The 1121945-nt window shown below is 40.4% G+C and overlaps 12 protein-coding genes, 3 long non-coding RNA genes, 1 other non-coding gene and 1 pseudogene across 72 annotated transcripts; 7 read left to right on the forward strand and 10 right to left on the reverse strand.

Moving 5' to 3' along the window:
- Window positions 1–48675: 48675 nt before the first annotated feature.
- LOC129058148 (uncharacterized) lies at window positions 48676–81566 on the reverse strand. 2 transcript variants are annotated; one of them, XR_010136114.1, is made up of 3 exons: window positions 81487–81566; window positions 70723–70804; window positions 48676–50287 (listed from the first exon to the last, which is right to left on the reverse strand). It is a non-coding gene; the product is annotated as an uncharacterized LOC129058148 (long non-coding RNA). The 2 variants fall into 2 exon arrangements; XR_008523039.2 differs by lacking the exon at window positions 48676–50287 and adding an exon at window positions 68457–68527 and having other exon boundaries at window positions 81487–81536.
- An 84602-nt stretch (window positions 81567–166168) lies between these two features.
- On the reverse strand, window positions 166169–229854 carry IRS1 (insulin receptor substrate 1). Of its 2 annotated transcripts, none has more exons than XM_002812931.6 (2): window positions 225011–229854; window positions 166169–167199 (listed from the first exon to the last, which is right to left on the reverse strand). In XM_002812931.6, exon 1 carries the CDS (start codon window positions 228779–228781, stop codon window positions 225032–225034), a length of 3750 nt encoding a protein of 1249 aa, XP_002812977.2. In that variant the 5' UTR covers window positions 228782–229854; the 3' UTR covers window positions 166169–167199; window positions 225011–225031. The 2 variants fall into 2 exon arrangements, with proteins under 2 accessions (XP_002812977.2, XP_009236460.2); XM_009238185.4 differs by lacking the exon at window positions 166169–167199 and adding an exon at window positions 222128–222395 and having other exon boundaries at window positions 225011–229700.
- A 35827-nt stretch (window positions 229855–265681) lies between these two features.
- On the forward strand, window positions 265682–430013 carry RHBDD1 (rhomboid domain containing 1). 19 transcript variants are annotated; one of them, XM_063712441.1, is made up of 8 exons: window positions 265748–266201; window positions 296857–297380; window positions 299456–299588; window positions 339068–339156; window positions 341075–341137; window positions 346472–346615; window positions 405427–405588; window positions 426213–426277. In XM_063712441.1, the coding sequence occupies exons 2-7, from the start codon at window positions 296948–296950 to the stop codon at window positions 405552–405554; spliced, it is 990 nt and encodes a 329-aa protein (XP_063568511.1). In that variant the 5' UTR covers window positions 265748–266201; window positions 296857–296947; the 3' UTR covers window positions 405555–405588; window positions 426213–426277.
- Window positions 399552–399685, reverse strand: LOC112132485 (small nucleolar RNA SNORA48). Its single transcript, XR_002914251.2, has one exon. It is a non-coding gene; the product is annotated as a small nucleolar RNA SNORA48 (small nucleolar RNA).
- A 3507-nt stretch (window positions 430014–433520) lies between the features above and the next one.
- COL4A4 (collagen type IV alpha 4 chain) lies at window positions 433521–589113 on the reverse strand. 2 transcript variants are annotated; one of them, XM_054549909.2, is made up of 48 exons: window positions 588632–588821; window positions 572052–572223; window positions 569159–569201; window positions 564749–564826; window positions 545594–545728; window positions 544241–544285; window positions 542984–543100; window positions 538954–539022; window positions 535697–535732; window positions 533253–533315; window positions 532866–532901; window positions 532615–532656; window positions 528338–528418; window positions 527509–527562; window positions 527174–527233; window positions 526254–526298; window positions 525888–525941; window positions 524003–524072; window positions 523086–523190; window positions 518516–518680; window positions 514265–514354; window positions 513064–513227; window positions 506531–506603; window positions 504841–504947; window positions 502258–502441; window positions 492889–492957; window positions 490465–490572; window positions 489736–489954; window positions 487731–487892; window positions 486247–486417; window positions 484910–485053; window positions 482639–482746; window positions 481312–481493; window positions 480395–480458; window positions 477793–477867; window positions 473688–473795; window positions 472769–472876; window positions 464317–464388; window positions 463032–463160; window positions 462829–462939; window positions 461278–461433; window positions 458762–458869; window positions 456662–456670; window positions 452905–453030; window positions 442964–443080; window positions 441101–441289; window positions 438841–439127; window positions 433521–438411 (listed from the first exon to the last, which is right to left on the reverse strand). In XM_054549909.2, exons 2-48 carry the CDS (start codon window positions 572120–572122, stop codon window positions 438148–438150), a joined length of 5073 nt encoding a protein of 1690 aa, XP_054405884.1. In that variant the 5' UTR covers window positions 572123–572223; window positions 588632–588821; the 3' UTR covers window positions 433521–438147. The 2 variants fall into 2 exon arrangements, with proteins under 2 accessions (XP_054405884.1, XP_063569144.1); XM_063713074.1 differs by lacking the exons at window positions 433521–438411; window positions 438841–439127; window positions 441101–441289; ... (1 more) ...; window positions 452905–453030; window positions 588632–588821 and adding an exon at window positions 588984–589113 and having other exon boundaries at window positions 456543–456670.
- A 20-nt stretch (window positions 589114–589133) lies between these two features.
- On the forward strand, window positions 589134–737188 carry COL4A3 (collagen type IV alpha 3 chain). Of its 2 annotated transcripts, XM_024243122.3 has the most exons (52): window positions 589134–589402; window positions 660423–660479; window positions 662584–662673; window positions 666734–666778; window positions 667362–667406; window positions 668367–668429; window positions 669097–669150; window positions 669969–669995; window positions 670866–670943; window positions 673582–673644; window positions 673778–673813; window positions 675750–675791; window positions 676015–676092; window positions 676567–676629; window positions 677107–677166; window positions 678461–678505; window positions 678779–678832; window positions 680036–680077; window positions 682267–682351; window positions 683556–683591; window positions 686239–686403; window positions 688892–688984; window positions 689468–689563; window positions 692373–692443; window positions 693234–693416; window positions 695408–695576; window positions 698868–698960; window positions 699924–700028; window positions 702252–702349; window positions 702903–703053; window positions 703407–703520; window positions 704879–705046; window positions 706284–706373; window positions 706728–706862; window positions 711630–711728; window positions 712479–712568; window positions 713221–713360; window positions 715590–715716; window positions 716881–716961; window positions 717351–717449; window positions 717657–717704; window positions 720060–720245; window positions 721072–721202; window positions 725424–725496; window positions 726252–726323; window positions 726412–726537; window positions 727377–727475; window positions 730132–730341; window positions 731324–731501; window positions 731629–731743; window positions 733157–733329; window positions 734172–737188. In XM_024243122.3, exons 1-52 carry the CDS (start codon window positions 589316–589318, stop codon window positions 734254–734256), a joined length of 5013 nt encoding a protein of 1670 aa, XP_024098890.2. In that variant the 5' UTR covers window positions 589134–589315; the 3' UTR covers window positions 734257–737188. The 2 variants fall into 2 exon arrangements, with proteins under 2 accessions (XP_024098890.2, XP_063569145.1); XM_063713075.1 differs by lacking the exon at window positions 733157–733329 and having other exon boundaries at window positions 589158–589402.
- LOC112132274 (uncharacterized) lies at window positions 681341–747596 on the reverse strand. Of its 2 annotated transcripts, XR_008523041.2 has the most exons (4): window positions 702422–702951; window positions 701942–702037; window positions 687140–687911; window positions 681341–681757 (listed from the first exon to the last, which is right to left on the reverse strand). It is a non-coding gene; the product is annotated as an uncharacterized LOC112132274 (long non-coding RNA). The 2 variants fall into 2 exon arrangements; XR_008523040.1 differs by lacking the exons at window positions 701942–702037; window positions 702422–702951 and adding an exon at window positions 747515–747596.
- MFF (mitochondrial fission factor) lies at window positions 747593–780458 on the forward strand. Of its 28 annotated transcripts, none has more exons than XM_024242975.3 (12): window positions 747593–747774; window positions 751084–751195; window positions 752004–752181; window positions 753030–753250; window positions 754610–754779; window positions 762820–762908; window positions 765273–765347; window positions 769752–769910; window positions 773545–773577; window positions 775114–775173; window positions 778289–778373; window positions 779618–780458. In XM_024242975.3, exons 3-12 carry the CDS (start codon window positions 752144–752146, stop codon window positions 779747–779749), a joined length of 1062 nt encoding a protein of 353 aa, XP_024098743.1. In that variant the 5' UTR covers window positions 747593–747774; window positions 751084–751195; window positions 752004–752143; the 3' UTR covers window positions 779750–780458.
- A 4182-nt stretch (window positions 780459–784640) lies between these two features.
- TM4SF20 (transmembrane 4 L six family member 20) lies at window positions 784641–804460 on the reverse strand. The gene is made up of 4 exons (XM_063713076.1): window positions 804139–804460; window positions 793420–793485; window positions 788581–788732; window positions 784641–786512 (listed from the first exon to the last, which is right to left on the reverse strand). The coding sequence occupies exons 2-4, from the start codon at window positions 793465–793467 to the stop codon at window positions 786224–786226; spliced, it is 489 nt and encodes a 162-aa protein (XP_063569146.1). The 5' UTR covers window positions 793468–793485; window positions 804139–804460; the 3' UTR covers window positions 784641–786223.
- A 78618-nt stretch (window positions 804461–883078) lies between these two features.
- On the reverse strand, window positions 883079–895323 carry LOC129058149 (uncharacterized). Its single transcript, XR_008523042.2, has 6 exons — window positions 895114–895323; window positions 894265–894400; window positions 893960–894089; window positions 888262–888355; window positions 883946–884173; window positions 883079–883587 (listed from the first exon to the last, which is right to left on the reverse strand). It is a non-coding gene; the product is annotated as an uncharacterized LOC129058149 (long non-coding RNA).
- A 163-nt stretch (window positions 895324–895486) lies between these two features.
- AGFG1 (ArfGAP with FG repeats 1) lies at window positions 895487–984303 on the forward strand. 7 transcript variants are annotated; one of them, XM_054549910.2, is made up of 14 exons: window positions 895487–895695; window positions 914619–914712; window positions 943033–943148; window positions 946860–947022; window positions 947865–948018; window positions 954178–954297; window positions 955218–955289; window positions 956650–956859; window positions 957941–958121; window positions 959731–959810; window positions 960007–960099; window positions 975057–975215; window positions 976791–976882; window positions 977520–984303. In XM_054549910.2, the coding sequence occupies exons 1-14, from the start codon at window positions 895529–895531 to the stop codon at window positions 977577–977579; spliced, it is 1761 nt and encodes a 586-aa protein (XP_054405885.1). In that variant the 5' UTR covers window positions 895487–895528; the 3' UTR covers window positions 977580–984303. The 7 variants fall into 7 exon arrangements, with proteins under 7 accessions (XP_054405885.1, XP_054405886.1, XP_002812979.2 ...); XM_054549911.2 differs by having other exon boundaries at window positions 976797–976882; XM_054549912.2 differs by lacking the exon at window positions 895487–895695 and adding an exon at window positions 896090–896265.
- A 26058-nt stretch (window positions 984304–1010361) lies between these two features.
- LOC129056905 (small cysteine and glycine repeat-containing protein 7-like) lies at window positions 1010362–1010676 on the reverse strand. The gene has a single exon (XM_054547011.1). The coding sequence runs from the start codon at window positions 1010674–1010676 to the stop codon at window positions 1010362–1010364; it is 315 nt and encodes a 104-aa protein (XP_054402986.1).
- An 11377-nt stretch (window positions 1010677–1022053) lies between these two features.
- LOC129057895 (small cysteine and glycine repeat-containing protein 4-like) lies at window positions 1022054–1022356 on the forward strand. The gene has a single exon (XM_054549057.1). The coding sequence runs from the start codon at window positions 1022054–1022056 to the stop codon at window positions 1022354–1022356; it is 303 nt and encodes a 100-aa protein (XP_054405032.1).
- Window positions 1022357–1034428: 12072 nt separating this feature from the next.
- LOC100443350 (thiamine transporter 2-like) lies at window positions 1034429–1074550 on the reverse strand (annotated as a pseudogene).
- LOC129056904 (small cysteine and glycine repeat-containing protein 7) lies at window positions 1037570–1037881 on the reverse strand. Its single transcript, XM_054547010.1, has one exon. It carries the CDS (start codon window positions 1037879–1037881, stop codon window positions 1037570–1037572), a length of 312 nt encoding a protein of 103 aa, XP_054402985.1.
- LOC129056906 (small cysteine and glycine repeat-containing protein 7-like) lies at window positions 1040495–1040788 on the forward strand. The gene has a single exon (XM_054547014.2). It carries the CDS (start codon window positions 1040495–1040497, stop codon window positions 1040786–1040788), a length of 294 nt encoding a protein of 97 aa, XP_054402989.1.
- A 3530-nt stretch (window positions 1074551–1078080) lies between the features above and the next one.
- On the forward strand, window positions 1078081–1095362 carry LOC129057828 (uncharacterized). Its single transcript, XM_054548842.1, has 3 exons — window positions 1078081–1078188; window positions 1093995–1094050; window positions 1094948–1095362. Exons 1-3 carry the CDS (start codon window positions 1078081–1078083, stop codon window positions 1095360–1095362), a joined length of 579 nt encoding a protein of 192 aa, XP_054404817.1.
- The last annotated feature ends 26583 nt before the right edge of the window (window positions 1095363–1121945 follow it).

Raw genomic sequence — 1121945 nt, forward strand, 5'->3', positions numbered from 1 at the left:
TTAATTACTTCCTAGTGATTTGATGGGTTAGTTTTGACTGCTTCCAACTAAAGCTCTCTGAAAGTGTGTATTTGCTTTTGCATTGGTTGCTGGCAAGAGTTCTCCCCAGCCATGTGACAAGGTCTTCACAACCAGCTTGCCATTCTGTCAATTTGCAATGATTTTCCATGGATAAAAATTCAAGGAGTGAAAGGAATTTAATAGACTGAAAAAACTGTGGCATATTTTAGATTATGCATATGAGTGGATTAAGTTTTTCTTTTCTCTCTTTTGATATCATTTTTCTTTTATCTCTGTTGCTATTCTGTACTTTTAATAATATTTTCTAAAGTGAAGAATTTTTAAATAGCATAGGTTTCTAAAGAAACAAAATATGCTAAATTATAACAACTTAGTAAAATATGTGATGGAATATTATGCAGTTTGCAAAAATGATTGTGTTAAGTGTATACTAATCTGGAAAACAGGTTATAATGTTGAATACAAAAATCACAACTCTAATAATGCTAACAATAGTCACCCTGTTAATTAGCCACCCTGCTAAACATAATTTTCACGTTAGCTTATTTAAATATTTCAATTACCATATGATGTAGGTATTTTTATCTTCCTTTCATGTAAGAGAGAAAAGAGACTCAGCAAGGCTAAGTGTTCACACAGCTGCTAGATAGGAGAACAGGTACCTGAGTTGAGATTCACCTGATTTTAAAGAGATTGTAGTCTTAACTACTACATTGTACATATATATCAAAAATAACAAAGCCCAAAAAAGACAAATAGACATTAACAAAGGCTTTCTTTGGATAATGGAATTATGGGAATTCTTTCAGGGATATGTTTTGTTTTTTCAATACTCTATTTTTCATACCATCCATATATATAGTTTCTTAACATCATATTTCTGCTTTTTTAGTAAAAACAGACAATTCATAAATGCCTACCATGTACCCATGACCTATCACTGCAGAGATGTCTGAGAAAGAATTCCAAAGTAGGCACCTGAGAATGATGCTTCTTAAAATCTAAACAGGAACTTGAAGTCTTCAGAGTCAGCTCACTGTCCTCAACCAAATCCTGTTCAACCCTGCAAGAACAGTCCTTTTAATTCCTTTGTGGGAGGTGAGGAAACGTGGCTTTGTCCAAACATCCTTGACAGAAACACATGTGTCTGCCTCTGTTGAGAAAAGTTTCCAAGGATCGTGGCGCTCTCCTTTGAGCAAAGTTGCCTAACTTCTGTCTCACGGGGGCCTGCCTGGATGCTGGTGGCCATGGATTCTTGTGGCGCACATACCTTGCTCAGGTGTAGCCAGCCTCCAAGTGATCCATGGTGGTTACTTCTTGAAGTAGACAAATTAATAAACCACTAGCTTTTAATTTTGTTTTTTTTTGTTTTGTTTTGTTTCAAGACAGGAGCTTGCTCTGTCATCCAGGCTAGAGTGCAGTGGTGTGATCATAGCTCACCGCAGCCTCAAACTCCTGGGCTCAAGAGATCCTCCTGCCTCAGCCTCCTGAGCAGCTGGGTCTCCAGGCATGTGCCACCATGCCAGCTAATTTTTTTTAAAATGTTTTATAGAGACGGGGTTTCATCATGTTGCCCAGGCTGGTCTCGAACCCCTGGCCTCAAGCAATCCTCCTGCCTCAGCCCCTCAAAGTGCCGGGATTACAGGTGTGAAACACCACACCCAACACCGCTGACTGTAACAGTAGTGAAAATCCATTGAACATAAACAGCAATATTTGTGCACATCAAAATGAACTACTGAAAAACATTCTGTTGTTAACACGGCCACTTCTCTGTCGTATCAGTTTCCTTTTTTCTTCTCCCTTTTTAATCAGAGGCACCACCAACTAAATTTCCTGTATTTTCACACTGTGTTCCTGGCTCATCATATTACTTTGGAGGAGGGTGAATAATCGATTTGATCCATTACCTCTAATTCCTATCCTTCTATTATATATGGTCTGATAAGATTACACATAAACAGGGACAAATTCCATTTTATACCTGGATTCCCATGTAACCTAACCGTGGCACTCTTTGAAAGAATTCAAATGATTGATATAGAGGTACAGTTAAAAAATGGGTACAATAGATGGACTTACTATAATGAGTTCCTCAGTGGCATGCAACTGAACGTTTGAGTATTTAGAATGTTTCCTACCAAATAGCATCCACTTTCAACAGCTGAGAAACCTGTCCCTTCTTTGTAAGCTCTCAAAAAATCAGATATTTTTATTATGGGAATAGCTATTAATAGGTTTAATTGTTGGCTATTGTGCCAAATGAACAGTATCCAGAAAGGAAAAAAAAAAAAGTTTTCCTGATGGCAGCAGTGTTAACCTGACTTACAAGCCCAGGTCAGAGCCAAGTCAACCCATATGCTTAGTGAGCTATTATCCAAAATGCACTATGGTGGGTGGAGGTTGGAGCTGCAAGTGCAGACCGCACATCAGCTTCTTGAAGTTCAATGTCTCCTCTCTTTGTGGCTACCAGCTTGTTGCAGTTGGGCATGAGAGGATGGTTTCAGTGGAAAACTTCAGTAATTACATTAGTCAAAGCTCTTAGTGATCAAGAATTTCAATTCTGACATGGGTGTAGAAGTTTTGTATAAATGTAAGCAAAGGTTACCCTCTGAAATGCAAAGAAAAAGGAAACTGAGTGTCCAAAAATAGGAGAATAATTAATAGATGGTGATGTAACCACTTTAATCAGTTAATGGAATAATATATTCATTCAAAGTCATGTTTTTTAATATCTAATGACACTGAAAATATTAAGGCATTATATTAAGTGAAAGAAACAGGATTCAAAACAATATGTAGTTAGGATCCAAACTTTAGAAAAAGAAAATGTGTGTGTGTGTATGTGTGTGTATGTGTGTGTGTGTGTGTAAAACTGGAAGGAGAGATACCAAAATCTTAGCAAATACATCTTCTGGGAGGACATTTTTTTTTCTTTTATATGTCTTTTCCAAATTTTTTACAATGAGTGTGTATTACTTTTTATAGTAATAAAAGAATGTCCTAAGAACCCTTAGGAAGATAATCAATGTAGAATAGATCTTATTTCTTACCTGGCTTATCCACTGCTATTTCCCAGAGATTTCTCAGGCAATCCCTACCCCACTTTATTTTTCACTGTGCTGGAAGATTTTTCTTTCCAAAATACAAATGTGATTTTATCACTGTTTTTTAAAACTTTTTCAGTGATATTCCATCTCCTAAAAGAAAAGAGCCCAGACTCCTTTGCCTCCTTTATACATTCCCACCCTCCTATCAGCCCATCTTCCTAGTGTCCCCTCCCGCCACGGCCCTGCCCCCACCCCCATCTCTGGCTGGGACACATATCAGCCGCTGTGAACCTGCACATTGTGTTCTTTCCTAAATATCCTGTTTCAGTTTGCTACCTGTCAAACTCCTACCTGCCTTTCAATAGTTACATTATGTAACCAATCTGTACTTCCATCTCTAGGCTAGGTATAATAGTCGTATCTACCTTGTGCAATTGTTAAGGGGACTTAATGTGTTAAGACATACTTGAGACAGTCCCTGGTTGATATGGTTTGGCTGTGTCCCCACCCAAGTCTCATCTTGAATTGTAGTTCCCATAATTCCCATGTGTTGTGGGAGGGACCCGGTAGGAGACACTTGAATCATGGGGGCAGCTTCCCCCATACTGTTCTCGTGGTGGTGAATAAGTCTCACGAGATCTGATGGTTTTATAAGGGGAAACCCCTTTCACTTGGTTCTCATTCTCTCCTGCCTGCCATCATGTAAGATGGGCCTTTTGCCTTCTGCCATGATTTTGAGGACTTCCCAGCCACGTGGAACTCTGTGAGTCCATTAAACCTCTTTTTCTTTATAAATTACCCAGTCTCTGGTATGTCTTTATTAACAACATGAAAATGGACTAATACACTGGCATAGAGCAATTACTCATAAATGTTAGCTACTGGAAGTTGAAATGTCCTATGATCACCCCTGCAACCTCCTCCACTTCCCTCCACCTGTGTGCCAGCTGCCTGAGATGCACAACTTGGCTATAGCCTTCCTTGCATCATAAACATTAGAGTACTTTATTGTTACGTCTGTCTTCTCTGCGAGACTCTGAACACACCCAGGTTAGGGACCAGATTCTATCCATCTGTGTTGCCCCTGCTCCTGGCCCATAACTGGTCCTCAGGCATTCTTACCAGACTGAAGGGCTTGAAATAAAACAGGCACAAATATTGGATACAGATTCAACAAAACTAAATATAATTAGACATTTTAAAATCATGAATGGGATTAGAGGGCATTAAATTAGATTAAATAATTGTGTTCATTTCATTAGGAGTGATAATGGTGTAATGATTCTGTTTTTTTAAGGTTCTTATCTGTTCTCTGAAGCATTTATGGGTAATATGTCCCTGCTATCTATGATTTGCTTTAAAATATTTCAGCAAACAAAAATCCAAAAGAAAACCAGTGGTTGGTGGTAGAAGGGATGAAATTGGCGAAATGTTGCTCATTGCTGAAGGTGGACGTGAGTGCCTGTTCTCACCATACCATTCTCTCTGCTTCTGTGAATGTTTGAAAATTTCCATAGTAAAAGTTAACCAAACATGCTAGCAACAAATGAACCAAAAGGCTTCCATAATAACACTGAATGAAATCTCAAAACACTGGTGAGTATTTTCCCAAAAGAGTATCTATGTAGAAATTCATTCAGTGAGCAGCTGATTACCTGGCCTTTGTGAGAAGGTCCTGCTCCCATGCTCAGGTGAGTTGCAGAAGCCCAAACTGACTTGGATTTGGCAACATGCTGTCCTTGGAAATCTGCATCAGTTGCAAAATGGAGACCAGAAAACCCACCTTTCAGGAGAACTAAAAACAATAAATAATTAATGGCAATAAGCACCCTGCTAATATAAATGTAAATGATGATCTGCCTGCCTGCTCGATTTACATACAAATGTCCTTTTAAAAAAAAAAATCTATCAATAGTGGAAAATCAATAGTGTTGGTGATGGGAAAGTGATTTCCAAAGCTGTTTTTTTTTAATGTTTTTGAAATAATAATCAGTAAAGCACAGTTATAATGGTTACCCAGACCCCTAGAGGGTGGAGCCCAGGGGAAGGAATTAGAATCTCCAAGTAGATGCTGACTGACTCTGCGACCTCAGGCCACACATCTGTGTCCCTGTTTCCCTAGAAAAGGAGTGAGGAATGTCCAGAGGCTGGGCTATCCCAAGGTCATCTAGACCTGAGCAGATGGGGGCCCATCCAGAGCCAAGGGGCTTCCAGGGAAAGGATCCCATAATCTCCATGTATACCATCTCGCCCCAAGTTCCTGTGCTCCCCCAGTTCTCTCTGGCTTCAGGAAAAGCCTATTTTCTTTGTCCCAGGGTAATAGACAATAGCCAATCGCCATCTACCAAAAGGGCCTTCTGTGTGGACTCATCAGTTTGTATCACTTTACATCAACAAAAAAGGTCAGGTCAGGTTACATTCTGGCTGGTAGCTGTTAGACACTGAAACTAGAATTATGAAGCATTAACTGTATAGTGTGTTCAGTGATAAGCCGTGCCTTTATTGCATGATGAGTACAAAAAAGCTATTATAGTTTCATTTGTATTAAGTATTGCAAAGTGCTAGGCACCCCATAACACAAATGAAACAGCTCTCCTCTAAAGCACTCTTCACTTGAAAGACACTTTAGAACTCTAATACTGAGAATCTTCCATGACTAAAGGACTGAAAGTAACTTCATGTTTGATAAGAAATAGTAAGTTCTAAATGAAGAGAAAAATGTATATGTACAAATGTATAAACTGACTCAAACTCTCAAATTCGCTATTGGTAAAATTAAGACAATTTTCCATAGAATCAGTTATCGAGTACAAAATGTCAATCTAGATAATAAAATTAAGTTTCTGTTTGTGACCCCATCATGTGAAACTGATGATTTGAGCTTTAACAAATGTGTAAAGCATGTTTACAACTAATTGAAAATTAGTAAGCCACTGCAAGGAAATAAGAGAGTCAGTCGCCTCCCACAGCTGCTGGAAAAAAGGTACAACTCATCTTCCAATTTGAAAGGTATATTTGGGTTGCTCTGTCTTAAAACAGAAGCTATATGGCACTCACAAAAATCCACTGTGGGGGACCCAACCAAGGGGTTACTTCCGAGAGATGTTAGGGAGATTCTTTAGAGCAGCTGAAATGCTCTGCAAGGAGAAAAGCTCAGGCAACAGTAATTTTGAAGCTCCCAATGATGACGGTGTGCAGCCAACATTGAGAACAACTAAGCAGTATAACTGAGCTTTATAGCAGTCACCACAGGCCCCTAATGGAGCAGATGCCAGCCCGGAACACCAGATGATTTCACTGAGGCCGCAATGGCATCACACCCATTAACTTCTCTTACTCTACCACCCTGGGTACTTTGGCTCCAGATCACATGACCCCTGCTTATCCATAATGCTTCCCCATACCCCAAATTTGCACTTTCCACAATATCAATATAATCAAAATAGATATGACCTTTATATGTTTCTTTCCATTTTCCACATTTCTCTGCTCCTAATTTTGAGCTGGATTAGAAAGGATGGTTAAATCTCTTTTACCTTTAACTGAATCCCCTGTTGTTTTCTTCAAACCCTTCCAGAACAGCTAGTTATATAACTTGAAACACTCTGCCACTGTCTATATAGAAGGAAATATATATTGTTATGATAAAAATCACTCCAGACTTAATGGCATATAACCCAGCCCATTCATTCAGCCTCCCATATACTCTGCGGAAGTTTCTTCTATAGTGTCGTAACCAGGTGTCTCCTTATGCAGCCTCTAGTTATGTGCTATAAACAGGAAACTTACCAATGAGCCACAAGTGTCTATTGCATTCAGGGATATGATAAAAACTATGAGCAAAGTTGTTTCAGAATGAAGTTGAAACCTGGATATCAACTGGCATTTCAGGTTGTCTTGACTTTTGTGGCTGGGCCAATTATATCTTTACCTATGGAAGGAGAAATATGAGAGGGAAGCTCTTGCCTTCATTTCTGAGCAGCAAAAACATACAAAAGAATGAACCGTGACTTTTCAAACCAAGTTGTAAACACAGTCAACCAGCCAGCCATAGCCCAGGACACCACACTACATTAATACTTTAAAGTACTATTCACTATTTTAATACTGTTTCAATGATTTTTCTGATATGTAACTCAGACAACACCAAATTCATCACCTACCTGGATACTCACACCTCATATGAGTTAGGTATTTTCATTATCCCTCTTTAATGAGGCAATTGAAGTCCATTAAGTGACTTGTCCAAGGTCTTTTTATGTGTACCTGGGACTATATAACCAAAGCCTTTATCAGACCCCAGGTTTTCCACACACAGAAATATTTGGGTTTTATTATTCCATAGTCCATTTAACTTGCCAGATATAGCTGTTACACACACAGAAATATTTGGGTTTTATTATTCCATAGTCCATTTAACTTGCCAGATATAGCTGTTACAATATAGGAACTTGGGATGGGTCCTCCCTCACCACTTTAAATTTATTAACCTTGCTGGGTTCTCTTGGTACACTTGCAGGACACCACGGAGAGGGAGTGACTGGGGCAGTTGTTAAGCATAGTCCTTGGAGCCACTTTGCCCAGGTTGAATCATGATTTTCTAATCCCCAGCCACAAAACCTTGACATGTTGCTTAGCCTCTGTATTCCCCCAATAGCCTTGTCTGTGAAATGAAAATGATAAAACTTCCTTTCAGGGTTTTAGTGAGAATTGATTATTGCACATGAAATTCTTAGAAGAGTGTCTGATGCATAGAAAGGGCTAGATACATGTTAGCTTGTCTGAAGCATCCCTGAGATCCCTTCCAGCAAGAAATTTCTATACTTTTCTGAAATTAAAGCACCAAATTAATCTCTTAGACAATTATATAAAATTTTGGGGTCTGTGGCATTTCCTTTAAGATAGGGACATGGAAAAAGCAGATAGGCAAAGGTAAAGCAGGTGGCCACTTACATAATGTGATCCAGTTGGATGACCATATTCTGTGTTGAAGAAATCAGGACCCTTTCACAGGGGAAGGGGGAGGTGGCACTATGAATAATTTCAGTGGAATGATTGTGATCTGGGATTGTGCAAGACCACTCCAGGACATGTTGTCTGCGCTCTCTATGGGGCATGACAGGACTTCCACCTGCCCTGTAAATATCTCACTTACTATTGAGCTGAGGTTGTCCTCTTTCCTCATACTGAGTTTGAATTTCCCAGCACATGAGATTCCCAATATCATAGTCATCCCTTAAATTAGAAATAAAACCCATATTTTAAAAAACCCTCATATACCTCTACTTTATTAATCCTACTCCTATTCTAAATGAGATTCCACTAAATTTTTTAAAAGCTACATGAATCTTTACCTAAACCTCATACCATGTACAAAAATTAAGTCCAAATAGATCATAGGCTAAGATGTATAATATAAATTATAGAGCTTTTAGAAAAAAATAAGAGAAAATATTCCAGATTTAGAACTAGAAAAGGAGTTCTTAGATTTGACAACAAAAACATGACCAATAAAAGAGAAAAAAGAGTAAATTTTTGCCCCGCAAAAGAGCATGTTTAAGACACATTATGGAATGGAAGAAATATTTGCAAATTACATATCTAACAGACAAATTATGTTGTAACAACTCTCAAAACTCAACATGAAAAAAACAACAATCCAATTTTAAAAGTGGGCAAAAAAAACAGTTTGCTGAAGAGGATACACAGATGACAAATAAGCACATGAAAATATGTTCAACATCATTAGTCGCCAGGGAAATGCACGTTAAAACCACAAAGATATGTAACTGTAGTGGTATAGGCAAAGTAGGTGGCCATGTATATAATGTGCTCTAGCATGATGACCATATACTGTATTGAGGAAATTGGCAACTTTAAGAGTGGAAGAAGCGCTATTAATAATTTTGATGAAACAACAAGCTTCATCTGAGACTACTGTAGACAAGCCCATTAGAATAAATAAAATAAACAATAGCAATTCAAACAAATACCAAATGCTGATGAGAATGTGGAGAAACAGTTACCAGAAAGGGGTCCCAATCCAGACCCCAAGAGAGGGTTCCTGGATTTCATACAAGAAAGAATTTGAGGCAAATCCATAGAGTAAAGTGAAAGCAAGTTTATTAAGAAAGTAAAGGAATAAAGAACGTCTACTCCATAGGCAGGGCAGAAGCGTGGGCTGATCAACTAAGGATACTAATAGTTATTTCTTAATTATATGCTAAACAAGGGGTGGATTATTCATGAGTTTTCAGGGAAAGGGGTGGGCAATTCCTGAACCTGAGGGTTCCTCCCCTTTTTAGACCATATAGGGTAACTTCCTGACATTGCCATAGCATCTGTAAATGGTCATGGCGCTGGTGGGAGTGTCTTTCAGCATGCTAATGCATTACGGTTCGCGTATAGTGAGCAGTGAGGACCACCAGAGGTCACCTCCATCACCATCTTGGTTTTGGTGGGTTCTGGCCAGCTTCTTCATGCATGCTTTTTTCTCAGCAAGGTCTTTGTGACCTGTATCTTGTGCCAACCTCCTATCTCATCCTATGACTTAGAATGCCTAACCTCCTGGGAATGCAGCCCAGTAGGGCTTATCCTTATTTTACCCAGCCCCTATTCAAGATGGAGTCACGCTGGTTCAGACACCTCTGACATAACTGGATCACTCATGCATTGCTACTGGGAATGTAAAACACTACAGCCACTGGAAAATAGTTTGCCAGTTTCCTTTAGAACTAAAAATAGATTTATCATACAGCCCAACAATCGCACTCTTAGGCATTTATCCTAGAGAATTAAAAACTAGTTTTTATGAAGAGAATTGTTAAACCTGGTGCCACCAACACAATGGAATATTAACTGGTCATTAAAATTGATAATTATGATGTTTGTTTAGAAATAGACTTTAAGTGATCCTGAAATAATATTGACTTTAAAATGTAGAAATCAGAACTACACACTAGAATAAAGACTTGCAAAGAATAAGCAGAAAGAAAGCAGCTATTGTCAGGGTGGTGCAATTGATTAGCGTATTTGTTTCTATTCTTTTTTTAGAAGCTTCTTTGCTGTTATGTTTATATCCTCCATTTTTAAAATACGAAACCAAAACTGGAAAATCATTAACACAAAACAACAATTTACAGAGAGACTCTGCCTGGGAAGGAGGGGCTTGGAGGGCCCCCTGCTGCTCTAGTCCTCCCCATGGAGAGCATTCGCCAGAATGATCTTTATCAGATTAGCTGGGGTTGGAGCCAAGAGTCCAAAGGTTAGGAGCAAAGAGAGAGGTATCAAGAGAGGCAGAAGAAAGCCAGAAACAACACAACAACTGCCTCCACTGCGTGATTAATTGAGGAGATAAAGAGATTTTTAAGCAAAAGGAGTGAAAAGATGAGTAGGAAGAGGAACAGGAGGTTTCAACCAGGAAGGACAAAGTTAATCAGAATGTTATCAGTCAGAACCTTAAGGCAGATGCTAGGTAGGAAAGAAATCTGGAGCCCAGGTAGTAGACAGGACGAATGCAGCTCCAGGAAGAACACAAGGAAAGGGTAGAGAGGGACACCTTAGTGGGACAGGATGAGCACATCGACAAGTAATTTCCATTTTCAGCATTCCAGGATAATCATAGCAAATCTTATGTTCAAGTTTCTAACAACATAAATAATTAGAAGAGCTAATAATATCCTTTGTTAACACAATTTCATTATTCTTTTAGTTATTTTGATTTCCATGTGTAGCCCGTAAACCTGCAGGGGATGTTTTTAAAACCAAGCTATTAATTACTCCTTCCAAATGAGGGAAGGAATGAAAGCACAAATTCAGAAACAAAGAGCACCATTCCGATGAGATGATCTGTCCAAACACACCGCAGGCCACTATTTCGACTATGCCCACATTAACACCCCACATTTACTTGCTGAATGGTGGAGTAGCTTTATCTTTAGGTGATCTGAGAAAGAACTGGGTCTCTGTTGCTCATTGCAAAGTTGATCTCTCTGAATTTCAGTTTCTTCAAATGGAAATTGTGAGGACGACATGAGGCTGAAACACACACACATGCTAATGTATGCAGTATCCCGCACGTATTCGGCACTCAGTAAGTGTTAATCTCTCAGTCTTTTGCTTTTCTTAGTCTCCTCCTTCCTTGTTTCCATCCCTAATTATAGCAGAACCTGGCCACTTCCCTCTGCACTCACCATAAACACTAACAACTTTGTATTGCATGCATTTGTAACCCTATCTGAGGTGTTTATTTGTTTTGTTTTGTTTTTTGTTTTTTTCTTTTTTTGCACTCTGCAGACACAGGCTAGGTCAGAGGGGCCAGGGTCAACACTCTGAGAACAACCCTTAGTCAATACAAGCAAGAATTGGAGGATAAACACTTTCAGTTACCTAACTGCTCAAAGGGCTCATGTCCAAGGCATATTTTATATTGTCTCCAAGAGGTCCCCAGCAGAAATGAGCCCCAATTGCCCGTATCAACTTAATCATTAACATCCTGTATTGTTTTTTCCCTTCTCTGTCTCAAGTCTCCATTCCTCTCTTGGTTCTTCCTGGCATCACCTCCCAAATAAACTACTCCTCACCAAATCCTGACCGGAGTCAGCTTTTGGTGAGACTCAACTCAAGACACTAAGTAACCCAACCAAGTGGTCCCTCCTGCTCCTGAATGGATAAGATATGCCCAAGATTTCACTTGAGATTGGACTGAGTAGAGCTCATTCCCTGGCCCCAGCATTTCAATAGCCCTCTGAAATGCAGCTTCAGCTCTCACTACTCTTCAGAAACTCTTTTCTCAGAAGTTTCTAACACTCTCATAATTGCAAATTCACAGTCCCTTGATCCTTGTCATCCCTGCAGGACTCAACACTGATGTCAACCTTTACTTGAAACTCTTCTCCCTTGTTTGTTCTGAAATTCATTCCCTAGTTTTTCTCTGCCTTTTGTTTTCTCTGGATTTCCTTTAAATGCCTATTCTTTAAATGTAGGCTCTCACAAGACTGTCTATCTAGAATTTGCTTCTGACTTTGTATTCTCCTCCTTGACAATCTCGTCCACTTTGATATCTCAAAACATCTTCTTTCTGCTTTTGGCACCTAAACCCACATCTTTAACTCTATCTTCTCTCTTTTTGATCAAACTTCTTCTCAGCTATGGAATGATTTAATGCTGGTTACTACTGCCAGTGAATGAACACTGCTCAGACCAATATCAAGTGAAATCTTGCATGTATCTTATCCACTCAAGAGCAAGATAGAGCTATTGATTGGGCTACTCAGTGTTTTGGGTTGAGTTTCACCAAGAGCCAACTGGAGAAAGAATTTGAGGAGAAGTGTGTTATTTGGCAAAGTCCTGGTAAACATATCTACATAAAAATTCTCCGATCACCTAAACCCAAATGTTCCAAACTGAAGTCTTTATCTCCCTCCCCCCGACAAGCCTGTCCCTTGTCCTGTGATTCTTGCCTCAGTTAAATTGCCTCTACCTCTCAGTGATGCTTCATGTTGAAGTCCTCTCTTTCATTCGTGTCCTTTTTCCAAGGAGTTTCTCTCATATATGTTGCCTCCTTCAGGTGTCTTTAGTTCAGAGTTTCATGATCTCTCATCAAGAATAACACAGTTACTTACTAACCACATTGACTTAGCAACTCACCGTTCACCATCCATTGCATGTATATAATCACATAGCAAAATTCCCAAGTGCTGGGTGTTATCATTAGCCCCATTTTAGAAGTGGAGATATTGAACCTCAAAGAGGTTAAGAAGCTTCTTCAACATCACCCCAGCCAGTACTCAGTGTAATCCTAACAGACTAGAAAATCAGCTAGAAAAATCTTGAAGAATTTCCACTATGCTAGATGACTCATTGGAGTGGATTGTAAAGTCCTTCCTGCATTTTATGCATCAGAGGAGAATACACGTTCTACTGCTACAGTAGACAGTCTTTGAGAGGGCAGAATATTAGCTGGAACGTGGACTCTGGGCATGGACTCTGGATTCACTCTGGCCTGGGTTTAGATCTCAGTCTTGCCATTTACAAGCTCCATGGGCAAATTAGTAACTTTTCTAAGCCTTCATTTTTCCCATTTATAGAATGGAACTAGTCAAATCTACTTCAGATAACTGTAGTGAGAATTAAATGAAATACTGGAAGGAAAGCATCTAGTATATGCCTGGCATGTTACAGGTATTCTGTAAATAGTAATGATCATAATAATAATTCTGTAAAGTTTTTCTAAACCAAGGAAGAAAACAGAAGGAAATATAAGGGATGACGTAACGATGTAAAAAAATAGTTTCTTTTTGAACAAAATTTTAGAACAAATAAAACAGGCAAAATCTCAAATCTGAACACTCACTTAGCAATGCCAGACTAAGTAATAATAACTACCTTTATTTTCATAAAGGTAGAATGTACTAAATCAATACTTTATTTGGCTACACCATCTATTTACAAATCTTCACCACTGTCTCTGAAAATGAAGAAATATAGCCCTCATTTGGTTTGGATTCTACCTGTCTTTGCAATTTTTGCAGAAGATTCTCTATCCTTCCACTTGCAAAAAGCCATTTCAGGTCAATCCAAAAAAGCAGTGACAGATCAGGACAGTGATAGATCACTAAGGCCTTGAGGCTGGTCTCAGCGCTTACAGGCATGAGTGGGAAGGAGAGAGACTTCATGGTGCTGTCATAGAAGAGCCACGCTCACATGACAATCTTTGGTGGAGTCTATGGTCACATCTTTGTGTCAACCAAATCCACATTCCAGAGCCCATCAGTGATCAATCCACTGTCTGGGTAGTGTGTTGGTATAAGAATAGGTGTTCAAACTGGAAAAATGTTGACACAGTAATTTTCTCTATGTGGTTTAAAGAAAAAGTGAGCAGAGATATTATAAAGATGTGAGATTCCAGTGAGACAGAAAAGTGTGGCTAGAACCTCAGTGAGAAGAGGTGCTGATCTCAGGAGACAATGACTGAGGCCAGGGTTCTGGTCAGCCAGGGTGGAGTCAGTGAGTAGGTTTTACTGAAAATGACTGACTTGAACATTTTCTCCTGGTGGAAAAGGGATTCTGGGTTATACAAAGGTTTGGAGTGTGAATCCATTACACATCTGCAATGCTCCCCCCCTCAAAAAAAAAAAATATATCTAAAGTTAAGTAAGAAGTTTGACCTAAAATGGGCTGGCTATATTTTGGCAAGTCCAGAAAATGAGAATGCTTCCATTGGAACTATTTCATTCTCCATTGCAAAACCTAGGCCTCTTTCTTTAGAAGTCCAGTGAACTATCCCTACAAGTTCAAACAGTGTCTGCCTGGGGGTGAAAGGTAGGGAAGACCATGACATAGTAAAATCTAGAAACAGGGAGAAGCCTAGAAATGTGGTGGCACTAACAAAGCACTTTCATCTTCAAAGCTCTTTATAAGTGTTAATTAATTCATCCTTCCCACACTCATATAAGGCAGCAAGAAGAGATCAAAGAGCTCTGCACAGAATTTCGCAGAATCAGCACAGGGAAGTATGTAGCCCACACATTGAAAATAAGGGAGTAAGTAAGCACTTAGTAAGAGCTCTTCCCCCAAGCCCCACCTCCTCACCACCACCTCCAACCCAAAAAAAGTCACATTGAGGAGATATTCTGGAAGAGAGAGATGATGTAGTATTAGGAAAGACACATTTAGTGACCCCATGCCCCCTTCTAAAAATATAATTAGAGAAGAAGATAAATAAGCTTTAATCCAAATAATTCTCGTTGTTCCTGAGTTCATTAATACCAAATCTTTTAGAAAAAAAAAAATCCACTACACCAGAAATCACTAGATGATCAAGGAGAAAACAGTTCTGCAGAAGAACAGAATCCAGACCATGGGAGCCAAACATACATATGTTAATAAATCTGGTTATTTCATCATTCTGATTTTGTTTGTTTATTTGCTTACAAATGTGTGAAAATAGATCTGATTATTTCCAGTAGATTTAGAAACTGATCTAGACAACATAGTTCTTTCATTTCAGTGGAACTTAACAGAACATTCAAATCTTTTTTAAGAACTCTTTTAAAATATTCTAAAATTTCAAAGTTAGATACCAAGTATTTTTTTTCAACTGTTAAAGTTCAGGGATACATGTGCCAGATGTGCAGGTTCGCTACATAGGTAGACATGTGCCACATTGGTTTGCTGCACAGGTCATCCTATCATCTAGATGTTAAGCCCAGCATCCATTAGCTATTCTTCCTGATGCTCTCCCTCCCCCAACACTCACCTCCAACAGGCCGCAGTGTGTGTTCTTCCCCCCATGTGTCCATGTGTTCTCGTCATTCAGCTCCCACTTACAAGTGAGAACATGAGGTGTTTGGTTTTCTGTTCCTGCATTAGTTTGCTGAGGATAGTGGCTTCCAACTCTATACATGTCCCTGCAAATGACATGACCTCATTTCGTTTTATGGCTACATAGTAATTTCTATGGTTTATATGTACCACATTTTCTTTATCCAGTCTATCATTGATGGGCATTTAGGTCAATTCCATGACTTTGCTACTGTGAACAGTGCTTCACTGAACTTACACAAGCATGTATCTTTATAATAGAATCATTTATATTCCTTTGGGTATATACCCAGTAATGGGATTGCTGGGTCAAATGGTGTTTCTGCCTCTAGGTCTTTGAGGAATCACCACACTATCTTCCACAATGGTTAAACTAACTTACACCCCTACCAACAGTGTAAAAGCATTCTTTTTTCTCCGCAATCCTGCTAACATCTGTTGTTTTTTTACTTTTTAGTAACAGCCATTCTGACAAGTATGAGATGGTATCTCATTGTAGTTTTGATTTGTATTTCTCTAATGATCAGTGATGTTGAGCTTTTTTCATATGTTTGTTGGCGTGAATGTCTTCTTTTGAGCAGTGTCTGTTCATGCCCTTTGCCCACTTTTTAGTGGGGTCATGTGTGGTTTTGTTTTGCTTTGTTTTTTATCAATTTATTTAAGTTCCTTGTAGACTCTGGATATTAGACCTTTGTCAGATATTAGACCTTTGTCAGATTGCAAAAATTTTCTCCCATTGTGTAGGTGGTCTGTTCAGTCCGATGATATTTTCTTTTGCTGTGCAGAAGCTCTTTAGTTTAATTAGATCCAATTTGTCAATTTTTGCTTTTGTTGCAATTACTTTTGGCATTTTCTTCATGAAATCTTTGCCCATGCCTATGTGCTGAATGGTATTGCCTAGATTTTCTTCTAGTTTTGGGTTTTAGATTTAAGTCTTTAATCCATCTAGAGTTAATTTTTGTATATGGTGTAAGGAAGGGGTTCAGTTTCAATTTTCTATATATGGCTAGCCAGTTCACACAGCAACATTTGTTAAATAGAGGATCCTTTCCCCATTGCTTGTTTTTGTCAACTTTATAAAAAATCAGTTGACTGTAGGTGTGTGGTCTTATTTCTGACTTCTCTATTCTGTTCCATTGGTCTATGTGTCTGTTCTTGTACCAGTACCATGCTGTTTTGATTACCATAGCCTTGTAGTATAGTTTGAAATCAGTTAGCATGATGCCTCCAGCTTTGTTCTTTTTGCTTGGGATTGTCTTGGCTATTTGGGCTCTTTTTTGGTTCCATATGAATTTTGAAATAGCTTTTTCTAATTCTGTGAAGTATGTTGATGGTAGTTTAATGGAAATAGCATTGAATCTATAAATTACTTTGGGCAGTATGGCCATTTTCGTGATATCAATTCTTCCTATCCGTGAGCGTGGAATGTTTTTCCATTTGTTTGGGTCCTCTCTGATTTCTTTGAGCAGTGATTTGTAGTTCTCCTTGAAGAGGTCCTTCACTTCCCTTGTTAGCTGTATTCCTAGATATTTTATTCTTTCTGTAGCATTGTGAATGGGAGTTCATTCATGATTTGGCTCTCTGCTTGCCTGTTATTGGTGTATTGGAATGCTAGCAATTTTTGCACATTGATTTTGTATCCTGAGACTTTGCTAAAGTTGCTTACCAGCTTAAGAAGCTTTTGGGCTGAGACAATGGGATTCTAGATATAGGATCATGTCACCTGCAAACAAAGATAATTTGACTTCCTCTCTTTCTATTTGAACACGATTTATTTCTTTCTCTTGCCTGATTGCCCTGGCCAGAACTTCCAATACTATGCTGAATAGGAGTGGTGACAGGGGGCATTCTTTTCTTGTGGCAGTTTTCAAGGGGAGTGTTTTCAGCTTTTGCCCATTCAGTATGATCTTGGCTATGGGTTTGTCATATATGGCTGTTTATTATTTTGAGGTATGTGCCTTTAATACCTAGTTTATTGACAGTTTTTAACGTGAAGGATGTTAGATTTTATCAAAGGCCTTTTCTGCATAAATGGAGATAATCGTGTGGCTTTTGTCTTTAGTTCTGTTTATGTGATGAATCACATTTATTGACTTGTGTACATTGAACCAAACTTGCATCCTGGGAATGAAGCCAACTTGATCGTGGTGGATAAGCTTTTTGATGTGCTGCTGAATTTGGTTTGCTATTATTTTATTGAGGATTTTTGCATCAATGTTCATCAAAGATATTGGCCTGAAGTTGTCTTTTTTGTTGTATCTCTGCCAGGTTTTGGTATCAGAATGATGCTGGCCTCATAGAATGAGTTAAGGAGGAGTCCCTCCTTTTAAATTGTTTGGAATAGTTTTAGCAGAAATAGTACTCACTCTTCTCTGTATCTCTAGTGGAATTCTACTATGAAGCCATCTAGTACTGGGCTTTTTTTTTGGTTGGTAGGCTATTTATTACTGCCTCAATTTCAGAACTCATTATTGGTCTATTCAGGGATTCAGTTTCTTCCTTGTTCAGTCTTTTGAGGGTGTGTATGTGCCCAGGAATTTATCCATTTCTTCTAGATGTTCTAGTTTATGTCCATAGAGGTGTTTTTGGTGTTCTCTCATGGTTGCCTGTATTTCTGTGGAGTCAGTGGTGATATCCCCCTTATCATTTTTTATTGTATTTATTTAATTATTCTCTCTTTTCTTCTTTATTAGTCTATCTAGCAGTCTATCTATTTAATTAATTTTTTCAAAAAACCAGTTCATGGATTCATTGATTTTTTGAAGGATTTTTAGTGTATCTCCTTCAGTTCAGCTGTGATCTTGGTTATTTTTTGTCTTCTGCTAGCTTTGGAGTTTGTTTGCTCTTGGTTCTCTAGTTCTTTTAGTTAAGTTGTTAGGTTGTTAACTTGAAATCTTTCTGGCTCTTTGATGTGAGCATTTTAGTGCTATAAATTTCCCTCTTAACACTGCTTTAGCTGCATCCCAGAGATTCTGGTATGTTGTCTCTTTGTTCTCATTAGTTTCAAAGAACTTGATTTCTGAATTAATTTCATTATTTACCCAAGAGTCATTCAGGAGAAGGTTGTTCAATTTCCATGTAGTTGTGTGGTTTTGAATGAATTTTTTATTCTTGAGTTCTTATTTGATTCCACTGTGGTCTGAGAGACTGTTTGTTATGATTTCTGTTCTTTTGCATTTCCTGAGGAGTGTTTCACTTCCAATTATGTGATCAATTTTAGAGTAAGTGCCATGTGGCAATGAGAATAACGTATATTCTATTTTTATTGGGTGAAGAGTTCTGTAGATATCTCTGAGGTCCACTTGATCCAGAGCTGAGTTCAGGTCTTCAATATCTTTGTTAATTTTCTGTCTTGGTGATCTAATATTGACAGTGGGGTGTTAAAGTCTCCCACTATTATTGTGTGGGAGTCTACATCTCTTTGTAGATCTCTAAAAACTTGCCTTATGAATCAGGATGCTCACATATTGGGTGCATCTACATTTAGGATAGTTAGCTCTTCTTGTTGAATTGAACCCTTTACAGTTACACAATGTTCTTATTTGCCTTTTTTTATCTTTGTTGGTTTAAAGTCTGTTTTGTCAGAAACTAGGATTGCAATCTCTGCTTTTTTCTGCTTCCATTTGTTTGGTAAATTCTCCTCCATCCCTTTATATTGAGCCTATATCTGTCTTTGCACATGAGATGGGTCCCCTGAAGACAGCATACTGATGGGCCTTGACTCTGTCCTGCTTGCCATTCTGTGTCTTTTAATTGGGGCACTTAGCCCATTTACATTTAAGGTTAGTATTTTTATGTGTGAATTTGATCCTGTCATCATGATGCTAGCTGGTTATTTTGCAGACTTGTTTATGTGGTTGCTTCATATTGTCACTGCTCTGTAGTTCCATGTGTTTTTATAGTGGCTGGTAACGGTTTTTCCTTTCCATATTTAGTGCTCCCTTTAGGAGCTCTTTCAAGGCAGGACTGGTGGTGAAGAATTTTCTCAGCATTTGCTTGTCTGAAAAAGATCTTATTTCTCCTTCACTTACGAAGCTTAGTTTGGCCAGATATGAAATTCTTGGTCGGAAATTCTTTTCTTTAAGAATGTTGAATATTAACCCATAATCTCTTCTGGGTTTTAGGATTTCCACTGAGAGGTTCACTGTTAGTTTGATGGGCTTCCCTTTGTAGGAAATCTGGCCTTTCGGGCTGCCCTTAACATTTGTTCTTTCAAACTTGGAGAATCTTATGATTATGTGTCTTGGGGTTGATCTTCTCATGGAGTATCTTACTGAGGTTCTCTGCATTTCCTGAATTTGAATGTTGGCCTGTCTTGCTAGGTTGGGGAAGTTCTCCTGGATGATATTATGAAGTATGTTTTCCAACTTGGCTCCATTCTTCCCATTTCTTTCAGGTACCCCAGTCAGTCATAGGTTCAATCTCTTTACATAATCCCATATTTCTCAGGGGCTTTGTTCATTCTATTTCATTTTTTTTTCTCTATTCTTTTCTGTATGTCTTATTTCAGCAAGATAGTCTTCAAACTCTGAGATTATTTCCTTTGCTTGGTCTTTTCTGCTTTTGATACTTGTGATTGCATTGTGAAGTTCTGTTGTTGTGTTTTTCAGCTCCATCAGGTCAGTTATGTTCCTTTCTAAACTTGCTATTCTGGCTATCAGCTCCTGTATTGTTTTATCATGATCCTTAGCTTCTTTGCATTGGGTTGCAACATACTCCTTTAGCTCAGCATAGTTTGTTATTACCCACTTTCTGAAGCCTACTTATGTCAATTCAGCCATCTCAGCCTCAGCCAAGCTCTGTGCCCTTGCTGGAGAGGTGTTGTGGTCATCAGGAGAAAAGACCCTCTGGTTTTTTGAGTTTTCAGCATTTTTGCATTTATTCTTTCTCATCTTTATGGGCTTATCTACCTTCCATCTTTGAGGTTGGTGACCTTTGAAGGGGGTTTCGTGGGGTCATTTTTGTTTGTTTGTTTTTCTTTTAATAGTCAGACACCTCTACTGTAGGGCTGCTGCAGTTTGTTGGGGGTCCATACCAGACCCTAGTTGCCTTGGTTTTCCCTATACCTGGAAGTAACACCAGTGAAGGGTGTGAAGCAGCAAAGATGACAGCCTATTCCTTATTCTGGAAGCTCAGTCCCAGGGAGGGTCACTGACCTGTTGCCAGCCCAAATGTGTCTCCAGGAGGTGGCTGGAGACCTCTGCTGGGAGGTATTACCCAGTTAGGAGGAATAGGATCAGGGATCTGCCCAAGGAAGCAGACTGGCTGTCCTTTGGTAGAACAGGTGCACTGCATTGAGCGGAACCCTTCCTCATCTGGACCCTTTGTATTCTCCAAATCTGGCAGGCTGGAATGGCTGAGTCTACCAAACAACAGATATGACTCTTTATTATTTTGAGGTATGTGCCTTTAATACCTAGTTCATTGAGAGTTTTTAACATGAAGGGATGTTAGATTTTATCAAACCACAGAAATGGTGGCTGCCCCTCCCCCCGGGAGCTTCATCCCAGGAAGAGATGAGAGCTTTGTCTGTAGAATAAGCCCCCACAAGGTGGTCTTGCCCAGTGAGGAGGAATGGATTGTGGTCTTGCTTAGAGAAGCAGTCTGGCCACGATCTGGCAAGGCAGCTGTGTTGTGCTATCGAAGACCCTTACTTGTCCACCTGTAGTCTTCAAAGCTACCAGGCTGAAACGACTGAGTCTACTGAAACACAAGGATGGTGGCCACCCCTTCCTTCGGGAATTCAGTTCTGACTCAGGCAAACTCCAGGCTGCTGCTGCTGGCCAGCTGGAATTTCAAGCCAGTGGGTCTCAACCCATGAGGCTTGGAATTGGGGCTACAGAATGATGCCACTTGGCTCCCTGGACTCAGCCCCCTTCCTAGGGACATACATGGATGGATCTCCCACTTTGCCATGGATCCCAGGGCCAAAGTGTGCAAAACTCCTGGGTTTCTGTGTGTTCCTGAGCAGCCACTCTGCTGAGACTACACACAGCTCAATATATCAGACCCAAGGCCGGTGTTGTGGGCTCATGAAAGGATCTCCTAATTCATGGATTCCAAAGATCCATGAAAGAAGCATGGCTTCCCAGGCAGAGTCGCACAATCACTCACGGATTCCCTCGGTTGGGGGTTCCCTTGGCTCCAAGCTGCTCTTTCGTGGGTGTTGCCTCACCCTGCTTCTCTTCACCCTCCATGGGTCAAGCTGTTTGCCTAGTTAGTCCCAATGTAAGAACCCAAATATCTAAGTTGAAGGTGCTAAATTCACTTGCTCCTTTCATTCATTTCCATGAGCATTGAAGACCACAGCTGCTTCCAATTGGTCATCTTAGCTTTCCCAGAAACAAAGTATTTTAAAAGTTGCACAAAACAATCATTCTTACTATTGCCCTCTTTCAGAAATTAACTTTTAACATATGTTTTTATAAATAAGTTAGAAGAGCTCAGTCAATTCTCAATAAGATAAATTTCCATTATGGTTTGGAAGAGTGTGAAAAAAATAAATTAATAAATATTGGCCAAGAATAGCCATCTATTCCCTTTTGACAATATCTCTAATCAAATTCAAAGGCTGGACTTTTGCAGGAGTGCTAATGAGCAGATACAAGGGAAAGGGAATGGAAAACGGAAATACATTTTTGAAGAACCTTCTTTGCAAAAGGCACTGGAATAGGCCACTTATTGACATCATAGGAAATCCATACAGCTTTCCAGGTCTGCTCGTATTTTTGGAGGTTTGGGGACACGGAATCACTTCTCTGATTTCCCACAATTCACTTAAAGAACCAGATGAGTCTTAAAATACTAGCCTTATAATTGACCCTTCCTGTTCCGAACCTTGACCTTGGGACTCTCCCGCCCCATCCACACCACTCTCCACTCCCTACTCTGATGCTGAGCCTCCACTCCCCCTGTTTCTGGACGCAGCAGACTTTCCCGTGGGAACCTCCATTCTCTGCATCACTGTCCAAAGTGGTTCTGTAGAATAAGTGCCCTCCTGTAACCCTCTGTATCTAGGGATGGGCACATTTCCCAATGTAACCTGTTGCTCTATCTCATTCCCTTGGTCATGTGATTGGTTGAGAAATAGGCATGGGACTCAAGTTGGTCCACCAAGAGTCCATCCTGGGGATTAAAAATAAAACCTGCTTTTCCACTGATGTCTGCTGTGCTTTCCCTGAGAATGGAGATGCAAAACAGAAGCAAACACGACATACTTTTAGAAAGCAACTGCCAGAGGTCTCACTAAAGCCAGCTGTGTGACTCACATTTTATGTTAGACACATGTTCCGTATTTCAACAATGAATTTACTGAGAAACTGAGTAATGTGTGAAGTAAATAGTATTACAAAATTATCATAAATATTAAACTTTCAGTAAAAGGAGACAGTAAATATGCTCGTGGATTGGTGACCTACATCTACACTTACCACCAATGTGTTGGTACTGGGTATTGATTATTCTTCCCAACTGGGAATCACAGTCATTTTCTCTTTGGTTTGAATGAAATGAAAATTGCTGAAAGTAGCTTTCCCCACATTACTTGTGGCTAGGTACTGCATACCAAGTCAACAAAAAAAGTGATGAAGAGGATTATTTTTTCCCCAACAGAAGGCTGCATTAAGTACCTCAATTTTGTGGGCTTAGAACCTATGATAAATGGAAGGACAGTAGGCAATTGGGGTTTGGCAGTTTGTTTCCAAGTACTTATTATATTTTGTGTTTAATAAAACTTTCATGGTATTTTACCCCAGCTCCTCTTTCTTTGGTCAATTAAACATATAGATGCCAAATAAAATGTAATTAGTGTTTTCTTGCATGTTTTAATCAAAAAGAGATATTTGTAAGAGATGTTAATAATTACTGAATAATCACAGCATATTCTATTTTGAACTGAGAGTGAATTTTTGCAAAAGATAAGCCAAAATGGAAGGTCAAAGATATGGTCAAAATCACAGCTAAGTTTCTGTTTTAAAATAGGGCCAGTCCCTGGGAAAGGGAAAATGAGAACCTTCTATGGTACTGGAAAAGTTGCATATCCTGGTCTGAGTAGTGCCTTACACAGCTTTATTTACGTAAATATTTGTCAAGATTTAGGTGCATTCATTGTACTTCCAACATTTCAACTAAAAAGTTTAAAATGAGGCCATTGTAGCTATCTCTAGATAGAAATTTCAACACAAAGGCTTCAAAAGAATGGAAAAATTCATAAAACATTGAAAAATTTTTTATTATACTTTAAGTTATAGTGTACATGTGCACAATGTGCAGGTTTGTTACATATGTGTACATGTGCCATGTTGGTGTGCTGCACTCATTAACTCGTCATTTACATTAGGTATATCTCCTAATGCTATCCCTCCCCCCCTCCCCCCACCCCACAACAGGCCCTGGTGTGTGATATTCCCCTTCCTGTGTCCAAGTGTTCTCATTGTTCAACTCCCACCTATGAGTGAGAACATGCGGTGTTTGGTTTTTTGTCCTTGTGATAGTTTGCTGAAAATGATGGTTTCCAGCTTCATCCATGTCCCCACAAAGGACATGAACTCATCCTTTTTTATGGCTGCGTAGTATTCCATGGTGTATATGTGCCACATTTTCTTAATCCAGTCTACCATTGATGGACATTTGGATTGGTTCCAAGTCTTTGTTATTGTGAATAGTGTCGCAATAAACATATGTGTGCATGTGTCTTTATAGGAGCATGATTTATAATCCTTTGGGTTTAAAATAAATTTTTTTTCTAGAATCTAGGAATAGAGAGAATTGGGAAACATGACCCATTGCCTACAAACACTTTACCCTTTGAATGCAATCACAGCCAGCAAGGAAGTTGATGGAAAGAAAGTTTAGACACACACACACACACACACAGCCCTACAACCTATTCCTCTCCACCCCAGTTTATCCTTACCTTAGTGATTAGATTTGTACCACTAGAAACCTGAGTGTGGTCAGCCCTTGATTTTGCTGACCACTCCCTTCAAAGAAAGAAGAACTTTCTATGACTGAAAGTCATGACCAGCTCCAGTCCCTAACCTATTTCCAGCCTGAAGAAGGACCACAAACATAAACCTACGATCTTCATCTAAATGCTTGTGTGTTGGTAAGTTATGTGTTGACAAATGCTAACATGTTGATGTGTTGATGACCACCATCATCTATAATTCTCACACTTTCAATCTTGAAGACATGCCATTTTTGGTTGAAGATACAGTGGTTTTGGTTGAAAGAGAGGAGGAAAGGAGAGAAAAAAATAGGAATTTTGAAGTGTCCCCTTTTTTCTTGATTATGCCTATGTGCTCCATATAGTCTTGGGGGCAGTGGGATGATGGGAACAGCTCCAACTTGGATCTTGCAAGTGGTTTATTCTGGTGCAACTACTCATTAGTGACAAGATGTCAGGACAGTTGTTTTAATTTCTCTGAGCTTAAGTTCCTTCATCAAGAGAAGGAGGAGTTGTGTAGCATTATATGTGAAAGCACTTTACAAAGTACAAAGCAATGTAAAAATATAAGTTCTCAACACAGCTGTCAAGACCCTTTGCAAACACTGTTGGATCACGTCATATCTGTGTTCAAACCCTGATGTTTTCCCATCTCCCTCAGAGTAAAGGCCAAAGTCTCACCTCAACTCCAAATCATCTCCCCGCAAATCTCCTCCCCTCACTCTCACCCTTCAAGCAACCCCTTGGCTTACACAGGCATGTTTCCACCTTGAGGCCTTTGTATTTTCTGATCTTTCTGTCTAGAATGTTCTCTTCCCAGGAGCCACATGGCTCATTCCTCACTCCCTTCAGCTTTTCATTCAAAATGTTGGTTCTCGGTGAGAACTTTCTTGTCTACCCAACCAAGGGTCTCACCTCACTTTCTCTCAAGACTTCATACTCTTCTCCTCTACTTTATTTTTCCTTCTTAGAATTTACCATTATTTATCTCATTCATTATCTTCCCCTAGGTTTCTTGAGAGACGTACACATACTGATGCCAAAACACTGCTAGAATATTCTAAAACAGTGCCTGGCATATGTTATGCATTAAATATGTATTTGTTGAGTGAATGGGCTTATTATCATCCATATCCTCCCCTCCTTCTCTTAACCATCTCCTTCATTTATTGTCATTTTCCTTAAGAATCTTAAATCTTGGCCAGGTGCAGTGGCTCATGCCTGTAATCTCAACACTTTGGGACGCCGAGACAGGCCGATAACTTGAGGTCAGGAGTTCAAGAGCAGCCTGGCCAATATAGTGAAACCCCATCTCTACTAAAAATAAATTAAAAATTAGCCAGGTGTGGTGGCGCATGCCTGTAATCCCAGCTACTCAGGAGGCTGAGGCAGGAGAATTGCTTGAACCCAGAAGGCGAGGTTGTGGTGAGCTGAGATCATGCCACTGCACTCCAGCCTGGGTAACAGAGTGAGACTCCATCTCAAAAAAAAAAAATCTTAAATCTTATTCATGATTCAAAGTTCATTTGCTCACCTCCTTTGTGAGGCCTTCTTCATTTTCCTCCCTTCTTCCTCTTCTTCCTCCATAATATAATTAATTCATCTCTTTTCATTTTCCCTGTAGTGCATGGTTTACAATAATTGTCTAGCATTTATGTTTTATCACACTGTACTACAGTTTGTGTGATCATTTGCACACACACACATCCATATATTGTGATCAGGGTTGACTGTCCAAAATTATCACTTCAACTATTGCAATCTCTAATATATAGAAATCTCTCAATAGATGATTATTAAGTATATACATATACATCTCATACATTTTAAATGTTATTTCCATTAACAATGAAAAATGTGGTTTTCAGCCAAATGTCTACTCACATTTCTGTTTTAGAGAAGATGATAGCAGCCTACGCACTTGCTGTCCTCTCAAAAACTCTAGCTTGGAACAGCAAGGTTAAAAATTACCACTGTTTTCCGTGATGACTCTGTTATGCTCTCTAAACACTCTCCATTTTGCTTTTATTCTTATCCATTCCTTTTTACCAGCCCCGTTGCAATCCGATACAGAAAATTTGGGGTTTTAATAACTTGCATAGCATGTGGAAATATGAAAAGCCACAGAAATATGTACTTTGAAAAAACAAAAAATTTAAGATCTTTATCCAACAAGAAAATAAAGATACTCTTCAAAATAGACATCTTTATTTGAACTCTTCAGAGAATTCAAGGCTCTCAAATATTGCCCTCATTTTCAATGACATTAATTCTCAAATTGTAGCCTCCTTTCTACCCATATACATAATAACTACTATGAACAAGGGAAACCAATGACTCTTTTTATAGCATCTTCACACAAAATCTTCAAACCATTTGTTCAGATGACTGATCTCAGCAAAGTGGGTGAAGGGCATTAATAGACATTTGGAAATCCCTGTAAATCCATCATCCTGAAAGACAGCACAGTGTTCACGGTGACTCCAGAGGGAGTGAAATGAAATATGCCATCGACTCTCCAGAGGTTAATCGATCATATTTCTGGTGCTACTTGGTTTGACATAACCAAATTTGCACTGAAAATCAAGTCATCTATCTTTGTTCTGGTCAACTTAAAAAATTTAATCCTATTTGACCTTTCCTGAGGTGCAGTCAAAGAAAAACAGATTCTTTTCTGAGCTAGGCAACCCCCTCTTATCTCTATTACAGTCACCTGAGCGGGTCCATCTTTGCTCTAATTCAAGAGCACTGAGCAGCCTGTGACAAATCTCATCACTGGCTTTTTGGCCCCCAACAGCAGGGAGACTGGGAGATTTTGTTTTACTTCGAGATGGTAAAGGAAATTTATTTTAAAAAAAATTAAAGCGAGAGAAAACAACAGAGGAAGAGTAACATGATGCTTTGATTTACCATATGACTGAGGCAGAAATAAATCCAGAGAAATCATTAGGTTCCCACAATCAACTAATTTTCTCATGGAAACGATCACCACTGTCCAATTCTCACTGTGGCCTCCAGAAAGCAGACTTGGCCCCTCTGCTTCAAATTGTTTTTATTAACTTAATTTAGAACTTAATGGAAGGATGCTACTTTTTATACATAGAGGTTTCTTCCCAGAAACACAAGAGTATCTGAAGTTGTATTTCAATGACTTTATAAAGGGATTTTTCTCTCTCCTCTGTCTCTTTCTTTCTCTCTCTGGAACACTCTCTTGTTCTCAACCTCTCTCTCTCACCAAATATTGCTTTGCATACCCTTTGTTGGATGTCTGAAACCGCTAACATTCATCATTGTTGCCGAGAGTCCCTTGTTACAAGAGAACTTCTTCCCAGGAAAGAAAAACAGCCCTCGACTGTGAAGATAATGGGTGCATTTGATATGTTTAAAGTGGGGCTAAATTTCTGCAGGAACTATTCAAGGAGAAGGCAAGTCAAACTGACAACAAAGAACACGTGTATCCATTCATGATGGTGACTGGAATGTGAACCAAGCAGAGAGAATGAGTATCTGGAACCAAAAAGATTCGCCTATGAAAAAGGCCATTTGAATGTGATACTGTAATGTCCATCTCACACATAGTCTTTGGGGACCTCAGGCTCTTCACACATGTGATGTATGAGTGGACGGTGACAAAAAAAAAAAGTTGTTCTGTTTAATATTTGATTCTCACAGTTGGTTCTTCATGTACGTGTGCACGTGCATGTGTGTGTAGAGACTCAATCAAGCTCTCGGTCTTTGTAGCAGAAATAGGAGAATGTGGGTAGGTGGCCTTAGGATTTTCTTTCTTTGCTAATTTTACTTTTCAGGGTTTTTTAAATATAAAAATAAGAAAAGATATTTATTTGCATCACTCCTAATAGGTATTGTCCTCAGTTTTCACTGAGACACAATTCAAAATGTCAGCCAATGCTTAAAAAAAAAAAAAAGAAAGAAAGAAAAAGCTTTGAGAAGAGAAGCACTTCAGTCAAACCCCCTCTCCTCTAATATGTGGAAGCTCAGCTAGATGGTGGCATCCCTCACCTCATCCTGCATCATAGGGTAATCACTGTGATCATCTGCAGAAGACAGCAACATAAATGCAGGTGATTTAAAACTCAAGCAAACATCCACTTTAGATGTTTATGTTATATATGTTCTACAATCCATAGGAGAGAATTTTTACCTGATAACTAAATGTTAGCAAATTCTGCACTAGAACTCTAGGAGTCTCTGAAACATCCTTATCTTGAACCTCTCAATAATATAATCATATGAGACATAGATATTTAAAATAATAGCACAATACATGTTATATGAATAACACAATATAAACTTCTATTAAACTTTTATACTAGATAAGAGTCATCTAAAACAGAAACAAACACTGATCAAGCACTAATACAAATAATGTTAATATTTGTTTACATTTTTTGTGCACTCATCACGCATGTGCTAAGACTATTTTAAGTACTTTATATATTTAACTCATTCACCTTAATGACCACCCTGAGAAGTAGCTACTGTAATTTTCTCCATTATCTAGATGAGGAAATAAAGGCACAGAGAGTTGACATAAGTTTTTTAAGGTACTATACCAAGAGAACTATAAACTTCACAACTATAACAGCAAGCATTTATTGAATGTGTACCATGGGGCAACCACTGTGCTAAGCAGTTAACATGCATTATCTTTCTTAAACTTCAAAAAAAGAAGTCTCATGAGATAGGTACTACTTTTAACCCTAATTTATAGAAATATAAAGACCAAGTAGACTAAATGACCCCCAAATACTAAGCTGTATCACAAATCTCAAACTCAAAGAGGCCTACCACGAAGACAAAATTTTGTCCTGACCCTTTCTGTGGAATATTCCATTATTTGAAAAGGAAGAAAGACAGAAATGCCCATCTGCTGTGACCCTTCCTCCACGGTAGGGATTGATTATTCTCCTTTACATACATTACCTTGCTTAATGTTCCCAATGACCTGTTATGCAAGAATTAATACCCCATTTCACATATGATGAAATAGTTTGAGTAATGTTGTTCAAGATCCCACGGCTACCGCGGGGTGGAAACAGCATTCAAACCCAACTTCTTCCAATACCAAAGTCCTAATGTGACCACTTCATTGTTTTCTCTCCAGGCTTTTGATCTAAAAGAATGCTGAGGATCCTGCAGCACTTCCTGTGAGCATAGTTTCCCTCTCTGTGCCTCAGGGTGGGGGGATAGGAATGGAAGAGGATGGAGGAGGTGGAAGAGGGTTTTCCACACTTTATCCTCATCTCTCCCTTGCTGTTTTAGTGGTGATTGCGTGAACTACAGCTAAACATGTGATGACATGACCTAAAGTAAATGATGCATTGTGATGATCTCTAGCAAACCAAAATAAATGAAGTTTCATGTATGTTAAATATGTGACAACTAGGACAATGTTTCTGTGGCAGACCTTCTCACGTGGCTCCCCAGAGTCCCTGCTTCCTGGTATTCACAGCCTCACGTGGTTCCCTCCCCTTGAATATGGGCTGAACCTAGGAACTTGCCTCTAATGAATGTGAATATGAAATATGGCAAAAGTGATGGGATGTCACTTCTGAGATTAGATAAGAAAGGACTGTTCCTTGTACCTTGCTAGCATTCTCTCTCCCTTGCCATCTGTTCACTGGCTTTGATAAAGCAAGATGTCATGTTAAAGAGCCCCATGTGACAAGGAACTGAGGGGGCCTCCAATCAACAGCCAGCGAGGAATGAAGGCTCTCAGGCCAGCAGCCCACAGCGTCCTGAATTCTGCCAGTAACCATGTGAGTGAGCTTAAAAGCAGAGTTTCCCAATCGAGCTGTTAGATGAGAACACAGTCCTGGCCAATGCCTTGATTCTGAGATGCCCGGAGACAGAGAACCCAGATAGGATACTCCCAGATTTCAACCCACAGAAACTATGAGATAATAAATGTGTTTTATTTTAAGCTGTTAAGTTGTAAGAAAATTAGTTATGAAGTGATAGAACTTACTTATGAAGTAATAGAGGATATATAACCTCCTTCTTCCATAAAAAGCTCTTCCAGAAAAGTATTTGCTGTCACTTTAAGTTTAGCAGGATGCATTTACAGCTACAGAGAATGAAGAACACTGATTTCAGAAATCTCAGAGAACAGAGAAAGCCACCTTGTTTTGCTCACCTCATTGTTGCTGGAGAAGTCTATAAGTGGTGGTTACAGTGTACGGAACCCTGAACTTAGAGTCAAAATACCTGATTCTGCCATGAGCTCGATGTCAGTTAATCACTCTGGGACTTGCATTGTTATTTGATAAAATGGGGTGAAGGTGCTTGCTGGAAATTACATCCGAAATTTTTTCCAGCATGATGTACACGGAGAGTATCCTCAACAGCACTGGGGTCTACTAAAAGTGTTACTATTCACTGATATACAACTCCATTAGCTGTTTCACAAAAAACACCTCAGTTAGGAACTGTTGCTGCCTAATTAGTATAAAAGATTGGCCTTTCCCCCTTAAAATGGATTACAACCCAAAATAGGGATCAAATGAGCCATAGCATTGAGTTACCACCTTGCTAGGGTCCTACCTCAGGCCAACCTGATTCTAACAATGACCCAGTGGGGAGGCTGGAAGTCAGAATGGATCTCCTCCCCACCCCAGCCTCCATGCCTGCAGACCATGCCTTCATCGGAGAGTTCATTTAACCCTCTGAGACACAATAGTATATACAAAAGATGTCCTCAGTTATAAGTTATATGCTATGCTACAAATCACATTTCCAGACCACATCAAGGCTGATGGAAAAAGAACTAACTCACTAGAAAACCATGTATGGCTAAGAAGTAAAATATCTAAAAAGCCATACGTTTTTTAACAGTCTTACGTCAGCTGACACAAACAAGAGTCTTGTGGTGAATCACAGGCACTTTGATGATTTTCAGAAGTCTAACTCTGCAATTCTGAGTGACAGGAAACATTATCTGAGACAGTAGCCTTAAATGACAATATTCTTTTTAAGGTGGAAAATAATTTGGCAAAGATTTAGGGAGATCTATAAACTATTTGTAATCTATCTGGGAAAGATCTAATAAAAAGCTAAAATTAGTTCCTTATGATTTTCACAGGCTCACAACTGGAGAGTCATCCAATAATTCACCAGGAGGGAGTGGTAATTTGCTTTTGCTTCTATGCATGAACATATATACCTTTTCAATGAAGAGACAGCTTGCCATGTGACTTTGAGGCTCACTATCTGTTAACCATGTCATTTGTGTTATTTTGGCAGGAGTTGTTTCGACTGTCTTATTAAATTTAAATAGTTCTACAGTGGAAATGAAGACAACACACACACACACACAAGTACACATACACACAAACAAACAATGTCTGCATTGTTTCTTAAGTGAACCATATCCTTTCATCTTTCAACTGTTTAGCAATTGTACAATGAATCTAATCAATATAGACAGCCAAAACAAATAAGTCAGACATAACTGATTTTTTATGAATTAATAAGTATGTAATGAGCCTTTACTGCTTGTTAGCATGAGTTCTGCAGATAATTGACTTCATTCTCCATTTCCCTTTTGTGTCTAGAAGCAGCTCAAAACAGTAGCCAAAAGAAAAAGGTATGGCAAGTATGGTTTGGTTGGCAACCATTTATTTTGGAGACCATTAAAGAAATAATTTGGGCTGTGGTATTTTCCACACTACTGTTCCGCAGCTCCGGCATGCATGTCCCCTCTACTATATAAGTCTCTGATATTTAAAACCTTGGAATCAGTTGTTCCTGGTTCTGGAATCTTTGAGTGTTCATTTGTCAGTCTTTTCTTCCTTGAGGCATGAATGTTTCTTACATGTAATCACTCTTTCAGACACAAGCAAGTGGTTGCAGTATTAGGACAAATTCATGGGATCAAAACTGCCTGGAAATATGCTGAAGAGTCTGATCTTGTTCCAGAAATTAATGCTTTGTTGAAATTCAATACCACATATTTTACCAGTATATATTTAATGTACGGCAGTGGAAAGGATTTGAAATAGCAAATTTTAATGCTAATCCATAAAGTGCTATTTCCAGACACTGCTTACGGGATCTTTTTAAAACTATCTTAAATTCCCATGACCATAAACACTACCAGCAATAGTAGTAACATCCCTGAGAGCACCTTTGAATCTGCAAAACACTTCTGTATGAGTATAAAAGCCCTGTGAGACAGACAGGACAAGACTGATTATTTCCAATCTGCAGATAAGGGAACGGAGCCCAGGAAGGGTAAAATAACTGGTTTACAGGTAGCAAGAAGCAGAAATGGAATTAGAATCCAGTCCCCTAGAGTAAGCCAATTCAGCATGCTTTAGGCCATAAGAAGACCAGGTTTAATCAAAAATATAAAAGTAAAATAGCAACAATAATCATGTTGACATATTTATCATAACCAGGCAAGACTAAAATAGAACATGGGTAACATTTGGAAGTAGCAATTGGGAGGAGGTAAGGTTCATTTGGAAATATGAGTAGAGATTTTCTATCTAAAAAAAGAACTGAGACTCATCTATGGACCTGTTGGTCCTCTCAATTTCCATTAGTTGCAAGGGCGCCAGCTACCTGAGGTTACCAATAAGCATCTCTCAGCAAGACAGATGAGGCCAATGTCTTCATTAAAGAATGTCTTTAGCTTTTGTGATCCCAGTCCCTGAAGTCTGCAGCTCTTTAAGACTGACCAAACCTTGCTTACTGCACTATTGTATTCTGTTTCCTCAAGAGCCCTACAAACGTGCCAGAGCAGATATCATCCCCCGCCCTGTTTACTTCAGAGGATTCTCACAAAAACACCTCATCGCTCATCTGTGCGTGCAAGAGTTAGTACATCCTGGGTGGTGGGATTAGAATTTGGGATTGACAATGTCCTCTTTGAAATTGATCTCTCTATAACAACTCCATCTTATTAAGCACTATTTCAGAGTCAGAGTCCAGTCAACAGACAGCAGAAAGAGTATAGTATAAAATTTTTTAGGTAGGTAAACAATGAAAACATTGGCTTCATCCGTCTCAGTGAGAGATGCTTATTGGTAATCTCAGGCAGCTAGTACCTTTGCAGCAAATGGCGATTGACAGGACCAACAGGTCCATAGATGAGTTTTAGTTCACTTTTCAGACAGAAAATCTTTACTTATATTTCCAAATCATCTCCTTGATACACCTCATCTACCTAGATAACTGAAAAGCCAGAAAGAGAACACTGAAGTATCAGAGAGGTAGCAGCTGCAGGAAACAGCTACCATCCCAAGGGCTGGGAGAAATAAAGATTAGAATTTAAATTTCTAGAATCTTGGAGAGGAGCCCTGCAGAAGAAACGGAGACCCCTGAGAAAAAGGCATGGCTCATCAGTTGCTTTTATCCCTGAGGGGCAGATGAGGAGAGCTCTGCAATTGTTGCAAATGCTGCAAGCAGGACTCTCAGGCTGCTCCAGGAAGGCACTCTCATTTATGAACTGAAGAAACATAACCAGGGTCATTTTCACAGGAACTAGAAGCATCCAGGAAGGAGCAGTCTTTCTTTATCTCCTCTAGCCTCAAAGCCCCCATCTAGTGTCCCCTATTAGCAGAGCATAACCAGGAGCCATCTAGCTAAACAGAAATATGGTTTGCACAGTCCTAGCCCAGCAACACTCAGTTGAGTGTAAAGGGGTAGGTCTGGAGCTAAGAGATAATATCAAGAAGCGGGCACCGTCCACACTTTTGGGTACTCAGCATCCATGCATATCCTTCTATTATTTTAACTTCTGTACAGTGATAAAAGCAACTTTGTGTTTCAGCCTAACAAGATGCAACTATTCTTATTACAAATGAAGACATTCTCAACCTCTTCCTTAAATGAAAAGACACAAGTCCAGAGAGTCTTTGTATCCATCTGGGCACTATGTCAATTACTCCTCGAATTCAGCCAAGGTCCTTTCTGAATTGACTTTTAACCAAATACTAATTTGTAAAGTTAACCTCCAACAAAACGTGTATAAAATAGTAAAAGAAAGGAGAGAGAAGAAGATAACAGATAATACAAACAAAACAAGCAAAGAAACAACATGCGTATTTCCTGTGATCCTAAGTGGACATGAGGCTGTAATGGAATTTGTAACTTCCTTCTTTCATTATTCTTTCCAAGTTTCCTTTGCCCCTAACTAGGGCCTCAGCCAGCTGGGAGTATTTCCATGGTGGGTGATCTGAACCTTCTTGAAGGGTCTAAATACTCAGTGGTCCAGCCTCTTTATAGTTACACTAGTTCTTCATTAACTTTTCATACTGGCTATGAAAGTACTAAGAGGCACCCCCAGAGAACCTCCTAGGTTCCAGACATATTATTTGTCCCCACTGTGAGTAACAATCCAACTTTCTCAGCATCAATTACACTGGCTACTAGAGTAACCCCTTCTAGATTTGCTGGTTCAATGGTGTGAGTAGCCCAGACTGCCCAGATGGCAGTCTCTCATCTTCCAATTTCAATGGAACACATGTTGTAGGCCATAGAGGAAGCATTTATGCAAAATCAAATGGAAGGCAAAAAAATGATGATTCAGTTATTAGTGAGATAAACCACTAAATACATACCCAAAACCCATGTCTTCTCACCATGGAAGAGACAGTTCCAATGAGTTTCTGATCCCAAGCACATAGAGACTCTTCCACTCAGGATGTTGTTTCCTAACTGACAAGGTAAGTCTAATTTTAGAGCATGATAATATAATTGCATCCATTTCAATGGCACCATGGAACAAAATGCTTTTATGAAAGACATCACTTCCTGTATTTCATTAAGCTGATCCCAGAAAAAAATCCTCTCCTAAGTTTACATTGTCAAAGAAAAGATAGTTCCACTAGAGACAAAAGAACACAGAAGATCACTTTGTACTTTAAAAGAAACAGTAATCAAAGCAAATCTAAAAAGGCTACATATTGTATGATTCCAATTCTATGACATTCTGGATAAGGCAAAACTGTGGAGATAGTAAAAAGATCGCTAGCTGCCAGAAACTGGAGATAGAGAAGAACGAATAGGCAGAGCACAGAGGAATTTTAGGGCAGTGAAATATGCTGCGTGACACTGTAACAGTGGATACATGTCATTAAATATTTGTTTAAAACCTTAGAATGTAAAGCACCAACACTAATGTAAACTACGGACTTTGGGTGACAATGAGGTGTTAATGTAGGTTCATCCATTGTAACAAATGTACCAATGTGATTCAGGGTGTTAATAGCAGGTGAGGCTGTGAGTGTGTAGTGGCAAGGGGTGTATGAAGAATCTCTCTACTTCCCACAGAGTTTTATTGTAAATGTAAAAAAAAAAAAAAAAACTGCTCTAAAAAATAGTCCATTTTTAAAAAAAGACATTAATCCGATTAAAGAAAAATCAATAATTACGCAAAAAGGAGACAACTTTGGATATGGTACTCATTTTAAAGAAAGGGTAGAAAAGTGAAGTCAGATGGTAAAAGAGAACCAAGGATATCAACAAATTTGAAAGAAATAAATGCAAACTGGTAATATGGCAATAGCCGTGAAGATCTTTGGATGGCTGCTTCACCCTGCCATTTTCCCCTTCAGTTCACACCCTGGAACACACTACTCACCTCCATCACTCTCCTTAGTGACCTGTAGCCCCTGCAGCTGAGATAGCCCTTTTGATCAACGCCATCTTTGACTGCATTTTCAGGTAGCGCTAATGAAGAGGCAGCATTCCCCAAAGCTGATAAAGGCTGGCATCATTTGCATGTGTGATTTAGATGTTTTGAGGTTAATTTTTGTATTTAGACATTTATTCTGTACTATTTCTTTGATCCTCAGTCCAAATGCTAGGTCCCTATCAATCTGCAGAGACAGCAAGTCCTGGGAACAAGACATTCAGAGAAAATCACAAGGTATTATCAGGGAGGGAAAAGTGAGTGAGATGGAGAGGGCATGTCGAAGGCTCTGCTCCCTCTGGGCTTCAGGGAAGATGCTCTGGATTCAGAATCTCCACTTCCATCCAATACTGGTGGCCAGAGCCTCCCCATCACCCACACCCCTCCTTCTTACAGCAAGCCAGTGGCCATGAGGTCACTTTTCCCCGATAAGATGATACAAAGCCAGGTATCCAGTGGCTTACAGAGAGATAACTTGGACAGTGGTGAAAGGACCATGCCTGTATTTGAGAAAAACACCAAAGGGCAAACATAAAAAGGATGGTCCCAGCCCTACATTAAATCACTACTGTGAACTTTCTAGCTCACTCACTTTCTTATCTCACACTGGTTCACCAGATTGTTGCCACAACATTTTGTAATGCCTGGGAAACAGTAGATTCTGACTAAATTTTTGTTGAAAGGTAGATAAATGGGTGGATGAGTCATTGTAATATGTCTCCCTGCGTGCAAACTCTTTTCTTTCTAATTCATCCTTCGCAATATTAAGTAAATTATCTTATGTATCTATCATGTCATATTTCACCCAGCAACACACTCCGCCCCACAAACAAACAAAAGACCTTCAAAAGCTCCCCTTATTCCCAGAATATTAAATTAAATTCCTTAGCACAGAGTTAAAATCTGATTCCTACACCGCTTTCCACTACATCCCTCCACACTCCTTCACTCTCCTTAAGTTCCCGCCATGCCAGTCACTAACTAGTTTACCTTGGGAAGTTACTTACCTTTATGGGCCTCCATTTTCCAATGCATCATAGGTAGGGTTGAAAGTACTGGCCACACATTTCCTCCTGCCCTTCCCTGTCCCCACCCACCTCTGACCACTAGTCCACTTTCACAACTTTCATAATCTAGAAATAATCGTTTTCTTTTGAGGGGCTCTCATATAGTATTTTGTATATGTTTTACCTATGATTTATTCTGCCTTAGTTTATTGTTATCAGTTGCTGTTTCTTCTCTCTTCTACTAGACAACGAGATGTTTGAGGGTGGGGACTGGTTTTATTATAACTATTGTATCCCCCACAACACTTGGCTTTGTGGCTTAAACATGGCGAACTCCCTTTAATGACTCATTCAATGGATTCACTCTAAAAGATAAGCAGTCTCTTAATTCAGGACGTGATTAGAGGGGAAGTGAGAAGGCAACATGTTTTCTCCCCTTCCCTGTCTGCAAATTCTTTCACACTAAATTACTTTAAAAAAAAAAAAGAAAATGCCATCGCAGAATCATTCCTTAGCTTAAAACCTTGTCTTCTCAGAAGTAAAATGGATATCCTTCTTGGAAACAATAGCCCTCTTCTGGGGATCATACTTCTAAGTAAGAACACGTGCATCTGATCTTTTCTGAGAAGCAGATTTTCACAGAAAAGTGGAGAGCCTAGTGCTACTGAGACATGAAGCAGATTGAAAGACACAAAAATGAGAGGCTGGGAACACCAAGATGAACTCCAACCACTTCATAATCTTGCCCAAACCAATCCTGACTGGTGGTCCCCAAGTGCCTCCTAGGTGGTCCACAGACGGGTTTCTTGAGGAATTCATGTTTATAATATGACTGTGTCTTTGTTTTTGTTTCTGGAATGAATTAATCATTTAGTTAGAATAGTAAATGAGGATCAGACGCGGCCTTTCAACAAATGCAGTTCCTTTTGTCTCATTAGTCCTTGAGAAAATGTTGGCACTGTAGAACGTAAATAGGTGAAATATGTCAATTACAAGGTCTTCTCTTCTGATAAATTGATACAAAAGAAAGACAAGTATGGTATTCCTGTTATTATTCCTATTGATTTTACACAGTTTCTCTCTAAGCCATCAAATTAAAATCATTGTCAATATTAGGTTATCAGTTCACTTGAGAATGTCATATTATTCCTGGCCTCCAAGTCATCCTCTGGAATATTCATTCCATCGAAGAGACTCTCCCTCATCTGTCCAGAAACATTTTCATCTCTCGAAGTTCAAGTAGAATATCATTTCTCCATGGAAGCCTTTTCTGATTCCTCCATATAAAAGTAGACAGCCACCTATGATCTCTCACTTAACTATTTTATAGCCAGTGAATTGAACTTGTACACTTATTTGTCTATCTTTGTTTTAGTTATGTATTCCTGTGTAACATACCATCTCAAAACTTCCTAGCTTAAAACAATAGCATTTTTTAAAAGTTTTCATGTATTTATGGGCCAACCAGTTTCAGCAGGGCCATTCTTCTGCTAAGTGTTGTAGTAGTTGAGGTCACTCATGCAGCTGCATTCAGATGCCGAGAGCAAAACATCAACGATGACATCTCATTGTCTAAGGCCTCTCTCCACATGCTGGTTAATCACTCAGTGGTTGAGCTTGGGCTTCTTACAGCACAGCAGCTGCACAAGAGAAAAAAAGTGGGAGTTGCCAGTCTTCTTAAGGGCTAAGCCTAGAACTTGGATAGCACCACCACCTTCGCTTTTTATTGAACAAAGCAGGTCACAAAGCCATCCAAGACTGGGACAAGGTAGTGAGAATGTACCTCTTGAAGGAGGAGCAGCCAAGTATTAATAAATGTCTTTAATCTACCACCCTTCCCCACCAGACAGTGAGCTCTTTCCAGGATAGAATACTTCTGACATTTCTGAGACAATACTGGAAGAAATCAAAGATCTTTGGACATAGTCATCTTTGAGAAATTAGGAAGACAGTTTAAAGATGTGTCAAAAGGAATTTAAAATTAAAAGCAAGAAAAGAGGTCTCATAACCCACATTCTGAAGTTTCACAAAATTCTGGCTTCAACAGGGTTCAAGAAGCACAATAGAAGGAGAGGGAGTAGCCACCCATGTCATCTGCTGTCTCTCCAGATGCCTAAGAAAACAAAGCTTCTTGTACCAGGACTACTATGAAAACATGCACTTCTTAAAGCTCCTTGGAGCTCAAAAGTCCTCCATGTTCCACTACAATCCAAAGGTCCAACCAACATGAGATTAACCTGACATCAGGACTCAGGCCACTTGTTACATTTAAATAAATTTTCAGCAATAGTTTTATCTAATATGCGATTACAAATGAACTAATAGGACCTAACCACTAGAATTTCAGGTGTTAGATCTGAATATGAAATTGCATATTTCAATTGTTAAAGGCAGGGTTCATGCAATGGAAGGGAAATAGAAGATGTAATAAGTAGTTGCATCATTTATCAGAAGAACTCATATAGTCAGGTTCATGATATAATAAGGAATTGATTCCTGATTGTAATTTTGGGGAAAAATTTTGCTGGAGTTAAATTTGACAACATAAGAAGCAAAAATGTTGAAATTTTTGCATATCCTTTACCCTATAAGCTCTCCTAAGAATTTGTCCTGGAGGAAATAGTCATAAGTAGTCATGAAGATATAATTATAAGATGTTTGCCATAGCATTATTTGTGACAGTGAAAATACTAGTGACAAGCTATATTCAAGCAATATGAGATTATAAATTACAGCACATCTGTAAGATGGGATTGTAGGTAGTCAGCAAAATTATACTATAGAAATATATCTAATATGAAAAGGTAATTTATGATATAATATATAAAAAGCAAAACATGAAACAGTTACTGAGCATCAACATATATGTATGGGAATCTGGAAAGCTATATGCCAGATAATTATAAGTGATTAGGAGTGATTATCTCTGGGTAGTAAAATTTTATTATTTTTAGTTATTTACATTCTACATAAGAAACATAGAGCTGTAATAAATGTAAAATTGTGCACTTAAAGTTTTTTTTTTACTTGTACATTACCAATTTGTAGACTGTTTAGAAGGTGTTAGAATAGAGCAGTTTAATTCAATCAAGTCAGGTGACTAGATCATGGAAACTATTATTTACTAAGCTATTTCCTGAAATCAACAAGTTTTTTGTTTAATGAAAAGCCATTGAAACCTGCAACATGTCAGACACACCACACTACACAACAAATTGTGTTTTCTCATTGATATGATGTGACTTCAGAACACACTGAATCTGAAATGTCTCTGGGATTTAGGACTAAGAAATGGAACTGTAGTTATAGACTGTGAATTCCATGAAAGTAGAGATTTCATTGATTCCATTAAGTAAATATGCTTTGAATGGATGAATGATGAGATCACATGAATCATTAATCTCCTAAAAGATAGTCCTGAAGATAGCTTCCTAGATGACCTGAGGTCACATAATTATATCCTGTGCTGTGGCTGCCGCAAACAGCCCACGTCCCAGGAACTTCTGAGGACAGGTTTTAATAGGTAGTTTTATATGCATACAGAAAGAGAGCTGGAAAAGGTCTCAGTATATACTGAGGCCATGAGGAAGCTGAAACCAGGGAGAGTTAGGACAGAAAGACCAAGGACAGAATTTTGAGGAATAAAGATAGGGATGAGCTTCACTGTCTTCTCTGCCCACATGTCCAACTGATCTTCAGATGTGGGATTTCACAGCTTCTCACAGCAGACTGAACTTCACCCTAGGTTCAAAAGAGCACAAAATCAAGGCTCAAGAGATCCCTGCCTGACCAGAAAAAGATGTTGCCTTGTGCCTGAGATCTAGACATCACATATTTATCCAGTTGTCTCATATTTGACTTTTATTCTTAGTGTCTTACTCTTTAGTCCAGGATTTTTTAGACAAAGTGTTCTTGCTTTGTTTCAGCCAGAGCTCTCAGTTCTGGAGTCCTGAATCCTATCCATCTGAGACCCTCTGCTTCTCTGTACCTCTGCTGTTTGCCTATTGCCAACTTCCAATTACTCCACCCACATATCCAAATTCCCTCTTATTGCTCATTGCCAGACTTTGTCAGACTGTTTGTGTTGGCAGTTTCTTCACAGTGGATATTCTTGAGCTGTCTACCTTCCGTTGACCAAGCCTAGGGTCTGACAGGTAAAGGAAACATTTCCACAGTGACCCCTGCTTTATGCTTTCCTCTTTTGAGACATGAGTCATTTAACTCCTGTTATATGTATGGAATTGGAAAAATTCTAGGTTGGTTATTTACTGGCTCAGTGTTGAGTCACTCTTGATACTTTAATTTTGGATTAACTGGATTCATGACTTTTTTTTTTTTTTCCTTCACTGAAGTTCTTTTCCTTAGAAGGGAAAAGAAACACAGGTCTTCCTGGGCCCAGGTCTCCAACTCTTGCTGGGTGTTTGGCCAGTCCTCCTCTGAAATCTCAGTCTGTCCTTGTCTCTGGGATCTTCTTTTTTTTTTTATTTTTTTGCTTTTTTTGAGACAGACAGACTCTCACTCTGTTGCCCAACTGGAGTGCAGTAGTGTGAACTTGGCTCACTGCAACCTCTGCCTCCTGGATTAAAGCAATTCTCATGCCTCAGCCTCCCAAGTAGCTGGGATTACAGGCATGCACCACCGCGTCCAGCTAATTTTTGTATTTTTAATAGAGATGTGGTTTTGCCATGTTGGCCAGCTGGTCTCAAACTCCTAGCCTCAAGCAATACACCCACCTCAGCCTCCCAAAGTGCTGGGATTACAGGCGTGCACCACCACGCTCACACTGGATCTTCTTGATCCTACATGGATCTAAAGTCTAAAATCTTGGATTTATTTTTAGACATTTGCTGAAGGTATTTGTGATGCTTTCCAATTGTGTTTGCTGTGATTGCCTTCAGGATGAAAGCACTCAGTTTTGATTGAATCCATTGGATGCATATTCTAAATGTCTGTCCTTATATCTTTTTGCCTTTTTTCTCTTTGTAAATTTGTCACAGTTGCTAAGGCCTGGACTTTCAAATGATTTCTCTTGCTCCTATCTATGACCAGACCAAAAAAAAGTTTTCACTGATAAAATAGCAGTATGTTCCCAGTGGATGTTCAGGAGCAAGACTGATGATAAATTCTTGACTTTCATCCTGGTGCTTGTAAACTCTTCTTCTTTCAAATCTGCCTTTTTACTTCTAGACAATTCTCTAGATATACTGTTCTTCCTCCTCCTTTTTCTTCACATTAAAATTTTGAAAAAAAAAAAATAACTCACCGGTCCACAGGTTGAGCTATAGCACCAGTTAATGACTGCACCCCCTCATGCCCACTGGTATACCCAGCAGTGCAGCTGTCTTGACCCTTTCATGTCAATACATCAATCAATCAGTCATCCTTAAGAGAACATTTGTAAAGTAACTATGTTTGGAGCTTTTTGGTTTAGTTTTGTTGGGATTTTTAAATAAACTGCATTCATTGGATATCCAATAGTAGCCCAAACACATAGGAACATAATCTGAAATATCACAGTTTCAAATTTCATAATTTGAAATATCACAAGAACTCAAAATAATCTGCCTTACTAATAATCTGCATTAAGGCTGATGGTATTCAATAAGAAAAGTAGAAAGTTCTTACCCAATGGGTTTAGAGCTGCCAAGTTGGGTACAATAGAAATGATATACAGTTTTCAAAGCCACAAGTCAAAGATTTTACTTGCTGTTTTAGGGAATAGCTAATATACTATTTCATTTCACCTGTCTTGAGTTTTCTAAATTAATTAGACCCTAAGACAAAGGATGGTGGGCAGCTGGTAGACATCACACCACACACACACACGCACACACACACACAATTTTTTAATTAAGTTATAGAAATTTTGTGCTCAGATTAGCAGAGCAATTATTCCATAGTACTTTATGCTTCTCTGTTTTCTCTGATTATCAGTTAGAATTCAATCGGAGCTCTTTGTTTGGAGAAAAATATATATTTGCCCCATGAGTAAAAATCCCATGGTTAGTGCTGAAATGAGCATGGCGGGATTGGGGGCCTACATTATACCATCAGATTCCCTTTTCTTCTATCTCTGGGCTTAGCCTTTCAACTATTTTGATAAAGCCAATGTAAAGGTAAAATGGCAACAGAAGATTTAGCCCCACCTCCTCTGAGGCTTAAGACCCAGTGGAAAAGCTCAAACAAAAGTCCCAAAATTGAATCGTATTCATCCTGATAGGTATGACTTTGGTTATGTGCCTGTAACAAACCCATCCTCCTAGCCAGTGGGATGGAATGTGCTGACTACTTTGGGCCATGTATGCACATGCTTTCAAGGCTGAAGTCTGGTGGCTATTTTTTAAAAAAAACAAGAGTTAATAATTGTTGGCAAGGATGTGGAGAAGAAGGAACTCTTGCACACTTTTGGTGGGAAGGCAATTGGTGCAGCCATTATGGAAAACAGTATGGAGTTTCCTCAAAAAACTAAAAATAGAACTGCCATACAATGGGTAGATATTTGAAGGAAAAGAAATCAGTAGCTTAAAGAGATATTTTATTCCCATTTGCACTCTCATTAAGACCTTATTCATAATAACCACAACATGGAAACTAAGTGCCTATTGATGAATGAATGAATGAATGAAGAAATTGTGGTTCATATATACAATGAAATATTCTTCAGCCACAAAAAAGAAGGAAATTCTGCCATTTGCAGCAACATAGATGAACTTAGAGGACATTATGTTAAGTGAAATAAACTAGAAATAGACAAATACTCTATCATCTCATTTGTATGCAGAATCTAAAAAAGTCAAACTCATAAAAACAGAGAGTAGAACAGAGGATGAGAGGTGAGAGAAATGGGGAGATGTTGATCCAAGGTTACACACTTTCAGCTGTAAGATGAATAAGTTCTGGAGGGCTAATATAATATACAGCATGGGTGATGATGGATGTGCTACTTATTTTGACTGTGGCAATCATTATACACAATGTGTACATTTATCAAATCATCACATTGCACTACTTGGATATATACAATCTTTACTTGTCAGTTAAATATTTTAAAATTTAAGAATAGATATATGGATTAAAAAGACTGAAGTTCAGGGTGGCATCTGCTTCCCTGAAATAAATGGTCAGAAGAAGGTTGAGGATTTTCTAGAGGAAAATTCAGGTAGGTGCCAGATGGAACATAAACAGCATCTCACTGATAGGCAAGGCCTTGCCCTCAAAGAGTTTATGTTCTAGAAGATAAAGAGACAATGAGCAAATTACATAAATAAGATAAATGTCAGACAGTGTTCAGTACTCTAAAGAAAATAAATCATATAATGACAGACTTACAAGTATAATAAATTAGACAAGATGATTAGAAAAAGCCTATCCCAGGAGGTAAATTCTCCATATAAGATTATATTGGGCAAGTGAGGCTTTGTTTTACGTAATTCTTCAGTAAATACAAATTATTTCTTTTCAGGTTATTTAACACAAGTGTTTCTTAAGCATTGTTCAGTTTATTGGAGACGATTTATACAGATTTTCAACAGATGCTGGCAAATCTAAATATTTGTTCAGTTCTTAAGGTTGTTTGCTGAGGGAAGTATTTTGTATTTTTACATAATTGCATTTGTTTGTATGTGACCTGGGTTTGTTGCAACTAATTGTCTGATGATCTCAAATTTGTCTGCAATCAGTACAGTGAGAACCCTTTTGTTGTCTTTTCCACTTTCTTTTTTTCATCTGATAATTACCATTGTCTAAAGAGTTACAAAAGGGACCACACTAAGAAAAGATACACATGGGGAATTTTTTCAAAAACTAATTTGGACAACTAATTTATTCGATTAAATAAGTGCTCCCGCCTAAGCTGGAGGCAACATCTTTGCAGACCACATCTATGAGCAGAGGAGCACAATCACATATTGTGGGAGATGCATTTCAGCATCAGGAGGCAGTTAAGTTTTCATCCAAGGACTAAATGGACAATAGCTCACAAGTCTTTACACCTCAATTCCAGAGAAAAGCTCTGTGCAATTACTACTGTCTTACAGCTGTGGAGACTGAGGCACACACTGGCAAGAAAATTACTTTAGGAACTATCTTCCAGCAGGATCAGGAAAGAACTGGCCTCTGCTGAACGCTGCATTCAAGTGAGCTTGTGTCCCAGATATCAGGATACCAGTCTTTCTAGGTCCCAGCTATATTTCCAGTAACTGGCAGAGTTCCTGGGACAAAGTAGGTACCTGCATTCACTTTCTATTGTCACAGTAACAAATTACCACAAATTTGGCAGCTTAAAACATTTACTATCTCACAAATTCTGTAAATCCAAGGTCCAGGTATAATATATTGTGGCTCAGGGAGAGCCCTCAGCTTAGAGTCTTATAGGCTGAAGTCAAGGTGTCAGCAGGACTGTGTTCCTTTCGGGAAACTGTGGGGAAGGACCCATTTTCAAGTTCACTCAGGTTGTTGATCAAATTCAGTTCCTTGTGACTGTAAGACTGAGGTCCCTGTTTGTTTTCTGGATGTAAACTGAGAACTAATGCAAAAGAGGCCATCTGGCTCATGGCCTCCTTCATCTTGAAAGCCAGCATCGATGTACTGAGGCCCCTCTCATGCCTTGACTCTCCTTTGTCTCTTCTTCTGCTGTATTTCTCTCTGACTCTTCTCCCTTCCCTTTATGGGTCCATGTGATTGTATTGAATAATCCAGAGTAATCTCCCTATTTTAAAGTAATCTGCAAAGTCCCTTTGCCATATGAAGGTAAAATATGACAGTTTCTAGGGGTTAGGGCATGAATATCTTTGAAGGGGGCATTATTCTGTATGCTGCACTTAATCTTTTTTCTTTTTAAAATTTTATTGTATTTTACTTTAAGTTCTGGGATACATGTGCAGAACGTGCAGGTTTGTTACATAGGTGTACATGTGCAATGGTGGTTTGTGGCACCTGTCAACCCGTCATCTAGGTTTTAAGCTGCACATGCATTAGGTATTTGTCCTAAAGCTCTACTTCCCCTTAGTCCCCACCCCACAACAGTCCCCAATGTGATGTTCCTCTCCCTGTGTCCATGTGTTCTCATTGTTCAACTCACACTTATGAGTGAGAACATGCGATGTTTGGTTTTCTGTTCTTGTGTTAGTTTCTTGAGAATGATGGTTTCCGGCTTCATCCATGTCCCTGCAAAGGACATGACCTCATTCTTTTATGGCTGTATAGTATTCCATGGTATATATGTGCCACAATAAATTAACACCTAACAGCAGATGTTAATAATATTGTCTAGGCCATGCAGCAGTATACCTGAAGATTGAATTTGATGCATCGGGTACTTGTGTAGACAAACATAAGAGGAAAGAAGAAAACATTATTGCACACACATTCTGTACCAGGCCTAGACTTAAGTGTTTTCTCATGAAAGCTTTCTTTGAACACAGGCTTTGTGAGCAAGCATGTCATCCCTAATTTTTAATGAGGATATTGAGACTCAACTTAATTACGTGACCTGTAGCAGAGCCTTCTAAATTGAAGTTTATGTGGTTTTCTCTCACACACAGTCTCTTCATGCTTGGATCTGTGCATGTTATACCCAAATGTATTAGGTACACAGACTCTGGAGCAAGAATGCCCAGGCTCAAATTCAGGTCTAGGACTTACCAACTGTATAACCTTGGGCTAAATGCTTAATATCTCTGTGCTTCTGTTTTCTCATTTGTAAAAACAAAAATGAAGATAATAATTGTACCAGGTTTATAGAGTTATTGTGAGGATTAAATGCATTAATATAAGCAAAGCTCTCAGAACATTTCTCTAGGAGTGTTAGTTATTACTATCTTACATGTTTGAGCAATTGGATTTCAACCACATTTGTTACCTTTCAATTGGTAGTTTTTACTATTTTCTCATGAATAGATTTTATCATCTCTGGATATATTTGTGTTTGCACGGCCACATTTATTGTTAGTCTTTCTCCATAAGCCCTACTAAATGATAGAGGAAGTGATAGTGGTAAGACAATACTTTTGAAATGATGACCATACCTAAATAATAGATTAGGAAGGATAAGTGTCGCACGAGTCTGCCAGACACCAGAAGGTTTCTCCAGCATGGCATAAGAAGACACAAACCCGAGAGAGGTCAGGGGATCCCAGACAAGGTGGCTGGATATAAGGAAATCACAGAGGTCAGAGTGGTGTCACTCTCCAGACACCATCCAGCTTCCATCCCCAGCACACTCACACAAGCACAGGCTGCCTGGGCTCCATTTGAGAAACAGAGAGCATGGCCCCACTCAGGAGCAGCGGGGTGGTGTCCACGGATGACTTCCTTTCAACAGCCGCAGACACTGCCCATGGATCATGAAGCAGGAGCATGCTCATCCATTACAAAGTTTTATACCCCATTACCCTCTTTCTCATCTCTCCCTCTCTCTTCCTACCCCTCTTCCTACACCCTGCTTTTTGGAACTAAGATTATGACAGCACCACTCTTCATAGCAAGGAAGACCACTGTCAAGGTCACGAGGCCCAGGATGAGCATCCAGCACTACCTGAGCTGACCACTGCTCCCAATCATTTCACACCAGACGCTTCTTTCTTGTCTCTGGACGTCAGAGAGGAAGAAATCATTACTAATCCAATCTGAGTGCCAAGTAGTCACCATCAACATGAAGCAGAAACATGAGTCCCAATGGAAATACATTACTGATCACTATAACCTAATGAACACCAGAATTGAACCCACATGGAGACATTTATTCTTTCACTCACAATGAGTGAGATTTCGCTATATTGAAGGAGTACTAAGAACGGCGTTTAAAGAAAGAAGTTATGCGAGGAAAGTGAAATATTTTCGTGCTGTCGGTAGTGTGTGAACATTCATTTGATCATTCCATTCTGTGATCTTTTCATAGCGACTGTTGGATCATATAACCGCCCAGCAAACAAGTCTCTTCCATGAATTCTGTTTCCCTCTTGGGCCATATGCCAAGAATAACAGATTGAACTTTCACTCCAAGTCTGAAAAGTTTCCTTTTACTGACTAGAGTTCAACCCCAGTCTATCATCCTGAACTAACTGATAAAGCAATCCTTTGATGCTGTCCTTTGAACAAGTTGTGTAAGCTAAAACTCAGTGAGAAAGAAAAAAGCAGCGTATAAAAGAAGCTTTTGAGTTGGCAGCTATGCTAATTCTTAATTGCAGACATAGTACAAACATTTCACACCTTAAGGTTGCAATAACAAGACCCACAAAACTTCAAACAAAGAGGCAGATATTTCTGAGTTCATTCCTTCATCTCACACAAAAACCTAAGCAGCCATATGTTACCTTATTTTTCCTGAGAGCTATGATTTATGTACATTCCATTTTCCCCTGAATCTGGAAGCAATTACCCCTGAATATGAATGTGAAGGCAATAGAGGAGGGAGGGTAGGAAGTGCCGTGTTCACCCAGAACAGTGTTTACATCCCTGGCACTCTGAATATACTCCTAATATAGGGTGTGGCTGTTTATGTTGCAACTATTTATTTAAATCTGCTTATTTGTTTATTGCTTCCATGAACCATACGCTAAATTACCAGCCAGGAAAATGTGTGTGAGCCCTTGGCAAAAGAGAGGCAACAACAACAACAACAAAAAAAAAAAAAAAAAAGAGGAAGAGGAAGAGGAAGAAATAGAAATATTTTGATAGATATTTATTTTAACAAAATTATTGAAATAATCACTACAGGAAAAACTCAGTACTTTGTTGGACTTCCTTCTATTTAGTTTAGTGTTATTTGGGTTTGAATTGTATTAGGATGGGAAAGGGCCACAGTAACCTTTTCATTGCCTAGAGCTTTTCAAGGAATTGACCTGGCCCTCCCACTCACTTCCTAGAAAAGAGGGAGCCTCCAGTGTTAATCTTGGGTAAAAACATTCAAGAATGGGTCCTGAGCCAGAGTACCACCTGGCACACAATAGGAGTTCAACTGTGAAAGGACAGGTATTGTTATCCCTAGTACTTAGTACGGCTTTACTCCTTAGTAAGCATCAATATTCAATAATCGATATTCATTGACCTATGACAGTGTGGTGGCAAAGCTTAAGTTTTTCTCCTAGAAAGCCAAGTGAACAACTAAAAAACAAAAGTATTTGCAGATAAATCTATCAGGTTACACATACATACACACACATGCTCATACGCTCTGCAACACACCTTATAACCAGATTTTTCTGAAGCTACGTAGCTGCAGCCTGCTGTTTTTCTTTATACCAGTAAGTTATTTTATTTTCTCCTCCATGTGTTTTGTCTGATTACATTTGTTGTATCTAATGACTTGACCAGATTGAAGAATGATAGCTGTGGGCTTGCATGACTAAAGGTGCCTGCAAGCCAGGCACGGTGGCACGTGCCTGTAATCCCAGCTATTCTGGAGGCTGGGACAGGAGGATCCTTTGAGCCCAGGATTTTGAGATCAGCCTGGGCAACACAGCAAGACTCCATCTCAAGAAACTTTTTAATAGGTGCCAGGAAGTTGAACTAGCTATGTTCCCTGAGGTGGCCCATGAATTGGGGTGTTAGGAAAGAATTCAGGGGCAGCAATGGTTAAGTGGAGGGAACATCCTGACCAAACAGTGACAAGCAGCAGCTAGAAATATTGCAAACAGCTATCACAAGGGAGGTCAGAGACGGATCATGGTCTTTCCTGATGGGCCATGGAGCTTGAAAACAGGGACCTGGCAGCAGGCACTATTTAGTCACTCTGAAAAATGGCCAAGGTGTCTGAGATTAAAGAGTACAGCTCATGACAGGTCTGGACTCAAAGATGCATAAAGTGGACAAAATACAGGCAAGACAAATTCTGCTGTCAAGAACCTGCTGGGCTCCTCTCTTGGGGGGCCTAACAGCGCAGCTAGGTTGACAAGGCAGGAATTTAGGCACAAGAGAATTGATAGCCATCTACTAAAACTAGAGTCTGGGGTGGGGACTCTGTGCCATGAACAGGGCAGAAACTCAAGTCAGAACCAAACTGACGCTGGTAGATGCCTTCCGTTCAATCTCCTTCACCTCCCGATTACATCCTGCAATGAGACAGACCAGAGGTGGAGATGTAGGCACCTCGGCACGTCTTCATTGATTTGCTCCTTCGTTTAGAAAACATCCTGTGGCTGCCACCTCTTGCCAGGCACCAAGAACCAGTGGAGATGACGATGACATAGCCCAGCAGAGAAACAGAAGAGGGAGCACATTTCAATTCTTAGGTGTGTTGCAAGGAAGCCCAGCAGGGAAGGGAGGCCTTCAAAAGATGGATCTAAGAGACGTGGAGAAAAGGAAAATAGGAAAATTAAAACATTTTGAGTTACACTATGTTTTCTCCATAACTTAGGTTTTTCTTTACACATGATAGTCAGTGATTTGATCTTTAATTAGAGTGAAATTACCACTTGCAGTAAATTGTCCTTTCACTATGCTGTGTTTATTTATATTAAACTCTTGAGACCATCGTGAAGGGTGAAACTAACACGGCCAAAACAATGCACGTGGTTTTGATCCCCAAACCTGTTTCTCTCCACCTCCCCATTTCTGTAATGGTACCAATCATTCACTATTTGGACAAACTGAAAACCTAGGAGTCATCCTTGTTTTCTCTCTTGGTCCCATCATTTCTGCTCGCAGCAACCAAACCATCAGCACACTCTTCCATTCAAAGGCTGCTTCCAAAATATATCCTGAAATCATTCACTTCTCTCCATCTGTGTGCCACCTCCTAGCCCAGGACACCCATCTCTTACCTGTGCCATCTCATCAGCTTCCTAACATATCTCCCTGCTCTCACAGCTGCCACTCCCTAAATCCACTCTCTGCCAGAGTAGTCACTTCATTACCTGCCTAAAGGCAGTCAGCGGTGAGCTGCCCCATTTCAAGGCCTGGCTTGGACCTACCTATTCCTGTGTTCTGGTGCCTAATGCCTGTCACACCATGCCTCTCCCTGCTTATCCACTATATCCCAGCATTACACTGCCTGCTTCTTGTTCCTTAATCACCAATCCATTCCCATCTCAGGGTATCTGTACCTTCTAATTACTCTGCCTAGAATGTTCATGTCCAGTCTCTGCATGACTGGCTTCTTCACATGGGTCAACTTGAATTTCCCCTCCTTAAAGAGGTTTGGTTCTACGCCAGGCAAGGTGGCTCATGTATGTAATCCCAGCACTTTGGGAGGCTGAGGTAGGCGGATCACCTGAGGTAGGGAGTTCAAGACCAGCCTGACCAACATGGAGAAACCCTGTCTCTACTAAACATACAAAAATTAGCCGGGCGTGGTAGTGCATGCCTCTAATCCCAGCTACTCTGGAGGCTGAGGCAGGAGAATCGGTTGAACCCGGAAGATGGAGGTTGCGGTGAGCCGAAATCACGCCATTGTACTCCAGCCTGGGCAACAAGAGCCAAACTCCAACTCTCAAAAAAAAAAAAAAAAAAAAAAAGACGTTTTGTTCTTTTAATGTTAAATAAGTGTTATCATAAAAACAACCCTTTTGTTACTGAATTTTAAAATCTTCCTTTATTGTTGTATATATCATTCTGAAGATGGCGTCCATCTTCTCCAGTTAAAAATAAACATAAAGAACAATGGGCTCACTGAAATCTTTCACCTTAGCAAACTGCTCAATTCAGTGGCCAAAATGAAGGCATTTTGACCTCAGGTGTCTTTAGCAGGTTAATTTTGCAAATCTTCCTCTGCTGGAGTTACTGTGGTGGGTGGAGCTCTGCTAAGTTCCAATAGAACCCATCTGGTAGACGTAGCCATTTATCTTTTAAACGACAGACATCTGAAGCACCATGTCGGGGCAGAATCAAGTCCTGGAGTTTGACTTTGCCAATCACTGCATGTTGAACTATGGATTGCAATTTTCTGATTAGCATGTGATAGCAAATTTAACATTTTAATTTCAATGCTTAGAGAAAAATCACAGACCTGGACATACTATTCCTACAGTCAGAGCCACAGAACAAACAGAGATAGAGGTTCAATTCGATGGTACTGTTAAAGGTCTTTACTAAAGAGTATTTCACTCCTCTTGGTGATAATTCCTGCCTCCTCAGAGAAAATGAACCTCTGGCTAACAAACCTAAACTTGGGTGTCCAAGATAAGAGTAAGCACGCTTTATTGGGCCAGAAATCACTTTAAGTGCTTCACGTTCATAATGTCTAACTGTCGCATTATGAAAAGGTCTGCCTCATTTTTTATGTGAGGAAACTGAGGCTAAAGGAACACCCAGTGAGTTGGGGGATGAGCCTGTATTCAAATTATGGTTCGTCCAGCTCTAAGCCCATGACTAGTCCTGCTGCCAACATTGGCCCCCAATCTCTTCAACTAATCAAGCTAGGACTGAGGCTCACCTAACACCACTAGAGAATAAAATGAGTCTTGTAATACGAAGAAAGTGAAACAGAAAAGAGCATAAAAAGAGAAAGGGCAGAGATGGTAATAAAGGAGAAAATTGGCACAAACCCTTATTATTCTTCGAAGTGGAGAGAGTTTATTGGATTTCTAGCAAAATCCACTTTATCTTCTCAATTCAATCAGATTGATAAACCCTCTGAAGATTTATACCATGCTGTCATTGTTTTTCTGACCCACCTGGTAACTGTGATCATGTTCAAACATTAAATGAGAGGAAAATAAATGTGCATTCTTTCTGGAATGACAGACACATATGTTCTCAGCCTGACAAGTCAGATTCAGCTGAAGAAGACACACACCAAAAAATGGATTCGCTTAAATGGGAAAGGGCTGAAATCAGTTCCCAAGCAGCTGCTTTATTTTGAGCAAAGCTGCATGTAATACTAGATGGGATTAAACCTCTCTTTTTCTGATGAGGAGCCAGCCAAATGTTTCCTAGTTTCTAAGTATGTACCCTGGTTAGATCCCAAAGAGGAGCTAAAAGGACCTTCCAAGATATCGTCTGTTGAAGATGTCATTAAAGATTCTCCCTCACCAGACCTTTAGTAATTGGAGAAAAATGTCTCTAGGTGAATTGTCTGAGAATAAATCATTTCGATCTGCAGAGCACTTTAGTCTTTATTTAAGCATTCTGAGGCTTCAGTGAAATTCTTTTCATTTTTTTTTTCAGTCAGGTGCTGATATTTATTGTGGCTTTTAACGGTATGCCAAAAAAGATCCCCCAACCATGTGTGTGCATGTGTGTGTGTGTGTGTGTGTGTGTGTGTGTGTGTGTGTGTGTGTGTGTGTGTCTGTCTGACTGAAGATACTGATTAGCTGGTGGTAAAGGGTCTCTTTTCCATAAGAGAATCACAAGAATATTTTGTTTTTAAAGAGTATTGATTTCTTAGGCACAAACATTATTTTTCAGGAGGTAGACTAATAATTTCATGTAAAATTCCTGTGAATCATTTAAGGGACATACAGCCTTTTGTGCCCACTTCACAAATAGGAAGAGAGGCCAGAGAGGCATGACATAACTTTACTGGATGGTAAATTCCAGGCCTCAGAGACTAAGCCAGACCACCAGTCAGCAAGTTCTTACAAACTACGTTTCCTTCCTTAGCTATGTTTTACAACTTTTTAAAAAGACTGCTCTATGTTTTTTCTACATCCCCTCTTTAGCGTATCCTACTAGAAATGACTGTGTTAGTCCATTTTGCATTGCTATACAGGAATACCTGAAGCTGAGTGATTTATAAAGAAACGAGGTTTATACAGAAAGTAATCCCAGCACTTTGGGATGCCAAGGCAGGCGGATCACTTGAGGTGAGGAGTTCAAGACCAGCCTGGTCAACCTAGCAAAACCCCATCTTTATTAAAAATACAAAAATTAGTGGAGCATTGGGGTGCAAGCTTTATAATTCTAGCTACTCAGGAGGCTGAGGCAGGAAAATCGCTTGGACCCAGGAGGTAGAGGTTGCAGTGAGCTGAGATTGTGCCACTGCACCCTAGACTAGGTGACAGAGCAAGACTCTGTCAAAAAAAAAAAAGAAGTGAGGTTTATTTTAGCTCATGGTTCTGCAGTCTGTACAGCAAGCACAGTGCCAGCATCTGCTTCTGATGAGGCCTCAGGAGGCTTACAGTCAGGAGAAGACAAAGGGGAACCAGTGTGTCACATGGTGAGACAGGGAATGAGAGAGAGGGGAAGAAGTGCCAGACTTTTTTACACAACCAGCTTTCACATGACCTAAGAGTTAGAACTCACTCCATCACCAAGGGGATGGTGCTGAGCCATTCATGAGGGACCCACCTCCATGACCCAAACACCTCCCACCACACCCCACCTCCAACACCAGCAATTACAATTAGACACCAGATTTGGAGGTATACTAGTCCATTTTCATGCTGCTGATAAAGACATACCTGAGACTGGGTAATTTATAAAGAAAAAGAGGTTTAATGGACTCACAGTTCCACATGGCTGGGGAGGCCTCACAATCATGGTGGAAGATGAAAGCCATTTCTTACATGGCAGCAGGGAGGAGAGAATGAGAGCCAAGATAAAGGCAAAACTCCTTATAAAACTGTCAGATCTTGTAAGACTTATTCACTACCATGAGAACAGTATGGGGGAAACCACCACCCACGATTCAATTATCTCCCACCAGTTCTCTCCCACAATATGTGGGAATTATGGGAGTTACAATTCAAGATGAGATTTCGGTGGGGACATAGCCAAACCATATCAGGAGGGGACAAATATCCAAACCATATCAATGACCAAGTGTTTAATTTTATATTTGTCTTCAATTCCACAGGGTAAAATTCACTTTTCTCTCATGATCTCCTATTTTGATTTCTGAAGTTTGCTGAAACTTCTGTGAATAAAACATGCTTGTGATTGAGCTTCTGTCAGTGAGGGGGCAGGTGGGTGCTAGAGTGTGCACCAGAGGCCGGTGCTGCTTTAGGAGAAGTCAGGAGGCAGGGATATCCCTTGGTCTTTCCTTGTCACCATCCTTTCTGCTTTTTCCTGTATTCTCACAGCATGAACTACTGACCTTTGGAATGTGAAGGCCTTGCTTCAAGTGAGACCTTGTCTCTACAAGAAATAAACAAAATTATCCAGGCGTGGTTGTGCATGCCTGTAGTCCCAGTTACACGATAGGCTGAGGCAGAAGGATCACTTGAGCCAGGAGAGATTGAGCAGAAGTTGCACTTAGCCAAAATCATACCACTGCACTCCAGCCTGGGAGACAGAGCAAGAACCTGTCTTAAAAAGAAAAAAAAAAAAAGAAAGAAAAGAAAGTAAATGATCCTACTCAAGAAAGTTCCATCTTAGGTTGAAAATCAAAATCAAAGCATGGCAGGAGATGGGCATATTCTAAGACATTTCTTAGCTACTCTGATAATAATCTTTAGAGCACTAAAATATTAGAAAATATCTCTGGTCAGAGATCAATTTGGTGGCTTAGAAACAGACATCCTACCCTTCTCCCAGCATATCTCTTTGTTTTATGAGTGCTGTAGAAACACACGACCTTGTCTTTTGAAAATGTGGCTTATTAATATGTCATCTCATCTGGTTATGTTTTTATATGGGTCACTTTCACCAAGGCTTGCTTCAAAAACTTGGATTGATGGGAATTTTGTTTGTGTGGTTGGTTGGTTGATTGTTTAAGATACATCTTTTCTGCATTACAGGTGCTACAGATAATAGAAATAATTTATTATTGGATCGTACCATGCTTTCATTGCTTACACTAACATAATTTTGCTTGCTTATCAACTGGACTTTATTGGCAGTTATTTAATTAGCTATTATTCTAACACAAATAAGCAATTTTTTAATCATTGCACAGATATTTTACTGAGAAGAAGACAAATTAAACAAAGGAGAAATGAAATACAGCTTTTTAGCAAAAAGAACTGTGTTGGTATCACATGAAGGGAAACAGAACTAGAACACTGATATGGTTTGGCTGTGTCCCCACCCAAATCTCATCTTTTATTGTAGCTCCCATAATCCCCATGTGTTGTGGGAGAGACCTGGTGGGAGGTAATAGAATCATGGGGGTAGGTTTATCCCATGCTGTTCTCCTGATAGTGAATAAATCTCAAGAGATCTGATGGTTTTACGAAGGGCAATTCCCCTGCACATGTCCTCTTGCCTGCTGCCATGTAAGACATATCTTTGCTCCTCCTTCACCTTCTGCCATCATTGTGAGACCTCCCCAGCCATGTGGAACTGTGAGTCCATTAAACCTCTTTTTATTTATAAATTACTCAGTCTTGGATATCTCTTTATTAGCAGCATGAGAACGGACTAATACAAATACATAACTTGATTTTGTCTAGCACTAATCAGCTTTCAGACTAATACAAATACATAACTTGATTTTGTCTAGCACTAATCAGCTTTCAGTGGTGGAGGAGGGAGGATTGGCCTAGGTAAAGGGATTTGCAAAGCCAAACCTGGAGGAGAAAGACTCTTCCCTGAAGCTGTTAGGGTCGTCAAAAAAGGTCAAAACCAAAAATTATGCTAGGCATGAAGTTCAAGAAGCCAAGGAGTTCTGTGATGGAGGATGCTGGCCAGGAAGTGCAGGTTAAGTGAAGCCTTTTAGCTGGAAGTGACTTTATGTTCTACAGCCAGTGTTTATGTGCTAGCTGATGCACGCAGGATGAGAGTGCCTTGTAGGTCAAGGCATCAACTGCAAGTTCTAGGTGAATGTTTTCCAGCTACAGGTCTCTACCCATTAGTGTGGTCATCAAATAAATTCCTGAATAGCAAAAGGTGTTTGTTATTTTCATGAAGTAATAGAATGTGATAGAATACATAGATTAAAATAGAATAAACAGCATTGCACATGGTAAAGGAAGTATCATTTGGGGAAACTCGTGTGTGTTTGTCTGTGTGTGCGTGTGTGTGTGTACCATGGTATAATTTGGTTTTCTTAAATGGTTTTTGTGGGTACATAGTAGATGTATATATTTATGGGGTACGTGAGATGTTTTGATACCATCATACAATGTGAAATAAGCACATCATGGGGAATGGGGTACCCATCCCATCAAGCATTTATCCCTTGAATTACAAACAATCCTATTACACTCTTTACATTATTTTAAAATGTACAATTAAGTTATTATTGACCACAGTCACACTATTGTGCTATCGATGCAATGTAATTTGTATTTCTTAATATATATCAAGGTCAAAAAAAGGCTCTAGAAGCACAACTAGTGTTCCAGATAGACTCTGCCTGCTCTAATCCTCATCATGGCAGGCTTTGAACAAGCAACTTTCAGATATAGTTGGGTCTGTATCCTGAGTTCACTTGGCTCAGTATTCGGTCAGCACCACTACCACCATCCCATCCCACCCACTCCATCCTTGGGGCCATCTTTGGTTGCCTTAAGCCTAGTCAAAGTCATCTTCTTAGGAATCCACATAGCCTCCAGCTCCAGCCTTTCCTGTGAGCCCAATACATACACAAGGCCGTTTAACGAGACTTCTATCCTAATCGGCACCGAAATTCCCAGCCAGTCCTGAAACCTTGCTCTTAAAACCCAGAGTACTTGACAAAATTCCTAACAACCTTCCTAAATATTGCTTGATGTGTCTTCCCAAGGATATAAACCCTGCCATTTTACTCTGCAGATGAGCCGGAGTCCCATGTTCATCCATATGCTTCCCTCTTGGAATTCTGCCTGTGCCATAATTAGGAACATCACCACTGCTAGAAACTCTGGCTACTATGTCCCCAGGGCAGCCTCAACCCAGCTCTCAACTGAACTATGGATTATAATTACTCATCTGAGCTTAGCATTGGGATTCCTCTAGAGGAGTGGTTCTCCAAGTGTAGTCCCAGATGAGCAACATCGACATCTCTTGGGAACTTACCAGAAATACAAATTATTGGGCCCACCACAGACCTATTGAATTAGACACTCTGGAGGTATGGCCCAGGCATCTGAGTTTTAACAACTCCTTTAAAGTTTGCACACTAAAATCTTTGGACTATTGTTCTAGGCAAAGACACAGGTACTAGAACATCTATTGATACATGATAACCAAGATACAACATCTTTTTTTTATTCCCTTACACGGATTGCTATGTGATAGTGTCATGCTCAAATGAAATGTGTTCATTTATTAACTTTATTATGTTAGAATAGGAATCTCCTCACTGCTGTCTTTGTTCTTACAGTTTTACTCGATTGAAATATGAGGACAGTTAAGTAGCGACCTGACTAAATAAAAATGGACCACATAGTAGCAGAACTGCTTTGAGGTTTGCAAGTTTCCATAATGCTAAAAAAAATTCGCTTGTTAAGTTTCACCAGCTAAATTTCTTTCTTCCAGCTGGGACCATTAGTAAAAGACATGTGAACTTCATGAGGCATCTTTTTTTCTCAGGAAAACACAAAACAGTGTTTGCTTTTTTGTTTTGTTTTGTTTTATATTGTCTTAGTCCATTTTCTGTTGTTATAATAGAATACTATAGACTGAGTAATTTATAATAAAAAGAAATGTATGTCTTACAGTTCTGGAGGGTGAAAAGTATAACTTTGAGGGGCCACATCTAGGGAGGTCCTTCTTACTGTCATAACATGACAGAAGACATCACAGGGCGACAGGAGCAAGCCACCATGTTGGCTTTTATAACAGAGCCACTCTCAGAGATAACCAATCCACTCTTTCAATCACCCATTAATCCATTAATTCATTCATCCAATCACCTTTTATAGGTCTCACCTGGTCCCACCTCTTTAAACCATCACAATGCCAATTAAATTCCAACATGAGTTTTGGAGGGGAAACTCAGGTGATAGTAAAGATGGTTCTAGACACTGGGTTCCTTATCACATGTGTGCATTTTTTAGTTTGCCCATCAGCCATTGCCTTAAAGCCCAGATTACTGCTGCATTTTATAGTACTGTAATTCAAAGGTAAACACTTGAGACAGCAGCATACCTTCATGGAGAACCAACTGTTAATATTTTTTGGTCTACGATGCATTTATGAACTTTCTTTTTTTTTTTTTTTTTTGAGACGGAGTCTTGCTCTTTTGCCCAGGCCGGAGTGCAATGGCGGGTACTCAGCTCACTGCAAGCTCCGCCTCCCAGGTTCACGTTGTTCTCCTGCCTCAGCCTCCCGAGTAGCTGGGACTACAGGCACCCGCCACCACGCCCGGCTAATTTTTTGTATTTTTAGTAGAGATGGGGTTTCACCGTGTTAGCCAGGATGGTCTCGATTTCCTGACCTCGTGATCCGCCCACCTCGGCCTCCCAAGGTGCTAGGATTACAGGCGTGAGCCACCGCGCCAGGCCGAACTTTCTTTTTTTTCTTTTTTCTTTTTTTTCTTTTTTTATTTTTTTTAATTATTATTATACTTTAAGTTTTAGGGTACATGTGCACAATGTGCAGGTTAGTTACATATGTATACATGTGCCATGCTGGTGTGCTGCACCCATTAACTCGTCATTTAGCATTGGGTATATCTCCTAATGCTATCCCTTCCCCCTGCCCCCACCCCAGAAAGAAACAGCTCCTTCCAGGAATTAGCCTACTTCTTTATTAATCCTTAGCCTTCCAAACCCAAGCACGGATGTGTCTGTGTACACTGACAGTTACACACATACACACATACCCACCAACTCTGGTGTTTTTGCTTCCATAGACTGGACACACTGATTAGGCAGAGAGTGGAAATTACAAATCAACCATTACAGATAAACATGGAGTCAGTATTCCTGTGACATGGTTTGGCTCTGCGTCGGCACCCAAATGTCATCTCGAATTGTAATCCCCACGTGTGGAGGGAGGGAGGTGATTGGATCATGGGGGTGGTTTCCCCCTCGCTGTTCTCATGATAGTGAGGGAGTTTTCACGAGAGCTGACGGTTTTATAAATGGCAGTTTCCCCTGGGCGTTTCACTTTCTTCTCTCTCCGGCCACCATGTTAAGAAGGTCCTTGCTTCCCCTTCACCTTCTGTGCCAGATTGTAAATTTCCTGAGGCCTCCCCAGCCTTGTGGAACTGTGAGTCAGTTAAGCCTGTTTCCTTTATAAATTACCCAGTCTTGAGTATTAGGTATTTCTTTAGAGCAGTGTAAAAACAGACTAATACATCCTGAGTTCCATTTGTAGCTCTGTCAATGACTAGCTGTAATGTGCACGTATTTTTCTGGTCTGTCCAGCATCCCATCCTTTGAGGAGTCACCCCTCCACCATTTTGGGAGGGACCTCTCCTTAGACCACACGGTACAGGTGAATTGATATCACCTTCCTGCTGAAGAAGCAGCCATGGCCCAGGCTAGGTCACTCAGGGAACTGAGCCCACACCCTGGGCATGGTGTTTAGGTCAGGAAAGGGTCCCTTCCCCAAACTGAGCCAAATCATAATGTTCCCAGCACTCTTGCAATGAGAAGTGGTTTCTCTTTCTCTGTGATTACAAACACTGAAAGTCACATGCATCTGGAACTCTTGGGGGCCATTGTGCTACTTCCTAGGGAGAGGATGAGAGGTAAGCCGGGCAGAGGAAAGCATCTCCAAGAGGCCTGAAGCCACGGATGCCCAAGGTCCAGTGTATGTCTTTGGCTCCCTAGTTACCCCTGTCAATCTACTCCTCTTTTTCACAAAATCTATTTTGAGTTGGGTTTCGGTCACTTGTAATCAACAGCCTCGCAGAGTTGGCTGGATAGTCCTGTAAAATTGATTTTCTAATTGACGCAATAAATGAGCAAATCATTCTCAATGGCCTTTTTCCAGATCTATGACTAAAAAATATCCTATTCCCTAACTTGTGCAGGTTATTTTCTAATAGAGCAACTAATTTATTTCTCGACCAGTTTTATGTTGCTTAAACAAAATTGAATTTATCCCCCCTTAACTTTCTGCAAAGATGAATTAAGTCCAAATTTATGGATGCTGTGAAGAGAAATTCCCACTCTAGCCTGCTGCAAAACAGTTCAGTGACTGGTGCACAGGCACTGGATTCTGCGAGTCCAGCTGTGTGAGGTTCGTCTTCTTGCCATTGACCTTGTTTTGTAACTGGTACATCAGCCCCTTATTTGGTTCTGGTGAGAGCAAAGGCAAAATGCACTGATCATATTTGCTGACGTATTATGAGCAGTCAGAGCGTAAGAACTGAAGCATTGGCGGCCCTGATAAACCCGAATGAACACAGGAAAAGGTTACATTGCTCTATAAACAGTTTTTATATATAAATGTCACATGAAAGGCTGTGGGATTAAAGATTTATGCCGTGGGGCTGCCTGGAAAACATCACTCGAGCACTGTTGTTCCTTTGGCAGTAGATGTTGTGGCACTTACTGCTTCTTTTATCTGGGCCTCTTTTTCTTAGAACTCTACACTGTCAAAACAGTTCTTTGTTCTTAGTTTATATGTGTAAAATTTTATTAAAAAGAACTGAGGCCATTTTATTTGTTTTATATTTAAAAAAAAACAAAGACCAGAGGCAAATAGGAGACAATGTTAACAAAGTATACTTCTGGGTATTGGGAAACCAGGTGTTTTTTGTACATAAAAATATACTTAGGGCTCTCATGGTTGCACCAAATTATCACTTATAAATAACAAGACTCCAGAAGGATTCATGAATTCATTTTCTGTCCTAATAGTAGCACTTAAAAAAAGTTCTCATAAAATAATATTACACTGAGCCCAGAGATGAAAAATAAACCACATTGAGATGAGAATACTTGAAAGCTGCTCAGAACATCAGTTGCTAAACTTGGAATCTACCTCCAAACCTGTTTGAGTGGCAAGGAGCAAAAACTCATCCACCAATTATTAAAAGCAATTTCTTCACCTTTAAGATGAGAATTTAGGTTGTGGGGGAACTAAAACTATCACAGGAAGAATGCTGCAGAAGGCCAATAAAGAAATTTTATGTGCAGAGGAATTTGCCATATATGTGTAAATGGTACAGTTATTTTGCAGATGATATGCATTTTTATTGCTTTAGTTTTATTTGTCATTTTCATTATTACTTGCCAGTGCTTAATGGCAAGAAATGGGTTTTTTTGGTAGCATAAAAGCAATAGCTGTGTTCAATTATGCATATTTATTTAATCAATGTTATTAACACAGTGCTTACTCTAGGAATGTAATATTATAATTATACACCAAAGGAATTTTTCAGACAAACTTTCCTTTCATGTCATTTCATATGTCAATTATAGGACAATGTTATTTATTCATGGAATCTGGCATTATAGTCACTCAAAATATATTGTTCTAACCACAGCCTGCTTCAGAGAGATACTGAGACTCCAATGTTCCAAATCTCTCACGGTGATTATCAGATCTGCTCAAAGAAAAGATCCCCCCCAGCCTTACATTCAAATATGGGCAAATAAACACGCATTTAAATGTGTAAGGTAAGTACTATTTTTTTATGATTCCCCAAAGTAAAGTGCCACTTTCATCAAATAGACAAATTGACAATCATAAGTCTTAGTTCAGCAAAAACTTATTATAACATCATGATTTATATTTATTGGTTTTCCATTTTTACAGTCAACCTATAGACACAGAAGAATACAAGAGACTTAATTACATTTACAGAACATGATGTAAATGTTAAAATGGTGACTAACATAAAATGGAAAGACAGAACTGACAGAAGTCAGCAGTCAGAAGAGAGGTTACCTGATGTATAGGAGGCTAATTTCCTCCACCTATGTAGTTAGGAGTCAAAGAAATCCCACCTCAAATTGAGGAATTAAGAAATAAAATCGGCCAGGTGCGGTGGCTCACACCTGTAATCCCAGCACTTTGGGAGGCCAAGGTGGGCAGATCACGAGGTCAGGAGTTCGAGACCAGCCTGACCAACATGGTGAAATCCCATCTCTACTAAAAATACAAAAATTAGCTGGGCGTGGTGGCACACGCCTATAATCCCAGCTACTCAGGAGGCTGAGGCAGGAGAATCGCATGAACCTGGGAGGCGGAGGTTGCAGTGAGCCGAGATTGCACCACTGTACTCCAGCCTGGGTGACAGAGCTAGACTCCATCTCCAAAAAAAAAAGAGAAAAGAAAAAAGAAAGAAAGAAAATCAAGAAATAGAGATATAAGCATAAGCAAAGTGCATAAAGTAACATGAGTTATCATGAACTAAAACTAACAGAACCTATAAAGAAGAGGTTAAATCAAAAAAGGTCAATATACATAGGACAAATCCTTACCTTTAAGAGCAGAAATCAATGCTGATATATTTGATGAAATGAAGAGAAGTATAAATATATTGCTTTTTGTGACAGTAAAACTATTAAAAAATGAAACCAGAAATGGTAAATCCCCAGTCCTCCCCTTATTTGACCTATCAGCAGAACATTTTCCCTGACACCTGGCCTCTCTGGGCTTTCAGCACACACTCTTCTCCTCTCCATCTTTCCTTCTGCTGCACTTGCTCCTTCACAGTCCTCCTGGCTGCTTCCTCCTCTCTAACTGGTTAATGTCAGGGTGTCCCTGGACCAGTTCTCAGCCCTCTCTTCTTCTCTTTCTGCATTCATTCCCTTGGTAGTGACAGTCTCTTGGCATAGGATCATCTGCATATTTCTCTGAGATGTTGAAAAATGCAACCAGTTGTAATAATTTTAGTTGAAAAATATTTATGAGGCACTTCTGATATCAGAAGCACAGTATGAGGTTCTCAAAGAGTGTTATTCACTAGAACTTTCTGTTATGTAGAAACATTGCATATCTGCACTGTCCAATATGACAGTCACTAGCCACGTGTGACTACTGAGGGCCTAAAATGTGGCTAGTGTGTATATGAGAAACTGAATTTTTAATTTTTTAAAATTTTAACGGCCACATGTGACTAGTGGCTACCATACTGTACAGTACATTTCTAGAGACTTATCTATGAACAAGGAAAAGATCCCACTAAAGAAAAGACAGTTTGAGAAAATAGAGGTTAAAAAAATTCTTTATCTCTACTAAAAATGGGCCAAGTTCACTCAACTATATCATGTAAAGATTTTGGAAAACTAGTTCTAATTTTTACTGGCGAAAGATAAAGATAGCCAAATCAACTTTTGTCATTCTTACCATTATTTTGCTTATGATATTAGAATATTAATCCCATTTTTAACTCTGTAAATTTTGGTGGTTAGGGAATACAAAGTTAAGAACTAAACTAAAATCAAGGCACAATAGACTCATTTTAGCCAACTTAAATATTCCATCTTCCTTGGGTTTCAACATTTTCTCTTCAGTTTCAAAGCTCTCACTAGAACTCCTGTTATTTCATCGGTCTCTAATTCTGGGCTTCTTACTCTGATTTTGTTTCCTGATATTTATCACATGCATTGTGAATATCTCCCTGTATCATTGATACTTGCCTTTTATCATGGCAAGACTTCTGGGCTTATAGTCCACTAACAGCTGCAATCATCTCAACTCATTCCTGGCCTGGAAGCGAAATATCTGACATTTCATTCTGATTTACATATCATCATATTAGAATTCCTATTTTTTTATTGCGCATTTTCTCAGGGCAGATTTTCATGTGGTGAATATCTAGGTTTTAGTTGCTTAGTCACTTTGAGTTTTTTTTTAATTTCCTTGTTTAAAAATTTTAAAACTATCTTTAGATGAATAAATGTCTGCTATACTTGCATACTGTTAACTACTCCTGTCTATTTCATATTCCAGAAGCCACACCCACCATTATTTTTAAGACATGCCTCTATCTCTGGACTTCATTCTTGGCAGTGGAGTCTGAGGCTGCTGTGGGACCACAGACATCCATAAGCTTTCTAAGATACCTTTCGTCTGACTGAAAGGGTATTCTAGTTGCCATTTTATTCCTTCCACAGGTTTTTAAAAGTTGTTAACAGCCCAACTTTTGCTTTGGTCTTTAAGCCTTGGAGCAAAGTTTACAGTGAGAGGCCGTGTCTTGCTGGGGTACTGGAACTTGACCTCTGTGGTCAGGCTGTATCTTCATTTAAGAATCTCCTACTGAATGGAGAGATGGTCTGAGAAACTCATGTTTTTCTGAACTAGCAAGTTCTGGGTTTTCTACAGTCCCTTGAAATTCTATTTGCAAACCAGCTGGTCATTTTCTGAGCTCATGATATCATACAGCTAATATTATATATTAGCTGGCTAAAAGAAGCCAGCCAATACTTCAACATTCTCATAGAAACCATCTTGCCCAAGTCCACAAGTTCATTGGTTACATAGCTACCTTCCAGTTTACCACAGTTACAGAACGTGGGTCATCCCTTTTGCAGGCTGCTATGATGGTTTCTTCAGTATTTTACCAACCTATACCACCACCCAGTCCCACATAATTTAGGTTTTACTTATAGCCAGCATACCACTTGTTAATCCAAATTTCTATATTCATTTGCAATTGGTACAGAAATCTTGCATAACGAACAGCTTTAAAAAACCTCAGTGGTTTGCAACGGATACAGTTTGGATGTCCTCTTCAAATCTCATGTTGAATTATAATCCCCAATGTTGGAGGTGGAACCTAGCGGGAGGTGTTTCAGTCATGGGGGCAAATCCCCCGTGGCTTGGTGCTGTCCTCGCAATAGTGAGTGAGTTCTCTCAAGATCTGGTTGTTGTAAAACGCGGCAGCTACCCCCTAGGTCTCTCTTTCTCTTGCTCCTGCTCTGGCCATGTGATGTGCAAGCTCCTGCTTTGCTTTCCACCATGACTGTAAGCTTCCTGAGGTCTCCCTAGAAGCAGATGCCAGCACTATGCTTCCTGTACAGCCTGCAGAACCATGAGCCAATTAAACGTCTTTTCTTAAAAATTACCCAGTCTCAAATATTTCTCTATATCAATGTAAATATGGCCTAACACAGCAACAATAAACATTTATTTAGCTCATGTTATCTGTAGATTGGCTGGGGCAGGATCTGCCTATCCAGGCTGGGGCAGCTCTGCTGGGTGGCTCAGTACTATGTATCTCATTCCCCTCCTGGAACCTGCGGACTAACCTGGTCATGTTCCTTTCATGGAAACAGCAGATGTACAAGAACCCAGGATTTACCGTACAAGAGCATTTTCAGCCTTTGTTGAGTCACAACTGCTAACATCCCATTAGCCAAAGCAAATCACATTCTAAGCCCAAAATCAAGGAGTGGTGAAATACTTTCTATCCACTATGAAGCCAAAGAATGCCATATGGTCAAGTCACATTAAAGGTGCAGGGAAGTTTACTCATTCCATGAAAGTGAGAAGGGAGGAAATATATCTGACAAGAGGTAAATCTCACATACACACATGCACGCGCGCACACACACACACACACACACTTCTTGTTGCTACTTTACTTTCATAATTCCTATATAAGTTAGGCATCTTTTAGTATAAGAAACTAAAATAAATCTGGCTAAGCTAATCACAAAGAAATTCATCAAAAGAGTATGGGGAAATTCATAGAATTTAAAAAAAAAAATCTGACCATACAGACCTCAGAAAGGATTAGAACCGGAAAACTCAAAAGGTCTGAGTAGCAGAAACTAGTAGGCAGTCTCAGGGGGATTCTGTCATAGAATGGGGACAATTTTCCATCAAGCCACTCAGCTGAGGATTCAAATTCTCAAGAGAGAGAGTCTAATTGAGCAATTCTGCCCAGCCCTGGGCCAGTGAGGGGTCAGGACACTGTCCTACCAAATCTGCAAATAACAAGGAAAATTTGACCCCAAAGGAAAATCAATGTTTCGTTATCAGGAGTTGAGAGGACTGCGTGCTAAGAAGACAAAAACAATGGGTGTGCGCACCAGCTACCTTATGAGCCAATCTATTAGGATTTAAGGACATTAAACTTGTCAAAAGTAGTATATTGTGCAAACCCACTTACATATGTTTATCCAATTAAAATTTGTCTAAAGAAATAAACCTATGTTACCATGCCAGGCACAGTGACTCATGCCTGTAATTCCAGCACTTTGGGAGGCCAAGGCAGGAGGATTGCTTGAGGTCAGGAATTCAAGATCAACCCGGCCAACATAGCGAGATCCCAACTCTACTTAAATTTAATAAAAAAGGAAACAAGCCTATGTTAGTCTAATACACATTGTTTATCAGAGGTCTTGGAATCAGAAGACTTAGACTAAAGTTCCAAGTCTACCTTTTACCACTTGTATGACCATGGGCAAGTCACTGACCCACAATCTTCTCATCATAAAACAAGAAAAACCTGCTTTTTCGATTTCAGTGCATTGCTGTGAGGCTTGAATGTATTCACAGATACATATACAAAAGTGCTTTAAAACATGTAAAGTTACTCCCAGGTGACAGCGACTTTCATGTGTCTCACGACACTGATATCAGTTTACAATTTCTTACAAGACTCATCACCACAACCTCCACAATCTGTACCTATTTATTGTTTCATCTAGAAATGCAGGCAGGTGAGAAAAACTTTTCCTATTTAAGTTAATTAGTTATAATTATAGGAAAAAGACACTTTGAATGTAGTGTCCCCAAAGAATGAAGAAGGGAAGAGGGAATGGTTATTTGTATGCCACTGTTGGAATACAGTCTTAGTGAGGCCCAATGCTGGGGTCTATTACTGTATTCTACTGTCATAAGAAGTACTTATGATACTTCCAGGACAGTATTCCATTAGCACAAGTACTAGGTTGGGAAAGTATTCAACAGTCATACAAGGTGAAGTGGCAGAGGCAGACAAACAGAGAGAGACAGACAAAGAGATAAAGAAATCCTTTTCTGTACTGAAAATTCGAGCTCATATGATCACACCATTGCACTCCAGCCTGGGCAACAGAGCAAGACCCTGTCTACAAAGAAAAAAAAGAACAGAAAAGTCAAGTTCAGAGTTGCCCAGTGAATAGCAGAAACTGTGTATACGCTAAACAGCATCTTATTTAATTCCATACTTAATGCCTTTCACCCTTTTGTATGTTTTCCATTGGAAAATACTTGCAAAAGGAACAGGAAATAGAATATCCAAACAACCTTCATGTAGTCAGCTGAGGGAGCATAAAATATACAAAAGTGGCTCAGCGAGGCAGCCCTTGAATGATTCGCCCCAGCTGGGGCAACACAGCCTCACTTTCGACAGCAGCTTGAAGTTGATAACTTGAAGACCGCACACAAGGAGCGGGCATCAGCACGCCCCCGGCCCCACACAGAAGCCCTGGTATCTTGAATTCCGCCTTGAAGGTCTAGCCACGCCCACATGCGCACAGAGGGACACTCAGCCCTCACTGCTTAAAGATGGAGCCTCACCGGGCTGCACTTCCTTAGCGGGTGGCTTGCTCATTCACGACTGCTACTTTTTACAGTCAGGTCCCAGGTTATGTCTCACTTTGTAACTGATCTCTAGTTGTTCTTCCATTCATGTAGCAGAATAATATTTTTGCAACATTATCTTATTTGGTTTTATCTCATGGTAATTTTCCCCCACACAAGCGAAGAGTAGGCTCAGAATCCCTTGCCCCCGAGGAACTTGGTGTGGCAGAATCTCCTGGGCATGTGTGGCTCCAGGAACTTCCGCCCCTGGGAGATTATGCTGGTGCCTCTGACGTGGACGTCACCGCAGAGGGCTGCTTCTGGGAAGATGGAACAAATCAATGGGGGAAGGAGTTCCCTGAGGGTAGAAAAAGGTTTCCTGAGCTGAGGTAAGAATAAGGGAGAGAGTTATGCGGGCAAAGTCCTGAGTGCGTCTCAGGAAGAATGCCTCCCACACAGACACACAGACACACATGGTCACACAGACCCAGACACACATGGTCACACAGACAGACACACATAGACAGATAGAGACATATATGGTCATAGCAACACACATGGATACATATACACAAGCACAGAGATATATATAAACACAAATATACAGCTAGACACAGAGACACACAGACACAGACACACATGCACATTCAAACATATTTATACAAATGGCACACACAGACATATACGGAAAGACATAGATACACACATGGACATATATACATGAGCACACATACAGATAGACATGGACACACATACACACGGACACATATATAGGCACACAAACACACGGACACAAACACAGATACACCTACAGACACACATGGACACACATATGCAAATAGCCACAGACACGGATACCCATGGACACCCAGGACAAACACACAAGGACATACACGTGAAAACACTCTCCTCTCCTGTTCTAATTGTTGGACAGGCCCTTGTGAGCTGTGTCCAGGTGACAGGGCCATGGGAAGCCTCACTGAAATCCCCATGTTCCAGCCTGGCATCAAGGTTACACTCCCTCAGTTATTAGACTTAAAGAGGCCCAAAAGGAAAAGAATAAGATGATCACAATCCATGGGCAATCAAGGACCAGGCAGCCCATGCAAGTCCCAGAGGATATCACAATGAATAGAGGAATAGATGAGCTCATTGTCCCTTGATCCCAACACCTTGCTATTGTACCAGAAGAGAGAGAGGGAAGCTTTAGATTATTCGAAGTAAAGTTTCCATCATACCAGCAGAATAAAACTGGAAACAAATTAAACTGAGTTCTAGAAAAAATAAAATCAAATTTTGTGCATACCAAGGCTTGTGGACTGAGATCCATACCAGCTATCTGTGTACATTTTTGTCTCCTGATTAAATTGTGAGTTCCCAGAATATGCCTGACAGGTATTGTTTCCTCTAGTATTCTTGCAGCAGAGCTTGTCAGATGTGACTGTTCACTTGAATCACTTAGATCTAGTTAAAACACAGATTCTGATTCAGTAAAGCTAAGGTAGGGTCCAAGATTCTTCATTTTCAACAAGTCCCCAGATGTTGCTGATCCTGAGTAGCAAGGCCACAGAGATTCATAGTGATCTGCCCGTGTACTAGATGCTGGGGTGAGGGGAGGAACAAACACATAAATAGAAAATGGATCCTGAAAAAATTGAAGAATTGTGGAAGTGTCCTGACTCTATTCATCATTCATGTTTCTACCTTTAGGCTCAGCTGGAATAGGAGAGATGGAAGGTACAACACATGTAGAATACTATGCTAAATGAATTGACATTAAAATGATCAATTATCTTCTAGTTAATACCATTTCTTCAGTGAATCAATATTTATTAAATATATAAGTGTGCATGCTAGGGATGTCAAGAAAATTGTGAGTTTTTTTTTTTAGACAGAGTCTCACTCTGTCACCCAGGCTGGAGTGCAGTGGCACCATCTCAGCTCACTGCAACCTCCACCTCCTGGAATCAAGCAATTCTTCTGCCTCAGCCTCCCTAGTAGCTGGGATTACAGGTGTGTGCTACTATACCCAGCTAATTTTTGAATTTTTAGTAGAGACAGGGTTTTGCCATGTTGGCCAGGCTGATATCAAACCCATGACCTCAAGTGATCCATCCACCTCGGCCTCCCAAAGTGCTGGAATTACAGGCATGAGCCACCGTGTCCAGCCAGGTTAATTAACTCTTTGTGCACATACCCAGAATTATACCGAGATAGACACACCTGGATACATATCCAGATTGACACATATAGATGCACAGACACACATGGACACACATGTTGGGCACATGTTATCCCACTGGGTCCATAAAAGAACTACTTTTATAAGTGAGAATACTGAGGGCCATGGTGATAGTGACTAATCTAAAGCCAGACAGTCAGCAAAAGACAAGGAATGGATTTGAACCTGATTTTCTTTTATGTTCTATTCTCTTCCCAATATCCTAATGAACCAAACTTGCTATAAAGCATTATTATAAGTGATTGTTAGGCCTTTGATTCAGGCCACAGTATTTTATTGCTCGATGGGAACTGGCAAAAAGAGATTCTTACCTTATTGGTCAAAAAGATCATTTTTATTTATGAAAAAGACGTTCACAGGGTGATTGCTCATCAGAAGGCATCTGATTTCCATCTGGAAAACAGGCAACAATCTCATATGTGATTCAGTTTAAATATCCTTCTTTATTTCAAATTCTTTCTGGATTTATTTGCCTTTCATGAAAGGCAGACTTACTGTCCCAATGGTTATTACGATATCACTGAAGACATTATAAGTGCTCAGAGAGGGAACTTCTAACAAAGTGAGGAAAATCAATTTATAAAAAAATGTATAGAATTAATAATTCTGGTGGTTCGTTCATGCATCTTCTAACTGTTTGCAAGGAAATTTCTCTCGAACTCTACAATTAAATTGTAAATGATTTCTAGAGTAAAACTAATTATGTCATCTTTCAGACAAAATTCTTAAGACTGACATACTGCCCTAGGGTTGGAGAAACGTCAGGGAGCTTAGGGGAGAAACACAGGTGAAGTAAGTCCATAGTACTGCACCTGAGGCCCTCATTAAATTGTAAGTTGCATGATTAAGAGACCATGTAATGTCTCTCCCGCTATACCTGGAATTTCTCTTCAACATAATATACTTAATTTAGCCAACACAGTGCCACATTTAGACAGAGGTAAAGAAATATACACATTAAATGAATGCTGCAGCATGCATACAAAATTCAATTAGTCTTGGCTGGGTGCAGCAGCTCATGCCTGTAATCCCAGTACTTTGGGAGGCCAAGGCGAGTGGTTCACCTGAGTTCAGAAGTTCGAGACCAGCCTGGGCAACATGTTGAAACCCTGTCTCTACTAAGAATGCAAAAATTAACTGGGCATGGTGACATGCCCCTGTAATCCCAGCTACTTGGGAGACTGAGGCAGGAGAATTGCTTGAACCCAGGAGGCAGAGGCTACAGTGAGCCAAGATCGCACCACTGCACTCCAGCCTGAGCGACAGAGAGGTTAAAAAAAAAGAAAAAGAAAAAGAAACACACCACAAAATTCAATTAGTCTTGTAATTGCTTCAACGTAGTAGCAATGCAGCTAGTTTGGGGTGATTGTTACAAGGCAGAAACAACCTTGATACCCATCTGCCAGAACCAGGAAACCTTGATTTGTCCTGCACAGCCCTGGTTCCCACTGTCGAGCCAACACAACCATTAATAGGTCTTCTCTTCACTTTCAAATGTGTCCCCATTCGGACAAATTATATAGTCACTTTATTTCTGAGTGACTTTCATTTCTGCACAAACATCACTGTTTGCTAATTTGGTGATTACGCTGGGAATCCTGCCATGCAGAGAAGAGTGATGAGTATAGATCCAAGTGTCTCCAGATTAAAGAAAGCATGGAGTAAATCAATAGTAACAATAACACCACCTTAGATCTCCAACACAAATATCTGAGGAGACGTGAAGTTTTAAAAAACTTTTCTAATTAATTTCTTACAGAGGGGCAAATGCAGTTATTATCACCACATGACAGGTGAAATCAAGCAAAGTTAGTTAAAAAGTATCTGACCACCTCCTACTTGATGATGAGCATAATTATAGGTGACTGGGCATGAAAGCACCTAAAAATAAAACATATTGTTCTATCCTCAAGGTGCTTGGAACCTATGGTGGGAAAGCCCAGGCCAGTGAAGAAAAAGTAAGAAGTACTAAATGACAGGTACAGATTATTATGCCCAAGTGTTGAAAGATCCCTCTCCAGGTTACGTAAGAAATATGTGTCAGGGTTAAGAATAGAGGGAGTAGAAAGAAAATAAACATTTATCAAGCACATACTATAAGCTGTATATCTATGCACTAGCTTTATGTCTTATCTCACTTAATTCTCATTACAAGCCCTAGAAACTGACTCTTAAGGGAAGGAACTGGCCTGAGGTCACCCGGAGTCCACTCCAGACAACAGAGTCCAAAGCCTGTGTTCCCTCCCCTGCGCTATTTAAATTGCCTTCATTTTTCATATCCCAGGGCAAACAGAGGCCAATAACAGGAATCCATCAATTGTCTATACTCAGGAGAAATCAATTCAAAATTGTACAAAATGTAATACCAAAAAAAAAATTAAAATCAGATTTTTTTGAACTGTAAAAAAAAAAAAAAATGAAAGAAGACTGCTATACCACATTTCCCTCATTCAATTTTAAAAGCAAATTCCCACACAGTTGCATATGATTAAGGAAAGAAAGGGGAAAAAAAAGTGGGGGGATTGTGTAAAAAGACATAGTGATTCAAGAAGTGTTTGTCGAGCACGTCATGTTGAATTCCCTAGGAAGACTACCCTATGGAATATATTACCATCTATTTGCTCTTCTCCTAATGCTAATCAGAACAAAATCCCCTATTCTGTGCTGCCATCATTGTGTAGTAGGGTCAGGAGTTGCTGAGCTGCTGCTGAAGGCTTCAAAGCCTTTATCCTGTTATTGATTCAACTCCCCACACCTCAATTTATCAGATACTTTGCAGTTGCAAAGCAAGATGCTGGATGGAGAAAGGGAGTTGGGAGGAGAGTTGAGACACGATTCCTGCCCACTTGTACTATCCAGCAGGAAAGCAGAACCAGTGTGTATACGAGAGAAGTCACAATGCAGTGAACCGGGAGTGAGGTAAATCATGTGCCCTGAAGACACGAGTGCCCAGTCACAAAGAACTCCCCTCTCCCTTTCTCTCCCACAGATGAGCATGAATGTTCTTATTGAAACAGGGCAGCCAACACCGTCTATGACTTCTTCACTGGTTTGTTATAAGAATGTAATTTTTTAATGAAATAAAATCACTGAAAGTGCACTTCGAAAACTCTAGTATACAGATGAAACGTATTATTTTTAAAGAAAACTGGGGCCCACTGTTTAATGCAAATCCACACTGTCCTGCTAAATGATGAATCAAACAGGCTAACGTGCATCTGCTGAGAACTGCGAGTGCACTTGGAGTCTTGGGTTCCTCCCATCTCTGCAGCCTCCCTGCCTGGTCTCTGTCCATTCTCCTCTTGCAGCCCAGCCAAGGCCCTTTTTCACACTGAACTGCCTTCTCCGATGATCTCATGCACACTCATGCTTCAATTCTCTGTTGACCCGAAGTTATGCCTCCAGCCCAGACGTCTCTGAACTCCAGACTCATACATTTCCTGCCTAGTGGAGATTTCCACTTAGAAGTCTCTAAAGCCTGTCCAAAAGGAACTCTCTATCTTCCTTCTCCTCCAAACAATATGTCCATTTCCCATGTTCCCATTCTCAGTGAGTGCCGATTGTCGTTTACTAGTTACCCAAGTCAGAACATGGCCATTGACTCGGCACCTCCTGCCTCTTCTCCCTCTATCCAGAATTTTCTTCTTTTACTTAGCTGGTTTAGGATATAACATAAAAGGGGGGGAGGTTGGAAGATAACATTTCCTATGCACACTTACTCATCATGTTCCCTCATGATTAAATGTTCATTTCTGATTTTGGTATTCTAAGGATATCTTTTGTTTCTATAAAGAGAACAAACAACATTGAGCTCTATACAGACAAGCATTTTCCTCATTGGGGTCCCTGAAATGTTATTTCTAAATGATTTTAATAGGAGATGTGTCTTTAAAAAATAAAAACGTGGAAGTGGTTCCAACGTTAAATTGTATATTGATTATATTTCCAGGCCTGCCCCTTCACCTCTGGTTCCCAGGATTTGGGCTTCTAGGCAAATGCTATCTTTTTTTTCTTTTCTTTTTTTTTTTTTTTTTTTTTTTTTTCTGAGACAGGGTCTCACTCTGTCACCCAGATTAGAGTGCAGTAGCACGATCACAACTCACTACAGCCTTGACCTCCTGGACTCCAGCGATCCTCCCACCTCAGCCTCCTGAGTAGCTGGAACCACAGGAGCGTGCCACCACACCTGGCTAATTTTTGTTGTTTTTGCAGAGACAGGGTTTTGCCATGCTGCCCAGGCTGGTCTTAAATTCCTGGGCTCAAGCAATCTGCCTGCCTTGGCCTCCCAAAGTGCTGGGATTTACAGGCATGAGCCACTGTGCCCGGCCACCAAATGGGATTATCACTCTGGCCCCAAGAAATGAACAAGATGATTCCATCTGCTTAGAACACACTGACAGTATAATTTGTGTACAAATATGATGTTTGAATTTAAGATGGTGACTTGTCTTTTGCTGCTGTTGGGCTTGCTTGCTTTTTGATGTACCTGAGCGAATCATGAGCTAGATGAGTCTATGCACCCTAGCTTGTATGAGCTTGGCTATTTTCATTGGCAGCCCTGACTCTACCAGTCTGTCCTGCCGAAGGACGAGGCCTCAGGTCCTTTCCCAAAAACAGCCTGATGTAGCAGGACCCACAACTGTTGCTGTTGCTCCACTGGGACCTGCCGCCATACTGGCTATCCCCGCCCTACACCCGGTGAAGTATTATACATTAAATGCAGACGTGGCTGGCTCCACCTGCCAGCACCATGCACGTTACCCTGCCCAAGGTCTGAAAGCAGCGACCCTTCCCCTCTCCAGAGGTGAACTTTCCCTTTACCACCAGTAGGTGTAGGGGTGCTAAAGGCAGCCACAAAGTTTGCTGTACTTTTACTCTTATTTTGTGAGTTTGTATTCTCTGAGAGAGGCCCAATCAGTTGAAGGAAAAGTACCAATCCTTTGTTCCCTCTTTGGTATGGGCGCTTAACCAGTCTAAAGCACAAGAGAACCCTACATAATTGAGCCTCATTGCAGAGCCACAGCACGCAGCAGCACAGCCATGTATCTGAGGAGTCCTGCTGCCAGGAACCTGCTTGCTTTCCTTTAATCTAGTTTCCCAAACTATTTTGAACATGGAACACTTTTGGACAACCTGATTTTTAGGGATCTGTGTTGATAAAGACTGGCAAAAGTCCTGGGGGCTTTGGAAGGAGCTCATGCGGCAGGATGCTCTGGGTGAGCCCAGACTGATTTAAGCTTTCAGTTGGGTCAGAACAGGTGGCCTAGGAAGGGTTACTTGTGTCCCTTGGCATGAAATAATCTGCATGTGAGCTCCAGATCCTGTGCTGGTAACGTGGATGGAGTTGGTGCAGGAGAACCTGAAAGGAGGAAGGGAACAGAGGGCAGAGAGGCCAGAAGGAACAGTGTGGAATCTGCCTCCTCCTGCCACCCCTACCCTTCCTACGCACCTTCCGTGGCCTCCAGCTTGAACACCTGGACAGAGAAAGCTCGAGTAGCTCTGAAAACCATGACACGGTAGCTGCATAAGACTGTGAACACAGTGGGGGCCACTTGGGGCCCAGAGCAATACTGAGTTGAAAAGAGAAACATTCTGTTGCCCAGGCTGGAGTGCGGTGGCGCGATCTCGGTTCATTGCAAGCTCCGCCTCCCGGGTTCATGCCATTGTCCTGCCTCAGCCTCCAGAGGAGCTGGGACTACAGGTGCCCACCACCACACCTGGCTAATTTTTGTATTTTTAGTAGAGACAGGGTTCACTGTGTTAACCAGGATGGTCTCAATCTCCTGACCTTGTGATCCACCTGCCTGGGCCTCCCAAATCATGCTGGGATTACAGGCATGAGCCACCACACTGGGCCGAAACATTCTTTTTTTTACATTTCAGCTTTTATTTTAGATACAGGGGGTACATGTGCAGGTTTGTTACATGGGAATATTATGTGATGCTGAGGTTTGGGTATGGATCCCACTACCCAAGTAGTGAGCAAAGTACCCAGTAGGGAGTTACCCACCCACACCCCCCTTTTTTCCTCCTCCCTCCAGTAGTCCACGTGTCTATTGTTCCTATATTTATGTCCATGTGTGCTAAATATTTAGCTCCCACTTACATGTGAGAACATAGGGTATTTGGTTTTCTGTTCCTGTGTTAATTCACTTAGGATTATCGCCTCCGGCTGTATCCATGTTGCTATAAAGGACATGATTTCATTCCTTTTTATGGTTGTTTAGTATTCCGTCATGTATATGTGCCACATTTTCTTTATACAATCTACCACTGATGGGCACCTGGGTTGATTCCATGTCTTTACTATTGTAAATAGTGGAGCAATGAACATACAAGTGCATGTGTCTTTTAGGTAGAATGATTTAGTTTCCTTTGAGTATATGCCCAATAATGAGATTGCTGGGTCAAATGGTAGCTCTCTTTTAAGTTCTTTGAGAAATCTTCAGACTGTTTTCCACAGTGGCTGAACTAACTTACATTCCCACCAGCAGCGTATAAGTGTTCCCTTCTTTTTGCAGTCTCATCGGCATCTGTTGTTTTTGGACTTTGAAGTGATAGCCATGCTGACTGGTGTGAGGTGGTATTTCACTGTGGTTTTGATCTGTATTTCTCTGATTGAGAGGTGACAGTGTGCTGGCAGCCCTCGCAGCCCTTGCTTGCTCTTGGTGCCTCCTCGACCTCCGTGCCCATTCTGGCCGCACTTGAGGAGCCCTTCAGCCCGCCGCTGCACCCTGGGAGCCCTTCTCTGGGCTGGCCGAGGCCAGAGCCAGCTCCCTCGGCTTGCAGGGAGGTGTGGAGGGAGAGGCACGGGCGGGAACTGGGGCTGCGCACGGCACTTGCAGGCCAGCTAGAGTTCTGGGTGGGCATGGGCTTCGCGGGCCCCACACTCGGAGCGGCTGGCCAGCCCTGCCAGCCCCGGGCAATGAAGGGCTTAGCACCTGGGCCAGCAGATGCGGAGGGTGTGCCGGGTCCCCCAGCAGTGCTGGCCCACCGGTGCTGCACTTGATTTCTCGCCAGGCCTTAGCTGCCTCCCCGAGGGGCAGGGCTCAGGACCTGCAGCCTGCCATGCCTGAGCCTCCCCTCCTCACCCCACCATGGGCTCCTGCACTGCCTGAGCCTCCCCGACTAGCGCTGCCCCCTGCTCCACAGTGCCAATCCCATCAACCGCCCAAGGGCTGAGGAGTGTGAGCAAACGGCGCCAGACTGGCAGGCAGCTCCACCTGCTGCCCAGGTGTGAGATCCACTGGGTGAATGAAGCCAGCTGGGCTCCTGAGTCTAGTAGGGACTTGGAGAACCTTTATGTCTAGCTAAGGGTTGTAAATACACCAATCAGCACTCTCTATCTAGCTCAAGGTTTGTAAACACACCAATCAGCACCCTGTGTCTAGCTCAGGGTTTGTGGATGCACCAATCGGCACTCTGTATCTAGCTAATCTGGTGGGGACTTGGAAAATCTTTATGTCTAGCGGAGGGATTGTAAATACACCAATCGGCACTCTGTATCTAGCTCAAGGTTTGTAAATGCACCAATCAGCACTCTGTGTCTAGCTCGGGGTTTGTAAATACAGCAATCAGTACTCTGTATCTAGCTAATCTAGTGGGGAGGGGGAGAACTTTTGTGTCTAGCTCAGGGATGGTAAACGCACCTATCAGCACCCTGTCAAAATGGACCAATCAGCTCTCTGTAAAACAGACCAATCAGCTCTCTGTAAAACGGACCAATCAGCAGGATGTGGGTGGGGCCAGATAAGAGAATGAAAGCAGGCTGCCCCAGCCAGGGGCAGCCTGCTTTGGTCCCTTTCCACACTGTGGAGGCTTTGTTCTTCACTTCTGAAGCCAGCGAGACCACGAACCCACCAGAAGGAAGAAACTCCGAACACATCCAAACATCAGAAGGAACAAACTCCGGACATGTCCGCTGCCTTTAAGAACTGTAATACTCACCGTGAGGGTCCACGGCCTCATTCTTGAAATCGGTGAGACCAAGAACCCACCAATTCCGGACACATGATGATTACTGATGCTGAGCAATTTTTCATGTTTTTTGACTACTTGTATGTCCTTTTTGAGAAGTGTCTGTTCATGTCCTTTGCCCATTTTTAATGAGGTTGTTTTTTACTTGTTGATTTGCTCAAGTTGCCTATAGATTCTGCATATTTCGCCTTTATCAGATGCATAGTTTGCGAATATCTTCCCCCATTTGGTAGGTTGTCTGTTTAATCTGCTGATACTCTGTTTTGCCACTTCATCTCCCATCCCCGTTTTCTGGCCACAAACTGCAGCATAACTTTGGCCCCAGAGCTAAAAAATAACAGCCTTTCCAGGGCAGCAGCAGCTGAAGAACCAGTAGAGGACCAGGCCAAGGTGTCCAGAGGGGAAGACAGATCCAGACTTGTCACTGAGCAGAGGAAAGACATCAGATGCAGGAGCATGGAAGGGTAAAACCACCACCATTAGGCCTTACTGTGCCTGTGATTACACCCAGAGGCTGGGGAGCCCCCAGCACTCTGACTCTATTCCCTTTACTTTTAACTTTCTGGTTTCCTCCTTCCCTTTTTCCCCAGGCCGCACTTTCCCCTCCCTCACAGTCTCTCTGGAACAATCAGATTCAAGAAGGAGGTAACTGACAGGCAGGGCCTTTTCTATTTTATTCAGGCAACTCAGTGGGTGGTGGTGTCAAGGCCCCCCATGGGGTTACTGTACATGAAACAAGTCCATAAAACAAACGGTCAAACTCGGGTCGGGGCTGTTGCTAGTAAAGGGAGTTCCCGTTGTCTTAAATCACCCCGGATTGTTTACTGCAAAAGGCAGTGGTTAATCTGAAACACAGACAGAAATAACTGCAGCCTTGTGCCTCTGCATGTCTTGGCTGAGCCCAACTTTTGCATTCTAAGCACTGGAAGTACCAAGTGGCCAGGATGGCTGGAAGCCAAAAAGTAATGTTTCCTTTTGCTGTGTTGAAAAAGGCATTCAGGAAAACAATTGAGCACAATAAGGGCCTTCCTGTTCCGGCAAGCAGGCAGCCGTGTGAACCACCCAGCAAACGTGGAGTGAGTCATCCTGGTGCACTGTAAGCTTCCTTCGCCTTTGTCAATAAGCTCGCTCAGAGGCAGCTGTGGGGAGCATGCAGAACACAACCCCAGCAGGCTGCAGTACTGCGAATTGGTCCCCTAGATTAGCATTTCCAAAATCTATTTCTCCCATCTCTCCAGGCACCGCAGGTTTCCCCCCAACAAAGTCAGCGTTTACACAGGGAAATGTCACAAACACATTTGTTTGGGAAAGGCATCGGCCATGCGTCTCCCTCCAGCCGGGAAGTCAGTTCTGCAAGGGAAGTCTCACTGAGGCTTGCTCTTAAAACATTCAAAATGCCTAAATTTCATGGGCTTTTCATTATGTGGTGTACACAAACTATGCTGACTAACATGCACTTGGCTAATTGTAGCTGCCCATAAGGGGCAAATCACAATGATTGAGTTCAAATGAAACCAGCTATGTACAAAATTGATTAGAATGAGACAGGAAAGAGATAACACCTTAAAATGTGTTTTGACCTTAAATATTTCAGGCAATGAGACTGAAATACTACGTTGTACTGAGATGTCCTGGGTCACTGAGAAGGACCTGGAGAGATGTAGGATGGTCAATGATTCCTTGACAGTGGTAAAGATGGAGCATGCTCTCTCTCTTTTCCTTTCCCTTTCTCTCAATCTTTCTCCCTTTCTTTTTGCCTCTCTCCCGTACTTCTAGGGTATTCGGTTTTGCCATGAATGGATCTAAAGTCTAAAAGATCTTTCAGAGCATGACCCAGTAGAGATGGTAGACTTGACATCATTCTTCATAACCTGTTCCAGGACCCCACCTACAATGCTGCTTAAACCAGAGTTAGAATGACTGACATTAAGTTTTAAGCATCCATTTTGCCTGCTCAAAAAGAGTTGCCACTAGCCATTCATGTTTTAATACAGCGAGACAATCTATTTAGGTAAGAGACAGTACGCTGGTATAGTATTTTGGAACGACTGTGAGTTTTGAGTCAAATGACACTGTTTGGGCCTGAACTGTTCTGTTTTCTAGATTTACCACCTGGAGAAGTCATCTGACTTCACTGTGCCTCAGTTTCCTCATCTTAGAATGGGGATAATAATGTCTGCCTCACAGAATTGCTATGAGGATTAAATGAGATGACCTAGCTAATTTTACTTAGTCTTACCCAGAGCCCAATAAAAGTAATTAGTAATACTAGTACTACTACTACCATCACTACTACTACAAACACCAATAAACTAATTAAATAGCCATTGAACTAATTATTTTAATTGAAGGTCTAATAAACCGGGCTTGGCTGAGCTAAAAGCATATTGTCACCCCTTAAAAAGGTATAGCCTCTCTCTTCTGCCAAACTGAAACTAGGCTTCTTAGGGGAAGATGTTTTTGATGAAGGATGAAGGTGATTTGTCAGTTGAAGAGTAGTATCATTTTGCAATCATAGTAGAAAATATTTCAAAAACATGCGAGGTTATAGGAGAGTAAAGCTACCAGATTTCTCCAAAAAAATTGTTGATCATTGCAATTGACACATAGTTAGTAGAAATTCACATTTAAAACGCATTTAAGTTTCAACTAAACAAATCAGGTGAAGCAAACGAAAACATTAATTTGTATTACACTAAAATGTCTGCCAGATTTGTGCACTAACCGGATTAGGCTTATAATTAGAGGAAATTCTAGGCTATGTATTCTCTTCACTCAATATGAAGCTATCTAAAAAACAAATACACTTGAAAATCCATTCTTACCAGTCAGGTGGCAGCCACTTGCACATCTCAATCAGTCAATAAGAAAACATTTTAAACTGAGCTACTCTGAAGAAGCTCAGACATTCTTAAAGTTAAGACACATCTCATTTCCCAGCCACAATCTGCATCCCTAAGACAGATGCAGTTTTGATCCCAACAGTTCCATGAAAGAAACATTTCCACAAAGTCAAGAAAACCCAAACTTCAGCAAGATTTTGGCAGTATGGCCAGAAATTTAAGAATAATTCTGGTTAATATACCCAAAGTTTTTACCAGTGGTCTTGGTGAGCATGGTCCATTTTCAGCTCAGTCAGATCTTTGGGAAACTGAACCACAGAAATAACGTTGATGCTGAGTAACTCAGACACATCCCGTGGTTTTGTGCTTCAAAGGTAGCCACAAATTCTTAAGATATGATTCATAGTCATCAAAATCCATGAATCTCCTGTGAAATTGTTCTTTCACTTCCACTAAACAGCTCTGTAATTCTTCAAATCTGTGATGCCATTGAGGTCAAGGAAGTTCAACAGTAAATTATGAATGCAGTAGGAAATGAGAGTAGTTATTAACTGCTTGACCAGTTGGCCAGTTAGAACCTGCGTTTCCTTGAACAAGGAAAAGAGAGAAGTCAGGGTTCATGGAAGAGCTACTGAAACAGATATTCAAAGCCCACGGACTTATGTCATCCAGGATTCTATGCCAAAATTTGAAAATCGTATCAAACAACCTAAGTCTATACATATGCCAGTCAGGAGAATTTAGGAGCTAGGCTACATCAGAAAAAATGCTAGGGAGAAGAAACCTATTGATTCTGCCAGAAGAAATACTCTATTAATTATCTACTCTAAAGCAGGGAACCATAAAAATGCTCAGGGAACCTATATAAGGAATGCCACTCCAGGCATTCCGTATCAGTTAGCTTTTACTATATAAGAAACCACTACAAAACATAGTTGCTTAAAATGGTAGCCATTTATCTAGCTCACAGTTCTTCAGGTTGGTTATAGAACTGTGATCTGTGATCCTCTGGACAGTTCTTCTGGTTTCAGCTGGGTTTATAAATAGGTCTGTGGTTGGCTGCTAGGCCAGTTGAGGTAGGCTGGTCTAGAAGAGTATCAGCTACAATGGCTAGTCTTTATTCCACAGAATCTTTCATCCTCCAAAGGTTAGCCAGGGCTTGTTCATAAATTATCTGAGCAGTGTTCCAAAAGGGAACAAGAAAGGTGCAAGGCCTCTTGGAATCTATGTTCAAAACTAGCACACTGCCATTTCCACCACATTCCATTGCCAAAGAAAGTTACAGAGTCAACTTAGATTCAAGAAGTGGGGAAATCAATTCCACCTATTGATAAGAGGAGTTTCAGAGTCAAATCCAGGCATAAAAAATTGTGGCCACTTTTGCAATCCACCAAAACCCTTCACATGCTTCTTAATGCCCCACTAGCTAAACCAACAAGACAGATCATAGTCAGCATTGACTGAGTGCAGCATTTCTGTTTAAGACAAATCAGAGCAATGGCAAGAATGCCTGATGTTCCTTCATGGCAGCCTTCCCACTATTGGGTACTCTCAAGATGGGAGATAATCTTATTTGCATGAGTAGTAGATAGCTACTACTTCCCAGAGTAGTAGACAGCTGTCCCAAGTAACTTTGACTGTAGTAAAGCTCAGCTTTGTGTCTCTGGGCAAATAACTGGAAGTGGAGGCATGAAGGAAAGCGTAGTTGGAATACCCAGAGCTGAGAAAGCCAGAGGAAAAACACAGGGATCCTGATAAATGAGGACTCGTGCTCCTCTGGGAAACTGGGATTTTCCTTCATGCTTGGTGTAAACTAAAACTACTGTGATAGTTCATTTTACGTGCCAACCTGACTGGGCCATGACATACCTAGATATCTGGTCTAACATTATCCTCAGCATATCTGTGAGGGTGTCTTGGGATGACTTTAACATCTAAAGCAGTGTGCCCTCCCTAACATGTATGGGGCTCATCCAATCCATCAAAGACTTGAATAGAACAAAAGGTTAACTCTCCCCCAAATACCAGGGAACTCCTCTTGCCAGATTGCCTTTGAACTGGGACATTGGTTACTTCCTGCCTTTTGACTCAGTGAAGCATCAGCTCTTTCTGGGTCTGAAGCCTGCCAGCCTTCAAACTGGAATCACACCATTGGCTCTTCTGGATCTCCAGCTGCTTGCCAACTTACAGATCTTGGGATTTGGCATTGTCCATAATCATGAGCCAATTCCTTATAATAAATACACACACACACACACACACACACACACACACAAAACGTCCTACTGATTCTGTTTCTCTGAAGAACTCTAATACAACTACTTGTTGGGATATTATGCCAGGCAAAAGGGCAAAGGAATATTTGATGCCTGGTAAAGGTAAATGGCTGGTTTGTACTCAGGTTTGCCATCCCTTGTTTCTTTCACTGTTAGCAAATAATCCCAGTCGTCCTGGGAAGAATATAAACCTTGAACTAATAACTCTCTAGTGTTGCTGTTGGTCTTGTTATACTATTGTCACTACAGTTGCCCCTTTTTGTTTGTTTTGGCTGTTTGTGCTTTGTTTTGCTTTTGCCTAAAATGGTTAAACACCTCAAGTTCAGCTGTGAGATGTGCACCCGTGCTATCTATCAACAAACACTCTCAATGTGGAACTTCTCTGGGAATCTTCCAGAAATTCAGTCCACAAGATCCAGGGCGCAAAGAAGCTCTGTCATTGGAACCTGATAGCAGAAATGCTAGGAGTAAACTCATGGTGACCAATCAGTTTTTCCAGTTTGCTCAAGTACCTCTTGCAATGACTAGAAAGTTTATACAGTTACCAGAGAAATACATTACTGGAGAAAGACATTTCAGTGGTGGGCTTTGGTTTGTTATTGTGTTGGCTTTGTGACTTTTCAACCTGGATCAATTGAACTACAATCCCCAGAATTCTCTTTCTAGTCTGTTTCTGGCTAGCATGGACTACAAAGAATATCCTTTCCCAGAAGGAGGATGGAAAGGGGGCAGCAGCCATATTAGAGCATGTACCTACCTTCTCCTAGTGATTCAGCAAACTCTTATCCAGGTGCCAATGTGAAGGGATCTTGCAGGTGTAATTAAGTCCCTACTCAGTTGACTTTAAGTTAATTAATAGGGAAGTCCTGTTGATCAAGATGGAAGTCCTTTAATCAGTAGGAAGGCCTAGACCTTCCCTGAGTTGAAAGATTCCACATTCCAGCTCATGCTTCTGGGGTTCTGGCATGCTCATTACTTCCCTTCTGACCATCTTCCCTATGGGCCCCAGGCCTGCTTAACCAGTCCCCACAATTGCATAAACCAATTTGTTGTGATAAATCTCACACCAGTTCTGCTTCTCTGGTTGCACCCTGACTGATATAATTGTCATCTGAAAATAACAAGAATATATTCAAGTTTGCCATTTGGATCTTCCACAAAACCACGGGCCCCTACAAAGTATAGTGGGGAAACCACAGACTCAGGGGCCACGTGGCCTGCACCTTCTCCCAGCATCTTTCTTCACCAGCCAAGTGACTTTGGGCTACTAAGTCTCATAACCTCTCTGAGCACTGTCTTTTTACTTGTAAAATAGTACCAATACTAAGTCCAAGCCTACCAACTTCCCAGGGTTGTTTTGAAAAGTCAAAGGAGATATCATATGTGGAAGTACTTTGTAACCTGCCATACAAATGAGATGTGTTTAGTTTTAAGATCACCTAGCCTAGCATTTTTAGTTAGGGGAGGCAGAGAAATAATAAACATTTACTCATGCCCACTGTGTATAGGAAATATGAATATATACTCCAATGCAGCCTTCTAGACTTTCTCATGAGGCAGTGTTTGCCCCACGTGAGAGATGAGAAAACTGAAGTTCTAAGAAGTTGGCTAACTTCCCTAGATCACAGAATATGATTTGCAGTCCAGTGTGAAAATGGTTCTTAGAACACCAAAGTCCAGGCTGTGTGTGGCCATGCCAACCTCCTTCACAAAAGAAGGACATTTCTTTGCATGTGACACCATGATAGTTGCTAACTCCTAAAAAACTTTCAAGACATACTTTCGGTATCTCTTTGGAATTTACTGGATTAATTGAGGAGCAAATAATCTATTTTGATTAGTGAAGAAGTTATTTCATCTAATATGCTCTAAGTCACAACACTTAAGAAACCAATAAAAGACAAAATATTTTTTGCTTTTTATATCCAGCAAATTTTCTTTTCCTAATTTACAATAAAACTATTCCAAGTATAATGAAAGCGAAACCTTATTATTTACTGATTTTGATTGCCCCAGTCTTTAAGTACTCAGAAAAGACACTTTACTGTTTGTGCGCACAGGGAAATTATTGTGGTTAGAGGTTAAAGTTATGCAAAAACAAACAAAAAATTAATGTGCCTTTTCCTCAAAAATTTAAAGCAGCCAGGATAATTTATGGGTTAGGTGTTTTCTGAGAGTTAATGATCAATTATCTGAAAAGTCCTTGAGATGGTTAGTTTGTAAATGGCCAGGAAGTCCCTTCCAGTGAGCGCTGAGGATTTCGAGACATTTGTTATGCAAAAATAGAACCTGAAATAAGCAAATATACATCATAGAGACGGATTTTTTCAGATCACTATATTACATATAAAATTAATTCTACTCAAAATAACTTTAAAAATACAGGTAGAAAACATACAATATTTATTAAATACCCACCAATTATTATGCTTGGCATTTTAAATCACTTTTCTCCTAATTCTCACAAAATTTTCATATTTATTAACCCCATTTTGATGAAGAGGAAACTGTCAGTTCACGGACTCACATAGCTATTAATAGTAAGAGCAAAACTGGGATTCATACGCAGTTCCAGTCAAAGTACTTGCAGTTTCTACTTTTCGCATACCTGTAGCCTTTTATTTAAATGATTATCTATTGTAATTATAAAATAAGAAAGAGTTCTATTTTAATAAATAATGTGTTAACCTTACAACTTGGCTCAAAAACAAAATGGAACCCAATGTGCAAAAAAAAAAAAAATCATTAATGCTATTTAAAGCTTTGTGAAGCTAATTCATCTATCACAGAATTTAAATTTTTATTACTTTTTATGTGGGAGCCAAAGAATTTTAGTTACTTCTTATTTCATTGGCTTCTTGTAGTGCAATCCCTGATGGTAGGGACCTTGTTTTTACCCTAAACTGTATATTAAACTTGGATTAAACTAATGTTGTCAACACACAGTAAGTGCTCAATAATTATTGGTGAATGAATGCAATCTTACATATGCCTGGTGCTTTGAAACTTACAAATCATTTTCACTCATTATTGATTGTGACTACCACAAGAAGGCTGTGTATGAGTTAGTGACAATCATTGTTAGCATCACTTTAGAGATAAGAAAATTGAAATGTAGAATAAGTTGAGTAATCTGCTCAAAGCCTCTTGCATTTGACTGTAAATCAAGGTCTCTTGAGTACAAAGAACAAAGTTTTTGTCCTACTACAAACACTCCCCCATTAAGGAATATCAATTTTTGTTAATGTTTGGCAAAACTATGCCTCTTATTTAAATAAAACACTGAAATAAACAGACCCAGATGATACCAAACTGCATGTTAGAGTTTGAGGTCACCAGTTTATCTGAAGTGCTTGAATGTGCTTTTATCATACTGACCATCTTACAAGGTAGATCAGCTGTTGCCAACCATGATATTGGGTCAGCAGAGTATTGATGCATCTGAGATCAACACATGAGAAAGGAGAGGAATTGGAGCTGGAAATAGCAGAATTATCCATGCAGCAACTCAGTATGAGCAGCCATTACCAACAGGAAGGATAGCCATAAACAGCATCCATGGGGGAGAAAGGTGGGAACTAGTGAACTAGAATGATTATCAAAAGGCCAAAACAAAGAAAAGATAAATAATGGAGGTGATGAATATCCCGATTATCCTGATTTGATCATTACACATTATACACATGTATCAAACAACAAAAACAAATGGAGTGATGAATATCACATGTATCAAAATCACATATATCCCAATATATGTACTATTATAGATTATTTTTTATAAAGGCCCAAACAATAAGAATTGCATTTACTTGGTTAACTATGTGTTGACATGGCCTTTTTTGAGATTTTATATTTAGATCATTTTGATAAAATTGGATCTTTTTTAAGAAAAACTTTTATGTGCTTATGTAACATCACGTTTGCAAAACTACAGTCATAGTAAAAGCATACAAGCCAAAAACTAAATGTATGAATGTGTGTATGTGCAGCTCTTATAATATGGAGTACATTGAAATTAAAATGTTTAAAGGGATTCATTTCCACTGGAGCTATCCCCATGTGTGAAAATAAACACATTTTCTTCTCAATTACCCGTGGTCTTATTGGCTCTCCACAAACACTTGAAGAGCTTGACTAAGCCAAGTTATGTACTACTCAATGCTTTTTAGCAGTCTCTCTTAAACTTTTTTTACCTCCATCTAATCCCTGGTCATAGCCTCTGGGAAATTCAACACTATGGAGAAAGGGCCATTTGCTTCGTGGTCTTACATAAAAGAAGTTATCACCCAAAAGTCATGGGATATGTTGCTGACTCAACCTACAGAAGGATTTCAGGTTGGATCAGCAACATATCCCAGGAGTTGAGGCCGCCAAACCTCCTCTTAAGGCCAAGTCACAGCAAGTTTACTGAGACGACTGGAGAGATACCTGTAATGACTGCTGGAACTCACTCCAAAACCAACATCTATAAAAAGAAACTTCTCTTGAATCTCCGGTCCAAATCATCAAACCTATGTGTTTTCCTAACAGGAAACAGAGAAGAAACCACTTTTCCTCTTCATTCTGGCCTCTCTTGAGAAAGAATCCAACTTCTGAATATTCAGGAAAAGAAAGTGCTTTTTGGTGTGACAATGTAAGCAACTCTCTAAGTCCCTAAGGAGCAGGAAATGTGTAGAGAATAGCCACCTGTGTGTATATTACCTCTTTCCAGGCACTCTTTTTTGTTAGCCAGCAGCCAGGTTGCAAGTAGATAGTCTGTACTTATCTGTGCACAATTTGAGGACCACCAGATAATTAAGTCACACTCACATTGAGATATTTCTCCTGTCTCCATCCTCAGTTCCCCTACTCCAGCCTGGGAGTAAAAATATCACCACAAAATAGCAGTGACCTTATCTCCTTGACTGTCACCTCCTCTCATATATCTCTAGCCCCACTGAAAATCCTATCTACTCATTAGTAAGAGTGCTCCCAGGGGTGACCTCAGGTGCACCAGAAACCATCCAATTCTCTCTGTCCCGTCCTTACTGCAGCTATCTCCTACCATCTTTCCATGAGGCCTCTCTGAACTGTGAGGCTTTGGAGGGGGCCTCGTTGCCAGCCCTGCTCTGGGCCCCACAACAAGAAAATTGCCCTCCCGGCCAAAGTGTGTGTTCTCTGTGGGGGGTCCTGAGGCTCTATGGTGGCTTCAGCCACTTCCACTGCCAGCTCCATCTACCAGGCACCACCCAACGCAATGGTCACAGGAATCCCTGGATTCAATGCCAAAGTGAGAAGAATAATGACTGTAGTAGTCTAGTAGTCAGGATTCTCCAGAGAAACAGAGAAAATAGGAAAGAGAGAGAGAGATGAAAAATGTGTGAGTGTGCGTGCATGTATAGTGTGTGTGTGTATACATATGTTCAGAGAAACAAAACCAATAGAGAGAGAGTGTGTGTGTGTGTTTGTGTATGTGTGTCTGTGTGTGTATTATATATATGTGTGTATGTGTATGTGTGTATATATATATATATATATACACATATATATATATTCAGAGAAACAGAACCAATAGCGAGAGAGAGATAGAGTGTATGTCTGTGTTTGTGTGTGTCTGTGTGTGTATTTTATATATATATATGTATATATACGTGTATATATATATATTCAGAGAAACAGAACCAATAGCGAGAGAGAGACAGAAAAGGAAAGAAAGAGTGTGTGTGTGTGTGTGTGTGTGTGTGTGTGTGCATGTATAAAGAAAGTGGGGGGTGGTGCACAATTTTAGGGAATTTGGGTAAGTCCCCAGTCTGCAGAGTAGGCCAGCAGGCTGGAGACCCAGGGAAGAGATGACACTGCAGAGTCCGGAGGCAGTCTATTGGCAGAATTCTGTCTTCTGTGGGGAGGTCAGTCTTTGTTATTTTTTTTTAAGGCCTTCTACTGCGTAGATGAGACCCATCCATATTATGGAGGGCAATTTGCTTTACTCAAAGCCTACTCATTTAAACGTTAATCTCATCTAAAAAATATTTTCAAGGAAACATCCAAATGTTTAACCAAATTTCTGCATACTGTGTCCCAGACAAGCAGACACATAAAATTACCCATCGCCTTTTTTGTTTGACATTTTAGTAACTCTCCTTGGGGTCCCACCTCCCTTTTGGTGGGCTTACAGCCCAAATCAGTCATTCTCAACTCCAAAGGACATTTGTGACAGTCACAGCTGGGGGAAAACTACTTGCATCTAGTGGGCAGAGGCCAGGGATGCTGCAAAATGTCGTCTAATACACAGCATGGTTCCCAACAACAGAATTTTCCAGTCCCAAATGCCAATAGTAGCATTGCAGCTGAGAAACCCTGCTCCAAATGAGCAGTTCACTTCCTGTCTCTAACCCTGTTCATTATTGCTTCATCCTCTCTGGCCTCCTTTCAGGTCACAGAGCATGCCAATTCCTTCCCTCCTTGGGGCCTCTGCAATCATCATTCTCACTGCTTGAAACACTCTGCTCCTTGCAGGGTTGGCTCTTTGTCATCTCTCAAGTTTCACCAAGAAATCCCACCCCCACATGCCCCTAATCCCTGTCAGTTTCATTAACCTGATTATGTCTTCATCACCAGCTGACATTTGCTTGCTTTACCTCGTACATCTGGATCTTGTTCCCCTCAAATGTAAGCAGGATGAGTACCTATCACTAGGCTCCAGGGACAAGTGCCAGGCCTGGCACATAGTAGGTGCTCAACAAATAATTAGGGAAGGAAAGGAATTAAGTAAGGAAAGAATGTCTTAGACTTTTTTTTTGTTTTTCTTTTTTTGAGATGGAGTCTCTCTCTGTCACCAGGCTGGAGTGCAGTGGCACCATCTCAGCTCACTGCAACCTCCTGGGTTCAAGCGATTCTCCTGCCTCAGCCTCCCGAGTAGCTGGGACTACAGGTGCCTGCCACCACGCCTGGCTAATTTTTGTATTTTTAGTAGAGACAGGGTTTCACCATGTTGGCCAGATGGTCTCCATATCTTGACCTCGTGATCCACCCGCCTCGGCCTCCCAAAGTGCTGGGATTACAGGCGTGAGACACCACGCCCGGCCAGACATTTTTAATGAATGTCACTCTCCCCATGTGTTTGGTTTCCAAACACACACACACACACACACACACACACCCCACCAGCTCAAATACGTGTTCATAGGATCCGTTTCCAAAAAGTCAGCATGAGAGTAGTTCCTGTACACTAACCCTGCCCCCAGAATGCTGAGTTGTTTTCTATTGAACTTAGAACACGAACCCAGCCTTTTTCTCAGCGACATCCTTCTCCCAAGACACAATGTGGCCCCTCATGCCAACATATGTGAACTCTACTCCCCACCCCTTAATCTTCGTAACATGAAGAGATCCCTTAGATTTAAAGTGCAACCCCTGCTATGAATCAATAACTTTAGAAGAACTTACCACAAAAAGAGATTAGCATGAGAAAGCTAAGCAGATATCATCAAAACAGTTCACTTTAAAAATGCCACCACTCATTTTATCTGTGACTACAGATGCCTCCTCACAGAAGTGGGGCAAAGGTCATCTAGCCAGAACCATCTAGCAGGTCATCTGCGTCTCCCCCGTCCACCCCAATTCCATTCCCCGCCCTCTTCTCATGTGTTAAGTTCTCACATATTCTTTTGGTGTCAGCGAAGAATTTATACATGCCTCTAAAGTGACTCACTGCCTGAGTATTACTGTTTATTTTTAGCACCTTGTTGTTTTTCCTATAAATCCCTCTAAATGTCATTTCTTACTGCCTGGCCCCTTTCAGGAAAACATGGCATGCTCCTCGGAATGTCCTCTCACTGGGTCCCTCTGTTCTCAGTTCTGCCCACAAGGCCGCTGTACATGGCTGCCCACGATGGAACTGACCTGCCTCTGCCATCTCTAAATCTGGAATACATCCCCTTCTTGAGTAAATATCCATCCATCAAGTGGGCAGGATAACTATTTCCTCCAGAACACCCACTGTTCAGGAAGAGAGATGGAGATCTCTGAGATGGGGCCACCACGGAAACCATCCACAAGGGAAACAGCTCTGACCCTGGACTCCCTTGCTACCTCCATTCAAAGCACCCTGTCCGAGAATTAAGTTGTGACGAGAGATCATCTGACTTGCAGGTGCAGAGGCAGCAGAAGAGCCACCTGTGTTTTCCCTCTGCCTTGCACGTGGGTGATTGCAATACTCTGGATGTGCACCTTCCACAGCCGTCGCTTGGATGCACTGGCCTAGTAGAAGACAGTGCCGAGAATGGGTGGCAAAGACCCATGTTTCCCATGACACTTGTAAAAATGAGGGGCAGAAAGATCCTCTGAAGTACCACTCAGTCTACCCAGAAAAGAGTAGAATCTGTCCAGTTTAATTTTTGATCATTTTATGACCAAATAATCTCAAAGTTTAAAAAGGCATTAAAGACCATCTAAATCAATTATTTCATGGTACCAAGGAGGCAAGGCCCAGATTGGGTGAGTACCAGGCCCAGGGCTGCACACATAGGTTATGGCGCAGCTGAGTCTGGACTCCAATGCTGTCTTAGTTGATTTTCTGTTGCTATAACCAAATAACTGAGACTGGGTAATTTATAAAGAGAAAACACTCATTTCTTATAGTTCTGGAGGCTGGGAAATCCAAGGTTGAGGGGCTGCATCTGGTGAGGGCTTTCTTGCTGGAGGGGACTCTGCAGGGTACCCAGGTGGTGCAGGGCATTACATAGCAAGGACTTCATGACAGACAACCAAACTGGCTTTTTTAACAGGCCCACTGTTGTGATAACTAACCCACTCCCTCAATTGCCTATTAATCCATTAATCCAATAATGACTCCATCATCCCTCAGATGTCCCACCTCTCAACACTGCCGCATTGTGGATCACATAAACTTTTGCAGGACACATTCAAACCATAGCAGATGCCTTGACTTCTAGGGTTGATCCTGTAACAACTGCCATGTCATCTTTTCTTTTTCCTCCTGTCCCTTCTTTCTTTGTCTTATAAACTATCTATTCCCATTCTGCATGTTTCTGCTGGGGGTTAAAACTCCCTAACTTCCCCCAACTTCCTGGAAACTCTGATTAGCCCAGAGAGTAGCCAAGTGACCCAAATTGAAGTAATGAGATTTTTTTTTTGAGAATAGATACTGATATACGGATCATGAGAAGTGTATTAGCCAGGGCAAGCTAACTGCTATAACAAACACCACCAAAATTGTAGTGGCCTTACACTGGAGAGGTTGGTTTTTGTTGGCTTGTTTACTCACTTAATGGCCCAATGTGGATATTTGCCGGTGGCCTTCCACCGAGTCTCCCTGTAACCCCTGGGCCATGGAGTCCTCATTGAATCCCCTGCAGCTTCCTGGCAGCTGGGGAAAGAGACCTGAGGTGAAGACCCTGGGAGGGAGTGACACGCATCTCTTCTTCCCATCTCTCATTAATCAGAAACCATTGTATGCTCCCACCTAATTGCAAGGAAGGCTTGGAAATATAGTCTAGTTTTGTGCCCAGGAGCAAAAGGAAAGAGTAGGACAAATGACCCAGAGGGAGTTACCAGGATCCCTATTTCCTGCCATGTGGAAAAAGAGCCGCTGGTAGATGAAAACAAAACATAGCAAAGCAAAGATTAAAAATAAATAAATAAATAAAAGATGTGAGAAACGTTATCTGATCCCCTGGATAGGCCGTATCTGATGTTGGACCAATTCCTGTACCTATCATTTCAAAAAAAGCATTCTTATGTTTATCAAAATATATTCAGCAGGATAATAATTCAACTGGGATGACAGATTAGAAATTTTAAAACTTAAATAGGTGTCTGGATTGGCCTACACTTGTGTGCAACTTATGCATCCTCTTGGGCCCACCTCTTCCTCCAACCACTTCTTTCAGAGTCCAGTTCTGCCAGGCTTTGACCAGGCTCTCCCAGGTGCCAGCTGGCAATGCCTCACTTTGGCCCAATGCCTAGAGCCTCTCTCTTCCTGCCTTGGGTTTCTCTGACCCTGCAGCCCAGTTCTTCCATGGGAACTGCCCAGCCATCATGGAGGGGCCACCCAGAGGTACAGGGAGCCAATACACATAGGAATCACCCTTGACCAACGTGGTTCAGGAGCCAATGGGTAAATACTCCCCTTTTGCCTCCTACAGGGACAATTCCAAGAGACAGTTGATAAGGCCCTAGTCAGAGGCTCAAATGATAGTTCCTAAGATTCCAGTCCCTCTTTCTGAACTTTTTGCCCTGCTTTCCCAGGTTTTATTTTTATTTGGCAGAAAGCCCCACAATGTTGAGCACCAGGTGCCCTTCATGGTGGCCTACTCAGTGACACATTCTTGTGTTGACCTCTTCTCCTTCCCTTTCTCACTCTGCTTTGCTTCTTGCCCTGCCCTCTGCATTTACACTTGCTAATAAATTTTACACACACAATGTTTGGAAGTCTCTGCTTTTGAGGGACCCAGGCAGCTCTACTGAAAGAGAGAAATTTTAATATGATGATATGTGCTGTGATTCTCCTAGAAGAAGTAGTATGCAAAACTTCCCAAAAATATCTGACTGGGCCACTCCTTTTTGTTCTTCCCAGAACCTACAGAACTAAAATAAACTGCCTCTCTATTGATTTTGCTTCTTGATTGTAGGGCATCTGATTCTCTAATTTTTTAGCATCTCCAACCAGTTCACAGCATTGAAGGAGCAGACATTGACCCATTGATAACCCCAATCTACCACACAGCGACGGGCACAAAGTTAGACACACAGTAAATACCCAATAAACACTTGCAATTAGGTCAATAGGAGGCTCACTGGTTGAATAGCACTCAAATTTTGAACTATTTTCAATGATGCTTTAAATCAAAATGTTTTCAATTTTTATTTTACTTAATTAGAACAAAGTAAAATATTATCTTTTCAGTCTCTGTAACAGCACACTGATTTTTTCTCTTCTTCCTTTGCTCTCTTTTCTTATCCCCTTTTCTTCTTTCTCTCTCATTTCCTTTTTTCCCCTCATTTTCTTTCTTCCTTGCTTTGCATCTCTTCCACCATTCTTTATTTTCTCTTTTTTGTTGTTGTTTAAAATTCAGAGGAAAAGACTCCAGGGACAGTGAGTCAGTAAATGAAAATTGTATCGACTCCCATGGTAGAGAACGTTGTAAACCACTGAGAATTCCAAAATAGATGTATTTCTTGTGGGAAAATCATCACCATATCTTCCACTCCCATAGATTATGATGTTAATTTGCCTGTATCATTCTTCAGTGTTTATAATTATCTTAGGCAAAGTATGTTTTAAAGAGTGTCTTTCCTATCTCCCAACTTCCACCTCCCACAAACTCTGCATTTTATTGGTGGTGCTTGCACAACCCAACGACTGAAACCTCAGTGAGAAAGTAATAAAGTGCTTAGAAGTAATAATTGATGGTCAGCCCATCTTACATTTGGGGGTGTAGTTAAAGGCAGAGTCCTTGTAAGCTCTCCTAATCCCATTTATTAATGGTTAGCAAATTGTGATTATCAATCAAAATCAAATTATGTGTGCTGTCTCCCTTAAGCTTTGGGTGGTAGAATTTATTTTTACTCATTCAACCCCTATTTGTTTATGTGTACCTATCAGGAGTTTTGATATGTGTAACGTGATACATTTATTATTATTAAGAGCCATTGTCTATTAAGAGATGACTATTTGATTCCATACCTAATCTTTTATATACATCTTTGTGTTTAACTTTAGTTTCACAAAGATTTCCTAAGGTAGGGATTGCTATCCACACTTTATAGGGAGGTTAAGTAACTGGCCTACCATTACACAGCCAATCAGATGGCACAGGTGGGATTTAGACCCATATTCATCTGAATTCAAAACCAGCACTCCATGAGTAAACATCCATTTGACTGACATGAGACAAATCAGAGATCTGAAAGGTTAAATGACATAATATATGTGCCTAGCACAGTCCATAGCACATAATAAAGTCTAAAAAATGTTTGCTGCTAGGATTATTATGATTATCATTACTACTGTCATTATTACTGCTACTATTATTATTTTCATTATCCAAGGCTCCAACACTTCGGATCTAATTTCCAGGACTTAGAAATACCTAAGTTGTTAAAATGATAGGTACAACTTTAAATTCCCTAAACCAGTCACAAAAGGTGAAATGACAAGAATCCAACACGTTAATAAACACATTACCAAAAGGCAGAGTAAATGAATGAATTTAAATAACAACTGTTTCTAAAGGGCTCACAATTATTCACAGAACTTCACCTCTTTAATTGATTTTTTAAGGAGCTATCCAAATAAGAAGTATATTTATTTCCGTTGAAGAGAAAATGTGGAAGATGGAAAATTGTGTGAGCAAGTTATAGTAAGGGCAAGCAGGTAACAACTTTCTGGGACATAAGAGACTAGTGTTTCTTATCATACAAGTGAAAGGTCATATTCCAGCTTCATGATGGACATATCCCACATTGATGTTTACACCAAACGGCAGAGAAATTGATGACAAAGGAAGTCAACCTCTGCAAGCTATTAAACACTGAGTCACTTTACCTAGAAAGACGGTAAATTTCCTTTTCCAAAAGTGCAGTTTCTGGTTGGGTATGGTGGCTCAGGTCTATAATCCCAACACTTTGGGAGGCCGAGGCAAAAAGATTGCTTGAGCCCAGGAGATTGAGACCAGCCTGGGTAAGATGGAGAAACCTCTGTCTGTACAAAAAAGTTATAAAAATTACCTGGGCATGATGGTGCCCACCTGTAGTCCCAGCTACTTAGGAAGCTGAGGCAGGAGCATCCCTGGAGCCCAGGAGTTCAAGGCTGTGATTGCACCACTGCACTTCAGCCAAGGCAACAGAGTGATATCCTCTCTCTAAAAAAAAATAAAAATAAAAATAAAGTGCAATTTCTAACTCACAAACAATCTGTGTTCTAAAAACAAGTCAGCTACTTGGTGTCTGGTGCTCAGAATGCTCTTTCCCACCTTCACATGGTGTAGTCAGGTCCAGGGCCAACCCACAGATATTTTTTATAGGCAAAATACAGCAAAAGAGCCCTGTAATCACCATGACCCATATACTATGGACAATGGGAAAGTGCTCCTGGGATTCCAACCCAGGATAGCAAGAACGTGTCTGCCAAGCTGCAACCCTAGAAGCAGGTGAAATTTACCCTTCACCTCTTGCCTGCTAGCCAGGAAGTAGAAGCAGAGACCCTACTGGATCTCTGAGGCCTGGGATAGTGGCTTTGGTGGAGAAAAGGCCAGAGAGATGGTGAAGGGCTCAATCAGGGACTCCAAGTGAGAGCAGCTAGGAAAGGCTGCAAACTCTTGGAAGGCACTGGAACTACTTCCCATTCTGTGTGTTTACCTATCCCAAGTCCGCAGGGCTAACTTCTTCAAGGACTTCTGATGGTATTTCCTCTTCCCCTTATATACGGAGGAGACAGCCTCAAGTTTCCTTGCTCTTCTTTGAGATTCTCAAAGGACTTTCCTAAGGTGTTTTATTGCATCTAATGTTTCTCAAAATGTGAGCTGCAGACACTCTTAGGTGGGGCTCTAGAGTATGGTCTGAGGATAGGCAGTTAAATTCCAGCCCCAGGTAATGGACCATGCTTTGCTCCTCGGCTTCCTGTCAGCCATTCCCCCTTGTTTAGTTAAAACATTCCCAATTTCTTTGTAGGAATTACCCCCTCCCCACTGTTGAGACTCTGATTAAAGGTGTCCTGTCCTACTCTGACCAAGGGGTAGAGCTGAGATCCATACCAGGCCTAAGTTTTCCTGGGACATTGATTCTTGGCCAGTGTTACAGAATTAAAGAGGAAAAAATGTAGTGCCTTGGAAAAGCTATCAGAAATTAATTCATCCCAGAACTAGAGACTTTGACGTGAACAAATCCGAAAAAAGCCCCTGCCTTTGTGAAGTTGACATTTAGTGGGAACAGTGAGGGAGGCAAACAATAAAAAGTAATACGAATAAAATATGTAATAATGTCTTAAAAGCTGTAGGGAAAAGATGGAGCAAAGAAGGGGGACAGGGAGAGAAAATGAGTTAGATTGTGATCGCAAACAGTTCTCAATGAGAAGGCGCTGGGAGAGCAAGCCATAAGGCTCTCAGGGGGAAGATGGCTACAGCTAGAGGGAAAAAATGCAAAAGCCTGAGCAGAGTGGACCCAGCAAGGTCAACATAAAGCAGAGGCCAAGACAAGTGAATGCAGGAAGAGGGTCGGAGGAAAGCGCTTAGGGTGATTATCAGACACAGTATGCCGGGCCTCGTAGGCCACTGGAAGCACACTGGCTTGTCCTCTGAGCCTGTCTCCATCAACTATTGCTTTGAAACAACCATCACAGGCTCTCTGTGGCATACAACTACCAGCATTGCTTTTGCTTACATACCTACAGGTCAGCTTAGAGCCAGCCAAATCCAGGCTGAGCTCAACTGGGCTGCTCTATGTGACAAGTTAGGTCCACGCCTGCTCCATATGTCTGTCATCTTCTTTGGACAACTGAGCTCACCAGGGCATGTTCTCACAGAGACAGCAGTTTGCAGAAGGCAACTGGAAACACATGACAAGTCTTAAGAACTAAACTCTCTAACAGGACGCTGTCAGTTTGGACCACCTCTCCCCACTCCTGTCACTGGAAAGACATGACAACTCTTAAGAACTAAGCTCTCTAATGGGACACTGTCATTTCGGACCACCTCTCCCCAGTCCTGTCCGCTTGCTCAAAGCAAGGACACGGCCAAGTCAAGTCAAGGAGTGGGGCAGCAGACTTCACCTCTAGTGGGAAGCACTGCAAAGTCATATGGCAAAGGGAGGGATGGAGAATGGAGAATGATAACTCTTCTTAGAACCAGGGAGCCATTGAAGGTTCTAAGCAGATGAGTGACCTAGTCTGACTTTCGTTTAACATCGATCTGGCTAGTGTGTTGAAAATAGATGGTAGGAGAGCCAACGTGGAATCCAGGAGGCCAGTTAGAAGCGATCACGTTACTCCATGAGAAACACTGTGGTGGCATGGAGCAGAGAAATAGCAGAAGAGTTACTGACAAGTGGGAAATTCTGGAAATATTTTTAAACTACAGTCAAGGGATTTGCTGATGGATTGAACATGAAATGTGACTCAACATTTTTGAGTTAGGCAACTGTAAGGATAGATTTGTCATTTTTCAGATAAAAGGACTGTAGAAAGAGTGAGTTAGAGGAAAAGGGAGGTAGAGAGTCTAGTTTGGGACATGTTAAGTTTGCAACATGCCTTTGACATCCAAGCAGAGATATCAAATAGGCAGTTGGCTATCAGGCTGAAGTTCGGGAGAGAGGCCTGGACTGGAAATATAAATTCTGGAGTCATCAACGTGCAGATGACACGTAAATTTTTATTGCTGCATAACAAAACAACAGAAACTAAGCTTCTTAAAATAATACCCATTGTCTCACAGTTCTGTGGGTCAGAAGCCTGGCCACAGCATGGCTGGGTTCTCTGCTCAGGCTCTCACAGGCTGAAATCAAGGTGCCAGCTGGGGCTACAGTGAGACTTTGGCCCTCTTCAAGCTCACTGATTGATGGCCAAGTTCAGTTCCTTGCGACTATGGGGCTGACGTCCCCATTTTCTTGCTGGCTGTTGGTCAGGGGTCCCTCTCAGCTCCCAGGAGCTACCCACAGTTTCAAGCCTTGTGGCCTCTCTACAATATGACAATTTTCTTCCTTAAGGCCAGCAAGAGAATCTCTTTCTCATAAAGACTTTTACTCCAGCAAGGGTCCAGTTCCTCTATTCAGAATTCAGCTAATCAAACAAGGCAGACCCAGGATAATCACTCTTTTGATGAACTCAGTCAACTGATTAGTAATCAAATCACAGAGGTGATGCCCCATCGCATTCAGACTCCCACCCACAGTCAGGGAGAGGGGATTACACAGGGGAATATTGAGGCCCATCTTAGAATTCTGACTACTATAGATAGTTATATAAAACCTTGGGATTAGATGCAATCGCCAAGTTGAATATAGGAAGAAAATAAAATTAGTTCCTTCTACCCAGAACCCCTAAGCTGCCCAAATCCTGGCTGCTTACAACATCCAGAACAGATTTCTGTTACCTACAACCAACAAACACCAATGGATTCATCCTTGGATGAGTCTTACTCACACCAAGGTTTCAGAACCACTGGCTCAGACCATCAGAGCAAAACTGATGCAAATAAATGATAATGAGTCTTTTGTACCCCAAATTCAGAAATGAGATTTATTTTAGTTACAATTCAGGGGAAATACCATCTAAGTGATTCTCTCAATATTTGCTTAATGGAAAGAGAGGAGCCTCTGAACAGAGAATGCAGGAACATGGCAGAATAGTGTTCTCCCATTTACTTTAGCTGACTAATTTCTTTTACTTCAAAATCAGTGACAGCTAGCATCTTGGTTCATCTTGCTGTTTTTTGCCTGGATGCAGTGGATAGAAAAGCCAGGGGAAAATGCAACAGAGAGAGTGTGTGACAAATATAGAAAGACCATGTAACCAACCAGTGGCCTCCATCTCATCCCTACCTTCTCAAAACTTTGCTTTTAAAAAGGCAGTAGACGACAGTAACAAAAGCATGGGCTTTAGTGACAGACAAATCTGGGTTTAAAGCCTAATGCTTCCATTCACCAGCTGTGCAACTTTGAGCTCATTACCTAACTTTTTCTGCATCTCTCTTTTCTCATCTGTCAAATGCAATAATATTACCTTCCTCCCTGGGTTGTTGAAAGGATTAAACGAGATAATGGATGTAAATGCATTTATATCATGTGCTAAGTAACTATTTCAGTGACTACTGCTATGGCTATTGTGCCTGTTTTTCTCTTTGAAACAGGAACTGGAAAGATGACCTCCCTTTGTCTCTTAGCATTGCCAAACACGCGCAGATCAGAAACCTTAAGAGAGAAAAGCTGTAAATAGCATGAGGCAGCAGCACGGCTTGTTCATATCCTTTGCCCTAATTGTGACTTGCTAATATTATCCGGTCCTCATCTAAGCTTCACTTTGGATTGGACAGAATATTAACAAGCAGGTGGGGTGGGGCAGGAAGGGGAAGCTGCACCATTGAGCTATGCCACATGAATGCACAACAAGGCAACGAGGTAGGAATGACAAAGTCCAAAAAAAATAAAAGCAAGAGAACATTGAAAATCTCTCCTTACAGATATACCTAATGCTAGATGACGAGTTGGTGGGTGCAGCGCACCAGCATGGCACATGTATACATATGTAACTTACCTGCACGTTGCGCACATGTACCATAGAGCCTAAAGTATAATAATAATAATAATAATAATTAAAAAAAAAGAAAAAAAAAAAAAAAAAGAAAATCTCTCCTTACATGAATGCAAATTCTGAATTATTGCACAATTTATGACTTTGTTCCAGTTAACAAATTCTCCTGGATCAATCCGGAGAAACAACTTTAAATGTGCATGCCATGGTGTCTGTTCATTTGAACATTTTCTGCTACATACACAGTATGACAACTGAATGTTATATGGTTAGATTTTGAAGATGTTTTTCTATGCTTACCTACACCATAACTCTCTCCTCTGGTGTATTTGAAATTCTTATATTGCCTTCTGCCTATGAGCAATTGCAATTTGTGCCAAACCCAGCTATTAATTTTTCTTAATAAATTTCACAGCTCTACTAGTGAAACTAATGAGATGCACCCACCATTACATGGTTTATTTTAATGTTCCTTGATTGCAAGGATTCTCTGCATCCTAAAAGATAAGGCTGAGTCAAATGTTCTCTCTCAGAGTTCCACTTATTCATCAATGCTTTAAACAAATCAGCTGCCACCTGATTCTAAAAGACGGGGTTTACATGTGTGTGATACTCACCCTATCATTTTTCTTGGGTATAGACCCCTGAACACCAAAATATCCCCCATGTCAGGGGATTTGAAGACATCACAAGTAACAGAGAAGGGCCAGAGGTCTAGAGGAAATATGATTGAAAGTTCCCTTGACCTAATAGTCCCTGGTTGACATGTTCTAATCCTCCTCCAAGTGTCACCTTAGCTAAACTATAATATTTATAGGACAAAATATAAAACAATTCCATCTTCACTAAAGCAGAGAGAGAGGGATTTTGACAATCAAAAATGCAATTGAGCTGGGTGTGGTGGCTCATGCCTGTAATCCCAGCACTTTAAGAGGCGGAGGTGGGAGGACTGCTTGAGCCCAGGAGTTTGAGACCAGCCTGGGCAACATAGTGAGACCCTGTCTCTATTTTTAAAAAGTTTAAAAATTAGCTAGACATGATGGCACCAACCTGTGGTCTCAGCTACTCAGGAGGCTGAGGTGGGAGGATCCTTTGAACCCAGAATGTCAAGGCTATAATGAGATTTGGTTGCACCATTGCACTCCAGCCTTGGTGATAGACGGAGACCCTGTCTCGAAAAAGATGCAATTCTTCAATGGGACAAAGGATTAAAATGATATTTAACCTGTGAATTCAAAACCTCTACTTCCCATTTTAATTTGTAAGGGCTTAGGAGGAGGAGGAAACGTAAATAATGTATACAAAATAATCAAGGCTATTTTATAACTTATCAATATCCTTGCATGAGATTCAATAAATAAACAAAGGTGTTTTGGGGCCAAATCAACTGGGTTTATGAGTCAGTAGGTTGTTGATTTCATCTGCCATTCTGTCAGGTGTTAACCCAATGTCATCATCACACAAATGACTGATGAATGCATTCAGTTGTACTCAAGAGCCTTGGTGGAATAACTAATTTTGCTCACTAAACACTGCCTAAATTAACTCAAAGATGGAAGAAAAACTTTAGAGACCAGAAAACTATTGGATATGTATACTTTTTGACTCCCAATATTTGCATATATATTTATTTCTTCCATCTCTCCCTCTTCTCCTATTTCTTCTTCCCTTTTCATTTTTTCTCCCTTTTTTCTTATTTATGGTGAGACATCAGTAGTCTCACAGGTGTTATTAAAAACCAAAGAGTTGATTCACTCGTAGCTCATATTATTTGGGATTACTGATACCCGCTCTATAGTCTCAGAGCATTTCCTGGGAGTTACTTCAGATTCACTAGGTTCACCATTGTGTAGAATTCATTCACTTGAGTTTCCTTTGAGTCAAATGCAGAAATTGACTCCAGTTGTTGACCCAGGGTGTTCATACCTCAAAACCAACAGGAAGCCTAGTAATGATGAAGAGAGAGTAGATAAGGAAGGGGATTAGATGCCAAGAAATAAAGCCCTTTTTGTGGTAAGAGAAATCTAGCAACCACAAACTGATAATGAAGGCCCTGAGGCGGCCTTCCCAAGGAGATGCCAATAAGGAAAGCTGATTGTGAATTCAGAGGAAGCAGCTGCCTGCCAGGGAAGGGTGGAGGCCAAGTGGAATGGCAGAGAGATGGTGGCAGCAGCAAAGCCCCTGAGTCAGAACTCCAGCATCGAGCCTTGCTTGTGATATTACAAGCTACATGGCTCCATGCCAATCATTTCATCTCCCTGAGTCTTAGTTAACCTCCTCTGTACAAAGTAGATCATAAGTTTACTCTAGAGAATTGTTCTAAGACTCAAATGAAATCAGGTAGTAAGGTAGTAGCAGTCCCTTGCAAAGTGGAAAGTGATTTATAAATATCAATGTTAGCCCTTATTATTATTTGCTGGACTCGTAGCCCAACCTCATGATCTTTGTCTGGAAATACAGGACAAGTTTCTGCATCAGTCTGGTGCAATTTGGAGGGTTTCAAGGAAGTTTTCAAAAAAAAGAGTCTTTAACCTTGATCAATGGGAAAAAATAATCCCATCTCCAGACTACTTGGATTGAGTGCTGACTCTCAGGCATGTTTCAAAGTATGAAAAGTTCATTTTTTGGTATTCCTAGCTCCCTTTCTTTATATCCTATTCCATCCAGTCCTCCTCTGGGAAATACTTTTCTTTTCCCTCCTTCATTGCTCTATTTATTCTCCAGTACTCAAAATCCTATCTCAGAAAAAAACACTAATAAACCCATTGTATTAGTTACATTTGATTTTTTAATTCAATTGTCTTAAACAATGCAGAATGTATGACTCACTTATCTGGAAGTCTTGACAAGGGCTGGACAATCCAGAGGCTGGACAATGTCATTAAACAGTCAGGTCCATTCTATCTCTGCTCTACTAAACACAATGTCAGCTTCATTCCAAGGTTGTTTTCCATGTGGTTATAGGGTTGTTATGTATATCAATTAGGGGCCTATGCTTCATTGTTCATGTCCAAGGAGCAACAAGGGACTGGGGAGAGAGGCGAGAGGAACAGGAAGGTGCTTTTCCCCAGACATTGAATCAAAGCTGTCTCATCTGTCTGATTGGATCAACATATGTCACTTACCCCTAAGCCATCATACATAGAATACCACACTCTGTCTGAGTTTTTGAACCAGTTACTGATAAAGGAAAGAAGGTTACCATGTTTGGCCGAGACTAATCAGGGTCCCTTTCTCCCTGGAGCTGGGTCAATCTCCAATCCCCATAGCTGCTACACACAGTGGGGACAGTAGAGTGAAGATTGTGGACTCAACCCCAATACCCAGCACATACCAAAGGAAAGCATTATTGATGAGATTTCTTGTGTCACTTCTCCCAGATTTATCTGCATTCCATCAAAGATAGAAAGAAGATGAAGGAATGAATCATTGAAATGTTATATTTCAGTGATCTGATTTCAAAAAGCTTCCCTTAACTACTCGAATATCATATCCTAGAGATGATTGTTAGGATTTGGGAGGCAAGAGAACTTCTCAAAGTCAGTGTGAGAGAAAACGTTCTCACTTATAAGTGGGAGCTAAATGATGAGAACACATGAACACATAGAGGAGAACAACATACACTGGGACTTAACGGAGGATGGAAGGTGTGGGGAGGGAGAGGATCAGGAAAATTAACTAATGGGCACTAAGGCTTCATGCCTGGGTGATGAAATAATATGTACAAGAAATCCCTATGAAACAAGTTTACCTGTATGACAAACCTGCACAAGTACCCCTGAATTTAAAAGTTAAAATAAAATTACATAATAAATCCAATAACCTAATTAAAAAAAAATAGGCCCGGTGCGGTGGCTCATGCCTGTAATCCCAGTACTTTGGGAGGCTGAGGCAAGCAGATCACAACGTCAGGAGATCTAGACCATCCTGGCTAACACAGTGAAACCCCGTCTCTACTAAAAATACAAAGACAAACAAACAAACAAACAACAACAACAAAATCATAGAGCATAGGCCAGTCCAGGAGGCATTTTACCTTAAGAATTGGTTTCAGGTGTGCACAACCCAAAGGAGAGAGGATAGCTTGGGTTGGGGTAGGAGGACATAGAAATGAGATCAAATCTAAGAAATTGCAAAATGAAGACAAGATGAAGGTATTAATGTTGACCAAATATAGAGGATGGGGGTCAGCCAGTGAGGTCAGAAATTTTGGAATTAAATCAGAAAAAGCTGGGTGTGGGGTCTTTTGGGGAAAGCCTGGTAGTAGTAACATATTTTTAGAGGAGTTACTGAGACTTGGCCAACTCCAAGGTAATATTTATGACCACCAAGTAAAAAAGGAAGATGTTCTCCTTTTCTTTGACTCCAGTGTGCTTTTATGGCTTCCCGGGTTACCTTGTAAGTATGCATAACTCAACAAACTAAATGAATTATCTCTACCAAGAGGATATCCTATGTAAACATACAGTGTTCAATTGAAGCAGAAATCATAAAGAAATGTAACACAAAATTATTTTTTGAGGCAGGGCGCAGTGTCTCACACCTGTAATCCCAGCACTTTGGGAGGCCAAGGCGGGCGGATCGCGAGGTCAGGAGATCGAGACCATCCTGGCCAACACGGTGAAACCCCGTCTCTATTAAAAATACAAAAAATTAGCTGGGCACGGTGGCGGGCGCCTGTAGTCTCAGCTACTCGGGAGGCTGAGGCAGGAGAATGGCATGAAACCGGGAGGCGGAGCTTGCAGTGAGCCAAGATTGTGCCACTGCACTCCAGCCTGGGCGACAGAGTGAGATTCTGTCTCAAAAAATATGTATATATTGTTTTCGGAGATCTCTAATAACATTTATCAATATATTTTGTTGAATGAGCAGGACTATCTTCCAAACTGTATCTTCCACCTCAGTAGAATAGATCCTGTTTTGGTAGGATTTGTAAGTAGTGATTACACTTAGTCCTTCTATTCAAGAGAAGTTTGCTTTGGAGGTTGTCTAACATACAAGCTACTCTCTGTATTAATCACGACTCTTTGGGTTTCAAATGATGGAAATTCAACTCAAACTAGTTCTTGCAAAAAAGGCAGTTGCTTATTTCTGTAAGGTCCAGAATGAACACTAGCTTCAAGCACAACTGGTATTGGGACATACATACTATCCTCAGGACTTGGATTCTCTGGTCCTCATCTCTCTTGAGCTAGCTTGGCTCCATTCTTCAAACTGAGTCTCTCCAAGATGACCTCCAGTGGCTGCCAACCACATACTCTGGGTGTAGCAATTCCAGCAGAAAAACAATTAACTGAAAGTTAACAATTTTAGGAAATACAGTGATTGACTCAAATTAGCCAATGTGCCCTTCTATGAACCAATCACTATAGCCATGCATAGGGGTTATTCCGCCCCACTGTTGTGGTCGGGGAGGACAGGCACTGTGACCTCCAGCCCCACCAAGTTCACGCTGAACACACGGAAATACAGTGATTGATTCAAATTAGCCAATGTGCCCTTCTATGAACCAATTACTATAGCCATGCATAGGGGTTATTCCGCCCCACTGTTGTGGTCGGGGAGGACAGGCACTGTGACCTCCAGCCCCACCAAGTTCACGCTGAACACACGGAAATACAGTGATTGATTCAAATTAGCCAATGTGCCCTTCTATGAACCAATTACTATAGCCATCCATAGGGGCTATTCTGGGTCATCTGCCCCACTGCTGTGGCTGGGGAGGACAGGCACTGTGACCTCCAGCCCCACCAAGTTCACGCTGAACACACAGGGTTAGCACCAAAGGGAGAACAAAGGGCTGCTATAAGAAAGACCCTGAAAAATCACGTAGGGTAGAGAGAGGCCAGAGTTACCACTGTCCCTTCTGTTCTCTGGGTCTTAATCTTTACTCCATGACTTCCTGAAAGGTCATTTAAATATGTTCAGTGCCCCACCTTGAATATAAAGTCATGGTAATTCCCACTCATCCACATCAGATTAACATTGTAAAATCACCTAATAGATGAAGAGTTCAGCAAATTTAACCCAATAAAATGTTTAATAATAAACATGATAGAAGAGACCAAGAATACTACCGTGATGAAAGTGTTTACTCACCTCCAGTGGAGTTTGGCCTAATTAGATGGTAATCACATTTATCTGGTACACAGTGTTCATACATAAGAAACAGGCACGGTGAATGTTTGATCTGAGTACCAATAATCCTGGCAAGGTTCTGCTTTCACGCACGTAAGTCTTCAAAGGAGGAAACTTTTTACCTAAATATTTTTGTATGTGCTCTGCTCCTTTGTAATTAGCTTTGAAGGATTAAAAAAAGAATTTTCCCAAATCATATGAGCATAGATGTGTTGCAGCATGCCTAAATGTCTTTCAAATAATTCTCCATTAAGATTGTGCCTTCAGCGCTCTAACAAAGTGAGCAGAGCTGGGGAGGCATAGCAGTATTTGTTTGACTGACAGATTCTACTGCTCTCTGTTACCCTGCTGTGGGTTTCCTTTGTAGTATATCACAGGGCAATTAAAGACATTGTTCCTTAGATACATAGCTAGATTGTTTATTTAAAAGTCATTTTGCTAATTAGAAATTAAAACATCAATATGTAACTATCCAAAGTTACTCTTTGTATCTATCCTACCCATCCAAACACTGACTTCATATGAGCATCTCTGAAAAACTTCCCCCATCAAAAATATCTTTGGACATGAAGGTCTACGGAATAATTCATATATAATGTATTCACCTAGTAATAAATAGCAGTTACGTTACTCTCACTAATAAAAGAACTGCTTACTTACATGCAACAGAGGACCACACATAGAAATATCAACTTCACAGCCAGGCACAGTGGCTCACGCTGGGTGAATCACTTGAGGTCAGGGGTTTGAGACCAGCCTGGCCAACATGATGAAACCCCGTCTTTACTAAAAATACAAAATTAGCTGGATGTGGTGGTGCATGCCTGCAATCTCAGCTACTTGGGAGGCTAAGGCAGGAGAATCGCTTGAACCCAGGAGACAGAGGTTGCAGTGAGCTGAGAGGGCACCACTGCTATCCAGCCTGGGTGACAGAGCAAGGCTCCGTCTCAAACGATAAATAAATAAAAATAATTTTTTAAAAAAATCAACTTCACAAAATGGTTGCAAAAGTCAGCAAAACAGTAACAAAAATCTCCCTTCCCTTCAAGGGTAAAATTCAAAATGGTTCATATTAGTAAAAAGCCCAGGCCTTTTGTTTTTTGGGAAATAAACATTGCAATATAATTCCCCTGAATAACATTGGCCCCATGCCCAAAAGAAGGCAAGGCACAAATTGCAACCTATTTGTGGAGGTGCAATGAGCTGCCTTTTCTTGTAATTGTCTGTGCCCCCCAGGGACACCTGACCTTGCTTATCTGAGCATGAGCTCGCTGCTGAGTTCAGTCTGGACCTTTCCATATCTACACACGCTGGCTTGTAAACTAAGAAGGCCTCTCCATGCAGGTGGCCTGGCTTGCATATGTACTGCCTTTGTGGCCCAGTGACAAATGCTTGGTGTTATCGTGGGTGCTACACACCAAAGTCCATGGAGACATTGGAGAAGTCAATGGGTCTGAAGTCATAAAGGAAAATAGGCACATGCCACCTGGGCTGTTTTATTTCAGTGTGTTTCTGTGACACTTCTCTTTTATATTACTGTATATCGAGGTAAGGGTAGAATAATCACCACAATTACTTATTTGGAGGAGGGGATTTTACAGTGGAACAAATATGTTTGGTTATTATTCCATATGTATTTATATTTGTATACATTATCTTTCAAAAGAAAAAAATAACCAAACAACCTAATATAAAGATCATGCTTTGCTGGGTGCAGTGGCTCACACCTGTAATCGTAGCACTTTGGGAGGCCGAAGCGGGCGGATTGCCTGAGCTCAGGAGTTCGAGACCAGCCTGGGCAACATGGTGAAACCCCATCTCTACTAAAATATGAGAGAAATTAGCCAGACGTGGTGGCATGTGCCTGTAGTCTCAGCTACTCAGGAGGCTGAGGCAGGAGAATTGCTTGAACCTAGGAGGCAGAAGTTGCAGTGAACCAGAATAGTGCCACTGCCCTCCAGCCTGGGGGACAGAGCAAGACTCCATCTCAAAAAATAAATAAATAAATAAATAAATAAAAAGATCGTGCTTCATAAACAGAAAGATCTAGATTTAAGTGTAGCTTAGGGAAGGTCTCTCTTTGAGGGTAGGGACTGTGTCCTGCCTACCATTCTGTCTCCACTGCCTAGGACATGCCTAGCACATACACATTTGCCCTATGAATGATCAAAAATAATTGTCAGAAGTATTTGATTCATCAGAGAGTCTCAATTTGTGTTTATCTCCCTCAAATCTCTTCCTTCTACTGTTCCAATCTTTAGAAGAAGGAAGTTCTCATCTGTGTGTCCCACAATAAAAGGAGCCTGTGTGATCCAGCCACCATCAGGCTGCATACTGTCTTGTGAGGCTTTAAGAAGGACATGGCATTTTGGCTGGGTTGTACATTTCCGCAGTGAATGGTGGAAAGGAAAGGCACTTCAGGAGGAAGAAAAGGTACTAAGAACGCAAAGGTGAAAAACTGCATGGGACAACCTGTTGGAGAAGAGACTAGGAGATAGAGCCAAATCCTAGAGGTTCTTAAATGCCAAAATAATTCTTCTGTGTTCTGCTCTCCTGAGTTAGCTCAGCTGTCAGATGGGTTGTATGCATGAGTCGACCTACCACAGTGCCAGGAGGTAACACTATAACATGATCCCCCGCTTCACTCTGTTTCCCTTTGCCAGGCACAGGGAGTTCAGAACCGAAGGAGGCTGTGCTCAGCTGGTGGGCTCTTGGAGCCATGTGCCTGCTGATAATCCTTTTAGAGCCTCTGCTAAATCAGTCCTCACTCTGTGCTTCTCCTAAGAGAACTAGACATTAAGTCTTACACATTTGAGAGCTGAGATAATTAGACTTATAGGGACACAACACAGGAGTTCAAGAAATGTCATGGATGCTTTAAAGTAGGCTTTGAATCCTTTTTTTTTTTTTTTTTTTTTTGAAATGGAGTGCAGTGGCGCAATCTCTGCTCACTGCAAGCTCCGCCTTCCGGGTTCATGCCATTCTCCCGCCTCAGCCTATGGAGTAGCTGGGACTACAGGTGCCCGCCACCACGCCCGGCTAATTTTTTTTTGTTTTTAGTAGAGACGGGGTTTCACCGTGTTAGCCAGGATGGTCTCGATCTCCTGACCTCATGATCCGCCCACCTTGGCCTCCCAAAGTGCTGGGATTACAGGTGTGTGCCATCAAGCCCGGCCTTTTTTTTTTTTTTTTAAATGATTGCTTAGAAACACTGAAGTCCAAACTGTAAGTTGAGAGCCTTACACAGTCTCAAAATCTACCACAAGTCATCAAATAATAAATAATAGACTCTCTTAGGAGCCTTCCCTTTAATAACAATAAGGACACCAAATGACCTCAGCACTACAGCAAGATCTTGTGGACCCTTCTAGTTGGAGAAATCCAGAAAGTCCTGGGGAGGAGGTAGAGTCCCTTGAGGACCGAGAGGCAGTGAGTAGCTGTTTAACAATTAGTATGGAAGTACTAGGTTAAATCACATGATATTACTGATATTTAACCATTTGGGGCCTATAGTACTGTCAATTTCGTAGGGTTCTGGCTAATACCTCACTATGTTAGTAACAACACAGCCCTATCAGTACATACATACCAGAAAGGAAGCAGAGATTATGTCTCCCTAATAATGGGCAAAGTTCAATTCTTCAGTTGTATTTAAGTAGCACAAATAAATATAATCTGGTAGGTATTTAGTTCACCTTATCCATGCAGGCACGCGGATATTTTAGATCACAAGTAGAAGGTGTTGAGATTGGAGACATATCTTTTCTCCACACCCCATGCAGAAGCAGCTAACCTCTTGGGAGCATGTTTCAGGTTCTCAATATTGTTCTAAGACCGTTCTGTGAGTTCACTTACTAACTTCTTACACAACCCTACATGGTGGGTTCTATCATCACCCCCATCTTATGAAGAAACTAAGACAGAAAAATAGTTTCCAAAGTCCAATGTGAGTGATAGCAGAGATTGGTTTTACACCCAAGCTGTCTCCAAACTCTGTGCATTTGTATTGGTCAGGGTTCTGCAGAGAAACAGCACCAACAGGAATACATACATACATAGAAAAAGTTTCTAATCAGGGATTGGCTCTCATGATTATGGAGGCTGAGAAGTCCCACAATCTGTTTTCTACAAACTGGAGGCTCAGAAAAGCCAGTGGTGTAGTTCTGGTCCAAGTCTGAAGGCCCGAGAACCACGAGTCTATGTCTATATAAGCAGTGTCTACTTCAGTGTCTGAAGGCAGGAGATGATGGATGTCTCAGTGCAAGCATAGAGCAATCTGCCTTTCCTCCACCTTTTTGTTCTATTCAGGCTGTTAACGGATTGAGTGTGCTCACCCACACTGGGGACAGCAATCTTCACTCAGCCTACTGATCCAAATGCCAATCTCTTCTGCAAACATCCTCCCAGACACTGCCAGAAATGTTTTACCAGCTATCTGGGCATCCCTTAGCTCAGTTAAGGTGACACATAAAATTAACTATCACAGCAGTTCAGCAGCACTCTAGAGCTGGCTGGGGATCCAATGTGAGGTTAATAGAGGAGGCACGGCATAGCAGACATCTGAAGATCAAAATGGCAAGTTTATTACCAACAAAAGCTGGGTTGGTACAAGGGGTTAGTACCACTGTGGAAGATGGTAGACATCCACCTCTGAAAGACAGATTTGCCACTAGGTCAACTGCAGGTCCCCCTTATGGGGGTGTGCTGCTCCGGCAGGACAGAGAGTGGATGGGAAGGTCAGCATTGTGCAGACAGGCTAGAGAGAAAAAGAGAGCCCTGCAAGAGGCTGAGCTTGCTTTTCCTGAAGTTACCAGTCAGATACTGTCTAAAGGAATAAGGAAAGGGTGGTCAACAGAGGTCCCTGGAGAGAACTCAGGGTGACCTATGAAATTGGAGAGGAGAAAAATTGCTTCTTTATTGTCTATCTGTTAAATTGCTTCTTTAACCTCTATCTGACCTACCAACCTGTAGCTGAAGTTTAGCATTTCCTTCAGTTATGAAAGGAAGCTACAAGCCAGACTTACAGGAGCAGGGCTTGTGACTCTGTCAGCAACAGACGTCTCAGACATCTTCACACTATGCTATGACTGTGCAGAGATCTGGAATATCCCTTGTGTATATCATGACTTCAAAATTTTGGAAGTTCAGACCTGCTGCTAAATCTTGTTATTAGTACATTAAGAAATACGTATATTGGCCAGGGGCAGTGGCTCCCGCCTGTAATTCCAGCATTTTGGGAGGCCAAGGTGGGCAGATCACTTGAGCTCAGGAGTTTGAGACCAGCCTGGGCAACATGGCAAAACCCCATCTCTACAAAAAATACAAAAATTAGCCTGGCATGATGGCGCGTACCTGTAGTCTCAGCTACTTGGGAGGCTGTGGTGGGAAGATGCCTTGAGCCCAGGAGTTGGAGGTTGCAGTGAGTCGAGATCATGCCACTGCATTCCAGCTTAGGTGACAGAGTAAGGCCCTGTCTAAAAAAAAAAAAAAGAAAAGAAAAGAAATACATATATTACTATATCATAAATTTAGATTTTTTTAAAGTATTTTGATAATCGTATTCTGAGATAATTAATCTCTATAATTCTATGTGTTGTCCTGTATAATTTTAAAACATTATTCAGAGAAGGAATTCATAGGCTCTGCCAGAGTTCCAAAGAGACCTCAAAAAATGTAAGAAACTTTGCTCTAGAAACAAGAGCCCTTCCTCCACTGCTCTTCCCTAAAAGGTGTTTCTTTTACACTAAATAATCTTATTTCTCTAGGTTTGAGGTATCTTCCCTCTACTTCATGAATCTGGTCACATCTCTCCATTAGAGTCTTTAAAACACAGGGCTCTAAATGGAAGTATCTCATGCTAGACTAGTAGGTTGGAGTTTTTTTTCTTTCTATCCTGTCTTCTCTTAATCACAAATTGCTTCAACTATGCAAAAGTGTTAAATGTATATTTTTATTTTTGTTTTATGTATTCATGTCCTGTCTTGTTCCAAAAATAGTTTTAGGGATTATTAAAATGATGCCTTTTAGGATCATCATGCTGCAATGTGACTAATTCTAGTGATTGACTCTTCCGCTTACAGCTGCCCAAGCACCTTGCTCTGAGCTTCCTTTTAAGCTCTGCTTCCAGTCCAGGCACAGGGCAAGGCAGGGGCTCCTCCCAGAAAAATGCCTAAGAAACTGCTGCCACCAACATTGAGGGATGATTCACTTCTAGTTTACAAAAAATGGAATCAAAATTCTTGTTCCAGATACCACTTTAATAGTTTAGTTACATGTGTACATCAGGAAAGTTTTCACCAAAATGAGTTTGTGTCTCATCCTGAGGATAGCCCAACTCATTGTAGGAGTCTTGGTAAGGATCAGACTCAGCTTTGCCTGGAGTAGAAAAGACCAAGTAGAGTTCATGCTTTCTTTTTGTTAACATAATTTCTCATTGTCCAACCGGGAAACTGAAATTAAGAGAGAAAAAGAAAGAGAGAGACACAGCCTGATGATTTAATGCTGACCTAATCTTAAACCTTCAGTTAGATTTTTATTGGTCTTCTACTAGCTTCTTTTTGGAATTTCTTTTTTTTTTTAAGTAATAGCCCACATACTTTCCCCGAAAACTCAAGTCTTTCTCCATATTCAATCATATCATAACATCCAATTCACCTTGTTCATTTATATTGCTATTTTGAAAGCCTTTAGAATTTGATTCTCTCTCTCCTGAAACTTCTTTGAGGAAAAAGAAAATATGGAAATGGATTGCCTTCCCTATCTCTGCCAAATATAAACAATTCGTACAGGACCACTAGCAAGAGTGCTGCTGGCTCGTGTAACATAGACTGTGCCCAGGCTGAAACAAGCTTATCTGGGCACACTCTGGGAGGAGAGCTATGTATGTGATCAGCCTCCTCAGAGGATCTGAAACTCATGAATTTGTCAGTGCATCCCACCTGGTACTGATATGTGTATAAAAATATCTGAATGGGTTCTTTCACTCAAGACTTTATAAAGAATCTATTGAAAGTGATGAAATAAAAATCCAGAGGGAGACTACCAATTAATATAAGCATGTACACACACACACACACACACACACACACCAGCCGCAGTAGTGCCACAGCTGCCACCACCACACCCAGAAAACAAATTACAAATACCATACTATAAAGTTCTGGTATTCACTTCTCAAACCTTTCTTACAAAGGAATTGATAAAAATTCTTAGCCAGGTCCAGAAAAGGGTACTGCCCTGGTTTAGCCTGTCCATATCCTCTCTTGCTATCACAGTCTCAATTCTGCTGCCTAAAGACCTATTTCTAGTGGTTATAAACCTATTTGCACCAGTGTGTTCTTTCTTTGTAGCAAGCCATTTAGTATTGGCTGCAAATGATTCTCAGTCTGCAGTTGCTTTAAGTGGCAATTTTAAGTACACAGTCTTTAGCAACCTCATTCCTACCGTGATTGCTTTCATTCAATGCCTTCTGAAATGCTAGCCACCTGTCAACATGGACATGGTCATTATGCTTGCAAGGCACTCGAATTCTGCCTTTATTCTGCACCTAGAGTCACTCCATCGTTGGAGTCCTGTCCAGCCTCTGAGAGGCTACAGCATTTCAGAGGACTTTTAAAGCAAATGACATTAATTTCCAGGTTGTATCCAAATCGAAAGAGGTCTCCTATACATGTGGAACTCACGGACCTCTTGATAGTTCCTGGGTAGCCCCTTTCAACATGCTCCTCAGGGCACATGCAAAGGCCTTAGAATTACACCCTTCATTCCCACAGTCTGGTAGGCAGTACTAGGGGTTCTCAACCCTGAGGCTGTGACACTATGTATATTAGTCAAGGACAAGATATTTTGGAAATAAATTGTTACTGAAATTAGAAAATGTTTGGCTTCTTTAATAAGTCAGAGCAAATTCCAGATTATTCCCATAATAGTGGCAACTGTACTTACCCTTCTTTTTATGCAAGAAAAACCTATGGACATTTGCACCAGGAATAAAATGTAGTCTAAGACCCAAGTTATCTGTGCCACGGACCCTTAATTCTTGCAATGATAAGAACTGTTATTGCTGTTATTGCCTCCATTTCCCCCCTCCCATTTTGGGGTTTCAATGAAATCTGAGTACATACAGGAAGTATGTGGTATCAAAGATGAACAAAGCTGGACACTAGTCAGAGTGGTAAGGATAGATTTTAATCAGTACTATGCTACTGCACTGAACTCCACCTTGATTTGTACAGCAGTATTTGGGCATTTTAAAGTGAGAAAGAGGGAAAAGGGAGAAGGGAGAGCAAGGGCTCAGAAGAGTCACGGAAGTGAAAATTACAAAAAGCAGGGAGGCAGGCGTCATTCCATGTGAAACCGTCTGGTTTGCCAACTGACACTTATGAAAGTTAGGCTCCTACCCTCCCACAGAGGCTGGGAGACAGGAGCCCTATCTTCAGGTGTTGACTGGAAAAAAAATAGTAAATTATTGGCTGGGCACAGTGGCTCACGCCTGTAATCTCAGCACTTTGGGAGGCTGAGGCGGGTTGATCACCTGAGGTCAGGGGTTCAAAACCAGCCCGGCTAACATGGCAAAACCCCGTCTCTACTAAAAATACAAAAATTAACTGGGCATGGTGGCAGGCACCTGTAATCCCAGCTACTTGGGAGGCTGAGGCAGGAGAATCGCTTGAACCTGGGAGGTGGAGGTTGCAGTGAGTGGAGATCGTGACATTGCACTCCAGCCTAGGCAACAAAAGCGAGACTCCATCTTAAAAAAAAAAGAGAAAGAAAGAAAGAAATTATTTTGGCAGCCTTCAGATTCTCAGGTGGACACCTCAAGGGGTGCTGGGGTCATCCTAGGGTTCAGCTTGCACTGTTTGAAATTATGTTACTACTTGCGCAAATCTTCATAGGCCAAGGTTGAGGCCTCGTTGAGAACTAGGCTCAGAGGACGCTGGCTAGAGTTTGGCCAGGGAAAGAATCTTTGTCAGTAGTTGTGTCAACGTCCATAACTATACTAGTAAAGAGTGTGTATGGAGGTGGTGGCGGGTGGGGCATAGAGAAAATTTAAAATGTCTGATATAGTTTGGATATTTGTCCTCGCCCAAATCTCATGTTGAGTTGTAATCTCCAACATTGGAGGTGGGGCCTGGTGAGAGGTGTTTGGGTCATGGGGGCAGATCCCTTATGGTTGGGGTCTGTCCTTGCCATAGTGAGTGGGTTGTCACGAGACCTATTTGTTGTGAAGTGTGGCACTTCCCATCCTTCCCATCCCCCTGCTCTTGTTCTCTTGCTGATATGATGTGCCTATTCCCACTCTCTCTTCTGCCATAGGTAAAAGCTTTCTGAGGCCTCCCTAGTAGCAGAACAAAGGCCAGCACCCTGCTTCCTGTACAGCCTGCAGAACTGTGAGCCAATTAAATCTCTTTTCTTTACAAATTACCCAGTCTCAGGTATTTCTTTATAGCAATGCAAGAACAGCCTAATACAATACCTGAGCCACTACTGATCCCTTTTGCAATCACCTTGGGCAGTACAAACCTAGAAATAACCATTCTAAGTAAGACCACCAGAAATGGCCAATATGTAACCATTTCTGACCCATAAAAAGAGAAAGTTCGTATGGTTTAATTTAATATTATTTACATTGCATTTAAACATTTAAATCTGGAAAACAGATTGACAAAAATTACCCAGATCTACCCAAAGGGTCTCCAGGTGCAGGAAGCAGACAGCTTAAAATGGTTTTATATTGTTTCATTTCATTTCACTTTAACCAAGAAGATTGCAATGATATACATTGTTGTAAATGCTTCCTTGTTTATGCTCATGTTTGGATAGCTACATCTGAGAATAGTGATGGAATTTCTTCCTCAGAAAAAATTGCAAGGAGAGTACTTCAACACTACAAAAAAGTCCGTCAGTAGAATTTAAGAATAATTACGTTAAATTATCCAGAAATGGATAGCTGTTGTTTTAAAATTTCTGAGGAAACATTTAACACAGAGGAATAAATTATCTCAACTTGAACTTCTCTGATTGAGTGTCTCCATCAGTAAAGGGTGCTATTATGCCTGCCACTATAAGTTGACCCCAAAATACAAATTAAAATGACTTAATGTGTGAAGTGGAGGAATGATTATATTCTTTTAAAGTTTTCACTACATTTTAATTTCTCAAGATAATTTGGTGGTTGTTGGTGTTGTTATAAGAAAGGCATTCGGCAAATACATTATAAGTAAGCTTTACCATGCTGGAATTCCTCCTTAATGTATTTAACTATATGTATGGAACTAGGTCATGCTCCATTGCCAAGATCGTTAACAATTGTTACTTCAAAACAAAGGTGTGGCCATAGGTAGTTTAAACATTGGCAGTCTAGATCTTCCTCTTTTTAGTACTTAATTGCCATAAAATCAGAAATACTCAGCACTTCAGGTCTTGCCTTTTAATTAAAAGTTTAAAATATATGCATCGTGAAAATGCCTTAAACATTGTATCAAGTCCAGGCCAATTAGGATCAGAGAATGTATTCAGAGATGTCTTTACCAGTTGACATTTCCAAAAGATTTCAACCTCTGATAAGGGAGGAAAAAAGAATATGGAGAGGAAAAAAATGTTCAGTTGGTCATTCCTTGATTACTGAGCCATAACCATATAATTTTTTCAACACAACAGTGGCAATGCAGGTTTTATTAGTCTACTCAGGTTGATATAACAAAAAAACCACAGTCTGAGTAGCTTAAACAACAGACAATTATTTCACACAGTTCTAGAGGCTGGAAATCTAATATCAAATTGCTGGTGGATTTGGTTCTTGGTGACATCATCTTTCTGGCTTGTAGACATCTGCCTTCTCGCTGTGTCCTCACATGATGGGAAGAGAAAGAGAGAGGACTCTGGTTTTTCTTTGTCTTATAAGAGCACTAGTGTCTTGGATTTAAGTCCTTGATCCATCTTGAGTTGATTTTTGTATAAGGTAGAGATGAGGATCCCGTTTCATACTCCTACATGTAGCTTGCCAATTATCCCAGCACTGTTTGTTGAATAGGGTGTCTTTTTCCCACTTTACGTTTTTGTTTGCTTTGTCAAAGATCAGTTGGCTGTAAGTATTTGGGTTTCTTTCTGGGTTCTTTATTCTGTTCCATTGGTCTATGTGCCTATTTTTATACAAGTACCATGCTGTTTTGGTGACTATAGCCTTATAGTATAGTTTGAAGTCAGGTAATGTGATGCCTCCCGATTTGTTCTTTTTGCTTAGTCTTGCTTGGGCTATGCGGGCTCTTTTTTGCTTCTATATGAATTGTAAGATTGTCTTTTCCAGTTCTGTGAAGAATGACGGAAAATTTATGGAATATAACATCAGAAAAACCCTTCTAGACGTTGGCTTAGGCAAAGACTTCATGACCAAGAACCCTAAAGCAAGTGTAACAAAAACGAAGATAAATAGGTGGGACTTAATTAAACTAAAGAGCTCCTGCACAGCAAAAGGAACAGTCAGCAGAGTAAACAGACAACCCACAGAATAGGAGAAAATCTTCACAATCTATACATTCAACAAAGGACTAATATCCAGAATCTACAATGAACTCAAACAAATTAGCAAGAAAAAAAAATACCATCAAAAAGTGGGCTAAGGACATGAATAGACAATTTGCAAAAGGAGACATACAAATGTCCAACAAACGTGTGAAAAAAATGCTCAACATCACTAATGATCAGGAAAATGCAAATCAAAACCACAATGTGATGACAACATTACTCCTGCAAGAATGGCCATAATTAAAAAATAATGGATGTTGGTGTGGATGCAGTGTAATGGGAACACTTCTACTCTGCTGGTGGGAATGTAAACTAATACAACCACTATGGAAAGCAGTGTGGAGATTCCTTAATGTACAAAAAGTAGAACTACCATTTGATCCAGAAATCCTACTACTTGGTATCTACCCAGAGGAAAAGAAGTCATTATACAAAAATGATATTTGCACACGCATGTTTATAGCAGCACAATTTGCAATCGCAAAAATATGGAACCACCCCAAATGCCCATCAATCAATGAGTGGATATAAAAATTATGATTATATATACATATATATATGATAGAATACTACTCAACCATAAAAAGGAACAAATTAATGGCATTTGCAGCAACCTGGATGGAACTGGAGACTATTATTCTAAGTGAAATAACTCAGGAATGGAAAACCAAACATCATATATTCTCACTTATAAGTGGGAGCTAAGCTATGAAGATGCCAAGGCATAAGAATAATACAATGGATATTAGGGACTCAGAGGAAAAGGGTGGGACAGGAGTGAGGGATAAAAGACTACAAATTGGGTTCAGTGTATAATGCTTGGGTATACCAAATCTCAGAAATCACCACTAAAGAACTTACTCATGTAACCAAATACCACCTGTTCTCCAAAAACCTATGGAAATAAAAAAATTTTTAAAAAAACAAAATAAATGGCAGGGTGCAGTGGCTCACACCTGTAATCCCAGCACTTCGGGAGGTTGAGGTGGGCTGATCATTTGAGGTCGGGAGTTTGAGACCAGCCTGACCAACATGGAGAAACCCTGTCCCTACTAAAAATACAAAATTAGCCGGGCATGGTGGCACATGCCTGTAATCCCAGCAACTCAGGAAGGCTAAGGCAGGAGAATCGTCTGAACCTAGGAGGCAGAGGTTGCAGTGAGCCGAGATCGCACCATTGCACTCCAGCCAGGGCAACAAGAGCGAAACTCAGTCTCAAAAAAAAAAAAAAAAGAAAAGAAAAGAAAAGAAAAGAAAAAAAACACAAAATAAAACTGACCAAAAAAAAAAAAAATAAAGAGGGCACTAGTGTCATCCTGAGGATCTAAACCTTATGACCTCATCTAAAGCTAGCTATCTCCCAAAGTCCCCACCTCTAAACATCATCCCATTGGGGGTTAGGGCTTCAACATGTGAATTTGAAGGGTAGACACAATTCAGACCAAAGCACTGATTAACAGCAAAAAAAAAAACAAAAAAAAAAAACAAAAAAAAAAAACCAGTTAAAGGATCTAATTTCATCTTAGAAAGCAGCTTTCTATAGATATTAATTTAACAAGTATTAATAAAACACAGAGATGGTCATTTTAAAACTAAGGTCCTGAATGTCCTTTTGTACATGTATTGCGTTTTTAGCAAACTATGGCCACACACCAAGAAGCTTACATTATCTTTCTCTTTGAGCAGTTATATTTCCTTTCTTTCCACTCACTCTCTGTAGCTGTTTGTGTGTGTGTGTGTGGGTGGGGGGGAGGTTGTTTGTTAGTTTAACAATTTGGCTCAGTGTGCTAAAAATAGCCTATGTGCACTGTTTTTCCTTTTAGCTTTATTGTTGCACACTAATTTTTAATTGTCTTTGAGACTAGGAAAATCTCCTGTGAATGCAGTGAGCACAATTGATGGAAGCCGATGAGCAGATTGATGCAACCCTAGATATAGGGCCACAGTTCTGATCGCTTCAGCACTACCACTTTTTAATCGTATACCCTTTTGGAATTTATTTCTGCCCATGCAGAATTTGGATAGTAAATGCTCAAGTTGTTATAGTTAGATAGACTCTATTTTTAGTAACAAACTGTTTCCATGAGATACATACAGCTGCTCATTAACACTGGAAGCCTCTTTCACAAAGCTCATATTCTCGTCCTTCCTTTTTAATGCCCAATAGGCTTAGGAGGGAAAATACAAACAGGGGTTATATTTAGTTCTCTACTCAGCTATGTCAAGCCCTAAAACTAGAGGAAGTTATAAATACACTACAAGGAAAATGCTCCCATTTCCTTTTAAGAAGCATTTTAATACCACAGAGCATTGTGGTATAAAAAGTAGAGAGGAGCCTGTATTAAAGTAAGAGGGTAAGTAAATTAAAATTAGACTTTTTGAAGATATTGTCCTGTATGTGGAGCTGACGTTCACACTGGGTAATATTGAGAGCCCAGGATATAGCAGGTGCCCATTAAATCTTTGTGGAATGTAGAAGGATTCATGCTGTGTAGCACGTACTCAAAAAGGGTTGATTGCTTGAATGAATATATCATTTTGTATTGTTTACTCTTTGAGATCACAGAGAACACTCTCTGAAGCAAATTCCCTGAAAAAGGTGAGCACTGCAAAACCACAAACTATTCCACACATCCCCAGCAATGGATCTAACAGTCAGCATTTGCAAGTTGTCTCAGCTGCTTCCTCTGTGGTAAGGAGCTTTCATTAACACCAACAGAAGAGGCATTCGCTGCATTTGGAACCCCTGGCTCCTCAAAACTCGGAAACCTGCTGCCAGCCGGTGGTCTTGCAGTCAATTCCACCTCACTCCTCACCTGCTTTTAACTCATTTCCTAAGCTCTCTTGGGGACCTGGTAATGGGCACCAGAAATCAATGTAACACTCCCCTTCAGCACCTCTTTTCATCCTTCTCAAAAGACTCCTACACCCCATGGTCACCCACCTTTCCATCTCTCACCCCACACAGGCACTAAGTCTATCGTAATGGAAGGGGCAAGGGCTTTGGCAGTCAGGAGGCTTGGTGTAAATCCAGACTGCTTTTACCTGGAGCTGGTGGGATATACATTGAGTGAGTTGTTTCATCTCTAAACTTTGGTTTCTCCATCTGAGGAATAAAGGGAAAACACCTACCTACTTCAGATGGTTGTCATGAGAATTACATGAAATAATTAACGTAAATTATCTAGTCCAGCCCCTGCTGATGGGTGGAACTGCTCTGTCAGTGAGGATGGTTATTATTATTCACAAGTCTGTGAATTTCACCTCCAGCAGCCATCCTAAATTTTGACACTTTCCTTTTTTCTTTCTTTCAATTTCTGTCCATTATATATCAGTTCCTTTCTTCTTCTCAATGTTTCTTTCTCTCCTTCTCTTTGTTCCACTCACAAATCAAAATAAGGCTACTTAGTGAGTCTAAGAACAGCATTACTAAAAAGCCTACAAATAAGAAAAGCTAAGCCATCAACTTTGAAATGAAATGTTTGGAGCAAAATATAGGGTTAGGATAAATAAATGCAAACACCCTTAAAAATGAGCCCAGAATATTCAAAATGTCTTCTTCAGAATGACCCCAGAAGTTTCCATCTAATTCTAAGCTTAATCTGCTTTTCACTGAGCAGTCAACACTTAAAAACAAAACAAAACAAAAACTAGTTTCTATTTAATGTTTATATCTTTTTGGAGAGTAGTATTAGTGAATTAATATTGCTGGGTTTTTATGTGGGTTTCCATTAACTACTATTCCACAGAAGCACATTCTAATATTTTTATTATAAATATACCACTCTTCAGCCCCATCATGGGCAAAATCAACCACCATGGATTAACCTTGGAAACTAGCAAATTATGAAAGTGCTTCCATAAGACAGCATGTTCCAAATTCCAAATAAGTGACTTACAGTCACGTATGGACTGACCTGGTATCAAGTTGGGACCTGCCTTTTTAAACATTTTCTCACACTGAGCACATCTTCCTCTATCTGTTACTGTTTTCCTAATATGTGGCTTGGAAGGGAGTTAGACAGCTCTCCAACACTGACGGAAGTGCAGAAACCCAGCATCCAAAAATGACTGGCAGTGGTAGAATGGTCTACTGGCTGAAACATACCACTTTTCATCACAGCAAATGTTTGGCCAAGAAATAATCATCAGTCTTTCTCCAGGAACACCTGTAACCTCGGGGTTTTTTTCTTTTCTTTTTTTAGTGAGAGTGTTGTTATATTGCAGAAACATGTCTTATTTTATGATCAGCCTTGCAGCTTCATGAGAAAAATTCATGCAAACTCCCAATACGTTAAAAACACACACTCGACATTCTCTCCACAATTTTAACTTGTACATGAAGCAGGTGCTCACATTCCTGCTGCTGTTTTTCTAGGACTGTGCTGTCCAATATAGACTCCACCAAACATACATGGCTATTTAAATTTAAGTGAATTATAAATAAGTAAAACTAAACATTCAGTTCTTCAGGTTCAGTAACCACATGTGGCTTGTGGCTACCATGTTGGACAATGCAAATATAGAATATTTCGTTTACTGAGGAAAGTTTTATGGAGATCTACACTGTCCCTATATGATATAGTCTTGCAAGGAAACTTTACTGTTCTTCACCAATGTTCAAATAAAGCCTTCTTGATTTTAGTACATGACTACTTTGAATGTCCCAGTTTGTCACACAAGAAAGCCATCACTCTGCTCTTCTAAACTTAGTAGCTTGTTGCTTCAGAAAGATGTAAAGCCACAGATTCAGACTTCTCTCTTACACAAAGCAGAAGGCAATGAGCAGGCAGGGAGTCAACCTTTGTTCTAACCCACTTTGTTAGCAGGCAAATTGGGCAAGGACAACAATCTAGTTACCATGTTCTCCCTAAATGCAACAGGGAGCCAAGGTCATAACACAGCTCTGCGAAGAAAGCTTCCCCAGTTTCCTGTATGACATTTATGACACTTACAGAAATGCCTCTTGACATTTTCAAAAACTTCAGCACATGGACCACCTGCTCAGGAAGGGAAGTCAGATAACAGAAAACTATTTCCACAAAAGACTGGGCCAGTCTTCTGCAGTAGTCATCTCAGCTCAAGAACAAGACATAGTCTTCTGATCTACTTCCTTTTATGATTTGGATACAAATTTCCACCTTCTAAAAGCCATCTATTAAATTTGGTATCCCAGTAAGTGTTTTTATTAAATGTGGGTTGAGCTGCCTTTCACTTAACTCTACCATGAGTTTATTAAATTAAATAAAAATTGTAAAGAAGATCAAAGTTCCTTCTTTTAATTCCTTTAGATCCTTTGGGGAGACCACTGTTTATCTCTGTAAAGTTCAAGTCTGCATAACTCTAAGTCAGCCAAATCTGACATTCAACCATGGAATCATGCGGAGACCATTTCCTCCTCCTTTCTCAGTCTTCATATTCTCATTCCCTGCCCAGACTACAGTTTGGAAGTTGTTGAATGAATTCACAAGTACTACCATTTGCACTTTCACACACTGTTTAAAGGCAGAAGTATCAGATTTCACAGCACCGTGAAGAAGTTGGCAACTACTTCAAAGCAATTTCGAAGCATCTATTACATTATTAAGCAAGGGCAATAATGATCTACAAACTGCCAACCAGCTCATGTTTTCCTGTCCTTCCTGCCTTTCATTGCAAATACCGCGGTCTCTATTTTCCTGTTTAAACACCAGTTATTACGTTGCCTTTAAAATTATAGATCTGACAGCAATCACAAACAAGAGCTAAAACCACATAGCTAAATGACTTGCACAGCTATGAGAGCTGTGTTGGTGTAGGAAAGTCTGCTGTAAAATAATTTGTCTTTTGTTGTTTTGTGTAGCAGTATGTACTTTGTTCCCCCCTCCTTCTTTTCTGCCCTCTGTCTATTTCTACAGATACTGTGAGACTCAATAATAGCCCATTACAAATGGTCAATCCCTACAGTAACTCGGCAGATCTTTAACTGAGTGTTTCCATTTGGTGCAACATTTGCTAAAACCCAAGTAAAGATGATATGAGTACAAATATGCTGTCCTATATTCAAGGAATATACAACCCAACCTTGGAAACAAGTCTAACCCACATTAAGCAGCAATGAAAAATGCTGGAATAATTATGTGTGAATTTGGGAAAATGAATTATCCTCGTTGGCCCTCTTTCTATTGTAATGCCTTATAAATTCCAGGACTGTATAACCAGTGGGCTCCTTTATGCCTTACAGGCTGTAAGTTGCAGATGTTAAGAGCCGAAGTGACAATTGAACTGCCATTCCTGAAACTTGACCTTGTCACTTTTCACAAGGCCTGTTGTTACCAAGTGATCCCTTGCACTTAGAACCTATTTGTCAGCAGCTAGTGAAACTCTACCCTAGCTGATATCTACACTTACTTCTCCCCTCCCTGATAGTCCACACTGGGTTAGATACATGGAGATGAATGACTTTCAAAGCCACAGTAACCAGGTCCACCTTTTCAATGTTATCCATTAGTATTTGGTCCTGTCAAAATTTTCTTCAAGTTTCTATAAAGGAAAGAAATTCCATGAATGCTAAATGTTTAATCTATTATTGATCTTTATTTATTTATCTATTTTATTATTATTATTATTTTTGATACAGAGTTTTGCTCTTGTTGCCCAGGCTGGAGTGCAGTGGCATGATCTCAGCTCACTGCAACCTCCGCCTCCCAAGTTCAAGTGATTCTCCTGCCTCAGCCTTCTGAGGAGCTGGGATTACAGGAGCCTGCCACCATGCCCAGCTAATTTTTGTATTTTTAGTAGAGACAGGTTTTCACCCTGTTGGTCAGGCTGGTCTCGAACTCCTGGTGTCAGGCAATCTGTCCGCCTCGGCCTCCCAAAGTTCTGGGATTACAGTTGTGAGCCATCATGCTTGGCCTGGTCTTTCCATTTATTTGTAAAATAGGCATGGTTTAGCAATTATAATCCCTCTACCACACACACACACACACACACACACACACACACACTCAAATCAAATGCTGGAGAATTTGGAAATAATATCTACCCAGGAAAGCAGAGGCAGGCAAAGTTTAGAGATTATCTACCAATATAGACAGTCATATGAGTATTTGAGAACTCAGGCCTGAGGCCAATGTTTATTTGATGAGTATACTTGGGTATACCAGAGCATAAGGGGATGGGAGAAGTGAAGTGGGTCACTGAGTGTCTTCAAATATCCTATTCACAAGATGGAGCCACCTCCCAACTGCTCCCTTTGATTAAGGTCAGAGTCAAAGTTAAATACCTCCTTTGACCCAGCCAATAAAGCTCATCTAATAATTAAATAATGACCTGCAAAACTCCAATGGCATTTTATGAAAAAGGCCCTGAACAGTATTGGCTGGCTTGATCAGTCACTTTATTTACCCAGCTTGACCCTCAACTACTGTTGGCTTTTCTCAAAATATCATATGTGTTCTTAGGCAGCAAGAAAGTTCAGAAGAACAAGTCACAGTGTCTGAAGATCATTTTCAGACAGCCATTTCAAAATGATTGGGGCAAAGATAATATCGTTGGGGTGAGTTTTTAGTTTACAGTTTCCCAAGAAAACATTTCTAAATAACCCACATGTAAACACCTAATGATTGTTTCATGCCATGTTGCGCTTCCCAGTGCCACAGATTTGCACAGTCTTCCCCACCCATAACTGATGTGCCCTCAGACACACACCACCCCTCTACCACCATCACCCCTGCCCCATAGGTCTCATTTATTTCTCCTTAAATCTTGCACCCAAGGTTGAGTTCTGTGTTTTCCAGGAGACTTTTCCTGATGAAGAATCCTACCCTTTGTCAACTCATAGCCAAAGTTGATTGGCTATTTGTTATGGACTGAATGTTTGAGTCCTCCCAAAATGTATATGTTTAAATCCTAACCACCAACGCGATGGTAGTAGGAGGTGGGGCCTGTAGGAGATAATTAAGGTCGTAAGAGTAGAGCCCTTGGGACTGGAATTAGTGCCTTCATAAGAGTCCCTAGAGAGCTCTCTAACCCTATTTCCACCACATGAGCATAAAATAAGAAGTAGGAAATCTACAGCCTAGAAGCGGACCCTCACCAGAACCCAACCTTACTAGCACCGTGGCCTCAAATTTCCAGCCTCCAGACCTATGACAATACATTCCTGTTGTTTATAAGCTACCCAGTCCATAACACTTTCATTATAGCAAACCAAACAGACTAAGACAATATTCCTTTAGCTAGTTCTCTTTTTCTACCAGAAATATCTCATATTCTTTTTCTATATTGGTCCTCAAACCCTGTTATTTATCTTTTCATACATTGTTTCATGTCTTCTTCCCCAATTAAATTGTAAGATATTTGAAGGCAAAGATCTCTGTTGGGCTTTATTATATTCACCATACAATACAACACTATGCCTAGGATGCAGTAGGCACTCAATAAATATGTATTAATTAATCAGTTGCAAGATGACTCTTTTTTCACCTCACTTGTATCTAATATTTTCTTCTTAAAATTTTTTGGATATGTAAAAAAATAAAAGAAAAACTCATAGGCCATTGGATATATTCTTAACTTTGCACAAATGATACAACTTTCATCCTTGCTTTCATTCAACAAATATTTATTGGGCACCTCCTCTATGACAGCCATGATTCCAGATGCTGAGAATACAACTGTGAAAGACTAGAGATTACCTTTTTAGTGAGGGGAAGAGGGAGATAGTTGATTAATAACAATAATAACAAATAAAAAGCAAAATAGATACGATGTCAGATAGTGACAGGTGCTAAGTAGAAAGAAAAAGACACGGAAGAGGATTGGGGAAGATGGAGTGGGGGCCCAGGCAGAGGGTACAATTTTAAATAGGGTGGTCAGGGAAGGCCTCAATAGGAGGGTGAAGTTTGAGGAAAAACCTGACGAGAATGGGATATCAACCCACGTAACATGTGGAGACCATGGAATATGCTCAAAGAAACAAGGATTCATACAAGTGGTTGTAGAAGTCCTTGGCATTTCAGTGGGTTCTCTTCTGAGGCTGATGTTCCCTTTCTGGAGTCCCCAAGGTGGCTCTATATGCTTCTGTGCTTACTTACACCCAAATATGAATCACTCTGTGACATTAATGTTTTATAATATGTCTCCCTCCAGAGACTATGAGTTATTTGAAAGCAAGAGTTATCTCATTTATCAATACAAGCCTCATAGGATTTAACACAACTCTAAGCCAGCAGTGAGAAATCCATAAATGTTTGTTGATTATTGAATAAATCTTCATTCAGGTAAACAATTCATCTCTAAATTCAAAACATAGATTATACTAATTTGAGTAAAATGGCATTTGCTATATATATATTATTTTTTATTTTTTGAGACGGAATCTCGCTCTGTTGGCAGGTTGGAGTGCAGTGGTGCGATCGCGGCTCACTGCAACTTCCACCTCCCAGGTCCAAGTGATCAGCCTGCCTCAGCCTCCCGAGTAGCTGGGACTACAGGCGCATGCCACCACACCCAGCTAATTTTTGTATTTTTAGTAGAGACAGGTTTTCACCATGTTGGCCAGGATGGTCTCGATCTCCTGACCTCATGATCCTCCCTCCTTGGCCTCTCAAAGTGCTGGGATTACAGGGGTGAACCACTGTGCCCAGCTGATATATTTATTTTTTAATGTGAACATTTGGCAAACTTTTCTTGAAAAAGAATTAAATCTCTTATCAAAAGTCAAGTAAAGCTGGCCCCATTCCCTCTTTTGTCACTTCTGACTAGATCATAGAGAAGTCACTAAATATGGCTTTGAAACTGGGTAGCATATTTGCTACCCACTAAAGGAAGGACAGCTAGTACAAGAAGAGATAGTGCAGGTTCCCATAGGAAATTTTTAAACTAGTACACACAGTACTAATTTAGCCCTAGAGTTATTAACATGAGGAAAGAGTAAAAGTTCAAGTCGTCCAAACACACAAGGACAAGTGAGATGACTGTGCAGCCTCCCTGGCGTGATCACAGTTGTGTAGAGGCATCACTTTCTTGCTGGCTTTTAAGTGGGTGGGGAGGGTGGGCCCAAGGAGGGGAGGGGAATATGAGGAATGCCAGTTTCTTCTAACATCTCATGAAGGAGAAGTTTTCTCTCTTTTAACTCATCTTCGTTCTTTCCCTTAATGACTATTAGGACCTCCAAACCAGAGCAGTCTAGCAGTCTGTCATCCTGGTCATCTGTCCAGAATGGTTGGAGAAAGGCTATCCATTGAGCAGCCCTGAAGGCTGACATCAACTCCCCGTTAGTGAGCTTCCTAGTGACAAAGTATCCTACGGAAGTGTATTCTGATCAAGTAAAATCTACTGTAATTAGAGTTTATATAGCAGGCCAAAGTCATTTGGTATCACTCAATACCCAACTGTGAGCATTGCACAGTGTCTCTTGAAGTGCTTCAACAGAACACAGATGACTCAGGGGCTCCCCCGTATGCTCCTTGGCCCTGAGCTGCTGTGACAGTTCCAGGGAAATCTGCTGCTGGCTTCCAGCCAGTCAGGATCCTGCCTGCTAGGACTGTTCTAGTCAGTTAGTTGGCCAGGTCCAGTTGTTGCCTTAGTGGTAGCTCTCTGCCATCCCCTGTGGTGATAAGGTGTCTGAAAAAGGCTGCTACAGGGGCCCCCCACAGCCACTCTCAACCCTCCTAACTCATCTGGTTTCCCTCCTATTGACTGGACTATTTTCTGTGCGTGCATCCTTCAGATTGGCAAATGAAGCTAGATGGTTTTATCTGATTTTATTTCTGTTCTACCCTAGATGCTACTTCCTTCAGTTACTAAGCATTAGCACCAAGGGCATGGGATGGCCATCCCTGGCCCTCTCAGTACCATCTAACAAGTGTCCCAGGCTACTGCTCCTCTAGGAGGGACATGCATGAAGCATCAACTATGACCCCACATCAAAACAAAACAAAAAAAAAACAAATGAGATACAATGTATCAACCTGTACAGTGGCCCACACCTGTAATCTTAGCACTTTGGGAGGTGGAGGCAGGCAGATCACTTGAGGTCAGGAGTTTGTGACCAGCCTGGCCAACATGGCGAAATCCTGTCTCTACTAAAAATTACAAAAATTAGCTGGGCATGGTGGCACACACCTGTAATCTCAACTACTCCAGAGGTGGAGACTCGAGAATCTCTTGAACCCGGGAGACGGAGGTTGCAGTGAGCTGAGATGGCGCCACTGCACTCCAGCCTGGGCAACAGAGTGAGACTCTGTCTTAAAAACAAACAAACAAGCAAGTTTTGTATCAATATTTATGACAGTAGAAATCTGTCTTTTTTTTTCATTCTCAGGCATACGCTAAGCCAAGGAATAGTGTACAGAGAATCAGCTATGTGCTCCTAGATGCTCTGGGCTGAGTGTGGCCAACACAACAGAGAGAAATGGATGTGCTGTTCAGATGAGTGGGCACAAAGTAGACGGGGACACGATTTTGCCAATTTATTATAAAGAAAAATATTTTGAAGAAGGTAATCATGGGGTAGCTCAGGAAGATTCTTGAGTCTCATTTGTCTATGAACTTGAAGCTCAGCCTTTGGGGAGCAGTGAATATTATGCGGCAGCATGGAGATTATCTCTAAACTAGTAGGCAGAGACTCCTGAAGTTTAGATTTCAAGGAGGGTTGGAGCTGGGCTTGAAATTTTAATTCTTTATTTTATAGGTGAAAACTAAAGCCTTGGAAAGTTAAACGATGACCACCAAGACTTCTGCTGGAGCTTTTCCGTCTTTCTTTCTCTCCTTTTTCAGACACAGAGTCTCTCTCTGCTGCCCAGGCTAGAGCTGCTGGAGTTTTTCTCCTTTTTTTTTTTAAATTTTTTTTGAGATTGAGTCTCGCTCTGTCACCCAGGCTGGAGTGTAGTGGTGTGATCTCAGCTCACTGGAACCTCCATCCCCTGGGTTCAAGCAATTCTCCTGCTTCAGCCTCCCTAGTAGCTGGGATTACAGGCACCCGCCACCATGCCCAGGTAATTTTTATATTTTTAGTAGAGACAGGGTTTCACCATGTTGGCCAGGCTGGTCTTGAACTCCTGACCTCAAGTGATCCACCCTCCCCAGCCTCTCAAAGTGATGGGATTACAGGTGTGAACCACTGCTCCTAGCCAGCTGCTGCAGTTTTTCTACTGAGTCTATTCAGACCTCTGTTTCTAACTGTTTATTTGAATTCATATGTGCTTCACACTAACTCTCATTCCTCTCCAAATTCTAATGATGTTGAATATCCCTTCCCTGAGAGAAGAACCACTAAATGTTATGAAATAGGCAAATTACATGTGGTTTCCCCAAATTGCTCAGAGAAATGAACCCTGAGGTCTCCCTCTGACTCAACACTCCCAGATGGCGCCTACCTCTTCAGAGGTCTCTCTCTCCCCAACTCAGCTATAAGCCTCATAAAGCCAGAGACAGTCCTCATTGTGGTTTTTCCAGGGCTTAGCACATAATTCATTATTAGCACACAATATGTATTTATTGAATAAATGAATGAATCCTCCTAATGTTAAATGTAGGATTTATGTGTGGACACATTGACAACTGTTTCTTATTATCTCTGACTAGTAAGCTCTCTTGGTTAAATTATTTCAGCAAAGTCATAGTTTGATTATCTTATGAACTGGTTGTTTGTGTTCTATCCATAGAAATTATTTTCATCCATAATCTACTGGTCTTCTTGAAGCCCGGCACTATAACTGAAAAACCATTTGCATCAAGGACCATAACAAAGTTTGTGCTGTATGACTCGGTAGTTATAATTTTAGGAAATCAATTTTTAGGAAAGAACCCCCAAAGCAGGTGATTTATAAATATGCCCAAAAGTATTCATGGCAATATTATTTATTTTAAAATATTGTCTACAACTAAAGAGTCAATAAGCTAATTAAAGCTCATTCATTAATATATACGAACATTTGCTTACTCTCTATTAAGTCCCTACTGTGTCCAGGCACTACCTTAGTCACCTGATAAACACTGGTTAGCAAAACAAACAGCGCTAACACTCTGGAGTTTGCACAGTTAAAAAAAAATATGTCCTTGAGAGCATTTAGTTAAAGAGAAAAGTGCTTGACATTTTATGTTAAGTAAAAAAAGCAGGATACAACATTATATTTCAATACAACCTTTATATATCTACAGAAAATTATTAAAGAATAATAAGTCAAAATGTCAATAGAAGTTGTCTCTGAGTGCTGAAATTGAGTTATTTTTCTTTATGCTTCGCTATAGTTCAATTTTTAAAATGAATTATTTCTAATGAGCAACTTCCATAATCAGATAAACACTGGGATAGGCAGGAGAGTAACACACTCACCTGAGTCACAGGAATCTGGAACTCTTGTTCTAAAAATGCCTACTCTGTGTTCCTTGTAGACAGCATCATTTTTTTTAAAGTATAGGTTTCCCAGTCTACGAAGGCCGTTTTTAGCATTCCTTCGTCTGGCAGCTGAGAATAACAAGCAATAGCCTGCCATGGACAGTTGCTGCTCAGTGTTAAATGTGTTTGGGGCCAATAAGTTAACGAGTTGATTGGGCAAATGTAAACTGTGTTTTCAGATATTAAGTATTATAATATCCATGGAATTATTTATATAATGCTACTTGTATACAAAGTAGATTGAGTATCTCTGAACATAATACACCGGCACACACACACACACACACACACACACACACACTCATCCAATGAAGGGTAACAATCCAATAGCCGGGTGCCAGGGATTTCCTAAAATGGTCCAGATGTTATATCATTTTATTATTATCAACACAAGTAACTTTTAAACTAAATATTCTTTAATTTGTATCTCTTATTAATATTTTGAACAAATAGATATTTAAACATTAGGGAAAAAATGCTTTATCAAACTACATGTCCTAATTTTCAGAATCTGAGGTCACCTAAAAGAAGAGCAATATAGAAATGCTCATGAAATAACTTGAATAAAGAGTCTTACCTTTTTAAACCCAAAGAGATTATCAAGTGTGCACAAACATATCTAATTGCTCTGCTATTTGCCTGTTTGGCTGTGTGTTTTAAAACACATGTATGCACACACACACACACACACACACACATAAAAAAGAGTTGAGCAGAAGGAGGGTGCCTTGAAAGCACAGTAAGTTAGGTGAAAACAGGAATAGGCACAATGATACAAGTATCAGAAATTATATAGCATCTCAGCTCTGGTTAATAAGATTAGGGGAGATAAGATACGGGATAAAGGGAGAGTTGGGTGTCAGGGTTTTTTTTTTTATTATTATCATTATAGGGAGCCATTCAATCAATACCTTTGAAAGGAAAAAGAAGACTCAAATACTTGATTAATACCCAAAGCGGAATAAGTTCAAGATTATTTATCTAACCAAAATATTAGCTTTTGGGGCAAGGTTAATGGCAGCACACTAGGAAAGAATGTCATGTCACAACCTATTGCAGTAGGTACAACTACTGAAATCGCTGTAAAATAAGTGGTCGCAATTTATTGCTGCCCTCCCAACTAGGTGACTTGTAGAAGGAGGTCACTACAGAAGAAAAGAAAGGGAATACAAAAGACTGTTCAAAATTTTTCTCTAAATTAGTAGCGAAAAGAAAAGCAATCTCTTTCAGCCCCAAGGACTAAAGAGTTTACTGACATGTGAACACGCCAAGCTTAGAGAAACATTGTGGGGTCAGAAAGTCTGAGAAGCAGATGCCTTGATTCAGAGGGGACAGCTGGTGGGAAGAGGACTGTCTTCCCTGGGGAGTACGTATAGATTCCATTCCCTAAATAGCTTAACCTTCTACCATGCAAAGAACACTGCACAAGGGGAAGGGATAAGGACTCAGATTATATTTTTTCTGTCGCTGTGTTCATTTTTTGTATTGACAAACACAAATTGCCTTGTTGTGTTTGTTTCTTAATATAACAGCAATAAACATTAATATATGTTTGTTATAGGAAATATAGAGGCAGAACAACACAAAAATAGTAATTAATACTACTTACAATCTCGTCACTCAGAGATGCTAAACTTTAACATTCTGACATATACCCAGCTGTCTTATATTTACAATGCATAACATTTAAAAAAAATTGGGAATCAATAGGAACACACTGCTTTGTAACCTGCCTTTTAAATTTTAAATAATATCATGGTATCTGGCAATATCATTAAATATTCTTTTAAAACATGATTCTTAATGGATGCATGGAATGCTGTATCATATGGACACCCTCTAATTTATGTAACTATTCACACTCATATTTGGAATGATTTTGACTTTTGCAATTTTTGTGATACATATTCTCATGTATAAGACTTTAACAAATCTTTTTTTCAATTTTTCTTCTAGATAACTTCCTAGAGTTGAATCTGGGTAAATGGCTATGTACATTTTTCAGGCATTTGGAAGCTGATGTCAAATTGTTGTTCAGAAAAGTCTGCTGATTAGCATTTCACCGGCAGTGTGTGAGACTTCCTATTCTCCCATATCCTTGATAACATTAAATATCACTCTAAAAATAATATATTGGAGTGATAATTATTATAGTATATTGTAGTTTTCATTGAAATTTTGAAAATTATTGCTAAAGTTTCCCTTACATTTATTCATGTCTTATGTTTTAACATGCAAGAGAAAATCAAAATGCAATTTTCTATTGCACACATCTTTCTACATGAAAATAGATGGGGCACACAGGCTTATCTCCACTCCTTTCCCACTCCTGAAGTACCATGTTCCTCACTGTCATTTTTCTACTGACATGACAGTAAAATGGTTAATAAAGAGGAAAGAAAGGAGAATAACAGGAAAGGAATCAAAAAAAGTTTAAAAGGCTGGACGCAGTGGCTCATGCCTATAATCCCAGCACTTTGGGAGGCCAAGACAGGCCAATAACTTGAGGTCAGGAGTTTGAGACCAGCCTGGCCAACATGGTGAAACCAACATCTCTATTAAAAATACAAAAATTAGCCAAGTGTGGTGTTGCATGCCTGCAATCCCAGCTACTCGGGAGGCTGAGGCAGAATCGCTTGAACCTGAGAGGTGGAGGTTGCAGTGAGCCGAGACCACACAACTGCACTCCAGCCCGGGCAACAGAGCGAGACACTGTCTCAAAAAAAATTTTTTTTAATTAAAAAAATACAAAAGTTTAGAAGAGGAAAAGCAGATGGACAAGTGGGAAGTGACTCAGGTTTCAACTTCCATGGTCTTGAAAGAGAGGACTCAACAAGAAGCAAGTGAATTTTTGCAAGAGATCATTGGGAAAACTCAAAAATTAGAGGCAAGAGTGCCTCTGACAGTCTGTATTAAGAATAATTCAAACTCCACATTCACTGTTTCAACCCACAGAGCCTGCAGCTGTTCCCCATCCCTCCCAGGGGAAAATGGGGGGAGAGTGGTTAGCTGGAGGGCGGCCACACAGCCCACTGTGCCGAGGCAAGAATACTCATTGTGTGGCATTCCGTCCAGTTTAGTATTTGTAGATTCCAAACATGTCTTAGTTTGAAAGAAAACTATGCATTTACTGTACTGGGTTGAATTGTGTCCCCTGCAAGATATCCATTCACCTAGAACCTCAGAATGTGACTTTCCTTGGTATAAGGGTCTTGGTAGGTGTTATAAAGGCAAGGATCTCGAGATATGATCACTCTGAAATAGAATGGGCCCTAAATCCAATAAGAAGAGCTCTTAGACAGAAAGATGGGATGAGTGCAGTGACTCGTGCCTGTAATCCCAGCACTTTGGGAGACCAAGGCGGGTGGATCACTTCAGGTCAGGAATTCAAGACCAGCCTGGCCAACATGGAGAAATCCCGTCTCTACTAAAAATACAAAAATTAGCTGGATGTGGTAGCGTATGCCTGTAATCCCAGCTACTAGGGAGGCTGAGAGAGGATAACTGCTTGAACCCAGGAGCAGAGGTTGCAGTGAGCAAAGATCGCACCACTGCACTCCAGCCTGGGTGACAGAGCAAGACTCTGTCTCAAAAAAAAAAAAAAAAAAAGACAGAAAGATGCAGACAGAGACACAGGGGAGAAGGCCATGCGAACATGAAGGCAGAGACTGGAGACTGTGCTGCCACCAGCCAAGGAACACCAAGGATGGCCAGCAGCCACAGGAAGCCAGGAGAGAGGCGTGGAACCGTCCTTCAGACCTTCCAGCAGGAAACCACCCTGCTGAAATCTTAATTTGGAACTTCTGTCCTCCAGAACTTTGAGAGAATACGTTTTGGTTTTAACCCACCCAGTTTGTGGCACTTTGCCCTGGGAAACTAATACAGTCCCCCTGATTTGAAGAGGCCATCCCAGGAGCTTGAGAGAGTAAGGCAACTTCCTGGACACAGGAAGGTGAAATGAATAGGTAGACACCTTCATCAGCCTCCTTTACCTACTTAGTTTTGGAACTCAGTTTTCAAGTTGTTGCATCCACCTCCTCCTGCTGCAGGCAGCAGATGGGAAGACATTTCTCCGGAGAAGCCAACTGCTCTGGCTGGTGGTCCTAATGAACACTCTCCTGTGAGGCCCACAAGTCAGCAAGCTCTGTCCTTGTGGAATCGGCTTCCAATCACTTTCCATGTAGTACCCTTCACTATACATGGACACCAAATAATCACAAAAGGAAACAAATTCAGAGAATCAAAAGAACGGCATGCACAGAGATGTACAAGTTGTTGGAGCATTGCATTCTGTAGAGAACTGTCCCTCCTTCCCACAGCCCAAGATCCCTCTGGTTTCCTCTCAGTTCTTACAGTATGACCCAGCTGCCTTAGCCTTGTGACTATTTAAAAAAAAAAAAAAACTTTTATATTTATTTTATCATCTCTTTCAGATGCTATGTACCAGGAAGGTTGGGTCTAAATTTTATACATTTCTCCCTTCCTCATAGCATTGCCTCCTGTAAATAGTCTCTGTCCACTAGACTAAAGATGAGCCTCAGTACATTTCTTCTCATACACATATTGTCAGCATAACCTTGGTGAATCAACCAGCAAATCCATGTCCTAAGAGTCCCCATGGTGGGACACATTATCCACAAGAGCCGTCATGAGTCAAGTGCTTCTAGATTCCAGGCACCATGCTGAAAGCTTGACTCAGATTATCTCGTTCAATCTTGGCAGCAGCCCTAGAACTAGGAACTGCAATTGTCTCCATTTTATAGATAAGGCAACTGAGACATTCCAAGGTTTTCCGACCTGCCCAAGATCATACAGTCCAGATTTAGACCCAGGCAATCTAACTCCAGATCCCGGGTACTTAAGGCTTGTATCTGTTTGTTTTCACGTTGCTGATAAAGACATACTAGAGACTGGGCAATTTACAAAACATAGAAGTTTAATGGACTTGCTGTTCCACATGGCTGGGGAGGCCTCACAATCATGGTAGGAGGCAAGGAGGAGCAAGTCATGTCTCACATGGGAGCAAATCATGTCTTACATGGATGGCAGCAGGCAAAAAGAGAACTTGTGCAGAGAAATTCTTCTTTGAAAAACCATCAGATCTCATGAGACTTATTCACTATCATGAGAACTGCACGGGAAAGACTTGCCCCCATGATTCAGTTACCTCCCACTGGGTCCCTCCCACAACACTTGGGAATTCAAGATGAGATTTGGGTGGGGACACAGCCAAATCATATTAAGTATTAAGCTAGTTCTTTGTCTGACATCATCTGGAATTCACAATATCCAACTACAGGCCTCACTCACCCCTCTTCCATATAGCATCCCTAGCACCGTAGGTCACATGCACTCCTAGCTTAAATCTAAGGGCTCATGCCAAGAAGTCTGAGAGGGAATGTCAGTGTCATAGATGACACTGACACATAGATGAGAGGAAAGTCAGTGTCATAGATGGGGCTCTATGTTGTGGAGTGGAAAGTAGCCAAGCCCACAGCCTCATGCAGGATCCCTGGAGGATCCCAGCCAGCAGGACTTCTGGTCAGTGCTCCTACAAGGGGATTAGACTTGCATTTGGAAAAGTAAAGGGCACAAGAGAAGAGAAAGGGATCAATAACCATCTTTCTTTTCTTTCCCTTCATTTCCACACAAACTCAGGCAAACACTGCTTACTCCAGATAGTCGTGCAGATTGAATATAAAGTAGTGGTAGTAGTCATGGATAAAAATCTAACCTGGTTCCCAAATCCCTCTGTGGGTATAAATTAGGCCTTCAAGAAAGTAGATGAACTCCTCCTTGGGGCCTCTAGAATACCACAGCTTGCTGGCACAGTGATTATACCCAGTGGTAGAATTAATTATGCCTTAAAAGAGGGGCTCAGATGTACCCATGAGGAAGCTTTTGATCTTGCAAACAGTGGTTGGCTGAATAATGGTCCCCCAAAGATGTTGAGGATGTAACCTCCAGAACCTGGGAATGTCACTTTATGTGGCAAAAAAATCTTTGCAGGTATGATTAAATCAAGAATCTTGAGATGGGAGGATTATCCTGAATTGCCAAGGTGAGCCTTAAATGTTATCACAGTGTTCTTGTAAGGGATAGGTAGATTTACCTCCAGATGAAGGCAATACGAAGACTGAGGCAAGACGCAATGCTGCTGTCTTTGAAGATGAGGAAAGGTCCACAACAGAAGGAATGGAAGAAACACTCTAGAGGCTGGAAAATGCAAGGAAATGGATTCTGTCCTAGAGAATTGGAGGTCACATGGCCTTCCTGACACCTTGATGTAGGCCCAGTGAAACTGATTCTAGACTTCTGACCTCCAGAACTCTAACGGAGTAAAGGTGTGTTGTTTAAAGCCAGCAAGTTTGTTACAGCAGCCATAGGAAATGAATACACAGACTCATACCCATTCACGAATAACAGCTAGTTTATTCTGCGTTCATTTCATAGCCCCATTTTCCTTTTCATAAAGTAACTAGCGAATCTGGTCATTAGGTGCTTTGTGAACAAAGAAGGGCAATAGCTGCTCAATCAAATGCCACCACTATCTGCTAGAAGGCTTCCTTCTCACTTCTTCTGACCTTTGGCCTATAGGCTTGGAGGAAAGTGTAAGTACAAGGCAGTTTTCAGAGGTGTCCACTGTATAGCAGAGGCACCTGGCAGCCCTAACTGAAGCAGACCCTGAGAATGGCCCTATGGTCTTAAGGAGAATGTGTGTTTGGAGTCCCGAGCTAAGGAATTCAGGAGTGTCCAACCCAGAGTTTCACACCTTGTCTATCAAGGACATCTGAACCCTTGGCCCATCCCTTGGAATGCATACCACACAGGGGATCGAGGCCCTCTGTTTTGGGTTAAATGGAGGTTGCTGGGTGGAGGGTGCTAAGTGAAAATGCTGTAGAAACTGCATGCTTTTTACAAATGGTAGTGGTTCTTCTGTTCAACCTGCTGCATTGGACTATCCATTGATGTAAATTCCCCCAGTAAACCCTATGTTTCATTCACTGTCTTGGGTCTCTTCTTCAGTGTCTCAGACATGGTGCCACCCCTCTTGTAGTCAGCAGAAGTCTGGCACAACATTCACACATCCCAAAGCTCATTAAGATTTCCTGGTTTTCCTCAACAGCAGGAAGCAAAGCAAAAAACTGCAAATTCACCTGTTATTATGGTGGTGCAGTTCTAAACCACTTCTCCCTTTATTGCCATACCATGTAGGTGCACAGAGGCAAAATCACAGTGCTATGATGATGTCCACAGATCAATGGCAATGTATAACATTCCTCTCACTTATCTTCAACAGGAGAGAAACAAAGATAGAAGACAAAATGGTCTTTTTTTAGCCACTGTAACCCAAGTCCTATTGTTTGAGTCAAGTTGACTTCGAGTAAGAGGTTTGAGAAAATTGTTCAAGACATTTGATAAATAGCGTTTGGCCACATTCTGGGCACTTCAGATCTTCTGGCAGCATTGGGTGATAGAAGGCAGGCTGGTCTTAGATTTAGATAAGTTCACATTTGATACTTCACATCTAATTCACAATGCTTTCACCTGTAAAGTGAGAGGGTCAGATTAGATTGGTGGTTGCACACTAAAATTTCTTAATTAACTGATTTTATTGGCCTGTGTTGTCTAAATCTAGTTTAAACATAATTGCTTAATGTACCAATTAGAAATAGTGCTGCTTTTCTAGAACATAAAGGCAATTAAAATTATTTTTCCTTTTATAGATAAAAATGCATTTGTGGTCCATGAAACTGTTAGCTTTGTGTTACTTACATGGCAAGAGCTTCCTCTTTCTCTTTCATCTTTGTAAAGGAAAGTGTTTAACTTGCTGGAAGGCAGAGGTGGAAGGTTGAAAAGACCTTCCGCACACAAGAACATTTCCCCAAAGGCTGGGAGATTGGAGTGCGGAACAGTTTGGCTGTGTCTCCGCCCAAATCTCATCTTGAATTGTAGCTCCCATAATTCCCACATGTTGTGGGAGGAACCCAATGTGAGATAATTAAATCATGGGGCTGGTTCTGATGGTTTTATAAGGGGAAGCCCTTTTTGCTTGGCTCTCATTCTTTCTTTTGCCTGCTGCCATGTGAGATGTGCATTTCGCCTTCCACCGTGATTGTCAGGCCTTCTCCAGCCACGTGGAACTGTGAATCCATTAAACCTCTTTTTCTTTATAAATTACCCAGTCTCTGGTATGTCTTTATGAGCATCATAAAAGTGGACGAATACGGAGTGATTCTGTGGGTGAACACAAAGCTGGGCTTCCTTCCTGTTCCCTTAACACAAATGCTCTTCTTTCTGTATTACGTCAGTGCCCTGCCTTTTGACTGCCCTAAATTAACTTCTAGGAATCAAAAATATCAAAGTCTACAGAAGAGAAGTCCACCATCTCTGTCTGTACAGTGGCCTGGCTAAGGGCTCTGAAAAAGAATTCTGGCTCCACCAGCAGCTGGTTAGGTGACCTTGAACAAGCCACTTAGTTTCCCTAAGCCTGCCTGGGACCACTTGAAATGGGGAGTTGGGTGATCTCCATTCACTTTTGGCCGTTAATGCCTTTCTGACTTATCAATTGCTGTTTTTGGCCTCGCCGAAATCCAAAAAGGGTAGGAGAAGAGGTAACCAGGCAAAAAGTTCTGACGTGCTTAGTCCTGTCATAAAGTAGTCCCATGCCCTCTGGGAATAAGAGATGTTTCAAGCTGACACTGTCTCTCATGCGTGAGGACTTCGGAAACCTGTTCCTGGGTTACACCAAATACAACTTTTTCAAGAGCAAGGCTTCCTTCATCTGTCAGCTTGTGTTCCCAGAAAGACACTCCACAGCTGGATCCTTAGGTTTGTGTCAGGCACCTGTGACCACTGTGCCCTGTGACTGCTGGGGAACACAGTTCTTTGAGTGAGATTAGGCTTAGCTCAAAAAGTATCCATAAATCCCAGCCCTTGAAGAAGGCTAGGGCTTCCAGCAAAGCTCTCTCCACAAAATCCTCCTGACAAATCATCTACAAAATTCCATATTTTTGACCCCCTTTTATGTTCTTCATCTAAGCAAAGGTCATTTAACTAAGATATCCAAGAGATATGTAACTGGCTCTAGAATATATCTTTTGAAAATATGCATATGGATGACCTTCTCATTGATAAATTTGCTATCTAATATTTATAGCACCTTTACAAATTGAAATATAATTTATTCACCTGTTTAAAGTGGACTATTTGGTGGATTTTAGTGTATTCATGAGATTGTGCAACCATTGCCACTATTTAGTCTTCAAAAGAAACCCAGTTCCCATTAGCAGTCACTCCCATTCTTTCTTCGACACAGCCTCTGACAAATACTAATTTACCTTCTGTCTCTATGAGTTTGCCTATTATAAGCATTTCACAGAAATAGAACCATATGTGATTTTTTACTTGGCACAATATTTTCAAGGTTCACCATATTGTAACATAAGTCATAACTTCATTCCTTTTTATGGCCTAATAATACCATGGTATAGGCATACCACATTTTCTTTATTCATTCATCAGTTGATGGACGTTGGGTTGTTTTCATTTTGAGGCTATTGTAAATAATACATAAGAGTTTTTGTGTGTATGTATGCTTTCAATTCTTAAGTATATACCTAGGATGTAATTGCTGGATGATATGATAACTTTATGTTGAGACTTTGAGAAAATGCCAGGCTGTTTTTTAAATGGCTGCAACTGTTTTACAATCCCAAGGTATGATAATTCTGACTTCTCTATGTCCTTGCTAACACTTGTTATTGTCTGTCTTTTTTATTATAGGCATTGTCATAGGTGTGAAGTGGAATCTTTTGATATGATTGGCATTTCTCTGATGACTAATATGTTGAGCATCTTTTCATATCCTTATTGGCCATTCATATATCTTCTTTGGAGAAATGTCTAATCAAATTCTTGGCTCATTTTTAATTGGGTAATTTGTCTTTTTATTGTTGTCTTGAATGTTCTTTATGAATTCTGAATACTAGATTAATCAGATACATGATTTACAAATATTTTATCTTTTTCTGTAGGTTGTCTTTTCACTTTGTTGGTAGTATTCTTTGAAGCACAAAGGTTTTAAATTTTGATGTTGTCTAATTTATCTATTTTTTCTTTGTGCTTTAGGTGTCATATGTAAGAAATAACTGCCTAATAAGAGGTCATAAATATTTATAGCTATTTCTTATTTTAAAAGCTTTATCATTCTTGCTGTTAAAATAAGGTATTTGGTCAATTTTGAGTGATTTTTGTATGCAGTGTGAGCATTTATTGTATCTTGACACTGCATTAAAAATTCCAGGTCAGCATCCTGTTGCATAAGGACATAAATTATATTTTTATAAATAAGAGGTGGCAAAAATATGCCACTAAAGAAAAGTATTTAAACACCTTAAATAGCTATTAGTTACTAAAATTAAAATATTATTTATATGTACATTACAAATCATCCTATGTATTGAAAGAGATAACCTAAGGTCCTTATAAGACAACAAATTATTGCCTCTATTTGACTTACTATTTTTACTTGAAAGTAATAGAAGTGATATTTCTTTAAAAAGTCATATTGTGTAACTTTTAATGCATTTGAGTCACTCCAACACTTAATAACTAATTTCTCCAAGGAAAAATATCTGTACAAATGAAAATATTGGTTTTATGGCTATATCCTACATTACGCATATGTTAACAAAAATATTTTTACGCAGAATTGTTTCTGCTAAAATTTCGGTACTTGGCAAAGAGAAATATCCTTGCAGCATTCTCAGTCCTTATTAAGTGAAGTCTTGATAAATTGTCAAGAAAGAGAACTGTTGGTAAGCTGCCATCAGAGCTCATTGCATTCAGAAATTCAAGAAAGCACAAAGAAATTTCTAACTCAGTAGGTGTGAGAGAAGAAAAGGAGAAGGAAAAGTAGTGTTCAGAGATGTAAGAAAAAATCTTATGATAGAGACAGCTGAAAAATAATGAAAAATGTGCTTTTGGGGTCAGGCTTTCTGTGTCTGCAACTCTGTTCCACCACGGCCAGTTCTGAACTCAAGCAAGTTAACTTCTATAAGCCTCAGTTTCTTCCTCTGTAAAATAGGTTTTATGGTAGTCTGTCTTGTAAGATTGCTGTGAAGATTAAATGAGTTAATGCATGTAGAGCACCTAGCTCAATCCCTTGCTTATAGAGAGAGCCCAGTAAATGTTAGCTTTATTATTAATTATTATTCTAAACAACAGAAAGCTTGCACAGGGCTTCCACATTGCCAAAAATTCTTGGCTTCAGCAGTTAAATTCCAATTTCTTGGAGTTATTATATCATATATAATTTCAGGATAAGACCCCAAGCAAAACTTTTCTGTATGCAGGTAAATTGGATTGTCATTCCAGCCTTTGGTCATGAAATTTGGGGATCTAATTTTACACTCAGGGAAAAAGCTTGGAAGACCCATGGAGTAGTTATTACACCATGAACACTGAGGAAGAGCCACCTAAGTAAAAATGGGGGAGCCAAAATGGCAGAAAATGAATCCTATAAATTCAGTGAATCAGTAGGAAAAAGCAAGGCACTTAAATTCTAGCGCAACCCTGACAATAGGCAAAACAGATCACTTACTTGAGATTTCATCAGATGATCATTAAAATCAACTCCAGACAAAACGTCCTATGGTTACAATTTCAAAATGATTGTGTCCATTCATTTATTTTCAACTGAACGCAACACTGTACCAGAAAAGAACATTTTAAAGGTTATGACTTAGAGTGAGAGTACATATAATCATATTAGCACAGAATTTTTAACTTCCTTTTTAAGTTACCTATTTGATTTTTTGAATGGGTAATACATCAATGTGACTCAAACGAGAAAGCGTACAAAAGGGTATACTGTAAAAAGCCCTCATTCATCCCAGTTCCAAATCTCTCGGTGACTCCCAAAACATGTACACACCAGTAGCCATGATTTCACTTTCTTACTATCCTTCTGGACACTGTTTATAAATTTATATGTGCAAGGTAACAAAACAGACCTCCTTTTCCTCCTTTTCTACACACTGATAATATACAACGCACTGTCTTCTGCCCCCTTCTTTTTTCAAATGTTGCATCTTGGAGAGCTTTCCACACCAATAACAAAGATTTTCCTCATTCTCGTCCTTATAGGGATATAACATTTCATTGTGTGTACGTATCATCATTTGTATAATTAGTCCCACTGATGACTAGATGGGTTTCCAGTCCTTCTTTATTACATGCAATGCTGCAGTGAAAAATCATGTGCGTACTCCCATTGGCAAGTGTATCTACTGTGTAAAATTCGTGAGACAGGATTTTGGAATCAAAGGTATGTGTATTTGTAATTTTGATACCTAATGCCAAACTGCTTTTCATACAGTACCAATTTACACTTTCTTCAGCAGGGAAGGATTGACAACCCATTGTGTTTTTAACTTTTTAAAATTTTTGCTAATCTGATAGGTGAAAAATCATTTATAGAGTAAACCATATATTTCCCATGGATTTGAAATGCCCCTTCATTCGTAAACAAAATGTATGAATACAAAATTTATGAATATATAAATGTATTTTAGTTTTTTATAGTTAGCCCTTCCACCGTTATTCATTCCTGACAGAAATTCTCTGGCTATTTTTACTTACATACTTTTCCATGTAAACATTAGAAAAAAAATTCCTACATAAGAAAACAAAACAATTGGTATTTTCATTGGGACAATGTTAAATGCACAGGTTAATTTAAGGAGGATTGACACCGTTATGAGGTTATACCTTCCAGACCCAAAATGTGGCATGTCTTTTTATATATATCAGTCTTATGTTGTCTTCCTCAGAGTTTATAAGTTTTTCTCACATTTGGCTTGCATATTACTTGTTAAATTTACGCATAGGTAGTTTATCTTTTTAGAAGCTATTTTAAATGGTATATTTTCTATCACACTTTCATACTGGTTTCGAATATCTATAAAAAGACTATTGATTCTCCTAATATGTTACGTATGTTATAATCTTATACATAACATTTAATGATATCTTTTCATCTTTACTGGAATTCTTCCAGTGTTTCTCCACTAGGCATAATGATGGCCTGTGTGGTATGGATGTCGGGTGTGTGTGTGTGTGTGTGTGTGTGTGTGTGTGTTTGTGGTGGGGTGTGTGTGGTGTGTGTGTGTGGTGGGGTGTGTGTGGTGTGTGCATGTGGTGGAGTGTGTGTGTGTGGTGGTGTGTGCATGTGGTGGAGTGTGTGTCTGTGGTGTGTGGTGTGTGTATGTGGGGTGTGTGTGGTGTGTGGTGGTGTGTGTGGTGTGTGTGGGTATGGGAGGAGTGAGTTGTGTGTGTGTTGTGTGTGTGTGGTGATGTGTGGTGTGTGTATGTGGGGTGTGTGTGGTATGTGGTGGTGTGAGTGTGGTGTTTGTGGTTATAGGAGGAGTGGGTTGCGGGTGTGTGTGGTGGTGTGCATGTGGGGTGTGTGTGTTGTGTGTGGTTGTAGGAGGAGTGGGTTGTGGGTGTGTGTGTGGTGTGTGTGTGGTGGTGTGTGTGGTGGTGTGTGGGTGGGGGGTGGGTTGTGTGTGTGGTGGTATGTGTATGTGGGGTGTGTGTATGTGGAGGGTGTGTGTGTGTGGTGTGTGTGGGTGTGGGAGGGTGGGTTAAGGGAGTGTGTATGTGGTGGTGTGTGTGGTATGTGTGTGATGTGTGTATATGGCGTGTGTGTGCATGTGTGGTGTGTGTATGTGGTGTGTCTGTGTGGTGTGTCTATGTGATGTGTGTGTGGTGGGGTGTGTGTGGTGTGTGTGTATGTGGCAGAATGTGTGTGTGTGTATGTGGGGTGTGTGTGGTGGTGTGTGTGGTGTGTATGGGTATGGGAGGAGTGGGTTGTGTGTGTGTTGTGTGTGTGGTGGTGTGTGGTGTATGTGGGGTGTGTGGTATGTGGTGGTGTGAGTGTGGTGTGTGGTTGTAGGAGAGTGGGTTGTGGGTGTGTGTGGTGGTGTGTATGTGGGGTGTGTGTTGTGTGTGGTGGTGTGTGTGGTTGTAGGAGGAGTGGGTTGTGGGTGTGTGTGGTGTGTGTGTGGTGTTTGTGTGTGGTGGTGTGTTTGTGGTGGTGCATGGTGTGTATGTGGGATGTGTGTGTGGTGGTGTGTGGGTGTGGGGGGTGGGTTGTAAGTGTGTGTGGTGGTGTGTGTGTGGTGTGGGTGTGTGGTGGTGTGTGTGGTGGTGTGTCTGTGGTGGTGCATGGTGTGTATATGGGATGAATGTGTGGTGGTGTATGGGTGTGGGGGGGTGGGTTGTAAGTGTGTGTGGTGGTATGTGTATGTGGAGGGTGTGTGTGTGTGTGTGTGGTGTGTATGGGTGTGGGAGGGTGGGTTAAGGAGTGTGTATGTGGTAGTTTGTGTGGTATGTGTGTGATGTGTGTATATGGCATGTGTGTGCGTGTGTGGTGTGTGTATGTGGGGTGTGTGTGTTGTGTGGTGATGTGTGCATGGTGTGTGTGTGGGAGTGTGGGTTTGGTGGTGTGTGTATGGGGTGTGTATGGTGTGTGTGTGTGTGTTAAGCTCCTATTTCTGTTTTACTAAAGGATCTTTTTCATTTAAAAAATGTATGTTGAATATTATCAAAAATATTTTCTGTGTATATTGAGACAAATGACCTTCCTAGTTTCAGCTACTAGTTTGCTAAATTATGTTAAACTTCTTGATTTTAAATTATGCTTATGTTTCTAAAATAAACCCCACTTGATCATGGTAAATTATTCTTTTATGTGTTACTGGAGCCTATTTGCCAATATTTTATATAGGATTTTTGCATTGATAGCCATGTAATATTGTTTATGGGCACTCTCTTTCTGCTCTGTCAGGTTTTGAGGTCAGTATTATCCTGGCCTCATAAAAAATCATTTAGGAGCTTTCCCTTATTCTGCTGTAACACAACCTGGGTAACACTGGAGTTATCTGCTCTGTGAGGGTTTGGGAGAACTTTATGAAACCAGGGCCAGGGGCTTTCCAAGGTTTCATTTTCACAAACTTGTATTTTGTTTATAGAATTGGGCCTGTTTTTATTTTAGTTTAGTTTTGTTTTTTAAGCCTCGGGGACAGAAGGTTGGGTTTGTCATACATGCCCCTTGATTCATGACAGAGTATTACTATTCATTTCACAAGGCCCCAGGTTTCTACTTTTAAAAACACATATTTTTTTTACCCTCTTTTCCCTTCCATTCCCTTTCCCTCTTATATAGGCAACGATTCTAATATGTGTAATGTATATTTTTTAAAAAAATCTCTGCAACCTGCAAAGTGCATTCATTCTTTTATTTACACAAATGACACTGTTATAAATATCACTCTATTTGTTACCTTTTCCCTCGAGCACTATGGTTTAAGATTCATCCAAGTCACTTTGTGACTATCTAATCCATAGCTTCTAATTGGTGCAGTCAACTCCAAGGAGTGGATCCACTTGATTTGACATCACTATTCTTCCTGTGATGGGCGATCTTCTTGCCACAAGTGGCTATGCAATTCATACCACTGCACATGGCTCCTTAGGAACCCATGTGAGACTTCATCCAGTGGAACTGCTAGATCATAGCATATGTGTCTATTTAATCTGACCAAGTAGTGCCAGATTGTACTCCGGAAGAGCTGACCAATCTACACTCCCACCAGCAGTATGTAAGGATCTTTATTCCCCAAAATCCACTGATTATTTAGTTTTCTAATTCTTGTCAGTCCAGTAGGGGCACACTGATATACCACTCTTATTTCAATTTTGAATTTTCTTCAGCTACTGGTTAGTTTTGGGGGCATCCTCATAGGTATTATATCTTTTCATATCCTTTGCCCACTTTTCTAATGAACTTGCTGTATTTTTCTTTTTTATTTTCAAGTATTTCTTGATTAATCCAGGTATTAGTCCTTAGCCTTAGACATTGCAAAGATCTCTCATTCTGTCATTAAATCTATCCACTTTAGTCATAATGATCTTTGCTGAACAGGAATCCTTAATTTTGATTTAATCAAATTTCTCAGATTTTTTAAATTTATGATCTTGTTTTTGAAGTTTTATTTTAAAAATCTTTCCCTGCTCTAGGTAACAAAGATATTTTTCTATATTTTTTCTATTAACTTAAGAGTTTTTTCTTAGATTTAATTTTCTAATTAAATCTATTTAGAATCCACCTTTATTTGAGTATCAAGGAAGGATCCAGTTGTATTTTTCTCCAAGTTTTCTTGCTACTACCTTAGTTGGATATGTAGTTATAATATTAGGTTAACCTTACATGTCAACTTGGCTGGGCCATTGAGTCCAAATATATGATCAAACATTATTCTGGATACTTCTGTGGTGGTCTTTTGGATGAGATTAATATTGAAATTGATGGCCTTGATTAAAACAGGTTGCCCTCCATAATGTAGGTAGGCCTTATCCAATCAGTTGATGGTCTGCATAGAACAAAAGGATCACCTCCCATAAGCAAGAGAGAATTCTGCAACAGATGAACTTTGGACTTGAACTGCAATATTGGTGGCTCTTCTGTGAGTCCTCAGCCTGCAGTCCCATCCTGCAGATCCAACCTCTATAGTCTCATGAGCCAATTCCTTAAAATAAATCTCTTTCTATATAAACACACATCCTGTTGGTTCTGTTTCTCTAAAGAACTCTGACTAATGCAGGAGCTTCAGCTTTAAGTATAATTTATTAAGGACCATACATTCAAGGCTTCGGCCTTGAGCTCTTTATTCGTGTCATTGTTCTATTGGTATGATTGGTATTAATATTTCCTTTTTATTACTGTCTGTGTAGTATGACATAATACTTTATAGGACAAGTCTTACTTCTAGTCCCCTTTTTTAAATGACTTAATGATTTATAAGTTATATAATTTTATTCCTCCATGTACATTTTAGGATAAGTTTATTAAGCTTCCTTTTAAAAATATAAATGTATGGTGAGGCGTAGTGGCACATGCCTGTAATCCCAGCACTTTGAGAGGTCGAGGCGGGCAGATTACTTGAGATCAGGAGTTCAAGACCAGCCTGGCCAACATGGTAAAACCTTGTCTCAACTAAAAATACAAAACTCAGCTGGGTATGGTTGTGCATGCTTGTAGTCCCAGCTACTTGGGAGGCTGAGGCAGGAGAATCACTTGAGTCCAGGAGGTGGAGGTTGCAGTGAGCCGAGATCGTACCACTGCACTCCAGCCCGGGCGACAGAGTGAGACTCTATCTCAAAAAAAAACAAATAAATAAAATAAAATAAAATAAAATAAAATAAAAATGTACTTTTGATTAGGTTTGCACTGAAATTATAGGGAAATTTGTCACAGCCAAGAGCATAGGTATTTCTCCATTTTTCTTAATATCTTTCATGTCTTTTATTAATATTTTCTCCATAAAGATCTTGTGACTCTTGGTTAAGCTAGCTCCTAGAAACTTTATACTTTTGTTCTCATTGTGAATGGGGTGTTTTTTTTTATTACATTTTCTAGTTGGATATTGTTGTGAAATGCTATTGATTGTTAGAGAATGATTTTGTATCCAGCAGTCTTATTAACTCTCTTATTCATTCTAAACATTTTTCCAATTTTTAATTTTTTTCAGATTTGTGATCATACCATCAACAAATAATAACAATTTAACTCCTTTTTTCCACTGTATATACCTTTGGTTTTGTTTTGTGTTTTGTTCCTTAAGGCATTGGTGAGAACTTCAATTTAAAGAAACTCTTTCTAATCCTGTAGGACTACTACTCTTTTCAGAGTGTTTTAGTCCGTTTTCACACTGCTATAAAGAATACTGAGACTGGGTAATTTATAAACAAAAGAGGTTTAATTGACTCACAGTTCCACATGGCAAGGAAGACACAAGAAACTTACAATCATGGCAGAAGGTGAAAGGGAAGCAGGCTCCTTCTTCATAAGGCGGCAGGAGAGAGAGTGCACAGGGGAATCTGCCACTTTTAAACCACCAAGATTTTGTGGGAGCTTCCTCACTATTATGAGAACAGCATGGAGGAAACTGTCCCCATGATCTAGTCACCCCTCCCACCAGGTCTCTCCCGCAACATGTGGGGATTACAATTCTCGATGAGATTTTGGTGGGGACACAGAGCCAAACCATATCACATAGTAAATGGGTATTAACACATACGAGAAGTTTTATTTGCATCTCTTAAGATACACACCTGATTTTTCTTCTTTAGTCTATTAAAGTAACAAATTACATTTATAAACTTTACAGTGGCAAACCCTCCTTGTTTTCCTAAGATAAAAATCTTAGGAAAGGAGATAATTTCCACTCCCAGCTAATTTTTGTATTATTAGTAGAGACGAGGTTTCACCATGTTGGCCAGGCTGGTCTTGAACTCCTGACCTCAAGGAATCTTAGGAGATTGTACCACTGCCCTCCAGCCTGGGCAACAGAGAGAAACTCTGTGTCCTCCCCCTGCCCCCGCCAAAAAAAAAAAGAAAAAGAAAGGGGGGTGTAAGTCTGACTGATTTGCATAGGTAGGGACTCTGAATCACTAAAACTTGGATTTAAGTGATAATGTGGTCCATGGGAGTCCCCAGGCTAGACAGGCTTAGGAACATTTAGACTATATCTGAAATTAAAATGTGACTCAATGGGAAAGTGCATTTTTGTATATTAATAATAAGGTTGCTTGAACAGAAACGTGAGATTGTGGATGTGCATATGAAGCTCTTACTCTAACACATAGAGATGGTGCACTTTTGTCTTTAAATAAGAATCCAAGTTAGGACTGTACACAATAAGAAAATACTTCCTACTACAGCTACTACTTTTGAATAGAATTTAAATTCACTTTGTCTTTCTCTCTACTATACCATCCTCTGCTATAATGCACAGACACATACAACATGAGAGCCTTCTGGCCTTTTCTATCAACATGCATTGTGATTTCACATTCCCCCTCCAACAGTCCAGATCCCCTCACCGCAGTTCAGAAAAATAAAATCACCTTGTCACGAACCCTTGTCCAGAGACCACTTCTTCCTCCTTTGAATTCCCATGATGTTTTATCTGTACCTCTCATGAGGCTTATCTCTTTCTGTCTTATATTACAGTCGTTTACGTGTGGTACATGTCATGGTCAAAAGGGAAGACAGTCTGCTGGCTTTAGAGTCAGACCTGTCTGAGGACAGATCCCAGCTCCATCCCTCACTAAGTGGGTGGCCTTAGGAAAATATCAACTCTTGGGAGCCTCCATTTTTTGTTTTGGCAAAATATAAAATTATCCTCTCTCTCATAATTGTTTTGAGGACAGTGCTTAGTAAACAACAGAAAGAAAAAAACTCAATCATTTTTATTGCTATCATTACTAGTGATGTTATTTTTGTTATTTCTTATGCCCCCTGCTGATATATTTGTTTATCCATTCATTCAACAGGTATTTATTGAGGACAAACTATGTGTCAGGCACTGGTTGACGACATGGAAAAAAAAAAGACAGAGTTTTAGGGGTAAAGGCAGCAAATAAACAGGCAAACAAATAAATGCAGAGATCATTTCAGATAAAGATGTCCTGTGAAGAAACGAAAACAAGATACACAACAGAGAGTGAGAGAGGCCAGGGAAGACAAGGGAAGGCCCCTGGGAAGGGAGCTTCTGGGCTGAGACAAGGATAAAAGGGAAGCAACTACCTATGGGAAATTCTAAAGCCAGCGTATCCCAGAGGTGGGGGCAGGACGGCAAATGGGAAGCCTCTGAGCGGGGAACGAACTGACAGCAGAGTAAGCAAAGGAAAACATGGTGTGTGGGACGCAGAGATGTAGGCAGGGCCAAACCCTGCAGGGCCCAGTTGGCCCTGATTAAGAGCATGGATTTCATCCTCAGTGTGATTGGAAATCTCCTTGAAGCATGGTTTACTGGGTTGTACTCAGAATCACATCTGCCTCCTGAAGAGATGCTACCCAGCAGCCAGCCCACAGATTTTTGCAAGAGGTAGAGGTGGAGAGAGGGAAGGAAGACTGAAAAGAAGAGAGAGAAGGGAGGAGAACTGGAGGGAGCAAGGAAGGAGGGAGGGAGGGAATATCACGCAGACAGACATCCACGCAGATGAATCTGATGGTTCTCCCCACTGTCAGGGACTCAAGTCCACACTGAGGCTGGCCTTGGTGGGTGGGGACATTTTCCATCCTCCTGTGAACATTTGTTGTCACACTGGTCTCATTCCTCGGGTGGTCCCAGATGGCGGTGAGGGGCTGGGGAACTGGGAGGTCTTGCAGAGGAACAACTCCTCACTGCCTCTGGCACTCATCGCTGGCAGTTCTGTCTCTCAGGTCGCAGATAACAACTGTCAGATGGTCTCACTGTGAAGCAATAAGCTTCCCCAAAACACGGAGGCAGGCCAAGCCCCAGAAAGCTGCAGTCTGGACAAAACACACAGCCTGGAAAAAATTAAAAGTTCATGTGCAATGAACAAAGCACCTCGGGGAAATGTAAGGGGTTAAATATAAGCGCACAATGTTCCCAACGCCCTTGAACACACAAGCAGGAAAATCATCACACATCCTTGGTAAAGGGAAAGAGAAGCAAGGAGAGAAACAAGTTGATGTTCCCATATGATAACTAAAAATACTGCTGTGAAAGGTTGGCCCTGCCTAAGAATGGAGGGAGAGAGAAATGAAAGACAGTAAGGGAAGGTAAGAAACAAGACAGGAGGAAGAGGCAGAGGGCAAGGCCTGCTCAGTGCAACCCTGCTCAAGGCTCCAGGCTCCTTTCTCACGCTCAGGGCGTTCCCTTCATCTGGGTAACAGAGCCTGGATTGGCAGGGTTTCTCAGGACACCCTCCCTGCCGATCTCCCTTTTTTAAAGACACTGTGGTGAGGGGAACCCAACCCACCAATGAAAGAGAAACAACAGGGTCTTCTTAAATATTTTTCTTCTTACATTTTGATCTGAAATGTAAAAAGAACTGAACTCAAACCTGGCCAACCCCAGTGGCAAAATAGTGTATGAGGTATTTTCTAATGGACCAGCATCTCCAAAAGAACACTTCTGGTTCAGAACAAAACAGTAGCACTTAAATGAGCAAGAAGTGTGGGAGTGAGAGAATCTGGAATCATATATGAATGCGCCTTAAAGGTTAGCAAGCCTGGATTGATGGGAGTTTCTAGTCACAGCTCCTGTCTGGAGGAAGCAATGCAGTAGTTAGAATTAAAGGTAGAACTAGCTGGCTTGTTCCTTATTCCTAACTTCCCATTTCCTCATCAGGGTCAGTTTGGTGCTCAGAAAACTGTATGAGTGCGGTTCTGAGAAGCAGTGCCATGATCACAAAAATCCCATCTTGGCTTCATCCTGAACTTTCCTTGAACATCTTTTTTTTTTTCTTTTTTATGAGAAAGATAGGATAAGGACTACAAGCAAGGAATTTCTCCTCCTAAGGCCTTTTAAACTTCACAGTTACAAAAAGGGAGAGCAAACTGGAATGAAGGAAGAGATTTTGTCCAAAAGTTGTAAAGCCGTTTAGAATTAAAATTATCATGTAATGTCTACAACGTACTGAGGGCCAGCTATGGATGAAGCATTTTCAAAATACTTTGCCTATGGCGGGGTACCTTTCATAACTTCGCAGACCTCTGCAGGGTATCATCATCCCAACGTTGCAGATGGTAAAACTATGGCATGGAGAAGTTAAGCAATTTTCCCATGGCCTCTTCGTGAGTTAGTGGAATTTTCAGGTTGGCCTAGGGCTGCCTCATTTCAATGCCAAAGCCCATTTTGAGGATATAAACTCATCTCTCCACAACTGATAAAAGAAATTAAATGGCAGATTTCAATGGCATGGTCATCATTGGTGAAAATCTTCAATGGTTGATTATGGTTTCACTGGGGGCTCAACATTTTTATGGAACAAGCACATGGTGTGCAGGCTTCTTACCTGACATGCTGTAGTGTAGGTTCTCAGAGAAGATATTTTGAGCTCATAATCTCCAACGAGTAATGTACTTTTCTTTTCCCCCAAGACAGAATCTCACTCTGTTGCCTAGGCTGGAGTGTAATGGCGCGATCTCGGCTCACTGCAACCTCCACCTCCTGGGTTCAAGCGATTCTCCTGCTTCAGCCTCCTAAGCAGCTGGGATTACAGGCACCCCCCACCATGCCTGGCTAATTTTGTGTTTTTTTTAGTAGAGATGGAGTTTCAGCATGTTGGTCAGACTGGTCTCGAAGTCCTGACCTCAAGTGATACACCCGCCTCGGCCTCCCAAAGTGCTGGGATTACAGGCATAAGCCACCACACCCAGCCTGTACTTATAAAATTTTTGGCTGAGGGTTTCTTTGTGTCATGAAGATCAACTCCATCGCTGGGGTACGGAAGAGTAAAAATAGATTTCCCATTAGTAGCAACAAGGAGTTGTTTGTCAGCCAGAAGGAAATTCTTTAGTTCTTTTCCTGTTTCAGTTCTTTTTCTGCCAACATAATTAAGCAAGGTTCATGTTGGGATAGGTCAGAGCCAGCTTCACGTACTGGTGGAATAGGGGGTCATCTATAGCAGATGACTTCAGAGATGTGAGTAAAAGGGTTTTGAACTCAGACAGGACTTGACAGCACCAGTCAAGTAGGGACCCCCAGACTCCAAAAACAAAGGAGAGGAAAAGTATATCTGTGGTGAATTTATCCAGAATTAAAATTACTCCAAAAATTTAGAAAGGAGCTTTTTTCATTTAGCAAACATGCAAGTTCTATATCATTTTTAAAGTAACATTTTGTTTATTTATTTATTTATTTATTTATTTATTTATTTTCTAAACAAGGGCCTCACTCTGTCACCAGGCTGGAGCAATCATAGCCCACTGCAGTTCTGACCTCCCAGGTTCAAGTGATCCTCCCACCTCAGCCTCCCAAGTAGCTGGGACCATAGGCACACACCACCACATACGGCTAACTTTTTTTTTTACTTTTTGTAGAAGTGGAGTCTCACTATGTGACCCAAGCTGGTTTGAACTCCTGGGCTCAAGCAATCCTCCCACTTTGGCCTCCCAAAGTGTTGGGATTACAGATGTGAGCCACTGAACTGGGCTCAAAGTACAGATTTTTTGTTGTTGTTTGTTTGTTTTTAATGACATGGAAGGGAAAGGGACCACTTCATCATAATAGTTTGCAAGGCTCACTGTCTATAACATGATAAATGTGTCTCAACTCTCCCCCTAAAATATGTCCCCACACTGATACCTAAAATGCCACCATTAGTAATCAGTCCCCTTTTGCTAAAGTGTTCTCTTTCTTCCCTCAGGGTAGGTTTTCTTTTTGAGGCAAATACCTGGGAGCTAATACATTAATTTCATACACCTCTGGGAAAAAATAATGAGCTTATCAGATATGTATTTTCCATTCCAGAAAGACTCTGGGTCCCGTGAAAGCATTTGGTAAGGGGGAGTACCCACTCTTAGCCAAGGTGTAGCAATGAGGGGAGAAAGAATAGGGACAAATTTCACTGACCTAATATTCTTGTCCTAGGGCAGTCCCTAATTCTATCAAACTTGCTAGGGAATCACAAAAGTCATGATTCTTTTAAACTCAAACACAGAGTTTTATTACAACTACAAACTACAAAACTCAACCACAGCCTTTTTTCTCTAATAAACATGTCTGAGGAGCTAATACCAACAACCAAAAGAAACGGCTAAACTAACACGTCTCCTGCTTGAACCTGTGGCCTCTCTCTGCCTGTCCCTGTAATGTGCTGTTGACTGTGGAGTTGGAAGGGATGCTGGCTCACAGCCTGCTCTCCTAAGGAGGATGACTTCTTTCTTCACTTAGTGTCTCAGTTGACCCCCTCAGGAGGCGTAGCTGAAAGTTTAGCATCAAATGTCAAAATCATGAAATGTTATGCTTTTACAAACCATTTCTCTGCAATCACAGAATCCTTGGTGAATTCACTGGAAGTCACAATCCCTTTTCCCCAGGAATTAAAAATGGACACAGCTACACTCACAAAAAAAAAAAATTGCATTCAATTTGAGAGCGATGAGAAAATTCTGAACCCCAGGTTAAGATCAGATATCCCTCCTATTTTATAAACAAAGAGCTGGAGAGCCAGAGAAGAGAAGTGCTTTGCTTGAAGTCACAGTTAGTTAGTGACAAGACAAAACTAAGATCTGAAGTTTTCACACGGTCATTAAAAGAAATGCTTCCCGTCAGATTTCCATCTGTCAAACATTTCGGCAAACAGAAATGGGAGGGTTACTCTATTCAGGAAGAAGTCTGTTTAGCTCAGGCAAACTTACTTTATTTTTCAACAGATGAAGTAAACCAGACTCAGAACTCTACATCTTTTTTTTTCACATATAGGGGATGGGACCCTCCTAACTGGAATAGTCGGTGTGCGGTGGGGAGGAGAGTAGGATGTATAATTAAATGAAACCTTTGAATTTAAACCAGAAACACCCTGCTGATGAAAAAAAAAACACACACAAAAGTGGCTGTTTTAGACAAATTATTAACATTTCCTCCTCGAATTGTATGTGTGTATGAATGGGGTGTGTTTGTGTGTGTGTGTGTATGGGTGGAATGTGTTTGTGTGTATGGGTGGAATGTGTTTTTGTGTGTGGCTGGCTGTATGTGTGTGTGGGTGGGGTGAGGGTGTGTGTGTGTGTCTGTGTGTGTGTGTGTGTGTATTTGGCTTCCGTTTTTTGTGAAAAGCAAATGAGAAGCAGCGTGTACCCCATTAGGGTAGGGAAAAACTTTAAGAGTTGAGCGTTAAGAGGTTAATACGAGACAGCCAAGGAGCACTTCCATCCTGACTCAACCAGAAGCCTTCAGAAGCGCTGGAGAAGGAAGTTGGATTAAAGAGCGGGACCTGGGGAGGGGCACAAGTTGTGCCTGGAGCATCAAAACTGAAAATCAAGAGATTCTCCATGTCATCTTTTGTCAACCAAGTGACGTAAATGTATACCAGGATTTTAAAGGACATGGTTTCTTTTTCAGTTTCCGTGTGTTTGGATTATTAATGAAACTAAGTTGGAATCCTACTTTCCAACTGGGTCACCTTGGACAAGTCGCCTTCTAGAACTTAGGGTGTGATGAATGAATATTGGGATTTTATGATGAAAATGCCAAGGAAATACCTTCCTATTTTATCTATGACTCAGTTTAGAACAATGGTTCTTTTTTTTTTTAAATCCAATAATCCTCAAATATTTTATCCTCCTCTGATAGGTTACTGTGCACTGTCTTCCTGGACAGAATTCACGTTCCTGGGACTCATCTCTATTCTCAGCACTGCAGCTGATCATCAGTTAGAAAAAAAGAATGGAAAAGACCTGCCTGTTTATTGTCCCTCCTATGGGGTGAGGTCCTGCCACTCTGGGTTCCACAGTGCTCTGAACTTCCTGTGGACCCTTGAGGAAACCCAATGTCTATTTGAAAAGGACCACTCTAACTGATTTCTACTTTTTTTGTCTTTTTATCTACAAAAATTGAGGCATCAACAAAAAAAATCATCCTAGCTCTACTCTAATTCAGCTCAACTGTATTTACTTGCCCAGCTGTAAAATAGTGTTCTGATGTTTGTAGATAAACACTTTTAAAAAGTCCTATTAGCACTTCAACAATCAATTGCATAAGGAGTCAGAGGGGATCATAAACTGTGTCCAACAGCACTTGTAATTGCAGCAACAAAGCTCCAACATCTTCCAGGATAGCTTTTTTAGCAGGTCCAGGAGAATTTCAGAAGCCCAGGGAAAGGGGGTTTGCCTCAGATCCCAATTCTTTCTTGAAAACATCTATGGCAGGGGCCAGCAAACATTTTCTATGAAGGGCCAAATAGTATTTTACTTTTCAGGCCATTCCGTCTTTGTTGCAGCTACTCAATTCTCCTTTCGTAGTGCCACAGGCAATATGTAAATGAATGAGTGCAGTTATGTTTCAATAAAACTTTATTTACAAAAACATGCAGCAGGCTGGATTTGGCCTCTGGGTCAGAGCAGGGAATGATCTTTGATTTATAGACTATGGAGTAGCAAGTTTAAAGGTGGGGATTCACTAAGATTCTCATCCAACCCTTTTTGTATTTTTAAATAATATTTTATTGTTTTCTTTCTCCAGATAAAAAGAGATATGATTATTATAAACATTCACAGAAAAATAGAAAAGAAAAATTATCCACAATGCCATCAGACATACCACTTTTTAATATTTTAGAACAGAGTCTTCCATTTACATATATATATACATATATATAGGTATATATATAGGTGTATATATATAGGTATATATATAGGTGTATATATAGAGGTATATATATAGGTGTATATATAGAGGTATATATATAGGTGTATATATACAGGTATATATATAGGTGTATATATAGGTGTATATATATACGCTTATTTTATAGAATTAGGAAAATTCTGTATGATGCTGTATATAAAAATTTACCTAATACCCTTATTTTCATGCTGCTTCCTACATAAGTTTAGACAAATTTTACTAATTTTTACTTTACGGATTGTTTGCTTTTCAGGAGCAATGAGGAACTCCAGCTGTATCATTTCTTCTCTCACATTTACAATTATGAGACTTTAGTCCTTGAGATTTGGGGCAACTAACATAGAAATGGAAACAGATAGGATATTGCCTAATGAACTCCAATAACGTGTTCCTCCAAGATCAGGTGTAGAACGACCTCAGAGAGAAGATGTGTGTGTGTGTGTGTGTGTGTGTGTGTGTATGTGTATGTGTATGTGTGCGTGTGTGTGTTATTGGGGAACCATTTATTAACATAGTTTCCTGTAGCCCTTGTTAAAATCTGTATTGTTTTAGGCCCTTTAGAAACTGATATAGGTGGTCTGCAGCTCAAGCTCTGAAAAACACTGAGTGTGTATCAGAGAAGACCTTCAATCATTCATTCACTTCAGGTGAGGACTCATTCTTCAATTCAGATGATACCCAAGCATCTGCCTCCCATTTTTCCTGTTGCCAATCTTGGCCATTTTTCTAATCATTGACATCCCTAACAGATAATAGTAGAAGTTCTCATTTAAAAGGGTTTACAGGAGGTAATACATAAATCCTAACGCCTAAAACAACAGCTGTTAGGATTTCATATGGCTTTCACATTTAACCTACTGTGCTGTGTGTTCCTAAAATAAAGCCAGATATTTCCATTCTGTTGCTGAAAAGAGGTGCATTTATTGGGAAAACCAATAGGGAACCAGAAAATGACTTTTGGCACAAATGATCTAAGCTAGACACCAAGACAAAGAATGGAAATAAATAGAATAAGGCCCTATTACCTCGTAGGGTGAAAGTTATCAGTTGGACAGAGCTTCACTTTCAGGCTTCTGAGAGATTATGTTTGCTCAGCGAATTTGTTACACAAGGCAGCTGGAGTAACAATGTTTTTAATTAATGGAAAATTATTTTTTAAGTACTTGGAAACCAGAAATTTGCAGCGGTGTCAATGAGAATATAAACCATCAAGAAGTCCTCAGGCTAAGCACAGTGGCTCACGCCTCTAATCCCAGCACTTTGGGAGGCTGGGGTCCTGCCCTCGAGTGGACTACTTAAGGTCAGGAGTTCGAAACCAGCCTGGCCAACATGGTGAAACCCTGTCTCTATAAAAAATACAAAAATTAGCTGGCATGTTGGCATGCGCCTATAATCCCAGCTACTTGGGAGACTGAGGCAGGAGAATCTCTTGAACCCAGGAGGCAGAGGTTGCAGCAAGCCAAGATCCCATCACTGTACTCTAGCCTAGGCGACAGAGTAAGACTCCGTCTAAAAAAAAAAAAAAAAAAAGAAATCCTCAGTATGGAAAGCAGCTCCTCCCCTCAGCAGCCTGTGACCACAGACTTACTCCTTATCTACCTCTGGGTTGCTGGGAAAATAAAATAATTGATATTAATCCTAGTGGCTAGTCTACAATGAATGCAGAATAAATGTTGCTATTGTTTATAACAGAATCAGTGAGGTAATTACAGATTCTCCTTGACCATTAATTCTCGAAGTCCCTTCATTGACATTTTACTTGCTATTTTGTTTCTGTATATGTGTAAAGGTAATAAGACAATTATGCTATAAATTGCACTATTAATTCATTCCAACTAAACTTCCCTCAAATTAATACTAATTATTGATGTTTACATATAATTTCAAAGGGATTAGAGTGATGTTTACTTTGCAATACCACTGGGAGGGAAAAATGGTGTTTAAGTATAAATGGAGGAAGATAATATAAAGTGAAGATCAAATAATGACTTTAAGCATTTACTAAATCATGTTGTGTGCTGCTTCTTAACAATAAAAATATCGCTTACACTGGCAAACAGAAGGAAGATCCCTCTAGCCCGGTACACCAAATAAGGGTGGAAAAGTCAGTCTTTATACTCTCAGTGGAGCATCATGCTCATAAAAATTTTTGTAATAATATTAAATTTTTTTAATTAATTTTTTTTGAGATGGGATCTTACTCTGTGGCCCAGGTTGGAGTGTGGTGGTATAATCATAGTTTGCTGCAGCCTCAACCTCAGAGGCTCAAGCAACCCTCCCACCTCAGCCTCCCAAATATCTGGAATTACAGGTGCACACCACCACATCTGGCAAAATTTTTAAATTTTTTTACAGATAGGGTCTCACATTTTTCTGCAGGCTGGTCCTGAACTCTTAGCCTCAAGTGATCCTCCTGTCTCAGCCTCCCAAAGCACTGAGATTATAGACATGAACCACCATGCCCAGCCTTAAATACTAAAGTGTCCAATAATGTGAGTTTGCCCTGAAACATAGGACACATCAATCATCTTCTATTTTAAGTTGTTTAAGCAAGATAGCTCACAGAAGTGGGGGGGGGGGGGGTTGACTGATTCAATATTGGCAACATGATTTATTATTTTCAAAAATTATAGGTGTTATTATCCTTTCTAGCAGTGAAATGACCCACAAAGCTCCAGTTGTACAGAAATCAGTATTTCCCAAACTTTCCAAGCAGAAGAGTCACCTGCTTAAAAATATACATTCCTAGACCACTCCAGGGAATCAGGATTTCTAATAGCAGCTCTAGTAATCAGACAAGTTTGGGTAACTCTTTCCAGCACTGGTTCTTAGCACTGACCACTTGCTAGAATCTGCTGGGAAGCATGAAAAACAGCAGCAGCAACAACAATGATAACAGATGTCCAGGCCCCATCTCCGACCAATTTAATCAGTATGCATCTCCTGAGTTGGCCTGGCCATGAATGTGTTTTCTAAAGCCACTCAGATCATGCTAATATGCAGCCAGGCCTGAGAAACATTAACTGCTTTGCCTCGGTACTCAGTGTCATCAGAACTAGCAGGACTGGCCTCTTCTGGGAGCTGGTTAGAAGTGCAGGATCTCAGGCCTGGCCCCAGGCCCTGAGATGACGAACTGCAGTTTGTTTGTTTTTTTTCCGAGATGGAGTTTCACTCCTTCACCCAGGCTGGAGTGCAGCTGTGTAATCTCGGCTCACTGCAGCCTCCGCCTCCTGGGTTCAAGCAATTCTCTGCTTCAGCCTCCTGAGTAGCTGGGATTACAGGTGCTTGCCACCACGCCCGGCTAATTTTTTTGTATTTTTAGTAGAGAAAGGGTTTCACCATCTTGGCTAGGCTGGTCTTGAACTCCTGACCTCATGACCCACCCGCCTCAGCCTCCCAAAGTTCTGGGATTATAAGCGTGAGCCACTGCACCTGGCCGAACAAACTCTTTAAGAGATCTGTGTGCACACTAAAGATTCAAGTATGCATATCAAGGGAACAGAAACCTTTCCACCAAGAGGATGTATTTTTGCTCCCCTCTCCTCCTTCGTTTTGCCAGCACCACCATCAAAAGCAGCTTAAAACCTTGACCGAGGTCTTTTTCTTTATACACTTAGCCATTGAAAGCCAACTGAAGAGTGATAGGGTAAGGCCCACCTATCTGTTCCAAAATCATTTAGGAAAGCATGTTAAACAGCATACACTGCTCTTACCCAATCAAATGTCCCTGCAAAAATTAATTGGCAGTTTGTTTCATGTACAGCAATCAAAGACATTAAGGACCACTAACATTTACATCCATGAATTCATTTAGACAGTTTTCTTTAATTGATGATGAAGACACTACAATTCCAGACAGAATCAGGAAAAAAATATTGAAAATAAGCATAACACTAAAAAGAAAACTTGGAAAAGTGAAACACTTCTAAATAAAAAATATATACCTGGCCTGGCACCCATTGCATATATACATAATACATGTTATAAACATATATACAGTAAATGTTTTGGTAGCAATACAGACCATGCATTGGTCTTTGTGTACACAGATGAAGTAGCACCGGGGCAGCACCACCATCTTAAGATGATAAACCAAACTGCACATACATTAAATGAAAATACATATATGTTTAATTTGGCCCACCCTGTAGCCAAGAGGTGTAAGGAAAGTACTTTGCAAGAAAAAATTGTTTGGGGAACTACATTCTTAAGCCAATGGCGAAGTTCTAAAAAGAAAAAGAAAAAAAAAAACCCTACAAATGTCTATGCAAATATGGACAAGTTTTCCTGTTTACTGAATTTGTCCTATCCTATGGCATACTGGTTAACAGCATAAGCAAAGAGAGATTTAAATGCCAGGTGAATGGCAGAAGTCTAAAACACCAGATCTTTTGGTGTATATGTCACAAATGGCAAGTCATTGACAAACTAGAAAAGAAAGCTAACTCTCCACCTAAGTCATGTATTTTCTAATCATATTAGCTAATTATAAGCTCTTTATTCATAATAAATTCCTCGAGTAGGGTTAAGCACCTCCAATATCATTCCACCTCCTCCCTGCACCTAATGTGATGCTCCGTTTACAAGTAGTGGGAGACACACAACAGGCTACATATTCTCTACCCATACTGAGGAGACAGACTTACAGAACTATGGAAGGACCACAAAGATCTTCTGTGGCGCTGCCTCAGAAATGACCCATGGCACCAGTGTTTATCCTCGGTGTTCTACTGGCTATGAGGCTGCTTTTGTTCTCCATAACTGAGCTCACAGTCTGGAGGTCTTTTAGTCTTGGTGAGGTCGTATTTCCTCACATTCCTAGAAGAGCATGCTTCTTCCTCTCAAGTTTCTCACAAGCCTATACATCTATACACACACACACACACACACACACACACACATACTTATATATGTGTATATATATATACCTATATATGTGTATATATATCTATATATGTGTATATATTCATCTATATATACACACACACACCCCACACACACGTCACATATATATATATATCCACACACACATATATACACACATATACACACACATATATACCCATATATATGTGTATATATATCTATATATGTGTATATATATTTATATATGTATATATTCATCTATATATACACACACACCCCACACACGTCACATATATATATATACACACACATATATACACACACACATATACCTATATATGTGTATATATTCATCTATATATACACACACGTCACATATATATATACACACACACAAAGACACACACGTCACATATATATACACACACACATATATATACACACACATATATATACCTATATATGTGTATATATATCTATATATGTGTATATATATCTACATATGTGTATATATATCTACATATGTGTATACATTCGTCTATATATATGCACACACACCCCACACAGACATCACATATATATACACACACACATACACACACACACACATACCTATATATGTGTGTATATATATATCTATATGTGTATATATTCATCTATATATACACACACACCCCACACACACGTCACATATATATATACACACACACAAAGACACACACACGTCACATATATATATACACACACACACATATATACACACACACACAAAAACACACACACACACATATACAGCATTACCTCCAACTAACATTCATCATTCATGCCATCCTAGGAACATTAACTCCCCTGTCAAGTCATTGCAAATAAGAAATTTCATATTGGCTTCCACCCATTCTTCTTCCCATTCCTACCAAAAGGGTCATGTCTCTCCCCAGTCAAGGTCTTAATTCACAGTGTCTGGATTCAGGGCCTCCTTGTGTGATGGACTAACCTACAGAGTGCTCTGCAAAAGCAGCATGAGACCAAATATGGGGTCATTGTCACCAGCAGTTGGAAGACTGCACATGGATACTATTTTTCATGGCTGTCGTTGTCAGTGGACGGTGAAACCCTTTCCCCCCTTTTTTTCACCACCTGCAGTAAATAAAATTAAAGTTTCCGACTTTGTGGTATATTGCATTCAAGATGCAAGATTGAATAAAACAGGGCTTCAGTATTGTAAAATACTGTTTCTTACCATACAGAAAAATTGTTTCTTAATACTTCAAATGTCTCAAATTTAAATGATAGCTAGAAGACAAAAGCCAGAGAAAGAAAGGTTAAAAATCTCTACTTCTGGCTAGATGATTTTTAGTAGATCCATTTTTGCAGTCACTGGATTAGTCAAGAGAGTCCTTGACCTTTGAAAGTCAGCAAGAAATAGCCACAAATGTAACATCAGTACTGATTTGTCATTATTGACTCAGGTGGTTGATCATTAATGGATTCTCTTCACTTCTAGCTGGTTCTAGGGCCATTCTTTTGCCCAGAATGAAGATATCATCAAAGTCATGAAACATATTTGTTCTTTTCACAAAAGAGGATTTTAAAACTCTGCCTAAGTCTCTAAGGAAGAACGCTGTGAGAGGTTGGTGTCATCAAGAAAAACCCACTAACTTCTAGGTTAACCAGAGGCCACTAGAAGCCTCAATAATGAAAGCCCTTGGCTGGCCTACAAATCCTTTGAAATGGATAAAAGCCAACTCTCCTCAATGGGAACTGAACACAAGGACTTAGCAGCTGACGTTGCTCAAAGGAAACCCTTCGTGTCGCCAGAGCATGAATTTTTGGTTTGAGCACCAGCAACTTCCAGTTTTAAATCGGTAGTTTGATGCCACCATCAAAACCAGCTCAGGCACCACTAGAAGCAGCTTAAATAAGAATTTCTACCTTTATGCTATTTGACTCAAAAAGTCAGAGAAACAGAAACCAAGAGATAGATTTTTCCAGTCTGTTCATTTCTGCTCTCATCCAAAACATGTTGATAATTCCACATGCAGAGGTATCTCGGTAACACATATTCAAAGTGTAGGTTCCTTGAGAAATAATAACCAGCTTTACAGGAAAATGGTTGGGAGTGACTTTGTTCATTGATTTCTCTTTAACTATTTCAGTCCTCAAAGGGAACGAGTAGGGCAGCTTGCTCTCTTCTTCTACTAGCAAGAATATGAATCAGAATGCTTGAAAATATGAAAAGTTAGTTTGACTAAGAAAGTCTTTTTTACAAAAGAGTAAAAAACAACTTTCATATCAGATTTTCAAAATGAGTAGTGCTCTCTACTAATAGGAAATGATGTAATTCTGCAAGTTCCTTGAAAACAATGGATTCTTATGACTCTAGACCCTATTTATCTTAGAAATTGATGAGCATGCAAATGATTAAAATCTGCAACAACGAACATTGCACAACAGTCTGTGAGGTACATGCCATCTGGCTGAATGAACAGTAACACGGGCCTCAGCAGTGTGAGGGGTTCCATTTATCTCCCCTCCCTTTTGAGTAGAGCTGGGGTCCCCAAACAGTTCATCAGGAGGCAGCAGCCACTACAATGCCCTCCAACCCTGGCCCCTACCTTGTAGTCCCCACTCCCACCCAGGAAGCTTAGGCGTTCAGAGAAATAAAATGTTGCTCCTTCCAATAGTAGGGATGCGAATTCCTGATAGAGAGATAGAGGCTCCCACAGACTCAGAGGGAGCCTGATATTTGCATTAATCCATTTAACCTTTAGGAAGTTTCCTGGTAAAAAAATTTAAAAATCTGTCGGCAATATCTTTAAATGCATTCATTGCCATTTCTTTTTCACATGGAAAAAATTCCAAGACATGTATACTTCCCAAACAAGAAAAGAATTAACATTTTCACTGCTGGCTAGGTGTTTCAAAAGCAGGTCATTAAGCTTTTCTGTGCTCTCTGTACACTGTGTTTTGTTAACTAATCACTAATAGGCCAGCACCCACCAAGGCAAATGGGCCAATTACATTCAGTTAAATAATGTAATACTGGAAGTTCTCAAAAAATATGAGATAAGGTAAGGGTCTTAGGGAAGGTGACACATAGCCCTCGTCATAATGAAAAACACTTACTGGAATTTTAACTTCTGGTTAGCAAGAGCTCACTTGTCTTATCATCTTTCTCAAGACAATGCAGGAAATGAAATATATCATAATGTGTGCACAGAAAAAAATGGTGGGAATAGAGCGGAAAACTTACAGAAGTGGTGGGGTGAGGGGACAGAAGAAAAGATCAACAGTATCTAGTTTATTATGAATAGAAAGACATTTCCAGAATTTACAAACGCCCACATTGTTCATTCCAAAGAGAGCTTTTGATTTGAAGGAATCACCCATCTCCTTCTGTTTACAATATATGCAATGGAAGACTTTGATTTCCTCTTCTTATAATTTTGCTTCCATTCAATTACCAATTTTAAGCTGACACTTGAAAACACCCAGTCAAATATATCCTTCTTCAGTTTAATTAACATGGCCTATTGTCTTACAGGAAAAAATACAAAATTCAGATTAATTCTTATAAGGAACTCAGCTCAACATCAGGTTTATATTACAAGAGATAGTATCAGCAAATATAACTATACAATTGAGAACCATCTATGGCACTATGATTCTTATATTATGTTTTCTGAATTACAATCTTAAAACAAGGATCATACCCTATTCTACTCTTTTAAGCCTTGTTTTAAGCACTTGCTCCACTCTTTACAACAGAACATTGTATACCTTCATCCCACATCCAAAAAAAAGATGTGCTGTAAGAAAAGTTACATTTTCATTAAAAAAATTACACATATAAATCAAAACCTATGTTAAATATTTAATACTTTCTCCACCCAACGTGAACAGTTTTGTATGAAATAATTTACAATGATGCTTTGTCGTACATAGTTTCAGCAGCAGATGAAATGTATTTTGTAAATGCATTGAGAGTAAACCCATTCTCTCATGACATGGTGATGGGCACATCAGCTCACTGTGGCCAGCTAAGTCCTTAAGGTTGAAGATGAAGTTTATGCAGACTCATTATTCTGGTGTCACAGTGCATTTTTTTTTTTTTCGCTTGGCACAATATAGAACGTGCAGTTCAGTCAATGAAATCCTGAGGATTGGATAAAGTAAACAAACTGAAATGGATGCATCGTACCATCTACTGATGAGGAAGATATGAGGTCCTAGTTGTGAATCATGAAATATTTAGAGTCTGGGTACCCATGAGTTAGAGGAGGATTTGCTGAGGTCATTTAGGTCTTCATTCTGAAAAGAAAAATGAAAGAATTCATCACCACAGGCATCTCAAACTGCACAATCACTACTTTAGAACCTTTGTCTTACAAGCGGCAGTGTCACATAAACTGAAGTTACAGGCACAAATAGTACCGTCCACCTAAATATGATCAACAAACTGTATTTAGCTTTTTATTTATTTCAAAATGCAAGAGTCTAAAGAAATCACTAACCAAAAGTCATCAATGTGGAATCTGTAAACAAATCAACATGATCTGGATGTTTCAGAGGTTTAGCAAGGGAAAAATAGAAAATTCTTTGGTGTTGTGATTGAAGCAAAAACATACATCATCAGTTGCTATGTAAAATGACCATCCAATATGAGCGGGTTGTAGTCAGTCTGTATTCTATCTCCTTCTGGTTGAAAGTCAGCTGCAGATTTTAGAATTTGAAGTTGCAGAGCTTCACATGACAAAATCAGAAATCAATTTTTAATGTGCACAAACATTGTTTGACATGAAAATTTTAGATGCAAAGGGAGAACCAAGCAAAACAGACCTACTTAATCATTAAATAAGAAAACAAAAGGATTCAGATTTACGTCTAATAGAAATGTTATTTAGGCAGAAGCACAGCATTTCTTCTTCGCAAGTCAAGAAGGTAAATTTTAAAGGGGCGCTATCCATGATTCCCCTTCAGAATGAAGACTCTTTTTCAACCTCATAAAGCATCTTTTACTCAAGTATTACACTACATAGTCTTTTACAGGTCCTTGTTTTTCATGCATTCAAAACATATCTATAAATATCAGTATCTACAGAGTGCATCAAAGGGTATTTAGCACAGAGTAGATCAGAAACACTTGTTGAATGAGTACATGGTTGCACTAAATACTAGGAAGTGTAGAGAGTTGGATTCTGTTGGAAGCCCTGCCTGCTAGTAATTCTAGAAAGGAAGGCAAGTTCTGTTCATAAATACATGGCATGTGAAGTAGACATCAGCACATGCCAAGATACATGCATGGGGGCAATAGCTCTAGACACATGGAGGATGGAAAGACTCCTCCCAGCTAGGGGTGTAAGGGGAGCACCTCACTGACACACCTGGCTTGGTTTTGGAAGAGAAAGAATAATGTGGGGATGTGGAAACTGGGATTGTGTCTATGTTGCTTTGGTGTTGCAGTCCCAGAAGATAACACAAGGCTTGCCACACGGTGGTACTTAATAAATAGGAGTTAAATAAATGAAAAGGAAAAGGACACTTCCCATTGAGAACATATGACAAGGTCCTACAGGGTGAGATGGTAGCCGTGAGCAGGCTCAAGTAGAGGATGTGGCTTCACTGGACCCCAAGATATCTAAGGAGGGATAGAAGGAATTAAGTCTACGAATGTAGGTTGAGGTAAATGGTGAAGAACCTTGAATGACAAGCTAAGAGGTCTTTATCTAATTATAGAGACAACAAGGACATGCTACATTGACATAAGGTCAAGATGTGGCAGTAATAATCCACATCACCTACAAGGATAGTGACAGCTTCCAAAATACATGCAACGAAAGTGTGGACCAATATATTAGGGTGGTGCAAAAGCAATTGCGGTTTTTGCCATAAAAGAAATTGCAAAAACCACAATTACTTTTGGACCAACCTCATATCTTTTTCCCTCTGTCTCCTCTTGAAGGGAATGATCATGGCTGGGATCAGTCATCATTCATTACGCAATGGTTTTCTGATAAGTCAAAGTTTACCAAATGATGACTCTAGTTTTAGGAGATTTCTATTTATTTTTAAATATTAACTCTGCCTCTAAAAGACAGGTAAACAAACTGTTTTTTTTAACTGACTAATGAAGACTTGGCATGATGATCCCAATATAAAAACAAACAAAGAAGGAAGCATTCCAAGTTTGCCCTTTAATTGCCAGAGAAACAGGATTTACTCTGTGTGTCTACAATTGTGGTGTCTACAAATGAAAGGAAAGCCCATCCCTTCACAAGCCATTGGTATGCTAGGAAACTCCCCACAACAAGCTCCAGATCTCTTATTGACTGTCAAGCTTCTCCTGAATGCATATAGGAATGTTCCCACCAGAATTTCTAGATTAGCGCTTAACAGAGCTTCACAGCTCTGGGCCCCTAATTAGGCAGGAAGGCCACACTTTATTAAAGGACTTGTGACAGACAAACAAACTGCCAAACATAAAATGGGGGAAAAGCAAAGGGCATATGCTATGTTTTTCATTTCATATCTGGCTCTTCTCCAGAAGGGGTGGGTGAACAGCTTAGTACAGGAACACACTGTACCCTCTTTTATCATCACACGTACCAACCTGCACGGATGCATAAGGACAGAGACCCAGGGCCCTGTGAGGAGAGGGAAAAAAATGTGGCTTCACTGGGTGCTGAAATCTATTGCTTTGGGCCACTTGGAAATGATCCCTGTCATTATCCACAAGTATGTTCAAAGAGCAGGGAATAAAAGGACGTATCAAGTCCATTGATACCTTCCTTCCAAAGTCTTACTTAGCACACTACTTTTCAAAGCCCCTTATCTTAAGTCCTGATCAACACTTGTCTCAAAAGGGAAAGTCTGAAGTTCACACCTGTTTGTCTTTGTACAGGGTGTGTGTATCTGTGTAGGCACATAAACTTTAGCTACCAAATAATGACATGGACATCCTTCAGTGAGAACTGCCCTTCACAACAGCCAACTTGGGGGCTACATACTTATTCCAGTCATGCAGCCATTGTTTGCAGCATTTTTGGAATGCCTGCTCAGCCTTGGGCATATTCTTTTGAATAGTCTCTATAGCAGCCAGTCTTAGCCCTCTGAGGACATGTTTGATCTTTGGAGACAGCCAAAAAGCTTTGAGAGCCAAATATGGTGAATAATGGGACTGATTAAGCTGGGTAATTGTTCCCAGCGAGGTGTTATCTAAAGCCAAAGAGTTCCGAAACCGAAGTTCCAAAATCAGAGTTGTGTACAACACTTGCTCTGATGAGTTTGTTGGAAAGGAAGTCTCCTCACTTTAGAGACAGACCTCAACATATGCTTAATGAGACTAAAGTTCATCTGTCTGTATCTCCCTAGTTCCACATACTCACAATCAAGCAAGGCTGAACTTGAATAAAGCAACTCACTCAAAAAAGGCAAACATTTGCGTAACTTAATATATTTTTTAAAAAAGAAAAAAAGCAATGCCCATACTAGGGTCTTGGAGTCAGTCATTCAATGCAATAAGCATAAATACAATGATAAAGACTGGAATAAGGAGGGGAAAAGCCTGCATAGGCGTACATATGTTTAATACACTTTATATATACACCACTTCAATTGACTGAAGGGAGACAATTGACAGACCAGAGGTAGCAAATACTGCTACAAAGTTTTACAAATGCAAAAATTCATTTGTAACAGGCAGAAACTGGAAACAAAAAAGCAAAACATTTCCTTAAGAGAAGATACTGTGCAAATATCAAGTGGTGATGTTCCTACAATGCATTCTCTCTGGTTACATCATTGGGGAATAACTTCTGAAGGCAGAAATACAATGCACCTGTCACGAGATTTAGTAGCAGGAAATTACATTTTGACAAAATTTCATCACCACATCAGTATCTACTATGCCTTTCTGCGTGTATATTCTCGTAAGATAAAACCCACCTAATCCTATTGCCAGTAATGAAAAATGTAATTTTTAAAGCATTATCAAATAAGTCAACACTTGAGCAACGCTACTTGAGACCTATGGATTATTGCATTATTGCATCTAGTAGGAATTTACATCTTCTGGGTTCTACCCACTTAAACTATGCCTACAATAGCTGAAAAACAAATAAAGACTTTGCTTCCTTTTACATTGTCTCAGCTTATTGATCGTTTTTTACTGGGAAAGCAGCTGGAAATAGCACAAGAGTATAAGTATGATGGAAAGATCTGTACACTTTCAGCAATGCATTCTTGGTCAAAACAATTGACAAATGTTTTTATCCTGTATTTATATGTTTTGAAACTTCTTGCTAATATGTTAAATCAAGGGCAATATAGTAATACAAACCTAGTTGGGGCATTGCTAGTTGTTTCTACTTTTACTAGGGAAATAAGAGTAAAATATTTTAAGTTGCTTGGCCAATGTCATATACTAAATTGTTAGAAAGTAACTCCTCCTTATCCAACTGTGCTTTAAAAAAATGACCGTAGGATGACTTTTTTTCAATAGAGGTCATTGTTTGAAATCTTATATTGTAGATGGAACTATAAAATTAATATAAATTAATTTCCTCCACTTAAAGAAATGAATCAAAACAGCATATTTCTCTTTCAGTTAACATAAACAGCTGTGTTTTTTTTAAATGTATCTTGAATATAATACAGAAAATGTATAAAATACAGGAAGATGTAAAGAAGAAATAAACATGACTTATATTCCCCGCCACCAGAAAAACCACTACTCAGCTGTGGTTGTAATCTCACAATCTACCTAAAGGATTTGAACTTTTAAAATGCTGCATTTAATGACCCCCCAAAAAGTCTAAGTAGGAAAGGAAAATACTGTTTTAATCATACTTAGATCATTCCCATTCTTAAAAATCCATGATGAGACAAATTTTTTGAAATGTTACCCAACTTTTTAAAGCCTCCTGGTATTCCATCCCTTTCCCATCATCTCAATGCATTGTATAATATGGGGAGAGTTGGAATTTGAAAGTAGGAAAATCTTCTGGCTCCCTGGCTTTAGTTTCCAAAAGCCTCAGTATTTAAAGGAATGGCACAGGCAAAATATTTGGAAGAGCCAGGAGAACAGAAGGATTCCTCTCAGGTTAGAAAAGATTCCCTTCATGAGAGCAGAGGGGTCAGTGGGTAGCTCTCTACCTTGCAAGATTCTGACAATGATGCCTGTAACCTCTCTCTATTCTGTCTTCGCACGTCTGTTGATTTCTTATTTCACACAATTACATTAAGCTGCGTACCCCTCCCTCCTACCACAATTCTTCAGTTACCTCACTGCTGATACACTTAATTTACAGTACCACTAACTGGAAGTAAATCATGTCTTCTAGAATGCTTATTAATAAAGCACCTTACAACACACACATTCAGCATACCTGAATCTTTCAAATGAGCCCAGTAAACACACACACACACACACACACACACACACACACACACACACATATTATCATCAGTCTCAAATACCTTTATAGTTCTGGTAATAGATGGGTGTTCTTCATTAAAATTCATACCTCAATAAAATCCCACTATAAAATCTCAGATGAATAAAAATGACCACTGACCTATGGATAGACTGTGAAACACTTATTAAAGGAAGTTCCCAGCTTAAAGCCTTCATTCTAGCATTTGAGTTAGTAGCACAGAAGGAGGAAGCTGCATTCTCCTGGTCCAGTGCTATTAGCTATGGTCATATTGCTGATACAAAAAGAAGAGCTAAATCCAGAGAGCCTCTAAAGTCTGGGACATGGTATAATCTCCTTGTTCTTTACAAGGGACAGCTGGGAAGTATGGGGGCAAGCTGAAGCTTGGAAAAGGAGAAAACTAACCAGTGAATGCTCAATTCTCAACTCTAAAGCCTTCAGATCATAATCACACACATCAAGTGAAGATTGAGCTAAAGTTAGAGGTAAGACCAACATGTTTGCTACTTGGATGTTGAAAGGAGAAAGCCATTTTAGTTAAAGAAAGGAAACCAACTTCTTTTAAAACAGGCCAGGATTGAGCTGGAAAGAACTTGGTTTTGTGGTCTTAAATGGCAAAGGGTAAGCCAAACAGCCAAGCCAGTGCTTTAATGGAGCTGCTTAAATAGCACTTTTGCCTGGTGCAAGTCACATGGGAGAGGGCTGGTGAAAATAACAAGGTTGCTGGCCAGATCTTCCAGTGTGCAGTGTTGCCAAGGAAGAAAATTCAGGGAGAGTTGCCAACATGTGAGAGGCCATCTCGCTCCAGTTCCCCTTTTGTCCCAGTGAAAAAGCTTCTGGCAGGGCTGGTGACTTCAGGAGACCACCAATGAAGAAAGGCACACGCATTATGAAAAAAAAAAAAAGAAGACCGAAAGTCGACCATCAAGCCTGTCAGCTCTGGCTGAGGCTACTGGGCTGAATTCTGTCAGTCTCGTGAATTTCTCCTTCCCCAGCTACCAAAGGCAGAAGTAGATCCTGGAAACTTTTCAGGATGGTTAGGAATTTGTGGAGAAGACAGACTAAAACAAGATTTAGTTCTCAGTAATTAAAAGTATTCTGTTAGTGATATATTGAGGAACTCTGAATAAATATTAATATATCTTTTAAGCCAAAGAATATCCACTTCTGTTATTTCCCATTCTTTTTATTAACAGGAAGCATGCTGATAAAGAAAATGAGGTCAAGACCATAATAGCTTCTCCCCTCAAATGTAAATCAAAATGTTCCCAATCTCCCTTTTACCAATACTATAGTTTGTCCTATGTACATGACAGATTCAAGGTAAAAGGACTTAGGAAAAAAAACAAAAAAAAAGTCCCTCTTCATTTCAAGTCGGACCACATGTACTCTCAGGCAGAAAGATTTAATTTTTTTTTTTTCTTTTGGAGACAGAGTCTCACTCTGTCACCCAGGCAGGAGTGCAATGGTGCCATTTAGGCTCACTGCAACCTCCCCCTCCTGGGTTCAAGCAATTCTCCTGCCTCAGCCTCCCGAGTAGCTGGGATTACAGGTGCACACCACCATACTTGGCTAATTTTTGTATCTTTGGTAAAGACGGGGTTTCACCATGTTGGCCAGGCTGGTCTCGAACTCCCAACCTCACGTGATCCACCCGCCTCGGCCTCTCAAAGTGCTGGGATTACAGGTGTGGGCCACCGTGCCCAGCCAGGAAGCTTTAATTTTAACAGAGCTCAACCAAAATAAACCTGTTACAAAAAGACATGAAGGTAATATGACAGAATATTCCCTACTAAGTGAGAATGTCATACGAATGCCTTTCTTCTGCTTTCATGGGCACTATTTCTGCAGGATCCTTTCCCTCACAGAAATTTCATTTCAGTTCTGAGGTTTCTATTGTAATTTCACATCACTTTTGGGTTTGGGGTTTTCTTTGTAATGGTCAGATTACAGGATATAGGTTTTATAGGTCTGGCTTTGATACAAACCAGTAGACTTGCATTACAATCACAACTTCATTTAGTGTATGGATGGTGAAAATTGTGTGCAATACTGCAATTTCTATAATTAGACAAAAGGGAATCAGGCAGACCCTATTTTCACTGCCTTTGCTTTTTTTGTTAAAAACTAATAGATTTCTCATTCTTTGCCCTCTCCCTGGAGTCAAATTGCTTCAAGAAAGCAAGCGTTTGATTTTACATTTGAGTAACTGTCTGACTACCCAATTGTTTCTCAAGCATCATCAGTTTTTCCATAATAGCCCAGGAATCAGGCACTGAACAAGCATTTGCATAGACATCCCTGGTCTGCAGCAGACTGAGGTAAGAATCATTAACACCACTGACATCACTTTTGGCAGCTGGAGAAGTGGGAAAACCTGTGTTTAATCTATTTCCTACTCACCGCAAGTTTTAGCTGGAGTCCCCGATAATATGGGTTGTGGTTAACTTTATGGAAGAACTTGGTCATGTAAGAAAAATCTACTGAATTGAACAAGCATCTTCCAAAACAACCATGAGGTACCTCAGCTGTGGGGCCATGATCTTCCCATAGGTTTTTCTGATCCTTAAACAGGCCTAACAGAGGACAATGCCACTCCCAACAGTTTCTAATAGGGGCAAGCTCAACCTCAGCAGAAGATTTTCCCTACAACATACATCTAAGGCAGGGGTCCTAAATTCCCAGGCTGTGGACCAGTAGAGATCCATGGCCTGTTAGGAACCGGACTCCACAGCAAGAGGTGAATGGTGGATGAGCATAAGCACCTGAACTCGGCTTCCTGTCAGATCAGCAGCGACATTAGATTCTCACAGGAGTGTGAACCCTATCATGAACCGTGTATGCAAGGGATCTAGGTTGCACATGCTCCTCATGAGAAAATAATGCCTGATGAAACCATTCATCCCCCCACCCCCAGCCATGGAAAAATTGTCTTCCATGAAACCTGTCACTGGTGCCAAAAAGGTTGGAGACCCCTGATCTAAGGAACCTCTCCAGGAAGCCATCATCTTACAGAAGCAAAAAAGGTTTAGCCTTTGTTTTCCTTTCTGTGTTGAGGAGAATATCAGGGGGAAAATGTTGAGAAGAATTTGATCTGGGATTCTTTGAAGCGAACTGTTCTTTAAAAAAAAAACAAAGTGGTCTAACTATTGAAGAAACACTCCCTCTCTGAAACCAGTTGAAACTGATTATAATATAAGTATATGGCAGCATATGTCAAATGTATTTGACCCACAATTCTCATTTGCTTTACCTGAAGAATATTTGTTATGGAAATGCAAGTCATAAAGATTTCTGGGCTATGATAGCAATTCTTCAACAAAAGTCAATGTAAAAGGAGCAAGGAAAAGTATACCATTCATCTTGGATTTCAGAAGGCCATACATAGGCAGGAACCATATTAATTAGCTCATGTTAAAGAGGAAGCTATTAACTGTTGCTTACAGTAAAGTAATAATGCAATAAATGTGTGTTTCCCTTGAGTTGCCTCTTTCTGGGTGACAAGTGAGTAACCTGTACGCGATTTTGAATTTAAAAATTTACTTTAGGGAATTCAACCCCAAAAAAGGTTATTTTCAGAATGAAGATGGAGCTATTACATGGCTGTCATGCTTTTTAAAGACTGATAATTTTGTTTAAGTCAAAACTTATTTCTGAATTAAAATTTCAAAGGAAACTAAGACAAGTTCCATTATCCCATCTCTCAGTGTTCTTTTCTCTGTGATTTCAGGCAAGTGGCTCACCCTCCAAAATCCCAGATGTTTTCATCTGTAACACAGGTAAGCATTGCCCATTTCACAGGGTTCTCATTGAGATTAAATGAGATAATACACGACATTTTCTTATCATTGTGCCTGACACATAATAAGCCCTCAATCATTAGCTCTTAGTGTAACCACTATTATGAACAACTAGAAACCCTTGGATCCCACATCTTTTGCTGGTACCTGAAAACACACCAGCCAAAAACAATGTGGTGGAACTAGCAAGCAAGGATGAATCCACCAACCAAATGCCAGGCAAGGACTGAATCAGAAGCCAAAATGAAGATGCATCTTGCGAAGAAAGGACAAAGTTATTTCAGAAAGGAGGAAGGGGAAAATGCCAGAACAAAAAGAAAAAGTAAAAGTAGCCGTAGATGTGATATGTAATACAACGTTATACAAGGACCTGTCTACCTACACAGGAAAGAGTACAAATTCAATATTGAGACAGTAGCACTCACATACAAAGGGGAAGATCTCAAATGAATGCTATCTACAGAAACATGAGAAAGGCCACTTTTATTGCTTGAAAAAAATCAGAAGCTTGAAGCCCCCTACTCTTTCTAAGTCTGCTAATGAAAGACTTCTCATACTACTGAAAGTATTCACAAAGAAATCACATGAACATGCTTAAATGGGTGTTCAGTGAGATTCTTATGCATTATTTCTAGGTTCTAAAGCATGTTTATGATTGTTGGGGGTGGGGGCAGGGAATTCGGTGGCTTTTGTTTCCAAATTCTTTTCCCCAGTCTCTCATCTGAAGGAACTGAACAGGAGTGTGATCTAGCCAGTCAATGCTGCTTGAGTGACGATGAAAAACTGAAATTGCTGCCAGATGCACATCTAATCGTTGGCAGCTGGAAGAGGAGGGAGGGAAATCTCAGAAAGATAATCTAAAATAATTGATAATGCATCCACTGCTTGCAGCTCTAAGGTCACTGAGGCAGACAATGGTGCAAATTTCTAACTGACTGCCTTGTGTAAAGAGGCAAAATTTTTTCAGTTGACAATGAGGGATCGACCTTTCACCTACTGACCCCAAAGCTCCTGTTCTTTTGCTTTCATCTTTCAAGTCTTACTTCCACTTTGTTCCTGCCCCTCTCTATTTTCTCCATTATCTGACATTTCAGCCTCTTTCTTTTTAATGTGGAAAAAGCCACTTGCTTAAAAGTTCCCTAACAGCATTCTTTTTTTTTTTTTTGAGACAGTCTTGCTCTGTCACCCAGGCTGGAGTGCAGTGGCTTGATCTCAGCTTACTGCAACTTCTGCCTCCCAGGTTGGAGCGATTCTCCTGCCTCAGCCTCCCAAGTAGCTGGGACTACAGGCACGCACAACCACGCCTGGCTAATTTTTGTACTTTTAGTAGAGACGGGGTTTCACCATGTTGGGTAGGTTGGTCTCAAACTCCTGACCTCAGGTGATCCACCTGCCTCTGCCTCCCAAAGTGCTGGGATTGCAAGTGTGAGCCATCGTGCCCAGCCCCTAACAGCATTCTTAAACGAAACTGCATATCACATTATTGCAGGGTTGAGCTGCCTGTCTGGCTAAGCTAAAAGCATCCCGTGGACAGTTGTGCCCCATTCTTAATAAACAGGTAGTGACAACTTTTAGCTAAGGAACTGTCATTAAGAAATATTTATAGTGACTGTTATGGACTGAAACATGTCTTTCCTTGCAATTTATATGTTGAGATCCTAACCCTCAACATGATGGTATTAGGAGGTGGGGCCTTTGGCAGGTAATTAAGTCATGAGGGTGGAGCCCTCATGGGTGGGATAAGTGCCCTTATGATGAAACATGAGAGCTTGCTTTCTGCTCTCTACCACAGAAGGCTACAATGAGGAGACGGCCATTGCAAACCAGGAAGAGGGCACACCACACCAGGGTCTGTGGTGCCTCGTTCTTGGACTCCCCCACCTCCAGAACTGTGAGAAATAAATGTGTGTTTTTTAAGCCACCATCAACTCAATTTTGTAATAACAGCCCAAACTAAGACAGAGACTCTGAGGGGACTACAGTCCCAAGGGAAACAAATGGGGTCACCTTCAGACCCATGGAAGGACCAGACAGAAGCCATCCATCTGGCCTTTGGCAGAAACACGCTCGTGAGGCTCAACCAATTTCTCTTTGCAGACACCCTGTAGTCTCCAAGCATTTCACTAAATCTCTAGGGTAATGGTTCTCAGTTTGTGTGGGTGAAAAAATTTTGCCCCACAGGGGACATCTGGCAATGTCTGCAGATATTTCTGGTTGTCATAACCAGGATAGGGGTTGGGGAGGAGAGATGCTACTGGCTTCTAATGGGTAAGGGCCTGGAATACTACTAGACACCTTACAACACAGTGGACAGCCTACTGCAACAAATTAACAGTTTAATAAAATGGAGAAAATACCTGGTTTCACAATCATTTGCAAAGCTCAGGGAGATAATGAGATAAGGCTGCAGTGAACAAGGAGACACATTACTTACACGACCCATTCATCACGCTCATTGCCCTCAAATCTCTGAGAGTAAAAAAAAAAAAAAAATCCTCAACGGCCGGGCATGGTGGCTCACACCTGTAATACCAGCACTTTGAGAGGCCAAGGAGGGCAGATCACATGAGGCCTCGGGAGTTCAAGACCAGCTTGGCCAAATGATGAAACCCCATATATACTAAAAATACAAAAATTTGTCAGGCGTGGTGGTGCATATCTGTAATCCCAGCTACTCAGGAGGCTGAGGCACAAGAGTCACTTGAACCCAGGAGGTGGAGGTTGCAGCAAGCTGAGATCTAGCCACTGAACTCCAGTCTGGGAAACAGAGCGAGACTCTGTCTCAAAAAAAAAAAAAAAAAAAAAAACCAAACCAAAACCTTAAATATTAGATTCCTTCTGTTCCAGAATTAGTAGACTTTAAAAAATAAATTCACTTTAAAAAATAAATCCACTAACTTTATTCTCTAAGAGGCTATTCCTAAATCAGAACGCTGTTTCATAGAGGTTTTCTCTACTTTATAAGATAAATATCCACACCTCGGAAGATAATTTATGATCAAAAAACAAACAAAGAAACAAAACAAAACAAAACCCAGTAGTCAAATGCAAGAATGAGATACAAATCGTAGTTGCTGTTTCTGTGTTCAAAATGTCTTCTCAGGAAGATGCTTTTAGGTCTGCTTTCCCAAAACTTAATATTGACAAAAAACAGCAAAGGGGGGATGCGTAGGGCACATATATCATCATCCGTGAGTACACAGGGTTCCAGATTCTAAAAATTAGACAACGAACAGAACAAGTTGATTTCCAGGTGGTTAAATACCAGGGTTTTCAGATTGAACCCTGAGGCAGTGGTAAGAAGAACAGATCCTCCTTAAATATAGCAACAGGAGCTGTTGCAGGTCCCAGAGTACACCAAGAAAACAACAGCTTCTATTCTTTCTAGACCATAGCCTGAGACGCTGACAAAATGCTTTCAAAATAAAAGGGAGCCACACAATTTCACCTTACTATCAAACATCAACAGGCTATAATTAACACTTAATTAACAGCATTATGGTGAAATCTGCTTATTCTCCTCAAAAACTGCCTGAAGCTTTTTTTCCCCATAAAATTATTATATGTCACAAGCGGGCCATGGCCTACCTGTTCCTTTGGTTTCTCCACGCTTTCCTTCTGTAACAATGTAAGAAAGAGTTGTGGCCAGGCAAATGTCCTTGGAAAGCCTTATCCTTTAGAGATAGTTTTCTTCCTTCCTGAATTCTCTTCACTCCCAACCATCAGCAATACTCACCAGGACCCCTAAACACAGCCACTGACTTGCCCCACATCATTTCTTCTGGGATTGTCTTTGTGGGAATTTCCAGTAGAAACAAAGACCTTCCCAGGGACTCTTGAGCAGAGATGGGAGGATTGCTAAGTCCTTGCTAATTTCCACTTCTCTAATGCATAGTTAGAAAAAGTCAATAGGAAGTTGACTTGAGAACCATTTGCCATAAGTCAATAAGCTGGGACCCTTCCCCATGGTGGCCTCCTCCGTCTGCCTTCGACCATTTAGTGGTTTTCTTGCACTTTTTCCAGAGATAGATCCAAGAAATAAAATGAAAACTGAACAAAAATTCAACTTAGTCCATTTTTCCCACCTGAGAGTTCTATAAAAGTGGGAAGAAAGATGGTCTGAATGACTAACAAAAAGATGCACCTGGATGAGTTATTCCAGTGTTTGTTTTGACTGCCCTATTCTCATTTCTACAGGCAGCATCTACCACATGACCAAGCCACCATATAAAAAGCTCATGAATTAATATGGACAGAGCAATCAAAAAGTCCCAGGCCTGGGATTATGAGGGTTTCCTTGACTGTGTGGTATTGTTGACTTAGAATCATTAAATGAGTGGCCAGGCATCATGGCTCACGCCTGTAATCTCAGCACTTTGGGAGGCCACGGCGGGTGGATCACCTAGGTCAGGAGTTCAAGACCAGCCTGACCAACATGGTGAAATCTTGTCTCTACTAAAAATACAAAATTAGCTGGGTGTGGTGGCGCATGCCTGTAATCCAAGCTACTTGGGAGGCTGAGGCAGGAGAATCACTTGAACCCAGGAGGCAGAGGTTGCAGTGAGCCAAGGTTGCGCCATTGTACTCCAGCCTGGGCAACAAGAGCGAAACTCCATCTCAAAAAAAAAAAAAGAATCATTAAATGTGTTGTCTGAGTTCATGCAACTGGTTAGTAGTAGCACTAGGGTGAGACACTAAGGGTTCTCCTCACTACCAAATCAGTAAAATCTTAATAGCATAACTATTTAGTGAAACGGAAAGATCCTAACAAAAGACAGAAATCAAGGTGATATTCAATGTAAGGGCCAAAGAAGATTCTTGGCTGACAAATCACTACATTAAAAAATGGGGACTTCCACAGGTGAGGGGGGTAAACATACAGCAGTAAAAAAGACCCAAAAATGTCTTCAGTGACTATGAATGTATTGTAAAGGAAGAATACATATCAAATTTAGTTCAAAATGTTTTAATATCATGGGTATTAGATTAATAAGTTGAGGTACATAAACACTTGCTAAAATATTTCCACTATACTTGGTAATATCCTAGTCATCAATATAGGACCATGTCTAGCTTTAGTGTCCACTGTTAAGCCGTACTAAAGAAAAGCACAGAGAAAATATCCAGATTATAAGGATATAGAATAAAGTGGCACTTCTCTAACTTAAATGTGCTTAGGATCTCCTGGGGATTTTGTTAAAGTGCAGATTCTGCTTCATTAGGTTTGGGGTGGGGTCTAAGATTCTGCCTTTCTAACCAGCTTACAAGTGACCCCAATGCTGCGGGTCTAAGGACCACACTCTCAGTGGCAAAGGAGTAAAGAACCAAAAAGGAAGGAGGAAACCAACTATTTAATTTCTATAAATGAATACTAAGAGGGCTTAGTTGAGGGCCAATAAGGAGGCTACACCACAAGCCATGTCTGTAGGGTGAATGGGCTTTGACTGCAGAAATAGTTTTGAATTAAAGCATGGAGGAAATTTTCCAGGTGGATTAGGTTCTAGAAGAGTTAACTAGAGAAGAATGAGAAACTTCTGCCGCCAGGGCTCTTGAACAATACAGATTTGGATGACTGCAAAGAGGACATTGGGGGAAACTACAATAGTTAGAATTCCTTAAAAGACTCCACACGGGTATTTTTTTTTTTTTTTTTTTTTTTTTGAGACAGAGTCTTGCTCTGTCTCAGTGCAATCTCGAATTGCCCAGTGCAATCTCGGCTCACTGCAAGCTCCACCTCCCGGGTTCCCGCCATTCTCCTGCCTCAGCCTCCCGAGTAGCTGGGACTACAGGCGCCCACCACCATGCCCAGCTAATTTTTTGTATTTTTAGTAGAGACGGGGTTTCACCGTGTTAGCCAGGATGGCCTCGATCTCCTAACCTCGTGATCTGCCCGCCTCGGCCTCCCAAAGTGCTGGCATTACAGGCATGAGCCACAGCGCCCAGCCAGGTATTTTTTTTTAAACCCTGCTTAGTGTTCAGGCTAAGGAGAAAGGAAGGCCCAGTGACAGAGGCCGATGCTCAGGGGAGGGAAGAGGGATTGAAACTGTGACCCAATACATTTCTATCTCTTTACAAAATGAATGCGGGTGACTCTGACACCTGAGAGGCTCAGTTAGGAGGAACTGAGGTAGGGCCACGTACGTTAGCTCAAAAGTGATAGAACCGAAAAGAAACAGGGCATTCCCCAAACTCAGTGAAATACATCGCCCTGCCCTACAGCCATGTTTTACCAAATGAACCACAAGGCACAAATTTGAGACTAGTTCCCAACTCCACATCTTTACTACTTGAGAGGCCTGCAGGTATAAAAAGCCACAAAACTGCCAACTCAGATCTCATCCCAAATAAATGAGTAGAACTGATGTAACAGGTAAATGACTATCATGGTCTATGACATCTTCAACTTTGAAATATCAAAAGTACTGATATTAAGACATGCTCGCTCCCATTTTCTGCTGAGTATTAATTCATCCTCAGAATCTTTCTTAAGAACAAGAAGGATTCCTTGTGCAGGTAGCTCATTCCCAGAACCATAGATGCTTGCAGAGAAAGATCCCGAAGCAGCACATTTTCTAATATCAGGGGGAGCACAGAGGCATAATGACTCAAAGGTACCAAAATTTAGAAAAGACTAAAAAATAAAAAAGAAAGGATGGTCTGTGTGTGCTAATAACTTCCACTGTGGCCAGCAGACAGTAGCAAACTGGTCCCCAATTCCTATAGGAAAGCAAACAAGCCCTGAATCAACAGCACACACTTCAGCCCTACTTATTAGGAAGTCAGCCACAGATTTGCTTTTCCAGTCAATGAAGTTTTATGGCAGTCAACAGGCCTTAATTATTACATGGCAATTTCATTCACCAGGCCTAACTCTGGTCTCTAACCCCAAGGTGCAGCTTTACCACTGGTCTGCAAGCATAGGCTACTAAAGATTTTAGGAAATGATAGGAAATGATGAGGTGGCCAGAGATACTTCCCAAGAGCTAATTTCCAAACCACTGCCGGGCAGTGCAATTCACATATCGTGTAATTCACACAGAGTTGTTTTCCTAACCAGTTGAGGCAGAGTGAGAACACATTTTACCAAGGGATATGGGATACAATGAGAATGTAATATGTAACCTTTAAAACGGTATCCAGTGTATAATCCTGCCTGTAAGGCACTCACTGCTGGACCCATGTGACCACTGGACAGCAGGAAGACCCCAGCTCCACTTACTGGCGTGGGACCTCGGACACTTGATCAGCCTCACTGAGCTGCGGTTTCATGGTAAAACAGTGATAAAATTACCTAACTCACTGTGCGGTTGTGAGGATTAAATGAGATGGTAACTGTAAAGCATGTGGCACAGATCCTAACAAGTAAGAAATTACAGGACCATCAATTCATTCTATCCAGTAGCAACAAGCCACCAGAAACCAAAATGGCCCCGAAGGGGTGGCAAAAAGAGGAACTGAAAAGGGATGGAAGGGACTTGACACTGAAGCTCTGCCTCTTTTCAGTTTTATCTAAGTGCTTGCAGAGAAGAGAACCTAAAAAAATCAGGCCATTAAAACCCAGACAGTTACATTAATCATGTGATATGACAGGCCTTCAATAAGGAATATTGCCAAATTACTACTGTTTTATCACTGGGTATAAAGGTACTTCCTGTTTTGCTTTAAACTTATAATTTTAATCATCGACTCATTATTTAAAATGGATTGCCCTTAAGTAAAAGGGCAATTCAAAAGCACCCTAAACTTTTGTAACCTGCATTATTACATTTCATTAGCTGAAAGGTAAAATTACGTCTAGGCAGAGTAGAATCATACCATATTCTAAATATGCCATGAAATGTAATTTTCTGAGACTGTGAATAAACTTACATTTGATTACAATCCTTTACTAAACTGTTTAAGAGGTTTCTTATCTCTAACTTTCTACCTGATCCATTACAGTATTGTATATATAACTGGTACTCAATTAATAAATGTCAATTAAAAATGTGTACACCAAGAAAGGATCTATAAGAAAATCATAGGTACTCATAAATATAGTCTAAGGTCCATATGACTTGATTAAGGATAAGTAATTTCAGCCAAATCAAAGATAATGGTCTCTGAAGTCTTTGTGACGAGATCCTCATAGTTGGCAGTGTTCTAAAGGGGTTTGCTAACCTTTTGAAAGTGTTATTTTCTTTTGATAATATATTGTTTAAAACTCAGCACTGATTGATTGATTGATTGATTGATTTAGACAGGGTCTTGCTCTGTCACCCAGGCTGGAATGTAGTGGTATGATCACGGCTCATTGCAGCCTAAACCTCCTGGGCTCAAACAATCCTCCCACTTCAGCCTCCTGAGTAGCTGGGACTACAAGCACATGCCACCATGCCTGCCTAATTATTTTTATTTTTTGTAGAGATGGGGTCTCAGCATGTTGGCTAGGCTGGTCTCAAACTCCTGGGCTCAAGTGATCCTCTTCCCAAAGTGCCAAGATTATAGGCACGAGCCACCACCCTTAGCCTCAGCCTATCTTTTAATGCCACAAATTAAATATCTCTACTAAGAAAATAAAGCAATTTTAATATTGATGATAATGGTTCTCAAATCACAATAGTATCCTCCTCCCTCCCAGTATATTTTAGTAAACCATTCCTGGAGTGAGGGCGGGATATGTAAACTAATCCAACCCACAAACACATACACAGTAATTTAGAATCTCCAAAAACAATATAGCCATCATTTGTTACATGTTAGGCACTACATGAACAGCGTTAATATGCATTATTTCATTTCATTCCTGCCACGATCCTGAGATTGCATTATCATTCCTGTTTTAAACACAAGAAAACCGAGGTTTAGAAAAGATGTGTAAATAAATTCCTCAAGATCTCAAACTAGTAAAAGGGCGATTAGGATTCAAAATCCATGCTATTAACCAAAAATTTATAGACAATGCTATAAAAAGCATGGGTGGAAGTACTGTCAAACCTTTCATCTAAATAGAGTCCACTGGAATATACAAAGTTATTTTTATAAAAGGAAACAGGGTAAGCTTTGTGTTTACAAAGGTAATGAGAAATTACATACTGAAATGCCGTTCTGTTAAATCTAAACTAAATCGGCTAAAACAACATTTCACTTAATAGGCACTTGGATATCAGAAATACCTTCACTTCTAGAAAACAAAGAGATTGTCATTATAAAAGCACGTTTTTATCTCTTATTATATGTCCTCGTATAAAAACACTAAATATGAAATCTCATTTCCAGAAGAGCCTAGACAGTGGTAGACACAACAAACTGGGTGTGACTAATAGATTTTGACAAACACAAACAGCCAAAAGGTAAAGCGTGAGGCCTGACATTTATTGATCCCATAAAATAGAAACTCTTTTAGCTCTCCTGCCCCACTGCATGACCTGGTAGGCATGGGGATATTTTTATTCAACAGCTTTCCTTCGGTCCTTCCATCCTTTTTTAGAAAGCCAAAATAAAAACCAGAAAAGGCATACTTATAAAGTCATAAGCCATATGCTATAATAGGTAAATAAAAGTCCTTTGACATTAGAAGCCACGAAAGAACAGAAGATTAACAAGTAAATCATAAACAGCTGCATCTCGCCTCCCAGTGTTTACATTCTTAGACATCCACTTTTTAAAAATATTCCCTCTGTAGATCAAAACATGCTGTATTTTGAGAAGGGGAAAACAATGACGTTAACGTTAAAATATTGTACAGTTTACATATAAACAGAGCTAAGTTTATGCACATCATTCTAGTTGGCAGCAACTCGTCTGAATGGCTCAAACTGAGAGCTATAATTAAGTGTGTTAATTATCTGTCTACACAAAAATCTAAAATATATATGTTCCTTATTATAGAGCATAGAATACAACTGGTTTAACAAATCAAAATAATCCAAAAAGCTTTTTCAAGTTAAACTTGGGTGCTCTGAAGCTGGATGAAACTAGGTTCAATTATTGGGGGAAGTCTGTTTCTTCATCCTGTCCTTCCCCTCCCCACAACTTTGTATTCCTTTCCCTCAGTACCTTTTCCCTTTCAACTAGTGCCACCCACAAATACTGCTCAGCTCATTACTGACACTCAGGCTTTAAAAACTGGGTGGCCCCATACCAAGAATCATTTTTTAAATTACTGCCTTCAAGCATTAAAATGCTAATCCAACAGAAAGCTAAGCTTAAGAGCATGGAGCTCCTCCTCCCCAAAACATACATGTATGTGGGAGAGAAGCACGGATGAGCCACATGTTTAAAATTCTAGTTTGTAACCAAGAGATAAGCAGTTGGCATAAAGTTTTCAAAACACAATGCCCATTCACAGACTTTATGCACTCACTTTCAATCAGCCTTATAAAGGGAAATACTTCATTCTAAGAAGGATCTAAGTTTTAACATAATACAGGCCAACTTCCATCAGAAGCAGCAAATTAATATCAATGGTAAGAAGGCTAATAAGTTCAGGCAGATACAAGATTTGGGTGCCCTGAGTTATCATTAAGAAAGCATTTATCTTATACCCACATGTCTAAGGTACAAGCCAAGGTGAGTCACCAACTTATCTGACTGAGAAAGTTCTGTTGCTAAAATCTGGTATCGCTGACCTCACTGAATCAAAACATGTGTGCTCCTTTGAAGGTGGTGAAACATCCCTAGTCAGTGAATCATCGTCTCTCAAAAATCTCCAAGGATTATAGGTAAACATGAGCCCTGCCACTACAAGTCAAAGTCTTGATATCCAAAGAACTGGCTCTGGTGTTAATGCATGCCCAAGGTTTAATGAGGATGAAGAAAAGAAAAAAAACAAACTAACATATTTTCCCTTTAGAACACAAGTAGGACACATGGTTTTTTAAATCAGATGACTTATTGATCAATTATAATATGCTTATTGATGCAGAACAATAGCAACGTGACCTAAGGCTCAGGGATTCAATCCACAACTGGGATAGGTTATAAGGAAGAACAGAATTGTCTCCTTTAAAATACAATGGCTCCAGCCGGGCGCGGTGGCTCATGACTGTAAGCCCAGAACTCTGGGAGGGCCAGGTGGGTGGATCACAAGGTCAAGATATAGAGACCATCCTGGCCAACATGATGAAACCCTGTCTCTACTAAAAATACAAAAATTACCTGGGCGTGATGGCGTGCGCCTGTGGTCCCAGCTACTCGGGAGGCTGAGACAGGAGAATCATGTGAACCCAGGAGGTGGAGGCTGCAGTGAGCTGAAATCGCGCCACTGCACTCCAGCCTGGCGACAGAGTGAGACTCCGTCTCATAAATAAATAAATAAATAAATAAATAAATAAATAAATAAAATACAATGGCTGCTTTCCCTAACAGGCTGTATGTAGCCAGAGAGAGGCCTAACTGCTTATGTGCTTGCTTCCAATGACAAAGTGTGTACGTAAGAAGCACAGATATACTTGACTGTTTATAAACTACTGCAATTAATAATTTATGACAACGACTACAAGTCATACAACATCTGAGGGTACCTATAATACACTAAGCAAGAAGCTTTCACTACTAGAGGATGGTATGGTTTGAACTCTTCTGGAGCCCTTGTCCTGGGCATTCAGTAGGCCAGCAGCTCCTAAACATGTTCTACAGAACATGAGCTCCATGAGAAACAGTCTTGTGAGGCTGAGGCACAGTGGCTCACACCTGTGATCTTGGCACTTTGGGAGGCTGAGGTGGGCAGATCACCTGAGGTGAGGAGTTCAAGACCAGCCTGGCCAACATGGTAAAAACCAATCTCTACTAAAAAATACAAAAATTAGCCAGGCATGGTGGGGTGTGCCTGTAGTCCCAGCTACTCAGGAGGCTGAGGCAAGAAAATTGCTTGAACCCAAAAGTGGAGGTTGCAGTGAGCCAAGGAAAGAAATAGAGTCTTGTGTCCAAAGACATTTAGGAAATACTTCCCTCCTGACATCTCTCATCTCATATTAGAGCTTTGACATTTTGTTTAACCATGTGTTTCCTACACTTATAATCCGAAAATATGTAGTTTTCATTTCATATCTGTGCTAACTACTCTAACATCTTGTAAAATACATTTTGAGAAATACTCATTAAAATTTTCCCTCAAAAAGCTTTTTCCCTTGAACTTTGCTATTCACAAAGCATTCTGATAAAATATTCAACAAAAGATACATAGGCATAAGCAAAAGAAACATGTTTTAGAATAGAAAAGTTGATTTGAAAATTAACAACGAAATGTTTTATTTAAGAATATCACATTTGTGTTTTTAGCCCTAAATTTCTAATATGGTTTGTAGTCAATAAGAAAGATACTAACATATCAATAATTTACAATTTGCCAAAACATTTATGTGTCAAAAGAATTCTTTGCTTCTCTGATTTTGAAGGAAAAGAAAATGAGAGAGGCAGAGACAAAAAAAACGGATTAAAAAGTGGAGAGACAGCTTCTTCCCCTAATTATTCACAGATTCCATTTGAATTCAGAAAACGATTCTTCACATTTCAGGACTCATGTACGAAGGTTGTTTTATTTTTACTTCATGGAATTGGTGGATGAATGTTATATAAATTATTACTGCACAAATAATTTTAAATAATACTTGAAGAATGAGACAAAAATAATATTTTACATTTCTAGAACAGCAGCTATATCATTAGTCTACTACCGTGACCATTACCATGACCGAACACATGATGAGTAAGTCTAAAATCACAAAAACACCATAAATGAAAACCGAATACCTTTATTTTCTAAAACATTAAGCAGAATGTCATATTACCTTTTAGCCTAAATACTTTCCCAATATACAGTTGAATATCAGGAAAATGTAAAATTTGAATGCCTAAATATAAATATTTAGACTTGGGTAGAAATTTTCCTCTTATTAGAGGGTTAAACTTTGATATAATGTAGAAATAATTATAATGAATCAGATAATTACTTTGATCCCCTTCTTGGTTTCCAAGAGGCTGTGATGATACACAATATTTTCTAAGATATCTCTATGTGCCTAAAGTATATACTGCTAGAAATGTGGAAATGAAACATAAAAGGCATCATGTTTACAGGGAGTTTAAAAAAAAAAAGGTATCAGTGAAGGGATGAGGTTAAATGATTGGATGCTGATGGAAACAACCTCCAAATTAGCCAGACAGGACACATCCAACCTACCCTTCCTAAAATATCCAAGGAAGTGAAATTTGTGATGCTCTACAGATAGATATGGGTATTGTCTTTCAAGACCTTCTTGTAAATTCCTTTAGCAAAGATGCTCATTGCACATTACAAATTATTTTGCCCAGTAACTGTGGAATAAGTGGTTGTGTGATTATACATTCACTTCTATTTGTGTCCAGAGTATGACTCATACAGGCCCAATGGGGGATAATGAAAAAATCGGCTCAATATCCAAAACTGCCTGTGTCCAGGGCTGGTGCAAGGGATTACACAAGGCTCAAAACACAAATAAAAGTCACAACTAGCAAGTAATATTCATTAGGCACCCATGTGGTTTTGAAAGACAATTCCAAATGCTTTCTTATATAAACGTGAGAGATGGTTGCTAGATTTTTACAATGCCATGCTGGAAAATGGAAAAATTCTTTCTACAAAGGAAAACGTTTAGTCTGGAGAAAACGTTTACAGAGGTTTGCAGCAAATAAACTTCTAAATATAGTACCAGCACTTAATAAAGGGTCAAATAAGCTCTGGGTTCTTGAGCCTGAAGTTTTCAAGGATTTTGACACAGCCCCAATGAACCATGGCAGAACCATGGCAGCTGGCAAATGCCCTGAACCATTAGCCACCAAACAGCTGCTGAAGCAAGTCACATTCCACAATTCTGTAGCACTTCCTATCATATAGTAAAAGTTGGTATGTGCCCAAATTTCTTTTCTCACTAAGGCTGAATGAAGATCATGTGAGCAGAGGAACATTTTTATGATTAAAGCAGATATATATTTTCAGATGTATTTTTTAAATGAATGGAAAACAATGGAAACTTTTTCAAAATTCATGCAAAGACAAACACCCTTTTTTGATATAACTGAAAACTACGTAGTTTCTTTACAGCAGAGAAAATACAAGAGAATCAGAAGTCACAATAAAATGCAATATGCCATGAAAAACAAAGCCATGAAAATGCACTGAAATATTTTGTCTCCTAGCACTCTGTTGGAACTTGTACATAGGCTTAGCTGAGAAAGAAGAGTTATGCGCTGGGTGCTGTGGCTCACACCTGTAATCCCAACATTTTGGGAGTCCGAGGCAGGCAGATCGCTTGAGCTCAGGCGTTTGAGACCAGCCTGGCCAACGTGGCAAAACCCCACCTCTATTTTTAGAAGTACAAAACAGCCATGTGTGGTGGCGCATGCCTGTAGTCCCAGCTACCTGGGGGGCTGGGGCTGGAGGATCACTCAAGCCCAGGAGGTTGAGGCTGCAGTGAACCCTGATTATGCTACTGCACTCCAGGCTGGGTATCAAAGTGAGACCCTGTCTCAGAAATAATAATAATAATAAGAAGAAGAAGAAGAAGAAGAAGAATGCATGTAGAATAAGTCCATCATCCAAATAAGTCATTTAATTTATGTGCACAAATTAAATTTTTTTCATTTTTTTGTCTTATTGCAAGATTAAATAATTTTAAAACTACAATTCAATAAGTGGCTTTACTAAAATGTTCCTTAAAATATTATTTTGACAAAAGCCGGCATTAAGAATCTCCTTCTTACTCCTCGGAGACAGTTGAAAATACCCAATTAATTTATAAAATGTCAATACAAGAGGATCTCACAGAGAGCAAATCTAATAGTGTCCGGTCCACACTTCCCTACAAATACATGCAGTCATAATTTTTTTTTACCCTCTTAATCTGCTGTGGCTCCATTAGTAAGCCCCTAAAAATGCAACCTGGCATTTACACTCTTGTCCATCTGGAATGTCTCTGCATCAGAGGAAAACCCTCAACCCCACCCCCCTCCGCAAAAGATGAACAAGTGCACAGCTGGTAGAAATCTGGGCACGTATGAGGGCAACCACTTGCATGCATGCATACACAAGGCTAAATGTTTAATCCCTCGAGCACCCTCTTCTACCCATTTTCAGATGATGCTAGGAAGGATATGATTTGCTTTTTTAAAAAATTGAATTATGTACTTTTATTAGACACCAAACAATTCCTTATTGAACAGATATTGCAAGAAAAAAAGCTTGAAAACTTGCCCTCAAAGCTGTCTGAAGTCCAAAGTGCTGTCTTTTCCTGTCACCAGAAGACTTGGAACCAAATAGGCAGAAAGCTAAGGTCAATCTTGTGAAAGTATCATTGTGAAACCTAACCCTAGACCTCTGTCCTCTTCAGAGCAGCAGATTCACATATGTGCATTTCAGCAGAGATGCAGGAATTGCTGAGGTTTTCCATGCTGCTTCCATGAAAACCAACACTTGCAGGGTTCACTGCCAGCTCATGATGTGAAGCTAAACTTAGAAATCAAGCTGGGTTCTATATTGAGCTACACCACCTAAGTAGCTGTGGGCAGGAATATGACTATATAGACAACTCCAATTCTTAACTATTGGTTTTTAACGAACAGAGCAGACCAATAAAATTCAGCTCTCTAAAACAACAACATAGTTGCTTTGGAATGCATTTTGGTAATACATTTGCCTGCTGTAACTGAGGTTTTGAGAGGAAAACTACAGGGGGCACAATTTACACCATTCTGGGTGTGAAAACAGTTCCATGGAATTGTGCTGTACACAGCCCAGGTGACTGCTGGTTTTATTGTCATTCTATACCAACTTCCAAGATCTCTATCCTAGGGGGAAAAAAGTATCCATTGTATCTCTCTGATACTTTCCTATTTTGCTATATTCCTCTATTTCTTTCTGGCCCCCTTCTCCACTCTGGTCAACTGTCACTTATAGTGACAGTTTTGTTTCTTATCAAACTTTAAATCGAATAAAAGCTAGTCGAGCTTCCAAAGAGCTTTTCTCTTCCTACAAAGAATCCTAAGTTGTAGATGATTCAGATATTAAAATTTGAACAGAACTAGAATTTTATAGGTACCTCAGTAAACCTGAAATTCCCCAAATCCAAAACTCTGGAAGAGTTCCCTAACATAATTAAGCTACAAATTTTCAATCTTGAAACTTAAATGACTGTTCCATGAATGCAGTTTGGAAATCATGACAGAGCCATAAGTACAGACATGGATAACAGAGGTTGCCAGGTGGCATTATGTTCCATCATAAACTACAGAAAAATTAAAGTGTTTCATTATTTTTAGCCAAGACCTCTGGTTATTGGATTGCATGGGCGTACTGCATTCTGGTTATCCAAAAAGCAAGTCAGAGAGAACTAAAATGGCAGCACAGAGGCTGAGCTGTTGTCCTACAACAACATAGCCCTTGCTCTTTACAGAAGCACTAGGCACTCTAAGGTTCATTTTGTTCCAACAACCAGCAATCATTATTTTCCAGAAAAATTGAGATGTGAGTTTGGTTTGATTTATTAATTTAGTTATTCAAAATCTTGCCCTTAGTGAGCATAAATATGCTCTATCACCATTCAAGGGTGGCATCCTCACTTGGAATCTCTGGCCAGAATTCTTTGGGAAGTTATCATTGATATCTTATTGCACTGACAATTAATAGACAGACAGCTCATACCTCCTGAGATATTACTATCTAAAATGCCATCAGAACATAAAAATGCAAAAAAAAAAAAAAAGAGCAAATCTTTATCTAAACATAAGCTTTACCTACCACAGGTAACACTAGTGAAGCATCTGTATAATTTACTCATTGCACTAAAAGTTTTAACCAGTGAAGCACTGGCAAACTTTCTAATAGGGTCAGATTGCAAATATCTTGGGCTTTGTGGACCATGTATACTCTCTGTTGCAACAACTCAACTCTGCCATTGTAGCTCAAAAGCAGCCAGACAATACATAAAGAAATGGGTGTTCCAATAAGCTTTACAGAAACAGGTGGCAGCTGGATTTGGCCCTAGTTTGCTGGCTCCTGGTCTACTGTAAAGTCAGAAGAACTATAGGTTGGTGCAAATGTAATTGCAGTTTTTGCCATTACTTTTAAAATGCCAAGAACTGTAATTACATTTGCACCAGCCGAATACATATTTCATTGTAAATCAGGAATAAAAATCCAAAAGGGCCTGATCATAAGCACAAAATCAGCTCAAAGTGATAAGCCTACAAATATAAAACACCTTTCCAATGGAAGGAATCAGGTAAAAATCTTAGCTAACAAGTGGTCTGCCAGAGCATTAACAGGTGTGCATTTGTTATTCTTACAAAATAGTATAATACTCTTGTGATCATCCAGAAGAGAAAACTCATTTGGGAACATTTATATCATCATCTTCCTTTAAATGCTTTTACAACAAAGAATGTACAGTAACTTTCTGAATAGAAAGATAAAGGGGGAAAAATGATGAGACAGTACCTCCAAAGGCAAGAAAGGAAGACTGTTGGTTTCAGGAAAAAAGAAACTGAACAGAATGCATTGCTGAAGGCCTTGTACTGCTGGAGGGTCGTCTTAGTTTTAATTCACCATTCCCTAAACACTTCCCATACCATCCTATTTTTGGTTTCTTTTTATTCAAAGTACCACATTTTGGGGGTTTTTCTTTTTATACCATGTTGTGGTTTCTACAGTCTTGAATTACACAAGATTCTCAGAGTCCTGCATTAAGGCTCTCTTGGAAGACTACTGTCCACATTTATGACAAAAATACTACAACAAAATCCACAAAAACTGCCATTCATGCCACATCTCAGATCCTGGTGGTTACCCCCTTTGAATGCCAACGTGAAAATGAAACGAGCAATCCAGGAAGCTTGAATTTCAAGGCTATTTTTTAAAAGATGCCATCTGCTTTCCAAAAGCAACACAGACACAGAAATAGTTCTCTCCTTGGCTAGCTACACTCCAAAATATTAGATCATGGTGAGTGCATCCCACCGCCAATGGCCTAGGTATCCACGTTTTCTGGCCTTTCTCTCGGTTTCTGTGATACTAGTCAAGTTTTATTTCATCTGGAATGATTCACTATCCTCCCAGTAATTCCAAATCAACTTTAATTGCCATTAAAAAAAGGCCCTACATAAGTCTTCCATTCAAATACACAAACAAACAAACAAAAACTGACTTTTGAATCAAATTTCTCTTTAGCAATACCCAAGCTACTCTTTTCTTCATTGTGGAAACCTACAATGAATCTCCCGGTACTAATCTATCCTATGATAATCTTTGGGCCAATCACTTAGTAATCAGAGCTTCCAAACTCATTTGTATGACTGTTGTATAGTAAATGAACTTCAAATCCAAATAAAATGAAAATCCCTACACACAACTCTGTAGTTCATGCCAAATGATGAAAAATGGCTTATGCATAAACTTCAGCAGAACACACTCCAAGAATCATTTCCACTCAGTCTGAAAGTAAGTTTTATGATTTCCCCCCATACTAGATTTCCTAACTAATACTTCCTTTTGCTTTTTCTGCACTGCTAAGGGATATGTTCCTTTAGAAACATCGAAGGATCACTAATGGAATGTGGCAAGAATCAGAGCTAAAAATATAGCTTTTTGGCCAGGAACAGTGGCTCATATCTGTAATCCCAGTACCTTGGGAGATCGAGGTGGGAGAATTGCTTGAGGCCAGAAGTTTGAGACCAGCCTGGACAACATGGCAAGACCCCTTCTCCAAAAAAATATAAAAAGTTAGCTGAACATGATGGTGCTCATCGTAGTCCAAGCTACATGGGAGGATAAGGCAGGAGGATCACTCAAATCGAGGCGTGAGAGGCTGCAGGGAGCCATGATCACTTTACCACATTCCAGCCTGGGCAACAGAACAAGACCCTGTTTCAAAAAAAGAAAATCTATTTACCTACAGAGAGACTCTTAAAATTGTCATGAAAAGTATTTCAAAGCCTGACACATACATCATCAGTCTCAATGAAGACCAGAAAAAGGAGAGAGAATTAAAGAGTGTGACATTAGCAGTCCTAGAAAAGGGAGTTAAAGCAGATCACAGTGAGGGTGCGCCACAGCATAACCTCTGTGAATCCTCGCGCAATTCACCTCTAGGGTTGCCGTCAAGGTTTGATTGCTCATCTATATGCGAGCAGATCAGAAATGGACCAGCTGCCTAGCTTGCTGTTCTACAAGATGTACCATAAGACACTAATGAACTACTCCTTAAAGACAATAATGTACATGTATTTTTAAGCAGTGGTTATAGAAATGCTGTCGATAGTGTACTTAGAAGTCTATCGCACAAACTTTGTTTCTTGTTAATTTTCCTCAAAGCCAAGAAAATCTACTTATACTTCTATTTCACTCCTTTTGAATTATATATCCTTAGCTCTCGCAAGCTTACACTATAGCTTCACCAATTCCCATTCTTTTTATAAATATTACTAATTCATTCACTCATTCATTTGAGATGGGGGTCTTGCTATGTTGCCCAGGTTGACTCAAACTCCTGGGCTCAACCAATCCTCTGGTCTTAGCCTTACGAGTAGTTGGGGCTATAGGCATGTGCCACTATGCCCAGCTCACCAATTCATATTCTTTTCTTAGAAAAAATCTGCTTAGACTTGCCTCCCTCAGGAAATACACAGTTGAGCTGAAATGGAAATTAGAGACAAGATAATGCCTTTAAATTTTTATTGACTAACAAGTAGCAAAAACTCTTACTGAATCACTATTTGTTGTCATATAAGCTTCTTTGAAGCGTACTCTGTGCATTCTACTCCAGGACTGGTCCACATAAGGGCCAGGAAGACTTTTCATCCGGGCCCTGTGGGGAACTGCCAACTTATTCGGGTTTCCTACAAAGTTGACTAATATTGCTCTCTGTGAGTTCTCTAAAACAACCCCATGAGCGCTAATGGCCTTTCCTAGGCTCACAGGAGTAAAGTATCCATGGAGCTTTTCCACCTGCCTACTCAACAGCTGGCCTCATAGCTTTGGAGCAATGAGAACACTCCAGTTCCTACTTTGCAAAAATTGGGGAGGAACAGGAAAGGCCTTCCCACATTTCTCCTCTGCCACTTCCATAAAAGAACTATGCAGGATGTCTTCATCAGCCTAACATAAAAGGAACCAAACAGAAGCCACTTTAAAAAGTAAATCTGTTGAAAACATGGACCTAATTTTTATTGTAAATGGATTTAACTGAAATTTTACACTAGGGAATAAAGCTGAAATATATGAAAAAACTATCTTACCTTATGTTTAACAAAGCATGTTTTAATTGAATCTACTAGAAAATTCTTAAATGAACAAAGTTTGATCAAGTGTTCATGTTTTTGGATTACTTTTCCTTCATGTTTCAACTTTGACTTCTTGCTTGGTCATCATGGAACAATCATAAAAAGAATCATTTCTGGAAATATTCAAAGGTTTTATCAATTTTCCCAAGGCCCTCTCTTAATCCTCTATATATATATATTTTGAGACAGGGTCTCACTCTGTTGCCCAAGCTGGAGTGCAATGGCATGATCTCGGCTCACTGCAATCTCTGCCTCCAAGGTTCAAGCAATTCTTGTGCCTCAGCCTCCTGAGTAGCTGGGATTACAGGCATGTGCCACCACCCCAGCTAATTTTTGTATTTTTAGTAGAGATGGGGTTTTGCCATGTTGTCCAGGCTGGTCTTGAACTCCTGGCCTCAAGTGATCCACTTGCCTTGACCTCCCAAAGTGCTGGGATTACAGCGTGAGCCACCACGCCCAGCCAATCCTACACTATTTTTATCATGCATTTTAGAAGTACTAAAGTAGTCATTATCTTTGATTTGTTACTTCAACAGTTGACTCATCTAATTCTGCTAGATCTTTACTGGTCATTGACTACTTGTGAAACCCAGCAATCCACCAGCATTACTTTCATTGACTTTATGAAATGCTGCATCTTTCACAAAAGGTGTATTTCCACACTGAATAAAATTGGATGAAGGATCACTGGTATTAAGTGTAAAGAGATAATAAGCAAGGGGAGAGTTTAGAAGTGCTTAGTTCCCTAGTGAATATTTTTGTATCTTCTACTTCCCTACTAAAACCTTATAATTGCAGGAACTCAAATAATGAAGATCACTCTCTTGCCACCATTCCATATGGTAGGATTTGGTTTCATCAACCCACTAGCATGCCTTCATGAAACCATAGAGCCAGCTGTCGAGAGCAGCTCAAAACAAGAATGATCACAGAATTAACACCTAAAAGCAAATGGTATAATAAAAAACATCATTAAAAGTTTACTCAGCCAACATAATTTTCCAGGAAGTTAGTAAAATCCAGTTTAAAAAAAAAAAAAAAAAAGGCAATGAAGGTCAAAGCTAACTCACATTTACCTGATTAGTGCCAAATGTTTCTACTACAGGTTTTGAATGTCACCAAAAAAAGGCCTGATATGTAGGTGTTAGAGCAGAATAGTATCTAGCCTACAGGAAGATTAAAGGATTAAAATGAACTAATACTCTGCTTCCTAAAACATACAGACTTCTACACAGTGCCAGTCAAATGGCAGCCAAGTGTTATCAGCAAGGCTAAATTTGGATCACATAACCTAAAAACCACTTAAGATAAAAAGAGTGCTGAAATAAGCACAAGTCATAATAAGGGCCAATGAGAGAACGGGTCACGTCAGGTGACATGGTTTCCAAAATAAAAAAAGGCCAACTCAAAATACAAAAGAACTGGGATAAATTCTTCATAGCGGGAATGTTTGGTGGGGAGGCTTCAAATGAGCACCTTACACCCCACCCCCAACAAAAGGACCCTTAGCCATTCTTTATAGAATTGAGATCCTGCTTTAAAGAAACCAGAGCACACATGTCTTGCAAGGAATGTATTAATGATCATAACCTGGGTGGCCAAGCATCCAGACAGGCCTGGAACTAGGACTCAACTCTGGCGGCAATACACAAAGGGCCTGGTTTGACCAATGGGTATCTCAGAAGCTAGTGCAGCCTGCCACTGTGGCAAGACTAAAAAAGAAACCTTTTGGAGCCACTCCTAAAATAAGCCTGGGTGATGCTGGTAATGAATGTATGAAAATCTAGGGTAGAGGTGGCTTTAGTTCATATCTAAGAGGTCTCAGCTGATTGGCACTATCAAACTCAAAGGCATGAGGAGTAACAGGTCACACAGAAGAAGTCCATGTCCCTCTAGAATAAAACTTAATAACATGGTGAGTGGTCCAGGCACACATGCTGACATTCCCGGGCTTTCATCATACTTTGAATGAAATTCAAGCAACTTCCCGTGGCCTATGAAGCCCTGTGAGACCCTAGCTTACTACCCCAATCACACCTTCTACCCCATCCCTGCTGCTCCAGATGCACCAGAACATAGGATCGTTCCCAGCATAGGATTCTGCATCTGCTGCTTCTACTGGGACACTCTTTACCAGCACACAGCCTCGCCCCATAAGTCTCTCCCTCACCTCACTCAGATGTTTGCTCAGTCACTGCCTCCTTTCTGGCTACCCTTATCAAAAATGGCCCACCCTACCCATTCTTCTCTATCCCTTTACACTATTTCATTGGTTATCATTTGTTTCTTCCCTTGGAATAATATAAACTCCACGAACACAGAAACCTACTACCTGTCTGATTCACCACATAGTCTCTGTTTTCCAAAAATGTGTCTGGGCACACAGCAAATCTCAACAAGGAATGAAATTTAGAATAAATGAATGGACAGATACTCGTTGCATTGATACAAATATATTTTATAAAGTAATGAAATTTAAACAAAATAATAAGAAAATAATCATCAATAAGACTAAAATAAATCAAACCAAAGCCAAAGGGCTAATCAAAAATTTGAATATTTGTGTGCTAAATATTTTACCAACAGCTGCTTAGTAAACCACCCTGAACTCTCCTCTGTACCTGCTGACCTTAAAATTCATGTGAAACTAGGTTCTGGCTGTTACTAAACCAATCTAAATGCCATCAGAAGTTCTCCAAAATCTTGTAGTGGCGCTATGTCAGCTCACTGCAACCCCCACCTCCTGGACTCAAGCAATTCTCCTGCCTCAGCCTCCCGATTAGCTGGGACTACAGGCGCCCGCCACCACGCCCAGCTAATTTTTGTATTTTTAGTAGAAACAGGGTTTCACCATGTTGGTCAGGCTGGTCTCAAACTCCTGACCTCGTGATCCGCACGCCTTGGCCTCCCAAAGTGCTGGGATTACAGGCGTGAGCCACTGCACCCAGCGAATCCTTCTTTAAAGTAACCAGAGCTCACTGAGGCAAGACAGATAGATGGTGCCTTTCGTGACGCATTCTCTAACAACAATGTCGTAACACTTGTTAGCAAAATAGGAACTCATGTTCAATATGTTTTATGTAACTATATTCAATATATTGCAATATTGTTTATGCAACTGAAGAGACCATCAGAACCTAGAAACTAGTAATAGGATTCTCCCAACTCAATACTCCCATTATCACCGAATCACTCTGTGACCATAAGTATATTCTTAAAGCATGGAATACATGCCAAAGATGAAAATCCACTAAGCAGAGTCAAAAAAGAGTTATGAACAGATGATGAAACTGAAGACAACTAAGGCCATCAGCCTTGCCCTGCCAAAGATGGTCACTGGCAGTGCAGTACACATGGACACTGAACTCAGGACAGTCCAGGTTCAAATAATCAGTGACCAGCAAGGAAATAGAAGCTGCTGCAAGACTGCCCGGAGTGTCTTCAGGAAGCAATTAGATCTATGGAAGACTAGACCAAGGTAATGCAGGCCTGCAGCACCCCAAGGAACCACAGAGCCATTTTGAAGCTGTCCTTCCAGCCAACCAGACATGGACGGAAGATCTAGACATGCAGATGTTGTTTTATGCTTCCAACACGTTTCATGGGAGGCTTAGAAACTTAACTTTCACTTGAAAAGCAACAACTTATCAACCCATCATTATAACCTCAAAGTTGTTTAACAAAGCTATTGTTTTAGTAGGAATGAGGCAGATAACAGGGAAGGACTACTCTTGTCGTTATCTCTAGAAAACTTCCTATTTATGACTCCAGAAAAACAGGTGCATATATAAAAATTAGTCATAAGCAAATGGAATGGAGTCTTCCAACTTTTCTGAATGTATCGGTCCATTCACTGATCACAAGTATACATTCATCTTAGCTGAGACATATCAGCCATTGATCGCCTTACTGCCATATAAGGTATGGCCATTCAAGTCTTACAAAATGTAGCCTCCCAGTTTCACTGCTCTCCTGTCTGGTAAGCAGTGGAGGCACTAGGAAATCTACTCCTCTCCCAGAAAGGAAATATAAGGTTGAAAAAAAAGAGCACTAATAAAGTCCTAGCAGTCATGAATGCATTTTGAAAACTTTATGACTAGGGTTGACTATGTCACAGATACAGGCAATTGATTACCAGTGTTCAGAAAGTATTTTCAAGCAGGGCTAATAATCAAACACTCTACATATGAAAGACAAAACTTCATTTAACAAGCTACCTTTTAAAGCCTTTAATTATTCTAATAAATTATGATTTTCCCCTCAAACATGTATGAATTTCTGAATGGCATCTTGCCCAATAGAATTTTTCAAAAGAAACTTCAAAAACAATAAAACTAAATATGAGTGTGGTCTACTTAGCTTCTTTGATAAATTTAGGATGATACATTGTTCATAAACTCCTCTACCCTGCCTGATTTTTCCTAAGAGTACTTACCACTATCTGAATTAACTTGATCTGTTTAGTGCCTATTTCTCCCACTAGAACATAAGCTCAGAAGTGTGGAAACTAAGTCTTATTCCTAGCCCTATTTCCAGCACCCAAAATAGTGAATGGCTTTACAAATATTTGAGGATCAAATGAATGAACAATGATATCTATAACATACAGTCTTTGGACACGTACATATGTGAATATGCAACATATATGTACAACATGTTGTATATATAGATACAAAACAGACAAAGCATTTTACACATGTACAACCTGATGTAGTATAGCATGGGAGAAAACATTAACCTGGAGATAGAATATCAGGGTTTTTATTTTTCTTTTTGTTTGCTAACTCTACTATGTAACAGCTGTATCATCTTAACCAAGTTACTTACACTGTATGGTCCTGAGTCTGTCTGTAGAAAGAACATTCTGAACTTTATTGTCTTCAGGGATACTTTTAACTCGAATATTTTCCTCAATAAACTCAAGACTCTTTGGAAGGCTGAGGTGGGAGGATCTCTTGAGCACAAGAGTTTGGGGTAAGCTATGATGACGCCACAGCACTCCAGCCTGGGCATCAGAGTGAGACCCTCTTTCTTTAAAGTTTATATATATATATGTGTATATATGTATATATATGTGTGTGTATATATATGTGTGTGTATATATATGTGTATATATGTGTATATATATGTATGTGTATATATATATGTATGTGTATATATATATATATATATATGAAACTTTTGGAGCATGAGAACTAGCTAGATACTGTCACTGTCAGTGACGGAAGAATGTTGGTAGCGTGGGCTGTGTTGTTTGTGATTTTAAAGGTTATCCTATTTTTATGGGAGGGAGTGGTGTATGTAAATATGAGCTCATTCTTGGTCCTGACTGTGTTTATCAAGGTCAGAAGGTGTTGGGGAAGGATGATGGTGACGGGACATGGCATGGCTGCTGAGGAGTTTATAGCTGGTGCCCCTTTCGTGTGCCCAAGCACATGGTATCAGCCGGCTGTCCGGTGGCTCAGTAGGCTCATTTGTGTTCCAAAATTACTTGAGAGCATTCGGCTCCACCACTCAAGGAAAAGCAAAATAGAAAATGAGGAAAGGAACAAAGGAGTAGGTTGGAGGAAGGGTGAAATTCATTGGACAGTTTTATAGAGAGCCATGAACCACAGTTAGTTACTGATTTATAATTACCCAGAGGCCAGGAGTTAGACTTTTAGTAGTTTCGTTATTTTGCTTTCCTTGCAGCATGGATTATGTAAATTGTTGTATATATGTCTCTTGAATATATATAATACATATTTAAACATATATAATATATTTAAACATCTATATATATGTTTATATACGTATATAAACCCATCTCTTTAAGATGCTCATGACTTCTGCCTGGCACAGCACACAGCACTGGATCTCTCTGTCAAAGAGTGCTGAGACTCAAGAGTAGAGTCAAGAATTCTACAGAAGAAAACATTCAGCACTCCCCAGTCATACTTTTATTTTCAATTTTTTACATATAATTAAATCCACAGGAATTATAAAATGCATGTACCTAGCTCCTTTTAAAGTTTAATAAATATATTTCAGCCTTTAATCCTGATTTATACTTACAGCTTGTAACATAATTTAGCCCATGTGTAGAACTTTGCTTTTTCTATGCCAAGCTAATAAATGCAACCCAGTTTCCTAGAATTTAACAGTACACCATACTCATACTTCATAAAATAAATATCTGAACAAGAGAGTCAACACTGTTGTATCTTTTCAGGCACTCAATCTTGATATACTCTTACAGCCAAGAAATCTAGGAAGCTGGCTGAGTTTGAAAAATATTTTTAATAATGAAGGAACAAAAACCAAAAGCACCCCTATGTTCTAAGGGTGAAAGGGGCATTGGTGGAATATAATTCAAACCATGACAAACTCTATGTATGAGAGGAAATTCACAGTTTATAATTTTACTTCCATATGTTATTTCATTTGATCCACAAAACAACATTATAAGACAGACTGGGGCAATATTACTATCTCCAATTTTGTGAACCAGAAAATCAGGTCAAGGAATGACAGTTCCCAGGAGGTGGCAGAATCGGGAATAAAATTCACATCTCCTCTTTTCTTGTCCATGATGGTTCTATACTTTCATTTGATCTTTCACTTATAATAGTCAACCTAGTCTTGCACTAAAACAAATACAGAATCAATACTATCCACACACAATAGATATAGCTAATGAATGAGTGAACAGTAGCGTACAATTTGTCTCTTAGCCATGCAAATACTATGAGTGGCAGGAAATGAAAGGACCTTATCAAGACAGGAAAAATGATGCTGGTAAATTCTTTCTCTTCCCCCTACATGGACAGTTAAAAAAAAAAAAAAAAAAAAAAAAAATTCTAAGTCCTCTTACAGAAGATGATTACAAGAAAATAAATCTTGGGATCAGGAAAGCAGAATTGAAACCTAAAGCTTATCATGCTGATAAGGATATTTACACAGGAAGCAGTAAGTTACCACTGCTTCCTGTTTTAAGTATCTTATCTGTAAGACACTAAATTTTTTTTCACCACAGAACCTCACATTTAGGACACTTCCCAAAATAGCATCTTCTGATCTTCAGCTGTCAGCTGAAGTTGTTTCATAAATAGCCCAGCATATGTACTCCAGAGAACTGGTCACACTCTAAATGCAAATATAGTCCAGTAATACCAATTCCTTTTAGGCTTTGGTGACAGCGTGAAACATGCAAAATCAAACAGCCACAGAACTTCTGAAGAGAATACCGTAGAGGTCTGTAGCTAATGACCTATGTAACTCTAGCTGGACTATTTCTGGAAACTTTGAAACAAAGGCCATTAGCAGATATATATTCCTGTTTTTTAGCATCAGTTTATAAAGGAACATAAGGTTTGTTTCAGGTTAGTTAATATTTAAACAATTAAAAACAACTTTTTTGCGAAGATTCATTTTGGTGAATAGGATGTATATATAGAAACAGCTGGGTTCTCTATTTGAAACAACTCTTCTGGGGCCCTTCATAGTCAACAAGTACAGACAGCAAAACTGATTATAAGGGAACGTGTTTGAAATATTACACATGTAACTCTAAATATATGGAGAAAACACATACATACACACTAGTATAAAAGAAGCCTCACTATAATCTGTATGATCTAGCATGTCAGGAATTCTACTGTCAGAATTATACAACAAGCTGAGACAATTTCGGTGAGAGAGAAAGAAAAATCAATGTCTGTGTTTCCAAAAGAAAAATGAAAAGATTATGTAGAATGGGACTGTATAACTTGTTAGCTTGCAAGTTTAAAAAAAAAAAAAAAAAAAGAATGGGACTGTAGAGCATACCTGGGATTTTATTTTCTTTTGCATCTCAGTCCTTAAACAAAACATGTGTGCTTTTGTGACCTCCTTCCCACACCACCGCCTGCCCCTTTACCCAGCATACCCAGCAGCCCCTCCCCATCACATCTCCCCCAGGAAGGCAGAGAAGGGGTTTTGCCTTGGTTTACTGTAACCACTCAAGGAGAGTAGTCTTAAGGTTGATTCCATGCTGTACGTAGTAAAGGTTCAAAAGTATTTGTTGAGTGTTGAAAGACTGTATAAATATGATCCTCAAGCCCTTTTAGCTAATTGAATAGTAGCTGCCTTTTTTCACATAAAGGTGATAGACAGTGAGGCATGGCAGAATGGCCCTCCTTATGATCCCAAAGATAATTCCCTGTAGTCCAACAGAGAAAGCCCTGTTCCTACACTACAAATCCAGACAGGGATGCTCAGACCAGGCAGTCCAGGCAGTTCCAGATTCCCACTGGAAAGCACAACAGCCAAGCCTCAATGAACTTCATTAACTTGATTCCCTGAGACTTGAGAGTCCATTATAGTAAGAAAGAATTAAAATGTTGTAAATGTCTATACTGAATCAAAATCACAAAATACTTTTTTAAAAAGACTACTGGTAGATAGGTTCAAATAAATCTGTTTTTTAAAATGCAAATAACTGTCCTTCAAGGAAGAGAGCTTAAAAAGGTTCTGATGATCACAGTGGTTCCAAGGTGGTAGGTACATAACCTATAAAGTTCTGTTGCTGAAAAAGTAAAACACTAACATGAGGCAAATTAAAATGGAGAGAACATGGGGAAATCAGGAAGCAAATGTCTAACTATGTCCAGTCTGGGGTTGGTTTGAAACACTGTACTACAGAATGTTGGACAATTTGGGGGAGGAAAACGATGTTAAAAAAACAAGCAAACAAAAAAAAATTCAAGGTTTGGGAAAGAGCTACAAAATTAATTGAAGATTTTAAAAATAAGAATGATGAGTAAAACCTAAAAATGTTCAGTATTAAAGGAAAGCTGAGACCTGACTTCACAAATGTCTTCAAACACATGTAGAGAAACATTTCATAACAGGTCGGTGGTCTAGGTAAATAAACTATGTTTCATCCATACAAGAGTACTAACCAGCAATAAAAAGAAATGAGCTATCAAGCCACAAAAGATGTGGATGAATCTTAACTGCATATTGCTAAGTAAACGAAGTCAGCCTGATAAGAATACATACTATAATGATTCCAATTTTATGACACTCTGGAAAAGGCAAAACTATAGAGACAACAAACAGATCAGAGATTGCCAGGGGTTGGGGAGAGAGAGGAAGGGTTGAATAAGTGAAGCACAGAGCATTTTTTAGGGCCTTGATACTACACTGCATGATACTGTAATGGTGAATACAAGTAATTAAGCATTTGTCAAAACCCACAGAATTTATAGCACAAACAGTAAACTTTAATGTATGCAAATAAAAAAATACACCTAGGAAGTCACTGATCCCAGGATGGAATGCAGAATGTGACAAAATAATCTAAATGTGTTACAAATTCATGAAAAGACTTCAGTAAAAGAGGTAGGAGATTAAGGTGCTGACCGAAGTAACTCTGGAAATGAGGGGAACCTATAAGACTAAAGGCAAAAGAAACTTGACAGAAGCATTGTACTCTAGTTGATAAAGTTGTTTCCCATGGGGCTAGAGTTAACAATCCTGAACTGCTATGTATATGTATGTAGTGAAACTGAACAAACAACTAAATGGATCAAGGATAGTAGCAGCCAGCCTTCACGCTGTTGAGGTGGGAGGTGACAGATAAACAAGGAGGCGAGAACGGTCCATGTGGAAATGGATTGGAGTTAGAGACAGCAATGTGAACTCATGTTTGGCTTAGTACAGATACAGATGGTTACATATAGAAATATTTATAGATATGTGTATATGTATGGGTTAGTACACACATATATTTCCATGCTCTGTCAGCTGAGAAGGCAAAGAAGAAATGACATCTCAGTAGCAACAAACACTGCTAGTTCCCAGATCTTAGTTTCCAATATAATTGTCCCTCAGGTATCTGTGGGGGATTGGTTTCAGGATTCCTGTGCCTACCAAAATCCATGGATGCTCAAGTCCTTTGTATAAAATGGTGTAGTGTTTGCATATAACCTATGCATATCCTCTGGTATACTTTAAATCATCTTTAGATTACTTATGATACATAATACAATGTAGCTGCTATGTATAAGTGTTATACTGTATTGTTTAGGGAATAATGACAAGGAAAAAGTCTGTATATGTTTAGTAAAGATGCAACTATCCATTTTTTTTCCTTGAATAGTTTTGATTTGTGCTTGGTGAAATCCACGAATGCAGAACGCAAGGTTACAGAGGGCAGACTGTACATTCTCCAATAAAAGGAAGCAGCTCCTTAGAGAAATGGATGATTTTAGAACTGGGGCAGGAAATAAACAAGGTGATCCTGTAGTATATTGGAGTGTCAAAAAGTAAGGGAATGCTCAAAAAAATACAAAAGCAAGAACCCACAATGATGGGAGTATGTCAAAGGGACACAGGCGCCAACTGAAAGGGCTAAAGCTGGAACAATTTGAACAACAAAATAAAGTGTTACTGGATTATAACCTGAAGTATAAAATAAGCAGCCATGAGTCCATACTAATATAAATAGAATTGACTAAGTAAATAAGAAACAAATCTCCTGTGCAGAAGAATCGTGTGTGAGTGTGGGGTGGGGCGGGTGGGGGGGGAAGATAACTGCCCAATCCTTAATTGTGGGTTGTGTATTGTGACTTTCTGCCAAAGAGCACAATATGGAAAGGGGAGAAAAGGCTAAATTTATAGTAGAAAAACCTGACAAACACTCCTTCAGCCAAGTTATCAAGGTCAACATTGACCTTGAGAAATCCTGTTGATAACAGGTACACTTGATAGGTGATGAAATGGCACCTACCAAGGTGATGAAATGGCACTGTTACAAAGTGTAATCCTTGGTTGGGTGCTGTGGCTCATTCCTGCAATCCTAGCATTTTGGGAGGCCAAGGTTGGCAGATCACTTAAAGTCAGGAGTTCATGGCCAGCCTGGCCAACATGGTGAAACCCCGTCTCTACTAAAAATACAAAAATTAGCCTGGCATGGTGGTGCACACCCATAATCCCAGCTACTCAGGTGCTGAGGTAGGAGAATCACTGGAATCCAGGAGGCAGAGGCTGCAGTGAGCCAAGATCACACCACTGCACTCCAGCCTGGGCAACACAGTGAGACTCTTTGTGGTCTTCATCCCCAAAACACATTACTCAGTCTAATCATGAGAAAAACACCGGACAAATCCCAAATGAGGGACATTCTATTCCTCAAAACTGTCAAGGTCATAAAAAACAAGAAAAATCTGGCAAACTGATACAGCCTAAGGAGACACACAATATAATGACTAAACACCATGTGGTATCCTGGATGAGACCCTAGAACAGAAAAATAAGGACATTAGGAGAAAACTGAGGAACTCTGAATAAAGTATGGACTTTAGTTAATAATAATGTGTCACATTAGTTCATTGTGACAAATGTATCATACTAATGCAAGATGTTAATAAAGGCAGAAACTAAGTGTAGGGTACACAGTAAATCTCTGTACTGTCTTTGCAATAATTCTGTAAATCTGTAAATGTCCTGAAATAAAAAAGTATATTTTAAAAATGCTATTGAGTTAAAAGTGAATGATAAAACAAGCTTAGGTGACTATAAAAGTATTTAGGTATTTTGTTTTCCAAGGGATTTTCAAACCTTTTTAAAGTTCCTGACCACTTATAGAATCCCAAATTGTAAACTGTATTTGATGAATTATTGTTCTTCATAGAATAGATGGATGATGCAAAATTTCTTTCAGAGGAAATTCGCTGATACGGTTTGGCTCTGTGTCCCCACCCAAATCTCATCTTGTAGCTCCCATAATTCCCATGTGTTATGAGAGGGACCCTGTGGGAGATGACTGAATCATGGGGCGGGTCTTTCCTGTGCTGTTCTCATGATAGTGAATGAGATCTCATGTGAGCTGATAGTTTTAAAAATGGGGGTTTCTCTGCACAAGCTCTCTTTTTGCCTGCTTCCATCCACATAAGATGTAACTTGCTCCTCTTTACCATGCCATGATTGTGAGGCCTCCCCAGCCAGGTGGAACTGTAAGTCCAATTAAACCTCTTTCTTATGTAAATTGCCCAGTCTCAGGTATGTCTTTATCAGCAGCGTGAAAATGGACTAATCCACTGACCCTATTATTAAATTTCAGCAAATAAATATATGTTGTATTTGAAACCCAGAAAAGTCATAGTCAGTTTAATTAGAATTGTCTGATCAATTATAAAATATTTTCTATTTATAAATATTTTTTCTAAGAATTTCTTAGAAAATTCTTTTCCTGTCTTATTTCCTCTTTTAGCAAACTGATTAGTTGCAGCACCAAGGTTATGATTTTTCCATTTATTCTTCTGCATATTTAAATATGGTCATCGTGTTTTATTTTAAATTTGTTTTTAGAACTTAATAGTACTTTACAGTATATTTCTATAATTTAAATCCTCTGATAAAATATAATTTATAGCCTCATGATTTTTAAAAAAGGCTATTTGTCACCACTACTAAAATCAGAATGAAGGAAATTCTCTCACATGTAAATGAAGGATTTAACTTAGCGATAAAGGAATTTCCTCACCATAAAAGCTGTTATCCACTAGAAAAAGCAACCTTAAAATTGTGAGATTTCTTCTTGTGACGTATGGATTTAACAGGAGTATGCCTAAAGATCTTTACTTGTAAAATACACAGCAATACCAAAGTAAAAGCTTTTTACATAACAGCAGTTTCAAGATAGTCTTTCCTCCCAAATATTAAATACCTTTCTAACAGAATTTTCCAAAAAAAAAACTTTTGGAAAAGAAAGATTAGAGTATACACATTACCACTTTTGCATCATAGTCTTAAAAAAAATTCTTAATAATACCCAGTGAAAATTACTACCATCCAAAGCTGCAACATAAGCTATGGTTCATGACATCCCTGTTCCCTCCAACACCCAATGCCCAGTACACATAGGTGGCCACACTTGTGGCCAGCCCCCGTCTTCTCTAGGGCTTCCCAGACGTACCACGTACTCCTAACATCCTTCTCTCAATATGTCACCTGTTCCAGATCTTGACTTTCATGTAAGACAATCTCTCTCAAGCACATATACATCAACTTCAACTCTTACTTCCTTCTCTTTTATAATTTGCCCTATTACATCACAAAAATGTGCCCTGGGGAAGTTGGTCCTCTACAGCTTTCTCACTCACATGGCCCTCAAGAAAGGAAGTTCTAAGAAAGCTTGAAGTTTTGTCTGTTTTCTTCACAGTTGTAATTCAAGAACTTAGGAGTATCCCTGGTACTCAGTAGAAATTCACTAACTACTTATTGTACTACTTAACCAGAACGCTCTCTCATGACAGGTCTACAACCATTTGAGTCTTCAACGACTCCCTACCAAGATCTTCATGACTGGTTATGATTTCTTTTAAATTTCAGGTTCAGCAATTACAACAGCTTACTTCTGCAATGAATGGAAAAATCTAAGAAAATATTCAATACCCACCAAGTGTTAGCAGTAGTAATGTAGTTAACAAAAACTTTATTTTCCTGAATAGAATATGATTCTGGTCTACAGATAAATGAGGTGCTGGTATATTTCCATATTGTGCTTTAAAATCCTATGGTCCAACATTCATTCATTATTTAGATACAACAAACAGTATCTACCAAATGCCAGACTCATTCCACTGAGCATTGAAATCTACTCAGCCACGCTGGTGAAAAGAGAAATAGCCTAGCTCAATACCGGACACATACCTATAAGGACACACATCTTCAAGTTTTAGAAAGCAGCAAAATGTGAATCAACCGTGAATGGCCAATAAAACTGAAGTCTTATTTAAAATAAAATAGAACTAACTTATATTACAGATCTTGTGGAGTTGTGGGTTTCATACCCAAATGTGACAAATGTTCTGCTATAAGTATTATAAAAGTGCTTGGATCCTAAGTTTTAGCTCAATACTTCAAATATCCAACAATATTTAAAAACAATTGCTACAATAGCGGACACACCAGTTTAAAATACACATTCCATTACTTTGGTCATCACACCAGTCCAGCCTCAATGAAGTGTGGAAACAAAAATCAGGGAATGTAGGGGAACAGTCTCAAAGCAATTAGGTTCAGTTTTCCAGACCAAGGTAGCATCTTAGCGGAGTAGCTACCAAGGGCTACACTGGCAAAATGGACTCATTTAAATTTAATTCCTTTTCCTAAACTTTATGCATATTTTAGTAGAGGGGCTAATTAGCAACAAAGAGGAAGAAAAAGGAGGAGCAATGGGACACATCAGGAGGGAAATCTATGAATCGCAAACTTTCTAACTGGCCTCTTTTTAAAAATAGAGGTAGCAGCCGGGTGCGGTGGCTCATGCCTGTAATCCCAGCACTTTGGGAGGCCGAGGTGGGCGAATCATGAGATCAGGAGTTCAAGACCAGCCTGGCCAACATGGTGAAACCACATCTCTACTAAAAGTACAAAAAATTAGCTGGGCATGGTGGCAGCCGCCTGTAAGACCAGCTACTTGGGAGGCTGAGGCAGGAGAATCGCTTGAACCCGGGAAGCAGAGGTTGCAGTGAGCTAAGATCACACCACTGTACTCCAGCCTGGGCAACAGCACGAGATTCCGTGTCGAATAAATAAATAAATTAAATTAAATTAAATTAAATTAAAATAGAGGTAGCTGTGATATAATGCTTATTTTTCAAATAATTTTCTCATTGCATTTGATATCTGAAATGTCAGTGAAAATGCTATGCTATGACCTAGATCAGTAAGCTACAATTAACATCGGAAGAACTATATTAGTAGAATAAAAGTTGATGAGCTACTGTTGGAAGCACAAAAATAAATCTTGTCAAAACAAAGCAAAGTTCCTGTCAATCTTCAAAAGAACGGTTTGGGGGAATGGAGGAAGTGTCCAAGATTTAAGATACATAGGAAGTTGCAATTAATTTTATCCAAGTTTTTACATCCAGTCATAGCAGACTACAAACAGTCTTGTAATTTTGTTTGACTTTTTAATATATCTGATATTGTTTAAATCTGAATTTTTAAAATATTTGACAAATGAAATGGTTTGAGATACTCAAAAAATATCCACATTATTGTTCTTGTTTGAAACTTTTCTAAAGCCATCCTCTCCCTTGATCCAAGACTCTTCCCTGAACTGTTGATAAATATGTTTTCAATGTGTCAAGTGTTTTGTGAGCACCAAGTTGGATAATGTAGTCATGAAATGAAGAGGGAGCCTACTCTCCAATAGCTCACAATTTTTAGTAGGAAGGAGTGCCATAAAACCAGTAACTTACGCAAGGACAGGTGGTGTTACCGCTTCCATCATCCTTCAGGAAGGGGTAAATTTTCTGAACTAAAAGGAGAGGCAGGGTGGTTGGTACACTTGAACCCAGCTAATAAAAGATTTGGGAATTTTCTTTGGTCAATGCATTTAAAGGCATTGATTTTACATTGCAAATGCAATTTTACTTACTTTCTCTGGAAATCCATTCAGAACTCTTCTTAGCTAAGAGAGTTGTTCCTAAACACCTTCTGCCATTACTTTTAAAAATAATATTTCCCATCCACAAAAAAGGAAAAGAAAAGAAAAATGCTGAAGGTTCCTAAAGTGGTGAGTAACAGTAAATCCTGAGTTGGGGTAGGGAGGGAGCCGTGGAATGGGGCTCTATTCATAGAGAAGAGACACATTAATTAAAAATCCACCTAAAAGGAGCCAGTGAATTAGATCGAATTGGGTGGTATGGGTTTTTGTTGTGTACTTGATAATGCAAAGACGCTTTCCATGAGCCCATCTAACTAATACAGCGTGGTGGGAAGCAGGCTTTGAAGACAATAACATTCCTCCAGCGAGCTTCAAGCTGGAGGCTAAAGCACCAGCCATTCATTTTTCCATCTTGAGACACATTCTTCACCCATTTCAAAGGCCCAAGAAACAACAAGCCTGTACACTTTCTGAAGGTCGGCCTTTGTAGGGACTTGTGAGGGACTAAAGGCTCAGGCTGCAAAATATTTTTAAAGACCAAGTTTTAGGAATGTAACCTTTTTTATTGGACTGCAGTTTCCACTCCCTAGCCCTCCTCCTCGCCCCTACATACATACACACAAACACACACACACACACACACACACGTTTGTGCAAAAGGGAGTTTTAATTATACTCTTGGTAACTTCCAGGGTACTCTACAACTGGAAATAAAATATTTTTAGAAATTAATTTATTATCCATTCTTTTAAAAATGTAATATTAATATTCCTTAACCTAACCAGAAGGAATGGGATTCACTTTGAAAGGAAGTTATTGTTTAGCTGTGGTTCAAAGAGTATGCTGGAATTGGGAAGGAGGGCAGAGGGAGCTAGTAAGGGGTGGGTTAGGGGGGTTGACTGGAGCTGCCAAGATCACAATATAAATACCACCACGTTCAACTTTCAGTCTCTCTCTCTCGGCTCCCCTCCATGACATATTTTATACAGTGTCTTGTTTTGTTCTGTTCTGTAACGTCAGGAACATTTAAGGTATTTGAGATTCTGGTAAAAGAAAAATGTAAATAGTAGCTGATGGGAGAGCTGGGTGAAGAGTTAACTAAAGTACTGCCTTTGCTTTGAGTGGGATGCGGCAAACCATTTGCATTTGCTTTCCAATAATCAGCAACTTTGTGTTACCCAAATCTAGATTTATGCTCAGGCAGCGAAAGTCCTTTCAAACCATTTCAAAGTCTCTGACTCCATTTAGGCCCTTGCTCTCCACCTCTCCCCACAAAATGTCCAGAGCCCTGCACCAGTTCTCATGTGGCTCAGCTTGTTGTGTAAGTGGGGACAAGCAGTCAGTCATTGGTGAAGGGACAGTGGGAAGATATCCCCTGGCTCTGGGTTCCCTTCCAGTACCATATTCGCTTTCAAGTCCTATGTGAGCCACCTGAGTACTGTTACAAAGTGTAATCCTTTGTTGGGTGCTGTGGCTCATGCCTGCAATCCCAGCATTTTGGGAGGCCAAGGTGGGCAGATCACTTGAGGTCAGGAGTTCATGGGCAGCCTGGCCAACATTGTGAAACCCCGTCTCTACTAAAAATACAAAAACTAGCCTGGCATGGTGGCACACACCCATAATCCCAGCTACTCAGGTGCTGAGGTAGGAGAATCGCTGGAATCCAGGAGGCGGAGGCTGCAGCGAGCCAAGATCACACCACTGCACTCCAGCCTGGGCAACACAGTGAGACTCTGTCCCAAAACAAAACAAAACAAAGTGTAATCCTCTAACTTAGTTCCTAGTAGACATCTAGAACAAATAGTATATTTTCACCATCCACCAATGGCACTAAAAATAGAGACAACCGCGTCTACTACTAGAAACCTCAATAGTCATTTTTCAATGTTTTATTTAGAGAGGTGAGATTTCAGCCTTCACTCAACTAATAAGAGGTATTCTTAAGGAGACCTAACTCTTAAAAAGATGTCATCAAGACCAGAATCTGTACTTGGCCCACAAAGCATGTAATATAAAAATATGTGTTTCTCCTTTACAAACCTGAATAATAGAAGTACATTATGTATTTTCTGAAATAATTTCCTGCCCCTACATTTACAGTAGTGCCCCTTATTCCACTTCATAACACTCTGCCCTTCCTCTTCCTCATGCCACATTTTGCAGTAGCATATTTCTTTTTTTACTTCTTTATTCTTTGCCCCCTGTAAAGTGTCACAAAGGCAGGGACACACCTATTTCAGCCTCCACTGCCTGGCTCACAGAAAAAAACTCAATGAATATTTATTTAAGGGAATATAAGTGTTCGTGTTTTTCCAAAAATATTAGTATGAAGGAAATCACTGATATTTCACCCAAAGGTTGAACTGTTCACTATAAACATCTAAGAATAATTTTATTCTAAATGTTCAACATGCAGTTGATAAACATTTACTAATGACAACAAAATAACTGCATTTAGTATACTATGGTATCATAGTAAGTCAGAAAATACAGATTTTCTAATAGTATCTCTATTTTATCCCCTTGATACTGGGTGTGGCTATGTGACTTGCTTTAGGCAATGGGATAGTAACAAATGTGATATAAGCAGAGGCTTGAAAAGTACTTATGCATTCATTGCTTCCCTGCTCTTGCTGCTGGGAACCTGTTCAATACCACGTGAGGACTGGGTCAGCCTGCTGGTGACATGTGGACCAGTCAATAGCAAGCACCAACTGAGAGTCAGCATCATCCACTAGATATGTGAGGAAGAGCATCCTAGACAACCAGCCCCCAGTCAGTCCTCCAACTGACTGAACCACATGCGTTTACCCTGATGAGACAAGCAGAAGAACTGCCCAGCTGAACTCAGCCTAAATTACCAACACACAGAATTGTGACCTAGTAAATGACTGATGTTTTAAAGCACTTTATTTGGTTGTGGTTTGTTACATACTGAAAGCTAAATGATATATACACCTGAGAAACTAGATAGCTTCATATATAAAACTCTTTAACAGCTTTTTAAATCTTCCTTCATATAGATGAATTTCATTCCTCCTTACTTTAATCTGGAAGAAAACTAATACTACTGCTATTAGTATACTCTTATTGGTAAGTCACCAAAAAAAGATCAAACACTGATGATTCTAATTCAAATGTTTTTTTGTTTTTTTTTCATTTTTTTTTTAATTTTTATTTTTTAGATAGAGTTTCGCTCTTGTCTTTCAGGCTAGAGTGCAACGGTGTGATCTCGGCTCACTGCAATCTCTGCCTTTCAGGTTCAAGTGATTCTCCCGCCTCAGCCTCCCGAGTAGCTGGGATTACAGGCACCTGCCACCACGTCCAGCTAATTTTTGTATTTTTAGTAGAGTCGGGGTTTCACCACGATGGCCAGGCTGGTCTTGAACTCCTGACCTCAGGTGATCCACCCGCCTCGGCCTCCCAAACTGCTGGGATTACAGGCATAAGCCACCACGCCCAGCCTCTAATTCAAATGTTGTCTGTTACCACATTCTCGAAAGTTTCTATTTTGTAACAAGAGCTACCCCATTCTATTCATTCTCTTCCTGGACCACGATTAGCAAGAATAGCAGGGTATCAGTCATAAATGTTTTTGACCACTAGAGAAGCTCCTCTTTGCTTCAAGGTAGAAATTATCTCAGCAATACACACCTTCCTTAGGAGACAGGGTAGATTCTCCTTATTCCATTCCTGTCCAGTGTTAATAACTTTGGTGAAAATAAGTGAGAGGACATCACTAGTGTAAATAAATTTCATTAATTAGTTGTATGTAGTCTTATGTATAAAATAAATTGCTCCCAGAATTTGAAATGTTGAAAGACTATTCCAATAAAAAGCATTAATTCCTTTGAGCACTGAAAAATATGAGACATTGGTATCCAGAAAGTCTTCAAAAAGATCCTTAACCTTAATACTTAATCCCATTATACTATATTAAGAACTAGTTATTCACTCAGTCTTGGGGGAATGAAGGCCTAAGTACCATGAAAGTGAACAGGAAAAGAAAATAAAGTAGTAAAGATTTAAATCGGTGGTGTTTAAAAACTTAGACACTTTTCTGGCCAGGTGTGGTGGCTCACACCTGTAATCCCGGTACTTTGGGAGGCTGAGGCAGGTGGATCACTCGAGGTCAGGAGTCCAAGACCAGTTTGGCCAACATGGTGAAACCCCGTCTCCACTAAAAACACAAAAATTAGCCAGGCGTGGTGGTGCACACCTGTAATCCCAGCTACTCAGGAGGATGAGGCTGGAGAATGGCTTGAACCTGGGAGGCGAAGGTTGCAGTGAGCCAAGATTGTGTCACTGCACTCCAGCCTGGGTGATAGAGTGAGACTCCATCTCAAAAAGCAAACAAAAACAAATAAACAAACAAATAAATAAATAAGACACATTTCTTAATTTGCACATTTCCAACTTGAAAAACCAGATCATTTTTTAACCTATGCTTTTCCCCTTTCACTGTTATGCTAGATTAATCACCAGAAACTTTTTCAACCTCAGGATTGAAAAGAGACATGGAAAGTAGTGTGTCCTTTTTTTCCCCTTTAAGAGTAACAACAACAACAACAAAAACAGTAAGTCTGTTATAGAAGGTGTATTATCTGCTTGCCCCTTTAAGCACTGAAATTTGGGATCTGAGCATATTCTTCCATAGAAGACTTGGAGCAGCTGGGCATTTAACCAACTTTCTACTACAAAGCTTCAAAATTTATAAGCAGTCTATCTCTGGAAAGATAAACAAAACCCAGCAGTGATGGTGGCCTATGAGAAACTGGGGACAAAGGTGGGAGGAAGCCTTATTTTTCACTGTCTACCTTAAAAAAAAAAACAAACAAAAACAAAAAAAATTGGAAACTTATAGCATGTACATGTATCACCTATGCAAAAATATAGACAAAAAAATAGCATGAAGAGACCCAGCAAGCTATTATAAAACTTGGTAGTCTAAAAAAAAAGCTTTTTAAAAATGTTTCTGTAAGAGACTACCACAGACTTAAAAATAAATATGACTGCATATCATCAAAACAGAGGGAGAGAAATCTCAAAAGCAATTATACTTCTAGCCAGAAGCAAGCAAGGAACCACAGTTCAAAGTGTTGGACCTTTTCTTTATTAAAAATAAAAACCACCCACCCAAAGGAAAAAAAAGAAAAAAGTCCTTGAACAACAAAGCTAAGATAGCAGAAAAGACTTTAAAATTTCTTTTGTAGCCCCCACTTTCCCGCAACGTTTCCTAACACTGACCACCCCATAACAAGTCCACATTCAACCCCTCTTCATTTAACAGCTGGATGCCTCTTCTTCTGGTTGCTTTCACTGGGACTAAAGATCCAAAGCAAAGATATATTTTTCCTGCTTTTTGTCAATATTATGTTTGCAAGCTTAATATCCAAAAATGGGCCATTCTTCCAAATGAGAGTTCCTTCCTGATTATTTAGTATGCTGATGGTATTGTCAGACAGGAAGCCATGGTTAGAAAGATTCAGAAAAATACAAAACTTTAAGGTAGATGGGCACTTTTGCCCTTTAGGTTTATGAAAAATGCCAACTTTTGTGAACTACATAATAGGAATCTTGATTTGTTTTTCCCGGATAACTTATGTCATAAGAAATTTGGTAACTACTTTGGTGATCTCCTCTCAGTACCATTTTTTTCCCTCCATTTCCATGAATCTACCTTCGACCCCTTTCAATAAAAGGTGTACTATTTGGAACATGATAGGTGCTCAATATTGCTTACTGAATAAAAGAAGAAGAGGGGAAGAACAAGAAAAAATGGCTTAGGGCCTATTTGACCAAAAGCAGATAATTTATGTTAGGGTTGAGAAATGGGTGGTGGGCTTGAATAGTATTAAAGACAATTAAAGATCTTCTGATCTTCTGATTCTCCCCACAACCCCTAAAACTCAAGGGTAAATATAATTATTTTCAATTTCCATAGAGTCCTCCAAATAATTTTTCAGTGAATAGGGACATGATGATTGGAGAAGATTAGATAAATTATAGTTGACTACTTGGCAATTACTGAATATTCCAGTGGCCTTTAACTAACTGCTAAATGTTTATAAATGTCTTTTAATATTTTGCTAGCTCACTTAGATCATATCCTTCCTAAAAGTAAAAATCATGACTTTCTGTGCAAAACATAATTTGTTTGCCACATTACATATATTTGAAAAAAAAAAAAGTCTCTTTGATCATTTCAACAAACGTGAGAAAACTTCTCAAGATTAAGTGATATTGTTCAGCAACATGACCTAAATATGTCAGGGAGGATCAGACAACACGCATCAAAGTATTCTTTGGTCAACAATAAAAGCAGAGTGCAAGGATACATATGTAATATGCAATATTTATAAAACTTGGGATGGTAAAAAGGAATACAATGAATGCAATCCAACTCAGCTTACTCAATAAAACATTCCTGGTAGAGTAATAAAACCACAAAATCTCTACTCTGCTTTAAGATAACTGCAACTAGAATCACACTCTGATCCATGTATTCAACTCTACTGCCATTATCAATGGAAAATACAGAAAAAGGGTCAAAAAGCCTTTTCAACATAAACACATCTTTTTCAAAGCTCTATTATTCAAAGATCACTGACTCACTGTATAAGCACCAATAACATTTATCCAACCAAATTTATTTCAACAAATAGATTATAGCAGAGCCTGCTGCAAGAATACTATTAAAATGGAAAGTGTTCCTTTTATCATACATGACAGTACCTTATACTTATCCAATCCATCTTCTCCCTTTTTCTGTGAATTAAGAATGGGAGAGATACTACCATTTCCAAAGTATAAGACAAAAATAGAAGCAAATAGATGATACTTACTAACCTATCCTCTTAAAAAGCTTTACAATAAATTTTTGTAACTATGTCATATTAATTTGAAATTAGTATACAATTATTATATCCTACTAACATTAAAATGTAATTTTAAGTTAAAATTCAATATGATTACACTTTCTGAACATGTTTCAATAACATTTTAAAAAGAGCTTTCAAAGTCTGCTGCATAGCTATGGACTAATAAGGTAACGAAAGAATAAATCAGTTACATAATTATAAATGTGGTAGAGGCAGGATCTATTATTTTACATGCAAAAAAACACTAGTATAAAAAAAGTTACAGGATCTTTAGTGTGAAACTAGCTTCAAGCATGATTCACAAGAAGCTATTTTCCTTGAATACAATTTCCAGTAACTTTGTAACATGAGGAAATAATTGAGGAAATAGCTTTCTTTAAAACAAAACAAAACCTTAAAACTGTGAAATGTTCCAATATACTAAATTACCAACCCATCAAAATAAAAGGAACCATTTATATACTATTCAGCTAAGACACATATCTGATTATAGTGAGAGGATTGGAAAAGAATAAGTCCATGGAGTTTCTTAAGAGGCAAGAGACTATTTTAATGACTTGTGAAATCCACATGGAGGGAGAAAAAAGGTCGGAGCTTCTGAATATACTGGCAACTCAATAGCCAAGATAACACAGGGTTGGAAAAGCAGTGGTGGCTCAACTAACTAATCAAAAACCCTAAAGCATAAAAAATCTGGACAACACTAATTTTGCCAGCAAGAGAAATACTGAGTTGTTTCATACACCTAAGAGAGAAAAATAAAGCTAAAAAGCTAAACAAAAAATTGTGTAAGACCTCCTATAGTCCCCAGTTGGCTTCTCAAATTTCTTTTCCATTTACTTAAATGGCTATCTCACTGAAGAACACTGATGGTACAAATGAGAAACATTATCCACAAACACACCACCCCTGAAAAAGAGGTGCTTTCCAACAGGATGCATGTGTTAATTTCCACAGTGTGCACTGGTTAAAGCTCACTCTATAGTGTGGGGAGGGGTGGGATGTTTCTGAGAGCTGACCTTAGGATGTAGGAACTAGCAGGTGCCTTGCATTCCCACACACATTTTATTTTTAAAAAGGCGGAAGGAGGAGGAGCATAATCCAGTCTAGAGATGGTTCCAAAAACTTAGGCTGGTCAGTCAGGAGGGTTTGTCTTAGGGTTTGTCAAAACTTGAAAATGCCCCCTTGAAGCAAGAAAAGTTAATGTCAGGCCTGAATCAAACAATGTTTTCCTTCCAGGCCCCAGTCTGTCCATAAAGAATGTCTGATCCAAAGGCTAGAAATGGACAGAACAGGCTATTCTAATGCTTTATCATGACCCTGTCAACAGCTTCTTTGGAAAGAATCCTCATTGCAACTGACCCATTAAAAAGTATCAGTCATTTTCTCCACAACATTCTTATGTTTAGATCTGCAAAGGAGGTTAGAATAATTTAGAACAAAATCTTCAAGTTACTGATGAAGAAATAGGTCCAGAGAAATTAAGTGACTTGCCCAAGGTCACTCTGCTAGTGAAGGGCACAGGCTATGTTGGAGCCCAAGATCTCTGGCTCCCAAGAACTGCTTTTTCCACTGCATCATTTAAGATAGCACAAAGCTATTTTCCTGGAATTCTGATTTAAAAAAAAAAAAAAAGGTGGTATGCCCTTTGGATCCCAAGTCTCTTCCTGTACGGCAATGCTGGAGATAGTATTTATTGAGGGGGAACTCAGAGAAATGACTACAATATATGCAACATTTTATGGATTTATTTTTAATATAAAAAGCTACCTAAACAATTGCAAACATTAAGCAAATTATCAGCTGCTCAAACTTTTCTGGAACAACAGAGAAACTCTCTCCCACTGCTCAGTAGCAGTTTTGGGGCATAACATTTGCATGTGCTTGGTACGTTTCCACCTGTGATGTTTCACTTGGCCCCTCAGAAAAAGCGCTGCCCTGGGATCTTATGATTCAGTAATGCAAGAGGGATGCTGGCTGGTGAGAAATGCTTATCTGAGAGGGAAGGAGGAGGAGGAGAAAATACTGCCGTAGCACTTTTCTTTCTTATTTTCCTTATTTTAGAAAGGCCAAATCTGAACACATTTTCCATCCCATATAGTAATATATCTCACATAATTTTGATTACTGGAGGGTACACAACACAAATCTAGCAAGCTTTCAAAATCGATGTGCCCAGCCTAAATTGATAGGCTGTCACTGGGACTGTCAATGATGGAAAAATGAATCTGTGTCTGAGAACGCGACAGCATTTCCTCCAAGTCTTTAAGGAACACACTACCCAAACCCTTGTCACACCGGGTTCTCAGGATCTGCAAGCTGCAGTCCCGTCTTTCATTTCGCTGTGAGATCCCTCACAGCCCAGGAGTATGCGTTTTCCCAGCTCTTACCTAGCTCAGGTGCTTTGCAGTAAAGTGTATGGAGCCTAGGGCACTTTCAAGCCAAAGAATTCCCCCTCCCCCCATGACCCAAAACGACGGCAGCCGCAGCACTCGCAGGTCTCTCTCCCTCCCTGGGTTGCCGCGGGGTGGGCAGGAATCGCGGGCCAACCCCACCCGGCCCGCAGGCCCGCAGCCACGTGCGGGACTCCCTCCTGCTCGCGGATCTCGAGACGGGAAGACGAAGGAACGTGGCCTCGTAGTAAACCGTAGTAAAGAGAGGAGGGAAACAAAATGGGGCTCGTCACATGGTTACGGCCTGGATTTTTCTCAATTAAAAATAAGAGGAAGTGTGTGTTTCCGGCCCCCGTCCGTGGGCTGGTTGGACTTTTTCATTCTTAGGATTCTGATCCAAATGCAAGAATACGGCTGAGGGCACAACGTCCTCAGTCGGCGGGTGCGGTGCGGAGGGGGCCTGTGGCTCAGCCTGCGGGCACCCGCGGGAAAGAGGTGCCAGACGGGGTGGCAGAAAGCGGCCCAGGGACGCCCGCCCGCCACCACCGCCAGGGGACCCGCGGAGAGCCCCGCCCCGCGCCCGCCGCGGCTCAGCCGTTTCACATGCTGATTGGCTGTGGTGGGGGCCAATCAGCGCCCAGCCGCCCCGCCCGCCCGGGACCCGGAGCCGCGCGGCTGTGCCCGAGGGCGGGGCCTAGCCCGCCAGCGCCGACCACGCGGCCCGGGAAGGGGCCCCGCCGCCCGGGATGACCCGAGACGGGCGGGGGCGGGAGACCCGAGGGCGGTCTGGCTGCAGATTCCCCCACCCCGGGCGAAAGGGGGCTCGGAGGAGGGAGGAGAAGGAATGCAGGAAGCGGAGGTGACCCGGAAAAGGGAAAGTGCCAGGGCCGAGAGGGTTTGCGCCAGCCAAAAAGGCCACACGGCTGGGGAAAGGGGAGGGATGGGAGGCAACCTTGGAGGTACGGAATCCTTGACATCACAAAAAAGGAAGCAGAATGAAAAAGAAATGGAAAGAGTCTTTTTCTGTTTGTTTTTTTTCTTTCTTTTTTTTTTCTTTTAAAGGGGGAAGGCATAACAAAGAATGACAAAAACAAAAAAACTGAACCCAAAAGGCATGGTTGGGGTCTGTGTCTTTGTCAGCTGCAGTTTCAAAACTAAAAGACAAATTTGATGCCGGGTAAAGGTGGCAGGGCTGCTATGACCGAGTCTGAGAGGTTCTTTTTGCCCTGCTTCTTGGGCTCTCAATTTACTCTCTGCAGAGAGTGGGTCACAAGTACTGCGAAATTCTGAAAAGGAGCAAAAGAAAAAAAGGACAATGTCAGGAACATGAAATAAGAGGTGGAAACAAAGGGATGGCAGGGGATAGTACTAGAAAATGAGCAGGCCAGAACTAAGAGGCTATGCAAGAGAAAGGGCAGGCAGAAAAGGTCACGGGACTACAGGTAAAGCAGAAAGGCTTCCAACAAGTCGAGCTCCTGAGCTCAGTGCTTCACAAGTGTTCTCCTCTAACAGACAATGAAAAATTTTAAACAAGCCGAGATGTTTCAAAAGAGCGCACGCCTCATCATACCTCTATTCCTTTCACCGAGTCTCAGGTTTGACCTGAGAAATGAGGAAAAGAAGCAAAGACAGCAATTGCTGAGGAAGTGAGGAAAATAATGTTTGCACACACATACTCATTCGGAGCAGAAGCTGTTTGCCACTCACAGGTCTGACTTCTGTCTGTTTCAGATAACTATGGAATAACATCTTTGGACTCAACAGGGCACAGGCAAGCAAGCAGAATTGAGGATGTAAATGTGCCAGGTAGCATTTGGTGCCTCACTTTAAACACCGACACAAACATCTCAAATACACATTGTAGAATTTTCCTGGCACGGTGCAAAGCATGGTCTATTGTTACTCCAGAATTATTAGAAATAGGATTATATGATTATTCCAGAATATTTTATTTTCCTAAAGAAGGTTAAGGATAGAAGATTGTAGAGTTTTTGTTTTTTTAATGCATCCAACACATAGGAGAATTTTATTTTAAAGCCCTTTTTAAAAATGAAAATTCTAGTTGATCATCAATTTTCTTCAGAGCAAACATCATTTATTCTACTCTATAAAAAGAAACCTAAACAAATTAAGATGACAAGTAAGAAAAACTTACTCTCTTCATCTCCTTTAAAACCAAAATTTTAGTTCTGCTGGGCTGGTTTCCTTCAAATTCTCATTATTTTACTAATGAGGCACTTTATAATACAAATGCTTAAAGTGTTGACGGATTCTGACTCCCAAAAACATCATTCGATATAACAAGATTTGTACTGCTGATGTTGATATACACAATTAAATCTTTCTTCTAGTGAATGATGAAAATAAATGTTGAAGTAAATACTGATCAAATAAATGCTTTTTGTAACATATCACCTAAAATCCTCATTTGAGTGTTCATATACCTTTTTCTTATTCTACAAAATAGAGAACTATATGGATCAAATATTGGAATCAGAATTAAGAAGACTATGAACACATGATAAATAAATACCTATCAATAGGAAACCAGGGCACAGATTAATTTCTTATGAATGGACACAAATTAAGAAAAATCAGTGCTTTTAAAAGCTCATTCTGTGGAGCATAGACAAAATTCACAAGATAATCAGTTTGTCAGAGTAAAGTGTTTCCAAATGCTGGAAACTTCTGCATTGCCAACTCATCACATTATTTGCAAACTGTACTCCTCTCTTCTACCCACAATTATGACCACCAAAAAACAGGATCAACAGAACGAAGGGCAGGCTAATTTCCTATTACAAATGTTTTTCATTTTCAATACGGCATTAGCCACAGAAGACCTAAAGCCAACTTTCAGCATTTACTGTGGTGTCTACTCTTGAACTTAAAGGCACACAACAAATACCCTAAAAGTGGAGGGTATACAGTTTAGCCCTTCTATTCGATGCAAAACAAAACAAAACATATTAAGGCATGTTCCTGACTTAGTATGCATTCTTCTCAACAAATAAAAGTAATTTTACAGAAGATATATAGTAGCCCCCAAATGATATCTGTAATGTGTCAGTGCAAGAAGAGATAACTGTAAGGCAGACATCCTAGGATGAACTCCCATAACTCTTAATAATGGGTCCCAGACACATACAGAGTTTCCTGCATATCCTGTACGAGAGAGGCCAGGCCCGTGGGATGGTGGGTCGGTGTGTGAATAATATTTCACAAATCCTGGTACATGAACAAAAGGACAGTGTCACCCATAATTACTTTCTTGAGAGATCATAAAATAGATAGGTACTTCTCTCTAAATACGTATTTCTAAAAAGCTCTTACTCCTGATCTTTTTAGGGCAGGATGAATAGAAATCAATGCTTCCCGCTGCTGTTTATGTTGCCCTGGTATTATGAAATCACAGAACAAAAGTACAGAGAACAACTTGATAAGATCACCCTTAAGGGCTCCCAGAAACTATTAAGATAGTTTAAGATAAGGAAGGGTTTAGCCCCTGTGTTAACAAATATTTTTTGTAGAACTGTCCCTTCCAGGGGCTGACCTAAATATATAGTGAAAAGAAAACTTCAACAAACAAATCAAGCTTCTTACGGAGGAACTCTACAAACCTCAGAACTGGCATAGGATATACGTTTTAAAAATACAGCAGTAACTACTTCACTTGGGAATTCTCAAACGAAAAAGCCCTCCTGTGGCTGCTCCTACATGTTTGTTTGACTCTCTGCCAGATGTCAGTGTGGGGTGAGCATCTTGTGTGCCCTGAGAATGTAAGTGCATTCTCCCTGAGGAAGCAGTGGGAAAGAACAGGAAGGGGCAGAGGCGAAGAACAGAATTCAAGCACAAGGTTAAAAGCAGTTTTGTCTTCTGACTTTGTCACCATGAAACGCACCTGCTGTGATGTCCAGTTGAGCTACTGACGGTCCTCTGGCTGCTTCTGGAAACTGATGCTGGCATAGGCGCTTAAATCCTCACTTGAGCGGCGGGTGGAGCTGCTCTCACCGCTGCCCAGGGGTTGATGAGGGGGTGGGGGTGGGGGAGGCTGCGGTTCAGGGGTGCACTCCTGAGGGCGCTGTTTGAAGTCCTTGACCAAATCCAGGTCTATGTAGTTAAGACCATTCTCCAAACCCCCAGCAGCCCCACACAGTTGGGCTGGCTCCTTGGGGGCTCCCCCAAGCTCCCCAGGCCTCAGCCACACATTCTCAAAGGAAGCAGAGCTGTGGCGTTTCACATCCTCGCTGCTGCTGCTGCTACCGCCACCGCCCCCTACTGCTGCCCCTGCTCCAAAGGGCACTGTGTTGCCCACCCGAGTGGCACTGGGTGTTGAGGAGAAGGTCTCGGAGCTATGCCTCCGCCGGCACCCTTGTGGGTCTGCACGGATCACTTTGGCACTCTGGTTGCGGTTAGGACTGAGGTTCACCCGGGTGAAGGCGCTCATGCCCCCAGGTCCTTGTGGGCCCCCCAGCAGGGACGAGTGGGCAGCCAGCTCTGCTGCCCCTTGAGGCCCAGTCGGGGAAGCAGAGGCTGCTGAGGATGAGGAGGCAGCAGCCATGGTGGCCCTCGGCAGGCTCACCTCCTCTGCAGCAATGCCTGTCCGCATGTCAGCATAGCTTACAGGGGCAGCTGGCGAGGTGTCCACGTAGCTCTGACGGGGACAACTCATCTGCATGGTCATGTAGTCACCCCGGCTGCTGGGCACTGCCCGGGTAGGCCTGCAAATGCTAGCAGCCCCGGGAGGTGCGGGGCCCAGTCTGCCCATCTCGACCCCAGTGCTCTCCTGCCAGGCTGCCCTCCGGCCCGGCCCCAGGTCCATCTTCATGTACTCCTCAGTGCCAGTCTCTTCCTCTCTGGGAGCTGGCTGGAGCTGGGATGGACACCTGACAGAAGGTGAGCTGTGGGAAGCCACCGGGCCAGACAAGTAGCCAGGCTGATCACTCCCAAATTCAATATTGACATATTCCCCTGGGCTCTTGGGCTCTGGAGGGTGCAGCAGGGGCTGCTGCTGCTGCTGCTGCTGCTGCTGCTGCTGCTGCTGCTCTCGGGCCCGAGGTAAGGTGCTGGCCTTGGGATCCCCCAGGGACAGCAACGTGGGCCGGGCCAGGCGGCTATTGGTCTGAGCAGCTGTGTCCACCTTTCGAGGCAGATGGGGCTGCAGAACCTGATGGTGGGGATGTGGAAGGCTGGGCTCCAGCCTAGCCCCGCAGTATCCCCCACCCAGGCTGTCACTGCTGGTGGAGGAGGAAGAATCATCCGCTGTTGCAGCATAGAGAAGGCGACCAGAGCTAGTGGAAAGGCGGAGGTGCTGATGCCGGGCACCCTCCTCCGGCTCCCCAGGGTGCTGGGTGTGCTTAAAGGATCTTGGCAATGAGTAGTAGGAGAGGACTGGCTTGTGCTGGGGGTTCTCAGGGCCGTAGTAGCAGTCGGAGGGGCTGCTGGTGTTGGAGTCCCCCACTGGTGACATGTTCATGTAGTCACCTGTACAAGGTAAGAGCTTACCACTGCTGCTCTCCACTGGGGGTTTGGGGTGAGGCAAGACATGAGAGTGGTGGCCCCCTACCCCGTTTGTCCACAGCTTTCCATAGCTGCTCCCGGAAGGGACAGCATTGCTGCTGCTGCTGCTGCTGCTGGGGCCACCTCCAATGTCAGGAGAGCAGCCACCGCTGGGGGACATCATCATGTAGCCATTGGGGTCCACTCTCTGGGGATGGCGTCTGATGGGATTGATGATCTGCTGTGGGGCAGACACGCTCTTGGGACTCATGGGCATATAGTCTCCACTGCCCTTTCGGCTGCTGGGCACTGGGGCCACCCCTGGGGACATGGGCATGTAGCCATCATCAGTGTGGAGGGTGGAGCTGTCTGGGCGGTGGTGGCCCCCCCGACGCTCCAAGGGGTGCATTTCCAGACCCTCCTCTGGGTAGGAGTGGGTGGGCACGAAGGCGGAGTGCCTGTGTCCCGGCAGTCGGCCTCCACTGCCACCTCCTGGTGGGTAGGCAGGCATCATCTCTGTATACTCCTCAATGGAAGCCACTGAGGACTGGGACGGGGTCTTCTGGTGGGTAATGGTAGGGGATGTGCCTGCCGAGTGAGTTCTCTTTCGGAACCGATTATCCAGATCTGCAGCACTGGCTGCTTCATCCCCAGCCAAGGCTGGACTCGTGCCCAAGCCTGTTCCTGGGGTGTAGCGGTGGCCATTGCCACCCCGAGACAAAACGTATTGACCGTTGGGGGCGGTCAGGGTGGAGGGCCCCTTGCCACCCATGCAGATATAGTTGCTTAGCTCCTCCTCACCGCGGGCTGGTGGGGTGTGGCCCAGGGAATCCGGAGTGACGCTGCGGAAGGAACTCCGAAAATCACAGGGACTGGAGCCATACTCATCTGAGGAGATGAAACCGCCATCGCTGGGGGAACCAGACACCGAAGCACTAGATCGCCGTGGGAAGAGACAATCCGAGGTGGAGCCATGGCCACTGGTGCTACTGGACGACAGACTGACCGGGCTGGTGGCCGAAGGCGAGCAGCGGGAAGCCGGCATGGGGATGGAACGGCTGTGGTTGAGCGGGGGGTGCAGCCGGGCGCTGCCCCGATGCCGGTGGGCGTGGGTTCTGTTGGTGCTGGGACTCACAGGGCTGCCGTCTACCGAGGCTGGGCGGGACATAGTGCCTTCGCCGTCACTGGAGGCGCGGACACGGAAGGAGCCTGGCTTCCCGCCCACCATGCTGGCCGGGGAGGTGGCGGTGATGCTCTCAGTGCGCGATCGGCGGGTCAGCCCCACCTGGCTGGGCGGGGGATTGTTGAGATGGTGCCGGCGCAGGGGGACGCTGATGGGGTTAGAGCAGTTGGACGAGGACTGGCTCTTGCTGCGAGGTCGGAACTCATCACTCATGGCCCGCATGGCCTCCAGGATGGTCTCGTGCATGTTCTGGGCCACCACGGAGTCATCCACCTGCATCCAGAACTCCCCGGGACCCGTCACGGCAGAACGGCCCACCTCGATGAAGAAGAAGTTCTCCGAGTGGCCACAGCGCCTGATGTTCATCAGCTGCAGCACCACGGCGGCTGCCTCCGAGTTCAGCTTCACGAAGCTGATGGTCTTGCTGGTCAGGCAGAGGCGGTAGATACCAATCAGGTTCTTTGTCTGACCCAGGCCCTTGGGCTTCAGGATCACCTGCCAGACCTCTTTGAATGCGGGTCCTGGGGGCACGTCACCGTAGCTCAAGTCCTCCCCAGCCTCACCAAGGCCGGAGCTGCCACTGCAGCTGCCCCCACCACCTCCCGCACCGAGGGCAGCAGCTCCGTCGTGGTGGCCCTTAGCACGGTTGTGCAGCTGTAGGAGAGCCTGGTACCAGCTGTCTTGCTCGGCCTCGCTGTCCGCCGCGATGGCAAAGTGCTCGTCTCGGGTGTAGAGAGCCACCAGGTGCTTGTTCTTGGAGTCAGCCCGCTTGTTGATGTTGAAGCAGCTCTCAAGGGGGATCGAGCGTTTGGGGGCGCTCGACTTGTGCCGCCACTTCTTCTCGTTCTCGTAGTACTCGAGGCGCGCCGGGCCCCCAGCCTCGCTGGCAGCGCGCAGTACGAAGAAGCGTTTGTGCATGCTCTTGGGTTTGCGCAGGTAGCCCACCTTGCGCACGTCCGAGAAGCCATCGCTCTCCGGAGGGCTCGCCATGCTGCCACCGCCACCACCGCCGCTGAGCAGAGGGAGGCGCCGAAAAACAACCGGGTGGGGGGCGGAGGCTCCTCGCCGCGGCCCCGCACATGCAAACAGGGCTGGAGGCAGCAGAAACCCCGACTCCGAAATCCACGCCGCCCCCCGCGCCGGGGAGGGGCAGCTGAAGGAGGACGCAGCTGCTAAGCCAAGGAGAGAACCCGACCGGAGTTTTCGGGCGCTTCACGCCCGGCGGGGAGGCAGTGCGTCCGGGGTGAGGGCAGCCCCGATCCTCCCAGAGCCAAGTCTCTTCTCAGCCGCCGCCGCCGCCACCAGGAAGGAGCGAAGATGCATCTCTCGTCGCCCCGGCTGGAGTCCGGCGCAGGGAGGCGACAGTCGGGGGTCCCTGCGGTGCCCCTTCAGGAGTGCGCGCGCGCGCGCGCCTTCCCTCCTGAGTTCCCCTCTGGAAGTAGCGATGCCCGAGGCAAATTAAATATCCTTGGGCAGGGGGAGGCGGGTTGCCAAGTCCCAACGTTGCACGGGGTTCTCCCTCCTCCTCCTTCGCCTCCTCCCACCCCCCAACCGTCCCAGCCGCCACCAGCCGCCCAAATACCAGCTCAATCGCAGAGACCGCGGCGCTGCGGCTGTTGCTGTTGCTGCTGCTGCTGCCGCCGCCCGCGGGCGCGTCCTCTCCAGCCCTCATCCGGGCCCATCTCGGCGGGCGTAGAAAGTGGCTTTTCCATGCGAAACGCTACCGGGCAGCCAGTGCAGCTGGGGACCGGCCGGAGGGACAGGCTCATCCCTGCCCCTCGCTCCAGGCGGCTGGGGAGGAGGGGAGGAGACAAGGGCGAGAGGCGATGGGGGAGGTTTGGGAAGGGTTCGGGGAAGACGCCTGTTCCTCGGGAGGCGCTGCCGCTGCAGTTACTTCTCCCCTCCTCCCTCCTCCTCCTCCTCCTCGGAGAGTTGCCGAGAGCCCCAACCAAAACAAGCGGCGGCGTCTGGCTCTGCGCGCCGGCCCCCTCCGACCGCGCCGCCGTCTCACTCGGAGGAGAAAAACACGTGACGGAGCCTCCGCGCTCGGCAGCCGGGCAGCCGCCGCCGGGAGGCTCCCGACCGGGTCTCTACATTCCGGGCCGAGCCCGCCCCGCGCCCGCCCCTCTCCGCCCCCCGGCCTTGCTGCAGCGGAGCCCGGGCCGACCCCGGCGCAGCGCTAGGACAGCGCCCCTGCGCGGTCGCCAGCTCCGGCGCAGCGCCTCCCTCCCCGCGCGCCACCTAGGGCGCCCCCGGCCCGCAGGAATCCCCGCGGCGGGAGCAGGCGGGGGTGTTTGGGTGGCTACCCGAAAGCACGAGGGGAGTCTGGGAAAACGGGAGGGGGCGAGCTCCGGAAGACGCAGGAGTGAGGGTGGGGGGCGACGGGGGGGGCACTGCGGCTACAGAGCCCCGAGTGGGAGGCCGGGGGGAGGCGGGGGCGCCGGAGCTGGGCTGCCTCTTACCTATCAGGTAAGACTGACCCACGGGAGGGAGGTTTCTAGTCAAGGCTGTTTCCCCCAGGAAATTTAAAAGCTAGATTTCGGCTTCAGGGCGATAGGCCATGGTGAGGGGATCTGTGTTTTTGTAAGGTTTTTCTAAAGGACTTCTGGGCCAGCCTTCCACCTTGGGATCCCCAGATTTGCTGCCGTGAGGTACCTGGGAGGAACAGAGGGACGCCCAAGGGCAGTGACTGGGGGCAGTTATGGTCACTGCAAAAGGAGAACAGGGATCCCCAGGAAGTGTCTCACGTCCGGCGCTGTGGAATTAGCTGCTGATCAAGTAGAGAGAAAATGTAAATATCACCTTTTCTCCTGCTCCCCTTGCCCATCCGAGTGATGGGGGGACTCACACCTAAGGCTGAGGGCATGGGGGAGGGGAAATGAGAGGTCCCTTATCATATTCCGAAGTCTATCCGTGACTCTAAAAAGCTGTTAGGGACCTTCAGAGGGTTCATAAGGCCAAAACCCTACTGTGCAAATATTGGCTGAAATGTTTGTTTCACACACAGCTCCCACACCCATTGAACCACCCTATAAATTTTTAACCTTGACCACAAGGATAATAGGGAGAAAACAAGGATGGTGCCAGCTCAACTGTACAGGAAAATGGGTACTTCATGAGTGGACCAGATCAGCAGCCTGGGTCTACTTGAAGCGCCCCTTTCAGGGTCACCTTGCGGTATCAGTCTCCCCACAAACAAACGCTCCCCAAAGTTTTTTTTATTTTTTAAGCTGACCTATAAACAAGCAGTTTGTCCCTGCTTGCTCGCCTGGCACTAAGGACCCACAGAGATGTCACTCGGTTTAATGCTGTCTCATTTTGATGCCTGGCCCGTTTGGGGTTGCCGCCCCTTTACTACGCCGGGACCCTTCTCGGTCTCAGGCTCCCAGGCACTGCAGGATGCTGGCAGGGCACTCAGCAGTCGAGGCGCTGGGCATGCTCAGTGACCGGGACCCGCCGGGCCGCGGGGGAGCGCGCCTCGGCCCAATGCGGACTGAGGGGCGGAGCGAGTTTCCCGGGAAGGCCTGCTGATTGGTGAGATGGCCTGTTTTTCAAGCCTTGCACTGCAGAGGGAAGGTGGGGGTAGAAGGGTTGAGGGTACCAAGGTAGGTTGCAAAGCGTAGTCAAAAAAGAAAAAGAAGAAGAAGATGATGATGAAGGAGAAGAAGAACCATAGGCGCCATTCAGAGGCGTGCGATACGTAAATTAGGGGGATTGGGCATCTGCAGAGGGGCTCCTCCCCACCCAAGCCTGGGAGCCTCTCGTTTCTCCTCTCCCCTTCCTGTTCCCGGTCGTCATGCAGCCTCATCTAAACCTGGTTAATCTATAATTTGAGTACACATGTTGAGTTGAAAGCCCTCCCTTCTTTTCCTCTGACAGCTTGGTGATGTGGGCACACGTGCCCACTACAGCAAGGCTATTAATAGCAGATATTTGGAAATGGAAGCGAGGCGGCACTCACAGTGACCGAAATTCTGGGGGTATAGAGTGCCTTATAGGGAGTAGGGCAGGGAGGTGCAGAATAAAGAAGCCTGAAGTTGGTGGAAAAGTGTAACTGTGTGCCTGATTTTACCCTAGACAAGAAAAAAGAGAGATTATAAAAGGGTTGTTTACTAGTAACATTGTAATCCAGATAAGGCCAAAGGGCTTTTTACAGGTTTGATGTTTAGCTCTGGGATGGGGGTAGTGGAGTACTTGACATTTTGTAAGATAGCAAATCAAATCCATAGACATTTACTTTTCAAATGGCCCTGTCCCTACCTCCGTCCCTCCACCCCCCACCCCCCAAAAAAAAGCTAAATAAAGGTACCATACCTCTATGGGGGAAAAAATACTCTTTTCTGGAAGGAGGGGAGGGTTGGAAAATTTATTTGCACGTACTTTACAATTATCTTCATAGGAAGGATTTTGATCATAAAAAGCAAATTATGATAATAAGCCTCTTAAGAAATATATATCTCAGTGTTAAAGCATTTCTGCTTTAAAAAACACAATTTTAGTTGCTAAATATTCGATAAAAATTATGAAATAAGCCTCACTACTGTGACAAATTATGTTCAGACCAATGGGGTTTCCTATGGAAGATAATCACTGATCATAGGATATTAGTTCCATTTTTTCTACTTGCTGATGTTTTACTACCAATTTAAAGGTGGTTAATATTTGTTATAATTATACTACAGTAAATTCAATTGTTCTCTACAATTGTTTTATTAATGGGCTAACTGGAAATGCATTTACATTTGGTTCATGTAATATATAGAATAGAAAGAGACGCGTTTGTGGGAACTCACTGAAGTAATGCTGAGCAGGTATGGGTATTATTCTGTCACCTAAGCTAAATTAGTCTTTTGGTGTATCGTAATGAAATACACTGTATGAAAAATTTACTCCCTACTGAAAATTCACGGAACAGAAGAACAAGCTATTACCAAAATCTGTTGCTCAATGCTGCCATCTATAGGAGAGTTAGAGCCGATTTGTGTAATATGCTAAGGTTCATTTTAAAAGAGGGCTAAAATAGTGATTCATCACAACATTGCAACAGCTACGTTGATGTCACTAATACAGTCCTAATTCAAGGAGTTAAGGGTTTACATGCTATGGATGCACTTTGGGGCAATGGGTCTACAACTAGCTTTAAAATTGAATTATTGGTTTATGTATGATACTATCAGGAAAATAATGCAAAATTTATAGATTATTACATATATCTGTAAAGTGCTTGAGTTGGGTGGATGTAAAACTAAACATTTCAAAATTATAAAACACTTTTTGTATCAAAACATGTTTTCCTTAAGATGTATGGGTCAAAGTGGAGGAGCTATTTAAATACTGGCATCTCTTAGAATTAATTTTGACAATTTAGAACAGTGCTTGAAGGACAATTGAATGTGGATTTTCTCACTTTAAGATCTGTTTTTATTTTAAGATGGCTCAATAGTAATAAGCATTTGAATGCCTACTCTGCAAGGCAGTATGAAATATATAAAAAGACAGCTTCTTACAGCTTTGATGGGGTAATAAGAGAGTACAAAATAACAATAGTTGATGACTAAAATGTGTGTGTGTGAGAGAGAGAAAGAGAGAGATGTCAAATAACAAACAAGTGGTATTTACTTTCATGATGGATGAAATAACTACTTAATTTTTACAGAAGAGAGGAGCCTTAAGCTTGAACTTGAAATGGGCTATAACTCTGATAAATGGCAATTATTTTTTCCCACTCAAGTTTTTTGGAACTTCTACTTGTGTTAGGCACTAGGCTGGACACTGAGGATTTAGATATCAAAGACATGCTGCCCACAGGAAACTTACATTGAAAATGGCAGATGGACACAATTGCAGAGCACTATAATCTCTTTTGTGGAAAAAATAGGCACAGGGCAAATGAGATCACATAACAACCAATTGCCTTCTGACATAAACATTATCAGTTACAGACAGTGCAATTTGGGAATCTGAAAGATGCCTCTTCCCTTAAATACTTTGTTTTCTCATGTAATTAAAATCTTTCATCTGTTTAATTTAAAAAAAATATAAAATAGGCCAATTAAAAGTGAGCTGAAAAGTCACATTTGGCTTGTAAATCAGCTAGATCAGAGCTTCTCCAACCTGAGGATCTTGTTAAAATGCAGGTTCTGGTTAAATGCAGAAGGTCAAGGGCAGTCTGAGGCATTGCATTTTTAACATACTCTAGGTGATGCTGATTCTGCTGGGTGAGTAGCATAGTTCTAATGACTGATGATTAATTGAAAGATAATTAATTTGGTGCTGTGACATGCAAGCAAGGCACTTATACTTTAGTATTATATACATATACAAAGAGAACAACAGCAAGAAAAATCCTACTTAACTGAGGCTTCATTGTATTTGGGCTCCTCTCTTTTCAATCACAGGCATCAAATCTTTCTGGTAAGCATGAAGAGTTATTATCAAACAGTTGTGTTAGTGTTTTCCAAGGTGTAATTAAAAATAGAGATTTCTTACCTCATCCCAGTCCTACCGAACCAAAATCTCTTAGGGAAGGATGGGCCCCCCAGCATTTGCAGTTTAAGCAGCATTACAAGAGATTATTATTTACATTAAAATTTAAGAATCATTGGCTTAAACACAAACAAAAACATGTAATTATATTCTTCCAGAATTGGCAAATGCACAGCCTTAACCAGTCAACAAACATCTTCACCTGTGGGCTGTTTACTACAGCTGGGTGAAGCAGGCAATGACCCAAACCTGCATGAGTCTCCCAATAAGAAATGATTTTTCCTTTGAAGAAAATCAATTACTGGCAATCAGCTAGTGAGAATCCAGTTCTGCTCTCCTCTTGATTTCATCCCTCATCTCTTCTAGATAACTGAGGGAAAATGAATGCACCAAGAACTAACATGGGATTTTGGAAAGATAGTAATGCCCTCAACAGATGATTTCAAAACATTTGCTGTTTGGGGAGCAAATAAAGCATGAAATAAACAGATGGATGAGGTTGGAAGAAAGGAGAGAGGTGAAAACTCCATGCCACTGTTTAATTCTTTCACTTCAGAAATTCTACTGATTGATTGGTGATTTGGGGGGTGGTGAGGAGAATCCATAACTGATATTTGTCTAAAAAACTTGGTCCTGGTCCAGACATAATAGCTCATGCTTGTAATCTCCGCAATTTGGGAGGCAGAAGCAGAAAGATCCTTGAGACCAGGAGTTCAAGGTTGCAGTGAGCTATGATCATGCCACTGCACTATAGCCTGGGTGACAGAGTGAGACTTTGCCTCTAAAAGTAAATAAAAAGATGACTAGCTTTTTCTTTTTTTAATTTTCTTGATTTCCTTAACTATTATATTCTCATTTTCTTGTTTGATAAGAATCAGGGGTCTGCCAGTCAATTTGTATCTTAGACAATGCCACTAACGTTTTTGGTCGTTTAATCCAGAGAAAGAACCCCCAGCTGTTTCTTTTTTTTTTTTTTTTTTTTGAGGCAGAGTCTTATTCTCATCCATGCTGGAGTGCAGTGGCACCATCTCAGCTCACTGCAACTTCCACCTCCCAGCTTGAAGCAATTCTCCTGCCTCAGTCTCCTGAGTAGCTGGGATTACAGGCATGCCCTACCATGCCCAGGTGATTTTTGTATTTTTAGTAGATACAGAGTTTTATCATGTTGGCCAGGCTAGTCTTGAACCCCTGACCTCAGGTAATCCACCCGCCTTGGCCTCCCAAAGTGCTAGGATTACAGGCGTGAGCCACCACGCCCAACCACTGTTTCTTATATTTGAACAGCCAAGTGTTATTACCTAGATAAGCGTATGCTTAGAAAGATTGCAGACTTTACAACACCTTTTGCTGGTTTTGCCCCCTTCTTTATCTTAAATTTGTCTTTTTGATGCAGTGCACTCTAAACTTTCTAAATTTAAATTTATATTTAAAGTATAAAATTTGATAGCCCCAAAATGTCTTCACAGTAATCCCTCAACTTCATTTGTTTATTTTTTAATGTGAATTTCAGTAATGATGAATGTCCCATGCCCTCTATTCAGTGGGCAGGATCTAGAGGTAGAGCTAGTTGGTTTTACTGTTGGTCATATTAACAAAGAATTGCTGGGTCACCATGGCCCCCTCATTCTTCTTACATCCCCTCCTCAATTGCAAGGCAAATCATCATAAATTTTTCTCAGTAATGATGGATATTCCGTGCCCTCTATTCACTTGGCAGGGTCTGGTGGTAGAACTAGTTAGTTTCACTAACAAAGAATTGCTGGGTCACCATGGCCCCCTCATTTTTCCCACATCCTCTCCTCAACTGCAAGGTTAACGACCATCTCTCTCTCTCTCTCTCTTTCTTCTTCTTCTTTTTACTGGGTCTCATCACTCCAAGGTTCTTCATTTTAAGAAAGAAAAAAAAACTGACTAGAAGCTTAAGGACATTAGTTTTCTGTGGACTGGGAAGATACAAGTTAATTTGAACTTAAGAAATTTGTAATTACATCACTACCTGTGATATTGTCTGGTGTGACTCTACAAGTGAGCAGAGGGTTACCCATATCAGAATCACCTGTGGAATTGTTCCAATCAAAGCTTCCTGCATCCCACCTCTGATCCTTCTAAATCAGATCTTCTGTAGGTCAATGTGTATTTCCCCCATTTCCCATTCCCACCTGCATGAGTTTTATGTATGCTAAGATTTGAAAGCCACTGATCGGCCTATCTCTAAAATCCTAGATTACAAATGAAGACATTAGGAAATATATGCAATATTAACCTCCAGCAACTGTCACAAGTTTGGTCAATAGTTTTTCTGAAACATTTTACTGCAGTGACTTTAAAACTTTTGACCATGACCTGCAGTAAAAATACATTTATAAACACATTGAACATCAGTGCACACACACACACTCAGACTCACTCATGACTAAATACAACTTACCCTTGCTACCTGCAATGCACTCAGATCTTTTTACTTTCTTTTTCTCTCCTTTCTCTCAATCTCACACTTTCTCTTTTTCTTTTAATGCTTTCTAAGACCCACTAAATTAATTTCCCAGCACTAAGGTGTCATGACCTACAGTCTGAAAACACCAACTTTCTATATGAATATTTCTGAATTCAAAAACAGAACAGAACAATGATCATCTCTAGATCCTCGGATGCACCACCAATAGAACCCCCAAGGAGGAAATTCACAATGCTTCCAATGGATTCGAGTTTACTTAATATTATTTTTGGTACTAACCAAGAATGATTTTTTCACTGCTTTTTTTTCTTAAGTGGTTGGGCACCAGTCTGTCCCTACTAAGCAATGAAATCTGATGCACTTACAGTTTTCATACAGTGGAAATCTGAAGACAGGCAAAAGGCAAATTAAGAACACTGAATGTGATTCAGTTACTATTTTAAAAAATAGACATTTATCATCACTTCCCAATATTATTTCATTGTGATAATTGAGCTAATGTTGTTTGCTATATAAAGTATTGGAGGAAAAGAAGTTAGAGATTATAAATGTATTTAAAATGTATTCTTGTAAATTTGTATTTTATTTTTGCATCAGTTTTGGATTGGGGTTAAAGGAGAAAATAGCTGTTTTCTTTTATAAAGAAGAAAAATTTTAAAAAATTGCTTACCAGGAATTTAAATTATTAGTTTTATTAATAACATTAGTTTCACAAAAACTAGATAAAATGTTGCTATTTTATATTTCTTAATTTACCAAACATAAATGTCTTTGATTCCTAGGAAATTAAAATTTTAAGGGCTAATTCCCCTTCATTCAAGAAATATTTACTATGATGAAGACATGTTCCATGCAGAGGAAATGGCCAATGCAAAGAGCCCCTGACTGGAGGGCATTTGGCACATTCTAGGAGAGTGAGGAGGTAAGTGCAGTGGGAGCAGAGTGAGGAATGGGAGAATAGGAGTCAGCATGCTTAGTGAGATAACAGTGGACACAATCATAAGGGATCATGTAGGCCTTTGTAAGGACTTTGGTTTTCACTCTGGGAGGGGAAACCAATGGAGGGTGTATAAATACAGCAGTGATGTAATCTGACATATTTTAAAGACACTCTAGGCTGGGCACCGTGACTCAGACCTGTAATCCCAGCACTTTGGGAGGCCAAGGAGGGCATGGTGGCAGGCATCTGTAGTCCCAGCTACTCCAGGGGGCTGAGTCAGTAGAATCGCATGAACCAGGCAGGTAGAAATTGCAGTGAGCCGACATCGCGCCACTGCACTCTAGCCTGGGTAACAGAGCGAGACTCTTGTCTCAAAAAAACAAAACAAAACAAAACAAAAAAAAGACACTCTGGAAGCTCTGTTGGAATAGACTGTTGGGAGGAGGACAGGGGTAATGGCAGAAGCAGACCTCGTAAAAGGCTACTGCAGAAATATTGTCAAGAGATGATGGTCATTCGTAAAGATGGTGAGAAGTAGTAAAGTTCTGAATATATTTTGAGGGCAGCATCAGCAGAATTTGCAGGTGGTTTGGATGTGACATGGAAGAAAAAGAATGTAGGATGACTCCAAGATTTTTTTTACTTGTACAACTGAAAAGATAAAATCACCATCAACTGAGACGGTGTATCAGTTTTCTATGGCTGGGTTAAGAAACTACTCTAAAGGAATAATTATGAAACATCAACTCTTTTATTATGCTCTAGGATTCTATGGGCCAGGAATTCAGACAGGGCACTGTGTTGATGGCTTGTCTGTGTCCCGGCTGGAATGGCTCAAATGGTTGTGGGACTATTTGACTTGAAAGGCTGGAGCCTGGAATCATTTGAAACATTGTTCACTCATGTGTCTGGCACCTGGGTTAGAATGACTGAAGGCTACATCAACTAGAGTACTTACATCTGGTCTCTCCATGTGACTTGGACTTTTCACAGCGTGGAGGCTGGATTTCAAAGGTGAGCGTCTGAAGAGAGACCATCTCAAGAGTTAACATGCCAAGAGGGAGCTTCTAGAGAGGAGGTGTTCCAAGAGAATCAGACAGAAGTTGTGTAGCCTTTTATGACCTTACCTCAGAAGTCAGAGCTTCATTTCTACTGTATGTATCCTATTGATCAAAGTAGACATGAGCCCACCCAGATAAAAGGGCAGGGAACCTAGACCACAGTTCTTGATGGAAGTAGTGTCAAAAAAAAAAAAAAAAACAAACTTGTAGTCATTGTTTTAAACTACCACAGATTGAAATACTGTGGCTGAACAGGAATGGGGAAGATGGGAGAAGATCAGGAGTTTGGTTCTAGACATGCTGAGTTTCAGGTGCTTATTGATCCTCCGAGTGGAGATATCAAGTAGGCATTTGTATATATAAACTAGAGTTGAAAAGATGAGTCTGGGCTCAGGTATAAATGTAAAGGTTGTCAGCCTATGAGTAGGATTTAAAGCCCATGATACTGGATAAAATCATCAAGAAAGAGAAAGTAGATAGAGAAAAGAAGAGGACAAAGATGCCAGCAAGGGAGACAGAAGAACAACCAGTAAAGTTGCTCTCTTTTAGGCAGGAAGACACCATATCAGGAAAAAGAGAGTGAACAACTGAGTCAATTGCTGCTGTTGGTCAAGTCAGAAGAAGACTTGGAATTAACATAAGATCTAGCGTCATGTTTGTGTTATGTGTAAGATATTAACATTGATCGCAGATGCACACAATGTTTATGATCTGACTGAATTCTTTAGTGGAATCACAAAAGTTCAACACACTCAGATGTGTACAGTAGGTTAGTAGAGTTTGTAGGGATAATTATTATGGCAATATATTTTATATTTCCTAAATAACTTTAACTTGAAAAATTCCTGTGAGGATAGAGATACTAAAGTACAGTGCATGCTATGTTTAGTCTCACTATGCAATTTAGTCTTCTTGTCTCTAAGATTAGACTTCTAAACATTCTTAAGATTTTGAGAAAGAGAGGGAGAGAGAGAGATACTCATATTAACAGGAAAAATTACCAAGATATGTCCTAATTTTTAAACCAAATATTTTAAAATATTTTAGAGAAACGTTTATATGTAGGAATCTACTTCTAGATTTATTAGTCTTTGCTGATTTAAAACTTTACAAAATAACAAATAATATCTTTCACCTTTTTAAAAACTATTTTAAAAGATTAATGTAAGGTAATTTAGTGCAAAAGACAAATATCAATACCAACACCTAGTTTTAAGTTGGAAAATGTGAAATAAAATCTTATGTAAAATACATCAATACCCAACAATATAATAATAATGTAACATAAAATTACCATGTCATTGGTGGGACACACAATTTACTAAAGTGTAAAAACCATAACATAACTCTTGGAATCTCTATAGAACTACAAAATATAGTTGATGCTTGAACAATGCAGGCATTAGGAGTGGCAACTCCACAAAGTTGAAAATCTGCATATATCTTTAGACTCTCCAAAAACTTAACTTCTAATAGCCTACCATTGACCAGAAACTGTACTGATAATGCAGTAGATTAGTGCATATTTTGTATCTGCATTATGTACTGTATTTTTAAAATAAAATAATCTAGGGAAAAGTGAATATTGACGGGGCACGGTGGCTCATGCCTGTAATCCTAGCACTTTGGAAGGCTGAGGTGGGTGGAACACCTAAGGCCGGGAGTTCAAGATCAGCCTGGCCAACATGACAAAACCCCGTCTCTACTAAAAATATAAAAATTAGCTGGGTTTGGTGGCAGGCACCTATATTCTCAGCTACTTGTAAGGCTGAGGCAGGAAAATCGCTTGAACCCAGGGAGGCGGAAGTTGCAGTGAGCCGAGATCACACCACTTCACTCCAGCCTGAGCAAAAGAGCAAGACTCCATCTCAAAAAAAAAAAAAAAAGTGAATGTTAAGAGAATAATAAGGAAAAGAAAATATATTTACTACTCATTAAGTGAAAGTGGAGCATCCTAAAGATCTTCATCCTCATCATTTTCAGATTGAGTAGGCTGAGGAGGCGGAAGAAGAAGAGGGCTTCGTCTTGCTGTCTCAGTGGTGGCAGAGGCATAAGAAAATCGTGGATAAATGGATCCATGCAGTTCAAACCCCTGTTGTTCAAGGGCCAGCTGTATGCTTAAACACATCCCTGGGGGTTGTAAAACTAATGTTACTGTTGTTTTCATTTTGCAATTTTTCCATTTTGATATAAAAGCAAAAGTACAGCTAATCCATGTACAATTTATTATAGGCCAACTGAGAATAGCAGAGGACTCATCCCACCTTTCCCACATGGTGACTTGCCCCACTCCCCCAGGTGACCTTGCTTGTGCATGTGGATATTTGCTCAGATTAGCAATGTTTCCCACAAAATTGCTTGCTCTCTTTCATTCTGTCCGTGGTTGGTTGTGGTTTATTTGTTGATAACTGAGACTATTTAAAAATTGCCAAAACAAAAGCCATTTCTTTTCTCCCCGAATAGCCTCATTTTTTCTATTCCCTGTTTCCCCTCCTATTACATTTCCAGGGACTCTAAAACAGAGCTCATGATGGTTCAGGACCACGGAGAGCGCAAGGAAGGGGAACTACCGAAGCATTTTAGTCCTGCGGGTGGGGAAAGAGATGATCCTAAAATTGTTTTTATTTTTTTGTTTTTTTTGAGAGGGAGTCTCGCTCTGTCACCCAGGCTGGAGTGCAGTAGCACGATCTTGCCTCACTGCAACCTCTGCCTCCTGGGTCCAAGCGATTCTAGCGCCTCAGCCTCCTGAGTAGCTGGGATTACAGGTGTGCACCACCATGCCCAGCTAATTTTTTGTATTTTTAGTAGAGACAGGGTTTTGCCATGTTGGCCAGGCTGGTCTCCAATTCCTGACCTCCAGTGATCCACCCCCCTCAGTCTCCCAAAGTGCTGGGATTACAGGCGTGAGCCACCACGCCCGGCCAATCCTGAAATTGTTGCTGGACAATATTTATTTAAAAGACATTATTGTAAAGAGTAACAGTGGAATTCTGGCTCCTTGAAATTTGAGGGGAATGATTTTTCTGGACATTCGGCCGGTGCTTTCTAAGTTTCTCCACTGAATTCTATCTAATGACAGATGAGAGGACACTGAAAGTAGGAGTAGCCATAAGTCATCAGTGCAAAATGTCTTTTGAAGTTTGCATTTATTGATTGCTACCATTTATGTAAAGTTTTACAGTTTTGACAGTCATAGGGTGCACCAATCCACCATAGAAGAGAATTAAGTCATGCGGACACAGGAGGGTTTAGAATGGATGAGTAGAGGAGTGTGTGCAGGCTCCAATCCCCAAAGTCTCTAGGACTGTCCTAGAACCTGCAGCTCATCTGTTAATTCTGTCAACTACCCAGGATCCTCTCAAGAATTATCCCCCCACACCCACCTTTTAAATTTCCTCGAGCTAGTTTCATTTGAGTTTTGTCACTTGCAACTGAATGAGCCCTGCTAATGCAGATAGATTCAATTGAGAAGGGGAATTCTAGGCTAGGAGTACAAGGTTACAGGCAAGGAGACAGGAACATAGCTTGGGATTTCCTGGGGCAGTGAGAAAACTGACTTTAAAAAAATGGAATGGTTTCCAAAGTGTTTGTACAACTTTTCTGTATGGCAATGGGTAGGAGTATAAATTCTTTCAGCTTCTTCTGAGGGCAGTTGAACAAGAAGTATAAAAATTTTGAATGCTGATAGCATTTGACCTAGCAATTCCACCTCTAGAAATAAATTCTACAGTAGTAATCTTAAAAACGTATTCACTGAAATGTTATTTTATCATAGAAAATGTCGAAACAGCATACGTGTCCATCAATAGAGAACTTGCTAAATGATTTATACTATCTTTACATATTGAAATATGCATAGCCATGGAAGATAATTTAGTAGATCTATATGTCCCATTATGGAACAATCCCCATGGGGGGAAAAAAGTAAGGTGCAGAACTGTATCATAGATGTTCTCTCTCTCTGTCTCTCTTTTTTTTTTTTTTTTGGAAAGCACATGTATGCTTTTATAGACACAGAAAAATTCTAGAATGGCAAACAAGATATCTTTGCAATAGTTTTTTTCTGGGAAGGGATTCATTTAAAAAAAATTCTCCCATATTGCTTGTTTTGTTTTGTTAAACACATCCATGTATTCCTACTTGGGTTAAGCCATGATAACTAAATATGATTAAAGTACAGAACAATAAAAACGTTAGAGATGTATACGTAAATATCACTTGCTTAGGAATTTCTAGGTAGGTACTATTTTAAGCCCTCTACATATATTATTTCATTCAATCCTTGGAGCAACTCTAGGAGGGAGGTGTTATCCTCTAATTGCAGATGAGCTTGATGAAACTTAAAGAGTAATGATGCCTTGAGTCCATCCTCTGGCTCCAAAGCCCTTGTATTTAACTGTTCTCCCTTTTGCATCCCTGTGCTAAGGTGACTTTGCTATAATATCCACAAGGAAGAATTTCTGTGTAAAAACTAGATTTCCTTGCAGGCAGTCTATCAGTGATATCCAATAAAGACTCAATAATGGCTAACAATACAAACCACACACACAAGAAAAACTTCTCCTTTTGTACCAGGTACTTAGATTAGGTGCAGTGGTTTTCTTAAACTGATTATCAAGGTAAACACCGCCTCACACATTTCAGCAGAGAGCAGTGGTTTCTCTCTCCAGCAGTGGGAGCCATTGAATCAAGACAATGCCACACAGTTGGGCTTTCATGTTAGATAGATCACTCTTGTGGTTTTAGGGGATGGCATTATAAGAGAGGAGATTGGAGACAGGGGGGCTATTGTCATGCAGATTTGTTGGATGTCCACCCAGCATTCACTTTTTCCATCTTTTGCCAGGAATACACTACATAGTATCACCAGTCATTTTATAGAATGGCAATTAGATTAGGCTTAGGTCTGCACTGCCTTACTTCACTCAGCTCTGTCACTTGCCATCACTGCAAATGCCGACAACTTAGTGCCTTTCATGCTTCAAGTATCAATAGGATAGCAATAGTAATAGTATCACATTGAATTATTGTGGAGTTTTGAACAGATGATACTTCTGTTATCAGTGCTCAATAAATATTAGGTGTCTTCCTCCTTATTGTTGTTGTCCTCAACTATGTATTTTAAATGGGATTAGTCACACCACTCCTCATGTACCCCACCCATTAATACCTGACTCCTTTGCAAAACAAAGCTTAGCATATAGTGGTGGGGATTACAAAATCGTTACAGAAATTTCATATGTAAAGAAGAGGCAAGAGTTGGCCAGTTTGACACTTCCTTAACCTATTTTATTTTTCTTAAATATTACAATATCACCAGATATACTTTCTATTTATTTCCTCTCTGAGAGTATGCAATTTGTCTGATTTGTTGGTTTTTGGGTGAGTGATAAATACGAGTTCAATAAAGGGGGTGAAGAAATCATTCCATGAGTGGGACTGCATGAACAATGGAGAAAAGTCATGAAGGAAAGATGACATTCCGTGTGGACTGGAGTAAAGTGAACATGATGTCTTGTCTATAAAGGGGATCATACATTTAAAGCATTCAGCAACCTGTAACCAACACAACAGTCATTCCAAGAAGAAGAGAGTATGAGCTTTTAGAGGGGAAGAAAAGTATCCTCTTTCCTTGAGAAGCATTCAGAGCATCTAGTATCACACTTGGGATATAGCAGGCATTTGGTACTCAATTAAAGAATAGAATGTGATTAAATAACTTTGAGGGCCCACATGGATGACTTTGAATACGGATCAAAAGTTTGGACTTACCTTGTCAGTAATGAGGAGCCTTTGGTATGATCAACAGGAGAAGTAACATAAGCACATCTGAGATATAGAGTAAAATGGAAACCTTGAGCAAAGGTAGGCTAGTTAGGAGTCTGTTTCAATAGACCAAAGGAGATGGAGAGCATGAGGGGCTCAGTTAGTCTTGTGGTGGTGGAAATAAAGAGGAAAAAGCAGGTGCAGAAAACATTCAGAGGAGGAAACAATGGGCTGTTGAAACAAATTGGATATTTGGGACAATAGCAAGAGAAAAGTCAAAGATAACTGGGATTTTAATCCTGAGCAACTGGTAGGCTAGTGAGACATCTAATCACCCTCCCCGTCTCCTTCCCCAGAAAGTTAATTACTCACAGAAAAAGCATTAGCCAGAAGTCAGCATGTTTACATCACTTCCTTAACCCTGCAAGTACACATTGGTGATGCAGGTGGCCAAGACAGGTGCTGCACACACTGGATTACAGCATGGAAGAGGAGCCCAGGGTCATGGAGGCACCCAGCAAGTGGCAAAATATGGGCACCTTGACCTACTGGGTTGCCTATGTGACCAGCTACAGAAGCTACTCAGTATCAGGAGCTGGAGCTGCCTGCAATCTGGCCACTCAGCAAGAATTTTCAGAGACTGTTTCTATCCCATAGTGGATGCTCCTTCCAACACCATTCTTTTAAAGTGCGCACATCTGATCACTTTCCAAGTATAAATGGCCTGAATTTATTTTCCTTTGTTTACCAAAATCCAACCTAAGTAATTTTTTTCTTTCCATACTCCTTATTCATGAACCCTAATTGTTGGTAACTTTGAGAGCACTGGTCGTCTTAATTTCTTACCACTAATGACATGACAGGTCAATTTCTGTAATAAGTACAGCTGAAATTATTTTTCTATCTTCTAACATAATATTTTGTCTTGAATGCTTTGCTAGAATCTTCCTTCTGGAATCCCACTTTTTATGTAGTTTGGAGATTCTCTTTTCTAAAATAAAGATTAGCATGTAAGATAATAAAGTTATTATATATTTCATCCAAACTGTAAAAATACATTGAATATTTTACTTCTTAATTCCTCTAGGTAATATAAAAGTATTTTAGACAGTTTTATATTGTATTAATTGAAGCATATCAAAGTTGATTGATTTCTAAAGACTGTGAACTTAACCCACATAAGAGGAGGCAAAAGTAAAGATTAGAACTTGCCATTTCTATTCCAGTCCATTAATTCTAGCTTAAGCTATTTCTGGTAAGTGTGTACCCTGGAGAAAAAAAAAATGTTATTTGAAGAGTGGTCACTATATTTGTTTCTAGCAAAACTAAAGTTTTAAAATTCCAGTTCCTCAACAAATGGAAGATGGAATTTTCCAGTTCTTCAAAGTATGATTTTTAGGACTTGCTACTAAAGGTTAAATTTTCTCTCTCTGTTATAACATATTCATGGATCCTTTAGACATTAAAGTAAAGGTGGAGTGGAAGAGTAGAAAATAACAGAATCTATTTATAGCTTTAGGTTTTCTTATGAATTGCCCCCTGCTCTGTGTCTAGTTTGTGACATGATGCTGATAGCATGTCTATTGGTGTGTAGGTGACGCTGCCTTCAGCTAGAAGCTGGATTCAACATTAGGCTGACTTGCAGGCCACAAAGCCTCTGACTAAGGTCATCACATCTGGCACCAGATTTGATGTCAGGAGCTGATGTTCTTTTCACCTTCTTCCCTCATGAACTTCTTAACTTAGTAGTTCTAAGGATATTATACAGTGGCATCATGCTGACTTAGGCTAGGCAGTGACAAATTTAATGTTACTTCACCTCTGCCAGGGTGAATTCAAGACCCATCACCGTGCCCAGAAACCCAATAGCATATTTGAATACTCTGAACTACAAACCTGGTTGCATTAACAAGAATAGTATGGGAACGGTGGAAAAAAAAAAAAAAAACAAGTTGTGCAATAAATTATCAGTTTATTTTCTGGAGAAGGTTACTTTGAAGGTCACAAATTTCTTCTGTCTAAGGATCCTTGGAATGGTTTAAGAAACAGCCTACTTATGGTCAAAGTTAAGAAATGAATAATCTCTTAAACTATGCCCCATATCCAAGACTCTGTTGTTTACAGATTATACCAAGAAAATATAAAACACCAGTCTAGGCCAGGCACAGTGGCTCACGCCTGTAATCCCAGCACTTTGGCAGGCCAAGGTGGGTGGATCACCTGAGGTTAGGAATTCGAGACCAGCCTGACCAACATGGTAAAACCCTGTCTCTACTAAAAATACAAAAATTAGCTGGGCGTGGTGGCAGGCACTTGTAATTCCAGCTACTCGGGAGGCTGAGGCAGGAGAATCGTTCGAGTCCAGGAGGCGAAGGTTGCAGAGGGCCAAGATCGCACCACTGCGCCAGCCTTGGTGACAGCACAAGACGCCATCACAAAAAAACCACACACACACACACACACACACACACACACATACACATCTAATACCTTTTTCTGAGGGACAACTTGCATTTTAGTTCATTTCTCACTGAAGCAAAATAACAATTTACATTTAAATTGTGGTTTTCCTTAAACATAAGAAAATGTATAGTTCTTGAACACACCAGTCTATTGGCATTTTCTACAGCTAATGCTTCCAGTGTCTAAAGTGGTGTGACATCATCTATACCACCTTCATTATACTATTTTTGTCCTGTGTAGGTGTACATAGTGAGCTATATACTCCTAGCAATATGTTTATTCCTTGTGTTTAAGAGCAGGCAAGATCAGAAGTTATACTAATTCTTTGGGGATGAGTTCATTGGTCTATGTCATCAAATAACTTTTCTGAGAGCTAAAAATTAGTCCAGTTATTGGCTTAACTAAAATGCCTAGAGTGTTACAGTAAATGATTGTTCAGTTCAGTCACAGACAGTTGATCTGGTAGGCCTAGTTGCTGGTGTTCTAATTAATGCCTTATAGTAGTCAATCAAAAATTACTGGGCACCGATCAGGTACATTACACTGATACTCAGCAGGGAACCAAGAGGAAATAACCCACTAAGGCATTAGCTAAATGAAGAGCAACCATAAACTGGAAGCTAATGAAGTAGACATTTGTCATTATGAAGTATCAACCTGAAACTATGTAATTGAACAACACAAATGCACAGATGAGTTCTGAATCACCCAACCAAGCAGGGATCCAAAGGATCCCAAATTTGCCCTGTTTAAATGGAGCTGTCTGTGCCTGGAAGAATAGGGAAGACAATAGAAGTTAAGGCTGGCAGTTAAAATGACATTGAAGCCAGTATATTCTCAAAGGGAGAAACTCCACTCATGTTTATGTATGAATCATTTGGGGATTGGGGTACTCACGCAAAGTTAGATCCCTAGGATCCGCATGAGACCTAATAAATAAAAAATCCAGCATGCACCTTTTTAACAAGCTCTTCAGTGAATTCCGCAGTTGGTGGTTTACAGTTCACATGTGAGAGATACCCTTTATGGTTTCACATAGATCCCTAGGTCTTTCCTGTTTGTATTGGTAAAGTCTAACTTAACTGCATTGTTAAGGTTATACAAAGGCTAGTTTAGAGGTATAAGAATTCAGAATGATATGATAATTTGGAGGGCATTATTTCTCCTATTACTTGTTTGAATCAGGAGTTGCAAACTTCTGGCCTGCTGGCCAGATGTGATTGGTCCATGGATAGTCTTTTAAGTAGTCCAAACAGTATCTTTTTTTTTTGAGATGGAGTCTCACTCTGTCACCCAGGCTGGAATGCAGTGGTGCGGTTTCGGCTCACTGCAACCTCCGCCTCCCGTGTTCACGCCATTCTCCTGCCTCAGCCTCTTGAGTAGCTGGGACTACAGGCGCCCGCCACCACGCCCGGCTAATTTTTTTTTTTTTTTTTTTTTGCTATTTTTTTAGTAGAGACGGGGTTTCACCATGTTAGCCAGGATGGTCTCAATCTCCTGACCTCGTGATCCTCCCACCTCGGCCTCCCAAAGTGCTGGGATTACAGGTGTGAGCCACCGTGCCCGGCTCATATTTTTTAAATTACTTGCCAACATTAAACATTAGAAGATGATACACCAAAATCTGAAATTCTAGTTTCTCTTTAAAAATCAGATGACCTGGCCGGGTGCGGTGGCTCAAGCCTGTAATCCCAGCACTTTGTGAGGCTGAGGCAGGTGGATCAGAAGGTCAGGAGTTTGAAACCAGCCTGGCCAACATGGTGAAACCCCGTCTCTCCTAAAAATACAAAAGTTAGCCGGGCGTGGTGGCGGGCGCCTATAATCCCAGCTACTTGGGAGGCTGAGGCAGGAGAATCGCTTGAACCCGGGAGGTGGAGGTTGCAGTGAGACGAGATCGGGCCATTGCACTCCAGCCTGGGCAACAAGAGTGAGACTCCATCTCAAAACAAAAACAAAAACAAAAAACAAAAACAAAAAACAGATGACCTGAGAGCACTGAGCCATGATTTCTACAAGACCTCAGTCAGCTACAATTGAAAAGCAGCTGGCCCTTTCAATGGGTAGTTTGCCGTAGTCCCATGACTCCAGATCATTTCCCTGACACCATGGCCAAATGTCAGGTGCCATTTGTCACCACGATGCTTCAGATGCTCTCTTCCACCCGGCCCACTTGACTCATTTATATCACCTGCCTATATCCTCTAGGCACTTGAGTTTATGACCCCTGTCTTAAGGGTACTTCAAAACCAATTGCTTTTGAACAGTATTTGATGATGAAGACAGATATTCCACATTCAGACTCATTCTGATGCATTCCCCTGGGATCCACATACTATGCTCCTGGGCAGAATCTGGGCTAATTCATTTAAAGAATGCTCATTAATCAAAAGAAAGTCCAATCTAACTCAAGTCTTTCTAGGAGACTACACAATTTGCCATGTCTAATTGATGTACATATTTTATTTTCTATTTTCTACAGCAAAAGGAAAGATACTCCTTAAGAGGCTGTTTTACAGAAAACACAGCTGTTTACAGTCATTTACAAAAATTTAACCATTTTAAAAGCCACTCTAAAATACTCATCCTTGTGTAATTCTGATGTGTCAATGTAGGTTCATCAATTGTAACAAATATACCCTCTGATGGGAAGGCTGATAATGTAGGAGGCTATGCAGAGGGTGTATGGGGAATCTCTGTACTTTGTTTAATTTTGCTGTGAACCTAAAACTGCTCTTTTAAAAAAAGTCTCAAAAAAATTTCATCTGAAATCAATCCCAGGTGTTTAACAGCCCAAGAATATTCAATGATCAACATTCCCTATGTTTTTTCTACTTCATAAAAAATATAGTTTAAAATATTTCACAGTATTGCTCAGTAGAACCTTGAAAATTGAACATGCTATCTTTTTTCCTAGGTCAAATATGACATGGCATTGCAAAATAAGCCTTTCCCCGCATTACTTTCACTCCCTTGATTATGTGCACTAAAAACAAGTCTCAAGACAATCCAAGGTAAAAACCTGTTGGTAAAATATTAAGTTCAGGTTTAAATGTGAAAACTACATATTATTGTTTTTTTGGTTTTTTGTTTTTTGTTTTTTGTTTTTTGCTGAAAAAATTCAAGTCTTTCTTTTAGCTAGGGCAGCTGAAGATCTGTGGGTGAATTCATGGTAATTTAGGTTTGGGTTTCAAGTCTCTCCCATTTGGGCACTGTGAATTTGAACTAGTTACTTTGTTTCTGTAAAATGAGATAATAATCCGACCTCATAGACTCATTAAAGGATACAAGTAGTTTGATGAATAAAGTACACGGCACACACTCAATAAATTATAGCCCTTATTTTAATTAGTGACGGTGAATTTCTTTCTGTACTGACCAAACAGTATTTCCATAGGACCTAATAAAAGTGCTTTAAAAAGGAAGTCATAACTCTTTTTTCGACTTTTCTTTTAAGCAGCTTTATTCACGCAAGAAAAGGAAAGGTAAGTGAATTTCTTTTCCATGACAGCATTGGTTAGGCTAATAGCCAGTTATCACTCCTATCTAAGACTCCATCTTGCTCAGTCTTATATTTCTCAGGTAAACATTCCAAAGGATTCCACAGAGAAGTAACTTTCTTTTAAAAATTAACTTTTACTGGCCAGGTGCAGTGGCTCATGCCTGTAATCCCAACACTTTGGGAGGCTAAGGCAGAAGGATCGCTTGAGGTCAGGAGTTCAAGACCAGCTTGGGCAACACAGCGAAACTCCATCATCTCTACACACACACACACACACACAAAATTAACCGGCCATGGTGGCATGCACCTGTAGTCCCAGCTACTCAGGTGGTAGGATTGCATGAGCCCTGGAGTTTGTGCCACTGCACTCCAGCCTGAGAGACAGAACAAGACCCTGTCACTAAAAAAATTTAAAAATTGACTTTTACTTTTTAAAGTAATATCAGAAAAGCTATTAACACAGATCAAAAAGGGGTTGCCAGAAAGTTAGCTGGTGTGTCAAAGAATAGTGATGAAGAAATGCGGCCTGTAACTGGGCCATGAAGATGAGCAAACAGCATCCCTGGCATCAGTCAAACCTTCCCTCTGTTCCTCCAGGCTTCTGGTACCCCCATCCCTTCCTGTGTCTGCCGCTCAGTCTCTTCCTTTTTTCCACCCAAAGCAAAATTGAATATGAATGATGGCAAGGTTGATATTATAGTTAACATTTTTTGAGCCCCCTACTATGTTCCAGTCACTAAGCTATATGCTTTATTTGCCTTAATTAATCTTAACAAAAAGCCACAAAGAGAAGAACTATTGCCCCATTTCAGAAGTTGGTCATACCACCCAGTCCTTAGGCTAGAGCTGGGACTGAAGCTTGGGTTTATCTGATTTTAAGCTACTTCTAAATGCAATAGTGACAAATACTGTTTTTTTGTTTTTGTTTTTGTTTTTGTTTTTTTAAGCAGTGAATGAACTTTTAATGTTTTTTATATTAAATTAAAAATAACTAATTTGTTCTTTGCTTGAGTTAGTGTCCACAGTCATTGACTTTGTTGTATTTTTTTCTCCCCTGCCCCCGCCCCATAACTTACTGGCTCTCAATAGCTGGAAATGTGTTTAAGTTTTGCTCTAATTTTTTTATTTTAATAATTATTTATTATTCTATAATTTAGGAGTTTTATTTGTTCAGAGCTGTCATTACCTCTTGTAGACATCATAACACGAAATATATTTATTAAGTAATTGTGAGTTGTATTTAGCTTCTGACTACTTCTTGGTTCTGCTTCTTCATTCCAAAATATAGCAAAGGTGTATATTTCATTCTTCTCATTTTCTACACTATAAAAGTTTTAATAAAATCTATATGAATTTTTTAAATATAAAAAATTATGGTGATTCTTATTTGTATCTTGAAATGTTACCTTTCCTTTGGCTCAGCAACTCTTACTTCTAGTCACATTTTAATCTTTTTGTCATCTTTGATTTTTTTCTAATATGCTATTTATGTTTTACTCTAGATCTTAGAATCTTAAAATAATCTGGAAGAGATCCTTCTTAGAAAAAATTTCATGTTATTATGTCATCTTATAGTTGAGAAAATTAAGTTTCAGGGGGTTTGAATGACTTACTCAAGGCCACATAGCTAGTGGTAGAGCTGAAAATCATATTCTGTGAACTTCCTAATTTTCTATGCTTTCTTTCTCATTGTAACTCAAAGGCATTAGGGCAAAAAGGAAAAAAATTTCTGTTAGGCCCACAGATAGCTTTACAGCTTTATGTAACAATTTTTACCATAGCCTGTTAGAGCTATACCTCCCCTGACTCTTCTAGTCCCACTCTGTAATAGCTTGTTTCTTTTGGCTTATATTATAGTCATTCAAGCAATTAATTTTAAAGCTCTGGGCTATTATTTAGTCAAATGAATTTAATTTTGTTGGGATGCTTGCTCTTTTGCGTACATTAAGAAAGAAATGTGGCCAGGCACGGTGGCTCACGCCTGTAATCCCAGCACTTTGGGAGGCCAGGGTGGGTGGATCACCTGAGGTCAGGAGTTTGAGACCAGCCTGGCCAACATGGTGAAACCCTGTCTCTACTAAAAATACAAAAATTAGCCGGGCGTGGTGGTGGGCACCTGTAATCCTAGCTATACAGGAGGCTGAGGCACGAGAATCGCTTGAACTGGGGGGCTGAGGTTATAATGAGCCGAGATCATGCCATTGCACTCCAGCTTAGGTGACATAGTAATACTTTGTCTCAAAAAAAAAAAGCAAGAAAGAAATGTTTGAGTCACATTGGCAGTTCAACTCAAAGAATGACAATGTTTGTGTCCCTCCAAAATTCATACGTTGAAATTTAATCCTCAATGTGTTGTTTTTAAGAGATGAGGCCTTAGGGAAGTGACTAAGACATGAGGATGGAGCCTTGTGAATGAGTTTAGTGCCCTTTTAAAGAGGCCTGAGGGGCCAGGCGTGGTGGCTCACATCTATAATTCCAGCATTTGGGGAGGTTGGGGTGGGTAGATCACTTGAGATCAAGAGTTTGAGATCAGCCTGGTCAACATGGCAAAAACCCGTATCTCCTAAAAATACAAAAATTAGCTGGGCGTGGTGGTGTGTGCCTGTTGTCCCAGCTACTTGGAAGGCTGAGGCAGGAGAATCACTTGAACCCGGGAGGCAGAGGTTGCAGTGAGCCAAGAAGACTGCACCACTGCACTCCAGCCTGGGTGACAGCGAGATTTCGTCTCAAAATAACAGAGCCCTGAGGGAGTTTATTTGCCTCTTTTTGCCCTTCTGCTATGTGAGGATGCAGGAAGGAGTCACCATCTATAATGCAGAGAGCCCTTGCCAGATACCAAATCTGTCAGTCTCTTGATCTTGGACTTCTCAGCTTCCAGAACCATCAGCAATCAAATTCTGTTGTTTACAAACCACCTAGTCTAATGCATTTTGTTATAGAAGTCCAAATGGATTAAGACACAGTCAATTTGCATTCTGTTTCTTAAAAATCTAGTTTGTATTCTGCTTAATATTTGGATGTATACTCTAGATTAGCTGTCAGCATTTCCTAATAACTGAGTCCCATGGCACTTGAATACTGCCAACTTAAAATGGATAAAATGGTGCACTAGACTTAACCTGAAAATTTGTGAATAATATATTTTTCTTAAAAGAAATCCTTGTTTTTATAAGGAAACGCATATTGCAGCAAAGGGGCATCTTATCTGCAATGTACATGAAAATGATTCAGAAAAAAAATGTGGATAGATAGATATACCTATCTTAGTCCAATTTATGCTGCTATAACAGAATACCACATACTGGGTAATTTATGATCAACAGATATTTGGGCAATTTATAATGAACTGACATTTATTTGACTCACGGTTCTGGAGGCTGGGAGGTCCAAGTTCAAGGGACTAAATCTTCTGATAGCCTTTGTGTTGGATCATAAATCATGGAAGACATCACATGGGCAAGGGATGGCAAGATGGGGCTGAGCTCGATTCTATAACAAACCCATTCCCAAAATAACCACACGAATCTATTCATGAAGGCAGACAGCCCCTCATGATTGAATCACACCCCAGTAGGCCCCACCTCCCAACACTGTTGCATTGGGGATTAAGGTTCCAACACAAGACCTTTGGGGAAAACATACAAACCACAGTAATACTTATCAGAATTATAATTGATATACCTACATGCACATTTTTTCTCTCTCTATATATATATCCATATACACACATTATATACATATAAACTACGTAAACATTTTATATATACTATACATACACGTATATGAGAGAGAATATGATAAAGCAAATGTTAACATTTAGGACATTTGAAGAATACACAACAATTCTCTGTACTATTTTTGCAACTTTTCTATACATCTGCATTTATTTCTAAGTAAATTTGAAGAAACAAGTGGCAGCATTAAAACTTGTATGATCGGACATCCACTCAAAGACTAGCATCCTCAAAACTTAAGAAAAATAGATTAAATTGTAAAAAAATCTTTTCCACTTACATATATTTAACATTCTCAGATAAGAGACAGTCTTCACTTAATTAGCTCTCAAAGAACAAATTCCCTGGGAAAGAAAGGATTGAGTTAAGTCAGGTGTGTTAAATTAAAACAGAAAAAGAAGAAATCTAAATTATGAAAGCGGAGCTATCTGTGATTGTATGGGATGTCAAAAATTGCCCCCACTCATTGCTTCACCCCACGGCTTCTATTTTCCAAGCCCTATGGTAGTAATTCGGCTAGAATCTTAGCAATACTTCCACAAATTTTTCAACTGTGTCTTTTGTCCCAGGCTCCCTTCACTCAAGATCTTCTGCCTCCGGCTCCCTCCAGTCACCATCAGGGCTGAACAGATTGACCTTTAATTGAAATTCATCCTGCGTTGTATACATGGTATGTCTAATTGTGGATGTAAAGGCCTTTTTGAAGTGAATTTTAATCATTAGTAAGCAGTGGCAGAGATACAGCTGTGTTTATGAGGTTATGGATGTGCATACATGTGCACAAAGGAGGTCCTAAAACCACTTTCAGACTACAGGCACACTGGAAAGCTAAGCCAAAATGCCTGAGTCATATGCTACTGTTATTATCACAGACTGATTTCCCACATTTTGATGCCAGTTCATTTTTGGACATTTATTTCCTAGCAGAACATTAATAGCTTCTCCTTTTCTGAAAGTTCATTATCTACATTAGTTTTTCATCAAGCACATACAGAGCATTCATGAAATATTTTGCCAGAATTCAGGAGGGGTGGTTTAGAAAGTCTCCTATGAGGTCTCCAATGGCACACAGAGAATATGATTTGACAGCTGTGGTGAAATTTTTCATTATAATCATGGAAGCATCAGAATTTTAGTTGATTTAAAAAAAGCAGAAGTGGCAGTTGCAGATGTAAAAAAAAATTAAAAGGAATGTTTATTAAAATAAACTGCTTATTTGAGATTTACTATTTGAAGGAAACAAGAACACTCAAACAATATTCTACAATTATCCTGTGACCATAAGAACAACTGGACAGCTGTAAACCAAATTTAATTTTTAGAAAATACTCACAATGAGTTAAAATAACATTAAGAAAGATTTATCTAAAACAATTGATAAATACTTCCTAAAATAGAAAAATGTAGAAAACTGGAAAGGAACACATCATTCAAAATAATTCTGAAATAGACAGTAAATGGCTATTTTCATTTTGATAGTTTAGATAATTAATAAAACAAAGGAAACAATGCAAACATGCACGAGTAAAAACAAAATTAGCTTTTATATGGACCAACGATGCATCCAAGGACACCCACTACTAGACATTTAATATTCAGAAGCAGAAATAATGTATTAGAAAGAAAGGTGGAATCATGAATCCCTTTGCCCACTAGCTACATGAGCTTTGGCAAAAGACTTTCTGACGCTCTGTCTCCTCATTTGTAAAATGGAGACGAAGTGCCTCACATGCAGCAGACACTCGAAAATAGTCACTAATATTATTAAGAAAATAACAGTTATCAGGTATCGAGAGTTTATTGTGTGCCAGGCACTTTGATAAAAACTCTAAATGGATTATCGTTTTTAGCTAGTAGGGGTTATACTGCCGGTTAACAGTGAGCTCTTATAGGATGTTAGATAGAGGAGTGATAAAATTTTAAAATCTAAAATAATAATGAGTTGTAACAAAATCAAGGAGATCTGACTTATTTATCTACTTCTTAGGAAAACATGTAGACGATGCATGAGTAGAGAATGAGGTTTCATTGGTTTAACACCCCAAAATAGGAAATAGAATGATCTATTTATGGTGAGATGGGAAATCAGGGAATGGCTGATCTAGTGGCAGGAGTTTAAACATTAAAATTTAAGTATTAAAACACTTGCAGTATAACACAAATTATTTTATTGCTAGCTCTTCTCAGTTCCATTAGATTGAGAGTTGATTAGTGAAAACTGATATGCAATTATAATAATGACCATAAATATGTCAGGATAATTAACTTTGGCATGTCTACTTGCAAATGCATTGCTCCTATTTGTAGTTTTGGTAACAACTTATTACTGACAGGATTCTCCTGGCTGTAGAACAATCATGATAGATTTTTTTTTTTTTTTTTTTTTTTGAGACAGTCTCACTCTGTTGCCCAGGCTGGAGTGCAGTGGCACAATCTCGGCTCACTGCAACCTCCACCTCCTGGGTTCAAGCAATTCTCCTGCCTCAGCCTCCTAAGTAGCTGGGACTACAGGCAGGAGCCACCACACCCAGCTAATTTTTTGTACTTCTAGTAGAGACCGGGTTTCACCGTGTTAACCAGGATGATCTCGATCTCCTGACTTCATGATCTGCTCGCCTCGGCCTCCCAAAGTGCTGGGATTACAGGCATGAGCCACCACACCCGGCCTGATAGATTCTTAATTGTACATTCTTCTTTTACACCAATGAAAAACCACTTGAGTTCTAAAGCACACATTTCCATATAAAGACTCAAAGAAAAGATCATTATAAGAATTTCTAAGACACGTTAATAGATTACATTTTTAAAATTTTTTATTATTATTTCTTAAGACAGTGTCACTATTGCCCAGGATGGAGTGCAGTGGAGTGATCATGGCTCACTGTGGCCTCCGCCTCCTGGGCTCATGCAATTCTCCCACCTCAGCCTCTCGAGTAGCTGGGACCACAGGTGCATACCACCATGTCAGGCTACTTTTTGTATATATATTTTTTTGTAGAGACAGGGTTTTGCCATATTTTCCGGGCTGGTCTCAAACTCCTGAGCTCAAACGATCCACCTGCCTTGGCCTCCCAAAGTGCTGAGATGACAGGCATGAGTTACTGCGCTTAGCCTAATGGTGTTTTTAAAAGTAAGATTTAATATTCTCCATATTTTATACCCATAATCTACAGATAACCTTTCCATTATCCCAAATAAATTATCTACTCCATGTAGCCCAGTGTCCACATTGTAATGCTCACACACCTAGAATATTGCACATGATGGCATACTTAGGCCTCTTATTCCTTACTGTTGATCAAAATGATACCCTGCTAAAATACTACATAAAACATACATTACCATAATGATTCCTCCAAATATTGTTCTCACTTCGCCTTTTTGTTTTGTTTTGTTTTTGTTTGGCCTGGAATGCTCTTCCATTTAACTCAGTAAGTCCAGTCCCACCCATTTACACATTAAGTATTGAAATGCCAGCTCCACAAAGTATTCTCCCATCTCTCCAGCTCTAGTCAATGTCTTTATCCCATAAACTCCCAAGTTAATTTCAACTTCACTTAAAGCAGATAGCTGTTTCTATCCAGTTTCATTGATAGTAATGTAGATCCCTTGGTTTCTTTACAAGGCTAGAAGCTCTTAAGAGTGTGAGATCCACATGTGATGGTTATCCTTCATCAAAAGAATAATTTCTTGAGCATAGCATGTGGATGGGTAGGGCCTGGGTAGAACTTCCATGGTCAGTCTTTACTAGGCCTTGGACATAAGTGACCATACGTGTACAGACTGGTTATCTTCTTTAAATAGCTTTGTTAAGGTGGAATTTACATAGCAAACAATTCATGCATTATTTATGTATAGTTTGTGATTTTTAATAAATTTATAGTGTTAATAAATTTATACACAACCATCATCACTATCCAGTTTTAGAACATTTCCATCATTCCAAAAAGTTTTCTCATGCTCATTTAGAGCTAACCTGCTCCCACTCCTGGTCCTAAGCAACTATGGATCTGTCTTCTGTTTCTGTAGATTAGCCTTTTCCAGACATTTCATGTAAATGGAATCACACTGTATGTAGACTTCCGGGTTTGATTTCTCTCAACTAACATAATGTTTTTAAGGCTCATCCGTGTTATAGGATGAATCAGTAGTTTGTTTTTCGTTGCTTAATCATTAACAGTTGATGAGCATTTGGATTGTTTATAGTTTTGCCTATTATGAATAATGCTGTCATAAAATTAGCATGCAAGTCTTTTGTGGACGTATGTTTCATTTCTCTTGGGTAGATTCCTAAGAGTGAAATTGCTGGGTTGTATAGTAAGTGTGTGTTTAACTTTCTAAAAAACTGCATCTATTTTCCAAAGTGGCCACACCACTTTATAATCCCATCAACAATGTATGAGCATCACAGTTTCTCCACATTCCTGCCATAATTCTGTCTTTTTTATTATAGTAACTTAAGGGAATGTGGAGTGGTTTCTCATTGTGGTGTTAATTTGCATTTTCCAAATGACTAATGATGCTGAGAATATTTTCATGTGTTTATTACTCATATATCTTCTTTGGTGAAGAATATATTCAAATCTTTTGCCCACTTTTTAACTGAATTGTTTTCTACTTAACTGGTAAAAGTAATTTAAATATTCCAGAGAAAAATCCTCTATTAGATATAATATTTGCAAATATTTTCTTCCAACCTCTATCATGATTTTCATTTTCTTAATGACGTCTTTTAAGTATATTTTTTAAATTTTGAGAAGGTCCAATTTATCAATTTTTTCTTTTGTGGATTGTACTTTTCCTGTCATATATAGATGTCTTAGCCTAATCTAAGATGACAAAGATTTTCTTCTGTGATTTCTTCTAGAAATGTTATAGTTTTAGCTGTTACATTTAAGCCTATGATCCCTTTGGAGTTAATTGTTGTGTATTGTGTGGGCCCAAGTTCATAGTTTTTTTCATACAGACATCCAATTCTGCCAGCATTCTTTGTTGAAAAGACTATCCTATCCCAAAAATGCCTTAGCAATTTTGTTGAAAATCAACTGACCACATAGGGAGTTATTTCAATTCTGTTCTGTTGATCTTTATGCCTATTCTTACACCAATAGCACACTGTCACGATTACTATAACTTTATAACACATTTTGAAATTAAGTAGTATAATTCCTTCAACTTTATTCTTCTTTTTCAAAACTGTTTTGGCCATTCTAGGTCTTTTATTCTAGATTATAGGGACCAGCTTGTGAAGTGTGTACCCCAAAAAAGCCTGCTGGAATTTTGAGGGATTGTGTATTGAATGTATAGGTTAATTTAAGAAGGGGTGTCATTTGAACAATATTGAGGCTTCTGTTCCATGAATGTGAAATGTCAATTTATCTCAGCCCTGTTAAGTATTTTTCAGTGTACAAGCCTTACACTTCTTTTATTAATTTGTTTCTAATATTCCTAAGTATTTTATCCTTTCAATGCTACCTGGAATGAAATTGTTTTCTCAATTTTATTTTCAGACTGCTGATTTGTGGTATAGAGAAATATGTTTTTTAAAAAATTTTGTATCCTGAGACTGTGCTAAACTTATTAATTTTAGTAGTTTTATCTGTGTGCGTGTGTGTGTGTGTGTGTGTATTTTCCTTAAGATCTTCTACATATCAGGTCATCTGTGAATAAAGAGTTTCACTTTTTCCTATTCAATTTGATGCCTTTTCTCTTGTTTCCTTTATTACACTAGCTGAAACCTCCAGTACAACGTAAGTGATGACAGCAGACGTTCTTTTCTTGTTTCTAATCTTAGGGGAAAAGCTTTTGGTGTTTTATGTTAACTATGATATTGACTGTAGGTTTTTTTTTATAGATGCCCTTTATTATTACTAGATTGAGGGAGTTCCCTTCCATTCCTACTTCCTGGAGAGCTTTTATCACAAATATGTGTTGGATTTAGAACAGTGCTTTTCTGCATCTATGGAGATGATGGTCTGAATGTATGTGTTGCTCCAAAATTCTTATGTTCAAATTCTAATCTCCAAGGTGATGTTATTAGGATTTGGAGTCTTTGGGAGGGGATTAGGTCGTGAGGACAAAACTCTCATGAATGAGATGGTGCCCTTATAAGAGACCCCAGAGAGCTAGTTCTCCTTTCCACCATGTAAGGACACAGCAAGAGGGTGCTGTCTATGAGGAAGCAGGCACTCATCTGACACAATCTGCCCATGATGCTTAGTTTGTCAACTTTCCAGCCTCCAGAACTGAGACATAAGTTTCTGTTGCTTATAAGCCACTCGATTTATGGAACTTTTGTTATAGCAGCTCAAACAGACTAAGACAGATGATCATGTGGTTTTTGTCCTCTAGCTTATTAATGTGGTTTTATATTAATTTTTTGCTAAGAGGGTCTTGCTATGTGGCCTAGTCTGGAGTGCAGTGGCTATTCGAAGATGCAATCATAGCCCACTAGACCCTCAGACTCTTGGGCTCATGTGATCCTCCTGCTTCAGTATCCTGAGTAGCTGGACCTACAGGTGCATACCACAGTGTCCAGATATGAATTTTTTTTTTTATTTTTCAAGAGATGGGGTCTCCCTTTGTTACTTAGGCTGGACTGCAGTGGCACAATCACAGCTCGCTATTCCTTGAACTACTGAGCTCAAGTGATCCCTCCACCTCAGCCTCCTGAGAAGCTGGGACTACAGGTGTGTGCCACTGTGCCTGGCTTATTTAATTTGTTGTACAGATAGGATCTCACCATCTTGCCCAAACTGGTCTCAAATTCCTGGGCTCAAGGACTTTCTTACCTCGGCCTCCCAAAGTGCTGGGATTATGGGTGTGAGCCACTGCACCTGGCCTTTTTTGATGGAAAGCCAAACTTGCATTCATGGTATATGATCTATCCTTCATACATATTTCCATATTTGGTTTGCTAATACTTTATTGGGAATTTTTGTATGTTCACAAGGGATGCTGATCTTGTAATGTCTTTGTCTGAATTTGTTATCAGGGTAATAACATCCTCACAGAGTAAGTGGAGAACTGTTCTATTTTCAGAAACAGTTTGTGTATGATGGTATAATTTCTTCCTCAAATATTTGATGAATTGACATCAGTGAATCCATCTAGACCTGGGCTTCTCTTTGTGGGAAGATTTTCATTGTGGAAAGTATTAAATTTCCGTACTTGTTACATGTCTGTTATGGGTTGAACTGTGTCATCCAAAAAGATGTGTTGAAGCCCTAACCCCCAGTATCTCAGAATACGTTATTTCAAAAGAGGGTCATTGCAGATGTAATTTGTTAAGATGAGGTCACACTGGAGTAGGCTGGGCACTTCAGCCTCTAGGAGACAGGCACATGAGGGAACAGCACATGTGGAGATGCTGGCAGAGACTGAAGTGCTGCAGTTGTAAAACCAAGGAGCACCAAGAAAGGCCAAGGATTGCTGAAAACACCAGCAGTGGGAAAGAGACAAGAATTCTCTCCTCCAGGTTTCAGAGGGAGCAGAGCCCTGCCAACACTTTGATCTTGAGCTTCATGTCTCTAGAACATGAGATAATAAATTTCTGTTGTCTTAAGCCACCTAGTTTGTAATCCTTTTTTTTTTTTTTTTTTTTTTTACAACCACCATAGAAAACACAGTATTTTTGGATTTTCTATTGAGTCAGTTTTGGCAATTTGTGTCTGTCCAGGAATTTGTCCAATTCATCTGCATTGTCTAATTTATTGGCACAACGTTATTTACAGTCTCTTACAATCCTTTTAATTTGGGTTGGTAGTGATGTACCTGTTTTGATTCCTAATTTTGGTCTTTTTAATTTTTTGGCCAGTTTAATGTTGGTTCATTAATTTTACTGTTTTTTTTCCCAAAAAAACAAACTTTTTTCATTTTCTCTATTTTTGTTACTTATTTCATTGATTTGCAATATGATCATTATTTCCTCCCTTTGCTAAAGGTTTATGTTCCTCCTCTTTTTCTAGTTTTCAAGGTGGAAGTGTAGATTTGAGACTCTTTTTCTTGGTGTCTAAGGACTAAATACCCTTTTGATCACTGTTTTAGCCGCAGTGCATGACTTCAATATGTTTTCACTTTCATTCATTTCAAAATACTTTCTAATTTCCTTTAGTACTTCTTCCTTGGCCCATGAGTAATCTAATTTCCAAACATCTGGGGATTTTCCAAATTTCTTTCTATTGTCAATCCCTAATTTAATTCCATTGTAACTAGAGAATGTACTTTCTATGATCCCAATTCTTTTAAATTTACTGAGACTTATTTATGGCCTACCATAGGGCTAACCTGGAGAGTATACTTTTTAAAAAGAACATAAATTCAGCTGTCATTAAGTACAGTGGTCTGTACATACTAGTTAGGTTGAGTCTTGTTCAAGGCTTCTATATACTTACTGATTTTCTGCCTGGTTATTCTACACATTATTGTGAGTAGGATACTGAAATATCAAACTATTGTTGTTTGTATATTTCTCTATTCAATTCAATAATTTTTGCTTCATGAATTTAGGGCTCTGTTACTGGGTGCATATACATTTATAACTGTTATATCTTCTCAATGTATTGACCCTCTTATCAGTATGGAATTTCTGTCTCTAAAAATATTTCTTGTCGGCCAGGTGTGCTGGCCTGTAATCCCATTTGGGAGGCCGAGACGGGTGGATCACATGAGGTCAGGAGTTTGAGACCAGCCTGGCCGACATGGTGAAACCCCATCTCTACTAAAAAAATACAAAAAATTAGCCAGGCATGGTGGCATGCACCTGTAATCCCAGCTACTTGGGAAGCTGAGGCAGAAGAATTGCTTGAACCCGGGAGGCGGAGGTTGCAGTGAGCCGAGATTGTGCCATTGCACTTCAAAAAAAAAAGAAAAAAGAAAAAGAAATTTCTTTCTTAAAGTCTGTTTCATCTGATATTAGTATAGCCACTACATATCTCTTATGGTTAGTGTCCGCATAGTCTACTGTTAAGTATTGTTGGCATTATCATCATTACGGTACATGAACCAATTTCTCACTTTTACAGTTCTTAAATTGAGATTTGAATTATTTAATTTGCAAGTTTTTCTATAACTAGAAAGCTATAAATTATTTGATCAGTTTTATACACATTTTGGTACAGTTTTGGGTAAAACAGTAATTAATACTTGGTTCATTAAAAGCAATTAGAAACCCAAACAAGCTTCTCCCTTAAAAAGATAATCCAGTTGTGTATTTGTTGCATGCTGTTGTTGCATGGTATTGTTGCCTGACATCCTCTCACTTTCAGGATGGGTTCTGAAATCTGAGAATGACACTTGTCTACCTTCCTGCCAGTTCCAGTCCTGGATTTGTGAACTGTACAAGGGTTGTTACCACCACTCCTTCACTTATGTGCAAGCACCACATCTTAAAAACACTCATTTAAGTCAGGTGGCTTAATCATAGGTATTGCTGCTTTTCCTGTAAACCTTAAAGTTAAAATTTATTTTATACCATTCAATGTCTCACATATTATGCACAATGTGCATAGTGCTGCCTCGTCTCATGATTAAGATACATACTTTCGAGCATTTAGAAATCATTGTTTTATATGGTAATACTTTCGAGCATTTAGAAATCATTGTTTTATATGGTAATGTAGTGATTACATATATTTTAAGTTAAAGAATTTCTTCTGGCACTGATTCTTTGGTATTTTTAAGACTTGCTCAGTGAAAGGATGCTGCTGCTGATTGCCTCATATGTTAATATTTAAGATATACAATTATTATCCAAGTGATGTTTGTCAATTGAAATGGGATATGAGCATGTTACAACATGCTCATTTCAACAGAAACTTTTAAAAAACCCAGTCTGCTCAACAAATCACGTAGGACAAAAGAGGTCATTTTTTTAAAAGGTAGATATTTTTTTCTATCTGTTAAATGTCTTTTACCCCTTAAATGTCTATGAAAATTTTCACTGATATTTGAAACAGAACATAATTACCTAAGAATATTCTTAATCCCTATATATTGCTACATTTTAATGAAATTACTGAATTGAGACTTCTTGATTTGTGGCTCCCTTAAAATCACCTCTGCATTTGATGTATTATACGGACAAGAAAATCATGCAATTATAGAAAGATGTAGAGAGTGATGGAGAATAGAAGATAAGATTAATATTAATTGAATGGATTCATATGATTGTGGTTCAGAAGGATAAATGAGGACTTCTTCCTTTTGAGAAATTACACATTTCCCCCTCTAGGGAAATACAGAAAATACCTCTAGAGGCAATTTACTTTTCTCTGCATTCATTTGACTTTTCATTTCCAGAAATGCAGTTTCTCATTGTCAGCTGAGCTTTTGGAGGAGTATATTGTTTTTCTAGGAAAGGGGTAACTTATGAGTCTTAATGAACACATACAAATTGCTAAGAATCTTCTTTGTCACTTGAAAGTCATATGTACACCCACACCTATGCATGAGCCACATTTTCACTGAAATTTCAAACTCCAAAATAAATATTTCTATGAAGAGTTTTAATACACAATGGCAAAAGATAAACTCTTCTGGTTTAGGCAGTTTTTGTTTTAGCAGACTATCTAAACACAGCTGCTACGACTTCCAATAAACAAAGAGCAACACTAAACCACCTGTATTCGGATATTCGGATTCCTTCTTGGAAAAAGAGCATCTTTACCCTAGCTATCAGAAAATTCCATACCAAAAAGTAAGATTTTTTTTTTTTTGAGATGGAGTCCCCCTCTGTCGCCCAGGCTGGAGTGCAGGGGTGTGATCTCGGCTTACTGCAACCTCTGCCTCTCAGGTTCAAGGATTCTCCTGCCTCAGCCTCCCGAGTAGCTGGGATTAGAGGCGCCCGCAACCATGCCTGGCTAATTTTTGTATTTTTAGTAGAGACGGGGTTTCGCCATGTTGGCCAGGCTGGTTTTGAACTCCTGACCTCAGGTGATCCGCCCACCTCAGCCTCCCAAAGTGCTGGGATTACACGCGTGAGCCACCGCGCCAGGCCTGTTGTTGTTTTTTAAATAGAGACAAGGTCTCACTATGTTGTCCAGGCTGGTCTCAAACTCCTGAGCTCAAGCGATCCTCCTGCCTCGACCTCCCAAAGTGCGGGGATTACAGGCGTGAGTTACCGTGCCCGGCTGTAAGACAGTTTTTTCTTATCATATTAAATAAATATAGCATTGCAACATTTAACTTAGCCTGATTCCTACAGCTGAACATAAAACTTGCTCCCGAGTCGCAAACAATTAAAATGGTATCAAATGATCTATTAATCGAAATTCTATTAACTGAAATACGAAACACCTAAAGCCCTCAAAATGGGCAAACATTGCGTGGTGCAGTCCCAGACCCAAGCTTCTGGGAGTGAAAGGTGCACCCGCGACCTTGCCTTGCTGGCTGGCTCTGGGACTGCGATAAGCCGCCCTCCGGCTGTTTGCAGATAGCTCTGAAGCGGGAGTGTCTTTCCCACCCTCCGCCTAACAGGCAGTATCTGACCCTTTCACGTAGCAGCTCCCCAGCCTGCGGCTGCGCTGGGGCCCGGAAGGACGAAGCTTCCAGGCAGAGGACCTGGGCAGAGGCGCCCGCTGGGGTAGGCGGCCGCGACCCGCTCGCTGCTTCTCCCCTCGTCGTCGGGTCCGTTGAACGCAGGTCGCTCGTTTGCTTTACGCGTCGTGAGCGGCCAGTGGCTATTTATGGCAGTAAGGAATATTAGCCACATTTCACATGGAACTTGGAGGACAGGGCGAAGGTCCACACTTTCCTTACTGCGCTTTGCCGCGGTCCCGCCCCGCTGTGCCCTTGCGGACCCCTCGGGGCCACTGCCGTCGCACGCGGTCCGCAAACAGCAAAGCGCGGGCGCGCACAACTAAGCATGCGCCGCGGCCGAGCCTTCTGCTTTAAGGCCCTCCCCTCCCGCACCCGGCCCCCAGGAACCGGGAGCACCCGGGATCGGGAACGTGCGTGATGACGCACGTGCGCGCGAAGACGTGTGGACGCAGGCGGGTCGTAGAGAGCGTGAGTTTCCGCGTCTGTTTGGTCAGACTCCTGTCGTCGGTTCAGAGCGGCATATTTCGCCGTTTCCCCGGGCTGCGGGAGCTGGCGGCCGGGCTGGGGCTGCTGGGCGGAGGTCGGCGCCTCCCGGGGGGCTAGGGCGAGGGAGGCATGGCGGAGTTGGAGGCACAGCCTCCCCGTCCGGGGCAAGTCCGAGAGCGGGGAGGGCGTTTCCTGGGGTAACTCCACCTGGGGTCCTGTCGAAGTTGCCCCATCTCCGCCGGACCGCACGGGAACGACGTGCCCACACTCGGAGGAAGGGGTTGGCGCTGAGCGATTTTAAAGGGTTCCTTTTGAAAGCAGGAAGTTTGAAGTGACGTTGCATCAGCAACAGAGCATGCAGTTTCAGGTGCTCTCGGGACAGCTTTCAGTTTCTCAGAACGAGTCTAATCCTCACCGCAGTAATAACTTTTATTAGAGGACAGAAAATCCGCCAAAGTAAACCCGTTCTGCCCAAACCCTAGAAACCTTTGGATAAACGTTGCAATAAACGGATCACAGCCTTATTTGTTTTTCTAAACTGAGCATAAACTCTTTTGAAGACTCAGCGTTACTGTCAAAATGAATGATTGCCTGCCTAGTTATAATTCAGTTATCGAGGTGTTTAGGTCTCTTTACAGTACACTCAGTGACTCCCAGGCTTTTCTTTTTTCCCTTTGAAATTGCTTATTAGAAGGCTTTATCTAATTTCTCACAGTTGTGTGTCTTTTTGAGGTGGTTCTAATAAACTTTAAAGGCTTCTGGTTTGCTGCAGGCCTGCCATCGCTGTGGAAAGCAAGTATTCTTTCAAAGAAAAATAGAAGTGCATTGGTTTCTAAATAATCCCAGGACGCTAGGATCAGCATCACTTGGGAACTTCTTGGAAATGCACATTTTGGGGTCTTACCCCAAACTTACTGAATCAGAAATCTATTTTAACAAGCCTTCCAGTTGATACCAATGCACCTGGACGCTAAAGTTTGAGAATTAATGGCATAGTGATAACACCCATTGTGGAGTCACATATAGTGGAATTTGTATTGAAGTAATTCCTAGATGGAAAAACTTTGGACATGTTACCTCACAGGGCTGGAATATGAAGATGCAAGAAAAATGTTTAACACAAAACACATAGAAAACCCTCAAAGATGTTATTAAGTAACTTATTAGAACTGCATAAAATAAGTACGTGGTTTGTGCTGGAAGAATTCTTCAGCGGGGTAGATATGAGCTGTAGTGCATGGATATTGGGACCACTGCTTAGAGGGTATTTTGTTTACCTCGGGATTCTCAATTCTGTGTAGTCAAAGTTGTTGGATGCAGGATGTTCAGGTAAAAGTGCATACTAATGCTATTGTGGTTGTAGGATCTTTAAGAATAGCGTTAGTATTTATGTTGAAGAGTAGTTTTTAATTCTTTGGCCTTCTGATCTCTTCAGCTTTATTTGTTTATTTGGAGACAGTCTCTTTCTGCCACCCAGGCTGGAGTGCAATGGTGCAGTCTTGGCGCACTGTAACCACTGCCTCCAGGGTTCAAGCGATTCTCCTGCCTCAGCTTCCCAAGTAGCTGGGATTACAGGCGTCTGCCACCACGCCCAGCTAATTTTTGTATTTTTAGTAGAGACGGGGTTTCACCACGTTTGCCAAGCTGGTCTCGAACTCCTGACCTCAGGTAATCCACCTGCCTCGTCTTCAGTTTAGTTATACCTTCTTTGACCCAGAATTTGGTAAAGACCAGAGGTAAGCACTAGTTTTAGAGTTGAGAATTATTGTAACATAGTGACTTGCAAGCAAAAGCCAAGGCTGAATATGTTTCTGTCCTTATCTTTGTTTCCAATATGTCGTAGAACTCTACGGTAGCAAAGATTTCATGTCTACTCTAGATACCTCCATTTTCAGGAAGGATCACAGGAGTGCCCTCAACCTGCTGTGTTTTTTAGCCGCAGTGTTTTCTTACAACTTTACCTCTTTCAGGGGTCCACTGTAGGGGGAGAAAGAAATATTCAGGATTTAAAGCAGCTGCTCTAAAGGCTACATTCACTGCAGTTGAGAAGGTCAGTGCCAAACCGTGGCCTACACATGTCGTTTTGATGAGAGCACACTGCTCCCAAGGCTACACCATGGCTCCTGGATATTGAGAGTTTTCAGATAAACATAAGTCACTTTGAATGGATTATTCTGGAAATAATTTAGTTAGCTCTGCCACCAAATTGGCACTGCCCCATCATGAAATATTTATTTTTCAAAGGCATTAAATATTTTTTTTTGTTCTCCTTATCGGAAAGGCAAATCGCTATCCGTGGTTTTAGGTCAGACAAGCCCTGCTCTGAATCTTGCCTCTGCTACTTAGTGATTGTGTACATTAGACAAATTAACATCCTCCCCACTTGAATTTCTGTAAAGTAGGAGTCATAGGATGTGCTACTTGAGGCCATTGAATTAAATGAAATAACGCATAAAACGTGTCCACCTTGTTTTAGGCACAGAGGCTCAGTAAATGTTGTGTGTCGGACAAAGGGAAAAAAGGTATTTGTTACCTCAAACCTAACTTTATGCCATTTATTTTATAATATTTTTATAAATGAGGTAATTTTATTACCTAACTGCACTGCTTTTCTTTTTAACCATAAAATGCTGAAATGGAGTCAAAGCTTTCACATTATTGTGAATGAGAAAAAACAAACACTTGAAAAAAGTTGAAACTTTAACGTGAAAAAACACCATCTTCAGTTTTATCACTGTAACAGAGCAACTTCTAGAAATTGTTTTGGTTGTTTACAGCAAGGTAAACATCCAAAGGTCGGGGGATGAGTAATAAAGTATCTTCTGTTAGTTAATGGGGACAGTCAGCTAGAGAAAGGGACAGTGTTACAGGAAATGAGACCTCATTGAAGGTATGCATCAAAGGATGAGAAAATGCTGTTAGCCCTGAAATTGCTAATATTTTTTTAAAACACGAATTCTTAATAGCAAAGTGAAAAGTTTTACATTCCATTTTTTAATAAGGGATAACAAAATCTCTTACATGTAAGTTCTGTGTGTTTATATTGCATATGAATGTATGAGTGCAGAAAATACTTGACTCACACTAGGTCATAATTTTGTTTATTTGTCAGTATATTGGAATATGGGGGTGGGGACCAAGTATAAAAGGAAATTTTCTGTATATTTATGTAAAATTAGATACATACATGTATATGTAAACGTTCTTTAAAAAAACTATTAAAAACGGAAGCGATTCTTTAAAAGGTAGATTTCCTTTTATGTTGCAGTCATAGCCATGTGAGCAGTGGACCTCATATCTTTTTTCAACAGGGAGCCTCTTAGAATCTTATCTGTAAAACTCAGGAGCCGAGAAGCTTTAAGAACAGTGAGGTTGAAGGGCACAGGCTCTTCGTCCTTGGCAGCGATACTAGGAGGCGTGCCTAGGGAACCTAGGATTCTGGGGAGCTGGACGTGAAACTCTGTGGTGGAATAGAAATCCTCAGGGCATGAGCTATACCTAAAAAGTAATGGTATTAAGAATTCTGGCAAGTGGGATTCACAAACTTGTTCTGAAGACAATTTCCAAGGTTGTCAGCCATGTCACCATATAGATGGCTTCTCATGCAGGGGAGTGAGTGATTATTGAGAAAAAAAAAATCCACCTGACCCGTATTTTACAAAGTAGGATTCTGTGCACTTTTTTTGAGGAATTAGCTTTTAAAAAAATCCCTCCAAGTTGTGACAGCTGTATCACTATTAAAAGCTATTTGGCATTTTAACTGACTGTTGTTTAGGATTACAAATGACTCAGGGAAAAAGAAACAAGGAGTCAAAGGAAATGTATTACTTGTGTTTATAGCCCTATCATTTTTTTTGTTGTATGGAAGCAACTACTCTATATTTATATAGTAAAGTTTTTTAGAGAGTTAATTTTTAGTTAATAATGAGCCTTCATAAGAAAAATAATTTCAAATGCTAAGTATTTGTTAGATTGTTACTAGTAGTGGTAGTTAGTGATATTACACTGTCTTTTTCACACATGGAAGGGGGTTTCCTGGTGACAGATGGAGCCTGGGGGAGAGGGAGTTACTTTCAATCAACCAGCTGCTTTGTGGCAATATCATGATGGTGATATTTCAAAGCCCATAGATAACTTTGGCTGTTTCAGGAAAGAAAATCTATCAAATTTCTGGGAAGCAACAGATAATGGGCAAGAGCCCTTTGGGATCTACATGATGGCCAACTAACAATGTGTGCATTCCGGTTTGCATGTTGGGGTTATTTACTGTCTAGTTTCTTGGACATTGTTACATGCACCTCATAATTACACAGTAATAGAATCTAGTTCTAAGGGCAGGAAAAGCTCATTAAGGAGAGGAAAGGAGAGTGAAAAACCTTGGTGATGTGCTGCACGCTTTAACATAATACCCTATTTCATTTATTCTTGATGGTAATTCTAGGATGTAAGTGGAATTTTTTGCCGTCTATGGATAAAGAAACAGAAGCTCTACAGTACCGATTGTATGATTTGCCCAAGGCCACATACTAGTACATGATGACATCCATATTCGACCCCAGATCTTCTGGCATTAGCTCTAGGAATGTTGTCATTACACCAACAGCTATTTCTCCAGGTGTTAACTTGCTTATGCATTTTTAATGCAAAGTCACAATATCAGGATAGTAATGAATGAAATAAATATAAATGTTACTTACAATGACTTCAGTTTTATAAATAATATATAGGGGCGTGTGTGTGTGGACTTGTGTGTGTATATGTGTGTTTTGGCAACTACATGTAATTTGGGTTTTTTTTTTCTTGAGTAAAAAGTCTCTTGGGCAATACTGTGAAAAAATTTCACTACGTTTTTTAAAAATATATTACTGATGTGTTGCAATCAATCAGTTATGATTCTAAATTTGAACAAATCTAGGAATGAATTTTGTACACACTGCCCATGTAGTTGCCCTCATCCTAACATATTGAAGGAAATTTCTTTTTTTTTCCTTTCAAGGTGTATTCATTTTTCATTCATTTATTGATTTTTTTTGAGACAGAGTCTCACTCTGTTACCTAGGTTGGAGTGCAGTGGTGTGATCTTGATTCACTGCAGCCGGGACCTCCTGGGCTCAGTTGATCCTCCCACCTCAGCCTCCCTAGTAACTGGGACTACAGACATGTGCCACCACACCCAGCTAATTTTTTTTTCTTCAGCTTTTAAGTTCAAGGGTACATGTGTAGGATGTGCAGGTTTGTTACATAGGTAAACATGTGCCATGGTGGGTTGCTGCACAGATCATCCTGTCACCTAGGTATTAAGCCCCACATCCATTAGCTATTGTTCCTCCCTGCCTACCACACCTCCCTGACAGGCCCCAGTGTGTGGTGGCCCCCCGCTATGTGTCCATGTGTTCTCATCATTTAGCTCCCAGTTATAAGTGAGAACATGCAGTGTTTGGTTTTCTGTTCCCATGTCAGTTTGCTGAGAATAATGGCTTCTAGCTTTATCCATGTCCCTGCAAAGGACATGATTTCATTCCTTTGTGTGGCTGCATAATATTTCATATGTACCGCATCTTCTTTTTCCATCTATCATTGATGGGCGTTTAGGTCAATTCCATGTTTTTGCTATTGTAAATAGTGCCATATTGAACATATGCATGCATGTATCTTTATAATAGAATGATTTCTATTCCTTTGGGTATATACCCAGTAATGGGAATGCTGGGTCAAATGGTATTTCTACCTGTAGGTCTTTGAGGAATCGCCAGTCTGTCTTACACAGTGGTTGAACTAACTTACACTTCCACCAACAGTGTAGTAGCATTCCATTTTCCCTGCAACCTCGCCAGCATCTGTTGTTTTTTGACTTTTTAATAATAGCCATTCTGACTGGCATGAGATAGTATCTCATTGTGGTTTTGATTTGCATTTCTCTAATGATCAGTGATGTTGAGCTTTTTTTCATGTGTTTCATGGCTGCCTCTATGTTTTCTTTTGAGAAGTGTCTGTTGATGTCCTTTGCCCACTTTTTAATGGGGTTGTTTTTTTCTCCTAAATTTAAGTTCTTTGTAGACTGTGGATATTAAACCTTTGTCAGATGGATAGACTGTAAAAATTTTCTCCCATCCTGTAGGTTGTCTGTTCACTCTAATGATAGTCTCTTTTGCTGTGCAGAAGCTCTTTAGTTTAATCGGGTCCCATTTGTCAATTTTTGCTTTTGTTGCAATTGCTTTTGGTGTTTTCATCATGAAATCTTTGCCCGTACCTATGTCCTGAATGGTATTGCCTAGATTTTCTTCTAGGGTTTTTATAGTTTTGGGTTTGACATTTAAGTCTTTAATTCATTGTGAGTTAATTTTTGTATGTAATATAAGGGGTCTAGTTTCAGTTTTCTGCATATGGCTACCCATTTCTCCCAGCACCATTTATTAAATAGGGAATCCTTTCTCTATTTCTTGATTTGGCCAGGTTTGTCAAAGATCAAATTGTTGTAGTTGTGTGGTCTCGTTTCTGAGTTCTCTATTTTGTTCCATCTGTCTGTGTATCTGTTCTTGTACCAGTACCATGCTGTTTTTGTTACTGTAGACTTTTAGTATAGTTTGAAGTCTGGTAGTGTGATGCCTCCACCTTTGTTCTTTTTGCTTAGAATTGTCTTGGCTACTTGGGCTCTTTTTGATTCCATAAAATAGTTTTATCTAAATCTGCGAACAATGTCAGTGAAAGTTTAATGGGAATAGCATTAAATCTATCAATTACTTTGGGCAGTATGTCCATTTTCATGATATTTATTCTTTCTGTTCATGAGCATGGAATGTTTTTCCATTTGTTTGTGTCCTCTCTAATTTCTTTGAACAGTGGTTTGTAGTTCTCCTTGAAGAGGTCTTTCACTTCCCTTGTTGGCTGTATTCCTAGGTATTTTATTCTTTTTGTAGCAATTGTGAATGGGAGTTCATTTATGATTTGGCTCTCTGCTTGCCTGGTGTTGGTGTATAGGAATGCTAGCAATTTTTGCACATTGATTTTGTATCCTGAGACTTTGCTGAAGTTGCTTATCAGCTTAAGAAGTTTTTGGGCTGACACAATGGGGTTTTCTAGATATAGGGTCATGTCATCTGCAAACAAAGATAATTTCACTTCCTCTCTTCCTATTTGAATACCCTTTATTTCTTTCTCTTGTCTGATTGCACTGGCCAGAACTTCCAATACTGTGTTGAATAGGAGTGGTGGGAGAGGGCGTCCTTATCTTGTGCTGGTTTTCAAGGGGAATGCTTCTAGCTTTTGCCCATTCAATATGATATTGGCTGTGGGTTTGTCATATATAACTCTTATTATTTTGAGGTAAGTGCCTTTAATCCCTAATTTATTGAGAGTTTTTAACATGAAGGGATGTTGAATTTTATCGAAGGCCTTTTCTGCATCAATTGAGATAATCATGTGGTTTTTGTCTTTAGTTCTGTTTATGTGATGAATCACATTTATTGATTTGTATATGTTGAACCAACCTGGCACCCCGGGATGAAGCCAACTTGATCGTGGTAGATAAGTTTTTTGATGTGCTGGTGGATGCAGTTTGCTAGTATTTTGTTGAGGATTTTTGCCTTGATGTTCGTCAAGGATATTGGCCTGAAGTTTTCTTTTTGTTGTTGTATCTCTTGCCAGGTTTTGGTATCAGCGTAATGCTGGCTTCATAGAAGGAGTTGGGGAGGAGTCATTCCTTTTCAATTGTTTGGAATAGTTTCAGCAGGAATGATACCTGCTCTTCTTTGTAGCCTGATAGAATTCAGCTGGGAATCCATCTGGTCCTGGACTTTTTTTGGTTGTTAGGCTATTTGTTACTGTCTCAATTTCAGAACTCATTTATTAGTCTATTCAGGGATTCGGTTTCTTCCTGGTTCAGTCTTGGGAGGGTGTATGAGTCCAGGAATTTAGCCATTTCTTCTAGATTTTCTGGTTTATGTGCATAAAGATCAGCAGCTAAGTGAGCTCTTGAGGTTTGGGGAGACTTGGTAGATCTGGAAAACTCTTCAAATTAATGCTCTGAGAACCAGCTCCAAAAGTTGTTGGTCACAGTTTCTCAGCACAACTTTTAAATTCCAGGGAAATAGTTATTATTCCAACTTTGGTCACTGTCACCTTGGATCAGTATTGGAAATGGCACCCTTGATTGATAGCTGCCCCCCCAGCCCCCCGCCAAAGACCACATCCAATGGGAGTGGGACACAGATTCCTGTTACTGAAAGAATAAAGTATTGACGCTATGCAGGCAAAAAGCCCTAAGCTGTTCCCTATCACTTAATAATTTGTGGACATCCCATGTGGTTTGTGGTAATATAACATATATTTGAAGCATGGCATGCTTTTCCCCCTTTTCACTAGTTGTTGTGCAGGGAAGACTTGAGTTACATAAATAATTCACAAACACTTCTTACACAGATTAATTTAAATGGGAGCAGGGAATGGTGGTAGCTTTCATTTTCTCATTGACTTTAGGTAGACAAAGAAATCTGGTGCAGAGTGAACCTGAAAATGGAACTACTTAAATCTTGTTGAAGCAGCGATCATGGGACGCTGGCATTGCTGTTCCCTGTGTGCCTCCTGGTTTAAAAACCTAGGTCTGAAGGGCTGTCAGTTGGAGAACTTTAATGAGCCCTCATTACACTAAACCTTGTGGTCTATGAGAGAAGAAGCTGGCTTATGATTGATACTGGAAATCATAAATGGTGATGGGTCAGAATTGGAGTTGGCACTAATTCACCTAGCAGTGGAGCAAAATTTAAGATTATATACAAAATCTGGTAATTTCATTGTTTTAGCCATCATTTTTTATGTATAAATATAGTCTAATCATTTTCGTTTATACTATATAACACTTTTAAAAGGTGGAGAAAGAATTTTGCCAGCTGATGCTGACATTTTTTTTTCTTCCTAAAATGGAGGCTCATTAAATTCTCAAATCATCAGATAATCTTGACAGAGATCCTAGTTTGAGATTTTACATAAAGTTTATTTTAATGAAAAACATAATTTCTGCTTTCAGGTTTCTTTATATTTCTTATACTTTTTAAAAAATGTATGTGTAATTTAATCACATTATGCAGTTTTAAAATATAGGGTCCCAGAAAGTCATGGAAAATGCTAGTTACTATGTTATCACAAAAACATTTTAAAACTATTTTAAGTCTTATTTGTCACAATTTGTGATTTTGTGTAATAAATACATATATATATATGTATAAAATCCCATTTAATCCTTGTGAAACCAAATGAGCCTATGTTATCTTCTTTTACAAGTGAAACTCTGAAGGTTAACTTTCCTAAGAGCATGTGGCTGGTGTATCGTAGAGCCAAGGACCATGCCCTTAACTGCTGTCCTATACTGCATATGTTAATATTGCCACCCTTGTATATAATTTTGGCAAAAAGCACTGGGACATTTCTTTTCCTAAAGCCCATCTCTTTACTTTCAGTTCCCTGACAACTTCTTTATATTCTGAAACTGTTAAAATGTGTTGTATTATCCATCATCTTGTGCTTCTGTTGCTGTGAATGTGGCAACAGCTCCTGTATTGCAGCAGTGTGCACTGTGAAGCCGTTTGTTCTTTATGTCTTAGAGCAGCCTGACAGCCTTTCGTGTTGAATTCAGCAAGATTGCTTTTCATTTAACAAAGCTAAATGTTGCTTTCTAGGTGAAAAATAATTAAATGCTTTTAAAGATATATTTGATTAACAGGAAGCTGATCTGTGTAAATTAATTATAACCATAATGATGTCATAGCCTTGTCTTTTGTTATTAACCAGGTAATTGACCAGAAGTTTAGAAGCCTATTGTAACTGACAGTTAGTAGTTTGACCTTGTGTGCTGTCTGGAAGTGAAACATGCACAATGAATGTAAATGCAGTTTGTTCATTGAGCTGCATGTGCTGTCAGAACATCTGATCTTGGGTTCTTGTTTTTATTTTTCTATTACTTCTTTGTTGAAATTGGTGGTCAGGGTTATATACTCACAGTGAATATTATACTTATTTATCTTACTAAAAGCATCTGGCCAAACGCAGTGTTGCTTGTGTCCTTGAATAACTATAATCAGACTTGAAACCTTGGCACATTTAAGACATGCAGTCAAGTAAACAAATGCCAAAATTAAATGAATCTCATTTTTAAAGTTTGTATGAAGGATAGTAAAACAACTTTTGATAGAGAAATCAGAAAAGGGAAAATAGGGGCATATTTGATAGAGAATTTATCCCCTCTAATTCTGATTTGTCTGAGAAAATTAAAAGCTTGTGGTATTTTGAATATTTGAGTAATGAAAACTTCTAACTTTTGTAGGTTTGATTAAAGAATGGAAGTGTAGGCCGGGTACAATGTCTCACGCCTGTAATCCCAGCACTTTGGGAGGCTGAGGCGGGTGGATCCCCTCAGGTCAGGAGTTAAAGACCAGCCTGGCCAACATGGTGAAACCTTGTCTCTACTAAAACTGCAAAAATTAACCAGGCATGGTGGCGGGTGCCTGTAGTCCCAGCTACTCAGGAGGCTGAGGCAGGAGAATTGCTTGAACCCGAGAGGTGGAGGTTGCAGTGAGCTGAAATCGTGCCATTGCACTCCAGCCTGGGCAACAAGATTGAAATGCCATCTCAAAAAAAAAAAAAAAAAAAAATGGAAGTGTAAGAGTAAAACATGGAGAACATGGAGTAGAAGTGGGATAATAATGAATGACAATCAGCCATTATTAAATGGTTAAAAAATATGTAAGTACTATATATGTAAGTAAATGTGGCATTTTACCTTCAAAAGTCCTGACCTTTGCTTGTGGAAGTAGTTGTCAGAATTGCAGCTTATGAATTTTTATCAAGTAGTGGAAGGAGGGTTTTGTCAAGTAGTGAGTGGAAAGTTGTTAACTGCACATGTAGATAGGTATAGCTCATAATGTACTCTGTGAACTGGGGTAACTGATAGATGTTTGAAATGTATAAAATTGTTCGTTTTGTGAATTTCTATGCAGTTTGCCTCAGCAGGGTGCAGTTTTCTGCATGCATCAAAAGTGAAATTTGCACTTCTGCTCAAATTATTCCCTAATATACAAGTTGCATTCGAGCAAATTTTTTCATTTCAAAACAAGCATTATAGTAGAGCAGAATGGAGCATACTAGTTACTTCTACTTCCCTAAACATTATCGTATTTTATGTCTCTATGGTAACAGCACATGCATGCTATTTTCTTTCTTTAAAATACCTTTCTTTCATCCACTTTTTATCTTTCAAAGCCTGGCTGGGGTGAAGAAACTTCCCTAAGGTCTTCTCTGAATTACATTGACTTAACATTTTCAATATTGACATATATTTTTACATTATTTGCCCATTTCCAAAAAGTATCTGCTTTAGATGACATAAGACACAAGCTTGTAGTAAAGAAAGAAAACAGCAAACCCAAATGGTTGAGTGGCTCTCAGCAGAGGAAAGCATATTCATTTATTAGGCAAACTTAAGCTCTTTCTAGCTCTGATGAGATTTTGCATGAGAAACATTGTCTGAATGGTGCTTCACAACAATATGAAGATGTTTCTTTGGGTGAGACCTATGTCAGGGCCTCTAATGTTAGATTATATCTGCAAACGTCATTCTACAAAGGCAAAATGACGTGAACTGACCATGCAGCTTTCAGTGATCTGGCAAAACACAGGGATAGTGATCCTTTATACTAGAAATTCTTAAAAGGTAGAAAAGCAGTTTTCGCCTCTCTGTGAATTCTCTCTCAGAGTAAACCTTGCTTTGCAGGATAGGGCTTGGGGGTGAAGGAAAGCCAAGCATGGAATGCCTTGCAACTTCCCAATCCCCTAAAGTCCTCCCAACCAGAATCCTAGCCAGCCCGATGCCTGGCCCTGGTAGGAGAAAGTTGGAGAAGGTATGGGTGCTTTTGTTCCTCAGCTTCTCTATTTATATAGAATACATTCTAAGATGAGAAAAATATAAATTTGAATTCTTGTTACTTTTTTAAAAAAACTTGATTTTTAAAACGGATTTTTTTTTTTTTTAAGCTGTGACTGTGATAACAATTACCAAAAGAAGTTGGGTATTTGAACATTACTTGGTAATATTCTGTATAGTATTCTATGCTATATAGATCTACAAATTGACTTGTCCTCAAGAAAACAGTTATAATTCCCCCCACCCCACAACAGTCCCCAGAGTGTGATGTTCCCCTTCCTGTGTCCATGTGTTCTCATTGTTCAATTCCCACCTATGAGTGAGAATATGCGGTGTTTGGTTTTTTGTTCTTGCGATAGTTTACTGAGAATGATGATTTCCAATTTCATCCATGTCCCTACAAAGGACATGAACTCATCATTTTTTATGGCTGCATAGTATTCCATGGTGTATATGTGCCACATTTTCTTAATCCAGTCTATCATTGCTGGACATTTGGGTTGATTCTAAGTCTTTGCTATTGTGAATAGTGCCACAATAAACATACGTGTGCATGTGTCTTTATAGCAGCATGATTTATAGTCCTTTGGGTATATACCCAGTAATGGGATGGCTGGGTCAAATGGTATTTCTAGTTCTAGATCCCTGAGGAATCGCCACACTGACTTCCACAATGGTTGAACTAGTTTACAGTCCCACCAACAGTGTAAAAGTGTTCCTATTTCTCCACATCCTCTCCAGCATCTGTTGTTTCCTGACTTTTTAATGATTGCCATTCTAACTGGTGTGAGATGGTATCTCATTGTGGTTTTGATTTGCATTTCTCTGATGGCCAGTGATGATGAGCATTTTTTCATGTGTGTTTTGGCTGCATAAATGTCTTCTTTTGAGAAGTGTCTGTTCATGTCCTTCGCCCACTTTTTGATGGGGTTGTTTGTTTTTTTCTTGTAAATTTGTTGGAGTTCATTGTAGATTCTGGATATTAGCCCTTTGTCAGATGAGTAGGTTGCAAAAATTTTCTCCCATTTTGTAGGTTGCCTGTTCACTCTGATGGTAGTTTCTTTTGCTGTGCAGAAGCTCTTTAGTTTAATTAGATCCCATTTGTCAATTTTGGCTTTTGTTGCCATTGCTTTTGGTGTTTTAGACATGAAGTCCTTGCCCATGCCTATGTCCCGAATGGTAATGCCTAGGTTTTCTTCTAGGGTTTTTATGGTTTTAGGTCTAATGTTTAAGTCTTTAATCCATCTTGAATTAATTTTTGTATAAGGTGTAAGGAAGGGATCCAGTTTCAGCTTTCTACATATGGCTAGCCAGTTTTCTGGCGGGGGTTGGGGGGAGTGGGGGGAGGGGGGAGGGATAGCTTTAGGAGATATACCTAATGCTAAATGACGAGTTAATGGGTGCAGCACACCAGCATGGCACACGTATACATATGTAACTACCCTGCACATTGTGCACATGTACCCTAAAACTTAAAGTATAATAATAATAAAAAACAGATGCTGGTGAGGTTGCAGAGAAATAGGAACTCTTTTACAGTATTGGTGGGAATGTAAATTAGTAAATTAGTTCAACCATTGTGGAAGACAGTGTGGATATTTCTCAAAGAGCTAGAACCAGAAATACCATTTGGCCCAGCAATCCCATTACTGGGTATACACCCAAAGGAATATAAATCATTCTATTACAAAGATACATAAATAAGTTCATTGCAGCACTATTCACAATAGCAAGGACATGGAATCAACCCAAATGCCTATCAGTGATAGACTGGATAAAGAACATGCGGTACATATACACCATGGAATATTATGCAGCCATAAAAAGAATGAGATCATGTCCTTTGCAGGGACATGGATGAAGCTAGAAGCCACTATCGTCAGCAAACTAACACAGGAACACAAAACCAAACACTGCATGTTCTCACTTATAAGTGGGAGCTGAACGATGGGATCACATGGACATGGGGAGGGGAACAACACAAACTGGGGCCTGTCGGGGATTGGGGTTAGGGGAGGGAGAGTATTAGAAAGGATGGCTAATGCATGCTGGGCTTAATACCTAGGGATGGGTGGATAGGTGCAGTAAATCACTATGGCACATGTTTGCCTATGTAACAAACCTGCACATTCTGCACATGTACCCCAGAACTAAAAATTTAAAAACAAGAAAAATTTACTATTATTCAGACATAGGGTGTTCTCACTGCCACCAGCATGTATAAAATAAACTAATAACCATCAAAGGGAAAAAGAAATACAGTATATTAAATGTACAGAAGGTGGGAATGTAGCAATTTGACTTGTCCTCCTGGCTCTGCAGCTAACTGGCTATGTAACCTTGAGAAATCTTTGGGCTTCAGTTTCTCATCTGTAAAATAAAGTGAAAAACCACTAAAAAAAAAAAAAAAAAAAGAAAACAGTTACAATTGATGTAGAATATAAGTTTTACATAGTGAGATTTTCTATATTTGAAATGTTTTAAAAATGCATGAATATTTTAACATGTGTAATGGAAGTCACCAGGTACCTTTCTTGGGAAAGACTATTCCTTATGCCAAGATGATGTCCTCACTAATTTTTTGGTAGTCAGAGTGTTGTATCTTACTAGTAGACAGTTGGGGGTGACTTCTGGTCTCAGCTGTGACACATAAAGATACTGGAAGTCATTGTCACAATAAGAAAAAAGCTGGACAAACTGAAAATCAAATACTTTTCTTAGGTCCCTCAGATAATTGAGGTCACAAGTCAAATTACCACTCTGAAATCTGAAACGCTCATGTAAAGAATCAGCCAAGATCAACTTACCGGAAGCCACTAAAGGCAGTAACCAGTAGGGACTCTTAAATGGTAATTTTGGTGAGTTGCTGGACTCTGAGTGTAGACTAGCTTGAGAATTAAGAACTCTTTTCTGCAGACAAACCAGACCACAATTTCATTTTAAGGACAGAGCCTTGGGAGCTAGATTATTTTGATTAAAATCCCTGCTCATCTTTAAAATGGTTAATAATAATACCTACTTTATAAAGTTTAGAGGATTGAATAGGGTAATCATGTAAAGTTTGAGAGCAGCTCTACTACAGATTAACTAGTAGTGTGGTTGTGTGTCACTTTGGCTGGTGGTTTGACTTTTTGTGTTTTAGAATAACTAGCAAACAGTAGCAAAATGGGATTTCTTTTTCAGTCATTAAAAAATAGCTGTGATTTATTGAGTATGCCTGGCATTATTCTAAGAATCTCAATGTTTTAGATCATTTAGTTTGTATAAGAACTTTAGGATCAGATTTAGCCATTATTATTACTCCATCTTACATGGTGGGAAACTGAGACTTAGATTAAGTGACGTGGGCAAGGCCACATAGCTCTTAATGCTAAAGCCGGTCAGTAGGACCAATTTAGATTCCAGATTGTATGCTCTTAAACTCCAAGGTATAAGGAAAAAACACCATTTGGAAGAGATGATGAAGATTCCCTGGTGACATCCTGCTGGTACTGGTGGAGCGAGCATATGTGCAGGAAGCATTTGGGAGGTCAGTGAGCACTGGCATGGGCAGGGAGCCTGTCGAGGGGAGTCAGGTCGGGAGCTGGCTTTGAGGATTGGGAAGGAATTGAATGAGTTGGTGGAGGCAGGTGTGTGTCTCAGGCTAAGTTGTGATGGTAGCATTGCCCTCAGGCTCCGCCTACATCCCCTTGCCCTTAAGGGGCATTCCAGCAGGCTTCTAGCCTCCAGACCCTGCATTTCTTCGATCAAGTGTTTTCTCTGGCCCCGGATGTCCTCTTTGCCTTCTATGGTAACGCAGCAATGACAGAGAGTCAAGGCAGACTCCCTTGCCCTGTGGGCATAACACTGAGTCATATCTATATCTATATCTATATCATCTATATCTATATCTATATCTATATCTGTATCTATATCTATATCTATTCTAGCTTTCAGAGTTCCCCAGTGAGATTAAGCTCCAGTCATTCACAGTGATAGCTCTTTTGAGAATATGTATATTTTCTATCTCTCTCTCTACATATATATGTGTAGATATTTATTTATTTTTTACATCTTGCCATTCCTGTCTTGCTTCCCTACTCCCCAGTCAGTGTGTTGGTCACCTCCCAAATAAGTGACTTCCACAGGGACCCTTGTCTTACATTCTGCTTTTTGGGGAAGCCCAGACTAAAACAGTAATGCACAATAATAATATCAGCAATGAAGAGCTGCATTTGTTAAGGGCGTGCTAACTGAATATCTACTGGCCTGTTTTACAGATTGGGAAACAGACGGGGGTTGATGAGATAATTTGCTCAAGGTAACACAATGAATAGACTGGCCAAGTGGCCTTGAGTCAAGAGTGGGTTATGCTAGTCAGCCATCTTAACCACCTCTTGGCACTGAGCAAACACCTAAAGACAAACATGATCTGATTGGGAAACCAGTCGTAGGAGAGTAATAGAAAATAAGGTTAAATACTCAGTGTTTTAAGTTTAATTTCTGCGGTTTCAGAGAGGTCTTTTAGCAAGGGTCCTCTATCCTGCCATTACAACAATGCACAAAGGGTTTCATTTTATTTTTTTCATTCTTTTAAAACTGTTTGGGTTGGATTTATGGCATCCGAATGACCCCAGTTAATCTGGAGTTTTGAACTTGTTTTTCCCAGTTAGGAAAGTATAGAGAGGAGCAAAACCTAGCTGCCCTTCTAAGATGGTGCCATCCTGGTCTCAAATGTGGACATGCAGGATTCTAGGTGGTGTCTATAGGGAAGATGACCGTACACTATCCCCCTTTCCAGAAATTCTAATCCACAGGAAATCTAAGACAGAGTGATTTTTAAGAGGCTCTGTGCACATGTATGATTTTCTGAGGTCCTATGTAGATTCCACTAAGATTGTGTGAAATCCACCCAGCAAATGGGCAACAGTAAATGAATAAAAGTGTTTGTATGCATGAAAGGACTCCTATTTGCTACAGAATCTTCTGTGAGACTTCTTTGGTGACCACGAGAAAAGGAAAGCTGGGGTAATTCTGTACAACTCTATTACATATGTTTTTCTAAATCTACATCCTTAGTCACCCTAGGGGGTTGAAGCATTGCCTCCTCTCTGATTATGTTCAGGAAATAAAGCAACTCCTTTGAAACAAGGAACAGTAAGTGTGCCCTATGCCTTTCTTTTTCTTTTTCTCTGAGCCTAATAACTCTGCCTCACCTGTGGAAGATGGTCAGTGTGTTATTTGTTTTAGGTCCCATTGATGACCTTGTTAACATTTAGCCTCTTCCAGGAAGGAAGAAGCTAAACTTTTTTCCATCAAGGAGAATTGATAAATTCCTCTCCATTTCTCTCTGTGTGTTTCCATGTCTCTTTCTCCATCTATTGTCTCTGCATTTGGGGTATGTGTGGGTTCCAAACATACCCCCCAAATGCAGAGACAATAGATGGAGAAAGATTTTCAGTCTTAAGACTAGAATTAGACTTCCTGAGCTCCATGTGCAGCAGAGCAACTTGATGATCCAACTGAGCCTAAAGAAACCAGTTGTTCAGGAGGTTGATGACCTTGGATATCCAGGACCACAAATCTAGGAGCCCAAATTAGGATGGGCAGAACAAGGACAACTGGCAAAAGTAGAGGTGGAAGCCTCACCTCTCTGGGAAATAGTCCCTCCAGTTATTTTTTATCATCTTTGCTTTTTTTTAACCTCAAGTTTCCAAATTGCCTGGGGATCCCCTGCACCTCGCTCACCACTACCAAGGCCTCATCTTTTCCTCTCACTTTGGCAAAAGTCTCTAGTCCCTTGGAATGAATGAATTGTGAATCTTATACCTTCACTCTGTGTAATTTAGTTAAACTGACACATGAGCCTTTTTGTTGTTGTTGCTATTGTTGTTGAAAGTAGTTTAGAGCATTTCCTAAATCTGCAGTTCCCTTCCTCAGCCTTTTTCCTTTACCTGAAACCAATGCTCATGTAGTTCCTTTGGATTTTTTACCCTCAACAGCCAGTTGTCAGTGTAGTAAAGCTTGGTGTTTGTTGTGGTGGTGTTGGTGGCTTTTTGTTGGCTTGTTTTACCTTTTAGTTCTTCAGCCATTCTATCCTCCTCCTCAGTGGCAAGGCCAGGACGGTTGCTGAAGTCTTCAGTTTAGCCATGTGTACTTTCTACCCTGCCATATTTCCTCTTCAGTGAAATTGATCTCGCCTTTCCATAAACACTCTGAATCAATCTTACTGCTTGAATTTTGTTGAATCCATAGGATAGAACTGATGATCAAGTCCTGACTTGACAGTTTCTTTTGGTGATTCTATTTATTGCCTTGGACCTGCATTTCTGTGGCTTAGAATAGATGATAGAGTATCATTTGAAATCACTTTCCCATAGTTAATTTAAACTTCCGTTTTTATAGCTGCCACCTTTGTTTTGCCACAGTAATTTTTGTGTTTACAAAAATAAATTTTATAAAAATGTCTGTGTGCAATGGCTCCAGAAATTCTGGGGACTCTAGAATACCTAAAGTGATGGTACAAGGATGTGGAGCCTTTGGCAGGTTATTAGGTCATGAGGGTGGACCCCTCATGAATTGGACTAGTGTCCTTATGAAATGGACCCCAGAGAGCTCTCTTGCTCTCTTTCTACCATGTGAGTATATAACGGAAAAGCAGCTCACAACCCATAAGAAGGCCCTCACCAGAACCCAACCATTCTTGTACCCTGATGTCACACTTGCAGCCTGCAGAACTGTGAGAAATAAATTTCTGTTGTTTGTAATCATCCTGTCTATGGTACTTAGTTATAGCAGCCTGAACTAAGACAATTGCCAGAAACAATATCTAACTCAAAATTTATCGCTCTACCTTGTCTCTTTTAGTAAGATCTTATTTTTTAAATTTAATTAATCTTATTTTATTTTTAGAGACAGGGTCTCACTCTGTTGCCCACTGTCATAGCTCACCACAGCCTCAAAGTCCTTGGCTCAAGTGATCCTCCTGCCTCAGCCTCCTAAGTACCTAGGATTATAGGTGTGTGCCACTGCACCTGGCTAATTTTTAATTTTTATTTTATTATTATTATTATTATTATTATTATTTGTAGAGATGAGGTCTTGCTATGTTTCCCAGGCTGGTCTTGAATTCCTGGCCTCAAGCAGTCCTCCTACGTTGGCCTTACAAAATGCTGGGATTATAGGCGAGAGCCACTGAGCCAAGCCTGCAGATTTTCTTTTCTTATTATTAAATTCTAATTAAATTTTACACTGCATATTACAGATGGAGGTTGAGCTAAAATGAAGCACTGTTTTGGTCCCTTTTAGTGCTTTTAAAACATTCAAACTTCAGCTTATCCTCCAGGAAGCATTTATGTGAAAGAAAAGTCACTGACATCTCTTCTAAAGGCTCCTGGTCTAGTGACTTAAGTTAAAAAATATTGGCCACAAAGGAGAACATTGAACTATTTCCTGGCATGCCTCTAGATCACAGCCTAGAATTTTAGAAGATTTTTATTTAACTACTTATAGCCATTTGAGGCATCTGGTACATGCTGTGGAAGTGCAGAATGTGGACCTTGGCTTTCTTGAGGCAGGCCAGGCTGCTGGGGCGGCTCACAGGCATAGGGGCCCCCACAAGGGTCACAGCTGGGAGGCAGGAAACTGCAGGGCTTCACGGCAGAGCAGCACTGTGTGGTGGGAAGAGCTGAGTTTGAGTCCTTATACTCCAGTTTCTGGGCATCATCACCTTGGTTTCTTTATCTGTGTAATAAAAAAGTGGAATTTCTGTCTGTCTTTCATGGTTTCACACCAAAACTACTGGAAGGACTTTTACTAAATTGAGCACAAGATGTAATGTGTGGAATGCATGTAAAATTCACTTTCGTCCCCTCTTGTGGTGAGAGAGTCCATGTGACTGCCCATCTGTGGGAATGGCCTTGCTTATCAAGCACCTTAGACAGAGAAAGTGAAGGACTGAAATTTCAGCATCTCCAGAAGGTCTGAAGGGCGGAAGCTCCATGGATGTACATCTCACGTGGGCAACTCTACGGAGCGTGCTTTAGAATGGGCAGCTGGACAGTTAAGTGATTTTCTTCGCAGGTGGTGGGTAGACCTGCTAATAGATAAGGTGGAACTAATTTCGTCTGCACAGGATTGTGAGAATTAAGTGAAATGAAGCAAATTATATGTAATTACTTTTAAACTATAATTGCATAAAAGTTATTATTGGGAGGTATGTAAATATTATAAGACCTTGATTCCTGGGATGAATAGCTTGAAGTTGATCAGGTGATGTTGATAAATATTTAATATCTGCTAATACTTACATAGTACTTAGGTTTCAGGCATTATTCTAAGTGTTTTACCTATATTACTCATCAACAACTCTATGAGGTGGTCCTTATTATTACTTAGTATCTGTTTTATAAATGAGGAGACTGAGGTAGAGATTGATTAAGAACTTAACCTAAGGGCCGGGTGTGGTGGCTCACACCTGTAATCCCAGCACTTTAGGAGGCTGAGGCGGGTGGATCACCTGAGGTTAGGAGTTCAAAACCAGACTGGCCAACATGGTGAAACCCTGTCTCTACTAAAAAATACAAAAATTAGCTGGATATGCTGGGATATGCTGGCGTCTGCCTGTAATCCCAGCTACTCAGGAGGCTGAGGCAGGATAATTGCTTAAACCTGGGAGGCGGAGGTTGCAGTGAGCCAAGATCGCACCACTGCACACCAGCCTGGGTGACAGAGCAAGACTCTGTTTCAAAAAAAAAAAAAAAAAAAAAAAAAAGCGCTTACCTAATGTCATGTAGCTCTCAAGCAATTGAGCAGGATTTGAACTTAAGTCATTTGACTTCAGAGTCCATTCCATTAATTATGACACTATTCATCATTTTTTTAATCTACTTAAAGATATTTCTTCTGTAAAGAGTATCACTGTCTGAGACACTATGCAGTGTTTTAACCATGAATATAGAAAGCCATTGGGTGGATTGAGGTGGGGGCACAACATAGTGAAATTGGATTTTAAGCAAATTGAGTCAGGTGCTGTGTAAGTAGACTAGGGGAAGAGTGTAAGGTGATAAAGGCCTGATTTCTGTTGAGATCTTTCAGCATATAACATGTGTTCTTATTAATGGCTTATCTGTCTAGAACATTCTTCATGTGTCCATTTAGTGGTCTTAAATCCCAACTCCTCAGAGGTTACATATTTTGCCTATGCGTGCCTTCCACATGGGTGGCACTGATACTAAAGGCAGGCGATTATAAAGGACATCTGGACATTATCCCACTAAGGGATCAGAAATTTTATATTCATATTCATCTGGGGAGATGGTGTATGAAGGAAAAAAGGAAGGAGAAGCATTTATATCTTAAGAACTCTAGGTTTGAGCTCGGGTGTGGTGGCTCACACCTGTAATCTCAATACTTTGGGAGGCCAAAGTGGGAGGATTGCTTGAAGCAAGGAGCTCAAGAGCAGCCTGGACAACACATCAAGAACCCATCTCTACAAAAAGTAAAAATAAAAAACTAGCTGGGTGTGGTGACACTTGCATGTAGTCCCAGCTCAGGAGGCTGCGGTGGGAGGACCACTTGAGCCTAGGAATTCAAGGCTGCTATGAGCTATGATTGCACCACTGCACTCCAGCCTGGCAGCAGAATGAGACCCTGTCTCTAAAAAACAACCCTCTAGGTTTGATAAATTAAAGTCGGAAAGATATAGCCAATTGTCATTAGAGAGATAGTCTAATGGTTGTGTCAAGCTGGGTGAGACAGTTTCCTAATATGATTATAACAATAAAGTGTATGAAGTTGGAGAACCGTTGTATTAAAGGTCTCAGTAGGCTTCAAAAGGAGAAAATGCTCTCAGTTCCCAATTTCTTCTGGAACACAGTCTAAGTTGTAGATATTTCTGTGAATAGATACTGGAATATAATTATTGAGAGAGTGTCACAGTAGTCATAAAGATGAGATTCCCATTACCATCCTAATATAATTTGATTCCAGTTTTTATTTTTTATTCATGAAGTCAGTTTTCATTCATTCGATTGTCTTCATTTCTTTGTATCTCTGCCATTAATGTGAAGGAAGGAAACAGAGATCCCTACTCTAATCCCCTCTGATTTTATCATTAATGTAGCTCTGGAAGACATTTAATGGATTAGATAGCTGGAAAAAAATGTCATTTATGTGCAACTAGTCATCAAATAATTATGCTGTCTAACTAAGATTCCACATTATACCCCCAGGACTCCCTGTTTACTAATCATCTCAGGTAGAATATGCATTCTGGTAAATTGAACATGGTGTAATGATGTGAAGCCATACCATCTGCTATTATGTTAAATATTTAAATATTAAATTTTAAAAGCACAATTTACATCTTATTCAAACAACTATGTTTTGCATACAGCAAAGCTTTTTGAAATGCATTCATGTATTTGAAAAGAGAAAACAGATTACTTTGCGAGTATTCAGTTAATAAATTCTTGTTTTTCACTAAATGCAAATATATATTATACCATTTTCTTATTTTCAAAACTGTCTTGAAAATCTGCATTTTGTAACTGGATTCTTTTGGAACCTAAGGAAACTAAAGCTTTTAAGAAAAATAAAATTATGCCAAGAAGTTTTATTGGAAGAACAAAGAATTTTATTGTTATTATCTTGGATTAAAATGTTTTCATCCATTGGCTCTATAGTAACAGTAACAAGTGGAGCAAACAGTTTCACAGGTTTGGACTAGAGAAGCCGTGAATGAATAAGATTCCTGAGAGAGTTACAGGGGTTGGAAGAAAAGCTCCAGTTCAGTTTATTCCTGGAGAGAGATGACTATAATGAAACAAAATAAGAGAGAAAAAAAATGCATGTAGTGTTTGTGTATATTTTGACCACGTTAATGCGCTTCTGTGATGCACTAATTTGCTGTCTAGCTCTTGTAATTAAAAAAGCAGAGGAAGTTTTTATGTTTAGTATAAATAATTTGCTATTTTCATAGCATTTTTGCTTTGTTTGCAGTAATAAAACACACTAACCCTTTTTTTTTCTAAATAATTGCACAGAATTTGCAGTCAAATGTGTTGGCCTAAGCAATATTTTACCATTGAAGTACATTCTCATTCCCTTCCAACATGTTATATCACAGGGGAATGGTAGAGCTGCAGTCTTTGCGGTTTAACCAGGACAGTTTCTTTGTGGTTTCACCTTTCTTTCTGAAGATTTCTCTTGACCTGAGCTTGTTAAATAATTTTCTGCAGAAAGTGTGAGTGTGTGTGTGTGTGTGTGTGTGTGTGTTTGGGTACACATGTGCCTGTGAACATGTGTGTGTTTATATTGTATTTTAAGCAATGAAAATCTAAGCATTTTCTCAGTATCATGAGTCTTTAGGGAAATGAAAATCAGTATTACTTCACATCCACCAGGATGGCTACAGTAAAAAAAGATGGATAAATACAAGCATTGTTGAGGATGTGGTGAAACTGGAACCCTTGTACAGTGCTGAAGGGAATGTAAATGGTGTAGAAATTTGGAAAAAATTTCACAGTTACTCAGAAAGTTAAACATATAGTCATCATATGAGCCAGCAATTTCACTCTTACGTATATACCCCAGAGAACTGAAAACATGTGTTCATAAAAATTGTACATGAATGTTTATAGAAGCATTATTCATTACAGTCAAAAAGTGGAAACAAATGTCCATCAGCTGATGAATGGATGAATAAAATGTGGTATATTCATACAACAAAATACTATTTGACCATAAAAAGAAACAAAGTATCGATACTTGCTACAACATGGATGAACTATGAAATCATTATGCTAAGGGAAATAAGCCAAATACAAAAGGCCATGTATTGTGTGACTTCATGTAGATGAAATGTCCAGAATGGGCAAATTCATAGGGACAGAAAGTATTAATAGATTAATTGTTGCCAGGCACTAGGTGGGAAGTGACTGACTGACTGCTAATGGGTATGGGGTCTGTCTTTGAAGTCATGAAAATTCTAGAATTAGATATGCACAACCTTGTGAATATACAAAAAAAAAAACTGAATTGTGCTCCTTAAGATTGAATTTTATGGTATGTGAGTTATATTTCGGCTTTTAAAGATGAATGCTAAATCCCATTTATGCCTAGTGTTCCATTATGGGAATGCTAAGCTTGTGGGCGTTATTTATATCCTACTGTTTAAGGTCATTGCCAAGGTCTGATTTTTCACACAAAAAAATTGCAAACTCCATCATAAATGGGTTAAGCATCTGGAAGGTCAGATATTAGCAAAGTGCTGAGTTTGAGTGATAAGAGGGCTCTTGCCAAATGACTTGAACAAACCTAAATTTTCCCCTATTTCTTAGAACATACACTTCAAATATTCAAAACTGTTAAATGAAACTTACCAAAGGCATGAAAGTAGTGCTAATGATATAGCATTAATATATCTCAATTATATAGTGACAGACTTTTCTTGAATCTTAAAGGGGAAAAAAACATACAATTTAAGAATATTTCAGTGAATAATTTTGGAATTTGTTATACTTTTAGTAATATGGAAGTCTCAGTCTTCAGAACAGCATTTGATTACTCCCATTAAGACTCTGTAGTTCCTGTCTTTCTTGTGAAATTAATTTGGCTGGTAGCAGACACCAAATTGGGAATAGAATTTATAACTGATATATATTCTTGCAATTTAATGGTCTCAATTCTTATTGAACATTTAAATCTGGAAATTGAGATATATACTGCCTTAGTAAATGATAATGATGAAATATTTTCTGCTTTGTAAGTAGAATTGAAAATCACTGAAATTAGTTTCTTTTCCCTTTTTACTCCTTTCTCTCCCCCTTGAGACACATTGGTTTCCCAAGTTATGAATTCAGTTTCTTTTGTTTGTTCTAGCTGCTTAGTCTTTCTTATTACATACCTGTTTAATTTTTAATTTCTCATTAAAAGTAAATATGGCTAATTTTCCTATCAATATTTCAAGAAACCTTCCATTTCTCTCTGCCACAACCTTGATATAGTACTATCTAGTCTGTATTATTACATAATTAAAATGCTATTTTTTGTCAAATAGTTCTGGCAAAGCAACTTATCAGTACATTTTAAATGGATCAGAGATTTATTTCTATAATGTTGAGATTAATGTTATAAATACTATTGTGGACCTAAAAATGCTAACTGGAATAATATGTATAGTGCTATGGGAAAAATTGTTACAATTGCAGGAAAAATACTTAAAGATGAATATGCCATAGGTATTCAGACCTTCTTAATCAGTTTCATTTATCATATAATGTAGACACATTTAAAAATACACTAATCTTCAGTCATTTGAGAAATACAGTTGGCCCTCCACATCCGTGGATTCTGTATCCATAGATTCAGCTAACTACAGATTGAAAATTTTTGGTGGGGGTGGGGTGGGAAACGGATGATTGTGTCGGTACTGAACATGTACAGACTTTTTTTTTTCTTGTCATTATTCCCTAACAATACAATAAAACAACCATTTGCATAGCATTTACATTGTATTAGATATTATAAGTTACCTAGAGATGATTTGAAGTATATGGGAGGGTGTGCATAGGTTGTATGCAAATACTGCAGTGTTTTATATAAAGGACTTGAGCATCCATCGATTTTGGTATCTGTTGGAGGTCCTGGAACCAATCTTCCATGGATACCCAGGGACGAGTGCATTTACTAAGCATGGACCATATGCCAGTCATTGTGTATTTGTGGTGATCCTATGTTGGCTCTGGGTATTGTTGGTGATCAAAACGTATAAGGTTATTCGTGCCCTTGGCCATTTATGCTATAATCCTAGAGCTACTGATTTGGGAGCACCTATGTGACTGGAGCATAGTGACCGATGCAGAGACGAGCTTGAGATTAGACCATAGTGGCAGGCAGGGAACTGGTGATATAAGCATACAGTTATGGGGAAGAGTTTGGACTTATTCTTGCTGTGATGACAAGCCATCAGAGGCTTACTACTGGGGAGTCCAGCTTCAGTTTTATGCAAGATTACTCTAAGCAGTGGTGGAAAATAGTGGGTATCAGAGGAGAAGCAGAGACTTCAGTTGGTTGGATTTTATGATAATCAGGCAAGCTATGATGGTGACCCAGACTAGAGTAGTGGCCCTAGAGCTAGAAAGAAGTAGATTGATAAAAGCTGTTTAGAACAATTAATAAAACTTGATGGATAGGATTTTGGGGTAGCAGGGTGATAAGGTTAAGGTCAAAGGACATGTCAAGGATCTTTCTATGTCTTTGGCTTGAACAACTGGATAGATGGAAATCCCATGTCTTGAGGTGGGGAGCATGAGAGGAGGAGCTGATTTGGAAGGGACGGTCCAGTGTTCAGCTTGGGGCATGTTGAGTCTGGTGGGGAGGGTGTGTTTGTAAGGTAAGGGAGCACAGGGACTGGCCTTTCTTGAACTCTGGTAACTGGCTTGTGGTCAGGGTACAAGTTAGAATACATAAACCATTTCCAAAACCCAACAGATTTTACAGGTTTTCAGTTCACAGATAAGTTGCTATAATTGATGATGCCTCTGTGGTCTTTCAGATAGCGCAGCACTCTAAAAAATTTCTATGTGTTTGATGGGCAAGACATTAACAATATTCATTTTATAGTCAGTGCTCACTTATTGTGATCTGTCTTCCTTGGTGTTCCTAGAACCGTGCCTCCCTGGCCCACAGCGTCAGGTTACAGATTTGATCTTTACATGGATCAGTTGGATTTTCTAAGTTGTCTTGTGACAGGCTGCATTCCCTCACCTTGGATGGCTGACGTGGTAACTGATTAGGAAGGAAACTGCCCTAGAGTTGTTATGAACTAGGACTGATTTGTCTTTGCTACTACTTAAGACTCAAAACGTATGTTCTACCTACGCTGGGACTCTAATGGCCTTTGTTTACAAAGGTGGAGCCCAAAAGATGTGCACTTCTCACATCGGCTATGGTTATATCTCCTTTCGCATTAAGTATGCATTTATTGAGAAGCCAAGCCACACAATTTTACTTCTCTTTTGATTTCCTGTGGACAATATTTTTATTTCCTTCAACAAATAGAAGTAGGCCATTTAGAGGCTGGGAATATAAGTGTTTTGTTATTTGCTGTACCTCCAGTGCCTGGCACAGGGACTGGCATGCATATGGCACTTGATACATATTTATTAAAATACATGAGTGAAAGAAGGAATGGCTGAATCATCGTTCTGTGAGAAAGGATAATTCAGTTTTCAGAAACCAAGACATCAGACAAACTATATTTTCCTCTAAGATTATGTCCCTGAAACCTGCTGAGAAATCAAAGCTGAAAAATAGAAATTTGGGCATCATCCTGATAAAAAGAATTACAAAAATCATTAAAGTGGAAGCCCTTGAGTGTGTGCAGGAGAGAGTAGGGATAGAGGAGAAGTGAACAGCAGAGAAATGGGTTGGAAGGAGGAGTGAAGCCTCAGGAGAGCAAGGTGTCCCACAGAAGCAGGAGCAGTCAACAGTGGAGAGCTGGGAGGTGCGAAGGGGTGCAGACAGAAAGACACCTTTTCATCCGGCCAGAAGTAACTTAGGAAAGTGCAGTCAGAGCCTGGGACACAGTGTGAAGTAAGACTGGGAATTCTGTCCTTTTATCTATATTCTTAATTACTAATGATTGTAATTGAGGGGCAAGTTTTTCTTGAGCAAAGATGTAGTTAGTTTTGATTTTCTGCTACATAAAGCCCAGCATCATAAGACACTCTTGACAATGATATTGAAGGGTTTATTTTGTGATTTCTTGTAAGCTGATTATTTACTGATCAATGATCAAGGCCAGTTTTTCCATTGTTCCTATTAAAGGTAATAATGTTTGATATATATAATATACATATTTATGTGTGTGTGTGCGCGCACATGTGTGCACACATATTGATAAATTTAGGAGAATTACAAAAAAGTCACAGTAGGTAAAGAGTTGAAAATTGACTTGAGTTCTAATGTGAAAAATATAGGCCATTTATCCAAAGTTATTTGGGAGCATTTCAGTTTAAATTTCATTAAATTCTCTAGTTCATAAGAATGCTACAGAGATACAATAATAACAATATAGAAACGGGTTGTGCTAATACATGGGGTTGTGCCAATAATGTGTGCGTGCATGCACGTGTATGTATATGGCTAATTGTGTGTGTGTATGCATACACACACATATATATACACATGCATAATTTTTTTCTGAACATTGTTTTGGTGTGATGTTGATAATAAGAATCCATATGGGGGCATAGGAGTACATTTGAGTCTTTTTAGGATGTTACCATTTGCAAAGGAATTAATTCTCACATAAGTAAGTTTACTTTATAGAAATGAAAGTAGTAGCTACTGTTTATTCTGCATCTCTTTTGTTGCAAGCATGTTACAGTAATCCTGGGAAGGAGGTTTTATGATTCTTAAAGTGAAGAAACTGAGGTTCAGAAAGTTTAAATGATTTGCCCCAGGTCACAGAGCTAGAAGATAGGAGAATGCTGCCTTTTTTTTTTTACTCTAAAGCTCAAGCGTTGTCCAGTGTACATTCCAAGTTAGAATCCTTAGGGTATAAGAGTGAGTTACCTGTTTGGTTGGGGGCCAATTAATCTCCATAGAGAAAACAGAAACCATTAGATGAGAACTTTTTCAACATTTTGCCCCTAATAGCTACACCTGATTTTTCTTTTCTTTCTGTTAAGAGGAAAAGGCTCTTCCCTCCAAGCACTTGATCCTTTTTATTTATCTCTTGCATCTTTAGTCTGTGTCTCTGCCTGCATCTCTTCCCTTACCAGCTTCTTCCCATGAGCATAAAACAGTCCCTCCCTGTCTTAGTCCGTTTAGGGTTGCTATAAATACTTGAGTCTAAGTAATTTATAAAGAAAAGAGGTCTATTTAGCTCACAGTTCTACTGGCTGTAAAGTTCAAGATTGAGCATCTGGTGGGGGCCTCAGGCCACTTCCATTTGCGGTGAAAGGTGAAGGGGAGCTGGCTTGTGCAGAGATCTTGTGGTGAGAGAGGAAGTAAGGGAGTGGGGAGGTGCCAGTCTCTTTTAACAACCAGCGCTGGCAGGAACTAATAAGAGTGAGAACTCACTCACCCCCTGACCCCAGGGAGGGCATTCATCTTTTCATGAGGGATATTCCCCCATGACCTAAACACCTCCCATTAGGCTCCACTTCCAATACTGGGGATCACATTTCAACATGAGGCCGGGCGTAGTGGCTCATGCCTGTAATCCCAGCACTTTGGGAGGCTGAGGCAGACGGATCACCTGAGGTCAGGAGTTTGAGACCAGCCTGACCAACACGGTGACACCCAGTCTCTACTAAAAATAGCTGGGCATGGTGGCACATGCCTGTAATCCCAGCTACTCCGGAGGCTGAGGCATAAGAATCATTTGCACCCGGGAGGTGGAGGTTGCAGTGAGCCAAGATCATGCCATTGCACTCCAGCCTGGGCTACAGAGTGAGATTCTGGCTCTAAATAAATAAATAAATTCATTCATTCATTCATTCGACATGAGGTTTTGGAGGGACAAACACCTAAACCATAGCACTTGCCAAAGGCAATACCTTCTGTATTAGTTAGTAATTGTTGCATAACAAACCACTCCAAAACTCAGTGAAGTAAACCAAGTACCATTTATTTAGCTCACTGTTTTGTGGGTCAGCAAATTAGGCTGGGCTCAGCTAGACTCACTTGTATACCTGTGGTCAGCTAGACAGCTTCACCTCTGGAGTAGTAGCTGACCGGTGGCGAGGACCTTCAGGGTGACTGGAGTCTGTGCCTTTCTTTCATTACCCAGAAGGCTGGCCTAAAGTTGTCACATGGTTGTTTGAGAGGGTTTCAAGAGACAGAAGCCTATAAATCATCTTGAGGTATAGGCTGGGAGCTCATGTAGTATCCCTTCCTCCACATTCTGTTAGCCAAAGCATGTCACAATGCCAGCCCAGGTCCAGCGGGGTGGAGAAGCGGGCTAGTAAGCCACGGAACTTCTCATTGTCAACCCCAAATCACCTTGAAGACCGTAGTCAGATCACCACCTCAGGCTGTGTTGTGTGCCTGCGCTCTGGGTTCCCTCTCTCACTGCATTTAGAACATTATGTGGCCGCTGTTGGTTTATTTCTCGGTGGAAAGTGAGCCTCTTAAAAACAAGGACTGTGTTTCAACCCAGGATTTGGCTTGTAAAGTAGGTAACGAAAAGCTGAAGTTGTTGTGAAGGTAGAGTTCAGACCACTGATATCTGGCAGCGTGGAAATTGGGATTAAAGATAATGTACGCTTGTGTCTTAAAACTTGCTTGTTGATGTTTAAAAACTTCGGAGCAAACTCATTCTAACGTATCAAAATCAAATATTTCTTTGAAAAAAATGGAGGGAGTAAAGAATCCTGGCCAGGATTCTGAGTAGAAATCATTTAATACTCGCACACTATCTTTGTAGGTTTTTCATGAGGTTACATGTTTGTTTTGGAAGTGAAGTTAATTTCGTGGTGTGTTTGTCAGAGAAAAACATACCTGTCCATTAACTGATTCATTGGGATTTGGGATAACATTTCTATTCTAGAATGTAAAATGAAGGAACGGTGTCAGTCAGCATCCTCGATATTACTCTTGAAGATGTTGAACATAAATATTTCTGTTAGAATGAGAAGTAGCATTTACCTCATGGGAGTTTGTCTTGAAGTGAATATGTCTTATATATGTACTAATTCTTAATTGATGGTTTTTCACATGCATTTTGTGTTTTAGGTTCAGCCATCTGTATATCTCCCCAGATAACCTAAAACTGACCACCTGAGCACGTTTTCCCATTGCTGAGCTGTTTCCCTGATATCTGGCCATGCAACGGAGATCAAGAGGGATAAATACTGGACTTATTCTACTCCTTTCTCAAATCTTCCATGTTGGGATCAACAATATTCCACCTGTCACCCTAGCAACTTTGGCCCTCAACATCTGGTTCTTCTTGAACCCTCAGAAGCCACTGTATAGCTCCTGCCTTAGCGTGGAGAAGTGTTACCAGCAAAGAGACTGGCAGCGTTTACTGCTCTCTCCCCTTCACCATGCTGATGATTGGCATTTGTATTTCAATATGGCATCCATGCTGTGGAAAGGAATAAATCTAGAAAGAAGACTGGGAAGTAGATGGTTTGCCTATGTTATCACCACATTTTCTGTACTTACTGGAGTGGTATACCTGCTCTTGCAATTTGCTGTTGCCGAATTTATGGATGAACCTGACTTCAAAAGGAGCTGTGCTGTAGGTTTCTCAGGTAAGGGAGACAAAATTTTGAGGTTGCATGCATAAAGGAAGCAAGGGAGGTGTGGCTGCTGTCATTTTATGAAGTGTGGGTCCCTAGTTGGTGAGAGGATCAAATTCTGAGTGGTTAAGGGCTGCTGAGGCTTTGCATCTTGAAGAGGAGGCTGGAGCATGCAGGGACTAGTTTTTGCCATTCTACATTATGCTGCATCATTCACTCTTAGTCTGCACTAGGACCTGCTGGAAGGTGGTTTTATAGAAGACATAGTATTGGCAATATGCACCAGCTCCTTGTGGTAGGGTCACAGAAAGACCCACAGGTGTATTTGTAATAGGGAGTTCTCACAAAAGATGACTGTGCTTGTGAAGTAGGCTCAGTGTGCTGTCTCTGATTACCAACTTGTCTGCACCTGGTAAGACAGCACACTCATCTGCAACAAGTTACATTAGGCAGATTTAGTATTTACAGTTAGGCAGCAAGGGACAACAGGAGCCTAGGATTCATTGTGAGCCCGTCCTTCAAGGCTCAAAAAGCTGCCCAGGGCTGTTGGAGTCTTCACTGTGTGTGTTCCTTGCATGCAAATAAGGAACCCCGAAGAGGCAGCCAGGTACAAACCTGGGAATCACATGAATCACTGGGCAAAGCTTTGAAAGACATCCTATTCGGGAGAGGATTAGGCTGTTTCAACCAGCCCCCTTTCATCTCAGGGTGTTGGATTTCCAGCACATTTCCACAGTTATTCTTGATAAGTACAAGCGAGAAAGGTTGGGGAGAACTACATAGGTCCAAGGCCACCTGGAGAACTGTCCTGCATATGCCTCTGGATGACTTCGTTAATAAATGCACCACACCCTGCCATGGCATGCTGGCCATATTTTAGGAGCCATGATAGTCACTCTGCATAACCTAACCAATTTAATTTATGCAGCAGATCCACGTGGAGATGGGATTGTCTTTATTTTATTTTATTATTTATTTATTTATTTTTTGAGATGGAGTCTCACTCTGGCGCCAGGCTGAAGGGCAGTGGCGTGATCTCGGCTCACTGCAACCTCCGCCTCCCAGGTTCAAGCGATTCTCCTGCCACAGCCTCCCGAGTAGCTGGGACTACAAGGCGTGCACCACCATGCCCAGCTAATTTTTGTATTTTTAGTACAGACAGGGTTTCACCATGCTGGCCAGGATGGTCTCTGTCTCTTGACCTTGTGATCCACCCACCTTGGCCTCCCAAAGTGCTGGGATTACAGGCGTGAGCCGCTGTGCCCGGCCTTGATTTTATTTTACTTTTTTTATTTGTAATTTTTTTTTCTGACCACCTGCTGACTGTTGAGAGATTGTCTTGATTTTATAGATGAGGAAGCCAAGACCCAGAGAAGTGAGGTTACTAGCACAAGGTTACCCAGCTAGGAAGCGATGGAGCCGGGACTTGAGTCCAGTCTACAGATTAGCTGTGTGATGCATTGTCTCTCACCTTCTTCCTCACTAGTTCCTTTTTACAGATATTTCATGGGACCAAAATTGCCAGCAGAATTTAAATTAGCTGTTCTAAATATTAGAATGTGAAGGAGAGGAGAGAAGTAGTCCTGAAACAAGGAAATCTAATCCTTCCTTCTGCTTTTCCTGACATCCTTCCCCTTTCCTTCCAGTTTGCATCCTTATGCATCTAACTGTGGGAGAAGAAAGAATATATGCCCTCCCTTCAACATGTTTTTCCATAGAGGCTAGAAAAATACATATTACTGGTATTTTTTATTGAGTTAAAATTTATATAGCATAACTATTTTATAGTGTACAGTTCACTGGCATTTAATACTAATGATAGTATTTTATTCACATGTTAGGTATTATGTATTTAGTAGCATACTGAACACCAATATGAACTTCTATATTTAGAAACATCAAAGGAGTGACTGCCTTTAGCGTTGTCTTTTTACTGAATGCAGGGTTGTAAGGAATAGGGTATGTTTTGAAGCACAAAGTTGGATGTAATCGAATAATCATTTTCACTTTTAATTAGCTTTCTTTGTAAATGTCGATACTCATACTTTTGGATTGTTGATATTTGCATGTTCTTCATTCTCTTTTAGGAGTTTTGTTTGCTTTGAAAGTTCTTAACAACCATTATTGCCCTGGAGGCTTTGTCAACATTTTGGGCTTTCCTGTACCGAACAGATTTGCTTGTTGGGTCGAACTTGTGGCTATTCATTTATTCTCACTGGGGTAAGTGTTTTCTTTTAGGGAATACAGTTGAAGGACCTGATGTTCCGTGGAGAAAAAAAATTGCAATAATAATGAGGTAACCAATTGTTTTTCACAGTGAGGTTTATTCTTTATCTATTAGGACAGAATCAAGCTTAATAGTTTTAATGTCAGATATTTCTGGGTTTGAATCTTTTCAACTATTGAGCTGTATAATTTTGGGTCACTTGTCTTAACTGAGTTGCAGATTCCTCATTTTTTTAAGTAGGAGAACCTGCTATACAGATTTGAGGATCAATATTAACCGGCCAATCAGCTGGTTAATTCTGAAAGCAATATTCCAAAGAAGCACATAGAAACCACATAACTATAAAGATTAAAAAGCTATAAGGTATGTTGATCTAATGCTTTTTATTATTATTATTATTATTATTATTATTTTTTGAGATGGAGTCTCACTCTGTTACACAGGTTGGAGTGCAGTGGCGTGATCCCAGCTCACTGCAACCTCCACCCCCTGGGTTCAAGCAATTCTCCTGCCTCAGCCTGCCAAGTAGCTGGGATTACAGGTGTGTGCCACCACGCCCGGCTAATTTTTGTATTTTTAGTAGAGTTGGGGTTTCACCATGTTGGCCAGGATGGTCTCGATCTCTTGACCTTGTGATCCGCTGGCCTCGGCCTCCCAAAGTGCTGGGATTACAGGCATGAGCCACCGCGCCCGGCCGATCTAATGCTTTTAAGCCATTTTAGCTGTCAATTGTCATGGTAGTAGAAGTTTTTAAACAAAAGGCTTTACTTAACGCTCAAAATGTGAAATGGATCAGCTTAATGCTCAAAATGTGAAATGGATCAGCTCTGAAGTCTTTTGGGTTGAGAAGTGGGATGGGGCCCCTTTCACCCTACTCGCATGTTGCTATGGCTTCCTCAGAGGAGGCACCTCCACAAAACCCTAGAGCTCCAGGAACTACAGTTTCAGAACTGCTGATCTAGATGAATTTTTTCCCTTACAGAGAAGGACTTTGAAATTCGGAAGGTTAAGAGACTTACCAACAAACAGTTTGTGGTAGACACCAGCCTTGTGAGGATTCAGGCCCCCTGACTCCTGTCTGGGGCTCCAGCCCATTGATGCTGCACTTTCTTCTTTGGTTCCTTTCTCTGCTTTTTGTTTAGAAAAAGGAGGATAAGTTGTGTTATTTTTTCCACCTCTTCCACCAGCGTCACTTTCCTTAATTTGCCTTGTACAACTGGAAATGCATAATGTTTGTTTTTACTGTGGGACTGGGCGTTGGTGAAGGGTGAGATTCAGGAAGGTTCAGAAAGAAGGAAGATTTCTATTTGCTACTGTTCTTTACAGACAGTTTTTATTTTGGTTTTGATTTGTGTGACTGTTGCTGGGTGTCTTACCTTATTTGAGAGTATTCTCATGGGGCTGTGTGTCAGCCCGATAACTCCAGGTCCTTCTTTAATGCTAATTTCCCATCACGGGCAGCCACTGGCAGCTGGCCTATAAATGACAGTGACGTGGCCCCTGAGTACCACTCATTTACAATTGTATTGCTACTTTTGACAGTTCCACGAAGAAAGCCTAACAAAATCTTCCAAGTTTTCTTTGAGAAAGCATCCAGTAATGTCTATCCCTTATCTGAACAGCCCTCTCTATACCTTGTCACTCACTGCTCCCCTGACTTGCTTGATGTGACTTGGTTCTCTGTGTCAATGATAGGCTCTTGTATGTGACTGGCAACACCCAACATTCATATGAAAATCACTCCCTCTGCTATTTGAACTTTTATCCTGTGATGAATCCATTGAATAACAGTGCATTTAATATTCTTATGTAACTATTTCTGAAGTGCTTTTTATGCATTTCATTTTTTAGGGTTCCCCCAACTTACATGGAAAAGACATGGTTGCATTTTTGTGTCATATGCATATTGTGTGGAGGCACGGGTAATTCTGAGCTTGGGAAGTAAATGAAATTTCCTGTCTTTGAACTTAAAGTCTTTTGATTTTTAAGATTTGACTGCTTTGAATGATACACTTCTAATATACAAGCATCTACTTATGCATGTATCCAAATAAAGACTACGCTAAACACTGGCCCAGGAAACCTAAGCAGTGAATGCTTCTTTGAGATGGATCTTGGAAGAATGGCTGAAACTAGAGCTCTCTTTGCAATGCATTGTTATTTGCCTGATGGTTGTCAATTAGAATTTTCATTGGGAAAACACTGTAAATCTTTAGAACAAAGCTTGCTTTATTGCAGGACTGTATGGGCTGCCCTTTGGGAGGAAAAAAAAAATCTGCCAAAGCAAACATTTGGTGGACCTCTGTGTTTTATGAAAGCCACGGAATTAGTAATTTCCCCCAGTTACAGAGTTTCATGAAGGAAAGTCACCCCAAATAGGCATCGTGAGGAGTATGAGGCGTGTGGACTTGATGGCAGAGTGAAGCAATCTCCCTTATTCACGTGGTGCTTTTGCTTCTCACAGTCTCTGTGTGTACTTACTTCAGAGGTTGCTCTGCTTCACATCCGGCTTTCCATTTTCCTTCATGTCCTGGGACCCTGATAGGTGATAGTGTCTGAAGAGGTGTCCCAGGAGGGAGATGTGCAGGCCACCTCTGGTGCCTCCTTCCTAGACCGGGCTCCTGTCCCTTCCCACCTCCTACCCCCACAAAGATTCTGTTGATGGGAGGAAGGGGGATATGTTGCCTGGTTTTATCTTCTAGCCAGATTATGAACCTCTGTGTGTTCTCCTCTGAGCCTTAGGCTGTCTAGACAGAAAACCAAAGTGGAGAATCATGAACATCACCCAGAGTAAGACAGCCACTCAGCGACTATGCTAGAGGAAAGCGGTTGAATGTGAGGGGGCCAGGCTCACATACTGGCCGTGGGACCTCGGGCAAGGTACACAGCCTCTCTGAGCCTCATTTTCCTCACCTGTGAAATGGGATATTACTTACCTTCTCAGTTTAATAAGTCAGTTTTAAGGAGTCATATGCAAATGACCTCTTTGTAAACAATAAGAAGTACTCAACCCTTTTATTATGAAATAAATAACTGGATGTGTACACTGTTCCTAAATAGAATCACACCTAATTTCTTTTTCTTTCTAAAATTAATAAATCAGCTGTTATTTAATTTTGTTTGTTTGACTTACACTCCGTACTTCCCTTTGCTCCTACTTGACTTTTTTCATCCTGAATGACAGCAGTCTAAAAATGCCCATAAGCCACTCTTAAACACTAAATAAGCAAGCCTTGGCTGCATTTGGACCCTGGGGTATTACAGTTGACCCCAGAACAACTTGGGGTTTAGGGGTGCTGAGCCCCCATGTAGTTGAAAATTCGTGTATAATTTTTGACACCCTAAAGACTTAACTATCAATAGCCTACTGTTGACTGAAAGCCTTACTGATAACATACACAGTCAAATAACACACATTGTGCATGTTATGTGTATCATATACTGTATTGTTACAGTAAGCTAGAGAAAATAAAATGTTATTAAGATCAATCATAAGAAAGAGAAAATGTATGCACTATTTGTTAAGGGGAAGTGGATCATTATAAAGGTCTTTATCCTCCTCATCTTCACATTGAGGAGGAGGAGGAGAAGATGCAGAAGAGGAGTTGGTCTTATTGTCTCATGGGTAGCAGAGGTGGAAGAAGATCCTCATGTAAGTGGACCTACATAGTTCAAACCCATGTTGTTCAAGGATCCACTGTATTTGGTAAAATATGGCAGCTGAAAGCATTACTCACTAGGCTTTAGTTACTGCTTCATTGCTAATATTTGACAAGAATAAAATTACTTTGACCCAACTAGAAACTCTTTGGCTAGATTGATCAAATGAGAGAAAAATATATTTAGTTTTTTTACTTGTTTCAATTTTTTATTATACAGATTTTCAATTTACTTATTTTTCAATTTAAATTTTATTTTCAATTTATTTTTCTACTTGTTTCAATTTTTTTATTTTCAAAAATATTTATAAATTTATAAATTTTCAAACATAAAGAAAAGTCGATGCACCATTTGACAGTAAGTTGTAAACATAATAACTTCACCCCTAAAAACTTCAGCAGGCATCTCTTAAACATAAAAATATAATTTTACAAAACCACATTACTATTGTCATGCAAAAGAAAATTAACAGTAATTCCTTAATGTTGTTTAGTAATTGGTTCATGTTCAGATTCTCCTAGTGTTCAAAATGTCTTTAATAACTGTTGTTGTGGCCGAAGGAGAACCAGGATCCAAAATTCACATATTACCTTTGATTATTATATTTATTTATTCTTGTATTCTAAGACGGTCTTCCCACCTTTTTACTTTTCCATGAAATTGACATTTTAAAGATATCAGATCTCTTGTTTTGTAGAATATCCCACACTCTAGACTTGTCTGCTTGTTTCCTTTGGAGCTTGTTTAACTTGTCCCTCTATCCCTTGCATTTCTGGAAACTGAAAGTTAGGTCTAAAGCTTAATTAGATTCAGATTAAACTGGCTCTTTTTTGGCAATAATACTCCATAGGGATGATACATGTTGCATTACATCAGGAAGGACATACGTGCCAGGTGGCTCCTATGTTAGGAATTACAAGTTTAATTACTTGGTTAAGGTAGTCTCCATTATAAGGGCACCTTTATCCCTTTGGAATTAGCAAGTACTATATGAGGTGACACTTGGACATCATGCAGATAACTTGTTACCAGTAACTTTTTGTCTAGATCAGTGGTTATCCTTGTCTGTTTATTTTAGGGGGAGTTATAAAGGATGACTTCCTCATTGGTTATTCTTTTTATATTTGTTTGATGAGATTAATCCAGAGTTGGGGGTTAAGACCCCAAGGCAAGGAATTGAGGAAGATGAATGTTTGTCAAAGGTTGGTCTTAGTTTTACGGACTTCAAGCTTATTTGGTTTTATGGGTTCTCCTTAGGAAAAAAGTACAAAATTGCACAAAAAAGTAAAAATTTTAAATGAGAAAGGGAAAGATAGTTCATAAAATTTTAAGAGCTGACAAATATTATAAACATTATTAAATCCATACAAATAATATAATATTAATTCCCTGACACACCTCTGTAATATTTTCCCCCACAGATTTTGCTGCATGCTTTTTGATCTCTTTTTCATATGAAAATAATCTGGTAATAGTATTTCCACAGAGAGAACATCATGGTGGCTCAAAATTAGTTTTCTATTATTAAGAGTTTAGAAGAGCTTTCTTCACAGCTCATCATGTAAATTTTTAGAATCACTGTCCAACTTTGGAAAGCCTCTATCAATGTTTTTTTACAGGCAAGCTATAAAATTTCAGTACTCTTCAAGTTTTTGTGAAATGATCAATAACAAATGTTTTTTGAATTGAATCAAATGTTGTCAATTGACCTTTAGTGGCAAAGTGCAGGTTTTAGTTTTCTTCATTGATCTACTTTGTTCTTAAATCAGCAAGTAATTTAAGTACTTTATTGATGTTCTTATGATGCATTCCTCTTCATTAATTGCCAGAAAGCCAAAGTCCTACTGATTATTTGTTTACACTTTCTGATGTGATTTGCATATAATTTTGTTTGAGAATTATAAACACAGGAATTCTAATAAAGTTAGTTTGCAGGATTCTCCAAAAAGGAAAGGAACATGGTACATTTATAATTGCATATACTGCGTTATCATATATGTTCCTGATGTGGGAGAGCCTCTAATTTCAGTTTTGACTATATGAATGTGAAGTGAGTCCTCTTCTTACAGTTTTACATGCTCGGTGATTGGAAGATTTTTCCAGACACTGGGTCCTGATTCCAGCATGATGGCTTTGCTGCAAGTGTTGGCTGCCACAGGACACGTGAGAGTGCTGTGGGACCGCTGCTCTTGCATCTCCTGTTATTATCCGGGTTACAAATGCACAGTGGGCATTAAGAGTATTTCTGTAAGCCATTTTTGCACTATGAAGACTGGCAGTGACTCAGCTATGCACAGAAATGACCACAAACCACATAAATATACCATGCCGAACCCAAACCAAATGTATCTTCAACTTAATGTCCCTTTAGCTGAATCCCAAAAATGCCTGGGGCTACTCCAGTGACAACTGATATGGGAGGAAGTGTGACAGAGGGGGAGTTAGAATGGAAAGAGACAGCAGTTTTAATAGGTTGTGGTTAAGATATCTCACTTTCACAAGTATAAAAGAAATATGACCATGTGAGCATGTTGCTGGGACCCCTCCCAGAGCTCTGAAGGAGCCCAGGCAAGTGAGGGACCTGATGCCTCATGAGCTTCTTGGCAAATCTGCATGTTTCTGTTGAGAGAGGGTTGGTGCAGTGATGACTCTGGGGAAGGGAAAGTAATGGAGCTGAAGAGCCTTGTAGACTGCAGGATAATGGAGGAATGAAGAGATAGGAGGTTTTGTCAAGTTTGAAAATGGAGAAAGCTGTGAGAATAGAAATTGGCAGTCAGAGGAGAGGATGCTGGAGTTGGTTTTGCTGGTGACATGGCCCTGAGAATGTCTCTGGTGGTATGAAATTGAGACATGGAGGAGGAAAAGGTCCTGGGAGTCAAGGAGTTGTTCAAGGGGTTGTGAGTTTATGGTGTTGGGTGGGTCTGTTTTCACACTGCTATAAAGAATATCTGAGACTGGGTAACTTATAAACCAAGGAGATTTAATTGACTCACAGTTCCCCATGGCTGAGGAGGCCTCAGGAAACTTACAGTCATGGCAGAAGGTGGAGGTGATTCAAGGTCATCTTACATGGTGGCAGGTGTAAGAGAGAGCACAGGGGAAGTACCAGACACTTATCAAACAACCAGATCTCGTGAGAACTCACTATCATGAGACCAGCATGGGGGAAACTGCACCCATGTTCCACTCACCTCCTACCAGGACCCGCCTTGACACATGAGGAGTATATTCAGATTATGATTCAAGATGAGATTTGGGTGGGGACACAGAGCCAAATCATATCAGGAAGATTATCTGCATGGACATTGACATTACCTAGGAGGACTGTAGGAGGTAGGGTTGGGGGACAAAGAGTGTGAGGCTACTCCGGTGTTCTCTATGGATGTCAGGAAATGGTCTTGGAGGCAGATAGTAGACAGCATCTTTATTAGTTTCTTATTGTTGCTGTAACAAAGTACCACAAACTTGGGGGCTTACAATAACACAAATTCCTTCTACAGTTGTTGTTGTCAGGGTGGAGTTCCCTCTAGACTCTAGAACAGTTTGTAGGGGAGAAACTATTACCTTACTCCTTCCAGCTCCTGGTGGCTGCTGGCATTCCTTAGCTAGGGGCTGCATCACTCCATCTCTGTGTCCAAGGTCACGTGGGCTTCTCCTTTTTCTATCTGTGTTAAATATCCCTCTGTCTCTTTCTTATCAGGACACTTGTGATTGCATTTAGGAGTCACCCTGGTAATCCTGGATGATCTCTGTACCTCAAGATCCTTAACTTAATCACACTTGCTAAATCCTTGCCATATATGGTTACGTTCGTCAGTTCCAGGGATTTGGATGTAGATGTCTTTTGGGGAACCATTATTCAGCCTACTACAGCATAAACAAAAAATAGAAAGTGGTGGAAATTCAGACTCAGAATGCCAATCCCATGTGTCTCGGCCTGTGCGAGTGCACCTCTCTTCCCTCTCCCTGGCATGCCTTTTATTGTCTCCTTGTGAATTCCTGGTTATTCAAAACCCAAATCACGTAGTATCTATTGTATGCTACTTCCCCTGATTCCTCCAGGCAGTGTTAATTACTTCTTTGTCTTTGCTTCTATAGTGTTTGTAGATTTATCTACCATAAGCACTTCCTCCATCATAATTTATCTGTGCTTTTCACTTTCTTTCTAGGCTATAAGCTTCTTTAGGGGCTGTTTCTTGTTTACCTTTGTATCTTAACCATCTGCCTGACACAAAGTAGGCACTTAGTAAATATTTGTTATTGAATGGACATAAGTTAAAGAGCATCAGTTGTTTCCATGGTTGCTGTTTGGCTTGAAATGGCTTGCTAGATTGCTTTATGAACTCTCAGATATTTTTACTTTATTCTTTCCATTATAAGGTGGACTGATATCTCATTGTTTTAGGACTTGGTATCTCACTTAAATGTAAGGAGGTAGTAATCTTGAACAATTTTGAATTAAATCTTTAGTAAAAGAGAATGTTTATTCCCTCATGTGCCTGTGCTTTTGAGATCCTTGTTAAATGTTGACCTAAATCAGTACACTATTTCCCTACCCATAGAGACTTCACAGTTTAGCAAAAGAAACACTAACTACCCACCAAACCGAAACAGAAGGTGGGAACGTTAGTTCAATAAAAATAGAGGAACAGAAAAGGAAAGTAACTCTGATTTGAGAAATTAGGAGGCTTTGCAGAGGACAGGGGTATGTATGTTGAGTGTTTGGAAATAATAGGGCAGATGATGAGATAGACTGCTCTTTGAAAGGGGAAGAGAAAGAACAAATACTAGGAAGCTTGGCAAATTTATGAAATCACAATCTATCCACAAATGCTGGGAGATAAAGCTAGTGGTGTTCCTTCAAATGTGTTCTTTTGACCACTAGTTCCTTGAGATATATCCTGAAACAGGGCTTCCTGGTCAGTAAACTTCAGCTCATGTGGTGTTCTGTGTTCCTGCAAGGGCACAGTGCACATGAACATGTGAAGGATTCTGAAAAGACTGCAGGATGGAAATTGGATTTGCCAATTAGTTTCCTAAATTTACTTGACGATAGTACCCTTTTGTTTTAGCACTGGCATGAAGCAATCTACAGAACAAATGTTCTTCATGGTACATTTTATAAACTCCAAGTTGGGAAGAGGCCAAACCATAGAGAAGAGGCCAAATCATAGAGGGCTTTGGATGGCAGGTTAATAAATTTAGGCCATGCTTGTAGTCAGAATGGACACATGGCTTTGGTTTCTGAGAAGGAAAAGCCGTGAATGAATATGTGGTTTAGGACAGGAGACCAGGAATAGTATAAAGATTTGCAGAATTGGTGGCAGGTGTCCATTTACACTGTTGACATAGACAAGAGAAGAAACTGAAGGCTAGAACTAGTGCAGTGACTGAGAGAATCGAAAAGAGCAGCCTCATGGGAGAGCAGTTTCCAAGGCCCAGTGACAGTTCATGGGCTGTAATAGGAATGACTGGTGTATTGGGAACTTCCTACATGCCAAAAACCATTTAAGCTCTTTATGTGTGTTATCGCATATCATCCTTACACCTACTTTGTGAAGAAGAAATTATTACTTCCACCACTTAAGAGATGAAGAAACTGAACCACAGGAAGTTAACTTATTGTAGCTAAAGATCAGCTAGACCATTGGATAGTCAATATTTAAGTTTCAGCACTCAGGCCCCGAAATTCATACTCTGAACTAGTGGTTCTCCAACTTTTGGTCATAAAACCCATTTAGAGTTGAAAATTATTGAGGACCTCAAAGAGTTTTGGTTTATGTGGGTTATATCTATCAATATTTACCATATTGGAAATTAAAACTAAGAATTAAAAAATTAATATCATAATTCATTAACATAACATAATTTATCAATAATTCATTTTAAATATCAATAGTAAGCACAATATGTGTTCACATAAATAAGTTTATGAAAAATTAATGTTTTCAAACAAAAGAGATGAATGGAAATATTTTTGCAAAACTTTTTATGTTTGGCTTAATTAAAAAGAAGTCTGATTTCCATATTTGCTTCTGTGTTAACTCCTAGAGCTATATCATTTTGATTGAAGGTCAATTTGGCCTCATACAGATATGTACTTGGGAAGGGTAAGAGGGATTGTTGTAGTAGCTTTTTCAGATAATCGTGGGTATTGCTCTTTGCACTACTAATTTGGCATGTGGTGGTTTCTTGAAGGTTAGTTCCAAGGTGGAACCTGAAACCATATCAGTGAACCTGACCACGTTCTGTAACATTAAAATCTGTTGATCTGTCTTGAAGTTTGAATAGATCTTTTCCCCATATATGATTTTCTAATATTATGCATTGATTATTTGGAAATATTGGTTTACTGATTATGTAGACTTTGTAAATATTGACTTAATTATACAATATCAAAATATCACATTTGTTTATGTCACCACCGATCTCATCAGAAAACTCTAAGTATTGGGAAGCTGTCAAGCTCACAGAGCCAGATAGAAGTTTTCCAAAATTCTAATTTTCACTTCAGTGCTCAGATCTTATCATTGACAACAAATTCATTAGTTGTTTTCCTTAAAGGCTTGCTTTATTTTTTAGAAAATGTGAGCCATTTTCCTTTTTTTTTTTTTTTAACCGTAGTTCATTAGTTTTTCTTTTAAGTAAACATGGCAGAGGAAAGTGGGGAGGACCCATGAAAACAACGGCTCATTCATCTCACAGCTCAAACCCATAAGTGCTTTTCTTTTTCTACAAGCATCTTTCTTTGCTATACAGCTGAAGTGCTTTATGTGCATTTCACATTTCATCACACGGTGTATTTAAAAGATGTGGACTAATCTTGGTGTTTAATAAAATTAGGAATTTTACCGCTTTGTCAAAGATATTCCTAAAAACCATGAATATGTGTCTGTGAAGAGTACAATGACTATTGCTATTGTTTGGGGCCACTGCCTTGATTCACTTGACTCATGCTAAGGCATCAGCAGGTGTCTCCTTGCTTTTGTGCCATTAGTGTAAATGTCAACATGGTTTTTTTTAAAAAAAGGGCAGATCATGTCTTAATGTTGCTGTGAAAATAGTTTTGACTTTGTGAACCTCTGGAAGGGTCTTAGGGGCTGCTAGTGATTCATAGAGCACATTTTGAGAATTGCTGCTTTAAACTCTGATGCTACCTCTCTAATCACAGGAAGACTGCTTAGCTCATATGAAAGGAAAGATGGTTATTTGCAACCTGGGAGCTTTCAAGGGAGCTTCATGTAGTTAGGGATGGGAGGGAGAGGGAAGCAGTAGAGTATGTAAAATTATACAAAATCACTGAAATTGCTGGTTAAGAACTGTGGACTTGAACTGTTAACTCTTTGTATAAAGGAGAATGGCTAATAGCAATTTAGAAGATAACTGTAACAATAGCTTCAGTCCCACGTGTTCTTTTCAAACTTTCCCACTCAGCCATTAAGAGGTGGAGTCCAGTTCACCTCTCTGCTAGCTGGGTGGATTTGTGACTTGCTGTAACCAATAGAATCCAGTGTTAAGTATCACATTGCTTCTGAAACAAGAAATTTCTTGCCTTGTGAGCTGAAATGTTTGTCTCTGGAGCCCATGTCAAAAGCATGCAGCTTTCCTGATGTCACCAGGCTGTGAGGAAGAGGCCCAGCCATCAGTGGCATCAAAGCCAGACATGGGAGTGTGTGGCCTTTGATAGAGGCACAAAGTTACCTCCAGTTTTCTCTGCTGAGGCTGCTGACATCATGGTGCAGAGACCGACCACCTCGTGCGCTTCTGAATTCCTGACCCACAGAATCTGTGAGTCCAAGAAAACATTTCTTTGGTCCCACTGGATTTGGGGAGACTTGTTCTTTGGAAGTGGCAATGGCAACCATGAGTTGAATATAGGAAAAGTAGAATGAAAAGTGTGCAAAGGACAGTGTTGAGTCGGGGAGAGTAGAGTGAAAAGAAGAGAGTGAGAGAGTCTTGGGGACAGATCCATACTGAGTTGCTGTGCTACTGTGAGTCCTAACAACAGCACCCATCAAGTAACAGAGTTTTAAATCAATGGTTTTCAACTGTGGGTTCTAACTCATTAAAAAGATGTGAAATCAATTTAGTGTGTCACAACTGGCATTCCAAAAAAAAAAAAAAAAAGACATAGAAATATTAGTCTTACATATAGAAAGGTTAAGTATTATTTCAAGGACCTTTGATTTCAGCTGTGTTTGTGTATGTGTGGGTGAAGTCTAAAATAAGTTTTTATGTGGGACACAGTACAAAAATTTTGAGAGATGCTGCTTTAAACCGGCTACTAGTTGCTTAAGCTGGATTTAAATATGTGTATGGGATCAGCATCATTTATTGCCTTCAGTGGAAGAGAGAATTCGATTGCCAGGACTCTGGTGGCAATGAGAACAGGCCATGATCATAGATTTCTGCTAATTTATCGTCTTTTGTTAGAACAAGTACTGTTTGTTCATGAGGCTTACTAATGAGTGTGCCAGCTCTCAAGATAGTTGTCTGTATACGGAAATGTGTGCTCATGGATTTAGACTTCACCTGAGCCAGAAATGCTAATAAGAGTTGTTCAGTTATAAACAAAGTTATTAATAAAACCCTTTAAAAATGCAAAAAGAAAGGGTTATCTAGAGCAAAGGAGAAAGTAAGGTATAAAATTTAATACATTTTCCCAAATGAAAGTATAACATTCCTTTCTAAATTGTTTGAAATGTAAAAGTATTTCTGACAGCTTAGTAGAAAATAAAAACCAATGGATATAGGGTCAAAAGATACATTGGGAGTCCATATAAATAAGCAACTGACAAATATATAAATTCAGCAATACCCAAATTAGTCATTCTTAGAAGAGAAACCTCCTTCGATAGAAATAACCTGATGGATAAGGACTCCAGAATGAATTTTGGTCTTCTCAGAGTTGGATTGGTGTCTGTGGCAGCTCTTTGAGAGGGGAGAAGAGTGGCTGTCTCAGATTTAGGTTTCTAAAGGAAGGTTTAAGTTATTTTTCAAGAAGTTATGTCGATTTATTGTGTTATTTTGGTCAAGTTGAGCACAGATTGGCCTGTGTGTGCATGTCCATGTGTGTATAAACACACATTTGTTTGTTGTCAAGGATGAGCATTTTCTGAAGCATGGTTTTCTGTTTATATTGTAGGATTACATCTTTTGTCTTTGTATCTACTTGGACTGTTGCATTTTTCTAATAAGCTTGGATGACAAGTGTATATAGAATGATACCCTGTTTCATTTCATAGAAACATGTTTTCCTAGCTTGCTAGAGTTCAGTTTAAATCAACATTCCAGGACTGTCCCAAGCAGATTGGTGAAGTAGGGGAAATTTTTCTTCTGTATTTCTTAGATGTTCGTTTATATGTTTCCTCCCTTTCCTCTTTACAGACTCCCTTAAAGGAAAGTTATTTGAGTCATAAGAAAGAGTTAATTTGTCCTGCCTCCCAGCAGGGCTTACAATTGAGCAGAACTCAAGGTGAGAGCAATATTTAACCCAAAACAATGATTCCCTTGAGTTAGATTTTATGAGATGAGGAGAAATTTTGAGGCAATGGACTTTCCCTCCCACTACAATTGGAACTCTTTGAGGGAATGGAGGTGTATTAATCATCTCTGCCTTTGAAGTCCAATTCTGTGGAGAGAGAGAGAAGCCCCAGCCCTGTCCTGAACAGCTGGACAATCATTCCCTGACCCGCCGTGGGAAGAACTTAGAGCACAACTGGGGACACATTGAGAACAGAAAAGACAGTTTCATCTGACTACTGAGTTTTCTTTAGGTATTCTTTTCAAAGAGATTTAGTGCAACAACTTCTTTTAAAAACTGGTTGAATTACATAAATAAGCCGAAAAGAAAGTAGTGGCTAAGTGAAAAGGTAACCTTATTTCTGAACCTCTGATTGAAAGAACAACATACTCCTTGTAGAAAAGTTGCAGATATACAAATATATGATGAGGAACCCAAACTGCCTATATTAGTTCATTTTCATACTGCTATAAAGAACTGTTCAAGACTGGGTAATTTATAAAGGAAAGAGTTTTGATTGGCTCACAGTTCCACATGGCTGGGGAGGCCTCAGGAAACTTATAATCATGGTGGAAGGTGAAGGGGAAGCAAGGCACCGTCTTCACAAGGCTACAGGAAGGAGAAGTGCCAAGAGAAGGGGGAAGAGCCCCTTATGAAACCACCAGATCTCCTGAGAACTCACTCACTCACAGGAGAACAGCATGGGGGGAACCAGCCCCATGATTCAGTTACCTCCACCTGGCCTCTCCCTTGACAGTTGGGGATTATGAGGCTTCCAGTTCAAGATGAGATTTGGGTGGGGCCCCAAAGCCTAACCATATCACTGCCCAGTCTCTCACCCAGAGAAAATTAGTAGCATTATTCTCTTACATACCCCTACCCTTGTATGCAACTGTATTTTCAATTTTTTCGTTTAACATGCTATAAGCACAGATAGAGAAGCCTCCTTTTTAATGACTGCATGATGATTTCTCCTGTAGTTCCTTAGCTTATTTTCTGAATCACTAATTTTACACACTAATTTTACTGCCTCATCATTCAGATTATAAGTGAGGATATCTGTCAGAACATTATTTGTAGGTCTTGGCTCCCAGGTCCGAGTATGTCCTTGGAGTATATTCCCAGAACAAGGTGAAGTGCTGAAACTATTTTCATGTGTCTTTATACACACTGTCACTTACTTTCTGTATGTTTATTCTAGTTTATAGGTCATCAGCACCATATGAAAGTGCTGGCTTTCCCATCCTGGCCAGCTTGAATATTTTCTATAAGTTTTTTGGGAGTTTGATATGTATTAATAACAAAAATTATTCCACTGCTGTTGCTTACAGTTCTTTATTAGTGAAATGGGACATTTCTAACATTTCCTTTTTAGCCAGTTCTATTTTCTTGTCTGTGATTTTTCTGTTTGTGTCCTTTACATATTTTCAGGAAGCTGTGATTGTTCAGTGTTAATGAGTGGTGATCACAAATACCAAGTAGTTCTTCTTATTAGATTATATATAGTAATAGACGTTAACTACACAGTACAATGTTAGGTTCTATAAGTAATAGCATAGATGATGCTTATGAATAATTTCTTTTTTGTTGACATTAATGGATACAGATTTATCATACATCATAGCTAAGAACAGAAAGTGTTTTATACTGAAAGTAAAGAAATGATATGGGCCGGGCACAGTGGCTCACGCCTGTAATCCCAGCACTTTGGGAGGCCGAGGCGGGTGGATCGCCTGAGGTCAGGAGTTCGAGACCAGCCTGGCCAACATGGTGAAACCCCGTCTCTACTAAAAATACAAAAATTAGCTGGGCTTGGTGGCAGGCACCTGTAATCCCAGCTACTCGGGAGGCTGAGGCAGGAGAATTGCTTGAACCCGGGAGGTGGAGGTTGTAGGGAGCCGAGATCGCTCCATTGCACTCCAGCCTGGGCAACAAGAGTGAGACTTTGCCTCAAAAAAAAAAAAAAAGAAATGATATGATGGGTTGTTTTTTGTGGGAGATAGAAGACATAGGCTTTATTATTTACTTATGTTTTTTAAGTAAGTTCTATTTTTTTAAACTGGACTTAGATTTGCAGAAAAATTGCCAAGATGTATGGAAACCGCCCCCCGCCCCGAACCCCACACCTAATTTTACCTCTTATTAATGTCTTTCCTAATTTTTACCTAATGTCTTTTATCTATCCCCGGGTGCCATCTGGGATATCACGTAGTAGTTAGTCCTTGTGTCTTAGATTCCTGTCTTAGTCAGCCATAAACAAATACCATAGACTGTGTGGCTTACACAACAGGAATTTATTTCTCACACTTCTGGAGGTTGGAAGTCTGAGATCAAGTTGCCATCATGGTTTGTTCTTGTTGAAGCCTCTCTTCTAGGCTACATTCTCACTGTGTCCTCATGTGGCAAGGAGAGAGAGAGAAAGCAAGTTCTCTTATGTCCCTTCTTACGAAGGCATTAATCCCTTCACAAAGGCCCCACCCTCCTAACTTCATCTAAATCTAAATATCTCCCAAAGACCCCATCTCTAAATAGCATCGCATTGGGAGTTAGAGCTTCAATATATTAATTTTGAGAGGACACAGGTCGGTCCATAAGAGTTCCTCTTGGCTGTGACACTTATTTTTATTTATTTCTAATGAGTTATAAAATCATTCCTGAACATCTGCGTGTATTAACTCTCATTGACCCTCATGTGTTTCAGAAACAGTGTTCAATTAGCCACATGGCGTGGTTTCTAAGCAAGTTTTAATTTAGGTGCATGAACACATATTGTCTTCTGTAATTAGACAGGCCTGCTGTGGTTCCATTTAAAAATGTACACGTCATACACAGAGGTGGAATTAAACCACGTGGATATGAGACATTTCTATACCAACCAGAGGCCACGGAGGACTCCTGCTGTCTATACATTAGTCAGACCTTGTTTAGGGTCTGTTTTACCCAACTGGCCTGCTCAGAATAACAGAGAAGAGCGGTAGGTAGAAACAAGGAAGCAGCTGTTTTTCTAGTTGAATGGAGTTATCTGGAATAAGGTTCACTACCCAGGTTGAAACTAATTGGCCATCATGCTGGGATATAATTGTGGGTGTGTGGATGATAATACCTACCTAATCTGTACTTAACTAACTAGGCTTGTTAATGATCAATTTTGGTGACTTGATGCGAGACTCAGGTGCGAGACTTGAGTACTATGTTGGATGTCCCAGATAATGATGACTGGAGGTTGTTTTAAAATGGTAAAATTTTAAAAAATTAAAGAAAGGGGCTATGTCATGGGTTAGTAGGTGATAATCAATAAATGGATCTAATTCAATTGAGGAGCTCTGTTAACTGTATTTTACAGGAAAAGGGTGTTTTTAATATGAGAAGTTAATTACAAATGTAGCAATTATTTTGACTCGATGTTTTTTCTGACTAATATTTTTTCATTATAAAAGTCATGAAGCCGCCAAAGCAATGTATTTCCCTTTGGAGTATTTAGAATGTGCACTTTGGCCTGTCTGGAATTTTTGTAGGAGACACTATTGGAGATAAACGTTATACAATTAAATATTCATTCTCAACTAATAAGATGATAAATCACATCTCTGGAGATTTCCAATGTGTTTACTTAATTCTTCCCATTTCAGTATAAGGAGGAATGTTTTAAAATAGAGAGTTCTTTTTATTTGCTAATTTCTCTTTCCTCTTCTGCTTCTGCAGTATTAAGTGATTTTTAGTTAAAAGTCATGGGAGTTAAATAGGCATGAGGACTGTTTTCCATTTACATTCAGGTTTGGATCAAATTATGTAAAATGAAGACAGTTGGTGCTATGAGTTGAAATCATTAGTACATCAATTATTCTGTGATAACCAGCTGAGAACAGGCTGCAGCCTGCAATGAATGTTCCCTCCATTTAAAGTTGGCTTCTCATTACCTTATATGAGAGATAAAATAATTTGATTCTAATTTATCTCTCTTTAAATGGACATTGTTCCTCTCTGAATTCAAGAGGAGAGCATTTTAATTTTGTAGTCATTTATAACACACGGGTCAAATAAATAACAAGTTTTATTTCTAGCAATATATGTCACTTCGGTAATTTATATTGCCATAGTTTCTTGATTCTAAGACACACATTTTTTTATGACATAATTGGCCATAACATAAAGATAACATGAAAAATCAGTAGAGAAAATAAGAGTTTTTTAAACAATGTTGCTTAAATAATTTTTTTAACCATTTGGAAGAAACTAAAGTTAGAGCTTTGCCTCACTAGACTCTAAAACAAATTGCTGATGTTTAGAATGTGTAATAAGCCAGATCTGAAAAATATCTAATAATGTGTGAGGAAAATTTTAATTTCTAAGCACAAAAACAGTGAACATAGTTTCAAATGAAGACAAAAATAATAGGCTGTTTTTGATAAAATAAAGGGCAAAAGTCAGAAATAAATTAGAAAAAAATGAATTACATCTTTAGGATGAACAATACTAACTACAAGAAAAACACTGGCAGGCAGATTGGCAAAGGCTATCAATAAACAATTTATAGAAAAAATCTATCAGTGGCTAATAAATGTCTAACATAAAAGCTTAGTTTTGTTTGTTTTTTCTTTTCTGTATAACACTGGATAACCAAAAAGCTCATTATTAGTTAAATAATGGAAAATTAAATTATTCTAAAATTGTTACTCTTGAGGTTTTGATTAAATGGGAATTTACATAAACTTTTGATGGGGCTGTACATTGGTATAAACATTCTGAAAAGTAATTTGGGCATGTGTATCAAGATTTGTAAAAAGGTTTATACCCTTTGATTCAATAATTAACTTTCTAAGAATCTATCTAAAGTATAAATGGCTAGAAATACACAAAAAGATTGATATCAGCATATGTATTGTCATGATGTATCAGAAAATGGAGAACTCCCTAAACATCCAATAGTACATGACTCAATAAATCATGTTGTACATCATGATAGAATATTGTACAGCTACTAAAATGGTATTGTCAGAGATTATATTAATAGGCTTAGAAAACACGATAAAATAAGGGTAGAAAGAAGAATACAAAGAATTACATATAAAGTGGTTTCAATTTTTTTCAAAGTAAAAACAGTCATACAAAAAGGACTAGAGAGAAACCCATCAAATATTAATAGTGGTTAACTCAAGGTTGTGGAATTATTGGTATTATTTATAGCTTTTTCTTTAAATGTTTCCCCCCGAATTTTCTACAGGGATGCATCATTTATAGTGGAAAAATTTAGTTCTTAAAACATAAATATATACAGCAGTTCCCCTGTTATCTGCAGGAGATACTGTTGAAGACTCCCAGTAGATGCCAGAAACCACCATGGATAGTGCAGAACAATATATACGCTGTGTTTTTTCAATCTGATAACCGAGATGGCTGTTAAGTGATGAATGGGCAGGTAGTGTATGCAGCATGGATCCACTGGACAAAGGGATGGTTTGTGTCCCACGTGAGATGGAGCAAGACAGCGTGAGATTTCATCACAGTACTCAGAACAGCGTGTGATATAAAACTTGTTTATTTATAGAATTTTCCATTTAATATTTTCAGACCAAGATTGACCATGGGTAACTGAAACCATGGAAAGCAAAACAGCAGATAAGTGGAGACTACCATAGCATGCTATTTTTACAACCCTTAACTTATTTGTCTCCTCCAAGTTCCAGGGGGCAGGGATATTCTCTATTAGTCTTGTTCTCTGCTTATCCTCAGTGACTAAAACAGTGCTTAGTACATTGTAGTTACTCAATAAATATTTGTTGAATGAAGCCAGCGTTTGGGGTGTCTGGCCCAGCTAAAGATAAATAGCAAAGTGTAAAAATAGCTGAGTTAGGGACCCAAGTCCCTAAGTTTGGAGTGGGCAGCAAGGAAAGATGTCAGATCCAAAATCTGAGCACAGAGCTAGAAGGCAAAGTGTGGGATTCAAACAAGAAAAGGGAAAACGGAGCATGTAGAAGACTTGAAAATGCGGCTGAGCAACTGGAGTAGGACAGTGGAAGCTCCTCCTACAAGTGTTGTGCAGGGCACGGCCCTGCCTCGTCTCACACAAAGATGATAAGATTAGGCTACAAAGGCAACTTCAATCTTCTCTAAAAATACAGAATTTTATAGAGCGTATTCTCAGCACAAGGTAATAATGACTTTAAAAACTGAACATGAAGAAAAGGCAAAACAATAGTCATAATCACTTGAGAACTAACTCCCTAATTAAGGGGAATTTTTTTAAAAAAAGACTTTAGACATAAACATTGAGAATACTACATATCAAACCCGTGGGCTTTGGCAAACTTTTAAATGCTTTTTATTATATACCAAAAAATTTTAAAGAGTAAGTAAGCTTAGTCTTTAATTTAAAGAACTAGAAAAGGAACAAATAAGTAGAGGAACATGGAACTGATCATGATAAAGGTAAATTTTAATCAACTAAAAAGGAAAAAATGATAGAATTAATAAACGAAGAGCTATATCTTTGAAAAAACAAGTAGACAAGCCTGTGGCAGGTTTAATTGAGAAAATTAGAAAGAATACTTAAAACAGTAGATCTGAAAAAGATGTAGCCACAGATATGGAGGAGGCTAGGTCCACTTTGAGGATGATGTATATTTTGGGAGAGAATAACTTTTTCTGTTTTAAGACTGTTTTGAAAGAGTCACTGTTGGTTTGGAGTTTTTAAAAGTTGTTGACTAATATTATAAAAACTTTTCTTTTTAAAAGAAAGCCTCACTGAGATATGATCCAGTCAGTATTCATAATATAATTATTAAAATGTCTTTGAGTTTCTCTGATGTGTTCTAATTGCATCTGTAGTTGTAGATTTTATTCAATGAGTTCTCACCCAGAGAAAGTTCAATTATAGTGTCAGTTTGTTGAGGGCTTATGATCCTGTAATTTTTGAGGGAGAATTCCTCAGTGTAACTGACATTGAACAGATTTTGACGAACTAGTTAATTTTACTTAAATGGTGGTATAAATTCACTGCGTGATATATACCAAGTAATTTGAACTCTCAACAGAGGGTCACATTTCCTCCTCTTTGAGGCAGTTTTGTGAAGTGTGATGCACCAGTAGGTAAAAATACTTTAGGACTTGCTAATGAAAGACAGTGTGTACAGAATCTGCTTTTCTAGCACTTATTTTTATAGATGTTGAAAATGCTCTTGTCAAACAGTATTTTAAAAACTGTCAGGTGTATGTGTGTTTTTCAAATGAGTTTTAAATAATTCAGTACTATGCAGGCGGCAGAAAAATGACTTTATAAACTTGCAATGCTCTTGTGTATTGAATGTACAAGTAGAGTCTATGAATTAAAAATGAATACTATCTGATCCATCTTTTTACTAATAACCAATGTAGTGTTGATGAAAATTTACTGTTTACTAATGTTTGGTATTTTTCCATTAAAGAATAACCTTAAAGTCATTTCAACAGATACAACATGTATACAGATGGTGAAGTAGGTTTCTAGTAGAAGTCCTATCTGGTTTATACAGCTCGATGGCCGACTCAGGGTGGCCTCCTTCCCTTTTCTTCCCTACTGTGAGCTGCTGAATCGGAAGTGAGGACACATTAGACATGGAAGATAGTTTACTTCTAGTGAGTAAGTGTTAGATTCCTTAGTGCTTGCCCATCCAGCCAGATAGTTGGTGAGCAGCATTGGTGGAATATTTAAAGTTCCCTCCCTAATTACACTGAGGAATTTTCCCTCAAAAGTTACAGGATCATAAGCCCTCGACAAACGGATGCTATAATTGAGTGTTCTCTGGGTAAGAACTTACTGAATAAAATCTACAACTTCAGGTGCAATAGTGTTACAGCAATTAGAACATCAAAAATTCAGACTTTAAAAAATTATGTATTAAATACTGTTTGGATCATGAAATCTCAGTGAGGTTTTCTTTTCAAAAATTCAGTTTTAATAATATTAGTTATAAACTTAAAAATCCGAACCACCAGTGACTCCTGTAAAAAAGGTCTAGAGTCTAATTGGGAGTGAAAACCTAAGCATCAGACTATTGTGAGTCTTACCACATTTTTCATTGACTCATTTTTCCTAATTCTCATCTTTATCCTGACCTTTCTGTCTTGTTTCTTTTTTTTTTCTTTTTAAGGTATAGCAAGGGAAAAACTTAGGTTTGTGAAAAGACTATGTGTAAAGCATAATACTGTGTACATTTCTTTCTTTGCCAAAGGGCAGTGAAGAACTCTGGTTTTTCTAAAGGGAGAAACATTTTCTTTTTTATCATTCTTGTTATGTCTACAATTTGGTTTTGTTTTCCTCAATCAGGTATTTTACATGAATAACAATTGTGTTAGTCACGATCAGGAGTTATCAAACCTCTGGTCTGAGAATCTGCACGTTAGGAATTAAACGACTTCCATGGCAAGTGATTTAAGGTGTATTTGCAGGAATTGGGAAATGGCTGAAGTTACAGCCACAGAGAGGGTTGTAGTTGGATACAGAAAGGTTGAAAACATGTCTGGAACATTAAGTTCAAAGCTTTTTACCTTGCAGCAGTAATTTTAAAGATTTGCCCCAAGAAACTGTAAAAGTTCACTTAAAATTCATAAATTCCACTTCAGCATCTCTGAGTGCACTGCCTGTGATTGCTATCCAGGGTCTTGAGCATGCCGACTGTGTACTGTTTAACACACATGGTTTGTCGTGGTATTTCCCATGCTGCTGGACTGACTTTTTCTGCTTATTCAGTCTGAAAGGACTCATCAGAGCTGTTGTCACCCATTCGGCTAGAGGTGGACTGCCCAAGTAATGAGAGAGGTGTTCTTTATGTGCTCTGCATTATTTCAAGGTCCTCTTCAGAGATCTTTATTTTTAACAATGGCTTGAGGTCCCCCTTTGATCTGGGTTTTATACATTTTCACATGTTAGTTGCAATTGAGTTTTCTTAAAGTTCAGCTAAGAACCAACAGTAAAATAAGGGTTGAAGAGGAAAAGGACAACAAAAGATCTCAGAAAATAATAAAGGAGATTAAAACTATCTGGTGAAACAAACCTCTTAGCAGACTTGAAGGCATGTAGTGTTTTTGGAAAAGTTTTGTTGAGGAATACAAATTAGAAATCAGTAGATTTCATTTTCTCAAAGTGTTTTGTGGGTCAAAACATATTGTTAGACTTGTGTTTCCATAAACAGTTATATGGCTTCTAGTCAGACTTTTGCTTGTTCTCATGTTCTGCATTACAGATTATAAACCCTAATTATACTTTTCCAGACATATAGATGCCGAACAAAGGCCAGCCGAAGGTATATCCATCAGGGATGAAGTACTGGGAATGGCTTCCTTACTGAATTCTCCTTCTTTCAGCACACCTTTTTTGAGTGCCACTCCCTCTTCCTCCTAGCTCTGTATTTCATAGTCCTAGGCCCTTGATTCAATTACTTTTCTAAGTATCAGTCCCTCATCTGTAAAATGAGACCAATAATAGTACTCATGTCATGGACTTGTTGGGAAAATTAAAAGATTGCACAAGACAAATGCTGAAGTCTGTGTCTGGCTGATGGGCAGGCTGCTACCATTTCTGTGTCCCTGACCTGTCACCTGCAGGTACAAGGAGAGGGTTGCTAAAGCTCAAGCCAGTCAGAGCATGTCCAGGTCTTCCAGAACTGTGTAAATCATGGAATCCCCTTGAAAGTGTTTGCTAACAATTTACTGAATAAAATAACTACAGATTTTAGAGAGCCCTTTAAAAGACCTAATAAATGAGTACTTAAAAATAGTGTGTCTGTTTTTAAAACAGTGAGATGTTTGAGTTTTGACACACATTTTGTTTACCTGCAACGTGTCAGCCATTTTACAGGATTCTTTAGTATGTATTTTCTCTTTTAATTCTTACAATATTTTTATTATCTCCTGCACATGAGGAATGGAGCTGTATCTGTTAGAAGGTTCTGGGAATTCATTCAGTGATGAACATCTGCATTAGTATTTCTTCAGTGTGGTAACATTCTTCTTGACTCTTATTAGAATCATCAGGTCCTCCATTCCACCTGTGGTCTGCCTATCCTGGAGCTGAAATAGAGTGTTTAGCCAAATTCTCTTTGAGAGATTGAGGCCTGCTGGATTCTATAATGCCTCTGTCATCTTTTGTCACCTTGGCTAGGAGTCCTTTGGTTGCAATTTAAAGAAACCCAGTTCTTTATGTTACATACATTCCAATTATGCTCTTTCAGTTATTTTAAAATGCTTGGATGAATGATACCCCATTTACCCTGATGTGATTATTAAGCATTATATACCCGTATCCAAATATTTCATATATTCCATAAATATATATTCCTATTATGTACCCATAAAAATTTAAAAGAAAATTTTTTAAAAAGCTAAAAAACCCAGCTCAAGCAAACCTGATCAAAGAAAAGGACACTATTAAAATTTCCAATGGTGTACTTGAAGGTTCCAGGAGCTTCAGATATGATGAAACTCTGAGTCTTACTGTCATTAGGATTCTGTTTCTCCCTCCTGGCTCTATCTCACTAACCACCCACCCCCAATGCCTGTTTTGGCTTTTATATTAGTCATCTATTGCTATGTAACAAATGGTCTCAAATCCAGTAGCCTAAAACAACCACATTTACTATCTCACAGTGTTTAATAGGTCAGGAGTCTAGGTATGGCTTATCTGGGTCCTTGGTTTCGGGCTCTCTCAAGACTGCAACAAAGGTGTCAGTACAGAAATCTCATATGAAGGCTTGACTGGGGAAGGATCCAATGCCAGCTCCTGTGGTTGTGGGAAGAATTCAATTCCTTCTGTGTTGTTGGACTAAGAGCCTCACTGTTGGCTGGAGGCTGCCCTCAGTTCGTTGCCACTTGACTGTCTCCCTAAGGCAGCTCACAATATGGTACCTTCCTTCAGCAAAGAAGAGTCTGCTAGTGAGGCAGAAATTACAGTCTTATGTAATATTAATAGCATAATCATAGAAGTGACTTGTGTTCTGTTGATTAGAAACAAGTCACAGGTTCCACCTATGCTCATGGCAGAGGGGTTATCCAAGGCGTGAATACCCAGGAATCAGAGATCACCAGAGGTCGTCTGAAAGTCTGTCTGCCCAGTTTTATTCTCAGAAGAGTTCTCTCCACATGGTGACAGAGCTGACACCAGCAGCTCCTACATCCTAATGCTAGCAATCCTAGAGAAAATGCAGCTACTGCCTCCCTGGGATTTGTATAAGTATCTGTACCCGACCAATAGAATTCTTGGTTGGAAACCCTAGAAATAAACTCTGGCAAACTGAACCATAAAAAGACTTATCGGAAGGATATCAGATAGCTTCTAGAATTTTTGAAAATACTGAAGACCTGGGCTGGAAGAACCTGTAAGAACTGGCAGTATGCTTGTTGCCATTGGTCACTGCTTCACTGGACTGTCATCACTAGACTTTGTATTAGATACAAAGGGTATCTGATTGGCCAGTGCGGGTCGTATGCCTGTGCTCTGGCTGCCAGGAAGACGAGGGACTATCTGCACCTCTTGAGCCTCCACTGGAGGTGGGGCTGTGTTTCTTTGACTGTGACACTGCTCTGAGATGAGCCCATAGGGGTCGGTCACCTGGCTTCACTAGGGTTACTTTTGTCCGCAAATATTCAGCCTAGCAGCTTGTATTGCATAAGCAGACTCAGCTCAAATGGGCAGCTTTTAGAACTTTCTAGCTAGTGGTTCTATGCTCTTTGTTTAACATTAACTGTGCCTTACAGGCATACCAGTAAAGCTGCTACAGAGCAGTATGTGATGTTGATGGCATGTTAAGGTCTCTGAGTCATGTAGTAGATGGGGCATGTCTGTTTTTCATAGTCAGAATTTTTATTCATACCAGATTTAACCACGAGCAGAATTTACTTTTTCTGAAAGTATGGGCTAACTTTACAATGCAGTTCTTGTCCTAATCTTGATGTTGGCCCTAGGAATTCAGGGATTATATTAACTTTTTACTTTCATCATCTTTGGCCATGTGCATATGACTTTTTGTACATGCGATACACTGACTTGAGGTATCAGGTTTTTATAAGTACAAAGAACTTGTGAATCTTTTGAAATAAGTTCATGTTTCCTTGCATGCATTTTCAAAGCTGTACTTCATTCTTATGCAGCATTGCAGTAGAATAGAATAAGTAAGACCAACTTACCAAGAAGGGAAACAGATGCCACTTCTGTGGGGTAATTTGTGAGGTGTGGTCTTGCCTACTCTCGAAATGTTTTTCTTATTGGCCCAATATGGCAACTGAAATCTCACCATTAGAACTCAAATTTTGGGTTAAGATCAATGAATCTCAACCTGAACACGCTGGAATTTCCTGGGGAATTAAACAACATTTCAAAAAAATAACTAAACGGAAAAAAAAAAAAAAACAATGTCAGGACCTTAGCCCAGAGCAACGTTGCGTAATTTCTGGGAGTAGGGCTCAAGGAGCAGTAAATTGTAAAACTTCTTTAAGGGATTCTAAAGTGCAGCCAGGATTGAGAAACAGCAGATCAAGACTAGAACCTGGGAAGGGCAGTGCATTCATTCATATTACGACGTGTACAAGGAAATACAGTAGACAGCATTTCCACAGTTCCACTTGAGACTATTTCCTGCCATCTTTTCTTCTTCATGTGTCTGTATGATGAACTTCCTTTAACAAAGATCAATAAGTCAGTCTTTTCATGCAACCTTAGAGAGTCCATCTACCATAGGGCCGTGGAATTTCTAGCTATGGCATTGCTTGTGAAAATACCTCCAAAAGACTGAACTCATGGGAATATCTATTTGCTTCATACCAGTAGCACATGTTAAAATCAGGCTATAAACAATCCAAATTCTCTTTCATTTTATATTTACTTTCTGGAGGTAATATGCAAATTATCATTCATGTGGTATCCAGAAATATTTTTGTCTATAGTAATAGCAGATGGCAGAGCATTTCTCATGTGCCAAGTCGCATTTATTCTGCCACAGTGCAATGTGGAAGTGATCATGGCCTCTTTCAAATATTCAACTCCCCATGTGCATTTCAGTTGTGGTGGGAACTTCCCTTGCATATCAGTTCAATATGTTGTAGATTGACTTGGAATCCTTGGAATTTTTGCATAGTATAGTCACATGAGAAGTACTTTGAAAAGAAATAGTTTCGAAGCCTCATGATTAAAAGTCATCAATTCAGCAAACATTTAATAAGCATATTTTGTGTGCTAAGCCAGTGGTTTTCCACTGGGATGGGTGGCTTTGTCCCCAGGAGGGATTTTGGAAATTTGCAGGGTTGTTCTTAGTAATCCTAATGATTAGCGAGGGTGCTACTGGCATTTCGGGTGCAGGGGCCAAAGGTACTAGCTGTCTCGCAGCTTACAGGACAGACCTCCATGATAAAAATGGTCCTCTACACACAGCACTACCCACACCCGGTCTGTCAAAAGGACATTCTTGTAAATGAAAAACCTGTTTATGATTATCTGAGCCTAAAACCTAAGTGTGCTTTTCATATAAAGAGCAGTTTTTGGGGGGACATGGATTTAACATACAGTGACTTTTCCAGGAAAATTATATTAATAAATTAAATTGTAAATGTAAAGTGAGGGAAAGTTGTACTTTGCTTTATTTGGAATTAAGAGTTTTTTAACCTCACGTGAACTCACATTACCCATGGAACCTTGAATGTGATACTTGAGTCACAAAAAGCCGCATCTGTAACCACCTGCATTTGTTATTCCCATATTTATGGGGATTCCATACATATGTGCAAGCAAAGGGCTACTTTATATGTCTCCTGCTGGTAGTGTGCCTGAGCATTTGTAATTCATATTATTTTTATTTTTATTTTTTGAGGCAGAGTCTCACTGTGTTGCCAAGGTTGGAGTACATTGAGATCATCTTAGCTCACAGCAGCCTCTGCCTCTTGGGCTCAAGTGATTCTCCTGCCTCAACCTCCCAAGTAGCTGAGATTTACAGGTGTGTACCACCACACTTGGCAAATTTTTGTATTTTTAGTAGAGATGGGGTTTCACCACGTTGGCCAGGCTGGTCTCAAACTCCTGAGGTCAAGTTATCCGTCTGCCTCGGCCTCCCAAAATGCTTGGATTGCAGGCATGAGCCACTGCACCAAGCCTATAATTCATAATATTTTATTACTTTTTATTCTTATTTTTTAGCTAGGATACTATGTTGACTTGTGATTGTGTGTTTGCATATGTGTCTGTGTACACAAAGTGTACAAGATGTGTTATTCATAAATTTTATTTCAAGAAGGAACATTACAAAATATTTAGGTTATAAGGTGGTATTGGGTGTGATTGGGTTGAAAGTCACTGGATTAAGTAGCAGGGTGATGTCAGACAAATCAATGGACAGGGAAACTTCAGCATGCTAGAGGAGCACAGAGGCCACTGCAGGATCCAGAGGAGCAGCCTCTGCCAAGTCCTGAGGGAGTGTGGTCACACTGGCCTGGCATGATCAGGAGCTGGGGGATGTGGAGGGCAGAAGGAATGGCACATACAAAGTCCTGAAGGGTGGATGCTTAGCGTTGGTGAGTGGCTAGAGCCCGGGTTGTGGTAGGGCTGAGCCCTGGCGGAGGGGAGAGAAGGCTGGAGAGGCAGACAGAAGTCATGAAGAGCCTAACAAGCCTTGCTTGCATTTTATTGTAGAGACACTGGGGAGCTACCAAAGGGCTTCTGGGCTAGGATCAGGTTTGCTGGTTAGACAGACATGCTTGTCACAGTGGTGAAAATGGGCTAGATGAGGGTATGGTTACATGAGCCAGGGCGAAGCCTGAGCTAGGCAACCATGGGTTAGACTGCTGGGCTGACACCTTTGCAGGCCATGTGAACCTTTCTGAGCTCTCCTGCTGCCTAGCAGCAGTCAGCCCTGCAGTCTCACCCCAGTAGCTGTCTCCTGACCACTTTTCTAAGAGGTTGGAGTGTGGGTGGGAAGGGGTGGTGCAGAGAAGATGGAGAGGATTGTGGTCAGTGGGAGCTACTCAGCATGGAATATAGAAGATACAGGGTAGGAACTCTAGGATGTGTCTGGTTACATGAAGTGTCTGAGGAAAAGAACACTAGCCTCACAGAATCTCACTGACTCTTTAACCTCTGTGCCCAATTAAGGGAGTCGGGGGAGATTCTTGTCCAGTTATTTTGTGTGATTTCACTTACCTTTGCTTTTATTTAATTTAGCGCAACCTGTCATTTTGTTTTGAAGATTTGAATAACAACACAGATCCTAAAGAAACTTAGTAATACTGCAAAGCTAATGATTATGACTTTCATCCAGAGCACTATTTAGAAACATTTGCCTGTGCCAAATGGAGGAAGGTGTCCTTAACAACTCACCCCAGCAATAGCAAAACTATTTGTTTATCTACTGCATTGATGAGAGAAATACTGTTCTTAAAATGAGAGCCTTGCTCCATGTCTTTTCCCTTTGCATTTAAAAATAAATGAAGTTACTGAAATACGATTATAAGAAGTTTGGAAAATAAGGGGGATGATGTTACTTTCCCCGCATATTACCTATTAATATTTTTATGTATTTCCTTTAAATCTTGTTTTTAGATATGTTTATGTATATTTGTGTGTCCGTATAATATGTTATGTGTATAAATATGTAGCATTATAATTGTATACAATTATTCTAGGAATCAACACATGAAATATGGGAGCAACATTTTGAATCATTCTTCCCTCTCAGCTTCCAACTTGCAACCTAGCTACCTTCTGATTAGATGTCTGTGTTTTGTTGTCTCATCATAGACCTCTCAAAGCAAAGAAAACAACCGAGCTCTTGCATTGTCTCTCACGCTAACCTTTCCTTTTCCCAGTCTTCTGCATCTCAGTAAATGCTTCCACTATCCATTTAGTTGCACAAGCCAGAAGCCTAGATTTCTTCCTTTCCCTCACCCTCTACACTGAGTCCATCAGCAAGTCCTTTTATCTCTGCCTGCAAAATACATCCCAGATCTATCTATTACCCTTCCCTGGGATAGAAGCAGTCCTATCAAGATCTGTTCTGGTAGTATTAATATTTCTGTAGTCCACTGCCACCATCTTCTTCCAAGCTGCCATCATCTTTTACCAGGACTACATTATCCTCCTTACCTGTCTTCTGCTTAATTTGGCCATTCTTACTTCTCTAGGGTCTGTTCTCTCAGCAGGTGGAATAGATCACTCCTAAAAATGCTCCTGTTTGGAATCCTCCAGTGGCCTTCCATTGTACTTAGAAAACAACTCAAGTTCTTTACTATGGCACATAAGGCACATGGCACACAGGCCTATGTACTGTGAGTTTCTAAATCCATGCAGCACCCTGTGCCCATATTTCTTGCTTACTATTAGTCATCTCAATTTTTTTTTTTTTTTGAAGCAGAGTCCCCACTGTCACCCAGGCTGGAGTATAGTGGCACAATCTTGGCTCACTACAACCTCTGACTCCGGGGTTCAAGTGATTCTCCTGCCTCAGCTTCTCAAGTAGCTGGGACAACAGACATGTGCCACCATGCCTGGCTAATCTTTGTATTTTCAGTAGAGATGGGGTTTCACCATGTTGACCGGGCTGGTCTCGAACTCCTGACCTCAGGTAATCCATCTGCCTCGGCCTCCCAAATGCTAGGTTTACAGGTGTGTGCCATTGTGCCCATCTGAATGTTTTAAAATACCAAATTCTTCCTGCTTCAAGCTGCTACATATGTGCTTGTAGCTGCCTGAATCTTCCATTCCCACTTCTGAGCATGCTAGCTCCAAATCCTGCAGTGCCACTTAAATGACACCTCCTTGAGAAGCCATCCCAGACAGTTCTGGGTAAAGTAGACTTGCTTTCTTACACTAACAGTTTGAGGGGTGTGTGTGTGTGTGTGTGTTTGTGTGTGTCTGTCTGTCTCTCTGTCTGTCTGTCCATCTGTCTCCTCCACTCTAGAATTTAAGCTCCGGGAGGCAAGGACCATGTTTGTCTTGTTCATATAATAGTCACTAAATATTTGATGAGTGAATGAATATGTCTTAGTCCATTTAGTGTTGCTATAAAAGAATACCTGAATCTGGGTAATTTGTAAAGAGAAGAGATTTATTTAGCTCACAGTTCTACCAGCTGGACAGTTCAAAACTGAGCCTCTGCTGAAGGCCTCAGGCTACTTCCACTCATGGTGGAAGGTGAAGCGGAACCAGTTTGTGCAAAGACCACATGGCGATAGAGGAAGAAGTAAGATGGGCAGTGCCATGCTTTCTTTAAGAACCAGCTCTGGGCCGGGCGTGGTGGCTCATGCCTTTAATCCGAGCACTTTGGGAGGCTGAGGCGGGTGGATCACTGAGGTCAGGAGTTCGAGACCAGCCTGACCAACATGGTGAAACCCCGTCTCTACTTAACAAACAAACAAACAAAAATTAGCTGGGTTTGTTGGCATGCACCTGCAATCTCAGTTACTCGGGAGGCTGAGGCAGGAGAATTGCTTGAACCCAGGAGGCAGAGGTTGCAATGAGCCGAGATTGTGCCATTGTACTCCAGCCTAGGCAACAAGAGCAAAACTCCATCTCAAAAAACAAAACACAACAACAACAACAACAAAACAAACAAACAAAAACCAGCTCTGGCGGGAACTATTAAAAGTGAGATCTCATTCACCTGCAAGGGAGGACATTAATCTATTCATGAGAGATCTGCCCTCATGACCCAGTCACCTCCCATTAGGCGCTACCTCCCTCTACTCCTACAATGAGGATTAAATTTCAACATGAGTTTTGGAGGGGACAAACCTCGAAGCCATGGCAGAATGCGACCTACTTGAACCAGCTCAGGGAATTGTCTTATTAGCAGGCATAGGGACATGGAATTGAGAGCCAAGGAATTGCTAAACATTGTCTGTTATCTTGGAAGCTCTTTTGTAAAAGAGGCTTCTGCTACTTTTGCAATACCCTTGTTTTTGTCCAGTTTCTGTTTGTCTGGACCTCAAGTAAATGTCAGTGGTCAGCTTCCATCCCCGTGTCTGCAGTTGGTGCCATGTTTAATAAATCATCATGGATTGTAGAGGGTGCATTGTCAGTATAGCTGCCTTTGGGGGACATAATATTGGAAGATGGCTAGGTTTTACTTCTGAGGACAAAGGTAAAGGGAGCAAGGGATGCATGGTACAGAGCATGTAGACCATGCTGGTATCATGGTTGAAGGAGGCATCAAGGACAGAAAACAAGAAGTTTAAAAACAGTTTCTGTTAAGAAGAAGCAATCCTGTCAAAATCTTTCCTAGTGGCATTAGTGTTCAAAAACCTGAAAAATTTGTATTACATCTCATTGCTGGTACTGCGAATCTGGGACCATTTATTAAGATCCCCAAACCCCAGAGCTTCTGATCAGTGCAGCCCCTACCTGCTATTAACTGCTTTTACAGGAAGAAATCGTGGAGAGTACAATAGGCCACTTCTAGCTGACTGCCTCTTAACCTTACCTTGTTCCTTTACCTTGTCCGACATTGTGTCTCCAAGTTGCGTCCTTAATGAGGTCATTTGCTCTGCATACATTGTGAGATTATGTCTTAGAGTATTACATTTTCTGCTTTCTGAGCTATGCTTGAGAGGACAACCTCTTCAACTGTGGAAAGAATTTGCCATTTAATAGAGGAGGGCCTTTATAGCTTGTCACAGCTTTCAGTCACAGATCCAGTTTTTGATTCTGTCACGGTGGCACATGAGAGCAGGAACATTTTGCATAACCACTTGACTCAGCCTTACAATAGCCTCTTAAATGGATGAGGAGCAGCTTAAGCTGGCTTGATAGGAAAGAACACTGTCTGTTGGTGTTAATAATATTTGTATTTAGTTTGCATAACTTAGATCCACAATAATAGCTTAATCTTAGTTTTGCTCCAAAAGTGCCTTTCTGCTATCACTATCCCACATAAATAATGTATAGCAACATTGATTTGATTGTAACCCTTTCATATTTTATTAAAATTTTTTTTTCTATAAACATATATTGAGCACCCCCTCTGTGTCAGGAAATACACAAGTGCTGCTTATCTAGAGGTCCACTGGACAAAAAATAATGGGTGAGGATTTTCAGAATTGTAAAAGCACATGAGACCTCATGTTGAAAAACACAGCACATCTTAGCAGGTTAAATAAATCTACAACTAGCTACAATGATTGTGGTATAAAGACAGTATGTTCAAAATAAAGAGAAAATCTTTGAAAACTGAAAGAAAAGACAGATTGCCTACAGAGGAATGTCTTTCCAACTGACAGTACATTTATTATCAGCAGCAGTAGATCCTATACCTGTCATCAAAATAGGATGCTGAAATAAAAACCTTTTAGGACATACAGAGACTAGGATAATTTTTTATTCTCAAATATTAACTGAAAGAACTATGAAACATTGTATTTTGGCAAGGAGGAAACTGAACCCAGAAATAGGTTGCACCATTACAGAAGCAATGACACAACAAGGAATTTGGACAATAAGTTAATGAACTTGAGTAATCAGAATAAATGGCTTCCTCTGTGCTGCCATGATTTGAGTACTAGCAAGATGTTTTCCATTTAAATATAGAACTACTTTGGTTTAGTGCTGATGTCTGAAATTCTTGTTTGTGATGAATTATTCACCTCAATCAAGGGTTTTTAAGAAGGGGTCCATGGATGGAGTTCAAGGTATCTATGAACATCCTAAAATTACAGGTAACGCACTTTGTGTATACACAGTTTTTCTGAAGACAGGCTTGTTGGCTCTCATCAGACACTTAAAGGTACTTAGAATTTTAATTAGTTTAAGAACTACTGGATTAAGTTATTGTTCCTTATTAAAGTGAAATTACATCAATACTTAACCTTGCTCTCAAGTTGAGATACATGATCTGAATTTGAATCGTGACGTTATTGGTTACCTTGCAGAATCACTGTGACCCTGGAAAAATTATTTTTCTTCTCATTGTAGTCTGACTGTGCATTGTATGATCTGTGTGGCTAAAGGCAGCAGTGGTGTGCCTGGCCCCTGTGACTGTATGTCAGTATCACAGTCAGTATTTGATTATAGTTATGATTTTTCTAAAGAGAGTTACTATTAAGCTAACGGAAGAAATAAAGCTTTTAAGTTACCAATTTTAGGATATAATAATATATTTATTGTTTTGTTAATTGAACATATATTTTGTGTAATACACTGTCCAAGTGTGTGTAGTGGGGTGGACGGGGGAGGCTGTGTTCAGTCATTATCTATACCAGTGAGATTTCCTGCTAAAAGAAGTATTAACTGGTGACCATGTACAGCTTGAATTTTCCCCCCAGCTTTATTGACGCATCACTGACAAATAAATGTTGTATATGTTTAAGGTATATAATGTGATGTTTTGATGTACATACACATTGTGGAGTGAGTACCATGACCAAGCTAATTAATATATCTATTACTTCAAGTAGTTAGCATTTTTGTGTGTATGGTGAGAACACTTAAGATGTACTCTCCTAGTAAATTTCAAGTGTACAATGTAATGTATTATTATTAACTCTACTCACCATGCTGTATATTAGCTCTCTTACTTATCCATCGTATAACTGAAAGTTTGTAGCGTTTGATCAGCATCCCCCTATTTCTCCCATGCCTAGTCCCTGGCAACCACTGTTCTACTCTGTTTCTATGAGTTTGACTTCTTTAGATTCCACATATGAGTGAGATCATACAGTATTTGTCTTTCTGTATCTGGCTTATTTCATTTAGGAAAATGCCATCTAGATTTGTCCATGTTGTCTTAAATGGCAGGATTTCCTTATTTTTTAAGGCTGAATAATAAAAATTCCATTGTGTGTGTATGCGTGTGTGTATATGCATACCACATTTTCTTTATCGGTTGATGTACACTTAGGTTGTTTCCTTATCTTGGCTATTGTGAATAATGATGTAATGAACATGGGAGTGCAGATATCTCTTTGAAATACTAATTTCAGTTCCTTTGGGTATATAGCAGAAGTAGAATTGCTGGATCATATGGTATTTCTATTTTTAGATTTTGTAAGGAACCTCTGTATTGTTTTCTATAATAGCTGAACCAATTTACAGTCCCACCAACAGTGTATTGGTGTTCCCTTTACATCCTTGCCCACACTTGTTGTATCATTTGATTTTTTATAATAGTCATCCTCACACATGTGAGGTGATATCTCATTGTGGTTTTGATTTGCATTTCCCTGATGATTAGTGATGTTGAGCAGCTTTTCATGTATCTGTTGCCCATTCATATCAAAGGAAATAGCAAAACGAAAAGGCATCCTACAGAACAGAGACTATATTTGCAAACCATATATCTAATAGAGGACTAATATCCAAAATATGTAAAGAACTATAGCTCATTGGCAATAAAACAAATGACCCAATTGAAAAATGAGTAAAGCACTTGACATTTTTCTAAAAAAGACATACAAATGTAACTTGTGATTTTTTTAATACAGTGTATTTTAGATACATGTATTTTATGTGTAATTGAAATTCCACTCTTCCTCTCATCTGATAGTTACGTACTGAGTGCTAGTGTCAGGCTGTTTACTGTAGTTGCTGTGGTCATGGATGTAGAGTTGGTGGTGGTCCTGTCCCAGAAGGAATTACTCTGAATAGGATAGAGGGTGGTAGGTCATAACCAAATCCCCAGTCCTAGCCTAAGACCTAGTAAGGTCAAGAGGAAGTTGTTCCTAGTCACAGGATTGTCCCTGAGTCCTGCTTTGGATGGCAGCTTCCACGTAGAGCTAAGAACAGAATGAAGCCACGGGCTTATTCAGAGACCACAAGCTTCACAACTTCTGTTTAACACGTCTAATTATGATTGTAACAATACAGTCTGGTTTTGATGCTGTTATGTTTGAAGGTAGATCCCAGCCACTGATCAGAGCATTCAGATGGATCATCTTCCCCCAAAGCCCAGGGCTTCTTTCTGTCTCTACAGCACCCCCAGCTCAGGGGTAAAGTGCCCTAACCTAGGACTGGTGAGAACCACCTTCCCAGTTCAGTTTTCTCCCTGTCTGCAGGTCCATCTATCTTCTCGCTCAGGATGTGGGTATCTCTTAGAGGGTGAAGGGAAGTGATTTGTCAAATGGTTACCAAGGGCATGGAGAAAGTTAATTTACCTCTTAAAATGACTTTTATATTCCTTTTACATTAGTGAAATTCATTCTCCTGTTTTTTTGTGTGTGTAATGTTGAGAGATTCTCAGTTTTGACTGAATAAGGTCATAATCTCATTTTTATTTTAAAATTGAACACTTGTATAGAGCTTAAATGAAACAAGACCAGTTAAATGTTTTGAGATGGAACTTTTGTGGAAAATGCTAAATGTTGGAGGATGATGCAATGAGTTCTCTGGACTGCCAGCCTCCCTTCCCTAGATATTTGAAATTATATTAGGGCAATTAGATTGTAACTCAAACTTCTGAAAACCATTTAGAGATAGATAAGAAATTCATTTCACTGTATTGTACTCTAAATTGTAAATGAGATTCAAGATTAATTGTTTAATAGGTTGAAGTTTTAAATTGAAATTTCCTTCTATGTTATTTTATATCACATATGCTTCACCATGAAGGTTGATTTGAAACCAGAGTTTCAGAAATACCAATATTATTATATGCTTTTCATCTAAATTGAAGTTATTATTATTTTTTTAACTGGTCCTAGCCACTTCTTTGTATCTCTCAAACTGCCACTTTCTTTGTCATTTTTAGGACTATTAATAGGTGGCTGATTGTACTGAGCCTGAGCATAGAATAAAATAAGTACAGTGGTCCCCCTTATCTGTGATTTTGCTTTCTGCATTTTTAGTTAGCCCCAGTCAACCTTGATCCAAAAACATTAAATGGAAAATTCCAGAAATAAGCCATTTATAAGTTTTAAATTTCACACTGCTCTGCGTAGCGTGGTGAAATCTCACCCCGTCTCACCCGGGACATGAATCATCTCTTTGCCCCGTGTGTCTATGCTGTCTCGCTACCCACCTGTGAGTCACTTAGTAGCTGTTATGATTATGAGATCAGAAAAGCGTAGTATATATAAGGTTCAGTACTATCTGTGGTTTCAGCCATCCAGTTGGGGGTCTGCAGATAATGGGGGGTGACTTTGCAATTGTTTAGCTTGGTTGGGGAGCTAAAAGCATAGTTCCTACTATTCTTGCCAGAAAATGGGAAAAAAATGTTCAGTCCCATATTTTTATTATATGAAGTAGTGACATGGACAGGAGGCAGAAACAGTGGGTAGAAGAGGGCAATTCCCAGCAAAGGCCCCACCCTCAAGCCTGGAAACCTACAGCCCTAAATGGGAACAGGCATTCCTGTTTTTGCATCCAAAAGCTGCCTTTTGGCCCACCATGCCCCCATCTCATGTACCCATACAAACCTGGGACCCCAGGCTCCAGAAGGAGGCAAGGAGATGAACAGAAGAGCAGAATAGCAGAACGGCGCAACAGAGAGAAGAGAAGGAGCATCTGAACGCCAAGAGGGAGTTTACCTGGGCATGATCGGAGAGGAGATATGTCACTGGACACCCAAACTCCAGGGGAAGACCATCTTTCCACTCCATCCCTCTTCCACCTCCCCAACCATCCCACTGAGAGCCACCTCCATCACCCAATAAAAGCCCCACATTCATCCTTCAAGTCCATGTGTGACCTGATTTTTCCTGGATGCCAGAGAAGAAACAGGGAAACAGAAAACTTTCACACTGGCCCTCTGCCTTTGTGAAAAAGCAGAGGGTTCACTGAGCTGTCTAACCCTTAAGCTGCCTGTGGACCACAAGGCTAAAAGAGCGCACGGTAACACACACCCACTTGGGCTTCAGGAGTCGCAGATACACACCCCTGGACGTTGCCGTGGGGCTGAAGCCTAGGGGCACTCGTCCCAGCTCCTGCACCTGCCCATCTGTGTGCTCCCCTTCCCGTAAGGGGTTTAAGCATGCACGGCCACCAAACAGACAAGTCACAGCACTGTGGCACATCCTGCAAGGAGGGGGTCAGGGAACTCCTGTTTCAGTAGATATATTTGATGAAAATAATGCTCTCCCTGAGGGAATGATCGTGTATGTGGTGTGTGTGCGTGTCTGTGTGTGTATGTGAGGGCTTGTCTGGGCAATAGTGTCATTTAGTCAGCTAATGGGAACAAGCATCAATGCTGTTCTCTTTACAAGGCTCCTGTTTGTCTCTTTCTTTCAAGTGTTCCTCATTGCATGTTCTTTTCCTGAGAGCCAACGAGTCTTTTCATAGCTTGGAGACAAAGAAAATTACTCAGAACCATCTTGCTTGTGGTGTTTCATGGACTCTCCCCTAGGCTGCTGCCGTAGTAGGCGCAATGTGTTGGTTTTGACTCTGAGTCTCGTGTAGGTTACCAAATGGCGGATTCTTAGCTCTGTGACTGCCGTGGCTCAGCAAGCACCCTGAGCTGAAGATCTAGTGATTTTAACTTACCTCCTGTTGGTCTTGGTGAAACGGTCCTGGCACACTTGAGCCATTTACTCAACATATCCTTGAGTGCCTCTCATGTACCTGGCACTGTCCTGGGTGTTTGGAATACATATGTGAAAGCCACATAAAGGCTGTGCTCTTGGAGTCTCCATCAGGCTCTTTCATAACTTTCAGTTTCCCACCTTCTGGAATGAGAGGTCACTACTCCAGGCTGTGGGAATGCATTCATTTGCTTGGCTTTTTTTTTTTTAAAGCTTCTAATTTTGTATAATGTATGAATGAGACACCATTGTTGCCCTCAGGGAGTTTGCGTGTGACAGAGAGAGACGGACAGGCAGACAGACATGTAAGTACTGTGCCACCAGCAGACTGGCTTCGTGCCAGAATAAGGTAGGAGCCTCGGCTCTGAGGGGAGGCAGGAGAAGGAAAGAGCGACTCTTCAACTGGGGTGGGATTTTTTTGACAGAGGTGCTGTTTGGCTTAGCCTGTGGTCAGAGAGTGCTTGGGGGATGTGACAGTGGGGCGTGTGGGAATGGAGGTAGTAGACGATGAGGTCTCCACCCTCTGACTTTGCAGAGATGGGCAAGGCCAAGTGTTGGAAGGGCTTGCACACACACCAGAGTATTCTGTGAGAGCCAGTGGATTTCAGAGGATGGCAATGACACCACTTGCCTTCTGCCTCAGGAGGATAACTGATGGCCGTGTGTGGGATGCACTGGAGAGCAAGAGCTGGCTTGCAGGGAGACCAGCTGGATGATTTTCTTTCATTTATTTTATTCATTCAACACACATTCATCTGGGGTTCACTCTGTGCCCAACACTGGGCGTTTCCAAATAGTCCAGATGGCAGTAAGCATGGTTGTGACAGTAGGAATGGGAAGGCTGGGAGGGGTATGAGAGGCATTACAAACGGGAAGTGGGAGTGGCACCCCAGAAAAGCCTAGTTTAAGGTGTCAGTGGATGTGTGCATGTGTGCGCGGGGGTGTCTAGAGGGTGGCGGGCAGCTGGAAATTGAGGTTAAGTGCTTAAAGAACAACTCATTGTGTAGGATCCCCCCTTTGTGGTGACATGCAGAGGTTTTTGAGAATCCCCAGTAATTTCTTAAACTCAGGCTGGGTGGGAGGTCATTCAGCCAGGGAACTCCACAAAGAGTGTTGCCACTTGGGTCAAAGTAGACCTCTGAAAATAAATCTTATAAGTAATTGCCGGTTTTAGATGCCAGTTTAAGAAGAGTTAAACCACTGTCATGCCCTAACGCAAACACTTTCATGCCCTAACTCATCTTTCAAGTTTGAAATTTAAATTTGTGTTTCTTTGTTCTGAGTGACTGAAACATACACATGAAGACAACTTTGGTGGATGCAGGTGGGCGTCTCAGTTCCTTTTGCCAAGATTCACTTGCTCTCTTCTTCACTCATCCATGGTGTAGAAAACTGCAGCAGTCTGCCCTGCCATAACACAGATAGACATCATCCCTCACGATGGCTGGATAATTCCAGATTTAATGCCAAACAGAGAAAACTGATTTCATTTATGTTTTGTGATAAGAGGTACAGAAAAAAACAGAAAGCAATATAATGACTTGTGTTGACCAAATGCTTCCACTGCTCTGGAGGAGGCAACCCACTTCCCCTGGTTAAGGAGGGGTGTTGCATTTTAAACATGTGGTGGTCGTTATTCATTGTACTTTTTTTTTTTTAAGGTAGGAGATGTTGTTCTTTGGACTGAGTTAAATGCTGCTTAGCATAAAAGATGTGATGTGGAACAAAGCCTGCAGACTGTGACTATTTGACATGCACTGGGCTAATGAGAAGACAGAATGTCTCTAATCAGCAGCAGAACAAACACTCACAAAGGGTTTCCTTCCCTCCTAGGACTTCCTTCGCTGGGCATCTGGCTGGGATTCTTGTTGGACTAATGTACACTCAAGGGCCTCTGAAGAAAATCATGGAAGCATGTGCAGGTACAGAATAAAACACCTTTGGCATGACAACAGGTTGGAAGTTCATCTTAATTTTAATGTGAACAGAAGCAACCCCAACTTTCCCTGTGGTTCAGCTCAAGAATTCCCTAATATGCCTGTTTTTCTTTTTAAACCAAAAGGTAAAACAACCAGTGCAGTTCCTTACATTGCTCCACAAAAGAGGCTGCAAACTTAAATTTTGAATCTGACACTTTCTTAGGGGACAAATATCAGTATATATTTATACCCTCAACCTTAATGCTACCCGCAGAAAACCACGATTTCCTAAAGAATGCAGAGAACTAAAGTGCGTTTAAAATAATGCATTCTTCTGTAATAGTCCATGAATTAATATACGTGCAAGGCAAAGTTGAAAAAGAAAACGAAGCCTGGACTGAAGTGCATGGCCAATATTTTAAAGAATTCAGACTGATGACCGGGTCCTTGGTGGATGAGCCATATATTCATGCATGGCCAAACCAAGTCTGTTATTGCTTGAAGCTTAGCTCCTGCTTTTTTTAATTTTATTTTTCCCTTCAAATTGATACTCAATGAAAATATTTCATTTAGAAATACTTGTATTTTTTAGACCTCTTAATTTTAAATGCGATTCTCATTTTGACTTGTAAGAAAACTGGTTTGCAAACACTTGTTTTATAGACTGAGTTCCACTATTTCATCTTTTATTCATGGGAAGTCTTCTGAGACTATTTTACCTTTTCTTGAACCATAAATAATTTGTTTCACAGTTTGTGCTGATGACTGGTATTCTTGAGAACCATATAATATTCATGATATTAGAAAGCTTTCCAGGCACTGCACTGGCACCTTTATTAGCAGGTCGTGTTCACTTTTGGTTGATTTTTACAGGCTGTGTTGCATCTAAGCAGATTCTCATTTTCCCGCATTTGCTTATTAATGTGTTTCCACTGTATGTACTTAGAGGAGGCAGTGGGAGCTTCATTTATTGAAAATGTCCAGTTTTATTATATTTTCAATACAATTTAATACTCATTAGTACTGATAAAAGAGGATTCTCGGGAGTTTAACGTCTTGTTTCTTTTTTCTGTGTCTCATGATGAAGCGGTTAGTAAAGCTTTTTGCAGACATGTTATGAAATTTAAGCAAGTGCTTTGTTTAATTTTTAAAGAGGATTTTCCCCATAATTATAATATTTAAACTCTTAGTTTTAAAAGCCTTAAAAAATAAGTGGAGACTTATTTCTACACCACTCCATTTTCAAAGTAATAAATACAACAGCAAATTAAATAGGAAAATTAGAACACTCAGTGCAATTTGCAAATAGCCTGCGAACTCGGCCTTTTTTCTGCGAGCTGAGAATTGAAGGACACAGGAACCCCATGGAAAACGACCCAGCATGTGGAAGCTGCTGTCTGATGCCTCCTGGAAGAGGAGGGTCACCCTGAGGGTGTGGCCCTTGGCCCCCCCCTCACTTCATTCAGCCGTGCCAAAGTCCTACTGCCTTCTGTAGGGACAAGAAAGAGTGAAGTCCCCTAGGAAGGGTAAGGAGGATGGCTCTCCTAACACCTTGTTTGAGGAAGGTTCTCCATTTAGCCAGAGTGTCTCTGCTTGTACAGAGACATCAAAGCTGAGGCTTGGTACTTTGGCAGGCAAAGACTAAGGAACTTCAGTGAGTGTAAATTAGGGTTTCATTTTCTACTCCCTATCCCCAAACACACACACACACACACACACACACGTTCTTTTCCCTGTAGGGACACACACACACACTCTTTTCCCGTTAGGGCTGGCCCCCAAACAAAAGGGAGTTTATTTTAATAAGTGTTTAGAAATCATTTGAAATGACCTTGGGCTTTGTCCCAGAGAACTTCCTAATTACTGAAACAATTAGCATTTAAAGCTTTATGGCTGCCATTAAAATGTTTGTTTCTTTTAGGTTTAGGTGGTTTTTCCTCCAGTGTTGGTTACCCAGGACAGCAATACTACTTTAATAGTTCAGGTAGGCACTTTATTTCATTTAATAAATTTTAACTTATTTTTAAAATTATAGTGTTCGGCTCTACAGAGTACTTTAGGATACTACTAGTTTATGCTGTGGTGGGGACGTTCACGTGTGATGTAGCTGTGCCTCTAACATGCCTGGAAGCCAGATGGAGGGGTAGCCTAGGGAGCATATCTGTGGGGGTTGGTAGGGAAGTCCAGGGAAGGCGGTAACTCAGGCATGAAAACATGGTATGATTGGTATGAGGTCTCTCATGTGTGATAAGATTCATATTAGACCTTGGTGCTTTGAGTCTCAGTCTGAGACTCTACCGCTGGGAAAGTGTTAGAAGTTGGTTTTAGGTGTATAGTTCTCCACGGCCCATCCCATGTATATTCAGGAACCCTTGCATACCGTCAGATGCTAAAATAGGCATGCCTCTAACAAATGCCATGTGACTTAATGAGGAAGAATGTATTTTTCTAAGTATCTGTGTAAATAGATAGAAAGGACTTCCTGTTAAAAGCATAAACCTATTTTAGGCTAAAGCCTTTGCATTCCAGTCTGGGGTGGCTGCACGGTAGTATCTTAGATCAGGCCCAGCAGCCGGGTGTTGGCCATGGCCATTGGAACACTCATGTCTTAATGCAGTGAACTGAATGTGCCTCTCCCCAAATTCATACGTTGAAACCCTAATCCCTAATGTGATGATTTTAGTAGGGTAGGAGTTTGGGGAAAAAATTAGGTCATGAGGGTAGGTTCCTCATGAATGGGATTAATATCCTTATAAAAGTGACCTCAGAGAGCTCTCTAGCTTCCTCACTGCCACATGAGGATACAAGAAGTCAGCAGTCTGCAGCCTGGAAGAGGGTCCTCACCAGAACTGACCACACTGGCATCGCAAGCTTCCAGCCTCCAGATTGTGAGCAATTTCTGTTGCTTAAGCCAGCCAGTCTATGTCTGTTGTTATAGCATCCCAAATGGACTAAGATGTGTTTCTGTTTATATTAATTGAGGACCACTATAGCTTAAAGCTGAGACTAGCAGCGTTTTCTTTAAAAGACTGGACAGATAATATTTCAGGCAATAAGGGCTTTATTGGCCATATAGTCTCTGATGTAACTAGTGAACCTGTCCTTGTAGCATGAAAGCTGCCAGAGACAATGTGTAAACAAGTGGGTATAGGTGTGTTCCAATAGAATCTTATTCCTAGCTCCTGCCTTTTCTACTGTGTAAGGATATGAGATTGGCACTCTGCCAATTTAACCTTACAAAGTAGGGCAGTTCTACTTACTGTCTTCTCTCTCTTTTGCATTCGATTTATTTTCTATTTTTTAAAAAAGAGAACTGAAAAGAGCAGCTTCTTTCCTTCTTATATGGAAGAAGCACAGTCACACAGACCAGAGAATTAAGGGCGAAAATAATAAAAAGCCCTTTTTACATCTTTTAACCTCTGTAAAATTACCATAGTTACATGCCTTTCTCTGAAGTGATTGGATTTCTTCAAAGGCAGAGCTACATAAGGCCAGGTGGCTATGCTAATGGTCATCTAGGGAACTTTTATGAGAGCATATGTATATCTTACAAGTAATGATTTATTCTTAATATGGCTGTCCTTAGCTGGAAAAGTCTTTATAGGTCAAAGAACCTCATGAATGTTTAAAAAGCTGTTACCAATTTTTCTAATCTTGGTGGTGTTTCTTGATCTCCTTTGCCATGAAATCCTGGTATGTGTATAAGGAACAGATGGAGTGGTTAATAGAATAATGATAACCAGATTTTCTTTTACTACAGAGCCTAAGTGTATAACTAAAAAAAAAAAAAAAAAATTAAACTAGTATTCCTCTCAGGACATAATTTAAATTTATTTATCTTAATTGTTTGATTGCTAGGTCTTTCCAGGAATGTTTATTATGAAGATTTTAAAATATCTGATTGGGCCAGTGAAACATCCATAGAAAATTTTTGGTCCTACCGGAGGAGACCTGTTCTCATTATAATAGACACTGATGAGATTTTGGGTCCTGTTGATGATTTATGATTGATGATATAGAACGTTTAACCACACTGGTCTTTCTGACTTAAGGCACCAAAACTTTCCCATTTTCTTTCCCCATGTTTTGTCTGACAAGTACCAAATTCATTTTTATAATATTCAGATGTTTAGAGTTGTTGACTTTATTTAATTGAAGAACTGCCAGATTATTTTAAAATAAGAAATAGCATGAAGAAAAATGTTTTTCTACATCAAGAAAATGTTGCCTCAAATCATTGCATGTGTTTCTGGCAATTAAAACTCTAGGTAGATATACAATTTCTATGTGGTGAGCAAATATTCAGAGACCTTGGGTTATTTTGGCTTTTGAATTAACTGAGCATTTTGGGGGGTGGATAGGTAGAAATGCTGCTTAGATCTTACATAACAGAATGGCTTTCCACATGGGTTTGAAAGTGATAATGAGCCATGTGGGAAATTACCCAATATACTTTTTGTATTCCAGTAAAATAATTGGCATTCATAGGGAATTGGGCAGTTTCTCTAAGCAGGGATTGCTGAAGCATCCCATGCTATTCAGTGACGTCTGTATAAATATTCTATTAGTGTTGCAGAATGGTTGCCACTTTCTTTGATTCTTTGTGGAGAAGATGTATTAATTATGTTTTTACCATTTGTCCTCATGTGAAAATTCTTTTTTTTTTTTTTTTTTTTATAAGGAATGAAAAGTAAGATTTGTAAAAACACTACCACAGTCTCCTTTACTCTCAAGGTCTGAAACTGGCTGGTTTGGTGTTCCCCAACGCAGCAATGAGGGCTAAATATTTCTGATTCTATTGGATAGAGACCAGTTTAAGAATAAGTGTTCATATTTAAAATGGTAAGATCCAAGTTCAGTTTTAAGCCATTGTGAGGATTTGGAAAATGTACTTGTGTCCTTCTCCTGTTTTAAATATCAATAATGTTAATATTTTGACATGGGAAACAGGTGAGAGAAAATATGAAAGTTAGGTTATTGGAGGTATTTAGTAAATCCTAATTAATATTTACTGCACTGGGGCAAAGCTTTTCAGAATTAGTCTCCAAAATCCTAAACCATTTTATTTAATGTTTATTTCAATCATTCCTTTTTCTTTTACTTTCAAGGACGTTCAGTAAAATAGAATCAAGTTAGAAGAGTTTTTTCACAATCACTGAGGATGGACAAAAGATCTGGATAGACATTTCTCCAAGACTATATACACATGGCCAATAAGCACATAAAAAGACACTTAACATTATTAGACATCAAAACCACTGTGAGATACCACTTCATATGCCCTAGGATGTTTGTGAATAAAAAGGCAAATAATAGCAAGTGTTAGTGAGGATGTGGAGAAATTGAAACCCACATACACTGCTTGTAGGAACAGAAAATGGTACAGCTACTTTGGAAAACATTCTGGCAATTCCTCAAATAGTTAAACAGAATCGCCATGTGATGCAGCAGTTCCACTTCTAGGTATATACTCAAAAGAAATGAAACCATATGTCCACATAAAACTTGCTCACAAATGTTTATAGCAGCATTATTTGTAATAGTCAAAAGGTAGAAATAATACAAATGTCTATCAGTTGACACATGGATAAACAAAATGTGGTATAAGCCATACAGTGGAATATTATTTGCCCATAAAAAAGATGAAGTACCGATAAATGTAACAAAATTGATGAATCTGGAAAATATACTAAGTGAAATAAGCTAGACACAAAATGCCACATATTACATGATTTTGTTTATATGAACTATCCAGAATAGGCATATTCTGTAGAGACAGAAAGTAGATTAGTGCTTACTTAGAGCTGGAGAAGGGATGGGAGGGTGAGGATTGTTAGCTAAGGAGTACAGATTTCTTTTTGGGGATGATGAAAATGTCCAAAATAGATTGTGGTAATGATGGTGCAACTCTAAAATATACTAAAAACCACTGAGTTGTACACTTTAAATTGATAAATTGTATGGATGTCAATTATATATCAATAAAGCTGTTCTAAAAATATCAATAGACACAACTACTTTTCATGACCAATATTTATATAAAAAAACTAATGTGTTTTGTCATTCGTTGTTTATATGAAAATGAAGTCTACTAGAGTGCTGATTTACAGTTTCCCTTTTAATCCTGCATATTAGGAAAATATTCATAAAGAATACAACAGTAAGTTTTAAAATAGCCTCAGGACCAACTATCAAAAATTCTGAGCATGAAATCTCAATTAATGAGATTCTGCCATTCAGTGTTCCTCTTTTGGCTGGATTGTGTTTTTTTTTCTGTAGCCTTATTAAAGCTCCAACTCAGGCCTGTACTGCTATACTCTGTGGGATAATATGGAGATCTGTCACAAAGACTCATAGTAAAGGTTAGGAATCTTCATCAACAACCCAAACCACATTATTTAAATATTTGAAACATCAACTTCAAAGAATATAATAATGGCAGGAAAGAAGAGAAAAAATCAAACAGACTATTTTACTTCTCTCTCTTTATGCCAGAATGAGATTGGTAACCTTCTGTGGGGAACAAAAATCTCTTCCAAACAAATTCTCTAACTATTGGCGGTTAAAGAAAATGTAAGGAATAACCTCAAACTGAAAAGATCAATGGAAATATCTTGCAAAAATGAACTTTTCCCTGTTATTGACCTTTATTAATGGTGTACCTAAGTTTGGTACCTAAAGCATTATTTAATGACCAGGTTGTCTCTTCTGTCTTGTTTTATCTAGCAACCATTTTTTTTGAAGTCGTCTCTTCTTTCTTGTTTTATCTAGAAACCATTTTTTTGGGGGGAACTATAATCTCTGACATAGAATTACAATTACAGAGAAATTGGCTGCATCTTAATGTTGGTATTGTCTGAAGTATTCTGTGGGATCTGTATGAAACATTGGTCTGCCCCTCATTGTACAGAGCAACAAGACAATAAGGCTTTATTAGCTATTGTTTCCACCATTCTCTTGACTCGAGCCAGGACTTCACTGAAAACTCTCCAAGTATTGAATAGCTCTAAGCTGAAAGAATCCAATCCATATGTCAATAGCTCATTCCAGTCTCTTCCCCAGGACATCTGACTACCCTCTGAATTAATATCTCCTTTCCTCATTAGCACATAAGGACTCATTCATGTCCAGCCCCATGGTGGGCACTGAGGATACAGTAACAAGACGATCACCATTTGGCATCTTTTCTTATTTTGAGGATAATTATTATACCTAAAATAATGTTATGCCTTGCTCGCTTGTCTTTGCTTATACAAAACAGGAAGTATAAAACAACAGTCCATAGCTGTGTTCTAGAACCTTTTCCTTGTGCCTGTAGGCAGCTCTGGATATCAGGATTATTATCCGCATGGCAGGCCGGATCACTATGAAGAAGCACCCAGGAACTATGACACGTACACAGCAGGACTGAGTGAAGAAGAACAGCTCGAGAGAGCATTACAAGCCAGCCTCTGGGACCGAGGTAGGAGTCTTGCACCCTTCAGTTATTTTAAAGCATACCTCATGTGGTAAGGTAGCCTGAAAAAGGGCTATTTGTAGTAAATTAAATTTTAAATAGTTCAGAAAAAAGGATATGTAGATGAAAAATGTGTGCAGATTGTGATTACAAAGAATGGGGTATGATGCCATATTCCCAGCAACCTAAGCTAATAAGGTGCCAGGCTGTGTATGTATTGTTAAAGTGGTTCTTTTTATAGGCCTGCTGTACTTGATGCTTTGGCATTAAAGTCAAGAAACTTAAAATTCTTAGATGCATGATTAAAAAAAAAGATTTTCTTTGGAATTCATATTTGTAAAGAAGGCTTAATGTCACTAAGTATCAAAATATTGCCCATAAACCTCCCACAAATCTCCCTCAACATCACATAGGCTAAGAATTCAAGCTCAGATTTGACTTCTGCTGAACCAATCTGTCTGGGGGTAAAGCCTAGAAATTTGTATTTTGAGCAGGCTTTCCAGGAGATTCTTTTATAAAATGATATCTGAAAAAACACTGTATATATTCTGCCATGTTTGTTCTAGGTTTGGATTATGAGTTTGGGTATTACTGTTTTTATTGTTTGAGTAGCGACTAAAAATCAACTATTCATTTAAAGGGCATTTGTTAAAGTTTTATGTTTCATGTACGATGGTAGGTACAATAGGGAGCACTGAGTGGTAAAAGTTGGAACCTACCCTCAAAAAGTTAACAATCTGTGTTTGGGCATATGCCTACTAGATGTGATACCACACAGGTAACCCTAGCATCAGGTGACTAAGAGAGGCTCAAGCTAAGTGTTAGAGGTAGGGAGAAGATGGTGAGCTTTTTCATACCTAGAACTATCAGATTTTCACAGAGGAGATAGCGTTTGAGTTGGACCTTCAAGAACGTGTAGAACTTGAAGAGCTGTGGACAGGCATTCTCTGCAGAAGTCTGAATATCAGCATAGAAGTTAGGGTCATGTTCCACCAGCCCTCACTTTTGAATGGACAATAAGAGAAGAAAGGGAAGAAGAGTGGGAAGCTAGGCTGGGTCCGGATCACAGGAGTCCTAGAATTAAATAGGCCAAGCGGAAAGTGGATTTAGTGTGTGGTATAAATGCCAATAGAGCTCTGCATGGGAGACTGATGTGGTCAGAGCTCTGTTATAAGAATCTGGTAGTAGCAGTCATTCTGCAAACAAGATTGAGCACCAGTCAGGTACCAAGCATTATGCTAGATGATGAGAGTACATAAATTATGACAGTATAATTTCTGACTTTAAGGAATACAGTCTTAGTAGCAACAGTGTGCATGGAGGTGCGGAATGACAACAAGCGAGAGACAAGTTGGAAGACTATATTGCAGTAACCTGAACAAGAAAGGAAAGCCTAAATTATGAAGGTGGCGGGGAAGTGGAGAGGAAGGCATAAATCTGTATTTCTCAGGTGAAGAGTTTCAGAACTGTGATGATGTATCAATAATCTATCACTGTGTTAAGAATCACCCTGAAACTCGTGGATTAAAACGGTAAACACTTATTCTTGCTCATGAGTATGTGAAGCAGCTGGGCCGGGCTTAGCTGATTTTTGCTAGCGAGCTAAGGTGTCTGCGCGGGTCTGCTGGGGTCTGGCTGCTCTAGGGTGGCTTCTTCTACATGCCTGCCTGACTGATGGTGGTGTTACGCCACGCCTCATTCCTCAGCCAGCAGGCTAGCCTGGGCTTATTCACCAGGCCGCAGCATAAGGTTTACAGGAGAGTGCAGAAATAAACAAGTCTTATGCTGGCACAATGTCAGTTCCACTGTATTCTGTATACTGTTACTGAAGCAGGTAACAAGACCAGTTCAGATTCATGGGATAGGGAGATAGTCTCCACCTCTTGGAGGAACAGCAAAGTCACATGCAATGGTTATGGATAGAGGGAGAGGTGGAGAATTGTAGCCATTTTTGTAATCACTATATCACATATAGTCAGTGGACTGCCAGTATCACAGTCATTCAAAAGCATGCCTTAGCCATAGAATCCTGAAATCTGGGGAAAGGGCCCCAGAGCCTGTATTTTTAAACAAATTCTCATGGTTATTCCTGTACACACAGGGATTTAATCACCACTGGGCTATCCATGAAATATTACGGGACAAGTAGGGCAGGGCAAAACTTCTCAGCATGGACTTCATACAGCCTATCTCTATCCCCTTCTAGGCTGACTTCAAATAAAGTCAAAAGAGCCAAAGAACACAGCATGATAGGAAAGATAGGACTTATATTTGGGGGACATCATCTGATTATTATCTTCTATTAAGAAAATGTGTATTCTAAAGTAGCAAGCCTTCATAAAGAGTGATGAAAAATCAGAGGGAAAAATTAGACAGCCCGAGTGAGAATATTTGAATGTGAGACATAGAAAACCTCCTGTGTTAAATGTAGTAAGAGAAAGGAAATGCAAGAAGACAAGCTTACCTTTGGTAGTTTTATTTCTAAAGGGTTGCTATATGCCCCCATCAGTAATTATACAGGAAGTTAGTACTAGTAGTACAGATGTCTTTTTTAGAAAGAGAAAGAAAATAATGACTTCCTTCAGTAATTTGGGCTCAGAGACATGAGCATGGAAGATCTGTAGATGAAAGCATCCTTTGATGGCCCTGGTGATTTTGGAGCAGTTTTATAGACTTGAATCTAGGTACAAAGGAAGGGCTTACATTTTGGGAGTCAGAAGAAAGTTGGAGTAGATTTTTGAGATGTTTCCTTAATAAAGAATGTGTTTATTATTAAGTTAATATAAGTCATTAATATTAATTTTTCCTGTTTAACAATAAATGGTATTGAAATATATACTAACAGGCAAAAAGAAAAAAAAAGACACCGGCTACCTTGAGGGATTTCAGAAAGTCATCTGATAGTAGTGTTGATTTTTCATAAATTTAAATCTTATTCTTAAAAAAACTTCTTGTAAAAATAACTCGAGAGTATACTGAACAGAAATAGAAACAACTTAAAATTTTTTACTACCCCTATTTTAAATTATTTTATGTTTTTTCTTCTTATCCTTAAAACATTTCAGTTAAGTTAAGAAATGAATTATTTTTACTTAAAAAAAAAATTTTTACACATCAGATGCTGTAAGACTTGCTTGGTGAGAAGAGTATTTCTGGGATTACTTTGAAGCCAAGAGTTTTGTTTCTACCTCTGTCTAACTAGTTGCTTGGTCTGAAAAAATCTAGCTTCTACTTTGTGAGTATGGAGCTAAATTCTAAAACTCCTCATAGTAGAAGATTGCTAGGACTAAATGATCCAGAGTTTGTGCTGAATTATTTTTGCTATCTGACCTTTTATTTTAACAAAATCATAGGTTTTTTTCTTCCCTTTTTTTCCTTCCTCCTACACATGTATTTTCAGAATTTAAAGCAGTCTCTTCTTTCCATTCATGAAAAATCACAAAAGTATGTAGAACTTGTTTGTCTCTCAAATGGCCACCTAGTACATCTGAAACAGAGTGGTCTTGGTTAGGATTTTGAATTACAGTGAATAAAATATAAAAATAAATAATTTTAAAAAGAAAATAAATCATAAAAGTTAGTAGTTAATTGATGATTTTTGAATATAGGACTTTCTAAACAGAAAAGTAATGAAAAAATTGTGGAAGATAGACCAATGAAAACTTTGACAACGAATTAATATAATCAGCATGTAAAGAACTCATGCAATGAAGTAATTAATACTAACTCCTATTAGGAAAATAGAAAATAATTTTAACATATAATCCAAAGACTTATAAGTGACCAGTGTGCATCTAAAAATAATTTGCTGTATATTAGCAGAGAGTTACTTAGTTTATCTCACTACATTTATTTTTTATTTTTATTTTTAATTTTTGTGAGTACATAGCAGGTATATATATTTATAGGGTACATGAGAATTTTAATACAGGCATGTAATGTATAATACATCAGGGTAAATGGAGTATCCATCACCTCAAGCATTTGTCCTTTCTTTGTGTTACAAACAATCCAGTTCTACTCTTTCAGTTATTTTTAAATGTACAAAAAAAAATTGTTGACTGTAGTCACCCTGTTGTGCTATTAAATACTAGATCTTACTCATTCTAATTATTTTTTGTACCCATTAACCATCTTCATTTCTGCTCATCCTCCACCCCAGCATCTGGTAACCATCTTTTCACTCTCTATCTCCATGAGTCAGTTTTAATTTATAACTCCCACAGATAAATAAGAACATGCAAAGTTTGTCTTTCTGTGCCTGGCTTATTTCACTTAACATGGTGACCTCCAGTTCCATCTACATTGTTGCAAATGACAGGATCTTATTTTGTTTAATGGATGAATAGTACTCTATTGTGTATAAGTACTACATTTTCTTTATCCATTCATCTGTTGATGGATACTTAGGTTGCTCCCAAATCTTGGCTACTATGAATAGTGCTACAGTAAACAGGGGAATATAGATATCTCTTTGATATAATTATTTCCTTTCTTTTGGACATATACCTAGCAGTAGAATTGCTGGGTCACATGGTAGCTCTACATTTAGTTTTCTGTGCAACCTCCAAACTGTTCTCCATCGTGGTTGTACTAATTTACATTCACACCAAAAGTGTACAAGGGTTCCCTTTTCTCCATATCCTCGCCAGCATTTGTTATTGCCTGTCTCTTGCATAAAAGCCATTTTAACTGGAGTGAAATGATGTTTCATTGTAGTTTTGATTTGCCATTTCTCTGAGGATCAATGATATTGAGAACCTTTTCATATGCGTTTTTGCCATTTGTATGCCTTCTTTTGGGAAATGTCTATTCAGATCTTTTGCACAGTTTAAAAATTAGATTATTAGGTTTTATCCTATTTATAAGCAGCTATTTGAACTCCTTATATATTCTTGTTATTAGCCTCTTGTCAGATGGATAGTTTGCACGTATTTTCTCCCATTCTGTGAGTTGTCTCTTCACTTTGTTGATTGTTTCCTTTCCTGTAAAGAAGGCTTTTAACATGGTGTGATCCCATTTGCTGATTTTTGCTTTTTGATCTGTGCTTGTGGAGTATTACTCAATAAATCTTTGCCAATCCAATGTCCTGGAGAGATTCCCCAACATTTTCTTTTAGTAGACTCATAGTTTGAGGTCTTAGATGTAAGTCTTTAATCCATTTCAAATTGATTTTTGTATATGGTGAGAGATAGGGGTCTAATCTCATTCTTCTGCGTATGGATATCCAGTTTCCCCAGGAGTATTTATTGAAGAGACTGTCCTTTCCCCCAATGTGTTCTCTTGGCACCTTTGTTGAAAATGAGATCAACATAAATGTATGGATTTGTTTCTAGGTTCTCTGTTCTCTTCCACTGATCTATGTGTCTGGTTTTATGCCAGTACCATGGTCTTTTGGTTATATAGCTTCATAGTATAATTCAAAGTGGGGTAATGTGATCCTCCCAGTTTGCTTCTTTCTGCTCAGGATAGCTTTGGCTATTCTTGGTCTTCTGTGGTTCCATGTAAATATTACAATTACTTTTTCTATTTCTGTGAAGAATGTCATTGGTATTTTGATAGGGGTTGCATTGATTCTGTAGTTTGCTTTGGGTAGTATGGACATTTTAACAATATTGAGTCTTCCAATCCATGAACATGGAATATCTTTCCACTTTTTGTGTCTGCTTCAATGTTTTCATCAATATTTTATAGTTTTCATTGTAGAGATCTTTGACTTCTTTGATTAAGTTAATTCCTAGGTATTTTACTTGTAGCTATTTTAAATATTTGTATTTAAATAAATAAATAAAAACTTGTAAATAAATACTTGTATTTACTTGTAGCTATTTTAAATGGGATTACTTTCTTGGCTTTTCAGATTGTTTGCTGTTAGCATATTGAAATGCTGCTGACTTTTGTATGTTGATTTTGTATCCTGCAACTTTCCTGAATTTATATATCAGTTTTAATAGTTTTTTGGTGGGTTTTTCCAAATATAAGATCCATACCACCTGCAAACAAAGATAATTTGGCTTCTTCCTTTCCAATTTGGATGCCCTTTATTTATTTGTCTTGGCTGATTGCTCCAGCTAGGACTTCCAGTACTATGTTGAGTAACAGTGGTGAAAGTGTGCATCTTTGTTATGTTCCAGATCTTAGAGGAAAGGCTTTCTGTTTTTCCCCTTTCAACATGATACTAGCTGTGGGTCTGTCATATATGACTTTTATTGTGTTAAGGTATATTTCTTCTATACTCATTTTTTAGGGTTTTATGTCATGAAGGAATGTTGAATTTTATCAAATGCTTTTTCAGCATCAATTGAAATGACCATATGGTTTTTTATCTGTTGATATAGTGTACCACATTGATGGATTTGCTTCTGTTAAACCATCCTTGCATCACTGGGATAGATCCCAAATGGTCGTAATGAATGATCTTTTTAATACGTTGAATTCAATTTGCTATTATCTTTGTATCAGTGTTCATCAGGGATATTGGCCTGTAGTTTTCTTTGATATCTTTGTCTGGTTTTGGTATCAGGATAATACTGGCCTCATAGAATTAGTGTGGAAGTATTCCCTCTGCCTCTGTTTTTTCAAAATAGTTTGTGTTGGATTGGTATTCATTCCTTTTTAAATGTTTGGTAAAATTCAGCAGTGAAGCCATTGGGTCCAGGGCTTTTCTTTGCTGGGAAACTTTTTATTATGGCACCAATCTCATTACTTTTTATTGGTTTGTTTAGGTTTTGGGTTTCTTCGTGGTTTAATCTTGGTAAGTTGTGTGTGTCTAGGAATTTATTCATTTCTTCTAGGTTTTCCAATTTATTGGCATACAGTTGTTCATAGTAGCCTTTAACAATCCTTTGAATTTCTGTAGAATAGGTTTTAATGTCTATTTTTAATCTCATTTTTATTTGGGTCTTCTCTCTTTTTTTCTTAGCCTGGCTAAAGGTGTGTTGATTTTGTTTATGTTTTCAAAAGAACAACTTTTTGTCATGAATCTTTTGTATTGTTTTTTTCGTTTCATTTAGTTCTACTCTTTATTACTTCTTTTCTTCTACTATTTTTTCGTTTTGTTTGCTGTTGCTTTTCCAGTGGTTTAAGATGAATCATTATGTTATTTGAAGTTTTTCTACCTTTTAGATATAGGCGCCTATTGCTATAAACTTCCCTCTTAGTCCTGCTTTCACTGTATCCCATAGGTTTCAGTATGTTGTGTTTGTATTATCATTTGCTTCAAGAAATTTTTGAATTTCCTTCTTAATTTCCTCATTAACCCACTGGTCATTTAGGAACATATTGTTCAATTTCCATGTATTTGTATAGTTTCCAAAATTCCTCTTTTTAGTGATTTCTAATCTTATTCCATTGTGGTCAGAGATGATACTTGATATAATTTCAGTTTTTCTGAACTTTTTAAAAGACTTTTTTGTGGCCTAACATATGGTCTGTCCTTGAGAATGATTCATGTACTGAGGAAAAGAATGTGTGTTCTGCAGCTGTTGGATGAAATGTTCTGTAAATATCTATTAGGTCCATTTAGTCTATAGTGCAGATTAAGTGTTACGTTTCTTTGTTGAGCATCTTTCTGGAACACTTTTCCATTGCTGAAAGTGGGGTGTTGAAGTCTCCAGCTATTATTGTATTGGCATCGATCAATCTCTTAAGCTCTAATAATATTTGCTTTATATATCTGGGTGCTCCAGTATTAGATGCATATATATTTATGATTAATATATCCTCTTACTGAATTGACTGAACCCTTTATCATAATATAATTACCTTCTTTGTCTCTTTTTATAGTTTTTATCTTCAAATCTGTTTTATCTGATATAAGCATAGCTACTCCTGTTCTTTACTGGTTTCCACTGGAATGAAGTATCTTTTTCTATTTCTTTATTTTCAGTCTATGTATTTTCTTTTTTTTTTTTTTTGAGACGGAGTCTCACTCTGTCGCCCAGGCTGGAGTGCAGTGGTGTGATCTCAGCTCACTGTAAGTTCCACCTCCCAGGTTCACGCCATTCTCCTGTCTCAGCCTCCCAAGTAGCTGGGACTACAGGTGCCCGCCACCACACCCGGCTAATTTTTTGTATTTTTAGTAGAGATGGGGTTTCACTGTATTAGCCAGGATGGTCTCTATCTCCTGACCTTGTGATCTGCCTGCCTCGGCCTCCCAAAGTGCTGGGATTACAGGTGTGAGCCACTGTGCCCAGCCTCTATATGTATTTTCATTCTCTGTAGGTGAAATGTGTTTCTTGTAGGCAACAGATCATTGGACCTTATATTCTTTCTATTCTGTGTCATTTAGTCTTTTTTCATTTAATGCTATTATTGTTTAGTAAGGATTTACTCCTACCATTTTGTTATTTGTTTTCTGGTTGTTTTGTGGGCTTCCCTTTCCTCTTCCCTTCCTTCCTGTCTTCCTTTTAGTGAGTGATGTTCTCTGGAGGTATGTTTTAATTTCTTGCTTTTTATTTTTTGTGTATCTGTTGTATATTTTTTGATTTCTCATTACCATGAGGCTTGAAATTAATATGACCTATTTTTTAAACTGATAACAACTTAACACTGATTGCATAAGCAAACAAGCAAGCAAGCAAAGAGAAAATGAATAAAAACTCTACACTTTAACTTTGTCCCCCTGGTTTTTAGCTTTTGTTTCTACTTATATTTTATTATACTGTTTATGTTTCAAAAATTGTTGTAGTTATTATTTTTGATTGGTTCATCTTATAGTCTTTCTATTCAAGATATGAATAGTTTACACACCACAATTACAGTGTGTCCTTTTATTCTGTTTTTCTGTGTGCTTACTATTACCAGTGAGTTTTGTACCTTCAGATGATTTTTTATTGCTCATTAACATCCTTTTTTTTTCAGATTGAAGAACTCCCTTTAGCATTTCTTGTAGGACATGTCTGGCATTGATGAAATCTCTCAGCTTTTCTTGGGAAATTTTTTATTTTGCCTTCATGTTTGAAGGATATTTTTGCTGGATATACTATTATAGGATAAATTTTTTTTTTTCCCCTTCAACACTTTAAATGTATCATGCCATTCTCTCCTTGCCTGTAAGGTTTCCACTGAAGTCCGCTGTCAGAACTACTGGAACTCCATTGTATGTTATTTGTTTCTTTTCTCTTGCTGTTTTTAGGATCCTTTCTTTTTCCTTGACCTTTGGGAGTTTGATTATTAAATGTCTTGAGGTAGTCTTATTTGGGTCAAATCTGTTTGATGTTCTGTAACTTCTTGTACTTGAATATTGACATCTTTCTCTAGGTTTGGAAAGTTCTGTTATTATCCTTTTGAATAAACTTTCTACTTCTATCCCTCTCTCTCTCCATCCTCTTTAAGGCCAGTAACACTTTGATTTGCACTTTTAGGGCTATTTTCTAGATATTGAAGGTGTGCTTCATTCCTTTTGTCTCCTCTCACTGTGTGTTTTCAAATAGCCTGTCTTCAGGGTCATTAATTCCTTCTTCTGCTTGGTCAATTGTGATGCATTCTTTAGTATGTCAATTACATTTTTCAACTCCAGAATTTCTTCTTGATTTGTTTTAATTATTTCAATCTCTTTGTCAAATTTATCTAATAGGAATCTCTCCCTTCAGGGAAGTGGGGTCCCCTCTGGCCCAGGTCAGGTCCACAAATGCTTTCCAAGAGCCAAGGCCTGGAATCAGGTACCCCAAGAGCCTGCTTGATGCTCTACCCTGCTGTGGCCAAGCTCGTACCTAAGCTGCAAGAGAAAGTTCCCTTTACTTTCTTCACTTCTTTCCTCGAGCAGAAGGAGTCTCTCCCCAAAGCCACCATATTGGGAATGTGCTTGGGTCACACCTGAAGCCAGCATGTCTCTGAGTCTCACCCAGATACCACGGGGTAAGTACTACCTGTTTACCACAGTGGCCTATTCAGGTCCCTAGAGCCCTTTAGTTAGCAGGTGATGAATCCTGCTAGGATTGAGTCTTTCTCTTCAAGGCAGAAGGTTTTCTTCTGGCCAGGGTGTGTCTAGAAATGATGCCTGGTAACTAGAGCCTGGAATAGGGGCCTCAGGACTCTGCTCGGTACCCTATCCTACTGTGGCTGAGCTGGTATCCAAGTCGCAAAACAAATTTGTCTTTACTCTTCCATTTCCTCTCCTCAAGCACTGGGAAATAGTGTCTTCCAGAGCTGCGAGTTGCAGTGCCTAAGGTTGGGAGAGGGGTAACACAAGCACTGACTTGGCTTTCCCAGCTGATGTCCCCCAAGTCCACTGGCTCTGAGCCCAGCACAGCACCAGAGCTTACCCAAGAATTGCAGTCCTTGTGACTCAGACTGCCTTTCAAGTTTATTTAGGACCCCAGAGCACTTTTGCCCATGCTGTCAGGGCCTGATGGAACTCAGGTTCTGACCACTGGGATGGGCAGTTCCCCTCTGGCCTAGGCGGGTCTAAATGCTCACTCCCTGGGTGCTGGCTAAGTTCTGCCCAGTTTTGCTTTCTGGCAGTGCTGAGTTCCAATGGGATGTCCACAGTCACTGTGCTCTCCCTCCCCCAAGTACACAGATTCTCTGTCTGTGCCACCAGGGGATGGATGAGGAGTGGCATTGGCAATTCAAGACTGTCTTTTCTTCTCCCTTCAGTGCCTCTTTCAGTGTTGTGAAGTTAAAACCAGGTACTGTGATCATTCACATGATCTTTGGTTCTTATGAAGGTGATTTTTTCTGCAGATAGTTCTTCAGTTTGGTGTTCCTCTGGGAAGGATGATCTGTAAAGCTTTCTATTTGGCCATCTTGCTCCACCTCCCTCCATCTCACCACATTTAATGTTGGTAGTGATAACAGACATTTCTATATGCTGCTGATATGAATGCAAATTGATATAACCTTTCTGGAAAACACATTGGAAATGTATAATCAAGAGGCTTACCTTCAGTGATTCCTTGACTAGGAATCTAGCCTGAGGAAATAATAGAGAGATGGTCCAATATTTGTTTTTAAGTTACTTATTCCCTAATTAAATTTAATAACAAAGACTTAAATACATTGAAATTTGCACAACAATGTGTGCAAGGGTTAAATCAGTTATGGTTTCATTGTAAAATGGAAATATTAGGCATCTATTAAAAATAACATTTTTGAAAAATTTAGTGGCATGAAAATATGATTACAACATAATTGCTGAATGAAAAAAAGTAAGGCACAAAATAGTATGTACCATATGGCCGGAAATTTATAAAATAAGCCAACTCAAACCAAATATTTTTCCATAAGAAAAAAAAATGAAAACAGCCTTTGACAAATGTCTTCTTGATTCTTACACTTAGACAATTACAATGGTTTTAAAGGAAAATAAAATTCAAATTAATATAAATTTTTATAAAGCTGCTTCCTTTGCCATTGTCAGTTACTGTATAAGGCACTTCAAGAGTCTTTTTAGACCTGTTTCCTTGAAACTAGTTTCGTGTGCTGTTCAAAACATTCATTCAAAATAAAATTCTGTGGTCAAATCAGCTTGGGAAATATGTAATTAATTGGTTTCTTAATTGTAGAGCTAATTAGACTCATAAGTAGCATACCAGTGTCATTGTGGATATTCAAGGAGGTATGGTTTGCAGTATTTCCCAAATTTATTTGAATGTAGAGTTTGCGTGTTTGTGTGTATATGTGTTTGAGAGGGGAAAGGGAAGAGGAGGAGAGGGAGGGAGGATAGAAGAGAGAAACTAGAATTGTTTGGGCTGAACCCTCTGACAGGTTGGAGACATCCTGTTACTTTGCCTCTAAATCCTTCAATGTGTATCTTTTAAAAAATAAGGGCCATTGGCCAGGCACGGTGGCTCACGCCTGTAATCCCAGCACTTTGGGAGGCCAAAGCGGGTCGATCATGATGTCAGGAGATCGAGACCATCCTGGCTAACACAGTGAAACTCCGTCTCTACTAAAAAAATAAAAAATAAAAAATAAATAAGGGGCATTGTGCTACTTATCTACAACATCATGGCCACATCAAAGAAAATTAGCAGGAATCCCCTAGTAACACCTAACATTTAGTCCAAATATGAAATTTTCTAATTTTCTCAAAGAGTATCTTTTATAGTCAGGTTTTCAAGGTTCTGATGTTGCATTTGATTATTTCTTTTTAATATAAAAACCATACTGTGCCCTTTTTATGATTTAATTTTTCAGGACACCAGTCTCATTGAATGGTAGGTGTCTGATTATTTCTTCATGATGTACTTAAATAGTTAGTTCTCTGTATTTCTGTATATATTGGCACTTACATTTGAGGACTTGATTAATTGGATTTGGGTTACACATTTTTAGCAAGAAAATGTCATAAGTAACGCTGTGTTCTTCAGATTGCATTAGGTCAGAAGATACACTGTGTCAAGCCATCCCACGAATACCTGTTTACTAGTTTCAGAAAGTGACTGACAAATCTCTCTGTTGCAAAGGTACATTTTTCCCTTTGCTCTTTGCAAGTTCCACATGAAGTGATACTGTGTCACCATATGAATATCCTGTTTCCTAAAAATTACTTGAAAACCTTTCAAGTAATGGGTTTTGTAGTCTTTGGTGATTTTTTTTACAAGGCTAAATATTAGTCTTGTATTATGCACTTCTGTATAATAACTGATCATCTGTCAGTTATTTCTTTGGGTTCCTTGTTAATATTTTTATTCTTTAAAATTTATAGTGAAATTTACTCCTTGTGGTGTACACCTATGTGAGCTTTGGAGTGGTTTATCATAACAATCTAGATACAGCACAGTTGTATCACTCCAGAAAATTACCCATCACTCTCCCTTTGTAGTCAACCTCCCTGGACCCTTGATCCTCAACAAGCACTGTTCTCTTCTCCATCTCCTTAACTTTGCTTTTTCCAGCATGCCGTATAAATTAAATCACACAATATTTAGCTTTGAGGGGTCGTACTTCTTTCACTTAGCAAAGTTTATTTGTGATTCATCTCTTTCTATTAACTATATTGATAATTATTTTTTCTTTTATGGTTGAATTATACTCTAGTGTATAGATATACCAGAAGTTTGTTTTTTTTTTTTTAATCCTTTTACCAGTTGAAGGACATTTGGATTGATTCCAGGTTTGATATTTATGAATAAAGCTGCTATAAAAATTTACATACAGGAGTTTGTGTGAATATAAGTTTTCATGTCACCTAGGTAAGCACATAGGAGTAGGGTTTCTGGATTATATATGGTAAATTTATGTTTAACTTTATAAGAATCTGCCTGTTTTCCTAAGTGTTTGTACCAGTTTTCATTCCTGCCGGCAGTATATGAGAGTTCCAGTTGCTCTCGGTTCTCCCAGCATTTGGTATTTTTAGTTGTTTTTATCTTAGCCATTCTAATAGATGTGAGGTTGTAGTTTTCATTTATATTTCTCTAATGACTAATGATGTTTCTGTTTATCGGCTACCTATATATCTTCTTTGCTGAAGTTTCTGTTCCATTATTTTGTCTACTTTTAATTGGATTGTTTGTTTTCTTATCACTGAGTTTAGGGAATTCTTTATATATTCTGAATAAAAGCGCTTCATAAGATAGGTGATTTGCAAATATTTTCCCTGAGTCTGTGGCTTTTTTCCCCTGTTCTCTTAAAAGTATCTTTTGTGGCACAAAAGTTTATAATTTTGATGAAGCACAATTTATCAATGTGTCAAGCTTTTAGTGTCGTATCTAAGAATCTTTTGACCTAACCCAAGACCATAATTTTCTGCTACATTTTCTTTTAGGAGTTCCATGGTCTTAAAATTTACATTTAGATATATAGCCCATTTTGAGTTAGTTTTTATGTAAGATGTGAGGTATGAACCAAAGTTCATTTTTTGCTTGTGAACTTCCAAATATTTCAGCACCACTTGTCAAAATGACTATCAGTTCTCCAATGAATTGCCTTTGTACTTTTTTCAAATAACAATTGAATATGTTTATGTCAGTCTATTTCTGAAAATGTAAAAAACTTGAAATCATATCAGATTTCTTCTCAGACCATTGCAGAGTAAAACTAGAAATCAGTTCTAAAAGGAATCCTCAAAACTGTATAAATACATGGAAATTAAGCAAATCTGCTCCTTTATGATTTTTGGGTTAACAATGATATCAAGATGGAAATTAAATAATTCTTCAAGATGAATGATAATAGTGACACAAGATATCAAAACCTCTGGGATACAGCAAAAGCAGTGCTAAGAGGAAACTTTATAGGGCTAAATGCCTACATCAGAAAGTCTGAAAGATCACAAATTGACAATCTAATGTCACACCTCAAGGAAGTAGAGAAATGAGAACCAACTAAACCTAAAGCTAGAAGAAGAAAATAAATAACAAAGATCAGAGCAGAATTAACAGAAATTGCAACAACAACAACAACAAAAAAGATCAATGAAACAAAAAGTTGGCTCTTTGAAAAGATAAACAAAATCATAGACCGTTAGCTGTCTTAACCATGAAAAGAAGAGAGAAGATTCAAATAAGCTGAATTAGAAATGAAAATGGAGACATTACAACCATCACCACAGAAATACAAAAGACCATTTGAGATTACTGTGAACACCTCTATGCATACAAACTAGAAAATCTAGAGGAAATGGATAAATCCCTGGAAATATACAACCCACCTAGCTTTAATCAGCAAGAAATAGAAATCCTGAACAGACCAATAACAACCAGTGAGATTGAATCCGTAATTTTTAAAATTGCCAACAAAAAAAACCCAGCGCCAGACAGATTCACAGCCAAATTCTACCAGACGTTCAAAGAATTGGTACCAGTCCTACTGAAACTATTCCAAAAGACTGAGAAAGAGGGAATTGTCCCTAACTCATTCTATGAAGCCAGTATCACCATGACACCAAAGCCACGAAAGGACATAACAAAAGAAGAAAAATACAGACAAATATCTCTGATGAACGTAGATGCAAAAACTCTCAACAAAATGCTAGCAAACTGAATCCAACAGCACATCCAAACAATAATTTACCATGAACAAATGAGTGTCACCCCAGGGTTGCAGGAATGGTTCAACATACACAAGTCAATAAATGTGATTCATCACACAAACAGAATTAAAAACAAAAACCATATGATCATCTCAATTGATGCATAAAAAGCATTTGCTAAAGTCCAGCATCCATTTATGATAAAAAATGTCAACAAACTAGGAATTGAAGGAACATACCTCAACAAAATAAAAGCTATCTATGACAGACTTACAGCCAACATCATACTGAATGGGAGAAAAGGTGAAAAGAATTCCCTCTAAGAACTGGAACAAGATAAGGATGCCCACTTTCACCACTCTATTCAACACATTACTGGAAGTCCTAGCTAGAGCAGTCAGGCAAGAGAAAGAAAAGACGTTCAAATTAGAAGAGAGTCAAAATGTCTCTGTTTGCTGATGATGTGATTGTATACTTAGAAAACCCAAAAGATGACTCCAAAAGACTTCCTAGATTTTATAAATGAATTCAGTGAAGTCTCAGGTTATAAAACTAATATATACAAATCAGTAGCACTGCTATACACCAACAGCCACTAAGCTGAGAATCAAATCAAGAACTCAGCCCTTTTTATGATAGCTGCAAACAAACAAAAGCAAAACAAACTGGGAATAAGCTTAACAAAGGAGGTGAAAGATCTCTACAAGGAAAACTATAAAATACTGCTCAAAGAAATCATAGATGATACAGACAAGCAAATGTATGTCCCATGTTCAAGTATTGGAAGAATCAATATCATAAAAATGACCGTAATGCCTAAAGCAATCTACATATTCAATGCAATTCCTATCAAGATACTAACACTGTTTTTCACAGAAATGGAAAAAATAACCCAAAAATTTATATGCAACCAAAAAAGAGCCTGAATAGCCAAAGCAGTCCTAAGCAAAAAGAACAAATCTGGAGGCATCACATTACCTGACTTCAAATTACACTACAAGGCTGTAGTAACCAAAACAGCATGGCACTGATATAAAAGTTGATACAAAGACCAATGGGACAGAATAGAGAACTCGGGAATAAAGCCAAAAACTTAAAACCAGCTGATCTTCAACAAAACTTAAACATTAATTGAGGAATGGACACTCTATTCAATAAATGGTGCTGGGAAAACTTAGATAGCCACAGGCAGAAGAATGAAACTGTATCCCTATCTCTCACCACATAAAAAATTAAGATGAATTAGAGACTTAAATCTAAGACCTGAAACCATAAAAATTCTAGAAGAAAACCTAGGAAAAACTCTTCTGGACATTGGCCTAGGCAAAGAATTTATGACTAAGACCCAAAAAGCAAATGCAACAAAAACAAAAATAAATAAATGGGAGCCAGTTAAATTAAGTTTCTGCATGGCAAAAGAAATAATTATCAGAGTAAACATACAACCCACAGAATGGGAGGAAATATTTGCAAATTATGTATCTGACAAAGGACTAATATCCAGAATCTACAATGAATTCAAACAAATCAACAAGAAAAAGAAATAAGCCTGTCAAAAACTGGGCAAATGACATGAATAGACATTCCTCAAAATAATACATACAAATGACCAAGAAACATATGAAAAAAATGCTTAACATCACTAATCATCAGGGAAATGCAAATTCAAACCACAATATGAGATACTACCTTACCCCAACTGGAGTGGCCATTACTAAAAAGTCAAAAAGCAATAGATATTGGTGTGGATGTGGGGAAAAGGGAATGCTTATACACTGATGGTAGGAATGTAAATTAGTTACCTCTATGGAAAACGGTACGGAGATTCTTCAAAGAACTAAATGTAGATCTTCCATTGGATTCAGCAATCCCACTACTGATTATCTACTCAAAGGAAAAGTCATTATATCAAAAGAAGTCATTATGCACACCTGCATGCATATGTTTATTGCAGCATAGTTAACAGTTGCAAAGATATGGAAACAACTTAAGTGTCCATCAACCAATGAGTAAAGAAAACGTGATATATATACACCATGGAATGCTACTCAGCCATAAAAAAGAATGAAATGATGTCTTTTGCAGCAACTTGGATGGGGCTGCTGGAGGCCAATATTCTAAGTATTAATAACTCAGGAATAGAAAACCAAATACCATATATTCTCACTTATAAGTGGGAGCTAAACTATGAGTATGCAAAGACATACAGAGTGGTTTAACAGACTTTTGAGACTCAGAAGAGGAAAGGGTGAGAAAGGGGTGAGAGATTAAAAAGCCTACATATTGGATACAATGTACACTACATGGGTGATGAGTGCACTAAAATCTCAGACTTCACCACTATACAATTCATCCATGTAACTAAAAATTACTTGTACCCCTAAAGCTATTGAAATAAAAAAAATGAAAATCTATTTCTGGACTTTCTGTATTTTTTTCATTGATCTATGTGGAAATCTGTCCTTCACCAGTACTAAATGATTTGATTTCTTTTGCTGTATAATCAGTTGTGGAATCAGATAGCATGGATCCTCTTAGTTCTTTTTAAAAATTGCTTTGGGTATTCTAGATCTTTTGCCTTTCTGCATGAATTTCAGAAGAAGCTTGTTGATATCTACTAAAAAAAATAATCCTACTAAGATTTTGACTTTATAGCTCAGTTTGGGGAAAATTAACATCTTAACAACCATGAGTTTTTCAATCCATGAATGTGGTATATTTCTCCATGTACTTAGGTCTTCTTTGATTTCTTTGACCAGTGTTTTATAGTTTTGAACATGCAGATCCTCCATATGTTTTCTTAGATTTATACCTAAGTATTTTATGTTTTTTTGTAGGATGAGGTTTCCTATTTTAAAAATATTTTCTCTATCTGTTGAGATGATTATATACTTTTTCTTTTTTATTAGCATACTCTATTACTTTGATTTTCAAAGCTGAAACAGGTTTGCATTCCCAGGATAAATCTCACCTGGTTGTGCTGTATTACACTTCATCCTGGCAAAAATGCCATGTGCACCTGAAAAGAATGTGTATTCTGCTGTTGGATAGAATGTTCTATTTAAATGTTATTTAGATGAACTTAGCTGATAGTTTTTTCCAGGTCTTCTATATCCCTACTGATTGTCTACTTGTTTTAATGAATTCTGTGAGTATTTTGAATTACATGCGATAAGTATGAGTAATATTGAATACCTATTGTTGCAATAGTTACTCTGGACACATCAAAGACTTCAAATTCCTTTACCACCACCTTATTTTAAGGATGGGCCTGATTTACCAGAGGGTTTTTCTCGGTACCTGCTTGAACTTCAGTTTCAGGTCCTCGTTTTGTGCTGTGACTCACATAGGTTCTCCTTCCACTCCCTTGTCCCTCTCCCGGTGGTATAGTGCAATTACTTGTTGCTCTATGCTTTGTAGTCTGGTGGTGAGAGGCAAGTTATGGGTATGTCCTGATTAAGCCTTAGTCTTAAGCAGTTACTGTGCCCCGGGTTTGGCAGTATGGCCTTCTCAGTGTTCTTGCCCCTCCCCCGGATTTAGAGGGTATGTTTTGTTTTTCTTCCTTTTCCCTTCTTAAAGTAGTCATATGTTTTCACTAGCTCCCCAAGGGAAATGGTGGTTCTACTAGTCCGTTCTCACACTGCTATGAAGAAATACCTGAGACAGAGTAATTTATAAAGAAAAGAGGTTTAATTGACTCACAGTTCCACATTGCTGGGGAGGCCTCAAGAAGCTTACAATCATGGTGGAAGGCAAAGGAGAAGCAGGCACCTTCTTCGGCAGGGTGGCAGGACAGAGTTAAGTGCAAGCAGGGGAAATGCCAGAGGTTTATAAAACCATCAGATCTCGTGAGAACTCACTCACTATCACAAGAACAGCATGGAGGAAACCGCCCCTGTGATCTAATTACCTCCACGTGGGGATTATGGGGATTACAATTCAAGATGAGATTTGGGTGGGGGCACATCCAAACCCTATCAGTGGTTTTTGCTCTTCTTTCAGGCATTTAAGGCATTATTCCATAGGGTATCTAGGGGAGAAGGATCTGGGCAGCCTTTCATAAATTTCCTGGAGTGGGTGCTGTTCTTTTCCCACAGGACTGTACCATAATGACCAAGGATGCTTTCTCTGGACTCTCACTAGTCTCTCGTGTGAGACCAGATGAGGTTCTGAGAAGAGCCTGAAAGCGGGTGTGAATTTCTTTATATCATAGCCCCCCGGGGATTCTGGGTTCCCTTGCTTGCTTACAGTCAGCCTTTACCAGTCTTCTTACAATCTGGCCAAAATTTTTTCACTGGTGTCCAGCAGAGACTGTCCTAGGTGAGGAAGTGCTCATGTATCATTTTAGATTTACATTTGTTTAGTTGGTTGATCTACTACCTCAGGTCTTTGATGGGTTCAAGAAAAGTTATTAGGTAGTCTCTCTGAGCCTACTCTGGCTTGGGAGGCTGCCCAATTAAAAAAAACAAATTAATTTATGGATTATGTAGCGTTTATGTTTTTTATAAGGATGAAAGTGATGCCCTTTCCAGCTTTCTACATCCCAAGAGGAAGCTAGGAACATTCCTTATTCTTCATTGGGGTTTGAATTATTATTTCTTGCATACTATTTACCAATTTTGTTTTCTTACATAAAGAGGATTTTTCCATCATGAAATAGATTGAAACTATAGTTTCTTTTTAAAAGTCTGGGTAAATCTCTCTTGGATTCCAAGGTTTTAGACTAAGGAGTTAATGTAATAGTTACCAATAATACTGAGTTTTGAAAAGACCCACTAACAAGCTCATTTGGTAGAAAGCATGCCAGTACCCCAGAGAAACATCCAGTACTATTTATAGTCATGCATTACATAATGTTTCACTCAGCAACAGACCACATATGTGACAGTGGTCCCATAACATTATAAAACTATATTTTTATTGTACCTTTTCTATGTTTAGATACACAAATACTTACCATTGCATTACACTTGCTTATGGTATTCACCACAGAAACATGCTATAAAGGTTTGTAGCCTAGGAGCAATAGGCTATACCATATAGCCTACATGTGTAGTAGGCTATGCCATGTAGGTTTGTGTAACTATACTTTATAATGACTGTACAATGACAAAATTGCCTAATGATACATTTTTTCAGAACATATCCCTGTGGTTAAGTGATGCATGACTGTCCTCTCAAACTTTTCTTTAGTTAAATAAATTGTAAGGGTACATTGAAAAATCAAGGTAGCAACTTTTAACCTCAGAATTTGCTATTATCGTATTTCATAATAGTACCTGGCCATAATTACAAGTCCTAAAGATCATGCCAGGAATAATAATGCCTAAGTTGCCTTTGTAGAAGAAATATTGAAATTTCTATTATTTCAAGGGGCTTGAACATTTACTACTACTAACAAAAATCTTGTCTTGTTCTGTTGGCAGTCTCAGCTTTTATAAATGAATCCAAGAGGCAGCTGATACCACAGTAATAGAAAAATTTTGGAAAGGAGCCATGTTTTTCTTTGAGTCAAAAGACAGATGCCAACTAGGAACATTAGCTTATTGCATTTTTTTTCTCCCCCAACCCCACATCCCCCCATGCATAATTTGTGCCTTTTTCTTTTTTTTTTTTTTTAAATAGCCTGACACCAGGTTAAGTTGGTGCTGGGTACAAAGCTCTGTCCTTTTCAATTTCTGTATGCCAGCGTGCAGCATGGGTACTGGTTGAAGCTGGAAATCCTTACTGACATGTGGAGTAACTTGTGGTTCTTTTCTTAGATTCTTCTGAAAGGCAAATGGCCACAATCACACTTTGGCTGTCTTGTGAAAAAATCAAGCAGAATTGTCACCCCCAGCCCTGCACTACACAGTTGAGGTTGCTGGGTAGCATATATGAAACTATGCTGGAATATACTACAAAAGTCTTGGCTTGAGAATGAAACTGATTGCTGCTTTGTTTCTTAGTCTCTAGATGTAAAAACCGGGAAAGCCATATTAGAAAAAATGTTTAGATTTCAAATTAATATGTAGTGCTTTGTTAACAGAGCATTTAATGATCCCTTTGAATCCTGTTTATAAGCAATCATATATTCATAGGGACCAATTGAGATACACTTTAAGTTAAAAAGGGGAGATAATTTATTTAATTAAGTTGTACATTTTTCTTTTTTCTGATGCAACATCAAGGTATGTAAAAGTAACATTTATTTGTCTTACTGTATGGAAATTTTTGTGAAAAATTGGATAAATTATGTTGATGTTCTTTTCATCTTTGATGGTGTGTTACAAAGAAAAAATGATGCGAATTTCAGTGACCTGAGTTTCATTCCTAGCATAACCATTAACTAACTTTATTTGTGCTGTGAGTCACTGAATCTGATCAGATCTCAGTTTTATTTTTATTTTTTTTATAATGAAGGAATCGAATTGGTTGTGCTTCAGAGTCTCTTCCAGTTCCGTTATTCTGAGGAGAACATAGCTAAAAAGAGATGGGAGTTTTGGGAGATGTCAGGAATGTGAGTTTTTGACATATAGGTCTCAGGGCTTACAGATGAAAGATCTCTAAAAGATAAATTCAAACAGCTATACAAAGCATATCTAACTTGATAAACACATGTATTAGATGGTAGTACCTTATTCAGTTGCGTGATTATACGAGCCTTTATTGGCCCAGTGCAGGCATAATGCAATTGGCAATTTTTAATGTATGCAAATTTTCACTGCTGCCTTGCTTGGCATAGCAGAAACATTACAGCCAGGACAGAGATGTACGACTAATTCTGTGTGACCACTTAACTTCTTTTTTTAAAAAAGTAATTTGGTGTGTTCTCCCCCAGGAAAATTTTCTATGTAATAAAAAAGTACCATCTGCCAGACTGTCTAAAAGCAATTTCAATGCAAAACAACACTTGCTTTAGATTACTGATTCTTACTTGCTGCTGTGTGTATTGAAGGTTTTCATTTCAGTGAATAAATTTTGATATTTGAGAATGTATCCAGATGTGAAATTTTACAAGAGATTGTGCTTATATCTAGATTGTGGTTATATCTACATTTACAGTGCTATAAAATTGTACTTATATCTTAGATTGTACTTATATCTACCTATACTTTTTCAAATCTATGAAATTATGTTCAATAATTTAAAATATTAACTGAAGCCCAGCCATTGCTTTAAAAGAGAGAGAGAGAGATACATGGAATTTAAATTTTGGGGAAACTGACCTTAATAGTTATCTGTGAATTAATTTATATGTAATCTTTTCTCTGCCACCTACCCCCATAATAATCATTTATTGAAAGGCATATATTTGGATGCTGATGAGAAAATTTAACAATAAAAGCATAAACAAAACCATAATGAATTAATTCTACCCATATCCCCCACAACTGATGGAGACTACGTTTTGGGCTACCAAATCTTAATGATTTCAGAAATATTTCTTTGCACACTCATGATGTTGCTCAGTATCATCATTCATTCTGCTACTCAACAGAACCTTATTTGAGCCCTTCATATGTGTCAGCATTTTAGGCGGTTAAGCACTGTAGGCTATAGAAATGAATAAATCTTGTTCATTACTATCGAGGTAAAAATATTCTTCTTTCTGCCAAAGGACAAGCGATTTAAATGACCTATTTCAGTTAAGCTAAGCAATATATTAGATTTAGGAAAGAGATGTAGTAACTTTTGGCTTCAAGTGAGGTATTGCTTTACTTATCAATATGTGACATTCTCTACTTCAGCAACCATGATTCCCTAAGTTATGAAAGAATTTACAGAAAATGAAGTTGATTATAATACAATGATTTAAATACTCAAGTTATTCATATAATTTTTATCCTCAGAAGTTTTTGATGTATATATTCTGTATTTAATGAGATCACATATAATTGAAGAAGACTTACTTTTTAGGCCTGATTCACAAACTCTTGTCATTTTTATAAAAATTTATTAATTTGGAAAAGATACATCAGACAGTACTTTAAAATTGCAATCAATCTTACCTTCTCATTCAACAAAAATTGAGGGTGTGAACAAGTTTTTATACTATGTATCTGTACTGAAAAATAAAACAGTACCCGCTTTTTTGAGCTGAAAACACCAGACTTTGTTTTATAAACTCAGTAGTTTTTTCAGTGAATAAAATTTTGTTCTCTTTTAATTTGAACCTTTCCAATTCCTTTCTTTAACTTTTAAGTTCAGGGGTACATGTGCAGGAAATGCAGGTTTGTTAAATAGGTAAACATGTGTCATGGAAGTTTGTTGTACAGATTATTTCACCACCCAGGTATTAAGCCTATAATCCACTAGTTATTTTTCCTGATCCTCTCCCTCCTCTCGCCCTCCAGCCTCCAATAGGCCCCACTGTGCATTATTCGTCTCCATGTGTCCATGTGTTCTCATCATTTGTCTCTCACTTATAAGTGAGAACATGCGGTATTAAGTTTTCTGTTCCTGCGTTAGTTTGCTAAGGATAATGGCCTCCAGCTTCACTCATGTCCTTGCAAAAGACATGATTTCGGTTTTTTTGTGGCTGCATAGTATTCCATGGTGTATGTGTACCACATTTTCTTTATCCAGTCTGTCATTGATGGGCATTTGGGTTGATACCATGTCTTTGCCATTGTGAATAGTGCTGCAGTGAACATACACGTGCATGAGTTTTTATAATAGGACAATTTATATTCCTATGGGTGTATACCCAGTAATGGGATTTCTGGGTTGAATGGTATTTCTGTTTCTAGGTCTTTGAGGAATCACCTCAGTGTCTTCCACAATGGCTGAACTAATTTACTTTCCCACCAACAGTGTAAAAGCGTTCCTTTTTCTCCACAATCTCGCCAGCAGCTGTTGTTTTTTGACTTTTTAGTAATAGCCATTCTGACTGTGAGATGGTGTCTTGTGGTTTTGATTTGCATTTATCTAATGATAGTGATGTTGAGGTTTTTTTCATAGATTTTTCGCCATATGTATGTCTTCTTTCGAAAAGTGTCTTTTCATGTCCTTTGCCCACCTTTTAATGGGGTTGTTTTTTTCTTGTAAATTTGTTTAAGTTCCTTATAGATGCTGGATATTAGATCTTTATCAGATGCATAGTTTGTAAAAATTTTCTCCCATTCTGTAGTTGGTTCACTTTGTTGATAGTTTCTTTTGCTGTGCAGAATCAGAAGTGATAAGGGGGATATTGCTACTGACCCCACAGAAGTACAAACAATAATCGGAGAATATTATAAACACTTCTATGCAAATAAATTAGAAAATCTAGGAGAAATGGATAAATTCATGTACATACACCCTTCCAAGACTGAAGCAGGAAGAAATTGAATCCCTGAAGAGACCAATAACAAGTTCTGAAATTGAAGCAGTAATAAATAGCCTACCAACCACAAAAAGCCCAGGACCAGACAGATTCACAGCTGAATTCTATCAGAGGTACAAAGAAGAGCTGGTACCATTCCTGTTGAAACTATTACAAAAAAATGAAAGACAAAAAATGGACTCCTTGCTAACTCATTCTATGAGTCTAGCATCATCCTGATACCAAAACCTGGCAGAGATACAACAAAAAAGGAAAATTTTAGGCCAATATCTTTGATGAACATCAATGCAAAAATCCTCAACAAAATACTGGCAAACCAAATCCAGCAGCACATCAAAAAGCTTATCCATCAGGATCAAGTAGGCTTCATCTTGGGATGCAAGGCTGGTTCAACATTTGCAAATCAATAAACGTAATTCATCACACAAACAGAACTAAAGACAAAAATCACATGATTATCTCAATAGATGCAGAAAAGGCTTTCAATAAAATTCAACATCCCTTCATGTTAAGAACTCTCAATAAACTAGGTATTGAAGAAACATACCTCCAAATAATAAGAGCCATATATGACAAACCCACAGCCAATATCATAATGAATGGGCAAAAGCTGGAAGCATTCACTTTGAAAACTGGCACAAGACAAGGAAGCCCTTCTCTCACCACTCCTATTCAACATAGTATTGGAAGTTCTGGCCAGGGCAATCGAGCAAGAGAAAGAAATAAAAGGTATTTAGGAAGAGAGGAAGTCAAACTATCTTTGTTTGCAGATGACGTGATCCCATATCCAGAAAACTCCGTCGTCTCAGCCCAAAAGCTTCTTAAGCTGATAAGCAACTTCAGCAAAGTCTCAGGATACAAAATCAATGTGCACAAATTGCTAGCATTCCTATACACCAACAACAGACAAGCTGAGAGCCAAATCACGAATGAACTCCCATTCACAGTTGCTACAGATACCGAGGAGTACAGCTAACAAGGGAAGTAAGTGAAGGACCTCCACAGGGAGAACCAGAAACCATTGCTCAAATAAATCAGAGGGGACACAAACAAATGGAAAAGCATTCCATGCTCATGGATAGGAAGAATCAATATCATGAAAATGGTCACACTTCCCAAAGCAATTTATAGATTCAATTCTATTCCCATTAAACTACCATTGACATTTTTCTCAGAACTGGAAAAAAACTACTTTAAAATTCATATGGAGCCAAAAAAGAGCCCAAATAGCCAAGGCAATCCTAAGCAAAAAGAACAAAGCTGGTGGCATCACACTACCCAACTTCAAACTATGCTACAGGGATACAGTAACCAAAACAGTATGGTAGTGGCACAAGAACAGACACATAGACCAATGGAACAGAATAGAGAACCCAGAAATAAGACTGTGTACACCTACGACTGTCTGATCTTTGACAAAACCGACAAAAGCAATAGGGAAAGGATTCCCTATTTAATAACTGGTGCTGGGATAACTGGTTAGCCATATGTGGAAGACTAAAGCTGGACCCCTTCCCTACACCTTATACAAAAATCAACTCAAGATGGATCAAAGACTTAAATATAAAACCAACAACTGCAAAAACCCTAGAGGAAAACCTAGGCAATTGTTGGGATTCGATTAGGCTGGTGCAATACCTCAGGCAATACCATTCAGGACATAGTTATGGGCAAAGATTTCGTGATGAAGATGCCAAAAGCAATTGCAACAAAAGCGACACTTGAAAAAAGGATCTAAAAGAGCTTCTGCACACCAAAAGAAACTATCTAACTGTGCACATCAAACATGTCTGTAACATTTTAAAAGGCTTTGTCTTAACATTTATATCTTCAATTATGAATTGTCTCTTTTGGTGTTTGTAAAGAGCCATGTTGTTAAAAAATATTAGGTGTGTAACTGCCATTTAAGTCTTGGGAAGGGATATATTACTGTGATCATTTGCTTAATTTATTTGCTTGTATGTGTGTGTGTGTATCTCATGACATGATTATATGCCCACAAGTGTATATGATTATTATAATTCATTAAAAATTTTAATTAAAAAGTAATTCAAATTGTTTCTAAAGTAGATAGATGATTGAGAATGAGATAGGCAGTATCGTTTTCAAATAGAACTGTAATATGCTAGCACTGAAAGCAAACTTAGAGGTCATCATATCTGACACGTTGGTTTCAGATCAGGAAACAGAGAAAACAAGAGGCTTAATTCTCTGTCACAGTATACTGGCCCATTAACTGTAGTCAGGATTACTGTTGACAGTGTCCTGCCCTAGGAATACAGATGTGAAGTAGGTTGGTTCCCTAGGCTGGCCTGTGGCAGCCTGGGAGTCAGAACCTCTCTGGAAAGTGCTAGATTAGACTCACATTTTCTTTTCTTTCTTTTTTTTTTTTTTTTTTGAGATGGGATCTGCTCTGTTGCCCAGGCTGGAGTGCATTGGCATGATCTCGGCTCACTGTAACCTCCACCTCTCAGGTTCAAGCAATCCTCCTGCCTCAGCCCGCCTAGTAGCTGGGATTACAGGCATGCACCACCATGCCCAGCAAGGCTTTTTTGTTGTAGTTTGTTGGTTTGTTTGTTGTTTGTTTGTTTTTAGTAGAGATGGGGTTTCTGTTGGCCAGGCTGGTCTCAAACTCCTGATCTCAGGTGATCCACCCGCCTCAGCCTCCCAAAGTGCTGGGATTACAGGCGTGAGTCACCCCAACCAGCCTAGACTCACGTTTTCTAGGGCTCCCATGAGTCTCCCTAGAGCTGAACCTCAAGTGCACTTCTCCGTCAGCCTTCAGCCTTCTGGGCTTGACTGCAAGTGGACTCTCAGCCCTCCTCCTGCTGGCAAGGGGAAGTCCACCTGGCCTTTGGAGGTATAGGAGACAAGCAGGTGTTGAAGTGTGAGAAACAGTTCTGATAGATGTGTGTTAACACTTGTTATATGCGGGCTGTGATGAGTGTGCAGTTCGGGTTTTGTTTTGCTATGGGAATTGACTTTTCTAGAAATCCCACCTGAATTCTAAATGGTCCCAAGGTGGACCATGCTGAGAGCCTGAGAGAGATGAAAATGGTACTTGAGCTCATCTATTCTGGTCTTTTAGATTTTGTCTAGCATTTGTTTTGATTATGAAAGTAATATTTATATACTATGGAAAATACAAACCAGCAAGAAGTCAAAAAAGTAATCTATAATTTCACCAAACATAGAAAAGCCACTTCGCATTTGGGTTATATCCATGCACATACCCATAACACAGGCACCTAGAGGAAAGCACTGTAAATATTTTGGTGAAATTCCTTCCAGGTTAATGAGTATTAGGTGGTAATGACTATGCTGAGAAGATTCACATACCCACACAGAACTCTATAAAATAAATATTTTAAATTATTTTCATTGTTTTAGATTGTGAGGCAGAGGCACAGAGAAATCAAATGACTTTTTCAGGGTCACATTCTAAGTGGTAAATATCAGATTAGAGGACCAGATGTCTCTATTCCTAGTTGGGACACTTTTTACGTTATACAATATTATAGCCTCCTCAGAAAATCTAGGCTGCTACTGAATTGTCAGTTAACTAAGTAGAGATTAACATGGTTTTCTTGTAAGTCTGTAGCCCGCCATATAATTGGCCCATGTAACTTAGCTGGAGGATGTTTTGTATTCTTGGAGTTAGATTGGCTGTTGTGATCTTTTTTTTTGAGACAGAGTCTCGCTGTGTCGCCCAGACTGGAGTGCAGTGGCATGATCTCGGCTCACTGCAAGCTCCATTTCCCGGGTTCATGCCATTCTCCCTGCCTCAGTGTCCCGAGCAGCTGGGACTACAGGCACCCGCCACCATGCCCGGCTAATTTTTTGTATTTTTAGTAGAGACAGGGTTTCACCGTGTTAGCCAGGATGGTCTCGATCTCCTGACCTCATGATCCACCCGCCTCGGCCTCCCAAAGTGCTGGGATTACAGGCGTGAGCCACCGTGCCCAGCCATTGTGATCATCTTGAATTCAGAAAACTGAAAACTCAGAGGTATGTGTGGCCACTATTGATAATTCTTTGCTAAATTAAAAAGACTGCATTATTTATAGAGATAGCAATGACAATTATCTTACTTTTGTCTTTATCTATTCATATATGTTTGGCTAAGTTTTTTTTGTTTGTTTGGTTGGTTGGTTTGGATTTTTTTTAATTTTTAAATAGTAGTGACATTTGAATTAAGGATATTTGCATTGTTAATTTAAATAGAACTTAATTTGTCTTTAATAGTTTTCCTTTTAGAAAAGAAATGATTCGTAATAGAAAACAATAAATGTGCTTGCATTAAGTGTGCCTTAAGACATTACAATTTTATGTTGAGCTATTTCCCATTACTGCAGTTACTTATTAGTGGGAATTATTCACATGAGAATTTCCACTGTTGTCCGCTCTGCCTGTCTTAAACAATCTTACTCACAGTTATACCCATTCTCCCATCCATTATATTGTGTTGTGTTGCTGGTGAGAAAAACCAAGAGTCATATGTTAGTTTCCATTTATTATACAGTCACAAACAGCCTCAAAGTGGTCTAGTGTCATCTCATGGCAGTTCTCCAGTGATTCAAAACTATAATCGTGTTGTACTTAGTTATGGAGAGCCAGATGTGAGAGTCATGTATTTGTGTATCTTCACGAATCTCAATCAGAAGACCAAAGATCTTAATAGATACCTGGCCTAAATTGTGCAAAGTTATAAAGATTACTATAAATATTAAACTGATTAAAATTACACTAATTATTTGCTTTGGAAAAATTGCAGATGGCCTCAGTGTGCAGTCATAGGAGACAGGTGAAATAAATCATTATATGAGTTGACTCTTGAATCGTTGCATCGGGATTCTTTACAGATCAAACCAGAACAATCCAAAGCCCAGTAGTTTTTAATTTTCAACTCAGTGAGTCTAAAAGGGAACCACTTGCTTCTGGCTAGCGTGATGCTAAAATAAAATGTAGCTAGCCCATGGACGTTGCAGGAGGTAGTGTTTAATAAGTGTATTCTAGAAGTAACATCGATATAGAACACCTACTCTCTTCATTATGTCTTTAAATAAGCTGGGTCTCTCGGGGTTAGTAAGGCCCTTCTTTTGGCACACTGTGCTATGACAAAGATAAATTTTAAACCTCAAGTAATTTACTATTGTCTAGAGCATGCTTTTTGGAGAGGAGGGAAATAAGTCCCTGACTTACATAGCGCAGGCCCAGTAAGGCCTATTTTGAGTATAACTTTGAGATTGTGACGTTTGTCAGGTCATGCCGCATTTCCTCTCCCACTGGTAGCCTTCATTATTTGCTCATTGTTATTTTAAAGTTTTATATATTACAAAAGCACATAAACAGTGCTTCTTGGTCTGTAGGCGCACCTGTGCAGTGGACTTCTCTGTGTGCTCTGAGGAAGGGATCCGAGTGGCCATTGTTGACAGGCCATTGGCCCGTGTTGATGGCTTGTTTCTGTTGTGCCTTTGCTCAGTCTAGTCTTGCTGGTGGTAGTGACAGGGGTGGGTGGAAGTGAAAGAGCACTGAGTGCCTCTTAAATCAGTTGTCATTTTGGCAGATTCAATCTAAACCAAGGATGACTTCCATATGCAATGGCTGTGAAGGATGTTTTGGCCCAAGAAAATAATACTTAATCAGCAATGTGGTTCATCTTATTACTCTGAGGAGAAAATAACCTACTACCAAATTGTACTCTATTGTAGATAGGATTTTTTAAAACCAAAATAAAAACGTCTGCTGTTTTGTAGCTGCTTGAACCCGAGGCTCTGTGCCCCTGGAGGAGCAGCGGTTGTACAATTGCTGTGCATTCTGTATCTCTTAGACCTTGCCACCAGGCTAGGGGGACACTGTCAGAGTTAATAAGCAATTAGGACATTCTTTCCTGTCAATTAACTGGCAGAATAATGAGACCACAGGAGCACTCTCCTTAGAAATGCCAAGACTTGTGTTTTCTGAAAAGCATGTCTTTCTCTGCTGTTTGCAGCTACATGAATAGACAACTACTTAACACTTAAAAAAATACAATGAAAATTATACCTACAGCAAACAGGAAAGAGAGGTATACAAATGGGATATCATTCACTGTAAACTCAGAATTCATGCATTTTCCTCCTGAGTGGCTGTAGTGATATTATAATATCTTCTGTCACCTTATTTGGCTTCAAGATTGACAGACAGAATACTTAGGTAGTGAACATCCTTTGTTGTATAAATCAATGTCTAAAGTCTAAGTTTTGGACAATCTGGGTATTGATGCCAAATTTGAATTAGTGAGTTCCTGGCCATGGCCTATCTATGGATGTTGGTTTCCCCTTGAATGTGATGAGACCCTAGTGAAGGGTTTTCATAGAGGACTGAGGGGAGCAATGAAAATAGATAAAAGCCCAGGAATAGGGAGATAGTCTGTTGGAGGAACTAAGTCGGTTGTGGCTGCAATGTATTTTTCAAGGGGAGATTTGTGGGACAGGATTGCAATTTATCAGAGTGCAGAGATAAGTAGGAATCAAGTTGTGAAGAGCTCAGTATGATGTGTTTAAAGGTTTTGTATTTAATCCTGAGGACAGTGGAAACAAGAAATAGTTTATTATTATTATTATACTTTAAGTTCTGGGATACATGTACGGAATGTGCAGGTTTTTTACATAGGTATACATGTGCCATGGTGGTTTGCTGCACCCATCAACCTGTCATCTACATTAGGTATTTCTCCTAATGGTATCCCTCCTGTAGCCTCCCACCGACAGACGCCACTGTGTGATGTTCCCCTCCCTATGTCCATGTGTTCTCATTGTTCAACTCCCACTTACGAGTGAAATCATACGGTGTTTGGTTTTCTGTTCCTGTGTTAGTTTGCTGAAAATGATGGTTTCCAGTTTCATCCATGTCCCTGCAATGGACATGAACTCATCCTTTTTTATGGCTACATAGTATTCCATGGTGTATATGTGCCATATTTGCTTTATCCAGTCTATCATTGATGGGCGTTTAGGTTGGTTCCAAGTCTTTGCTATTGTGAGTAGTGCCGCAGTAAACATACATTTGCATGTGTCTTTATAGTAGAATGATTTATAATCCTTTGGGTATATACCCAGTAATGGGATTGCTCAGTCAAGTGGTATTTCTGGTTCTAGATCCTTGAGGAATCACCACACTGTCTTCCACAATGGTTGAACTAATTTACACTCCCACCGACAGCGTAAAAGTGTTCCTATTTCTCTACATCCTCTCCAGCATCTGTTTTTTCCTGACATTTTAATGATCACCATTCTACCTGGCATGAGATGGTATCTAATTATGGTTTTGATTTGCATTTCTCTAGTGACAGGTGATGATAAGTTTTCTTTCATATGTTTATTGGCCGCATAAATATCTTCTTTTGAGAAGTGTCTGTTCATATCCTTCACCCAGTTTTTGATGGGGTTGTTTTTTTCTTGTAAATTTATTTAAGTTCCTCATAGACTCTGGATGTTAGCCCTTTGTCAGATGGATAGATTGCAAAAATTTTCTCCCATTCTGTAGGTTGCCGGTTCACTCTGATGATAGTTTCTTTTGCTGTGCAGAAGCTCTTTAGTTTAATTAGATCCCGTTTATCAATTGTGGCTTTTGTGCCATTGTGTTTTAGTCATGAAGTCTTTGCCCATGCCTATGTCCTGAATGGTATTGCCTAGGTTTTCTTCTAGGGTTTTTATGGTTTTAGGTCTTATGTTTAAGTCTTTAATCCATCTTCAGTTAATCTTTGTGTAAGGTGTAAGGAAGGAGACCAGTTTCAGTTTTCTGCATATGGCTGGCCAGTTTTCCCAACATCATTTATTGAATAGGGAATCCTTTCCCCATTGCTTGTTTTTGTTAGGTTTGTCAAAGATCAGATGGTTGTAGATGTGTGGTGTTATTTCTGAGGCCTCTGTTCTCTTCCATTGGTCTATATATCTGTTTTGGTATCAGTACCATGCTGTTTTGGTTACTGTAGCCTTGTAGTATAGTTTGAAGTCAGAAGACAAGAAATTACTAAGATCAGGCAGAACTGAAGGAGATAGAGACATGAAAACCTGTCAAAAAATGAATGAATTTAGGAGCTGGTTTTTTGAAAAGATTAACAAAATGGACTGCTAACCAGACCAACAAAGAAGAAAAGAGAGAAGAATCCAATAGACACAATAAAAAATGATAAAGGGGATATCACCACTGATCCCACAGATATACAGACTACTATCAGAGACTACTATAAACACTTCTACACAAATAAACTGGAGAATCTAGAAGAAATGGATAAATTCCTGGACACAGGAATACACCCTCCCAAGACTAAATCAGGAAGAAGTCAAATCCCTGAACAGACCAATAACAAGTTCTGAAATATACGTATCAAGCAGCACATCAAAAGCTTATTCATCACGATCAATTTGGCTTCATCCCGGGATGCAAGGCTAGTTCAACATACACGAATCAGTAAACATAATTCATCACATAAACAGAACCAATGACAAAAAACACATGGTTATCTCAATAGATGCAGAAAAGGCTTTCAATAAAATTCAACATCCCTTCATGTTAACAGCTCTCAATGAACTAGGTATTGAAGAAACATACCTCCAAATAATAAGAGCCATATATGACAAACCCACAGCCAGTGTCATACTTAATGGGCAAAAGTTGGAAGCCTTCCCTTTGAAAAGCAACACAAGACAAGGATGCCCTCTCTCACCACTCCTATTCAACATAGTATTGGAAGTTCTGGCTAGGGCAATCGGGCAAGAGAAAGAAATAAAGGGCATTCAAATAGAGAGGAAGTCAAATTGTCTCTGTTTGCAGATGACATGATCCTATATCCAGAAAACCCTGTCGTCTCAGCTCAAAAGCTTCTTAAGCTGATAAGCAACTTTAGCCAAGTCTCAGGATACAAAAACCAATGTGCAAAAATCACAAGCATTCCTACACACCAATAATAGCCAAATCATGAGTGAAGTCCCATTCACAATTGCTACAAAGAGAATAAAATATCTAGGAATACAACTTACAAGGGATGTGAAGGACCTCTTCAAGGAGAACTACAAACCACTGCTCAAGGAAATAAAGGACACAAACAAATGGAAAAATATTCCATGCTCATGGATAGGAAGAATCAATATCGTGAAAATGGCCATACTGCCCAAAGTAATTTATAGATTTAATGCTACCCCCATCAAGCTACCATTGACTTTCTTCACATAATTAGAAAAAACTACTTTAAATTTCATATGGAACCAAAAAAGAGTCTGTATAGCCAAGACAATCCTAAGCAAAAATCTGCATTTTAAGACCACTCTGTTAGATTAGAGGAAGGTGGGGGCAAGGAATTTAAGTGAATCACAGCATGTATACCAGCAGCATTGTAAGTGACCTGTATATGTGTGTACATGCATGTGGACATGGCTGGGAGGCTGACATAGGTCCCATAGCTAATAAAGGGTAGGGCTGAGATTGGATGGAACCCAGTCAGTTTCATTTCACAGTCTATGTATTTTATCGTTACATTGTTTTGCCTTTCATATTGTATTGGTAGGACATAATAATAGTGATATTTGTATTAATAATTTGATTAATAATTTTATTAGTTTGCTAGGACCATCATAACTAAATACCACAGTCTGGGTAGTTTAAACACATAAATGTATTTTCTCACATCTCCAGAGGCAGGAAGTTCAAGATCAAGGTGCCAACGGATTTGGCTTCTCCTGAGGCTGCTCTCCTTGGCTTGCAGATGGCCTTTCCCCTGTGTCCTCCCATGCTCTTTCCTCTGTGCACATGTCCTGGGTGTCTCTTTTTGCATCCAAATTTCCCTCTCTTATAAGGATACTAGTCAGATTGGATTAAGGATCACTCTAATGGCCTTATTTGTAAAAATTAATTATTTTAGTTGACCAAAATTGTATCTGTTTTTCACGTACTCCACAGTGTTTTGAAATGTATATCCATTATGGAATAGCTAAACAACCTAATTAACATAAGTTATCTCACATCCTTAGTTTTTGTGATAAGAGCCCTAAAAATCTACTCTTAATGATTTTCAAGAATATGATACATTGTTATCAACTGTAGTCACTGTTGTACAGTCACTGTGTCATAGATAGATCTCTGTCTAACTGAAATTTTGTACCCTTTGACCCAGGGTCTCCCCAGCTTCCAGCCTTGTAGCCACCCTTCTGCTCTCTGCTTCTGTGAGTTCAGCTTTTTAAGATTCCATATATAAATGAGATCATACAGTATTTGTCTTTCTGTGCCTGGCTTATTTTATTTAATGTACCGTCCTCCAGGTTCCTCCATGTTGTTGGAAATGACAACATGGAGGATTTCTTTCTGTTTTAAGGCTGAATAGTATTCATTGTGTATATGTTGCCATGTTTTATTTATTCATTCACCTGTTGATGGACACTTAGGTTGATTACTGGCTATTGTGAATAATGCCTCAATGAACATGGGAGTGCAGATATCTCTTCAACCTACTGACTTCAGTTCCTTTAGAGGAAACTCCATGCTGTTTTCCATAATGGCTGTATCAACTTACATTCCTACCAGCAGTGTGCAAGAGTTCCCCTTTCTCCACATCCTCTCCAACACTTATCTTTCATCTTTTTGATAATAGCCATTCTAACAAGTGTGAGGTAGGTGATACCTCACCTTGTGGTTTCAATTAGCATTTCCCTGATGTTTAGTGAGCGTTTTTCACATACCTGTTGGCCATTCATATGTCATCCTTTGAGAGATGTCTGTTCAGGTCCTTTGTCCATTTTAAAAATTGGGTTGTTTTCTTGCCTTTGAGTTGAGTTTCTTATGTTTTTTATATTAATGCATTATCAGATGTATGGTTTGCAGACATGTAATTTTTCCCATTCCATCAGTTGTCTCTTCACTTTGTTGATTGTTTCCTTTGCAGTGCAGAAGCTTTTTCATTTTATGTAATCTTGTTTGTCTGTTTTTGCTTTTGTTGACCATGCTTTCACAGCCATATCTAAAAAATTATTGCCCAGACCATTGTAATGGAGCTCTTCCCCTCCATCTTCTTCTAGTAGGTTTACAGTTTCAGGTCTTATGTTTAAGTCTTAAATCTATTTCGAGTGGATTTTTGTACATGGTGTGAGATAAAAGTCTAATACCGCTCTTGTGCATATGGGTATCCTAATGGCTTCCGTTTAACTCCATCACATCTTTAAAGGCCCTATCTCCAAATACAGTCACTTTCTGTAGTACTGGGGTTTAGGGCTGCCACATGTGAATTTTGAGGATATACAATTCGGCCAATAACAATAACATAATAATACTATTATTAATATTAGTATTCTGCTAAATGCTACCAATACTTCAATAGTTTAGTTAAGTCGTATTTTTTGTTCTCATACTCATTCCTATTGAAGTGAAATTAGAAAATTTAGCAAATTAGAGTTTCGTTTGTAAAATATTCATGAAAAGGTTTCAAATTAATTTTTTAAAGTGTTGGCTATTAATGACTTCTTGGTCAAACTTTAAGCTTCCTATGGGAACTTCTACTGTAGAGTTCATGATTGAATATTTTCAGGGTCTTCAGTGGATATCTGGGAAAGGCCAGGGAATATGAAATCCTAAATGTTTTCCAACCCACAGTTAACAGCTAACTGTCTATATAATCTTCCAATTCAATGGAAAGGTAGAATTTAAAGATGATGTTAAGAATAAATAAAGGAGAGTGAACTTTTATGTAAGATACAACTCACATCAAGAACTAAATATATTCATAGTTGCAATGTCTTCAGGTGATTTCTGAGCAAAAGAGAATAACCTTTGTTGTCCGACATGTTTCAGTGAATTAATGGAGATTGTGCATGTATCCAAGGACTACAATTCAAGAAAGACCAAAGATATACTTTGCTAATAGTTTTAAATAACTAGAGGAGATGTTTCGCTAAGAAATTTTGGTTGGTCTCAACCCTGGCTATCTATTAGAATCATTTGGGGAGCTTTGTACAGTTACCAGTGCTATGGCCCCAGAACAAATCAGAATCTGTAGCTAGTGGGGTTGGGGTGAGGGAGCGTGCACAGAGATGGCAGCGTGCAGCCCAAGCATTGGAATTGCTCTATAAGCTCCCCAGGTGATACTAACAGGTCTTTATCTCCTCTTAGGAGAAGAGTTCCCTGAGAATCAAAGGGAGAGGCCCTCATTTATTTTTGTATCTCCCAAGAAGCTGTAGCAGAAGGTAGTGGGTGCTTCTTGTTTTTTTTTTTTTTTTTTTTTTTGAGAAAAAGTCTGGCTGTGTCATCCAGGCTGGAGTGCAATGGCACTATCTCAGCTCAGTACAACCTCTGCCTCCTGGGTTCAAGTGATTCTCATGCCTCAGACTCCCAAATAGCTGGGATTACAGGCACATGCCACCATGCCCAGCTAATTTTTGTATTTTTAGTAGAGACTCAGTTTCACCATGTTGGCCAGGCCAGTCTCGAACTCCTGGCCTCATGTGATCTGCCCGCCTTGGCCTCCCAAAGTGCTGGCGTGAACCACCATGCCCAGCCTGACTTCTTTTTTCTTTTTAAGTTGAAGGTACACTTAGTATCATCCACTGGATGTCCTCCATGTTATATACATAAATTTAAAAATATATAGAAAACCTATATTGTGCCAGGTATGAGCAAGACAGCTTCTTCCCCTCCCCAACTCCCACCTCATGTAAAGAAAGATAAGAACCAAATTATCTGCCCTCAGGGAATGTGGTCAAATGGAAGAAAGAGAGACAGGGAGGGAGGGAGAGTGGGTGGAGGGAACTAGTAAGGCATCAACAAAAATAGCTACTACCTATAAACTAATGCTAACCAAAGAGAAGGGCAGCAGATGGTTGGGAATGTTTAGGGATGGGGTGGGATGGGACGGTGGATGGATGGATGAAAGGAAAGTGGTAATGGTTTCCTAATTTGTCTCCATGATGAAAAAAGAAGCCATTAAGACCAACTTTCGTCACATTCCAATTCTTATTGGAATTGATGCAATTTAGAAAATGTAAAATAGCGTGTTTTTTGTGTATTCTTTAGTCTTGAGTCTTTACTTATGTGGAATGTTAACACAATACAGTGAATTTTAATGATTACTGCTTGTGTTCCTTTCAAAAAAATTGCCTTTTAACATGTTTCTTATTAGAGAGGAATGAAATTTTTTTTTTTTTCAGGTCTTTAGTGGTTAGGAAAGTTGCAGTTCACATGAGCACCAATTAGAGATGATTATAACCCGACGGCGTGGTTGTGCCATTTAAGGAGAGCTCAGCTGACACTTTTTGAAATTGTGGAAAAATGTTAGTTTGAGAGCCAAATGGCAGCGGTTTGGCCTTATAAGAATTACACAGAGTTCTCAGTAATATACTTATTCTAAGGCCTTAGAAATGGCCTGGTCCAGACTGCCTTGGCACTCTGCACCCTAGAAAGAGAGGTTGTTATGAGCTTAGAGCTACATGGCCTAACGATCCCTGAGCTTATCCTGGAATCTATATCATTACACTCCCCATTCAAAGCTGTTTCTACCTTATCACCTAAGTTTGTTTTAACTATAATATACAATCAAAAAGTTAAGTTCTTCAGGAAGCAGTAATGCACATTCTGACCATCATGAGCTGTTCTCCAGCTACCTTAGAGGATTGTCGGTAAGATCCTCTGGTACTTACATTCGCTTTGAGAAGCATCTTGTGAACAACTACAGAGAGGTGGGAAGATCATTATTTTAAAACTTATTTTAAGTTTTAATGGGTTCCAGTGATCATTTTGGTGATGTGTTCTTAAGACCCAAATTATGAAAGCTGGCAACCTAACAGGTGTTGGAAGACTGCAGCAGGCCATCTCTGCCATTTTACATTTAACATTAGTTACCTGGTTATTTTGGCTGCTCTCACATGCGGGAAGAGTGTAGGTGGCACCATCCTCCTCCCGCCATGGCCTCTGAAGCACAGGATGAGGTTAAACGGAAGTCAACTGCTCTTCTTCCTGGGCGGTCATAGCTTGCATTCATTTAACGACTGTTGATCGAATACCTACCATGCTTCCGGTGCTGTGCTGAGAGGATGGTAAATAAAACAGACAGCACTCAAACCCTGAGTGGAGAAACTGGACAGTAAAGAAGACAGGGAGAGGAAAGAGAGAAACAGAGATACATAGATGAGTTTTTCTCATCTATAATTTCCCTTGTGGGAAAGAAGTGATTAATTATTAATAGTGAGGGTGATTGATTTTTTTAAATTCTGAATATTGATATTTCTTAGACCATAGGTTCATTTTTTTCAACAAGAATTTGCGGAGTACCTACTATGATCAAGAGAATGTGCTTGTAGATTTAAGAACCCATGATTTAATAATCCCTTGTTTTGTTTTTATTATTTTATAACAAGGTAATAGTTTTTAGCTTTCCTGTGATACAAATAGACTTTAGTGACAATAAAAATATTAGAAGAAAATAATGATTTCTAGCCACTAGCAAACAAATTGCTTTGTTCTTTCAACTTTTCATCTGGTATTAAATATCATTGCCCACCCCTGCCCCCACCAACCAAAAATAAAGAAAAAGAGAGAGAGATGGGAGAGAGGATGAAGAGATGGACAGAGGGATATATAGGCAGATGGATTGATAAAGGTAGTTAAATTTGGAGGCCATGCTATGAAGAAAATAATTCGGTATGGTTGAAAAAGTAATGGGATTCGGAGAGGAAACTAGGGGGGTGAAGGGTCACCAAAGACCTTTCTAAGGAGATGATAATTAACATTTAAGTTGAGGCCTAAAAGATGAGAAGGAGTGAAGGGGGGCAGTGCTTAGGGAGAAGGAGAAAGTATGTTCATATAATACATGTTCATATACGTATGGCGGGATGTGTTAGGGGTGGGGGCAGGCACAGTGGGGAGCGTTCACCCAGAGGGACTTGCCTTCCTACAGTATTGAGGTAGGGGAGAGATTGGTGTGCTTGAGGGTACTGAAAGCAGGAGAAGTTGCCAAGCAGTGAGTCAGGCAGTAGACTGGGGCCAAGAACTCACAGGACCTTGAGGGCTCAGGGAGGGTCACTTGGCTGAGGGGGCTATGAGCTCTTCTTTTGGATGCCCTGCCTGGCTCTGCCTAAGATCTTGATGACATCATCAGGGAGATGCAGTTGTAGTGTGAGAAGGTGGGAGACAGGAGCCCTGTTTGCACACCCTTCCCAAACCTCAGTCAAGGGATCCATGTGCTTGTTTTGCAAGATCCTGGAACCACTTAAGGTAGCAAGTCATTAATTAGAAAGTTTGCGGTGTTTTGCATTAAAGCTTGTTAAAAGTTGTTAGAGCAGGTTAAGCATTCTCACCTTGCCCCAGGGGCATATACAGCTTTTCTGAATGTTGTTTTGATGTTACTCTTTGTTGTACAATATGCAGCTTTTTAGCATCTAGGGTCACTGATCTTTGAGAATGGGACCACAATGTCATGTCAGCCCAGCTGTGTCCTCCCATCTTGGTTTTGCTGTTCACAGTAATGTATTTGCATGCTAGGGAGGCCATAACAAAATACCAAAGACTGGGTGGCTTAAACAACAGAAGCTTATTTCTCATGATTCTGGAGGTTAGAAGTCCAGGATCAAGGCACCAGCAGGCTTGGTTTCTCCTGAGGCCTTGCCTGTTGGCTTGCAGGTGGCTGTCTTCTTACTGTGTCGTCACTTGGACTTCTCTCTGTGCACACACATCCCTGGAGCCTCTCCCTCTGCTTCTAAGGACATCAGTCCTGTTGGATTAGGGCTCCACCCCATCACCTCATTTAACCTTAATTACCTCTTTAGGGCCGAATCTCCAAATACAGTCACATTGGGGGTTAGGGGGGGTTAGGGTTTCCATAAATGAATTGGTGGGGGGACACAATTCAGTCCCTAAGAAGTAACAATTATCTACCGAGTGCTTAGCACATGCAGATGCCAGGGTCAGTGCTTTACTTGGATTCACATATTGCAATCCCTGTGACAGCCCTATGAAGTCCCAGTTCAGAAATTTGGAAACTAATACACAGAAAGATGAAATGAGATGCACAGATTGTATGATTAGTGAGTGGAATTCAACTTGTGTGCTATCAAAGTACCATCGAACCTCACACTGTTTCTCAATCTCTTGGCATCCCCTCTGGGAGTCCCACTGTGAGTGAGTGGGACTTGCTCCACTTGCTCCCATGCCCCACTAAGCCGTGCCTGCCTCCATCCTGAGGCGCGCAGTCCCACTCAGCATTCTCCCTAGAGTCACATTTTAGCATTGATGTAGTCCCCTCTGCTAGCCGTCATCTGGCCTCTCCAGACAACCCCCCTGCCCTTGTGTCTTTAGTAATAGCTGCAGCAGTAGGTTCCATATTTGACTCATTCCCCAGGAGACATGTAAGCCTGGTGTTATCAGGTGTTACCTATCATCGCCAGTCCCCAAGCTCTCCTGCTCATGATTTCAGGGTGCAGGTCACACATTCTTCTGGGAAGATAAAAGTTGTTGTTGTTGTTGTTGTGATTGTTCGTCTGTGTTTGGGCTACATCTTTTGTACTCTGACATCTTTGTTAGAATTCCGAGTGGAGACATGACTTGGGGCCCAGAATCTTCTAATTATTAGGTTTCCTCTTCCCCCAGAAGGCAGAAAGATCTGCCTCCCCAGTGCTCAGAAACATTAGGACAAATGACACAAGCTGCAGCAAGTGATAAAGGAGAGGACACTAGCCAGAGGCAGTGAGCTGCAGGAATCCTAAGCATGACACAGAGACAGAGGGATCATGGTGTCATTGACCTGCGTGGCTTCTGGCAGTTAGACCAGCTCTTTGGCAATGTGATGTTCCAGGGCCAAATCAGCCCTTATTGTGTTCCTCTGTCCTTCTAGCTTGTGTGTGTCCTCCACACCTGCTTCTGTGCTCTTGTTTACTTACCACTTCAAGGTTGAAAAAGATAAGAATACTTCTTGGTTGGTGATCTCAGTGAGGTATCTTTGAAGTTTATGGAATTTCCCATCTGTAATAGATCTTAGCAAAAATCAATTCTATATTCATTTTAGTGATACTGCCCATGGGGGCAGAAAGGCAGGATGAAATTCACCCCAGATTCCAGTCTTGTTTTAAGCACAAATAACCAAAGGGCCCGATGTGAAGGCACATCAAGCACTTGATATGGTTTGCTACTACTGACAGTGAGTAACGTGCAGGATCAGGTGTGGAACCAGCTCAGTAATCTAAATGTAAGAGCTAACACTCGAAAACTCTTAGAAGAAAATATAGATGGACATCTTCATGACCTTGGATTAGGCACCAAGAGAATAACAACTAACGAAAAGTAGATAAATTGAACTTTATCAAAGTTAAAAAATGTTTGTGCTACAAAGGGTACTATCAAAAAAGTGAAAAGAGGCTGGGCACAGTGGCTCACGATGCCTGCAGTCTCAGCACTTTGGGAGGCTAAGACATGAGAATTGCTTGAGGCCAGAAGTTCAAGACCAGCCTGAGTCTTGAAGTGAGACCCACTCTCTACCACCCCCCCAAAAAAAAGAAGAAGGAAAAAAAAAGTAGTGAAAAGATCATCACAGATTAGGAGAAAATATTTGCAAACCATGTATCTGATAAGGGACTTTTATCAAGTCTATATAAGGAACTCTTACAATTCAATAACCACAAGACAGCCCACTCAGAAAGGGGCAAATGATCTGAATAGACATTTCTCCAAAGAAGATGTACAGAAGTCCCATAAGCACATGAAAAGAAGCTCTATACCATTAGCCATCACGGAAATTCTGATCAAAACCGCAACGAGATACCACTTCACGTCCACTAGGATGGCTATGGTAATTATTTTTAAAGGCAATCTTAGGCTAGCAAGGATAAAGAGAAATTAGAACCCTCACCCAAAACTGATGGGATTGTAAAATTGTATAGCTGCTTTGGACAGTAGTCTGGCAGTTCCTCAGAAGGTTAAACATACAGTTTAACCTGAATATATTAATCACCAATTTTTAAGAGAAATGAAAACATATACCTACACAAAAACTTGTATATGAACATTTACTTTAACATTATTCATAATAGCCAAAAAGTAGAAACAACCCAAATGCTGATCAAATTGATAAATAAAATGTGGTATATGCATACAATGGAATATTATTTGGCCCTAAAAGGTAATAAAGTGCTAATACAGGCTACAATGTGGATGAACCTGAAAGTATTATGCTAAGCGAAAGAAGCCAATGACACATGGCCACATTATATGATTCGATCATATGAAGTGGCCATAATAGGCAATCCATGAAGACAGAGAGTGGATTGGTGGAGCCAAGGGCTAAAGGTAGTGGGTGGGCAGTGAGAGAAGAAATAGAGGGTGATTGCTAATTGGCATAGCGTTTCTGTTTGGGGGTGATAAAGATGTTCTAAAATTTATTGTGGGAATGATTATACACCTCTATGAATATCATAAAAAGCATTGAATTGTCCACTCTAAATAGGCGAATTGTGTAGTATAGAAATGAAATCTCAATGAAGCTGTTGCGTAAAATCTCAATGAAGCAATTATTTTTTCTTAAAGTAGGTATATCATCCTAATAATAGAGGAGAAAAACTGAAGTTTACTGTGTGGTATTCCGAATTGAGCAGTTTGAGTTTAGGATGAAGGACTTTTGTGTATGTGTGTGTGTGTGTGTAAAGCTGGGATATTGAAATTTTAAAGACACCAGATTCTTGGGACATATCTTCTTTTTCACAGACTCCAGGAGTTGGATACCCAGTCCCCAATCCCTCTTTGAGTTCAATCCCTTGATTCAGTTAGAGCTAGACATAAGGCTTTTTTTCTTCCCCTTTCTGCTCTTTTGAGATCTCTTAAAGGATTTTAAGATTTTATAAAACCATACTCTGGTTAGCACGATAAACCTCAAGGATCATAATGTATATGCCCAGAGCCGCCTTATCCGATTGGTAATAGTTCTCTTTAGCATAGAGCAGTCTCAGAAATCTAAATGTCTTCAGGAGCCGAACAGATAACCAATAAATCTCATTAAAGCAGTGACGAATTGTGGGGCCTATTGAGTCTCGGTTTCTTAACTGAAATCTGGGTTGTAGTACACAGGTTGTTCTAGGAATAATGATACCTTCTTTTTGTAAGGATCAAATGAGATGGTGTTTAAGAAGGCACCGTATAACATGTAGCGAGCTATACAGTTATTAATTTGGATATGAAATGAAGTCTGTTCTTTTCTCAAAAAATTTGTAAAGATTAATTTTTATCGTTTGATTGATATATAACCCATAATCAAGATAATTAACATAGCCATCACACCCAACAGATTCCTCTGCCTCTTGGGAATTTACTCCTACTTTCCTCCACCCTTATCCCCTACCAGCCACTGGTCTTCTGTCTCTATGGTTTAGTTTGCATTTTATACATTTTTTTATAAACAGAAACATACCACATATATTTTTGTTGTCTGAGTTAATTTACTCAGCATAGCTACTTTGGAGTTTATCCATATCACTATGTGTGTTAATAGTTCATCCCTTTTCATTGCCAAGTAGTAGTCCATTGTACAGATATACCATAATCTGTTTATCCATTCACCTGATAAACATTTGGATTTCTAGTTTTTGGCTATTGCAAATAAAGCAGCTATGAACATTCATTTACAAGTATTTGTAAGGACATATGCTTTCATTACTGTTAGGTACATACCTAGGAGTGGAATCATTGGGTCGTGTGGAAAGTGTATGTTTACGGTTTTTTTTGTTTGTTTGTTTGGTTGGTTTTTGTTTTGATATGGAGTCTGGCTGTGTTGCCCAGGCTGGAGTGCAGTGGCGTGATCTCGGCTCACTGCAACCTCCACCTCCTGGGTTCAAGCGATTCTCCTGCCTCAGCCTCCCGAATAGCTGGGACTACAGGCGCCTGCCACCATGCCCGGCTAATTTTTGTACTTCTAAAGTAGACATGGGGTTTTACCGTATTAGCCAGAATGGTCTCAAACTCCTGACCTTGTGATCTGCCCACCTCGGCCTCCCTAAGTGCTGGGATTACAGGCATGAGCCACCGTGCCCAGCCACATTTATGTTTTAGTAAACTGTCAAACTGTTTTCCAAAGTGCTGGTTCTATTTTACATTCTCTCCACCAGTGTTTGAGAGTTCAAGGTCCTCCCCATCCTCCCCAACACTTGCTATGGTCAGTCTTTTTAACTTAAGCCAATCAAGTGGATGGGTAGTGCCATCTCGTTGTGATTTTCATGTATGTTTCCCTAATGAATAATTACGTTGAACATCTTTTCTTGTGTTGATAAGTCTGTTACTTTGGCATCACTTCACATCCAGCCTACTCTGTGCATAAGAGAATTTCACTCTTTTAACTGATTGCATTGGAATGCTGACCAACATGTCATTAGGAACAACTGTGGATTTTCTGTTACTTTATATTTAACTGGGCATGTTTGTGAAAGGATCCAGAACATCCTCCAACTTAATTTTCTTTGTATGTGTTAGGTTATTTCGATGCTCTAAAATTTTGACCAAATTAATTTTTAAGGTGTGGCCTGATTTCAAGGCAAAATTAGGAGTTATCAACTTATTTTATTAGATGTCTAATTCTGTAAATGAATATATATACAGAAGTGGATTTCCAGTTGAAATAAGCTCTAATATTGACATCTCGCTATATTCAGAAATAAGATGTTTGAGTTGGGAGGGACCTTAGCAGACACTCTCCTCAGCCATTCCCTTCATGCCCCCTGCAGCACTCATAAGGGGGTTCATCTTTCCACTGTCAGAGATTGGAGTATCTGGAAGGACCTTGTACAATAAGCATACAACAAGAAAAATTCTGCTTTTGTAGATTGTTGCTAACTGACCTTCGTTTGAAATTGTTTTATAGTAGTTACTTGATGGTAGTTATCAGGTGAGATTTAGCCAGCCAGAACATGCACTCCCTGTTAAGAATTTCATTGCGGTGTTTTTAAATATATGTAAAGCGTAAAAAGGGGTGGGGGAGTAGGCAGAAAGAGCCTAGAATCTGTATTCCCCTCAGTCTGTGATGAAGGAAGCCCTTTGCAAGCCTTGCTTTCACAACCTCAACATGGCATGGGCTTTGCAGTCATTCAGGTCTGAGTTGGAATCCCAGCTCTGTCTCTCCTTCTCCATGAATGGGGTCATAAGGGATTATGGGTATTTTGTGGGTAGGAAGGTATATTATACCCTCCTCGTGGGGCAGCTGGGATGCCTACCTGAGATAGGAGATGGAGGGCACTGGCACCAGGAAGGCACTGGGTCTGTTTCCTTTTCTTACCTCTTTCTCTTTCTCCTCTTCCACATGTTTTCTCTCATCACTTATCTTAGGTCACTTATAGAAATCGTTCTTTTTACTTCCATTGCAATCAATTTTGGAGATTTCTCCAAAAAGATAATAATGGTAATGAATACTTAAGCAGTAACATTTAGCAAGTCCCTTTTATGTACCAGGAATATCAAGTACATTTCATGCATTTTTTTTCATTTACTTTTCACAAGAACTCATGAAGTAAGCTACAGTTAAGGCAGAGAGGAAACTGAATGAGTGATGGAGTCAAGGTGTGAACCCAGCCCTAGCTGACTCCAGAGCTCTTAATCACTGTGTATATTGCCCCTATATCTAATTTTAGGAATGCTCAATTCTCTGTGCTTCCACCCCCATCCAGATGATGATAATGAAAACAGTAATAGCTGGTACATACCTTGTACGGAGCACTGGTCTGCCTGCTTTCCACATATTAACTCATATAAGGCTCACTGTAACCTGTTACAGGTTCTATTGCTGTCCCCATTTTTGTGATCCCCATTTTTTAGGTGAGGAAACCAAGGTGCAGAGAGGCTAAGTAACTTGCCCACTTACTCAGGTTCACATAGAGTTACAATTGATGTTCAGTCTGTCATTCTTAATGCCTCAGGTGTCTTTGCCCTATCACTGCATCATTTCTTGAAATTCATTTTAAGCCCATTTCAGACCAATCAGAGAAGAAATGGGAACTCCCTCCTGCTTAGCTTAGACATCCCAACTACTTTTTCCAGTAACCTGTAGAATTCTTTCCTTATCCTTGCTGCAGTCTTTCTAAAGTGGTGATATGTTGGACATTTCATCCAAAGGCTGAACTGAGACTAATGCCTAAGCAAGAAAGAAAAAATAGCAATTTCATTAACTAGGAATCTATTTACAGTCAATTCCCAAGGCTCATTGTGCAGTCAGTGGTTCTGCATCATTTAGAGTTGCTAATAAATGAAAGTCTTTGTGTCTTTCCAAGTGCCTTGATATTTACAAGTCTCATATTTTACCATAGGAAGTGGCTTCAACAAGCATATTCATGTGTTGACAGTTCTAATTAATACAAGTAATTAGCCCTGACAGAACTGTGAAAAGGAGACCCATTCATAAATTTGCTAATTATGTTACTCTGCTCAGAATTTAATCGCAGTCTAGTCTTTAATCATTTCTGTATATGGGCAAAAGGCCATCTTACTAAATTCTTCAGACTTTTACATTTACTTCTGGCAAGAGGATTTTACTGAAATTAATTTGTGGCTGCAATTTAATTTTCCAGTATGCAGGAACTGGTAAAGAACACAGATTCTAATCTTTCTGGAAAGAAACAAGAAAATGAGAAAAGGCAGACAAGGGAGGAGGAGGGCATCAAGTACATACCATATGCTTTCTTACATGTAAAGTTTGTACGTTTCTACCTATTTTGATGCCTTTTCTGAAAATAAAGATAGTCTTATTTAGGCCACTGGTAGGTTTATGGTACCAAAAATTTGAAGATGGTTGGTTACTTTGATCCAAAGTTGAGCCCTCTTCTCTTGGATGTAAATCGCCTACTTTTTTGAGTGCTTTTGTTCTCGAGCAGGGGTTCTCAACCTTGGCACTATTGGAACTTTGGGCTGGATGATTCCTTGATTCCTTGTCGAGGTGAGTGTGACTGCCCTGTGTATTGTGCGGTGTTGAGTAGCATCCCTGGCTTCTACCCACTAGATGCAAGTGCACCTCTCCCCTAGTTCTAACCCCCAAAAGTGTCCCCAGATGTTGCCAGTTGTCTCCTGGGGAGCAAAATCACCCCTGGTTGAGAACCGCTATGCTTCAGAGTAACTTAAGATAAAAAAAAGAATCCAGTAAAACTTCTATATAGAACACTTATAGCAGCTGTAGCAAAATCAGTAAAGCACCTTTTCTTGGAATCATTTACCAGGCATCATGGTACAGAACCCAGATTTGGAATGATATTCCTTGAATTACAATACCTCCTTCCTATTTTTTCAGCATTAAGCTCCCTCTGGTCCTCTTAGATAGAAAGTAGAGTTGTGCTTGGCAGTAAAGTAGCTTATCTAAAACCCTTTTACTTTTCTTTTTGTTAGCAGATACACTGGGCTCTCCACATTCATGGAATTAACATTTGAAGTTTTGATTACTTGCAGGTGACCCCAATGTTCTGAGTAATCAACTCCCAGTGTTCTTTGTCTTCCTTTCCAGTTCATTGATTCCTTACTTTGTGGTCTTGCTCTCCTCCCTCCACTGCTTAGATTTCTGGTCCTTATAAATACCTTCCATGCCCTTGCTTCTCAGCCTTTCTTCCACTTACCTGGAAAAATCCCAGACTTGAGTGAGCCTGGCCAGTAGGCTTCTTGGAATGTGGATCTGGCAGCTAAGCCTTATTAGAGAACATGACTCAGCAGAGCAGACTGAGCCTATTATACATGCACATTAACCTCTCAACTATCCTAGACGTCCCTAAGAAAATGGAATCCACCCCTAAGTAATGCCCCCAACCTCCCATCATGAAAACTACAAACGAACCTGTTCTGTACTCACCACCCCCTACTTTACTCGTTCCTTCCTGACACCTGAGCAGGGAAGTCTTCCCTTTTCAAAAGCTAATCCTTCACTCACCTACCCCAGCTTCTCAGAAAAATATTTTGTCATTGATTATCCCCTTTTCCCTTGTGTCTTCAGCCTCTCAGTCTCTACTGGATCCCTTCCATCAACACTGAAACATATTCTTAGTCTCTCTCCTCTCCTATCTTGAGAGAGAGAGGAAGAGAGCAAGTGAATATGCAATAACACACAGCAGCCTTTCAGTAACCATCCTTCCCCGTTCCATTTACATTCATATTGTCCTCTTCAACTTTGAATCTTGCCTGTACTACTACAGTCGTGTTGCTACTCCCATTATTCCAATGAAACAGTTCTAGCTAAGTTCCGCTACACCCTCTATGTTGCTAAGGCCTGGAGTCACTTTCCTTCCCCAAATTTACTTAACATAGTTAACTACTCCTTCCTTGAAACCATACCTTTTTTCTTTCTTGTTTTCCCAATGTCACACTTTCCTGGCTTTCCTACTATGGTCTGGTCTCTTTCCTGGGTCTTCTTTGCATGCCCACCCACCTCCACTTTACCTTTGAATATCAGCCTTCCTAATGACTTAATTCTAGGTCGTCTTTTCTTCTCCCAAGGCTTTAGTTGCTATTTATATGCTGGCAACTTCCAAATTTATCTCTTCAGCCCAGTTTTCTTTCTGAGCCTCTAAAATTGCATATAAACATACTCAAGGACATCTCAGATGCATCATGTACAAACTGAATTTATAATTCTTTTATACCTTTGCAACTCATTCCTTTTGGCCTTTTGGACGTAGTGAGTAACCAAGCCTTCTTGATCGTAACTCAACATACATCTCAAATCCTTTCACTTCTTTTTACATCCATTAGTGAAAGCCACTGTTCTTTACAAACGGATAGTAGAAGGTGAGGATGTAGAAATAAGAGCCAGGTCACACAGGGCCTTTTAGGCCATCTAGGACTCTGATTTTTCTCGGAATGAGATGGACCCATTAGAGGGTTTTGCTCAGAGGAGTAACATAATCTAACTCAACTTAGAAGGACCACTGTGGCTGCTGTATTGAGAATAATTTGTAGAGCAGCATAGTGGGTTGAATGTTATCCTCCGAAAGATATGACCACCCAGAACCTCCAAGTATGACCTCCTTTGAAATAAGGCTCTTTGCAGGTAATTAAGGTAAGGATCTCAAGATGACATCATCCTGGGTTAGGGTCAGGTGTCCTGATAAGAGACAGAAATGGAGAAAGCAGACACAGATGAATGAGCCATGTGAAGACAGATTGGAGAACAGTCACAAGCTAGGGAACACCAAGGATGGCCAGCACCACCCAAGCTGGGCTAGAGGCATGGAATGGGTTCTCCTGCAGAGCATCCAGAAGGAACCAACCGTGCCAACAACCTTGATGTCAGACTTCTGGCTTCCCAAATGGCAAGAGAATAAAGTTCTGTTGTTTTAAGGAACTCAGTTTGCAATAATTTGTTATAGCAACCCTAGGAAACTGATACAAGCAGCAAGGGTAAAAGCGGAAGGCCAGTTAGGAGTCCATTGCAGTAATCCAGGCAAGAGAGGACTGCGGCTCCACTTAGGTAGTAGCTGTGGAGGAGGTGTGAAGCGGTCAGCTTCTGGACACATTTTGCAGTAAAACAAAAGGATTTTTTGACAGAATGCTTGCAATTGTGAGAGAGATAAGTGAAGAATGACTAAGGTTTTTGGCCAAAACCACTGGAAAATTGGAAGTAGTTCAGGTTTACAGGAATTAGAGTTCAGTCTCAGAGTTGTATACATTGAGAGAATTAGTAGTGCTCCATGTGCCATCATCCTGGACCCCTGTTGACTTTTAGGGATGGCACCATGTTTGAGAGGCTACAGAAGAGACCAGAGCCAGTGAACAAGACATAGAGTTTATAGAGAGGACTTACAGCATAGTCCAGTGTCAGCGGCCTAGACAGGAGAACCGCAATTGCTTGAAAAAGCATGAAGTTTATAGCAAAGACACAATGAAAAAAAAAACACGGGCCAATATCATTGATGAACATAGACAGAAAAATCCTCAAAAAAATACTAGCAAACTGAATATAGCAGCACATCAAAAAGTTAATTTACCATGATCAAGTAGGCATCATTCCTGGGGTATAAGGTTGGTTCAACATACGCAAATCAATAAATGTAACTCGCCACATAAAACAAAAACCATATGATTGTCTCAATAAATTGCTAGTTTTTCCATCATTATTTAGGAGAGTAGTTAACTAGTGTTAAATAAATAGATCCTTGATGCTACTCATCTTGGAGCTATGGAGAGTTCCCCAGGTGAGAAGCAAGTCAATCACAAGAAAATGCCAGCAATTTGGACCACCTGTCCTTGCACTCTTCACCATAAGGCTCATCCTTGGTATCAGTTTTCTCTGCCTATGGTACCTAACTATATAGATGGGATTCTCCTAGGGGGCCTCCTCAGTAGCCCGAAAGCAACACTGTTCAGTAGAAGTATCTGCAGTAACGACGTGCTCTGTGTTTTCATTATCCAATATGGTAGCCGCTAGCCACAAGTGCTGAGCATGTGGAATGTATTTACAAATGGATAGTAGGAGGTGAGGATGTAGAAATAAGTACAATGTAGTGCCACTGAGCAATTGAGTTTTCAGCTATACGTAATTTTAATTCATATAAATGTAAATAGCTATGTGTGCCTGCTGGCCATTTTATCAGTGCAGATCTAGAGCATTTGTTCTAAAAGTGTTGCCTGGAAGCTTGTTAGAAATGCTTATTTTTGGACCCTGACCTCAAACTCCTGGGCTCAAGCAATCCTCCCACCTCATCCTTCTGAATAGCCAGCCGAGACTACAGGCATAGGCCACCCATTCTTTTTAATTTTTTTTTTTTTTTTTTTTTTTTTTGGTAGAAATGGGAGTAGGATGGGTTGTGGGGAGGTTGGGAGCATAGGAGATGTACCGCACCAGAAGCTTTGCGTGTGAGACCCGGGATTATGTGTTTTAATAAGCTCTGTGGGTGATTCTGTTGTACAGTAAAATTCGAGAACCATTGCTGGGTCCCACTCTCAGAGTTCCTGATTTAGTTGTTCTGGGATGGGGTCTGAGAATTTGCTTTTCTCACAAATTCCCTGATGATGCTGTGATGCAGATCTGGAAATCATCTGAGAACCTGTTATAGAAGATGGACCAACTCTTTGTGAGGTGGCCCCAGTTCCCAAGAGTAAATTGCATAAATCCCACATAACAAATATTTCAAGTCAGGATCTCCCAACCATACCCTCCATACTTGATGAAAATCTTCCTAGCTTTTTTCCTGTGATCTGGTAACAAACTGTGTCTGGCTCATAGGAGGGCTGTTAAGTACTTGTTGAATTATTAAAGAGATTATATAAACTAGCCTGAATAAAATATCTGAAGTTGATATTTTCCCACCTATATCCCACCTATAACTTTCTGCATGTGATGGCTTTTTGGCCTTCATGATAACCTATTAGTGGAATTCCACTTTTCTGATCCGTAATTCTACAACTCGTTGTAGAAGTCATTGTTGTAGTAATTTTTCTCTCTGTAGCTTGATAAATTTTAATTGTTATAGTGGAAAGAAGGTAATTCTTAACTAGAGAAGGGTGTAGTATGTCCACACCCCGAAGAGGCATTTGCAAATGTGTGTGTGAGAGGGCTTTTGGGTTGTTGAAATGATGGGAGTCAGGGTAAAGGGGGTACAATTTTCATTCAGTGCCAGGGGCCCAGGAATGTTAAATACCCTGCATGCACAGGACTGTCCTGTACCATGAAGAGAAACTCTGTAACCTGTTGGTAGGTGACAGTAATATTTCTTCAGTAAAATTACTTCTAAGGCCATGACTCTCTTCTGCTAGTTATATCTCTTCATGAGCATTTTTTATGAGTTTTACTTATCTCATAGGAGGGTGAGGCACCCTCTGTCCTGCTCTTGCATAACATAATTTAATTCTTGCAGCAAATATTTAGTGCTGTGTAGTTTACAAAGATAGGAGACATGAGCCTACCTACAAAGAAGTTACAGTACCAGCAATAAGCTGGAAATGATGTAAGAGTTGTATAAACTGGAGGAACACAGAGGGGATATTACCTGGTTTTTCAGTTAAGGTTCAACCAGGAGACAAAACCAGTGGAGACATATATTAAGAGCTATTATTGCAAGGAAGTGCCTATGTGATTGTGGAGGCTGACCAGGCAAGTCCAAAATCTGTAGGGCAGGCCTTCAGGAAGGGTGAGCAGGAACTGTCAGGCACATGGCTGAAGCTGCAGTCCACAAGCAGAATTTCTTCTTCTTCAGGGAAGTTTCAGCTCTGCTCTTAAGGCCTTTTAACCAATCGAATCAGGCTCATCCACGTTATCTAAAATAATCTCCCTTAAAGTCAGCTGATTATGGACTTTAATCACATCTACCAGATGCCTTCACAGCAGCACCCTGATTAGTGGTTAATTGAATAACCTGAGATGGTAGCTTAGCCCACTTGTTGTTGTCAAAAAAGAGCATCACACTTGGAGATTGAATGTTTGAGCACTCTCTCTGAAACATGTGGCATTTGTTCTGACCCTTGAAAATGGGAAATTTTTAAGTGGGGCAGTTGGCATTCTAGAGGGGGTGACTATTAAAAATTAACCAAAGGAAACAAAGAAGCCAAGGCATGAAAGTATAATCGGTGTTTGCAGAATGGCTAGTTGTTGCTATGTGGCTTTTTGCTGAACCTCAGCTCTCAGTTTCCTCATCTGAGGAGTGGGTTTAGTACTTGTCATAACTGTCCTCCAAGGTGGAAGGAGATGATATTTGAGGGTGCCTTTTGGAAACAGTAGACACTATGAATGCTAAGGGATTTTTTTTCTTTCTTTCTTTAACCATCCATGTGTCCAAGGCATGGACCAGGCATGGACACAGGCCAAAAGCCAAGCTGGGATAAACAAGGGGTTGCTTTGTCTCTGGCTGATGTGAGATGGGCTCCACCAACTAGAAGCTACTCTTCCCGTGTCAGAACACTGAGGTGTTTTATAGTCATGGTGGTGGTGACAGTAGCATTGCTGAGAGTGTGAGGTTGGTGTGATAAAAACCAAAGGCTCAGCGGGTAACACAGAGCCTGATTGTTGCAGGCTTTGTCTAAAATTTGTGTTTTTAAGAAAAAAAAAAAAGTGACATTCCTTGACCTTAGTTTAGACCTAAAGGGCTAAAAGAATGAAAAACATCCCTGTATATAAGTCTGTGCCCAACTGTCACAAAGAGGCAATAGCCATCTGCTGTGGGCTAAGACAGCTCAGCCTTTTTTTTTTTCTTTTTTTTTTAAAGAAGTAGACCTGTTTTTGATGCTTGAGATATTAGGGGTGAGGGAGAGTCATTTATTATAAACGTGTTGAATACTTTGCCTAAATAGGGAAAGGAAGTTAAACTACATCCAGGGAAGCTGTTCCAAGTTTCTTAGGTAACGGCCATTATGGCCAATTGACTCCGTCACCAAAGAAAGCACCAGAAAACGATGCTAATGTGAGTCCCGTTTGACAGACTTCTTTCCTTTTCAGAGCTGTGTCCTACAAACCAATCTCCCCCAATTGTTAAAGCCATATGCATTTTGAAGGAAATGTAATCCATATGTTCCTGAGTCACTTATGCCTAAGTCATTAAAAAGTTATTTTTTAAATGTGATTTCATGTTTGAAGTCATTTTAGAGTATTTTTAGTAGACTCTCATTCTTCATATGCTAAATTTTTCTTGGTTTGTTTTCTTGTTTTATTTAAACACACTGTATATCATCTTAACACATCCTGTGGTGAGGCACAAAGGGAATCTTGAACTCAGAAGGAGGGTCGGTGTACTGGACTAACACATTTGAGGCAGTTTCTATTTTCAGAAGTTTACAACTGTTTCCCCCCCCCCCCACTTAATTTTTAATTTTATGTCCTGGGCTACTTTTAACCTGGTCACATCATCATCCCAGCCCTCTCCCACCCCATTCCTCAAATGGTTGTGCGTGAAGAAGAAAAGGGAAAAGAGAAAAATGACAAAGAATAAAATCACATGGCCTCCTAGGATATATTTCTGTGCTGTGCTATGTGATCCTTTCTTCCCAGAATTGAATGTATTTTCCTCTTTTACCTACTGTTGTTGCTAGCTGGGAGAATTAAGGTGTTTCTTAAAATGTCAACAAAAGAGAGAAATAAAACTGAATTGAGGAGCAGTCTCTAGCTTCTCATTTTTAGGACAAACAGAAGATGGTGTCTGCTTAGAACTGAAACTAATTGAAAAATGGTTTCATTTTTTACTAAAATAAGCTTTTTTTTCCCCTTTTTAACCTTTGTCTGTTTGGAGTCTTATGATGTGGACCAAGTTTTATCTGTACATGAAGCATCCTGGTTTGTGTGTGAATTTGTCCATCGTGAACATCTGTTGGCTGCCAGAGGGCATGGAAGCAGCCTTATTTTTAGGCACTGGTAGAGGTCCGTTTCTCTTCTGAGTGCCTGCTCAGGCAGCAGGTGTGTAGCATCAAACATAGTGAGAGGCATTCACCACCTGGAGGAATAAAGATGTAAGGAGTTAACAATTTTACTTTTCATCTCTGCCAGCCTGTGAAATATTTTCCAATGTACTTTTTTTATTTGGTTCTTGAAACTGCCTTGAGGACCATTGTTTTTGTTTGTTTTCATAAATAAATTGAGGCTCAGGGATGCGACTTTCTTCAGTATTTCACAAGGCAATCTTGGCAGCTGGTGTGTGCCTCGGAGAGGAGGGATGTCCTGCCCATCATGTGGGGACATTTGAGGACCTTCGGGGACTTTTACTTTTGAAAGCCCTGCCCCACATCATTTCAAGTGTATTAAAACATATGCAGTCTCTTATCTGTCCCACAGATCCCGTGTATAATATATATCATCATATATGTGAGTTGAGTTATAAATAGTTGAGATGGTACATTTCGTAGACACTTAATTAAATGTTTATTACTTTTAATTTTATAGTTTCTGTTTCATTTTGGAACCAACTAATTATTTTGAGGTCTGGAACATTTTCATGGGCCTTTAAAAAACTCACCCTCCCTGAGTGCTGTCCCTACAGTGGCTGAAGCTGCCTCTTGCTCTCATTCAGTCCTGTTTCCCTCCTCACACCTGTGGCAGAACCGAGGCAGGTGCTTACTAAATACTTGTTGGTGAATGCCCAAGTGAGTGAGAGAAGGAATAGAAGAAGTAAGTGAATAAGTGAAGTACAAGTAAGTGGCAAAGTCTAGTGTCGAAGGACGTCTGAACCCTTTGCGGGCTCATTTCCTTTGCACTGTCATCACAGTGAAGCAGAACTGGCATCTTCAAGCTGTGTATCAAAGTGTATTCCTCCCCATTTCTCATTGTTTTGTTCCAAGCCAGTTTTCTTCTCTGTTACAGCTAAGGCATGAGAAAGAATAGACTACCAGGTTATTTGACTTTTGATAGCTTCATGAAGCAGCAGTAGCCACTTTCAGGTCATAATCCATTCTTTTCTCTCTGTTTAGTTGCTATAGTTTATTTTTTTGCCTTGCAAATATGGGATAAATATGGCTACTAATATTCAAATATTCAGAAAAGTTTCTTGACAAAATTAGAGAAGTGTTTTTTGCCTGTTGTTTCTTTTGGTTTGTTTTCTTTAGAATACTAGACATTTGCTCTAAGTTATCTGTCATGTGATTTGTGTGTTTTGTTGAGATATGATTTTTTTTTTAATCCAAAGGTGGATTTTTGTGGCCTTTCTTCAAAGCTCTAGAATTTGGTGGCAAGGAACTTATTGAACATGATAGAAAACTAGAGAGAAAGTGAAAGCCCACTTCTTTTTTTTTTTTTTTTTTAATTTTACTTTCAGTTCTTGGATACATGTGCAGAACATGCAGGTTTGTTACGTAGGTCACATGTGCCATGGTGGTTTGCTGCACCCATCAGCCCATCATCTACGTTTTAAGCCCCACATGCATTAGGTCTTTGTCCTAATGCTCTCCATCCCCTTGCCCCCTAACCCCCAACAGGCCTTGGTGTGTGCTGTTCCACTCCCTGTATCCATGTGTTCTCATTGTTCAACTCCCACTTACAAGTGAGAACATGCGGTGTTTGGTTTTCTGTTCCTGTGTTAGTTTGCTGAGAATGATGGCTTCCAGCTTCATCTCTGTCCCTGCAAAGGACATGATCTCATTCTTTTTTATGGCTGCATAGTATTCCATGGTGCATATGTGCCACATTTTCTTTATCCAGTCAATCATTGATGGAAAAAGCCCACTTCTTAAGAAAGAAACACAAAGGTGCAAATGACAGCAGGGAAGAGAGAGATGGGGATTACCTAAAGAGCAGAGCCATCCTCCTCTTTCTCAGCCTTGCTATGCCCCCTGGAAAAAGGGGTCTGCCCATATGAGTGGGCCTGGGAAGCCTGCTCCACCCAGTTCATCTGGACTCCCAGGGTCACTAGATGGTACCAGGGCAGACACGAGCCACACTCAAAACCCTGCAGTGCTGCTTCATGGGCAGAGCTTCTGGGTCAAGGCAGGAGCTGGAAATGGTGGAACTTGCCCTCTATCTATGAAATTTTTTGAGTCAGTCATTCAGCAAATAATGACTGGACACCTATGATAGTGACACGACAGTGAATGGCACAGACTGGTCTCTCAAGTCCAGGGCTCTCTGCTCACACTCGGCCAAGCTCTTGCTCTTTAAGGGTGTCTTTCATGACGTCTATTTGAAATGTTTTGGTTTTTGTCAGGTTTTGGTTGGGTTATAGGTAGGTACACAAGTTACCACGTGTATTCAGAAAGCCAAATCCCTCCATTTATCAACTGAAGTTAAAGAAAGGAAGGAAGCCTGTAGCAAAAAAAAAAAAAAAAAAAAAATGCAGGTTCCCCCCACTGCTATATGATTTTCTATATTTATGTTTTAATTTCTTGGTAGGCCTGGACTTCAAAGTAGAGATTCAGAGCCCTACCTGAGTTTGGGTTGTGCTCTGTGGCTGCCATCCTTCCGCGCAGAAGTTCCTCCCTGGACTTCAGCCTCAGGGTTCTTGTTCACTTTCAGTATTTCCTTTTTGCAGTGTGTATGTGTGTGTACAAAACTATATAATGTTGATTGTCCTTAAATGATCTTCTTCTAAACTCATCCAAACCATTTAATTTGTAGCAGGAATCCCAAAGTATATCCTCCCCAGAGAAAGAATGAGATTTGCCTGGCATCAAGTTAAGGAAATCATCACTCAAAAAAATTGTGTAAGACATTTTCCTGTGCTAGAGATGCTGGTGACCACGAAGTGGGTGCCTGGGGGAGATGTCTGGCCTCATTGTCTGGGCAAGTTGGGAAGCAGGTATTTGCCTGTTCCCCTTTCCATTCTGCTTCCTCATTGGCTTTGCCATTTACCCAACTGCCCCCATTCTAAGAGTGGTGCTTACTGATCAAGAGCAAAGCTCTACTGCCTTAGGAGTATTTCATAAAATGATTCCTAGATGTAATATTCACTCTCTTCCCTGCCTAGTCCCCTTCAGCAAGGACCTCTCTAACATTTTGTTTGAATTGTTTTCTTCCAGAGACAAAGGTAAGTTAGATCAAGAGTAAACAGATGGAGACGTTCATTCTTAGAAGCAGCAAGCATTTTTTATCATTGTTATTGTCGGAGCAAGTGAAAACCAGATGAGAAGAGCCTTGACCTGCCTCCTTCACTAGCAGAAGTGAAGTAGATCGTATCTTTCTTGCGGCATTCCTGTGAGTGTTAGAACAACTCTGGAGCCCATGAATAAGGCTACTGTGTGTTAGAATTGTGATTCTGCCTGTTCATCCTCCTGGCTGCCCACCCCTGAGAATCTCCTTTTCGTTTGCATGGGCTCTTTGATAGCAGAGTGGCTGCCTCTCTGCAATGAGCTTGAGGGTTTTGTGGGGAAGAGGCCCAGCGCCCCTCACCACCTTTCCACATGCTTACCTCCTTAGCCAGTTTCACAGGCCTTGACAGATGGCCGGCATTTGTCTCACCTGCGATTCCTTTTTACACAGCACTCAGTGTAACACTTCAAACAAATAATTAGCATTCTGAGTCTTCTCTGCCCTGTTCATAGAATGTGGGGAGGTTCTGCTGAAGAGGGACTTGAGCCCAGAGTGTTGTATGGGTGTTGCCCTATTTTATGTTATGTTATGTTATGTTGTGTTATGTTATGTTATGTTATGTTATTTTTGATATGGAGTCTCGCTCTGTCGCCCAGGCTGGAGTGCAGTGGTGCGATCTCGGCTCACTGCAAGCTCCGCCCCCCAGGTTCACGCCATTCTCCTGCCTCAGCCTCCTGAGTAGCTGGCATTACAAGCGCCCGCCACTACGCCTGGCTAATTTTTTGTATTTTTAGTAGAGACGGGGTTTCACCGTGTTAGCCAGGATGGTCTCTATCTCCTGACCTCATCATCCACCTGCCTTGGCCTCCCAAAGTGCTGGGATTACAGGCGTGCGCCACCGCGCCCGGCCTGGGTGTTGCTCTTTTGAGTCCTGAGTGTCAAGGTATTAACTTCTTTAGAGTCACTCTTTCATTGAACAAGGATGTACAAAAGAGACATCTAGTTATTAGATTCTTCTGATTTGGTTCTAAAATAAATGGGAATGTACCTGTGGAAGTGATTTGCATAGATTTCCAGGCACCAGGATCCTCTTTAGTGTCCCGCACCCAAGAGCAGGGTGGATACTCCCTGCAGGCTGAGAGTCGTGAACCGTACAGTGCTCATGGTGTCATTGTATAATTGGAGATCACTCTTTTCAGGTACCTCGCCAGCGCATGGCTCAGGCACATCCTGGAGATCTTGGTGCTCCCATTACCATTTTCAGGCCGTGTATCTCTTCCAGGCTGTGCTCCTGTGGCACAGACGAGGCCTAGTTCCACTGCTCTGATGGCCACACATGAACCAGCAGCAGTGACTCCTTGGTACGTGGAGAGAACTGGGACTCTTAGTGGGTAGCAAGGAAATTACGTTTTTAAAACCACCAGCTCCTCCTTCCATTTAGTTGGCAGTTCCATTTCTAACATAAAATCTTTCAGATCTGAGCTCTCCTAGGGCCTCCCAAGATTTAATATGGTGCCCCAGAATGATAAATGAGAATAAAGAGAAATTCTTCATAACAGGACCATGTAGAAAAGGTGGAATCAATGCCTGTGAGGTAATTAACTTGATTGTGGTACTCATTTCACTACACACACAAACACACACACACACACACACATATCTATAAATACATATATAAAATCATCACGTTGTACACCTTAAACTTATACCGTTTTATCTGTCTGTCAGACCTCAATAAAGCTGGAGGTGAGGGAGGCCCGAACTCAATGACAGTTTGCTTTCCTCAGAATGGCCATGGGGTGAGGGAGGACCCTGCTCCTAGAGGGAGCAACTTCTTGATTTTCCTTTCTTTCTTATTTCCCCCTGGGGCCACCCAGAAGCCAGGCCAGTCCTTACTCAAATGATAGAAAACCTTGTTAGTCCTCCTAATGAAATGGGCAGTTTGGTACAGAAGAGGGGAATCTGCTTGGATTTAAAGATGGCGTCAAACTATTGTCCAATGCAGGGAAATACATTTATTTCTACACGAAGAAGGAACTCTTTAAAATCTGTTAGGCTGGGAATTTTCAGCAATGATCTACACATAAACTCCTTAAGTATTGCCTTCTGTACTGACATATTAAAAGTTATGATGATGCTTAGGAACTATATATTATTTAGAAAATATTTGAAAAGAGATAATACACAAAGCAAGATTTCATTGTCGCAAGCAAGATTACCTTGTCCCTCTGAGGGTTCTGATTGAGTGCATTTGGCTGCAGGAGTAATGTAAGTGGCCCCAGGGTTGTTGTGTTCTGTATCTAGATCTGGGGAACAGTCACACTCATGGTTCCAGTTGAAAATAGGTCTCCTGCCCCCATTAGCATAGCAGGGCCTGTCTGGTCACAAGTCCCGACTGTTTGGTTTGGAGACTATGTGCAGTATGCATTGGAGCAGAGGTGCAAAGCCCCAAGTTTTTGGTACCACGGACACTTGGAAGGTGTGAGAGCACAGCCTGCTCTTCCCTCAAGGCCAGCCCAAATTTAGCAGCCAAGCAGGGCTTCTGGGGCAGTCCAGGTGTGGAGCTATTGTCCATCATCACTTAAGTCCTCTGTCACCTTGTCTGCGTCCTCTGGTCATACTAGATCTTGGATATGCCCACCCCCCTGGAGACACCACTAGACAAAGAGAAATGAGGATGCCTAGTCAGTGACTTCCCAAGTCCAAGTCAAAACGTCTGCTTCAGCTGCTTTGACATGCAGCTACATCAAAGGAGCAGTATCCCAATATAGTAACAATTCGTTGTAACTTATCAAAATGTGTGAGCTTTACCCACGCGTCCTTACCTGGAAACCCTCCCCTGCCTTTTCCTCTTCTTTGACCATCCCATCTTCACTGTGTAGGAGACTCACCACCATACATTGATGAAGAATCCACACAGTTCCGTGTGGTGCTGCCGCTACCTTAAGCTCATCTAGAACACTCAGAGGAAGAGAAGAGACCCCAGTCCAACTTCACACATCAGGCTATTGTCTCATTTTGAGAGGAGGAGAGAAGGGAGGGTTAGGAGTACCTTACCGGGGCCTGGGTGTGGCTTCTAAGTGCTGCAGGCACAAGGTACTATGACTTGGGCCTATCGGGTAGGTGTCTGGGGTGAGGCCTCTTGGCCCTGGGACACAAGGGCAGTGATAAATTTCAGTGACCACAATACTGCTCTGATATTTTTCCCCACTTGGTGGCATTTTATATATAAAACTGAGGCTTCATTTATTTTGACCCCCTCCTCCCATTGAAAGAGCCATTATCTATTTCTTAGAGGCCCCAAACAGTGTGGATGGCAGAGGCCTCTTGTCTGGCACAAGACTCGGGTTCCTGGTTTACCCTTCAGGCTGGGATAAGGCTGGCCTTATGAGTGAGACTCAGAAACAAGCCACTGCTCTCCTGAATGCCTGTCTTCATGGAAAAAGGGATTTTTTTGGTCATTTGTTTCTGTGCCTTTGTTCTGGAAATGAGGAACTTGAGGCCCAGAGAAGTCAAGGAGCATCACTGGATGTCTCGCGTCTCTGGTTTCCCAGTTCAGTTTGTGTCTCCCCTTCGGCAAGCTCCCCCTCCCTTTAGTTTTGCATTTAACACAGTCTTGCCTTCATGACTGCCGCCTCCTTTTTTTCTGTAAACACGAATATGAAGGGTATTTGCTTTGCTTTTCAGCCTTGTCTGCCCCACTGAGTGTCCAAAATAGCTGGCTGGAATTCATGAGAATGTTATGTCTTCAGATGTTTATAATCCAAAAGAATCCCTTATGGTTTTTAATAATAAAACAACTTAGATGTCGGTATTTTGTGTTGGAAAGGCGAGTGAAGTTCACAATGCAGCAATTACAATGCAGTGCATTATGTATAATTTGTAGCCTGCCCCAGGAGCAATGGTGAACTGTGAAACACCACCCTGGCCCTGTAGCGTAATTAGCAGGATCAAACGCTGCAGAGGGAGAAGCATAATAGTTGTCATCCAACGTAAATAAAAGTAAGGAAAAGTTCTGATACACCCCAAATTATGTAAAGAGCAGCCCCTGTATCAGGCTGCAAATATGTCAAGAGTCTTCATTGCTAATTGAAGAAATCTTTTGAGGTTTAGCAGCTCATAAATTCACACTGGGAATTGGCCTATTGTTCTAAGTCTTGTCTTTGAAATGTAGCAGTTGTACTTTTATATTGAGTTCCTCCAACAGTACCATCGTAAACATGAAGAGTTTGCATTTTAACGTAAATTTGAACAATGTGGTTTTAAAAGAGTTCACCACATCAAAAAGAGGCTGTTTGGGCATGTTTTATGCATTCTTTTCTCTATAGTATTTAAAGCTATAAATGACTCATAGAAGTATGTTCCATTTAGATCCATCATGTTGGTATAGTGCCCTCACTGGAGCTTGTACTGCCCTTATTTTTTTCTACTCTGAGACAATTACCTGAAAACAGGTCTAGGCCTTTTGCCAAGTCACTTGCCCTTAATCTGTCTTCAGATCCATAGAAAAAATTCTAGAACACTGTTACACTTGGTCTAAACAGCAACACATTTTGTACCTTTTCATGATCATCTTTTTTTTTAATTCAAATATTCAATTTGCACTCTTTTTTCTCCATGTACCAATTACAACCCTTCCTATAGCCTGCTAGCCCCCCATTAAAAATCTCTAATTTTTTGCTAAGCCACTAGTTGGAGTAGAGAAAGGTTGGATGGTAAAGGGAAAGATGTGTGTACTGGTGTCCAAAGCAAACTGGTGGAATATGAAGAGCACTGGGCTTGGATCTGACCCCTGGACATATGGACCATACCGTTTTCTGGCGTGAGACCTCAAGAAACTGCCCACCTACCTCAAGCCTCAGTCTTTACATCTGTATAATGAAGGCAATATTTAGCACTCTACACCTCCTTCCGTTCCTGCATTTGTTCATGTATTTATTCATCCCCAGGCATAGAATGTGGACATAAACCGTCACTGTCCTTGCCCCCATGGAGCTCATAACCCAGTGAGAATGTAAGCTGTCAAAATGATTAGATTCACGAATAATCACTAACCATGGCATCAGGTGCTGTGAAGAGAGGGGATCTTGTGAGAGCTTCAGGCAAAGGACCCTCATTGGGGGTGATCAGAGGACACAGTCACTTCCCTGGAGAAGTTGTGTTTGAGCCAAGAGCCAGAGGACGTGAAGCAAGGAGCGATGTTTGTTTTTGAAAAGCTCTCCCAGCTACTGTGTGGAGTATGGCTGGTAGGAAGACAGGAGCGAGTGCGGGGAAATGGTTTAGGGTTGTGTTAGAGTTCTTCAGAGGGACAGAAACCAATAGGATGTAGGTATGTATAAAAAAGAGTTTATTATGAAGAATCAGCTAAGTGATTACAAGCAAAGTCCTATGATAGGCCATCTGCAGGCTGGGGAAAGGGAGAAGCCATTGGTGTGGCTCATTCCCAGTCCAAAAGCCTCAAAACGAAGGAAACCTGCAGCACAGCCGTCAGTCTGAGGCCTGAGGCCCAAGAGCCCCCAAGAGGCCACTGCTGAAAGTCCCAGTGTCCAAAGACTGAAGAAACTGCAGTCTTATTGTTGTAGGACTTTCTCCTCAGTTCAGCTAAAAACTGGGTTCTTGTCACACAACCAGGAAAGGTAAGGCTCGTGGACACATAGAAGGGTGAGAAAAGCAGAATTTATTGGGTGAAAAAAGGAAAAAACTCAGCAAAGCAAGATGGTTCCTGTTAACAGGTCCCCATCTCACCAATTGAATCCCAGGTCACCACCCAGGAACAGGAGGGGCCAGGCTCCTCCCCCCTGCAAATGGCTGGAACTTCCCGAGACCCCACCCCATCCTCCCATTGCACAGGTCAGTTGGAGATTCTCTGGGATCCCTTTTTACTTGGCTGGCTCATCATATTCAAAGGCAGGAGGAGAGGAAGCAGGCATCCCGCACAGGAGGAGAGAGGAAGAGCAAGAAGACTCAGCAGGCTGCGTACCCTTCTACTGTCTGCCCTGTTCTAGCCACACTGGCAGTCCACTGGATGGTGCCCACCCACATTGGGGCGCATCTTCCTCTCTCAGTCGCCTGACTTGAATGTCAGTCAGTCTCTTGCAACTTTCAGAAACACCCAGGAGCACTGCTTCACCAGCCATCTAGGCATCCCTCAAGCCAGTCTAGTTCACACCTACGTTAACCATCACAGCGGTTCAGGCACTGGTCTAAGCCCATGATACAGGTGACTCAAACAGAGTCGGTGACAGGACAGATAGAGAAGAATGGACACATTTGGGAATGTTCAGGTTAAAATGACAGGTTTTAATGGATTGAATTTGGGGGCAGGACGAGTGGAAGAGGAAGGTGTCAAGGAAGACTCTAGGGTCTGGGCTTGTGTGACTAACCGGAGGGATAGTGGTGGCATTTCTGAGAAGGGCAGCCTAGAAAGGGGGTCATTAGTGTAACAGTCAGCACCACTTACCTTTCTTTGCTTTGACCCAGGTGCTCACATCCTTTAATTCATTTGGTCCTCAACACACCCATGAGCTAGATTTTACAGATAAGAAAATTGAGGATCAGTGAGTAAAGTAACACATCCTAGGGCACAAAATAAGAGGCAAAGCCAGTATTCAACCTCAGCTCTTTCTGGTTCAGAACCCATGCCCTACTCTCGTTCCCCACCAGTGCCAGGTAGCAGAAGGGCAGCTTTGTAAGACACCAGTATCCACTCCAGATTTGGTAAGCAAGGTTTTAAGCAGAATGAAATGCCTGGAAGAGAAAACAGGAGATTTGGGGTGTGGTTCTGTGCCTCTTAGCTCTTAGGAAAACCATTTACCTTCTCTGAACTTCCATTTCCCATCTCTGACATGAGCAAGTCAGATTACCATCCTGAAGACACCCCTCGTGTTCTGGAAGTGCATGATTTTTATGATGTCATCCTGGATGCATCTCATACACAGTCTCCCATCCACACTTGATTAAATCTTTAGGGCTCCTTGTGGTCTTAAAACCATATAGGGCTCCTATATGGTCTTAAAACCATATAGTCCTTTCTCTGCTAGCTTTTTATCTGGCCAAAGCACATATTTAGATACTTCCAATGAAGTTCAGAGAGCAACATATTCGTCTTCCCTTATCTAAATCTTCAGTTACCCAAGATTAGCCTAATTCTAGGTTCCTAACTTGGGATTGATGTTTAAAAAATTTAGTTCTGGGATTTTCTTTTTCTGTTCATAAAATAAGTTTTATTTTACTAGAATTTATTAATAATTAATGTCTATTAATAGGCATGTAGGAATAACTCATTTTTTGTTGTTATTGAATATCTCTCCATAGCAGAGACCATTTTAAAATAATTTCTGAGTTTAATTCTAGTTCAGTTTCAGACTGAGGCAGGCCATTTCAAGGGTGTAAAACCAGTCTGAGACACTCCTTGGCCTTCCTGAGGCTGGATTGGCTTGTTTGTAAGAGATGTTAGGTTTCCATCACTCTGAGCAAACTATCACAAGGACAGAAAACCAAACACCGCATGTTCCCACTCATAGGTGGGAATTGAACAATGAGAACACTTGGACACAGGGTGGGGAACATCATACACTGGGGCCTGTCATGGGGTGAGGGATAGGGGGAGGGATAGCACTGAGAGAAATACCTAATGTAAATGACAAGTTGATGGGTGCAGCGGGCCAGCATGGCACATGTATACCTATGTAACGAGACCACACATTGTGCACGTGTACCCTAGAACTTAAAGTATAATAAAAAATAAATAAATAAATAAAGGAGCTCATTGAACTTCAAAAAAAAAAAAAAGATGTTAGGTTTCAGTCACAGAATTGCCTCCTGCCTCTGTAGGTTAGCACACACATATAAGCACACACTCATGCAAACACATGCAGGCACACACATCCATGCACTCATGCACATTTACACACATACACACGCATACACACACACTTTCTCTAATGGGGCACAAGATTAGGATTTGGGAGAGGGATAATGAGTTAATCAGACCTAAAAGAACACACAAAAAGTGGTTAATTAGACTCAGGGTTAAATGCCATCAAATACAGAAACAGGCATGGTTTTAAAATGACCATCATACTTCTCAGACAGTTTTTCACATCACAGAAACTGGCTTCCCAGCCACCACAATTCTAGGCTAACTCTGACCCACAAAAGAATTTCTCAGCTCTGGGGTGCAGAGAGCAAGGGCTCCTGCTTGTTTGTGCATTTCTCCAGATGGCTTCTCACTGCCACGTATCTCTTGGAGCTTATCCACTCCAAACGGATAAAGGTTGCATTGCCCTCATGGTCCAAGTTATCTAGACCTTTGTGGAGAAGCCCACCCTGGTTTCCTAAACCACAAGCTGCTACCTCTCAAAATTCATGGCTGTCATACTTTTGATAAGTATATCGTTCCTCTTTCACATATTTTCAACTTCCCCCCGCCCTCTTTTCTTTTCTTGCCCAGCAAGCACACATCTGGCCACAGGCCTCACATTTGTTAGGGTTGGGCTGGGAGGTTCCCAGTGATTCCCTCAGCCATGTCCCTGATGATTTGGGTACCTTTGATATCAGCCATGACTCATTCTAATTGCAGGTTTTTCTCAGAGCAGTTTGTCTTCCTCTAGTTCTACCTGCAAAAGATGGATGCCAGGTGGCTGTCAGCTTTAATAAGGGCTTTGGACCACTGTGTTCTCCTAGGCTGCAGATAATCTCAGGGACAATTTCCTAGGTCAGGGATTGTTTTTGTAATTATGCATTGATATTGGTATTTCTGGACCTGTAGTTTTGTACTAATCAGGCTTATGGTAGTTAAAAAGTAAAGATAATTTGAACTTTTAAAACATTTAAGACAGCATTCAGCATCAATAGATGTAATACATCTCATATCTCAGCCTATTTCTAGCTACTGAATGTTCTTTAATGTGTCCAGAACCCCAGAGCCCAGGCAAAGCTTGTGAATTTCATAGAGAAAACAAATAGACTGGATTGCGTTCCAAAGTCTATGGGTTTGTAGCCCCCACTCACCTGTTCCTCACTATTTGTGTCTCAGGATTTGAGAGCTATTTAGTGGCTGAGGCCAGAAATAGAAATTTGCCCTAATGGTGTGTTAGCTTGTTCTTTCATTCATTGCTCAAGCATTTATGATACACCCACTATGTACCAGACACCAGGGATCCAGAGGTGAATTCCTTTGTTCCTAGGACCGGGTGAGTGACATTGGGCCAGTTTCTTCTACTCTAGTGTCATCACAAATAGAATTTTAACTAACAATTGTGTTTGTTGTGTGTTTCAGGATAGTTGGGTTGCACTGGTATCTTTTAAAATCTACGTCATCCAAGGTTGAGCATAGCATAACCTAGGAAACTACCAGAGTCTTTGACTTATAATAAATGTCACCAGAAACCTACTTGTACAAAACCAAATGCCATGCTAGTGCAAATGGTCAAAGGCAAACATAACCACAAAACACAGTATGGCATTCCTGTGATCAAAGTTTCTCAAAGTGGGGCATGTGGGCATTCAGCTCACTTGAGGTGCGTGTTAAAAAATGCACATTCCTGGGTCCTCCAACAGACATTGATCTGGAATCTTCCATTAGAACCCTAGAATCTGCCTCTCACCAAGCTCTCTAACATGAGTTTGAGAATCACTGTTCTAGATCCAGCATCTAGTCTTTAGCCCTTCGAAGCATGCTGTGTTTTCTGCGGGAATGTGGCACGGAAGTATTGGGTAGGTGTGGGACCTGGGGCCACTTACGTGGTTCACTTTATTTGCTGCTAGTCAGTCAGGCCACCTAGCCTAGGGGCCAGCCACCTCAATCCACTTCTTTTCCCAAGCCCAACAGCCTTGTTTTATGAGACACATGGTTATCTGTGGTAGTTGTCCAGGGGTGACCTAAACTTGACCACTCGGGGATGGTTGTTCTCAGCAGAAGTTGCCAACTTTTTGTCCCTTTTCAAAGTTCTTTTCCCACTGGCTTGGCTTTTTTTTTCCTTATTCCTTGAATGCTTGGGATGATGTTTACTTGTACTTTTTTTCATGTGCAAAGGTTAAGGAGTGTTTTAAGAAGATTGAGGTTTCTGAGGGAAATGTTGGCTAATTTCAAATGGTCTTTTATTTCAAAAGTCAATGAAAACATTCTCTTGATCCTTGGTTTGAAGGACTGGAAATTGGGCCATCTCTCTGGCTTGAAACTCAAATGGAAGGGAGTGAGAAAAAAACAAAACAGGTCTAAATATTATCAAAAATGCTTCTTTATACCTTTATCTGAACAGGAGATTTGAGAGCCTGGGCAAAACGCAATGGTGTGGGGGATCTTGTTATTTGTGAATGGAGGAACTGCCCCTGCTCATATAGGAGGGTGAGCCATGCAGCTGGCATTGTGTCCCTTGGAGGGAGCGAGCTGCTGTCCCAGGCAGTTATGAAGCCACCGCTTAGGACAGAGTCCCAAGAAAGATGTGCTTTCTTCTCCACCAGAAAGCACATCTGTTCACCCCTCTGATCACTGGGGGCCTGCCCGGCAGCTGTGACAGCCAGCACCTGCTGAACTACCAGTTGCCAAGCTGCCAACTTCAAAGATGCTGTCTTAGTCAATTTAGGCCACCTTAACAAAACACTACCATGGACCGGGTGGCTTAAACAACAAAAATTTATTTCTCACGGTTCTGGAGGCTAGAAGTTCCAGGTACTAATCTGATCAGGTTATAGTGGGGTCCCTCTTCCTGGATTATAGATGGCCGCCTTCTCACTGCGACCTCACATTGGCAGAGAGTGCAAGCTCTGGCGTCTTCATTCCTGGATAAGGTTACCAGTGCCAGCATGGGGGCTCCACCCTCATGTCCTCATACAAACCTAATTACCTCCCAAGGGCCCCACCTCCACATGCCATCACATTGAGGGTTAGGACTTCAACATATGGATTTTGAGGGAACACAAACATTGAGTCCATGACAGTCTTCGTGACCTCTCTGAGCCTAGGCGGACCAGGCAGAACTGCAACGGCTAACGCCCTGGGGTCATAGGCTAAGGAATTAGAAATATTCTCCTGAAAGGAACCACTGGTGCTGCAGACTTTTGCAGATTCCTAGAACTCATGGGATACTCAATTTATAAGCCCTGGTCTTGTATTTGTACACTCAGTGTTAGGCCAGAGAAACCCCCAAGGCAAACCAAGTTCTGAGTGTCCTTAGACAGCAGTGTGCACTCTGAATCAGGCATCAGGCACAGTCAGAATGAGAGCTAGATGGGCCTTTTATCTCACTTCCGCCCTTCTGATGCTCTCCTGGGGGTTGGGGCAGGGGACGGGGAGGAGGGGCAGAAGCAAAGAGCAGGATTGGGGGCAAGTACAAGTGGGGGGCTTGAGTGAAAATGTGGGCCAGTAACCAGTACCACCTGGTTAGGCCTAACATAGATCATTTTGAGTATTACTGCATCCAGGATTGATTGTCTTATTACCATAGATTGTGTCTGTTTATCTCCTCTGATTTGGAGTTAGCATATTTAGGAGGCTCTGGATCATTCCTGCAAAGCACTCACTAACACAAGGCAGCGTGCACAATAGCAGGAGGAAATTTGGAATTAGAACTGGTTAAACTATCTGCATTCCTATCCATATCTGTATCTATATCTCTCCCAGTGCCTTGTCAGTCTCCTCTGCTCTGGAAGAATTCTGATATGACATAGAAACTGCTAGATGCTGGCAAATAATTCCTGGGTTTCGGGCCATCTAGACAATAAACTCCATAATATTCAGTGCAGCAGCCTCTGTAGCGCCCATCTGTTTCAAAATAACCCTAATTCTGCTTACGATGCGGAATGCTTTGTTGACTGGAATTTGTCCTAGTTTTCTTCAGCAGATTTAATGTCATAGGCCTCTGGTTCCACCTGCTGGCAGATATAAATACCAGAATGAAACTTGGGTGGATATTTTCAGTTGCAAGAAAAATCTGAGCTGTAGCTCAGTGGTTCTCAAAGGCTGATGTACATCAGAGTCACCTGGGAGCTCATTAAAGCTACAGCGGCCTGGGCTCTGTGGCAAGCCCACCCAATCAGCAACTATTTCTTAAACAGCCTTCCTGGTAATTCACACACCCACACCAACGTTAGCAGACCCCACTTCACCTGGAATGAGGGGTGCAGAACCCAGCAAGGTTAGGGATGATTCCAAACCATTATATCTTACTCATGCCCAAGAGTGACAAAGCCACCTTGAGATGCCCACCCCTGCCTTTTCCAGTTTATCCAGGTAACTCTTAGTGGCAAAGGCCAAAGCTTTATTCCCCTGGAACTCATTTTAAAAAGAAAAAATTCAACGTGGAGAAAACTGATGAAAGCACTACTTATCTAAGTGGTCAAGGTTAACGTCACCAGTGATAAGTCATGTTGACAGCACGTTGATATGTGATGAGGGCATTTCACCTCTGTGGTATTCTTCACCAAAACCCATAACCCCAGTCTAACCATGAGGACAAATAGCAGACAAACCAGACCGAATGAAATTCTTCACCATATCTGTCCGCTGCCACTCAAGACTGTCAAGGTCATGGGGGTCAAGAAAGGACTCAGAGCCACAGACCAAAAGAGACTAAGGAGACTTGGTAACAAAATGTACTGTGGTCTCCAGGATTGGACCCCGAACAGAAAAAGGAAATTAGTGAAAAAACTGGTGAAATCTAAATGTTTGGAATTTAGTTCAGAGGAATGTATCAATGTTGGTTTCTTAGTTTCGACAAATGTACGGTAAGATGTTAACGTTTAGGGAATTGACTTGTCTGTAGTATCTTTGCAACTTTTACGTAAATTTAAAATTATTCCAAAATAAAAAGTTTATTAAAAAAATTTACAAGAAAAAAATAACCCCATCAAAAAGCGGGTAAAGGATATGAACAGATGCTTCTCAAAAGGAGACATTTATGTGGCCAAGAAGCATATGAAAAAAAGCTCATCATCCCTGGTCATTAGAGCAATGCAAATCAAAACCACAGTGAGATACCATCTCACGCCAGTTAGAATGGCAATCATTAAAAAGTCAGGAAGCAACAGATGCTGGAGAGGATGTGGAAAATGGGAATGCTTTTACACTGTTGGTGGGAGTGTAAATTAGTTCAACCATTGTGGAAGATAGTGTGGTGATTCCTCAAGGATCTAGAACCGGAAATACCATTTGACTCAGCAATCCATTACTGGGTATACACCCAAAGGACTATAAATCGTTCTACTATAAAGACACATGCACGTGTGCGCTTATTGCATCACTATTCACAATAGCAGACTTGGGACCAACCCAAATGCCCATCAGTGATAGACTGGATAAAGAAAATGTGGCACATGTACACTATGGAATACTATGCAGTATGCAGCCATAAAAAAGAATGAGTTCATGTCCTTTGCAGGGACATGGATGAAGCTGGAAACCGTCATTCTCAGCACAGTAACAGGAAGAGAAAACCAAACACTGCATGTTCTCGCTCATAAGTGGGAGTTGAACAATGTGAACACATGGACGCAGAGAGGGGAACATCACACACTAGGGCCTGTCGGGGGGTGGGGGCAAGGGGAGGCATAGTATTAGGACAAACACCCAATGCATCTGGGGCTTATAACCGAGATGACAGGTTGATGGGTGCAGCAAACCACCATGGCACATACATAGCTATGTAACAAACCTGCACGTTCTGCACACGTATCCCAGAACTTAAAGTATAATTAAAAAAAAAAAAATTTAAACATTGGGATGGGAGGACGGCACTGAAGAGAGACAAAATGTGTTGGAGGACATTACCAAGGAGCATAGCATGGCTGCTTCTCTGCCCAGCTGCCAAAAGTCATGAGCAGCTATAGCTGGTAGGACGAGCAACAGTCTCCAGAGAAGCTGCCCAGGCAGCTGGCCAATGAGACGGGTTGCTGGTGTGACACATTTGCACTCTCCCATCTCTCCGCCACCCGACCCCTGTGTCTCACTGGGAACCAAACAATCATGGACACTCGAACCTCTGTGTGGGAGTCAGAGGTCCAGGCCCCCCTCCGGGTACAGATGAGGGGCCTGAGGCCCAGGGAGGGAAGTGACCTGTGCCAGATCCTGGTGGAGCCCAGATATGAACCCACATCTGGTTGAAGTGAATTCATTTGCCACAGCATTTCTCAGTGACTTGATATATTATCTGCAACAGAGTCATCTGGGTGCTCGTTAAAATGAAGTTCCTGGGCTCCAACCACCACTTACTGCATCAGAATCTGTGGTGAGGGGGTGGAGGGGATCCAATAATCTACATTTTGAACAGGTTCTTCATTTCTGTGCACACTTCAAATTAAGGACCACTGCAGCAAACTGGGCAACGGTTGCTGTTTGATGAAAACTTCTATGCATAGGGCCAGGGCTGCTAAAATCTGAGAATGGGAGAATCCAGCTGCCACCATTCTCTTAGGATGAAAGTCATAGCAGGTGGCAAGCAGCAGGGCCAGGACCCAGTGTGTTTCAGGAGGAGGCAATATTTTATTCTATTTTGAGCTCAGTGTATTATCATTTAAACACTCTTGCCCTCACTACTCTTTTCTTTTTAAAATAATGAAATTAAAACTTACCCAAAGACAATCTCAAGATCAAGAAGCAAGAGGTTGGGAGTGGGACTCGTATCAGGGCCCTGAGGAGGCCACTGTAAGTCTCTTCCCCTGTCTTTCCCTTCCACTATGCCCCACTTGAACATCTTCAGGAAAACTAGGTCATAAAGAGACAATGGCAAGTCTCCTGGACCCCAAGATAAAGGTCAGAACAGGCAAAGGACCCAGATGCCTGGGAAGCCTGAAGCAGGCCGCAGTTTGGACCTAAGGAATCCTTTGAGGCTGCAGGGTCCCTGTAGTGGAGTTGAGCAAATACTGAGGCTGCCCGCACTGTGCCAGGCTGGCCCTCTCCGCGGACTGGTGTGGAATCTGTATCAGAAACATCAGAAGAGGCCGGGGGCTCCAGCTGCCCCTCCGAGCAGACACATTGGCCCTGGAGCTTCTGAGAGGAAGGTAGGATTTCGAAGGATTTTCATACTTTTTCTATCATTTTACAGACCTCATATACATAGATATAGATATATTAAGAGATAGAACGAGCATAGAGAATTATTCCTGTAAGAAGTTATAAACTGTTCTCTATTTTAGAAAATACTTGAGAGTTAACTACCAAGGCTGACTTTTGCAGCTGGACCTATCTATTGCCAAACCTTACTCCTTGTCAAAGGAGATCCTGATTCTAGATGCATCCAGTTATCCAAAAGAAAGCCTTACTATTTGCAGTGAGCCTTATTTAAGGCAGAAGATGCATTGTTTCTGCTGTCTTTTAAACAGACCCTGTCTCCAAGTCGTAATTAAGGCAATAATACATTCTGGAGGTTTACACATGCTGATATAGGGGCTGAGGAAGACAACTGGAACATCTCATGTCTGAAGGAGAGTAGGCAGGGATCTAGGTTTGAGTTCCTGACTCAGCCACTGACCAGCTATTTGGCTTTGCCAAGTTGCTTAAAATCTTTGAGCCTCGATTCCTCACCTATAAAATAGAAAAGGAAATTTTACTTGGAGGGATAAGTAGGATGGAAACCACTTATAACAATGTGGATGAATCTCACAAGCATAATGTAAATTGAAGCCACTCACAAGGCGTACATATTGTATGGATCCACTTATGGACAAAAATAGGGAAAAAAATCTATACTTAGAAATCAGGATCGTGGGTACTGTTGGGTATCGGGGTATAGTAACTGGAAGGGGGCATATGGTGGCTTATGAGTGCAGAAAATATTGTGGTATTTTCAGAAATATCCTCGTATCTTGATCTGGATATTGGTCTCACATGTCCAGTTTGTGAAAATGAATCAAGTTATACACTTCAAGGTGTAGGGGTACGGGGGTGCAGTAAACAGAGTGAGCATGTAGCAATTGTCCCACAAATATTCTTTGTCTCCCTTTGACTTTTCTTTCTTTTTTTAGGAGGTAGGGGAATTATAGAAGTCAGACCATATCTTGTCTATATTGTAGGAAACACTGACCTGACATAGTGGACCTGATGTTATAGCTTACTCGATTGTTAACTGGATTATAGCCTGTTGATTTTAAGTCATTAAGGGTGTTTATTAAGGTGTTCATTAAGGGTTCATTAACCAACTGGTGGGGAGAGAAAAATACAACAGGTAAAGTGGTAAACTAGGGGCTGAGTTGATCTCTGTTTCACAATGCAGAGTGCTGACCACTGTAAATCACAGAGATCTCCATTTCAAGGCTTCTTGTTTTGAGATTCCAGATATTATTTCAGAATTAGGGAATCTCCACTGTTGCAGTCTTGATTGATTGAAGAGATAGAAATGCGAATGTTTTCTCTCTAAAGTCACATCTAAATATTACCTTTCTCGTAAACCAAAACTGAATTTTCCATTTGTATGAAAGTTATACCATTTTAAGTTAATTTCATACTATTTATAAAGAGAGAATATTATAATTAGTGACTCAAAAAGTAAAGTGTGGTTACTGCCTTTAAGCATCTCCCCTTTTCCAAGAATGTCTTGCTAAATTGTTAGACCTGGGGTCCCTTCCAGGCCTTTTTGGTCTTTGACGATAAATGATTTAACAACCATCCTTTCAGGAGGCGTTTTGGAAGCTTTGCAGTTCATGGAATGCTAATAAAGTAACATTCTTGAAAGAGAGAACATGGGTCCCATGCTGCTGCCCTCATCTGACAATAGAAATCCCAGAGAACACTGGTGATTTATTTAGAGGTTTCCTGGTTTAGAAAAAAAGTGATTGCCTCTTTAGCTCCCTAATTTAAGGGAGAGATACTATGCTATCCTGCAACTTCAGTATAATTTCACTGCATGGCATCGTGCGTTCATCAGATCATGGGCAGGATCTGTGAATACCAGCAAATCAAACATCTCTATTTACACGGATGACGAACAGTAGGGAAAATGGCCATCAACTCATCGTGTTCCTTTTAGCAATTCTTATCTGGACAAAATTGCTTCTCTTCCCTTAGATGTAAAATGCAGAGGCTACTGCATTTTACATAAGGGTAGAGGACTGAACAGTTTTTCATCAAGAACCACAAATCAATAAATTTTATGATCTTACTACTGGTGCTGTAATTGAGGTAAATCATCTTAACACGGGCAGTGTTCCTGAGGTTTTTTGAAGCATGCTCACTGCTTCTTTGAGTAAAATTGAGGGCTGACCTCCATTGACAAGAACACAGAGGCAAGGCTCATAAATACTCATATTCTCTACCAAGTTCTTTGGAGCAGGGCCTTTTCACCCAGGCCTGTAAATGTCCAATGCATGATTTAACTAAGCAGAGAAAAAGAAGATCTTGGCTGGACACTCCAGCTCTGTCAGTCACTCAGAGGCTCCTTCATGTGACAAAAGCGTGCTGCTTAATGAAAGTCACTAATTACCTTTTTATATCTATTTCTCAGAAGACAGATATTTAGTAACTAGCAACTCAACGCTTTGTACAAAACACCGCCAAAGGGTTTGCAAACAATTGAGCACCGTATTTTAAGAAGTCACTGGTTTTGTCATTTTATTTATCTCTTTTTTGAGACAGAGTCTCGCTCTGTTGCCAGGCTGAAGTGCAGTGGCAAGATCTGGGCTCACTGCAATCTCTGCTTCCTGGGTCCAAGCGATTCACCTGCCTCAGCCTCCCAAGTAGCACGGGATTACAGGCCCATGCCACTGCACCCAGCTAATTTTTGTATTTTTAGTAGAGTCGGGGTTTCATCATGTTGGCCCGGATGGTCTCCATCTCCTGACCTGGTGAACCGCTCGCCTCAGCCTCCCAAAGTGCTGAGATTACAGGCACGAGCCACCACACCCAGCCCATTTTGTATATCTCTTATACAGAGTTAGTTAGTGATAGGAACAAGTAGACATTTAGCACATGATTCTTGATGACGTTAGAGATGAACAATCATACCATCCAGTGTTCAGCAGGCATTTACTGTCATGTGGCACTCAGCTAATCATTTTATATGCATCATCTCTTCTAATCCTTCAACAACCCAACAAAGGAGCTACTCAGTATTCCCATTTTATAGATAAGGAAACTAAGACCAAGAGCAAGAGGGTAACCTACTTGCTCAAGGATGCATAGTTAAAAAGCGGAGGAGTTGGGATTTAATCACAGGTTGTCAAACTTCAGAGTCATGGAAAGGACCCTGGAAGTCCCCTTTTTCAGTAGCCTCCTCTCACATATGAGTCAACTGGAGACTGCTGAAATGAAGCATCTTGTGAAGGGTGTCTCCACGAGTCCCAGGCAGAGCTGGGAAACTATCTCCTAAGTCCCTACTAACACTTTTTCCTTTACACTCATGGGGACACCTCCTTCTACCACCCCAAGGAAGCTTGTCCAGATTCTTTCCTGTGTGCTGAACAAATGTGAGTACATATCAGAAACACAAAGATAAGACCTTTCGAGAAAGCCTGCAGAGGATGCTGGAGGTTAAGAAGAGAGGTAGTAGATCATATGACACAAGTGGAAACTATAGAAACAACTTGACACATGAATGCAAAGGTGGGGAAGTAGAAGACAGAGCTTACCTGAGTCTGAGTGGACAGCCAGGAAGCCTTGTGCCGAGTGTGGCTCCAACCCAGAGCACACACACAGTAGTCGGTGTAGGTTAGTGGCTGAATCAACTTTGTGATTCTCTTCGAAATAAGTTTTTATACTTAAAAACATTCTCCCCAGATCAACTCATATTCAAAACAGTGTAGTTTTCAGAGCTGGAAACAAAGCAATTAGGCCATTCTTCAGAGAGTAAGATGGCTTTTGTATCAAAAACACTGAGTTGGAAGGATTTAAAATACCCTTAAGAGCTGGCATGATTACAAATCAGGCATTATTGTGGTTTGGGTTGTTGTATTGTTATACCCAAGGTCTTCTTAGTTCTAGAAAGCTGAACCATGCTAGTAGCCAGTGGAATTTAAGGAGACCCACATGGGAACTTTAGAGTTACGTCTTTGATATCAGCAGAGTCCCACAGAATTGAGAACTTACACTGGAACCTCTTATTTTTCTGTTTTCAGATAGCAGTGAGCTTCCCACATGTCCATATCCATGAAGAAAAGGGACACTGGGTTTGGGCAGGAAGGGCGGGAATGGTGAGAGGTGCAACCCCGAACACTTTCGATGTGAGAACCGATGGCCACGTGGGGAAGTGGGAAGAGACTCAGAAGGTTCGCTGTTCTTCATGCTAGCTTAGTGACCTCAGATATGTCCCTAACACCTTCTGAGCCTCTGTTTCCTCTTCTGCAAAACTGAGATGATTCTATTGGGAGTAAAAGCTAAGTGGAAAAGGGCATCTTGAAAGGGCTTTATAAAGAAGAGTATGATGATTGTTCTTCTCCTGACGTGAGTTTTCTACTTCAGCATGTGGCATTTCTTTGGTTGGCTCAGCCCTGGTTCTCCTCGAATGCCCTGCAAATGGGTCCAAGGCCGTGTGTGCTGGCTGCTCCTTTTGAGAGCTGGACCTCAGGCACCTTCCCAGTCTGCCTCTTCTAATTCCTCCATGCAGTTCCCTTCATGGAAATTATTAATCTGCGGGCTTTTTCTTTTGAAGAAACGCTAAAGAAAACATCAGAGGACTCTGTGTTTCCCTCTGGGAGTCTGAGCAGTCTTTCAGCCTCCATGGGTTTCTGCCCTGTGGCCCGGAGTCAGGGTGCCACGTCGAGCTTGCTTCTGACTCTGCCCTCAGCTAGTTCTAACAGAGTTCCCAGGCCATCTGGAATGAGGTGTCAAGTCCTGGCCTGCACTCACAAGTGCAATTAAGACCAGTCTTTTTAAAAACAACTGTTAAAGGCAAAGGAGAATTTGGATCTCATCATATAAAACAGTTTTAAGCAATCAACTAATGGTGATTTGATTCATGAATATGTAATTTCAAAGCATTTACCATTTTGAACAAAGAGAGATTCCTTTACAAATACATATGGCAAAAACAGTATCCAGGTTTTTAACTTTTAATCTTACAGTATTCATAAAATCTTTATGGTAAAAGTTTTATAAGCCTATATAATATGTTTGAGTATCATCGTTAATGAAAGTTAGCAAATTGGCCTATTTTTCACTGTATCAAAATGACTTGAAGTAGGGATTTATCCAGCAGAAGTGAGTGTGGGGGCTAGGCCTGCCCTGTTTATTTTGGGGTGTTCTAGTCAGGAAGGGTACCGGGGGTTGGGGAGGTGTAATTCTCCCATGCTCTCAACAGGAAAGGAGAATCAGTTATGGGGAAGCATTGGGATCTTCATCAGTAGAGAAGCAAAAATATAAAAAAGGAGTTGACTTTGACTACTTTTTTGAATTTCTCTTTAACAACAGAAACTTCAGCTGTGGATTGAAAAGACGGACTCCGTTTCCCACTGCTTTCTCTAACATCTTTTCACTATGGCTTTAACAGTTGCCATGTCAGCTTATGCATAAATGGACACATCTTTGAAAAGGTGCCACTCTTGTGCAATGAGCAAGAGGGATCTACTGTTTGTTTACTTGCTTTCCCTCCTGGCTTAACTGTGCTTTGCCCACCCTCCCTTCCCAGCCAGGCCAGTGCTGCCAGAACATTTGGGTTCTGCAAATGGGTCCAAGGCCGTGTGTGCTGGCTGCTTCTTTTGAGAGCTGGACTACGGGCACCTTCCCAGTCTGCCTCTTCTAATTCCTCCATGCAGTTCCCTTCATGGGCAATGAGTTGTGTCAGAACCTCACTGGGCAGCGTTGGAAGTCATAAGCAGGTGCTGTTGAGTCAAGTCCATATATTTATTGAACAGCTACTATGTGTTCAGAACTGTCCCAGACGTGGGGGAGAGGGAGATATGTCAGGGGGTCCCCTACCATTTTAGAGCTTATGATCCTGGTAGGAGAGAACAGAGTGGTGCAGAAATGCCTACACATCTGGCAGGATGTGGTGATGATTGAATGAAGACAACCAAATGGAAGGTGCCGAAAGCTGAAGAGTTTGAATTGGGAAGAGTTCTTCCATTGGTTCTATCGGGGCTGACCTAGCATTACAAGAGTGAGTAAGACTTCTGATTGTTGTAGGTGATGGGAGAGAGCCTTTCAGTGCAAATTATCAAGGTTAGCAGAGCTATAGTAGTGAAAAGGTACAGCCTTTTTGGTCCCCATTCTTAGAAGTAAACCTCTACTTACCCATATCTATCAGTGATGCGTCTTCCTGGTTTCCTCATGGGGAATATTGAAGCTCTTTCATTAGCTTTAGGTTGCTGGTTCCTTGAGATCAAGGACTATGTGTTTTTCTCCCTTTAATACTACTCATGATGCCTGGGAGAATGTTTTCTTATGTAGTGATTGAAATTCTTGTATCATTACAAACTGTGTTTTTGGTAAGTTTGCATCCCCAAGAAACTCTTTTCAGTAACGATTTCCACAGTCCTTCATATGATCTTGAAATATGATGCCTACATCTTTGTTTACCTACCCAGGTATTGATCAGTATGGTAACTCTGCCCCAGTGGTTGCTTGTGTGTTTCAATCACGCATGATTATGATTGGCCACATTGGGGCAGGAGGCAGCACGTTAGAGGGAAGAAAAGGAGCACCCAAAGGCTGATCAGAAGAAGCCAAACCAGCCTAGTTGGTGGGGAAGTTAGTAAAGGTGGTAACAAGTTATATATGGGCATTAAAAAAAAAAAACAAGACAATAAGCCCTTGAGATACTATGTAAGCCTAAATGATGCAAATTATGGAACATGATGGAAGGAAAAATACAAGTGGGAAGATTATCAAGAAGCCTCAAAATGAGTCAAATAAGATTCATGGCTGAACCACTCCAAAAATATTTACTTGATGTTGAAATTTAGTACTGACAGCTGAAGTTGAAAAATCTTTGTTATATTTCTGTTTTGTGTTAAAATAAAGATGACACCCAAGCTATCACTTTGTTCCCTTGGAATCCTAGGGTACACATGCCTTGTCACATCAGAATGATTGATTTTTCCTTTGGCTTTCTCACTACAGGACATACCAGAAACAGCCCACCACCCTACGGGTTTCATCTCTCACCAGAAGAAGAAATGAGGAGACAGCGGCTTCACAGATTCGATAGCCAGTGAGGTGGCGTCTTGGGAAGACATGGCCTATTCGTGTAATTATTGCCCATTTGGCTCATTCCCCAAGCCCCTAATTCATTTTAATTCATTTTAAACAAAAGCAGAGTACACCGGTATTGCTCCAGATCGCTCACATCGCCTGGGACGGTCCCATGGCCCCTATGAGTCAACTCGCAGCTTGCAGGGAGTGGGCCTTCTCCTGGCCTTGTTCTTGCTCATAAACAGGTCACTTCCTCCAGGAAGGGACCAGTTTCCACTCTCCTTTCTCTCACTGCTGACTCAGCGACGCCTCTGCCTCGGTCTGCTTTTGAAGACTGTGACCTTCACCAGGAGGTTTTACTTACACCAGTCGGGAAGATTAGTCCCTCATTCTGCCTGGAGTGCCCCGTGTTTGACTTGGCAGTGAGTGTGGAGCCATCCCCGCGTCCTCCTGGCGCATTGCCACTGCGGCTGTCCAGGAACAGGATGTGGCTGCCTTGGCCGAATGTTGTCCTACTCTCCCCAACCCCGGCGCCTCGGCTCCTCAGCTCCTCAGCTCCTCAGGCCCCTGCGTCTGACTGGTGTTTGCAGGGCTTTCGCTCTGCTCTGGTATTGCTCTGCCTTTATAGAAAGTCTTATTGAAGAAGTGTAAGAAAGACCTAAGGTGGGGAAGACTCCTACACACACCATTAGTATCAGTGACACCAGCAATGTGGGTTCCCAGCCCCTTCCCAGTGGCAGCTTGTGTGCCCAGGAGATAGGACGTCATTTAACGCATTAGCAAAGTAGCAGCAGATGCCACAGAGTAGAGCGAAGGCATTTGGTGGATCGGTCACTAGAGATCTATCTTGCAGAAAGTATGTTTTTCCTCATAAAAGTGCCTCTTAATTGGCCATTGTACCAGCCACTTGTCGTAGCCAAATGTCCAAAACACGCCCTTGGGCCCCGCCACGTTACAATCCACAGATTGTCTGTCTGAGTCGTTTAAGGCATTTCCTGGTGCTTGTGTTCCATGAGTAAAAGGACAAAGTCAGAAGATCACTGATGTCTTACTGTCAACAGAGATATTTTAAAAGAGAGAAGCAGGAAAAGATCTTCCTTTTTTGATCTACAATTTATATAGTTTTCTGATTATGCACATAATAGATATGCCTTCCAGATGCATAAGGCAAACATCTGGAAAGAAATATACCCAAATGTTAGCAGGGTTTATCTTTGGGAGTGGAGTACATGGGATTTTGCTTTCTTCATTTTTATAATTTTATATTACTGTCTTGGAAGATGTGTTTATGTGTGTGTGTTACTTTTACAGTCAGGAAAACATATATAATAAGAAATATATAGTCAAGAAAACAGACTTAAAAATGAATACTGTGTGTCCATGGAGAAAATTCACAATATAAACAGAAATACAAATAAATACATACACAATTTTAAAGTCACCTGTAGCCCTACCCTTAGAGGTACCCAGGGTTCACATTTTGGTGGTATTGTCTTCTCAATTTTTCTTTTGATACATTCAGCAAATTTGGAGCATATTGACTATGGAGTTTTGTATCCAAATCCAATTTGATTTTACCTGGAAGAGGCCTTGACACCTGCATGGAAATGAGCTAAGAAAACCACTGGAGCCTTGGGAGCTCTTTGGCCTCCTGGCTGGCCCAGTAATATCTGAGCTCCTTTGGTTAATTTATAATTGATGTAAAACTACATCTTCTTTATAATATAAATTGTACCTGTGAGTCTAGAAGCTTTAAATGTGTTTAAATTAAAATATTCAAGCTAAATGTTACTGCTCTCTCCCAAATTCTGTAAGTTTGACTCCCATTACCCCAATTAGAAGTAACTTCTTTCTTTCATGCCACTTTTATAGCATTTGGTAATTCTGCTATAACACTTATATCTTGCCCCTATTATTAACTGTGCACAGCTACACAAAGGTGTGCCTTCTACGTGGGAGCATGGATTGTGAATGACTCTGTAATGAGGCCTGAGTCTTAGTTATCTTTCCACTCACTCCTCATCTCCCCTTTCCAACCCCAAAGCTCACGATAGGGGCTCATTAAATGTCAGTGTTTCACCAAAGCATTTTTTCCATTGTATTAAGAGTCCAGTCACTGTATATGGAAGTACTTTATTTTTTTTTTATATATATCACTTGAGTCCACTAGTAGTACTTCCTTGCTCTGTTTGACTTGTCAGATACAAAGACACAGGATTAGATTTTGGGTGGTAAAATTGTGATACGCATGGCTGTTTATGAAGTGGAACATCTTAGTGATGTGAGAAAGGTCATTTTAGTTATAAATGTAAACCAATTACTTTAGCACAACAATAAAGATGTTCTGGAAATTATTATAATTATTTTAGTTAACAGACTTGCCTGTAACAACTGCTTATTGTTTGGAATGTCCACTTTATTTTATTTTCCTCTACAATAAGGAATCCCTAAAGTTATGCCAACAAACTGGAATTGGATTGAGAAAGACAAAGGCAAGTGAGCCAAGTGTATTAGACTAATTATCTCTAGTAGGGAATAAGCACTTAGAGCTAATTTTTTAATTTGGTTTATTTACTAGTAGCTCCCTGATTGTCTGTTAAGCCCCTGGTTCCCACAGTTTGGTGTGGTCAGTCAACTTAAGAGACCTCTTAATGCAGAATCTTTACTTGGTTCTGAAGAGGAGGCAGTCGTTAAAATTGCTTCCTCTTAATGACTCTGAATGTATTGCCTGTGATTCCAAAGTTGTACATAATTGTTCAGACCTCCTCCATCCTTTTAAATTGCCTGCTGCAGTAAATAACTAGTCTGAGTAGAACTAGAGCCTGTCTACCTATTTGGCACATGTTCTGCTGCCTGGGGAGTAAGCAAGCTAAAGGGATGAGAAAGACCACCTCCCCCTACCCTGGAAATTGCACTGCAAGGCAGGGTGAGAATGGGGTAGCTGGCAGACCTGGCCTCCTTGTTCCCAGTCTTAGTTTTTCTTGAGAGATTCAGTATTCAGTAAAGAACAGTATTCAATTAGTCAAAAAATATATATATTACTTCTTCCTTTCCCTTCCCATGAATCATTGCAGTCATTCCCTAAGTTTCTTCTCTTTTTTTTTTCATGGCTGCTAGTATTTTATTTTAGACTCACAGACTCTCAGCTTAGAGAGTCTCAATATCTCAATTATTTGCTCTGTTCAATACTTACAATACCTCCTCTCTCAATTCTACATAACTCCAGCTTAATCTTCCAAAATTCACTTTCATGATGCCACTCAGCATCTCAAATACCTTTCACTGGCTCTCTGCTGCCAAAGGATAAAGGTCAAAGTCATTAGCCTCAACAGTGGGCTCCAACCAGCCTTTGGACCTCAGCCCCATTTATCCATCACAGAGGCTGGTAACTAGTCTCACTGCTCAGGCTGTGAGTGTTCCTGATCTTGTGACATTCTGTGCTGTGCTTTTACATGGAACAGCTCTTTCCTCTCTCTTGGCCCATTCAGATCCTCCTCATCCAGCCCCCATCTGAATCCTGTAACAGACACAACCACATCTACACAGTTTCCACATACCACTTGGAATTGCTGGTTATGCTGCAATGAGAGAATGTCTTTGTCTTTAAATTGTAAGCTTCATGAGGGCAGGGACCATCTGTTTCTCTGTCTCTCCTCACAGTGCCTTGAGCAGTGCGTTGTCTGGAATGTCAGAACCAATAAATACTTGTGGATTGAAACAAAAAGAGAAGCTCGTTTATACTGTCACCAGTGGCGCACATAAACACTAGTGCCTGGTGCTTACTGATATCATTGTAGGTCTTTTTTTTCCCCTTGAATCACATCAAGGAAAGAACAGTGGAAAGCATTTGCTGGTAGAGATAGAGACTTCGGGGCCTTTGTCAGTCTTAAGACATGTCCCACTGCATCGAATGCTGTGACCTGGTATACAAAGCTCAAGATTCCCACAGCAAGAAGTGTCACTAAGGAGTCCCTGTGAATAGTACCGAATCTGGCCATGTGCTTTTTACAGGTCTGCATTGGATGTGTTTGTGCTAACATTTTTTCTTTCTGTGGTGTTTAGGGGCAGAGAGAGAATGATCTTGACATCTCGATCAGATGACAGATGAATTGGCAGATTGAGATATATGATTTATACTTTAGAAAAACTAAAATATTGCTAATATAATAGAAATCATTAAATTTGGTCATAATACGTATTTCTGCTTGGGAAGAGAGTAGTGTCATAAAATCAATGGCATCATGTGGCTTAAAGAGACTCTTGGAATCTGGGACACACACAAGCAAAACCCTAGAAACAACACTTCTGCTATGTGGCTCTCTGGATGCGAAACTGGATCCCTTCTCTAAGTAAGTATTTTGAAAAACACTGCTCAGCCACCTCCAGTGAGGGTTTCTGCCAGGAAGTTGTGAAATTACTGTTTCTTTCTCTCACTCTATTTCCCCCTTAGATAACTTGTTTAGTGCCTGGATGAAAATTCTAAAAAGAAAAATCAAACGAAAGTTTGTAACTTTAGAGATTCATGATATTTATTTGAGATTCTTGCAAGTTATTGCCTGCCTCTGACCTTGAGATGCTGTCTCTTTACAAGATCCTCTCCCTCAACAATTTAAATCTATCTTGCATATCCTTAGTAGCAGATAATTATTAATGCAATTGAACAAGGTCTTCAGACTCGTTATAGAGGAGCACCAAGGCCAACCTCTCTGCTCTTCAGGGTGTGCACCCAGGGCCCACAGCACCTGGGAGCTTCTACAAATTCAGACTCCTGCTCCCCAGACCAAATGATCAGAATCTACATTTTAACAGGTCCCCTGTGGTTTATAGGCACCAAAGTACTTCTCAAATTTCAGTGCGCACAAGTGCATTTTACACCACTTATTGCATGTAAAGTGGACTGACTGCTTGGGGACCAGAAGAACATTTTACTCCTCATTATACAATTTTCCCTACTTTTATCAAACATAAAAATGATTACAGGTTGAGAATTTCATCTGTGGCTGATAAAATTATAACCACTAAGTATATAATCACTGAGGATGCAAGCTACCCCCTAGAGATAATGTATGAAGGAATTGCCTTGCTGGCAAATGGGAGAACAAAAATGACTAAGTTGGCTGGTGCTGCAGTGACTGAGCATCAAGTAAGGGCCTTCAGATCCTCCTTTCTCCAGCTCAGAGCAGTTGCCCTAAATGACTGACCTTGGGTTTCTAGGGGCTCCAGAGGTGATATGGTTTGGCTGTGTCCCCACCCAAATCTCATCTTGAATTCCCACGTGTCACGGGAGGGACTCGGTGGGAGGTCATGGAATCTTGGGGGCAGGTCTTTCCTGGCTGTTCTTGTGACAGTGAATACGTCTCACGAGATCTGATGGTTTTGAAAAGGGGAGCTTCCCTGCACAAGCTCTCTTCTCTTGTCAGCCACCATGTGAGACGTGCCTTTCACCTTCGCCATGATTGTGAGGCCTCCCCAGGCACATAGAATTGTAAGTCCAATAAACCTCTTTCTTTTGTAAATTGCCCAGTCTCAGGTATGAAAATTTATCAGCAGCATGAAAATGGACTAATACAGGAGACATGGCTGGTTTTCATTTCTTCTCTTTTTTTTCGTTTTCTTTTTTTTTTTTTTTTTTTTTTTGAGACAGAGTCTCACTCTGTTGCCCAGGCTGTAGTGCATTGGTGCGATCTTGGCTCACTGCAAACTCCACCTCCTGGGTTCATGCCATTCTCCTGCCTCAGCCTCCCAAGTAGCTGGGACTACAGGTGCCTGCCACCTCGCCTGGCTAATTTTTTGTATTTTTAGTAGAGACAGGGTTTCACCATGTTAGCCAGGATGGTCTCCATCTCCTGACCTCATGATCTGCCCACCTCGGACATGGCTGATTTTCAGTTGACCCTGAGATATAGGCCTGTGGGATTCCCCCAAAATAGCTCTGTCCTCATGGGTTCCTCACCCCCTTCTTCCAGAACAGCTTGAGACAGTCTCCAAGCTGAGCTGGATGGGCTACCTTAGAACCCGTAAAACAAGGGGCTTTGCAGTGACAGAAGCAATCCAGGACACCTCTATGTGAGACCCTCTATTTTCTAACCAATTCACAAATGGGGAAAGCCGCTGGGAGGTAATGGAGTAACGGATAAAAGTATTATCTGTAGAACAGACAGACGAGGGTTTGGATTCTACTAGATGGTGACTGTATGACCTTAAAAAAGTTACTTATTCTCTCTAAAGCTCAGTTTTTGTCTGCAAAATAGGACCGCTGTAGGGTTGAGAGGAAGCATATGTAGCAGAGCCAATACTGCTGCTGTCACATAGTAGATGGTCAGGGAATGTTTGTTACTTGAGTACCCTTATTTCTCTATCAGGTAAAAGGCTGGCCCAAATACCAATGAAGTTCCTTTCTACTTAAAAGTAAGTAAGTCCAAGGCTGGGTGCAGTGGCTCGTGCCTGTAATCCCAATGCTTTGGAAGGCTGAGGCAGGAGGATGATTTGAAGCCAAGAGTTTAAGACTAGCCTGGGCAACAGAGCAGGACCCTGCTTCTATAAAAGTTAAAAATTAACCAGGCACAGTAGCACATGCTTGTAGCCCACCTACTGGGGAGGGTGAGGCAGGAGGATCACGTGAGCCTGCGAGGTCAAGGCTCCAGTGAGCCATGATTGTACCACTGCACTCCAGCCTGGGCAACAGAGCAAGACCCTGTCTCAAAAAAAAAAAAAAAAAAAGTCCACAAGGCAGTTATTGAATAGCTGCACTCCACCTATCCCCATGTTTGGCTATAAAGAGAAATGTAATCAATACCTAATTCCTGACTTCAAGTCACCGTGGTTAAAAGTAACAATATCTTTGGTTTCATAAATCTCTTCGTAGTTGACTTTCACACCTTGAATCCTCCCAACAATGCTGTGAAGCAGGTGGTCTTTTATTCTCACTCAACTAATGAGACAGCTGAGGCCAAGAGGGTGTAAGCCCCATGCCCACTGACTACTGCCCAAGCAGCTCCCCCGGGGTTGATACAGACCTTCCCCCTGAGGCGTGCTTTCATCTCTCTTCTGTGCCCCATCACTGTGCATAGAACAGTGTTTCCAAGAGCCTCCGAATCCCATCCTTTCCAGCCTACACTCTTCCCTTCTGCAGTTCACACTTCCACAAGTATGAGCCACATTACAGTGTAAGCTAGAAAAAAAAAATGTAAACCCACATTAGCTTGAAAGAAAATAAATGCACCAGATAAAACACAGTTGTTTTTGGAAGTCATCACAGAATTTTATATATAATGAACCATATTATAAATCATAATACAACAAAGATTTAAGTGCCAATGGCAGACCAGGCATCTTGCAAAAGTTACATGCTGATAGTCTTTAACTTTACAACCAGAGGTTAGAGAAAGAGATGCAATTTATTAGACACATTTCACATTTTTCCCATGAATCATTAAATATTTAAGCACCATAAAATTCAAGCATTTCACATGGATGTGGCAGCCAGCCTTGGTGGTTTAAAATGCATTATGCAGAGTTTCTAGCAGATAATAACAGTGACAATTGCAGAGTACTGATTTTTAATGTCAATTGTTTGTTCCCTGCAGAACTTACTGATAATGTCCCTGCGGGAAATTGTGATATTTTCTGTGCTACAGTAACTTTGAGGATTGAAATGAAACAGCATTCCCAATGACATTAAGAATTGGCCACATATAAATAATTCTAATCAGTAATTTATATACCCTGTGAGAATCATAATTCTGTGTAAAAAAAAAAAAAACCAAGAAATATTTTTCATATTAGTTTATTTTAAATACAAAATGTGACCATAGTAAGTGTATAATGATGGGTATGCTAGACAGGTAATCTAACTTAATTTTCAATGCAAGAGTAGCTGTTGTGTCCCACCGTATTAATGAGGGAAATGAAGCTAAGAAAGTTGGCAAAACTCACCCAGGATAACAAGCTGAAAAATGACTAAGCCAGATTTCAAACCTGGGTTCGACCAACTCTCAAGTCCTCTTCTTTCCGCTATTCTTGCAGCCATACCAAGTAAAAATAACAATTATCAGATTATTCCAGTGAGCTGATAGAAACACAGATCTAATATAATTTCCTGGAACACACTGAATGGTTTGCTTTACTATAATCTACACGAGGTTCAAAATAAGATGATAAAGCCCAATTGTAGTGCACCATTCCATTGACTATTTTTCGGAGCACCAATAACATGTATACAAACGTTTAGCAAAGATTTTATGCTAGGAAGCTCTTAAATCCTGAGGGAATACAGATTACAGCATAAGGTAAGTCATGTCACATTTTATTGAAGGGTCTTCTCAGTCGGATCTCTCAAATCTCATTTCTGAAATTTCTGTTTATAGAAAAAACAAAAATCTATTTTTGGAGGGGTGTGATTTGAAAGCTTATCAATTGGCTTTCTGGCAATAATTATAACGAGAATGTGGGTATACAGATATGTTGAATATTAAAATATTCTGAAGTAGGAAATGGTTTATACTTGTAACCATCTTGCTGATGAAGACCTTATATGCAGAGCTGAACACCTAATGCCTAATGATGTTTATGGAATTTTCATTGAAAAAAAAGAATTGGCAGTAATGCGTTCAACTCTGTGCTAGGCATTAGGCATACAAAAACGAGTCAAGCATGGTCCCTGCCCTCAAGGGGCTTGCATTTTGGCAATGGAATGAAGGAAGTGCATTGAGACGTTAAAGAAGCAATGGGGAACGGAGAAAATGAGGACAGCCCCATGCACTGCACAAGAGCAGCAGAAGGGAGCCTAAGTTCCCCCCAGTGAATTCACCTCCCACACAGGGTAAACTGACCCCAGGGAGGACATCACTGGTGAAGCAGGAGCAAAGTCGAAGAGGTGCTGGGAGTGTCTGCAGAGCTGCACACAGTTCATCGTTGACAGGAAATACTCCTAGAGGGAACCCTCGAACAGTCCCCACTGGACCTTTCACCTCATAGGAAGTCATTTGGACTTCATGGGCAGCAGAGTCATAGAAGGATTCTAATCCAGAGGGTGACAAAATCAAGTTTGGGTGGATCTTAGATGGCAACTAGGATTTGAAACTAAGGCACCAGCTGGGAGATGTCTACTGCAAGGGTGGAGGTGGAAGACAAAGGCTGTGTGAGACGGGCACAGGGCTAAAGAGGAGGTAGCCATCCAAAGCAGCGATGACTCAGCCTTCAATGTTGGGAGTGTGAGAGCAGAACGAAAGGGCCACTCATAGCATGGAAACCTGCCTGGATGAATGGGCTCCACTCACTGAGAATCAGAACCCAGAAGTAAGCATCCCAGATTTCTAGCACGGGCACAGAACGGTTCCCATTAGGGCAATCTAGGCACGTTCCAGTCTACAAGGTTGGTGGGGAGACAGGGAGAGGAGGGTTTGATAAGGATCATCTCCAATAATGGGTTAGGAGAACAACTTAAAAGCTTTGTTCATCACCTCCACAGAGAAAGGGTAATTGAAGGCACATTGATATATAACCAGGTGAAGAAAATAATGGTTTAAGATAACAGGGTCTTCTATTCCAAGAAGTTATTTTTCCTATTTTTCTGCCCTTTTGATCCTTTAAAATACTTTTGTAAAATTAGAGGGCAGTGTTAATGCTGCATTTAGAGACAGCTCTTGTAATACTAACATTTTGAACAGTCTGATACCTTCCCAAGCTCACTGTGGAGTAAACTGTCTACATAATTTAGCCTGTGTTTGTGTGGGTTTTTTTTTTCACTTATTTATTAACTTATGAAGATAATATTCTAATACCAACATTAAAGTGTTTAAAATAATTAGCAAGCAAGATACGTTTCTGATGTTCCATTTGTCACCCTTACCTCTTCCCAGAAAATGTTCTCAGGCCAAGTTCAAGATGAACAAGTTGAACTTTTAGGAGGGTTGACTTTTGGTAATAGATAAAGCTTTTTTGGAAGGAGAAAGGTAATCACAAATAAGATTGAAATTGGCTTAAGTTTTAGGTGCACAAAAATATTCAACATGCCAGAGCATGGTTTAAAAAATATCAAATGGGTCAAATGAACTAGGAAATATTCTGCTACATCAAGAAAATATTTCATCTTAAAATACACATTTTTCTTTTTACCAGAAAATACTCCTCTTAAAATAAATTGCCACCCCGGGGGCAGCCCACAGCAAAACTCATTTGAAATGTGTTCTGCATATAAGAGCTCGTTACAAATCAAAGTTTGGCAAGGAAAACATTTCTTATAAACAAAATTTTAATTGAGTTTTTCTTCTCAATTATTTTTAAGTGCATGGAAACTAAGCACTAAAATGAGTGTCACGCTCATGAGAAATTTCTTTAGTTTTCTCTAAAATGCCTTTTTCTTTTAGATGAGGAAGGTGAGTTTCCTAAAAATTTTTTCCAACAAATCTTTTAAATTTAGGATTAGATCACCAAATTCCTAGCAAAATAGAAAAAGGGATCTTCTTTTGCTTTACAGAAAAAATACTCATTATAAATGGACACATATTCTAAACTTTTATAGAAAATACTAATGCCAAATGTCAAACTGTTGCCTTGGTACAAGACTGATATAAAATATAAGAATGTCTTTAAAACTGGCAAAATGGGATGATCCTGTAACAGCCAACCACGGGAGCATAAAATTCGAATTATAAATTGTCTTTGTTTCGTTTAAAGATAGTGCCATGTCCTCCTGATGGGGTAACCCTGACTTAAATGAATCTTCTTACCTAAGTTTAATTAAGTCGGCCCTTAATTTTCTCCCAAGTGCATAATGATAGCTCTGTCATGTCCCCGTGTGAGCTGCCATTATGTGTGTGGAGCAAAGTGTCAGTTGTGAGTGCAAGAAGCTGTGCAGGCTCTCCTGGGGAGGGGAGTGAGATGCTTTGTATGAAGCGCGTGCCTGCCTGAGTGAGCCCCATGTAGCGCCAGTCCCGTTAGCACGCACGCACCGGTGACACGCCGGACCCCCGACTGGGGAAAAGCAGTCTGTCTGGAAGTTCACTGCAACGGGGAGTCAATTTTTGTGAATAACTACCTTAATATTCACTAATAGCTTTTAGGCTCCTAATCTCTTATTGAATTTTTTTTTTCCATAATTGCTACTTTTCAAAAGGGTTGCCAAAGTAGGCATTTCTATTCTGTGAAAAATGCAGAAGAGAACATAATGTTTTATATTCATCTGTGATGTGTTTATGCTAATGTCGCATCTCTGGAATACAGCGACTGTGGGCCTTCCTGCCATCATGATTCATTCTCCTTTGAAATGAACTGTTAACACTGGCAGTGTGAATTTTTTTTTTCTTCTTTAAAAAAAAATCTCTTTGGGTCATGGTTTTAGCATTATTTAAAGTATATGGAAAAATAGATTACAGAGGAAATCATTTTGAAATGTTGAAAATCTCTGCTTTCTAGTTTCATTCATTGACCTGTTTATTTTTTCCTGTAAAATCCATCCAGAAGCCCACTGTATTATAGAGTAATTGACTTCAATTGTTTGAGATACTGTTAACCCATGAATGAAGTTTTCAGTAATGTAATTTGTAATCTGGCCTTTATCATCTACTTGCCTTTCTGAGAATTAGCATATTTTTAAATAAAGCCAGTTCTTCCATCATCCTCAGTAAAATAAGAGTACCTAGGTTCCATCTAGATTGGGAGGTCCAAACAAATCCATCCGTGCAGCATTTGCTTAATGTGTAAGGAACCAGAGGACTCTGGGAATAACCACGACAAAACAGAAGGAACCACTGAAAAGGAGTCCAAAATGAGCACCATGACGTACGTCTCCTTAGCACAGTCTAGGAAGTCTTAGACCCCTAGGAAGTTTCTCATGGCCACGTGTTAGTGAATTTCGCACTCTCTAGCTATACTTCACACAGACCTGGCACCGGCTGATTTTCTGGCGTTGGGCCTGGCTTTCTTTTAAGGTGTCTGGTGCTGGAGCAGAGGAAAACTGCAAGTCTGCTTTCACTGTTGTGAGCCAGAAGCTATACTTATTTGCAAAAAAGTGGCAAGTTCCCTGCCGGCCTTGGCATTCAAGCAATGGTGCTGCTCTGAAATCTTCCAGGCAGCTGCCAGGTGACATGAGGGCCTGCCCTCCTCCTTGGTCCCCAGCTCCTGTGTGCTACCCAGAAAACAAGAGAGAATTAGGGCTCAGACACACACAGACAACCCCAGACCCAATCAGGGACACGCCCAGGTTTGGGTCTGATCTTAACATTTTTCCTTAGATTATTCCATAAAGAACAAAATACAAGCGCTGAAAAGGAGTAGTAGTCAGCATGGTGAGTATGCACACAAATTGGCTCCAGTTTCACCGATGGCTGAAGCAAATTCATCTTCTAAATTCTACCAGTGTGATCAAAATCAATCACAAGTGTTTTTAAAAGATAATGGCCCTGCAACCCAACAGGCTATGGTTTGCTACAGCCCCCGTGACCTTATGTCCTAAGTGCAGAGTGCTCAGAATTACTGTCCAATCCAGAGAGAAATGGCAGGAGAAGGTGTTAGGAAATGGTGAATAAGCCAGGGTTTTCAAGGGCACGGGACTCACCATCAGGAATGAATACCCGATCCAGAGGCTCCTCCAGGTCTGCGGACATGGGGGGATGGACTGGTCCTGGCTGTGCACCGCCACCGCCTGGGCCGGGGACTCGCATACCACACAGCGGCTGACATAGGGGCGGATCGCCTCTTCAGAGAGTGGCATCATGGGGAGGGGCGCAGCACTGGCCAGCCAGTAGGATCTGTCGTTTCTCTGGGCATAGTGGCACACCTGGTGGATGTTGCAGTAGGCAAAGGGCAGTGTGCTAAACACGGGAAGGCAAGAACCTGCCAGACCTTGGGAGGGAAGAAGAGACAGCTGGTGTCCAAGTACCCCATGTAGGTGTTCCCAGACCCTTCCTTCCTCCATCTGGCCTTTGCAGATATGTGTTCTGGAATCTGGAGGCCCTCACCAAAGCCTACTTCTGTGATGGGGAAGCCATTTCTGACATCTCCCTGGTCCTGCGGGCCAGCCCTCATCCTTTCATCCCTTACTCATGAGCCAAGCAGGGGGCCAGGTGCTGGAGGTGGGCGCTGAGCACATCTCTGTGTTCTGGAAGCTCATGGCCTAGCGGGGAACTGGAGGAGCAAACAAGCAATGAAACTACAGCACAACAAGCCCTAAGAATGAGAAGTGTGGGGTTCCAGGACCTCAAGGAAGGATAACTGGAATATGTGATTTTAAGTTAGGACTTGAAATATGAAGAGGATTTAGCCAGGCTTGGAGATGGTGGTAGCGACTACTCAAAAGAGAGATATAGCATCAGAGGGGGTTGGAGATAAGGGATCGTGGAGCTCAAAGAACTCAGACATGTTCAGTGCAGGGACTGTGAGGAGAGGGTGTCTGTATTGTCTGTCTCAGGGGTGTCCAGTGATAAATCAGACCATTGGATGTGGCCTTTGTCAATCTCATTAAGGAGTTTGGACTTTATCCCAAGAGTTCTGCAGAGTTTTAAGATGTGTGCTCTGGTTAGACCAAGGGGGCAGAAGCAAGACTGATGGTACAAAGACCAGGCAGGAAAGAAATTGATGACAGAGGGAGAGGAGGAGAGAAGGAAACAGATTCCGGATATTAAACATCACTTCCTCCTTTCTCCTGTGCTCAAAGAAACTAGCCCCTTGTGATGGGAAAGGCCATAGCCAAACCCAAGGGAGAAATGCAGGGGATGTACAAGTAGTTGCCAACCCAGACTTGTACTCTTTGACTACCCTTTTTAACAGCTGGGGTCACTGCCTAGTGAGAGCAATGGCAAGCACCTCACCGTCAACTGTCCCCTCCTGCACCTTCCATTCTAACTATGATTTTCTTGGAAAGACAGTGTTTCCCAGCAGCCAGGTCCTTAAGCCTTTGACTTGAAATCAGTCCCTGCAGCTTGCAAATCTACTATTGAAAATTGACGGGCTGGGCACGGTGGCTCACACCTGTAATCCCAGCACTATGGGAGGCCAAGGCGGCCAGATCACCTGAGGTCAGGTATTCGAGACCAACCTGGCCGCAAGACCCCAGCTCTACTAAAAATACAAAAATTAGCCAGGCATGGTGGCACAAGTCTGTAGTCTCAGCTACTCAGGAGGCTGGGCCAGGAGAATCGCTTGAACCCGGGAGGTGGAGGTTGCAGTGAGCCAAGGTTGTGCCACTGCACTCCAGCCTGGGCAACAGAGCAAGACTCCATCTCAAAAAAAAGAGGAAAAGAGAAGAGAAGAGAGAAGAGAGAAAGACAGAAGAGGAGGGGAGGGGAAGGGAGGGGAGGGGAAGGGAGGGGAGCAGAGAAGTGACAAGGAGCACCAAAAGATGACCCTCAAAATAAAGTTCTGTAATTTAAATTGGAGTAGGGTAGGGAGTTGATGCTGGCAAGTGTCGTAACATAACCATCAGGGTGCTGTGGCTGCACCATTTTACATATAAGTACAGGAACTGACCACATTCTGGTTAATTTACATTTGGAAGCAAAAAGTACATTTGATAACAGAGTTACATTTAACTTACTGAGGAAGAATCATTTTTATAAAACTAATATTATTAGCCAGATAATAATAATATACTTATTATAGCCAGATAATAATTATAGCCAGAATGAGCTTCTTTGACACTTCATAGGATCATAAGTTTAAAAAGGATTAGCTGAGAATGACCATGCTAGTGTTTTTTTTTAAAAAGTAAGAATAATCCCATATAAGGTTAGTGATCATTTAAGGTGTTGATGAATCAGTAAAATTAACCCCAAATTTTACTCTTCAGGCAATGGAGATGGGCGATCCTGTATCCATACCAAGGTCTTGATTGTGAGCTTTCTCTTGCCCTTCCAGGTATAACAGACTATACCCAGTCCAGAGCCTGGGCATGCCCAGGGGGCAGGTGGGCTCCTGGTCCGTCTGACTGTGGAGAACCAGGAGGAAGCCACCGAGGTATCCAGGGCCAAACCCTTTGGGCCCAGGATCCCCAGTGGGACCAGGAGGCCCTGGAGGAACAAAGGAAAAAAATTGAAGGCAGGTTAGGGGGTTCGGTTTAACAAATACATTAAGCACCTCTGTTCTGGCACTGTGCTCAGCACTCAGGGAGCAGAGGGGAGCATGACTCAGCCCCTCCTCACCTTCTGGAATGTACACAGCTACACAGCTGCAGTACACGCAACAACTCATTCAGCAAGTATTTGTTCCAAGCAACTCCTAGGTGCCTGGGCTACATTAGCATAAAGGCAGAAAACAGAGGAAAATCCCTGCCCCCATAGAGCTTGCATTACACTTGAGGAAGAGAAATAAGAAACAATAAGCATAACAAAAAGTTATGAAATACACTAGGAAAAAAAGAACAAGAACAGTGTAATGACACACTCCAAGTGTGGACTCCCCAGACTGAACTGCTTAGCAAGTGCTCCCCAAAGTCGGTCTTTCTTATACCTCCCAGACCTCTTCCCTGGTTCCAGCATATTGTCAGTTCCATTCTGACAAAGCCAAAGGCTTGGGATCCACATCTACAAGTTTCGCTCTCTTCTTTGAGAAGAGAGGGAAATGGAAGGAAGGCCTCGTTCTAGCATTCTTGTTGGCAGATGGGAAATCAACAGTTCTAGAGAACGTGAGCAGGGTCTGTATCCTTCAGCACCTCTAAGGGGCTGAACTATTGCAGAAGGCCAGGAGCTGTTTCTAATTGCCAAGAGCAAAAGGTGAAGTTAGACATTGAAACCAAAAGGTATTTTGTTTTTGTGTTCTACCGTTGGTTCTGCAAGACTGGCAGGCTCTCCCCATCTACACTGTCAACCAGAGATGTCAAAGTGGTAGCCTGTGGACTGAATCAGGCCTGCTCGTGTTTTGACCTGTAAGGATTTTACAAGTTGATATTTTGAACTTGAAAAGAGTATAGAGTGTAGGCCCACATTTCTGTAGACTATAATTGGCTGGAGCTGAGCTGCAGCTTTTAGCCAAAGCTCCATTTTGCTACAGACCCCACCCAGCCCTCTTCATTCATTTCTACTCACTACTAGCCTGGTACAGGAGTTTGCATCCCTGGCCAGGTACTCTCTGGAGATAGGATTGTGTCTCGGGCTCTTTGGATCCATGCACCTAATGAGCTACCTGGTGCATTGTTTCACACTTCTATTCTGAAGAGTCCTATGTCCCCTTTCCCAACACCACTTCCCATTTTTTTTCTTTTAAGAAAGACCCCTGTTTTCTACATCAGTGTACTAATGGCTATATGATAAGATGAAGTGAACTCAGGAAACCAGGCGATTTGGCCACTTGTAGAGGGTGAGAACACACACATCGTCCCTGAGGCCTTCATCACAGCCTCTTAAGGGTGATCCCACAGCCACCAGGCTGACCGTCCCTTCATGACCTTGAAAAGTGAACCGCAGAAATCGGCAAGAGTTTGATGATGATGTATAGCAGTTTGGGAAAATACTGAATAGGATGCAGGGCCTTGTCTAGGTTTTATGATGGTTTAACATCAGTTAGAACATAAGAGATGCATCCCACTCTGTTCTCATTGCTTCTGTCTCTGATACCTGGTGAGTCGGCATCTAAGGCAAATGATCTGAATAGGATCCAGTTTGGAAAGCCACTTGAGAGATCAGAGATTTTGTATACAACTCTAAGGTTTACAGTGTCAGAGAAAAGAGGAGTGACTGAAACTCTACCTGGTCCTCCAGGGTAGCCGTCTTCTCCTGTGTCACCTTTACGTCCAGGAGGCCCAGGAGACCCAGGGACGCCATCCACACCCCTCCTGCCATCCAGCCCAGGCTCTCCTTTGCACCCTGCACAAAAGTTTATGATGCTGGTGGTGAAAGCAACCATGACACCTGCTAGCATTTACCGTGCTTATACCATGTGCCAGCCATGTGCCAGCCCCAGGCTCCCTTCCCACTTTGACTGCATGCATCAGCTCATTTAGTCTTTGCGATGACATGAAGTTGGGATTTTACTATCTCCACTTGCAGTTGGGGTAACTGGGGCCCCGAGAGGTCAAATAATTTGCTTAATTAAAGTCAGTGATCCCATAAAGGGCTAGGCCAGGATTTGAAGCCAGACCAGGGAGGTATTGAGAGACAGGTTTTCACATTTTCTTCATAGTCTTCATATATTTGACTTCAAAAAAAAAAAAAAAACTACTGAACATGTATGGCATTTATAATAAATATTTTCCTTAATAATGATTGTTTAAAAGCCTAGATGGAGAAATGAATGAAACTTAATCGGTTTCATTTGGGGTCACGTTAAATCTGGAGCATGATAGGTGCAGCAGTTTTTTAAAATAGCTTTTTACTGAGTGTTTACAATGTGCTAGGTACCATGCTAATCCCTTTATGTGGATTGTCCAGTTCAGTCTTCCCAGCAGCCATATGACTAGGTACTAGTACATGCCAGTTGTACCAGTGAAGAGAGTGGTGCTCATAAAGGTCACAGAGCAGTCACATGTGGAGAGGAAACTTAGGCCCAAGGGAGCCAAGCGCAGAGGCCATCAACCACCAGACTCTGCCCCTAACAAGCTGCAGAGCTCTGGATATAACCTGGGGGACTTGGCAGCAATTGCGTTAATCCTTAAGGGGTTCTTTAAGTATGCAGTTACTTTTTTGTCAAGGCCTCAAATCATTAGCCACCATCTCCCTTCGGTCAGGGGAGCAGGCACAATCATTGTCTTTGAGGAAGTTTATTGCTATTATACCTAATTTCCTGAATTACTAGTCTTCTCCAGGCTTCCAGTCTCTACTTATTATTCTATTCTCATTCTCTCTCTCTCTCTCTCTCTCTCTCTCTCTCCCTCTCTCTCTCTCTCTCCCTCTCTCTCTCTCTCTCTCTCTCTCCCACAGAGTAGCCTGGTATGGGCTGATTTGTCTACCCCCAAATTTCATATGTTGAAGTCCTAGTTCCCGTATCTCAGAATGTGACTGTATTTGGAGATAAGACCTTTAAGGAGGTGATTCTGTTAAAATGAGGCTCTTAGGCTGGGCCCTAATCCAGGCTGACTGGTCTCCTTATGCAAGGAGAAAATTTGGACACAGAAAGGGACCCCAGGGATGCATGTCCCTGGAATGGCACAGAGGAGAGGCCACGTGAGGACACAGGAAGATGGTGGCATCCGCAAGCCACGGAGGGAGGCCTTGGGAGACACCAGCCCTGTCGTGGCTCCTTGATCTTGGACTTCTGCATCCAGAACTGTGAAAAAAATGTCTGTTGTTTAAGCCATGGTGTCGGTGATACTTTGTTGTGGCGGCCCGAGCAGACCAACACATAGCCTAAAATCAAACATTAAGTCAAAGGGGCTTGCTTAAGTGGCTTTCACTGTTGCTTCTTGCCTTCGCCTTCCAGTGACTGTGGGATGATGACAAAGCTGAGGATGCCAGTCAACTGAGGAATTCATGGAGCCTCCCTCCCCCACCCTACTGAGGGACCAGCCTTGCCTGATAACCATTAAATGAGTGTGTTAACACAGACGCTGACCGAAACCCTCTACCCTTAAAGCAGCAACCCTGTCATGAAAAGGATGCATGGAGGTTTAAGGAGGTTTGACTTGGTGTTGCAAGTTTGCAGGAATCGAAGATTTCCCACACAGGCTCCTCCCTGCCCCTCTGTGGCTCCAGGTGAGGCCCCGACTGTGCGTCCACACGTAGTAGAGTAGCTAACTTGACTAGAGCAACCCTGGACTCTAATCTTCCTCCTTCAACCCACCTGAGCAACATCAATAGGAAACACAGGGCTAAGCAGCGCAATGACACAGTCACTACTGCTCCTGAGAACAGAACCTCAGTGACATTCTGGAACACTGGCTCACACTTTGGTAGAAATCAGCATCTGCCTTGGTAGGTCAGGGTGAGGCCTAAGAATCTGCATTTCTAGAAGTCCCCAGGTGATGCTGATGCTGCCAGTCCCAGGAACCACACGTTGAGAACCAGTGCTCTATTTGATTTAACTTTAAAACTCTTTCCGGTGATGACCTTGGAGGCATATTTTGAAAATCCTACATTTCTGCCTATTCTTGAAACCAGAAATTCTACTCAGGGAATTTAGTTTAAAGAAACAACAACAATAATAGCAAACACAAGTACTGTTTATTCTGTGTCAGGCCGTGTTCTAAGTGCTTTTTATGTTAGTGAATCCACATAACCCTCACAATCAGCCCTTCTTACAGATCAGGAAACTGAGTCATGGGTTATGTGGTAGAGCCAGAGTTATGAACACATGTCATCTATTTCCAGAATCTCTGCTCTTTCATTTCTTTTGTGTTTTGTTTGTTTTTCCAGATGGAGTCTCGCTGTATTGCCCTGGCTGGAGTGGAGTGGCACAATCTCGGCTCACTGCAGCCTCCACCTCCCAGTTCAAGCAATTCTCCTGCCTCCCGCAAAGGCTAAAGTTACTGCCTCCCAAGTAGCTGGGAGGGGCTACAGGCACGGGCTACCACACCTGGCTTTTTTTTTTTTTTTTTCTTCTGAGATGGAGTCTTGCTCTGTTGGCCATGCTGGAGTGCAGTGGCATGACCTCAGCTCACTGCAACCTCCGCCTCTTGGGTTCAAGCGATTCTCCTGCCTCAGCCTCCCAAGTAGCTGGGACTACAGGTGTGTACCACCCAAGCCCAGCTAATTTTTTTGTATTTTTAGTAGAAATAGGGTTTCACCATGTTGGCCAGGCTGGTCTCAAACTGCTGACCTCAGGTTATCTGCCCACCTCAGCCTCCCATAGTGCTGGGATTACAGGCGTGAGCCACCACACCCAGCCCTTATTTCCAGAACCTCTGTTCTTATCCATTACACTATTTCTTCATGATAATCAGGGATGCATATAAGTAAGATATCATTACCAGTTGCTTATCATAATGAGAAAGTAGAAACTCCTTAAATCAGAGTAGTTACTGGACCAGCAGCAGCAGCGGCAGCACCTGGGAACGTGTTAGAAATAAAGACTCTCAGAGCCCTCTCCTTACCTAACAAATCAAGTCTGGGGTGGGACTCAGCAAGCTGTGTTTTAACAAGCTCTTCAGGGATTCTGATGGTTCATGAAGCTCGAGAACCAAAGCCTTAAATGTTCCTCGTGACACCCCCTCCCTACCCCCAGGTTCAGCTCCCCTGTTAGAAATTCCCACATTACCCATTGTTAACACTCAACATGTCCAAACTGACTTGCTCAATGTCTTCATTTTCTGCTAGCCTGTGGCTCCAAAAAGCAGGGCCTTGTTGGATTAACTTATTTCTAGCAGAGCAGCTGGCAGCAAACCAATCAATAATTGGTGAAGGTAGTGGTTAAATAAATTATGGCACAATCAGGTAACACAACATTCCTCAGCTACTACAGATAATATTGTAGGAAAATATGTAATGACATAGAAGTAAGGTTATGTTAAAAACAGTTTGCCAACGAGTATGCCTAGGATGATCATGCAGAAATAAAACTGGAAAAATATACAGGCAACTGTGTCTTTTAAAAGTGTGTTTAGTTTTAAGTTACCTTTTTTTTTCTTTCGTAAGAAAGTTTTTTTTTCCCCTTCACCAAATGCCTCCCCCATAGGCTAAAGGTACATATCCCATCTCCTACCACATCCCTCCCTACATAAATGGTCTTCAACATTAGGTGGTTCTGCACCACCCCACCCCGCCCCTCACTCCAGCAGACACTTGGCAATGTCTGGAGGCATTTTTGGTCCTCACATGGAGGAAGAGGTCATTACTGGCATCTAGCAGGATAGGGGTGAGAGATGCTGCTTAACATCCTAGAATCCACCAAACAGCCCTCCAGGATAAAGAATGATCGGGCCCCAAATGTCAGCAGCACTGAGGTTGAGAAACCACTCCACACATCCAAGGCTACATCCAAGAGTCATGTGTTCATTCACCAAATGTTTACCAAACACCCTCCATGACCCAGGCCTGTATATGGATATCACACTGAATAAGAATATCCTGCCCTCAAGCTTCTTACAGTCTCCATAACAGTGGTTGGCAAATTACAGCCTGTGGGCCATTTACTGCCCATTTTAGTAACCCCAGTTACAGTGGAACACATGCATTCATTGATGTGTTATCTACGGCTATGCTGCAGCAACAGGGTTGAGTGGTCGCAGCAAAGATCATCTGGCTCCAAAGCTGAAGCAGGGGATTGAAGTGTTCGGGTAATGAGGTAGATGTCTCACTTCCCTGCCCTCGGTTCCACACGCCCCACTGCTTGTAAAGTCGAGTCCTCATATTGCCTGCCTGAGAGTGTCCCCTTCTTCTTCTTACATCCCTACAACCAGCCAGTCTCTCCCCTCCATGCCCTGTGCTGGTTGAGCTACACTCCGTGTAGACATCCCAGTGTCCGATATGCTCCTGTTATGCTTTTGTGCTCCCAGGATTAGAAACGAATTATTTCAGAGTATCCTGGAGTGCATGCTGTACATGGTTACCATTCAGTAGGTGAGAAAGGAAACATCCCCACCTCCCCATATAGGTGACAGGAGCCCTGCCCTTCCTGGTGACTGGGCAGAAACCTCCTCTCCCTGGGGTGGCACTGCTGGTGGAATCTGGAACTCCACCACCTTCCAAGAGAGTATCAGTTATCTTGGAAGGAACATGGGGCCCCAACAGTGAGCTCAGAGCATTCCTTTCTCTGTCTCATCCAACAAGATGACTCCAACATGCAATATATTCTAGAAAGGGCTGCCTTAGTGCTTATGGGTTAGGAGTTTCTCCCTTCCACTGAACAGGCAGCAGCAGGCATTCCTCCTGATGTATAGACTCACGGTGAGATCACTGTAGATCTGGGAAAAAGAGTCCTCACACCAGATGTTATCACATGGGCTTTACTCCCTTTAGGGTGAGGTAGAGAGAAATTGTCAGGCGGAAGACATTTCCTGAGAAACAGGAAGGAAGGCTCTTCTTATTAACCTGAGCTCTATGTTCAGAGCTTTCCACCTTACAGACTTGTTCCCTACTTGGAACTAGTTTTAAGGAATAAAACTAAACATCAAAAAAAACCCTCCAGTGTTAGATGGATGACCTCCTGAGAGGGCAAGTGTTGCCTAGAAGAGAAATACAACCCTAACAGGGTATGGGTACGTCCATTAGGCAGGAACAGTTCAAAACAAAATGGATAACACTTTTGAGTTCACTGTAGGAAGCTTCAGCCTTTGAGGGCCACCCTGGAAGGAAAAGTTGTAGATCAAAGAGATCTGTGTGTAGAAGAGCGTTAGGCCTCCTGTGGTGGACTAATCGACCCACTTCATGTGGCTGTCATCCACCCATATTGGGCAGGAAAGAGCCAGAAGTTTGTTCATTTTTATGTAAGTCTCAGCTGTAGCACATGGTTACAAAATCAGCTTAGCAATGAAAGAAAAGATTTTTAAATTTTTTTTTTTTACCTTTTATTTTAGGTTCAGGGGTACGTGTGAAGTTTGTTACATAGGTAAACTCATGTCATGGAGGTTTGTTGTACTGATGATTATTTCATCACCCAGGAATTAAGCAGAGTACTCAGTAGTTATCTTTTTTGTCTACTTGAGGCTGGTGGGGGGGAGGAGGAGGTAGAGGAGCAGAAAAGAGAAGATTCTGAAGGGAAAACAGGAAGATACCAACAACATCATTTTAAGTGAACATTGTTCTTTCTAGTGGCAGCCATTTCTTTTCGGCACCCAATCTTGAGGGTGGTATATGTGGTGGTGGTATATAAGCCCAACCTTTCCTTAAGGCTCTGCTCAAATACCAGCTCTTGCTGGGGTCCTAGCTGTCCTGCAGTTCTCCACACTGGAATTAACCTCTCCCGGTACCCTTGACTTGCAACTCTTTTGTTTTGTTTTGTTTTGTTTTAGATGGAGTTTCGCTCTTGTTGCCCAGGCTGGAGTGGTATATATGGCCCCTCACACCCTGCTGAAAAAAATGCCTTCAGGAAATGTTAGAGAATGAGCAACATGGCCTACAGACGGCCCAGGTCAGCCAGGGTTTGGCATTAGGCCCTTAGAATATACCTGTCACTCTTTAGTAACTGGACAGGATGACCAATACAGCCAGTGTGCCCAGCGGGCATAGACAAGGCTGAGGAATACATGGCAGGGAAGAGAGGTCCTTTGTAACAGGAACCCAGAGGCTCCTATCAGAGAAGAGGGGCCCCAGAAGAAAGCAAGGGCTTGGGAGTGGGTGCACAGGACAAAAAGGAGCCCCAGGGAAGCTGGGCCACATGGTGAGAACATAGGAAGAGAAGGCGATGCTTCACCAGAACGACGGGGCACTTTTTTAAAAACATCATAATCATGTAGGTGTTAGAGAGGTGGCCTTGGAGTGTCCCCACTTCCAGCAGGCAGGGTCAGTGGCTCCAATAAAGAGAGGGCACAGGAACCCAGGGAAGGCCCTCCTATGGCCATGTGCAGCGGATGAGCCCATGAAACCCTAAGTCAGGGGAATTAGACATCACAGGCAAGCACACCTGGGCCACATAAGCACTAGACCATCTTTCAGAAGCTCATAGTCTATGGAGAGAGAATCTTGTTCTTGTTCATGTCAAAGATAACTATCATGTTCCAGTGTAAAGAATTAACCCATTCACATATTTTTCTCTTCCTAGTTACTTTCTTTGGTTATTTTTTTAAAGCCACCACAGTGGGTGACCCCAACCATCCCTCTGGCCTCAATTTTGATGTTGAGGTGGAGCAGTGCATTTCAACCTCGGCTGCCTGCTACAGTCACCTGGGGGGCGTTGAAAAATGTTAACATTCAGGCTCTGCCACCTTCCACATTCTATTGGTCTGAGATGAGGCCCAGGCACCAATATTCTTTCAAGATCCTCCAGGTGATTTTAACCTGCAGCTAGGATTGCCTTGCTAAAAAATGTTCTACTCTTAGCTGAATCTTTAAGGAGTGCATTCATATAATAGTTAGGGCGTCTCAAATTTGAATATGTATGCAACTATTTTGGGGACCTTGTTAAAATGCAGATTCTGATTCTGTAGGTCTGGGGCGGGACCAAAGTTGCTGCTAGTTGCTGGACCAGGACCACAGTTACAGTAGCAAGGATGTTGCTAACTCCTAGATGCCTGGTTATTAGGCCAACCAGCCCAGTCTGTGCTCCTGCCATCTCTCTGTTGAACAATTCTGGCTCCTCAAAGCCCAACCTTTCCTTAAGGCTCTGGTCAAATACCAGCTCTTACTGGGGTCCTAGCAGTCCTGTAGTTCTCCACACTGGAATTAACCTCTCACCATCCCATTCTCCCAATACCCTTGACTTGCAACTCTTTGTTTTGTTTTGTTTTGTTTTAGACAGAGTTTCACTCTTGTTGCCCTGGCTAGAGTGCAGTGGTGCGATCTCAGCTCACTGCAACCTCTGCCTCCTGGGTTCAAGCAATTCTCCTGCCTCAGCCTCCTAAGCAGCTGGGATTACAGGCATCTGCCACCACGCTCAGCTAATTTTGTATTTTAAGTAGAGACGGGGTTTTACCATGTTGGCCAGGCTAGTCTCAAACTCCTGACCTCAGGTGATCTGCCCACCTTGGCCTCCCAGAGTGCTGGGATTACAGGCATGAGCCACAACACCTGGCCTGCAACTCCTTTTTAACATGAATTGTGTAATAATCTACCATTACTTTAACTTATTTATATTCTGCTGGCTATTTCTTTCATGGGATTATGAGACCCTGGAGGGGGAAAACACATCTTACTCATCTTTGTATCACCCACACCACCTAGTAGCATACTTTACAAAGAGTAGAGGGAGTCTGGAAGTACTTACTGAATTGAATTTGCAGAACCCAGTTATAGGTCACATCTTCAACTTGGAAGTTATTTTTTTAAGTTGGAGGGACCCAGCTCTGGATATTGCAAATATATACATAACAAGGCAGCTTGGTTTTAAAATGAGGTTGAGTGACTAGTAATACCGACTGACAGAACTTTATGTATGCAAGGAGTATCAAGAAAGATGAGTTAAACAAAGACTGGCCCAATTCCCAGTTCTCACGGGCCGTTAAAAGAAGTTGCTACAACCAACACCCAATTAACCTGGTGCACAAACACAGATGCAATGCAATAAACACACACAACGAAAACCCAAATTAATTTGAGGAAGGCTCCAGGGCTGTTTTGGTCACCACCTAAGAATGAGTCTGACTCCTGTTGAGAGGAACATCTCTTGGGCACTTAACTTCTTGGTTTTGGGGAACCACAAGTAAAACAAGTGGTACAAAATTCAGTTCTGCTTCCAATTACTGTGTCCCTGAACCAAAAAAGTCCAAATCACGGTGGGGCAGTGGGGGGGGTGAAAGGAGAGAGAACATCCTGGTTCCTCCTTTTCAAAGAATTTGCCCATGAGTTTTCTAGACTCATAGCTACTATCAATGGGTCTAAAGAGAACAGTGAATTCTAGATGCCCAGCCCTGGGTTCCCTAATATCTTTGTAAATTACCCAATGCAGTGGGGATATGTGGAAAGAAAACAAACCATTTGGAGAACACTTTTTTTCTTCTTTTTTTTTTTTTTTTTTTTTGAGGTGGAGTTTCACTCTTATTGCCCAGACTGGAGTGCAGCTCACTGCAACCTCTGCCTCCCCCGTTCAAGCGATTCTCCTGTCTCAGCATCCCAGGTGGCTGGGATTATAGGTACCCGCCACCAAGCCCTGCTAATTTTTGTACTTTTAGTAAGAGACAAGGTTTCACCATGTTGGCCAGGTTGGTCTCAAACTCCTGACCTCAGGTGATCCACCCGCCTCGGCCTCCCACAGTGCTGGGATTACAGGCGTGAGCCACCGCACCTGGCTGGAGAACACTTTTTAAATGGAGAACACTTTTTAAAAGAATGGTTTCGCTTAAATACTTGAATAAGGATCCTGCAACCCCGGCAGTTACTGAGCAATGCTCTAGGGATTAACCATGTAGTAACTGCCAAAACGTACAGCAAGACCCTATTTTTCCCCATCCCTCCTCTAACAGCTCCTTCTTCCTTCTTGCAGGCTCTGTTTCCACTCCACCAAGCCCCAATTCAATTGTTTTTAATTCAAAATCAAGTAGGCAGCTATTAATGACTGTTAATGGAACATCTACTATGTTGTGCTAAGAGGTTTCAAAACTCCACATCCAAAAGCTGGCCAAGAATGAAAGATTTAAGTAGGAGTTCCACATAAAAATAGAAAGGATGGGCCAGGTACAGTGGCTCATGCCTGTAATCCCAGCACTTTGGGAGGCCGAGGCGGGTGGATCACGAGGCCAGGAGATGGAGACTATCCTGGCTAACTCGGTGAAACCCCATCTCCACTAGAAATACAAAAAATTAGCTGGGCGTGGTGGTGGGCGCCTGTAGTCCCAGCTACTCGGGAGGCTGAGAAAGGAGAACGGCGTGAACCCGGGAGGCGGAGCTTGCAGTGAGCCAAGATGGTGCCACTGCACTCCAGCCTGGGCAACAGAGTAAGACTCCATCTCAAAAATAAAATAAAATAATAGAAGGGATGTGTGGATCCAGTTAGCCCATGATTGATGTACTTTGGATCAAGGTAGAAACAAATCGCAAAGGGAAAGACATGCTTTCTCCTCACTAGTTGTTTAGGCTCCATATAAAAAGCTACAAAATAAAACACCTAGAATTTCATTTCAGCAATATATCATGAAAATAATGAACAATCAGCATGTGGCTCATACCTGGTCCTGGGGGGCCTCTCATTCCAGGGAGCCCCATGGCTCCTTCTGGTCCTCTCATGCCTGGTGCCCCAGGAAGGCCTGGGATTCGGGGACAGTCATCCACATCTGCAGGTGGCCCTGGTTCACCTGAAATTGGAATCACCGCTTGTGTAATGGATGCACGTGCTTATGAACAAGCTCCTTCTACAGTCTCTGGTTAAAGTTGGACTTCTGACACTATACTGAAATTTAGTACAAATTTAGTACAAAATTCAGTATAAATGTTTGTAAAGATTCAACAATCCAGTATAAGTTCCATGAAGGCAGGAATTTGTCTGATGCCCTGGAGGGTACATGAAAAAATTCCAGAATGTCGAGCTGACCGAATGAGTGAATGGAGTATCAGAGGAAGCAGAAGTATGAAATAGTGAAGGTCGGATGATGCAGCAACGTGATAACCCTCACAGGATTGCCCAATCTCTGGGCCATGTTTTACTGGAGTAGCAGCCACAGGTAGCATTGCAAGAGGGACTGGTGGGTTCCTAAAGCTCAGCTTCATGTGTCCCTGAGTCCTTACTCTACACTGCAGCCACATGGGTTTCCATAGTGTCAGTCACTCACATAGAATTTCAGGATTGCTAGAGGCTCAGAAGCAGTGACTTTCAACCTCGAGTGAACGTTGGACTTATTCAGGGGAGTCATGGAAATATACTGATGTCTGGGTCCCACTCCCAGAAATACTGATTTACTTGATAATAGGATGTGGCCTGAGCAGTGTCCTCATCATTGGCTGCAAAATAAACTCAGCTGGTGAGCTTTTCAAAAGTACTTATGAATACTGGGGCCCCATCTAAACTAATTAAATAGGAATTTCTGGGGGTGGGACCTGGGTGTCAGTAGTTTTTGGTTTGTTTGTTTGTTTAACTCCCACGGTGATTCCAGTGTCCATTAGGGCTGAAAAGCACCGTTGGAAAGCTATAATTCTGACTGTAGCACATCAGAATCGTGTCACTAGTTTGTTAGAAACCAGAATTCCTGAGTCAGGCGGTCTGAAGTGGGGGCCATGTACATTTCTAACATGTTCCCAGGGAGGCTGATGGCGTTGATCTGGGAATCTCACTTTGAAAAACACAGGCTGGACATGGTGGCTCACACCTGTAATCCCAGCACTTTGGGAAGCCAAGGTGGGTGGATCACTTGAGATCAGGAGTTTGAGACCAGCCTGGCCAATATGGTGAAACCCCATCTCTACTAAAAAAAAAAAAAAAAAAAAAAATAGCTGGATGTAGTGGCACGTGCCTGTAGTTCCAGCTACTCAGGAGGCTGAGGCAAGAGAATCACTGGAACCCGGGAGATGGAGGTTGCATGAGCCGAGATCGTGCCACTGCACTCCAGCCTGGGTGACAGAGCAAGATTCCGTCTCAAAAAAAAAGAAAAAGAAAAAGAAAAAAGAAAAAAGAAAACCACTATACTAAAGATGTGACATTTTTTTCTTTTACCTTCACATCTTTAAGACATTTTTTCTAAAGCTTCATTCAGTCATCCTGCAAACATTACACAGGGATAAGAAATAATAACACTGAACAATAATGATAACAGCTAAGGCTCACTGAATGCTTTATCATGTATCAGGCCCTGTGCTGAATGCTTTTACTATTAAATCCTCCCGACAAGACTGTGTATGTGCTACTGTTATGAGAAGGGTACGGACAAGAACACTCAGGCTTGGCCAGGCGTGGTGGCTCATGCCTGTAATTCCAGCACTTTGGGAGGCCAAGATGGACAGATTATAAGGTCAAGAGATTGAGACCATCCTGGCCAACATGGTGAAACCCTGTTTCTACTAAAAATACAAAAATTAGCCGGGCGTGGTGGTGCGCAGTCCCAGCTACTTGGGAGGCTGAGGGAGGAGAATCGCTTGAACCCGGGAGGTGGAGAGTGCAGTGAGCCAAGATCACACCATTGCACTCCAGCCTGGTGACAGAGCAAGACTCTGTTTCAAAAACAAACAAACAAAAAAACACTCAGGCTCAGGCAAATAAGTGACACTTCTGTGGTGACACAGCTTACACATGGCAGAGTCTGGACTGCAATCCAGGGCATTCTGGCTCCAAACCCATGTTCTTAACCACCTCATCAGACTGCATCAGGAACTCTCAATATCTGGGTAACAAATTCTAAGAAATGAAACATATTTTAAAAGGTATCATCTGGCCGGGCATGGTGTTTCACGCCTGTAATCCCAGCACTTTGGGAGGCCGAGGCGGGTGGACTGCCTGAGTTTGGGAGTTCAAGACCAGCCTGGGTAACAGGGCGAAGTCCCATCTCTACTAAAATTACAAGAAATTAGCCAGGTGTGGTGGCACATGCCTGTAATCCCAGCTACCTGGGAGGCTGAGGTAGGAAAACTGCTTGAACCTGGGAGTGCAGTGGTGGGATCTCTAGCCTGGGCAGCAGAGCAAGACTGTCTCCAAAAAATAAAAATAAAAATAAAAGATATCATCTGATTAGCTATGGTGTTCTTCAAATGTATGCAAAAGTGTGAAATAATTTCAGGAACATCAATCATAAAGCAGTAAGAAAATCCTTAACAAAATGTGGCATAACAACAAAATTTTAGTCTCCTAATACTTACCAGGCCTGTGTAAAATGACGTGGAATTCTTATGAGCTATTGGGAATTTAACCCCGTGTAAAATATGGCATAAAACCACAAGCAACACAGGGCCGAATGTATTTTTATAATAAGTACAATTTAATGTAAAACTTGGCTTTTCTACTATGGGTGACTTGAGAGAGATGCATAGAGGCATCTTCTGTTTTCCCTGAGTAATGTCTGGCCCTTCCCAGTGGGAACGGAGTACAGAAAGTGAGAGCATGTGGCTGGTGCTTCCCATTTAGAATTTTGATGTTCTCTTGAAATGACTTTATACATACAATCAGAGAGACAGGATTGAAAACATCAAATACAGTTTGATTTTTAAATATAAACATTGAAAATACCAGGACTTTTTACATTTTTGATTTTGCTTTTCCTTACTTTTTAATAAGTCAGAAACAGAAAAATAAAAAGGAGGAGCTGAGGCCTCTCTTCTAAAGACCTTAAAAATTATACATGGTATCTGTATTCACAGCAATTTTCATTAGGACTAATAACAGAGGCCTGGAAAGAACAAATGCAGGCATTCACAATTTTTCTTTTTCTCTTTTGAGAAATGCTTTTTATTTTCTTTGAAAACACCAGGCATAAAATAACACATTGTTTTTGCATCGCAGAGCATTAAGTGAACATTTTCCTTTTAATACACAAAGAAATGTTCTCCTTGAAAATGGACTTCAGGGTGTGATAGGAAAGGCTTGTCACAGCCCCCTACTGGGAGGTGAGGCCCCATTTTTTAATGTTGTATATACCATTTATTTTAGGGATGCTCTATGTATTTATATTGTAGAATTTAAAAAAGGAACTTACATTGGTATGTACTATAGCCTTTGACAGAGAAAGCCCATATACTTCATGCCCAAATTGAAACTATATAAGCTATATAAGCTAAGGATCTACACAGCCTTGACGATAATGAGGCTGAGTGTTAGGATGCTCTAATATGAGGTTACTATATCTGTAACAAGGAAGCAAAGCACTGCAGCTTAATATCCTTACGGCACCCCATCTATAAAAATGTAACAAACTTTAGCTCACACATACAGAGGAAAAAGGACAAGTACAGAAATGACTAGAAACCAGAGTGAGGGGAAAATACCAATTTTATAGCAAAGCTTACCTCTGGGACCTAGAGGGATCCAAAGACAACAAACAAGGCCAGTCCATGATTTTCACAGGGTGGAAAGAGATTTTAAATTTGTGGATTAGGACAAAAATGAAATAGATTGAGAACATACATAATAATTTGAGGCAGCATCAATGACAAGCAGAATGGCAGCATCTAATTTACATAAAAAGTCCACATCAATGTGACTGACAGGAGCAGCTATGATGTAGTAATGGAGTTTTCATCTCTAGAATGACTTGAAATGAAACTCTCTTGAGCAATATAAAATTATAATTGATTTCTTATGGCAAATAGCCCCTAATTTAATGCACGTAGGAATTCTATCCATTTAAAAGCTTCTGAAAATTTCATATTAATTTGCCAAGTATAGGGTATGCATAGAAAGGAAATATGAAAAGAATCAACATATAGGCCAGGCTCAGTGGCTCACGCCTGTAATCCCAGCACTTTGGGAGGCCGAGGCAGGTGGATCACGAGGCCAGGAGATCGAGACCATCCTGGCCAACACGGTGAAACCCCGTCTCTAATAAAAATACAAAAAAATTAGCTGGGCGAGGTGGCAGGCGCCTGTAGTCCCAGCTACTCAGGAGGCTGAGACAGAATGGCATGAACCCAGGAGGCAGAGCTTGCAGTGAGTCGAGATCGCGCCACTGCACTCCAGCCTGGGCGACAAAGCGAGACTCCGTCTCAAAAAAAAAAAAAAAATGAATCAACATATAAGCCCTTGTTCCTCCTGTACTATGATACATCATAAACCAGTGCTATTTATTTATTCTTTGGACTAGAGTGCTAATTTAGGACACTGTGAAATATTCTGAACTGATGCCACATTACCATAATATTGATTTAGGATCTTGAAAGATATTACTTCTGCCCATCTCAAATACGCATGTCTGTTTGCCCCTTCTCTCCCCAACTCTTCCTTGTCATAATTTGACCCTATGGCTAAAAAGTGTTGCCTATAGAGTTAAACTGAATAGCTTTTTCCCTTCCTAGGAACGAATGGAATTTACAGAAAAAAATTAAATGAAACATCTAGGAAAATCAATGAAAATTCAGGGATCGGAATTGAATATACGATCCTAACAAATAATAATCAAATCAGTCTTTGCCTCTTGCATGAAGGAACACATATTTATTTCCCTTAGAAACAGTCTGTGTGGGCCAAGCACAGTGGCTCACGCCTGTAATCCCAGCACTTTGGGAGGCTGAGGTGGGCTGATCACCTGAGGTCAGGAGTTTGAGGCCAGCCTTGCCAACATGGTGAAACTCTGTCTCTATTAAAATACAAAAATTAACTAGGCGCAGTGGCACACGCCTGTAATCCTAGCCAGCTACTTGAGTTTGAGTCAGGTGGATCACTTGAACCCAGGAGGCAGAGGCTGCAGTGAGCTGAGATCACACCACTGCACTCCAGCCTGGGTGACAGAGCAAGACTGTCTCAAAAAAAAAAAAAAAAAAAAAAAAAGTGTATATAAAATCAATTCCTTTTTTTTTTTTTTTGAGTTCATGTCCTTTATAGGGACATGGATGAAGCTGGAAACCATCATTCTCAGCAAACTATCGCAAGGACAAAAAACCAAACACCGCATGTTCTCATTCATAGGTGGGAACTGAACAATGAGAACACTTGGACACAGGAAGGGGAACATCACACACTGGGGCCTGTCGTGGGGTCGGGGGAGTGGGGAGGGATAGCATTAGGAGATATACCTAATGTAAATGATGAGTTAATGGGTGCAGCACACCAACATGGCACATGTATACATATGTAACAAACCTGCACGTTGTGCACATGTACCCTAGAACTTAAAGTATAATAAAAAATATATATATATAGAAAAAAAAATTAAAAAATAAAGTAAAAAAAAATCAACTCCTAATTTTCAAACTTATTCATTCTGACAATAAATTATTACTTTACCAAACATGAGACTTTGTAGTGTGGCCTGAAAGAAATGTACTCTTAATATAAGAAAAGGGCTTAAATAATAAGAATGTGCTAGTAATTCAGAATATTAACTACTTTCTGAATGATGATCATTTTAGTAAATGTTTAAACAAAATGCTGTATGTAGGTTGGAAGCTCACCTGGAAGACCAGTGGGCCCTTTTCTCCCTGGAGGTCCAGGTAAACCCTTCTCTCCAGGTGGCCCAGGAAATCCATGTGGTCCCTGCGGCCCCGGGAATCCCATTGGTCCTTAAAAAAAAACAAAACATAAAAATGAAGGCACTGGAATGAGACAAGATAAAAACAATGACAGTTTGAGAGACTGAATTCAGAGATTTACTCCAACAAAACGCAGGGCATAGCTAGCCTGAGAGTCAAGATTAGCCTCGCTTTCCTCTGTGAGGCTTAGACGGGTTGCCTCTTTAGGAAACACATGATCGGCCAAAAGAACTAAGGAAATGGTTCCGTGATCAAGGCAAGACTAAATTACAATGAAAAGAAGTCCTATAACCCTAAACTTTCTCTGGAGACAAAGGACTGGAACTGAAGGGAAAATCAGGAAAGAGCTTTCAATATCCGGGAACAACGTGCCTCCCCAGGCGAGTTCAAACCACTCTCCTCCTCACTCTCTTAGTTTTAGGCACAACAGTTCAGTTCCTCATACGTGATGTTCCTTTACTTCTTCCACATCCGTGATGTCTTCCTCATTTTTTAGAGTTAAGACCCAATCTCACTTTCTCAGGGAAGCCTTTCCTGGAATCCCAACTGAAGTTTAGTTGCTTTTTGATAAGCTCTTCATTCAGGACACTTAACTGGATTTAAACTGACATATCCCTTCATGTGCAAGTCTGTCTTCCGTGAAACTATGCTCTTTATAAAAGAAATTATTATTATTATTATTTGCTCCATTACCCAGGCTGGAGTGTAGTGGCACAATCATTGCTCACTGCAGCCTCCAACTCTTGGGTTCCAGGGATCCTCTCACCTCAGCCTCCCAAGTAGCTGGGACTACAGGCACACACCACCATGCCCAGATAATTTTTTAATTTTTTTGTAGAGAGGGGGTCTCACTGTGTTGCCCAGGCTGGTTTTGAACTATACTGGCCTCCAGGGATCCTCACGCCTTGGCCTCCCAAAGTGTTGGGATTATAAGTGTGAACCACTGAGTCAGGTGGAAACTCTGTCCTTATAAGATTAGAAACTCTACTTAAATTTGTTCACTGCTATATTCCTGCAGGTGCCTAACAGATATTTGTCACTGTGTAAGTCATAAAAGGTAAACTGAGGAAACTCACTCTCTTTATAGTAAAGCACTGTTTGGCCTTTATATTCTCTGGACTGGGAGTCAAGAAGCATGATTAGTGGTTCCACCAATATTTCTAACTCCCTGTGTATTCTTGTGTAGATCACTGGTATTCATATGGTGTGTTATTTCCTCAGTCCTGAACTTCATGTCCAGGTAGAGATTTATTCCCTAGGGTAACTAAGGAGGAGGAGTGTTAGCCAGCCCCTTCCTCCTTCCTCTTGGTGACTAGAGTGTTAGCACGTCAGTCCAATTTTGAAGTTCAATAATTGGAAGCCTACTTACCCGTAGATTTGAGCCACATTCTCTAAAATTGATTTCATTGCTAATATAGATGAAAAGGCTTGCTCCATACTGCTGTACAGGCTGTGCACTGCACAATTCCACAGATGCCATTTGCACTATGGTCATGGCAGCCTCACAGTGATTTTTATCTGTGACCTAATCTTTTGCCTTATTTCACACTTGGTTCAGAACTCAGGCAAGGTGCTCGTTATTGGGCTCCTTTTGCAAATTTCAACTGTTGCCTTTCTGATATCCAGCTTCCTTATTTATGAAATAGGGGAGTTAAAATGGATACTCATTAGTCATCTTTTTTCAAAAAAAAGCTTCTTTGAACCTAAAAATTCTCTGAAATTCTGGTGACCAAAAACTGATCTCCCCAAATATTAGCAGTTGGATAAAAATTAATTTAAATAATATTTTAACATCAAATAGTGGGGAAATTCAGTGATTGGGGATATTTGCATGAATATAAAAAAGCAAAGTCAGCAGTCTAAAACTAAGCTGTCCAATACAGAAGCTACTAACCACACACGGCTAGTTAGCACTTGAAATGTGGCCAGTCCAACCTGAGCTGTGCTGTCAGCATGGAACACACATGGGATTTCAAAAGCAGGAAGAAGGAGTGGCTTATTTGCAAAAGGAACTAGGTTTGCACAATCAGCTCAATTATCTCAGTGATAAATGTATATTAATTATATGTTAAAATAAAAATATTTAAATATATTATGTTAAATCACATAAAGTATGAAAGTTCACTTGTTTTTACTTGTTAAAATGTGTCTACTATCTTTTTAAATTGCACATGTGGCTTGCATTACATTTCTACTGTTCAGTTCTGGCCTGGAAGATTATCAAGAGTATTATTAAGGGCTAAAGATGAACCTGTGTTTCTTCCTTTTACTTGTCCAACTTTGACGCAAACTTCAGGACTCTTTGGGGAAATAAGGACATTTTGGAAAGTAGTCACTTTGTTTGCATAGGAAACAGAAATGGCGGCACAGTACCCCAGACCCTCAAGGGCAAGATAACCAAGATGTTCACATACTACTTAATGGAACAACATTCATACCTTTCTGGCCATCTTTTCCATCGCATCCTGGAAAGCCTTTGTATCCTGGAGGGCCTGGTGGGCCAGGGGGACCTGGTGGCCCTGGTAGACCACAGTCACCTGGCTCCCCTCTCAGAAGGTCAACACTCCCAGGGAGGCCTGGAGGCCCAGGTGCTCCTGACCACAGAGAAGAGACAAAAATATTCTTTTAGTCAAAGACAAATGTGTATACCGGCTGCTTGACAGCTTCTGAAGAAAAACAATGCAATGATTTGCAAGCAAAGAATGAAGAGAATTAGAAGAATAAGAAAGTCAGTGATAACAGAAATGAAATAGAATGGATCATAATACCAAGTTGAGATAGTGTAGATAATGGGTTGGTAACTGTTAGACAAAATGAACCCAAGCAAAACCTTTCTTCCCTTCAAAGTCATTCTTGTTGAAAATATCGTTTTGGGTTTTTGTTTGCATTGCCATCTCACTGCTTTAATAAGATGGATGGATGGATGGATGGATAGGTAGATACATGGTTGGATGGATAGACAAGATAGATGAATGGATGGATGGATAGGTGGATAGATGGTTGGGTGGATAGATAAGATAGATGGATGGATGGATTAATGCATAGATGAATAGAATACCAGACAGATGAATGGATAGATAGATTGGTAGATGGATGGATGGATGGATGGATGGATGGATAGATTGATGGACAGATAGACAGGCGTTTGAGGAAATACGTCTGGTGGGAAAGGAATGTTCACTCGATTAAATTTATAATCCTAATGGAAAACAAGTTTCCACAAATAGGAATAAATTGACCCCAATTATATTCCTACTTAGCTTCTGTACTTCTTAGCACACTTTTGAGAGCTTTATTATTTTCAGTGTACAATCCCTAAAATCCTAAAGATTCAAAGATGATGGGCATGTGTCTTTATGGAAGAGTTCTAAGAGCTTGTATGAATACAATTGCCTGCATTTAGCAAGATACCACACGGAGCCACACTCTTCTCCCAACTCCCAACCCAGCTCTAGCCCAAACCTACTTGGTCAGCTTAGTAATGACTTCCAACATCTTTCCTTACCAAAGTTTGTCCCTGTGAAGTGATGAAAGAAACAACATGTACTGTCAGCAGCACATGAAGAGACTGTTTCCTGTGTGCCACAGGCCTGCATCCTGTCACCCTGGGCTAGTGCCAGTGGTTTATGTGACAGTTACTAGAAATCAACAAGGAGGGTGCAATTCCCACTTGCCACCCGCTTCTGAAGACATTTGGTCAGCATCAAGCTGGTGATGAGAAACACTTGCTTGTCAATTTCTACCCTGAAGAGAAGAGGGTCTAACAGAGCTGAAATAGAAGAGAGGGCCAAGTCCTGGTCCTGGATATGGTCCTGAGAGCCCACCACTACCCAAAGTCCCACCCTAACTGTGTCCCACTTATCCACCTGCCAAGCTGATGGGGGGCTGCTTCAGTGCTTCTATTCTGCCACTCTCTGGCAGAATTCCTCCAGAGCCGGCAGCATCTAACAAAGGAAGCACTGCCATCCTTTGTCATGATTCTCTCATACCTCTTGGGCCATCAGGACCAGGAGGTCCCTGATCTCCAGGTGGACCCGGGTCAGGAATGTCCTTAGGAGCTCTTCCTGTGGCACCTGCAGGACCAGGTGGTCCTGATCTCCCTAAGAAGAGACATGTTCACATGTTATCCTCATTGCATTTGGAAGGTTTTGGTTTAGTTATTGAAGGAAGGGCAAAGCATGCTGCAGCTTACCTGGGGGACCTGGGGGACCTTTTTCTCCATAAGGACCTGGAGGAGAGATTCCTGGGCTCCCAGGATCTCCTCTCTCCCCTTTTAGCCCAGGTATTCCCACTGGACCAGGTGGCCCCACATCATGCAAACCTTAATGGGAAAATAGAATTAATACTATATCTTCTCTTTTCTTGTCCCTGTTACAGTGCCTGAAAAGGAACCACTTCCCAATAGTGGCAGAGAAGTGGCTGGTTCTGCAGACACCAACCACTGGTTGCAGTGGTGATCCAAATGTCTGCACCATTTCTCTCTTAGGACCTATCACACTGGTCAGCCATAAGTTTTATTTCTTTTATAGTTATTTTCCAGATTTTAAAAAACAACAACTTAGAGGCAATACCAACACTCCCACCTCTACAATGGAAAGAGTAAAAACAAATGAGATACAATAAGTAATTATGCATAAGTTGCTTTGAAATTTGAGGTGGAAACTGGCATGATTAGAACTATTGTGGAATTTCACACTGGGAAGGAAGGACATCAGTGTTTTCTTGGAAGGCACACACATTTAATCTGACTATTTGGAGGAGCTACTAAAGGAATCTTAAGTGACTATATTACTGGATCTTCCAAACTAGAAAGATTTCACCTCTCTCCAACAATAAATTCAAACCTAGCAGCACAATTCCTGTTCCCCAGGGTCACTCAAATTTGCATGTCAGGTTTCAGCTACTTTGTCTGATCATAAGCGGTTTTTCTGAGAAAGTAACACAACAAATGTGCATTATATTAACAGAACAGGATAAAATACACTTGTCAAAGATTAACCTATTTGTGGTATGAAAATAACAGCAAATTGTGGAGGTAATTTGTTTTAGCAGTGGCCATAAAAGGATGCTATTAGTACTAATTTGAACCATGTGGTCAAACATAGCATTACTATACTTCAAACAATACAAAAATTCTAAAATCTCCAACTATTTACTTGTTAGGATAACATTTTGAAATCTGGCTCCATTAAAGCAATTGTTCAGAGTACTTTTAGTAGACAGAAAATTCCAAGCAATACCAACAAAAGACACTGTTAACCAACCATTCCTTCTTAAATAGGGGTTTCTCAAATGTCCTTTTCATATGTCATTTTCAGCACTAAAAATAGCTCCAATAGTGTGTCTCTAACCTAAGCCAGTTTTTTTAGTTTTGCCTCCAAATCTCGTGAAGTGCAGAAATACCAGGGGAGGGTACCACTTTCTCTCATGAACCACTGACTGAAGCTCAGCCTGTTACGAATCGATTAGGTGCTTACCTGAAGCACCTTTGGTTCCTTTCTGACCCTTCAATCCATGCAAGCCGTTTAGGCCAGGTGATCCGGAGGGACCTGAAACACACCACAGGCCTGTGACCCAAAGGAAGACCAGCCACCGGAACCTACTCTAGCCACAACCGCAGGCACTGCCCAGCAGAGGGCGCGTTGCTGGGGCCAGCAAGCAGCTCTGAGCGTCTGGACTTCATCATCAGGGTGGAAACCCAGGCCCAGGACTATTTAACACATTCATCGGATAAAGATTTTCTGCCAAGACAGCTTAACACAAACATTTCTTTAGTTTTAAAGTACTGCTGTTGGTTTCTTATCCTATCATCACCAGATACGGTCTAGAATTACTGAATCTTGGCATAGGAAGTAACCTTTGATTTTATGACAATAAAATCACCCTAGATGAGGAAAGAGATCAGATGGGAGCAAATCCATGCCTCACACCTCCCAGGCTTGGAGTCACTGCACCCTCCCAGGGGCTGCAGGCTCTGGTTTCTTCAGGATCTACTCATGGAGATGCAGTCAGACGAGAGGACACATGGCATCTGTGGCATGCTGGCAAATGCTTGCCCTGCGATGCTCAGGCCTGCATGGCGAGTGTGGCTCCAGCTATTGCTTTGCAGTCACTTCTTTCATAACCATTCTGATGCCTTTCTGCGGAACCTAAGTTTATTTTGGGATGATCACTGAAAACTCCCGTCTCTGTAAATAGACATTACCCCACTGATGCCTGTGCCTTCTCTCAGAACCTTTTGTTTAGTTCTCCAAAGAGCCGTCCACCAGCCTGGCTTGACTGAAGTTGTCACTAAACACTTCCAGTGGAAAATTGTTTTTAAGGTTTTTTATCAACGTATGTTGAGTTGTGTTGAAGTGGTCTGAACGAGAGCCTTTTCAAATGACACTTCTTGATGGCCCTTGGTAAAGTTGGAGGAGGAGAGGGAAGGAAGAAAGCAGGTAAGGAATATATATCGAGCATCTCCAGGGCACTGAGCCATCTGCTGGGTGCCTTCTCACAAGTCCTGTCCCACTGATGGCTATGAGCACTGAAGCTTCTCCCCAGCCTCTGGTCAACCCTGGAAAACTTCCTATCTCATCAGTAGATCCTCCACCCAGTAGCTGTTCTTTCTTATCCAAGACAAGAGGTTCTCAGTGCACAGCCAGCCTGTTTACTTAGTTTAGGGTCACATCTCTCAAAGTTGGGATAAAAATACCATCAGCTTATAAGGTTGAACACAGAAGGTGCCCCTCACCTACCCCCATGATATAGGACCCCCTTGGTTGTTGATGTCCACCCCACACTGTGAAACAATCATGTCTTTGGGTGACTGTCTCCCCTGCTCAAGGGTAAATAAGAGTTCAAGACTAGGTCCTATGGATGTGTTCAATAAATGTTTGTTGAGTGAGTGAATGAAAAAATACAGAACAAGGTGGATGAAGGAGAAAGCTACAAAAAGGAGCAGGGAAGAATTTTTATTTGTATGCCATATCTTTAATAGATTTATAGGACAAATATAATTTACAGAAGTTAGAGGTATCAGTTTGCATATAAATAATTCAAGTGCTAATTATTGTCTATTCATTTTAAGCAAGTCTTCTATGTATTCTTATTAGAAGCTGGCACAGTTAGTTGCTTCCATTCTATTTATCATCAGTACTTGAAACAGACAGTCATTATTCTTTTAAGATCTAAGCTTTAGATTGGTTCAAATGAGCCATATTCTCTTGCACCAAAAAAAAAAAAAATGGGAATGCATCTTTATTTTCCCTAAAACTCTTATTCCTAACCACTTTTTACAGTTCTGGCTTAGTTTATTCTCCAATCCTCTTCCCTATTTTATGAGCCAGCATTTCAAGTTTGCACCAAAAGAACACACAGACCTTCTTTATCTGCCAAATCTGGATATTTATTGCAGTCTATCTGAAATGATAATAAATTTTCGGGGGGACCACTTCACTATTTCCACATGTTTTGATCTCCAGCTTTAGTCACCAAGATTGATGGCTTGGGGACTTGGCTGGGGTGGAATGTCTCTGCTTCTGCCAGCTCTCCATTGTCACATCAACACATCCAGATCCTAGGTTGTCACGGTCCCAGCCTCTCGCCATTGTTGAACTGGCCGACCCTTATCTGACCCAATGTTATCGTTCTAAATTGAATGCAGCTACATCTGAGTAGGGTTGTAAGGGTAATTTTTCCTTTTTACTGAAAGCTTTTTATCAATCCCATCTCTAAATCAGAAAGTTGTTCATGCATAAAATATATACAGTGCAGATGAGAGGCAATTAGGCTAACAAAGCACATTTCTGGGTAATGAGGAATTTTTATTCACCTCTCTGGTTGTCCTCCTGCTAAACAACCATCATTTAAGGCTGCAGCACACTGCACTTTCAGGCTGGGTGCTCTTTCTCTAGTCAGTGAATGTAACCTCCAATCCAGCCGGAATTGTGGCTCCCATCTTTGTTAGCCAGCGAACTCTTTATGACTGCATTCCGACTCTCAGGCTGTATTTTGTTCTAAAGCCTGAAAACATTACTCTACACACCCAAGAGCTTTTATATGGGTTCATACTTTTAACACATAGGGTGACCAACGCGTCCCTGTTTGCCTGGGACTTCTTCCTGGTTTTAGCACTGAAATTTCTACATCCTGAAATACCCACTCAGGCCCAGGCAAAACAGGAGAGCTGCTCACCCTAACTTTAAAGCTGGTGGGAAGAGAGATCTTTGTGACTATAAGTAATGGTTGAAAAACCTGGAAGATTCTTATTAACAAAGATTCTGAAATAAGATTTAAATATTTTTTGTATCAGCAAATATGTGAGAGCCTACTAAGGGTATAAGATATGGTTCCCTAATGCACAGAGAGTCTGCCCCAAATGTGCCTCCTGGCAGGTGCTGTCAAGATGATGCGGGACAAGTCTGTCCCTGACTTGACAGAACAAACAGGCAATTACATCCAGTGTGGTAAGTGCTGTGGGGGAAGGGCAGGAGGGGAGTAATGTAGTAAAAAAAAAAAAAAAAAGGGGGGGGGAGAATATTTCCATGATGTTCATAGCTCTAAGGGACATGGCATCTCTTTTCTGAGGAAAGCCATTTCCAGATTCTTTTTTCTTATGAAACGTTTTACTTGCTATCAGTAAATATGGATATGAAATCCATATTCTTTCTAGTTCTTGTCATGCTACAGATAATATTCTTTAGGTTTTCATTATTTCAATCTTATATTACTTTCCAACTAGGAACTGGGTGTTCTCCTTTTAAAGGGCATATGTACTTAAACTTTTAAGTCTAGGAATCAAGCCATTTTATTATTATGATGATGATACTTTAAGTTCTGGGATACATGTACAGAATGTGCAGGTTTTTTACATAGGTATACATGTGCCATGGTGGTTTGCTGCACCCATCAACCCAACATCTGTATTAGGTATTTCTCCTAATGCTATCCCTCCCCTAGCCTCTCACCCACTGACAGGCCCCAGTGTGTGATATTCCTCTCCTTGTGTCCACGTGTTCTCATTGTTTAGCTCCCACTTACGAGTGAGAACATGCGGTGTTTGGTTTTCTGTTCCTGTGTTAGTTTGCTGAGAATGATGGTTTTCAGCTTCATCCATGTCCCTGCAAAGGACATGAACTCATCCTTTTTTATGGCTGCATAGTATTCCATGGTGTACATGTGCCACATTTTCTTTATCCAGTCTATCATTGATGGGCATTTGGGTTGGTTCCAAGTCTTTGCTATTGTGAACAGTGCTGCAATAAACATACATTTGCATAGGTCTTTATAGTAGAATGATTTATAATCCTTTGGGTATAAACCCAGTAATGGGATCACTGGGTGAAATGGAATTTCTGGTTCTAGATCCTTGAGGAATCGCCACACTGTCTTCCACAATGGTTGAGCTAATTTACACTCCCGCCAACAGTGTAAAAGCATTCCTATTTCTCCACATCCTCTCCAGCATCTGTTGTTTCCTGACTTTTTAATGATTGCCATTCTAACTGGTGTGAGATGGTATCTCACTGTGGTTTCGATTTGTATTTCTCTAATGACCACTGATGATGAGCTTTTTTTCATATGTTTGTTGGCCGCATAAATGTCTTTTTTTGAGAAATGTCTGTTTATATCCTTCGCCCACTTTTTGATGGGGTTGTTTCTTTCTTGTAAATTTGTTTGAATTCCTTGTAGATTGTCAGATGGATAGACTGCAAAAATTTTCTCCCATTGTGTAGGTTGCCTGTTCACTCTGTTGACAGTTTCTTTGCTGTGCAGAAGCTCTTTAGTTTAATTAGATCCCATTTGTCAATTGTGGCTTTTGTTGCCACTGCTTTAGGTGTTTTAGTCATGAAGTCTTTGCCCATCCCTATGTCCTGAATGGTACTGTCTAGGTTTTCTTCTAGGGTTTTTACAGTTTTAGGTCTTATGTTTAAGTGTTTAATCCATCTTGAGTTAATTTTTGTATAAGGTGTAAGGAAAGGGTCCAGTTTCAGTATTCTGCATATGGCTAGCCAGTTTTTCCAGCACCATTTATTAAATAGGGAACCCTTTCCCCATTGCTTGTTTTTGTCAGGTTTGTGGAAGATCAGATGGTTGTGGATGTGTGGAATTATTTCTGAGGCCTCTGTTTTGTTCCATTGGTCAAGATATCTGTTTTGGTACCAGTACCATGCTGTTATGGTTACTGTAGCCTTGTAGTATAGTTTGAAATCAGGTAGCCTGATGCCTCTGGCTTTATTCTTTTTGTTTAGGATTGTCTTGGCTATGCAGGCTCTTTTTTGGTTCCATTTGAAATTTAAAGTAGTTTTTTGTAATTCTGTGAAGAAAGTCAATGGTAGCTGGAATCAAGCCATTTTTAGCATATGTTTAAGTTAAAGTTTAAATCTGATTGAACACAAGCAGGACGCAAAATCCATATGGCCTGTTCTAGCAGAGCAAACAGCTTTGAGTTCAGCAGCTGGTTTGTTCAAACAAGATAATCAGTCCCCTTGACTTAGTTAGAACATACTGCAAATATTTAGTTTCTCAGTTCAAAGTGTTTCTGCTGGAGTGTGGTTCATTTTTATATCAGCATGATAAGCTGCAACAATGAATTTCTACTGCAGATGTTTTAACTTTTCGGAATGTATTTCACTGTTTTGTTTTGTGTTGTGGTTTTTAAAGACCAGTTGTTCTCTGAGCTGTTTGAAGTGAAACAGTGTCACTGTATGGTGATGGAGCACCACTGCAACATCTGTCTGTAGGTGGTATGAACATGGGAAGTAATATGTTCATTTCCTCACCTTCTCTTTTTAACACACTATTTCATAGCACAGAATTATGATGTGATTGGAGATTAATTTTGGGGTGATTTTGTTATGGATCAAATTTATTAGCTATTTGTTTTGTTTTGTTTTGTTTTGTTTTGTTTGAGATGGAGTCTTGCTCTGTCGCCCAGGCTTGAGTTCAGTGGTGCAATCTCAGTTCACTGCAACCTCCGCTTCCTGGGTTCTAGTGATTCTTCTGCCTCAGCTTCCCGAGTAGCTGGGACTACAGGCACCCGCCATCACGCCCACCTAATCTTTGTATTTTTTTTAGTACAGATGGGGTTTCGCTATATGTTGGCCAGGCTGGTCTCGAACTCCTGACCTCAGCTGATCTGCCTGCCTCAGCCTCCCACAGTGCTGTGATTACAGGCATTAGCCACCACGCCGGCCAGCTATTAGTTTTGTAATAGCATGCCATACTGAAGTTATGTGATAAATGCAAACAAATTCAAGGGAAAGAAGAATCAACAACAGTGGCATGAGCCCTGTCATTTTGACCAAATTGGGTGTATGTTGTTAAGCCACCAAGACACTTAAAAATCCTTGCTGTGTTACTGAACTGGGAGGGTAGGAAGAAGTGAAAATGCAGTAGGAGTGGTTAATGATGACAAATGTTTTCTTTTGGTTCTTTATCAACTGTCTTCCAGACACAAAAAAGTGTCAAAGAATACGCCATGGAGGCTGTAGAGATGGTCAGAGACAGGAAATGGCCACAATCACCACAGAAACTTTCAAAATAACAGAATGATCATTTTGCCTGAAATCCTAAATTTATCATGAATTGCTGGAATTCACATTACTCAAAGTGTCAATGAAGATGGAGAACAGTACAAAGATGTCTTGTGAAGGGAACTTTTCCTATCAAGTTATGTGATTGCATGAAAATACATGCGTATACCAACTCTTCAACATAAATGGCTCCTGTCTCCACAGAATTGCACCAAGTAATACCTATCACACTATAACTTCTGGAAAATTAGAATTATTTCAAAGCCATCCAATGAGTGAAGAGGGCAAAGTGTGGGAAAATCGTATTTGAATTTTCAAAACAATAAAAGGATTAATCCCAGAAGAAGGGGTTTCCAACTCAGTACCTTCCGAAAGGAGGTACTTTTTATTTTACCAGGATTTCGTATATGTATGAGTCAATGAGCAAAGGCAGGTGGAAGGAGAAGGGAAGAAGAAATAGAGGAAACCTGGTTACAAGACTCTACCAAGTAAGCTGGAACCACCAGCTGTTGGTTCAGATAAGGACTGCAACCTCATAGCTACTAGCTCAGATATTCATTCTCCTATTTGTCCATTCATTCATACCACCAACCAACATACTTGTTATTGACTGGGTCTCAAGGGTATATGAAATGTCCTCGCTTTTTAAAAAATCATACTCCATTTGATGAGAAAAACCTCCAAACAAATGTGATACAACATAAGGGTTATGCTAAAGATAAGCCCAAAAATACCCATAGAAAAAATACTTTTTCTTTTTTTTTTTTGAGATGGAGTCTTACTCTGTTGCCTAGGCTGGAGTGCAATGGCACGATATTGGCTCACTGCAAACTCCACCTTCCAGGTTCAAGCAATTCTCCTGCCTCAGCTTCCCGAGGAGATGGGATTACAGGTATGCACCACCACACAGCAAATTTTTATATTTTTAGTAGAGATGGGGTTTCACCATGTTGGCCAGGCTGGTCTCGAACTACTGACCTCAAGTGATCCGCCCATCTCAGCCTCCCAAAACGCTGGGATTACAGGCGTGAGCCACCACACCCGGCCAAAAAAGTACTTTTTCTAAAGCAGAAGAAATGGACTGAAGAGGGATTGATACCATGGATGAATGTGAGGGCATAAAGATTTGTTAATGACAAGTATTTTATATTATATTGTATTGCATTATATTATATTACAACCAGACTTTTATAACCAGTCCACTATTGCCTTTACAGACCAAGAAATTCAACCCAGAAAAAATTATTCTTGATCGAACAGAGATGATGAACACTAATTACTCTATATCTGTAGCACCTTATTGTTTTCTCTTCCACTTATCATGATCAGTAAATATATATTCATTTCCATATATATTATTAATGTCTTTCTCTCCTGCCTTACTGTCACAGCTCCATGAGGGCATGAAGCAGGTCTATTTTCTTCAAAACTGTGCACCCAGCATCTAGCACAGAATCTAGGACATAGTAGGAGCTTAACCATAGGTGAAGAGAATACATGAATAATGGGCCTGAACATCATAAAAATCATTTGGCTAAATGCCTTCAGAAATAAGATGGTAGCAACCGGGTGCTCACATCCGAGCACTTTGGGAGGCCAAGGCGGGTGGATCATTTGAGGTCAGGAGTTTGAGACCAGCCTGGCCAACATGGTGAAACCCTGTCTCCACTAAAAAATACAAAAATTAGCCAGGCATGGTGGTGCGCACCTGTAATCCCGGCTACTTGGGAGGCTAAGGCAGGAGAATTGCTTGAACCTGGGAGGTGGAGGTTGCAGTGAGCTGAGATCGCGCCACTGTACTCCAGCCTGGGTGACAGAGCAAGACACCGTCAAAAAAAAGAAAAAAGAAAAAAGAAAAGGAAGCAAGAAAGAAAGAGAGAAAGAGAGAGAGGAAGAGAGAACGAGAGAAAGAAAGAATAGGAAGGAAGGAAGGAAGGAAGGAAGGAAGGAAGGAAGGAAGGAAGGAAGGAAGGAAGGAAGGAAGGAAGGAAGGAAGGAAGGAAGGAAGGAAGGAAGGAAGGAAGGAAGGAAGGAAGGAAGGAAGGAAGGAAGGAAGGAAGGAAGGAAGGAAGGAAGGAAGGAAGGAAGGAAGGAAGGAAGGAAGGAAGGAAGGAAGGAAGGAAGGAAGGAAGGAAGGAAGGAAGGAAGGAAGGAAGGAAGGAAGGGGAAAGAAAGAAAAAGAAAGAAAATGGTAGCACTACCATTCTCCCTGGTAGAAGGCAGGTCAGCTGGCTGTATGGGCACTACCTGCAGCCCTGGCTAAGGAAGAGTAGGAAGATGCTAATGGCACCTACGGAAAAGAGTGGTATGACCAAGAGCAGGGTCACTCACTGGTACAGGAAAAAAACACCATCAATTTGCCCTCACTGGGCTGCATCTTTCTTGTGGGATGGGCTTCCTTTTGACTTACCTTTTATTCCCGGAGGACCTGGTATCCCTGGATCCCCCTGGAGGCCTCTTGGCCCAGGGTCTCCCATTTCTCCTGGCTGTCCCCTCAGCCCAGGCATCCCCTGATCACCTGAGGATGACAGGGAAGTTTTGCAGATGGCCAGATAATAAATGAGTTACATTCACTGTGAAAGTCATCTATGTTCTTAATATATGGGTCTCATTACTTTTTCTTCCTATTTATCTTAACTCTAGGGAGAAAAATACATTTAAATTCAGGAGGAGAAAATACACTTCCAAATGAATGAAGTTGCCAATTGTAGTTTTAAACTTTCTCTTTTTTTTCTGAATTGGCAGGAGAAGTATCCACTAAAATACTGTGCTGTAAGTGTGACATCTGCCTTAGGTCTAAAGGAGGAGAAAACAAACAAACAAACAAACAAACAAAACAGCATTGTGAATGGCAAGGGAAATGCAAAGGGCTAGAAAGGAGCTGCTATCTGGGCCAGGCACAGTGGCTCATGCCTGTAATCCCGGCACTTTGGGAGGCTGAGACAGCCTCCCTGAGGCCAGGAGTTTGAGGCTACAGTGAGCTATGATTGTGCCACCATACTCCAGCCTTGTTAATAGAGTGAGGCCCTCTGTCTCTAAAAGAATAAAAACTAAAAAGAAAGGAGTTGCTACCTATCTGACCATTCCTTTGTGTCTGGTGCCATGCTAGGCACTTTACAGGTGCTGTCTTAATCTACTCCAAGTCACTCAGTGAAACCCACTAGCTTATAGGTGAGGCATAGGTGAGCTTAAGTGACCTATCCAAAGTCACAGGTCTGGGAAATGGCAGAGCCATATCTGAATTTAGGTCTAATTAAAGACTGGTTGTTTCTGAAACACTCTGAGACAGAAGAGTGCTCAGGAAGTCTCCAGATTTCCTTTCAAGGTACCTGGGCACCCTGGTGGTCCAGAGGAGCCAGGTGGCCCTGGCCTTCCGGGTGATCCTCTGGGCCCTTGAATGCCAGGCAAGCCCTGCTCTCCGGATGCTCCAAAATGCCCTAAAGAAGGAAAGATCAAACATCTGAGTTGCTGTTTGAGACAGTGAATCTGTAAAATCACCAAGTTCAGCCCACCCTATTCTTTTCTATCCTTACTTTTTTGGTTTTAAATAGTTTCTATTGGAAAGGAAAATAACATTAAGGAAAAATTGATAACAAAATGCCCATAATCCCACCAGTTTAACACAATTCTCCATATGTACATACAAGTACAGATAAACCCACAATTTTATATTCTGATTTTTAAAATTAGTGTTGTATCATAAGTAATTTTCCAAGTTTATATTGGTTTTCCTAATTATCATTTTTCAGTAAATGGCCAACAGCTTTTTGAGTCAATCTTAATTAAATTAACTAATTCAATTTTCTTTTACTATTGGCCATTTAAGTTATCTCTCACTCTGCTGTTATCCATAATGCTCTTTATACATCTCTTGTCCATTTTTTTCTCCTATTAAATTATTTCCTTAGGAAAAGTTCCTAGGAGTAGAATTTCTGGATAAATAGCATGATATTTTGGTATTTTCAAATGCATTTTAAATGCTGAAGTATTTTAAAGTACATCACACCGTAGTGTAACTCCATCCCTAAATACTTCAGGAGGTAAGAAGTCTGAAAAATAAGAATGTTTTTCTACATTGCCAAAATAACATTTTCACAGCCAAGAAAATTAATAGCAAATTCCTAATACCATCAAACATTCATCCTATACTTGAATCCCCCCAATTCTCCCCTTAACGGCCTTCACAGTCGGTTTGTCCACACCACGTTCCACCCCAGAATCACCCATGACATCTAATGGACAGGTCTCTTCAATTTCTAAAAATTTAAAACTGTCCTTTTCTTATGACAGTGACTTGCTGCAGAGCACAATTCAGTTCTTCTCTAGTTTTCTAGAACAGACCATTCAACATTTGTTTCTTGATACAGGTTGCCAGTAGTTTGGAGTAAGTGCTGCACTGACTCACACCACCATCTGGAACCCACCCACACAGCTCCAAGAGCATGCCGTGTTCTTACTGAGGACATTTTAGTTTGTTGGCCTCTTTTCTTGCTAATTTATTAAAGATAAAATGATATTTCAGACACTTGAAATTACATTTCTTTGATTACTAAAGAGGATGACTGTTTCCCCATGTGTTTATTTACAATGTATGAGTTTAATGCATGTTTATGGGATAAACCAATAGTGTGTGCTGAAAATCAATGGTTGAATCTGCACATAAAATATATGTCTCTGTATTTACAAACCATGCTGGGGGGGGCTACAGTCATCATTTATTATAGCACACAGGAAACAAGCTTTTGTTAGTCTGTACCTGTTCCCTGATTGAATTTAACATCTATTAGTCTCACTATGTATTATCTTATTTATCCTGAAAACATTCCTACAGTAAAGTAGCATTATTCTCATCTACAAACGAAAACACTGAAATATTAAAAAAATCTTGTCTCCCAAATTTTGTGGGGTTGTGTTAAGAACAGAACTTCTGAGTTAATTTGCACTATATTTTCTCTCTGAATAGAGTGCAGAGTAGGTAGAACTGAACCCAGGATAATCACATATAATCCCAAGACCAGCTGCAGATCCATGCCTTCTCATGATGCTCATTCAAGTTCAATGCAGCTTTCTCCAGTCAATGGAAATAGTGTATTAAGTAAACTCTGTGCTGGTGAATAACATATAATATAATTTAAAATTTCTAAGCTGAGGCCATGGCATATGGGAAAGGGGCCAATTTAAATGGTGGCAACCATAGGAGAACAGGCAAATTCGGCCAAGGCAAACTTTCTGAAAAAGTCAGCCTAAGTGTAAAATCACTCAGGTTTACGATTTTTAACTTAAAATACTAGGTAACATCACAGGCCCCCATTTTGGACTACCCTGAGCTTATAAAATCTTCCTATCTTTGGGGTTTACATAAAAATACCAGTAAGTATGGGAAAATGTCTTCATGTTTTGCTGACTGATGATGATGATGATGACAATGATGATCATTGCACTTTATATTTGTATAGTTATTTTCAGTTTCAGTTTCTTTCATTTGATCCTCAGGACAATCCTGCAGCATGCACAGGGCCAGTTTACAGGTGAGGAAACTACGCTCAGAGAAGATACTCTCAGCTTACCCAAGACCACAAGTGAAGTAATAATGGAGGTTGACTTTGAGCCACTGATTTTTCCCTTCTGAGGATTCTCACTTTGATATCTGTAATGAACTCCCATAATGCTGACCTCAAAACTATTTTCCCCATCAAATGTATACTTCAGTTATACCGTTCAGTTAAAATATTATACTATCTAGGCTGGGCACAGTGCCTCACACCTGTAATCCAAGCACTTTGGGAAGCCAAGGCAGGCAGATCACTTGAGGCCAGGAGTTTGAGACCAGCCTGGCCAACGTGACGAAACTCTGTCTCTACCAAAAATACAAAAATCAGCTGGTGTGGTGGTGCACACCTGTAGTCCCAGCTACTTGGGAGGCTAAGATTGGAGAATTGCTTGAACCCGGAAGGTGGAGGTTGCAGTGAGCCAAGATCATGCCACTCCACTCCAGCCTGAGTGAAACAGCAAGACTCCATCTGAAAAAAAAAATACATATATACATATATATACGCTATCTAAATATATTTGTTCATGTCAGAGGTGAAAGACCCATAGGAAAGAGTGGGAAGAAGGTGGGAAAGGTAGTTTGTGCCACTGTATTAACTTGTTTTTGTTAGACTTCCATTTTAGTAATCCTACAGTATAAAAACAAAGAAAATAAAATTTCTCATATAGTTCTGCTCAGAAAAATCTAATATTCTTTCTGTTATATGAAATGAAACACAGCTATTGCCAGAGGGAATTTTAAGGTAATGCACAAAATTATTAATATGAGGTGTTTTAACTTAAAAGGTACCCATCTAAACACAAACCTGGTTTCTAACCTGACCACTATTGGCTGAATGCCCTGGGGTATAATTTATTTAACCAGGCATCTGTGGATGGACATTTATTCTAGTCAAACAATGCATATTCCTGGGCATGCATCTTTGTATACTTCTCTGATTATTGACTCCAGATAAATTCCTAGGAGAATTCCTAAGTCAAGCGATATGCATATTTTAAATATTGATGCATTTCTATAGGGTCCAGAAAGGGAGTACCAATTAATATCTCCAACATTTTCTGAAACATAAATATATATGAGTACAAATCAATAGAGCATCTGTCCTAAGGCTACTTTCCCCTTTAGGTGTCCTGTTCTGTTGGCTTGAACTCAAATAGTTTCCCTTTCCCTGTAAAGCATGGAGTTGTGCATAACACTGGCACCCCCCTTCTGCTGTGGGTCATCTAATATAGCCAGTTGTGGCCTCAACTGTCACAAGAACTCAATGGTGCATCACAATCCATTCTGAAGGATTCCATGTTAATTATTATTGAGAAGCAAAATACTGTTTAAAATGACTTAGATTTCTTGTTGGTGATGAGGTTTATGTTTGCTTGATTTGGTTTGATTTTTAGTAAATTAAAATAGATTCAATGATAGCTCAACAATGGCGCACCACTTACACTGGCATGTGCTTTTCTCAGTAGAAAGAATGAGCTGGAATGACAACCTGCAGCTGTAGTCATTGTGAGTGATTATTGCGACTGCATCATTTTAAATGATAGACGGTGCAAAATGGTCCAGATTTTAATTGTTTGCAATATTCATTTTTGAGTTTGCCAAAATGTGGGCATGCCTGGGGAGTTTATTATTGTGTCAACATCATCGGTCACGTGAGCCATGATGGAAAAATGATTGTGAATCCCTAGTATATAACCCTGGTGCTCTTCTAGGCCAGGCAAGAAATGCTATGGAAGTGTTTATATATAACCCGTTTTATCTATACCTTAATGCATAAAGGGGGAAGAAAATATCGATATGATCATTGCCAGCTAGAAGTAATTGTTCTGCTTTTCAAACTAAACTATTTTTTTTGTTTTAGTAAGAAAAATATGCAGCTATACCTGGACATCCAGGGCTACCTGGCTCACCCTTTCGACCAGGTGGACCAAAGTGACTGGCAGGGTCACCTTTGTTTCCTGAAAGGGATAAAATGCATGTGACATTATTTTAGACAATTTAATTTGGTCTCATACAGGTGACAATAACGTTTATGGTATTTGTCTGTATAGCTTATCTTCAGATATTTTAGGAGAGTATTTTTAAATACTTTTATTCTAAACAAGTAGAAATATAGATGCAAGATGCAATTTACATAACACACACACACACACACACACACACACACAGTTTTAGAATACATCACAATCATAAGGATCTCCAGGTATTGATAAGTTTGAGTTTTTAAGTCCTGAAGAAGTTTTCAAATTCAGGTTTCTATTTAAGAAATTATTTGGCACTGAGTGACTATATCCTTATGTTTGAGAAACCAAAAGCAAAAATTGTAACTGTTTTGGCTGCTGCAATCATATTTCAAGCTCTTTTATAAGGCAGCTCAACTCAGTGTCCTTGCAAAAAGAAAATCACAAAGGCGTACTGCATTGATGACAAGAGATGGCACATTCAAAAGCCACTGTAGGCCATGACTCCCACAGTCCCACAAAGCTACTGGACACTCCATAATGCTTCCAGGCACAAGGACCTACATTATGGTTGGGAGCCAGTTTGAAGTGGAGGACTCAAAATGGAGTGGGAGGAAAGGCAAGAAAATAGATGGGGTTTCAAGAGAATTAGAGAGGTAAGTTAGATGTATCTTATAGTAATTGCCCATTTACACCCCTTTCTAAAGGAGTTCCACCAGCACCTTGTGGAAGTCTTTCTCCTATCTGATTTTACTCATAATAATGGCCAATTGCTTGAGGAGTGGGATTCTGGCCCATTCCAGGTCAAACAAGTCTTTCCTTGAGAAGATGGAATAAGAAAGTGAGAATTTGAAGTCCTTGGCTACTGGAGCAGAAACCAAAAGCATTATCATGAGTTGTCCTGATGTAGAACATATTGGAGTACAACCCAACATATCCAGAAATATCTAGAAAAGATACTGTGTAGAGGGAGATGAAGCCAGTTGGTAGACAGGTAAGTAAAAAAATAGACCATGGGAAAAAGTGAGAAACCATGGATTGCCTAAGGGCTAGTGTCCCTTTAGCTTTGGCAGAACTATGTCTCCTATCTGTGGGATCCATGAGACATCTTTGACTCCAGGTATCTTGAGTGCATTTCAATTCCTTGTAAGCATGGCCCAATACAAGCATGAAGGAAGTGAGAAGAGGTAGGTTTTTACTGTGAAAGAATGGTAAAGAGACTATAATAAATGTATAGGTAAGCAGAAAAGGAGTGACTTCTGAACCCTGAAGTTATAAAATATCAAAATCAAATATAAAACGTTTTCCATTTGTAACCATTTCCCAAGAAGGGATCTATATTATTCTTAATGAAGAAATAAGCCCACACAGGTCATGTTTCTTACAGCATTTAGCATATTATTTATAGAGTGTCTCTCAAAGTAGTAAGACAGAGGATTGCAGGTGGTTCATTAATTAGTATTTTATATTTTAAATTTCTTTTAACTTATATCAAAATAAAGGATAACTGCATGTTAACCTGTGAATTTACAGCTAGTTAGGCTAAGGCTAAGGTTAAAAAGGTAAATCATTTTAAAGTACATTTAAAGAAAAATATTAACCCAATGGTATACCAAGATAGTAAAACTATTAAAGGTTTTATGCAAACATTGCAACTAAGATATCCTGCTCTTTGTTTGTTTACTTGTTTGTCTGAATAAAGGGTTAATGAAGCCTCTCTTTTACTAGAATGTTAGGTGTGTTACAATACAGCGCTGTTTGTGACACAAGGTAAACTAAGGCCCATGTGGCCAAATCTAGCCTGCGCCAATTTTGTAAATAAACTTCTATTGGAAAACAGCCACACTCCTTTGTTTACATATAGTCTATGGCTGCTTTCACACTATAACAACACAGTTGAATAGTTATGACTGAGACCATTTGGCCCAACAAGCTGAAAATTGTTATGATCTGGCCCTTTAGGAAAAAAATATTTTGCTGACCTTGACTTATATTAAAAAAAATAAAAATAAAAAAAAATAACCCAATTGTAAATTACACCTATCTTGGGACTTCTTAAGTGAACTCTTAGCACCTGCTGGAAAGTCATGGCTTTAGCCTCTATGTCCTAACTGGGACTCTAAAAGCTGTACTTATGGAGTCCTTAGAAAAGATACTGGCTCCTGTGGGACATAGGGTTTCTAAGCCAAGGTGGGCACTGCCCACTGACATGGATCTGTTGTCCTTGCAACTGAGCTGTTACTTGAGGGGCTGCAGTCACTCCATGGACTGCTGCTGGGACTCTCACGGAGGAGGAAGACACGAAGAGCCTGCAGGCATGCTGTTTTCTATCTGATACCCTTGGATCTGAGTGACAACTGTAGAACATTTGGATCTTGAGTGTTTGACTGTCTAAGAAGAGCCCCTTGGGTGTTGCAGTTTCTTTGATACACTTTGCTTATCATGTAAAAGGCACTTGTTTACAATGTTATAAACACTCGGGACTATGCATTTGACAGATGGCTTCTGTATCTCCAAACCATACCTTTAGGTCCTCTTGCTCCATCAATTCCTGAAAATCCAGGGGGACCTGGAGAACCTGGCTCACCCTGAGAGTTTAATGAAACAAAAGGCCTTAATCAGATTTCAAATACAAATGGCACATGCACAACATGATCCAGTTATAATTTTCTGTAACTAATTTGGTTTTTGTAATTTGCAGTGGTAATGAAAATTGAAACACATTGCAAGCCTCCCACTACATGTATCTAGTTTTTCAAAGTTGATATAGCTCCTCCAGAATTAGGGTTCTCAGTCACAACTGGTAGCATCCCATTCTCTACACTTGGTTGTGAAACAGTAATTGTGTTACTAATTTGAATTTTAAATTACAAATAAATAAGTTGATACTAAATAAAATAGTATTATAAGTCATAGCATATGAAAGACTTTGCAAATCCATTTCATTCCAAAAGATAGATAGTGGGTTACGTGTTTTCCAGAAGTATAATGTTGGCAACTACACATATTGTACCTCCTGGATTCTGAAAGGGTATTTTACTCATGGTTGTGAAGACGAAATATATTGAAAGCAAAATCTGCGATATCTGAAACTGGAAGACTTTAAAGACAGGATTTGGGTGATTTTTCAGGACGACTTTCATTCCAGTAAACCAGTGGTCATGGGGCAAGTCTTCATGGGTGGTTTAAACCAGGTTGGGAGATAGCAATTATGTGACTTGGTCCTCTATGTTAGGGGAACCAGGCAGGAGCACTGGTCAGAAATGTCAGTTTCATCATGGCCTTCTAGAAGGCTCTATTTTCTCCCTGGGCTACACCTTACATTCTAAAAGCCAGTGAAAGGGCAATGGTATATTCGCTGGCAAATTATAGCTCCTTACAGACATCCTAAGAACAGAAAGGTTTTATTGTCTCTTCCCCCACAAAGCAGTAGCCCCTTACCTGGTCACCTGGAAGTCCTGGAAAACCAATGAACCCTCTTAGACCCATTGAGCCTGGAGGGCCTGGGGGTCCAGGAGGCCCTGGCTGACCTTTCTCGCCAGGTTGCCCTCTGTGAAATCCAGGTGGTCCGTATCTTCCCGGCTCTCCTCTTCTCCCTTGCATCCCGGGAGTTCCTTTATCACCTAATGAAGTTGGAAGTTTTACAGGTTTCTGCTGAAATTTTGAGCTAGGTAATAGTTAGGCTGAGGGACCTGGTCCTACTTTTAGGAGATAAAGCCAAAGGTATTGAGGATTCTGATTCCTGCCCCAAGCCGCTTCCTGATCATTTCTGGCTTCAGTGACCTCACTGATGAAAGAAGCTGCCTGGGAACATCTAAGGACTATCAGAGGTGGGAGGGAGCACACAGGATTATTTGCTTCAGCTGCTTATTTTACAAATGAAGAAGCACTTACCCAGAAAAGTTAAAATATTTGCCCTCTAACAACTAGCTGAGAGAAGCCAAGATGAGCACCTCATGCAGACTAAGTCTGACTTTGGAGGAGCACACAAATGGGGTTGTCAAAAATCCTCTTTCTGCAATGTTTCTGTGGACCATTAGCATGGGCATTGGGGCGTCTGTTAGAAAGGCAGGATCCCTGGCTGCCCCAGAGCTGCTGAATCAGAATCTGCATTTTAACAAGCTCTCCAGGTGATTAATGTGCTCTGAAGTTTGAGAGGCACTGGTCATAATGACTTGAACAGTCATTGTGCTATTCACTTTAAAACCAACTACCAAACCTGAAACCAGTATTTTATGTATAGCTCAGGTTGATCCTAGCTTAGAATATCCAAATCTAGGAATACACAGGAACTTCAGCTAAATTTTAGGACAGAGAAGCAAAAAATGTACCACAAGGTTTATTTGTGTTTATTTATAACTAAAAAAAATGGCCTTTTCTCACAGTGGTTCACGCCTGTAATCCAGCATTTTGGGAGGCTGAGGTGGGTGGATCACCTGAGGTCAGGAGTTTGAGACCAGCCTGGCCAACATGGTGAAACTCCCATCTCCACTAAAAATACAAAAATTAGCCAGGCGTGGTGGCATGCGCCTGTAATTCCAGCTACTCGGGAGGCTGAGGCAGGAGAATCACTTGAACCTGGGAGGCAGAGGTTGCAGTGAGCCGAGATGGTGCCACTGCACTCCAGCCTGGGCGACAAGAGCAAAACTCCATCTCGAAAAAAAAAAAAAGTCTTTTCTAATCTCTGTTATTGGGGAAAGTTGCCTAACACATGTGATCTGTAAAGACGTCAACTTATTTGATATGGTTAAAAACTCTAAGTGTTTACCTCTTTCTCCTGGGAATCCATCAACTCCAGGAGGTCCAGGTTCCCCAGGTGTTCCCTTTTGGGAAATGATAGCCATTTCTCCTTCATCTCCGGGAGGTCCTATGGCTCCTATGGATATTAATTATAAAAGAACAAAATGAACAGGAACATCGCACACATAATTTATCCATTACCACATTTCACTCCGAAATCACAAATTCCCACTTAACCTACGAAGCTGTATTTATGTAGATCACAAAATGTCACCATCGTTGGCTGATTTCCTAAAGGAAGGTCAGTCATCTTTTACATGCCTGACCTCACTTGTCCAGCCACAGAGTCTGGTGTACCAGGAGTGCTCACTGAATGTTTGCCAAATTCAACCAAACTGGTCGGGGTCTTCACTGAGGTTAAGACAGATTTGAAAAGTTCCAGTCTACAAAAAATGTCACTTTGTTCTTTAAAATTTGAATTTGCCCATCTTATATTTCCAGTTCCATATCTCCTCCTAGCCATCCTCTCTTACTTTCCCTATATTAAAAGAACAGACACTTATCTCAGTGTGGCACTCCTCACACTGACTTCTGAAAGGTAGGAAGGGCATACTGTACTTCTGCCTGATTTTGCAAACACTGCCCAGCTGTAGCAGTGTGCAGGCGTGGGCTCCTACCAGCTTGACGAGTGCCAGTTACCACAATTCAAGAACCCTGCAAGCCAGTTGTTAAACCATTGCTAACTTTAAATCAGCCGTGGCAGGAGTATTTATGCCATGACACTCAGCAAACACTATAAACCACGGTGCTTTTTATTATTATTTCAAAGAACTAGTTTACTAGCCCATCACTGGCGTTAGTCCAAATTTTAATTTTTAGTGGGATAATTGTATAGTAGCATAATAGCACAGCAAACATCACTTATCTAAGCTAGCAAAGAGTGACTCTTTGATTCCTTGATTCCACATAAATAATTTACAAGCTAGTAAAACAAAAAATTGTGGTAGAATCAATCAACTAAGAAGAAAAGGTAATTTTAATTCAATATGAGGCTACTTGCCCAAAAGGCCTTAAGGGCAAAAATCCTTGGGTCTGAAAATTGTCAAGTATTTTTTCTCAACACTGGAAAGGAAATACTACCCTTCACCCATTAGTGTCCCAGGACTAAGGAGTAGGAGTAAACATTTAACAGGGATGGGGACATAATATTTAAACCATTGGTCTCAAAACTTATTTTTCATAGTAAAGAAAACATTTTTTTCTTTTTTGGAGATGGAGTCTCGCTCTGTCACCCAGGCTGGAGTGCAGTGGCGCGATCTCTGCTCACTGCAAGCTCCGCCTCCTACGGGTTCACGCCATTATCCTGCCTCAGCGTCCCGAGTAGCTTGGACTACAGGTGCCCGCCACCACACCCGGCTAATTTTTTGTAGTTTTAGTAGAGACGGGGTTTCACTATGTTACCCAGGATGGTCTTGATCTCCTGACCTCGTGATCCACCCATCTCGGCCTCCCAAAGTGCTGAGATTACAGGCGTGAGCCACCGCACCTGGCCAGAAAACTGTTTTTTCAAATGAAGCTTGGGGAAACTCTACTCGTGGCCCAGATGAAAGTGGACTCATGGTAGTTCAGAAGTTGGCAAACTGCAGCCCATGGGCCAAATCCTTCCTGCTGCCAGTTTCTGTACAGCACATGAGATGCGAATGGTTTTTACACTGTGAAATGGTTGAGGGGTAAAACTCAAAAACAAGGTAATATTTCATGGTGTGAAAATTATATGAAATTCAAACCTTAGTATCCATAAATACCATCTTACTGAAAATTGTATTTTATGTTTGTTTCTGTGTTGTCTATGTCTGCTTTCATGCTACAAAAGCAGACTTGAGTCGTTGTGACAGAGACCAGATGGCCTGCAAAACCTGAAATTGTTATTATCAGGCTTTTTACAGGAAGAGCTTACCAACCTCTGTTCTAACTGAAACAGAGGTTGGAGAACAAGAGCTCCCTTTCCCAAAAGGTGAGAAAGTTCTCTGAAACCTAGAAGCTATAAATCAATGCATTAAGAACCACTTGTTAATTCTTTTTCAATTAATAGAGCAATTCATTTGCCACCTATATGTAAAAAGATTAAGAGGTAAAGAAAATGAATTTTGTTTAAAATTCTAAAACAAATACCATAGAACTAAAAGGAGGAGGAATCCAAGCTTCAGACAAGTCCTATTTTATTTTTCAGAGATCACATTTCTAGGTTTGGATCAAATACCAGAAACAAATGCATGTTGCGTGGCTGTATTTTATTTACCTTTGGCTCCTCTCAGTCCCCGGTCTCCGGGAAAGCCAGACATGCCCTTCTCTCCAGGTTCTCCCTTTGTGCCAGGACATCCCTCTGCACCAGGCTTTCCTCTTTCTCCGGGAAAACCTGGGAAACCAGGCAGCCCCTGGGGTCCTGGTGAAATGAGAGCATAAAGTTTTAGGAAAATATTTTATTTGTTATTTATTTTTTCAGGGGTGGGAGGGGAACAGAGTCTCACTCCGTCACCCAGGCTGAAGTGCAGTGGCACGATCTCGGCTCATTGCAACCTCTGCCTCCTAAGTTCAAGCGATTCTCCTCCCTCAGCCTCCCGAGTAGCTGGGATTACAGGCGTGAGCCACCGCACTTGGCTAATTTTTGTATTTTTAGTAGAGACGGAGTTTCACCATGTTGGCCAGGCTGATCTCAAACTCCTAGCCTCAAGTGATCCACCCACCTTGGCCTCCCAAAGTGCTGGGATTATAGGTGTGAGCCACTGTGCCCAGCCCTAGGAAAACATTTTACAGGCTAGTATGATTCTTATATATTGTGTTCCTCGTAGTTCATCTGCAGATGCAAACTCCTGCCTAACACTGAGTTTGTATTCAAAGTAAACAATTGTCAACCTCACTGCACTTAGTAGCTGGGATCGGTTGGGCATGGTGACTCAGACCTGTAATCCTAGCACTATGGAGGATCCTTGAGGCCAGGATTTCAAGACCAGCCTAGCTAAAATAGCGAGATCCTGTCTCCTAAAAAAAAAAAAAAAAAAAAAAAAAAAATTAGTCAGGCGTGGCGTGGTGGCACATGCCTCTCAGGAGGCTGAGGTAGGAGGATCACTTGAGCCCAGGAGTTCAAGGCTGCAGTGAGCTATGATCCTGCCACTGCCCTCTAGCCTGGGCTACAGAACAAGCCTCTGTCTCCTAAAAAAAAAAAAAAAAAAAATCCATGCTCTGCTGCCCTGGCCTCAGTTTCCTACCTACAGACCTGAAGTGTGGGCCCTGATGTGTCTGAGTCCTAATCCCCTAACTGGGGGTAGGGATGAGAGTGGGGACCCCATCCATAATGAAAATGCACCTTTCCCGACCCTAGGGGTTTACCGTGCTACCCAGTCCTCATGAATTCCGTGGCCCCAACACCTTCAAACCCCTTTTCCCATCGACCAGCACAGAAACATTCTGCCACTGGAAATAACGATACAGAGGACAAGAGCAAGGGAGGCATCATTAAGGGAAGGACAAAGCCAGACTAACAGTCAACTCTTTTCGTGTGGTCATCTTCCAGTCTTCACTTGGCAGTGGATTTCATGTTTCTAAGATGGGAGGACATCATGGAAAAGCACTACCTACCCTTTGGACCTGGAGGACCAGGTAGCCCATCATCCCCAAAAGGACCTGGGATTCCTGGGAGGCCTGGGGGACCATGTGCCCCAGGCCGTCCTGGGAGTCCGGGGAGACCTTTCATTCCAGCTGGCCCGGGAGGCCCCACATCTCCCGGCTGTCCTTTCCCACCTGGAGCACCTAAGACAAACCACAGTGACCACAGTGTGTGAAGGCTGAACACTGGCTTCACACACAGCAGGAAAAACATACAGTAGCTTAAACATGCATTAAACAGTAAAACAATATTTGTTGGCTAAAATAACAGTAGCAACTTTCCATCAATCTAAGAATATATTTTTCTAGATGCCATAAATAGAAGGGCAGATCATTTGAGTAAATGTTTCCCAGTAGGGATGAATGAAGATTATAAAAATATTTTTAACAGAAAACGAAAAGAAAAAACAAACATTGTATTTGTATTTCCTCTTGGTGGAGGGAAACCAATAGAAGAAAACTTTCCAGGTTTTTCCTGAAGCTCTACAGCCGAGTGAACTTCAAGCAGAAGTCAGAGCCAACGTCTAGCGTTACTGGTGCTAGAAATATGGCTGTAGCAGAAAGTTTTGCGTCAATCTGTTTTTAATTTTTCAAGTGTTTATATTACTGCATTTGGATAAAAGCAATGGGATTTAAATGACAGAGTAAACAATGTGAATAGTGAAATGAAGATCATATTGAAAATAGCCCCTGCTATGTTCTGAATGTGTCCCTCCAAAATTCATATGTTGAAAGTTAATCACCAATGTGATAGTATTAAGAGGTGAAGACTTGGGGAGGTGATTAAGTCATAAAGGCAGAGCCCTCATGAATAAGATTGGTGACCTTATTAAAGAGGTGCAAAAGAGCTGTTTGCCCCATCCGCCTGTGAGGACACAAGGAAGACACACCAGATCTGCTGGCAGCTTGATCTTGGACTTCCCAGCCTCCTGAGCCATAAGAAATTAAATTGCCTAGTTTAAGGTATTTGATAGAGCAGTGCGAATGGACTAAGGCAGCCTCCATGCACCTTGTATTAGGAGACACTCCAGGGGTCTCTTGTGTTCCTACGTCTTCCTGGGTATGCCAAGAATGCAAGATCCTGATGCTCTTTACCTGAGAAACTTCTCAAGCTCGTGTTTGCAGCAAGCACCCTTGATAGATGATATAGCACTTTCCTCAATAGGAAAAGCAGGCTTTCTCACTTGTTGCTATAAAGCAGTGGTTCCTTGTCTCAGGGCTCCTCTCATATAATGCAACCCACTGTGTGTGTGGCCAACTAGCCCCCTATGTTGCCCCATGAGACTTGGGTGACATGGGGAAGTGATGCAAACCAACATCAAACTCATGAGTAACGAAGTCCTTTGTCTCTGACTCAGGACTCTTGCTTCTGGCAGCATCCATAAAAGAGTAAAAGGGGAGCTTATTTAATTGTAAGTAGGGTAAGCCCCAGACCCTTCACAGTTCTTGACACTTACCTGGGCTACCTGGATACCCAGGGAGTCCCGGTTGCCCTGGTATCCCTGGAGCACCTCTTTCACAGGAATGGCCAGGTGGACCTGGGACACCTGGAAACCCAGCATGTCCCTCTCTGCCTTTGGGACCTTTGAGACCTGGGAATCCAGGAATGCCAGCTGGCCCTGAAATGATAAAATGCATCCATGACATTCATGACAAAAAACTATACAGATGGCCCACGATGAATTGTTCACGCATATCAATACTGGAGGTGAACATTTTCATCTTGAATCAGTGCTCAAATGGGTTAAGTCTTTGAATGGATTTTCTTATCATAGATGTAATGAGTTCCTTATGAACAGAGAAACAACGCGTTGCTAAGTGAGTTACTTGATAAGGATATGTGGACTGCAGTTGCCTATGCAAATAAGAAACCACTTCGTTCTTCCTAATTTTAATTAACCTCTAACTTTGCATCAGGCTTTACACCAAATCTCTACAATATTTACAAACCCAGTTTGCACTGTATGAATTTGCATTCTATGAGAGATTTCATCACTTGCATTCTCAAATTTCTACTTACTGGAAAGACAGTCTCATAATCTTCAGGAAAGAACATCCCCCATAATTCCACACCCTAACCCAAAAATCTACTTCGTTTTCCTATGTTTTCTTTACATGTTGGTTCATATGTTTACATTTAAAAATAGTAATCACAGTGCAAATTCAGTTGTTGGAGCGCTTCAGATTGCATATTAATCTGCAAATGTTTTCCATTTTGTTGCAGTCTTTACAAATATGATTTAAATTGCTAATGGCTGGGTGGTATTCCTTTGAGAGATAGAGTGTGTGTGTATGTGTGTGTGTGTCTTTGTTCTTTCCAATTATTCCTTTGCTGTGGATACTACTACAAGGGCATTTTCATATCTATAACCTTCTTCCATTGAACACTTCCCTGAGATATATTCTCACAAGTGAGATAGTTGGATTACTGGGTCATTATTTTTATTGACTTAACATCATGTTTCACCTGTTAATTTCCAATTAATTGTTTCTTTGAATATGAATATTTTTATTTACAAAGTTCCACGCAAGCTCCTTGAGGGTGCTAATTCTCCTCCTCTCCTCCACGTGTCCTGTGCTAATATACTCTAGTGGATGCCTAATCAACAGTGTCCTGTGCTAATATACTCTAGTGGATGCCTAATAAACACTGGCCCACTGACTTTTAGGAAAGAACCAGAATGTTCTTTGTAAACAACTGATCTGTGGTCCACATCTTGATCACCATCACCCAAGAAGGCCACTGAAGTTCAGAATGTGGGGCCCCATCCCAGAAATAATGAATCAGAATTCCTCAGACTGGGGTCCTGAAGACAATAATTTTAATGAGCTGCCCCACCCCAACTTGGTTATTTTTAAGTACATTAAAACCTGAAAAACTCCACTGGGGATCCTGAAGGATCCTTACTGATTTCAGAAAAGGATATGAATCAGTGTCCGGTCCATCTTCCTCTCTTGCGTTTGATGCCCTGCCTGCCACCCCAAATGGAATGAAGTTCCCTCTACCTTGTCTCCTGTCCGAAGACAGCTTGTCCTCTAGGCTCAGCTCATACCCGGCTCTCCCACAGAGTGTTCCCAGATGCCAGCTCACCGCTCCAGCCTCTAAGCTACTCTTCCTCTTACAATCAGGCCTGCCTACCTTCCACCTGGCAACAGCCCCAGACAGGTTACACAGTCCCTGCTCTTGGCCTTTGCGGCACCAACATACTAGCTACGGAATCAAATTGAGTTGAAGGAACCACAGTGAGCTGCCCTGCATTTGAAAACAACCAATAAAATGCAAAGGCAAGCCTGGAGATTCAGGTTATTTGAAATGTAACCAGCACCCCAAATGAGGGAAAACACCTGGGTAAACTGTTTATATTCTACATGCCTAAAGCAAAATAATCTAAACATTCTTCAGTGACCTGTTCCAAAACTGAGCCAGCTCTGTGCACCAAAAGGACAGCAAAGCCCTCATACCTTCAGCCCCTGGACATCCCGGATCACCTCTGGGTCCTTTTATCCCTGGCACTCCTGAAAGACCCCTCCTTCCTGGGGATCCCAGGTGACCAAATGCAGGGTCTCCCGGGATTCCTTTCTGACCATTCACTCCTGGTGACCCGGGAGGGCCTGGGGGCCCAACAGGGGAGGACCCCTTTTCACCTCCAAAACCCGGATCTCCCATGTCACCACGAAAACCTATTTAACAAGAAAAAAATATATTTTTAATGATAACATGTGCAAGTATAGAACCAATACATATAAGACTTACTTTGATAAAAACACTTTTCTTAAAAATACAGGGGTACTTACTAAAATTAAGAGCAGTTTAACAGGTAATGTTGTTTTGCCACCTTTTGTAGAGAGAGAAACTGCAACTTTGTGTTCCTATATGCCAATGATGTTTCCCTAATTACTTTCCTTCTCTGGCAAACATTCTGGCTGGACTGAGTAGTTTCAACAACATAATAGACAAATAATAGCCCATAACTTACACTGCAAGGTGGAAGGAGCCTTGGCAACTTGCAGAATTATAATCTGAAACTTATCACAATATAGCTAAGGGCCTATCGAGAAACACCATTTCCCTATTATCTAGGGATCCCTAGACCATTTCCTCAATGAAATTATTCATCGGTAGAAATGTTAAAAAGTTCCTGATAGATATTACCAAAGCAGAAATAAACAAAAACAAAAAACTTCACTGACCAGGTGGACCTGGTATTTCCGATGTTCCTGGTGTGCCAGGTCTGCCTTTATGTCCATCTGAACCACTCAGCCCGGGGGCACCTTGGGGACCTGGAAATCCCTTTGGACCTAAACAATAACAACAAAACACAGACTCAATAAAACAAAATCTAATGTGAACAAAATGAGATGATTTTTTAAAAGTCTATGTTAAGTCTTTCTAAAATATTTCTACTTTATGGAAGTAAGGATGTTGCCTATCCTGATTTACAAAAATATATTGCAAGTCACATGCTCCAAATAAATGTTTTGTAGGAGTGATTTTGTTAAGGCACTTTCTAGAAGCCATCCTGTGAAGGATTCTTCCTGAAAGCCTTTGGAACTTGCACCACCATTCAGATGATTTTTTTTGGTATCTTCCCATGCTAGGTCTGAAACACGACTATGCAACCATTGTCTGCCCTTGTAGGGGTAAAGAGGTGGTGGCCAGTGTCTATCTTGAAAAGAAAGGATCAGATTAAAGACCAAAATCTATTTCCCTGCATCTTACTGAATTTGCCCTTAAATGAAGTATAGGCAAAAAGCACTTGCAAAAAGTAATAGAGAATCTCTCTTTTTTTTTTTTTTTTTTTTTTTTTTTCTGAGACGGAGTCTTGCTCTGTCACCCAGGCTGGAGTGCAGTGGCGCAGTCTCGGCTCACTGCAAGCTCTGCCTCCTGGGTTCACGCCATTCTCCTGCCTCAGCCTCCCGAGTAGCTGGGATTGCAGGTGCCCGCCATCACACCCGGCTAATTTTTTATATTTTTAGTAGAGACGGGGTTTCACCGTGTTAGCCAGGATGGTCTCATCTCCTGACCTCGTGATCCGCCCACCTCGGCCTCCCAAAGTGCTGAGATTACAGGCATGAGCCACCGCGCCCAGCCTAGAGAATCTATTTTAAACCTTCTGTGATTTTCCACAAGGAGTTATCTCAGCTAAAATAACTTATAAATCATAAACTTCAATAGAGGCACAACTGTCAAATTAAAATGTGAGTATTCACTTTTCTCGAAGTTACAGCTGCTGAAAGTAATCAAACTTTTTTTTATCCACCCATGACCAGTAAAAGTAAAAATGAACGTTCAATCCGTCAACCTGCAATTCTCCACTCCGCTGATACAGAATTATATTTCTGCGCTCTTGCCATTGCCTTGTGGCGGGCGGAGTGTAATTCCCTGCCCTTTTACCCAGGGCTTGGTCATGTGACTTGTTATGGGCAATAGGAAATGAATGCCCATGATCCAATCAGAGGTGTGGAGGGAGCCTGTGAGCTGAGCCGGCCCTCTTGCATTTCTGCAATCACATGAGAAAAGCATGGCCTTGCAATGAGATGCATGTTGCAACCCCAAACCTAACTTGGAGCTACACTCTAAGCCAACAGAGACCATCTTAGATCAGCTAAACCCAACCAACCTGCAGACCCATAAGACAGAAAATAAGTGTTTGTTGTAGCCCACTGAGATTTTGAGATTATTTACACATTATTGTCATAAAATTTGATGGTAGAGAGAGTAACAGTCAGTCATTATTCATACTAGTAATGAATGGGTAGGGAACTCTAAAGAAACAAAGAAGAGTTAGGCAAAATATCTTAGATGGATTTTGGATTTAATTCATCTAAAAATAAGTGATTGATTCAAATGAAGCTGTTGCATGAATGTACAAACAGGGACAGATATTTGGGCATTTTTTTCAAATGTTTCTGATCAAATGTTGGTTGTCTTGGAAAGTAAAACAAAGTAAAACTTACAGTCAATAAACAAATGATCATTATTCACTCTTGAGGCACAGGAAAGGAAAGAAGATACAGTTTTAAAACTTTCAGGCTGGGTGCGGTGGCTCACACCTGTAATCGAAGCACTTTGGGAGGCTGAGGTGGGCGGATCACAAGGTCAGGAGTTCAAGATCAGCCTAACCAATATGGTGAAACCCCATCTCTACTAAAAATACAAAAATTAGCTGGGCACGGTGGCAGGCACCTGTAGTCCCAGCTACTTGGGAGACTGAGGCAGGAGAATTGCTTGAACCTGGGAGGTGGAGGTTGCAGTGAGCCAAGATCACAACACTACACTCCAGTCTGGGAGACAAAGTGAGATTCTGTCTCAAAAAAAAAAAAAAAAAAAAAAAAAAAACTTTCAAGGGACAGACATTTTAACTGTTATGTGAGCAAATCAAGGTAAATTTTGTTGCACAAAGATTTGAAAAGCCCATCTGGAGTGTTCTCAAACCAGCAGACTAGAGGCCCAACTACAAATTACTACAAATGCTGTTTTCCCCTATCCACGGTCCCTCAAAACTTTGGAAATGTCCTAACTAGTCTGAGGATTCACTATTGGTTTATCTGTCTGGCTAGTTTTTTTTTTTACTCTGGGAGGTATACAAGACAGTAACTTCTCATTGATAATACCTGGAGGTCCATCAAAACCTGGAGGGCCTTGCCTCCCAGGGTAGGTTACGTTGCAAGAAATTGTGTCACCTGGAATGAGAAAAGAAAAGCAGCATTCACATAACTGATAGCCCAGTGCAATGTGAGTCTGTCTCAATGACAACTTCCTCAAGATATTTTTCTGTATAGTATATGTAGAAGTCAAAGAAAAAGAAGACTCCCAAGTATCATTAGATCACTTAAGCTGCTTTCATACAGAATTTTTAGATTTTTCCTGAAATCTGAATTTCAACTGTCAGAAGAGTTATAAACATAATGAAGAAAAGAAACACATTGATTATAAAAAGTATAAGTTTCAATAATCTATAAAAGCAATGTAGATGATAAAAATGTAATGGAGATGAACTACATGGGTAGTAGATAATAATAATAATGTAATGGAGATCTATTACATGCATATCTAACACCATACAACGGGAAGTTTCGATAAATCATGAAATAGCAGCAGGTGTCCAATGCTGAGTTCAGAAAATCTGACTCTTACTATGAACATGGGAAAATTGTGCAAATGAAGAGGCCGGGCTAAATGTGAATAGCTACCATTTACTGAGGGCTAGGTGCTTCAAATATATTGTCTCATTTTTCTAATGACTTCGCAATCTAGTAGCATCATCCCCCATGTTAAAGAAATGTTTAAAGAAAGTTAATAAGCAGTTCAGGGTCTGAATGAAAAATTTTCTAGAGAGATAGATATCACCAATAAAACACCAAAGTTTGAGCCTCTCAGTTCCTGTCTCCTAAAATGGAATGCTTCTCTTTTATAATAGGAATAATATCTCATAATGCATTTCTTTATATGCTCTCAGATCTAAGATATATCAGATGAATAAAAATGACATCAGATTTTGTTGGGTTCTAGACCATGAATTTATTATACCTTATCAAATACCAAGATACTTGCTTGCCTTTCTACGTTATCAAAACAAGAACTAAGGATATTACTTTGTTCTAAAACTTCACAATTAGCAATGTAGTTCAAGATATATATATATATACATATTACAAAAGAAAATAACTTAAACCTTTTTTGCCACCTTCTTAAGAGTTTTCAGCTATAATCCTGAAAGTCATTTTATTGTTTGAAATTCACATAACTGCAAAATATATGTAAAATACCTTCTTTTTTCTCACTAGAATGCCAACAAATGGTTTTTCATGAACAATGATAGTTTAAATGACATACTAGTTTTTAAAAATTAAAATATATAGTATTATCTCAAAAGACCATAAAAATAATTCTATATTTTGAGTATGTGTATATAATATATATACATTTATGTAATTCTAATATAGTCAGATTGTATGAGTTCATACTGAGAAATGAAGGAAAAGCAATTTTGGTATGTCAGATAAATAAAACAACAAAGATATTTTAGCATCTTAAGGATTTACTTTAAATATTGATTGTGTTGTAATGCTTTTATTTGTTTAACAAGGTACAAGGTTTGAACAGTGCCTGGATGAAATTTTATTTAGCTATTATGCCATAGCTATAATAATTTTGCCCAGAAGAGACTCATTTTAGCTTCCATGACTTCATGTGACATTCTGCCACAAAAATATTCAAAATTACCTTTCTGGATGAAAACATCATAAATAAATTTAAAAAGCAATTCAGGATATGAACAAAAAAATTCTCTAGATAGACATCATCAAGAAAAACTAATCAGAACTTTGAAAAATGAAAGACATATGAGGGAATTACAAAATGCAGTGGAAAGTTTTAACAATAGACTAGAACAAATAGAAGAAAGAATTTCAGAGCTCAAAGACAAGGCTTCTGAATTAACCCAATCAGACAAAAATAAGAAAAAAAGAAATGAACAAAGTCTCTAAGACATATGGTATTAGTAAAACAGCCAAACCTAAGAATAATTGGTGTTCCTGAGGGAGAATAAAAAAGAACTAATTTGAGGGAGTAATTGAGGAAAACTTCCATGGCCTGGCTACAGATCTGGATATCCAAAGCCAAGAAGCTTAAAGAACTCCTGGAAAATTCACTGCAAAAAGGTCTTCACCAAGCCATATAGTTATCAGACTATTTAAAGTCAAAATGAAGGCAAGAATTCTAAGAGCAGTGAGACAAATGCATCAGGTAACTTATAAATGAAAACCTATCAGACTTATAGCAGACTTCTCAGCAGAAACCTTACAAGCCAAAAGGGATTGGCGTCCTATCTTCAACCTCCTTAAACAGAACAACTGTCAGCCAAGAATTTCGTATTCCACAAAACTAAATTTCATAAATGAAGGAGAAATAAAGTCATTTTCAGACAAGCAAGTGCTGAGGAAATTTGTCACTACAGAACATGCACTACAAGAAATGCTAAAAGGAGTTCTAAACCTTGAAACAAAAGCCTGATATGCACCAAAATAGAACCTCTTGAAAGTTTAGAACTCACAAGGCCTATAACACAATAATACAATGAAAAACAACCATCTGGGTAACAATTAACATGATGAAGAGAACAATACCTCACATCTCAATATTCATGTTGAGTGTAAATGCTCCACTTCAAAGATACGGGATGGCAAAATGGACAAAAACATCACAATCCAAATATCTGCTGTCTTTAAGAGGCTCACCTAACACAGAAATATTCATGTAAACTCAAGATAAAGGGGTAGGAAAATGTATTCCATGCAAATAGAAACCAAAGGCAGCAGGGATAGCTATTCTTATATCAGAAAAAAACAAACTTCAAAATAACAACAGTAAAAACAAAAAGACAAAGATGGTCACTATATAATGATAAAATGATCAATTCAACAAGAAGATACTACAATCATAAATTTATATGCACCAAACACTGGAGCTTTTAGATTCAAAAAACAATTTACTAGACCTAAGAAATGAGATAGACAGCAAAACAATAATAGTGGGAGACTTCAATACACCACTGACAGCACTAGACAGATCTTCATGACAGAAAGTCAACAGAGAAACAATGGATGTAAGTGACACACTAGAGCAAATTAACTTAACAGACATTTACAGAACATTCTACCCAAGATCTGCAGGATATACATTCTTCTCAGAAGCATGGAACGTTCTCCAAGATAGACCATATGATAGGCCACAAAATAAGTCTCAACAAATTTTTTACAATTGAAATTGTATCAAGTATCTTCTCAGACCACAGTGGAATAAAATTAGAAATCAACTCCCAAAGGAACCCTCAAAATTATACAAATACATGGAAATTAAATAATCTGCTCCTGAATAATATCTGGGTTAACAATGAAATCAGGATGGAAATTTAAAAATTATTTGAATTGAATGATTATATTGACACAAGTTATCAAAACCTCTGGAATACAGCAAAAGCAGTGCTAAGAGGAAAGTTTATAGTGCTAAATGCCTACATCAAAAAGTCTGGAAAAGCACAAATTGACGACCTAAAGTCACACCTCAAGGAACTAGAAAAACAAAAGCACACTAAACTTAAAGCTAGAAGAAGAAAAGAAATAACAAAGATCAGAGTGAACCAAATGAAATGCAACCCAAAAAAAAATGAAAAATTAATGAACAAAAAGCTGGTTAAAAAGCTGGTTCCTTGAAAAAATAAACAAAATCAATAGACCATTAGCTAGATTAAACAAGAAAAGAAGAGAGAAGATCCAAATAAGCTCAATTAGAACTGAAACGGGTCATTACAACCAACACCACAGAAATACAAAAGACCATTCAAGACTACTATGGATACCTTTATGTACACAAACTAGGAAATCTAGAGGAAATGGACAAATTCCTGGAAACATAAAATCCTACTAGATTATATCAGGAAGAAATAGAAACCTCGAACAAACCAATAACAAGCAGTGAGATTGAATCAGTAATTTTTAAATTCCCCAAAAAACAAACCCAGGATCAGATGGATTCACAGCTAAATTCTACTTAGACATTCAAAGAAAAGAATTGGTACAAATCCTACTGAAACTATTCCAAAAGACTGATAAAGAAGGCATCCTCCCTAAATCATTCTATTAAGCTAGTATCATCCTGATACCAAAACAGGAAAAGACACACACACACACACACACAAACTACAGACCAATTTCCTTGATGAACATAGATGTAAAAATCCTCAACAAAATACTAGCTGAATGAATTGAACAGCATATCAAAAAGAGAATTCATCATGATCAAGTGGGTTTCATCCCAGGGATGCAGGGATGGTTTAATATATGCAAGTCAATAAATGTAATCCATCACATAAACATAATTAAAAGCAAAAACCATATGATCAATAGATGCAGAAAAAGTATTCGACAAAATCCAGCATTCCTTTGTGACAAAAACTCTCAACAAATGAGGCATAGATGGGACCTACCTCAAAATAATAAAAACTATGTATGACAAACCCATAGATAACATCATACTGAACAGAAAAGTTGAAAGCTTTCCCCCTGAGAACAGGAACAAGACAAGGATGCCCACTTTCACCACTCCTATTCAACATAGTTCTGGAAGTACTAGCCAGAGCAATTAGGTAAGAGAAATAAATAAACAGCATCAAAATTAGAAAAGAGGAAGTCAGACTATCACTGTTTGCCAGTAATATGATCGTACACCTACAAAATCCTAAGGATTCTTCAAAAATACTCTTAGATATGATAAGCAAATTCAGTAAAGTCTCAGGTTACAAAATCATTGTACATAAATCAGTAGCATTGCTATACACCAACAACAATCAAGTTGAGAATCAAATTAAGAACTCAATTCCTTTTACAACAGCTGTAAAAACCAAAATAAAATAACTAAAAATACACTTAACCAAGGAGGTGAAAGTTCTCAAAAAGGAGAACTACAAAACACTCTTGAAAGAAATCATAGATGACACAAATGGAAATGCATCCAATGTTTATGGACTGGGATAATTGATATTGTGAAAACAACCATACTGCCAAAAGTAATCTACAGATTCAGTGGAATTCCCATCAAAATATGAACATCATTTTTCATAGAATTAGAAAAAAAAATCCTGAATTTTGTATCGAACCAAAAAAGAGCCTGAATAGACAAAGCAATCCTAAGCAAAAAGAACAAATCTGGAGACATCACATTACTGAACTTCAAATTATACTACAAGGCTTTAGTTACCAAAACAGCATGGTACTGGTGTAAAAGTCGGCACAGAGATCAATGGAACAGCACAGAGAATCCAGAAACAAAGCCAAATATGTACAGCTAACTGATCTTTAACAAAGCATACAAAAACAAAAAATTGGGGGATGGACACCCTATTTAATAAATGATGCTGGGAAAACTGGCAAGCTACATGTATTAGAAGAATAAAATCGGATTCCTATCTCTCACCTTATACAAAAATCAACTGAAGATGGTTCAAAGACTTAAATATAAGACCTGAAACTATCAAAATTCTATGAGACAACATTGGAAAAACTCATATATATATTGGCCTAGGCAAAGAATTCATGAATAAGACCCCAAAAGCAAATGCAACAAAAACTAAATAAATAAATGGGACCCAATTAAACTAAAAGGCCTCTGCACAGCAAAAGAAATAAATAAGTGGAGTAAACAGAAATCCACAGAATGGGAGAAGCTATTTGCAAACTATGCATCCGACAAAGGGCCAGTATCCGGAATCTACAAAGAACTCAGACAAATCACCAAGAAAAAAACAAATAATCCCATTAAAAAGTGGGAAAAGGACATGAATAGACATTTCTCAAAGGAAGATATACAAATGGCCAACGAACATATGAAAAAATACTCAACATCAGTAATCATTAGGGAAATGCCAATTAAAACTGCAATGAGATATCACCTTACTCCTGCAAAAAATGGCCATTATTAAAAGACAAAAAACAATAGATATTGGCATGGATGTGGAGAAAAGGGAACACTTATACAATGCTGGTGAAAATGTAAATTACTACAACCTCTGTAGAAAACAAGTGTGGAGATTCCCTAAAGAGATAAAAGTAGATCCACCATGTGACCCAGCAATCCCACTACTGGGTATCTACCCAAAGGAAGAGACGTCATTATATGAAAAACACACTTGCACATGTATGTTTATAGCAGCACAATTTACAATTGCAAAGATGTGGCACCAATCTAAGTGCCTATTGACTGAGTGGATAAAGAAAATGTGGTATAAAAAAACATGGAATACTACTCAGCCATTAAAACGAACAAAACAATGGCTTTTGCAGCAACTTAGATGGAGCTGGAGGCCATAATTCTAAGTGAAGTAACACAGGAGTGGAAAACCAAAAACTATATGTTCTCACTTATGAGTGGGAGGTAAGTGATGAGTATGCAAAGGTGTAAGAGTGATATAATGGACTTCAGAGATTCAGAAAAGGGAGGATGCCCCAAGACTAAACCAGGAAGAATTCAAATCTGGTTTATTTGGTTATTCAAATAGACCAGTAACAAGTTCTGAAATTGAGGCAGTAATTAATAGCCTACCAACCAAAAAAAGCCCACGACCAGATGGATTCACAGCCGAAGTTTACCAGAGGTACAAAGAGGAGCTGGTACCATTTCTTCTGAAACTATTCCAAACAATAGAAAAATAAGAACTCCTCCCTGACTCATTTTATGAGGCCAGCATCATCCTGATACCAAAACCTGGCAGAGACACAACAACAAAAATTTTCAAGCTAATATCCCTGATGAACCTCTATGCAAAAACCCTCAATAAAATACTGGCAAATGGAATCCAGCAGCACATCAAAAAGCATATCCATCACAATCAAGTCTGGGATGCAAGGCTGGTTCAACATTTGCAAATCAATAAATGTAATTCACATAAACAGAACCAATGACAAAAACCGCATGATTATTTTAACAGAGGCAGAAAAGGCCTTCAATAAAATTCAACATCCCTTCTTGAAAACGCTCTCAATAAACTAGTTATTGATGGAACATATCTCAAAATAACAAGAGCTATTTATGACAAACCCATAGGCAATATCATACTGAATTTGCAAAAGCTGGAAGCATTTCCTTTGAAAACCAGCACAAGACAAGGATGCCTTCTCTCACCACTCCTATTCAACATAGTATTGGAAGTTCTGGCCAGGGCAATCAGGCAACAGAAAGAAATAAAGCACATTCAAATAGGAAGAGAGGAAGTTAAATTGTCTCTGTTTGCAGATGACATGATTGTATATTTAGAAAATCCCATCGTCTCAGCCCAAAGACTCTTTAAGCTGGTAAGCAACTTCAGCAAAGTCTCAGAATACAAAATCAATGTGCAAAATTCACAAGCATTCCTATACACCAACAATAGGCAAGCAGAGAGCCAAATCATGAGTGAACTCCCATTCACAATTGCTACAAAGAGAAAGAAATACCTAGGAATACAACTTACAAGTGATATGAAGGACCTCTTCAAGGAGAACTACAAACCACTGCTCAAAGAAATAAGAGAGGACACAAACAAATGGAAAAACATTATATGCTCATGGATAGGAAGAATCAATATCATGAAAATGGCCATACTGCCCAAAGTAATTTATAGATTCAATGCTATTCCCATCAAGCTGTCATTGACTTTCTTCACAGAATCAGAAAAAAAATTACTTTAAATTTCATATGGAGCCAAAAAAGAGCCCATATAGCCAAGACAATCCTAAGCAAAAAGAACAGAGTTGGAGGGGTCAAGCTACCTGACTTTAAACTATACTACAAGGCTACAGTAACCAAAACAGCATGGTACTGGTACCAAAGCAGATATACAGACCAATGGAACAGAACAGAGACCTCGGAAATAACACCACACATCTATAACCATCTGCTTTTTGACAAACCTGATAAAAACAAGCAATGGGGAAAGGACTCCTTTCCCCATTTAATTATTATTTAATTATTTAATTAATGGTGTTGGGAAAATTGGCTAGCCATATGCAGAAGGCAGAAACTGGACCCCTTCCTTACATCTTATACAAAAATTAACCCAAGATGGATTAAAGACTTAAATGTAAAACCCAAAACCATAAAAACCCTAGAAGAATACCTAGGCAATATCATTCAGGACTTAGGCATGGGCAAAGACTTCATGACTGAAACACCAAAAGCAGTTGCAACAGAAGCCAAATTGACAAATAAGACCTAATCAAACTAAAGAGCTTCTGCACAGCAAAAGAAACTATCATCAGAGTGAACAGGCAACCTACAGAATGGGAGAAAATTTTGCAATCTACCCAACTGACAAAGGTCTAATATCCAGAATATACAAGGAACTTAAACAAATTTACAAGACAAAACCAACCCCTTCAAAAAGTGGATGAAGGATATGAACAGACACTTCTCAAAAGAAGACATTTATGTGGCCAAACAAACATGAAAAAAAGCTCTTCATCAGTGGTCATTAGAGAAATGCAAATCAAAACCACAATGAGATACCATCTCACAGCAGTTAGAATAGAGACTATTAAAAAGTCAGGAAACAACAGATGCTGGAGAGGATGTGGAGAAATAGGAACACTTTTACACTGTTGGTGGGAATGTAAATTAGTTCAACCATGGTGAGAGGATCCTCAAAGATCTAGAACCAGAAATACCATTTGACCCAGCAATCCCATTACGAGGTATATACCCAAAGGATTATAAATCATTCTGCTCTAAAGACACATGTAAACGTATGTTTATTGCAGCACTATTTACAATAGCAAAGACTTGGAACCAACCCAAAGGCCCATCAATGATAGACTGGATAAAGAAAATGTGGCACATATACACCGTGGTACACTATGCACCCATAAAAAAAGAAGGAGAACATTTTCTTTTGCAGGGATGTGGATGAAGCTGGAAGCCATCATTCTCAGTACACTAACACAGGAACAGAAAACCAAACACCACATGTTCTCACTCATAAGTGGGAGTTGTACAATGAGAACACATGGACACAGGGAGGGGAACATCACATACCGAGACCTGTCAGGGGGTCGGAGGTAAGAGGAGGGAAAGCATTAGGACAAATACCTTAATGCATGTGGGGCTTAAAACCTAGATGATGGGTTGATAGATGCAGCAAACCACCTTGGCACATGTATACCTATGTAACAAACCTGCTCATTCTGCAAATATATCCCAGAACTTAAAGTAAAATTTAAAAAAAAAAGAAAAAGAAAAAGAAAAACATTTGAATACTGAAAAAAAAAAAAGAAGGGGGAGGGAGGAAGGGGGTCTAGGGATATGAAAAACTACACATTAGGTAAAATGTACCCTACTCAGGTGACAGGTACACTAAAATCTCAGAATTCACCACTATATAATTCTTCCATGTAAGAAAAAAAACCACTTGTACCCCAAAGCTATTGAAATAAATAAAAAAATTTTTAAATTACCTTTCTGACCCTTCAAGCCATCAGGGCCCCTCACACCTGGGCGGCCTGGAACTCCTGGGTGGCCTCGCTCTCCTGGTAGACCAGGAAATCCCAGTCCTGGGGGCCCCACAGGTCCTGCTTTGCCCGGGGGGCCCAGAGGTCCAGGAAATCCTTTACCACCTGGGGTCGCATCTTCATGATCCCCCTGGGAATGTTACGTCATGGGTCAATTACCAACCACTGAAAGTCCATAAACTCAAAGCAGTCATTGTAGGTTACAGAAACACATGCAAAAGTCCATAATTTCAGGAGACAGTTACTCTTAAGCAAATGTAATTTTAAAATAAATAACTTAGATACGTCTTAATATTTTAAATATATATATATAGAAATGGAGTCTCTCTCTGTCACCCAGGCTGGTGTGCAGTGGTGCTATCTCGGCTCACTGCAGCCTCCGCCTCCCAGGTTCAAGCGATTCTCCTGCCTCAGCCTCCTGAGTAGCTGGGATTACAGGCACCCACCAGCTCACTTGGCTAATTTTTGTATTTTTAGTGGAGACTGAGTTTCACCATGTTGGCCAGGCTGGTCTCGAACCCCTGACCTCAAGTGATCCACCTGCCTTGGCCTCCCAAAGTGCAGAGATTACAGGCGTCAGCCACTGCGCCAGGCCAACATACACATTTTACATCTTTATATACATATATGTATAATATAAGCATGTGTGTTATGCTTCAAATACTGGAAACAATGTGTGTGGTATGCCTTAAATACAGAATAAGAGATTTTATGTCAAACCATTCTCTAATATCATATGTCACAGAATATAGAAATAAGTAGATCAAGGGAAGTGGTGGGATTACAAATCAAATACATTCTTATGTATTCCCTTGAGAAGATACACAGATAGACTCCATCATCCTCCATCCCTGTGGGTAAAAGCCTAGCAAGTCCTTTCTCCTCCTGCATGAGAATTTAACTTTTGGTTAACTCTCTGGTTCTGATCCTCTGATAAAAATTAGATTGTCAACTACATTCCTAGGCAGTGTTGCTTATAGTAAAATCAATCCCCAGTTGCAAAATTTGCATCTGGTCTGGAAGAACTGTGGGGAGCCTGCATCAAGGGTTCCCTCACTGGCAATCCCTGGTGGGGTCCTCAAAAGCCGTGCAGTGGATAACAGCTCCCATGGGGAATGAGGCTTTCAAGTCAGGGCTGCCTCCATGCCCACCATATGTGGGTCTCATCCCTTCTTGCACCGCACCTGACTGAACAGCTGCAAGGACTCTCAAATGCAAGGAATATCTGACACTGTCCTGCTGGCATTTTGAGTGACCTTTTATCCTCCTATGTGGCCTGGTCTCAAATGTGGTCTACAACAGTCTTATGGATCTGAATTGTTTCAATGCATCTAGGAAGACCTCAGTGAACACTGAAATTCCTCTCCCAGTTTGATCTATATAGACACTGCTTTTTCACAATTAGATAAGTACTTTATGACAATATCCACTCAGTGACAATGATTTCTAAGTAGTTCCTTAAGGGGAAGAATGAATTAAGCAGAGATTAGAGAATGAATTAAGCAGAGATTAAGAGAATTAACCAAGCCTAAAGCAGAGATCATTCACATACTTGTGACCAGGAGAAAGGTCAGAAAGCTATAAACACCATCTAAGCCAATTTCCAGGCTTCTCTCTCTTATTCACTTGGATTCTGTCTGAAGGGTTTCCTGTAGAATCAGGACATGGTCTTTCCCTGTTGCAACACTCTCAATGGCTTCCCATTATATATGGCAGGCAGCACAGGTTGGTGGAAACAGCATGCACTTTGAAATAAGACAGACAAGTTTTCACTCCTATTTTGCCTATTTGGCAGATGGGTAGCCTTGAATATCAGATGCTAAGCCTCCATTTTCTTACTGTAAAATTGGAAAGGTATTGCTTTTCAGAAGACTGCTGTTTTGAGGAAACCATCTAGCCCGGTTTCTGTGATATTGTAAGCATTCAGAAATACTGCACATATTTAAGATATTTTAAGTTCCTAAGCATTGGATCATCTCATCCTCTTCTTTTACGACCTTAATTACCTACACATGCTATCCACCCAAAGCATGTCTGAAAAATGCAGCAACATCCTTTATCAGTGAGATTTTCAATGCCTTGACTCTGTGGGTTTGCACAAGTTCACCCTTTCATGCTCACTACTTCCCCTGTGTGCATCTTCTCCAGGAAACAGAACTGATGCTAAACATTGGGACCCGAGCTCCATCCTCCACCCCACAGAGTCAACTGAATACACCTAAATCAGTGGGGCCCTTCTAAGATACAAGTTTCTCAGAAGAAAATAAACACCACGAGAATGATATAAAGACAAAGGGCCGAAAGTCTTGCTAGGACTGGACTGCCACTGAGGATTTTAGACCATCTCCAATGATACTATACCTTTTATAACAATCATCTTTCCATGTCAGGGTGCCAAAGGTGACTCTGATTTGTAGTATGTTGATATTTTACTGAATTTCAGCTTGGCAAATAGAGAAAGAGGAAATAGTTGCTTATATGACCATATAAGAAAGTGAAATTCTATAGCAAGAGAAGAATTCTACATACTGGGGGTCCTGGATCCCCTTTTTCTCCAGCATGTCCATCCCGACCATGTGATCCTGGCTGCCCTGGAAATCCTGGGGGCCCATCAGGACCTCTTTCTCCTTTGTGCCCTGGGAATAGAGGTCAAAAGATATTCAAGCTCTTATCAGCAGGGGGTAAAGTAGGATAGAGAGGACAAAAAATAAAGAAATGACCTTGATTCTGGGTTGGTACAGTTTCCTGTGTATCTCAATTGCCCAAGTTACATAAAACATGCCAAAAGCCAGAGGGGAGAATGACAATTGCTAGAACCATTGAATCTCTTTACTTGGGAAAAGCTCCTTTTCCCATTCCAACAAGGAGCTGGTGTGTGTGAAGGTACCAATCAGAGAATCTTCCCCTACCTGGGATGCCAAGCACAGCACTCTATCCCTGGCCATGGGAAAGGGGGAATGGTCTGCAGTTGGGTACTTGCCCTAAGCTAATCAGTCCTTTCTGAAATTATTTTTCTATTTGGAGCTGACAAAGCAGGGCTCTCTTCATCTCTGGATGTAAGAACTTGGAGCTGCCTGGGGGTACGAAAATCGGCCTGATAGGAGAAAATATAGATGGTACAATGTGAGATGAAAGCTACATGGAGAGCCTCTTGATGCCACTGGAGGCCCAGATCTGGTTGTCCTAATGCCAACCTGTGATGGTTAATATTAAGTGTCAACTTGATTGGAATGAAGGATGCCTACATAACTGGTAAAGGGTTGTGGCTGGGTGTGTCTGTGAGGGTGTTGCCAGAGGAGATTAACATTTGAGTCAGCGGACTGCGACAGGAAGACCTACTGCCAATGTGGGTGGGCACTATCCAATTTGCTGCCAGCACAGCTGGAACAAAGCAGGTGGAAGAAGGTGGGATAAGCTGGCTTGCTGAGTCTTCTGGCTTTCATCTTTCTCCTGTGCTGAATGCTTCCTGCCCTTAGACATCATTCTCCAGGTTCTTCTGCCTTTGGACTCTTAAACTTACACCAGTGGTTTGCTAGGGCTCTTGTGCCTTCAGCCACAGACTGAGGGTCACACTGTTAGCCAAAAGCCTTCCCTACTTTTAAGGCTTTTGGACTCAAAAGTAGGAAAGCCACTACTTTTGGGGCTGAGCCACACTACTGGCTTCCTTGCTCCTCAGCTTGCAGACAGCTTGTAGTGGGGTTTCACCTTGCAATCATATGAGTCAATTCTCCTTAATAAACTCCTTTTCATATATACGTATATCCTATTAGTTCTGTCCCTGGAGAACTCTTACTAATAAAAAAAAAACCCTACCTTTTAATATTTCACATTTTGTTTAGGTCAATAAATTACTTAAAAAAATGATTTCAAGCTGGGCTTCTTTCATTTACAACTAAAATATTAGTGACTAATATAGAATACTGTAATGCAGTGAATAAACACCAGCCAAGCCAAAGGAGGGCTTGAGTTAAACCCAAGTTCACCATAATGAAGATGTGAATGTGTGGCTAAAGGAATATTTATGTTTTCAAATAAGAGACAGGGGATTTGGCTCAACATTCATACAATCTTATGAAGGGCAGGAAGTATTTTTTTAAGTAATCTCAACCATCCTAAATTGTATAGAATTGATCTATGGTCACAAGGGAAATTACTGCAAGAGGAGGGTCCATACATCATTCATAAAATGGCAGGGAGTTAAGTGATTGATTATGCTCACCTTTAACTCTTGATACAACCATGTCACCCTTTGCCCCTTTGTTGCCAGGTGGTCCGGAGGCACCATGCTTTCCCTTGGTGAAAAATAAGAGCAACAAATTAGATTAATTGTGATGGGTCAACAGTTACATCTGTACATATTGAATCTCTCTCTCCTTCCCTCCTAAATCTCTTGTTAAAGATTCTAGCTTGGCATTCTTGGTCTCTTCCACTTCCCTGCCTTCCAAGGTAGTCCTATCTCGCAAAACTGGGGCTCTTGAACTGCATGTGAAATGTAAAACTGGTGAAATCTGAATAAGGACTGTACCTGAGTTAAGAGGACTGTATCAATGACCATTTCCTGGTTTTGACAGTGTACTGCGGTTATGTAAATATGGTTATGTGTATGTATCATTGGGGAAGCTGGGGGAAGCATACATGGGAACTTTATGACTGTGCAACGTCTTGTGAGTCAACTACCTCAAATTAAAATTTATAATTAATTTTTGTAATTATCATGGGCTTTGTGATGTGAAATGGAGAGGAAAGAAGAGAGTGGGATAACCACAAGAGCTGCCACCAGAGCTGAAGGTAGAGGTTTAGGGATAAGTTTGTGATAAAAAAGGCATGAAAGTGATGTGCTGCTAAGGAAAGTTGATGAGCAGGAGAAGAGGAATTAAGAACCTTTTCTGAAGCTAATATATTTATTCTGTATAACAGGTAAATAGCTAATTTCGGCTGACATGCTCATGATCTCTTAACCACAACATTGCTCAAAAACTAAATAATTTGAGTCATACTTTTTAAGTGTTACATAGTACTGAATATCAAACCATGTCAAAAATATGGGAACCTGGCTGGGCGCAGTGGCTCATATCTATAATCCCAGCACTTTGAGAGGCCAAGGAAGGCGGATCACTTGAGGCCAAGAGTTCGAGACTAGCCTGGCCAACATGGTGAAACCCCGTCCCTACTAAAAATACAAAAATTAGCTGGATGTGATCGTGCACACCTGTAGTCATAGCTACTTGGGAGGCTGAGGCATAAGAATCATTTCAACCCAGGAGGCGGAGGTTGCAGTGAGCTGAGATCGTGCCACTGTACTCCAACCTGTGTGACAGAGCAAGACTGTGTCAAAATATATATATATGAACCTATTGTCAGAATATTAGGGTGGCCAAGCACCATTTCAAATACCATTATAGAAACATCATACAGAGCCCAAGGTTATTTACCTAGTGATATCAATAATCAAAAAACCACAGCAAAGAAATTGGAGGGAGGTAAAAATGACTGAGCAAGTCAGTTGCTTTGCTCACACGGATGCCACTACCTTGTCGTATTTTCTTTTTATTTATTTTCTTTTTTTGAGACACGGTCTCACTTCGTCCCCCAGGCTGCAGTGCAGTGGCACAATCATAACTCACTGCAGCCTTAAAGCTCTGGGCTCAAGCGATCCTCCTGCCTCTGCCTCTCGGGTAGCTAGAACTGTAGGTGCATGCCACCATGCCTGGCTGATTGGATTTTACTTTTTTGTGTGTAGAGATGAGGTCTTGCTGTATTTCCCAGGCTGGTCTCAAACTCCTAGCCTTAAGGGATCCTGCTGCCTCTGAAAGTGTTGAGACTACAGGAGTAAGCCACCACACCTGGTCTTGTCTTATTTTCACACAATCTAACGATGTGTTCAAACAAGCTTAACTATCTTTTTTTAACTGGCTGTACTAATTTATAAGCTGAGAACTATAGAGGGGAGGAGAGTACCAGTAGAGATGGGCACAGTGGCATCAGCAATCATCAGGCAGTAACAGTGAAGAGGAAGCCAAAAATGCAAACAACAGGCATAAAAACTCAAATGGACAAAAGGGTTGGAAGCCATTTCATGCAGAGAAAAAAAATATATCCACACATAACTCAATATCTCTGATATCACTCTAGTATAGCATCCTGTTTGTACAATGTCTGTGAACCATCAAAAAGGTGGGTAGAACCAATTTCTTAGTATAAATCAATACATTAGAAAGAATTAGAAATCATAAAGTACTAATGTAGGTTGAGTTTTCTTTTATTCTTATTTTTACTATATATGCTAGTCCTAAGTAGCAATGTGGCCTGGCCAAAGTGTACGTCATATGGTATCCTGCCCAAGAAATGGATAAAGAAAATGCCCTTCTGATGAATAAATTATCAGGACAGAAAACTGTTCACATAACATTTGGACCAATTTCTTTCCAGAAAGAGAAAAAAGTGGAATGCTTAATAAATAAGACTTTGGTACTTTGGAAGAATGAACCCATCCCAGGAGTCTGAGCAGTTTATTACTCAGCACATTGGAGACTTCAAATGTATGATGAATTGCTCTAATGCTCTGCAGGTGTCGAATTTTAAGTACTAGAGTAGATCATAGACTTATTTGAGCTAGTAAGGAAAACTGTTATTGGATTTCATTAAAGAAACATTTACTGAAAACATTACTGAACCATTACTAAACCGTTGTTTAGTAAATGTTACTAAACATTACTAAAACCATTACTGTAGTTTTCTTTGAAAACTACAAAGAACCAAGCATTACTCTGAGTACTGAGAATACAGCAGTTAACTAGTGAAATAAATGTGTAACCTAAGAGATTCCTGGGGCAAAGGTTCTCAGCAGCTTCTGATAGAGAGCTACTTTTTACAATCTTAAGACCTGAGATCACCAAACACTTGTGTTACTCTAACAACAGAAGCCCAGCAGCAACAAAAACTCCTCTCCGGGCTGGGTGCGGTGGCTCATGCCTGTAATCCCAGCGCTTTGGGAGGCTGAAGTGGGAGGATCACCTGAGGTCAGGAGTTCAAGACCAGCCTGACCAAAAAGGTGAAACCCTGTCTCTACTAAAAATACAAAATTAGCTGGGTATGGTGGCACATGCCTGTAGTCCCAGCTACTCGAGAGGCTGAGACAGCAGAATCGCCTGAACCCAGGAGGCAGAGGTTGCAGTGAGCTGAGATTGCACCATTGCACTCCAGCCTGGACAACAAGAGTGAAATTCCACCAAAAAAAAAGCAAAAGCAAAACAAAACAAAAAAACACTTCCTCTCTGCCAGGCATATCCTAGTTGTTCAGTCTAGATAAGGGACATCAACTGCAGATGCCTACAGGGGTGGCGCCTGTCCAGTCCAAGGGGAACAGGTGGGTAGGCTTGGGGGGAATCAGCCCACAGCCACAGCAGCAGTGGGAACGCAATAACCTTGTGTTCATAAACTTCTAATATCTCAGGAGAAGCCATAAACCTCACATTAATAACTCAAAAACAAACACCATGAGGACACAACCAAATATTCCAGCAGGTCAGAAATAGCCCATATATTAGTCCATTTTTGTGTCGCTATAAAGAAATACCTGAGGCTGGGTAATTTATAAAGAAAAGGGGCTCATGGTTCTGCGGGCTGTACAAGCCTGGCACCAGCATCTGCTCAGCTTCTGGTAAGCCCCCAGGAAGCTTCCAATCATGGCAGAAGGTGAAGTGGGAAGCCAGTGTATCACATGGTGAGAGAGGAAGCAAGAGAGGAAAGCAGGAGGTCCCAGACTCCTTTAAACAACCAGATCTCCTGTGAACTAACTGAGCAAGAACTCACTCATCACCAAAGGGATGGAGCTAAGCCATTCATGAGGGATCCATCCCCATGACCCAAACACCTCCCACCAGGCCCCACCTCAAACCCTGGGGATTACATTTCAACATGAGATTTGGAGGGGGCACACATCCAAACTTTATCAGCCTGTGACAGTTTGTGACCTTTGGTTCACTCTGCAGCCTCCTGGACTTTAATTCACTGGTATGTATCTTATACAGTGTGCAAAACACATGACTCAATTGAATTCTTACCAACAAGCCTCTAAGATGGTGTTCTTATATCCACTTTATAAATGCTGCAAGTAAAACTCAGAAGACTGCAGAGCTCCCAAATGTCGGAGATGGGATCTGAAGCTGGTCCACTTGCTCCTAGGCCCTAGTGCCTTGCACTAGAGCATCCTGGCCAGAAATCCCATTCTAGGGAGCGCCGTCAGGCTAAGGCAATGAATGCAAAGACTTGGTTCAATTATACAAACAATTGCAAAGAACTTAAGCCTAATTTTCTGTTTTCTACTTTCCTACCAATCTGTGGCTGCTAGGGCCAGAGACCAGCAGACCATCTCCAGAGAGAGGAGATGTAGGGAGGATGGAGAGCCCCCATGAGCGAGAGCACCCCATAGTCTGCACTGTCTTTCATGCTCTTCTGTCTGTCCTTCCCTTCCTCCTTTCCCTTCTTTTCTTCCCTCCTTCTTTTCCTTTCTTTCTTTCCCTTCCTTTTCTTCTCTCCCTTCCCCTTCTCCTCCCCCTCCCCTCCCTTCTCTACCGTTTCCTTCCCTAGTGCCCCATGGTATGACCCTGGTCCCTGACTATGACCACAATGTAATGAATTTAATGCAGAGAAGCCATACGGACAGAATCATATACACAACAAACATCAGAAACGTGGCCAGCCTACAAAGTAAAGCCTCATAGAGCAACTGAATTAAGTAAACCTTAGCCATGATAACCCTAGATAAACAAGCAGTCCTCACTCAAAGATGTTAGCCCTAAGTAGCAACTCAACAGGAAGCCACAAAAATATTTTAGAGCCAATAAATCTTCACTAAGAAGATTAAGTACCAACACACACAAAAATCACTACAGTAAAATGTTGAATTTAAAAAGGAGACAATAAAATGCAAACTACTTAACAATTGCAGCCATGCTCACGCACATACATGCATTAAGGACCTGGCATCCTATTGAGCAGAGGTGGCCAGTGGGCTTTGCACATGTGACAAGGGTACTGCTGGGACACCTTAATCATTAACTTCACTTAAGGCTCTCAGGTTGGAACCTTATTTTCATGAGATTTTCCAGGGAAAATGGAAAAAAGTCCTTTGGGGCTTGATGGTCAAGTTCCAGGCCATCCCAGGATTGAGCCTTGTTAATAAGGAGGGGACAGAGGGCTCTCTCCAGTCTCCAGGGGAGTACCCCAGTGGGCAGTGCTTTTATTATGAGGAATCAGACAGCTGAGAGGCTCTGCCTCAACCTGCTTCATCTGTGACTTTCACCAAATGAGAACCATCTTGAGGTAAATCTCACCCACTCTCTGGCACGATATCACATAAACTCTGACAAAGCCAGTATTTATAACCCCAGCCCAAACCTCTCATCTGAATCCTTAAGTTGAATATCATCCTACTGCCTACTTGACTTCTTGACTGGACTGTATAATAGGCATCTCTAACTTGAAATGTCTCAAATAGTACTGCTTTCTTTCCTCACCCAATGCCCACTCCTTCCATTGCCTTCCCATCTCAGTACGTGGCAACTGCCTTCTTCCAGTGGCTCAAACAAAAAACCTTGGTTCTGTCCCTTACTTCTCTTTTCCTTATATCCTATGTCCAAACTAACAGCCAACCTGTTGGCTCTATCTTCAAAATATATCCAGAATCTGACCACCTTGCACCACACCCAGCATGACCACATTAAGGCATTGGCTGTCATATCTCACCAGGATTACACAGCAGCCTCCCAGCTCATCTCCCAGCCAATGTCCCTTATCCTTATGGTCTATGCTGCACAGAGCAACCAGAGTGAGTGATCCATTTAAAACTATTGTCTCGCTCTTCTTAAAACTCTCCCCTGGCTGTTTCATGTAGTCTAGAGTAAAGGCTCAGACCTGACCCATCTGTAAAGCCCCATGCTCTGCAGCCCTTCCTAACCTCCTGCCAGTTCCTTGACTTCATTTCCTGCTCTGCCCCTCTCTCTTCTCTCCAGCTACAATTGATGGTGATGGCTTTTATCACCACATGACATGCTGGATATTTACTTGCTGATCTGTTAGATGGTCTGTGTCCTCTCTGAAGCTCTAGGAGGGCAGAAACTGGGCTCTGGTCCCTGCTGTATCCCCAGCACCTGAAACAAGGCCTAGAACATAGTAGGCACTCAATAATACCAATTAGTTGAATAAGTAAATGATGGATGAATGGATGAATAAATATGCTGTTTCTGTAGTCATTAGCATAATGTTTGTAGGTTCAAAACATAAATCATATATCACACTATAAATTAGAAAGAGGCACCTCGATTTTTATCTCTACATGTCTGATATGGTTTGGCTTTGTGACCCCACCCAAATCTCATCTCGAATTGTAATCGCCATAATCCCCATGTGTCGAGGGAGGGACCTGGTAGAAGGTGACTGGATCATGGGGAGGGTTTCCCCCATGCTGTTCTCACAATAGTGAGTGAGTTCTCATGAGATCTGATGGTTTTATAAAGGGCTCTTCCCCGTTCATGCTCTCTGTCACCTGCTGTCATGTAAGACATGCCTGCTTCCCCTTCTGCCATGATTGTAAGTTTCCTGAGGCCTCCCCACCCATGCAGAACTGCAAGTCAATTAAACCTCTTTCCTTAATAAATTACCTAGTCTTGGGTAGTATCTTTATGGTAGTGTGAAAACAGACTAATACAGTGTCTCTTTTAACTAGAAAGATGACTGGTAAGAGGTACTCACTGGTAGCCCTGGAGGTCCTTCAGCACCAGGAGATCCCAGGTCACCTTCTGTTCCAAGCCAGCCAGGGATCCCCAAGTCTCCCTTACTCCCCTGCCTCCCAGGAAGTCCTGGAGGCCCAGGGGGGCCCATGGGACCAGGTTCACAGGCACAGAGTCCTTCATTTCCTAGACAGAGGATCAATGGCAGATTTGTCATATTTCCTGAATAAAATCCCTAATAAGGGCTTCACTGTACAAAACCAATAGCCTAAATTAAGAACAAAGAGTCTGATATGCACTTATTGCAGACAATTGAGAGCACGTGCTGTGGGGGCTGGGTGTAGCATGGGGCACTGTGTGGGGTGCCTAGGCATGGGATGTAGGGTGGGCATACCATTTCTAAACAAATGGAGGGTTTTGTTCCTTAATAAATTTATCCTGACAAATTCTAGGGAAAAGCTGATATCCAATTCTACTGAAGAAATGTTAAAAATAATTCAACTTTTTTATTTTTAAAAGTTTTAAAAGCCTGTCCTTTGGTTCCTCCTGAAAAAAACTAAAAAAATTAATTGGTGAGTGCACAAACCCTAAACAATTAAGGAGACGAAATAATACATGAAGAAGGATTTTGATTGCATTGAATATTATAATTGATAATTCACCACAATGTATTTTCCAATTATCAGGACTTTTTGTCTTAAACAAATGTCTTCAGGGTAGTCAGACTCCTCATCTGTGTTGCTGCTGTCACACCCACCTGATTCAGTTGCCCAAAACAACTCCAAACAATTTAGAGTGGAGAAACAGAGAGACAGGCAATTGATGAGTCTGGGAAATATAGGTCCCACAAAAATCAAACATCAATACTGTCCTATCACTGCCACTCTCAAGGAATCAAGAGCACCTTGTGAGCAAAGTCACCATTTGCAGGCAAAATTCATGGCAGGCAAATGTTTCCTTTATATATATATATATATAAATATATAAGACACAAGGCTTTGACTTTTATAATATATAAGACACAAGGCTTTATAAATATATAAGACACAAGGCTTTGACTTTTCAGTGACTTGTAATCGCATAGCACTTATTGGAGTACTCTAGTGGGTGACTAAGGTGAGTAACAAATCTGAATGAAATGCCACATTACACATCTCAGAAATGCCCCCCGATCGTCCATGTACAGTTGTCATCTAGAAATTCTACCTTTGGTGCCTACTTGCCTTTTTCTCCTTTTGAGCCTCTTCCTCCTGGGGGACCCACTTTGCCTTTTATTCCTTGTGGTCCAGGGTTCCCAACACTACAGTATGTCGCTGTCGAGGAGGTAAGGGGGTGGGTAGAGAGAATCACATAATTTTTCTGACTGTCTTCTATAGAACAAGTGACTTTTACACTCACATCCTCCCCCACGTGCTTCCTTTACCAACCCCATTCTTTGCTCCCTTGTTTTCCTAGGATTGTTTCTGTCTGAAATAAGAATATACACACATATAGATGATGCAGTGGTTATGGCATGCTTCTGCTACCATAACCATTGATAAAGCCAACCCTAATCTCAGCCCTACCTTAAATTAATGGGTTGCAAAACAAGATAATGGACAACAAAACAAAACAAAAAAACAAAAAAATGGATTCAGTGTATGGCAAAGATATTCCCCCACTCAGCGATCAATTATTAGCTAATGAAGAAAATGGAAAATCAGAGCTTATAAAAACAAAATTTCAGAGATGTCAGTTAAAGATGACAGATAAAATGCAAACAGTCTGGCATCCTCCCCAAATCACAGTAGAGAAAAATAATATTATAAAAAACCATAAACCAGCCTGGTGCGGTGGCTCACACCTGTAATCCCAACACTTTGGGAGGCCAAGGTGGGTGGATTGCTTGAGGTCAGGAGTTTGAGACCAGCCTAGCCAACATGGTAAAAACCCCGTCTCTGCAAAAATCACAAAAATTAGCCAGCCGCAGTGGTGCGTGCCTGTAATCCCCGCTACTTGAGAAGCCAAGGCAGGAGAATAGCTTGAACCTGGGAGGCAGAGGTTGCAGTGAACTGAGATCGCACCACTGTACTCTAGCCTGGGCGACGGAATGAGACTCCGTCTCAAAATAAATAAATAAGTAAGTAAGTAAATAAATAAAATAAATAAATAAATAAAAATAAGCATAAACTCACAGGACAAGGAAAAAGGGAGAGGAACCAGCAACAACGAGTAAAAGAATTTGGCAGATCCTTAAAAAAAAAAAAAAAAAAAAAAAAAGCTGAATTTGAAGCAGGAAGCTTAGAAAGCTGAGAAAGAACCTGATTTACCCCAGAAATGTCTCCTAAATTTCAAGAATCTGTACCTCTGGAATAAGAACAACAGTGAGGTCCAAAACAGGATGATTTGTTTAAAAAAAACAGACCAAAGATCCCCTTCCTGAAATTGGCAGCAGGGAAAGAAAATAGACCCCCTACTACCCCCGCCAAAAAAACGTAGAAGAAAAACGCATCACAGCAAGCTATTTTAATTTATTTTATAATTAAAACAGAAGATGAGGGAGAGTATTGCATCTCTGAAACATGAACAGCCTGCTACAAAAGGAAACATTAAAAGAGAACAACAGCAACTGAAAATCATTGAAATTAAAATAGATATAGATATAGATATAGATATAGATATAGATATAGACATAGATATAGATACAGATAGATCATGAGAGCAGAAATTTAAAAATTCAGGTGGAGGGTTGTAATGTAGAATTGAGGAAATCTCCCAGAAAGTGTTACAGAAAAATAAACAGCTGGAGAGTAATAGAGTAAAGGTTAAAAAAAAAAAAAAAAGACATGTAGGATTGATTTTCTGACAGATAGAGTCCAGAAAGAGAAAAAAGAAGGAAAAAATGGAGGAGACAATGTTTTCAAAGGACACTTGATCTCTTCTCAGCCTTTTGGCTAAGATCGAATGCAAAGAAACACTTGAAGAAAATTTTTCAGAAATGAAGGATATAGGGCCAGGCATGGTGGCTCACATCTATAATCCCAGCACTTTGGGAGGCCAAGGGGGGCAGATCACCTGGGGTCAGGAGTTTGAGACCACCCTGGCCAACATGGTGAAACCCTGTCTCTACCAAAAAATGCAAAAAATTAGCTGGGTGTGGTGGCATGTGCCTGTCATCCCAGCTACTCAGGAGGCTAAGGTAGGAGAATCGCTTGAACCAGGGAGGCAGAGGTTGCAGTGAACCAAGATTGCATCACTGCACTCCAGCCGGGGCAAGAGTAAGACTCTGTCTCAGGAAGAAAAAAAAAAAGAAAGAAAGAAAGACAAGACAAGACAAGACATGAAGGCTACATGCTGGATTAAAACTGCTTACTGACTGTGTGCAAGCCAGTACAAATGTACCCACACTAAGGCAAATCAAGTGGAATTTAAGACCCCAAAAACAAACCAAAAAAAAGAGCTCCTATGAGCTTCCAGAAAGGCAAATGGATTTCAAAACCAAAAAATCAAGTATCTAAATGTTATGAGTTCTCAGTAGCCAACACTGGAAGCTAGGAAACAACAGAAAATGCCCTCAAAATCCTGAGGGAGAAAGATTTCCTAACTAAAATTTTATACTCAGCCAAACTAGCAATCAAAGTCCACAGCAGAATTAAGGCATCTTCAGACAAGCAAGATCTCCCAGCTTTGCCCTTTTATTTACACTTTTCCCCAGGAAATATAATGAGGTAGTAAAGCATTAAAAAATATATGGGAAATAGAGGGCCCCAGAGAAAGAGAGAGGATGGAGGAAAGAAAGTCTCAGGATATTGGTAAAGGAAGATCTCAAGACAGTATTCTGGCAACAAATTAAAAAATGCAACCTGACCTAATCTGAACAACTGAAAAAGCCAGAGGGGAGATTTATTCAAAGAGCTAATACTAATAGAATAGTTAATGAGTTAGAGTGTATAATGATGAAATTTAGATAATTCTGGGCAGTTTGAGGTTAAATTATAAGTATATTGAAAACCAAGCAAACAGACAAAGGAAACAAGACAATTGACAAGATGTTCTGGAAAAGCAATAATTTATACTATTATATGGCTCAGTTGGTGAATGGCCCTTATATAACCAACTATTCAGTGTAAACTCTGAATATTTATGTAACCAAATTATGACAATAATTATATTGTAGTTGTGGGAGTAGAAAATGTGCACGTGTCGGCTGAGGGGTTGGTGAAAGAAAGCTAACTTCATCTTCCGTAGAGGAAAGTCAAAAGATAATGCTGAATTGGAAAAATTGAGAAATAGCAATACAAGTACATTGAATGTCAGTATAGAGGCAAATAACAAAATATCCAGCCACATGTGTTGAAATGATTGCCCTTGGAGAGGAAGGATTAGGAGAAGGAGTTGTGGGGGATTTCAGTTATCCATACCACACCTTGTAGAACAGTTTGACTCTTAAACCTGAAACTGCCCTTGCAAAAATTCTCACAGTGAAAAAATGGTGACAGTGAAAGAGATATGACCTAAATAACTTCACCTTGTCTTCAGCCTCTAAATTGCCCTTGGCCATTTCTGAGCGTGGGCCAAGCTAACTTTGAAATAATTTAGTTATAGTTTAAATAATAATAGCCCTTCCCAAAACTAAACTGCCTTCATAATGCTAATAAAAGACCACCAGGTAAACAAAACAAAACAAAACAAGAAGGGCCTGTATTCTGCTAAGATGTAGGTATACTTAAATAATTAGCAGCATTATTATTCCAGAGGTCACAAGATTTGCAATCTCCCCAATTACTCCTATAAATGATATCACTATTATAAAACCTAAGATTGGCCTTTTGAGATGTCTTTTCAGACTTTTGCATTTCTGATGACTGGATGGCTCCACCTAGACCCAAGACTCATGACTCAAGGGTCCCGTGGCCCCCACCCAGAAGTGGATTTAACACATGAGGACCATTTTCCACATCCCCATGATTTCATCCACAGCCCCCTGCCTGCCAAACTATCTTTAAAAAACCCTAGCCTCCAAATTTTCAGAGAGTCTTTTTTATTTTTATTTATATTTCATTTATTATTTTAGTAATAATAAAACTCCAGTCTTCCATTTAGCCAGCTCTATGTATGTTAAATGCTTTCTCTATTGCAATTCCCCTCTCTCGACAAATCAGCTCTCCCTGGGCAGTGGGCAAAATAAACCCACCGGGCAGTCACAAACCAAGCCCATATATAACTCTGATGAAAATTAAAACTACATTTAAAAAAAACTGCTATTATTTTACAAAGTTCTATCATTTACACTGAAACTCCTAACCAAATGATTGCACATACTTTAATTGATGTGAAAGTCCAACTTCAGTTTATTTGTTTGTAAAAGACTACCAACTTAGCTCATGAAACATCATATAACTTTTAAAATATTTTAAAAACTATGCTTTCTTAGTGACACTGCTAATATCAAAAGCAGCATAAATGTTAATGAATACGAATAAGGAGTACTTTACCACTTGATCCTGGGAGGCCCTGCAGGCCTGGTTCTCCAGGCAAGCCAGGTGATCCTGGCTTCCCTGGTTTTCCTGGAGCAGAATCAGGTCTCCCAGGAATACCAGCTTCTCCTGGAAGCCCAGGAAGACCAGGAAATCCTTGTGGCCCAGGGGGTCCTATCATGCCTGCAAGATAAATCAAGAATGAAAATTACATATACTCTCAGAGTAAATGTCTCTGTAGAAGAAATCAAGATCAGTACACACTTGCTTAGGTTGTCGAATTTTTTAAAGGGAAAGAGATGGAGCTGAAGGCCATTATGCTAAGTGAAATAAGCCAGACACAGAAAGAAATACTGCATGGTCTCACTTATATGTGGAATCTAAAATAGTCAAACTCATAAAAGCAGAGAGTAGGATGGTGGTTCCCAGGGGCTGGGGGAAGAGAGGAATGGAGTGATGTTGGTCAAAGGGTACGAAGTCTTAGTCATGCAAGATAAATAAGTTCCAGAGATCTAATGTACAGCATGAAAATGATAGTTAACAATACTGTATCTTATATTTGAATTTTGCTAAGAGGTTAGATCTAAAATAAATCTTCTCACCACCTCCCACAAATGATAACTATGTAGACGTGACAAATAGGTTAATTAGCTGGAATGTGGTGATCATTGTACAATGTATACATATATCAGAACACCAAGCTGTGTATCTTAAATATAAACAATTTTTATATGTCAGTGATATCTCCATAAAGCTATTTGCTAATGCTCTAGATGACAGCTTTCAGAAGTAGAAAAAAAAAAAGTGATGTATGAAGTTTGCTTTTCCACAGAACAGATTACTAGCCATAAAGCAGGAGTTATAATAATTTGAATAAACTGCATTAAAAGAAAAAAACATAGCTCAAAAATAAAGACAATATCCCAGCCATTAAAATGTCTTGCCTCCTTTGAAATAAGCACACAGTGGAAAGAAATGGGTTTAGACAATCAGATTTTCTTACCTTTTCCCCATTCTTTAGAGTTATTGGGGAAGAAACATATTTGATTTAATTAAAATGATTACTTTTTCAATCTTTCTACCTTGATAACTTGGTAAAAATAATCCAAATAAACATATTAGCATACTTAGTGGGTAAAAATATAGACTCACATAATCATCTATGTAGAACATAAAATATTGTACTTATCACAGCAGTCCAGGTTGATGGGGAAGGATGGAGGTGCCAGATTTGAACTTAGCCTTTCCCTCTCTAGCCAGGAGACCTTAAGCAGGTTATTTAACTTATTGAGTATTCTGTATATATCTCCAGAGGCTTGTTATGAGGATTAAATAAAATAATCCATGTAAGAAGCTTAGTGTAATATCCAGCAAGAGCACATGCTCAGTGAATGTTCAGTGTGTTCAGATGAGGTCAAAACGAATAATGCAACAGCAGGAAATCCTGCTTCCCCTTGACATCCTACTCCCCTTGCTGCTGTCTTTGGCTTAAAGATAGCTGAAAGCTGGCCAGGCCCGGTGGCTCACGCCTGTAATCCCAGTACTTTGGGAGGCCGAGGCAGGCAGATCACCTGAGGTCAGGAGTTTGAGACTAGCCTGGCCAAAATGGTGAAACCCCATCTCTACTAAAAATACAAAAATTACCTGGGCATGGTGGCAGGTGCCTGTAATCCTAGCTATTCGGGAGGCTGAGGCAGGAGAATCGCTTGAACCTGAGAGGCGGAGGTTGCAGTGAGCCAAGATCGTGTCATTGCACTCTTGTACTCTAGCCTAGGCAACAAGAGCGAAGCTCCATCTCAAAAAGAAAAAAAAAAGATAGCTGGAAGCCTCTGTGAGAGTGACCACCTCTCACAGCTTTTTTCCTAAGCGTGTCTGGCTCCAGATCCTCTCTGTGGAAGACTGCATTTTTCACAGATGGCCATCACGGGAGCTCTGTCCCACACCCTCTGGTTGAACTTTGACATGTCTCTATCAAAAGGTGGGTGTGTTCCCTCCCTCTGAATGAGGCCATTAGAAAAGATGATTCAGCTTCTGCCTTGTGAGCCAAAACACTTGAGACTGGAGTTCTGAGCTACCATATAAGCAATGATAAGAAGCTACCATATTGTAAGGAAGCCTTAGTACAGAGCCCACCCAGGGAGGCTCCTGAGGCTACACAAGAGAAATCAGAGAGGTGTCCAGGCAGGCCCAGCCCTTCCTGAACTCTTAAACTGCAGAAAGAGTGAGAGGTACTGTACTGATTGCTATTGTTTCAAACCACTAGGTTTTAGGAAATTTTTTCAGCAAGAGATAACTGAAACCCTGTCAGTAATCAGTAATGTAGCATGTTTATTAAATTAATGGCTGTCATTATTGTGTCCATATGTGCTGGGCTTCAGTAGACTTACAAACATATTCACTCCTCGAACAATCCTGCAAAGTTTATACCTTATAGATAAGGCACAGAAAGTTTAGGCCAAATATCTGTGGTAATAATAGCTAATATATTGAATCTTTACTATACACTAGACTGCAGTCTAAAGGCTGTATACGTATTATTTCTTTCAACCCCAAGACCTTGTTTTACAGATAAGAAAACTGATGTACAGAGAGGTTTAATAAATGTCCAAGATCACACAGCTTGCAAGTAGGAGAAATTGGAACTTTTCTAGCTCATAGTGCAAATGCATTAAGTATTTCACTGTACCACATTATACTATATGGCTTTCACTAAATGCTAAGGTAGGATTTGATTACAAGTGTCTGACTCTGAAACTGTGCTTATCTCATGGTAAATACTGTAGATAATTACCAAATTATCTATAAGATATTGTATACATTGTATATATAGTAAATACTATAGATATTAACAATAATATCTATAATTATCTACAAATTATATATACAAGTATATAATAGGACTAGATACACTCCTGTGCTTAGAACAAAATGAAAATGAGCTCCTGTGGATTTGGCTGCCATCTTGTCTTCAAGCCATTTCTAAGACCTGATGTGGACTCAATACAATCAGTCATTGGAGGAACCTGGGTGCTGCCTGCTGCCTTGTCCCATTGCCAGGAAGAATGCTTAACCACCTGCCAACAGGGAGAATGGGCTACAGTGTGTGGCATATTGCAGTACTGTCCACCCAACTGTAGAGCATGAAGTCAATAGAGTAAGTTGTGACAGCATTAAATTTGTTTTATTATAAAAGAAATGAATGGGATAGAAGAGTGTGTCACATACCAAAAATGTATACTTTTGTATATTTTTGTCTGAAACACCTGTACATATGGATACATACATGTTTGTGTAATGTAAATGTATATGTTTTGCATATAAATGTAATGTAAAATCAAATGCATTTCTTACTATGGGTCATAGTCTAGATTTGAAAGCTATTGGGTTAATTTATTTTTTAAAACCTTGTGAATTAAGAGGTTTCCTGGGTTTGAATCCACTAGAGACACTTGTTACTTACTATTAGATCTTCACTTTAATCACTGTAGACACTATTCTATTGCAAACAAGCCTGATTGGAGAATTCAAAGACCAGAGTCCAGTGCTTTCTGACCAATGGAATACTCTACATTATTTATATACTCCTGGGTCAGTTAGGCTAAGGCTGTGCTATCTGAAGGTTAAGTGAACTAGACAAGGCTTTTCCACCTTTGTGGTTATTGAATCCTGCAAACTGAAAGCTAGATGCATGGAAGATTAAACAAGAGTTTTGTAGTTAGCAGTCGAACATCTCAGAAAACTTCTCACCTCTTCTCGGTAAATATAACAAGAGACACAGGCTGGGTAAAACTACATTTACTCAAGACTTTTCTCCTCACAGGTTTAATCAGTTCTCCTGGGTTCACAGACTGCAAATACCCTCTAAACCTCAATTCCTAATCTTACTAGGAATATTAACCAGCGCAGCACCTGAAGGAGTTCAAAGTCCTTATGACAACAGGACTGTTTCCCAGGCTTTTTACCAAATGCCAGTGTAGCCCATCATTTTCTTATTTTTGTTTTTGAGGCGAGGGAAGAAGACTATTTCAAAGTAATTACGAATGAAAGTTTTTTTAATCATAATTTTTACTTCCACCTTTCATGCAGGAGATGTAAGCGCGGGATTAGGTGAATGTACTAAATTTTACAAGTAGATGTCAACAGGGAGAGCCTTCCAGAAGGGTGGGAAAACATGGGGAAACACTAATCCTAGCAGCGGTTTCCAAGCCTTATCTGCATGCGATAACTTTGTGGGAGGCCTGTTGTTATACACACATATTCCTTACAACACCCCTGTGATACTGATTGAATGTTCTGGGGTGCAACTGAGAAACCTGTATTCCTCCCAAGTAAGTGATTAATTGGTTTGAGTTCAGTGGTTCTTAACCTTGGCTATATGTTACAAATACAGGAGCGCTTCTATAGTATCAGATCCCCAGGCCCATCTCCCAAGAGTCCAACATTCTTGGTCTGGGGTGTGCACAGGCATCAGTATTATTTTACACAATCCTAAGGTGATTCCAATATCAGCTACGGTTGAAAGCTACTGGTGCTGATGATGATGCAGGAAATCTGACCTGTAAAAGCCAGGGCATCAGGGCATCCGTACCTGCACAGGCTTCCCCTGGTCTGCCCAAGAGACCTGGGGGACCAGGTGGTCCAACATCCCCTGTTTCTCCATAGCGGCCAGGGAACCCTGGGTCCCCTGGTGGGCCTGCCAAAGATAATGGCACATGAGAATAAACAAATGATATGTGCATTTTAAAATTCAGACAACAATTACTGTGAGACTCAGTAAAGTATAATTAGGAGACTTTTTTGCAGCTTCTCATTACATTTAAAACTAAATATCTTAAATGTGAACCCCCTTGGCTGTGCCTCTTCCTCAGACACGTGAACTTTGAATGGGGCTCTTTGTCATTGATTTAGGCTACTCCTTTCGGTGGCAGCATCTTGATAGGTGTTAGTCAAATAGTTTTGTTTTTGTTTTTGTTTTTCAGATGGAGTCTCCCTCTGTTGCCTGGACTGGAATGCATGATCTCAGCTCACTGCAACCTCCACCTCCCAGGTTCAAGTGATTCTCTTGCCTCAGCCTCCCAAGTAGCTGGAATTACAAGCATGTGCCACCACACCCAGCTAATTTTTGTATTATTAGTAGAGACGGGGTTTCACCATGTTGGCCAGGCCGGTCTCGAACTCCTGACCTCAAGTGATCTGCCTGCCTCGGACTTCCAAAGTACTAGGGTTACAGGCGTGAGCCACTGAACCCAGCCAGTAAAATAGTTTCATACAATTTTTAGCGATTAAAAAAAGACTTTCTGAAAGATGACAATAAAAATCCCAGCATACAGTATATGTACTGAAAAAAACCTCAGGCACATGTATAATTATACACTCATGCTACAGTTCACGCATTCAGCCTGCCTAGTGTGCAAGCTATGGAAATACTGGGCCAGACTCTTCTGTCCTGGCCACTCAACTCCTATTTCTGCATAATTTATGGAGGAACTGAATAGGAATACAAACCTTTGAGTGGAAGAGGTGGAGTCACCAAAACACCTGGTGGTCCTGGGTGCCCTCGATTTCCAGGATCCCCCTGAAATCATTCATTCATTCACTTTTTAAAGGAATATTAATTTTACTCATGTTGCCTGGCATTAAACCAATATTAGAATGACCATGTGCCCATTCATATAAGAAGCAGAGATTATGGGCTGAATAGAGAAATGAAGCATCCATGGAGTTTTAGGAGCAGCAAAGATGCATATAATCTCTTACCTACAAGTAGTGGAAGTAAATAGCAAGTCACAAAGCTTCCACAAAAGAAAAGAAATTTAACTCCAATGAAATTATTCTATGCCTATAAATTGGATACCTCTGATGTCACCAAGTTTCTTAGATATACTATGAGCATTAACGTCTAACTTGGCATCGATGACAAATAGTTTATTCACCTAACAAGGTCTGAATCTACATTTTATTTTAGCAGCAAATAGTGTCCCCCTAAATCATGTCCCTTTAATGCCACCATGGCTTTAAGGGAACACAATTCCCTTGCACATGCTGAGCAAGTGCCAGATGTCAGATCACAGAAGTTAAAAAGGAAAGAAAAAATGCAGTGGTGTTAAAAGCAGAAAACTCTCTAAGAGGCCCTCTGTTTCTAATCTCAATAAGCCCATGCATTTTTTTAAATTCTCATGATTATTCATCTTCAAAAGGATCACTTCTCAAATGTAGAACATAATAATGCTTAATATGACATGGATATGATAATATGATAATCATGCATAACAACGCACAGCATGCATTAAAGTAATATACAGTCAGCACTCTTATACAAAATATTTTTTAAATAATAAAAATCCAACGATAAAAATAATAAAACAATAGAATATGACAACTGTTTACATAGCATTTACATTGTATTAGAGATTATACGTAATCCAGAGATGATTTAAAATACAAGATTGGGCGTGTAAGTATTATGCAAATACTACATCATTTTACATCAGGGACTTGAGCATCTGAGGATTTTGGTAGCCTAGGGGTTCTGAAACTAATCTCCCACAGACAACGAGGGACAACTGATATGGTTTGGCTGTGCCCCCAGCTAAATCTCATCTTGAATGGTAACTCCTACAATTCCCACCTGTTGTGGAAGGAACCCAGTGGGAGGTAATTGAATTGTGGGGGTGGGTCTTTCCTGAGCTATTCTTTTTTTTTTTTTTTTTGAGATGGAATCTCGCTCTGTCACCCAGGCTGGAGTGCAGTGGCACGATCTCTGCTCACTGCAAGCTCCGCCTCCCAGGTTCACGCCATTCTCCTGCCTCAGCCTCCCAAGTAGCTGGGACTATAGGCGCCTGCCACCATGCCTGGCTAATTTTGTTTTTGTATTTTAGTAGAGACGGGGTTTCACCGTGTTAGCCAGGATGGTCTTGATCTCCTGACCTCATGATCTGCCTGCCTTGGCCTCCCAAAGTGCTGGGATTACAGGCTTGAGCCACCACACCCAGCCTTTCCTGCGCTATTCTTGTGATAGCGAATGAGTCTCACAAGATAATGGTTTTAAAAAATAGGAGTTTCCCTGTACAAGCTCTCTCTTTGCCTGCTGCCATCCATGTAAGACGTGACTTGCTCCTTCTTGCCTTCTTCCAAGATTGTGAGGCCTCCCCAGCCACGTGGAACTGTAAGCCCATTAAACCTCTTTCTTTTGTAAATTGTCCAGTCTTGGATATGTCTTTATCAGCAACATGAAAAACAGACTAATGTAACAATTGAATAAAAAATTAACTGTATCTCTTCTAAAAATTACATTCTTGAATGATTCCTGGCAATACTTTTAAAAATAAATTAGATAATATTAAGGATATAAACTTTTATCAGGATATATTAAAATAGGCTCACTTTTTACCTTTGGGCCAATTAATCCAAATAGCCCAGGATCTCCAACCAGTCCTAGTTCTCCCTACAAACAAGCACAAACATGCCTTAAAAAAAAAAAAAAAGTGACTGGGTGACAAATTATCTCATTCTCATTTAATTTAAGCAACGCATTGCCCACTGAGACCATGCAAAGTCTTAACACTGTTCGTCAGCTGCATCAGACAATCTTGTGCTTCAATTTTTGCACCCACAGCTAAATCCTTCAATCCATAAAATGAATGTTTCTGCCTTCCTAATTACTGTGTTTGCACGCAACAGTACAACTTCTGAATTATACTAAATTGCATTTACTAATGAAAATGTATTTATTATCTCCATAATGAGGTACCTTTACCTTTAATCCTGGAAAACCTGGAGATCCATAGGAACCAGGATCCCCCTAATAAATTCACAAAAATCAGGATAAACAGAATTAAATCAGAATGCATTAACCAGCTCAGTGCATCATTTTTCACCTTATCAAATTGTTCCATGGATATTTGGTCTTGTTTGCAAAGCTAGCTGAATAAAAGGAAATAAATATAAAATAGATTCCATTTCTTTATAGCATTTGCTACTTGAAGTGATCTTTAGTCTTATTCCAAAAATCCATGTCATTGCCAGTGTTTTAATTAAGAAGTATTTTTGTTGTCGTTGCTTTTCCAATTTTAATTTACTTAACTTAGTGCTTGCACTGGGCCAAATATCTTTAAAATCTCTGCAATATAATTTGCCTGGAAATTAATAGTTGCTCTGTGCATCATTAGCAATAAAAATGACCATGGAAACCAATATTGCCCCATTCAGGACTAAATCTAGAACCAAATAAACTCAAAGCCCATGCCAGATGTGGTTTGGCCTCCATGGTGACTCTACAAATGGACTTTCTATTAGTGACACGTGGTGATGTTTGGAGCTTAATATTGTACTTTTTTTCTAGCTACTGCCCCTAGATCACCAAGTTTCCTCAAATAGACTTAAATTAACTATTCCAAGCTACTTTCATACTGGCACTGAGGTGCCAGACAAGAGATGCCACAATCCTGTTACTTTTCCCAAATCCTTCTATCTTTTGCTTGCCTGTTTTATCTAGATGATGTCAATGGAAGGATGCTCTGGGATATTTAGATATTCCATAATTCTTGTTCAAAACGTTTTGTTCTTACATGAGCTATTCTTCACTTTTGAGCTTGTGGGACTACTGACCTGCTTTTATAAAAACATGAAAGAGAAATATCTCCAAATTCACTGATGTTAATAGCAAATGATGCTTACCCGAGGCCCTGGAAATCCGGGAATACCTTTTTCTCCTTTTGCCCCAATACCGGATTCTCCCTTTAAGAGATGACAACATTTAGAGGGGTTCAAGCAACAATATTTCAGCAATGGGGAAAGCAAAAACAAAATGAGAAACAAAAATTATTGTCAGCAGCTTAAAGAAAACAACTACTTTAGAATAGAGGCTCTATAGGATTATGATAAGATAGTGAAAAATTCTGGTAATACATATTAGCACTTAAAGCAATGATAAAGACCATGAGAAATAACATTTTAAGTTAAGATAGTACATCACACAAATGAAAAAAAGAAAAGATACTTAAATAAACTACCTTGCGTCCTGGTGGTCCTGGCAGTCCAATCATTCCGGGAATTCCTTTTATACCCTAAAAATTACAACGAATATAATTTGGTCTATTCTTATTATTTAACATACTGAATCCCATCTCCTTCAGAAATCATCTCTTTTTACAACCTGTTTCACCTTTAAAAAAAAAACCTTAAGACATTACTCTTCACCTGTTCTAATTAGCACACTTATAAACCAGACACTATTTGAGCCAGTTCTCTATGTGAGAGGTATATGGGACACCACGGTGGACCACCATGGAGCCAGGCAGCAGATATAATTTGGGAATGCAGCCATTGAAAAAGTGGCTCATTTTGAGCAAAGTAAAGAAATTTAACCCAGCAACTGAAAAGCAACAACAGAATCTGCATGTGGCACCAGTAGTATCAGCACTGGTAGCTGACAGAGGAATTAATATTTTCCAAGAGTCTATTACGGCCCAGTTCTATGCATTTGTTATCTTCTCAATTATCAAGACATCAAACTCTTCTGTAACATCTAAAGGACAACTGGGCTTCTGGTGGTGTTTTCAATCCACACATCAAAACATTAACAAGCACACGTCATAATTTAGCAGCCTGAGTTAGGTCTGCCACTCAGCAGCTGGGTAAACTTGAGAACACTGGGAACCTTCCAAGCCTCATTTTCAATGCTGCATGATGGGGCCAATAGTAGTACCAACCTATTAAAGTAGGTTTGAGACTAGTGCAGTGATGCATAGAAAGACCTCTGTACTTTGCTGCCACAGATCCATGTTCAAAAAATATTTTCTACTGCTACTTTCCAAGGTGACATATGGATTTGGGAATTACCTTTTCTCCTTTATAGAGACAAAAGTCAGGTGGCTCTACCAACAGGGTGGGTCCAGGAGAACCTTGCTGACCAACCTCACCCTTAAAAAAAAAAAGGAAGATAATAAAAATTTTATATTAATTTATGTTTTGAAGGTTTTCACCCATGTATTGTGGTATAATGCTTCCAATCCTATGTGTCATGGATTTAAAATACAAGTTGTGGCAAGTACATCATAGAATATAAAAGGATATTTACTGTTTTTCTTATAAAAATTTAACACACACTTATTGTTAAAAATAAATTTAATAAACGAAAATGATTCTTAATCCTACTATCCAGGGCCAGGTGCGGTGGCTCACGCCTGTAATCCGAGCACTTTGAGAGGCTGAGGTGGGTGGATCACGAGGTCAGGAGATTGAGACCATCCTGGCTAACATGGTGAAACCCCATCTCTACTAAAAATACAAAAAAAAAAAAAAAAAAAAAAAATTAGCCGGACGTGGTGGCGGGTGCCTGTAGTCCCAGCTACTCGGGAAGCTGAGACAGGAGAATGGCGTGAATCCGGGAGGCAGAGCTTGCAGTGAGCAGAGATCGTGCCACTGCACTCCAGCCTGGGTGACAGAGCGAGACTCCATCTCAAAGAATAAATAAATAAATAAAAAATCCTACTATCCAGAGGTAATCTCTATTAAAACTTTTATATAACTTTTTGTGGTGTGTGTGTGTATATGTGTATATATGTACATATATGTGTATATAGGTGAATAAACAATTTGTTTTATGTTTACAAAAATATAATCAGAATACTATATAATAAATATATAAACATGATTTAAAATATACAGCATATTTTATTAAATTTTTAAATAATTTTATATTTTTCTTACAACAATATTTTGTGAGCCTTTTTCTATTATACTAAAAGCTCTTCAGGATCCTGATTTTTTTTTTTTTTTTTTTTTTTTTTTTTGAGACAGTGTTCGCTGTCACTCAGGCTGGAGCACAATGGCGCAATCTCAGCTGACTGCAACCTCTGCCTCCCGGGCTCAAGCGATTCTTGTGCCTCAGCCTCCCGAGTACCTGGGATTACAGATAATGCACCATCATGCCCAGCTAATTTTTGTATTTTCGGTAGAGATGGGATTTCGCCATGTTAGCCAGGCTGGTCTCAAACTCCTGGCCTCACATAACGATCCTGATTTTTAATGCCAATACAATAATCTATCATAAGAATGTACTGTAATGTATTAAGCCATCCTACTCTGGTTAGATTAGATTATTTCTATTTATTTTCAATAATATTTTAAAACTGTAAAATAATAGCCACAATTTTTATTTATGCCACGATAGATGTTTTTCTACTGAAGAAAAGAATGTTTCTTGAATGAATTTTGCCACAATCATAAATTCTCACCATTAATTAGAAGATAAATATTTTGTGCTTTTCTGGGTATTACTATTATTCTACACTTAGTATGATCTTTCCTCTTTGCCATAGTTAAGAACAGGCTATAGGTCACCCATGTTTGCAAACCAGGCCCTTACTGGCTCTGTCACTTGAGACAAGTTCCTTAAAGCCTCTCTCAGTCCTCATTTCCTTACTTCCTTGAAACCTCATTTCTCTTCTCTGCTGAAATGGAGATTGTAATATTACTTATCTCAAACTATTCTGTTGAATAGATAATACACATAAAATGCTTCCTGTCTTGAGGGTAACAAAGTAAATTCCCCAATATATCATTACTAAAACTACTAATGCTTTTGATAGGTGGAATTTTTAGAAGAATATCAAGTTTAAATAGAAAAAAAAAGAGTTCAATTTCTACCTAAACCTGGGAAATTGCAGAAAAGCCAGATTAGAAACACTGTCTGTTTTGTTTTGTTTTTTTCCTTGATTTATCTACGCACCTAACACAGTGTTGGTGTAGCACCTGCCCTAAAGATATCTGCTGTGTGAATAAACCATTGAACGAGCACATTAACAAAACATGAGTAAATGCATAGCATATATTGGTAAAGATAGCCACTCTTATTCTTGTAATTGAGATAAACCGTAACAAAACCCTTAAAAGGGACAAGCAGCCAGCTTCTTCAAAATATTGGTCATATTGCTATTTTTTTTTCATATTGTAAAAGTATCATATACTCAGTATAGTCAAAAGTACAAAGAAGGAAAACTATGAAGAATTAAAATGTAAAAGGTCCATAACTATATCATGTAGGCATAAATAGCAGCAACCATTTAGGGCAGTGTTTCTTAAAATGAGGTGGGCAAACACACTCTAGAACATTTGAGAATTCTGCATCAATATTTTATCTTATTTTATTTTATTTATTTATATTTTTTGAGAGTAGTCTCACTCTGTCACCCAGGCTGGAGCGAAATGGCACAATCTTGGCTCACTGCAACTGCCACCTCCCAGGTTCAAGCAATTCTCCCACCTCAGCCTCCCAAGTAGCTGGGACTACAGGCACGCACCACCATGCCCGGCTAATTTTTGTATTTTTAGCAGAGACGGGGTTTCGCCATGTTGGCCAGGCTGGTCTCGAACTCCTAACCTTAGGTGATCCACCCGCCTTGGCTTCCCAAAGTACTGGGATCACAGGCGTGAGCCACTGGGCCTGGCCCAAAATTGTAAAATTATGTGTTCATTCACCTGACAATCTAAAAGAATTAATCTAAGCACATTTGAGATCATTTGAATGGCCACCTCATAGCCAAATACTTCCAAGTTATTCCACAGCCTGAGTTTGCAAATGTGTCTGATTGGACTGGCGCAGAAAGTCACTAAGATGCCAATGCTTGCTGGACTTTGCAATGGCACACGGGCTTCTGTGGCTTTGACGAACATATTCCAGAGCTCCATGGCTTCCCGAACTTGAAAAACATTGTTCTGGTATATTTTCATTCAGTCATTTCTATAGGCCAGAGATTCTCAAGGTTGGGGGAAGGGAAAAGCAGTTAGGCAACCCCTTCCCGCAGGGACATCTGGCAATGTTTTGATACATTTTAAGTTGGCACAATTGGAGGGACGGGATGCTACTGACATCTAGTGGGGAGAGGCCAGGGATATGGCTAAACATCCTGTAACACACAGGACAGCTTCCACAACAATGAAATAGCAGCAGCCTGAGGTTGAGAAATCCCTCTCTGTGTATATTTTAATGTCTTTCTTGTTGCTGTTGCTTTTACAAAGTTGAGTTTATATTTTTGTAACCTGTACTTTCTGTTCAGCATTATATCATAGGCACTTCCCCACATCATGAAGTCGTCATACATATTTTTGATTCTTGTGCCGTTCTGTTAAATGACTATACCATGACTTACTCAATCACGCTGGAACTCCATGAGAGCAGGGATCAGGTCTGTCTTGCTAAATCCCCACACCCAGTGTCAGTCCTAGCTTGGCATGGAGCAGATGCTTAATATTGACTTGCCCTCAGTTGTTGAAAGAGCCACTCACCTACTGCTGGACGTTCAGATTGTTTCCAGGTGGGTTGCCTTCTTAAATCACTCTTCTTTTTTTTTTTTTTTTTTTGGCTCACTGCAACCTCTGCCTCCCAGGTTCAAGCAATTCTCCTTCCTCATCCTCCCGAGTAGCTGGGACTACAGGTACGCACCACCATGCCCAGCTAATTTTTGTATTTTTAGTAGAGATGGGGTTTCACCATGTTGGCCAGGATGGTCTCAATCACTCGACATCATGATCCACCCACCTTGGCCTCCCAAAGTGCTGGAATTACAGGCGTGAGCCACTGTGCCCAGCCCTTAAATCACTTTTCTAAAGCTTATTCTTACTAAGTTTTATGCTTCAGCCAAAAAGGACAGTGGGTGTGAATGGCAGGGGGAGGAGACAGGGAGGAGGGGTGTAGAAAAAGAGTGGGTTGGAGATCGTGTATTGCTCAGTGCTCTTGGTTCCAGTCATTTATATGTGTATTTATATGCATATTTAAGGGTGGAGTTTAGGACTTATGTGAAATTAAGCAAAACAAATCCGTGATTTGACAAAACTGTTACTCTGGACATAATATATTGTCAAAAATGTTCAATCTGTTTGCTAGGGTGAAACATGTTACACAAATTAACCTGAATGTAGTGTTAAATTTTGTCAGAGCTTTCATTTTACAGTCAAGGGTAATGGTGCCATAATAATTCAGCAAAGAAAAGTTCTCAGCCATAAAATTGGGTAGGGACTAGATAATGAGTACAAGTTCAAATAATCAGAACAGCCTCCACCCCTGAGCAGCACACACACTTCACCATCTGCGCCTCAGAGCAAGAGGGAATTCTTACCGAGTCTCCCATTTGCCCCTTTATTCCCACACCGGGATTTCCCTGAGAAAGAAATGAAAAAGAATCTAACTGCTTTTGAATTTTAAAAAAGTAATTAAAAGCAATTAAGACTTCTGGCTACACAATTTATTGCAGTTTATGGAATACTTTGGGAAGTCTGATAAGAGGAAAGCCATCATCTGACAAATATCAGTGGTCAATTATTTCATTGTTCGGGGCTCTATTGATATATCTTGCTCATGACTGCCTACCTTCAAACCTGGACGCCCTGGTTGGCCCGGAGGTCCCTAAATCGAGGGAGAAAAAAACACAAATCAATCATCAGACATAGAAATCAGAATGTGCCTTCTTTTGTTACCCCAAGGTCCCATTTAGGAAACCCTTAATTTTAAAACATGCAATGATGGAGTTTCTATCATGGATGGGCTGTTTTCTGTGAAGATGATGTCAGTGTCTCATCCGCAGGGGACCTGTGCTTCAAGATGGAGTCCCACTGATAATGGTGGGTTTTCACTGATTCATCGATTATAATCTCTGAAACTGCCCACCTGTGTCTGACCCAAAATGGCAACTTTGCTTCTTTATTTTCATGTAGAATCTGGTTTTTAAAGGGATCACATCAGCAGTGCTGTACTCACCACTAACCCTGGCTCTCCAGGATATCCTGTGGGGCCCGCCGGTCCTCCTGCACCCCAAGATCCCTATAACGTGAGAAAAATCAGTGCATCTGTTACCCAAAATTGTAATCATCTTTCACAGAAAGAGTTGCGTGTGATCCCATGTGGATAAAAACCTCTAAAGAAATCACAGCCCCCAGCACATCTGGCCTGCTAGGACATTTTCAACAGCAACTTTGATGCAGCCCTAAAAGGGCACCAAGCAGGCTGGGCATGGTGGTTCACACCTGTAATCCCAGGACTTTGAAAGGCCAAGTGGGGCGGATCACGAGGTCAGGAGATCGAGGCCATCCTGGCCAACATGGTGAAACCCCGTCTCTACTGAAAATACAAAAATTAGATGCGCGTGGTGGCGGGCGCCTGTAGTCCCAGCTACTCGGGAGGCTGAGACAGGAGAATCACTTGAACCAGGGAATCAGAGGTTGCAGTGAGCTGAGATGGCGCCACTGCACTCCAGCCTGGCGAAAGAGCAAGACTCTGTCTCAAAAAAACAAAACAAAACAAGCACCAAGCTAAAGGTAGCAGCACTCTGGTAGTTGTGATAAATTCCTTCATTTAGGGTCCAGTTAAGACCCAGAGATCAATCTATCTATTTACAAATACATCCTGTAATAACAAAAGTGGAGAACAAAGAAAATGCATTACTACTTACTCCTAAATTCTGTTACAATTTTGATATACATCAGGATGCTTTTAAAGTATTATTATTGTATTTATACTTTTTAGTATATTTTTAAAACATGGTCTGCAAGATCTCAAATTGGTGAAATATAGTCCCTAATTTGAGATCAAAATGAGTCAGCCATACAAAATTTTCTACAACATGTAAGTTGTAATACAAATATACACAAATTGCCAAGAAAAGGTTACAGCCAGGCTAGCCTGGAAGTGTGGAGAGATGTTCCCTGGGCTCCTGCTGACTCTGCCCAAATCAAATGATTGGGGAGTGTATAATGAAATTGCTCTGTTTAGGAGGATGAGCTGATATTTATCTTAACAGCAACATTGAGGTATCACATTTATTACATGGACCTGAGCTTCAATCGTAGTAAGGAAACCAACCCAGGAAAGTCGTTCCATCACTAGCCAGAAGTTACAGGGCAAAATTATAGCTTAACTTTTGGAAGGCAAAACGGAGTCTCTGTCGCCCAGGCTGGAGTGCAGTGGTGCTATCTTGGCTCACTGCATCTTCCGCCTCCTGCGTTTTAGCAGTTCTCTGCCTCAGCCTCCCAAGTAGCTGGGATTACAGGCATGCACCACCACGTCTGGCTAATTTTTGTATTTTTAGTAGAGACGGGGTTTCACCATCTTGGCTAGGCTGGTCTTGAACTCCTGACCTCGTGATCCACCCGCCTCAGCCTCCCAAAGTGCTGGGATTACAGGCGTGAGCCACCTCACCCAGTCTTTTTTTTTTTTTTTTTTTTTTTGAGATGGAGTTTCAGTCTTGTTGCCCAGGCTGGAGTGCAATGGCGCCATCTCAGCTCACTGCAAGCTCCGCCTTCCGGGTTCGAGTGATTCCCTGGCCTCAGCCTCCCGAGTAGCTGGGATTGTAGGTACACACCACCATGCCTGGCTAATTTTGTATTTTTAGTAGAGAGGGGCTTTCACCATGTTGGCCAGGCTGGTCTCAAACTCCTGACCTCGTGATCCACCCACCTCAGCCTCCCAAAGTGCTGGGATTACAGGCATGAGCCACCACGCCTGGCCGGCAAAACTGCTCTCAATTTTAATCTTGTAAACATCGAAAAACTGGAAAGACTAATATGATAATTTAATTGCTGGTCTGGGCGGCCCTCGGTGCCCCTGCAGAAAACAAAATTATAAGTGAAGCATTTTTGCAAAAATATCATAACACAAAGATTACACAATATGAATACTCAAATTATGGCATTTGTGATTCACACATTTACTGTTTAGTTTTGTGAAACTTTCTCACATCAGAAACATCAGAGAGATGAAGATGGGCAAAATATTAAATATAATATACAAATATTGATTCACCAAGCAAAATGGTAGCAAGAGGCAATGCAAGATTATTCTACCTGGTATATATTATGTATGTAGTTGCTAAGTGGACTCACTTTCCTAAATATTAAGTGGCTGCACATACCTGAGTAATGCCACAAGATCATTAGAAGACAGAAGAGGAAGGCAGGAGAGAGCTTGATGAGCTTCAAGTACAGCTTCATGGGCATGAGACTGGTGCAGTTACACAGGGCCCCATGCTTCATGTTCTGCAGTTGCCATCTCGAAATGCTTAATAATTTTTGAACAGGGAACCCACATTTTCATTTTTCACTAGGTGAGCCACACAAATTATGTAGCTGGCTTTGCTGGGATTAAAACGTGGATCATAGGCTATTTGAGGAGGAAATAGAAGCATAGAGCCTGCTCAGGAGACTTACTGGTAAGCCAGGCAGTCCTGGGTCCCCTCTGTCTCCCTGCAAAAATAAGAATGCATTGCTTTAAGTCCACACAATGTTCCTAAAACACAGATTATGTAAAAATAGAAATATACACAAAATTATCTGGACTCCTCTAACTGTGCAGTTTGTTCAATTTTTTTGGTGTTGACTAAAATTGAGGAAGGGATATGCAGAGGCGATTTTCTTTCTCCTTAAGCTCTGAATTCTCCTTCTACCCAACAGAGAAAGGTCGCTGAAGTAATGACATGGAATCAAAATGAGATTTTTGTCTTTGTTTAAATTGTTCTAAATTCTCAATCCAGTGGTCCCGTTTCCTCACAGTTTACCTGTTGCTGGTCTGGTTCCACACCTTGCTATGCTTTATAAACATCTTGACCCCCTTGACTACCCTAGAGTGGACAGAAAAGAAACTCAGGTGGAAATTGCCTCTCACCAGCTTCTGTCTACCTCTATCGCCTTGTGACTCTGTGCTGAGACTCAACCTACTTTAAAAGATCAAAAGCTATATATTCTCTTGAAGGAAAGCTCTTTTTTTAAAATGTAAAATATATGTAAGTTAAAATTTGACATTTTGGCCGGGCACGGTGGCTCAAGCCTGTAATCCCAGCACTTTGGGAGGCCAAGGCGGGCGGATCATGTCATGAGATCGCGACCATCCTGGCTAACACGGTGAAACCCCGTCTCTACTAAAAATACAAAAAATTAGCCAGGCATGGTGGTGGGAGCCTGTAGTCCCAGCTACTTGGGAGGCTGAGGCAGGAGAATGGCATGAACCCCGGAGACGGAGCTTGCAGTGAGCCCAGATCGCGCCACTGCACTCCAGCCTGGGTGACAGAGCGAGACTCCGTCTCAAAAAAAAAAAAAAAAATGGACATTTCAAACTTTTTTGAGATGGAGTCTTGCTCTTGTCGCCCAGGCTGGAGTGCAGTGGCGCCATCTCCGTTCACTGCAACCTCCACTTCCTGGGTTCAAGCAATTCTCCTGCCTCAGCCTCCCAAATAGCTGGGATTACAGGCATGCGCCACCATGCCCAGCTAATTTTTTTGTATTTTTAGTAGAGAGGGGGTTTCACCATGTTGGCCAGGCTGGTCTTGAACTTCTGACCTCAGGTACTCCACCCACCTTGGCCTTCCAAAGTGCTGGGATTACAGGTGTGAGCCACCGTGCCCGGCCCATTTCAACCATTTTTAAGTGTACAGATAGTTCTGTGGCATTAAGTACATTCACGTTGTTATTCACCCATGACCACCATCCATCTCCAAAACTCTTACGTCTCCTCCAATGGAAACTCTGTTCTCATTAAACACTAACTCCCCATCCCTCTTCCCCGCAGCCACTGGCAACCACCATTCTATTTTCCATCTCTATGAATTTGACTATTTTTAAAACTTCATATAAGTGAAATCATACGATATTTGACTGGTTTATTTCATTTAGCATAATATTATATCTTCAAGGTTCATCCATGTTGTTGTATGTGTCAGAACATCTTTCCTTTTTAAAGCTTCTACAGTCTTCCATTGGATGAATATACCACATTTTGTTTATCCATTCATCTGTTGATGGACACGATTATTTCCACCTTTTGGCTACTGTGAATAAAGCTGCTATGAACATGCATGTACAAATATCCATTCAAGTCCTTGCTTTCGGTTCTTTGGGGTATATAACCAGAAGTGGAATTGCTGGATCATATAGTAATTCTATGTTTAATTTACTGAGGAACTACCATATTATTTTCCACAGTGGTTGCACCATTGTCCATTCCCACCGGTAATGCATAAGGCTCCAACTCTCTGTGTAATTACCAACAATTGCTAGATTTGGTTTTTTTTTAATAATAGCCATTAGAATGGGTATAAAGTGGATATAGACTCTCAAGAGCATTGTCACTCAAGGGTTATTGATCTACAGATCATTTTTATTAGGGATCTTCTGTTTCCCTTTAAGATAAGGAATTCTCTATATTCATCCCCCTTCTATATTTGTATGTCACACGTCCTCTATTACCACAATTACAAAAAAATGCTCACTATAACTAATATGATATGGGACATTACCATTTACAATGTGCTGCAATATAAATTATTATAACAGTCTTAACAACACTAAGAAAGGGGCAGGGTAAATATTATTTTAATCTTCTTTCACAAAATAACGAACATGAGACTGAGGAGGTTAAGGGAGTTGTTTAAAGTCACAGTGGAGAGTAAGCCTCAGTTATCTCCTTCCAATACACCATACTGGTTCCTATAATGACCCTGCTGTTGACGTTTAGTTTATTAATATATCACTTAAGCTATAAACAAACCCATTGTTCTTGCTGTTTAAGAAAGACAAATAGGCACAGAGGCTACACACATAAATGGTGAGCGCACTAAAGGGATCACTGCTCAGGTGTGTCCATTCTGGGTGGCATAGAACCTAGGGTCTGATAGAAGCAATCTAGGACTAGTTCTATCTAATTGCTGCAGAATATTCTTCCTTAAAAGAAATGACCACACATCTTGAAAATGGGCTGTATTTTCCTGTTAATGCATCATTTCCACTGATCCCTATCACTCATCCACGGCCTCTCATCTGAGAGATGAGGTGGTCACTCATGAGTTTATTTCTGAACAATTGTACATCACTCCCTGCTGAAAACACAACACCATTAAATGTATCAAGCAAAGTGCTATAAGGTTTACATCATTTTCAAGTTCAATAATGGTGACTTTTACTGTACTGGATGGCAAGCACTAATATTACAATGTTTTAATTACAAATAAATCAGTGGTCCTCCACTGGGGTGATTTCCCCCCAGGGGACATTTGGTAATGTCTGGATATACGCTTTGGGGAGTTCAGAGGTAGGGGATGCTACTGGCATCTAATGAGTAGAGGCCAGAGGCCAGGGATGCTGCTCAACATCCTATAATGCACAAGTCAGCCCCACACCAAATGAATATGTGGCCCAAAATGTCAGGAGTTGAGAAACCTTGAAATAAATACATCCCTTGCAGTTCTGACTAGTTCAGAGGTACTGGAATTTTGCAGTGCTGGAATTTTACTGGCAACTAAAGCCAGTGCCTTCACACAAAAGTATGATGCCATCCCTGAGGGTCAAGGTAATGATAAAAATTGGTGTATTCAGGGACATTTTGAAGAAAAATCCTGTCTGAGTATTTCCTGCATGGGCTTACCTATTTGGGAAAAAAAAAAAATCTTTTAACCAATCATGATCATAATACTTACCTGAATACCTTTAATGGCACCTAAAATGAACACTGAATTTCCTTTTTCTCCCTTTTCCCCAGGATGGCCCTGAAAATAAAATATTTATGTACTTAAGAGGAAAATAGAATATTACCATTTCAGTATTTTCTTTTCTATATAAAATATTACTCATCAGTTAAAATTACCATTATTGACATGATTAACAAGCAGACACTTCTTTATCATCTTCCATATTATTATCACCCTAAGGTTCTCACATATATTTACTCCGTATTCAGTTAAGATCTGTTAAGGAATCTTCTAAGACAGAGTATCTACTCATATATAGCTATTTAGCAGAAAATTTTCGTATTTCCTCACAATATAAAACACATGCATTTTTCCTACAAATAACTAATTTTGCAATTGTTAATCTATGCCCTAGAAACAGTAAAACGTATATATATACAGAGAGAGATTTTATCCATTTCAGTACTTGTATTCAAAATAGGCCTAAGAATTATTTTAAAAAACATAACATGTTCCTTTCAGAAGGTTTTTGTATATAGTCGCTAGTTTGCTTAGGATATTTTTTTAAAGTGAATGAAATACCTCAGTGTATTCTTCCCCCTCCCCAAGGTTTTCCTACTTAACATCTTAATATCCTACTTCAATTCTTTTTTTTTTTTTTTTTTGAGACAGAGTCTCGCTCTGTCTCCCAGGCTGGAGTGCAGTGGCGTGATCTCTGCTCACTGCAAACTCTGCCTCCTGGGTTCCTGCCATTCTCTTGCCTCAGCCTCCCGAGTAGCTGGGACTACAGGCACCCACCACCGTGCCCGGCTAATTTTTTTGTATTTTTTAGTATAGACGGGGTTTCACCATGTTAGCCAGGATGGTCTCAATCTCCTGACCTCGGGATCCACCCGCCTCGGCCTCCCAAAGTGCTGGGATTACAGGCGTGAGCCACCACGCCTGGCCCCTACTTCAATTCTTAATATATCTTCTCTTGGTTACCACATAAAAATCCTACCATCTTTCTATATCAAGCTCATATGAAAGATATACATATTTCAAAGTTAATCTCTCTTAGAGGAGTGCTTCACTTGGCTTCTGATGGGAGATATTTAACAGCAGAAGGTTAAATTGCATCAACAATTTACTTGAGAAATCAGATTTGGTAGTATCTGCAGTTTTGGCTTTGCACAGTTCCAGTCTGAATGAATTTCAGTTTCATAGTTAAATTAAACAACACCAGTTCTCCAACAACATGGTTCAAATTTCAGTCACCATTGTATATTAACTGAGTACTTGCATAACGTACAAACTTAATTGCTATCCTCTCAGCCCACAAATTGCTATATAAATAACAGATGTGAATTGTGATTACTGCATGATCACATGATGTTACCAAAACATGTTGCAAAGAAAGTCAGTGACTGAGAGGACCACTACTGCCAAGGAAGAAGGCTTTAATTGGGTGCTGCAGCTGAGGAGATGGGAGATCAGTCTCAAATCCATCTCCTGGACTGACTAAAATTAGGGGTTCACATAGCAGGGAAGAAATGTAACAATGTATTGGAAAACAGGACCTAGGTAAGGAAACAAAATCAGGGGTCTGGCATCTCATTGTCTGGATGCCATGATCTGGTGAGTTTCAGTTCTTTGATACTTTTTGAGAGGCCTGGGTGTCCTCTCCTGAGGAAGGAACTCAGATAAAACACATAGGTTTCAAACTTTAAGATCAGAAGGATCCATTTCTATGTTGATCCAAAGAACATCTATGAGACTAATGGGTCAGTTTCAATGATATCTGTCAAAGTCTGTCTGTGATTGGCCCCTGCACACGTATTATTCAGAGCACACACACAGTCACAGACAGCAAAGCTTGTAGCTGGCTTGCCTCCTTATCCCAGCAATAAACCCAAATAACATTTTACAAAAATGGATAGTTGGAAGAGGAAATTGGCCAATAATGATGAAAATGAAGCAAAGAAATGAAAATGGTAATGCTGGAAATGAAACTCAAATAAAACATAAGTGGAGTTATAGAAGAAATAGCTGATCATGGGAATAATGATATTGTTGTCATTTGAGAGACTATATTTGCAGCCAGAGGAACTTAGTAAAGACAAACCAGGAAAGTGCTTGTGATGAAAAGGATGACAGTGTCCTAGGTAAAGTGACACAGATGAAAACTTCACATTAAAGGAAACCTTAGAGATACTTCACAACACTGGAAACAGATCCAAACTTAGAAAGGAGTATCATACTTCATCAAAAAAACATAAAAGACATATTCCTTTAGTATCACAAGTTACATGATGAGAAAAAGGCAAGTACTGTTGAAACTACTCTTGATAAGTTTTTACAAAGAAATAAAACACCTTGGTTCTCAATGTTTCAAATTACAGTATATTAAATAAATATTTAGTTCTTTCATTTCCTTATATATTTATAACTGGCAAAGTTTCTAATGTTTTAACAAAACATTTTAAAGGTCGTGGGACAATAGTAATTTTCTCATCAGTTGAAAAGGTTTCTTTGTGTGGTTTTTAGCTTGCCTGGTCATTCTTACTTTACTGTACAAAGTGAGGGGTGTCTGTATAGTAAGTGAGTCAAGGGGAAGTTGGTTGCTTTGCAAAGAGACCGTTATGACAAACTTCAGGATTGTGGCCGGTACTGCATGCTATGTTAAAGCTAAAACTGAGAACCCTTGCTCTCTTGAATGCTCATGAATCTGTAGAATGAGGTTTGGCCTGATTTGAGGAGCTTAATAAATGTGCATTCACCAGACTGCACTTGAGTTTTCAAATGGCTGAGTTTGAAAGTAAAGGATGGTTGAAAAACTTAACAATGAAAGGTGGTGGTTGTTCTTATTTGATACCAGAAGAAAAAATGTGAGTATGGAAAATTCTTTTTGAGTTTAGTGTTCAGATCAGTTGCTCTAGGATCTGGAGCAAAAGGAAGACTCATGAATGACAGCAGAATGAATGATTATAGTGGTCATGCTAAGAAAACTTTCTAGAAAGAAACTTGTGAAATGATATTTAATTAAGGAAGGGAGAAATGCTAAAAAAAAAAATCACAGAAAAACAATTTGGAAAGGTCAAATGATCTCTGATCTTTATTTAAGTGAGAAAAAGAAAAAGAGAGAAAGAAAGGGAATATGGGGGGTAGCTCTTGCTCTAGTTGTGTTTAAATAAAAGTCCAAAATTCTGAAGAAAAAAGAAAAAGCCAAGAGCCGTAAGTTTTCCCCCAACTGCTGGATACTATCAACTGTTGCTGGACATCCATTCTGAATCTTTTCTAATGTATTTTCTTGCATTACAGGGGCTAGAAAGATAAAAACTGCATTGCTCAGACTCCTTTATAGCTGGATGTGAATTAGGTTCCACCTAGGAGATGTGGAAGGCAGAAGATTGGAAGAGATTCTCTTCCTGGTCTGTTGTTGCTGCCAAGCAGGAAAGCAGAAACTTGAGTGTTGTTTGCTAGTGTCTAGACATGGGGTGACAGGCAGTGGTTACAGTGCAGTTACAGCTTCCTGACTCTGGATCTCAGCTAGCTGTGAACCTTTGAAATCAGTGGTCTCGTGTGGTCCTAAGTTTTACTATTCCAACTATTACAATAAGTGCCAGACTCCCTGTATCAGATTCCTTTCTATTCAAAATACCTAGTAGGTTTATGTTTCTGCAATTAACCCTGAAAGATAAACAATTTACATTTTGCTATCTGGTCTCTCTGCTTCTATTTCCCTACTATCTATTCTCTTCACAGCAGCCAGAGACATCTTAATGAAACATCAATCAGATCATGTTGCTTCCTTCCTTAAAACCATCCAGTGCCTTTACCTAACATGGATGAGAAAATCTAGCCTCCTTCCATCATCCACAAAGTCCTGCATATTCTAAGTCCTGCCTATCTCTCTGTCCTTATCCCCCAGCCACTCCCATTTGTTGACAATGCTCCAGGCACACTTGTATTAACTCTGTTTCTTGAATATATCAAGCCTGTTCCACCATAGAGCCTGTTCACTTAAGATTCCTGTTAAGATGAGCTGTGGGTGTCTTACTGGGGGGCCTCCTGGGCCAAGAGCTCCTCTTCCTCCTAGAAACCCTGGGTCACCTCTTGAGCCATTGTGGCCACTCATGCCAGGTTTGCCTCTGGGTCCAGGAGGCCCTGGGTGCCCCTGCAGAAAACAAAATTATAAGTGAAGCATTTTTGCAAAAATATCATAACATAAAGTTTATGCAATATGAATACTCAAATTATGGCAATTGTGATTCACACATTTACTGTTTAGTTTTGTGAAACTTTCTCTCTACCCCAAAAGGCTATGTAGCATGTAAAAATAAAACCTAAATTTTTTTTAAGATAACAAATTTAAACTAATTTAGTTTGCAGTACTCTGGGAAATTGAGGAGGGGACCGTCCTTAAAATTCTTAGAAATACTATAATGAACTACAAAGCCCCTCCATACCTCTTTTTTTTTTCCATTCCATTTTCATATGAGAAATGAGAGTATTAAGCTTACTACAAATATTAGGACTCATCAGCAAATAAAAACATTCCTTATGAGTATGCATTAATTTCAAGAACATTGTACTTGACATAACAAGTATACCTAGCTCATATTTTGGAATTTTTTCTCTAACCTGTTTGAAAACGTTGCTTTCCAAGTAAAGTGTTTTGCTCTGGGAGTTATTGTACAAAATTTAAATGTAAACACCCTTTCATGTACTAAAATGAGAAAATATAAAAAGAGTTTGCTATGTATAATATATACTATGCACCATAACATATATATTGTATATATCTTGCACCGTATTTTATGTTATATAATACATAATTAACAGATATTATGATATATAAACTATATGTAAGATATAAGATATATACTATATAAAATATATGTAAGATATAAGATATATATCGTATATACTGTAGATTTTATATATGTAAAATATAAGATACATATTGTATAGTGTACATACTATATATATCTTATATATACAATATATTTGGTGCAAAAGTAATTGCGGGGGATTGAACGTAACAGCAAAAACCGCAATTACTTTTGCACCAACCTAATGTATTCTGTATCTTGTATATCTAATATATATCTTTTATATATGTAGATATATATTATGGTGAAAGATATATATATTATGGTGCTTGTGGTATATATAGCAAATATTTGCTATATATAATATATATCTTGTGGTTTCTATAAATATATATTTTATGTATATATACATGTGGTTTTAAGGATTTTGATGAGTACTTCTGCCTTTTTAAAAAAAGTGGAGAAAATTTAGGGATACTTACAGGTATGCCATCTAAACCTGGAAATCCAGGAACACCAGTTGGACCCTAAAATCCCAGAAAATAAAACAAAGAGATAAAAATTCTAAATTAATAAGCTGATTTACTTGAAAATATTAACAATTAATTACTCAGCTTTAAACATGCTGAGCAGTCATTGTCACCTATTTTTTACATTGATGAGTCTAAAAGCCAACACTGAAGAATCAATTCTTGCGTTTTTCTTTTGTACTTGGGAAAACAACCTAGCAGTACTGATTTAAGTAAATCATTTAACATGCTGTGAACAGAAATCTAACACTCAGAGTCTCGATCCTAGAGTAACAAACCCTTAACTGTGAACACATGCAATTGATAGGATTATTTTTGCACATCTGCACTACCCAAAGTTGGGATAGAATCTCAAGTGCTCATCAACAGGGAATAAACTATAGTTTTATTCATACTATGGCATATTATACAATGTTTTTTCAGGAATAAGTTCAATCTACATAGCCTGATAAGGAATGGTCTCTAAGACATATTGTTGAGTGAAAAGAGAAAACTCAGTGTGATTCATATAATTAATGTCATGTAGGTTTTTTAAAAAGCCATGAAACAATGTAACTTATCACTGGGTACACACATGTATTTAAAGGTCCAGAAGGGCATGCTCCTCTGGAAAGGGGCCAAGAATGAGGATGAATTATTGCAGAGGAGTTCAGGGACTTCATTTATTATAAGGTTCAAGTATAAACTACTCATGGTTATAAAACTCCAGTGCTGGCCAGGCACAGTGGCTAACGCCTGTAATTACAGCACTTTGGGAGACCGAGGCAGGCAGATCACTTGAGGTCAGGAGTTTGAGACCAGCCTGGCCAATATGGTGAAACCCCATCTTTACTAAAAAATACAATAATTAGCTGGACATGGTGGCATGCGCCTGTAATCCCAGCTACTTGGGAGGCTGAAGCGGGAGGATCGCTTGAACCTGGGAGGCGAAGGCTGCAGTGAGCTGAGATCCCACCACTGCATTCTAGCCTGAGTGACAGAGCAAGACTGTCTAAAAAAAAACAAAAACAAAAAACGGTGCAGTACCCACGGGCACAAACACTGCAGAAGGCCGCAGGGACCTCTGCCTAGGAAAACCAGAGACCTTTGTTCATGTGTTTATCTGCTGACCTTCTCTCCACTATTATCCTATGACCCTGCCATATCCCCCTCTCCAAGAAACACCCAAGAATCATCAATAAATACTTCATAAATTAAAAATAAATAAATAAATAAATAAATAAATAAAAAAAAAAAAAAAAAAAAAAACGGTGCAGTAGTGCTGGTGAGTGGTTCATGTGAATCTCCACATAAGATGTGGCTTACCTTATCTCCTTTGTCCCCTGCTGCTCCAGGAGGGCCGCGGTCCCCTCTCATTCCTTTCTCTCCTGAAAGCCCAATGGGTCCTGGGGCTCCCAGGGGTCCAATTGGACCCTGTGGCCCTGGTGGTCCTGGTGGACCCTGAGAAGGAAGATTAAAAAGAAATGGGGGTGCAATTCTTAATTACTGTCTTCTAACACAAACATATAGTCATTCAGGCCTACAGAAGACTTGGAAATTAGATTTGCACAACTCTAATAATAGAAACAAATGGCCAGAGTTGGTGGCTCACACCTGTAATCCCAGCACTTTGGGAGGCCGAGACACGAGGTTCACTCGAGCTCAGGAATTCAAGACCAGCCTGGGCAACAAAGTGAGACCCCCTATCTCTACAGAAAATACAAAAATTAGCTGGGCATGGTGGCGTGAGCCTGTATCGGGAGGCTGAGGTGGAGAATCACTTGAGCCTGGGAAGCAGAGGTTGCAGTGAGCTGATTGCACCACTGCACTACAGCCTGGGTGACAGAGACAGACCCTATCTCAGAAAAAGAAAAGAAAGACAAGAAAAGAGAAAAGGAAAAGGAAATGAAAGACAAGACAAGAAAAGAAAATGATTGATTTAATTAAAACATAAATAGTGGCATTGCCCTTTTCAATCTGAATTAAGCTATATGATAAATTTCAATTACTGCACATGTGTATATGTATGTATGTATGTGTGCAATATGTGTGTATGTGTGTGCACAGAAACACATATATCAACTGATTATAGTTATCTTACTATTTTCATTCTGTCAATCAAATTTAGAGATCTTGGGCTTTTTAATGAAGCAAGAAACTAAAAAATCAAAGTTGTATTTACCTTTATGTTTGTGACACAAATAGAGTAAGGGAAACTGCCAGATCTTTTATTTACTTCAAATAACTAATGATTTGCCTGCCCTTTTGAAGGACAACATTTCTTTTTTGGCTGCTTTTGTCTAATTTCTTAGTCATATTTTGGAATTAGTCTCCATGTCACATTAAATTTATGTAATCCAACTTTCCATGAATGAAAAGCCACCTCTTCTTTTAAGCGAAGAAGCTTCATGGGGCCTCCTACCTCAGAACCTATGCCTCAGGGCCCTGCCCCGTCTCCCTTCTGGGGTCTGGGCCTGGCCAAGGCCAGCAGCACCATCTAAAGTGACATCCCGACCAGGTGCGGTGGCTCACACCTGTAATCCCAGCACTCTGGGAGGCCGAAGCGGGCGGATCACCTGAGGTCAAGAGTTCGACTTGCAATATTTCATACCTCTCAAAATTTTTGCAAAGATTTAAGAAAAATTATTTTATAACTTCTTGCTTCACAAAACAGCATGGATGACTGCATTAAATAAGCAAGTAAGTCTTGATATATGGACAGAAAAGCTTGGCAGGGTTTAGGAGATATCTGCTCAGATCAGATGTCTTAGGTCTCCAGGGCTAATACAGGGTTACCTCTTGGGAGTGCAGGGCCCTGAGCAAAATATTTCTTGCAGAGTCCCATCTATATAAAAACTGGAGTCACCCGAAATCAGCATGCCAGCCCTACTCTGGCAACCCAATGTCATGCAATCCCATGAAGGAAATGCTTCATGGGCAAATGGAAGTGTTCTGCTAGGCAGCCACCCTCCAAAACCAGGGCTCAACCAAAGGGCTCCAGACAATCCCATAGCATGAAGGCCAGAGCTCCTCATGTGGTCAACCCCACATTGGGTAGAAGGTCAGAGAGCACCTTGACGGGAAGAAACGGTAACCAAGACCCACCTGGTCCTGATCCACACTTGGGGTGTCACTTTGTTTATTTTTATTTATTATTATTATGATTATTTTTGAGACAGGGTCTCACTCTGTTTCCCAGGCTGGAGTGCAGTGGTGTGATCTCAGCTCATGGCAGCCTCCACCTCCCGGGTTCAAGTGATCCTCCCACCTCAGCCTCCCGAGTAGCTAGGATTACAGTTGCATGCCACCACACCCAGGTAATTTTTGTATTTTTAGTAGAGACTGGGTTTCACTATGTTGGCCAGGCTGGTCTCGAACTCCTGACCTCAGGTGATCCGCTTGCCTTCAGCTTCCCAAAATGCTGGAATTACAGGTGTAAGCCACCGTGCCCGGCTGGGATGTCACTTTAGATAGTGCTGCTGGCCTTGGCCAGGCCCAGACACCAGGAGGGAGATGGGGCAGGAGCCCCATAAAAATAGTGCAAGAACATTCACCACAGTGTTCTATGCAATAGCAAGAGAAACTGGAAATCCACGGGAGAGGCACCAACCTGAGACTCAGTGAATAAATTAGGGTGCCTTCAAACAGCGAAACCCCTCACAGTCTGACTTCATTGGGGTGCTCCAGGAGCAACGCAGAGGACAAGAAGTCAATGAGACCAACTTCTCCATTTGAGAAGTGAAGGAGGTGCAGGTCAGGAACAGAGCGCGACCCAGGGAAATGAAGGCAGACAAGAAAGGGGCAGTTTCAGGTCAGTTACGCTGTGGGCACCTGGGACTTAACCCTGAGGGGAGCCTACATCTTAGTGTTATCCCACCCTAGGGGAAGGGAGTGGGGGTATTTATCTCCTTGGCTGAGGGCCCCAGTGATGGGTATGAAGTGCCTGCCAACTGAGCCTCTGGGGCTTCGAAAAAAGCCCTGACAGATGCAGATGCCAGCAGCTGAAGTCCCCCAGAGCCCAAGCACAGAAACAATAGGTCTGAGGAAGACGTGTGGGACCCCAACAGCACGTGCAAGCCACCAGCAAAGTCCATCTGTCCAGGCCGACATAGAACATCCTCCCCATGCTCATGAGGGAGAAACAGAGTGACTGAGCACCCAGGCTATGCGTCAGCCTCCTGGGTTTGAAGCCCAGGACCACACTGACTTGCTATGTGGCCTTGGGTATGTTTCTTAACCTCTCTGTTCCTCGGCGTCTTTATCTGTCAATGGCTTATGAGCATAAAAAGAATAATGCATGTAATGGCGTTTAGCATAGTGCCTGGCATAACAAATGCTAACTATTGTTATTATATATTACTATTATTATAAATGGATAATTGTTAAAGAGAAAAACAGGCACAAAATAGTATGTCATACAATCCCACCAGTAGAGAAACAAAAGAACAGACACTTTCCCTAAATAGATGTTTATAAATGAACATTTCTAGGACATAAAAGAAACTGCATGTCTCAGAAGTGAAAACACAAGCCAGGGCAATTTTACATTCTATGAGGTTGGTGCAAAACTAATTGTGGTTTTTGCCTTTTAAAAGCAATGGCAAAGACCGCAATTAACTTTTTCACCAACCTCATACTTTGTGTACATCTTACCATCAGCAGAAGTGACTTTAGAGTAAAGATTAATTACCACTTCTTGTTCACCATTAAGTCATTAACTCGACAAACATGATTGACAACCTTTAACATCTGCCTAAATTTTACAAATCAAAACTATATTTTATATGCATTTTCCCTTTTCTTCATGCTCATTCATCATTGTTAAATAGCTACTATTTATTGAGTATCCATATAAATGCTAAAAGCTTAGAATTTTAAAGGAAACTTAAATACATAAATATGTATTATGAAAAAGACAACAATAAAATACAAAGTGTAATTATGTGAGCACAAACCATTTGGGGCATTGTGGGGGCTTATCAACTTACAATAGGTAACTGCGCAAATTCTAAACTACAATCTAAAAGTAAAAACAAACAATGACTTCAGAGCACCTTTCTGTCTAACCTGTGTTGAAATAAGATTAATTAACATAATTTAAAAGCTCCCTTGTTTTCTACATACAAAATTCAGGAAATAAATGCTTTTTCATTAAGTTTGGGAATTATCTTTTCATCTTGCATGCAATTTATACATAAACTTCCCCAAATTATCTTTTGTGAATGCAGTACTTTACAGTAATGTATTATTTAGATACATACCAAAATGCATGCTTTAATGTAAAAGGGTAACTGAAAAAGAGACAGCCGATTAACTGACTATAAATCTCTTTAATGTGTTTCATTTTAGGCATGCAATACTGAATCCAGTGAGCTAATGGGAAGTTTGCAGAGGGGAAAAAAAGGAGTGGAAATGTTTAACACAACAGTAAGAATAATAAAACTCCATTTAGTATAGAAATGTGTGCTGATTTGAGAAAATGCCATATAAAATACTTTATTTTTTTTGTTTTTTTTTTCTTGAGATGGAGTCTCACTCATTCTCCCAGGCTGGAGTGCAGTGGTGTGATCTCAGCTCACTGCAACCTCTGTCTCCCAGATTCAAGCGATTCTACTGCCTCAGCCTCCCCCGTAGCTGGGACCACAGGCGCGCGCCATCACACCCATCTAATTTTTGTATTTTTAGTAGAGACTGGGTTTCACTGTGTGGCCAGGCTGATCTCAAACTCCTGACCTCAAGTGACCCTCCTGCCTTGGCCTCCCAAAGTGCTGGGATTACAGGCATGAGCCACTGCACCCTGCCCATATAAAATACTTTGGGGGAAAAACAAAGTAAAGCAGGGAATTGTTATTTGCATTATTGAAGGATGCTAACCCCTCTCTGTCACCATCTCCTCCCTCCTCCCAGCCCGCCACTCTGGCCTCCCTGCACCAGATTTCTAAACAACCTCTTTTCTTTCACAGCGTTTGCACAGGCTATCCTGTGCCGGGAGCGCCCCCTCTCTGCCTCTGGCTGATGCATCTCTCAAGGCTCCAGTGTAAAGATTCCCCTGATCTCCTGCCCCTGTTCTGGAGAAGGAGATGCCTCTCCAAGGTGCCTCTGCAGTAACACTCTCACCCGTGACTACCATACTCTCTTCACTTGTCTGTCCCTCCCAAACCCACAGCTACCCAACCTCTGCTCCTGGAGGGGAAGGCCGAGTCTAAGTGCCCAAAGTCATGACGGTAAGAAAGGCAGAGAACAACGAACACTTCATAAAATAATAAGGTGGCCCACTTCTACCCCAAGGCAAGACAAGCGGCCCTCCACATCCCTGGCTTCCGTTCTGAGGACTCAACTGATCCAGATGGAAAATATTTAAAAATCAATTAAAAATCAATCAACAGAAAAGAACAATACAACAAAAATTAAAAATTTTAAAATACAGTATAACTGTATACTGTACATAGCATTTACATAGAATTCTGAATAACCTAGAAATGATTTATAGTATTTGGGAGGATGTGCATAGGTTCTATGCAGATACTACGCAATTTCGTATCAGGGACCTGAGTATCCATGGATTTTGGTATCCACAGGGGAACTGGAACCAATTCCTCATGGATGCAAAGGGATAAGTGTAAATGCTGTCTTATGTCTCTGAATTGTCATTCCTAGAACGTTGGTTAACAGTAATTATGCAAAATGGCAATGATTCCACAGCAAACTGTGCAGAGTACAACTTCACACCATGAGCAATGACTCTGAATAACAGGGATGTTGGTGTTTTTTGCTGTTGAGCTATAATGTAGGTGTTGTTATGCCTTTATTTCAAACACATGCAACGGCAACTATTACTCCTACTTTGCAAGTGGAAAAACTAACATAAATTTCTCCTTTTTTACAACCATTAAGACTTTGTGATTTTGTATTTAGTGCAGTTTTTTCGTATTTTAATAAGTATTTTGCTACATGATAAATTTTTAAAGGAAATACATTAAACCTTGAATAAACAGCACAAAATCTGTCAGAAAGCTGCTCACCAAAATTTCCCAAACACCAATCTTTGAAATAGTCATTTGTTAGTTCACCTAATTTGAGTAAATAATTTATTCACAGCATACAGAGAATAATTCTATTTTCTTTAAATCGTTTCATGTAAAAGAACGGGTCAGTAAAAGAACTTGTGCTTACAAGTAAATATGTAGGCTTACTTTTTCATGAGGTTATAATAGAATTCACTTCAGGACAAATAGACATAAGTAGCAGGCCCATAAAAGACATTTTTATAACTAGAGAATCATTAAATATCACATGAATTTTGCATCATTAAAAAAAAATCTTTAAAGAAATATTTCACCCAGTCCTAACCCTGCACTCTCCACCACCAACAATAATCTGCTATAAAACAAGTTGCTGTGCCAGATTCAGTCTAGCAAAAAGAGAAAAACCACCCAGTGGAATGACTGGCTTTCAGATGCACAGCACCCCTGGGTTTTTTTGGCTACCGTGCGCACGCAACTGCCTCTGCAGCTTCTGAATTTCAGTGTGAGACAGTGAAGTCAGAAGACAGAGCCACTGAATCCAGAAATGACAATCAGCTTGACAGCTGAGGAAACTTTGGCATGCCATGTGAAGCCACTAGATCATCTCTTTCTTTCTTTCTTTTGGTTCAAAGGCCAAATTGACACCGTGTCATCAAACCTGTTATTTGCGCCTCCCTAGAGCAGCAGTAGGCTCTCGGGCCAGCTGTACAAATAAAGGATGAAGGAGATGAGAGCAGACACAGAATCGCCAGCCTCCCTGTCTTCTGAGGCCAGGGCATTCCTTTAGGATTTTGTCCCTTGTCAGTTGCCTAAGTCTAGAATGTCTCTTGAACAGGGCTAAGATAAAATTACTTTTATTTCGTAACAACTTAGTAAAAGAGACCAAAAGATAAGAGGATATGTACTGTACTTTTCAAAAACCAAAATCTTCAAATCAGCCTTTTTGGCTGGCAATGATCCGGTTGCCCCAGGGACCAAAACATATGGGGAATGACAAAAATCTAAGAAATCATTTGTCATTTTATCAGTAGGAGCACTAGGAGAAACACTACAAATAAACAACTACAAATATATGTACAGCCACACTTTTTCTGCCATGACTTCCTGCTCTTTCTCAGCCAGAAGTTAAATCAGTGCAAAGTATAATTAAACGAATAACCGAACAAACGAGAAAGATGCTTTTGTTATTCTAATTATACAGATTTTCCAAATCACCCTTGAACTCTAAGACCATGACGCTGATCATCAAAAATGTCACAGGAAGGGGAAGGAATGTATTTATCAGGCTTGGTTATGGATTATGTGGCTGGCATGCTCCATACCTTACCTTATTTAATGCAACCAGCACACTGAAAAATGTAGGCTATGATCCCCATGTAGATGAAGGAAGCTGTAACTTATTCAGGCTCTCACACCTAGCAAGCTCAAATTCACACCTGGACAAGTCAGTCTCTCACCTAAACCTCTCCTCTTCCTCCTACCTGAGCCTGAGCCTAGCACAATGGAGGGTTCATCCACTAAATCACGCTCATGCCATGCCTGGAGTGACATTTCAATCCCTTCAAGCCTCTTCTTATTTTTACACTTAAAAACAATCTATCCAGATATACTCAATGTTCTTTTATAAAATTTCTTCAGGACACAATGTTATTAATTGAATTAATTGAAGACCTCTATTTTTTGTGGTTCTCAAATTTAACTTTCTGGTCCTATCCTATATCCCCAACTGTTTTCTAGAAACTTTCTTGCATCCTCTTCTCCTGTTAATTCATCTCACACATTGGGTCAAAGCTGAGCTCAGCCCTCTGCCTCCTCCTTCCCTGTCACTGAAGAGAGTAACTCTGTTCCTGGCATCATCTAAGCTCGCCATCCAGCTGCCAGCCTTGTCAGCCCTTTCCCTCATTCTCCATATCCTTCTCATGACCAAGTTGATCACATCTCGCTTTGAACCAAAATCCAAATCTCATGCTCCCATCTTACCTTCCTCCCACTGCCAAGCACCTGCCCATGGTCTTGTCATCTCTCGCACGGGTTCCACAAGCACCAGTATCTCTCGTCTCCTTAACCCTGATCTTCTCCCCACTGCCCCATGCAACCGTCAATGAATCTTCTTCAGTCGCCCCTTTCCTGGTGTCATTGCTTTCACCAACACCTCCAATGGGGACAATCTCCTTTCCGCACACCCGCCAACCTTATTCCCTGCAGTTTCCACACCCCCACCCTCTGCCCCAATCACACTTGTTTCCGTGAGGTCAGAGTAGCCTTTCTTTACCTGTAGCTCAAATTCTGCCATCCCTCCACCAAAAATATAATAATCATAACAGCAGTAATAACTGCCACCATGTACAAATCTAGACACAACATGACAGTGTGTTAATACATTCTTCTCATGGAATCCTTACCACCCTGTAAAGCGGAAAGTCATCCCTGTACCTACGACTTCATTCCCAAAAGAGGAAGCTGAGACTCAAAAACATGAGACAAAGGACCTGAGGCCGTTCAGTTCTGACTTCAAGGTTTCTGCTTCCATTTAACCGTAGTCCTCATCAATTTCACTCCCCTCCAAACTACCACATCTACCCTAAAATAATTAATGACTAAATAACGTCATCACCTATCTTTCATTATTGCCTTGCGCATGCTACTTTGCTTAATATCTGCTTGGGGTGATGTCTTCTAGTATACTTTTTTTTTTGAGACAGAGTCTCACTCTGTCACCCAGGCTGGAGTACAGTGGTGCAATCTCAGCTCACTGCAACCTCTGCCTACCAGTTCAAGCAATTCTCCTGCCTCAGCCTCCCAAGTAGCTGGGATTACAGGCGGCCACCACGCCTGGCTAATTTTTGTATTTTTAGCAGAGATGGGGTTTAGCCATGTTGGCCAGACTGGTCTCAAACTCCCGACCTCAAGTGATCCGCCCCCCTCAGCCTCCCAAAGTGCTAGGATTACAGGCCTGAGCCACTGCGCCCGGCCTCTGGTACAGTTTTTGTAGCCAGGAATCCATGTACGTTTTTATTTCCACCCCAGCATCTTGGCCACTGTCTCGCACAGTATAAATTCTAAACATATACTCATGGATTACATGATCAATTAAAACTTTCACAATTAAAATTAACAAATAAACATTCTTTTAAATATATTCATCCTTTTTATGAGTCTCATTATTCTTAATCCATTACTATTATCATTCCCTTCTTTTCTAATGCTTTCCTCCTTTTTAAGGCTTAATTGTAATTCAACGAGTCAGCCACTGGGTGGCACTACAACATCATTCACAAATGCTTTGGCAGCGCCTCCAAGGGCCTCCCCTATTGCAGGAAAAAAGGCCCGTTGGGTATCAGGAAGAGTTATCAAAATAAATAACGAAAGGTGTTATCAACAGTAGACAATCCAGAGACTGGACTGCAGTGGCAGACTGTTTTCTTATACCTTAAAGTAACTGCATTTGTTCACAATGAAATAGGGGTAAACTGAGGAATTTAGCCTGGAGTAACACTCATTCGAGATTTTCACTTGTTCTTAAGAGGCAGCATGGTGTAGTGGGAAGAACTCTGCACTGAGAACCAGGAGACGTGGCTTTGCCACTGAACAACAAGGTCACCCCTTACTCCAGGCCACTGGAGAAGGGTTTTCCCGATTTAAAATATGGCATCTGCATCTGCTGTGGGGCCTAAACAAGGCTAAGGGCTCCTGGTGAGCTCCCTGATGAACTCTAATCCAGTCGACTCTCCCTCCTTCTTGTCTGCCTTGTTCTCCAGCATCCCTGCCCCTTGGCCTTGCCTTGATTTGCTCCCACCTGTGTCTTGTGGCCCCCTCTTCCTCCTGTTTGGAGTCTCCCCCAGAGCTCTTTGGGGCTGCCCTGGCTTCTTGTCACTTTCTCTCCAGCCAAAGCATCCATTTCCAAGGGGTCAACTTCACCCACAGTCAGACAATCCCTCCGTGTCCCTCCCTAACCCAGACCTTTCTTTCTGAGCGCCAGTCACATATCCAACTGACCACAAGGGCTGCAAGTCCAAACCTGGACTCATGATCGCCCCTGAAACGTGCTTCCTGAGCATGCACCACTGTCTACACAGCAGCTTACACCTCTCATGGGAGTCCCGCATGCCTCTAACTGCCTGCCCCAACTGCGCCAGGTGAGTCTCCTCATTCCTATCAAGTCTGCCTCCCAAATATGTCCACCTCCCATCCACTTCCCTACCCTCCACACTCACCCCCTCGCTAAGCCACCAAGACTTCCCACCTGCATGACTGCAGCAGCCTTGTAACAGGTTTTCCCTAACATTACCTACCTGCCGCCAGCCACATTCTCCAAACAGCACCAGATCATCTTATAACATAAATCCAATCTGCTTCTTCCCTTCTTAAAAATCTTTCAAAAATTTCTTATTACGCAGGAAAACCTGTCTGCTTTTTTTTCTTTTTCTTTTCTTTCTTTCTTTTTTTTTTTTTTTTTTTAAAGATGGAGTCACACTCTGTCACCCAGGCTGGAGTGCAGTGGTGCGATCTCAGCCCACTGCAGCCTCCGCCTCCCAGGTTCAAGCAATTCTCTGCCTCAGCCTCCCCAGTAGCTGGGATTACAGGCACCCGCCACCATGCCCAGCTGATTTTTGTATTTTTTTAGTAGAGACAGGGTTTCGCCATGTTAGCCAGGCTGGTCTTGAACTCCTGACCTCATGATCCACCCACCTTGGCCTCCCAAAGTGCTGGGATTACAGGCATGAGCCAACATACCCTGCCCCTGTCTGCTTTTTAAGCTGCATTGCATGCTGCCGGGTTCCTTACCCACTGTGGTCAAACCTCTCTCTAGTCACGTTTCAGTCCCTCAAACATGCCAGCCTGTCTCCTTCCCACTTCAGGGCCCGAGAGGAGGCTGTTCCCCTTGTCTGAACACTTGTAGGGAGCTGAATGGCACCACAAAAAAAGATACGACATGTCTTAAGCCCAGAGCCTGTGACTATTGCCTTAGACAGCAAAAGACCTGATAAAGTGAAGGGTCTTAAGCTGAAGAGTTTCTCCTGGGTGATTTAGGTGGGCCCTAAATGCTACTACATGCACCTTTATAAGGAGGACGCAGAGGGAGATTGATGTGGACACACAGAGGAGCAGGTGACGTGAAGACAGAGGCAGAGACTGGAGTGAGGCCGCCAGGAACCGAGAAATGCCAAGGACTGCTGACACCACAAGGAGTGGAAGGAGGCGAGGAGCAGGTTCTCCCCCAGAGCCGTGGAGGGAGCCTGGCAGTGCCAGCAGCTTGCTTTTGGACTTCTGGCCTCTAGAGAATACACTTCTGTTGTATTAAGCCACCACGTATATGGTCATTTGTTACATAGCCATAGCAACTGATAGAAGGCTCCTCCTCCAGACTGTGGCTAGGAGAGTTCTAATTCCACCCGGTTCAAGCTCAAATGCTAACCCACATCTGCCTGTGCCCTGATCCCCATATGCTCCCATGCAAAGCAAGCCAGAGCACCAAATTGTCCACCTGGGGAGGGAGCAAGGATTTTTTGTCTCGTCTTTTCCCTGATGTGACCTGAGCACCTCGAACAGTGCCTGGCGCTCGTCAGGCAGCCAGAAATAGTGGCCGGAGGGGAGTCTTGTCTGTCTCTTGGTTTGGCTCTGAGCTCCAGGCTGCAGGGACTTTCTTCTTTATGACTGAGGCCTCCATGGCCTGGTTGGATGCCTGGCATGTGGCAAGTGCTCAATGGTTACTTGCCAAATGAATGGAAAGCTATTATTATTGGTATTATTATTTGTTGCAGTTAAGATTGTGTGATAGAGGCCAAGTGCAGTGGCTCATGCCTGTAATCCCAGCACTTTGGGAGGCCGAGATGGGCAGATCTCTTGAGGCCAGGAATTCAAGACCAGCCTAGTCAACATGGTGAAACCCCGGCTCTACTAAAAATACAAAAATTAGCCGGGCATGGTGGTATGTGCCTGTAATCCCAGCTACTTGGGAGGCTGAGGCAGGAGAATCGCTTGAACGCAGGAGGTGGAGGTTGCAGTGAGCAGAGATTGCACCGCTGCACTCCAGCCTGGCGACAGAGCAAGACTCCGTCTAAAAACAAAAACAAAAACAAAACAAAAAAAAGATTGTGTTATAGAGAAATAAGCACCTTGGAGACAGCTGTTTGTGGATTTCTTGGCAAATTATTGAATATGGTTGTTTGAAAGGAGAAATTTGCTTTTATTTCCTAAAACCATTATAATTCCTCATCTTAGCTAATTAGTCAGACGTTACATTTGTACTAAAGAGGTATTCTTATACTAAGTGCTTTCTATTTTCCTATATAGTAGAGTATTTTCCCCAAACTGTGCCCTGCTTTTGAGTGCACCTGTATCGCTAGCCCTTATTTCTTGCCAATAACAAGTTCAGTGTGGCCCCACATTTGCTGAGCTCTGCACCCAGCCTAGCCTGGGTCATGCTGGGTCACACAGTTTGGCAGTTGTTGCTATGGAATTGAACTCCACATAAGGAGACCAAAGGCCCTGTTGCAAATCACTGACAAGTTAATGAGGTGACTGACCAGGGCAGATGTGCCCAAACCTGCCTTCAGACCCAAACCACAACTAGGATTCCCAGGGGAAAGTCTTGTTATGTTAGCTCTATACGTAGACTTGGTCTGTTTGGAAAATAGGTAATACATTCTACAGTGTAGTAGGCAGATGAAAGGTTCTTTTCTCTCTTTTCTCATGCACGGATGCTGGATTTAAAGAGATATTTCTCAGCCTACTGAAATGATGTTAGTTAGTTGGAGTTATTTTCCCATGTAGACATCAGCTGCTGCTGCTACTTCTACCACTATAATTTATTAATAGGCCAAATAGTATTAAATGACAGGCAGGGATCCTTCCTTACTCTCTAGGCCTCCCAAACCCTGTCCAGAAATCCTTACTCAAGGCCAGGCGTGGTGGCTCACGCCTGTAATCCCAGCACTTTGGGAGGCTGAGGTGGGCGGATCACCTGAGGTCAGGAGTTTGAGACCAGCCTGGCCAACATGGCAAAATCCCATCTCTACTAAATATACAAAAATTAGCCAAGCACGGTGGGGGTGCCTATAATCCCAGCTACTTGGGAGGCTGAGGCAGGAGAATTGCTTGAACCCAGGAGGCAGAGGTTGCATTGAGCTGAGATAGCGCCACGACACTCCAGCCTGGACAAGAGAGACTCCATCTCAAAAAAAAAAAAAAGAAAAAGAATTAAAAAAAGAAAAAAATCCTTACTCAAGTACCTACACAGATCATCCTATAGCTGAAGATTCAGCTTTTAACTTTTGCAAGTTTTCTATTCTTCAGAAATCAAAGTTCCTGTTCTTGACATGGGGGGATACTTTAACAAGCTAAGCCCAAATTATAAACTGGAAGCTGGTGAGCTGAATTTTACTGGGGAGTGTGTTTAATTGCTAGGCACTGAGTTTTTTAAAAATTCTGAATTCTGATGCCTTTAAATGACAAATGCACCGTCCAGCTCCTAGTAGCCCCATCCTGAGCGCGTCCTCTCCCCATTACCACATTCAGGTCACCAGCTGTTCCCCAAGGACATCTGAGTCTGCCACCTCTGACAGGGACTTCATTTACCAGGGAATTCTCCAGTAGTGACAAAATGAGCCGGAGAGTTCTTGGAGGAGGAAGATACAGCAAGAAGAACAAAAAAGCAAACCCAACAAACTCAGGGGTTGAAAAAAGACCACCTTTGCCAACTTCCAATTGTCACTGGAGCTTGTTTACATCAAAATGGAACACAATTGACTTAAGTGAACTTTGGGGACACAAAAATTATTGTTCCGAACCATGTATCAGGCTACAGGTAGAAAATGTCCTAAAACACAGCTGTGTGAGTGATAATGAGACTGAGTTCTAGAACTTCGAGTGCAAGTAATTCAATGAAATGAAAAATGTTAACAGTAATTAAAATTTCCCAAGTAAATTCCATTTTTATCACGGAATGCAAGCTCTTAGGAGTATAAGGGATGAGTGAATGAGATCGCAGGGAAAATACTTGCAGTTTTTTAGTGATTTGAAATTCTCAGAAGAAAGAATGACTCACTCATGTTTGATCTTGGTTTTCAAACCAAAAAGACTAAGACAATTCTTGACCTTTAAGTCATTTGACCTCCGTGTTTGTAAAACCACCACATCATAAGATTTTGTTAATTTCACAATTGTTATACTCCCTTGAATAGAAAACAATATGGGGAAAAACTGTGGACAGTGTCTTTGTTATCATCCTTGTTACTAAAGTATAACTTATAAAAGGTCCTCATTCTAATTTGTAAGGACGTGTAATTTTCCCTGCAAGGAGCCCACCATTAAACACAGAGAGCTTCCTCCCTTGAAACTGATAAGGAATAATAGAAAATCCTGCCTGATATACCTCATTCACACCCTTAAAGACGGGCCATAGTGAGGTTCAGGGAAATGTTAGGGCCTGGTCACAAGTCATTTGGGAAACCAAGTAAATAGCTGTCATATGTGAAAACCCACGCCCCACATCACAGAACCATGGGCTGCTAGAGCTGAGAGGGACCAACCAGCCCCATCTAGGACAAAAAATTCTCATGTCCCAGGTGAGGGCTCTGAACCTGACAAAGATCAAGGAGGTAAGCTCCAGTCTCCTCCCCTCAGCCTGGAGCTCTTACCAGGGTGCCACTTTACCTTAAAAGGTTCAAGAGCTGCAACCCTCTTATTTGTTGCTGCTGCTCAAAGTGCTTATTTCTGATCCTACCTGAAATTCACAAGGGAATTTGAACTATGTGAGATTATTCATTTCATAACAGGCTTAAATGCTAGTGTGTGGGGAGAAAGTCTAGGGTTGGGGAAGAGACTCCCCACTAATTCTGTCCACCTCATCTCTTGGATATGGGAGATCCCCCTACAGAGCCCCTGCATGCTGGCCTGACCACCAGCTCAGCTCCCAAATCCTGTCCAGGCTGGAATCTATTTTTTTTTCTTTTGAGACAGAGTTTTACTCTTGTCACCCAGACTGAAGTGCCATGGTGAAATCTCAGCTCACTGCAACCTCCACCTCACGGGTTCAAGCAATTCTCCTGCCTCAGCCTTCCAGATAGCTGGGATTACAGGCACCTGTCACCACGCCCTGCTAATTCTTTGTATTTTTAGTAGAGATGGGGCTTCACCATGTTGGCCAGGCTGGTCTGGAACTCCTGACCTCAGGTGCTCCGCCCACCTCAGCCTCCCAGGGTGCTAGGATTATAGGCGTGAGCCACCATGCCCGGCCCCTGAATTTTAGTTTCTTAATTTATGTGTATTAACTGCCTGTTGTGTGCTATCTACTGTAATAATCTCAAAGTACAAAAAATGACCCCCAGTTTACAAAAGGGAGAAGTGAAGGTAGGCAAACTATATTTCATGGGTGTCTACAATGGGTCAGGAGTCAGGATCAATGCTTTACTTGTGTTCTCATGACCACCTTCAAGAAGTGTATGCTTGCAATCTAATCAATAAAGTCAGGCACATTCACACTCAAATCCAGCCAGAGCTACAGGGCAGGGCAGGACAAGTACAGCAAAAGAGAAGCAGGTAAGCAGCCTGCGAGGGGGCTCTGGCAGGGAGACATCAACGCTGGCTGTGATGAGCAGAAAGGCCTTGTGGTTTGGTGTCTCCACTGAGCTCCTTTGAGAAGAACAGGAAAGACAGAGGCAGAGTGCAAGTGGGAAGGCATTCAGAAAAGGGCAGAGAAGTGGAAATATTCAGATTATCTTCAAGAGTGAATGAGTGGCCCAACTGCTGCAGCTGGAAAGGGTCAAAGGGGCAGTAACGGGGATTACAGATGAAAACTCATGCTGGGGCTAGACTGTGAGCCTCCAGCAGTACGGTGATGGGGCTGGACTTTATTCTGTAGACATCTAAGGAGGCCCCCCTTGGTTCTCCACCTTAGATCATTCCATCTCCACCTCTAACTCTAGCTCTCCTCTCTAGTTACATTACGAACCATGGCTGTTCAGCACAGAACCAGCCTTGCCTGTCAACGACTGCTTTAGACATAGCAGTTTTGATGTGGGGTTTGATGAAACTACTACCTACTACTACCTACTACTACTACAGGCATTAACCTGTAAGAGAGGAACACTTTCCTTCTTAGGAATAGCCCGCTATGCCACTCGAGGGCTGTGCAGCCTCAGGCAGATCCCTCAAGCCTCAGGAATTTGGTGTATTCCTATTCTGATAGTCCCCCCGTGAGCTGTCACTGCAGCTCAGAAGGTTGGTCGGCTGCTGAGGACTTGAGGGTGCTGCCTTCCCAAACCACCTGCCATTATGCACAAGCCACACTCCCAAATCCTCAGCTGGAAGATGTCACAGCGACTTGCATCCTTCCCATGGAAAACCCATTCATCTCAGGAAGACCAGACGCTCCCTGTCGTGGCACACACAGCTCTCCTTGACCACGCAGACACAGAGACACACACAGCAGAGTGCCGCTCAGGACCGGGAGCCTTCCCTATCCAGAGACTGCTTAGAGGGTGGAAAGTGTACCATCTACACATGCAATGCCTTGTGCTTGTTTAACAGCCCAAGGACATGGAAGAGAAGGACCAATGTGGGTACATGCAAGGAAACCCAGGCTTGGTCAGAGTCAAGTGGCAACCTGAGTTTACAAAGTGATGCTACAACCCAGCAGTTGGTACCTTTGTGTAATGATCTTTCCACAATCATGAAGCAAATGCTGGGGTTGAAGCCAGACACCTGGGTGTGATTCCTGGCTCTCCCGCATCCTAGCAAATTATTTAGAACTGTTGGGAATTTAGTTTCTTTGCTCTGAAGGGTGGAAATAATAATACTTGCACCACAGAGCAGAGGTGAGATTAGAACATGGCTTCTCAATCTTGGCACAGTTGGCATTTGGGATGGATAATTCTTTGGTGTGGGGACTGTCCTAAGCATTGTAAGATGCTGAACAGCACTTCTGGCCTCTACTTGCTGGAACCCAGTAGCATCCCCTTTTCTGCTAAAACAACTCTCAGCCTCATTCACATTGGGAGACCCACTGAGGTGCCTTTATCAAAGCAACTGGTCCTCTTCGTTTTGGGGTCGGCTCATCTCTTTCTTGCCACAGGGCTGATCAAATCTATTTATCTTGGTCCTGAAGCTCAAAGTCATAAAATTTAGAGGCACTGAGGTCTTTTTTCCTTTTTGCATTTGTACAATCTTGGTATATTTACATTAATAACCTCACAAAAAAGCCAGGCTTTTTTTCTATATAATGTGCACATTTACACAAAAAAGCTAAGGACTTTGTTTTCTTGAAGCTTCACTTTTAAAATTATATTATGGAAGTGGCTCAAGACTGGCTGCACACAGTGGCTCATGCCTGTAATCCCAGGACTTTGGGAAGCCAAGGAGGGAGGATCACTTGAAGCCAGGAGTTTGAGACCAGCCTGAGAACCACAGCAAGAGTCCACCTCTACAAAAAAAAAAATAATAATAATAATCAAAAAAATAATTAGCCTAGTGTAGTGGCATGTGCCTGTAGGCCCAGCCACTTGGGAGGTGGAGGTGGGAGGCTCACTTGAGCCCAAGAGTTTGAGGCTGCAGTGAGCCAAGATCACGCCACTGCACTCCAGTCTGGGTGACAGAGTGAGACCCTGTCTAAAAAAGAAAAAGAATAGAAAAGAAAAAGCTCTGGCCTGGCGCAGTGGCTCACGTCTGTAATCCCAGCACTTTGGGAGGCTGAGGCGGGCGGATCACGAGGTCAGGAGATCGAGACCATCCTGGCTAACATGGTGAAATCCTGTCTCTACTAAAAATACAAAAATGAGCTGGGCATGGTGGCGGGTGCCTGTAGTCCCAGCTACTGAAGAGGCTGAGGCAGGAGAATGGCGTGAACCTGAGAGGCGGAGCTTGCAGTGAGCCGAGATCGAGCCACCGCACTCCACCCTGGGTGACAGAGTGAGACTCTGTCTCAAAACAAAAAAAAAAAAAAAAAAGAAAAAGCTCAAGATAAATTCTGATGAACAAAATTTTTGATGTACTGAAGAAGGAACAAAGCAGTTTAAGCATCAGTGGATTTGTCATAACTTATGCTCAATAAGGTAGCTGCTCCCAGTAAAATAGGCCAACAAAGGAACCCATTGCACACCTGCTGTGTAAAAATGAAGCAATACCATGAGAGAAATATGTCGTCCCTTCTCTCAGGAAGGTAGTGTTTTGTGTCCTTGTAGACTCCTCTTTACTGTACTGTGCTTTTTGAATGTCATGCACAGCCCCCTACGATTGACTTGAACACTGTTACCGACTGAATGTTTGTGGCCCCCAAAATTCATATGTTGAAATTCTAACCCCCAAGGTGATAGTAGGAGGAGCTGGGGTCTTTGGGAGGTAATTAATCAGAGCGGAGTCATCATGAATTGGATGAATGCCCTTATAAATGGGACCCCAGAGTGCTCTTTCTCTCCACCATATGAGGATACAATGAGAAGACACCATCTGCACACCAGGAAGCAGGCCTTCAGCAAGACACTGGATCTGCCAGCACCTTGTTCTCGAGGTTCCCACCCTCCTGGACTGTGAGAAATAAATTTCTCGTAAGCCACCCAGTCTATGGTATTCTGTTACAGCAGCGAGAATGGATGAGGACACATTTCAAAAGAATCATTGATCTGACTCAAAAATTGTCCCAAACTTCTATACCACACTACTTCCTTGTGAGATTGTGGGAGTAATTGTAATTAAAGAATTGTTTGATCTAATACTTTATCACAAATGAATTAGTGGGCTGCTATCAGAACGTGAGGGAGACGTTAACAAATGTTCAAGAGACCTGACAGACGGTAACCAAAGAGGTTCTTGGCTTTGCAGAACAGAGGATCTAGCGTGGTCATCAATGCGGCTGTTCTGGGTGGACTTGAGCAAGACACTGACTTTCCTGGGCTTCGGTCTCCTGCACTGCAAACGTGGTATCCTAAGAAGGTTCTTATGAGAAGTCAATGAGCAGAAGCATTTTAAACTCATAGAACAGTGCCTGGCACATAATAAGCATACAAAAAATACAGCTATCGCTTCATTAGAACACTGTGCCACTTGTTTCAATAGCGACAATCCAAGAAAGAGTCCTATGGTCAACTGTCTGGAAAGACCAAACAAACTTGGATTTTTTTCTACCAACTTCAGTACTTCTCAGAGCCTTTAAAATGCCATATTTCAGGATGGTGACCCAGTATGTACCATTTCACACCAGGACCCTTCCTCCATAGGGCAATTCACAAGACTAGTGTCGTATAAAACAATGGGTGAATCGCAGCTTCCTAGTCTGTCTTCTAAGCCCAGACTGTCTAATATAATTGAGATTGCTATTAGAATGTGAAAAACATCGGCTGTGAAATACATAAACATTATCGAGGACTAAAATTTGCCAAGAATCTGGGATTACTTTATATTAAATATTCACAAGTTCTCAAAATTCAGGAATGCTGCCCATGTCAGTTTTTACATCACTTACCCGAGACCCCTTTTCAGGAACACAGTGGCAAACAGAGCAATCTCTTCCTCCGCAAGGACCAACGTATTTCTTTCCACTCTGGAAAGTGAAGCATCTTATTTAGTATATCAGTACTCATCGTTTAACTAGGTGAATAACACATACATTATAACAAGTACTCTTGGTTTACTTTTGACTCCATGAGAAGAAAAGACTAATCATGATATATAAAAAGATGAATAACTTACACAGTAGCTTAATAATAAGGAGGGTTGATTATATGAGCAAGAAGCTTCCAAAACTGAGGATGCTGAAGGAAAATAAGTATCCTTCTAAAGTCATTTGGCTTTAACTGGAATCTTCTGCAATTTCTCCCTTTTGGTAAGACTTAATTTATTAAGTTGTGAACAGTCTTAGAGTGTAAACTATGTGGTTAGGCAATCCATGCATAGACAATGGAGTCTAGTTTAAATGAAAAGCTTGTATTTTTTCGGGGCCTGTTTTGCTTTATCTTCAAGATCAGCTACAGTGTATCTCCTCCCTCATCAAACTGTCCTTCGTAGGACAATTCTTCTGTCCCATCCTTGAGCTTAAAATTAAAATTGTTCTTCCTACAATTTGCTGAGACTCCAAGATGGTTTCTCTAATGTGTTTCTCAAACAGAAACTCCTGAACTTGAATAATTTGGACCTTTTCCCCACTTTTAGCAAACTTTCCAACACCCTCTTTAGAGCATCACACACACACACACACACACACACACACACACACACACACACACACGCCCTTTGGGAAGAATCAGCTCCTTGTTCTCATGAATCCTAATCACCTATATCTAGAGTCATCATCCACTTCCATACAAAAGCATAGTCCCAGAGTACTATTTCCATAAGCAGATCCCTTAACAGCAATCACCAGGATGCCCCTGCAATGAACATGAGCACTGAGCGTGCATTCCCAGGCTGGGCCTGCCAGTGGGGAGCGAGTGGTGGTTTAGGCCCCTGTGTAGTGGACAAAGCACCTCTAGGTGTTAGGACCCAAGGGCATGGATAGGAATATCAAGAAAGCGTCAGAGAAAAGGTTTGCCTGGCTCATGATCTGGCCTAGCCATCATTGCAACATTTATACATTGGCCGTACAATTTTATGATTGATCAACCTTTTTAAACTTAAGGCTGTAAACTCAAGCCTTTAGACTATTGTATGATGGGAAAACATAAAACAATAAAACTAATATTTATAGTCCCATGGAAGACATATATACATATGTATGTGTGAATGCATATGAATATATATGTGTATATGTGAATATTCATGTATATATACATATATATGAACAGGTATATGTGTATGGGAGGAAAAAGGGTCTAATCAGCATATATTATTTTTCTTCTCACTCACACAGTTTAGGCTTATTTTTTGGAGAAAAATATGCTCAGACACAATCCAAAAGAAAATATATTTAAGCACTAATTTTAAAAAGACATCTTTGTAAACAATATTCTCATGGATCATTAAAAGCATACAAGAATTTGAAGCTTGACGAGAGTCAAGCGATTAGATAGTTTAAGTTTAAAAATGTATTTGAAGTTTCAGAAATATATGCCTCTTGAGTTTTGAGTAATGTTGTTATCTATAAATGCAGAAATACTAAGTTAAACACCCTGATAAGGTTAAAAAAAAATTAAATGCCCGGGCCCAGGTCAGGACAGCATGAAAGCACTTAAAGTAACTAGACTGAATACTTGGGTTCATTTAAGGTTGGGTTTCATTACTATGTGTTCACTGAAATATCAAAACAACTAGAGGGAAAAAAATAAGGTCAGTTGATTAGATGGCTTGATAATAAGGGCAAGTTTGTTATTATTATTTCTTTGCTTATTTTTGCCAAACATCACTGAGATGTTTGCAGCAAAACTATGTTTCAGGAAAGAATCAGTTTAAAATAGATTAGTAGATTCAAAAAAAAAAAAAAAACAGGAATTGTCTAGTCACATATCAAGCTTTGACTTGGATCAGTAAAAGGAAAAAGCAAGAGGTGATTTTAGCCTCTGCAAAGTTATTCTATGTAAACATTCCCCAATAAACATTTAAAAGAGGAGGGTGAATTTATAGAGGTCTGCACCTCAAAAATAGATTGTATAAATTCATTTTAAAAGATAAACACAACATTTCAGACAATTAAACATTCAAAGTATGAACCACATTCACTGGGAATACATTCACACTCTCGGAAACTAGTGTTACTCTTCTTCAAAGAGAGAAAAGGAAAAGTCAGTATCTGTCTTATCTCAGATATTGTTAAACATACATTTGTCACATAGAAAAGTTCAAAGCCTGGCTGCGGTGGCTCATGCCTGTAATCCCAGCACTTTGGGAGGGCAAGGCTGGCAGATCACTTGAAGCCAGGAGTTCAAGACCAGCCTGGCCAACATGGTGAAACCCCATCTCTACTAAAAATAACAAAAAAATTATCCAGGTGTGATGGCTCATGCCTGGAATCCCAGCTACTCAGGAGGCTGAGGTGGGAGAATCACTTGAACTGGGAGGCAGAGGTGGCAGTGAGCTGAGCTCGTGCCACTACACTCCAGCCTGGGTGACAGAGTGAGACCCTGTCTCACACACACACACAGAAAAAAAAAAAAAAAAAAAAAAGTTCAAACAAAGAAGTTACTAATATCTTATACTTGTAATTCCATCTTCTTTTTTCAAAAACAAATAATATAGGCACATAATTTTAAAAATTCAAACGGTGCCAAAGAGTATAACAGGAAAAGAAATGCCCTCTTTCAACACTGGCCCCAAGTTCCCTCCTATATAGGATAATTTTTTTCAAATAGGTGTCTGGGCATTAATAAGCATATTCATACAATGACCTCATTCACACACACACACTCACACACACCGAGGCAGATAAGCACATGGGCACACATGCATAGATGTGTACAAACACACTTTTGGTGATTTGCACTTGTTTTATTTTTATCCAAATGGTGGATTGCTCTATATTTTGCTGTTTTCACATAATTGAAAGTCTTCAAAATCATTCCAAAGTAATACATATGCCTATCCATCAGACCACGTACCAGTTGTTGTTGAAGGAAATTTATGGAGCTCCCTTCTGTCTATACCGAACACTATCCTGAAATTAGTATTCTTGGGCATATTTATCAATATGCATGAATCAGAATAAACATGTATGACAAATTCCAAAAAGACACACTCCTGTGTCAATAGGTACACGCATTTAGGTACACGCATTCAAAATCCGGATGGGTAATACCGAATTGCTTCCCACAGACACTGCATCAATTTGTACTGCTACCTTTAAAACCCAACGATAGCATGGCCACTCCCTGTGTGCAATCTCTAGACTCTGCACACCACAAGCTGGTAGAAAGCCTGGGATAGAAAAATCTTTGATTCAGAAATTATATTTACTTGTGTGCAATATTTAAAAAAAAGCAAAATCTAGGACTCTGCAGACTTTTATAACAGGAAAAAGAATATAACACAAAAATAAACTTTTAAAAATCAGATAAGAGAAATACATGTACTATTTACATGTATTTTTCTATTTTCTATTTTTTCTGTATACTGTGACATGTATATATCACAGTATTGTTTCCACTCATTATTTCAGGTGATGCTCTCAAATGCATGTCAACAAAGTTGGGCAAGTCTTATCATCCCTACTCAATACAGGAGATAACTGAGTCTTATGTAAGTTAAGAAATGAATCTTTGGCAGAGCCAAGAACCATTGGCTCCTCATTCTTTGACACAGGTGTTTTCTGCTCCCAACTTGTAGGAAAAGGAGAACAGAAGGTGATTTTGCACTTTGATTTGCTTTGAAAAGACCTACAATAACTTGGCTCACTGAAATTGCATTGGGTAAATCCAAGGTGGAGAGTATGAACAGATAGGGATGTGTTCACTAGAGTGATTTAAACCAAGTCAGTTGTCTCAAGATCAACCTGAGTTGCAGGCAGGCCACAGTGGGATTTCCCAGACACATCTGAGGGTGAGTTTAATGACTGGGATTCTTCAGTGAGGAAGCAGAAGAAAGATAGCTTATTACAGAATGTTCTGGGCTTATTTTTCTTCTGAGCTAAAATGTTCAAATTATTCTTGTATTTCTTGATTTAATCTTGAAATGGCCCAGCTGCCTCTTGACTGCCTCCAAAAAAAAACTTTTAAAGAAAGGGTTATGTTCATATTAAAATAAAGAAATTCCCAATACCTAGGCAATTCAGAAAGCAGTCTTGACTATACAATATAAAAGAAATCTTAGAGTTTATTTAGTCCTATTCTCCATTTCACAGGTAAGAAAACTGAGTCCCAGAGGGTGATTTCTTTGAAAGCATAACAAAAATTATGCATTCTATAAAGTGAATTTTCACAATGCAACCAGAGCTAGTGAATGTACTTACCCCATATACATATTGTACAGAAAAGAGAATGAGTATAAGTGACCTACAGAAAAACAAAAATGCAGATTAATTTAAACAGTTTCTTTTCATGTGAAACAAATTAAAAAGGAAAAGAGTAAAGGAATTAATTCCAGAAAGCTACTTTTTATTTCTATGAGGCTGCTCCTACTAGCCGACTTGTCATCAGTGACAAGATCCATGCTTTCCTCTCTCTGGCTGCCATCATTGCCTTTCCTCTTTTTAATCAGCCAAGAAGTGTGTGTTGAACCCCTTGTGTGGTCCTCATTGTGCTGGGGACTGTGAGGACCCTCTGAAAGTGAGACCTGGAGGGACAGACGAGTGAAAGAAGATGATTCTCAGAATGAAAACTGCAGGAGAGAGGGAAGGAGGCAGCTTTGTTCAGACATACACATTGCCTAGACCAGTGTATCCCAAATGCCATTTAGTGGAAGCAACTAGAAGGAGGGAAGGTGGAAGGAAACCTAACTGGACTGGGAGGATGGTTTGGAGAAAAAAAGGAAATAATATGGAATATTTAGGGAAAAGTTATGTAGTCCAGGGCCTTATAAGTGAGGCAGAAATCCAACTGGGGTAACTTCATTAATACAAACAAATTTTAACAGAGGACATATGCAATTTTAAAAGACCACTAAAAGGCCAAGCGTGGTGGCTCAGGCTTGTAATCCCAGAACTTTGGGAGGCCGAGGTGGGCGGATCGCCTGAGGTCAGGTGTTCAAGACCAGCCTGGCCAACATGACGAAACCCCATCTCTACTAAAATACAAAAATTAGCTGGGCATGGTGGCGCATGTCTGTAATCCCAGCTACTCCGGAGGCTGAGATAGGAGAATCACTTGAACCTGGAAGGCAGAGACTGCAGTGAGCCGAGATCGTGCCACTGCACTCCAGCCTGAGTAACAGAGTGAGGCTTTGTCTCAAAACAACAAAACAAAACACCCATTAAACGTTTGCATATATTTTCTAGACCTTATATTTGTCAAACAGCTTCTGGATCCATCATCTTATTTAATGCTTAAAACAGCTGTGGTTAGAACTTCAGGTCACACCATTCCAAAGGATGGTAGGAGAACTGGGGCTCAGTTCTGGGCTGTGATTTATCTGCCATCCTTGTTCTTTCATTCTCTGTAGAGCCTTCTCCTCTCTAAAACCTCACGTCCTAAGTGAGCCTTTGTTCTCCACCCTCTACTTCTTCCTCTTTTGCTGAGATGCCAACAGACACTACAGATGTTTACAGAGATGTGGATCTGGAAGATGAGTAACTGGGTCCAGCCCATACTTAATGGCTCCCACACTAAATTCCCTCTCTCCCCAGCTGTTTTCATGATAATTCCAATACAAGCCAGGTTGGCTTTTCATTGTAGTAACCAAATAAATCAATAGAAAAATATAAAGGAGGTGTTAAACACTGGGAATCAACTGCTTTAAATCAGGTTGAATATGTATTTACAACTCTTGCTTGTTAAATGAGTTATTATCACTGGACATTTTTAAATAGGATATGTTGCATTTTATAGCAATTGTCGCTTCTCTCTATATAATCTCATCAAGGATTGTAGGCACAGCATGTTTCTTAAACCTTTTATACAAGAGCAAACAGACTTAGAAAAGTTGGACAATATGCTCCAAAGATCGCAGACAGAATGGCCCTGCCAGCTCGGGCCAGGTCCGAAGATCCTTCGTAGTCTCTTTATCCTGCACTGGACTTGTTCTTTCTGCCACTGTAGATATTAAAAAATAAGATCATTCCTTTTTTTTCTTTAAAAAAAATCCACAATTAAGATTCCTTTCCATTTCTTCTACGTCCACTCCAAATCAGTTAAGACTGGACTGTATTCCTTCCCACCACCTTCGCTTCTTTCACTCCGCATAATTGCTTGTTCATCATCCTCAGAACTTTTTGTATTTTTTCACTATTTAACATTTCCCTGTGTTAACTCCCAATGTCATTTTGAGTCTCGTTGAACAATCTCATATTGGTTTCCTGTTTTCCTATTGCTGCTGTCACACGTTACCACACACTCAGAGGCTTAAAACAATGCATATATACTATCTTACAGTTCTGGAGGTCAGAAGTCTGAAATGGGTCTGACTGCCAAGAACCAAGGTGTTGGCAGAGCTGTATTCCTTCTGGAGGTCCCCGGGGAGAATCTGATTCCTTGCCTTCTCTACATTCTAGAGGCTGCCCACATTCCTTGGTTCCTGGTCCCCTTCACCCTTCAAAGCCAGCAATGGCCAGTTGCATCTCTCTTGCTGCATCCCACTGGCCTCTGTTTTTGTAGTCAAAGCTCCTTCTCCGACTGCTCTCCTGCTTCTCTCCTTCACTTCCAAGGATGCTTGTCATTATATTGGGCCCATCCAGATAGTCAGGCTCAGGTCAACTCCTCTATCTCAATGTCAGCTGATTAGGAACCATAATTCTATGTGTAGCTTTAATTACCCCTTGCCATCTTGCCATGTAACATAACATATTCACAGATTCCAGAGATAAAGATGTGGACATCTGTGGGGGGCTGGGGGTGTTATTAATCTGTACTTGTGAAGTAGTCTGTCCTAAGTCTTCTAGTTATAGGGACCCTGAAACTTTGGGCATATAAGTCTTTTGCTATTCAAACCTAGTGAGTAAGCGAGCAAGAATCTGGGGCCTTTCCTTGTGCAAATTCCCATTTGGTGATTATGTGGGTGCATTTCAGGGAAAATTGAGAGGGTTGGTGTTCAATAATAAAAATGAGTCACGAAATGGCAGACATACCTTTAGCTTTCTGGAATGATTTGGCTTTTTGACATATTAAGCATTCAGATGATTTACATCCATAGAACAAACATTGAGTAGAAATTACGAAACAAAAGCAGGCAATCACACTGAGGAAACTCACCAGGGACCTGTGGCCAAGGACTTGGTCAATCCGAAGGAGTACCTCATTAGTACTATGTGCAGAGACCACATCACAGGCACGTCTTAGTACTTAAAAAATATTCTGCCAGTCTTCTCTTCCAGAAGGTTCTAGTTGACAAGTAAGGTTCTGTGCTCTGGGTCAAAGTCTGTTCCTGTTAGATATAAATATATCACTTAAAACACAGCATGCATTATAATGTTGAAAATAATTACTTTCTTTTTTATAGTTATGGAAATATTTTCTAAAGGGTAACTTCAACAATCTTTCCTTAGTGATGGTGAAACCAAATAAATATCAGTTTTTATCTTCAGAAATAAAAAATCTTCAAACCCTTTCTATAACATGAATATATTTTTGATAAATGGAAAAATTATGTGTATATATTATATTTTTAAAATATATATTTTTAAATATAAAATATATTTTTATATATTTATAAATAATTGCTTCATTTTGCTATGTGGAATTTTCTTCTGTTTAATTTTTTCCCTTGAACATCCAAGTTAAAATTCACTCAAATCCTTCTTTTACTTTATGAAACTAGAAAAGGAAACTTCTAGTATACAAATATAGAGTTTTGTATATTTGTACACATAGAGCAAATACATATAAAAGTATTTTTATGTAAAATGATACAACCTCTGTGAAAAATATTTTGGCAGTTCCTCAAAAAGTTAAACATAGAGTTACTATATGATCTAGCAATTCTACTCCTGGGCATATGCCCAAAATAATTGAAAACACATGTTCACACATAAACTTGCACATGACTATTCATGGAAGCATATTCATAACATCCAGAAGGTGAACACAACCCACATGTCCATCAGTGGGTGAATAAATAAGGAAAATATGGTATATCCATACAATGGAGTATTATTCAGCCATGAAAATGAATGAAGTGCTGATATGTGCTGCCGCATGAATGAATCTCGACAACATTGTGCCAAGTGAAAGAAGCCACATATTTTATGATTCTATGTATATAAAAAGTCCAGAGTAGGAAATCCATACAGATAGATAGGCAATTGATTGATAGTTGTCAAGGTTTGGGAGAGGAAAGAATTGGGAGGTAAAGAGTTTCTTTCTGGGATGATGTAATTGCAGTGGTTATGGCTGCACAACATTATGAATATACTAAAAACCTCTGAATAGTAAACTTTAAAAAAGTTAAAATGCCGAATTTTATTTTATCTTGTGAATTATATTTTTATTGAGATAAAATTTAATTTTATCAATATAAAATAGAAAAAATATTTTAAAACTTGACTCAAAGAAGTCTTTACTTTGATAAAAGATATATTTGGCTCAAATAATTGAAACATATCATTTAAAAAACTTTGGCTTCTTTAAAAGACCTGTCTCTATGAGAATTAGGTAGAGAGAAGGAAACCAGGAATGATCAATGTTACCAACTTTTTTTTTTTTTTTTTCTGAGACGGGGATTTTGCTCTTATTGTCCAGGCTGGAGTGCAATGCCGCGATCTCGGCTCACTGCTGCCTCTGCCTCCTGGGTTCAAACGATTCTCCTGCCTCAGCCTCCTGAGTAGCTGGTGTGCCACCACACCTGGCTAATTTTTATTTATTTATTTATTTTTTATTTTTAGTAGAGATGGGGTTAAGCCATATTGGCCGGGCTGGTCTTGAACTCCTGACCTCAGGTGATCAGCCCACCTCAGCCTCCCAAAGTGCTGAGATTACAGGCATGAGCCACCACACCTGGCCATTACCAACTATTTTTAAATTTCTAGGTAAAATCTGAGTAAATTAATTCAATGCTATATGTGTGGAAGACTTGTTTCCCAAGTAAGTGATAGAACAACATTCTATAATAAAGTTTCAAGCAGAAACCGAATCACTGTGAACACCCAGATCTTTTCCTACCCCTAAATCCATAATTTTAAATTTGTTTTAGTTATAAACTCAGGGGTGCCCAAGGGAGAGAATTCAGTCATAGGTTCCTGGTTTTCGTTTCTGGTTGGGCCAGTAAAGCCCCTTCCTCATCTCTCTTTCCTGCTTATCACTAGAGACAGAAACTAAAAATCATGGTTTCAGGCTGCTAAAAGCCTAAAACAAAACAAAATAGAACAACAACAAGATAAGGCAGGTTGGACAAGCTTGTCTAAAGCACATCTCAATAAAAACAAATTCTTGTTTTGGAAGGAAAACGCAAATTGTTTGAATACTTAAATTGCATTTGATATTTTTTAACAAATAGGAAACACAGTCAAAAATTAAAGAAAAATCAGAGGTATTTACATTTTAATCCCAAAATATATGATACAAATAAAATTCACATGTATTGTGATAAAGGTTGTACAGAGGAGAATTTTATTAAAATGGAGTGTTGTTGTGGTCACGTTCCAGAGAAAGAAGGCCTGATTATGGTCCTAACACCTAGGAGTTTCTCAGTACATTTTAATTGGATGGATGGATGGATGGATGGATGGATGGATGGATGGATGGACGGACAGACAACAGATGGATGGGCCAATTTGCAGAAACATAACTGGTCTCTCACTAGCCAAAACAATGAAAGGACACTGGGAGTAGCCAATGCATTCTCATCACATGTCCTTGGTTACCATATAATCTCTATGACAATAGCGATTTTGTCTTTTTTTATTCACAGATGTATCCCCAGTGCCATCATAGTGCCTGGAATGTATTAAGTTCTCAATATATATTGGTTTGGTAAATGAACATATAGAAGATACTTTGGGACCTTCTGAATATAAATCAAGTATGTTTAATAGGGGATATGAAAGGAGACTAACTTTGACTATAAGTGAGGGCGTGAAAGAAGGAAGAATGAGGGATAACTGGCCTTGGGAAAAGTGGAGAGAAACTGACCCTTTGATCACTTGTAGGATATCAAGTCACTTAATTCTTACCATGATTTAGTAAGGAAATTAATATTTTCATTGTGCAGGAAAAAAAGTGAATCAATTTAAGTGATTATGCAAAGTCACAAGGCTAGTAAGTGGCAGAACCAGTTTGTTGACTCCATATGTGTCCCTTCTCCCTGGTGACACTCCAGCTTAGCTACCTTTGGACTTCTCTGCTCTTCTACTAAGAATTCTCTTACTGTAAGAATTATCTTATAATAAAAATTTTTAAACTACGCACTTTCAAGCTGCTATGAAGAAGTACCTGAGACTGGGTAATTTATAAAGAAAAGAGGAGATTAATTGATTCACATTTCCGCATGGTTGGGGAGGCCTCAGGAAATTTACAATCATAGCAGAAGGCACCTCTTCACAGGGCAGCAGGAGACAGGAGTACTGAGCAAAGGGGTAAGCCCCTTATATAACCATCAAATCTCCTGAGAGCTCACTCAGCGTCATGAGAATGGCATAGGGGAAACCACCTCCATGATTCAATTATCTCCACCTGGTCCCACCCTTGACATGTGGAGATTCTTACAATTCAAGGTGAGATTTGGGTGGGGACACAGAGCCAAACCATATCAGCCCTCCTTTTTTTAACATCTTAAAACTTTCATCTTCTCTTTTAATAGCTACAAAGAATGTAATTTCTGGAGTATTATAAATGATGACCTTTAAAATAAAACTACTGCAGCATTATTTTAGATGCATCCAATAAATCATAATGTCACAGCAGTCTGATTTTTACCAGCATCAGCTTAAAATATATGCACACAAGCTCTTTAACAGGAATTTTACATTGCTATTTTTTAAATTCGTATTTCCATTCCATTCCCCCACATATATCCTAATGCAATGTATTTCCATACTTGAAAATAATATATTGATCACACTATTATATTTCTCTGCAACAAAATACTTATGATTATAAGTCTCTAATTCTTAAAATTTTTTCCAAAATTGGCTTTCATTATAATTATTAGTAGTATATAATTCATCAAAAACATAAATTTTAATCTTGATAAACAATTACCGAATATCGAAAGTAAAATTTTGTGGGAAATGTAGTTGTTAGTGAATGAATTGGGCCTTTTTATTTCTTATTAGCTTATTTAGCTCAAGATCAATGATACTTTCTACTGAAATGAGACAGGTTTAGCAACAATCCTATTCCATTTTAGTTTCCAAAACGGTAGGTACTAATAAAATTTATTCAATATAAACAAGAAGTTGTGAATGAAAAAAATGTGCTACACAAATGTCACTCAATTCTTTTAACTTCCTCTGAGTAGTAAACTGCCATGGTCTGAATGTTTGTGTCCTGCACCCCCAATTCGTGTGTTGCGACTTAACCTCCAATGTGTTGGTATTAAGAGATGAGGCATCTGGGACGCAATTAGGTCTTGAGGATTGAGCCCTCCAGAATGAGGTGAGTGCCCTTACAGAAGAGACTGAGAGAGCTTGTTTGCCCCTTCCTTCCACCATGTGAGGATGCAGCCAGAAGGCACCATCTGTAAAGCAGAAAGCAGCCCGCACCAGACACTGAATCTGCTGGTGCCTTGGCCTTGCACTTCCCAGCCTTCAGCACTGTGGGCAATAAACCTCTGTTGTTCATAAATCACCCAGTCTTAGGTATTTTGTTGTAGCAGCCTGAATAAACTAACATATATACCAAGAGCGAGATACTAATTTATCATCTAGAATTAATTTGAATGATTTCCAGGCTGACAAGTCCTCCCTCCATTATGATGAAAGCAAAAAGTTGGAAACACCCTGACCCAGGAGTTGTGGAGCTGGTAGGTTCCTGTTCTTGACAACAGCCAATGCACTGGCCCTCATTCAGCCCCCAGACAGTTCTTACACCCTGGGACAAAGCAGGGTGGTAATATTTGGGAAAAATTGGTGGTTGAGGGGTTGCCTTCCTTTTGAAAGGCAGGGCAATTGTGAAAGAGGAAGTGAAAACTTGGAAGAAACACCCATTTTTGGATAGAGCAATTCTACAAAAGGATATACATGACAATTGAGAATCTGGAAATGGAATCCTTTAGTGAATTTTCCAAGTTGCTTGCATAACTCCTGAGAATCGTTTTGTCTCCCAAGGGTCCATGTACTTCAGTTTGAAGATCTCTGTCTTGAATGAGCTGCTAAAGGTTAAAAACTGCCCTTTCCACTGTTTCACCAGAAGCAGGCCTTAAAACCAGCCACAGAAGAGTTGCAGAAACTTCTATGACTGTTCTCCTGCCTAAGATGCAACTGCTAGATCACAGCTGAGCAGAGCCTCCATCTTGCTGTTGGCCTGACACTGTAAACAGCAGTGTGCCTGGTGCTTTGCAGTTTGCAAAGTGCAGCCACATGTTGTCCACAACAATCTAAGAGGGTTTTCTTTGTTGCAACCACCTGTGTTAAGAGCACAAAATATTTTGTTTCAACAAAGCTTTTGACTGCACCAAACAAAAATACCCCATCACTCAGAAGAGCATTCCACTCATCTACCTTCTCACGAATGAATAGGTGTCATCATGTGGGAATAGATGAAGCAATGTGTTTCTGTTCGAGTCTATCACTATCACAAAAAACACATAACTTGTATTTAGTCTGTTCTCACACTGCTAATAAATACACACCTGAGACTGGGTAATTTGTAAAGGAAAGGAGTTAATTGGCTCACAGTTCCACATGGCTAGGGAGGCCTCACAATCATGATGGAAGGTGAATGAGGAGCAAAGTTATATCTTACATGGCGGCAGGCAAGAGAGAATGACAGCCAAGCGAAAGGGAAAATCCCTCATAAAATCACCAGATCTCATGAGACTTATTCACCACCACAAGAACAGTATGGGGCAAATCACCCCATTGATTCAATTATCTCCCACTGGGTCCATCTCAGAAGACTTGGGAATTATGGGAGCTACAATTCAAAATGAGGTTTGGGTGGAGACACAGCCAAAACATATCATAACAGCAACAAGCCAAAATGTTATAGCGCTAACATTGCAGACAACAGTTTTAGAAGATTCCCTCTACAGGAAACTTCTGCAGAGGTGCTGTGCCTTTTAAAGGGCATGCTGTATTTTGCTGTTATTCTCAAGAAGGGAGCATTCTCTACAGTTGTGTCAGAGCCCCACTTTCAGCTCAGCTATGTGGAGGCATGGCCAGGTTTTCTATCACCTGATTTTGTCTCCCCAGCCACACGGAAAGGCTCGAGATAAGCCACTGACCCAAAGCAGCCCAACTCAGAACTTGGCTGAGTGACAGAGAACTGACTCTGGGATGAGGATGGTACAGACAGAATGTGGATCACTCCTTTAGGAGAGTTGAAACTAGGAAACCGAGAGAGGAGAGAAAGAGAGAGATGAAGAAAGAAAAATGCATCAGGAGATACCCTGAGGTAGAATTGGACATTAGATGGCTGAGGCAGGCCAAAGTGAAGGGCAAAACTGAATATAGAGAAAACGGACACACTGAGTAAGCATAAAAACCTGTTTCAAAAGAGGAAAATGTGAAAAGAGAAGGACAGATGGTTTCATGAAAGGATAAATGATCAGCTTACTCCTGAGAGCTGCCCCATTCCCGACATAAAGTCTTATAGTCAATTTACTTGAGCAAACTGACCTCTGCAGCCCAGTTGGACAGAAGGCACGGCCCCACCCTTCACAGCTGGGTCCAAAGCTCCACCACCACAGGAAGCAGCTCACTTCCTCCTCCTCCTCCTCCTCTCTTCCAAGAGGGAAATGGAACATAAGCACCCTGGGCCTTTGACGTCCACCTTGCTCACCAATCCAAGTAAGATCCACAACCTCTTTCCCAGCGGCAGTAATTTCCAGCATGTACATTGAGCAAATACCATTTTGTTATCCTCCTCTAACTCCATGAGCCTTTTTTCTCCCCACTTCACTCCTTTATGAAAATTCCTGAACTCCAGTTCCCCTGGGACTTCTTATGAGTCTCTGCCCAATGCTTTCCAAATGACAGGTTTGGGAACAAGATCTGAGATCTTCCAAATCATTATCTCTACCACAGGGAATTTATTTTCTCAGCAACCCAATCTTGAAAACAAATACACCCTGCTGGGGTTCTCATCGAATGGGGGAGGAGAATGTCTAAGATTGGGGGACCAGATAAACAGAACACTGAGTATTGGATGCTTCCGGTCACAGAAAGGTAACAGAAGCATAAAAATGTTTTCTCCTCTTCCAAAGTAACATTAAATCTTTTATTTCTGTTTAATGATAATTTTTTATTGGTTCAGTAAAATAATTTACTACTAACTTAATGATTGCACATACTTTCTTTTTTGGCCTTTTGACACTGAGCCATCTGAATACTCTCTTTCCGGAATAATTTTTGTGACTGCTTGAACACCTGTTTCTATATACATTTCTCTTTCTAAAATAGAATTCTCGAATATTCAGCTTTTGTAGAGAAATAAGCAAAGGATCTCAGAGGTCATGAAAGTGTTCCCAGAAATAGAATGACATGTCCTATTCACCTCCATCCACCTGGACACTTCCTTTGGAGGGCTACATTTTTTTCTGTTCAGAATCAACCTAACCATTTCCCAACATACAAGCTGGTTACTTGGTTTTGCTCTTTCTAAAATCCCACCTTTTGGGGTTGACCCTACCTTCAGACTTTCAAAGAATTTAGGTTGGTTTGAGCTCTTTAGCAAAACAGTCACTCTCATCCCACATCCCAAGGTTTTCAAAGTGGGTCATGTGTCTGTGTGGTCCATGGACCACCGGAATGTGGATGGAGCTTCATATTTTCTGAGAAGCAGCAAGGGAAACTGGACAGTTACTCAACTAAATTCTTGAGAATGACTCGGAGTTCCAACTTGATCAGAATGTGCTGGACTATGGCCAAGCCTACCCCCACCTTTCCTTCCCTCCAGATTCAGCTGAACTGTTTGAGACTGCTGCAGAGTCTTCAGTTGACACTGGAGTTGAGTTTTCTAGTGCAATTGGACCAGATCTCAGTTCACCCACCATCTGGCAATATAGGCTTTTATTATCATTTTCCCCTTGAGGTCTCCTCCCAATATCAACAGAAAATTTGACAGCAACCATAATAATGTCACTTCTCGGAACCACACGAAGGTAATACATGTTCCAAAATTATACAACTGACTTTCCAAATCAGAGGAGCCCTTTGCCTCCAAGTTAAGAATGACATCTTGATTCAGAGTATTGTCAAGTCTCTTGCCAAAACCACTAATCCCCCACATTTGTTTTGCTTTATGATTTTCCCCCTAAGTAGGGCTGGAGACTCTATCTGAATTCTCTGGACCTTTCAAACCTCCCAGAATTGCCTTGGGGGTGAACTCCAGCGGTAATACTCAACAATTCCACTAGGCAGGGCCCACTCCCAAATACAATGTGAGGCTAGCATTTGCCTTCAATGACTTCTCACCTCTGCTGCCACTTCCCCTCCATGGAAACCGTCTGCCTCCCTCCATTGCTATCTGTGTGCTCATGGTTAGTGAATAAAAGTAGAGCTTTGAAGTTAATAAGATTTGTGTTCAGATCTTGATGACTCCCATCATATAAGTAATTAATTAATTATGCAACTAAAAATTACACTTCACCATGTAATCCTTAGCAAGTTTGTAGCCCCTGCGAACACTTGATTTCTCAGTGTGTAAATTAATACCTAACGGACTTAAATGAGTAGGACTTGGTGCCTACCGCAATGCCTGGCATGTAGGAGCAGCTTAATAAATGTTTCTTTCCTTCCTTTCTAATCTGCCATGGAGAAAAAAAAAAGAGCTCACAATATATTGGGAAAAAGCAATAAACATAAAAATCCGGCCAGGCGTGGTGACTCACACCTGCAATCCCAGCACTTTGGAGTGCCAAGGTGGATGGATCACTTGAGCCCAGGAGTTTGAGACCAGCTTGGGCAACATGGTAAAACCACATCTCTATCAAAAAAAAAAAAAAAATTAGCCAGCTGGGCTGCACGTGCCTGTAGTCTCAGCTATGTGGGAGGCTGAGGTGGGAGAATCACTTGAGCCCAGGAGGCAGAGGTTGCTGTGAGTGGAGATCACACCACTGCAGCCAACCTAGGTGACAGAGTGAAACCTGTCTTAAAAAAAAAAAAAAAAAAAGTGAAAACCAGGGCACACCAGGCAGACCCCAGGAAGCAGACAAGACTTGATTTAGGAAGGAAGGAAGATCTGGGGAAATGAGGGAAAAAAAAGGAATAAGCTATGACAGTACCTTATAAAGTATCTTTTAAACATCAGGAGAGAAAAATTACAAGGGATAAATTTTTCAGTTACTTAGAAGGAGATATACAGAAGAACAATTCTAGGTAGAATCACAGTCAGCATAAATTCACTCTGAGAATAAAAGACTGGAAAAAGATATACCACAAACAGTCAGCATAAGAAACCTATAATGGATATATTAACAGCACATAAAAAAGACTTCAGGATAGGCAGTGACCCTTGATAATGATTTAAAAATTAATATTGCAGAAAGCTATAAGTATTAATATATGTGCTTAACAGAACTTCAAATTAGATGAAGGAAAAACTGCAAAATTGAAGGAAAAAATAGACAAATCCTAAAATATAGTTAGGAACTAATAATCTTCTCTTGGTTATTAATAGAACAAAGTATAATACCAGTTAAGACACAGAAGATCTGAACAACACTATCAACCATCTTTACTTAATTTAATACATACTAGGACACTATACCAAGCCATCATAGTATATATTCTTTTCAAGCGGACATGGCATATCCACCAAGATAGATCATGTGCTGGATTATAAAACAAGTTTCAACACATTTCAAAAAACTGAAATCTTGCAGAGAATTACACTAGAATTCAATGGTAAGCCATCTGGGAAAGTCCCAAATATTTGGAAATTAAACAGCACACTTCCAAATAACCCATGAGTCAAGAAATCAGAAAATGTTTTGAGCTGAATGATAATAAAAACATAACATATCCAAATTTACAGGATGCAACTAACCCAGTGCAGAAAAGGATCTTCTAGGTATAAAAGTTCCTATTAGAAAAGAAAAAAAATAAAGAATCAATTACCTAAGCTTCTATCTTAGAAAACTAGGAAAAGAACAAATTAAACCTGAAGCAAAATGAAGAAAATAATAAATATTAAAGAGGAAATTAACAAAAGAGAAAGCATTCAAACAGTAGAGAAAAATCAATGAAACCCAACGTTGGTAGTTGGTTCTGCATACAATTGATAAATCTGAAAACTTGGGAATATTAAAAATGACATTATGACAGTATCAAATGACAAAGGGGATTAAAAAGATAATCTTCTTATAATTATATGTCAATAAATTTAACAATGTAGAGGAAATAAATAATTTTGTGAAAGACATCAATTATCAAAACTGACACAAGAAACAATAGAAAATTTAAATGGCCCTATAGCAATTAAATTTATAATTAATGAATTTTGTAAGTAAAAACCTTCCCCAAAGAAAACTTCAGGGCTAGTTGGCTTTACTAGTGAATTCTATCAAATATTTAATGAAGAAATAATACCAGTTTTTTTATATACTCTTTCTGAATATAAAAAAAAGAGAATGCTGGCCAACTTATTTGATGAGGCTAGCAAATTCAGATACCAAAACTGACAAAGACATTACAGGAAAACTACATCAATATATCTTGTGAATATAAACATGACTCTCCTTAACATAATATTAACGAATAAAATCCATATATATATAGATGCAAATGACCTAGAATAGCCTAAGCAATTTCTATGAAAAGCAACAAAGTTGAAGGACTTACACTAGTCTTGCTAAAAAACTACAGTCATAAGAATGATGGTGGATGAATAGACATGTAGATAAATGGAACAAAAAGACTCAAACATCATGATTGATTGATTTTTCACAAAGGTGCCATGGCAATTTAGTGGGGGAAAAAGGTCTTTTCAACAACTGGTGCCAAAACAACTGGATATTCACATGGAAAAAATATTTAATGAATCCTTATCTCATACCATACCCAGAAATTAACTTAAAAGAGATCACTGAGGTAAAAGTAACAATACTACACAAGAAGAAAACATAGGAGAAAGTTTCTTCAATTTTGGCCTAGGTATAGAGTTCTCAGGTAACAAGAAAAGCACAAATCACAAAAGAAAAAAATTATAAATTATATTCCATCAAAAAAAAACTTTTGCTTATTAAAAATAATAAGAAAATGAAAAGACAATTCTCAGAATGGGAGAAAATACTCACAATACTTGTATCTAACATTGATCTTGTATCCACAATATATAAATAACTCTTACGATTCAATAATAAGAAGATAAAAAGCCAAATTTTAAGTGGAAAAAAGATTTGAATAGGCACTTCACAAAAGAAGCTACATGAATGTTCAATAAGTACATTAAAAGATATTCAACATCGTTAGTTACTGGAGAAATGCAAACCACTCTGGGATACCTCTGTATAAACATTAGGATGGCTAAAATTAAAAAATTAACAGCAAAATAAATATATGGAGCAACTGGAACTCCTATGCATTATATTCTGCCTTGCATTGAGAAGGTAGAATAAAACCACTTTGGAAAACTATTTCTTTTATAATTAAATGTACATCTACCATATGACCCAACCATTTCATTCCTAGGTATTTACTTGAGAGAAATGAAAATGCATGCCCACAGAAAGACTTGTAGAAAAATATTCATAGTAGCTTGATTTGTAGTAGCCCCAAACTAGAAACAATCCAAATGCCCAAAAATAGGCAAATGGATTTTTTTTCAAAGTGTGATCTCCACACAATGGAATACTATTCAGCAATAGAAAATAACAAACTCCTAATCCACACAACACGGATGCATCTGAATATTGCTATGCAGAATCAGAGAAGCCAGATGTAAGACAGTATACACGGTGTAATTCCATCAACACAAAATTCTAGAAAACGCCAACTAAAATGAAGTCTACAGTGACAGAAAGCAGATCAGTAGTGGTCTGAGGATGGGGTGTGGAAAGAGGGATGGATAGCAAAGAGGCAGAAAGAAACTTCTGGGAGTGATAGAAAAATACTGTAGTTTGATGGGCAGTGGTGGTTTCACAGGGTGGATGCATCGGTAAAACTTTTTCAATTCCATGCTTTAAGTGGATGCAATTTATGGAACATAGATTATACCTCAAGAAATGTACTTTTTAAATTCCCTAATGATATGGTTTGACTTTGTGTCCCCACCTAAATCTCATCTTGAATTCTAATCCCATAATCCCAATGTGTCATGGCAGGGACCCAGTGGGAGGTAATTGAATCATGGGGGTGGTTTCCCACATGCTGTTCTCATGATACTGAGTGAGTTCTCATGAGATCTGATGGTTTTATAAGGGGCTTCCCCCTTCGCTCAGCACTCATTCTCTCTCCTGCTGCCCTGTGAAGAGGTGCCTTCCACCATGATTGTAAATTTCCTGAGGCCTCCCCAGCCATGCAGAATTGTGAGTCAATTAAGCCTCTTTTCTTTATAAATTACCCAGTTTCAGGTGATTCTTCATAGCCGTATGAGAACAGACTAATACACTTAACAAACAATCTCTGAGCCTTCCCTCAAAGGCTTTGTAATATAGAACAATAAATCACCATACATTATTTCTGTGCTATATAATAAAGTTCTGGACAAAGGTGTTCACAGGGACCATGCTCTTTAATCCTTGACCTAGATCTTAAAGTACAGGTAGTTGTAGAAGACAGACTAAGGAGGAGGTCCCTGTGAGCAGAGGCAATAGTAAATATGAAGGTGTGAGATGAGGAAGTCTGTATAGTGAACCAGAGAAATCATAAAAAGCTTGGGACGACACAAGAGATAAAACAAAAAAGTTGACTTGAGACCACACTATTCTATTCCAAGAAATGTGAAATCAGTTGTGAAGTTAAAGGGGAACTTCTGGAAGCTTTTAAACAAACAAGTGGCACGATGTGTGTGATGAGTATTACTGACATTTACCACCTGTTTCCCACTCTTTCCAGGCATGTGGTAGATTTCATTTCCCTGCCCCTTACAGAATAAAGCATCATCACATGATCCACTTAGCCAGTGAAATGTGAGTAGAAGTAGCCTGTGTCACATCTAGGAGGAAGGTTGAAGGGTAGTTTTAGTTTAGCACGTTCTCTTCCCCTTCTGAGGTGATTAGAGAAGATGTTGAGGGAATTTCCAGGAGGTTCCTGAGTGGCTACAATAAACTAGAGGACCCCCACCCCATTCCCAACTCCCCATGTCCTGTAATGAATATGTAGTAGAAATGATGAGAAAGCTTCCATAATGATAAGCCTCTGGATTGGGGGGATTGTTTGTAACTGCCTCTAAAGTCACCTGTCCTTGCTAGCATAATGTGCAATTTTAATTGGTAACTCTGATAATTACATAGAAGATTAGTTTCAGAGTAGAAAGCCTGCAGGACAGAAAACTAGCTAGATAGCTACCATAATCCACAGATGATAGTGCAAGGCAGGAGCCATGAACTTAGAGAAGCAGAGAAGGAGTCCAGAGATGCAATGGCAAGAAATGACATGAGTTGGTAATCACTCAGATTCTAAAAGCACCCAAGAGCCTAATTGTTTCAGAGGTGTGGAAAAGAGAAAGTTCTTGAAAGAAAAAGGATGGCTAAGAGGGGAGATGAAATAAAACAAGATTAATGAAGCAGCTATGGGCAGCATAAGAGTTGTATCTTGTATCTCATTAAAAGCAGAGGCACGTCCCTCTGCAATGAAAGCTAGAGGTAGATCATGAACTTAGGAAGAAACCAGACTAAGTGTGAATGCTGGGTGAATTTGACAAGTCATTCAACTTCATTTGTGCTTTCATTAATTCATTCAGGAAGCAGTAACAGCCTTATTCATTCATTCAATATTAGTAAAGAACACAAAAATGGCCCCTGCCCTAATGGGGCTTACATTGAAACGCAGTGAAGCAGACACAACTATTTAAACATTGTGTAGAAAACGGACATGATACTGTGATAACAAATTACATAGGACTTGTCAAAGACAATAACCATTCATTTTGTTTAAAACTCCTACATGGCATCAAAGTAAAAAAATAGAGACCTCTGTGTCCTTTGAATGTACAAAAAGAACCATCCTCCTTTCCTCTTGCTGTTTTACATTTAAAGAACCAACTGTGAAAAATCAACTCTCTTGACCCAAAGACAATTTTTTTAACAATCAAGCCTTCCAGTTAATTAACACCACCTGTTTATGTTTGACAGGTGAGCCTGTCAAACACTGTTCTAAAGGTGGCAGGTGGGGAATGGGTGGTTAAATGTGGCTTTTAGATAAGCAACTTCCCAGAGTTTTAAGTACCAGGTGCATACGAATCACCTGGAGATCTTGGGGAATGTGGGATCTGATTCAGTGGATCCACAGTGAGACCTGAGACTCTACATTTCCAACAAGCTCCCAGAGAGGCCAATGCTGCTGGTCCCAAGGGATGCCAAGGCAAGGTTTTAGAGGCCTTGGAAGTGTATTAACCTCAAAGGAGTTCATAGGCTATGCTTGCCTCCCGCTGTTTTAGTACTGAGCTCAGAAGAGCATCTCTACCACATGCCACCATTTCTCATCAGGGCCACCTATTTTCCTCTGTACAAAAAAAGAATCAAATTTCACTATGTGACTATTGTGTGAAGATCCTGCACAAAGGGTTTTTGCTAGCTTATTAGATTCCAACAACTCCCTGAGGTGGGTACGGTGAGTATGTCTATTTTATAGAGAGAAGACTCCAGCCCAGAGAGGTTAGGTCACACTAGTAAGTATGGAAAGGATTCAAAACTCCAGAGTCTACTCCAGAGGTCAAGCTCTCCAGCATTGCCTCTTTCTTGCTGTATTTACATCACAAGTTTCTTTCCGGCTCTGTATCTGCAACAGAAATGACTTGCAGTTGACTGCTACTTCCTGTTCCAAAATTGATAAAACCAAGTCTAGTCCTCCAGCAAAATGACTTGGTTTCAGGAAAAGGCAATTAAAATTCAAATTGAGGAATCTTCTGGAATTTGGCAAAGAGAAGAAGCATTTAACATTAGCATTGAGATTTTTTTGTTTGTACTCTTTAAAATGAAATACTGTCAGTTTGTGAAAGATAATCATGTGACTCTCAGAACTCTTGGACACTGTCACTTCATCAACAGAACACCTGCTGTTTCATTCCACAAGAGTGGCAGAAGTTTCCAGAAGAACCTTCCCTACCAATGGAAAGAAGCTACTGTATACCACACGGCAACATCTGCGATATGGTCATAAATTCCGCAGTGTTCCCAAGTTGTAATGAAGAGTTTAATATATGTGCTTTTTATTATTCTACTAAGAATATATCCTAATTCAACATGTGCGTGAAATTTTCACATATTCGTGAAAACAGGAGCTCTCATACTTGATTGTGCATGGGAATGTACAGGAAATTTTAAAACAGCCAGAGAGTCTGATAAAATTGGCTTGGAATGGTCTGGGTAGCAACATTGTTTGATCCTCCCAAAGATTCTAATGCACAACGATAGTTGAGAATCACTGGCATAAAAAACAGAAAGAAGACTGTAAGATTCATGCTATAGTCAAAATAAAAGGAACGGGAGGAGTGTCTTCATTCACTGTTAGGGTTTTGCCTACCTGCATGGCTACAAAGATCTAAGATACCGATAGATCCCAAATTTAACTGCAAGCAAGTGGTTCCCTACAATCGGTAACCAACTGCATGATCATACTTGGTGTCTGAAACCAACTGCAGCAAATATCAGCAACACTGTTCCAAAGCAAAGATTCTTAACCTGAGGATGGAATTCAGGTGATCTGTATAGGAAACTCATATAGGAAAATAAGTTGCATCTTTATTTTTAGTAACATGTCACAGAAGTTCAACATGTCCTTCCCTTATGAGCACAGGCAACAGAGCACAGTAGTATTGGCAGTTCTTGATAATTTGCACCCACTGGTATTTTCATGTCACATTTCAGTTTGGGCTATTATCCCAAAATACCATTTGCAGTCATCACTGCTTTGACATTACTGTTGCTTAATCGGCCTGCTGTTAAATCAAGCTATTTAACGCAATAATGATGATGCACCTGTATTAGTTACTATATCACGACTTGAGGACTTCCATAATTGCATTCCAATAAAACTGATTCTGATTTAATTGTATTTTATGCATTTCACAACATTCTTCTGAGAAAGAGTCTAATTGCTTTACCAGAGCCAGTGTGGTCTGTGGCACAGGAAACGGAGAGAGCCTGCTGGAGGACGGTGCCCTGGCACATTTGCATCGCAGGCCACCCCCAGGAAGAGCGCACCCTGACCAGAGCTGAGTCTTGTTTTGCCCTGCATTTCCGCAGATAAGATTTGACCTGAAAAGCAGTTCAACTCAGCGGAGAATAAGATGGGCTTTCTCTTTCCCCTCAGCTGCCTCTTTCTCTTGGCATTTTGGAGTGCCCCGACTGCCAGGCCGGTAACTCGAGCCTCCAAATTAATCAAAACACACAGCACCCAGTTAAAGCCCAGGCAGACAAACCCAGGAGCCAGACGCGCTCTCCTCTGGTGACCCCAGGGCCACAACTCCCTAGCCGGGCCCGCCACCACCCCTTGAATGCCATGCTCCCTCCACTGCCCCTCCCAGGCAGCTGCCGGGGCCCTGGGACAGCGGTTGCCCCACTATGAGCGCCTTACCTGTGGGGACGCCACCTTGCCCGCCCACGGGAGGCGCACCTCCAGCCCCAATCCACCCGCGCCCCGCTGCCTCTTCGCGGCGCTCTCGCAGCCAAGCCCGGCGGCAGCAAGTTGGAGGCGGGCTGGAGGCGGGGAACGCGGACCGCCGCGGGCGCGGGGAGCAAGCGAGGCCTCCCGAGTGCAGACTCCCGGCGCGCCTCCCGCTTAATCTGGGCAGGGCCGCTGGCCACTCCCTCCACCCTGCGCAGCCACCTCCCCACTGCACACCCCCAAACTCCCCACCTCCGACCCGCACCCCACTTCCCCGCCTGGGCCCCCGGACCTTGGGAGCATCACCTCCTTAACCCCTTACCCTGGATCCGCGCCCACCTGCCCCTCAGGCGCCCAGCCCTTTCTCGCCTCCTGGGCACGATGCCCGGGTAGAAGGGACACTGCCTGGTAAGTTGGGAGGGACGGGGGTATGAGGGCGGGACCTGAGCCACGTCTTTCCTCCCTTGGAGCCACAACCAAAAAGCCTGGGTGGGGAGGGACGAACAGTGCGACCGAGCCCTACAAAACCCGCCCCGGCCGAGTGGCGAGGCGAGCTTTCCAGCCGGGCTCCCAGAGCCGCGCTGCGCAGGAGACGCGGTGGCCTGAGAACCTGCGGGTCTCCGGACTCGCCCAGGCTCTGAGCGCGCGCCCACCATGAGCCCCCGGACGGCCCCCAGGCCGCAGGTGCTCCTACTGCCGCTCCTGCTGGTGCTCCTGGCGGCGGCGCCCGCAGCCAGCAAGGTGAGTGGGGGCTGCGCGACCCCCACCCCCGCACTTCCATCCCCCCTCCACGCGTCCGGGGGACACGCTGGCCCCACCCGCAGCGGCGCGGTAGTGGAGCGGCTGCCGCGCTAGTGGCGGGGCTGCAGGCTTCACGCAGGTCCCGGGACAGGCAGCGTGCGGAAGGGAGCAAGCGGGGATGCCCTGGAACAGGTGGAATGCGCGGGGCTGGGGAAAGAGGCGAGGAGGGGGCTTGTCCAGTGCCTAGGAGTCAGGGATGGCGGGGACAGGCCTCCAGAGGTCAGTAAATTAAAAAATAGACACATAGATAATCGCCAGGGATGATACGTGAGAACACCGGATGTGGAGATGCACGGCGTCACGCTGGTGAATCAAATCAAGCACCTTGGCCCAGCGCACAGAGGGCTGGCAGGAGACACCTGCAGGGAGTCCCAGCCGCTACTTCCTAGCTGGGACGTCACACTAAACCCTGACCTCTCTGGGGCTCAGTTTCTTCCTTGCAAAACTTGCCCTCCAGTTATCCTTTGCTATTGTTGGGAAAAGCAAGTGCTATCACTGAAAAATTAAGAACACCTTAGAAATCGAACTCAGGTTAGAATCAATTAAGCAATCTGACACTTTGATTTGATTTTTGACTTGGAATTTGAGTGAAACTGGATTTATTTAAATCCATCCCATATTTCTTATTCTTTGCCATTAAATAGAAATTGATTGTCCTCGAAACGATTGTGCCTTCTAGAGTTGACTCACTTGATCTTACCTTGTGAAAGTAAACTTTAACTTTTCAGATACTTGTTATTTTTACACTTTAAAAAGTTGTTTTGGGTGATAACGTGGCATAGGAAATTTCATTTCCAAGGATGAGCAGATGTTTTTACAAATGTTATCATTGAGATTATGATTGGAAATTAACGGTCACAGAAATATTTATATATGTTACATGAAAAGAATTTTAGAATCTATGGTCACATACAATCCAAGTTTTTCCTACTTGAATTAAATGAAGACATTGCAGACATTATAGGTGAAACTAAAGCCCTCTCTGACACCCCCATACCTCTCCCCATTTCCCTGTCTTCCAAGAGGTATCCACTTTTACCACTTTCATGTTTGATGTTGTTTTCCAAACATTGTCCATGAATTTACACACACACATATGAACCCACAAACATATATGTATGTTTTTGTTGGCTTTTTAATGTAATGATACTGTGCTGTATTCCTTTGCAGCCTGTAGACCAGTCCATGGCAGTATTTAAGATCTTCCTGTTTTTCTTTTTGCTTTGTTGCACAGTATTTCACAATATGCCAAAGTTAATTGAACCATTTCCCTATCAGTTTACATTTAGGTTATTCACTGTTTCACATTCTAAAGTACATTTGTAATCCGTGTAATCTGTTTGTGTAGCTGGTTCTAACAAAAATGCACTTTGCATACATTAGGAATTCCCAGCCCAGGTATTTAAATGCTACCAGGCATGATAGATAAAACTCATGCAAGTCAGTAGGGATCCTCTACCAGCTTTAACTGGGACAAATAAATCCAAAAAAGCAAAATCCTAAAGGAAATGTATTTTGTGGGGAAGCCTGGAGAAGAGATCCAGAGCAGGGTTTGCACATGTTTCTGAATTTAGAAGAACAGGAGTGAGATTGGGAAGGGGTGGAAGAATTGTACTTGTGTAAGGATCAGCCTGAAAAAGTAATGCTTGGGGACCATGCAAACTCTAGTTATACCATTTTCAATTCTGTTGTTACATTCCTTTATTATTTTTACATGTAAACTTTTCTGTTTTGAGTTTGGCCAGATCTTGGTGACTTCTTGCTGAAATTAATCCATTTGTATTGTTTTTCTCATCACTTGAAGTAAGTCTTTCATTAAAAAGTTTTCAGGATTATCATTTCCAGTGTACCTGCTGGGTTAGAGAGAAAATATGCCAGTAAAATTATGAAATGTGCCTTCATCTTGTAGAAAAAGGAATCACAACGTTCACTGATAATTGGGCAATGTGAACCAACATGGCTCCCTTCACAGAGAAACTCTGCTGTTGGGCAAGGCTGTTGACCACTCTGAGCCTCAGTTTTCTCATCTGCAAAATGAGAGAGTTGAGACCCCAATGAGACCAGCAGGTGAAGTAAGGAGTAAGGCAATGGGGTAAGAGACAATCTGCAGAGCCTAGTTGTTAGCATGCTGGAATTCAAGCCCAATTGTGCCAGCTTCACTTCAAGAGAGAAGTTGGGAATCCAGTTTTTATTAGAAACTTCTCAAATTCTAAATATTAGCAACTAAGCCAAAACTTTACAAAAACATAGTGTGGGCCAAACAACGTACAAGTGAGAGCTAAATGTAACTTTGGAGCCATTATATTTTATTATTTTTGTTCTACTCTAGTTAAGGATGTGTTTCGCTCTAAATTTCTTCAGTTTTACTTTCACATTTCTCAAAACAGGGAAACAGCAGTGGTGTTGACTCTACATGCTGTTTGTTTAGATAGGGTGGAACTGTCCACCCACACAATTTGAACTGATGTGCCCAGAATGAAATACCTCTGCTACTTTGCACAGGCATCCAGTTCCAGGCTGGCTGCCCAGTGCATCCCCAGGTTTTATAGCTGTCAGGGCCCAGCTCACCCACTTGAAACAGGGAGGCACCTTGTTGTTGTCTCAGGCAATAGAGCTGGGAGTGGAGGTATAGAAAGCCCCGTCTTTGATTTCTGGATAAGGTGATGTTCACACATCAAGATATCATGGTTTATCCTTCTTCTTGCCTTAGCATTCCAGACAGGGCAGCAATATGAGAAGCAAATATCAAAAGTTGAAAAACACCTACATTTGGGGAGGATGCTTTCTCACAGGACTTCATTTTCAAATTTAAGCACTTTCAGTTAAATTAGAAAACAAAAAGTAATGCAACAGACACCAACTTATCTATCCCTGAGATTAAGCAAGTATTAATATACTTTGAATTGTTTGTTCTCAGATTTCTACCTTTAGGAAAAAAAAATCTGAATACAGAAAGTCATACAAACATTCTTTACACCCTCTTTTATCCCAAAAAGTTTATGTATGTAATTTCCCTGCACAGTTTTGTAGTGTGTGTGTGTGTGTTCTCCATAAAAAGTAAGCATTACTGTTTTGTGGTCTTTCAAATGTAATAAATAGTTTCACATTATACGTATCTATTGGAGCTTGCTTTTATCACTCCATATTATGTTTTTGGATTTTATCCATGTTGGTACAAATAGATATGATGTATTTGTAGTAATAGCTGCCGCATAGTATCTAGTTATATAAAGTAGGTTCATTTTTCCATCTCCCTAAACAAAGTAAGCTTGTCTTTATATTTTCATTTTATAAAGTTGCAATGCATATTTTGGTATATGCACCATTGTGACAACTAGAATTTAATTCCTAAGTGGTTCATAGAGAAAACAAATTTAAATATATTAGGAATTGACAAGTTCATCTGCAAAAGGGTTGTACCAATAACGTACCAGAGTGCCTGTTTCCCTATGTCTTTGGCAAAGCTTGGTGTGCTTAGATGTTGATGGTGTGAAATGAGATCTTGTTTTGACTAGTGAGTTTGTAAACTTTTTTCTTTTTTAATTGGCCATTTATATTTCCCTCAGTGTGAACTGCATAGTACAGCTTTCTGCCTGTTTCTCTATTGTGAACTTTGCCTTTTTCTTGCTAATTAATTAGAAGTTATTTATATATTTGGATACAAAACTTTTGTCATCAAAGTGTATAGCAAATATTTTATTCCAGTCTTTGGTTTATCTTTGAGTTATTGGTGCCTTAATGTATAATACTGTTTTCACTATAATCTCAAACTGATTTTGTTTTGACATTTTGTCTTTTTTACCCTGTCAAAAATTTTTTTTCCTTTCCTGGGACTGTAGGAATGTTCTCCTACATTTTAAAAAAAGTTTCATAGTTTAACTCTTTTACAGTTAGATCTCTTAATCCTGGAATTATTTTCTACTTATGAGATCTACTTTATCTTTTTCCATGTAGATGACAAATCGTCCCAACATTTTAAATCAAATAGTATATTCTTTCCTTCAATGTTTTGCAGTGTTATAGCTGCAAACATGTATACCATTCATATGTGGGTCTATTTGTAAACTCTCTATTCCATTGGTACAATTTTTTTTTGTCCCTCCACCAATACCACACTGTTTTGATCACTATGTTTATATTAAATCTATGTCTGGTAGGACAAGTAAAAGATAGAACAGTTATCCCTGTTATTATATTCTTTAAATTTATGACAGGTATTCTTTCCTCTTTGCTCTTCTGGCTGAATTTTAGCATCTGCATGTCAAAGGTCCATCAAAGATTCCTGTGGGATGTTAATTGGTATTGCACTGAACATATAGGTAGGTTAACTGCTTGTTGTTGAAGTATAAACACATGGATGGTACACAGAAATGCTACTGATTTTTAATTTTTGATGTTGGGTCAAGCAATATTGTTGAATTTTCTTATTATTTCTAACAGTTTGTAGATACCCTTAGATTTTTTTATGTAACTAGTCACATTGTCTGTGAATAGTTTTTCTTCCTTTCTAATCTTTATGCCTTTTTTCCCTTGTATTACTGTGCTGACCAGCTGTATTAGTCTGTTTTCATGCTACTGGTAATGACATACCCAAGACTCGATAATTTATGAAGAAAAAGAGGTTTAATGGACTCACAGTTCCACGTGGCTGGGGAGGCCTCACAATCATGGCAAAAGAGCAAGGGACATCTTACATGGTGGCAGGCAAGAGGGAAAGAGCCAAGTGAAAGGGGAAAACCCTTATAAAACATCAGATCTCATGAGCCTTATTCACTACCACAAGAAACCACCCCCATGACTCAACTGTCTCCCACCGAGTCCCTCCCACAACACATGGGAATTATGGGAGCTACAATTCAAGATGAGATTTGGGTGGGGACACAGCCAAACCATATCACCAGCACTTCAGGGCAATGCTAAATAAAAGCAGTAATAGTATATATTTTTGTTTCATTACTGAAGTTAAAGGAAATATTTTTAACATTTTATTATGATTTTTTCTGTAGCGTTTTAATAATTCTCCTCATCAGTTTAGGCAGTTTCACTCCCTAATATTATTGTCATTGTTCTACTTAATGACTGGATGTTAATGTTATCATTTATTTCATCTTTATCTATTTTAAGAAAATTATATATTCTTTAGTCACGGTAGCAAATTAATTTATTTTTAAAATATTTAACCATCCTTTTATTGCTGTGGGATAAAGTCTAGTCAAAATGGCTTTTCTTAAAACATATACTATTATTAAATGTGGCACAAATATGGAAAAGTGAATTAACAAATGTAGCATTTAATGGCTTATTAGCTGAATACCCACATAAAGACCATTCGTGTCAAGGAACAGCACACTGCTAGCACCCAGAAGTCACCCTTGCATCTGTCTCAGCCACAATCCCCTTTCTTTTCCCTGAAAGAAACTAGAATCTGACTTCTAATAATCATTTCCTTGCTTTTTAAAATGACTTTATCATCTAAATACTTATTCCAAGTGCTGTATTTTGGTTCTGCCTGTTCTGAACTTTATGTACATAGATTCACACAGTTTGAGATAGCGTATGTAAATTCCTAGTGCCATGCTCAGGGTATAAATGTAGCTAACACAGGAGTGGGCGCCTGTGAGAGTCCACCTAAGACGTATACACTATGGCCATATGTTTGCTGACACCTCTAAACAGGAAAGTTGAGATCTTAAATAACTGATGTGTATGATGGAACGAAATCCACATGTGCGTTGTTTTCTGGAATGAAGCTGTTGGCGTCTGTCTTAGTCTGCTTGGGCTGCCATCACAAAATACCATAGACTGAGCGGCTTAAACAGGTACTTATTTCTCACAGTTCTGGAGGCTGGAAAGTCCAAGATCGGGGCCCCAAATTGTTACTGGTGGTGAATCCGTGTGGGTCTGCAGAAACCTCAGTTCTTGCCTCCTCAGAAGAAAGAATTCAACTGAGGGGCAGAAGGCAGAAGGAGAGACCAAGGCAAGTTTTAGAGCAGGAGTGAAAGTTTATTAGAAAGCTTTAAAGCAGGAATGAAAGGAAGGAAAGTACACTTGGAAGAGGGCCAAGCGGGCAACTTGAAAGGCAAGTGCCTCGTTTCACCTTTAACTTAGGGTTTTATACGTTGGCATACTTCTGGGGTCTAGTGTCCCTTCTCTCCTGATTCTCCCCTTGGGGTGGGCTGTCCGCATGCGCAGTGGCCTGCCAGCACTTCAGAGGGGAGCATGCGCAGTGTGTTCACTGGCGTTGTATGCCTGTTTACTTGAGGCATTCTTCCTTTACCGGTGGAATGTCCCTGGAAGGTCGTATACCAGTTAAACGCCGCCATTTTGCCTCTTAATGTGCATGCTGGAGCCCACTCTCCCAATTCCTGAGATCTTATCGGGAAGATGCTGCTCACCACCTTCAGGTGTTTTCATTTCTTGGGAGACTGCCTTTCCCTGGCACTGGCTGCAATCCTCAATTGTTACTTTACAAAGACTGTTCAACAACCGCCTGACCATCATATGATAGTTGCCTGACATTCCTGGTGAGGCGGGGGCCGTCTCCTGCCCTGCTCATGCCTGACTAGCTACCTACAGTAACAAAATGTCTGGGTGCTGGTAAGGGCCCTCTTTCTGGCTTGCAGACTGCTGACCTCTCATTATATCCTCACAAGGTAGTTCGGCAGGGGTGGGTGGGGAGAAAGAGAGAGAGAGAGCTACTGCTCTGGTTTCTTCTTCTTCTCCTTCTTCTTTGTCTTCGTCGTCTTCCTCTTCCTCTTCTTCATCATCATCTTCTTCTTTGTCTTCTTCTTTTTTTTTTTTTTTTTTTCTAGAATGGAGTCTTGCTCTGTTGCCCAGGCTAAAGTGCAGTGGCACTATCTTGGTTCACTGCAACCTCTGCCTCCCGGATTCAAGCAATTCTCCTGCCTCACCCTTTCCAGTAGCTGGGACTTCAGGCACAGGCCGCCACACCCAGCTAATTTTTGTATTTTTAGTAGAGATGGGGTTTCACCATGTTGGCCAGGCTGATCTCAGACTCCTGACCTCAAGTGATCCACCCGCCTCTGCCTCCCAAAGGGCTGGGATTACAGGCATGAGGCACAGTGCCTGGCCCGGTTTCTTCTGATAAGGGCACAGATCCCATCATGAAGACCCCACCCTCGTGACCTCATCTAAACCTAATTACCTTCAGAGGCCCCACTTCCAAAGACCATTACCCTATGCTTACAGCTTCAACCTAGGAATTTAGAGGGACAGAAACTTTCAGTCCGTAACATTCTGCCCCTGGTCTCAAGATGTATTACAAACATAAAGAAGGCCTTAAAACTCTTTAACTGAAAAAATGAGTTAGAGCAAAGCTACTAAATGAAGCAAAGGAAGCTCGGTGGGTAAACTTAACCTGTGACAATCACAGTTTAAAATGTTAGTTTTAATGTCATTTCTATAATAAAAATTCTCAGTGTTAGACATCAGTGGGAATTAGGAACTATTAATAAAAACCTTTCAATACAACAGAAAACTCTTTGCTCTTCTTAGCAAAAAGGATTAGACAGAAGCTTCACTTTATGGTGACGAAATAAGTACAAATCTGGTAAGAAAGCACCTTACTCCAGGTTCCACGTTGATCTCCCAAAATGTAAGTCCCTGGCTCTGGTTTTCTCAAGGTAGCCATGTCAGCCTTTCCATTCTTCCAGGTGTTCCTCATGTAAATGCTAATTAGGGCCTCCGATTTCAGGTCCGTTTCCTAACCGAGACTAAATTAAATTGTATTACTGCGATAGTTTTCAACATCACACACCTACAAAACTTCGGGTAAACATCTGTGTCCATGCTATACAATAGAAATATAATGTGAGCCATGACTACAAGCCTTATATGTCATTTTAAATTTAGTATTTTCTAGTAGCCACATTAAAAAATAGAGATGGATGAAACTAATTTTAATATGTTTTATTTATACCAATACATCTGTAATGTTATTATTTTAATATGTAATCACTATTGAAAACATTAATGAGATATTTTACAGACTTTTTTTTTCCTATTAAGTCTTCAAGGTCTGGTGTGTATTTTGTACTTACTTCCAGAACATCTCAATTCAAATGAGCCACATTTTCAAGCATCTATAGCCATACATAGCCACTGTCCTGGACAGCATGTGTCTATGTAAGTGGCATCCAGAGGAGAGGAGGTAATACAGTCCATCATGTCATTCTGTGGAGAGAATAGACTTTGTCTGGTTATTTCCCATAAGAAATAAATACTTGTCAAAATGAAACACTTTAATTGAAGGCAAAAAATCAGGCTGAGTTGTGCCTAAATATCTGAGCATCTTTTTCTCCAGAAAATTAAGATAGTTAGCCTTGGCTGCAATGTTTAAATCTATACAAATTAGCATTGTAATTTGACGAGCATTGTAATTTTGTAAGTTATGTACAGGAAAAATTGAAAACACGTCACAAAACAGAAAATAATTGGAAAAAGGAATGGGGCAAGGGAAATATATTGAAAACCAACACACCACACCTTGCCTTTCATTTTAAACTAGAAATCAAATTATCACTAGCATCCAGACAGGTAAGAGGTTTAGTATTACATTGGCCAAGTAAATTCCAAAAAGGTCTCTCTTTTTCTTGTCTGAAAATGATGACAGCATATTTATAGCAGACAGAAGTGCTCCATATAGTGCCTGGTACAGAATGCATATCCAGCGTTTTTAGTCTAGTGATTATTATTATTATTATTATTATTACTATTATTTTGAGATGGAGTCTTGCTCTGTCACCCAGGTTGAAGTGCAATGGCACAATCTCCACTCACTGCAAGCTCCACCTCCCAGGCTCAAGCGATCCTCCTGCCTCAGCCTCCCGAGTAGCTGGGATTACAGGCATCTGTCACTACGCCCGGCTAATTTTTCTAAATTTAAAAAAGACGGGGTCTCACCATGTTGGCCAGGCTGGTCTTGAACTCCTGACCCGAAGTGATCCACCCGCCTTGACCTCCCAAAGTGTTGGGATTACAGGTGTGAGCCCCCGCATGCGGCCTAGCAACTATTATTTTATTATCATTACTATTCAATGCCAGTTGCTAGGATAGAAGACATAGGCACTGGGCTAGGTGCTGGGACTCATTGGTAAACAAAATAGTCTGAATCCCCAGCCATGATGGAGTTAGAAGCCAGCAGCCCAGTGAAGAGACAAATGTGTAACATCAGATTGTGGTGCTGCAGGAGAGGACGGGATGTGGTGATGGAGAAGGAGACTTTCTAACATTAGGTAGAGGTGATCAGGGAAGCAGACTGAGGCTGGACATGATGACAACCTTGTGAAGCACTGACGGATGTGGTCCAGGACAGGGCCTCTCAGAAGTGGAGAGAGGCCAGTCGCTGCCCGTTTTACCACTCCTGCGTTGTCAAAGAATAAAACCAGGCCAGGCATAGTGGCTCACCCCTGTAATCCCAGCACTTTGGGAGGCCAAGGTGGGCGGATCACCTGAGGTCAGGAGTTCGAAACTAGCCTGGCCAAAATGGTGACACCCCGTCTCTACTAAAAATACAAAATTAGGCAGGCATTGTGGAGGGCGCCTGTAACCCCAGCTACTCAGGAGGCCAAGGCAGGAGAATCGCTTGAACCTGGGAGGCGGAAGTTGCAGTGAGCTGAGATCGCGCCATTGCATTCTAGCCTGGGCGACAGAGCGAGACTCCATCTCAAAAAATGAAACTAAAAAAACCAAGACCAACAGAGCTTTTGAAATAAAGAAATAACATGAAATTTTAAAAGCTGAGTTTATTTGCTGATCACAAAGGGAATTCCTGGCCCTGAAGGAACATGCTGAGTATTTTGCTACAGGTGAGGTGGGGGGTGGGACAAGGGAGTCAGGGTACCACAGAGGAGGTGGGTCTGTCATGGTTATGCTAACTGAGGGTTGAGCATTGCTGGATGAATAGGGTGCAATAAGTCCACAGGCCTTTACATGGCTGCCTATGGTATAATTTTAATGTTTACGTTTAACAAATCAAAATTTTAGCAAAAGAGATATAATGCAGTGTTTTTATGCTATTCCCAAGACATTTGCATTAGTAATGAAATGACAGTGTGGTTTGGGAATCAGCCCACATATAAAATGGTGTGATGGAAACATTCTTCTTTCATTCCTGTTGACATATCTCTGCCTGTCTTTCTTCAATCTCATTGGGATAGGTGTGAATTTGCCAAATGTGGCTGTGAAGCCCAGAGCAAGAATGCCAAGCTAGGCCCAAGAGTCCTTATCCCACCTGACACAGGACCAGGCCAGAGAGGACTTTAGCACAGAGAAAAATGAAACCCAGTTAAGGATCTGGAAGAAGTGAGGAGCTCCTCAGATAAAGAGGAGGGGAAGAGAACCAGTCTAGATCAACATGGCAGTTGCTCAGTCTGTCCTGGTTAATTGATTTGGTGCCATTAATTTGATAATTATTTATGTACATATGGAAGGTTAAAAATCCACCCCACTTCTAGTGCTTAGTACATACAATATCAGACTATCAAAAATGTTTCTTGAATCTTCCTAGGGTATAAAAATATATATTTCCACATAACATGGTTGGTATTGTATATGTATGATATGAGTGTGTACGTATATTTGCACACACGTATATTTAAATAATATATTCTCAGCATTTTGGTATTAATTATTGCAGTGAGATCATGACTTTAAAACTTGTAACCTTCAGAGCTATTTGAAACACAGCCATATAAAAATCTTTTAATTTTCTAGCAGTAGTTTTAGGGTAAGTTAGGAGTTTTCCATGTTTAATCTTTAAGATCCATGTTTGTTAATTAGATTGTCTCTCCAAACTGGTTTCTTAGAGAAGTGATCCCAGTGTTTAAAAATGAGTTCAAGTGTATTTAGAAACTTTGAGAGATTTGTCGTTATGTAGACAAAACAGTCAGGTCATTGGATTTTTTTCCCACCGGGATATTTTGGTTGTTACATGAACTTCTCAAGGAAAAAAGTTCCACAAGTGGGAAGTTGGCAAATCTGCAATATTCTTTCTCTGTATCAAATGACCAAGTTTGTCTGGAGAGACCCAAGGCAACAAGGCCAGATATTTATTTTCTTTGTTGAACCAGGATGATAGGATAATTTTATGCTGTTTGTTTACGCTGATATTGGGAAAGCTAAAGAATTTGCATGCTGGCTTTAAAAAAAAAGTTATATGTGTTGCACAAAATTTGGAAAATGTCTACAAGTACGAAAAGAAACATAAAAATTAAAACTATTTATAATCATATTACCCAAAGAGGATTACTGCTAACATGTTAGTCTGTTTCCTTCCAGATATTTTTTTCCCCCACTCTGCTTTTTCCTCCTAATAACAGACTGGTGAAAATTTTTGTGTCATTTGTTTTTCTTTCTTTCTTTCTTTCTTTTTTTTTTTTGAGATGGAGTCTTGCTCTGTCGCCCAGGCTGGAGTGCAGTGGTGCCATCTAGGCTCACTGCAAGCTCCAGCTCCCGGGTTCACACCATTCTCCTGCCTCAGCCTCCTGAGTAGCTGGAACTACAGGCGCCTGCCACCACACCCGGCTAATTTTTTTTTTTTTTTTTTTTTTGTATTTTTAGTAGAGACAGGGTTTCACTGTGTTAGCCAGGATGGTCTCGATCTCCTGACCTCGTGATCCGCCCGCCTCGGCCTCCCAAAGTGCTGGGATTACAGGCTTAAGCCACCGCGCCTGGCCTATTTTTCTAAATATAATTTTTAAATGTCTATAGAGAACTTTATTGTAGATTGGTACCATAAGTTATTTAAGTAATGCCCTCTTATTGAACATTTTGATCGTTTCCAATTATGTATTTAGAAATACAGTAGTCCTTCCTTATCTTCTGTTTTGCTATTTGAGGGTTTAGTTACCTGTGGTCAATGGGTTCCAAAATATTCAGCAGAAAATTTCAGAAATAAACGATTCATAAGTTTTAAATTGTGCGCCGTTCTGAGTAGCATGATGAAATCTCACACCATCCTGCTGTGTCCCACTGGGGCGTGAATCATCCCTTTTTCCAGCAGATCCACACTGTCTATGCTCCCTGCCCGCAAGTCACTGAGTGCCCTCTGGGTTATCAGAGTGACTGTCACAGTATCGCAATGCTTGTGTTCAAATAGCTCTTATTTTACTTAGCAATCATTCCAAACACAAGACTTGGAATGTTGGCCATTGGGAAATGCCAAAGAAAAGCCATAAAGTGCATCCTTTAAGTGAAAAAGTGGAAGTTCTCAACTTAATAAGGAAAGGAAAAAATTGTATGCTGAGGTTGCTGAGATCTACAGTAAGAACAAATCTTCTATTCATGAAATTGTGAAGAAGGAAAAAGAAAATCGGGCTGGGTATGCTGACTCACACCTGGAATCTCAGCCCTTTGGCAGGCCAGGGCTAAAAGTTCACTATATTACCCAGGCCTAGGAGTTCAACATCAGCCTGGGTAATGTAATGAGACCTCTCTCTAACAAAAATTGAAAAAATTAGCCAGGCATGGTGGCATGTGCCTGTAGTCTCAGCTACTCAGGAGGCTGAGGTGGGAGGATCGCTTGAGCCCCGCAGAGTGGAGACTACAGTGAGCTGAGAGCACACCACTGCACTCCAGCCTGGGCCTCAGAGTGAGATCCTGTATCAAAAAAAAAAAGAAAAAGAAAAGATAAAAGAAATTTGTGTATAGTATATATAGAGTTCCATACACTCTGACATTTATTAAAATCATATTTTAAATGCTTATGTATGCAGATGCTTTCTTACCAAATGTCTGATTTAGATGATGAGGTAATGTCTTTTTTTTTTTTTTTTTTTTTTTTTGAGACAGAGTCACTCTGTCGCCCATGCTGGAGTGCAGTGGTACCATCTCGGCTCACTGCAACTTCTGCCTCCCAGGTTCAAGCAATTCTCATGCCTCAGCCTCCCAAGTAGCTGGGATTACAGGCACACATCACCACATCCAGCTAATTTTTTTTTTTTTTTGTATTTTTAGTAGAGACAGGGTTTCACCATGTTGGCCAGGCTAGTGTCGAACTCCCAACCTCAGGTGACCCACCCACCTCAGCCTCCCAAAGTGCTGGGTGTCATTCTTGATTTATAGGTGAGAGACTGATCCAATGATGTTTATCAAGTTAGTGGAGAAAGTGGGCTTATAATTGGGATTTCTGGTTATAAGGATATTTGGTAGAGCCTTTTCCTTTTTTTAAAAAAAAAATCATTATTATTATTATTTTGAGACAGGGCCTCACTCTGAGGCCCAGGCTAGAGTTCAGTGGTGCAATCTTGGTTCACTGCAGCCTCGACCTTTCAGGCTCAAGCAGTCCTCCCTCCTCAGCCTTCCAAGTAGCTGGGACTACAGATGCATGCCACCATACCTGGCTAATTTGTGTATTTTTTGTAGACTGGGGTTTCTCTATTTTGCCCAGGCTAGTCTTGAACTCCTGGGCTCAAGTGATAGGCCGGCCTCAGCCTCCCAAAGTGCTGGGTTTACAGGCATGAGACATCGTGCCTGGCCACGGCCCTTTCCAACCAAAAACTTCACAGATAATTAAAAATGATTGTTAGATGCCACTGTATTTACCATTTAAGTAATTAAGTAATATATGAGATAAATTTGAGTTTTAAAATACTTTGGTTATCAACGATGAATGCTTCATGAGACTTAAAAAAAGCATCAATTAATTACTTTTATTTACTGAAATATTACTTGACGGCAATCTAAAAATAGTTTAACCTACTTCCATGTTGCTTCCCTTACTCAACTCCTTGAAGATAGTTTTCACGTCTCATCCATCTTTGTGGTTCCAGCTTTTGACATCACACTTGGTATTTTATTAGATACCAAAACTAAAAAGTCAATAAATAATTAGTAGTTCTTTAATCCTTTGACAGAAGAATGAAACATTATTTTGGGACAAAATATTGAATGTTTCATTCATTCATTCAACAATGCACCAAATACTTTTCCATATCTTACCATGTGGTGGGTACAGTGCTACATGCTGGGAACAAAGGGAGATAAAACTCATGTGGTCCCTTCTGTCCTCATGGAGTATGCAATCAAGTGAGGGGCTTAGATACGTGTGCAGAGAATAATAGTAAAATTATGCATGCTATAACAAGGTAAATATGGAAAAGCAAACTTTGAGTGGAGTTGAGAGGAGGAATAAGATTGATAAATGTACTGAACAGTAAACTTGCAGGCATTATATTAAGCAAATGTGTAAGTGCAACAGAGCCAGAAAGTATTACAGTAAGATTTCAGTGGCTTGAAAACAGTTTATCTTCAAAGTAAAGTGCTTAAAACTGTTGGTAATGAATTCAGAAAGCAACAAGTAGAGTTACTGGGTGGTGATTTTACTGTCTTCTAGTTTATGTCCCAGATCAAGCCCTTGTCACCGATTAGTAGCAGTGCTTCAAGCTTTAGAGGCATGGACTAGATTCTTATTTTGCCATCTTACGCAAAAGCAGATCAGCAATCCTTTCCAAAAAGCAATAAAAACTGAGCACAGGGCAGCCTCTGAAATCTTATGAGATGAGGTTCCAACTGATTGGAAGCAAGACTGCGTGTCCCACGCAGGTGCCAGTGCTCTCTAATTGCTGCAGAAAGGCAGAAGACTGAGATGGGTATTTATTGAGTACTGTCTGTGCCTGGGACTGTGCCCACGAAACCGTTCAGAGCTTCTACTCGCTGTGACCTGCTCAGGCCTTTCAGAGACGGAACATTCAGAGCCCATGTGACCTGAATGAGCAGCATCCCCACACCCTACAAGGGCAGTCATGCAGGCAAGGACATCTGAGGCACCCTGGGATCTAAAAGAGGCAGTGCCCGGCAGCAGTAAGAACCCTTCATCATGGTCCAGAAGAAAGACACTGTTGTGACAGTTTTGGGCAAGTCACTAAAATTCCAAGGCCACTCAAATTCAAATTCAGGTTCTGTTTCCTGAATCACAAGATGTGGCACATAAAATCTTCCCCTCCTATCTCCTGAAATAATACAATCACACATTTTACACACAGTCAAGCATTCCACAAATGCCAAGTATTACTGAGACAGGAATGAGATTCAATATCAGAAAAGCAATAGTCCAAATGTTTTTTATACTCATTTAATTCTCCTTTTATTTTGTGACCTAGTATCAACTTCCTGGAATGCATTAAGGAGTTTCTTGTTTTTGAAAATATTATTCAGTGCATTCTTTGCTGCTGGTATTTTCTAATAACATTATTTGAAACATCAGCACAAATGGCATCCTCCCTTAGGACTATCCCGATTAAAAAATGAACAGAGTATTTACCTTACACCATCCTGTGTAAATACTGACGCTAAAACTCAGCCAGTGATGACTTCACTTTTGTGATGACTTTATCAGATACCTCAATGAAAATACCTATTAATAGAGAAAAAATACCTGGTATGGAAATATTTCTGGGTAACATTTAATATTAATAATTTCTGCCTTTTTTGTCTTTAAAATAGAGAACTCTTTGATATGTATCTAAAAGAGAAGGCGTGGAACCAGCTTTGGTACACAGCCTCCCTCAAATTCCATTAATGCGTAGTTGGCAGCATCGGGGTCCACAGTGTAAATTCGTTCTGTGCACATTTACTGAGCACTTATGTGTGATTCACTCTTTTACAGAAACTCTTGAAATATCCTTCAGAGGATGAATCCTTGTGAAGTTTCAAAATGAAGTCACTGCAACTAATTACTGGATTGAACATAACTATTCTTTATACATGGATCTTTTTTTCCCTAACTATACATGTAATGCATGTCATTTGTGAATATTTGAGATATATAGATAAAACTATAAAACAAAAATAACTCCTCGTATTAGAACCTGGGGATAACCAGTGAGAATATTTTGGTATATTTGCATAAAAGTGAGATCATATGGCATATGGTATTACGTATCCGGCTTTTTTGACATTATATTGTATTTTCTCACATCAGTACATATCCCTTAAAAATGAATGCATAATATTCTATGATGTTTATATACCATAATTTAACCTAAAGTTTTTATATTTTTAACAAGGCTATGATGATTTTTGCCTACATATCTGATTTTTTCATAACGGACATATAGTAGAATTATTAATTAGAGTAATGGGTATAATTTTTTTATACTGCAAGTTCTCCTTTCCAAATAATAGACACAGTTTTAATCCTAATGAGCAAAAACATAAATAAAATCACCCTAAATTCTATCTTGTAAATATAACTAGAATTAACATTTTGATATATATCTATCTTTTCTTATTTAATCTAAAATATGATTTCCCATAAATTGAAGATCTAATTTTTAAAAATTTCCCCCAAATAGCCAATTTTCTCAGCATTACTTCTAGAATAACCTACTGATTCCCCATTGATTTGTCTCAGTTCTTACCAAAAATGAACCACAGGAATATTTTGGCCACAAATAAACATGGAATTTACCAGTTGTTTTCCTTGTTTATAGGCCAGGAGTCAGCCAAATGTTTGATAGATTTAAAGCCTCCAGCCACAGTCAGCTCACCACTTCTGTGCCCCTTTGCCCACTCACGACAGCTGTGAATCTGGAATGAGGTGGGTTCAGCGACCTCCCATTCGTGAACACCATAAAACATGCACATTGGCTCAAGATCATTCAATCACTGGAAGACAATTTTGAGTCAGTGCATCAAAGAGCAATGTCCTCTTTTTCTAGACCACTCTACTCATCCCATCCCCTCCTGATTCTCTCTTTCATTTTTAATGACCTCCCAGCAGGGGATATTTGTGAATAAAATCTATTAGACTTTTTTCTAGGTTTCTTAAAGGCTGATCTGGCTTAAACCATGCATCAAAATTAAAACTAAATTGACTTCCTTATATCAAGTTTAGCAGTAGCTTGATAAACATTATAGTGCATTATAATCTCAGAAATAGATTATACGATAGCTATATTATTATCTCAGAAGCAAATATAATGAAAAAAAACATCTGTAATAAAGGCCTTAACACCCACAATTATTGGGGAAAAATGTTAACAATTTTAATCAGCCTCTATTGAAACAGAATATCAATCAAACCCCTCTTGAGCTATCACACATATATCCAATTCAAGAATTATTGACACAAATTAACATTTGTAATGTGTTTAATATGTTCTGATATAAAACCAGAAGACTAATACCAACTACTCTAATATCTACTAACATACTGTAAATGATTTACTTAGGAGTCTGTTTTAATAAAGTTCACCTTCACAAAGCAGCATTTAGAGAAGCTTCCCCGAAGTCAGACTTGTTTTTACATGTGAAACTGCTATGCTTTTTCAATTGGATAAATCATTGAATTGATCTAAATAGAGTGGGCTGATCTATGTTGCTATAAGCTCTTTTTGGCCTCTAATTTTCCTGTTTATTCAAAGTAAAGAAGGACAGTACTTTTTGTTTCTAAAAGCAGAATGGTAGTTCCTCACTCTATAAGCAAATTGAAAATGATTACGTTCTTCATGGCCACCATGGCAAACCACGTCCCATAAGAGATGACCTCCCACACTCTCACTCTGGGGCTTCCGGGAGAAGGAGGAACAAGCTATGAGTTAGAATAAAACTAAGGGATGATTAATTCCCATTTTGAAAAATAAATTAGAAAAAAGAAATGGTGCTCAGGGATATGTAAAAGTCCCAAGGAGCAGTGCAGACCAGAACCAGAGACCAGAACAAAGTGGTGGATGGAAACGAGGAAAATACAAATCAGAGGGCTCATTGGAATTGCATTTGACTTAAGACTTTAGGTCAGACCAGGCATTAGGGGGCATACAGGTAGAAGATTGACTCAAACTTGGTGGAGTTACCAAACTTGGCCAAAAGGACTCCAAACCAAGATGAGATAGTATGTCCAAGGTCAACAGGCAGGCTTATGGAAGTCATGGACACCAGAAAACAGAGTGACATGGATGTCTGCTACTTTCCCCTGACAATTATTCTTTCCTACTTCTGGTTGTAGCACATCAATTTCACTTGAGAGAACTACCCTCTCCTCCTTACTTGTCAGTCCCTTAGTCAAAAGATTGGGCACAGGACCTAAGCCAAGCCAGTCAAGTGCCCTCTCCCAGGAATTTAAATCTTCAACTGAGAGTGCAGGGAGGTCATTCATCCTGACAGCAGTGCCTTGCAAAAACTCTCCGTCAGTTCTTGTACCTTGATTCTCACAACAGCCCTGGGGCTGTTTTTTTCTGAGTTGTGTTTATTTAACTTTTCTTCAATTTCTATGTGCTGCACCCATGTCATTCCAACAAATTCCTTTTTGATCATTGCATTAGCCTAAATCATTTCTGTTGCTTGCCACCTCAAAACCCTGGCAAGACATCAGGAATCCAGACAGTAGTCTGGCCAGCAGAACTGGTGGTTCAGCAACCTTCTACCTCAGCCAAGAAGCCTCTTATATGAACAAGTGAGGAGAGAAGTACCCTGAGGATCAACAAATGGAGACCAGCAAGTGCACATGGGTGAACCCTGGCTAGGAAACTCATCTGGCAGTTACCCAAGATGGACAAGGGAATGTGGAGACTGAGTTGCTGGTTAATTATTGCTTATCAGCAAACTGTGAGGCACTTCAACTTTTGCAGACATATGAGTGTCAGCCCTGTTAAAATTAAGATTGACTCAATCAGTCTCTAAAAGAAATGATAACTATTGAAATATCAGTCCTTAGGTGACCTTGAGTGCCAGCTTGGTTTCAGCTTCTGCCTTGCTCATTGATGCCCCTCAAAAAGTGGTAATTCTTATTTTTTGTACCAAAAAAGATCTGGTCAATATTTTTGCTATGCTACTACATTTTGGTATTCACTCCAAGTCTTTCTTTATTAATATATCCTTTTACTTTTTTGGGGATCATGTTTCCTTTTCCACCAGGAATAACTTAAAATGTTACTTTACTGTTTCAAATTACTCAAATTATAAAATAGTGAGGTATCAAGTTAATAAAACATAACAACAAAATTTGATTATGCTTAAAGTTCATACCCGAACCAGATAAACCAAATAGAGCATTTTAAATATATAGAAAGACTCATCTTTTTTTTACTATGTGCATTTTAGAAAAATTCTCTCTAAACTTGTGTATACATTCTTGACCCCTCCTTTGCATGGCTGCGTCACTGGACTTTTTTTTTTTTTTTTTTTGAGACGGAGTCTCACTCTGTCACCCAGGCTGGAGTGCAGTGGTGGAATCTCGGCTCACTGCAAGCTCTGCCTCCCGGGTTCATGCCATTCTCCTGTCAGCCTCCCGAATAGCTGGGACTACAGGCGCCCGCCACACGCCCGGCTAATTTTTTGTGTTTTTAGTAGAGATGGGGTTTCACTGTGTTAGCCAGGATGGTCTCGATCTCCTGACCTCGTGATCTGCCGCTTCAGCCTCCCAAAGTGCTGGGATTGCAGGCGTGAGCCACCACGCCCGGCCCTCACTGGACTTTTGGCATTAGGATGCAATTCTTTTCTTAGGAGTGGATTCAGTTGGCCAAATTGTAAAAAGCAAAAAGCTTCTGGCCAAGTGCAAGGTCTGATCAAACAAAGGATGGGTGGTTTGAGGTGCTTTGACACAGGGCTTTTGGCAGTTACCCCAAGTGTGAGTGCACAGTGCTGCTAGACAACATGCCAAGATCCGATAAAATCACTATATGGACCAGTTACCTTTTAGCTGTACGAGAAGAAGGGCAATTGTACACGTTGTTCTTGCTCTTGAATATAGGTAAGCTAGTCATTACTACTAAAAAAGCAATGACAAATGTAGATTTAAGATAGTGTGTTCATCTTCATATATAAGGAGAATATCTATTTAATTTGTTATATAGTCCACTGATTTTCCCCTACTCCCATCACCATGTAGCTATTTGGTGTAATTGTAATCCCCACAGAAGAGAGAAAACATTCCTTGTCAATAGGGAAGAAGTAAAAAGAGAACTGAAATTCAGAAGGAAAGCCTTAGACTACTGGTTTTCAAACTTCAGTGTGCATGAGAGGGAGCGTATTTGAAAATGCAGATTTCCTGGCAAAATCCCCAGGGATTCTGGCTCAATAAGTCTGTGGTGTGGCCTGGAAACCTGCAGTTGTAACATCTCAGTTCATTCTGATGCAAATGGTCCTTTGAACTCTCATGTGGAAACATTGCCTCAGACTGAGGAAGAAGAGGGAACGCCTGCCTCTCTCTGGGCATCACCCTTTTGGACCTGGAATTCCAGACCCATGGGCTACTGGAAGTGTCCAGATAATGAAGGAGTCAGCATCTCCTACAGGGAAGGAGAACTCAACAGCATGAAAGTGGACTGTAATTTGTTAACTAGAATAGCTGGTTGTGTGTTAGTCACGCCTTCTGTTTCTAAAGATTTGCCCCCCACCCTTGGGGTGGTGGTTGGAGAACGGGAGATTATTTGATTTGGTTTGATTTTTCGGATACGTTCAGGCTTCTATCATGCCCTCTATCACAGCACTGTTGAATGAGATAACGCGCATTACATAATGAGAAGTCAAAGAAACCAAGAAAATAAAAATCAAACAGCTGTTGTGCTGGTGTGATAATGATGACTGTCCAATAATGAGGCTTATGATGACACTATTGTCTTGGGTGTCCCACTGGGAATTAAGGGGAGACTCTGCTGTCACCCTTGCTGCACAAGGCCGGTGTTGACAGTGGCATCATCATCTCTGCTCTCCCGAGGCCAGGCTAGTGTGGGGAACAGCTAATAGTGAGAGCAGCACAAAAGGAGTTTGAATTTGGTTGACTTGAAATTAGAGTTACAAAGTTCAGCCAGTGTCCTCTTCACGAGGAAGTTCTTCCCTTAGGCCAACCTTGGAGGATGCTGAGTTTGGTTTTATTAAGCGGGTAAGTGGGCTCCACCATCTGTAGATGTTAATAGGATTGGGATGCCATGAGGCAGAGTGTGGATCATCTGTTTTTGAGGGGGTATTCTATCACATTAAATGTTCTTGTTTCAGGACAGGTGAAGAATAGAAAAGGTTTTGGTCTTAGTCTGTTTAGGTTGCTCTAGTAAAACATCATAAATTCAGTGGCTTATAAATAACAGACATTTGTTTCTCACAATTCTGGAGGCTGGGAATTGTAATATCAAGGCACCGGCAGATTTGGTGTCTGGTGAGGGCCTGTTTCCTGGTTCATAGATAACACTTTCTCATTGTGTCCTCACGTGGTGGAAGGAGTGAGCAAGCTCCCTTGGGACTCTTTAATAAGGGCACTGATCTGCTTCCTGGAACATTCATTTAGAAAAGAGTTAGTTGAAACAGCTCCTCTCAATGGTGTTCTCCTCACTCATTAGAGATTTTCCAGATTTTTTAGCATACATGATGAACAGTAATTCATTTCTTCTATCTTTGTATGCAGGAAGACACACTGTCTTTAAAAGTTTAAAGCACCCTACTCAGGATAATAGAGTAATTTTTCCATCTTCTTCATGAATCTAGATTCCAGCAACCTTTCGGATATTGACTTACAAAGTTGCTGGACTGGGTCTTCTGCAAACAGAAAATTGGAGGGAGGATGAGGGTGAGGATGGGGAGATGCTGATAATCACACAGTTCTGACTAAGAAGAGAATGGTTGCTCCAGGGATGCCTTTGAGTAGAAATTGACTTTGATGGTGTGATCATGGCAGGGGAGAAGTACAGCAGCAGGGATGAGCTGTGTATGATCCAAATGGCTCCATGGGCTGGTTTGCACATATACATCTGGATGGGGTTTCTTGAAAGGGACGAAGGTTGGGGCAAAGACCCAAGAAATTGAGTTTTCTGTAAGTATACACCCTTAACAATAGGATAAATAGGAATTTAGTTCTTGAGGCAGGTCTCATAGATAATGGAAGTTATTTTAGGAATATGCAGGCTTATTGACCTCATTGGCCCATTGGCCCTTCAACAGTGCGAATTATAGCAACGCAGTAGAAGTTCTACCATTCCTGCTCCAGACAACCAACCCATATATGTCCTAGCTCATGGTTTCTGCCTACTCAGCTTCCACAGCATGGTTTCTATTCATTCATGTCTTCTCCTTCCAGAGTGTCTGCCTTCTACCTTCTCTCTGTTTATCTCAGCTTCCATTCCCACTACCAAGCATCTAATGCCCCATTCTCCAGAGGGAATAGGATTGGTCCAGCTGATCACTTCATCTTTGTCTTGATAGAGCTGTTGAGTCAGGGCATATCATAGCACAGTAGACTTGCCTGCTTTGGTCCAGTCAGCTGTACCGAAGAATATAGTTTATAACAAACAAATAGCAGCCCCCACTGTTTTGTTTTTATGAGGGCTAGAAGAACGACATCCCCGAACTACTACTTTAAAAAAATTAAAATAAATGTTAGTAACTCCAGATATTATCTGATTGTTCTACTCCAGTAGAAAAGTATGTTAAACCCAAATCTAGCAACTCTTATTTAGAGGAATCCTGGCTTCTTCACTAAATTGTTAAAGGACTTTGTAAAAAAAAAAAAAAAAAAAAAAAATCACTTTTAGTATCAACATCAGAATTCTTTTTAAGTATCTGGAGTTAGAAAGTGGTAACATTTGGACATTGTATCCTTTTTTCTAGGAGAGTTTTAGTCTGATCCTTTTATAAGCAGATATTTAACACTGCAAAAGGACCCCAAATAGTATTTTCAAAGCTCAGCGAGCCATTGTGAGTCATTGGCTTAACACAAAATACTTTTACATAACCCAGGCCACCGAGAGGGATATCCGGTCAGGTCAGCTATTTTTAAAGCACTTCTCCCCCACTCCATCTCACGTAACAGAGTTACAGCAGTTTGCTTAGAAAACTGGCTCAGGTTCTGTGACTCATGGAATCAAAACCCAAATGAAATGTTTTTAACTTGTTTAAAACAGGAACCATTTTCACTTAAATGTGCTACACTACCAAATAAATAACTTTCTGAATTAGACACATATATATGCAAGCAGAATATAACTTTTTCACTGACATGTATATGGTATTATGTGTTGGGCTTGCCATATCATTTCCTAATTCATTAACTCATTCAACAAATATTTATAAGGCACTTACTGTGTGCTAGGTGCTGTGTTATGGCTGAAGACATGAGACTGAGCATGATGGACCTGTCCTCACAGCTTCCAGTATAGTAAGAGTTATGGACCAAGAAATGGGCAATTGTAATGTCACATGATAGGACAGGGATGCAGTGACAGAGAATGCCTGCCAAAGGAGCATATAGAAGGGTGTCAGAAAACCCTTCCCAGAGAAAATGATGTCCACACTGAGACTGAAATCCAGCCAGGAAGGATGGGAGGAGAGACTTTTCCATATACAGAAAACAGCCCATGTTGGCTTGGGATTCTGTTTGAGCACCAGAGAGAAGGTGAGTGTCTGGAGGGAGAGAGGCCAGAGGAGGAAGGAAAAGGGAGCTGGGGAGACAGGCAGGGCTCCATCCTGTAGGGTCATAAGAAGGAGTTTTACCTTGATCCTTAGAGGAATGGAGAGCACAGAAAAATCTTGAGCAGATCAGAAACATCATGAGATTTGTGCTTTGGAAAGAGACCCTGGTTGTGGTGTGGGAAATGGATTACAGGTGAGCAAGAGAGGAGGTGGGGAGAACACGGAGAAGCAGAGGCAAGGTGTGGCGGTGATCCCCGTGAGAAAAGGAGGTGGCCAAAAGAAACACAATGACCAAGAGGGTGGAAAGAAGCAAGCAGATCTGTGAGTTTTTTGGTCTAATCAACATGATGTGGTGATGACTGATAGATGACTCTGCACCCTCCCAAATTTAGCATCAAAGAACTGCTCACCCAGAGACTTGTGCTACATTCGTATTACAAGTTAGTATCAGTAAAAAGCCTGTCCATTTCACTATATTAGTATGCATTTCTTTTATCAAGTAAGACCTAAATAACCCAGAGTACTAATTTGCAGGCTTGAAATTGTAAGTAACCTAAAACTCTCCATTCAAAATAGAGTAAACCGTTTTACATATATTTATTTGCTTCCATAATTTAAAAATTTAGAAGTCATGGAGGTTTCAGGTGAGGCTGGACCTAGCATTTCAAAGATATCATCAAAGGCCAGGTTTCCTTCGCCCCTTGTCTTCACATGATGTGTGCTTCATCCTAAGATTGCTTTCCCTCGTGGTCTCAGTCATATACTTCTCTGTGTTATGTCTGCTATGAAGACAAGCCATTTCTACCAGTAATTCTTCCCCCCAAATCAGGAAGTTTCCTTTCCCAGAAATCGTCAGAGAAAAACTTTGGAGTTGCATGCTCTAAAGCCATCACAGTGGCTAGGGAGATGGATGTGCTTCTACCAAGAGAAAGGAAGAATGTCATGTGGAGAAAAAAAGAAAAAAAAGCAAACATCCCCTGCATTCAGCACATTCCCTGATGCATCTTAGTTGCAGTCACTATTCATAAATGAGTTGAAAGATTCATCGAACAAGAATACATTGAGATCAATTTTCATTTTTTAAATGCAAGGCACATGCAGGTCCCTCAAGAGCTGGAGGTAACTCAAGAGAGTGATGCTTCTCCCTTATTGCCATCTTGGCGTGCCTGCTCCATGATACTATATTTCCTCTGCTGGCTCTGCAAACATGCCTCGAATTCCATTTCTTGCAGATCCTGACTCCCTTTTAAAATATGGACATGCATGATGCTTCTCACAACAGTCTGTACCCATTCCTGAGGAACTAAAATGGAAACACTTCTACAGTTTGAAACAAACACATGAATAGATAGGTTTTATATATTATCTAGGAAAATATACATATCAGTTTATTATTTCAGATCAAAATATGTAACAGAAGAGGGACTTTGTGTATTCTTAGAGGTTGAAATGTATCACTAATTAAAACAAACTGTATTAATTATTTTCTGTTAGTAATAGGTAGTCTGGGCATCATGGCTCTAATCCCAGCACTTTGGGGAGGCCGAGGCAGGCAGATTGCTTGAGCTCAGGAGTTTGAGAGCAGCCTGGCCAACATGGTGAAACCTCATCTCTAGAAAAAAATTAAAAAATTAGTCAGGCCTGGTGGCACATGCCTGTAGTCCCAGCTACTCAGAAGGCTGATGTGGGAGGATCGCTTGACACCAAGAGGTGAAGGTTTCAGTGAGCCAAGACCACGCCACTGCACTCCAGACTGGGTAACAGTAATATGTCATAACTAATGAAAATGCAAAATTCTGAAAAGTTAAAACGAAAAAAGCAAATCATAGTTTACTACTTAAGGACAATATCATTAATGTTTTTAGCATCTTCTTCTAGCAATTCTATTATGTATAGAATTTTTTAAAAAATAGATGTAAAGGTTATTATATATGAAATTTTATGTCTTTTTTCTCTTAAAAATAGGCTACATAAATAATATGTATATGGCCATGGAAACAATTTTTAACATTTAAATTTTCTCAACCACTTTGCTGTTATTGGATACTTGGGGAATAACAAAATTTTTATTATTATAAGTAATACTGCTACGATCATGCCGATGACACTCTGCTTGATTTGGAAGTACTTTCCTTGTACACATTCCCAGAAATGGATTTTTATTTTTTTGTAAAGGATGCAAAAGTTTAAGACTGTTGGCATATACAAAAGACCTATTTTCTGAATTCAGACTTTATGCAAAAACAAAAAATTTGAGTGGGTGAGGGGGCAGGAAGTACAATAAAGAAAGCTAAGAAGTGTTTTGAAAAGCAGTTCACAAAATCACTCTTTACCAGCCACATACAAATGTTGAATGGCTCCATCCACGGTGCATTTATGGAGCTCCCCTTTTGGCCATTCCCCGCATCAAGGATTCAAAGAACGTGCCAAGGGGCTGCAATGGGAGATTACAGTGACTCAGCAAATCAGGATGATCAGATTTCAAAGTCGGCCAAATAACTCATCTTGGAGACAGATGTAGCTGAAATTTTACATTATGGCCTGCAAGAAACTTTATTCTAATAAAAGACAACTGTGTTTGCAACTACTGAGAATATCTCAGGTTACCTTAAATGAAAATCATTTTCTTATTTTTGTAATTATGAAGGCTAAAAATAAAGATTTTTTTCATAATTAGTTTCTGGAACGCTAATAACAAGAAGAAATTAGAATATTACAGATTCTCTTACAGAACACAAAGACCTTGGAATAAATTTGGCAATTTCTTCAAGAGCAGTGCCCTTATCAAAAACAGACACTTGAGAATTGTGGAAAGGGGAAAAAAATTATTGAAGGAAAGAAATTCATATTTCCTTAAATTTCTCTAACCGTGAATGTGTACAGTGAATTTCTTCATCTCTAAAGCAAATCTTTTAAAAGGAAGAATTTGCGCTAAATTCAAGCATTCATTTTTATCTCTCTGTGCTCAAGTATTCATTTTTATCTCTCTTTGCTTTTGACACAGAGTATAAATGGTAATTATACCACCCAGTTGCAAAATGTCATTGAAAAACAGACGGTTAATTAATCCCAAACAATTATTACTCCAGGTTCTGACTATCTATTTTGTCTTGAACAGCTTGTCTAAACCTAGTTATACAATTGTGAAGAAGGCTAAGTTTGTGTCTGGTTGTTGTCTTTCTCCCCTACCATTTTATTAAATATTTAATTTCTTCATGTGCACATAATGCTTTGAAATGTTAGATGTGGTTTAGCACACACTATCATATTTGACTTGCTCATTTCATTTTCCCCAGAACCTGACCAGGGCAGGATGAAAACCAACCCCAGGTTTCAGTTTCCTCATCTACCCTCTTTTCATCTCAGCTAATTGTGGAATCAAATGATACTGTATACATAAATGTGAACCCCTGTCCCACCCTTGGTATTGGGACTTTGAAAGTCTTCAAACCCCACCACAATGGTGGTTGTATGGAAATCACTTGACGGTCTCATGTGCCGCAAGTCCTCAATCTCTGCAAGTGTCCCTTGGGACTTTGCTCAGTGTGTGCTTGTGGTAGTTGTTGTAGTGAAGGGTGGGGAGAAGGTTAGGGGTGGCCTGGAGGGCAGGGAGAGAGGTTTCATTGTCCCCTGGGGAGTGAGAGTGAATCATGAATGAACAATCCTTGACAAATCGAGTCAACCCAAATAAGAGTTTGGAACAGTGTTTCTCAAACTTTCTATAGTGAAGAAAGTTTTGTTTTGTTTTCACATTTCCATTATATTGTGAGCCAATACTTTCTTAAAATATAAGAATAAATTAAAAGAAAATGAAATTAAAAGATATAAAATATAAGTCCAAATATTTTATTTTAATCAGCATAAAATCGCTCTATCAAATCACTCTAAGCTTTCTAAATGCTTACTTTCAATTTCTATATTTACCTTGTCATAGGTAAGAAACTGAGACTCATGCTTTGAGGTGCACTAATTTAGAGAAACTGAATAATGCAATTAAAAAGTTTTACCTGATATGACTAAGTGCATCTCCTCCCTACAAGGGTATATCTTCATTCCCAGTGCTCATAGAATATTTATAAAAATGGACCATAATTTGACCACAAAGAAACAATGAAGGAATTCTACAAATTAGATAAACTTGTGGAATTGGATGAAGAATCAAAATCTGTTTACAATGCAATAAAATTTAAAACAACGACAACAAAAAGCCTACCTATGCATTTGAAATCTTTTTCCTAAATAACTCTTAGTTTAAGGAAGGACTCAAGATCACAATGATGGGATGTTTAAATAAATATTGATGATGCAAAGATTAGAAATAAAATCCTGGCTGGGCACGGCGGCTCACGCCTGTAATCCTAGCACTTGGGGAGGCCGAGGTGGGCGGATCACAAGGTCAGGAGATGGAGACCATCCTGGCCAACATGATGAAACCCCGTTTCTACCAAAAATACAAAAATTAGCCAGGCATGGTTGTGCATGCCTGTAATCCCAGCTACTTGGGAGGTTGAGGCAGGAGAATCTCTTGAACCAGGGAGACTGAAGTTGCAGTGAGCCAAGATCGCGCCAGTGCACTCCAGCCTGGTGACAGAGTGAGACAAAAAAAGAAAGGAAGGAAGGAAGGGAGGAAGAGAAGGAAGGAAGGAGGGAGGGAGGGAGGGGAGAGAAGGAGAGGAGAAGGGAAGGAAGGAGAGAGGAAGGAAGGAGAGAGAAGGAGAAGGAGAGGAGAAGGAGAAGGAGAAGGAGAAGGGAAGGAAAGAAGGAAGGAAGGGAGGGAGGGAGGAAGGGAGGAAGGGAGGAAGGGAGGGAGGGAGGGAGGGAGGGAGGAAGGGAGGGAGGGAGGGAGGGAGGGTCCTATGGGTTATGTTCCAAAGAGTCTTCTGAAGAAAATGCATACCTGTTATATCATCAGCATCCCAATAAGAAACCTATGACACACTCACAATTAGATAATTTGAGAACAGTTTATTTATAGAGACACTGTTTACAAAGGTGATGTTCAGGTAAACCGCCTGAGATAGTTCAACAGTCAAATTGTTTCCACTACTACTCCCTTTCCTGGATCTAAGAAAGAGAGTGGTATTGAGTTGGCCATAATCATGAAGGGTGAGGGGCTGTGAGGGAGGCACCAGTTGCTCAAGGTAACCCTGCATGGAGGGAGCCAGGAAAGTAGAGGCCTTGACCTCACTCTGCTCCTTCCCTCTCTCTGATCTTTTGCCAGAAGCCTAAAAGCTCAGGACCCCCTTGTGGGAGCCCCTTTCTGTGGTCCTCATGGTCAGCCCCTTAAGACAAGGAGCAGGCCTGGAAGGAGGAGTGAAAATTATCTGGCATTGCTGTGAGCACATTCTTAATAAAATAAAGAAGATAAATGCAGTATGCAATCAACTCAAAAAAAATTTCTTAAATTCAAATATAAAAAATTAAATCAAAGGGGGAAATTAAGCAAAAACGTAAAAAGAAGTGAATACAAAAGAAAGTAGAAATGCTGTAAATTCATAAATATTGTGGCTAAGTGTTTGGAAAATACTTGAAAATAGAAAAATACTAGCTCTTCTAATCAAAGAAAAATAGAAAAACCACTGATACACAAAATGAGAATATGGAAGAGACACATACAGGCAAAAGTAAAAATAATTTGCACCTGCCATGCTAATGAATTTGAAAACATGAATGAACTTAAATGATTTCCCATTAGAGTATATATTACCAAAATTAAGAGATAGAAAGTCTAAATAATCCAGTAATCTTGGGGAAAAAAAGAAAATTTTCTATTAATTACCCTTTGAGGAAATTCCTACCCTAAAATTGTTATAAGTGAATTTTTTTCATTATGTCCAGAAATGACTGTTAGGCTATTCAACAGTTCTGGTGCATAGAGAAAAATGATGGGGTCCTAACATTTTGTTTCCATTTTTGTTATTTTACAAGTCATTATAAATAGATTTTGAACTTGAGCAACATAAGGCAGAAAAATAAAATCATAATCCCAAATCATGTAGGTACCCTGACAAAAAAATCTTGAAAAAACATTAGCAAAATAACATAAAACAATAAAATAAAAACTCAGTGTAATCATGCATTGAATAACAATGATGTTTCAAACAAAGACACACCCCACATGTACAATGGTGGCCCGTAAGATTATAATGAAGCTGAAAACTCCTATAGAGTAGTGATGTATAGCAGTCCCAATGCCACAGTGCAATGCATTTCTCCTGTTTATGGTAATGCTAGTGTAAACAAAGCTACTGCACTGCCAGTTGTGTAAAAGTCTAGCACGTGCAGTTATGTACAGTACATAATACTTGATAATGATGATAAATATTTTACTAGTTTGTTTACCATAATATACTTTTTATTATTATTTTAGAGCCTATGCCACATATATATATATGTGTGTGTGTGTGTGTGTGTATGCTGTAGAACAGCCTTAGGCAGGTCCTTCAGGAGATATCCAGAAGAAGACATTTTTATCATAGGAGATGACAGCTCCATGCATTATTGCCCTAAAGACCTTCCAATGGAACAAGAGGTGGAGGTGGAAGACAGTAACATTGGTGATCCTGTGTATAGGCCTAGGCTAATGTGTGTGTTTGGTGTCTGTGTTCTTAACAAAAAAAGCTTAAAAAGTTAATAAATAAATAAATAATTTAAAAATAGAAAAAAGCTTATAGAATAAGGATAAAGAGAAAGAAAATATTTCTGTACAGCTGTACCATGTGTTTGTGGTTTAGGCTGTTATTACAGTGGAATCAAAACGTTTTAAAAATTAAAATTTATAAAGTAAAAAAGTTATAGTGAGCTCAGATTAATTTATTATTGAAGGGAGAAAATTGGTTTTTATAAATGTAGGGTAGCCTAAGTGTACAGTGTGTATAAAGTCTACAGGAGTGGACGATAGCATCCTGGGCCTTCACATTCACTCACCACTCACTCACTGACTCACCCATAGCAACTTCCAGTCCTACAAGCTTCATTCATGAAAAATGCCCTATATAGGTGTACCATATTTTTATCTTTTTTTTTTTTTTTGAGACGGAGTCTCGCTCTGTCACCCAGGCTGGAGTGCAGTGGTGTGATCTCGGCTCACTGCAAGCTCCGCCTCCCAGGTTCAAGCGATTCTCCTGCCTCAGCCTCCCGAGTAGCTGGGACTACAGGCACCTGCCACCATGCCTGGCTAATTTTTTGTATTTTTAGTAGAGACGGGGTTTCACCGTGTTAGCCAGGATGGTCTCGATCTCCTGACCTCGTTATCCGCCTGCCTTGGCCTCCCAAAGTGCTGGGATTACAGGCGTGAGCCACTGCGCCCAGCCGTTTTTATCTTTTATGTTGTATTTTTACCCTATCTTTTCTATGTTTAGATATACAAACACAATTGTGTTACAATTGCCTACAATATACAGGTTTATAGCCTAGGAATCACATCTGTTATGTACTTTTGATCTGAACCAATAAACCTACATATAGTTGTAGGTAATATATAAAACACAGTTATCTATTTATGTGTTTGTTTCAGACTGCAGGTATACTATATAGCCTAAGCGTATAGTAGGTCATGTGGTTTCAATGTGTCCCCACCCAAATCTCATCTTGAATTGTAGCTCCTCCCATAATTCTCACATGTTGTGAAAGGGACCCAATGGGAGGCGATTGAATCGTGGGGGATAGGTATTTATCATGGTGTTCTCATGGTAGTGAGTGAGTCTCACCAGATCTGATGGTTTTAGAAAGGGCAGTTTCCCTACACAAGCTTTCTTTTGCCTGCTGCCATGTAAGACTGTGCCTTTAGCCTTCCGCCATGATTGTGAGGCCTCCCCAGCCACTTGGAACTGTTGATCCATTAAATTAAACCTCTTTTTCTTTATAAATTACCCAGTTTCAGGTTTTTTGTTTTTTGTTTTTTTTTTTTTTTTGTGATGGAGTCTCGCTCTGTCGCCCAGGCTGGAGTGCCGTGGCACAATCTCAGCTCGCTGCAACCTCCACCTCCCTGGGTTTAAGCAATTCTCCTGCCTCAGCATCCTGAATAGCTGGGATTACAGGTGTGTACCATCGAGTATGTCTTTATCAGCAGCCTGAAAACAGACTAATACTGTAGGCTATACATCTAGGTTTGTATGAGTACACTCTATGATGTTTGCACAATGACAAAATTGTCTAATGACACATTTCTCAGAATATATCCTCATTTTAAGTAACACATAACTGTATACTTAAAAAAAAAATCACCAAGACCAAGTAGTAGTATTCCAGAAATGCAAAGTTGTTGAACACTTGTATTTATAAAATTGACCATGTTTATATCAAAAGAGAAAGACATAACCTTATCCCTAAGGTTACCAGAAAGCATTTGGGAAAACTTCCAGTCATTTCTCACAACACATACACACCTATCTTGGAAAAGTGGAAATGGAAACAGGAGGATAAGCATAGTAGTTAATACTCTCTGAGCCCACTGTTTTGTGCCAGGCATGGTGGTGAGGGTTCCCCCACACCTTCATGAGGTAGGTTACAACAATTATCTCATTTCACTAACAAGGAAATGGCAGAGAGGAGAAGTAATGTGTAAGGTGTGTCTCAAGGTTAGTGAGTGGTAGAACTGGTCAGTCAGCCTGGCAGTCTCGCTCTAGAACTCTGGGGTGACCCCTCCAATATATTGCTTCTCCTGCCTTCTCTGTAAGTTGTGGAAATCGTGTTTATGCAGAGGTGAAGAACAGTCAAAATGCCAAATCCCTTGGAAGTGGCCACTGTTCGACTCTTCCCTCTTAGCAAGGCCCCACTTGCCAGCTTGTTGCTCTAAGGACTGTTGCATTTTTCTCTTGGTTGGAATAGATTTAATTCAGTTCTCAGCTATCTATGTGGGTCATCTTCTGTAAGTGATAGTGGAGGCAGCTAACTTCATGATTGTAACCACTCGTGCCATTGAAACCAAAGACTGGAGCCAGGATATTTGTTTCTGTATCAAGATTTAATCAAGCTTGGATTTGTGAATGGCCATCAGAGTCTGATTAGAACCAGGTTCTTAACCTCAAATGCCGATTTTCCAAATTGTAGCAATACTTATTTAAAAATTCAAATACAGTATATTGTTTATGAAGAACATAAACCATTCTGTCAATAAAGCTGTGTGTCAAATGAACAAAATTAAGTTGAATATATTGTTATAAATACCTTATTTATGTCATCACTTCAAATGAAGCATGGTTAGACACGTTTTTAGACAATCACGTTAAATAATTTCTTTATTCATCCGGTCTTTTTTTAAAAATGTATTCATCTAACAAACACTCCATACCATGTACTACTGCTAGAGAAATGAAAATGAATGGGAAAAAAATTCCCTGACCTCAAGGAATTCCCATCATGGTGGTAGGTTTTAAAAGTTTCAAAGCCAATTGTCTATCTGTTACAGTGAGGTAAGTTTTAACAAGTTGAGAGAGAAGAGCCTGTAGAAAAGGAAAAGATATTCCATATTTATGAAAGACCCTCTTTTATTTATTTAAATTTTGACAATTAAAAATCATTTCGATTTTGTATTGAAGGCAATGGGGAAGCAGTATAGGGTTTTTAGCAGGGAATCAACAGAGATTTGTACTTAAGAAGATCCTTTTAGAGGCAGGATGAAGTGAAGGATGGCTGGAAAGGGAGGTGAATTAATTAGAAATGGCAGCAACTGAGATGGCTCTGCTGAGTCACAGGAATTAGGGCACGGATGTAGGACTTAATACCCTACCCGCCATCAACCCATCATTGCATCCAAGCTGGTCGAGAGTAAGGATGTGGCCTTGAGCAGGGATATCCCTCTCTAAAAATATAAGAATGTTCACAGGAGACTCAAAATAGTGCATACAACACTTGAAAATAAAATGACCTAGCTGAAGGGTTATATCTTAATATTTTCCAAGTATATAAAATATTTTTTTCTTTTTGTTGGTTTATTTTCCAGGGCAGAGTAACAGCTGTTTTCACTCCTAAGGACAGATTAGGAGCAAACTGAATTGAAGAATGAAAAAATTCAGGTTAGGCTCAGAGGAACGTATTACCAGTAAGTGAAGGTTGGTAAGCATGGCAAGGGGCCTTTGAGTGAGATGTTTATCACAAGAAAAATTCCACTTTCTTCCGGAGGATTTACCTGTGTAATTGCAACCTCAGTAGTTTTATAGCAGAGTTAGTCATGAATTTCCTTGTCTATTTCACCCCCATTCCTCCCCCAGGATTGGGTCGTTTCTATCTCTGATACTACTTGGCAATCTTTACCTCTGAAAATTCTTGCCCCTGGCATACTATCATCCTAGAAAATAAGTATTTTAGAGATTTAAATATAACCAGGTAATCAATGCCCTGTTGTAGTTCACTTCGGCTCGTTCAGTCTGCAACTACGACTGGATCAAACAGACCTAAGGGATTTGTCTCTAATCTGAAGCATTCCAAAGAGATTGATTTGAAATTTTCCTAAAGTCCCTGAAAGTCTTCAGCTTGAGAAATGACCCAAGGTCAGGATTAATCCCTTACTTTAGTGTTTCTGCATTGTCGTCCATAACCCACAAGCATCAGAATCACCTGAGATCTTAAATATTGAGATTCTTGGGCCCAGACCAGACTAAACATTCATATCTGTGGCCCCAGCCCCAATTCAATGAATCAGAATGAAGACAGGTTGTTGGGAGAAGGGCAAGTTCAGAAGGGTTTGTGCTTTTAACATGCATAGTTCTTGTGCATATAAAAATGTAAAAACAAACAAACAAACAAAAAACTAGTCTGAAGGATGGGTCATGCCTCCCAATGTTAATAGGAAGGCTGCAGCAAGAGCTTATCTTTATATATGTTAACTCATAAATTATACTGCATGTTTACTCACAGTCTAGAAGGTACCACATTCTGTAGACATGTATGGTTTGACCTAATCACAGAAAGCTAGAAGTAGAAAAAAACATAGAGATAGCTTTGCCCAATCTAAGAAAGCTGAAGACCAGAAAGACTGAAGCTTTTCCCAGGTGCACAGCTGAATGCTGGCAGAGCCTGACTGTCACCTCACCATCTTATGATATTTCTTTTTGTGATCTGGATGTAGATGGAAAAGAAAGAACAGGAACGAAGTTTGTATCTTTACATAGTGTGTATGTGTAGATACAATTCGAAGAAAGGGACTTTTTTCCTTTAATCTACACTGACCTTCCATTAGAACATTCTTGAACATCCACTGCATTCACAAAGTCTTTCCTGGGTGCCAGCAACCCAAAGCACAACACTCTTCCCCATTGTCCCACGTCATGCTGGTTCTACGCAGAGTTTCAACTCTTGATTGTTCAATTATTGGCTCTCATCTCACTTCTGTTCTGCATAAGGCCAGCCCACACAAATTTTCCATTGTCCCAAGTACAGCTATAGCACATAGTTGATGCCTAAAGAATGCATGTAGATTTAATAGTTGCCCTATTTTAGAAAACAAGGAAGGCGCTGATGCATGTTTCTAGTGTGCATTGGAGGCAGGACTCAAAAATCTGCCCAGACTCACAAAGCCATTCATAGCTGACTCTTCAGCAGTACAAGCAGGGCTAAAATGTTTTGGGTCTCAATTGCAAATTCTAGAAACTTATGCACAGACTCCAAAAGCAAGCATCTTAGTTGTCTGTGATTTGTACTTGTAAACTTGTTTCTGTCATGAGTAACATGATGTTAATTTACGTTAAAGTTTATGGCTTCATTTACATGTTCAATTACATGTACAATTACAATTGAACAATTACATGTTCAATTACAATGAAATGTTCAATTACAAATGTCAGATCTCCTCAACTCTCTGCTTATGTTTTGTTTGGTTTTGCTTTGCATTTTTTCCAAAATGTTATTAGGAAAATTTTTAAACATTCAAGAAAATGGGAAGAAGTGTTCTTCTTAAATTAAGTTTAGATTAGAAATTATATTATTCACATTTAATTTTAATGTAATAATGATGTGCCTTAAGTATCTTTAAAAAGTTTGGTTTTAACAAATATATTTATTCTTATTAGATTATGTTACCTTAATGACTCTCTTTTTACAACTAATCAGCTCAAGAAGAAAGAATCAAGATAGTAAAAGCTGAACAGTATTTACTTAGCATCTGTGTAAAAAGCAAGAGGAGATTTTCTGTGAGAAAAACGGTCTTATTTACAAGTTCATGAATAGTTTTAGGACCTGAAACTTTTCCACTAAGGAGGAAAAAAATTCCTCTGTTGTTAAAATTTTAACAGTAGTTTAATAGGAGTTGACATAGTTAGGTGGAATCAAAAAGCAAAATGCAAAAGCCCATTACATTGTGGGTAGAAAACGCAAATTTGTCACATCCCAGGCTTACACTGTATTTGCCACTGTCCTCTCAGTCAATGGTTTTTGTTAAGGTCTGAAGGCGCAGAAAGAAGAATAGTAGCAATGTATTCGTTTCCAGTTGACCTTGATTTCAATAGACTGTGAAATCCAAGGTGTGGGGTCGTGTGTTTAGAGAAACAAGTAGTTCATTCTAAAAACTGAGAAATACCTGATGTCACTATAGACACCAATCAGAAACTACCAAATCCTTTTCAACTGTAAAACAGAAAGGATTCTGAATGGAACGAGAGATTTAAAACCATGTATGGGACTCAAGCATTTCAACTGTTTGTGTTTCTCCTATTGAAATTAATTACTCTTGTCTATTGGAAATGGATAGCCAGATTTATTTTTTTCTAAGCACCTCCTGATCCCAAATGAAGCATTGGTCTAGTTTGCCGTTACTTGTTTTGATGTATTTTTCAAACACCATGGAATGATGTATTATTAACTAAAGTATTAAATGGAAACTATAGTACAATTTAAATACCAACCTTTAACCATTAACCTGAATGCTGGTAAAAGGACTTCAAATGATTTTCCAGTACACTAAGCCCTGTTTAGCGGTTTGATTTCAAGGTTGGTTAGCAACACAAAAATCCAGGTGCAGAATTCCCTTCCAGAATTATTCTTGCTATTATATACTATTAAGTACAGGTTCATTAGAACTTGATGTTTTGAATGTATTGTAACATTGTAGGGTGTCAATATTAGAGCACACCAGTTCTAGCTTGCCTGTGGTATGCAATTCACCTGTATTCGGAGAGCTATGTAATTTACACTTGTCTGTATTTTCCTTGTGGCTGTTCCCATGCCTTTTTTTCATGTTTCATTGTTCTTCCTATCAAATGTTACCATTTCCAACTATAGGTGTTTCTTGAAGCCCTAAATAATCATGGCTGTCTTATTTTGGTATCCAAAGTTTACTACCTGGAGTGAACTGATAATGCTGGTATGCATGTATTAATGCTACAGTAGCAAAGTCATTTATTGTCTCCTAGTTAGTTTTATTTTCAGCAATAATAATCCACAAATATTTACCGCATATCAAGCCCATTCCCCTAAACTATAAGCCTCTTGAGCATGAGAATTTTGTCTAATGTCAATTGCTGGATTCCCAGCTCCCAGACCAGTACCAGGGCTTAATAAATATTCATTGACTAACATTCAGCCTAGATAGAATCTGGAGATGCAGAAGTGGAAAAAATGATAAGAACCTTTATAGTATGGTGCTTACATTCAATGAACAGCACTAATATTAAGTGGCATCTTAATAATTCATAGTAGACCTAAATTACCTGGATTCAACTCCAAGAATCCAAGATCCAGCATTTACTAACTGGGCAACTTTAAGAAAATTACCTAGTCTTTCTGTGCCTCAGTTTTCTCATTTGTAATATGCAATAAAGATTAAATAAGTTATTAGAAATAATGTACTTAGAACAATGTCTGTCATATGAGCATTCAATACATCTAAGCTGCTACTTTTAGCTGCCACCTGATACTGCTTCTATTGCTCTCTTTTCTTCATTTCCTTCTATTTTTTTCTCTTTATCTTATGTTCTCACTATTTTTTCTTCTCTTTTTAGGCTTCACACTTATCCTTTACTATAGTTCTGCCAGTGACTCTCACAAACATTGCTTAACCTTTCTGATGATGCTCAGGGTTAGACTCCACCATATACAAAGGGACCCATGCAAATGATGGCTCAGCAGGACAGATTGTCTGGGATTCTAAAGACAGGCTAACAGAATTCCTTGTTGGCATTTTCCTTCCGAATGCCTCTGTCTTAGCTTAATCTTATTAGCCAACAATTGCCTAGCTGGACACAACTACCAAGTAGCCAGGGATTTTCAAATTCTATCCCCAGATTTGCCTCAGCCACACTTTAGCTCTTAAGCCATTCATGCGTAGCTTCCATATTTAGTCAGGGAAACCTAAAATGTTCCTTTACTGTGTATCTGGATCCTCAGAACAAAACCTGTAATGTCAAGTGTGTTTGTGAATATGTGTGCACACATAATCACAGTCTTCCAAATGTTTAATGTTTCCAATGTACATGACTAATGACTGGTCATATGCATGGGCACATACATAATACATGAAGTTGTGTGCAGGTGCAACAGCAGTGATGAAAAACAGGATTCGTATGTCTTTTCCATTCATCTTTTACAATGGGTAAGTGAAAATTATGGAAACATTTGATTCTATTGCAAATAAGGAGCAGAAGTTTCTTTAGAGAGAAATGTAAATGTGGTTACTTTACAAAAAAATTAGCATACTTCTATATACAATCTTGAAATTCCAAGAGCTGATATATTCTTTTATTTCATAGTTTAAAATAATCTTATCTGTATATTAAAAATAAAGACTACAAAAAATGTTATGAGGTTATGTGAGGTTATGCATATGTTATTCAGCTCATTTTGGCTAACCCATAATGTATACATATTTCAAAATATTAGGTTGTATATGAAATAGTGTATATGCGATGTTCTATCAAATAAAATAAATTAACTTTTGATAAAGATCAATAATAAGAGTATGTTGTTCCAGATTGCCAATCTCTGCAAGGCACAAACATTATGATATGTTTATAACATAGAATTTGCTTTCAATGCCTTGAGACATACAATGCTTCTATAATATCTCATAGTTATAGGATGAATATTTTATATTAGAAATTATTTTTATAATTGTACGTGATCCCAGACATGTAAGCATTTTCTTGATAATATTTATAGCTAAAATTATAATTGATTAAATTAAAATAACACGGAAACAAGTAAATAACTTCAAAAATATTTATCAATAATAGTATTACATTCCTTCCCACAATGCTTAAAACCCATATGACTATACAACTTAATTCAACAAATTTTTTTTTTGAAATCTACTAAGTACAAAATACTGTCTTAAACATTTCCTGAGCTTTAAATATTATTAAGACAGTCTCCACTTTCAAGGAACTTCTGTTTTCTTAGGTATAAAAAGACAAGGACCCATGCCACTAAATAAAGCAGCATGATGCCAAATGTCATAAGAGCAGTGTCTTGGCAAGTTGATGCATCGTATCTGGGGAGATCAAGAGCAGCTTAGCTGAGGCTTTAGGGCAATGGTTCTCACTCTGGACTCTACAAGGAAAATCATCTGGGAAACTTGCAAAAATACTGATGACTGGGGTTTTGATTCAACACGTCTGGGGTGTAGCCTGGGCATTAGGGTTTTTAAGAGTTCCCCCAGGTGATTTTTTTTTTTGAGATGGAGTCTCACTCTGTTGCCCAGGCTGAAGTGCAGTGGTGCGATCTCAGCTCACTGCAGCCTCCACCAACTGGGTTCAAACTACTCTCCTCCCTCGGCCTCCTGAGTAGCTGAGATTACAGGCACCTGCCACCACATCCAGCTAATTTTTGTATTTTTAGTAGAGACGGGGTTTCACCATGTTGGCCAGGCTGGTCTCGAACTCCTGACCTCAAGTGATCCACCTGCCTTGGTCTCCCATAGTGCTGGGATTACAGGCCTGAGCCACTGTGGCCCACCCCCTCAGGTGATTCTAATGTGCAAGGAAGTTCTCAGAAAAATTGAAAAATCATCTTAGACTTTGGTTCTGAAGATTGAATGGGATTTTGATAGACTCAGGTGGGAACTGAGGAGAGGGAAGGAAGGACAGCAGGAAGAGAGCCAGCTGAGCAGCAAAAAGTGAGTTACTGTGGGAACACTGAAGAGTAGGGGGAAATGGCTAGATCCTTCCAAATTCGGCCCATGACCTCATACCAAGAGGTATGTATCACCTGAGAATTTGTCAGAAATGCAGACTCTCAGGCCCTGCCCCAGACCTAATGAGTCCGAATCTCTGTCTTAAAAAGGCTCACAGGTGATTTGTATGCACGTGGAGGTTTGAGAAGCTTGGGCTTGATCACAGTGTAGCAATAATGATGAAAATCACTGACACACACTCATATGCAGGTTTAGATGTCTTAGCTAAGCCTCATACCAACCCATAAGGAAGTATTCTTTATCATCACCCCATTTTCTAGATGAAGAAATTGAAACTCAGGTTTGTTTGCTCATCTAGAAAGTAATGGAACAGAGATTCAAACCCAGACCCCTAACTGCTACAAAGCACTTGCACTGCATACTTGTACTGTGTCACCAATTTTGTGGTTAAGAGGAAGCCCAGGAGACATCCTGGAGTGGAAGAGGAGGGCTCTGATATGTACTCCAGAGGAAATCCTGAGTCCTGGGCTAGGAAGAGCAGGTCTGTGAATGAGGGGGCCCTGTCCTACCCTCCAAGCCAGAGCCCAGAAAAGGCACCCCTAACCCTTTCCACTCGTCATCTCTTGCCTTTCATTCCAGGTTTCTAAACTAAGAGAACTTCTCGGTGCCTTAGAAAAAGAGTTCTAGGAAAACAAGAAACTTAGTAACCCCACAGAAATGGAATACCTAGTCACCACATTAAAAATAAAACACACACTAAAAAAATGCATTTTAGTATAACATAAAAATAAATGTATCTTCCAAATATTTATCTCTTCTTCACTTCTTGTTTATTTCCCTACATTCTCGCTCCTCTCTCTCGTAGCTGAAACACAGGTTCAGTGGCCCACTGCTTGCAGAGTCCAGTTAACAAGAATGTGGTTTGGTATAATTAAAGTGACTTTTTATTCTAAACCTAGCTTACAGGAAGGAGTACAGTACAGGCTTCCCACCTTAAGGGTACTGCTTCGCTTTTGGAACAGAAAGCAGGTGCTTTTAAAGGGCAGGGGGGTTTGCAGCGGCAGAAGTGACTAGTTAGGGGTTCACATACGCACTTTGGTGCCTTATCTACCGGGCATTGGAGCTGGTGTCTTCATAGGCAGAAATAGGTTGTAAATGTGGCCAAAAACTCTCCAGGTGAGACAGAGTTTCACAGCAGGCATACTTTGGATTGTAAATTGAGTGTTATCTCTCAAAGCAGTCCCCTGGTGGGGGAGAGTTCTGCTCCGGAGCTTCTAAGCCCATAGTTGGATAAACTTGCCCTGTAGGGAGTGTCTGGTGAAGGGGAGGTAAAGGGTTATAATTGAAGGGGCTAAGTAGAAAGTGGTGAATAGGGAGAAATGGAGAAAAGAGAAGAAAAATAATTAAAAAATAGTAATGCATTCTCTTCTTAGAAAAATTGGAGTATTGGTTACTCTCTCTCACCCCCCGCCCACCACACACACACACGAAACCACCTTTGCAAAAATTATAACTGAGGAAATTATGACAGTGAAATAAATCAAACTTAACCAACTCTATTTTGCTTCTAACCCTTAAGCTGTCCTTGTTCATTCCTGGGCATAGGCCGAACTAACTTTGGGAAGGAATTCAGTTCACAGTTTGACTCTGAAACAAAATTGATAACAGCCCTCTCCCAAAAAGACCCCCTTCTTGCCTGGGGACCAGTTTGCCTTTGCAGGACTAACAAATTAGCTACAAGATTAGAAATTACAGTTTCAGGGTCATGCGGCTTCTGACTTCAAGAGTCTGAACCTCCCCAAATTGCTCCTGGGGGTAACATCGTTATTGTAAAACCTAAGATCAGTGCTTGAGACATTTTGTAGCCCCTGCACTCAGTGGATCAGCTAACCCCACCCAGACCTGTAATCTGGCCCAACCCAGTTGTACCAACGCATTCAGGAACAGAAGACATTAAGAAAACCTAACTCCGACCCCTGAAGATTCCATCTCCAACCTGACCAGTCAGCTCTCCCCACTTCCCAAGCCCCTACCTGCCAAACTATCTTTAAAAACTCTGATCCCCAAATGCTCGGGGAGACTGAGTTGAGTAATGATAAATATCCCGTCTCCTGCACAGCTGGCTCTGCATGAATTACTCTTTCTCCATTGCAATTCCCCTATCTGGATAAATCAGTTTTGTCTAGGCAGCAAGCAAGGTGAACCCATTGGGCAGTTACACACACACACACACACACACACACACACACACACACACACACACACACATGCATATATAGAAGGAGGTAAGTACAAAGTTCTAGAAAGAGGAGCAAAAAACAAAGAAAGAAATAGAGGAGGGAGAGAAACAAAATTATGCTGTGTGCAAATATTTCAAATATGTTAAAATTTTCCTGAAGTTTTCATGGAATTTTTTTCTTAAATGGCAAGAGAAAGAAGGAAGAAAGAAAGGGAAGAGAATACAAGTTGAGGAATTCCCAAGGGAAAGCAGAAGGAAAGGGAAGCATTACAAGCAAACTTTTGGAACCTCATTTTTTGCCTAAGCCAGATGTTTTTGAACGACACAAAACATGACTTGAGAAAAAGTGGCTCTGCCAACCATAGTCATACATCACCAGCACAATGTTAATTCCTGTTCCAAACGGGTACTTGGAAGGTCATCCCAGGATAATCTCAGGGATTCCCTAAGAGTATGTGGCCTATGTTGCGTCCAACTGGTTCTAGATGGTCCAATTCAGATGCATCTGCTTTTCCAGTGGATCATCTAGAACGTCCCTTCTTGCTCCCTTCACTCCAGCCAGACTGGCCCAGTGGCCTTAGGTCCTCAGCAGGCCTGAACTTTTTACTTCTGGACTCTGCTTGTCATCCTCCCTGCCTGGTATATATTCCCCAATGGATTCCTTGTTTTGAATCCTGCTATCTCTGTTAACACAGTTCTAGCCCCATGTCTTCTGTGAAGCCTCTGTGTCCCAGTCTTCTGGGAACTCCATCTCTTCTGTGTTAGAATATTAAAAGATGGGACCTAGGCTGGGCGCGGTGACTCACACCTGTAATCCCAGCACTTTGGGAGGCTGAGGTGGGTAGATCACCTGAAATCAGGAGTTCGAGACCAGCCTGGCCAATATGGTGAAACCCCATCTCTACTAAAAATACAAAAAATTAGCCGGGTGTGGTGGTAGGTGCCTATAATCCCAGCTACTCTGGAGGTTGATGCAGGAGAATCACTTGAACCTGGGAGGCAGAGGTTGCAGGAAGCTGAGATCGTACCATTGCGCTCCAGCCTGGGCAATAAGAGCAAAACTCCATCTCAAAAACAAACAAACAAACAAAAAAGATGGGACCTTTACTCTGTCCTGTTCAGTTTCTTTTTATATGGATGTGTTCTGACCAACTCTCAAATGCCTGATGAAATGAACTGGATAATTGGAATATTAGGCAAGTTATTGAATTTTTTTTTCTTTTCTTTTCTTTTTTTTTTTTTTGCTTAGCTTTCTTGTCTGTAAATTGGGAATAATAATACAACACACTTATAAGATTGTAAAGATCTAATGAGTTCCTGTAAGTAAAGTTCTTAATACAGTGCCAGGCACGTAGTAAAAGCTATCTGTGTTATTTATGAGTCTAACTACCTTTGGGACATTGTTGAACCAAACCTTAACTGATGTTAAATATTGTTGCAGAAACAGGACAGAGGCTCCAAAGCATCTTTGTAGGTGTCTTTAACAAGCATTACAAAGCTATCCTACATTATCAAGTACAACATCCATGAAATGATGTACATATTATATATGCACAGTGTAAAGAATACAAAATAGGCTGGGCATGGTGGCTCACACCTGTAATCCCAGCACTTTGGGAGGCCAATGCGAGCAGATCACCTGAGGTCAGAAGTTCAAGACCAGCCTGGCCAACATGGTGAAACCCCATCTCTACTAAAAATAAAAAATTAGGTGTGGTGGCACACGCCTGTAGTCCCAGCTATTCAGGAAGCTGAGACAGGAGAATCGTTTGAACCCGAGAGGCGGAGGTTGCAGAGAGCCGAGATCGAACCACTGCACACCAGCCTGGGTGACAGAGTGAGACTCCATCTCAAAAAAAAAAAAAGAATACAAAATAAACACTCAAGTACACATGTACACATGCACGCATGCACGCAGGTGCACACAGCGTTAAGATAGAGAACAGAAGCAGTAAAACTCCAGTGTAATCTACCACAACTGCATTCCCTTCCCACAGCTGCCCCACCACCAAATGCAATTCAGACTTTTATGTTATCTATTTTCTTATTTTTCTTTGCAGTGTCTCCCCATAAATACTTATTCCCAAACAAACAAAAATATATAGTCATATATTAGTTTCACCTGTTTGGGGGTAACTCTATAAAAATGGAATCATACTGCATGCATTTGTTGTGACTTACTTTTTCAGTGTACGTGTGTTTATTTTCATCTTCCATGTTTGTTATAAAGCTGTAGTTTTTTTGTTTTTGTTTTGTTTTCGTTTGCATTTTTGTTTGAGACAGAGTCACTCTGTCACCCAGGCTGGAGTGCAGTGGTGCGATCTCGGCTCACTGCAACCTCTGCCTCCCAGGTTCAAGCGATTCTCCTGCCTCAGCCTCCTGAGTAGCTGGGACTACAGGCACATGCCACCACACCCTGCTATTTTTTGTATTTTTAGTAGAGACTGGGTTTTACCATGTTGGCCAGGACGGTCTCGATCTCTTGACCTCGTGATCCGCCCACCTTGGCGGATCCCAAAGTACAGGGATTACAAGTGTGTGACACTGCGCCCAGCCCCATAAAGCTGTAGTTTATTCATTTTCACTGCTATATAACATCCCATCCTATGAATGTAACAAAATTTGTTTTTCCATTCTACCATTGGGGCATGCATGGGGTTTCTCAGTTTTTACTATCACAAAGCCGCTGTGAACACGTTTGCACATTTGTCCTGATGCAAGTATGTCAGGGTTTCTCCAGGGAATATACCAGGGTGGAATTGCTGTAGGTTTGGGGATGCATATACGTTTATGTTTATTAGCAAATGCTACATTCATGCTAGAAATCAATTCACAATCTTACCTGGAGGACATAGGCATTCTGGTTTCTCCTCGCCTTCACTAACATTTGGTGCTGTCAGACTTGATTTTTTTTTTATTTTTATATTTATTTATTTATTTATTTATTGAGACAGGGTCTTGCTCTGTTGCCCAGGCTGGAGTGCAGTGGTGCAATCTCGGCTCACTGCAACCTCCACCTCCCAGGTTCAAGCAATTCTCCTGCCTCAGCCTCCCAAGTAGCTGGGATTACAGGGGTGTGCCACCATGCCCAGCTAATTTTTTTATTGTTAGTAGAGACGGGGTTTCACCATGTTGACCAGGCTGGTCTTGAACTCCTGACCTCACTGACCTCAGGTGATCTGCCTGCCTCGGCCTCCCAAAGTGCTAGGATTACAGGCATGAGCCACCGTGCCCGGCCAGACTTGATTTTTGCCAGTCTGGAACCCACTTTTAGCTTTTGCCAAAATGATGTGCATGAAGGCATACCTGAGTTTGGGTTAAATGTGCAGTTTTTCTGAATACTCATGACATTGAGCATGTGTTTATATGTTTATGGATTGTTTGTGTATCCTCTTCTGAAAAATGACTGCACGTATCTTTTCTGTTTTTGTTTTTTTTTTTGTCTTTTTCTTATTGATTCTTGGGCACTAATTCTTTGTTAGTTATAGATATTGCAAATACATCAGTTTGTAAACTATGATATCTTTTGAGAAACAAATTCTTAAATTTTAGTATAGTAGAACTTATCCATCTTTTCCTTTATAGTTTATGTTTTTGCATCTTTTTAATGATATCTTTCCCTACCCCAAGGTCATAAAGATACCCTCTGAAACCTCCCCCTAAAGGTTTTAAAATGTTGCCTTTTCCATTTGAGTCCTTAGTCCATTTGGCGTTGAACTTTTATGAGTTAGAGAAACTTTGCATTGTTTTCTATATGAATGATCAATGCACTCAGCCTCTTTAACTGTCCTTTCCCCAGGAATCTGTAGTGCCAGGTCTGCCATATATGAGGTTTCTATATATGGAAGACCGATTTCTGGGTTCTCTATGCTGTTCCATTGGTACATTTGTCCATCAGTACAACACCACCACAGTATCTTAATTACTATAATTTTATACTGTAAGTGCTGGAATCTAGAAGGGCAAGCTCCCTCCTGGGTCCCTCCCATTGCACTTCCAAATACATTTTAGAAGGGTGCTTTACATTTTTTATGACTCTTGGACATCCCCAGTGCACGTTATTCCTCTTGTCTTACAGCAAAAAGAACATTCTTAGCTCTCACTCTGAGGCCACAATGTAGGGTGAACACCCATGATTTAATGAAAGCAGTTGAGAGGTTTCAAAGTCAAGACACAACATTGCCTTTCTTGACTAATTGGAGACTATAAACCTGCTTAAAGCCAAACTAAAGACCCTTGCACTAAACCCTTAAAGCCAAACTAAAGACCAAACTAAAGACCCTTGCTCTTGACTCAATAATAGCCTTGGCCATTCATAAACAAACCTGTTTTGGTCAGACTTTTTGGTTTGACATTTAAAACCTTGTAAACATAATAGCTACTTCCTTTCATCCTGACCCAACTTGGCTTCCTCCAAGGCAAATCAAGGTCACAGTGCTATTTTAGGGTACAGTGAAAATTAAGTTTCTTAGGATGCCTTAAATAGCTGAAGCGTAGGCTGAAACATAAACTGGAATTAAATTAAAAGAGACCACATGTATAAGAGTGTGGAGATCCAGAGAGGGTACTTAACCAGCCCATGGTCACACAGTCTGAAAAACTCAAGCCTCTTTGCTCTCTGTTCCAATTTTTTCTATTCTATACTAGGTGTTTGATGACTTTTTTGGAGAGTAAAAGAGTAAATATCTTAGGTTTTGTGGGCTAAGAGGCAAGGTCCTCAATTCTTCTAGCCACTGTTCCCCTGGAAAGACCAATATTCCTTTTATATCTAAAAATGTAAAGCCATTATTGGCTCAAGGGTCCTGCAAAAACAGTGGGGTGGACTAGATTTCCCTGTAGGCTGTAGTTTTCAACCCAGGCTCTAAACCATATGTAAGAGATACACATTCTTGTTTCTGCTTTTTTGACGATTAAAAACATACATATAAATGGCCAGGTGCGGTGGCTTATGCCTGTAATCCCAGCACTTTGGGAGGCCAAGGTGGGCAGATCACGAGGTCAGGAGATGGAGACCAGTCTGGTCAACATGGTGAAACCCCGTCTCTACCAAAAATACAAAAATTAGCCAGGAATGGTGGCAAGTGCCAGTAAACCCAGCTACTCGGGAGGCTGAGGCAGGAGAATGGCATGAACCCGGAAGACAGAGCTTGCAGTGAGCCGAGATCACACCATTGCACACCAGCCTGGGCGACAGAGCAAAACTCTGTCTCAGAAAAAAAAAAAAAAGAAAAGAAAAAGAAAAAACACCGTACATATAAAGAAAATTACAGATCAAATATTACAATGCATATTAGGAACCAGCAGAAGTGAAATTGTGTTCCCAGAAACAAACTAATGTTATATGGTATGCATTTGAGGATTAGTTCTGAAGATAGCTGAAGTAAATTGGAGTCCACTTCATTTTATCCACATATTGAAAAGTCTGTTATGCCTCAGGAACTTCTTGGTACTAAATCACAAAATTAAGAATCATCATTGATACAAAAACTCTCAGTAATTTGATAAGGTACAATGTCTGTGTAGAGTCTAAATATGCATTCTGAGGAAATAAGGTTATTTATATATATTATACCTTTTCTCCATTTAAAGATTAAAAGTCATTGTTGAGTTCTTCTTAGAGAGCCTTCAAACCCAAGTATATTATAACTGTGAGTATATCAGACATGCTATTAATTTTTCCTGTGTTCTATATAGAGAAGCCTTCTTTGATGTGAATTTTGTCATTTGTATATTCTCTGATTTAAACATGTTGTTTGTATCTTAAACATCACAAATGAAGTTGCATTTTCATAACAGCTTAGCATCATAACCTTTTCTATATTTTTTGCTTTAAATCCAAATCACTATAGAGTGTGCCCACAGTTGTATCTTTTTACATGTTTTTATTCCTTAGGCCAGAGCCTATTAAAACACTTCACAGGTCCTATTGCTATCTCTGGGCATGTTACTGGCTTTCTATTCTTCAAATACCTGTCCATTGTGAATTATAGGCACTAGCTGTGTCAAATGAAAACAATTTCAAAGATTTGTGTGTGGAGAACTTGAGAATCGCTACCTAGTCCTTTGAAATATGGTCAGCTGGATATTGTTAACCTCCTTGTCATTTATTTTGTGTCCCATATTTTGAAGAGCCTTCTCATAAACTCCTAGGGCTTGACAGTCTGGGTGTCTGGTTTAAGAACTTTCTTATCACATTATTACCTAAGGGCTGCAAAGGGCACTACTTACCAACTCCACAAAAATGAAAAGTGTTTCTGAAAATATTTGTCTTCGGACTGACTCATTCTTGAATGTCTGAAACATATATTGGATACTTTTTGGTTTGTTTACTAGGCTTAGAATGTGGGATTAAAATCAGAAATTAACATCAACTAAACCTAAAACATAGACTTTTCTAGCAATGCATTTTTCTTTTTCTTTTTTGTGGATAGGTCAAGAGCCTGCCTACCAGTCTCATCATCATCATTTCCTTTTTTTCTTTAAATGAAAAGTCATTATTGTTTTTCCCTCATTATGAAATAATGGACAAACAAAATTTTTTAAGCAATTCAAAAAAGTATAAAGTCAAATAGGAAAATCACCATAATCCCCAGAGTAACCATTTTTAATCATTCTATGTATTTACTTCCAGAATTTCTGTGCATATATAGGTTCTTACAAAAATATGATCATATAAATCTGTCTCATGTTTTTATGAGCTGCCATAATATTCCACTGTATTGATATGGCATGATATATATAACCACCTCCATATTGTTGGTTTTTTTTGTTTTGTTTTGTTTTGTTTTGTTTTGTTTTTCACAGAGTCTCACTCTGTCGCCCAGGCTGGAGTGTGGTGGCATGATCTTGGCTCACTGCAACCTCTGCCTCCTGGGTTCAAGCAATTCTCTTGCTTCAGCCTCCCGAGTAGCTGGGATTACAGGTGCCCACCACCATGCCAAACTAATTTTTGTATTTTTAGCAGAGATGGGGTTTCACCATGTTGGCCAGGCTTGTCTCAAACTCCTGACCTCAGGTGATCCACCCGCCTCGGCCTCCCAAAGTGTTGGGGTTACAGGGGTGAGCCACTGCGCCAGGCCTATGTGCTTGTTTTATGTGCAGATTTATCCTCCCTCAGTTTTCCCTAGCATCATAGGTGCAGGCAGCGTATCACAGTCTTAGCTTTCACTAATAGATGTTTGTACTACCCTTTTGATATTAAAAATTTTCCTTAGGATGAAACAAATAAGAGGGTGTTTACATGCTACAACATAGATGAACCTTGAGTTCCTTATGCTAAGTGAAAGAAGCAAGTCACAAAAAGACAAATACTGCACGATTCCATTTGTATTTAGTACCTACAGTAGTCAAATTCATAGAAACAGAATACAGAGTCGTGTTTGTCAGGGGCTGGAGGGAGGAGAGAATGAGAGATTGCTGCTTAATAGGTACAAAGTTTCAGTTTTACAAGATAAAAAGAATTCTGGAGATTAATTGTGCAACAATGTGAATGTACTTAACACCAATGACCTGCACACTAAAAAATGGCTAAGAAGGTAAATTTGGCAAGGTGCCTTCTTCCACAATTAAATTTTTTAAAATCAGAGGATGTTTAAAATATGACCGTGTGTATTTTATTGTAAAATGTACTGACTGGGTATATAAACACCACCCTTGCCTATCAATTTCATTTATCTAGAAGATAAACAAAAACCAGGACAATACTACAAAGATTCTGCACTTCATTTGTAGTTGAGGCCCTCAGACCTTACCGCATCTCTTTATTCTGAATTTATAAGTAATTCAATCAAGTTTTAGTTACTGATTTCTTAATTAGTAGCATATATTAAACAATTAGAAATACAGAAGAGGTATCAGAGAGAGCTATAGGTAAGGAAGCAGCAGTAGAAAGAAAGGAAGGTAGAGAGCCTAATACCACAAAAAGAATCTTCCTCCAAAAAAAACATACTTAAAAATCAAAACCATATACCATCCTGCAATTAAATGATATAAATGCAAATAAATATCTCTATGTATGCAATAGCATCACTCAACAAATATTTCTTAAGTATCAGTTATGTACCAGGACTCCCTTAGGGCCCAAAAGTGTTCACAGTGACAGCAATATTGTTCAGGAAAGGAGGATTATGTCACTTTCAGTCTGTTTACAAGGCAGCAGAGCCTGTCATACAATCACAGATGGTCAGAGTTTGGGTTTTAATGGTAAACTTCAGTTATCTAGAAATTGTACTTCTATAGACTCTCATGTTTCCCAAAATCCTGTGTCCAAATGGTATCCTGTTTAATAATTGTATATGCTTTAGTGACTGTATTAGTCTATTCTCGCACTGCTGATAAAGATATACCCAAGACTGGGTAATTTATAAAGAAAAAGAAGTTTAATGGACTCACAGCTCCACATGGCTGGGGAGGCCTCACTATCATGGCAGATGGTGAAAGGCATGTCTTACATGGTGGCATACAAGAGAGAATGAGGACCAACCGGAAGGGGTTTCCCCTTATAAAACCAGCAGATCTCATGAGACTTATTCACTACCATGAGAACAGTATGGGGGAACCGCCCCATGATTCAGTTATCTCCTACTGACTCTCTCCCACAACATGTGGGAATTATGGGAGCTACAATTCAAGATGAGATTTGGGTGGGGACACAGCCAAACCATATCAGGGACCTTACCTATCTACATGGACTTGTACCACCTTGCTTCTTTAGTAAGCAAACAATTTGTAAGCACATTCTTCACCAAGCAGCAGTATGTGCTTGTTAACAAAGACATATTTTAGCCACAGTGTTATCCTGACTGTAGTCCTGTTTTGTTTGACTGTTTGTACCAATAGCCACAGTTTATAGATTTGGGCTATAGAAAAAGCTGATATTGAGCAGAACAAAATAACGCATGATGTACCATCACTATAGGATGGTGAGTTTGTTAAAATATCTCTCCCTTTCTCCAGGGAAGCCATAAATTGCAAAATTATCAATATGCCATCTAGCAGTTTATTTATCATGTGAAAATTTGGAAGTAAAATGTGTGGTTTCAGCAACTGAATTCAATAGTAATGATAACTGTTCAAGAAAAATGTGCTCATACAGAATTCTTGGTTACCATCACCTGTAATGGGGTCTAAATATTTTTCTTTGGAGAAAAAGTAATGAAATTTGGAGGACTTACAGTTAAACATTATTCTGGACATTACTGGTTTTGCTTGTTCTGTTTTACAAAATGCTTCTGCAAACAAGACAGTGCTGGTACAAGGGCAGAAGATACTCTCAGCATTGCTTTAAGAGTCAGATTCTTCCATTAAAATACACATTCAAACTCCATACAACTATATATAGTTATATAGATAGTTATAACTATATATAACTATATATAAAATAACTATATATATATAGCTATTTTAAATTTGCCTTAATAGCTAAACCCCTTTTTAAGGTTTTCTAAACGTTTTATAACTATTTCTATATAGTTATAACTATATATAACTATATATAAAATAACTATATATATACATATAGTTATTTTAAATAGCTAAACCCCTTTTTAAGGTTTTCTGAATGTGACTGCTCATTTGAAAAAATGTCGTGTGGACCGGGCGCAGTGGCTCACGCCTGTAATCGCAGCACTTTGGGAGGCCGAGGCGGGTGGATCATGAGGTCAGGAGATCAAGACCATCCTGGCTAACACGGTGAAATCCCATCTCTACTAAAGATACAAAAAATTAGCCGGGCGTGGTGGTGGGCACCTGTAGTCCCAGCTATTCAGGAGGCTGAGGCAGGAGAATGGCGTGAACCCGGGAGGAGGAGCTTGCAGTGAGTGGAGATTGTGCCACTGCACTCCAGCCTGGGTGAGAGAGCGAGACTCTGTCCCAAAAGAAGAAAAGAAAAAATGTCATGTGAAAATACTGCATTTTTTATTAGGATATGATAATGATTCCATCTCTGTCTTAGGAAAACTAATTTAAATGCACTTTTGTTGTTGTTTCTGTAGTCTTCCTTCCAAAACTAACAGTGAAGCAAGCTATCAAGATGCCTGCTCTGTTGATCCAACTTGAACAATCAAACTCTACTTTAGCAACAAGAAAAACATATTTTTAATATTAAAAGAAAAGTAAAGCACATATTAGGAAAGGTGGAAATAGAATCATCTTGGAAACTTATAAAAGATATCTGATGCTTAACGTTTAGAAATCTTGTGACCTGAATTTCAATTGTTTTGCATTCTAAATTATTTTATATTTGTCTATTTGTATTTTGGTTCTAAAAAGCAGAATTAATAAAAATTCTTTTTTCATATCCTTTTGTATTTCTACAAAACAGATGTTGCCATTGTGTGGAATTTGTTGTCTTCCAATCTACAATAAAATAGCCTAACATGAAGTCTCTATCCTCAGTCCCATTATTATTATTATTATTATTTTTTTTTTTAGACAGTCTCGCTCTGTCCCCCAGGCCGGAGTGCAATGGCACAATCATGGCTCACTGCAACCTCCACCTCCCAGGCTCAAGTGATTCTCCTGCCTCGGCCTCCCAAGTAGCTGGGATTGCAGGCATGCACCACCACGCCCGGCTAATTTTTTGTTTTTTTAAGTAGAGACGGAGGTTTTTCCATGTTGGTCAGGCTGGTCTTGAACTCCCAAACTCAGGTGATCTGCCAGCCTCAGCCTCCCAAAGTGCTGGGATTACAGGCGTGAGCCACCACGCCAGGCCCCTCAGTCCCATTATTTCTCTCCCATCTTTGGCTTTTCCATTTGCTCTGCCACCTGGCTCCTGCACTCACCCTTCTCTTAGAGCCCTTTCCACTTATGACACTACACACTGTGCCAGCAGGGTGGGTTGTTTTTGCAGAGCCAATCCTAAAGACTTTTGTTAATTCCCCCTTGGCTTTCTTGCCTATCTGCTTCTAAGATTTTATTTACTTGGTATTAGTCATCTGGATGAGAAGAAAAACTCAGTCAATCATCAAAATGTCTAAAATATCCAAAGGTTTGTTTTCCCAGAGATGTAGCTGACATTTTCTTATTTATTTTTGTATGACGTCTCACTCCAGCTGTCATTGTATTTACATGCTTATCTCCCTGTAGTCTGTTTTTAGTGCCGTGAAGCAGTCTTGTATCCTTGACATTTTCCCGGTTTAATTTTTAATCTTCTTTTCTTGTTTTTACCACAGTTATATATTTTATATAGTTAAATAATTTACACCTATCACCTATGTTATGTATATAGTACTCTGTGATTTACTTTTCATATAGTCAGTATGTATTGAGCATCTTCTGTTTGCAATTGTAACCCCAGTGCTGTCTAGAGGTATCCTGTCCTTTGAGGTTTAAAACTACATGAAATTCCTTGAATACCATCTCGACCTGTAGGAAGTCCAAATTCTGCCCCAAGATTTGTTCACCTTCCCTGGGGCCTGCATTTTCTTCTGATTTTCTGTACTTGCTGAAGATTTGAATCTTACCCACATCTCAGTTTCCACAATGATTCTTCCATTAATGGACCAGAGCTTCTTGTTTAATAAGGCGGGTTGTGTGTGTGTGTGTGTGTGTGTGTGTGTGTTTCCGAGACAAAGTCTTTTTTTTTTTTTTTTCCTGAGACAGAGTCTCACTCTGTCATCCAGGCTGGAGTGCAGTGGCGCAATCTCGGCTCACTTCGGCCTCTGCCTCCCGGGTTCACATGATTATCCTGCCTTAGCCTCCCAAGTAGCTGCGATTACAGGTGCCTGCCACCATGCCCAGCTAATTTTTGTAATTTTATTAGAGACGGGGTTTCTCCATGTTGGCCAGGCTGGTCTCAAACTACTGATCTCGAGTGATCCACCTGCCTTGGCCTCCCAAAGTGCTGGGATTGCAGGCGTGAGCCACTGTGCCCAACCAGAGACAGAGTCTTGCTCCACTGCACAGGCTGGAGTGCAATGGTGGAGCCAACTGCAGCCTCCAACTCCTGGGCTTCAGCAATCCTCCCACCCAGCCTCTGGAGTAGCTGGACCTGCAGGCACTCACCACCATGCACAGCTAATTTATTTTATTTATTTTTTTGTAGAGACAGGGTCTCACTACGTTGCACAGGCTGGTCTCAAATTCCTAGCCTCAAGTGATCCCTACCTCAGACTCCCAAAGTGCTGGGATTACAAGCATGAGCCACCACGCCTGGCCATAAGGCAGTTTTATATGACAAACTGTATTGAAGATTCAGAGATAACACAGGAAATTTCAACTATATTGATAATGTGCTATTTCTGAGCTGGGTGGTAGCTGCAGGAGTATTTGTTACATTATTCTTGATACCTTTCCATATATATGGAGAATAGTTTAAAATTTTTATGTGTCAGTGGAGAGTCCTATAACTCAGAATGGATAATGATTTTATCTTCATGTTATCAGAAAAGATGTCAGATGCTCTGAGGAGCAGATGCCTTTGTCCAATGAGTTGCAGACAGATGTTATTGCTGGAATTTTTTATTAAGCACATTTCAAAGTCATCACCCCTCTTTGTTTTACCTTGTCCAGCACAAAGGAATTATCAACACCTGTACATATCATGAAATTACCATTGCAGTGGTCTCATCTTCTTCTTGACCTCTGTCACTTGTTCCCCTGCAAGACAGTACTCTTGATCTTGACATTACCAATCACAGTTCCTCTCCAAGCACCCTCCAGTCTTTCCATCTTTGTCCCTAGGACTCCAAATCCCATAATCCTTCCACCTCACTGGTACCCACAATTCCTTTATCCATTGCTTTGTCGCTGTCTCTGTGCTCCTGGAGTTTCCAGGAGCACTGATGACCTTTATTTCATGGTCAAGGAGCCATCATGACCACTTTTTTTTTTTTTTGCATTCATCCTCAGCTCTCTTGCTTGATCAAATCCATCTGGAAAAACCACAAATCTTCATAAATCCGACTGTGTCTATGCAACCCAGTCGCTGCCTCCCCTCCTTCCTTCAAGTCTTTATTCCAAAAGTCACCTCCTCAGGTGAGCCCTTTCATGGCCATGTTATCTAAACGTTTACAACCCACCCCTGACATTTCATTTCTTTCTTTCCTGCATTAATTTTTCTTGGCAATTATAATTAGTTAACATGTGTGTATTATACATATATTTTATATTTATCTTATCTATTGTTTTCTTCCCCCTGTTAGAACATAAGCTACCGTGTCCCCTGTATCTAGAATAGTGGCTGGTGCAACAGTACATAATAAATGTTTTTTGAATGAATGAATAGATGATACCACTTCTAGATTTGAATATAAATTTGAAGTTGGACATTAGGAAAAAAAAAAGTGACTGAGGGAAAATGGCTTTTAGGGTGAGAAAGCCTCCCATCCTATCACTGAGCACAGTAGATCACTTAACTCAGCATCCTTGTGTTTAAAAGGCTCCTTAAGCCAGGTGCAGTGGTGCACCTAAGTAGCTTGTAGTCCCACCTACTTAGGAGGCTGAGGTGGGAGGATTGCTTGAGCCTAGGAGTTTGAGACCAGCCTGGACAACATAGGGCGACACTGTCTCAAGTAATAATAATAATGATAATAATAATAATAATAAAAGGCTCCTTAAGCACCCTTGACACACAGTGCCCAATCTTGCTCCTGCAGTCCTTCAGCCCCCTGCCCCTGAGCTTGCTATCTTTCAAGCTTCCTTGCACATTTTCCTTTTCTGGCACTGTTTCTGTTCTGCCTGATTCATGTTCATTTTATACGTAGTGAAAGTTATACATTTCTTCGCCTGTTCTCAGGTCAACACCCACATGCAGGCTTTGTCCAGAGGGTGTCCTGTTATCATCAAATGGGCCCTTGAAGTCACAGGAGGCAACTAAGAGGACAGTTTCCTCTCCCCGACACTGTGAACTAGTCCCTCCTCCTAGGAATGTAGAGATGAGTAAGATGTGGCTTCCTATGAGAAACTTTGTGGGGTGGTGGAGAAGGCATGTAAACAAATAATTACAGTGCAATTAGGTATGCGTTACAAGTCAGTTATGCACAAAACAAATGAGGGAGCAACTAACCACCTTGCGGGTTGAGGGAGGTAGTCTTCCAAGAGAGGTAATTTTGAACTGCTCTGGAATCAGCAAAACTCAGCCAAGCAAGGTCAGAGGCAGTGAGAAGTGGGCATGTCAGGCCAAAAAACCATGTGGAAAAGCACAGGAATCTGAAAGAAAGCAGACGGTCTCAGTGGGCAGGAATCACACCGGCAGCCCCATGGGGGCCAGTGGCCTCTCTGCTAGGGATATAGGGGACACAGAATACAGAGAGCCTCCTACACCATGACCAGGAGTTCAGACTCAGCACAGATGGCCAGGTCTAAATACTTTTAATCAACCAAGTAACATCATCTAATTTGGGGAATTTATTTAGGATTGATCATTAATCTCAACTATCCTGTATTTCTACAAATAACTGCTGTTTTATTTCATAAATATCAAAGAGATTGGTATAAAAGTTCTGGGGATGAATCTTAGTTCCTTCTTAATACTTGATATGCTAAGGAAGTTCTCAGGGTGTGGTCTGGGGAACCCCTGAAACTGAGCCCCCCCCAGGCTGCTTGTTTTAAGTACCGATTCTAGGCCTCAGACCTGCTCACTGAGGATAGGATCTCGAGGGAAAAAGTAAGGTTACTAAAGACTTCAAATAAGTCGTATGCATGAAAAGTTGAGAACCACTGTCCTAAGGTTCTGTTGGAATATCATGAAACTATACAGAGATAGTTTTCCTAATCACAATTTGATGTGAACTGATACTATCAAGAAAGTGTGTTACTCATAACAAACGGGGAAAAAATATCCCAAACATTTACATCATATACTTTAGAAGGCAAATTCAGGCCAGGCACAGTGGCTCATGCCTATAATCCCAGCACTTCAGGAGGCCGAGGTGGGTGGATCCCCTGAGGTCAGAAGTTCGAGACCAGCCTGACCAACATGGTGAGACCCCCCCGACGCTACTAAAAATACAAAAGAAAACTTAGCCGGGCGTGGTTGTAATCCCAGCTACTTGGGAAACTGTGACAGGAGAATCTCTTGAACCTGGAAGGTGGAGGTGCCAGTGAGCTGAGATCATGCCACTGCACGCCAACCTAGGTGACAGAATGAGACTCTGTCTCAAATAAATAAATAAATAAATAAAGCAAGCAAATTCTGGTATCAGATTTTCTCCTTATCCTTTACAGAGAGTTATAGTCATGATTTATCTCACTTATATCCAGCCCCAATCAAAGTATTAATTAGATAGTGTCTATTGTCCTCCACTTATAGGGAGAAGATGTTTTGTATAGCAGTGAGCAAATAAGCCAGCCCTAAGAAGTTACTCTTCTCCATGATGAGCTCCTCCGAGACAAAGCCCTTAGGTGTGGGCTCTGATACTCCAAGCAGGCCAGACCACTGGGCAGAAAAGTTAACATGCAGCAGAGCCTCTGTGCTTTAAAGTTTGCACGCAATCACTCCGAACACAGTCAGCTCATCTGTCCAAGGGAAAATTAGAAGTTCCAGATTCCAAATAAGATCTGGACTGACCTTGGAGTAATGACTATGAGACAGATGAACTTTAAGGCATTTTACAATCTTAATATTCTATTACTTAAAACAATAGAGAGTGTAGCTCTCCCACCATCAGCCAGTGGAAGCGCAGGTGACCTCTGGGTTTTCCCTGTGTCTGCAGATAACTGTCAGCACTAAGCTTTCTTCATCAAATGTTTCAACCATTGTTCTTTAAAATTTTCCTATGTTTATTCTGACTTTGTTTTTTCCTACCAGGAAGTAAAAACTAAGTTAGTAGTTTTCCAAACTGAAAAAACAAACAAACAAAAAAAAAACATTACTTAAAATGAATGCTGCTGGGTGTGATGGCTCATGCCTGTAATCCCAGCACTTTGGGAGGCCGAGGCGGGTGGATCGCCTGAGGTCAGGAGTTCAAGACCAGCCTGTCCAACATGGTGAAACCCCGTCTCTACTAAAAATATAAAAAATTAGCCAGGTGTGGTGGTGGGTGCCTGTAATCCCAGCTAGTCAGGAGGCTGAAGTAGGAGAACCGCTTGAACCCAGGAGGCGGAGGTTGCAGTGAGCCGAGATCATGCCATTGCACTCCAGCCTGGGCAACAAAAGTGAAACTCCATCTCAAAGAAAAAAAAAAAGATGAATGATTATAGTTTGAGAAAACAATTAATAAATTATGGGACTTTAAATTTTTATTTTTGAGATGAACTGTCTTTTTATTGCTCTGAATGAATTTTTTGTTGTTAATTTTTATTTTTAGAAAAAATAATCTAGTTTTGTTTTGTTTTGTTTTTGTTTTTGACAGGGTTTCACTCTGTCACCCAGGCTGGAGTGCTGTGGGGCGATTACGGCTCACTGTGGCCTCAACCTCCTGAGCTCCAGCGATCCTCCCGCCTCAGCGTCCCGAGTAGCTGGAACTGCAAGCTTGTGCCACCACACCTGGCTAATTTCTTTATAGAGACAGGGTCCCACTATGTTGCCCCGGCTGGTCTCCAACTCCTGGGCTCAAGTAATCCTCTCACCTTGGCCTCCCAAAATGCTAGGATAACAGGTGTGAGCCACCTGGCCTAAACTTTGGTTTTGTAAATAACATTTTCGAAGATTTTTTTTTTAAGGGTCCTATGAATAGACAAACCAGGCATATGACCTAAGAAGTCCCATCCGCCTTAATATGCGTCTCCACCTGCCAGCCTGCAGCTCGAATTTTCCATCACTTGTGGCACTGGTGGCAGCTTTCTGTCTTATTTATTTGTTTGTTTTAAGAGGTAATATTTTCTGAAAAATGTGTCAGTTCCCAGGTGGATTTTTAAAAATTAACCCATTAGCATCATGTCTCTCGATAAGATTAACTTACTTTCACCTCTCAGACAGAAGACCCTGCAGCAGCCGGTGACAAAGCAAAGAGTGACCAACAAGAGAGAGTGGAGGCGGGTGTGGCTAATTTAGTGCTTCCCAGTAGAGGGTTGCACCAGGCCAAAGCAAATGAGAAAAATGAGAACAAGATAGAGATTTTTTTTTTAATCAATTAAAATGGGAGCTTTTTGTCAAGTTCCCATTTTAAGGGAACATCTTTTTTTTTTTTTTTTTTTTTTTTTTGAGACAGATCTCACCCTGTCTCCCAGACTGGAGTGCAGTGGTGTAATCTCTGCTCGCTGCAACCTCCACCTCCCAGGTTGAAGCAATTCTCTTGCCTTAGCCACCCGAGTAGCTAGGACTATAAGCACACTCCACCATGCCCGGCTAACTTTTGTATTTTTAGTAGAGACGGGGTTTCACCATGTTGGCCAGGGTGGTCTTGAACTCCTGACTTCAAGTAATCCACCCACTTTGGCTTCTCAAAGTGCTGGGATTACAGGCGTGAGCCACCATGCCCAGCCAGGAACATCTTTTATTCTGTGGGCATTTTACTTGCTTTATGGTATCTTAATTTTTCTCTGGAATATGAGGACAGTAGATGAGAGGTCTGCTGTGGTTTGGGAGGTGGGAGATTGTGTTGGTTTGTTTGTGTTTGGAGGTGGTCATTGCTCTTATATTGAAAAATATCACTAAGACAGTCTTCTGTTTGTCTTCCTTTTAAGACACATTTATTTTATTGCCCTGTGAAGTTCAAAACATGAAGAACTTTTGGACTAGAGGATCTGCTGGGCTCTTCCAGTCCCCAAATTGTATTCCCTGTGTCCCCCAAGCCCAGTGGGAGAAGGGGAAGCACATGGGGGTGGGGGGACAGAAAGAAGAGGAGGTCCCAGTCTGCCATTCCAAGGTAGAAGACCATCTCTCACTGGAACTCACAGCTGATCTCTTCTTTAAATTTCTACCTTAATTTTTTTTTTTTTAGACGGAGTCTTGCTCTGTTGCCCAGGCTGGAGTACAGTGGTACAATCTCTGCTTACTGCAACCTTCGCCTACTAGGTTCAAGGAATTCTCCTGCCACAGCCACCCAAGTAGCTGGGATTACAGGCACTCAACAACATGCCAAACTAATTTTTGTATTTTTAGTAGAGATGGGGTTTCCCCCAGTCGGCCAGGCTGGCCTTGAACTCCTGACCTCAGGTGATCTACCTGCCTCGGCCTCCCAAAGTGCTGAGATTATAGGCATGAGCCACCGCACCTGGCCTCTATCTTAATTTTTAATGCAATTTTTATATTGCCATAGAAAAAATATAATGAAGATAATTTGCACCAGGAATCACCAAGCTTTTCCCATAAAGAGCCACGTAGTAAATATTTTAGGCTTTGCAAGCCAAGAGGCAAAATGAAGGCTACTATGCAGATACCTATATAACAAGAGAGAAAATAAATATCCACAAAATTTGTATTGATGAAATGCAAACTTACGGACATTGAGATTTGAAGTTTATGTAATTTTCACATTACAAAATGTTATTTCTCTCTTGATTTTGTTTCAACCATGAAAAATATAAAAACCAGTCTTAGCTCATAGGCCAGATGGAAACAGGCAGACGGCTAGATTTGGCCTGCAAGCTGCTGTCTGCCAACTCCTGCATTATACAGCTAATTTCATGAGCTACCAAGTTATGTTTATCACTGGGATTTTACATCCCATCATGAGGGGCACCGTGATAGGGTGAGAGGGGGAGAAACATAACCCTCTTCCCCCAGTGCCTTGTGGCCAGCAGAGCCCATCAATAATGAAATACAGGCCGGGCACGGTGGCTCACGCCTGTAATCCCAGCACTTTGGGAGGCCGAGGTGGGTGGATCACTTGAGCTCAGGAGTTCGAGACCAGCCTGGCCAACATGATGAAACCCCATCTCTACTGGAGAATCATTTGAACCTGGGAGGCGGAGGTTGCAGTCAGCCAATATTGCATCACTGCACTCCAGCCTGGGCGACAGAGCGAGACTCCATCTCAAAAAAAAAAAAAAAAAAAAGAAGAAGAAGAAATGCAACACTGCACCTGAGAATATGACCGACCCTGGGTCAGACTGTCTCACCTGAATTCAGATCCTCACTCCCAGTGTTCCTTACTATCCTCAGCCTCTCAAAATCCTAGTTTTCTCATCTATCAGATGGAGCTTATAATAGTATCTCCCTTACAGAATTGTTGTAAGATATAATGAGATAATACAAGACAGCCAGCACTGAAAGTGCTCAAAACATACAGTCAGATCATTACAGTGCTGATCACTACTATCCTGATCAAGGGATCCTGTGGAGCCTATTTTTCTCACATGAATAGCGAAGGTTTCTCAGTCTTTCTGCATTCAAAACCTTTTAGGGGGGAAAAAGAAAAGAAAGAAAAAAGGAACCTGGAGTTCATGATTATAGGTATACCTACCATTCTCTGCATTGCATAAGATGGGCAAAATTTTCTTACCATATTGTTTATTCTCAAATGTACCAGAGAGCTCTCATTGTACCTTCTTTGTCAGAGTTAGTAATCTGTATGCTTGCTGTCATCCAGAAAATCAAAAACGGGTGGCTGGCTTAGATGTCTAGACGAGTGATGTGTCTCTGGACAGGAGTTGAGGGATAAGAAGTGGCAGCTGCAGTGAGATTTCTGTGATGTCCAAGGGTGGTGACAGCAGCTTCAGGGCGGGGCAGGCGGGGGCATCCCACAAAGCAGTCCATGGGTGTCATCCTCCTTCACTGGAGGGCATGCTGCCAGGGCACATGGTTGGTTGCTTAAGGCAGACACGGACAGAGGCGGCCCTGCAGAGGATACCTCGTGGTGTCTGTCTGGCACGGTTTGGCTATACTTGGTCAGCTCTTCTTTTCACACACAAAAACTTTCCCCTCAGGCTATTGGCTGGGCAGAGGGACTGGCAGGGTCAGTAATCATAATGCAAAATCAACAGACCTGCTCAGTAGGGTGTTAACCAGCTGTGAACAGTGCCAACTCTCCCTGCTATTAAACCAGGCTGGGCTGAGCTGGGCTGCGGGAAAGAGATTGGAGAAAGGCAGGGCAGGCCACGTGTGTTTCACCAGCATGCACAGGAACGAGCATGCTGGCTGTTGACAGTAGAGAGAGAAATAGTCAAGATTATTTGGAAATTATGTTCTGGTCTATTAATAAGAATGCATGTGCATATTTCCTGGTCCTTTTAATAAACAATAAAAATGGATGTGTTTAATGAGATCCTTCATGAGTTTTAAGGGTAAAAAGATAATTGTTTACAGTGCTAGGGAGATATAAAGAATTGTGAGACACAGTTCCCACCTGCAGTTTAGGGAAAGTGATAAACCCTCAACTCAGGAGCACCTAACGATCCTTATCAAGTCAATGAGTTAGTAACAGCCTACAGTTTACAGCCCTCAGTGTATCCTATGAACTCTTCTAAGGGCTTACCTGTGCTAACCAATCTGACCCCATTTCACAGATGTGGAAACCGAGTCACCTGAGACTGCCTAGACTCACAGAGGTGAGGTGGCAGAGCTGGGATTTAGACCCAGGAAGTCTGTCTCTGGAACTGGTGCCCTTCACCCTGTACCACGTTGCCTCATAAGAGAAAGCGATGTGCAGGTGAGACATGGGTGGCACACGGGCACTGCGAGAATTGAGATCAAGAGAAGAGTGTGAGACCCAATTCATCTGCACTCCTGGAAGGCTTGCTGCCTTTGTGTAATATATTTGATCTGGCACCTTTCTTGGATGAGCATCAAGTACCATTGGGGTCTCTAATCAATATTTTGTTAAATAAAACATTGTAATGTGTCTGTGCTCTTAGGCAAATGATATTTGGTGAATCAACCAATATAGTCAGTGTACTGTAATAATACTATTAACAAATACGAGTTAATTCATTTGTTGTTTGTTAGAGATAGATAACAGCAGTCTCTCACCCTTGCTCTTAGATTCAACACTAGTTCTTTGGCACTGGACAAGGGACTTCAAGAGGAAATGTCAAGGAGGAAGGTGGCTAGTGCAGACTGATGGAAGAAAGGATCAAACAATAGTTGTGGATGTCCTTTGGCTTGGGATCTTGTAGCCAAAAAAGAGAGAGGGGAGGCCCCAATGACTGAGTCCTTATGGAGTGCAGGGTACCAGGCATGCTAGTGACAGCATCTCAACTCCTTAGAAAAACACGGCAAGGTACATCCTAATATCTCCCTTGACAGATGGGGGAACTTGGAAAGATTAAGAAATTTCCTGGCCAGGCGCGGTGGCTCACGCCTGTAATCCCAGCACTGTGGGAGGCCGAGGTGGGTGGATCACGAGGTCAGGAGATCGAGACCATCCTGGCTAACACGGTGACACCCCGTCTCTACTAAAAAAAATACAAAAAATTAGCCGGGCGTGGTGGCGGGCGCCTGTAGTCCCAGCTACTCGGGAGACTGAGGCAGGAGAATGGCGTGAACTCGGGAGGTGGAGCTTGCAGTGAGCCGAGACCGCGCCACTGCATTCCAGCCTGGGCAACAGAGCGAGACTCCGTCAAAAAAAAAAAAAAAGAAAGAAATTTCCCAAAGCTCCAGTTTGTAGCTACAATGCTGGGAGTAGACTCTACATAGATGGGTCCGTATATATTCAGTAGGTCCATACATACATGGCCTATGATTTCTGGAATTCCAAACCTTTTTGGATTCTCTACAATGAAAGTTTATTTTGCATTTTAAGTAAGGCCGTAAAACATAAATGCAACTGTGAAAAAGAATGATTTCCACAAGTTTAACTACTTAATATTCAAAAGTGCTAAAACACCATGTAATCTCAGGTCATTTCCTGATGGTGGGAGGGGGTTTAAAAGTCATAATATTATTATTAAGAGCTTTCTGTTCATGACAAATGATTTTGTATTCCATTAAGATATGAGGAAACTATGGGGTAATTTATTGTTGAAAGGAGAAAAATCATAAAAATGTTGCTTAAGAAATATCCATTAGTTATGCTTCCTTAATAGTTAGCCTTTGGCCATCCTGGTTTTTTAAGTGATTTAACAGTTGAATAGTAATGAATGGGTTATTACTATTAAAGTAACCATAGTGTCTCAAAAAAACAGGTCCAACAATGTAGATGGATTAAAATCAGTAAGAATAAAAATATGGACTCTGTATCTTTTTAATTAATAATCCCTTTGAATTTTTGAATTATTGAAACATTTGCTAATTGAAAATGTATTTAAGAAAAAACAGCATTAGTGAGAGAAATTAATATCTTGAGTCTTGAGCTACTGTCATCACCATCCAAAAGTATTCAAGTGCCCCTGTGCTGGGGTCTCTGCAATATCATACAGGCAGGGCTTGTTTCTACAGCAGCAGCTGAACAGCAGCCAGAGAGCAGCCCTAACTATAATTTTGAGTTCACACAATCAGGTGCAGCATCTACATGTCAGCAACATTGTCATGTGCTCTGAAGTCCTAGTCAGCTTAATTATGCAGCTGCACGGGCAAGCCACGCCTTGCCAATTTAACTGAGAATTAAAGCTGGAATTATTTTGGAGCAGTTCCACTAACTCAGGCATAGAAACACAGCTCTAGACCTGGCTCTGGAGCCTCATCTGCAGGGCAGACCACAGGCAAGTAGATGATATGGCAGACATGTATAACTGGTACATGTCTGCCATATCATCTGAGATATGTACAGTCAACAAGAGAGTACAGTCAAGCCTTTCACAATGGCTCTTCATTTATCTGACTGCTGGATGGACCAGAATTCTCCATACCTCTGTGCAATAGCAGCTCAGAGCTGGAGGTGTCCCCCTAGTATACCAGCACATGTCTGCTACACCAATCAGTTTTCTTTTATTTTTTATATTATTTAAACATTTTTTGTGGCCACATAGTAGGTATATCTATTTATGGGGTACATGAGATGTTTCAATACAGGCATGCAATGTGAAATAAGCACATCATAAGAATGGGGTATCCATCCCCTCAAGCATTTATCCCTTTAGTTACAAAGAATCCAATTACTTTTTTTTTCTGAGACAGGGTCTCACTCTGTTGCCCAGGCTGGAGTGCAATGGCATGATCTTGGCTCACTACAATCTCTGCCTCCTGGGTTCAAGCAATCCTCCCATCTCAGCCCTCTGAGTAGCTGAGACTACAGGTGTGCACCACCATGTCCAGCTAAATTTTGTTTTTGTTTTTGTTTCTTTGTAGAGATGGGGTTTCTCCATGTTGCCCAGGCTGGTCTCGAACTTCTGATCTCAAGCGATCCACCTGCCTTGGCCTCCCAATGTGCTGAGATTACAGGCATGAACCCTTGTGCCTGGCTGCATTCTTTATTTTAAAATACACAATTAAGTTATTATTGACTATAATCACCCTACTGTGCTACTAAATAGTCTTATTCATTCTATTTTTTTTTTGTACCCATTAATCATTCCACCTCCCATCCAACCCTTCACTACCCCTCTAAGCCTCTGGTAACCATTCTTCTAGTCTTTATGTCCATGAGTTCAGTTGATTTGATTTTTAGATCTCACACATAAGTGAGAATATACAATGTTTGTCTTTCTGTTCCTGGTTTATTTCATTTAACATAGTGATCTCCAGTTCCATCCATGTTGTTGCAAATGACTTGATCTTCTTTTTTGTGGCTGTATAGTACTCCATTGTGTATATGTACCACATTTCCTTTATCCATTCGTCTGTTGATGGACACATAGATTGCTTCCAAATCTTAGCTATAGTATACTCTGTTTTCTCTTCAGATTGCAAAAATCTTTCACCTTTTACCAAACCTTAGCTATTGTAAACAGTGCTACAACAAACATGGGAGTGCAGATATCTCTTCGATACACTGATTTCCTCTCTTTTGAATAGATACCCAATAGTGGGATTGCTGGATCATATGGTAGTGCAATTTTTAGTTTTATGAGGAACCTCCACACTGTTCTCCATGGTGGTTGTACTAATTTACATTCCCACAAACAGTGTACAAGGGTTCCCTTTTCTCTGCTTCCTTTCCAGCATTTGTTATTGACTGTCATTTGGATATAAGCCATTTTAACTGTGGCGAGATGATATCTCGGTGTAGTTTTCATTTGCATTTCTATGATGATCAGTGACGTTGAGCACCTTTTCATATGCCTGTTTGCTATCTGTATGTCTTGTTTTGAGAAATGTCTATTCAAATCTTTTGCCCATTTTTTGACCAGATGGTTTTAAATTAGCTATTTCACTCTAATTCCTGATGGTTGAAATTACTATTTTAACGAAGTAATTTAATTAAATATTAAATAACTAAGTGATTAAATATGAATGCATAAAAAGACATTTGTTTATGTAAAAATAAGGTTGAAAGATTTGATAAAATGAAATTAAGAGAAAAACTATTCAATTACATGTGGCTGAGCTAGCACTTAAAGAGTTAGAGAAAAATATGGATTAATATCCAGAAGGACTCTATAGTCAGATTGTTCCACAAGCATCTTTTATATTTTTTATTTTATTTGTTTACTTTTTATTTTTTTGAGACAGAGTCTAGCTCTGTCACCCAGGCTGGAGTGCAGTGGCACAATCTCAGCTAACTACAACCTCAGCCTCCTGGGTTCAAGCAATTCTCATGCCTCAGCCTCCTGAGTAGCTGAGGTTACAGGCATGCACCACCAAACCCTGCTAATTTTTGTATTTTTAGTAGAGACAGGGTTTCACGTTGTTGGCCAGGCTGGTCTCAAACTCCTGACCTCCAGTGATCCACCAGCCACTGCCTCCCAAAGTGCTGGGATTACAGGAGTGAGCCACCATGCCTGGCCCTTACAAGCAATTGGCCTGTTAAAAAAAAAAAAAAAAAAAAAAAGAAAAAAAAAAATTCTAAAACTGGAATTTGTTGATGGTGCACTGTGGGTGTGATTTAGCAGGAATGATGCCACTGAACTCTAAACAGCAGACCCATTCCCAAAGGAACAACCTGGACCCTATCTCACTAGATTACAGAATTCATGAGCATTTATATATTTTAAGTTAACTAGTGTTCATGTTTCTGTTTGTTTGTTTTCGACTCTTCAACTTTTTCAATTAGCTAATAAGCTGGTACTCAACTATCAAATAGAAATTCTACCTTAATGTGCAAACTAACCAAATACAACAAAAACGAAGTATTTTACCACTAAAAGTTCAAGACCCAAACTAAGGGACAATATCAAAAAGAAAAAATCAAGAACTGTGATTTTGATGACAACAAAGGAGGCACCTCATGGTGGCAGGTGGTGACGGGAAGGCAGACACCAGGCAGGGAGGACTCATGGGAACAGCACACTCACATCAGAGCCTCACACCTGACTGCTAAGCACCCGGGTGGGTCCTACGGATTCTTGCCACTGTGAGAGCCACTTGTTGACATCAAGCCTCAGGTGCTGATTGCGGGTGAGAGCACTGACAAAATCTCTGGCACAAAATGATGGATTTGCTAAAAATCAAGCAGTTTTCCATTTTCTATGGTCATTGAGGACCTTGTATAAGGCTGAAGATCTAATTTAAAAACTGGTATCCTGAAGTTACTGTATCAACATTGATTTCTTAGTTTTGGGGATAAGGGTTGTAATTGGATGGGGGAGAGGCATACAGAAGTATTTGGGGTACAGTGTCATGTTGTGTGCAGTCTACTTTTGAATGATTTGGGGGGAAAGTGGTGTATGTGTGTGTGGAGAGAGAGAAAGAGAGAAGGAGAGACAGACAGAGAGATGGAGTAGGTGGGACAATTTAACAGTTGGTGAACTTAGGTGGGAGGAGATATCAGTGTTTCCGGTACTGTTTGTCAGCTTTTCTGAGGGTTGGGTTTAAACTTTTTCCAAAAGAATTTCTTTTAATCCAAGCAACTAACAAATAATTAGCCTTGTGTTAATTTTAACATGTGTTAAAATAGCCAAAGCCTCTGGTTCCATTTTTTGCCATTTTGATCATAGTTATTCATAATTCATACATACAGAAAATATCTGCATCATGGCACCCCATCAAATAGCCATGCAATTCATATGCCTTCAAATTGGATGCAAATAAACCAGCTGTCCATCCATTGATTCATCCAGTCAATCCATAAACACTTGTTTAGGACGTCTTATATGCCAAAGATACCAGTGTGAATATGACTGCACAATTCCTTCTCTCCTGGGACAAACAGTCATCAGAAAAAATAGGCATTGAATATCTAACTGCAGAGGCTCAATGGGAGTGTATTGGCAAAGGGGGCCAGTCTAGTCTGGAGAAGATCAACAAACACTTGCTTAAGCTAAGACCAAAAGATTTCCAGTAGCATATGGTGAACATGACTCTTACTCCAAGAAATAAAATTAAGCCTGTCTCAAGGCCCCCACACCTTCTCACAGATTAGAGAACTGCCAATCTGCTCTTCTTCCCTCTAGCCCTAGAGGCTCAGAATCCAGGTGTTGTGTGGCATCTGGGAGGCAGAAGAATCAGAGGTGATCATTGCCCATTTGAAAACAGTGGCCAGCTTCATCCATGCACACTTGAGCCCAAGGTCCATGCCCAGGTTGAGCTTCCTTACCCAGTATCTTGTACCCTTGGGTATAGGACTCAGGCTTTCCTTTCGGAGGCCCTGCTGCCTCTTCCAGATGCTGTGAGGGAGTAGCATGCTCGGGTGTGGGAGGGGGCACTGGGGACTTGCATTTCTGAGGACTTGCATTTCTGACAAGTCTCCAGGAGATGCTGCTGTCTGGGAATCCACACTTTGAGTTTTAGTAGAATATACTTAAAAGATGTGATTGAAATGAGCATTAGAATTTAAAAACCCAGAAAGACAAGATTAAACTCATAAAGTCAAGACACAACTTCACGATCCCAAATATCTGGGAAGAAAATTGCAATGAGTTAGTCTTCTAGAAATACGAAATATGCAACTTTGAGGAGACTATAGAATTTCCTTCTCAGTCGGTTACTTTCTCTTTATTTATTTCAATAGGTTATTGGGGAACAGGTGGTGTTTGGTTACATGGATAAGTTCTTCAGTGGTGATTTCTGAGATTTTGATGCACCCATCACCCAAACAGTGTACACTGTACCCAGTGTGTAGTCTTTAATCCCTCACCCCTTTTACACTTCCCCCAAAGTCCATTGTATCACTTATGCCTTTGCGTACTCATAGCTTAGCTCCCACTTCTAAGTGAGAATATGCAACGTTTGGTTTTCTATTCCTGAGTTACTTCACTTAGAATAATGGTCTCCAATTCCGTCCAGGTTGCCGCGAATGCCATTATTTCATTCCTTTTTTTTTTTTTTTTTAATGGAGTTTTGCTCTTGTCACCCAGGCTTGAGTGCAATGGCGCGATCTTGGCTCACTGCAATCTCCGCCTTCCAGGTTCAAGTGATTTTCCTGCCTCAGCTTCCCGAATAGCTGAGATTACAGATGGCTGCCACCACACCTGGCTAATTTTTGTATTTTTAGTAGAGACGAGGTTTTGCCATGTTGGCCAGGCTAGTCTTGAACTCCTGACCTCAGGTGATCCGCCCACCTGGCCTCCCAAAGTGCTGGGATTGCAGGCGTGAGCCACCGTGCCCAGCCTATTTCATTCCTTTTTATGGCTGAGTAGTATTCTATGGTATATATACCACATTGTCTTTATCCACTCATTGATTGATGGGCATCTGGGCTGGTTCCAGATTTTTGCAATTGCGAATAGTCCTGTTAAAAATATGAGTGTGCAAGTGTATTTTTCGTATAATGACTTATTTTCCTCTGGGTAGATACCCAGTAGTTACTTTCCATTCCTATAAATTACAATGTATATAAACATGATGAGTGACAAATCATGAATGTCTCAAAATTACTGTGCGCTCCCTTCCTGGAATGACAGCAAGGCCTACTGCCCAAGACTAAGGAAAGATATTCAGTTAAAGATACTCTTGTTTGTGTGGGTTTTTTTGTTTTTGTTGCATAAGTAGAATTCTCCACCTTAGGAATATCTAGCATTTCTTTTTTTATTTTTCCTACTAACCATCCAGTATATCTCCTAGATGTGCCTGGCCTCTGCTATCAACATATTTTCTGGAGAAAGCAAATTAATTTTCAGTTAATATTAACCTGAAGAAAAAATAATAAAGCAAAGAATTAATGTTTAACCATACAATATGTAGCATATATATCAAAACACTTTTTTTTTTTTTTTTTTTTTTGAGATAGAGTCTCACTCTTTCACCCTGGCTGGAGTGCAGTGGCATGATCTCAGCTCACTGCAACCTCCGCCTCCCGGGTTCAAGACATTCTCCTGCATCAGCCTCTGGAGTAGCTGGAATTACAGCAGCCCACCACCACACCCGGCTGATTTTTATATTTTTTAGTTGAGACGGGGTTTCATCAGGTTGGCCAGGTTGGTCTCAAACTCCTGACCTCAAGTGACCTGCCTGCCTCGGCCTCCCAAAGTGCTGGGATTATAGTCATGAGCCACTGTGCCCAGCCAAAACATATTTTAAGTCTATTATTTGAAACTATTTCTTTATTTGTTCCTCTGCTGGCAGAGAAAATTTTTAAAAATTTGATGTCCATTGGAGCTGGAATGTGCATAGGTGTGAGGGCTGGGGGGTAAGTGTGTCACAGTGACTAGTTAGGTAGGATAAGGTATGTCTAACTCACAGCTGAATTTTTTGTTTTGGTTTTGGTTTTATAAGAAAGAACATTCTGTTGTTCAAAATATTTGAGAATAAAAAAAAAGAAAGAACATTCTGATACTAGCATTAATTAGTTAGTTTATTCTCCTTAAAGATGCATAATGGGTATTGATCCTCTTCTCAGTCTTAAACATTATTTAAATCAAACCTTAATATCACCTATGGAATATATTGCATATTAATCTATACAAATATATGTAAGGTTGGTGCAAAAGTTATTGTGGCTTTTGCCATTGAAAGTAATGGCAAAAAATCGTCCAAGTAATGGCACTAACCAAATACATTGTGTTCTACATAAGAGGTACATATACATGTATACATTATACGTATATACACATATACATATATGAACATTATGTAGAACCTAAGAATTTGCCAGTATTTGACCACTTTTTAACTATGACAGCAGCAATTTCTTATGATTCAATTAGATATTATCCTGAAAAAAAGGATAGCATTGTTGTTTCCATATATAAGTTATTAGGTTGGTACAAAGGTAATTAAAAGTAATGGCAAAAACGGCCATTACTTTAACACTTAAAATTCCCAAGTACAATACAAATGATGTATTCTTATCCGACATTTCTCCCTTACGCAACATGTCTCAGTTTTCTGCTTTATTGCTATTCATATATTGATGTATTTCTATTGATATATTGCTACAAGGTCACCTGGCTCCTAACGGATAGTGTCCAATACTCGAAGAACAGAGAAATGCATTTGCTTTTACCCTGCCCGTTGGGATTTATTCACCTGTTTCTAAACAAAACCCTTTCTCTTTCCCTCTTCCTAGGGCTGTGTCTGTAAAGACAAAGGCCAGTGCTTCTGTGATGGGGCCAAAGGGGAGAAGGTAAAAACAAAACCTAATACTGCTTGTTTACACTGTAAAGCTCTAGCAGGTAAAAACTCACCTTCTTCTTTCATCAGTAGCAGAAAGATCAACAGCATGTTGTTCCATTTCCCAAATCCAATGTTAAAGTAATTGTATATAAACATTAACCTAAAAAAAAAAGAAAAAAAAAGTCATCTAGGAAGCTTCAGATACCTTGTATATACAATGGCAATTAAATTACAACTCTCTTGGTCTCTAAAGAATAAGTAGCAAATAAGAAAAAGAAAAAGAAAGTTTATGACAAGCCTCCATATGTATACACTATTTACAATGTTGCTGACATAAGAGAACTGAAAACGATTTGATTCATTCACTTTGACAGAAAATAAACATTGAAATTGACAGATTTTTGTCCTGCAGCATTGGTTCAAGTTCGCCCCCTGGTGGAGAAATCCCACAGCAGCACACTGGTTGAGGCAAAACTTAGCAGAGGGAAGTAGCTCCATTGCAGAATTCAAGAAAAAAAGGAATGCCGTGAAATCTCATTAATTCGCTCCATTAACTTGCAATTTGTGATAATTAAGATAGAGGCAGAACTAAAGTTTTTTTCTTTGTTTACCAAACCCTTTCCTCAGAGACACTAATTAATTGTTTAACAATATTGAAGGATGACTATTTTAAAATATTTTAAGAACATATTTAAGCTCTTTATCTAAACTAATTTCTATATAATGTGTATGCTAATTATAATAATAATATTTTAAATTATTTCATAATTCACATGTAGTTGGACTTAGGTTTTTTTCTTGAATCTGTGAATGTATTAAAATTCAGGTTCCCACTGAGAAGCACTTTATCTGTGATTCTCCTTGCATTCAAGAAGCATTTATTGAGTTTCTACTATTGCAAGATGCTATTCTAGGGTGTATGAAAGTAACTGAGTAGCGAGAGGAGTCTAGCACATTCTTTTATTTCTCTTCTTATTGAGTGTGTGTGCACACACACAATGTAAAATAGCTGACTTGTTCTTTTTTATTTTAATTTGCCAATTGTGTAACTAAATTGACCCAATTAACCAAATCAGGCGGTGGCCTTTACTGTTGAAGAGTAGAGTCGGCCCTCCTTATCCACGGTTTCTGAATCCTCAGAATCAACCAATGGCATACTGAAAATACTTGGGGGGATATAATAAAAAATAACAATACAACAATAAAAGATAATACAAATAAAAAATGCACTATAACAACTATTTGCAAAGCATTTGCATTGTATTAGGTATTATAAGTCACCTAGAGATTTAAAGTATATGGAAGGATGTTCTAGGTTATATGCAAATACTATGCCATTTTGTATAAGGGACTTAAGAATCCACAGGTTTTTGTGTTGGGGGGATGGTCCTGGAACCAATCCCCCACCGACACTGAGGGACAAACGTAATTCCAAGATACTCATCCATGGGAAAATTATTTGTTGGTAGAACCATGTCAAGCCTTGGGCTTAAAGTACTTTCACTCACTTTTACTAGGTACTTTCCCCTAATATTATCCGACTCCTTCTAAAATATTACTGAGCTCACACCTTTTTGGTTATGCCACCTTGCTACCTCTCCTGCATCTCCTACACAAATAGCAGATTAAATTACTAACTCCTGTGTTAAAGAAAGGGCTGAGACTCATAACCTGCCTGGTGGCGTTCTTTCAAGCTATGTAGTAATTATGCACACTCCCCAGACACCTTCTTGCACCTGACCCTCACTGTCTCTCCATCCCACAACAAACACTCCACTAACCTTGATGCTTCTACCTGGGCTTTCCCTTTCATTTTTTATTCCGTCTCCCTTAAGCTCTGCTCTACATAGCCCTACCATTTGGGGGAAAGTCAAGTTTCTACAAGACCAAGAGCCACCACTTTCAAGCCTGTAGACAAATACTAACGACTGGTAGCTTTCCGGTTACCTATGTAGTCACTCCTGAGTGCTAATTATGATTTTTTTTAATCCAAGGAAAACATATGCAAAGAGTCATCATGAAGTCATAAACAAGAGAACATAATGGTTATTGGTGTGTTTATTGTTGGGTAGTTGCTGTTCTGTGTGTTTCTCACCTCGTTTTGGTTTTAACAGGGGGAGAAAGGCTTTCCTGGACCCCCCGGTTCTCCTGGCCAGAAAGGATTCACAGGTCCTGAAGGCTTACCTGGACCACAGGGACCCAAGGTATGTCATCCTGCAAGCTTGGAAAATCCCCAACCCACCTAACCCTCTTCCTGCCTACCTCCTGGGCTGTTGCAAACCTGGAGAGAATTCCACATCTTAGCCAACTGCTAGGTGCATGGTGAACTCCTGGTCCCCAGTATTAGCGGGCCACATAGAACCACAACCTGTTCCAAGACTATTGCAAATGATCATCATTAGCTTCAAGTCTGTGGCTCCAATTCATCTCTCTCCCTAACCTACAGTGTCTGCATCTGCATCTGTTCCTACCTCTATTCCTCCTACAATGAAAAATCAGAGCTCTTTTCGCTTCTATTCAAGACCTGTCCAACCACCTGTGCCTCATCCTTGGGATTCCTTGTTCCACGAGGTGCCTCCCCTCTCTCCGGACATTCCAGCTTTTCTTTTGTTATTGGCTTTTCTCTTTCAGTTCTTAAACATGCAAATATTTTCCCATGATAATACAAAACTTCCTCTCCATCTTTTAGGTCTTGTGACCAAAGGATTGCCATCTTCTCCCTGACTTTCCTTTCTCTGTCAAACTTCTTAAAAGAATAGTCAAACATGCTGCCTGTAGTTCATCTACTATTCAATCCTTAGCAATAATTTGCCTTCTACCACCTGTCCTCTGAAAACACTCCAGCAAAGATCACCAATGACCTTCAAGTGGCCAATGCCAATACATAATTTTGTGTCTTAATCTGACCTGAACCCCTCTGCTTAGTTTCAAATTATGTGGATCGCTCTCCCCTCCTTGAACACTTGTCTGTCTTTGTTTCTGTATTTCTGCTGTCTCTCTATCTTTCCCTTCCTTCATGGGTTTCTCTTTTCCTTCTGGTCCCTTAAACATCCAGAGTCTACGACCCTTCACACTCATCACACATTCTTATCCTAAAGTCTGTGATACAGCAAAGGGCTTTGTTTAAATAAATACTGAGGATTTACTAAATAACTGAATAACCACTGGATTTGCTGAGTATTCTTTCCTGCTGTGGACATTAGCTAGACTTAAGCCTGGCTTCTCACGCACCCACACATTCAATCCCCTTACTACTGACCTCCAGCAAGCTATAAAGCAACTAATGAGCTATGAAAAATAATTATAATTGATCTATACAAGGTCTTTTACAAATTTCATAATATATTAGAATATGTATTAGAGGCCAGACACAGTGGCTCATGCCTATAATCCCATTGCTCTGGGAGGCTGAGGCAGGAGGATCACTTGAGCCCAGGAGTTTGAGGTCAACCTGGGCAACATAAGGAGACCTAGTTTCTACCAAAAATACAAAAATTAGCCAGGCGTGGTGGCATATGTCTGTGGTCTCAGCTACTCAGGAGGCTGAGGTGGGAGGATTGCTTGAGCCCCGGAGGCAGAGGCTGCAGTGAGCCATGATCATGCTACTGCACTCCAGCCTGGGTAACAGAGCGAGACCCTGTCAAAAAAAAAAAAAAAAACATATATATGTACTAGAATCATGTACAGAATATCTAAATGATAATCAAAGCCAAAGCCAACCTACTGCATATGTACTCTGTGCCAGTCATTGGGCCATCTATTTCTCCCTGGATCTCATTTACTTCTCACATCAATCCCACAAATCATGACTGTGGTGATTTATAACGTAGTTCCCGTCATTACCTCCACTACATGGATGAGAAAACGGACACAGAGCACTTGAGTAATTTTTCCTGGGTCACGCAGCTCACAGGAAGCAAAATCAGAGTTCAAACCTGGTTTGAAACTCATTGTGTGTGGGATTTTCCTCAAACCAAACAATTCTCCAACTCTCTGGATGCCAACTGGGTACCCAACAGCTCAGTTATGACATTAAATACCTGGGGTTAGTGCAGACCTCATAGGGTAAGGGCTCAGTCCCATAAGACTGTCCCCACTTCAGGACTAGTCATAAGTAGTGGGTCCTCAGTTACCCATAATTCTGTCCAACTTGGCTACAAATAAATCAGGGGTTCCCATGACCTCCTCCTCCACTTTGATAATTTGCTAAAGAGCCTCACAGAACTCGTGGGAACATTTACCAGTTTATTATAAGGGATATGAACGAGAGATGAAGAGATACACAGGAGAAGGTCCAGAAGGGTCCCAAGTGCAGGAGCTTCTGTCGCCATGGACTTAAGGTGCATTACCGCCCTGGAACGTGAATGTTCACCAACCCAGAAGCTCTCTGAACACCATGCTTCAGGGATTCTTATGGAGGTATCATCATGTGGGCAGGATCAATTATAAACTCAATCTCCAGCTCCGCTTCCCTCACTGAAGGGTGCAGCTGGAGCTGAAAGTTTCAAGCTTCTAATCATGGCTTGGTCTTTCTGATGACCAGCCCCCATCTGGGAGCCCACCAAGAGTTGCCTCCTTAGAACAAAAGACACTTCTATCATCCAGCATATTCCAAGTGAGGTCAAACACCAAATATTAGAACAAAAGATGTTCGTTACTCCCCTGTCACTCAGAATATTATAAGGGTTTTAGGAGCTCTGTGTCAGGAACCAAAGGCACAGAACAAATATGCATTTCTTATGTCACATACATGATGCCAGAATCAAACTCTTGAAACCACACCCACAGCTTACAAGTAAAATGCAAAATCTTGCTGTTTTCCTGCCATTTCCCTGTCTACCATATTCATGTATGTGTTCTTTTTGTCCATTTCTCCTTCTTCTGATCCTAATTTTGAAAAAGTCATTCAGATTCTGGGCAGAAACTGAACACTGACTTCCTCTAAGGCATGGACCCAGGTTTTCTTCCATTTCTATTGGTAGAACAAGTTTGCCACTTCAACCCTGGACTTAGATCAGCCTAATGCCAATTCCTTTTTTAAAAAAAATTGTTATCTATAGCCTACTCTGTTTCATTCGCTTCGGCATTTCTTTAGAGATGCTGAAATTCATTAAAATAGTCATAAACACATGGCACTTAGTATGGGTTACGTGAGTGCAGGCATTGCAGAAGATTAATCCAGAAAACCTGAGTACCATGTTGTCATAGATTCATATTTTAAAGCATGTAAGGCTTACAGATACATATGAATAGCTACAAAAGATAATACAATCAAAGGCAGACAGTTAGAGAATACTAAAACCTGACCAAAAAGATGTTTTAGATTTACAAGATTTCTATCTTAATTTTAAATGTTTTCTGCATGAAAAAAGTTTACAATGAGAAAGTAAAACCTTCTGCTCTCAGCGTCACATGAATAGAATTCTGTAGGGAAGGGGAATGGCCTTGAACACAGCCATGCACCCCGGAATTCCACCATAGATGGGAGAGACTGACTTTGGCCTTGACAGTGCAATCTCAGAGGATTCTGTAACAACCCTTTTCTCAAATAATAACAATAAAATTAAAAATCAAAACATACTGAAACTCTCTGGAATGATGAAAATGGCTTTTGGACAATGAAACTTTCACACCACGTGGCCTAGCTGAAACAGTCACCATTTAAGGTTATTCTCCAAGAAATAGGACGTTGAAACTGAATGCATTACATGCCCAAAGCAAGTTTATCTCTGGTTCAGGCAGTCCTTACTTGGCTATATATTTCCTTGTACATGTCAGGCACATTTTGTTAATAGAGTGTTTCTTGTGCACTGAAATGCTGGCTGCCATTCTCATCCACAATTGTAGTTATGTCATTCATTTTTATCAGACCTCAGCAGCTGTGAGGCTAATTAGGACTTTTACACAGACTTTAATGTGCACAAAAATCACTAAAGAATCATGTTAAACATGCAGATTCTCGGTCAATAGCCTGGGAGGTGAGGCAGATCTAAGATTCTACATTTCTAATAAGCTTCCAGGTAATGCTAATGCTGCAGGCCCCAAACCCCACTTTGAGTAGCAAAGGTTTGAATGAATTTTTGTCTTTTCTGATAAACAATTTAGCTGCAATGAAATAAGCAAGCAATTGAATCTTATTAACAATGAAATAATCAGAAGGGCAAAATAGCTTGGCATGTGACTAAGACTGGGTTTGATGTATGGGTTTCTTAGTGCCAAATAATTTTCAGAGTGTTTACTTTTTCTTTTTTCACTTGAATCTAGGGCTTTCCAGGACTTCCAGGACTCACGGGTTCCAAAGGTGTAAGGGTTAGTAGTCCAACCAGTCCATCCTGATCGTTAAAAGATCAGCATTTCACCGTAAGAGTTATACAAATGTCAGAAAGGAGTACACTGTGTATGGTTCCACAGATGAAGTTCAAGAACAGGTAAAACTAATCTGTAATGGTAGATGTCAAAGGAGTGGTTACCACATTAGGGGCAAGTGCTAAACCGACCAAGAAAGGCCATGAAGGAACCTCTGGAGTGATAAGGATGCTCTGTGTCTGATGAGATGATGGTATATAAAACTGCATGTAGGTCAACATTCGTTAAACTGTTCAGTTAAGCGGTTCTCAAAAGATTGGAGCACTTCATTGCATGCAAATTGTACCTTAGTAATCCATCCAAAAAAGCCAAAAATAATCTTAATGATATCTTTTTAAGAGCTACATAAATGTGACATTTACAAAAGTTTGTTAAACCTTTAGTATTTGTTTTCCCAATCGTTTCGAGCTATTTCCAGTTATAGTGGAGGAAAAAGACTATTGCAATGGTAAATAAATTTATGTTTATAGATTGAAGATTTTTTAAGTCTTTTTTTGCCACCCCCTCCTTTTTTCTATGTCTTCAGGGAATAACTGGATTGCCAGGATTTTCCGGTTCTCCTGGACTTCCAGTAAGTAATGGGAAAAATCCGTAGCTAGAGAATTTAAAAGTAAGCTCATTTTAATAAAGATGTTAAAACAGTCATGCAAGAAAATGTGTTCTGATGCATTTGTTACATGAAGAAAATAGCACCTTAGGATGGTATATTATATTAGTGTGTGGATTTATGTGACATATGAGTCAAAATGAACTTCCTGAAATACAAGCAGGACAGGATAGGATAGGGTAGGATAATTAGTAAATTATATGGTAAGCCGGCCCTCCATATCCATTGATTCCACATCCATGGATTCAACCAACCAACTGTAGATCAAAAATATTTTTAAAAAATAACAATAAAAATTGTACAAACTTAAAAACCATTACAGTATAACAACTATTTACATAGAATTCACATCATATTAGGTATTATAAGTAATCTAGAAATGACTTTAAGCATACAGGAGGATACGTATAGGTTATGTGCAAATACTATACCATTTTATATAAGAGACTTGAGTATCTGTGGATTTTGGTACTCATAGGGGTCCTGGAACTGACCCCCATAGGTGCTGAAGGAAACTCTATGTTACAAGCTGATAGAATAGCATAGGACAGGGTAGAACGAAATGATTGTATTTAATAGCACAGAATAATAAAATAGTTGCATCTGTGCATACTTTCCCCTTCTTTTTCCCTTCCTTTCTCCCCAGCTTAAAACAGCATGTTAAGGGACTCTTTTATTTTATGGATAAAAGGCATTTGCTTTATTTGAAATATCCACATCTCATTTGATAAGTCTTCATATCAGTCAGCCTGTTTAGTTTGTTGCTACTGAAATTATATGTAAAACCACAATGTACATTTACTACTTAACCATTTAAACGATCATTTATATTTCAAGAGCTATTTAAATCAGTACATCTTTTCCCTTGGATTCAGTGCTCTTTCTTGGGATGACCCTCCTCATTGAGACTTGTTCTTCTTCCAGGGCACCCCAGGCAATACTGGGCCTTATGGACTTGTCGGTGTACCAGGATGCAATGGTTCTAAGGTAAGTACTTTTCGCACAGAAGATGATTAATAAATGCTTTGCTGAATGATTAAATCAAGGTGAAATGGCAATGAAAGGCAGACAGGCTTCCCTTGAAACATTCCTTTAGGCCAGAACCAACAGCATAATTTGGAGGCAGGAAACTTCCCATTTTCTTTCTTCGCATTCCTTGCTTTCTAATTGTCTTTTAAGGAAAGTTCTCCCACAGAAAGAAAACTTGGAGCTCAACTGGTTGTTTTCATCTGAGGCTGTGTATATAAATCAGAAACCAAAGCTTTGAGTGCAGAATTAGTTTTGGGGAAGGAATGACTGAGCTTTTCAGTGTTCACTCACCTCCTTTTGTTTTCGAACTGAGCTCTCCTTTTCTCCAGAATGGTGGCCATGAATGAACTAATTACTCAAGTTTGAAGGAAACAGCAATTAAAAAGTTCTTGGCGCAATTAGACTTTGCCATTTATGCACAATTTGAGAAACAGTATTCTAATCCTGTTTTTAATTAAGATAATGGTTTTTTGGTCTTCAGCCTCATGACCCAGTAGCCATAAGGAATTCGGGTTACTTTGTCTAGATTTACCATTGCAAGGTTGGAAGCGAGAAACAGGAAAAATATCTGAATAGGCTCTTCTAGAACAACTAAGAATAATAACAAACTTTGTATGTCTTTTAGGGTGAGCAGGGGTTTCCAGGACTCCCAGGGACACTGGGCTACCCAGGGATCCCGGTAGGTTTTCATGCCTAATTCCCCATCAAAGACATAAAGTATAAATAACAGTGGTCTGCTCCATATGGCCGTATACACAAATCTGCCATGACTTTAGGGAAGTCTGGGGTAGCCGTAGTAGACATTCAACTAATAGTTAGGGAATGGGTGAATACATGCATCATGAGTGTAGGGTTAGACGTTGAGACTTTGTTTTGCTTTTGAGACATCCAAGTGGAGATGCATGAGAGGTACCTGGATTCACTCAGAGAAGAGGTCCCAGCTGGTGGTGACTCACGGAGTCAGAGTGAGGAGAAAAGGGGCTTAGAACTGAGACTTAGCTCCAGCAGTGATGTTGAGATCAAGGACAATGATCCTGTAAAGGAGGAGTGGCCCTAGTGGGAGAAAGAAAACCAGCAGGGGTGTATTATAGAGGCCCAGGAAAGACCTATTGTAGTAGAAGGGAGTGGCAGACAGCTGCTGGATGCTGCTGCAAAGTCCAGTCAGAGGAGTATTGACATGTTGGCATTGGTTTTAGCAACATCAATATCACGTCTGACCTTAGCAAGGGACAATTCCATGGCAGGATGGAGCAGGGGGCAGATTTGGAACTGAGGAATGGGTGGGAAATGAACAAAATGGGAAGTTCACAGGTGAGACGAAGGAGAGACAGGACAATATGGTGGGAGGTAAAAGATTAAGGGAAGACTTTGCTTTGTAAGCCCGTGGAGGTGTATGGTGGGGAAAGGATGCACAATAGCAGAGAGGGCAGAGCAGACCGAGTAGGAGTGTGTGTGTTTGACTTTCCTCTAGTTGTTCACAGGTTGCTTTTTTCCTAGGGTGCTGCTGGTTTGAAAGGACAAAAGGTAAGTCACTGGTGGAATGCTATCACTGAAAATCTCTAACTGTACATATGAAAAGGACTTCTATTAAATAATGAGACTTAAGTCATTACAAATAAGATTTCATGATCCAGACCTTAATCATTCAGAAACAATAATAATTGGGACATGATATTTATTCCTATTAAATAGCTCCTTCTGGCTCTTGTCATAAAGAGTCCTAAGGATACAGGTTTTGTATCATTGTTGAAAGAAATAGGGTCTTGGAGAAGAAAACTGACCTCACGCTCAGGGCCCCACATTCTAGGGCAGGAATTGTCACTATTTTTGGTATCTTGGGAAATGATTTATTACCCCTGCGTCTTTCTTCTTTCCACTGTAAATTTTTTTTTTTTTTTTTTTTTTTTTTGAGACAGAGTCTTGCTCTGTTGCCCAGGCTGGAGTGCAGTGGCACGATCTCAGCTCACTGCAACCTCCACCTCCTGGGCTCAAGCGTTTCTTCTGTCTCAGTCTCCCAAGTAACTGGGATTACAGATGCATGCCACCACGCCCAGCTAATTCTTGTATTTTTAGTAGAAATGGGGTTTTGCCATGTTGGCCAGGCTAGTCTTGAACTCCTGACCTCAGATGATCTGCCCATTTTGATCTCCCAAAGTGCTGGGATTACAGGCATGCACCATTGTACTGGGCCCACTGTAAATTTTTGATTTTAGAAAATATGAAAATGCTTTGAATTCTTCACAATAGAATAATTACAAAATCATAAATCATTTCTCTGAGTATATATCTTGAAAAGCACTTTCATCTTTGAGGAAGTATAACTTTGAATAAGCACTTGAAGGGGTTTTTAAAATATAACATTGATGATGTTTGATGAACTTCTTCATTTTCAAGGGTGCTCCTGCTAAAGGAGAAGATATAGAACTTGATGCAAAAGGCGACCCCGGGTTGCCAGGGGCTCCAGGACCCCAGGTACAGCACTTCAGAGAAGGTCCCTATTATTCTCAGTTTTTCACTCTCTCTCTCTTTTCACCTCTCTTTCCTCTATCTCTCTTTTCCCCCATAGGTCCCTCTCACTCTCTTAAGAAGATTTTAAATACAAATTCCTATTTATTCTATTTACATATCTGGCCTCATTTCATTCTAAAGCTTTCACCCTATTCTGGAAAACTACACGATGCTGATATGCAAAGATGATTTGAGTATGTTTTTCGTCCTCTTCTTCACTCTCAGTCACCAAGCTTGCCTGAATCTAACAGGAATAGTTATGTTCCACTTAATTTGTATTTGTTGAAAATAAGGGTAGATTTGTATCACACATTGAATATCATTTAAATCTGTAATTTTAAATAACAGCCCTATTTTAAAATTTGCATAATGATAAATAAAAGGTTTTTATTTAAATGCAACTCTCTCCAGTTGAAGTTGAGATAATAAAGAAAAGAAAGGTTTTTATTTAAATGCAACTCTCTCCAGTTGAAGTGTTTGCTTTTCTGATTTATATGTATGTAGCCTGAGTATGATCCAAAAGGGATAGAAAGAGACACAACTGCCTTTGGTGCTGCATGTGCTTTACTTTGTGATTCGAAAAGACCATTTCATAGACCTAAACCACAAGTGCTAACTTTCAGGTTATAATTATATATAACAAAAATTAACTAGTTATATATACATATATATGTATATATATATATGTGTATATACACATTTTTTTTTTTTAAGGAGTCTGGCTCTATCGCCCAGGCTGGAGTGCAGTGGTGCAATCTTGGGTCACTGCAACCTCCACCTCCCGGATTCAAGCAATTCTCCTGCCTCAGCCTCCTGAATAACTGGGACTACAGGCGTGGGCCACCATGCCCTGCTAATTTTTGTATTTTTAGTAGAGATGGGGTTTCACCATGTTGGCCAGGCTGGTCTTGAGCTCCTGACTTCAGGTGATCCACCAACTTCAGCCTCCCAAAGTGCTGGGATTACATGCATGAGCCAACACGCCCAGCCAATTAACCAGAATTATTTTAACTTAGTTCAGAATTATATGTAGAAATTCCTCAGTAGAGATGGGATATTTGCCTAAGTGAGTTTGAGTTGAGGCTGTTGAAATCCTGTATGGTGAGCCATCCCAACTGAGGATGTGAAGTTAGATTAGGAGCTGCAAAAAATGCAGAATGATGCAATTAGGAGCTATTATAGGCTTCTGAGAAGAGATGCAAGATACGGCGGCTCTCGCTTTTTTGCTCAGAAAACATTTAAGAGTCCAGATGCTGAAGTCAGGGGATCCAGGAAGAAGAGATAATAGTAATCTGAGATATTGATACATTCTTTAAATGTGTATTGATTATCATCTATGTATTAGTCATTGTGATGATGCTGAAGATATAATGATGGTACATACTATTATACAAGAAATATTTTTTACCTGCCAATTACATGCTAGGGGCTATTTCTAGGCTCTAGGAATACTGCAGGGCACAAATCAGCCAAAATATAGATTTAAGGCTGGGCACGGTGGCTCACACCTGTAATCCCAGCACTTTGGGAGGCCAAGGCAGGAGGATCACTTGAGGTCAGGAGTTTGAGATCAGCCTGGCCAACATGGTGAAACTCCATCTCTACTAAAGATACAAAAATTAGCCAGGTGTGGTGGCATGCGCCTGTAGTCCCAGCCACTTGGGAGGCTGAGGCAGAAGAATCACTTGAACCTGGGAGGCAGAGGCTGCAGTGAGCAGAGATCGCACCACTGTACTCCAGCCTGAGGACAGAATGAGACTCTGTCTCAAAAAAATAGATAGACAGATAGATGATAGATAGATAGATGGATAGATAGATAGATAGATAGATAGATAGATAGATAGATAGATATTTAAAATTTTTATGAACCAGGGATGGTGGCATGTGCCTGTAGTCCCAGCTACTTGGGAAAGCTGAGACGGGAAAGTCTCTTGAGCCTAGTTATAGGCCAGCCTGGGCAACATAGCGAGACCCAGTCTCTTAAAACATACATATATATATGGCCTTCATAGAGCTCATATTCTCATGGGGGAGACAAAAAAGTGTAAATGAGTAACTCTATGGTGTATGAGTAATAAATGCTAAAAATAATGCACGAAAGCAGGATACGAAGTGTCTGGGTTGGAAGGTGGGTTACAACTTTGGATAAGCAGGAAGGCTTTATGGAAAGGATGACAATTGCATAAAGACAAGAAAAGGAAAGGGGAGTGAGTCATACAGATACCTGGGAAAAGGGGATTCTAGACAGAAGGAGAGCAGGTGGCAGGCCCTAACGTAGGAGCATGCTTGGCCAAAATGAGACAGAGAAAGGAAAAGGGAGAAGAAAAGAGGTGGGAAGAAAGAGAAAAGCAAAATTTTGAAAAGTCTGAAGTAAAGCAACTACTTTGGTCATTTTAGAAACGTTATCGTCCAGATGGTCCTGCCAGCCTGTTACACATGGCAACACTTTTTGATGTTTGTTATCATTAGCTGCAGCCACTGAAAAGGGAGGTGTTATGCTCTTCTGATTTTATTAAAATATTTTAATGCATTTAATTAATGGACATTGGTATTAAGTGAGAAGTAAATTTAAACTTACTCTTATTCTTCTCTCAATTTCAAGGGTTTGCCAGGCCCTCCAGGTTTTCCTGGGCCTGTTGGCCCACCTGGTCCTCCGGGATTCTTTGTGAGTATCAAGTAATCCTTGCTACAGACTCTGTCAACTAATAGATTCATTATTTATTATTAAAAAGTTATTAAAAGAATTTTTCTGGTTGGATGCATTTCCTGCTGTGATTTTCATTTGTGGATTTTTCTAGGGCTTTCCAGGAGCCATGGGACCTAGAGGACCTAAGGTAGACTACAGTTCATATGATGTAACGGCTAGCACACCCTACTCAATCTCAAAGCAAAACCTGGTCTGCTTCTTCATGTGGGTCACTGTTAGGCACCTCTCTGGAACTCACAAGGATTCCTAGCAGGGAAGAGCATGGCTAGCTGCTCTCACCTCTTTTCTCCTTGCATTTCAGTACCTTGATCCCTGATACAAAGAGTCTTAATTCAATTTATGAGAAGCTACTTAACAAGAAAAAGGCAAGGATTCTTAATCCACAGGTTTTCCATTTCTGATCATCTCACACAGCACATTATCCTCTGAGTTTTTGTAGCATGCTGCTTCACAAAGCCAACCTGGTCTTATGCTAGTAAGTAAAAGACGACTATTTGTGTGCTCATTACACAGAGTCTTGCATGCATTTCTGTTAAGACCAGGCCAGGCATATTGGCTCATGCCTGTAATCCCAGCACTTTGGAAGGCCGAGGCGGGTGGATCACTTGAGGTCAGGAGTTCGAGGCCAGCCTGGCCAACATGATGAAACCCTGTCTCTACTAAAAATACAAAAATTAGCCGGGCATGGTGGTGCATGCCTGTAATCCCAGCTACTCAGGGGGCTGAGGCAGGAAAATCACTTGAACTCGAGAGTCAGAGTTTGCAGTGAGCCAAGATAGCACCACTGCACTGCAGTCTGGGTGAGAGAAAGAGGCTCCATCTCAAAACAACAACAACAAAAAAAACCAAAACCAAAAACAAAACAAAACAAAAAAACAGAAGTGCAACTGTTAGTTTAATTATAAAAATGTTGAGTGAGGCTGAGCCCCAACAGGAAATTAGTCCTAAACACAGTATCTCCTACTATCAGGTAGCCTTTTATTTTATTATTTCTTTCTTTCTTTCTTTTTTTTGAGACGGAGTCTCACTCTGTTGCCCAGGCTGGAGTGCAGTGGTGCGATCTTGGCTCACTGCAACCTCCACCTCCTGGGTTCAAGCAATTCTCCTGCCTCAGCCTCCCGAGTAAGTGGAATTACAGGCGTGCATCACCACTCCCAGCTAATATTTTTGTATTTTTGGTAGAGACACGGTCTTACCGTGTTGGCCAGGCTGGTCTTGAACTCCCAACCTCAGGTGTTCCACCCGCCTCAGCCTCCCAAAGTGCTGGAATTACAGGCGTGAGACACTGCGCCTGGCTCAGGTAGCCTTTTATAAGAGGTATTTTCCAAGATACTTTCATATTTATTATCTCATTGATACACACAAATGCACAAACACACACACACACGCACGCATGCATGCACCCTGAGAGATGGATAGGTTCTGGTTAAGTGAATTGTCCAATGGACAATACATGGCAGAGCTGAGGTTTAAAGTGTTTTGATCTAGCTTTGGTCTAACAAGGGGAAGATCTGCATACTCAGTGGTGAAAAAGCAAGCAGATATTAGTTGAAATGATGGATCAGCCATCATTAGTGAATAAACTATTCGCATTAGACTCATGTCACTAAATTACTAGTGAAGTCCGGTAGCTGGAATTCTATTCGTAGATTCTCTATTAAGTATTGAATTTCAGAATCCTGAAATGCAGCTACCCATTCTTATTTTTAAAACAAGAAAACAAGCGTATCAGGAAGTTAAGTAGCCAGCCAGTGGGATTAAAACTGGCTGATGCAGAGCCAGAAAAATATGCTCTGAGCTGGGCTCCTTTCCCTCCCCCACGCCACTGCGTGTCAGCATTTGCCATGTTAGGTAAATCCCTTAAGCTTTCTGCACCTCAAGAGCTCCTCCTTTAAAAGAAACACATCGATGCTCTTCTCTAAGAAATAGCTAAAATAATTTATCATTCTAAAATGAAAGTTAAAATATAAATGCTCAGTTACAAATATTGGAACTTTGATGGGTTTAGACTGTTTATTCGAATTTATTTTTAGAAAATAATTTGGTTTTGTGTTTTCTTACAGGGTCACATGGGTGAAAGAGTGATAGGACATAAAGGAGAGCGGGTAATTTAAATACTATGTTTTATTAGCAGGCAAGATATTTTATGTTCCGGAGCATATCAGCCTATACCGTTTACTTACTGGCCAAGCTGAAATTGATGGGCCTTCATTTGTTCTGTCTTCCCGTATAAGCACTAGAGGGGAAAAGTAGACCTTTCAAACGTAGTAACATTGAAATGTTGATGCTGTTGTTTATTTTCTCACTCCTGAGTGTTTTTGTCTTTAGGGTGTGAAAGGGTTAACAGGACCCCCGGGACCACCAGGAACAGTTATTGTGACCCTAACTGGCCCAGATAACAGAACGGTAACTCTGCAATTTTATGATTAGTGTTGTGCCTTACCATGTCTAGGACGAAGTCCTTGTGACCTTGTACCTCTTTTACAAGCTCTTGTTACCTAAGCCCAGCTCAGCCCAGCTCCCTCAGCCAGCCAGAACCTCCAGTATTTACTCCTTACCGTCCTTTATTCATAAATCCTGGAAATATTACACAGGGAAGATCTGAAGCTCCAGCTTGGGCAACAGAGTGAGACTTCATTTCAAAAAAAAAAAAAAAGATACTTAAAAAAAAAGTTTGCAGGTAGTTTCAGTGAGTTCGTGAGTTCGCAAGTATAAAATTTGAAATGTGAGAAATGGAAGGTGTATTGGGTTGTGTTAACATGAGGCACATTCACAGTTTGTAAACCCAGTTTATTGAACAGATAGAGGATTTGTCCCACTGTTGAATCAGTGAAATGTCATTTCATCCATTTGAAACAAGTTGAACTGTTTCTTTGGCAGGACCTCAAGGGGGAAAAGGGAGACAAGGGAGCAATGGGCGAGCCTGGACCTCCTGGACCCTCAGTAGGTTATTTAAAGTTATATTGTCCCCATAACACATAAAGCAGAGCCTTAGTATTTAGTTTGATGTGTGTTTTGTCTTAAGTTTTTTTTTTTAAGAAAGTAAAGGAATAAAAGAATGGCTACTCCACAGGCAGAGAAGCTATTGCTTTTAAGTCTTAATATTGGCTAAAATACAATAACATTTGACCGCAGAGAGCATGAATACAGTAGAGTTATTTTACAGCCACTCCTAGCTGAAATCCTTGCACTGTTGTACATGCACCCAATACCGCCCATCTTATGACTTATCTTCAGCATCAGCTTTTTTGGCATCTGTTTTTTAATTACTATTCATCAATAAGATTTCTCTCTTAGATGGCTCAGCACTTAAACATGTTTTTAAATGGCAGAATAACCAAAAGGGACAAATTAATAAAAATCAATGTAAGTAAAAAAATCAGTAATTCATAAAACTTGACATAGCTCTAATTAATACAGGGACTGCCTGGAGAATCATATGGATCTGAAAAGGGTGCTCCTGGAGACCCTGGCCCACAGGTAAATTTGGAAATTCGGTGTCATGTGCAGTTTTGATTAGTCAGGACTTGGGACTCTTTAGGTTACAGGAACAAGATGCCCAACTCAAACTAGCTCAAGCTAAAAATTTCTGTTCTTTAAGATTTGGGAGGCAGGATTTACTTGCTCAAGTATCTAAGACGTTAAGGCTAAAACAGGGTTCAAGGACTTCAGAGCCTGAAAACATAAGGGCAGGACTCCCTCTCCATCTCACTTCTGCTTCTCTCTGCATATCAGCCTCATTCTCTCCTCTGGCAGATGATCTCCCATGTCAGGGGAGATGGGGAGAAAGAGCTACCCTGCAGCAGACAACTTCAGGCTAATGGCATTAGAGGAGAAAGAGAGCATCTTTCTCCCTGTGTCCATTTATAAAATCCCAGGGAATTCATCTCATTGGCCCAGCTTGGTCATACGTCTCACTCTGGAAAAAAGGCTGTGACCAAGAGAAAAGGGTACCATGATTGGCCAGGCCAGTGGGGCAGTGGGCTACTGAGACTGGCAGTGCCATCAGAACCACCCAGAGGGAGGGAAGAGCAGCCCTCACAAAGGAAATAGGGCAATCTGTGACCAGAAGTGGGCGGCTGGAAAAACAGAAGCAGCAGGTGCCCCCACTACCCCACCCAGATCCATTTTAGAAAGATTTAAATCCACATATTGTGTTAAATATCTAAAAGTTATACATTTGGAAAAGTAAAATCTACAAAAATTATACATAAGCAAAGAATGTATTTTTTGGCCTAAGAAAAAATATTCAATGAACATGATTTTTACATTTTATCAGGAAGGGCAAATACCATAAAAGTCAATCCAAACTGCTGGTTGAGATACCCCACTATACCTTTTATATATATATTTAAATATAGGCACACCTGGGGTCCAAGGAATTACCAATATTTCAAATAAATGGACTGTGAATACCTTCCTTTTTCTGGGCTTCCTTATTTACTTCTCTGCCCAGTGTATGTGTTTTTTTTCCCTTCCAAGTTTAAGATGAACAGCATCAGCTCTAATTTAAGTTTGGCTGTTAATGTCCTTCCTTCCTTCTCTGACTTTCTCCCGTTTCCCATTCTGACTGGCTTCTGCTTTCCCTGGAAAGAGAGGGCCATTATGTATTCTGTGGTTAATAGTTTTTCCTTCTAACACCTGGGTGAAGATCTTTACTCAGACTTTTCATGCCTGAGGTCAAGAGGAGATGATCATATCACTTAAGATTGCCATATTTGTAAAGTTAGCCATATTTATTAAATTTCATGTTTTTGATTTGTTTTTCCTGTAGGGAAAACCCGGAAAAGATGGTGTTCCTGGCTTCCCTGGAAGTGAGGTATAGACTTGATTTGGCCCATGGAGGTAGTAAAAATGTCAGTCCTACTAGCTGAAGAAGGATTTTTTTAAAGTCACTAAATAGTTATAAACAAACAAAAAGCTTACAGCTTTTAAAAACTGCATTTGGGAATCATAGTTTTACATCTCCATTGTGAAGAGAGATCATCTGAGCACATTCTTCTGTTTCAGAGGAGTTCAAATTGCACCTGCTCCCCCAGAAGCAGTTGGCTCCTGTGTCTTCTGACCCATTTCCTTTTGTTCTTTTCTTTAGGGAGTCAAGGGCCACAGGGGTTTCCCTGGGATAACGGGTGAAGATGGCATTAAGGTAATCCTCTCCCTAATATCCTATTTTAATAGGTTGGATTTTGCCTATGCTTTTACTTTTATCTACAACCCTGGACCTTAGTACAAGGAATTACAATAACAGACTTCATTCAAATACCCTCGGTCTGTTAAGAAGAAAAGAGAGATGTGGCAACTTTACTTAAACATTTGAAGGGTGTTCTTGAGGAAAAGGTATTAAACTTGTACTGTGTACTTGAAGCTGTCTGACTTAGGACCAGTGAGAGTGAAGCTTCCCACGAGGAAGAGGTTGAAAAAATCCTACAACTGTAGGAAGTTTTTGGTTATTTGAGATCAAGCATAGGCTAGAGTTCACGAGTCTCAATCTGAGTCATGATACATTGAAAGGTTGTGATCAATTAGTTGTGAACTGTATTCTTCCCTTATGACAATATGTTACAAACATTTTCAAATCATGTGTAGTCATGTGTTGCTTCAAGATAGGGATATGTCCTGAGAAATGCATCATTAGGTGATTTTGTCATTGTGTGAACATCATAGAGTGTACTCACACAAACCTAGATGGCAGAGACTGTTGCTCCTGGGCTACAAACCTGCACAGCACGTTACTTTACTGAATAATGTAGGCAATTGTAACACAAAGGTGGGCATTTGTATATCTAAACATAGAAAATGTGTAGTAAAAATATGATATTATAATTTTATGAGACCACTATCATATACACAGTCCATCATTGACCCAAACATTGTTATGTGGCACATGGCTATATATGTAGGTATATGTGCAGAATCAAGATTTACCCTTTAATAGTATCACTTCCAGTAGAATTCTGAAATGCTTTCTTGAAGGAAAGGGGGTTGGTTACAGCTGGGACACTTGGAAATGCATACACGCCACAGTCTGATATTCCTGTGCCTCTAACCTGGGTGAGAACACAGGAACGTGCAATGAACATGAACAAGCATTGCAGATGGTGTTGTGAAAGAAACCTGGAGAACCACCAGGGCAATAACTACTTCTGTACAACCTTGTAGATGGGAATCCTTACCCAGATACGGGCTCTCCAGGAAAATAATTTAAAGTCAATGTCCCTTTAACTTTAATTTGGTTTGTACATGACATCTAAACATCAATATATTGCTCATTTTAACTGTACATCTTGCTTTTCATATGTAAATACTTTGGGTGACCATATTCACAATTTGTAATTGTCTTTCTCTGTAGGGACAGAAAGGGGACATTGGCCTTCCAGGATTTCGTGGTCCAGTAAGTGTGATTAAAGACAATATCAATGCTATGTTTGATCAAGTTCTTTAAAGTAGCAAGGAAATTTTGAATCAGTGTCTCTCATTAACTGTGTGAGAGAGATTGTAACATGTACCTTGTTATCAAACCAGGGCATAAAATAGCTGGTCACTATTTGTCCCTTTGACCATGGGTAAATATTTCTATTTGGTCCCTGGAAGGCACTAGTGATGCCCATGCTGGGCTATGGAAGACAAGAAAAGCTTTGTCTAAGCAGCCCAGGCCCAAGGTGATCCTGCACCTTCAGGGTAAAGGAGGACAGTGAGGCAACAAGGGATGAAGAAGTCAGCTTCTCCTCCCTCCACCTGGGCCCGAGTTATGACAACTCCTTAGTGGAAGCTAAGCTATGGGTTTAATATATGGTCAGCAAAAAGCAATCATTCCAGCCCAAGCTCTGGGTAGCAGGCAGTGCTCCCCTTCCCAGTGGACATGTATTTCATGTCAGCTCCTAACTGCAGAGCAGCCACATTTTATATTCTGTGACTCTGCAGCTGAAGAAAAGGAGAAAGGGGACCCGGACTCTGAGTGCTGGTGTCCATTCATCTCCTACCTCAAAAAACAGTGGTTCTCACATTCAGTTTTGTGCCAAGCAAGGCTGCCATGAATGGTCATGCAGGTTAAACCAAATGGCACATGGTGGCAAAAGGGTCATGAGGGGAAAGGGTGTCCTGTTAAAAATGCAGTTCTCAGATCCCCATGCTCAGTAATGTAACTCAGGAATTGGAGTGGGGCCTGGAAATCTGCATCTTTACACTGAAAGCAAATGATCTGGATGCATAGAGCCCCTGTCTTAGTCTGTTCTGTGCTGCTACAATAGAATACCTGAGACTGAGTAATTTGTAAAGAACAGAAATTTATTTTCACAGTTCTAGAGGCTGGGAAGTCCAAAATCAAGATGCTGGCCCTTGGTCTGGTGAGGGCTCTTTTGGCTGCATTCTCACGTGGAAGAAAGCAGAAGGGCAAGCTGACCTGAGGCTGCTCAAAGCCTCTTTTAATAGGGCCTTAATCCCTTAATGAGGGAGAAACCCTCATGGCCTAATCACCTCCTACAGACCCTACCTCTTACTTCTATCACATTGATAACACCTGAATTTTGGAGGGGGCACATTCAAACTATAGCAGTCCCAAAATACTTTAGTGGAGTTGCCAGGAAGATTAAATAACTATTTTGTGAAATCACTTAGCACTGTGCCCAACACTTGGTAGGTGCACGCATATCATTACAGATTTCATGGTGGACATTATTATGTTATATTATTAATATAATACTTTTGTGATTTTATATATATTGCTTAACCACAAGGCTCTTGTTAAATAAGTCAACAAAGTAATTGATCCATCTAGCATATGAAAAAGCAAAGAGGGTTTTTTTTTTTAAACCTTTGATATTTCCACCTTTTTTCCTTCAAGATAAATATACTGAATGCTAAATGAAATCTACCTTTTCATTACATTTCAGAGGAATTCTTAGCACTCCTCACTGTGTATTTTCTTAGATTCAATTCCATATAACTCTGTTTGCAGCTTCTACTAACCTCAAAAGAAGTTCCACTTAGGAAGGAAATGGTTAAGAACACCAGCAGTAGGTCCACTGAGCATGTCAGAAACAATATTCCTCGATTCTTGCAGGTCAAGGGTTCCCTGGAAATTAAAGAAACAATAAATACAGTATTTTTTGATGTGTGGGTTCCATACACTTCCAGAATGGAAATAAGTTCAGTCCACCGGGACCAGCATTTTTGAAAAGTGAAGTAGAATAGAATAAAAAGTATCAGAGTTGATCATATGTTGTAATAATAAGTCATTATTTTGTGAAACTTTAATTTTTCTATACATATACACACATACATAGGTATGTATGAATGTGTACATATAAATGTGGGTGTGTAACCTGAGTCACATCATAAAATGTATTTCTAATTGAAAGCCCATAAAATATCTGATACTGTGATACCACAAAGGTCTACTTATTTAAATTTTTCCACCTACATTTGCATGACTATCATATACCTGCTAACATGTAAACCTATGAATTCAGGAACATAAGGAAGCCATCTTTGGGCCAAAATGAAGAAACTGAAGTAATGATGCTTGGTGAGCTGTCCATAAATAGCTATCCTTTCTCTGTATTTGTTTCTTTCTCCTCTAAGACAGAATATTATGACACACACCAGGAAAAGGGAGATGAAGGCACTCCAGGCCCACCAGGGCCCAGAGGAGCTCGTGGCCCACAAGGTAAGAATAAATTTCTTCCCAAAGCACTTGCTGAACATATTTCTGGCTTTCTTTCAAGGTAATAAATAGCATGTGCTTATGGAATTGACATGGGCGAGGAAAGGGAATGGAGATCTCTTCATTTTCATAGAGGTGTTATTTTTTGATGTCCCCTACTCTTCATATTTTTATTTCATAGGTGGTATACCAGGAAGGTAATTAAATTATCTTTATGTAGCAAAGCATAAAGTTCAAGTCTGTCATGGAAACATTTGCTGGAGGGCAGGAGGAGGGAGTGCAAGGCATTGGCAATCTCAGTGGGATTACGAAGGGAAAAATGGAGACCACAAACAAACTCACAGAGATTTGCAAGGGGGAACTGAAACCCTGGTTTCCTGACTCTTGGAACAATGATCTGTCTTTGATGACATGAATTATTGTCACATGTACTTATACTGTATCACTTTGGAGAAATCCAAAAGTTCTAGGCCAATCACTCTCATCTCTGTCTACATATTGAAAACCCTGGGAACTTCTATAATGGCCTCATCAAGGTCCCACCCTGTGATTCTGATTTCATTGTCTGGAGGAGGGCTCTGGACACTGGAAGATTGGAAAAACTCCCTGGACTAGTCCAACATGCAGCCAGGACTGGGAGCCACTGATCTAGACAAATTATTGATATGAAGAAGATTTCAAAGGAAAATTTTACTTAAAAGAATAAAATTTCCCAGTGTATTTAAATAAAAGGACAGATGAATACAGACATTGATATAGATTTTCTTTAAAATCTGGTACACTTACTGTAAATCACTCACATGTATATATAAAGGAATTATAACCCCCAGGATATTACAGGTGGAAGCAATCTAAGATGGAACACCAAGACAAACTGCTATCCTGGATGTTTCAGCACTGTTTGATTTTCTGGCGTCTACACTTCCAGCAAAGTGCTGAACACAGAGAAGGCTCTTAGTAAATCTCTGCTGAATTACGTGAAAATGATAATGGTGGCATGATTTACTTTTCAGTGTTAGACTTCTAAGATTAGTTTTCTCTTGTCTAAATAAGTGAAAATTTCTAATATTTGTCTAGGTGAGAGTAGGAAAAAAATATGAAAACTCTGTATTATTAACTATCATTATATTGTCACCCAAGATTTCAAAAGTGGATGGGATAGCATTTACATCTTTCTAAGCAATTGATTTATGTTATATATTCCCAGGTCCCAGTGGTCCCCCCGGAGTTCCTGGAAGTCCTGGTAGGTCCATGTTTCTTGGAGTACAAATAGAAATGCTATTACAAAGGAAAATAAGCTGTCCTCTATTAAGTTTGCATTCTTTACATAAGACAAATGTTTCATTAACTGATCTAAAAGTGTTTCCAGGCTAGGTTCAATGGCTCACGCCTGTAATCCCAGCACTTTGGGAGACCAAGGCAGGTGGATCACCTGAGGTCAGGAGTTCGAGACCAGCCTGGCAAACATGGCAAAACCCGTCTCTACTAAAAATACAAAAAAATTAGCTGGGCATGGTGGTGTATGCCTGTAATTCCAGCTAGTCGGGAGGCTGAGGCAGCAGAATCACTTGAACCTGGGATGCGGAGGTTGCAGTGAGCTGAGATGGCACCACTGCACTCCAGCCTGGGCAACAGTGAAACTCCATCTCAAAATAAAATAGAACAGTGTTTTCAGCTTCTTAAATTGTCATCTTTGCAATTTACAGTGGAAGAAGGAGTGGAGCTGATACAAACTGATACAGAAATGCTCTTTTTCTCTTCTCAGCCGTTTTAACTATTTGTAAAAGCCTTATTGTACAGGATTTTTACAGTGACTTTGGAGTATGAGCAGGGGCCTTGAAACTCAGAGGAGGTACAGAAGTAGAAAACAATGTCATGGTAATGAGGTTGGTTGAAAATGATAGTTTTCATAACATATCACAAGTTGCATAAGGATACCTACATTATACTTTTTCTGTAAAGTTCTAAACTTTCGTCTGTGACTCATTAGAGTGTTTACCTTTTGAGAGAGGAAAAAGAGTTGGATCAGGGATGGCCCACAGGTACTCATCAAGTATAACTGTAGTGTGTTCTTTTTAACGAAAACAAAACTAAGAAAAAAGAGCAAAATTTGATAAACTACTGGGCAAGTGCCCTGCCACCAATCATATTTTTCTCTATATGATGTTGTATATTATACTACTTCATAATTTTGAAAATTAATCAACAAAGCAGACTGCAGAACTATAAGTATACTATAATTCCATTATTTAAAAAATAGATACAGAAATGGATAAATATTATATGTACCTGAATATGCATGGAAAGATATACCTCAAACTGTTAATAGTAGATATCTCTTACAGTTAGAATGGGGCAAAAAGATATTTTAGAGCTCTGACATTAAGGAAGACCTCCTTCCCCCTGCCAGGCCCCTAAGTAAAAAACAAACAAACAAAAACAAACAAACAAACAAAAAACAGGCTCCTTTAAGAAGCCAATGAGTGGAAAATTACAAAGCTCTAATTCCAGAAGAATTTTAGGAGTGTTTTTTCTGTTTCTGTGAAAAATGGCATTGGTATCTTGATAGGGATTGCACTGAATCTGTAGATTGCTTTGGGTAGTATGGTCATTTTAACTAGATTAGTTCTTCTGATCCATGAGCATGGGATGTCTTTCCATTTGTTTGTGTCCTCTTCAATTTCTTTCACCAGTGTTTTATAGTTTTCCTTGCAGGGATCTTTCATCTTGTTGGTTAAATGTATTCTTAGGTATTTTATTGTGTGTATGTGGCTACTGCAAATGGATTGCCTTCTTGATTTCTTTTTTGGCTATTTCATTATCGGTGCATAAAAAATGCTACTGGTTTTTGTATGTTGATGTCATGTCCTGCAATTTTACTGAATTTGTTTATCGGTTCTAAGAGTTTTTTTGATGGACTTAGGGGTGAAGAGGTTAATGGGTACAAGCATACAGTTAGATAGAAGGAATAAAGTCTAATGTTTGATAGCACAGTAGGGTGACTATAGTTAACAACAATGTATTGTATATTTCAAATTAACTGGAAGACAGGACATGAAATGTACTCAACACAGAAAGATAAATACTTGGGTCATAGATACTCAAAAATACCCTGACATGATCATTACACTACACATTCGATACATGTAGCAAAATCTTACATGTACCCCATAAATTAGTACAAATATAATATGCCAAAGTAAAATATGATTAAAAAAATACAAAGCTCTGAAACGGATGTCAATCAGAAGATTTTGTCTTTGTGTTCAAATAATAGGACATAATCAGATATTACCCCAGCTGGTTTCTCAGCCCTTTGCTGGTGGCATCTCTCTTCTTAATAAACTGTTTGTGGGACAGAAATTTGAGACTGTCCCCTCCTCACATCCTCACCATTTTAAGATTAGGGTGGGGTTTGTACCACCAGGCATGGCTCCTTTCCCAGGAGATGTCTATCCCCCATCACACCCTTTTATGTGTAAGACACTGGCAGGAATAAAGTCCACTTAACAACTTTCTCTCTTTCTCATTTTGGGCACTGGGGGCATCCTCTAGTCTCTAATAAAAAAAAATCTACAAAGTAGCATATATGGAAGTATTCCTCACTTCCTTTTAGATAAAAAGACTACAGTGCATCCCAAACTTTGTTTCAGTTTCTTGTAATAAATTTTCTCGTGGGAATGGAATGTTCTCCACTTTGCTGTACTGTGGTTATTTAACAAGGCCACAGATGAAAAAAGCAAGGATATTCACTTTTTTATTTTATATGTGTTATGTACCTCTACATTGTGCAATTTTTATAAATAAAATTATATCACTTGCAATTAAAAAATAAATTTGTATTAATCAGGAAAAAACGTAAAATACAAGAAATGATTATTTTCTCCAAGGATCTTCAAGGCCTGGCCTCAGAGGAGCCCCTGGATGGCCAGGCTTGAAAGGAAGTAAAGGGGAACGAGGCCTCCCAGGAAAGGATGCCATGGGGACTCCTGGGTCCCCAGGTTGTCCTGGTTCACCAGGCCTTCCAGGATCACCGGGACCTCCAGGACCACCAGGTAAAGATGTGGAAGGGGACCCCTTTTGTGTATAGCATCAAATGACAGATGTGTGCAAACCAGGAGCAACAAACCCTCCTCACAGCTTAGCCATCAGACTGTGTGGTTTTTATGAGTTACCTTTCCGATGGTCTTCATTTCACTAACTGTCTATGAAAGAAACTGATGCAATGACTACTTAACAAATGCAGCAAAGTCTTAGCCTGAGTTTCCCAGAGAGCAGAGCAGGAGGCAGGGACAAAGAGAGTGACGCGGGGAAGGATGGGTGGCTATCAAGTTGGCCTTGACCAGATGCAACTGCCTGTTCAGCCCTGGAGATTATCTTCTAAGAAGCCTGTGCCAGGGGAGAAAGAGGCAAGAATTTATCCATTTGCTCCTAGTTCCCATGGGTCAAAGATTTCCCCCCAAGAGAGGAGCAGCCCCCCACCTCCCATCCTCCCACTTCCAGGCTGTGTCTGCATGGTTCCCAGGAAGTCCCACGCCTTGGCATCAGCAGGGAAGCCCCAGGACAGTAGGCCAGAGGTGTGCCGCATGGGTGTAAGGCAACATGCTATGAGGTAAAGGGGTCAGAGATGACAGAGGTGTGGCCCAATGGACTTGAAGTGGTGCTCAGAGGTTCTGACACAGGGAGCCTTTCCTTCGCATCCCTCTACAGAGCCACTTAGCATTCTGTGTTGGCTCATAGGTACAATAGGTCCTCACGAACATATAGATCACACTTTATATTTTAACATACCTTTTCTAGGTCCAGGTGTGGTGGTGTGCCTATAATCCCAGCTTCTTCCAAGTCTCTTTTAAGATGGAGGTTTAGTATCCTCTTTTTTCTATGTCAAGGCTGACATACAGAGTTCACAGGGCTAATGAAGCTAAAGCTGGGATCTGGGCCTAGGTGCTTGTGGCTCTCTCCCGGAGGTGTCATGCTCCCTCTGTGCCTGCTACACTCTGTCCAGGGGTCTTTGCTTCCTAATTTCCCTTCTCTAAGCAACACCCGTCTGTCCTTCAGACTGCAGCTTCAAGTTCAAGTCCAGCAGAAAGCTTTCAGTGAGTCCACATCCTGTAACCTCCAAGATTATTCCAACTGTAGAAGTTTTCACATTGCCTTATCTTTGTCTTTGTCCGTTTTTCTTACAAGAATCAAAGTATTTTGAGGTCAAAGACTGTGTCTTTTTGACCGTTTAAGCTCAGTATGTAGCATGGGGAACACTGCAGATACTCAAATATTTTTTGAATTAAGCATTCATTGAATATGAAAATGTATAAGTATACAAAAATGTATGAATGTAGAAGTATTCATATAAGTCTACAATAAGTATTAAACTTTTATCAGATTGTACCATTTAAAGATGACCTTCCAGGCATTTTAAAGATGCAGAAAACTGATCACAAAATGGTCATTCTTCTGTGTTCTAATGAAATTAAATGTTTCCAGTGGTACCTTGTTTTTCTTAAATTTGGGACAGCTATGGTACTGTTTTTAAATATTTACTTTCATCACCATTGCCTTCAACCTGTAATGGAAATGACAAAGCCAAAAATTATATTACTGAACATAATTAACCAGTTTAAGAGAAATAGCTGCTCATTGCAACATTAGAGTAGCAGATAATGTGGAAGCTGAAAAGAGCTTTCTTAGAGACCTGCTTTAAGGACAACTCAATTGATGTGGACAAGCAACAAAGAGAAAACAGTTGATATCCTGAGTCAGAATCCATTTTTCTTTTACTCAATATATATTAAGCATCTACAGTATATCAGGAAAATACGATGTATACAAAAATACCCAGAATAAGAGTTGATCCTTTGCCTCAAGATGCTAAAGGGATTGTCTGTGTGTTAGTCCGTTCTCATGTTGCTAATAAAGACATACCCGAGACTGGGTAATTTATAAAGGAAAGAGGTTTAATTGACTCACAGTTCAGCACGGCTGGGGAGGCCTCAGTAAACTTACACTCGTGGCAGAAGGAGAAGCAAATATGTCCTTCTTCACAGGATGGCAACAAGGAGAAGTGCTGAGCAAAATGGGGAAAAGCCCCTTATAAAACCATCAGATCTCATAAGCACTCATTCACTATCACAAGAACAGCATGAGGGTAACCGCCCCCATGATTAAATTACCTTCCACCAGGTCCCTTTCATGACACATGGGGATTATAGAACTACAATTCAAGATGAGATGTGGGGACACAGCCAAACCATATCAACTTGGAATAACTGGAAACAACTAAGTAAGATAAAACAGGTTGATTCTGTGACAAAAAAAATTATACAATGAGCTTTCAAAGATCAACTACCTTAAAAATACCACATCTATGTAATATGAAGGGAAGAGCTGGTCACCATGCTTTCTCAGTTGCAGATAAACTTCTAAAGACTAGACTTCCAATACAAAGATGAGAGAAATGCATTTTAAATAATACATATATCACAATACTTGCTAAATTGAAAAAAACACTAATAAAAAATTGTCTTTGGTGCTGTATTTTTATAGGTGGTATTGTTTTTCGCAAGGGTCCACCTGGAGATCGCGGACTGCCAGGCTATCTAGGGTCTCCAGGAATCCCAGGAGTTGACGGGCCCAAAGGTTGGTTCAATTAATAATGTTGTATTAGGATAAGCCTTTTTCATCGTCATTATTATCATTGATTTTTCCTCCTGAGATAACAATGATCCCAAATAGCTACCAGTCAGTGGTGACTTCTTCTCCCTTAGCTAAAAGTATTCATTTATCTGTAAATCAATAATTTATTTGGCACCCATGCAATAAATTGCTGGATATCCCTAAAATGTGAGTTTTCGCCTGCATGCAAGGAAAGAAACACTGAAATAGATGTTTTATGTTAGACTCTTGGAATTTCCCCTTTCAGAAGAACTGTATAGCTCAGAACATTAAAGTAAGCAGATCTATAATACATGAATTTTTAAATTAATATGTATAATGTCCTAGATAATTTTCACTACATAAAAATGTTTAAATGTAATAAATGACAGTGTGGTTGGAAAATATTTGTTCTTTCTGAGGACTCGATGTAGCTTTATAAGTAATGCTAGTATACTCTCATTGCAGGAGAACCAGGCCTCCTGTGTACACAGTGCCCTTATATCCCAGGGCCTCCCGGTCTCCCAGGATTGCCAGGGTTACATGGTGTAAAAGGAATCCCAGGTACAAACAATTTGCATGCAAGTGTTTTTGCAAGTACAAAAGGGTCAATACACTGCAAGAAAATAAAGGCATTATATTGGTGGATGTCACAACGTGGTTTAGATGAACTTGGAGGGAGAGTTTCAAAAACACATATTCTATTAACATAAAGTCAGCCAAAATCCAAGAAAAGCTGGTATTTTTCCCTGTTCCATTTTAGTTGCTGACCCCTAGCAAAGTATTGTGTTAGGCAGGAATTGTCAACACAGAGTCCTACAAGAGAACAGCAGTTAACTGAAGGCAGTGAAGCAGCTGCATGAAACACACACCCTCTTTCTCTTCCATGAAGAAATATGCTCTCTCCCTTTTTTTCTCAAAAGACACAACCCTACTCAGTCCATTTTTTCATGTTCCTACTTTTAAAAGAGTCATAGAAAAATGCGGTATTTCACTTTCTTCTTAAGGATGCAACTGCTATTAAAAAAATTGCAACATCCTCAGTGCTGGGGACAAGAGAGTTGCAGAACTGCAGTAAACAAACTGAGGGCACATTTGAATGGGCCAGCGGGCACTCGGCTCCAGCCCATTGTTACTGTGCAACATGTCAGGCCCTGCATTAATAAATCTTCCAAGTTTTCATGAGAAGAAAGGAATTGGAATTTTATTTAAAATCTCATGGTGTTGTTTTTAAAAAAAAAAAAAATATATTAGCCACTAAGTCAAATTTTGAAAAGAAAAAAAAAAAAAACATTTTATAGCCAGTATCCTGAGGCTTAAATAAAGGATGATTCACAAGCCTTCTCTTGACAACTCTGTGCCAAGCCAGGACTCTCCGCACCACGCGGTTACTCCCGGCTGTCACCACCTCTGCTTTTGACCTCCCCGTCTTCAGTTACGGAACTGCCTATGGGCAAAACTTTGAAGTACAAAACATCTCTGTTTATTGACTGGGTTCCTCTGCCCCTTGTGCCACTCCCCTGTCTACACAGAGCCTGTCTCTCCCTTGCTACCACCCACAGTCCTGACTCTGCCACCAGCACCTTGGTCTTCAGACAATGTCATCAAATTATGTATCATTAACCATTAAGAATTGAAGTTACAGAGCCCTTGGCCTGTGTGTTGGGGGCACTGTTCTAAGGGTCTTATGTGCCTCCATTCCTTTATTTCTCACATCAACCCTAGAGGTTGGTGTTACAATTAACCCCATTTGATAGATGAGGAAGCTGAGGCATCAGGTGGCATAGCTAATAATGTGGTAGAGACTGAACTTAAATCCTCAAGCGTGCTCTTACCCTCCACGCCTGCATCCCCTGACTTCAGTGCTGTCGCCTGTCTCCTAGGGGGCTGCTTTTGGGGAGTTAATCCAAAGGTCTACCTGGCAACCTGGATAGGGAATATTATACATGATCACCGTCCAGTAGCCATTTGCATTGGCATAGGGTCTCAATCCTAAGATGAAAGACTAATGGTGGCAGCCGTGGACACTGTGGGCAGCCACTGGATGATTGGATGACATGCACTTGGGCAGGGATCCTTTGTCCCCTCAGATCCCACTCACTTCTCCTTTATGAAGGCCTCTGCTACTTTCAGTGGCTGCCCCTGCCCTGACTCACAGGCTTGTGAGGGAAGAGGCAGAGGGGAGGTAGGAGCTGTTCCTCATGTTACTCCTGTTCAGTATCCAAATACCCAGGGGAAATGTTCTATTAAAACAAAAACCAAAAGGAAGAAAATGAAGGAGGGAAATAAGGAGGAAAAATAATAAAAGATAAAAAATCATTATCTTCCTATACTCTCCTTGAGTCTCCTCTTTGGCTCAAGGTGAGCAGGTGAGCAGCTCACTGACGCTGATCACTCATTGCATTGTTGCATTTTCCATAGTTTCTCTACATTTGGCCTATCCAGGTGCAGCTCAAAGAAGATATGTAAGCAGTAAAATGGTTTGGATCACTATAAAAAGACACCCCAGCTCAATATCTTGCAAAAAATAGAATCTGAATAAACATGTGTTGATTAACTGACCAAAGACCCACCCAGAAAGTCATTTAAAGGGATCATCTTGACAGAGATATTTAAATACCTATGGGAAGTATAAAATTGTACAATAAAATGCAATTTGGCAAGAGACATTCAAAACCTTAGAAAAGCGACCATTTGGCTCTGCTATTATACTTTTAAAAATTTATTATAAAGGAAATAATTGGATAAATTTGGAGAGCTAAATACCCAGAGACATTTTTCAAAGCATTGTTTACAACAGCTAAAAGTTGAAAAATGTCTACCTAATGTCTAAATGTCTAAAAACAGCATTTAGCTAAATAAATGATGGCTCGCCAACACAATAGGCAGCATGCAGCCATTTAAAATGAAGCTATAAATTCATACTTATTGACATATGTATACTATAATTCCAAAATAGTGTGTCTATGAGTCCTATGCACTTATGGATATAAAAATGTATCATTAATTTACATTAAACTTTGGCAAATATTATCTTCTAGTAGTATATAGGTGATTTTTAGTCTCTTCTTTCTGCATAATTTTCTTGTAATGAGCATATATTACTTTTAAAAGTAATATATACTCAAAAAATAAAAATATATTCTTAAAATTATGAAGATAAAATTTTAAGAAGCTAAGATCTGAGTTACTTTTTACATGATGTCTTGTTCTGTTATTTACTCCCATTCTCTTATTGCATTTATGTTTTATGATAGAAGTTGTCTTTCTTTCCCCACAAGAAAACACTCTATTTTCTTCATACATTGTATTACCCTGTCTACTTAGAGTTGGCATTCAATGAGGAGTTAGTTAATAATTCGTTGATTTGCAGGAAGACAAGGTGCAGCTGGCTTGAAAGGAAGCCCAGGGTCCCCAGGAAATACAGGTCTTCCAGGATTTCCAGTAAGATTTCATGTTTTTAAATCTTTAGCTTCAATTTGAAAAATTGCACACTCTAGAAATACGGTTGCAACACACTTATCAGTTTGGTGCCTTGCAAACAGTAGGCATTTAATAGATACCTGTTGATTAAATGAATAAATCTGTGACTGATTAAGTGAATGAGTCAATGAATTTATAAACAGTTTGAAATGGTATCAGAAACAGAAAGCAGATTAGTGGTTGCCTAGGGCTGAGAGTGGGAACAAAGGTTCATTGCAAATAGGTTTGAGGGAATTTGGGAGAGTGATGGAGATGTTTGAACACGATTGTGGTGAATTGTGGCATAATTCTATAAATTTACTAAAAATCATTGAATTGTACTCTTATAAAGGAGAAATTTTATGGTATGTAAATTATACCTCAATAAGTCTGCTAAAAATTAGAATCTTGACTTTCATAGTGAATCAAAAAGTTATAGATAAATATACTTAGATTGAATTATTCAGGGAGGCTTGTTAAAATTTACCAACATTCAAACATAACCTGAATTATGGTGATTGTTCTATGGTATTGAATTATATTATTGTGTGTATTGTTTTGAATTATACTATCTAACTGAATTATTTTTCAGTTTTGGAAGTTAACAACAAAGCAAAACAAACAAAATGCTTGAAATAATAGTTGTGGACCAAAGAGTGTGTTGAAAAAATTCATGTTAAAATTGAAAAGTTCTTGTCCACACTGTTTTTAAGATTGACACAAGAAGAATTCTAACAAAATACAATGCAGATTCATTTGTGTACTACCCTAGGGTTTCCCAGGTGCCCAGGGTGACCCAGGACTTAAAGGAGAAAAAGGTGAAACACTTCAGCCTGAGGGGCAAGTGGGTGCCCCAGGTGACCCGGGGCTCAGAGGCCAACCTGGGAGAAAGGGCTTGGATGGAATTCCTGGAACTCCGGGAGTGAAAGGATTACCAGGACCTAAAGGCGAACTGGTTGGTATTTAGCAACTTTACCCTCCCTGTAAATGAAGTACTCTGAAGTTAAGAGATAAAGTGATTTCTTTTCCAAAAATGGTTGGCTGCTCAGCACAGTTCATCGCTCTAACTGCAGAATGAAGCATCTTCAAATTAGCAGGAATAACCCAAGCAAATAGTTACAGTATTTTGACAGAATAAATAGGTAGCATTCAGTGATTTCAACCAATCAAAATTCTATATTGATAATGACCCCATCTCATACACAAATTACAGTTCCATATTTGTATCAAATGAGTCTATGGAAAAGTTCAGAAAATGATGTATAGTGGAAAGTTTAGTAAATATTTTGGAGTAATGTCCATATTTTTAAACAAAAATAAATGCATAAGAAGACAGCATATTTAAGGGTATGGTAGTCATATAAAGAGATTAAATGTTTTGTCATTTATTTAATTTTATGGAAATTTAATCCCTTTTCATGAAAGAATTTCTCACATATTTAATTGAGGTAATACCTACCAAGATCTTTTTTTTTTTTTTTTTTTGAGATGGAGTTTTGCTCTTGTTGCCCAAGCTGGAGTGCAATGGCACAATCCCAGCTCACTGCAACCTCCATCTCCCAGGTTCAAGCGATTATCCCACCTCAGCCTCCTGAGTAGCTGGGATTACAGGCATGCGCCACCACACCCAGCTAATTTTGTATTTTCAGTAGAGACAGGGTTTCACCATGTTGGCCATGCTGGTTTGGAACTCCTGACCTCAGGTGATCCGCCCACCTCGGCCTCCCAAAGTGCTGGGATTACAGGTGTGAGCTACTGCATCCAGCCCTAAGATTTATTTTAAAATGTCATAGAGTGAGAGGGTGAGCACCTGTCATCATAATGTATTTACAAGAGGTTTGCAAGGGATGCTGCCCAAACTATTCTATGAAATACCAGTTTCTCCCAGGGCTAACCTGTGTTATCCAGTAAAACAGATCTTACCTCAAAGAGGTTTGGAGAAACTTGGTAAACAAATTTAAAGATTCATTTACAGACCCTTTAATATCAGAATATGAACTGTGAGTCTTCCACATGAAGATAAGCTATCTGGTCTTTCCTAAATGCTTCTGACTACAAAACCCTTTTTGGCTCGCAGCTTCTCTGGGGCCAGCAGTTCTCAGACCCTGCCTTGGCCAAGTCCCAGGCTGTTCACTTTGTGGTGGTTATGCTTATAAAGTGACAGTGCCAGAATTTTGTTGGTCTAGTATTAAGAACATTTGTATGATGTCCCTACTTGCATCTCACTAATTTTTCTTTATAAGTTCTGGTAAAGATGCTCCATAAAGTAAATGAGAGAAAAATCAAGGTGGTGATTTGTTGAGTCTTACACCCTGTCATTAAAAAAGGAGACAGACCACTTAGCCATCTGATGATATTGAACAATGAAAAATTGAGTCAAATTTATTTTGGAGGGCCATGTTGGGAAGGAAGAGTGCTTAAATTATTTTGTCAAATTCAACTTCTTTTAAATCTACAAATCATTTTCAAGGTTATAGCATATGAAAATTTAAAAACTAGACAGTTTATGAGAGAAAATAGAGGTGGGAAATCCCCTTTGTCATGAAAATACCTGGTGAAACCAGAAATAAAGATTTGCTGTGCTCATTTTATTTCAGAAATGTAACATTATTATGAATATCACTGCTAAAGTCATTTGAACTATTGGTCAATTTGAATATAGTTTTAGTGGCTATTACCATATGGGAGACCCATCATTGTAAGATATCTCAAGTGGGACTCAAGACAGTTCCTAGTTCAAAAAATGTTGCTAAACTCCAAAGGACACAAAACGGCAGAAACCTGCAGTGCTCTTATTTTAGTAATAATTCTCATCAAATGCCAAATGCTTTTAATTTAAGATCTCAATGACAGCCTAACTGGTATTCACATTTGGAGGATGATTAACCTGTTGTGGAAGAAGATACTGGAATGAAGCACGATTCAAACACATTCCTGTTGTCACAGGCTCTGAGTGGTGAGAAGGGGGACCAAGGTCCTCCAGGGGATCCTGGCTCCCCTGGGTCCCCAGGACCTACAGGACCAGCTGGACCACCTGGCTACGGACCCCAAGGAGAACCTGGTCCTCAGGGCACGCAAGGAGCTCCTGGAGCCCCTGGACTACCCGGAGAAGCCGGTTGGTTAGTTTTCTTTCCAGTCCTGTTTTCCGATGGAGTGGGTTGGTGGTTTCTAGAGCTAACGAAGCTTCTCTAAGACTAAGGAAAATATAGAAACTTGCTTCTAACGAATAGAATATGTCAACTCACAGATACCAGGAAAGAATATGTAGGGTATGTTAAAGAAAACTCATTTTTTCTCCATTACTGGGCAATTCAACTGAAATTTCCTAGCATATTCTATATCTATGACATATATATATATATATATATATATATATATATGAAATGAATAGATCTTAGCGTTATTGCAAATTTGTTTTTTGTGGTTTTTTAGAGACAGGGTCTCACTCTGTTGCCTAGGCTAGAGTGCAGTGGCATAATTATAGTTTACTGCATCCTCAAACTTCTGGGCTTAATAGATCCTCCCGCCTGGTCTCCCGAGCAGCTGGGGCTACAGGCGCGTGTCACCATGACCAGCTAATTTATATTTTATTTTTATTTTTTGTAGAGACAGGATCTTGCTGTGTTGTCCAGGCTGGTTTCCAACTCCCAACCCCAAACAATCCTTGCTTCAGCCTCCCAAAATGCTAGGATTACAGGCATGAGCCACTGTGCCCAGCCACAAATTTGTTGATTTTGATCCATAACTCAATAGGCAGGTTACAAATAAAACTTTAAAATATCTAAGACAAATGAAGGAAAATGGTCTGATAATAGTTTAAAAGTCCAGGTAACTTTTGGGATATACATATACTGGCTGTAGTTCTGGATTCAGGAGTGTGGCTGAAGGTCAGAATAGCATGCTACTGACAGTTTTGAGCAAATAATGCCACCATGGTCATGTTTTACTTCTAAAATCACTTTCAGCTGGGCACAGTGACTCACACCTGTAATCTCAGCACTTTGGGAGGCCAAGGTGGGCAGATCGCTTGAGGTGAGGAGTTCAAGACCAGCCTGGTCAACATTGTGAACCCCCATCTCTACTAAAAATACAAAAATTAACTGAGCATGGTGGCACATACCCACAGTCCCAGCTATTTGGAAGGCTGAGGTAGGAGAATCGCTTGAACCTAGAAGGTGGAGGTTGCGGTGAGCCGAGATCATGCTACTGCATTCCAGCCTGGGCAACAGACTGAGACACTGTCTCAAAAATAAATAAATAAATAAAATCACTTTAAAGGGTGAGACCCCGTAAACCTCTAAATCATTTTATAGTGTCTTCCCTCATCGGTAAAACTTTTTGAGTGCACAACCTTACATTATATGTTATAAATGTATGCACCATTTCTGTCCACACATGTATGTAAATCTTATTTTATGACTTTCTCTATATATTAAATAAACAAATATTTATGTTTATCTGCACCTTAATTTGGAGGCTGCTGAGTTTTTTTGTTTTTTGTTTTGTTTTGTTTTGTTTTGTTTTTTTCTGGGATGGAGTCTTGCTCTGTCGCCCAGGCTGGAGTGCAATGGCGCAATCTTGGCTCACTGCAACCTCCGCCTCCCAAGTTCAAGTGACTCTCCTGTCTCATCCTCCCAAGTAGCTAGGATTACAGGCACCTGCCATCACGTCAGGCTATTTTTTGTATTTTTAGTAGAGATGGGGTTTCACCATGTTGGCCAGGCTGGTCTTGAACTCCTGACCTCAGGTGATCCACCTGCCTAAGCCCCCAAAGTGCTAGGATTACAGGCATGAGCCACCACGCCCGGCCGAAGGAGGCTGCTGTTCTAATCCAGGTACTAGCAAATGGTGGTGGACCACAGTCCAAGTCCAGCCCACAGTCCAAGTCCAGCCCACTGCCTGATTTTGTATGATCCTCAAGCTAAGAATGGTTTTCACATTTTCAAATGATAGAAAAAAATGTTTAATGATATTTTGTGATGCATGAAAATTATATGAAATTCAAATTAGAGTATCCATAAATAAAGTTTCTTGGAACACAGCTGCACTCCTGTATGTACTGTCTCTGGCTGCTTTTATGTTACAATGGCAGAATTGAGTAGTTGAGTAGATTTGAATCACAAAGCCTAAATTTCTTACTATCTGGCCCTTTACAGCAAAAGTTTATTTAGCCCTGTTCTAATCCATCACCAAATGCTCTGTTGTTGTTGTTGTTGTTTGAGATGGAGTCTTGCTCTGCCACCCAGGCTGGAGTGCAGTGGCGTGATCTCGGCTCACTGCAACCTATACCTCCTGGATTCAAGGGATTCTTGTGCCTCAGCCTCCTGAGTAGCTGGGATTACAGGCACACACCACCACGCCTGATTAATTTTTGTATTTTTAGTAGAGACGGGATTTTACTATGTTGGCCAGGTTGGTCTTGAACTCCTGACCTCAAGTGATCCACCCGCCTTGGTCTCCCAAAGTGCTGGGATTACAGGTGTGAACCACCACACCCGGCCTCTTCTGTTACTTCTAAGTGTGAATCTTTACTAAAGGACTCCATTGTCATAAAACATATTATTATCAAAATTGTCCCATCACATACTGTAAACCTATTTTTTCTATAAATAAATGACTATATAGACAACGCTTATCACTAAACATGTTTTTAATGTTTGCCACTGTGGTCAGAATGTTATCTCATGTCCTTATCTGCTAGGTAGGCATTTTTTCCCCGTGACAGATGAGGAACTTATCAGAGAGGTTAAGAAAAGTGTCCAAGTTCACAAACCCATGTCAGCCTTGCCCATATCAAAACTTACTGCTTTGTTCAATAGCCTTCCTGTGGAAACTAGCCACCCAATAAATAAGTATCCTATCAGTATTCACCAACGTTTAAACTTAATTCCATATTATCAATTTTTTGGAATAGGCTCTTTTCAATAGACCAGCATGTTGGGCTATTAATTTCCTTTTTAGAAAAAAAAAAAAAAAGTGCAGCTCGCTGCCAGCACTCATTTAATTTTACATAAACACATTCTTTGAGGCTGAAGCAAATCTGATTTTCAATGTGAAATAAAATACAATAACTGTTCTTGGAGTTATTTCTAAACAGAACTTGTCTCTAATCCTAATGTAAGGGGGTAAAGTTAGGACTGTCATCTGTGAGTTATCTCAGAGTAAACAGGAAACGGGTTAAAACAAAGTTTAGACAATTGTCTAAACTTATAAATATTTGTTGATTCAATAAGAAAGCTTCTATGGGCTGGTCATCCTTAAGCTAGTTTTGAAGCCTGTGAAAACAGAGGTTATTTTTTATTTTCTTTGGGATATGTTTATAAACCCTTTATAATTGTATTTTCCCCTATCATCTAAGACAAGCTTCAATACATACCCCAATCTTATGACCACAAATTTCCTTAAGGCCCTAGGGGAGAGCTCAGTGTTTCAACACCAGTTCCAGGCCTACCAGGACCTCCAGGGCCCCCTGGCCATCCTGGCCCCCAAGGTCCACCTGGTAAGTACCCTCTGCCAAATCTGGTGCATGGCATTAGACACACACAACACCCTGACTCTCTTGGAAAAATACTGTCCCCATTATAAGGAAAAAAATGTATTCATTGACTCCAAAAGAGAGCACAGGGCAGTGTCTTACCTGATAAGCAAGCAGGCTGGGGACTTGCTGTAGTTCTCTGAGGTTATCCAAATTATTCTCACTGGTACTTCTAATATAAAGGTTCCAGAAGAGAACCTATGTAACTACTTAAGACGAATTTTAGAGCAGAAAAATCTTTATGGAGTTTTAGTGGGAGAGCAAGTGATGTTTGCCCACTGGCAATTCATCAGGATATTTTCCATAGCATCTTCATTTGAAAACTGATTGTCTTTGCCAACGTGATCTAAAACTGAGTTTTGCATGCATGGAGGGAGACTTACATAGTTCAAGACATCTAGAATATTTCCTGCTAGGAATTAAATTATATTGACAAAATTCTTTGCAGTTCCTAAAGATTAGTCCATTGGATAGGGACAGGGAGGGGAGCATATGATTGGGGTTGTGTTAAAAATTTTTTCTTGGCCGGGCACGGTGGCTCACGCCTGTAATCCCAGCACTTTGGGAGGCCGAGGCAGGCGGATCACGAGGTCAGGAGTTCGAGGCCAGCCTGGCTAACACGGTGAAACCTCGTCTCTACTAAAAATACAAAAAATTAGCCGGGCGTGGTCGTGGGCACCTGTGGTCCCAGCTACTCGGGAGGCTGAGGCGGGAGAATGGCGTGAACCCAGGAGGCGGAGCTTGCAATGAGCTGAGATTGCGCCACTGCACTCCAGCCTGGGCGACAGACCGAAACTCCATCAAAAGAAAAAAAAATCTTAATGTGCAAAAGGGATAGGACGACACAGAGAACTTAGACATTTTCTTTTAAAACAAGATGAAGGAAAGTTGCTGATGTGGAGATGCATATGTGTATTTGTTTCTAAGGTATCCCTGGATCCCTGGGGAAATGTGGAGATCCTGGTCTTCCAGGGCCTGATGGTGAACCAGGAATTCCAGGAATTGGATTTCCTGGGCCTCCTGGACCTAAAGGTAAATTTAAAATTTTTTCAAACACAAAGTTTGTTGTGGATATTTAGAAGATGTTCATATGTATAAATAAAATGAGTAAAATATAATATAAAGATATAAATAGGATATAAGATATAAAATGAGTAAAATAGGAAATATCCATAATACTCTTTAAAATGTTTTCTGGCCAGGCGCAGTGGCTCACGCCTGTAATCCCGGCACTTTGGGAGGCCAAGGCAGGCAGATCACTTGAGGTCAGGAGTTCGAGACCAGCCTGGCCAACATGGTGAAACCCCGTCTCTATTAAAAATACAAACATTAGCTGGGTGTGGTGGCGTGTGCCTGTAATCCCAGCTACTCAGGAGGCTGAGGTGCAAGACTCTGTCTCAAAAAAAAAAAAAAAGTTTTCCAAGAGCCATAAATGGAAAAAAATCTTATAATAATGTTAGGTGAATTAACTGTATTTTTAAAAACACAGAGAAAACAACTAGAAGGAAATTCACCAAAATGGTAATAGTGAATCTTGATTGTTGGATTTTAAAGACATTTTTTATACTTCTCAGTGAATGCCTGCACCTTTTACATGTATACATTTCTTTTTTTTTTTTTTAATAAGAAAGGAACTATTAAATCACAAATAGCTGATTTTCCCATACACTCCAAAATAAATTACGGAACTTATTTTCCTTTAGGAAAAAAATGCTGTTTCCCCTCAAAGAGGAAACACTCCAAAAAAAATCTAGACGCTGAGAGCTCACACAATCACATAAGCCTGCCCACTGACAAGTACATGAAAGTCCTGTCCAGGATGGCATATGAGTAACCTGAGTCCCTGGATTCTCAAATAGAACTGCAAGTTTTATGACAATTTCATGTTTGTTACAATATTATTTAAAATGTTTGTCAAAAATAGCATCCTTGTTTTGGTGTTTCAGCTCTTGGATTAGTATGTCATCAGTGTTTATTATACATTAATTTTGCCCAAATATGAGAATATTGATTTCAATTTATGAGTATTTGAAATGGAAAACATAATCACATTTCTCATGGAGTCTCAAGAATGGCTTTGAGTCCAATTTCTTGGTTTTCTTCCTAATGATCTGTGAAGTAAGGGAGCCTGGCTCACATTTGTACTTCATTCTTCTTGGACCCTGCATTAATAAATTACATCCCTACTTTGTTACTCTAGGTATTGACTCTCTGGAAGAAGACTATTGACTATGGGAATCAGAACTAGCCCAAGAACTCCTTGAAAGTGGAGATTTACAATTTCACAATTAAACCTAATGAATCCCATGAACTAACTGCAAATTAAATATTGGTCAAATTAGGGTATGAAGGAACTCTCTGAATGCAGCCTTGCTTCACCGTGGCTTCCTCTTCTGAACCAGAGAACACAGAAACTGTGTTGACCCCTTTCTCATCTACTATAAATGCATAAGAAGTTAATTCCTTGCATGCAATGGATGCTATAGGGCATTAAGATTTGAAATTCTCTTAAGCAACCCCTGTTGAGAAAGGCTACCCGGGGTGCTGAAAAAGTGCTATATCTTTTTTTTTTTTTTTTTGAGACGAAGTTTCGCTTTTGTTGCCCAGGCTGGAGTGTGATTGGCACTATCTCAGCTCACCGCAACCTCTGCCTCCTGGGTTCAAGCGATTGTCCCGCCTCAGCCTCCCAAGTAGCTGGGATTACAGGCATGCGCCACCATGCCTGGCTAATTTTTTTTTTTTTTTTTTTTTGTATTTTTAGTAGAGACGGGGTTTCTCCATGTTGGTCAGGCTAGTCTTGAACTCCTGACCTCAGGTGATCCACCCACCTTGGCCTCCCAAAGTGCTGGGATTACAGGTGTGAGCCATCGTGCCTGGTCAAAAGCTCTGTATTTTAATCTAGGTCATGCTTACATGAATATATCCATATATAAAAATCCACTTACCTGTACACTGTATGTAAAAAATACTTCAAAAACAAAGTCAAATGGTCAACCAGCATCAGTGGTTTGAAGAATTGCTGAATCAAAATCATAGCCCTACTAAACAACAAAATAGAGAAAGTTATTTTTTCAAATGGGAACCAATGTAATTTGATTTGGAACTTTTAAAAAATTGCTAATTTATCCGTTGGTTTTATTATCATTTAAATTTTCATAAAAGCATCTCTAGCTGGTTGAGAGATAAGAGAGTTACTGCTCAGAATATTTCAATAAGACTAATCCTACAACAATGTTTACTGTTTTTTCTCTGTAGGAGACCAAGGTTTTCCGGGTACAAAAGGATCACTGGGTTGTCCTGGAAAAATGGGAGAGCCTGGGTTACCTGGAAAGCCAGGCCTCCCAGGAACCAAGGTATGCAAAAATTCAAACTGTCACAGAAGAGAGGGCAGGTAACCATTAATTGGCCAGTTTGTATGCACCTACCTGGCAGAGCACTCTAGATGTAGAAATTATCAATATATTTGTAGATGATGAAGATATTAAACTTTTTTAATGTTTCTCTGGATCATCTTCCATTTTAGAAAGGAAAACATAAGGTGTCAGAATGCAGATTTCATCTTGATATCATCTTTAATGGTTTCATAAACACTCAGAGTATTTAAAATGGGACAACTCTAGAAAGAAATGTGGTTAGCTATGAGAAAAACTATCAAAAGTAAAAACATCTAGATTTTTCTCTTTGCAGACAATCCCACAGTCTTCTGAAAAAGTGGAGGCTACATGTCCTGAAGTATTATTAAACATAATCTTATAGAAAAGTCAGCAACTAGAGCTCAAAAAGGAAAGTTGATGGCATGGTGGTGGCTGTGCAACAGGGACTTACAGCCTCCATAACAGAGACCAGTCAATTATCAGTGAAGATTTGGAAGCACTATATAGTAATAACACAATTTCTGTGCTATAGGGAGAACCAGCAGTAGCCATGCCTGGAGGACCAGGAACACCAGGTTTTCCAGGAGAAAGAGGCAATTCTGGGGAACATGGAGAAATTGGACTCCCTGGACTTCCAGGTCTCCCTGGAACTCCAGGAAATGAAGGGCTTGATGGACCACGAGGTACAATAGCAAATGTCATTACTTTTCTCCACTGTGAGCTCTGCTAAAATGCAGCAAACTGAATGTGAAGGTGTTCTAGGGATGAAGAATTCTCAAATAAAACTTCTAGTTCAAGAAATAGAATCTGTGGAGCCTAATTATTTTCCCATCCAATGTTCCTGCCCTACCTTTCTTCCTTCTTTCCTTCTTCCTTCCTTCTTTTTTAATGAGTGCCCTCTAGAAAAGGCATATTAATGGTAGTAAATATAGATCTGATTTAGGTGGAAAAAAAATTAACAGAAGAATGATTGGTACAGCAATACCAAGACCTTAAGTTCTAGCACCTGGGTATATACTTGTGCTTTCTTTTGCAGGAGATCCAGGGCAGCCTGGACCACCTGGAGAACAAGGACCCCCAGGAAGGTGCATAGAGGGTCCCAGGGGAGCCCAAGGACTTCCAGGCTTAAATGGATTGAAAGGGCAACAAGGTAGGAGGAGGGCCTCAAAACTGGCCACCAGAAGGGCAGGAGACATGAGACTCCTGCTCTGTGCTTTGCTGCTTAACATGGGAACTGTCCAGCAACAAGTCCTGACCACGGTTCAATGAGAAATAGTTCAGAAGTGTAAACCTTGCTGTCATGGGTTTGTTGCACACAGTAGTGCGTACCACCTATAAAAGAAGAAACCTGAAGTTAATATAGTGAGTTGCTTTGTGTCTTTTATGCAAGAAAAATATGAATGCTGAAGACAGAGATTGGTGTGTTTACATATATTTATATACATATTAAATTCCCAGAAAATATTTTACTTTTAATACTTTCATAAATATATTAAAGTGGTAAATTTATCCTTATTATTAAAATAGGGTAAATGTATGCAATGATACCAGTTTAAAAACTTATAAACTAAAATATATAGTTGATTGTTTTACACACAATATAAAAGAAAAAACATGAAAATAAATCTAAATGATGCAGGCTAGATGTTCCAGATGATGGAAAACTTACTTTATGTTTTTGGATCCTCTCCATCAGATCTGATGAACTGTTCCTGGAAAACTTTATTTAGAAATCAGTTAATGTCTGTGGTCTATCATACTGCTTATATATTCACAAATAAATTTTTGACCAAGACCTTAACTGTTACAGTGGCATTATTATTGTTTCCAGAGGCGTCCAGTGGCTTACTTCTATGTGAACAGCTCTGTATGTCTTCTGCAGGATACAGAATGAGCAACACTCATAAGGTGCAGACCCAGAATGTGTCTGCAGGACTAGAAAATAGATATAAAGACTACACTTGTATTACTGCATGAGTCATTGGAGCAGAGAATGTTAGAGCCAGAAGGGAGCTCAGAAATTTTACAGAGGGGACATTAAATACATACATACACACACACACACACACGCACGCATGCGTAAGTGTGCAGTTACCCCGAATCACAAAGCTAAATATTTACAGCCATAAAATATTTCTAAAGTGGCCGGGCGCAGTGGCTCATGCCTGTAATCCCAGCACTTTGGGAGTCCGAGGCAGGCGGATCACTTGAGGTCAGGAGTCCGAGACAAGCCTGGCCAACGTGGCAAAATCCCGTCTCTACTAAAAATACAAAAATTAGCCAGGCATTATGGTGCATGCCTGTAGTCCCAGCTACTTGGGAGGCTGAGGCAGGAGAATCACTTGAACCAGGGAGGCAGAGGTTGCAGTGAGCCGAGATCGCACCACTATAATCCAGCCTGGAAGACAGAGGGAGACTCCATCTTAAAAATGTATATATGTTTCTGAAGTTAGTAAGGGAAAGCATTTGTGGGTTAATTCATTCATTCATTCATTTATTCATACACAGGCAGAATAGGTAAAACAGGGTCAAAGGGAGACCCAGGAATTCCAGGCTTGGATAGATCAGGATTTCCTGGAGAAACTGGATCACCAGGAATGCCAGGTCATCAAGGCGAGATGGGACCACCGGGTCAAAAAGGATATCCAGGAAATCCGGGAATTTTAGGGCCACCAGGTATCCTTTTTTGTGTTTCTATTTTTCTTCTTGTTTCCTCTTCCTCTTAAGGTGGCTCTGTCAATTGTACATAGGCATACGCTTTTGACTCTATGCTTTTCCTTAATATAAGGTTTTCCTTCTAAATTATTTGTAAGAAACCAGGGGCCATGGTGCAGGGAAATGGTGGTGGCAGGATGAACAATTACCCCGAATGTGGCTATTTTTGCTGTGTAATCCTTTTTATATATGACTACTATAATATGTTTGCTAGTATTTTGTTGAGAATTTTTGCATTTATATTGAGAAGGGATATTGGTCTGTAGTGTTCTTGTGATATCTTTGGTTTTGGTGTCAGAGTAATGCTGGTCTGATGGAACAAGCTGGGAAGTGTTTCCTCCTCTTGTATTTTCTGGAACAGTTTGTGAAGAATTGATGCTCTTTAAACATTTGGTAGAATTCACCAGTGAAGTTATCTGGGTCAGGGCATTTCTTTGTGGGAAGTCTCTAAATGACTAATTCAATCTCTTCACTTCTTATAGGTATATTCAGGTTTTCTATTTCTTCTGGAGTCAGTTTTGGTATTCTGTTTCTCTAGAAACTTGTCCATTTTATCTAAGTTATCTGATTTGTTGCCATAGAGTTGTTCGTCATATTTCTGTATAATTGTTTTAATTTCATGGCTATGTTTGTTTATATGTTTGGGGAGAATATTCTGTTCCCTCATGGCATAAGGACCTCACTGATCTCCCCTCCAGAAAAGAGCCTAAAACAACTTAATTGACACATTATCGTTTCATTCATCTTACTGGGCTACTATCACATGCCAGCATTCTTCTAGGCCCTAGAGACCCATCAGTCAGTGGACAAGTCTCCCCTTCTCATAGTAGAGGAGCAATAATAGAAATATTTAAAATCTAAGTTCAATTTGAGACAAGTGTTATGAAGAAAATAAAGTGAGGGGATAGAATAGAAAGTGACTGGTCAGGGGCTGGGAGGATGGAATGCTCCAAAACTTCCACATATTCCATCCTCATCCATGAATATGATTTGCTATCAATCACTTCCACATAGATGAGTTTAAAAGACCATTTACCAACCCATCTCCTAGACTAATACAGTAATTGTACTATGTACAGAGGCCTTTTTTTCAACTCCCAATCTCTACTTCTAAGTATAATTTATTTTAGTATGTGGAATATTTTGCTTTTCTCACTCTGTACAACATATGCTGCTTTGTGTTAATTTGTTTCCATAGGTGAAGATGGAGTGATTGGGATGATGGGCTTTCCTGGAGCCATTGGTCCTCCGGGGTCCCCTGGGAACCCAGGCATGCCAGGGCAGAGGGGTAAGTGATGGAGTGTCTTTCTAAATAGCAGGAAGCATAAACAATGTTCATTTATTTTGTAGCAAAAAAAGTTATGTTTCTTTGGAGAGGAAAATCGTTCTGAGAGAGCAACAGTATTTGACTTTGCTGTTTTCTGTGTTCCTTTTTTCCATTTGAAGGGAATCCTGTTTTCTGTAGGCTTACACCACTACCCTTATGAGGCTGCCTGCCTGGGAAAACTATTTATCAAGTTCTCAGCACTGTTAGCCTTTTTTGTTTGATTTGTTCTGTTTTATCGTAAACACTGCCAACTTTTTAATCCCTATGAACTACTTGAAGGATTAAGGACCTGATGTTATTACTCCTGTCTTTCAGGGAGCCCTGGAATTCCAGGAGTAAAAGGCCATAGAGGAACCCCAGGAGCCAAGGGGGAACAAGGAGATAAAGGAAATCCCGGGCCTTCTGAGATATCCCACGTAATAGGGGACAAAGGAGAACCAGGTCTCAAAGGTAAAGAATTGCTTGTTTGGAATCAGGACGACATCAGAGCTGATTCTCGGGCTAATAAATTATCCAGGCAAATCCCTTTAGTTGACAAATAAGGACAGTGAGGGCCAGTGTTTAGTTACCTGCCCATCACACAGCCAGTTGGTGGCTGAGCAGGCACTAGAACTGAGTCACCTTCCATGATATGTTGCCTCCTCGATGCGTAACATTTTTATTCCTAAGTTAATTCTGCATTTTGATTTGCTATATTTAAATCCTTAGCAGTCAGTTTTTAAATTATAAGCCTCAAAACTCCCTCTTTGCCAAGTATGGGGAAAATTAAACCCTTAAAAAAATTCCACATTAGAAAACTTTTCTGGCTGATGTTGAAACCTCCATCTCAAATTCAACTTTATTCTGTAAACTACCAGAATAATATTTTCTGATTCCATCTAAAAACTTCTTCTCCTGTTCAAAATCCTTTGGAGAATAATTACTAAAAAGAAATGCTTCAATGAAAATTTAACCCTTTAGAAAGACTGTTGTTAGATGTGGCTACTAGGCTAAAATTCAAACCCATTCACATTATTTCAAGTTATTTGGGCCCTTTTTATGGCAGTTTTCATGATATGATCAATACAACCAATATAAAACCAAATTTTCAGAAGCCCTCCCTTGGGCTCTTCTTGACCAAATGTAATCCCAAGCAACTTTAGAAAAACAGAGAACTGCTGGGTAAAATATTATATTTGCAGATCAGACTCTCATAGCAGGAAAGGAATAAAAGAAAAATGTATCATAGCAAGAAAGGAAAAAATAAAAATGTGTTTGTAGTTGCAAAACCATGTTAAGTTTTGAGATATTTGAAATGGCTTTTGAGAAATGAGACTGTATTCAACAAATATTTATATGCGTGGCACATAAGGATGTAACAAACTTTCATATGTACTGCCAAACCTAAAAAAAAAAAAAATTATTCTGCACAGGGTGCTGTAGACCACAATATAAAGCCTGACTAACTGGCAAGTTAGGAAGTAAAGGCCTTCTATGTACATAGTCCTCATCTAACCTGGTGTTGAAGAGACACTTTAGTTCTGGTACAAAAAGAATATTGCATTTCATTTTTAGCAATGAAAAAGAAAGTAATGTGACTTTTATAAAACTCTGCTAGGACTAGTCTAAGCCAAGATATGAAAAAAAAAAAAAATGCTGGCACCAATCTCCAGTCCTCATAAACTGTCTGCATAGACACCACTTCACTAGACTATTTTAGATTATTTAAGTAGTGTTAGAAACATTTTGGAAAAAATATGGATAGCATATCTCTGCCTACATAAGCAGAAATTTGGCGCTCACAGTACAAATGCACAGTGGGTACTAATTTGCAATTGAAGAATTCCTTTTGTAAAGTACAGAAGGACACATGCTATGGGGCTATTTCTATGCTTCCAACAAAACTCTTTTACTCACCCTAAGTAGAGTATGCATCGAGGATATTCTGTATGTTTTCTTTAGGCTTTTCAAATGCATAACCAAGAGACACAGATTGAAGAAGAACAAGAAAAAAAGAACCTGTATCTAGGCCTCCCTAATTTCAATATGATCCATTTTTTTTTCTAAATCTGAATTTCTGACTTAAAGCTATTCACTTCAAATGTGGAAGCGATATTGAATATACAGAGAAGCACAATAACAAGTCACTATCCTCTCCACAAGGAGGCTGCATGGCAGACTTAGGCATATGTAGAAAAAGATAATAAAGAATGCAAGGTGCAAATTAGTATGCTATATTATTTAACAACGACCTAAGTAGCATTTACCATGTGCAGGTACTGTTCCAAGTTTTACAACTATTGACTCATTTAATCCTCGCAATAACCCTAGGAGTAGGCTGGGCACGGTGGCTCACGTCTGTAATCCCAGTATTTTGGGAGGCCAAGGTGGGTGGATTACCTGAGGTCAGGAGTTCGAGACCAGCCCGGCCAACATGGCAAAACCCCGTCTCTACTAAAAATACAAAAATTAGCCGGGGGCAGGGGGAGCCTGTAATTCCAGCTAGTCAGGAGGCTGAGGCAGGAGAATCGCTAGAACCTGGGAGGCAGAGGTTGCAATGAGCTGAGATTGTGCCACTGCACTCCAACCTGGGCAACAGAGTGAGGCTCTGTCTCAAAAAATAAATAAATACATAACCCTAGGAGTAGGTACTACTATTGCAATCATCCCATTTTACATATGGGGAAATAGGGAGGTCAAGTTACTTGCCCAATGTCACTCTGATAGGAAATGGCAGAGATGGGCCTCACTCTTGGCCTCCTCACTGTGCTGCCAGAGCTCTGTAGGAGTTGAGGGAAGTAGAAAATACAGCAACTAAGATAGTCAGTGAAACCTCCATGAAAGAGGACTTAAATGTTGAATAAGATTCAGATGAACAAATAAAATTCTTGGCTTAAAATCTTTCCAAGGCTCCCTGTGCTTTGAGAAGTGAAACTTCTTAGACTGACATATAAGTTTATTCACCACTCGCACTTGGCCTGTCTCTCCAGCCACATGACATTTATGTACTCAGTAATTACCTTTTACTTAATAATACCTATGGACTAGGCATTTTGCTATGTCTTGATTATATAGAGGTGAACAAAGCAGACTTTAGTTTCCTAGTCATGATGAAAGTTACGGTTTAGTGGGGGAAAGAGACATAATGGGTCCATAAACATTTTCCATTTAGGCTAGGTAGTAAGTATCTTACGCTTTGTGGCTCACATATGGTCCCTGTTGCATATTCTTCTTTGCTTTTGTTTTTAACAACCTTTTAAAAATGTAAAAACCACCGGGCGTGGTGGTTCACACCTGTAATCCCAGCACTTTGGGAGGCCGAGGCAGGTGGATCATGAGGTCAAGAGATCGAGACCATCCTGGCCAACATAGTGAAACCCCGACTCTACTAAAAATACAAAAATTACCTGGGTGTGGTGGCACATGCCTGTAATCCCAGCTACTTGGGAGGCTGAGGTAGGAGAATCACTGGGAGGCGGAGGTTGCAGTGAGCCGAGATTGTGCCACTGCACTCCAGCGTGGTGACAAAGCGAGACTCTGTCTCAAAAAAAATGTAAAATTCATCTTTAACTCTAAAGCCATACAAAACCAAGCCAAATTCAGCCTGAAAGCTGTATTTTGCCAACCCCTAAAAAACTGAAGTAAACAAACAGACTAAACATTATGTATCTTTTTAGATTGCAATCAATGACATAAAAGGAAAAAACGAAGGTTGTAAAACAAAACAATCTAACTCCCTGATATTCATCACTCCTTTCTACATGCTATTTTACTGTCTGGGAATCCTGTCTCATTCCAGACCTTCTTCACCCAATTAGTTTTCATTTGGTCTTCAAGACTGAACTAAAAAATACCACCTCTTCCAGAAATTCTTCCCTGTAGCATGTTGTGCCCAACTCTAGTATAGAGTTTATCTGCCTGGATGATAATTATTTGTTTACTTGGCTGTCTCCCCAGTTAAACACTAAAAACTTGGGGAAAGAGAACATGATGATGTATCTCTCCGGTGCTCAGCACGAGACCTATTTATTAATTAGATGCTCCAACATATGTGAATGAATAAGTACATATGCAGGAAAAGAGCCAAGGGGAGTGAATCTGCTTGAGAAAAAGCACAAAGGCAGGCCATAGACAGATTGCAGAATGCTTCATGCTGCCGAAGGAGTTTGCAATTTACTCTGCAGGTAATAGAGATCCAGTGACTATTTATTTATTTTGAAACGGAGTCTCACTCTGTCACCCCGGCTGGAGTGTAATGGTGTGATCTCAGCTCACTGCAACCTCCACCTCCTAGGTTCAAGTGATTCTCTTGCCTCAGCCTCCCAAGTAGCTGGGATTACAGGTGTGTGCCACCAAGCCAGCTACTTTTTATATTTTTAGTAGAGATGGGGTTTCACCATGTTGGCCAGGCTGGTCTCGAACTCCTGACCTCAAATGATCCACCCACCTCAGCCTCCCAAAGTGCTGGGATTACAGGCGTGAGCCACTGCACCTGGCCCAATGACTGTTTATGAACAGGAGAAGAGTATGGTCAAAGTCATGTTTTAGGGAAAGTAGAATGGTTTCCTGGGACGTTTATGAGCTTTCCAGCTGTGCAGAACTGGATTCAAATCCAAGTGTTATTAACTGATTGACACTGTGATTCTGGCCTTTGACTTACCTAATACTTTATAAATTATAATTTTAATACATGGATTGAGAATAGAATCATCTAGATGAGAATACTGTAGTGGATAACACTTTTTACTATTAAAAAATGAAGAGGTATTTAGGCTGCTAATTCTTAAAATGTTGTTTTAAAGAGTACATATTAAGATCATTGCTAGTGTTCATTGAGGAATAACTTATGCCAGGCACTTTGCTAATGCTTGACACATATTGTTTCATTTAATCCTCTTCTTTAAAAGATAGAAGCCCAAATCCACCCATGCTCTTAACATATATGCTATGCTGTACTACAATAATATGCCATCGGTTTAAACCAGGATGTGGATGGGTCTGACAAAATTTTAACATGCATTTTTGATACCTGGTTTTTTGTTTTGGGGAGTTTTTTTGAGATGGAGTCTCACTCTGTCGCCCAGGCCGGAGTGCAGTGGCGCGATCTCAGCTCACTTCAACCTCTGTCTCCCAGGTTCAAGTGATTTTCCTGCCTCAGCCTCCCACGTAGCTGGGATTACAGGCACCTGCCACCACACCCGGCTGATTTTCTTGTTAATACCTGGTTTCTAACTTTAGGATTCACAGGAAATCCAGGTGAGAAAGGAAACAGAGGCATTCCAGGGATGCCAGGTTTAAAAGGCCTCAAAGGACTACCTGGACCAGCAGGACCACCAGGTACAGCTGATTCTCAAATAGAAAAATATCACATTTTACACTTTCCTACATCAAAAGTAATAAAAGTTGTTTCTAGGCTTACTGGGTTTAAATATCAATTCTGTTCTGATAGTGTTCCAGCAGAAATTTGCTACTAAATTAACTAACAAGAAGGTGTTGATAGTTGGTGTGTCGTTAACTAACATATATTAACCTACAAATAGTTCCATTTTGTCCTCAAAATTTCATTCTGAAATTGCTGATATGTATCATAAATTATAATTTATCACTATATCACATATCAGAGATGAAAATTAGAGAATGCCTTAGAAGTTTTCAGGTTTGCATCTTTCTTTTTTAAAACAAGTAACTGAGTTTACAAAATAATTTTTAAATAATTAAACTATCCCACCATTCCTACAACCACCTCAGTGACAAAATATATTACATGGCAATAACACTTCAGGATGCAGTTGGAAATAGATTACCATATGGTTGCAGGAGCCTACTTTTTCCCGCTGGTGTTGGTCCTAGGATGATTTTAGTGTTTGAAACCCAGGTCTGCTAACAAGAATCTAACTTTCTTTAGTTTTACATGTTCTGGGTCCCTAGTTCCCTCTTATTTGAAGGAAAAAGGACAGCTAGACAAGTGCTTAAACCAGCTGGTCTGGCTGTTCTGAATTCATTCACGCATGCAAGCAACAAGTATTTGTTAAACACATACTTTGTCAAGGAACTGTGCAGGGCAATAACTATTTATTTGTTCTCAAGGCCCCAGAGGAGATTTGGGCAGCACTGGGAATCCTGGAGAACTAGGACTGCGTGGTATACCAGGAAGCATGGGGAACAGGGGCATGCCAGGTAATGCATGTTATGAGCCCACAAGCTCATGATGGGTGAGGACTCCAGATTTTCTGTGTTGTGTACTGTTTTGGTTTTCCACTTGGTAGAAAGCTTGTATTAAAAAACTAGATTTGCGGGGCCGGGCGCGGTGGCTCATGCCTGTAATCCCAGCACTTTGGGAGGCCGAGGCAAGCGGATCACCTGAGGTCAGGAGTTTGAGAGCAGCCTGGCCAACATGGCGAAACCCCACCTCTACTAAAAATACAAAAAAAAATAGCTGGGCGTGGTGGCACACGCCTATAGTCCCAGCTACTCGGGAGGCTGAGGCAGGAGAATCGCTTGAACCCGAGAGGTGGAGGTTGCAGTGAACTGAGGTCACGCCACTGCACTCCAGCCTGGGCGACAGAGTGAGACTCCATCTCAAAAAAAAACCAGTAACAACAAAAAAAACAGAGTTGCTATTAGACAAATATACAGTGTGCAACTAGAAAATGGGTGAGAACAAAATAAATATCGATGTTATATAATAATCATCCATTTTAACTACCTGATGCATTTGCAATTCTGAAAAAGCCATTCTTGGGAGAAAGCTTATGCAAAAGTGAAAAGCAGAAAACTTCAAGATCCTCATGTTTATCTATTTTACTCGATGTTTTCCCCCTAATTTCAGGTTCTAAAGGAAAAAGGGGAACTCTGGGATTCCCAGGTCGAGCAGGAAGACCAGGCCTCCCAGGTATTCACGGTCTCCAGGGAGATAAGGGAGAGCCAGGTTATTCAGAAGGTACAAGGCCAGGACCACCGGGACCAACGGTATATAGGCTACTGAAATATTTACATTTTGGTGGTGGAGTGAGTGCCTTGAAAAATATCAACAAGTACCCAGATTCAGTGTGGGCAGAGAAAATTGAAACTATTACTATACTTTCAGACAGTTATTTGGATTATTAAAATCCTATCTCCACAACTGAGGATGCTTGTCTGTCACAGAGCTGTCAACTTCTGAAAGCCTCTTTCAGTCACCAAGGAATTTCTCACACTGTCCCTGAAATTTAGGTGTGCTGCCAGAAGAAGGCAGTGATTACAGGCCCATATAATCAGATGGGACAGTGGGTTTTTTCTTGTGATACAAAGTGGCCCATTTCTGCTGTACTCATCTCATGCAGACTTAGAAAAATAAATTTCCAAACCTTCTAATAAAAAACACTCGTCTTACTAAGACTAACAAAAGATACAAAATAAAATAACTTTACAGCATCATTAGAAAGTGAACAAAATCCTAAGATACATACATTTATCTTTCTTGTTTTAGAACTTTTTCTGTGTAATGGAATGGAAATACTTAATCTTGTTTCAGTGTTTTCAGTGTTTGTGCTTTGTCAAATTGAGGTTGGATGTTAAAGCCCTTACTACTGTATTATACAAAGCAGCAACCAGACGTTTCAATAGGGCTCGGCTGCTTTCTTAGGTTTACTCTCTTCCCAATTTTCTGAGTACAGCTCTCATGCTAAAAGCCAGAGATAGACCACTAGAGAACGATTAATAGAAGTTCCTATAAGCAGAGGTTACTAACATGGGATTCCATGGACCACTGGGAAAATCTATGGGATCCCAAGAAGCACAGCAACCTTTTGAAACTAAACGCAAAATGTTTGAAAATGTTTTTGTAGGGGAGAGTCTATTTTTCTGATTTAGATTTTTAGATTTTCAACAGTATATGACTCCAACATATAAAAATTATTAGGGAAACTTCTCCCTCTTTTTGGAGACAATAAAATACCACCTTTCCTATATATTTCCACCAGCTATAGTCTCCAGTAGTAAATGCTAAAACAAGAAAAAAACTTAGACACTACACATACCCAAGAAAGCAACTGTTTATTACTTGGAGCAGACAAATGTCTTTGTTCTTTATATTTAGATTAAGTCCTCAGAAAACCTGAGATTGCTTCCACTGAGATATTTGCTCAACGAAAAATCCTATTTGACTTCACATTCAGTTAACTGGTAGTTTCATTTAGATTTAAAGTTTTCACAGGTAACCACCAGAATAAATTTTTAGAACTGTGCATTCAACACAAAATGAGCTGGTTTTATCTTGTCAGCAAATGAGAGTAACAGAGTAGTATATTTTAATTGGTTACCATAGAAATTTTGTAAATCTTTATCAAACCTATATGTTCTGGTTTGTCATAAAACTGAAGTGAAGATTTAATGAACATTAAATCATTGGAAGGTTTATAAAGCATGTGATTGACATATTTGCATGCATAGTATTTGTAGGATACATCTTTATTTAGTCTATTTCTTTCTTACTCCCAGCTACTCATCACAATTTGTAATTATATATTTGTGTGATTATTTAATATCTGTCTCCTTACTGGTCTCTGAAGCTCCATGAAGGCAGGGACTGTGTATGTCATAAATCTATATAGGTTACCATTATATCCTGGTAAAAGCCGGCTTCCTGGGTATGCTACCAGTGCAGTCACAGAGGTCCTGTGCTAAGAAGGGCCTCCACACTTGGTCTGATGCTATGCTGTTGCTGTCTTGAAATTCGCTTTAAAAAGTTTTTTTTTTTTTTTTTTTTTGGTAAGCCACTTTAATGAGGGATGATTTGCATGTAAAAAGCTGTACATATTCAATATATACCACAGCTATCCCATTACTGGGTATATGCCCAAAGGATTATAAATCATGCTGCTATAAAGACACATGCACACGTATGTTTATTGCGGCACTATTCACAATAGCAAAGACTTGGAACCAACCCAAATGTCCAACAACGATAGACTGGATTAAGAAAATGTGGCACATATACGCTTTAAAAAGTTTTAAGGGAAGCTGCATTTTCATTTTGCACTGGGCCCCATAAACCATGTGGCCATCTTATTCCCAGCACCTATCACAGTGCTGACAGACAGGAGATATTAAATATGAATCGATGAATGAATAAAAAAATTAGTGAATAAAGTTTATGCTGAATTCTAACCACATATCCTGCTTATATGAGAATTTTAAAGGTATTTGACTACATTTAAGGGGGATCCAGGACTGCCGGGTGATATGGGAAAGAAAGGAGAAATGGGGCAACCTGGCCCACCTGGACATTTGGGGCCTGCTGGACCTGAGGGAGCCCCTGGAAGTCCTGGAAGTCCTGGCCTCCCAGGTAAGGCTTGGGTTTACAATTCTAAAAGCTGGAAGCATTACTCAGAGTATAGCCCTCCTGAAATCATTGTGGTAAACAGAAAGCTATTTATACTTTTATGCTGCAGTTGCTTTTATTCAACTTTGAACTTCAAATTCTAACACACTAAGAGAATTCATTAAGAGAGTCCAATTTTACTAATCAGCCCATTTGGACTGAAATATAAAAATATGTTCCTATAAAAAACACTTTTGAAGAACTGCCTCAACAAATTCAGCCCAAGGATACAAAATGTTAGCCATTGTACAATCGTCATGTTTGTATTAGTTTGTCCAGGCTTCCACAGTGAATTCCACAGACTAGGTGGCTTAAACTACACTTGATTTTAGCCAAGAAGCGATTAGGTGGCTTAAACTACAGATGTTTATTTTCTCACAGTTCCAGCAGCTCCGAGTCTGTGATCAAGCTGTCGGCAGCGTTGGTTTCTTGTGGGGCCCCTGTTCTTGGCTTCTGGATGGCTATCTTCTTCCAGTGTTTTCCAAGTGTCTAAATCTTCTTATAAAGACACCACTCACATTGGATTAGGGCCCACCCTACTGACCTCATTTTAATTTAATTACCTTTTTACCAGCCCTATCCCCAAATACAGAGTCACGTTCCGAAGTACTGAAGGTTAGGACTTCAGCATATGAATTTGGGGACAACACAATTCAAACTACAACACTGTGCTGTGACTCTTTTTCGAACCCATTTCTGGATTGAATTTTGGCTTTCTGGCTTATTAGCTTACAATTCAAGTTTAGGGTTTTGTTTTATTAAAAACAACTGTGAAACTATTGGGTTGCAGATTCAGGTCTTACTTAAATACAATAAACTACCTGTTCAAAAATACAGGTAAATTTGCATTGAAATTTGCATTTAACTCTCAATTAAAATAAAATTGCATATTGAGTGGTGCTTGTGGTTGGTGTACACACATCTTTGAAAGTGATTAGACACATCTCTGCAGTGGTTCTCCAGGAAAATAGCAGCCTGGACAAAACCATGGGGTGACCTTGCAACAAGAGAGCTTCCTTAAGGCCAGCGTGAGCATGGTTGACTATAAAAACAGACTGTTTCAGTTACTGTTGTAATCATTTATCTTTTGGTGATCTTTTTTCTTCCTTCCCCTCTCTTCATTTCCAGGAAAGCCAGGTCCTCATGGTGATTTGGGTTTTAAAGGAATCAAAGGCTTCCTGGGCCCTCCAGGAATCAGAGGCCCTCCAGGTTTCATTTTTGTACTTTCTCTTTTTCCTTTTCATGTGGGAGGCACATTTTCTCCTGAGGTTTGGATTTCTGTAAACCTACTACTCTATAGAAGGTAGCTCCTAGTTACTCAGTATCCAGACAAAAATGCAAAAAAAAAATGGGGTTAGACATTTCTATTTAATTCAAATATTTGGCAACCTATTCCAAACTGATAATCCTCATGATAGTAGTAATCTGCACGTGGTTTTTCCTGGGAACATAGCTTCACATAGCTACAGTTCTGAAAAATAGCCTGTTTAACACAATTCCACACATCTCCCTGGTATTCCCATTAGGCCACTGGCAAGAAATAAATCCTCTTTTTGTATACCATAGTTTGGGGTTTTTGGGTTTTTTTATTTTTTCAGGTCTTCCAGGATTCCCAGGATCTCCTGGACCAATGGGTATAAGAGGTGACCAAGGACGTGATGGAATTCCTGGTCCAGCCGGAGAAAAGGGAGAAACGGGTACAACTTGCTCATTATCTTATGATCCGTTAGTTTTATTTTGGATAGAATCTTTAGTAACAGTGTAATCCTTTGCTGCTCCAAAGATCTTTCTCTGATAGAACTGATTATCTTTAACATGTTTTCGGTGTGTACTAAACTTTTGTCATAGACATATAATGTAATGAAATTGACCAACTATTAACATGCCAAGATTATATCTTTCAGGTTTATTGGGGGCCCCTCCAGGCCCAAGAGGGAACCCTGGTGCTCAAGGTAAGCAGTTCTTCCCTGTCCTAATGTACACATTTTCAAGGAGAGAAAGCAGTTGAATATGCTTGAAATATAAAGTAAGCTTAACCTAGTGAATTAAAGATGTTCCAATAGTAATACAGGATATTTTTCATCTTGGTCTTCAATTTAAAATGTTTAATTATTACCATCACAACAAATGGAATGAATTAGAAACTGTGATTCAATTTTGGAATTTCCTACTAAGAAAGTCTTGAAAAGTAAAAAGGATTCTTCTGTATATGTCTTGCTGTTGTTAGCATGGTTTAAAGATACCATCTCCTAAAAGGTGAAGGTGGAACTGATGGGTTCTCAGTGAGCATCTGTCCCTGCTGTTCTGAGACACAGGAGTAATCCGAATCCTTTCCCACCTGTATCTTCACAGGTCTGATTCCAACTCCCAGATCCAGCTTGCGGTCCATGCTATTGTTTATTAAAGGCAACCCAGAGAGTGTCTCAACATCTCAGACATGGCAGTTTACTAAACATGTCATTCAGAGTATTTACAAGTTTTTTGTTTGGCAGGCCGCAAGTCTGGATTTCTCACGTCAGTGCTTTACAAGATAAACAGCTTCTTTTAACTCTTTTCCATTTTCTAGTCAAACCTCCCAGGAGAAAAATCAGATTGTTTGCACATTTAATTGACCCATCTCAGCCACGCGTCCTATGAATGGGAGCATTTCATTAGCAAAGAGGCCTAGCACACTGAAGGGCCCTAGCTATTGATGCTCATGCGAACCAGGAAAGAGCAGCTGGATGCCAATGAGAAACTCAGTCGGGCAGGAACCACCTCTTGACAAAACAGTTAAAGTATAAAAGTAGACAAGAGCTGTTCTCTCTCATTTGTTTCTTACTGGTTTGATTGTTCTTTTGGTTGAGCTCAGTCTTCCCACATCTCTCAGACCTCTCCTTTCCCAATGAGCACGAAGGCTCTTCCTGTTCCACAGTGTAGCTTTAGAATTGTGGTCAAAAGGAGAGTTGCTCTTCATGTTCCCAGGCTGACTCACAGTTTAACCATTTGGAATGAGAACACTAGCTTTTAACTGGAAATAAAATTTGTTATAAAAAATGATCATACCTTAGGTTTAGAAGCCTTAAAACTAACAAATAGCCTAATTATGTAAGTGAATGATTATGCACCTCAATCCCTCTAGGATAACTAAATATCGAGAAGAGTTCATTGAGACTTGGAAGGTATGAATCCTTTTAATTAGTTCATTCCCCCAAATCCTAAAAAGAAATCATATTGCAGAGCATGTAATCATTTTAATGAACATGAAATATATAATCCAAGCTATCTTGGTGCTTCAGGTCATTGCCATGCAAATACAGTATTACAAAGCTTGGAGTGAACTGAAGTCATCTAAGCACTTTCTTTTAAAAGCATAAATTACAGGCATTAAAAAGCTAAAGGAAGTGAATAGACATAGGGCTAGATCGTCAATATTCATCAATTTTATTTTCATTATAAGTCTTTAGTATGTAATAACTCCCCAAGCCCTCCCCTGAGCTATTAGCCTCCCTCTCCTTCTCCCTCTCCTTCTGCACATCTATCTTCTGTTTTCATGCCATTTACTGCTTCCAGAATAACACAGAGATGGAAGAGAAGAGGGAGACATTATTTGCAATTCACACAATATTTTTATTCATGAATGTCAAAGCACAATTTCTTGAAGGTTTTCTAAGATGAAAAATATTAGTATTAACTTGTGACCTTTTTGGGGGGTCTTTGGTAAATCCAAACCTCCTGCCGCTAGTATTCCTATTATGGGGGATGTGTGGGGAAATTAACTAAAGGACAAAATAAAGACTGCAATTTTGTTGCTCCTTTGTCTGGGTTTAGCTGGATAATACTTCAAATGCACACATCACTGCTACGCAGTTTAGCTTCTTATACTCTGATGAATTATCAGTGATTCAACAATGTCAACATGACTAAGTTCATCAGCTGATAATAACTGTCTTATATTTATATAACACTTTAGAACTTACACCATGCTTTTATGTCTGTATGTTATCTCACTTGATCTGAAAGAATTAGCTAGAACAGGTATTACCTTCATTTTTTAAAATAAGAAAATCAAAATTTGTAATAGTAAGTAAATCTGAAGTGACTTTGCCAAGATCTGACAGCTAGTTGGAGACAGACTGAGTCTCAACTCAGTTTTTGTAGCTCTATATTGCATTTACCAGCAATATATTATAAAATATATATTTTAGAAATATATATTCTGAATCTGAACACTTTTAAGCAAAGTACCTACATTATTAAAGATAGCCAAGAACTCTAACCCAACCATACGGGCATTAAAGAAACTTGTTAAGCCTTCTTCTTTGCAGGAGCCAAAGGAGACAGGGGAGCCCCAGGTTTTCCTGGCCTCCCAGGCAGAAAAGGGGTCATGGGAGATGCTGGGCCTCAAGGGCCCACAGGCATAGAAGGATTCCCAGGGCCACCAGGTCTGCCCGGTGCAATGATCCCTGGCCAGAAAGGAAATCATGGTCCACCAGGCTCAAGAGGAAGCCCAGGTAAAAGGTTTACTTTTAAATAGCATAAAATAACAAAAATCATGTTTGACCTCAAAAGTTTTCAACCTCCTCCTCCTCATGTTACCTTGTTGCTTCTTCTTTCCCTGTGGTCATCTCCATTCCCCCACTACCCGTGGTTCCCACACCCAGCAGTTGTCAAGGCAAGGTAGCCTGTTTGAGGGATGCATAGTTAATAAATTAACAAGCCTGGCTGGATGCAGTGGCTCACACCTGTAATCCCAGCACTTTGGTAGGCCAAGGCAGATGGATCACTTGAGGTCAGGAGTTCAAGACTAGCCTGGCCAACATGGTGAAACCCTGTCTCTACTAGAAATACAAAAATTAGCTAGTCTTGCTTGGTGGTGCATGCCTGTAATACCAGCAACTCAGGAGGCTGAGATAGGAGAACCGCTTAAACCTGGGAGGCAGAGGCTGCAGTGAGCTGAGATTGCGCCACTGCACTCCAGCCTGGGCAACAGAACAAAACTGTATCAAAAAAAAAATAATTAGCCTAAAAGACAGTGATGCATTCATTCAACTCTATTTGTTGAATCCCTAGAGCTGGGCTAGGCTCTAGGGAAGCAGGCACAGACCCTGCTGTAACAGACCCTAACTGGGGAGAAGTAGATCCTGCTGGTGAGTGACAGGTGCCTCGCTGGCATCATCTCATCCTGTCTTTACCACAATCCCATCACATGCCCCAGGGGAAAGAATGTTTGTGGTAATGCTAAGTGAAGGGTTTATACTTCATTAGAAACAATCACTGATAGATAGAACCTTCCAAGCTCCCTGGCTGGCAGTACTAACAGACTTTTCATGAATTCAGGTGAGCCTGGTCCCCCTGGACCTCCAGGGAGTCACGTAATAGGCATAAAAGGAGACAAAGGGTCTATGGGCCACCCTGGCCCGAAAGGTCCACCTGGAACTGTAGGAGACATGGGACCACCAGGTCATCTGGTGAGTATGGATAATTATTTTGACTCATTATTAATTCAATATCAACTTATAATTATTTTTATATTGTACATTATATCGTATATTGTTGATGTTGTTAACTGTATTAGCCCATTCTCATGCTGTTAATAAAGACATACCCGAGACTGGGTAATTTATAAAGAAAAGAGGTTTAATTGACTCACAATTCTGCATGGCTGGTGAGACCTCAAAAAATAATCATGGCAGAAGGCACCTCTTCACACTGCAACAGGAGAGAGAATGAGTGCCAAGCAAAAGGGGAAGCCCCTTATAAAACCATCAGATCGGCCAGGTGCGGTGGCTCATGCCTGTAATCCCAGCACTTTGGGAGGTGGAGGCGGGCAGATCATGAGGTCAGGAGATCGAGACCATCCTGGCTGACACGGTGAAACCCCATCTCTACTAAAAATACAAAAAGTTAGCCGGGCGCGGTGGCAGGTGCCTGTAGTCCCAGCTACTCAGGAGGCTGAGGCAGGAGAATGGCGTGAACCCGGGAGGCGGAGCTTGCAGTGAGCCGAGATAGCACCACTGCACTCCGGCCTGGGTGACAGAGTGAGACTCCATCAAAACAAACAAACAAACAAACAAAACCATCAGATCTCATGAGAACTCACTCACTACCATGAGAATGGCATGGGGGAAACCACCCCCATGATTCAATTACCTCCCACTGGGTCCTTCCCAGGACATGTGGGGATTATAGGAACTACAATTCAAGATGAGATTTGGGTGTGGACACAGCCAAACCATATCATCAACATTGACTTATCGTTAGTACAAGAGTACTATTATACTCTTATAAATTAATTGCCAGATCAGATGGGCCTGGAGGCAGCAAAAATTTACAATTTCTGATGCATCTGTGCAGTGCGCCTAAGGGAACACAGTCCAGAAGTTTCTGAAAATCAAAAAATCTTCAGAGTTGGAATGATTTGGCCTCTAAGAGGCCTCCAAAACTTTGGTCTGTATGGGACTCACCTCTACAGCATTCCAGATCCTTGCTTATTTAAACCCTGAACAAGTCCAGTGACTGAATCTTCAAAAAGCAGCTGGGAGTTCAGAATCACTCTAAATGACATTGTCACTTTTTCCTCTACTTATGTGCTTCTGAAGTTTTCTGCATTCCCCTGTAAATGCCTATTCATTTTCTGCCCCCCAGATGCCTGCCAATGTTTCTAAATAACTGCCATTTCTTTCCAATTATTTTATTCCTGGATAAATACTTGGTTCTTTCAAATTCAGTTTAACCATTTATCAGCCTTGCCTCTATACTGAATGCACCCTAGTTTGTCAGTATCACCCTAAAAAATATAGCCTCTGGAATGAACACCCTCCAGAAGTAAGAAGTCAATACCCCAGTGAGTGGCTAAAGGACAGAAGGGTCTACTGTCCGGAACTACACCATTTTAGGAATCAGACCTAAAATTCCACTTGGGCCATTGGGCTGACCTGCCTGTCTGCACATTGTGCTCATAATCAACTAAAGCCCATAGGCCTTTTCCTCATGAACTGCTACTAAGTTTTCTCCATTATTTCTTGCCTAGCTTGTTGTTGTTGATGTTTATTTGGGACTTAAGTGTAGAACTTTTACATTTATCAATCTTAGACATCATCTTATTCATTTAGGCCTGTGCACCCAGCCTGCAACCTCTCAATTCATTCTCTCTCAACACCACAGCCGTCGTCCCTAGCTTTCTCTTAGCAGCGTATTAGACAAGCTGACCCCTCTGTTTACATCAAGTCCTTGGAGACAGATGTTGAATAGATGAATGTGATTCAGGGATCATAACTGAGTGTCTACTCTGTACCAATGGATAGAAAAACAAAAAGCTACAGTCCTTTGCCATAGAGGAGCCCACAAAAAGGTGAGGGTGATAGACACAGAGATGGCCATTTTCACACTGTGTAGTAGGAAGAATGCAGGGGGCTGTGGGGACACAGAGGAAGGGTATTTAATCCAGACTGTAGAGGGAAGGTGCTCAGGAAAGGTCCCTCCCCGAGGAGATTGATGCCTGGCCTGAGTCTTGAAAGATACATAGGAGTTGTCCAAGAAAATAGGAAAAGCAGGGGTATGGGTCGGGTGGAGGAAAGGAGCTTTCTAAGCAAAATGACAATGGGTGTGTGTGAGTGACGCACACACAACTCTATCACTGGAGCTGAGGTAGGAATGAGGACACCTTGGGAGGAGTCTGGAGGGCTAAGCAGGAGGCAGGTAATGGAGGTCTGGTTTTCTAGACTAAGAAGAGGGAGGACATCACTTGCTGATCCAAGAAACACTTACAAAGCAGCCCTTTGTGCCCAGAGTTTGCCCTCTACCAGCTGGAATTAATCCCTTAATGAACTGCCTTTGGACGTGGCTATTCACCAAGCTTTAAATCTATCCTTGTTGCTCTATGCAGCGCCATTTTGTCCACAAAAATATGGTAGAGAGAGCTACCATGGCACATGGCACAGCTCTCTCTACCCTGTAAATTGTCAATGTAAATACATTGACAATTCATATGTAAATACAGAACATTTATGGTATAACTCATTTTGTCCTCTACTAACCTCATCAGTGATGCGTAATGAGGTACTTTGCCATAGCTCATTGTTAGGAATCGCTCTTAAGCACTCTTGGTATTTGATTTCCAGAATCTAACTTTAAAAGTTTTTTTTTTTTTTGAAAAATTACATATTTGCCCATCTTCAGTCTGTAGGTGTCTCTCATGTTCTCCATGATGCTTTGAAAGTTGCCAATTTGATCCATGGTTACATCTAAAGACCTTCCAAGGACACTAGGATGTATAAAGCTTGGTTTGGAAACATGATCTTACTTAACTCCTCTGGTGATTTCATGGTCATTCATAGGCTTCTACACTTACAGTTGAAAGATATTTCTTGATGGGTGTCTCAACTGGCCTGGGGCCTTTAACAGCTCCCTCCTGCTGCCAGGGATAACCCTGGCAACATGCCCTTTTTCATAGTTACCTTAGCCTCAAGAGAACAGGCAGACATCAGAAGCCAGCAAGTCCTTGACCAGATGGTTCTGTTTTCTCTCTCTCCTTTTTTAACAACACTTTATCCAAGCAATCAGATGGTTCCTTCTTTGGTCTTCTTGCTCCAAAGATAGCTGGTTCAAAGCCAGTTTTATTCTTGGCAATTTCATGACCTTCAAAGACCATTATTCTCAGGTAATAGCATTATCTCAATTCATATGGACAGTATGAAAGTAGATTTAGCATACATTTTGACAAATAGCTCTTTTCAGAAGCCCTGCTCCCTCTTCCCTCCTTCTATGGCTTTGCTTGAGCATCTCCTGACTATAAGACCAGTTCGTGTGAGCCCCACAAGAAGAGAGCACCTCCTTCCCGCTTAGATTATTGCATCCTTGTCAAATATGCCTGTCAAATACTGTCTCTTGACAACTCCTGTACACTCCCATCCCTGGACATCACTTCTCCTACCATCATGATCAAGAGTAATTTATGGCTCTGCTGGCTTAGTTAGAATGATGCTTGGGTGCTTTAACTCAACAACGGTTTTGTTGTCTTCGCAACAATTATAAATACAGATTATAATTTTCATTCTGGGCCCGGCACAGTAGCTCACTACTATAATCCCAGCACTTTGGGAGGCCGAGGTGGGCAGATCATTTGAGGTCAGGAGGTTGAGACCAGCTGGGCCAACATGGCGAAACCCTGTCTCTACTCAAAATACAAAAATTAGCCAGGTGTGGTGGTGCATGCCTATATTCCCAGCTACTTGGGAGGCTGAGGCATGAGAATTACTTGAATGTGGGAAGGAGAGGTTGCAGCAAGCCAAGATCATGCTACTGCACTCCAGTCTGGGCGACAAAACAAGACTCTGTCTCCAAAAAAAAAAAAAAAAAATCATTCTGGCAGTACTGGGCTACTCCATTTAGGACACAGAATATCCAGTTGAATCCAATACTAAAACAACATACACCAACATTAGAAGGTATGTTTGCTCTTGGGCTTAAGGGAAGCTTTTATTTTACTTTTAAAATGATAGTCCTAAGGAAAGGTTCTAAGTGGCCAGAGGAGTTACAGCCTTGATTGAAAGATAAAAATGATGTCTGCTAACTTCAGCTTATTCTCACCCAACATAATATTATACCCTATTTGCATTTTTTAAAACCTGATGTGAATTTAGTGATTTTAAAAATTTGTTTTGGTTCTGCTCCTTTTATTTGAAATATAGGGAGCACCAGGTACTCCAGGTCTTCCAGGACTCAGAGGTGATCCTGGATTCCAGGGGTTTCCAGGCGTGACAGGTACTGTTTTTGTGCATTGCTCTTTATATGCAAATACAATAACCTCAATTCATATTTTAGGGCACACAAGTGTTTGCTGAAGTACAGACAGCTGGGGTTAGTACAAATAGGACCTCAATATGAGTGAAGTAGGAAGGCTCCACTACACTATTTCAAGGTTCTTTAAAATAGAGTATTCTCCAAATCAATGGCTCTTGGTAACCTTCTTTTATTTGTGTAAAAGACCGTGATTGGAAGAGAAATCTTACCACTTTATTAGCTCACATCAAAGCTAATATTCTCTATGTGCTGAAGAGAACTCCTAACATAACTAACTCTAGGCTATTAGTAAAGCTAGAGTAATAAGCTGAGAAAGTAAGTAACTATGACAACCAAGCAATATAATTCACCACATGGTAAAACAGGTTTTAATGTGACTTTGTATCTTACCGTAAATATCAAATTGGTTTCTGAACTCAAAAAGTGGACTCTTAGGGACCCTTCCCCTTCAATGTTAAAATACAAGTTCTTAATGCCTACTTCTGGAATATATTTCTTTACAGACTCATTAAGCATGACCTACTGGGTCCCAGTGACATGCCAAAACCTATGTGAACAAAATGAAATTGTAGCCCTTGTGACAGAACCCATGGGACAGAGCCTCCAGGCACACTTCTAGTATTTGTCCTTAGAGTCAATCATCAACCTGAAGAACTAGGAAACCCATTGATCTAAGTGGAATCACATTGTGTTTTTGTTTGTTTGTTTGTTTTTAGGAGAAAAGGGTAATCCTGGATTTCTAGGATCCATTGGACCTCCAGGACCAATTGGGCCAAAAGGACCACCTGGTAAATAAATGTCCTTACTATTGCTCTCAATGAAGAAAGGTAATGCATCCGTGAAGCCATCATCTTCTTCTTATGTTTATGTCAACAGGTATACGTGGAGACCCCGGCACACTTAAGATTATCTCCCTTCCAGGAAGCCCAGGGCCACCTGGCACACCTGGAGAACCAGGGATGCAGGGAGAACCTGGGCCACCAGGGCCACCTGGAAACCTAGGTGTGGGACTGGCAGCATTGACTTGGATCACTAGGAAGTGGTTGAACCAAAATACCTGTAAACTACTTTGGAAACAGCTGATACAACTTCACAGAAAATGCTGAACATGATAGTGGTTTTCACAATCAGTCTTAGGATTGAGCTCATTTTACCCTTGACCAGCAAATAAAAGACCTTGGAATCTATTGAAAGTGGTTGTACATAGTATAACTTGAACAAATACACTTTAGGGCAGCATGTTTTTTTTATTATTTTTTATTAAGGTAAAGGTATGTCTATCTCCTCTGACAACTGTCAGTCTTGGGCTCTATTTCTAAATGATTGTCTGAATATACCTGAGTTCTGTGAATTTATACTTTTCTAACACTTTGTACAGCAAAGTATTCGGAAAAAATGATTTAGAAATCTTTTCAAAATACTGGTGTTTGGAAATTGAACTAACCCCTCTACATAAGCACAGCATATCGTAATAGGCTTCTGAATGGAATGATTATACCTTAAGTTTGTCTGAATCACCTGGGAGATAAAGATATTACTTATTAGTTTGATCAATTCAGGGACATAGTGAACTCTGGAAGAACATAAATCAAAATTGCAGCACAATTTTAAACTGCTGCATTTAGTATCCTCATAGTTCATTTTCAAGAGTCTTGTTTTCTGGGAAGTGGGGCTAACAAGTTAGGTGACTAATCATCCTAGCTTGCCCAGGACTGAGGATCTTCCCGGGATGCAGGACTTTCATTCCTGAAACTGAGAAAGTCCTGGGTTAATGGGATGGTTGGCCACCTTACCTTTCATCCTACATGATAAAATGCAATACAATGTTGGTTTTTGCCTAGGACCCTGTGGGCCAAGAGGTAAGCCAGGCAAGGATGGAAAACCAGGAACTCCTGGACCAGCTGGAGAAAAAGGCAACAAAGGTTCTAAAGGAGAGCCAGGTAAACCCCCAGCTTGTTTCCTCACTGAAGAAGTGCTATTTCGACGTACAGAGAAGTCTTGTTCGAGTGGGTGACTATATGAGTTATCTAGGCCTTTGAGTTTATGTTGTTCAGATCAGACAAAAGGCCAAGGATCAAATGTTCATTTGGAAGATGAGAATCAAGAATTTTTGGAACACAGTATTTTTCCGACCTCTTAGCTGGTCAGATGGGCTCCAAACTGATGCACAGTTTAGCCCGAGGACAAATAGAACTAATAAGTCCTATGGGTATTCTTCTTTCAAAAAGGCCAATACCTGTTTTTAATAATTTATAGAAGTTGTCAGTTAATAATTATTATTTATAGGAGTGGTACATAAGTACATAGCTAGAAAAATATTACCTTGGTATGAGTAGAAGAGCAACTTAGTATCCTTTTTTAAGAAAGCCATCTTTTAAAAATGCCATTCTTCATAGTGGCAGGTGCCTGTAATCCCAGCTACTTGGGAGGCTGAGGAAGGAGAATCGCTTGAACCCGGGAGGTGGAGGTTGCAGGGAGCCAAGATCACACCACCACACTCCAACCTGGGTAACAGAGAGAGACTCTGTCTCAAAAAAAAAAAAAAAAAAAAAAAAAAAAAGCCATTCTTGAATAGAATTCAACAATTCATGCATATCCTGAAAAGGGGCCTCTTAAATATAGTGTTTTTTCTGAACATATGCTGTATGTGTCAGTTTGATACCTGGATCAACATCTACCTTCTGCAAATGTTTCAAAGCACTCTTCTAGAAACTACCTCGATGTCCAAATCTTCTATTTTTAGGATTGCTGACTTTGTTAAAGCAAGAAAAAATTCTAAATGTGCTTTCTGAATTTACTGACATATATCATGCTCAGATCTACTATATTAAAATGGTAAAGACTGTAGACTTAAATTTTTAAAAATTCAAATATGATGTTAATATTATAATACCAATTGCATAATTACATACGATTTAATATTGTCATGGGTGCACAGTACAGTGCTATTAATCATTCAACTTTCCTTAAAGTGTGGTTTTTGAAGTGATAAACCATTCTTATTAATAATTCTATTAATTTAAAAATTTTAATGACCAAGGCTTTAATGCCCTAAGAATGGGGCAACAGCAAGAGCAAGGGCACTGCAATATAAATTTTGTTGAGAATTAATTAGCAAGTAGACAGTTCAATGCTATGGAGTCCTCACAAGAATGACAAAGGGATCTAAGAGTCAAACTGCACTGGCATAAACTGACGGCCCTGGCCCCTTTCTTGGAGATACAGAAATGCCTTGGATATCACACATTTGTATAAAAGCTCACTTCCAGTTCCTGCCCTGCTCAGCTAATCACTTTCAAATTCCTGTGCAGAGATCAGGAGATATCTTTTGTTTGGGGCCAAGTACAGTCCCCTCTGAATGAGGGCAGGGGTTAGGAAAAGAGAAAAATGTGTCTCCCCAATATATTAAAACCATGGCAACTTGGATTTTTCAAGTAAGACATCAGACCAGAGAATTTGGATGTGGCCTATTTTTAATTTCAAAAAAACCACTCAAGGTCCCTGGAGGAGACAAGAGTGGGCAGAATTCAGAGAAAATTGAAAAAAATATATAATATTGGGGCTTTTACAAATTTCTGAGGAAAGTCCTGACTTCTGAGTCAGGACTAAACTGTGACCCTGCCTGACTCCCAGGGGCATGGATGTTTGTGGGCAACAAAACTAATTCCTGTGATGATGTAGGCCCAAAGTCTAACTGTCGCTGTTTTCTCTGTGATTCCTTAGGACCCTAGAGAACCATGGCCCAAGTCTGGTTGGGGAGGGAGTCAGGATACAGTGGCAGCAGAAATGGATGGGGGTGAGGAAGTGGTAGCCAATGCCAATACCATAAATAATAGCCGTTCAATGAAAGAAAGGAGAAGGAAGTTCAAGAGGAATGGAAGAGAGGATAGCTCACTGGTCCTCATCTAGAACATGATTAGCCTTGTCCAACTCCATACTCCAAAGTATAGAAAGTTTTTCTCCACAGAGAGAAAAATGTACAGAAACCATTTACTTTGTTTTTAACTCATATAAATAAAAGAAACTAACCCTTATTACAGTAAAAAAAAAAAAAAAAAGCCTTCTCTTCTTACTTGACTTACAAATTGATCAAAACTTTCTGGAAGTTTGAATCTTTAAAGAGCTTTCAATGTTTTCTGCAATTGTTTATTGTAGACAATGTTGCAATAATTTGTGTATTTATCAAAACCATAAGTAATTTTTATTATCTACTTGAATAGACTAAGTTGTAGATATTTGATTTTCCCCCCATCACACTGTAGGAGGATTCATTCGTTTATTCATAAAAAACATACATAAGACCTACCAGATGCAGACAGGCCACTGTGCCAGGCCTCACAGAGGAATTCAAAGATAAAGACCTGATCTCAAAAAACGCATCAAATACACACAAACATTGATAAGAAGAGGCACTGTGTGATAAACTGCTTAACATTTAATAATACTGTTTGGCCATTTTTATAAGCCACTCTTCTCTAGGATTTCTTTCAATATATGGGGCTCAACATATATATACATATATTTAAATTAGTACTTTGAAAAAACGAGTTTAAGATGTTTGTGTGTGTTGCAACATTTAGAATGTGTTTTTTGAAGGACCACCTGGATCAGATGGATTGCCAGGTTTGAAAGGAAAACGTGGAGACAGTGGATCACCTGCAACCTGGACAACGAGAGGCTTTGTCTTCACCCGACACAGTCAAACCACAGCAATTCCTTCATGTCCAGAGGGGACAGTGCCACTCTACAGCGGGTTTTCTTTTCTTTTTGTACAAGGAAATCAACGAGCCCACGGACAAGACCTTGGTAATGACCCAGTCCCAGCTGCCAGTTGTGCTGTTCCACATGCAGATTGTAAATCTTTATAGCCTAGGATGCTTCCCTCTGAAGTTAAGTGTAAACAAACTTGAGTGTCTCCTGACACATTTTAAAGAGGGCAAATAAAACAACACTGGCCTGTCTAATTTTCATTCTGGAATGTAAAATGCTTGAAGGAGCCTAGCTCAGGAACGCCAGCCTAGCTCCTCCCATTCAGTGCAAACAATTTGCCCCTAAAACCCCCTAAACCACCTGTCTGCATTTATCTTTTTGGCACTTTTTCTTTTTCTTTTTCTTTTTTCAGACAGGGTCTCACTTTCATCACCCAGGCTGGAGTGCAGTGGTGCAATCACAGCTCACTGCAGCCTCAACATCCCAGGCTCAAGCCATCCTCCCACTTCAGACTCCCAAATGGCTGGGACTACAGGCACACGCCACTATACCCAGCTAATTTTTTTGATTTTCAGTAGAGATGAGGTCTGGCTATGTTGTCAAGGTTTGTCTCAAACTCTTGAGCTCAAGCAGTCCTCCCTCCTCAGCCTCCCAAAGTGCTGGGATTACAGGCGTGAGCCACCATGCCCAGCCCACCCGTTTGCTTTTTAATCTCACAAACAACTGCTTTTCCAAACCTTTATTTGGTTATTAGCTATTATGTACATATGAATAAGTGGGAATACTTTGAAGCAAAAACACTATCCCAACTGACCTATGCTAGCCCCCATGTTCTAAATCGATTAGAAAGAGCCACAGGAAGTATTAAAGGTGGGAGAAACAAGATTTGTTTGCCTATTGGATCTTTGATTTCTATCAGTATGAAAACTTTTCAATACTACACTTTGCAGATAACTCTTTTGTGTTGTCTTTGTCCAGCTTTTGCTGCAGGTTACGTTTAAATTAGCTTCTCTCTAGTAATGATGCTGAAAATAACTTTAACTTACTGAAAGTGATACTCAGTCTGATGTTTCATTAGGAACTCTTGGCAGCTGCCTGCAGCGATTTACCACAATGCCATTCTTATTCTGCAATGTCAATGATGTATGTAATTTCGCATCTCGAAATGATTATTCATACTGGCTGTCAACACCAGCTCTGATGCCAGTGGACATGGCTCCCATTACTGGCAGGGCCCTTGAGCCTTACATAAGCAGGTAAAAATCCAATCCCCTAGTTTTACAATGGGACCAGGTGAATCACTTCCCTTGTAATGGAATGTAAGGCAGCACATCACAGTGCAGAAAGTGGCGATGCCACCATAGTCTTTGTTTCATGTTACAGATGCACTGTTTGTGAAGGTCCTGCGATCGCCATAGCCGTTCACAGCCAAAGCACTGACATTCCTCCATGTCCTCACGGCTGGATTTCTCTCTGGAAAGGATTTTCATTCATCATGGTGAGGAGAAAAGGAACAGGAGGTTTATAGTAAAGACTACCTGTAGAATGTTACATTGTGCTGGGTAAAATGTGGTTCCCAGGGTCAATGCTGCCTGCTGTCCGTGTGTGCAACATGCCATAGACATTTCCTTGAAAATCTACAAATAGACTTTTTTTTTACTTTTGGTAAATAATGGAGTATTAAAAAAGACTTCTCAGGAGGGGATTACCTCCAAATTCTATTATGAAATTTAGGTGAATAGTAGCTGCCTTTTATTGATAATGGAATGCCTCTTTTTATTATTATTTTTATCTTTTGAGATAGAGTCTTGCTCTGTCACCCAGGCTGGAGTGCAGTGGAGTGATTTTGGCTCACTGCAACCTCCGCCTCCAGGGTTCAAGTGATTCTCCTGCCTTGGCCTGCTGAGTAGCTGAGATTACAGGTCCGTGCTACCATGCCCAGCTAATTTTTGTATTTTTGGTTTTTTGTTTGTTTTATTTTTTTAGTAGAGACAGGGTTTCACCATATTGCCCAGGCTGGTCTCAAACTCCTGACCTCCAGTGATCTGCCCAACTCAGCCTTCCCAAAGTGCTGGGATTACAGGCATGAGTCACTGCACCCAGCCTGGAATGACTATTTTTTATAAGATAACTGCTTTATATACATTCTCTGTAATTTTTATGAAAACGCTGATAGGTAATTTCTATCATTTACAGTTTTACAAATAAGAATGAAGTACTTTCCCCAAGGTCTTACAACTATTTAGTGGAAAAGCTAGGATCTGAACCCAGGTCTATCTGCTCCAAAATCTGTGCCCTTTTTGACATTCATATGGAGATAAAAGCAAAGAAAAACAGTCTTTTAAAGAAAAAGCTTTCAGATGTAAATGCTAGTGAAGAAGTTTATGGATTGGCCATGTGTGACTGTGATAACTGTATAGCTGCACACAGGTGGTTCTTTCTTTTTTCTTTTTCTTTTTCTCTTGAGACAGAATCTCCCTCTGTCACCCAGGCTGGAGTGCAGTGGTGCAATCTTGGCTCACTGCAATCTCTGCCTCCAGGGTTCAAGCAATTCTCTTGCCTCAGCCTCCTGAGTAGCTTGGACTACAGGCACATGCCACCATGCCGGCTACTTTTTGTATTTTTAGTACAGACATGATTTCACTATGTTGGCCAGGCTGGCCTCAAACTCCTGACCTCAAGTGATCTGCCTGCCTAGGCCTCCCAAAGAGCGAGCTGGGATTACAGGTGTGAGTCACCGCGCCTGGCCACATAGGTGGTTATTTCTAATCTGTAGCATCGCTCATGATCATTCCTCCCCTTTCTTTACTCACAACTGCCCATTTATTCAAAAAAAAAAAAAAAAGTAGAGAATTGAAAATTTGAACCCCAATGGACAGAGTGTTTATTCAGATTTTTTAAATTGTGGTAGTTCACAAGTGCAGGTTCTGAGGGCACCGGGCAAGCACTGGCCTCCCCTGGCTCCTGCCTGGAAGAATTCCGAGCCAGCCCATTTCTAGAATGTCATGGAAGAGGAACGTGCAACTACTATTCAAATTCCTACAGTTTCTGGCTGGCTTCATTAAACCCAGAAAGAATGTTCAGGTAACTATTCACCATCAAGCTTAATCTGCTGACTCAATTGCAGAACTATTCAAAGGTTGCCTGTGCTCTTGAGTCAACGAGTAGCCATGATTTTGTACTACTGTGCCAATAAAGACAAAATATGGGTTTTGTCATCACTAAACACATTTAACATTTGTATACAAATTTATAGTAAATTACTTGATACAATCACAAAATGATCTCTCATCTGAATTTACTGTATTGAAAGATTTGTGAATAATGTGGACAACTTAAAGGGTGGGAGTAGTTTTTATTACCAAAAAGATGATCTGTAAGTTTTCATCAAGGCCTGTGTTTCTTTAATGCTGCTGAAATATGACTAAAATTATAAAATGCCACCATATATACCTTTTCAGAAATATACTTCTTCCATAAAGAGAAATAGTCCATTAATATAATAAATTTCTCTCTTTTTTTTTTTTTTTCTTGAGATGGAGTCTTGCTCTGTTGCCCAGGCTGGAGTGCAGTGGCATGACCTGGGCTCACTAGAACCTCCACTTCCCAGGTTTAAGTGATTCTCCTTCCTCAGCCTCCCGAGTAGCTGGGATTACAGGCGTATGCCACAACACCCATCTCATTTTTGTATTTTTAGTAGAGATTGGGTTTCACCATGTTGGCCAGGCTGGTCTGAAACTCCTGACCTCAATTTATCCTCCCACCTCAGCCTCCCAAAGTGCTGGGATTACAGGCGTGAGCCACCACGCCCGACCCTGTAATAAATTTCAAAATAGCAACAATATTAATTAATAAAACTCAAACTCAGCAAAAATTCCCTTTTATGCATAAATAAATGAGATTTTTTTGGTTTGTTTTTATTTCAGAAAGCCTATTCCATCAACTGTGAAAGCTGGGGAATTAGAAAAAATAATAAGTCGCTGTCAGGTGTGCATGAAGAAAAGACACTGAAGCTAAAAAAGACAGCAGAACTGCTATTTTTCATCCTAAAGAACAAAGTAATGACAGAACATGCTTTTATTTAGGTATTTGTCTTTAACCAAACAATATTGCTCCATGATGACTTAGTACAAAGTTTCAATTTGTTTCCCCACAAAACAAAGCAGTTCTTTCAAGTCAGTTCTGTGATCTGGGTCTCTAATCTGTGCTGTTTCAAAGTTCTCTGTGGCAAAGCAGCAACTATTCACAAAATATCACCAAAAACCTATTCCACTTACATCCAAGGCACTGTCACTACCGTGATTGTATGAAGTTTGAATGCTACAAGTTATGAAATATTTGGCCCACTGGATTCCCACATTTGTCTTCTTCCTGTCTTTAAGACTCAGGGAGGCTAAATCAGTGTTTGATTGCCCCGCTACCCTTTCCTGAAACTTCAGACCCTGGGTAGGGGAAGAGAAGGGGGCATGTGGTATCCTGGAGCATCGTGTATAGAACTGGACTTTCAGACCTGCTGAGGACCGTAAGGCCTGATGGAACACAGAACTGAACTGAGATTCATGGATTTTCCAGGACTGTTTCAAACATGCCCACTGCTAAGGGCAAAACGGGGATTCCTTGATGGAACCATAATACCTTTGGAAATACTGTATGGTTTTTTGTTTTGTTGGGTTTTAAAGATTTTTTTGTTTGTTTATTGAATTCATTTCACTGTAGCTCTAAAGTCTGCTTGTATTCAAAGCGTATAAAATTTCCCCCTTAGTGAATTAGTTTTAAAATGATATTGTTATATACATACTATGAAATATGTATAACTTTAACTTCTCTTTTACCAGCATACCCACACAAATAACAAGAATACTACTTATGAAATGTGCACTTTATCCTCATTCCATAAATGTTGGTGTATACCTTATGTAAGGGAGCAGTTCAATAATCCATGAAAGAACTTAAGGCATTTGTTGGTTTATCAGACTCGGAATCTATTTTTTCATTGCTCTGAATATGTCATCACTCTAGGTTTTACAGATTTATTCCTTTGTTACTTCTCTAATTCTTCCTTTGTAAAAAAAAAAAAAAGCAAGACTTTTTATGTTATATATTCTTACAAACCATATTTAAAGAGTCCATTGTTTAAAAATCTTAATGTATCAAACTGTATAATTTGGCCACTGTATGTCTTAAAACCTGCTTTTCAATGTGTTGACACATTCCCAAGGTTACTTAATTCAACTTAACAATCATGTTATTCAGCACCAAGCATGTCCCAGGCACTGTACTAACCTACAGAGATGCTAAGAGAAAAAAGAGACTTGTTTCTGATCTAATATCCCAGAAAAAGTAACTTATTGCTCTGTTAAGAATCTCACATACATATACAAGTAGCTTCCCTCCCCTCTAGTTTTTTCTTCCTTTTCACTGCTGTTATATTTCATCATGATAATTCAGCAGGCCCAAGTAAGGGTTAAAAATAAGGTCTATGCCTAGGGAAACCCAGGGCTTCTAGTTTCTCTTAGAAAAGCTAAGAGAAGATAACGTCTGAATAATAGCAGAAAAACCAACATCTACAAAACATTAAACTAGTGTTATACTTGATGATAACACTATTTGATGAGTCTTAGAGTCCAGACACAAAGAGATAAAGCTTTGAAGATGCTTCTTGATCTACCTAGGTGGAGTTGGTAGTGCTGATATTTAAATGCAGGCTACTGCTTCAATCTCAATTGCTTTGTAAGTGAAAAACGTGACCCAGAGGACAGCACAGACTATGGCCATGGCTCACATGGTTTACATCCTTCACTGCTAATGTGTTTGTTGTCAAGCCATTTTTACATCTAAACTAAGATGTGCAGCATTTCACTTATTTAGATTCACTTAACAAATAAGTTTTTCTGCTTTAAAAATGTCTTATTGTCCCAAGTGTACTATAGCGGCATATAGAGCTAGCTAATCTCTACAAACCCTCTGTAGGCCAGTAGTTCTCAAAGTGTGGTCCCTGGAAGAGCAGTATCAGCATCATCTGGGAACTTGTCACAGATGCAGATTCTAGGGACCACTCCAGACCTACAGAATCAGAAACTCTTGGGGGAGGGCCCGAAATATCTATGTTTTACCAAGCCCACCACATGATTCTGATGTACTCTAAATACTGAGAAAACCTGTTCTAGACAAATACCCAAGCAACAACCCTACAGGCAGTTACCCAGTACGGCTGGCTACAACTGCTCCATCCGTGCCTCTTTTTAAAGTTCAAACTCACAGGTGACTCTAAAGGTGACTCTAAGGTTATCTACTTTTACTCATAAGTAAAAGCCCTAGACTGGTGCTAATGTCAAACTGCTGGCCTCCACTCAGGCCTCCATCTTCTCATGCCCTCTTACCAGTATTTAACTTCTGAGGAAGACAAGTGATGCTAAAACCTGAAATTCCAATGAAGCCATATTAACGCTGTTCAGTCGCACTTCTAAGACTTTACTTAGCACTAAATTATAGCTCATGTGCATTATTTTCCAGATAACTTAGCTTATGAGTAGCTTATACAATTATGAAGATTAAATATTACAGATAAAATGTAAACTGTTTCTTTAAAATTGGGGCTTCAACTTTGGAATTTCACAGTGTGCTAAAATAACAGATTTCTCAGAAGTCTTTCGGCAAGATAAACATTATTAAGTAACTTATTTATGAAAGTATTAAAATGCTTACATTTGAATTTGATGGCTAACTTACAAAGATTTTCTATGTATCAAATGTAACTTACTGCTACTAAACTTAATTTAATATTTACTCTATAACCAAATGAAATATATCTAAAATATATTGAATATTTTATATTGTTATATCCTGACAAGATTATAATATTTTAATGTACTAATATGTCTGTAATTATATCTAAAATATTATTTTATTGTATTGCCTAAGAATAAACATTTTTTAAATTGGAGCTGGTCCTTTTTTATCAAAATGGAAATAAATTTTTTTGGATTGTAAGAATAACAGATGTTCACTGTAAAAAGAACAGGCAATACAGAAGTTATGAAGAAGAATATAAAAATGGCCATGATCTAATCCTCGCTCCCATCCAAGATAAGTGATAAATCTATTTTTAAACAAAAATGAGATAAAAGTATGCTATTTTGTCACTAGGATTTTTTTTTTTTTTTTTTTTTTTTGAGATGAAGTCTTACTTTGTCGCCCAGGCTGGAGTGCAATGGCATGATCTTGGCTCACTGCAACCTCTGCTTCCCGGGTTCACGCCATTCTCCTGCCTCAGCCTCCTGAGTAGCTGGGACTACAGGCGCCCGCCACCACGCCTGGCTAACTTTTTATATTTTTAGTAGAGACGGGGTTTCACCGTGTTAGCCAGGATGGTCTCGATCTCCTGACCTCATGATCCACCCGCCTCAGCCTCCCAAAGTGCTGAGATTACAGGTGTGAGCCACCACACCCGGTCTTTTTTGTCACCAGGTTTTTAAAAACTTAATACAAAGTGGGCATATTTTCACACCAACAGACAAGAATTAATCATCATTTGCACCACAGTTCATTGTATGGGTTTATAACCTAAGATAATAAATCCCCAATTGACAGACATTTAATTGAGTTATATTATAGACATATTGTACCTATGTCACCACAAGTTTGTCCAATTATTTCTTCAAGATAAATCTCTAGAAGGAACACTATACAGTCAAAGGTCTCAAACAATCTTAGGCTTTTGATATATATACAAAAATGCTCTCCAGAAAGGTTGCTAGAATTTTCAGCTGTGTCAACCATGTAATGAAAACACTCATTTCCCTATTAATTTACCAATACAGAATATTGATGTTTTTTTACATCTTTGCCTATCTCATTGCAGTGAGGCAGAATATTTGTCACTTTTAATTAGTGTTTTTTTTTTAATTAAAGAAGTATTCTGATGATTGCCTGTTTTCCTGTGAAGGGCCTAATCATATCTTTGCTTATTTTTCTATTGAGGTATTTAAGGAGTCTTTACAAATCACTAAGAAAAGCATATAGATTACAGAAATTATGGGTCATATATTTTGATACATGTTTACCATTTATAATACAAATACTCCTTATTCAAGGAAAACAATTCATAAAATTTCAGATGTGGAGAGTTGGTAAAGAAAAAGGGTTTTAATATGCAAAATATAGGCTGGGCATGGTGGCTTGTGGCTGTAATCCCAGCACTTTGGGAGGCCTAGGTGGGTGGGTCACTTGAGGTCATGAGTTCGAGACCAGCCTGGCCAACATGGTGAAACCCCATCTCTACTAAAAATACAAAAATTAGCTGGGCATGGTGGCGGACACTGTAATCCCAGCTACTTGGGAGGCTGAGGCAGAGGAATCGCTTGAACCCGGGAGACAAAGGTTGCAGTGAGCCAAGGTCGCGCCACTGCACTCCAGCCTGGGCAACAGAGTGAGACTCTGTCTTAAAATACATATACATGCAAAATATGAAATATCATAGAGAAGGAACTTTCAGGCTGCATTAAATGGCAATAATGATATAATCAAGGGAAGAAATGGAATGAATAGTGATCCGAGGTAATAATTCTAAGAAGACCAAGAAAACTGTTGCTCACATAAATACTTCAGAAACACTGTCACCTATTGTCATAGGTGGGCCAAAAAAATCTAATTTGAAAAGACTTTGAGTAAAAAAGTACTAATCCTTTTCAATGAACTTACTTTTACTTCGAGTATGTCAAACAATGAATGCTGTGTTTGAGCACATTCTCTACTTATAAGCTCGTTTGGAAAGAAAAATTTTGATTAAGCCCTAATGGATTCTTAGTAATCTATTGGCAGGAGACTGACAAAAAAGTGATTGCCTCCTTCAATTTGTGCCATTGGCATCTAACTCATCTCACCCTAATCCCAGCTCTACCTATTAGAAATTAACAGATAAGCAAACACAGAGGAAAATGTAATTGGTTTTTAACAACCAGGCTAAACTTAAATATTTAGATAAATATGATCCTTCCTAGGATTTTGCAGACTCCATGCTTTTTCTAAAAATACTAACTGCTCAAAACATTTTTAGAATGATTGCTTTGGAATTATAATATCTTCAATTCCAATTTTTGAGCCAAACAAGGAGCTAGGTCTCATTATTCTATATCCAAGACCTACAATATGCTTGGCTTGTTGTAGACCTACAATATGTTTGGCTCCACAGCATATACTTAGATGAGTGAGACACAGACCTTGGTCTCAAGCGTAGAGTTTACAGTCTGGTAGGGGAAAATAAGACAAATACATGGATAACTTTAATACTAGACAGAACATGATTAAGTGCTCTAAGGGACAACAATACTGGTTCAAAAGTTGGATGCCTCAGGAAAGAATTCATAAAAAGAGGGATATTTTCAGTGGTCCTTTAAGGGCAGTTAGGATTTCAAGAAGCAGAAGATGGTCAGAAGCAGGGTGGCATTCCACGTGGCAGAAATAGCATGGATGAAGCTAAGTAGTTAGGAAAAGATGAGGCAATCTCAGGGAACAATTAATGGCCAAGAATATATGATATATATTTATATACATACAGAGTGGTAAATAAAACAGCATGGCAGGAGGTTAAGACCATGTTGGGCAGGGTTTAGAATACCAGGATGCACTTGTACTTCATTGATTGCTACTAGAGAGTCAGTGAAGATTTTGAGCAAAAGAGTGGAATTACCATATAAACAATAACCTGGAAGATCCAATATTTAATATATTGTACTTGCTAGGCTATTTTATAGTTTCAAATGTTTTTTAAAAATTACTGGATTGCTGTTATGAACTTTTGAATTGGAAAATAACTATAAATCATCAATTTCCTTTGAAACTGGGGCTTCATATTTGAGATGCCACAATCTGTAAACATAGGTTCTATGTAGACCCAATGTCGAAGAAGAATTGGAGAAATAAAAATATTGGGGATGAGGAGGCCAGTTAAAAGGATAACAGCCCAGACGATGGCTGATCATCTAGGAGTAGGAAAAGAAAGGATAAAGCAGAAAGCTGGCATTGAAGAGGGAGAATCTAAAGGATGAAGGATACTAGGGAAAATAAACCATTTTACCAAAAAGACACATGTTCATCACAGCACTATTCACAATAGCAAAGACAGGGAATCAACCAAGGCGCCCATCAATGGTGGATTAAAGAAACTGTGGTACATACACACCATGGAATACTACACAGCCATAAAAAAGGAAGAAATGATGTCCTTTGCAGCAACATTGATGCAGATGGACCATTATCCTAAGTGAATTAACACAGATGTAGAAAACCAAACACCACATGTTCTCACTTAGAAGTGGGAACTAAGCATTGGGTACACATGGACATAAAGACGGCAAAAACAGACACTAGGAACTACTAGACGTGGGTGAGAGGGATGGGGGCAAGTGCTGAGAAACTACCTAGTGGGTACTATGCTCACTATCTGAGTGACAAGAACATTCATACCCTAAACCTCAGCATCACACAACATACCCATGTAACAAACCTGCACACTTACCCCTTGAATCTAAAATAAAAGTTGAATAAAAAAAAAAAAAAAAAAAAGAAAGGATGGTGTGGCCGGGTGTGGTGGCTCACGCCTGTGATCCCAGCACTTTGGGAGGCCGATGTGGGTGGATCACCTGAGGTCAGGAGTCCAAGACTAGCCTGGCCAGCATGGTGAAACCCCATCTCTACTAAAAATACACACACAAACACACACACATACACACAAAATTAGCTGGGTGTGGTGGTGGGTGCCTGTAATCCCAGCTACTCAGGAGGCCGAGGCAGGAGAATTGCTTGAACCCAGGAGGCAGAGGTTGCAGTGAGCTGAGATCACTCTGTTGTACTCCAGCCTGGGTGACAAAAGTGAAACTCTGTCTCAAAAAAAAAAAAAAAGGTATGTGTGGAAAGAAAGATAGATAGATCTATGAGAAGGGATACTAGCTCATGCAATTGTGGAGGCTGAAACATCCCACAATATGCTATCCACAAGCTGGAGAACCAGAAAAACTGGTAACATGGCTGAGTTCAAGTTTGAAGGCCTGAGAAGGTGGGCACCACTCGTGCAAGTCCTGGAGTTCAAAGACTGGAGAATCTGGATATCTCATGTTCAAGGGCAAGAGAAGTGTCCCAGCTCCAGAAGAGAGAGAGCAAATTTGTCTTGCCTCTGCCTTTTTGTTCTATACGGGCCCTCAGCTGATTGGATGGTGCCTGCCCACATTGGTAAGGGCAGATCTTCCTTACTCAACCCCCTGATTAAAATGTCAATCTCTTCCAGCAACACCCTCACAGGCATACCCAGAAATAAAGCTTTACCAACTATCTGGGTACCCTTTAATACAGTCAAGTTGACACCTAAAATTAACCATCACGTGGGACTTGGGTGACAGTGAAAGATAACTTCAGTCTTTGAACCCTGATGACTGGGGAAATAACTTGGCCATTAACTGAAAAAAAAGGAATTCAGAAGATGGTATCTGGAGTGAGAAGAGTAGAAAAAATCTGAGTTGGAAACCCTGCTGGGATCAAAGCTCCAAGGGGACACTTAAGTAGAACTGGCTAGAACCAGTGCAACAGGATAAGACTAGATGGATGAGATAACTTAGATTTATATAGCACCCTTTCCAACAAAGGATTTGAGGCAACCATGGTTGCAAAAACAGTCAATGATGGATTAAATCATAAGACAGGAATGTCCACATTAATGGTGAAAAAAGAAATATATATTGCAATGAATACATATTCATTGTATATATACTAAATATAAATATATATTACACAAAATGAGGGAGTAGAGTTCCCACATAAGGAAGAGAAAACGCCTTTTCTCTGAGAATTGTCTACTAGACAGTGTTAGGTACTTTGAGGAACACTGTCTCATTTAATTTAACAAAAACCAAATGATGCCGGAAGATAAAGGACAATGAGGTTTATGGAAGAAGACATCGGGTTTGGTAATTGGATCACAATCTTTATTTGAAAGTTATTTCAAAATGTTTTTCTTTGAGGGGAGTACAGGATTAAAAGCCAAATTGTAAGTAATTAAGAAGTGGAAAGGTTAGTGAAGCAGGCGGAACATCATTTCTAAAGGTTTTAAAGGTTACAATTATAGGTTGCTGCAAAAGTAATTGTGATTTTTCCCATTGACAGTAATGGCAAACTGCAATTACCTTTGCACTGTTGATGAAAAAAGTCAAACTCCATAAAATATTTTTAGAGATTTATTTTGAGCCAAATATGAGTGACCATGGCCCGTGACACAGCCTTCAGGAGGTCCTGAGAACATGTGCCCAAGGTGGTCAGGGTGCAGCTTGGCTTTACATATTTTAGGGAGGCATGAGACATCAATCAAATACATTTAAGAAATACATTGGTTTGGTTCAGAAAGGCGGGACAACTCAAAGTAGGGGCTTCCAGGCTATAGGTAAATTTAAACATTTTCTGGTTGACAATTGGCTGAGTTTATCTGAAGACCTGGGATCCATAGAAAGGAAATGTTCAGGTTAAGATAAAGGACTGTGAAGACCCAGTTTTATTGTGCAGAGGAAGCTCTCAGCAGACTTTAGAGAGAGAGTAGGTTGTAAAATTTTGTTTCTTGTCGGAACTAAAAGGGTGCCTGGCTCTTAGCTGATTACCTCCTAGATCTGGAAAGGAAGTGAGAGGTGACAACGTGTTAGCAGCCCTCGCTGTCAGCGCCTCCTCGGCCTCGGCATCCGCTCAGGCCACGCTTGAGGAGCCCTTCGGCCCGCCGCTGCACTGTGGGAGCCCCTCTTTGGGCTGGTCGAGGCCGGAGCCAACTCCCTCGGCTTGCGGGGAGGTGTGGGAGGAGAGGCGCGGGTGGGAACCAGGGCTGCATGTGGTGCTCGCAGGCCAGCACAAGTTCCAGGTGGGCGCGGGCTTGGTGGGCCCCGCACTGGAAGTGGCCAGCCAGCACCACCAGCCCCAGGCAGTGAGGGGTTTAGCACTCAGGCCAGCAGCTGCAGAGGGTGCGCTGGGTCCCCCAGCACTGCCGGCCCACCCACCCCACTTTTGAATTCTCACCGGGCCTCAGCCACCTCCCCACAGGGCAGGGCTCGGGACCCTGCAGCTCACCATGCCCAAGCCGCCCCCACCATGGGCTCCTGCACAGCCTGAGCCTCCCCCACCATGGGCTCCCACACAGCCTGAGCCTCCCCGATGGGCACCGCCCCCTGCTCCACAGCACCTGGTCCCATCGACTGCCCAAGGGCTGAGGTGTGCAGGTGCGCAGCACAGGACTGGCGGGCAGCTCTGCCTGCAGCCCCGGCACGGGATCCACTGGGCAAAGCCAGCTGGACTCTAGAGTCAGATGAGGTCTTGGAGAACTTTCACATCTAGCTAGAGGACAGTAAATGCACCAATCAGCACTCTGTGTCTAGCTCAAGGTTTGTAAACACACCAATCAGTGCTCTCTGTCTAGCTAATCTAGTGAGGACTTGGAGAACTTTTGTGTCTAGCTAAAGGATTATAAATGCACCTATCAGCACTCTGTGTCTAGCTCAGGGATTGTAAATGCACCAATAAGCACTCTGTGTGTAGCTAAAGGTTTGTAAACGCACCAATCAGTGCTCTGTGTCTAGCTAATCTATTCAGGACTTGGAGAACTTTTACATCTAGCTAGAGGATTGTAAATGCATCAATCAGCACTCTGTGTCTAGCTAAAGGTTTGTAAACGCACCAATCAGTGCTCTGTGTCTAGTAATCTGGTGGGGACTTGGAGAACTTTTATGTCTAGCTGGAGGATTGTAAATGCACCAATCAGCACTCTGTCTCTAGCTCAGGGATTGTAAATGCACCAATCAGCTCCCTGTCAAAAAGAACCAAACAGCTCTCTGTAAAACAGACCAATCAGCTCTCTGTAAAATGGACCAATCAGCTCTCTGTAAAATGGACCAATCAGCAGGATGTGGGTGGGGCCAGATAAAGGAATAAAAGCAGGCTGCCAGAGCCAACAGTAGCAACCAGGTTGGGTCCCCTTCCACGCTGTAGGACCTTTGTTCTTTTGCTCTTTGCAATAAATCTTGCTGCTGCTTACTCTTTGGGTCCACGCCGCCTTTATGAGATGTAACACTCACCGCAAAACTCTGCAGCTTCACTCCTGAAGCAAGCAAGACCACAAACCCACCGGGAGGGACAAATAACTTTGGACAGGAGGAATGAACAACTCCAGACATGCCACCTTTAACAGCTGTAACACTCATTGCGAAGGTCTGCAGCTTCACTCCTGAAGCCAGCAAGACCACAAGCCCACCAGAAGGAAGAAACTCCAGACACATCTGAACATCTGAAGGAACAAACTCCGGACACACCATCTTTAAGAACTGTAACGCTCACGGCGAGTGTTCGTGGCTTCATTCTTGAAGTCAGCGAGACCAAGAACCCACCAATTCCAGACAAAGAAGGAAGGAAAACAAAGGGGAAAGCAGATTCTCTACAGAATGTGGATTTTTCCCACAAGAGACTTTGCAGGACAATTTCAAGGTAGGGCAAGGAAATATATTTTGGGGTAAAATATTTTGATTTTCTTCCTTGTTATGCCAGAGTCAGATTGGAAAGTAAGTCACAATATACAGGGTTAAATAAAACCCATCTGATGTGCATATATGGTTTGGAGGACATGACTCCCCAAACCCCTTAGATAAGAATTTGGGTAAGATAAAAAAATCAGAGCTTAGTCCTCAGAACCAACCTAATACATGATCTCCCAACTTGATCTCTATCTTCCCGCCAAAGATTGACTTGGAATGACTTATTATTCCTAAAATCAATCTATTCTTAAAGGCTTATTTGTCTCTGTAGGGTAGTTGTAAGAATTAAAGAAAGAAGAGAGAAACACAAAAAGTGGCTCAACAGTCAAAAATAGGTTTATTTTGGAGAATAAACCTGAGAGGGGCTTCTGGCCAATTTCGGTCAGGAGCATTCTCTCTTACAGACTAACAGTATTTAAGGGTTTAGGGTGAGAGAGCTTATCACAGGCTTGGAATATTTCTGCTTGGAGGAGAAGTTTATTACGTAGTTGGAATGTCTCTGGTCAGAGGGGAGGGGTTACCTTCGCTCGGTCAGAGGAAAGGTTATCTTGGGGCTGGCATGTGTCTGGTGGGAGAGGGTTTATCTTAGGGTTGGAATGTTTCTGGTCAGAGGTGTCATTTGTGGTTTATGGTCATGCTGACATTAGCCATTAGGCTGATGCCCTTTGGGTTGGATTTAGGTGGTTTTTGGGTTGGATTAGGTGGATGTAAAGGGACACTTTAAAATGGCAGTGCTTCTGCTCTGTCAATAGTAGGATATGCCAACCCAAAATATGGCACTTTGGCATAAAGATTATTTTTGAGTCAAAGGCACTTAAAAAAAAAAAAAAGCAAATGCAAAAAGTGCACTGTGGCTTTCCTTTTTCCTTCCTGAAAGCAGAAGATAAAACTTCCATGTGAAAGGTGCCCTCCCTGTATAAGGAGGAAGGGAGATGTTCTCAACACCAGAGACACAGAGTCAAAGCTGAGCTGTATCTGCACAAACTTACCAATTTTTGTTTTCACTTTGTTACAACAACCTTTATCTTCTTAGTCACTTCTGCATTAACTGCACTAACCCAAATCTGTTTGTTTTCTCACATTTTCACAATTTACTACTCTTTTTAGCCTTCCCTGGAAAAATGGACACTCAAAAAGCACTTAGGGTCCAACTGTTAATTTGGGTCTCCATTTTTCTAGGGAAGGCTCCAATGTAAATGTAAAAATTACTAAATAAAGTTTGTATACTTTCCTCCTGTTATGTTTTATGTCTCTATTTTACGTCAGTGGAGACTAAGCTCTGATTTTTTTTTAATCTTGCTCAAATTGCTAACGGGTCTAGGGATTCATGCCCTACAATCCATAAATTCTCAGCAGATGGGTTTTATTTAACCCTATATATTGTGACTTACTTTCCAATCTGACACTGGCATAACGAGACAAGAAACAAAATCAAAATATTTTACCCCAAACCTTTTTTTTAGTTTTCGACGTACCTTGAAATGGCTCTGCAAAGCTGTCCTTTGTTGGGGGAAAATCTGCATCTACATAGAATTTCTATTAACATAGCTAGATCACTTTCTTCCAGGTCCTCCCAATCCTAAAGAGATTACGTAAGAGTCTAGCACCTTTTAAAGATCTGAATAGGAAACATTTGTCATCCATTGTCTCTAAGGGCAGCCACTATAAGACTTCAAAAGAACCTTGGTCTCCACAATCTTTTATTTTAACCTCAACATTTCCTTTCTATGGGTCCTAGGTCTTCAAATGTCAACCAGAAAATGTTTAAATTTACCTACAGCGTGGAAGCCCTTGCTTTGAGTTGTCCCACCTTTCTGAACCAAACCAATGTATTTCTTAAATGTATTTGATTGATGTCTCATGCCTCCCTAAAATATATAAAACCAAGCTGTGCCCCAACCACCTTGGACACACGTTCTCAGGACCTCCTGAGGGCTCTGTCACGGGCCATGGTCACTCATATTTGGCTCAGAATAAATCTCTAAAAATATTTTACAGAGTTTGACTCTTTTCCTCAACATCAGTTTAATTCTTAGGCCCAGCCAAGACCCCAAGAGGGAAGAGGAAATATTTCACTTTCCCTACACCAGTGTTAAGAAACCCAAGAACGCAATTCAGAGGGCTTCCCAAATCATTTTGAAGAATGGTAACATCTCTAGAATATCAATTAGATCGTAGGGGAGTACATAAGTCATGTGTACACCTTTAGGTGTTTGTGAAAACCAAGGCATATAAAACATTCCATTATTTGGCTTCAGTACATTCCCATACTGACAAGCAGGGTACCATTTTTCCCCTTGCTCTAAGCAACAGCTTCCTGGGGGAAGAGTCTGTGGTTGGGTGTTCAGAAGCAGAGAGTGCTCTCCCAAAGCTAAAGATGCTACTACTGCGAAACTTAACTTCTCCTCTCCTGGAATTCTCATGGAAGACAAGGTCTGATCATCTGAGGGCTTAAGAAGTATCAAATTGGAACTCATGGAATCACTGGCGGAGCTGATTTACATATGAGGATTCCTAAGCCTCACAGCATAGAAATTTTGATGCAGATGGTCCTGAAAAAGTTATTTTAACTGGCTACCAAAGGTTTACCTTGCAAACACCAAGTTCTTAAAGATTACAAAATCTAATAAAGCCGAAGTGTGAATTAAACTTAACCCCAAGAGCCGTCACCTACGGTCACCTCTTTTCGCCCACAACAAAGATGTCTGCGCATCGCTTACCGTGGACCGGTTCCAGAGCGTGGGCCGCGCGTCCGCCCTTTTCCGCGTCACATGACCACGAACACTCTTCCGCTACGGCTCCCTGAAGGGGCCATCCCGGGCCTTTCGCGCTTCTGCCCTGGCCCTCTGCGGGCCGCTCCGCCGGTGCTGTCCCTGGGCGCCTCCGTGCTCTCAGCCAACCGCCTCGGAGAGCGCCTACTCGAGCGCCCCGGGAGCCAGAGGGCGGCGGTCCTCGCCGGGACCCTCCTGTGGGCCCAGGGGTGAGTGCTGACGTCTTCCCGACCCGCGACCTGCCGCCCGAGCTGGCTGCCAGGCCTATCGCCGCCGCCGAGACCCTCCGGCCAACAGAGACCCGCGGTGGCCCCGGCCCCCCGGTAGTGTCTCCCTGACCCAAGTCCTGTCCCCGGGCCTCTTGCCTTCAACCCTGGTCTTTCCTCCGCCCCGGGACCTTGAGTCCCCGAGGAGAGCGAGGGAGAGAAGCGCCTTCTGCAGGTGTTTTTGGGCGAACCTCTTCACCCTTTGTGGTTCGGCGTCTCCTTTTGTGGATTAACCCGGACTTTTCCGACTGGAAAATAGGGATTTGGGAAGCAGCGGGAGTCCCGTGAGCGTGAACGCCGGGCTTTGCAGGTCTTCACTCATCGTTCCCTGCCAAGGCCCTGACACCTTACAGGATGACCTTAAACCTGCCTTGTTTAAAAGGAGGTTTTTGTGTTGTTTTGTGGCAAGTACATTTTGGAAAAGAAGGGCCTTGTTGGAAGCCCCGGTTGTGGCATCGCGGGTGGCTGCGGGCCACCCTGTCCGTCTGTGAGCATCCTTGCTCGCAGATGTGGCTGCAGGCAGTTGCTCTCGGGTTTCCTTCCAGGAGGTGGGAAGCCGGAGGAAAGCTGCGGTTCCTGTTCCGCCGAGCTTCTGACTTTCCCCTGCAGGACGTGTGCTATTATTATTACTATTGTAAAAGAACACCCCTGTCTACCTACCACAAAGTTAGAAGCAAAGGGCATTCTCGAGGGAAGAGCACCCTTTCAAAAGTGACATGTTTTCACTGAAGAACATTAAAGGGGGGGAAAAAAAGGTTTCTGGCCCTTCTGCCCAAATATAGAACCATTTGTATTCAGGCCTCTCATCCACCGAGAGACTTAGAATGATCATGAATGTTTTCTCTCCTTGCGTGAAAAACATTTTTTCTGCCTCAATTCCGTTGGCTAATGAGATCCCAAAAGAAAAACCCTTAGGAAAATTAGGACGATTTAGTTATACTTAGTAGTCTTTTCCCATGCAATTAAATTGCTTGGGGGACCTGCTATCTTTTGGTTTCAAAGGCTTGTATATTGGTTTTGCTATTCTTTCCAAAAGGAAATTGTGTTCTCTCCCTTCCTGTCTGATAGAGCTGCCTCCTCTCAGAATTGCAAACTTTAGTCTTCGCTCTCCTCTCTTCTGGTATTGAAACTTTTCTGTGGGTTCATAACATTATTTTAAAGTTCATTAATATATAGTTTTCAAAGTTTGCAGTGACTTTTTAAATATAGTTTCTTTGAAAGAGAACTGAAACAGGGTGTGCAGAGCGGCCCATCTATGTGAGCTAGGTCCACACAGTAGGTGATAAAGAACTGGAGGGTTTTTTTTTGGTTTGTTTTTGTTTGTATGTTTGTTTTTGAAAAGTACATAAACATTTGCAACCACAGTCAGTTTGACTCAAGTTGTTTCGGTGACTTCCGAGGCTTTCTGGGTTCCAGTGTTCTAATGCTGAAAATGAGAAAGTTGGGCTGGAATCATTGTGTCCCAAAATTGGTATACACTTTCCGCTAGTGACATGTGACTTGACTCTAGGCGGTATGTGGATGAGGATTTTTTTGTAATAGGATGTTTTTGCAATCTGTATTTATATATGTACAGCCATGGTTTAAGATAGTGATACAAAATTTTCTTTTACAATACTTTTTTGATTTTAAAAAGTCGAGTTAAAAAAATTAACTGTAGCAAAAAGTTAATGCACTCTGTGAATATGGGAAAAGAAAAAACCATGAAGTTGGCAAGTTAGTTACTGGTGTTTGGGAACCACTGGGCTTAGAAAGTAGAAATCTGAAATCACCTGTGAGTCTAAGAGAGATTTTGCCTCGTTTGTTATGTTATATAACAGCATCACGTACTGGTTGCTTACTGGATTCTAAGTTACAAAACTTCTGGAATTAACATATCAACACCAAATGAGAAGTTTATTTATTGCCAAACGATATTATCAGAAATGCCACAATCTAACGAGGGAGAAAAAGTCAGATTTTGATGGTTTTAAGCAGAAAACCCAATAATTGGGATAGTACAGTGTTAAATCTTAGTAGAAAAGTTGCAGTTACTTTTTAAATTTAAGTAGTTTAGCTACAGGAGAATTTGGCTTTTTCCAGAAGTTGGCGTTTCAGCATCCACCTTTATTTTCTAAGTCAATAGTTTTTTACAAACTCAGAGATTCTCGTAAGAAAAGATGTTGCTATAGAATGAAATATACTAGTGAGACTTACGAGATGTACTACTAGAAAGTTCATAAGAAGACTGAAATGCAATGAATGGAATGCAGAGAAAGCACATTTCAAGGAGATACTGAGGTTCTAGCCACTTGCTTCTCGTTTATTATTATAAAACTTCAATTTATAATGGCCAAAGGCTATAATCTTTTTGAGGTAGCTCTTTTCAGTGTTAGTTCTGAATATGAGCTTTTGCTATGCTTGAGATACACGCAAGTATTAGAAGAGCATCTCGTCTAGAATGATGCAAAAAATTGATTATAAAGGTTGCCTGTGGGAACCTGGGTGGTTAAGGATAGGATTGGAAGTGGGACACTTCCTTTTCTCTGTGTAGCTTGTATACTTTGTACCGAGTACATGCATTACTGGTTCAAAATTTTAACATTGTAAGTGAATGAAAATTTAAACAGGCCGGGCACGGTGGCTCACACCTATAATCCCAGCACTTTGGGAGACCAAGGCCGGAGGATTTCTTGAGCCTAGGAGTTTGAGATCAGCCTGAACAACATAGTAAGACCCTGTCTCTACAAAAAATACAAAAATTAGCTGGTTGTGGTGGCATATGCCTGTAGTCCCAGCTATTCAGGAAGCTGAGGTAGGAGGATCACTTGAGCCCCTGAGATCAAGGCTGCAGTGAGCAGTGATTGCTCCATTGCAATCTAGCCTGGGTGACGAAAAAAAAAAATTTAACCAATTCATTTGTTCCTCTTTAACATATATGTGTACCTATATGCATATATATACACATAAGTATTAGATTCATTTAAACTTACGTATTTTTCATCTGCCATATTTTTCTAAATACAAATCAGAAACAATGACAGAGCTAGTCTTTTATATTGCCTTAACTAATGAATAGTCAGTCGTAGGACCCCATCTGTGGAACTAAGATTGGTGGTAAGCTTAATTTTTTTCTTTCTTTATTCTCTCACTGGTCTCTTGATGTCAGGTTGTGCATCTTTGTGACTGTTACTATTTGGAGAATTTCCAGTAATGAATCCCTAGTAGTGGTATCATCTAGTTTCTCAATTAGCCCCTGTTTTTCTTCCCCAGGGACAAAAGTGGCTCTCAATCCAGCACATGCACATTGAAGCAAGTTAAAGGATTTAATATGAAGCACAGAAGCAGATAGTGCCAAATAGCAAGCAGTAGTTGGTACACGTTTGTGAGTAAAAATTGTCACTTTTGGCTTACTTTCTTAGTCTTTAAATTGTCTGCATGCCAAATCCTTAAAGATCTATGTCCCCAGAGACTTTTTGATAAAGAATAAAAGATGTGAGTTAGCAGTCATAGTCAAACCAGTTGCTGGGGCTGAGCATCCTGAGCAACCTCTAAGAGCTCTCCTAGGCATCTCAGTGAGGCGGGGGCTTAGGATGGGGCTATGTCTCCAGCATGGAGTTTAGGAAATACCTTAGCCATGGTAAAGTCATGTATACTGTCTAACTTTTTATGCCCTTAATTTATATATAGTGTCTTTGCTGAAAATTTAGTGTAATTTCCATTTCAAGTTTACACTAAATTTTGAAATTTATTTAAAGAAACCATTACACGTCAAATATGTAGGCTGCCTCAGTTACATTTACTTTTTGCCCTTTGTATTCCCTTCATGATTTATTCATTTGGGCTTAGTCTTAAAAAAGGATTTTTCCCCTTTGGAGTATAATGATTAGAGGAGTTTTATGGCAGTATTGTTTTCTTCGAATCTGACTTCACATTTGTATATACATTTGATACAGCTTCTCTGTATCCTATTTGCAAAATCATAAGACAGTGACTGTGCTTAAAACTGTCTTTATGATTTTCGAGGTATAGAAAAACTCTTCTTAGGATAGATTTGACAATTGGTTTCTCAAATCAAGCCCTAAGCCATGTTCAAATCCAAAAGTCATTTTACATAGATATTTACTTTTATTCATAGTTTTCTTATGAAATGAATTGTTGAAATACTGATTTTTATTCTTTCTTTTTTACAGCTGGAAAAGCAGTGTCCGTGTTGTTATGTACACCTCCAAAAAAAGTTCAAATGTGTAGGGGAATTGTTGTGTAAAGTAAACTGAACTGCAGGGCAGCAGTATTTTAATAGCTATTATAGACGTGTATTTACTGTATTTAAATGAGTAAAGGAACAAGCAGTGACACATCACTAGGAAGGTCAGTGAAATTTTATTCAGTTGAGCTGGTATTATAGGTTTGAGAGACAATGGCTTTAAAGCTTACTGCTGTAGGCTAACCATGCTCTTTTACATTTTTATCAGCTTTTGTATTGGCGGCAACATTCTTTCTACTGCATTAAAAAAAATACACACGTAAATATGATATTAAATACAAATTAATAGTGTAAGACTTTCAATCCCTCCAAAAATGAATACACACATGAGGATTTATTATTACAAATTCTAAATCTGGTATTCATTGCATCTCAGTCATTAGGAGAAGTTTTAATTTGTATGATGTGATTTTCAGGGAGTTGCATCTTCTTTTTTAGTAAATTCAGAGTTAATATTATGCATCTGTCATTTAAAGGTTTTGAATAACAGATGCATTTGTCATTTAAAGGTTTTATTTTTTCATGCATGACAGTAATTTTTAATTTTATATTTTTAAAGTCCAAGCAGCTTTCCCTCAAATTGATGAGGAAATTTAAGTTTAAATTTTATTGCAGGCATTTTTTTAGTTACAAGCAGCATGCATATTTATTTACGCAGAGAAAGAGTGTGTGTGTATGTGTACGTACACATCTGTGTTGTAATTCTATAATAATTTTAAAAATTTGGTCCTAAGCAATATCCTCAAGGTACAATTTCAGCTGATAATTAAGAAGGCATTTTGTTAAGGAAGACGTTTTCTTTCATCTTTTATTTTTGCTTTGTATGTGTTCAGTACTTGCAAATGAGAAATTTCCTTTCGCTCTTTCTATAAGGTATTGTCTTCTAACTTCACTACGTAGGGGAGACTGACATTTTAACAGTCAGCCCTGTCTTTAAATTTTTCTCCCACAGGGTGAGCGGGGCAGCATTTCCTTCTCCCACTGCTGCTGAGATGGCAGAAATTAGTCGAATTCAGTACGAAATGGAATATACTGAAGGCATTAGTCAGCGAATGAGGGTCCCAGAAAAGTTAAAAGTAGCACCGCCAAACGCTGACCTGGAACAAGGATTCCAAGAAGGAGTTCCAAATGCTAGCGTGATAATGCAAGTTCCGGAGAGGATTGTTGTAGCAGGTATTTCACCTTTACTTAGAAGATTGCCAGTTAAATCTTTGTTTCATATGTTTCTATGAAAACTTTTGACTTTTTTTAAATGTTATTTAGAAAAGGAGTTGGAAAATGCAACTTTATACTTTTGAAATTTCTATCCATTATTATAGTCTGAATTTCAACCATAGTCTGTATTTTTTAGTAATTAGTAATACAAAATAGTAATTTTAGTAATAGTACAAATAGTACAAAATAGTAATTTTAGTAATTTAGTAATAGAAAATATAGTCTGTATTTTTTAGTAATTCAACTAATTATTGAGGTTTTACACACATAAAATGTATACATTTTTAAGTGTGTACTTGATGAGTTTTGACAAAAGTGAACACCCATATAACCACCACCACAGTCCAAATAGAGACCATTTTTGTTACTCTACAATGTTCCTTTGTGCCTCTTTCTCACTCAGTCCCTACCCCTCAACTCTAGGCAACCATGATCTCCTTTCTATAGCCAGATACTAGATTTGTCTTTCCTAGAGTTTCATGTAAATGGAATCATAGAGTATATACTCTTATCTGTCTTCTTTTGTTCAGTGTAATGTTTTTGAGATTCTTCTGTTGTTGCATATATCAGTTGTTCATTCAGTTTTATTACTGAGTAATATTTCAGTTTGGATACACCATAATTTGTTTTTCCTTCATCTTCATTCATTGAGCTTTTTGTTTGAAGCTGTTAGGATTAAAGCCACTGTGAATATTCGGGTTCAAGTCTGTGTGAGGACATATGTTTTCATATCTTTAGGAGTGAAATTGCTGGATTATATATCGCAAGTTATTTTCAACTTTGAAAAACTGCTAAACTGTTTTCCAAATTCTTGTACTATGTCACATTCCATCAGTGATGAATGAGTTACAGTTGCTCCACATCCCTGCCAACATTTTGTATTGTCAGTCTTTTTAATTTTAGCTGTTTGAGTGGGTGTGTAGTGCCATCTTGCGATGTTAATTCTATTTCCCTGATTATTAATAATTTTGAACATCTGCTCATGTGCTTTTTGGCCATTTATATATATTCGTTGTGAAGTATCTATTCAAATGTTTTGTCAGTTTAAAAAATTGGGTGTTGTAAGAGTTTTATATATTCTAGATATCAGTTTTTTGGTCATATATTGTGCATTGCATAATTTCTTATTTCTGTATGACAGTGATAAATATTAGTGAAATGTCAATACGCTGGAAGCATATTTTGAAAGAAACTAATGCTTATTGGGAGGTATAATTCAAAAGCAGAAGAAGGTAAATACATTTGAACAAAAATCACTGTCTTTTTAAAAAACCTCCCGCTTTTCTCTTCTTTGTCTCTTTTCTTGAAAACTCCTAGGAAATAATGAAGATGTTTCATTTTCAAGACCAGCGGATCTTGACCTTATTCAGTCAACTCCCTTTAAATCCCTGGCACTGAAAACACCACCTCGTGTACTTACGCTGAGTGAAAGACCACTAGATTTTCTGGATTTAGAAAGACCTCCTACAACCCCTCAAAATGAAGAAGTAAGTAGAACTTTAATATCACTGGAATTTGAAACAATGTAGACAAAGGTAAAAGAGAAGAGTGAAGAGGCTTTACAATATCTTTAGCAATATGTCATGAAAGCTTTCCATATGGAACATTACTAATAATTCTAATTTACAAATGTGCCAAATAAATTACTATGCTGTTTCTAAAATTTGAATGTTATGTTTTAGGAAAATGTAAATTTTGTGGAAAGTATTATTAAGTTCCTGTGGTTTGAAAAAAGAGCCTTTATGGGTAGGTGTTACTTATTAAATAATAAGAAAATGTTGGGAAGTTTAGCAATAAAAAGTAAATGTATCACTTTGTTATAAAATCAGTCTAGCAAACAGGGCAAAGAAAGCCCTTTTTCGCTTGACACTACCCATTCTCGCTACTTGATTAAAAGTTCCTACTGAGTTAGCTACCATATTGCATCACGTTAATATGCCAGTTGACCTAAATGTAGCAGTGTAGACTAACAAGGTGTTAGTAACAGTTCGAATCCTGCCTTTGCCATTGACTTACAGCTAACCTTTGAAGGTTCTTTGCCGTGATGATTTCTGGAGTTACATCTTTTTCATATAGCTTCTGAACTTCTAACATGTTGTCACGAAGCTAGTATAAGGCAATGTGCAAACATGTTTTTATTAATAATGGTACTGCTTGTGTCTGGTTTCATTTTGCATGTAATCCTTTCCAAAGAGGGTAAAGCACCCATACTGTCTAGGGCAATGCAATTTTCTAGGATTAGGTTCTTAGATTGTAAGTTTCTGCTGACATAATTGAGGTAATATGCTCACAGTTAGTTTGGATATTCTAGGTATTTGTTTGGTGAAAAGCACTAAATCTGAGCCTTTATATGACAGAAAGGCTCTAAGATACTTGCAGAATTGTATTATTTAACAAACATATTTTAACTTCTATCTCGGAGATACTATATGCAGTATAGGAGTTAATGAGGCATAGTTCCTGCATTCAAAAAGTTTGCTGTCTGTCTGGTTTCAGCAGGACAATGATATGAGTGAGGGAAAGACATCAACACATGCAGAAGATATAAAATTCTTTAATAGCAGAAAATAATGAAAGTTACCAAGATGGTTACATAAAACAAAAGTATCCAGTGTGCTGCCAGTTTGAGGCCCAGCTTTCTAACTCCCCAAAGTTCTTTGGGAATTATACCTGTGAAAATAATTGTCTTACAGTGACGATTTTGCCAGGAAAGAAAGGCTCCTTATTGTATTCTTTGGGTTTTTCTTTTGGTCTTTCTGCTCCTCCTGATTGAAAGCAACCCAAGCAATTCCCTGAGTGATTATTTTAAGAGTGAGTGAAGAAAGTTTGTCGAGATTTCCCTCAGTAGACCCAGGCTTTAAGACTCTACGGGGTTCATTCCTGCATTAATTGTGATATTTAGTCAAATGTAATAGATGTCCAGAGTGTATAACACTGGGGTAAAAAAGTTTATGTGAGGATTAGACCTAATTTTGAAGACCTACTTTGCCATTTACTAACCACATAACTTTGGCAAGTTATTTAACAGTTCTAGGGCTTATCTCTGAAATAAAGATAAGAGTAATGCCAAGTGCATAAGATTATTAGGAGAATTAAATGTAATAATGCATGTTCTAATTCATGTTAAAAGCTCAATATGTATAAATGTTATTGTTAGGAAAGAGTTAAAATCCTGTGGCAGGAGCCAGATGCTAAAATGAAAGAGGAGTTTCTGAGATTAATACCAGCTGCCTATTGAAAGCAAAGATGATGGTTTGGACTTCAAGTTTATACAAGCTTATAGAAGGGTCCAGTAGCCTTCAAGAAGCACTCAGCTGCAGTGAGCAAGGGAGGAAGGGGTAAGGGAGCCAGGGTTCTAGTAGCTTCTAGAAATCAACTGAAATAGAGAAGCAATAAGGCCCTGAGTGCTGATAACATTGATGATTCATTCAGGTGTTACTCAGAATCGATAAAGTGAGATCCCCAGAACATTTGCTCTGTAGTAATCGTTCTGCAATGGATGCCAGAATGAGGTAGAGCAATAGTGCTCTACCTCAGCACTATTGGCATTTTGGACTGGAAAATTCCTTGTTGTGGTGAGAGCTATCTTTTTGCACTGTAGAATGTTTGCAACATTTGTGATCTCTATCTACAAGATGTCATTACCATCTTCCAAGTCATGATATCCAAAAATGTCTGTAATAGCAGAAAGGTGGAAACAAGTAAAATGTCCATCAGCTGATGAATGGATAAGCAAAACATGATCTAGCCATATAGTAACTCTTATTCAGCCATAAAAAAATCAGGTACTGGTTGGGTGCGGTGGTTCATGCCTGCAATCCCAGCACTTTGGGAGGCTGAGGTGGGCAGATCACTTGAGGTCAGGAGTTCAAGACCAGCCTGGCCAACATGGTGAGACCCTGTCTCTACTAAAAATACAAAAATTAGCCGGGCATGGTGGTGTGGACGCCTGTAATCCCAGGTACTCCGGAGGCGGAGGCAGGAGAATCACTTGAACCCCGGGAGGCAGAGGTAGCAATGAACCGAGATTGCGCCACTGCACTCCAGTCTGGGCAACAGAGCCAGACTCTGTCTCTCAAAAAAAAAAAGAAAAGGTACTGATACATGCCACAACATGGATGAACCTTGAAAACATGTAAAGTTTAGGAAGCCAGACAGCAAAGGCCATGTATTGCATTTTTCTACTTACATGAAATATCCAGAGTGGCCAAATGAATGAAGACAGGATACAGAGCAGTGGTTGCCAGGGGGTTAGAGGAGAGGGGAATTGAGAGTGACTGCTTAATCAGTATGGGGTTTCCTTTTGGGCTGATGAAAATATTCTGGAACTAGATAGTAATGATTACACAACATTGTGAGTGTACTAAATGCCACTGAATTGTACAGTTAAATGGTTAAAATTGTATATGTTATGTGTGTTTTAAAATAAAAAAGAAAATACCTCCAGACATTGCCAAATGTTCTCTACAGGGCAAGATCACCCCCTACTGAAAACCACCGACCTATCTCAAGAAAGGAGACTACCAGGAGAAGGCTTATGAGGAAGCCTATAAAATTGTTGTCTGAAAGCCTGATTGATGCAAGGGATAAATTTGTAGAAAGCAATTGTACCCGAGTTCTTAAACTGGCTTAAAGAATCCAGGTGAGCCCTTGAGGAGGGCTTAAAACATAACATAAATAATCCCTTAGCTCAAAGAGGGTTTAAAAATCTGAGGCTTGGCTGGAAGACAGGAAGTTGACAAACACTTTCAATATGCCTAATCTCCACCAATATTTGGAAATCAACTCTAAGATAAGACCATTGATTGGTGATTCTGTCTGCCGGGAACTAACAAAGCAACTGTTCAATAAACCATGTGATCTGGGCATGAAATACAAAATGCCCAAGTCGTGACAGTTTTCAGTGTTCCTACAGTAGACTGGGCAGTGTGAATGAGGAGAAAGAAGCTGTAACACTGACATTACCACCTCTTCTCAAAAAGGAATACAAACTGGAGTCAGTGGGGAAGGACCTTCCAGAGAACCAGAAGGAAGAACTGTAAAGAAAGAGTTGGAAAATGCTGCCTGTAAGATTTGACACAGCCTTGAACAATGTGACTAAGTCAAAAGATGTGAACTCTGCCGTTATATCCTATCAATCAAGCCGTGATGTGCTTTGAAAAAATCAGCCACAATAAACCCTAAGAGCTTTGTGAGAAGTCCATTGAAGTTGGAAGAAAAAAATGGACTGGTCTAAAGAGAGAGAGTAAAAGCTTTTGCCCAAGTTGGCATCTCTTACTTCAAAGAGGAGAAGTACGAGAATACTATTCATTCGTATAATAAATCTTTGGAAGAGCACTGAACCCCAGATATACACAAGAATTGTCAATAGTTAGGAATTAATCTGAAAGGAGCAAAATCAGTTGTCATATATAAAATCTGACCTGATTTTGGAAGAGAAGAGTAAAGGCATTGAGTGGTTTCAGAAATGGAGCTATCCCCAAGCCATGCCAGCTTTATACAGAAGCCATAAAATGGCATCTTCTGCAGGATGCCAAATTCTACAGCAGTTATGTCCAAAGTGTACAGTCAGAGCTGGAGGAGAAGAAATATCTAGCTAGATCCACCCTTAACACAGATGATACTTAGAAAGCAGCAGCCTGAGAATCTGAAGGATACACAAAAGCCATGAATGTCTAGCAGAAGGCCCTAGACCTGTAATTCTATGGTAAAGAAGTAGCAGATGGTTATTGGTGCCCAGTTCAATTGATATGACAACACTAAGGATGTGAAGCAAAAAACCATAGCTATATGACATATCCTAAAACAAATGCAGAAGGGCTCCCAGGGACTCAGTGAATATTTAAAAGGGTCCTGTGGAAGCTTAGAAAATCAAGAACTTCATGAATATGGGTCTGATCACAGTTTGGTGATGGTTTCTTGAGCTCTTTTTCCTTCCTCATCACTTCTGGAAAGGAGCTGGGACTGCAATGAGCAGAATGGAGCGAAAGTCTGGAGAGAAGACGAAAAGCTGGATTGTATATATGTATACACATTTCATGCATGGAAAATTCAGAGATGTACACTTGCATTCTTTGTACAGCTACAGTTTTATGGCCCTCTTAGCACAAGCGTGGTCTCGTCACTCCTGACAAATTGGGCTATGTGTCCTTCCCAAAATCCGCAGTCACTGGCTTAACTGTTTTCCCCATGATTCGTGATTTTAAACTTTGGACAGCGAACATGTTGGGGAGGGAAGATATTTATCCCAACTGTTCAGTCTACATTGATAATTTGTACCTTTCCCCCTTCTGCATAAAAGTCCCACAGAAAATGGGGATGAGTATAGAGGAAAAACACTAAGGCTCTGAGTAGATTCCTGAAGAAGAGGTGGGCTTTGAACAGATTGAGAGAATCAGCCATCAAAAAGCCTAGAGGACATTTACTTACCCAGGAATTTATGAACAATCAAATTTAACTTGGGGTGTAAGCATATTAAAGGAGAATTGTATGCATGCATGCAAAGTGTCTAGTGCTACATGTTATATAACTGTGTAGCACTAGACCCTATGACCCAACTTCCAGGAAGCTGCTAGAACCTAGGAGACTATTTCTCAGCCTCAGGGATGAATAAAAGTAAGTGCATAATCACTGAAGGATGATTCTGAAAGACATTTTAAAATTTTGCATTGAGGCCAGGCACAGTGGCTCACATTTGTAATCCCAGCACTTTGGGAGGCCGAAGTGGGTGGATCTCTTGAGGTCAAGAGATCACCAAGCCTGGCCAACATGGTGAAACCCCATCTCTACCAAAAAATACAAAAATTAGCTGGCCTTGGTGGTGTGTACCTGTAATCTCAACTACTCAGGAGGTTAAGGCATGAAAATCTCTTGAACCCGTGAGGCAGAGATTGCAGTAAGCCAAGATCGTGCCACTGCACTCCATCCTGGGCAACACAATGAGACCCTATCTGGAAAAAAAAAAAAAATCTCAGATTGAAACAAAACAAACATCCAGGCCTGGCATGGTGGTTCACACCTGTAATCCCAGTACTTTGGGAGGCCAAGGTGGGTGGATCACTTGAGGTTAGGAGTTCAAGACCAGCCTGGCCAAAATGGTGAAACCCCGTCTGTACTAAAAATACAAAAATTATCTGGGCGAGATGGCATGCACCTGTAATCCCAGCTACTCGGGAGGCTAAGGCATGAGAATTGCTTGAACCCAGGAGGTGTAGGTTGCAGTGAGCTGAAATAGCACCATTGCACTCCAGCCTGGGGAACAGAGTGACACTCTGTCTCAAAAAAAAAAAAAAAAGAAAAAGAAGAAAAACATCCACCTGGGATTACAGGTGTGAGCCACTGTGCCCAACCAAAAACATCAATAAATATTGATTGATATTTTGAAAATCTTAATTTTCAAGTCCTTTAATTCACACACTATTTGTTTTTTACTATAAAGTTTAATTTTTTAAAAACCATAGTGGCCGGGCGTAGTGGCTCACACCTGTAATCCCAGCACTTTGGGAGGCCGAGGTGGGTGGATCACAAGGTCAGGAGATCGAGACCATCCTGGCTAACACGGTGAAACGCCGTCTCTACTAAAAATACAAAGAATTAGCCAGGCATGGTGGCGGGCACCTGTAGTCCCAGCTACTCAGGAGGCTGAGGCAGGAGAATGGCGGGAACTCGGGAGGCGGAGCTTGCAGTGAGCCGAGATCGCACCACTGCATTCCAGCCTGGACGACAGAGCGAGACTCTGCCTCAAAAAAAAAAAAAAAAAAAAAAAACCATAATGTCGGCCGGGCACAGTGGCTCACGCCTGTAATCCTAGCACTTTGGGAGGCTGAGTCAGGCAGATCATGAGATCAGGAGTTCGAGACCAGCCTGGCCAACATGGTGAAACCCCGTCTCTACTGAAAATACAAAAATGAGCAAGGCGTGGTGGCACACACCTGTAATCCCAGCTACTCAGGAGGCCGAGGCAGGAGAATTGCTTGAACCCGGGAGGCAGAGTTTGCAGTGAGTCAAGCCGAGATTGTGCCACTGCACTGCAGGCTGGGCGACAGAACAAGACCCTGTCTCAAAAAAACAAACAAACAAACAAAAAAACCATAATGTTGCCATGGCTATTTTAGTGGGCGGTTTTTTGTTTGTTTTGTTTTTTTAAGTATTTTTGTTGGGCACGGTGGCTCACACCTGTAATCCCAACACTTTGTTTTGGGAGGCCAAGGTGGGCAGAACACTTGAGCTCAGGAGTTTAAGACTAGCCTAGGCAACATGGCAAAACCCCCATCTCTACAAAATACAAAAATTAGCCAGGTGCGGTGGTGTGTGCCTGTAGTCCCAGCTACTTCAGAAGCTGAAATGGAAGGATCACTTGAGCTCAGGAGGCTGAGGCTGCAGCGAGCCATGAGCATGCGACTGCACTCCAGCCTGGGTGACAGAGCAAGATCCTATCTCAAAAAAAAAAAAAAGGTATTTTTAAATAAGCAGAAAAGTTAATGATTATCACTGTTCTAGTTATCCATTTCTATGTAACTAATCATCTTAAACTTAGTGGCTTAAAACAAACAAGCCTATGTTTTGCTCATGCATTCTGTGGGTTAGGTATTTGCAGTTGCCGTGAAGGGAAAAGCTTGTTTCTGTTCTTCAATGTCTGGGGCCTAAGCTAGGAAGTCTCAAAGGCTAAGGATAACTCAACAGCTGGAGCTTCAGTTATCTGAAGGTTTGCTCACTCACGTGTCACTTGGTACTAGCTGTTGTCTGGGACCTCCATTAGGGTTGTCGGCAGGTGCACTTACACATGGCCTCACTGTGTGACTACTTGGCCTTCCTTGTATCATGCTGCCATTCTTCCAAATATGAACAACCTGGGGAAAGAAAGGCAGAAGCTGTACTGTTATGACCTAGCCTCAGAAGTCACTTTGCATCATTTCTATAGGCGTCACCAGCCCTCTGAATTTCAAGGGAAAGAAATAGATCCTGTCTCTTAATGAAAGAAGGTCAAAGATACATTTCGTAAGAAGAGCATGTGGGATTAGAGATTGCAGCCATTCTGGAATGCCAAAACCATTAAGCTAGATACATTTTTAGTCTAGTTTTCAAATATTCAACCAAATCTTAATTTGTTACAACCCTAGAAGCCAGGAACGTTTATTTATAATACAGATACTCTCCGTTTCCTGTATGTGCCTGTAAACACTTTTACAAATTGTTCTTATAAATAAGTATATAGCATAAGATTAAACAAATAATAATTGTACCAAGTAAAATTGATACTTAAAAAGAAACTAGAGTAGTGTTCTTAAAGTAAATAGGCATTCCTGTTTATCTGCATTATAGTAAGTAGTGTGTATGTGTGTGTGTCTTGTTTTGTTTTTAAGGCAAGTCTGTCAGTAATACACTGCCTGGCAGCAATTCTTGGTTGCCTTTTCTTAGTTGGTTGTAAATTTTTTGAGTAGCCTTGTATCGAGGTTCTTTTGATGCTAAGCAGCTACTAGGCTACTAAGAATATTTCTATTTCCTTCCCTCTCTTTGTGCCTTAACAGATCCGAGCAGTTGGCAGAGTAAAAAGAGAGCGGTCTATGAGTGAAAATGCTGTTCGCCAAAATGGACAGCTGGTCAGAAATGATTCTCTGTGAGTAGAAGCACTAGCATTTTATCTCTCTTGTAAGTTTTCTCAGGATATTTTCTGTACCCATGTTTCTCTAAATAATTACTTCGTGTAGTTTTTAAAATTTGTTTTACATCAATTTTATATTTTTGTAATACTTTTTGTAATCTTAAAATCTGGCCATTTTGTTGGTCCTGAGAATTTTTCAGTAACCTTATCCTTTCCTGTGTGGTGTGATTTGCTAATTAAGTTATCATAAGATGGTGAACTGGTCCTTTGCAGTTTTGCTTCTAATGAGCTGTGTTAAACAGTCTAGCAAGACAAGTAGATTTTTTTTCTTTCCAGAAGTATTTTTTAGCTTTCTCCCTTATGATTCATTGAATTTTTTGGTCCTTTTCATTTTCAAAACATACAAGTATGTTGTTTAAAAGACTATTTGTTTAAACCTTTCTTTTTCATTTGGTTGTATTATCAAATTCTGATCTTAAAGCTACCACAAGATTATTAATGTTAGTGCTTTTTTACTTTTTTATTAAAGTTAATGGATTTTTACAACAAAATGTTCCTTGAAAACTGATCAGAATTTTAATCAGAAAGTCATTGTCAGTAGTGGCTTTTTAAATAGATTATATAGATTAATATTTCTTCCTCATTAATGTTTTGGCCAATGTTCGTGAACTCATGAACCACATGTGATGGCAAGCATCATGTAAGCTTCTGTGGAAACTGAAAGAATCAGGAGATGATACATCTCTTCTGAGAGCTAGCAAATCTAGATAGAAGCAAAGCATTTAATTTTATTTACAAAATAACTAGAGGACAATACAGTGATTTATATTATAGCATATTAATCTCTAGTTTGGACCTCTCTAAAGAGTATTGGGGTGCAGAAGGGGTTTTGATGGGGTTAGGGTCATTGATATTCAAGGTAGAGAGAGGTTTTTTTTTTTTCAAATCCTTGCTTTGAAAGAACAAGGAAGTTCTAACTTCTATATAAATTATTTGCTTGCCTTATTGAAATTCCATTCTCTTGTGTTAGGTGAAAAGAGAACTAAAACTGCTCTGATTTCTTGTAGAATATTGAAGTATCTCCTAAGGTAGTTAAAATTATTCTGAAAGGCTGTGTAGGAAGAGAGTAGGTAAAAATGAATATGTATCTCCTTCAGGGAATGCTTACTGCAAGATTCAGCCATTAGTAATATGAAATTTTTTGATTGTGTTTTCCCTAAAGGTATCTGGTTAGCAGTGATGTCAGCAGGCCCATGAAATCCATTTTTTCTAGACTATTTCCAAATGTATTACACAAACGGTAAAGAGGCTGTATCATTTATGGCTAAGGTGGCTTCTTGATCTGCTTTAGAGTGATTAAATATACACTCAAGAGCTTTAATTATATTCTTTTTGTAACATTATCCTAAGGCAACAAAGATTTCTAGTAAGCTTTTCCACTTTATAAAGATGTGGCTTACTATTTAGGTTCTTAGCTACTTCGACATTTTACATTAATAAAAACAAGATTATTGTAATAGAGCACCACTCTTATTTTTTCTCCCAAAGTGTGTATTATTGATAGCTGCATTCAACTGAAGAGAAAGGAAACCCCTTTATTATGTATGAAAACCAGTCCAGTGAAGTATAACTTAGAGTAGATGGTATAGATATTTTTGCATTTACCCAATAACATAAGTTCCTCATAACAGAAAAGATTTACAGTATTAACTAATACTTGATTTTCTTTTTTTCTTTAAGTTGCTTTAATGACATTTTCTAAATTTTTAGTAAAACTGAAAATCTCATTTTTGATAGTAAAAGTATGAATCTTTATACATTTTCACAGTGAAACACTTAACATTGCTTAACCATATTTTTCGTTATGGTTGTAAAGTATATTACCATGTTATATATGTACTTTGTTGATAATGTAACTTTGCCCTTTCTTTTCCTACTGTTGTTAATTTTATAATTTACAATTCATCTTTAAGAATCTACATCTTACTATAGAATTTTGTGTAATGAACATATTATTCAGTGTTGTTAATGTAGTGAGGAAAAAACAATTGGTATAATACCTCTCTTAAAATAATTATTAAACTCTTACTGTCTTTACCTACTTTAGTGTTTTCTTTGTAACATGAAATTGTTGTGCATCATAGTGCATGAAACTTTGCCTGTCTCCACTTTATTTTATTCCATGGCTTTAAGAATAAAAGTGCAAACGGGTATGAGAGCAGGAGCACTAGCCTTTGTTTTCTTAATTACTTTGAAGAGGCAATAAGATTGTGGTCAGCTATTAGCGCAAAAGTGAATTCTAAACAGTAAAATCAGATCTAGCTTTTTCTTTGTGTTATAAAAGCTGAATATGTAAAAGAAGCATAATTATTATTTAAGGTGGCACAGATCAGATTCTGCCCCAAGAAATAAAATTTCAAGGTTCCAGGCACCGATTTCTGCACCGGAGTACACGTAAGATTTTATCTGCTCTGCTTTTGACAAGTAGTTGTTTTGATTTTGAAGGATTATGTTAATACTAATCTATTCACCAGGTAATTGACATATGCTATCCTAATTATCTTCCTGTTTGGCTTTTTAGTACCTCTGTTTCAGGATTTCTCAAACTGTCATTATATGCTTTATTAAGGAAAAAAATAACTAGACCAACTAAGGAAGTTGTATATGATTTTGCATGTGTTGGTGAAAGGAACATGAAATATAATATGCACATAAGGACCAAGCATCCTTTTTTGTTTATTTTGCTTTGATTGGCATAATAGTTCTCGACAGATTCAACTTCACCTGGTTCAGTGATCCCAATTTTTTTTTTTTTTTTTAATTTCAGAACACTGTCTTTTCTTCTTCTATCTTGTTTCTGAAGGAGAATGGAGCATAAGTGTGGTTTGTCATTTATTTTATAATCCTGTAGATGAAAACGATGCTTGGAAGCATTTTTTTTGCTATTATTAAACCCACTCTTTCCATGTGACAAAATAAGGTATGAGAATGACTCACTCATGAAGCAGAACGTTTTGGTATATAATACAAGTATTCAATAGCTAATACACTTCTTAAGCAGCAGAAGAAACTACACCGATAGCCAACAGTTTTCCTCTTATTCTGGTTCTATTATTATGCTTCCAGGAACTATTCAGTTGCCATAGATAATGGCAATATATTAAGATTTCCTCTGTATTTAAAATTCCAAGAGAAATTAATATATTTGTGTTTTAGTGAAAATTTTTTCTCTTTATTGTTTTACCCTATTTTTTTGAAAGAGTGATACCTCACCGAAGAGGTTAAATTGACAGGTTGAGAAACATTATTCCTATGAAAACTCAAAGAGGTACTTGACTTTGAACTTACTTTTAATAATGACATAGTTATGCCAAGTAAATTTTTATTTAAATTTTAGTTCTGACAATTGGCTGGTGTTTTTTTGGTGGTTGTTTTGTTTTTTTCTTTTGAGACGGAGTCTCACTATGACTTGCAGGCTGGAGTGCAATGGCGTGATCTCAGTTCACTGCAACCTCTGCCTCCCGGGTTCAAGCAATTCTCCTGCCCCAGTCTCCCGAGTAGCTGAGACTGCAGGCACATGCCACCATGCTCGGCTAACTTTTGTATTTTTAGTAGAGACAGGGTTTCATCATACTGGCCAGGCTGGTCTTAAACTCCTGACCTCAAGTGATCTGCCTACCTTGGCCTCCCAAAGTGCTGGGATTATAGGCATGAGCCACTGCGCCCAGCCCTGGTGTTGTTTACGTAATTCTTATGTGATAAGATTTCATGTAAGCATGAGGTAGAGCTATTACTAATGAAGCATGGTAAACGTCAGTGCTTTCTTCAAAATTTTCTAATCTTTTCTTTTAAAAAGGCAATGTTGAGACTTTGCTATTTTATAATGTCACTGGAATCAGTTTATCAAAGTGCATTTTTATTAAATTACTAATATATATAATGCCATTTACTTAATCTTCTCAGTGCTTTTGCAGGATGTTTACTTTTTTATTTTCCACAATAGTTCACTTGTCAAAACAACAGAAACAGAAAGTCACTAAACCTTGGTTGGGTCCATGAGTGGACGGAGATGAAAGCGCTGTTTCCCTCCACAGTTGATACCTGTGGAGTACATTTTAGCTCCTTTCAAACTGATTGCTAAAATGGAGCTTGTTCTTTTTTGTTTTTACATTTATTTGTAAAAAAGACCAACAAGACTGCTTAAAGTTTTAAAAAGAAAAGAAAATTGCTAAATTATTTATTGCCTCTAATTACTAATGTAGTTTTGGCGATCTTATGGTGACTCATTTCATCTGTAGATGGAATTAAATGTTACCAAACAAGGACATTTAATCTATACAACACTGGCAAAAGTAGTCATCAATTAAAAAAAAAATACTCCCGATTTTGTTTTTGCTGTTTATGGAGGATTGCCATACACATGAATGAAAAGCTAAATTTTTTACTAATCTTTGAAATGTTAATTTCTTTTGAGAAACAACTAGAACCTCAAGTTATGTTTTTGATGCTGGTTTTTGAGGAAATAAATATCTTTACTAGTATTGATAAGAACTTAATTACTTAATTTCATCTTTTATCTTTCTACATAAGTATTTTTCATATTAAATTATCACTGAGGATCATGTAAGGTTTTTTCTCATTGTATTCCAATTTCATGTGATCGTAAAATCTTAGAATTGAGAGAGATCTTATAGATTGTTTTAGAATCCAACCTTCTGCATTCCATCTTAGGAACTCTTTGCAGTTAGTCTGAAGTAAGTTTATGTTTGACTATTTTATAAGATGACCTCCTAATTTCCTATATATGGACAGAAAATACTTGTACTTTTACAGTTTAAATAAACAATTCATTATTCTTTGTTTCTGGCAAAAGGATTTCTCTTAGAGGAAGTAACCCTTCTTTTATTTTAATTTTTAATGGGCCAAAATCCATTAAGTTTTTTTCATGGATTTGAGTTTAGTTCATTCATACTGTTGCCCCAAGATTATAATTCTAAATATTGATTATTGTAGCCTTTAATATGTTAATATATAGCTGGTTTATTTATCAATACAGAATGATACACGAAGTGTTCAATTTAAACCCCCAAATGCAAAGACAAAGTACAGATTTGTCCTTTAAAACTTGAGTGAATTTAGGCAGTTACGCTGGCTGCTCTGTCAAGAAGAGTGTAAGATGGATTGTTTGTTTATGTTGATGCAGAACTGGCCATTTTTTAATTCTCACAAGCGGTAAGAGCTTCGGGTTTTCCCAGTGCTGCCTAAAGAGAATTCTGAGTGTAAGACTAACATATAGTTTTGTTTCACAGATAGGATGTTTTTGTTTGTTTGTTTGTTTTTACCCTTCTGGAATGCCTGGTATGGGTTTTGCCAATTACCATGGATCAGTAGATAATGTTGGCTTATATGTATTCCCAGAGATTGCCAGTCTCTGAACGGACATTTAAGGTCACTAGTCATGAGACTGCATCTGAAAATTTGAGTTTATCTTGACACCATTAGGCCTAAATCCTATGGTGAATCAGGCTTGATAGATTAGTTGCTTTATATGTTAAGATTTGGCTTAGATCTTTTAAGTAGTCTTTGAAAAACATGGTTTTCATATTATGGTACTTCTCTCTTTGGATCACCAAGCCATTCAAAGTTATTCATAAAACTGTGGAGGAGATTTTGTTTTTTAATTTTCTGGGACTCTGGGAATAATATCAGATGACTGTAACTATCCTGTCAAAAAATTATCCCACTTATTTTGTAGTTTCCAAACAAATACATGCTGTTAGAAAAGATTACACAGTCAAAATAAGAGATTTTCTTTTTTCAATTGTTTACCATCTGCTTTGTTTTTATTCTTTCAGATGTAATACACATTGGATGACGTTTAGCCTGATGTTAGTTTTGCCTTGATGTTGAGAATGTTGAGCCCTCATTCCACTGTTGTAATCTGTATGTCAGTTAAATACCTCACAATAGATAATCATGCTGTAACATTAAACAGCTCCCTGAAAATACTGACACAGATCTTAAGAGTTTAGGTTAGAACCATAAGAATTGGTTCATTCAGCTTTCAGAAAGCACTGGCAGGGGAGTCAAATGAAATTGTGAATCTCAGCCCACACATGAAAGAACGATTAAGATTATTGTCACTAAGAAGCCCAGAAATGGTTATCAGCCATTGAGAATTTAAGAAGTGTCCTTGCCTTCTTGTGCTGTATTCACAGATTCGGGAATATTTTTATGCTTTAGTCATTTAACTAGAGAACATATGCTTACTATAATTAAACAATCAAAATGCTTTGTTACCATTTTCTAAGACTAATTCATCCTTAAATCAGTGTCATTTACTCGTCATAAACTTCAACTTGCTTCATTGGCTGTACGAAGTATTTGAAATGGTGTTTTTATGGAATCACTTTTGATTCGTGTGTTTAAACTTTGACATCTGTATGTGAGAATTCCCTGTCCTACTCTTCTAATCATCCATAAGTCGACAGCAGTGTTGTTTCTTAGAAGTTTGGTTTATTGAATTGGAATATAAACACGAAGTAAAGAATGCTGCTTCTCCAATGGGAGGGTTGAACACATTCATTGCTGTAGTTCTCTTCCCTCTCTACAGTTCTTTCATATTCAGTTTATTTATTTTGATGTTTAGGGTTACAAAGTTATAAGTGCTGCCTTGTAGCTAGTTTTTGAAAACAATTCAAAATGTTTATTCTTTGACTGTTTTCTTGCAGGGAAAGTGAAGGGTGGGAAAGAGGGGCAAGAACACTAAGAAAACTAAGATAAAGACTGCTCAGCTGAAGTTTTATAAAAATCTGACTTGAGTGTTTTTCTCTTCATTTGCTGTGCTTGTGTAAACAGTGTGACACCATCGCCACAACAGGCTCGGGTCTGTCCTCCCCATATGTTACCTGAAGATGGAGCTAATCTTTCCTCTGCTCGTGGCATTTTGTCGCTTATCCAGTCTTCTACTCGTAGGGCATACCAGCAGATCTTGGATGTGCTGGATGAAAATCGCAGGTGATTGGCCATCCGTGACTCTTGACAGCTTTGTTGCATATTTTTTTGGCCTCTTGTTTAGTGGACTGTGGTGTCTTTCTTTTCTGTTTTTACCTTCTAGCCTCTTTCTAAGATGCAATGGTTTGAAACAGCTTGCTTTACTTTCTTTTAATTTGAAATTATTGTCCAAAATTCACATTTCACAAGATTACATTAGCTTTCCTTCTGTCAGGGAGAGTATACATAGAAAGTGTAGTGATTTTTTTCAAAGGCTTTTCTAGCCTATTCTAAGTACTTGATTCCACTTGGGGATATGCCAGGGGGCCCCGTCCCATTGGGTTGAGTGTTAGACTGAAGCTTACTAGTCCTCGTTAGTCAGTCTTTTGATGTAATCATTTATGCTACTAATATGATTGGATTGATAAAGCAAATCTGAGGAGGTGATGTCAGCGCAGCTGCCAGGACACTTTTTTCCTTTCCTCTCAGCTACGGATTTCTAGGCTTGTTTTGAAAATTCCAGGTGCTATCATCTTTTTGATAATACTGATATTTTTCAGTGTTGATAATTTATCTCACTTTTGAACATCTCCAAGTAAAATCATCAGTAGTATACTTAGACTTATTCATACAAATAATTTTTTTGCGGTTATCTCAAGTACTTTTTGTCCTCGCTTTATTACTACGTAATGTTTTAAAGGAAATTCGGGGAGCTTTTTTGGCATAGTGTGGGAAAAATAGAGTCAATTTCATTTCAACTCTGAACATTTATCTAGTGGCTTCTGGTAGTCAGGGTTTGAATTTTCATGATTATTTAATTGTTACTTTTTGCATTTTGAAGAATTTCACAATAAATTAAGCTAGCCCTTCTAATAAATCCTGTTTCTTACCTTAGGAATGAATATGACTTCTGACTTGCACTGGACAAACTTTTTCTTGTTGAGTGCTTGTAGTCCTTAACACAGGCCCTGGGTATGTCACCATACTTCACAAGCACCTGTCCATGCTACTTATCATTGTTGAATCCAGGGCCTTTCTGAGCCTTCCCAGAGTTGACCTAGTGCTATGCATTTGGGCCCAAGGACTGAAAGCTGCACTAAGAAGAGCTTAAAAAGAAAGCTCATGGCATGAGGGTGTGGGGAGGGGAATTACATATACATGTATATGTATAGATGTGTTTTGTTTGTTTTTCGCCAAGGGTTTAGACTCCCTTTTATGCTTTTTGAAGCTTCAAAGACATTCTTGGACTATTGGGAAGCTGTAAGAAGCAGCAAGGTTCAGAACAAAAAGCATGGATTCAGGGAGTCAGTCAGAATTAACCCGGATCCACCCCACTGCATAGCTGCATGATGGCCTTGAACAAATTGCTTAGCTTCTTTTGGCCTCACTTTTCTCTTCTGTTGAAAAATAGAGAGGAAGGATAATAATATCTAGCTTTCTGAATTCTTGTGAGGATCTTCTCCCCTCCCCCACCTTTAATTATAATATAGGGATAATGGCCTCCAATTCTTTATTTAGTATGGTAGGAGATCTTTCAAACGATATTGCATATAAAGTAGCTGGCAGTTAAGAACTAATATTTACAAGGGCCTGTGTTTTCTCTTCCCTCCTTAAAACAGATTTATTGTCCATCAGCTAACTTGTTTAACTTTTTAATTACAGTAAGTCTTTAGTGGAGACCAGATTATTAGGTGTGAGTATATCATATCAAATGCTATTACATTTAAAATATCTGAATGAGAGATATTTCCAAATCTTGTATAAAAAGTAATAATAGCTAGATGGCAAAGTCACAGTACATTAAAATTATATGTCCCAAAAAGTAAAAAAAGAAAAAAAAATTATTTGTCCCAACTCCCCCCTACCAGCATATACACAGTTCATTGCAATAATGTGGAACTTACAAAAATATGGATTTTTTCCTCCATAATGAAAAAAATTGTGCCTCACACAGTTCATTGCAATAATGTGGAACTTATAAAAATACGGATTTTTTCCTCCATAATGGAAAAAAATTGTGCCTCAGAGTCAAATGTATAAAATCAAAAATCGCATTAGTATAAACTTTGTATTTTTTTAATAATGAAAAATATTTTTGGACTTTAAGTGAAATTTTATTTCACTTTTTTACATTGTGATGAATTGATAACTCTAAAATCCCTTTTCTGGGAAGGAATTCTCTTTTCTCATTCATTTCAGTAAGTTTTTAAAAGTTCATGAAGGAGTTATATTAATAATGCTTTGCTCCTAGATCTGTAGCATTAGTTGTTACCTTGGAGCCTGGAGGGTTAGATTCTCATCAGTATTATTGACGCTTTCAGTATTGAAAGGATTTTTTAAAGTTGTATTCACTTAGGATCTCAGTGTTGAGCAAGATTTTATCAGAATTTTAAGTGCCAAATCAGTTTTTATTTCCTTTGTGAGAAGTATCTGGCATGACTTTTCAGATATAAGTAATAGGAATGTGAAATTTGGATAATGTTCTGCTTGCATGATTATAAAATAATACTGCTTATAAAATTTTAAGTGCTTCTATGTTCCTTGCTCTGTAGATGATTTTTTCTTTTCTATTTTATTACTCTTGGCTATTATGCTAATGCAATACCTTATCTTTGGTCATATGCCATCACATTAGGTGTAGTTAATTTAAACTATAACTATTTGGCAGAAAAAGAAAAAAGCTTTCTGCTTGCTTTATCACTATGAAATAATGCAGATTCACAATTCCTTGACATAAGAACTGTGTTCAGTTTACATTTGAAAGGATGCTGTCAAAAGTTTTGTGTACCATATATTTTTTTCTTACAAGAGTGTAGATGATCTAAACCAAGCTCAACGTGAAAACCAAGTTAAATCCTAGGTACATGTTAGAAAAGTTTATTTACACAGGTGAGTGTTACACATTTGGAAAACTGATATACTGAAAATTTACCAAAGCACCAGGTATGTCATTTGCTCAGGTGCAGCAGAAATTAAAATACTATTATGATTTGGTCCTTAACTGGTTAGAAAATGCCCGTCTCTCCCTATGTCTGTTAGAGCTATGTACCTCATTTTACAATGTAAAATATTAGCATCTTAAAAAAGAAACTTAGTTCCTGTGTAAGAACATTATTTAAATATTGATAGATGAGTCATGCTTAGCTCTTATTTTTAGGAGGGGCTTGATTATTTTTATACAGTTTTTCCTTAACAGATTGTACCAGCTTTGAGTGAATAGAATAAGAAACCAATGTATGAATAATTTATATTTTTGGCAAGTATCCGTATAAATATACAACTTGGAAGACCTAGAAATCCAGAGTTGCAGTGGATACAATGTTTGTTATTTATAATTTTTCTCTTTAAAATAATGTATAATTCCTGATCCCCAATTAAACTGTTTATTTTCTGTAGCAGATTACATTTTTATAGCAAAGAAACACTTGTTCTATTACGTCAAAGCATATTTACTCAAAAAACGTCAGTACACAAGTTAATGGTGGAGCTTAGTGGTAGCCTTGGATTTCTTTCCCTTTTGCCACTCTACAAAACATACTGTTGAGAAGATTTTATGTATTAAATCATACTTATGGTAGAAAGTGGTACTTGAATGAAGTTTCTAACTTTGCCACATACCTGTCTAATTTACTTTTATATTATATGTATCAATTGCCAGTGTGAGAAGACAAAATGAAATACGTTGTGAAAGGTAACTGTATTATTTTCTGGCTCTGCGTTATAAAAGGGAAATCTCTGTGGTGGAATATGTTGAATATGACAGACCCATTTGAACATACTGTGTGCATTTTAAAAAGCTTTAGGAAGCACACAGTGATAGCTTCATCTAGTTAACCATTTTCATGTTAGTGTAATTTAAGCTTGTAGTTAAATAACAGGTTTCCTAATGCCACAGAGTAAATATGTTAGTAGGATGAGATGAGTTAAAGACCTGTCTCAAACATATGTGATTGCTCCATGTTTTTTAGCCAGTAAAATAAAAGTCAAACGTGTTTCCCCAAAAAGTCTCTGAATCCTTTATCATCTAGGCTCCAGAAATTTCTTTAAGCACTGGTAGCACCTTTAAGACATGTAGAAGTTAAACATTAGAGTTTTCTTACATGAATTATCAGAAAATGATGATTTGTGTTGTAGTCAAAAATCCCCAGCTGTGCCAACTTACAGAAAAAATTAGTGCATTTGGTATTAAACATTTACCATTATGTAATTATTGTCTTGATACTTAAATTCAGGTAAAACCCGATCAGTTACTTAGAGAATGAGATATCCAAAATAGGATTTAATAATTCTTCGAATCTTTATATGGATCCAATACTCCAGTCTCCTTTCTCTGCTTAGTAAATATTGCTGATTGTTTTAGGGGGAATTGACCAGTGAACACGTAGAAGCTTTTGTGTTCTGATTTTAAAAGATAAAACTTGTTGGAAAGGTTACTGCTTATCAAAGTAGAAAGCTAACTGTCCTCTAGCGCCAAAGTATATACTGAGAATGAGTGGAAATCCCCACCAAGTTTCCCAGTGCACTTTAGTCTTCATTTCCAGCAGCCCTGTATGTCACTCCTGGTTGTCTCAAGATCAGACTCAAATTGTGGATTGCACTTCCTGTAATGTGCTCTAGCACGTCTCCTAATCTCAGCTGCCGAGTGGAGGCTTGCATTTTCACTCTGGAGAGCTGAGAGTTTGAATGAGACACAGCTGCAATGAGACATCAGGCACTACTCAAAATTAATGAGGTGGGAGGGAAGAAGTGTGGGAAATGGAGTTTCTTGAAATTTATGAATACAGTTTTTGAGACAGCTGTTACCAGATGAGCAACTATGGTCATACCGGTGCAGCTAACCAGGTCCTGATACGCTTTTAAAGGTGCTAGTGATTTTTTTTTTCCAGCTAGAAGAAAGGAATTACACTTTTTAAGCAGAGTTGTCCTCTGTCTTAAATTTCATAAAGTAAAGCACCAAGAAAATATTTTATATGTTGGTGCTGTTTTGTCGTGTAAATATAGATTCCCTTTGTTTCTTTGATCAATAGTAATGTTGAGCTTATGAAAATGGTAAAATGGAGGACACATGAGACAAGGATTTTTTAAAGTAGTTGAGAGATATTATATTGTATTGAAATATACAATATAATCCTATTTGACATTTATTTGTCTTGTTTTTGCTTTTATTTTATTACTTCTCTGTTTCCTGATTCTGTCTTGTGCCTTCTCCTGCAAAAACCTGCCTTAGACCTGTGTTGCGTGGTGGGTCTGCTGCCGCCACTTCTAATCCTCATCATGACAACGTCAGGTAAATTTTTAGACTTCGTAATTACCAGGGTAAATGGTCGGCGGAATTTGTGTGTTGCAGGGCGTGATGCATGTCATAGCCATGCCTGTGTTTGTAGGTGAACTTCTTTCTACAGCTTTCCTCGATGAGTACATCTTGCTTCTCTCTAAGAACAATGAATAATCAGTCATGACATTTGGCCAATTAGTATGAGGGAAAATGTTTAATAATTATGGTATGATGTGAACAGCTATTTTATTTTAGTGCAGTGTTAATAGTTTATAGGTGGTTTATAATAATTTACATGCTAAAACAGAAAAAAGTCTTAAATCTTATTTTATGTACATCATTTTAATAGTTACCTGAATTGTGCCCAGCATTTCCTTTTAAGTTGTTAATTATCTGGAATGTCGCTTTTAGTGTGTGAACAAACCTGTCTTTGTTTGTAAGGCATCATCTTAAGTTGGGAGAAATCAGCATTAACAACTCCACGGTTTGGGAAGGCACATATTTAGAAAGGAAATTTAGTTTTAAGCATTTTTATCATCTGTTGATTTAAGGCCTTCTCTCTTGTTTTTGCCCTTTTTACACTTGAGACACGCGTAGGTTGAGTGTTCCTTTCTTCCTGATACACACAGGGGCTGGCAGAATGGCACATACAGATACATGCAGTTCTTAAGTGCCAAAATCCCCATTTAGTTTTCCCATAGTCTAGAAAAACAAAATCAAAAACTCGTTGGTATTCACAGATGCTATTACCGTATAATTTTTTCAGTCAGTTTTATTTAAGCAGAAATGTATTATCTGTAGCAGTAGATTTAAAACTGGCAGCATCATTTCTGTGCTTAGAAGAAGTTGGTACATTCATTGAAGCAAGAGAAAAGGGAAACATTAGCTGCTCATTAAAACTGAATTCATGTTGGAGGAATTGAAAAGCGCGCCTGTGATAATCCCTTACCACTCTGCTGACTTGTTTCTTTTTGCAATCTTAGTTCAGTTCATTGTCATTTTCCCTTATATTTTTCTCTAAATTTGTGATCTTTTATCTTTCTGTCAGAGTATTTTCAGCTACTGGTCTAACTTAGCATTAGAGTTTTTTAGTTCTAATAAATACAGGTTTTTGTTTAAAACACAATGTAAAGTAACATATTTTTGTTTTAAATTGAATTATATAGGTAAAATCTTTTGTCATATCCTTATATTTCTTTGCAAATCGAGATTTCCTTTTCAGATACCTAAACCTTAGTTAATTCAGGATATAAATTGTGAGTAATCACTTTCATAGAGCACTTCATTCTCTATGTTCAGTTCAGATCCCTTTAACAATTGCTTCTGTTTGATTTTTTTCCTAATTATTCATCTGTTGTGTGGCCTCAGAGAAAGAGAAGAGTTTTATTTTGAGGATGAAGTGACGGAAAAGGGAATCTTCAACCTTTATTTTTTCCAGTAATCATTTGTAAACCCATAGTTCCAGCATCTACTAACTTAGAAGTTTACTTCTCTAACTGGTATAATTACCCTAAGTGCTCCAGGTTGTTTACTGTGTTCTCATGAAATAAGGGGACAGTTAATGAGAAAGCAGGATAATTTAGCCATAGAAGGAATATTTGGAGATGGTTGTAGATTATCTAGAGTCAGTACACACCATCTATTGTTTAAGGTTTTTTGCATACTTTATAAAGTATTTTTATTACTTTTAACAATATTTAAAACAAAAGGATTTTCTGAGTAGACTTGTCTTTAACATGTCTGGATGAAAAGTATAATTCTGCTTCATATCCTTTTGTGTGGGTATGTGCTTTTTGTAGTGGGGACTTGCCGGGATAGATATTAGAATAGATGATCCATGTGCTGATCCTGTGGACTACACAGGAGTAACTTTTAATTTAGTTTATTTATATTCTGCTCATTTAGAAAATGTACTATGCCATTTTACTAAAATAACCATTTAGGATATAAAATACATGTGAGGTGAATTGTGTGGTTATATAAGTTGTATCTCAATGAAGCTGTTAATTAAACTAAATTTTAAAATGTGGAAATCCAGGCAAAGAAGAGGAATGGCATTTGTCTTTGTTTTTCAGAAGTTTAGTGTCATTCACCTAAAAATTAGTGCCCCTTTAGGAGTAACTACCTTGGAACAAAAGTACTTTTTTAATATGCTTTCTCTGGATTTTGTCTTAGTGATTTTTCAGTATTATTTTATACACAGCATTTTATTCATTATTGGGTCAATTCTGGAGCTAAATGTAGTGGCAAGATGTATTCAGGAGATTTTATAATTGTTTCTGCGGGAGAACACAGTAGAGCATAAGTAATTGGAAATAAGAAGTAAAGAATAGGCCGGGCGTGGTTGCTCAGGCCTGTAATCTCTAGCACTTTGGGAGGCTGAGGCGGGTGGATCACCTGAGGTCAGGAGTTTGAGACCAGCCTGGCCAAAATGGTGAAACCCCGTCTCTACTAAAAGTACAAAAATTAGCCAGGCCTGGTGGCGGGTGCCTGTAATCCCAGCTACTTGGGAGGCTGAGGCAGGAGAATCACTTGAACCCCGGAGGCGGAGGTTGCAACGAGCCGAGATTGCGCCATTGCACTCCAGCCTGGGCAACAAAAGTGAAACTCTGTCTCAAAAAAAAAAAAAGACAAGAAGTAAAAAATAAAAATGGCAAGACAAGAGGCAATGAGAAGAGGTGATGAGTCTTTCTTTTTTTAGTTAGAGTTAGTCTACTTTGTGTTCCCTGCTAGTAAGTCTGTGCCTGTGGGCTTACATAAGTTTGTGTAAGAATTATATTTCGTTCTATCCTAAGTGGCAGTTCTCAAACCTTTTCAGCCAGGGACCCTTTTTAGCATCGCCAATCCTTCTGGCTTGAGAATTTTCTATTTGTTTCTTTAGTCAGGATTTTTTTCTCATTCTCCAGTTTTTAGTGCCCTTTTTCAATATTGTAGACAGTTGTCATTTTAAGCTTTTTTCTTTGCTTTATTAGTACAAATTCAGGTGGTAAAATATTTTAGTAATTCATATTATTAGGTACCAGTTTTCTGAATACTACTTTGGGCATTACACAAAGCATGACGTGGCGTGCCAGTTACTCTGAGTTCTACTTTACTATTCATTTGTATTTCTATCTCTTATCTGCAGGTATGGCATTTCAAATATAGATACAACCACTGAAGGAACGTCAGATGACCTGACTGTTGTAGATGCAGCTTCACTAAGACGACAGGTATTTAGTGTACCAAATAAGATATATTTCTCAGTTATATTCATACAATATTTTAAAGTGATAGTTCTCAACATTTTATCATTTTCTCTCCTGTGGGACCCATGAATTGAACTATTTTATCTATCAAACTAGTAAGCCATAATTATTTTCTCATTTTGATTAAAAATATATTAAACTACCATTTACATGTTTTGATGACCATAAAATGGTATTACCAAGATAGATTCCTGTAATTCTGACTGATAACAAAGAATCTTTAGCAAACCAGTACAGTCCTCAGTTGCTTGTTTGGCTTTTTGAAATGTGGAACAATCACTTTGGAACCTTTGTTACTGTGTTTAATAACTCCATTTTGGAAACTGCTCCTTGCAGCTTGCACAGCATCCCTGCATACGTATTTCTTGTATTCTGTAATAAATCCTTTCTTAGAACTGCAGTTGCACATGCGTATTTTTTAATATGTACTCCCACAGCCTTGAGTATCACACAGACATACACACATGTGAAGAAGGCTTAGTTGGTTTTCTCATTGTGTGTATGCCAAATAGATATAGAGGGAAATTGGATTAAATAAGATATTTTTAGGTGAAGATCAGTAGGAGAACACAAGCTTAAGCAGGCGGTTGTTCAGCCCTGGGCTTTTCACAGTAAGGGCTAACAGGAAGGGTGGTACTGTCAGTCAGCAGCATTTCCAGCAGCTGGGGAATTAGCCTTCAGGCCTGAAGGGTTTGGGTGCCATATTCCAAAGCCCCCTACAGTAGGTTATTGGATTGTCTCAGTAACTCAGAGGTGGACAGAGAAGGCAGTTGCGCCAGGTTCAAGATGAACAACTGAGGTTGAGTGACAAGAAGTTCATAGGAGAGGCATAGAAAGGGGAAGGAGTCCCGTATTCTTTCTGCTGTGGTAAGCCTGCCAAAATGCATACTGAGTCTTTTCTGCCAGAATAACAGTAGGTAACAGCTTCCTCACCTCACTGTGTAATCAGGTTAGGAAGGAAATACACCCTTCCTAACTCAGAAATCTGAAGAAGGGAAAAGGAAAGGATGTTTAATTGAATTTAAGCTGTCATGAATGACATGTTTTTCTATGTGTAGTTGTGTTTATTTTGCTCCAAATGAAACTTTCCATGTTTGTAATAATACTTTTGTTGACAAATTATTATACTACTTACTTTATAAGAATCTGATTGCTCTATTCATTAAAGCCTCTATATTATATTTTTTGTGTGTTTGTTTTTCACTTAGATAATCAAACTAAATAGACGTCTACAACTTCTGGAAGAGGAGAACAAAGAACGTGCTAAAAGAGAAATGGTCATGTATTCAATTACTGTAGCTTTCTGGCTGCTTAATAGCTGGCTCTGGTTTCGCCGCTAGAGGTAACATCAGCCCTCAAAAATATTGTCTCAACAGCTGGAAATATAAAAGATTTGCAAACTTCTTTGTTTCTGTCTCTGCATTGTATGCCATTTTATAGTCCACACCCTGAAAATGTATTTCTTCTAGAAAGTCTGGAGGAAGGGACCTATATTTGTAGAAGTAAAGGTATATTCTGTCACTCAGCTGTATTCACGTTTGAGCAGTTCTGCAGTAACACCTGCTTAAAATTCTCCCTTTGCATGTTTTGTAAATAGGCTCCAGTTTTGTTTTTTAAAAGGAATTTATTTTTTGCCTCATCAGTCCACCCAACTGATTCTGAATGGGAGAGAGTCTGTAGAGAATTGATTCAGAAAAGTGTCTGTGAAAGAAAAACAATTATTTTGTCCTGTTTCTCAAACAGTGTTAAGCAGTTTTGTTAATAGACATTTTTGCATCAACATTAACACTTTCAAAGTCATGGTCCGGTGCCAGATTTAAGAAACTCGAACCACCTAATATTTCATAACCTTCTTCATTAGGTACTTGTACAGATTAATTTCTAACATTCCAGCAGTTTCATATGTGTGCAATATGTGCATTCTTTCATTTTAGTTTTGCACTTGGTTTTCTATAAAGTACGTTTTTACTCAGTTCATGTGTGAACAATTTAAAAAACTACAGAATAAGGTACAAATGTAGTGTATTTAATAAACTGTCAACCAAAGCAGTATTTGTCTGTTGAAGGATTTTATTTCATCATTTGTGCAATCAGCTACATTTTGTATCATATTACCTTATATGAGTCTTCCCGTCTCAGGAGCAAGTAATACAATTAATGACATGGTAGGTAGCAAGAACCTGCTGTGCTTCCTTTCAGACCTTCATCCTGGTAGTGGTGGCTGTTGGTTGCATTGTAGGTGGTTTTCTAATTTATAATATCTATGAAGTGGTTCGGGTTTAAATACCTTGAGTTGTGTATACTTTTTTTTTTTGAGATGGAGTCTCGCTCTGTTGCTGATGCTGGAGTCCCGTGGCATGATCTCAGCTCACTGCAACCTCCACCTCCCAGGTTCAAGTGATCCTTCTGCCTCAGCCTCCAGAGTAGCTGGGATTACAGGCACTGGCCACCACACCCAACTCATTTTTGTATTTTTAGTAGATACAGGGTTTCACCATGTTGGCCAGGCTGGTCTCGAACTCCTGACCTCAGGTGATCCACCTGCCTCAGCCTCCCAAAGTGCTGGGATTACAGCCACTGCACCCAGCCAGAGTTGTATATACTTTTTTCATGGCAGTATTTGTTTGCTAATTATATATACTGGTGAATTTAAATCTTAAGGCTGTGTGTGGTGGCTCACGCCCGTAATCCTAACACTTTGGGAGGCCTAGGTGGGTGGATCACTTGAAGTCAGGAGTTCAAGACCAGCCTGGCCAATACAGTGAAACCCCATCTCTACCAAAAATACAAAAATTAGCCAGGTGTGGTGGCAGGCATGGTGGCAATAGCTGTAATCCCAGCTACTCGGGAGGCTGAGGCAGGAGAATCACTTGAACCCAAAATGCAGAGGTTGCAGTAAGCTGAGATCATGCCACTGCACTCCAGCCTCAGTGACAGAGCCAAACTCCGTCTCAAAAAAAAACTAAAAATTTAAATCTCAAAAGAATTAAACCAAGTGAAGCCAAGTGCTAGACAGTTTTAGCTCTCAAAACTTACATTTCCCCATTTTTGGTTCAGAAATGGGTAGAATTCAGTTAGGTGCAACATTCTCCACACATCTTTGGTCTTCCAAGGCAGGGAGTTTGGGGAAAGGCAGTTGAGGAAATTCCTTGGATAGAGTTAGATTTAACATTTCTGTTCTCACTTCTTATCCCTCTAAAATAATATCAAGACAAAGATTCTTCTGTGTACTTAGAAGTTTTCTGACTTTTGGTAATGATGCAACTATATTAATTCTAGATTTATGTATACCAGAAGGTAATTTCTGTGGTTATCCTCCAAACTGAAATCACAAAAATGATGAAAAATGATGGATAAGGTTAGTATCTTTTGATAAACGGGCATGAAAAGGATTCCACAAAGGTCAAAAAATGAAATAAAAGCAGGAATACTGAGAAGTGCAGAAGCCGTTTTTTTCCCTCATGATTCTTACCAAAGAATGGACACTTGGAGCTTTCTTCCTTAATGATTGTGCAAGGGGTAGAAGATCGAATTCCCTACCTCAGGCAGGCAACAACTGTAACAGGAGACTCGTGAATGAAGCTAGGACCCCAACAGACGGTGAATGAAAACTCTGTTTACCATGCAAAAGGGGACAACCAAGAAACCTGCCTTACCTGACCTTGTCACATATCTAGAAGTAGAAAAGCTTGAATCTCTCTAACTTCAAAGTTAGGATCTCTATTAAACACCTGTGTACTTCCACTAAAAATTGTTAATTACTGTTGAAATATATTTTGGAGTTGAGAGGAACAAATTCATTCCTGGTTAGTATAACCAGATATTTGAGCTGAGCCTTTCAACAAGCAGAGAAAGAAGAAGAAAATATTCCAGGTGCAGGTGATAGAGGGAGAAATGGATACAGTCAGGAGCCAAAGTCGTATCATACAACTAAGTATAGCAAATACGTTATTGTTGCACTACTGAAAGTGCCCCCCTCTCCCCACTTCTAGTAATTGTGGTTGAAGTATGTGCAGGTTGTTTACACTTTGAGGGGATAGCATCATAGAAGTAGTATATTTTCAAGAGAGCTTTCCTTTTTCCTTCCTTTCCTGCATGAATGTGTGTTTCCAGCTCCTTAACTATACTGATTGCCCAGCCCTTATCCAAAATTCTTTGGACCAGAAGTGTTTTGAATTTCAGAGTTTTTCAGATTTTCAAGTATTTACATATACATAATGAGATGTCTTGAGGATGGGACCCAAGCCTAAACATGAAATTCATTTATATTTCATACATACCCTATACACATAACCTAAAGATAATTTTATACAATATTTCAAATTTTGTGTATGAAACAAAGTTTGTGTATGCTGAACCATCAGAAAGCAAAAAGCAAAGATGTCACAGTGGTATCTCAGCCGTGCATGTGGACAGTCGGGTTTTTTGCCATCACCATCATTCCTGACTCTGAGTATATATGCTGCCAATAAACAGTCATTTTTTCTTAACACTTTTTCACACATAAATACTTAACATTAAAAAATGACACACTATTAATACAGTGAAAAAACTGCGACTAAGCAGCACAGGGGCATCACCAGGTACCTGCACCAGCTATTAGACAACAGCCGCAACCAGCAACAGCCACGGCAGGTTTCCTGTCCCCACCGGTGGTGCTGTTGGAGTAAAGATTACTGGACACTATTTTTTTCGGTGAGAAGAAACATGAGAAGCAGTTGAGAGGCTAAGAAGTGGATCCTGTAGAGACGAGGCATTCTCCTCAGTGGCTTTTTAAAATATTTCTTCCAGAGTCATCTACCTCATGAACAATGTTTTTGTCTGAGAAACTGCTCTTTGATTTTATAAACTGACGTGATTTCTTGTTCTGTTTTGAATACACACTGCTCTAGTCCTTCAAGAAGCCCATCACATATTTTCACCGTATAATCTGTAGGCACTTTTTCTGCAATGTTAATGTCTTCACTATTATGATCACCTTTGATTCAGAACAGTTCAGCTATTTCACCATGGGTTGATGAACAACTGGAGACCCATCATCGATGTTAAAAACTTCAACATCCACTTCTTCCAGCTTACTGATGGACTCTGAAGGTATATTTTTTACATATATAAGGAGGTCAGACATTTTTTTTCTCACTTGACATAGGGATTCCTTCCAAGTTACCACCTTGTTTATTGTCGTCACTGAACATAGTTGCAGGCCCTAGGTTGTGCTGGACATTCACAACTGTGTCTTTAGTCACCGTGTTCTAGTTGTTGGCAACAGCATATGGCATCCTTCATGCTAAACTTGTTTTGGAAACCTTCTGCGCCATGCCCTGTTCAGTGCTGCTAACATGCTATTCCAATAAAGTTTTTATATTTACTCATTGATGTAAGGATACCCTGGTCACTGGCTGAATTAATGAAGTCACATTTTGGGGAAAGTACATGGCATAAATACTTTGGGGGGTGATGAGAAAATTTGTAAGCACCATTGCTGACCCTTGTTCACTAGAGTACAGTGAGCTGTCTTATTTTTGTTTTAATTACATGACCATTAGCAGTTTGACAATTCATTGAATAAGTATCAAGTCTTCGCTGAAAGCTGGGTACTGAAGATAGGATTCATTAATTCATTCAACTAAATACAATGTTTCTGCTTTGTACCAGGCACTGTACTAAGTACTGTTTATACCAGGAGGGAATAAACATGTTCCTGTACCCCTGGAGCTTATAGTCTAATGGGGGACAGTGAAATTTAAGAAGCAAGCACAAAGGAAAATGCAATCATCATTGTGATAAATGCTGTAAATGAAAGCATGGTAAAAGAGTAAAGGAAAACCTAGTTTTCATTAGATGGTTAGGAATAGCCTCTCTGAAAAAGTGGTATTTGTGCTGAAGTCAAGGATAAAGAGTGCTGCCAGAGATAAGGCAGGTGGGGGTAGGAATGGGGCTGGGGGTGGAGAAATGAGAGGCCTTGCTAAGGACTTGAAGAGGAGAGGACTGATGAACGTGGTTCCGGTGCTCCTAAATACTATAGTGATGGACGTACAAACACATGTATGTTACATTATGACAGGAATGATAATAGAGGCTTGGGTAAGTGCTAACTTGGTTTATTGGATCATGAGCACTGGGAAGGCTTCCTTAAGTAGGAGATATTTAAGCTAGGCCTTAAGGACAAGTAAGTATTTGTAGGAGTGTAGGGAGAATTTTTTTATATAGTAAATGTTCAGAAAAAAAGGCTTATAAGCTCTCGATGTTACTAAATTTATTTAGGCAGCTATAATATAGGTACAGCAAATTATTTCTATAACCTTAAGCCCAATAAACATAAACAATTGAAATATAGAAATATTCAGAAAATTTTAGATTTTTAGCTTTGTTGTTTTACAACATTTTAATGTGATAAATATACTTGTTATCCTGTTTTTTAAAGATTGGCACATATAGAAAATAGCTTTTGAAAGACTTGGGTTTTTCTAGTTATTGTTTTTTAATTAATGAAAAATGTAAACATAGGAAAATAAAAGAGTATAATGAATTGCCATGTACCTATCACCTAAATATAACAGTAAATATCTTCCCATTGCTTTTGGTTGAAGTATTTTTAAAACATATAAATATGCATTTCTTTTTTTAAAAAATGAGGACATTTCTGTACACAGGTTGAGCATCCCTAATCCAAAAATTCAAAATCCAGAATGCTCCGAGATCCAAAACTTTTTGAGCCACTAACATAACACCACAAGTGGGAAATTCCATACCTGACCTCATGTGATGAGTTGCAGTCAAAATGCAGTCAAAATTGTGTTTCATGCACAAAGTTATTTAAAATATTGTGTGAAATTACCTTCAGGCCAGGTGTTTAAAGTGTGTATGAGACATAAGTGAATTTTGTGGTTAGACTTGCATCCCATCCCCAAGATGTCTCATTAGGCAAAATTCCAAAATCCAAAAAAATGTGAAAGCCAAAACACTTCTGATCTTAATCATTTTGGATAAGGGGTAATCAGCCTTTATACTATAAACCATTATGAGACCTACCAAAATTAACAATAATCCAATTCTTCTACATGATCCTCCCAATTATCTCTGACAAAGTTTACATGTGTTTAGCTGAAACATGCCTCTATTCTCTTAACCTAGAACAGTTCCCTCAAAAATATTTTTATTCTATAACATTTTCCTGTTGAAAATGGGGGCCATTCTGTGCCTACTGACCCACTTCTTGGATTTGTCCTAGTGTTCCCTGCAAGCTGAGAATTAGATCTAAAAGACTTGATTGCATTCAGGTTATATATTTATTCTTTAAATAAATACAATAAAAAGGTCCCGTACTTTGGGTGCGATGGCTCACGCCTGTAATCGCAGCACTTTAGGAGGCTGAGGCAGGCAGATCACTTGAGTCCAGGAGTTCGAGACCAGCCTGGGCAACGTGGAAAAACCCCATCTCTACTAAAAATACAAAAATTAGCTTGGCATAGTGGCACACGCCTGTAGTCCCTGCCTCAAAAAAAAAAAAAAAAAAAAAAAAAAGTCCTATACTTTTATTTTCAGGATGACTTCCATTCCTTCTCATCCTCCTTTCCTTCTCCTTTCTCTACACACAATGAAGAGGTAAAAACTTTGAATAGTACGATACAAAACTAACTGAAAATTCTCTCCACCTTTCCCAAATCAACCACCAATATGAAAGTGTGATGCATTTACAACATGCTTTCTATGTGAAAGGTTGATTTTTAAAATCATCTCAAAGATGACTTTGAAAACAAGTGTACTTCTTAAATTATTCAGACTACTGATAGTTACATTTTATTCCCATTAAACTACACAATTTGACTTCTTCGCTTAGAGACTCCACACAGACAGCCAAGGAAACCAATGACTATCTGACTGAGCCCAAACAGGACCTCCAGAATTCCAACAAGCAACAGACCTAAAAATACTGAGAAGTGGATAAGCCTATGTTTGTTTTCTTCAGAATCGAAGTGGAAACTAGATGCTCTCCAGCCACTCGCCATGGTGTCGTTACTGGTGGGTTTATTGAAACCAGTAGGAGGTGCACAAGAGTCATTGAAAAACCACTGGAAGTTGAAGGATTCTGGATGAATGTCGCTGAAAAACAAAAGATAAAAATCAGATATTCAGAAATATCCCTGACCAAAGGAATATAGCATTGTGCACATAAAAGAACTAGTGAAACAGAATGTACTTTTGAAATACTGTGCCCAGAACTGACAGAGATCAGGGTTTCTGAGCATGTGTCCGTATACTCTACTAGTTACAAAACTTTTATTACTTATATAGCCCATCATTTAACAAGCATCTCTGTGGTACATCTTTTAGGTTGAACGGTATGAAATTGCTGTTTGGGGATGTCAGAAATAGTTGAATGTCAACAGTTTTTCGTGGTTCAACCTATTTATTTTATTTATTCAGATACTCTTCTACTTGCTAGATATAAAAACTAAGGAGCCTCCCCTACCCCCCATTAAATGAGCTCAGTTCTTAGTGCAGAACTGCAGTGTGGCGTCCGTTCTTCAACCAGATGTACAGTTTTTACTGATTAAATATGTCTGATTAAAGTGATATGTGCCTGTTCTTTATGGGGCTGTGGAAAATGAGAAACTTTTAGCCCTAACACATCTATCTCAAGATGATTTTTTGTTTGTTTACTGTAGAGTAAAATGGAATGTTCTCAGGGAGTTTGCATTGCTGGATATCAGCAACTGACATTCAACCTGGGAAAACAACAGTATTTTCAGCACATGGAATGTGAGTGTTTTGTGAAATGTGTAGCAAGCCAAGGATCACTCTCTTGTAACTTTGCTAGCCTAGCCCATCTCCCCAACTAGGCTGAGAATATCTGAGTGCTGTTATCTGCAGAGCTTAGCCTGGTGCCTGGTACATTGTGGGCTGTTATCATTCCCTGGGGATTTAATGTGCATAGCATCTGTGGTAGAAATCTTTAACCCTTTACTTCAAGTCTATTAGTAAGGAGACTTTCCTTGGCTTTGTTTGTTTTTGAGACAGAGTCTCACTCTGTCACCCAGACTGGAGTGCAGTGGCTTGATCTTGGCTCATTGCAACCTCTGCCTCCTGGGTTCCAGCACTTCTCCCACCTCAGCCTCTTGAGTAGCTGGGACTAGAGGCACGTGCCACCACGCCTGGCTAATTTTTGTATTTTTAGTAGTGATGCAGTTTCACCATGTTGGCCAGGCTGATCTCAAACTCCTGACCTCAAGCAATCCACCTGCCTTGGTCTCCCAAAGTGCTGGGATTACAGGCGTGAGCCACTGTGCCTGGCCTTCCTTGGGTTTTGATTCAAAACAAATATGCTACACAAAATTTGAGGGACTTTCTTTTTTAATTTAGCAAGGTAAGGGAAAAGGAGAAAAAAACAATTTTTTGTACTTAACTACAAAAGTAAATTCTGGTTATTTGCTAAACTGAGCAGCCTATACAGAGAGCTAATGGATTAGACAGTTTTTTTCTTCCAGTTTTTACAAATTATGTCTAGATTCAGTCACAGAATGATCTTAAAAGACTAAAATGAGCCACTTATTAAGTACATGTAACTCTCCAGTATTATTTATTACATGACTTAAATTTTGGATTCATTCCCATGCATACAGTATATTTATAGCATGTCTGTATGAATCCATTGGTTGCGGTGTTTCATTTAGGCTTACAGGCAAGGCTCTGCATTTTATTTATTGTGTTTTTATTAAATTTTTTAAATTGTAAATGTAATATTTGCTCATGGTTTACAAATTTAATTAATTCAGAAGTGTAGACAGTAAATGTTCTCTTCACTCTCCAGGGAATCCCCTATTTCCACTCTCCAAGGATGAAAGTTAAGTTTCTGGTGTATATTTGCATAATTTTTTAATATACATACACATATGTAACTGTAGATTTTTGAAAGACAAGCATAAGCCATTTGAGATCAACTAATCCTTTTAGACAATATCTAAAAGTCCTTTTAGAGCACTGTAAATCTAATGATTCCTCCATTTTGATGTGGAGTTGTGCTAACTGGCGTTAATGTACTAAAATTCCTAAGAATCTGTCCCGGCAGTTGCATCAAATAAAAACATGGCATTGTTTCAGTACTGCATTGGTCTAATCAAACTAGTTCAACTGTGTGAGACAGTAAGCCTGTGAAAATCAAGTTACTTACCTGATGTTTTTCAATGAAAATTCACAATTGGCATTACTGTTGCCTGGAGAATTACACATGAGAGGACCTTTTAAGAGAGCCTGGATGGATATCAGCATGCAATACAGAGCACCAATGACTGTGATTACACTGAAAAGTGATGAAAGAACCATCTGAAAAATAAATTAGAGCCATTTGCACATATTATTACATGTTCTTGATCTGTTTCAAGCTTCAGGAGCATATACAGTCTTTTTTTAATCCAGTCACCCTAAAATCCTGGATCTTAAGATCACAGTTTGATTAGGTGTAAATGATACAAAAAGGCAGAGGGCAGGCTCTGCTATTTGATTACGCTCACTAAAAGATGGTTGGGGCTGGGTGCGGTGGCTCACACCTGTAATCCCAGCACTTTGGGAGGCCAAGGTGGGTGGATCACCTGAAGTCAGGAGTTCAAGACCAGCCTGGCCAACATGGCGAAACCCCTTCTCTACTAAAAATGCAAAAAATTAGCCGGGCTTGGTGGTGGGTGCCTGTGATCCCAGCTACTTGGGAGGCTAAGGCAGGAGAACCACTTGAACCCGGGAGGCAGTCATCCGAGATCGTGCCATTGCACTCCTGCCAGGTGACAGAGCAAGAGTCTGTCAAAAAAAAAAAAAAAAAAAAAAAAAAAAGATGGTTTGGCTTGTCACTGTCTCTGAAAAATCTCAACTTTCATATTCCTGAGCCTCATCTGTTAATTCTGACCACTGAGATCTAGTTCCTCCCTGTTTTATGTACTTCCTACTTCATAGAATCTTGACTGGATCTTAACTACCTTTATCTTCATGTCTGGTTTCTTGGCTCCCAAGCGTTTGGCCCTGATGCTTTAAGTGAATTTGGCCCTGATGCTTTAAGTGACCAGTGGCCACATCCTGCAGTGATCAGTCAACAGCATAGAGTTAGAACAGGACTTCCCAACCTCAGCACCAATGATATTTGCACACTTTGCTGTGGGGCCTTTCCTGTGCAGTATAGGATATTTAGCAGCATCCCGCATCTCTATCCACTAGATGCCAATATCACCCCCCCCCCACCCCTTGCCACCTCCAGCCCAGTTCTGACAAACAAAAATGTCTCCAGACATTGCCAAATATCCTCTTGGGGTGGAGGTGGGTGGGTAAAATAACCCTCTGGTTGACAGCCACTGTGTTAGAAAGATTGCACACATCTTTATTTCATCAGTCAGTCATGAGAGCAGAAGAAGGCATGGAATTTGGCATAGGAAACTGAATGAAAGTTCGTGTTTGTTTTTCCAAAAATAAGCTCTTAGGCCAGGCACAGTGGCTCATGCCTGTAATCCCAGCACTTTGGGAGGCCAAGGAGGGCAGACTGTTTGAGCCCAGGAGTTCAAGACTAGCCTGGGCAACATAGTGAGATCCCATCTCTAAAAGAAAAAAAAAGAAGGAAACTTTTGTATTGTTTCAGTGAAGTTGTTAGTCACTGATGATTATTTCAAAATCAGCAGAAATGAAGCGAGGGAAAGCATTTTCTTTTCCTTTGCTGGAATAATGCAGCTCCCACAGGATTTGTGTGTTGTATTCTTGAGACCTGCCTTTTATGAGTGCAGAATAAGGTGGCTACCCTATAGAGTTGTGTTGAGGAATGTTGTACTTTACATATATCATCTCATTTAATTCTTTTCATAACCCCAAGAGATAGATACTATTATTATTTCCATTTTATAGATAAGAAAACTGTGTATCATGGAGATGGACAAAACTTGTCAGGCTCTCACAGCTGGGAAACACTTTAATCACTATTCTTCCAGCCAAAAGTTCAGAATGATGGATTTGGAGTCTACTTCAAATCCTGATTCTTCTATGCTACTGTGACTTGTGCAGTTACTTAAATTTACTCATCAAGAAGTGCCATGGTGTTTATTTTTAGCCATCTATTATTATTATTATTTTTTTTTTTTTGAGACGGAGTCTCGCTCTGTCACCCAGGCTGGAGTGCAGTGGCGCAATCTCGGTTCACTGCAAGCTCTGCCTCCCGGGTTCACGCCATTCTCCTGCCTCAGCCTCCTGAGTAGCTGGGACTACAGGCGCCCTCCACCATGCCAGGCTAATTTTTTGTATTTTTAGTAGAGATGGGGTTTCACCACGTTAGCCAGGATGGTCTCCATCTCCTGACCTTGTGATCCGCCCACCTCAGCCTCCCAAAGTGCTGGGATTACAGGCGTGAGCCACCACGCCCGGCCGCCATCTATTATTTATATATATATATATAATTTTTTTTTTTGAGACAGAGCCTTTTTTTGTTTCCCAGGATAGAGTGCAGTGGCGCTATCTGGGCTCATTGTAACCTCTGCCTCCTGGGTTCAAGAAATTCTCCTGCCTCAGCCTCCCAAGTAGCTGGGATTACAGATGCCCGCCACCACACCTGGCTAATTTTTTTATTTTTTATTTTTTGTATGTTTAGTAGAGACAGGGTCTCACCATGTTGGCCAGGCTGGTTTCAAACTCCTGAACTCAAGTGATGTGCCCACCTCAGCCTCCCAAAGTGCTGGGATTACAGGCGTGAGCCACCGCACCTGGCCATATTATCTTTGAGTTCTCATTTCATTATCTTTTGAAAGTTCTCACTTTCAAAAGGCCTGGCTTTAGAAAGTGATTCCAGGCATCTGTATTTCCCCTAAAGGGGATTCACTTAAACGATTCAGCAAAACCATTTTGTATTCAGAAGCAAAAATAAGAACTGGAAAAAGGGAAGAAGCAAAGAACAGTTAAAATAGGGGACAAGCCTTGGTCAACCCTTTCCCTTCCTCCCAGGATGTAGCCTTTGCCACTTGTCTCATGTTTTGGTCTTATCTAGGCTTCAAAGACACCAGATACGACTTAAACGCCAATTCTTAGAGGATACACCTATAGGAAAAACCTATATAAATGTTTTGATACTTTTGATTTCAGGAATTCAGAAATGTCTCAGGATGTCAAGAAGGTTGTGAGCACCATATAGAAAAGATACAAAGTCAAATTCCAAATTATTATCGTTTACAAAGAAAAGTGACAGGGAAGGGAGACTGAAAATTGGTGTTTATTGAATACCTAAAATATATTCAGAGAAAAAATAGACTAGAACTAATTAGCATAATTATTGTAATCCTAGATAAATACCAAATGTCAGAAAAAGGGTAATTTTTTAAAATATGAATCTTCCATTATGGATAGAAATATCTGTTTTTGTTTTGTTTTTTTTTAAGCAGTGGTTCTAACCCCTGGCTGAATTATCTTGAGTGCTTTTGAAAAATACTGATGCAGAATCTCTGGGGGCCACCCAGGCGCTGGTATTTTAAATCTCTTTAGATGATTCTAACATCCCCACCTGTCTTTTTTTTTTTTTTTTTTTGACAGAGTCTTACTCATCTGTTGCCGAGGCTGAAGTGCAGTGATATGATCTCGGCTCGCTGCAACCTTTGCCTCCTGGGTCCAAGCGATTCTCCTGCATCAGCCTCCTGAGTATCTGGGATTACAGGCATGGGCCACCGCGCCCAGCTAATTTTTGTATTTTTAGTAGAGATGGGGTTTCACCATGTTGGCCAGGCTGGTCTCGAATTCCAGACCTCAAGTGATCCTCCCACCTCAGCCTCCCAAAGTGCAGTGAGCCACCGTGCCCAGCCGAATGTTCCCATCCATCTGAGAACCATCGCTTTGAAAGCTCAGGCTCAGCCAAGCAGATCTACTGTGACTGCTTGCTGTCAATCTACCCCTTCCACAGGGAATTATGAGCCCTTATGTTGCTTAATAGCCATGTTCATGGTATAAAGACTGTGAATTGTGGGGTGCTCCAGCGGGTTTGGATAAAAATCCACTTACTAGTGTGCTACACTGGCAAATTATTTACTTTCTCTGAGCATCCGTTCCTTCGTCAATAAAACACACATCTTACTTTTTCCCGCTTAAGGGTTTTGAGAGAATTAAATGAAATAGCATATCTGAAAGTGTTCTGAGCAGAGTGACACGCAGGTTAATGAAGCTTAATTTACTTTTAACTTTGTTACGACTTTATACATAGTGGGTAGGCATTAAATGTTTTGGGGGGAAAAAAAAACCTGGTAGCTCCTTTAATTTAACTGGATAAGGGCAATTGTCATTCTAATCCTAGCAAACCAGTCTGTCATTGCATGAGAGAACTGAGTACATTTTCCCTGAGTATTTTACATACGCCACAAAAATATCACACCTGAGTATTATGAAATTGATTGCAGCTGTGGGCGTGACTTATAAATCTCCTTTCTTTGAAAACCTTTAGATTGAGGAAAGGACAATCCACCGAAGACTGAGGAAGGGACAGAAGGCCGACTCTAAATGTTTGTAGGACAAAAAAACCCTTCTCACTTTTTCTACTTCTATATAATCATCCTAAATAGCATGTTTCAGGCCAGGCGCAGTGGCTCAAACCTGTAATCCCAGCACTTTGGGAGGCCAAGGCAGGCAGATTACTCGAGGTCAGGAGTTTGAGACCAGCCTGACCAACACATTGAAACTCCCATCTCTACTAAAAATACAAAAATTAGCTGGGCGTGACGGTGTGCACCTGTAGTCCCAGCTATTCAGGAGGCTGAGGCAGGAGAATAGCTTGATCCCGGGAGGCAGAGGTTGCAGTGAACCGAGATCGCACCACTGCACTCCAGTCTCGGCAACAGAGCAAGACCCTGTCTCTAAATAAGTAAATGAAAATAGCATGCTTCTAAGGCTGTGGCTCCGTCAGTGGAGCCCCACTGTGATTCGGTAGATGTGAGTGACTCAGTGTGGCTTTGCTTAGGTAGCAATAACTGTTCATGCACTTCTGCTTCCCTACCGACTGCTCCATACTTACTCCGGTTCTGTTGTTGCAGCATGCTCTTTTTCTTGCTGTCAAGGACATTGTTGTTGCTGGAATGGCCTGGAAATGACATCAACAGGAAAGATGAGTATTATTACTTCTCATCAGAAGAAAAAATAGTAATCTTCACCTTCCGTTTACCACCAGTTGTGGCAAATCAAGGCTCAAAGAACAAAAAGGGAATTTGGCAATATCCGTGGTTTTGTGAACCTTGTCATCCCAGTTTCAACCAGAAAGATTAAAAGTGGCGGCGGGAACGGGGGAATTTAAGACAGGAGTTTTGAAGTCTTCTATCTACATTCTTAGTTCACTCTGAGTCATCTGCAGAGAACTGGATTTTAAACAGATTAGGATAACTTATTTATACATTATTTTTGGAAGAAATGTTTCTGAAAGAATTGGCTGCATTATCCAAACTCTGTTGTTTGTTTGTTTAAAGAGTAGGGGTCTCGCTCTGTTACCCAAGCCGGAGTGCAGTGATACGAGCATAGCTCACTGTAGCCTTGAACTCCTGGGCTCAAATAATCCTCCTGCCTTAGCCTCCTGAGTAGCTAGGACCACAGGTGTAGGCCACCACACGTGGCTAATTTTAAAAACATTTTTGTAGAAGCAAGATCTCACTCTGTTGCCCAGACTGGTCCTGAACTCCTGACCTCAAGAAAACCTCCTGCCTTGTGCCCCTAAAGTGCTGGGACTAAAGATGTGCACCATCACGCCTGAACCAATTTCCCAGAAATTGTATGAATTATTCTGGCAAACCTGCAAAAAAGAAATTGATGGTTTTGTTTGCTTGGCAGTTGGGAACGAATCATTCTGTCACCACCCACTCCCACTAGCCTTTCTTTTCCCAGGATCCCAGCTATCTTACTGGTTTCCCCAAACTTATATTTGAGAATTATTTTTGGTTCCATGTTCTCCTTTCTCTTCCTAGATCCATGATATGTAATGATCTCACTTTATACATTGATGCTCAGAAATCTATAGATCGCATTCTGTCTTCAGGGAAATACATGTTGCCAAGGAAAGCTGTAAGAAAGAACACCATATTCTCAGGACTTGGGTTTCAATTTTTAGTATATCTAGGCAGTAGCTATGACTAGAAATTCTTACTGGAAGGAGTTTTGTATCATTGAAGGGTGGAATGTAATTATTTCCTTCCACTTGAGAAATTTTAGGCGTAGATTTTTTTTGCCATCTCAGCACAGCAGCCCTTGAGTGGTTTTTCTCTCTCCTTTTACTCTCATTCTCTAACATTTTCCCGAGCTCTGACTACATGCCAGGCACTGTTACAGGCACTTTACATGCCTTAGTTTATTCCATCCTCATCATAATCCTATGAGGTAGGTGCTATTATTATTCCCATTTTACCAATGAGAAAACTGAGGCATAGAAAGTTTGAGTAATTTGTCTTTCTTAGACAAATTACTCAAATTGTCCTTCTACTTTCTTAGTAGAAGGGTTGGGATTCAAAACTAGTCATTTGGCCGGGCGCAGTGGCTCATGTCTGTAATCCCAGCACTTTGGGAGGCCGAGGTGGGTGGATCACGAGGTCAGGAGATAGAGACAGCCTGGCCAACATAAGGAAACCCCATCTCTACTAAAAATACAAAAATTAGCTGGGTGTGGTGGTGCACACCTGTAGCCCCAGCTACTCAGGAGGCTGAGGCAGGAGAATCACTTGAACCTGGGAGATGGAGGTTGCAGTTAGCTGAGATCATGCCACTGCACTCCAGCCTGGCGACAGAGAAAGACTCTGTCTCAAACAAACAAACAAACAAACAACAACAAAAAGAAACTAGTCATTTGGGGTGCAGAGCCCAGATAGTTTTTTGTTTTGTTTTGTTTTGTTTTTTTGAGACAGGGTCTCACTCTGTCACCCAGGCTGACGTGCAGTGGCATGATCACGGTTCACTGCAGCCTCACCATCCAGGGCTCAAGCGATCCTCCCACCTCAGCCTCCTGAGTCGTTGGGACTACAGGTGCACGCCATCACACCCCATTATTTTTAATTTATTCTGGGGGGCATTTTTTTGTAGAGGCGGGGATTTTGCCATGTTGCCCAGGCTGGTCTCGAACTCCTGGGCTCAAGTGATAGCCTCGGCCTCCTAAAGTGTTGAGATTACAGGTGAGCCTCTGTGCTCAGCCGGGACTCTTAATCCCTATTCCACAGTGACTCAAGTCTTACAATTCTCGCCTATTCCTACCTAGAGTTTGTTCATTCTCATCTTCCCTGCTGCCTTCACTCTTGCCCATCTCATTGTCATTCCAATTACTCCCTCTCTGATTCATTTATCTAAGGCCACATCTGCCTTTATTCTTTCAGCACAGGTTTAAAGTTTATGCCTCTTTACAAGGCAGCTTTCCTAAAAACCTCACTCCATCTGATGATGTACTGCCTCCATGTCACTTTGTGTTATTATCAAGCTTTGCTTACACATTGCCTTGAACACCACCACCCTTCTTATTTAGAGGCCACATGTGTATATGGCTGCCCAGCCACCTTGGCGCATAGCTGAAAGCCCAGAAGAAAAGGGAAAAGAAATTTTAGCTCCCAAATAGGTATCAGTATTCATGCACTAAACATCTTTTATTGTACACATAAGCTGTACTGCCTTTTGAGCTTACAGGACAAATCATTTAGAATGGGAACTGGCAAACTATGGCCCACCACCTCTTTCTTGTAAATAAAGTTTTATTGGAACACAGTCACATCCATTTATTTACCTATTGTCTATGGCTACTTTTGTGCACTAACAGTAGAGTTAAATTGTGTGGAAGAGGCTGGGCGTGGTGGCTCACGCCTATAATCCCAGCACTTTGGGAGGCCAAGGTGGGTGGATCACAAGGTCAGGAGATCGAGACCATCCTGGCCAACATGGTGAAACCCCATCTCTACTAAAATATAAAAAATTAGCCGGGCTTGGTGGCATGTGCCTGTAGTCCCAGCTACCAGGGAGCCTGAGGCAGAGGACTCGCTTGAACCCGGGAGGCGGAGGTTGCAGTGAGCCAAGATCGTGCCACTGCACTCCAGGAGCCTGGTGACAGAGCAAGACTCTGTCTCAAAAAAAAAAAAAAAAAAAAATATATGTGGAAGAGGCTGGTTTGTAAACCTAAAATATTCGCTGAATATTTACAATTTGCCAGCTACAGATTTAGAAAATTAATTATTCTTTTAAAAGAAAGTGCCAGTGTACTCCAGCCTAGATGACAAAGTGAGACCCTGTCTAAAAAAAAAAAAAAAAAAAAAAAAAGTGGATTGACATTACAACTTAAATGGATAAATTGTTCTATTTTCCTTGTTGATGCAGACTGAACTCTGCTAACTTTCTTGAAGATACGTTTATTTCAGAGTTGCTAAATATTTACTTTCATGATTCCCTTACAAAGGGGTTTTATAAAGGGACAATTACTTACAGTGTATAAGTCACCACCTCACTGACTTCAAGGCGTGTTAACACATCTTTGTAATGCTGTTACTGGTAATTTGACAACTCACTGTGGTTTCAACCACTTTCCCATTCAGAGCTCCGGAAATTGGAGGGGCTTTTTAGACAGATACTAAAACTGTGAATGGTGTGTGTGTGTGTCTGAATTATATATAAATTTTCCAGATAATCTCCTGCCAAAATTAGTAATTATGAGAACACACTTTCTCTTCATTTCCTAAGCATATTTGAATGCCTGAGTTTTTGTAAAATTAAAAGTCTTGCTAGTCTTTTGTTTTTAAAAAGGAAAGTAATGTTGTTCATTTTTTCTTACAGACACCCCTAATTGTATTTAGTTTTAGAAGTTACATGATTTTACAAATGAAGTGTAGAAAAACTTCAGACCATTAAAAATTCTGTGATGAAATTCAGACTTTTGGGAGTCCTCTAAGAACTTGAACATGAGAGTAACACACAAAGTCATAGCTCATTACAAATATCAAAACTATATTTTGCAGCCAGGCATGGTGGCTCATGCCTGTAATTCTGGCACTTTGGGAGGCCAAGACAGGAGGCTTGCTTGAGCCCAGGAGTTTGACCCCAACCTGGGCAATATAGTGAGACCCTATCTACAAAAAAAAGAAAAAAATTTTGAAACAGAGTCTCACTCTGTCACCTAGGCTGGAGTGCAGCAGCACAATCCTGGCTCTCTACAACTTCTGCCTCTGGGTTCAAGTGATTCTCCTGCCTCAGCCTCCCGAGTAGCTGGGATTACAGGCATGTACCACCATGCCTGGCTAATTTTTGTATTTTTTAATAGAAACGGGTTTCTCCATGTTGGCCAGGCTGGTCTCAAACTCCTGCCCTCAGGTGATCCACCCACCTCAGCCTCTCAAGGTGCTGGGATTACAGGCATAAGCCACCACACCTGGCCAAAAAAATTTTTTAAGGTAAGCTGGGCATAGTGGTGCATGCCTATAGTCCCAGCTACTTAGGAGGCTGAAGTGGGAGGATCACTTGATCCCAGGAGGTTGAGGATGCAGTGAGTTGTGCTCACAGCACTGCATTCTAGCTTGGGTGACAGAGCATGACCTTGTCTCAAAAACAATGACCAAAAAACAAAAACAAAAACAAAAAACCCACAAAAGTATATTTTACAAATGTTTGTCATGCATAATATCCTCTCATCTGTTTAACTTTCAACATTTTTTTTTCTTTTGAGACGGAGTCTTGCTCTGTCACCCAGGCTGGAGTACAGTGGCGCGATCTCGGCTCACTGCAATCTCCACCTCCCGGGTTCACACCATTCCCTTGCCTCAGCCTCCTGAGTAGCTGGGACTACAGGTGCCCACCACCACGCCTGGCTAATTTTTTGTATTTTTAGTAGAGACGGGGTTTCACCGTGTTAGCCAGGACGGTCTCGATCTCCTGACCTCGTGATCTGCCCGCCTTGGCCTCCTAAAGTGCTGGGATTACAGACATGAGCCACCGTGCCTGGCCAGCTTTCAACAATTTGTTCTCCATTAAGACTTCAATAACTGACTTTGATGAGTTACTATTATCTAATAAGTGAACTCAATGAATAAGCGTGATTAAGATCAGGCTCACAATTAACCTCATATAAAATAAAATGGCCTTTCTGTTTATATGTTTTCAAGGAAACACTTTGAGATCTTTTTAAAAATACTCGAACAAATAACATTTGTATTGATTTTTCCATTTAAAGTTAAAGATAATTAAGTACATCACATTTTTACTTAGTCATGGTTTTAGAAGATGAAAAGTCCACCTCCGTTTTAAGTAAGTCATGAAGCCATAAAATGAATATATTTCATGATGTAATCAATAATGAATTCCATAGTTTGTATAATTATCTACTTCCTGCAAAATCCCATTTTTGGTAACAATACTAATTTGAAACACTACAGTAATTCTGGAAAGATTTCAAGAACTATGACCAAAGTGCTTATCACAGGCAGTGATTTCTTCTCTATTAACTTTTTTGTGTAGTTACAAGTATATTGAAAGCTCAGTATTTTGAACTAGTGAGTATTTTCATGGATGTTATAAAGGACATATTAATAAATCCCTTTGAAAAACACTTTCTTCCACATTCTCTATCTATCTGAGGATCATGAAAATATACCTGTAGTCTGAGCCCTTTTTACCACCCACCTGTTTGCTTGTGGGTATAGCCTCTGTCTATAAAGTTCATATTGGACTTTTCAAAGACTTGTCTGATGCTTTAATGACATTCAATAATACTGAATAATAGAGATAGTCTGGTGTTGATATCTTTGATAATACTTACTGAGGGTAATAAAGTAAACTTAGCTGTAGAACAAGGAAGTTCAGATTCTCTGAAACTGTTCCACGAGTTTCTATAATCTTTCTGTGACTCAGTTTCCTGGTCACTTGACTTTATGGATTAATTTATAGATTATATCTTTCACCTCTGGCAGCCCTGAGACAGGTGTTGAGGACTATGGTACTAGCACTGGTGGAAAAACAGTTTTGACGTCAGATATATCTGGAATTTCACATCCATTAGGTGACCTTGTTAACGTTCCTAACTTCTGTGTGCTGGCCTATAAAATACAAGTGATAATAAATGCACACATTATTATAGAAACTAAATGAGATAACAAGGTAATGTATGAACCCAGTAGACGGCCCTTGGCAGATGGCCAATAAATGAGCATTTATGTCCTGTCTGTCTCTGCCTTTCTCTTTCTCTTCTCTCCCCGCCACACTCACCACCATCCTAACAGGAAGAATACAGGAGATGTAGGTATGTGTCATCGCCACCTCAGACTCCTTTAATGCTAATACATTTTTTTTTAATCTCATGGGATTTGTGGCAGAGCCAATTTATATCTAAAGCTGCATGAGTTATTCTAAGTGGATTGTCTTAACTCAGGAACTTCTAGGAGCTTCATGGAAATTGCTATCGTTAAGTTATGCTCAGCCAGCTGCTCCTGGCTTCTGGTGTAAGCAAATGCAAAGGAGGCTTCTACTACTCAAGTAGAGAGAAGCCTTCTACAGGGAAGAAAACAGACACACGGATGTACGGTTGCTTCATGCTGTTGAGTTGCAATGTGTTTTCTGTCTCTCAGCCTGGAAGAGAGCATTCACGGCAGTGTGAAGAAATAGCCCAAAACTTTCCAAAAGCGTTTTCTTTAATTAGATCTTTCTACCTAAAGCAGAGAACAGATTCTTTGTGATGGTAAAGGAAGAGTGTTTTTGTAAATCTGGGGATAAGACCAGCAGCAGTAACTGATCATAATTCAGAATCAGTGATTCAAGTAGAAAACTATGTCCTGATTCTTTAAAAATCACCTCCACAGCCACAAAAAAGGAATGAGATCACGACCTTTGCAGGCACATGGATGGAGCTGGAGGCCATTATCCTTAACAAACTAACACATGAACAGAAAACCAAAAACCTCATGTTCTCACTTGTAAGCGGGAGGTAAATGATGAGAATACATGAGCACATAAAAGGGAACAACACACACTGGGGCCTGTTGGAGGGTGGAGAGTGGAGGGTGGGAGGAGGGAGAGGATCAGGCAAAATAACTAATGGGTAGTAGGCTTAATAGCTGGGTGATGAAATAATCTGTACAACAAGCCCCCAAGATACATGTTTACATATGTAATAAACCTGCACATGTACCTCTGAACTGAAAAGTTAAAAAAAGTTAAAAAAATCACCTCCATGTTTTATTATCTCTAAAACACTGATAATATCAGTCCTTACGGCTTACTCTCTCTCTCTCTCTCTCTCTGTCTTATACACACACACACACACACGCACACACTCATTTATTTGGCACTAACTAAACCCCCTAGTGGCATAACAAACAAAAACAAGCCTCTTGGATGCTGAATTATCAACTTCAACATCCACATCCCCATTTTACACGTATGGAAACAAAACCATAGGATAAATGATTTGCTTGCAGTGGTATATGGGAGGCAGAACCATAGCTGAGGTATTCTGCCAGATTTGAAAGCAGTTTTCCCTATACAAATGCGTCCTACCCAGGCCTACTGCACCCAGAATTTTCAGGAGAAAATCCATAAATCTAACTATTGCAAGTGCCTCAGGTGATTCACGTCAGTTATATTCAGGCGTTCCATCCTGCACTGCTCTACTGCAGATTTCAACAAAGGTAGACCTAGTAACAATCACCATACTATTCAACAAGCTTGATGTCCTAGGATCTATATAATAGCTGAGTCAAAAATTCCTTGAGGCCAGAGACCCAGGATTTTAAGTCCGTGTCTCTTAGCCCAACTCCCTTCAGGTACAGGCAATGCAGCATTCATGCCTCGTAATTACCATCACCCAGGCTAGTCATCATACATGGGAATGTTTCTACTCATCCCTATTAAGCAACCTCTCACTCCTATTGCATTTTCTGTAAATACTTAGAGACTGGTATGGAGCAATGGAAAGTTGAAGGAATTAATTCAGAAGGCCCCTAACTCTAACCATAAAGCTTGGAAGAGCAGCCCTACCTGTGCAGAAATGTAAGAGATAATAACCCAGCCAACTTCTATCAATTTATTTATTTTTTTGCCCAGCTCTCTATCCTATACCACATAGTGTACTTCATTTAAATTACCATTCTTCACTGATGACCAATATAAATTAATGCCATACCACTGCTCCAGATTTTATCATAAGCCAAGACATAGTTAACTGCAAGACTGAAAGATAGCTTTTAGGATTTTGGTGAAATAGGCAGGCCCTTCTTCACATCAAGTCAAATAAATATTACTCACCATCAGACCTGCTCCTATAATTCCTGGGAACCACCACTCAAAGCAAGAGATGGGGTTTTGAGAAAATTGGTCTTCCTCAACTAAGCTGACAATTAGAGGTATCGCATTGAGAACTACTCCTAACAGCAGTAGAACCAGCAGGCTGAATCCATTGCAGGATGTCCATCCTTCGCAGCAGGTCATGGTCACCCCTGGCTCAGTTAGAAACGTTGTCAAAGTGGCTATGCTTGCGTGGTACTATGTTGCCTTTTATCCCAATCTTCTGGTTAAAATTTAACGCTAATAAAAAATGAATAGTGGAAAATAGTTCGGAGTCCAATAGGGTAGGACATTATTTTGACGACTATGATGGGAAATGAGATAATAATTCTATATTATGGGGTGAAGGAAGGAAAGCGGAAAAAAAGTCTATGAGATAAATTTATGCAAGAAGATAGGCTTATGATAAGCTCCTTTAATATACTCCTTTATTAGTATGGCTTCTAAAAAGTGAAAACAAAAATATCCAGCTAAACTATATTTTCCTGTTCTATTGATATTATTACCAGCTATGGAAGTTTCTTATTTTGAAATTGTTCAACAAGAAAATGAACATGTATGAGATGTGGAGAAAAGTATTTTCTCTGCTGCAAATATTAGAGTTTATTTCAAGCCATATGCTCACATACACAAAATAAAATGTTTATGTCATATTATTCCAGTGTTGCAGACTAACCCATTTAGAGATAGCCCACCTAAGACATGTGAGAGCTTTGGCTAGTGCTACCAGACTGAAAGATAGCAATAGGAGAGAGATTGGATAAGGAGATTATCATATTTTATTTAAGCCCTTCAGCACTTACTTGGCCATGTGCAGTACTTTACATCTCTAGACTGTGGTTCCACATTTCCTCCCTACTAGCTTGTGAGCTCCTCTAGAAAAGACTGTCAGTTGGGATAGGCTTTAAAATACAAAAGTTCTGGCAAGCTGCGATGGCTCACGCCTGTAATCTCAGCACTTTGGGAGGCCAAAGCGAGAGGATCACCTGAGGTCAGGAGTTCGAGATCAGTCTGGCCAACATGGCAAAACCCACATCTCTACTAAAAAAACAAAAAGTAGCCAAGCGTGGTGGCGCACACCTGTGATCCCAGCTACTTGGGAGGCTGAGGCCGGAGAATCACTTGAACCTGGGAGGTGGAGGTTGCCATGAGCCGAGATTGTACCACTGCACTCCAGCCTGGGTGACAGAGCAAGACTCCGTCTCAAAAAACAAAAACAATACAAAAGTTCTTGCTTATGCTAACTGACCATCCTGATCTAAATGGGGTCATGGTAGTTACTGAAAGACCTAGACCTAGACCTAGACTGGCAGAGGTAGCTTCTTGATCCAGGCTTCCACAGTTACAGAGGTAGGGTACAAAAATGTGGTGAGCCACATACTGGATCTATATGTTTCTGCCCAGAAGCGACCCACATCACTTCTGTTCACATTTCATTGGCCAAAAAAGTCACTCAGTTATGCATGAGTTCAAGTGGGTGGAAATACAAACCAATATGTCTAGGAGAAAAGATTGGGACATTAGGCAGTTCTAATCTCTACAGCGCCTTCCTTCTGCTTCTGTGTAATCCCCCGCTCAGCCCAGAGCATAGATTCAGTGAGTGCTGTTGGGAATGGTGAGATAATGTATGCAGCGGTGCAGTCAGTGTGGGCCAAAAGCTCGGGTGTAGTAGGCTTAGGGAGCAGCGCTCCACCCTGCAGCAGCGTGGAGGGGGCACACAGCCTGGTACAAGGGGCATGCCTGGTAATGGACACCAAAACATTAGCTCCAGACTTGGGGTCCAGTTACTGGACCCCAGTGAAATGTGAAATCCTTTGTATGAAAGGATTTGTATGAAAGGATTAAAAATAATCCACCTATAGGCCGGGCATGATGGCTCACCCCTGTAATCCCAGCACTTTGGGAGGGCGAAGTGGGAGGATCACTTAAGCCCAGGAGTTGGAGACCAGCCTGGCCAATATGGCGAAACCCTGTCTCTACTAAAAATACAAAAAAATTAGCTGGGTGTGGTGGCAGGTGCCTGTAATCCCAGCTACTCGGGAGACTGAGGCAGGAGAATCACTTGAACCCAGAAGGCAGTAGTTGCAGTGAGCCAAGATCGCACCACTGAACTCCAGCCTGGGCAATAGAGTGAGACTCCATCTTAAAACAAAAACAAAAAACACCCACCTATCAACACAACACACAAAACACCGAGAATAACTGAAAGAATACAACTGGGTTGACAGACAGGAGACACTCCCATTGTATGGTTTATATACTTCTGCATGGTTGAGATTTCTACTACAATTATATAATATTCTAAAAAATATATATTTTTTATTTTATAAAAATTAACAACTAAAATTTACCCTCCCACTAAGTCATATAAATTATATCATTCTATAACTCTATATTATAATACATAAATTATATATTTATGACTGACTTGAATGAGTGGGAGGTGGTAGTTACTTACCTTAGAATGTGGGTTGTGCCATTTCAAATCTTTTTGCTGTCTTCATAAAATGTTGAATTGAAGAACTGTTTATGTAATCATTTTACATGTAGGGAACTGGATCGGTTGGACTCCACCTGACTATGAGAATCAAGTGTCTGATTTCCAGAGTCTTTGCTATTTGACCAAAACTGAGTAAGCTGCATGCTTTTGCTAGTGGGCATAACATAGTTCCACTTGGGTTTGGTACTCCTTACATTTGTGGCTAAAAGGAAGTATCTGAAGAATTCTGTAAAAATGCAGAAATTTAATCCGTATGTGATGAAGGGGAAGATATTTCAGTATAAAGCTGAAAAGAGAATTAGCTTATAACTGAAGAGGAGAATGATGACCACTTTTTAGTATCTGCCCAACACACATGCCTGTTTCTGTAAAAACAACCCCCCATAACTTACATGCATAGATCCTCTGTATCCCATTTATGTTATGGAAATTTCCTCCCCTAGCCGTTGTTGATTGGAATACCGGTAGATACAGAAGCTAAGCTCTTCCAGTCTCTCTAGGAGCTTGGAATTGAAACCAAGAGAAACTAGTTATTCCCTAGTATGCATGAAACGGGAGGGCATGTGTATCTGTTAAGATTAAGCTTAGTTGCACACAAAAAGAAATTTAAAATAAAAATGGCTTAAGATAGAAAGTTATTCACAAAGTCAGGAGGTAAGTACTTGATGTGGTTTGGCCATGTCCCCATCCAAATTTCGTCTTGAATTGTAGTTCCCATGATCCTCACGTGTCGTGGGAGGGACCTGGTGGGAGGTAATTGAATCTTGGGGGTGGTTACCCCTATGCTGCTGTTCTCCTGATAGTGAGTGAGTTCTCACGAGATCTGATGGTTTTATAAGGGGCTTTCCCCCTTTTGCTTATTCTTCTCCTTGCTGCTGCCACATGAAGAAGAATGTGTTTGCTTCCTCTTCCACCATGACTGAAAGTTTCCTGAGGCCTCCCCAGCCATGTGGAACTGTGAGTCAATTAAACCTCTTTCCTTTATAAATTACCCAGTCTCAGGTATGTCTTTGTTAGCAGTGTGAGAACAGACTAATACAGTACTCAAGAGTTGGAGTGGGAGCTCCACTTCCTCAGAGATCTTTTCAGTGCATCTCTTCATTTGATCTCTTCATTCTCATGTTCAAAATGTGGCAACCATAGCTCCAACCATTATATCTGCTCCCCACTCAGAAAGATAAAGGAAGAGAAGAAGAAAAAATAAATAAAACAAGAAGGATCAAGGAAGAGAAAGGCTCACCCTCTTTCTTTTGAAGAGCCATCTCATCTCATTGCCTAGAATGTAGCCACATAGCAGCATGGGAAATGTAGTATTTACTCCAAGTGATCTGTGCCCAGTTAAAACTGGGGAGAAGAATGAGACCAAGGGTATTGGGTAGGCAACTAGAAGTCTCTACCACATTTAAATTCATGAGCTTAACCAGGCATGGTGGCTCACACCTATAATCCCAGCTACTTGGGAGGTTGAGGTGGGAGGAGTGCTTGAGGCCAGGAGTTCAAGACCAGCTGGGGCAACATAGCAAGATCCCATCCCTACAAAAAATAAAAATAACAGCCAGGCACGGTGGCTTATGCCTGTAATGGCAGTGATTTGGGAGGCTGAGGTGAGAGAATCATCTGAGGTGAGGAGTTTGAGACCAGCCTGGAGACCCCATGTCCACAAAAATATTTAGCCGGGTATGGTGGCACATACCTAAATCCCCACCTACTCAAGAGGCTGAGGCAGAAGGATTGCTTGAGCCCAGAAGTTGGAGGTTGTAGTGAGCTATGATCATGCCACTGCACTCCAGCCTGAACAACAGAGTGAGACCCTTCTCTAGAAAAAGAAAAATAAATAAAAATAATAAAAATACAATACAATACAATGAATTCATGAACGCTGCTGGGAGAAACAAAGAAACCAATCTATACAAACAGAAGGAGGAGAGACAGAGAGGAGAAATATGCAGGAAGAGGAGGAAGGAGACCACACAGCTTTAGAGGGTGGTAGAGAAAGGGTGACTGCTTGGTTTCTCAATGGCATTTTACATCTTAATTTCTACCCTATGAAAACTGACTGCAGACTCTGTCTTTGTTTTCTGTGAGATGCCTCTATATTATTATCCTTTTATATTGTTTTTAGTGGGTTTCTATTTTTCTGCAACCAAAAAAGCTAAAACTAAAAGTTGCTAAAACCAAGGATAGAAAAGTATGCAAATAACTTGTCACATGGCATGCCAAAACAGCAAAAGCCTCAGAGTTCAGAAAAAAGAAGATTACATCAAGAAGGGCTGGGAGCCAGGATTCCACACAGCTTTGGAGCGTGGCTAGAATTTGGTATAAAAGATAGAAGGGCGTTTCATAGACTAGTGTCAGTTAGTTGCAGAAAACTGAAATTCCAGCTATGGAATTGGGAAGAGATGTAATGGGAGAATCATGTGTACAAAATTGCTGGAAGGGCTAGAAAAGCAGCCTCTAGACTTATCTGCAGAAATGCTTCGCGGGTCCTGACTGCTGAACTGGCCCCGGGAGATGCCGCTGTCTCTGCAGTAGCCAAAAAGGCAGGGAAGGCTGAGCACTGTGGCTAAAGCCTGTAATCCCAGCACTTTGGGAGGCTGAGGTGGGTGGATCACCTGAGGTTAGGAGTTTGAGACCAGCCTGGCCAACACGGTGAAACCCTGTCTCTATTAAAAATACAAAAATTGGCCGGGTGTGGTGGCAGACGCCTGTAATCCCAGCTGCTTGGGAGTCTGAGGCAGGAGAATCACTTGAACCCGGAAGGCGGAGGTTGCAGTGAGCCAAGATCACGCCACTGCACTCCAGCCTGGGCAACAAGAGCGAGACTCTGTAAAGAAAAAAGGCAGGGACATCAAGAAGCCACCTCTGGAACGATTAAGTTCACAAACACCCCAGTACGGCTGCAGTCCAGGAACCATTGCCGCTGTTGTCATCACCACTCTGCACACCCCAGGTTAGTAATTGAATGCTACAACACTGAATTTACCTCCGCCTCCTGGGCCCAAGCGATTCTCCTGCCTCAGCCTCCCAAGTAGCTGGGATTACAGGCACCCACCACCACGCCCAGTTAATACAAAAATTAGCTGGGCAGGGTGGTGGGTGCCCAGCTGACTACAGCTGCCTCTGCAACTGGTTATTGACTTGCATGACGCTATCTGGACCCAGGAACATTGCTGCAGTGCAGAAAACTCAACTCCTCCACCCTAATCTTCCTTATCAGCAACAACAGATAAAAGGTGGAGGAAAATGACCTTCACCTCATTTCTGCCTTTTATACCCCTCAGGGGTTGATCTAATTCTTGCAATATCCAGATCCCAGATGCAGAGAATTCTGTGCCATGTAATTTCTGATCATCTCAGCCTCTGCTATATGGAAAAAAAGCAAATACTAGAGGGACATGGAAATGGCTATTGAGCAAGAGAGTTCACCATAGCCACCACCATGATCTCATTTAAATGGTACGGAGAAAACTTTCTCTAGAATATCTAGATCCTTTTATAAGAATCTGAACCATGTTTGTGCTTGTCACTCTAGAATGACATGTAACATTTTAAACAACAAATCAAAACTACCTAGTTAATTCAAATGAGAACAGTGTTAACAGTATTAGAAAAACTTGTGCTTGGCACGGTGGCTCACGCCTGTAATCCCAGCACTTTGGGAGGCCAAGGCAGGTGGGTCACGAGGTCAGGAAATCGAGACCATCCTGACTAACATGGTGAAATTCCGTCTCTACTAAAAATACAAAAACTTAGCTGGGCATGGTGACGCGTGCTTGTAGTCCCAGCTACTCAGGAGGCTGAGGCAGGAGAATCACTTGAACCCAGGAAGCGGAGGCTGCAGTGAGCCGAGATCACACCACTGCACTCCAGCCTGGGCGACAGAGTGAGACTCTGTCTCAAATATAATAATCATAATCATAATCACAGGAGTTTTCCATGCACCCAGTACCAACCTCAGATCTAGGCAAGATCTAGGCCCAGCCCTGGGACCTGCACTTTAGTATCCCACATATCACAAGAGTACAAAAAAATAAATCTATGCAAAAAACGCAAGCCCTAAACCACCCCCACCACTTAGGACCCAGAGCTTAGCCCAGAAGCCTAAATATGTGCAGCTGGGACTAGTACCACTCAGGGACCTGCTTCTTCATGTCTCTTGCCCCACGACTTCAAAACAAGGGCTGCCAGCTTCTCCATGCCATAGAGGTTTGTGGATTGATTCCTTCAAAGTGTGACAAGAATTTGTTGGAAAATACCTAAGTAAGAGAAAAGATGGGTTAACTTGTCAAATCCTTCTTCTCAGCATGACTAAACAATATTCTTGTGTCATAAAATATTTCCAGTAAGTAGTGGCAAGAATCCAGTTTCTTGCTCATTGTGTTCTGCCCCATTGTTGGAGGTCCTGACGTGCTCATGTGGTGTTTACAAAAATTGCACGCCGTCACTGAGCAATGTTTGCACCATGAAACAATTCGTATTTTTCTTAGATTTGTTTACATGTAGGTCTAAATATAGCATGCATGAAATAGGCTGATTCTTTATGTTGGCAATAAATGGACATTAAACACCAGACTTGTTAATAATTTTACTTTCATAATATACTTTCTTAAATACACTTACATGTTTAAAGAGCCAATAAATATTGAAGTTCCCTTTAAATAATTTTATTTAAAACTTGGATGTTCGTTTTTTATAATTTGAATTTTGCCTTTTAATGTCTTTAAATTTCAAGAATTTAAAAAAATTTTGGAGACTTTTTTTAAAGAAAGTTAACTCTTAAGGATGTGAAAAATACTTTTAAGTTTGTTACTTTTAACTTTATTTTGTTCTCTTAATAAAAATCTATTCAGATTTTTTGGGAGGTGACCCCAGGCAATTGTATTACTTTATCCCTGAACCTCAGTTGCCTCAGCTATAAGATGGGGATAACAATGACACCTATTTTGTAATTATGAAGATTAGATACACTAATGCAAGGAAAACACTTTAGTATGTGCCTGCCACATGCTAAACACTCAACAAAGGTTATCTGTAAACGCTGATGTCTCAAACAGGGATGGGATATATTGAAATTTTATAGTTAGAATACTGTAACATTTTGTTTTTAATCTTTTAAATCACTGTCAATAGAATACAGATTATTTTTAAATTCTTTATTTATAAATATTTAAGAATTTTGCTGAAATGACAGTAAGAAAAATATTCTGAAACAAATAAATGATTTATGAATTATGTATATTTCTATTTTATTATTCATCTGAACATCCTGCTCCATTAGCAGAACATCTAGCCATAATACAATAGTGATTAAATTCAGCCGTCTTTGATATTTTGCCCAAAACCACAGATTTACATACTGTTTTTCTTTTTCTTTTCTTTTCTTTTTTTTTTTTTTTTTTTTGAGACAGAGTCTTGCTCTGTCACCCAGGTTGGAATGCAATGGTGCCATCTCGGCTCACTGCAACCTCCAATTTCCGGGTTCAAACGATTCTCTTGTCTCAGCCTCCTGAGTAGCTGGAATTACAGGTGCTGACCACCACGCCTGGCTAACTTTCGTATTTTTAGTAAAGGCGGGTTTTTGCCATGTTGGTCAGGCTGGTCTGGAGCTCCTGACCTCAAGTGATCCACCGGCCTTGGCCTCCCAAAGTGCTGGGATTGTTACAGGAAAGGGGTCCCGATCTAGACCCCAAGAGAAGGTTTTCGGATCTCTTGCAAGAAAGAATTCAGGGCGAGTCCGCAGTGCAATGTAAAAACAAGTTTATTAAGAGAGTAAAGTGGTGAAAGAACGGCTACTCCATAGACAGAGTAGGACGTTCCTGAAAGTAAGAGGAGGAACACGTCCACCCTAGGTACAGTACTGGTGTATATGGGGAGATGTGCTCTGCTATAAGGGTTTGTGATAAAGGATTAATTTTCTCAATTACTGTATTTTGCAAGAATCTATAATATTATCTTTAAAGCAAAATTAGGAATGCTTTTGTTCTCCAGATATTGGGATATCTAGACACTCCTAAGTCTGGGTCTGTTGAGTAAACATTATTAATTTGTTCCCTTAACCATAAACATCTAGAGGCTCGGAATGCCTAACTTTCTGGAAATGCAGCCCAGCAAGTTCCGGCCTCATTTTTCAGCTCTCACTCAAAATGGAGTCGCTCTGGTTTGAGTGACACTGACAGGATTACAGGCATGAACCACCGTGCCGGGCCTACACATTGTTTTTCATTTAGTTGTTATGAAGTGTATTTGACAAGGCGGAAGCATAGAATACATTTTATTTAAAAGTCGGTAACATGATCCATCACTTTTAAATATTTGAACATCCCGTCTATAGGCTTCCCTTTGTACTCAAATCTCAGTCCTGCAAATGATGGGGCTAGGCCTACGTGCTAACAAAAATGGAGGGCATCCGAGCCCAGGCATGCAATGACCCAGCAGCTCAGAGAGCAGGGCATGCTCAGGACACACACTGGTGTGGTGGTGGACCTGGAGTACAGTGGGGAGGGAGGAGCCTTGTGATAGATGAGGCCAGTTAGGAAGGAGGCTCAAAAGCTGCTCTCAGATGTTTGTGTTTGTGTTTTTCCCCGGGGGACTGGAATCACTGCCAACTTAGACAGAGGGGAGGAAATCCCAATAGCTCATGGAGCAGGGGAGCTGTTCTTCCTGCAGGGAAGTCTGTTAGGATGCTCAAAACCACACCTTCTAGGAGGGAAACCTCGAGACGCTATTTCCCTTCAGTCATTGGATAGGAGGTAGGGTCTGGGTAGGACCATTTCAAATCTAACTTTTGTAAGGAGGTGCCACTGCCCTTAGAAAAAGGGAACAGGCCAGCGCAGTGTCTCACGCCTATAATCCCAGAACTTTGGGAGGCCGAGGGGGGCGGATCACTTGAGGTTAGGCGTTCGAGACCAGGCTGGCCAATATGGTGAAACCCCGTCTCTACTAAAAATACAAAAATTAGCCGGGCATGACAGCAGGCACCTGTAATCCCAGCTACTTGGGAGACTGAGGCATGAGAATCGCTTGAACTCGGGAGGCGGGGGTCCCAGTGAGCCGAGATGATGCCGCTGCACTCCAGCCTGGGCAACAGAGCAAGACTGTCTTGAAAAAAAAAAGGGGGGGTTGTGTGGTGTGGGGAACTGATTATTGTCCTTCCCCAAATCACCTGAGGAAGAACAATATTAAGATAAAAGAGAGCACATTCTTTAAAATGAGATATCTGGCCTTTCCTTCTGTTGTTCGTGGGATGCTATAGGTAGGATACCGTTGGGGAAATGTTCTTGAATGTGAAATTGGAAGGGGAGTCATGGTGAATTAGGAAAATGCACAGCGGGTGCAAAGTAGCCCCCTCCAGGGGTTTGGCTTGTGCAGGTCCCTCTCATTACACGGCTTACAAAAAACAAACAAACGAAAGCTCCTTCAGGTCTTGTGTCTCTATTATGTGGTCATTCTTTTGATCTGATGTCACATTCCACATTTCGTTGCCTGACTGAAAATAAACATTTATTTTAATTTATGGAATGCTGACTTCCATCTGAATTCCACATGAATCTTGGCATTTATTATTTCCCATCTCTCCAAAATGCTCAGCTCTGCCCATAGGCTCAACTTCAAGCAATAAAAGAAAGAGAAGTAGCCAAGAGCTTACTTTCTCTAAATTTTTTTTTTTTTTTTTTTTTTTTTTTTTTGAGACAGAGTCTTTCTGCGCTGAGGCTGGAGTTCAGTGGCATGATCTCGGCTCACTGCAACCTCTGCCTCCTGGGTTCAAGCAATTCTCCTGCCTCAGCCTCCCGAGTAGGTGGGATTACAGGTGCTTGCCACCAGGCCCAGCTAATTTTTGAATTTTTAGTAGAGACACGGTTTCGCCCTGTTGGCCAAGCTGGTCTCAAACTCCTTACCTCAAGTGATCCACCTGCCTCTGCCTCCCAAAGTTCTGGGATTACAGGTGTGAGCCACCGCTCCCGGCCTCTCTACCTTCTTTATCCCACAGGAAAAAGGAATATGCTTCTTTGGGAAGGACATGAACTAGGGCGACAGCAAAAGGAAAGCGAAAGTGGGGCTGTTTTGGAGTCCCATGCACTCTCGGCGGCAGAGCAATATTGAAACTTCCTGGAAGACATCTGAGCAGCAATTCTAATAGTCATGTATTATGTATCTGCAATAAATAACCACGAACCAACTAGCAAGTTGTCTTGCTTGTTTCTCAGCAGAAGTTATTTTCCATACAGCTTTTCATCTAGTGACCACCATAGTTTAGACTTGGATGTTTGACTGCGGTTTTGTGCATGTGGCAGTGCATGACAACGTTTGCAGTGTTGTTTAGAGTCACACAAACTCACAAGTCACTGGGGGGATGGGTTCAAGTACAGCTTATTCATTCAATTCATTCAGCAAATATTTACTGAGAGTCTACTATGTGATAAGCACTTTTCTTTCTTTTTTTCGGAGACAGTCTCACTCTGTTGCCCATGCTGGAGTGCAGTGGTGTGATCTTGGCTTACTGCAACCTCTGCTTCCCAGGTTCAAGCGATTCTCCTGCCTCAGCCTCCTGAGGAGAGTAGCTGGGACTCCAGGCATGTGCCACCATGCCCAGCTAATTTTTATATTTGTAGTAGAGACGGGGTTTCACCATGTTGGCCAGGCTGCTCTCGAACTCCTGACCTCAAATGATCCACCCACCTCGGCCTCCCAAAGTGCTGGGATTACAGGCATGAGCCACCGGGCCCAGACGATAAGCACTTTTCTAAGCATATGGGGTATCTCAGTGAAAAAACTCAACACAAATGCCTCCCCCTTGAAGCTTCCACACTCATTGCAGGAAACAGAAAAATCACCCATAAATGTCAGCAAAGTAAGGAAAATTGAAAGTATAAAGTGGTTTTTTTTGTAATTTCAAATGAAATCATATCCATAATATATGCTATTATACAGCTTTTTAAAAAATGAGACAAATCATGTAGTGCAAAAGATCTCAAAGACAAAGGAAAAGGAAATAAAAAGAAGTTGCAGAACCATATAAACTCATTTGAATATGGCTATGTATATGTGTGTGTGTGTGTATATCTGAAAACATACATAGCAAACGATGTTTCTGCAAATCTCCCACTTCCTTACCATATACCCACCACCACAGGCTGCAGCAGACATACTGAATATCTCACTTTGTCATGGTGGATTTTTTTCCAAGCCCTCCTTGGAGCTCTGGGGGCCTTTTGCAGCTCGGCACTTTCTGCAGATGTCTCTGCTGCAGTTCTGCCCTTGCCCAGCCCAAGGCAGCTGCAGCTTCTAGCTTGTGGCCCTTTTCCGTTTCTTCTGGGAGCTGCCTTTATTCTGAGCCAGCTCTACACTTAAAGGGGTGTTTGTTCTATTTTATCCCGAATTCCTAAATGTTTTGTGGAAACGGAAGGCTTTTTAAGATATCTAGTCTACCATATCGCCAGGAATAAAAATGATTTCTATAATTTTTTAAAACCTATGTAAAGTTAAAAGTAAATTAAAATGGAAAACAATTATATTTGTTCATTCCCTATCTGTTCTCGTATGAAATGTATTGACACGAGGATGCCACATCATGGAAAGAGAATTCTTTGCATGTGAAAGCATCAGGAGAGACCCTTAGGAAAACGGATGAAGTCCTCCAGCGTGAGAATGCTGTCGGGAAAACTATGCCAGTGCCCTGCAAGTAAATCTGAGTCATTCTTTGTTCTAAAAATCAGCACATTGTTGTAATGACAACCTATGTTTTTCTCAACTATGAAACAAAATGATTTCTATTTATAATTTTGAGTTTCATTTTTAAAGCTAGGATTGTAACCAAAACACTCCTAAATTATTTAATCTCAAACTGTAGTTCCTCTTTCGAGTCACTTCAAGTTTCTCTTTTTTTAAAACCTGTACCAATGATCCTTGGATAATGAAGACCTCCAGTATTCCTTCTTGAAAATGAAGATACTGATACTCAAAGACTTTGAATGCTTTCCTCAAGGCTTCCCAAGTGGTGACTTAGAGCTGAGGTTTTAGGCCAGGTCTTGGTGATCCCAGGGAGCAGGCTCTGTCCATCCCCTGCATAAAGCCAGAGAGGGCACTGCCTACACCTGTGGCATTTTGCAAGCCCACTTTCTATTTTGCTTGTTCCACTTTTTGTTTCTCAGCCCTCTCTCCTGTACCTTGGCCTCTTGCTCCATTGGGCCACAGGACCTGAGGTCCAGTTTTCAGTTTGCTTTGCAGGCTTCCACTCTGAAAGCAAAAATCCTCTATCTCTTCCTCAGGCTCCACCCTTCACAACTCCAGGTGAGAGACAATATATTAGTCCATTCTCACACTGCTGCAAAGAAATGCCTTCCTTGCCTATTTAAAAAAAAGAGAGGCCAGGCATGGTGGCTTATGCCTATAATCCCAGCACTTTGGGAGGCCGAGGTGGGAGGATCACCTGAGGTCAGGAGTTCGAGACCAGCCTGGCCAAAATGGTGAAAGCCCGTCTCTACTAAAAATACAAAAATTAGCTGGGCGTGGTGGCATGTGCCTGTAATCCCAGCTACTTGGGAGGCTGAGGCAGGAGAATCACTTGAACCTGGGAGGCCGAGGTTACAGTGAGCCAAGATCGTGCCACTGCACTCCAGCCTGGGTGACAGAGTGAGAACCATCCCAAAATAAAATAAAATAAAATTTTAAAAAATAAGGAAAAAACACAAATACCAGATACTGGATAATTTATAAAGAAGAGAGGTTTAATTGGCTCACAGTTCTGCAGGCTGTACAGAAAGTATGATTCTGGCATCTGCTCAGCTTCTGGGGAGGCCTCAGGAAACTTACAGTTATGGCAGAAGGCAAAGGGTAAGTAGGCTCATCTTAGATGGCCAGAGAAGAAGGAAGAGAGACGTTTAAACAGCCAGGTCTCCTGAGAACTCTATCGCAAGAACAACACTAGTGGGATGGCACTAAACCATTCGTGAGAAACCATCCCCATGATCCAAGCTCCTCCTACCAGGCCCTGCCTCCAACATTAGGGATTACAATTCAACAGGAAATTTGGGCGGGGACACAGACCCAAACCATATTAGAACCATACCCTGACTGGGACTGATTGGAAAGGGCCAGCCACCCTCTGGGCCCACAGCTGACAGACGAGGGGCATTGGAGATCATGTCCCATATCCTGCTTCTGTGACATCACTGTGATTATCTTGAGGCTGATACCTGGACCTGGCCAGCTTAGTACCTGAGTCAGTGGGAGGGGTTGCTGTTATAGCTTGTCGTGGCTGCCTGGTTCCCTTTATCATTTCCTGCCTATGGATTCCATTGCCCATATTCCTGCCACAGATGCATCACATGTTCAGTAAATGATTATTTAATACTCTATTACTGGAAATAGATGAATAACCTCATCATTGTTAATGCAGTTCATAGTGTACTTATGACAAAGTTATAAGTACTTATGATAAAGTTATAAGTTACGTCATTTCCAAACTTTATGTTTTCTTAACATGAAGACTGCATATTATGTGTGTGTTTTGAGGAAACTAGACTTTCTGAACACATAGAGGGTAATCAACATATGGCATTAGAATCAAGGTCACTTTCTCATACAGTGAATATAGAAATGAGACCGAATTATCCATAATCATGTGTATCCAAATGCTAGGTACACTCCACAGTTGTCTATCTTATCCTTAAAGTCTCAAGGACTGAAGCAAAAGGATTGCTTGAAGCCAGGAGTTCAACAGCCTGCCTGGGCAACAGAGTGAGACCCTGTCTTTACAAAAAATTTAAAAATCAGCTGAGTGTGGTTATGTGCTTCTGGGAGCCCCAGCTACTTAGGAAAGTGAGGTGGGTGGATTGCTTGAGCCCAGGAATTCAAAGCTTCAGTGAGCCATGATTGTACTACTACACTCCAGGATGGGTGACAGGGTCTCAAGAAAAGGAATTATTTAACCTCTTTCTGCAGTTAGGAATTTTTTTTTTTTCTATGTAGCTAAGCTGAATGCTTCTATAGGTTGAAGCTGGTCCTCCTTTATCTTCAGATTTGATAGAAAACATCTAGTAAACATAAGAAATCAAGTAGCCCTTCAAGTGCTGGCTGATGGTTATCAAGTCACCTTTTAGCCATTATTTTCTTTTCCAGAACATGTTATTGTAAGCTTTATTATTTTATTATTATGTATTATTATTATTTTGAGACGGAGTCTCGCTCTATCACCCAGTCTGGAGTGCAGTGGTGTGATCTCGGCTCACCGCAACTTCTACCTCCCGGTTTCAAGTGATTCTTCTGCCTCAGGCTCTCAAGTAGCTGGGATTATAGGTGTGTGCCACCATGTCCAGCCATGTTGGCCAGGCTGGTCTTGAACTTCCGACCTCAAGTGATCCACCCGCTTCGGCCTCTTAAAGTGCTGGGATTACAGGTGTGAGCCACCATGCCCGGCCTTATTATAAATTATTTATACTTCCTTAGTTCTGTTTCATCTTTCCAGTCTTGCTCATTTCTCCCCTTTCCTGTTCAATTCCTTCCCCTACCTTAAGCCCCTCGGTGCGTTTCCAGAACTTCCAGAATAAAATCCAGACCCCTTAAGATGATTTATGTGGCCCTTCATCAGTCATAGGTGGAGCAGTGGCTTTTGTTGACCTCTGGTTTCAATTTTCCCACTCACTCACCATTTTCTTCCTGCTCTGGCATGGCCAGCCTTCTCATGCTCCAATAAATGTATGGCATGCCAGCAGTGGGGGGTTCATACCTGTAATCCCAGCACTTTGGGAGGCCAGGGTGGAAGGACTGCTCGAAGCCAGGAGTTTGAGACCAGCCTGGGCAACATAGTGAGACCTTGTCTCTACAAAAATAAAAAATATTAGCCAGGCATGGTGGCAGAACTACAGTCCCAGCTACTCAGGAGGCTGAGGTAGGAGGATCACTTGAGCCCAGGAGTTGGAGGCTGCAGTGAGCTATGATTGTGCCTCTGCATTCCAGCCTATGAGACAGAGGAAGACCCTGTCTCAAAAAAAAAAAATCCCACCTTAGGACTTTGCACTTGCTGTATCAGTCAGGTTTGAAACAGAAAAAAAATGCCCCTCCAGAAACTGTTTTTGAAGAAAAGAAGAATTTAATTTGGAGACTGTGATGTAAGCACATGAAAGGACTGGAATCAATGGTTGCTGTTAGCCTCACCAGGGAATCAGGAACATCAGGAAAATGGAGGAACTCTCTGCTGAGAAGCAGAGAAACCACACGACCAGCACAGAAAACGCCAAGTCATGCCTTTGCCAAAGCCCATACACTCATCTGCACTGTACTTGCTCGCCTAACACACCTCCACGTCTCGGGAGCAGAATGTACCCTGCCTCCAGAGCACTGGGGTATCAGAAACTCAGATTCCAGGATTCTAGGCCCTGGGGTAGAATTCTAGCTCCTGGTGCAGGGGAGAGGTGGAAGGGGATGGGGGGAATAGACCAATACACAAAATTGTTCTTTTTACTTCAGTGCTCTTGCCACACACCTTCCAGAAGCTGTTCCCTTATCATCACATCCATTCTTTCCAGAGGTCTTCAATCCCATCCTCCTTCCCCTTGTCCAGATACTCACTAAGACTGTATCATCTCTCACCATTTGTTAGTACCTGAAATAAGCATATGTATTCACTTGCTTATTTTCTGTTTTGTCTTACTGTATATAATTGCAGTGATAGCAAACCCCTCACATCTGTTGTCCCTGTTCTCACAGCTGTAGACCCTGCACTCACAACTGTGGTCCCTGTACTCATATTTGTAGACATTATACAGACAGAAGCACCCCCGTACCAACAGCTGTGGTCCCTGCTTTCACAGATGCATTCCTGAACCAACAGCTCTGGTCCCTGCACTCACGGATGCACTCCTGAACCAACAACGGTGGTCCCTGACTCACACATGCTCTCTTGAACCAACAGCTGTGGTCCCTGCACTCACAGCTTTGGTCCCTGCCCTCAGAACAGGGCCTGGCCCATAGTAGAAACACAATAAAGATCATGTCCTCTCAACCCCCAGGTCTAGGAGAGTTTGTTCCGACTTCTACAGGCAGTAAAATTATTTATAAGTGAATTTCAATGATGGACAAAGCATAATAGACCCACCGTCAGAAGAGTGAATTTTGCATTCCTCCGTGTATGTTCTCAGGAGACTTTGTTCAATGGTGGTTCACAAATGAAACTTTCACATACACTTATGGTGGTCCTAAGAGACCCACAGGATTATCTTTCAAGACCTGCTATTATACATTTCTGAAGAGAGAGTATTACAAACTATTGGTAGGCACAGAAATTAAGAGCATGGCATATAACAAGAACTCAAAAAGTGTGAGCTCATCTTAATATCACTATTTCTCTGTATTCTAAAGCAGGGGTCAGGTAATCTGCCCTTTGTCTGGTTTTTACCTGTTCCTGAGCTCAGAATGGTTTTTATGTTGTTAAAGGGCTGTGCAAAAAAAAATAAAAAAAGAAAGAAGGAAGGAAAGAAGGAAAGAAAGGAAGGAAGGAAGGAAAAAAGAAAAGAAAATGAGGAGAAAGAAAAGGAAAGATATGTATCAGAGACAGTGGGTAGATGGCTGCCAAGTCTGAGATTTACAACCTGACCCTTTACAGGAAAAGTTTATAACTCTGCTCTGTAGGCTTAACTTCCTTTAAACTGTTTTATGGCTTACTTGATTGATTAGAATGAAAACTTTATTTCTTAATTGAACAAATATTTACTGTTATCATTCAGGGAGGATTTCCAAAAGCTGATGAAAATAGAGATCCAGAAGCCAGTGGAGCAGCTGCCAGCCTTGGTGCAGGGGAGAGGTGGAGGCCTCACCTCAACGATGCTGTCATTGGTCTTGTCATGGGCCTAGAGTTTATCCCGTCTGGGTGCACCTGGGAAGATATTGATCAGCTATAAATGTCTTTTTTATTTTATTTATTTTTCTTTTTTGACACGGAGTCTTGCTCTGTCGCCCAGGCTGGAGTACAGTGGCATGATCTCGGCTCATTGCAACCTCCGCCTCCCGAGCTCAAGGGAGTCTCCTGCCTCAGCCTCCAAGTAGCTGGGATTACAGGCACCCGCCACCACGCCCGGCTAATTTTTTGTATTTTTAGTAGAGATGGGGTTTCACCATGTTGGCCAGGCTGGTCTGGAACTCCTGATTTCAGGTGATCCGCCCGCCTTGGCCTCTCAAAGTTCTGGCCTATAAATAGCCACCACGCCTGGCCGATAAATATCTTTTAATTGCACCTCTTTGGGAATATTGTATGGCTTGTCAGCTAATGATTGACTTTGGGGAATTTCCAAGGTGCTATCCACAGCTTTTGCTCTGAGCCTGGGGCCCAGCTCTTTCTGAGGAAAAAGGAGCACAGGCAGGAGCCCAGCCTGCATTCCCTCTTCATCCTGGTCCCTTCCTCGTCATCCCCCGCTCTTTCTCTCACTTCTTGTTAGGTGCTCCTCTTTGCCCCCATATCTGCTGTGGTGGACCCTTGCAGGTGGGGCAGTCAGATACAGCAGATCCACCACTCCAGATCCTGTCTTGATCTTGTCAGCTGCTACAGACATTTCTCTTGACAAATATGTTCGTGTTCCTTGGAAGAAAAATTTTTCATGGCCTCAAGTTTAATGAATTGACTTACCCAGTAATAGGTCTTTCATATAGACAAGTGGATCTTTTACAGAGTCCTGAGTAAATAAAACTCTCTATTTTATTACTATTACTATTATTATTATTATTTCAGAATGAGTCTTGCTCTGTCGCCCAGGCTGGAGTGCAGGAGCATGATCTCAGCTCACTGCAACCTCTGCCTCCCAGTTCAAGCAATCGTGTCTCCTGCCTCAGCCCAGCCTTCCAAGTAGCTGGGATTATAGGCATGCACCACCACTCCTGGATAATTTTTGTATTTTAGTAGAGACGGGGCTTCACCACGTTGGCCGGGCTGGTCTCGAACTCCTGACCTCAGGTGATCCACCCGCCTCGGCCTCCCGAAGTGCTGGGATTACAAGCGCAAGCCACCATGCCCGGCCTGAACTCTCTGTTTTAAATGTTAACTCTGTTCTTCCAAAGTCCTTTCCAGTCACCCCACTTGAGACCTCTCTATAGCTTTCAATCCCACAGCACCCAGCCTACCTCCCCGCTTCACTCCTGATTCTGGGATTGCTCCAAGAATTCCAGTATTGCTGTTGCTGTTGTTGTTTTCCTGCTGCTGTATTTGCTAGAACATTTTAGTTTTCCCATAAATTTTCACAATGAGACTCCTTAAGATGTTGAGCAGCCAAAAGTTCCTTCAATTGTATAGGTTTCAGGCCGGGCACAGTGGCTAATGCCTGGAATCCCAGCACTTTGAGAGGCTGAAGTGGGTGGATCACTTGAGGTCAGGAGTTTGAGACCAGCCTGGCCAACATGGTGACACCCCATCTCTACTAAAAATAGAAAAATTAGCTGGGCGTGGTGGCACATGCCTGTAGTCCCAGCTACCTGGGAGGCTGAGGCATGAGAATTGCTTGAACCCGGGAGGTGGAGGTTGCAGTAAGCAGAGATCGCACCACTGCACTCCAGCCTGGGCAACCGAGCCAGACTCTGTTTCCAAAAAAATAATTGAAAACTGTATAGATTTCATCCTTCTTGGAAGACAGTTGTGGTTATGAAGAACAAAACCTATATCCTGGTTATAATGGTTAAAGGTGTTGTGAAGGAGAAGATTATAGCAGAGGGGTCTTGACCTAGTGTGTGCGGTGGGGAAGGTGTGCTCAGAGAACATGGCTAAGAGTTGAAGTCTGAATAGGAGCTGGCCATGAAGGTAGGGGAACAAGAACATTCCAGAGAAAGACTAGAACAAGTGCAGTGGTGCTGAGGGAGGAGGGCGTCCTGGAATTCCAAGAATCGGAAGGAAGCCAGAGCATGTGGGCTGTGAAGACAGAAGGGGGAATTGCTTACAAGGAGGCTTTGGGAATGAGGGAGGCAGGTCTTGCCCAGCAATGTAGGACTTGCAAGTAACTCTGGACTTTCCCCTGGATTGAGTGACTATGCTTTAAGTGGGAGAGTGAGGGCTTCCTTTGCTGCAGTGTGGAAGGGGATTGGAAAAGGATGAACATGAAGACGGGGAGACCAGGGAGGAAGCTGCTATAATAGGCAGAGGGGTGGTGATGCTGGATCTAGATGTGGCAATGGAGGTGGAAATGTAAACCACCCACAGGGTTTACTTTGCCCGCTGCCCAGATAGAGCTAATTCATCAAGGCAGGTGAATTGCAATAGATAAACAGTAATTCACGCAAAGCCGGCTGAGCAGGAGATTAGAGTTTTATTATTACTCAAATCAGTCTCCCCTAGCATTCGGGAAACAGAATGTTTAAGGATAACTTGGTGGGTGGGAGGAAGCCAGTGAGCCAGGAGTACTGATTGGTCAGGGATGAAATCATAGAGAGTGGAAGCTGTCTTCTTGCGCTGAGTCAGTTCCTAGGTGGGGGGCCCAGATCAGATGAGCCAGTTTATTGATCTGGATGGTGCCAGCTGATCCATCAAGTGCAGGTCTGCAAAATATTTCAAGTACTGATCCTTGGAGCAATTTAGCCTCCAGCTGCATGACTCCTAAACCATAATTTCTAATCTTGTGGCTAATGTTAGTCCTACAAAGGCAGTCTAGTCCCCGGACAAGAAAGAGGTCTGTTTTGGGAAAGAGCTGTTACCATCTTTGTTGAAGCTATAAACTAAATTTCTCCCAAAGTTAGTTCAGCCTATGCCCAGGAATGAACAAGGACAGCTTGGAGGTTAGAAGCAAGATGGAGCTGGTTAAGTTAGATCTCTTTCACTGTCTCAGTCTTAATTTTGCAAAGGTGGTTTCAGAAAGAAGTGATGGATTTGACATATATTTAGAAAGGACTTAACAACTGATTGGATAAGGAAAGTGAGGGAGGGGAACAATAAAAAATTGCTCCAGGTTCTGGTCTGAGTGACCAGGTGGTCGGAGGAGCAGCTTGGTTGCTGGGTTGTTTGGGTTGAAGCAAGGTTGTAACTTAAGGTTCAATCAGGTCAGCCGGGCACGGTGGCTCACGTCTGTAATCCCAGCACTTTGGGCGGCTGAGGCAGGCGAATCACTTGAGGTCAGGAGTTCGAGACCAGGCTGGCCAACATGGTGAAATCCCTTCTCTACTAAAATTACAAAAATTAGCCGGGCGTGGTGGCGGGCACCTGTAAGCCCAGCTACTTGGGAGGCTGAGGCAGGAGAATCGCTTGAACCTGGGAGGCAGAGGTTGTGGGTGAACTGAGTCCGTTCCACTGCACTCCAGTCTGGGTGACAAGGGCAAAACTCCATCTCAAAAGAAAGAAAGAAAGAAATATATTTTTTAAAAGGTTCAGTCAGGTTGAATTGGAAGTACCTGTGAGTCATCTACAGAACTGGAAGTACCTGTGAATCATCTACATAGAGATGTCAAATAGGCTGTTGGAATGTTGGCCCTGGGACCCAGAAAAGGAACAAGGAGGAGGAGCCTCTTCTGGAGTCGCAAGAGGTGAGCCAGCGTCGTGGGTGGAAACCCAGGAAGGGGGTGGAGGGCAGGTCAGTTCGGACTGGATTTAGTTTTGATGTTGTGATAGGATCCAGACTAGAATGGAAGCAAGTGACTGCCGGTTATGTTTAGATAGACTTCTCTCTCCACTCAAGAAGAACCCACTCTCATGCCCCAGACAAAGGCAAGTGTCTTCGGAATCACTTGGAAACGCCAATCACACTGATCCAATTGGGTGCTCCACAGTGTAGGAACTAGCCTGGAGACAACTCAGTGAGATTTCATGGAATTTTTTTTTTTTTTTTTTTTGATAAGGAGTCTCTCTCTGTCGCCCAGGCTGGAGTGCAGTGGCGCAATCTCGGCTCACTGCAAGCTCCGCCTCCCGGGTTCACGCCATTCTCCTGCCTCAGCCTCCGGAGTAGCTGGGACTACAGGCACCCGCCACCACGCCTGGCTAATTTTTTGTATTTTTAGTAGAGACGGGGTTTCACCGTGTTAGCCAGGGTGGTCTTGATCTCCTGACCTGGTGATCTGCCCGCCTCGGCCTCCCAAAGTGCTGGGATTATAGGCGTGAGTCACCGCACCCGGCAGAGATTTTATGTTTTTAATCTAATCTCTTTTGCAATCCAAAACCAAGAAACCAAGGGGGCCCTGACCTTTACCCTTAGCCTCAATTTAATGGGAAATCAGAAAAAAATGTATGAAAATAATTTAGGTCAGAGCAAATCATATTCCTCCTATGCTACAGTTAGACAAAGATGAACACTGCTGCGATCAAAGAAAGACCTTAGAGGCAAGGGTCAGATTTATTTCCTGCTGCTGGACCGAGTGTTCTTTGGTGTGTGATATTGGAATAAGAGAAGAAAAAAGAGGGCCGGAGCCGGGCGCAGTGGCTCACGCCTGTAATCCCAGCACTTTGGGCGGCCGAGGCGGGCGGATCACGAGGTCAAGAGATCAAGACCATCCTGGCTAACACGGTGAAACCCCGTCTCTACTAAAAATACAAAAAATTAGCCGGGCATGGTGGTGGGAGCCTGTAGTCCCAGCTACTCGAGCGGGTGAGGCAGGAGAATGGTGGGAATCCAGGAGGCGGAGCCTGCAGTGAGCCGAGATTGCGCCACCACACTCCAGCCTGGGCGGCAGAGCCAGACTCCGTCTCAAAAAAAAAAAAAAAAAAAAAGAGGACCGGACCCAGTGGCTCACGCCTGTAATCCCAACAGTTTGGGAGGCTGAGGTGGGAATATCCCTTGAATCTGAAACCAGCCTGGGAAGACCACTAGGCCCCGTCTACAAAAAAAAAAAAAAAAAAAAAAAATTAACTAGAAGAAAAAAGGAAATAAAAAGAGAGGCCTCTTTTAGCAGAGATGACAGAGTCAGACATAAAAAGCATGAACGGATGTCAGAAATGTGATGCTGCACCAAATGTCCCCCTTACTTGCTGATCACTAACGTGGTCTAGAGGTTTGCCAGTAGAGCTTTGCTCTTTTGAGGTAAGGGATTATGCCCCATTAAAAACAGGATGCACCTAGAATAGCAGAGGGTGGAAATGCACACAAAAGTCCTTAGGGAGAGCTCTACCACTAATGCACTGGGAACTCCCCTTAAGGGGAGATAGGGAAGTACAAGTCTCACTTACTTCTTGAGAAATGGCCAAAATGGGGTTTTAAAGGCATACTCTCAGCATTGGCACTCTTTAGGCAGGAAGATATTGGTCAGGGCTTCTTGGTAAGGATGTTCAGGTTGTGCACTCTACAGATGCACATTTATCACAGCCAGGGCCTCCTGCAGAGACCCTGATGGCAGTTTTCAGAAGGTAAGGTCCACCTGTATGAGAGATAGAGGCATAAAATGTACGTAGATGAAGGGAGTCCCTTCCTACTGGGCAAAGTATGTCTTTATCTATACTACCTAACCCAGAACAATACATAACTAAGTGTTCAAAGGACGATTTTTATAGTGTCAATGTGAAAGTATCTTTTATTCTAGTCTCTTTGCTTTAAAAACCAGTATAAGGCTGGGCATGGTGGCTCACACCTGAAATCCCAGCACTTTGGGAGGCCAAGGCGGGCAGATCATGAGGTCAGGAGATCAAGACCATCCTGGCCAACATGGTGAAACCCCGTCTCTACAAACAATACAAAAATTAGCCGAGTGTAGTGGCGCGCGCCTGTAGTCCCAGCTACTAGGGAGGCTGAGGCAGGAGAATTGCTTGAACCCTGGAGGCAGAGGCTGTAGTGAGCCGAGATTGCGCCACTGGCCTCCAGCCTAGGTGACAGAGCAAGACTCCATTTCAAAACAAACAAACAAATAACAACAAAAAAAAAAACAGCATAATAGAGGCTTGGGCCACCAGTCTCATCCAGGCCACACTTGGGTCAGTGACTGTGGGAGCTTCAGATTCAGGAGTTTGGTGGACTGTGCCAGAAACACGCCTTGCACCTGCTTACAGGGATGGAGGAACGAGGACTGACAGGGGCCAGAGATCCAAAGTTCTTGTATCTCCATAAGAAGGTGTAGGAGCAAGCCGAGCAGTCTGAAATTGTCGTTGAGAACAGAAAACCTGCAGATGGGCATATTTACACACATGGCTTATGTGGGTGTGGGTGTGTGGATGGGCAACATTGAAGAGGATATGAATGGTGATTCAAAAGTCAATAGGTCAAATATGAAAATGCTAGGAGGACATCTTCATGTATCTATTGTATAGTCCAACTTTCGTTTTACGGAAAACGTCCAGCTCTTTTAGAAGGTAAACATTTTCTGACTGTGAGCTCTTGAATATGAATTTTATGGTGCCTTATACATTTTTTAACTTTCAAAGCTCTGGGTTGGGTAGTTACCAGTACCACCTTCACAAATTCTGGATTCTTCTGGATGTTCTTAACTATTCTGGGAAAATTGGTGCGTTTGTTCTCCCTCCGCCTTGTACTGAGGTCTGCAGGCTTAAGGGATGTTAACAAGGCTTCAATCTGCTGTGTGCATTAGCAGCTGCGGGAAACTATGTTGCCAAATGTGTCGTAGACACAAGAGGGCGATATGTGCTCAAATGTCAACCTGGCCGAGGACAAGGAATTCATCCTTCAGGAATTTTTGGCTGAAATCCCAGACCTAAAAAAGATTAACAAAGTGTGTTTGGGAGGGGCAAAATTTACTGCGAAACCTAATCAAAGAGGCAGGATGTGATGTCAGAGTGTGGAGACAGCTTGGCAGGAGCTTGGTGGGGATTCTTATCCTTGAGTTCTGAACTGGGCAGGACTCTAGGCTAATGATCGTTATAATCAAGACTTGTCCTCTGTCTGGATACTCAGAAAAGACAGACTTCAAGGCTGCAGAGAATCAGTGGCTGTCTTGGTCTCTGATTACAAAAACTTTATTCTGGCTGTCTTGGTCTCTGATTACAAAAACTTTATTCTGAGAAAGCCCCTCATTCATTGGAGGAAAACTGGCTGTGCACTTGTTACATGCCAGGCATGAGTCTTGTAGGGGCTAAGAATTCAGCCTTGAGTAAGACAGCCGAGGCCGCTGCCCTCTGGAAGAATCAGTGACCCTTGGCACGTACTCCCATCTATTTGTTTCTTTTCTCTCTGAGCCAGTCCAAACCAGCAGTGTCTACATCATCTTTTCTTATTCTGAAAGAGAATGCAAGTCACACATTCATGGCTGTGGGCCACATTTTTTTAGAGATGCCATCTGGTTCGTTTTTCTGACTGTTTGTGGAGAGTGGTGATTCCAACAATCTTCTACCAAATGTAAAGGGGGTGATAAAAGTGTTTAGTGTTTGCCACAGAGATGTCTGTAACTTGGCCTGATCTCAGTGCACTGTTTTTTGGGTTTACTCAACAAATTGAACAATGCTCAGCCCCTCTTCCATGGAACCTTCCCAATCTTTTTAGCCAGGGTTACACTATCACCCCTCTAAGTCTCTGTACATCATAGCACTTTTGTGGGAGACCACTGCTACTTCAAATCTCTGCCAATAGCACCATGTTTCCTTTCACTGCCAGCTTTTTAGAATTCTAAAGCCTACTTGGCCATTAGATTTTTTTTTTTTTTTTTTTTTTTGAGACAGGGTCCCACTCTGTTGCCCAGGCTGGAGAGCAGTGGTGCAGTCACAGCTCACTGCAGCCTCAACCTCTTGGGCTCAAGTGATCCTTCCACCTCAGTCCCCCAAGTAGCTGGGACTACAGGTGCTCACAACCACGCCCAACTAATCTTTGGATTTTTTGTAGAGACAGGATTTCGTTATGTTGCCTGGGCTGGTCTCAAATTCCTGAGCTCAAGAGATCCTCCCATTTTGGCCTCCCAAAGTGCTGGGATTACAGGCATGAGCCACTGTGCCCGGACTAGCTATTTTTTAAATTAGAGTTTGAGGAAGGAGGAACAGAAAGGCTGCATCTGCTTAGTAAATGACTCCCCGCCGCCAACACACGTACCCAGTAGATGGCAACACCCATGAAAATCCTTTCATCCTGCTGTGAATGATGGATTCCCAAACTCTACAGGACCCTGCACTAGTCAGCATCTGCTCTTCCCTCTTGAGTCAGGGCAGCCTGCAAAAGTCTGGGGTGTATCATAGGCATCTTGGGGCTCACCTTCTACAGAAGGTCAGAGGGCACAGCAAAAATAGCTTTCTTGCTGTGACCTCATATATAAACCCTGGCACACTTCCGTCTGTCAGATGGGAGCACGCCCCTGTCCTGGGGCTGTTTTTCGCTGTCGCAACAGGCTGTTCTGCCGTTAATCCTTTCCTGTAATTCCCGCCGCCTCGCTGGATCTTGCAATTCTCTGGCCCAATGGCCTTTACAGGGGGTCATTACTGGGACACGGGGAACCAATGTGCGGTAACAAATGCAAGCTGACAGCAACACGTTCCTCGCCAAAAGTGGGACTCTTGGGTTTTGTGTGTGTCAACTCAGAAGAAACGAGAAAAAGACCCCACCATGTGTTGGATGAGGATAGAAATTGGATGTAGTGACTAAAAGGTGCTTTGATTAGGTGAATCCGTTGACAGTAAGGAGGAAGAGATTCTCAATGTGCTTGGCATTTTGCTTTGTCTCACTTTGGGTGAATAGTCCCAATTCTGTCAGACGTGCATCTCTTCGTCTGTCAGCTCCGTGTCTCTTGCCAGGATGCTTCTCTCTATCCATCAGGCAGAATTTTCAGATGTTGTCTTTCCTGTCAGGAAAAGTTTAATTCATCATTTTCCTCAGGACTTGAAAAAATTTTTACAGGAAAAAAATGGTGGTGGTGGGTTGGGGGTGGGGGGTTATGACAAAAACATTTACAGATTTTTCTTCACATATAATTTAAAAATTGCCTATTTTTGCCAGGCACGGTGGTTCAAGCCTGTAATCCCAGCACTTTGGGAGACCGAGGCAGGTGGATGACCAGAGGTCAGGAGTTCAAGACCAGCCTGGCCAACATGGTGAAACCCCGTCTGTACTAAAAATACAAAAATTAGCTGGGCATGGTGGTGGCACACTCCTATAATCCCAGCTACTAGGGAGGCTGAGGTAGGAGAATCTCTTTAACCCGGGAGGTGGAAGTTGCAGTGAGCCAAGATCACGCCATTGCACTCCAGCCTGGGCAACAGAGCGAGACTCCATCTCAAAGAAAAAAAAAATTACTTACTTTTGAGTAGGTAATACATACACACAGTACAAAAGTCAAAAGTTTCATACAAATGGAAAAAACTCCATACTCTCTTCCCCTCCATTCCCCAGGCACCCAGTTCTTCTCAACAGAGGCAACCCTGGGTATGAGTGGTTTACATCTTTCTAGAGACTGTCTCTGTATAAATTAGCAGAGATAGTCTTCATATGCCTTTTGAGAGCACCTTTTTAAAATTTATAAATCTAGGTAAGTTCCGAAAAGCAATATATTAAATATACATTAAAATATACTCAATGTGGCCAGGCATGGTGGCTCACACCTATAATCTCAGCATGTTGGGAGGATGAGGCGGGAGGATGACTTGAGGTCAGGAGTTCGAGACAAGCCTGGCCAACATGGCAAAACCCTGTCCCTGTTAAAAATACAAAATTAGCAAGGCAATGAGCCGGACTTGGTGGTGCATGCCTGTAATCCCAGCTACTTGGGAGGCTGAGGCAGGAGAATCGCTTGAACCCTGGAGGCAGAGGTTGCAGTGAGCCGAGATCATGCCATTGCACTCCAGCCTGGGTGACGGAGTGAGACTCTATCTCAAAAAAAGAAAAAAAAAAAAAAAAAAAGAGAGAAAGAAAGCATATATATATATATATATATATACACACACACACATATATTCAATGTATTGAATGGTTGGTCCAATTGAAGCCCTGATTCTAGACTAGATAATTTGTTGACTTTTTGTTAGAGCACTCTAACAGAAATGTGACTGGACTTAGAATCCTTCTGGAAGCATTGTGGATACTCTGGAGTCTGATGTTTCTTGTCCCTTAACATTCAGCTCATCTTTCTTGAGTTATACCTCTTAGTCATTTCCCTTTGAAATTAAGATAAGGGCCTCAGATCTTAAAACTGGAAGAATACGGCCGGGCACAGTGGCTCACACCTGTAATCCCAGCACTTTGGGAGGCTGGGATTACATCAGGCAGATCACCTGAGGTCAGGAGTTCCAGACCAGTCTGGTCAACATGGTGAAACCCCATCTCTACTAAAAATACAAATATTAGCCGGGCATGATGGCACACACCTGTAATCCCAGCTACTCGGGAGACTGAGGCAGGAGACTGGCTTGAACCGGGAGGCGGAGGTTGCAGTGAGCCGAGATCACACCACTGCACTCCAGCCTGGGTGACAGAGTGAGATTCATCTCAAAAAAAAAAAAAAAAAAAAAAAATGGAGGGATAGAAGGTCTTGTGTTATTAAGATAGAGAAGAAAAGTTAGTTGAGAATCTCGCTGGCCACACCCCAAGAGGGGACATTTGGCCATTGGGGGTACATTAGGTGGTCTAGGGAATTGGCTGGGTCTGGGACACACTTGTTAAGCTCCTGAAACTTGGGGTTGAACAGAACAACAGCAGCTGGTATAACGACTTGAAAGGTCCTTTGATGAATTTTAATACCTGGATGCATAAATATTTGTGTTTGATACTTTTAGGCATCTGAAAGAAGTGTCTGATTTCCTTGCTAAGGGATTGGCCTCAGGAATAGATAGATGCATACCAGTGTTGAAATTCTCCTCAGCCTCGTGAGTGGCAGCGATTCTTGTGCATCTGCCCTCTGCCTGTGTTGGAGCTGCTAAATTGTAAGAACTTGTAAGTTGGTAAAATGCTGCTAAAAACCCTCAGCTCCATAAATATTTTTAAATTTAAATTTAATTTTGTTTTAGAGATAGGGTCTTGCTATATTGCACAGGCTGGTCTCAAACTCTTGGGCTCAAACCATCCTCCCATGTCAGCCTCCAGAGTAGCTGGCACTACAGGCACATGCCTTGCTTTGCTCTTTAATTTTTTTTTTCTTTTTTTTGAGATGGACTCTTGCTCTGTCACCCAGGCTGGAGTGCAGTGGCACAATCTCAGCTCACTGCAACCTCTGCTTCCCAGGTTCAAGCGATTCTCCTGCTTCAGCCTCCTGAATAGTTGGGATTACAGGCATGTGCCACCACACTTGGCTAATTTTTGTATTTTTAGTAGAGATGGGGTTTCACCACATTGGGCAGGCTGGTCTCGAACTCCTGACCTCAGGTCACCTGAGATCCACTCACCTTGACCTCCCAAAGTGCTGAGATTATAGGTGTGAGCCACCGTGCCTGGCCAGCTCTTTAAATCTTAACGTAGTAACACCCTTACTAATTTCTCAACTGCTTTTCTGAGTTTAACAATTTCCGACTGAATTCTTTATTTGTAGGTTGACAATTCTCGGTACCCCTAGTCAGCCAAATGTGTCTCTCTCCACAACAGAGACTCACCTTCTCGTGGCTGCAAGCTGTGCAGCTGAAGAGGGATTCTGGAGAAAGAAGGGGAATCCTTTTGTTTGGGTCTACTAATGCTACGCAATGTTGTCTGGGTTCTTGGAGGGAGACATATCTCTTTCTTCCTTATTCCCTCCCATTGACTATACAGGAGAAAGTGTATGGAGCTTACTTCAGAAAAATTATTAAGTCCCAAATATGTGAAGTGTTTTGAATTTTATTCAAGTCCAACCTTGCAGGGCAACAACTCAACACAGCCATTCCTGCTCTTTCAGGAGAGCCACAAGTGTGGAAGACAGGCAGCTAAGTCTAGGGTACAGACAAATTAGTCATATTGTTTGCTTAGATCCCGAGGGCCTGCGTAACTCTCAAGGTTTCCTGGTGTCATCTTAAGGTGCTAGTTATTCCATTCTGGGTGCCTTTTGATTCATTTGGTTTTCTGCCCACAGGCAAGCAGAGGCGAAACCAACCTGCCAACTCTTAACCTCAAACCCATTGAGAGAGACCTGGGGATTTCCTAGGGTTTTATTTTTACCTGTTGCTCCCCAAACAGAAGTTCCATTACACAGAAGCATTTCTTTTTTTCTTTCTTTTTTTTTTTGAGACGGAGTCTTGCTCTGTCACCCAGGCTGTCATGCAGTGGCACCATCTCAGCTCACTGAAACATCCGCCTCCCGGGTTCAAGAGATTCTCAAGCCTCATCCTCTCGAGTAGCTGGGATTACAGGTGTGTGCCACCACGTCCAGCTAATTTTGTATTTTTAGTAGAGACGGGGTTTCGCCATGTTGGCCAGTCTGGTCTCGAACTCCTGACTTCAAGTGATCTGCCCGCCTCAGCCTCCCAAAGTGCTGGGATTACAGGCATGAGCCACTGCGCCCGGCTACACAGAAGCATTTCTCAGTGCCTAATCTAGTTTGCATATCAACTATTATGGAATAAAGAAACCAACAAGACCTTACACTGGACTCCCCAGGTGGGATGACATATGCCTATCAAGGCCAGAGCCCCTGAAACCCACCTCTTATTTCTGTTGGCACTGCTCCCACCCAGACAGAAATGAGTTAGAGTGAGGCATTCTCCCTAGTAACCATGGGAAGTAGGATTTCTCCCTGCAGAGGAGCGAAGGAATAGAGGAATGAATGTCTTTGACTCCTACTCCTATTCACTTTATGGGAGTCTTCTCTGATCCCCACAGCTAAAACACCATCACTTCTACCCCATTCATCTTTATGCTCTTATCTGGCTTTATCTTTCCTGTCTTTTCCCCCACCAACACTTACCTGCCCCCTGCCCTAGAATGTGAGCCCCCTGAGCACAGGATCTGTCTGATTCATTTACTGCTGTATCCTCAGTGCCCGAAACAGTACCTGTCCCATTTCTGAGTGCACAAAAAAAAATCTGTTAAACAAATAGGGGACCTCTACTATTGCCAGGCACTGTGTCAGACCCTGTGCATACGCTATACATGTGACACAGGTAGGTGTTAGTGGCATCATTCTACAGATGAAGAACCCAGGGAGTAACAAAGGAGGTGACATAACTTCCTCAAGGTCACAAACTTAGTAAATAGTTGAGCATTTACTGCCTCTAGAGGGTCTATCCTCTAGAACTCAATCCCTTTTGTCAAATGCAAGAGCTAAAGAAATGTAAAGTAGAGTGTGTTTCATTCTTAAAACCATCTCAGTTTTCTACCTAGGTAGAATTTAGGAAAACAGAAGAGATGGCAAATATGTATATATATGTATATATATATGTATATATATATAAAAAAACAGAGGAAACCTTCTTGAGGGTTACAACTTAAGCAAGCACAGCCCAATACAAAATACTCTGAACTAAAATCAAACAATAATTCTCAGTATCTCAGAGGGTTTGATTAGTTTACTTAAAGTTTTTCAATCATCCCATATGCATTTACTGAGGCCCTTGTATGTGCCAGGCTCTGGGCTAAGTGCTCCGATACTAAGAGAAAGGCAGTAGACTTAGCCCTGTGGGGTTTACTGTCCACCTGAGAACAACGAACCCAAGAGGTGTAAGAGACCAGGATTTCTGAAGAATACAGAAGAAATATTCAGTGTGCTTGGAGAGCAAATGAAAGAGGGTCTGGCATAGACTGCGGGGCGGGGAGGGCAGGTCAGGGAATATTGGCCTGAGGAAATGGTTTTAGAAGGGAACTAAACTTACTCTGGAGATTATAGTTGTCAAAGAAAAGCAAATCATAAACAGCCAGGACACACAACACAGACGTTACAGAGACACTGACAAGAGGAAATGGGAAGGAGGCGATTAGATTCACGGGCAGGAGCTCAGAGGAGAGGTACGGGCTGGAACTATATATTTGGAAGTCATTGGCTTACAGAAGGTAATTGAAATTGTAGGTGTCGATGAGATCATCTTGGAAAAAATTACACAGCAAGGAAAGAAGGGAGTCCAGCCCTGAGCTTTAAGGAAGTCTAACACGTAGTGGCTGGGAAGGGGAGGAGTTGCCAGCCAAGATGCCCAGGAAGGAGCAGGCCAGAGAGGCAGGAGGGAATGTAGGAATTGTGGCCACGTGAAATCCAGGGGAGAAAGCTCTCAAAGGAATCTTGTATGCAGAGCCAACACTGCTGGGGGGCCAGAGATAGGAGGACGCAGAGATGAACAGGTGACAAGGAGGTCATAGGTGACCCTGGGGAGAGGTCCTTAGGTGGCATGATGTGAGCAAGAGTCTGATGACAGGCAGATGAGAAAGGGTGGGAAGGGAGGGAATGGAGATGGTATAACCCAGTGGTCTGCAAACCAGGACCCACACACCGAATCTGGCTGGAGGCCTATTTATTTATTTATGATGTATTTATTTATTTTGCAAGGGCCTGTTTTTGTAAAGGAGATTTCACTGGAACACAGCCACACCCATTCACTTACATACATATTATGGGCTGAATTTTTGTCCTCCTCGACACTCAATTTTTTAAATTGTATATATTTAAGGTATATAACATGATGTTTTGATATACATAAACATAAAAAAATGATTTCCTTTTTAAAAAATTTTAATCAGGCCAAAAGAGAGAGAAAAAAGAATAAATGTTCCTATAGTGAAATGATTTCTACAGTCAAATGAACACATTGCCTCATCTCATATAGCCACCTTTTTGCGTGTGGTAGAAGTACCTAACAACTGCTCTCTTAGCAAATTTCCAGTATACAATACATGATTATTGTTATTATTATTATTATTATTATTATTAGAGACAGGGTCTCACTCTGTTGCCCAGGCTGGAGTGCAGTGACAGACAAGGCTCACACTTCTGCTTCAAACTCCTGGCCTCAAGCGATCCTCCCGCCTCAGTGTCCTGAGTAGCAAGGACTACAGTTTTGTGCCACCACAACTGGCTAATTTCTATTTAAATTTATGTTATATCTTTTGTAGAGACGAGAATCTCACTATGTTGCCTAGGCTGGTCTCGAACTTCTGGCTTCAAGCAATCCTTCTGTCTCAGCCTCCCAAAGTGCTAGGATTATAGATGTGAGCCACTGTGCCCGGCCACACTATAATATTATTATTGACTATAGTGTGTCTCCCAAACTAATATGCTGAAGTCCTAACTCCAGTGCCTTAGAATGTGACTGTATCTGGAGATAGAGATAGGGTATTTAGAGAGGTGAATAAGTTAAAATGTGGTCATTAAGGTGGGCCCTAATCCTGATAAAGAGGGGGAGATTAGGACAGACAGACACAGAAGGCGGGCCATGTGAAGACACACGGAGAAGATGGCCATCTGCAAGCCAAGAAGAGAGGCCTTAGGAGAAACTAACCTTACCAATACCTTGTTCTCGGACTTCCAGCATCCAGAACTGTGAGGAAATAAATTTCTGTTGCTTAAGGCACCTAGTCTGTGGTTCTTTGTTATGGCAGCCCTAGCAGCCCATTGGCTATTTTTGCACTACACCAGTTGCAGAGTTGAGTAGTTACAACAGAGGCTATATGGTGAACAAGGCCAAAAATATTCAGTAGCTGGCTCTTCACAGACATTGTTTGCCAAGGCTAGGCATGGTAGCTCACCTGTAATCCCAGCACTTTGGGAGGTCAAGGTTGGTGGATCATTTGAGCCCAGGAGTTTGAGATCAGCCTGGGCAACATGGTGAAACCCCATCTCTACAAAAAAATACCCATGACCCCCCCCACAACCAAAAAAAAATTAGGCATGCTGGTATGTACCTGTAGTCCCAGCTACTTAGGAGACTAAGGCAGGAGGATCACTTGAACCTAGGAGGCTGAGACTGCAGTGAGCCATGATCGTGCCACTGCACTCCAGCCTGGGCTACAGAGCGAGACCCTGTCTCAAAACAAAAAAAAAAAAGAAAGAAGAAAGAAAGAGAGAAAGAAAGAGAGAAAGAGAGAAAAAAAGAAAGAAAGAAAGAAAGGAAGAAAGAAAAAGAAAGAAAGAGAAAAAGAAATTATTCGCCAATCCCTGATACAGACAATTGTTTCAAGGTCATATACCTGGTACATCCCAGAGTCAGGATTTGAACCCCAGCCAGCACCAGTGACTCCTGTTCCCTGCCCTACCCCCTGGGAGCAGGCTGCCTCCTCTCAGCCAGGAGGGCCGGAGCTCAAACAGTAAAGTCAGCATGGTTCTTTTCTTTTCTTCAGTTCATGCTCTGTCCTGTGGGTAGCTGTTGTGGGGAAATGCTGAGTCATAAATAATTCTTACATTAATGCCAGGGCAGCCGGAAGGGAAATGTCAGTAGGAAATGGTATTTCAAATAAGTACAAATTTCATAATTCAGCCAATTTTTTAGACCATTTCTCACAGCAACATTTTCTTAATTTGAGTTTTGGTAAACTCATAATCATTTATAAATGTGGATAAAACGTACCTTCATTTGGACACGTGACCCAGATATATACATGATATAGAATGGGCCAAACAGATCAGAGCAAAGAGAGGAACAATTGGTCTTATGTATAACTGGCCCTTGTATCTTTACATCACCCAAGACAATTATAGTATTGTGACATTCACTGTTTGAGCTTATCATTGAGAAGCTCCAGGAAGCTTCGATTTCTGCTCAACAGAATGGCTCGTTAGTGTAATTTTATCCTCCCAGAAATATATTGTGGAAGTCAGCCGTCATAGTCAGCTTCATTTCCTTGAAGGCCTCTTCAGGCTAGTGCCCAGAGACACAGGGGTTGCCAATACCGGTGTCTGCAGGTCCAGGAGCGTGGGTTAAGGAGTGAAGCCAGTTAGGCAGAGAAAACACTGTCCTCTGCCCCACTGCCCCCAGCCCGTTGTGGTTATGAGGAAACACAGGCCAGCTGTTCCCAAATCTTCTGCTTTTTCACAAGAAGCCGGAAATCCAGATTTGATGTGAAATTTCCTAATTTCTAAATCTTGGCAACTAATTCAAATTAAGATAAAAATAAAAACAGATTTTTCTTTTTTTTTTTTTTTTTGCCTGTGGTTTGGACCCCACCATAGGACCCCTATTAATGACTCCTGCTCTGGTGAGACTCCATGGCCAGGGTGAAGGGCAAGAGTGAAGGTTGAAATTAGTCTGAACTCACCGGTGTTCATCGTTTCACATCTCAAAACCCCGCTTCCACGTGTGGTCTTCCCCCGTGCGTTTCTGTGGCTGTATCTGACTTACCCAGTCTCATACCCAGTTTTTCTCTTCCCTTTATTTCTGGATACTGAAATTCTTGGGGTTATTTAAGCCACAGCTGTTTAAAAATGTCAGCATCTGAACCTCATGTTCCCAAGCAAGGAACTGTTGACTGAGTTGGGTCAGCAGGAAGGAATGGACTAGATTTCTCTGCCACCCTGACAATGTTTTCTAAACCTGGAGCGAGGCTTCCTGACTCTGTCTCTGCCACTTTTCACATAGGAGTTGCCAAGGAACAGATGAAGGGATACTAAAAATACAAGCTTTGCCATCTCTCTGTTCTTTTTTCTTCAAATCTTTTTTCCATAAATGCCTCCCCTCTTGAATCTCCATTTGTTTTTCTCATTTGTTCAACCATTTATTCACTCAGTAAACATTTATGAAGTAAATAATGTGTGCCAAGTACCACCTTAGGTGCGGGGAGGGCCAAGGCAAATCAGACTCGGTCCCTGCCAGTGAAGGGCCTATGTCTATGGTGAGTGAATGTTTGCTCAAATTCATATGTTGACATCCTAACCCCCAAGGTGATGGTATTAGGAGGTGGGGACTTTGGGAGGTGATTAAGTCATGACGGCCTAACCCTTATTAATGGTATTAGTGCCTTATAAAAGAGACCCCAGAGAGCTCTGTTGTTCTCTTTCTGCCATGTGAGGGCATGGGGAGAAAGAGGCCATCTGTGAACCAGAAATGGGCCCTCACCAGATGCCAAACCTACTAGCACCTTAATCTTGGACCTCCCAACCTCCAGAACTGTGAGAAATACATGTTTATTCTTTAAGCCACCCCGTTGATGATATTTTTGTTGTACAAGCCTAAAGGGACTAAGACATGTAGGTTCCTGGATGATCAGAACTGAGGCCCATGTATGTCTGGTGACCAGCACTCCCACATATATAACCCTCACCACCCCCTCCTAGGTATGGTGAATTTGGCTTAAAAGAGTGGAAGTGAACAATAAATACTAAATTGAAAGAGATACCACAGAGTTCTCTAGAAGAAAAAAAAAAATCATCATGGTAGATTCCTTTAAACCAAGCAATAATTTTAGCAAAGGCATTACTAAAGTTTTTTTTCTTTTTCTTAATGGACTTTATTATATTTTTAGAGCAGTTTTAGGTTCACAGAAAAATTTTTTTCATTTATTTATTTTTGTACATGAATAAGTTCTTTAGTAGTGATTTCTGAGATTTAGGTGCACCCATCACCTGAGCAGCGTACACCATACCCAAAGTGTAGTCTTTTATCCCTTACCTGCCTCCTACCCATTCCCCTGAGTCCTCAAAGTCCGTTGTATATTCTTATGCCTTTGTGTCCTCATAGCTTAGTTCCCTCATGGCAAAATTTTGAGGAGGATACAGAGAGTTTCTATATGCCCCTTGCCACTGTACACAGCCTGCCTCACTATGAAAATCCCACACCAGAGGATATATTTTTTACAATCAATGAAACTACATTGACACGTTATCACCCAAAGTCCATAGTTTACATTAGGGTTCACTCTTGGTGTTGTATATTCTAAAGACTTGGACAAATGTATAATGACATGTATCCACGATTACAGTATCATACAGAATAGTTTCACTGCCCTAAAAATCTTCTGCGCCTTTCCTATTCAGATTATTTTTTTTTTCACTTTGAAATGCTTAAGAACAGCCCCAGTAAAATGTTTATATCCTAGGCAGTGAATGATTTGATCTCTATAGGAATGAGCTGGTTGTTACATATCAGAATTTGGGGGTAAGCTACAGATGCTAATACAGGGACATAGAAGATTTTTCCCCTCAAAATTAGTTAAGATTAGCAAATAGCATTAAGGCAGTTAACCTTGATGAAATACCTAGCAAGAAATGAGTGATGTTATCCTGGAACTACTATTCTCCTCCCATCTCTTCTCTCAGCATTTGCCATCCAAACCATTTGGAAGCTTTGGTGCTTGATGCACTGCAGTATCTTTTTTTTCTTTTCTTTGAGAAAGATGATCTTAATTTCTAGCTCAATTTGAAAGTCCTTGCTGCAGTGAAGAACATCTATATTTGCTGAGTTTTACCAGGAAAGGAAGATATCTTCAGTCCAACCTCTACTGGACTAATGTTTTAGGAAGCCTCAATCATTCCAGCCCATGAAGAAAAATCTCCTCAAAAAAATTTGCAAAATATTATATTTTAAAAATCTGTGGGCTGGGCACAGTGGTTCATGCCTGTAATCCCAGCACTTTGGGAGGCCGAGGAAGGTGGATCACCTGAGGTCGGGAGTTCAAGACCAGCCTGGCCAACATGGTGAAATCCCATCTCTACTAAAAATACAAAAATTAGCCGGGTGTGGTGGTGCACGTCTGTGATCCCAGCTACTCAGGAAGCTGAGGCAGGAGAATCACTTGAACCTGGGAAGGCAGAGGTTGCAGTGAGCTGAGATCACAGCCACTGCACTCCAGCCTGGGCAACAGAGCGAGACTCTGTCTCAAAAAAAAAAATTGTGTATATTTAAAAGTACATATTAAACCAAATATTTAATGTATTTTTATATTAAAGTGTTTGGTTTTACTTTGCTGTTTATAAATTCATCAACTTGTGTTTTATTTTACTGTCAAAATAGATATCTATACATCCATAGTTTGTTTTTTGTTATTATGTTACTCATTTATTTATTTATTTCGAGATGGAATTTCACTCTTGTCGCCAAGGCTGGAGTGCAATGGCGCCATCTCAGCTCACTGCAACCTTTGCCTCTCCGGTTCAAGTGATTCTCCTGCCTCAGCCTCCTGAGTAGTTGGGATTACAGGCATGTGCCACCATATCGGGCTAATTTTTTTTTTTTTTTTTTTTTTTTAGTAGAGATGGGGTTTCACCATGTTGGGCAGTCTGGTATTGAACCCCTGACTTCAAATGATCTGCCCTCCTTGGCCTCCCAAAGTTCTGGGATTACAGGCATGAGCCACTACACCCAGCCAAGATCCATAGTTTGAATGGGCTTCCAGGATTGGGATAGATAGTAAAGTTTCACTTAGGCCTGTCCCATTTGTGACTGTTGTCACAAATGTTAAATTTGGAGTCACCTGCCCTTGAACTCACCCCTGACCTGGCCAGAAAAATGGAAGCATGTCAATGGTCTGGGGAGGAAAGGACCTTATGTGAAATTAAAAGAATTGTCTGGTTAACCATGTTACACCTTGGGTCCAAATAACTTTGAGTATGGGCACATTTAAGGACGGAACCTAGAGATGAGAGAACTGCTCCCTAATGGATGGAGTGAAATGAGCCATCAGACAGGGTCATCAGGCAGCCCTGGTTACTGGCCTGGAGACAAGGACAGTGCTGAAAACTGTATTCCAGAGACATTCCTACTATAGCTGAGACACATCTGAGGCCTCACGAAAACACCAGAAAAAAATGGAGCCCAGAAATGGAGGCTAAGGCCCTGCAGTAGTGCGGTAAAGGTTCAGCTTAGGCTGAAGGGGATAATGAGGTAGTGAAATACTGCATTAACAATGACTGTGACCTGAGTTGTGCCTGGGCCAGTCAATAAGCTGTATTTCCCAACTCCAACCTTGCCCCTGCCCCCACCCTTCTGTACTCTGCTTTGTGATTCGGGGGCTGGGCCTCTGCAAACCACATTTTCGCTTTGGAGCTGGCTCCCTCTGAAGCTGTTCCCATCTTCCCATGGGGGGATGCAAGAGAGAGACCGCACAGCTGGAGGAGGAGGAAGCCCCTGTTCTTTCCTGACCAGTTTCCGCTCCTGTGAATGGCACCCAGGCAATGCTTCATTAAGAAGTGAAATGAGCATTAACCATTTCATGCTCAGCAGTAGCACCAGTTCCTTCCCGAGTCCACCACTGAATCCAGTCTGCAGTATTTTCAATGCTTGTAGAACTGGTCTCCTCACAGCCCCTCGCAGACCTCAGCTGGAATGTACAGTAGCCCTCCTTAAGAATCTGGTGCTCAGCTCTGCATGGCTCTTCCTCCAAACATCTAAGCTTTAATAGTTTGAGCCTCTTCCTTTTGCTCCCCAAGTCCCACTGCTTCCTCTAGTTTCTACCTCCAGGGTAGTTTTGCGTTATCTTTTTGCCATTTGTGTTATCTAGTGCATTTTATGTTATCAGCAAATTTATACTTAGTTAACAATTAAATCCTCTCTATTCAAACAACTCACGCTTTTTTTTCCCCCCCTTTCTTTTGAGATGGAGTCTCTCTGTCACCCAGACTGGAGTGCAGTGGTGCTATCTTGGCTCACTGCAACCTCCACCTCCCAGGTTCAAGCTATTCTCCTGCCTCACCCTCCTGAGTAGCTGGGACTACAGGCGCCCACCATGCCTGGCTAATTTTTGCATATATTTATTTTTAGTAGAGACGGGTTTTCACCATGTTGGCCAGACTGGTCTCCAACTCCTGACCACAACTGATCCGCCCTCCTCTGCCTCCCAAAGTGCTGGGATTACAAGGGTGAACCACAGCGACAGGCCAACTGTTGCATTTTCTGTCTCCTTATTGGACCCTGATTGACACATACCTAAAGTTTCCTGTTTATTCACTCAGGAAATATGTAATGAGTTCCCACTGTGTGCCAAGCACTGTACTGAGTGCTGCGCCACAGGGAGGAGGGAAAGACAACAACCAATAGAACAGAATCTCTCCACACACCTCCGCTTACCAGAGGTAGAGATTTAAACTCTCAATCTGGGCTGGGTGCGGTGGCTTATGCCTGTAATCCCAGCACTTTGGGAGGCTGAGGCGGGCAGATCACCTGAGGTCAGGAGTTTGAGACCAGCCTGGCCAACATGGCAAATTGCCGTCTGTACTAAAAATACAAAAATTAGCCAGGCTTGGTGGTGGGCGCCTGTAATCCCAGCTGCTTGGGAGGCTGAGGCAGGAGAATCACTTCAACCCGGGAGGCGGAGATTGCAGTGAGCTGAAATACTGCCATTGTACTCCAGCCTAGGAGACAGAGTGAGACTCCGTCTCAAAAATAAATAAATAAATAAATAAATTAATTAACTAACTAACTCTCAATCTGTAATATAAATGGTTAATGCTCATTTGGCATTTTTTTTTTTTTTTTTTTTTTTTTTTTTTTTTTTTTTAGATGGAGTTTCAATCTTGTCAACCAGGCTGGAGTGCAATGGTGCGATCTTGGCTCACTGCAACCTCCGCCTCCTGGCTTCAAGTGATTCTCCTGCTTCAGCCTCCCAAGTAGCTGGGATTACAAGCGCCCACCACCACGTCCAGCCAATTTCTGTATTTTTAGTAGAGATGAGGTTTCACCATGTTGGCCAGGCTGGTCTCAAACTCCTGACCTCAGGTGATCTGCCCGCCTCAGCCTCCCAAATTGCTGGGATTACAGGCGTGACCCATGGCACCCGGCCTCATTTTGTTTCTTAATGAACTTATAGTATTGAAGTAGCCAGTGCTTCCCATTCCATCAGAAAACCCAGCGATGGATGCTCCTATGTTGGAGGCCCTCGCCAAGGTGAGACTCACACTGACCAAGAGTCAGTTGTGTTTGTCCCCAGTCCTGTGTATGGCATTTGTATTTATATTTCTGATTGCATTATTCAATGAAATAGTATGTAAACCAATAAAATGTGAGTGATAAAAGGATGAGCATTATTTTTTATAAAAACTTAATTACAGGAAGGTTCCTATCAACAGTAATGCAAGTATATACTAGGTGGCTGAGAAGGGCACTTCACCTATGTTTTATTCTGTCCCCAAGCCCATAACTCCAGTCTAATCTGGAAAAAATTTCAGATAAACCTATATTGGGAGACAGTCTACAGGATACCTGGCCAGGATGTCTCAAGACTATCAAGGTCATGAAAAACAAGGAAAGACTGAGAAACTGTCACAGACCAGAGGAGACTGGGCAGATATGACAACTACATGCAAGGAGAAACCTTGGACTGGATCCTGAGGCAGACAGATAACAATGATAAAGGCAGACAGATAACAATGGCAAAGGCTGGGCACGGTGGCTCACGCCTGTGGTCCCAGCACTTTGGGAGGCCGAGGCAGGCAGATCACCTGAGGTCAGGAGTGTGAGACCAGCTTGGTCAACATGATGAAACCCCATCTCTACTAAGAATACAAAAATTAGCTGAGCGTGGTGCTGGGCACCTTGTAATCCCAGCTACTCGGGAGGCTGAGGCAGGAGAATCGCTTGAACCAGGGAGGCGGAAGTTGCAGTGAGCCGAGATCACACCACTGCACTCCAGCCTGGCAACAGAGTGAGATTCCATCTCAGAAAAAGAGAAAAAACAAAAGAAAAAAAAGGTGGTAAAATGCTAATGAAGTCTAGAATTTAGTTAATGATAATGTGCCATTGTTGGTTTCTTAGTTTTGACAAATGTACCAGAGTAACGTAGGTGTTAATAATTGGGAGGATTAGGTGATGGGTATTCAGGGACTCTCTGTACTATCTTTGCAATTTATCTGTAAATCTAAAATTACTGCAAAATGAAATGTTTGTTTTTAAAAAAACAACTAAATTACATGCCTCGGAAGATTTGGTAATAGTGGATTGCTTTTAAACAATGCTGTTAAATTAGGCATGGGCACGACCTAATTGTAAAGGATAAGAACAATTTTTGAAATTTTGCTTTACATATCTCCTTACATTCATGCTCCACTTTAAAGAAAATGAAACCAGAAATTGTAGATGATGCTTTATGGCTATAGTTTATGCAGGAAAGATGGTGCTGAATTCCAATGAACATATTCAGGATGATGGCCTAGGTTAAAACATAGGCAAAAAGAATGAGCATTTATTTATATTTTTACAAAAATAGTTCATATACATAGTGTATGTCGCTTGTTATGATTCCCTAATTTTGTCATCTAATTTTTAACTGACTTACCAACTACCGGTCTCAATTGCGTTAAATAAGATGGCTTCTACCAAAAACTAAAATCAGATAATCACGGACTGTGAAGGGCATTCTGAAAGAAACAGGCAGGATAGGGTAATAGAGAATGACAGGCAGGGGTGGGAGGGCTTCTTGGAGAGGTCAGGGAAACTCTGAGAATATGACATTTGCGTTGAGGTCAGAATATGGCTTAGGGAATTTTGGTTGGCTGAGTGTAATGAAGGAGAAAGTCATATAAACAGATAAGTGCAGCAGAGGGTCATGAGATGGATGTGCTGACAGGGAGCAGCGGGACCAAGAGGCGGGTGCGCATTTCTTGCTGCGGATGTCAGAAGAGGCTTCATGGAAGAGGCTGCCACCCAGCTGTGCTTTGAAAGAGAAAAACATGTTTCCCAGCCAGATGCAGGAGGGAGCAGAGTGATCTCCGACAGTGGGGGAAATATTTAAAAAGCACAGAAGTATGAAATATTGGGGAACCATAAACAGTGTGATGTAGGGGAGTAACTGGTCAGATTCACATGTTTGAAAAGGCGGTTAGCAACAGTCTAGCCTCGCTACTTAGAGTGTGGTCCAAGGACTAACAGCATCAGCATCACCTGGGAGCTTGTTAGAAATGCAGAATCTTGGGCCCCTCCCAGAACTACTGAATCAGGATCTGCATTTTAAGAAGAATCCCAGGGAATTCAGATGCACCGTACAGTTTAAGAAGCACTGGTGCAGAGGATAGACTGGAGAGATAAAAAATTAAATTATGTACACTTTAATAAAATAGAAGTAATTAAAAACAAATATTTTATATTTATATTTTATTAATATAATTTAATAAAATTATATTAAAAACAAAGGTAATGAATTCTCAAAACTCATCACTTCCTAATTATTTTACTATTATCCAAGTTGTAGGGGTTACTTTTATTTACTCTGTCTGTTTGGTGGAAACTCTGTACGGTGGCGTGATTCTGCGTACCTCTTCCAAACTCCACAATCAGTGACGTCACAGTAATAATTTGAAATCTGCCACAGTGGGAATATTTACACCATCATGATCAGCAAATGCTACAAAGCAGGGCTTAATTTGTTGTTTTTATTGATTTTCTAGATCAGGAGTCAGCAAACTTGTACTACAAAGGACAGATAGTAATATTTAGGGCTTTCTGGGCCATATTACGTTGGCTATTTAACCATGCCATTGTAGCATAAAAGCAGCCAATGATAATATGTAGACAAATAAGTGTGGTTGTGTTCCAATAAAATTTTAATTTGTATTTTTTCTTTTTTTAATTTATTTTGTTTCTACGCTTTGCTTTTTCCTTATTTTTTCTTCAATCATACCCCAAACCTCAGTACAAATTTGAATTTGTATAAATTGTTTTCAATAATATTATTATCTTAAAATATTTATTACTGTTATTATGTCTACCAGCCATAGTTTGTCAATTCCTGGTTTAGAACTGAGAAAGTGATGGAGAAAGTGTTAATAGTACAAATGAAAATTTAAAGTGTTTCTTGTCTGTAGCCATTACATCGTGACTAGCATAAAAAATGGAGAAAATATTCTTCCAATATTCAAAAATGTATTATCTGATTCAGCTAAGAAGTTGCTCACCTCACTGATGAATGAGAAAATTTCCAATATACATCTTCCTTCCTTCATATTAATTATTGTAAACAAAAATAACACCAATATTCATGTTGAAACCACTCATTTACCAGTTGCCCTGTAGAATGGCTAGAGTTAGAAAAGTTCAGCAGAAAACAACAAGTCTTCTGTGAGAATCAATTGGCTACATGGAATTTACAATGCACATTGTTGTATTATTGCTGTTTGATTATTATTTATAAATTCTGTGCCACACATAAATTTATATCAGTAAAATTTTAAATACATTTATCTGCATATAGGTATACTTTTTGTTTTCTGGTTTGCTGGTCGTTATACATTTATCAGCACACCATTGCTCAGGTTTCTGGTTTAGATGAGAAGGTGAATGGGGGTGGTGGGAAACAGGAGAAGCAGCTTTGCAAAAAAATTTGGGTTCAGTTTTAGACACATTCCCCAATTGTAATATGTTACATTAAAAGGGGCCCAACCCCACATGCCACGAGCCACCCTAGTTTCTTACCAGATTTTGAATGGAATCAAAAGATTTTCTAAAGCCATTAAGTGTCCACCCATATCCTCTTCCCCTATTAAAATAAGCGAGCCATTGTGGAAGGCTGTTCACTTCTAGCTCTGAAGGTGTCATCACACTGTAGTCCATGTGAAAGCAAGGTAAATATTGAGCTCTTCTCCCTCTCTCTTCCCCAACCTCTTTTAGTCATGGCAAAAAAACACGTAACATAAAATTTATCCTCTTGGCCGGGCGCAGTGGCTCACACCTGTAATCCCAGCACTTTGGGAGGCTGAGGTGGATGGATCACTTGAGGTCAGGAGTTCGAGACCAGCCTGACCAACATGGTGAAACCCCATCTCTACTAAAAACACAAAATTAGCCAGGCATGGTGGCGCATGCCTGTAATCCTAGCTACTCGGGAGGCTGAGGCAGGAGAATTGTTTGAACAGGGGAGGCAGAGGTTGCAGTGAGCCAAGATCATGCTATTGCACTCCAGCCTGGGCAACAAGAGTGAAACTCCGTCTCAAAAATAAATCAATAAATAAAACTTTACCCTCTTAACCATTTTAAGTGTAGAGTTAAAATGGGCCAGTTTGGACCCTGGAGTTTGGGAGCTCCATTGTGAAGGTATATTGCCTCTCAGATAGGATTTCCAGATACAAACTCTAGCTCTGACCCTTGATTTGAGGTTAGTTCTAAAAAAGATCAGGGACCATTCTCTTCCCCTTCATCACTGCCTCACTCAACCCCACAACCGTTTCCTACTTACAAGCATCCAAATTGCCTGCTCAAATCTTTTCTTCTGCCAGCCCTGGATGGTGCTCCCAGGGTGACTGCCACCCTATGTCCTGAGCCCTGAGGAAGACCCTGCTGTGCCAAGGAAAACTGTGAGTTGTTGGAATGACCTGCAGAGAGAACAGGCTCAGCTGGGACCCGGATCTATTCTGGACTCAGTAAAATTGACTCTGACACTGGGTTTACCAAACTGCATTCTGCAGAATAAGAAGGGCTTATGTGAAAAAAGTGTTCTGAGGTCACTTGGATTCAAAATATTCCAAGTTAAGTAAAGTTACTGATAAAGTTAAATTTTTTTTTAATTTATTTTATTTTATTTTATTTTTTGAGACAGAGTCTCGCTCTGTTGCCCAGGCTGGAGTGCAGTAGCGCCATCTCGGCTCACTGCAAGCTCCACCTCCCGGGTTCACGCCATTCTCCTGCCTCAGCCTCCCAAGTAGCTGGGACTACAGGCGCCCGCCACAATGCCCGGCTAATTTTTTGTATTTTTAGTAGAGACAGGGTTTCACCGTGTTAGCCAGGATGGTCTCAATCTCCTGACTTCGTGATCCGCCCGCCTCGGCCTCCCAAAGTCCTGGGATTACAGGCGTGAGCCACCGCACCTGGCCAAAGTTAAATATATTTTAATGATGGCAGAACATCTTGGAATCTTGAATGGGCCAATGTAGATTGTGACTCTCCTACAGCGGGTAGAACCTGTAGCATTTCTCTACCTACTTGATCTCAGAATCTCTTTTTCTGTATGTGTCTATCTTTCATGACCACTTGTTATGGATTGAATGTTTGTCCCCTCCAAAACTCATGTTGAAATGTAATTGCTATTGTCATAGTGTTAACAGGTAGGACTTTTAAAGATGTAATTAGGCCATGAGGGCTTTGCCCTCACTAACGAATTAATGCCATTAATTGTGGGAGTGGGTTTGTTATAAAAGGGAGGGTTTTGCCCCCTTTTCTCTGTCTCTCACTCTTCACTCTGTTGCCATATGATGCTCTTGTGGTTCTACAATGCAGGAGAAATGCCAAGGCAAGATGCTGGCACCTTGATATTGTACTTTCCAGCCAGGAGAACAGTAAGCCAATACATTTCTGTTCATTATAAATTACCCAGTCTATGGTATTCTGCTATAGCAGCACAAAACAGATAAAACACTGTTGCTCTCTGGAAGACAGTTTGACAAACAGAACCCTGGGGCCATCCCAAAAGGTGACAACATCAGGGAGGAAAAGTGGCTTCTTCCATCAGTCTGGGCACATCTCTCTTCTTCAAGGTAAAAATGTGTATTCCAATGTTTTAGCTCAAGTGGAGCACTTTTCAGCTTCAGAACCCAGGTTGGGTTTAAACTAGCCCTTTTTGCCACAAGATAAAGCCATATTGTGATTCGAGGCTAGAGCTTGAACTGGCCTCATATTTGGGCTGGAGTGGTTTTTCTATGTGTTTCTTTCTTTCCGTTCTCTGTCTTCTTTCTTTCTTTCTTTCTTTTTCTCCTTTCTTTCTTTCTTTCCTTTCTTTCTCTTCCTTCCTTCCTTCTTTTCCTCTTTCTTTCTTTTCTTTCTTCTTTCTTTCTTTCTTTCTTCTTTCTTTCTTTCTTTCTTTATTTCTTTCTTTCTTTCTTTTTTGACAGAGTTTGGCTCTTGTTGCCCAGGCTGGAGTGCAATGGCATGGTCTCAGCTCATTGGAAACTCCACCTCCCAGGTTGAAGCAATTCTCATGCCTCAGACTCCCAAGTAGCTGGGATTACAGGCGCCTGCCATGACACCAGCTAATTTTTGTATTTTTGGTAGAGGCAGGGTTTCACCATGTTGGCCAGGCTGGTCTCGAGCTCTTGACCTCAGATGATCCGCCTGCCTCGGCTTCGCAAAGTGTTGGGATGACAGGCATGAGCCACCACACCTGGCCACGTTTCTTGATTATATTCAAAGAAAAGGATGTTCCCACGTCAAGCAAGTCATTAAATCCAGAATCTGCTAATTGGTAAATGGTGATAAGGGAATCTACAACCTTATTTCCACAGATGCTATAACTATCCACTTGTCATTCAATTACTTAGAAATTCCTGGGGGATATAAGTTAAGCAAACAGAGTGTTTTCATTTATTAACTATATCTGTACCCTGTTACTATACATGCTGTGGAAAGTTTTAAGGATACTCCCAGGAATGTAGCAGGTGGGGGCGGGGGGGAACAACAAAAACATTTTCTGTTTTCCAGAAGCAGAAACCACAATGGAAGTAATCTAAATATTTCCTCTGATACAAAGACTGTCCCACATAGCAATACAGACAATGAATGACAATATTGCCAGATTTGAGAAGCCAAGGGGAAGGAAATGGCAGAAATTCGGGGGATAGAAAAGACCTCTGTGTTCCATGCCAAAGATGCTGGGATTCAGAATCATAGGATGTTAGGCAGTTTAAAGGTCACTTAGTACACCCTTTCATCTTGCAGATGAGGCAACTAAGCCATTGAAAAGGGACTTGTACAAGGACATCTAATTAATTTGGTAAGACCAGAATGAATGAAAGTTGCCACATTTTCAATTTACTTATCTGTTAAGCTCTGGCCCCTGGAGGCAGCCTGCAGCCTCACCCTGCCTTGCTAATATGGGTCGGTCTAAATGCGTGTGTTGGTCACAATTGCCTCTACTTATACTCATAGCCTTTCACTGCTGAGGTTTGAGAGCCAATTTCAATGGCATTTGCTGACCCTTGCTGCTCACCTTTCTTCAGTGCTCTGGTAATGCATTGTAAAGGCATCGATCTCTTCACCACACGAAACAGTCCACTTTACAATATCTCTCTTGAGTCGAGTTAATATCTAAGCTACAGTGAGATGCAGAACAACTGGAATCCTATTATTTAAGATCAGAAATGGCTGTAGTCCTAGTTTTTCATTTCCTTTGAAGCAGCCAACATACTTTTCTTGTTGTTTCTTTTTTATTTTCATATAATACAAAATATAGGGATGATTTTATGTTGGAGAGCTCTTTTATTGGCAAGAAGAGGTTTTTCTGATAGAAAATATTTGCAGCTCTTTAAAAAATATTTTTTTTTTTTTTTTTTTTAATTTATGAAGTATTTATTGATCATTCTTGGGTGTTTCTCGGAGAGGGGGATATGGGAGGGTCATAGGATAATAGTGGAGAGAAGGTCAGGAGATAAACACATGAATAAAGCTCTCTGGTTTTCCTAGGCAGAGGACCCTGCGGCCTTCTGCAGTGTTTCTGCCCCTGGGTACTTGAGATTAGGGAGTGGTGATGACTCTTAAAGAGCATGCTGCCTTCAAGCATCTGTTTAACAAAGCACATCTTTCACCGCCCTTAATCCATTTAACCCTGAGTTGACACAGCATATGTTTCAGAGAGCAGGGGGCTGGGGGAAAGGCCATAGATCAACAGCATCCCAAGGCAGAAGAATTTCTCCTAGTCAGAACAAAATGGAGTCTCCTATGCCCACCTCTTTCTACACAGACACAGCAACAATCTGATCTCTCCTTCCTTTCCCCACACTTCCCCCCCTTCTCTTCAACAAAACCGCCATCGTCCTCATGGCCCGCTCCCGATGCTTGCTGTCTCTTCGGAGCTGTTGGGTACACCTCCCAGACAGGGCAGCCGGGCAGAGGCGCTCCTCACCTCCCAGACAGGGCGGCCGGGCAGAGGCGCTCCTCGCTTCCCAGACGGGGCCGCCCGGGCAGAGGCGCTCCTCACTTCCCAGACGGGGCCGCCCGGGCAGAGGCGCTCCTCGCTTCCCAGATGGGGCCGCCCGGGCAGAGGCGCTCTTCACTTCCCAGACGGGGCCGCCCAGGCAGAGGCGCTCCTCACTTCCTCCCATACCGGGTGGCAGCCGGGCAGAGGCGCTCCTCACCTCCCAGACGGGGCGGCCGGGCAGAGGTGCTCCTCACTTCCCAGACCGGGCGGCCGAGCAGAGGCGCTCCTCACTTCCCAGAGGGGGCGGCCGGGCAGAGGCGCTCCTCACTTCCCAGACCGGGCGGCCGGGCAGAGGCGCTCCTCACTTCTCAGACGGGGTGGCCGGGCAGAGACGCTCCTCACTTCCTCCCAGACGGGGTGGCGGCCAGGCAGAGGCGCTCCTCACTTCCCAGACAGGTCGGCCGGGCAGAGGCGCTCCTCACTTCCCAGACTGGGCGGCCGGGCAGAGGCGCTCCTCACTTCCCAGACTGGGCGGCCGGGCAGAGGCGCTCCTCACCTCCTAGACGGGGTGGCCAGGCAGAGGCGCTCCTCACTTCCCAGACGGTGTGGCGGCTGGGCAGAGGCGCTCCTCCCTTCCCAGATGGGGCAGCCAGGCAGAGGCGCTCCTCACTTCCTCCCAGACGGGGTGGCGGCCAGGCAGAGGCGCTCCTCACTTCCCAGAGGGGGCGGCCGGGCAGAGGTGCTCCTCACTTCCTCCCAGATGGGGTGGCGGCCGGGCAGAGGCACTCCTCACCTCCCAGACGGGGCGGCCAGGCAGAGGTGCTCCTCATCTCCCAGACGGGGCAGCCGGGCAGAGGCACTCCTCACCTCCCAGACGGGGCGGCCGGGCAGAGGCGCTCCTCACCTCCCAGACGGAGTGGCCAGGCAGAGGCGCTCCTCACTTCCCATATGGGGTGGCGGCCGGGCAGAGGCGCTCCTCACTTCCCAGATGGGGCAGCCGGGCAGAGGCGCTCCTCACTTCCTCCCAGACGGGGTGGCGGCCAGGCAGAGGCGCTCCTCACCTCCCAGACGGGGCGGCCGGGCAGAGGCGCTCCTCACCTCCCAGACGGAGTGGCCAGGCAGAGGCGCTCCTCACTTCCCATATGGGGTGGCGGCCGGGCAGAGGCGCTCCTCACTTCCCAGATGGGGCAGCCGGGCAGAGGCGCTCCTCACTTCCTCCCAGACGGGGTGGCGGCCAGGCAGAGGCGCTCCTCACCTCCCAGACGGGGCGGCCGGGCAGAGGTGCTCCTCATCTCCCAGACGGGGCGGCCGGGCAGAGGTGCTCCTCATCTCCCAGACGGGGCAGCCGGGCAGAGGTGCTCCTCACTTCCTCCCAGACGGGGTGACGGCCGGGCAGAGGCGCTCCTCACCTCCCAGACGGAGTGGCCAGGCAGAGGCGCTCCTCACTTCCCATATGGGGTGGCGGCCGGGCAGAGGCGCTCCTCACTTCCCAGATGGGGCAGCCGGGCAGAGGCGCTCCTCACTTCCTCCCAGACGGGGTGGCGGCCAGGCAGAGGCACTCCTCACCTCCCAGACGGGGCGGCCGGGCAGAGGTGCTCCTCATCTCCCAGATGGGGCAGCCGGGCATAGGTGCTCCTCACTTCCTCCCAGACGGGGTGGCAGCCGGGCAGAGGTGCTCCTCACTTCCCATACGGGGTGGCGGCCGGGCAAAGGCGCTCCTCACTTCCTCCCAGACGGGATGGTGGCCAGGCAGAGGCGCTCCTCACTTCCCAGACGGGGTGGCCGGGCAGAGGCGCTCCTCACTTCCCAGACGGGGTGGCCGGGCAGAGGCACTCCTCACCTCCCAGACGGGGCGGCTGGGCAGAGGCGCTCCTCACTTCCCATACGGGGTGGCAGCCAGGCAGAGGCGCTCCTCACTTCCCAGATGGGGCAGCCGGGCAGAGGCGCTCCTCACTTCCTCCCAGACGGGGTGGCGGCCGGGCAGAGGCGCTCCTCACTTCCCAGACGGGGCGGCCGGGCAGAGGTGCTCCTCACTTCCTCCCAGACGGGGTGGCGGCCGGGCAGAGGCGCTCCTCACCTCCCAGACGGGGTGGCCGGGCAGAGGCGCTCCTCCCTTCCCAGCCGGAGTGGCCAGGCAGAGGCGCTCCTCACCTCCCAGAGTGGGCGGCCAGGCAGAGGCGCTCCTCACTTCCCAGAGTGGGCGGCCTGGCAGAGGCGCTCCTCACTTCCCATACGGGGTGGCAGCCGGGTAGAGGCGCTCCTCACTTCCCAGATGGGGCAGCTGGGCAGAGGTGCTCCTCACTTCCTCCCAGACGGGATGGCGGCCAGGCAGAGGCACTCCTCACCTCCCAGACGGGGCGGCGGCCAGGCAGAGGCGCTCCTCACCTCCCAGACGGGGCGGCCGGGCAGAGGCACTCCTCACCTCCCAGACGGGGCGGCTGGGCAGAGGCGCTCCTCACCTCCCAGAAGGGGCGGCTGGGCAGAGGCGCTCCTCACTTCCCATATGGGGTGGCAGCCGGGCAGAGGTGCTCCTCACTTCCCAGACGGGGTGGCGGCCAGGCAGAGGCGCTCCTCACTTCCCAGATGGGGCAACCGGGCAGAGGCGCTCCTCACTTCCTCCCAGACGGGGTGGCGGCCAGGCAGAGGCGCTCCTCACCTCCCAGACGGGGCAGCCGGGCAGAGGTGCTCCTCATCTCCCAGACGGGGCAGCCGGGCAGAGGCGCTCCTCACTTCCTCCCAGACGGGGTGGCAGCCGGGCAGAGGCGCTCCTCACATCCCAGACGATGGGCGGCCGGGCAGAGGCGCTCCTCACTTCCCAGATAGGGCGGCCGGGCAGAGGGGCTCCTCACATCCCAGACGATGGGCGGCCAGGCAGAGATGCTCCTCACTTCCTAGACGGGGTGGCGGCGAGGCAGAGGCTGTAATCTTAGCACTTTAAGAGGCCAAGGCAGGAGGCTGGTAGGTGGAGGTTGCAGCGAGCCGAGATCACACCACTGCACTCCAGCCTGAGCACCATTGAGCATTGAGTTAGCGAGACTCCGTCTGCAATCCCAGCACCTCGGGAGGCCGAGGCAGGCAGATCACTCGAGGCCAGGAGCTGGAGACCAGCCCGGTCAACACGGTGAAACCCCGTCTCCACCAAAAATACAAAAACCATTCAGGCGTGGCGGCCCGCGCCTGCAATCCCAGGCACTCGGCAGGCCGAGGCAGGAGAGTCACAGGAGCCCGAGGCAGGGAGGTTGCAGCGAGCCGAGATCATGGCAGTACAGTCCAGCTTCGATAACAGTGGGAGACCGAAAAAAGAAGGAGAGGGAGACCGAAGAAAGGGGAGGGAGAGGGAGAGGGAGAGGGAGAGGGAGAGGGAGAGGGAGAGGGAGAGGGAGCAAAAAATATTTTTAAATATTTTTAAGATTTGCATAGAAACCTACAAGCTTGGTTGCAGACTACTTAAAATGATGAGATAAAATGACATGTAATGGAGAGAGTGAGCTTGTTATAGTCCATCGACAATCTGCTTAATTTCATGCATCAGTTTAGGTAATTAATCAATAAAAAATATAAAACCATACACATAAAAACCATAAAGTTACTTCATATGACTTATTACTTGAATAACTACTTCACAAAACAATATTATACAATGTCAAAATGAATAACATTTTCTAAAAGTCAGCTTTATTTATCAATGCATGGTTACAAACAATAAAATTTATGCATTTAAGTTCAATGGCTTTTGATACATGCTGTGCTCATGCAATCATTGTAACCATCACCACAAGGAAGACATAGAACATTTTCATCAGCCAAAAAGTTATCTCATGCTCATCTACGAGTAAACCGTAGATATGATGACCTTTTACTCCCTAAATATTTCACATTATACTTCCTAAAACCATGAATTCTCTTATATGACCACAGGACAATTTACAAAATCAAGATATGAGGCCGGGTGCAGTGGCTCACACCTGTAATCTCAGCATTTTGGGAGGCTGAGGAGGGAGGATCACTTGAGGTCAGGAGCTCAGGACCAGCCTGACCAACATGGTGAAACCCATTACTACTAAAAATACAAAAAAATTAGCCGGGCTTGGTGGTGTATGCCTGTAATCTCAGCTACTTAGGAGGCTGAGGCAGAAGAATCCCTTGAACCTGGGAGGCAGAGGTTGCAGTGAGTTGAGATTGCAACATTGCACTACAGCCTGGGCAACAAGAGCAAAACTCAAGAAAGAAAGAAAGAAAAGAAAAAGAAAGAAAGAAAGAAAGAAAGAAAGAAAGAAAGAAAGAAAGAAAGAAAGAAAAGAAAGAAAGAAACTCTGAAACAATGCTACTATCTAATCTACAGACCTTATTAAGATTTTTCCAGCTGTCTCAACAATGTCTTTCATAGCAAAAACGATCTAAAATTTGAATTCAGTCGTCTTGTCTCTTTAGTCTCCTGGGATATGGAATAATTTTCTGAGTCTATTTTTCTTTCTCATGACATTGGCATTTTTGAAGAGTACAGGAGTACAGAGTACAGGACAGTTATTTTGTAGATTGTTCTTCAATTAACTCAGGCTTGTGGGTGTTTCCTCATGACTATGTTCAGGTTATGAACTTTTGACAGGAATACCAGAGGAGTAGTGCTGCGTTGTTCTCAGTGAATCTTATCAGGAGTTACATGCTGTTTACCAGTGACGTTGCTGCAAGAGTACCTTTGGTCATTTGGTTAAGGTAGTGCCTGCCATCTTTCCCCACCTTAAAGCTCCTATTTTCCCCTTCATAATTGTATTAGTCCATTTTGCATTGCCATAAAGGAATACCTGAAACTGGGTAATTTATAAAGAAAAAAGGATTATTTGGCTCACAGTTCTATAGGCTGTACAAACATGGCATCAGCATCTGCTCAGCTTCTGGTGAGGCCTTAGGAAGGTTTTACTCATGGCAAAAGGCACGGGGGAGCAGGCATGTCATGGTGAGAGAGGAAGTAAGAGAGAGAGGAGAAGGTTCCAGGCTCTTTTAAACAACCAACTCTCACGTGAAATAATAGAGTGAGAACTCACTCATTACTGTTGAGGACAGCATGAAGCCATTCATTGAGGAATCCACTCCCATGATCCAAACACTCCTACCAGGCCCCAAATCCAACATTAGCGATCACATTTCAACATATTTGGAGGGGATGAAACATCCAAACCATATCATTCCACCCCTGGTCCTTCAAATATTATGTTCTTCTCATGTTTCAAAATACAGTCATCCCTTCTCAATAGTCCCCAAAAGTCTTAACTAGTTCCAGTATCAACTCAATCAAAAGTCTTAACTAGTTCCAGCATCAACTCAATCAAAAGTCTTAACTAGTTCCAGCATCAACTCAATCAAAAGTCTTAACTAGTTCCAGCATCAGCTCAATCAAAAGTCGAAAGTCTCATCTGAGGCTCAAGGAAAATTTCTTCTACCTATGAGCCTCTAAAATAAAAAACAAGTTCCAAGATACAATGGCGGTACAGGCATTGGGTAAACATTCCTTTTCCAAAAGGGAAATTGGCCAAAAGAAAGGGACAATAGGCCCCACACAAGTCCAAAGCCCAGCAGGGAAGACATTAAACTTTAAAGCTCCAGAATAATCCTTGACTCCATGTCCCACAACCAGGGTACACTGGTGTGAGGAGTGGGCTCCCAATGCCTTGGCCAGTTCCACCCCTGTGGCTTTGTAGGGTACAGCCCCCATGGCTGCTCTCATGGGTTGGAGTTGAATGCCTGCAGCTTTCCAGGCTTAGGGTGCAAGCTACTGGTGGCTCTACCATTCTTGGGTCTGGCAGACAGCAGCCCCCTTCCCACAACTGCACTAGAAAGTGCCCCAGTGAGGACTCTCTGTGGGGGCTCCAACTACACATTTCCCCTTGTATTGACCTAGTAGAGGCTTTCTGTATGGGCTCTACCAATGAGGCAGGCTTCTGCCTGGACACCCAAGCTTTCCCAAAGATCCTCTAAAATCTAAGGGGAAGCTGCCAAACCTCTTTTACTCTTGCATTATGTGTGCCTGCAGACTTGCCACCACATAGAAACTGCCAAGGCTTAAGGCTTGTGCTCTCCAAAGCAGCAGCCAGTTCTATGCCTAGGGCCCTTTGAGCCATGCTGGATCTGGGGCTGGAGCAGCCAGGACATGGGCAGCAGCCTCTCCTGGTGACACAGGGAAGTGGGGCCCTGAGCCTGATCCCCATAACCATTCTTTTTTTTGTGCGTTTTATTTTTGTTGTTGTGTTTTTTGAGACAGAGTCTCACTCTGTCGCCCAGGCTGGAGTGCAGTGGCACGATCTCAGCTCACTGCAAGCTCCACCTCCTGGGTTCACGCCATTCTCCTGCCTCAGCCTCCCGAGTAGCTGGAACTACAGGCACATGCCACCACGCCTGGCTAATTTTTTGTATTTTTGGTAGAGATGGGGTTTCTGACCTTGTGATCCGGCCACCTCGGCCTCCCATAACCATTCTTTTCTCCTAGGCCTTTGAGTCTGTAATGGAACTGACTGTCCTGAAAACTTCTGAAATGCCTTCTGAAAAGTACTTGGCTTCCTTTTAGTCATGCAAATTACTCTACCAAGTGGCTGCTTTGCAGCCCACCTCAATTCCTCTCCTGAAAACGCTCTTTCCTTTTCTACCACATGGCAGATGCAGATTATCTAAATTTGCAGATTATCTAAATTTTTATGTTCTGCTTTTCATTATAAGTTCCAACTTTACATGTTTCCTTTGCTCCCAAATCGATCATAGGTTATTAAAAACAGCCACATCACTTCTTAAACACCTTGCTGCTCAGAAATTTCTTTTGTCAGATAACCTACATCATCACTCTTAAGTTCAACCTTCCATAAGTGCCTAGGGCATGGACACATTGCAGCCAAGCTCTTTGCTAAGGCATAACACATGTGATTTTTACTCCAGCTCCCAACAAATTTCTCATTTCCATCTGAGTCCTCATTAGCCTGGCCTTCACTATCCATATTTGTATCCACATTTTGGTCACATTCATTTAACCAGTCTCTAAGAAGTTTCCCTTACTTTCCTGTCTTCTTCTGAGCCCTCCAAACTCTTTAAACTTCTGCACATTACCCAGTTCCAAAGGTGCTTCCACGTGTTGAGGTCACTTTATAGCAAACGAACACCCCACTCCTGGTACCAATTTTCTGTATTACTCCATTTTATGTTGCTATAAAAGAATACCTAAGACAAGGTAGTTTATTTTAAAAAGAAGTTATTTGGCTCATGATTCTTCAGGCTGTACAAGCATGGCACCAGCATCTGTTTGGCTTTTGGTGAGGCCTCAGGAAGCTTTTACCCATAGTGGATGCCACAGTGGGAGCAGGCATGTCACATGGTGACAGAGAAAGCAAGAAGGTGGGTGGAGGGGGGTGTGTTCCAGACTTTTTTAAACAACCAGCTCTCATGTGAGCTAACAGAGCAAGAACTCATTCATTACCGTGGGGACTGCACCGAGCCATTCATGAGGAATCCATCTTCATGACTCAAACACCTCCCACCAGGCCCCACCTTCAACATTTGGGATCACATTTCTTTTTTTTTTTTCTTTTGAGACAGAGTTTCACTCTCGTTGCCCAGGCTGGAGTGCAATGGTGCAATCTCGGCTCACTGCAACATCCGTCTCCTGAGTTCGAGTGATCCTCCTGCCTCAGCCTCCTAAGTACCTGGGATTACAGGCATGCACCACAATGCCTGGCTACTTTTTTTTATTTAGAAAAGACAGAGTTTCACCATATTGGTCAGGCTGGTCTTGAACTCTTGACCTCAAGTGATCCACCCGCCTCAGCCTCCCAAAGTGCTGGGATTACAGGTGTGAGCCACTACACCCAGCTGGGATCACATTTCAATGTGAGATTTGGAGGGGACAAAAAACACCCAAACCATATCAATAATTAAATAGTATTCCTGGTAATATTCATTGAGATCCACTATATTCTTCAACATTTATACTCATGAACATTTTTCTCCTAAGATGAGAGAATCTCAATTGGCCAGAATCAATTAAGTAGAAGTTGTGTTTTGCTAAACTTTTTGTTGCACCCTACAACCTGGTGAAAGGAGAGAACTTAAAACATGTTTTAGAGCTCACATCAGGAATTTATCTCACTAAAAGAACTTTGTAGGGTCCACCTGAAGTTCTGAATACTGGTTTACAACACTGGCATCTATTGTAGTTGCCCATTATCACTAGACGTTTAGATACCTCCATCTTAAGGGTTAACTCAACTGTGATGATTCTTTGGTGAAGAAGTCATATATAAATGTATAAGTCAAATATATAAATTTATAAATATCTAAGTCAGAAAAGCTTATGTATTTTAGAAAGAGTTTCAACAACTGATGTTAAAGTGCTAAAATAAATTTCCCCATTTCCTATTTACATTTGAATAAATGCTTTCAGATTAGTTGAAGTTTTCTAGCATATAATGAAATCCTATTCCATCTTTGACAAATAGATTTCTAACAAATGCAACATTGTTTGTTTCTATCAATATTGACTGGCTGTGTTTTATTCCATATTTAATATTTTATGCCTTTTCACACACTGTGACATTACATTGATGAACTCTTTACCACAATAATTCCCCTTGTCATTTAACCTTCTGGGCTGTTTTCAAATGAACATTCCTGGCCTCAAATCATCTGGTAATTAATGGGGAGGAATTATGTTCATTCTCTAAAATCATCTTCTAGAATATTTATTTCTTTTGTTGTTTCTTTAGAAGAAGTGTGGGAAAATGTGCTACAAACATTTCTCAAAACTAGGCTGTTACCACTTAAAAACAAAGGTCAGATTCTAAATGTATGCTTACTCATCGCTGGAAAAGCTTTTACATCTTTACATTTACTGAAGCACAGGGCCCTCTGTTATCAGACGCCTTCATTTTATGTTTTATTAAATAAGAAATTTAGACTTTAGGGGACACATATTTGAACATTAAATATGACTGAGAGTCTAGCTTCCTGTCATTTACATGCACTGATAGACCAGTGGAAGCAGAAGTAAGGCCTCCTGTTATCTTTTTCAAATAAAATAAAATGTGGAGAACAGAGAAGCAACAGTGAATTTTGGAGGTTGGGTATATCTGGATGCTTATTTGGTGTCTCATCCTTTGTTTCCTTCCCTGACTCCCACATTGGCCATGAATTGCTCTCTTCTGGGTCCTCCCCCATTGATCATACCCTTGAATATGGCTGTGCTGTTGCTCCCACTAAACCTGGGACTCTTTCCTATATGTATTTGTATCCAGGGCACCTAGATGAGTTCCTGAGACCTGTTAGGTGGTTGAATGGATAATGAAATGCTTTAGAGGTTTGATTAATATCATATAATATTTTATAGCTAGAAAGAGACTTTAAATGATCTAAAACAACACAACTTTTTATGGAAGAGAAAAGCAATTCTGAGTGGTTAAACACCTGGTCAATGTCACCCACTCTTTAGCTGATAGAACAGGACTAAAAATTACCTGGTTCTTTTTTCATGGCAGCATGTATTTAAAAATTTTTGATTCTTACAGGACTGGACAAAAACAAATTTGGCCGGGAGTGGTGGCTCATGCCTGTAATCTCAGCACTTTGGGAGGCTGAAGTGGGTGGATCACCTGAGGTCAGGAGTTCAAGACCAGCCTGGCCAACATGGTGAAAACTCGTCTCTACTAAAGATAACAAAAATGAGGCAGGCATGGTGGTGCACACCTGTAGTCCCAGCTACTTGGGAGGCTGAGGTGGGAGAATTGCTTGAACCCAGGAGACAGAGGTTGCAGTGAGCTGAGATGGTGCCACTGCACTCCAGCCTGGGTAACAGAGGGGGACTCTTTCTCAAAAAACAAAAAACAAAACAACAACAACGACAACAAACAAATTAGAGAGAATGTAGAGTCTAATTTCCCCCTTGTTCTTTCCTTACTGTTGACATAGCTAATGTCTCTGAAAGAATTCACTTTGGGAGTAACAGCCTTGAAGATCAGAGTCAATGGCTAGTGATGGATAACCTCTGTCAACCTTTATATCAAAGCAATGTTCCCAGAGGATTAACTGGAACCTACTCCATTTAATGACATTTTTCATTCTGGAATCCATTGCATAGATGACGTTAAGGTCATATCACTTCTAAACTCTTGTTCCTAATAGTCCCTCCACTTAGAATACATTTTTTTATTAAAAATGTTAAAGACATAAATGGATCTGGGAGTTTAAAAAATGTTGAGTGAATAAAAAAGTCACAGAAAGATGAATATAGTATGGCAACAGTCATGTAAATTTTTTTCTCCATTTTTAGTCATACACAGTAAAAGTCACTTTTTGGTGTACAGTTCTGTGAGTTTTGAGAAATGCATACGGTTGTGTAACTACCACCGCAATCAAGACACAGAACAGTTGCATCACGTACACGCTCAAATTTCCTCGTGCTGTGTCTTCATAGTCAAAGCTCACCCTTCTTTCAGACTTCCTCTTCTCTCTGGCAATCACTGATCTGTAGTATATTACTATACCCTTTTCCAAAATGTCGTATAAATGGAATCATATGGGATGCTACCTTTTTACACTGATTTTTTTTTTTTTTTTACTCAATATAATGTTCTTGAGAGCCATCCAGGTTGTTACATAAATCAATAGTTCTGTTTTTATTCTTAAGAAATATTACATTTTGCCATAGACCACAGTTTGTTGAGAGACTGTTCAGTTTTTTACAATTATGAATAAAGTTGCTATAAACATTTGCATACAAGTTTTGGTATAAACATAGATTTTCATTTCACTTGGGTAAAAATGTAGAAGTGGGATCACTAAGTTGTAGGTTAAATGTTGTTTAACTTTGTAAGAAACTGCCAGGCTTTTTCCATAGTGACTGAATGAGAGTTCCAATTGCTCCACATCCTCGCCAGTACATGGCATTGTCAGGTTTTTATTCTATTTTTAGCCATTTTGGTTGGTACACAGTTGTATTTCATTGTAGTTTATTTTTTATTTATTTATTTATTTATTTATTTTGAGATGGAGTCTCGCTCTTGTCACCCAGGCTGGAGTGCAGTGGGCACGATCTCGACTCACTGCAACCTCCACCTCCTGAATTCAAGTGATTCTCCTGCCTCAGCCTCCCAAGTAGGGAAGACTGGGATTACAGGCACTCGCCACCAAACCCAGCTAATTTTTATATTTTTAGTAGAGGCGGGGATTCACCATGTTGGCCAGGCTGGTCTTGAATCCCTGACCTCAAGTGATCCTTCCACCTCAGCCTCCCAAAGTGCTGGGATTATAGGCATGAGCCACCACGCCCAGCCTCATTGTAGTTTAATTACAGTTTTTCTAATTATGAATAATTTGAAGATCTTTTCATATGATTATTTGCCATGTGTGTATCTTCTGTGGTGAAGCACTTGCTCAAATATTTTTCCCATTTTAAAAATATTGATTGTTTTCTTACTGTTGAATTTTGAGGGTTCTTTATATAGTCTATCTAGAAGTCCCGTGTCAGATATGTGACTTGCAAATACTTTCTCTTTTTTCTCTTTCTTGTGAATTTCTTAAAGGTGTCTTTCACAGAGCAAAAATTTCTCATGTTGATAAAGTCTAATTTGTCCATTTTTTTAATATGAAGCATTGCTATTTATATCACATCTGAGAACACTTTGACTAACAATGTTTCTTTTAAAAGTTTTAGAGCTTTGGCTGGGCATGGTGGCTCACGCCTGTCCCAGCACTTTGGGAGGCCAAGGAGGTTGGATCACTTGAGGTCAGGAGTTTGAGACCAGCCTGGCCAACATGGTGAAACCCTGTCTCTACCAAAAAATTCAAAAATTAGCCGGGCGTGGTGGTGCACGCCTGTAGTTCCAGCTACTCAGGAGGCTGAGGTGGGAGAATCGCTTGAACCTGGGAGGTGGAGGTTGCAGTGAGCCAAGATCATACCACTGCACTCCAGCCTGGGTGATAGAGTGAGACCCTGTCTCAAAATAAAAAGTTTTACAGTTTTATGTTTTACGTTTAGGCTAATGTAATTTTGGATTAATTTTTGTTTAAGATGTGATATGCCAATTTGAAGCCACAAAAACCACTATATATAATGTACAGTCATGTATGTGTGCAATTAAATTTAAAACAAACATGGATGATGGATACATGGGGTGGGAGGGAGTACCCATGAGTTTGGGTAAAATTGGCAAAGAAGTCTTCAACGGCAACAATAACATTTTATTCCCTTTAAAATAATCAATCTTGGAGTTATGGGAAGATGCCACACAAGTAATATCCTCTATTCTTTTTGCTAAGTACAACTAAAAAGCCTGGATATTATATATAAGACATAAGACTCTGAGAAGTGGAGAGAAAAAGGCATATTAACTAGGGATTTAGGGGCCTAAGGAATGACACAGTGGTGAGTTCCCTGGGTCTTCTTTCTGTCTCATTTATATTCCAGACTTGGAATTGAGGAAGCTGGTAACCCAGAAACTCCAAATGATGCCTATGGAAAAAATCCTCAACAAGCCTTCTCACTCCAGCCAAAGGATCAGGAAGGAGGCAGTGTAGTAAGACAAAATACTTGTAGACAATACCTGCTATACTCCAGTCAAAATCCACAGAAAAAAAAAGTGGCCCCAAACTCCACCCATGTCAGCAAAGATTCAATAGTACTTCGGTCTGAAAGTTTGTGGCCCCTTAAAATTCATATGTTGAAATCTCAAGGTGATGATATTAAGAGGTGGGGGCCTTTATGAGATGATTAAATCATGAGTGCAGACTCTTCCTGAATGGGATTAGTGCCCTTATGAAAGAGACCTCAGAGAGCTGTCTTCCCTCTTCCACTAGGTGAGGACATGGTGAGGAGGAGCCATCTATGAGGAAGAGGTCCTTCTCTGACACTGAATCCCATAGTGCTTTGATTTGGACTTTCCAGCCTCCAGAAGTATGAGAAATAAATGTTTGCTGTTTATAAGCCACTCAGCCCAGTTCATGGTATTTGTGTTATGGCAGCCTGAATGGACTAAGACAAGTTAGGAGCTGAGACTTCTACTCTTGTGAGACTGTAACAGTGCATGTCAGCACCGCACTGCAAGTGTCAAGAGAAGGCCAAGCAAGGAGCCAGGACTTGCATACCAGGCAGCTGGTAATTGGCCCCCATCCCATGATGAGTCATTGGAGACCACGTGAGGAGCAAGAACTCCCATCCTTGACCAGCAGTAACAAGGAACCACCCCTTCAGGTGTCAGCTTAGGCAATGTTGGGAACCTGGACTGCTACTATCACCTGGAAGTAATGAGGCAGCACGTTCCCCTTATTCAGCCAGCCAGCTGAAAAAGAAGGTTTTTTTTTGAGACAGAGTTTGGCTTTTGTCACCAAGGATGGAGTGCAATGGCACCGTATCGGCTCACTGAAACATCTGCCTCCTGGGTTCAAGCAATTCTCCTGCCTCAGCCTCCTGAGTAGATGGGATTACAGGCACCCACCACCACACCTAGCTAATTTTTGTATTTTTAGTAGAAACAGGGTTTCACCATGTTGGCCACACTGGTCTTGAATTCCTGACCTCAGGTGATCCACCCTCCTTGGCCTCCCAAAGTGCTGAGATTACAGGTGTGAGCCACTGCACCCAGCCAGAAAAAGAAGGTTTCAATAAACATCCAGAGTCTCATAACATAATATGAAAATCAGCAGATGGAGAACTAAACACCACTGATAACCAACAGGATCTAATCATTTAGAGAATACCCCACTTAAGAACATCAGGCCAGGCGCGGTGGCTCACACCTGTAATCCCAGCACTTTGGGAGGCCAAGGCAGGTGGATCAGCTGAGGTCAGGAGTTCAAGACCGGCCTGACCAACATGGAGAAACCCTGTCTCTATTAAAATTACAAAATTAGCTGGGCATGGTGGCGCATGCCTATAATCCCAGCTACTCGGGAGGCTGAGGCAGGAGAATTGCTTGAACCTGGGAGGCGGAGGTTGCAGTGAGCTGAGATCACGCCATTGCACTCCAGCCTGGGCAACAAGAGCGAAACTCCGTCTCAAAAAAAAAAAAGAACATTAGAATACACATTCTTTCTGAGTGCCCATGGAATATATGCCAAAATAGACTGCATTCTAAGCCCCAAAACAGACCTCAAAAAATGTAAAATAGTTGAAGTCATAGAGTGTATTTTCTGACCACAATGGAATAAAGTTAGATATCAAAAATGAAAAGATAACATAGAAATCTCCAAACACTTGGAAACTAAGTAACACACTTTTAAATAATCCATGGGTCAAAGAGGATGTATCAGAGGAAATAAAAAATACATTGAGATTAATTAAAATGAAGATATATTGTGTTCCCATGACCATGACATAATTGTCTGCATAAAAGATAGCAAGGAAGAAAAAACAGCAACAAAAAGTTTCTAGAACAAGTGAGTTCAGCGAAGTCATAGGATACATAATAAACTTACAGCAATCAATTATATTTCCATATACTGGCAATGAACAAACACTGAGATTTAGCATACAATTCTGTTCACAGTTGCTTTAAAAATAAAATATTTAGATGTAAATCTAACAAAATATATACAGGACTTGTATGTTGAAAACAATACCATGCTAATTAAAGGAATCAAAGACGATCTAAATAAATTGAGAGACACGTTATGTTCATGGATTGGAATACTCAATGTAAAGATGATGTCAATACTCCCCAAATTTAAATACAATTTTAGCACGATTTTTATCAAAACCCATGCAAGGGCTTGGCGCGGTGGCTCACGCCTGTAATCCCCACACTTTGGGAGGCTGAGGCGGGTGGATCATGAGGTCAGGAGATCGAGACCACCCTGGCTAACACGGTGAAACTCCCGTCTCTACTAAAAATACAAAAAATTAGCTAGGCGTGGTGGTGGGTGCCTGTAGTCCCAGCTACTTGGGAGTCTGAGGCAGGAGAATGGCATGAACCCAGGAGGTGGAGCTTGCAGTGAGCCGAGATCGCACCACTGCACTCCAGCCTGGGCGAGACAGTGAGGCTCCATCTCAAAAAAAAAACAAAAAAAAAAACGAAAAACAAAAACAAAAACAAAACAAAACAAAAAAACCATGCAAGATTTTTTAGATATAAGCAAGATTATTCTAAAATTTCTATGGAAAGGGAAAGGAACTAGAATAGCCAAAACAATTTTGGAAAAGAAGAATCAAGTGGAAGGAATCAGTCTGCCTGATTTCAAGACTTATTCTATAGCTGTGACTGTTATGACTGTGTGGTATTGGTGGAGGGATAGACACATAGATCAATATAACAGAATACAGAACTCCGAAATAGAACCACACAAATATCCCTAATTTTTGACAAAGGTGCAAAAACAATGCAATGGAGAAAATATAGTCATCTGCAGGTGCTGGAAATACCGAAATCCATGATGCTCAAGTCCCACAGCAGGCCCCGAGGATTCCACGGGTGCAAAAAGTTAGCCTTCTGTACCTACGAGTTTTTTTTGTTTTGTTTTGTTTTTTTGAGACGGAGTCTCACTCCGTCACCCAGGCTGGAGTGCAGTGGCACGATCTCAGTTCACTGCAACCTCTGCCTCCTGGATTCAAGTGATTCTCCTGCCTCGGCCTCCCGGGAGTAGCTGGGACTATAGGTGTGTGCCACCATGGCTGACTAATTTTTGTATTTTTAGTAGAGGCAGGGTTTCGCCATGTTGGCCAGGCTGGTCTTGAACTCCCGACCTCAGGTGATCCGCCCGCCTCTGCCTCCCAATGTGCTGGGATTACAGGCGTCAGCCACCACCCCTGACCTGTATCTAGGAATTTTACATCCTACAAATACTGTGGTTTTTTTTAAAATCTTCAGTTGAGTCTAAGCATAAGGAACCCATGGGTACATAAAGCCTTTTCAACAAATGGCACTACAGTACATCAACAACCAGCCATTGATGAAAATATGGGTCCCAACCTAAGTCTCAAATCTTACAAAAACATTAACCCAAATTGAATCACGGACATAAATGTAAAGCATAAAGCTATGTATTTTTTCTTTTTTTGAGACAGGGTCTTGACTCACTGCAACCTCCGCATCCTGGGCTCAAACGATCCTCTTGCTTCGGTCTCCCAAGTAGCTGGGACTACAGACATGTGCCACCATGCCTGGCTAATTTTTGTATTTTTAGTAGAGAGGGTTTCGCCATGTTGGCCAGGCTGGTCTCAAACTCCTGGTCTCAAGAGATCCACCTGCCTCTGCTTCCCAAGGTGCTGGGATTACAGGCATGAGCCACTGAACCTGGCCAGAGCAGGGACATTAAAGCTACTGCTTCACTTTAACCAGCCAAATACAGTCATGTACTGCATAACATTTTGGTCAACAACAGACTGCATATATGACGGTGGTCCCAAAGGGTATAATACTGTATTTTTACTGTACTTTTTCTATGTTTAGGTGCACAAACACTTGCCATTGTGTTACAATTGCCTACAGTTATTCAGTGCAGTAACATACTGCATAGGTTTGTAGCTTGTGAACAATAGGCTATACCATCTAGGCTAGGTGTGTAGTAGGCTGCGACATCTAGGTTTGTGTAAAAGCACTCTATGATGGTCACACAACGACGAAATCACCTAACCATGCATTTCTCAGAATGTATTCCTGTTGTTAAGTGACGCATAGCTGTATTTTGTCTTGCTCCCAAGAATACCTTATAGAAGTTTTTCCCTTGGCCCCCTTGGTGGAACCCCACCTGCTTGCAGTTGGTGTTGCCTGATTCCTGAATCACAGTCTGCTCAAAAAAACTAAAATTTTCATGTGCTTCAGTTCATCTTTTAACACTTATAATACATGTTATTCTACAGTTATTTCAAAATGAAAAGTTTAATTTAAAAATGGAACTGAAACAAAAATGCTAGTATTTATAAAAGCGGTTGGTGGGTACATTAGTGTGTATTATATAATTTTCTGTACTTTTTGTGTTTATAAGTTATCTTATTTAAAAAAAAAAAAATACTTCAGCCAGGCGTGGTGGCTTATGCCTGTAATCCCAGCACTTTGGGAGGCGGAGTTGGGTGGATCAACTGAGGTCAGAAGTTTGAGACCAGCCTGCCTAACATGGCAAAACCCTGTCTCTACTAAAAATACAAAAATTAGCCGAGCATGGTGGCTGGCGCCTGTAATCCCAGCTACTCGGGAGGCTGAGGCAGGAGAATCACATGAACCTGGGAGATGGAGGTTGCAGTGAGCTGAGATCACACCACTGCACTCCAGCCTGGGCAACAGAGTGAGAATCCATCTCAAAAATTAAAAATTAAAAATTAAAAAAATACTTTAAGACTTAGGTCAAATGTCTCCTCCACTCAAGGCTATTGTCAGATAGAATGACATTAGCTGCTCTTCCTCCATGATTCCATGGGGGTAAAATCAGAATAAGAGCATCTTGTCATTTATCTTTCTTTACACCGCTTCCCATAACTCCCATATTTAATCCACTGCTTTGAATGCAGTGGTTATTCTTACTGATACACCATTATTTTTGTGTATTTAGCTGTGTCTAAGGGATCTAAATTAGAAAGAAACCAAAAAAGCCCATACAATTTGAGTCTTCATTCCACAAAGAAAAAATCCAGCCAAAATAAATGCACCATAAGTTACAGCAATTCAAAGAAATCATAAGGAAGAGTGTTGAAAAGGACCCACAGTGTGCTTTTTTCCAAAGCGGTTCTTTTGCCCAAGGGGACAAAATGTCTTTTGTGGAGTGGAAATTTTGTTTTGGTTCCTTTGATGCCCACTTCTCTATCTTCGTGTTGTTTAGAACGCTTCTGGTGTCGAGTAACAGACATTGAACTTCACCAGCTGAAACACTGAGTAACTGTCTTGGCTCTCAGAGGGGGAGAGTGTTGATAGGGCATTATCAAGGTCATCAGAATCCAGAGGCTCCAGTTCCGTTTCCTGGGGCTCTGCATTCCCCTGTGGGCTGATTTCATTTGTAGCTTAATATTGGCAAGTTCTAGGCCTCATATCCTCACATGATGATATCCAGAGGAAGAGAAAGACCCTCTCTTCATCTTGCTTTCTCCTTAGCCTGAGGAGATGCCCCCAGGATGCCCCCAGGAAACCTCTCCTTGCATTATTGGCTCACATGCCCATTGCTGAGCCAGTTGCTGGCAGTGGGGATGGAATCTCCCCAGACCAGCCGGGCCTCTTGCCCATCCTGAAGGCTCCATGCCCTGGAGGACCTGAGGGCTGTCTGGGAGAAGGGTGGTTACTTTCACGTGCGTCCGTGTGAAGAGACCACCAAACAGGCTTTGTGTGAGCAATAAAGCTTTTAATCACCTGGGTGCAGGCGGGCTGAGTCCGAAAAGACAGTCAGTGAAGGGAGACAGGGGTGGGGCCGTTTTATAAGATTTGTGTAGGTAAAGGAAAATTACAGTCAAAGGGAGTTTGTTCTCTGAAGGGCAGGAGTGGGGGTTGCAAGGTGCTCAGTGGGGGAGGTTTTTGAGCCAGGATGAGCCAGGAAAAGGACTTTCACACAATAATGTCATCACTTAAGGCAAGGACCAGCCATTTTCACTTCTTTTGTGGTGGAATGTTATCAGTTAAGGCGGGGCAGGGCATTTTCACTTCTTTTGTGATTCTTCAGTTACTTCAGACCATCTGGGCGCATACGTGCAAGTCACAGGGGACGCGATGGCTTGGCTTGGGCTCAGAGGCCTGATAGTTACCTGAACATGTTACAGGAAAGGGGTCCCGATACAGACCCCAAGAGAGGGTTCTTGGATCTTGCGCAAGAAAGAATTCAGGGCGAGTCTTCAGTGCAAAGTAAAAGCAAGTTTATTAAGAAAGTAAAGCAGTGAAAGAATAGCTACTCCATAGACAAAGTAGGACGTTCCCGAAAGTAAGAGGAGGAACGCGCCCATGCTGGGTACAATGCTTGTTTATATACAGGATAAAAAAAGATCTTGGGGAGATGGGCTCTGCTACGAGGGTTTGTGATAAGGGATTAATTTTCTTAATCATTATATTTTGCAAGAATTGATATTATCTTTAAAGCAAAATTAGGAATGCCTTTGTTCTCCAGATATTGGGATATCTGGATACTCCCAAGTCTGGGTTTGTTGAGTAAACGTTATTAATTTGTTCCCTTAACTGTAAACATCTAGAGGCTCAGAATGCTTAACTCTCTGGGAATGCAGCCCAGCAGATCCCAGCCTCATTTTCCAGCCCTCACTCAAAATGGAGTTGCTTTGGTTTGAACGCCTCTGAGAAACAGGCTTGGGGTTCTGGAGTGGTGACAGAGGCTAACAAGAAAGTCCATCCTAATCTCCCTGTCAGCCCTCAGTCAAGCTATGGCTTTTATTCATGCCTCTCTCTTTCTGCAAATTTATTCAGCTTTGCTTCTTTGCATCAGGTGGTACTGGGGTTTAATATTCCTGGCTGACTTGAACAGAGAAACTTAGCCAGCGTGATGGCCCACGCCTGTAGTCCCAACTACTCTGGAGGCTGAGATGGGAGGATCACTTGAGCTCCAGAAGTGGAGGTTGCAGTGAGCCAAGACAGTGCCACTGCACTCTAGCCTGGGCAACAGAACCAGACCCTGTCTCAAAAACAAACAAAAACAAACAAACAAACAAAAACAGAGAGAAAAGAGAAACTTTCTTCCACATGTTTTCTGTCCATGATAATATATGCTAAAAGGCCTCAGGCCAGAGCCAGGTGGGGAATGCTACTTATTAAAAAAAATTCTGGGCCTACATTACAAGGAGAGGTGTACAGCCTTGGGGAGAGATGACCCAGGCGAATCTCTAAGTCCAGGTGGATGGAAAGAGAGACAGTGCCCAATAGGTGACAGGATGACAGGGACCTGTCGCCAGGCCCCTCGGTGGCTTGGGTGATGTGGTAGGTCTCCCTAAAAGAAGACTGAAGGCCAGAATAAACCACAGAGAACCTGGGGGCACACCCAGATACAGGAGTGTGTTCCCAGTATGTGTTTAAAAAACAAAGATAAAGATTAAAGATATGTCTAGGAAGAACAAGAAACGAGCCAGAAAGACAGGCCAGGGGGCTGTTACCTTCCATTTTGGGATTTAGAGGGAATAGTGAGGGTACAGTATCTTGAGGCAACAAGGTATTCAAAGATACAGGACCACCACATTCAGGTCTGTGGTCCACTAACGAATACACTAGTCCTACAGCTTCCATGGATTTACAGGATCAATGTTAGTTTAAGCCCCCAGTTAATTTCAGTAAATGAAGGCTATTTTTTTTAAATAAAAAAAAAAGCTTCAAAATTCAAAATGAACTCAAGAACTTGAATTAAAAGCACATAAACATAAAAAGAAACCACTGAAGTCTGGAAAAAACGTTATTTAAAATCTGCCACTACTGGTAATCACAATCTCTTTCTCTAATCATCCCTCTAACTTATTTGGAATCGTTTTTGAGATATTTATGGGTCTGGCCTGGTAAAGATTTAGTGATGATAGATAGTACTGTGAGCTCTGAGGAGAGGGAGGGAAAAAAAAGAAATTGGAGCACAGAAAAAAATAATTTTCCTCTATTCTCCTTTCTGAAAAATCCTAGGAGAACACATGAGGAACTATTAATAGTGCTTACTTCTGAGCAATGGGACTTTGGGTTGAACAGGTAGGGAAAGGAAGTCTTACATTTACCACCATTCTGTGTGGCAGGCATTTTTTTTTTCATACATCATGAGCTCATATAATGACTGTCATTCTTTTTTTGTTTTTTTTTCAGACGGAGTTTCGCTCTTGTTGCCCAGGCTGGAGTGCAATGCTGCGATCTCAGGATCTCGGCTCACTGCAACCTCCACCTCCCAGGTTCAAACGATTCTCTTGCCTCAGCCTCCCAAGTAGCTGGGATTACAGGCATGTATCACCACTCCTGGCTGATTTCTTATATTTAGTAGAGATGGGGTTTCACCATGTTAGTCAGGCTGGTCTCGAACTGCTGACCTCAGGCGATCTGCCCGCCTTAGCCTCCCAAATTCCTGGGATTACAGGTGTGCACCACTGTGGCCGGCCGACTATTGTAATCTTTACAACTAAAATAAAACTATGGAAAAAGTGTATTAACTATATCTCCAGTTAGGACCTGATGCATCGATTCTTAGTTCTGCTAATGTTCAGTGCAACTGTCTTGCCTGTGATGAATTTGTGTTTGAGGTGTCCTTGGAAGCCTCATTCAGTAGGGAAGGAATGTGAGTGACTAAGTTTAACAACAATAAACGATGAACATTCTCAACTGTATGCTTTGTACAGATGCTTCACATACTAAATATCACCACAGAGTCTCCACTAAGCCTTAGCTGCACCCTTCTCATAAATACCCCGAGAAATGCCCAAAGATCAGGCATGGCTCGTTAGGAAATGTAACAGAGCTGTGACTGAACACAAGTGACAGATTTTAATTCAAATTAGCTCAACAGCGCAGTAAAGTCCAATCTTGATTCTGTCGGGGGTGGGGAGGGAGCAGAAACAAAAGAATGTCATAATCAAGGCCAGATTTCAAAGAAGGGATAACTCTCCAGTAAGCTAAAGAGTAAATGTATTTAATGTTTCAAGTATACAAGCATTATTCCTATAATGATATCAACACATTATTAAAAAACCATATTTAACAAGGATTCTCAATGGATCCAGCTTGCTTCCCATACTTTCAAAATGTCTGCTCTAACCTGGAATTGGTAACAACCTTTTGGTCTTTGAAAATATTAATTTAGGTTAGATTCACAAAACTACAAACTTGAAGCAAGCAAAAATATGATGACGTGATAACCTTAAGCCTATTGTTTATAATTGCTGCTTGCTTTTTCGATGCTAGTATTTTGGTAACAGTTCATAAAGCACACTGGCTTATCCATTTTCCTCCTGACATTTAGCATTGAAATCTATATTACAGATGACACCAAGGCCAGTGCCAGATTCCACAAAAAAGTTGGGGATGGAACAACCAATCAGGAAGCTTCTGTTAGCTAAAGTCCTTCCAAACCTGCAGAAAAAGAAAAAAATGTGTCCTAGCCTTTCCTTTCCTCTTCCCTTCCCTTTCTTTTCTCCCTCCCCTTCCCTTTTTCTTTAACCTTCCCTTATTGTATCACTCCATTCACCGTATATTCTTTTTTTCTAAGAAATTGAATTCTCCCTTTTAAAAAATGAATGGAGAATATAATTTGGGGGGGGGGTACCTCTTGAATATTCTTGAGATATTTGTTTGCTATGAAAAGTTTTTCACTTTTAAGTCTTTGACTTTGATTGACTCTGCTCTGCCTATACAAACTTGAATATGTGGAAACATGAATACAAGCTTCTGATTAACAACAGGACCCTAACAATTGAGGCAAGCGGTTTTTTTCCCCTCTACATTTAATGGCTTTTTTCCTTGGGTTTCTCGAAAGTTATTTGGTTAATCTGGAGTCTTACTAAACTCAACACAATCCTAATTTTAGAATAACTAGAAAATATAATTTTGTTTCTCTGTGTGATTGTTAATGCTTGCTTATCTTGGGACTAAGAAATATAATTAATAGGCTGGGCACGGTGGCTTGCGCCTGTAATCCCAGCACTTTGTGGGGCCGAGGTGGGTGGATCACCTGACGTCAGGAGTTTCAGACCAGCCTGGCCAACATGGTGAAAACCCATCTCTACTAAAAATACAAAAATTAGCTGGGTGTGGTGGTGCATGCCTGTAGTCCCAGCTACTTAGGAGGCTGAGGCAGAAGAATTGCTTCAACCTGGGAGGCTGAGGTTACAGTGACCCGAGATCGTGCCACTGCACTCTAGTTTGAGCAACAGAGCGAGACTCCATCTCAAAAAAAAAAGGAAAGAAAGAAATAGAATTAGTAAAAATTTTGTTTGAAATGGTTTATTTCAAAATAGTGTGTGCTCCTCAGAGTCATTTAATCAGTCAAGTAATCTGCTTTGTTTGGGGCAGTGAATAGATAAGCAGCAGGAAAAAAAAAAAAAAAAAGCTTAGGAAAAGACCTAAATTGGGGTTTTTTAATGTTGGCACCATTGACATTTCAGGCTGGATAACTCTTTGTCGTGGGGTTGTACTGGGAACTGTAGGAGGTTTAGCAGCCTTCCTGGCCTCTATGCAGCCAGTAGCAACCCCTTTCCTTGATATGTGACAATCAAAAAAAGGCTCCAGATATTGCCAAATATCCCCAGGGGGTCAAAATTGCCCCCAGTTGAGAACTACTAACCTAAATTCAGCAGTGAAACTGTTTTATGAACAGTGTCTCTCTGAGATTTATTTCAGAAACTTTCAAAAATTAAAAACTGGGACAGAGCCTGCCTAAAATTTTACGTGGCTCTAAATTTTCCTCAGTCATTTGCCTAAGACAGCATGTCACAGGCTCTCCCTGGAGACCTGGGCCTGCTCCAGGAGTGAACTTTGATGATCTAATAGATCTTCTTTTCTGTCTCAGTATTCTGGACAATGACAGCATAATCAATGCGCTGATGCTGAAAACACGCTGAGAAAACAATGGGAACAGGGTCAAATTGTCCTGAAGAAAGATTCTTTTTTAGTAGCATGGACCAGACATAACATTGCAGTATACATTTTTCATAAAGCAGAAAATTCCGTGATTCAAGGAGAAGTAAAAATCATTCTTTTTATTGTATTCAAGTCCAGTATACATCCATACATGGATGGAGTTAAGATATAGTGACAAAAGGAGAAATCTCGAAATATGCTACCAGGTGGCTTAGAAATCACAGCTGAATCTATACGGTCAACTTGGCAGTAAAACACGTTACTTATTTCCTGTTTGGGAAAAATACCGCACTATGCTTCCTAGATTCAACTGAATTATGAAATGCAGAAATTGAAATGGGTACAAAAAGTATACTATTTTTTTATCCCTCCCCCCGCCCCCCGTTTCCTTTCTTCTTTCCTTCCTTTTTTTTCTGACAGCGTTCACACATAGAAGAAAAGTTGATTCAACGCATCTGGATTGTGAAATAAAGCATAAGGTGTGGACAGGCAGTACAAGTATTGCATACTGTTAATGTTTAATTAAATATTTGAAATCCAACAGTTGACTTAGCAAGTGCTATAAAGAAGAGAGTGTAGATTTTGCTAGCTTCTCCATAGCTTGGAAAAAAATTCAGATTGTACCAACCAAGGACAGGTCTTCAGTCGTGAAAGCTAAACATTATTCCATGGACAGCTCCTAGTGGGTGACTTTGGCTCCCTGGCTGCACTGCCCATGTGACTTTACAGATCAGAAAACATCTTCTACTAGGAGAGTTAAGAGGGGGTCAGACCAATGAGTGGCTAATTTGTAAGGATTTCACTTAATTGAAAGACACCTTATGAGTGCTTTCTAAACCCCATTAACAGAAATTAGTGTTAAAAGTTAAAAACCAGTAATAATCTGACCTTCAAGCATGCTATACTATAAACTGAACTCTCTCTTTTCTGGCTACTGTGTTTTCCACTACCAGCCCCAGCCCAGGTTGCTTCCTCTGCCTGAGATGTTCTTTCCTCCCAGGGCCATGTGCACTCCAAATCCTGCCCATCTTAACTGCTACTTCCTCCAAGAAGTCTCCCTTCCCTTATCCTTCAAGACGGAGGGACTCATGCCTTCCTGTGAACTGCCTTAGTGAATTACCTCACCCCTCTTGTGACACTTCACTTTCTGTCTTGTTTTAAGATCTTTTGTGTTTCCTTTTTTATTACTTTCTGTCTTGTTTTAAGATCTTCTGTGTTTCCTTTTTTATTCCATTTTATTACATAAAAGTCCTTTGTGGAAAGGACTTGCACCTGGTTCCTTGTTCCATTCCCCACACCACATGGCTCGGGACTTTGTACACTGTTTAGCAGATAACAATTTAAATGAATGACCCATTAGATATCATGTTGGTGTCTGATATTTGTTCTACCCAGAGTGAGTCCATCTGGAGGGTGAGATAATGTCGTTCAGCTCCTTTCCAACCCCGTCAGCAGTCCTAGGTGAAGAAAGGCAAAGACCTGTTATAGATCAACTCCCTGGACTAATGTTGCAATCATTCTCTTTGCAAACATGTGTCAGCGTTTCTGCTTCCATATCTTTCTACATATCTGCAGTGAACAAACTCCCTAAGAAACACTGGCTGCTTACTGAAATGGGGCATGTTACTAAATACACAGCATTCTTTTTATCCCCCTTCTCTGCTGTATAACACACCAACCTCCGCTTGCAATTCAGAAATATAAAAATAATTACATTATGTAAATCCAACCCCTTTGTAGGGATCACTGCCAGAGAGATGTTAAAATGACATTACACCTGACCTTTCTGAAAAGGATAATGCTCCAGAAGTAAACTCTTACAAATGAGGATGGACAACACTTGGAGTTTTGTTTTTTTTTTTAATTTTATTTTATTTTATTTTTTTGGAGTCTCACTCTGTCACCCAGGCTTGAGTGCAATGGTGTGATCTTGGCTCACTGCAACCTCTGCCTCCCGGGTTCAAGCGATTGTCCTGCCTCAGCCTCCTGAGTAGCTGGGATTACAGGCGCCTGCCACCATGCCCAGCTAATTTTTTTGTATTTTTAGTAGAGATGGGGTTTCACCATGTTGGCCAGGCTGGTCTTGAACTCCTGACCTCAGGTGACCCACCTGCCTTGGCCACCCAAAGTGCTGGGATTACAGGCATGAGCCACCATGCCTGGCCAACATTCAGAGGTTTTTTTTTTTTCTTTTTTCTTTTTTTTTAAAGAAACCCCTGTTGGCTTGTTATTTTATATAAATAAGCATTTTAATTAAAAGAAGTATTTGAACTGAATATTTTCTCCCACAGAATGGGAATTAGATTTCTTTAACTTGGCTTGTCTTAGGGTCTCTCTGTCTTCCTTTTTTTGAAGATCTGAAACTCTGGCAAAACAATGTCATATTTTCTGCTAATTTGTGGTTATCGTCCTTTTGCAGGATTTGAATCTTATACGAAGTTTATTTTGTCACCAAGACCATATACCAGATTTTGAGTCTCAGCTGGTATCGGGGGGGGGGGGAAATGCAATGGTGGTCTACTGGACAGCACCTGGAAAAAGATAGCATTTGAGTTTGGGCTATGCCACTACTGGCAGTTTGGTTTGGGGAAAGCCAAGTCTTCGCCTCTCAGTCTCCTATCTGAAAAATTGAGACAATAACAATACGTATTTCCCAGAATTTTTGTGAGATTTTAATGAGATGATGCATGAGAAAATGCATTGTATACAATACTATACAAATACCAACCCTTCTTCCTGTATCACCAGACTCTGCTACATTCATTCAAATCAGCACTTGGTGTTTATGAACATCTTCTCCATATGAGATGCAGAGGACAGAATGTTAAGAGATGCTGACCTTGCCTTTGCAGAGTATTTAACCTTTTTCTTTTTTTTTTTTTTTTTTTGAGATGGAGTCTTGCTCTGTCACCTAGGCTCTGTCACCTTGCCAAGATCACGTGATCTTGGCTCACTGCAACCTCTGCCTCCCTGGCTTAAGCGATTCTCCTGCCTCAGTCTCCCGAGTAGCTGGGATTACAGGCACCTGCCACTATGCCTGGCTAATTTTTCCATTTTTAGTAGAGACAGGGTTTTACTATGTTGGCCAGGCTGGTCTCGAACTCTTGACCTCAAGTGATCCGCCCACCTCAGCCTCCCAAAGTGCTGGGATTACAGGCATGAGCCACCACACCAGGCCTTAACCTTTAAGTTTCCTTCCTTCCTTCCTTCTTTCTTTTTTTTTTTTTTTTTCCAGGCAGAGACTCACTGTGTCGCCCAGGCTGGAGTGCAGCAGTGCAATCTCGGCTCACTACAACCTCTGCTCCTGGGGTTCAAGTGATTCTCCTGCCTCAGCCTCCCGAGCAGCTGGGATTACAGGCACGTGCCCCCATGCCTGGCTAATTTTTGTATTTTTAGTAGAGACGGGGTTTCACCATGTTGGCCAGGTTGGTCTTGAACTCCTGACCTCAAGTGATCTGCCCGCCTTGGCTTCCCAAAGCGCTGGGATTACAGGTGTGAGCCACTGCACGCGGCCTTTTAAGTTACATTTAGAAATGAGTTTAATTATGTTTACTTTGTGAATCTAAAAAAGTGGCTTTTCTTTTGTGAGTATTGGTTTCCTCGTCTGTAAAATGGAAGTAGTAACAACTATTTTTCAAGAACAAAGGAGGTAATACACATGAAGCATTGGCATAGTACCTGTCACATCTAGTTGGTCAGTAAATGGTACCTTTTCAAAGAGTAAGAAAAGTGCCCACCTAGTATTATAAGGGTTCATATTAATAAGCAAGAACCATTATATCTAGTTGGAAAAGTCTGGAAAGGCTTTATAGAAGATTTAGAATCTGAGCAGAGGCTCAATGTACAAACAGATTTCTGCATTTGAAGATAATGGCAGCAATGGCCAATACTTGCCACACACTGTTCAAAGCACTTTACATGTATTAACTCATTTAATACCAAAACGCAGTTGGTATTTTCATCCCCATTTTGCAAATGAGAAGACTGAGGTACCAGAGTTGAAGAGACTAACCCATAGTCTCACAGATGATTTGGGGGAGAGCAAGGACCAGACCTAAGCAGTCTGGTTCCTGAGCCTCAGCTCATAACCACCACTTAGAAGGGGCAGTGGGGACCAGTGCAGTGGCTCATGCCTATAATCCCAGCACTTTGGGAGGTAGAGGCAGGAGAATTGCTTGAGCCTAGGAATTCAAGACCAGCCTGAGCAACATAGCAAGACTCCATCTCTTAAAAAAAAAAATAGCTGGGTGTGAGGGTGTGGGCCTGTAGTCCTAGCTACTAGGGAGGCTGAGGTGCGAGGATGGCTTGTGCCCAGGAGATCAAGGCTATGGTGAGCTATGATTACTCCACTGCATTTCAGCTTGGGCGACAGAGCAAGACTCTGTGTCCAAAAAAATAAAAATAAATAAACAGAATGGGACAGGGAGTTGGAGGGTGAGAGGGATGGGGGAGACAGGCAACGAAAAGCATTATAGGTACAGAGATGATGAATGAAAAACCCAGGGTCTTCCCCTCCTGAGAGAAAGTAGTGTGAATAGGTCAGAGGCACAGTGAGAAAGGAGCCCTGTGTGATGGAAAAACTGGGGAGACAAAAGGCCAGAGGGAGAGTGTTGTCACTGAGTTGCAGAGAGGTGGCCTCGCCATTGAGCCCAGTTCATACCTGTTGATTATGAAGGCAGCAAGAAGGAGAGTTCCAGATTTTGCAAGTCCAGGCTAGATTTAAACATAAGGCCTGTGTTTTTTTTAGGAGGCTACCTGGTCCAAGAGGGCAAGGTAATCCCCTCCTCTGTCCACAAAATGCTGCCGACCTTTGACTTTTGCCAGAAAAGCTTTCATCTGGTGTCACCTCTCACCAGGTCCTGGCAACTATGTATATTTCTTAAAAAGGTTAGACTAGCAATGTTTCAGGCTTGCATGTAGAATGTCATTGTGTGCATGTTTAATTAATCAAGCTGGCATCTAGACTGTGAAAAGCAAGTCTGCAAAGCACCTTGAAGAAAATAATAAACATCCTTCAGTCTTTAAAACATAAACTGCAACAGAAATGAACACTTTCCTTAAGAATCATGAGGACTCAATGGATGCCAAGTTTGCATGTTATTCTGCATGAAATTTCCTCCTCTCTCTCTCAAATTCAGAGTTTTATAGACAATTTCATCAGGCCAGAAGTGTCAGACTTTCTCTTCGATGGAATCATGATGTCTTTATATGGCCAAATATTGTTAGCATTTAGATTCAAGGTTTCTTCCTCTGCAAAAGTTAATTGGATGGGATGATGGTTATTCAATGATAATATATTACACTGTCTTACTGTGACCCCTGGGCCTGTCATTTCATTAACAGTCCAGAGAGCATGTCTCACTAAGGCTTTTTGGCTCCTAAACACATGAGGTCACCTCTGCATGCAAAATGAGTCCCTAAAAGGTAGTTAGCATAAATTACTTTATCACTCAACCACAAAAGCGTCTTTCTTTTGGCAAAATGTTTCTGACTTTTAAGTAACTTCCTTGTACGTGCATTTTTGCTTCCTATACTCATCATCCAATGAAGCAAAACCTAATGTTCTATTAGAATAATCTAGGCAACTGTTTTTTTTTTTTGCCAGGAAGACCCAAGGAACTGCTATAATCGTCTTTGGTTAAATTTTTTTATTTAAAAAATTACTACTCTTAAAATAAATTACTGTGTAAACCCTGCTAGCGGTTTTGTCAATTTTGCTCCCATTAAAATAGGTAAATTACATCAATTAATATATACTAAGGAGAGAGTTAAATGATATCTATTATGTGTTCACACTTTCTAGTCTGTTTCCCTCCCATTTCCTTACTTCAGAAACCCTCTAGAGGTGACGTTCTTGCTACTAATCAGCAGTTAACCAGAACAATGGCTTTATTCATTTATTTATTCATTCAACCATTTATTCATCAAATACTAACTGAGCACCTATTATGTGCCTAGCACCATTCAAGGAACTTGGAATACATTAGTGAAAAAGCAGGAAGAGATTCCTGCCCTCCTGGGGCTTAAAGTCTCATAAGGGATAGTTAGATAATAAATAATAAACATAACAAATACAAGAACTATATAGTATATTGAAAGTTCACAAGTGATATGGAAAAAATAAAAAATGGCACCAGGGGAGTGGAGAACTGGTATACGCAGCAGGGAGGAAGGGGCAGACTGCCATATTAAACAGGGTAATCACGGACAGGCCTGGCTGAGAAATAGAGATGGAGAGAAGCGAAGGAGTTAACCAAGCCGATACCTGGCTTAACACAGAGACAACAGCTAGAGTAAAGGCCCCAGGCAGGAGCTTGGCATGATCCCAATGTGGCAAGAAGGTCAGAGTGGCTGGAATGAATGGGAGAGAAGAAAGAGCTTTGTGGGACAGGATGTCAGGGGTGCTGGTGGACAGGGTGGACACTGCAGGAATTTGAGTAGCAACATGATCTAACTCAGTGTTTAAAAGGATTCCCCTTTAGGGCCTTTTAGGGCATGGTGGCTCATGCCTGTAATCCCAGCACTTTCGGGAGGCCAAGGTAGGAGGACTGCTTGAGCCTAGGAGTTGAGACCAGCCTAGGCAATACAGTAAGACCCCTGTCTCTACATAAACAAACAAACAAATAAAAGACCCCGCTAGTACTGGGTTGAGAATGGACAGTGGAGGGGGCTCAGTGTGGAAGCAGGAAGACCAAATTACTATATTCTACAGTCACATTAGAAAATATTAAAAACCCTTTTGGTTTACATTGTTGTAAACCAGACTTAGAACTAGAAACAAACAAACAAAAAAACTTCCTGTTCAGTCACCTTCTTGGACTACGTCCCTTGCATAGAAACTTCAGCACCCTCCTGGAGGAAGGTACAACATTCCTAGCCCCCTGGCTTTTCTATGTTGGAGGAGCATCAGATCCGCTTAAGCTAACTTGGTAGTGCCCTGTGGGGGCGGTGCAATTACGTCACAGAAGACAATCATCAAGTCAAGGGGCACTGAAGCAAACACAAGGGTGGGAAGTTCCAGAAGTAGTTCCGGAGTGCTTGCTTGGTGATGCAAGCCAGGACGGGAATCAGGGAAGGGGGCCAGCAGGTGCTCTATGCTCACTGTGTCTCACTGATGCTAAAGACAGAGTACATGTTCTTTGATATTTAGAGTAACAAGATGCAAAATAGCAAACCTTACCTCACTCTGTTTTTGCCTTTGAACTGTCATGATGCAGCTTAGACTTGTATCAGTCTATTTTCTTTTCTTTTTTTTCTTTGAGATGGCGTCTCGCTCTGTCGCGTAGGCTGGAGAGCAGTGGTGCGATCTCCGCTCACTGCAACCTCTGCCTCCCAGGTTCAAGCGATTCTCCTGCCTCAGCCTCCTGCATAGCTGGGATTACAGGAGTGAGCCACCACACTTGGCTAATTTTTTTTTTTTTTTTTTTTTTTTTTTAGTAAGATGGGGTTTCACTGTGTTGGCCAGGCTGGTCTCGAACTCCTGACCTCAAGTGATCTGCCCACCCTTGGCCTCCCAAACTGCTAAGATTACAGGCGTGAGCCACCGTGCCTGGCCTTTTTTTTTTTTTCCCTTTTCCAAAGTCTAATGTTAGGGATATAGTCCAGTGAGAGAACAATCACTGATACATAAAAGGGCATCACAAAATGGAGACCCAAGATTGAAGGGCAATAATGAGATTGAATTTTATGCTTCTGAGGACTTGCCTTCACAGTCTGTGTAAAAATAAGTTAGAAGCAAGAATACTTGGGGCTTTCTTAATTATTTCACATGACTGAGAATGTAGGAGTACAGCTATTAGAAGAAATCCTAGGAGAGATTACTGCCCTAGAAAGAGAGGTCTCTGGGCCTCTGCTGAATCAAGTAAAGCCATCAGAAAGTTTAAATGAGACTACAGGGAACTATCACAAGAGACTGGAAGCAATGTGGGAAGATCATCTAGCCACAGAGTGGCAAACAGGGTACAGATCTCACAGCTAACTGGGATCATTAGCAGCATCTTCTGGAGCAGAGAGTTAGTTGCAAGGGATTCCAAGGCTACACGTGGTATTGGCTAGAAATGGTGTAATGAGCATGAGTGATGCCGGCTCCACGCAAAAGAGGCAGGAGTGGTGTACAGAGACCACATAGTTAACATTCCTGATGGGTCGGTTCTCTTGCCTTCTTATCTGTCTACATTCAGACCATCTTAGAAAGATGAGATGCTAATTCTATTTTTAAGCAGCTTTGGCCAGGCATGGTGGCTTATGGCCTGTAATCCCAACACTTTGGGAGGCCAAGGCAGACAGATCGCCTGAAGTCAAGAGTTCAAGACCAGCCTGGCCAACATGGCGAAACCCTGTCTCTATTAAAAATACAAAAATTAGCCAGGTGTGGTGGCGCATGCCTGTATTCCCAGCTACTTGGGAGGCTGAGGCAGAAGCCTCAGCTGTTTGAACCCGGGAGGTGGAGGTTGCAGTGAGCCAAGATCGCACCACTGCATGCCAGCCTGGGCAACAGAGTGAGACTCTGTCTCAAAAAAAAAAAAAAAAAAAAAAGCATGAAGAGGACGTGATATATAATCCTTTCAGAAATGCAAAGATTAAAATGAATTCTTCTTCTTTTATCCGAGGTGGGACTGCTTTAATGTAAAGCTGGTTTCTGTTGTCCCGGCCTTTGTGGAGAATGGAGGAGTACCATGTCCAGGAATCCATCTGTGTCTATGCTCTAGACCGGGGGTGTCCAATCTTTTGGCTTCCCTGGGCCACATTGGAAGAAGAAGAATTGTCTTGGGCCACATATAAAATAACTAATACTAACGATAGCTGATGAGCTATTAAAAAAAAATCACAGAAAACCTCACAGCGTTTAAAGAAAGTTTACGAATTTGTGTTGGGCCACATTCAAAGCTGTCCTGTGCCACGTGCTGCCCACAGGCCGTGGGTCGGACAAGCTTAGTCTAGATGTTAGACACTCTCCTTCCTCTGGCCCATCCTCCTTAAATCCAGGGTTCCCCTCCCTCTGTTCCCCACCCCCTGACCTTTGTTGCCCCTGTAGACAAACTGGGGACTTCAGATTCAGACAGAGGGAACCTCAGGGAGATGATGCATTGTGGAGAATCTGGGTTCCTGTTTTGGTTCTGCCATCAGATCCCTCGTTTTCCTTAGTAGAATGAGGGGGATTTTAACCTTGGGCACGGGATCAGTCTGAGATGATATTTTACATGTCTGGTGCATAGTTAAGGAAAGGGGAGGTGGTATCTTTTATCTGATTCTCAAACGGGGCTCTAACCCTAAACCTGTTGAGTCATTGGCCTAAGTGATTTCTTTTTCTTTTTTTGAGACGGAGTCTCGCTCTGTCACCCAGGCTGGAGTGCTGTGGCACAGTCTCGGCTCACTGCAAGCTCCGCCTCCCGGGTTCACGCCATTCTGTCTCAGCCTCCCGAGTAGCTGGGACTATAGGCGCCCGCCATCGCACCTGTCTAATTTTTTATATTTTTAGTAGAGACGGGGTTTCACCTTGTTAGGTAGGATGGTCTCAATCTCCTAACCTCGTGATCCGCCCGCCTCGGCCTCCCAATCTAAGTGATTTCCAATATTCTTTCAATTTGAAACTTTGCATGTGAAAATCCGTTTTCACTGGGCGCTGTGGCTCACACCTGTAATCTCAACACTCTGGGAGGCCGAGGTAGGTGGATCACTTGAGGTCAGGAGTTTGAGACCAGCCTGGCCAACAGGGTGAAACCCCGTCTCTACTAAAAATACAAAAATTAGCTGGGTGGGGTGGTGCATTCCTGTAATCCCAGCTACTCGGGAGGCTGAGGTGGGAGGATAGCTTGAACCCAGGAGGCAGAGGCCACAGTGAGCTGAGATCGCACCACTGCACTCCAGCCTGGGCGATAGAGTGAGACTCCGTCTCAAAAAAAAAAAAAAAAAGAAGAAGAAAATATCTTTTCATGCAATCATATACCCTATGTATGATGCTCACAGCTGGAAGATGTAGCAAAATACTCTTCAAATGGCAACTTCTAGATCTTATAGAGGATGGACCCATATTTATCAGATTTGAAGATGTTTAAAATAGACCAAAAATGTAACCTGTATAAAAAAGGAGAAATAGGGGTTGTTAAAATTTCCCTGAAAGCCCATGTGTAATAAAAATGAGTCATTATTTGAGAGAGTTTCCTGCCTTTTAAGGGCTGTAAATCAGAAGCAATGCTCATGGGAGACAAGGCCATGCTCCCCGGGTCTCCTGGGGGCGGCGGCAGCAGCACCCTCGTCCTGGCTGTGGTCCACGGTGCCTGGCTGCAACTAAGGCTGCAGAACGTTGAGTTGATGTTCTGCGGTTTTGCCACATTCATCAAATGTGGTTATTGTCAACTAGATAAAGTACAGTACGGTGATTATGAGCACAGTTTCTGAATCAGACTGTCCAATCCTGGATCTCCCCTGGGAGCCTGAGCAAGCAACTTAATTTTTCTGTGCTTCAGTTTCTTCACCTGTAAAATAGAAATAATCCTATCACCTACTTCATAAAGTTCCTATGATAAAGTGATTTAATGTATGAACAGCACTTAAAACAGTGTCTGGCAGATAGTAAGCATTCTATGTACTTGGATAGTAATAGCATTCCAAATATTACTTATCCAATCCATAGTATTGGATATGTAAAAGCATAGAAAAAAGGTCTGGAAAGGTAACGATGTGCCGCGACTGCTGGACGAGGGGATGTGAATGGGAGAGTGTGAGCTGTGGGAAGGGGAACTTATGGCTTTACTGGCTGTGTTAGCTTCCCACGGCTTCTGTAACAAACTGTCACAAGCTAGGTGATTGAAAACAACAGGGATTTATGCTCACAATTCTGTAGGCTACAGGTGAAGAATCAAGGAATCAGCAGGTCCAAAGGCTCTAGGGAGGAATCCTTCCTTGCCTCTTCCAGTTTCTGGTGGTCCTAGGTGTTCCTCGGCTCGTGGCAGCATGACTCCCACCTCTGCCTCCATCGTCACGTGGCCTTCCTCCCTGTATGTCTGTGTGTGTCCTCTCTTCTTCTCATAGAGACACTAGTCATTGGATTCAGGGCCCACTCTAAATCAGAATGATTTCATCTTGAGTTCTCCAATGAATCACATCTTCAAAGGTCCTATTTCTAAATAAGGTCACATCCTGAGGTTCTGGTTGAATGTGAAGTTTTAGGAGGTGCTTCAACTCACTATACCAGCATTGTTTTGTTTTGTTTTGCTTTCTTTTAAAAACGAGATTATATTCATGTATTACTTAGGATTTTTTTTTTTTTTTTTTTTTTTGAGACAGAGTTTCACTCTGTTGCCCAGGCTGGAGTGCAATGGTGTGGTCTCGGCTCACTGCAAACTCCGCCTCCCGGGTTCAAGCAATTCTCCTGCCTCGGCCTCCTGAGTAGCTGGGATTACAGGCGTGCGCCACCATGCCTGGCTAATTTTGTATTTTTAGTAGAGATGGGGTTTCTCCATGTTGGTCAGGTGGGTCTCGAACTCCCAGTCTCGGGTGATCCGCCCACCTCGGCCTCCCAAAGTGCTGGGATTACAGGCATGAGCCACTGTGCCCGGCCCTACTTAGGATATTAAACAACAAAATGAAACAAGAAAATATATATATAAAAAATATATAATATACATTATACAATGGGAAGCTAATGTATACATGTATACACTTGCTTATTCTGTCTAGGTTGTAGAGGAGGTTGTTGATGGGAAAAGAGGGAAATACAATGATTGCTAACACTTGTAGAATACTTACTATCTGCCAGACATTGTTTTAAGTGCTTTTTGTAATATTAAATCACTTAATCCTCATAGGAACCTTATGAAGTAGGTGGTATGATCATTTCTATTTTATAGGTGAAGAAACTGAGGCACAGAAAAGTTAAGTTGCTTGCTCAAGCTCCCAGGGGAGATCCAGGCTTGGACAGTCTGATTCAGAAACTTTGCGGGTACCACCATGCTGTACTGTCCTTCATGAATGGGCACACATAAGCGATACAGGTCTGAGTCAAGAAAATTCGACATCACTTCCTATACACACACACTCTCCTTTTTCTCCCCAAATAAAGCATCTATAAATGAATGTTGTTTCTGTGGTTAGAAGTGTTTGGAGAATTTTATCTGCAGAATATTCTGAACTGAACATTGTCTGATATTTACTTAGAAGAAATAAAAACTTCCATGAACTGAGTGAAAAATTGTTGTTCATACATATCACTGATTGCTGTTCAGATCACTTAGAGCACAATGGATTTCAACCAGTCAAAGTGCAGCAATGCTCTGAGCAAAGGGTAGCCACACACAAGGTGGTTCACTTACGGCAGCTTCTGGCAAATTGCAGCTAAACTGCAGTTCGGTTGACTTGGTAACTTACAAACAGCACACACTGAATGGAAAAGGAATTGGTATACCATATTTAAAACAATGAGAATAATGATAGCGGTGCTTACATTAATGCCAGGTGCTATGCTGAGTATATTTTCTTACTCTGTTCTTACTGTAAACTTCTGAATCATTAATGCCCCAGAGGTGGGGTGGTGACTAATGATAAACTGATAAGGGTATCCTTATGGTAAAAATGGCCATGATCTTGTTCCTGTAAAGTTGCTCCAGGGACTTCCCCACTCATAAGCGGACTTGCACTTTCCGCTGTAAGTCTTTTGCTATAAGTTCTATGCACATTCAACGGGGACACCTCTGTGTAGCAAGTTACCTAAATGAATATTCAGGCTGTTTTCACTCTGGGAACTTGGTATGTGTAAATTTTCAGGTAATTTCCCTCATTTGAATAACTTCTTGAGTGAAAACAGGTCCTTCAAGTGCACATCCTGGAGCCCCGGGGCTGGCATAGTACCCTTATAAAGCAGAAACCTCAGGCTAACAGAGCCCAGTTATGTCCTGGGATGTTTGTATTCCTAGAGCCCAGCTCAAGACGAGGAAGTGCCTCCTAGGTTTTCCTGTTTTCGCGTGGCCTCGGTTTGGATTCGCAAGAAAAGGATTCAACAGAGTACAGTGCTGACTGTACCCGTTAAATTATGGCCTCTAAAATCCAACCACTGGCCTTCCAATCCCAGCTCCATCACTTCCCAGCTGTGTGACCTTGGCAAGCCCTCAACTCGGAAGCCTTAGTTTCCTCATCTATAAAATGGATGTAACAATAAAATCTATGTCCAAAGGCTGCTGTGAGTACTAACTGGGTGCTTAGTCAACCAGGAAACATTAGTCATTGGTATTGGGGGATCAACAGTGGAGCTCTATGCAATCGATTCTCTTCTCAGGGGATGGGGTACGATGGCAACATCAGTCAACTGGGCTCAAGAGAATTACTTTGTGCTCAGTTCAGCACATGCTGTCTAATGAGCCATTGCCTATCTGCCAGCATTTGTTGAGAAATACAAAAAGAAAGAGAGGAGGTTTTTTTAGAGACCCACTTTTAAAATACCCCCATCTGACCCCTTCAAAATGGAGGGCTGATGGGTAGGGTCCATTTTCCTTTTCTGTAGGCCCAGCAAGCCCCACTAATGGTTCTTTTCTGATAACTAAAGCAGGTTTCTCTCCCCACAGGGGCCCCTTTCTTTCCCCTGAACCAGAAGGGAAGATCCCCTTTCTCTTTTCAGTAATGGGCAAGAACAAAGTTCCATTGACAACGTGAATGGAGCATTTCTTACCCTGGAACTCTCTTCGCACTGCAGAGGCAGGGACCTTTTCTCTTCCCCTTGGCTTCTGAAGATTATGATTTAAGTCCTCTACAGGCGACTAGAGCGGCCCAGGAATCCTGATTCTGGCACGAACTGACCAAGGGAGGGAGGCTGCTTGGTTGCAGAGCCTCCATGCACAGAAGTCCATTTACCTGTGACTTCTGATACGTGCAACCCCGAGAATTTCCCCTGCTTTGCCTACTCTGGGCCTCCCCTAACCACCCAGTAGCATCCTCTCCTTTCATATGCTATTACCTTACCCTGCTTCATTTTCCTTTAGAGCACTTAGCATCACCTGGTCCATTATATTAATGTGTTTGTCTGTTCTCCCTCCCAACGGAACATAAACCCCAGGAAAGTAGATGTTGCCTTGTTCATTGCTGAATCCCCAGTGTCTGGCACAGTGCCTGGTAAAGAATAGATGCTCAGTAAATATTCACTGAATGAATGAAGAAAGGCAGGCTGAAAGCTACTTCTGGTTTCCCTCTAAAATTAAAAAAAAAAATGTCTTTCTGATAAATGGATAACTAAAGTCAGGTTGCAATGGTTTTGGGCTTTTAGAATGGCCTGAGTTTGGATCAGTCAATCAACTGGCGCAATTTATGAGCGATCTTTAATGGCCCAGCAAAGTAGGGACACAGAAGGATATGACCTGGTCCCTGCTCTCTGAGTGCACAAAATTCAGCTCACAAATGACAGTGGAAAATGAACCAAGGTAAAAGAAAAAGTCTCCAACAACACGGACAGCTGGAGGGCTGGTCTGCAGCTTCTCTGTTTTTCCTGGCATCTCTAAGGAAAGAGAAGCCAGGTGTCCACCTGTCAGTGCCACAGCCACTGGTGGTAAGGGATGTGTTCCCTTCAGGTGTCTAGCTTCTACATCCCTGGTGCTCTCTGTAGAGTATGCCCAGAAACCTCACTGGTATTTCCAGGAAGTATACACCAAGTGCTGTTCTCTGTAGGTTTTGCCCCTTCTTTCTTTTCTATCATGCTGCTTCTTACAAATTAAAAAGCAAGTCAGGAAGCAATGTTAAAAATAATCAAACCACAGCTAAAGGAAGGTACCTTCAAAAGAAGAGACAGGGGAAAAAATTGAGTTGACTATTATTCCACAGTGCTTTATACTTGAGGCCCTGTGATTATTCACTCTGTGAAACCCAGTGGAGCCTGGGGGAGTTAATGGGGCCAACGTTACTTTTCTTTTGCATTACTTATGTGGGTTGTAAAAATGAGCTTTGGCTCCATGGCCAAAAGCGGAAAATGTCACTCCATGGGGAGCGAAGAATGTTAATCAAAATGCAAAACCTACAGCTCCAGTTTTCCTACATTGTAAATGCTTATTGCTATCAGGTAACTCCTCTCCGTAATCCAAAGCAGCTCTGGGCACCACAGGGGCAGGGGAAAGGAAGATCTGAAGACTCTAAGTATGGACAGTGTTGAGGCCAGACACAGTGGCTCACACCTGTAATCGCAGCACTTTGGGAAGCCAAGGCAACAAGATCGCTCGAGGCCAGGAGTTCGAGATCAGCCTGGGCAACACAGCAAGACCCCGGTCTCTACAAAAAATATTAAAAACAATAATTAGAAGGGCATGTTGGTGCATGCCTGTAGTCCTAGCTACTCTGGAGGATCACTTGAGCTCAGAAGTCGGAGGCTGCAGTGAGCCATGATTAGGCTGCTGCACTGTATTCCAGCCTGGGTGACACAGCGAGATCTTGTCTCAAAAAAAAAAAAAAAAAAAGAATGAACAATATTGAGGGTCCCCAGCCACCCAGAGATACCTGACTGAAACTGAGTGTTTAAGAGAGGATTTGGGGGCTTCTGAGAGAGGCTCTGTGCTCTAAGACTTGGGGCTAGGGAAAGCCGTGGGGGCTTAGGGAAGAAGGTAGCTTGCTTTGTGACCAGTTCAATTTTTTTGAGGGTCCCAGAATATTAAAACATGAAGAGATGTCAAAACAGGGCCTCCCCAAACTGTGGCATATTCTAAAATAATTAAACTTAACCAATATATTGTTTAATATTAATTAAACTTAATTAAATATTAAGTTTATTAAAACTATTAAACAATATACAAGTAAACAAAGAAAACACGGTAATTGCACTATTCACAACGTAGGTCCAAGACTTACTAAAAATATGAGTGCAATGCAGGTGGCAAGAACGGCGTGGGACATGACCGGCAACATCTTTTTTCTATTCTGTCAATGGATCTTTCTGACACTGCAGTAACTCAGAGATATTGTCAAAAGTCTAAACCTAAGTCGGGCGTGGCAGCTCATGCCTGTAATCTCAGCACTTTGGGAGGCTGAGGTGACAGGATCACTGGAGGTCAGGAGTTTGAGACCAGCCTGGCCAACATGGCAAAAACCTGTCTCTACTAAAAAAAGAAAACAAAAAAAAACACACACACAAAAATTAGCCAGGCATGGTGGCTCACACCTGTAATCCCAGCTACTTGGGAGGCTGAGGCAGGAGAATCACTTGAACCCAAGAGGTGAAGGTTGCAGCAAGCCAAGATGGTGCCACTGCCCTCCAGCCTGGGCAATAGAGCAAGACTCTGTCTCAAAAAAAAAAAAAAGGAAAGTCTAAATTGATGTCCTTTATGAATGGAAAGCCCTCCAGGGACAAAGCTACCACTGGCCATCCCATGATGTTTGTTATTGCTAGTTCTGCTTTGCTCTCAAGTAAACAGGGGGCCTCCTCTTGGGGCCTTGCCTGCAGGCATGGAGGGTGGAGCAGCCTCAGATGAGCTGGCAGCTTGCTGCTGGCTCCCTGGCTCCCTGGGGCCTCTCCAAACACCAGGGTTTGTCGGGGATATATTCTCTGACTCACCACCAGTGATAAGACAGGCCAAGAACCTTTAAGCAAGTCAGACAGCATTCAGGGAGGTTTTAGATTCTTAACACTGGAAGTCTGATTCCAAAATTTGCAAGTTCCTTAACAAAACCGTTGTAGCTTTGACAGAACTGTAGTCATTCTGGGAGCCAAAACAGCAGAGACAACAATACACAGAATGCTGAACCTGCTGCATGAAAGTGAGGGAAGGTTTATCTCTGCCTCCTCATTGCTGCATCTATTTATTCATTCAACCAATATTTACTGAGCCCTTTCTAAGTGCCGAGTCTCACAGTGAGTGCTGGAGAAATAGTAGTGGGCAAACACAGACTTGGTCCCTTCCAGGAGGAGGCCTGCAGTGTATGGGGCTGGGGGGAAGGAAGAGGGGCCCTAACTGAAAATCACAAAGCAATGTTAAGTAGCCACAGCAGCAAATGCTGTAAAGGAGAGGCACGTGGGGCTATGAGTACATATAATGAGGTCTGACATGGTTAGGCATGTCAGGAAAAGGATCTCTGAAGAACGGATATTAAGCTGGATCTGTTATGGTTGAGAAGGGAAAGAGGAGATGGAAGACCATTTTTACCAACAAAAATAGTGTGTGCAAAGGCCCTGTGGTGGGAGCCAGGAGAATGTAAAAAACTGAGAGGAAGTAGGGCTGGAGCAGAGTGGTGGGGACTTAGGATGGTGCCCAAGGCACTGGGGCATGGGGCAGAGGCCAGGGGGCAGCAGGGGTGGGTGCTGCTGGGGGTGCTGGGCCAGGCTGGGAGAGACCTAGGGTGGACAGGAAGGAGGCTGCCTGTGCAGGGCGTCTGAGCCTCCGAGGTTTTCTTTCATCCTAAGAGCAATGCAAAAGCTTAAGTAGTGGGAGGGAACTGGGGACATCTGAATCACATTTGGATTTTGAAAAGATTACTCTGGCTGCAGTGTTAACATCTCTAAAGGTAATTTCTGCTTTGCAAGTCCAATAAGCAGGATCAGTCCTCAGTCACTGGAAGCAGAAGCTGGTGCCTTGGCAGCCAGATCTGGGTTTGAATCCTGGCTTCATGCCTCACTTCCAGTGTGGCCTTGGGCAGGCCAGCCTTTCAGAGCCTTAGTTTCCTCATATATAAAACAGCGGTAATAATACCTCTTTCTGCGTTGTTGTGAGAGTTACGGAAATTAAAGTAAATAAGTAGTCTCGCTTGATACACAGCAAACTCTCCTTGGGATATTTTAAAGTAGAAACCAACTTTGATACTATGTATGGCATGAAACAGCTAACACCCAAAAGAGCTGTACAAACTTTCAGCTTGAAAACATTCACCTTCCTACAGGTCTATAGTTTGGAAATACTGCACCTACTCTTGTCTCTCTCTCTCTCTCTCTTTTTTTTTTGAGACAGGGTCTCGCTCTGTCACTCAGCCTGCAGTGCAGTAGCACGATCACGGCTCACAGCAGCCTCAACCTGCTGGGCTCAGGCAATCCTCTGGCCTTAGCCACCTGAGTAGCTGGAACTATAGGCACATGCCACCACACTCAGCTAATCAATTTTTTTTTTTTTTTCTTTTTGTAGAGACAAGGTCTTACTATGTTGCCCAGGCTGGTCTTAAACTCCTGGGCTTAAGCAATCCTCTTGCCTTGGCCTCCCAAAGTGCTGGGATTACAGGCACGAGCCACTGTGCCCAGCCTTACTCCTGTCTCTTTAAAACAACAAAAACACAATAATCAACCAACCACTCATTCGACTGTTTGCATACATAAGGTGCTACAGCCATGCCTTCTGATTTTGGAATTTATCAGATGACAGACCATGGAGAGATGAGCAACCAGAGAACAAGCAAATGACAAAGGAGCACTGCAAATATAGAAACAAATAACCCACTGGCTGTGGCGTGAGGGCATTTGTTGGTTATGAATAAGAGACTGCTGGGTGTCATATTTAGCCAGCGTGGGGCTGGTCGTAAGCCTTCTGTTTGGATCAGTCAAGAATTCAACATTGCTTTCATCTCTTGAATGGCCCAGGGCCCAGTCAGAATTTAACTCCAGGGCCAGTCTCAGTGGCTCATGCCTATAATCCCAGCACTTTGGGAGGCTGAGGCCAGTGGATCACTTGAGGTCAAAAGTTGGAGACCAGCCTGGCCAATATGCTGAAACCTCATCTCTACTAAAAATACAAAAATTAGCCGGGTGTGGTGTTGGGGGCCCCTGTAATCCCAGCTACTTGGGAGGCCGAGGCAGGAGAATCACTTGAACCCAGGAGACAGGGCTGAGATTGCACCACTGCACTCTAGCTTAGCCAACAGAGCGAGACTCCATCTCAACAACAACAAAAACTTCAGTTGACCTTAAGTCAAGGGTCTTGTCAAAATACTCAAAAGCCAGCTTTCAGTGGTTCCCACTGGCCAATGATGAGACAGTGTGAGCATCGGGGACGTAAAATATATTAAATACATTTAAATCCTTGAGTTTGTAATAGCGTTTTAAAAATATTGATCGCCTAGCCTGGGCAACATAGCGACAGCTTGTCTCTACAACAAATACAAAAGTTAGCCGGGAGTAGTGGTCCTAGCTTCTTGAGTGGGTGTGCTGAGGCAGGAGGATCACTTGAGCCCAGGAGTTTGAGGCTGCAGTGAGCTATGATTGTACCATCGTACTCTAGCCTGGGTGACTGAGTGAGACCCTGTATCCAAAATATAGATATAGATATATCTATATATCTCTGTCTATATATATTGATTACCACTGCAAGATGAAATGAAACCAATACATTATTTAGAAAATTTGTGAATAAAGGAAAGGAATCAAATATTTATCCTGCCTTTCTGACATGTACTATACCAAATAAAATGGTAGATGAGGGGAAATTTTTTCTTTATACAAAATTTGAGCTGATAAATGAAGGAATGGTAGAATTCGTTTTATTTATTCATTTATTTTTATTTTCTATTTTTTTGAGACAGAGTCTCATTCTGTCACCCAGGCTGGAGTGCAGTGGTGGGATCTCAGCTCACTGCAACCTCCACCTCCTGGGTTCAAGCGATTCTCCTGCCCCAGCCTCCTGAGTAGCTGGGATTACAGGTGCCCGCCACCACGCTCAGCTAATTTTTGTATTTTCAGTAGAGACGGGGTTTCGCCATGTTGGCCAGGCTGGTCTCGAACTCCTGACCTCAGATGATCCTCCTGCCCCAGCCTCCCAAAGTGCTGGGATTACAGGCGTGAGCCACCTCACCCAGCCAGAATGGCAGAATTAGAATATCACTATTTTCTAATCATTAATGAATTAATGAATCTAGACATTAATCATCAATGGTTACTAACATCATGAAAAAGATATCCTCTCCTCAATTATGTGCCTCCTGATGGAAGAACACAATGAAATGAATGCCTGCCCCGCAAAAAAACTGAACTGGATACAAGTGAACTAGATCTAACTACCAATTTTTAGGAAATAGAACAGAGGAACATGTTAAATGACACAGATTATGAGAAACTCTACAGAATAAAGCGCCCAATTACTAAAACAAATGAATTATAATTTTAAAAAAAGAGATGGTGGAGAGACCCAAAGAAACTTTATGAGACATATTACCTAGTTGCAAGGAGTGGGTTCAAACAAACTGTAAAAATCTTATTAAAATATTGATAATTGCCAACTTAAACACTAGTGTGATATTTGATGATCTTTAGGAGTTATTAACTTTTATTTTTTTCGAGGCAGAGTCTCGCTCTATTGCCCAGGCTGGAGTGCAGTGGCACAATCTTGGTTCACTGCCACCTCCGCCTCCCAGGTTCAAGGGATTCTCCTGCCTCAGCTTCCCGAGTAGCTGGGACTACAAGTGCATGCCACCATGCCTAGCTAATTTTCGTATTTTTAGTAGAGATCGGGTTTCGCCATGCAGGCCAGGCTGGTCTTGAACTCCTGACCTCAGGTAATCCACCTGCCTAGGCCTCCCATAGTGCTGGGATTACAGGTATGCGCCTTCGTGCCCAGCCCATTGTTAACTTTTTAGATATGCTAATGGTATCATGGCTAAGTTTGAAAGAGATAAAGTTTTTATTTTTTAGGGATACAAATGGAACTATGTACCATTTAGATGAATGGTACGAAATCTAGAATTTGTTTTAAAATAATAGGAGAGGGGATGCAGGGTTGAGGTATTTATAAAGCAAGATTAGCTACGAGCTTAATAATTGTTGAAAGTGTTCCATGGGCTCATGGTAGTTTGATATTTTCCATAATAGAAAAGTTTAAAAATATTCATTGGCCAATCTATCTGTCCATTTCTTTTAATATTAAAAACATTAATTATTATTAGTAGTATTATATTAATGTGAAGTCTCACTTTGTTGATTCACCCAGTCCCTTCCATGAGAGATGTGGAGGTTGGTCTTGGCTGTTAGGAAACGTAGATTCTAATCCATTCACCAGCTCAGTGATTTGAGAACTTCAGCTCTCTGGGTCTCCCTGTACTCCTTTGGAAAACGAGAGACGAAGTTGATTGCTGCAGTGACTAAGGGATTTGGGTCCTGCAGTCTGGCTGTCTGGGTTGGAATCGAGCTTCCCCATAGGTACCCTTGGGTAAATTTACTTAATCCCTCAGGGTTTCATCTTCCTGTTTTGTAAAATGTAAATAACAATAACGCTCACCTCGAAGGGTTGTTGTGAAGATTACGTGAATGATTTCATGTATTCATTCCGTCAACATTGAACACCTGGTCTCCAGCTCTGCGAGGGGAATGGGGTGGAGTGGCACAGAAAATACAGGGGCCAGGCTGCTTAGCGCCTAAAGGGAGAGTCCAGACCACCCATGGTAAACACGAAATAAGATGCAGTATTTCAAATAGCTAGAACTGAGATGAAAATACAACGCAGCAATTTGATGGAGAGCAACTTCGAGAAAGGTGAGCTGCAACATTAACTAGACTGATCTGGGACAGTCTGGCGGGGGAGGTGACATCTGAGCCCCACCTGACTTAGAGGACGTCAGCTATGGATGATCCGGGTTTCCATACACAGCAGCGGTTCTCAAGCCAGGTGACTGCACCGCCCTAAACTTCCCTCCACTTTTGGCAATGTCTGGGGATTTTTGGTTGCCAGCAATGGGAATTGGGGGATTTCTTCTGGTATCTAGTGGGTATAGGCTAGGAACGCCGCCCAGTATCCTACAGTGCACAGGACACCCCAAGTCCCCCAAATTAGCTGGCCCAGAGATAAAGGGAGAAGAGCAAGGGCAAGGGTCCTGCAGGAGTCAGAAAGGAGCTTGCTGTGTTCAGAAAACTCAAAATCCAGTGTGGCTGAGTGAGGACGATGAAGAATGAAGTAGACTCGGCTAGACTATGGAGCACTTTTTAGGGCACGGTGAGCAATTTGGAATTATCCTCAAAGCAGTGGAAAGCCCTTGAAGAGTTTTAAACAGAAGGGGAAGGTAACCCATGTGAAACGCTTTGCATATATAAGCGCTCAATAAATACTGTCTATTATTAATATTATTATCACCATTGTGTCTTCCCTACTTGGCTCCAGACACGGCCCATGCCTCAGCGCGGCCGCAGTGACTCCTCCTGGCCAGCAGAGGGCGCAAGCGGACACTTGGCTATCGGCCGCCTGGGGCGGGCCTCCTCTTGCCGTCCCCTTCCTCGTCTTTTCCCCTCAGGAGAAGTCGGGAAGGTGGCGGCGGCGGCGGCGGTTGTCCCGGCTGGGCCGGTTGGTGTGGCCCGTCAGCCCGCGTACCACAGCGCCCGCGCCGCGTCGAGCCCAGTACAGCCAAGCCGCTGCGGCCGGGTCCGGCGCGAGCGGCGCGCGCTGACGGAGGGCGGCGGCCGAGGCCAGGGCGGCCCGTGGGACCGCGGGTCCCCGGCGCAGCGCCGCCCGGCTCCCGGCCCTGCCGGCCTCTTCCCTTGGCGCCGCGGCCATGGCGGCCAGCGCGAAGCGGAAGCAGGAGGAGAAGCACCTGAAGATGCTGCGGGACATGACCGGCCTCCCGCACAACCGAAAGTGCTTCGACTGCGACCAGCGCGGCCCCACCTACGTTAACATGACCGTCGGCTCCTTCGTGTGTACCTCCTGCTCCGGCAGCCTGTGAGTGCGGGGCGGCCGGGCGGGTGTCGGGCCCTTCTCGGGAGGTGGGGGAGCGGGCGGCGGGACCGGGACTCTTCTGGGGCTGAGAAAGCGCCGGGCGGCGTGGGAGGCGGTCGGGGGCGGCCGTTGGGCGCCGGCTGGCGGGCGCGGCGTGGGAGGCTGCGAGCTGGATGCGCAGGGCCCGGGCCGCCGGGCTGGGGATGCGTTTTCGGTTTTGCCGGGCGAGGGTTTACGTTCTGGGCAGCCTTCGTGGGTGGGACGTGGGCGGGGTTGGGGTCAGGGAGGGGGCGGCCGGGGGGAGAGTCCTTGGTCTCGGCCGAGCCTGCGGCCGCCGCCCTCGCTCTCCAGCTCCCCGGGGCGCCGGGCTGTGGGAGGGGGGGAAGACGCTAGGAGGCCGGGGGGGAGGTCCATGCGGGTCCTTTGTGTGCCCCGCCTCTCAGCGGCCCGGGAGCGGCGGTGCGGAGCGAGGCACCTGCTGGGCGCTCGTGCTGGGGGTCGGGGAGAAGCTGGTGTGGGAGGGAGGGACGCCTGCCTCGCCCGTGCCTTTTTTCCTGGGTCGAGAGTACCTAGGTAACTGGGAGAAAGCAGGCACTTAGGAGTAGTAGCAGGATGAAAGCATCTTGATGGCAGATGTGAATCCCCTGGGAAAAGTTCGAAAGGATTAATTGCGGGAGGGGGAGGCAGAGGAGCAGATTTGAAGCTGTGGGATTTTAGTTTTATGGTCCGAAGAGAGTGTTGAGTTTGGGGAAAGTTTTAATGGCGATAAGGTACCCACTAGGAGCTGTGTGATTCTAAATATGATGGAGTTATCTGTGAGATTTATCTGTATCTCGCTATCAATACCCGAGTGCCCTGGCTGTACACAGAAATGAGGAGAGCTAGCAAGTCAGCATGACTTCAGAAAGACACTACCGTCCTGAGTTACTGGGATGATTTGTGTTTGTTGTTCTTTGCTTCATTAAGCTTTATTTTGATAAAGATTTTTATTGCCGTGCAATTTCATTTGGAAAATTTGCAGGTGGTTTTGGAATTGATAAAATGCTTTTATATTATTGTCTTGTATTTAAAGTTACTAACAACGTGGCAGTTACTAAGTATTCTTAAAACCTTTGCTTGTAAGATTAATACAAAGCACATAATACTTTATGTGGGAAAATTGATTTCTTAAAACTTAGAAAATGCAGAACATGTCTAGTAATGTACTATTTGCTTTTTAAAGTTGGGCAAAGAGGCATTATTAGTATTACATGAGTGTTATTTCTTCAGCAGACATTTTTTTGGTGCCTATTAGGTTGTGTAAGGCCCTGGGGTGTGCCAGTAAATATAGCAAAGTCTTGTTCTCTTGGTTCTTACAGTCCAGTGGGGATGCAAAAGTAAGAAAAATGTCTTGGGCAAGTACTATGCTGAACATTAAAATTGTTTGATAGGAGAGTCCTCATGGTTACTTTTAGGCTGTGTGGCCAGGGAAACACTCTGAGAAGTTGCCAGTTAATGATATTCTTGAATTACTACAGAATCACAGAGCTAGGTGAAATCAAGGAGGTAGCCTGGTTCATGCATTTCATTACAGAAAAAGGAATAAAGCTAGAAAGTTGTTACTTACGTTGGACAATATTGGTTCCAAAATGAAGCCAACAGAACAGTTGTAATTGTATTTGATTTTTATTACATGTTTAAGATGTATGTCCTGCTTTTACTAAACACAGGTCCTTTGATCCATGTAAAGTATTTGATTTGGAAAAAATACATATATTTACATTTCCGGATTTCTGACATTTCTGTGTAGTCCTTGCAAGTACAGCAGCAAATGTGTAATATCAAGGAAATGTTTTCAAATTTCTTCCTAGATACCACATTTCAGAAACATTCTGCATAAAAGGATATCTCAGTATAATGACAATTATTTATCTTAATGGAACTTAATCTGTGGCGGATAGGACTTCATTTCTCTATTGAGTCATTCCACAAATATTTATTGCTCACTTGTCCTGTGTCATAAGTTACTTGGATCTTAACTGTTCTATGGAGCGTGCCTTGTAAGTATGTAAACGTAGAGTTACAATATATTGTAGTATTTCCTTTCTGTGAATGAGATAGCCATGAAATATGTAAATGATACAGCTTCTCTGGGAGTTGATGCCTGAGCAAAGACCTTTAAGGACAAATTCTGCTTCATATATTTGAAAGATCAAGTACTTATGAGCCAGGTACACATGGCTTTGAATCCTGACTCCAAGTATTAGTTATGCGATATTGAGAATGCCACTCAATCTATTTGAGCTTGATTTTTCTCATATATGAAACAGTGAGGATAAGATTTCCCTTGTAGGTTTTGGATGTAGATTTGTTTTCAGTATTAAAAATAATGTATGTTAAACATCTCACGTAATGCCTGGTATATAGCAAGTGCCCTATAGATGAGAAGCATCAACGGAGAGGACATGCCATGAGTAAGGGAACAGTACTGTATGTGAAAGATATTAAATAAGAAATATCCTAATAAAAATCTGTCACTTTGGATTTTATGGTTGTAACTCAAAACCGGAATCAAATTGGTTTAAAAATATGAAGGGTTTATTGATTGATGTTAAAGTAAAACTATCCAGTGGCTTAATAATATTGCCTAGATTTTCCTCATTCCAGTATGGTTGTCCCCAGCTCCTGGGTATACTGCCTTAATTACGTCGTTGGTCCAATACTTTCAGAAGTTCTGCATTTCCCTCTGATTGGGTTAGCTTAGATCATGCCACAACTGGACACATGTTCTAACCTGACTTCATTGTCACAAGGATCCCCAAATAGAGTTCCCAAATCTGAAATCTAGAATTCTTGGGATGTAGGGAATGAAGACTAGAGTGGCAACCATCAAATGTCTACTGCAGAACGTTGGAGGGACAATAGCTTCTGAAGATTTTTTTTCTTTGACAAGCAATAGTGCAGGAAAATAATTTAGGAAGAATAATGTAACTCTTGGGTTTAATAATTATGTATTTGCTGTTTAGATTACATGGTATAATTGAAAGAATATGGATTTTGAAGTCAGATTTTGACAATGCTACTAGCTTCGTGGCTTAGGGCAAGGTGTTAAGCTAGGCCACTACATGTAGATTGGCCCAAATCCATCCTCATAGCCTCAGTTTCTTTATTTATGTTAAGAAGATAACATATAGCTCAGGGTTGTTAAGAGGATTCAATGATACACATCCTTACTGTATTTACTTATTGAGCACATACCGTATTTGAGGATAGGGCTAAGCACTGGAGTTACAAATATTGAAATAAGGCATGCTAGCTGCCATTCCTTGATTTACCTGGAAAATATGAATACATAGCAAATAGTATCCACTATCGTGAATTCTAAGTTTTAGGATAGTGACATACCTTCTATCATTTATACTAATACCTTTTTAAAAAATAAATTGAACTAGCATCTTGTTGTTAATGTTACTAGACTTGGAGCTAATCTTTCTTGTTTCTTTTTTTTCAGATAACTGTCCTATATGCTTGAATGATGTTCAGTCAGAGTATAACTGAATTTAGATTGTGAAACTTTAAAATGAACTTCAGAGTTAGATGCAGTTAAACTGTTTGTTACTGAGGCAGAATGATGAAGGCATCCTAACTGATTGGTTTGTCACTATCTTTCACTATCTTTCTGATTGTATTTATGGAAATCCCTAAAATTCTGAATGGACACTTCAAACATTTAAAATATAGCCAACAGTAAAAATGGCCTTCATGTTAAATAACTTCTAGTTGATTTAAAGACTAGTTTTAGACCAAATTATTTGTTTTATAGAGACTATAAACATTAGTATAATTGATATGTAATATAAAAGATTGTCCTAGCCTTAAAAAGTGATCCATAAATTTTTCAGTGAGGGTTTAGATAAAACAAAAAATAACATTTGAGAAAGAGGTTGCCACTCTTAATACCATCTATTTTATGTGGACAGTGCATTTAAGCTTGAAATTTCACAGGTAATAAATGTAGCTGGATAGTAACTTATATTCTATTGATTCTGTGTACATTTTGACTCTTAAGATGAATATTACAAGAATTTTAATTTTTTTTAGATGACAGATGAAAAGAAGTATTTAATGTTTTTATACAATTAGTAGCATTAGGATGGATTGCAAATCAGATGCTCTTTTGGAGCTCTGTGTATAATATTCAGGACCTTATGAGGTCACAGTGAGCAGGGATTTATATTCTTAATTCCTTTTTTACTTTTTTTGGATACTCTGATATGGCCACATTCAGTTAAGTATTTAGAGTAAGTGGCCAAAATATTTTATACTTTCTCTCTCTCTCTTTTTATTTTTTTTTTTAAGACATAGTCTCCGTCACACAGGCTGGAGTGCAGTGGTATGATTGCGGCTCACTGCAACCTCTGCCTCCCGGGTTCAAGCCGTTCTCCTGCCTCAGCCTCCCAAGTAGCTGGGATTACAGGTGCCTGCCACCACGCCCGGCTAGTTTTTGTATTTTTAGTAGAGAATGGGTTTCGCCATGTTGGCCAGGCTCGTCTTGAACTCCTGACCTCAGGTGATCTACCGCCTTGGCCTCTCAAAGTGCTGGAATTACAGGCATGAGCCACCTCACCTGGCCTAGATACTTTTTCAATTGTGAAGGACAAATTTTTTATTTTAAGCAAATATTTATTAAGTGCCAGATACTAGCCCATGTGCTGGAGATACAACAGTTAAAGTACTTATTGAAAAAAGAAAATAAAAACTATTGAGTGCTAGCTGTGTGACAGACATTCTAGTAACAGTGATGTGAGGAAGGTACTATTATCCAAGCTCAACTTTAAGTTGTAAAATTAGTGCACACTCTTAGTGTTTTGCTGTTATAACCTGCTAGAAGTTGGGATCTGGAACTGATGCTGATTCCACCACCAAAGAATGTATGGTTACCATGGTTACCGTAAATTGTTGTGAATTCTATATTTTGGGGATTTAAATGGTAGATTTTACTTCATTGTGTTTCAAATGGCGGAAAAGACTTTTTCTTTTTTTTGTTTTTATTTTTTGAGACGGAGTTTCGCTTGTCGCCCAGGCTGGAGGGCAGTGGTGCGATCTCACCTCACTGCAACCTCCGCCTCCCAGGTTCAAGCGACTCTCCTGCCTCAGCCTCCCAAGCAGCTGGGATTGCAGGCATGCACCAGCATGCCCGGCTAAATTTTTTTTTGTATTTTTAGTAGAGATGGGGTTTCACCATGTTGGCCAGGCTGGTCTTGAACATCTGACCTCAGGTGATCCACCTACCTTGGCCTCCCAAAGTGCTTGGATTACGAGCATGAGCCACCATGCCCAGCCCAGAATAGATATTTTATGATGCATCATAAATGTTTGTTTTATGGCTGTGTCATGCTTTTTATTATTTTTAAGGAACTTCTTAGCTCCAAAATGTGTGTTCTTATTTTTGAGTTTCATAGAGAAAATACTGTTGTGTATTCTGAATTCAATGGGAACGATGGTGCCGTTCCGACAGCGATTCTTTTGAATTTGGCATGTCCATACTACCATGTGCCGTAATTCTCGTGCTATTTTTTATATTTGAATTCTAATTAGAACCCCTCATTCTGTGCAGTCAAGATTGATAGTGGATAAGTTTATCAAAAAATTCAGTTAAAGCAAGCAATCAGTTAAAAAAAAAAAAGAACAATACATACATGCACACATACATATACATGTATCTATTATATATACACATATATATTTAGCAAGCATAGGTTTTTTTGTTTGTTTGGGTTTTGTTGTTGTTTTGAGACAGGGTCTCACTCTGTTGCCCAGGCTGGAGTGCAGTGGCATTATCATGGTTCACTGCAGCCTTGACCTCCCCAGGCTTAGGTGATCCTCCGACCTCAGCTTCCCAGGTACCTGGAACTACAGGCGCGTGCCACCATGCCTAGCTAATTTTTGTAGAAATGGGGTTTCGCCATGTTGCCAGGCGGATCTCCAACTCCTGGCTCAAGCAATCCTCCTACCTTGGTCTTCCAAATTGTGGGGATTACAGGCGTGAGTTACCATGCCCTGCCTCAAGCTTAGGTTTTTAAATTTTAACATACAACTTTTAATTTGCTGGCACATAAAGCTTTGAATATGGGTCCACTGATTAGATTCTTTGTCCTCTAATGTAACCCAGACTCATGCTGTACTATTTATGATTTTTAGCATTTTAATGTACTTATACAACTGTTTGAATGCTGAATTCTTCTAGATTTTTATATTTCTCTCAGTCTTTTACAGTTCTTTTCTGTGGTCAAATAACAGCTTATCCTAGTGACTTGTTTTAGTCTCTAAAAATACCTAGTTTACATGGAAATAATTCTTCTCACTCGTGCCATTGTTTTACATGACATTCATTTAACCTATATACTTACCAAGTACTATACCAACTATATTACCAAATACTATACCAGACAAATTTTGATAAGCATGAAACTCACTCTCTCCTGAGAGAGGAGCAGGAGAGAGTGGCCTTCTAGCCATGAATGTTCATTGTGCAGTAGGCAGTAACTTTAGGTTTCTCAGAGGGAAGGAGAAACATAGATTTAACCAGCAAATTGGATAAGAAGGACTTCTGTATAGTGCTGTGGGTACCTTTTATACTGGGAAAACTCCAGCATTCAGAGTGTGGTGACATCATTTTGACCATAACCGAGTATAAAGGCATCATTGCCATGTGAAGCCTTTTTCTGTTCCTTATTCATTCATCCATCATTTTTGGCATGTGATTTTTAAACACTGGCTTTTAGTTTCAAAGTGGATAAAATACAGTTTAGATTAAATTTACATTAAATTTTATAATATTAGTGCATTATAAATGAAAAGAATTAAGACATTGTTTTAAAAGAACTTGCCGACCTCTGGATCTCAATTTGAAAATCACTGTCTCTTTAGAAACCTCTGTATCTGTTCCAATAGCATTCTTTGGAAAACAGGCACATCTCCTTATTTGATATTTTCCTTCTTCTCTATGCAGCGTGCATGATGTTCACATTTGTGAGAAACTCCTATGGAAATATTCAGGACTAGGTGTTATTACTCCCCCTCATTTTTTTCCCCCACTTGAATGTGTTTTCTAATTCAAATCAAAGTGATTGTCTAGGGAAATAGAACTTGGATACCTTTAATGTATGTAAAAACGTTTTTAAATCATTTATAACTTTGAGTACTTACATTAATAGCATGTTCCTTGTGACATCTTTTACAACTTTACACATGAGAACTATTGCCAAAGACACCTGATTGAACATTAGAATGAAATTCATGAACTATACAGTGGGGACAGGAAACTTACTTGAGTTGTTTGAAATACAGAGAATTAATTTTTGTTTGTGTTAGAACATACTTTGCTCAAAGACTTCTGACTAAGATAGCAATCTTTTTGATTGACACCATACATGTTTTGTAGAGGTCATAATTATACCTTGCTTTTATTCTGGTTGCTTATTTTAAGAGGAATGTTAACAAACTGGAGCATGCTCCAAGGAATCTGATCAAGATGGTAAGGAAGTTTGAAACTATGTATTAGAGGAACATTTGCAGGAACCAAAAATGCTACTAGCTTAAAGAAGAAAAGATTAGACAGTGGGGGAGCTGTACACATGATCACTGTCATTGGGTAATTTAAGGCATTGGGAGAGGTAATAGATTTATTTTTACGACTCTAGGGGGAGATGCAACACCAGTGTTTGTAAGTTATGGAGAAACAGTGTGTGTTCAGGAAAGGAAAGAGGAATTTTCCTTGTAATTGTCAGATTCCAAAAATTCTTGTCTTTCCATATTTCTTATTTTATTTTATTTTATTTTTGAGACGGAGTCTTACTCCATCTCCCAGGCTGGAGTGCAGTGGCGCCAACTCAGCTCACTACAACTTTCATCTCTCAGGTTCAAGTGATTCTCCTGCCTCAGCCTCCCTGGTAGCTGGGATTACAGGCATGAGCTGCAATGAACTTCTTTCGATATGATCAGATGCATCAGCTACTTTTTTTTTTTTTTTAACCATTTCTGGGTACTTTTGTAATCTTCTGCTCTGGAAATGGTGCTGTCTAGGCCTGCTGTGCGGCTTTCATACCGGAACTTTTCTTCTACCTTCATTCTGGAAATTCCCTTCACCTGTAACCTATGTTAGATGCTCTCTTTCCAGGACCCCCAACATTTCCATTAGCCTCCTGATGAAAGGTGAATGAGAGGTCATTTTTGAAAGCCACAAAGCTGAAAATGTTTTATTCTGCCTTCTTTTTAAAAATTAGTTTGTCTACATTCACAAAGGTGAAAATACTTTACCCTTGGAACTTTCAGTATATTGCTTAGTTGTCTTCAAACCTTCAGTGTTGCTGTTGAGAAGTCTGATGCTATTCTTATTACTGAGTCTTTCTGACCCACTTCTTTTCTTCCCTCTTTTGGAGTATGTAAGATCTTCTTTTCTTCCTGCTGTTCAGAACCTCATATTGAAGTATTTCGGTGTAGGTCTTTTGTTCAGTGTTTTAGGCTTTTTTTTTTTTTTTTTTTGAATTTGTTTGGAAACTCACGCTTTTTGTAGTTGAGACATATTTTCTCCAATCTTCTTTTCTGGGGAATATAAAAGCCTATGATGCCACTGTTCTGGGAGCCAAGTTGAGGGAGGTGACTGTCATTCTGTGTGTACGATCTTAGATAATCCTCCAGCTTTCCACATGGTGCCTAACAAGAGTCTTCAGCAGTGTCTTGAGTTTGAAGTCTCTGTGGTATAACCTCTTTAAAACTTTCCTTCAGACTTCTGCCTAGGGCTGGTGGGAGTATGCTTTTGGCTGTTAAGGAACTGGAGAGTCTAATGATTTCTGACCCCACTTTAAGCCTTCACCTGTATCCAGTTCCTTCAGTAAATCTTCATATGTCCTGTGGTGGCAATCAGTTTCCAGTTGGCTTCTCCCACCTTTGCAGAAGCTTCTGTTTTGGCTTTCTCCATAAAGTCCCTTACTGCTGGTATTTTGTTTTTTAAATCTTCCAAATTTTGTTATTCGAGAACTGTCGTGTGCTTTTGGACTCTTCTCTTGTTCTCTGACGCTGTGTTTATTTTAATTTTTGTGGGCACATAGTAGGTGTATGTATTTATGAGGTACACAAGATAGGAGTTTTGATACAGGCATGCAGTGTGAGATGAACACATCATGGTAACCCTCTGTCTCTTGTGGGTTAATACCTTCTTATTCCTTTACTGTCATTTCATTGGGGGTTTGGGCATGTGAAGACATTTAGATTTTGTCCACTACTTTTTTTTTTTGAGACGGAGTCTTGCTGTCGCCCAGGTTGGAGTGCAGTGGCACAGTCTCACTGCAAGCTCCGCCTCCCGGGTTCACGCCATTCTCCTGCCTCAGCCTCCCGCGTAGCTGGGACTACAGGTGCCCACCACCTCGCCCCGCTAATTTTTCGTATTTTTAGTAGAGATGGGGTTTCGCTGTGTTAGCCAGGATGGTCTCGATCTCCTGACCTCATGATCCGCCCGCCTCAGCCTCCCAAAGTGCTGGGATTACAGGCGTGAGCCACCGCGCCCGGCCTTGTCCAGTACTTTTAACTAGAATGCCTTAATTAGGTTTAAATCATAACTTGAATATTATTTTTTAGATGCTTGCTCTAAGTGTTACAAGGACCTTATGGTGTAGTATTTGTGGCTTTCCCAGAAACTCAGAATAACAATTGGGATTTATATCATGCTTATTATTACATATGGAAAGCTAAATATATTCAGTTTTTTAATGTCGGACTCTGGATAGACGAATATTTTGGACTAGCCAACATATATGGTGTCTTGGCATCAATAGTTTGTAGATTTGATAACCTACTAAAGGCACCTTCCATCTGTTCTAGATTTTAAATGTATAATTTTATGCTATGAAACATATGTCATATTTTTAGTAAATAACTAGGATGGGCTAGATCTCAATGTCAACTTTATTACTTTCTGCCAGTATTATTGGCGACTACATAAACTTCCACAGGTTATTAAAAATATTTTAACCAGCTTCTCCCCCAGCAGAAGAAAAACAATTAATAAAACTAACTAAATAAGCTTTCCTACTTACTCATCCAGCACAGATTGTTATTTGAATTGAACAAATGGCTATTTGCAAGATTGTTTGAGGCCTGGTTAAGAGCAGCATACTGATGGACATATGGAATGAGTCACACCATCTGGTTACAGTCATACCTGGGTGGTGGTCATTAAAACTAAATCTCCTGGGGATCTGCAGATGTCTTAATTATACTACAAAAATGTATTGGGCTGCACCAGTAGGCTACTTTGAACTTCTTGAAACCAATTAACTTGCAAACATATTTTCAAGATATCAAAACTGCAGTTATTGAGTCTTTTTTTTTTTTTTTTTTCCCACAAAACTGAAGACTTAAAATGTGTATTTGAGGATCTGGAATGGGTGGTACTTTAGTATTGGCCCCATGAAAGTAATGTGGTTTACTTACCCAACACTTTCATCCAATAGTTATGACTAATATCATGACAGAAAAGTGTTTTATAAACACTGAATTCACCCTGCAGCTAGAAGAGCTTTAGCAAAAATGGGAAGTGACACCAGGTTCACATCTTAAAAATACTTGTTTTGATTCACTACAGGATTTTATTCACTTAAATGATCAAATTTGGTAGGTGAAGATAGTCTGCTAATGATAAATTTAATTAGTCTAAAAATTGTGGTTACTGTAGATACTAACAGGAAATCAGGACTACAGTTTTTTTATTTCTTAACATACATTGTAATTTTTTGGTATGCAGGTCTGTGAATCTTAACATATGTATAGATTCATATAGCCACCACTCAAATTAGAACATGCAAGTTTTCCATCACCCCAAGAAACTTTTAGCCCTTGTTTTTACTGTACTCCTGGCAATTACTGATCCGTTCTCCTACACTGCAGGTTTTGTCTTTCCAAGAATGTTGTGTAAATGGACTCATAACTTTACTAGATTGCCTTTTTTCACTCAACATATTATCTTTAAGATTAATCCAAGTTAGTTATTGTTTATCTTAATAGTTTGTTCCTCCTTGTTGCTAAGTAGTATTCCATTGCTTGTTTTTCCATTTTCCATTTGAGGAGTTTCTAGTTTTTAATATATATGAATGGAAATGCTGTAAATGTTTATGCTCAAGTTTTTGGGTGAACATAAGTTTTCATTTCACTTGGGTAAATATCTAGGGCTAGGTTGTATGTCACATGCATGTTTAATTAAAAAATTGGCAAAGTTTTTTTGGTTTTGATTTTTCCCTTTTACTTGTGGAATTCCATTTTCTTTTTCTTTATTATACTTTAAGTTTTAGGGTATATGTGCACAACGTGCAGGTTTGTTACATATATATACATGTGCCATGTTGGTGTGCTGCACCCATTAACATTAGGTATATCTCCTAATGCTATCCCTCCCCCCTCCCCCCACCCTCCATTTTCTTTTATGGTCACAATTGAAATGTTACTATTGATATTAACATTCCAGAGTTAATCAGTATTTTAATCTTCTGTTAATACAAGGTCTTTAAAAATGCAAAGTAGTTTCATTTAAGTGGTGTTTTTTTTTTTTTTTGAGACGGAGTTTTACTTTGTGCCCCAGGCTGGAGTGCAGTGGCGTGATCTCAGCTCACTGCAACCTCTGCCTCCCAGGTTCAAGTGATTGTCCTGCCTCAGACTCCTGAGTAGCTGGGATTGAGGATTGCCACCACACGTGGCTAATTTTTGTATTTTTAGTAGAGATGGGGTTTTAACCATGTTGGCCAGGCTGCTCTCGAACTCCTGACCACAGGTGATCCACACGCCTGCTGAGATTAAGATTACAGGCGGGAGCCACCACGCCTGGCTCATTTAAGTGTTATTGTTGGTAAACATATTATTTGTCCCTTTTATCCTTCTGTTAATTGGATGTTACTGTAATAAGATGATATTTGTTTAGATTTGCCAGTTTACAGTTTGCTTACCCCTTAGCATCTCAAGACTTTCTTGGGTCATTTTTCTTCTTAAAGTATATATACAGTATAAGCTTCTCTAATGAAGATCTCTTAGTATTTTTTTTTTCTTTGAGATGGAGTCTCACTCTGTTACCCAGGCTGGAATGCAGTGGTATGATCTTGGATCACTGTAACCTCTGCCTCCTGGGTTCAAGTGATCTTCCTGCCTCAGCCTCCCCAGTAGCTGGGATTACAAGTGTGCACCAACATGCCCAGCTAATTTTTGTATTTTTGTTGTTAGTAGAGACGGGGTTTCACCATGTTGGCCAGGCTGGTCTCGAACTCCTGAGCTCAGGTGATCTGCCCACCTTGGCCTCCTAAAGTGCTGGGATTACACACATAAGCCACCATGCCTAGCCTAGTGGTTTTTTTTTGTTTTTGTTTTTTATCTGAAGATAACTGTTATTTTGATCTTATACTTCAAATATAGCTTTGCTGGATTCACAAGTTATTTTCTTCTTACCACTTGAAGATAATATTCCATGGTCTTCTCCCTTCCATTGAGAAGTCTACTACGAGCCAAATTTTGTTCCCTATATTTTCTTTCCAGTTGCTTTTAAGATCTTCTCTGTCTTTGAAGTTTCACCGAATTGTTTCTTTTTTGTTTTTGAGACGGAGTCTCACTCAGGCTAGAGTGCAATGGCGTGATCTTAGCTCACTGCAACCTCCAACTCCCAGGTTCAAGTGATTTTCCTGCCTAAGCCTCCTGAGTAGCTAGGATTACAGGTACCCGCCACCATGCCCAGCTAATTTTTTTTTTTTTTTCCAGTAGAGATGGGGTTTTACCAGGTTGGCCAGGCTGGTCTGGAACTCCTGACCTCAGATGATCCACCCGCCTCAGCTTCCCAAAGTATTGGGATTACAGGTGTGAGCCACCGCACCCAGCCCAGATTGTTTTTAAATTGGATTTTATTTATCCGGATTTTGATGAGCTGTGCTTTTTATATCTGTAGATGCATGACTTTTATTGGATCTGAAAAAATCTCCGTCATTATCACTTCAGTGTTACCTTCCAGTTCATTAATTCTCTCTTTAGGTATGTCTAATCTGCTCTCTAACTGATTTGGTGAATTTTTAATTTCCACATTTATAATTTTTCATTTCTGAAAATTCTGATTTTTAAATTTGCCTCATTCTGATAATTACATATTTCCTGTTCATTTTTACTCCATCTTTCATTTATTTTAATGTTTCCTGTATACTATATTTCTTAACTGATAATTCAGATAGCTAGTCTTGGAGGGAGGTGGTGTTAATCTTTTGCATTTACTGACTCAAGCCCATTGGTTTGTTTCATTTTTGTGTGATAATTTTTACTGCAGCCTCATATTTTATTGAACTTAATATTTGGAAATCTTGATAGCTTAAATTGAAAATGCATTCCTTTAGAGAGAATTTGCATGTTCATGGGATCCTAGGATCCTATGTAACCTGAAGGTATTTTATTTCCTATCCAGGGTCTTAGGTTTAACTAAGACCTCTCTTAGGTTTAAGAGAGATATCTGAGGTTGAGCTCTGTCATCTCATCTCGCCTTGGCTATTGTTGGCACTTGCTTTCTGAACAACATTGCTTCTTGTGTATAACATGGGACACATTTCTGGTTTTAGCTTAATTTTTAATTTTTTGTCTTTCTTTTCTGTGGGGTGGGGGATCCTTAGAGATTTCCCTTTCTAAAAAGTTCAATAGTATGTTAATAGTCGTAGGGTTTTTGGGGGGTAATTTATGGACTATCATATTGTAGTAGAGGAGCCTTTTCAGTTTGCCATACTGTTGGAAGTAGAAATTAATGAGATTAAATATGTAAAGTGCCAGTCTAGATACTGCGTACATATTAATTTCCTACTGCCTTATTAACTTACATTTTGCCAACCAGTTCATATAAGAGTGCTTTATATTATATAGTTTATTTTTGGTTATTTGTTGTGGACACTTTCCTTAGTCTGTTTTCTAACTTAAATTTTAATGTATATTCTATATGGATTTTAAACATGTATGTTTACTTTGTTGTTTATTTTTTCAGAGAGAGAAATATTTATTCTGTTTTCTGTTATTCTGAAAAGAAAGTTATGCAAGATTGAACCTTGGTAGAGTTTATATCTTAGTAGAGAGCCAAAGAACTTCCATTAATTTCTTTTGCTTGGTAATTTACGTATTTATTATATTTAGAGCAGTGGTTCTCAACTGCAGGGGTTTTACCCTGTGGGGGATATTTGGCAATGTCCGGAAACATTTTTGATTGTCACTATTTGATGAAGGGTGCTACTGACATTTAGTGAGTAGAGCCAGGAATGCAGATGCTGCTCAACATCGTACAATGCATAGGACACCCCTCCACAATAAAGAATTATCCAACCCAAAATGTCAATAGTGCCAAAGTTAAGAAGCCTTGATTTAGAGAAATCAAGATAAGCTGTTGATGCTGGTGGGTATCACAGGATTTGCGAGGAAAGGTTTTCCAGGTTTTAGAAAAATTGAAAGAAAGCCTTAGAATGGAAAACCGTTCCCTCCTTCTCTTAATTTCTTTTTCTAATTCTTCAGCATAGATGTTCACATTCATAAAGCCAAGACTAAAAATCTAAATTTTTGGAATACTACTACTAGTCACTTGGACGTCCCATTATTTCTTACCCTTTATTCTACTGCAGAATACGTTATATATATTATAGAAAACTTGGAGAGAATAGAAAATTATGAATAGAAAAAAAATTCATTCGATCTCATCACTTATATACAAGAACTGTTAACATTTTGGAGTATTTGGTTTGTCTATTTTTTTTTTGCTGATCAAAAAAATTAGTTCTGAGAATACTATATAATTTTTATCTTAAAAAGTTAAAGCACAATTGTAAGTGCATGATGTCGTACTTTTTAAAATTGTTATTTATTTAACCATTTCCTCTTTGGTGTGAAGTGTTTCTGATGTTTTCCTATTATGAATAATGTTTGGTGAACATCTTGTACATAGGTGGTCAGCTGTATTTCCAATTCCTTTTTTAGAATTGATTCCCAAAAGTGGCATAGCTGGGTCAAATGGGAGTAATGAGGTTCTTAATAAAAATTGGTGAGTTTATCCCACTATCAGTGTTTGAGACTACTCATGTTTTGGCGCGTGGGTGGGGTGTGGGTGGTATGGGGGCGAGACTACTCATTTTCATTGCAACTCATCACTCTGAATGCTACTTAAGACGTTGATGGAATCAGTCTCAGCTTTTTTCAGACTCTTATAAGCATGTAAAATCCATGTACAAAGCTTTTGGAGGCTAAAAAATGAAAAATCCATGTACAGCCTTGCATTGAGATATAGTTAATATCCCTGAATAAATGGAATATAAAAGGGCAATTAGAGAAAGCAACATGAACACATAAAATTTCCTCATGGTTACTCAATTTATGTAATAAGTGTAGCCTTGTAAAATTGTCTGCCATTTTGTAAATTGAATCTTATTTTGAGTGTACTGAGAGAGCTCATTTGAATAAATCCTGTAACGAGTAACAAATCCTGTAACAGATTTCACTTGGAAAAAATGTCCTTTCCTCATTTGGTTATGAGTACATTCTGGTTGTACTTGTTTCATAAGTTCAAAATGTTGTTCACTTATTTAGGTAATATGAATACCTTCTTTGTGCATTAATAGACCCTGTGATATGATAGGGCCTGTGATATATTTACACACTGGACTGCATTTGTGAGATTACATATGTGTGATGTAACTTAAGAGTTAGGGTTAGCTTTATGAATTGTTGTTTCCTCATTGAACAATTTGAGAAGTATACAGGTATAATGGTTTGCTCCAAAATTTCCAAAACATACATCCTTTTAATAGTGTTTCATATGTCCTCATGAGAAAGTTACTCCTTTGCCTTTTCCATTTTTAAAAGGAGATATTACCAGTAGGTGGAAGTTAAGGCTTGTCTGGAACAAGGAGGAGATATTACAGAATAAGGAGAGACAAAGTTGCAAAGTGAGAAGGAAGGAGTAGAGGCATTTGAGAGAACAATAATGTGTTAATTCCTTTCGAATTGTTCTGGGGCAAGGTAGAATGTATTATATCATAAATGATTAAACCTTCCCTGAAAGGGGTGGGTTAATGTTCTCATAATACTGATGAGTTGGAAACAAAGTGTTGTGCCGTAAGTAAGTAATAATGACTTTTCTAAATTTTCACTTTTGGAAATTTATTTATTTATTTATTTATTTGAGAGTCTAGCTCTGTTGCCCATGCTGGACTGCAGTGGTGCAATCTCGGCTCACTGCACCCTCTGCCTCCCGGGTTCAGGCGATTCTGCTGCCTCAGCCTCCCGAGTAGCTGGAACTACAGGTGTGCGACACCACGCCCAGATAATTTTTGTAGTTTTTAGTAGAGACAGGGTTTCAACATGTTGGCCAGGCTGATCTCGAACTCCTGACCTCAAGTGATCTTTCCACCTTGGCCTCCCAAAGTACTGGGATTACAGGCGTGAGCCACTGTGCCCGGCCACTTTTGGAAATTTGGAACTAGTCTTTAGAGCCTTATTTTGTGATTGCAAGCTGTAAAGGTACTTGCAAGTTACTACTGAGGTTGTTTCTTCAGAGTTAAGTTTGAGTTTTTTTTTTTTTTTTTTTTTTGAGACGGAGTCTCAGTCTGCTGCCCAGGATGGAATGCAGTGGCGCGATCTCAGCTCACTGCAACCTCCGCCTCCTGGGTTCAAGCGATTCTCCTGCCTCAGCCTCCTGAGTAGCTGGCAGGCGCCACCACGCCTGCCTAATTTTCATATTTTTAGTAGAGATGGGGTTTCACCATGTTGGCCAGGCTGGTCTCGAACTTCTGACCTCAAGTGCTGTGCCCACGTTGGCCTCCCAAAGTACTGAGATTACAGGTGTGAGCCACCGTGCCTGGCCAAGTTTGAGAGTTTTACCAGAATAAAATTTCGGTTACTTAGTTCTTTTTGTTCAGCCTTTATTTCCCTATTTTATGACAACAGAAGGAAAAAATTAGTATAAAATTTAAACAAAGCAAAACAGAACAACCGCCAAACCCAAGTTAACTTTTCCCTATTTTGAAATTCGAAACAAATGAAGTGTAACTTGTCTTAATTCAGATCATGATCTGAAAGATGACATTTATCTGTGACAAGGGGGAGGGAGAAAAAGAAGCAGTGAATTGAGGAGCTTCTCCTTTGTGTTTTGACAAAAATACTGTTTTTTGTTTGTTTGTTTGTTTGTTTTTTTTGAGACAGAATCTTGCTCTGTTGTCCAGGCCGGAGTGCAGTGGCACGATCTTGGCTCATTGCAGCCTCTGCCTCCTGGGTTCAAGCAATTTTCATGCCTCAGCCTCCCAAGTAGCTGAGATTACAGGTGCATGCCACCACGCCCAGCTTATTTTTGTATTTTTGGTAAAGACAGGGTTTTGCCATGTTGCCCAGGCTGGTCTTGAACTCCTGACCTCAAGTGAGCTCGTCGTCTCGGCCCCCCAAAGTGCTGAGGTTACAGATGTGAACCACAGCACCTGGCCCAAAAATACCGTGAATTTCTAGAATGTTATGCACCATATTTAATTATTCAAAATATTCTCAAAATATTTTTTAAAGACTTTTGGTACATTTATTATTTTACATCATTGTTAAATATCCTATTTAATTAGTGTGAATGATTACAAATTGACTGACAAATTCTTTAAAAATATTACTGCAGTTGACTGGGCGTGGTGGCTCACGCCTGTAATCCCAGCACTTTGGGAGGCCGAGGCGGGTGGATCACGAGGTCAGGAGATTGAGACCGTCCTGGCTAACATGGTGAAACCCCGTCTCTACTAAAAATACAAAAAATTAGCCAGACGTGGTGGCGGGTACCTGTAGTCCCAGCCACTCAGGAGGCTGAGGCAGGAGAATGGCGTGAACCCGGGAGGCGGAGCTTGCAGTGAGCCGAGACAGTGCCACTGCACTCCAGCCTGGGCAACAGAGCGAGACTCCATCTCAAAAAAAAAAAAAAAAAAAATTACTGCAGTGATTGCTGTAGAACCCAGAGTTCAAATGAGACCTTTGTCAGAAAACATGACCCCAAAGTAGTTCTGTGGAACTTTGCATAGGTTACTTGGTATTTTGCATAGACTATTGGGCCATTATTCTTGTGGGTTGACCTGCCCACAAGATAGTAGGACAACATGTAAATACTTATTAAATCTGTTTGAGTGCATTTCCACTCAGTTTTTCATGTGCGTGTTCAAACATCAAGATAAAGTCCTTTTAAGGCCATCCATACAGAAAAGGCTTCAGGGTTGTAAAGGACCTTAAAAATTGTTTAATCATGCATGCAGCAATTTTTTGAATCTCTTCCGTATGTCCGTGCAGTTTCCTCTTGTACACTCACTGTCTTCTGAGGTGACTGAAAATGTTCTTTGTTATGAATTCTTACTTGAATTGATGGCAAGATAGGACTTTACTAATTGGTTTATTACCTCAATTCATGACATTACTTGTAATATAGTTTTCTAAATTAGTCTTAAACTTATTTAAAGCTAACAGCTGTTTGATAAGGATATTTGTATAGCTCTGGTCTTATTATATCATTGTTTCTTAGGAAATATGAAATATTTAAAGAATTTTAATAATTCATAGAGTTCTTCATATGTATAGCCTTTTCATCAGAAACACACTAAAGCACTATTTGCATTTCCTAGAAACTCATGTGTCACAGTTACTTTGTGTTTTTAACTAGGTGGTTAGTTGAATTTATTGTTAAGTCTATTATTTAATGAGTGTAACCAAACCTTAATATCTATTATTAAGTTTAATAGTTTAAAATAATTTAAAAATACTTTGAGTTTATGGAATGAAAACACTGTTGCAAGTTTGTGTGTTGGTTAAAAATATTTTGAATTACTAGATGTGTCATTTTAAAAATGTGGTATGTACTAGTAAATTTTGTAAAATATTTTATCTTTTAGGCGAGGATTAAATCCACCACACAGGGTGAAATCTATCTCCATGACAACATTCACACAACAGGAAATTGAATTCTTACAAAAACATGGAAATGAAGTAAGTGGGTTTTTTTTTTTTTTTTTTGCAATTTTTAACTTTTTTGTTGGCAGTCATTTTAATAAGATGTAATAAGCTATTTAAAATGTTGAATTTCACGGTCTAAAAAAGTTATTTTTGTATTTTATATTTAGATATTTTAAAATGTACTCATTTAATAATGTATTTGGAATTAATGTTTACTACATAAACACTTTACCATAAATCTGAGGTGAAATGTGTGTATTTAAAAGTCATCAGTCTTGAATATAAAAGGCGTTTTGGAGGACACCCATTATTACAGTTGTTGTTAGTCTTCGCTTTAAAAGTCAAAAAAGAGGAAGATAATTCATTTTGTGATGTTGTGTTAAACTTGTTAGAGTGTTGTATGATCAGCTTTCACTTGAAGTCCTCTATTTTTCCTAAATTTTTAACTTTGAATGTGTATGTGATGTGTAATGTTTAGCAGGTGTTCAGTAGGGAGGAGGTTAGTAGTTCTCAGTGGCAGCTTAGTGTCATGGGGAGCCAGATGGTATAAAGATTTGGATGGAAGCTTTTTTTCTTCTTGCCTTTAATGGGCTTCCAGTAATTCTATTCTGTTTGCTTGTTCGCTTTTAGCTCTATGTTTTGCTATTAGTAAAAGGTTTTAAAATTTTTCTAATATTTTTAAAATTAATAAAATTAACAAAGAGAGTGGGCATTTTTTTATAATCCTGCGGTAAGGATGAGCCGGTTAACCCAAGTGGATTAATAATAGCTATTATTATTTGACAGAAAAGTCTCATTTTCTAGAAAGGATAAGTAGTACTTTAGTGGTACTCTTCTGGTTGCATCTTTGATATCCTTAGTAAACATAAAATAAGTTACATATTAAAATTTTATTAGTTTTAATCTTCTCCTTGGACCCTTAGAAAATATATGCAAGCATTTTACACTCTACCTTTCTTCCTAATACTCTGAAAGTAATAACCTTAAAATTGTTTGCCTACTTGTGATGTCCATGTGCTTTTGGTTCTAAAATAGTGAGGAAATATAAACTCACAGCTATGAAATATTTTTAAATATTTCATATTAAATTATTTAAAGAAGAGAGCACATTTTGAAGTCTCCAGATTTTGCCAATGACAAATTATTTTGAGTATTCAGATTCCAGACTAATGTGAGTACATTATAAGAACATGTAAAGCTGGATGAAAGGGTAGGAGGCTTTTAATGAAGAGTAAGCATAGAATAATATATATATTGATTAAAATACAATTTGAACTACTTGTGTAAAGTTTACAAGTAGGATTAACTTAACACTGCACACTTGAAGTTACTTTCTTAGAATGTTGGCTTAGTGTGCAAAATTTTGGAAATTAGATTGGAATCAGAAATAAAGAATATTATTCTATCTTTAGTTTAAAAATATGACAGTAGGTAAAACCAGAGTAACAAAACTGTGATAACAGCAGTCAGTTGAAGAAGTGAAAATATAACAACATGTGAGATAAGGTTAGGTGGAGACTGGTCCAAAAAAATACCAAGATTGAAGGAGTATATATTTTTTAAATTGTGGTGGGAACATTGATCTACCCTCTTAACAAATTTTTAGGTGTGCAGTATTGTATGGTTAATTATAGACATAGTGTTGTATAGCAGATCTCTAGAAATTAATCATCTTGTATAACTGAAACTTTATACCAGTTGAATTACAACTCCTCATTTTATCTTCTGCCCCTGTTGCCCCGATTCTACTCTCTGCTTCTATGGGTTTGACTATTGTAGATACCTCATATAAATGGAATTACACAATATTTGTACTTCTGTGATTGGCATATTTCACTTAGTGTAATGTCCTCAAGATTCATCCTTATTGTCATGTATGGCAGGATTTCTGAAGGAATATTTTTTAAGGCTGTAGCATTAAGGTAAATTTAGAGTATATAAAAAGAATTAGTTAATTTTGAGTAACTCACTGTATCAAAAAGTAGAAGCAAAATGTAAATGTTATAAGTGACTGAAATGTATTTATGAATCTTAAGTCCTACAAAGAGGTTTGCAAGTTGATAGACCACTCAAAGCACTTACCATGACAATCACTGTCACTGTGCTGGGTATTATGGATGTGGTTATAGATGTGTTACACCGGCTTAGTGGACAAAGGGCTCACAGTTGGTGTGACAGATACATAACAGATAACTGCAACATGGTGTTAGATAAATAATGATAAGAATAAGAAGTATCAGCTGTAGTATGGAAAAGGGAATCAGTATTTTGGTGGGAAGGAGAGGATTGGGAAGACTTGATAGAACAGGTAACACATTTGTTGGTTTTTGAGGGTAAGTAGAACCTAAGCTGGTAGTGGAAGTCACTGAAGATGGAGCAAACAGTACAAAAAGAAAAAGGGAAACTTGCAATAGGTTGCTAGGAAATATACTAACCTTGTAAATGCTTGTTAAGGAAGACAAACATACCTTCTCACAGTGTACCAAAGAACATCTTAGAACCAGAATAATGGACAGGTATGTTTGGTTCTTTACAGTGTTAACAGTATCTGTGTTCTTAAAATTTTGAGAGGTGTGTAGAGGGTGAAGATACGAAGTGTGGGACAGTTGGTACAGCTTTATAACCAAATCTTTATGGATTTCACGTGCAAGTGTTTTATTTTCAGTTTATCTTTTTTAAACCTTTAAATGGTAAGTACCACTTGCATAGGGAATAGTACCAGAACATAAGTTTACATTTCAAAATAAGTTGCCATATTTCTCTCGTCACCTTTTAATAGTTTGGAAAGGGCCATATTCAGTCACATAAGTGTTGGATTAAAAAGGCTCTATCATACATTTTGTGCATGAATGAGTTCATGCCTGAAGATGAGTATTTCCAAAATTAAAAGATCAGAAAGTATATTGGCTTCGGCAGCAGCCTTGGATCTTTGATCCCCACCAGGGAGTTTTAGTGTGCCGTGGGGCATGTTTGGTTGTTGTCACTATTGGAAGATGTTGCTGGCTTAAGCAGGCAAGCACCATGAATGATGAATGACTTGTAGTGTGTTGAACAGAATTAACCTGCATGCCATATGCTATGAATGTTCCTCCAGACATTTATATGTGGGAAACATCTGTGTATGGTCTTCTGCATATATAATTTAATTCTGTCTTAATACTTGCATTGTAGTTGAACATCCTATTGCCAAAGAAAGTCATGCTCCAAGCCCAGAATCAGAGTGAGATGGGCTACCAAGTTACAGGGCAAAGGGCATGGATACAATCACACAACTGATGGCAATACTAATTTTATTTTGGTCATCAATAAAGTATATCTGTATTGGTAGCTGTGGTAAGCAAATAATGTTATTGCTATTTATAGATATGCATAGAGACCATACTTACAGAGTATATCATTAGTTTCTACAGATGTAGTTTACAGATTTCTTGACTATTACTTTAGTGCTTATAGACTTCTACAGTGTGTTTGGTGGAGGAGATATGTATATTATTAAGTTACAGCACATAATATGCCAGATGCTAGTAAAATATTTTGCAATGGAGCACTTTGTATTTATTTGCTGAAGTAATTTTTGTCATTTTTTCAGAACCAAAATATTTCACAAAAAGTTTCCATGTATTTCTTTTGTATCATACAGTTACTTTAAAAAAAACCTGTAGTGATCTTGGCACTGTAGCTCCCCTGTAATCCCAGCACTTTGGGAGGTGGAGGTGGGAGGATCCCTTGAGGCCAGGAATTCGAGACCAACCTAGGCAACAAAGGGAGATCCCATCTCTACAAAAATTTAAAAATTAGCCAGTCATGGTGGCACACATCTATAGTCCCGGCTACCCAGGAGGCTGAGGTGAGAGCATTGCTTGAGCCCTGGAGTTCAAGGCTGCAGTAAGTCATGATCATGCAACTGCACACCAGCCTCGGTGACCAAGCGAGATACTGTCTCAAAAAAAAAAAAAAACTATAGTGATTTTCTGTATGTCCTCATTTGTGATGTCATGGGCAAATTATGGTTTTCTAGTTAAAGGAAGTTGGGATTAACTTCTGATTATAAAGTTAATGGAAGGTGGACTGGTGAATGCTGCTGTAAGTAGATAATTCAATAGAAAAGAAAATTTAGAAATAATTTTATTTTGAAATATGTATAGTTTATGGTTTCTAGTAGTAAGTTAACCTTCCTAATATGTTCGAAGACTAAAAGTAAAAGCATCACTACTGGCCAAGTGCGGTGGCTCACGCTTGTAATCCCAGCTCTTTGGGAGGCTGAGGCGAATGGATCAGTTGAGGCCAGGAGTTCAAGACCAGCCTGGCCAACATGGCGAAACTCTGTCTCTACTAAAAATATATATATATTAAAAAAAAGAAATTAGCCAGGCGTGGTGGTGTGTGCCTATAATCCTAGGTACTTGGGAGGCTGAGGTGGGAGAATTGCTTGAACCTGGGAGGTGGAGGTTACAGTGAGATTGTGCCACTGCGCTTCAGCCTGGGCAACAGACTGAGACTCTGTCTCAAAAAAAAAAAAAAGACATTACTATTGATGCTCCACAGGCCTGGTCTATGTGTAGGAGTAAAATCAGGCATTGCATGCCAGTATTTGATTATCTTTATACTGGATTAAAAACAAAACAAAATGATTGCTTTGAAAACCCATGCAATAACGTACACTTTTCCCCTGTTAACATTCATGATTGATTCATTTTTGAAGCAGAGATTTATAAATTACCTGCTGTGGGAGAATGACGTGAACCTGGGAGGTGGAGCTTGCAGTGAGCCGAGATTGCGCCACTGCACTCCAGCCTGGGCGATAAAGCAAGACTCTGTCTCAATAAAATAAAATAAAATAAAATAGCCTGCTGTGTGCCAGGAACTGTCCTTAGGTCCTAGGGATACAAAAAGGGAGATGATTCCTGCCCTCCCCTTGCAGTCTTCTACATGCAGGAGACATAATAAAAGTACAGTGGTCTTGTGCTGAAAGCTCAGATTTGGACTATGCAGGTTGTGAACCTTGGGCAAGAAGCTTCTTAGCCTTTATTTCTGTTAGTAGTAACTATAATACCTATGTATAAAAATGCTACGATTTTTTGAATTAGGCCAACTTGTGAAAATTCCCAGCGTATTTCTTGTCAGATAGTATTTATTTATTGAATCTGAATCTAAAGTGGTAGAAGTCATAAGAAGAATTATCAATTTTTATTTTCATTCCTGGTTTGGATGGTTTCTTTAGGGGAATTTTTCAGTTTTCATAGCATACTGTCATATCATTTACATTAATTTTCGGGTTATGTATTTAAACTCGGAGCATTTTAACTTTGATTTTCTGCTGAGTTTAATAATAATGAAAATTGATAGTTCTTTTAGTAACAACATATTGTCATGTAGAGTGGCAGAGTTACATACTCATTAATTCAGGATTTACAATTATTCTGTTGCTCATAGCAAGGGTTGGCAAACTGTTTCTAACGGCCAGATAGTAAATATTGTAGGCCTTGTGGGCCACCTGTATTCTCTGTTGCATATCCTTGTTTGAAATTCACCCCCTCTTCCCCCCACACCCCCCACACACAATTCTTTAGTGTAAAAACCATCTTTAGATTAAGGCACTATAAAAACGGGCCAGTGATGACCCAGTTTGGTCTGCAAATTGAAGATGTATAGAACTCTTATGTTTCAGCTTGCAATGTAAATCTTTTTATGACCTGGCTTCTTAATGTAGCTAATCTTTGCTTAATGTTATTGCCAGCAGAAATGTTTTAACTACAATGATCTTTGTTTTGTTTTCTACATGTGCTGTCTGTATTCTAATTTTCTTGCCATTTTACCAATGCTGGCTTTTATTTTTGCTTGACTTTTCTCTTCTAATCCCATCAGTCTTTCAGGAGTTTTTATACCTCAAATACTAACACCCCCATATGTATTTTAAATTGTTTAAAAAATAACATTCACTATAAGATTTACAAAAAAAAAATTTTTTTGTTATTGCTCTTAGTTTCTTCTGTATTGGTCTTACTGCCCTCAAGACATTATAGACATCTCTGTGGCATAATCTTGCATACTTCTTAATTATACCTAAAGCAGTGAAAATGCACAAGCATATATAGCCAAATGAGTTTCTTTCTTGTGTTTTTTTTTTTGTTTTTTTTTTTTTTTTTGGGACGGAGTCTTACTCTGTTGCCTAGGCTGGAGTGCAGTGGTACAATCTTGGCTCACTGCAACCTCCACCTCCCAGGTTCAAGTGATTCTCCTGCCTCAGCCTCCCAAGTAGCTGGGATTACAGGCATGTACCACCATGCGTGGCTAATTTACTAGGACTCAAAAAAATCCGTGGTTTAGTTTGATTACCTCTAATTTATGAACCTTGTCACCTTGGGCAAACCACTTTTCCCTGAGCTTCATTTTCCTTTGTAATCTGTGAGAAGTATCTGTTTTGCCTATTTCATGAAGGTAGTATATAGGAAAACATTTTGAAGATTGATGTATTATATAGATGTAAGATCATGGTTTTATTTTATTTTTTCAAATTAAAAAAAAATTTTTTTTTCCCCACGTTTAGTAACTTGCCCAAAATCGTGCTTTTATGGGCAAAGATACTTTTCCAGTTGATTCCTAAACACAGAAAATAAGTATCACATAGGAACATGGCATGCTTTGGATTGAGTTTAGGGTGGAGATAAATTTTGCAGAATTTCAGTCAGTATGATGGTATTAATAAATGAAAACATTCACTGATAATACATTGAAAAACATTTTAAACTGCAAAATTAATTACTTTAGGGAATAGCTTCCTAGAGGGATATCTGAGGTTTAAAACCATCCAATTAAAATATTAAAGCACACTATTATATTATTTAAGGGATATTTATTTAGTGTCTGCGTATTTATGCATGTCTGGCCTTTGAAGCATTTTGAAAGGAAGGTATGGCACTATAGCTCTTCTAAATATTAGCTGAATCTAGTCAGTAGTAACTTAGTAAAGTTGAGAATATTTAGAGTATATTATTTGATATTAACTGTTGGCTTTCAGAGAAATACACTAACGAAAATGTAGAAAATGTAGACGTGTCTTTGTTTTGAACATATCATAATCTGAATGACAGAAAACCCAGAGATTTATAGAAGAAGCTAGATGTTGTTTGTAACTACTCTGAGAGTTTACTTAACTTTTTTTACATTACATATTTCAGGTTACAGTGTTTATTTCTTTCTAGCTGTTTGCCTTACCATTCTAGCTTCCTGTAATCTCTTAGCTTTTTTTCTTGCCATTGTGTGTTATCTTCTAAAAAATCTTATTTGACTCGAATTAAAACAATAAAAATCATTAGACACTTTTGTTTCTTTTTTAAAGACTTTTTTTGTGGAGTTATTCATGCATTTAGACAAGTAGATAATATAACAAATTTCCAACAACACATGGCTGTCGTTTTATTATTTTTAAGCAAATGCGAGACATAAAATTTCATCTGTAAACTCAACTCTCATGTTATCTGTAAATTTCAAGGACTTTAAAATATATATGGCAACAGTGCTATTTTTGTCCCTATGACAATTAACAATAATCTAGTCGTCTGGTCAGTGTTTTAAGTTTTCTGTTGTTCATAAGTATCTTACTTTTCTTTTTTTTCCTTAATGGTTTGTTTAAATGAGGATCCAGGTAATATCCACACATTGAGTGGTTAAAATGGGCTTTAAAACTTTGTATTGCTTATAAAGGATTGGAGGCTTGGCTGGGCACCATGCCTCATGCTTGTAATCCCAGTACTTTGGGAGGCTGAGGAAGGTGGATCACTTGAGGCTAGGAGTTCGAGACTAGCTTGGGCAACATGGCAAAACCCCATCTCTACTAAAAATACAAAAAATTGCTGGGCATGGTGGCGTGTGCCTGTAATCCCAATTACTCTGGAGGCCGAGGCACAGGAATCACTTGAACCCAGCAGGCAGAGGTTACAGTGAGCCAAGATGGCACCACTGTACTCCAGCCTGGATGACAGTGAGACTCTGTCTCAAAAAAAAAAAAAAAAGAAAAAAGGGATTGGAGGCTAGATGGATCACAGTGACACCTGCAAAGATTGGACTGGAATGGGCCTGTATTAGTGGTATGTGGCATAGATTCAGGCAGAGGTTTGTGTTAAGACAGTGGGGGCCTCAGGCCAGGTAGTTATTCTGGAGCTGGATAATCTGTAACCTGGGGCCCCTGCCAGCTTAAAGTCCCTGGGAAACATAGCAGCTCAGGTGACTTCAGTGCCTTGTGGGACACGGACGCAGCCTGAGTGCTACCTGGTACATATCTGAGCTGTAGTCCTTTTCCTGTGTCTTTTCTATTGCTCTGGCATCAGCTGCTACTCAGTCTCCTTAAAATTGATGTTGGTGTTCTTAACTGCAGGACAAGAAGCCTGTTTGTCTGTCAGGACAGCAGCTGACGTTCATTTTGGCAACAGAGTATGCCATCTGGTTATGGGGTACGTTATGAGCTGGTAAGAAGAAAATAAACAGGCCCTCCAGCCTCATAGGTTTTTGAGGAATTGGTAATGATGTTTAAGGTTTGGGTAGTAGTAGCCAAAGGCCATGCCTGTAAGAACTTCTTGTTGATTTGGGTGATATTTTTTGGTCAGTCTCCTACTGGACCATGACTCCCACTACTTCCCCAAGGACAATCTCATACTGGCCTGTGATCCTAGGTTCTTTCCAAGGATGGAGTGGCTGTGAGCAGTTATCTTTTGATAGGAGAACTTGTCCTGCTTTGTGCCATCTAATGGCAGCATAGTGTCATACGTCTTACGGCAGGTGAGCAGTGGTTCAGCAGCTGCTCTGCCTGCAGGGAGCCTGGTTTGGCTATCTGCTACATTGTCTCTCAGAACCTGCTCTCCTAGATAGCTACAGCAAGACTCTGGACTTGGGCAGAGAATGCTCAGAGCCATAGCGCAATGGCCAGATCTGCCTGTTTTCCTCCCCTCCTCCAACGTTATTATGGAAAATTCCAAATACATAAAAGTTGAAAAATCATACAGGTACAATAAACATTGTGCTATATTTGCCTCAGCAGGTATCTGTATCCATTCATCAGTCCATCTGATATTTCAAAGTAGGTTCAAAACATTAGTTCACATCACTTCTATAAACTGCAATATATCTTTTTTATTTTTAAATTAAATTAAATTTTTAATTTTTTTTTTTTTTTTTGAGACAGAGTTTCGCTCTTGTTGCCCAGGCTGGAGTGCAGTGGCATGATCTTGGCTCACTGCAACCACCGCCTCCCAGGTTCAAGTGATTCTCCTGCCTTAGCTTCCAGAGTAGCTGGGATTACAGGTGCTCGCCACCACGCCCAGCTAATTTTTTGTGTTTTTAGTAGAGACGAGGGTTCATCATATTGGCCAGGCTGGTCTTGAACTCCTGATCTCAGGTGATCCACCTACCTCAGCCTCCCAAAGTGCTGGGATTACAGGTGTGAGCCACTGTGCCCACCCTAATTTTTTTTGACAGAGTCTTGCTCTTGTCGCTCAGGCTAGAGTACTGTGATCTTGGCTCACTGCAACTTCCACCTCCTGGGTTCAAGAGATTCTCCTGCTTCAGCCTCCAGAGTAGCTGGGGCTACAGGGACCCACCACCTCGCTGGGCTAGTTTTTGTATTTTTAGTAGAGATGGGGTTTTGCCATGTTGGCCAGAATGGTCTTGAACTCCTGACCTCAGGTGATCTGTCTACCTTGGCCTCCGAAAGTATTGGGATTATAGGCATGAGCCATTGGGCCTAACCCGGTATATCTATCATTAATTAGAATTCAGTATTCGTTCAATTTTTTGAGGTATAATTTACATACAGTGAAACTTAAGAATCTTAAGTGTACTTTTGGATGAGTTTTGATCATTGCTTCCAATCTGGTAACCCAAAGCCCTATACAAATATACACATAAGCATCATAACAGACAGTCACTGGATACTTCTTCCTACTCAGTCCTTCCCTGAATTTTTTGAGACAGGGTCTCAACTTCTGTCACTCCCAGGCTAGAGTGCAGTGGCTGGATCACGGCTTACTGCAGCCTTGACTTCCTGGGCTCAGGTGATTCTCCCACCTCAGCCTCCTTAGCAGCTGGGACCATAGGCATACACCACCACGCCTGGCCCATTTTTTTATTTTTAGTAGAGATGGAGCCTACTCCTAAGGCACTGTTTTGTTTTTTTATTCACATTCGTATAAAGTAAGTTAAAATGTGATTTTTAAAATAACCCTCCTTCCTTTTTTATTTTTTTTTGAGGTAGGGTCTTACTCTGTTGTCCAGGCTGGAGTGCAGTGGTGCGGTTACAGCTCACTGCAGCCTTGACCTCCTGCGCTTAAGCAGTTCTCCCACTTTAACCTCACAAGTAGCTGGGACTACAGGTGTGTGCCACCATGCCTGGCTAATACTGTTTATTTTTGTAGAGACGAGATCTCACTGTGTTGCCCAAATTGGTCTCAAACTCCTGACTAAAGCGATCCACCTGTCTTGGCCTCCCAAAGTGCTAGGATTACAGGCCTGAACCATAGTGCCCAACCGAAGTAAACCTTCTTTTGAGAGTTATGCATGTGGATGCCTATACTTTTTCCTGTTTATTACCAAGTATTAGCTTCTATTCTATGAATAAATTATAATTTGTTCATTCTTCTCTGTCAGATATATCCTTAGTAAATATTTTCTCCCAGTCTGTGGTGTTTTTTTTTTTTTTTTTTTTTTTAAATTTTTTGAGACAGTGTCTCACTCTGTTGCCCAGACTGGAGTACAGTGACGCAATCTCGGCTCACTGCAACCTCCGCCTTCTGGGTTCAGTTGGTTCTTGTGCCCCAGCCTCCCGAGTAGCTAGGACCACAAGCGCACACCACCAGTCCCAGCTAATTTTTTGTGTTTTAGTAGAGATGAGGTTTTGCCACGTAGGCCAGGCAGGTCTAGAACTGCTGACCTCAGGTGATCCACCTGCCTCGGCCTCCCAAAGTGCTGGGATTTCAGGCGTGAGCCACCATGCGTGGCCCTCATTTATTTTCTTATTGATATCTTTTGGCAAGCGGAAGTTTTGTCATTTTGATGAAATACAATTTATTAGTTTTTTGTTTTATAGTGAATGGTTCCTCTTCTGTGTCTTAAAAAAATCTGCTTCCTCTCAAATCATGAGGGTAATCTTATTTATTTTAGAAGCTTTACATTTACATCTATGATCCGTCTCAAATTAATTTTAATGTATGGTGTGATAGGGATTGAGTTTCATATTTTTACATGAATATATACACTTCTAGCTCTATTGTTGAAAATACTTTTCTTTCTTCGGTGTTGCTTTGGAGTCTTTGTCAAAAATGAAATGACCAGGCCGGGCATGGTGGTTCATGCCTGTAATCCTAGCACTTTGGGAGGCAGAGGTGGGCAGATGGCTTGAGCCCAGGAGTTCAAGACCAACCTGGGCAACATGGTGAGACCCTGTCTCTACAAAAAATACAAAAATTAGCCTGGCATGGTGGTGTGCTCCTGTATTCCCAGCTAGTTGGGAGGCCGAGGTGGGGGGATCACCTAAGCTTGGGGAGGTTTTAGGCTGCAGTGAGCTGTGATTGCACCACTGCACTCTAGCCTGGGCAACAAAGTGAGAAGTTGTTTCTCAATTAAAAAAAAAAAAAAAAAAAAGAAATGACCGTATAATTGTGGGTTATATGCTCTCTATTTAGTGTCATTTATGTATTTGTTAACCCTTATGCCATACAACACTGTCTTTTGGTTACTCTGCCTTCCTAGTAAATCTTGAAGTCAGGTAGTACAAATCCTTCGGTTTTCTGTTTTTAAAGATTGCGTTAGATATTCTGGGTCGGGGTTGACCAACTAAAGCCTGTGGGCCAAATTTGGCCTGTTGCCTGTTTTTATATGGTCTACCTGATTGAGCTACCATTGTGAGACATGGAGACCAAGCTGGATTTTCTCTCCCTCTCTTCCTCATGTCTCCCTCCACTGTTGGCAGCTTTGGGCACCAAGTGGTGGAATCTGGGAGTTGATGACTCAGTCACCTTTGACCAGCTGCCCAAATTGAGATGACTGGGCTCTTTGGGAAGTTGGAAAGGCACACCGGGATCTGAGTGTCACTGTGGTAGACAGTGAAAATGACCACAGTGCAGATTATCTGTTTGTCATATTGGTTTTGATAAATTGTACTTTTCAGGGAATTTGCCCATTTCATCTAAGTTGTCATATTTATTGACATAAAGTTATTCATAATAGTCTTGTTCTCTTAATGTGTATGGGATCTATAGTTATTTTGCTCTTACTTTTATTATTTCCTTCTGTTTACTCTGGGTTATTTCCTCATTTTTAGCTTACTAAAGGTGGGACCTGAGGTCATTGATTCTACAGCTTGCTCTTTGAATACAGAGTTAGAGGAAAGATAATGTTATTAAGACATTAATAAAGAAGGGAAAATGTATTTACTATTTATTAAGTGGAAGTAGATTATGTTCAGTAGTCTGAGGAGGAGGAAAAGGAGGAGGGAGGGACTGGTCTTGCTGTCTTGGAGGTAACAGACTGGAGAGGTGGAGGGGAGGCGGAAGAGGCAGGGACACTTGGTGTAAATTTTTTTTTTTTTTTTTTTTGAGACAGGGTCTCAACTTCCGTCACTCCTGGGCTGGAGTGCAGTGGCTGGATCACGGCTTACTGTAGCCTTGACTTCCTGGGCTCAGGTGATTCTCCCACCTCAGCCTCCCAAGCACCTGGGACCACAGGCATACGCCACCACGCCTGGCTCATTTTTGTATTTTTAGTAGAGATAGAGCTTCACTATGTTGCCCAGGCTGGTCTCTAACTTCTGGGCCCAAACAGTCCGCCCGCCTTGGCCTCCCAAAGTGCTGGGGTTATGGGCTTGAGCCACTGTGCCCAGCCAACTTGGGGTAACTTTTATTGAAAAAATTTGTGTTTAAGCGGACATGCACAGTTCAAACTCATATTGTCAACTATTAACATTTTAAAGTGATCATTTTCTCTCTAAGCTCTACTTAACTGTGTTATACAAATGTTGATGTATTTTATCATTCGGTTCAAAATGTTTTCTAATTGCCCTTGTGGGCCTTCTTTGACCCATTGATTTGTTTAGAAGTAGTGGTTTAATTTTTACATATTTGGGGTTTTCCTAGGTCCTTTTCTGTAATTGATTGCTGAGTTAATTCTATGTCATCAGTGAACATTTTTGATATATTTTCACTGCTTTCCTTTTTACTTGAGATCTCTTTTATGGTCCAACACGTGTTCTGTCTTGGTGAGTGTACAGTGTGTACTTGAAAGGAGTGTGTTTTCTGAAGTTGTTGGGTGTAGTGTTCTATAAATGACAATTATAGCTCTGTGATTGATGGTGTTTAGATGTTGTGGCTCCACGTTACTGATTTTGTCTAGTTAAGCAACTGCAGATAGAACAATTGGACAGCTGGTGTGGATTTACATATTTTTTTCTATGATAAATACGTCATTTTTTGCTGCATGTATTTTGAAACTTTATTATTGGTGCTGGTACATAATTATTGTGTCTTCTTGATTATGCCACCATTATGTAATACCTTTTTTATGTTTGATAATACTCTTTTTTGAAATTTACTTTATCTCATACTTAACATTGTTTTTTCTTTATAGTGGTGGGTTGTTGTGAAACACTTTATTTTTGTTTTCAGAATGTGACTGTGATGTACCTGGATATGCTTTGTGTATGTGTATGTATTTATCCTACTTGTGGTTGATGATGATCTTGAATCTGTACATTTTTCATTTACCAAATTGGGAAAATTTCATCATTTTCCCTCCAAATATTTTTTCTGCCTCATTCTCTCTCAGCTCTCCTTCTGAGATTCCAATTGCATGGATGTTAGGCATTTTGATACAGTTCTGCAGTTTCCAGAGGCTCTCTTAATTTTTTTCCCTCCGTCTTTTTACTTTCCAGATTGGACAATTTCTCTCTTATCCTAAACTCACTCTTCTGTTATCTCTAAGCTCTAATTTTTAACTTTAGATATTGTCTTTTCCGTCTCTAGCATTTATATTTTTTCTGTTATTTCTAGAGTTTCCATTTCTCTGCTCAGATTTTGTTCATTTTTATTTATTGTAAGAATGTTTTCTTCTATAATATGGTCTTTTTATTGTGTTTTTTTTTTTTGAGACGGAGTCTTGTTCTGTCGTCCAGGCTGGAGTGCAGTGGCACAATCTTGGCTCAGTGCAACCTCCGCCTCCCAGGTTCAAGTGATTCTCTGCCTCAGCCTCCCGAGTAGCTGGGATTACAGGCGCCCGCCACCATGCCCGGCTAATTTTTGTATTTGTAGTAGAGACGGGGTTTCAGTTTCACCGTCTTGGCTAGGCTGGTCTTGAACTCCTGATCTCGTGATCCACCTGCCTTGGCCTTCCAAAGTGCTGGGATTACAGGCATGAGCCACTGCACCCAGCCTGTAATTTGTTTTTGAATATAAGTATACTAGCTATTTTAAGTCATTGCCTGCTTATTCTAAAATCTTTATCATTGCAGAATCTGTCACTGTTTGATTTTTCTTTTGATTATGGGTCATAATTTCCTGTTTCTTTGTAAATGTAGTGCCTCTGGATTGTTTTGTTCCTTCATAAACTATTGGTTTTAATTGTTTTGTTTTTTATTTCAGCAAATTCTGCTGCTCCCATGGTGAGTGCCAGCTGAAATCTCTGCTCAGTTCTTTAATTGAACTGTTTGAAGTCAGTCCCATGCACACATAGGTCAGGAGTGAGCCAGAGACTTGGGAAAAGTTGATACGCAAGTTTTGTGGTACCTATTTTCTTTCTCTGGCCATCTCTCTTCTGGGATTTACCCCTCACTTTCCAGTTGCTATGGCTGTGGTGAACCTCTTGTCTTCTTGTACTTTAAGCTTTAAGGCTTGTGTATTTCTGTTTGAGTTTTAGCAGCCCTGCATGACTACTTTCAAGTGATGGTCCTTTAAAAAAAAAAAAAAAAAGCACATAGGCACATACCTAGTGCTGTTTCTTTCCTCTTCAGCTTGTTTGTGGTTGCTCTTTAGTGTCTTTATAGACTTTGTCCAGAGTTTATAGTTGTTATCTGCTGGAGAGTTGGGGTTTTAACCTGAGCCTTTTTGCCACTACTGGAAGAAATCTATACCGCTTGCCCTTTTAAGTCTTTTTTTATCCTCTAAGTTTCCTCTCCAGTCACTCATTCTTATTCTCTGCCCTCCTGCTAACCAAGTCATTTATTCCACCTTCTGGATTTTGCTAATGCCATCCACGTAGTGTCAGCGTTCCTCTGTTCTCCCAGTTACCTATAAACCGGTGGTTGGCTGTAGTAGTTTCTTAAGATTCAGGCTTAATTTCAGGAATGGGAAAGATCCACTATTTCATAGGTTGTGTGGTGTGTTTTTTATCAAAAACCACTTTAAAAGTTTTAATTTTTGGTCATGTTAGCAGCTAATGCTCAGTGCCTACATCCACTAATTAGGAATTGTAAAATGGTGATAGTCTAACTCAGTAGTTTTCCAAGTACAGTTTGGGACTTGTAAGGGATCCTTGAGACCTTTTCAGAGGTTCTTTAAAGTTAAAAAAAAAAAAAAGTTTAATAATACTGAGACTCAGTTTGCTGTTTTTTTACTCCTGTTTTCATGGGTGTACAGAGTTTTCCAGAAGCTACATAACATAAAAATGCAGAAGCAGATGAGAAATCAGCTGGCTCCTACCTAACAAGGCATTAATGAAGTTTACAAAAATTACAACAGTAATCCCAGCACTTTTGGGAGGCCGAGGCAGGTGGATCCACGAGGTTAGGAGATCGAGACCATCCTGGCTAACATGGTGAAATCCTGTCTCTACTGAAAATACTAACAAATTAGCCAGGCGTGGTGGCACATGCCTGTAGTCCCAGCTACTTGGGAGGCTGAGGCAGGAGAATGGCATGAACCCGGGAGGCGGAGCTTGCAGTGAGCCGAGATGGCGCCACTGCATTCCAGCCTGGATGACAGAGCGAGACTCCATCTCAAAAAAAACAAAACAAAACAGTGCCTTTTCACTATTTTTTTTGTTTTGGAAAAAGCTGTTTTTATAAATAAAAGTTATTTACATTAAGATGCAATAGTTTTATTCTTCTTTTAAGAAAATTAAAACTATTTATAAATATCAGTAGATATGGTGCACCACCATTTGTGGTCTTCAATATTGAACTCTTCAAAATAGTTTCATAACATTTCCAACAGCAAGCAATTAGGTTTTTTAAAATTACTATGAATTTATTTATTTGATATGTTTCACTCAGATTCAGTTATTCTTGCTGATGCCCAAATTTTCCCCTTTGTTCAGTGAGATAATCTGTTTTTGAAACCGATTTAAAACTTCTGTAAATCTTGTTTTTACCTAGAAGGGCTTTGCCTGAATGTTCCTTTTTTTTTTTTTTTAATTAACCTGTGAGCCACCCGTGTATTCAGAAATGTTGAAAGAAAACTGTTTCTTCCCCACCTCTTGGTTTATTTACATAGTATATGGTACAAATGTGGTTTACTTCAGAGGCTTGTTTTGAATTTGGGCTAATTCTCTCTGTTCTTGGCCAATGACTACATTCCAAAACTCGGTCAGCTGCCTCACAAATGCATGCCTTCAGTCACCAGGACAACAAGACAATAGAGTGTCAGTACAAATAGATCACTATCATTGAGTCCTAGATTGAACTAAATAATGGATGAGTGTATTTGTGTTAAGAGGTGGCTGGTATTGATGATATCCTTAAACCATAGATAATCCACAAACAATTCTTACTTCATATCAAGACAAAATATAAAGTTCTTAATCATTTCTGAAGGTTATATGACCAAACAAGCTAGCGCTCTTCTGCTACTCCCTTGCTCAACTCCTTGTTTGTTCCAGGTGTATTCTGGAAAATGTAAAAAATGTAAAGCTTATTCTGTGTGTACGTCTATATGTGAGGTAGGGAGGCAAGAACACACCTTTGGTTAATTTTTCCTTCTTGGCAACCTTGCATATCAGATTCATATCTTTGGGAGTGAGAATGCTTTGCTTTAAGAGGCGTCACAAAATAAGTTTAGAACAATTGGAATGGAAACACTGTTGGGATTTTTTTTTCTTTTTAGGAAATAATTCTAAAGCTCATCCAAAAGAACAGAAAAGTAAAACTAGTTGGGAATAATTTGTGAAATTATTTACTGTTTGTAAATAGTCAATAATTAAAGCAACCTGAAACTAGTGCAAGGATAGGCACAGATCTGTAGATTAGATCCTGAGATATACTGTAACCTTCATATATTATAAATGTGAATGATCTTGTAAAACAAAAGAATTTCAACATTCATTGTGGAAGTTGGTTATTCAATAAATGGGAAATTAACTAGAATGTTACCTGACATGATACACCAAAATTTCAGAAAAATTTTAGCATTAAAATTTAAGTCATAAAGGAAGCCATAAACATGTAGAAAACAGTCTCAAAAGATCTACCTGCAAAATGTTTATTAATCCCAAGGGGGACAAACAGTGACTTTAAAATGGATAAAGATACATTTTAACCAGATAATCCAAGTATACACCAGTACTGGGACAAATTGATCTTTGTGTATCTTTCTTGATAATGATACACTGGGAAGGACACGTCACTTACGTAGTATCTTCCCCGAAATACATAACTTTAATCATGAGGAAGCCCAGAGTAAGAGACATACCACCAAACAGCTGGCCTGTACTCTTCAAAGATGTCATAGTCATGAAAGACAAAGAGTAAAGAATGTTCCACATTAAAAGAGACAAGACAGTTAATGGATTCTGGACAAGGAAAACCTTTTCTTTTTGCTATAAAGGCCATTATTAAGATTACTGACTAATCTTTAGATCAGATAATATAAAATATTAATGTCTTGATTTTGATAATTGTGCTATGTTATGTAAAAGAATGTACTTATTTTTAGGAAATAAACATTTAGGGGTAAAAGGCTTGTTATGTCACCAATTTAAATGGTTCATTAAAAAAATTATTTTTTTCAAGAGAGTGATAAAGCAAATGTTACCATTGGAGACTTGGTAAAGGGTATGTGGGATGTGTTTCTACTATCAACTTTTCTGTAAAATAAATTATTTTGTAATTAAAAAACCAAGCAAAACTAAATTGTAATGTTTAAGGATGTATATACATGGTGGGGGTGGGTAACAGTAAAACACAAAGAGTGATTACTATAGAAAATACAGCCAAATAGCCAACTACATGTTTAGCATTTGAATGCAGAAGAACTTTATAGACTGAAAGCAATGGAAGAAGTCACAAAGTAAAAACTGATATATTTAACTAGATAAAACAAGGAAACTCGTGAAAGGCAGAGTAAATAAAATTAAAAGAGCCATTGTTCTGTGCCAGGCACCATACCATACAGGGTAATTTACTTATGTTATCTTAGTTTGAGACAGTTAGGCAGATGATAATCTTCCTTGAAACTACTATGACTTCACTAATAATAAGTCTTAAATTTGTAAAGCTCTTTGTAATTTACAAAGCTCATTCATAAATAACCTGTGTGTTGAGGGGGGTAGGGAGGGGTGCTTACCGTACTCATGCTCCTTACTGAAAGAAGAGAAGGCTTATTGCCCTGGGAAAACCACGAAACACAGCACCACACATACACACACACACATGCACACACACACACATGCACACACACACACATCCACACCCCTGATTGTACCAGGAATGGACACCTAACCCTGGGGCTAGTGACTTATCAGGTCCTGTTTCTTCAGAAATTGAATTAAGGTTCACAGAGGCTGTATTCAAACAGTGAGTCGTCTGAACTGAAAAATTGTATGTAGTGGGCTCTGTGCAGGCTAACAAGTAAACAAACAAAAAGTTGTACTTAGAGAAGCAAGAGTGGGGACAAGACATAGTATGAGAAGCAAAATGATAAACTATGTCTTGGTGGAGGGGTGAGTTGAGAGGGGGCTTAGGAGATAGGCACTCAGACTGCCCAGGTCCCAGATGGTTTCCTGTTTGCATTCCTGGTTCCCATGAAGTATTTGTTTTAGTTTGATGGGACTGCTTTGGTGTATGCTGTCTGCAAATCTGTTTTTCTCCAAACTAATGTAGCTGGGTTTCGATTCTTTTCATGCTATCTAGAACACAGTTCTGATGTTAGAGACCTTAAGTGAAATAAGGTATGGGTATGTGAGTTGTGTGTGCTGCCCTTTACTAAGTCCTTACGGTAGATGTCTGAATTAGAATTGTTGCTCTCCTTCACAACGCAGATACTTGCAAGTAAGTTTTCTTACTATCCATTGCATTTTATTTCTCTCTAGTATTCTAAATATTTGCTTCTTTTTTTTCCTTTGTGAGATTTCCTAATCCCTTTTCAAATGTTTTATCATTTCTGTTTCTTTGTACTTAGTAGTTACTTAGAAAACAAATGTTAAATACCTATTAATCTTTCACCAAAACTTATTCTGGTGCTTTTTCTCCTATATTACCAAGTGAATCAGTATGTGTAATAAATTGGCTCTCAGATAGTCCTTGCTGTTGGGAAGTTCTTCCTCCAGGGAAAAGTTTTTGCCCATCTCTCTCTGTTATTCCCTGTGCACATTCTAATATGTTTTTGTTTGTGCAGGCATCATTCAGTTTATGTATTGTTTAGATATGCCTCTAAAACAGGTTTTTATTATCCTATTTAAATTGTTACTAGTCTTGGATACTGGGATGGTAGCATAGTCCATGGTTGCAGGTATGTTAGGGGTTGGCACACTTTTTCTGTGAGAGTCAGATAATAAATATTTTAGGCTTTATGGGCGCCATAAGGTCTTTGTTGCAATTAATGCTGATGTTGTAGCTGAAAGTAGTCATAGACAATACGTAAGCAAGTGGGTGTGACTGTGTTCTAAGAAAACTTTATCTACACACATAGGCCCCAGATTTAGCCCAGTTTGCTGATCCCTGGCTATATATGATGTGAGAATTTGGATCAGTGAATTTATTATTTCTACCTAAATAAGTTGGGGAACTAAATGTTCTAGGTCAGTGTGTATATTTTAGATGGAACAAAAGAAAAAAGATAATTTCTATTGTGCATACATTTGAGGGCTGTTAAGGAAGTTGCTTTCACTCATACACCAGGTATTAAGTGCTTACTGTGTGTCAGGTACCAAGCATACAAATAGTGTTGAATCAGAGAGGAGGTTCCTGCCTCATGACATTAGCATTTAAAAATTATGAGACAAAGGTTGTGAAAATAATGTGAGAGTGCGTATCTGCAATTTGGTACAGGGATTATTGTCTCTTTGGATTGGGTGGTTAGGGAAGACTTTCTGAGGAGGCCAGTAGGCTGGAAAGAGTTTAGAAATTAGTTTGGAGGGCTAATCAGGGGTCACATTCTGTTGAGCCTAAAAGGCTGTGATGAAGAATTTGATTTTTATGTTAAGGAAGCTGTTATAAGGCAGTTTGTGCTTAAATAAATTACTTTTAAAGAAACCCTAGGACAAAAAAAAAACAAGTCGGATTGCATATCTCTTAAGTCTAATACTCCCTTACCTGTCCATTTATGTGGCTGGTTCACAAAGGCACTATGCCTCAGAGACCTCACATACAGCTTGTGTGTGCCTATTTTTAGTTACTCAGTTGCATAAGTTCTAATTCTTGCTAGCACATTTTATAAAACCAAATGTTAAGATAGAATACACTGTAAAGTTCCTAAAAAAGATGTATGTAAATGCAAAACCATCAGTTTCTCTTGTATAAAGCACACGTGGATAGTGTTCAGGCATCATTCAGTTTATGTATTGTTTAGATATGTGTCACTGAGAAATACTAATCAGCTGGTGGTCTAGAAATACAGTCAAAGTAATGTAGGCTGGATCAGTGTAGGAAATGTTAATAATGTACTTAACATTAATAATGTACCTGTTTTTCCAGTATTTTACTTGAGTCATGGCATATATTTGAGACTATTTCTCTGAGTATGGACTTTTTCTCCCTTGTTTATTCCTTTTAGGGCAAAATAATATGTTGGTAATAGAATTTTGTTTAGGTCCACGGTACCTGTTTGGAGAGCTTCTAATGGTATTTGCTGTTTGTTAATATTTATTTTTGTTCAGTTTTTCTACTTCCAAAAAGTGGATATTGATTACTTGTTCATCAAATTTTCAGTTTTTAAACTATTCTGTTATTTGTTCCTGTGTTTTATGGGCAGTATTATTAAGTGCTGTGATTTATATCTTACATACAAAAGGAGGCAGGATTACCTAGAGGATTACTCCATCTCTACTAAGTAGAGAAAGGACAAAAAAGAAAGTATGAAATCTAGTTGGATGTATGTAGATTGGCTTAGTGAAAAAAGATTCTCTAAATTCCAGATCCTCTGTCCTTTCCTTATTCTTTTATCTTTCTATATAGAGGTTACAAGCAGAGTCATGCCATGTGGTTTATTCTTTTTATCCTTTTTGTGAAAATAAGGTTTTCTCCAAATAAAGGTGAATATCCACTTCAACAAGTTTCCACTCCAATTTGCTGTCCCCCTCAAGGATTACTAATATAACACTGATTCTTACCTTTCCTTTTATATATGAGTAATTGGGAATGAGTATGAAGGTTTCCTATTTTTGGTATTCATAACTGAGTTTGTTAAATTGCTAGCCCTGTATATATTTATTATCATGATTTGGCTGCTGTGCTGGATAGCTGCTATCTGCACTTCTCGCTCTAGTCTTTTCCTTGCTCTGGCTCCAAGTAGCTGGTCTGTCTGGATATACAAGTGGGCTTCTTGTCCCTGGTTTCTAGTTGGGTTCAGCTGGTGGGGAACATTTTCAGCTGATTGAAGGAAAGGAGGAGAGAGAGGTTAGGATTTTTACTTTCCTGACTTCTTCCTGTGGCATTTCTGTAGCCTGGCCGCATCCTTCCATTGAAGTTTCCAGTTCCTATCAGGCAGCTGAGATTTTTCTTTCTTCCCCTGCTTTACTGCCAATGGGTAGTGGTATGCCCTGCTGTTACTAACCCTGGGATATAACACTCTCACTTGTGATTTCCTTACAACCCACCTATGCTTCGTAACAGTCTCCTTATTAAACTTCCTTTAAATTATCCAAATTGACTGTGCCATCTGTTTCTATAGTAACTGACTGATAAAATATGCTTTAACATGTTTTAGATTCTGTCAGTGTCTATTGTGATTCCAATTATAGAGTGGATTAGGACTAAGGGAAAAAATTAACAATTTTATGAATTTATTCTGTTGTCTGGTATGATTTTATTTTTAGTTCTTCCATAATATCTGGCTTTGAGTATTACCAGTTTATTGAACATTAATATGGCACAGCCCATTGTTTGAAGCATTATGGGGAATCCAAAAGTAAATGAGACACATGCTCCGTGATTCTACTACTAGGCAGTTTGGAATGAGTTTCCTGTGAGAGCTACAAAATGCTAGAAGTTCAGAGGAGGGAGATTGCTCTGTCAAGACCACTATGATTGTGTCTGCAGCAGGAATGAAGGGAGATCTACAGCTTCCTGTATTTTCCTGGTAAGACCACCCCTTCCCAGTCATTGCTTATCTCATCACTCCATAGCCCATCACTGCAAACCAATTAAGAGACCAGGCCCAAAAATAGTATAACTAATACAATTTTTTTTTTTTTTTTTGAGACAGTCTTGCTCTGTCACCCAGGCTGGAGTACAGTGGCACGATCTCAGCTCACTGCAACTTCTGCCTCCCGGGTTCAAGCAGTTCTCCTGTCTCAGCCTCCTGAGTAGCTGGAATTACAGGTGCATGCCACCATGCCCAGCTTATTTTTTTTGTGTATTCTTAGTAGAGACAGTGTTTCACCATTTTGTCCAGGCTGGTCTTTACCTCCTGACCCCGCAAAGTGCTGGGATTATAGACGTGAGCCACTGCGCCTGGCCAAACTAATACTATTTAAAGTTTATATACCTGTTCCCAGTACAAAACCTATATTAATTTACTTAACTCTAAACCTCTGTATGAAATAGGTTCTATTATTATTTGCATTTTACAGTTAAAGAAACGTTAACTTGCTCAAGTCAAATAGCAGCAAACAGAGTTGGAATTCAAACTCATGCAGTCTGATTCCCTTGTCCAAGCTCATTAACTACCATAACCATCACATTATTCTGTAATTAGAATTGATTATTCACCTCCCCCAAAAGAGACAATCAAAACTAATTCCATTGTTCCATATAATTCCTTGTTTTAGGTGTCATTCTTGCTCCTCAGTGCTGTTTTTAGCTCCTCACCCCTACTTTCAATGTCAATAGATTTTATCACTTGCTACATCTTTTTGTTGCAGTCATACCAGTCAGTCTCCCTCATTCAGTATTTATTTATTTATTTATTTATTTAGAGACAGGGTCTCACTCTGTGACACCCAGGATGGAGTAGAGTGGTATGATCAAGGGTGACTGCAACCTCTACTTGCCGGGCTCAGGTGATTCTCTCACCTCAGCCTCCCCAGTAGCTGGGACTACACATGCACCACCATGCTCAGCAAATTTTTGTATTTTTTGTAGAGACTGTGTTTTGCCATGTTGCCCAGGCTGGTCTTGAATTCCTGGGCTCAAGCAATCCATCCGTTTTGGCCTTCCAAAGTGCTGGGATTACAGGAGTGAGCCACTGTATTCAGCCCCCTCATTCATTTTAGATACTGTTTTTATTCTCACTAGTGTTAATCATTTTGGTAATTCCAGTATCCACATAGATATCTGCATGGCCTCCTGAATTCCTTGATCTCCAGTGATCCTTCATACTACTTTAGACCTTTTATTGATTGATAACTGTTATCACCTCCCACATTTCAGTTTCAAGCATCCAGTTCTCTGACCACCACTGATTCTCTCTTCCTGGCTTACTCTAATACTGGAGCCAACAATTTTGGGACGATCATCAGCACCTCATTCCTTCATTTCACTAAATCCCTTTGTTATCTGTCTTCCTCCTGATGTCTTTATTTTTCTTAGCTTAGATTCCATGGTCTGTTAATATAATCACCTTTTTCCAACCTCTGTCATATTCTGCTTGATTAAACCAATATTCTACCCAATATTCTACCTACTTTTACCTAAATAGCCAGATAAAGCTGGAGAAAAACACAGCCTTCTGACTAGTTTTACTTTATATATTGATGGCGACAAGTCTTCAGTGCTTCCTAGTCAGTTCATTCTCTCCCTTTTTTCCCAACCTTGAAACCCCCTTTTTTCAGTTGATAGTGTTTATTTTAATAAAAAACCAAAACAAGCAGAAAAGACTTTATACTCTGTCAGCAAATCTAGATGCCTGAAATAGCAATGTTAGTAGAATGTTGGGAGCAGAAGGCAACCTTTCAGGGACTAAACTGTGAGTAGGTCATAAGGAATTAGAGATTGATGTTTTCCCAGGTGTGTCACTGAAACACTGTCTGTGTTAAATGAATCTTACCCCATAATAGGCTTACTGGCTAAATTTGGGAGATGGTGAAAGCTATGTATAGTTTGAATCTCTCTTTCCCTCTCTCTCTGATGTTCTGATACAGAGGCAAGGAAAGATGAATAAAATTACAGGTAGAAAGTAAGTTTCCATCTGCTGGCCTAGATGTTACTAAAGCATTGGTTTTCAAACTTTAGCCTACTTCAGAATAACCTGGAGCACTTGATAAAACAGATTGCTGGGTTCTACCTAGAGGGACTGATTTCACATGTCTTGGGTGGCTCCTGAAAATTTGCATTTCCAACAAGTTCTTAGTTGACACTGATGTTGCTTGCTGATTTACGGAACTGGGAATCACATATTGAGAGTTACTTCACTTGAGTAAGAATTCAACTGCCAAGAGTGTCAAGAGTGGTTAGGATTTCGATCTATAAATATACGAAATAGCTGCTGTGGGGCAATATAATAGGAAATTAGAGCCGATTAATAACTTTGAGGGACTTTGACAGTGAGACAGTTTGAATTTGTAGAGGACTCAAACAGCTATTTTTAATGACTTTTTTCTCTAGCAGTGTGACCTTCCAGAGAGCAGGAACAGAACCACAGCAGTTAATAAACAATTTTGAGGGAATCCTGCAGGCTGCTTATGTCAAATAGTTTATCATCAAGCACTCCATCTTTGCTTTGCATTATGAGTGCCAAGATGGCAGCTCTATGATCTGTCTACCCTTAGCCCATCTGCTTCATTTTATTTATTTATTTGTATGCTTATTATTTATTCATTTATTGATGTTAGTTTTAAAAGTTGTATGTGGCAGAGGTTTTGGAATATAGTAAAGTGTCCATCAAATACAGTCAATAGTTTCATGGCTTTGGGTAAATAACTACCCTGTCTCTTGTTTTCTCATTTGAGAAGTTTTAAAATAGAAGAATGAAAAACTTCCAGGCCTCCCTTTATGAATTTAGCTGATAAATCTTTAAAAATCTTAAAGAATTACATTTTGGGAGAATCATTAGTTAGGTTTCTGCCTGAGGAGAGTCCCACGTAGTTCTTTTTAAGTGGCTAAATATTATTGGACAAGCTGGGTCTCTTAAATGTTTGTAGTATTTCTGGCAGTAAGTTGCACTACTGTTCCTGGATGTCTGTACTTCTCAGGCGTTGCCAGTGAAATGTTTTCATAATGGATTGTGCCTTACTCTAGTCCTCACTCGTTTTAACTGTCACTTCCTAAATGACTTTATAGTATCTGTACTGAGCCTGGAATAGGAAGGAACCACAAGAAATATATATAGACAGACAGACATGGAGTCTCACTCTGTCGCCAGGCTGGAGTGCAGTGACGCGATCTCAGCTCACTGCAACCTCTGACTCCCGGGTTCAAGCGATTCTCCTGCTTCAGCCTCTGGAGTAGCTGGGGTTACAGGCATGCGCCACCTTGCCCAGCTAATTTTTTTTTTTTTTGTATTTTTAGTAGAGGTGGGGTTTCACCATGTTGGCCAGGATGGTCTCGATCTCCTGACCTCGTGATCCGCCCGCCTTGGCCTCCCATAGTGCTGGGATTACAGGCGTGAGCCACCACACCCGACCCACAAGAAATATTTTGAAACACGTTTGGGGACATGATAGGAAAGGAGAAGGACAAGTCCTTTTTCCTAACCTTTCTCTCATTTCTCCCGTACCCAGTTCAGTGAGCAGGTAAGATTGAGAAGTATGCTTTTCCTTCCCTGATTTCTTAAATACTTGTCAGGGTTTTTGAAAACAGATACTATGTTCTTTTCATAGTGTCGTAATTGCTTATTCTTTAAAATAATATATTTTGGAAACTTGTGGACTTGTTTTTGATAATTTTGCTAAGGAATAATTGATAACTTGGATATTTAAACTGATAACGTGTACATACTTAAAGTGTACAATTTGATGAGTTTTGACATTTGTATGTATCATGAAACCACTACCACAATAACGGGATAGCATACATTTTCATTGTGCAACCCTTTGTAATGAATCCACTGATCTGCTTTTCATCGCTGTAGACTGGTTTACATTAAAAATTTAAATGAATGGAAATATGCAGTATATACATTTTGGTGGGGGGGGGTGCACAGGTTTCTTTCGGCATAATCTTGAGGTTTATTCATGTTTCTTGTATTAATGGTTTTCTCCTTTTAATTGCTGAATTATGTTCTTTGGATATTCTCCCATTTGTTTATTTATTCACTTGTTTATGAACAATTGGGTGATTTCCAGTTTGGGGTTATTATCAGTAAAGCTGCTGTAAATATTTATGTACAGTCTGAGTGTGGAAAAGTGCTTTTATTTTTCTTGAATAAATACCTAGAAGTAGAATGGCTACATCATATGCTAGGTCTAGGTTTAACTCTTGAGAAACTGCCAAATGTTTTCCAAAGTGCTTATACCATTTTACATTCTAAAGAGTTCCGGTTGTTCCACATTGTTACCAACACATGATGCGGTCACACTTTGTTTTCAGCTTTTCTAGTAGTATATGCATGTCTATCTTGTGGAGTCTCAGTGTCTTTTTTTTTTTCTAAAGACGGAGTTTTGCTCTTGTCGCCCAGGCTGGAGTGCAATGACATGATCTTGGCTCACCGCAACCTCCCCTTCCTGGGTTCAAGCCATTCTCCTGACTCAGCCTCCCGAGTAGCTGGGATTACAGGCATGCACACTATGCCTGGCTAATTTTTTTGTATTTTTAGTAGAGATGGGGTTTCACCATTTTGGCCAGTCTAGTCCCGAACTCCTGACCTCAGGTGATCCGCCTGTACCTGGCCTCAGTGTCATTTTAATTTGCATTTTATGCATGACTAATGATAGTGGGCTGCTGATATCTTTGGTGAAGTGTTTGTTCAGACCTTTTGCCCCCACTTTAAACAAGTGTTGGCTGGGCGTGGTGGCTCGCACCTGTAATCCCAGCACTTTGGGAGGCTGAGGCGGGCGGATCGCTTGAGCTCATGAGTTCGAGACCAGCCTGGGCAACATGGTGAAACACCATCTCTACAAAAAACACAAAAAATTAGCCACCTGTGGTGCTGCACTTCTGTAGTCCCAGCTTACTCAGGAGGCTGAAGTGGGAGGATGGCTTGAGCCTGGGAGGCAGAGGTTGCAGTAAGCTGAGATTGTGCCGCTGCACTCCATCCTGGGTGATAGAGACAGACCTTTTCTCAAACAAATACCAAAACAAGTGTTGGGTTATCTTTTATAATTGAGTTGTAGGAATTCTTTATATATTCCAGTTTCAAGTTCTTACACATTTTGCAAATAGTTTTTATCAGTTGGTGTCTTGATTTTTGTATTTTTAAAATTTTTTGAAGAATAGTTTTTTATTTTGATGAAGTCTGCCTTATCAGTTTTTCTCTTTATAGTTCTTTTTGTGCTATTTTATTTCATTTCTCTTTTGGTTTTTCTGAAAGTTAAATATCTCAGATTCTCATTTTTTAGCTATTGGACAAAAAATGCATAGGAGACAGCTATAAAGCTAATAGTGTGTTTGCCTTATATTTGTGTTTATTGTTACAGTTTTAAATTGTTTATGATTCTAGTATTTTTGTTTGTTCTTTTTGGTTTTTTAGACTTGCTAAAGGGCCTGTGAAATTGCTATTGGTTCAGTTCCTTTGTTTTGTGAGTAAGGGAACTGAACAGGTTACATGACTTTGCTAATGGTGAAGTGTTTATGATTATGCCAAGACTGAAAAGACCCCAGGTCCTCTGAAATCCCATTTCACTCTTCATTTCCCCTTTTTAATGATTTTGTTGCTAAAATTTTACTGCATACTGCAACATATTAAAAATAAATTTAGTTCCTTTATTTCTGTTTATTAGTATCCTCATTGAAAGCATATTATTAAAATTATTATGTAGATTAGCTTCCTGAAAGAATCATAGTATCTCCTTAAAATTTCATTAAGTGAAGATGTTGAATTTAACATATTTTTTAAATTCTTTCCAAAGGTCTGTAAACAGATTTGGCTAGGATTATTTGATGATAGATCTTCAGCAATTCCAGACTTCAGGGATCCACAAAAAGTGAAAGAGTTTCTACAAGAAAAGTATGAAAAGAAAAGATGGTGAGTGAAGAGTTTGTATGTAGAATAAAGCCTCCCCAAATCACATATTAACTATGGGTAAGGTTAGTCTGACACAATGAAGGATAAAAGACAGACAGTGAGAACTAGATAGGTATATAATTCATTATCCCTTGGCTTTTTGTTGGTTTGGTTTCTGAAAACCTTTACTTCTGCTTTATCTTAACTCATCTGTTCCTGGCAGCAGGCTTTTTGTTGTAATAATTACCAGGAAAGTTAGGGATTCTTCCTTCTAATCATTCCCTATCTCTGTTAGCTTCTTTAAATATGTTTTGCCCAACAAAGCCTCCATTCTTAAAAATCGTTAATTTACCAAGTATTTACTGAGTCATATCTTTTTAAAATTTATTGAATATCATCTTCTATATACTAGGCACTATGCTAAAGCTCTGGTGTAGTAATCCATCCACCTAATTGTCTGTTGTAGCCTTTGCTCAAAATATTTTTTCTTTTCACCTAAGAAATCAGTTTACTTTCTGGTTAAGAAGGGAGCATTTACTTTTCCCTAACTAAATCTATCAGATGTTAATTCTTAAAAATTAATTCCAACAGGTTGTACATATAGCTAGTAAGCCCCTTCCTATGGAATAGGGACTGTATCCATAAAGCTAGTGTTCAGCTACTGAGGGTTCTTCATTTTTAGCTATATGAGCACAATGTAAGTAAAGTTACTAAGACTCATTAACTATGAACTTTTGGTTGTTTCTTTAATAGTATTGAATAGTGGATACTTTCATCTTGGGAGGTTAAGAAGATGGGGCAGAGAATCAAAATAGAGGGAATAAGTAATGGGGAAGTAACGAGCTTCTTGTTTGCTTGAGGAACTGTATTTCAACCCAAGAGAATATGTTCAGAGCCTGTTTTGGTCCTAAGGGAACATTTGCTGTGGTTTACAGCAGAGGTCTTTACCTTCATTCAGGAGCACATTAGCTCTGACTTGCATGCTCTGTCAAAATTTGTATTCTTACTACTTTCCAAAGTAGACTACTTTTTTTCTTTTTTTTTGGAGACTGAGTTTTGCTTTTGTCGCCTAGGCTGGAGTGCAATGGCGCGATCTCGGCTCACTGCAACCTCCGCCTCCTGGGTTCAAGCAATTCTCATGCCTCAGCCTCCTAAGTAGCTGGGATTACAGGCACCCACCACCACTCCTGGCTAATTTTTTGCATTTTTAGTAGAGACAGGGTTTCGCCATGTTGGCCAGGCTGGTCTTGAACTCCTGACCTCAGGTGATCCACCTGCCTCAGCCTCCCAAAGTGCTGGGATTACAGTTGTGAGCCACTGTGCCCAGCCTAAAATAGACTACTTTTTGTAAGGCAAGATTAGTCAGGGCTATATTCAGCTATACTAGAAGACATCAGGTCTGAAAATAGATTAAAATACACCAGTAAAATTTAAGTTCAGGAAAGAAGAAAATACTAGAAGGTGGGTTGATAGTAAAAATATGGTAGCATAAATGATTCTTTTAATATGAAAGGTATAATTATCCTTTTATCATTTTGGTTCTGAATTTCCTAGACATTCTACCCTGTAGGAAAGACTGTTCTCGTTACATAGCCCTAACCTAGTTTTGTTTTCTCAGCTGTGTTACTTTCACCAGTTCAGAAAGTGAGTTTGGTTAGGGATTAGTTTATGGTCAGCTCTAGCTATCAAGAGAAAAGTGAGTGTGAGTAACAGTTGGTAGAATTAAAATTATAGATCCTTACCCCCACATTTATAACAGTAATGTATTATTCATTCAAACTATAACGCAAATACCTAGAAACCTCAAATAATTACAGTTTATGTTTTTTTTTTCTTTCCTGAGAAACAGGATAATAAGAGTTATACAAATAGAGACTTCAAGTGGTGGGACAGGTGACCATCATTAAGAGGGCCAGGACGTGTACGTTTTTAATGCAGACTGCTGCACACCTGTAACATATAGCTAGCAAGCAGTGAAATTGGTTTCTAACATGGAATAAGCACTATCCACATGCAGCCTCCCTAAAAATACTCACTGTAACTATACTTAAAACAGTGATGATGGTATTATCCAAAGGGATTTTGAAATTGTTCTTTTGACTAGTTCTCAAAATCACTTTCTGTGTTATACTGGAAGACATCAGGTATGAAAATAGATTAAAATACACCAGTAAAATTTAAGTTCAGGAAAGAAGAAAATCCTAGAAGGTGGGTTGATAGTAAAAATATGGTAGCATATTACTTTGCCAAGTGAGTCTTTTGAACCAATAACTATCATTTGATTTTATCCTTTGATAAGACTTGGCTATACTCAAGAATTTGTATTAGTAGTATGCTAAATTATGGGAAAATATAGCTTCTTGTATGCATTCTCATATATCTTTTATCTCTCCCATTTACTTAAAAAAAGCAATTGTACTGTTTGTGATTATTATGTAGTTTAGTGACTGTGAACACTTACGTAGTTAACACGTATACCAGGAATTGTTCTCAGTGCTTTACAAATGTTAACTTGTTTAAACCTAGGCAACTCTGTCTCTCCATTTTATAAATGAAAAAAATGGAAGCACAAAGAGTTGAAGTATTAATAGTTTGCCCAAGGTTTCACAGCCATTTAGTGGTAGAGCTGGGATTTGAACGCTTCGTCTCTGGAACAGGTGCTCTTAAGCATGATTTTCCTTCTTTCCTCACCTACTTCATATGGGGAATAAGAAGGAGGGTGGGACAAAACCCAGAATTACAAAGAACAAAAGCTCTCACATAATCCCACACCTAGAGGTCAGGATTGCCGATGTTTGGACATTATTATATCCTAGCTACCTCTCCTTTCTTGACTCGCCTCCTCACATAAATCGTGTGTTTATATGACTGGAATCAAATCTGAAAGACCTGTGACGTTTCCTCTTTCCATGTCAAAGCAGAGTAGCTATGAGTATTGTATTATCATAAATATTTTTTTCTTGATAGATGTTGGGTTTGTTTCCCAGTTTTTGTGAAATAAAGAGGGGACTGTGGTTAACATCCATGTGTACATGCATCTGTATACCGTTACCAATTCTTAAGGATGTTTCTGGAAGTAGTACTTCTGGTGCACAAAGCACACCTATTTATGTGTTTTAGTAGGTAGCAATAAAAAATTGTAAAGTTCACACTTAGCTCATAGGTGAATAAAACTTTAATTTGCATTTTTGTTAGGTTAAAAGTGTTTTCATTTCTGTGTCTCCTGTCTTCTGTGAATTGCTTCTTTTGTTCATTTAAAATGGGATGATCTTATTCTTACGGATGTAATAAGCCTTTATATTTTAGGCTGTTAACTGTAATATTACAAATGTTTTCCTACCTCATCTTTCTTCAAATGTTATTTAGATCTTAAGATAATTTTTAAAATTATAGTATGAACTATTCATCGTGATGATTAATTGTAGGTCCTCTGTTTAAAAAAAGCAGTTATTTCTTATATTGCACTTAATATCTTAGAAAAACCATAAATAAGTAATTGAAACAAGTTTTGTGGTTAGTCTTCTCTTTCTCTGAGTATTTCAAATATTTAATGGGTGTAGTCTTAAGCTATCATTCCTTTTTTAAAAAATATGCAAAGTTATTCTGTGTGAGAGGGTTTTCAGATAAGATAAATGGTGAAACAATCTTGTACAAAGTTAGAATTAAGCTTATCATTTTTCGATATAGAATTACCTACATTTTTTTTAGTTAACTGGTTTTTACATGTTTTAGGTATGTCCCGCCAGAACAAGCCAAAGTCGTGGCATCAGTTCATGCATCTATTTCAGGGTCCTCTGCCAGTAGCACAAGCAGCACACCTGAGGTCAAACCACTGAAATCTCTTTTAGGGGATTCTGCACCAACACTGCACTTAAATAAGGGCACACCTAGTCAGGTGAGTAGTCTTTGAATCTTTGTAAGGACTTCGACTTAAAGAGGGCTTGAGTATCAAGAATTTGAGAATTCTTTAAGACAGCAGCATAATCTTGTATGCCAGTAGCATTATGTTCCAATGGTTTATTATACATTAAGAAATTGTTGGTTAAGTGGTTGAAATGTATATGTATTTGTTCTTTTTGCTATTGCTAGTATGAGTTTCTTTGACTTCTCTGCAACTTTGTAAAGGTGAGTTATACAGGAATGTTGCTATAGCTATATATATGTGTGTGTTTATACATGTATATATGTATATATCATGTGTTATACAATTAGTAAAACATGAATCTATGGTGACCATCAGAGTTAGAATGTATAGTCTCTTTGATACACTTTTCTAGGAAGGGATTTCTTCAGTAGTAGAGTTTTCCCACATGTGTGATTGTGAAGCATGTTGATCATTGAAACACAAGGGACTTTGCATTATACCTTATTCTTAAAAATGAACAAAATGGAATATTTTCATAAGTTGCTACCTAAAGTTTGTCTTCTACACTTTATTATAGTTGATGGGGCTGTGACAGATCTGTTACTGTGTGGCATTGCAGCCTCTATCCTATACAATAATGGTTCAGAAGCGTAGTACTGTGGATTAAATCCTGCCCTTTTTGATGACACATACTAAGACATTTAGATAAATTTCTCTGTTTTCACAAAAGATTGAGTGAAAAATGAGAAAGGTTAACTCAGCATACTGTAACTCTTCCTATGTGTAAGTGTGTTTTAAGTTTGCAGATTGTTTTGTGTAAAGATTTTGTAGATCCGACTGGAATATCTTTATAGTTAATATGTGGTTTATAGTCCCCAGTTGTAGGTCGTTCTCAAGGGCAGCAGCAGGAGAAGAAGCAATTTGACCTTTTAAGTGATCTCGGCTCAGACATCTTTGCTGCTCCAGCTCCTCAGTCAACAGCTACAGCCAATTTTGCTAACTTTGCACATTTCAACAGTCATGCAGGTAAGTGTTTTTTCCCAACAGCTTTGCTGGGGATGCATATAAAACACCAAGAAACATCAATTCTTTATCACACTTTGAGGATCAGTAAACATTTTTTGTTGAATATGTTTTGTGACTTGTAACTGTTGAGCTGTAATATGTAACCATATAATTGTGTTGCTTTTTAATCACAGAAGAGATTATATTTAATGTTAGTTGGTTGGCATGACCTCTTTCCGTGGAAAAATGGGGAAAGGATATAATGTCTATTTTTTATTCTTTGTGAAATTGCAAATATTCAAAAGTAATTGGATACTCTAACTTTTACGTGCTAATCACTCATGGCTAATCTTGTTTAATTTGTCATTCCACTCACTGTCATATTATTTTGAAGCAGATTTTAGACATAGTATTAGTTTATCCTTAAATATTGTATATATCAATCTATGAAACATACTTTTTTTGTTAAATATAACCACATTAGTAGCATCATTACCTAAATAATAGTAGTAATAATAATTCATTAGTATTCAAATGTTCATTATAGTTCAGATTTTTCCATACACATACATACGTATGTACGTATATACATACATACAGTTTGTTTGAATCAGATTTCCAACAAGGTCCACAGACTGCAATTGTGAGATATGTCTCTTAGGTCTCTTAGTTCATAAGATTTTTCCTCTATTCCTTCTTTTTCCTCCTTTGTAATTAGTGAAGAAATTTGCTTATTTGTCCTATACAGTTTTCAGTAGTCTGAATTAATTGATTGCACCACTATGGTGCCCTGTAACAAGTTCCTATGTTCTATTTCTTGTTGTTAGGTTGTTGGATCCAGAGAGTTAATCAGTTACAGGTTCTTCCTATTAGGAGGATGGGTGGCTGGGGATATTCTTACTACTTGGGATTTAAGAGTCATGTAATTTTGGATTGTGTTTTTGTAATGTTAGCTGTTGATGCTCAATACCCAAGTCCATTGCATAAAAATAATGATGTTCTGAATTTATTCCTTCACTTATTAGCTGAAATACTATTTAAAAATCTTTATCTGGTGGCATGATTTGTTTAGGAAAGTCAGAATACATGATTCTTTTCCATCAGATATCAGAATAATGAGTTGATTTCCTAGCATTTTATAATGGTGACTTTTTTCTTTAGTATCATTATGACTTCATAGATTAAAACATTTGCTACGTCTCAGTTTGCTGTCATTATTATCCTTAGTAGTACTCAAATTAGCCCACCTTAGGAGTAGGAACATTTTGAGGTTGGTTCCTACAGATACAACTCATTCATTCATTCATTTATTTGAGGTGGAGTCTCGCTCTCTCGCCGAGGCTGGAGTGCAGTGGTACAATCTCACTGTAACCTCCGCCACCTGGGTTTAAGCAGTTCTCTCACCTCAGCCTCCCAGGTAGCTGGGATTACAAGCGTGCGCCACAGCACCGGAAATTGTATACAAATGTAAAATTTTGTATTTTAGTAATACAAAATACTAATTTTTTATTTTTAGTAGAGATGGGGTTTCACCATGTTGGCCAGGCTGGTCTCGAACTCCTGACCTTTAAGTGATCCACTCACCTCGGCCTCCCAAAGTGCTGGGATTACAGGCATGAGCCACTGTGCCCGGCCTCTTTTTTTTTTTTTTTTTGAGATGGAGTCTCACTCTCTTGTTCACACTGGAGTGCAGTGGCACAATCTCGGCTCACCGCAACCTCTACCTCCCGGGTTCAGCCGATTCTCCTGCTTTGGCCTCCTGAGTAACTGGGATCACAGGCACCCGCCATCACTCCTGGCTGATTTTTGTGTTTTTTAGTAAAGATGGGGTTTCACCATGTTGACCAGGCTGGTCTCGAACTCCTGACCTCAGGTGTTCTGCCTGCCTTGGCCTCCCAAAGTACTGGGATTACAGGTGTGAGCCACTCTGCCCCGCCCTAAAGATACTTTTTTGATAGAACTCTTGTGGTCTTTGAATGGCCTTTTCTCCCCTCCTTATTCTCAGATTTAACGTATTTGTTACAAACATGTTTAATGCATGTCACCAGAAATTGGGATTTATGGAGTTTTATTTTGTTAACAAGTATGCAAACCTTGCAGAGGTACTTAGGTAATATTTAAAAATTGATTATTGAAGTATAGATTTGGTCACTTGTATCTCTCCTTAATTGTAATAGCAATAGTCTGATAGGGAAGTGGCATAATGTAGTGAAAAGAACCTGGGCTTTGGAGTTGGGACAACCTGGGTTCAGATGCTGGCTTTCTTGCTTATTATCTGTGTAACTTTGGGCAAATTACCTAACATTTCTAAATTTTCTATTCTATAAATTGTCTTTGATAAGTGGCAAGGTTCAAGTGAGATGATGCATTTAAGTGGTTTACCATCTAAAAGGTACATTAAACATTGTTTGTCTTCTCTCTTTTATACACACTTCATATATATGTACATATGTATACACATATACACTTATGTATGTATATTTGTATGTTTACATGCATTTAAGAAAAAGGATCATACTTTATGGCAAGTTTTTATGCTGTTTTAATCTTTCAATCTTAATTAAGATTCCACAAATGGTTTAGATTCATTTCCTAACAGCTTGGTGATTTCTTGAGTCTTTACAGTTGCTTCTTTATGCTTAAACAGTGTAAAAGCATACATAGTGTTTGTGTTGGAAATGCGTATGGAATCTATTTTGGATGCCAGTAAGCTGTGATGTTTATATCATGGAAAGTTTACCAGTCTGCATTTTGAGTGATTAAATAAGTATCAAACCAAATGTAGAACATTAATTTAGGAATTTAGTCATTTTAGAGCTTTATTTTGATACTTTGAAACTTTGCTTTATATTATTTTGGCACGTGTGTATGAGGTATTGGCTAAAGCTTACTCTTTTATTTGTCATAGATTATATAAGTTCAATTATGGACAAGAAAAATTCAAGACTGTATCTTTGTAAAAGATGTATTTCACAATTTTATGAGCATAACAGAATCCAGTGCTGATAGAATTGACTTCCTATTTGTATTTTAGAACTTACTTTGCCTTATTTTATTTACCTGTGAGATTGTGATGGCTTTTCGTTTTCTTTCAATTTGATGACCTGGCTTCTTTTTGGATAATGATGATATGAAGTATATTATACATAATCACACTCCAAAATGTGCTGTTTGGGATAGTTTGAAAAATTGTAGAAAAACTTCTCTCCAGCCACATTTCTTTCTAGCAAGCAATAAGGGAACCTTTTGTTTTAAATATTAATAAAAGCATTTTCTAAGGACATGCTTTAGAAGGAAATTGTGGTGTAATTTTTATATGTCTCATGTGTGTATTTGCTTTAAAAAGGAGTCCTAGGATGACATGGATCTCTTTTTTCAGGAAAGGTTATACTGAGAAGGATAAGAAATTTTGGTTTTCTTTTGCTTAAGTTGTTGGAGTTGTGGTAGATTTCCCTTCTCCTGTGTTACCTGAGCTGCAAAATCCCAGAAAACATGGAGAACCTCTTTCTCCGTAACTCTCCAGATAAGAAGCCATTTCCCCCCTGACCAGATAAGAACCCCAACTCTCTTTTTTCACCTCTTGCATTTGAATGCTGGTAAAAAGAGTTGGTGTGAGAGCCAATAAATAGAGTAAAACTTGTGTAATTTATGAATATATTCTGGTTTTATCTCCATTTTAGGATTATTGAAATATAATGCGGAATTACTGATAACCACCAAATTCTTTTGTAAATTTGCAACTTATTTCTTGTTCCCTTTGTTTTTCTCTCTTTAAATGCAGTTTGTGAGTCTTCACAGGTAATGTTGGACTTTTCTTTGTAGCCCTGTTAGCCAAAAACGATTAGACAAGTCACTACAACTCTACAGACTAATTTGTACCGTGGTTGCACTAATACTTTCAACAGCTCCCTTAAAATGCACTTTGAAAACAATAGCCATCATTTAATTGTAGGATATGCAGTAAAGGAAAGGAATCTTATATTTTGATCAGATTGATAGAAAGTGGTTAATCTTAACTTTTGTTTCTTGTCTGAAGAAAGAATGAAATAGCTACATGTAGGCTGTGAGTCAGGCTGCCTGAGAGGAGTTGTTTTTTAGTCTGAAGTTCTTAATTACAAATGCCTGCTCAGATGACCTTTTTTTCTTTACTTTATTTGACTTTTGGTTTCATTACAGGAGAATAAAATGTATATGCCTGTTACAAGAAGAAACTACTGAATTACTCATTTATTTTTCCTTCTAGTATGGTTGATACCATCTTTTGACATTTTGCCTTGGAGTAGTTTTTAGTTAAAACTAGGTCATGGTTTAACTGAAATGTCTTTTTCCAGAGCCTTTCCAAGCATTCAGAATCCTTATTTTTCCATATATAGTTCAGAAAGTCATTGATTGCCAATTTCTTCTCATCCTGATATTCTTGTTAATTTAAAAAAAATACTAGGTGAAAATTTTATCCTGAACAGTTTGATACGACTGATGGAACCATTAATGGCAAATGATAATTATTCACATATGCCAGTCTGGTTCATTAGCATTGTTTTGTAGGGAAACTTTTTCTTTTGTAGATAATTTAGTGACTTAAAAGCCAGAAGCCTTTACTCTTCATGTGAGCATTCAGGCTGAGGTATAGTATTTGTGGATTTGTGTTGCTGGGTGGGGTCATTATTGGGTTCAGAAAAAGTCATCTTCTACAGAAATATGCATGAAGCTAGAAATAAAATTCACGTATTGAATTTGGTTATTTTGTCTGATGATAAACATCATATCACAAAACCTGTGCACTGTAAACTGTAATTGATTTTTGTCACATTCTATACTGTAGGATCTAAACCCAACTGCCTTGCAACTCAGGTAACACAAATGAGTAGTATAATGTTGTGTTTAAAGAACTATGATGCCCTTTTTAAAGGGGATGTTCTAATCTGTTACCACATGGAAATAGGAGTTTAGGATACTAGATATATTGATTTTTTTTTTTTTTTTTAAATAAGAGAAGCTAGAAGTCTTTTTGTTTATTGTGAAGTACCCTCTTTTTAAATGTTGGGAATTGATGGGAAATAATGTTAAATACTGTACAGATGAAACAAAGCATATCTGTCAGATGAATTTGCTGAGGGCTGCTAGTTTGCATCCTATGATCTGTCTTCCTGTCTCGTGAATATGTGTTTTTCTTTGAAGAGGAATGACAACTATTAGGAAGACTCAGGCTCATTAATTTGGGGTCTTAAGTTCCACACTAAGTTGACTCCTTTGTATTTTTTGAAATACGATTATTTAAGAAACAGCTTTACCATTGTGTTACATTCTGCTTAGCTTGGATGTCTTTGTACAGAGATTGCCTGAGTGTCCAGATAGTAATTTTTGTATTACTGAATTTATTAGTGTTGAATTTGCAAAGCTGTGTTTTCCAAAGTTTCATTCTGCAGCATTTAGAATAGATTGTTGAAGATAGTGAATAGATCAGTACCTAGAAGTAAAAATGGATACAAGTACTACAAAGTCCTGTCTTGCCATATTTAATAGGTATTCTATTAATGTTTGGGGCTCTGAATTATATGCTATAATTTCTATGCTAGCATTCATTGTTTCTTAAATTTTAATGAGTTTAAAATTGCAGGCTTCTAATAGAATATGAATATCTTCAATTTATTTGGTGATCTTGTCCTTTTTTTAAAATTTTTATATATGACCATGGTGAGACATTTGTAAACTTAAAAACTTTATTAATTAAACCATATCTGTACTATTATTTTAAGTATTTCAATTATTGTTCAGATTCACATAGTTGATTACCATTTTTAATCAGTGAATTTTTCCAGGATGTTTTCTACATCTTTGTCTGCTTTCCTATAACTCAGTACTGTAACTCAGTACTCTGAAATAGTTTCCTTGTTAATAGAGTCACTTTTATAGTACTATGCTTGAGGTCATATACAGAATATTGTATCCAAATTTATCATTGCACAAAGTGTTTTTGGAAGTTCCTGGTTACTCCTTAGTAAATTACCTGTAATTGGGTTAAATGCTGGTAGGGTTTAAAATCTGATTTCTAAGTGAATTCTCTATAAAGTGAGTTTTGATACATAGAAACTTTTCATATAATTCTTAAACTCATGTGTCATGTATTTTCATTTATAGTTTTCATATTCATTAACATATGTTGTTCCTTACCATTTACAGCTCAGAATTCTGCAAATGCAGATTTTGCAAACTTTGATGCATTTGGACAGTCTAGTGGTTCGAGTAATTTTGGAGGTTTCCCCACAGCAAGTCACTCTCCTTTTCAGCCCCAAACTACAGGTAGAGCTTCTCCAGCATTGTGCTTAAATGTTTACTTTATAAAACAAAACTCTCTAAATGTAGTTTTGAAAAATTAGTCTAAACTTAAATTCTGTAACTATCTGACTTTAAAATGGTTCTATCTTCAAAAGCTCTGGGGAAACCTGAACTCTTTATTTTTTTCTATGTTCATTTGTTTTTCTGCATTATTTGGTATATTGTCTGTTTGACAACATCCATTCTTCTCCTTTTCCTGCACATGAATCTTCCTTATATCTACCATGCACAGAGGACAGAGGCATGACACTACTATAAGTATTTCTCTCTCTCTCTCTCTCTTTTTTTTGGCAATCCTCCTGCCTCAGGATGGAATACAGGCACATGCCACCACTCCCAGCTATATATATATATTTTTTGGTAGCAACTGGGTCTCACTATGTTGCCTAGGCTGGTCTTGAACTCCTGGCCTCAAGTTATCCTCTTGCCTTGACCTCCCACAGTGCTGGGATTACAGGTGTGAGCCACTGTGCCCAGCCAGTACTATAAGTTTTTTAAGGTTCACAGAATCCATTGATTTAGGCTGACATTATACCTCTTAATAAAGGAAGCTGATTGCTTCTGTAGAGCTAAAAATGTAAGTAATTTTCAGGGCAACAAGCCTGAGAAAAATTTTTATATGTTTATTAGACAAGAGTAGATTAATGATGACTTCAGTCAAACTTGGAAATAGTTTTCTGTGCAGGAATTGGTGTTTAAACATTGAATACTCTTTCCATAAATTGTGCTGCTTTCGGAAACTCATTGAACCCTTATTTAGATTTTTGGCTGATTACTTTTCTTTCAACTTTTAACTCTGTGTATTGTCTTAAAGCCTTTTCTTTCAATTTTCTTTTTTGTTTTTTCTTTAACTTTCATCATTTACATAATTTCTGGCTGTCCAGCATTTAGAATGCTTTCATCTAGCTGCAGTTTTGGTGAATTTACTTCAGCTTTTCCTCTTCAGGCTACCCACAGTAAGTTCTGTTGTCAAGTAGGCATCTTATACTAATTTGTATATTTTTGCTATACTTCAAGGGTTTTTCCAATTATAGATTGTTAATAATTCTTTAGTGATAATCCTTCATAAAAATCTCTTCCAACTCTATTTATTAAACTCAGAGAACACAATAGTAGACAATCAAAGAGTTACTCGGTTTAATAATAATTTGAAATGATATTCTTTATATAAATTTTGAAAGTTTGGTATGCACTTTGTTTGCCAGCTCCTTGTAACAGGTCACAATATTTTACATACAAACATGTATTACTTACCTTTAATTGAAACCACCATGGTTTAACTCTTGAAAGAAATTTGATCAGTATATATTTCTTTTAGAATGTATAAAAACCTGCTTGATAGAAAGTGTTCGTGTTTTTTTAATAGAGGTTCATGCATTCTGTTTTAAAATTATCTGTAGTTGTCTTTTCTATCACTTTAATATATAACTGTGTATATATACTCTTTTGATTTCTGAAACTAAACGTTTAGAAATAAAGAACTAATATCCCAAAAATGTAGGATCAAAAGCATAGAATGAAATATACTGGTTTTAGTCTTTTGATAGTACTTTAAGGAGGTCTCTATAATAGAGAACAGATTTTAAAGATGTAACAGGATATATACAATAGTGGCCATTAGGTGAATTGTGGTTTATAAAGTCAAAAATTGCCATAATGTATTATGTACTGTAATTTTAATGCCTTGAACTATATGGTACGGCATGATTTTACAGTGGACATCTTGATATTGTATACACACTAAACTATTATGTGGAATTAAATAGTAGCTCTTCAAGTGAAGTAAGTGTAAATGTCAGCGACCATCTTTTAAGGAATTTTGGATCACCATCCTTTAAGAAATTTTGGATCATTGTAACACATGTTACACATTGTTAATTGCTACCCCTGGGATTTGTTTAAACTGTTTCACCATGGAGCCACAAAAGTTTGATATCCTCCGAGTAAGATACTTTGCATGTTGTTTGCAATCTGTTCAGGGAGAACTAGTAAAAGGCCATAGTATATTTGGACTAGAAAGTAACCGAATCTCAAACCAGGTAGTGTGGAGTTACCCCCTCGATGAATTACATTCTTCATTCCAGTGTAGGTAATAAACAGAAACATGTTACTTTACCTGTTGCCAAGGCCTTTGAAAAATCTACTTTTACAAATTAGAAAACGTCACTTGTAGTCAAAAGCCATTGCCAGTCATTGATTTTAATGTTGTAAGATTGCTTATAGGACATTTAATTTAGGAAGAAATGATCATACAGTCTATGAGAGAGTATTAGGAAAAGCTTAGAAATTTCAAGTGCTCTGTTTATTCTGTTACAGGTGGAAGTGCTGCATCAGTAAATGCTAATTTTGCTCATTTTGATAACTTCCCCAAATCCTCCAGTGCTGATTTTGGAACCTTCAATACTTCCCAGAGTCATCAAACAGCATCAGCTGTTAGTAAAGTTTCAACGAACAAAGCTGGTTTACAGACTGCAGACAAATATGCAGCACTTGCTAATTTAGACAATATCTTCAGTGCCGGGCAAGGTATCAAGCTTTAAGCAAAACAAATACAAATTTGTGTTAAACAGTGCTCTTAATTTGGTTGTATTTATTAAAATCTGAACATGCTACACTTTTCTCAGTTGTTGTATAGAAATTTTGTCTGCACTGTCATTTTGAGTATAATGTTCACTTGACACATTTTATACCTGAAATATCAACTACAAAACTGAAGACATAGGAACTGATTTGTAAACTTTCAGTCTTACTAGTTGAGAAAAATTTTATTTTGTCCTAGAGGGCATGCTTTACTTTTCTTTGGCTATAAAGAGCCAAGAAACCCCATTGGCAGAGCTGAATGGAGGATTATTTGGTGGTTTCTGTAATATATTTACTTCGAACGATTTTCCATTAACATCTTGGTGGGTTTTTTATATTAAAAAAAATTCATGAATTTTACAGTATAGTCTTGTATCCAGTTTTATCTTAAGGCTAGTAGCCTCTAAAAATGCTTGTGGCACTGGTGAATAGCAGATGTGTGTTGCTAAATGGAATTCTCCATTTTGATCTCTGGGCCTGTTTTCCTCCTCTCCAAAATGAGGATAATTCTAAGCATTAAACTCATGGAGTTGTGTTCTAAGTATTATTGCATGTAAGGCATATAGAACAGTGCCTAGCACATAGTAAGTCCTCAATAAATGTTTCCCATTATTACCGTCTCTAATTTTTTCATGGAGAATGCTGGGGAAATGATGCTATTGATAGACTGTTCACATTAGGTCTAGCATTATATGAATTTATATGTTCATGTGAACAAGATCCACCCGTCTTGGAGATGTTAACGTAGGAGCACTTGAGAGTTTCTTTCTTATGCATAATCTAGACCAATTTTTTTGGTACAGAGTGTTAATTTTTGTTAAGAGACATATTCTGTCTTTATCACAGTGGTATGTATAACAACTAATCCTGTCCAGTATGGTCCAGGTTATTTATTAGATTAATGATTTGGAATCCTGCTTAACTCTAAATCCATTTTAAGTTTACCCGTGTTTCATGGCAAATGTGGTTGATAAGTTGAAAGTGTAACTTTAAATTTTTGGTGTAACTTGATTTTGTTCGTTCCCAGGTGGTGATCAGGGAAGTGGCTTTGGGACCACAGGTAAAGCTCCTGTTGGTTCTGTGGTTTCAGTTCCCAGTCAGTCAAGTGCATCTTCAGACAAGTATGCAGCTCTGGCAGAACTAGACAGCGTTTTCAGTTCCGCAGCCACCTCCAGTAATGCATATACTTCCACAAGTAATGCTAGCAGGTACCTTGTCTTAGCTAGCCCTCCTGCTTTGTGTTTTATCTTTTTTTTCCAACTTTGAATAATCAATTTAAAAAATGACTGTTTCAAGGTATAATTTTAAAATTCTTGGATATTTTTGTAAATTTGAGGAATTTGAATTTAAATGCTAATTAAAATATAATCCTTGAATAATTGCCATAATTTTATCTTTTCATTGAATCAGACGTTTTGTTATGTTCTGTCCTTGAACACTAAACCATATCTGCGAGCATGTACACATCTCAAAATGGACAGTTATTTACAGATTGTACTCAGCAGAGAATCCATTTAGTAGTCAAATAATATACTTTAAAAATGCAATTTTTAGTCAGGAAGATAAAACAGTGAAAGTACCATATTATAGGCTTAGTTGCAAATACAGATTTTTAGAAGTGTTTGCACCAAAGCCCAAAATCAATTCTATATCTCTTCAGTATCATCCTCATATTTATAAATAAGCACATCTGCTGTTATGTTCATATATATCTGTTAGAATTCTTGTCAGTAGGAAGTCTAACACATTTTACGACATTACACTTGTAAAAAACTTTTCTAGTCTTAACTTTATTTTAGAGTTGCGGAAATAGTCTCAGAAATATAAGAGATTTACCTATAACAATGTTTTATTCATCTCTGTTTTCCATTCTTGCGGATTGTATTTACTAATTTCTTTAGTTATCCTGGTAGCTTATTTTCCTTTAACATCTTTTCTAGAAAGAAATGTTAGGATTGTAACACTTCTGGAAACATAAAGTCTGGAAACATACGTTATATATAATACATGATTTATTGATATTACATTACCGTACATCAGGGGTTCACAAACTGTGGTCCATGGAATGTTTGGGGTACCTGAGACCCTTTCATGGGGTCTGTGAGGTTGAAACATTCTTTATAATAATTCTGAGAGATTGTTTACCTTTTCATTAATTGATATTTGCATTGATGGTGCAAAAACAATGGCAAGTAAAACTTGCTGGTGTCTTTTTTTTTTTTTTTTTAAACACTTCAAGTTCTAGGGTACATGTGCACAATGTGCAGGTTTGTTACATAGGTATACATGCGCCATGTTGATTTGCTGCACCCATCAACTCATTTACATTAGGTATTTCTCCTAATGCTATCCCTCCCCCAGCCCCCAACCCCCGACAGGCCCCCATGTGTGATGTTTCCCACCCTGTGTCCATGTGTTCTTGTTGTTCAACTCACACCTATGAGTGAAAACATGCAGTGTTTGGTTTTCTGTCCTTGTGATAGTTTGCTTAGAATAATGGTTTTTGCTGGTGTTTTAACATGAATATTAAGAAGATAGTGGCACCAAACTGTACTAGTCGTTACAATAGTCATATTCCTCCCCACTACTCATTCAGTTTTACTTGTATTTTTTATTTTTTTATGATGATTCTTAATGAAGCAGTAACAATTTTTTTTACATCTTTACACTTAAATGTCTTAATTTTCTTTGTGTTGATACTGATGCTGTGATACACGATATGTTCATTATTTTATGGCTACCCTGTAGATCGTTACTTTCTTTCTTTTTTTTTTTTTTTAAGAAAAAAAAATGAACTCTTTCAATATTTGTTCTCAGCAATGTTTTTGGAACAGTGCCAGTGGGTGCTTCTGCACAGACACAGCCTGCTTCATCAAGTGTGCCTGCTCCATTTGGAGGTATGTGCTTCTGGTATATACACTGGTTTTTATAAAGAACCCAAATATATATTGTGTAGCATTTTCTTAGGAGTCAAAGCAATGATTTGTTATCAGAATCCTTGAGTTTTCTGTCTTGATAAATATAGTGAAATAATTTAAATCTTAAATACAAAATGTATTAGGATTTTATAGTGTATTTTATAATTTTTTAAAGCTACGCCTTCCACAAATCCATTTGTTGCTGCTGCTGGTCCTTCTGTGGCATCTTCTACAAATCCATTTCAGACCAATGCCAGAGGAGCAACAGGTAAGAAAAAGAGACAGTCAGTGGAACAGTAAGTTTTGGGGAAGGCATTTATCGACAAAGACACCATGTGAAGAACACCAGAAAATGGGGCCTCTTTCTTAGTGAAGTGAATGGCAAATGGATAGAAGAGTTTGTCCATAAAGACAAATTCTATCTGAAAGTTCATAAAATCCTGGAATTTAATAGTTGAGAGGGACCTTAGAAATTATCTAGTGTCTGCCCTTTCCAGTTAAAGCTTTCATTTTTCAGGTAGGGAAGCCCAGACATGGAGATGAGACTCCACAGAACGTTTATGACAGAGATAGGACTTGAACAGAGCAATTTAGATGTATTATTTGGTGGTCTGGTTTCAGAATTACTGGTTGTAACTCATGCAGTCTTAATGGAACCATTTTACGAGAAGTTTTTATTTTCCCTATGAGATTGCATCAGATGACTTTACTACATGAATTCTTAATTATTAGGTCTTTTTCTAGTGAATATCTCTTTCAGTTAACATTTTTTAAGTTATGGAAACTTGATTCAGTTGTGGGTATAAAATACTGAATATTTTCTCTTTTGATAATTTTTTCCCTTAATTCTCTTTATTTTCTCCATTTTATCTTTTTGATTCATACTGTAAGCCAGTCACATCTTTCTCATGTTATACCTCTGATTTTTGTCGTATTACCTTAAACACCAGAGATGTTTGCCAATATCTTGGAATGTCAGCAGGTGCATTTGGTATGGCTGGGTATCCATTAAATCTAGAGTTTGTATGCTTTGTTTTTGTGTATATGTCACAATAATTTAGAACTAAAGCCTAAACTCCAGTTATAGCAAATGTTGATATGAAATCTTGAGAGATTAGGTACTTGTAACATTTTAATCAAACCGTTAAGAATTACTAGTTTTTAGTAAATCTCTTTGTCATTGACAAGATTAAGAATCACAGTATTAGGAGTTTGAGCTGTAACTATTTTCACATAAATGTCTTTACTTATACTCTGTTGGTAAGTAGCATAATAGATGTTTGATAAGTATTTGAATTTCACACAAAATTTAACTTTAAAAAAATAGTTTGTTTTAATTCAAGCGTACCTAATGAATGATTGTTTTAAATTTCCATTTGTACAATTTCTTTATCAGGTGTGTGATATGTGCAGTGTTTCTGTTTCTTAGCACACTGTTTTGATTTTGTGGACTGAGTTTGTAAAATGTCTCATGATACAGTGGGTTTTTGTACATTGCCTCATTTAATCCACTCAGCTGTCATCAAATAAACATTTTAATTGTGTGACAGCTGAGGGAACAGGCCCAGAAAAGTTAATTGAACATATTTTGAGTACAGCCAGCCAAACTTGTGTTCGAATTCTGATTTATAGTTACTTGCAGGTTGACCATAAGAAAGCCTTTTGAAGAATGATAGGGGGATGTTCAAACATTTATTGTGATAAAGTTGTTCACAAGATGCTATTATTTATAGATATTATAACTTCACTTAAGAACTGATGAATGGAAACTCAAATTATGCTTTGACTGAGCCTAATCATGTTGACCTAACTTCTCTGAGCCTTCATGTTGTCCCTATCTATAGAATGTGAACAATATTCTCTTGCTGGCAGGTTTGTTTTAAAATTAGATGATGCACATTTACCCTGTATGGTCTTTGCGTTACAGCATATGCTCAGTAAATCAGACCTATTATTTTCCTTTTATGATTATACCTCTGAGTTGGTTCTATCATTAGAGTTAAGGGCCTTTTTTTGCTTATTTTATTTAGAGTATGCAAGTTTTGTAAAAGTTGAAGTTCTATGTAGGATATAAAATAACATAAAATGTACAACGTATGTGCAGATAAGATAATTCTAGTATTAACTAACAAAAATTTATTAGAAAGGTAAAACGACAGTGTCCACAAATGTTTATTTCAAGGTAATACATTTTTTCCATTATAAGTCATTTTGAATTTATCACATTGGTCACCTTTATTAGATTATTATTGAATTGACCAAATCACAAGCATTAACTGCATATGTTTCTATTGAAGCTGAAATATAAACAATACTTTGACAGATGCACTACACGTAAGAATTTCCAGTGTTTTATACCATCAAAGTTAATATTATTTAAGAATTTTTTGTTGCCTTCAAATATATTAACACTGGCCAGGCACAGTGGCTCATGCCTGTAATCCCAGCACTTTGGGAGGCCAAGGTGGGTGATCACCTGAGGCCAAGAGTTTGAGACCAGCCTGGCCAACATGGTAAGACCCTGTCTCTACTAAAAATGCAAAAATTAGCCAGGTGTGGTGGTACGTGCCTCTAGTCCCAGCTACTCGGGAGGCTGAGGCAGGAGAATAGCTTGAACCAGGGAAATGAAGTTTGCAGTGAGCTGAGATCATGCCACTGGACTCCAGCCTGGGCGACAGAGCGAGACTGTGTCTCAAAAAAAAAAAAAAACATGTTAACACTGTGAAATTATATTTTGAGGTACCCTTTGATCCTGGCACTTTGGGATGCCGAGGTAGGTGGGTTGCTTGAAGCCCAGGAGTTTTGAGAGCAGCCTGGGCAACATGGTGAACCCCGTTTCTACAAAAAATAAATGATGGCAGACACTTGGAGTCCTAGCTACTCAGGGGGCTGAGGTGGGAGGATTACCTGAGCCTAGGAGGTTGAAACTACAGTGAACTGTGATTGCGCCACCACACTTCAGCCTAGCTGACAGAGTGAGACTTTAGCTCAAAAAAAAAAAAAAAAAAAAAAAAGGAGGTACCCTTATTGCATAATAATTCTATGTGAAATTTGGAAAGTTTTATGAATATATTTCTCTTTTTGTTTGTTGGTTTGTTTTAGACAGATTCTCACTCTGTCACCCAGACTGGAGTGCAGTGGCTTAATCTTTGCTCACTGCAGCCTCTACCTCCCAGGTTCAAGCAATTCTCATGCCTCAGCCTCCTGAGGAGCTGGGATTACAGGTGCATGCCACCATACCCGGCTAATTTTTGTATTTTTAGTAGAGTTAGGGTTTTGCCATGTTGACCAGACTGGTCTTGAACTCCTGGCCTCAAATGATCTGCCTGCCTCGGCCTCCCAAAGTGCTGGGATTACAGGCGTGAGCAACTGCACCTGGATCATTCTTAAAATGACGTTTAAATAATCATTTTTTCTGGATTTATAAAACTTTGGGGCTTTAGTGTTTTTTTTTTTGTTTTTTACTTTTAAGTTCTAGGGTACATGTGCATAACATGCAGGTTTGTTACATATGTATACATGTGCCATGTTGGTGTGCTGCACCCATTAACTCGTTATTTACATTAGGTATGTCTCCTAATGGTGTCCCTCCCCAACTCTACCCGACCCCAAGACAGGCCCCGGTGTGTGATGTTCCCCACCTTGTGTCCAAGTGTTCTCATTGTTCAGTTCCCACCTATGAGTCAGAACATGTGGTGTTTGGTTTTCTGTCCTTGCGATAGTTTGCTCAGAGTGGTGGTTTCCAGCTTCATCCATGTGCCTACAAAGGACATGAACTCATCCTTTTTTATGGCTGCATAGTATTCTATGGTGTATATGTACCACATTTTCTTAATCCAGTCTGTCACTGATGGACATTTGGGTTGGTTGGTTCCAAGTCTTTGCTATCGTGAATAGTGCTGCAGTAAACATACATGTGCATGTGTCTTTATAGCAGCATGATTTATAATCCTTTGGATATATACCCAGTAATGGGATGGCTGGGTCAAATGGTATTTCTAGTTCTAGATCCCTGAGGAATTGCCACACTGTCTTCCGCAATGGTTGAACTAGTTTACACTGCCACCAGCAGTGTGGAAGTGTTCCTATTTCTCCATATCCTCTCCAGCATCTGTTGTTTCCTGACTTTTTAATGATTGCCATTCTAACTGATGTAAGATGGTATCTCATTGTAGTTTTGATTTGCATTTCTCTGATGGCCAGTGATGATGAGCATTTCTTCATGTGTCTGTTGGCTGCGTAAATGTTGTCTTTTGAGAATTGTCTGTTCATGTCCTTCGCCCACTTTTTGATGGGGTTGTTTGATTTTTTTTCTTGTAAATTTAAGTTCTTTGTAGATTCTGGATATTAGCCCTTTGTCAGATGAGTAGATTGCAGAAATTTTCTCCCATTCTGTAGGTTGCCTGTTCACTCTGATGGTGGTTTCTTTTGCTGTGCAGAAGCTCTTTGGTTTAATTAGATCTCATTTGTCAATTTTGGCTTTTGTTGCCATTGCTTTTGGTGTTTTAGTCATGAAGTCCTTGCCCATTCCTATGTCCTGAATGGTATTGCCTAGGTTTTCTTCTAGAGTTTTTATGGTTTTAGGTCTAACATTTAAGTCTTTAATCTATCTTGAATTAATTTTTGTACAAGGTGTAAGGAAGGGATCCCATTTCAGCTTTCTACATGTGGCTAGCCAGTTTTCCCAGCACCATTTATTAAATAGTGAATCCTTTTCCCATTTCTTGTTTTTGTCAGGTTTGTCAAAAATCAGATGGTTGTAGATGTGTGGTATTATTTCTGAGGACTCTGTTCCGTTCCATTGGTCTATATATCTGTTTTGGTACCAGTGCCATGCTGTTTTGGTTACTGTAGCCTTGTAGTATAGTTTAAAGTCAGGTAGCATGATGTCTCCAACTTTGTTCTTTTTGCTTAGGATTGTCTTGGCAATGCAGGCTCTTTTTTGGTTCTGTATGAACTTTAAAGTAGTTTTTTCCAATTCGGTGAAGAAAGTCATTGGTAGCTTGATGGGGATGGCATTGAATCTATAAATTACCTTGGGCAGTATGGCCATTTTCACGATATTGATTCTTCCTGTCCATGAGCATGGAGTGTTCTTCCATTTGTTTGTGTCCTCTTTTATTTCATTGAGCAGTGGTTTGTAGTTCTCCTTGAAGAGGTCCTTCACATCTCTTGTAAGTTAGATTCCTAGGTATTTTATTCTCTTTGTAGCAATTGTGAATGGGAGTTCACTCATGATTTGGCTCTCTGTTTGTCTGTTAATTGGTGTATAGGAATACTTGTGATTTTTGCACATTGATTTTGTATCCTGAGACTTTGGGCTGAGATGATGGGGTTTTCTAAATATACAATCATGTCATCTGCAAACAGGGACAATTTGACTTCCTCTTTTCCTAATTGAATAGCCTTTATTTCTTTCTCCTGCCTGATTGCCGTGGCCAGAAGTTCCAACACTATGTTGAATAGGAGTGGTGAGAGAGGGCATCCCTGTCATGTGCCAGTTTTCCAAGGGAATGCTTCCAGTTTTTGCCCATTCAGTATGATATTTGCTGTGGGTTCATCATAAATAGCTCTTATTATTTTGAGATACGTTCCATCAATACCTAGTTTATTGAGAGTTTTTAGCATGAAGGGCTGTTGAATTTTGTCAAAGGCCTTTTCTGCATCTATTGAGATACTCATGTGGTTTTTGTCTTTTTATATGATGGATTACGTTTATTGATTTGCGTATGTTGAACCAGCCTTGCATCCTAGGGGTGAAGCCAACTTGATCATGTTGGATAAGCTTTTTGATGTGCTGCTGGATTCAGTTTGCCAGTATTTTATTGAGGATTTTTACATCGATGTTCATCAGGGATATTGGTCTAAAATTCTCTTTTTTTGCTGTGTCTTTGCCAGGCTTTGGTATCAGGATGATGCTGGCCTCGTAAAATGAGTTAGGGAGGATTCCCTCTTTTTCTATTGATTGGAATAGTTGCAGAAGGAATGGTACCAGCTCCTCTTTGTACCTCTGATAGAATTTGGCTGTCAATCTGTCTGGTCCTGGACTTTTTTTGGTTGGTAGACTATTAATTATTGTCTCAATTTCAGAGCCTGTTATTGGTCTATTCAGGGATTCAACTTCTTCCTGGTTTAGTCTTGAGAGGGTGTATGTGTCCAGGAATTTATCCATTTCTTCTAGATTTTCTAGTTTATTTGCATAGAGGTGTTTATAGTATTCTCCGATGGTAGTTTATATTTCTGTGGGATCGGTGGTGATACCCCCTTTATCATTTTTTATTGCATCTATTTGATACTTCTCTCTTTTCTTCTTTATTAGTCTTGCTAGTGGTCTATCAATTTTGTTGATCTTTTCAAAAAACCAGCTCCTGGATTCATTGATTTTTGTGAAGGTTTTTTTGTGTCTCTATCTCCTTCAATTCTGCTCTGATCTTAGTTATTTCTTATCTTCTGCTGCCTTTTGAATGTGTTTGCTCTTGCTTCTCTCGTTCTTTTAATTGTGATGTTAGGGTATTAATTTTATATCTTTCCTGCTCTCTCTTATGGGCATTTAGTGCTATAAATTTCCCTCTACACACTGCTTTAAATCTGTCCCAGAGATTCTGGTATGTTGTGTCTTTGTTCTCATTGGTCTCAAATAACATCTTTATTTCTGCCTTCATTATTCACCCAGTAGTCATTCAGGAGCAGGTTGTTGAGTTTCCGTGTAGTTTTGCGGTTTTGAGTGAGTTTCTTAATCCTGAGTTTGATTGCACTGTGGTCTGAGAGACAGTTTGTTATGATTTCTGTTATTTTACATTTGCTAAAGAGTGCTTTACTTCCAATTATGTGGTCAATTTTGGAATAAGTGCGATGTGGTGCTAAGAGGAATGTATATTTTGTTGATTTGGGGTGGAGAGTTCTGTAGATGTCTATTAGGTCCGCTTGGTGCAGAGCAGAGTTCAAGTCCTGGATATCCTTGTTAACTTTCTGTCTCGTTGATCTGTCTAACATTGACAGTGGGGTGTTAAAGTCTCCCATTATTATTGTGTGGGAGTCTAAATCTCTTTGTAGGTCTCTAAGGACTTGCTTTTTAAATCTAGGTGCTCCTGTATTGGGTGCATATATATTTAGGATAGTTAGCTCTTCTTGTTGAATTGATCCCTTTACCATTATGTAATGGCCTTCTTTGTCTCTTTTGATCTTTGTTGGTTTAAAGTCTGTTTTATCAGAGACTAGGATTGCAACCTCTGCTTTTTTTTTGTTTTCTATTTGCTCGGTAGATCTTCCTCCATCCCTTTATTTTGAGCCTGTGTGTGTCTCTGCACGTGAGATGGGTCTCCTGAATACAGCACACTGTTAGGTCTTGACTCTTTATCCAATTTGCCATTCTGTGTCTTTTTTTTTTTTTTTTTTTTGAGACGGAGTCTCGCTCTGTCACCCAGGCTGGAGTGCAGTGGTGCGATCTTGGCTCACTGCAGGCTCTGCCTCCTGCGTTCACGCCATTCTCCTGCCTCAGCCTCCCTAGTAGCTTGGACTACAGGTGCCCACCACCACACCTGGCTAATTTTTTGTATTTTTAGTAGAGACGGGGTTTCACTGTGTTAGCCAGGATGGTGTCGATCTCCTGACCTCGTCATCTGCCGGCCTTGGCCTCCCAAAGTCAGTCTGTGTCTTTTAATTGGGGCATTTAGCCCATTTACATTTAAGGTTAATGTTGTTATGTGTGAATTTGATCCTGTCATTATGATGTTAGCTGGTTATTTTGCTCATTAGTTGATGCAGTTTCTTCTTAGCATCGATGGTCTTTACAATTTGGCATGTTTTTGTAGTGACTGGTACCGGTTGTTCCTTTCTATGTTTAGTACTTCCTTCAGGAGCTTTTGTAAGGCAGGCCTGTTGGTGACAGAATCTCTCAGCATTTGCATGTGTGTAAAGGATTTTATTTCTCCACTTATGAAGCTTAGTTTGGCTGGATATGAAATTCTGGGTTGAAAATTCTTTTCTTTAAGAATGTTGAATATTGGCTCCCACTCTCTTCTGGCTTGTAGAGTTTCTGCTGAGAGATCCGCTGTTAGTCTAATGGGCTTCCTTTTGTGGGTAGGCTGACCTTTCTCTCTGGCTGCCCTTAACATTTTTTCCTTCATTTCAAGCTTGGTGAATCTGACAATTACGTATCTTGGCGTTGCTGTTCTCAGGGAGTATCTTTGTGGCGTTCTCTGTATTTCCTGAATTTGAATGTTGGCCTGCCTTGCTAGATTGGGGAAGTTCTCCTGGATAATATCCTGCAGAGTGTTTTCCAGCTTGGTTCCATTCTCCCCGTCACTCTCAGGTGTACCAATTAGACGTAGATTTGGTCTTTTCACATAGTCCCGTATTTCTTGGAGGCTTTGTTTGTTTCTTTTCACTCTTTTTTCTCTAAACTTCTCTTCTCACTTTATTTCATTCATTTGATCTTCAGTCACTGATACCCTTTCTTCCACTTGATTGCATCAGCTACTGAAGCTTGTGCATGCGTCACGTAGTTCTTGTGCCATGGTTTTCAGCTCCATCAGGTCATTTAAGATCTTCCCTACACTGTTTATTCTGGTTTGCCATTCGTCTAATCTTTTTTCAAGGTTTTTAGCTTCCTTGCGATGGGTTCGAACATCCTCCTTTAGCTTGGAGAAGTTTGTTATTACCGATCTTCTCAAGCCTACTTCTGTCAGTTCGTCTAAAGTCATTCTCTGTCCAGCTTTGTTCCATTGCTGGCGAGGAGCTGCAGTCCTTTGGAGGAGAAGAGGCACTCTGGTTTTTAGAATTTTCAACCTTTCTGCTCTGGTTTCTCCCCATCTTTGTGGTTTTATCTACCTTTGGTTTTTGATGATGGTGACCTACAGATGGGGTTTTGGTGTGGGTGTCCTTTTTTTTTGATGTTGATGCTATTCCTTTCTTTTTGTTACTTTTCCTTCAAACAGTCAGGACCCTCAGCTGCAGGTCTGTTGGAGTTTGCTGGTGGTCCACTCCAAACCCTGTTTGCCTGGGTATCACCAGCAGAGGTTGCAGAACAGCAAATATTGCAAAACAGCAAATGTTGCTGCCTGATCCTTCCTCTGGAAGCTTCGTCTCAGAGGGGCACCTGGCTGTGTGAGGTGTCAGTCGGCCCCTTACTGGGAGGTGTCTCCCAGTTAGGCTACTGCGGGGGTCAGGGACCCACTTCAGGAGGCAGTCTGGCCGTTCTCAGATCTCAGACTCCATTCTGGGAGAGCCATTGCTCTCTACAAAGCTGTCAGACAGAGATGTTTAAGTCTCCAGAAGTTTCTGCTGCCTTTTGTTCGGCTATGCCCTGCCCCCAGTGGTGGAGTCTATAGAGGCAGGCAGGCCTTGTTGAGCTGCGGTGGGCTCCACCCAGTTCAAGCTTCCTGGCCGCTTTGTTTACCAAGTCAAGCCTCAGTAATGGCGAGCGCCCCTGCCCCAGCCTCGCTGCCGCCTCGCAGTTCAATCAAGACTGCTGTGCTAGCAGTGAGCAAGGCTCCATGGGTGTGGGACCTGCAGAGCCAGGCGCAGGATATAATCTTCTGGTGTGCCATTTGCTAAGACCTTTGGCAAAGTGCAGTAGTAGGGCGGGAGTGTCCCGATTTTCCAGGTACCGTCTGTCACAGCTTCCGTTGGCTAGGAAAGGGAATTCCCTGACCCCTTGTGCTTCCCAGGTGAGGTGATGGCCCGCCTTGCTTCGGCTCACACTCTGTGGGCTACACCCACTGTCCAACCGGTCCCGATGAGATGAACCCAGTACCTCAGTTGTAAATGCAGAAATCACCTGTCTTCTGCGTCGCTCATGCTGGGAGCTGTAGACTGGAGCTGTTCCTATTCCGCCATCTTGGAACTCCCTTCTGGGGCTTTAGCTTTTTTAAAAACTGTAATATTACATAGTAACTCTCATTAGGAGATTAGCCTATTGTGGCCTAATTTTCAGATTCTATGATAGTTAGTGTTCCCCCCCCCCCCAGCCTTTAAATCTAATTAATAGAGATAAAATAATTTTTAAATAGTGGGAAATTTTTATAATTCTTAGGTCTCTCCTTTGTCACTAAATGAATAGTCATTATTTCCTACCATTTATTTTAATTAATGAATGGTTTCAAAGATTTTTTTCCCCAAGGAAGGGTACTTACCAAAATGCAGAGCTTATTGGATGGCATCTGGCCCTCATATCTTTGTTTTATTACCTAGGTGGAAACTGATTTGCTAAGATTAATGAATTTGCCTTAAAGGTTCAAAATTCAGTAATGGCTTATCTGATATTAATACCCAGAATGCTTCTGAACCAACACTGTTTTTGTTCCAGTACAGTTGCCTCCATATTTATACTTCAGTTGCACATTGATGAAACATACACAAATTAACATTATGTACTGTTCCTTGTATCTAAATACTTAGTAGGCTCACTTCACTTGCCTAGCATACTCTGGAAGTGAGGATTAATACAAAAAAGGGTTGGAGGTAGCTGAGCAAAAGCAAAGAAAAAACCCTAAGTAGAAAGTTACCTTGGGCTGTGAAGGATATATTTTGTATAGAATTGCTGCTGATTTGCTCTCATTGTGCTCTTTCCCTCTCAATTTACTCTTAATATTTGGACATCTCTAATATTTAATAATCTACAATTGGTATTTTAAAAAGGAGCCAGAAATGAAAATTGCCAATTTGGTAATTAAAACAAGAAAGACAGGAAAGTTGTAAAAATTAACACAACAGAAAAATTAAACTTAATAGCAGTCTGGAGAAAATATTTGCAAATCCTACATCTGATAAGGGACTTGTATTCAGAATGTGTAAAGAACTCGTAACAACTAAATAATAAAAAGACAACCCAATTAAAAAGTGAGCAAAATATTTGAATAGACATTTCTCTAAGAAGGTATACAGATGGTCAATAAAAGAAAAGACAGTGATGAACAATGTAAGGAGGTAGAGAAAATAGAAACCTCATACATTGCTTGTGGGAATATAAAATGGTACAACCCCTTGGAAAACATTTTGGCAGTTCCTCAAAATGGTCATCATGGAGTTACCATATAACCTAACAGAGTGCCGCTATTAGGAATATACCAAAGAGGAATGAAAACATAGATCTGCACAAAAATTTGTACACAAATGTTCATAGCATCAGTATTTATCGTCGCTAAGAAGTAGAAACAACCCAAGTGCCCGTCAACTGATGAAACCAAATGTTGAATAGTCATACAGTGACAAATTACTTGATAATAAAAAGTGATGAAGCGTTGATACATGCTACAACATGGATGAACCTTGAAAACGTTCTGCTGAGCAGAAGAAACTCGTCACAAAAGGCCACATATTTGTGGTGGCCATTTGTATGAAATGTCCAGAATTGGAAAGAAAAAGTAGATCAATGATTGCCAGGGGGTAGGGTGTTAGTAGTGGTGGGGCAGCATGGGAAGTGACAGCTGATAGGTATCATATTTCTTTTGAGGGGGATGAAAATATTCTAAAATTAGATTCTGATGGTGGTTGTACATCCCTGTGAATATATTTAAAGAATCATTGAATTCTATACTTTAAGTGAATGAATTGTGTGTAGTATGTGAATTATATTTCAAAAAGCTGTAAGAAGTCTAAAAAAAGTTTAGAGCAGTTCAGGACCAGAGCTTGGGGGGCATCTTTGTTGCAGACTGAGGTATAGTGATTAATATTGGTTAACCGTCACTGTTGGCTAAAAGTCAGTTTTTGCCAGTGCATTTTGTGAAACATGTCTCCTGTAATGTTGTTAGCAAAATTCTGTGGAAAAGTGTTCTATGTCTAAATACATACGAGAAACGCTGGAATAAACACAGTTTAACCAATGTCATTAATGCAGGACTGCTGTGAGCCTGTAAAGTGCTTTAAGAAAGCACATAAGGCCGGGCGCAGTGGCTCATGCCTGTAATCCCCGCACTTTGGGAGGCGGAGGCAGGTGGATCACGAGGTCAGGAGATAGAGACCATCCTGGCTAACACGGTGAAACACCATCTCTACTAAAAATACAAAAGATTAGCTGGGCATGGTGGCGGGCACCTGTAGTCCCAGCTACTTGGGAGGCTGAGGCAGGAGAATGGCGTGAACCCAGGAGGTGGAGCTTGCAGTGAGCCGAGATCATGCCACTGCATTCTGGCCTGGGCGACAGAGCGAGACTCCGTCTCAAAAAGAAAAAAAAGAAAGTAGATAAATATAAGGGCCACATTAATTTTTCACAGGCCCTTCTCCCTCAGGTAACCTTTTTTTTTGTATTTGAACACAGTGACACTTTTTTAAGTTAGCAAGAAAGTTACATTCATTGAGTATTTATTGCAAGGCACTCTAATTCGTTGTTACATTTATTCTTCACAGCAGCTTTGTGAAGTATAGATACTATTATCTCTATCCTTCCACCTCATTTGCATATGAGGAAACTGAAGCTTATAAAATAAAGTAACATCATGCAGCCAGAAAATGACAGAACCACAACTCAGAACTATTCAATTTTTTAAGCATTCTTATTCCAATTTTAAAAGTATTCTAATTTTAAATCCATGGAAATATATTTTAGACACAATCTTACTTCAGATTGTTAAAACGAACAAACAAAAGGTACTAGTATTTAACAATTTAAGTTTACTTTCTATTAATTTTATATGTAACCTGTCTGTCCTCAAACATGCCAGGTGAGTAAGATCTGTACAAGATGCCTTTTTCTTTTTTCTCTCTTCAGCCATTGTATTTTAACCTGTAAATACCACTTACCTTTCTCTTGAACTAGAATATTTAATAATCTTTCCCTTGTAATACTTAATTAGTTCATTTGAGTTATTTGTGTATTTCTAGTTAATGTGCTAATTTGTAAATAAAACAATCTAGCATTGTTCATGCACTCTCTCCCAAGACTTGGTTTTGATCCTAAATGTAGATGCTGGATAATCACATGTGATCCTATGAATAGCGTATTTAGATGTAGCTTATGATGCCTACAAAGTGTTTTTTAATGACTATAAAAAAGTTGATGCCTGTTTGTTTAAAAAATTGATTTCATCACTGTTTCTTAATTTGTTATTTATTATTCTAATCTCCCCTTTATTTTAAACAGTATAAATATTACAGTGTCATGAATATAGTTGAAATTAAAAGGCTTATTTTGTGAATGTGTTTTTGTTATGTATTATGCTACCCCCTTAGCAACAGTACGCTCGAATTTTATAACTTTTTAATGAAACAAGTATACTTTTATTTTAACAATAGTTATCTATAAATTAATTGACGTTGGTCTCTTTATGGCTTTCCATAAGGCCTTTCTGGAGCAATGCATTCTCAAGTGTTTCCTCACGCTCATTTTGGTAGGTGGCCACAATTAATATCTAGATTTGTGTGGCAATTTGTCTACCTGCTTGTGGAAGCTTCTGCTAGTGTTCTGGATCCCTGCATGTGGAATTAAGTTTTTTTCCATGTTTTAAAATGGAGTGGGCATGGATGTGTGGCATTGGGATTACATTGTATTTAAAATTACATGGAAATGTTTTTAGTGATTTATGTGTAAATGCTGAAAAGCATTACTGCTTACCTACGTGGTCATATTAGAATGTTAATAGCTGTTTCGATTCTTTTTCTTGAGTTTGAATTCATGGTACTTTGAGTGACGCCTTTTTGATATACCAAACCATTTTACTGCATTATTCCATGGAGTTTGGTTTTGCTTAACTGTATCCAAGTTTTGCTTTTAAGTGCTCTCTTAAAGTGATTTGTCAAAGTTATGTCAGTGCATTGTTGTCTGTTATGAAGCCCTCCTGTTACCCTTGCAGTGTGCTTATTATTCTTTAATTCACCTGCTTCCCAATGGCCTGTTTTTCCTTTTTTTCACATCAATAATAAAAAAGTAATTTTTTAATATTCTAATTAGGTTCATTGAGCAGAATTGCATTGTTACAAACATTATGACTGCAGGGATTACTTTGGGCAACATCTATAACTTGTTTTTCAGCTTTTTAAAAATAAAAGACATTCTGTGTAATATTTTTTAGTATTTAATTTCTGTGCCTTAAATCAATGAACAAATTGGTAAATTTGTTAAAATCAGGAAATTTAGTGAATTTTCATGGTATTTTGATTGCATCATGCTAAGAATATTTCATTATGTAATTACTAGTAGTCTATATTTAAAGCAACATTATTGGCTCTTATTTTACTGAGACCCTTCCTAGAACACATAGTTGGAGGTTTTGTTTTTAATATTCACTAGTAATAAATAACATACTGTAAGTGAATAGTAAATAGGGAAATGATGGCAGCATTCCACATATGTAGCAGTTGTTCACACACATTCTCCCGATGTGGTAATACTCTGTCCACAAAGTAATACCAGCTAGGCATGGCAAGCCAAGGAAGAATACAGTAGTATTGAACATTTTGGCCATTTATTCTGCATTCTTCCTAATGCTTATTTCATTTCTAATCTTTGTGAATTTCACACTAATTTCGATAGCTCAGTTGCCCTAACCTTCCTTCAGTCTTGCAAAGCTGTCTTCATTTACCTTCCATAAGAGGGTGGGAGTCCGTGTGTGTGTGTGTGTGTGTGTGTGTGTGTGTGTGTGTGTGTGTGTGTAGTATATGGAGTTGATTTAATAGGAAAATGTCCTTTTAATTGTGTTAGTGTTGTTAAGAGAATCTCTCTCTCTTTCTCTGGCTGTAGTTACAAAGCTGCATAGGTTCTGAGTGGTCTGCCTCTAACTAACTGTTTCTCCTATAAGTCCTGTTCTTTTTAGCGAACTATTTTTCAGCTGTTTAAAATGTTTTTTTCCAGGAACACATATTATGTTATGATAGATACTTCAGTAGATAAAATTTTGTCTGTTATTTTACTGCATATAGCAAAACAAAACTAAAAACAAAAATGTATACTAGTATACGTATTAATTGCATGATCTTTAAAACACAAGACTACTGTTTAGACTTGAATTTATAATTTGAGAAATTGTCTTGGGATTTCAAACAACACCTTTAGTAGTTAGTTTCATTCTGGTCATTGTGTTTTAGAAGAATAAAATTTCTACAGGTTATGTTAAACTGTGTAGCGCTAAAACTCATTGTTAACTTTGTTGGAATTTTGGAATTAACCCTGCCTTTAATGTACATCTTAGTATTTTTCAAGGTAAATGATGTCTTTTTTACAATGTTGTGAGAAACTAAACATATCCAACATATCCTGTTGTATGTAACTGATCAGCCCTTCTCTTCTGTCAGCGGCAACCTTTGGCACTGCATCCATGAGCATGCCCACTGGATTCGGCACTCCTGCTCCCTACAGTCTTCCCACCAGCTTTAGTGGCAGCTTCCAGCAACCTGCCTTTCCAGCCCAAGCAGCTTTCCCTCAACAGACAGCTTTTTCTCAACAGCCCAATGGTAAGATCTAACATTTGGCGAGCTGTAAGTTCATTTTATATATCCTTTTTATATCATAATGTTGTGTGCTTGGGCAGAAAGACTTTTCTAAAGAACACTATAGTATTATCTACTGAGTGTTTACACAAAAATAAAAGCCTTTGGTGATTTGGACCTCAGAAAGCTAAGTGATTTTACAAGTTTTTGTGAGCAGGTTACAATTTACGGGAAATCAGTGACTATGTAAAGAGCATCCCGTCATTCTCAGAATTTCTGTTGCCTTTTTCTGATTATTTTGTCTTACATGTTCTAATATGCCTCTTGATTTTAAAAGGAGAATTTATAGACCTAGAATGTTGGGATTTTTTTTCCTTTCAGGACAGAAATGTGTACCTTTTTGTGTGTGAAATAGACATACTTTTCTAATTTGATAACTATACTGTAGTTAGAGTTTGTTATTTGATTTTAGGAAGAGACAAGAATATTAACTCGACATTTTTACCTATTTCTGTCATTTGCTGCAGTTTGAAGTGCATAGATTTGAAGATTCTTGAATCACAGCTACGTGTTTTCTTTTTTTTTTTTTTAAGTAAGTGGTTATTTAAAAATCTGAAATATGGGCCGGGCGTGGTGGCTTACGCCTGTAATCCCAGCACTTTGGGAGGCCGAAGTGGGTGGATCATCTGAGCTCGGGAGTTCAGGACCAGCCTGACCAACATAGAGAAACCCCGTCTCTACTAAAAATAAAAAATTAGCCAGGCATGGTGGCACATGCCTGTAATCCCAGCTATTCAGGAAGGCCCAGGCAGAATTGCTTGATCCCAGGAGGCGGAGGTTGCGGTGAGCCGAGATCACCATTGCACTCCAGCCTGGGTGACAAGAGTGAAATTCTGTCTCAAAAAAAAAAAAAAAAATCTGAAATATGGACCCTGGAAGAGCCATAAGTAATAAAAATATTTCCTACAAAATACCGTGATGTTTACATAGAAATCATTGTGTTGTCTGCACAGCCTGTTCCAAATAGTCACAAGCTCGTCTAGTAATGAAATCCTATAAATTTTAGTTATTGAGACAAGTTGGAATGAAAGAGCTGAATGAAAGTTCTCTTGGCCAGGTGTGGTGGCTCACGCCTATAATCCCAGCCCTTTGGGAGGCCAAGACAGGTGGCTCCCTTGAGTCCAGGAGATTGACACCAGCCTGGGCAATGTAGTGAAACCCTGTCTCTACAAAAAATACAAAAATTAGCTGGGCGTGCTGGCGTGTGCTTGTAGTTCCAGCTACTCGGGAGACTGAGGTGGAAGGATCACCTGAGCCCTGGAGGTTGAGGCTGCAGTGAGCTATGATCATGCCACTGGATGCTGGCCTGGGTGATAGAGTGAGATCCTGTCTCAAAAAAAAAAAAAAAGTTATTTTAAGACATGCTACAGTAAGTTTGTCTTTGGTATCTGAAAGAGCTTGAGGCCTAACAACTTAACTTTAACATTTCATTTTTTGCTGCTCTGGTAGGAATGTCTCTGAAAGTTATTATGAGGCTTTATAAGCATCAGATTGTCTCTTGAAGGTATAGGTTATAATTGGTGGTTCTATTTTAACAAGGTGCAGGTTTTGCAGCATTTGGACAAACAAAGCCAGTGGTAACCCCTTTTGGTCAAGTTGCAGCTGCTGGAGTATCTAGTAATCCTTTTATGGTAAGCAAAATTTAAAATTAAGTACTTTATAAGTTGTTAAATCTTATTTTCAAATTAGGAATAGCAGGATGTTAATATTCCTAGATGGTATTTGGTGTTATATTGATATGAGTGACATCATAAGATTGTACAAATTGACACAGAGCCATTATGTGTGATCCTCTTCTGACCTTTTAAAAAATTAGTTGCAAATCAAAGCATTGATAGTTTTTAAAAAATTAGTTGCAAATCAAAGCATTGACAGTAGATCAGCTATTTTATAATATGAAACTTATCTGCTTTCTTGTCAAAATAACACTTTATGAGAGGCCCTAGGAATTAGTGAACATAAAAAAGAGGTCTTAAGAGTCAGAAGTTTTGTTTGAATCACAAGTGCTTTTCTAAGACCATTCTAAGATTCTTCTTAGAATCTATTACAAGGACTGTATGAAATACTGGATATGAAAGACATAGCACAGTTCATGACACATAGTAGTTTGATATAGCATATTGCCAATAACAAATATTATTGCCAATAATTTAAAAAATAATTCTTAACCAAAAAGTCTAGTTAAAAAAAATTAAATTCAGTTTAATGTTTTTATATTTTGTACATGCACTACTTTTGTCTATTTATTTGTCTTATGTTTTCCTTTAGACTGGTGCACCAACAGGACAATTTCCAACAGGAAGCTCATCAACCAATCCTTTCTTATAGCCTTATATAGACAATTTACTGGAACGAACTTTTATGTGGTCACATTACATCTCTCCACCTCTTGCACTGTTGTCTTGTTTCACTGATCTTAGCTTTAAACACAAGAGAAGTCTTTAAAAAGCCTGCATTGTGTATTAAACACCAGGTAATATGTGCAAAACCGAGGGCTCCAGTAACACCTTTTAACCTGTGAATTGGCAGAAAAGGGTAGCGGTATCATGTATATTAAAATTGGCTAATATTAAGTTATTGCAGATACCACATTCATTATGCTGCAGTACTGTACATATTTTTCTTAGAAATTAGCTATTTGTGCATATCAGTATTTGTAACTTTAACACATTGTTATGTGAGAAATGTTACTGGGGAAATAGATCAGCCACTTTTAAGGTGCTGTCATATATCTTGGAATGAATGACCTAAAATCATTTTAACCATTGCTACTGGAAAGTAAGAGAGTCAAAATTGGAAGGTTTTATTCATTCTTGAATTTTTCCTTTCTAAAGAGCTCTTCTATTTATACATGCCTAAATTCTTTTAAAATGTAGAGGGATACCTGTCTGCATAATAAAGCTGATCATGTTTTGCTACAGTTTGCAGGTGAAAAAAAATAAATATTATAAAATATGCTATTGTTTTTGTGTTCTTGCTGCAATGCCTTTACCAAAGTGGCCTTAAATATGAGTAGTGAATTGAGAACATCTTGAATTCTTAAAAGACTTCTTAGTGACTTTTTATAAAAAGGCCATGTAGAAAATTTCTTAAAACTACTATGACTGCTACATTCAGGAATATGCCAGTGGTAAAGCATTTAAATGTAGCTTGTCAGATTTACCATAATCCTACTAATTTCTTTGCAGCTTATTAATTTTGTGAAATTTGTATATATGAAGAATTTGCATGTATGTGTATTTACAAATTTTTCTAAGTATCTTGAATTCTCAGACTGCAAAAGGCCTATTTTAACTATTGATTTTTTTAAAAAAAATTGTCTTTGAATGTATTGGAAGTAGACATGCATTAACTGTGACATTATTGCACCTCAGTTTTTTTCTTTCTTTTTTTGGGCAAACTGATATTATCTATAGGATATTTGTTTATGTTTGTTTTTGGGGGGAAAGAAACTGGAACTCAGTGTTACCTTAAAGTTATGGAATACTTTGTTTTAAAGGAAAAGATAATAAGTTTAGTTATATCTTTTTGTTTATATTCAAATGAACTTGTTTAAGTATCTATGTACAGTAATGCCTCATTCATCTAGAGGTAATCTGGCAGTCTTGTGAAAACCGAACACAACTCAGAAACTTGGAATCGTTTTTTTTTAAAATGCCTCTGAGCAACCCATATAAGTCACAAAGTCTGTGTGTTAGAGCTTATGCATTTGTTTTTATGAGAGATTTTAATAAATTTAATTATTTGCTTGTTCAGACTATAGCATATTAGCTGTTTAGAAGGGATGGCTTGAAAGGAAGGAGACTGAAAAAAACTCTGAGGAGCATACACTGTCCAAGGCCATTAGTGTAAGGACCGCTAGCCGGCCTAGAGGACATCACTATATGACATCATCTGATGATCGTTCTTTATTATGCCTCTAGGTAATTAAGTAAAGGTGAAATTGCATACACAGATATGTAGTACATATTTTAAAAGTTTTATCTTAAATTGATTAAAACTTTTTAAAAAGCTTTGGTATTAAAAGAGGTAAACATCAGTTTCCTCAAACATTTTATTCATGTTGAATGCCTTTTTGCAATGATGACTGAGTTGTTATCATAGTATTTTAAAACCTGTATAGTGTTTTAGACTTGTTAAAACATTGCTGTCTAGTGTACATCTAGCTAAAAGTGTGGTTTATCTAAACCATTTTAATAAGCAAGATGACTGGGAAATCTCTGCCCCTTTTCTGAGCAGTATGCCTCTTCTTTTAGAATTAAATGAATGCTGCACAGGTCCAGATGTGTGTTGATGTAGACTTGAAATGTCTCCACATTTTAGAGGACTTCCTCAGCCCTTTTCATTGAGGGAAAATATATTTGTATTTCTGTTTTAGATTGTATCGGGTCCCAGCTGATTCATGTGTACAAAGTTATGCTACCTAATTACAGGCCATTACCCAAATATCCTACCAGGCTTTCCATCTGAGTAGTAAATTAAACAGTTGTTATCAAAATAATTTTAAAGACTATTTCTTTTTCTGGGTAACTGTTGAAGTTCGTAATTAAATGGGAGCTCTTACTGACTTTAAATTAGCGCTTATGAAATAAAAACGTTTAGTTCAAGAAGAGACCCAAGCTGGGTATGGTGGTGTGAGAGCCTGTGAGTCCTAGCTGCCTGGAGGTGAGGTGGGAACATTACTTGAGCCCAGGAGTTGGAGGCTGCAGTGTGCTACGATCACACCACTGCACACCGGCTAGGGGATAGAGTGAGATCCTATCTCTAAAAAATGAAAAAAAGAAGAGAGGTAGCTTTAAAGTGGTTTTTCTCGTGATATTCACTGTTTATTATTAAAGAAAATCAGCTTTCGTTAGACTTTTACATTTAGATTTATTCTAGTTTTATATAGAGCATCAAAATTATGTTGAGTACTAAAAAGGAGAAAAAATCCTGGAAGGTAACAAGGCTGAAGACCTTCAAATTTCCTGGCTTACTGGTTTAGTCACATCATTTTTCCTGTTCAGGTATCTGCAGATATCCCTGTTCAGGAAAGATCTTTTTTCAGGATGGCAAACTTTTGACATAGTTTAAAGCCATTTTTTCCTCATTTTTCGAAATAGAGAATATTTTATTATTTTTGTGAAAATAGAGTTTTGGTTATCACTTTCTTCCTTAAAATAAGTCCTTCTGTTAATTTGTAAAAGCACATTAGTGCTTTACCTGTGAAATTCCCCGCCCCCTGCACACACACCCACTTTAGTACAGTTCCTGTCAATTGGCAGCATGGAGAGGGTGACCTGGCTGCTGCTTTACCACTGTACCAACATCTCTGGAGCATTTTAGTTTCAGAACCTTAACACTTAAGAAGATCCCCAAACAGCTTTGTTGATGTAGCTTGTATCTCTGAGAATTTGCTGTATTAAAATTAATACTGAGATATTTTTAAAACATGTTTATTTATTTAAGTATAACAGTAATAACCTAATAACTTGCTAACATAAATACCATTTTTGATAAAAATAACTTTTCCAAAACAAACTAATGAGAACAGGAACATTGTTTTACATTTTATGCATTTAAATCTGGCTTAATAAAAGCAGTGAGATTTTCATACTGCTTTTGCATTCCAACTTAAAAATTATACAGCATACACACACTGGAAAACTCCACTGTGCACTTGTGAGATCATGAGAATGAAAACTATATAATGTCTCAGTAGTACAATGAAAATAGTTTGACTTTTCACAGCCTTTCAAAGAAAGGGTTGTAGGGGCCCTTAAGGGTCTCCAGACTCTGAGAACCACTATACTTTAAATTTGTGTATTTCTAGAACAGTATTTACTTGCAGGGCAAACATAACTACTCCCTGGGTTTTTTTTGTTTGTTAGTGAGAAGAACTGAAATTGCAGACTTTTTAACACTACTTCAAGGTAACAATAGCAGTGGTATTATGGGCTGTGTATGAGATAGTCATTTGTAAAACAATTTTCATATTTCATCTCGTAACAATCCCTGCAGTGGACCTATACTTTTAGGATGAAAGAAGCAAAGCATAGAGAGGTTAAGCTAGTGGCAGCTTTTGCTCTGGGGAACAGATTTGGATTAAATGCTATCACATTTATATATGAATGCATTCTTAATATTTTGAAATTCTGAACAAGTTACGTTCTATATATTATATATCTAAAAAAACTTCAATCACTTGAATTCCTTTCATAATTTCATGAAATCAGTACAGTTTATTCTTGGGTTTTTTTTTTAACTTTAGAAGTAAATTAATATGGTAACTAGTGGAGCGTGCTTTAAATTGAAGACTCATCTGAAGTATCACAGACTCCTATTTTGTAAAGCATTCCACCTTTATTGATAGTTTGTGTGGCCTATACACTTTCAAAATTTACTTTTTGAAAGGTGGTATTAAAATTTGTATTTAATCTGTTGTATTCATCTTCATTAGTTTTTTCTTTTTATATTTTAAAACTTAGTGACATTAAACTTTTCACGTGGTTGTTTATGAACAAATGAATATATAACCACGATGTAATCCAGTGTTGTGCTGCTGAATGTTTAACAACCATCTTTCATGAAAGAAAAAAGGCCCTGTTGTGTAGTGTTTACTAATATTTACAGTATAAATACTGTCTTCATGGTGATTTTACCTGCCAATCTGATGTCATTAAATGCAGTTTGATGAAAGAGATGGCCAACCAGTGGCTCTCCCAAGCCTTTGCAAACCAGCTTCAGCACAGCACAGGATATACAATTCCACAACTCATTAATTAAATGTATTGGTCATTTGATGATTATATCCAGTATTTGAAGAGCTTTTATATTGTTAATTCATTTAGCAAGCATTTGAACACTTGTTTATTTTTAGAGATATACTGGGCACAGAGGTATTTAATCTGCAAAGATCCAAGTATTGTGAACCTTGGTTTTAAAAAGTCCAATTATTGTGCTCTTACAGGGGTTGCACATTCAAGGCTTACACTGAATTCTGTCTGCAGTTCTGTTTTGTGTGACCAGCACAGTGTTTTAAAACATTGCATTCTGAATTCATCTTTTTGAAATGGGGCATGTACTGTTAAGGTGGCCACTAGCTTACCACTCCCAATTTTTCTTAGTCTCAAACATTCACATGCTTTTCAAGGCCTTTGAGTTGGCAAATCGTGAATATATAGTGAAGGTAGGAAATGGCTCTTCTTATGCCACATCTTAGTCTGATTTTGAAGTCCGTTGTGTAAGTTTGGGCTGACAGTGGTATTTTCCAGTGAAGACTATTGCCAAGAATGCATATCATTCTGCTTATTTTATTCTAGTGGATAAAAATTCAACGTATATTTAAGTGTATTTTTGACATCTGTGCTTATCCAACACAGGGCTGTAGGGACTGATGAAAAGAGAATGTTGTGATTTGAGCTTTTATAAAAAAAGATACAATGATCCTAGATAAAATATTTTAGATGGTGATTAAAATGCCTATAGATTAATTTTTTAATTGGTTCTCTGAAATCTTGAGATGTTATCCAGGTTACAGTTTAAGCAATGAGGGTAAAATTTGAATTCTAAATTCTCAGCATCTTCCCTCAATCTTGAGTGGAGAGACAGGAAGCAACGCCAAGGAGCCTTCTAATTTTGACTATATGATCATTAACTAAAGGCAGCAAGGGATTGTAAACTAATCTTATATAGTCAATGTTTCATAGAATGCTTTGATTACAATCAGGTTTTTTAAAGACTTTAAAGGTTTTTTGTATGTTATATGCTTATGATTTCTAAAAATTATGCAGTATACACAAAGGGCATAAAGTCAAAAAGTATGTCTCCCTCTGTGACTTTATTCTCACACCCCAGAGGTATATAATTTCTTGTATTCTTGTACAGTCTTTAAGAAATGTTATCATTTATTTTATATATGGCTCTCTCTATATATGCCTCTTCCTGTTCTTATTTTAAATGTTCAATTTTGTGACTTGGTTCTTGTTTAACTTGGTTGTCTTTCCATATTGCCACATCCAGCTCTAACTCATTATTTTAATGTCTCCAGGATTCCATTATATGGATGTCCCTTTGGGAGAACATTTGTTCATAGACTTTTCTACTAAAAATATTGTTACAATGATAATATCCTTATGCATATATGAAGATTACTCTTGATTCTGCCTGACTGGAAACTTTATTAATAAAGTAGACATCATTCTGTTTTGAGGCTTACCAGCTGTGTAGGTATGATCTTGTGCTTCCATTTAAGAAATTCTTCCATTTAAAGAAGAAAAAAAATCTCTCTAATTGACTATCTGCAGATATATGAAAAATCCTATGCTTTTAAATTAAACTATTAAGACAGTCCATTGAAAGATTGTGGAAGTTCACATCTATTTTGCACCTTAATTTTTTCATTGTCCCTACTCATGACTCTAAAAAGTGCATGGCTTGGGGCTATACTTTGTTTTGCAATTTGTTGGTATCGTGCCTTTCCTTATCTACATTAGCTTAGACTATACCTTATTTTTAAGAAGAGAAAGTGGAAATTAACTATGTCAAAATCTATTTTGGCACAACCACATTTGTTCATTATTCAAAATTAGCTTCCTATGCTTTAGAAAAAATGTGAGTTATTACTCTGAAAGTTCTGATTCTGATTCCTCATGGTTTGGAGCTCAGAAATTTCTTAACATGTCTTTGCTGTTGGTCAAGCACAGGATTTGTTTTCTGCAAAAGTTTATTTTCAGTGAAGAATGCTTGTCCTAATAGCTGAGAAAAAGTATCTTTGCACTTTAAGTCCTAGGAATAGGGAACAAGGAAACTTACTGGGAAGTTCAGAAGAAAGAATAACAGGACCTTCTAGTCAGCAGGGCATGTTTGGAAAATGTTAATACGCCATGATTTTTGAAGACCAATTTTAGTTCAGGAGGTGGTTTTAAATATTGGATGAAAACTTTAGGCTGTTTTCAATATTCATTTCTGAAATACTTTAGTATGATAGATAAATTTGGTTAAGTTCTTGTTCATTGTGAAATACTGTTGGAAGAATTTTTTTCAAAATAAAGACTTCTGAATTTGTGTACCATTTGGGAATAGCCTCTTTCATTTAAATGAGTGTCAAATCTGGAAAACTGGAAGAATATTTGTTCCTTTCGTCACTCACATTATGCATTCCTGTAAAGCAGCTCATGCATTTCCTTCCAGCTTAACTGGTTTTCCATTAATTAATAACTTCTGCCATTTTTTTCTGTATTTTTAAATCAAAAAGTCTTCATTTTTAAAAAGCAGATCTGTTTGTTACTTAATTTGCAATATTTTTTTTTCAAAGATGGATTTTTTTTTTCTTGAGTACACATTGATGGAAGTTGGTTTTAAGAAAGCATTGTAATGGGATTTTACTTACCTTACTACTGTTGAAATTTAGAAGGTAAATACTGAACTGTGTTTGTCACATCCCTAATCTTATTTCCCTGTAGTGGTCACTGACTATTATTTGTTGAGTCCATCTTGATTATTCTGTACATCTTGTTTAAATTATTTTCACTAACCATCACCAGAACACAGAAGAAAATTTTGTTTCCTTAGAATCAATGAGTGTTTCCACCACCCAAGGTTGGGGGACAAGAAGGAGAGAACTAATGTTTGTTTTAGCCTCTTTAATGAGAAACTATTCAAATTATTTTTCTTCATATTTTTTTCTCAAATAGTATGCTAATGATTTTTGCTGACCTCAAGATTTGGGGCTCTGTGAAAAGTACTATACCAGAGTTAAATTGCCTGTGTTCTTTTCTGCCATTAACTGGCTTTAGGTTGGGAAATTCAGATAATTCCACTTTTCCAACTTTAAAATGAGATCTCTTTCAAAACAAAATTGCCCACAACCATTTGGAATATGTGTTTAAATTAGACAGTAATGCTTTGGAAATTGGAATTAAACATTTCAGAATAATAGCAGTTAGGCCGGGCTCAATGGCTCACGCCTGTAACCCCAATACTTTGGGAGGCCGAGGCAGGTGGATCACCTGAGGTCAGGAGTTCGAGACCAGCCTGGCCAACATGTTAAAACCCCATCTCTATTAAAAATACAAAAATTAAGCATGGTTAGCAGGTGCCCGTTGTCCCAGCTACTTGGGAGGCTGAGGCAGGAGAATTGCTTGAACCAGGGAGGTGGAGGTTGCAGTAAGCTGAGATTGCACCACTGTACTGTAACTTGGGCAACAAGAGTGAGATTCTGTCTCAAAAAATAATAATAATAATAAATAATAGCTGTTAGATTGAACATATAAAACACGTTTTTGTAGATAAAAATTGCCAAGTGTCAGCAACTTTGACAATTTTTAAATCACCAACTTGTGCCATTTATCTCATATAATTGATCCCATTTAATGGACACAAAAACCCTTTAAGGCAGTATTTGTCAGAAGAAAACACAAGTGTTCGCTTAACCAGGATTGCACAGCTAATTAGTAAGTGGCAGGAGTAGAATTCTGTCTGACTTTAAAATTAATCTTCTTGTCAATATTGTATTCCTACTTTGAAGCTCTTCATTCTAGCAGTTTTAATGAGTATGGATATTAAAAAAAAAAAAAAACACCTGTTTCACAAGCACTGTTGGAAACTGTAAGGACTACTCACAGCCTTCCTACCCCAAATTTGGAGTTTTTTCCGTCCACATTTGCTTCTTGCCAATGTGAAATACTTTGTTGTGATCATAACCAGTTAATTTTTAACCCATTTATGCCTAGTGTTCCATTATTGGAACGCTAAGCTTGTGGGAGTTATTTATATCCTACTGCTCAAGGTCATTGCCAAGGTCTAATTTTTCACAAAATTTGCAACTTCCAGCATAAATGGAGTAATATTGAATTTTTCCTACATACGAGGTTTCTTCCAAACAAAATACATTTACATTTGTTAATTTTTCTGATGGTGAAAATACATAATTATTGTAAGGAATTTGAAAATAGAGAAAAGTGTATAATCTTGTGCAGGTATAAGTATGTCTGGATTGTGTTTTATGGATAAGTATAAAGACTTCTTACAGAATGGCATCATATTATGCTTACTATTTTGTAACCTTTTCCTCAATATATCATGGTTTTCTTTCAGTGTCAAATATAGACCCAAATTCTCTTCCAATGAAGTTTCATTATATGGAGTTCTCGTAATTAATCTCTATGACAAATGTTAATATTGTTTCCAGTTTTCAACATCAGGAATTTTACCTGTGTTTTTATTTTTATTTTACCTGTACACATGGAGTCATGTTTTCTTAGAAATTGAATTGCCGAGTGAACAGTGTACATCTTAAGAACATTGATACGTCTCCTCTTCTGTACTGCAATGTAGATTTTGTGGTCATTTGTCATTTTTCGTAATGTTAATTGAATATCTCTAACTTTTCATTTGGATTGTGTCTTGGAATTAAATATTTGTAAATTACACTATTGGCTTATAAGGATTAACATCTTCTCAACTTAATTACTATTTAAAGAGATTGTTTTAATTTATGGAATACCAAAAAAGGCACGTGGGCCATTTTTACTCCAGTTCTTTTTAATGATTGCTGATTTCAGGGGATTCTTTATTTTTTTCTTTTTTTGATTACTGGTGAGTTTGATTTTTTTTCATGATTTTCTACTTGCATTTTCTCATTTATGAATTGTCTTAAAAGGTTAAGGCATTAATTGGATCAACTAAATTTACATTTTTATTCATTTATCTCCTTTTGGGATTTCAGAGGCACAAACTGGGACTTTTGTATTGCTAATGATGTCATTTAACTTTTAGGCTGAATAACTTAATCTGTAATCTAGAGATTGAAAAATCTAGATAACTGCTAAACTTCCTTCTAGTTTCATAATTTTTTAAAAATCAGAGAAGGATAACTTATTCAGATCCTCTGGTTGAACTGGTTGTTATTCAGACTTAAAAGCTTATTTCTTCACCCTACCCTATATCTAGAACACATAGAAATGGCCGTTGTATTTTTTTGTTTGTTTTTTGTTTTTTTGGTGTGTTAGTTTCACTGTGATGCGTCTGAATGTGGATGTTTTATTTTTGTGTTTTGCATGGGATTTGATATGCTTGAATCTGTATTGGGTGGGTGTGTGGGAGGGAGGGTGTGTGTGTGTGTGTGTGTGTGTTGCTACCAGCTCTGCAAGTTTCTCAGCCATCCTGTATTCAAATATTAATTGCCCTATTTTCTGCATTAACTTTTAAGGTTTATAAATGTTTTAAAGAAGGAACTAAGTAAAATTCTTTGGAATCCTTGAAGGGTTTTAAGCATTTAAAATGTTTATGGTTATCAGTATCAATTCAGACTAAGTTTCTATAAAGTTATCAAAGAAGAATATAAATTTAGAATACATAAGTCATAATATGATTTTAGAACAATACTGTTTCTTTCAGCCTTTCTATTTTAGTTGCTAACTGTATTTGGGTAGGTCTCCCAAATAAGGAGAGAAGAGAGGAATTACCAGGCCTTCCAGATAAGATTTCCAGTATTCTAAACTATGGAAATGTTAGAGAAACTTGCAAATTCCAGCAGGCCAGAGACATTGAATGTTTTTTTCTTATTAAGAAATAATACTTTAAAATGCAGAACAATTTTGACTTCAGTGATGCTTGAGAACTGCTCATGTAAAAGGAATCACACTAAATGCTGTATGTCATTGTCATAGTAGCTTCCATTTAGTAGGTGTTATATTTGGTGCCACTTTGCTAAGTGATTTTTTAAATAGTATTTCCTATAATTTTCATAGTCTTATATGTAGGTATGATTTCTATTTTACCAGACAAAACGGGTAGAAATGATGGTTTACTTGCTCAAGTAAAGTAAGTAGCAGAACTGAGCTTTGAATCCAGCTCCAGAGTAGGTATGCAGAACCACTCCACCACAGTGCCTTGAAGGAACTGGTCTTCTAGAAGGGAGTATGGTGTATATGTAAGTCCACACCAAGGGCAGGGAAGTGGGGCTGTGGGAGAGTAAAGACATCTCGATCTGACCTAATACAGATTTATGAAGGAGCAGTAGATGTAAGACTAAGGGGGAAGAGAGAAGGAAGCAGGAAGAAAAGAGGCCTGTATATTGGGGTTATGCTGTATTGGTGGACAAGCAGGTATCTGAAAATACATTGGACAGGTTTTCTCTTCAGGGCATTCGATTAAAGGATGGTAGGTGTGGGGGTCGGGGTGGGTGTGTGTGTGTGTGTGTGTGTCTGACTGTTGGTGTAAGTACTTAATGCAAAATACTTCCTTTCCAGATCTCTCTGGCATGAAGAACATGGAACAAGGTATAACAGTTAATAGTTGTGTTTAAAATTAGTGTGAAGTAGTATTAGATTGGAATTCTGTATAGCATATATTATTTCACCTAAGGCATTAAAGATGATTACAGTCATTTACTACTCAAAATGTGGTCTGAGGACCTACAGCCTGAATGTAGTCACCTCGAAGCTTGTTAATCATGCAGAATCTCAGGCCCCATCCCAGGGTAATAAATCAGAATCTGCATTTTAACAAAATCCCTAGGTGATTTGTATGCAAATTCAAGAACAAGAGGCACTGATTTAGGCTCTGTCTATGTTAGGTAAATCATTTTTATATATAGCTTTTAATTTGTTATACTAAAATCACTCTGGAGAATCTTAAAAAGGAGATTGAGAAAAAAATTCTGTGAAAGTACATTTGAATTAAGTTCCTTTTTGTGTGTTTAGTTTTATACATGTGTTGCTAGGACTCAAGAGTTCGTGCAGAGAGTGATTTATTTATTTAAAAAGTAGAGAAATATGCTGGTGTCAGCCTCACACACGTAAAGTCATTAGGCAATGCCGTGCAATGAAGATAAATGCAAAGGCAGTAGACTTCCTTTGGAAGATATTGTGGAAGAGGAAAATTGGAAGAGCACAGGTCTCACTATCACCATGAAGTCAGTCACTGGAAGAGGAAGGAAGCTCTGCAGATGACAAAAGCGCCTGAGGACACCCGAAGTATTTCTTGGTGCTGGTCCACATTTGAGCAGTAGCTCAGAGGAGTGGCAGCATTGAGGAGGAGAATACATGTGTTAAGCACCCTGCTGGCCAAGGTATGGCCCGGATGTTGGAAACTGGCTGTAGAGCCGCAGTGGTTCCTGATATTAAAGAAACAGTGTTTAAAGCTGTTTTTCTTACACCCTATTTACCTTTGAAATTTTAAAAGCATTCACTTTACATGTTTTGCCTTTTTACAAAACTTTTTTTAAAGAGAGCCCTCTGCCACCAAAATATGCTTGACCTCATCGTCCTGAGATCACTGCTATCAAAATATTTGGTGTATATTTTTTCCCTAGCTAATTTGTGTGTCTATCTACATTCTATATAATTGTTTTCTTGTGTACAATTTGTGTAACTGTTATCTGCTTTAAAGGTTTAATAGTACCTTTTTCTATCATTAAATAGTGTGCAAAAGCATGTGTAGTAACTGCACTATAAGACTGTCTCTGGTCAGAGCATACATTTCTTCACTAGTCTCCTGTACAGGGGTCTGCAAACTTTTAAGTGGCTAGCTAGTATATATTTTTAGACTTCGCTGGTGATGTGGTCTCTGTCCTGACTGCTGGACTCTGTTTTTTTAGAACAAAAACAGCCGCAGCTGTAAGCAAAAAAAAAAAAAAAAAAGTGAGCTCAGCTTTGTCCCAGTGAAATTTTTCTTGCAAAACCAGGCCTGCAGGTCATAGTTTGTCCTCCTCTGTCTAATGGAGCCTTTAGGTTGTTGACATTGTTTCTGGTCATGAGCCGCCTTTTAGCATCTTTGCCCAACACTAGTTTCCACATAAATTAATCCCTACAGTGGATGTTTATTTTAATTCATATAGTCCTCCAGAAAGTTTTTCCAGCTTTGGGTTCTTGTAAGTTTTTGAGGATGTTTATTCCTCTGGAATATTGATAACACTGGTTATTTTTAATTATCAATTTGATAGGTCGAAGGTGATAACGAGTATTTCATGTTTCTTGAATTACTAGTGAAGTTGGTTATCTTTTCATGCTTTGTGAATTACCTTTTCATGAGATTTACTCTTCCTTAGTATACTCAGGTTTTAAAAATTGTTTTTAGACCTTCTTGTAGGAAAACCATGTTATGTATTTTTCATGTTTCAATTTACTGTTTTGATTTTTACATGTTTTATATTTGTGTAAAGTCACAGCTGTCCGTCTTTAAACTTTTTTTTTTCCATTTATTTGGTACCAAAGTCAATCTTTTCTGTAATTTGCAACTTTGAATTCATGCTTAAGAAACCTTTTACTAAACCACTGTTATGAAAATAGAAACCTGTGTGTTCTCATAGTATTTCTGTGGTTTAGTTTTGTATCAGTATTGGAGGTTGATACAATTTTTTAACTTTGGGGGAAAGTTATTAGGAGTAATACTAGAGAGAAAGTCCAGTGTTTATTGGATAATACACATTTCTCATGGAAATTTAGAAGTCAAGGATATGAAGCTTATATCAAAAGCCTAAACAGGCTTTTGATATAAGCGTTTATCAAAAGCCTAAACAGGCTGGGCATGGTGGCATATGCCTGTAGTCCCAGCTACTTGGGAGGCTGAGGTGGGAGGGTCGCTTGAGCCCAGGAGGCTGAGGTGGTGGTGAGCCGAAATCACGCCACTGCACTCCAGCCTGGGTGACAGAGTGAGACTCTGTCTTCAAAAAAAAGGTGGGGGTGGTAAACAACAGTGGTATGATCTCTTGCAGCATAGAATGATTTCAGCTTCAAAATTTCAAAAATTCACAAAAGACAAAGGACAACTAGGAGGAAGTTAGATGGATATATGTATTTTTAAAGGGACAGGGGAGCTCTTATAATGAAGAGGTGGTGATAGAGGGGTAGTAGGATGGGTGGAAGATAGACTGAGTGGGGGGTGGGCGGGGCGGGGGAAGGGATAGGCCAAGAGTAGCCTATTTGTGGGCAGACAAGACACCAAAAATGCCAGTATTCTAGAATGCTTATACTGTCCAAACAGCCTCTCCTGGAGAAGCACTTTGACTGTTATTGCTAATCTGAAATTTAGTCATTTATGTGAGATAACTGCAGGGATTAAAATGCTAATTCACTGGATGAGCTTGACGATTTAGTGGGAAGTTTTTATAAGGAAGAGCCAGAAAGAGTTGCCCATTTGATAGCTTTAGAAAAATCCTCAAGAAAATGTGTTGCGATACCATGCATGGTGCCGTGTCTTAGCTACAAGGGTTTGATCCTGGATTCACCATAGGTTCTTAAGAAAGTAATCATTTAATTTTTAAAGGCAGCAAATACTTCCTGAGAATAGACAACTCATAAAGCAAATAAGGGATAACGAGAAGCATAAAAGGCTTGCCCAAAAGGAGATTATGACTTATTTTAAAAGAATAACATGCCAGGCACAGTGGCTCATGCCGCTAGTCTCAGCACTTCGGGAGGCCGAGGCGGGCGGATCACTTGAGATCAGGAGTTCGAGACCATCCTGGCCAACATGATAAAACCCCGTCTACTAAAAATTCAAAAATTAGCTGGGCACGGTGGTGCATGCCTGTAATCCCAGCTAGGAGGCTGAGGCAGGAGAATCACTTGAACCAGGAAGTTGGAGGTTTCAGTGAGCCGGGATCGCGCTGTTGCACTCCAGCCTGGTGACAGAGCAAGACTGTCTTTAAAAAAAAAGAACAGCACATATACACATGGAGGGATAATTAAAAATAAGTTCCATTTTTTCCCATTTTCCTAGTATTCTAGAATCATTAAAAGGAATAATGACATGTTTTATTGTAAAACTAATACACTTTCATGCTGGATCAGAGGTCAGTAAACTAACGTACTGTTTGCTGGCTAAATCTGGCTAGCCACCTAACAGTTTTATTGGAACATAGTCACGCTCATTTCTTTACATATTGTCTATGTTGCTATTGCCTTACAACAAGAGGTGTAGTTGTCATAGAGACCTATGGCCCACGAAATCTAAAGTATGCCTTTACAGAAATCTTTGCTGACCTCTGCTTTAGATAATTAGGTAAATGCAGAAAGTACAAAAATTTTAAATTGTCCGTAATTTCACTTTTTGTTAGTTTATGTGTGAACATCTTATGCACCAAAATGTAAAATGGTTTATATGGTTGTATATGCATTTTTAACCACATATTGTGTCATTAAATATTGGGAAAACAAGATTTTTAATGCCTGAATGGTATAACGGATATACAGTAATTTATTTAAACATTACCATTTCCAGTCTGCACTAGTACACATGATATTTTAATAAATACCATTCTACATAAATTTGTGTGTGTGTGTGTATATATATATATATATATATATAGTGTTGCTTTTTGTGAAAGGTTTTCAGGTGTAGACTTAACTAGAATTAATATTTTCAAGATTTTTTTACCTTATGCCAAATTGCCCTCCAAAGACATTTTACCAAGTTTATACTCCCACCATTAGAGAATATGAAAGTTCATTTTCCTCAACTTTTACTGTTGTGGAATTTATTTATTTATTTGTTTATTTTGGAGACAGAGGCTCTGTCACCCAGGCTGGAGTGTAGTGGCACAATCTTGGCTTACTGCAACCTCCGCTTCCCGAGTTCAAGCAATTCTCCTGCCTCAGGCTCCCGATTAGGTGGGATTACGGGCATGTGCCACCAAGCCCGGCTTAATTTTTTTGTATTTTTAGTAGACACGGGGGTTTCACCATGTTGGCCAGGCTGGTCTCGAACTCCTCACCTTGTGATCCACCCACCTCAGCTTCCCAAAGTGCTGGGATTACAGACGTGAGCCACCGCGCCGGCCCTCTGTTGTGGAATTTTTAAGTAGCCTTAGGCATTACTTTAAGCAAAAACAATGTCTCATTGTCATTAAATTGCTAAAGAAGCTATTTTTCCAAATGTTAATTTGCTTGTTCTAGATCCACTTTTTGGATTTGCCTATTTATGCCCTGAGCACATTTAATTGCTTGTGTAAATGCAACATTTTTTCTGCTTGGAAACTCTTACATTCCCCAGTGTTAATTCCAAATGTAATTTTATTACCATCAGCTGTTATTTCGAGTTACTTATTCATGCTTCTGCTTTAGCATGGTATTTATAATTCATTTATTCATTTGCTTCCAAACTAGGCTGTGAACTCTTCCATGGCAGTAGCTCTGCGTCAGTTACCTCTGGATTACTGTGACCACCACTGGACTAGGCATGTGCTAAACACTCAATAGATGTAGGTTGAATGAATGAATGGCTTTTGGATGAACCCATGGCAAGATAAGAGTTGGCACTGGTAATATAACAGTTCTGAAAAGAGTTATCACTTCATACCTTTTGAGAATGTTATCTTCAGCACATCAAGTGTGTGCTATGAACCAAGAGCCAGGTTTGGTCCTGGGATTTAACAGTAAATAATACACAGTGGCTGACCCGAGTTCTAGTGGAAAACTTGAAATTGTAAGTTATGGTATAGTGAGAGATACAAACACAAGTGCTCAATAAAATAACTATGATAGAAGCTCAGGCACTGTGAATACACATAGGAGAGGCATCCAACCTAAACTGCAGCATTGAGAGAGGTTTCCTATAAAAGGAAATACCGAGTTAAGGCTTGAAAAATGAGGACGAATTATCTAGTTCAGTGTCAAGAGAAACGCAGGCATTGAAATCACCTAGTGCAAAAATCTAGGGCTTGCAGGAAATGAGGCTTAAGAAGAATTTCAAAGTAGGGAAGAATGTAAGGAAGCTGGGGGCAAAATGATGAGACACCAGGCTGCACAGATAGAAGCCAGATCTTGAGAGACTGCTGTTTCTTTTTAGGAGTTTTGGCTTGTTTTAGAGCAGAGTGAAGGACAAGAGTGATAAGCATTGAAGGGTTTAAGCAGTTCAATATGATCAGATTTGCAATTTAGAAATATGACTTTGGATTTGCTGCAGAGTGGAGAATGGATTTGCTACAGGAATAAGACTGGAGGCAAGGAGACACTTGGTTTATAGAAGAACTTCCAGCTTCAGGTAATGGAGGAGTAATTCCTTTCTGACCAGGCCTCCTGTAACTCATTCTCAATTCTAGAAAAATACTGAAAATAAAAGCGCTGGAGAGCAACCAATAACAGGCAGAAACTGGAGGGGGAGTTGACACTGGAAAAAAGGAATAGCACTGAGTGTTCTGTCTTTATAGCTTGTTGCCTGAGCACAGGCCCCAGTTAACTTCATGTGAAACAACTAAAGCTTGACAAAAAATAAATAACTGTAATTGAACTCTACTTGTATATTTGACTGAATTTGGTATACACAAGGCAGACTCCAAGCAGCCCAGCCAAGGCTGAAAGAAATAAACACAGATTTCTCCTGATGTTAATCTTAGAAATGATAGTTTGGACTTTTGAGTCCAGCAAAGTTAACTGCTTGGTAAAACAAAACAATAATTTTCAGAAGAATATAATAGAATCCAGAGTCTTGGCAACAAATTAACACAGTGTTGAAGATTGAATAAGAAACTAGGTGTACCAGAGGCTGATGCACTCAAAAAAATGTTCAGATAAGTATTTTAGGTGTTGCAAGTATTTTAGGCCTCTGGTGCAATTGCTCAACTCTGCCATTGTAGAATAAATGCAGCCATGTATAATATGTAAATGAATGGGCATGACTGTATCCCAATAAAACTTTATTAAAATGAACCACATACTGGATTTGGCCAGCAGGTCAGTTTGCCAACCCCTCAAGTATTGGAAGAAATAGGAAAATTTGAGCCATACTCAAGAGAAAAGGTGATGAATAGAGACCAACACAGAAATAACCCAGACAAGGATTTTAAAGCAGCAAACACAACTATGCTTAAGCATGTAAAGGAAATATAAACAATGAATAAAAAGATAGGGGGAGGCCAAGGCGGGCGGATCACAATGTCAGGAGACAGAGACCATCCTGGCTAACATGGTGAAACCCCGTCTCTACTAAAAATACAAAAAATTAGCCAGGCATGGTGGCGGGTGCCTGTAGTCTCAGCTACTTGGGAGGCTGAGGCAGGAGAATGGCGTGAACCTGGGAGGTGGAGCTTGCACTCCAGCCTGGGCGACAGTGCAAGACTCTGTCTCAAAAAAAAAAAAAAAAAGAAAAGGTTGGTGGGGGGACATTTTAGAGAAACTACCAGAGGGGTAAATGGGAATGATTAAGCTAAAAAATAGTCTCTGAAATTACAAAAAAAAAAACAAAAACAAAAACAAAAACGAAAAACAAAAAAAACACTACTTGATGGATTTAACAGTAGATTTGAGATGACAAAGAGTCTGGGGCCTTGAAGATAGATCAATAGAAATTACCCATGAAAGGAAAAAGACTTAAAAGAAAACAAAAAGCCTGAGTTAGCCATGAAATAATACCAAAAGATCTCATTTATATGTAATTAAGTTCTAGGAAGAAAAAAGAGTGGGATGAGAGAAGAAAAAATATTTGATGAAATAATGGCTAAAAATTTGCCCTCCTGAAAGCTATAGATATGAGTCCAAAAAGGTTCGGAATCCCAAAAAGAAGAAGAAAAATCTATTTGGCAAAACTGTGGAGACAGTAAAAGTATCAGTGGTTGCCAGGAGTTACCTGGGGGAAAAGGATGAATCGAGGTCACAGGTTATTTTCTAGTCTTTTGATACAAGAAATTGTACAGTGGAAAAGTGTTATAGAGTATCATGCAAAAAAATGATGGACAGATTCCTATGCAATTAAGACTTAAGGCCATAAAGTATAGCACTACTAAGTCCTTGAGAGTGTAATTTTTGTCCAATAGTACATGCAGAAAAGACAAGAACTTGGATTAATCTAGGGTTGGAGTTTTGCTGAGCATGTGCAAGAAAAGGATAGTTGAAGATATTGGAAAGGAAATGATTGTCCTAGGAATGAAAGATGAATGAGGAAAGAATAAAGAACTAACGGGATGCATTGAGCCAAAAATAGAGGGTTCAAATGGATAGGAGCTCTTCTAATGGTATCGAAGAACAGATGAATATCTGAATGGAAGTACTTAAAAGGATAAAAGTTGGGGAAGTATGTTTAGACTTGAAATTTTAATGTAATTCTAAGTGATGACAAGTTTAAGATCTGACCTTGATAATTAAGTAGCTAAAATTCAGTGGGGGTGTAATCTGTTAAGGATATTAAGGAAGTACGGTTAGGGTGCCTGATGGATTTTACACAAAGATATAGGGGATCTACTGCTTATCAGCCTCAGTGATGGTGGTGGAGTTGGGAGGTGATAATCACCATTGAATTGGAGAATTACCAGAGGTTAATAGATGACAGAAGAGAGAGAAGGTAGAAATTTTATATGAGGAATAAAATCTGGCAGGGGCAATGGGGAAAGGAACACCCATCCTGGATAAATGCAGTTTGAGGACATAATCAGTTTCCACTGGAGAAGACAGTAGGGTCAGATTTCACTTGAACCCTGCGGAGGGTTGGGGGTGGAGGGCAGTGTGAAGATGGAGTATAGGCTCCATGGAGTATATACTCCATGGAGTATAGGCTGGGAGCATCCCTGAAGTCCTGAGCATGTAATGGACTTGAGCCTGGAAAGCAGATTCTAGAGGTCAGCAATAAAGGTTTAACAAAAGAGAAATGGTGCAAGGTTAGGTCTGGGAGGGAGCACTTCGAACAGTAAGGAGATCAGAATATTACAGGTGGAATAACTTGAGAAGTTTTCATCCAGTGATGTGAGGTATGGTTGAAACTGGCCAGATTTCCCAAAGAATGAATCCCAGCAGGGAGGGGCAGGAGAGGATGGAACCTTTCCTCTAAGACCAAATTGATTGCATTTCCAAAGGAGGCCTAGTTTGCATGCAGAGCACCCATAGATTTTGGCGAGAGGGACTCTTGCCATGGGTCCTGAGTTTTAAGGGGCTTAATTCTGACCCTCGTCTTCCATTCATGTGCCCATATTGGGGAAGGAATCCATGAAATGACCCCCTCCCTGGCTTGTCTTTCCTGTAGACCATGCCCCAGGCAACCAGGAACCCAGGGATCTCAGCCCTAACAGCCCCAAGCCCACTTCAGGTGTTTGTAGCTCATCTAGATCCAAAGCATAGCCTAGTAGCTGCTGCTTGCTAGGAGGTAGGGGCTGATACGTGGCCAGAGCCTTCTTTTCCTTTTGGGCACATTTATGATAAAATATGGAATACCCAGTTTGCTTTGAATTTCAGAAAAACAATAAACAGAAGTATGTTCCATACAGTATTTTGGACATGCTTATACCAAGAATTTCTTTATTGTTTATTTGAAATTCGAATTTAACTGGGCATCCTGTATTTTTATTTGCTAAATCTAACAACCCTACTTTTTCCTCTTGTTTTTCACAAGAAATAAAAAGAACACATAAACTAACGTAAGAATGTATTTATATAAACAACTTTTAGGCTGTGTCAATTATGGCTGCACTACCATATAGTGAGAAGTCATGTTTATACGTCAGGGGCAGGATAATTGGTAGTTGCTCTTTCAAATGTAGATTTTTGTGCTCAGTGGTGAATTCTGCTCCCACATGTTACCAAGGACTCTACTTGCATGGGTTCCAGCACACATGGACTGGGCTCTTGGCCGCTTCTCCCCAAGACCCTCAGTACACATAGGTAAGAATGCTCTGTTCTTTCAGCTTGTCCCCCACCCCCTTTCAGGCTTCCAGCTTTACATTTATTTATTCACTCAACAAATATTTGCTGAAGATATACCATGTACCTATATTGTACCACAGGCTAGGATAAACAACAGTGAAGACAAAAAGCAAGACCCCTACCTTTATGGAACTTAGTGCTAGTGAGGGAGAGGTTTTCCATCTGCTATTATCTTCACCGTGCCCTTTAGTTTAGCACACGAGTTAGTTCCTTTTGGCTTTGATCTTGGCCTCCATCTAGCCATGTTGTCCTTGGGTTAGTGCATTCTCAAGAACTCTTGGGGTGACTCTCGTCTCACTCTGACAAGGCCCTGAAATGAATGTCTCTGTTCATCCTAGTGAGCAGTCCCTGTCTTACCTGGTCTGGCCTCACTTGGGAGCCAGGACTTGGAGAGTATATATGCAGAAACACCCAATCATTTGGAGTAATTAAGAATTATCTACAGGGTTAAATATAAAAATCCATTTGAGGTGATTGAGAAAAAAGTACCATTTTAAAACTTTGAAATCATTTCTGCTAAGACTCCAAGATAGCTCAATATCTCAAAGATTGAAAACTATACTGGAAGAAGATGTTCCATCTTAAAAATGAAATAGTTTACATTCCTGATGAGCTATTATAGTAAATATGCATAACATTTGTCTTGGCGTCTTGAGAAAAGAGTGTTATTGAAATTGACTAGACAAAGATTTGTGATCAAATTATAAGAAGACTCATTAATCAAGTATTGATGGCTGCTAAACATCTAATTGCTTATCACTGGAAAAGTTATGTGGACAGTCTACAAAGAGCTTAATAGATAACTCAGATCATGGCTGTTGAGAAATTGCTTATTCTTCTGTATTGAAATCTAAATATATTTGTCACTTTTTTTTTTTACTATCTATCTCATTTTTTATTTGTAGAGATTTTAGCACATCTTTTTTTTTGAGACGGAGTCTTGCTGTGTCACCTAGGCTGGAGTGCAGTGGCACAATCTCAGCTCACTGCAACCTCCATCTCCCGGGTTCAAGCGATTCTCCTGCCACAGCCTCCTGAGTAGCTGGGATTACAGGCATGCGCCACCACACCCAGCTAATTTTTGTAGTTTTAGTAGAGACAGGGTTTCACTATGTTGGCCAGGCTGGTCTTGAACTCCTGACTTCAAGTGATCCACCCGTCTCAGCCTCCCAAAATGCTGGGATTACAGGCATGAGCCGCTGTGCCCGGCCTGAGATTTTAGCACTTCTTATGTCTCTCTTTTTTATAATAACTGTGAATGGAGCCCAATTTCCTAAATACCAATTTATAAACTATCCAAATTGTAAGACAAGGATGTTATGCTTATATATTAGTTTTAAGCCTGTATTTGAAACTTGGGTTAATATAATGTGTAATATATTCCTTTTTATACCTTTGTATGGGGCAACTTCTACCACTTAACAATAAAAAGACAACCAAACTAAAAAAAAAAATATGAACAAAGGATATGAATAGACATTTCCCTGAAGAAGATATACAAATGGCCAAGAAGCCCTTGAGGAAATGTTCAACATCATGAGTCATTAGTGAAGTGCAAATCAAAAACGAGATACCACTTCACACCAACTGGGATGGCTCTCATCAAAAAGATGGACAACAACAAGTGTTAACAAGGATGTGGAGAAATTGGACTCCTCATACATTACTGATGAGGATGCAAAATGATGCAGCAGCTTTAGAGAATGGCCTGGCAGCTCCTCAAAAAGTTAAATACAGAGTTGCCATATGACCCAGCAATTCCACTGTTAGGTATATTCCCAAGAGGAATAAAAACATATGTTGATACAGAAACTTGTATGTACAAGTGTTCATAGCTGCATTTACAGGAGCCAAAAAGTGGGAACAACCCAAATGTCCATCCACTGATAAATGGTGTAGCCATACAATGGAATATCATTCAGCCTATAACTGATGCTGCATCATGGATGAACCTTGAAAACAAGTGAATGAAGCCAAATGCAAATGGCCACATATTTATGTTTGCATTTATATGAAGTGTTCAGAATAGGCAAATCCAAAGAGACAAAATGTAGAGCAGTGGTTTCCAGGGCCTGTGGGGAGGGAGGAATAGGAGATGACTACTAATGGATACAAGGTTTCTTTATGAGATGATAGAAATATTCTGAAATAGTGAATTTTGCAAATTTATGAAAAACCATTGAATTGTACACTAAAGAACCATATGTGTGGATAAAAATATTCAAATACTTATTCTCCTTTACTGAACAATGGGGATTTATCTAAACTGGCACAAAGCCAGCAGGTTGTAGGCACTCTGTCTCTCTCTCCTTTTTTTCTTTTTCCTTTTATTTATTTATTTTTAGCAATTTAACAAGTGAATGAATGAGTGAACTAAATGCAGATATCCTAAATAAAATTCCTTTGACTGTCTTCCCAGGGATGTTAAAATTGGGTCCCTATGACTCATGTCCCAGCGCTGTTGTCTGTTCTCCCTGCTGGTGGTTCTACCACTTTCCTTCCTGAAATGGCTTTTGCCATCAGCCACTTACCCAGTATGATCCACTTGTTCAAGTGATGTGAGCAGCCTCGTCATCATGGATAATGTTCCAGCACTTTGTTGGTGATTATTCTAGGTTTTCATATAGAACAGCAGGATAACATGGATCAAGAAACCAGATGGAATGTTTTTGTCAAGAAAGAATCCAACTTCTTACATCAAAGGTCGGGGGAGGAAGAGAAGATACAAATGGCAGTGAGAAAAGAAAGGGGGCGAGGACTAGCCAAGGTACAAATGGAAAATCATCCTCCCCCCTAGTTTAGAACTTGGTATCTGTTTCTCTGCTACTTTTTATGTAATAGTAAGCTGACACAGCTCAAATCAAGAGTTAATTGTCTTTCAAATATTTCCTGACAAGTTGATTCTCCTTATCCAAAAAGAATGAACAATGCTAGTAGTTACTGCTAAAATATACACAGGTGCCTAGTCGTCCCCACCCTGTCATTTGCCCTTGTTTATCCAGGAACCCACTGTTTCTGTAACTCTGCTGGTGTTTACAGTACAGGAACAAAGAGTGTGAGCTATAAAATCTCTCAAATCTTGATTCAAATTCCAGCTCCATACTTCTGAAGACTTGCACTTTTGGCAGCTTATTTAGTTTCCGTGAATTTCAGTTTTTCTATTTGTAAAATTTGGATCATGATAATGATTTCATGGTTGTCATCAGAGTTAAATTAGATTGATGTATGTAGGTCCTCAATAAATGTTAACAATTATTCAATTATTAACCATTTAACTATTCCTACCTGTCAACATAGGCTTTATTTTCAAGTTCAGAGTCTAAATTTCTTTTAGATCTAGACTGACTTTTAAGAGTAAGATTAGGGCCTATATGCTTATATTAATTTGTATTGTAATTCTAGCATTATCTGCTTAACCTCTCGCCATGAAAAGAAATTTGACTAAAATCACTTTGTACATTAGCTGTATGTATCAAGGGCATAAAAATAAAAATTTCAATCCAGATCAAATAAAAATAGCCCTTTCTACCCTCTTTAGACAAATCTCCTTAATAAGCATATATCCAGGGAATACTTTTTAGTTAACATGGATCATTCTGTATTATTATTGAACTCAAGAATTTAAGAGCTAGAAAGAACCCTTGGGAGAGTCTGACCTCCAGTGTTTACAAGGGAAGAAATGGAGACTTAGACTTATTAGAAATGGAGATTTGGTGACTTATTGACAAGAAGATAGCTGCACGGTGATATGGACAAAACCCGAGCATACTGCCTCCCACTCCCATTCCATGTTCATTCCAAGGCACCAGCTCCTGTATTAAGAAAAAGATAAATAGGGAGACAGGTCACTTGCCCTTAAGGCTCTATATTATGTGACCCTTCAATGCCCTGCCTGCACACTCAAGTACACATCACCTATCTCATATCTTTCTGACCCATCTTGGTTCATTGGCCTTACAACACCCAGGCTCTTTTCTGACCTCAAGTTCAAAAGCCTTCTTAGAGCTGCCGGTGGTGATTATAGCCTCCCACACAGTGTTCCCACAGTCTTATGAACAATTACAGAGCTGGTTATTTCTGGGCAAAAGTGCTCAGCCCCATGTCCCATGGCTTTCATTGAGAAATGTTTGATGAAGATTTTGGTACCACCTGCTGGCTCCTAGTGGGTTGGTAATGTTGCCCAGACACCTGCATTTTATGTTCCCTTAAATGGCTCTTAGTTTCTAATTCTTTATTCAATTTTGTGTCAGAATAACTCAAAGGGAAAGGAATATCCATTAACATCCTCCTTGGAAAATAGTCAAAAGCCATTTTGAAGACCTTGGGTCTCAGGAAAGAGTGTGTCTCTTTGTTCTTGCTTTGGTCTTGCTGGCAAAACATTTTACCCCAGGAACAAGAGGCTGGTGGTTGAACTGAACAAAGGAGCTCCAGGCTGGTCACAGGATGGGCATCATTTGCCAGTGCTGGCTTGGTGGGAGGCAACTGGCGGGCAAGTCTCTCTGGAGGCTGTTTCCAGACTATTGAAAACCTATTGAGGCAGTTAAATGGAGGGCGTTATGAAGTATCCATGTAGATTAGACATTTTAGGCACTTCATCGTGAAGGTTTTCTTTTCATTGCCCACATATTTGGCCCAGTTTTTGTTTGGTTTTGTAATTCAATTTTGCTTGTATCTAATTATAGTTTTTTTGGGTAACAAGCAATAAAAATTACAGTAACAACAAATACTCAATGAATTGGGGAATCAACTTAATGATTTTCTTTTTTTTTTAAGCATCAGCATGATCTTATGATAGCAGGAATTATAAGAAGGAGTATCTGCTTTCAAGATGACTTTATTATTTGAGTTTCCATCACCTGTTCTGTTGACCTAGTAGAACCTTGGTAGACTCCCAGAGGTCACTTAGACATCGTTTTTGAAAGCTATTGATTTTATTTTGAATGAAATTCATTGTATTGTTATTATGAGCCCTGCTTTTCTCTGATGTTTTAGACATTGTGCCTTTTTTAAAGAAAGTTTTAACTCAAAACATTCCTGTAAGATTCAATTGTGCTTTTGGTTTGTAGCTTTGCAGCTTTGCTGCTTTGTTTTGGGAGTTTTCTGTGTGGAATCTCTTAGGCCATAAACTTAGTGACACAGCTGTATTTTGTGCTTTAATGAGAAGGGAAGTGTTAGGTCTTCTGTCTCTGGCCCATATACCTTACATAATACACTGTTCGATACCCATCATCGCTGGCCTTGTAAATGGCTTTAAATGGATTCTTGATGATGTGACCATCTGGTGTCATCCTCTGGAAAGAGGGTGAAGTCATTCACTCATCAAATATTTATTGATGCCATATACTGTGAAAGGACCTGGGAATTCAAAAAAAAAAACACGTGGTTTCTGCCCTCAAGAACTTCAAGGTCTTGTAAATAGGCATGTATGTTACAGTGCCAATGTGTCAGGAAGATTAGCTATACCATTTTACATTCCTACTAACAATGTATGAGTGATCAACCCAGTTTGTCTGCACCCTCACTAGAATTTGGTGTTGTCACTATGTTTTAAATTTTAGCCTTTCTGATAGCTGTGTGGTGGTATCTCATTGTGGTTTTAATTTGCATTGCCCTAACATCTACTGATGTTGGACAACTTTTCATGTGCTTATTTGCCAGCAATATGCCCTCTTTTTAATCATTTTCTCACAGTCTGTAGTTTGTCTTCTCATCCCCTCAACAGGGTCTTTCACAAAATAAACATTTTTAATTTTGGTAAGATCCATTCTATCAATTTTTCCTGTTATGGTTCTTGCTTTTGGTGTTAAGTCTAAGAACCACTCATCTAGCCCTGGATCCCAAATATTTTCTTCTTTGTGTTTTTGTCTAAAGATTTTCTAGTTTTATATTTAAATCCATGATCAATTTTCAGTTAATTTTTGTATAAGTGTGAGGTTTAGGTTGAGATACATTTTTTTTTGCCTATGGATGTCCAATTGCTCTAATATTGTCTGTTGAAAAGACAACCCTTCTTCTATTGAATTGTTTTTGTTCCTTTGGTAAAAAAACAAAAAAAAGGAAAAATATTATCTGGGCACATTTGTGTTGGTCTGTTTCTAGAGTCTTTATTCTGTTCCATTGATCTCTGTGCCTGTCCCTCTTCTTATCCATACTGTCTTGATCACTATATGTGAATGATAATCCTGGACTAAGGTAGAGTGATTCTTCTCACTTTATTATTTCTTTTTCAAAAATTGTTTTAGCTGTTTTTGAAAGGAAGGTCCTGTGCCTTCCCATACAAGTTTTAGAATAAACTTGTCTATGTCTACAAAAACTCTTGCTAGAAATTGGGAGTTGCTTTAAACCTGTAGATCAATCTGGGGAGGACTGATATCTTCACTATGTTGAGTCTTCCCCGACCCATGAATGTGATACAGCTCTGCATTTATTGAGGTCTTCTTTGATTTATTTCATCTGTGTTTTGTGATTTTTAGGATACAGATTATGTTCTTGTTTTGTTACATTTACACCTAAGTATTTCATTTTTTTGGAGCAGTTGTAAGTATTATTGGTTTAAATTTGTTTGTGTGTGTTTGTTGTTAGTATGCAGTTCATTTTTAGTTCTCCTTTTTTTTTTAACCTTTCCTTAGGTGGAAGATTGTACCTTTTTTATGAATGTAAAACACTAAGAGAATTGCTAGTCCCAAAATTGTGATTTTTCAAACATGATTCAAATCCTAAATTTCTGGAATCTTCATCTGGGTAAGGATTAGAATACCTCTGCATCCATGGGAGCCCGTGATATTTGGTTGTGGTTCATTGTGAGTTTGTGTGTGCTGGGGAAGAGGGACCATGGCCTCTTAGAGAAAGAGATTTTGTTGTTTTTCAGGCATCCACACTACTCTCTGAGTTAGGAATTTTTGGCTCTTCTGATGTGTCTGGAATGAGACAGCTGGCTTAAAAGAGCTTTAATGCAAGCTATATATCTTTCTAAGCTTTTTTACATTCTCTATAAAAAAAGGACTGAATGTACTTACTGTAAGAACATGCTTTTTTTTTTTTTACTTATTAATTTAAGAACTGATGACAAGGTAAGTAATTTTGGGGTTATCAACACTGATCATTGAGGATAGGACCAGTGTGCAATTCACCAGCAGCTGTGAAGCCAAGAATTGTTCTTGCATTTCTTATTGTATAATTGACTGACGTCATTGGAAGAGTGTTCAATGCCTGGCGTTGGAGTAAACATACTTCCAAATCCCGAATTGGGCATTATAGTTGAGAAAATGAGATCTGAGTTTTTCTTTGTTCATATTAAAATTGCATATATGTTATGTGTTCAGATATGAGCCCATAGTCCTTTCCTAATTCCACTGAAAGCTAAAAAAAATTGGGGTTGTCAGATAGATATGGTTTTGGTATTTGTCCTCTTCAAATCTCATGTTGAAGTGTGACCTCCAATGTTGGAGGTGAGGCCTAGTGGGAGGTGTTTGGAATGTGGGGGCTGATCCCTCATAAATGGCTTTGTGCCCTCCCCATGGTAATGAGTTCAGATGAGATCTAATTGTTAAAAAGAGAGAGAGAAAGAAAGAGACTGGGCCCTCCCTCTGTCTCTGGCTGTCTCTCTCACCATGTGACATGACTGCTCCCCCCATGCCTTCCACCATGGGTAAAAGCTTTCTGAGACCTCACCAAAAGAAAAGCAGATGATGGTGCCACGCTTGCATAGCCTACAGAACTGTGAGCCAAATGCTTTTGTTTGTAAATTACCCAGTCTCAGGTATTCCATTATAGCAATGCAAAATGGACTAACACAGAAAATTGGTACCAGGAGTGGGATGTTGCAATAAAGATACCTAAAGGTGTGCCAGAAGCTTTGGAACTGGGTAATGGGCAGAGGTTAGAAGAATTAGTGGGCTCAGAAAAAGGCAGGAAGATGAGGAAAAGTTTGAAATGTCTTAGAGACTGGTTAAGTGGTTGTGACCAAAATGCTGATAGAAATATGGATAGTGAAGGCCAGGCTGATGAGCTCTCAGGTGGAAATGAGGAATTTATTGGGGACTGGAGTAAAAGATCACCCTTGTTATGTCTTAGCAAAGCACTTGGCTGCATTGTATCCATGCCCTAGTGATTCGTGAGAGGTTGAACTTAGGTGTGATAACGTAGGGTATCTGATGGAATTAATTTCTAAGCAGCAGAGCACTCAAGATGTGGCCTGGCTGCTTCTAACAACCTATGATCAGATGTGGAAACAAATGAATGACTTAAAGTTGGAACTTATAATTAAAAGAGAAGCAGAGTGTAAAATTTTGGAAAATTTGCGGCCTAGCTGTGTGGTAAAAAAGGAAAAATTATTTTCAGATTTTCAGGAGAGGAATTCAGGTGGACCATGGAGCAACCATTTGCTGGAGAGATTTTCATGACTAAAAGGTAGCCAGGTGCTAACAGCCAAGACAATGAGAAAAATGCCTTGAAGACATTTCAGAAGTCTTTGAGGCAGCTCCTCCCATCATAGGCCCAGAGACTAGGAGGAAAGAATAGTTTCAGGGGTCAGTCATGGGGCTCCACTGCCCTGTTCAGCCTTGGGACACTGCTTCCAGAATCCTGGCAGCTCTGGCTCCAGCCTCAGCTCAAAGGGTAAATGGTACAGCTCTGGCCACCACTCCAGATGGCACAAACTGTAAGCCTTAATGTTTTTTGTGTGGTGTTAAGCCTGCAGGCATGCAGAATGCAGAGGTTTGGCAGCTTCCACCTAGATTTCAGAGGATGTATGAAAAAGCCTAAGTTCCCAGGCAGAAGCCTGCTGCAGGGGCAGAGCCCTCACAGAGAGGCTCTACTAGGGCAGTGCTGATGGGAAAATTAGAGTTGGAGCCCTGTGTTAGGCTATTGCATCGCTGTAAAGAAAACCTGAGACTGGGTAATTTATAAAGGAAAGTAGTTTAATTGGCTCACAGTTCTGCAGGCTGTACAAGCATGGCACTGGCATCTGTATGGCTTCTGGGGAGTCCTCAGAAAGTTTTTACTCATGGCAATAGGCAAAGTGGAAGCAGGCATGTCACACTGCAAAAGCAGGAGCAAGAGACAGAGTTGGAGGGGGAGGTGCCACACACTTTTAAACGACTAGATCTCACAAGAACTCACTCACTGTCACAAGAACAGCACCAAGCCATGAAGGATCTGCCCTCATGATCCAATCACCTCCCACAATTCCCCACCTCCAACATTTCAGATTACATTTCAACATGAGATTTGGGTGGAACAACTATCTAAACCACATCAAGCCCCCACACAGAGTCCCTGGCAGGGCACTGCCTAATGGAGCTGTGGGAAGGGGGCCACCACCCTCCAGACCCCAAAATGGTAGTGCTACCAGCAGCTTACACCCTGAGCCTAGAAAAGCCACAGAGTCAATTATGACCCATGAGAATAGCCATGGGGGCTGCACTCTGCAAAGCCACAGGGGTGGAGCTGCCCAAGCCTTGGGAGCCCACCCCTTGCACCAGTGTGCCCAGGATACCAGGAGACCTGGAGTCAAACATTATTTTGGAGTTTTAAAGTTTAATGCCTGCCTTGCTGTGTTTTGAATTTGTGTCTGGCCTGTTGCAGCTTTCTTTTTGCCAGTTTCTCTCTTTTGGAATGGGGATGTTTACCCAATGCCTGTACCACTATTATGTCTTGGAAGTAAATAATTTGCTTTTGGTCTTACAGGCTCATAGGAGGAAGGAACTTGCCTTAAGTCTCAGATGAGACTGTGGAATTCTGAACTGATGCTAGAATGAGTTAACACTTTTGGGGACTCTTGGGAAGGGATGATTGTATTTTGCATTGTGAGAAGGACATGAGATTTAAGAGGTAAAGGGCAGAGTGATATGGTTTGTGTATTTGTTCCCTCCAAATCTCATGTTGAAGTGTGACCTCCAGTGTTGGAAGGGGGCCTAGTGGGACATGTTTGGATCATGGAGGCGGATTCCTCATGAATGGCTTGGTGCCTTCCCTACAGTAATGAGTTCACACGAGATCTAGTTGTTAAAAAAAAACAGACTGTTCCAGGTCTATAAAGGGTTTTGTTGAGCAGATCTTTAGATGTTGCTCTTTGGTCTACAGAGGAAACACAAAAGCAGGGAAGATTTCAGTCATGTGTATGGAAGACTTTTAAGTGGAGGATAATAGTACATTGAAATGGACTAGCAATAGAGGGCATGGATTTTCTATACCTGGACTCCTTCTACAGAGAACAAGGCACCCTTTATCCTGAATTTTTTAGAAATTCTCCTGTCTAAAGGTAAATGATTAAGTTATTAAAATGTAGGATATATCACAAAATCAGTGTAGGTTAATTCTTTCCAATTTCTAAGTCTACTAGATGTTGCCATTGAATTCTTCAGTTATGTAGATGTTTTCTTTCTGTTTAATTTTTCTAACTTACTATTTATTTATTTTTCTTTTTTTGAGACAGGGTCTCACTGTGTCATCTAGGCTGGAGTGCAGTGGCATGTTCTCAACTCACTGCAACCTCACCTCCCCAGGTTCAAGTGACTCTCTTGCCTTAGACATCCAAGTAGCTAGGATTACAGGTGTGCGCCACCATGCCTGGCTAATTTTTATACTTTTAGTAGAGATGGGGTTTCACCGTGTTGCCCAGGCTAGTCTTGAACTTTTGAGTTCAAGTGATCCATCCGCCTCTGCTCCCAAAGTGCGGGGATTATAGGTGTAAGCCACCATGCCAGGCCTCTGTTTAACTTATATTCTGTTAGTTACACATGAGGAGCAAATTCCTGGGTCATGAACAATCAGGTACATATGTTATATTCTTAGTTTGGATTGGCTAAGTGTAATTTCAGTTTTTATTTGCATGTTGCAGAGAGACTTTAAAAAATCTTCATGCCCTTGCACGTGAATGCATGTAAATATTATGGTGGATCCTTGATCAACATCTTAGATCCATTTTGTACTTTTGCTTTGTTCTCCTCATGGGAATGAGGTAAAGAATTGCTCTTAGAAACTGGCAAATATAAAATTAAGCCATTATCACAATTTCTAAGATTAATGCTAGAGTAAAAACAAAGAGATTGAAACCTCTACATCTTCAGGGTGGGCCTAACCTGGGCTCATTAGACTTTGTCAGTACCTGCATGCACATCTGCTCCCAATACATCTCAACCCATCCCAGCACAGAGCCAATTCTGCATGAGGCAGATATCTGCTGGCCTGACCTGGTTGTGGCCTCTTCTGAAAATCCTTCTCTGTGATAAGTATTTTGTATCCAAGGTCATATACTTCCTTTTTTTTTTTTTTTTTTTTTTTTGAGTCGGAGTTTTGCTCTGTCACACAGGCTGGAGTGCAGTGGTATGATCTTGGCTTACTGCAACCTCCAGCTCCTAGGTTCAAGCAATCCTCCTGAATAGCTGGGATTACAGGCACCTGCCACCATGCCCACCTAATTTTTCTATTTTTAGTAGAGACGTGATTTCACCGTGTTGGCCAGGCTGGTCTCAAACTCCTGACTTCAGGTGATTCACCCACCTCGGCCTCCCGAAGTGTTGGGATTATAGGTGTGAGCCACTGTGCCCAGCCCTAAGGTCATATACTTCTAATTGGGATTAGAAAAGGAAAGATTTAAGGCAGATTTGAAAATGTATTACATTTGTTTTAAGGTTATCATTTTCAGGGATGGGTTAGGCTGATTTGGGGTAAAGCACCTGCTATTCTTTTGGCGTGTCAGCAACCCAAATTGCGTTCATGCTCCTTTGACCTGACCCAATGAGTGGAAGTGAGATGTAGGCAATTTGGGAGTAAATTACATTAACGTTGACTCCAAAGAAATGACTGTCACAAACAGTGAGACAGGGAAATTGAAGTTGGGTAAATAAGGCTTCCCTGAGACCTGCTCCACATGCGAAGTGTTTCTGCCCTGGATATTGAGCCCGTAATGCATTTTAGCACAAGTTTGATCATAAAAGAAATTAATCTCACAGTAGAGGAAATTCTTCCCAACAGGGTTTCTTTATTTAACTTGAATGAATTTATACAGCACAAAAGGTCCTTTTATAGCAAGACAATAAGTAAAAGTAAAAGAGATGTTTAGCCATCAATATATGGTACATTATTCTATGCATTTAGTTTTTAGCAGTACAGAACTGCTGGATATGAGAATAGAGTAGAAATAGCATGTAATTTACAGCACAGTGAAAAGAAGGCAGGCACTGAAGTTTGTGTTAAGGAACTTCAGAAAAACATAAAAGTTAGTAACTATGATTTCATTTTCCATTTCTTCAACCGTGAATTGTTCGCAGGAGATGGGCTGTCCCTTGCTTTCATAGTTTTCATTGTTCACGTCAATATCACTCAATATTTTGAAATTATAGATTTGTGCTGTGACAGAGAGGAGGGTATCAAATCTACAGCCCTTGAGTGCACATGCATGACTCCCAGTGATGGAAACAGAACCAGGGCGAGGTGGGGGGAAGGCTTACAATGGGCAAGCAAGATCCAGCAGACTCTTCCAGAGGCAAGTGCCCTGCCTAGCAGCAGCATTGCTTTTGGCAGCAGGATTTCTGTTGGCAGCAGGATTTCTGTTGGCAACAGCCCTTCCCATAGCCACAGCCACACGAGCTGCAGGTGCGGCGGCAGCAGCAGATCACGGGTGTGCTGCAGCAGCCTCCACAGCAGCCGCGGCAGCAGGGGCAGCAGCTGGAGCAGCAGCCCACCCGGTAGCACCTGCAGGTGGTGCAGCTGCCACAGCCACCACAGCCACCACCACAGCCACCACAGCGGCCACCGCAGCCACCACAGCGGCCACCGCAGCCACCACAACTTCCACAACCACAGCAGCCCATGGTGTCAGTAGAGAGGAATCAGGTGAAGTGAGGAGGGAGGATGTGAGAGGTGACGAGGTCTGATGTTTGCCTCTGCAAGGGACCCTTAAATACTCCTGCTGGGGCTTGGCACATGACTATAGTCACTTCCTTGTTGTTTTGGCCACTTTCCGTGGCAAACTTTTGTTTCTTGTTTGTTACTTCCTCAGGGGTGTACACAACTTGATTTTTTATTTCAATTTTAGATAAATTCACTTCTGTTTCAAAAATGGAATCAGAACTGACATTTTTTCAGAAAACACTGCATTGTTTCAATCTGTCTACCTGAGGGTAAAATTATTTTGATAGTAGTCGATGGTCTAAGCCAAAGAGATCCAGCCATTACTCCTCTTTTGCAAATCAGTAATAGCTGCCCAGAGGAAAGAGTCCTCATTCGAAACGTATCTGTCTTTTACTCTAAGTATATACATTTTATGTGTATTATCCTTAATCACCCTTTAAAAAAACCCCAACACATTAGGTATATAGAGTCTTTATTAAAATGAGTTTTATCATCAAAGAAGACCAGGAAATGTTGCATATTGTTTCCATTTGGGAAATTCACATTAATATATTAAAGGTAATAGGAAGTCCTGGAGGAAAAGGGGGTCTTAAAAATCAATATTCAACATGAAGAGATTTCATATCAAATAGAAAATGTAAAAAAAAAATACTTTTTGAATGAGTTTACTCAAAACAAGGATTTAGAGAATCCATTTGAAATAGCAACAAAAATAAAATTAAAGTATAATGATATATGACTCCAATGACATGCAGGATCTTGACGGAAAAAATTTTTAAATTCTACTGAGGGACATAAAAGAAGAAAGAAATAGAGGTTTGTGGATGGAACATCTCAACTGACATCTAAAAGATGTCAATCCTTTCCAAATAAATTAATAAATTCATTGCAATTCTATTAAAAACACTAAGAGATGTACAAACTTTTCTTGTTTTGATTTAACTTGACAGCTGCCCCTAAAATACATTTGAAAAAACAAAAGGTCAATAATATCAAATAAATACATGTTTTAAGGGGAATGAGAAGGAAAGTTTGCCCTATCAGATGTTGGGACTCCTTCTAAGGCTGTGGTCATTAAAACAGTGAGAAATTTTGTTGCTGACAGAGATAGACAGACCAATGGAGAGGAATAGAGAACCCAGAAATGGAATCACATAGATTTTGGAATTTGGTATATGGCAGAACAGTTACAAATCAGAAGAAAATATTGACTATTCAATATTAGTACTGAAATAACAGGTTATTCGTATGGATAAAAATAACACTAGCATCCTTCTTCACACCATACATAAAAGAAAGTTCCAGATGATTTTGAGATCTAAGAATGAAAAGCAAAGCTTGATATTTTAAGAAGACACAATAAATTATTTTTCTTTTTTTTTAACTTTTAGGTTCAGGAGTACATGTGCAGGTTTGTTATAGGTAAACTCATGTCATGAGGGTTTGGTTTACAGATTATTTCATTACCTGGGTGCTAAACTTAGTACTCAATAGTTATTTTTTCTGATCCCCTTCCTCCTCCCAGCTTCCACCCTCAAGTAGACTCCAGTGTCTGCTGTTCTTCTATTCGTATCTATATGTTCTCATAATTTAGCTCCCCCTTATAAGTGAGAAAACACGGTATTTGGTTTTCTGTTCCTGCACTAGTTTGCTAAGGATAATCACCTCCAGCTCCATCCACGCCCCTGCATGATCTTGTTCTTTTTTATGGCTGCATAATATTCCATAATAGTAGACTGGATAAAGAAATTTCTAAATGGATAAATTTCATTATCCAGTCTACCACTGATGGGCATTTAGGTTGATTCCATGTCTTTGCCATAGTGAATAGTGCTGCAATGAACATGTGTGTATGTATCTTTATGGTAGAATGATTTATATTCCTTTGGGTATATACTCAGTAATGGGATTGCTGGGTCAAACGGTAGTTTTGTTTTTAGCTCTTTGAGGAATCACCAGACTACTTTCCACAATGGTTGAACTAATTTACACTCCAACCAACAGTATATAAGCATTTCCTTTCCTCTACATCCTCACCAGCATCTGTTACATTTTGACTTTTTGATGATAGCCATTCTGACTTGTGAGACAGTATCTCATTGTAATTTTGATTTGCATTTCTCTAATGATTAGTGATACTGAGCTTTTCTTCATATGCTTGTTGGCTGCATATATGACTTCTTTTGAAATGTGTCCATCCATTTCCTTTGCCCAATTTTTAATGAGGTTTTTTTGGCTTGTACATTTGTTCAAGTTCCTTATAGATGCTGGATATTTGACCTCTGTTAGATGCATAGTTTGCAAATAATTTCTCTCATTCTGTAGGTTTTCTGTTTACTCTGTTGATAGTTTCTTTTGTTGCATGGAGGCTCTTTAGTTTAATAAGATCCCATTTGTCAATTTTTGCTTTTGTCACAATTGCTTTTGGCATCTTCGGCATGAAATCTTTGCCCATGCCAATGTCCTGAAAGGTACTGCCTAGATTTTCTTCTAGGGTTTTTATAGTTTTGGGTTTCACATTTAAGTCTTTAATCCATCTTGAGTTGATTTTGTTGATTTTTGTGTATGGTGTAAGGTAGGGGTCCAGTTTCAATCTTCTGCATATGGCTAGCCAGTTATCCCAGCACCATTTATTGAATAGGGAGTCCTTTCTCTATTGCTTGTTTTTGTCAGCTTTGTCAAAGATCAGATGGTTGTAGATGAGCAGCATTACTTCTGGGCTCTCTATTCGGTTTCATTGGTCTATGTGTCTGTTTTAGTGCCAGTACCATTCTGTTTTGGTTACTATAGCCTTGTAGTATAGTTTGAAGTTGGGTAACATGTTGCCTCCAGCTTCTTTCTTTTTGCTTAGGATTACTTTGGCTGTTCAGACTCTTTTTTGGTTCTGTGTGAATTTTAAAATAATTTTTTCTAGTTCTGTAAAGAATGTCATTGGTAGTTTGATAGGAAAGAATTGAATCTGTAAATTGCTTTGCACAGTATGGCCATTTTAATGATTTTGATTCTTCCTGTCTATGAGCATAGGATGTTTTTCCATTTGTTTGTGTCATCTCTGATTTCTCTGAGGAGTGCTTTGTAATTCTCATTGTAGAGCTCTTTCACCTCCCTGGTTAACTGTATTCCTAAGTATTTTATTCTTTTTGTTGAAATTGTGAATGGGACTGCGCTCCTGACTTGGCTCTCAGCTTGACTGTTGTTGGTGTATAGGAATGCGGCTGATTTTTGTTCATTGATTTTTGTATCCTAAAGCTTTGCTGAAATTGTTTATCAGCTTAAGGAGCTTTGGGGCAGAGACTGTGGAGTTTTCTAGATGTAGGATTTTGTCATCTGCAAACAGGGATAGTTTGACTTCCTCTCTTTCTATTTTGATGCCCTTTATTTATTTTTTTATTATGATTTTTTTGAGATGTATTTTCACTCTTGTTGCCCAGGCTGGAGTGCAATGGCGCGATCTCGGCTCACTGCAACCTCTGCCTCCCAGGTTCAAGCGATTCTCCTGCCTCAGCCTACCGAGTAGCTGGGATTACAGGCATGCACCACCACGCCAAGCTAATTTTGTATTTTTGGTAGAGATGGGGTTTATCCATGTTGGTCAGGCTGGTCTCGAACTCCTGACCTCAGGTGCTCTGCCCACCTAGGCCTCCCAAAGTGCTGGGTTGCCTTTATTTATTTCTCTTGCCTGATTGCTCTGTCCAGAACTTGCAATACTATGTTGAGTAGGAATGGTGAGAGAGGGCATCCTTGCCTTTTGCCAGTTTTGAAGGGGAATACTTCCAGCTTTTGCCCATTCAGTATAATATTGGCTGTGGGTTTGTCTTAGATGGCTCTTATTATTTTGAGATATGTTTCTTCAATACCTAGTTTATTGAGAGTTTTTAATGTGAAAGAATGTTGAATTTTATTAATAGCCTTTTCTGCATCTATTGGGATAATCATGTGGTTTTTGTCTTTAGTTTTGTTTATGTGATGAATCCCATTTATTGATTTGCATGTGTTGAACCAAACTTTTATCCCAGGGATAAAGCCTACTTGATCATGGTGGATAAGCTTTTTGATATGCTGTGGGATTTGGTTTGCAGTATTTTGTTGAGCATTTCTGCATCTATGTTCATCAAGGATAAATTATTTCTTAGAATAGAGAAATCCAAACAATAAAGAAAAGTATGAATTAAATAGAAAATACTTCAAATGAAAGAGAAGAAAACATCTTCACATAAAAACATGCTGAAAATTGGCCGGGCACAGTGGCTCACGCCTGTAATCCCAGCACTTTGGGAGGCTGAGGTGGGCAGATCACCTGAGGTCAGGAGTTCGACACCAGCCTGACTAACATGTTGAAACCCCGTTTCTACAAAAAATACAAAAAATTAGTCAGGAGTGGTGGCGGCGAATACCTGTAATCCCAGCTACTTGGGCATCTGAGGCAGGAGAATCACTTGAACCCTGGAGGTGAAGGTTGCAGGGAGCCAAGATCGTGCCATTGCACTCCAACCTGGCCAACAAAAGCAAAACTCCATCTCAAAAAAACCAAAAACAAAAAACAAACCAAAGAAATGCTGAAAATAAAGATTAAAATAAACTTTAGCCTAAAGAACAAATTAATTTTAAAAAGAAAACAACTTAATAGAAAAATGAATGAAGAATATGAATTGAGAGTTATAGAAGACAAAATTCAACACAAAAAGATGCTCAACCTCACTGGTAATCAGAAAAGTGCAAATTAAAACCACACCGTGGTTTTAATTTTATACCCACCTGATTATCAAAATGTTCAAGTCTGACAATACCAAATATTGGTGAGAATGTCAAACCATTGGAATTCTCATACTTTGTTGGGTGGGAGTGTAAATTGCTATAACCAATTCTGAGAGCAATTAAGCAATGTCTGGCTAGGTCAAAGATATGCATTCTTCTGTTTAATCATTTATATCAATATCAGTTGATTGAACCCTATTCTATTCATTGAGTTATAAATCTGTTACTGTCATTATTTGATACTCAAGTTGTCCCAAATTTTGCCATTGGTAGCACCTTTAAGCTGGTCTGTGGTTTTAAAAAATATCTCCATAATTTTTGAAGTACTAACTTACATTCTGGCACAAGATGTTCTAGGTCCCATTTCATCCTTTTCCTGTCCCAGATCTGGAATCAGCCTGTTCTCCAAGGATTCTGGTTCCTTTTATTGGATAATGATACTTAGAATCCAAGATCTGGGTACTAACTGCACTCATTGCTAAGATTTTTTTTCTGCACCTACAGTCAGTTCTTCTATAACACAACAAATGTGCTCCTAAAAATCATGAGACTGTACAAAATTGTGCAATAAAATCACAGGACTCATGGCTAACACTGAGCTTTGAGAACAGCACTCAAAAAACTTCATCAGTGACTCATTAAAGAAAAGATGGAGAACTTAATAAAAAGAGTGCACAGTTCTATACATTACACGTGTGTATATGTGTGTGTGTGTGTATTACAGGATATACATATATCTTGTAATAAGTGTGGCACTTTACCTGAAGTTTGCTTATGGAAGTGGGCATAAGAAGGGTTGCAGCTTGTGGTATTGTCAAGTGATAAGAAGGGAGTGGTATCTGAAATGAAACAGAAAGTTGTAACTGTATGTGTGGATGGGTTTCACTCACAGCACATCGATGAGCAGGTAGCTAGTAGGTAGTTGTTTGAAGCATGCATATGTGCCTTTTAGCTGGGTGCGGTTTTCTGTATCTGCTTGGTATTTCTCTTGGACAAAATCACATATAAGCAAATGCAAAATATGCATTATGTTCCAGTTGTTTCCCAATACATCAGCCTCCTTGGAACACATTTACGTTTTCAAAAACAAGTGTTACACCAGGACTGACTGTATTACATATTGGGAACTGTGCTAGGCATTGGGAATTTGAATAATTGATCCCCTGTATGTTTTCCACTTGGCCTTCTGTTTCAGGGCTTTTCATATTAAATTCTTATGGTTTGCTTTTGTGTTTGTCTTATTTGATGGACCTTACATGCTTCATTAGGGCCAGTTTCATCTCTCATTCATCTTACTCTCCCAAGTGCTACACAGTGTCTGAAATGTGTAACAGTATTATTAAACTTTTGATAAATTGATACCAGTAAGGATAATGTATAGTTCCTCCTTTCAAAGAACTACAGTCTGGAGTTGTTCTGTCCAATATGGCAGCCACTCACAATGTAGGCTAATTCAGTTCAAATTAATCAAAATTAAATAAAGTAAACAATTTTGTTATTCAGCTTCGTTAGCTACATTTGCGTACTCAATAGACACATGTGGTAAGTGGCTACCATATTGGTCAGCTCAAAATAGAACATTTCCATCTTCCCAGAAAGTCCAACTTGGTAGCTCTGGTCCAGATCCAAGTGGATGGAGAATTCCAGCTCCCTTATTATTCTGATCATTATCAGAAGACCTGGTGATGCCCTGCCTCCTGTCCCCACAAAAAGAAAAAATGACCCTACATTTAGGAAGATATAATTGAAAATATTTGAGACTGGAGGTCTTCTGAAAAATCGGAATTTTAAAAAGGTAGATCCATGTAATAAAGTCTAAAGTATTCAACAAAGAAGTCAATGAGATCTAAAGAAGTGAAATTCTCCCAAAGACATAACAAGGAAGACTTACTTACCAAGTCTCAAACCTCCCACAGTCATTTTTCGCAAAGTAGACTGGAGAAGAATAACAGAAGTAGTAGGAGAAAAACAAGGAATTTTGTCTCATAAAAGTCAACAGATGAGAATGTGTTAAGAAAGATTTGTCAATTGCATAGTGCTGAGAAGTCATCTTGTAACATTGTCAAAGAGGACATTGTGGACTCTGCCACCGTGGAGGTCACTGGGGATTTGAGTTAGAGCATTTCACATGCAGGGGTTGTCTAGGGAGAAGTGGGGAAGTTTTGGAGGATTTTTGGTGAAGATTCTTATTTTTTATAGTAAGTGAAAAAACAATAACTCTCAATATACGTACCATAATCCCCAATTCTGTTATTAAGTAGTGCAGATGGGTGGACATAAAATTCTGGAAGAAAATTAAAAAGTGAAGAATGGTTATTTCCATAAGGTGTGATTGTGGATAATTCTTTTCTTCATATTTTGTGTATTTTTCAAATTTTCTGCAGTGAGCATGTATAACTTTCACAGTAGAAAAATATTATCACTAATTATACTTAAATAGAATTATAGGTAATATTTTGCTTCTTCTTTTTTTTATATTTTAAAAGACATGTCAACACATTTTATTATGTATAATCTTTTGAAAATTTTTTTATTTATTCTTTCTAAGAGAAGGAGTCTTGCTATGTTGCCCAGACTGGCCTAAAATTCCTGGGCTAAAGGGATTCTCCAGCTTCAGCCTTTTAAATAGCTGCGACTACAGACATGCTCCACTGTGCCTGGATTTTTGTGTATAATCTTTATATTTTGAGATGGAGTTGTGCTCTGTTGCCCAGGTTGGAGTGCAGTGGTGTGATCTTGGCTTACTGCAACCTCCACCTTCCAAGTTCAAGCCATTCTCCTGCCTCATCTTCCCAAGTAGCTGGGACTACAGGTATGTGCCACCATGCCTGGCTAATTTTTGTATTTTTGGTAGAGACGGAGTTTTGCCATGTTGGCCAGGCTGGTCTCGAACTCCTGGCCTCAAGTGATCTGCCCGCCTTGGCCTCCCACAGTGTTGGGATTACAGGCATGAGCCACTGTACCTGGCCGCCGTACATAATCCTATGCGTACTTTGCTGACTCCTCATCCCACATTCCTGCTTCCTCACCCAATACCTATTTTTTAGTGTCACTGTTCTCCTGCCTATCATCTAGAGGGAGGTTTTTTGTTGTTTTCTTGGGTTTTTTTGGACAATGCTTTCTGCAAGTGTGGCTGTCAAGGGGAGGAGAGACAAAGGCAGTAGCTGGAGGGGGACTGGGCTCAGCAGTATGCTTTTTTTGCTTGAAGGTAGGAGAAATGCCACTTTCAAGGTTTTGATGTGGATGGAAGAATCTGGAAGGTTGGGGGAGTGTTCATTGCTGTGTTTGTAGTGTCTAGGATGGGTGGCACTTCACAGGTGCTCAGCTAATACCCATGGAGTGAGGGAATGAGAGGAAGAGATGCCTGAGAAAGGAGATTTAGAAAGCCAAATGGAGGTGGTTTCAAGTGCACAGGCGCAGGGGCCAGTCTTGGATGGTGGGAGTGGGACCCACACCCACCTCCTCCTCCATGGTTAACCCAAGAAGAGGAGGGCCGACTGGATTCCAGCAGTTTTTTGGACAGTATGGTAGGAAGTGCCTTCTTGGAGTGAAGGGGTTGGAGAAGGCATCCAACATCTGAAGAAAGGGGAGAAGACACGAAGTAGTCATTGTAGGAAGAGGGCAGGCCAGCTGATGGGAGAATGGGAGAGCATGCAGGAGGGCAGACAGAGGGCCAGCTCCCTCTGCTGCTGCCATCTGTGGCGGTGATGACAGATCCCAGCCCCCTCTTTATTCTCCTGCCTCCACACCATTGCCTCCTCATTTTCCCACTGTTGCTCTCCCTTCTTTTGTTATAATTTAATGGAGATATGACCAAAACAGAAGGGGGAGAAAAAGAGACAGATAAGTTTCAATTGGGGTGATTGGGGATTGATGACATTTGAACTGTGTCTTTGAGGATGCGTGGGACGTCCCTGCTGGAAGAGGGCCCTTTAAATTAAGGCACAGACACGAGGGAGGTGGGGGAGGAGGCAAGTTCAAGTTATGGTGATGTGGCTGGCGTGTTTCTTGTGTGAAAGCAAAAGGTCTGTGTCAGAGGAGAAACCTGGTGCCTGCCCTGCATTTGCTCCCTTACTCCCAAGTGTCCTTTGCTTTGTTGGTTTCGTTCCTGGCCAATGGCCTGTCCTTTGGTGAATCTTGCCCCCTTCATTGTTCTTGTCTCTGTCTCATTTCTAAGAGTGTGGTACAGTGTTGAACACGTGGTACCTGCACCATAAATATTAACTTCTACTATTAGTCATGATGTTAATTACAAACTTGCCCTTTTCATGTAGCCTTGGGCTACTCTAGAGCCTCAGACAGGAGATTAAGCTGCAAAGATAAATTGAAGCTAGATTATTTATTATTATTATTATTATTTGAGATGGAGTCTCGCTCTGTCACCCAGGCTGGAGCACAATGGCGTGATCTTGGCTCACTGCAACTTCCACCTCCCAGGTTCAAGCGATTCTCCTGCCTTAGCCTCCCGACTAGCTGGGACTACAGGCCTGCACCACCGTGCAGGGCTAATTTTTGTATTTTTGGTAGAGACGGGGTTTCACCATGTTGGCCAGGCTGGTCTCAAACTCCTGTCTTTAAGTGATCCGCCTGCCTCAGCCTCCCAAAGTGTTAGGATTACAGGCATGAGCCACCGCACCTGGCCTGAAGCTGGATTGTTGAGGGCATTTTAATGCCATACTAGTGAGTCTGAATTGTTGAGTAGGAAAGAAATGTTGAACATTAGAATATAGAGCAGCACAAGATAGCTTTTAAAATATAGAAGCATAAAAATTTCATAAAATTGTGTTAATATCATTATACCATATACTGACCATGTATAAGGATTTATACTTCATGAGGTCATAGTTAATAATAGGGACTATTTTAAAGTAGTTTGTTTCCTCAAGGACCAAAATCTTTCCAAGTCTCTGCTCTGGCAGTCTTCAAAGTGTGATCTAAGGACCTCTGGAGGCCCTGAGGTTATTAAGATACTCCTTCTTTTTCCAACTGCATATCTGTGTCGGGCTGGATTTTTACTCCAACCCAAACACCGTAGGATAATAGATTCATCACAAAAGGAGAATGAGAATCCAGCTGTCTTTGATCAAGATAGACATTAAAGAGACTGGCAAAAATATAAAATAATGGCCACTGTACTCATTAATTCTTTTTTATTTTGGAAAATGCAGTTTTTTTCCAAAATGTATTATGTATGTGATCATGTCATGGGCTTATATTATTTTAAAATGAATTAATAAACTTTTTAAAAGTCCCAATGTTAATTTAGAATGCAATAAATATCTATAGATATAAGCCATATAACAAGGACAATTTGGAGTTCTCAATACTTTTTAGGAGCATAGGGATCCCGAGAGTAATAAGTTTGAGAACCGCTGCTCTAACTTTTCTCTTCTCTTTGGTCAATGCGTGAATGCGCTTTTCTAAATCTACCACTAAAATGTTAACCTAGGATGTCCTGGGACTCCACACCTGAGAAGTAAATGAAAGCCTTGCTTTCCAGACTGAAAGGAAGTTCGGGGCAGGGTGCGGGGTGTGGGGTGCGGGGTGCGGTACTCCCCCTCCCACTTAGAGAGTCACAGAGCACGTGACAAAGGCAAGCCACTGAGGACAGAGTCAAAAAGCCTGTCTGGCTTTATTTAAATTCATTATTTCTCAAAAATAGTCGAACCTTTTTTGTGTGTTGCCTTTTAATGTCCTGTGGAACGAATCTTCTACCAAACGTGTTTTGGGAAGCCTGACATTGATTAGTCACTTTCTTCCTGAGTTCTGAGCAGCATTGCAAGCCCAGATGAGGGCATCTTTGGGGACAGTGGAGCTTCCTGGGGCCTCTGGACCCTTACTTTGGGGTTGCCTTGCTGCTAGCTCTGTCATTAAGGTGGGACTTACAAAGTGTGACTCGTGCGAGAAGAATTCATTAGGAGGCAGAAACCCGAGGACCAGAAGGTACTGAAGCCAGATCTGAGGGCTGTGGGCTTCTCTAATGAGGCTGATCTTGATAATTCCCTAAATGAGCTCACTGTGTGTGCTGAGGGCTCTCCCAGGTAGAAGAATCAGACATAGCCACTAACCTAGATGCAGGTGGCCTCTTTGAATTGTGACTCCCAGACCAGTGATAGAAAATAGCAAAGATTGGGAACTTCCTTTATGTTAGCTTCTGTGTTCTCCTTGTCCTACTCAAGTAAACCCTAGGAATTTTTTCTGGAGAGATGTCAAGGGAAATATATGATTCTCCTGGGAAAATTTTAGTGAGCAAGGAAATCATCAATGACAGATATATCTCTCTGGCTCATCTATTCAAGACTGGCTGTATTTGAAAATAGGGATAGGTCCTTGGCTGAATATTCCCACTGGATGGAACAGAGGTTAAATTAGCTGAACTGAAGATAAGTGACTTAATGAGATGAAAGGTGCCTAATAGGGACATAAACAGGAGATTTCCCTGTGGAAACGGAAATAAACAATAACAAGGAAGTGGTCATGTGTCTTCCCTCTCCTCTCCCCAGAGTTGGTACATAAGGGCCTCCCCCAGCAGAAGGAGGCATCAGACCTCCTCACCTCCCCTGAGTCCTCTCTAATGACACCATGGGTTGCTGTGGTTGTGGAAGTTGTGGTGGCTGCGGTGGCTGCTGCGGTGGCTGTGGTGGTGGCTGCGGTGGTGGCTGCGGTGGTGGCTGTGGTGGTGGCTGTGGCAGCTGCACCACCTGCAGGTGCTACCGGGTGGGCTGCTGCTCCAGCTGCTGCCCCTGCTGCCGCGGCTGCTGTGGGGGCTGCTGCAGCGCGCCAGTGATCTGCTGCTGCCGCCGCACCTGCAGCTCGTGTGGCTGTGGCTATGGGAAGGGCTGTTGCCAGCAGAAATGCTGCTGCCAGAAGCAATGCTGCTGCTAGGCGGCCGGCCTGGCTCCACCCCTGCCCAGGAGCTGCGGGAACCCTCGCTGTCTCCCGCTGGCAAGGTTCTGCTTAACCCCATTCTGTCTAATCCTTTTTCTAACCTATCTGTCACCAGCAGATCCCCTTGGCTTCTGCCTCATGTGCCTTGTGCTTTGTCCTTCCGGGATCTTCCTTTGCCCACACACGGCACAAACTTGCCCAGACCACACAATGTGACACAAACGGGCAACCGAGCAGCCAGTGATAACTGGATAAAGTCAGAGCCAACCAGGAAACTTAGTATTTTATTATTTTGTAATGTTCAATCTTTCCTAAATAGTCAGTCCTGGATTTCACCATTTTTCTGTTCACTGCCTGTGTGCAATCTTTTCCGTTGCTTTTGTCTATATTTGCTCTTTAAAATTTCCCAATAAAATGACTTGGTGTGCCACAAAAATCTCTTCATTAGTCATTTTTTTTTTTTTTTTTTTTATATCAGTTCCTTCGTTGGCTTATCCATCCCTGTGCTGTGAGTCCAATTCTGGCCCTCACACTCCTGCACCCTCCTGAAGCTGGCCATGGGCCCAGCTGCTGAACTTGTAGCTGTTTATCAGAGAGGCACAGAGCCCCCTGTGCTGCTGCTCTGACATGATGTCTTACCTGTGGGGTCTGTGTACTCGGACTCTCCCAAGGATTTTCTAGGGTGGGATGAGGGTGGTGTGAATTGATGGTGGTGATAGGTCTCTGTTTCTCCTTGAAATTTATCTAGGAGGCTGGGTGTGATGGCTCATGTGCCAGCACTTTGGGATCCCAAGATGGGCGGATCCCTTGAGACCAGTTGTTCGAGACCAGCCTGGGCAATATAGGAGACCTCATCTTTGGAAAAAAAAAACCAAAATGTTAGCCGGGTATGGTGAAGTGCTCCTATAGTCTCAGCTACTCGGGAGGCTGACGCAGCAGGATTGCTTGATCTCAGGAGGTTGAGGCTGCAATGAACTGTGACAACATCACTGCACTCCAGCCTGGGTGACACAGTGAGACACTATCTAAAACAAATTATCTAGGAAATGAAAAATGAGCCCCAAAGGAGGGGAGAATGGATGTAGCCTCTACCTTGCTATGCTCAGTGGTTTCTGAAAAGACTGGAAAGTGTTTGCCAGGGCAAGGAGGTTGAGCACTGTGGGGGGTGGGGCGGTTCCATGTAGCTCATGTCCTTGCCGGTGTCCTCGGCATGGCCTCCGAGACCACTACTAGGCATCAGTAGTCATAAAGACTTGTAAATAAAGTAAATAAATAGGAAAGTTGGGGCTGGGTGTGGTGGCTCATGCCTGTAATCCCAGCACTTTGGGAGGCTGAGGTGGGAGAATCACCTGAGTCCAGGAGTTTGAGACCAGCCTGGGCGATAGAGTGAGACCCTATCTTTGCAAATAATCAAAAATTAGCCAAGCATAGTGGTGCACACCTGTAGTCCCAGCTACTTGAGAGGCTGAGGCAGGAGAATTACTTGAGCCCAGGAAGTCAAGGCTATAGTGAGCCATGATCAGACCACAGCAGTCAGCTTGAGCAACAGAGTGAGACCCTGTCTCTAAATAAATAAATAAATAAATAAATAAATAGGAAAGCCGTTCTAACCCTGGTTATGGCAACGAAACAGATTCCACTTAGGAGGGAGGTCGGTTACAAAAGCTTAGAGAAGTGTCATGCTCATTCAAGGTGGGAGAAAGAACAAATTCGCCAAAGTCGCATTGGATTGCAGCTCACCACAGTGTACCAGGCCCAAGGCAATTTGCTTGCACTCAAAAATCTTTTTTTGACTAAACGTTCTTTGGGATCTAGACTACGCTTTGGCATTTTTTTCTGTGAAGTATCAGATGTAAATATTTTCAGCTTTGCAGGCCACATGATTTGTTGCAACTTGTTAACTCAGCCGTTCTACCTTTAAGACAGCCACTGACAACAACTAAATGTGTAAGTGGCTGCGTTCCAAGAAAATATTGTGTGCAAAAGCAGGTGGCAGGCCAAAAGCGGGCATCAGTTTGTTGAACCCTGGTCTCAACATTGAACGGTGAAGATAAGTGCAATGTTGCACAGTGGTTAAGAGGGCTGGCTCTGAGGTCAGCCTGCCTGGGCCTGTTTTCCAACTCTCCAATTTCCTTGTGATCTCGGACAATTTTTTTTTTTTTTTTTAAATCTGTAAAATGAGGGTATTAACAGTATATGCTTTGCAAAGTTATTTCAAGAATTAAATCAAAAGATACATGTAAAATACCTAGAATTGTGCCCACAACATTAGAAGAGCTCAAAAAGATTTCTACAGAGAACCAGAAAGGTTTAAGCATTATGGAAGTACTCATAATATAGATTTGACTTTCTTAGCAGCTGGGGGAACACGTTCTCTGTGCTCCAATGTCCTGTTAGACCCTGATCTTGGCAGGACCACTTGGGGCGCCAGAGCTCTTTCGAGGGAGTTGGTTCTCCTCTCATTCCTCAGGGTTCAGCTCAGATCTCATCTCCCTCCATAGACAGGGCCTGCGACTGCTCTCCCAGTGACCCATGGGACCCTCACATATCTCTAACAAAACTTTTTGGCCGGGCGCGGTGGCTCACGCCTGTAATCCCAGCACTTTGGGAGGCCGAGGTGGGCGGATCACGAGGTCAGGAGATCGAGACTATCCTGGCTCACATGGTGAAACCCTGTCTCTACTAAAAATACAAAAAATTAGCTGGGCCTGGTGGCGGGCGCCTGTAGACCCAGCTACTCGGGAGGCTGAGGCAGGAGAATGGCTTGAACCCGGGAGGCGGAGCTTGCAGTGAGCCGAGATCGCACCACTGCACACCAGCCTGGGTGACAGAGCGAGACTGCGTCTCAAAAAAAAAACAAAAAAACAAACTTTTTGACGTTGGACTAGGAACATCTGCTCAGTCTGCCCTCAGCCTATGAGAACCATTTCCTCATTTCCCATCTTTATCTTCCCGAGTTCATGCACACACTTGCCGTCATGAGGCTGTCTCAGTCACCTTCCTAGATTGTCCCTCTCACTCCCACCCATGCCCAGCGCCCAGCACAACACCTGGCAAAGAAGCATGCAGCACGGTGTGATTGTTCTGTCGGCAAAGAATAACAGGGCACATGTTCAGCTTGTGTTTCTGTTGTTGACTGTAATCGCTTTGGGGAATTATCTTTATTGTATTCATTACTGTAATATAGTACGATGAACAAGAATTTCAAGAAGACTGTTGGCATTTGAGAATTTTTAATGGGAATGAAGTTCTCTAAAGCCATCTAACTGACCCATCTCTAGGTTTTATTTTTTAATTTGATCCTACAAGCTGCTGTCAGATATGTCTTCCTGAAATGCCATTTTTTTATTGTGCTATATAATTCACTTGCAAAAGAAACATCAAAGTCTTCACAGTCTAAAGTTCATAATTACTCTCAAATTTTAATTGCAGCTTAAATATCTACTAACTCCATTGGATAAACTTTCCACTGTAGGTAAATTGCTTTCCTTCCTGTTTCCTGAATAAGTCTTCTATTTTCCCTTAACGTGTAGCCTACCTTAAAATTCTAATAATAACTAACATTTATTGAGTGATTACTATGTTCCAAGCCCTATTCTATGTGTTTTATATGTGTTATCACATTTACATTTCATAATAACCCTATGATATAGATATTATTTTTCCATCAGGGAATTCACTTATAAAAAGATCAGGTCACATCTTTCTAGAAGCAGAGGATCAGTTTACATAGGATGATCCCAGACTGCACTGCACCACACCCTCTACCCTCTGCTTCTCCTTTCTCTCCACCTATTCAAGTCCAGTTTTCCATTCAAGAAGGCTCTACCTTCGTCATAAAACCTCCCTTTCTTCTATCCAATTGGAAGTAATTTGTCTCTTCTCTTGTAAGTCTTGATATTCACCAGCAACTACTTTGAGACAACTCTTATTGGGCTATTAGTTAAATCTTTTTTCTTTCTTACTTTTCCCAATTATTTCTTCTCATCTCTCTTATTTATGTATTTATTTGAGACAGAGTTTCACTCTTGTTGCCCAGGCTGGAGTGCAATGGAGTTTTATCTTGCCGCCCAGGCTGGAGTGCAATAATGCAATCTTGGTTCACTGCAACCTCTGCCTCCCCGGTTCAAGTGATTCTCCTGCCTTAGCCTCCCGAATAGCTGGGATTATAGGCACCCACTTGTATTTTTAGTAGAGATGGGATTTCATCATGTTGGCCAGACTGGTCTTGAACTCCTGACTTCAGGTGATCTACCCCACCTCGGCCTCCCAAAGTGCTGGGATTACATGCGTGAGCCACCATGACCGCTATCATCTCTCTTATTAATTTGAAGTAATTTAGACGTATATATCTTTATATCACCTGTATTGCCTTGCACATTACAAGGGTTCAGCAAACGCTTGTTGATTAGGTTTGATTTTGCTCAAATGTTTATCTTTCACAATAGGATTACAAGCAGGAAGTTAATGGATAGAGGTACTGAATAGCATCCTCTATTTAGGACAGCAACACCTGGTTATATTTAACTGGCATGCTTATGCACTTGAGCCATGCTTTACGTAGGAACTTATGGTACTGACTAATAGGTCCCATATTTGAATCCCCTGTGGTTTCCAATGACCTGGATTTTACAGGTTGGCTGATTGGGGCTTGGGACCGCTGTGTATCCCCAAGAAGCCTAGCTGAGCTGCCTGCCTGTATGTAGATGAATCTGAATGCAAATACACTTTGAATGAGTTCTAGTCATTGCCCAATATCTTTTTTTTTCTAATTTTGGTTTAAAAGTTCAAAAAAAGCAAAAAACCTATTAGATGGTATCTGTGATCTGTGTAGGAGTCTAGTCTAGTCTTTGGATAATTAGTCTTTGGGACTCCTCTTACAATGGAAGGCATTATTGTTAGTATTAAATATGGTGGTGGGCAATATATGCATGCAACAAACCTACACATGTATCCCCTACATCTAAAATTAAAAATATATGCGTGGGGCTGAGGCAGGAGAATCGCTTGAACCTGGGAGGCGGAAGTTGCAGTGAGCTGAGATTGTGCCATTGCGCTCCAGCCTGGGCAACAAGAGCAAAACTCTGTCTATATATATATATATATATATATGTATATACACACATATTTATACAACATATAATATATATATTATATATGTATATATGTGTGGTGGTCCAGGATTCACCAGAATGTTGGAGTGCTCTGAGTCCAGATTTCTTCAACCTCTGTCTACCTTTTCTCAACATGTCCAGTCCATTATCTCTTTGGCTGTGTGAAGTGTCCCTAATGGACATCATTTTGCCACGTCCATTGATGTCTATTTTTCCTCTAGGGCAGTGTAGCAGTGTACAAAACCCTTCTTTCCTTTCCTATAAGAAGGAAAGAGAAGCAGATTACTTTTTTTTTCTTAAATAAGTGTGCTCTCCCACTACTTACAAAATATAGAAAAAGTACACAGTTACAATGTTCAAGATACAAACAAATAATTCAATTTTGTTGAGAGAAAACAAGAAACTTTAAATTGTTGTTAATCCATTCGATATCAATTCAGTCAAGAGCAGAGCCTCTGAATGGCAATTTCCACATTACTGTGATACTTGTTCATACCTCATTCATTATCTGAATACCTAGTTTGAAAGTTTCCTGTGGGGGTGGGGAAACCTAATGAAACAATTCTCGCTACTTGACTTGTAATAAATACACTTTCTAGCACGTTCACTGCATGTAGAAATTTACATTTTGACCTAATTGTATGGAGGATTGGTAGGAAAACAGTGAGCAGTTGCAAGTAGGTGATTCCCGACAACTCCTCATATTTCCCTGTCTCCAGTCTTTTTTTTTTTGAGATGGAGTTTCACCTAGGCTGGAGTGCAATGGCACAATCTTGGCTCACTGCAACCCCTGCCTCCTGGGTTCAACTGATTCTCCTGCCTCAGCCTCCCAAGTAACTGGGATTACAGGTGCCTGCCACCACGCTTGGCTATTTTTTATATTTTTAGTAGAGACAGGATTTTGCCATGTTGGCCATGCTGGTCTCAAACCCTGACCTCAGGTGATCTGCCTGCCTTGGCCTCCCAAAGTGCTGGGATTATAGGCATGAGCCACCGCGCCCAGCCCCCTGTCTCCAATCTTTACTGAAGCCCTTTCCTGTGATAGACAGTCCCTGTCAGAGTCCTTCCAATTCCCCTTCTCCCACAGACCCTCAGACTTGATTTATTTTTCCCCATACATCTAAGAAAGTCATTCGGTAGGGTTCTTGTTGCAGGTGCTTTTATTGGAATTTCTTTTCATGCATTTCTTATCAGACCGGGAGCTTGTGGATTCATCTTGTTAGGTTCTCACAGTGCCCTGCAGAGCCACTTTCTCCTAAGAGGAGGACAATCCAACAACTGTTTGTTAAATTGACTACACTGCTCCCTGCAAGTTTATATGATGGGAAAGTATTATGGTGCATCAAAGTAGAGGTTCATGGGCCTCTTTAAGTAAAAACAGACAAATCCTGGAGATTAGAAGCTTGGAAAGAAATGTATACCAGGTGAAGGCATGGAAGAAATGCTTGTTCAATGTGTATTTTACAATATAGTTATTGAAGCAATTTAACTGTTCTGTCTTTAATCTGGAATATTGGAATAAATTACCAAACATTGGCAGGAAATTATTACATTCCAAAATTTGAGGGAAAAATATGAACCAAAAACTATTTTACACAGGGGCTCATCCTTGAAACATGGTACCTGAAGCCAACTAAGTATAGGCAGGACTTAGAGGGCAGTACAACAGAACCACAATGCTGAACCACTTCATTATCTTTCTGGTTTGAAAAGGAGTACACAGTTGCACTCTCAAAAAAGTAATAAGACTTCTTGTACAGTAACTAAAAATTGATCTGAAGAAAGCCCAGTGTTAAAGATCTAGCTCATATGGCTGGGTGTGGTGGCTCATGCCTGTAATCCTAGCACTCTGGGAGGCTGAGGTGGGCAGATTGTCTAAGCTCAGGAGTTCAAGACCAGCCTGGGAAACACGCTGAAACCCCATCTCTACTAAAGTACATAAAATTAGCCAGGGGTGGTGGCACGGGCCTGTAGTCCCAGCTACCTGGGAGGCTGAGGCATGAGAATTGCTTGAACATGAGAGGCGGAGATTGCAGTGAGCCAAGGTCACACCACTGCACTCCAGCCCCGGTGACAGAGCAAGACTCCAACTTAAAAAATAAAAAAAAAAGATCCAGATCATAATATTATTCCAGGGTGTTATTATTCAGAGTTCTCCTGAGAAACGGAACCAGTAGGAAACATGAATAGATAAATGAGATTTGTTATGGGAATTGGCTCATGTGATTATGGATGCCAAGAAGTCCCATGATCTGCTCTCTGCCAGGAAAGCCAGTGGTGCAATTCAGTCCAAGTCAGAAGGGCTGAGAACAAGGGCAGCCAATGGTGTAAGTCCCAATCAGAGTCTGACTGAAACTCAAGAACCAGGGTGCTGATGTCCAAGAGCAGGAAATGGATGTTCTAGCTTAAGAGGAGGGAGAGAGAATTCCCCTCATTCTATCTTTTGTTCTATTTGGGCCCTTAATGGACTGGATGATGCCTGTCTTAGTCCATTTTTTGTTGCTATAACAGAATACCTGAGACTGGGTAATTTATAAAGAACAGAAATTTATTCTCTTACAGTTTTGGAGGCTGGGAAGTCCAAGATTAAAGCACTGGCATCTGGTGAGGCCTTTCGGCAGCTTTGCATCAGAAGGCAAAAGGGCAAGAGAGAGATAAACTATGTGTCCTCACTTGGCAGAAGAGCAGAAGAGGGTGAAATCACTCTCACAGGCCCTTGTTTTTTTTTTTTTCTTTTTGAGATGGAGTCTGGCTCTGTCACCCAGGCTGGAGTGCGATCTGGGCTCACTGCAACCTCCACTTCCCAGGTTCAAGTGATTCTCCTGACTCAGCCTCCTGAGTAGCTGAGATTACAGGCACCCACCACCATGCCTGGCTAATTTTTGTGCTGTTAGTAGAGATGGGGTTTCACCATGTTGGCCAGGCTGGTCTCGAACTCCTGACCTAAAGTGATCCACCCACCTCGGCCTCCCAAAGTGTTAGGATTACAGGCGTGAGCCACCACACACAGCCTCACAGGCCCCTGTTTATAGTGGTATTAGTTCCTTCATGAGGGCAGAGTCCTCACGATATAAACACCTCCCATTAGGCCCCACCTTCCAACACTATTGTATTGGGATTGTTTCCAACATGTGACTTTTGAGGAACACGTTCAGACCATAGCAATGCCCACCCATGTTGGTGAAGGTGATCTTTTTTACTCAGTCCACTGATTCAAACGCTAATCTCTTTTAGAAATACCCTCACAGACATATCCAGAAATAATGTTTACCAGCTATCTGGACATCCCTTAACCCAGTCAAGTTGACACAGAAAATTTACCATCATGCAGGGGAACCATAGTTCCTCCAACTCTGGGTCCTGAGGGGACCTGAGAGGACTCTTGGGTTCTCCTTGTCTTGTGCTCCTTGGCATGGCCTGGGGTGACTGATAAGAGCACTATATTCTGAGAACAGACGCACACGGCTAGAACCTGTAGATTTCATTGCTGGCCTTCACTATTCTATTTTTCATTTTCATTTTTCCTTTGACAGGAAAGAGTAGTCTGCATAGGGATGGACAATTGGAACTAATCATTTCAAGTCAGCATTCCATGGGGGACTGGTCCAGGATCAACCAGGCTCCAGGGGACTGCCAGAAACATGCCTTCAGCATTATCCTCCTTCCCTAACAGGCTGATGATAACAGAAGCCTCTTTGAGTTTGGAAAGTGACTTGGAAACATTCTGCTCAGGATGTGCTTTTATCATCTGCACAACACAAAGGATGCCCTGTCATAACCCTTGATAATGCAGGATCCCCTCTTCTCTGAATCAGAGAGTCCTGACTCATGTTACAGGGCTAGCAAATAGCCGAGGAGCTCTGCCTAGGGAGGACAAAATAACATAACCTGAGACCACTCTTTCCTTTTCCATATTCAAAGTGCTCTCCTCCATCTAAAGGGATGTTTTGCAAATTAACAAATAGTTACAAATAATGTAGGAATGAAAAAATCTTTGTCCTGGGCTGATGCAATGGAGAAATGTACAATAGCTAAGGGAAATTTTAACCCCACTCTGACTTTTACAATCACCAAAAAAAGAAAAGGGAGTTGTTAGATGTTTACTGTTCTATATTATAGATGGCTTTAAAAAAACAAGTGAAAGCTAAATGTAGCAAATTTTTGAAGTCAGAAGGACCCATTAAGGAAGTGTACAAAAGGCCACGTGAGATTCTGCTTTGGATATTCGCATAAACAACAGGGAAGTGGCATTGAGTCTTAGGTCAATATTCTTCCCCAGAGTTAGTATATAAGCTCCACCCCCAGCAGAAAGAGGCATCGTATCTCCCTCACCTCTCCTGAGTTGTCTCTTCTCACTTCACCTGAGACCTCTCCACTGACACCATGGGTTGCTGTGGTTGTGGTGGCTGTGGCGGTGGCTGCGGTGGTGGCTGTGGTGGTGGCTGTGGCAGCTGCACCACCTGCAGGTGCTACCGGGTGGGCTGCTGCTCCAGCTGCTGCCCTTGCTGCCGTGGCTGCTGTGGGGGCTGCTGTAGCACACCCGTGATCTGCTGTTGCCGCCGCACCTGCAGCTCGTGTGGCTGTGGCTATGGGAAGGGCTGTTGCCAACAGAAGTGCTGCTGCCAGAAGCAATGCTGCTGCTAGGTGGGCTGGCCTGGCCTCTGTCCTGTGGCAGGATATGCTGGGGACTTTCCTTCACCCCATTCACCTGCCTTACCCATCTTCTGGGAATCCTAGCACTTATGCTCTTAGACTGTAAATTTGCTCCTGAATTCCGGGTTCCTGTATTTTCTGCTTTGGGTGTTTCCAGTCTCCCTACATGAAAAGTTTCCTCTCTAATATCAAGCAGCCAAAACAAAGACATGAGGACAACCTACCTCTTCAGGAAGAGTCCACATCACTGAGCTCAATCAAAGAGGATCATGATTCCCAACAGACTTTTTGATGTGTATGATCATTTCATTTCCATTAGTGTGCTTTTCTCTGCTCCATTTCTATCTTGTATTCCTATTTGTCAATAGCTACTTTCTAAATTTCTTAATAAAATAAAAACATATCATTAAAAGTTTATCTTTGCCTTTTTACTGGTTTGAACATATCTCACATTCTAGAAAATCGTAATCTCTCTTAGAAAGTCTTTGGTGGATGGGCAGTGATAGCGGAGCAAGTCAAAGACCCCGAGATTAGCTTCCTGCCTCTGTTGTTTGTGCCCTCTAGTTACCAAACACAATACTTGAATGTCCAGCTTCTCTCTACAGTTCGTATTCAATTTTGAGATGGGAGGTTCCTTTAAAAATAGACAAGCTGGGCCGGGCACGGTGGCTCACATCTGTAATCCTAGCACTTTGGGAGGTCGAGGCGGGCAGATCACCTGAGGTTGGGAGTTCAAGACCAGCCTGGCCAACATGGCAAAACCCTATCTCTACTGAAAATACAAAAAAATTAGCCAGGCATGGTGGCGCACACCTGTAATCCCAGCTACTCAGGAGGCTGAGGCAGGAGAATCTCTTGAACTCGGGAGACAGAAGTTGTAGTGAGCCGAGATTGTGCTACTGCACTCCAGCCTGGGCCACAGAGCGAGACTCTGTTAAAAAAAAAAAAAAAAGACAAGCTTCCTGAATGCATTCAAAATCCTGTTTTATTTACAAAGAACTAATTCAAACAAATTCTCAGAAACACACCTATTTGCAAAATGCAGGTGATTACATTTGCTTTAGTGTTCCATCTGCTGGGACCATTTACTCCTTGCCTGGAGGGCAGAATTCCATCCTTTCTTAGAAGCCTAATTTTTACCACCCCCCACCACACCATAAATTCAGCCAACAGTGCACATTTAGAACTGTGGTATTATCGATTTCGCTTTCACATTTCCCTAACCACAAAATTAATGCCATCAGGTTGTACTGAGTGTGTAGGCATTGATGAACATTGGATTTGGGATTTATCTTAGCCCTCCTGGCTTTCTTGTATCCACCTTGGGCCCCACTTCTTATTTTCAAGTCAGTTGCTATTTGCTTTTCTGTCTAAATTAATTTAACCGTGATTGGAGTATTGTTAAGGCTTATCGTTTCTTTCTAATTCATTTCAGATATTACTTAATAACTTAAACTGTGATTTATGTTTTTGTTCATTTCTTCTATTTTTTTTTGAATTCATAAGCCTAAGGGACCTTGAGATTAGAATAATCTAATCTGTGTCCTTTTGCCAGATGAGTGAGTCCATTTCTGATAGAAAAACCATTTTTGTGTGTATAGGATCTATGGTGTTTTTTATACCTAGAGAGAAAAGTAGATAATAATTAGATAATCCTCAATAATCATCATTCACTTGGAAGGTATAAATTGAAAGGCAAATGATGTTTTATAACTTAGACCATGAGTAGTCTATAAAAGCATTAACAATTTTTAGAAGAGACTTCTTTCTGTTGACCAACGCTCATCAAGAGACTCCTAGATATAGGCCGGGTCTGGTGGCTCACACCAGTAATCTCAGCACTTTGGGAGGCTGAGGCGGGCGGATCACTTGAGGTCAAGAGTTTGAGACCAGCCTGGCCAACATGGTGAAACCTCATCTCTACTAAAAATACAAAAATTAGCCAGGCATGGTGGCACGCGCCTTTAATCCCAGCTACTTGGGAGGCTGAGGCACAAGAATCGCTTGAACCCAGGAGGTGGAGGTTGCAGTGAGCTGAGATCACGCCACTGCACTCCAGCCTGGGCAATGGAGCGAGACTCTGTCTCAAAAAAATAAAATAAAATAAAGAAACTCCTAGATATAAAGGCAGGTTTAAGGGGGTAAGAGCAGTTCAGAGATGGAGCAAGTCCTGCTGTGGACTGTCTTTGAGATGGGATGCGTTGTGCACAAAGAATTATAATCCTAGGCAAAGTGTGCTATTTGCCATGGTATCCCTATCAGAGGTGGGAAGCTAGTTCCCCTGAAACCATCTAGCATGGCTTCAGAGCACTGAATCTTGTGGCTTCTTGTTCTCTGCGGACCTTTCATTACATGCTCCCTCCCTCACACTTGGTCTGTTTAGGGCAGCGCCGGAGAGAGTTTCAGGCTGAAGCTTGTGCAGTTGCGTGGCAAAGGCCATGGCCCGCAGGGCGAAGGTCAGCCTGCATGTCTGTACAGTAAGTTTCCTCATCCCTGGGTCCCAAGGCTCTAGTTTCTCAGATGGACTTAATACTGAAAAAAGAAAAAAGATGGGTCAGAATTTAAAGAAGATATTTCTGTAGTTCGATTGTGCCCAACAAATTGTTTTCATTTTTCAGTCTACTAGTATTCTCACTTGGTTTGCAAATCCCTATAAGCCCTGCCTATAAATTCCCCTACAGTAAGGGATAGTTGACTACATTTGTGCTAATTATTCAGACAGCCTAAACCAAGACTCCAGTTCACAACTGGATTACAGGGAGGTACCTACAGCGACTCCTCTGCGGAGGTGAGATGCAGACAGGTGCCCCCGGTGCACTGCATTGTAAGTTTTGCGCATCTCTCCCAGGTGAGCCCCAGCGTGGTATGTTTAGCCCCTGCCACAGGTTCACCTCCCTGTCCTCCCCTGACTGAGACCCAGTAACATTCAGATGCACTGATGGACACCCCTGCACCTCTTGCTCGTATATTCCACCCTGACACCCGTGAGTGAGCCCGTGGGTCCTGTCTTCCTGTCTGCCTAGCTGAGACCATTCCCCCGGTGCTGCCTCCCATGTGACCCCCTCTCGGCATGCAGTGACTCCATCTCTTTAGGACCCGTGATTGGAATACACAGTTTTCCTGAACCTCTCCTTTGTCTCTTCTTTTTATTTATTTATTTATTTATTTATTTATTTATTTAATTTTTGAGATGGAGTCTCGCTCTGTTGCCCAGGCTGGAGTGCAGTGGCACGATCTTGGCTCACTGCAAGCTCCACCTCACCGGTTCAAGCAATTCTCCTGTCTCAGCTTCCCGAGTAGTTGGGACTACAGGCACATGCCACCGTGCCCAGCTAATTTTTGTATATATATTTTTTAGTAGAGTTGGGGTTTCACCATATTGGTCAGGCTGGTCTTGAACTACTGACTTCAGGTGATCCACCCACCTCGGCCTCGCAAAGTGCTACGATTACAAGCATGAGCCACCATGCCCAGCCTCCTTTGCCTCTTCTTGTGGCCGTGCCTGATGGACCATCTGACTATCTCATAATATATGTACATATACACACACACACAACACAAACCCCACACCAGGCCAGCTGGGTTCTTTTTTCACAAATCTATGTCAACATGAGTATTGATACCCAGCAAATCCTGGCAGACAGCTGCGTCTTCTATTTACGCTGACTGGAAACAAACTCACATTTTCAGCGAGTGGGACAGGAGGAGCAAGCGCCTAAGAAGTGTTGGGTCTTGGTGGCTGGAAAAATCACATGTCCCAGAATTCTGCCCATTGGGTTGGTCAACATTACTGGGAAAAGCGACTTGAGGGGTCCTCCCTCTGTGAGGAAAAGTGGATGCCCCTTGCCTTAGCGTAAGATGGATGAACTGGCGCTTCTCTCCTGACCCCGCTCTTCCAGCTGAGAACCATCACAAGGGAGGGGCAGTTCTACAGGTGAAGCCTGGGAGGGAAGAATGAGTGAGAGGGTGGGGCCCCAGAGGTAAATCCTAAAGGCTGAGAGTAACTAAGGGGCTTTGGGTAGCCTGAGGGTATTAGATGCTCAGGGCTCTTGGAGCTGGAAAGGGAATAGAGACAGAGCCAGATGAGTGCCCAAAACCACCTTGTCAACTTAGACTTCGGGGGGCTCATCTCGCACCCGCCTCCGAACCCTCTCTTCTGAATTTCAAGGTGGAAGGAAAACTGTCTTTCTGTGACAGCGTCTTCCCCTCTTTGGTTATCTTATTTGACATGGTTATTTGACTCATGTTCCCTTTGGTTATAACATTCATTTGGTCAGTTCAATCTGTTTAAGCTTCTATCCAGAGCCAAACTCTGCTTAGAGTAACAAGGAAACACCCCAAGTGGCCCTCGTGGGGCTGGTGCAAGAACCACCTTCTCCTGGAGACACACCCAAGGAGCTTGGCTTCCCTCGGCCCCCACCCCACTGTTCACCCCAGCTGGGATTTCCCCACTCTCTGCCTCATTTCCTTCTCACTTTGCTGCTAAACTAGCCACAATAAATCAAGAATCTGGAGTCTGCAAAGAAAAGGATCGGGGAATCTCTATGAAAAATTAGCAAAAGGGGTGTTCGGGGACATTTTTTATTGTGCATGGGGACACTCTCAGTAGGGTGTATGATTATTTTGATTCTAATGCTGATAGTCTCACATTACAACTGAAAGCTAATTTTGTAGTTTGAAGTGGTTGATACCACAGATCCATGATACCTGACATGGCTAAGAGCCAAATTTCATCATTGCCCAAAAATGATCAGACTCCTGAATGATCATATGACCATTCAGGAGTCTGAACAGGTATTTATGAGTCCAGACTTCTGTTTCTAAGACTCTATCAAGAGAGAGATTTGGGGAAAGTTTTGGTTTATGATAACGAAATATCAGGCTGAGGATGTACCCCCCAAGTCCCTTCCTTCTTTACAAACCCACAATGGATTAATCATCCACGAGTCTATGTGTCTATTGTAAATAATTTATCTAGTTTTTTATTCTTTGATTTATCTTTTGGGATAAAACTCATTTTTCCCCATGGACAGACGGTTTAGAGACTGGAAAGAACAAAAGAGATAGCTCTTTGAGAATGATTTAGTATAATTTATCAAGATAAGTGTTGCTTTGTGTATACAAATACACCCAGGCAGCGGTAAAAACAGCACAGAAATGAAGGCAACCTTAGAGGCATTTCAAGAAGGTCTAACTATCTTCACTCCATTTTGTTGAGGTCATGACTTGAGTTGTAATCAACATAGAAGGCTGCATGTTGTTACTTTTGTTGGTGATGATTAAATGCAGGCAGAATCACAAAAAAACTATAGAAATGTGAAATACTCACCGGCAAGTGACAGGTTCAGGTCATGCTTGTGTCCTATTAGTCAGTGGCAGACAGAAGGGGAAAGCTTACCTACAGCTGTTACCTGAAGCAGTTGCCAGAGGCTGGGCACCCTGCCTAGCAGCAGCATTGCTTCTGGCAGCAGCACTGCTTCTGGCAGCAGCACTTCTGCTGGCAACAGCCCTTCCCACAGCCGCAGCCACATGAGCCACAGGTGCGGCGGCAGCAGCAGATCACGGGTGTGCTGCAACAGCCCCCACAGCAGCCGCAGCAGCAAGGGCAGCAGCTGGAGCAGCAGCCCACCCGGTAGCACCTGCAGGTGGCGCAGCTGCCACAGCCACCACCACAGCCACCACCGCAGCCACCACCACAGCCACCACCACAGCCACCACCGCAGCCACCACAACTTCCACAACCACAGCAGCCCATGGTGTCAGTAGAGAGGATGCAGATGAAGTGAGGACAGAGGACTCAGGAGAAGTGAGGAGGTCTGATGCCTCCTTCTGCTGGGGGAGGCCCTTATGTACCAACTCTGGAGACAGGAGAGGGAACACACATGACCACTTCCTTGTTGTCATTTGACTTGATGTACGTGGAAGAATCTCTCCATCTCATATTGACTTTCCTTTCAGACATCTTTGTCTTCACTACATTTTCGGTTTTGTTAATTTTTTTCATAAAACTGTATTCCAGTATAAGTTAAAAAGACCTGAAAGTTCTAGGGAAGCATTCTGGGAGCTGAGGTGTGGTGAGGCTGTCCTTAGTAATGACAGCCTTCTCCTTCTTCCTAAGATGCCCTGGGAATATGTGCCATGTGCATAGGTCCATGAGTTGTTAGCGGGGCTTACAAACCCCACACGGCACCAGGCAGTCCCTGCACCGAACAATCTGAGAGCTTCTCAGCAATAGGTACAGTGATATTGAAGGCACAGTCCCTGACTTCAAAGGGCTTGCAATAGTAACACCACAAGCTGGGAGGTGTAAATGGCAACAGATTCAAAGGTCACTGCCAAAGTCAGATGCCATCATCCCATTTATGGACCAGTGAAGGCACTGGGGCTGCTCCCTCCCTCCTCATTTGAAGCATTTCATTGTGATTTGTCTTCTGCACACCAGGTCTTAATGATTATTTCAAAAGCAGAAATCAGTCCTCTTAGGAGTCTGCATTTTGGTGATGTAATTCTTGGTCTGGTTCACTGTAAACTCCACCTCCCGGTTTCAAGCAATTCTCCTGCCTCAGCCTCCCGAGTAGCTGGGATTACAGGCATGTACCACCATGCCTGGCTGATTTTTGTATTTTTAGTAGAGACAGAGTTTCACCATGTTGGCCAGGCTGGTCTCGAACTCCTGAGTTCAAGCAATCCTCCTGCCTCGGCCTCCCAAAGTGCTGCGATTACAGGCATGAGACACTGCGCCTGGCCAGGAATTCATTTTTGTTCTTGATTAGGTGATGTCAATTGATGGCTGAGAGAAACAAGTCTGTGCTAAATAGCCTGGGCTATTTAGAGAGCGCAGGGTGGGAACATCGAGGCACACATGGTCCAGAGGTCAGAGAAGCTTGCTGAGCTGAATGAAGGCCCAGCATGGGGAGGAAAGGAGTTTATGGCTCCAAGGAGAAGCCTGTGGCTGTGGATCATGGTGGAGTGTGAGAGTTTGTGACAAACAAGGAGCCTGTAAAAAAGGCAAGAAAAATATGAGTGCCAGCAGGGTCTTCTCCATGCATGCTGAGGTAGAGGCTTCTGGTGATCAGTCAGCAGTCAGTGTCTCTTTTGCAGACGAGAACATCCTCCAACTCATTTTGTAACAGGCTCACAGCCCAAAGCCTGTTTTCCCAACTTGGTAAAATTTTTCTTCAGAAATTTGAGCAAGAGAAAGTGCTGCCACGTCCCTGTGGCTGATTAGAGTTGTTTATTAATGACCCCAAGCTGTCTCTGTGGTATTTGGACTAAACAGAGCATTTTCAACTTGTCAGGGAGTTGCTTGAACTGGGGTCACGGGGACAGTGGAGCTAGAGATACGTGAATAGGTTTGAAGTTATTAACAAGGCAGAAGCAACAGAATTTGGTGAAAGACTAGAGATGGAACTAAGAGAAAAGAAAGATTCAAAGATAATTTTTAACATGGATTCGTATCTTGATGGATACGGAGCAGTGGAGGAAAAACGCAGTTTTATTTTGGTGGATAGTTGGTGAGCAGGCAGGGAGAATTATGACTTGAGTCTGGAGCATGTGACTTTGGAGGTATCCCTGAAACTCCAAGGGGAGAAGACGGAATGGAGAGTGGCTATTGATGGATTTTGTAGTCCGCAGGAGAGTCTGAGCTGGAGGCACCCCGTGGAGAAACTAACCAGGGAATACGCATGTGGAAATCTACACTGTGGGTGTGAATGTGAGCACTCTGGGAGGGAGGACAGAGTGAGAAGGGAAGGGAGTGTTGCTTTAAGCCTTATCATAGACAATTGTGAGGGGAAACAAAACAGAAAAAAGAGTCATTTACTATAAAGATCGCTTCAGAAATATAGTTGGCAAATGAGCATTTTTGCAAAAATGACGTGTTTTATTTGGATGCTCTTATTTACTCTTTTGCATCTCGGGAGTTTCCATGAAAGCAGGGTGATTTCCTGGAGAGAAGCCATGGCAGAGAGACGGAAAAGCAGCTGGCAGCAACCTTGGGTTCTGGCTTAACCTGAAGTCTCAAGGATTCAAGTGGTTTCTGAGAAAATGAAGATCCTCTCCTACATGTTAGCATCTCTTGGCTTGCTTTTAATCTGGTTTTAACAGAGACAAGTGAAAATTAGCAAATGTTTTAGGTCAAATATAGTCCATAAGGATGTAAACAAGGAATAGTCCCAGATAACCTTATCATGGAAACTGCAGTAGCAACAACAAGGAAGTGACCACTGGTCATGTGTCCTGGGTCACTCCCTCTTCCTTTCCCCAAGATGGTACATAAAGGCCTCCCCCAGCAGAAGGAGGCATCAGACCTCCTCACCTCTCCTGAGTCCTCTCTGCTCACTTCACCTGATTCCTCTCTACTGACACCATGGGTTGCTGTGGTTGCGGAAGTTGTGGTGGCTGTGGTGGCGGCTGTGGTAGTGGCTGTGGTGGCGGCTGTGGTGGTGGCTGTGGTGGTGGCTGTGGCAGCTGCACCACCTGCAGGTGCTACCGGGTGGGCTGCTGCTCCAGCTGCTGCCCCTGCTGCCGTGGCTGCTGTGGGGGCTGCTGTAGCACGCCCGTGATCTGCTGTTGCCGCCGCACCTGCAGCTTGTGTGGCTATGGCTGTGGGAAGGGCTGTTGCCAGCAGAAGTGCTGCTGCCAGAAGCAATGCTGCTGCTAGGCGGGACCCCGGCCTCTGGGCAGGGGCTGCAGGTATCTGTCCCGTAGGTAAGACTCCCATCCTTCCCGTCCTGTCTGGTCTCCCCTCTTCTATGGTCTTGAACTCTGTTGCTGTTTTTCTTTGGTGTTTCATGTCTTTCCGTCTGAAAAGCTTCCAAACTAATAGGAACCATCTCATGGAAAAATATGAGAACAGTGCAGCAGCTGTGAAACTGTCCAGGTCACTGACCTCAGGGAAATGAAATCACAACTCCTCGTGTTTGGTCTGGTGGACATGCTCATGGCTATGCAGCTCCGTCTTAGTTCCACTTTTCCCATCGGCATGCGATGCTTCTTTTGTTTCTTTGCTTTTGTGTTCTTAGTTATCACATAACATTGTCCAAATTTCCTAATAAAATAAACTAAGTGCCCATAGAAATTTCTCTTTTTGCCTTTCTTCCATTTGATCACACTGAATTCTGGTTTGTCTGTTCAGAAACTGGAGAGATATTTTATCTTTTTTATCTTGGAACAAAGCCTTTGAAACACTTGTGCCCTGGCTCATCCCTGTAATCCCATCACTTTGGGAGGCCAAGGCTGGAGAGTCCAGGGGTTCAAGACCAACCTGGGCAACATGGTGAGACCCCCGTCTCTACAAAAAATACAAAAATTAGCCAGGTGTGGTGGTGCGTGCCTGTAGTCTCAGCTACTCGGGAGGCTGGGGCAGGAGGATCACTTGAGCCTAGGAGGTTGAGGCTGCAGTGAGCTGAGATCACGCCACTGCACTCCAGTCTGGGTGACCCAGCAAGACCCTGACACACACACACACACACACACACACACACACATACAAAACAATAACCAAAAAAAAAAAAAATGAAAAAAAGGAGAAACACTTGCTATGGAAGCGATGCAGCAAAGGATCATGTAAGAAGCTGTGGCCGGGCCTCTGGGGACCAGCCCTACTCAGTGACACATCATGTTGCTTCAGAACACACCTGCAGTGTGTCTTCCTCCTTGGAGATCCAGGGTCCCTGTTTTTGTTTTTGTTTTTTTTTTGAGATAGAGTCTCACTCTGTTCCTCAGGCTGGAGTGTAGTGGCGTGATCTCGGCTCACTGCAACCTCTGCCTCCCGGGCTCAAGTGATTATCCTGCCTCAGCCTCCCAAGTAGCTGGGACTATAGGCGTGAGCCACCACGCCCAGCTGATTTTTGTATTTTTAGTACAGACAAGGTTTCGCCATGTTGGCCAGACTGGTCTTGAACTACTGACCTCAAGTGATCTACCAGCCTCAGCCTCCTAAGGTGCTGGGATTATAGGCGTGAGCCACAAGACCCGGCCTGGGGCCCCTGTTTTATTGATGTAAAATGACACAGCCCTTCAGTGACAGACCCACATGCCAAGCTTAGGCGTTCCAATCAAGAACAAATATGGAATTTAATGGTGGGGTAAGCTCAGCTGGGTTTCGATGGGTTTCTTTCACTCGTATGTTTCATATTCTTCTTTCTTCTTCCTCCCTTTCTCCTGTGTGTGAGGTTTTCTTCTTTTCCTTTTTTTCCATACACTGCAACATTTCGTAGAAGACATTTGAAATGTTTTATTTATTTATTTATTTTGAGACAGAGTCTTGCTCTGTCACTCAGGCTGGAGTGCAATGACATGATCTCGGCTCACTGCAACCTCTGCCTCCCAGGGTCAAGCGATTCTCCTGCCTCAGCCTCCTGAGTAGCTGGGATTACAGGCGCCTGCCCCCGTACCTGGCTAATATTTGTTGAAACATTTTAAAACCAAATACATTCCATTGTGGAAAAATTCTCCCAGTGACACCGTCTTTTCTACTACTTTTAGTAAAAGTAAGAAATGAAATCAGGTCCTAATAAAAGAAAGCCCATGGGAAGGGGGTTTTCAAACTTCTTTGAAGGAGGCAGTCTTTTCTTCAATGCTTCAATTTAATGAAGAGCATGTTGCTCTTTCCTTTCCCTTCCTTTTTTCTTGTTGATTATTTTCTCCAGCTTCTACACTTTTTCTGACTGTCGAGATTCTATGGTTCTGTTTGCTGTAGAGACTTTAGGCTAAGGAGATTTGGGATCAAGAGGGTTTCATGTTTTCACATATTGATGTGGCCTCTGTTCAAAACAGGAAAAAGAAAGTTTGTTTTTGTGTTATATACACAGGATAGATATGTGTATATAACATATAAAAATAAAATAACAACATAGCTGAACTCAAAAACAAGACATCTATCTCTGTGGATCACAGACTGAAAATGTAAAATGCAGGGCTGGAGCTGTGGGCTTGCTGGCTTCTCGATCACAGGCATGATGTCCGTAGGATACAAGAGAGGCCAAATACCTCATGAGAGTGGGGCATCAGAGCCAGTCTCACTTTTGAAGATAGGTGTCAGAGTGGGGCCCCCTTCGTCTTGGAAGAAACCTGTGGTCCTTGCTGCCTGGGGCTGTGGATTCTGAACTGCTAACCCCTCATACCAGGTATCCCCAAACACCAGGCCACGGACCAGGACTCACAGCAGGAGGTGAGAAGTGGGCAAGTGAGTGAAGCTTCATCTGTATTTACAGCCGCTCCCCATCGTTCACATTACCACCCAAGCTCCGCTTCCCGTCAGATCAGCAGCCACAGCATTAGCTTCTCCACATGCGAGGGATCTAGGTTGTACATACCTTATGAGAATCCAATGCCTGTTGATCGGTCACTGCCTCTCATCACCCCTGGATGGGACCATCTATTTGCAGGAAAACAAGCTCAGGGCTCCCACTGATTCTACATTATGGTGAGTTGTACAATTATTTCATTATATATTACATTGTAATAATAATAGAAATAAAATGCACAACAAGTGTAATGTGCTTGAATCATCCTGAAACCACCTCCCCACTTCCCATGGAAAAACTGTCTTCCACAAAACCAGTCCCTGAAGCCAAAAAGTTGGGGACCACTGCCTTAGAGAGACTGGAGGATACAGACACAGTCTCACAGTCTTTTTTTTTTTTTTTTTTTTTTTGAGACAGAGTCTCGCTCTGTCACCCAGGCTGGAGTGCAGTGGTGGGACCTCAGCTCACTGCAACCTCCACTTCCCGAGATCAAGCGATTCTCCTGTCTCAGCCTCCTGAGTAGCTGGGATTACAGGTGCCTGCCACCACACCTGGCTAATTTTTTTTTTCATATTTTTAGTAGAGACAGGGTTTCACCATGTTGGACAGGCTGGTCTCAAACTCCTGATCTCTGGTCATCCACCTGCCTCGGCCTCCCAAAGTGTTGGAATTACAAACATGAGCCAACACGCCCAGCCCAGACACAGTCTTTAGACTACAGATCGATCTAAATCCTCGGCAGGCTGGAGAATAATCTATTATTATCCCCATTAGCACTATGGGATGGAGCCTGGGGATGGGACAGGAAAAGACAACTGCAAAACTGCTAGACAGGTAGAGGCAGGCGGTGCTGGGTTGGGATATGTGTGTGATTGGGATGAGGAGAGAAAGTGAGAGCAATGGAAACAAAAACACCTTGCACTGAAAATTTTGACACTGACGGACTTCATCTGCCCCGCATGGCTTCCTGAGCCCAGTGTCTTGATCATGATGAATCTCAGGCTTCTGATGCCACTCACTGCCTACCTGTAAGTAATCAACCTGCTTCATGTCATTCATTGTGTGTGTGGGTGTGAGCCTCCCTGGACTCAGACAAATTGATAATCAGTGCACAGTGAATCTGCTCCCCAAAACTGACACAGCAGGCAGGGTCCAGTCTGACAGAATCATGGCTGATTTGTGAAGCAGGGGGCAAAACCCCCCAGTACCTGGTTGAAGGTGGGGACGTCAGCCTGGGGGCACAAGAGCTGGACGGTACTGCTGGACATGTTATGGGTTATATGTGGGACTCCTGGATGTGAGTGAGCTGGACATGGACTGAGGCTACCAGAAAGGAACTTCGAAACGAAATTGTAGCACACGGCCCCCTGATTGTTGGGCACTGATGCGATCATTCATTCCTGGGGCTGGAGAGCTCAGGAAGAGAATGCTCAGATGGACCCTGAGGCACCTGAGAAGGATGTGGAAAGAGGTACTCAGGTCCTGAGGCATCTGAGCAGGAACCAACCATGCAATGCAGGCTGCCACAGAAGAGGAGACTCTCTAGCTAAAGGACAGGTATGGAGATGGTTCAGAGACACCTTACGCAGCCTGGCTGATGTGTTTGTTTGATAAAAGAACATTGCAGACCCAATGTCTCGGGCTGAATGGTGTGGTTAGATTGAGGCCAAGGTCTCTGGGTCTCCACTGGAGGTCAATGGCGCTATACTCCAGTCCATACAGAAAGGGAAAGAAGGGGAATTCAGACTTTTCTGGGGTTCTTGGATACTGGAATCCATATGGCAATATTTCCAGGTCCCCTTAGGGGAAAAATTAACCTGATGACATTGGGAGGTTTGAGGACAAACATGGTGACCTGTGGTACTTATCTGCTTCCAGGTGGGGCCCTCGGGCCATTTTGGGTGCTGGTGACCATGGTTCCTACCACTTCGTGTATTACAAGCACTAACATAGGCTGCTTGTGGCACAGACCATCACTGTGGCCTAAGGGGGTATGGCCCCCTACAGCTAAGAATTTGAGCTGTAATAATGGAACATATCCACTGCTGCTGGCTACCTAAGCTCCCAAGCCTGATGGGTTATTCAACAAAAGCAGTACTACAAACTAAGTGAAAAAAAGTACATTACTTGTTTAAATCTACATCAGTCAGGGTTCAACCTGAGATACAGAACAAATAGGAGATATAAATTAAGAAATTAATTTTAAAAAGTTGGCTTCCATGGTGATGGAGGCTGGTAAGGTAGTCCAAAATTCACAGGACAGGCCATCAGAATGGGTGGGTTAGGATTCACAGGCACAGGCTGAAGCTCCTGAACACAGACCGAATCTCCCTTTTCAGAGGAACCTCAGCACTGCTGGTAAGGCCTTTCCCCTGACTGAATCAGGTCTACCCAGATTATTGAATCAGGTCCTCTAGGATTGTATTTAAAATCAACTGATTATGGACTTTAATCACATCTGTAAAACACTAGCATGACCGAGGTTAGTGCTCTTAGATGGTCCCACTCTTTTGGTTTCCGTGTTGTTTTGGGGGTGGACTTGAATGTGTTGAAATAGTATTTTGGGTTTCATTTGCTCACTGAGGCTATGTAGATGGTTTGTTTCAATCTGTTCCATTAAATAATTTGATTGTACCCAGTTCACTGGCCAATGGATGTGGTTTTGATGGGGCTCATGATGGCCCAGTCTTTCATGGCACCCAGTTTCATCAATTATCAACTCATGGCCAATCTTGTTTCATCAATGCCCCAACCATTTACCCTTCCCCCCATGGGTTAATTTGAATCCTGTACCATATAATTTAATAATATTTATTAATTTAATATTTAATATTTAATAAATATTTCAGTTTGTATTTTTAAAAATAAGGACCCAGAATGTAGAAATAAAGATTCAGAAAGACTGTATTACAAGGTAAGAAGAGATGCAAATTTAAATATGATCATCATGGCAGGCCTCATTGAAAAGGAGACATTTGAACAAAGACTTAAAGGAAGTGAGTCACAGAGCAAGCCATGTGGATATCTGGGGGAAAGAGCATTCCAGGGAAAGGAAGTTAAAGTCTAAAGATGGTTTCTGAAATATTTAAAGACTCTCAAGGAGCCCAGTGTAGCTGAACTGAGTGAGAGGAAGAATAGTAGAAAATGAGACCAGACAGGTAAAGGAGAGGGCAGGAATATCAGGTGGGGTTTGCAGGTTATCCTCAGGCCCGTGGTTTTTTACTGTGTATAAACTGGAGAGTTCAGAGCAGAAAAGTGACATGATCTCATGTATATTGTATAAAGAGCTCTGACTGCTATTTTGAGGCTAGGCTGAGGAGGGCAAAGGATTAAAGCAGAGAGTTAGAAGGTCTTGCAATAATGCATATGGAAGAGATAGTGACAACTCATAACAGAGCGGTAGCCATGGAGGTGATGAGAAGCAACTATCTCCTAGAATTACTTTGAAAATAAAGAAAAGAATATTTTCTGACACTTTATATCTGAGATGAGAGAGAACAGGAGGAGTAAAAAATGACTTCAAGATTTTGGGCCTAAGCAACTTGAAAGATGGGGAAAAACTAGATAGCACCGTTGTGAACAAGATGAGGATTCCATCTGGAGCATGCTGAATTGCAGGTGTCTACTAGACATCCCAATGGAAATGCTGAGTAGTAGGCAGCTGGATACAGTGGTCTGAAGTTCAGGGGGAGAAGTCAAGGTCTGAGCTATCACTTTTGGTGTCATCAGGACACAAATATAGAGATTGCATGAAACCATCAAAGACTGTATAAAGAGTTTTTAAGCACTTAACCTTAGGAGCTCCAGGGTTAAAACCCCTGAAAAGAGAGGAGAGGCCAGCAAAGGAGACAGAAAGGAGCATCCAGTGAAGAAAGAGTAAAATTAAGAATGCATGGTGCCCTGGAGGCAAGTATGGAACTGTTTCAAGGAGGAGAGAGTGATAATGGTGACAATGCTACCAAAGGGTGAAGTGAGATGTGTGAAGTGAGATGCGTGAAGTGAGGCGAGCACTGACGAACGACTGCTGGATCGATACCGGTGATCTGGACAGGAATGGTTTCGGCGAAGTATTGAAGACAAAAGATGGATATGAATGGGTTTAAGAAAAAGTGTGAGGAGAGGAATTAGAGAGACAGGAAGTAGACAACACTTCCATAAATTTTTGCCTTAAAGGGAAGAAAAGAAATGACTTAATCTCACAAACATAATGTTAAGCAAAACAATCTATGTAAGAATGCCCAACTATATTCATATAAAATATTTTTATATATGTGTGTGTGTATAAACACACATACATATACATATATTTTAGAGACAGGGTCTTGCTCTGTTGCCCAGGCTGTGTGAACCCTATAGCGAACTGTGCATGTGAGAGATCTAGGTTGCACATTCCTTATGACAACTGCAAGTTCATTGCAGCCTTGAACTCCTAGGCTCAAGTGATCCTCCTGTCTCAGCCTCCCAACTAGCTAGGACTATAGTGGTGGTGATGAAGTGGTCTTCCCTAGGTACAGGCAGTAAGGAGGAGAATTGCCTGTAGAGAACTTAAAAGCAATAGTAAAACTGAAGAAGGGCCTGTCTGCATTTTATTGTTGCCATGTACCAGCAATTCTAAATAATGATGGTGATAAAGTATGCTCCCCACCAGGTGGGCTGCTACCCCTTCTGGCTGGGCATGCCACCCTGGCAGTGTCTAATTAATAACTTTTACCTTCTCCAGAACAGTACAAAAATCTTTGGTTTTGAACATTCTTCTAATTTCTAATTTATTATTGTCCACGATGTTAGTCTTATGTTTTTCAAAACTCTTCAAGATATAAAACATTACTACTGTTTGACATGGCCAGTGTTGAGATTTACTCACCTGTTTTCTGTTTCACACTCCCTCTTGCATCATATGCCTTCCTTTGGGGTCATTTTCCTTCTTCCTTGAGTGCATCCTTTAGAAATTGCTTTTGGAAGGGTCTGTTACACTCTTACAGAGTGAGTGTGTCTCACTCCTTTTCTCTTTGTCTGAAAATGTCTTTATTTTATTCTCATTTTTTGAAATGTTTTTCTCTTTGTATACAACCCTAAGCTGGCAATTATTCTCCCCCGCACTTTGAAGGCATTATTCCACGATCTTTCTGGCTTCCCTTGTGTGCCATTGAGAAGTCATTTGTCAATCTAATTATCATTTTTCTGTAGGTGATGCTCTTTTTATTTTTCTGACTGTTTATAAGGTTTCTTTTTCTTTGGTATTCTGTAGTTTCACTACAGTGTGTTTAGATTTGAATTTCTTTCATTTACTCTTTTGGAGAGCTGTTAGGCTTCCTAAATCTAATTCATGCCTTTCATCTCATCTGCAAAATTCTCCATGGATATTTCTTTGTCTGTCTCTCACTTCTATCTTATTATCTCCCCAAGGAACTTCAAATAGACATTTGTGAAACTTTCTCACTCTAATCTCCATGTGTGTTAATAATTTTTTTCACTTTCATCTCTGTGCTATATTCTAAATGAGTTCTTCCAGTTTAATATTTTCTTCTTTATTGCTCTTAACTTCTACATAGCTCTTAACTTGTTTATTAATCTTCTATTCTTGACTACAGTAATGCAGCCTTAATAACAGGGATATTTCTTGAGAAACGCATTGCCAGGTGATTTTGTCATTGTGCAAACATCATATGGTATACAAACCTAGATGGCGTAGCCTACCGCATACTTAGGCTAAATGGCATAGCCTATTGTTCCTAGGCTGTAAACTTGTACAGCATGTTACTGTACTGAATGCTGTAGACAACTGTAACACAATGGTAAGCATTTGTGTATCTAAACGTATTTACACATAGAAAAGATACAGTAAAAAGACACATAAGAGATAAAACATGGTACACCCATATAGGGCACTTACGTGAGTGGAGCTTCAGGGCTGGAAGTTGCTCTTTCAGTGTCTTGATCCATCACCCAGGCTGGAGTGCAGTGGTGCGATCTCGACTCACTGCACCTCTACCTCCCAGGTTCAAGTGATTCTCCCTGCCTCAGCCTCCGAGTAGCTGGGATTACATGCACCTGCCACCATGGCCGGCTAAGTTTTGTATTATTTTTTTTAGTAGTGACAGGGTTTCACCACGTTGGCCACACTGGTCTCAAACTCCTGACCTCAGGTGATCTGCCCGCCTCGGCCTCCCAATGTGTTGGGATTACAGGCGTGAGCCACCGCACCCAGCCATTTATTATAATTATCGAGTATTATATACTGTACGTAACTGCATGTGCTAGACTTTTATAAGACTGGAAGTGCGGTAGGTTTGTTTACACCGGCATCGCCACAAACTCATGAGTAATGCTTTGTGATACACGTGATGGCTACGACGTCCCTGGGTGACAGGGATTTTTCAGTTCCACTACAATCTTATGGGACCACTGTCCTATACGCCAGGGGTTCTCAACCTCCAGTCCAAGGGCCTGTACCGGGGTCCATGGCCTGTTAGGAACCAAGCTACCAGCAGCCAGCAGGAGATGAGTGGCGGGTGTGCAAGAGAAGCTTCATCTGTATTTACAGCCACTCCCCATTGCTCACATTACTGCCTGAGCTCTGCTTCTTGTCAGATCAGTGATGGCATGAAATTCTCATAGGAGCGGGAACCCTATTGTGAACTGTGCATGTGAGGGATCTAGGTTGTGCACTCCTTATGAGAATCTAATGCCTGATGATCTGTCACTGTCTCCCAGGAAAACACACTCAGGGCTCCCACCGATTCTACATTATGGTGGGTTGTATAATTACTTCATTATATATTACAATGCAATAATAATAGAAATAAAATGTACAAAAATATAATGCACTTGAAACCATGCTGAAACCATCCCCCTGCCCTGGTTTGTGGAAAAATTGTCTTCCACGAAACCAGTCCCTGGTGTCAAAAAGGGTGGGGACTGCTGATATACATGGTCCGTCATTAACCAAAACATAGTTATGCTTCCCATGACTGTAGTTCTATTTTTTCCCCAAATTCATGATTACTTTGTTCTATTCTGATGATGTTCTATTTATGTATCTTGTTCTATTCTTATGATGTTATTTTCCTCCATGTGTAAACATATTAAGCATTTTATTTTATATTCTAATACTGATAATTCTTCTATGTCAAATCTTTGTTAGTCTGATTTCACTATTTATTACTTCAGTTGGCTTGTTCATGAAACTTTATATCCTTGTGTGATTCTGAATTTTCAAAAATCATAATCTCCTATTCGATGGAATTTTATTTGTGGCAATATTTTGATTCCTGTACTGAGGTACATTCTTTCAGAAATCATTTGCCTTTGTTACATATAGGTGCCTGGAGACATTGCCAGTCAGGACCACTTTAAACTAAATTTTCAGCTTAAAAAAAAAGTTTAGCCTATAGGAATAGGACTCCAGAATTATGTGAGTGCTGGTTTATAAAAGCAAATGCTGAGGATATATTCTCCAGACTCCACCCAGATTAGTCTTTTTCATTAGGGATTTTCCCCCTGTCATTTTGTATTTTGTTCTGATTCACCATTCACTGAGGATGTGGCCCTTTGGAGTTGCCACTAAAACCAAAACTCTAGGTTCTGGGGGAACTAGCAGATGCCTTGAGCACACCGCAGAGTCAATGCTTCCTTAGCTATCTGGCTTCCTGTTCTTGCTTTGACATCTGAGGATTTTTCTTAGTTTCTTACCAGTTCAGCCATTTATTTTTTTAAAATTAAATTTATATCCATGAAATCCAAGGGTTTTGTAGTGTAAAGATTTTTCTGATATCCAGTCTGTTGTTGCCTAATGAAAGTAAGCCTTTCTTACTTTAATATTTTTTAAAAAGTCTGTTGCCTTTAATAAATAGGTTTTCTTAATAAAAAAATTTAAAAACATTTACTGAAATTTGTTTAAATTTTAAACAACCCTAAAGTCCCCATCTTAGTCCATTTTCCGTTAACTGAGAACACCTGAGACTAAAACATTTGTTAAAAAAAGAAGCTTATTTAGCTTACAGTTCTGGAAGCTGGGAGTTCCAAGATCAGGTGGCAGCATCTGGCTGGCTTTTGTCGAGGGCTTTGCTTTGTGCTGTCATAACATGGTGGAGAAGGAAGGGGAAGCGCATGTTTAGAGACCAAACATGAGAGGCAGCCTTGCTTATAACAATTCACTCAAGTGGTAACTAATCCATTCCCAAGCGGGCAAGAGCTTACTTTCAGGACAAAGGCATTGATCCCTCTTGAATGACCTAATCACCTCTTAAAGACACCACTTCTCAACACTGCCACATTAGGGACCAAGCCTCAGCATGAGATTTGGTATTCCAGCCATGGCACACCCTTCTCCTTTAAGCTCAACCCCTCAATCCCATTCTCCCTAAGGTAATTGCATGGAGACCATCTCCATTAGGATAGAAAAGTAACAAAACAAGGCAATGTCTAAATGACCAGGACCCAAACTCACTGAAAATCCTTTTAAGGAGTTTATTTTGTTTGATAATGAAAATGTGGGCCAGGTAAGGTGGCTCATGCCCATAATTGCAGCACTTTGGGAGGCCGAGGTGGGCGGATCACCTGAGGTCAGAAGTTCGACACCAGCCTGGCCAACATGGCGAAACCCTGCCTCTACTAAAAATACAAACATTAGCCAGGTGTGGTTGCGTGTGCCTGTAATCCCAGCTACTCGGGAGGTGAAGGTGGCAGTGAGCCGAGATTGCACTCTAGCCTAGGCGACAAAGCAAGACTGTTTCAAAAAAGAAAAGAAAAGAAAGAAAATCTGGCCTTTGACTTCAGCTGTCCTTTGAGTTAAGACACCAAAAAATAGTTTATGAAATAGTGGAACCTAAGCCTGATGGACCACACACATCCTGCATTTGAGTCCATGAATATGAAGTGAGAACACTCATCTGGGCTATCCGGACTGTCAAATAGCACATACTCCACACACACTGAAAAATATCCATTTTGATGTATGTGAGCCTATTCCAAATCCAGACGAATCCTCATTTCATGCACTTAAAATAATATCATCACTGTGTTTGACGTTTCGGGAGGTAATCTTTCTACGCAGAGTGCCCCTCTCCTTACTAATCCCTTTGGGGTTGCGACTATAATTTCATTTTCATGATTCTAACTTTTATTTAATTAAAGGTAGATTAAAGTACCAATTATGCTAGCTGGTTAATCTAATGGAGGGTGCAATCAGAGGCCATCAGCTGGTCCTAGAGCGGCTGAGTGCAACGGCTGCTGGCTGTGAGCCCTAAGCAGGGTCACTGTGTATTTCCCAGTGAGGGAAATGAAGGCAGAGGAGCACAGCAGCTGCGGTTTCTGTGATATCAAAGGGGCACTTGGTGCCACTGGCCTTTCCCTTTTCTTTTTTGTGTGTACTCCGCAAACTTGGTGATAAGAGTTGCTTTTCATGTCTTAAGCCTCAAGACCATCCAGGGAGGAGGAGGGTGAAGGCAAAGAAATTAGTGAATGACGGAGGAGTCTTACTGTCAATTCCCTTGATCAAGAAGAAATGGGCACTTACTCAATCTGTTTCTCATTCCAAAAGTTATCGCTGCAAACTGGGGGGTGAAAGTGGGGAAGTCGGGGGTGATGAGAGGGATGAAGAGGTCTGGTAACAGGTAACTAAGAGGTGGGTGTTCTGGTGCAAAACTTGTGGGGTGTTATTACTTCATTTACCTAATTAAAGGCTTATTTTAAAAAATTAACCTTATTTGAGATGTTGTATGGTTATTTACCCACCCCCTCCAAATCCCTCTTATATTCAAACTTGTGAATTTCATGTATTTTTGGAAACAAGATTCCGCCAGAAAATCATTTTATATCGTTAGTCAACCACATTATATTCTTATGCCTTCAGTCAAGAGAATTATATCTACCACTCTCTCCATACCCGGCTTGGTGATTATTACTAAATTACTCTTCAGCTTTTTCTAGTTGAGATAAAAATGCTTCTTTTAGCTTTTCTCATGGGCCTCTTCCCCTAATCTCTCAGTCATCTTCAAAGATGTGTCTTGAAACCTCTTTTTAAGATCTTCATAAATCCATTAAGACCTTTGAAATTCCATAAATAGCTTATGTTGTGATAGCAGTTTGAGAGATGCTGGGAAAATGAAGCAATCGCTTCTGGAAGTCTTGATGCATCCTACTCTTTGTTGAATCTCTGTGTCAGAGAAAAATGCTGATTCAGTTTGTATTTTCTACTTTTTAGATTCCAATTTTTAAAAATGGCATTTGGCGTCCTATTAGTGGAATATCATGAGTGCAGACAGAGTCAACGATGAATGGACATTAATGATTGAGATTTGGGAGTTACTAATCAATGCACTTCCATATTACTGGCTCTTAAAAACTTAATGAAAGCATATTTAATTAGATTCCTACCAAAAATCAATTTTTAAGAAGCACAGTTTTCAAGACCAGCCATTCATAATAACATCTTTTTTTCTTTGTATATAGGAATAGGGTTTGTCTTCTGTTATGCCTTTGAGCTGTATGTTTTTGCTCATCCTGCTCTGTACCTGGGTAAATTGGTCTCTTTAGCAACTGAGCTTTAAAATAGCTTCCCACGGAAGAACTGAATTGAAAGTTGTTCCAGCATCGAGGGTGTCAGCAGAGACTAGCAGAGAAGATATGGTAGCAATACAAAGATTTTAACGGAGTGACTTAAATATATTCCTCTTGGTCAAGAAGGTAAAAGGATTCGGAAACACTGACGTATCAGGGGATACAAAAGGTAAAGCTTGAATGTTTCTGCCAAATTTTAGATTTGTTTTCAGCTTTTAATGCCTGTGTGACCCCCCGCCTTTCAAAGAAAGAGCAAAAGGTGTTGATTTGCCAACAAAGAAGACACTTACATTTTAAATTAGGTTACACAAAATAGTGGCAGAAAGGAGAATAGAAGGATTAATGGGTCATTTTTATTTCTAGTCCTATTTTACCTAATTCAGTTATAGGAATTCATTCATTTCGACTTAGGATATAATGGATTTGTCGAAAAGTAAGGGAAATATCTGGAGCTGATTAATGTAAAAGTCTTTAGAAAAGGTAAGTGCCTCCTAACCATGTTGATTAATGTAAAAATAGATGTTATTTTTTCAATTAGAAAAAGAGAGAGAGATGTTTGTTTACTGACAACACTAAAGGCCAGGAATAGTGTGGTTTAGAGGCCAGCACTTAACCTGTGTAAGAACTCATGCAGTAAGCCTTATATTCTCCATTTTATTCATAAGAAAACTGAGACATTAAAATATTACATCTTTAGGGTTTACTTTAAAATAATTTAGAAGCAGGGGTGAGAAATTTCATTGGGAGTGGAGTACAGATGAAACAAGATTGGCCATAAATTGGTATTTGTTAAGGTTGAGTAAGGAGAAAATGAGGTTTCATTATACTATTTTTTCAAAATGTTGTATGTATTTGAAATTTTCCAAAATGAAAAGTTTTTAACATGTCACTATAAACATCAAGATTCAAAACTAGATTTTGCTGATTTCAAGCTTGTTCTCTCACTAACATAGGATACACAGAATAATTTCTGGAAAACCGAAGAGCAATTTGCCAACCAGATAGTAAATTAGGAATTTAAATTTTATTTTAGAAAGTAATGCTTACACGTCGAATAGCCTCAAACAAGCATATTGTATTGAACAAGTGTGTAGTACTGAATCTACATGAATCTTAGTGTTAAGATTTATTAAATGGAAGCAATCCTTTCCTCTGTTGAACAGGCGGGACTACAAAATAGATTTTTAAAAAATGTCCTGGCATTACTTCATTTAATTTTGTATTCTGAAATGATTCCTTTTTGCCTTTTTGCTTTTAAAGAAGATAGCTTCTAAATATTTTGTAGGAATTCTTATCTATTTATAGATAGGTAAGAATGACGATTTTGTCCATGAGACAGAGTAGATTTACAGAATTTGGGAACTAAGCTTTAATAAGATTGAACTTTAGCTAGGGCAAGGAAAAACCTTTAGCTGTAGCTAATGAGAACCACTTCCACTGGAATGACTTTATGGCTTTAATTTTACGCAGTTCTTTCATTCCTTCACCTGTTTAGTGAAAAGGTCACCTGTTTAATGAAAAGGTTCCTTAAGAAATAGAACCTTAACTACACCATATTTCTATTTCTGAATATAAAATTATTCTATTGAAGACATCATGCTAAAGGAAAGAAACCAGAAACAAAAGGCTATATAAAAAATAATTCCATTGATATGGCATTCTGTAATGACAAACTATATGGATAGAAAACCAATCAGTCAGTGGTTGCCAGGGACGAGGGGTGGGGAGAGGGGACTGGTGGCAGAGAAACACAAGGGCACTGTTGGGTTGATGGAACTCTGCTTTATCTTCATTGTGGTGGCGGTCACACAGCTGTACATTTGCCCAAATTCATAGAACTATACATAAAAAGTGTGAACTTACTGCACGTATATTATTTATCAATAACTCTGATTTTTAAAAGTATAAAGATAAATAGATATAGATACATAGTTTTGAAAATATGCCTCTTTGTTCGTGAGAGCCCATGCACTTACCTGAATGTCAACAGGAAGCCCCAGTCCTTGGTTGTCAACCACAGTCATAGTCACGATGGGTTGACTCATCAAGGCAATGAAGGGATTAATTCCAAACGCCAGGGCATGCTCAGATTAACTCCAATCTGAAATCTGTCATTGTACAAATGGAAAGAGTTTTAAAAGGACGCACACATGCACATTCAAATACAAAACAGCGAACTGTGTTCTTCTCAAGGCTTTGCTCTGCTGAGGAAGCCCAGGTTTCTATTGACAGCTCCTTTCTAAAAGCTATTTTAGCAGAGATAGACTGAAGAAATAGACATATGGGATGGTGCAATGTATTTTAACATTCCATGGGATGGGATATAGTATGCTAAGAATTTAAAACTAGTTAACCAATTCTAAAATTAAACCAAATTTTCAAAATACTCTGCAACTAGAAAACATTCAACATTATTTGAGATAAATATGGCTTAGCAAGTCACTTTTAAAAGCAGACGTATCAGGCTGGTCACGGTGGCTCATGCCTGTAATCCCAGCACTTTGGGAGGCTGAGGCAGGCGGATCACTTGAGGTCAGGAGTTTGAAACCAGCCTGACCAGCATGGTGAAACCCTGCCTTTATAAAAAAATACAAAAATTGGCTGGGTGTGGTGGCACATGCCTGTAGTCCCAGCTACTCAGGAGGCTAAAGCAGGAGAATCCCTTGAACCTGGGAAGCGAAGGTTGCAGTGAGCCGAGATCGTGCCACTGCACTCCAGCCTGGGAGACAGAGGGAGACTCTGTTTCAAAAAAAAAAAAAAAAAAAAATTAAGCTTATCAATAAGTGAAAACAGGTCAGCATGATGATTTTTTACTTATTTAAAGATTTAATCACTGAATTATTGATTGAGTTAGCAATTTCAGAGTCTAATTAGTGAATATTTCTCTGCAAAATCCACAAATTATTTCCTTTCATAGTTCATTCAATCTGGTAATTAATTCATTTTAAATAATTGTACTGGGATGTTAAATTTAGTCAGTCAAGACTGACATATATAAAGTTCTTCCATGCAATTTAGCTAAAACATTTGTAATGTGAATCTATTTACAAAATGAACCAAATGAAAAATGTTAACTATTTTTATGTCCCTTCCAAAATTCTTTACATAAAAAAACAAATACAAGCATTTTAAAACTATGTGATTCAATGAAAGGCATTATTTCCATGCAAGATACTACCAACTAAACATAGCAAAACCCACAAATGACCTTAGGTCCCACACAGTGAATATGACAGGTGGTCCAAATGGGACTTGTAATTTCAGGTCTTTCTTGTTCAGCTAACAATTTTTCCCTTGAACAAATGTGGAACTACATTGATGCTTTTAAAACTTAGATGAAATAAAATGCAGATTTCCTTTTAGTATGCAAATTATTTCATGTTGGAATCTTGATTTAATCCATTCAGATGCCTAAGCAGCTTGACAGTGATTTATTTGGTTTTGGATAAGACCTCTACATGTGATGGATTAGAAAAAAAACACAGTTCTGACGGTGGGCTCAGAGTGGCTTTGAATCCTAAGATTTTTAGTCCAAACCCCCATATTATTTCCAAGATACCTGAAATTACATGTAATCAAACTATCTAAAATCTTATCTTGAGGCTCCAGCTGGGTTATTTCACAGTGGCCTCCACTTGGTCGCTGTGGAGACATTGAGCTACCACGCAGAGAACATTGCCTAGGACTAGCAAGTTCTTAGAAAAGTAATTGTTGTGTTTATATTCTTCCATTGGGCATTTGGCAGTAAGTACAGATGAGCCTCTGGGGGATTGTCTGTAATTTAAAAAATAGAACTACCTTGAAGTTTTATTCAATCATTTATATATTGTGTATTACGGAAGTATGAGATTAGCATTTCCCAATTTACTCTATAACTTAAAGGAAAGTAATAGGAACATTTGCTAAAGCATAAAAAAATTAGGTTGTGCCTGTATAACAATGAAATGGTTAAATTAAAAAAATTTCAGGCTGGTCTCGGTGGCTCATGCCTGTAATCCCAGCACTTTGGGAGGCCGAGGCGGGCAGATCACAAGGTCAAGAGATCAAGATCATTCTGGCCAACATGGTGAAACCCCGTCTCTACTAAAAATGCAAAAATTAGCCAGGCATGGTGGCATGTGCCTGTAGTCCCACCTACTTGGGAGGCTGAGGCAGGAGAATCGCTTGAACCCGGGAGGCGGAGGTTACAGTGAGCCGAGATCATGCCACTACACTCCAGCCTGGCAACAGAGAGAGACTCCGCCACAAGAAAAAAAAAAAAATTCAATAGCTCAAAGTTTTATTTTCATATTGTATGTATTTATTTATTTTTTTGGAGGAAATACTAACCAAGTGCCTACATAAAGCGAGAACTAGAGGAAACACCAGGGGCATAACAGGGAACAAGCTAGACAATGAGGGCAACCACGGAGCTTGCACTCCATCAGGAAATAAATTAGGACCAGATAACTGCTTTGATTAATTTTAATTAAATTGATCAGTTTTTATGTCATGAAAAAAATGCAAAGTAAATATCTTTTTATATAATAACCACAAATTAGGCTAGGCGCAGTGGCTCACACATGTAATCCCAGCAGTTAAGAAGGCAGAGGCGGGCGGATCACTTGAGGTCGGGCGTTTGAGACCAGCCTGACCAACATGGCGAAACCAACATGGCGAAACCCCATCTCTGCTAAAAATACAAAATTAGCCAGGCATGGTTGTGCATGCCTGTAATCCCAGCTACTCAGGAGGCAGAGGCACAAGAATCACTTGAACCCGGGAGGTGGAGGTTGCAGTGAGCTGAAATTGCACCACTGCACTCCAGTGTGGACGATGGAGCCAGACATCAAAAAAAAAAAAAAAGAAATCACAAATTATTTTATGTAAACTTCTATCACATAATGATTGAAATCATGGATGCTCAACAGTCTTAGAATTTCTTCTAAACCTGAATACTAAGCCTTTGCATGAGATAAATTTATTCTACACTTGCTAAATTTATAAGTTGCCTAGAAGTTGGAGCAGTAATTAGATGTAAATGAACTTACAGAGATTGAATTCACATATGTAGAAAATGATATTTTGTCAGTATGTTGAGTTGGATATGTAAATGATCATTTTATTTAGTGCCAAAGTTCACACATCTATTTGGTCAAGTTCCCTTTGTTTCTCTACTGAGTATGTCTTCAGACACTAAAATACTAGGTTTATTCAATTCTTGCCCAGTAATTAATTTTAAAAATGTAACCCAAATTAATTATGTCTGAAATAATTTTTCTCTTCACTAAACTTACTGACCATCTGACTGAATTGACAAATTAGATAAAAGATGATTGTGCAGGCCTTTGGTGGAAAGCTCTGAACAGATTCTTTGAGAAAACCCTAACAGTCAGGTAACAATTCTCATTTTACGGCCTCTTAGAATCTCAGGATTCTCACTATTCATGTGGCTTAACCTTTCACCGCTTTCATGTCCGTAACAAAACATTCTGAGCATTTCTTAATTCATCAAAAGATTTTGTCTTTTCTAAATATCTCACATCCTGACAGTTAATTATTAATATTTTTCTAATTTCCCTATTTGTTTCCTCAGTAGAATGATGTTAACTTGCATCCATCGGTAGAATGAGATTAACGTGCAATAGAAATGCAATACAGCTGTGAACCAATATGTTCGGAAATATTCAAGAATAATATACATTTATCTTTTAACAACATGGAAGTTATAGTCATGAATAGTAAAAATAACTGAAAAATCATTATTATCATTTTTACTAACTTTCAGGTTCTCCTTCCTAAGTATAGCCATTGACCATGAAACAAAACTGATTTAGGTTTGGCTAGAATTATTTTTTCCTAATCCAGAGATTGCTAAGTGAAAACAAAATATTTAGAATGAATATTGGGGGAAGACAGAGATTTACTTCCTGCTACAGTAAGAAAATAACAAGGTAAGCTAAAAATCATATTTTTCCATAAAGAAAAAATAGGCATAAACTGCTGAAAATCAAATAAAAACAGAAAATCAAAAAGCAATTTCAGGCTGGGTGCGGTGGCTCACGCCTGTAATCCCAACACTTTGGGGGGTGGGATCACCTGAGGGGGACGGGTGGGATCACCTGAGGTCAGGAGTTCGAGACCAGCCTGGCCAACGTGGTGAAACCCCATCTCTACTAAAAATACAAAAAGTAGCCGAGTGTGGTGTCTCACACCTGTAGTCTCAGCTACTCAGGAGGCTGAGGCAGGAGAATTGCTTGAGCCTGGGAGGCGGAGCATGCAGTGAGCCGAGATCGTGCCACTGCACTCCAGCCTGGGCAACAAAGTAAGACTGGGTCTCAAAAAAATAAATAAATAGGCCAGGCGTGGTGGCTCACTCCTATAATCCCAGCACTTTGGGAGGCTGAGACGGGCGAATCATGAGGTCAGGAGCTCGAGACCAGCCTGGCCAACATGGTGAAACACCGTCTCTACTAAAAATACAAAAAATTAGCTGGGCGTAGTGGCAGGTACCTGTAATCCCAGCTACATGGGAGGCTGAGGCAGGAGAATTGCTTGAACCTGGGAGGTGGAGGTTGCAGTGAGCCGAGATCATGCCGCTGCACTCCAGCTCCAGCAAAAGAGTGAGACTCTGTCTCAAAAAAATTAAATAAATAAAATAAAAATAAAAAATAAATAAAATAAAATAAAATATAAGCAACTGCAACAAAAACAAAAATTGACAAATGGGATCTAACTAAACTAAAGAGCTTCTGTACAGCAAAAGAAACTATCAACGGAGTAAACAGGCAACCTACAAAATGGGAGAAAATATTTGCAAACTGTGCATCCAACAAAAGTCTGATATCCATAATCTATAAGGAACTTACACAAATTAATGAGCCAAAATCAAAGAACCCGATTAAAAAGTGGGCAAAAGAGGCCAGGCATGGTGGCTCACACCTGTAATCCCAGCACTTTGGGAGGCTGAGGTAGGCAGATTGCTTGAGCGCAGGAGTTCCAGACCAGTCTGGGCAACATGGTGAAACCCTGTCTCTACAAAATATACAAAAATCAACTGGGTGTGGTGGCACGGACCTGTGGTCCCAGCTATTTGGGAGGCTGAGGGGGGAGAATCACTTGAACTCTGGGGGCAGAAGTTGCAGTGAACTGAGAAAGAGGAGTAGTCATCTCCCCTTTTTCATTTCTGATATTGATAAGTTGTATTTTTTCCATTCTATGCACGAGCACTCTCTCTCACATTTATTAGACTTTCTGGCTTTGGTATGACTAATTTGGCTTTGGTAATTTTTCCTGTTGTACTATTTTCTATTCCATTGATTTTATTTTTTGTTATCTCTAACATTTTCTTCTTTTCTTTGAGTTTCATTTGCTGTTCTCTTCCAGCTTCTGAAGATGAATGTTTAAATAACTTAATTTGTGTCCTTTCTTTTTTTAAAAAATAAATGCACTGGAGACTGTATGTTTCTCTCCTTGCACTGCTTAACTGCATCCTATAAGTTGTGATTTTTCATATTTTCATTGTCATTCAGTTCAAATTATTTCCTAACTCCAAGTATAATTTTTTGACCATATTCTGTCTTTAATTATAAAGCATTTGGGTATTTTTAAATTACAATTTTGCTAACGATTTTAGCTTAATTTTGGTTGTCAGAATACTTTTTCCATATGATTTCAATCTTTTGATATTTATTGAGGGTTACTTTTTGGCCCAGTCCAAGCCTGTTTTTGGTCACTCTTCTATGTTCACTTGAAAATAATCTTTATCCTGCAGTGTGTACAGTTTCCACATATCCATCACTGCAACTTTATTCGACATGTAGTTTCAATCTTCCTAATCCTCACTGATGTTTTCTGTCTGCTTCTTATTGAGAGAGCCGTGTTCACATTTGCAACTGTGTGGACTTTTTTATTTCTCTAAATTTTTTTTGGCATTTTGCTTAATACATTTTGAGGCTATATTTTTTGTGCATACAAATTTAGAATAGCTTTATTGGCTGGGCACGGTGGCTCACGCTTGTAATCCCAGCACTTTGGGAGGTCGAGGCAGGTGGATCACTTGAGGTCAGGAGTTTGCGACCAGCCTGGCCAACATGGCGAAACCCCGTCTCTACTAAAAATACAAAAATTAGTTGGGTGTGTTGGCACACGCCTGTAATCTCAGCTCCTCGGGAGGTCAAGGCAGGAGAATCACTTGAACCCGGGAAACAGAGGTTGCAGTGAGCCGAGATCATGCCACTGCACTCTAGCCTGGGTGACAGAGCAAGACTCCATCAAAAACAAAACAAAACAAACAAAAAAAAAGAATAGCTTTATTTATCTAGTTGTTGATGAACACTTTTATCATTATAAAATGACTATGAAACTTATAATGAAAAGACAAATCACTCTGGTGTTATTGCTGATTTCATCTGATATTGGGATACCTAAACTAGCTTTCCTTGTATTAGCATTTGTACAGGATATCTTTTCCCATATTTGCACTTTCAGCCTTTTGGAGACCTTATTTTCAAGAAGTGTGTCTTGAAAGCAACATAATTAGGTTTTGAGTTTTAAAATCCATTCAGCTGACTTTTGTCTTATAATTGGAGTAATTAGTTCAGGCACATTTTAATGATTTTGCTGCTATATTGGGTTTTAAATTTACCATTTATTTGTCCTGTCTAATTTATGTTCCTTGTTCTGTTTCTTGTCTTTTATTGCCTTAAGTTTAAAAACACTTTCTATCCCTTCATTAGCTTGTTAGTACTATCTTATTGTATTATTCTTTTAGTAGTTACCATATATATTATAGCATGAATTTTTCACCTAGCAGAGTCTACCCTAAAATAGTATTTTCACCACTTCTTTGACAATATAAGGATTTTGCAATACTTTAAATCTATTTTTTCCCCTTCCTTTTGTGCTATTACCATCACAAATTTTAACTCCACATATATTTTTATTTATTTATTTTTTTGAGATGGAGTCTTGTTCTGTTGTCCGGGCTGGAGTGCAATAGTGGGATCTTGGCTCACTGCAACGTCCACCTCCCAGGCTCAAGCGATTATCCTGCCTCAGCTTCTGTTAGCTGGGATTACAGGCACTTGCCATCACGCCCAGCTAATTTTTGTATTTTAGTAGAGATGGGGTTTCACCATGTTGGCCAGGCTGGTCTCCAGCTCCCGACCTCAAGTGATCCGCCCGCCTTGGCCTCCCAAAGTGCTGAGATTACAGGTATTAACCACCGTGCCTGGCCTCTACATATATTTTTAAAACTAGAAACGTTAGGCCAGGTGCGGTGGCTCACATCTGTAATCCCAGAACTTTGGGAGGCTGAGGCAGGTGGATCACTTGAGGCCAGGAGTTGGAGACCAGCCTGGCCAACATGGTGAAACTCCTTCTCTACAAAAAATACAAAAAAATTAGCCAGGTATGGTGGCGCACACCTGTCATCCCAGCTACTTGAGTGGCTGAGGCTCGAGAATTGCTTGAACCTGGGAGGCAGAGCTTGCAGTGAGCTGAGATTGCACCACTTCACTCCAGCCTGGGCGCCTCTGTCTCAAAAATCAAGATTTGCTTAGATTTACTTATATATTTATTCTTTCCAGTATTATTTTTCCTATATTATTGCAATGTTAATGGTGATCATTTTCATTCTGCCTAAAGAATTCCCTTTAAATTTCTTTTAGTGTAAGCCACAATAATTTTGCTTAATTTTTTGTCTTAAAAATTCTTTATTTTGACTTAATTTTTGAGGAATATCTTTGCTTAGTATAAAATTCTAGGCTAGCAGTTCTTTACTTTTCACACTTTAAAAATATTCTTGGGAGGAGGGCAAAAGTTGAAAAACTACCAGTTGGGTACTATGCTCACTAGCTGGGTGATGGGATCAATTGTATCCCAAACCTCAGCCTCAAGCAATATACCCATGTAACAAACCTGCACATGTACTCCCTGAATCTAAACCAAAAGGTGCAATTATTTTTAAAAGATAAAAATAAAAATAACAGGCTGGGTGTGGTGGCTTACGCCTGTAATCCCAGCACTTTGGGAGGCCAAGGCAGGCAGATCATGAGGTCAGGAGTTCGAGACCAGCCTGGCCAATGTGGTGAAACCCCGTTTCTACTAAAAATACAAAAATTAGGCGGGCATGGTGGCACGCACGTGTAGTCCCAGCTACTTGGGAGTCTGAGGCAGAAGAATCGCTTGAACCCGGGAGGCAGAGTTGCAGTGAGCTGAGATCGTGCACTGCACTCCAGCCTGGACAATGGAGCGAGACTCCGTCTCTAAATAAATAAATAAATAAATAAATAAATAAATAGAAATAAAAATTAAAATGTTGTTTCATTGTTTTCTGGCTTCCAGTATTTTTGTTGAAAATTCAGATGTCATTATTACTAATACTCCTTAGAAAGAAATGCATCTCACCTTCATTTTATAGACAAACAGACTAGAAAACTTTAAGGTCACAGAGCATGTCAAAGATTATGCTGCCAGTAATGTTCAGCCAAGGAAAATAGTTTCAGATGTTTATTTCTGATTAACTTGGTATATGGAATGAAATACATTGTTACACAGGAAATGAGAAGCAACATCTAATTCCTTGAAGTGTTCTCCAACCAGCATCCACCACCTCCTTAGCTCATTTTCTTTACTTTATGATTAATCTAAATCAAATACTTCCTATTTTTAAACTATCGTGTGTATAGTATTTAGATGTAGTTTTATAGAACAGCTTCACTTCTATAACAGCCCTCAGAATATTTAATAAGTTGTTTCAAAAAGACATAGATACGCTCTGACTACTCAAGCAGGAAAATTGGGAGTGAAAACTAAACTTAGTCAAAATTAGAATCACGTCTTATTATATGATGTTGCTAAATTAGGCAAAATCAAAGCCTAACAATATATTATTGCTTAAGAACTTCACGTATCCTCCTGATTAGGAATCTTAGTCAAGTCATAAGAGAGAGCTGATTCAAATGGGAATATAGTTTCATTGTCTCTTGTAGGAAGCCTTAGGTATAACATTACAAAATGCTATTCAGAGGAACTGGAAGAATAAATAAACATGTTTTGTTGCTTCAGGTTTAGGTAGTTGAAAGAAAGAAATGGTAAATACTTACACAGCTATGGTTATAAAGAGCATAAAACTTGACTTGAATATCAAGAGACCAGCAGAGCACACCCAAATATTAGTTGTGAAATGCATGGGACATAGAGAACCTCCATCTGCACCTGAGAAGATCACCGAGGGCAACTCACCCAGAAGATCCCAGATGACTTTGATGTCGCCACTGTGAAGGCTGCCATGGCTCCTAAAATAAAATAAAACAAAATAAAATAAAATAAAATAAAAAATAAACTACATCTTGTTAATCCATGTACAGTAAAATAGCACACAGTTTTGTTAAAATCCACAGTTACAGAAGCACTGAAGCGTTTTCAGACTACAGTAAAAAAAAATGCTGACTTATTGTGAACTTTGAATGAAAAATTGCTTGATCCACCTCTGTGAACTGTACATATCATTTTCTCTTAAGGGTTGAAATAGACCAATTGAATTCAGGCTTTCATGAATCATAGACTGGAGAGGACCCATGGAGAGGGCCATTTTTTCTTTCCTCTTCCCTTTGCAGATGTTAAAACTCAGGCTTAGAAACCCGGTGTCAAATAAAAAAAAATATATGTGACTTAGATAGGAGAGGCTTTATTTAGAAGAAAGGCTATTGCCGTAGAAAGAACTCTCTGATTGCAGAAATCTGCATGACTCAAGATCAAACAGAAAAGGGATTTTCTTTTATAGGGTAAAGAGGGTACAAGCAGACATAAGCAAAATCTCTGCAGAGGAAGCTGGATTCACAAGGGGAAATGGTCAGTGGCGTTTGACAGGAAAGTATCCCACTGTGGTCAGCCAATTCCCGTTTGGAGCTGATAAGGGGGACACATTCCACATTTTTTTGTGTTTGCTCAGGGTTTGGAGTAAGCAACATTTAGGGGTCTGTAGGAAAGCCAGGAGCCTGACTAAAGTCTGGTCAAGACAAACAGAGCGTAAGAAATGGGAAACTGAATGCTTGGTCATTGGATTGAGGTGCACGAGGTCTGCAACCTAAAGTTTCCTAATTTGTGGTGCCCGCTCTTTTCTCCCATGCCCTTTCTGTGAGCCTATTACCAATGCCCTAGGAAGGATGGCCTCTCTCTCTTTGCCCTTGTCTCTATTTTCTCTTTCCTTTCTGTAACACCATTTAAAAGTTTTCCTCAAGATCCCTGGCAGATGCCAAACTTTTCTATATTTATCTCTATATATATCTATAGATATAGATATAGATATATAGATATATATTTATAGAGATGGGGTCTCGCTATATTGACCAGGCTTGTCTCGAACTCCTGGCCTCAAGCAATCCTCCCATCTTGGCCTCTCAAATATTAGGATTACAGGTGTGAGCCACTATGCCTGGCCTGATCATTCCCTTCTTTATTTGTTCCTTCCTTCCTTCTTTTCTTCCTTCCTTCTTTCCTTCATTTGTTAAACCAGCAAGTACTTTTGAGGTTCTCTGTGGAACAACATAGTGGTAAACTTTGAGTCCTTGCTTTGAAAACAATGCAGCCTAGTGGGGAAATTAGATAAATAAATTTAAGTTAATAAATAAATAAATACAGTATGATAAAGATTATAAAAGGGTTCTGTTGGGAGGCCGAGGCAGGTGGATCACCTGAGGTCAAGAGTTCGAGACCAGCCTGACCAACATGGTGAAACCCCATTTCTACTAAAGATACAAAAATTAGGGGGGCTGAGGCAGGAGAATTGCTTGAACCCAGGAGGCGGAGGTTGTAGTGAGCCTAGATCACGTCATTGCACTCTAGCCTGGGCGACAAAGTGAGACTCAGTACCCCCCCCAACCCCCACCCAAAAGCTCTGACCCTAATCCAAATCTTATCTAGTGGTTGTCAACCAGGGGTATTTTTGCCTTCTAGCAGACAGGTGACAATATTTGAAGACAGTTTTGGTTGTCACAGTGGGGTGCATCCTGGCACCTAGTGGCTTACAGGCATACAATGTTGCTGAACATCCTACAGAGCTCAGAACAGTGCCCTCGACGAAGAATTGCCCAGCCCAAGAAGCCAGCAGTGCAGAGGATGAAACACCGATCCGATCCCTGACCTAATCAACCAAGTGTTAGGAATTTTCAGGGAGGGAAATGAGAAGAATGTGAGCTCAACAATGGGCCCCGCCATGTTCAATAAACAGGTGGGTGTGGAACAACCTAGCTTTAAAATAAACAGCTTCAAAGTCTCATTTGATGTGAAAGCTTTGTTTTGTCAGGAAAATACATGCAGATTGTTGGGCTAACTTCAAAGACGGCTCTGGGGCCTGCCCTTTGTGCCCTGGAATATTAATGCCTGTGTCAGCCCACCTCTCCCTCCTTGCACCACACTGCCTTTGGAAGAGCGTTTTAAAGCTCACAAAGTATATTCTGGGAGAGATGAGGAGTGCCTGGACAAGCATCTAAAACTCTCCAAACTACTGTAGCTTCTGAGCCAGGAGGAAGGTTTTGCCCAAGTGGAGGCCCAGGAGGGGGCTTGAAGGGTGAACCCAGGAGTGGGAGCTGAAAATCCTCAATCCCCCAGAGACCTTCCCAAGATTTCTCTTGGCTGCTCAGTCTTCCTGCCTTTTTCCTGTCAGACAACACACAATATCAGAAATTCATCTTTAGATAAGGAGGAAGGAGACACCAGCCAACTCAAGGGACAGCAATGATACTCAGGCTGGGAACCCTGATATTTATAAGATAGCTCCAAGAGCAGAAGCTTTCAAACTTCTTTGACCATATTTTTCTCAAACTTCTATGAGAAAATATATTTTATATATTAATTAGTACATATATATGTGTGTGAACAGAATTTTTGCAAAACAAAATGTATCCTTACAAGCTGATATGCTCCCTATTCCATACTAGACTAGTCTACTCTGATTTAAAAATGCTGGTCAGCAACCCACTATATTGAATTCAAGATTCACAATCTCTAAAGGGCCAGATAGTGAATATTTATGGCTTATAAGCCACATATCCTGTTTTACAACTCTTGTTGCATATTTTTTTTTTCTACAATCGCTTAAAAAGGTAAAACTATTAGCTGCGGTCAACTATGGCTTAGGTCAGTTTATGCATATCAGGTTTGAAGACCATTACCCTGAGTGTGCCTACCTCATGGTAATGTGGTCTGAAAACCACATTTTATTATTATTTTTTGACACAGGGTCTCACTTTGTCATCCAGGATGGAGTGCAGTGGTGCGATCTTGGCTCTCTGCAGGCTTGACCTCCTGGGTTCAAGTGATTCTCTTGCCTCAGCCTCCTGAGTGGCTGGGACAACAGGCGAACACCACCAAACCCAGCTAATTTTTTTACATTTTTTGTAGAGACGGGGTTTCATCATGTTGCCCAGGCTGGTCCACCTGCCTTGGCCTCCCAAAGTGTTAGGATTACAGGCATGAGCCACCACACCTGGCCTTTCAAACCACATTTTAAAGAGGAGAGTTATTGAAAGAGTCCAGAAAGAAAAAAAGTTTTTTTTGTTGTTTTTTTCCCCAAGACAGAGTCTTGCTCTGTTGCCCAGGCTGGAGTGCAGTGGCAAGATCTCAGCTCACTGCAACCTCCGCCTCCCAGGTTCAAGTGATTCTTGTGCCTCCCAAGTAGTTGAGATCACAGGTGCATGCCAGAACGCCTGGATAATTTTTGTATTTTTAGTAGAGATGGGGTTTCACCATGTTGCCCAGGCTGGTCTTGAACTCCTGACCTCATGATCCACCCACCTCGGCTTCCCAAAGTGCTGGGATTACAGGTGTGAACCACCTTGCCCAGCCTGTTTGTTTTACGAGACAAAGTCTCACTCTGTCACCCAGGCGGGAGTGCAGTGGCACAATCATAGCTCACTGAAGCCTAAATCTCCTGGGCTCAAGTGACCCTCCTGGCCTCAGCTTCCCCAGTTGCTAGGACTACAGGCACACATCACCATGCCCAGCTAATTAGATTTTTTTTTTTTTTAATAGAGACAGGGTCTCACTATGTTGGCTGGGCTGGTCTTAAACTCCTGGCCTCCCCACCTCAGCCTCCCAAAGCTCTGGGATTACAGGTATGAGCCACCATGCCTGCCTGAAAAGAGTTTTGCTAGTTTAACTTTAAACCATCTAACTCTGCATGGTCAAACCATATTTGGCCAGCAGGACACCAGTTTGTAGCTCCTGTTTTTAGGGATGAGTATAACTTTATCTTCCATGTATACCTTTTTCAATGTTTTATTACATTAGTTGCCTCTTTTAAATTTGTGACAAAACTCTTCTTTTTCAAACTACTTGGTAGCTGGTGTTGAAATCACTACAAGAGGATTATTGAAGAATACAATTTGAAAGTTGTATTATTTATTTTATGTTCAAGAAAATTAAATAAAAACAACTATTTTTTACCTAAGATACTACAGTTCATAAATACTTCCAAATGCCTGATACCTTTTGATCTTTAAAGCAATCCTGTGCAGCTACCCAGGAGGCTGAGGCAGGAGAATGGCTTGAATCAGGGAGCTGGAGGTTGCAGTGAGCCGAGATTGTGCCACTGCACTCCAGCCTGGCGACAGAGCGAGACCCCATCTCAAAAAAAAAAGCAATCCTGTGAAATAAACTAGTAGATATTTTTCTGGTCTTTTAAGAGAAGAGAAAATGGATAGCTAGAATTTTCATTGATTTGCCTACTTGGCAAATGATAGAACATAGATATAAAAAATTGAGCCCAGGGGCTGGGCACGGTGGCTCACGCCTGTAATCCCAGCACTTTGGGAGGCTGAGGTGGGTGGATCACGAGGTCAGGAGTTCAAGACCAGTCCGGCCAACATAGTGAAACCCCGTCTCTACTAAAAATACAAAAAATTAGCCAGGCGTGGTAGTGTGCACCTGTAATCCCAGCTACTCAGGAGGTTGAGGCAGGAGAATCGCTTGAACCCAGGAGGTGGAGGTTGCAGTGAGCTAAGATGGTGCCACTGCACTCCCTCCTGGGCGACAGAGCGAGACTCTTTCTCAAAGAAAAAAAAAAAATTGAGCCCAGTGTTTTTTTATTTTTATTTTTTAATCTAGTCACTAGCTTCATTATAAACAGCAAAAATGTCAATTAAATATGTGTTGTATACTTGATGTAGCTTAGGTCTTGTAATATCAGTTCTTACTATCTTACTTTTTTCAGGGCTCTATTGCACTGAAATGCATTGATTGGGGTTACTTCTGAACAGGCCTAATTTTTTGCCATGGAGTATCTTACAACATGGAACAGCATATTTTCTGCACATTGATGAGATAAAGTCTTATATACCTAGACCCAAAGGTTTCAAGGGCTTCTACTGCTCCATTATATATTGATAGGGTTTGACTGTATCCCCATTCAAACCTCTTCTTGAATTGCAGCTCCCATAATTCCCACGTGTTGTGGGAGGGACCCAGTGGGAGATAATTGAATCATGGGGGCAGTTTCCCCCATACTGTTTTCATGATAGCAAATAACTCTCACAAGATCTGACAGTTTTATAAGGGGTTTCCCCTTTTGCTTGGCTCTCATTCTCTCTTGCCTGCTGCCATGTAAGCAGTGACTTTGCTCCTTCTTTACTTTCCGCCATGATTGTGAGGCCTCCCCAGCCATGCTGAACTGTGAGTCAATTAAACCTCTTTCCTTTATAAATTACCCAGTCTTGGGTATGTCTTTATCAGCAGCATGCAAATCGACCAATACATGTATTGTGAAACTTTGAGATGGTGCCTTGTAATCCCACAGGATTTGAACATAGTTTAACATCTGGTTAAAACCTGTTATGGAAAAAGCCCACCACAGGGGTCAGTAAAAGAGATGCTTCGAGGAGTAGCACTCCTGCAAATCCCGGGACCACTGCACAAAATCTCTCAAAGCCACATTGCTTGGCTTTGGGGTGCCCCACTGCTGGCATCCAGGTCCCCTGAAACAGTGAATAATTGCGAGTGAACTGCTTTGTGATCCTTGTGATATTCCTCTAAGATGGCGTCCTCTCCCGGTGGCTTTTGAGGAGTTTCTTTTTTGGGTTTTGCATGAAAAAAACATGCTCTTCTTGGGCATTGGTAGAAAAGGTGAGAAAAGGAAGGCCACGGAGACAGAGGCCAAGGGTATGACGTGGAGGTAAAAGTACGACAGGTTCGCCAGGGATACCAAGAGTTGGGCTACCACGGACCCTGCTGTGTAGGCGGCCAGCGTGACGCTCCTGCAGTAGCCGCTCACTCTCTGGTAGTGCTCGGGGCTGACCACGCTGTATATGTAGGCGTAGTAGGCCACCTCGGCGGCGGTGACTATCCCATAGAAGAACTCTACAACCTGCATGGTCTTCACTCCTTGGCCAAACAAGAGCAGCAGCCGGGTAATGATGAAACTGATACCTTGCAAGATGATGACTGGCTTGCAGCAGACGTAATCGGTGAGGACAAACACAGGCAGCAGCAGCACTAGGTAGGAGTATGTCCAAACGGGGAAGATCTTATTTGTTATCTACAAGATTAAGTGGGGAGAGTGCAAAGACAAAAAACATCAGGACGTGAAATACACCCTGGGCCTCTGACACTTAACATTATCAAGATGACATGTATCAACCCCAGGATGCACTGCTTGGCCTTTGCCAAAGTGGGTCTAGTTTCATGGTTTACATGAATTTGTAACAATACTTTGGAAAGCAATGGGAAACTGAAATTCAGGGAAACAAATTGAATGACAGATATTCATAAGGTGTGAATTTATACTTCCAGGTGTAAAAAACATAGCAGCTATTATCTTAGTTATCTGCCTTTTAAATTTTATAAATGTAATTTGATCTGCAATAGGCTATGGAGGCTAGGAAAAGAGGTCATAATGGATAAATTAATCTTTTTACACTTGACAGGATTTCCAGAACAATCTAGGGCTGCTCAGATACTGTTGCTTACTAGCATGTAACAAAATAGTTTATTCTTCTTCACAGTGAGAACCAAAAGGTCAAAAAGGATGTTTCAGTACTGGAAGAACCTGATCGCCTTCTTTCCCTTTGATACCCATCAGTACAAAAGTGAGGAGCCCGTTGTGATACCAGGGAGGAGCCCATTCGATCATCAGGAAAATATGGAACAAATGACCAGTTTGAGATAGAATGTCAGAGGAAGAAATGTGTGTGTTTATCTTCTACTCTTCCGTTTTCTTCACTTTACTTTTTTGGGCTGCCCTGGAGGAACCAGAAGAAAGTACTTAGTAGCTCTCAAGTTCAAGTCAAGTTTCTCTTGGAACTGGTGGCACTGACCAATTATCAGAGCCCATCTGTAGTAAGTGATTATTTCGTTTTCTATAAGGGAAATGTACAGTGGGTGGAGGATGACATAAAGGCGGTTGGGGTAGACCTTCTCAAATCCCTGTCCACTGAATTTCTAGGTAACCGAAATAAATCCATAGATTTACTGAGCCTGAGAATGCCCTTTGCTATGACCTAATCTGTGTCCTCACGCTTTGGGTTCCCAGGTAGACTTTTACGCAAGCACTCTTGAAGTTTGGTAGAACTTTATTCTTGCCGTTTTTGGCTTTTGGGTATAGTCACTAACATGGGAAAAGCTGTATGCCAGATATGCTTTTTGTGATAATCTCTGGTGTTTGAATCCAGCCCAGTCATAGCTTCCAGCTAAACCAGTTTGTACCTAATGGGATGTACTGGTGTTTACTGTGAAGAAAAAAGGTAGATTGGTTTAGAAGGCAAAATCTACTTGGTGTGAGGTGGGTGAATGTAGATGGTGGCTAGGAAAGAGAGGCAAAATAAGATAAAATTGTTGGGTGCAACGGCTTATGCCTGTAATCCCAGCACTTTGAAAGGCCAATGTGGGAGGATTGCTTGAGCCTAGGAGTTCCAGACCAGCCTAGGCAACATAGTGAGACCCCCTCTCTACAAAAAAAAAAAAAAGTAAAAATTAGCCTGGCACCTGTAGTCCTAGCAACTTGGGAGGCTGAGGCAGGAGGACTGCTTGAGCCCAGGAGTTTGAGGCTGCAGTGAGCTATGATCATGCCATTGCACTCCAGCCTGGGCAACAAGAGTGAAACTCTGTCTCAAACAACAACAACAACAGCAACAACAACAACAACACAAACAGACATTCAGATTCAACAAGTCTGGGGCAGGGTCTGAGTATTTACATTTCCAACAAATTTCCAGATGATGCTGATACTCTGGTTCAGAGACTACACTTTGAGAAACACTGGCTTAGAGGCTTCTTAGGACTTTTATTCCTGTGACTGTAGTAAAAGTTAAAAACAGCCTTAATATTTATAAATAAAGAGGGGAAAATCTTCAGAGGATTTTTCACATGGTTGTCAGTAACTTTTCTCCTGCCTCACCCTCCCCACCAAATTTCATTTTATTCTCTAAGACTTATGCTATTTATTTATTTATCTATTTATTTATTTGAGACAGAGTCTTGTTCTGTTGCCCGGGCTGGAGTGCAGTGGCGTGATCTTGGCTCGCTGCAATCTCTGCCTCGCGAGTTCAAGCGATTCTCCTGCCTCAGCCTCCCGAGTAGCTGGGATTATAGGTGCCCACCATCATGCCCAGCTAATTTTTTGTATTTTTAGTAGAGGTGGGATTTCACCATGTTGCCAGGCTGGTCTTGAACTCCTGACCTCAGGCGATCCGCCTGCCTTGGCCTCCCAAAGTACTGGGATTACAGGTGTGGGCCACCGTGCCCAGCCAGACTTATACTCTTTAGTGGGGATGGCTTCATTTTAGGTTAATGATAATATGCATTGACGTCCTAGAGTATTGCTTTTGTACAACTGAAAAATTAGGTAAGGCTGTTTTGCACCGTAAAGAGTTTATATTTTTGACAGGGTGCAGTGACTCATAAATATAATTCTAGCATTTTGGGAGACCAAGGTGGGGGGATTGCTTGGGCCCAGGAGTTTGAGACCAGCCTGGGCAACATAGTGAGACCCTATCTCTACAAAAAATAGAGAATTAGCCAGGCGTGGTGGCACATGCCTATAGTTCCAGCTACTCAGGAGGCTAAGACAGACAGAAGGATTGCTTGAGTGTGGGAGATGGAGGCTGCAGTGAGCCATGATAGTACCATGGCACTCCAGCTTGGGCAACAGAGTGACATCCTATCTCCAAAAAAGAAAAAAAGAGTTTATATTTTTATATGACAAATACATAAAAATCATTAAGGCCCATTTGTTCACATTAGAGAGTGTAAGAAGTACTAGTATTTGGCTTCTACCCAAGGCTTTAGAAGTAGTTCTAGCTAGAGTTAAATCTAAGATAAGCATGTTAGTTAACTTACCATGCTGGGGCTCAAATTTTTATCTGGTCCCGTCAAATAAGGTACAAAAAATGGCTCTGATTGGGAGATATACCTAATGCTAGATGACGAGTTAGTGGGTGCAGCACACCAGCATGGCACATATATACATATGTAACTAACCTGCACATTGCGCACATGTACCCTAAAACCTAAACTATAATAATAATAAAATTAAAAAAAAAATGGCTCTGATGGTTTCACCATGGAGAAAAATCCAAATAACTGGAGAATTATGGTGGGAAAACCCAAGAACAGCTCGGTGAAATTTGGTGACAATTCATGATTGGTTAAACTGTCACAGGGTAAAAATAGCAAGTAAGAAGACTGGTCATCGATCTAGTTGATTTCCTTTAATGAAACATGCGTTCTCTTCCCTATGTTCCTTTTGTCCTTCAGTCTTAAAAATTAAAAAAAAATCATTGTGACTGAAAATATGTCACAGGTCAAAACACCAGGCTTGAGTCTTTGCTTTTGGATTTCTTGTCTAAAGAAAAAACTAATGATTACTTGAAAAGAGTAAGGGATTAAGTCTCAGTTCGGCTGGAATGATGGGGTCTCTGATGGAAAGCCACTCAAGTTTCGTTTAGGTAAATCAACCAAATTCTCCTTTCATCTTTTAGAGTTAGAAAAACATCCGGGACTTTCTTCTGAAGCAGAAATCTTGGGCAGAAGAGATGGTAACATTGGCAGACTTTAGACAGGAAAGAGAGTCACCAATAGACATGACTGCTAAGCAAACATCTGCTTTGTGCTCCTTCCCCCAGTATCCTAAAAACATGTAGCTATTAATAAGTTGGCAGCTAATTTTAATGAGTATTTATATGTAGTGAATAAAAAAGCCTTTGGGGAGACAGGATTTATAAAGCAGATAGACTCTGCTTTTTCTAAGCATCAAACTCAAAGTGAACATCGGCTTAGCATAAGTAGCCTAAATTAATTTGAACTGTTGTCCATCCAGGAGATTTCATTTGTTTTTAGTACCTATTTTTGGAAGAAGAATTATGTGACACCTAAACAAGATCACGACATGGATAAAATTCAAATACGACACTTAGAAGTACTTTTCTGAGTTGATATTTTAGCCCCCGTTACGATTCTTTACCCACTTCTGTACCCATATTGAAAAGTAAGAATTTATGTTTAGAATAAGAAGCCTCTGGGTTGGATGATGGCAGGTGGGACCAGAGCACCTTTATTATAGAAAGTCTCCAGCAGCTCCAGGCGGGGTCTCACCCACTGAGTTGTTCACCACTTCCTTCCTGAAGCCTGCCTGACCCTCTCCGTCTCCTCCCCCTCCTTCCATTAGAACTCACCTCAGTCCAGCTCTGGCATGCCATTTAAGACCATGGACTCTGCAGTCAGACAGTCAGGTCCAAATCCTTCTCTGGTACATGTGACCTTTGTAAGTTCCCAGACCTTTTTATATCTCAGATTCCTCATCTGTAAAGTGGGGATGATAATGTGTTTTGAGGATTCCATTCGTTAGTACATGTTAAAACAATGCCTGGCACACACTATGCAGTCATCAGTCATAAGCTATACAATTTGCAGTACTGATGGCTTTGAAAGGTATTGATGTGTTGACACACACATCTTACCACTAGCCTGGGATCTCCTTGAGAGCGGGGATTCAGTTTTGTCACCTTAGAGTCTAGCACAGTGTCTGACCCATCAAAGGTATCAAGCTGGGAGCAGTGGCTCATACTTATAATCCCAGCACTTTGGGAGGTAGAGTGGGTGGATCACTTGAGGCCAGCAGTTCGAGACCTGCCTGGCCAACATGGCAAAACTCTGTCTCTACTAAAAATACAAAAATTAGCCAGGCATGGTGGCACATGCTTGTAGTGCCAGCTACTCTGGAGGCTGAGGCGCAAGAATTGCCTGAGCCTGGGAGGCAGAGGTTGCAGTGAGCCATGATCTGGCCGCTGTACTCCAGCCTGGGCAACAGAGTGAGACCCCGTCTCAAAAAAAAAAAAAAAAGTATCCTAGAAGCGCTTGTTGAAAGTACAGTCATCAAACCAGACTTTTCTAACTGACCATAAAAATTCAAATAATAACATGTTTTCCAAGCGTTTAACTTATTTAAAGTTGTCCTCCGGAGTGAGAACTACAAGCTACCATTTGATTCTCAAGAATATGCTGGTTACTTACTCCTAAAACAGCTCTGGAATAACGAAAAGAGGATTTCCTCGTGGGAAGAACATGGGCATTGTAGTTGAGTAAATTTAAATCTCTAATCCACTCTTTCAAGTCATGTGATCCTGTCTGAGTTTCTCTGTGTCTTGGGGCCTCAGTTTCCCTTACCTGACGAGGGAGATTGTAATGCACATCACACAGGCATAGTCGTGAAGAAATTTCCTGGCCTAATGCTTTCGTGGTAGCAGGTGCATAATGTGGGTTACATTCCACGTTATGCCACCTCTATGTAGGAATCCACATCTAGCTTCTGTGGCCGTGGAAGAGAGAAGGACCATCTTTCAGAGTGTGGAGACACTGGTCATCATCCAGCTCACATAAGCCACAGGCAGGTGCTGGAGCCCGAAACCACTAAGTTTTAAGTGAGTTTAGCAATTAAGAGTGTTCTTTACACTGATTAGTCCCGCTGGCAATTAAGGGGAATAGCCAGGGGAGACTTGTATTCATTAAAAATAATCCTCTGGAAAGTGAGATATTAAATAATTGCATACTTTAGAAAAATGCATAATTTCTTGTCACCAGATCCATTGCAGTTTTACAAGTGTATTTTGGAGAATATTAATTCCTGGGTTACTTCTAATAAAATAGAGAGTAGAAATGATTTCTAGGGCTAGGCACAGTGGCTCACACCTATCATCCCAGAGTTTTGGGAGGCCAAGGCAGGAGGATCACTTGAGCCCAGGAGATGGAGGCTGCAGGGAGGTATGATCGTGCCACTGCACTCCAGCCTGAGTAATAGTGTGAGACCTTGTCTCAAATAAAACCCCCCAAATTAGCCAGGAAATCTCAAATCCTCTTTCTGAATCAGGCATGGACAAAACATCACTCACCATTTTTGAGGACCAGGAGAGACGATGGCTTCAGGTTTTTACATTGGAAATAACTCCTGATTCCTCCCCTAATGCTAGCAGCAGAATGTTTAACTCAAGATGGTTGGATGGGTTGGTTCAACTAAATTAGGAAGTCCATTACCAGCACAGTGAAAAGACGCAAAGAATATGAGTGATCACATGGAGAAATAGCTACAACAAATCCTCTTCAGTGTGAGATTTCCACAACTCTGATTAGGATGGGCACCAAGTTTGCCCCCTGCTAGTATCTTCATTTATTATAAAAAGATGGTGAATGGTATATTATTTTATCTGTCAGCATTCCGCTTACACGGCCCCTCTGAACTGAATGCTTTTCCTTATGGACTACAGAAAATGAATGACTACCTAGGAAAAACTTTGAAAACATAAAGAATACAATATTCGTTGATTATGTGGTCTCTCTGAGATGGAAGGGAGCAAAAAACAGCCTGAAAGTTTCAAACATTCTTTCCTTAGGGCTGTTTTTCTAACTTCAAGGCATTCTTCTATTTTTACAATTAAAGGCAGAGTTATAACTATGGAAAAAAAAAGACAAACAGTGAATTTACAATCCCATGTTATGCCAGTGGCATACTTTTTAATATATCAAGCAGGTGTTAATTTTTATTTAATGTTTAACCTCTGCTTCAAAGGTCATTGGTTAAAATGGTCATTGGTTAAAATCAGTTAAAACGTCACCGAACAAATGCTCTGATTTGCTCCTAATTATGTTAGAATGTAAATTTCTAACCTTTGCAAGGGAGATGGGTGCAGAGAAAGCAGTGGACTTCTGGTCTGGGCCACTGGTCTATCCTAGTGTTGCTATAGACAGGGAATCCTGGAACCTGGGGGCTCTGGCCATTCCAGAGCTGGTAGGCTGCTGTGAGCAGCTTAGTATTTCATAAACATCCCAGGTATTACTGTGATGTGGCCATCAGATATTTTTTTCTGTTGTACTTAATCACAGCTAGCTGACCTTACTCAGATTCCTTAACCTTTCTGAGTCCCACTGATTAAGAGAAGATAAAAATTATCCACTATCTTGTTTGTAAGGAGTAAATAAGATCAATAGCGGAGGAATCCAAGCAGCACCTAGTATAATAAATACAGCTGTCTTTCCCTTGCTTTGCCTTGAAAATCTGGTCTAGTCCCAGTCACCCAGAAGATCACAAGGACCAATGAATTGGTGATAAAATAAAAGCTCTTGGGGAGAGGGAGAGGGAGAGGGAGAGGGAGAGCCTCCTGCCTTGGCCTCTTAAAGTGCTAAGATTACAGCCTCTGCCCCACCGCCACCCCGTCTAGGAAGTGAGGAGCGTCTCTGCCTGGCCGCCCATCGTCTGGGATGTGAGGAGCCCCTCTGCCCGGCCGCCCTATCCGGGAAGTGAGGAGCGCCTCTGCCCGGCCGCCCATCATCTGGGATGTGAGGAGCGCCTCTGCCCGGCCGCCCTATCCGGGAAGTGAGGAGCGCCTCTGCCCGGCCGCCCATCATCTGGGATGTGAGGAGCGCCTCTGCCCGGCTGCCACCCCGTCTGGGAGGAAGTGAGGAGCGCCTCTGCCCTGTTGCCCTATCTGGGAAGTGAGGAGCGCCTCTGCCTGGCCGCCACCCCGTCTGGGAAGTGAGGAGCGCCTCTGCCCGGCTGCCACCCCATATGGGAAGTGAGGAGCGCCTCTGCCCAGCCGCCCCTTCTGGGAGATGAGGAGCGCCTCTGCCCAGCCGCCCCGTCTGGGAGGTGAGGAGCGCCTCTGCCTGGCCGCCACCCCGTCTGGGAGGAAGTGAGGAGCACCTCTGCCCAGCTGCCCCATCTGGGAAGTGAGGAGCGCCTCTGCCCGGCTGCCACCCCCTATGGGAAGTGAGGAGCGCCTCTGCCCGGCCGCCCACTCTGGGAAGTGAGGAGCGCCTCTGCCCGGCCGCCCACTCTGGGAAGTGAGGAGCGCCTCTGCCCGGCCGCCCACTCTGGGAAGTGAGGAGCGCCTCTGCCCGGCCGCCCACTCTGGGAAGTGAGGAGCGCCTCTGCCCGGCCGCCCACTCTGGGAGGTGAGGAGCGCCTCTGCCCGGCCGCCCACTCTGGGAGGTGAGGAGCGCCTCTGCCCGGCCGCCCACTCTGGGAGGTGAGGAGCGCCTCTGCCCGGCCGCCCACTCTGGGAGGTGAGGAGCGCCTCTGCCCGGCCGCCCCGTCTGGGAGGTGAGGAGCGCCTCTGCCTGGCCGCCACCCCGTCTGGGAGGAAGTGAGGAGCACCTCTGCCCGGCCGCCCACTCTGGGAGGTGAGGAGCGCCTCTGCCTGGCCGCTCCGTCTGGGAAGGGAGGAGCGCCTCTGCCCGGCCACCCCGTCTGGGAGGTGAGGAGCGCCTCTGCCCGGCTGCCACCCCGTCTGGGAGGAAGTGAGGAGCACCTCTGCCCGGCCGCCCCATCTGGGAAGTGAGGAGCGCCTCTGCCCGGCCGCCACCCCATATGGGAAGTGAGGAGCGCCTCTGCCTGACCACTCCGTCTGGGAGGTGAGGAGCGCCTCTGCCCGGCCGCCCCGTCTGGGAGGTGAGGAGTGCCTCTGCCCGGCCGTCACCCCGTCTGGGAGGAAATGAGGAGCACCTCTGCCTGGCTGCCCCGTCTGGGAGATGAGGAGCACCTCTGCCCGGCCGCCCCGTCTGGGAGATGAGGAGCACCTCTGCCCGGCCGCCCCGTCTGGGAGGTGAGGAGTGCCTCTGCCCGGCTGCCACCCCGTCTGGGAGGAAGTGAGGAGCACCTCTGCCCGGCCGCCCCCTCTGGGAAGTGAGGAGCGCCTCTGCCTGGCCGCCACCCCGTCTGGGAGGAAGTGAGGAGCGCCTCTGCCTGGCTGCCACATCTGGGAAGGGAGGAGCGCCTCTGCCCGGCCGCCACACCGTCTGGGAAGTGAGGAGCGCCTCTGCCTGGCTGCCCCATCTGGGAAGGGAGGAGCACCTCTGCCCGGCCGCCACACCGTCTGGGAAGTGAGGAGCGCCTCTGCCTGGCTGCCCCATCTGGGAAGGGAGGAGCACCTCTGCCCAGCCGCCACACCGTCTGGGAAGTGAGGAGTGCCTCTGCCTGGTCGCCCCGTCTGGGAGGTGAGGAGCGCCTCTGCCCGGCCGCCCAGTCTGGGAAGTGAGGAGCGCCTCTGCCCGGCCGCCCTGTCTGGGAGGTGAGGAGCGCCTCTGCCTGGCCGCCACCCCATCTGGGAGGAAGTGAGGAGCGTCTCTGCCCGGCCGCCCCGTCTGGGAAGTGAGGAGCGCCTCTGCCCGGCTGCCACCCCCTCTGGGAAGTGAGGAGCGCCTCTGCTCGGCCGCCCCGTCGGGGAAGTGAGGAGCGCCTCTGCTCGGCCGCCCCGTCGGGGAAGTGAGGAGCGCCTCTGCCCGGCCGCCCCGTCTGGGAGGTGAGGAGCGCCTCTGCCCGGCTGCCACCCGGTCTGGGAGGAACTGAGGAGCGCCTCTGCCCGGGCGGCCCCGTCTGGGAAGCGAGGAGCGCCTCTGCCCGGGCGGCCCCGTCAGGGAAGTGAGGAGCGCCTCTGCCCGGCCACCCCGTCTGGGAGGAGAGGAGCGCCTCTGCCCGGGCGGCCCCGTCTGGGAAGCGAGGGGCGCCTCTGCCCAGCCGCCCTGTCTGGGAGGTGAGGAGCGCCTCTGCCCGGCTGCCCTGTCTGGGAGGTGTACCCAACAGCTCCGAAGAGACAGCGACCATCGGGAGCGGGCCATGAGGACGATGGCGGTTTCGTTGAAGAGAAGGGGAGGAAGTGTGGGGAAAGGAAGGAGAGATCAGATTGTTGCTGTGTCTGTGTAGAAAGGGGTGGGCATAGGAGACTCCATTTTGTTCTGACTAGGAGAAATTCTTCTGCCTTGGGATGCTGTTGATCTATGGCCTTTCCCCCAGCCCCCTGCTCTCTGAAACATGTGCTGTGTCAACTCAGGGTTAAATGGATTAAGGGTGGTGCAAGATGTGCTTTGTTAAACAGATGCTTGAAGGCAGCATGCTCTTTAAGAGTCATCACCACTCCCTAATATCAAGTACTCAGGGGCACAAACACTGCAGAAGGCCGCAGGGTCCTCTGCCTAGGAAAACCAGAGACCTTTGTTCATGTGTTTATCTCCTGACCTTCTCTCCACTATTATCCTATGACCCTGCCATATCCCCCTCTCCGAGAAACACCCAAGAATGATCAATAAATACTTCAGAAATTAAAAAAAAAAAAAAAAAAAAAAAAAAAAAATAAAAGCTCTTAATGTCAGACCCAGCTAATATAGATTGTTGATCATCTGTACAAAAATCAATGTAAAAGTTTACAAAATCAATTTCAAGGCTATCCTGTAAGAATAGAGAGAGATTGAAAAAGTAAATTTATGGCTTAATTAAGGTTGCAAGGAAAACTATTTCTTTAAGGAATTACATTATTTGAAAGCACTTTATAAATACTAACTTATGTAAGAATAGCAATAAATCATTCTTAACTGCTCTTTAATCAAATGTTCAGTCCTTCATTCCATAGTTACTTCCATAGGGAACCCTTGGTCAGCTTCATTAAATTCTGCTCAAAATACATGCTTTCCACACACATACTTCCCTATTTGGATGTTTTACTAATTCATTTTGATTCTTCTCTACCTAGTCTAAATCAGCAAATATTTACCATATGTACTTTTTAAAGAGTTGAAAGGAAGTGATCCCTATATTCTAGCTCCTCATGACTTGTGTCTCAGCATGAAAAGTATTTTTTATCCAGATTACTTAAATCAACATTGCATGCCAACATTTCCTGTCTGAACCTTGGCCTGCCCGTTTTTCCTGGCAATGTTGCTTAACACCCACTGACCATGTAGTCTCATCATTTTTAATGGTGATGAGGCAGATTTCCTCCTAGTTCACATTGAATAGTCTATGTCACTGATCTTGCTATTTGGATGCCATGAGCTAGGACTAGGGACTCGTTTCAATGGCCTGTTTCTCTGTCACCCAGGAAATCACAAGGCTCAATGAATTGCTGATAGCAATTTTGGTACTGAAAAGTAGGGCGGGGCTATACCAAATATGTAAAAGTGTGGAAGTGCCTTTGGAATTCTGTAATGGGTAGAGGCTAGAAGTGTTTTGAAGCACTTCATAGAAAAAGCCTTGATCACATGTCCGAAATTGTTGGTAGAAATACAGACATTAAAGGCAATTCTGGGCTGGGTGCAGTGGCTTAGGCCTGTAATCCCAGCACTTTGGGAGGCCGAGGCAGGTGGATCATGAGGTCAGGAGTTCGAGACCAGCCTGGCCAACGTGGTGAAACCCCATCTCTACTAAAAATACAAAAATTAGTTGGGCGTGGTGGTGCGTGCCTGTAATCCCAGCTACTCAGAAGGCTGAGGCAGGAGAATTGCTTGAACCTAGAAGGCAGAGGTTGCAGTGAGCCGAGATCATGCCACTGTACTCCAGCCTGGGCGACAGAGCAAGACTCTGCCTGGCGGAGTGGGGGTGGGCTGGGGGAAAGACAATTCTGATGAGGGCTCAAAAGGAAGAGAGGAGAGCTACAAAGAAAGCTTCTATTGTCTTAGAGAATACATGTACCACCATGTACAGAATGTTCCTAGAATTATGCACATTACAAGGTGTTTCTGGTGAGGTCTCAGATGGAAAGGGGGAGCGTTTATTGGACACTGAAGGAAAGGTGACTGATCTGTGTTATAAAGCAGCGGAGAACTTGGCTGTATTATGGTGTGCTGTTAGAAGGAAAGTAGAACTTGTAATGATGACACACTTGGATATTTAGCTGAGGAGAATCCCAAGCAAAGTGTGCAAAGGGGAAGACTGATGTCTCCTTGTTGCTTGTAATAAAATGTGAGAAGAAAGAGATAAACTGAAGAAGGAACTGCTAAGCAAAAAGGAAGCAGTACCTGATTTGGAAAATTCTCCACCTGTCCAAATAGTATACTATAGAAATGTCAAAAGTATGGCTCAACAAGTGTTTGCTAAATAAATGAGGTGTGTGGCTCATGGATCCAATCATTTATCTCATCAGAATCCAGGAATAGAGATGTAGTTGTTCAGGAAAGATCTGTGCAGGGCCCTCTTGTCTGACGGCTTAGATCACCATGAATTTCTTGGGAGGCTGACAACGTTTTTGAGAATTTTATACCAGGAGAAACATTGCCATTCTGGACTGAAAGAGACCATAAGATTAACAAGAATGACTTAAAGGCTGGAGTGCTGGATGCAGAGGCCGGTCTCGAACTCCTGACCAGTTCGAGTCCAGCCTAGCCAACATGGTGAAACCCCATCTGTACTAAAAATACAGAAATTAGACAGACGTGATGGCGGGCACCTGTTATCCCAGCTACTCAGGAGGCTGAGACAGGAGAATCGCTTGAACCCGGGAGGCAGAGGTTGCAGTGAGCTGAGATCACGCCATTGCACTCCAGCCTGGGTGACAACAGTGAAACTCCATCTCAAAAACAAACAAACAAAAGCATTGTAGTCTTTTATGAGAACATCTAAGTTTTTAAACAACCACAATATGGGTGTAAAAGACCATCAGTCCATAGAGGATTATGCTCAGGCCTTCAAATCCTTTTTTTTTTTTTTTAATTGTAAGTTTTCTTCAGGCTCAGAAGGTATCAGGTCTTGAAATCTAATGGAACTTGCCTTCCTAGGTTTCAGACTTGCTTGGGACCCATGACCCCTTTTTTCTTTCCAATTTCTCCCTTTTGGAATGAAAATGTCTGTCCTATGCCTAGATATTGTATTGTGTAAGCAGATGACTCATTGTCTGACTTCACGGGTTCACGGATGAAGAGGAGTTTGCCCCAGGGTGATTCATACTCTGAGTCTCAGCCATCAGTGATGTCGATGACAACATTTGGGACTTTGAGTTCATGACATTTAGATGAAATTTTGGACTTAGAGTTGATACTGGAATGGTTAAGACTTTCGGGAATATTTGGAAGGGGTGGATATATTTTGCATGTGGGAAAGACATGAATTTTGGGGCAAAGGGGAAGACTATTATGGGTTGCTTGTGTCCCCCAGAAAGACACATTGAAGTCTTAACCCCCAGCATCTCAGAATGTGACTTTATTTGAAAATAGGGTTGTTGTAGATGTAATTAGTTAGGTTATGATAAAGTCATGGTGGAGCAGGGTGTGTTCTTAATCCAATGACTTAGTGTCCTTGTAAGAAAGGGAAAAGAGACACAGAGACAGACCTGACAGTGAGAAGACCAAGGCAGAGATTGGAATGATGGATCTACACGCCATGGAACACTGAGAATTGCTGGTAAACACCGGAAGCTGAAAGATGCAAGGAAGGGCTCTCCCCGATAGGTTTCAGAGGGTACGTGACCCTGTTGACATCTTGAATTCAGATTTCTAGCCTCCAAAACTGTGAGACAATAAACTTATGTTGTTTTAATCCAACCAGTATTTATGGTATGTCATTAAAGCCACCCTAGGAAGCTGACACAGATTCTGGTACACCTAATTTGAATTTGTAATCATTTGCACAAAATGTGGGATTAATGTCACATTAAAAATATTTCATTTAAATCTACTGTATTCTGATTTTCCATGTATCAATACTTTCATTATTGTTAAATACAAACAGGACAGATGAATCTATATTTACATATGGGTGAAATTTTCCAGTTTGTTTTTGTTATCTTTAGCTAGGTAATAAATGTTAGTTACACCCTATATGGTGGTTGTTTGAAAACTTAGATGTTCACATAAAGGACTACAGTGTTATTTATTTATTTGTTTGTTTGTTTGTTTGTTTTGAGACAGAGTCTTGCTCTGTCGCCCAGGCTGGAGTGCAATGACGCGATCTCGCCTCACTGCAACCTCCGCCTCCCAGGTTCAAGTGATTCTCCTGCCTCAGCCTCCCAAGTAGCTGGGATTACAGGTGCATGCCACCATGCCTGGCTAATTTTTGTATTTTTAGTAGAGGCGGGGTTTCACTATGTTGACCAGGCTGGTCTCAAACGCCTGACCTCCCACCTCGGCCTCCCAAAGAGCTGGGATTACAGGCGTGAGCTACCGCACCCGGCCTACGGTGTTATTTTTAAAAGCTAGATACTATATGAAATGCAGACATGATAAAGGGGTGCTTAACCCTTTTAGGTGACCTGCCTTTTTAAGAAAATTGCAATTTTCATATAAAAATGTATACATTTTAAAATAGTTTAGTCATTACTCGATTTGTAATTTATTTTATATTGATTTTCCCCTCTGAGATTCAAATGTTTTAACCATTGCTGTCTTTTTTACAGGTCTCTCTTCTTTATCAAGTTATCGTATTTGGGAACAAGTGTAACATGGTAGAAATGAAGATGTCTCTTGCGTGGGAGACTGATGCTCCAAGGGAACCTCGGGCAGGATCCATGCTTTCTGCCAACACAGGCTTCATCCACCCTAAGTGCTCAGGCAGCATTTGGAGAAGAAAGAAGGATGACTGGAAGGAAGAAAGTTACTTTTTGTTTTTTTTGCAGTTGTGGGGAAATTGCACTGATTCATGCATGTACTTTTATCCAGTCTCCCCGGTCACGAACAGAGCGTAATTGCTGCATGGCTGGCCAGAACAAACACTTGAGCTGGAAATACCGAACTGTATATATGTTAAACACAGGCTAGTTTTACAGAATTTTCACCTCTACTTCTCAGTACAAAACCTGTTTTTCACAACTAGCATTACCCCCACACGCAGAAATTTTTAAAGAAAAGATGACTAGGTCTATTCTAGAACCTTTTGTTATTCCTGGCAGTGGTACAATGAAATTGGGTCTAGTGGTATTTATTGTTGGGGTGGATGTAACTCCTATTGAATCTGAAAGCACAGCATCAAGTGAAAACTGCTGAACAAATGCTAAGCATAGAAACTCTTCTGTTTATGAACTTTTTGGTTTTCAATAGGCTGCCCTGAGTCTGCTTTTTTGTTCTTAGTTGAACACAACATGGTACAAAAAATTACTACCCCTGGCCGGGTGCAGTGACTCACGCCTGTAATCCCAGCATTTTGGGAGGCCGAGGTGGGCGGATTCCAAGGTCAGGACTTTGAGACCAGCCTGGCCAACATAGTGAAACCCCGTCTCTACTAAAAAATATAAAAATTAGCTGGGCATGGGGGCGCATGCCTGTAGTCCCAGCTACTCAGGAGGCTGAGGCAGGAGAATCACTTGAACCCGGGAGGCGGAGGTTGCAGTGAGCTGATATCATGCCACTGCACTCCAGCCTGGGTGACAGAGTGAGATTCTGTCTAAAAAAAAAAAAAAAAAAAAAATTACCTGTGGGTGCTGGGCTGAGCCATGATTTTGTTCCTCGTCTGGAGGGATTAAGGACTGCTTGGCTAAGCTCATCCCCAGTTATTGACTCAGTGGGACTTGTGGGGAGGGTGTGAAATCAAAATTTTTTATTTCTAACAAATTCCCAGGTGTTGCTGCTGCTGGTTGTGGACCTCACCTTGAGAACCACTGCGTAGCTCACAGCCGTCTTGGCCAGCTCTCAGGCTGAAAGTTTGAAAGAGATTTCTGTAGTCATTTTAGCTGTAATTCCCCAGAGGTTTACACTAGAGGGCAGTGTGATTACAGCTACTGCGATGGAAAGCAGTTTGACTTCACACTGAATGCAGACCGAGGTTTTATATTTTGTTTACGGATGTTTCATATAGGCATTTGTAGGTAGAAAAGGTTCTGCTGCTAAAAAGAAGTTAAAAGTTTGCTCTCTCTCTCCTGTCTTTTAATTTTATTTACTTATTTTTTTTGAGATGTAGTTTCGCTCTTTTTGCCCAGGCTGGAGTGTAATGGCATGATCTCGGCTCACTGCAACCTCTGCCTCCTGGGTTCAGGTGATTCTCTTGCCTCAGCCTACCAAGTAGCTGGGATTACAGGCATGCGCCACCACTCCTGGCTAATTTCATATTTTTGGTAGAGATGGGGTTTCGCCATGTTGGCCAGGCTGGTCTCGAACTCCTGACCTCAGGTGATCCGCCCGCCTCGGCCTCCCAAAGTGCTGGGGTTACAGGCATGAGCCACCACGCCCAGTCTTTTTATTTTAAAATCATATATATTTATTAGCTGGAGAGCTGAGGCTGTTGAGGTGTACAATTTTATTTTCCATTATTCAGAGAACATTAGATATAAATTTGCTATTTGAGCTCACTTTTCTAAACGTGTTTTCAGTGACTCCAGTTTTGTTAGTAGTAGAAATAGGGTTTGAGACCAAATAAAGCTGGAAACACTGAGTTAAAGTTACACAGACTCCTTTATTAAAATGTTCCTTAGAGCCTGTATTTGTACATTGGAAACCACTGGGAGGAGGATGCGGAAGGCAGGACCGCTGTGGGAGGAATGCCTTTTGGGTATTTTGGACAGGAAACACCTACCTGGTCCTGATTCTTCATCTTTTCCATAAGGAATTAAAAACTGGAAGAGAAAAATGACTGCTATGTAGTGACAGGACCTGTCTCTGGACTGTAGCCCAGGGTACTTTCCGTAGGACCAAAATATTATTACCTGCAGTTTTGTGTGCAATGACAATACCCAGGCCAGTCAAATGCACTCCGTCTTTGGGCCTTGGGTCTTCCTATTCCACCTGTTAGAACGCTCTTACTCCAGGCACCTGCAGCCTTGCCTCCTCACTGCATGCAGAGTGCTTAAATACCACCTTATTAAAGAGGACCTCCCAGACTGCTCTCCAAAATGGGCCTCCTTGGGTCACTCTCTATTTTCATACCTTGCTTTGTCACCACCTGTTATATGCTTAATTATTTTTTGTTTGCTTCTTCTCTCTAAAATAGAGCTAGAACAGAAGGGAATTTATCTATCTTAGTGTCTGCTATATCCCTAGTACTTTGTAGGTGCTCAGTGAACATACACTGGATGAATTAATATTTTCAAAGTATAGAACATAAGATTGGTTATTCTATCAGCCAGAGTTCTCCAGAGAAATGGAACCAACATATTGATATATAAGTATACATAACACATTATATATATATATATATATATAATGTTAAATATGTTAAAATGGTAAAAACTGGTATCTTTTATTAAATGGTTCTGACAGTACCCAGATAATGTGAACATTATATACATTTACAGAAAAATTTCCACTTGCACTTCTGGGTTTAAAAGTGCAACATCTGGCCAGGCGCAGTAGCTCACACCTATAATCCTAGCAATTTGGGAGGTCAAGGCAGGCGGATCTTTTGAGCCCATGAGTTCAAGACCAGCTTGGGCAACATGACAAAACCTCATCTGTACGAAAAGATACAAAAAGTAGCCGGGTGTTGTGGTGGGCGCCTGTGGTCCTAGCTACACGGCTAAGATTATACCTAGACCTACACTACACCTATGCTGAGGTGGGAGGATCACCTGAGCCTGGGAAGTTGAGGCTGCAGAGAGCCATGATTGTGCCATTGCACTCTAGCCTGGATGACAGAGTGACACCCTGTCTCAAAAAATAAAATAATAAAAGTGCAACATCTGACACTTTTTAGTAATTGTTTAAATGTAATGATATTGTATACTCTGGTTTCTTTTCAAATTGTGTACATCTTTTGCCTTTCAAATGTAATGGTATTTTATTTTATTTTATTTTATTTTTTTGAGACGGAGTTTTGCTTTGTTGCCCAGGCTGGAGTGCAATGGCACAATCTCAGCTTACTGGAACATCCGCCTCCCAGGTTCAAGTGATTCTCCTGTCTCAGCCTCCCGAGTAGCTGGGATTACAGGCATGCACCATTACGCCCAGCTAATTTTGTATTTTTAGTAGAAACGGGGTTTCTCCATGTTGGTCAGGCTGGTCTCCAACTCCTAACCTCAGGTGATCTGCCTGCCTCTGCCTCCCAAAGTGCTGGGATTATAGGCGTGAGTCACCATGCCTGGCCAGTATTTTATTTTTATATACTCTGGTTATGTTAGAGAATATCCTTCTAGGCTTCAGGGAGTTTGAATTTAAATATTATTAAGGTAAGGGGTATTTATATTTATTCAAAAGCCTCTCTGAGAAGGAATTCTATACTGGGTTTGACTGTAATTAAGGTAGCTGCCTTGGAGAATACTGGTCATTTTAATTTTCCACTCTCCAAATTTCACAGAAGTGTTTCTCATTGTCAGACTGACCTACAGTCATACAGGGAAGGGAATCCAGGCAACATCATCCCAGATTTCTTCCATAAAGGAAGGAGGAGACTCTAGAAGGTGGTGGTGGTGGTGATGCCAACAGACATGAAGTACAGGACCTTTCAAATGAGATTTTGAAGTTCACACATCTTCCATAAGGCCCACCTTCCCCTCCTCCACTGAGCATCACGGGGTTTCATTGTCTGTCCCTGAGCCACAAGGCCCCTCCTCTCCTGCTGACCGCGAGGCAGTGGGGGTGGGGAGTGGAGTGTGTGTGGTCTTAGACAGAAAAGAAAGCCTGAAAAGAAACGTAATGTGCTAAACAACTGATGTGTTAAACACCTGCCTTCTGATATTCTTAAATGGCAGTCAGTCCTGTCTCCAGGAAGAAATAAATGTCTTTTGATATAAGCATTTACACTTACTGTCTAGTCATGATCAGCCAGTCCTCTGGGTAATGCCACTTTGAAGGAAGGTTGGATGCTTATCAGGAGAGAGTGAGTGGCCTTGGGTGGAATCCAGTGCCCAGTGGGGGACAGCTTTAGGGGGATGACCTTCCAGATCACACCACACTGGCTGCCACCCGCTCTGCCCTGCACAAGGTGGACCCAGGTGAAATAGCCCTCCTTGGAGACCCATTAGATGAATTCTTGTCTTCCTTGAAGTAAAGTTATTACTGTTCCAATGTACATCAACCAAAGTCTTAATTACATGGAATAGGTGGCAATGACAGTCAGAAACTGAATTATACCCATAAAGAGCAACGCTGATAAGGAGAAAAATCTGTCAGTGGTTGAATTGACACTGGCTGCTTCCCATCTACTTTGACTTCACAGAAAGTGGGGAGATGCTCTTTTTTTGCGTGGGATACTTCTGAAGTTTCCTAGGTCTTTCCTGTGCAAATAAATGATGAAATAACTATCTGCAGAGTCACTTAGGAGCCTTACTGGGGTCAGCCATTTTCTGTGCTCCAGAAAGCCCACCCTCTTTTTTTTTCCATTATATTTCTGTCTCATCTGGCCACGTGTTGTTGCACATCTCCAAGGCTGAACTTGGAACTGAGCTTCCAGTCTTTTCTTCCTCATGCTCTCATGCTTTTCGGAGACCTGGAGATGCTGAAATTCCTCTGCCTTTTCTTGTCTCTTTGCCTGCTCTAGCACTTCTGTCCTCTGAATTTGGTGGGAGAAAGTCAGAAGAAATAAATCTCATAGAATAAACAGAATAACAGTCTCCTTAGAGAGAGGAGGTGACGAAGAGGAAAAAATACAGACATGGAGGTAGATGGTCTTAAAGGAGAAGGGAAATGGAAGCCAGTCCCCATAACTAACAAGGAGAGTAATAATGCTGCCTTTTCAGGATTTTTTTTGGGGGGGGGACAGGATCTTACTCTGTTGCACAGGCTGGAGTCCAGTGGTGCATTCACAGCTCACAGCTCACTGCAGCCTTAACTTCCCCAAGCTCAAGCAATCTTCCCACCTCAGCCTCCAAAGTAGCTGGGACTACAGGCACAAGCCACCATGCCTGGCTAATTTTTGTATTTTTTGTAGTAGGGACGGGGTTTCATCATGATTCCCAGGCTGGTGTCAAACTCCTGGGCTCAAGCAACCCACCTTCCTCAGCCTCCCAAAGTACTGGGATTGCAGGCTTCAGCCACTGCACCCGGCCTCTTTTTCAGGTTCTTGAGCTCAAATGTCGGCATCATCACTTTCTAGCTATGATCTTGGGAACTTAGATGTGGTCATTGATATTGTCCTTGCTTCTCATTGCTGCCTCCAGACAATTATTCCCAACTCCTTGGGAGAAAATGAAAATGTCAATCTATTTGAAACTCAATCAGCTAGAGCACTGTCTCCTTGGCACTGACATCTACTGACTCCCTGGTCCATCTTCCTCAGTCATCAAACCCTTTGGCATCAATTCTCCATCCTAGGTCCTGCCATTATCTTGCAGCTTTTCAGTATCCACATGTGATACATCTTGTCTTTTTTGTTCCTCAATCCCCTCATTTCTAGACTCCCTTTCCACTCTACCTCAGCTCCCCATTCTTGTGGCCACATCCTGTCCTCCCTCCAATGTAAGGAACTGTGTCACCTGGCTCTGTCTACAGGGATCTCACCTTCTTGCTTACTCGATCATCTACTTCCATGGGACCATTCTTCAGTGTTATCAGGACATCCTTGTTCTCCTCCCAACCTCCCTGCCTTTCCTTTCTTCACTTCCCTTATTTCCTCTACAGCAATTACATCAATGCCCAAAGCTCCATGGCCTCCATGTGTTTCAGTCACATCTGTATGGAAAAAAACCAATCCCAGGAAAAATCTTTGATCTGCTTGCTAGAGAAAGTCACACAATAAAGCAAAAGAATTCCATCATAAGCTCACAATCACCAGCCTCAAGTGGGATTTAATCAGGCAGTCCTGTGAGGTTTCTCTAGTTGGCTAGTTACTGTTATTATTTTGAAACGGAGTCGCACTCTGTTGCCCAGGCTGGAGTACAATGGCGCAATCTTGGCTCACTGCAACCTCCACCTCCTGGGTTCAAGCGATTCTCCTGCCTCAGCCTCCCAAGTAGTTGGGACTACAGGTGCGTGCCACCACACCCAGCTAATTTTTTGTATTTTTAGTAGAGATGGGGTTTCACCGTGTTAGCCAGGATGGTCTCAATCTCCTGACCTCGTGATCCACCCTCCTCGGCCTCCCAAAGTGCTGGGATTACAGGTGTGAGCCACTGTGCCTGGCTGGCTAGTTCTTACTCTCCATCTTGGCCATATTACACTGTGTCTGTATTTCTCAGTCCTCAAATTCCCCTACTCTGCCTTCATTCCCAGAGACTATAACCTACTTTATAGAGAAAAAGGAAGCCACCAGATGCCATCTTCCTCAAGCTCCCAGCAACATGCAAACTACTCTCCATCTGCCTCCGCTCACCATGTCACCACTCTGTAATATGAGGCAGCTGTTCCTTCTCACTAGGGCCAGTCCCTTCATTGGGACCTGGAATTCCCACTCCTTCCCCCTCTGAGCACATTTGCACTACATTTTTTTTGTTTACAAAAATAAATATTTCACCTCTTTTACTTAAATTGACTCTCCTTATTTAAAAATTTATTCGACATCTTCCATTTTAGAAAATCCTCTCTTGACCCGGCAACGCTCTTCAATGACAGTCTGACCTCTCTTCCTTCATCAAAGACAAACCTCCTGAGCAAGTTTTCTACCTCGACTGTCTCTATCTGCTCTCCTCCCTCTCATTTTACATCTCACCTGAAGGTATCCTGTCTCCTAAATAGAAACATCTCTTGCTGAGGTAAAAAATAACCTCCATGTTTGCAACTGCAGTGAAAACATTCCACAGCCTGTTAATTGATTTCTCATTTTCATTGGCCACTACTGATCACTTTTTCCTACTTCAAACATTCTCTTCCCTGGGCAGCCAAACCCTTTCTGTTTTCCTGTTTTTTCCCTCTGTCCTCTCCTTAGACCACTGTGCATGCTCATTCTTCTCTAAATAATTGTATTTCTTCAAAAGTCTGTCCTTGAGCCGCGCACGGTGGCTCACGCCTGTAATCTCAGCCCTTTGGGAGACCGAGGCCGGTGAATCACCTGAGATCAGGAGTTCGAGACAAGCCTGGCCAACATGGTGAAACCCCGTCTCTACTAAAAATACAAAAAAAAAAAAAAAAAAAAAAAAAGCCGGGTGTGGTGGTACACACTTGTAATCCCAGCTACTCGGGAGGCTGAGGCAGGAGAATCACTTGAATCTGGGAGGCGGAGGTTGCAGTGAGCTGAAATCACACCATTGCATGCCAGCCTGGGCAATAGAGTGAGACTCCATCTCAAAAAAAACAAAAACAAAAAAAAAAGAAACTTCACTCTTACACATCACCAAGAAAGATACCAGGATCTCTTTTTAACAGACAAGTGTTCCTATAGTCTCCTGCTGTAGAGTAATACTTTTTTCTTTTCGTTTAATACCTTGAGGGTACAGACAAAGTCTTGTCCATCTTCAGAAACTGATTAAAGATCTAGCACTTTTTCTTGGAATTTCCCTGTAATCTGAATCAAGGCTTACGCTTTAGGACTATAGTGGGAGAAACCAGGGAAACTGTATATTAGCTTGCACTGCTGTAACAAAATACAACAGATTGGGTGGCTTAAACACCAAAAGAAATTGATTTTCTTAAAGTTCTGGAAACTGGAAGTCTGAGATCAAGATGCCATCAGGGTTCGGTTCTGGTGAGACTTCTCTTCCAGTCTTGTAGACAGCTGCCTTCTTATTGTGTCTTCACCGGATCTTTTCTCTGTCAGATAGAAAGAGCTCTGGAATCTTTTCCTCTTTTTATAGGAACACCAGCCCTATAGGACTAGGGCACCACGCTTATGACCTTATTTGACTTTAATTATGTCCTTAAGGGCCCTGTCTCCAAGTACAATCACATTGGGAGTTGGGGCATTCACATATGAGTTTTGGCAGGACACAATTCAGTCCATAACAGATGGTAACTCTAACAGAATTCAAAATTGAAAGGAAAATCTAATTGGTACACCACATAATGTATTTCAATTACACAAGTTATATCTGTAATTTCTAGAATTCTATTTTATCCATCCACGGCACTGTCTTTTTCTTTGCGAGTGAATACTTCAGGTATGGTATATAATATGTAATGAATGATGTTTCCATGTTGCTCCCTGTCAGAAGGATGTGTACTTAAAACTGTGTGTCCAAAGATGGTGATAATTTGCTTTGAGTAATACACATTTCCCTATCCAGTCAATCTGCCAAACAATGGTACAGAAGACAACAGGGATATTTAGGTACAATCTGGGGATATGATAATGGAATATAGCTAAGCAGCCCACAGAACAGTAGAATCTCTTCCATGGTCCCAGTCAAGACCTTGTGGTCCTTCCTTGAGAACACAGTCTCCATCTGGTTCTCTCTGGTGCTGCCAATAGCCTGGAAGATGGGCTGCATTCTCCACTGATCCTGGTCCTGCCTGGCTGCCCTGAGGCCCTTGGTTCCTTGATCATTTCACTCCTGCCATGGTGACACCCTGGCACCTCATCAGCCAGCTTCTTCAGCTGTCCTCTCTGTTCCATTGTGCAAGGAGAGGTTCTGGGTCTCTTCTGTTCCACATGGAATCAGGGGGAGGCTTGGGGGTCACTCTCTGAAGTTGAGCAGGCCATCCCAGGAAGAGGATAAGATACACATCAACATATTTCTTCTACCTCTATTTTTCTTTCTCTTCTTGTCCCCATATCCTACTGTGTCAGAAGGCATTCATATCCCCCTTTCTTGTATATCACACCTTCTGAGTTTTTTCTTTTTTAATCTTTGAAGCCTGGTTCTTCATATGTAAACAGGAGCTTTAAAATTTTAGAAAAATTTCTTCTAAACTGTAACTCTTTCTTAAAGCCAAATGTTTCCAGAGTGGATATAGATGAGAAAGAACTCTAGATTCCTTTACGCATACTGGAATAAATAGTAACAAGGAAGCAGCTATTTGTCATGTGCCCTGGGTCACTCCATCCCCATCCTCAGGATAGTACATAAAGGCCTCCCCCAGCAGGAGGAGGCATCAGACCTCCTCACCGCTCCTGAGTCCTCCCTCCTCACTTCCCTCGAGTCTTCTCTACTGACACCATGGGTTGCTGTGATTGTGGAAGTTGTGGGCTGCGGTGGTGGCTGTGGTGGCCGCTGCGGTGGCTGTGGTGGTGGCTGTGGTGGTGGCTGCGGTGGTGGCTGTGGTGGTGGCTGTGGCAGCTGCACCACCTGCAGGTGCTACCGGGTGGGCTGCTGCTCCAGCTGCTGCCCCTGCTGCCGTGGCTGCTGTGGGGGCTGCTGTAGCACACGTGTGATCTGCTGCTGCCGCCGCACCTGTGGCTCATGTGGCTGCGGCTGTGGGAAGGGCTGTTGCCAGCAGAAGAGCTGCTGCCAGAAGCAATGCTGCTGCTAGGCGGCCGACCTGGCTCTGCTTCTAGACTGAGGTGCTGGGTCCTGCTTTCTCCAGGTAATGAGACTTTCCCCCACGCCCCTGCCTGCTTCTCTCCCAGACCTCCCCATCTGGTATCACCTGGGTGTCCAGGGACTTGCTCCTTTGGACTCTATAACCCCCTCTTTGAAGCTAGTGGTTTAAAATCTTTTTATTAAAAAAAAAATCCAAATAGGAAATGGCCATTACCAAAATACAACCCCAGACTCATCCCTAAAGATCAGTCCGCCTCGCTGAGCCCAGCCAAGAGGGTCATGATCCCAAGCGTTCTGTTTCCTGGGTATTCAGATGGCCTCCTCCTTTGTGTTTCTACTTCTCTGCACCCGCATGGGCACCATTTCCCACCTTTTCTATGAGTTTTGTTTCTAGTCACCATGTAGCTACTGCTTATTTCCCTAATAAAACAATGTCAACAACCCTGAGTGCTTCTGTGTTCATTCTGCCACGTCAACAGGGGGAACGTAAGAGATTTCTCACATTGGCTCACACCTGTAATCCCAGCACTTTGGGAGGCAGAGGCGGGTGGATCACCTGAGGTCAGAAGTTCAAGATCAGCCTGGCCAACATGGTGAAATCCCGTCTCTACTACAAATACAAAAATTAGCCAGATGTGGTAGTGTGCGCCTGTAGTTCCAGCTAATTGGGAGGCTGAGGCAGGAGAACTAATTGAACCCAGGAGGTAGAGGTTGCAGTGAGTCGAGATAGCACCACTGCACTCCAGCCTGAGCAAAAAGAGTGAGACTCCATCTCAAAAGAAAAACAAAAAAAGAGAGAGAAATTTCTATCTCCTTGAACAAGTTGAGTGACAGACATACCATGACCGGACCGCAATGCCAGCACAGGGCTGCTGGGGAGGCCACCACCAGGCCTCTGGGGACCTGGCCTCCCTGCCACCTGCCGTTTCCCCGTCTCCTGAGATCGGCACTTCCCTCAGGTATTTGCACACCTGCTGCCATGTACCCCGTTCTTCTAAAGACCCCAAGACCCAGCTTACTTGTCAAAAAGGAACCATGCACTTCTCCAGATGCAACTTCCTCAAAACAAATCCAAATATTTCACTAAGTCCACGTCGAACTGTAAACAGGTCTAAACTGTAGCAGGTCTAAACAAGCTAGAAAAATGGCCTATCGTTTTTTCTAAGGATGGTTATTCTCTTGCCTTTTCTATTCCCTTATTTCTGTTCTTTGTCTGTGAACTCTTGTTTTTGTGGTTATTGTCTCAGAGTTGTTCTGTGTACAAACTAAAGCCCTTAAAATGTTTCTCCATAGGGTATTCCTATGAGCCACAAAACTACTATCTCTTACAAAGCAAACCTACATTCTCATATTTTTTCTACCTTATTTTTTATTCCTAACTATATTTTTCTTTTCTTTTATTTATTTATTTTTGAGACCGGGTCTCACTCTGTCACCCAGGCTGGAGTGCAGTGTCGTGATCATGGCTCACTGCAGGCTTGAAGTTGTGGGCTCAAGTGATCCTCCTTCCTCAGCCTCCCAAATGGCTGGGACTACAGGTGCACGCCACCAGGCTCTGCTAATTTCTTCTGATTTTTTGTAGACACAAGGCCTTACTATTTTGCTGAGGCTAGTCTTGAACTCCTGGGCTCAAGTGATTCTCCTTCCTCGGCCTCCCAAGGTGCTGTGATTACAAGCTTGAGCCACAGTGCCCAGCATCTTCAAACTTTATTAAAATTGAAAAAACTGAAAAGGCCTAAAAATTTGTAGCCAATAGAACAAAGAATATTTTTGGTGCTTTTTCAAGGCATGTTTCCCTCTACTGGTGTATTCCAAAGAGGAAAGGAGCTACGATTAGTTTATTTAGTTAATTAAGTAAAGATGCGATATGAGGCACCTTTCACTGGGAGTGACTAAGCTTGAGTACTCAATCTTTTACTTATATTGACTTTGAATACCAAGTGAGTTGACCAAAGCATTTGTGACTATTATTATTATACTAACAACATAGCAACCTTTGGTATGTTGTATAGTTGGTTAACAAATATGAATACAGAAACCAAGAGCACCTACATGACCTCCAAGGGCAAATAATTAATATGAATGACATGTTCAGTGTCACTGTTAAGAATTGTGAGCCCCATTAGCCGATTTTTGTAGGGCCCTACACTTTACTGGTATAAATATACATGGAAACTTTGGAATCAATACCTCTTTATTTAAACTAGTGGCTCTTGGCCGGGTGCGGTGGCTCACACCTGTAATCCCAGCACTTTGGGAGGCCAAGGCAGGCGGATCACCTGAGGTCAGGAGTTTGAGACCATGCTGGGCAACATGGTGAGACCCAATATCTACTAAAATACAAATATTAGCCAGGCGTGGTGGTGTGCACTTGTAATCCCAGCTACTTGGGAGGCTGAGGCACAAGAAGTGCTTGAACCCAGGAAGCTGAGGTTGCAGTGAGCCAAGATTGCGCCACTGCACTCCAGCCTGGGCAACAGAGTGAGACTCTGTCTCAAAAAATAAATAAAATAAAATAAAATAAACTAGTGGCTTTCCAGGAGGTGGTACTGCCCCCGTGGGGTGCTTGGGAATTTGTAGAAGTAGTTTTTGGTTGTCACAATCAGAAGTACACTACTGATATCTAGTGGGCAGGTGCAGGGATAGTAGATCCTGCCGTACACGGGATATCCCCACAACAAAGGCTTGTTTTGTGACACATATGATTTTCAAAAGTCTCTTTGGCATTCAAATAAATGAAGTCCCTGTGTATAATTATTGGAACCTATAATTAACTCCACTCTACATATAAACAGAGTATTTTTCACATTAGCTTAATGTATAGTGAAGATTCTAGGAAAGCAATAGATAGTAAATTAAGAGAAGATTCCATTCTGGTGGTTGGAAGTTTTACCAAGCATGGTTCTTAATTTCAGCGAATCATGTCATTGATTGTCCCTCCACAAAACAGAATTCATTTTCATGTCCACAGACAAGAATCAATTGCATTATTATCATTTCTTGGTATTCCCATTAGTTCTCTGCATTGTTTTCATTTCTCTATTACAGAGTTATGAAATAGCTCAAAGGCAGTAGAAGGCTAACATCAGAAAACCCAGAAGGATGTACTATAAACAATGCATAGTCCCTTGCTGGAGACACCCAGTAATATTTTTGCTTATTCCAAATTTCCTTAAGCATTTGAATTAGTTATAGTAGATCAGTTTCAGGTATTCTATTAACAGTATGTTACATTGATCTTTCTATGTATTTTTTATGCCGGGGCACACTGTCTTCATTATTTTAGCTCTGTGACAGGCTTTTACGTCTATTTGCAGAAAGTCCTTTCTCATTTCTTTTTTTTTTTTTTTTTCAAATTATCCATCTATTTTTCCTGTGTCCACATAAGCTTTTTGCTTAGGTTTCTGTAGTGCAGTGGTTAGCCTGTTCACCTTACACATACATACGCTCTAGGATCATTTCATCACAGGAAAACAGCATCTTTAGACTTTGAAATTATAGAAAAGCTCATAGATTGATGAGGAAGGAATCAACATTTTTGCAATAATCCATGTTGTTATCCAAGGGATGTAGGTATATAATTATAGTTATTTTTTTTTTTTATTTTTTTTTTTTAATTTCTGAAGTATTTATTGATCATTCTTGGGTGTTTCTCGGAGAGGGGGATATGGCAGGGTCATAGGATAATAGTGGAGAGAAGGTCAGGAGATAAACACATGAACAAAGGTCTCTGGTTTTCCTAGGCAGAGGACCCTGCGGCCTTCTGCAGTGTTTGTGCCCCTGAGTACTTGAGATTAGGGAGTGGTGATGACTCTTAAAGAGCATGCTGCCTTCAAGCATCTGTTTAACAAAGCACATCTTGCACCACCCTTAATCCATTTAACCCTGAGTTGACACAGCACATGTTTCAGAGAGCAGGGGGCTGGGGGAAAGGCCATAGATCAACAGCATCCCAAGGCAGAAGAATTTCTCCTAGTCAGAACAAAATGGAGTCTCCTATGCCCACCCCTTTCTACACAGACACAGCAACAATCTGATCTCTCCTTCCTTTCCCCACACTTCCTCCCCTTCTCTTCAACAAAACCGCCATCGTCCTCATGGCCCGCTCCCGATGGTCGCTGTCTCTTCGGAGCTGTTGGGTACACCTCCCAGACAGGGCAGCCGGGCAGAGGCGCTCCTCACCTCCCAGACAGGGCAGCCGGGCAGAGGCGCTCCTCACCTCCCAGACAGGGCGGCTGGGCAGAGGCGCCCCTCGCTTCCCAGACGGGGCCGCCCGGGCAGAGGCGCTCCTCTCCTCCCAGACGGGGCGGCCGGGCAGAGGCGCTCCTCACTTCCCCGACGGGACCGCCCGGGCAGAGGCGCTCCTTGCTTCCCAGACGGGGCCGCCCGGGCAGAGGCGCTCCTCAGTTCCTCCCAGACCGGGTGGCAGCCGGGCAGAGGCGCTCCTCACCTCCCAGACGGGGCGACCGGGCAGAGGCGCTCCTCACTTCCCCGACGGGGCGGCCGAGCAGAGGCGCTCCTCACTTCCCAGAGGGGGCGGCCGAGCAGAGGCGCTCCTCACTTCCCAGAGGGGGCGGCTGGGCAGAGGCGCTCCTCACTTCCCAGACGGGGCGGCCGGGCAGAGACGCTCCTCACTTCCTCCCAGATGGGGTGGCGGCCAGGCAGAGGCGCTCCTCACCTCCCAGACAGGGCGGCCGGCCAGAGGCGCTCCTCACTTCCCAGACTGGGCGGCCGGGCAGAGGCGCTCCTCACCTCCTAGACGGGGCGACCAGGCAGAGGCGCTCCTCACTTCCCAGACGGTGTGGCGGCCGGGCAGAGGTGCTCCTCCCTTCCCAGATGGGGCAGCCAGGCAGAGGCGCTCCTCACTTCCCAGACGGTGTGGCGGCCGGGCAGAGGTGCTCCTCCCTTCCCAGATGGGGCAGCCAGGCAGAGGCGCTCCTCACTTCCTCCCAGACGGGGTGGCGGCCAGGCAGAGGCGCTCCTCATTTCCCAGAGGGGGCGGCCGGGCAGAGGTGCTCCTCACTTCCTCCCAGACGGGGTGGCAGCCGGGCAGAGGCACTCCTCACCTCCCAGACGGGGCGGCCGGGCAGAGGTGCTCCTCATCTCCCAGACGGGGCGGCCGGGCAGAGGTGCTCCTCATCTCCCAGACGGGGCAGCCGGGCAGAGGTGCTCCTCACTTCCTCCCAGACGGGGTGACGGCCGGGCAGAGGCGCTCCTCACCTCCCAGACGGAGTGGTCAGGCAGAGGCGCTCCTCACTTCCCATATGGGGTGGCGGCCGGGCAGAGGCGCTCCTCACTTCCCAGATGGGGCAGCCGGGCAGAGGTGCTCCTCACTTCCTCCCAGACGGGGTGGCAGCCGGGCAGAGGCGCTCCTCACCTCCCAGACGGGGTGGCTGGGCAGAGGCGCTCCTCCCTTCCCAGACGGAGTGGCCAGGCAGAGGCGCTCCTCACCTCCCAGAGTGGGCGGCCGGGCAGAGGTGCTCCTCACTTCCTCCCAGACGGGGTGGCGGCCAGGCAGAGGCGCTCCTCACCTCCCAGACGGGGCGGCCGGGCAGAGGCACTCCTCACCTCCCAGAGTGGGCGGCCGGGCAGAGGCGCTCCTCACTTCCCAGAGTGGGCGGCCGGGCAGAGGCGCTCCTCACTTCCCAGAGTGGGCGGCCGGGCAGAGGCGCTCCTCACTTCCCATAGGGGGTGGCAGCCGGGCAGAGGCGCTCCTCACTTCCCAGATGGGGCAACCGGGCAGAGGCGCTCCTCACTTCCTCCCAGACGGGGTGGCGGCCAGGCAGAGGCGCTCCTCACCTCCCAGACGGGGCGGCCGGGCAGAGGCACTCCTCACCTCCCAGACGGGGCGGCTGGGCAGAGGCGCTCCTCACCTCCCAGAAGGGGCGGCTGGGCTGAGGCGCTCCTCACTTCCCATATGGGGTGGCAGCCGGGCAGAGGCGCTCCTCACTTCCCAGACGGGGTGGCGGCCAGGCAGAGGCGCTCCTCACTTCCCAGATAGGGCACCAGGGCAGAGGCGCTCCTCACTTCCTCCCAGACGGGGCGGCCGGGCAGAGGTGCTCCTCATCTCCCAGATGGGGCAGCCGGGCAGAGGCGCTCCTCACTTCCTCCCAGACGGGGTGGCAGCCGGGCAGAGGCGCTCCTCACATCCCAGATGATGGGCGGCCGGGCAGAGGCGCTCCTCACTTCCCAGATAGGGCGGCCGGGCAGAGGGGCTCCTCACATCCCAGACGATGGGCGGCCAGGCAGAGACGCTCCTCACTTCCTAGACGGGGTGGCGGTGGGGCAGAGGCTGTAATCTTAGCACTTTAAGAGGCCAAGGCAGGAGGCTGGTAGGTGGAGGTTGCAGAGAGCCGAGATCACACCACTGCACTCCAGCCTGAGCACCATTGAGCATTGAGTTAGCGAGACTCCGTCTGCAATCCCAGCACCTCGGGAGGCCGAGGCAGGCAGATCACTCGAGGCCAGGAGCTGGAGAGCAGCCCGGTCAACACGGCGAAACCCCGTCTCCACCAAAAATACAAAAACCATTCAGGCGTGGCGGCGCGCGCCTGCAATCCCAGGCACTCGGCAGGCCAAGGCAGGAGAGTCACAGGAGCCCGAGGCAGGGAGGTTGCAGCAAGCCGAGATCCCGGCAGTACAGTCCAGCTTCGGCAAGAGAGGGAGACCGAAAAAAGAAGGAGAGGGAGACCGAAAAAAGAGGGGAGAGGGAGAGGGAGAGGGAGAGGGAGAGGGAGAGGGAGAGGGAGAGGGAGAGGGAGAGGGAGAGGGAGAGGGAGAGGGAGAGGGAGAGGGAGAGGGAGAGGGAGAGGGAGAGGGAGAGGGAGAGGGAGAGGGAGAGGGAGAGGGAGAGGGAGAGGGAGAGGGAGAGGGAGAGGGAGAGGGAGAGGGAGAGGGAGAGGGAGAGGGAGAGGGAGAGGGAGAGGGAGAGGGAGAGGGAGAGGGAGAGGTATAGTTATTTTTAAAGCTTTCGGAATTTTCAAGCTTAAGCAAAAAGCTTTTGCTTCTTTAAAGGATTCAATTTTCAAATCAATCTAGTTCAGGGAAAATTATTATTGGTTTTCATTTTTATAGTTGAGGAAAGCAAAGATCACAGAAGTTAAAGTGCTTGTTGAGATTCACACAATTAGTATGTGGCAGGTGTAGGATTTGACCTCCCATACCAAGGTCTGTGTTCTGTGTCATTACATCTGGGAGAAACAAAACCTAGGGTGGTTGCAGATTTATCTGATATTCACGTTTGCTAAATTTTAGGAATCGGAGAAAGACTTATTTGAATCACACTCATCATAAGAGCATCTTTCATTCTGTCTTGTGGTCCTCTAAGAAACTCTAGAGTTTTTAACATGAACAATACAGAGAGACATAAGACTTCCCTTGAGATCATTCAAATGAAGACAAGAATCATGATTTTTAATATTTGTAAATGTGACTTACTACAAAATGACAACACTTCAAAGTTTAACTTTAATCTCACAGTTTTCTTACCTAGACGGGCATCCAAAAATCTCACAAAAATACTTAATGAACATGAATCAGTCCGTTTAAAAAAAAATACTTAACACATTTATACCATAGTCAGCAATCGTAAGGCTATAGTCATTTACATAATCACAAATGTCTTAATTTTTATGTTGTTTTTTCTATCTTTCACAATAGGAAAATTTACAAAAGAAGAGATCATTGTTCTCCCAAGGCCCTCAAGGGTCAAAGAGAATTCGATGCCTGAAGAATAGGAGTTTTTTTTAAATTTTCTTTTTTAATTTTTCATCTTCTTACTTTTTGGTGGCAAGAACAGAGGTCCACTTTACTTACAATTTTTATTTTTATTTTGTCATAGAGACAGGGTCTTGCTATGTTGCCCAGGCTAGTTTCAAACTCCTGAGCTCAAGCAGTCCTCCTGCCTTAGCCTCCCAAAGTGCTGGGATCACAGGTGTGAGCCACCATTCCTGGCCAAGAATAGGAGTTTTGAAATCTACTCTTAGGTTGGGGCCTTCAGAAAACACAGCTTGATAAATTAGATAATGATAAATTATGATGAGATATCAAATAACCAGCTAACAACATTTCAGCATTTCAAGGTTGAAAAAACTTCCTTGGAAAGAGATTTAAAAATTGGAAGTAAAATAGAGAGAGATATACTCTTGATCAAGCTTGTCCAACCCATGGCCCAGGATAGCTTTGAATGTGGCCCAACACAAATTTGCAAACTTTCTTAAAACATTATGAGGTTTTGTTTTTTTTGTTTGTTTGTTTGTTTTGTGCATCAGCCATGGTTAGTGTTAGTGTATTTTATGTGTGGCCCAAGACAATTCATCTTCTTCCAATGTGGCACAGGGAAGCCAAGATTGAATACTCCTGCTCTAGATAATGAAAAATGGCTCAGAGTAGAAAGAAATATCTAACTGTTCTCTATTGATAAAGCCTATGAACTATCTTAACCAGGGAACATTGGTCATTCCACGTGGCACTTTTCTTGGATAAAGAGAGCTACTTGTGATTACTTGGAGTATGTTGATGGATTGTGCCCATATTGGTCAGAGAATCCTGGGTGTCCTGGTTTGCTGAGTCATGTTTGCCCGTCTTTGGGAATGGTGACAATGGTGTTATGGATCCTGGTGAACAGACCGCTTTAATGTGGGTAACAGACTTTTTGACGAGGTTCATTGGAATCCATATTTTAAAAGTACCGAATAAACATAAAACATAAAAATGCATTTTGGTACTATAAATTTGCTACTAGAATACCTGTGTGACATGCCAAAAAGATGCTCATGGACCAGGAAGAATCAGCAAATAAGGTGGAACTTTGCTTCTTTTCTTGTGTCTGATGGTTCCTCTAGTCCTGGCCCACATGAATTCTGACCAGTGGTGGGGCACCTTCTTCCTTTTTGACTTTGTTTAAGAGATTATATATGTGCTTCCTATCAGGAAAACTCTATCAATGAGTACAAAATAACCTCCGTGAACTATATAACTGGAAAAACTCAAAATTCACAATGCACAGATTAATTCTAAAGACAGATGAAGTATGATTTGCTTGCTTAAATGATGAGGTTACAAAGATCCAGGATCCAATATTGGTCTATTCAGTTTGAGAACTTTTTTACGACAACTCAGCATGCAGTATACACACATTTTTTATCCAGGGAATGAGTGTTTTTTATAGAGAGAGTTCAACTCTTACTATTAAAATGGTGGAAAAGTAACTGAGGTTTTTGGCATTACTTTTAATGACAAAAACCGCAATAACTTTTGCACCAACTTAATACTACCTAGGACTTCATATTTTTGCTTTTCTCTCTAGCCTGGGCAACACAGCAATATGTTTTGTTTTTCTCCTCTGGATTTTTGCTTTTCTCCTCTGGATTTCAATGAACCAGTTTTTTTTTTTTTTCCCCCAGTAGCTAACTTTTGCCATAATATTCAACATCTAAAAATAGGATATAAATAACTTAATGAAATAATATTTTAGCATGAAAATAAAAAAATTTTCTGATAAATTTTTTGAACATAGAAAAGATAAAGAGAAGATATGAGTAACTGTGATACAAAGTCAACTAGAAGTTTTCAAGGAATGTCTTAAATCTTGATTTTATTTGGCAAAGCAAATCATTTTAAAAACTTGGGTCTCTGGGGAAAAGACAGCTTGCATGTTAGTTTTCTTTTCTAACTTCAGTGTCTGTTTCTCTCATTTTCATTGTTTGCATAGCCTCTCACAGTAAATGGAAACATGCTGATTTCTAAAAAGACATTTAAATTAAGGTTTGGGTTTTTTTTTTTTTAAAGAGTTTTTTTTTAAGAGTTTTTTTTTTTTTAAAGAGTTTTAAGTAATAGGAAAAAAGGAGAAAGACTAATCGTGGATTTTTTGGATTTGAATAAAAGGAGATCCATTTCAAGTTAAAAACTTGCAAAGAGATGAGTACTAAAATAAGTAATTTCTCTTTGAGGAAAATAAAGTAAAATAAAATTACTTTTAAATAGTACAAGTTCCACATATTAATTAATATTCATATGAACGAATTAATTAATGAATTAATATTCATATGAACGAATTAATTAATGAATTAATATTCATATGAACGAATTAATTAATGAATTAATATTCATATGAACGAATTAATTAATGAATTAATATTCATATGAACGAATTAATTAATGAATTAATATTCATATGAACGAATTAATTAATGAATTAATATTCATATGAACGAATTAATTAATGAATTAATATTCATATGAACGAATTAATTAATGAATTAATATTCATATGAACGAATTAATTAATGAATTAATATTCATATGAACGAATTAATTAATGAATTAATATTCATATGAACGAATTAATTAATGAATTAATATTCATATGAACGAATTAATTAATGAATTAATATTCACATGAACGAATTAATTAATGAATTAATATTCATATGAATGAATTAATTAATGAATTAATATTCATTAATATGTGGAACTATTAATATATGATTGCTGTTCATTTATTTAAAAAATAGTTTAACATTATTGAATATAACCATATCACCCAAGTAGCAGACACATTATCTTCTCTATGAACAACCCAGTGTGTTAGGCACACTTAAAAAAAAAATAGCTTTGTTAAGATATAATTTACATACCATACAATTCACCCATGTAAAGTGTACATTTTTTTTGGCATATTCACAGAGTTGTGTAAACATTAATACAATCTAATTTTAGAACATTTTTGTCCTCCCTTAAAGAGACACCATACCCATTAGCAGTCAACTATCCTTTCCCAACTCCCAGTCTTTTTTTGAAATTGTTTTGGCCATTCTGAGACCCTCATATATCCACATAAATTTTAAGTTTCTCGACATCTGAAAAGGAGGCGGCTGGGATTTTGATGAGAATTGAGTTAAATATGTAGATCAGTTTGGAGAGTATTGCCATCTTACCAATATTAAGTCTTCCAATCCATGAACATGGGATGCCTTTTGATTTATTTAAATTATCTTTAATTTTTTCAACAATATTGTATAGTTTTTAGTGTACAAATCTTATGCTTCTTTTGTTACAGTTATACTTAAGTATTTTATTCTTTATGATTCTATTGCAAATGCAGTTATTTTTTGGGTATATTTAAACAAATTATAGATGTGGGCTAGGCATGGTGGCTCATACCTGTAATCCCAGAAATTTGGGAGGCCAAGGAGGGAAGGTCACTTGAGCTCAGGGGTCTGCGGCCAGCCTGGGCAACATGGTGAAACGTTCTCTCTACAAAAAATACAAACATTTGTCAGGTGTGCTGGTGTGCGCCTGTAGTACCAGCCAGTCAGGAGGCTGAGTTGGGAGGATCATTTGAGCCAGTGGGGGAGTGGAGGTTGCAGTGAGCAAAGACTGTGCCACTGCTCTCCAACATGGGTCATACAGCGAGGGAGAGCCCGTGTCAAAAAAAAAAAAAAAAATTTTAGATGTGAAAACTGAGGCTCAGAAAAATATCTTTTCCTAATGCAACTGCATACAAGAACCATGTACAAAAGAATTACTCTACCTTACCTAGGCATTCATGTGCTTACATAAGTTTTCCTATTTATCTTTTTAAAGCAATAACAATTACACCATAACAATATCTTAGTAATTGCTTCATAGCTTTAGATTTTTAAAAGAGGCACAGCAGGAGACCAGAGGTAATGAGGCTTACCCTGAGCCCAGATTCTCAGTTCTGTCCTCACTGGTCAAGCAGTCTAAGTGATGACCAGCTGGATGAGTGAAGTGGTGAAAGAACTGTTTCCTGACACCACGACATAGCATTTCATGCTATGGATTCCTGCAATCTGAGATCTGACATTACTCAAAAGCTTAAATCTTATCACAGAATATTTATGAATTCTCGTATTTATTTTTCTACATTTATTTTTCTTTCTAAAATTCATACCTGAAAACATTCTTTTAAAATTTTCAAATGATGTAGACAAAGTTACTAAGTTTGTCCTTACAAGTCTCATCAATTCCAGTATGCTCCACTGAGGAAATCAGTATTGTCAGTTTGGTGTGTCACTTTCCATACCTCTTCCCAGGTATATGCACATAGCTGCAGAAATATAGGCTTTACTTTTGTTACTATTATCCTAAGTAGCACCGTATGACACTTACCACTCTGCACTGTCTTGGAGATCATTCCATGTTAGCATAAGATCTACTTTATTCTTACTAATCGCTGCAAAATATTCATTGGCAGAAAAACACTGTGTTTAAATTTAATCAATCCCCTGCTAATGGACATTTAGCATTGGTTCTAATCTCTTGTTCCTCCTTGTTTGTTACACGCCTTCAGGCGGATGACTGTTTCTTGAGGGGTGAAGTGTCAATGTGGAATTGCTGGTGTCTTAGTTTGGGCTGCTATGACAAAATACATAAACTGGGTGGCTTATAAACAACAAACTTTATTTCTTACAGTTCTGGAGGCTGGAAAATCCAAGATCAAGATATCAGCAGATGTGGTATCTGGTGAGGGTCTGCTTTGTCACAGGTGGTGACTTCTTACTGTGTCCTCATATGGTGGAAGCAAGGTTTCCTATTTGAAAAACAGAAGAGATAAGTAGTGTGATGAGCTACCTTATTGCAAGGTTTTTAATGATGCTACATCTTCTTATTAAATCTTTTGCAGTAGACACAATATGAAAGGGACATAATTCAATAGTAATTGTTTCTCCATTTTATTTTAGATTCTCCATGGATATAGTATTTCACTGTACAATTCCTGCAGAAACATTTTAACAGTTGCTTCAACTAATCACAGATGTTCCAAACACTCAGTGTAACTTGAAAAATGTATTTTGCTAACATTTGGTTTCTGATGGTGCTTGGTAGTCACTAAAAAGTAGTAAATGAAAGCATTGCTCAGTTTGATTCACTTACTCACTTTAAGGTCAGTTTTTAAAATGGGCACTTTCAGCAATTGGTAGGTAAATTGATGTCTAGAATACTCCAAAATTTCCTGCTGGTAAATTTATTTTTGTTTTGTTTGTTAATGTACTGGAAACAACTGTGGTAAAATTGTATATACAATTTGTAGATTTTCAAATCCTGTTAGTAATCATCAAAGCCAAGAGTAAAGGTAGAGTGGTAATCATGTAATTTATCCAAAGTCTTTTATACTTCTGGTTTTTAAAAGTATGTGAGAATAAGTTAGTGTGAAATTATTTAACTGCCTCTCATAAAAAGGCACATTATGTATGTTTTAGGTTTTTAGGTGTTTCCATTCACAGAAATGAGACAATTTAATACAAAAATACCAACAAATCGGCCAGGCTCAGTGGCTCACACCTGTAATCCCAACACTTTGTGAGGCCAAGATGGGAGGATCACCTGAGGTCAGGAGTCAAGACCAGCCTGGCCAACATGTTGAAACCCTGTCTCTACTAAAAATATAAAAAGTAACTGGGCGTGGTGGCAGGTACCTGTAATCCCAGCTACTCAGGAGGCTGAGGCAAGAGAATTGCTTGAACCTGGGAGGCAGAGGTTGCAGTGAGCTGAGATAGCACTGTTGCACTCAGGCCTGGGTGACAAGAGCAAAACTCAGTCTCAAAAAAAAAAAAAAAAAAACACAAACACACACACACACACAAAACCCATAAAACATAAAACAAAAAAAAAAAAAAAGAGAAAAGAAATATGTATACATTGTGGAACGTCTAATTTGGCCTATTTAATTATGCATTACCTTTTATACCAATTTTTTGTGGTGAGAACACTTAAAATCTGCTATCTTACTGATTTTCAAAGGAGCTCCATTTTGACTATTTTATTTTTTAATTTTTCATTTATGCATACTCACATTGGTGGCAATAGAGACTGATATGTTTTAAATATAACTGCATCTTTGACTCATCATCTGACTAAAATGAGCAGCAGAGCTTCTAGTAAAATCCTACTGACTTAGAATCATCGTATCTGATTAAAAATTATGGCTTAGCTCTGCATCTCCTGAATATGTGTATGTATGAAAGTGCATACATTCTGAGCATGGTATATATTTTTATAGCAGAAGTGATCTAACATTGTAGTATAAACATTTCTAGTTGTTTCTTTGTTCACTCATCAGGAACAAACGTGTTGACTTGGCTCATGATCAGAATGCTGTAGAAATGAGAGCTGATTGTAATGGGTCTCCACTGCAAATACTGAGGAATGAAGAAGGCCATTTTAACTCTATGCTTAAGTGTGGTAAGGGGGAGGCTAATGTGAAAGTCAGGGAAATCACACTCCACTTTAAATATCAGTTTCTACTTTTTCATAAAATGTCTCCACTTAATACCAAAACATGTAGATACGATTTTCACGGCCGGGAGCCGTTGCTCACGCCTATAATCCCAGAACTTTGGGAGAGTCAGGCGGTGGATCACTTGAGGTCAGGAGTTTGAGACCAGCCTGCCCAACATGGTGAAACTGATCTCTACTAAAAATACAAAAATTGGTTGGTCGTGGTGGCTCATGCCTGTAATCCCAGCTGCGTTGGAGGTTGAGGCAGGAGAATCCCTTGAACCTGGGAGGCGGAGGTTGCAGTGAGCCGAGATCGCACTACTGCACTCCAGCCTGGGCAACAGAGTGAAACTCCATCTCAAAAAAAGAAAAAAAAAAAGATATGATTTTCACTTAATTTCTTAACTTTCTTCTTCCTAAGCTCTAATCAAGTTACTAAGAGGCAATAAAATATACAAACAGCAAATGTTAAAAATCAGTAAGTAAAACTTTCTTTTAAAAACAGGAAAGAACTAAGTATGTAATCCTAGAGGAAGCTGGAGTTAGTTCTAGATTTACATAGAAAGTTGTTTCACTCACTTGAATCTTTTATATTTATATGGCCGGGCACAGTGGCTCATGCCTGTAATCCCAGCACTTTGGGAGGCCGAGGCAGGTGGATCACCTGAGGTTAGGAGTTCAAGACCAGCCTGGCCAACATGGTGAAACTCCGTCTCTACTAAAAATACAAAAATTAGCCGGGCATGGTGGCAGGCGCCTGTAATCCCAGCTACTCGGGAGGCTGAGGCAGGAGAATCTCTTGAACCCGGGAGGTGGAGGCTGCAGTGAGCCGAGATCACACCATTGCACTCCAGACTGGGGGACAAAAGTGAGACTTAGTCTCAAAAAAAAAGAAAAAAAGAAAAAAAAGATATTTATATAAAATTAAAAGCAAATAAAGAAACTGAGACAATAAGGGAAAGAATAAAATGTTTATATCTCCAGTATATATTACTTTACTAATATCACTAAAATAAAATTTTTGAACCTATGATGACATTTAAAGAAACTTCTAGTACAGCAGAAGTCTAATTTCACTGTAAAGTCCTATTAGTACTGTCAGCTTCAGAGGTCCTTTTTGATACAATTCACAGCATGGCACTGATAAGGTGTCAAGTGAAATATGTGATGCCTGTTTCAGACTGAAGGCGTATTTTATGATAGGCAAGAATTTCTTAAAATGCAGCATCAGCCAATCATCATTAAATCTCTGTATTGAACACTTGAATGAAAGTTGTTACTCTCCATAACTTGATGAGGTAGGAGAAGTGCTTGAGTTAATCCAGATTATAAGACCCTAGATTCATATGGAAGGAATATTCATTTGATAGGAAACAACTAGGTTGGCAATAAGGAGGGGTGAAGGCTAATAAAAAACTGGAACCCAAAAAGCTAGGGGAGTGTTATTCTTTTCTTAATTTTCTAAAGGAATCAGAAGATTTAAGAGTTTTCTCCCTCACTGCTGCAAAATTAAAATAAGCTGATTAAAATAATTGAGCTTTCTGCACACAGCACTAGGTTTGTAATACGGTTCAAGAAATATATGACTCATTTTCTAACCAAAAGCACCAGATCATGACTATATGATTGGGTCCTGTAGTGTTAGACTGAGGATACTTTTCCAGATTTGTTGCTTTATTACTAATCAGCTTGATCATTAATCTAAGAATATATGATCTAACAGAAAAGTGGCACTTCATTGCTTTAATGTGCTTTCCAAGTGGCCTAAGGGCCCCTTAATTCTTCAGCTCACTTACCTAACTCAGACTTGACTTTATCTTCTCTTTGCGGGTACAAGTGTTCTTTTAGACTTTGTAAACTTTCATGGAATTTAGCATTTCTTGTAATCTTTGCATTTAGGTTTTTTTTTGACATCCCTGAGAACATGTTGCAATTTGTTTTTCAAAGAAATAGTTGCGCAGGAATTACTAAAGCAGACACGAAAAACTGGGTGTGATGGCAAACAGGAAAGATATATCAAAACTGGAGACGGTATCACCGCTCACTGATCATAAGCATCAGTATAAGTTTCCTTTTCTTATAGTCAGACAGCATTATGGTATCTAGCAACATTCAGACAGCAGTATGGTATCTAGCATGAGGTATTTAATACAGTACCATAAATATCTTATAAAATGCTATTCTTGGAACTGAAATTACTAAGATAAAATAATACTGTATAATTAGGGGCTATAACTAAATGGACAATGATGCATATGTAACTGTAACCTGAATGAATATTAAATAACTAACAAAGCTTGCCCACTTCTGAGGGTAACAGCTGGCAAGATTCCCCAAAGCCCATTCCCCCAGAAGATCCCTGTGGGCTTTCACATAGCCCACTGTGAGGATATAGCCGTGTCCCCTGAAAGGAAAGAATAAACATATCTCTATCTTGCTAGCCAAAGTGTGAAATGGCTTTATCCATTGTTGTCAATACCCATACTACAACAAAACACAGATTTTTTTTGCTTGAATTTTGATTTGATGCAAAGCAACCTTGTGTCAGAGACAAGTCTGACAGAAAAAAAAAGAAAAAAAGAAAAGAAAAGAAAGAAAAGCAACTTGATTCAGCTCTACCAGATGTTAATAACCTTTTCCTTTACTTATTTTTTTCTTCTCCTTTTCCTTAATTCATTGGCGTGAGGCAGCAGCCAAGGCCTGCAATGGTTCTGTCTTCTCCTGGATCTTCTTTTGGCTTCTGTGACCTTTTGATCAGCTACATACATGGTTAGCTCCATAACAAAGGGTTCCTTTTCCTGCAGGACACCCATGCCATTAAGGTCAGGGGCAACAAGAACTGAACAAGGGGGGGCTGTCTGTCCTCCTGGGCCCCAGCTCATAACGGTGAGCCCCAGCTAGTTCTTCCTCTCCTCCCCTTATATCCATTTTTCTGCCCTCACTTCTTGATCTGAGCACTTCAAGCTCCAGCAGAAGGACACAGCCTGGAAGAGAACACATAGCCAGGTCCTCAATGGCCTAAGTTCCTGAGGAAGCCTGAGTCTATGACACAGCAGTCACACCTTACTTTGCTTATTGGTTCCTCAGCCCAATTCCTTGTAGGCCTGATTTAACTTACTGGAAGTGCTAGAACCACATATCTATTCTCTAAATTGATTTAATACAGACATTTTCTATAATTAGGGCTTTTTTTTTTTTAATGTGATGAGAATGTACTTGTGTTTAAAATAAAAACTGATTTTCTGGGCGCTGTGGCTTACATCTATAATCCCAGTGCTTTGGGAGACAGAGGTGAGAGATGACGTGAGGCCAGGAGTTCAAGACCAACGTGGGCAATAACAACACTCTGTTTCCAAAAATAAAAATAAGGCTGGGAGTGGTGGCTCATGTCTGTAATCCCAGCACTTTGAGAGGCTGAGGTGGACAGATCACTTGAGGCTAGGAGTTCAAGATCGACCTGGCCAACGTGGTGAAATCCCATCTCTACTAAAAATACAAAAATTAGACGGCTGTGGTGGCGTGTGCCTGTAATCCCAGCTACTTGGGAGGCTGAGGCACAAGAACCACTTGAACCTGAGAGGTGGAGGCTGCAGTGAGCCGAAACTGTGCCACTGCACTCCAGCCTGGGTGACAGAGTGAGACTCTGTCTCAAAAAATAAATCAATAAATAATAAAATAAAATAAAATAAACTACCTGAGTGATATGGTTTGGCTCTGTGTCCCCACCCAAATCTCACGTCGAATTGTAATCCCCATTGTTGGAGGAGGGGCTGGGTGGGAGGTGATTGAATCATGGGGGCAGACTTTTCTCATGACAGTGAGTGAGTTCTCATGGGATCTGGTTGCTGGAAAGTGTGTAGCACTTCCCCCTTCGCTCTCTTCCTCCTGCTCCCACCATGTAAGTTGTGCCCCTTTCGACTTCTCCTTCCACCACAATTCTAAGTTTCCTGAGGCCTCCCCAGCCGTGCTTCCTGTACAGGCTGCAGAATCATGAGCCAATTAAACCTCTTTTCCTTATAAGTTGCCCAGTCTTAGGTATGTCTTTATAACAGTGTGAGAACAAACTAATATAACGGGTGTGGTGGCACACACTGCAGTCCCAGAGACTTGGGAAGCTGAGGCAGGAGGATCACTTGAGCCCAGATCAGAGCTGCAGTGAGTCGTGACTGCACCACGGCACTCTAGCCTGGGCAACAGACTGAGACCTTGTCTCTAAAAACATAAATAAATAAAAATATAATAAAATAGTTAAAATGGTACATTAAAAAAAAAAAAGGCTGGGTGCAGTGGCTCATACCTGTAATCCCAGCACTTTGGAAGGCTGAGGCGGGAGGATTGTTTGCGGCCAGGAGTTCAAGACCAGCCTGCACAACACAGTGAGACCCTGTCTCAAAAAAATTAAAAAATAAAATAAATTGAGAATGACATGAAATACACTTACAGAATAAAAAATAAATTTAAAAAGGAATAAAAAATAAATATTTACCTCCTATTTCAAACTTGCATGTAGGAACAACAACAACAACAAATCCCAGAGTAATGACAGATTCCAGAGCTAGACTGGAATTTCACAAGTTGGAGGCAATGAGAAAATAAGCCCAAGGTTTTCTTGCAAAATGTCAACAAACATGAGTGTAGAACATTCCAGTTTCTTAGAAAATGTCTTCAAAAACAGAATTATCAGAAAATAAATGCAGACAGTTGGATTAACCTCTGACTCTTATCATGTGCTTCCCTCTGGCCTCCGAAGGAAATGTGAGAAGGGTCACAAGCTGCCTCAGGAGGAAAAGGCAAGAGTGCGACCAAGATCCTGTCAACCTCATGCCTATTTTAACGCCTCAGCTGAGAGGGAGGATACAACGGGCAGGAAGGAAGCTCCCCAATGGGGAAACTATGACAAAAATTGGAGACCCTCACATCCATTCTTGTTTTTGTTTGTTTGTTTATTTTGAGACTGAGTCTTGCTCTGTTGCCCAGGCTGGAGTGCAATGGTGGGATCTCGGGTCACTGCCACCTCTGCCTCCCGGGATCAAGTGATTCTCCTGACTCAGCCTCAGAAGCAGCTGGTATTACAGGTGCCTGCCACCATGCCCGGCTGATTTTTGTAGTTTTAGTAGAGATGGGATTTCGCCATGTTGGCCAGGCTGGTTTCAAACTCCCGACCTCAGGTGATCCGCCCGCCTCGGCCTCCCAAAGTGCTGGGATTACAGGCATGAGCCACTGCACCTGGCCACCATTCTTTAGAACTTCCTTCTGCAGTTTCTCCAGGTCCCGATGCTGGCTAAGACCACGTTGCCACCATCAATTCAACCTTTTTGTTTTCTTTCTCTGTATTCATCTTTTTCTCTGCTGTCATCTCCATAATCAAATGATGTTTGTTAAAAAGTAACATGTTCTGAGGCCCGCCACAGTGGCTCATGCCTGTAATCTCAGCACTATAGGAGGCTGAGGCACTTGGATTGCTTGAGCCCAGGAGTTTGAGACCAGCCTGGGCAACATGGAGAAACCTCGTCACTACAAAAAAAAAAAACAGAAAAAAAACCCCACGAGAATTAGCCAGCCATGGTAGCATACGCCCGTAGTCCCGGCCACCTGGGAGGCTGAGGTTGGAGAATTGCTTGAGCCCCAGAGGCAGAGGCTGCAGTGAGCAGAGATTATGCCACTGTACTCCAGCCTGGGTGATGGGAGTGAGACCCTGTCTCAAACAAACAAACAAACAAACAAACAAATGTAAAACATAAGCAGGATATATAGAATAGGTGGTATCTCTTAATTTTACACTGATGAAATGGAGCCTCAAAGAGTATTGTACAACTTACACACTTTGTAAGGAATAGAATATGATTGAGAATTAGTCTGTCCGATTAAAGTTTAATTACATGCTCCCTTGATAAAGGATATAACAAAAGTAGAATTGTTGGGTTCCCTGCTTTCTAATCATGCCTTTCTTAATAAGAAGTATTCTTGGCTGGGCGTGGTGGCTCACGCCTATAATCCCAGCACTTTGGGAGGCCAAGGCGGATGTATCACCTGAGGCCAGGAGTTCAAGACCAGCTTGGCCAACGTGGCCAAACCCCATCTCTACTAAAACTAAAAAATTAGCTGGGTGTGGTGGCACATGCCTGTAATTCCAGCTACTCAGGAGGCTGAGGCAGGAGAATCGCTTGAACCCGGGAGGAGAAGGTTGCAGTGACCTGAGATCACACCACTGCACTCCAGCCTGGGTGACAAAGCAAGACTCCATCTCAAAAAAAAAAAAAGTGTTCTTGACAGTGACCTCTGAATGCGCACAGATAGCACAGCCATTTTGTGAAACTGACTTAAAGAATGTTTACTTTGACAAGGTAAAGTAAAAACAACTTACACTTCAATAGCTTCTCTTGCCTTGTTATATATGTGAGAATTATACGATGATGCCTTATGATTCCATAAAACTTGAATTCTAATATGCTGGGTAGATACAGAGGGACCATCACCTCTTTTGCCCCACATAATACTGTTCTGGTTTCGGTCAACTCTGGTCACAATTTAACATGGATTGCCTAAGATACTCAGAAGAGCTTTGGTTCTCGGAATCTCAATTTCTAGAAAAGAGAAAGACAATTGGCAGAAGAAGGCATAGAGGAAGGTGCAGATGTCCATCCCAAATTGCTACTCCTTTCCTTCCATCTGAACTTGCGGGAATAGAAGCCACATGTACAGCCACAGAGAAGGCAGAGCAGTGAAGGAGCTACTGGCAATAATCTACCAATGTCTTCCTTTAAGAGTGGGCGAATTGGCTGGGCACAGTGGCTCACACCTGTAATCCCAGCACTTTGGAAGGCCTAGGCAGGAGGATCACTTGAGCTCAGGAATTCAAGATCAGTCGGGGCAACACAGGGAGACCCCCATCTCTATTTACTAACATAAAATTTAAAAAAAGAGTGGTTGAATTGAGGTTCCAGAGGATCTCCTGGGCTGAATTTGGGCTGTGCTTCTTTTTCGTGTGTGTGTGTGTGTGTGTGTGTGTGTGTGTGTGTGTAAATTCATGGGACACAATGTAATTTTGTTACATGAATATACAGTCCAGTGGTGAAGTCAAGGCTTTTAGTGTACCCATCACAATAATAATATACATTATACACCTTAAATAATTTCTCAACATCCACCCCTCCCAGGACCCCCACCCTTCATGAAATGCAATTCAGGCATAAAAAAGAATAAAATCATGTCTTTTGCAACAACATGGATGAAACTGGAAGCCATTATCTTAAATGAAATACCTTAGATACAGAAAGACAAAAACTGCATGTTCTCACTTATAAGAAGAAGCTAAATAATGTGCATATGTGGACGTAGAGCTTGTCTTTTGTTTTGACTTGATCCTTCTCACCCTAGAGCTGTCTGAGATGTAACTGTATCTACATTTCTATTTCTGAGGCAAACTGCATTCCTCCCCCATTTTGCCTTTAGTCTAGTCACCAAGAGTAGTGGTATTTAGGCTTCCAATCAGTATCATTCTCCATGCACTCTCTTCTTGGCTTTACTTGGAGAATATAAAACTAGCCCAGTGGTTCAAGTCTTCATTTAGAACAGACAAATCAAGTGAACCAAGATGTTTTCTCATTTTGATTTTAACAAGGACAGCTGGTGGATCATTTAAATGAGGGACGGTGATCATGGGGAAGAAAATGGATCTTGGGAAAAGAAAGGGTAAATTTCTGATTTAAGTGACATTTCTATCCCAAAGCAAGTGAAGTGCTGTAGCCTCTTATCTTCTCCTACTTGTATTTCCATGACTCGCAGATATATTGGGACAAATCCTGGGAGCAGATGATGTACCTTCTAGTATTGCTTAAAAAAAAAAAATGGTGAGATGACCTCAAAGAAGAATAAATACTCCCTTTGGGGAAATATTTGTTCAAGTATTCCTTTACTTTGTAAGACTTTAGTTTTAGGTCAAGGGCAATAGGATCATCTGGTCAGAATTTACAATTTGAGATACTGTATATACAAGGCATCTGAGCATTTTGAATCCCAATCATCCTCCACTAGTTTTGTGTGTGTGGAAAGGCAAACAGGTGAGACTAAGCTTCACTGAAATGAATCCTGGTTAAGATGAATAAAATAATGTGAATCTTTGTTATTTATTATCCAAGAATCATAAATGTCTGTCTGTGAGTGTAAACTTAAGCATGTATTCTTCTTTGAGGTCACATAAAAATCTATATACGCAGATGATTACTGTCGGAACAACCCCAGATAGGCTCAACAAATTTTGGCAGTGATCCATGACTGAAACAAAGCCAAAAGCAGGTAAGCAGATTGGCCATTGGAATATCCTTGTTAAAAACTAGACTGAGCGTATTTTATAAAACTGGAATTACCGCTGCACTTTCCTAGTTTAGATCATGGTTTTAGGATGATTCTGCATAGTACTAATCTGATTGGTAAATCTTCGTGTATCTTTTCCTTCATGAAAAAAATTAATGATTATTTTGAAACAGCTTATAGGTCAAGACTAAGTTTTGTCGACCCACAAGTGAAACGGAGGAATCACTAATAAATCATCACTCCAAGATAATGTTTTGCATAGCGCATCTGTGACAGTCTCCTAGGGTGGAATGAAAATGATAAACTAGAGTCCACAGAATTTTGCTAGGAAGGGAAAGAAGGTAGTAGGCATGAGGTATCTTAAATGTTAAATCCTGAAGGAGACTTTCCATTCTTGCCAATAAAATGGACACATAGTGTGTAGCTGTTAATAAATTGAAAACAGGTAGTCAGATATACATGTTCTTTAAAATGTGTTTTAAGGCTGGTCAAACTACCAGTGGAGAATAAGATAGTAGATACAGACATGGTAGGCTGGGCACGGTGGCTGATGCCTATAATCCCAGCACTTTGGGAGGCCGAGGTGGGCAGATCACTTGAGGTCAGGAGTTTGAGACCAGTCTGGCCAACATGGTGAAACCCCATCTCTATTAAAAATACAAAAAATTACCAGGGTGTGGTGGCACACATCTGAATTCCTGGCTAATCAAGAAGCTGAGGCAGGAGAATTGCATGAACCCGGGAGGAGGAGGTTGCAGTGAGCCGAGATCACACTACTGCACTCCAGCCTAGGCAACAAAGTGAGACTCAATTTCAAAAAAAAAAAAAAATACAGACATGGTAAAAGTTTCTTCTAGAGCATTACAGTTAAACCGAATATAGGTGGACCACAGGATTATGTCTCTTTTTTTTTTTTTTTTTGAGACGTAGTCTCACTCTGTCACCCAGGCTGGAGTGTAACAGCACGGTCTCGACTCACTGCAACCTCCTCCTCCCAGATTCAGGCTATTCTCCTGCCTCAGCCTCCCAAGTAGCTGGGACTACAGGTGCGTGCCACCAAACCTGGCTAATTTTTGTATTTTTAGTAGAGATGGGGTTTCACTACGTTGGCCAGGCTGTTCTTAAACTCCTAACCTCGTGATTTGCCTGCCTCGGCCTCCCAAAGTGCTAGGATTATAGGCGTGAGCCACTGTGCCCGGCCATAGGATTATGTCTCTTTTTTGTTTGTTTGTTTTGTTTTGTTTTTTGTTTTTGAGATGGAGTCTCACTCTGTCGCCCAGGCAGGAGTGCAATGGCACGGCTCACCGCAAGTTCCAGCTCCTGGGATCAAGTGATTCTCCTGCCTCAGCCTCCCGAGTAGCTGGGATTACAGGCACGCACCACCATGCCTGGCTAATTTTGTATTTTTAGTAGAGACGGGGTTTCTCCATGTTGGTCAGGCTGTTCTCAAACTCCTGACCTCAGGCGATACTCCCACCTCAGCCTCCAAAGTGTTGATGTTATAGGTGTGAGCCACCACGCCTGGCCACGTCTCTTAATTATAGTAGTTTCCTATTCAGATAATCATTGTTTTAATTTTAGAAAAGAAGCATAGCAACCAAAAAAGGCCATACTGAGAAGGAAATAATTGAAAATTAACTTTTTTCCTTAGGTTCAAAATATATCTCCATTTAAAAACCAACCTGTATTAGTCTGTTCTCACACTGCTATGAAGAAATACTTGAGAGTGGGTAATTTACCAAGGAAAGAGGTTTAATCAACTCACAGCTCAGCATGGCTGGGGTTGCCTCAGGAAACTTACAATCATGGCGGAAAGCAAAGGGGAAGCAAGGCATCTTCACAAGGCGGCAGGACAGAGCGAGTACAAGCAGTGGAAATGCCAGATGCTTATAAAACCATCAGATCTCGTGAGAACTCAATCACTATCATGAGAACAGCATGGGGGAACCACCCCCATGATTCAATAACCTCCACCTGGTCCTGCCCTTGACACATGGGGATTATGGAGATTACAATTCAAGGTGAGATTTGGGTGGACACAGAGTCAAACATCACATCCTTAAAAAAAATTAAAATAAAATAAAATAGAAGCCATCTCTCTATATAATTTAAACACTAAAAGGGGAGGGCTGGTGTTCAGAGTTATGAATCACAATGATTTTATACATTATTCCATTAGATTTAGTCTACTGAATCTGAAAAAAACACAAGTACCCAGATAATCTTAAATGTTCTAAAAGTTCTCAAAAGCTCACACTCAGGACTCAGCTCAGTGATCAGGAGTTTCTTTTTGTCAGGAATTCCTTGCCCTGAGCAGGTAGAGTTGATCGGCCCTCCTAGTATGCATCTGGGAATCTGCTCTTTTGGCCTCAACCTCTCTCTGGAACAGCATGAGTTTGGCTACTGATCCTGTTTATCTTACTGCTGGTCTCTAAGTGAGTCCCTTAAAAGGGGACCATGCCATTCTTTTTACTTTAACTTCACCGATTTTTTTTTCTTTAGAATATGGGGTCTCTGTCAGACTCCTGGGCTCAAATGATCCTCCTGCCTCAGACTCCTGAGTAGCCAAGACTACAGTCGCACACCACCACAGCCAGCAAAGTTTTTAAAAAGTATTTTGTAGAGACATGGTCTCACTATGTTGCCCAGGTTGGTCTTGACCTTCTGGCCTCAAGCAACCCTACTGCCTTTGCCTCCCAAAGTGCTGGGATTGCAGGCATGAGCCACTACACCTAGCCAACCCTCACTAATTTTTATGGTACCCAGTAAAGGGCAGTTATATAAGAAACTTTTTGAAATATAAAGATTCTTTAGATCAAAATGTTTTCTAGCTACTCCTGAGTTAATCTAAAATATACTTTAAAATTCACAACAATTTCCTTGCAATCCTATGAGTTGGAATTTTGCTGGTTAGTGGGATCCTCGTGGTCCCCAAACTTTTTGGCACCAGGGGCTGGTTTTGTGGAGGACAATTTTTCCATGGACTGGGTGGGGTGGGGGTGGCTTCAGGATGATTCAAGCACATTACATTTATTGTGCACTGTATTTATTTTTTTTCTTTTTTTTAGACAGAGTCTCACTCTGTCACCCAGGCTGGAGTGCAGTGGCGTGATCTTGGCTCACTGCAACCTCCCAGGTTCAAGCAATTCTCCTGCCTCAGCGTCCCGAGTAGCTAGGATTACAGGTGCCCACCACCACACCAGGCTAATTTTTGTATTTTTAGTAGACATGGTATTTCACCATGTTGGGCAGGCTGATCTCGAACTCCTGACCTCAAGTGATCTGCCTACCTTGGCCTCCCAAAGTGCTGGGATTACAGGAGTGAGCGACTGCGCCTGGCCTTGTGCACTGTATTTCTATTACTATTTCATTTTAATATATAATGAAATAATTATACAACTCACCACAAAGTAGAATCAGTGGGAGCCCTGAGCTTGTTTTCCTGCAACCATTTAGCCCCATCTGGGGGTGATAGGGGACAGTGGCAGATATCAGGCATTAGATTCTAATAAGGAGCGTGCAACCTTGATCTCTGGCACGCACTGCTCACGGTAGGGTTCCCACTTCTATGAGAGTCTAATGCCTGCACTGATCTGATAGGGGCAGAGCTCAGGTGAGCAATGGTGAGCAGCTGTGAATACAGATGAAACTTTGCTCACTCACCTGCCGCTCACCTCCTGCTGTGAGGCCCAGTTCCCAACAGGCCACCTACCAGTACCAGTCCGTGGACCGGGGAAATAGGGACCCCGCTCTGGATTTTATTTTCATGAGTGGACACAATACTCTCCTGTGTTAAGTACAGAGCAGGGTGGTATCACAGAAACACCACAGTTTTTGTGGTCAGACATACTTGAATTCAAATCGCACCTTCACTATTTCCTGCGTGCTTGACTTTGAACCGGTTTCACATGCCTATGAGCCTCTTTCCTGATTGAGGAATCACAGTTGGGATTGATAATCACATGAAACCCCAAAGTGGCCGGTACTTATATGAGGGGTCGTTATTTAAAAAATT

The sequence above is a fragment of the Pongo abelii genome, chromosome 11 (genome assembly GCF_028885655.2).
Source record: "Pongo abelii isolate AG06213 chromosome 11, NHGRI_mPonAbe1-v2.0_pri, whole genome shotgun sequence".
In the NCBI taxonomy this organism is placed as follows: Eukaryota; Metazoa; Chordata; class Mammalia; order Primates; family Hominidae; genus Pongo; species Pongo abelii.

What these genes read in the sequence shown, in the direction of transcription:
- RHBDD1 (XM_063712441.1), top strand. Translation starts at nt 296,948, where the DNA reads ATGCAACGGAGATCAAGAGGGATAAATACTGGACTTATTCTACTCCTT. An exon ending in AATCATGGAAGCATGTGCAG is followed by an intron (nt 339,157 to 341,074) that starts GTACAGAATAAA and finishes TGTTTCTTTTAG; the next exon opens with GTTTAGGTGGTTTTTCCTCC. An exon ending in ATACTACTTTAATAGTTCAG is followed by an intron (nt 341,138 to 346,471) that starts GTAGGCACTTTA and finishes TTGTGCCTGTAG; the next exon opens with GCAGCTCTGGATATCAGGAT.
- IRS1 (XM_002812931.6), bottom strand. Translation starts at nt 228,781, where the DNA reads ATGGCGAGCCCTCCGGAGAGCGATGGCTTCTCGGACGTGCGCAAGGTG.
- LOC129056904 (XM_054547010.1), bottom strand. Translation starts at nt 1,037,881, where the DNA reads ATGGGCTGCTGTGGTTGTGGAAGTTGTGGTGGCTGCGGTGGTGGCTGT.
- COL4A3 (XM_024243122.3), top strand. Translation starts at nt 589,316, where the DNA reads ATGAGCCCCCGGACGGCCCCCAGGCCGCAGGTGCTCCTACTGCCGCTC. An exon ending in CGGCGCCCGCAGCCAGCAAG is followed by an intron (nt 589,403 to 660,422) that starts GTGAGTGGGGGC and finishes CCCTCTTCCTAG; the next exon opens with GGCTGTGTCTGTAAAGACAA. An exon ending in GGGAATTTTAGGGCCACCAG is followed by an intron (nt 705,047 to 706,283) that starts GTATCCTTTTTT and finishes TTGTTTCCATAG; the next exon opens with GTGAAGATGGAGTGATTGGG.
- LOC129057828 (XM_054548842.1), top strand. Translation starts at nt 1,078,081, where the DNA reads ATGGGTGCAGAGAAAGCAGTGGACTTCTGGTCTGGGCCACTGGTCTAT. An exon ending in CTCTGGCCATTCCAGAGCTG is followed by an intron (nt 1,078,189 to 1,093,994) that starts GTAGGCTGCTGT and finishes TGTAATTTCTAG; the next exon opens with AATTCTATTTTATCCATCCA. An exon ending in TTTGCGAGTGAATACTTCAG is followed by an intron (nt 1,094,051 to 1,094,947) that starts GTATGGTATATA and finishes CCCCATCCTCAG; the next exon opens with GATAGTACATAAAGGCCTCC.
- MFF (XM_024242975.3), top strand. Translation starts at nt 752,144, where the DNA reads ATGAGTAAAGGAACAAGCAGTGACACATCACTAGGAAG. An exon ending in GGAGAGGATTGTTGTAGCAG is followed by an intron (nt 753,251 to 754,609) that starts GTATTTCACCTT and finishes GAAAACTCCTAG; the next exon opens with GAAATAATGAAGATGTTTCA. An exon ending in GTGCTGGATGAAAATCGCAG is followed by an intron (nt 769,911 to 773,544) that starts GTGATTGGCCAT and finishes ATCAATTGCCAG; the next exon opens with TGTGAGAAGACAAAATGAAA.
- LOC129056905 (XM_054547011.1), bottom strand. Translation starts at nt 1,010,676, where the DNA reads ATGGGCTGCTGTGGTTGTGGAAGTTGTGGTGGCTGCGGTGGCCGCTGT.
- COL4A4 (XM_054549909.2), bottom strand. Translation starts at nt 572,122, where the DNA reads ATGTGGTCTCTGCACATAGTACTAATGAGGTACTCCTTCGGATTGACC. An exon ending in TTGGATTAATTGGCCCAAAG is followed by an intron (nt 524,073 to 525,887) that starts GTAAAAAGTGAG and finishes GAATGATTTCAG; the next exon opens with GGGGATCCTGGAAATCGAGG. An exon ending in TGGACCACCAGGGTGCCCAG is followed by an intron (nt 472,877 to 473,687) that starts GTACCTTGAAAG and finishes TGTCATCCTCAG; the next exon opens with GTGATCAGGGGATGCCTGGG.
- TM4SF20 (XM_063713076.1), bottom strand. Translation starts at nt 793,467, where the DNA reads ATGTCCTTGACAGCAAGAAAAAGAGCATGCTGCAACAACAGAACCGGA. An exon ending in GCTGCAACAACAGAACCGGA is followed by an intron (nt 788,733 to 793,419) that starts GTAAGTATGGAG and finishes TTTATTTTTCAG; the next exon opens with ATGGTTCTTTCATCACTTTT. An exon ending in TTTTCATTGAAAAACATCAG is followed by an intron (nt 786,513 to 788,580) that starts GTAAGTAACTTG and finishes TTTGTTTTTCAG; the next exon opens with CGACATTCATCCAGAATCCT.
- AGFG1 (XM_054549910.2), top strand. Translation starts at nt 895,529, where the DNA reads ATGGCGGCCAGCGCGAAGCGGAAGCAGGAGGAGAAGCACCTGAAGATG. An exon ending in TACAAAAACATGGAAATGAA is followed by an intron (nt 914,713 to 943,032) that starts GTAAGTGGGTTT and finishes TTCTTTCCAAAG; the next exon opens with GTCTGTAAACAGATTTGGCT. An exon ending in ACATTTCAACAGTCATGCAG is followed by an intron (nt 948,019 to 954,177) that starts GTAAGTGTTTTT and finishes TACCATTTACAG; the next exon opens with CTCAGAATTCTGCAAATGCA.
- LOC129056906 (XM_054547014.2), top strand. Translation starts at nt 1,040,495, where the DNA reads ATGGGTTGCTGTGGTTGCGGAAGTTGTGGTGGCTGTGGTGGCGGCTGT.
- LOC129057895 (XM_054549057.1), top strand. Translation starts at nt 1,022,054, where the DNA reads ATGGGTTGCTGTGGTTGTGGAAGTTGTGGTGGCTGCGGTGGCTGCTGC.